The sequence below is a fragment of the Vulpes lagopus genome, chromosome 3 (genome assembly GCF_018345385.1).
Source record: "Vulpes lagopus strain Blue_001 chromosome 3, ASM1834538v1, whole genome shotgun sequence".
Classification (NCBI taxonomy): domain Eukaryota; kingdom Metazoa; phylum Chordata; class Mammalia; order Carnivora; family Canidae; genus Vulpes; species Vulpes lagopus.
The window spans coordinates 119334163-120332045 of NC_054826.1; the positions used below are offsets into that span (position 1 = coordinate 119334163).

General features: G+C 46.7%; 10 protein-coding genes and 3 long non-coding RNA genes across 31 annotated transcripts; 7 read left to right on the forward strand and 6 right to left on the reverse strand.

The window, feature by feature from the left end:
* Window positions 1-20031: 20031 nt before the first annotated feature.
* On the reverse strand, window positions 20032-555247 carry SNX29 (sorting nexin 29). 3 transcript variants are annotated; one of them, XM_041748281.1, is made up of 21 exons: window positions 555153-555247; window positions 536162-536226; window positions 533994-534046; window positions 505192-505316; window positions 487935-488115; window positions 485056-485126; window positions 483665-483913; window positions 481338-481713; window positions 474848-474966; window positions 468615-468690; window positions 466561-466643; window positions 429090-429153; window positions 426795-426923; window positions 343102-343169; window positions 278054-278160; window positions 208645-208761; window positions 178428-178483; window positions 174264-174345; window positions 118491-118631; window positions 76284-76423; window positions 20032-23555 (listed from the first exon to the last, which is right to left on the reverse strand). In XM_041748281.1, the coding sequence occupies exons 1-21, from the start codon at window positions 555157-555159 to the stop codon at window positions 23426-23428; spliced, it is 2439 nt and encodes an 812-aa protein (XP_041604215.1). In that variant the 5' UTR covers window positions 555160-555247; the 3' UTR covers window positions 20032-23425. The 3 variants fall into 3 exon arrangements, with proteins under 3 accessions (XP_041604215.1, XP_041604214.1, XP_041604216.1); XM_041748280.1 differs by having other exon boundaries at window positions 343087-343169; XM_041748282.1 differs by lacking the exon at window positions 20032-23555 and adding an exon at window positions 74075-76178 and having other exon boundaries at window positions 343087-343169.
* Window positions 472884-480715, forward strand: LOC121486885. 2 transcript variants are annotated; one of them, XR_005986754.1, is made up of 3 exons: window positions 472884-473051; window positions 474773-474971; window positions 479330-480715. It is a non-coding gene; the product is annotated as an uncharacterized LOC121486885 (long non-coding RNA). The 2 variants fall into 2 exon arrangements; XR_005986755.1 differs by having other exon boundaries at window positions 472887-473051; window positions 474773-474944.
* LOC121486883 (collagen alpha-1(I) chain-like) lies at window positions 554392-557782 on the forward strand. Of its 8 annotated transcripts, none has more exons than XM_041748289.1 (3): window positions 554392-555511; window positions 556391-556456; window positions 557721-557775. In XM_041748289.1, the coding sequence occupies exons 1-2, from the start codon at window positions 554590-554592 to the stop codon at window positions 556396-556398; spliced, it is 930 nt and encodes a 309-aa protein (XP_041604223.1). In that variant the 5' UTR covers window positions 554392-554589; the 3' UTR covers window positions 556399-556456; window positions 557721-557775. The 8 variants fall into 8 exon arrangements, with proteins under 8 accessions (XP_041604223.1, XP_041604221.1, XP_041604224.1 ...); XM_041748287.1 differs by having other exon boundaries at window positions 554392-555660; window positions 556387-556456; window positions 557721-557773; XM_041748290.1 differs by having other exon boundaries at window positions 556387-556456; window positions 557721-557753.
* A 2360-nt stretch (window positions 557783-560142) lies between these two features.
* TNFRSF17 (TNF receptor superfamily member 17) lies at window positions 560143-563851 on the reverse strand. Its single transcript, XM_041747313.1, has 3 exons — window positions 563573-563851; window positions 563083-563214; window positions 560143-560635 (listed from the first exon to the last, which is right to left on the reverse strand). The coding sequence occupies exons 1-3, from the start codon at window positions 563688-563690 to the stop codon at window positions 560358-560360; spliced, it is 528 nt and encodes a 175-aa protein (XP_041603247.1). The 5' UTR covers window positions 563691-563851; the 3' UTR covers window positions 560143-560357.
* Window positions 563852-653203: 89352 nt separating this feature from the next.
* Window positions 653204-692380, forward strand: GSPT1 (G1 to S phase transition 1). Of its 2 annotated transcripts, none has more exons than XM_041747371.1 (15): window positions 653204-653678; window positions 667523-667567; window positions 667679-667720; window positions 668430-668657; window positions 669679-669712; window positions 672166-672243; window positions 674823-675003; window positions 675614-675768; window positions 675973-676113; window positions 677535-677628; window positions 678476-678556; window positions 683995-684168; window positions 685293-685382; window positions 685555-685723; window positions 687670-692380. In XM_041747371.1, the coding sequence occupies exons 1-15, from the start codon at window positions 653345-653347 to the stop codon at window positions 687720-687722; spliced, it is 1899 nt and encodes a 632-aa protein (XP_041603305.1). In that variant the 5' UTR covers window positions 653204-653344; the 3' UTR covers window positions 687723-692380. The 2 variants fall into 2 exon arrangements, with proteins under 2 accessions (XP_041603305.1, XP_041603306.1); XM_041747372.1 differs by having other exon boundaries at window positions 668433-668657.
* Window positions 673623-703572, reverse strand: LOC121486474. 3 transcript variants are annotated; one of them, XR_005986641.1, is made up of 4 exons: window positions 703393-703572; window positions 702941-703020; window positions 700612-700787; window positions 673623-673926 (listed from the first exon to the last, which is right to left on the reverse strand). It is a non-coding gene; the product is annotated as an uncharacterized LOC121486474 (long non-coding RNA). The 3 variants fall into 3 exon arrangements; XR_005986640.1 differs by lacking the exon at window positions 673623-673926 and adding an exon at window positions 695536-697310; XR_005986642.1 differs by lacking the exon at window positions 673623-673926 and adding an exon at window positions 699911-699947.
* A 65-nt stretch (window positions 703573-703637) lies between these two features.
* Window positions 703638-715224, forward strand: RSL1D1 (ribosomal L1 domain containing 1). The gene is made up of 9 exons (XM_041747373.1): window positions 703638-703828; window positions 704649-704788; window positions 707179-707317; window positions 707706-707854; window positions 707944-708045; window positions 710322-710415; window positions 710500-710625; window positions 713079-713375; window positions 714640-715224. The coding sequence occupies exons 1-9, from the start codon at window positions 703730-703732 to the stop codon at window positions 714964-714966; spliced, it is 1473 nt and encodes a 490-aa protein (XP_041603307.1). The 5' UTR covers window positions 703638-703729; the 3' UTR covers window positions 714967-715224.
* A 38265-nt stretch (window positions 715225-753489) lies between these two features.
* Window positions 753490-790802, forward strand: ZC3H7A (zinc finger CCCH-type containing 7A). Of its 4 annotated transcripts, none has more exons than XM_041748928.1 (23): window positions 753490-753617; window positions 764564-764665; window positions 766381-766420; window positions 768265-768462; window positions 770099-770257; window positions 770511-770591; window positions 770700-770738; window positions 771429-771462; window positions 771948-772231; window positions 774443-774647; window positions 775785-775849; window positions 776404-776590; window positions 778011-778172; window positions 778891-779087; window positions 779359-779459; window positions 779897-780078; window positions 780709-780785; window positions 781657-781790; window positions 782220-782325; window positions 784823-784931; window positions 786679-786812; window positions 788523-788686; window positions 789886-790802. In XM_041748928.1, exons 2-23 carry the CDS (start codon window positions 764598-764600, stop codon window positions 790073-790075), a joined length of 2916 nt encoding a protein of 971 aa, XP_041604862.1. In that variant the 5' UTR covers window positions 753490-753617; window positions 764564-764597; the 3' UTR covers window positions 790076-790802. The 4 variants fall into 4 exon arrangements, with proteins under 4 accessions (XP_041604862.1, XP_041604863.1, XP_041604864.1 ...); XM_041748929.1 differs by lacking the exon at window positions 753490-753617 and adding an exon at window positions 754840-755014; XM_041748930.1 differs by lacking the exon at window positions 753490-753617 and adding an exon at window positions 755525-755545.
* A 2740-nt stretch (window positions 790803-793542) lies between these two features.
* TXNDC11 (thioredoxin domain containing 11) lies at window positions 793543-859400 on the forward strand. Of its 3 annotated transcripts, none has more exons than XM_041747491.1 (12): window positions 793946-794102; window positions 801879-802095; window positions 806501-806598; window positions 810383-810512; window positions 823546-823639; window positions 839375-839487; window positions 841818-842018; window positions 847246-848038; window positions 850753-850895; window positions 851222-851331; window positions 854496-854576; window positions 858646-859400. In XM_041747491.1, the coding sequence occupies exons 4-12, from the start codon at window positions 810411-810413 to the stop codon at window positions 859286-859288; spliced, it is 2280 nt and encodes a 759-aa protein (XP_041603425.1). In that variant the 5' UTR covers window positions 793946-794102; window positions 801879-802095; window positions 806501-806598; window positions 810383-810410; the 3' UTR covers window positions 859289-859400. The 3 variants fall into 3 exon arrangements, with proteins under 3 accessions (XP_041603424.1, XP_041603425.1, XP_041603423.1); XM_041747489.1 differs by lacking the exon at window positions 793946-794102 and adding an exon at window positions 795056-795463; XM_041747490.1 differs by lacking the exon at window positions 810383-810512 and having other exon boundaries at window positions 793543-794102.
* On the reverse strand, window positions 794274-795197 carry LOC121487085 (proline-rich protein 2-like). The gene has a single exon (XM_041748531.1). The coding sequence runs from the start codon at window positions 795195-795197 to the stop codon at window positions 794274-794276; it is 924 nt and encodes a 307-aa protein (XP_041604465.1).
* Window positions 859330-869252, reverse strand: SNN (stannin). The gene is made up of 2 exons (XM_041747492.1): window positions 869152-869252; window positions 859330-862315 (listed from the first exon to the last, which is right to left on the reverse strand). The coding sequence occupies exon 2, from the start codon at window positions 862225-862227 to the stop codon at window positions 861964-861966; it is 264 nt and encodes an 87-aa protein (XP_041603426.1). The 5' UTR covers window positions 862228-862315; window positions 869152-869252; the 3' UTR covers window positions 859330-861963.
* A 51173-nt stretch (window positions 869253-920425) lies between these two features.
* LOC121486169 lies at window positions 920426-923436 on the reverse strand. Its single transcript, XR_005986560.1, has 3 exons — window positions 923109-923436; window positions 920712-920846; window positions 920426-920612 (listed from the first exon to the last, which is right to left on the reverse strand). It is a non-coding gene; the product is annotated as an uncharacterized LOC121486169 (long non-coding RNA).
* Window positions 923437-948867: 25431 nt separating this feature from the next.
* Window positions 948868-978759, forward strand: LITAF (lipopolysaccharide induced TNF factor). Its single transcript, XM_041749589.1, is given in 6 exon segments — window positions 948868-948970; window positions 969171-969395; window positions 972354-972510; window positions 976290-976354; window positions 976357-976443; window positions 976446-978759. Coding segments are annotated over 5 exon segments (699 nt in total). The 5' UTR covers window positions 948868-948970; window positions 969171-969175; the 3' UTR covers window positions 976616-978759.
* The last annotated feature ends 19124 nt before the right edge of the window (window positions 978760-997883 follow it).

Consider the following 997883-nt stretch of genomic DNA (forward strand, 5'->3'; position numbering starts at 1 on the left):
ATTTATTTTTTATTGGTGTTCAATTCGCCAACATACAGAATAACACCCAGTGCTCATCCCAAGTGCCCACCTCAGTGCCCGCCACCCAGTCACCCCCACCCCCCGTGAATGAGCATTTCTATTTCTCCAAATCCTTGTCGACATGTGCTGTTGTCTCCTGTACTTTAGCCATCCTCGTAAGTATGGAGTGGTATTTTGTTATGGCTTCAATTTGCATTTCGCTAATGATGAATGATGAGAATTTTCTCATGTGCTTATTGACCATTTGTCTACTCTGTCTACTTTAGAGAAGTGGAGAAGGATTTTAAGATGTACATGGTGATCCCCTAAGATCAGGAACAAGACAGGGATGTCCACTCTCACCACTGCTGTTCAACATAGTTCTGGAAGTCCTCGCCTCAGCAATCAGACAACAAAAAGACATTAAAGGCATTCAAATTGGCAAAGAAGAAGTCAAACTTTCCCTCTTCGCCGATGACATGATACTCTACTTAGAAAACCCAAAAGCCTCCACCCCAAGATTGCTAGAACTCATACAGCAATTTGGTAGTGTGGCAGGATACAAAATCAATGCCCAGAAATCAATGGCATTTCTATACACTAACAATGAGACTGAAGAAAGAGAAATTAAGGAGTCAATCCCATTTACAATTGCACCCAAAAGCATAAGATACCTAGGAATAAACCTAACCAAAGAGGTAAAAGATCTATATCCTAAAAACTATAGAACACTTCTGAAAGAAATTGAGGAAGACACAAAGAGATGGAAAAATATTCCATGCTCACGGATTGGCAGAATTAATATTGTAGAAATGTCAATGTTACCCAGGGCAATTTACACGTTTAATGCAATCCCTATCAAAATACCATGGACTTTCTTCAGAGAGTTAGAACAAATTATTTTAAGATTTGTGTGGAATCAGAAAAGACCCCGAATAGCCAGGGGAATTTTAAAAAAGAAAACCATAGCTGGGGGCATCACAATGCCAGATTTCAGGTTGTACTACAAAGCTGTGGTCATCAAGACAGTGTGGTACTGGCACAAAAACAGACACATAGATCAATGGAACAGAATAGAGAACCCAGAAGTGGACCCTGAAATGTATGGTCATCTAATATTCGACAAAGGAGGAAAGACTATCCATTGGAAGAAAGACAGTCTCTTCAATAAATGGTGCTGGGAAAATTGGACATCCACATGCAGAAGAATGAAACTGGACCACTCTCTTTCACCATACACAAAGATAAACTCAAAATGGATGAGAGATCTAAATGTGAGGCAAGAGTCCATCAAAATCATAGAAGAGAACACAGGCAACACCCTCTTTGAACTCGGCCACAGTAACTTCTTGCAAGATACATCCACGAAGGCAAAAGAAACAAAAGCAAAAATGAACTATTGGGACTTCATCAAGATAAGAAGCTTTTGCACAGCAAAGGATACAGTCAACAAAACTAAAAGACAACCTTTACCGAATGGGAGAAGATATTTGCAAATGACCTATCAGATAAAGGGCTAGTTTCCAAGATCTATAAAGAACTTATTAAACTCAACACCAAAGAAACAAACAATCCAATCATGAAATGGGCAAAAGACATGAAGAGAAATCTCACAGAGGAAGACATGGACATGGCCAACATGCACATGAGAAAATGCTCTGCATCACTTGCCATCAGGGAAATACAAATCAAAACCACAATGAGATCCCACCTCACACCAGTGAGAATGGGGAAAATTAACAAGGCAGGAAACAACAAATGTTGGAGAGGATGCGGAGAAAAGGGAAGCCTCTTACACTGTTGGTGGGAATGTGAACTGGTGCAGCCACTCTGGAAAACTGTGTGGAGGTTCCTCAAAGAGTTAAAAATAGACCTGCCCTATGACCCAGCAATTGCACTGTTGGGGATTTACCCCAAAGATTCAGATGCAATGAAACGTCGGGACACCTGCACCCCGATGTTTCTAGCAGCAATGGCCGCAATAGCCAAACTGTGGAAGGAGCCTCGGTGTCCATCGAAAGATGAATGGATAAGGAAGATGTGGTTTATGTATACAATGGAATATTACTCAGCCATTAGAAACGACAAATACCCACCATTTGCTTCGACGTGGATGGAACTGGAGGGTATTATGCTGAGTGAAGTAAGTCAATCGGAGAAGGACAGTGTATGTTCTCATTCATTTGGGGAATATAAATAATAGTGAAAGGGAATAGAAGGGAAGGGAGAAGAAATGTGTGGGAAATATCAGAAAGGGAGACAGAACATAAAGACTCCTAACTCTGGGAAGTGAAATAGGGGTGGTGGAAGGGGAGGAGGGCGGGTGTTGGAGGGGAATGGATGACGGGCACTGAGGTGGACACTTGACGGGATGAGCACTGGGTGTTTTTCTGTATGTTGGTAAATTGAACACCAATAACAATTAAAAAAAAAAAGATGTACATGGTGAATGCATTTTGTACTTGGAAATTCACACTGGATGGGATGGCCTGGCGAGCAGGATGCTGAGCACTCATCTCTTTGCCTGACATACAGTAGCTCCTCAACTAAACATTACTTTCTTCTCATTCATCCCTATTTCCCCCAATTGTTCAAAAGGATCTTTACTTTCAGAACCAAAATATGCCTTCCTGAAGCTTCCACACATCAAGTCTTAGCTATTCATTAACCAACCCAACAAATACTCTGGGGCAACTAGAGTCAGACCACCCTTTTCCTGGGGACAGGCTTTTGGGTGTCTGAAGCTCATTGCCATGTTTTGCCTTCATCTTCTCTTCCCTGGGTTAAACGTCTGTTAGACCTTCTAGCATTGCTTTGAAGACACAAGCCCATTATCTGGTGGGCCTTTCTAGGATTTTCTTTTATGTGTTACCTTGTTACATAATTCCAGCAGCAAACAAGAGACTGAATAACAGCCTGAATGAGACCAGACCCCTGCTCTGCAAAGTTGTCAAGCCCCTTCCTTTGTATCTTGTTGCTCGGCCATCCCTAGGGTTGCTCTTGCCCGTGTGGCCCAAGATGGCACCCCCTCATGGCCACACTTTGGCCAGCAGGAAGGGGGAAAGGGGAGGGCAAGCATCTTTCCCTTTAAAGAAACTGAACTTGACTGATGCTTACATCCTATTGGCTAGAACTTTAGAAAGCTCCAGAAGGGGGTGGAAGAAAAGGCCAAGGAGGTTCAGATGAAAAGATGGACACAGTCCCAGATGCCCTCTGCCACGTTCTCTTCATTCCAAAGTCCCTGTCAAGATTGAGTGTGGCTGGTGACAACTGTGAGGTCAACAACCCTCTCAGGACAACACGCTCCTCAAGCCCCACATCGTCCCCTCTGATTGCTCTGACGGGAGCCCGTGGAGGAGAATTTCCTCTACGCAGCAGCTGCCAACATGGAGTCCACGTCCCCAGATGGCAATTAAGACCATTTGTTGGGAAGAACAACGATCAGAAATAAAAGTCCCGCTTCCAAAAATCTCATTTTCGTGAAAACCCTTCTGGTGGGCTGTGTATTAGAAATAGCATAGTACGTTAGGACACGTTGCATCATTTCCAAATTTAAGAAACTTGCAAGCTCATGCTTGGAGACACGCAGACAAGTCATGTAACGAAGAACACTCGAGAGGCCTACACTAGAGAGGCGGACGTCCTAGCTGTGCCCCTGAGCCCGAGGCCCCTCAGAGCCAGCCTCGGCTTTCACAGAGCCCCCCTACAGCTCTCCGGGCCCCAGGATCACGGGGCGGAGGTGTTTATCTTTCATCTGAATGCCAACGTGGTTGCTACAGGTGTTCAGGATGAAGAGCCTCAGGAAGAGAAGCACGGGTGTGGTCAGGGCACGCCATCCTGCATGCGGTTGCCCTCTGGGCCATCGTAGGTTTTCTGTCCAGTGTCACGATCTGCTTCCAGAACATGTGTGGCCTTTGCCTCTGCTTTTCCCTTTCCTCCCGACCCCGCCCCAAGTTTGTTGATGGACAAGAAGAACCAGCTGCCTGGAACAAAAGGTACAACCTGATTTTAGCAGGGAAGCACTAGGCCTTGAGAGCTACCTTCGCAACTCAAGTAGACCGTAGGCAGAGGAGGAGCCTTTCTTCCAGAGACTTCTGTGTGGTCCCTGGGGTCTTCACAGTTGCCTGCCTACCTTCCCATGTAACGTCCCCCATCAGTGTAGGAGAGCAGATGGAACTGCTGCGCACGTGGTAAAGTTTGGGGCTTCTCCCTCCTTTCCTCTGCTCTCTGGCCACCCGGCAAATGTTGATGGTGGCTTGGAATGCAGGGAACCAACCAGCTGGGACCTCTGTCTTGTGGAAGTGGACATTCTCCCAGGTGGCGAGAGACTAGAACAAGTGAAAGAGAACAGTGACAACCCCCTAGTGAAGTGTCATTCAAGACATCAAATGTGGTGGCTTGGGAAGGCCTCCTTGGGGAGGCGGAGTGGCGTTCCAGCAGACTTCAGGGCGATTGGGGGCCGGGCCCTAGTGACACGTAGGGTGGCCTCCCTCAGCACTGTGGACCTTCTGTGGACGCTGGACAGTTCTGCTATGGGGGAGGGGGAGACCCTGTGTATCGCAGGATGTACAGTAGCATCTGTGGTCCCTGTTCACAAGATGATCGTGGCAGCCCCCCAGGTGTGGGGCTCCAAGCCAGTTCCAGACATTTCCAAATGTCCCCTTAGGGCTCAAGCCACACCAGCGTTGGGAACTGCTCTAGGACAGAAGATGCTCCTGTAGAGGGGAGCGGGAGGGACTAGGTAAGGTCAGCGCTTGGAGAGCCAGGCCATTGTGAGCCACTACGGATGGCGCGAGGGAGTGCGCTTGTGCCAACTACTTATTTCCATGAAGCAGGTCCATCCAGGAGCAGACCTGCTGGACCCCACGTTGCGTAGGTTCAAGGTCAGTGGATAGGTGCGTCTTCAAAGGGTGTGTTTGCCGATGTGCTCTCTACCAGCATCTAGTTCTACTGCCTTCGGGCCAATACTTGGTATTTCTTGTCTCTTTCAATTTTGGATTTTTGTGGATACAGAGTACTGGCTCATTTTGGTTTTGTCTTTTCCTGATGACTAATATTTTTTCGTGTTTATTAGCCACTTGGGTATCCCCTTTCATTAAGGATCTATTCAGGTATTTTGCTCACTTTTCTATGAGTTGCCTGTATTTTTCTTTTCTTTGCAAGGTTTCTTTATATTCTTGGGGATATGTGAATGGAAAATCCCTTTTCTCACTCTAGGAGTCTGAAGGTGGTTATCTGTACTTTGTTTCTCTGGCTGCGTAGAAAATTATCACAAACACGGTCACTTAGAACAACGCGCATGTATCTGCCCAGTTTGGTGGACTGGAAGTCTAGCACAGTCTGGCCAAGTTGTCTGCTCAAGGCACCTCAAAGCTAAGTCAAGGGGTCCCCTCGGTTCTCGTCTGGAAGATGCGGGGGGGGGTGGGGCATCTCTTTCCAAGCTTATCCTTGTCATCGGCAGAATGCAGTGCCTCGTGGGCGGCAGGACTGACTCGGAAGCTGCTCTGTGTTCCTTCCCACGTGGCACGTCACATCCTGCTCAGGCTGGGTTTTGGTCTTCCTTCGTCCTTTATCGGTAGAGCCAGATTTGAAAGGTTTACCTGATGAGGCCAGGCCCACCAGATATGCTCCTTTTTAATTAACTCAAAGTCAACTAATCAGTAACCTTAATTATACCTGAAAATCCCTTTCTGGCTTCATGTAAGGTAATATGGGAATGATGGCCCTTCATTTCTTGTCCCTGCCACCGTAGGAGGTCCCTGGGGTCTTCGAGTCCTCCCCAACCATGTTACTTAGATTGGCCAGAATGGGACTTCCAGAGGTGACCTCTGCACAAAGACGTGAGGCCAGAGTGACCTGAGCCAAAGACAGAGCAACTGCAAAGGCTCTAAGGCAAGAGTTTCCCCCACTCCTCTTCCCTGAGAGTGACAGTCGCTGGAGGAACCAGAGGGAGAGTCTCGGGAGATGAGCCTGGGGACTGTTGGGCTGGATGCTTCCTGCCTGATGGGTTAAGGATTTTGGATTTTACTCAGAGAAACGGGTAACAGAAGAGATTTAAAAGTGACATTTTCTGATAGACTTTTTTTTTTTTTTTTTTTTAGGCGGCTGGGTTGAGAACGGTCATTATGGGGCAAGGGTGGAAGCAGGGCCAGCCCTGAGGCTAAGGCACGAATCCAGGGGGCTTGGCTCAAGCAGGTAAGGAGATGGTGAGAAGTGATGGGTATACAGCTTGACAGGATCGCTGGTAAATGGGATGTGGAGGCAGGAAAGGAAGGAATGGAAGAGCACTCCAGAGCCTCTGACCTCCGCTCTCCTAGTCCCTCGGGGACATGGGATAGATCGGGATGGTGTGGGCTCAAGGGGAAGGTCAGGAGCTTTGTTTGGGTCTGTCGCCAGCATGTGGCTGCCACCAAACACCCGGAGCCTGAGGAAGCCATAAGCAGCGGGGAGGAGTGGTGTGGGACCAAGCCCCGGGGGGCTCTGCATTAAGTCTGGGGCGGGGGGAGGAACCAGCAGGAGAGTCCAGACCAGAGTGTGCAGAGCAGGAGGGAGGAAGCCGGGAGGGTACAGGGTCCCATAACCCAAGTGAAGGAAGGGGCGCGAGGAGACAGGGTGAGATGCCTTCCCAGGTACGCCGACACTCAGGTCACATGGGGACCAAGACTTGGACATTGGGTTTCACCCTGTGACCTTCACAAAGCGCATTTTGGGGCCGGCGGCGGGCAGGCACCAGATCAGGGGTTCCAGAGCCAGTGGGAGGAGGGAAACGTGGAGATGCTGGCGAAGAGAACGTGACATAGTCAGGATCAGACAGGCAGTGCTGTGCTGACAAGCAGCCCCCGGGTGTCCCTGTGTCCCCACAGTGTTTGTCGTTCATGGTACGTGTTTGGTAGAGGTCACCCGGAGGCTCTGGTCGCTGGAGTCACGCTGGGGCCCTGGGCTGGTAGGCGGGCTCTGCAACCTGCGTGGTCACCCCTTTGGGGGGAAAGGGCGGTGAACGGGACTCAACTCAGAGCTCATGGGTGACGCAGGATACTTGGCTGTGCCTGATGTCAGAGTGGCCAAGGACCCAGGGACGTGGTGGGATGGGACTGATGGGGAACCCAAAAGCATAAACTGGCTGAACTGTCTTGCAGATCACTTCATTTGTGCAAATATGGCTGAGGACATTATACCCGGTGGGCCGGGCCGGGACCCCTCACCGAGCTCTCAGGGTGCTGTGCGCATGCACAGCGGGATAACAGAACAACAGGGCAGGGTGGGTGTAAGGCTGTGGTAGGTGGTCTGGGCTGGGGCCTGAGAACAGAGGAGGCGGCAGGAGTAGGGAGGCCATGTGGGTCACGGGGGGCGGGGTGGTCACGGGAATCAGGGGCCACGCTGGGTTGCATTCATCCCCTTGGTGATTGAGTGACCAGCTTCATAGGCGCCTGTGTGTGACCCAGGGACAAGGATGCAGCATATGTAGAGTCCCAGCCTGTTCTTAGACACCTGTACGTGTGGTTCAGTGTATAAGCTGCCCAGGAAATCCCCTGGGCTGTTGTGGGGAGAAGGGCTCGGGGTGCATGGCATGGAGACCAGCGCCAGGCTGGTGTGGGGCATTCCGGATGAGGGCTGACAGGAGTCCGAGGACAATGCTGGCAGGAGTAGATGGGTTTGGACGGGCACACTCCTCTCTCCGGAGGGCTGCTGGTAACCCACTGCCACAAACCCGATGGCTCCAAACAACGAGTTGCTGCTCCAACTGTCCTGGAGGCTGGATGTCCCAAATGGAACCATCTACAAGCCCCATGCTCCCTCTGAGGGCTCCGGGGAAGACTCCCTCCCAGGCTCTCTAGCTTCCACTGGTTGCTGGCGATCCTCGGTGCTCCTTGGCACGTGGCTGCATCCTCCCGACCTCCGCCTCTGTTCCCCATGCCTTCTTGGCGTGTCCTCTTCTAAGGCCACCACCCACTGGATTTAGACCACCCTAATCCAGTGTGGACCCATCTTAATAATCATACCTGCAAAAACCCTATTTCCAAATGAGCCTGTTTTCTCAGCTTTGGATGGACCCGAACCTTAGGAGATTGCTAATCAACCCAGTATGGCTAGATTTTAGGAGCTAGAGCAGAAGGGACTTCTTGCTGATGTGTTGAATATGGTGGAAGAGAAGTCAAGCAGGACTCGGTGTAGCTTGGACAACTGGGGGAAGATGCCCTTGACCATATGAGGCAAGTGAAGGAGGAGTGAGTCTGGGGTGGGGGGCGTCCTCCAAGGTTCTGTTTGGGGCACGCTGACTTTGAGATGCCTCTCAGACATTCCCATGGGAGACTCCAAACAAGCCAATGGGGCAGTCAGAGCAGTGTAGACAGCATCCCAAGCACTGGATGAGCTCCCCTGGGCAAGGGGCGGCCACCCGTCTGTGGGTTCCTAACACCGGGAGCTGCGGGGGAAGTACGAGCAGCATTTGTGAACCTTCAGAGCCAGAAGCAGACATGCGAGCTAGAGTAACAACATAAAGTGAATGTGAAGCCTTTGCATTTGCGCTGAGGAGATAAATCAGAATTATGTTCTACGCGTTCATGTAATTTGACAAATCAATCCACTTAAATTCATCTAATTCATTTCAAGTGGGACCAAGAAACACTTCTGTTTTCCCGAGAACGAAAAAGCTGTTCTGTTAGCATCAGAAAATTTCCAGCCTCGGTTTATGAAGGTTTTGTGTTCCTCCTCCAGGATCAATAACCACCCGAGAACTTTCCCGGTGACCCCCTCTGCCGGGGACACAGAATGCTCCCGGGACGGAGCACAGGGAGCCCGCCGGAGGGCTCTGGGCGCGAAGGTGAAAGAGGACTCATGGTCCCCGGGATGCTGTTCGGGGGCCCAGATGCACCTCGGCCGTGGATCGGGGGTGGTGACCACCCAGACAAGGGACTGAAAGATGACAAGGGAACCTGTGAAAATCACAGGACTCCCCCCACCCCTTTCACAGAGTGCCAGCTGGGAGCTGCACGGAGCAGTAGCAAGATCTAGGAGCCTTCACTTGCCTGTTTGCAACTTGGGATGGGGGCGGGGTGGGGTGGGGGCATCTTGTTGGCCAGGTTTTTGGAGAAATCTCCTGGAAGGAGGTGGGTAATTGTGCCTCCTCCTGGGAGAGGTGGAGTCGGGAGGGGAGAGGAGTGTCACTCACCTAACGAACAGCACCTCAGTGCTATGGTCTAGCAGTGCAGATGCAAACTGGTATATAACCCCAGCGTGGTCCCCTTCCTCAGAGAAGTGGCAGCTGCCACCATAAGCAAACTTCGAGATCTCAAAGTATCCACAACAGGCTTTTGGGGCTTGTGAGCGCGATGGAGAGGGACCGGGAGGTGGGGGACGGCTTCTTCGGGAAAGCAGTGTTAAAGGTGGACTCAAAGCGCTGAGTCGGCCACAGCAGGCAGGAAGAGAAATTCAGGCAGTGGGGCGGCAGGTGCAAAGGGACTGGGGTAGCTGAGGGCTTGAGGTGTCTGGGTAAGGAGGAGGAGGAAGTCCGTCTGGAAAACTCGTCTTGGGCCAGCGTATGAACACAGCAGACCGAGGTGGGGGCACGTGCCAGGGAGATTCAGGCCGCTGGTCTACCTGGGAACCCTGGATGCAAGTGCAGGGGGTCCCTAGGATGCAAACACAGCTCTGGAGCCTCCAAGCCCAGGCTTCAGTTCTGGCCTCAGCCCTTGCGGGCGGGGTGACCGTGGGTAAGCCCCCTACTCTGTGTGATCGCAGGAAACCTGCCCGCGGGGGTGTGGAGGGATTTGGGGGTCGCGAACGTGAAGTCCACAGCCTGGGCCAAGGACTGGCAGGGAGTGACTGCTCTATCCTCCTGTCACCTGGGGCACGGCCGGGTTTTCCCCGCCCCACCTCTCTGAAAGGGAAGGGCAAGGGCAGAGGGTGCTGCTCACCCAGGCCCTGAAGCCCCGGCTTCAGTGGATTCGGATCCTGGCTCCCCGGCCACAGGCTTGCGTGCCGTCCAATCCCGGTGACAGACGTTTCCCCTCCCAGTCCCCAACAGCCTCCGGGCTCCCCGGGCTCTGATGTGGGGCTTCTCCACCCTGGTCCCGAGCAGCCCCTGACCCGGATCCAGCAGCCCTCCCACAGTCCGCCGGAGGAGTAGCTACCAGCTGCCTTGTCGACCAAGCTCGCTGGTCTCCAGCGGCCTCCCCTGCAGGCTCACCTGTGGCCTCCTCGGCCTTGCTGCCTCTGTTCAGGGCTCTCCACTCCCTGCAGGTGGGTGGAGGGTTGAGGAGCCCCTGTGACCACATATGGAAAATTCTTTAATCCAGAACCTTGGGATAATACAAGGACATGTTGGGGACTCCTGAGCCTGCACCCCTGTGGTGTCCTCTTCCTGGACGTGATTCGGCTTTTGTTGAGCAGTATGATCCCCACCTTGCATTATGTGGGACGATGAGGAGGAAGCAGGGCAGGGGGCTGGGATGGAGATGGAGCCCCTGCCCACTGGTAAGGGGTGGGGGGTCACAGTGGGGCTACGGTGCTCCTAGGATCAGGAGTCCCAGATCCCTCCCTTGCCATCTGTGCGAAGAGTGGGGTTGGCATGTAGCACTGAATCTAATATGACTGGAGCGAGCTAGACAGAGGCCGACGTCTTCGGAAACCCTGGTGACCTCATAGCTGGGAGGAAAAACTGTCACAGACGTGGCTCTTGAATTCTCTGCCTCTGATTGTGCACATGCTGTTCTCTCGGCCTGATGCTGTTCCCTTCATTTTTACTGGGCCAACTCCTGCTTCCCCCTTGGGTCTTGCCACCACAGAGCCTTTCCGTGGCCTGGCTCAGGTCCTCTCTGTGTCACTAGGATGCAGGGCAAGTGTGCGCCCACCATGCACTAATCCTCATCCTACTGTGTGGCTCCATTCCTGGGGGCCTCCCTGCCGAAGCGCTTGGGCTTGGGGTGTTTCTCACACCCACTCCCTCTTCCCTAGAGATGAGCTCAGATGAATGGGGCTTGGAGGAGCTCAGGTTCAAGACCAAATAGACCCTCCGTCCCCTAACCCCCAACCCGGGCCCCAGCTGTCTTGCAACTGACAGGCCCCTGAGCCAGAAGGGCCTGTGAACAGGGAGGAGAAACACGCAAGGACTTAGAGACCCTACTCTGGGGAAGGCCTTGGAACAGGTGTCTACGGAGAAGGAATCATGTGTGCCCCCTTGCCCCTCTCCCTGCTGGTTGGGAAAGTCTGAAGTCCCTGATGCAAATATTCTTAGACTCTGCAGCAATGCCACTTGTGTGGCTTTAATCTCCCTATGCCTTGGTTTGCTCATCTGTGAGCTGGGGATCGTGATGGCACCTGCCTTTCAGGGGTGTGGTCTACGCAAGAGCTCAGGACATGGCCAGGTTGTCACAGGTGCGGGGTGAGTGCTGGCACTGAAAGCGGCTGCTGCTTCCGTGACCTCTGCTGCCCGGGTTGTCCAGCACGTGCCCAGGTCTGGAGAAGGGGCCTGGTGGGAGCTGGCCGGGGGCGACAGCCCTATTCCCTGAGACATGGAGGGGCCGTGGTGATCTGAGCTTGTCCTCGTTTACCCCACTACTGGGAGGACACCAGGGCCACCCTCTGAGGGGCTGGTCTCCTCTGGGCAGTCGTGGTGGCATTGCCTCAGCCTTGAGGGGCGGCTACCAGAAGGATGGGTGACCTGCAGCAGGAGGGCAGTGATGTGGTCCCCACAGGCCCGGGTGCCTCATTTACCTATCACAGCCTGGAGCAGATCCGAGCCCAGCTGTCCCTTTCACAGATGAGGAAACCAAGGCTGGGGGTGCCCTGATCGAGGGTCCATGGCAAATCTGCAAATTCAAGACTCTGACTTTAAAGCTCTTCTCTACTTTCAGTGTATCTATTTTTCACTGTGGTGAAGCACATAATGAAACAGTATTTTTGAGTACACTCGGGTATTAAGTAAATCTATCACCTGCAAGCATCACCACCACCCATTCTCAGAACTGTCCTCATCCTGCAAAGCCCTGCGCCCACTGAATGTCCTCTCCTGTGCTCTCTGCCCACCCCCGCCCTTGGCAACCCCTGTGCTTTGTGATTCTACATCTCTCTTGTAGGTGCAATTGTATTTGTCCTTCTGTGTTTGGCTTACTGCCCTTGACGTAACTGTAGTGTGATTAGACCTTCCTTTTTAAAGCTCTGTAATACTCCCTTGTGTGGACAGACCACGTTGTGCTTATCTGTTCATCCGTCGGTGGACACCTAGTTTGCTTCTGTATTTTAACTATTGTAAATGATGCTGTTTTGAACATGGGTGTACGAATATCTTTTCCAGACCCTGTTTTTAATTCTTTGGGGTATATGCCCAGGGGGAGAATTGCTGGGTTATTTGGTAATGCTGTGTTTAATTTTCTGAGGCACCACCATACTGTTTTCCATAGTGGCTGCACTAATTTCCATTCTCATCAACCACGTATGAGGGTTCTGATTGCTCCACATACTCACCACCACTTAAATTCTTTTTGTTTTCAGTTTTAACTTTTTAAAAAGTAGGCTCCAGACCCAGCATGGAGCCCAACACAGAGCTTGAACCCATAACCGCAAGTTCAAGACCTGAGCTGAGACCAAGAGTCAAATGCGCACCTGAATTAGACACCCAGGCAACCGTGTTTTTAATAGTGAGCATCCTAAAGGAAACGAGGTGGTGTCTCATTGTAGGTTTGATTTCCTTAATGATTAGCGATGTTAAGGATCTTTTCACGTGTGTTTTGGCTGCTTGTGTATCTTCTTGGGAGAACTGTCTATTTGAGTCCTTTGCCCCTTTTTCAATCAGATGACTTGGTTTCTGGCTGATTTTTAGGAGTTTTGTGCATTTTCTGGATACTAATCTGTTATTAGATACAAGATCTACAAATATGCTATTTTGTGTGTCAGTTTTATTCTGGAAATACCATCTTTTGGTGCTTAACTTATTTTCATGAATCCAATAGGTCTATTTTTGCTTTCGTTATTTGTGACTTTGGAGTCATAGCCAAGAAACCATTGTCAAGTCCAATGTCTTGAAAATTTCACCTTTTTTTTCTTCTAAAAGTTCTATGGTTTTAGGTCTTATAGTCAAGTCTTTGGTAAACTTTGAGTTTATTTTTTGTACATGGTGTGGGGGTAAGGGTTGAACGTCACTCTTTTGCAGGTGGATATCCAGTTTCCCCAGCACCATTTGTTGAAAAGACTATCCTTTCCCCATGGAAAGGGCTTGCCACCCTTGTCAAAAATTAGTTGGCCATATACACGTGAGCGTTTTTCTAGGTTCTTCCTTCTATTCTTTTTGTGTGCCTGTCTTTATGCCAGAGCATAAAGGCTTGATGAGTGTAGCTTTATAGTAAGTGTTGAAATCAGGGGGTGCAAGTCTCCCAGCTTTGTTCTTTTCGAACGTGGCTGTAGCTACTCAGGTTCTCTTGAGAATCCATATGAACTTTAGGATGGGTTTTTTTTCTATTTCTGCAAAAAGAGATCACTGGGATTTGAATAGGGATTGCGTTGAATTGGTGGATTGCTCTGGGTAGTGCTAAATAATAAACTTCAAGTACATCTGAAGATCTAACTGGATGTACTAAATGACCGATGAGTCAGGAGGCACCCCATGCAGCAAGTAGAGAGGTGCTCCAGGGAGTTGTACAAAAGGGAAGGTTTGAGGAGGAGGAGGGGCAAGAAAGTCACTGGCAAAAGAAAACGATTATTCCAGATAAGGCCACTTTTTAGGGCGAAGAGCAAGATGTCTTAGGCAGATTACTTCCTTTTTCTTTGGGGGATGGAGAGGGCTCCAGTGGCAGACTCACTGGTATGGACTGAAAAATCCCTAGCTGACCGGCCAAGGCGACATTTCTAGGGGGTGTTGAATCTGCAATTAGAGGATATATTAAGCACCAGTTTAGGAATTCTGTCTATGTCACACCATTTGGGGCCTGGGCTTTCTTTTTTCTTAATTGTACTATTGCTGTAACTACACTGTCTTCTAACCTATGAACATGGTATTTCCATTTATCTTCAAGTCTTTCACTACTTTGGTTAGGTTAACTCTAAGTATTTTATTCTTTTTTGATGCTTTTGTACAGGGGATTGCTTTCATAATTTCTCTTTCAGGTTGTTCATGGTTGGTGTGTAGAAATGCAACTGCCTTATGGGTTGACTTTGTATCCTGCCCTTTGCCAAAGTTGTTCATCAGTTCTAATAGGGGTGTGTGTGCACGCGCACGCGCCTGTGCGTGTGAAATCCTTAGGGTTTTCTACATATGATATTCTATTATCTGTGAACAGGTTTAATTTTACTTTCTTTCCAGTTTGGATGCTCTTAAAATATCGTCCCATGCTTTCACTGTCTTTTTTTGGGTCCAAAGTGAGTCATTGTAGACAGCATATAGTTGGATCATGTGTTCTTATCCATTCTGCCAATCTCTGTCCTGATTGGAGAGTTTAATCCATTTACACTTAAGAAATGATTGATAAGGAGGGAATTTTGTCATTTTGCCTTTTCTTGCCTAGTTGCTCTGGCAAGCACTTCTGGTACCATGTCAAATAGAAGCGTAAAGGTGGGCACCCTTGTCTGGTTTCTGATCTTAGAGGAAAAGCTTTCAGTCTTTCATCATTCAGTAAATATGAGGTTTTCTGTGGACTTTTCACATATAGCCTTTATTATGTGGAGGCAGTTTCCTTTATTCTTTACGGAGTGTTTTTATCATAAGAGGGAGGTTGAATTTTGTCAAATGCTATTTCCGCACCTATTGAGATGATCCAGTGGTTTTTCCCTTTGTTCTGCTGATGTGGCACATTATACTGATCAATTTTCATGTCGAACCATTCTTGCATTCCAGAAATAATTCCCTCTTGGTTGTGGTGTATAGTTCTCTTTTACTATGCATCCGCATGTTTGCTAGAATTTTGTTGAGGAATTTTACATCAACACTTATCCAGGGATATTCATCTGTAGTTCTCTTGTTTTCAGGGAAGTGCTGTTCTCATAGGATGAGTTAGAAAGTGCCCCCCCCCTTCAATTTTTGGGAAAAGGTCGTGGTTTGGCATTAGTTCCTTAAATGTCTGGGAGAATTCACCAGTGAAGCCATTGAGTCTAAGCCTTTCATCGCCAGAAGACTTTTGATCAATGATTCAGTTATAGGTTGCTCCAAATTTTCTATTTTTGGATTCAGTTTTGGTAGGCTTTGTGCACATTTTCTTTTTCTTCTGTTTATTTAAATTCCACATAGCATACAGTGTAATATTAGTTTCAGGCGCAGAATTTAGTGATTCAAGGTTTTGTGTTTCTAGGTATTTTTCATGTAGGTTATTCAACTATGGCAGGCAGTTCATGGTGTGTTCATAATCCTTTTTATTACTGAGGAATAGTAATAACATCCCCATTTTTCATTTCTGATTTTAATAATTTGAGTCTTTTTCTTTATCTAAATAGAAGTTGGTCAATTTTCTTGATCTTTTCAAAGAACCAACTTTTGTTTTCATTAGTTTTCTCTTTTCTGTTCTCTATTTCTGCTCTAACCTGTATTTTCCTCCTCCTCACCCTGGGTTCAATTTGTCTTTCTAGTTCCTCAAGGTGTAAAGTTAGGTGGTTGATTTTAGATCTTATTTTTTTTAACATAAGCATTTATAGTTATACACATCTCCCTTGGCACTGGTTTCACTGGATCTTGTAAGTTTCAGTATTTTATATTTTCATTTTCATTCATCTTGAAGTATTTTCTCATGTCCTCTGTGACTTCTTTGATCCACTGTTTGGTTATGAGTGTGTTCATTTCCAGAAAAAGGTGAATTTTCCAGTTTTCCTTCCACTAATGATTTCCAACTTCATCCTATTGTGGTTGGAGAAGGTGTTTTATATGCTATCAGTATTTTTAAATACGAGACTAGTTTTGTGTCCTAACATATGGTATCCTGGAGAATGTCCCTTGTGCGCTTGAGAATTGTGCGTGTGGTGTCCCTGGGTAGAGTTTCTATGCATGTGTTACATCTGCTTGGTTTATTGTGTTTACGTCCTCTTTCCTTCTGGTGGTGGCTCTATACATTATCAAGAAGAGGTATGGAAGTTTCCAGCTATAATTGTAGAACTGACTTTCTCCCTTAAATTCTTAGTTTTTACTCCCTAGAACTTGATGGTCCATCATGAAGTGTGCATTTATTTAGATATTAATATAAAGATACTGAGTCTTGTATTGCTGTACTATTGCTATACTGAGTCTCGTATTATATAATTGTCTCATGCAACCTTTATTTAAAGTCTATTTTGATATCAGCATAGCTACTCCTTTTTGGTTACTCTTGGCATAGAATATCGTCCCATGCTTTCACTGTCTTTTTTTGGGTCCAAAGTGAGTCATTGTAGACAGCATATAGTTGGATCATGTGTTCTTATCCATTCTGCCAATCTCTGTCCTGGAGAGTTTAATCCATTTACACTTAAGAAATGACTGATAAGGAGGGAATTTTGTCATTTTGCCTTTTGTTTTCAATATGGCTTACAGCCTTCTATTTCTCATTTCTTTCCTGTCTTCTGTTAATTTCTTTTCCTTTAGTGAAATGTTTAAATTCCTTTGTCATTTCTTTTTGTGTATATAGTGATCTGCTGTTCCTGTGGAGGTTACACTGAACATCTTCAACTTCTAGCACTCCAACTGGTTTTTATTTATCCAGATTACCTTCAGTAACCTACAAAACGCTATAGCTCTGTCCCCACCCCTTTCAGTTGCTGATGTTACAAAATTCTATCTTTATGCATTGTGTGCCCCCAAGACAAACTAAGAATTCTTCCGAATGCATTTGTCTCAAATTACATGGAAAACAAAGTGTGGAGTCCCAAAGCAAAGTTGCAGTAATATTGGCTTGTTGGTTGGGCTTGACCAAGGCTGTGTTTCTGCTGGCCAAGTAGAAAGATGGGCAAGAGAACCGATGCCTGGAAGGGAGGGCTGATCGTCATGCCTGTGGAACCAATGCTGGGAAGGAGGGGCCTTGGCAAGAAAGTGAGGACAGGCTTTACAGAATGACAGGTTGCAGGTCTTAGAGTATTTGAAGTTGTTGTCTTGGGGACATTGGAGTAACATACTGGGAGGACAGACAAGTCAGAGAACCTAAAGTCAAGACTCTAGAGGTGGCAGGGTTATGGCTGCTGTGTGGATCTGGAGGAGGTGCAAGTGGCCAAGAGGAAAAGCCTTCAGGGAGGGAGAAGCTGGAGAGTGAGATATGGGGCATCAGCTGGGGTGCTAATGACCAGGGAATGAGAAGAAGTTGCAGGGAGTCAGGTAGAGGCTGTGACCAGTAGCTGGCCTGAGCTCCACGGGGACTAATGCTTTTGAGGAGGCAAAGTAGTCTGGAATAGGGAAACTGAGAATGAGCCTCTAGTTGGGAGGCCTCAGGGGAATACTGTTGGGGGTGGGTGGTGAGCTGTGCTTGGAGGCAGCCGAGACCTCCCTGATGAGAGGTTGCACATGTCAGGGTTGGTTCAGGACACACATGGATGTGAGGCAGGGGTGACTGGGACACGCTGGAGTGTGGCCAAGGCTGACTGGAGCTGGGACCAACACACAGCCTGAGCTTAGTTTTCTTATCTGTTCAAATACATGGGAAGGCACATGCTTCACGGGCTAGGGATGGGGGTGGGGGGCACAGGGTTGAGAAAGCTGGAGGCCACAGTGCGTGTGCTGAGTGCCGTACACACACATCCTTAATGGCCAGCATTTATGTCTCCCCCTCCAACCCTCAGCCCACCCTGCGTGGCCTTCCCACAGCACTGGGCTCTGGAGCTGTGGCGCCACCCTCCTTGGAGCCCTGGTCAGATCCCCCCCCAGGTTTGATGGTAGGAGTTGCACAGAATGACCCCATGCCTGGGCACTTCTTAGAGAACCTTTCTCTTCTCTGTTCCCATAACTAGGTTAGGAAGGCCAAGTCCCTGGCTCTGGGCTTGGGTTTTCAAGCCAATGTAACTTGGGGGCTTGGAGGGGCGGTGGGAGGAAGGGAAGGATAGTGTTCCATTTCTTTCTCATCCTCCAGTTAAATCTTAAATGTCACTTCTGCCAAAAGAAGCCCTTGGCCTCACCCCACAGTTCTCAACCGGGGCCGTCTGCACTTGGGAGATAGGTGGCCAGGTCTGGAGACATTTCTGGTTGTCACAGCTGCACAGTGCTACAGGCCTAGCCGGTCGAGACCAGGGGTGCTGTAAACGTCCTATATGTGGTCACCCTGCTCAGCCTTACTCCCCAGGGTCAGTGCCACAGTGCGACACCCTGGCCTACATGGGTCAAAGCCAGTCCCGGCTCTGTTCTTGGCTCCCCAAGCCCAGCTGATTTCTTGGTGGCACCTAATGCAGTCAGTAACTGCAGGGATGGCTGACTTAAATCACCCACCTGGCTCACCTGGAACTCAAGTACAAGATGGCAGGGGTGCTTCTGTCCTGTTTCCTGCTCTATGCCCATGCCTGGTATACGATAGGTGCCAAATAACAATCTGGATGACTAGGAAACCGTAACGAGGGCTTTTTCTGTATGGCATTTTGATGGTCTCTAAGTTCTGCAGGGCTAACAGCTCACAGTGGGATTTCTGCTCCATTTAAGCTCAAATAAAAACAGGTTGATCTAAGTGAATGTTGTTTCCTAGGTTCTCCTATGAAATGGTGGATGAGCTTTCTGAAAATCTTTAAAATGGCTATATTGAAGGTTTAGCGAATCCCCCCATTGCTGAAAGAGAACTCAAACAGACCTTCAATGGACAGTCTAATTTATAAAATGTGACTGTTTTTATTTTCATTGTAAAGAGGTGTATCTGAACCAGATTGTAACAAAATTACCACAGCTTATTCCAAAAGAAAAATTTAATACAAGAGATTTTAGAAAATTAAACACATTTGTTTAAAAATCCTATTGTGTAAACCTTAACATAAGAGGGTAGTTAACATAATACTACACGTTTCGGAGCAAATATGTGGACTGTTAGGCCCCACGTGCATCCAGACAGTGGACTCGACTCCCAATGTGTGGCCATATTCCTCCCAGCAGAGGGCTCACAGGGACCCGGTCAGCGGTGGGAGACCCTTCTGGGTAGACGGCCTCCCCGCTGGGCCCCCTGCTCCTGCATTCACAAGTCTCCCTCCAGGAAGTCCGTACCTGCTAAGGTGAGCAAAGTGATCTCTACCAAACGATGCCAGCGATGGTGAAGCTGAGGCTGCAGAGGTAAAGACGTTCTTTCTAGGCTGAATCCTAGATAAGAAAATATCCTAACGAGCTCCACTCCCCCCTCCCTCGGAAATGCATGTTGTCCAGGTTCCTCTCAGTGATCCTGGGTGCAAATGTGCAGTCTGTGGTCTTGTATCCTTCCGTGGCCTCCGTCCCAATTTTTTGCAAGCGCCTCTCCCCTCCATGGTTGTCTATTGACGGTGGGAAGAACCTCTAAAGGTGAACGGGTGGCCTCTCTGCCTGCAGTTTGGGAAGGCAGGAAGCTAGACCTGATCAGGCTCTGAGGGGGGCAGGTCAGCTAGTGGTTTTCCAGTCGTGATGGAGAAGCATTCATGTGCCCATAAGAACAGAACCCCTGGACCCCCCAAACACTAGTGAATTCAGCATTTTCTACCAATGAGGTGCTCATCCGTGCCATAGGCTCAGCCATCCTTTAGAGAAATCAGATTTTTGTTTTCCCCTAAAGAAACTCATTAGGTACGTAAAGAAGACCATGTGACATGTTGTGAAGATTTTGCTGCAAGAGTAGAGGCTCCTTGCCCAAGAGTGTCACAAGCAGGCCCGTTCACCACAGTGCTTCCTGGCTGGGGGGCAGGTGAGAGACGCGGCATTGAACTGAACAGGTGCATCTGGGCAGCGGCAGGAGGAACCCAGAGCTGGTGGGGTCTGAGCGCACCTCTACCCTCATCCCTGCTGATCCAATAGCTGAAATTTTATTTTAGAAACCTAATCAAAACCACGTGTTACAGAAACATGAAGACGAACTTTTTGGCACAGAAACGTTAGATAAAATATACAGTGCTACAATTGTGCAAAATTAGCACAGAAGCCAAACCCAACAGCAAATATTTAATGTTAGCTTTAATGAAACAATGCAAAATATTTTGAAAAATGATCGTTGTACAAGACCCTGCTCACGAGCAGATGCCTGCCTGCCAGAAGCACCCTCTGTCTACTGTGTCCCCAGCTGGGGGCAGAGCCCAATGTGTGGTGCGGTCCTGAGTCAAGCACTGGGGAAAGGTCAAGACGATTATTGCCTTTGGGGTTGAAACTGAGGTGGAGGTGCACCGCTTCCGGGGCTGCCTGCTGGCCGGTCTGCTGTTTCTGGGCAGGCGGGGCCTTGCCGGGTCTTCCACTGGCAGCTGCAGGCTGTAAGAGGGTCCCTCGGGAGTGGAGTGCCCCAAGGGGGATGGGTTCTGGTGCCGATAGGAGGGAGCCGGGCTGAGGCATGAGGAGCCTGATGGGGAGGGAGCCTGCTGGGACCCCGGAGGACCAGGCCTGGCCCGGTACCCCGGCTGAAAGTGGGCTGCTGGGGGGCAGTTGGGGCCCAGAGCCCTGTGCCCGGGGCCTCAGGTGAGTGAACGGTCCCCTGTGGAGCTAAGAAAAAAAGGAAACTAGTGTGTTCCAGCCAGAGACCCGGTTCTGGGGGCTGGGAAGTAAGCAGGGCAGCTTCTGATCCGCGGGGCTGGCTGGGAACTCTCTGTTCCTGGTCCTGACCCTGAGGCCTCCCCTGCCGGTGGCCGCTGGGCAGGAGCTGCAGCTGTGCTAGGCTGCGAATGTCAACAGCTGTGATTGCCTCTGGTTTTCAAAGGCACGACCCACACCCTGCTACTGCCGACAACGGAGCGGTCAGCCGGAGCTCAGGGGCGTCGCTGTGGAGCAGAGCGTGTGCCCGCAGACCTCATCCATGTCCCTCCCTCTCTTGCTAGGGATGACTCAGAAGATGGTTTTGTCTTGACAACCAGGTGATCCCTTTGTAGCCAGAAAGCCCTGGAGGTGGTGGTTCCTGGTGTTACAGGCGACTGCCAGGTGCCTGCCAGGGGATGTGACGCGCTATCCCGGGTGGGCCCCGCAGCCTTCCTCAGGTGCTAACTTTGGAGGCACCAATGGGTCCTCTTCCTGGATCCAGGAGCAACGTCTGTGGGTTCTCTCGTAGCACTGTCTTTCCCTCTGACGGGTCATGGGGCTGAGTGGGTGGTGTGCAGGGCAGAGGCCAGCCAGCCTTCTGAACTGGGTCAGATGGAAGGGCAGCAGACGACATAGCATGGGGGGGCCGGGGGGGCATTTTGTGCATCAGATCGTAGTCTGCACCCGGCTGGACCTGGGTCTGGTTCTTCCCTTGCTCTGTGTCAATCCCACCACACTAGGGAGCGGTGGTATCTGAGCAGCTGGATGGATGTACCACCGCAGAACATTCTATGACTCCAGAGTTAAGGCTTTAAGGAGTTAGTGTCATGTGTGTGTCACATGCATATCTGAGCTGAAATTGGAGAGGTGGCCCATGTGCTGAACGTGGTTCTAAGATTCCCACCACATCACGAGAAGGGAGTGAACAGAGCAAGCAGCCCGGATGGTTCACGTGTGGTCCCAGGAACATGCTCTTCCGTCTGATTTCAGGAGAACAGGGCAAGTTTTCCATGGACAATTAAGCTTTAAAAAATAGGCAGTTTCTCCTTTTGTAAATACAGGCTGAGTGTGTCATTATTTCTCAAGGCTTAGCATCTGTCCCTTACTCTGGGCACTTTTTTTTTTTTTTTTTTTAAACTTCTGCAGAATGTCGAAGGTTCCTGGTGGGGATTTTGGAGAAGGTGAAGCTAGATTCACACTCAGGGTGTTGTGGGTCCAGTGCTCAAACAGGCTGGTTGAGCAGAACCCTCGGCCCTGGGGGACGTGAGCCGCAGAGGCTCCCCTCTGTCTCCAAGGGGAACACAGGAGACAGGCAGTGCAGGGGCAATCCCCCAGCCGGCATCACGGGGAGCAGTAAAACGGGGAGCAGTAAACCACCCTTGGGAAGCAGGACTGGGGCAGCTCAAGCCTTCAGGGTTGGCTCTGTCCAGGACAACTGTGCTCGTGCAGCCTGGGAGGGGACCAACCGGCCCCGTGGGACCTGGAGCTCAGAAGCGCAGGTGCAGTGGGGACCTTGGCGAGTGAGGAAGCGACCCTGTATTGCCTTTCAGGAACACGGTGTCTCAGGTCCCCTCGACCCACTGGCTGACGACAGTCCCCTCCTGCCTCGGCCCACGGAGGACAGCGGGTTCATCCTGCTCATGCGGCCTCTGGTCCCAACATCACCTCAGCTTCCTGTGACTGCCCTGAATCCTTTCTGCTTCCTTCTGGCTGCCGGGGATGCACAGCAGAAACCTTTCAGGTGAGGCTTTCCAGAGGTTTCCTCGGTCCCGGGTCGGAGCTGAAACTGTTCTGGGGAGCGTCCATGCATGCCTCACCCTCTCCACCTGCCTCAGGCTGCTGTTGCACCCACGGGGCTGCTCGGTCCTTCCCCGGAACCCGAGCTCCCGGTTGCACTCTGCGGCTGAGCACACGCTCCGGGACGCTGCCGTCTATGGAGCCAGCTGCTGGGCAGCGCCGGGGCAGGGGCTGGGCAGGGCTGCGTGGGTTGGGGTGGGGGCACAGGGTGCGAGGACGCATCTGTCAGCAAGGACCGTGATCTATTCCAAGTTCATGGGGGGCTGCGCCGAGGGCCCCAAGCCTCTCCCACGACCTTGAGACCTCGTGGCTTGTGAGGTCAGGCCCCCGAGTTCTGGACAACCTGGGGCTCTCCAACCTGGGGTCACCAGGCTGCCGCTGCCGGCTGGCCCCTCCAGAGCCCACCTGGGGAGGTCGGGGGCAGTGCTCTAAGCACCCCAGTTCAGTGTCACTCATGGCTCCTTCACGAGAAAGTCATGGGGCTGTCTCCCTCGAGGAGGCCACGTGAGCTGCTGCCGGCCACGATTTCTACAACCAGGGCGTCTTCGGGCCACTGGTAGAGAGTAAAACGGGGAGGCACAGGACCTCCCCGCTCTAACCGCACGTGTCCATAGGTTATAGCAGGCAGTTACATGAAAAGAAAAATAAGGGTAACAGTCATCCTGATTCCCACGGGGGAAGGAGTCAAGAGGCGGCTGCTGACCAACCTCAGTTGTGCATCTCCACCCAGGGGCTCCGAGCTCCACGGGGCGCCCACCCTCCTGCTGGCCCCTGAGCTGGAGGGAGGGACTGGGCCGACCCCGGGAGGGTGCCCGTGTGTCCGAGTCTGGCGAGGAGCCTCCTTGCCCTCTGAGACTGACCAGTTTAATCAGCGTCAAGGACTGCTGGGGAAGGTGTGCTCTCCGGGGGATCGCCAGGTGGACGTGGTGGTCACTCCAGGGCGGAGGGGCCAGCTGCAGTGGCCAGGTCAGACGCGGAGGGGCTGGGCAGAGGCAGCTGGCGCAGCACAGAGGGCCCAAGTCTGGGGTTCGGCTGAGGTCAGAGGTCGCCGCTCTGGGGCTCCACGTTGCGGGTCTCTCTGGGGTGACCTCGGGACAGCTTGGGGAAGCGGGAAGCCACTTTGGGGCGGCTGTTCTTGGTCAGTGGTTCTCCAGGAGGGGTAATGTCACTGTAAGACAGAGCAGGGGAGAATCTGATTAAGTCAGGGTGTCCCGCGGGCTGTGGGAATGGCAGCAGTGGTCTCGGGGGGCATCTGTGACCCAGGTCTTACTGGCGAGGACAAGGGGGGAACCCAGTTAGGCAACTTGTCTGTCTTCCGACGCGCCCAAGCACAGCTGCGTGTCCCAGCTAGCTTTGGGGCTGTTCGTCCTGGACTCGATTTTCAGGCCGTAAGGGAACGTGCTGGTCATGGCTTCCTTCCCTTCCTTCCCCCGGTGCCACTGAAATGTGCCCTTGCTGGAAGATCAAAGAAAGTGCCTTGGAGAACATGGCATTTGAAGTCAAAAGAGGTGTAGCAAAAATGGGGGGACTTCTTGTGGAATTCGTCCTACGAGAATAACCAGGACGTAGGCCAACATCTAATTATAAGGACGTTCCTCGTATAAAATAGCCAAGAATAGCAAAACCACTCCCTGGTCCGACCGAGGGGCTTCCCCATCTCGGGTTTAAACGGTCTACACGACGGGACCGTGGGAGCGCTCCAGCCGTGGTGGAGGTGGCGCTGACCCACGGGGAGGCCGTACGGGGGAACCCGAGATAAAACGGCGTGTGACCCTGCAGGATGGAGCGGCGGGTCCCTTCGTGCTAGGACTTTCTGGAGCACCATGTGGGCTGAGCCCCGTTGGAGCCACTGGAGCCAGAGCAGTGATCAAGACGGGTTCTCCCAGGCCTGGGGGAGACTCTAGGCCTCCGGGGACGTCATTTAGTCACAGGCTACAAGGGCAGCCGGCGCATCCCTGGGCAGAAGCCTGAGGCCGCCACCTCCAGGAGGGCAGGAGCGAGGCCATGGCCCGGCTACCCTGTGAAGTGACCCCTGCCTGCGTGTGGTGAGGGGCTGCCGGGGTCTGTGCTGTGGCCGTGCATACAGAGGTGGTGAGCTCTTAACTCTGTGGTTCTCATAACAAATGACCCCAGACCTCATGGCTTTAATGCAAAATGTACTGTCTTATGGTTGCAGAGGCCATAAGTCCAAAATGGGTCCAAGGAGCCTGTTGGCGGGGCTCCTAGTTCCTTCTGGAGGCTCCCGTGGAGAATGTTTCCCTGCCTTCCTCATCATGGTCCCTGTGTCCCTCTTACAAGGCCGTCTGTGGTCACACTGGGCCCACCTGCGCCATCTGCCTTTTCGAGTCTCTAACCACAGCTGCAGAGCTGCTGCCCCACGTCAGGGACACGGGCATGGACATTCTTGGGGCCCCTGTGTGTGGTAAGACTCGGACTTTAGTGGAACCAACAAGACTTGGTATTGGAACAACGGTGGGCTCTACGGCTGGCAGGAGAGGTGAGAAATAAGTACCTTCTCCAGTAGACACCTTGTGGTACAAAACGCTTTTGGAAACCCAAGCGGAGACCGATCTCCTCATCAGGTCTTGAGTGTGCCTGTCCTGCTGCTTTGCTGGATGTGGGGCCCCCAGACCCTGGAGGGAGGACAGCCCACCTACCGATGAGCACTGGGGCTCTAGAGGGAATAGTGGCAGATCCAGAATCCTCCAAGCCCCCTCCGGAGGAGCCTGGCTCCAGGGGTCCTCGGGGGTGCTGTGAAATGCCCCCCATCCTTCCTGTGGTTCCGCAGAGGTACTGCTTACAAGGATCCTATCTCCATGCTGCTTCTGAGGCATGGCCGTGGGGCACGGCGAGATGCCCCTTGTTTGGGGTTCGGGATGGCAGCTCAATGACAAAATGCCGAATTCCTCTAGGGACTGCTTTCTGCCTCCTCAGTCGGAAGGGGGGGGGGGGGGCTTTGCTTCGTGCGCCTGGAGCCTGGCCAGCTGCTCCCACATGGGCCTCCCTCGGGATGACAGCTGGCCATAGGCCAGCCTGTTGTCCTCTTCTCTGGAAACTAGCCAAGTTACCAGAAGCCTCCAGACCCTGAAGGCCTCTGACAGGATGGGGATGGGCCCAAGATACTGGAAGGCCTCTTAGCTCATGCTGTGCAGGAGAGCTTGAGTATAAATGTCACTTGAAACCCACTGCCCCCCTTCCCTGTTGAGGACCCAGAGGTACCTGCAAGGTGGGTGTGAGTCCTACCAGAGCCTGGTGGCCCCAAGGGAACTGGCTGCTGGGAGGCAGAGTCCAAGTCAGTCGGGACCTTGTGTTTCTATCAAAGGGCCCCTACTGCAGAGGAGGCAGCGGAGCTGTGGTAGTAGGGCAGGGGCTCTGAATCAGGGCACAGTCCTGCCACCCTGAGCCTTGTCACACGGAGGTGACAAGCATGTGGCCCTCACGATGCCGCAGTGAGGAATGGGGAGTTACCCCCACATGAAGTCACCCACCAGCTGCATTCCAGGCAAGTGCCTTGTTCTCCTTGAGCCTTGGCTTCCAGGCCAGAGGAAAAGCGGGGCTGTTTTGAGAGTTCTGGGGACAGGTGGCCACTTGGACCATGTGAGCTATGTTGGCAGAGAGGGGCCCTGTCTCAGTGGGGATGGGCGGTAGAGGCCTTGACAGGTAAACCCAGGGTGTTCTGAGCAGGGCACCAGACTGGGCCAACACAGTGGTTAGAGGGCTTCCGAGAGGAGGAAGAGGAGAGTGTCACATGGTTTCCCGTGTGAAGGGCTCTGTGCTGGGAAGTGTCGGCTTAGAGCCTGGCAGGCCCTGACGGCAGCTTCACCTCCTGGAAGGCAGGACTTGCCGCATGGATGAAGAAGTCATGGACATGAGGCTTGGGGACTCGGAGCGTCACTGCTGGGGCTGAGGGCCTGATGGTAAAAGCAGCTGGTGCATGGGGTGGGACAGCTCTGTCCTCAAGGCCCCAGCCCCCAGCGACCGTGAAGCTGGCTGCAGTGCCAGGTGACAGGAGCAGAACCTGTTGCAGTAATTCCCTGGGTCCCATCACTGGACACAGGAGAGTGGGGGTGCCAGGAAGCCAAAGGAGGAAGTTAGCTGGTGGCCTATGGCGTGTGTGACATCTGTAGAAGGTTCGGGGGGAGCAGGAAGCCGTAATAATGACTGGGTAGACGCTGAGGCAGCTGGATAAAGAGCTGCCAGTCCCAGGCATGTATAAGGCCACACCCCAAGGAAGTACTGTTTACCCAGCACTGGCCATCTGCATATTATCTTTGGAGAAAGGTCTGCTCCAGTCCTTAGACCACTCTTCAATTGGGAAAACACAAATCCAAACCCCTGTGAGTCTCCCCTCAAACTGGCCGGGATGGTGATTCTCAAAAGACACCTTTTAGGGAGGAAGTTTGAGCTTGGAAGCCTTGTACACTGTTGGTGGGAGTGCAAAATGCTACAGCTGCAGTGGGACACAGTACGGAGCTTCCTCAACCAACCACAGAGAACTGTACGATGCAGCCATCCCACCCCTCTGGGTGTTTACCCAAAAGAACTGAAATGAGGATCCTGAAAAGGTACCTGCAGCCACACGTTCACTGCAGCATGATTTACAACAGCCAGGCCACGGCAACAAGCCAAGAGTCTGTGGACGGGTGAATGGAGTGTGTACATGCAATGGAATCTTACTCAGCCTTCAAGGAAATTCTGGCCTATGTGACCCCGTGAATGAACCTGGAGATTATGCTAAGACAGCGAGTCTGCAGAAGCTAAAATTCCATGAGATTCCACCTACAGGCCACGTCTAACATCGTCAAACCCCTAGAATCCAGAGTGGAACTCTGGTTATTAAAGCGAGGAGTTACGAGTCAGCAGGCACGAAGCTGCAGTTACACATGAATCTCTTTGAGAGCCCTGCCTTACGACAGTCTCCCTGTCTCCAAGAAGGTCCCATATGCCTAAGACGTAACCGCGTAGATCTCACGTTCTCACCGCCGTGTAATTTTTGTCTGTGTCTAATACTGACAAATGAACAGTAGCGGAAGGTGTGAGACACTGGGTACGTGTCACCCGGGAGCAGAGAAGGGGTAGCGTGTTGGAGCAGGAGCGCTGCCCCCTCCCTGGGTCCTTCCCCTGAGAGCACTGGGGTCAAGGTCACTGGTGCCCCAAGGCTGTGCACAGGCCATTCCAGGGTAGAGGATTTTGCAAATGACAGAACTGTAGTGACTTCACCACCTCCCATCCTCCACTCCCTCTGTCCAACCTGGAGGGAAAGGGCTGGGAAGCAGGGGAGGGAACCTTCTCTCATGTGACCATCCTTGCGTTTCTGGAAAGATCAGCCTCTTGGATGGCAGACCATAAGCTGACTGGTCTCGACACAGCGGAGGGCAGTCTTGTGTCTCAGGCGCCCTGAGGACACGGATGTGGCAGGGCCCTGTAGACCGAGGGCCCAGCCTCTGGGAGATCATCACTGACTGTCTCTCTCTCTCTCTCTCTCTCTCTCTCTCTCTCGGAAGGGCCGCACCCTTGCGGGCTTCTGGGGAAATGAAGGTAAGACTTGGTTTCTACCTTGAGGTTGCTCAGACCAGGGGAGTGGGAGTGTGGTAACCGACTGAACCAATGCCATATACCATGCTGGGTGGGGGTGGGGGTGAGCTGGGGAAGGTCCTGGGGGAGGAGTGAGGCCCAGGGACATACGAGGAAGAGAAGAATAGCGAGAGAGTCTCCAAGAAGGGGATGAACTCCATGCCCCAAGCTGCCCAGAGAGGCAGGGTGGCACAGGAGAGAGGGGGGCCTGGAAGGCTACAAGGTGGCAGAGATCTTGCTGTCCTGGAGCTGCACTAACCTGCTGTCTGCGGATCTCCAGCCAGTGGTGAGTGGCTTTTCAAAAAGACAAGCATCTTCTGGATCTGGGCAGTGCTTTCCCCATCACGGACCACGGGTGGCTAACGTCATCAGGTTGCTGACCTCAACTAAGGACGTAATGCATCAACAGCCCCGCTACCCTCTCTTGGCACTGGCCTCGACATGAACAATCATGCAGATAAAGGTGCTGAGGCAGGGGGAGGTCTTCCCTCTTTCTCATGTGGAGAATGTGCTCGGGGCCTGGCTGCAGACCGCACACAGACTTGGCACGGGTCTAGATGACCGTGCAGCGTCTCCGGTCCCCAGGCTCAGTGGTGAAGGGGGAGGATCCTTGGAGTCACAGCATCTTTATCAGAGGCGGTTATAGTCACAGAGGCCCGGGGTCACCCTGCCCAGAGCTGTGATTAGAATATGCAGCAATGTTTCCCAGATTCCATCTTCCTCCCCATTTATACCTTCCCCATTTCCCTCCTTACTGCATAGCTCCCCTATAAAACAAGATTTTTCTTTACCTCTATTTTTAGGTTACTTTAACCTATAAGACAATACCTGTAAAATAGATTCAAGGCATATTAAATTTTTCCCCTATGTTGACAGAGGTTTTTGTTTGCACCCCCAAATCCTAGGTGAATGTTCTTTTCTTCAAAATGCATGTTCTTGGCATGTCAGATAATCTCCTAGGCCTTACACTACAAGAAAGAAGCCAGTCTCAAAGGCTATACCCAGATGCCTTTCATAGGACATTCTGGAAAAGGACAACTCTAGGGACAGGTCCTGGGGTGGTGGGGGAGGGGAGATTGCTCTTCTGTATCTTGGTGGTGGTTGCTCTAGGACTCCATGCTTTTTTGTCAGAGCTCCTAGAACGATGCAATAAAAAGGGCAAGTTTCACCACATGTAGTTTATGCCTCAATAAACTTGCTGAGAAAGACCGTCTTTCTAGATCTACTTCAGCATGAAGGGGCATCTCTACTCTGTTCTGAGCCTCCAAGGAGACTATGACCTTGTCCCCTTCTCTGGGTAGAAATGGCAGGAGCCCTGGGAACAGAAATCTTCAATTCTATCATTTACCAGCCGGGCTACCTGGACAGGTCACTGAGGCGCCCGGGACTCCCAGTCCTCCCCTGTAAGATGGATCACAGTAAAAAGACAACCAAATTTAAAAGGTCAAGAAAGTGAACGGACGTTTCTCAGAGAACAACATACAAATGACCAGCAACCATCTGGAAAGATGCTCAGCATCATTAGCGAGGGGGAAATGCACCTCGAAGCCATAATGATCACCCCCCACAGATGGCTACTCTAGAGTATAACAAATGTTGGGAGGACATGGAGAAACCAGAACCCGACCACCCTGCTGGGGGGGGAATGCTGAATGGTTGAGGCTGCTTTGAAAGACAGTCGGGCAGTTCCTCAAATGACGAAACATAGGGACCATAGGACCCGACAGTTCCAGACACACACCTAAGGAAAATGAAAACGCCTCCAGCACAGAAACTTGGATGTCAAAAGAAAGCTGTGTTAGTTGTAACGGCCAAAAAGCATCGGCACCCCAGATGTCTACGAGTTGAATGGGTAATGTGGTCTGTCTATACAACTGAGGCGGGGCAGTCACTGTGGAAGTGCTGAAGCCCGGGTTCCAGTCACGGAGGCGGAACCCGCCCCCCTGAGACACCGCTGTGCCTACTGGTCACGCGGGGCGAGAGGCAGCTGGAAAGCTGCAAACCCCAGGAAAGGACTGTGACCTTCCCTCTCCTTAAAAGCAGAAAATTTAAAACCCCCGTGAGAAAGACACCCTTCCTGTACCAGAAGCAAAGTAACTGTCTCACCAGGGAGGGGAACCTGAGGCCATGTGCCTTCTATACAGGCAGATCTCTGAAAATAATCCTTTCCCACGGGCCACCCCCTACAACACAGTTTACTCTTCCACGCTGGCTTTGGTTCTCCCTGACCTGAAAGCAGGAAGGTTTGGCCAGTTTTGGGGTCTTTGTAACTCCCACATCACAGAACACCGAGGAATCTGTCCTTGGCCCTGTCTGGCACAGGCTACTTAACGGTCAGGCCAGTGGAAACCCCAGGGAGAGGGGACGCCACGTGCTACAGAGGGGGTAAACCTTGCAAACACCGAGCTGGCGAAAAGATTCCAGGCTCCAAAGTCCCCATGTTCTGTAACTTTGTTCATGCGAAGGTCTGAAACCAGGTAATCTGGAGAAATAGCAAGTGTGGGGTCGCCAGGGGCAGGGGGGACGCGGGGTTCCTGTCTGCTGTGGTGAACATACACTAACTTGAGGACGCGTGCACACGCTTTACAGGGTGAGCCCTAGCTTAGGGCTACTTAAAAGGCACGAGCTCAAAGAACCGAGAAAGGATGTCGCAGTGTCTTCTCTGGCAGGTCCGTGTGGCGGAGCATGGCACCATCCTGGGTGCTCGGTAAGCATCCTTGTCCTGCTGCCCACCTTGGCTTTGGTCACTTCCAGTGTGGTTTACACGTCCTCTGAGAACACAGTTCCCAAGTCGTAAGAGCGTCTTGTCCTGGTCCTAGTGGTGCCATCGCAGAGTCCACATGGGGCTGGCCTTGGAGTTTTAATGAGGCGGCAGGAAGCAAGGGCTGGAGGGAAGCAGAGGCCTCCCTCCCACCGTGCGTGAGATGTGGACTTCCTGGGCTCCAGGGACTCACAGCTTGGGGGCATCAGCCCTGTGACCGACACCTCGTACCCGGCTCTCTGCTCAGCTGGAGCCTGGGCTCCCAGCCAGCAGGCAGGGGGGCAGCAGCACCCTGAGCACGGCTGCTCACCCAGGACACAGCCCGGCGTCCCCCGCGTACCTTATCCTCGGGTCTTCAGTCCCTGTCAGTTTGGCAGCCCCTTCAGAAACCCCTCCTCCCTCCTGCTGGCTCTCGTCGGGGCCAGAGGAATCCAGGTCTGTGTAAGCATCACCTGCCAGAAGCCCCAGGGGTGGCTGTTCTTTTTAATAAGCCTCTGGGGTGCACCTTTGCGGCATCCCAGTCCCCAGCAGGTGGGTGACATCGATTTGATGGTGTCAGTCACTCATCAGTGAAAAATGGCCACGGGGAGAGATGTACTTTTCATTTTGCTTATAAACTGGGTGTAGAGAGCCGGTCAATATTCCATTTGCTGGGAGCTGCCTTCCGTAGCTTGGAGGGTGGCTTCGCATGGGTGGTGTCTGAGGCCAGGGTGGCCCCTGGCACAAGGATAGGACCCAGCTGTTGTCTACCGAGGCTGGGGCCACTGTCCTCCGGGACCCGGCTCCTGGGGAAGGTCTGTGCATGCGGGGGGTGGGGGGGTGGTGTTCCACCTCCATGGTGTGCAAACCACGGGAAAGGGCTGTGCTCCCAGCATGTGGTGTCCTCCAGGGTGTGGGTGGGGGGAGGCCTCCTACCCCGACAGCGAGGGCCTCGCGGGCTGCCAGCGGCTGTCAGTCCAGGCACACCGGGCTACACCACCTGTGAACTGGCTTTGGGGCACGCTGGCAGGCTCAGGACCCCACGAAGGGGGACCCAAAGGACCCAGCCCCAATGTGCAGCCCCCTCCGCTACCGTCGTGATGGTTTCTCTTGGGGAGTGCCCGCTCTGAGGATTTGTGGGAGGTGACCTCCTGGCTCTTCCTCGGCTTCCTGCCCCCACCCCCCCCAGTTAGATCTGGGGCCTAGGACTTCTGCCCTCACACGTGACCAATGGATGGTTCTTGCAGTTCTTGAGAACCCCACAGTTCCTGACTCTTAAGACTCAAACAGGCCACTGCTTCTTAAGTCTTGGGGCTGAAAGTCCCACCGTTTGCTATATGCTCACCACCTCGGCTTCAAACGCAGACCCGAGGCCTGAGACGAGGAGCTGTGGGCACTGGGGGCCGCGAGGGAGGAGCAGGGCCTGGTCCTGAGCATGCAGTATGACCACAACCCCCGACCAGACAACACAGTGGGGCCCTGCAGTCAGGAGGGGCCGTGGGATGCAGGAGCCAGACCGCTGGCACCCGGGGCTGAGCGGGACAGATGGAACCCCCCCCCCCGTCCCGACCTCTGGGACTTACAGAGAGGCAGTGGGTGCGCCCCTGAGCAGGGCTTCAATCAAGGGAACTCCGTGACAAGAGCCGGGGGCAGGGTCGGGGGGAGCCGGAGGGGGGGTGAGTATGGAAGACCCTAAGGATGGGGCAGGGAACAGGGTGCCTTCCCCAGACGCCCAGCCGTTCAAGCCGCAGAGGGTGCATGTGGCCCGGCTGGATGCAGATCCCACCTCAGGACTCAGGAGAGCCACTGGTATTTTCTCAGGGTCCTTCGAGAGGGCCTCCAGCTGTGCTCAGGTGAAATTCCTGTTTGTTGTGGAGTCCTAGTACTGCGGCATTGGCTCTCGCGATCCACACTCCAGCCAGGTGTTTGTTTTGTACGCCTGAGTCGAAGGGTGGCACACAGGGAGAGTGGCAGGAATGTGGAGAATCCTCTCATCGTTTAAAATAAGGGGGGGGGGGCGACCCAGGGTGGTGGCAAACAAAAGTCCACGGAGGAAGGGGGCCCATGTGGCCGTCAGCCTGCCCCACGCACATGACCACGGCTTGTCCGGCTGGCTCTTCCCCATTTACTGTGTTTCATAGTGAACCTCACAAAGAGAATGGTTCCTTCCTAGATAAAGATGCTTCGAGATCGGACATCCTCTCGGATCCAGGCATTCTGTGCTTGGGATGCCAAGTCATGGGAGATGTGGCCGGGAAAGCTGCGGTGCCGCTGTCGATGAGCAGAGGTTATAGGTGAGAGTCACAGGTTGCCTGCCAGAGGGCAGGAGGCCTGAGCACTGTTCTTCATCGGTTTCCCCCTCCCACCCACCTGGGAGATGGGGGCTCTGCTGCACGCACGAAGTCTAGAGCATCGAGGGTGGCACGCAGAGGTGCATGGACTGGTGCGATGTCATGTGTTTCCTAAGTGACAGCAGGAAAGCCTGGACCTGCCTGACTAGAACCAGTTCTTCTCATCCTCTGGGCTAAGGAGCAGATGACAGGGAGATATGTGCAGAGAAAAAGCCCTCAAGGGTTCTGGGAAGACAGTATGGTGTGGGCTCTGAGGTTGGAAGGGGGGCTGGACCGTGGACTGCCATGGGAGCCCCCTGAGGATCATGAGGAGCCCCATTAGCATAACCCGCTTCAGCTGTATAGCCTCTAAGTCTTACTAGAGGGCCGGGAGTGACAAGGACAGAGATGAGCCCCAGAGCCAGGGTGCCCTGTGGGGCTATAGGGCTCCCAGGAGGAGGATCCTGACGTCAGAACCCAGATGGGGGCAGTAGGAACAGAGCCGGAGAGGGGGTGTCAGTATGAGGGTGCTGGAGAGTGAGCCCCCATGGGCACAGTGACTGATCAGAGGGGGAGTGAACACAGGTCTCATTTCTGTTTGGAGGCTGGACTGGGGGTGGGTGCAGCTGAGCTGAAGGGGAAGGCACACAAGGTGACGGCGGAGAGGGCCCCCAAAGCGAAGGCATGTGTGTGGGTCCCGGGGATAAATCCTGCTATTGGAAAAAGTAATGCATTTGGCCTCATTTGCCTAGAAGGATGGCGGGAGCCCATAAAAACACCATCCCGCCTACTGTGGCACCCGGAGGTGTTGGATTTAAGTATCTGATGGCCGGGAGCTGTGCTGGAGGGGCTTCTGATGGTTACAGATGTCCTGATGCCGAGGAGGCCGCACTGGGCACCTGGCCGGGAGCCTCTTCAATTAGAACTCGTTACCCAAGTGGGCGTCTCACAAGTTCCTGAGCAGACTGAGGCTGACCTTGCAGGAGCTCTGCACCCCTGCCACGCTGAGACCTCCCCCTGAAAAGCTGTTTTGGAAAGGGGCTGGGTGGTCCTCCTCACTGCCTTAGTCCTAACTTTCCTCCTTCCTGGTGGAGGAGGTGGTAACCACTGCCTGTGTCCCTATCTTGCACTTGACCCGCAAAGAAATTCTCAGTGCTCCCTCTGGTCCTCTCAGCTTTGCTAAATGGTACAACGATCTACCTCCTGGCTGCATCCCTGCCTTACGACCTTGGTCTGTCTGCCCTTCATACTTCATGCCTAATTCACCAAAGTACCCCTTGGTGTACTCTGGATCTGCGTGCCACATGTGTACTTCTCTCCATGCCCGCTGATGGCCATCGGAGGGCCAAGCACTACGGCCTCTGGCCCAGACTCTCTACAGATTTCCAAATGGTCTCCCTGTGTTCACAGATTCCTCTGCACCCCGTCCAGAGTTATCCTGCCATCTCCCTCCTCTGTAGCTTCTGGCTGCCCTTGGGTCCAGCCCTCCCCAATTGTCCTTGAGCAGCAGGTCTTACTCAAAAGTCACCTCCAATCATGTGCTACCAAGTCACGGCTTCCTAGTTTCCTTATGCACCTGCCACACGGTCATCTTCACCATTGTATGGCCAGGGCCTAGAATCACATCTGATACACTTGGAACAGCAAGTCTCTGCGTACTGAACCTTGTCCTCCTGTCTGGACGGAACCCAGGACATGCGCCTTGGAATCGGAAAGCCATGAACGCCTTTGAGCATCGCCCAGATTTGTTCCAATAGGAAAGAGCTCAGAGATTATAACAGTGCGGGAGAACAAAAAGCAACGAGATGAGATGTCCCTCCTCTTGCAGAAGGCAGGTCATGGAAGGCCCAGAGTGTATAGGGGCTCCTATGAACCACCGAGAGTGGGCAGACACAAGGGGAAGGATACAGTGAGCACTTCGGGGCAGGGGTGGGGGATAAGCAGGTTTGTGGGTAACTCTGCTACTATCTGTTGAAGCCTGGGGAGGTGAGTTGGCTGGAGCCATCCAGCTGAAACAAGCCAGCTCATGACGCTCCTTGGCTCCTAACACTGTGATCTCCCTGCCTTCTCCAAGCAAATCCCTCCCTTACTTGGCAACAGCCCTCCTGGATGCGGTCCTGCGCCTCTCCTCCTATCCTCCCTGTCCACCAGCCCTCAGGCCCCCAGTGGGCACGGGGCACAGTCCTGCCCTGGCGCCTCTGCAGTCCCTGGTCCCCATCTCGTCTGGCGCCCTTGTCCCCGTCTGTCCTCTTGTTCAGGCCTCCGCCCCCTCCCCTGCACCAGCCTCCAGCGTGTGCTCCCACAGTCAGTATGGTTCACAGACACAAACTGGGCACAAAGAGGGTGGGTGACACAGGATAGGCCCTGCGCAAAGGTGCATGGAATGAGTAGGCTGGGGGGAGGGGGTCCACGGCGCAGCCACACACCGTTCTCACTTAGCAGAGACGCAAGCTGGCAGAAGGTGCTGTTGGCAAGCACTGGGCCGCTGGTCCTACGTGGCTGCTGGACATGCAAATAGGTGACACCTCTTAGGAAAAGGGAGGGAGCTGTGTGTGAAGGTGCACACACCCCCCATACAAATCCTGACTCGGGAGCTCCACATCCAGGTGTCCCTTCGACACAATACACACTGCACAATATACACAAACACGGGAGTGTTTTCACAAAGGTGGGTGTGAGGATGTTCAACCCAGCATGGCTTCTGATCTGGAAGCCGGGAAACAAGCTACCTGCCTGTAGGTCAGGATATTATTAATCACACAATGACATACTTGTAATAAGCGCTGCCACCTGCCGTCACAGAGGGTGACACACCAACATGCAGTGACACATCTGGCAAATGCAATTACATGAAGACAACAGGGTTGAGAAGACCGTGCAGGATCCTAACTTTATTAAAGACAAAACTGCAAATGAGAAAAGGTGCACATGCACCCAAATGGAGAGACAAGGAGGAAACGCAGGGCAGTGTGTTTGTTCTGTATATTCATGCGGATTAAATTTTTATAACTAGACCTTACACGTTACTCATTTCATAAAGAAAATGTTGCAGGAAGGAGTCCCCTATGCTGCTGCTAGAGGTCCTTGTGCAGTTTCCCTGCATCCCTCTCCACTGTGCTGTGAGGTACACACCAGCGTGTCCTGCAGGATGCATCCTAGGGTGGGTCTGAGCACGCCTGGTGCAGGCTCTGGGTCCAGCTGTCACACCTGCTCAGAGCCATTGCCCTGGGGAAAGGGCCACGTTTGTGCACAGACTATGGATTTAGAAAGTGCCAGAAAGATTGTGGAGCTGAAAGCCCGGTGTCCTAGGCTCCCCAACCTTCAGCCACCACCTCCTCCACCAAGCCTGAGCTACTCATCAGTGGTTCTAAGTACTAATGGTGTTAGGTTATTTTAAAATATAAAGCTGACCCTACCATGGCGCCCTGATCAGAGCCCCTCAGAGGCTGCTGCCGCACAATGAATAAATTTTGTGCTCCCTATGACCTGTGGACAAGGCCATGCTCCTTCCACTAAGGAGACGCTCTCCATGTGGCCAAAATCTGTCCCTCATGAGTTCACCTCTCTGGAGAGACTGTCTCTTATACCTAGTGAGCTCTCTTACTTGCAAATGTGCTTCGTGGTGTGTATCTCCCATTGCAGTAATTCCAGCTGTTTGAGGTTTGGTTGGTTGTTTCCTGGCCTCCCCCACGAGACTGCATGCTCCCTGAGCCTGGTGCACAGGAACACCTGGTAAGTGTCTGAAAAACAAGCAGCTGCCTAACTGGTCATTCTGAGCAAGATCCCTGGGCCACTGTCGGGTGTGATCAGACGGGCAGAGGTGTATCATTTCTCCACTTGAACTGTACCAGCCGACCTTTATGTTGTGCTTGCTGTGTGCCCGGCCCTGCCCTCGCTGCCCTGCATGTATTCAACAAAGCACACCCAGAAGCCAGTGAGGGGGAGCCCATTCGTACTCCCTTTTCAGGGAGCTGAGGCACAGACGTTCAGTGGCCCAGGGTTAAGAGCACGTAGACGGCAGGTTCCCAGCTGCCCAAATCCCAGGGCCCCCTCCCTCCCTCCTGACGCACTGTACTCTCCCCAACTTGGGAGTTCTTTCCCTTTCCATAAAATCTGGCAAGAACATTCCGGCCCTAGCTTGTGAGGCTGAAGCTAAAGAGAGAAGTTCGTGGATCACACACAGCAGGGGCCTGCCTGTCATGTATGGGGCTCCTGCGCCAGGAGGGCAGAGCTGAGTACCTGCAGGGATGAGCGGCCTGAGTTCAAAGCTGAAAGCATTCCACTCTTCAGTCCGTGACCCCGGCCTTCACTGGAGCAACAGACCAGAGGCGGGAGCTTAGGGCGCCAGGAGCTGCTGGCCCTGGCCACTTAGTCTGCTGTGGGGGCAGCCGTCCGTGCACTGACTCCTCAGCGTCCTCCGCACGCCTGGGTAGGAGGGTCCCAGCGGCTTGGGAAGGGCGAATGGTTTCTCCTGTAGGGCCCAAGCGGAGATGAGGACCCGCTGTTGTGACTCCGAAGTGTGCACTATCCCACAGCAGACCCAGAACTCGGGGTCTCTGGCTCTGTGTGAGAAGTGGCGAGGAAGCTTCTGGAGCCAGCTTCCCCCCCGCCAGGCGGTCGCTGACTCAGCCTCTGTAAAGCAAGGGCTGGCAGGTGGCAGGCCCTCCTGTCACACCAGAGCGGAGACGGAGGCTCAGAGACAGCAACTGGACCCACGTGGCACTGTAGGTGGGGGAGGAGGTGATCAGACCCAGGTCTGAGTCCCCGACATTGGTTTTAAAATTTTACGTCCAGTGTAGTTAACATACGGTGTGTTCTCAGTTTCGGGTCTTCCCGAACAAGGCTTCCATCCATCACCTGGTGCTCGTCACACGTGCCCTACTTCATCCCCACCACCTGTTCCTCCCACCCCCCCGCCCTCCCTCTGGAAACCATCAGTGTGTTCTCTGTAGTTAAGCTGTTTTTTGGTTTGCCTTCACCCCCCACACACATACACATCTGTTTTGTTTAAATTCCACATGAGTGAAATGACCTGGTATTTTTCTCTAATTTAGCTTGCTTGCTTAGCATTATACTCTCCAGATCCATAGACATTGCAAGTGGCTAGATTTTGCTTGCTCCTATGGCTCAGTAATACTCTATTGTGTGTGTACACACCACCCCCCCTTTTTCCATCCGTCTACGGCTGCTTCCATACTTACTAATGCTGCTATAGACATGGGGGGTGGGGAGGCTGTATCCTTTCACACTCGTTTTTGTATTTTGGGAGTAAATACCTGGTAGTGTGACTACTGGATCATAGGGTAATTCTATTTTTAATTTTTCAAGGACCCTCTACTGTTTTCCAGGGTGGCTGAACCAGATTGCATTCCCACCAACAGTGCACGAGGGTTCCTTCCTTTTCTCCACATCCTTGCCAACATCTTTCTTGTGTCGATGGTTTTAGCCATTCTGATAGGTGTGAGGGTGTGGTTTTGATTTGCATTTCCCTGATGAGTCACGTTGAACATCTTTTTCACGTGTCTCTTGGCCAATTGGATGTTGTCTTTGAACAAATGTCTGTTCATGTCTTCTGCCCTTTCTAAAGTTGGATTATGTGTGTTTTTGGTGTTGAGTTTACTAAGGTCTTCTGGATTTTGGATACTAACCCTTTATCAGATATGTCATTTGCAAGTATCTTCTACCCAATAGGCTGTCCTCTAGTTTTGTTGATTTTTTTCCTTTGCTGTGCAGCAGCTTTTTAGTTTGATGTAGTTCCAACAGTTTGTTTCCCTTGCCTCAGGAGACTTATCTAGAAAGAAGTGGCTATGACTGATGTCAAATCCTAGAACACTGCCTGTGTTCTAGGATTTTTATGGTTTCAGGTCTCACATGTAGGTCTTCAGTCTGTTTTGAATTTATTTTTGTGTGTGGTATGAGAAAGTGGTCCAGTTTCATTTTTCTGCATGTAGCTGTCCAGTTTTCTCAACACCATTTGGAGGGACTTTTTCCTGTTGCATCTTTTCTCCTTTGTCAAAGATTGACTATGTAGTTGTAGGTCTGTCTGTGGGCTTTCTGTTGATTGACCTGTGTGTCTACTTTTTGTGCCAGTATCCTGTTTTGATTACCACAGCTTTGTAATATAACTTGAAAGCTGGAATTGTGATACTTCCAGTTTTTTCTTTTTCAAAACTGTTTTGGCTACGCAGGGTCTGCTGTGGCTCCATTAAAATTTTAGGATTGTTTGTTCTACTTCTGTGAAAAATGCTATTGGTATTTTGACAGAGATTGCATTAAATCTGTAGATTGCTTTGGGTTTTTAACAATACTTGTTCTAATCCATGAGTGCGGAATGTCTTTTCAGTTCTTCATGTCATCTTCAATTTCTTTCATCAGTGCTTCATAGTTTTCAGAGTACAGGTCTTGTACTCCTCAGTTAAGTGTATTCCTAGGTAATTTATTCTTTTTTGGTGCCATCGGAAATGGGATTGTTTTCTTAATTTCTCTTTCTGCTGCTTTATTATTAGCATGTAGGAATGCAAGAGATTTCTGTATATTGTGTATCCTACAACCTTACTGAATTAACATATCAGTTCTAGCAGGTTTTTTGGTGGTCTTTCGGGTTTTCTATATATAGTATCATGTCATCTGCACATAGCGTTTGATTTCTTCCTTACCAATGTGGATGCCTTTTATTTCTGTGTTTGATTGCCGTGGCTAGGACTCACAGTACTATGTTGAATAAAAGTGTTGAGTGGACATCCTTGTCTTATTTCTGACCTTAGGGGGAAAGCTCTCAGTTCTGTCCCACTGTGCATTTTTCATATATGGTCTTCAGACCTACTTTGTTGAGGGTTTTTATCATGAATAGATGTTATACTTTGTCAAATGCTTTTTCTCAATCTACTGAGATTATCATATGGTTCTTAGCCTTTCTCTTATTGACGTGATGTATTGTGTTGATTAGTTTGTAAATACTGAACCACCTTTGCATTCTAGGAATAAATTCCACTTGATCGTGGTTAATGATTTATTGTATTGTTGGATTTGGTTTGCTAATATTTTGTTGAGGAATTTTGCATCTATGTTTATCAGAGATATTGGCCTGTAGTTCTTTTCTATGTGTGGTATCTTTAGGTATTAATTTTTCTTTAGAAGTGTGGTAGAAAATCTGGTCCTGGATTTTTTTTGTTGTTGGGAGTTTTTTGGGGGGTTTTAAAAAATGTTTTATTTATTTATGAGAGACAGAGAGAAGCAGAGACATAGGCATAGGGAGAAGCAGGCTCCCTGTGTAGACCCTGATGTGGAACTCGATCCCAGGACACCGGGATCACCACCTAACCCAAAGGCAGACACTCAACTACTGAGCCACCCAGGTGCCCCTTGTTGGCAGTTTTTGATTGCTGATCTAATTTCACTGCTGATTATTGGTCTGATCCAATTTTCTATTTCTTCCTCCAGTTTTCGTCGGTTATGTTTCTAGAAATTCATTTCATCTGGATTGTCCAATTTGTTGGCATATAATTTTTGTTTGAGTGAGTATGAGCAGGTGTGGGGCGGGTAGAGAGAGAGAATCTTAAGCAGACTCCATGCCCAGCACGGAGCCCCATTTGGGACTTGATCTCATGATCTGAGATCATGACCTAAACTGAAATCAAGAACTGGACACTTAACTAAGCCACCCAGGTGTGCCTGGCATATAATTTTTATTACACTGATTGTATTTTTGGTGTTGTTATTTCTCCTTTTGCATTTGTGATTTTGAGTTCTCTTTTTTATTTAATGAAACTGAAAAGATCAACAAAATTGATAAACCTCTAGCCAAAGAACCGTCTCCTGGTTTCAATGATGTACTCTAATCTTTATTATTTCCTTCCTTCTGCTGGTTTTGTGTTTTCTATTTTCTTGAGGTGTAATGTTAGGTTGAGATTTTTCTTGCTTCTTGAGGTAGGTATGTATTGCTATTGACTTCCCTCTTAAAATTGCTTTTGCTGCATCCCAAAGATTTTGGAATGTTCATATAATTTTTTATTTCTTCCTTGATTTTCTGGTTGACCCAGTCATTGTTTAGTAGTATGTTATTTAACCTTCATGTATTCGTGGTCAGAAAGATGCAGGGTATGACTTCAATCTTTTTTAGTTTGATACTTGTTTTGTGGCCTACTACGTGATCTATTCTGGAGAATGTTCCATGTGCACTTGAAAAAAAATGTGCATTGTTTTAGGATGGAATGTATCTGTTAAATTGATATGGTTCAGTGTGTTCATTCAAAGCCAGTGTTTCTTTATTGTTACTCTGTACTCTGTTTGGATGATCTGTCTGTGGATGTAACTAGAGGGTTCAAGATCCTAATGTTACTGTATCACTATCAATCATATTCCTTTATGTTTGTTATTAACTGTTTTATGTGTTTGGGTGTCCCATGTTGGACGCATAAATATTTCTTGTTTTATCTTCCGTTGTCTCTTAGGTATAGTCTTTGTTTTAAAGTCTATTCTGTCCAATGTAAGTATTGCCACCCCAGCTTTCTTTTGACATCTATGTGCATGATAAATATTTCTCTACATCCCCTCAATCTGCAGGTGTCTTAAGGTCTGATATGAGTCTCTTGTGTGCAGCATATAGAAACATCTTTTTTTAATCCATTCTGTTGGCTATATCTTCTGATTAGGATGCTTAATCCATTGACAAAGTACTTATGGTAAGTATTTATTGCCATTTCATTACTTTTCTGTGGTTGTTTTACAGTTTTTCTCTGATCCTTCTCTTGTATGGTTTGCTGGCTTTCTTTAGTGATGTACTTGGATTCCTTTCTCTTTGTTGTTTGCCTGTTACCATGAGGTTTATCTACATATCTTCTGCATATATTAAGTTAATGGTTGCTTAAGTTTGAACCCACTCTTCATTCCTCTCCCTACCACGTTTTAGGTATATGGCATCATATTCTACATCCTTTTATTTTGTGAGTCCCTGAACAGATTTTTACAGATATATTTATTTTTACTATTTTTGAGTTTCTTTTCATGCTTATGGTCTTCTCCACTGAGGGAGTCCCCCTTTAACATTCTTTGTAGGATTGGGTTAGTAGTTATGAACTCCTTCAGCTTTTGTTTGAGATACCCTTTCACTCTCCTATTTTGAATGGCAGTCTTGCTGGATAGAGTATTCTTGACTGCACATTTTTTTTTCCTTTTAGCATTTTGAATATATTGTGCCACCTTTTTCTGGCCTGCGAAGTTTCTGCTAAAAAATCTGATAGCCTATGGGGTTTCCCCCTTGAATATAACTGTCTTTTCTCTTGTTGCTTTTTAAAATTCTCTAAAGACAGCTGATTATCACTACTTTTCCCCATTTTAATTACTGTATGTCTTGGTGTGGACCTCCTTGGGTTGGTTTTGTTGAGATCTCTGTGCCTCCTGTATCTGGGTAGTTTTCAGCATTTTTTTTTTTTCAAATTTTCTGCCCCCTTTTCTCGCTTTTCTTCTTCTGGGATCCCTACATGTTATTGTAATACAATGAATGTTATTACATCTGATGAAGTCACAGAGTCCTGTAACTATTTTCCCTCACTCTGTCCTCCGGTTGCTAATTCGTTCCTCTGCTTCCTCTAGCCTGCTATTCTTTCCACCTAGTGTGTTTTTAATTTCATTTTATTATGTTATCTGTGATCAGTTCTTTTTTATCTCCTTGTTAAGGGTCTCACTGATGTCCTTCACTGTTTTTTGCAAGTCTAGTGAGTACCTTTATGATCATTAAATTCTCTACAGACATATTACTTGTATCCACTTTGCCTAGGTCTCTTGCTGTGATTTTGTCTTGTGCTTTCACTTAGGACATATTCTTCTGTCTCATTTTGTCTGAAAGTCAGCTACATCTCCTGCTCATGACAGTAATGGCCTTATGAAGAGGTCCTGTAGTGCCCTGCAGGGCAGTGTCCTCGGTTTCCCAGAACCTGGCACTGCAGGGGGTGTCTCCTATGTGTGTTGCACACACCCTGCTGCTTTATCCTGGCTGCTTTTTCCTTCAGTCACCCACAGAGGCTCTCTTTGCCTGTTGTGGGCAGTGTTTGGTTCTGGGTGGAGTGTGCAATTTTAACTAAGTGTGCCTCTGGTTTCCATAGGGCCTGCCACCACTGCTGCCAGGATGAGGCCCCGCTAAAGGTATGGAGGAAGATGTGTTGGCAAGGTTTTCACTGGTCTTCTGGGGGAGGGGACCTGCAGCACAGGGAGTGAGGCCAATGTGACTGCTGGGGGTGGGGGTTGGCGCAAGCGAGGAAGGCAGTGAATGTTGGCATCGTACTGGTTCCAGCAGGTGGCCCTGAGTTAGGGAGATGGCACCTGCCAACTGCTTTGTTCCTAGAGGAGTCTCCTGGGACGCGCTTTGAGGTGAGTAAATAACTCTCCCTCCAGTATGCTCCAGGCATTTTTCAAACTGCTGCTTTTACACTGTATCTCCATGGATTGTGTGTCCTGCTGTCTCTTCTGGATGGGGGTTCAGCTTTCTATTTCCTGGAGCTGAGTTTGAGAGTTTTCAAATACTGGGCTGTTAAGTCCCTCTGGTTTTAAGAATTCATGAAATTTGGCCCCTCTCACTTTTAAGGCCAAATGTTTTGGGAATTTGTCTTGCTCCTGCAGCCTTCCCAGAGTAAACGTCTATGTTTTGCCCTTCTCTGCAGCCGCCACTCCCTCCTGACTACAGATGGCTATGACGGTCCCTTTCATTCCCCACCACATCTCTGCCCTTCCTAACTTCTTTCATGTAACCTCTTCTCTGCCAGTCTTCAGGTCGTTTTCTGGATTATTTATGCTGATGCGAGTGTTCCCTAGTTCTATCCAGGAGCTGAGCTTAGGGTCCCCTTTCTCTGCCATCTTCCCAGACTCTCCTCCAACAACTTTTTAAAGCTGGAGTTCTCAACCCTGGGTATACTTTAGAATCACCACTGGGACTTAGACTCATGCCAGGTGCTCCAATGTGCAGACCAGGGCTGAGGGCCAAAACCTTAAAGCAACCGTATCACTTGGGAGCAGTTCTGCAAATTTGAAGACCAGTTAAAAGGAGAATGGTTCCATTTATCTTTGAGCTCAAAGGCAGGTATTTTGGTGGAGTGGTGAACTGGGTGAACATTGGATTGCATCAGGCCTTCTGCAGAAAGAATTTTATTATGTTTTTAGAGGAGGAGAGAGGGGTGGGAGCGGCAGAGGGAGGAGAGGAGTGCAGACTCCATGCTCAATGCAGAGACTGACCTGGGGCTAGATCTCATGACCATGACATCACGACCTGAGCCAAAACCAAGTCAGACACTAAACAGACCAAGCCACCCAGGCGCCCCTAGAGAAGTAATTTTAAACCCTCCTTGGGGGATCCCTGGGTGGCGCAACGGTTTGGCGCCTGCCTTTGGCCCAGGGCGCGATCCTGGAGACCCGGGATCGAATCCCACATCACGCTCCCGGTGCATGGAGCCTGCTTCTTCCTCAGCCTGTGTCTCTGCCTCTCTCTCTCTCTCTCTCTCTCTGTGACTATCATAAATAAATTAAAAAAAAATTAAAAAAAAAAAAAGAATGTTTAAACCCTCCTTGGAAGAGGGCATATCTGAGCAGTCTGTGAAGGTCGGCAGCTGTGAGATCTGCATGGATGACAGTGAAGATTTTTCTCGTATTTTCCTGGCAGATGTGTGCCCTGGTTTGACCATTCCAGACTAGATCAGGCCTCATCCAAGAAAAAGACGACCATCAGAAGATTTAAAGGCACTGCTCCCCTCGCTAGGATAGCACCTTGCTTAGAAGCATGGCTCACTCCACTCAGATGAAGACAGGCTAACTAATTCTCCACAGGGCCTCAAGCCTCTCTACCTCTAGGGTTCCACTGAAAATTTATTTCCATTTCAAGATCATTGGCAATTCTGAGTTCTTACAGCTTTCCCCTAATTAATTCTTATGAAGATACCATTGAAATAAGAAAGGTCCCAGGTATAAAAAGACAGTAGTTCCATCTTCCTGAAAAAGCTAAATAAGGCAAAAGCTATTCCCTTCTCTGTCTTCCTTTTCTCTACTCTTCAGCCTTAATATACTTTTTGAACTAAATTATTTCCTTCAATAAGAAACAAAGTGGTGCAAAATAAAAAAGCATGCAGAGAAAAATGTATGAAGGGAGTCTCCCTACCCCCACTCTCCAGGCAACCATGGTGATTTTTTGATGTTTCTTTCTAGAGCTATCCATTGCACACAGAGCATATCCATAAACACAGGTGTGCTTATGTCCACATCTATACTATTCGCTATTTCTAAAAGTGGAAATTTAGGCACTGTGCTGCATCTTGCTTTTTCCTCTTAAAGATGTGTCATGGAGAGTCTTCTATCCCACTACAGGCAGGTCGGCTCCAGTATTCTATATACTAGTCTAGGGACCAAACTTCTGAAGGGGTCAAGAGTATACAGGCCCTTGCAACATGAAGACAACATAGACAGAATGTGAATGTGTGTGGCTGTGTCCCAACACAATTTATAAAATGCAGTGGGTGGGACCTGGCCTGTGGACCACAGTTTGCTAATAATCTCTGTTCTAGCCTAATCTCTCTGGCACTTTATCAGTTGTATCTGTCAGTGGCTGTGTGATACCAAGACAGCATGGCCTGCTGGCCCCAAGCACAGGGACCAGGAATGGGCTGTCCCCTTTACAAGTGTTTGCACATAAAAATCATCCATCTGTTTATTACCCAACACATCTCAAGCTAAATGCTGGAACGGATTTTGCCTGGTGACTCTCCTGGCTCCCTGAGCAGCATCCAGGACACCAAAATGCCAGGCCCTGGGACCACTTCAAACTGATTTAAGCAGCATTGTTTTCGTTTTAGGGATGTGTGTGGAGGTCAAGAGCTCTGCAGCTGCAGGAGGCAGGGGACAGTGGAGGCACAGGCCTTACGGCTGGGGTCCTGCAGCAAAGAGTAAAGCCCTGTTCCAACCCTTCACCAGCTGTGTGGGGCTCAGAAGACACAAATGTAGAGTAGCTTGAGGGCGCTGGGCCCGTAGGCACACAAATGGTAAATATGATGACAAAAATCATTAAAAAACAAGGTCCAAATTCTACTCCAGGATTTTCCATCTGATATATCCTCAAGAAACCATCATTTAACATAAAGCCAAATGCTATGATTAATACCCAGCTACAAGCATGGCTGTAAGTTCCAAGACTGTTCTGTGACCTGTCCATGCTTGCTCCTCTGGGCCCACCTCTCCTTGCCCTATCTACTCTCAGCTCCAGGTTGGGATGCCTGCCTAGGTGCCCTTACATGACCTACTTCCTTCTTCAGAGAACTCTGCCCTGGCCCCTGCCTACAGTTAGATTCACCTGCTCAAACATAATCCACCAGAATCCTAGTGCCTGCTGAGCCTAAGCACATGCCTGCTGAGCCTAAGCACATGCCTGCAGAACAGCGCTGCTAGACCGAGTGCTGGCACCACCAGGATACACCTCGAGGGCCATGGCTGGAGAACTTGAAGAACAGAGAAAGAGCTGGACACACCCAAGCCCAATCCAGGCAGAGATGATACAGGTCCATCCCCTACCCAGAGTCCCCATGGGTTGAGCTGAGAGCAAGTCTTATCACAGTGCAGTGGAGTCCAGGAATGCCCCCACCACCCCAGCGGGTCCCTGTGGTGCTTGGACCAGATTGCCCTGGGCCAAGCCCACTGTCCTGGCAAAGTCATGGGGTGTGTGGGGGGGTGCGGGGAAGCTTCAATTCAAGCCACTTTACAGCAGGTACCAGACAGAGGTATTCCCAGAGGGCTCATCCTGAAGGCACACAGGTCAGAGGGGAGAAAAGCTGCAACCAACTGCCTCTATACTCCCATAGGGCCCAGACGGGAGTCTGATGATAGCCTCATCAATGGAAGTGCCTCACCTGCCACACAGATGCAGCACGATGAGGAGCCAGGCAGGTGCTGGCCAGCCCCAGGCCATGGGGCAAGACCGCAAGGGACAGAAGTGTCATGGGGACAAGACCACTCCTGGAGACAGACCTGGGCCATGGACGGGCCACCCCGCTCTCCCACCCTGGCCTGGAGGCACTTCCTCAGAGCACTCACTGAAGAGAAGCCAACTTACAATGGAGTCCCTACCGTGTGGCTGGCAACACGCCTGGTCCTTAGATCTTGCTTAACTGAGAAAGTGGATAGACAGCAACTGGCCTGCTCTGAGCAGGCTCTGACCCTTTGAGGTAGGACAGTAATAAGCCCATTTTACAGATGAGGATAGTGAGGGTGAGAGAGGGCTCCCAACGAGAAGGAGCAGAGCTGAAATTCACGCCAGGTCCACCCGTGTGCAGCATCTGCACTCCCCACCCGGTCTCCCCTGTTCAGACAGTTCCGGATGCGCCAAGTCTATGGAGCCAGGCAGTCACAGCTCAAGGAAGAAGGGCCATGGCCCTGGGTTCAAATCCTGGACTGGACACCTGCTGAGGGACCCTGAGGGAGTCCCTCCTGCAACCTGAGTGTCAGGTTCCTCATTTCCTAGATGGGGATTAAAGAGCCTAACTCCATCCATGAGAGCCAGCACTGAGTGGCCCCAGCAGGTGCACACCAGCCAGCTTCCCTGTAGAGCAGCAGCCCCAGGCCCAGCTTCCGCCCTTTCCATGCTGGCACCCTGGGAACAGTGGACTTTCTAGATCAGGCATAAAAGAAGACTTCTCTGCGCTAGGACAGCTCTGCCACCCTCCTCCTCCAGAGGCAGATCCCGCTGCTGCCACGATGCTACTCTGAGCCCTGATGCAGCACGCCAGCCCTCGCCTCCCCTAGGTGTACCCTGTGAGGAGGGGCGGCAGGGAACGGGAAGGCCTCCACAGCCGGGGGTCTGGCTGGGCATCTCAGGTGAGTCACTTCATCTCTGGATCCACAACCTGCTCACCTGTCCAACAGCAACGACAGTGCTGCCTTCCAGGGGCGAGGACCAGAGCTGAAAGGCCTGCAATGTGTTTCCCATGGTTTCAGATTGAGCCCCACCCCTGCTCAACAGCAGGGGCTGCCCTGAGCCTGGGCCTGAAGAGTGGGCCACGATTCCTCCCAGCTGGCCGGGAAGGGGCAGCCAGACAGCATAGGGGGTGTGCAGCTGGCCCCGGATGGATGAGCACTTGGGTGCTCCATCAACATGGCCAAGGGGAAGCCGCCTCCCCCAGGGAGCCCGCCAAACCGGTCAATCACCCCATGTGTGGCCATTTCCTCCCACCTACCACAAGGCCTACACCTGCTCCAGGTGGGGGTGTGGGGAGGTTCCTGGAGCTCCTGAGTGCAGCACACCCATTCTGGAGGTGAGGAACTGAGGCTCAGGGTGGGGACATGGGGCTCAGTCTCCTTCCTGCTAAGGGCCAGCCCTCTCTTCACCTAGCGAGCCGTCTGCCTGCTGCTGCCTGGACTCCACCAAGCCCAGAGCTCCCCCTCCCCGCCCAGACATCAGACAGCCTTTGGAAGCACAATGGCCTTGGCAGATGTGCCAGTGGCCCAGTGTGGGGAGGGACGTTTAATGTCTTAGAGGTTGGAGACACGCCGTGTGGCCCCGGAGAGCCAGTGCTGGTGACAATATCTAACGTCACCGATACCTCTGCCGGGTACCATTCTGAAAAGAACGAGGGGCAGACCCCGGGCCAAGGCAGAGAAAGCTGCTGGCAGGGGTGACAAAACGAGGAAGCAGCTGCTTGGAAGGAGCCCTGCCGGGCCTGGGGCTTTGCCAGCCGTGCACAGCCCTCATGCCACACTTCAAACACTTGAGGAAGGGCCTGCTGGAGGCTGACAGCTATGCGAGAGGATCAGAGAGGGTGCTGCTGGGGGTCCTGGCGAGCAACAGCTGTGGGCATGGTCGCAGAGGTCCTGGGAAGGATGGTTGCCAGAGTCCCTGAGAAGTCTGTGGGCATCCTGGTCCAGAAGAGGCTCTCAGAGGGGGAGGAAGTGCCCTGGGACTCCCCACAGCTGGCAGGGGCTGCCCGACTCACAGATGCAGCCCTCCCGTGCATGGCTGTCTCCTGGATGAAGTCCAGAGGATGGTCCCCCGATGTCCTGCCTGGCACACGTTCTCCTGGGCCTTCCACGCTGGGCTTCATGGTGCTGGAATCCCTGCTCTCTTCCTCCATTCTCTCCACTGCTCCCTCTTAGGGACCAACTTCTCCAAGGTGGTTGGGCCGGGCCCTGTCTCCTCCTCTGCCCTCACGCCCCAGGCACCTGACCTGGGCTCACACCCACCAACATGCAGTGACTCCTCCGAGCCTGCTCCAGCCTGAAGGCCGGACTCTAAGGCTCAGTGCCCTTCTCGCTTTCTACCTGGATGTCAGACCAGCAGCTCGATGCAACATGTCCAAGGCCACCTCTTCCTTCCACCACTGCCCCTGGCCATCCCCACTTTAAAAACGGCAACTGTCTCCTTCCTGGGCCTCACACCATCCTGACTGCTCTCATGTCCATGCCAAATGTGTGGCAAATCCTGTCTGTCTCTACTTCCAGAGTACATCCAGACTCAGAGTGCTGTTCACCATCTCCTCCTGCCCGGGGGACATCATCCTCCACCTGGCCTCTCTGCTTCCTTCCCGGTCCCATATCCTCATTCACAACAGAGCTCTTTCCCTCTGGTGGCTCCCATGTCACTCCAAGTGGCAGCCCGAATGGCTGGCCATTGGCTACACTGCCCTCTGTGATGGGGCCATTCTCCTTGCTGCCTCTGCTCCTGCTATCCTGGCTTTCTGCTCTTTCTCAAGTAGGCTGAGCAAGCTCTGCCTCAGGACCTTTGCATGTGCTGCTTCTGCTACCTGACACATCTCTCCGTCTCCACACACTGTATCTGACTCCCCTGGTGGCCTTTCCTAGCTGTAAACAGCACACCTCCATAGGGTGTCATTTGCTATTCTAGTTTTCTTTATGGCAACCACCATCTGCCACACACACATTTACTTGTTCATTTGATGTCTATTCACTCCCCTAGAAGGTCCAGAGGGCTGGGACTGGACTCACTGCTGAATAAAATACGATCAGTAGCTGAAATGGTGTGTAGCACATAGTAGGCGCACAGTTAAGTACCTGCTGAGGGGTGGGGGGATGGACTGAGGGAGTTCCTCCATCCCTGCCCACGTCCTCCTAGGACTTCGGTGGGCGCTCCTGGCCCGTCCCTGGCACAGCCTGAGCCTGATCAGACCTTTGTGTGTTTAGACTAATTTTAATCTCTGTATTTTTATGTATTTTGAAAGCATTCCTAATCGTTTATGTGTAAAATGTCCTTTAAAAAATGTACATGCATAGAAGGTAGGTGCTCAGATGTCTCTAATTTTCTCATCATGTTTTCTTAGTTCTCCAGTCAAAACAACAGCTTTAATTGCAGGGGTTCTATATGGATTAAGAAATAAAGATTCTCCCTTCTTTGTTCTAATTGTTTATAATGATCCATCTATATTCATACTCTTCTCAGGTTATGCTGCCCGAGGATGGAAAGGGGAAATTCGTTTCTGCTCCATGGAGCGAAGCGCCTACTATGTGCCTGCTGGCTTTCTGTTCCCCGGGTCCCTTCCTCTGCCCTGTTGTGGGCTCAGGCTGATTAGCTCCTATCTGTGGCTGAAAAAAATCAGAGGTACAGAGAGGAGAACATACTGTCCAAGGTCACGGAGCTAAGAGATGGCCAGGGAACCAGATCCCAGGGCATCCTGCTTGCCATTGTGCATGCTGGGACGGAATATCGGGAGGTCAAAACTAAACTATAATCTCCACCAAAGCTTAGGTCCTGCCCCAGATGTCAAACTTCTCCAAACACCCGGGTTGCTCAGGCTGCCCTGAGACTCACGCCTTCCTTGTACCCTAGGGTGACCACACGCCTCCAGGCACCCCGAGTCTGGAGAGCCAGACCCGAGGACCCCTGGATCCTGCCGAGGCTGGAAGAGCAGAAAGTGGCGACTCAGGAAGCAGGATGGGGCAGCCAGGTATCATGGGAGATGACTCACCCTGGCGTCTGCAGGACCTTGCTGCCTCAGTGGATGGTGGTGTCCCCTGCCAGCTGCCACCGGCACAGGGTGGTGGCCCCGTCTGATGGGAAAATCAGCCAAACACGCTCTATGTGCTGAATACAAAAGAGAGCCTGCCCTTCCCTGGGGAGGGGGCTAGTGGCTTGCACTCTGTGATACTCACTGTGCCAGGGGGTGGGGGCACCCCCGAAACACCCAGGCCCAGTGGTATAACAGCATTAGGCAGGGAGACCCCTGCCACAGGCCTCCAGGCTGACCTGGAAGCTCCTGGAGGCCAGAGACCGCAGGTTTTATCTTCCCAACGCCTAGCACGGTGCCTGGGGCCTGAAAGGGGAGAGGAGATGCAACCAGTGCTTTTTAGATGAAGAATAGAGAATCCAGAAATGGGCCCTCAACTCTATGGTCAACTAATATTTGACAAGCAGGAAAGACTACCCACTGGAAAAAAGACAGTCTCTTCAATAAATGGTGCTGGGAAAATCGGACATCCACATGCAGAAGAATGAAACTGGACCATTCTCTTACACAGTACACAAAGATAAGCTCAAATGGATGAAAGATCTAAATGTGAGACAAGATTCCATCAGAATCCTAGAGGAGAACACAGGCAACACCCTTTCTGAACTTGGCCACAGCAACTTCTTGCAAGATACATCCATGAAGGCAAGAGAAACAAAAGCAAAAATGAACTATTGGGACTTAAGATAAAAAGCTTCTGCACAGCAAAAGAAACAGTCAACAAAACTAAAAGACAACCTACAGAATGGGAGAAGATATTTACATATCAGATAAAGTGCTAGTATCCAAGATCCATAAAGAACTTATTAAACTCAGCAGCAATGAAACAATCTAATCATGAAATGGGCAAAAAACATGAACAGAAATCTCATGGAGGAAGGCATAGACATGGCCAACACGCACATGAGAAAATGCTCTGTATCACTGGCCATCAGGGAAATACAAATCAAAACCGCAATGAGATACCACCTCACACCAGTGAGAATGGGGAAAATTAACAAGACAGGAAACAACAAATGTTGGCGAGGATGTGGAGAAAAGGGAACCCTCTTGCACTGTTGGTGGGAATGTGAACTGGTGCAGCCACTCTGGAAAACTGTTGGGAGTTCATCAAAGAGTTAAAAATAGATCTGCCCTATGACCCAGCAATTGCACTTCTGGGGATTTACCCCCAAAGATACAGATGCAGTGAAACACCGGGACACCTGCACCCCGATGTTTATAGCAGCAATGTCCACAATAGCCAAACTGTGGAAGGAGCCTCGGTGTCCATCAAAAGATGAATGGATAAAGGAGATGTAGTCTGTGTACACAATGGAATATTCCTCAGCCATTAGAAACGACAAATACCCACCATTTGCTTCAACGTGGATGGAACTGGAGGGTATTATGCTGAGCAAAGTAAGTCAATAGGAGAAGGACAAACATTATATGGTTCACTCTTATAGGGAATATAAAAAATAGTGAAGGGACTATAGGGGAAAGGAGAGAAAATGAGTGGGAAAAATCAGAGAGGGTGACACAACATGAGAGACTCCTAAGTCTGGGAAACAAACAAGGGGTGGTGGGCAGGGGGATGGGGTGACTGGGTGATGGGCACTGAGGGGGGCACTTAATGGGATGAGCACTGGGTGATATGCTATATGTTGGCAAATCAAACTCCAATTTAAAAATTTACAAAAAACATAAATGAAAGAATGAATCCCAAAGCAGGGGGAGTAACAAGTCTCATTTTCACCCTGGTCCCCCTGGCATGGCTGTACTAACATACGATAAGAAAGACTTCAAATCAAAAGAAGTTACAAGAGATAAAAAAAAAAGTCATATATTAAGAAAAGGTTCAATATAGCAAAAAGATAGAACAATTATAAACATTTATCCACCCCTAACCACCCATCAAAATACAGGACGCAAACATGGACAGAATCAGAAGGACAACAGCTGTAGGATCATAGCTGAAGACCTCGATACCTCCTCCTAGCAACGCACAGAACCAGCAGACAGAAGGGAATAGGGGACGTAACACACCAGACACACACGCCACTCTACCCGACGACAGCGTGCACGTGACTGTCAAGTGCCCGAGGGACACTTTCCAGGAGCAGCCGTGTGTCAGGACACCAAATGGGTCTCAACAGATTTCAAAAGTATCCTTTCTGACTGCAACAGGATGAAGTTAGAAACCGTGAGCAGAAGGAAGACTGGAAAATTCACCCCTTTGTGGAAATTAACACACTCTTCAACCACCAGTGGGTCAAATAAGAAACCACAGGGGAAATTAGAAAATACTTTGAGCCAAAAGAAGATGAACACACACCCTACCATAGCAAATGGGATCCAGTGAAACCAGTGCTAAGGGGGAAATTTCCAGCTGTAACTGCTTACCTTAACCTTACACACACACACACACACACACACACACACACACACACACACACCTGAAACTGACAACCTAACTTCACAACCTAAGGAACTAGAAAAAGAACAAACTTCACCTAAAGTGAGGAGGAAGGCAATGATAAAGATGAGAGCAGAGATAAACAAAATAGAGAACAGAAAAGCGAAAGAGAAAATGAATGGAACCAAAACACTGGCTCTTTGAAAAGATCAGCAAAGTTGACAAACTCTTAGCTAGATGGACTAAGGAACGCAAGACCCAAATCACTCAGAAGTGAAAATGGAGACGTTATTCCTGATTCTACAGAAATAAAAAGGGTCAGGAGAGTGCTGTGAACCACCCATGCCACAAGTCGGATAACGCCACAGGACCTACTGAGGCCGAATCCGAGAAAGAGAAAATCTGAAGAGACCCGTAACGAGTAAGGGGAATGAACGGTGACCATTCAACGGTGACCAACTTTCCTCCTGACGAAGGAAAGGCCTGGGCCCGATGGCCCCGCCCATAAATGCGGCCAGACTTTTAAAGAACAATCCTTCTCAAACTTTTCCCAAAAACCAAAGTGGAGGGAATACTCCCTAACTCCTGTGGGGCCAGCACTGCCCGGGTACCAAGCCAGAGACGCTACAAGGAAACCACAAGCCCATCTCCCTGATGGCCACTGATGCCTCACCACAGTACTGGCCAACCAGATCCTGGGGCACATGAAGAGGATCCTGACCCAAGGCCACGTGGGATTTATTCCTGGACTGCAAGGACGGTTTCGCATACAGAGATCACTCAATGTGACGTACCACACATTACCAGAATGAAGGAGGAAACAAGTGATCGTCTCACTAGATGCTGAAAAAGGACTTGACAAAATTCTACATTTACAGTAAAAACACCCTTGGCACCCCTGATTTCTGGAGCACAACCCCGTGCCTGGCCATGAGGGAAGCACCTTACAGCATCTGTCCCACATAATCCTCCAGACAACCCCAACAGGGAGGAATGAGAGTTATGCCCATTATAGAGGAGGAGGCAGCTGAGACCCCAAGTAAGGTTGCCATGTTTGCACCCTTGCCAAGCAACAGACCCAAGGCTTGGACGCCATGCTCATGCTGCAGATAACAATAACCAGAGAAGCAGCCACAGAGATGGCACACGTGTGGATCATGTTTACAATGGGCAGGCACTGGTCTTGGGGCAACCCTCACGACCACCCCACAAGGCATGTGCTACTGTTAGATTCCTTGTGTATAAGATGCAGTAGGGATGAGAAGAAGTGAAATAACTGGTTCAAGGTCTGACGGCCAGTGAGGGGCAGGGTCCGCAAGCCCTCGTGTTAGAGGTTAACTGGACACTTAGGTAGTCAGGGCCAGTGTCCTCAGCAAGACAGCAAAAAAGCCGGGACAGCTAAGACAAAAACACACTAGCATCCTGTTTTACAGCTGAGACAGGACCACAGTAGCATCCTGTCTAGCAGCCTCTGCAGAAGTGACTTTTGCAGAACACCTGAAACAACGCAGTCATGGAACATGGGTCACCACCACAAGCTGAGCCAGTTCGTCTCTAGCTGTCAGCCCTAAAGACCAGCCTGTGCACAAGAACCCGATAGGGAGAGCGGCGCAGGGACAAAGCCCTGACTGGCACACCGCGGCGGCCAACCCACAGGGGCCCACCTTCAGGATGCTCAAGGTAGTTCCACGGAAGAGCTTATAAAAACCCCTAGACTTAAATGCCAAAAGGGCACCCCTTTTGGGTCCCCTCACTCTCCAGAAGCTTTATCCTGTCACTCCATAAACTTTGCTTTGCTGCCCACCACTCTCCGTCTGGTCTACCTCTCCATTCTTCACAGCGGCGTGACCGAGAACTGTGGGCGCTCAGGCGACAAGAATCCTGGGACGCTTAGTCACTGTCCTATACTATCAGCCGAGGTGGGATCCAACCTCCCTCTAACTTACAGCCCGAATCATGGCATGGTCCTTCCCTACACTGACCACACCGGAGGGCATGTTGTAAACTGCTTCGCGCAGAGGTGGTCGGTAAGGTGCTTCTGTAAAGGGCCAGACGGTAAAGAGTTGAGGGCCTAAGAATCCTCCAGGCTCTGCAGCTACTCCCCTCTGCCACTGCAAAGGCAAAGCAGGTACAGACTGCAGGTAATGGATGGGCATGGCTGGGTTCCAATCAAACTTCACTTAAATAAGGAGCGAGCCGGCTCTCCCCTGCCCCCTGCCCCGCCATAATCTGTGGATCCCTTGTTTAGACCATAATGGGGTCACTTTCGAACCATCCAGGTCTCCTTTATTTGGAGACTACAAGCTGGGTAAGGGCCAGTCTGGCTCAGAGAACAGAAGAAAAGAAGAGCCCGATCTTTGCTTTCTGTACGTATGGATTCTAGAGGAGAGGGGCACTTCAGTCTGTTTCAAACCAGCTTCTCCAAAAATCCCCTGCTGGCCAAGGCCCTCATCAGCTGCTCTCTCAAAACCCAGTCTACAGGAGGGCGAGGTCTCGCTCAAGGCTGGGGATCAGTCCACCAGCCCCAGCAGGAAGAAGCCAGGTGGGGCGGGAGGGTGACTGCACACCTGCCGCCACCTGCATGCAGTGGGAGTCCACGTTGCCCCGCCTCAGGGGGCTGCAGGTCCTCCGTGTTTAAAGGGACCTGCATGGCAAGCCAGTTACTCAGCAGAACTCTGTGAAGCTACCTGAGAGCAGGGCCTACCTCCTCGTCATCCCTCCCTTTTCTATTTTTTATTTCTCCGAAGGCTACCAGAGGGTCTGCACTTGGTGACTTTTGAGGGAGGTGGAGTGTGTGTGTGTCTGGGCCCTGGAGTCTCACAGAGCTGGCTACTAAAACCCAGTTCTGATGCTTCCTAAGCTGTGTGAGCCTGGCACATGGCTCTACTTCTCTGAGCCTGCCTCACCTGTAATAACATCCCCAGAGGATGGATGGCAGTGGTGATATTGAACAGCTGTTGACTGATGGGCCAGGGACTATCCATACAAGTTGTCACCAGGATTATTCCCTGAGGAATGACCTGTTGTGACGTTCCTCAGTATCTGGATTTCTGAGCCTGATCAATACCCCTTGCTACAGCTAATCCTTGGGACGTGCGTAGCCCTGAAATTCTTCACAAGGAGTGAAAATGGGTTAATTACCGCCTTTCCCCCAGAAGCTGTGGGCATCTCACCGAGGACGCCCTGCTCAATTCCCTGGCATGAGGCCCCGGCGTGGTGAAGAGCCTGAGCTCTGGACTCCTGGCTCTGCCACTCATCAGCTGTGCAACCCAGAGCAAGTCATTACACTTCCCTGGGCTTAATTTTCCTGGCACCATTGAAAGGGTATTAAGTGAAGATCATTATAGCCGGAGCTCTCTTAAGAGCTGTAGTGACAAATAAGTGGACTCTCTCGTGAGGCACTGACCCCAGGGTCTGACACGGAATGAGGAATGGGAACAGATTAACAAAAGCCCGCTGAACCAAGGAATCCCTTAACGGAATATCCTGGGATGATGTTTCTGTGCCATATAACTCTGCACATTAAAACTCCATCAAGTGCCCCAGATGGGAATCAGCCTCTGCAGAGTGAGGTAGAGAGATGGAAGTTTACAGCCTCCACAGCTGACAGATCCTTCAAGCTTTACCAGACAATCCCCTTGACTGCTTCCCACCCTGACATTTAGCTCTCTGTTCTGGCAGTCTGGACACTGGCCACCTCGTGTTGATGGGTCCCCCTTTTCCTGACCCTGCCTGAGTGTCAGGGGCTGCTGGTTCCCTGCTGGCGTGCCCTGCGTGTGTGAAGGAATGGGGAGGTGATGGTTCCTGGCCTCTGATCCACACACATCCTTCCCCCGACTCTTATAAACGACAGAACCTTAGAACGTAGGACTGTGAACTTCTTTCCCAGGATCCCCCTTGGCTGTAGAGCGCAAACCTGCTTAAAGAACTTTGCCTCTGCTGAGGTGAGCAAGTCACTGCTGTGGTGTTGGAACGTAAGGAGTCAGTTGAGCCCAGAGGTCGGGCCCCTGCTGTGAACTCTGGTGTGACAGGGCTCAGCCCCTTCCCTCCTGTCCCGGCCCCCACCACTGGATCTGTTCCTCTGCAATGAGAGCACACCAGTTCTACCTCGGGCTCAGGACGAAGGGATGGGAGAGCCCTAATGGGTGGCAAGAGGACCTTCGTCCTGGACTTCTGCATACAGAGTCCCTCCGGCCCCCAGCCTGGGAGAAAACTCTACAGTAGGAGGCACACCTGGGAACCTACTCTACAAGCCCTGAGTTCATGAATTCATTCTGGTGAATATGAAAAGATTGCTTTGCCAGGCAGAGGCTGGAGCACAACTAGAGATAGAGACGCCTGCTAGAGAGCGTTCAGGTATGCTTCCCGCTCCATTTGGAGTGACGAGCTGGGGATGTGCCCAGACGCAGGATCCCATGGCTCAGGGGGGCGTGCAAGGCTGGCACCAAGCTGTCACAAGCTTCTTACACAAACACTTGACACAGTAGTTGGCTGTGGTTCCACCCACAGCTGGGTGACAGACCCACAGGATGGATGCGTCTGTCCACTCACCTTCCTCCTTCAGGGGACTGTCCCCTAACCATCAGGTTTGGTCCCCAAGTGGAGGTGGCTGACTGTCCCCACTCCTTCAGCCCAGATCTGGCACATTCGGCTAATGGGATTCTATCCTCCAGGCCAGTCACTGGCTCAGAGACGAGATGACGATGCAAAGGTTGGCCCATCAGGATCGGCCCTAGAATTTGTGCTGGGCAGGATGTGCTAAGTGGCTGGAGCCAGTGAGAGGATGCGTATTCTCAGGACCTGTACCTGCAGGGTCCATACGGGTCTGCAGCTTTCAGGGGCCATCGCTCCACCAGACAGAGAAAACCTGCTTGAGAATGAAGCCAACGCACAGGGCTGCTGCCAGCATTTGAACCCCTGGATCCAGCCACGGGAGCTATAGTCGCCCTGGGCTTTATAGTTCCATGAACAAATGCTTCTTTTCAGCGTACATGGATTCAAGGTGGGTTTCTGAAATTTTGCTAACCAGAGTCCCTTGTGACATATACCATGCTTCTGACACCTTCAGAGACTCAGTTAGCTCTTTGAGTGCCGATCGGGTGTTCGGACAGCTTACTAGATGCCTTTACCGCATCTTACCATTCGGCTGCTAACTTATTTTTTAAAGGAGCAGGGGATAGTACAGTGCTTACAAACACGGGCTTTAGTCAGAGCAACCTGGACCAGCGCGAGGGCTGCCCTCCCAACACTGTGCCTTCAGACAGCTCAAGCGTATGCCTCAGGCCTGCGTCCCAGTGCCAGCCGTGAAACCCACCGGCTGTGCCATTCTGGGCAAATCCTTCACTTGGTCTAGGTTCAAAGTCTTCCTCTAGGAAGTGGGAACAAGGACAGATCCCACCTCTCTTAGAGGTGCTGACTCAACGAGCTCTGTGTGCAAAATGCTAGCAAAGAGGCTAGTGAAAGACACACAGAAGGAGCACCAGGTAACACGGCTGAACCTAAAATGGTGGCTTAGGTTAGGAAGCGTCTGGGAGGAGATAGTACTGCAGGATTTGAGCTAACTGGTGATTAGGTCTATCTGTGCTTTGTTAATTAAAGAAAAAAGGTAAAGAAAACCAAAGTGGAAGTGCACACAGGAGCCCTTTCAGATTTATCAGACAAGCCGAGTCTCCTTAAATGGATCAAAAGGCATCCTGTTGGGGGAGCTCCCTACTGTGGGGAATCTGTGGAAAACAGCTTTGGTTCATTACAGTAAATATTCACCGGGCACCCATCATTTCCCAGTGCTGTGCTTCACGTAGGGACAAAGGAAAAGAGACAGAGCTCCTGCCCCCTGGACATTCACGTTAGAGGGGGCAAGAAATACCCATCACAAGTCAAGTCAGCACAAGGCCCTGGGTTCCATCATGGAGGGAAGCACGTGTGGTGACCAGATTCAAGACAGGGACCCACACTCCCACCTGATGGCAGTGGTAATGGGTGTCAGGACAGTCAAAGGAGACTCTGTGAATCCAGAGATGTGGTCAGACTTGGTCTGCACTCAGGAGAGTGGTTAAAAACAGCCTGACCGAGTAGTTGTGGCCTGGGGCCCTCCCGAGTCATACCAATCTAGGTCTGAGATGCAGGCACCAACACTCACTCACTATGTATGAATCCCTGGCCAAGTTCATTAGCCTCTCTGAGCCTCAGTTTCTTAATCTGTTAAAATGTGCCTAAAAATGGTAATTACCCTCATAGGGAGTATTATAAAAATTAATGAGGTAATTCTGGCAAACAGAAAGGGGCTCAATAAATGCTGACCCTTATAGTGACTAGCAACATCCCTGTTATTGAGTGTTCACTCCCTGACATAGTACGAGTTCACACAGCATATCCCTCCTTTGCATGCACAACTCTTCCATAATACTTTGGGGTAGAAAACACTAAAGAAGGGATTACAGATCTGAGTAAGAAAGCATAAGTGCCACCAAATGCAGCTACGCAACATGTGGAGAATCATGAGGCAACTATGGGTGGGGGGGGGGTCTGTCTGGAAAGGAAATAATTGGGGGGTTGGGGAAGAAAATCAGAACTTGATGCACCATCAAAGCTGCAGTGAGTTCACCACCGTCCCCTCCAGGACCCTCCAAGCCTGGAGTCAAGGCAGCCTGACACTCAGAAATGGGTGTCATGGCATGGACAGGGCTCCAGTCCATTCAAAGAGCAGGACAGTGGCACTGAATCCTGGGCGCAGTGGTGGGGAAGGGGAGCCCAGGTCTCTCTTTTTCTTCTCGGGTCTCTCGTGCCTCAGTCTGCAGCCATCCTCAAGCACCCAGCACTCTGAGAGGGTGTGGTGGGAGGAACAATCGCTCCCCAAAGATGCCCATGTCCTAATCCCAGTTATTCGTAAGAGGAACTTTGTAGCTGTAATTAATTTAAAGATTCGAGATGAGGAGATGGTCCCAGATTTTCTGGATGGGTCCACGGTAGTCACAAGGTCCCCGTGAGAGGGAGGCAGGAGGGTGGAGTCACAGGGCAGATAGAAGTGGGCGTCACCGTGACACAAGAGGCCCCAATGTGACAGCTCTAGAAGCTGGAAGGGGTGATGAAAGAGATTCTGGCCTGGAGCCCTGGGGAGGAGCCAGCCCTGCCGACACCTTGACTTCAGTCTCATGAGACTGACCTTGGACTCCTGACCTCCAGGACCATAAGAGAAATAACTCCAGAGTTTGTGTTGATTGGTTTCAGTGGACACAGGAAATGGGCACAGGGGGAAATCTTCCTCTCGCATCAGAAGAGCTGTGGTCCCGAGACAGCAGGCCAGACCCTCAGTGCTTCTTTCCTCTCTGTGTCCCCTCCCCTTGGCTCTGAACACGGGAGCCTGTTACCTTTGACACCTTTATTCCTTACACAAAAGTTTACTCAAAATGAACCACAGATCTAACCGTAAGATCGTAAAATTTTTAGAAGGAAACCTGAGAGAAATATCTTTGTGACCCTGGTTTAGACAAAGAGTTCTTAGGGCACCAAGAGCATAATGGAAAAAAACCAAGAAACTGGATTTCATCAAAATCAAAACGTTTTGTTACCCACCAGATACTGTTAAGAAATATGAAAAGACAAGCTACAGGCTGGGAGGAATTACGTGCAAATTACCTATGTGACAAAGGGTTTACACACAGAATATATAAAAAACCGTCAAAACTCAACAGAAAAAAAAAATCACAACTAATTTTTAAAAAATGGGCACAAAACTTGAAGAGACCTTCCCCAGAGAAAAGATATGGAAGCCAAATTAGCACATGAAAAGGTGCTCACTATCAGCAGGCAGTAGGGAAATGGCATCTAGGGCCACAGGAGACCTACCACACGTCCTTCAGGACCAGGATGGCCAAGCTAGAACACTGGGATGGGAGGGGTGCCCCCGCGTGCGCAGCACCTGAAGCCCTCAGCCGCCCGGGGACCGGCTGCCACTTTCTTACACTTACATAGGAGCTCGCCATCCCACTCTTGGGTATTTGCCCTAAAGAAATGGAAACTGTAGTCCACGTAAAAAGCACACTAATGTTTGTATTAGCTGGAAACTGTCAACACCTGGAAGCAACACGAGTCTAGTGAATGCATACAGGGTGGCATTTCCACGTAACGGAATACTCCTCAGCACAAAAGGACCAGGCCCCTGGCACGCCTAACCTGCGTGCATCTCAAAGGGATGGCGATGAGTGAAAGCAGCCAGTCTCCAGAGGTTACTGTGTGAGTCCATGGAGGTGATGTTCTTGAAAAGACAAAGCCATAGTGACAGAGGAAAGATGGGTGGTTGGCAGGGCTTAGGGCCAGGGAGAGTGCGACCACAGAGGCACAGCATGAGGGAGAGTTTTGGGGTGACGCAACTGTCTGTATCCTGAATGGGATGCTGCTGGTCGCTCAAACCTATACATGCATTAAGATGCACAGACCTCCACTCCAGACCAAAAAAAAAAAAAAAAAAGCTACTTTTACTGTATGCCGATTTAAAAAAAGAGATATTTTGCAAAGGCAAGGCAAACAGGACTCCGGGCAGTACATCAAAGGTGCTAATGCGGCCCTCCCTGGAGCACAGTGTGGAGTAAGTCCCACTCTTGGTTCGTGGGCGGCCAGGGAGGTAATCACTGGCCTCCTTCCGCCTTCTTGAAATCTCATTCACCCTATAAATCTCACAATTGTGCACCCTCTACCCACTCCTCCAACCCTCGCTCACACACTTCCACCTCCTACTTAGAACAAGTTACTCATCTGTGCTAGTTGCAGAAATGGTCCCTATCGCCCACTGCTCTGCGCCTTGTCCCTTGCGCTGCGACTTTGCGGGGCCCTCCCTCTCTGGCCTGGGCCTCTGCCTGGGGATTGCTGCAGCTGATGGCATGTCAGCAAACACGATGTAGTCGAGGTCAGAAAGTGCCACCGGGGCTGGGCTTTCCCTGCTCTCGCTCTGCCGCACATACCCTGGCAACCTCCCCGGCTCCTGCGGGCCCACTATTCCCAGGCAAGGCCATCCTGGAGCAGCAGCCAGCAAGCCGATCCCCAAGCATGGAAGCTGGCCTCCCAGCCCATCGCCCAGTACGCCGCGGCCACTGAGTGCCACAGGTAAACCCCCACAGTCCTGATGTGGCAGGTAGGTGCCGATACCTAACCCAACGGTCACCATTCCCAGTTATCACGGGTCTTGCCTAATGGGTGCAGGTGGAAGTGCCGTGTGGGTGCCCTGGCCCACTGAGAACGAAGCGATGGCATATGGATCACACTATGTGGGACAACTTGGCCGGCAGAGTGCCAACTTCCTGTGTGCTGCAGTCTCACCTCCTCAGTATCAGAGAACTTTTATCACCATTATTTCTTTACTAACCCCAAAATAGGATGGAGGTTATCGTGCCCAAAATAACCTAATCTGCTTCCCGGGCTCCACACTGAATTTTCAGATGCTCCGATGTTTAAAAATAAAAGACAGGAAGTAGGACAAGCAACTGTAATACTATCTAAGCTGCCAACTCAAATCATTTTGGGACTAAGTGAGAGTCTGAACAAAGGATTAAGTGAAATGCAACCAGAGCTAAAATAAGACCCCTTGGAGAAGCTCCTACTGGGTGACACTGCCTTTAATCTTCTTGCCAAACCAAAGAGGTCTGTGCTACTGGCCCTGTTTTATAGACAGGGAAACTGAGGCACAGAGCAGTCAAGGTCACACGCCTGCTAGGTAGTACAGCTGACATGTGAACTGATCCAAGGTCTTGCTCTTTCAGTTAGGTACCAAACTGCCGTTGTTCATCCTATGAGAAACTCAAAATAGAGCGTGGGTTTATCTATTAAAAGGAAATCTGACCATCTGTCAGATAGAATAGTCTACTGATAGTCTACTGGGGTGCAGAGAAGGTCTGCTGTTCTGGGGAATCTGGCACTTGGCAGCCTGGTCTCAGCAATTCTGGGCTTGGCCACTGGGATGCCCTCTTCGAGGTGCTAAGATCACAGAGCCTCAGCTCCCCAGATCAACTTTACTGATAATTTGGAAATAAGAGAGTAACTGTGGTGGGGAGACTCAGGAAGATTCATGTCTCCCCAAATTCCTCAGTGAGTGGGCTTGCTGGGCATTGCTCTGAAAGCCCCGGAGCTCCAAGGTCTGTGCTGGTTCTAGGGAACGCAGGCATGAGCTGTCTAGACTCTGCCAACAGCTGAATCAGTGATGATATTTCCTGCAGCCACAGCCAAGTGCCTACCATGCACTCAGCATTCAGTGCTTCGGCACCGTTTTGTTAAATCTCTGAATCAGCCTTCCGAGGGAGGGGCTATTATCAGTCCCGTTTTACAGATGGGGAAATCAAGGCACAGAGTCCTTAAAACGTCTAATGTAAGATCACCAAACTGGGAGATGGCCTGGCCTTGGAACCCAGGCCTGTGGGACTGCAGCCCTTTCTCTTAATGACGATGCCACTCTGTTCATACCTTTCATGTGAAAGTCCTAAAATGAGCTGCATCCCAAACTCTGACAGAATGGCTTGTTTCCTGTTGCATTAATAATTTCTCAACCTGCCTTCCCATAACGAGCTAGTGAGAAAAACATCCAGAAGTCCGTCACACCAAGTTCTCATGTGTAAAAAAGAGAAATCAAAATGAGGAATTCACTTGATGGGATGAGCACTGGGTATTATACTATATGTTGGCAAATCGAACTCCAATAAAAAAATATACAAAAAAAAAAAAAAAAGCAAAAAAGCAAAAAAACAAAATGAGGAATTCTTTTTTCCTCAGTCCACGACCTGCTTTACCTTCTGAGTGATGCTTGACTTGCTAAGCCAGCTGATGGTGTGCTCAAAGGACAGTGTTCCCAGGGCTGACGCAGGTCCTCCTTCCCAGTTAAACATCCTGGGTGTATTAGATTTGTGCAGGAAAAAAAGGGGCCGCTGCCCATGAGCAGACCAGGGAGGAAGGAGATGGCTAGGAAGTGTGTGGTGGGCAGGTAGCTAAGACCGCTTTCGTCACCTGGGTTGAAGCCCCCGTTCGTGCTTTAACCTTCTGGGCCCCATCTCTAGGTCTTTCTGCAATATTTACTTGGGGAGTTAACCCCAAAGAGGGGGAAACGGATAGGACCTTGGGCAGCACCAACCAGTGGCCCCATCACCGACACTTGCAATGAGACCACAGCGGGGGCAGGTTTAAAGCCAGGGACCGGAGGGGGACCCCCTCCGGAGGGGAGGCAAGGTGACTGAGCCCAGGCTTCCCTTCCTAGGGACACTAGCACCCATAACTGGCAACTTGGAAATCCCTAGTCATGAAGATGTTTATGAACACTCTTGGCGTGTGCTCCATTCTGACATAATGGTGACCAAGAAGAGAGGCTGCAGAGCCCATGACTCTGCTCACGTCCCAGTTGCGAGACTACAGCCAGGTCCCATCACTGGTGGAAGCTCCGATTCCTTGTCTGACGGCAGGGACAGGAATGCTACCCTCAAAGGGGAGATGTCAGAAGAGCTCCTGGCCTCACGTCTGCTTTCTTCCTGGCTGTGGAGCCACAGAGATTTACAGCTAGTCTCATAAGAGTCGATGACAGACCAGCTTCTTGAACAGGATCAGGTTTAGCAACACCCCTGACCTGCACCCGGCTAGATTTTAGTAGCATGCCCCCCACCTTGTGACACCCAAAGCTGTCTTCATTCACTGTCAGCAGTCCCTGGGGTTCGGAGGCAACAGAGCCCCCATCTGAGAACCTTAGGGGCACAAGGAAACCCAGCAGGGCTCAGCAGGGCAGGGTACTGAGTAGGAAAATCTGGCGATACCAATAGAAACATGAGAGAAGGGACGACTGTGGCTGCTCTGCATGAAACCCCTTGAGGCAAATTTTACTTGTGAACAAGAGCTGTTTCTTGGACTTAATAAGGGAAAGTACCAGACTTCCTTTTCAACCCTAATAACCTGTGACCAATTCCCCAGAATAGACACAACTGCCCTCCAAACGTCCCACAGTTCTTGGTGATCATCTAGAAAGCAAGCCCCAGCATGACTGTGCTCCTTTTCTGTAGGTAAACAAGTGCTGCCTCCAGGCACGCAAAGAACTGCCATAGAGAAGGTGGGGAGGACTCCGGCAGGCGGCTGGCCCGCAAGAGCCAACAGACGGCTGGTTGCAGAGCCCTCTCTGGGGATCCAGGGCCTGCCACACAGGCTGAGGGCAGGTGGACGGGCTGCACTGGGATCCCCAGCAGGCATCTCCCACCTCTGGACTGACCCGATGACCCATCGCCAGTCAGGGCCCGTGCTCAGGCGAGCTCCATCAGGACTCCCGGGGCTGTTCGGTCTTGAGGGCTGGTTGGTGGTCAGAGCTGCCCTGGCCAGTATCTGGTGGTCAGTGTCCCCTGGGATCAAAGGGGTTACTACCCCCTGCCCCCCTGCATTTCTTCATGTGCTGAACAGGTGCATCTAATGCAGGTCCTGTCTGCCCTGGAAGCCTTCTGATACATATAGTGGCCTGCACGTACACCCCACCCCGCCCCCCACACAAGTGAGTTGACAGCTAATTTTAAAATCAGAGTTTATAAGGAGATAAGGGTTTCTACCATCTGGAGAATTCGAAGATCTGGCCACCTGCAGATCCGCATACTAATAACCCACTGGGGAGAGTAGCTGCCCACCCTCTCAGCCAGGATCCACACCCCTCCCTGAGGTCACACCTTACTCACACAGGGTTGAAAAGGAAGTCTGGTATTTTCCCTTATTAAGTCTGAGAAACAGCTCTTGTTCACAAGTAAAATTTGCCTCAAGGGGTTTCATGCAGAGCAGCCACAGTCGTCCCTTCTCTCATGTTTCTATTGGTATCGCCACTCACACTTACACACGTTACTCACTTAAATGACCTGCCTGGGCCTACGGGCATCTGGGTTTGCCACCATCCCCCAGTTGACAGGGGTAAACTTGGGGACGTTCCTTCTGCTCTGTGATGGGGGGGGGGGAAGGTGCCATCAACAAGCAAGATGCTGAGCGATCACAGGAGGGGACCCCCCCCCCCGCCCTGGCATTTACTTCCCAAGGTGGCACACTGCCCCTTCCCCCAATAATAACGGGGTCAGGTGTGGAGGTGAAGAACAGTGACAAAGGCTGCAGTGGGAGAAGTTCTCCTCCATACAAGCCTGGTTGTGGTCCCTGTGAACTTGGGGTGACACGTTAGCACTTCACCCCCACTGCGCTGGGGCTTTGTTTGGACACATCAGAAAGGGGCCAAAGGCTCCGTGAGCCCAAATGGCCAGTGTCTAGGTTATTCTAGAAGCAAAGGGCATGGTTCCAGAAGAGGGGCTGCAGCACTGAATTTCCAGGCGGAGGCTGTGAACTATGTCAAGTGCTCTGCAAATGTAAAGCGCTTCTCCCTCGGGCAGGACAGCTGCCAAGGGTCCTCCTCAGCCTCAGGCAGCCACCGGTTCCAGCTCCCAGCTCCCAGAGAGAGGCCACCTGTCGGAGGTGCCACACGTCTAAGCAGGGCTGCGGAACTGAGTCCCGTCCCCACCCAGAGGCGTGACAGGAGGGCTGGGGCTGGTGAGGGCGCCGGTTCCCTGTCGCTGCCCTGGATGACTTGTTCACAGCGCTCTCCCCGACGAGGGTGATGGAGATGCCACCACGGTTGTACCGCGCCACCTGCTCCGTGGGTCCTTCGCCAACTTGGCAGCCGACAAAGAGGATGGCTTGCTATTCTTACTGCTCTGGGCCGGGGTGCTAATTTTGCAGCTCCTGGGTGCAGAGGGAGGCTTCTTTGGGAAACACCCCATCCTCAGGACCCTGACCCCACCTTTGTCCGAGTTTCCTGCCTCCCCCTCTTGTTGCTTCGCTGGCTCCGCAGGGCCTGCCCCTGTCCCCCACGTTCATTCATCCTTCGCGGTCCCCTCCTCTGCTCTCCCGTTTTGCTGTGCACCCTTCCCCACATCCGTGGGCACCAGTGCCAAGTGTGTGTCAGCAGACTGCATCCCAAGGAGCGTTCCCTGATTCCTGCAAGAGAGGACTTGCTGGGGTTGGAGAGCCAGAGAAGCAGGATTCCCGGGGCATTCTTGGCAATTTCCCAAATCACAACTTGTTCTTCCCATACTCTTAACGTGCTTTGTACTATTTATTACTGTGGAAATCTAAAAAGATTTGTTTCCCTAAATAAGAAACGGTGAGTTTGGGGATATTTATGGAGAACTGCAGCCTCGAGTGAGCACCCCAACACTGGCCAACACTGGCACGCACTCCCGGGGCTGCTCCTGTGATAATGCAGCGGGTCCCTACCAAGGTCAGCAGCACCACACAGAGTTGTGGGTCGAAATCACTTACTGTGCTTCCAAAACTTACTTCTGGGAATACCATTCACATCAAGTACTACGCACACAAGCTTATTAGTATTTATTTTATTTGCAGAAATGACTCATTGTTTGCAGCAGACGGAGCCACGAACACACACTTAAAGTGTGGCGGCAGCTAAAAGCAAGCCTGACTAATTAGACCATGACCACTTCTCTCCTACCAGTTCCTGCCTTGGTTCCTAGAAATGTCGACCTTAACCACCTCCTCGTGTCAGCTCTCCCTGCTTTTCCTTTTGCCTCCTCAGCCTGCATGGATTCCTTCAAACCACGAATGCTGATTGCCGCACTTTAATTTCCAGAAGAGAACTGCAATACTTTCTCCCGATTTCCTGACGGATTTTTCTTGAGATTGGAATATATATGTTTCCTGAGAAATGCCAGGAAGGAATTTCTAGCTGATGTGAAGCTCAGAAAGTGCAATCCTTGGAGACGCTCATCCCTTTCTCTTCCTGGCTCCCAACTCCCCTTCAGGACCAAACGGAGTCCAGTTTCTAAACCTAATGCTTTGTTTTCACCTTGTCTGCTCCCAAACCAGCTTCTCTTCTGTCCCCTTGGCCATCAGTTGCCCAGACATTCATCCTGAAACACTTGGCATCATCCAGTTCAGGCCGGCTGCACTGTTTCTCTGGGTTACCGTGAAAGCACCCTGCCATTCCTCACCGATCCACTCTTCCCCTGCTTCCACTGCCCCCCGCTACCCGCAGGCTGCCAGCATGATCCTCCTAAAGCTGACCTGAGCCCAAAGGCCTGCACAGGCATCCCTTTTGGAGACCAGGACAGAAGCTCCCTCAAGACGTTCTACCCCAGGTCCCAGCCTTGCTTTCTAGGACATCCTGACCACAGGGGCCAACCCCCTGTTCTTTGGCTACAGTAAAAAGAACATCTTTTCTGCCTATCAAAACTCTGCATATCGAATTGCCATAAGAGGGTGGGATTTAGTGACATCTATCAATATTTTTAAATGCACCTGCCCTCTGAGCCAGAAGGGCTTCTAAAAATCAATCCTACGGACCTAGGTGTCAAAATGTATACCTACTGCAACATTCCTGGCAACACTGTTTGATGGAGAAAAATCTGGAAGCCTCTTAAATGTTCCAAGAGAGCAAGGGTAGATAGAATAGGTTATGAAACAGACATTGCAGTGGATACTGTGTGGCTTTCACCAGGAACTAGCCAGCTTTAGTCAATGAAAAAGGCAAACTACAGAACACGGTCGAGTCTGGCTTTGACTTACATAAGTATTAATGATTTCTATAGGATTACATAAGCAGCTTGACAGTGATCATGGGGGTCGGGGGGTGGTGAGGGCACAATACTCAGTAGAGTGACATTTCCTTCTTAATCTCCTATCTTTCTGTAGGGTTTCATTTTTTTTTTTTTAATACCTTAAGTTTATCACTTCCTCCAAAACGTCTGCTCCCCAGACTCTTCTTCCCCCGTGCTTCCTTTCTGCTGGTAAAAATAGTTACACCCGTACATGCTTACTATGGGCGAGGCGCTATTCTAAGGGCCTAACATATAGGCCCTCACAGAACCCTCAGGCCCCCCCATGAGGTAGATGCCACTAACACCTCCACTGTACAGGTGAAGACACTGAGGCCCGGGAGAGCTTGTGACTTGCTCAAGCCCATGCAGACCATCAGTTGCAGAGCTGGGATACAAACTCAGCAGTGACACATAATGAGGCACTCTGCAAGCTCTGAATGAATGAATGAATGAATGAATGAATGAATGAATGAATGAGTGGATGAATGACATGTGGCCTTATAATATCATGTCCCACACACATGCTGGCCCCCAAGACCAGGTCCAAGTCTCAGTCATCTGGGTAATACTCCTGACAACCTCTCTACCAGCCCAGGGGCCTGCACAGAGTCGGTGCTCAATAAATGTGTACTGACTTGGGGCATCTCCATCTCCGCCTGGCCTGGCAGGATGCTGGGCATATTATAAAGTACCCTCATGCCGCACAGTCAGCCCTCAAACACATCGGGGGTCAGTCACTCCTCTCCTGCCCTTCTCATCACCTTGGCCAAGATGCCAACTCCTACCTGGAGCCTCTGAAAGCCTCCCCACCCGCCCCTCTCCAATTTCACTCTCTATCCCACATCCAGAGTGAAGTTTTAAAAATGCAAACTAGGTCATTATCACCCTCCTGCTCCAAACCATTCAATGGCTTCCCAACTCTTTTAGAATAAAGCCCAAAGTCCCTGTTATGCCCCTCCCTCCCTGCCCCCTTCCACCCCCAGGCCTCATAGGATCTGGCTCTAGGTGAGCTCTCCAGCCTCACTCCCTTGTACTCTCTGTTCTGGCCACTCTGGCCTTAATCTGACACACCAGCTCTCCTCCTGCCCCAGGACCTTTGCACTTACTCTTCCCTCTAACTGCACACCCTTCCCCCAGAAGTTTGCAAGATCATCCCTCAGAGAAGCCGGTGAGGTCCTGATCATCTGATGGAAAACACCGCCGTGTGACTCCAGCCTCTGACACTGCATTAACTTTCTTCAAAGATCATATTTGGCAGCATGTATATTTATCTTTTTTTTTTAACCTACTCCATAAAGGCAGAGGTTTCTTTCTTTTTATTTTCTTAATCTGTCTTCTGTTTTGCTCTCTACTATAACCCCAGTGCTTACTGAGTGAGTACTTAGTAGGTACTCTGTTTCAGTGACTGGATGAAAATGTTTGCTGACTGCAAGCATTCATTGAGGGGGACGTTCTATGCATCCACTCAAGCAGAGTGTCTGTCCTAGAAGTATCCCAGCATCTCCCACTTCTTCTGGAACCTGTTAATGCTGTACCATCCTCTCCCTGCTCCCTCTTCTCCTTCTCCTGTGAAAGTGACCTCTCCCCGCTCCCCACTAGACAGAAAGAGATGGCAGGTGGAACACGATTACTGAGTGGTGGGATGTCTGCAGGACAGAGAGGCCATCTCAGTAGTAGAGAAGAGTAGCTGGTGCCCCTGTCACTTTCAAACAGAGGGACCCATTCCCATCTGTTTGGGCCGGAGCTCTGGAGGATCTGGAGGGCCAGCACCTCCTCCACATCTCTTAACAGCAGCCCCGGAAGTCACTTGGCTGGGCTGGAGGTGATTAGGTGGCATTTAATGATCATCTCCCCAGGCAAGCGACACATCAGCAGGTTCCCCAGGGCAGGCCCAGAGTCACTGTCCGGAGCGCGCGAGTCCCCAGCAGGAGAAGGAGGGATGGAGACGCTGGCTTTAGGAATAATTCAGAACAACTCTGGGCAAATCACTTAAATTTTCTGGGCCTCTAGTTTTTCACTCGTAGGGACAGATGGATGTTTGGCTGAATGAAGAGACAAAAAGAGAACTGTCCATGGGGTTTTCATAAGGATTCTCTCCTCTTTCTCACGAGTCTCATGATTAACAGCAGCCATCACAGAGAAGACACTGTGCTGGGCTCTCTCACCTATCCTCATTTAATACCCTAACTGATCAGTGGCCCTGGTACTGCTACTCTTCCCCTTTTACACTTTATAACACGAGACACAGAGGCCAAATCCTTGCCTGGAGGAAGGGTCACCTTCCTCCTCAGTGGTAGAGCTGGGGAGTATCGCGGATTCCAAATTCCCCATCCTTTCTATTTGGCTACCAGGGATCTCAAACTCACCTGCCTTTGAGGGCCTGGTAGCTGATGTATATCAGTGAAGCAAGCCGAAGGGAGATGCAAGACAAGGGTGGTCAGAAAGGCACCAAGCTGGGGCATGCTCATCTCATCATTGGTCACTCACATTTATATTTTACTTTTTAAAGCGCTGTCCACACCTAGCCAGTCTGCTGAGTCTGGCCACACGTTAGAGATTTCTCGAATAGGGTCTGTACTCCTTTCTGGCACCCGGACCATGCTGAGGACTCTTGAGCTTGGAAGGTTGGGGTTAGTCCGCGAACGCAGTGTGAGTTAAAAGTCCCCAGGAAGGAGCTAAGTGATTTCTGTTAGCGGCAACTTGCAAAGTGAAAGCTCTCAACTTAGGACGCGGGTTCTCCCTGGTGCACAGGCTGGGGGCAAATCATCCCTGAGCTAAACCTCTGCCCACAGGGAGAACACGGCACCTCTAATTTCAGCAAAAAATACATCCAGCAGCTTTAAGAGTAAATGCAGCAGCAGATGGGGGTGGAGGGGCAGTGCAAACATCGACCACATCTTTTTGTTTGTTTGTTTTGTATCTTGTCTTTCCATTTTATTTATTTTAAAAAATTTTTTTATTGGAATTCAATTTGCCAACATATAGCATAACACCCAGTGCTCATCCCGCCAAGTGCCCCATCTTCTGCTGCAAATTCAGTGGGGAATTTGTGCTGTGACCTACATTACCCCAGCCCCTGCCCCCATAACTTCCTCTCCCCTTCAAGAACAGCAGAACACGATGTATTTCCCAAGGATGAATTACGGCGTAGAAAACATTTTAATAATGTGCTAAATGACAGCACAACAAATCATTGAAGCCTTCACCGACTTGTGGTCCAGTTCCGCGGAATGAATTCTTAGATGCCAAGCCTCTCTCATTAACACGCTTTCAAAAGAGCACCTGACACCCCTCACCCCCCAGGGTCTGCTAACATCTGCCCCGCGCCACGTCTTGGCACCCACCTTTCCCTGAAATGCTGGGAGGATGCGAACATTGGGCTCCCAAGGAGGAGGCTGTTGGGGAGCACTCTTCATCGGCTCCCAATTTTGGGGACATACTAAGTCCCCACCTGACGTGCAGAGTTCAAAATGGAGAAGAAATGGCCTGCGTCCTACTGTCCTGCTGTCAAACTCGGATGGCTGCGGGCATTACCAACGAAGGCAGTGGGAGGCGGGGAGATTGGGAGAATGAATTCAATCAGCTGATTCTTCGACTCTCAGGTTGTGCAGGTGTGCAGAATGCCTGGAAGTCATGGTGCCCCTTGCAAAACAGAGTGAAATACTGACACATTGAGAGAGAGAGAGAAAAAAAAAAAAACAAGACAGAAATGTGCATGCAAAAGCAGGTCCTATTGGATATGGATTCCAGGCTGCAGAAGCCCCAAGGTTTTAAGGAAGATGGATGAAAGAAAATGAGCAAATTCTACCCACTTGCTTTGATTTCCCCTGCCCACCTTCCCTCTCCTGCCCCAGGCTGGCAGGCACCACCTTTAGGAAGTTCAACAGTGGGCCAGCTCATAGAAGAGTCTGGTGTCCCATCCCGCCTATATGGAGAAGCCATCTGAGCGGTGGGTGAGACGCAGCAAACTCAAGCTTCTAGTGGGGGCCACACAGGTAATGCAGGGGAGTGTGTGAGAAAACAGCCAGACGCCAACTGCAAATGGCTGGGAAAGCTCGCTCAGAGTCCAGAAGACCACAGGAGTCGGGGGTCCCAGTGAGGGCAGGGCAGTGCTGTCCGACGGCAGCCAAGTGTGGCTGAGTGGGAGGGGATGGGTGCTCATCGGCCCCCACTGCTGCCACAGAACACCAGTGACTGGGTGGCTTAGGCAACAGACATTTATTTCCCACTCTGGCTCTGGAGGCTAAAAGTCCAAGATCACAGTGCTGGCAGATTTGGTTCCAGGTGAAGGCTCCCTTCTTGGCTTGTAGATGGCTGAGTTTCACTGTGTACTCACATGGCAGAGAGAGAGAGACAGAGAGAAAGAGAGACAGAGAGACAGAGAAGGAGAACTCTGGTGCCTCTTCCCCTCTTCTTATAAGGGCACTAATCCCATTACATCACCCTTGTAACTTCCTCTAAACCTAATGACTTCCCCAAAGCCCTATTTCCAAATACCATCAGATCAGGGTCAGGGCTTCCACACATAAATTTTGGGAGGACACAGTGTTCAGTCTGTAACAGGACATGACCCATTCTGATACTTGACTTTTTTTTTTTTTGGACACTAATATTTTGATGTTGCCATCATTTCAATTAAGATAAATAAATAACAAGACCCCATCGGACTGGTCAAATAAAACAGGGCAGAGAGGCAGGCTCAATCCACAGGCTGCAGGTTTGTCCTGAAACACGGGATATGGCACCAAACAGCCTCACCACATGCTGGCTGGGTAAACCTGGGGTCAGCAGGTAACCTCTCTGGGCCTCACCCTCCTCGGCAGCTTTGAGGAGAACCTTATGAAATTGCCATTTTACTGGCAACTTTCTAAGGTTCCACCTAATAGGTTCTCAGGAAGGAGAAACACTCAGCCAGTGCCTGTACCAAGTACTCAACAAATGGAAGGGACCAGGCAGTGCCATCCTTAGTGAATACATCCACTCCTGGCCAGTAGCTAAAAGGGGTTTTTAGAATCCTGAATCAGCATTTGAAAGAACTGAGGGGGGGGGGAAAGGAAGAGGAAAAAAAAAAAAGAAAGAACTGAGGAAATCTGTCAAGGTTTATAGGAATAATTATGCTTTGTGAAGTTTATTTCCTTAGCCAAGAAAGATTTTTTTTTTTTTTAAACTAGAAATTTTTCAGGATGAGCTTCTGAGCTGAAGGCCAGGCACGCTGTTTCCTGTGGGCACACGCAACTAGGAAATACCACGTGGAGATTCACCAGCAGCGACACACTGGGCCCCAGAATGAACCATCTGCAAACTCTGACCTGGAGTCCCACCTCACTCAAAGACAGAAGAGGACAGGGCAGCAGCATAATTTGGACTGCGAGGAAAGCCAAAGGGGAGAGTGGTTTAATCCCAACCGGGGTCTAGACTAGTGCTTACTCAGAAGTTTGGTGTCAATAGTCTGTCATCTGCCACAGACTCTTACTGAAATTCTTTGTTTTTTTTTTTAAGCCTGTGGCATCAAACCCTACGTTCTCCATGCTAATCAGGCACAAAAGGTTTCTCCCTCAGCTCTGATGAATGGCAACCAGCCTGGCCGAGCTCACCGCACACACTGAGATGCTCAGTGGATGCACCATTTCCACCAACCATCCCGCAGGCCGATGTTTACTCAGCCAGAGACCCCTGGGCTGCCCGGACCCAGCGGGAACGACACCAGCCTGCCTGTGAGCAGTCCTTCCTCCTTCTCAGACTCAGGCAGGCAGCCTTGCTTAGCCTCATGGTCTTAGGACCGACTCTCTAACTTGGTTTTGATCAGAAAATTTAGCTCAAACTCACAGGACCCAGTGACAGGTTAATTTCCAACACGCGTGACAGCCAGAGGTCTGCCTTTCAGGGAACGGGAAGTCCCCCGCCCCGTGAACTCTTACAGCACTTGTGAAACAGCGGAGCCGAGGCCCTGGCATCACAAGGGAATGAAAGAAAAGTGCAGTTTTCCATCTGGAGCATTTGGGAAAAAAGGTGCCTTTTACCCGAGGCCAAAAACAGACTTTGTCTTCTCACAAAAGCCCTGAAACAATCAGAAAAACAGATGCAAGCTGGCAGCAGTTAGAGGGGCAGTCCAGCCAGTGGCTGGCTGGTTGGAAGTTCAACCCAGAAATGTGTGACCCAAAGGCACCCTCCCCACCAGACACAAGCGGAGTAAGCTCTGTGTCTGAAGCTAGAGCACCGCTGTTAATGAGGACAGTCCCCCAAACCCTCAGGGTACCGTCTTTGAGAACTAGACTGAAAAGAAACTCCTATTTTGCCCCAACACATCACGCAGACCCAGACCAATGCTTCTCAATTAACGAGTCCCAATCCCATTTTTGGGGATCCACATGTTTGCCATATGAGAGTGTACTTCTTGTGTTTTCACACGATGCTAATGTTCTAGAAGTGATATAATTATGTTCTATAGCATCTGAAAGCTCTACAAAAAACCAACTGCTGCTCCATCACCTCAGTCCCGATTTCAGGCTATAAATGGGTCAGGCTAATAACAGACTATATAGAACAGAGCAGACTCATCAGTGATTGAGTAGTGACACCAAGTGACGACCACCTGCCCCAAGGTGCTGCACAAATGTTCCCCGGCAATGTGACCGGAGAAGGGGCGGCAGGGAGTCAGCATGGAGACACACAGGCGCCACCCGCACGGGGCAAACAGAAAGAACGTGCCACATGCCAATGTGAGCAAAGCTCCAGTTTCAGAAAAACAGCCACATCCATTGTGTTGACAGTTTTGAATTGTAATGATTTTGTAAGTGCTTGACATGTCAACAAACGCCTTTCATTTTCTTTTCACTTTTATGACATTCAAGAGTAAGAAATTGATACCTAATTTTAAGTTAGCTCACACTTAAAGTATTTTCATATTTATGTTACTTCAGTCAGGAGCAGCGGGAGTCGGAGGATTTTTCCTTGCGTCCATTACCCGCTGAAGCAACAGTGATGGACCCATTTGGTTCTGGAACATTCTGCGAGCTGCAGGGAATATTAAGCTCTCCTGTGATCAGAAGGTATGAAGTAGAAAACCACATGGGCCTGCGCTTATTTGCAAATCTCAGCTCAACAACGCTCATCTGCAGACTTGCGGTCTCGAAGCCCTTTCAGAAGTCAGCAGCGTCGCGGCTCCAGCTCCGGAACACCTGGGCCCCAGCATGTCGGGGACACATACACACATGTCGCGGGCCAACCTCGGAGGAGGGGACGGAGGAAGTGCGGGGCAGACGGCCCTTGTGAGCAGTACTTACACAAAGAAGGGCATCAGCTGCACGAGGGTCTCCTTCTTGGGGCTGGCGGCAAACTCGGGAGCCACCTGGATGACCTTGTTCATGACGCTGCGCAGGTAGTTCTGGAGCTGCTTCCTCCGCTCCTCCACAAACTTGGCATCCTGGGGAAACAGACACACGGGGGGTGCTCAGGTGTGCGCTCCTTGCCTGACCCAAAACCACCCACAGAAGATACAGTAATCAATCATCGCCAGGCAGACAGCTAAAGGGTACTGAGTGATCACCACGTGCAAATGGTGCCTGAGGCTTTCCGTTGCAGTCACTCTGAGTAGCAGGGAGGATGCTCATGATGTTCTTACTAAGAGGGGCACAGTGGGTCCCTAAAACCACCCACAGTGCTTTCCCATGAATGAACGAAGTCTCAGCCACTGTGGCAATTCTGCATGGAGCATCTACAATGTGCCAAGTGCAGCGACGGGGTCTGGGGATTGAACAGCGAACACATATGCTCGCTGCTGGGTCGCTGGTGGAGGTTGCAGGCGGCATGGGACACACCAATAAACCCAGTGGCCACACAGCTCAGCGTCTAATTATGAATCACACTAAATGCTACCTTCCAGAGATGGTGCTTAATCTGCTAACATAGGAATTTTCCAAGATATGAGTCAGTCCTCACTATTTAAGAAAGGTTTCAGTGATAAACAAATAACACCTTCTCTTAAATAACTAGGATATGTTGGCAGCAGGTGGCCGCGGCAGGGGCAGCACGGTTCCCACGGAGGGCACAGCACCTCGGGTCCATGCGGTCTCCACCCTCTCCAGGCTCCGGTGCTTCTGTCCCTCCGCACTCACACTTACCCTACCCCCCCGCCCGCTCACTGCTCCACCCCTGTGTCTGCTTGGCCCTCAACAGCAGTGCAGGCCTCCCAAGGGTGCCTGGTGGGCACAGAACATGGACCTGTGTGATGGCCTGCTGTCTCCGTGTCGACACCCTTAATCATGTTGAAATAAGGGGTCCCCACAGATCCTGCAGCCCATTGTGCTCATACACATCTGCATGGGGGGCCCTGGCCAGCATGGGCGGGGATGGGGGGCATGGGAAACTCTGAGAACCACGTTGGGTGAGGGAAGAGTAGAGAGAGGGCAGGCGGAGGAATGGAGTCATCCATCCTCACAAGAACACGAGAGGAGATGATGGACTCTGACTAATAGCACATGACAGATGAGCAAGTGGCGGCATGGAGGGGGTCTGGGGAGCCTGAGCAGGCACAAGGTCCCATAGGGGGAGCGGGGCACTCCTCCCTGCCCCGGGCCAGCACAGAGCCGACCCCAGGAGGGGCTCAGCGACAGTCCGCTGAACACCGCTGCACCCAGAGCCCACCCTGCGCTCAGGACAAGAGTCCCCACAAAGCCCAGCAGCCAAGGACCGGAATACGGCAGGGAGGTTCTTTCAATGTCGCCCAATTTAGCAAATAAAAATACAGGATGCTGGGTGATATGTGAATTTCAGATAAACAATGCGTAATTTCTCAGTATTCATAACTCAATATTCAATAATTCATGAGTCAATAATGTCTCCGTATTCGACTACGCACCACACAATGAAACCTTCCCATGCGGTATTTGGGATACACTTGAACTAGGAAATTATTCATCATTTATCTGAAATTCAAATTTCACCTTTTATTGCATCTGGCAGCCCTCCCGGAGCACCAGGTGGGAGGAAGGGTCACTGAGCTGCGGGGGCTGGCAAGCCGCCACCCCCAGGCCCTCTCCAGGTCACAGCAAGGTCTTCTTGTCCAGAGCCACCCCTGCAGGAGCCACCCCATCGCAACCCTCCCTCCAGAGGGAGGGAGCACTGCACGCTGATGGGCCGCTCCAGCTCCAGGCGGGGCCTTGGGTCTCCCACAGCCTGGGATGGGGGCGCTGGGTGGGGAGAGCATCAGGTCCTCAGCACGAGCGGGAGCCGCTTGCACCGCATCCCTGGTCCGAACACCAGCTGCTGCCTTGTGGCCCCGAGCAGTGAGACGTTCGTCCTTCGAAGGTGGTTAAAGTGCCAGGTCAGTGCCAAATGGAGCTCGTGAGGCCTGAGTTTGGATCGGCACACAACCCTGCGAGGCCCGCCTGGGGCTGCAGATGGACCACGAAGGAGCCCATGGGCCCCAGAGGGGCACACGCAGGTCTCCCCGTCTGTGCAGCAGGGATACTGGGCACACTCTGCAGCAACAAGCAGGGGCGGGAGATGGCTCCTCAGGCCACCTGCAGGAGGGCACCAGGATCCCAGGGAGTGGTGGGAGCATGCCACCCAGGTGTCAAAAACACTTTCCACTGGTCTCAGAGCCTGCTCTCACCCCAGTCCTGGGGACAGCTGTGACGGGGCAGAGGGGTCATCACCCTAGAAGAATCCCCTGTCCTTCAAAGGACTCATCCCTCCAGAGACTGGTGCCTGGAAGCCCGGCCTGCCCCTGAGAAAACCCAGCGCGGCGGCAATCTGAAGCTGACATGGGGGCAGGTTTTGGCGGAGCTTGTTCAGAATAAGCCGAGGTATTTGTGGAATCTTTACTCATGCTCTGCGCTCTGCGCTCTCCTCGCCTGGCCTGCTTACCACCCATCGGAAGCTCAGGAACGGGAAGGACCAGGCCTCCAGGCTCAGCATCAGGAGGCGGGCGAGCAGGGTCCCAGGACTTCAGCCCGGGCAGAGTCAGAGCTGCCCTCCATCCAGGAGTCACTCTCCAACTTACTGGAGAGAGAGCTACGATCCTCCACACCACAGGCTGCCCCAAACCAGAAATTCCACTTGGGGGTCAGCTCCAGCAGCCGCTGACCATGGGAAGAGACCCCTGCCCGGGACATCGCTCCCCTCGGGTCTCAGGTTTGGAGGCACCAACACCCCGAGTCCCCGCACAGATTGCAGTGGGGCAGGCAAGATCTCGGAACTACCTGTGGAAGACTGCATGGCTCCCTATGCCTGTCATTTCATCCTTTGTTACAGAAACTTCAAAGTACGGCAAACAGCAGAGCAAAGCCTATCACAAACCCCCATAACCCTTTATCTAATAAGCCTTAACCCTTTTCTGTATTTGCTTCATCACTGCTACCTTTTTGCTGAGGTGTTTTAGAGGAAATTATAGTCATCACAACGTTTCACCGCGGGGTGCTTCGGCATGCTTCCTAAAACATGAAGAACATTCTCCTGTTTAACCGCAATACCATTAGTACCTCTAACGACGTGAATCAGGAATTGCTGGTGTTCTACACAGTCCGTGTTTAAACATTTCAGTTTTCAAATGTGCCTGCTGCTTCTGGAATTTTTTGAAAAAGGGGCTGTTGCACGTTCCGGGAGGAAGCTGATGGCTTCAGTGGACTGAACACAATGCTGTCCGAAACGGACTCCCCTGTCGGGGATCAGCTGGGTTCCCATCTACTGGTGAGGATGGTCCTACCTTTTCTGCCATGAGGTGCTAGTGGCTTGTATGGCCTAACACTAAAACCAGGATATTTGTGTATAAAATGCAGATTCCTGGCCTCCCTTGAAAACTGTGCAGCCCCGCCCTCATTAGCTACAAGCACAGTGCCACCACCCTCCCAGGCTGTCCCCTTGGTTCTATCCCTGCCTGGCCTCCTTGGGCCCCTTAAAACCATCCGAGATCACACCGTGGGATGATCGCACCTGACGACATTCCCTCAGGCAGGCGGAGCGACCTGCGTTGCCATTTACCAGCTCTACCGTCAGGTGGCTAGACCACGGGGAGCCTCAGGCTTCTCATCCGTAAAACGGGGATGAGGAAGGAGCCTACCTCATTCATGATAACCCAGGCTAAGCCCTTGGTGACCAACGCCGTCTGCCAGGCTGCGATAGAGGATGATTCGTGGACGCTCCACCAGGATGTTTCCCTCAAGGTGTTTCTATGTGGACGGCGCGGGGGCGGGGGTTGGGGGGAGTGTCGAGGCCGGGGAGGGGGGCAAGTGCTACGGGGCTGTGATCCACAGGTGCTCAGGGAGGCTTGGAGGAAGTTCACGTGAGGAACGGAGAGAGGGTTTCAATCAGAGGAAGTCGCTCCTGAAAGTACTGCTTCAGCATCTCGGGGAGGAAACACAGGGGCCCGTGGGCAGGGAACAGACGTGCCGAGGTGAGGGAAGAGCAAACGCAAAGGACAGAGGCAGAGGGCAGGCCCCAAGAGCTGGGCTCAGCCACCTGAGCGAGACAAGACGAGTGGCAGCCGGAGTCCGTCCTGCCCAGCCTCCCAGACCACGGGAGGAAGCCGGCGGCGGGGGCTGCAGGAGATGCGTGGTCCCACTGCCCGGGGAAGCGGGCTACAGGCAGCCTCGGACACAGAGACCTCTCAAAATTCTGTCTGAGCTCAGAATTCTTCAGTGGCTCCCCAGGAACTCTATCCACCCCCCGACATGCATGTCTAAACTCTTAGCATGACTAACAGGGACCTGCACACTGTGGCCACAGCGCACCCTGCCAATGTCCGCCTCCCTGCCCTCTGCTCAGCACCCACCCAACACTGTCAACGTGTCTGCCCTCTCTGCCCATGTCACATGCATACTCTCCTGGGGCCTTCTGGCCTTTCCTGAACCATTCCCTTGGCCTGGAGGTCTCTGCTCTTGTGCCTCCACCTCCGAGAAGCCCTCCAGGATGTACCAGCTAACATCGCCCTGTTCTCTCTTCTTCATGGTCCTCACTGCTGCCTGGAATGGTCTTGCTGGCTCATCAGGTGCCTCTTGCTTCCCCACCTCCCCTAATCAATTCCAAGTCCCAGAGAGGCTGGGACATTATCTGTCTTGTTCTCCCCTGTACCACCAGAGCCTAGAGATGATGAGAAGCCCCATAAACACTTACTGCAAAAACACATAATTGTGGGGCATGAATTCAGGGGAGGAAAGGCAGGCCACCAGGCAGAAGGGTTGGAAGGCTGTGGCAAAGTCCAATGGGAGAGGACAAAGACCTGTGAGGGGAGTGGGATGGAGGAAAGAAGGTTGGCCTCCAAATGGCCTCAGGCAGCAAGCAGAAGGCAGGTAGTAAGTGCACGAAGACGGGGTCCTTCAGAGACCCTACTTGTCACACAGGGTGCCTGGGAGGGGACGGATGTCCTGTCGGAGCCTGCCCACAGGGTCGGGTCCAGCGCCGACAGGGCCAGGAGGTATTTCTGAGTTCACTGGTGGGGCCCCCGAGGCCGCAGCCTAATCGTGGCACAAGAAGTGGTGGCAGTGGATGAGAGCCCAGCTCCCAGAACCTGCCAGACCCATCTGGGGGCCGCTCCCAAGCCCTCACAGCCATGGCCCTGCCGTCATTCCCATGGCATTCCCATCACAATGCTGTCACTTAAGAGTCCAGAGCCATCAGTAGGGCTGGGGGTCAGTCCTTGCTTCAGAAAAAGAAACCAGGGCTGTATGGATGCAAGTATTTTCTTCCCTCCAGAAGAGGGTAATTTTGTTTTGAGCCTCAAGAAAATAAAGATGCCATCAAATTCAGAACAGCAATTCTGAGGGGGCACCTGGGTGGGTCAGCTGGCTGAGCAGCCAACTCTTGATTTTGGCTCAGGTCATGATACGGAGCCAGGCTCCATGCTCAGTGAGGAGTCTGCTTGTCCCTCTGCCTCTATTCTTCTCCTTGCTCATATTTGCTCCTTAAAATAAGAATCTTAAAACAAAAACAAAAAGAGTAATTCTGAAAACGACGGAATGCTGTAAACCAGACCATGAGTGGCGCTTCCTAGAACAGACGCTCGGCCCCATGGCAACCTGCCACGTCTGACACTGTCTCCCCGGGGCCACCCTTCCGGCAGTGGCCGAGGGGACTATAACTCACAGTTCCTAAGAACATCATGGTGCTGTATAAAGTGCATTAGGGGCCTGGCTTCATCAGGAGCAGTGAGCAGCTCAGGCCCCATTGAGAGACGGCTTCTCCAGAGTCAGCTGATCTGACACATGGTCCACTGGCTTGAGAATTCTGGACCATTGATTGGATGCCCAGGGAGCCCAGCACAAGGATTCTGCGGCCACGGGATCCCCTTCTATGTCCAATTCTGAGGAGCCCGTCCCACCTGTCCCATTTCTTCTCCCTGGGAACACAGGAGACAAGCTTCCCAGCATCCCTGTGGTGAGGCGGGAGCCACAGGCCAGGCTGGCGGACGCCAGAGGAGGCAACCAGGTCCAGGTCCAACCTTGCCAGAAAAAGGCAAAGAGCCTGCAACCCTCTCCTCTGGGAGTGTGGAGGCCACGTGGGACAGGGTAGAGCCACTTGCAAGGAAGCCACCCCATCTGCACTGGGCGTGACCTGAGCAGGAAGTTAACCGCTCTGCGTTGTGTCTTCAAAGGATGTACGTGGGGTAACTGGGTGGCCCCTGCCCTCAAGGAGCTCCGAGGCCGTAGGAGGAGACAGAAAGTGGAGACGTGAATATGTCGGGGGAAGCACTATGGGAGGGAGCAGCGTGGGCTGGACAGGACAAAGGGAGCTGGGCTGGCCGGGGTGGTAGCGGAAGGAAGGTCCCTCGGGAGGGGTGCCCTTGGGAGGGGTGCCCTCGGAGGCAAGACTGGAGGAGGGAGGTGGGCAGGCCTAGAGGCGGGGAGACCTGGGGCAGGCCGCTGCAGTCACCCAGCCAAGAGGTGCTGGTGGCGTGGCCCGGGCTGCCAAACTCGAGGGGAAGCAAGGGCACTCGAGTTCTCAGCCAGATGTTGGGGGTTGGACTCATTCGCTTGCTCATTCACTGATCCAGTCACTTACTGGTTCATTCAACAGATGAGCCTCAGGGCCCCCTGGGAGCCACGCGGCCTGGGTCCTGACTTCCTGGAGCTTCCGGTTGGGCTGGAGAAACTGTGAACAGCACGGTCAGGCCACGGAGCCCGGTGACAAAGGTGCGTGCGCGGCCCGCCAGGCGCCGGGGCTCCCCTGAAGCTGGCGGCCCCCACCGCCCCTCGCAGCAGCTGCACAGGGGCTGGTCCCTTAGCTGCGTGGCCCGGGCCAAGCGCTACTCCTCGCACTGCCTCACTGGGTTCTCGGGAGCCCCAGTGATTGGTGTTTGGGATGAGGCGCCAGGGCTCCCGCGCTCCCCGCACCGCACCTGCCTCCTGGGCCTGTGCCTGCATCCCCTGCTTGGAGCGTTGGAGGGGAAGGCGCTCGTCCGGGAACAGCCAGGATGTGGGGATCTGACACGGGACGGAGCTGGCGGGGGGCAGCAGCGGGCCTGCGGGGTCCCCGGCCAGAAGGCAGGCTCTCCCTCAGGGCTAAGGGTATTTTCTTTTCTTTTTTTTTTTTTTTACATATATATATTTTTCATTGGAGTTCAATTTGCCAACATATAGCATAACACCCAGTGCTCATCCCTCCAAGTGCCCCCCTCTGTGGGTATTTTCAAGCCGGAGAGCAACAGTCCGCGATTCCTCCCGTGACACGGAGAAGTCCCGACTCTTGAGTTCTGGAGGGCTCACTGTCCCTCTGTTTAGTCTTGGGGTACCGAACACCTGCCCACCCCCCTCCAGGGTGGGTCAGCTGGGAGGTGCTGGCGCGGGCCCGGCCGCCCTCCTGGCCGCGCTGCAGACCGTGGGCTCCGGAGCTCACAGCTCGGGTGAGAAGCCTGAACAGAGTCTCCAGGGAGACGTTATGTAACAGAATTGCAAGGCCAGGAGAGAAAATCCCTGCGACTGCACTGCCAACGCTCTCCATGGAGGCATCTGGGAGCAGTGAATTGTCGGGCAGGCAAGAGGGACCCTTGTGCGCTTCCCAAACGCCGCTGAGCCCCTCGTACAAGCTTCTGATGGGGTAATTCTGGCAAAGATGCACAAAGCATCTTCATTTGATTAACTCGGGGAAATAATAAAGGTGCGCACTTAGAAAGGAAACTAGTCCTAATCTTCAGGCTGAGAATGGGCTCCAAGTGGCCGTGAGCAGGGGGGTCCCAGGGCTCACACCAGAGCTGCACCACTGGATGAGTGACCTGGCTGGTCTAAACAAGTCTCATTTAACAAGCCTTTCTCCGGAGTGCTCACCAGCTGGAATGCACCAGATGTGAAGGGAAGAGGGAAGGAGAAGGCTGTATCTGGAGAGTTTGGGGAGGGGAGGGAGAGGAAGGCCGGGATGTGTCTCAAAGGCCCCCTCGGTGAGAATTTCACACCCTGTCTCTACAGACACCCCTGAGTTCAGGAGCCAGAGTCACTGTCCTTCTGAAAGGACAAGAGAAGTCCTGCTAATTACTTCACTCCAGCAGCTCAACCCTTCACCAAGCAAGTAGTCGGTAATCACCTGGGAAGGACAGAGCCAGCCAAGAAACAGGTGTAACCCCATGGAGGTCATGGTCTTCCTCTCTGACATTCACGGAGCCCACGAGATAGTATAGGTTACATGTGTCATTCATGCAGCCAAGTAGCCAGTAGGCACCAGGGTACAGCTTCCCTTCGCCATCCTCACTCCCCGGACGCCAGGCTGCACCAGGACCCGTGGTGAGCAGGTGCCAGAGCAGGGCACCATGACGGCTGCCCTAGAGGTGGCCATCTAGAAGCTCTCCATTCTTCTAACAATGTTTATGGGATGCTGAGGACCCAGGTGACAAGTCACAGGCCAGTCACTCTCAGCCCAGGGGTAGACAATGGGCAGACGCATCATTAACAAAACTCTGCAGAACATGAGAAGAGCTTCTCGTGGAAGTGGTGTTCCCTTCCAGCCAGGCTGGTGTGGGAGAGTTTGGGAAGCAGGAGGCACTACGGGCCTTGGTCCAGGGAGAAGGCACGGCAAGTAGGACTGCCAGGAAATTTGGGGGGCATTGGGATGGAGTGCACGGGCGGGTGGCAAGCAGGGCTGAGGGAGCCGGACGGAGGGGTGGATAGACTGAAGCAGGGGCTGAGCCAGGCTGTGGGGAGAGTCCCAGGTTAAGGCCAGAAGTCCCTAGGAGCTGCTGAGGGGAGGGCAGGTGCACACACAGGAGTCAGGAACCTGGTCAGAGAAGATGTGGGAGGGGACAGTGTGATGCTCACCACCTCACATGGACCACTCCGACAGCTTCAGGTCAATTTATCACTTACTCCTTGTGGCCTCTGGTAGGGCTAGAATTACCACCCTACCTCACAGCTGGAGAAACAGGCCCAGAAGGATGAAGCCACTTGCTCGGCTCAGAAAGAGCAAGTGGCAGAGCGAGGATCTGAACCTGGATGGTGGGCTGTGGAGCTCTCATCTCCCTGGTCAGGCCATGCTGCCCCCAAGAGTGTTAACTTCTTAGTCCCATGGGGTGAGAAGGGGCCAGATCCGAAATAGACCCATTGTAAAAACGCTCTCGGCCTTCCAGGACAAACGTCACAGTGACTGGACAGGGATCTTCAGGACTCCTGTGCAAGGGGTCACCTTCAAGCTCACCTCCCATCCACTTCCCAGGCAGAAACCCCCTGGGGCTTCGGGATCAATTTCAAGTTTCTTCTCATGGCAGCAAAGGCCGTTGTCACCCAGCTGCCTTGGGCCTGTGGGCTTCACCCTCTCACCTGGGCAGGGCTCCAGGCCCACATCCCCAGGGAGATGCTCTCAGCTCCATCCTCAGCCTTTGGTGTTGAACATAAGGGCTCCAAGAAGCCTCCCAGGACATTGGCTCCCTTTCCAGCCAGGAGCCCAGACCCAAGCACCCAGTGGCCTCACTTCATGACACACATGGAACTCTCTCCTCTGGGCTACAAGTCTCTCCAGGCAGGGACCAGTTTGGCTCACTCTCGTCTCCATCTGCAGGTTCCTGGCAGATGCTCCCAAGTGAGTGCTCACAGCCAGCATTTACCAAGCTGCTTCCAAGGGGCCCGAGCAATTCGTGCCCCACCCAATGCCCTCCATCTAGACCATCTCCACGTCCTCAGTGTGGCACCAAGGCCACCTTGCCCTGATTCCTCCCATCCTCTTCCATCCCATGTCTTCCACTGTCCTCCTCATTATTTGAGAGCCATGTGCACCTCCTGGGACGTGCCAAGCCTGCTTCTGTCTCTGAGCCTTTGCACTTGCTGCTTCGGTCTGGAATGCCCTCCTTCCAGATACCTGCTTGACTCACATCACTCACTATGTCCCCATCTCTGCCAGAAGTCCCTTCTGCTCAAAGAACAAACACTCTGGTCCCCTCTGCCTATCTGCCCCTATCCCTTTATTTTTCTATGGTGATGACCATCCATGTCCCTGGTGCCTGGTGACAGTATCTGGCATCTAGCAGGTGCTTGCTAAGTGTTTACTGGCTAAATAGAGTCCGCTGAACATTTTATCTGCCTATGCTGTTCCCTCCATGGTCCTTTCTGCTCCTCTCCTATTTCACAGTTAGGGAAACTGAGGCACGGAGACACTAAGGACTTTGCCTGAGCTCACAGAGCTAGTAAGTGAGCAGTCTGGAAGTGGAATCCAGGCCTATCTCACGGCTCAATCTAGAGGCCACACCCCAATCACTCAGCTGGGGTTTCTGAGTTCTTGTTAAAATGCAAATCTACTCCTGGAAGAGTAACCTGTTATCAACTCCCAGGCAGCGGCCATTAATGAAAGCTCCAACCCTAGGTTACCTGGAAGAACAGGTTCCTGGGCCCCGGTGGGGATGTCGCCAGATGCAACTGTATCCACGCGTAGAGGTTTCCCTGGCTCTACTATCCTAGGTTTCTGGATTCCCTTTTGGGTAAGCTCTGGTCTACCTCTTCTCCAGCCTGCATTTCTGAATGGATTTGTCCTGCAGATCCAGTTGGTTCTCAGAGAAGACCCCTCCGATCTACCTCCCATCCCCATCCTATCCCTGTCCTCCCATGGCACGTAGTTGGAATGAGCTCTAGGGGAAGGTGCTTGGCAAACCCTCCAAGACAACGGGCATGAGAAACAAGTGTCTAGACCTCTCCGATTATGAGGGGACACCAGACAGATCAATTTCCCCACCTCAAGCCTAGGGCCACCCAACACCACCTGTGCTCTGCTACAGGGGAGGGGTCCCAGGCTGGGAGGCTGGGAAAGCCAGGTCCCTCCTGAGTCTCCGTTCTCTCCTTGCAAAGGGAATGGGCAGGTCCAAGGACCCCTCAGCTACCTTCCTGTGTGGACGTGTTAGAACCCTTGTTCTAGTTAGGCTGTAGCTCCTCCTGTCATTCCAAGAATCAAGACTAATTAAAGAAGAAAGAGACTTCCCCAGGTAATCTCATCCCACATAGTCTCACCAGTTGACAGGGCTTCTCCACAGCATGGCAGACAATGTACACCCAGCCACAAAAGGAAGCGACTCAGCTCGTGTGTTAAGGGAAAATGCACCCCAAAATCAGTAAGGCAAAGACCCGAAGAATCCTCTATTATTGCAGATCTTTCAATAATTCGGACTGCTATAGCGGCGGCCACCCTTAGAGATGAGAAAGCACAAACTCGAGTCCATCAGTCCATTACCTTCTTTGACCCTTAAATCTACCAGTGCCTTCTCATTATTTGGGTTATTGTGGTATTGGGGCCCAGGAGCCCCTTCTGTACTTAGTATCCATCCCACGTTATTATCGCCAGCTTACAGAGCAATCGGTCACTGCTGCTGTTGCCTGGGGAAGGGAGGACATGGAAGGCTGAGGGAGAATAAAGAGCCTGGGTCATCAGACTGTGGCTGATGCTGCAAAGCTTGTGGGGAGCACCGGGCCCAGGACGAGGTGGGGTTATCGCCATCATCATCACCTCTTACAAAGACAATGAAACTGAGGCCAGAGACGTCATTCATCATGTCCCAAGACAACAACTGGAAAGTAGTGGTACTGAGATTTGGACCCAGGTGTCCAACGCCAGAGTCCTGCTCCTAACCACTTGGCAGTATTTTCAACCAGGTTTACATAAAGGAGAAAGAAGAGCATCAGGTGTCAGAGGCAGGAAGCTGGGAGCTGGCAGAGCTTATCAGGCCTCGCAGCAGCAGTGCTCGAACAAGACCTACAGGATTCCCTCCTTTCCAAAGCCATGCAAAACGTGGAAGGCTGGAATCTAACACCTGGACCTTCAGACCCAAACCATACCACTGTCTCTGCACTAAATTGCTAACCTACCCTAAAGTGCCTCCTCTCTATTCAGTGTATGCAGAACTTGCGTGTGGAGAAGGCAAAGGAAACCATGATCCCTAACGGGTGACAGGAGCTCCCAAGAAACTACAAACATGCACACCGCAGATGCACACAGACCAGCCTCAAGGATAATCATCCCAGCTAACACCTCAGGGCTTACTACATGCTGCGCTGGGTTAAGTCCTTTGTATCTATTATCTGGTTCACCCTCAAAATGAGCTTCTGAGGTAGGCTCTATTATGCACCCATCTCACAAATAAGGAATCAGAGGTGCAGGGGGAGGAGGCGCCGTGCCCACGCTCCTGGATCCGGTTGATTACATGGCCAGGCTTCAAACCAGGTCCTCTGACCCCATCAATAGTGTATCCTGCCACCACCACCCCCCACCACGGATAGGCCAGGGGGCTACGATATCCCCACTGCCTCCCCCGTGACATCTGAATTAGGAGTTTCTGCATGATGGGCAGGCGGATTCAGGGCTCTGTCAACAGCCCAAGACTGGGTGGAAGAAAAGGGCAGACTCCAAAAGGACCTCTCAGACTTGATCCTGTCCATGCTTCATTTATGGAAAAGGCCATAGGCTTGGTGCCCACATCAAATGCGAGCTGGCTCTTCCCCTTGTTCCCACCCACCTCGCCTACTCACACTGCTAAGGGGGTGCTGTGGTGAACCCCACTGCTGGTGAGATCTTACTGTAATTGGGAGGGGCAGATGAGACCCGCCAGGGCTGGGCAGCTTGAGGGGAGTACAGGAGGTGCAGCTTGGAGGCTGTCAATCAGCACTCACATGCTACGGGGCCTGGCACCAAGTGTCAGAACAGAGAGCAAACCCTGACCCCACCTACAGTGAGGCGTACCTGCACCAGACCCTGACTGCAAATTCAGGAAAGAAAGCAATTCTCTCTTTCAGAAAAAGAACAGAAAACCCACACGGGCCCAAGCTACATCGATGCCCTCCCCCCAGAGGCTTCTCATAGCAACAGTAACAACGATAACTATGACACCTTTACTGTGGGCTTACTGTATGCCAAGCCTCGGCTGAAGCATCTACTTGCGTTATCTTACTAGGCCCCTGCAAGGGCTTTATGAACTGGACCCTCAAACCCCCACTGGGCAGATCTGAAAACTGAGGCTCCAAGAGACGAAGTGCCTTCTCTCTGTGACCCGCTGGTGAGGGACGGAGCTGGGATTCACAGCCAGCTGTGCCTGAGTTCAGCTCATAGCCAGGATGCTGTCCCTGCCTGTCAAGATCAATGTATCCACAACCACAGGAGACCTACAGCTTTGCTAAAAACAGAAATCCAAAACAAACTCATCCTACGGTTCGTACAGAGTGAACCAAACACCATCATTCTCAACACTCTCCCCCTGGCACAGTATCTGAGGTTGATAAATTCTCACCTTTCTATCAACGGAACCCCTGTCTGTGGGAGGGTGAACTATGTACAGTGGCGTCACTGTTACTGTACGGTGGCCTGTCTCCTGCCCCCCACGATGCCAGGCGTGGGCTGGGCCCTTGGTAGGACACAGCAAATGAGCTCATGGTGGGCAAGCAGCAGGCTCTTCCGCAGCTAAAGCCTATAAGGGAGACTGCAGGCCCAACCGCTGGGGGCAGGGGGCAAGGCCAGTTCATGCATCGAATGGAAGAACTCAGAGGGGAAAGAAGGGCACTGCCCACACACAAAAATGCCTCTTCCAGGAATCACGAGCTTCGGCACCATCGGGGCCACAGGAACAGTAGCCACTGGAGGCTAGTGTGCACGGAGCCAGCCCGCCTAGATTTTCAAGTGAAATCTCACATTTTAAAATGCTGAAGGGTAATCATGAAGATACTTAAAGAGCAAGAGGATTACACAAAACATGAAGTGCAGGCCATGCAAAGCCACCAGCATGAGACACATGATCTCATTGGCTGTTCCTCGGCTCAGGGCACTCTCCTCAGATGCACAGCAGCCAACTTGCGGACCTGGGATTCTGTAGGCAAGGGCATGACGTATCCACGAGAGTCACTGAGAGCCACTCGGCTCCAACCACTGCTCAGCGGAAGGGTCGTGAGGGAGTCCTGAGCTAGCTCTGGACCACAGCTTCCTCAGCTGCACGCTACAGGTATCAAGAGTGGCAGGGTCAGGGGATCATCGTGTGACCCAATGACATAATGACTGGAAAGCAAAAACTGGGGTTGCTTTCAGGACACAGCGGACGGGCGGACGCTCAACACACAATGGATTTCCTTTTTAGGATGGAGCTCAATTCAGCTTCCTTCTGCCTGTGAAACGGCTGTATGTTTGAGCAACGTGGCAGTATTTGGTCAAATTATAGAGAGTGGACTACATGAGCAAGCATTTCCATCCTGAGCACCTATCCCAGAGAAATGCTCACATAGGACCACAAGGGTCACAGACAGGCAGAGTCAGCACTGCAAGGTCCTGGAGTCAGGAGCCACTTGGTGGCCCCTCTGGGAGATGGGATGAGTGAGATGTGGCAGATGCACACCTGAAATTACAATCACTGGTTACAGAAGATTAGGAAGAGATGGCCCCATGAATGGAGCTGCAACAGGACGTCAAGGACGCAAAGTAAAGGAACAGAGATTAGAGCCCAGCATCATGTAAGTATATATACAAGACACACACAGCAACGCCATACAGTCTAGAAAAAAACAAACATATTTGCAACTCCAGCCAAACCCTCTGGAGCAGCTGTCCACAGCAGGTGAACAGGGAACAGGAGGCGGACAGGATGAGAGATGAGAAACAGGGCTGGAGGCTTCAGGGCAACCAACGGGATTAGGTTACTGGAGCTGAAGAACAGCACTAACTTGCTTTTTTTTTTGTACCTGAGGTCCAGGGAGAGAAGAGAGACAGGAGCGTGGCAATATTTTCTCATGCACCTGTCTACCACCAGGACCTCCCTCCATCAGACCCGAAGACCCAAGCAGGACCTTGGGTGCATATGTGTTCTGCCCTGAAGAACGGAGCTGTCACATTCCAACTGGAAATTCAGAGTGCTTGCCTATATTTTGTCCCAGGCTTCCCACGGGAAGGGCAGACTGGAACATAAAATACATAAAATACAGGAGAGCACCCCCATGAGGCCCCTCTCTCTTTCCGTCCCCGCTCGTCCATGCACCCTTTGGCTGTGCTGGCCCCGGACTGGCACGGTGACAGTCCGGCTGACAGATGGCACACACACAGCCATTCCCTGGTGACCGGCAAGCGAGTTCCTTCACAACGTCCTGGATCATGTCACAGTCTGTTGCAAGTGTGATGGTCACAAGGGGCTTGGTTTAGAGATTCTCAGAGGTTTTAACAGCAGTGGTGGTTGCATTGTGCAGGACCATCTCTGTCTTCATTGTAGCCTCCATGAGGAGTATCAATCCTTAACTGCTGGTGCCATGGGCTGAAATGGCTGGATGGGCCAAGAAAGGCATAATGAAGGCAAAATCTCTCAATGATCTCAAATCAGCTGGCGGCTAATTCAAATGCTTGAATATCAGGAAGCAGACCAAAGAAAATATATCTGCAAGCCCTCCAGAAACAACAGAAAAAATCGATAGGTCATCAAAAACAGATCTCTGCAAGGCTGGACCCCCACTTCCCCCCATCAGAGCCCATCAAGCTAGGCTGGTGCGAGGGGCCACATCCAGGCTTCTGCAGACTCAGTGCCTTCCTGCAGAAACACTCCAGACACCATGGGAGGGGATGGGGCCCAGGTGGACCACCAGAGCAGGACTGGGGCTCTAACCAGGCACCCCTTTCAGGGACTCCTGCCCTTGACTGTAACTGTTAAAAAGACTCAACAGTAAGCTCACCCCTGAGGTCAGGTGTTCAGAACATGGCACATCACTTAACCCTCACAAACCCACTTCTCAGCCAGGGGATGGATCTCCCTTTTACAGATAAGCCTGTAAAATAGAAAATGGTCCATCCAATTTCCAGGCCCAGCTACTCTGCTGTCCCACATTGTCCCCCTGTTTACAAAGGACACATTTAAAAAAACTCCATTCCGGGATCCCTGGGTGGCGCAGCGGTTTGGCGCCTGCCTTTGGCCCGGGGCGCGATCCTGGAGACCCGGGATCGAATCCCATGTCGGGCTCACGGTGCATGGAGCCTGCTTCTCCCTCTGCCTATGTCTCTGCTTCTCTCTCTCTCACTGTGTGCCTATCATAAATAAATAAAATTAAAAAAAAAAAAACTCCATTCCATTCCATTCAGAAAGCTTCTGCGATGTGCCTGGTGCCATACTGGGCATTGGAGGGATGAGACAAGTAGAGGACAGGAGACCTACCTTACAGGACATCTGAGTTTAATGCAAGCCTGAATTGTGTTTATCTACAATACTTCCAATACCAAGTGTGTAGGGTTTTTTTTTTTCTTCCATACCGACAACCAATCCTCCAATTTTCCAGACACTACTTAGTTGTCTAACAATTCGGCTTAATTCTGACACTAATTGCCTGACGTCAGCATCAGACCATATAAGTTAAGGGCTCTGTCCCATGTGTCTGCACCCACATCTGAAGCCAATCAGAAGTAAAGACTGCTGACCAACTGGCTATACGTAAGGGGGAGTCCCATGATCCGTTCCTTGTGTTCCATAATTTGCTAAAATGGCTCAAAGAATTCAGAAAACCAGTTTACTTAATATTCCTGGTTTATTATGAAGCATACAACTCAAAAAAAAGCCAAATGGAAGACACACATAAGGCAAGGTATGAGGGGGAGGGGTGCAGAGCATCCCTGCACTTCCCCCTACTCCCCCCCTCCACTCTCCCAGGACCTCATCATGTTCATCCACCTAGAAGCCCTCTGAACCTTACAGTTTAGGATTTTTAGGGAGATTCTATTACACAGGCACAGCTGATTAAATCATGGGCTGTTGGTGACCAAATTTAACCTCCAGCCCTTCTCCCTCCTCACAGGTCAGGGGTTAGGGCTGAATGTTCCAACCCTCTAATCATGTCTTGGACCTTCTGGAGGACGGCTCCCTCCTGAAGCCATCTCGGGGCCCCAGCCACCACTCAGCTCATTAGCCTCAGAGATTTCAAGGGTCTTAGAAGCTCTTGGGTCAGGACCCAAATCTAAGTCCAATAGTCTATCAAAAGATGCCCCCCTCACCCCATCAGGAAACCCCAAGGGCTTTAGGGGCTCTGTGCCAGGATCCAGGGATAAAGGCTAAGCCTATATTTGTTATTATATCACAGTATCAAGAAACCAAATAGATAAAGCAAGAAGGATAAAGGGATTATTTTCGAGTTTTACCTGGAAGCTTTATTTACCCTGGACGAGGACCCTGGAGTTTTTCTGTAAGACGTAAAAATAAAATCAGAGCCCAATAAGGATCCAATCTAGCTAGAGTCAAGACATGTGCCAACCAGGGGTCTTGGCTTCTTTATCTGTAAGAGAGTGGCAGCCATCATTATGCATTTATCCAACCAATATGATGTGCCAAGCGTGTGCTAGGAGCTTGGATACAATGGTTCATGAGACTACAGCACAGAAGATGGTGCTCAAAAAACATCTATAAGTTCCACTCCCAGTTCCCAGTAAACTGCAGAGAGGCTGGAGTCAGAGAGCTAGCTCTGGCCAATGGCCAGCATTTGGAAGTGGTACGTATATACGGAAGTGGTATATACCAGCTGGTTGGGGCACAGTTCGGGGCCAGTATCTCTCTCTCCTCTCTCTGTCTCAAAGCGTGCTGCAGAGACCTGGGAGCATTACTGTCCCTTCTCCCTACTGCTCTCAAAGCTCCTCCAAAAGGGGGTCCCCCTCCCACCTCCCAGCCTCAAATGACCTGCTGGCAGCAAGATAGCTACTGCCAACCCTACTGCACACATGGGGCCCCTGAAGCACAGACCTGCCTGGCAGGCAAGTTTGAATGCAGGTTCCTTGACCTCGTTTCTCAGAACCAGAGACTTCTGACCTTATGTTGTTCAGGAGTTTTCAAAGAAGGTTCCTGCAAGGGTGCCTGGCTAGGTTTGTCGGTTGATCATGGGATTCTCCATCTCAGGGTTGGGAGTTCAAGCCTCATGTTGGGTTTAAGATTACTTAAAGAATCATTTCAAAGGAGGCTCCTGCAGAATTTCCTGGAAGTGTCTTGGGTGGGTGCTCTATCTGGGAGATAAAAGGAAGGGCTAATTCAACAAAGTAGCCCCCCTTTCTCTGTTCGAGTACTGCAGATGGTGACTGATGACAGCAATGGCGGCCATTTATGGAGATCTTACTTGGTGCTAGGCTTGGTGTTAAACAGTTATTCCATTTGTTTAATCCTCGTATCTTGGGTGTTGCGTGCTACTACTAAACCCATTTTACAGATGGGGAAATAGAAATGTTGAGGTGAGGGCAGCCCCTGTGGCTCAGTGGTTTAGTGCCGCCTTCAGCCCAGGGTGTGATCCTGGAGTCTGGGATCGAGTCCCATGTCAGGCTCCCTGCATGGAGCCTGCTTCTTCCTCTGCCTGTGTCTCTACATCTCTCTCTCTTTTTGTCTCTTATGAATAAATAAATAAAATCTTTAAAAAAAAAAAAAAAAGAAAGAAGGAAACGTCAAGGTGAAAAACTTGCCCAAGGTCAAACATCCTTTGGATGATGGAGCCAGAAGTCAAACTTTGGCCCCTCTGACTTCAGAATCCACCTATCCAACTATGCTCTCCAGTCCCATAGGGGTACTACTGTCAAAATTAAGTAAGTTAAAATAAATAAAACTATGATGCCCACCCCTGGTCTTACAGAGGAGGAACCCAGCATGGTTACTCCTTCCCATCCCCAACCTGGAATTTCTTCCACAAGATCACACTGAACCCACCTCAGTTGCTGAGTCAGCTTAAGTCCAAGGAGCCATTCTACGAAAAGAGCTTTTACTTCCAGTCAGCAAGTGAGTAGGTGATGCAAATAAACTTAAAAGAATTCAAGCTATTTGATGAAAATAGGCAAACCTCAAACCTGGGGCCAGAGTCTACTCACTGCACCACAGGAGGCTACCTCCTGGGCTTGCGGCAGAGACACCAGCAGGCTGACACCCAAACACATGCTCTCCTCCTCCCAGAGGGCAGGCATGTTTCTGGAAAGCAGTGGTCCAGCTAAAGGCTCGGTTCCCCAGACCCTCCTGCATATAGGTAAGGCTGCAGGACTAGTTCTTGTGAAATTTAAGAGGTGATGCCCCATTTCCAGGCTGAGGCATTTAAGAAGTGGATATGTCTTTTCCACACTCTCTCATTCCCTCTCGTCCCTTGGTGAGCAGTATGTTCCAATCCCTAGGGGACAAATCTGACCCAACATCTGTTTTTGTGGATAAAGTTTTATTGAAACTCGGCCACACCCATTTGTTTCTGGGTCATCTGGCTGCTTTCATACTGCAACAAACAGAATGGAGTAGTTGCCACTGAGACCATATGGTCTCAAGCCAAAAATATTTACTACCAGGTACTTTACGTAAAAATTTGCTGAACCCTGCCCTAAAGGATGGTGAAAGCTCAGGACATAAAGAGCTTGAGCCATGCATAAGCCACTTACTAATCACAAACATCAACAGGGAACAAACTGAAAGTCTGAGGTTTCAATTTGTTGCAGCAGCTAGCTCCACCCCAACTAACACGTGTGGGGGAACAGAGGGGGTAACAGACTCCATTCTGCACTGGTCAGTGGATATCCAGATTGGGATGATGGGGCTACGTATCAGTTACTCTGCATAGTAAAGATTCTTCTCTGACTGCAAAGAGCAGCTAACCTTTATTGAGGGCTTGCTGTGTACAGACACTGTGCTCAACACTTTGATATGCTGGCAAAGAGACTAAGCTGGAGACTCAGACCGTATGGGTTCGAATCCCAGGTCTGCCACTTACTAGAGCTATGGCCTTGAAAAATACAGTCTCTACAAGAGGGAGCACAACAGTAGCTGTGGCGCCTGCATAGAGTAATCACTCAGTCCATGTTACTAGTCCTATCATTGTCATCACTTTGCCAGGTAATTTCTTTCTCAAAATAACCTGTGTGCTTCGGATAGTCGTCATCTCCATGAGCTGATAAGCACACAAGGCCAAGTCTTTGCTGTTCCAAAGCTTTGTCAGACAAAAGAATGCAAAGCTGAAGATGAGAAGGAACGACATGTGTTGGGCTAAGGATAAGCCCCAGGAAAGGCATCTGAGGAATGAGGCTACAGTGAATATGATGGGTTGGTTGGGAGGGGGCATGGTCAGTCCAGGCAGGGAGATCCCACCTCCCCAGCTAAGTCTTCACTACCTCCTTTTACTGACCAGACTTGCTGTTCCCAAACCTGCCTTGCCTTAAATCCCTCGTATACAGCCTTTGGTAAACGTAAGATTCCAAAATCTCACTTCTGTATCCTGAGATGCTATAGACTGCAAGGATTTCCTTTTATCTTTTCTTTAATGAGACACCAAGTGGACAATAGCCTTTTAAACCCTGGCTCCAGGGCCTCTATATCCCTTTAGATGCCTTTACTGAAGCCTTGATTTTAAGATACAATGACAATTTCTTCTTTCTTATTTTTGCCTGTCCAGTAGCCATCTCCTCTATACCACTGTTAAGAGCACTATAATAATCCCTTCAAATATCTCCTGCTCCCCGTTTTAAGTCCATACAGTTATGTAGAGGATAAGCCCTGTAGGTGTAGAAGCAGAAACATAAGTCCAGCTACTGGCATGTTTCATCCCCCCGGTCACAGAGATTGGCTCAAGAATGGGCATACAAACAAAGAAAGCACAAAACTCATACTCTAACAACTACTAAATGTTGTTGAAAAATTAAAGATGATCTATATAAATGGAAAAATATCCCATGTTCCCAAGTGGGAAGGTATTATAAAAATAACAATATTCCTCAAATTGATCTATAGACGCAATGTAATACCTTATCAAAATCTCAGTTGCTGGTACGGTTTTGTTTGTTTTTAAACAGAATTTCCAAGCTTACCCCAAAACATATGGAAATTTAAGGGATCCAGGGATCCCTTAAGGGATCAAGGTTAGCCAAACTAACCTTGAAAAAAGAACCAATATGGAAGACTCACTTCCCATTTCCAAAACCTACCACAAAAGCTACAGTAACTAAGACAGAATGGCACTGGCATACGAATAGATCTTTAGATCAGTGGGAAAGAACTTCCAAGTCCAGAAATAGGCTCTCACGTTGATCGTCAATTGATTTTCCACCAGGATGCCAGGACAATTCTAACAGGGCAAGAGCAGTCTTTTCGACAATGTTGGGACAACTGGATATTCACATGTAAAAAGTGAAGTTGGACCTCTTCCTTCATAGCATACAGAAAAACTATCTCCAAATGAGTCCCAGAACTAAATCTAAGCACTGAAACTGTGTAACTGTTAGAAGAAAACAGGAATAAATTTTAGTAACCCTGTATTAGGTAAAGCTTTCTCACATTCAACATCAGAAAGCATAAGGACCAAAAGGAAAAAAAAAACATACACTGGACTTTATCAATATTTAAAATATAGGTTCTACAAAGGACATCGTCATGTAAGTGAAAAGGAAACTCAAGGAATGAGAAAAAATATTTGTTAATCATATATTTGATAAGGGACTTGTGTTGTATCCAGAATATATGAAAAAGATAACAATTCAACAATAATAAGACAACCCAGTCTTAAAATAGGGAAAGGAGCTGAACAGACATTTCTCCAAAGACATATAGGTGGCCAATCAACACATGAAAAGATGTTCAATCAGCATCATTCGTCATTAGGGAAACAAAAATGAAAACCACCATGTGACATAACTTCACACCCACTATGATGGTGCGTGTGTGCGCTTGCTCTCTCTCTCTCTCTCTCTCTCACACACACACTCACACACACACACACATACACACACACACACACACACAGACAGTAACAAGCATTGATAAGAATGTGGTGAAATTTGAATCCTCATACCTGGCTGCTGGAAATATAAAATGGCTCAGCTACTGTGGAAAACCGACGGTACTTCAAAATGCTAAACATAGAGTGACCACATGACCTAGCACTCAACTCCTACATGGAATGAAATCAAATGCAAGAATGAAATCAGAGAAAAAGAGATAGGTGCAACCACATGGAAGACTGCACACAAATGTCCATGGCGAATGACGTGAAAGGGTGGCAAAAACCCAAAGGCTAATCAACAGACCAGTGGGTAAACAACACGTGGTCTACCTATATAATGGAATAGTATTTGGCAATAAGAAGGAACACAGTTCGGATATACGCTATAACAATGGATGAACCTTGGAAATAGCCTGCTTTTGTGAGATCACAAAAAACTACATCGTGTACAAAGCCATTTACATGAGATTTTTCAGAAAAGGCCAATCTGGAGGTACAAAAAGTAAATTACGGCTGTTTAAAGCAGCAACAAAAGGGCACATGACCCAGACAGAACAGTGAAATCCACACCCAGACTTTGGCTGGAACTACTGGGAAAGGCAGTGCTTTCTTCTGGAGCTGCCGTCAGGGTGATCGAAGCCTGGAACTGCCAGAGGCTTCATCTTGTTAGAGAAAGCCTGTCTGAGAAAGCAGCCAGCAGGACGAAAGCAAAGGAGAAAGAGATCAAGTCCTGATGGGATTGTGAGCCCTGGAGCCAGCTCTGCCTGAAGCTGTAATCCATTCCTGCTCTTTTCAATCACATAAATCAAATTCCTCTCATAATTTTGCCCGTGTGAGAGGATTTTATTCAGGTCTTCATTGAAATTTTGATTCTTCCTTGGCATCCTTCACTCACTGTTCAGGTCACAGACCCTCCCTCGCCACTTCCCTGGGCTTCCCACCCAGGAGACCCCTACCCCAAAACCCACCTTTCCCAATGCACAAACTTTTCTGAAAATCCTCTCCCCCTCCTGCTGGCAGCGGCCTCCCATCAACCTCCCAGCATCTCCTTTTAGCCAGAGACACTTTCCCCACCTGGAACACACCTGGAGCAGGGCTCTATAACTCAGCTGCTTAAAAATAAACATGCGCTGTGTTATTTCCAACAAGTTTTCCCACCCTATTAATTATTTATCTAGCACCTGCCTCACAAAAACAGAACTTGTCAGAATAGGAACAGGGAGAAAAGTCTGGAAAGAGCAAGGCAGCCAGAAAGAGTGGTGGCACACGGTGGCTCCCAGCCGGGGCAGGGAGCCATGTGATGTGGGGAGGGAGGGGCCTCTGGGGAGGGGCTCCGGCAGGGTTCTCTGCGTGGCCTTGCTAAAGCCTACCATCCCCTAATCAAAGCTGTGTTTTTTTTTTTATTAAAGATTCATTCATTCATCCATTCATTCATTCATTTATTTATGATAGACTCAGAGAGAGAGAGGCAGAGACACAGGCAAGAGGGAGAAGCAGGCTCCATGCCGGGAGCCCAATGCAGGACTCGATCCCGGAACTCCAGGATTGGGCCCCGGGCCAAAGGCAGGAGCCAAACCGCTGAGCCACCCAAGGATCCCCAGAGCTGTGTTTTTTAAATGCATGAAACCAGCTACACAGGATCAGAAAGAAAAGCACTTACATTTAAACAGTTATCAAAACGATGATAAAGCAATACAAGCGTTTCTTTGCTGAGGCTTTAGATAACAAATCTAGTGACAGGTCTTATAACTACTGTAATTTCAAGGTAGTGATGAGCTTGGAGGATATTTATAGCCATTGGTGGCAACTGTCATGTGATATGAAAACAGGGAGACTGATTCCTACTGTAGACAAAGTTACAGATACTAGGACTACTGTGAATAGCTTGTGGCCTAAGTTCATGTGTGAAGTTCATGTTTTAATTGGATATTAGTGATATGAAAAGTGCATTTCTTGTTCATCAATCATCTGGACGATCAGACCCTAGAGTAAGACCCTGTGGGCTGAATCAGGCTAAGCCCTCAAGCAGGCCCCTCTGGGTTGTAAAATGGGACCGAGAATGGCATAAGGCCCACTGTGGGAAGGGGAGGACAGTGGAGGGGGAGGATGATGGCATCGACAGGGCAGTGTGGCGAGGAGACCCAGGGAACGGCCTCGTCACCACCACCAGCGGCTTGAGCACTCACTATAGATCAGGCTGTGTTGTCAGCCTGTTCTCTGAATTTCTTCACTAGATCCTTACAGCAACCTCAAGCAGGAGATGCCAGGATATTCAGGTAGGAGGGCACCGAGGTGCAAACATGACAGGCTGCTATACACCAGTGTCAGGATTCACCAGGACCCCAGGACCCATGCCCTCCTCCACTGACTCTTACTCCCTGCCCCCCCCCCCAGAGTCCCAAGGGAGGTAAATGCCCAGAGGAGGCAAAGAAAAACTGAGTCAGACTGGATTTTGAGCTAGAGGCCTCCATTCTGAACCTTGTACATCTGCGTGGAACACATGTTCTGCCAGGGTCAGAGGCAGTCCTGAGCCCAGAGACAAAGCAGACTGAGTTTGCAACAAGAATTAGCATCTTTCCATTTGAACAAGATGAAAGGCTCTCTTAGCCAGGGAGAGGTGGGGGGGGGGGGAGAGAGAGAGAGAGAGAGAGAGAGAGAGAGCGCACGCGCGCAGAAGTGAGCAAGCATGTGTCTGGCCCAATATCCATTGTAGAGCTGCCCGAAGGCTGCTTTTGCCTGGAACACGCCTCTAGGTTGTTTGCTAGCCAGTTACCGCACAGCTTTCATATTTCAGTTTAAATGTCCCTACTTAGGGACGCCTGGGTGGCTTAGCGGTTGGGCACCTGCCTTTGGCTCAGGGCGTGATCCCGCGGTCCTGGGATTGAGTCCCGCGCCAGGCTCCCCACAGCGGGCCTGCTTCTCTCTCTGCCTGTGTCTCTGCCTCTGTCTCTCTCATGAATAAATAAATAAAATCTTTAAAAATAAATAAATAAATGTCCCTACTTGGATTCCTTTCACTACAGCAGGTCCTCTGTGTTACAGCTTCTTGTACTGTCATAGAAACCTGGCCCCATTTGAAGGTGATATATGGTTTATTTGTCTAATGTCTGCCTCTGCTAAACCAAAAGTTCCACGAGGGCAGGACCTGTTTTTCCTCACCATCTTAAACATAACTGTGTGAACTGAATAAATATAAATAAAATCACTTAGGAAGAAAAGAAAGCAACAAGGGACTGAGCCAGCTGGCTGTTGGCGGGGCTTCTTCCTGTTTCAGCCCGGGAGGCAGAGACTGGACACAGGCACATCCTCATGTAACAATTTAACACACGGTGACTCTGTCCATCAACAGGTATTGCTCGAAGTCTGACTACCTGACAACCTGAGCATCAATCTTCACCCCTGGAGAGGATCAGGGTGAACAAGACAAGGAGATGAGGAAGTGTGTTGTTTCAAGGGTCCAGTCGGATACGAACACAAAAATAACACAGAGCAGTGCTTCTTGAAATTTCAGGCATCTACAACTCACCTGCATGGTTAAACATGCAGATTCTGATTCAGAAGAACTAGGGTGAGGCCTGAGATTCTGCATTTTCAAAAAGCTCTCAGGTGAGGGTCATGTTGCCCATCCAAACCACACTTTAAAGGGCAAGGCCTTTGGAAAGAATAGGTATGAGACAGAAATTTAAGAGCTTTCTATGAGGTGCTATTTGATATTGTTAATCTCAAACCAGATTTGGGCTGGAAAGCCTGGCACCAACTCATAAAACCATCCACCCCTGTGTTCTTTGCTTTTCTGCCTAACAGCACAAAATTGAGAGCAAATGCGCCTATGGAGATCATGGAAATCATGAAGAAGTGGTCTCATCAGATTTCCAGTCCTGGCTCTCGGAATACCTCACCATGTAATCCTAGGCAAGTCATTTCCTCCTCTTGGGCCTCTGGTCAGTGCCACCAATCACTGGTCTGCAGACCAGCTGTGTCAGCATTATCCAAGAATTTTTCAAAAATACAGATTCTGGGGATTCACCCACAGAGATCTTAGCTTGCCAGGTGGTCTGGAGTGTGGTCTGAGCATCTCAATTTGTTTAAACCCAACTATTCCCAACTGCATCCAGGGTGGGAAGACATCAGACAAACGGCCGCCATGGTGGAACTGTCCGTGGTGCTGGCAGGTGACTTGTAATGTGACCTAAATACACACTTAGGGGATCCCTGGGAGGCAATAATTCACCACATTGTTTGAGAATCTGGAAAAGATGCAGACACTTTTGTTCTGCTTAAGTGCCGGCATTATTGGCATACCCATCAGTCACCTGCAGCATACCAGTGAAGCCTAACACACTGGCAAAGGGAAAACAGTTATGTCCAATTATTTCCAAAATCAATGCAGCTGAGGCATCTGCAAGAGTCCCTGAAGCGGATGGTGAAAGGCCTGATTTACAGCTCTCCAGACCTGCTTGAACACTAATGGTATTACTGAGGGGAAGGCCCCAGATAGCAACACCACTTCTTATTTGTTGCTCTAGTTTGAAGAATGCCTATGCCAAACTCTGGTTTGTGCTTTCTGTGGGGATTTCCCACTGTAGGAGGGAGGAAGGAGCAGAGGGCAAGGGTGGGGGAGGAGATAAAAGGTGGAAATGAAGACGAAGCAGAATGCCAGGTCTGCCTGGCCGGCTCATTTTTCTAGCTTCCCAAAAAGATTTATACACCTGTCCAAAACAAACTACAGATCCATTACCCAGCACACAGAGCCACTTTGAACATCAAGTGGCAGGAGGTCAAGCGCAAATGATGGTTCGTTACTAGCTGAAAACACACCACCTCTCTATCTTTACCCTTGTCTTTCAAAAGGAGCTGAATAATTTTACTTTGCTTGGCAGCAATGAGAAAAAAAAAAACTTTTAATTTGGACGTCAAAGAAAGTCCATACTGTTCACTTCATAACTTGAAACCTCCTGTGGCTTGGGTAACCCTTCAAGGACAGGTCTAGAGTCAAATCTCTTACCTAGTTCATACACGTAGACATTGTTAGAAATTGGGTGTATGCACCAGTGAGAATGGGGAAAATTGACAAGACAGGAAACAACAAATGTTGGAGAGGATGGGGAGAAAAGGGAACCCTCTTGTACTGTTGGTGGGAATGTGAAATGGTGCAGCCACTCTGGAAAACTGTGTGGAGGTTCCTCAAAGAGTTAAAAATAGACCTGCCCTATGACCCAGCAATTGCACTGTTGGGGATTTACCCCAAAGATACAGATGCAATAAAACGCCGGGACACCTGCATCCCGATGTTTCTAGCAGTAATGTCCACAATAGCCAAGCTGTGGAAGGAGCCTCGGTGTCCATCGAAAGATGAATGGATAAAGAAGATGTGGTTTATGTATACAATGGAATATTCCTCAGCCATTAGAAATGACAAATACCCACCATTTGCTTCGACGTGGATGGAACTGGGGGGTATTATGCTGAGTGAAATAAGTCAATCGGAGAAGGACAAACATTATATGTTTTCATTCATTTGGGGAATATAGATAATAGTGAAAGGGAATAGAGGGGAAGGGAGAAGAAATGGGTAGGAAATATCAGAAAGGGCGACAGAACATGGAAGACTCCTAACTCTGGGAAACGAACTAGGTGGAAGGGGAGGAGGGCGAGGGGTGGGGGTGACTGGGTGGCGGGCACTGAGGGAGGCACTTGACGGGGTGAGCACTGGGTGTTATTCTGTATGTTGGCAAATTGAACACCAATAAAAAATAAATTTATTATTTAAAAAATGGAAAAAAAAGAAATTGGGTGTATGCCTGCAGGACCATATCTGCTCAGCTCCCTGCTGTTTTCTCAGTGGCTGGAACATGGTAGGTGTTCAAGGAAGACTTGAGGAATGAGCGGATGAGAGAATGAATGATGCCCCTCTTGGTATGCATGTAGCCCTCTGGGCCAGTCTCTCCTGATACTTATCCTCCATACTGCTTCCCAAGTAACTTTCAAAAAAGAATATGCAAAACTATTTCTGAAAACCAAGTAATTTGCTTTTGGGATGAAAATCCAAACTGCTCAGCTAAACATGTGAGCTAACTGTCCCTCCCTGGCTCTTCTGCATGATCTCCTCCCATGCCACACACCCCATGTCACGTGCACCCAGGGCATGCAGGACCTGCCATCTGCTCAGGAGGCATCATGGGCCTGAGGTGGTAGAGCTGTTCCATCAATTCTGGCCCCCAAAGTACTATTTCCTTTGCCTGCATTTCCCCATCTCCCTCAAGACCTAGATCCTGCTCCGCCTTCAATTTAGGTATTACTTCCATCCTGAAGTTTCTCTGGAGTCTCTCCTTCCTTTCTCCCGCTCGCCCCACCCCAGGCTGGCTGCCCTTGTTTCTCCTACTCAGCACCCATGCCCTGTTCTCCTGCTGGCAGCATTAGCATTTTCCCCTGGGCAATCAGCCTTTCTCACTCTCAGACCATGTGGCTGAGATAGGACCAATTCCATCCCCTGATCAAGGGCTCAGCACATGACCCGGCCAATCACAGTCACTATTAGTGGTCCTAAGATAGGCACAGGCCTCAAGCTGGGCCAGTGAGTGTCAGCACGGAGAACAGAACTACGGGGAAGAGATGAACCCTTTCCGCCAGAGCTGCTAAGGTGATAGGGAAAGTCTGCAAGTATGTGGCCATCTTTGCCATGCCTGCCTGAGTACGTAGCCAGCTCAGGAAAAAAGCTAAGAGGAGAAACAAACAGGCAGATAAGAAGCAAGAGAGTAAGTGATCAGTGGAGAAAAAGAGACTGGCTGAGATGACATATGATGTCACTGAACTCCTGGATCCAGCCATATTCCAGCTTAGGTCTCCAGATCTCAACTTCTCAGTAACACAAGCCAACTAATTCTCTTTTTAGAGTAAAAATAATTTGATTCTGGTTTTTGTCATTTGTAGTGGAAAGCATCCTAGATGATACACTCTTCCCTGTGCTCCTACAGAACCCTGATTTAACTCCTTGCAAGCACCTAATAGGGGGTGATCTGCCAATTGCCCTTCTAGATTGTGCAGTTCCTGAGGGCAAGAAACACATCTCGCTTGCCTCAGTAGCCCCAAGACTTCTTGTACCGTAAATACCCAAAAGGATTTGTGAAATAAAAAAATAAATAAAGGTATGTCTATCTGGAAAAGAATGTTTACCTGGGAATTAATGAAGCTTTCCATTTTTATCTCAGTATACTTTAAGGGCCTCTTTCTCCTAAGAACTCTCACTCTTCAGGTTCTTGGCCATTGCTCTATTCCTCTGAATACTGGTTTTTCAGTTCTCCAAAGCTGGAAATCCTAAAGGTAACAAGGAAGGGGCAGGTCCAAGGTGTTGAGAACGCACAGGACCCTGGGTCCAACTACGGCTGTACCCTGCTCACCTGGACCTCAACTGAGGCCAAAGTCATTGCTGGACCCTGATGCTGCCCAGGTGGGGGGGGGGGTGGAGCACTGGGACATAAAGAATCCAACACACGCCTGAACCTGTTAACTTGTCATGCTTCTGTACCTCTGTTGGTGCTTGCTGCGTAACTGGAATGAACTTCCCTTTCTTCTCTACTTAATTCTTCAAAGCTCAAATGAAAAATCAGCCCCTCCAGGGAGTCCACCCTCAACTCTAGGGGTGACAAATTCGAAAGGCATCAGGGACTAGGAAATGAGAAAAGCAGGGCAGGCTGGTGACCTAGAGCGCACATGTCCCATGTAAGGGCCAGCCTCCATTCGGCTCCTGCCAGCTGTTGCCACAAGGAAATCTGAGAGAAAGATAAAGACCAGCCTCCCCTTGCTGGGGAGTTGTGTGGATTCCAAGCTGTAGACATGGGTTTTATTATTATTATTGTTGTCACTGTGATTGTCATCATCACCAAACACCTAAGGTGGAATGTGGTCCCTGGACTGGACTGCCTGCTGACCACCTCTGGGCTGGGGCTTTGCCCATGGCAGGATTACAGGACCATCACACCACAGAGTACAGTCACCTATGTACCTGTCTGTCTCTCATGCAAGACCCTGTCTCTGGTCAGAACCCACGTCTCCAGGTCCACTATGGACTGTCTAACAGTCCTCAATAGTGCTGCCCTAACCTGAACTTGTTGGCACCAGCTACAGACAATGTCCTGGCAAGGCAAGGGTCTTCCTGCTCATCCCCTATCAATCCATTCTCTGCATGACAGCAATGTCTGGAACACAAATCAAAGCTTGGCATTGCTTGCTTAAAATCCTTCAATGGCTCCCCCTCCTCCTGCCAGGTTTCAACAACTAGAGCTGATGCCGCAAAATGAAAAGCCCAAAATGGGGGGGAGGGGGGTTGTCATTTATGCTGAGCAGTTGGGAAAGGGTTCTTTCAGGAGGTATGATTTAAGGTGAGGTTGGACAGATGAGAAAGACCCCACCACAAGACAGATGGAGGATGCAGTATTCTAGGAGGAACTGTGTGAGCAAAGCCCCAAGGCAATAAAGAGCTTGAGGGTTCAAGATCTAAGAGGGTGGGACAGGCACAGTGGCAGGGGGTGAGACAGGGATAATAATTCCCTGGCCACCAGGATGCTGGGGATGAAACGAGCGCACAGGCAAAGTCCTTGGCAACTCGCCTGGCATGTAGTTAGCACTCATTAAACAGCAACTCTTCTTAGTAAGATGGCAGCACTGATGTGAAGAAGGGCTTGTTTACTTCCTGCTGCTAGGAAGAAGGCTGCCCAGCTCGCGAGGGAGAGCTAAAAGCCAGTATCAAGGGCTCCTTTATAATACAAAACAGTTCCATTTTCATGAGCTTATGAGGATCAGGCACTTAACTGAAAAAAAAAAAACAAACTTCCAAACTCATTACAAAAAAGAACTTCGCTTTCCCTCCGAAGGCAGAAGAGCTGAGAAATTAAACAGTGACAAAGTTCCAAGGGGGCAGCTAAGCTTAATGTGGTGGGTAAGTGGCAGGGAAGAGCAGCTCTCCAAGGCAGGGCTCAACACTCTCGGGGCCCCCGCTCAGAGAGAGGAGCCCCGGGATGGGTGTACTCTGGGGCCTTCTGTTCTCTCCTGCAAACAATCACTGATTGGGCCTTTGCTGACACACACCACCATGCCATCCTCTTGCTGTGTATAGCACGATGAGTGGTTTTGCTCCTCTGGAAAATTGGTCCAGCAAGGAAAGCTGGCATTTAGTGTATGCACTGAAGCCTTGTGGGGGCTGTGAAGGGAATTGGAAGCACATGGAAGGAGACAGGGCAGGAAGAGGGGTTTTTTGGAGCGGGAGGCAAAAGTTACGCCCTTTTAAAAGGAATGCACGAAGGTGAGCATCAGGAGAAGATAAGGAGATCCTCAAACCAGTAAGATAAAAACTGGTGGAATAAAGCCCACATAATACAAACAGGCAAGAAAGGGAAGGGGAAATCTGAATGGCCAAAAACCACGAGCAGATCATCGACCTCGCCTGTAATCAGGCAAACAGGAATTAAAACCGTGATGAGTTGACACTTGGTACGCATCATGTTAGCAAAACATAAAGAAGTTGTAAGTCTAATGATGCCGCGTGTTGCTGAAGATGTACGATAACAGGAATCCCGCATCCACGGGGCTGGGAGGGAACAAGTAGTGCCCTCTGCTTAGAGTGTGATTGGCAAAAGGCAGGAGAGGTGAAGGCAAGCAGACCCCAGGAGTTGGGAGCCACCTTTACCTGTTCTCAGCCTGGAGAAACGGAGCCCAAACAGGCAAGGCCAGCAGCCAGGTACAAGGTATTCACTGCAACACCGTCTGCACAGGGAAGAACTGTGAGCGGTCTGACTGCCCACCAGGGGAGAATAAATAAATACAACCTGAATTTATACAGTAAGAAAAGTATAGCAGTTAATGAATTAGAATGCGATGCACCCAAATGTATCAATCTCAGAAAGGTAATATTGGTGGTAAATACAAGGCATGTATTTTTTAGACAGGAAGGATCCCCAACTCCACAGAATGGTTCCCTCTTGGGGGAAGGGAAGAAGATTCAGCTCAATCTGTCATGTTTCATTTCTAAACACTATATTAGATGAGGATGATGTGCGTTCACTGTACTTTTCTATGTATTCTGGGACACACTTGAAATGTTTTAAGATATACTTTTAAGAACTTAAAGGTATATATGAACAGCTGTTAATTCTAGGTGGTAGGGATATGGGTGCCTGTTACCTTACTCTTTCTACTTTTCCCCTACCCTTTAAGAAATCATCACCTGTGACCTCTTTGGGAAACTCTTTAGCACTCTCTGAAGTGGAACATATGCACACCCTGTGATCTGGCAATGCCATTCCCATAAAGGGACCCACAGGAACCAGCAATTACAGCCACAAGAAGACATATACAAACATGTTAATTACGCAGTGTATGTAATGGAGCCAACCTGGAAGCCACCCAACATCCATCAATGGAAAAGATAAACTGTGATATAGCCCTACGATGGAATACTACATGGTGATGAAAAAGGCCAGAATGATTTGCTACTTGGGACAACATGGTTGACTCTCACAGATGTAATGTTGAGGGAAACAAGCCACACACAGGAGGCCATACTCTATGATCCCATTTTCATAAAGTCCTATAATGGGCAAAACTAATGCATGGATTAGATAGGAGGAAGGTGGCCACCTGCCCACAAAAGGAGGACTGGAGGCCGGCCAAGAACATATTTCCTACTGTCTGCTGTTGGCATAGGTGCACTCTTTTAGTGCAATCCATCATGTTATACATGTATGATTAGAGGCATTTAGAATCCAATTTAAAAAAATTTAAAAAGGGGGAGAACACAAACGCACACACCATACCTTATCAAGGAGGATGAAGAGGGGAGGAAGGAGAAGGGAAGAAAAAAGAGCCAAGCATGCTTATGTCTGAGTTATCACAAATTATAGAAGAATGGAAACCAAATTGATGAGCCTCCTCTGAAGACCTATTTCTTTTTTTTTAAAGCTACCAATTGAGGGTTCAGGATATGTTGGGTGGATTATCATGAGATCTCACGATGCAAGCACCCTCAACCCACATGACTGCTGCAACAGCTGAGCATCATGGGGACCAGGTGACACACGGAGGTCACGCAGCCAGTGTGTACCAGAGACAGGGTCTGAAGTGAGGCCAGTGCGATGCTGAAGTCCAAACTCTTAACGTTCTAAAAATCCAAATGGCCTGTGAGGACGTCAAGGGGAAAGGGACAGCTTCCTTCATACACAAAGGATTCTGGAACCCTAAGGTGGCAACTTAGGGAACTAAAAATGTTTTTCTCTAGTGTGCTTAAGATGAACCAAGACTGCAATATGCAGTTCTCACATATTAATGGCAGTACTGAAGGGGGAGGTAGCAATTATTCTCAATCATTCAAGAAGAGAGTAAGAGCTGACAAGTACTCCTCTGGGTTGTGATTTTAATCAGTTGTCCAAAAATGTGAGGGGGAAAAAACAGATATAACATGAGTTAAGTATAATCAGAAGGCCCTCAGAGCTAGAAGGAGGGATGAAATAATGACATACAAATAATTTAACAGCCCCAGAAATATTTTGGATGACATTTCATGCCCAGCAGTCAAGTGTAGTGTAATTTGTGCCAGTTTCCAAACCAATGGATTCACCACTGCTGCATCAGAGGCCTTGAGACGGGCGAAGGACAGGAGCCGGCCCAGTCTGGCTGGTAAACCAGGAAGGCCAGATCCCGACGGGTCAAATAACTCCTCTTTGTCACCAGGCATAGCAAATGGGAAGTCTCTGCAGAGCCTCATGCAAATATTCACCGTGCTGTGTCAATCTTCCTCTGAACAATTACCAAAGCCTTGCAGGCTAAAGGGAGGAAGGGAACGGACAAGAAAGGGAACCCAGGAACTACACAACTCTGCTGTCACACACCAGCTTTTAGGTGGCTTGAGTTCTTGGGTTCATCAAACATGTTTCACTCAGCACCCACCATCCGCCAGGCACGTGTGAGATGCTGAGGAGACAGAGACTCTATAAGCCAGGTGCTGCTCTAATTCCACAGGGTGGGTGGGTTGAGAGAGAGAAGGCTGCATTAGGCTAACTCTGAGTTTGGGGAGGGTGGGGGTACCTGCAAGGTCCGTGGCCTGAGATCACCAAGATGATTAGCTTGGATTCAACCTCTCCACGTGCTACTTGCAGAGAACACGCAGGATGCGAACAGCGAACTGATAACACTTCTCATTGCTGGCTCTGGATTATTTGTTCATAAAATGACCTTGACTTTTTTTTTATTGGATTTTAATTTGATATTACAAAGAAGTACTCCCAAGGAACCCCTCCCTTATTAAATACATGCACTCATTTGCATATGTATGCATATACACGGTCCAAGTCTGAGGCTCCTCAAAGTCTCTCTCCTGAGACCATTTCTCTGGCAAGATGGCTTTAGCAACTGCTCTCCTGGAAAATATCTTAAGAGGCTTTTACTGTATTAAAGAGAAACACAAATGTGTGATGTATAATGAGCCCAATTTCACTCTTCTTCTCGCTTAATACATTAAGTATCAGGACTATTTACACAGTGGTTGGCAGAGTGTCAAACGAGAAACAAGCATGAGTTTACGGCTTCATTCAGTTGGAGCTTCTTTTTTTCTCCCAAATTTGCATTGTCTTCTGGATTCTCTTCCACATGATGGAATTTTTGGTAGAATCCCCAGAGACTTTGCATCTCCCCTGAGAGAGCTATCGTCGCAGGTTCCTTTGTGCATTACCACCTCCCGGATTTGGGTGTGGCTTTCTGGGGCTGGGTGACCAGGGTGCAGGGGGCACAGTGGCATCAGCAGCCGTGTGACTCCGTCCCTGATGGGAGCTACAGGGCCTTGGGCAGGATGTTTACAGCCTCTGCGCCCGGCTTCCCCATCTCGAAGATATTTTATATGGGACCCAACAAGAATACCACGGTGCAAGAATGAATACAAAGCCCCCACTGTGCACACGCCCAGCACATGGTGGTTGGTATTTCTGTGCACAGAAATGCAGACGTGGAGGGTTCTGGAAGGGCCACCTGTGTCAGGCTCATCTGCTGCATCCTCTGTGAGGAGGACATGCTCCTGCTGGCTTGCTCTGTCTCACTGCCAGCCTAGGCACCCCCTTAACAAACACGTCTGCAGCACTGATCCAATGCGGATGCTGTTGTGAGTACTTTACAGATGCTACCACTGTAAGTCCTTCTATAACAACACTAGAGGGAAGTGGTATCTGGAGGAGAAACTGAGGCAGAGAACTATAAAATAACTTGCCCGAGGCCATACAGTTAGTAAAGCAGGAGGAACCTTTTTCTTTCTAGGTTTGATTCTCAGAGTTGGCAAAGTCCTGTTGAATAAATAAATGGGCAGGAGTGACTACCCCTCCATCCATGTAGGTTTACAAGGAAAGTTCCTATAAGCCTCCTGGTTGACCATGAGGGCATCATTCCCTAGCTGTGTAAGTGGTGCCTCAGTCAGTGTGGGGTGGGTGAGGATGGTGGGTCAGCAGCGGAGAGGCAGAGTTCTACACCACCGAGGTCGAGGAAGGGCCTTACGGCAGTCAAAGTCCACCACAGGGCAAGGGTTAAGTCATCTACATTCATCCGCCCTTCTTGGTACTCCACAGCAGATCCCCGTGTGCTGGGGGAAGGCGAGGGCTTTGGCACCATCTGCCTGGGCCCACATATCACCTTGACACTGCCTAGCGAGATGGCCTTGGTCAAGTCACTTGGCCTCCCTGTGCCTCCCTCCCCCATTTACAAAGTCACAGTAATAGTTCCTTTACTACAGGCTAGGAAAGAGAGGTGTGAGGCAGGCAGAAACAGCCCCCCCTCTCGCTTTCCACCCCCCAATCCCTGTGAATACGCTGTCTCACAGGGCAAAGGGGACTCTGCAGAGCTGATTCAGTTAAGGGTCCTCAGATGGGAAGGTCACCCTGGGTTACCTGAGTACGCCCCATCCAATCCCATTCCTTCAGACAAGATTGGATGGGTTCAGGGTGGTATGGCTGTAGACTAATCCCACCCCTTCAAAGCGGAGAATCTTTCCCCACTGGTCAGAGATGTGACCAGGCAAGGATGGTCACAGAGTTACAACACTGAAGAGGAAGGAAGAGCCAAGGGATGTGGGAAGCCTCCAGAAGCTGGGAAAGGCAAGGAAAGGAATTCTCCCCGAGAGCCTCGAGAAAGAAACGCAGCCCTTGCTGACACCTTGACTTCAACCCTGTGATGATGATGTCGACTTCTGGCCTCCTCAACTGTAACTTAATAAATGTGTATTGCTTAAAGCCACTAGGTTAGTGGTTATTTCCTATGGCAGCCACACGAAGCTAACACAGGGCACACCGAAGGAAAGGCCAGCCCCTGAATTGACCTGCCGGCCTGATGAGCACTTCGCCCCCTCCAGAGCACACTAGGAACCCTCGGTTCCCCAAGATCACAGGACTCTTCCATGAGAACTGACACAATGGGCTTTGCTGCACGAGGCCGTGAACTTCGTGAGGGTAGAGACCTTCCGTTAAGCCCCCTGACACCTAACATGACACCCTGGCATTACAGAAGTGTTTCTAAATGGAAAAAATTAAGCGGCTCCTACACTCTTCCAAATCGCGGCTTGTTCCCAACGTTGCAAGTACCTTCTGTTGGGGGCCCGGCGCCCCCACGGCTGCATCTAAATCTGTGCCTCTCCAGCCGCAAAGGTGCTTTCCATGGCTCAGTGAGCACCGGTGGGCTCCTCTAGCACTGGTGTATGTGTTTTTAATGAGGATTTTAATGCATAATTTCCCCAACAAGTTGAATTATCTGCGGCTCCAGGGAAAGTGATTTGCCTTGCCTTAATGCCAAATGAACTTTCAGAGACTGACTCCATTATCCTAAGAAGAAATGACAGCCTCTCAAATCTCTCACTGAGCAATAATGCAGACTTGGGAGTAGCGTCATCAAAAACAAGTTTTTCTCCTAACCCCTCATGCTGGCGAAGTCCATTTGCACGGGGAGCTTGCCAGGTGACTCCCCCCAGATTGCTAGAGGGCCACCTTTCCCATCTGCAAAGATTTGCCAGCCTTTGGCCCATTCTGCAAAAAACACATTCGTTCCAAGTGGAGTGAGAGCAACCTCCCAAGTCACCCTCAAAATTATTCCACCCACTTTGGGAATTCAGATTTTTTGAATTTGTGCCGAGACCCAGTGATGTGAAGAAGAAAGTAACAGGGAAATTTTCCCATTTAATGCTTGTTCACTTATTCCTTAATTCAGGCCATGAGTCTCTCTGGGGTGCCAGGTGCTATTCTAGGAGCAGGAGAGAGAGCAGGGAACAGGCCAAGACCCTGCTATCATGAGCTTCCATTCCAGGGCAGAGACAACACTACTCAAGGTCACAACCCAATCACTTGGATTAATGGTACATGGCGGGAGAGAATTCATGCAGACCAAAGGATCAGGGGTTGGAAGGTGACCAAAGGGGCAGCACTGACGAGGTCAGGAAAGGATGCCCTAAGGAGTGGAATTTGAGCTGAGGTCTGATGAACCACAGGAGCCGTCCACGCAGAGATGAGGGGGAAGCCAATCCAGACAGAGGGAACAGCAGGAGCAAAGTCCACAGGGTAAGAACAGCATGGGAGCCTTAGGTCGTCAGTGTACTAGGTGTAAGGGAGGAGAGGGTGGGGCAGGAGATAAGGTAGGAGAGGAAGCGGGGGACAGATCAGGGGACATCTCGAAGGCCATAAAGAGTCTCGAATTTAACTGCCATGGGCACCACTGGTGGTGGTGGGGGGTTTCATCAACAATGACACCATGTAATCTATGTTGTACAAACCTCATTGTGGCTGTAGCATAGGGAATGGAGGAGTGGGCAGGCAAGAGTGGAAAAGGCGCAGATGCCCACACCAGGAAGGACCAGGCGTGGGCTGGGAAAACTGAAACAGGATGAAGGGAAGCACCTGAACTGGAACTCATGGAGGGAAACCACAGGACTCAGTGTGCCAGTCTTGAACTGGTAGAGCTGTGCTCTCCTGTTATCCACACCCTGCTCAGAAATGTGGCTCAAGACAAGTGCCACCCCTGGGGGGGTCATGGGAGCAGACTGCAAAAATTCTAGTTCTCCAGGGCACATGGTAGCAGTGGACTCCTTTGCTCCCCTGGCATTAAGCACAGCTCAGTAAGTGGCTTTGGCCAATGAAAGAGGAGTGGAATTAACATGTTTCACATCTGGGCAGAAGATTTAAGAGCCAGTGTGTCTGATTTGCCCCTATCCTTGGTCTCCTGAGGAGAGCCAAAAATACACCTTGGTTGGCTAAGACTGTCAAGATCATGGATTTGTTACTCCAGCTTAACCAAGACTATCTTGATAGATACAAGCGCCATGGCTGTGCTATTTAAAATTTAATAAGTAACTTTAATATATAACTATTGTGGCTTGCTTGACTCAGCTACCAAGGAATACACTTCATCAAGTGGTAGACTGATAATCAGGAAACTACCTTAATATGATTTAGGCCTGATGTGGCACCTGAAGGCATGTGGGGCTCTAGTGAGCGCTCTGGGTATGAACAGCTGCACATACGCATGGCATACTAAGACCAAAGAAATTCCTTGCTAAAGACAAATGCTGCATCCACGAACTATTCAACGTGCTATTTATCAATTAAAGTTCAAACTTGGGGGTGCCTGAGTATATCAGTCAGTTAAGCATCTCACTCTTGGTTGTGGCTCAGGTCATGATTTCATGGGTTGTGAAAATTAACCCTGTGTTGGGCTCAGTGGGGAGACTGCCTGAGATTCTCTCCCTCAGCCCCTCTCACATACTTGCTTGCTCACTCTCTTCTCTCTCAAATATATAAATTTTTTTAAGTCAGAACTATCATCATTAAGATGATATTTTAATTCTACAACTGGCAGATAACCAACAACGGTGGCAGTGTTAGGCAAATACCTAGAAATTCAGGCTGGAAAGATACTCCTATGACAAATTTAAAAAAAATAAACTGTGGCTAGTATTTTCTTGAATAGTGTCCAGGTCTGTGGATTCTGGATTGAATCATTTAATGGATCCAAGGCTTACAGTAGTAAGGGACATGTAACTCAATCCACAAAGAAGTCATGTCTTCGTACTTTAATGGTGTTAAGTGGTAAGTGAGACATTCTCGAAGTGATCCAATCAAGGAAAAGATGCTGACACAGTTGATTTTTCTGGACCAATTTAGAATGAAAATGCACTAGAAAACTTGCCCTTGGGGTATGAAGGCAGGTATCTTGAGCCTGTAGGTCCATTTGGGACCAGTGCAGACTTTGTCTCTTGACAGACATCATCAGTAGCCTTTGCTGGATGCTGCAATCCTGCATGCTGATTTAATCTGCCCTTGAAAATCAGATAAACCCTCCAATCTGTTCTGGGCAGCAGCCAAAGTATACTTAAGGGAAGGGGGTTTGTCTTAGCCAAACACACAGGGAGAGGGGGAATCAAAGTATAGTCATGGCCAACCAGCCAATTCGAAGGCCAAGGGCCACACATGCTAGACAAGAGATGGAGGCCCTATGACTGCTCAGGAGCTGTCAGGTTCCTGAGCAACAGAGGAAACTATCAGGCCTGCCCCTGACCATGGGGAGAAGGACCCACAATCTAGTGAAGAACCAGCCATCCAGGGCATCTGTACAACTCCATCACTGGGCCAGGCCCACCAAGATGTTACCTTTAATTCCCAAGCCCCTTTATTCCCAACAGGATTGCACTGGGTATGGGGGCAGAGGGGTTGGGGACAGTGCCCTATTGACACATATTTCACAGGGCAAAAGCCCACTGCTCCTCAGAGTCAGTGCCAAGATTGACAAGGATAGGAGAATGTGACGCAGGTCGTGATCTCAGAGGGGGGAAGTCAGGGCAGTCCCTGCTCCTGGGAGGTGGTGTCAGTAGGTTTGTCTTGTCTTAAATAAGTTTGGAATAACTCCAAGGCTTGCCCTGAGATCCAAGGTGGGGAGGGTGTCGGTTTGGTCTGCAGAGAAAGAATGTGGCAACATGAGGCCCCCAACGATGCCTAATCCCAGAACCTGAGAATATTTTACCTTACATGGCAAAAGTGACTTTGCAGATGTGTTAAGAATCCTGAGACAGGAGATTATTGTGGATTAACGGGGTGAGCCCACTGTCATCGTGAGGGTCCTTATAAGAGGGAGAGAAGTCACAGAAGGAGATGGGACCATGTGACAGAAGGTGAGGTCACAGTCATGTGATTGCTGGCTCTGGAGACACAGGAGGCCACATGCTAAGGAAAGGATTCTCCTCTGGAGCCTCCATAAAGAACTAACCTTGCTGACACCTTGATTTCAGCCCAGCCAGGCGGATGGATTCTGGATTTCCAACCTCCAGAACTCTAAGATAATCAATTTGTGTGTTTAGACCATTAAATGGGTGCCAGTGTGGCAGGGCAGCTGCAGGAGGCAAACACACAACACATTTCACCACATGAATACCCCTGACTCAGCTTTGTGCTCACTTTCTGTAGTGACATACAGACAAGCCGAGCTCCCCAGAGAAGGTGTCATGGAAAGGCTGCTTCCGTATAATGCTTGCTGCAAATGAGAGTATCTTATAATGGTAATACGTTAGTTAGGCAGAATTTTGCTTTGTGACATTTTAAGACATTCTGGATGGGTCCCAAGATTTGTATGAGCTTGCAAGTCATTAGATTAAATCAGTATATAATTTTTCCCCTCTTTTCATAAGAATTATTGTCCTTCTTGCTATGAACAAGTGTAGAATTTCTCAGTCTTCCATTTTTATGGGTTCAACTCCACTTATCTTCAGAAAAAAATGGAATGACACATTTATTTGAGGCCTCAGATAAACCTGCTTTGTAACTGTTTAAATTAAGATCTAACAGACCCTGACGTGATCAGGTTTCTAATCTGGTTGAAGCACAGAAATCCATGAACATGTAAACAGAACAGTCAGTAATAGTTTTCCCTGCAGAACTCCCAAGGGTTGGGAATGGTTATGGAAACCCTTGCTCCAGTTTTCTGCAAGGAAGATCCAAGAAGACCCTAATTAGGGGCCCTTTCAAGGGAGAGACTAGGACTCACCATATATGGAATCTGCCACACAACCCTGTCAATGCGATAGCACCGTGGTCATCACGCTTCCTCGTGCATCAGCACCACACAAACTGAAACCCAGGTTTCTGGGCCCCAGCTCCAGAGCAGATACTTCCGTAGGTCTGAGGTGGGGCCTGGGAATTGGGATTTCTAACGAGTTCCAGGTGATGCTGCTACTGCTGTCAGGGGCCACACTCTGAGAACCACGGGAGTAGAGGGATTCCCCCTTCTAACAAGGCCCAGCTTCTGACCTGTCCTCAGTAGGGTCATGATCTTACCTCCTCCAGCTGAACTGTCCCTGCCAAGCTAGTTGATATATTGTAATCATGCACCTGTCACCGTTTCCTACCAGAGTGGAAGCCAGGGATTCTCCAGCTTTGCTGCATGCTGGAGCCACCTGGAGACGTCTGAAATTCCTCAGGACCCCTGACTCACTCCAGACCTTAAACCCTAAGGGGAGTGGGGACTACAGGTCTCAGAAGCTTTTAAAGCTCCCCATGTGATTCTAAGTGTAGCCAAGACAGAGAACTGCTGCTCTAAGCTAATGTGAGGGATGACAAAATGAGGCCAATGGGCTGAGGCAGACGATGCGAAGCCCCACACCAGGCCCAGGCCTGTCCTCCTGGCCCTGGGCTCCAATCCCCCGCCCCATGATACATAATGGTGTTCAGTAAACACCTGCTGGATGAACACCAGCAACCTCGTGGAGGGTTAGCACCTCCTTTCTCCAACGTGCCTGGATGAATACCTGGAAACAAATTATGTCATTATCAGTTCTTAGCCTTCAAAAGGGAAGTAACCCTATACCAAAAGAAGCTCCTCCGAGAAAGCTTTATTGGGAATATGCCCCACATTCACGAGTCCAAATAAGCATCACGACAACTATGGATAAAAACCAGAAATCATTTTTTTGGGTCCAGAACAGGGGTCAGCAAACTATGACGCATCAGCCAAATTGAGCTGCCATCTATACTTATGAATAAAGTTTTATTGGCACACGGCCATGCCCATCTGTGCTCACACCGTCTGTGGCTGCTTTCACATGACAATGACACAGTTGAGTATTTTCAGCTAAGGTCATATGCTCCACAAAGTCAAAAATAGTTCCTCTCTGGCCCTTTAATGGAACACGTTTGCCGACCTCTGCCCTAGAGAATGAAGAGGACATACACAAAACAGAACATGTTTGTCTTTAAGGGATGGAATTATGAGTGTTTTCTTGGTTCCTCTTTTTCCTTACATTAGCCAACTTCTGAGTCCTACATCTACAGAAGCATGTGTGTGCATGGTCCAGCTGCCTGGTCCCTGCGGTGACAGTACCTTGTTTCCAATGGCCTTTTTGGGTGGGAAGCTGTAGCCCCTCACTTGAGGGTATTTGTTCTGCAACTTGTGGTGCAAACTCCTAAACTCTGTGTACCGCCGATAGACATTCCATTCATCGTCTTTTATCCGGATGTAGACCTGACAAGGAAGGGGAAAGAGAAAGAAAATGTAAATCTCTCTTCAAGCTCTCATTATAGGGGCGCCTGGGTGGCTCAGCTGGTTAGGAGTCTTGATTTCAGCTCAGGTCGTGATCTCGGGGTCATGGGATCCAGCCCCATGTCGGGCTCTGCACTCAGCATGGAGTCTGCTGGGGATTTACTCTCCTTCTGCCTCTGCCCCTTTCTAAAATCAATCAATCTTAAAAAACAAACAAACATACATCTCTGATTACAAAGGGGTGGGACTGTGGTTATGCTCCACTCACAAGAGCCAGCCTTGTAAGAGCAGCGGCCACATCTATCTCCCAAGCCACCGGATGCCCGGGGCTCAGCAGAGAAGGGCTTCTATGGTACTGAGTCAACAAAGAGGCACATGAAAGAATAAATCAGGCAGGTTATGGGAACACCATACTACATATCATTTCCCAGTATCAGCAGAGATAAACAGGCCAACTGATAGCAGAGACGGTCATCAGACTTCCGTCACATGCATACTGTAGCAGTGACAGATTGCTGGCTATGCATTTCCTCATCTGTAAGATGGAGCTGATTAATGGCACCTCCTACCAAGGAACATTTGGGCACGTGAGCAGCGCAGCTATGCCTGGGATCACACGGACCACAGAGGCGGTGGAAATCAATCTGGGGAAGGAGGGAGGGGCTGGAGTGAACATCAACCTAACTGGATGGAAGGTCATGTCCAGATGGGATAAGTACCAGCATAAAACTTCTTTACTTTGAATCAAGATGGGACTTCTAGAGACCATTCTGGGGGAACACAAGGTAAGGACCATTTCTTAAGGTTTTTAAAGGCCCCCAACACCCTCCAAGGACCCACAGCAATTACATCTCAAGGGAAAACAGAAGTGGGAGAGAGATCGATGCGTTTTAAAAAATTATACAAGAACAGCCCAGAGAGTAAAGTTCTCAATGATAAATAGCTACTATAATCTGCAATCAGTAAATGCCAACACATATCTTAAAAACCTCTGACATAATAAAAATAGGCATCTATGAAATGAGTGATAATTCTGCCTCTATGTGAAAACCACCCAGTATTCCCAAATGCAGACGTCATATACCTGAACTTTGGTAAGACAGCCATCAAAGTCTCTTGTAATATTCTTGTGAACAAGATCAAGGACAGATGATTTAAACAACAGAGCTGCAATTAACGGCCAGAAGTTTCCAAGGGAGTAAGATAGAGAAACAGAGACCTGTCTAGTTTGAAGCCTCCAAGCTTGAAGAGATGGTAAATATACCGGATGACACATATCAAGTGACCTCAACTGGCATGAGGAATGAATCTAATCCAATGTGATGAAATTCAAAAAGATCAGTGTCAGGTTTTATAATAAAATCCAAAAAACCAACACCAAAAGTTAAGAGATAGGGAAATACGGCACAGGGGTGGCCTGTGGGACAAAGACTTATAGACTTTAGTAAATATGAGCTAAGGAAATAACGTAGGAGAGCCACCAAAAAAAACCAAACCAAAACAAAACAAAAAAACCCTATGTCGTCTTCAGACCTCATGAAAATGTGTATGTTAACTTCTGGGATAAATGAGTTGAAAACTTGCTCTTGCTCTATTCTACATTGACCATCCCAACACAGTTGGGTTTTGGTTGCCATCTACTAAAAGATGACCTGCAATATGTTCAGAAAGGCCCAGATCACTTGCTACTCAAAGGGCTTTCCATGGACCAGCACCAGGTTGAAAGATGTTAGAAAGGCATTGTCTCAGGCTCCACCCTCAATGATCTGCTCAGAACAAGAACCCAAGTGGTTCACACGCTGTAAATCTGAGAACCACAGGCCCCACGAGAGGATCTGCAGCCAAATTATAACAAAGAAGGCAGGCAATGAAGGGGTGACCATGTGAACCTCGGGTAGAGAGGGAAGAGACCTTGGAGGAAAGACCAAGATGATGTGTTCTGAATAACCTCAGGAAGCAGACTTCCAGCAGATACACAGCAGAGGAAGACAAAAGGGGAAAAAAAGCTGCCGAGAGGGAAAGGTTTATCTCAAAAGGCTGCTTGGCACTGGGTGTCCAAGCAGTGGTATGATGACTGATAGGACTATTATCCTGATGATATAAGTATTTGATTTGTAAGAGTGATGCATACATTAGACCCCAGAAGATCTGGAAGGGCCTGGCTAGTTGTAGAGAAAAGGGACTTCAGGCTTTCTTAATCTCTATAAATTGAGACATGATGAATCAACAAATAAACCCAGTGGGGCTCAGGGGCACTTTAACGCAGTGCATTTGGGGCATTCTTTGGGTCCTCCTGGGTCACAGTAAGTGCTCATTGCCCACCCAGTCTCCATTTCCTCCCAGTATTTCTGGGGACAGCAATATGTTCAGGAAAAAACAACAACAACAAAAAAAACAACTACATTTTCCTGTCTGCCTTGCAGGAAAGAGTAGCTAATGGGATGTAAGCAAAAACTTCACTGGGGCTTCTAAGGAAGCCCTTAGGAGAGATCTGACTCCACCAACAGTACCTTTTTACCCTTCTCCCTCCTCCCTCCTTCCTTCCTTTCTCAAAGACATGATAACTGGAGCTCCAGCAGTCATTTTGTGATCATGAGATAACCTTGATTATGAAGAAGATAGACAGGACTACGGGTCTCTGATGTCATTATGAAGCCACCACACCAATTACTACTTTCTATTGTAAAAAATTTTTTTTTTCACAAAAGAGAAATATTTGTCTTGAATTTATTCAAGCTTACTGTTTTAGAGGTCTTTGTCCTGGTGGCTGAATGCAGTTTCAACCTGCCACACCCCGAATGGACTGTCTGCCTGTAGTGTATTGTTGCACAAATCCAAGTATCCCCTGGAGAACGGCAAGTTCAACTGCTTGTCTGATCATCATGCATGAGGTTAATTACCTAGCTCAGGAGAGGTACACTACACCCCATGAGCCAAATCCAACCACATCTATTTGTTTACCTATTGTTTATAGCTGCTTTGAAATATAATGGCAGAACTGAGCAGTTCCAACAAAGACCATATGGCCTGCAAAGCTGAAAATATTTATTTTCTGGCCCTTTACAAAAAACACTTTGCCAACCCCTGATCTAGATACTCAATACTCATTACTGTTACTTTCCCACAGACATATTCAAGATCTGGTGTGGAAAGGAGCAGTGCTTTCCAAATATTACCAGCCTCTGGCTAGGATGCATTAACCATCTGGGACCCAGGAATCTGTAGTGTTTCAAAGCTTCCCTACCTAGTGATTCTTTTTTTTTTTTTTTTTTTTAATGATTCTGATAGGTAGATGTTGTGGTCTGAATATTTATGTTCCCCTAGATTTCGTATGTTGAAATCCTAACCCCTGACATGATGGTGTGAGGAGGTGGGCCTTTTGGAGGTCATTAGGTCATGGGGGTAGAGCCCTCATGAATGGGATTAGCGCCCTTAGAAAAGAGACCCCCCCAGAGCTCCTTGGCCCCTTCTGACATGTGAGGACACAGTGAGAAGATGATGTTTATGGGCACCTGGGTGGCTCAGCCAGTTAGGTGTCTACCTTTGGCTAAGGTCATAATCCCTGGGTCCTGGGATGAAGTCCTACATCAGGCTCCCTGCTCAGTGGTGAGCTTGCTTCTCGTTCTCCCTTCTTGTGCTCTCTTATTTCTTTCTCTCAAATAAATAAATAAAACCTTTAAACAAACAAACAAACAAAAAAGATCTGTCTGTGGATCGGAGAGTGGGTTCTCACCACTGCTGATGCTTTGATCCTGATCCCCAGGCTCCAGACTGTGAGGTATAAACCCCTCAGTCTACAGTGGCTTGTTACAGCAGAACGAACAGACTAAGAGTGGGCCATTTGGGAACCCCTGAGGTAAAGCCCAGACTGAGAGTGTCAGACAAACGATGCCTCCTCTCTGACTATAGGTTTCCTCACCTATAATATGGAACTGATTGATAGCACCTCCTCCTAAGGTGGTGCCGGGGCACTTGGACACACAAGCAGTGCAGCTATGCCCGGGATGACACAGGCCACCACAGAGAGGAAGTGGAAATCAATCTGGGGAAGGAGGGAGGAGTCAGAGTTGGCATCATGCCAACTGGATGGAAGGTCACATCCATATGGGATAAGCACAACTGGAGCACAAAAATTCTTTAGTTTCATCAAGATGGGACTCGAGAGACCATTTTGGAGGTACACAATCTAAGGGTTGTTTTGTCAGCTTTTTACAGGCCCCAACACCTTCCAGAAACACACAGCAACTACATAGCAAGGGAGAACAGGAAGAGATCAGTGCATTTTTAAAAATCGCATGAGTCAAGAAGAGCCTAAAAGAGTAAAATCTCCAATGACTGACAGCTAGTATGATCTGCAAGCAGTAAGTGTCAATGCACATCTTAAAAGCCTCTAACATAATGACAAAACAGGCATCTCTAACGTGAGAGAGAAACTGTGACTGTGTTCTTCCTAACATAGTCAAGAGCCAATGGCTTCATTCCACGAAAGTGCAGAGTCCCTGTTTCTCTGACGACTCCTCCTTGGTCTTCCATGTGGGCATCTCCTCTTCCCCCCATGCCAGAGATGGAGGTTCTCACTCGCTGTCCTCTTCTTCCCTACATGAGCATCCAACTTTGGTCTGCACACTTCATTTTTAGGTCAAATCTGTATCTCTAGTTTGGACCTCTCCTATGAACTCCAGACCCAGACTTGATAAGGCTCGTCATGTCTGCATCTGAACCCATGATCTGCACTACAAATCTGCTCCTCCCTCTTCATGGGACCTTGCTCCCTTGGTGAATGGGCCAGAGTTGTTTGAGCCAGAAACCTGGGCCTCACCCTTAACCAGTCCTGTTCTTTCATCCACAGGGCCAAGTACTGAACAACAGGCCTGCCAACCCATCCCCAGAGTTAACCCTGCCTCTGCTTGGGCCACGGCAACAGGACTCTAGTTGCTCCTCTAGCCACCCATTTCCCGCCATGCAATTCATTTCCATCTTCCTATTCAAATTCCTTCAGTGGCTGTCCATGCAGGATGCTCATACACCAAAGATAGTTTTAGAGTAGGTACGGTGGGCAGCCTGCATGGGCTTGGACAGCTCTTACGCTGTTGCACTATCTTACTGTAGGCTCCACCACATGCTCTGGCAAAGCAGGATGGTGCCAATTTGCCTGCATTTCTTTTAAAGATCTCATTTATTTCAGAAGAGAGAGAGCCAGAGAGAGAGTGAGTGTGCACCATGAGCAGAGGGGAGGGGCAGAGGAAGAGGGAGAAGCAGACTCCTCCCTGAGCAGGGAGCCCAATGTGGGGCTTGATCCCAGGATCCTGAGATCATGACCTGAGCCAAAGGCAGATGTTTAATTGGACTGAGCCACCCAGGCACTCCTTGCCTCCATTCTTTAAAATATTCTATGAAATATTTGATTAGACCAAACATCCTATGTTAAAGCCTCTCCTGACCTTCCAACCTTCTCCTTGTTGTATCTCCTGCTCGGGAGGAACAGTAGGCATTCAACAACTCAGGAGGAAGGGTCTCAGAAACCATTAGTTCAACCCTTCTTTGTACAAGTCATAGGATTTATCTGACAAATACCCCATGCCATCCAGTGGCTTGTGGGGAACCACATGCACTGAAGAAAAGAGTAGACCCCTGACAACAGGCAAAACCCCAGGCATGAGGACTGGGCTGGGCACAGGATCTGACATCATCGTCATCGTCCTCCTCCTCATCATCATTTGATCACTGAGGATGTGCAGTGCCTGAGGGTAGTTAAGAGCAGACTGCAACCAAGCTCCCTGAACCACATCCTGGCTCTGCCACATACTTGCTGTGTATCTTTGAGAAAGTCACCAAATGCCTCTGTGCCCTGCTTTCTCCTTTGAGAAATGAGGACAGTAACATTATGGCCCTCAGTGGGTCTCAGGAGAATTGAGTTCACACATGTAACAGGCCTGATACACAGAAGACGCCAAGTGCATATTCATAAATAAACGAAAATATAAACCTATTGGCGAGGTTTCCAGTAGGAAAGTGACAAAGGTTTGGATGTTGGAAGTCTCTGTTCTTGCAATCAGCTGTAACATTCACCCTCTCCAGTGGTCTGCCTGGTGGAGACTGGGCTGTGCTGAGATGTCAGCACATCCACACCCAGCCCGGAAACTGCAGTGGCATCCCGGAAGTCCCATACCTCCTCCACCCACCAGCTAACTGCTTCTTTCCAGGTCTCAGTTTATTCAACTGAGAAGTGGGTATCAAATAGTAATAAAAAGATGCCAAAAAGCATGCATAAAAAAATGCCTGGCATCCCTAGTCAACTGCTGCTCCTGTCATTATTATCATCACCAAAAGCATGACATTCTGCAAGCTTTAAGCAGCACTGGCATCAAAGTCTCGTCTGTCTTGGCTTTATAATCTTTAAGGTTCTTGCTTGGTAAAGAATAGTTATGCGAATTACCACTCAGTCTTAGACCTAGAGCTTAGAACAAATTATGGTATAGGTCGCTGAAAATTTTAAACAGAAATACAGAATTTAGTGCCTCTCCCCTAAAGAGCTCCACAAATACGTATTTCCTGGGAGCACAACAGAGACTGGATGACATGGCCCCTCCTGGCCATTGTGTGTGCTCCCTGCTTCTTCTGGGCCTCATTTCCTTGTGCGTAAAATGCAGGGGTAGGACAAGATGGCCTCTTCACAGTCCTCAAGTTTCTTTCCTCTGAGTTGTCAGGTGATTTATAAACTCTTCCCAGCTACGTCCCACTCCCATCTCACTCTGGAGACCAAGGGCTTCATGGAACCAGGCAGGAGGCCTGACCTGAACTCAACTTTGGATGGTCTCATGTTCAAAGGGAAAACCAACAGCAGAACCATCCTTGTGGCCTCTTTCTTCAAAGCTCAGTTGTCTGAGAGTCACCTCATTAGGCTGAGAGTGTGCCTCCCATGAACACCGGGATGTGAGAACAGACACTGGGGAGCTACCTGTGGAGAGGATTCTAGATGCTTCCATCAATATTGGTGACTGTCCTCACCCCTGCCTCTGCCAGCATCATTAGACAAAGGTGGAAAGTGGCCAGTGGGTACTTCTGGCACCACCTTTACTATCTGGAGGCCATTGGATCATGAAGGGGGAGGAGACAGCCATGGAGCCTATAGGTCATGCACCCATTCTCCATTTCTGCTGTTGTCTGGACATTGGTCAAATCCTACTGTCCTTGGTTGGCAGTCAAAGTTATGAGGCTCTAGGAGAAATTCAGCAAAAGTGGAGTTGCCCACTGCCAGACCCAAGGGAGTAAAATTTTTTTTCAGAACTCCAATAAAATATAATTAACTCCAAGGCTACCACTCACCATCTCTGAAGCACCTACTATGCAGTGGGTCCTGTGCCAGGCACTCCATAGGACTCACCCTCCATCCTCATCTGGATCCTCAAGGCAGATGGTGAACATGCCCCTTGTACAGATGCGGACATGGGCTCAGTGAAGGTGTGTCACTTGCCTGGGAGAATGCCACTAAGGCCTGGCACTTTCTACCACAGCACGAGGCCCCCCAGGATCCCAGGAACTCTGAGCCAGCAGTGCTGGCAGCTGGGAATAGTAGCTGTAAGGAAGGCCCCTGCGTAATACTTCTGCTGGCCCAAATGCCCCTTTCCTGGAAAGATCATATGTCCTCAGACAGTCCCTTTGGTACCACATGCTCTAATCACGAGTCTTCTCACATCCCCTCCTTTGGGAATCTAGTGCCATCTGAATTGCCAGAACTACCTCAACGGTCCATCATCAATAGCAATGCTTTTAGCATCCACAATTGGAAAAGTTTCTCTGTAAATTAAGTTGTCCTTGAATTACACTTAACCAAATTGTGCATTTATTTCACTGAAGAATTAAAAGCGCTTATGTCCAAAATTGTTAGGATTTTCATTTTTATTTTAAGGGCTCCCCCCTCCCAAATTAAGTTTGATACTTTTCAATTCCTTCTGCTCGAGCCATAAAGATAATAATTCCTTGGAGAAATAACAAGAATTGACCTCTTCCAGCAAAAGCAAGTTCCCTTTTAAAACAAGCAATAAAAAGCCACTTCAAGCGCAATCTCCTCGACTCAGCAAAAGAAAAATAAAATAGGAAGGTAATATCTGCAGTTGGGAATCAGGACAAACCCTCTCTTCTCTGTTTTGAGAGGAAGTTTGAATCTGGAGATTTCTTTTCCACTGGAAAGAATTACCCTCGCAGTGCCTGTAACGACATGGAGTAAGGCGGGGGTAGGGGGACCTTAGGCCCTCAGTGAAGTAAATCTACAACAAACTCTTGTGTAGACATGGCCTCCAAAAACACTTCCATCTGAAAGATTAGCAACATCTGCTGGAGTATGTGCATGCCTACCCGCCCCCTCGTGCCCCTTGCCTCCTCTGCTGAGCACTCTCCTTACCAGTCCCCCTACCCCGTTTCTTAAACAGTTTTTGAACTTTATCTAACTGGACTCATATAGAGTGTGCTCCTTTGTGTCTGGTTTCTCTCGCTCTACACAGCGTGTGTGGTAGCACCCATGTGTTGTTCAGGGTCACGCAGTACATTCCCCTGTAGGAACACACACCCCATTTGTTAACCTGTTCTGCTGGGGTGGGCATTTGGGTTGTTTGCAGTTGGGGCTGCTATGGCAGAGGGGGCTACAGACCTTCATGTGCTTGGCTTCTGCACTCATGTCTTTTGGGATCAGAGATCTCTATGTGAAAGGTAAAATTATAAAGCTACGAGGAGAGAACATAAAAGAGGATCTTCATGACCTTACGGGTAAAGGCAAGGATTCTTACACAGAGCCCAAAAAAGGCACAAAGAACCTTCTGGGTGCTGGAAATGCCTTGTATCTCTGGGCAGTAGCTACACAGGTATATACAAAAGTAAAGATTCATTGAACTATAAACTCTAAATTTATGTGCCTGATATTTATATTAAGCCTGGAATTAAAAGCAGAAGCTCTCCCACCCAAAGCCATGCCTTCACTCTTCCCAGGAAACTGAACTTTCACCCGCACTTCTGTCCCAGGATGTCTCAGTGAGAATGTAGTCAGTGAGCATCCGTGAGGACCTGACACGCAATCAGACGTGAGTGCTGAGGGAAGGGGGTCCAGAGACTAGACTCCGGCCTTAGGCAGATAAGGGTTTGGGTTCTAGCTCCACCTCTTAAAAGCCTAGTGATCCTGAGTAAGTTAATTCACCTCTTCAAGTCTCGATTATACAGAAAGAGTCGTAAACACATACACACAACGTATGTACCCACTGATGTGTGAATAAATACACACACATACACATATGTAAAGGAGAACTGGGGGGAGAGGAGAATGAAGATTTAAAAGCTGCTTTTAAGTGGCCTGAATTCCGAATCTACTTCACAGCTCTGCCAGCAAAGGCACACGCTAACCTTAGGGATACCCGGGGCCTCCCCTGCAGAGGCAGAATGGCACAGTGAAAGGGCCCGGGCTCTGCAGGGAGAGGGGCCTGCGCTCAAATCCACCTCCTTCCCTTGCTAGCTGTGCCCCTGGGCGGGATCCTCCACCTGGGGACTCGGCTTCTCAATCTGTAAAATGGGGACAAGAGTGATTTTGCTGGGTGGCTGCGAGATGCTGTGCCTGGCCTGGGCCTGGCAGGCAGTGAGCAGTGGCAGCTGTTCATACTGTGACAACCATCACCTTCGTCGTTGTCTGCCTTTGTGTACATGAACCTCCCTATTACAGAATTAGGGGTAATTATAGGATGTGCAATCACAAAATTACAGCAGGTAATTACCATGCCTAATTAATTGTCAAATGCTAGGCAGGCGAGGAAACGCAAACATAATGCAGAGTCTGTGGGTTGGGCAGTTAAGCCGCTCCTTTGCTTCCAAAAAACTGTCAACAGAAACAGCAGAGTTTGGTGCGTGACCTCCTTGGGTGGGTTTTCAAGCACTGCAACACAACCTGGAAGTGTTCTTGGGGCTGCTCATGCAAGAGGGGCTCGGTACACAGTCTTTCTGTGGGCTACAGACAGGCCTGGCATTTACCCAGCCCCTGTTACACCAGCACCAAGGGTCCTGGACAAGAGTCCTATTTTAGGAGGAGGACCTCACAGGAGATACTTGATGGTTACCATGAAAATCAGACCCTCCAGAGAAACTGCTGATGGGAATGCAGCAAGAGCTCAGAGATGAATGCTCATTTACACACAGCTGGTTTACAAACAAAACGCCAGGCTGCCCTTTCTTCAGCATAAGCTAAATACATGCCTCTCCATTTCAAACTTCAGGCCACTTTTTAATGATCCAAACTCCTCCCCAGGGCAGCAAAAACTTCTTTATGTGTGATATTCAAGACTGAAGGCTGGCATTAAGGGAGAGAAGTTCCTTGGACTTACAGGGGATGATGTAATATTTAGTGGCACCTGCCCGGTGCCAGATACTTCACCTACAATTTTTACCAAAGCCCTGCAACTTTAAATGACCTAAAACAGAGACTCGGAATAACCAAGAAACATGCCCAATATGACCCAAGGAGGGGAAGAGAAGAACAGGTCCTGGCGTTGATGCTACACCCAAGAGCCACATCATCTGTCACCGAGAGGAAGAACATGCCATGAACTTTGAGCCACGATCTCCTTCCTGCACATGGTTAAATGCAAAGACAGAGGATATTAGGATAACAAAGCTTATTCTAAAAATGGCTTTAGGTTCCTAATTCATTTGGCTTCCTTAATATCCAAGGAATGGAATGATTTGTGTTTTGGTTGGTGGCCTGTGTTAATGTGTCCTAACAAAATTCCGCTTTTAATGAAAATGGCTTCATGTGTTATTAACTGTAAGTGTCCTCATTGCTAGAACCAAATGCCTGAATTACCATACGACCATGCTGATGGAATGATATTACGGCAGCCCAATGCCAAGAACAAGATAAATAACATAGCTGGAGAAAAATGACTTTTTAGCTCATAGGGTTATGTAAACACGGCAGGCTAGTAAAGCGGGAAATGCAGTACTTACTAAGGATTGGCAGCACAATCCCTACCCCCCCCCGCCGCCCCGCCCCCCCAACACACACATACCTTTCAAAGAAGGAAAGAGAAAGGGCACTTTTGACATGCAACAGACCCAGGCCAGACTCTGCAGTACCCGGAGCAGAAACACCACAGTCGTGGACACTGGCTGACCAGCAGACGGCTTCTCTCAGGGACAGAAGATCGTGCCACACAGACCGCAGTCACTATGCTCCAGCCCAAGCTCTGTTGTCTTGGACACTGCAGAGCAGTCTGGACACTTCCACGGGCGGCACTGGCCAGGGGTACCCAAAGATCAGCCTTCTCCCCAGACTGCAGATGAGCGCTTTCTGCACTAATGAGAATTGGACCCAGGGTTCTGGGCATCTTACTCTGCCTTTGAGAACCTGCCTCACCCTCAAGACCAAGGGACGCTAGTGGAAAAGGTGGGGGCTCTGGTCCCCTTGACTCTGAGTTCCTGACCCCGCCAACTCACAACTTTGTCTCAAAATAAAGCCTGGCACTAGATAAACTAGTGGGCAGGACCACTTCCAGTGAAGGGCAGAGGCAGACGGGCTTTCCCAGAGGACTCAGGGGCCTGGTCTCCACTTCATGGCACATCCACTAAGTTAACAGACCTTCCAATCTCCTCAGAGCCCACCAAGGACCCTCTGCTCAGCAAGACGGCCCCTGCAGCTCCCTGCAGCTCCCACTACTGCTAAACGCAGCCTCTGCCAGAGAGTTAAGGAGGAGATTGGTGTGACGCTGTGAGCTCAAGGTTGCAGGCCTCGGGCTCCCACAGTGGGGCGGTAAGCCAACCCTCTAAAGGAAGCTGGACACCAGAAGCAAGGCAGGAAGACAGGCTTCCAACACCCCCAAAGATGGGCCTGGAATTGAGACCTACGTCCAGGAGTGGTAACAGAGTTCTCCTCATGTCGGATTTCTCGGCCATGATCCCTACACTGCTGGCATGGTTTTATTAAAATTTCTAGCCTGGTCTTGGTTCTGCTGAAGGAACATAAGGAATAGCCCCACTGTCATATTTGGGTTTGAATAGCAGGGCAGAGAAAGCACTGAACTACCCCCCACCCCACCCCACGCCAGAGCAGCCGTGACCATTGGTGGGCAGCTGGGAGTGGGAGCGTGGCTGCCTAAGGATGGTCATCCTCAGCATGGACAGCGACACCACAGGCCACAGAGAAAATCACAGGGGCAAGTCCCCAAGTGCACATGAGACAGTCCCTGGGGAACTCAGAAATAGCTGGAGCCATTTTGATGGGAGCTAATTTCCGGCAATCAAGCTGCTGGGGGCCCCAGCGATCATATTCAGGGAATTTAAAAAGGAACTATGACTTCATCTGCTGGTCACATGTTCCAGTCTAGATATTTGAGTCATGCACATTATACCCCCTTAGCCATGTGCCCTGTGAGACACCTTCTCTTGCTGAAGGCTGGTTGCTCTGGAGCAATGAAATTATCAAATAGCATTTTAGATCCATTCAGAAAATAGAAAAGTCTTCTGCTTCTTTCTTCCCAGATACTAATACTAATCAAGTCTTCCTGTGGTAGGAGAAAGGGAGAAACAGAAGCTGGGTATCTGTTTATTCTGAAATAAGTTAATCTAGGGCCTACTTATGATATGTTGAAAAATAAGATTTCAATCACATGTATGAATGTGTGCAATTATATCCCTGAAAATAAGACCAGAAGGATTCAAATCAAAACATTTGCCGTGGTTATTTCTTAACGTTGATGGATTTTTATGATCTTTACGGTTTCTTTAGCATTTTCTCAGTTTTCCAAATTTCTTTCCTCTACTGAACACTGACTTTGGTAGTAGAAAAATTAAGTCACATTTTTCAAGTAAGCGGGACTCCTGGTGGATGCCGAAGACAATGCAGAGCTGACCCTCCTTTTCTCCAAATACAGAGACATCCTGAAATGCATGGCCACATCCAGAATTGAAAGGACTATCTCTGTCATTTAGGAAGAAAAGAGGAAACCTCCCTGAGGGCACAGGCTGGGGAAGGGGCCCACAGTTGGGCTACAGAGCCAGGCCGGGAGAGTTCACGGAAGACTGGGGAGTGGGCACCCGCTCTGGGGCAGGAGACCAAGCAGCGCAGCCTGCATGAAGCCAGAGCCTACGGGAGGCTTGCCAGTGCTCATCTCCATCCACGCCTGAATTCAATACAGGGCAACTGAAGGTAAAACCCCCTTGTAAGAGCTGAGGCTCCAAACTTTGTTTTGGCCCTAACAGCTGTGAGATATTGCTGGGATAGATAGGAAGTTGTTTCTCACTCTGTGTGCCTTTAGAGAAAGCTGCTGGTGTGGGAAAGAAGTTTTAAAAACATTGAGTCCCTTTTGCCTTGAGGAGGGGAAAGGCTGTGGTGAGAACGTGTTCTCCGTCTGCGTGCCTCTACTTAAGTGGGCACCCAACCTGCCTCTCTCAGTAATAAAAGCAGCAAAACCCCCTCAGACAGTGTCCTTCCATCCTGAGTAGTGCATTCGTTGCACGTCCAGCTCCGTGCACTCCCATCTCCTCAGAGTCACTCACCCTTTGTTTACTGAGCACCTACTACATGCCAGGACCTGTGCCGGCTGCAAACACAGAGACAGAGGCAGACCAACAGTTGGAGCAATGAATATGAGCACAGTCTGGGGACAAGGACTGCCTTGGATTCAAACACTGCCTCCATCTTCTCTACTTAGCTGTGTGACTGTAAGTAATTTAGTAAACCTCTCTGTGCCCTACTTTCTTAATGCAAAGTGAGGACAATTCTAGCACCCTCCTTTTAGGATTGTGTCCAAGATCAACCACTCTGCTTGGCATATAAATATTTAATGGAAGTTAGCGCTTATTAGCAAAAGCTAGGTGCCCGCTCTCAAGGAGATCACACATTTGTGAGGCAGACAGAGAAACGGACAAAAACTATAGGCCAGGGATGCCTGGGTGGCTCAGCGGCTGAGCACCTACATTCGGCTCAGGTCATGATCTCGGAATCCAGGATCGAGTCCCACATTGGGCTCTCTGTGAGGAGCCTGCTTCTCCCTCTGCCTATGTCTCGTCCCCCCACCCCCCGTGTCTCTCATGAATAAATAAATAAATCTTTAAAAAAAACTATAGGCCAGTAGAGTAAGTGTTGTAACAGAGGGAAGCACATGAGGCCAGGAAACAAGAAGTGGTATATAATTGTGGCAGGCATCAAGGAAATGGTATATAAGTGTGGCAGGCATCAAGGAAGGCTTCCTGGAGGAGGTGGTAATGTCTAAACAAAGCCTTGAAGGAGGAGGAAGAGCTGGCCCAAGACAGAGGGAGGTGGGAGGAGCTGTCCATGACAAAGCTCCAGGAGGAGTTTCCTACTTGACCACACCAAGACCTTTCCCCATTACGCATTCTTGAGAAGAGATTAGTAAGAATGAAAGTGTCATGGAAGAATTTGGCATGTGAACAAGCACATACTCAACTCTGAAGGAAGCAAAGAAATGACAACTCCTCAAAGATGATTCCAGGGCTTCTGAATGAAGAGCTTCAGCTACACTGGGACTATCCTACCTCATCTGGCCTCCATGATGTGGGCTGAGTGACCAAGTATCACACGGGCAAGCAGCTCTTATATAAACGAATGGGATACGGAGGCCATAAATCAGCAAGGAAATGATTCAGCAAGGAAAGCATGTCCCTTTCTAATGTGATTAAGGATCACCCTCCTTCTCCTACTGCTGCTAATTGTCCTTTAAGGAACTGATAGCTTCCTTCAGTACATACTCATCCCAGGCCCTGCCTCATCGTGCTCTGCTCTGGGCGCTTCAACCCCCACCTACACCAGGAGTCGGGTACCCCTCTCTCCTGCAGACAAAAATCCGTGAGCTGGTCTGATGTCTCTGGCCCTTGTCTTCCTAGTCATGGACCCCTTCATCATCAGGAAGAGAAACTGATTCATGACGCCTTCGAGGAAATGTGGACCTACTAGAAGGACACGAGGTGTCTCAGAGGGCCAAACGCTAGACATGCTCCTGGGCCCTCTGCAGGGCTGGACCAGGAGCCGCAAAGCCATGTGGACGAGGGCAGGTGGCTGTACAGCCCATGCTCTGCTACTGTGTGTGCACACTAAATGCTGCTTGGTCGCCCCACCACTTGCTTTCTCTTCTTCCGAGCTTAGGTCCAAATAGGACACCTCTCAAACCCAGCCCCACAACATTCAGACCAGCCCGGTCAAGCTTGTTCAATCCCAAATGTTCCAGGAGAACACGCCCACAGCAAACATGGCTGTTCCTCTCTGCCTAGCATTAACAACTCAGTTCCCCTCCAGAGACCCACTCTCCATCCAAGATCCGTCTCTGTGCTTCCTATGAATCTCAAGACAGCTCTGATCCTACAGGCGGGCGTGACATCAAGGTCTGGCTGGTCAAGACCCTGCATGCACCACAGTATAGGCACTTGGCCCACGCCAGGCCAATCTGGAGTTTGTGTGACTGGGGAAGAGCTGAGAAGTTTTTTTTTTTTTTTTTTTGTTTTTTTTTTTTTTTTTTAAGTTATTCTCGGCCTTAAAGGACATAAGCTCAGAACTGCTGATGACCACAAGAAGGGGAACCTACCAGAGAATAAAGCCATTATGAGGGAAGTGGAATTGGGGGAAAAGGGGAGGAGAGGCACACAGCCCCGGGATGAAGCCGTACCTAAACTCTTCAGCTACAGAAGCCCATAAACTGTTGTGTTTAAGCCACTTTAAGATGAAGTTTTTGCCACCTATACTCCAAAGAACTCAGACCAAAAGAGAATGTGATTAGGCCACTATGCAGATAGCTTTCCCCTAGTTTGGTGTCCCCCATGGACCAATGAGTTGATGAGTATCTGTCTCTGTACATCTGCTCAATGCAAGTGCAAGTGCAAGGAAGGGGCAATTCTCAGAGGAACAGAAAGGATACCTCCTCCTTTTCTCCCAAAGTATTCCCCTTTCTCAGTTTAATGAACTCCTTAACTCATTTGCACAACAATGCAAAACCTTCCCTGTATCCTTTCCAGTGATCCTGGGACAACCTTGCAGCCAACACCAGGAGTACAAATACTTCCCTCCTCACTCAAGAATCAAGATGGGTAGGGGCTTTCTAACCACCACCAACATAAGTGGATAATGAGTACTAAACTCTCTAATTAGAATGGATCCTCTCAGGCAGTTGCTGAAGCAAAAGTGCAACTTGGTACCCTGAGGACCCGTCCCCCACTGAAATGTGTTTGGGAGGCTTAGGTACATAATGCCAAAAGGATGGCTGGTGAAGAAATGCCATAAAATGCCAACTTAGCTCCATTCAGGGCTGTGGAAGGAGCAGGACAGACGCACCCTGGGCCCCCACTGAGAGCCCAAGATAAAGCTGCCAAACTCCACCCTAAGTGTCCCTGGGCAACACAGATGCATGCTCCGTTTTACACAGCTGCAAGCCTCCGCTTATGGTCTTTAATCTTCTTCTTTGAAAAGCATCCAATTTAAGAATTTTTGCAGTAATCGTTTCGGAGTAATGAAAAACAAACAAAACAATAGAATATTTCTGACGTGATGCAAGAACTCTGTGCACCTCTCTTTAAAGTCGCTTAAGAAGACATAGTAGTCATTAGGAGGAACCCTCTTTTATCTCTCCACACAACCAAATTTTGCCCACATGCCGACCACAAACATTGCAGCACAGTTCATTTGCTCCATGTACTCATTTCTGCCTCACAATGACACCCAGTAGACAGCACTTAAAAAAGAAAAAAGCTCCTGCTGTCCAAGATGGGACTGGGATGTACATTTCTTCACATCTCAGGAGAGAACAACACTGGGTAAGCACTGCCTGGCCACTCCGAGTGGGGAGGGCCCTCTCAGGGAACAAAAGTTAAGCCCCCAGGGGCTCCATCCAGTTCTAGCTGGGTGGCATGGGCCAAGCTGCTTAACCCTTCTGAGCCTTAGTTTCAGCACCTGTACAAGGGGGATACACTAGCACCTCCTCACTGGTTGTTGTCACTGTGCATGACACATCTATCATATTATTAACATCCCAAGGAGGGGCCAAATTCTTGTTGAATGTGAGATGGACACAGGCAGGACCTGACTCTCCATGGCTGCACTGCTACCTAGGGAGGCATGAAGAGGGGAAGAGCATTTTCTAGAGGCCCTTGTCAGGTTCAATGAAGAAGGTGCCCTGCCTCGAGAGGTCTGCATGTAGGGGAGCTCCTGAGCAGCTCTCCTATCCTGCCACGAGTTCCAGCAGCTAGCATTCCGAATCCTCCCACATTTCCCTGGGACAGATCAACCCCCAAAACACTCATTATGGCCTATGGATTCTCTTCTGAAAAAGACAATTACACACATATCTCTACTAGGTGTGCACGTGCACACATTCGCCCCCACCAGGCACACACACATGTACAAATCGTCTCAGAGGGCAGCCCGGGTGGCTCAGCGGTTTAGAGCCGCCTTCGGCCCAGGGCATGATCTTGGAGACCCGAGATCGAGTCCCACGTCTGGCTCCCTGCATGGAGCCTGCTTCTCCCTCTGTGTCTCTGCATCTCTCTCTCTCTCTCTCAGTTTCTCTCATGAATAAATGAATAAAATCTTAAAAAAAAATCAGAACCTGAGCTCTTGGCCACAGTGCTCTACTGACTTTCCTTCAGCCTCCATCATGTGAACTGTGAAAGAGGAATGGAAGGATGGTCTCTCTGGTCACCATGGGACCCTGGGAGGGAAGCATGAGCAATGACAACAGGAATATTCTGAGAACTTCGAGAAGCCCTGGAGAGGCAGCTGGAGAGAGCACACGGGAGAATCACCAATTCTGATGATGACGAGCGAGCACTTCCTGAGCACTGACCGTGCCACAGGCCTGGGGCCAAGCACCTTCCTGTATACCACACTCACTCCTCCTGAGAACTCCAGGAGGCGGCACTACTGTTAGCCCTCTTCCCCAGACAAACTGAGGCTCGGCAAGCAGATGTGGGATCAGAAGCCCGGATGGCTAACAACTATACTTGCTTTATTTTTTTTTTTTTTTATATACTTGCTTTAGAAATCTTCCAATGTTCCTCCCCGCTCCCACGGCTGGTTTGCAAGTATCCCTAAATCTGAAAAAGGGATTTGGTAGCGGGGCCACCACCCTCCTAAGCTGTCCCTGGAGGCCCCTGAACACTCTCCCCCATGCAGGCTTTTCTACGGCAGACCCTTGCCTGCAATGCCTTTCCCTCTCCAGTCGGCCCAGCAAACCCCACACATCTCCCAAGACTCTGTTCACCCAACTCAACCCTCCACTGGACTCTGCAGGAGGACTCCATGCCCCTAACTGATTGTCTACTGTATTACTTTTTCTTCCTAGCACGTGGCCTAATTAGCAGTCATTTCACATATGTATTTATTGACCGCTCTCCGTCTCCTCTCAATGACAATGGAAGCTCCCAAGACTCCTCGCTATGCTCCAGTACCCAGACCAGTGCCTGGAGAACAGACATCCAGTAAACTCTGTACAGTGTTTACAAATGAACAAATGAACACCACCTGAACGTTTACCGGCACTTGGACCTTTTAAGTCTTTTATCTCTAGCAGGCGATACGCTTTTTAAGGGCAGCAATCCATGACTGAGATGCTCCCAGGAACCCTCAGGGCCCCTGAGGTGCTCAAAGGGTGTAAGAGTGAATGGACAGAGGACTGGATGGTTGGATGGATGGATGGATAGATGGACGGACGGATGAACAGAAGGAAAAGGAGACAATGAGACAAGGAGAAAGAGGGTGGGCAGCCAGACACATTGTTCACCCTGTGTATCCAGTCGCCTACCTACACATCATCATGCCCATCCTCGTTGGCCTGACAGCGAGGAACTGACTGAGATCTTCTACGGGCAGGACCAAAGTCTATGCAAAGTGATGCCCCATCCAGCCCTCCTGATGAATAAAGACTTTGTGAAGAAGATACATGGCATTAACAGCAGCGGAAACTGTGAAGTCAAAAGGACAGCATGAAGAGAGAGAGAAATAGGTGTCTGGATTCAAAATTCAGGGAGGAAAGAGAAGCAACACTGGCTAAAGGGGAGGAAAGAGGACTTCCGGTGACCATGGCCCCGAGAGCCGGAGCAGCAGCAGCAGCAGGCAGCCACCGCCACCTAGAGGTCACTTACAGACAGAGCGGATGCGACAGCGGCTGACCAGGAAACGATGAGGGTCTCAATTAAAAGGCCTTTGACAGGGCCAGACCCAGGATCAAGAAGGCCCAGCCCACAATATCCAGAGCTGTGGGTGTTTTAGAGAATGCCAGAAATAAACCAAGGTCTGACTGAGCAGTCAAGTAAGACTCAGGGCTCTGGTACGGAAAACGGGGGGTGGGGGCGATCCTCATAGATGGCTGACAGGTTCAGGCCTCCTGGGAGGGAGAAGCAACCCTCGTTGCACACATCAAGTCAGCTCTCTCCCTCCCTGCCCCTTCTCTACGCCACAGCTAGAAAGGTGGTTCCAAAGCCACACTTAAGTCCTCCCACGGCACTCAAGAGTGAGTCTAAATTCCTGCACGTGTCTTCAAGGGCACAGCATGATCTTCCCTTGCTCAGCTCTCTTCTTAGATTCTTCTGTTTTCCCTCTTAAACCCAGCAGTGAGCCATGCTGCCCAGCAACACCTTGTACACATGGGAACTCATAAGTAGCTGTCAAATTAATTAAACTCCAATGTCCCAAAATATCACATGTCTAGCAGCTCTAGGGTTCTGGGCATGCAATTCTCTCAACCTCTTTTGAAGAAATCTTGGTAGCTGTTAGGAACTGCATTTGGTTTCAAAACAGCAGGGGCATATCATTTGGGGCTTATTTTCTCATGCCCAGAAGGAGGTAGTCCAGGATTGGTATGGCCAATCCACGAAGTCCCTGACCAAGTACGTCTTCCATCCTGCTGCCCTGCCCCCTGCGAGGACATCTCATGGGCCAATATGGCTTCTGCAGCTCCAGCTATCACGCCTGAGTTCTAATCAGCAGGAAGGAGGAAGAGGATAGGGGCAAGGCATGTACCACCCAGATGAGCTTCCTCCCTTTGAGCAAGTCTCCTGGGAAGCCAAACCCAACATGTCTGTCTGTATCTGGTTGGCCAGATTTCAATCACATGGCCAACTATAGCTGCAAGAGAAGCAGAGAAATGTAGTCTTTTCCACTTGGGCACATCGCCCAGGGCTCTCTTACTAAGAGATAAGTGAGAAACGAATATTTTGGATAAACAAATAGCAGTCTCTGCCATATTCTTAGACATTCCAATTACCACATCTTGATGGAAGGCCAGAAGACAAGAAGAATCCTAAGACACAGATATCTGGGTGGCTCAGCGGTTGAGCATCTTCCATTGGCTCAGGGTGTGATCCTGGGGTCCTGGGATCGAGTTCCACATCGGGCTCCTTGCAGGGAGCCTGCTTCTCCCTCTGCCTGCCTCTGTCTATCCCTTATGAATAAATAAAATATATATATAAAGAATCCTAAGATACCAGCCCTGCTCTGTAAATGCCCACAGTCTGACCAAAGACTAAGAAAAATACAGCTGAAAAGATAAATGGCAATTATCAGGTGGGAATAAAATGGACCCCAAGTTCTGTTGCCATCTGTGAAGGGCAAGTTTGATGCACAGAGGAAGGCAGTTAACAATTATTGAGCACCTACTGTATACTAGAGGGGCTATGCGAGGCACTTTCATCTATCTTTACCTCTCTAGGGTTCGTAACAACCACGCAAATTAGGTAATACCATCAACATTTTGGAGGGGTCCTATGATGTACCCAGAGCCGCACAGCCAGTAAGGACCTAGAATGAGAATGGCAGACCCACCAGGTCTAGACCTGTTACCCACTCTAATCCATGAGCGTGGCTGACCGAGGAAGGGAGTGACTACGTGGAGGAGGATTCTGAGAAGGGGACTGATTGAGTCACTGAAGAAGGTGGTGATTTATTAGCTATGTCTGCCATGGACACAGTCATGGAGTACTGTGTGTGTGGCGTGGGGTGCTGTGGGCTTAAGGCTCCAGCTAGAGGGGCTACTGGTGCTGGGTTTGTCCGTGGAAACACTGCAGTTGAACTCTAGTGTCTCCATCTGCAGAGGGTGGGAGGGGAGGCACATGCTGCCATTAGGTGAGATGACCCCGGGTCTTGCTAAGAACTTTGTGCATCTAGGGCCCCTGCACCTCAAGAAAGCAGGTGCTCAGTGACTTGCCAAAATGAAGACCACTTCCAAGCCCTAAATTACATCTCTTACTAACAAATAGCCTCAAAATTAACGAAAGAAGTGACAGCTACAGTCTGAACAAGAGATTATTTTAAAACCCAACTTTAAAAGTACAGAGCCACGATCTTAGACTAGAACTGAGGTGACACTTTCTATCCTGGAGTGACATGCCAACACCCTTGTCACCTGGCCTCTCTTTTCACTCCTACAGGTCCATGGGACAGACACTAGGAGGGATCCAAGAGTTACACAGCCAGGCCACCTATCCCTACACCCCAGTGCCTAGGGCTGGTGCCCCTCCTCTGACATCAGCTAGGCCAAATGGAGGAGAAAAGAGAAAAGGACTCATGCCAAGTTCAAGACTCGGCTCAAGTGCCTTTCCTCCAAGAAGTAGTCCCCGAGCCCCTTCTCTGCCCCAGTTGGTTTAGATGAGTCTCCTCTGAGCTCTGGTACTTTTATCACCACCATCCAATGGACCTCCATCTTTGATCTCTGGCTGTCTAAATTTAGCAGGCACTTAGCACCCACCACTGGTTAGTTACCCACTATTGAAATACTTGGAGCCACGTACTATACTAAATATTCTGTTTTTTACATCAGAGCTTCTCAACCCCAGCCTTGTTGACATTTGAGGCCAGATGACTCTTTGCTGTGGGAAGAGCACTGTGCACTGTGCACTGCAGGATATGCACCATCTCAGGCCACCACCCACTGGGGGCCAGCAGTAGCCCCCAAGCTGTGACACCTAAAGGTGCCTCCAGGCATTGCCAGATGTTGCCTTAAGATTTCATTTCCTCTTAAGGGAAGATCATTCCTGGCTGGGAATCACTGAAGGACGTCTCAGACAAGTCCAGCAACTTGCCCAGAGTCACACAACTGGTGCCTGTGCTAAGCTCCTGACAACTGTTCTTAGAGCTCATTTGTGCCTCCCAATAATTTGATGCAGTAGGTATGGGTATCCTTAAAAGACAGACGACAAAAGTGAGGTTCAGAGAGGCTCAAGAGCTTGCCCACATAGCCGGGAACTGCTCTTTCCCAGAATTGGATCCGCAAGACCTGGATGGCTGAAGCTGATAGGACAGGGTGGGGGTGGGAGGGTTGGTGCTCAGCAACATCATTTTGGTTGGAAACCATCTGTTCCTTGATGCGAGGCCATCGCTGCAGGGTGGCCTTTGCTAGGTCTCCTAGTACCAAAAGGCTGCTGCAGGGGATAGCTTTTGTGGGTACAAAGACACAGAGGGTCGTGGGCTGTCCTGCCCACTGGACCACCGCCACATAGTTAAATGATGGGTTACAGGAGGCAGCTACCACTCAGTGATTAGTTTACTAATACTTCTAACCCAAGGGTGCCTTTCTGCCCCCCACCAAGAATACTGCCATCAGAGGAAATGAAATCTAAGCCCAACAGAGCTGGCAGGGAAGCTAATTTTCTGTTACAGTGCATCCCCTTCTTCTCACAGAGCCCTGAAATTGTGTTTATGAACCTAATGTGTACTTTAGAGCAATGTGGTGAGGAGTAATGAGAACATAAATCTCAAGAGTTTGGGGGCCACTGGGTAGAGGATTGTTGAATAAATAAAAATAGCACGAAGTATCTCAGGAGATCTTTGATGCAAGGAGAAAGCGGCCACTGTTGTCACAGCGCATGGACTCTTGCCCTCGCCTGCGTAAGATAAGCATTCAGTTTAAATTCACCATCAAGAGCCTTCCTTCCCAGGGTAGGTGTGCGTGTGACTGCTCAGGGCAGCTCACCCCGTATTCTCCCTGGACAAAAAGTGCCCCAAGTGTGGCCCATTTTACCTCTTGGTGTGTTTTGGATTTACTACCTCATCTCCACTCCTCCATCTGTCATCATCCCCTGCTAGGACCCCCAAATGGCACACAATCAACCCCACTTCTCTGCTGCCACAGTGGCCAGCTCTGATCACCCATCATGTGGGTCACTCCCCTCCTAAAATACTTCCCAGGGGGACACCTGGGTGGCTCAGAGATGAGTGTTTGCCTTCGGCTCAGGGCGTGATCCTGGGGGCCTGGCATCGAGTCCTGCATTGGGCTCCTCATGGGGAGCCTGCTTCTCCCACTGCTGTGTCTGTGTCTCTCATGAATAAACTCTTTTAAAATATTTCCCAGGGCCCTCATTGAATGCTGGGTAATGCCCAAACTGCCCACCCGCCTGTACTGGACGTGGGCTGCGTTAGGCCACCTGGTTCATATGGCTCCCCCTGCCTGGTGTCGGCCTGCCTGCTCTTTGCGAAGCTGCCATCCTCCCTTCTCATGCTGCACGCTCTGGATGGCATCTGTGACCCTGGCATAAGCCCATCAGCTCCGACCATCAGTCCCCCAGCCACAGCAACTGGTTCAAGCATGGGCATGGGACCACCTAGGATCTGCTGAAGCTTTTGCTGAGAATGATGGGGGAGAGCTTCGTTTTCTATTCTCACTGACATGAAGTAGAGTGTATTTAGAGTTGCCACAGTTGACTTTTCCTGTGAGAAGAAAGCCTATTTGAGAACCGCGCCACAGAGAACACAGGAGACACTGAGAGCAAACAGACCTTGTCTGAGCCCTAGATCAACCTGTGCCTGAAGCCAGCCCTACACCAAGGCTATTCACTTATAGGGATTAATAAATTCCCTTTTTGCTTAAGCCAATTTGGATTGAGCTTTCTGTCATTTTCAAGTGAAACTGCAGATATAAACCTTGTTACCCACTCTGCACTGCATAATCTAGCTGAACCAACTGATCCCAAGCTCCCCATGTGGGTGGGCCATGTTCCCTTTCTTCTTTTTTTTTTTCTTTTTTTTTCATGTTCACTTTCCTCACCCTGTGCTCTCTACCTGTCCCCACCCTGCCTTCATTGCCTGATAAGGTCCTACTCATCTTGTAAGGTTTGCCCACAAGCATCTTCTCCTTGGAGTAACCTGCCCTGCTCTCTCCTCCTGCTCTCAAGGGTATCCTATTCTCATTTCCCATGGTGCTCTAAGCTACACTATATCACTGTCCCTCTCCACTCCCCACCTGCTGCTGGGCCTGTGTCCTGTCTTCCCGGCTGGACTGGAGCTGTCTTTTCTCATCTCTCTCTCTATCCCTTGTTTTGAGCATCACACTCAGCAGTAAGTAGGTCACTCGGACAATGTCTTTTGAACTGGAACAGGGTTTTGCTCCACTGGAAAACTCCAGGCAGCCAGTGGGCATTTCAATACCTTGGGTTACTGATCACAGGGAGTCAAACTCTAGGTAGAGTCCAGTGAAAACCAAGCAAATCACTACTGTCTGAAAGGGAAAGGAAGATAGTTAATTAGCAGTGAGGTGATGGACAGGGTTGGATACAAGGGGCTAAATTCAAAGCACCTCATCAGAATGGCCTACCGTGTTGAAGACAGACAGACACACATGACTCCGAACCAGATACTTGATGAGAGTCTCAGCTATGTCTCTGGGCACGGGGCAGCCACTGCTATAATTAGCACCATGTACCAATGTCTGAATGAATGGGATGAGGTCCTATGATGGGAGTCAGGCTTTTTGAGGCAGCAACATGGGCCAGAGGATTATCTGGAAAAATCATCTGCTTTCTCTTCATTGACTTACTTAAGTATGTTGCAGATGTCAAGCTGCAACACAAACAGGAGATGTCACAGTAAAAGATGATCATAAGTCAAGTGGGATCACTGACTGCTGGTTTAAGAAAAAAGTGCCCAATCGCCCTGAACAATTCTAATTTTAATAATCTGTGCTTGAAGAAAGATATTCTGCAGCAATTAAAGAATCACATAAAAACATGGTCAAATGCTCAGCTGGTGTCTGCCACAGTCACTGTCACCTTGACCATGACGGGATCTCACCAACAGGAACTGGGGTGGCTCGTTGGATTTGGGGTGGGAGGGTGGTTTGCAGGAAATGCTCCAGCTTTGAAGTACGACAGACTGGATTCAAGCCTTGGTTTTGTCTGTGTGGCTTTTGCTCAGCTCACTTAACCTCTCTAAATCTCTCTTCTCTGAAACACAGATAATGATGTTCTTACTGCCGGGGCCCTACGGGGCTATTGCAAAGCAAATGGAACATATATGCACGATGACCAGCACATTCTCAGGAATAACATCTTGTCGTCCTTGTGTCTCCCAAGCTTCAATCTTTGGGCTTCCCTGGGCTACCTGAGAGCAGCCTCAGCAATTATCACAGAATTTAAGGGGTTTTCAATCTTAGGTAACCATGTGAGGCACAGTCTCTGGAAGCCCTCCCCTACCTAGTCTCTTCCTGACAACCGTGACACCGATGGAGACTCTGAAGTCTGTCGAGTGGGGTAGGGAAGGCAGGGCTCTGTGAGTGGCAGGGCTATTTTAGCTTTTGTTCAGTAAAATGAAGCATTGTAATTAGTCACATCACAAAAACAATCTCCGGAGTGAACTCTGAAAAACAATGTATGAGTTGACAGCCTTGTCTATTAACCTGCATTTCAACTGAGAATGGAGAATTTCCAAAACACATCCAATTAGGCCTCCTGACCAACTGGTTTCCACGAATCTGCTATAACAATACCGGAAAATAGATTTTGCTTTAAAAGTGAGGAGAGTGGGCTGCTGGTTTAAACCATCTCTTCCCCATTTATGAAATCTCTGTCTTGTCCAAGTGGCTTCTCTAGACTTTTGTTTTTATATGTTAAAAATGAAGTTTGATAGGAGGTAAAAACTGATCCATAAGGTATCAATTGAGAGCCTTCAGGGTATCCAGGACCAGGCTGGGCACCAGGAATGTTTTAATTTTTATATTTTTAGAATTCTCTAGCAACAAATAGCCACTAATGTATACTTCTGTCTATTTATAGAAAAAGGCCCCATAGAAAGGTACCTGAGGTTCATGCTGATGCCCCTAATGGGCCTTCTTCACCTACCTACTTTAAGAATCACAGTTGTTATTTGAAGGAACAGTTCTAGTCTGTGGTACTTAAAATGTTTATATCCTGCCCTATTAAAATAAACAATGTAAGACAAGTAGAAAGCAAGATATGAGAAAAAGCCATTTCATGCTGAAATCTTAGGACATACCAGCGCTGATTGGAAGTGCTTTCCATAGGTTAATCGTCAAGGCACATGCAGGTGAAATCACTTGTCAAGGTTATACAGCTAGTGGACCCAGGCAGTCAGGCCCCAAAGCCTGAACTCTTGGCCTGGCATACATACCCAAATCAGTGCCATTTAGTACTGATTCTGGGTAATGCTATGAGACAAGTCCAAACAAGGCCCATGGGGATGAAGAAGGGGGCAAGGTGACATCTAGCCAGGCAAGAAGATTCCAGTTGAGTCTTAGAGGGCAGGGGGAAGACAGAGAATGAGGAGGAGGAAGAAAATGCAGGCAAAGTGAACATCTGAATTCTAAAGAGACCAAAGAGGTGAGAGTAACTGTATGAAGAACAGTTTGGCTAAAATGCAGAGGAATGAAGCACTGACCCTTCAGATATAATTTGGGGAGAACAAGTCCCGTGTTCTGGTTCACAAGTACATGAGATCACTGTGAATACCTGGCCTATCAAATGTCAATGAAGTTGTCATTGATTGGTGGGTGATGGTAACATGAGATACTTCTCCCCAGGAATCTGGAGAGTTGGAGGAGGTGGCTGTCCTCAGAAGCTCAAGGGCACAAGCCTCACATAATGGATCTGAGCATGGGACACCTCCAAGGAAGGGAGGTGCCAAACAGCTTGTAAGATCAGCCTGGAGTCTGAACACAGGCCTATACTAAGGTTGGGCCACATTTTGTAAGTATGACACAAAAAGAGAATTTTCATGTAATTCAACCTAATACTTTCCTAAGAAGTACTATGTGGAGCATCAGGAAGCAGGTAATGGCACTGCCCACCTCACCAGGGTCCCAGACAGACAGAATTTCTGCCAATAGATTCCCTACTTCCTTCCCTACTAGGAAATGGACACATCCAGCCATCCTAGCTTAGCCTCACCACTGCATAAGTCATCTAATGGTACCTGGGGCCTGGAATATGTAGCAGCCTTCTAACTAGCATCCAACTTCCTGGGTCACCGCTAGGTTTCCCATATGAGTCAAGGATGGGGATCTTTTGCTCATTATTGTATACTCAACACCAACATGGCGCTCAGCCAATTTACTGAATGAGTGAAAGAATGAATTAACAAAAGAGTAAGGCTGCAAGCATGTGTGCGCACACACACATCCACCCACCCTCCCTCGTGTGCACACACACCCTACAGTAGTTCAGTTCCTATTCCAGTAACAAACAACAGGAACCAGTTTTCTTATTTGTTTGGCTTTCCTTTTCCTCCCAGTGTGTCCACGTTCTTATGGTCACAGCATCCTGATCTTGTATTAAGGGTCACTTCCCTTAACCGTTCTTTCAGCCAAACTACTACTACACCTCCAGAAAGGGAAAATCAGAGCTCTTCAAGAAGTCATAGGAGCTCCACCACCACGAAACCCTTCAAGGAACCTCCTCCACAGAGCCAGCTCCTTCAGATGAAAGCATTTAACTGCTAGCTCCTCTTTGGAGAAATGTTCTTGACAAGCTCTTTCAACTCTCTTTTCTGTTCATCGAGCACACAATGGGTGCCTTTTGGAGTGCTAGATCAATCCTGAATTACTCATTCAATTAAAGAAGGTTAATGCATTAAATATGCCACCAGATGATGAAGAACAATTACCAACTGTGTTATGCTTTTAAGATCTGAAGGGGAGAAGCTGAAAGGAGCTCCCTGTCTTAAAACAAATGGAACAAGAAGCTACTGTTTCAACTGCATATCCGGGCACAGTAGAGGCAGGATATGTACTGCACAGAGCGTGTACTCGAGCCCCACCACGTGGGTTGGAACGCAGCCTCCTCCCCTCACACACGCATTTACTAGCTGGCTACCCTGGAGAAGCTGCTCTGCCTCCCCCGTGTGCGATTTCCTCGTCGTGGAACAGAAGTAGTAACAGTACCTCCTTCCTAGGACTGCCCTGAGTTAGTATCCATGAGGCTCTCAGGATAGGGCCAGGCATACAGCAGGTACCATGTTGAGTGTCAGCCACTTTGATCAATGACACCTACTCGTTGTGTGAGTTGGGAAAGGAGCTGATGGACAGCAGATGGAGAATTCCTGGGCCAAGCCTACACGGAGGCCACATTTCCACAGATGAGGATACTGAGCTTCGGTTCAGCCAGGATGAACTTCATCTTAGTCACCTGTTTACTTAGCGTGTTTCATTCACTCATCCTTCAGCCAGGCCTCTGTCCATCTCAGAGTCACAGAGCACCTGCTGTGTGTCTGTGATGAGAGACAGGGTCTGGAAAGAAAGAGCCGCTGCTCTCAAGGAGCTCCCCTGTGATCGGGGCACAGACACAGAATTGGACCATCAGCACGCAGTGTGGACAGTGCAGAATGGAGAAAGCTCTGGTGTATGAGTGCCCTGAGGGAGGTAACCTAGAGCAGGGAAAGGCAGGTATTTTCTGTAAGGGGCCAAATAGTAAATATTTTAAGGCTTTTTTTTACAAATATGGACTCCATCACAAAGACTTGATTCTGCCATTGTAGCAGAAAAGTATCTGCAATGTATGAAATAAGTAGGAATTTCACCATCACATGCCTCCTTCTCCTGCATCCTGCCCCTCTGGATGAACTTCAGAGAGTCCCCATTGGTGGCACAGGTCTCAGGAAGGGACTACGTGAAGGTTTCTAGAAAACATGCTTTGAATGGTTAACTAAGATAAACACCACAGACTAGCGCCATTCCCTCAAATCTCAGATTCTCAAAGCATTTTCAGGTAGTTCAAGGAGGCCCACAGGGCATCAGCATGAGCTTCAGGTACCTTTCTACCTGGCTTTTTATAAATGGACAGAAGTAGGCATTACTGGGTACTTGCTGTTAGTGGAATTCTAAAAATCCAGAACAAAAGCTTTCCTGGTGCCTAGCCTCATCCTAGATACCCTGAAGACTCAATCAATACTTTATGGATTAATTCTTACCGACATGAACAAAAGAAAAAAAACAGATAAATTGGACATTGTCAAAATTAAGAAATTTTGGACTTCAAAGGACACCATCAGCAAGGTGAAAAGACAACCACAGAATGGAGAAAACGTTTGCAAAATGTGTATCTGATAAGGGCCTTTCATCCAGAATACAGAAGAGATCTCTTACAACTCAAAAATAAAATTAGAAAAATAACCCAACTTAAAAATGAGCAAAGGACTGAAACAGACATTCCTCTAAAGAAGTTACACAAATTGCCAATATGCACATGAAAAGATGCTCAACACCGTCAGCCATTAGGGAAATGAAAATCGAAAGTGCAGTGAGAGGCTTCTTTATACCACTAGGCTACAACCAATGAGAGTGACCCGGGGCCCAGCGACTCCAGCCCTGGGTAGAGACCCAAGAGAAATGAAACCCAGCACCTACAGAAAACTTGTACACAAACACAGTTCCATTATTCATAGCAGCCAAAAAGGAGAACCAGAACTCCATCAGCGGATGAATGGATAAATAAAACATGTTACTATCTACACAGTGTTTTCAGCTATAAAAAGAAATGAAGCACTGACAGGCTACGATGTGGATGAACCCTGGAAGTTTTGTGCTGAAAGAGGCACGTGCCACAAAAGGCACGTGATGTAGGATTTACATGATTCTATGTATGTGAAATGTCACAAAAAAAGGGAAACCTAAAAGGAAAAGTATAGGGGCGCCTGGGTAGCCTCAGTCGGTTAAGCATCCAACTCTTCATTTGGGCTCAGGTCGTGATCTCAGGGTTGTGATGTCAAGCCCCGCGTTGGGCTCTGCACTCAGACTGAAGCCTGCTTGGGATTCTCTCCCTTTGTCCTCCCCCTGCTTTCTCATGCACTTCTCTCTCTAAAAAGAAATAAAATCTGAAAAAAAAAAAAAGGAAGGTAGGGAGGCAACCAGGCTGACTTGTGGCTTCCAAGGGTTTCCAAACCTTCCAAGGGTTTGGGGAAGGGGTTGTCAGTGATGGGGAGTGACTGCTAACATGCCTGGGGTTTCTTTTGAGGCTGATGAAAATGTTCTGAGATCAGATATTGGGACAGTTTTGCACAGTCTTGTGAATCTACTACAAAGTGATTGTACACTTCAAAAAGGTGACTGATACCTTCCTTTTACATATTCTTAGAGGTCACCCTGGGCCGATTCTCAAGTTCACAGACAAGAAAAGCAAAGTAAGGCCCAGAGAAGTGAAAGGGCCAGGCCAAGATCACCCAGGCAGAAAGCAGCCTGGGCCAATAGCCACACCACAGCAGCCAGGGGCCAGGGACCCACTAGAGTCCCTCCAGCCCCACAGGAGCTCAGAGAAGCCCCCTCAGCCTCGCCGAATCCTCAGCCAGGTCAGCGTCTGAGCAGTCGGGGGTGTGAACGCCTGTCTGAGCAACACAGGCGCTTTCCCGAAATGTCATCTGGCAGGGAGGCAAGCAGCCAGGTGCTCGCTCCCCACTTCACCAGGCAGCAGCGCACCTCATACACGGAGATGTCACGCATCGTGCTGATGCCAAGCTGTCACGTCTCCTTGTACTAAAAATGGTGCCGTGTTCCTGTCTTCATTCCTTTCCCTCTCTCTGAATAGAAACGTTCGTCTGTGAGCTCCTTAACTCACTGCCTCTGGTACCGAGCCTGATGCTTGGGCCTAGGCAGGAGATGGGCCCTCAACTGTGCCAAGGCTGCTCACAGAGAGCTTGAGCTGAGAATGGTGGTGCTCTCAGCCACCTCCCAGCAAATAGCCTTGACACCTCTGGAAAGCCTATACAGAGAGAGGGCTGCATCTCAATATAAAACTCTTGGGGTGATGTGTGAACCCTGGTTGAGCACCATGGACCCCTTTTTCATCTGATCTTAGTAGCTGCCCAATGAATGAGGCTGATGTGAAACCCCAAGACCATCCCAGGGGCCTTGATTGCCATGTCCTCACCACAAGGTAGCTGGCTCCATGCAGGGAGCCCCAGGAGCAGTTGACAGCAGCCACCAAGGGTCCTCTGCCCTTTCATCCAGAGCCTCCGTGGAACAAAGCAAGAGAGAAACTCATGGCAGAGGACCCATGGCGAGGTGGTAAGTAGAAAACACTAAATTTCTCAGCTTCCCTGGCTCCTTGATGCAGCCACTACAAAGAACTGTGTTTATTAAAGGGGGTGGGGGAACTGTACCTCAACCAGTGTCTTCTCAACAGTGCCCTGAGTCAGCTGTGTCACAGATGTTGACAGGTACTCACAAAAATGGAAGGGATGCAAGTCATGCTCAGTGTCTCTGGCCTCTAGAGTCTCCTCAAGGGTCATCTAGGAAAGGGCAGTTCCCAAATTTACTAGATTGAGTAAACTCCCTATCACCTTGCCAGTCCATCAGTTTAGTAAATGGGATCTTTCTCTAAACTAGAGAGAAAACAGTTCAGAATTTTAAGAATCAAATAATAAGGCAGGCTACCTCATGCAAAGTCCCTTTATTCTGGGCACCAGCTAACACAAGGTGAGTCTCATCAGGGGTTACCTGAGCTGATCTCAAGGCGGAGAGGCTGGCATGGTGACCAAGGAGTTGCCTAGGGCAAGGCAAGCTGGTGCTCGAATTGCACCCAGTTACACACAGCCTGTCTCCCTTGAAAGGATCTCCCCTATCCCCTTTTTACAGCCAATAGGACTGATAGCAAACATGCCCAGGAATATCTTCTCTGGGGGACCACCAGGGCCTGACCTAATTCTCCAACAAAGATGTCACAAAGTAGCAGCAGGGACAAACGTCCATAGCACAATAGAAAAGTCAAGCCTGGAGAACATCGTGTTCTAGCCCTTCCTTACAGCTTAATATAAATGTTCTCGTTGGTTTGGGTGGGGTCAGGTCAGCAGGTCCCCTAGTGCCAGATAGAGCACAGTCACAGAAAGCCCCCAGCATGTTGTGGAGCTGTTCAAGGGTATGCAGTTGGGGGGGGAGGAGCAGCTTTGTGGGGGTCATCCAAAGACCTGGGGTAGGGGACACATCAGGGCACACTGCTCTATCTCAGAGACAGGACACGAAAGAATAAGCAAATAAGAGCAGTAACTCCCACCCCCCCCCCGCCCTGGTCCAACCCCCTCCTACCACCAAACACCCTGCTCTGCAGTTCAGGGTACAGGGCAGTCCCCAGGGCCTAGGTCTCTGGTCTTGGGGCCCACGGATTCTTAGTTTGGACAAAGAAATAAAGGCAGTCCCTGAGAGCTGCTACACATTGTAGCAGCCATGTTACACGTTATCTTAAGGAACACTTTATACTATCTTGCAAAGTTGTCCTTATCACAAAAGTGGAAGGAACCAAAGCCATGTCTCATTTTACAGAGAAGGAAACTGAGGCCCAGGACAGTCAAGTAAGCTGCCCAAGGCCACTCAGGGCTGGAAAGCAGATGTTTGCTTCTAGGGCTTGCAGTCTTGCTGCCCCAGCATCTGAAAGCACACTAAGGGAATGGTGCCTAGAAGACCTGCCCAGCACCCCTGACCTGGGGAATGAATATAAGGACACCCAACAAGAAAACCTCAAAATAGAGGGTTGCGGACACACACCCAGGCAGGCGAGCCAAGCAGAGGAGACAAGCCTCAGCAACGAAGCAGCTATGCTTGGAATTAAAGTCTCAGAGAGGGTAGTAGGGGTTGCTAAACATTGGTTTCTGTTGCAGGATCCGAGAATGTTTCCATGCAAACGCCAGCAAGTTGGATGAGGCCTGTGAGCTCTACACTTGTTACTTTCCTGCTAGAAGACCCCACTAAGGGATGTACTCCAACTAGTGGTCACGACAGCAGAGGGAGGAGGCTCGTTTTGTAGACTGCCATTTACCCTCAAGACATCCCATCCACACCCTTTATTTTTCCTCTTTCTTTAAACTGACAAGAGCTGCCCAGAAGCATGGCTAACGGTGCCATCCTCCATGGCGGGAGCAGATCTCTGCAACAGTCCAAAAGAAACGGGGCGAACGTACTTTTCCAAAGAGTACAGTGGGCTCTGTCCACTTGGCGCCCCTTGCTCCAAGAAGCCCCTTGGCACCATTCCATGTCATCCTGTGGCCCTGCCAGAGTCTGCTCCACTCACACCTTGGCCTCCAGGACAGGGCTCCAGGCCCAGCCTACCACCCCGTGCCCTGTGTCCAAGGCCGGCCGAGTTCATCAGAGAGGGCCCCTCTAAGTCCTTCCCTAAAGTGATACACAGTCACAACGTAGGACAAAGTTCTCTGCCCGCTGGCCTTGCTAACCTAGATGAAGGAATATAAACAACCACACAGGAGAAGCTGTTCGTAACAATATTTCTGCTGAATTTCTAAGTGGGGAGGACCAAGTCACTCAGTTGCCAATAAGCTTAAGGACGTACTCTCTGCCAACCAATGAAGGAGGCCTTCTGGGCAGACCCCATGGGCAGCAGCCTCTACCTGTATACACCCCAGTCCCCTCCCTAAAGCACCCCTTTTATCTGCTTCCTAGCACTAACTACTGAATAGAACTACAGTGCTTGCTTATTGCTAATTGAGCCTCTTCCTAGAATGTGTGCCCTGAGGCCACAAGTATCTTACCTGGTTGGGCTTGTTAGTACATCCCCAAGGCATAGGAGACAGTCTGGCTGGGAAGGTGTTCAATAAATACTGTTGATGGATCCCTTGGTTAATTCAAGGCATGAATGAACAAACAAATGAACAAATGAACGGAAAAACTTCCAGAAAGGAATTTATGATGAGTCTCGGCTATGCCTCTGGCCTCTAGAATCTCCTCAAGGGTCGTCTAGGAATGGGCAGTTGCCAAATTTACTTGATTAGAGGACAGTGGCCACAGAATTCTCAACACTCTGAAGCAGAAAATGTTTATACTGTTATTTTGTGACTTGGTTCAACTGAGGTTTCGAGAAAGTAAGAGGGCGCTTTACATAACACAGATGAGATTTGTTTTCTGAAACTTTGCAAACCATCAGATTTCTTTTTAAGGAGGGCAGGAGTATTTCACTTTCCAAAAATGTTGCATCGAAGCTGAGTTTTTTTCATTATAGCACAGAGCTGGAGAGCATCACTCATATACTGTGGATCAATAACAGTAATGTAAGAACCAGAGAAAGGCTCCTAAAAATAAAATCTTAAGAATACTCTCCTCTTCCTCCCAGGCCCTCTTGGACCTCAGGGTCTGCCCATATCTGACACTTGTATGGGGGTCCTGGCCATCTGCCTGTGGACCCCTTCTCCAAGCCATCCCCCTGCCTGTCCTCATCTGGGAGCTGGGAGCCTCTCTCACACATGTAGCTTGTCCCAGCGCAGCAGAAGGGTTGGTTTGGAAGCTTCTATGACCTCCCACCACCCTTTGCAAAGAGTGAGCGTTGTCCTTACTCTCCCACAGCAGTTTCCGTAGATCTCACTCCCAGCACTGAAAGGAACGAGGATGAGGGAAGAGTCATAATGGCCGTCGTGCACCGAGCATGAGCCAAGCACTGTACACGATGTACACATCATCTCCTTTTGTCAGTTCCGTGTAATCTTCATAAGCCCTCTGTGAGCTGTGTACCACTATTCCCACTTTACAAATAAACCAACTGAGCTGGGGCGCCTGGTGGCTTGACTGGTGAAGCGTCCAACTCTTGATCAGGTCATGATCTCAGGGTTGTGAGACTGACTCCCACAATGGGCTCTGTGCTCAGCACGGAGTCTGCTGGAGATGCTCTCTCCCCCTGTTCCCCCATCTCTCTCTCAAATTAAAAAATAAAATCTTTAAAAAAACAAACTGAGCCTTGGGAACGTTCCGTAAGTCGTCCAAGGTTACAGCTCCCTCAGGGCAGAACTGAGATGTAAACTTAGGAATGACCTGACTCCAAAGCCAATGTGTCTGATTTCAAGGTTATGGCCAATCAGGTCTCCCGTTCCTTGTGGCCGATAGCACATCAAGTTACCTAAGGGTCCCTCAGGTGCCGGGGACCTCACAGTTATTCTCAACTTCATGATGACCCTGCAAGTTGCTTGGTGATACTGCCTACACTAAGCAGTTGACAGAGTTGCCTGTGGTCCCAGAGCAAGAAAACAGTAGGGTCAGATTGCAATCTGTACCCACCTTAACTACTCCCAAAGTGCTGTAGCCCTCCTCCGACTACAGACCTATTTAGAAAAAATAATCTAAAACGTCTAACAGGACTGAAGGTAACTGCTTCTCTGCAATTGTTTAGGACAGTGAGAAACTGGAAAAATCCTGAATGTTGAACAAGAGGGATTGTTAAATTAACGAAACAAGGAGACCAGGAGACTGAAGTGGCCATAAGGCCTTGGTAGCCTGTGTAAGGAAACCCAAACCTAGGCCAGAGTCAAACCCTGAAAATGCTTCGAGGTTAAGAACAACTGATCTCAAACAGCCAACGAGGCTTTCCCAAATAATGCAACCACCTAAGTTACAGCCAATCAAGTCATTTCCCTGCTTTGCCTCTGCATCTTCTCCCATAGAAACTCTGCCCCAATTCCTGTCTGTGGAATGCTCCTAACCCCTCTTGGTGCTGCTCAACTGGCACCCACGTTTGCTCCAATAAACTCTTGAAACTTTTTACAGGACGCAGTTTCTCCTTTGATGGAGAGATCCAAGGAAATGTATTACATCACTGTGTTGGAATCTTACACAGCTGTCAGAGAGGATTTTGACATCCAGTGTGGAGTAACATGGACAAAACTTACATCAAATTAAAAAGCAGGACACAGAACTTCACACATGGGACATTTCCATTTAGAGAGAAAATACAGAGTGCGAAGAGTTGAAAGAAGTATTAATTGTAATCTTATCTACATATTAGCACTGAGTCATTTGTTTTTCTTCCTTTTATTTTCCAATTTTTCTATAATCAGCATGTACTACTTTAAGCATTTTTTTTAAAGTTCTTTTTTTTCTTTTTAAAACACTGGCTATTATCAAGTAAGGGCTGAGTCTTAGCTTATTTTAATTCTTGGAATAGATGCCATTCTGAGTTCTGATTAAGGGTAATTCAATCCTTTCAAATGTCCAAATTGTCTCTGTTGATTTTTTTTTTTTGGAGGCGAATAATCGCATTTTATACTAAACTTATTTGCAGCTCGAATACAGCTCAAAACGTTGTTTTGATTACTTGTTTAGGGAAAGAGTAACACCAGAAAATGCACAAGAATCACATTTGCATGATGGGTGGTGAGGCAGGGAATTACAGTTGGGGGAAGAGAGAAATGAAAACCACTCCTGAATATTCAGCAGCCTGAACCTCCAGCCTATTCCCGCAGTCACATCCACACCCAGCCAATCTCCTTTGTGGGGGCAGTGGGGGCAGCAGGAGACACTGTACTTGAAACCCCTGCCAAGCAAGAGTTCAAGGGTTTCACCAACTTTCTTCAACAACTGCTCTGGGAGCTGGCCCTCACAGCAGCTCTCCTTCCTCCCACTGAGACAGCTGGCATCTTCCTGGGTCTCCCCAAAGTCGGTGTTACTTTCAGCGGGACCCGCAGGACGGCGTCACTAGAAACTAGCACAGAGAATACTGACACAAGATGGACCCCAAGCTTTCTTCCCTGTGACCTCGTCCCAGGGTCTGGCTTTTCCTGATCATAGACACAGGTCTTCAGCAGTTTTAAGTAAAATTGAGCCCCAAGGATGGTCCATGCTTTATGTCGTTTTTGTTTTTGTTTTTTGATTAACCACCAACTTTCAGCTGAATAGAGAGATACAAAGTCAAGAGCAATTCCTGCAGCTAAATCGTATTTTTCCTTCTATTAATTATTTTGTTTTCCCATGATTTGTCACAAAGAAATGCCCAGGTTTGGGGTAAAGTTAGAAAACAGATAAGGAAAAAGGGGGAAAAAATATGCAAAGCCCCACCAGGGTGCCTGGGTTGCTCAGTGGTTAAGTGCCTTCTTTTGGCTCAGCGTGTGATCCTGGAGTCCCAGGATCAAATCCCACATCGGGCTCCCTGCATGCAGACTGCCTCTCTCTCTCTCTGTGTCTCTCATGAATAAATAAATAAAATCTTGAGGGGAAAAAAAAAACCCACCACCCAGAGAAAATTATTTTTGGTTCATATTGGGAACTGCAAAACTGGTAATCCATATAGGATAAAAACTTTCATTACTATCATTACTTGCCAACATTTAAAAATGAGAGTTTTTTCTAACATTTAACTCTAGGTTTCTATTTAAAATAAAAAGCCTGGAAGATGGGGGAGAAACAAAGCCCTAATTCCTGTGTAGTGACAATGAGTTGGCACGGAGAAGCAGCTGACATGATTCAATTCCTGCTTGGGCTCTGCAAACGCCTAGGTTTGCTACAGTTGGTCTAGATCTTTCCACTTTACGTTCCTAAGCACACGTTTTCCAAGTTTTTATGCTTTTAGTGGCACTATACATTCTATTTACTTATTTTTGCCCGTTTTATCATATGAGAAATAACCTTCCAAGCTGAGATATAAAATCTACAGTATTATTTGTAATGGTTGTATCACAATGATCTGCCTTTCCAGATCTTTCCATAATGAGGGAGCATGACTTCTTGAGCTATATCATATTACTCCTCCACCAGACAGTCCAGTTGTCCTCTCTTCAGGTCCCACTGTTCTATGTTTAATGTGGAGGATTATTCTCCCCGTCCTGTCCTGTGTCTTGTGGAAGTGATGCCTGCCACTTCTGAGCACAAGCTTTCAGAAGTAAGTATGGTCTGCTATTCTCGCTTCTCCTCTGCCATGAGAATAGGATGCCCCAGCTCAGGGCTGCTTCTTTGGTTTGGATCCACAACATGGAGCATAACCATGGCTGACCTACAGACACGCAACACAAATGAGAAATGCAGATCCTCCTCGACTTATGAGAGTTATGCCCCAATAAACCCATTTCTAAGTTGAAAATATTTCAAGTGGAAAATGTATATAATGTACCTCACCTACTGGACATCATTTTAGGTTAGCCTACATTAAACATAGAACAGTTATATTAGGGGCACCTGGGTGGCTCAGTGGTTAAGCGTCTGCCTTCAGCTCAGGGTGTGATCCTGGGGTCCTGGGATCGAGTCCTGCATCGAGCTCCCCACAGGGAGCCTGCTTCTCCCTCTGCCTGTGTCTCTCCCTCTCTCTGTCTCTTGTGAATAAATAAATAAAATCTTAAAAAAAAAAAAAAGAACGGATATATTATCCCACGGTTGGGCAAAATCATCTAACACAAAGCCTGTTTTACAATCAAGTGCTGTGTAATTTATTGAATACCACACTGAAAGTGACAAACAGGACAGTTATATGGCTACAGAATGATTTTTAGTGTATTGATAGCTTAGCCTCATGATTGTACAGCTGACTGGAAGCTGTAGCTAGGCTCTGCTCCCTGCATCCTGAGAGAGGATCACACTACCTATCACCAGCCCAAGAAAAGATCCAAGTACAAAATGCAAAGTATGGTTTCTACCGAATGCCTATCATTTTCACGTCATCACAAAGTTGAAAAATCCTAAGTCAAACTATCATAAATCAGGCACCCTCCATAAACATGAGATTTGGGGATCGTTTGTTACAACAGCATAAGTTAGCCTCAGCAGACTGATACGCTTAAGTATTAAAATATTCTTTAAAATAACTTCAGATAAACCATTTACGAAGGTCTCTGGCCAGTTGCCCAAGCCTTGCCCTGAGAGTCTTGGCAGGATGTGGCCGGGAGCAGTGGCTGTGTGTGCCTGCTGGCTGCATACAGGAGGCTCCAACTGGCCCCAAAGAGAACATGCCCAGTTTCATGGCTAAGACAGAAACGGCTATTTGTGTCAATGGAAATTGGTTATTGTGTCCAAGGGTCCAAGAAAGCAGTACCAAAAACAAGTGCCTTTAAACAGGTGCTTAAGATGTGAAAAGAACTTAGAAAGGAGGACTGACCAAGGAAAGGGTAGGTGCCTGCCCCCCCCCCCCCCCCGTGGTTCTCATTCCAGGACACATGCTTTTAGAGGAGAGGAACCCTCTCTTGGATTCAAAGTAGGCCAGGCATCTGTCTCTCCCTCCACTGTATACCAGCTTACATTTTCCATCCCCAACCTCCCTTTTTCTAAACAGTTTTGGTCAGTGAAGTAGAATTAACTTCATCTAACTGAAACTGTGCATCAGGGTGCACTAAGCCTCCTGGTTCTCCTCCTCCTTCATGGGCCCTGTGGTCTCAGAGCCAAAATGATTTGCTGCTCCCTTGCCTAAACAATAAATATATACAGTGATAATCTAGAGGCTGGAGTCCTGAAGGAGACTCCGTAACCTTACGACATCTATTGAGCTAATGATGCTGCTTACCCTCTCTAAAATCTGACACGTCCAGGTTTTGGTCCTGGTCTCTGGGAATGTGCTTGGTGATCCAGCTTTCTCCTCTCTCCTAGGACCTCCCGCCCCTTGCCACACTTTCACCCTGAGCCCCACTAACCTAAGCGGCCCACATCAGCCACACCTTACCACTAGGACCCCAAAGGCCCTGCTCTATTTTGTGTTTAATGGTTAAAGACGTTGTATTTAAAATTAGCCAGCTGGACTCAGTTTAGATGATCCTAATTTTGTTGGCAACATCCAAAGCATCACAGTCAGGAACAAGTGGAACATAGGCCTTCTTCTCTCCATCAGGCCTGATCAGAGCGCTGACCTCAGCCAGGTCAGTGTCACAGAGCTTCCTCACAGCCTGTTTGATCTGATGCTTGCTGGTCTCCACATCCACAGCACACGTAAGCATGCTGTTGTCTTCTATCCTCTGCAGAGCTGACTGCAGCACAGGATGGATAGCACAGCGGTCAAGCTTGTTCTCCTGTTACCCACTGCACCTCCAACACCATGTATTAATCTTGCCTGAGTTTGTATTCATATAAATGCAATCACCTGATATACATTTCTTTTATTCTTTGGCATCTAGCATCTTTCATTCAATAGTGTTGGAGGGACTGTACTACTGCACACAGTTAGAGATCTTCATCCTTCCTCTCCAGTGTTTTACTGTGTGAATATGCCACAGCTTATTTATCCATTCTTCTGTGGCTGGACAGGCCATGCTTGTTACTTTGCACTTACTCACGGGGTTAATATTTGTTTTCCGCTCACTAGACTATAATTCCCATGATGACAAGAAGCCAGTCTACACCTTCTCATTACTGTAATTCAGTCCTTAACACAGTCCTGATCCATACTAGGAGAGGAAGGAAGGTAGGAAAGAAGGGATAGAGGGAGGGAGAGAAGTTGATGGAGCGGAATACAAATTCCAAGTGTGCCCAGAGATAGGATGCCAATCCCAAACACAAGGTCGGCTTCAACCATCAAATAATTTCCCAGTTCCTGCTTGCTGTAAAAGTCTTCTCTCCCTACATATTTCACATTAAATTAAGCCCCTTGGCTCTCACATGATCCCTGCCTCTTACTGCCAATGAAGATCTTTAGTTGTTATTAGTAATAATTTACAGATACCAGAAGAGTCTGGCTCTTAAAATAGGGTGCTTATCAAGATTCTACTTGCCTGAGGTTGGGCCCTAAGAGAGAACATTATCATCTTCATATTATCAGCATGTTCAAGAGATAAAACCATTCACTATTCAATTATCTCTTCAGTTTTCTTTGTAAAATAGACACTGGTAGGAAAATAAAAACACAAAACTCCTTTATCAGGTGGAGAACAGAAAGCACTAAGCGGGCCTCCTGGCCAGGGACTCAAGCCTCGGGCAGTGACCACACCCTGAATGGACTCCACACTCCAGGCTTCAAGGGCTCTGGCTTTTACCTCTGATAGAGGTTGACAGGAGGAAGTCACTGCTCTGCCAAATGGGAACAGAAATTGGCTTACAGGATCCAAAAAGTGCATGTCCTTTCCTTTTAAAATCAAAGTCAGAGGGCTCTAGCTCAGATACAGGCAAGACTGTGGCAGCCTGTCTGGTCCTTCTCCCTGACCAACTGGTCTAGCAAAACATCTAATAACTTCACTTTGTAGAGCTCACACTCTATCGTGAAAATTATGAACAGCTGGACACAAGCCTGTGTCCACCTCACTAGCTTCATCTTTCAACTCCTTGCCTTGACTCTTCATGTGAATACTTGTTTCCCCAATGCATATGCACGTACGTTTGCCTCTTCACTTGTGTTATAAATACTTCTCGACAGGCATTGGTCTAGGCACCAGGATAGAGCAGAAAATAAAGATAGCGCTCATGCAGAAAGCGGGAGAGACAACAAGCAAGTGCATAAATGAAGATGAGCACCGTCCTTAGCAAGATGGGGAAAGAGACACGGATCTCTCAAGCATCCACTGGATGCCAAGTAAGGTGCTTGTCACTTTTCCTATATAATCTCACTTACTTCTCATGTCAATCCTACACATGAGGGGCTCACTAGCTACATTTTATAGATGAAGAACAGAGCTGTAAATGCACACAGCTGCTGAATAACAGAGGGGGGCAAATCACATTCTGATCCTCAGGGCTCCAGAGGCCAAGGTGTTTGAAAAACAAACTGATGGAAGCCAAGCCAGCCACAACTTTGTTGTCGTGGGAAGGGCCAAAAGTCTGAAGTATTAGGTGCCAGTCCTAAAAGCCCAGGGGATGAAGATCAGGAGTAGCTTACTTGATGCTTTTAGCAAGTCCAGGCAAAAATCTGGTCAGGGAGGTGTGGAGACTAACCAGGGCTTTCAGTCCCCCAGACACAGCTAGCCCCTGAATGAAGAATACTTGAAAACCAGCTATAATGTGTAGAAAAACTTCTCTCAGTAGTGAAAAGATTCCAGAATCTTTCTTAACATGCTTTTCCTTAACACGAATGGGGTATTCAAGCAAAACATGGCCCTCTTCTTATTTCTACAGCTATAATTAGAACTTTCCCATCAGAGTGTTGTGAGAGTTTAAGGAGACAAAACATGGAGAGACTTGGCACAATGTCTAGTGCATGGGAAACACAGCTGCTGCCATCACCAACCATCCTCCTCTTCCTCCTCACCAACCACCATCTTCCTCCTCACCAATCATCCAACTTCCTCCACCTCACCCGTCACCTTCCTCCTTACCAACCATCCATCCTCCTCCTCACCAACCACTATCTTCCTCCTCACCAACCATCAGCCTCCAACTCACCATCATCCCCCACAACCATCTTCTTCCTAACCAACATCCTTTGCAGCCACCATTCTTCTCCTCGCCAACCAATATCCTCACAACCATTTTCCTCCTCATAATCACCACCCTTCTCCTCCCCAATACCATCCTCACCAAGTACTATCATCCTCCTTACCAACCTTCCTCATCAACCATCATCATCATCCACCTCACAACCACCCTTCTCACCATCCTCATCCTCATCAACCACCATCATCACATCATCAACCACCAACTATCCTAACACCATCACCACTATCCTCATTGTCATCATCTTTATTTCACATTCTCCCTCTTTGTTTGGGAAACCCAGTTAACAAGAATAAAGCAGCGCTGTTCTCTGAAAGAACACAGAGCGGGAAGGTCATTTAGACCTGGGTTTGCAGGGCACCCCTGATACCCCTCAGCTGTGCTACCATGGGCAGTTTACTTCACTTCTCTGATCTCGATGTAGCCGTCTCTCAACAAAGGTGAAAATGCTTCCTCTCAGATCAGAACTGTGTCTGGGAAAGGCTTAATAAGTACCAGTGCTCACTAGTCACAGTGGCCTTACATCGGTTTCCCATATTTGGTGTCTCATAAATAGACTCAAGTAAAAGCAGGCAGGGGAGGGGCAGGCTCGGTGACATGACTCACTGACTTCCACAGTCTAGCATGTGGCTTCTTCTCTATCACATGCTGCCAAGTGCAGCTTGTTTTCCCTTCTGCGACTCTGGCAACTGAGGCGTCAGAACCTCGTGAACCTGTAAATCTTCTAGGGGCCTCCGCCTCCAGCCCGGCCTCCTGTCATCTGGGCCATGGTCGCCCAGTGGCAATGTAACCTGTAACCCAAGGGAAGCTTCCTCCTCACCATCACCCCCACGATGTGCTCACCATCCTAACACGGCCCTTTGGGACCTCCTGAGACCCCAAACAGCGCCCTACCGCTTTCCTCGTACTCCTCTCTCCACTGGCCCTGAAAAGCCGCCTCCACATGGCCGCCAACTTGCGCTGCTTCTCGCAACTGCAGACAGCCAGGGCAGTCTGGCAGAAATTCGCTCTGCTGGCAAGTCTGGCGGAGCTGGAATTCACAGTCTCTCGGGATGAGTCTGCCGGCGGCACAAGGAGATAACCTTTAAAGGTTGGATTCAAAATGCTTTTCAGTATCTACAAGGGGTAGGGAAAAAAAAACCCAAGCTTAAAGCAACAGCCCCACCCTTCCTACTTCATTATGAGCCCCAGGCTTCTGAAGGCCCAACTCCGGGCAAAAACCAACAGCCCCAGCGGGGTCAGGTGCATCCCCTTGGGTGAACACTTAAGGGGATGTGAAAGCCTTCCCACACCAACCCAATTCAAGTCCTAGAGATGTAAAGAGGGCTCACCAGCACCAGGAAAGGCATTTACTTGCCAATGCACAGAGTTGGGCTCCCGCCTGCCCCAAGTTATTTTTTTAAACACAGAAGTAAAAGAGTTATAATTCCCATGCCCTAGGTCCTGGGAAAACATTCATCACATAAACATAAGTCATGAGAGCTGACCCTTGAGCAGCTGCCTAATTGTCATAGTGTTTCCACGTCCTACTTCCCCTTCAACCTCAGCGTGTGTGTGGAGGGCAGGGGCAAGGGCAGCACTGACACGTCATTTCCCAGTGAGGAGCCTGCAGCACCGCAACACCCAGTGTAGAAGCTCCAGGCTGCAGTTTGGGTCTTCTAGTCTCAGCAAAGTAGGGACCAGAAGACCCTGTGTCCAAATGCTCGATCGGGTGGAATGAAGAAGAGGGTGATATGGATTCTGCATTCCACTGCAGAGGGACAGAGTTCTAAGGCTATGGGCCACTGTGTGCCTAGGAGTGCCTCTTTGTGGGTGTGGAGACTCACATGTGAATTATTTCATGCATGTATTTCAAATCACAGGCACATTCAGGTGCCTGAGGTGCACACCTGTTTGGCTGAGCAAACGGTAATAAGAGTGGTCCTTCCCATTCACCGAGTTTGCCAGGCACCACCTTAAGTATTTAGGAGACATGCCTTCATGTAGAGCTCTCAACCTTATAAAGGAAGTAACATCGCTAAAGGTGAGAATATTGGGACTTCAAAGGAATGATAAAGACTCCACCATAAAAGGCCATCCAACTAGGAACCCAGAGGCAGATGGGGGATTTAAACCTGGACCGACTCGAGAGTCCACACGGGAACTGCTAGCTATTCCGAGTACCTGAAATCCTGATGAACTCATACCTCAGACACATAACCTGTTCTGCTCTCCTGGGCTTTTCAACTATCATTTCCTCTCACCTAGTCTCCTCCAACAGTGACTCAGTAGGCAGGGAGGTAGGTGGATGAGTGGGTGGACGGATGGAAGGATGGATGGATGGGTCAGTGGATGGATAGGCAAACTAACAGGCACGTAGGCATCACTAGAAAGCCTTGGAAGATCCAGCTGGCTCTAGACCTTGAGCCTCTCTGCCTTCTCTCTTTCTCTCTCACTCCACCCTAGCCATAGCAGCTATACCAGCCTTCTAGCTCCTCTAATGCACCATGCTCTTTCCTATCTCAAGGAAATTCCCTCAACCTGGACTGTTCCTCTTGTTTACTTTAGTAACTCTAAATTGTCCTTCAGTCAACATTGTTTGGTCCAAAAAGATAGGTGAAGTTATAGTCAACCACTTTTCCCCCCTGAAATTTCAAGATAATGCTGGATGTTAATTTTTGTAGCTCTGGCTTATCATACACTGTTCTAAAATTAATTATTTGAATTTACTGAGAAGATATCTCTATCATTAATGAAAATAAACTACTGAAATAAAAAAAAATTGTCCTTCAGGAATGAGCAGATGTTCTCGAAGAATGCCATTCTTAGCCCTAGTTTAACTGGGGCCCCTTCTTATAATCTCTGGAACCCTGTGTAGTATTCATTCATAGCACATCCACAGTTTGTAACTACATATTTATCTGTGTGTTATACATACATTAACATGGTTAATGTCTCTTTTCTGGTAGAATTGTAAACTCCAATGGAGGGGCACAAGGTCCACAGTGTTCACTGATCTATCTCCAGGGCATAGTACAGTGCCTAATTCACAAGAATTCAATTAAACCTTATTTTCTGACCTTCATAAAGCCCCCTCTTGCCAATCCTGAACTCTAACTCCCAGTACCTAAAATGTTGGGGCAGGTGCTGGGACTGGGCCCTGAGTGTGTACAGGTGATTATGCAAAAATCTAGAGATTATAACTGAAGGTACAGGTTGTCCTTGAACACTGAACACCAGAGAAACTGAACTACTACTACTACTACTACTACTACTACTACTACACCATAAAACAGCATATTACCTGGGGCAGGTACAACTTCCTGAACCAGGGCTGGGCCTGAGGACAGTTGTTTCAATCAGTGAGAAAACTGAAGCAGGATCAAAATGAATGACAAGAGAAATCATCCAGGAGGACCAGGGAGTTTAGGGAAGAGTCTGATAACATCGTTCTCCACAGTGAGAACTGTGGGAAGAGGAGCCTATCAGAATATACTATGGGTAGAGATCTAGAGTCAGGATGGTCCAATGGTCTGTCCGTCCATCCATCCACCCACCTATCTATCCATCCATCCATCGTGGAATGAGCCTGCTTCTCTATTCTAAGCACTGGAAATACAGCAGCAAGCCAAAATGGCATGCAGCTGTGGCTTTGTGGAGCTGACCTTCCACCGGGTGAACAGCAGGTTTAGGGTGAGCAGGGCCTCACAGAGCTGCAGGTCACAGCCTGCACGGAGTGGGACACTATGGGCCTGGGTCTAAACCTCAGGAGCTCAGTCCAGACTACAGATACAAACAACATAGCCATGGCCATGATGACCACATGAAAACCCTGGCAAGAACCAAAGCCTCTGGCTTCTGCTGAGCCACCATGGAGGAATGTGGCTACGGCACACCCATGCTCTGCAGCACCCTGCTCCAGGAAGGAGTCTTAGTCTATCATCCTAACTCTGCTGGCTGTGAGGGGCCCAGATGGAACTTCCTTCAAGAAATACACGGCTGGGGGCAGTTAGTATGTTGGCTGCTTCTTGCACTTGGGTTGGTCTCAAGATGGATGAGTAACAGTGTATCCACTTTTCATACTGTGACAGTAAAATCAGAAAAAAATTCCCTTTTGCCCACGTGGACCAGTAAAGTTCAGTTTCTGTCAGTAAAGTTCTTATAACCTTGGCAAGAGGCCCAGAGATCTGGTCCCTCCTTTGTAGAACAAGGTCAAATGTGGCAGGGGGCGGGGGTATGTCAAGATCAGTATTGGTAAGACCACTGTGCCTAGTAAAAAAAAAAAAAAAAATCACTCTGCCTTTGAATAGTTCTCCACATTCAATCTTCCTTATATCAAGTAGTCAATGACCAAGACTGTGTGTCTATCATTCACAATATCCCCAGCACCCAACCAACTGCAGGATGGCTAGATAGGGAGATGAATAGACAGTTGGAGAGATCAACAGATGAGCCAAAACCTATTTCTCTCCAACTTCCACTACTCATTGGTCTCTATTCTATCTTCTGGAGGCAACTGGGAATTCAGGTAAAAACTACAGACTTGGAGTAGAGAGACCAGTAGTGAACCTAGTTCTGATGCTTTTATGCTGAGACCTTAGATGAGTTATTTACTCACCATTCTAAACAGGTCTTTACCCACCTCTAAAATGGAAAGAACATCTGGGGATCCCTGGGTGGCTCAGCGGTTTAGCGCCTGCCTTTGGCCCAGGGCATGATCCTGGAGCCTCAGGATCAAGTCCCATGTTGGGCTCCATACATGGAGCCTGCTTCTCCCTATGCCTGTATCTATGCCTCTCTATCATGAATAAATAAAAAATCTTTTTTTAAAAAAATGGAAAGAACATCTATAAGACCTCAGGGCTATTGTAACAACAAAGAGAATAAGGTATAGTACTTCAGCAAGCCAAGCAAGAAAACTCCTCGCTTCCCAAGATTTGAAGACCAGAAAATAGAAGAACACGCAGTAATTCTCATAAATCAAGCTAAAAGCCAGGCCACAGACTGAAACATACAGTACAAAGGATTACTAACCAAAGCACTCTTACACGTGGGTAATAAAGTGATGAACGGTGTCATAAAACAATAGGGAAAGACACCAACAAACAATTCACACACACACAATACAAAGGGTAAATTAAAGCACATACATATGATCACCCTCCCAGGCAATAAGGAAAATGCAAATTTAAACCTCAGTGAAATGTAATTTTTCCCCCTCTATCAGAATGGTGAAATTTTAAAGATTGATAATACCCAATGATTGCAAGGACATGAGGACAAAATATTCTTTCACCTTGTTGGTATGACTGAAAATTGGTTCAGCCTCTGGACAAGCAATTTGGCGAGGCCTATTAAAATAAAATATGTATACAGTCTTCCCTTCAGCAAATACACTTCTAGCTATTTATCCTCAAGACATACCTACATTATGTACAAAGAGGTCTGTATGAGAACAATCTGGCAGTTTTGTTTGCAAGGCCCAGGAAATGAAAACAATCTAAATGTCCATCATCAGAAGTAATGGTTTTCTCATTCTAGGAAATAACGCACAGAAGTTTAAAAAGAGGAAGGAAGAGAGAGGTCTGTATACTCAGGAGGAAGGTATAGATCATGGGATCCCATTTACATTCAACAAAATCAAACCTTAACAGCTTTCAACGGATCCATGTAGAGCAGTAGTTGTCAACCAAGAGCAATTATGGCCCCAGGGGATGTTTGGCAATGTCTGGAGATATCCTGGGTTGTCATAACGGGAAAGACCGTATGGGTAGTGAGGAGGTAGTGTCCAGGGATGCTGCTCTACATTCTTCAATACACAGGTGAGCCCCCCGCCCCCACAAAAAATTATCCCATCCACAATGTCAATTGTGCTTTGGTGGAGAAACTCTGTGTACAGATGTCTTCCACTAAACTGCTCCTAAGGCAAGTGTGGGCTGTGCACAGCCTGAAGGCTTCAGAGGACATGTGTTGGCACCAGTTCCGCTTCTGCTGGTAAGAGCACCCTCATTTTCCTTGGATGAAACACCCCTAATTCTACCAACAGAAGGTACAGGAATAGGCATATAACCTGAAAGCATGCCATCCACTGGGACGTAGCAATCAGCCGATAGGGATACGGCCCACACCATGAGAGTGAGCATCAGTTCCAGGACTGTTGCCAGCCTTGGGAGAAACAGAGATCTCTCCTGCTGGGGTCAGCTGAGCTGAGGAGCTATCAGCCCGTAGGTGCCTACAGACATCCTGCCACTGCAGCCTGGCCGTAACATGTAAGCAAAGTGCCTAAGTAACAGAAAACGTATAGATGGCTCATGTATCAAGCTCTCTGCCCCCGCCCTCTGCTGTGCCAGATAAAAGCTTCTAGCACTAACCCCAAGGAGATGTAGTGCTTTGAGAGGTGTCTCCCTGCCTCCTTACTTGTGACAAGTAATATAAGTTCTTTGCTTTCAACACCTCCTTGCAAAAAGAGGAGGTGGGTTGTGTTCCATTTAAGGCACCCCAGGTAGTGAACCCCTCAAGTTCTGGTACAGTTTGGGCTGGTTTCCCTCTCATACAACCAGAAGAGGGCAGGTGTATCATGGGAATTAGTATCCTAGTCAGAAGAAGGGTGGTCAGCTTGTCTCCCAACGGTCCCAAATTGAGGAGCCTTGGCCTGGATGTGACCAGGATCACATGAGAGGATCAGGCTGGGTCCGGCTGAGACAATGGCTGCATCCTGAGGACAGTGGCACCATCCAGGTCTCTGGGACTGCTCAGATTCAACTTCCACCACCGCCCTTGACCAAGACACGGTTCCCCACGTAACCATGCCCATGAGGGAATAAGCCTAGGGACCAGCAAACAGAAGGCTCTGAAAGGAGGGGCGGGGCCCACCCAGAGTCTAGCCCCAACTTAATTCCTGCAGCAACAGAAACCGAGAACATAGGTATGTTTAGGTCATCCAGACTGCACACTAGCCATGCTCGTGGCTCCTGACAGAGAGGTAGTGTCAAACTGTAATGCTACCCCAGGAAACCTCCCCAAGGAGGGCAGAGGTGGTGGCGATGCTGGGGAGTCATGAACAGGCACCGTGGAGACACAGGTGAATAATATACTGGTCCAACTCAGTAAGTTATTTAAATTCAAAATAAGACCAAACCCAGCACCCAACTGGGCAGTTCCCACTTGGCCAAATTCTCATGTACTGGGGCCTGGGCATTAGATACTTCAGGCCTTTGTGGAGTCCCCCTCAAACATTTCCTGTATTAGATTGTTATCTTCTGAGCTCTACCCACCTGTACCTCCCCCACCCCCAGGTAGAAGAGTTCACCCTCTGCAAAGCCTCAAGGAGTCTTGCACAGAACCTGCCTTCCATTTCCAGGTCCTGAGTAGTGGTCCTACCTCCTCGGTAGACCCAGAAACATTGAGGACAAAGGTACCTTGCTGCGTGTGACCCCTGAGGCAGCTGACATGGAGCCCGACCAAGGAGAGGATAAATAAAGGCTTTTTTGAACATATGAGCATGTCTAGAGACATTCAGTTAAACAGGGGTTCTTTTTACGCTTGCTTCCAGGTGTAATAGCCAGCTTATCTCAAGTGCTCACACATCACTAAAGGTAGTACGCTCAAGCACTGCGCCAACACTTTATCTCATCTGTTGTTCTGCAAGGTGAGTGGCCTTCCATCCCTCCTGCCCGCACCTCTTTCTCCAGCCCTTCCCATGAGAGGATGCTACGTTCACTCGACAGCATCTGTGTCCCCACCAGACTGTAGGCAGGAGGTAACCTCAGTGTACAGTTCTGCCCACAAGCCTGGCATATAGTAGGCCCTCAATAACCACCTTTGGGGTGAATAAAGGAATTACACTGTGAAAGAAAGAATTAGTTCCTCCTGCGTGGGAAGACAGATGCAGTAACAGAATAATAGTGACATGTTTGTCCAAAGGGAGGAAAATAGCCTGTTTTTTTTGTTTTGTTTTCACTCGTGTCGGGCTCTCACAAGCCCTGAGCACCCCAGAAACAGCTGTAGGTTAATGTCCTGTGAGCCTCAGGAGGTGCTCAGGTGCTGGACTTGGCGGGATGCTAAGTTCTCAAAGATAGAGATGGCAAGAACCAAGGCCAGCATCCCAGGGTTTCGCCCGTCGGGCAGCATAGATGCCACCGGTGGCTCGGAGGACACCAGGCACCACAGGGCCACGGGGCCCAGGGGCCGTTCCTGCCTGCCCCGGCACAACAGCTGTGGCAGGAGGGACGGGGGGGGGGGGGGCGGGGAGAGGTCCGTCCGCCTTCGAACCTGTCCCCGTTTCCCCAGTCCCAGCACTGTAGCTGCCAGGGCGGGGGCTCTCCGAACCCACGACTCTGTGGCTGTGGGTCCGGCTTCTGCTTCAGCCTCCTCTCCCCACCGACTCTCTCGCGCTCTGCAGAGCTCCATGCCGAGCGGCCAAAGGACGGAGCTGCACGTACCGAGAAGCGGAGGCCCCGCAGGCTAAGCCCCCCAGGACCGGGGGTGAGAGCCAAGGTTGGGAAGCCCGCAGCCATCCTCCTCACCCCTGCTGCCCCACGTAGCCCACCCAGATCCCGTGATCTATTACTGACGGGGCAAGCAGTGGGCTCCCTGCACCGCGTGTGAAAATAGGCTCCGCTGGAGAAAACCTTCAGAGTGGCTGCGCAGGTGACACGGTTTCCCCCTGGGGGGGACCGTCTTTAAGCCAAGAGGACACGCTGTGGTCTCTAGGAAAGGGGACTTACTCGAGAAGGGAAGAGCTTTGCTGAAACAAAGCAACGTTTTTTTGTTTTGTTTTGTTTTGTTTTGTTTTTTTAATACAAAGGAGACCTAATTAATTGGGCTGGGCAGATGGACTACTGTACAGGAGCCAGTATTTCCGGTGGCGAAGTTCAAAGGCTGAAATTAATCCCCCACAGAAGACTGATTTCAGCTGTACTTACACTAACAGAACTTTTCAAAGGCAAGGACTTGAGGGCTCAGAAAATAACTGTATTGACATATTATTTCATACCAGTGTAGGGGCTGGAATAGCTGCTTAAGAAAAAAATAGGTTTTGGGGGGTTTGTTTGTTTATTTGAAGGTCTAACGTCCCTTTATAAATACTACATCAGGATATTAAAGACGGTGGACCTCAATCATGCTTGGAAGTGGGGGCGTATGGGGAATAAGATCAAACCACTGCAAAGGTATAAACCAGAAACTAAATGATCAACAACAAACGTAACTATCATGCACAAGTGACAGACCACAGAGTTCTCAAGCACAACGGTGTGTTAATACACAGAAAAGGGGAGAAACATTCAGCAAGACCAGTTAGTAAAATAGTGCTTCCCATTTTATCTGTTGCTGTTCAGTCGTCTTGTCCTTGGTCAGTGTCTGCTGGCAGCCAAGCACGCGCAGAGGCCCGAAGCATCAGAAATATTCATGGATGAAAACCTTAAGTTGGGAAAGGTCTGGACACCAATTTTACTTGTGTTCTAAGAACTGTCCAAATGTTGCCATGTCCCGCAAGCGCCAGAGCACCTGGTCCCCATCTCAGATGTGAGGGCTGAGTGTGGAAAACACAGCATTCGAAGGCACAAACTATTTTGTTTTTTGTTTTTTAAGACCCGCACTCAATCCTGTGTGGGGATGGCATCTCTTGCCAGGATCCCTTGAGTGACACAGAATCCTGGACCTCTTCCCACAGTACAGATAGCGAGAGCCCAAGCACTGCATGCAGCAGGTGAGCTATCCGAGTTCCTCTGGCATCTAGGAGCACAGTTTTCCAAACCTCAGGGCAGGCTCTCCAGACCCTGACACCACTGCTCAAGGGAGACGTTCTCAAGGAGCACCCCTGAAACCCATCTCCAGTCAGAGTAGCCACCACGAGCCAGCACCTGCTCTGACAATTACCCAAAGCAAGACCACCTCAGCCTGACTTTTGGATTTGGAGGGCTTGGTGGGTCACGAGTCTGTGCCATGCCCTTTGGCCCATCAACCTTGGGTTGCAGGTGGCCGCCTGTGCAGGCTGGGCCCTTCCCTTCAGAATGAAGGCACCTGTCCCATTCTTGGATTTGGGAAGAGCTCCACATTCACTCTCAGAACTGCTGCAAACTGGTACCCTGGAAGAAAATACGACCTGGGCTTAAAAAACAAAAAAAAATTCACTGAATGTTTCTGTCTCTGTTCTCTCTGTGGTAAAATGGGGCTAAGCAGAGTGTGTTCCCAGAGTGGCCATGTGGACCAAATGGGCTACAGAAGGCACACAGACCAGTGAGAGGCTACTGCCGCTGTGGCTTCTTGTAGGATCACCGTTCCTTGCGGTATCATGCACTGTCCATTCCCTCAGCTCAGCATTTCCCAGATTATTACTTCTCACATTGTGCTGTCCCAAATTACTGTTGCTTGCGCGATCATTTATTTCATGTTGTTTTTTTTTTTTTAAAGCAGGCTCACTTTCTTAACTTTATTTTAAAAGGAAAATGCATCACCATGGTGGGTGGAAAACAGGATCCTGTGCCATAACTAGAAGGCAAATGTATAAATAAACACAATGAAACCAAAACAACGTGTGTGATCAAGCTCAAGTCTGCTCCTGCCAAAGATGCTTGTCCTGAGCCTTCCTGTCTCTGCTGAACAGAAAGATTTGAGGGTGAAGGTGACACAGGGGTAACACACAGGGACTAGCTCCCCGCCGGTAATCCCAAGCCAGGGGAGAGCTGAAGAATGAGTGGCTTTCTCCCTGCAGGATTTGTTGGTTCATGACCAGCCGTGGTCTTTCTAAAACCTGACTCGGCACACATAAAATTAGCCTGCTTTCCCATACTCCTGACATGCTGCTCTAGCTCACCACCACCAAGAGAACTTTGGGCAGTGACATCTCCCACGATGGTCACTAGCTGCCTGTGGCTGTTAAGCACTTGAAACGTGGCTAGTGGGCTGAGGAACTGAATTTTAAATTTTCTTCTATTTTAGTTAATGTACATACAAATGGCTACACGTGGCTAGTAGGTGTTTTATTGGAAAGCCCATACATCTATGGAGGGAACTACATGTGTAGGACCTCTCCTCTTGGCTCTTCAAATGAACTATTTCCAATTTGGAGATTATTCCCTTGACTTCCTTTGAGGGAGATCGGATGAAGTCTGACAGCAATGCGTCTCCGGGATGTAATGGGGATTTTCTACTATATCCCTCAATACTGTTTAATCTAAAGCCCAATGTGGAAACTTCTCTTAGAGCTCCCTTTGAGGAACTGATGTACTTCCTTCTCATTAGCCATGATACTATCCAGAAGAGCCACATATCCATTTTCTGGAAGCCCAGAAGAAATTCACAAACCGATGAGAACAGTCATACAGGAGCTCACGACAGGTAGGTGTGATTTCCACGGTTCCCTTAATGTCAGTTCTCCTCGTTTATGTTTTCCCAGATCCCAATATTTCACTTTTCACTTCTCCTTTATCATTCCTTTATAGGAGTTTCCTAGAAATTATTTCATACCTTTTGGGGGAAACATATAGAATGTATTTTTTCAATTAAGAAAAATAATGTCCAATGGTACCAGCATTTTAAACGAGTCACTTTCTATCCGATGTCATTCATGATAAGAACACTGTAAAACAAAAGCTTTCTCTAACGTTTCCAAACACATGCTTAGATTTCGTTCTTGAGGGACCAACCAGAAGCACTATTAGCTAAAAGGAGAAAGAGCTGCATTCCAGAGGTGCAACACCAGGAAAGATTTTGGAGAGCCCACAGCATGAGTCGAAGCTGCTCTAGTTGATGTGGTGACTCTAGGCCCCCTCCTCTGGGCGCTGACTGGACCGCACCAAGGAAAGCTCCAAAGACATGAAGGACAGGGACCGAGGGGCACAGATGCCACCATGACCACTGTGGAAACAATCTCCTAGGCAACAGCACATGGGCTGTGTCTGTCTCATTCCATAACTGACTTCTAGATGCTACAATATCACATATCGCATCCTGGCTGGGGGAGGGGGTGGCAGGGGAGAGAGTCAGAAACAAAAGGTCAAGGAAACCTCTCAAGTGATAGCACATTTCAATTTCACTCTAAAATAAAGCTGTCTGCTTCACTTTTTTCATCCGCCAGGCAACACCTCCCAGCCTTCTGATGACCACAAAGCAGAACTCGAAGGACAGTCAAGTAAGAGGGATTTTGTTGGCTTGGCCTAAGAAGAGAAAGAGAACAAAGGGGAGATACAGAAAGCCATCATGTCTGATTCTCTTAAGCCCAAGCAGGGAGCATCATGGATACTCAGACTCTCCAATGCTTACTAAATGAGACCAGGCTCCTATTCACCACCCCAGTCTCTGGGAAAATATCTTAAGAGCTGAGATGTCTTCAATGGCCCATTTCCTACCCAAAAGGCAGAGGGGGGTGGTGGCGGCCAGCAAAACAAGGCTTTTCACAGAGCCGACAGGGAGTAGGAACAAAACCTAATGAAAGTTGTCATGATGTAAGATGACCGACCCACGGAGCAGCTAAGAATCAAACTTGAAAACAAAGCGGTCCAGGACAGGGGAATACCAATGGCTGGAGATCAGGATCCAAGGTAAGCAAAGCCAAGAAAAAGATGACAAGATGATAAGAAGGCCAGGCTCAAAGAAGCATCAGAAAATCAAAGAAAATATGGAAAAATGGGGTCCCCGGTGTGGGAGACAAACCACCTCCAAAGAAGACAAAGGCCCCACGGCCTTCAGCACCCCACCCCCAGCCAGGGAATGACCCTTCCCAAGGAGGAAGAAGAAACATCCACAGTTTTGGTTTTGTCAAGTAACTGCTATCCCTTCTCTTGAGAAGAGTAGCCTGGTTTCCGTTTGGAGAACTCCTCTCCCCTCTCCCGGACACACCCCAGCACCAGCAGTGGTCGTATCCAAACCTGGCCAATCAGAAATGCATCACCCAGAGGGCCAGGAATGGGCTCCTGATCGAAGACAGGCTGGGGAGACATGCTGAAAGAACCCAGACAGGCTGAGAGCCTCCCATCAACCCACAGAGAGCACCAGCCTGAAAAGGACACCTGAGCAGATCTGGGCCATGCCTGAGGCCACACCAACACCTGGACTTGGTGGCTGCAGCACAAGCCAACAAATCCCATTTTGGCTCTAGCTGTCCAAGCTGAGACCTGCAGTAGCCACACCAAGAGGCATGACTGGCACGAAGCAGCTCCACCCTGGTCTCTCCTGCCTGAATGAGGGAGGAGCACCTCCTCAGGAGGTGGGGCAGCTGGAACCCCAGTGCTGGGAGGCTGTGGCCCCCAAGTACACTGCTCCATCACCAAGAGGCAGCAGGACCAGAAGGCAACAAACAGTTGTCGGTCCCGCCTGAGCAGGGACATCCAATTTAAAACCAGGGACTCACCTGATAGACGTGAAAGGCGTTTGCTGCTTTGCCCCGGAGAAACACTGACGGGATCCACACGTTGATCAGTGCCCGGTTTGATCTGAGCAAGAGGATTGATCAACATTAGTCATTTCAATTTACCAAGAGAAAGAGAGGAAACCATCCTCTCTAAGAGGCATTACACACAAGCACTTTATGACAACATCCAGCAGGCACAGGAGTAAGCCAGAGGACCAGTGCAAGCCTGTCACCCAGCCTCTGGGATTATCCTTACGGGACTTGGTCTAATAGATGTGTATTTGTTATTTACATACACAGTCTGTACTTTGCTGTGAGAAAGGGCTGCCCTTCAGTTCTTACAAGGAGTCACCATGACTCGTTATTTATCTCGACCTGTTTCCTCATCTGAAAAACAGGATAATAATTTGAAGCCCCCCCCCCCATGCCATGGAGGATCACATGTGCTGACGACCATGGGGTACCTGGAGCACCCAGAGTCACCACGCTGCCTCCTTGCCGTGCCCACTCTAGACCCCGGCCCCCGCTGTAAGATCAGACTCCACAGAAAGGCTCAGGAGGCTTTCTGAGGCTCAGGACATCCATGGCTACGCAGGCAACATCTGCTTAGGGTGGGGAAGGGGAAACCAGGAAGTCAGACACAAACACCTCTCTTGCAACTTTCCAGAAGCACTGTGTTTGGCTCCAATAAACCAAGACTTAAATTCAAGTGCAAATCATTTACTGAGTGCTTAGAGCATGGGACTCCATGCTTTCACCTACAGTGTCCCAGTTAATCCTCACAGGGTATTTAAGGAGTCTTCAAGGGTCACCTTGGTTCTGTGAGTTTTGTCTTAGGGGACTTTCACCTAACTGTGAGTCGCTGGGTACACGCACCCACCACCACACCCTCCACCAGGCTGAATCCAAGACACGCTGGACAGATACGCTGACTGTCGCTGTCACCTAAAGATCAATCCTGGTGGTTATCAAAACAGCACTGCACAACTCTGGAAGGACTGGGAGGTTCCAGCCCTGGCCTCTACTTAGAGTTGTTCCAGAGCTAAACGCTTTCTCCTGAACTCTCCTTTTCTCTTAAGAGCAGCTCATAACCATGTGCCAGCTTCCTGTGCTTAGAACACAGCTTGAGACAATGGTGGAAGATTCCATGACTCAGTGGCCTCCTCATCTCCGGGTGGAGAGCAGTTTAGTTTCACAAAGAAATGGCTCTCTTCTGAAGCAGCATTTCTTCTAAGCTCTGAGATGAGGTGCTGACCTCTTTCATGGGGCAAAATAATTCATCACTTCCTCAGAGCTCCAAGTAAAAATTGCAATTCTGAGCCATCAAGTTGGTTTGTACAGCTAATGGCGTTTCTCCTATAAAGGTCCCCCAAATAGTACTAGCACCTAAAGTGCTCCCCTTTCATTTCTATCAAGGGAGTGGGTGCAATGCAGAAATGTACCTGACACTCTGCTTTTCATTAACCTTCCTGATTGGTAAGGACCAGGCACCTGTGACTGGCTTAGGCACTTCTCCCTTTCAGAGCATTTTCCATACAATGTTAAAATTGTTGGCATGACCAGGGCACCTGGGTAGCACAGTTGATTAAGCATCTGACTCTCAGTTTCAGCTCAAGTCCTGATCTCAGGATCATGGGATCGAGCCTTACATCTGGCTCTGGGCTCAGTGCAGAGTCTGCTTGAGGTTTTCTCTCCTTCTCCCTCTGCTTCAACTGCTGTGCTCTCTCTAAAATAAATAAGTAAATCTTAAAAAAAAAAAAAAAAACCCTATTATGTGTCAGTCACTACTTTAGGTCCTGGAGACAGAGCAAGGAGGCAAGCAGAGATTCCTGGCCTCAGTGAGTGAGAGAGAGACAAATCCCTTAACGGTTATTCCACTGTGGTCCAAGAAGATACTGTGTGTAATTTCCATCTTTTTAAGTTTACTGAGACTTGTGGCCTGATGTATGGTCTGTCCTGGAGAATGTGCCCCTACACTTCAAAGAAAGTGTACTCTGCTGAGAGATCTCTGCACGCCTGTTGGATCGAACTGGTTTACAGTGTTGTTCGCGTCTCTGCTTCCCTGCTGGTCTTCTCCCTAGGTGTTCTACCCAATATGGAAAGAGCGGTATTAAAGTTTCCAACTACTACTGCAGACCTACTTATTTCTCCTTCATTTCTGCCAATTCTCACATCCTAAGTTTTGGGGCTCGGTTGTTAGGGACATACACATTCACAATTGTGAATAGGAACTATTTAGTTACCATTGTTGTTTGTGCCACCAAGGAATACTGGATCTAAGGACAGTGAAAGCTGCTCGTGGGGGTCAGGGAGGGGGGGTGAGGTGCTGCTTCAGTCTGAGGCATCACAGGGGCTGGAGGAAACAGTGTTTGGAGTTGGCCAAGTTGGGGAGGGTAGGCTGCGGCTGGGAAAGATGCTTCAGGCAGGGGTACTAATGTCTGTGAAGGACACAGAGCCCAGATGAAGACTGCCTAGGTCTGAATCCTGCCTTCACTGGGTCATATGGAGGATGACACCCATGTCACAGCGTTGTCAAAGGGACACTGTGAGGGAGAACTGTGCCTGGCACAGAGGAAATGGTCTGGAAGGAATGATCCCGAGCAGGGAAGACCAGGTGACTTAGAGGAGTCGAGGTGGCTAGGGTGGCTGTGTGCAGGGAAGAGACAGGGGAGGGCTGAGGACAAATTCAGAGGTCAGCAAACCTTCTGTGCAAACTACATGAGGGCTTTGGGGTTCCATCTGCAGAGAGGAAAATGGTACTTCCCTCTGACTTTAGTGGAGATGCACAAACCCATGGGAGGGGCTGCACGTCTGCGGGAGAGAGATGATAGAGCTGGACCAGGCAGCCGCTCCTTGAGGACAGGGGCTGTGCCTTACTCATGCCCTCCGTCAAGGACCTGGCATGCCACCACCCCCCCACACACACAAAAGGTGCCTGGTAAGTCTGTGCTGTGACAGTCAGCCTTCTGCCTCACGAATGTGTCTGAGACACCCCCCCACCTCTACGCTCTCACCTCTCTGCCAGGTTGTCCTGACTGTTGCCCCCAACTAGGCTGCCATCCCAGAATCCTCCTCAGCCTGTACTCCGCCCCCCGCAACTGGCCCATGGGAGGCAAGCTCACCCCTGAATTCCATCCTTCATGACTTCACCTCACACTGACCCCCCTCAGCCTACCAGCCTGACAGCCACTCAAGCACCGAGCAGCCTCCTGAACCCTCTGCCTTTTTCATAACCTCCCTGTCATTGCCACGCCTGCCCTGTGAGGTTGGCATCACAACCTCACAGTGTAAGTAAGGAACTCGGGCCAGCAAGGTCTAGAGGCTTGCCCGAGGTCATAGCAGGGGGAGTCTTGTAGACAGGACTCAGGATGGGTCAGCCTGGCCCTGCTAAGTGCTCTTTCTGATGTCCCACCCTATCTCTCCAGAGGCGAGCTTTGCCCAGCTGACACCTTCCCTCAGGGAGGCTGGGCCTTCTTGCTCCGAAGAGCTGAATGAGAGCAGGGAGGCTCTGCTGGGTCCTAACTTGGCACTCGCTCTGCTGCCTTCACCAACCCAAGGGGGTTACCCATCCAAACCCCAAAGCAACATGATCTCAAGAAGTCTGAAGACCATCTCAGGTCTTCAGGGGTTTACCATCAGAGGCACCAGAGAGAACCACAGCCAGTAACCAATGAGACCCAGCCTCAGAAACTCTAACTCAGGAGTTACAAGCTCAAATTCCTCTAGGAGACACACAGATAATGAAAGCAGAGAAGCAGGCCAGAGCCAGGCACCGGGGGCAAGTGGGGACCATGGTCAGCAGAAGAGCACACACCCCGTGTGAGGGAGGCGGCTGCTACTCAAGCTCTGTGGCCTGGTAGGGAATTTGAGTCTTTATTTTTTCTTTTTAAAGCAAAATTTACTTTCTTTATGTGATAGCTTCCAAGTCTTAAATGTCAACCAAAAAAAATTAATTGTTTTCCAGTACCCAACAAGTGAAATAAAATATGTATGAAGGCCAGACTCGGGATGCAGGGGAACAACTTCTCACCTCTAGGATAACTAAATCAGCCCATGCAGATTTCCACCTAATTTTCGTTTTCCCCTGTGCTCCTCTGGGACACAAACCACACAACAGAGTCCTATTTCTAAAGGGCCCCTCATGAGCAGATGCTGTGGACTTACATCTCAAAATCCGACAAACTCTGGTCTTCGGATGTTTGACTCAAATCTCCAGGCACCTACCATCAGGAGAGGGGGAAGGAAGAAAGAAAATGCATCTTGGTTACTGTAGTTTGCATAACCACGCAAGAATTTTGCCGCTCAATGATCCCTGAACATTTCCTGTTCAGAATGAGGTGAAAAAGCAGTTACTGGGAAACAATAAGAGATTTTGTGGAAGGATGGTTAGAGACAGTGTTATGGTAATAAAAACATGCCACCATGAGGGATCTCCATTATCTTCACGGAGAAAGGACTGTTAATCCTATTGAGATAATAGCAGGCCTGTAAAATCATGTAATTTTGGATCTATAAAGGCCTAATTAGGATCTGAGATGCGACATATCAAATGAGCAGTGGAAAAAATATTCACTGTTACTGGGATGAAGATCACACACACAGACACACCTAGTACATAAACCCAAAAGGCCAACGTCTGCCCCCAAACAGCTCTATCCTTCCCCCCTCGTGATGCATGAGCAATTTAAGGCAGAACACAGCTGCTGCTTCTGACTCACAAGGGCCCCATGGGAACACGACTGGGTAAAAGAAACTGTGCTGCCTGGCACGATGGCACGTACTACGTAAAGTGGATCCCAAAATGGTCAGCAGTAGTAGATGCTCCGTAAGTGGTGACGTTATGGTCACACTCAGAGAATGTCAAGTGGCCAGAATTTCAGAATGTCGATGGAAACCGGGAGGAACAAGGGCAACAGGGGAGGGTGTGGGCCAGTCAGGGGAAGAGCATTTACTTCATGCTCTGCACCTGTCAGAGCTCTGGTGTTACCTGCAGTGGTCATCAATCTTCCTAACCCTTGCTGTCCGCCCCAGGCCCCCTCGGCCTTCATGGATGAGGGAACAGGCTCAGGGAGGCTGCGACCTTGCCCAAGGCCACACTTGCAGGAACTGGATCTAAATTGTAGGCTGCCCAACTTCAAAGGCGCTTGTGCCACAAACCCTTGGCAAACACACGGAAAACCAGCTATGAGGTGGAAGAAAGCAAGACTTGAAGTCTTTCCAGGGAGCCGGAGATGCCAGAAGGTAACTCCATGGTTCTGGAGACAGTGCTCCGGGGCCACATGGCTCAGGGTCAACTCTGGCTCCATCTGCTCCTGACCCTGCAGCTATGAGCAAATCATGTGCCTCTGCTGTGCCATACTGTCCTCACAGGTAAAACAGGTGTGGCAGTCTTGTAACTCCCAAGGTGGTTCTGAAGACCCACAGAGTATGCCCAACGGTGCCTGGCAGGTAGGAAGGTCACAATACCTGTGAACTGTGCTAATAATATGGCAACTGTTGAGGAAAGCAGTATGTTAGCCTTAATACCAATACAGAATCTGTCCTGCCACCCCAAGGGGTAAGCTCTCACCCCACATATGGCAGCCCAGAGGGAGAACCACCCAACTTGAGCACTTGACAGATGTGTGGAGCTAAGCAATTATAATGGGCTCCAGGATCAGGTTTTGCTAAGAAGCTGCTATTCAGAGATTCCTTCAAACCCAACAAGGAGAAACCTGCCTACCCCCAAGTTGAGAAATCCTCAGTTTCAAAAAACCAGGGTGGGAGGGACGGGGGTGTCATTGTGGCCCTGCTATTGTGTGAGCATCATTTTTCCTATAGATGGCTGGGAGGAGAGAGGATAGAATCTATTAGGGAAGCCTAAGGCTGGTCCACAATCCCTGAGAATATCCACATCCTTTGATCCAGATAGCTCACTCTCAGGACTTATCCAGACGAAATCATCAAAGTTCCTCTTTCAATTGCTTAGACAAGTTGAAAAACATTTTTCAAACAATCTAAAGGTCCAACTATAGAGAAAATGATTCAGGAGATTATGGCATGTCTGTATGAGATGACCAGATTTTTTTTTATTTTTTTTTTATTATTATTTATGATAGTCACACATAGAGAGAGAGAGGCAGAGACACAGGCAGAGGGAGAAGCAGGCTCCACGCACCGGGAGCCCGACATGGGACTCGATCCCGGGTCTCCAGGATCGCACCCTGGGCCAAAGGCAGGCGCTAAACCGCTGTGCCACCCAGGGATCCCACCAGATTTTTTTTTAATGAGTTACATATGCACAGTCATGAGGGTACAAACACAACGATAATTGTGGAGAAATATATGAGGAAATTAACAGGGACTCTCATTGATTATACAGTAGAAGTGGGAATGGAGAGAAGGGCTGAATTTTCATTTGCTCTATTTCTATTAAGATGAAAAAAGTATTTATCTTTTGAATAAACTGTTTTAGAAAAAAAAAATTTAAATGCATTTTTGAAGAACAAAATAGCTTTCCATGTGCTATAATGAAAAGATCTCCAGGACAGATCAAGTGAGAACATAAGCAGGGTGCAGGTGGTAGGTCTAATACGCTACCTGGGGTGCAAAAGTAGAGAATTAGGACTATCAAGTTGGTTTTGCTTTTGCTTCAAGAAGCATCAGCAGTGAACTTTAAGACATCTAGAAAAGAGGGCCTGAACAATTGGCAGAGAATATGGAAAAGGGTTGTTGTTTTTTTTTTTATTAAACACTTTTTTTTTTTACATTGTTTGAGCTCTGAAATAATGGACTACCAATTAAACATTTAAATAAAAACGTATTATCCCACCAAAAGAGTGCTTCTGATAAAATTTTAATGGCACAGCAAACAACTCCGGGTTTAATAAAAAGGCTACTGGGAGCTGCAAATGCTCAGTCTGGCTCCTCAGCGTGACTTAGGACGTCCACATATCAGTGAGGTCAGAACGAAGCAGATCGGAGATGCCCCTGGCACAGCTCGGGAGTGACAGAGGGCAGGTGGATTTGCAGTATGCATGTGAACTTCCTTGTACTGCCTCCAATGAAGGTGCATTACTTATGCAACCAGAAACAGACACATAATACATATTAAGTGTCTCTCTTATTACTGTGTAAAGTAAGAAAGATGCTCTTTCCAATCCACCCCACCATAAAAATGCACTTGGCTAATATACAGAAAGCCAGAAATGAGAGATTTTGTCTTCAAATGCTCTCATGTGTATGGGACGGAAAAGGACAAGGGGAGACTCAGAAGGCACACCACTGTGCAGACACCTCTCCCCTTGACTCTTCCACACAGAGCCCTGTGGCCACAGCCAGGAGTCTAGCACCTTCTCTGGTGGGCCTGTGGGGCAGTTCTCAGCTTCTCTTCTCTGAGCCTGATCTGGGGAAGGTTCTTCTGGCATGATGGGAGAAGCAGGCAAGGAAACTGGGGGAGGGGCTCCCAGGCTGTGAAGACACCTGCTGCACATTACATGCATCAGGATGCCGCCTTTAAATCAACCTCATTTCAGAACGGAAGTGAACAGATCTTGGACCCAGGGAACCAGGTGAAGGAACAGGAAAGGTTCTGACTGGGTCAACCCCACAGAGCTAAAGGGAAAGGTGGCCAGAAGGACTGATGTAAAAGAGAAGGTAAGGGTTTTAAGGACAGACATGACTTTACAATTTTATTTTTTTTAATTTTTTTTTTTTTTTTATGATAGTCACAGAGGGAGAGAGAGAGAGAGAGAAAGAGAGAGGCAGAGACACAGTCAGAGGGAGAAGCAGGCTCCATGCACCGGGAGGCCGACATGGGATTCGATCCCGGGTCTCCAGGATCGCGCCCTGGGCCAAAGGCAGGCGCCAAACCACTGTGCCACCCAGGGATCCCTACTTTACAATTTTAAAAACAAAAAAGCTTCTTCTAAAACAATTCTCAGAAGAAGGCATTTTCTTCACAGATCAGTTAACCCTTGGGGGTCTGACTTGTAGGGAACATTTTGGACAACGGATTTAGGTAGCTGGGAGGTGTTAAGCCCTTTTGAATTGGGAGCTTTTCTTCTAATTATGTGGCATTATTGGTATCAGCAAGCCAGGAGACATTTTTGTGTCTATGAGTTCCGGAGAGACTGACTGGAAAAGAATCTGTCAACTTTCTGACCTCTGTGGAATGTATCTTGCAAATCAGGCCCAGCTCGACAGTACCTACATACTGATAACTGATGCCCAAACCTACCCAATCCTTTAACATTTTGTCTTTTCATGCTGTCTATCCAGACTGGTACCAGATATCATCTAGGGCTTACAGTCATCCAGAAAGATGATTTTACTCCAGTCTGGAAAAGGTTGGGGATGGGGGGCAGACAGTATTTTCTAAGAAAAATCAACTTTCTAATGTCACTGGCCACAAACATCCCTTGTAATACCTCCTGAAGCTGCAGGGAATCCTGGAGGACAGATCTCTGGAACATAGCCTGTGTTTGGTTCACCCTCAACAGCGGGCATAAAAAAGTCATCAGCAGCATGGAGCCCTCACGGACTTCTCCCTGGCCCTGCAGAGAAGGGAAGTCCCCATCCCGCCTGTCCTCTGGGAACTCGCACAGCAACACGCAGGTGTGGGAAAGGCCGGACCCATTACCGTAGAAACACAGCACCCAGGATTCCCGGTTCCTCCTGGACAAACACCCCAGGGGCTGCACGCACATGGGTAGGGACAGAGCGTGCACAAAGAATCTGCTTCTGGGGCACGTCAGCAAAGATGCTTCCCCTGTCTCTCCTGACTCAGGATTTCCTGGATTGCTGGCAGGCTGGAATGCCCACATGGAATTCAGACACTGGTTCACCCTGGTGCTCTGCCTGGGAATTCCTCAAACCTAGGACTGGGGCTCAGATAACAGAGATTCTGCCAAAAAGAGAAACAAATGTGCTGAGTAGATGCTTATTTAAATAGAAAGGGAAGGACAGAAAAAGAGAGGAAAGAGCTAATCAGGCAACCGCCAGAGCCACAGGAAAAACTCTACCTCCTTCTACTTCCAGGATCAGGATCCTGGCAGGAGCAAGCAAAGATGGACAAAGAGCCCTCCCCTTCCTTGGAGCTGCCCTTACTAGCAGTCCTGAGGTGCTGCAAACATAGACACACCACCACCAGGTATCGTCAAAGGCTTTCTGCTCTTCAAAGTGCTTTCACATCACAACTCATCCCATATACCCTCCTCCTCATAGCCCTGTGGGCACACACACAGATGTCACCCCCATTTCACAGGCAAGGACAAGAGGACTTGGTTTAAAATAAACAAAAGAAACAGAGATGCCACGAGGCCAGCACCAACTGCCAGAAGAATGAATGCACCATCTTGGATGTCCAGCTCAGCTGAGTCTCAGATGACTGGAGCCCCAAGCAACAGCATAAGATGGAGCAAAATCACTCAGTCAAACCACAGAATCGTGAAACAAAGAAAAAGGTTGTGTTTTTAAGTCATTAGGTTTTGGGGTGGTTTGATACACAGCAAGAGGTAGCCCAAAAAGTAACTTTCTCAGGGTCGTTCAGCTAGTAAGTGACAGAGGTAGGAGTCAAATGCAGGTCATTTGGCTCCAGAAACTACATTTTTTACCAAGCTATGCAGCCTCCTACTAAGTCACCAATCTTTGCATTTTGCTTCTGCACACTGACAAGCCCAGAAGATAAAGTAACCTAGGTCCACAATGAAGAAGCTCCACTGGTATAAAGAGCTCTGATGGAGAGACGAACACTCAACCCCTTAAGAGTAGGTGTGCACAGGTATACGTATGGGTCTAAAACCCTAAGCCTTTCTTCAAGCCTGTTTTCTCTGATGCCACAGGGTGCTTTCTGGGCAGGCACCTGGCCTGGAGGAACAAGGCACAGGCCCAACCCAGTCCATGGTGACTGCCTTTCTCCCCAGGAAATCCCAGGACCTTTCTCATCTTTGGATACACACATCAGCCTACAGACTCCAAGCAGAACACATCAAGTCCCAATGGACTGGCGGAAAATTGGCCACTCTGATCATTAGAGAAGGCTCCCGCTGATTGTTAGAGAAGTCACCCGGTTTCAACAAACCTGGTTTCTTCCTCACCTACCCTGTGACACCTGTCTCTGAGTGCTCTATTAGAAAGAATCAACAAAGACAAGGGGACCCCCACGCAACAATGTGTTCAATACCTACTATGTGCCCACCTATTAGCACATTTGATCCCCCAAATAATGTGTGACACAAGAATTATCTCAAGTCATGTTCATTTCCTCTTTTCCTCCAACTTGTTAATACAGCTGGCCCTTTTCTCACCTTTCAAAACTCAGCTAAAATATGCATTCCTAGAGACCTCTGCCCTGACTGCCAAAACTCAGTGGCACTCCATTGCTCTCTCTAGGGTTCACGGGCAGCTGGCCATTACTCCATTCTGATCAGTCTGCGCACCAGTCCCTCCCTGTGAGCTGGACGACACATGCAACTGTGACACATGACAGCCCCGCCCTGCGTCGACACTGAATTAGTATTTGTGACTGATGAAATAAATGATAATATAAGCTGTATTTCCACACTGAAATGTCAATCTATTTTGAAACTGCTTTGTAGCAAATTCGCAATCTTCACACATGATAAGGATGACTTGGTCTGGAGATAAGAAAAACCAAAGGAAGAGAATTGTATTCTCTCTCTTCTAATTACACGGCTTTCAGATTTACCACTCAGAAGAAAAGGCAGAAGGCAGATATGACGGAGCAGCAAATCTTTGTCCCAATCACGAAATGACACCCATGATTTATGTTTTCCAGAGTCACTTTCTCCTTCATCGATCTTTTCAAATAGCCTTCCCTTAAGCAATTAGCTCTCACTTTGCAGTGCCAAAAACGACAACTATTTCCCGGCCCCCCTACAGCCTTGCTTTCTCATCTCATTTCTTTAATAGGGAACAAAATGTGCAATGGCACAGGTGTCTTCCAGTGTGGTTAGACAAGCCAGAGGACAGGCAGGCCCAGGCCTGCCCTTTGAGTATGAAGTCAGCCTTAGCCTCTGGGCCTACCAGGGGCAGCCAGCCCAGGTCTGAACCACTTTCAGGCTTCTGGGCTTTATTTTTTTTAAGTTTTTATTTATTTATTCATGAGACACAGAGAGAGAGAGAGAGAGGCAGAGACGTAGGCAGAGGGAGAAGCAGGCTCCTTGTGGGGAGCCCAATGTGAAACTCTAGAAACTCTCTATCCCTGGGCCCTGGGATCATGCCCTGAGCCAAAGGCAGACAGACTCTCAACCACTGAGCCACCCAGGCATCCCTGGGTTTATCTTTTCATCTGTTCTTTTGTTTTACAAACAAATAGAGGCATTCCTGTGGTTTAAAAATCAGCTGAGGACAAAGACTCCATTGGGAATAAAGAACTGGCAACAAAGAGCTTTCAAGAGTTCCTTACACTACCCTCCAGGAAGTTCCAGAAGCTTGAAGAAATGAGACTACTACACTTCTGTGAATTAGATTTTGATGTGTCTGCTTCCCAGAAAAGACTAGGAGGGTCTCAATGACAATATTCCCGAGGCCTCAGTGATATAAGGCGTGTGCTAATTGCTCAATGAATGTCCCCACTGGATGGAAAGATGAATACACAGAGAAAGGAAGAAAAGGAATTTCAGGGAAGAGGCATGAGGAAAGTATCCAGTCAACTCAGAGTGAATATCAAGTTTCTTTCTAAGGAATGAAGATGCACAGACAACATAGGTATACCCAGCTCTACAAGGACATACACTGCAATGCCATTTCTGACAGTTAGAGCTGGGTAACTAGTAATGAAATGGCTCCATAAAATAATGGTACAGACAGAGCCCACCTGCACCAGTGAGGACTAGAATAGCATGGGCCTCCTCTGCTAACAATAAAAATGGCCTCCAGGATATAATGTCAAGTGACAAACACAAGACACAAAACAACAGGTCAAGTACTATTTGATCAAGAAGCTGGAAGACAGATATGCGTGTGTGCTTGCATCTCCATTAACTGTTTCTAGAAAGACACAGGAAACTGCCAACTGTGGATGCCTTCACAGGGAGGGCAATGAAAAGGAAGGGTGGGAGGAAGATACAGTTTTTTTTTTTTTAAAGAAATGTTTCTCTTTTTTAAGATTTTATTTATTTACTCATGAGCGACACAGCGAGAGAGAAAGGGAGGGGGCAGAGACACAGGAAGAGGGAGAAGCAGGCCCCATGCAGGGAGCCCCACGTGGGACTGGATCCTGGGTCCCCTGGATCATGCCCTGGACTGCAGGCGGCGCTAAACCGCTGCGCCACCCAGGGTACCCACAGAGTTATTTTTTACTATACAACTTTATACCTTATCAAGTTTTACGACACGAGAGAGTGGTCAGTTACCCTTTCAAAAAATAAATGTAATGACTTGTAATTTTAAATTAAAGGGAAAAAGTAAAAAAATTAAAGATTAAAAAAATAAAGGGAAAAAGTATTATGTCTATGATGGGGAAAAGCAGGAAAGTGCTCTAAAAGGAAGGGAGTGGGGACCGACAGGGAAGGGGCATCAAGGAACATTCTGGGGTGACAGCAAAGTTCTGGGTCTTGTGCTACACAGGTGCATGCACTTATCAGAACTCCCCGAGCATACAGTGAAGATGTCATCATATCTGCAATTTGCTTTGAAATGCATTTTAAAAAAAGATGAATTGATGGAGTATAAAGGAAGGGAGAGAGAGGGATGGATGGAGGGATGGAAGATAAAGCAAGCACAATAAACTGTTAATAGCAGGATCTATGTGGTGGCTATACAGTGTTCACAGTGAAATTCTTTAACACAGTTGTTTTAAATTTTTCAGATAGAATGTTGGAAAAAATAAGTTTTGATCAACCATGAAGAATAACCAAATTACCTTTCTATTCTCTGCACAGAAAATGACATAATATCACTGTCTTATAAAGAAGCCTTCAGAGTATACAGCTTAAAAATGTAGGAGAGAAAGTGTTATAGAATTGTGTCAGATGGTTAATATAACTACTTTGTTTTTCTGGATTCTGAGATATTAGTGGTATTTATCAGCTTTTTGAAAATGAAAACATGGGGCTCCTGGGTGGCGTCAGCTCAGGTCATGGTCTTGGGGTCCTGGGATAGAACACGCATTGGGCTCCCTGCTCAGCGGAGAGCCTGCTTCTCTTCTCCCTCTTCCTCTGTTCATGCTCTCTCTCTCTTGCTCACTCTCTAAAATAAAATCTTTAAAAATAAAAATAAAATAAAAGTGAAAACATGTTATTTCTTCATCAATAAATAATATTTTGAGAAGGACCAGACTCAGACTTTGGTCAGCTGGGACTGAGTTCTGACTTTGCTGTGTGGTCTAAAATAAGCCACCACCCTTTTCTGTGACTCCTTCCCTCCAGTACAATGGGGCAACAGAAGCTGCCTTGTGGGACAGGCCAGTGCCTGGCTGAGAACAGGTGCCTGCTAGGTGGCAGCCAGGCCCACCTTCCTGGGTAGAGTTCAAGGGTACTGCACAGACTGAAGACTGGGGCTAGGCAGCCCTCACCCACCAGTGAGGCGCCAACTGCTCCACTCCACAGATGCAAACACCTGCCAGCCATTCAGACACTGCGTCCACAAATTCATACTAAACTCCTCTTAAGGTCCAGGCACCCTGGTGCCAGGGAGGTGGCAGCAAACTGAGATACAAAGCCCTGGGGCTCACGTAGCATATAATCCAGCAGGAGAGACCATCTTCATCCAAGCTATGAACACCATTACGGTGGGCAAGTCTGCAGAGAAGAAAAGGGACAGCAGAGGCGTCTGGGAGGGGGACTGGGCAGAGTGGTGTGGAGGGAGGGCGGCTGGAGAGGAGGCTGAGGGATGAAAGTAAAACAGCAAGACTCTGGTCCTTGATCAGACAGTGAGAGGCTCCCAAGGGAGTAAGCAAGGGAGAGCCTGGGCTCGCTGGCATTTTGCTAATCTCTCTGGCTGTAGAGTAGTTCCCAGGAGGCAGGCAAAAGGGGAGCCAGGAGGTGCATGGTTCTGATGCACACACCCCACCTCAACTGTGCGCACGAGAGGATTTGCCAAGCTCTCTGCCCATCGCCCTCCCACTGATGGATTTAAGGCTTACCTGTAAGAAAGTGCACATTAACAACCGTCTCCAGTTTCTCTAGGCTTAACTTAACTAAGGCATGAAGCAATTCTCAAATATCCTCAGCCCATCTCCAGTGAAAAGACCTAGGCCCATCATAACAAGCTGGAAGTGCCAACTAGTCCAAGCTCACTCCTGCGACACATGAGCACCATGAGGCCCAAGAAGGGAGGACATGGCCTCACAGGGGCTGCACCTCCTACCGCCTCACACCATAGAGGGCATTCCTACCTGCTCCTGGCAAGCGCCCTGGATTTTAGTAGCTGCCCCCAGAGCTCCGTGGCCACAGCTCCTCCTCCCCCCACACTCTTCAGCAGAAACAGGATACACTTGGATCTGATCCCCATTTTGAGTTTCCAAGGAAGGGCTCTGCTTAAAGGGTTACACGAGCCAGATTTATTTGAAAAGAAATAGTTTAGAATAAAACACTGAACAAACTGCTTCATTCATTCTCATTTCACCCTTAATTCCCACTCAACAGCCAGAGAAAAAGAGGCACAAAGCAACCAGTAGACACCAAAGGAAAGTACAGGGTTTGTGCAAAGCCTAGCACCCAAAGCCAGCCACTCTCGCTAGGACGACTGTGTAAGTGGAGCGCACGTGTAGGATTTCCCAAAGTACCTGCCAGTACATCTGAAACAGCCACTTAGAACCTAGCCAGGGGCCACCAAGCAGCATTTAATAACCATAGAAGATATAACAAATGTTTAAGCGACGGGTCTAAGCAGTTCATTATTGCCGACAGGAGTAGGCGTGGGTGCATTTGGGCTGACCTGCTGGAGATGTCAAACTGCAAAGAAAACCAGAAGGTACTTACCAGGTCTGTCTCCTTGCCAACAGCACACTCTCTGTGAGCGTGCAAGGGTAGGTGTGTCACTGAGAAACCCTCCACGCTGGCACTTCCAGCCCTGAACCCAGCACCTCCCCATACTCCAGGATAAGAGGCGGGCAAACCATGGCCCATGGACCAAATCCAGGCTGCTTTTGTAAATAAGTTTTCACTGGAACACAGGGACGCGTGTACAACATTCATCACCTGTGGCTGTTTTCCCATTACATCAACAAAGCTGAGTAAATGTGACAGCGACAGTATGGACCCCTTCTTAAAACACGTACTAAAACACGTTCTGTAATCTGGGCATTTACAGAAGAATTTTGCTACCTCCTGCTCCAATTGATGGCAGAGCAGCTACAGGAAAATGGTTGGTGATTTCAGAGCAACACTTAATTTTTCTTGGTGGGTGGGGAGGAAGAAATGTTTGAGTTCCACAGCTTCATGGTAGGAATCTGAGAGGCTGAAGAATAAAAGGAGGCCCGGATTGTGATGGAGAAGGAATGATAAGGAACAGCATTGGAAGATCCAGGCCTTTATTTACATTTATCCATGAAACACAAAGCAACTGTTTAGTAGGAGCACGTGTCCCGTACTCTGCAAGAGGCTCAGGGAGGCTAAGTGATGTGCCCACCGACACAGCAAGGTTCAAAGCCAGGCCCAGCTGAATCACCGGCTGCCTCTCCACCAAGAAAAGTGGGTCCCAAAACAAGAATCCAGGCTCCTCTCTGAAGCTTCCTCTCTGAGCCCACAAAACTGAGCGCCTCTGGAAGGCTGCTTCCTGTAATGAGCGATGAAGACACGCAGGTCAGAGAGCACGGGTATGCCCGGGCCGGCTGCTGCTAACATCACGCAAGGGCTGTATTTTTACCATTACAAGTGCAATGATTATGTCTGCAGATGAGCGGGCACTGCTCATTTTTGAACCAAAGCGAAATGGCTCTGGGATGTTTCCTCCCAGGATTCTTCCCAGGGGTTTAATTTCTACTGCTCACCAATAAGACAGCCAAGTCCTGGATGCTGCTTAAGGCACCCGGGGTAGGTGGGGAGGGGTTTGCTTCTCAAGAAGCTCCACATTAATTAGTTTTGGCTGTGGAGGTCCTCGAGAAAAGACACAGGGTCTGATATCTTAAGATCAGGAGGACCTGGGTCTCGCCACTTACTCACGGTGACTTCTTAGGCCTTGGTTTTCCTCATCTTTAAGATGGGGCCAGCGCCCAAGACTTCATCATGTTTGCAGGCTGCCAAGCATACTGCCCACTCTGCCTTAGTAGGTGCTCGGGCACTGCCGTTCCTCACCCTCCTGCCCCACGCTGCCCTCCTCACCCCCTCCCTGCACAATAGGAAGGCAAATCCGGCAGCTCCAAACTTTACAGTTCCCCCTCAGCTCATGTTTGATCAGACCCATTTCCCACTTGCGGGAATCCAGCCTGTCCCCTCCTCTCCCGGGCATCCTGATGCCTGCGGCCCCTGTGGGGGGTCAGGATGCTACAGCAAGCGCCAGCTTTCTCCCAGGTTCCTGCAAGTTCTAGAGCCCCTCAGCCCTGCCGTGAGGAGCAGAGAACCGACACAGCCTGGCTTGCCCCCTGGTGCCAGGGCACCGAGGACTGTGTTCTGTCTCTGTGTGTCAGAATGAAGACCTGCTGCTCCCTTTTCTTTGACCTGTCCTCACTTCTGGAACAAAGGCTTTTTATTTTCTTTCTCACCCTTCATCTCTGTTCTTATTTACACTGAGCTGCCATCTGCATTTGCCACATGTTTGGGAATGATTTATCCTAGGCTACAAATGCACCCGTGCATTTTCCATTCCTTGTAGTTTCAAGGTTTCCATCTGTTTTAAAGCAGACCCCACTTCCTGAATGGTGTTTTTTTTTTTTTTTAAAGACTTAGAGATTTAAAGATTGAAGAGAGAGAGAAAGAAAGAAAGCGAGCAGGGAGAGAGGTAGAGGGAGAAATAAAATCCCAAGCAGATTCCATGCTGAGCACAGAGCCTGACACAAGGCTCCACCTCACCACCCTGAGATCACGACCTGAGCCGAAACCAAGAGTCGAAGGTTTAACTGACTGTTCCCCCAGGTGCCCCCTGAACAGCATCTTACCAAGAACCCCAACATTAGTGGCAGTGCCACAGCTACTTGACCAGACAGCAATCTGGTGGCTATGGGCTAAGGGGCTCAGTGCTATGGAATGAAGAGTGGGACAGGGAGCCAGTTGCCCACCAGACAAATCAGGGAAGCATCCTCCCCTAGCTCCTCCAGATAGAGCAAGGCCCTGTCGGTGCCAGCACCTTGCTTTCAGTGTGTCGTTTCAAGCCACCAGATTTGTGCTCATCTGTTACACGTACTGACCTCTTGCTCCATGCCCAGGCCCTGTTAGCCACTCCATGTACAGATGGGGAAGCAGATTCCCAGAGTTGACCTGACTTAAGGGCACAGGGTTGTATGTGGCAGAGCTGGGAGTGGAACCAGGTGGTGTGGGGTCCAGAGTCCACAGCAGGATAGGACACCATCTCAAAAGAGCATGGCTTTGGGGTTAGACAGGTCCAAGCTTGCACTGAGACCCTGCTATCCTGGCCAAAGCCCCGGGCTCTCCAGCCTTGCATTTCTCCGTGATGAAACAGGCAGATACTACTTCCCAGGCCGGCCTCACTACAGATTAAGTGAAAGAAACTGAGTACTGCTGTGTTGTATCCCAGGGCCCAACAGAGAGGAAGCATTCCAGAAGTTATTTCCTAAAGGAATAAGCAGGGGACGGCCATGGTGTCGTGTCATCTGCACGTAGGGACGGTCGTTTCAAATTCTGAGGGTAGGGGCTGGCCAGAAGACACATTCCTCTGTGAAGAACACGATGACTATAGGGGAAAATCATTTCCTAAACTCACTCACCCAACCTGTCCCACTGTGCTAACAGCTCTTGGAAATGCCATATGGGTGGGGGGATGGGAATGGGGGTGGTTAATGAAGCCCACAGAATGGTTTAAGCATTTGATAGGAGTTAGGATAGCCTTAGGAGTTCCAGGCTGCAGGACTCCAGGACTAGGGCACTGAGAGCAGCTAGTGAGAAAGAATGCCTAAAACTGAGCTCTCTGTCCTCAAACACCAAAATGGCACATTCCAGAACCTGCCTCCTGGACAACTTGTGTGATGTTTAACACTGGAGACTAGCAAGAACTCCAAAACAGCACCTTCCAGAAATACCCATAAGAGTAACTGCCCCCCTCCCCCCCCAGCACACACACCAGTGCCTCCCATGACCAGCTACACAATGGCCTCATCACCACTGGGCAGCACCCACTTGCTGGCATTGATGACTGAGGAAGCCAATCAGCAAAACCCTCAATTAGAGCCCCAAACTGTCACCACAGAGATTGGACACAAGAAACAGTCCTGCCAGGGAGAAATCTGCCTGATTTCCAATCTGTCTTCTATCAATAAGCAGTAAATAATGAAGTTTTGCTAATGAACAAGACACCAGGCACAGGGCCATTTAAAATCCATTTCATGATCACAGCTCCCAACGTGCGATGTTTCCCCAACACCCTTTGAAATGGACTTGGAGATGTGTTTGGAACAAAGTCAAAGCAGCAAGAGTGCACAGTCCTGGACCCTGCTCTCCTCTCTGTTTCTCACAGGCTGAGCAGCAGCAGGCAAGTCATCTCCCTGCTCTGAGCTTTGTTTCTTCCCCAAGGAAAGAAAGGGACAAGATAAAGGGGTAGACTGGAGCTGTTTGCTGCCTGGAATCGGCTCACCTTCTGGAAAATCCGCTACCGAGAGATCTGTGTGGACTACACCGTGCGCCTCGACCCTGGATGAGCACAGAGTCACCTGTGGTTATCCTGTCCTTGTGGTCCTAGGGACAGGTTCAACATCAGCCCATGAACAAAGCCAGTTTGATCCGAGAGAATGTGGGGGATCTGGGGGGCCGTGTTGGATGGAATTGCATTCTTTCTCTTGATGACGACTGGGAGGTTAAGCAGCCTGGCACCACTACTCACCAAGCTCTACACTTTTCAGTTACTCAACAAAACAAATTCCTTGCTTTGCTGACCTTGGTTTGGCTCCAGTTCTGTGCTTCTGCCACTGAAAGCATCCTGATACGGAATCAATGGGTCCTTCCAGCTCTAGCATTTACTTGTTTCTATGGGACTTCCTAGGAAGGTCAAAGTCCTAAAAATAACAACCCAAAGGAAATCCTTCCATCCCTGCTGTCAAGGAGTGACCGGGAGTATTTGGGGACACATACCATGTCAGGCCTACCTCTGATTCCCAGTTCAAAGCACAGTACCCGGAACTCAGGAACCCCAGACCCTCCCAACACATGCACTAAAGGAACAGATCACTAAGACAGAGACTTGCCAACCGTGAGCCCCTGGATAAGCTGGACTTCTCTGATCGGCATCATTACCGTGGCCCAAACCACTTCCAGCATCACTGCTCATGAGTGGTTACTAGGTGCCAGGCTTTAGAGCTCCACACAGATCGTTTGACGGAATCCTCACGACCACCCTGAGAAGTAAGGTGCCACCTCTGGGGGTCAGCAAGGCTATCCACAAATAGCCCTCTTTCCAGGTGCCTGGCAAGGACGTACTTCCCCTCCCAGCTGCACTGAGATGCATCTGTGGGACTCGATTTGCCAATGAAATAAGAGAGAAGTGATGTGTGTCCTATCTGGGGAGCAGCTTTGGGAAAGAGTGTGTGTGGCCAGGCTCTCCTGTCCCTCTCCCACGGCCCAGGTCTGGGTGTGAAGATGGTGAGGAGATGGTGCAGAAGCCCAGCCACTCTGTGCTGTGATGACCCTGCAAACCAGCTGGCTCGGGGTTTTCCATGCCAGCCTTGCCCACATGTCCCTGGCTGGAAACCCCAGGCACCAGGAGAACGGAGGTGCTGGTCACCTCTGCGTCTCAGAAGCTAAGAGTCCACCCCAAAGCAGGGCACAATCACAGATACCTAACGCCCCCAACCTCAAGACACGTGAAGTTACAGACTTGTGAGAATACTTCCTACAGGGTAGAATAAAGCAAGCAATGATGATGGAGGGAAGAGATGATGACAGCAATAGGACTTAAGGACCGGGCCGGGGAGCCCCCTCCCCCACCGCACAGTCCTACCACAGGAGCTCTGTATTAGACATTTCTATATAATCAATTGCTTTTTTTCTATACAATCAACTAAAGAGAAGCAGTAATTTTAGCTCAGACGCCTTCTGACCAAAGAGTGAAATAAAACTAGTTACAAGATCCTCTTTGTCCATAAAATAACCCATGATTGCTCAGAAGCAGCACAGCTTCTCCTGGCGTTAGGACCTGAGAACTCTCACCCACAGGTGCCCCTAAAGGGGACAGAGGTGTGAAGGAGTACGTGTGTTCAGTCAGTTGCCTGTGCTAAGCAGCCTTCTCACACACATCCTCGTGGTCCCCATCTCCTGGTATTCCTACCCTGGCACAGCCCCCTTTCCTGGAATGTGGGTGGCACCAGTGATTTGCTTGTAGGGCCTAAGTGCTGAGGTGCCACTCCCGAGACTCGATGGGAGCCAAAATACTGGGGCCTCACACACTGATACTGCAGTCAATTCAAGGGGTACTCCCCACCATCAGCCCATCTCCAGGCACCAGCATGACTGGGCTCCATTCGAATACCACTTATACTGGGGCTTACTAATGTTATCTCTTAAATCAACTTACCCTTTTTACTTATAAAATTTACTTAAAAATGGGGGTACCTGGATGGCTCAGTCAGTTAAGCATCCACTTCAGCTCAGGTCATGATCTCAGGGTCCTGGGATCGAGCCCCAGGTTGGGCTTCCTGCTCAGCAGAGAGCCCGCTTCTCCCTCTCCTTCCCCACTTGTGCAATCTCAATTGCTATCTCTGTCTCTCAAATAAATAAGATTTTTTAAAAAGTACTTAAAAATGGAATCACTCTAGCAAATAGCAAACCAACTTTACTTGCTATACATACAAAGCAAAACAGATTCGATGAATGCAAAACTTGAACTCGAAGTGTTAGTGGTTCTGAACCCTGCCTATGTTAGAATCACCCGGGGCAACTGGGGATGTCCTGGCCCCACTCCAGAGACTCCCCTTCAGCTGACCTGGGGGTTCAGCCCCAGCATCTAGACTTCTAGATACCATGGTTGACCAGCACCCTGACGCCTACCCCCACTTTGTCAGGGAATCATAGAAGCGATAAAGACAGTGAAGCTACACCAGCACTGCTGAACTGTCCCCCCCCGCAAAAGAAAACACCTTACCCTCCCTTGTGGGGTCCATGTTGCTTAACACCTGACACTTGAACAACCTGAAATTACCCTGCCAAAGAGCAGGACCAGAGGCCTCAGGCCATGGGAAGCATGGACCTGAGGAGCAGGCAGGGGCACCTCCCTGGGCAGTCCTCCACAGTGTGCTCTCTCACAACACAGAGATTCTAGGTCATGGGTTGGGGGGGTTTGGTGGTTTCATGTGGCTGTCCCCTCTACAATGCAGACTAAGGATGCAGGGGACAGTCCAGGGCCTGTTGTTGCCGGTGCTCAAGTCAGTACCTGACACACAGAGGACATGAATACACATCCGGTGAATAAATCAACAAGGTGTCATCCACACTGGATTGAGGGGTGATGGGTGGACAATATCATCATCCAGGGAAGAGGTGATGTTCTCCATGGGGGCACAGAACAGAACGAGCACAACTTCTCTAGCCAGCCCTTATTCTTCCAACAACCATTCCTCCAATTAAGCTCTGGCTTGTTCTAACAGCCACCAAGGAAAGCAGGCATTCTCTCTGTGACTGATGGGTAATTTCATACTCAAATTGGAAACTGTTTAAATCGAGACATCAGGAAAAACAGAGGCGGGAGACATATGATAGCTCCTTACACATGACAGCAAATAAAAAAGGAAAACAGCCAATGTTGATCATCTTGTGACACATACACTTGTGGTCCCTCACTGGTGTGTGGAATGGGTACAGAATGTTTAGCAACGGTCACGTTCACCCAGTATTTTCTGGGCACCCACAATCAGGACGCTCCGGTGAGAAGTACAAACTAATAGTCGTTCATTCAGCAAATATTTCATAGTCTCTACCTGGCCCTGGGGACACAGTCATGGATAAAAGGATGAAGGGGAGAGACGGTAAATAAACAACGCTATGCCAACTAGCCGTCAGGGCTGTGCAGAAAAATAAAGCACGGGGTGCTATTTTACTAAGGGTTAGGATAAGGTAATATGTGACCCACTACTTTGAATCATTTAGAAGCAGTATTTCATTTAATTCAAACCTTATACAACTCTCTCTGGTGGGCAGCGCCAGTCCTATTTAAAGATGAGCATATGAAGACTGAAAGAGTAGGATACTTACCAGCCCCATCACTTACTGGCTACAAGGACTTGGGGACAGTCCCTACTGTGCCTCTGCCTTAGTTCCCTAGTCCCTGAAGTGGAAACCAGGGTACTTACTCCATGCACTTGCTGCTGCACATAAAACACTTGGGAAAGAATCTGGTATACAGTGAGTGCTCAAATAAATGTAATCTGTTGCTATAGGTTGAAGTATAAATGCCACTCCCATTTTTTTTTTTTTTAAGGATTTCATTATCTGATGCCAAAGCAAAACAATACTTGCCAAACCAGTGGATAATGTCTGTAAAGGAACCATGCTGACACCACCATTCCCTCAGTCTTGCAGGCCCGTCCTCCTGACTGATCTCTACTCATCCTCAAAACCCAACTCCAGCATTTCCTCTCTGAAGCCCTCCCTGCCAATCCCATCATTCACTCAACCCACCACTGTGCTACTATTACACCCATCCCACACAATTCCATCTCTTGTTTGTTAATGCGTTTACTCAACAAATGTGTCTTGAGAACTAACCATCACACATAATCCTCCTCCATCACAATTATGTGTGAACATATCTCTGCGTCCCCTCCACTGCAGAATGAATGTGTGTCCAATAGAAAGACTTAACTGGGTAGAGCTCAACAGAACAAATTCATAAACAAAGGATGGCATAAGAAAAGCAGACAAAATGGGTAGCCCAGTGAGGAAAGGAGGATTATAGGAATGCAGAGGAAGTCACAAATAAAAATAACTCAGTACTGACAGGGCCAAAAGGGGCTGGGAAACAAGCTGGACTTCAAGGGCTAGGAAAGATGCGGAAGAGCAGGAGGGAAGGAGATGCCAACTCATGCTTATGAATGGAGAAAGCCAAGACTCAACCAGCTGTTAAAAATCGTAAAGTAGGGATGCCTGGGTGGCTCAGTGGTTAAGCATCTGCCTTTGGCTCAGGTTGTGATCCCAGGGTCCTGGGATCAAGTCCCGTGTTGAGTTCCCCATGGGAAGCCAACCTCTCCCTCCACCTGTGTATCTGCTCTGAGTGTCTCTCATGAATACATAAATAAATCTCTCTAAAAAAAAAAAATGTGAAGTGTATGTGAACACAAGAGTGTATGGGAAGGATAGATACCAAACCTCTTCGTAGGAGCAATCTCTAGGGGAGGGACGTGTATTTTTTACTCTGTTCAATACACAGTTTATATATAATTTATTCCAAAAATGTATTTTTGTTTACACAACTTAGAAAAAAACTTGAAACTGTCTCCTGAAAGACAAAAGGCAGAGAAGCAAGGCACTTCCCACAGTATGAAGAGCAACAGCAAATGGAAGGGGCAGCAGAACCTTGTGACCCCAGAGCCAGCAGTAAGAGGTTAGCAAGACGGTGTGAGTCAGGTGCTGCTCCAGCATCTGCCCGATTCTCTTTCCAACAAGGCTAGAAGAAACACCGGCACTGTATCAAGGCGCTGGGGGCAACAGATGGCTGTGAGCCTTGCAGTAGTGGGAGGGAGTGATTCCCTACAGAGGTGACACACTCATCCTGCCAAAGGCCGTGATGCTCCAGGAAACCAAAAGGAGAGCCTCTTTCCCAGGAGAAAGGGGACCTAGGTTTTTCCAATTTTATCAGAAACCTTGGTCAAGTCAGATCCCAACTGCCCAGCTGACACCACCAGGCTTACCTCAAAGCACAATCACCCATCTTGGTATGGACAAACTCCCCAGTTTTTGAGTATCTGGTAGATAACAATCTGAATCTTAGTCAATAAAATAATTTTCCTCAAAAATAGGAGCAGCCACTCTGCAGTTACCATGGGCAAAAGGGCCAAGAACCTGATGGGCAATTCCAAGATGGCACCCATCCTTCAGGAAGAGGTCATTTCCAAAAGAACAGATCAAGGGAACCAATAGTTTGGTTTTATCAAATTAATCAGGGATCCCTTTACCAAGATGCATCTGTTCCAATCTAACCACAACATATCTAGGCATAATGTACTCTGGATCCCATAAACCAACCGGCCAGGGATTCAACATCCATGAAACACAGAACAAAAACAGCATTTTTCCTTTTTACTGGAAAAAACATAAATGCACTTAAAGAGGATGGGGAAAGCTTCCAGAGCAAACTGCTAGGTTATTTTGAGGTCTACATGCCATTCTGCTAAAACTGCTCACTGCCCAACACAGCAGCCCTCAGTTTATGACAGGCCAGAAGAGGAGAAGTAGAGATAGGCCTTAAAAAAAAAAAAAAAGATTATAAATACTAGGAAGAAACCTAACAAACATGAAGAAAGTCATATACAATTAGTAGGAAAGATAGAACTAATCAGAAGGGAGCTCTATTATCACAGAGAAAAATTTATTAAATTAAGGAATAAGTACATATGATGTATCTAGTTATAGAGTTTGTATAAGTACTACTATGTGGTCATGTATACTTAGAAATACTGTGTTAATTTAGCAGAAGCAGAATAAGTTGGCATTTAACGGATGTGTCTTGGTCAGAAAGGCTTAGAAGACATGGTGGTGACAGAATGGAACAGGTTGGGACTATCCACATTTTGAAGATGACAAAAATGAGTCCAGACAGCACTGCAGTCTGACCATGTGGCACACAGGTCCTAGCCCAGAGCAACCTTTACAGTATCCTAATCACAGGAACCCCTCTACCAAGCTAATGACATCCCTATGTAGGGAAAACTACATGCCAATAAAACACACAATGGTCAGGAGCAAAGCAACCCAGGGTCTTGAGGTTGCTACCCTTGGGGGAGGCAGGGATGTAGTATGGGAGCAGCTTCCACAGAAGGCAGAGTGAGATCATAGCTACCTTATTACATAAATAACAGTGGGCCTTGCTGGCACCAATAATGTGTGTGTGTTGAGCATGGGATTTTGGTTCATGCGAATGTGAGCATCTGGGTCAGATGAAAACAAACAACAGGCTCATTTCAGGAAGGACTTGATGGCACATAAAAGGGGGTACAGGGGCTCTGAGCACAAGAGCATCTTGGCTGCCACTGCTTGCCAATTTGGCTGGTGGGGCTGGTGGCACTGTGGGCAGCCGACTCAAAGGAGCCGTTCACAAAGCTGTGCTGGGGAAGAGAGAATCGGTAAGATGGGTGGTCAAAAGCCACCTCGTGATCTTGGCTTCTATTTTTTCAGAATCAGTGGCAGGACAGGTGTCAGAGTTACCCCCACGTAGACCTTTATCTCCAACCAAATTACAAAGCAGCCAAACCAGAGAGATGCAAGCCACATAAAATAGATTCTAGTCTTTGACCTCTGCAAGGGCAGAGCCCGCACCTTCCACATCCGCCACATTCCCACAATGTGCCCACGTGCTGCATGAGACAGTCACACGAAACATGAGAGACCGACAGGCAGTCGCAGCCAGTGCAGCAAATCCCTCGCTCAATGCACAGCTGAAATCATTACGGAGCACCAGGTGTATAAATCTGGACTATTCCGTACCTTGCCAGTGTTTCCTATTTGCATCAATATGAGACCCGCTTTGGGGCAAAGCTTGCACATGCTGCATTTGCCAGCAGACACAAAACTCTCATCCTCATGAAAATGTATTTTCAAAGTTCTGCACCCATAATAAGCCCTGGGTAGCCAGGCGCTGCCCACTCGAACCGTAAACTGTAGCCCCCCGGGGCTCTCCCATGAAACCCACCTACCCATGGTAAGAAGCCAGGCATAAACCAGGGACAAGAGTTTAACCCAGGCACAGTGGGGAGGCAGACTGGCAATTTGGAGAACGCTCTGCTTTACCAGCAAAGTGCATGTGATCACTCAGGGTATTTGCCTCTGGACAGAATAAGATGCTGGACTCCAAGAGGGGCTTTTATTCTGGGACACAGAGAGGTCTAAAGCGGGTTCTGCAAGCATCTTTCTGGATGATTTTGTGTCAAAAACTAACATTTCTAAGCTAAGCCTCTATGTGAGACATATTTTTAGTAGCCTCTCTTAAATGGCACTTTTAAAAATAATCTCCTTCAAGACGGTAGACGATTAAAACACTGATGGTCCAAGTACTGAATTTAAAAGCCTCTTATAATTTGGAACACGATGTTTAGAGCTGCTGTGGGGCCGCAGACAATTTGGTACTTGATCATTAGATATTCTGCAAGTGTCACCCAGCTGAAAAATATATTTCTTATTAAGCTTCTCTACTTAAATAGCATCAGCCCCCAAATGAGATCACTCCCTCTGAAGGCTTTAACGATACCAAGACAGTCCCAGGAAGCATTTCATTTCAAAGTGAGCCATATTAAAAAACTTGGGATGAGGTTCTTTTTCCTCCTTCCACCTCACCCCTGAATTTTAAATTACTTGTCTTCCTCTCCCACCACTAGCTCAGTCATTTCAACAGTAGAAGAAGGTATCCCGTGGAAACACCAAGCAGCTTAGAGCAAGGATTAACAGCAAATCTGTTATCTGGTAGAAACCAGGAAAGCACCTTAATGGATAATCAAGTATCCTGGTTAACAGAGTGTTACCATGGATACCGCATCAGAGGCTCCATGAGGGACACTGTGGGCCCGGCCCAAGAAGAGGGACATGGACATGGAGCCCTGTCTCAGGGAAGTGATCAGTCTGCAAGGGAAACAAAGTTCAACACAAAAGTGTTAAGACAGTGAGACAAAGGCCGCAGCACCAAGTGCTGTGGAAAGCCAGACTAGGGCGCAGGGCTCAGGAGGGGAGCGGCCAAGAGGGGAGAGTCCACAAAGGCATTCAGGGAACTGGATCCTAAGCCACTTCACAGGGGCCCGGCGCAAAACACACCAGTCGGACGAGGAAGAGGAAATAGAAGGGATGTGAGTTTGTCGAACAGTGAGCATCTTCACGCCACATAGCAACGCAAATGCTCACAGAAGGAGAGAAGGTGGGAAGGAGCAGGGAGGCGAGAGACAGAGCCGGCTGCAGAGAAAGGCTCAGGCACGGGCAAGAGACAGGCAGGCAGCCGGAGACCAAGGCACACGCAGGAAGTGGCAGAGAAAGAGAGCCACAGATGAAGACGGGTAGAGGCCGAGGGACAAAGGAAGGAGCAGAGAAGGAGCTAGAGGAGCAGGAAGGGAGGTAGACACAGGGGAGAGGACAAGCGAGAAGCACAAGAGACAGGAGGAGAAACAGAGACTGAAGAACAAACCAAACAGAGCAGGAGAGAAGCGAACACATGAGAGGAGGAGGACCACCTGCTCTCTGGCAGCCACTGGGTAGGAGGCCCGAGTGCCCGGGGCACAGTGCTGCCCAGATGACCAAGGCCCCAGCGAGCTGGGGCCAAGCAGAAGGCCAGTCAGAGCCAGCCCGCTGCACCCCGCAGCCACACGGCCTCACCCCCTGCCCCCTCCAGCTCCCGCGGATGGTGTGCCAGGGCAGGCCCGGGAGACAAATGAGGCTTCCGTGAGCTCCCTGCCAGCCAGTGCGTGGGTAACTTGGCCCTAAGTTTCCCAAATGCATTCCTCCAAAAACATCTTAGAAAAGATGCTCCTTGGGGAATTAATTTTAGGAAATAATGCATATATTGCATGGCTCTCTCTACCTCTTTTGGAGAGCTACGAGGCAAAAGTGAGAAGTGCTACAGCAAAAGAGAGCTTGTCGAACACACTCTGGTCTAATGATTTTCCAGATTATTCCATCACCATGCTTCCCCTTTTCTAGAGGCACCACCTTTACACACCCTTTGAATCACGGTTCTGCTTTTTGGGAAACTGCCTTCTCCAGATTCGGAGTTTCCAAAAGAGCCCTTTTGCTATCAGGAAGAACTGATTAGTATGCTTAAAAAAAGAAACCACTCTGATGTACAAAGTGAGATGGGGAGACAAGAAAGGGAGAGATTCATTTTGCAGGTAGGGAGTGGGAAGGTGTGAGAGCTTCACCACAGAGGAATGGGAGTCTTTGAAACCACCCAGTGTGTTGGCCTAGAGCACAATAGACACTACATTTGGCTTGAAATGAAAAAAAGAAAAAAAGTTAAAAAAAAAATGAAAGCATAAGCGGCATGGTATTTAAAAAATGAGAAAGGACTCGGTCCACATTTGTTGCTACCATGTAGCTGCATGCCCCAGGCTGAGTCACAAAATCTCTCTGCACCTCCGTTAGCTCAGCCGAAACCTGGATCTAATCCATCCATCACATAGGGCCGTGCTCAGGGGGAGAGGATAGGAACGGACACCAACATCAAGCACCAACTGACCATGGCTAATGGGGCGGGAAGGTTGGGGGGCAAGTAAGAGTGCAGTGATGCTGCGGGCAAGCAAGCCACAGGGGCTAATGCTGAGTCAGGGCAGGGCAGTGATTTTACAGGCCTCGAGTCAGACCCTCCTCAGGAGAGGGGATCTAATTAAAGGGTGCTTGGGACAGAAACAGAGACGCACCACAGGGGCAGAAAAAAAGAGGAATCCAGATTCAATTATGTAAAGTGAGACCAAGTTTGCTTCCTGAGAGCTGAACAAACTCGCAGGTAATGAGTCGCTTAGCCTTCAGCTCTCCCCACTGGGGACTTTAATTGACCTCCATGCCTTACAGTCTTACAAGGTTCTATTTCTCTGTCTCCATTTATTATTCAAAACAGGAGCTGTTCTACCAGAGAATTCTCAGGGCTGTAATCAAATCCCCGCTAAAGGAAAAAAAAGAAAGAAAGAAAAAACTCCGGCATTCATTCACATCTTATACCAGAGGGGGACAAAGAATAATGAGCAGAGTCCTAAAAATACTTACATTCAAAAAAAAGAAAATGAAAAAACTTCAACCCCTAATCCCAAACTCATTCTTAAAATAAGTGACTTGGCTTAAAAGTCTGTCACGGAGAGCAAACAATGTCCCTGCTCCTATCTTTAAAAAAAAAAAAAAAAAATTATTTGGTCCATGCAGTCCTCCCAGGCTCTGTGCAAATGAAGCTGTCGCACAGCGAACATTTACAGAGTACCTACTATGTGCGCTGTGGTGCCAGGCACTGGGAATTCAGAGATGAAAATGCTCAGGCCCCTGCCACATTCCCACCACTGAGTGGTTTTACTGGCAAGTCTCTCGCTAAGCGGCCCAGAGATGCCACGTTACTCCCCACTTGGAAGAGCAAATTGGGATGGTTTCCAGATAAAGCAAAAACCGGTGCCCTTGAGGCCCTAGAACACTGCAGTGGTGTGGGAGGCAGTCTAATCCAGGGGCAGCAGGGAGCCAGGCCCAGTGGAAATGAAGAGAGAAGAGGCAGAGATTCCATAAACAGATGCTTCTCACAAAGGAAGAGAAGCCTCCAGAACTGAAACTGAGCTTCAGATTTCCTCCTTCCTTTGGCCCTTGCTGTCTGACTCTGGAGCAGGCCTGAGGCAATGATGACAAGGCCAAAGTGTCCTCTGTGGGGTCACTGCCCAAATGGCCAGCCGTTCCCAAAGCCTGCAGGCCCCTTAACACCCACTTTCCTCTCCCACATCTCTGGCCATCACAACCTGCACACACACACCCCAGGAAAGCACCCCCTGACAGTCAGGGTCTCCTCTGTGAGAACGGATGTCACTGCCCCATGGGGCATTCAGATTTGAAACAAAAAGGAGCATGTCCTGGCACAGAGAAGGGGGGCGTGCATGTCAAAGGGGCCCGAGGACAGTCTGGACTCCACCATCTCCTACCTGTGATTTTCACTCATTCGCCCATTTTTTCACTCAGTGAGCCACCCCACATTAACTTGACACCTACCACAGGAATCACTACGCCTCAAAGACAGCAGCAACAATACTCAATAAATATTATCTTATTAAAATCAGAATTGACTTAGACCAGCTGGCTCATTGTTTTCATCATCCATAAAGAGAATAATACCCTGAAGGCACTCTCGGAAAATGTACCTGCAGTGACAGGAGTGACCTATCTTTCCTTCAGCATTGAGGACACACAGGCATTCCTCTGGGATCCAAAATGAACCCATTCTAAAGAACGGGACCACTCCTTGGTCCTCATCTGCTATCAAGTCCTGTTCTAGTAAGGTGGGCCTTGGAGTATGCCAGGATGCAGGGACATGGGAGCCACTTGTCTGCTCCCCACACCAGTTCTGCTCACACTCTGAAATACAAGTCAGCACAGGGAGTTCCCCATTCCTGCAACCCCACTGTCCTTTCTCAGCTATGGGGCCACAGATAGCAGTAAAATGAGAAGTTATGCTGCTCAAGTCTTTAATGTGGGACACAACCAGGAAGTACACACAGAGGGACCCATGGAACTTTGCTTGGAAGGGCAATGGGTAACACAAGGGAACCCATCCACATCTGTTCTCCCTAACTCCCCAAAGTTGGAGCATGAGAAAGAAAACAGACTTTGTGGATTAAGTCAGAGTTTGAATCTAGGTCCATGATATAGATCTGGGGACCTCGCTGAGCCTCAGTCAACCTATTAAACAAAGATGAAATCACCTCCCACAAAGGGTTCTTTAATACACAATAGGTACCTACTAAATGTGTTTCTCGCTTAGGAAAACATGTATCTCCCTAATGAAAGAAATCCACAAAGACCTTGTACACATGTTGGACATGCAAGGAGTGAGGAAAACCAACCCAATCAAAGACTGCTCTACGGGGCTTTAAGCACAGGAGATAACATTCACATGCTGGCATCATATAAACAAACAGGGTCTGGTGTCCAGTGGCACCTCCAGCAGCACCTTTCCAGATCAATGCTCAAGTGCCCTCAGATGGAAGTACTACACCACCACCTGTAAGGGCAAGGTGTCAAAAAAAAAAAAAAAAAAAAGGCTGAAATTCATTCAGACTTTACAGCTAGGGACCAATTCAAAGGAAAGGCAGGGGACAGAGGAACATGGTAAGGATCACCATGGGGCTGCAATCAACAAAATCATAAATAGGAGACGGTTAAAAACTCCAGGCTTTTCAATAATAACAACAAAAGGCAGGGGTGGAGTAGGGGAGGGGAGAGAAATACTGAACTAAAAACATCTATCCTCCAACTGCAATGTTTGTACCACACTGGGATTCGGTTAAAGCAAATAAATTTAAAAAATATATCTAAGGTTAACTGGAGAACACTGAACACTGACTGGACATTTGAGGAATTATCATTAATTTTTTTAGGTATGATGATGGTATTGTAAATATCTTTTAGTGATAAATACTGAATTATTTGTGACTGAAGTAATATCATGACTTGGATATGCATCCAAATAATCTGAGTTGGGAAGGGGCTGAATTGAGTAAGAATGAGTTTAATCAACCCTGAGTTGATTACTGCCAGAGCTGAGTGATGGAATCTCATTAAATGATTCTCCCCTTTCCAGAGACTTAAAATTTTCCACTTTTATTAAAAGCTCATGAGTAAACCATAGGCCAGGAGGGAATATTCACAACATGTGTAACTGAAAAGACACAAGAAGAACTGCTAGAAATTAGCAAGAAAACACACACAACCCAACAGGAAATGGGCACAGGCTCCAAGTCACAGAAATGGAAACAATATATGAGCTAGCCAATGGCAAGATGGTCCACTTCACTCACGATCAGAAAAACACCAGTTGGGGATCCCTGGGTGGCTCAGCGGTTTAGCGCCTGCCTTTGGACCAGGGCCTGATCCTAGAGTCTCAGGATCGAGTCCCACATCAGGCTCCCTGCATGGAGCCTGCTTCTCCCTCTGCCTGTGTCTTTGCCTCTCTCTTTCTGTGTGTCTCTCATGAATAAATAAATTTTAAAAAGAAAAACACCAGTTAAAACCCACCTCAGGCCCGGGAGTGTTGGTAGAGATGTCAAAGTGTCAGCAGGAACTCCTGCACACTCGCAGAGGGATTGTAAACAGGTATTTAAAAAAAGAAGTAAAACTCATTGGTGTTTAAAGTACCACCCAACTCAGCAAATTTGCCCTGAGGCACAGGTCTCAGGGAAACACTGTTATGTTTAGTGGATGTAGGAAGTGCTAATAAAGGTCCACCAGGATCGAAGAGAGACAGGCAGACTATGTGTGTCTCCTGACCAAACACATGGCCCCAGTGACAGCAATGTTTGCAGAAAAATTACACCTACATCCCAGCCCCCAGACCCAAGTGCCAATTCAAGAAAATATAAGCAACAGAGAGCACAAAGAAGATCATGGCAGAGGTGCCATCAGCCAGTTTCAAGTGGTGACAGGACTCAGGGTCTTCCACAAATACAGGTTAAGGAAGAGAAAGGAAAGAGTGGTGAAGGAAGATTCTATGAAGACAGAAACATCAGCAAGCAGTTCAATTTAAGGACAAAGAGAGTGGGATGGTGGTAGGCGGGAGCTGGAGGAGGGAGCAATGGGGCACCAAGGTTTAATGGGACAGAGCTTCAGCTAGGGAAGAGGACAAGTCTCAGGAGATGGGTGGCAGTGAGGGTTACACAACAATGTCCACATACCTACACCACACCACCAATGCTGAACACTAGCTAAGATGGTACATTTCAGCTTATATTTCAGTAAAGTCAAAACAACTACATTAAAAGAAAAATAAATCAACACACAGACGTAACCAATGACAACACAGAGATCTCATGTGGATCCTAGTGTCTATACAGAAATCAAGGGTTATGGAGGGATGACAATATTATATTTATGGTTTCCTTTTTTTTTTTTTAAGATCTATACAAAGAGGTCTAGAGATGAAGTAACACCTAGTATCTGATTCAAAATAATAGAGAAGGGAGATGGGTGCGGCTAACTTTAAACAAGACCGAGTACCATTGAGGACAGTTCTACTTGATGAGGATACAAGAAATTCTTGAATCTGTGAGCATCTAACATTGGACACGATAAAGCTTTGAAATGAAGACGCTATTACAAACATGTACTAAAGGACGAAATGCTCTCAGCATTGCAGTTTATGATAGCAAAATAATGCAAACAACCTAACTATGCATTAAAGTGAAACTGGATTAAAATTATCATGGTACTTCGTGCAAGAGAGAACTCAAGAGTCAAGGAAGTGAATGAACCCGACCAGGGCCCCTCAACCAAGGTGGTTTGGCCCCCACCCCTCAGGGAATGTCTGGCAATGTCTGGAGGCATTCTTGGATATTGTGATGGGGTGGGGTGCTACTGGCCCCTAGTGGGTAGAAATCAGGGGTGCTGCTAAACATCCTATGATGCACAGGACGGTCCCCAGAACAAGTAATTATAATCATCCCCCTTATCTGTGGGGGATATATTCCAAGATGCTCACACTGGATGTCTGAGCTGTGGACAGTACTAAACCCTACATATACTCTGCTTTTCCCTGTATGTGACACCTATGACAAAGTTTAATTTACAAATTCTGCATCTAAGAGATTAGCAACAACAGCATGTAACAGAACAATTTTAACAATACCCTATAATAGAAGATGTGAGTGCAGCCTCTCTCTCAAAATATCTTATTGGCCTCTATTCTCCCTTCTTTCTCATGATGACATGAAGATGAAACAATGCCTACGTGATGAGATGAAGGAGGTGAGTGATGGAGGTGTTGTATGTAGCATCCAGCTACCAATGACCTTCTGACAACTCATCAGAAAGAGGGTCATCTGCTTCCAGATCCTGGCAGGTGGAACCACAGATATGTGGGGACCACCCTAAGTGGCCCAAAGTATCAAGAGGGTCACAGTTTTAAAATTCCTATACTAGATCTGTGTGAGATACGCCCCAAACCACAATATTGAATTAAAGACAAACAAAAAACAAGAGGCAAAGAGATACACACAAGTAACATCACGTAGGTAAAAGTTACACAAAACCCACGACTGTTTGTTGCTCATGTAAATTTACGTGGCAAAGTGTAAAAATAGGAAAGACAGGGCTATACACCAATTGCAGAATATTGATTATGGGGTGCAGGGGCAGGAAATGTTGCAAAGGGGAGACTTCAAATAGACTCGGTATCATATGTTTATTCCACCCCTTCCCACCCGAAGCAAACCCAAGTGTAGGGAAGGTCAATGCACATGAAAGCTGGACGGTGGGTACACGAGCACTCGCTCTCTCAGTCCCTGTACTCTTCTATACCCTCGCCATTGCCAAAGATGAACAAACTGAACAAGGTGGCTGTGGGCAGCAGAGGCTGCGTAGACAGACAAGGCAAGCAGAAGAACGAGGCTGAGACCTTCCCAGGTGGGAGCACTCACCGGTCCCCGCAGGTCAATGAGTTCCTGCCTCATCTGGGACACGAGGGCGTCCTTGGCCACCAGAGCCCTGTGCAAGCGTTCGTTGAATTCAATCAGCTCACCGTGCATCTCCGCCACCTGGAACACACAAGCACCCAAGGGTGAGGCTCAGAGGGCAGACCCATGCCCCACCCTCAGTCCCTGGTCCCACCTTCTCTGGGGCTGCCACTTGCTGGCAAGGCAACCGGGATGGGAGTGGGAGACAGAACACCACCTACCTATGAACTGTGCAAATGCACCTGTAAGTCAAACGCACCTGTGACCTAGTTGATGTCAATGCTACAGAAGCAATAGTTCACAGTTTACGGGCACGAAAGTGCTCTATCGGGGCCTTAGGTTTTTATCCTTCATGGACACTTTCTTCCTCTTCTAGAGCTGTGCCTGCCAAGAATGACCCCGCTTAGGGCACAGTTGAAATAACTGACCACTTCCGTTCATCAGGGTCTTGGTTCTGAAAACCAAGAAAACAGAACCAAAGTCTTGTGGCAATGGTGACAGTGACAGTGACTGACACCACAGCAGAAGCACCACTACCTCTCAGTCACTATTTGACTTATGCTAGGGAAATCCTTTCCGTGAGCTCCTTGCATCTTCGTGATGCTGGCTCTGTGAGGCGGGTATTATTCCTGCCTCTCAGAAGGGCAACGATGTCACAGGGGAGCAGCAGCTCAAGGTCATACCGCTAACAAAGGACTGACTCCGGGGCCCTGGCTCTTGACCACTGGGCCACATGCCACCATTCCACCATGTACACTGTGCCCACATGCAGCCCATTCAGGCCCGCCATGAGCCCCTGAACTTGTGCATGTTTATTCAATATCCTTGGCTCATTCCCAAAAAATAAAAAGAGGTTCCCCTAAAGTAGTCTATGACTGATGTACAGAATGAACCATGTGTCTTTCCAGCTATTAACTTACAAAAAGCACAATGATATCCTGTGGTCAAAACAGAGAGTAATTTTTCTGATTACTGAGTGATCATATTGGGGCTTAAAATCAAATTCAACTACAATTATTTGAGCGGTTCAGGGAAATGTGAGATGTCATGCTCTTTAGGAACCTTCAGAGAAGAATCTTACAACCATCTTAAAGAGAATCCCTCGAGAATTCAGAGGTCAACAGACCCTCCCCCATCCCCATCTCCCTGATTTTCCCAAGATCACCCATCCTGTACACCACAGATTTCAGCCAGGCACTAAGCATGTTCAAGACAAAAAATATCTGACCGTTGATACTATACGTAATATAGTATATGTAAATACTATACGTAAAATGTAAAACATACTGTCAGAATCAAGAAGGGATATAGGGAGACGTTTTGTGGGAAAAGAAAAGATCATTTACCTAAGTCTCAATGTCTCAGGAGAACTAAAAAGAGGGGCCATCCTCTTTTCTTTCTTTCATTCTTTTTTTTTTTTTTTTTGGATATGTTGTTATATAAAAGGTAAAAGGCATAAAAGGCATAAAAGGAAATAAACAAGATATTAACATTAGTCAAGGGACATATTTTCTTCCCATTATTTCTATTTTCCCTTACTTTTTAGTTTGCTGATAATGAACATTCTTCCATTAATCAGTGGGTATAACCACTTGGGCTATGTAAAAGAATTAAAATTCTTCACCTGAAACTAAAGGCAGTCAACATAAAATGCACCGGGCTCCCAATCAAATCTTGATGCTTCCTTCAACTTGCTCCGTGAATCTCCAACCCTGTTCGTGGCAACTCCCTGTCCCTTAAGTGCCCACCTTCTTTCAAACCAGGGTGAGATGTGAAGTGAGAATGACACAAAAGACATTGCAAGTACCATGCAATTAACACCGGGAGATAAGTCAGGGAGCCTTTAACCAGCTTCTTTTTGTACAGACCTAAAATGAATATTTCCCAGTTGTGTTATTCCTTTTGTATAGAAAAAGCTTAAGACGATCTTCTCTTGGTCTTTCACAAACAAATAACCAATCGCTAATAATGCCTGTGCAGATCCTCCATACTAGAAATCACATAAATCCTCCATGAGCTTCCTCAGGGCAGAGGATCCATTCACCACACAGTAAGCAGGAAACACACAGCTTGCCAATATTACTGCTAAATACCTGCTAACATGCCCCCACAAAACAGAGCTTTAAATAAATGCCACCGGCATTTCCAGAGCAAAACGGGGTTTTACTTTGTCTTTGTTTTGCTTTGTTTTACAGGGGGAGCCAGAGTGTTAAAAACAATTTTCCATAAATGCATAAAACATCGAAACATCCCAGCTTGCAACAGTATTTATCACGAGCTGTCAAAACCCCGGTTCTCTCTTGCAGCCAGAAGAGTGACTTGACCACGTCAGACAAAGCTTTCATTTCACGAGGGAAGGGGGGTGAGGGTGTAGGGGTGGAGGAGATCCAGTAGAACTGAGGAGACAAACCGATAAAATAATTTTGACCAATCATTAAAACTGCAATGTTCATTGTTACTAAGCTAAGCTCTGAAACTCTGAATTTCTAGATTAGATATCCCCACATGCAGCCACTGAGACCAACAGCTTTGATCTTACATAAACCATGCTGAGCTTACTGTTCCTTGAATAACTCTTTCCAAGTCTAGTGCAACTAGAAATGGATTCAAGACTCCGAGAGCCTCAGAAAAGCAGCGGAGATCATAGAAACAAAAGCCGGCAGCACAGCCACCGCCTGCTGGAGTTTCTATGAGGCTCTGAGGGCACTTCTGGTCTTGCCTGCCCAGTCTTTGTTTTCAGCAGCCACGGACTTGCAGGGGATGGGACAGACACTAGCTGCCCTTCAGTCCCTTCTTGGCTAAGCAGACTGGAATGCTCTTCCCAAAGCAACATCGGATTTTCTCACCTGATGATGTTTAAAACCTTCCTTGCTTCCCACTGCCCAAAGGATGAATAAAACCCAAACGTGCTCAGGATCAGCCTTTCTCTAACCCCATCACCTGTTCACCCCCTAGCATCTAAAATTACGCAGACTTGTAGGTCTTCTATGTCCCATAGATGTGCTGAGCTCCAGGAGGTCACCCGGAGACAGGGAGGAGAAAGGCATATCCAGCAGAGGAAACTGCAGGTGCAAAGGCCCAGAGGTTATCGGAGCTGGGGCCGGGAGTTGGGGACCAGCTGAGACAGGCAGTTAAGGGCTCAGATTCTGGTGCCAGACAGACCTGCACCTGATCACTTAGAGTGTGCTCTGGTGCCAGGCTCAACTGTGAGGAGCCTAAAGCCGCTCACCTACAAAACGGGGATTCAATGCCCTCTCTACTGCCTGGGGCCACTGTGCCACCGACAGGAGCAGCCCCACCTAACAAGCTCTGCGCTGCTCGGGGAGGAGAGCTCGATGTACAGGATGGCTGATCACATAACAGGGGAATGGAGGACAGGGCTGTCTGCAGAAGCCAGGTGCAAAGGGGCCACACGTGCTTTACCAAGGAACTCAGCTGTGGAGAGAGGCTCGCCACCCCCCAGTGAGGAAATGTCACCAACACAACTGCTGACCATGTGCCAGGCCTTATTATGGGGGAGGGGGCAGGAAGGTCCTGGGGTTCACACCCCAGAGATCAGATAAACTTAGAGCTCGCCAAGAGAGGACGGCTGGGAAAGAGGACGGGGCATGAGGGAAGGGCTCCCCCAGAGAGAACATGCAGGACTCGCTCACTTCTCCCACCAGCCTTGGCACATGCCGGGCAGCCTCCCCCCCCCGCCTGCTCACTATACCCAGGGCCATTTTGAGAGGTACCTCATGGATTAACAAGGTGCATAGGCTCATCAGTTACCCTTTGGGTTTTGCCCTTCAGGTTGGAGAGAAGAGGGTAGAAAGATTCAAGAAGTCTAAGTCACAGGCTGTTTGGCGACATCTATCAAACCTTTAAAACCACACCCTGGTGACTTGGCAAATCTGTTGCAGAGTTATCCAGCCCCTATACTTGCACCTGTGCCCAGAGCACCAGTTTAGCTCCAAATGGCTGGAACCTAAATGCCCAAGCACATGGGCTCACCTCCTCTTCCCCACCTCTGGCCCCTTGGCAGACATCACTAGTCGCCTGCTGCACTCCTTCCCCACAGGAGCACCCAGGCAGCCCCTACCGATCAGACACTTGGCCTGCAGATGACACCTACTTGGTATCTCTGGCATAAGGGATGGGGGAAAGCGTCATCAGGAAGGTGACATTTGAGTTGGGCTTTGGAAGCCGATAGCTTTGGAACTTCGGGAGACTGAGCAATCCACTCCAGCTGGAGCATCAGAGAAGACGATTTCCAAAAATAAGGTGGCTGTGAAAAAGCTTTTAAGTCTGTGAAAATCCCAGGAATTATCATAATTACCTGCCAAATCACGAAAGAATTATAAATTTTAAAAAAATGCCTCTGGCATTTCCTTTGATATCGGAATGTTTTATCTAATCACATTCAAGCCAATCCTGCTTCTCCCTCCCCTCAGCTACCTAATTAGACACTTCCCTGATTAACCGGGCCAAGACAGGCCCCCAGTTTTAACAGCAATGGAGGCTCTTCTGGTCACATACCCCAAACTATGTGAGAACATTCACTTAGAGGTCTCTGCACCGTAAGTCTTATAAGATGCACATGCTGTTCTTTGGTCCCCCCAACACAGGCTGCGGTGAGGGATCCAGGCCCTCTCTCTGTGATGAGGACACTGCACCTGCATCTAGGTAGAGAGGAGCACCTTGCCAGTGCTCATCTGTCTTAACCTGCTTTTGAGCCTTTTCCAGGCAATTCTATCGATCCGCTCACGTGACCCTCGCTCATGTCCCTCCTGCAGGCTGGGCCTGTCTTCCTCAAGGCTCAGAGATGCCAGGCTGTGAGACTAAGGTGTGGGAATCAGGAGGTGACAGGGTGGGATGGCTACCGTCCTCTGTGCTCTCCGCACTCCACCTTGGGCTACAGGACACAGCCAAGCCCTCCGGGGGTTAAGGAGAGGAGTGTGCCCCAAAGGGTGAAGGGAAGTAGTGCAGTGTAGCCCAGCGGCTCCCAGAGCAAGTCAATCATCAGCCAATTCAAGGGCTTTTGAAAAATAGAGATTTGTGGCCCTCACCCTCAGGAACTGATGGGGGGTGGGGAGTGAGGGGGAACCCAAGGAACTACTTTTTAAAGATTCCACTGGCCATCCAGATTTGGGAGCCACCAGTAAAGACAAAAGGGAAGCATTTTACACCCTAAGCTATGAATTGCAGCTGGGCTAGTCCCTCATTGTAGAAAAACTAGTGTTTCAACCTGTATTTGCAAAACAGCGATGTCACAGAAGCTTTTCCATGTGTCAGCTGTTTACTTCCAACTTCTAAGGTGAGCAAAGCCCCAAGCCCGAGAAAAACTAGTTCGAGCCACATGCAGTATAGTGCATGCAGTAGTGTGCTCGGTCTGTAGCCCTGCTGCCCAGAGGGGCCCAGGAACTGGGGCTGAGACATGGACTGTGGGCTCCGGCTACCAGTCTGGAACAAGGGAAAAACAGGAGTTGACAGTACAAGTCTACAAATATTTAACACAAATTTCATATTGCTATGAAATCCAGGAGTTCCATGGTTTTTCTAGGTTTTTTTGTATTGTACACAGGTGTCAGTCCGCAATGAATTGGCAATTTTCTTAAAAAAAAAAATAAAAAATATAATCCCTTTTAGATAAGAGTCGTTATATATATTAAAAAAAAAAAAACAGAACCAATGCCATCAATACCTGTCCTTCTTTCAGATGGATATACCTTATGTTCTTGTCCAGTGTCCATCTGGGCTTGAAAACTAAGAAAATTACCAACGTTAACGAAAATAATGAGTATCCACAGCCAGCCCAGAAACAGATCTGGAAAAGTTATAGCTGCCATCAACCTCTCTGACCCTTTCCTATAGATGCCTGAGTGGGTTCATTTCCCAGGGGAGGAAGGTGAGGCTCAGGGGCTGAGGAAGTCTCAGGCCACAGAGTCCACGAGTGACAGCTGAGATCTGAACCCAATTATCATGGCTCTGAAGCCTGTATTCTTTCCATCACTCAACCCTTCAGGTGATGGTAAATCACCCAGCAAGGGAAATGCTGTGATTGTTTGGGGTGAGAGGAAGCCCAGGCTGACAGAGGCCAAGAGCCCTGTGTAAGGCCGACAGCTAATGCCCTGCCAGGGCCACGACTCTAGACCGGATCTCCAGCTTCTAAACCCAGGCTGCTCCTTCGCTGGGGGCAGGAGACTCCCAAGGATGAGAAATAGTGGGGGTGGGGGGGTTGCACAGTGATTGTGGGGAGGAAGAGTCAGGATCACAGTGCACTTACCCTGCACTAGGGCTGCTCCAGCATCTCTCCAGGAAGTACCTCATGGGGTGCTAGGGCTCCTTAGGAGGAGAATGCTCTTACTTTTCCTCATCTTAGAGCTGAGGGAACAGTCACAGAAAGGGTGAGCGTCTTGCCCACTGCCACATAGGGAGCCAGCAGCACCAGAACCGAGATTCAGTTCTGAGCCTATGTTTCAGATGCTCTACCATGCCCTCTCCACCCACCATCACCAGGATGCTGAGCCACTGTCTCAACAGCATGGGGCCTGCCAGGGGTGACGAGGCTGGGCTTGTGGACTCAGAGCACTGCCCCCAGGGTAGCAATACTGGCACACTCACCCTCCCACCCCGGACAATGCACTGTCACATGCACACAGGTGTACATATTACCGTACACACGTGTCAGGGAAGGTACTGACACACGGGGGCACACAGCCTAGGAAAGGGCACCATCGCACATACATGGGTGCGCATGCACGCGAGCACACATGCACACACTCTGAAGGAAAGGCACCATCAGACACACATGGTGGGTGCACGCACACACGCACACACACACACACACACCCCCAAGAAAAGGCACCATCCACCCTACAGAGCACAGCTGTCATTGGCAGGCGGCAGAAGACAGCCATGTGGGCTCTGGCTGCTTCCACTGCCCTCTGGGCCTCCAGAGGCCCAGCCTCAGGCCGGTCCACAGACACCCACCTCCAGGAGGCGCTGGCAGTCCAGGAGGGAGCACCCAGGGTAAGCAAGAACCTCTGCTAGGGCAGGCCCTAACTGTGGAATGCAGAGTCCCCAGGAGAACCGCAGAGGACATTCTGGGAGCATGCAGGCCGCTCCAGAATGAGCCTTCTGCAAGGTGGTTTTTGCTTCATGTGAAGACATTTTGGAAACCAGGTTCCAAAATGAAGACAGTCCAAGGGACTATTAGGTATTACTCGAAGATGTTCAAAATCAGGATGGGGCACAAAAAACAAGGGAGCATGGAGGTCAAATCCAGGCCGTGTCCACCCACTGCTGTGTGACCGTAATTACACATCTCTGATTCATACTACCTTCTTTGTCAAAAGAGGACACTATCCCTTATTGTTCAGGTATGTCATGAGGAGCCAAGAGAGAGAGTCCGGTAGCTACCCAGTGCTCATCCTGGTGAACGCTCCTTCAGTAATCATGATGAGCACTTTCTAGAGGCGGGCAGCAGCAGTCCAGGCACTTTACACGTTAGCACATACAACAAGCCTGGAAGTACAGCTCTCTCCCATTTTACAGAAGATGAAACCAAGGTTCAGGAAAGGCAAGCAATTGTCCAAAGTCACAGTCTGCAGGGGGGGGGGGGGGCAGTAACCCCAAAGCTCACAGCCCTACATCTCCTGTCTTCCAAGTCTCTCTGGTTTCCTCCTTCCTCCCGGGCTACCTTTCGCTGAGATCCTGCTGAGCTGGTGGGGGGCTTGGGTGGGGTGAGTGTCTGCTGTTGCTGAGCCCCGGAGCTGTTCAGGCTCCCTCCAATGAGGCAGCAGCTCTGCAATCTCGGGACTGGTCCTCGACATCACATCATAAAGCTGTCAAGTGACACACTCAACCGAAGCCTGAGACGGACCCATCCTCAAGTGCCACCGAGATAGGGCTGTGTGGGCTCTGCACGGTCGCCAAGATAAGTAGAAGCTTGTAAGGAAACCCTAGCGATAAGAAGTTCAATCTGAAAAAGCCTCCCTTAATCGCCTCTGTAGCGAGCCCCTCTGTGTTCAGAACCGCCAGGCTCGAGAGAAGTAACACTTGATAACATTTGGCTGGGATTACGACTTAATGGGGGAAAAGAAACACCCAGAACTAACAACAGCTCAATTAATAATGGGATGCCTCTGAGAAACAGATGTTTCAGTAACTGTGACAGCCCCGGTGCAGTGCTGCCGAGGCCCGGGCCCCAGTGTTGGTCCTCATGTCTCCTGATGCATGACCTTTCGGAGAATACACAAGGCGAGCCGTAAAGAAAGGTCACACGGAGCAGCAGCTGCGAACAGCACAGGTAACACCTTTTCTTTGCTGCCTTTGCTAATGGCCCTTAAAGAGCAAAGGAAGCATATATAGAAACCGTGATAATAAAGTAGCAGCCAACACCTTCCCAGCAGTTGAGACAAATGAGCAATGACGGGGGGGGACGACGACGACAAAACTGTGAGTTCCAGCCCTCTGCTGAAAGATGCATTAACACAAGAACAACACAGAGACACTATGCAGCTGTGAAGCTCTCCAACTGGTCCCCTCCTCTGTCACCCTCCTGTTGGAGCATCAGCAGAGAGGCTGCCTGGCGTGGTGGCCAAGGTGTGCGCCTGGAGTCACCAGACCACCCTCCCACCCCCATCCCCGTCCTAGCAGAGGCTTCGGCCAAATTGCTTTTACCTCTCTGGGCCTCATTTCTCCTCCGTAAAATGACGTTGGTAACCGTGTAAAGGTCACAGGGCTTTTTAGAGATTTAAATGAGTTAACACATAAGAAGTGTTTAGCTTAGAGCTTGGCACGCACTAAGCATTATTTGCTATTAACCAGGCACCAACAAAAGCAGCCGGTGCCACAGGCCCTGTACAATGGAGAGCTATAACCTCTCTCCGATCCACTCCCTCTCCTCCCACCAGTCACCTGAGCCTTGGGTCAGAAGCACCCCCATCTCCCACCTGGACAAACACGACAGCCCCACTACCTGTTCTTGCTCTTCACCGCAATCCCAAACTGATGCTCAAACAGTCCCCCCAAAACCCAAACCAGATCGCACCCCTCTCGGCCTAACACCTGTCAAATAGTGACATGATATCTGCAACTAACCTCTAGATGATACAGAGGAGGGGGCCAAGGAGAGCTAGCACGCGGTAGGCCTGGTCTTGGAGGAGGAGCAGCGTGGGGCCTGTAATGGGCATGGGGAGATACGGGATACCATTTTGTCTACACTGAAATTTGTCCAGAACCCAAAACTTAAGAACAGCATTCAGTGGCATCCCATTATTTTCCTTGGCATGGCATTCAAGTAGTGGAAGGAGGAGTGAGGGTGATGGACGGGTGAGGTAGGAAGAGGAGGGGAGGAAACATTTCAAGAGAGAGACTGACGCTCACCAAATGAGACCAACGGCTCTTCCTCCAACCCTCTCCCACACACACCTCCTAAAAACTCTATCTACCCTTCAAAGCTTAACTCAAATCTCACTTTACGTCTTTCCCCAACTACTCTGATCCATTCGTGCATCGTCTCCATGAAGGATACATCAGCAGCTGCTGTTTTCTGAACACTTAATACAGATCAAGCATCTGCAGGGCCATTGATTGAGGATCTGTTGGACAAATAAAAAAAAAGGTGCGCATTCTAGGTAGCCACAGCCTAAGCTCAGTGAGTGGGGCATGGGCTGGATACAGCTCCTGCAGGACTCTGAGCACATGCTCTTGTGCAGTGTACAACCTACACAACTGTACACAGTGGCCGTCAACATTCTACCAGCTGCTATTGTTGCTCCCATTTCATAGGGGAGGAGAATGAGGTCCAAAGAGTTTCAAACACTTGCCCACGATCATCAAGAAGTTATCGCAATAGCTAACATCTAAATCCACATTCTTTTTGCTACACAAAACTCCTGCAGGAGGAGGTATGGCAATGCCGTGACCAGCCTCTACGCACCCAGCAGACACTGCTGTCTCCCACACAGTTCACAGTCCTGAATGGAGCACAGGATCTCATCCTCTCCACACACCGCAGCTGGGATCCCTACCACAGCCAGCAACAAAACCAGACACTTCCGGGGCTTATTTCTGCTGGATCAATTATGGGAGGGTCAGTGGTGGAGAAGAGGACAAAGACTCCTTTCTGTTAACACAGGAGATGATGCAGTTTACCTGGCATCATACAATGGCTGTAATTATAACCTATTACAAGTACAAAATACTGTGTTTGGCTGAGCTTGTGAAAATGGGTCAGGAATTACTTTAAAAAGCTCTGCTGGCCTCTCCTTTCAAAAGCATTGCTTACAGGCTGGCTCACGGAGGACGACTATTGATTCCCAAGGATCCTGGAGTTAGGAGGCATCTCCACAGGGGGCCTCATCCACCTCCCAGCCCGGGAAGCCTTCTCCTGCCTGCAGAGCAGGGACTAAAGGCAGTGGAGGAGAAAAGGAGGAGGGGGAGGAGGAGGGAGCCCTCATCACTAAGAGTAAACATTTACTGAGCACATACTCTGTGCCAGACCCGGGTCTCAGCAGGACCCACACGTGAGCTCAGGCGCAGCTAACCTGTGAGGTCCGGCCACAACATATTCCCTTCTTTGGAGGCACCTCTGCAAGAGCTGAGAATGTTCAGACTCATCCATTCAACAAGTTTCTGTGGAGCACCCACCATCCATCAAGCCCTGTACTTCAGCACTGTAGATACAGCAGCCAAGAAAAGAGATAAAACCCCTGCCCTGGTGGTTTCTGCATGCTAGCTACCATCTCCATGGAACAGGTGAGCACACAGAAGCTTACAGAGGTTAAGTCCTAATCAAGACTTAACATCCGAACTCAGAGCCCATGCTCCTAACTACCATGGGGTATGATCTCTTGCAGTTCTGGAGTCATTATTTTATAAAGTTCTTCCTGTGGCCAAAGGTGCCTCCCTGCACATGTCCAGAACTACTACCTCATTTGCTTATTTGGCCCCTCGCTGGTGTGCCAGGCACTGTCCTGGGTGCTGGGCATCCATGGTGACCCTCAGGGAGCTTCCTGTCTCCATGGGATTCAGACTCTGATGGTCCCCACACAGTGTGGCCAGTGGTGCAGGAGGAACATAGAGAGGCCCCGACTCAGCCTGGGCCAGGGGAGGGTTCCAGAAGTTATACCAAGTTGAAGTTTGCAGGGCAGGAGGAGGTTAGACAGCATCAGGCAGGGGAACAAGTTAAAACCGAGGCCCCCACCTCCAAGCCTGCATTCTGAGCTCTGTCTCCTCGGCTGTCAAGTAGGGATCTGTCACACAGAACAGGCAGGGCTGCTGGGAGAACCAAGCAGGACAGGAACAGACTTCAGAGCACCCAGGGTGGCACCCAGGAGGGGCTCACCAGGGGACAGCTTCTTCTTACCCCCCAGAACTGGTTGCCAGACCAAGGAAGTTATATAATATCACGTATCCAACACTCACTCCCCATTCCAGAGGTTTCTTCAAAAAATATTTCACCCTGGAGTGTTGTTTTTACATTTATTGTGCAGGGTGCTAGAAAGCACAGAATTTCATATAAAGATGTAAATTCTGAAATTATATGGCTCTTTGTCATATTCCAATGTCTTCCAGAAATGAGGGGAGGCCAGCATGCATTCTTAATCATGTTCCACCAGACGGAATACAGAGACCTCCTGAATATTTCAAACACAGCTCAATCTATTACGCCCAAGTTTCAAAGAGAAGAAAGTAAATGAAAAACATTAAATTTTATGAGCATCAAAAAAATGTTTTCCTCCCTGGAGAGTCACCCTTCTTGTACCACACAGCACTCGCCTCAAGCTGAGAGGGCCCCTTCTGGGATGGGGTACACCATCGTTGCCAAGTGGTGAGCTGGGGACACAGACACCCACCTGTACAGAGGGAAGGTCATGCTCAAGTCGAAGCGGGCAGTGTGGGGCAGTGATTTGGAAGATGAACTTGGGAGAGCTGGACAGCCAGGATGAGGAATCCCACCGGCCAGTGACTTGCTTGGTGACCTTGGACAAGCTGTTCAGCCTCTCTGGGCCTCAGCTTCTCCATCTATAAAGCAGTGGCCACAGAAGCACTTATATCACAGGGTCACTACTGGGATTAACTGAGTCCATACCCAGGTATGAACTCAATCAATGGTGCTGCAACTATGACTCTGATTCTCACAGCTCCTGGTGACACAAGAAAACGTGTACCCTTGTAACATTTCTTGAAGCCCGAGGGTCGTCAGGATGAAAAGACAGGATAGAATGGTTTAGAAAACAAAAATTGAGAGGTAGACAGACTGGGTCTGATCCTGGGGCCACGCTTGGTGGGTTGCATCCCATGACCAGGAGTAATTATCATTTCTCCCCAGATCTGACCATTTCCAAGTCCCGACGTTGAGACCATACCCTCTTCCCTGCAGGGACACTGTGCCATTTAACTAAGATCCTATATGTACATCAGCACTGAGAATAGAGCCTGGCCTGCAGTAAGCACTCCACAAACATCACTCACGTCTCTTCCTTCCACGGAGGGCCATGGAAATAACTTTTTCCCTGGGCCACTGGAGACCCAAGACATGTAATGAGGATAAATATAACAGTATCACAGTGGTTCCCCACAACCGACCCCTACAGAGGGGCTCATCAAATGGGACTTTCCACTGTCTTCTAGCACTTGAGCAATCAATTGCCCAGTGAGACCATGCCCACACCCCCCCAAATCTGGTAGAAGTAAAAGGGAGTTCACTTGTTCAGCAGCATGTATCAAGCTGGGGGCAGAGGGAGGATAAGGCTAAATTTCTCTCCCTACTGGCAGAAAGCACCGGTCTAGAGGTGGACTGAAGTCACAAGCCCAGGGCCGCTCTAGCCCTAAAGTGGGAAGAACACAGGCACAAAGGAGTCTGTGTGGCCGAGAGACCAGCGCTTGCCTTTCTACTCCCTCATGTCTCCCAGGCCCCCACTCAGCAGGGCACAGGCACCTGCCTACTCTGGCCCGTGGGCTCCAGGTAAAAGTTAGACATGTCACTTCCAAGTCTCAGCAAAGGGCTGCTGCTCGGGGACTCTGCAGCTGTCCCCACCCCTGCCAAGTGAGAAGGCCGTGTCCTCCAGACAGTGTGGCTGCGAAACAGGGGAGCCTCTGTCGGCCCCAATTCCTGAGTGACTGCATGGAGCAGGCCACCTCCACCCTTGGCCCTGGACAGCTCAGGCTGGACACACAGTGTGCACAGGAAATCAACTTTTATTCTTGTAAACCACTGCAACTAGGGAGTGCTTGTTACTGCAGTACAGCCAAGCCTATCCTGAATAACAGAATCCTTCAATGAAACAACTTTCTATCTCCTGGACTCCCCGACGATGGGCCTGGAAATCTGCAGAATGGCACTGAGCCCAAAGAAGGTTGTGAGAGCTGCTCTGAGCTCAAGCAGCTTTGGGGGGCTGACCATACACCCTTGGTCCCAGTCAGCATGTGCCCTGACCTCACCAATCAGTACATACCACCACCTTGGCCACAGGGATTGGTTCAGGGATGGCAGGAGGCTCAATTCGAAGAATGTTGATGGAGAAAAAAGCCCTCTCTCATCACCAAAATTGCTCAGCTCATAGGATATAAGCTGGACCTGCTAAAAACCAACAGAGAGCTCATAGGATATAAGCTGGACCTGCTAAAAACCAACAGAGAGCGAGCAAGCGAGCCTGCCTAAGAATGAAGACCATAAAGAAAACAGAAACAAGCAAAAGAAGAGCACACCCCCGTTATATCATTTGACCCCTGCATACTGGCTGGCCCAAGGTCAGTGTAATGAACCCTGGGTGGGTACCAAAGGTTCCAGGAACCACAAGACTTCATTTTGTCCTGAAACGCAGGCTGCACTGGGTCTTCTGTCCTTTAGCTTAGAGTCCTGAATACCAGAGCCACCAGGTAATGTCTAGTCTCTGCTTGAACACCCTTAATTACAAGCAATTCACTACCATTCATCTTTATATAGTGATGACAGCAGGTTCCTCCTTTTGTGACTAGAGTCTGAGGACTGACCCATGACCATCGGGTTTGAAACAAATGCCCTCCCCTCCCCAACATCCTTTTATATTTAAGGGGACTCACTAAGCTGCAGCACAGCATCACAAACTCTCTCCTGGGAAATGCTCTACGGTCTTGGGCCACATATATGGGCCCCCCATCTGTAAGGTGAGGGATCTGGGGGTACAGAGAATTAGATGCAGTCCCATCTCCCAGACCCTTGCCACTGGGTAAATCAAGAGGTTTAGGACGATGTCCCTTGTTCAGACAGACAGCCATGAGGGTAGTGTGGGCTGGGGGTTCAGGCAGATCTCATACTGTGAGACCCCACACAAATTACATGGCCTCTCTGAGCCCTGGTTTTTCCATCTGTCAAATGGGAAGTCAAGGATACTGATGTTCCAGAGCTGTTAAGAGAATGCGGAACCCAATGCACAGCACCAGATACATAACAACTGTGTAAAAACAGAGTGAGTATCGTCATTATCCGGAACATGTCACAGTGGGAAGGCTGGCAAGACGGGATGGCTCCTCTGCTGCCCTGGTTCTGGGAATGACAAAACAGCTCAGTACTTACGAGCAAGCTGCTAAAGAGGGCTCACCTCCTCCTCTGTAACCCAGGACCCCAAGTGCCCCTCTGCCCTGGTTAAGGACGCTGACTGCACACCGACACTCTCCTTTTCAAAGAGAACAGACACTTCACCATCAGCACGTCAAAAAGGCAACTCAAAAAGGCAACGTCTGGCCCGAACAACTCATCACCCTCTGACCCTCGCAATGACTCAGCCCCTGAAAACACTTCTCAGACATTTAGGTGGAACTCTGCCTCTGCCAAGAAGGAAAACCCATCTCGCAACACACAGGAGGTTCTCCAGGGGGCAGGTGCCTCACAGGCCGCCCACAAAGTGCCACAGAGAGCACGGGACTTTGGCTCGAGGACACAACACATCCCAGCTGACGCAGCCAGCCGAGGGCAGCCCGGAGAGCATGACTCAGCACGCACTCAGCCCCTGAAATGTCCCCTGTGTACCGGCTTCGGGGCAAGCTCTGCGTGCTCACTCGGTGCTCTCCTTCCCAGGATGGGAGGGCAGCGGGCCAGACCCAGGGTGGCGGGGGAAGGTGCCGAACACCGCAGCTAGTGAGGAGCTCAACCCCTCCATTCAACATCTGGCCAATGGGTGAGAGAATGCTTGCGAGCTTTCTTCTCAGACTGACATCTTTAAATCCTCTTTAGGGGCCCTTGGCCAGTCCTGGGGTATTCAACACCACGTGTGTGTGTGTGGAGCACCAATAGATTTATACCTCCTTCTGGGAACCCCGGACACACTTACTCAGCTGCTCACTCATTTACTTCAAAGTAAATGGCCTGAAAAGCAAACTTGATTTTCCTCCCCTTGCAGCTGTCCCCATTACACCAGATGACAACTCACTGCCTTCCATTTGCTCGGGCCAGAAATTCTGGAATCCTCCCAGACTCTTCCTTCTCTTGTAGCCCGCATGCAACCCACAGCAAAATCCAATGGCTCTCCTTCCACAGCAAGTCTAGAACCCAGCCACCCTCTCACTGCTTCCCATCAGCACACTGGTCCAAGCCACCATGTTGTCTCACCTGGACTCCTACAAGAGTCCCTAGGCAGTCTTGCCACCCCCTGCCCTGCCCTCCCACTTTCAACCGAGTGGCCAGTGCACCTGCCATCACTGCTCAAAATCTGCCAGTGGCTCCCCTATCACTCACAGTCAAAGTCATGGACCTAACAAGGGCCTACGAGGCCCGATCTGACCAGGCCTTTATGTCTCTGCCATTGTCTCTTACCATGGCCCTTGACCCCATATCCAGCCTTACCAGCCTCATTTCTTTAAACAAAAGGGCCTATGCACTTGCTATGTCCTTTGCATAGGACTTTCTTCCCCTGGATAACTAACCACCAGGCCCATTCCCTCTTCCACCAGTGGGCCTCTATTCCTGGTTGCGTAAGTATGAACTTGCAGGTCTACACTATACAAACTCTTTCTCCCTACTCCCGTTGCTCCCCATCCTTGTGCTGATTTCAGTATAACCTTTCCTGACTACAGACTACTTTTCTTCATATTCATTTCATCCCCACAAGAAGCAAGCAACAGGATGGCAGCGATCTTTGTCTGTGTCCACTGCCATACCCCCATTGACCCTAACAGTGGCTCAACAAAGTACAGAGAGTGTGGGGAAAGAAAAATATATATCATCTCTAAGCATTTTTTAAATGCTATGTTAAATGCTTAAATGTTGGAAAAGCAAGCATTAGAACCCCAGGACATATTTCCACAGTGAGTGACCTACACCCGCAACCTCTGGCTGCGATGTAAATTAGTGCAGTCTACCCATAACGTGATGAGATTAGGAGAATGGGCCTTCAGGAGGTTATCAGATCACACGGGTGAAGACCCCATGAATGGGATTACAGCCTACCTTGGTCTCTTCACTGTTGCACTGGGGTCTCATGCTCTAACAAATTATGAAAAATAAACGTATTTCTCAACTGTTCGGGAGGCTAGAAGTCCCAGATCAGGGTGACAGCATGGTTGGGCTCTGGTGATGGCCCTCCTCCAGGAGGCAGACCATCTGCTTCTCACTGCATGCTTGCATGGTGGAAGGAGCCAGGGGCTGCTTCCAGCTCCTGTGACTGGGGCACTAATCCCACACCTGAGGACTCTTCCTTATGACCCAACCATCCCCATAAGCCCCACTTCCTAACACTATCACTTTGAGTACTGGGTTTTCAACACAAAGATTTGGTGGGGACACAAACATCCAGACCACAGCAGGGCCCTTAGAAGAGGAGACCAGAATGCTTCTCTCTCTCCACCATGTGAGGTACAGGAAGAAGACAGCTGTCTGCAAATCAGGAGGTGGGCCCTCACCCAGACATGGATCTGCTGGAGTCTGGATCTGGGGCTTTCCAGCCCCTGGTGTCTGCTGCCCACCTTTCAGCAGCCTGCAGAGACCAAGACAGACCTCTTACTCAGAGGTAGAGGACAACAATCTTACCATGGGGGATGGGTACCATGAGCCTCAGGCCATGGTCATGCTTCTCCTCTCTGGCTGACCCCACCAATGGTGCTGGGACTCCTGGGTCCTGTCCTGGGGGCAAAATGTCAGCTCTGCTCACTGCATCCCCAGCGGGAATGCAGAGGGTGGCCCTGTTCCACTGTCCTGGATCGCAGCCCTAAGCCTACGACCTTACCTCTTGTGCACTGGGGTCTCATGCTCAACCAGAGGTGGTGCAGTTTGGATAGACTGTAGTCTTGTTCAACTGTTGGATCTCTGGGACAAATCATGTGCCTGACACAGTTCATGCTCATAGATCACCAATAAAGTGACTGCTGAGACACTGAAACAACCCAGAGGATAGAATCATCCAGAAGAGGTGAGGGAAAAGCCTGCCCTCATTCCTTTCTGCTTACAGGGTGTGCTTCCACATAAACTTTAAGCCCCCATCTATGCCTGCTTCATAGATTCCAGCGTTTTCTTTGGGGATGTTTAACACGGACACCATCACCATGTTAAGTGATGCTTTCTCGCCCAAGACTTTTGAAAAGGGAAAAGTGTGTGGCCAGAAGAAAGGAGGCAGGCTTGGAGGCAGGGGGCCTCAGTGGACCCACCTCTATGATCATAACTGTGAGTTGGGGCAGGCAGCCCGAGCTTCTGGGCCTCGGGTCCCACACTAAGAAAGGGCTCTCATACCTGCTCACTGGCGGTGTAAAGAGCCAAACTGCGTACAGAAAGCTCCAGGGACAGTGCTTAGGATACAGCAAGCATACATCTGATAGGAGTGAAGAAGGAAGAAGGAAACACCACAGAGACCACTAGCCCCTGACTGCTGGCTTCCCCAAGGGCACACATGCTAAGAAAGGCTAGTTCAGAAGCCAAAGGAAAGCTCTGGGGCCTTTTCAACAGAGGCAACCATTCTGAATGTGACATCATCTCAGAAGCATCCCCCACAGCTGAGAAATCTCCATCACAATCGAGATCACTGACTGGGGCCTACAGACATGAACTACACCCAGCTCCATCTCCCTCTGTACCACGGTCAGTGCACCGCTTTTCTGAGGTCACGGTTCACTCCTTTCACAGACAGGACCTCCCTGCAGCACCCCGGGGTGCCAGACACTTTCAGAGCACTTTCCTCCAGAAGCCTCTCCTCCGTACCCCCTATCCCCACCCACAGGCCTGATCAGTCTGCCTTCAACCCTCAGCAGGTCCTGTGTCTCCTACAGAACTGCTTCAAGCCCAGGCCATTCTCTCCAGCTCAGGGATGCTGTGACGCTGACCCCAGTCTAAACCCCAGGATCCCCAGCCCCCTGCACCACACACAGGAGGCCTGCTGAATTCAGGAAGTATCATGGCTCAAGTACGAGAACTGGGATCAGGACCTGCAGCCAGTGTAAGAGGACCAATCCGGGCTCAACATAGGAGCAGAACTCCTGATGCTGACATTTGACCCTCAACAGGACAGGATGAGCCTCTATAAGGTGGTGAACTCCTCATGAGCACAGATCTCAACAGGCAAACGCTGGTCCCAGCCTTCCAGCTTAATTTCACTTTTTTTTTTTTTTTTAACTCCCTACGTCCTGATACAGTGGTCTCCTGGTTCCTCTGATGAGCCCTGCCCCATTTCAGAGTCTCCATCGACCTTCCCTTTCTCTTCCTTCTCACCACTCAGAACTCAGCTCAAACATTACCTCCTCCAGGGGGTGATCCCCGGCCACCCTGACCACAGAGGCTCTTCCTAGCACCCGCTTTTGTTCGCCTCGTGCCTGTCTGTGGGCCGGACCCCATGACTACTTCCGAACAAAGTGGCAGAAGTACAGAAACGCCATTGCTAAAATGAGATGACGGGAGACTGAACCCTCACTCCTGCTCTCGCCCTCTCTGTTTCTCCCTGGTTCCCTCAGAGGGGCCACTGCCATGTGTGAGCTGTCCTTAGGAGAGGCCCCGGCCAGTGGGGGCCTGAGGCCCAGAGGGGATGTGGCCTGTGATACGGTGTTGACAGACCAGCACATCCACTTGTTGGATGGCAATTTTTGCCACAAATCCTCAAAATGTTGTTTCAAACTCCTATATCAGGGAGTCTTTTTTTTTTTTTAATGCAGAAACCACAACCAATACACCTAGACTAACTCTTCACTGACAGCTTGTTTTTAGTCTGTTCCCTCTGCTAGAACTTAAGCTCCACAAACGCAATGCCAAGTGCATCTCGCGTGCTCGTGGGCACATCGGCACACATGCCCGTGTCTGGCAATGACACTGTGTGAAATAAAAAACACAGCATCAACGAATTTCCATAAATCTCCATCCAGAGCAGGATGTCTCTGGATCCCACTCCCTCCAGCGTTAGGGTTCTGTGACATCAGCTACACTGGAAATGGTCCCTTGGGACAGTCACCCTGGGAGGGGCTCCACACACTGAAGAGGACACTCAGAGGTTATGAGCCAGAGGGACCAGTTGACACTGGTAGAAATATGCCTACCTTCCAGGAGCTGTCTCACCTCAACCTGTCACCATCAGGTTGGCCTCGCTTCCCCTCATTTTACGGATGAGAAGACAAGAACCACGCTGCTGAAGTAACTGGCCAAAGCCACTCAGCTGCTCAGATTCAAAGCCAGGTCCATTGGATTCCCAAAGCGGGGTGCTTCCCTCCACACTACCGTGAATGTCAAACTACTGCTTTGGCAAAATGAGTCTGAAGATTCAGAGCAACTCTGCAGATGTGCCCTCGCTTTCAGCGGTTTATTCTGGAGAAGGAAGTGGCATGTGATCTCAGTACTGACAGACTAATATCATGCATATGTTGCTTTGTAAATTTAGTCACAAATCAATAATAAAACATGTCTTTAAAAATAACTTGTTGCTCCACCAGGGGCATTAACACACAAACTTTCTCTGCCTTTAGTACAGAAAAAAGAAATCATCACAAGAAGAGACTGGGGCTGGGCTGGGCGTGAGGATGTGGCTGCAGAAGCCCTCACCTGGATCCCCACATCCTGGGGGCTGAGGCAGGCTGAGCAGGTGATGGAGGAGGTATGGGACACACTGTTCCTCACTTTCTATTGGGGGCCTGTCTGAAGAGAAGGAATTTTAAGAGACCAGGAACATGCTGGGATGTGCTGAGCCAGGCTAGCTATCTACTTTCTCAGTTGCATAGAAGGTAGGAGCTTCTCTTCACTAAAAGGATGAAGAATCTCAACTAAAAAGAACAGACTGCAGTCAAAGAAAATACTTACTGGCCAAGGACCAAGCCTTCGGGTGGTGGGATGATATTCAACTGAAATAGGCACATCTGAGCTAATATGGTGGCAGGAGCCAACATCCCGGGGTCTCACCCATTCTTTGACAACACCTTACACCTCCACATACACCATCTCCAACCTTCCAAAGGAATCTCCTTGCTATGGACTCTGCTACTTATTACCTAGCACAGACTCCTCCCTCCTTACAAGAGAACCTGGAGCCGCCTTTGCAAAACCCAGAAATTAAAATAAAAGGTGACCATGTTTAACTTTACATGGAAATGACCATGTAACAAGGTCAAGAATCTAGGCTAGCCTCATGAGTAACGTGACCAGTGTGGTCACACAGACCTGTGCTCAGAAGGGGCAGGCCATCTTGAAATCCTTAATAATTTTACCTTCGAACTGGTGCTTTGCAAAGTTGAAGTTGGATGGGCAATAGTGAGTGTGCATGAGCAGAGGACACACAGGTTCTTGGCTGCCTGCTTCCCTGCCTGCCTGCACCTAGGGAGCACTGCCACGCTCCACTCCTGACAAGGGCCCGGGTATGGCGCATGCCTACATAGGTCAGGTCATAGCACAGGGCCTGTGGGGGTATGCAAGTATCCCCATGCCCAAGGGATCACGGTGTTAAAGAGCGAATAAAAAGTTTTTAAAACACCCTGACAGGATAAGAGAGAGACTGTGGAAGAGAGGAAGACACTGTCATCCAATTTTTTCAACAAAGCCCAGCACTTTCATTTTGCACTGGGCCCTGCAAATTATGTAGCCAGACATGCGACAGGCAAATGACAGGTCTAAGGGAAATATTTCTATAACACACATGACGACAAGCTCTTAGAAATGATCAAATGAAAGGGTCCCCTCTCCCATTTCTCACCACAGGCATTTGGCAGGATTGATGCCACCCCCATTCCAAGTGATTGGTTCAGGGACAGCCACATCGGAGTGTACAAGAAGGGAAGAGATGCCTGCAGAGGCTTCTGGAAAGAGAGGTTGGCTCTGCCTCCTTGTGGGTGGTATGAACAGAGGCTGGGAGCTCTGGAGCTGCTGAGGGGGTGCCTAACAGAGATGGAGGTGCATACAGCTTCGATGGACAGGAAGGAGGGATGTGGTCCTTCATGACCACTTCTGAGCTGCTGGGCCATGCCTCATCTGCAGCTGCCTTTTCCAGGACTGTGACAAAAGCGGAGAGTCAAACTGGTGCCTTGGGAAAGGTGACCTTCAGTGGGTACCTTAAAAGATCTCCATTTAGCAGCTTTGGGAACACCGTGGCACTGTGACATGAACAGGGCTTTTAGGGACAAATCTAGATCTGTATCCCAGCTGGATCACCTACTAGCTGACCCTGAAAAGGTTACATAACTTAGGATCAATGTCACATACTCAGTGTCCTCGTCTGTAAAACAGTCCACTGCTACCTGCTGCTTAGGATGGTTATGAAGGCAAAACGGGGGGTGGGGGGGTAGGGGGCCTGGGTGGCTCAGTTGGTTAAGTGTCTATCTCTTGATTTTGATTCAGGTCATGATCTCAGGGTGGTGAGATCAAGCCCCACATCATTCTCCATGCTGGCTACAGAGCCTACTTAGAATTCTCTCTCTCCTCTTCCCCATTTGCATCTCCCCCTAAATGTTCACATGGTCTTTTTTTTTTTTTTTTTTTTTAAAAAGGAGGAGGAGGAGGTAAAATTGAGGAAAAAAAAATTCTCAAGAGCCTGGCCAATGCTGGAATTCAATTAATGTTCAGCCCCTTTGCCTCCTATGGCTTCTTCTAGTGCCAGACTCAGGGGACAGCTATGGGGAACCAGACTTGTTCGTCCCTTGGTCTTTCATTTTTAAAATGGAGAATCAAGATCTGTCTCTTGCCACCTCTCCAAAATAACCAAAGAAGTACAAAGGTCACCAGTTTTCATGCAAACTCTAGACAAAGAGAAACCACCGTATCCCTATCACTTTCCCATAAGAGAACTCTTAAGGTGTTAAAGTCACCACAACACAATGAGCAGCCAGTGAGATGAGCCAACCTACCAGACCCATCCAAACAGTGCCACGACAGATATAGGGCAGTGTGAACAGAGCCTCATGTCACCCACCAGAAGCTGGTTTGGGTTTTTTTGTGGCTTTTTTTTTTTTTTTTTTTTGTAAATCTCTGCCAAGAACGACTCTGCAGTCAAATTTATTTATGGCTCCCATGCCGTCGTAGGATGCTAAGCAGAGGCTCTGTTCTGAATATCTCATCTCTACCTGTGTTATGGTGAGCTCCAAATCAAAATCTTCTCCCTAAAAGCTGCAAGACTGCAACATTAAGTAATCTCAACCTGCTACCTATTCTAGGAACACTCAATGCCTCTGGGTCTCACTGAACTTGATCTGAAATGTACATATTATGTTTTTCTACTTTCCTAAATGCCAACTGGTTCCTCTTTGAATATAATGGTTCAACAAAGAACCTTGACCACTATTACCCAGGCAGACCCAGAGCTAAGGTGTTCACAGATATACCCTGACCCTTGGGAGGCAGGAGAGGGTGGAGGTGGCAGGTCTGACTATGGGGCTAAAATCCTGATCCTGTCAGTTGCAAGCTATATGAGCTTGAGCACCACCCATCCTTGCTAGGCCCTGACATCCTCACTAGTAAAACCTAGATAATAATGGTACCCATTGTATGGGGTTGTAAATAGTAACAGATACAATCTGGTTAAGGCACTTAGCATGCTGCCTGGCACACAGGGCAAATGCAAGCAGCATTAGCTACTACTGAACATCACTACATGGAGCCTTTTTCGACTGATGAAGTAAATTCTATTCCACACAGCAACAGTTTCAAGTAAAATTACAGATTCTTCTCCACCTCTGGAAGCACCTTCCTGCCACACCCCAGCCCTGCCTAGAGTCCAAGGCTCTCAGAGATCTAGGACCTCTGGCCCATCCATGTAAGACAACAGACAAACATGACTGCACACGGAGACACCCACAGACGCACTTTTCACAAGACATCACCACAGGAAGTGCTGCTGAGGGTCCCATTGGCCTCTCCCCTCCCCATTGCAATTTAAGTCATTTCCGCCACAGAAAAAGTCAGGTAGCAACAGTCCATCTCCTCCTATATGCATCTTGACAGATTATGTTTTCTGGCACATAGTTGGCTGAATGAATGTTGAATGAACAACACACCTCAAAGTCTGTATATGAAATCAAATCTGAGAAACTGTTGCTTTAAAAGGACTTGGAAAGCAGATCATTTAAAGCAGAGGGGCCAACACAAATGCCCATAGGGCCCAGGAAGGTAGAGAGTGAAAGAGACAAGCTAGGCAGGGACACATCTGGAAAAGGGGCACTGCCACCCAGCCCCCGACAAGCACAGACCTACTGTTGATGGATCTTTCTTTCTTTTTTTCCCCAAGACAAACCGGAAATAAAAATTTTATGGGAGATAGGTCTTGGTGGTTGAACATGGTCAATAAAATCAATTTTAAAAATTTATCAGTCAAATGAAACCAATCTGTGGGCCAAATGCAGACGACATTGCCAGATTTGAATCTCTAATCAAAGAGAGTCCCACAAATGAGTTCCTCTTGAAGGGGAAGAACACTTTGTCATCACAGTTATGGCTCCTTTAGCCATCTGCTTTACCAATCAAGGTGCAATAGATAATCCACGCACAGGGGGCTACATGGTGCCCAGCACACAGTGACGATCCACTCCAGTCTAGTCCTGTCTGTCCCTGAAATGGGACTCTCAACGGAAGACAACAGAGCCTCCTGGAAGAAAGCCCCAGACCTCGGTCTGCAACATCTCTCAAGACATCAAAAGGTCCATCAATAGGCACTTACAATTGAAGATGCCCTAAGGGAAGAGGGTTCATCCGAGTTGTACTTCATTTTAAAACATCCCAACCATGTTCCATATCAGAAAGGGAGACAGAACATGGATGGGATGTTTTAAAATGAAGTACAACTCGGATGAACCCTCTTCCCTTAAAGACTTCTAACTCTGGGAAACGAACTAGGGGTGGAAGGGGAGGTGGGTGGGGGGTGGGGGTGACTGGGTGGGTGATGGGCACTGAGGTGGGTACTTGACAGGATGAGCACTGGGTGTTATTCTATACGTTGGCAAATTGAACACCAATAAAACTATTCTTTTAAATAAAAAAAAAAAATCCCATCCAAAGTACCTCCAGACTGAGGGTTGTAAATCAACATTTATCATCTCATCACACTGGTTTCCAGCCATAACTCAAAAATCTGCAAAGAATGGTTTCAGAATAGACACTGCCTTTGAAGTGTGATTTTTTGTCCTTATTTCCTTTTATCTAAAAGGGACAATCTTTTGTTCTCCAAAAAAATGAACCTCCCAAATGTTTACAAATGGACCCACTGGCTCCAGGAGGAAACAAGCATTCCCATGAGGGCACATGAAGTGCAGTGAAATGACAAAGCAAATGATGGGACACAGGACAGCTGGACACAGCCAGGAGAGCGGCTGCTGGCAAGACGCTCAGCCAGGTCTCTGAGGACCAGACTGGACTTGGCTAACCATGCTCTTTCCCCAGACTGTCAAGCAACGATATGAAAGCTCCCCAAATGTAGGCTCCATGGGGGATGTAGACAGTGGTCCAAGTAGGACCTTACCACTTGCTTGGGAGGAAATCCTTATCAGATGACATGGTGAGAGAAACATACAGACATGGCATCAGACCGACCTGGGTCTGGATCTGGACCATGAGCCACAAGCCCAGCACCTGCAGCATGACCAGACCCACAGCAGGGGCGTGATGAAAAGCTGCACATTAATGAGTGAACAAAGCTTGAATTCAACACTTCATCCTTTCCCATCACTGGCCTCATAACATCATCTCCCTGAGCTTCAGGTTTCTTATCTCTCCAAAGGGGAAAACACTGCCACTGTACTGAGAGTCGTTGTAAAGTTTGGTGACTATGAACCATGGCACCCAGTCCTTCACGGGGGTTACAGATTCCCATGCCTCCTTCCTTCCATTCCCTCCCAGCAGCCACTGGCAGCACAAGTGGCATAAGCACCCACTAACAACAGGAGCAAGGCTGCCAGGAGGGTCTCAGGGCTGGCCCGGAGAGAAGCTCCACTGGTGGAGCTGAAGCTTGAAGGACCAGAGCAGACATGGTGAGGAGAGAAGGAGGATAACTGAGGCCAATGGAAAAATCATGGAGAAACAGACAGGACTGGGAGGGCTGAGGACGAAGTCTGCAGAAAAAAAGCGTGGCAAGAAAGAAGTGACACAGGTCTGGCTGGGCAAGTGCAGATGAACCCCAAAGGTGAACCTCATGACGGGTTCTCATGAGCCAGAAGCATCTGCTGAAGGATCCTGGGGGAGCCCACAGACATCCCACCAAGCACCAGGTCTTTCTCGAGCTTTTTGACCATGGCCTTAAACATGATCAGGATGGGAGAGGATTTGAAGGCATCATTCCAACAGGCAAAAGGGAGACATGAAGATTTACATGCATATTTAAAGTATCACACCAATAAAGCTGCTTTAATCAGACATTACTAACAGGCATGACTACTAATGAGCTCCCTCGGCTACAGGCAAAAGTTAAATGTTACTCAGAATCCATGGAAAATGATGGCACTTCATGCAAGGAAAAAACAGAAGCAACCATTTGGCAATGAGGTTGGGACACACACACATGCGCACACAGGTACACAAGCACATACATGCACACACACATCCCTTGTTCTGAGCCAGACTAAAAGTTCATCTTCCTGGACTATCATCTTTTTTCCCCTGAGGTGAACAGCAATAATATTGATGGCAACAACAACAACAGAAATAACGCTTATGCTATAAATTATGTCATTCTCAGAACATCCTGCAATAGGTGTTGTGTTGTTCCCATTTCACAGATGGGACTGGGGTCCAGAAGGCTGGGTGACACAGCTGCAAGACAGTAAAAGACAGCCCCAACGTTTACCTGCATGTCTTCAAAACAGAATCTACCTTCTTCTAACTATAGCACGCACTGACAATAAGAAAGGCCACATACCACCCCTTAGAACAGAATCAGCAAACTACACCTCCCAGGCCAAATCTGGCCCATGGCCTGTTTCTCTACACTAACGTTTACTGGAACATGGCCACGGCCACCTGTCTACACAGTTTGTGGCTGCTTCTACATCACGATGACAGCGACCAGAGGGCCTCAAATACTTCCTATCTGGCTCCTCACAGGAAGAAGTTTATCAAGCTCTGGCTTAGAATAACGGGGAGGTGGTGGCTGTAGGCTTCACTACTGCACCCAGGCCAGCTCAGCGAGAGACAGCAGTTCGGCCACCAGGCAAACCCCGAGCCCAGGTTGGGTTCCACCACTCCGCTGCTTGACCTGAGGTAAATGACTCACCATCTCACCGTCCTGTGCTGTTTCTTCACATGGGCAACAGGGTAAGCCCAGCCAAGGGTGTCCCAGCCTCAGCACCACTGACATTTGGGACTTGGCACTTCCTTGCTGCGGGGTGTCTAACATATTGCGGGATGTCAGGAGCATCTCTGGCTTCCACTCATGTAGCCAAGAGCATCCCCTCCTAGTTGTGACAACCAAAAGTGTGTCCCAACAATGCCCAATGTCCCCTGGGAGTACAATAACCACTCCCACCCCACCCTACCCCACCCCACCCCATGGAGATTCCCCAGACTGCCCTGTCGCAGGTATGGAGATTAGCTACATCATGCACACACAGCGCTCAGCATAGGCCCTGACCCCGGAGCCCCTCTGCTGCAGTAGCGGGCAACAAGGAAGGTTTAGCAAGGTGGCATCTGAGGACAAGAACCCAGTGCCACTGGATGCATTCACTGGCGGTGTTTTTGTCCCTATAATTAAGAGACAGAGTAGATATACATTCCCCAAGTTTTGTTAGTGCTTCTCAGTGAAATCTCCTTGGGTCAAAAGGGTGACAAGGGCCAGCCTGGGACCCAGACCACACATTCAGATCTGTCTGTGGGAAAAGGCACCGCCTCCACACTAGCCCACAAACCCACCTCAGGACAACACCTGACTCACAATCCATCCTCCACCTGCAGTCCCTCTGTCCACACAGACATACACACAATTGCAAACACTGCAATCCCTTTGGGAGGATAGTCCTTCGTCAAAGCATAAGAAGGACAAAGGAATTTGTCTGAAAAGCCCCAGCTAAGTCATCTATTGTTGGCTGAACAGAGAAGGGCCACTTCACATGTGTACAAAACATCCCTATTCCGCCCTCTCAAGGGACATAAAGCAGGACTCGGCACCAATGAACCATGAACTTGAGAAGGCCAACACGTGGCCGGGAAATGTGCTCCACATTTGGCAAGTGTAGACACTAAAATAATACACATTCTCATTTACTGCACAGGCCCATACATGGTACAAATCACTCTCGGGTCATTTATGTTACCAATACACACAATCATAAGAGCCATTGGGAGAGGGAGGTCCAATTGAGAATCCAAATTATCTTCATGTGACAGATCTGTTCAGTGCCTTAGACTCACTTGTCAGGCACTCTGCAAGGGGGACAGCAAAATCCAGAAGCCAGAGTTCCCTGCTCCTAAGAGGTTGGAGAGGACACCCACTGCTGTGGCAGCCCGGCATCTTCTTTCCATCCATGGTAACAGAACAGGTAAACAATTATTTGTACACCTCTGAGGAGTAGGACGCCAGGGGCTGACACCCGTGTCAGGCCCTCACCAGTCAACTCAGCCCCCACCCCCACTGCGGCCGCCACCACCAAGTGGCCACCGAGACTCCCCCCCCAGGCCTTCAGCTGGAGTTGCTGAGCTTCCAGGATGGAGGCCCACGGAGAATGAAGCCAGCAGGAGAAGCAAGGAGGTGGAGTCCTCATCCATCACCTCAGCGCCTATATCCAGCCATCCACCCTTCCACAAGTCTGTTACATCGGCCAATCAATGTGGCTTAAATGATGCCCAAATCATGTTATGATGGGTCTCTGGCAATCTTAACAGAAGGAAGCCTAACAAGTGAGAGGAGTCTGTAAAGAGTATGATACAAGCACAGTCAGCTGAGCTGTGATAGGAAGGGATTCTGATTCAGAGGATGCCCAAGGAAAAGGATCAACAATCCTTCTCAAGAGGGGCTTGAACGCGGCAAGACAAAGGAGGGTGACTGATGCATCAGAGAGCTGGGTCCTCTGGGGACAGAGAACCACAAATCCTGGGCACAAGAGCATCAGTCACGCTCCACAAAGCCATGCTGTCTGCCATCTCCCCTTGGCCAAGAGTGAAGAGCTTTGGGGCCAAGCCTGTGCTTCTGTTTCCTGAGAGCTGTTGCTAGCACAGAAGATACAGTCACTGGGGATGTGAGGCAGTCGAGAGCCTGCCATTTCCCTTCTAGAAGGGCTTTCTTTACGTTTGCTAAGATACTTGGAATCATCACTGAGTCCATTTTAGGATTAGCTGCTTTAATAAACACTTTATCTGAAAGACCAAGGTTATGCCAACAGGCTGGAAATGTCTTTGGTTGAGAGAAATAATAATAGGAGTGAAACAGCAAAAGCAGTACTTAAAACAGAATAGCTAACGTTCATGGAGGAGTTCTCTATGGGAGGCATGGAGGTACACGCTTCCTATGGAGATTTTCGCTCCATCTCCCAAGTAGTGTAAAGGTCGGGGTGGGGGGAAAGGGGGGAGTTGGAGGCTCCGCCAAGTGGTGGCCTGCCCCAGAACACGCAGCAAGCCACAGTCCAGCTGACCTACTACGTGACAGGGTCTGAATATGGACTCTGGGTGGTGCTGCACTCCACAGGGAGGTCCTGGAGAAACCAGGAGGATGAGGCCGTGATCCAGGCTGGGGACCAGAAGGGCATGGTCTTGCTCGCATTCTGTGAGGGTTGCTCAGACCTAATCCCAAACGGTCACCTCACTGGAGCGAGCCTAGCAGGTGGCCCAGCGGAGGAGCCTTCCTCCTCATCCTCCCCGCAGGCATGAATGGACCTGCATTCTCAGATTCCTGGGCGCTTTCTCTCCTATGCTCCGTTTTCGTGCACTCAGAGATTCCACCTGTTGCGGGCTGGATTGTGTGCTCTCAGTTCAAATCATATGTTGAAATCCTAGCCCCATAACTGCAGAATGTGTGTGTGTTTGCAGACACTATATTTTAAAGAGGTGGATTAAGGTGAAAAAAAAAAATCACTGGGATAGGCCCTAACCTGCTATGACTGGTGTCCTCATGCGAGATCAGAACACACACAACATGCACAAAAGGACGACCATGAGGAGAAGGTGGCTGTCTACGAGCCAAGGGAAGAGGCCCTGGAGGAAAGCAGCTTGGCTGGCACCCTGATCTTGGACTTCCTAGCCTCCAGACTGGTGGAAAATAAATGTCTGTCGTTTAAACCACCCGGTCTGTGGTACTTTGTCATGACAGCCTGGGCAAACAAATCCATCATCCTACCTCCTTAGCTGGAGGAGCATCTATCCAGCTGTGAAGACCCCAGATCTACAAAGTTGTTCTGTCATCAACACCAAGGGAAATTGCAACCGACATAGGAGCCTTGAACTCCTGCCCCCAAGAGCTGCTGTGCCAACCTGCCTGGGACAGGCCTACAGGATCAGCCCTCCCACTCTCTAACGCAGCAGCCCAGTGCTCCGTCAGCAAAGCAGGGGGCTGCAAGGCTCTCCTCCCCACTCCCAGTGGCCATCGCCACCCCCAGTCCAGCATCTCCCCAACATCCCTGACAACGGCTCACAGCGACAAACACACTAGGCTCCACCTACATGGGGCTGCCCCACGGACCCCTGCCACCTGGCACAATCACCCACACATGCACACCCCTGCCCCCCGACTGCATCATTCAGACCTCTAGGCCTCCTTCTCTGCCCCCTCCCCACGACACTAGGTACTACTATTATCCCCATTTCCCCCAAGAAACCTACAGCACTGCTCCAGGGGCGCAGACTGGGAAGCGATCTAGGTTCTAACCCAGGCCGCCAGAGTCCAGACTCTCTGGCTGGGGTCGGCGAACCAAATCTGGCCCCGCTGCCTATTGTTGCATATCAAGTTTTACTGGAACACAGCCCTGCCCGTTTGTTTCTGTGTTTAGTTAGGAGACTGTGACAGAGATCCTTTGTCCATGAAGCTGAACTTATTTATTATCTGCCCCTTTTCAGAAAGTCTGCTGACCTCGTTCTAGACAACTGACCCCACAGCACGCCCACCTGATTCAATGTTTCCGGGACTCTCCCAAATCTGACTGCCCCTCACACCCAGACAGATGGGAACGGGGGGGACAAAAATTCTATTTAAATCTAATCCTACGGATGAAACAAAGAGCAAACCAATTTCTCTGAGGATTCTTTTGTTCTCAGAAATTGCCAAGATGTCAACCTCACACAAGATAATAAATAAGAAGAACCAGCAAAGTGCCTCCCAAATATTTAATTAAAGCATTTTATCTGCTTCACCACCTGGGAACAATGGGCCACAGGTTGGAAGATCAAGTCTAAACCTTAATGTTGAATTCTTGGTTTTATAAAGTGCTTGTCACAACCTTAATATTACTTAAATGTAGTTTTTTTCCTGTTATTATTAATTAGGTTTTCCCTAACAGTCAGTATCACAATTACCCTTCAGAGAAGACCTGCCAGGATGCATGTAACTAATTTTTGCAAAGAAAACCTTTTCTGAATCACCCCGAGCTGGCTTTCCAATCCCTCCTGGCAGCCACAGCCTCCTTGCCAGATTGAAATCTGCTACGAAACTGCAAATACATGCCCTGCGGCCTTCCAATAGTGCGGCTCCTTCTTGCGAACCCCTTTCAGAGGGGGCAGACAGGAATGGCTACAGTCAAAATGTAGACATCTCGGATTTTCACTCCCTTCTTCCCATCAGAGGGGCCCGCAGAGACGTAGAAATGGGACAAGCCGCCTGTGCAAGCCAAGATCCAGCAAGGGAGATGCAGTCACGACTTTGGAGTTGTTGCATGTTTTTAGTACCTCTTGCAAGGTTACTGCAACAGTGCTGTAACCTGCCTACCGTTATGGGGGATTATTTTTTTTAAAGATTTATTTTTTTTATTTATTCATGATAGAGAGAGAGAGAGAGAGAGAGAGAGAGGCAGAGACATAGGCAGAGGGAGAAGCAGGCTCCATGCAGGGAGCCTGACGTGGGACTCGATCCCGGGACTCGAGGATCGCGCCCTGGGCCAAAGGCAGGCGCTAAACCGCCGAGCCACCCAGGGATCCCCTGGGGGATTATATAAAGGGCCAGGGGTAGGTGAGGAAAAGAGCATTCTGGGTGAAGTCGCTAAGAGCTTGTGTCCTGGATGAGGCTCTGCTGCTGTTTCTGCTGCTCGAATTCCCTTCATTATCTTTCATTACCTGACAGTTACTGGAGCTTTAGTAAAGGCTGTCTAGTTGGCTGCGGGGAGTGGGAGTGGGGGTGGGGGGTCAGTCATTTCCCAGATAAGTCCCTAAATCAAGAGGACCATCTGCCAGCTGAGCTGTGCTCATGGCAGAGGTTACCAACAAAGAGGCTCTGAGATGGGCAAGGAGCCAGATGTGAACTTCAAGGTCAACATGTGGGGAGCAAGAAGGAGGATAGAGCCCAGACCAGTAGATGGACCCAGGCCAGAGACTGCCAATAGCTTTTGCTTGGCCAGTTATTATATAATTAAAGAAAGAGAACATAAGCCAGGTGCCAACAGTGAAATGCCAAAGGTATCCCCACAGAACAAAAGTCAGATGTTGCTGAGGGAGGGCCACCCTCTTGAGACATTCTTAACTCCCTTCTCTCCTCTATCCCTCTCCTGAATGCTGCCAACCTGGACCCCCTGCACCACTGGGGTCTGCTTTCCCAGCACCCCTCGACTGGCTGGTGAGGGGCTGCTTTGTTTCCCAAGGTTCCAAGGATGTCACTCTCAGGTCAACCAAGGATACCCCCAAGAGCCCATGGAATGCTGGTTTAATCATGAGAAAGTTCTACTCACATGGGAAAAAAAAAAAAAAGACACTGGTGATAGGTTGACTTGGGTCACTGAAGACCAGTGTGATCTCAAGCCCCACAGGGAAACTGAGGAAGTTTGCTGTATTCTTCGCAGGGTCAGTTTGCTCACAAAGCACTCAAAATTGATCTCTATTTTAATATTTTTTTAAAGATTTATTTATTTATTTATTCATGATAGAGAGAGAGAGAGAGGCAGAGATACAGAAGGAGGGAGAAGCAGGCTCCATGCCAGGAGCCCGAAGTGGGACTCGATCCCAGAACTCCAGGATCACGCCCTAGACCAAAGGCAGGCACTAAACCGCTGAGCCACCCAGGGATCCCATTTTAATATTTTTAACTTAAAAGTCATTCTTTAAAAAAACACGGGACAGGGGCACTTGGGTGGCTCAGTGATTGAGCATCTGCCTTTGGCTCAGGGAGTGATCCTGGGATCAAGTCCCGCATCAGGCTCTCCCAGGGGAGCCTGCTTCTCCCTCTGCCTATGTCTCTGCCTCTCTGTCTCTCTCATGAATAAACAAAATCTTAAAAAAAAAAAAAAGAGAGAAAAGAAAAAAGCAGGGGACAACTCAAATAATTCAAACCAATAATAATAAGCTTACATTTATCAGCTACATACCACATGAAAGAGATTTCAAAATAAGATTCCATTCAATCCAATCACTCTGTGAAAGATACTCCTATTACAGACGTAGAAACTGAGGCACAGCAGTGAAGTGATACTGTACTCAAACTCATCCCCATCCCTCCTCTTCAGAGTCCCAGCTCTTCACCACCCCACAGGTGTTTACCAACCCCCAGCATGGATCTCAGCACAGGGACCGCTGGCTGTGGTCCTGGACACCACAGAGGCCCAGGCTAACAGCCCTTCTCTTCTTTATACATCCCCAGTCTCTGAGAACTCAGGACCACCTCTGGCCTGGTGCTCTGCTCCTTTTTTCACCCTGGGGCAGCCGGCGGCTTCAGGCTGGAAACTATCCATTGTTGTGTATTCACCACCGTGCGTCTGCTGGTATTTTCTTCCAGTGGCAAACAAAACTGCTTTTTCTTTACAAATAAATTAGCTTTAGGGAAGGAAGGAAGGAAGGAAGGGAGGAAGGGAGGGAGGGAGGGAAAAGAAAGAAAAGAAAAGAAAAGAAAAGAAAAGAAAAGAAAAGAAAAGAGAAAGAAAAGAAAAGAAAAGAGAAAGAAAAGAAAAGAAAAGAAAAAAGAAAAGAAAAGAAAGAAAGCAAGAAAGCCAACTTAGGGTAAATATTCCATCAGCACTGGTGGGCAGACACCATGAAAGTTCTGACATGGGAAGGTCTCAAGGGGAAGGCTCAGCTCTAATAACTGCATCACGACGGGGTCCCACAGAACAGCATGGTTCTCCGGGGCACTGAAAAGTGGGAGAGCTCTAATTTAGAGTTGTTTAGTCATCATGTTTCTCTGCTTTTTTGCTTTGAAGGTTATACATAATCAACAAGATATACACTGCAAACAAATACATATACTATGGATTCTTGTTCTCAAGTGGGATCTGTGATCAAGGAAACCTGTCCACCCCAGGACAAGACTCCCTGTATTTTCCCATGGGCCAGAACCCCAGCAGACCTATAGTGATCACCTGATGGCCTCTACAGTATCCATGCCTTGCCCTTCCTTGGGACGTTCTCTGATTTCCAGCAGGGACCCTGTAGAATTCCGGGCTAGTAACCTCACCCAGGTCTGGGGTGGAATGTAGGATTAGATGGGTTATTGATGAGGGTTTTGTAATAGAACCAAGAGAAGCGATGAGGGGATGGTAGAGAGGGTGCTCCATGAGCTCAGGGGGCAGGACCCCAAGATGGGAAAGTAGGGGGAGCCCCACATACCAAGGGCCTGTGGTAATGTCCCTATGGCCCAGTGGCCTGGAGAAAGTAGCAGTGCCCAGCAGAGGCTCCTGCCTGCAAATGGCCTGTGCATGGAGTGCTGGAGCAACCATCTCCATGCTGCAGATGGGAAGACTGTGTGCCCATGTCCTCTCTAGAGTGGCCCTGGGTTCCTGCAAAATGCTAAGGTGGAAAGACAAACTTCCAGGCGGTAGGGAGGACCCCACAAAAATGACTGATTAGATTTCCTCTAACATGGCAGGTAGGAAGTAAGCTGAACAAGAGGAGTATAAGTCAAATTTCTTTAATTAAAAAAAAAACAAACAAACAAATCAGGTGTCATTTCTAACCCCAGGGACATGGGGCTTCAGCCCCTAGCCACCACTCCATGGTCAGTTTTCAATCCAACAGCCAAAATGAGCCTTTTAAAACCTGCCTCTGCTGAAAAACTCTAATGAGTTCCCACATGACCTCAAAGACCTCACTTTCTGCCATCTTCCCAGCTTACTGGGCACCAGGCCCGCCCTTACTGTTCTATCCCATGAGGGCTGTAGGAAAGAGCCAGGAGGGAAAGGCACGCAGAGCAACAGGGAGAGGGAAGGAGTGAAAGGCAGAGAAGGAGGTACACCCATTCTGAGCCCACGGGGGAACAGGACAGACCTTGAGGTGGGAACTGGGGCTGCAGCAGTGAGGCACCTCGGGGTACAGAGAGTAACGAGTAACCTCAGGTAGGCAGGGATGGCCCAAGGTGACCAAGAATACCACTTGGATTCAGGTAAAAGGGGTCACCTTTCACATGTGACACTAGCCTAGGTGCAGGTCAGCCCCATCGCTACGGGAGCTCCCCCAAGTCCTTCCACCTGTGAGGCTACTGCCAGGCCCTCCAACTTACCAAGCTTGTTCCTGCCTCTGGCCTTTGACCTTTGCTGCTTCTCTGCCTAAGACACTCTACTACTAGGCCTTTGCACTTCAAGCATCACCTCCTCAGAGACCAGGGACCATCCTCCTACCACCCTCATCTCCTAGCAGTCACCTATCACATCACCCACTTTCTTCAGAGTTGCTGGCTCCATCTGAAATTGGCTTGGCTTTATTTTTGTGCTTTTGTTGGGCTGTCGGTCTCCCCCATGAGAACATCCACTCCATTCCAGCAGAGTACTTGTGGTTAATTCATTACCCCCTTAGGCCCCCAGCACCTTGCTCAGAACATGTGCTCAAAATCTTCTTAATTCTTTAGTGTTGACAGTCCTCTAGACCAAGGTCAACCAACTACAGATGGTAAGCCAAATCCAGCCCACCGTCTGTTTTCATAAAGTTTTCCCAGAAGTACTACAGATTGGGTGACTTAAAACCACAAATATACTGCTCCTGGCTCCCGGGGCTAGAAGCCCAAGATGGAAATGTTAGCAGGGTTGGTTTCTCTTTGGATTACAGATGGCTACCATCTTGCTGGATCCTCGTGTAGCCTTTCCTCTGCGAGCACATAGCCCTGATGGCTCTCTCTGTATCCAAATTTCCCCTACACTCACCAGTCTTACCGACTTAGGGCCCCACTCTCATGACCTCATGTAATCTAAATTCCTGTCTTCAAGGCCCGAACTCCACATACAGTCACACTGGGGGTTAGGGATCCAATATAAGAAAGGGGGGGGGCAGATACACAACTGAGTCCATAAAGACTGCAGCCACACACATTTGTTTACATATGGTCTCTGGCTGCCGTCATGCTATAGCAACAGACCTGAGTGTCACACAGAGCATCAAATATGCAAAGCATGAAAAATTTACTACCCAGTCTTTCACAGAAGCTTGTGGATTTCTGGTCTAGAACAATGCCCTGTTACATTTAACGTGTAACAACGATCCTCATTTTTCCCCAGGATTCCTGATCAGAGGACACAATCTAAAGCCCTGTCCGCAGCACCTGGGTACTGTCACTTTGCTTCACCATCACCGGTAGTTTTGTCCCTCCCAAGTCAGCCACCAAGGCTCCCGAGATTCAGGAATATGAAGCCAGAGATTATAAATTCAAGCCCACAAAGTCAAAATGGAGGTACACCCAGGGAATTAAACTGAATCACCTACCAGATGTCAGCCCCAGAGCAATTTGGCAGGACGCAGGTTTGCTGACACTACTTCCATAATTTAGGAACCACTCAAGGGCTGTTCTCGTGACAAGGGACTTTGGTGTTCGAGGCCTTCTGGTACAAGACAGAGTGATGTCGTATGTGTCACTTTTTATCTACCAAGATCTATTAAGGGCCAGAGATATGACTGGCTTCCAGTCCTCTTGTGGCTTTTTTTTTTTTCTTTCTACTGAACCACAATTTCAATTAGAGTCAAAGAGCCTTGGTTTCAAAAGCTCACAGGGAAGTTGCTGAATACCTGATTTCAGGTTGTTTAAAAAACAAAAACAAAAACAAAAAAAAACAAAACAATAAAACACTTTAAAAGTGCTTCCCAGGCACCAGGCACTGCTCTAAATCTCTTCATGTCCATTAACTCATCCAGTGCTAGCTGAGACAGGCGCTATTATGATCCTCATTTTACAGGTGAGCAAAGGGAGACTCAGACAAACTAAGTAGCTCAGCAAAGGTCACATAGCTACGATTTCAGGGAGCAAAGATACCAACCCAGGCTGTCTGAATCTAGCATCTGTTCCCCACCATTACTCCTTTCTTCCCTGTCAGGGGCAACTGATAGGGACAGGTCACATGAGTGGTCCATTCATCTAAGACCTATTTCTAGAATTACTGCAGCGAGGAGATGTAAAAGAACAGGGTTGACTTAGACACTAAAGAGGTGGCTTGAGTCCAGGCTCTGCCATTAATGGCCTGTGAGCCTCAGCTGCCATAAAGTAAGATCATAAACACTCTAGTTATTCGAGTGGCTCCAATTTACTGAGCACCTATTATATATGGACTCATTCTCTCAACCAATAGTAATGGGGTGCTCAGTGAGGTGGGGCTTGCAGCCAAGCGGTAAAACAGACCAAAAAACCAAATGCTCAAGCAAACAATCAGAGATTAAGACCTGAGATAATGCCCCAGGGGAAAGGACATGCCACAAGAGGTATGCCAGGCACTGTCCCAGTGTACACCCTGGGTCACGGGAGGCCATCAGGAGACGCCCCCTGAGCCTTCGACTCCTGTCCCCCTCGTAACAGAACTTGTGGATGACACCATGACATGTGTCCAGCAACCTTTGGGAGGACACCCACTGAGGAGCGGGAAGGAAGGTGCTTCACCCAGAAGGATTTTGAAAAAACGACTCCTCCAAGTCCCCAACAGCATTTCTGAGGAACAGCTTGATGGTGTAGCCGTGGGCCTCAGCTCCAAAGTGGTGATTATTAATGGGCAGCCCGGACAACTTTCTAAAGGAAGCCTTCTTTACTTTCTTTTTACTGCAGCACGTAACTAGGTTACAGTCCTCCCAGGGATGCCTCATCCTATTATCTACCTCCTTCTTCCCTCCTTGCACAGTGATTATTTAATAACGGGCTTTCCTCTGGGGAAATGTGCTGCTGGCTCGCCATGACATCTCCCCGAATGGGGGCCTTTTAGGAAGGCGCTCCTGCAGTGGGCCACCACTCCTCCACATGCTAGGACAGCCTTGCTTGTTCTAACCTCACCCTTTTTTCCCCCTACAACAACTTCTCTGAGGTCTATGGACATACAATAAACTCAGAATCCAAGCGTGTAGTAGGGGAATTCTGACATGGGTTTACATCCATGAAATCATCATCACAGTCCAGGTAGTGAACGTACCCATCATCCCCAAAAGTCCCCTTTGGTAATCCATCCCTTCTACTCCTTGCCATCTCCTAACCTCAAGCAACCATACTCATTTGCCTTCTCTATATACATAGATTAATTGGCCTTTTCTTGAGTTTTCCATAAATGAAATCATAAAGTAAACTCGTTTTGGTCTGATTTTTTTCCCTCCTCAGTGTAACTGAGATTCATCCATACTATTGTGTATCCACTAGTTCGTTCCCCTTTACTGTATAGGCATACCACGTTGCATATCTACCTATGAGTGATGGCTACTTGGGGGTTTGTAGCTTTGGGCTATCACAAATGAAGGTGCTCTGAGCATTTGTGCACCATCTCTGTAGGGACATGTATTTCCTTTTCTCATGGATGAAAACCTCAGAGTGGTAGGACAATCTTGTCCTTGAAGGTGGAACATTATCCTTTTGGTGCATCTTTCTTTTCAGGCTCAAATACTGGGATCAGCATTTAGCTGAGTCTCTCCAAATGCAGCACAACTATGATCTTGGACAGACGAGGGAACCTGGATCCGAAAGAGCATGAAGGTAGATGTTTTCATTCTGTTGTTACTATTAACATCTTGAGCACTTAATGTGTATCTCAGGCTGTGATAAGCACTTTCCAGTTATTCCGTGAATTGATCCTCTCAAAGTCCTATGAAGAGGTGTTATTCTCATCACCACACTAAGGACAAGGGGCCAGACCGAAGGGACCTGCCCTGGTGACAGATGCCGCAGGTGCGTGGGAGAGGCAGGATCCTAACCCACCACCTGGCTTGTGGCGCCACATTCCCCATCAGTTTGCTCAACTGCCTCTCACGGCTTCATTTTATTTTAATATTATGCATTTTGTGTACATACCCCGCAAGCATTCCACCTTCAATCTACTCCTATGTTTACCTCCTTGAGGAAGAAGGGGCTGGCTGGTTTCAGGATGCCCACAGCAGCAAGGGGAAGGCAAGGAGAACTGGCCTGGGCTTTGGCTACTGGGTGGCTCCCAAGCTGCTCTAGCTTCCCCAACCTCCATCCCTCTCCCCTCCCTGACAACCTGCCCTGAGGACTTCACACTCCAGCATCAGATGGGAAGACAATGGCCCCACAGGGTCTGCTTCACTGGCTCCCACAGCGTGTGAGGCCAAGTTCCTCTATCAAATTCCTTAATATATAACGTGGACCAATCTCTTGGTGGTTCTGCTTCTCCAATTAAACCCTGACTCTTGCACATTTAGCTCAAGCAGGATGAAGACAAAGCGTCCACCAGCACTGAGCTGTGACTTAAGCCATGTAGTTGAAGGGGATGCACATCAATTTCAGGCAGATGGCAGAGATGGTCAGAGGTACTGGGTGACACCTATGGGGCGCCTTCAACTCCCCTGCCCTTTCTAAGGGCAATCTTCCAGTCTTCTCCAAACCACACAACACCTCCAACCTCATAAAGACTGGCAAGAGAGAGTGGAGTCACAAATTCATTCACCCAGGGGACCTGGGTGTTGCTGAAGCCAGTGGAACCCACCCGTGGGAGTCTCTGTGAGCGTTCATTCAGTACACGTCTACCAGGTACCTACTATGTGCCAGGAACTGCAGGGGGCTTGGGTATCATGCAGGGAACAAAGCGGGCACCACGCGCACCAAGCAGACAGGCAAGCTGATGAGGACAGATAGGGCACAAGTCAATGTAAATGTCAGGCATGGAGAAGAAGGAAGAGTGTGTGGCAGGGGTAGGGGGACAAGAGGACAATGGGAGGAGGCAGGTTATTTTACAGAGGAGGACCCAGAAGGATGTCCTGAGAGGCAGGTTTCTGAGCAGAGATCACACAATGCCTGTCAACACCATGAACACTCACGAGCTGTAGGCTATTGTTATTTCACCAGCTAGAAATGTGTGTAGGGGTGTGTGGATGGCTGGACTTTAGTTAGTAGCTGTGCATCTCCCCCATCTGAGCATCTTGGGGTCCAGAGGAGTCTCTCTGCTCAGGGGCTAATATACCCTTTGTTCAAACTGAAGGGCCTGCAAACTGAATCTGACTCCAGTGGCCCCTCAACTCTTGGGGGAAACACTCATCTTCAAACCCCATCTCAGGATACATAGAATTCCAGCAGAGCCTCCAAAAACAAGATCACTTGGCAGATAATCTTAGAACAGTTTCTGTCCATGTTAAGGCCCCAGAGATGGACAACCTTTCCATCACAATAAGGCTTCCTTTTAAATAGTCTGCCATAAGCATTTATGTTCACATTATCCCCAACCAACCATGACCTGCATTTCCCAGATTGTCCTCTCCTCTCTACCTACATGCAACAGGTTTCATAGGTTCCTAATGTATCCTGACATCATCGACAGCTTACATAATCAGGCTTAGGATTGCTATACCTTGTAGGCATTTTTATTGCTTTTGCTCATTAGGGTAAATAAATCCTTAGGCATTGTCAAGATTCTCCAGCTGAGAAATTGATGGAATGGTCTATAATTTGTACCCATCCAGAACATCATTTATGTGTAAATAGCAATAGGGAGTGTTATACATGCATTGCCACAATCTGCCTTTGACCTATTTGCTCAGTTTATCCCTGACACCCAGAGCAATGGCTGGCACACCATAAACATTAAGTATTTGTACAGTAAGTCAGCAAATACAAAGTAGACTCGATAATGGTACCCAACCCAGGGGAGTTTAAGAATATCCTCTATACAGGGCCCAGGAATAGTGCCAGGCCATAGCAATTACCTAGCACCTGGATAATACATAACCTGAAGCCTGTAGTAAACCTGGAACCTTCCCAGGCCTTGTGGGGAACAATCAGTATGAGACAGAGCAGAGGCTGCAGGTCCAAAAGCCACTGTGAAAGGAAACAGGGTAGAATGCCAGCTGGTGGGACAGATGAGCCCCGGGCATTTGCCTGTCAGAGGCCAGCATAGCCAGTGACGTGTCACCTCTGCTGCTGAGTGTAAAAAGCCCTGAGAGCAGAGGCAGCTGGTAGGCCAAGAGTCCAGACAGTCAAGGTCACTGTGGAAGTGAAGGATGACACGGGGAGCTCATAGCAGCACTTTGCCAACAGGTGGAGGACATATTTCACCATTTTAAAGAGTAGCACGGCCACATCAGTGCGAAACTGGAGCCCTGCCCAAAGGCAGCCAGACACGGACTAGCGTGCAGACAGACCTCCAGGATTCCCAAACCTCCTCCAGGGTCAAGACCACTCAGGAGAGCCCAAGCAGCCTCCACAGATCCCACCACTGACGGCTTCTTGTCTCCTCTTGGCCTAGATGTGCATCTGACAAAGGTACATATCTATTAAGCTGCCCCACTCTGTGCCAGACACATGTGATAAAACAGAGTGGATAAAAACAGACCCAAATCAGCGCTTCACGAGGCAGGGGCTTCATGCATCCATGACCACATCCAACATTCATGCAACGTGTGTGTGGTGGTAACTCCATGTGCCTGGCACTGCTCTTCACACTGCTCGTGACATCACCCCACATAGTGACAGGAAATGCAGTCTTGTTGCCTCCAAGAGCAAACAGTTCCCTAAGTCCCAAGTCCCAACAACAGAACTGTCCCAGTCCCAGTCCCTAAGTCCCAGTCCCAACTCCCTGGCTGTTTCCAATTAAAATCGCCTACCAACATTTTGAAATTAAGATTTCAGGAGAACCCAGATGTGTTTGAGTCCTCTCAAAGAAGTGTTTTTTGTGACCCTGGGCCCACCTTCCCTGAGGAAGTGGGGAAAGCCAGAGCTCTCAGCAAGTGTCAGGCCCACCACCCTGCACACTCTTTAAGGCAGTGGGCACACAGCAGGCAACAAGACTGCTGCCTCCAAGAGCAAACAGTTCCCTAAGTCCCAAGTCCCAACAACAGAACACAACTGTCCACCCCACATCCTGCCTGCCCGGCACGTGACACATATGCACTTGGCATCACTACTCCACTTGATGGAGAAGAAGATTCAGACTCCTGGTAGTTAAGAATACCCAGAATTTGAATCTCTAGCTTTTGGTTACCGCTTAGAGAGCTCCCTTCTGCAATCTATTTTTAGAAGAGCCTATCCATCAACCACTTAAGGATGATGAAACCAGTGTAGAGAAGAGAGGGGGCCTGATTCCGGTCACCTGTACACCCACCCCTGAATGAGGCCAGGGCTGAGAAGCCAGCCTGGGTTCCTCCAAACGTCACACTATCTCTAGGACACCACTCTGCTTCCCCCACAATCCATGATGCTGTCTCAAAGTTTTGTAGAGCAGTGATTCCACCTACCTGCAACCAAGACAAAGATTCATGCCTTGACCAGGGCCTTCCACTCCTGGTGAGTTCAACAGGACAGCTCACCTGACAAGTCTGTCCTTTGCTGTCAGACTCGAAGAATTTTCCAAGAATTTCCAAAATGCTAGGGAAGCAAAATCGAACATTCTGCCGTCGTCCCCAAAGGCCAGGCCACTGCAGCAGGAGCTCTACCATTAGCAGTGCGCTAACTCATAGCAATCATCATTAAACACAGAGGTTGCCTTCAATTTCAGCTGGAGGGAACATGGTCGTAAAGGCAGCGAAATATGTGTTCAAAGACATTCACACTCAGCCTCTGCCAGGACAAAGATTTCAAACGCTCCGTAATAATCTAATTCTCCAGCCAAAGATTTTGCTATTCCAATGAATCACAAGATGTATTTAAAGGCCTACTGTAAATCTGGACAGGTCATAGAGCCTGTTGGTACTCCACCTTGCCACATCAAAAGACAAGCAAGTTGACAAAATTCTAGGTAGAAATGCTGTCTCTTCCTCTTCAAAGCCCAGAGAGCCATAATTAGAAAACTCTAATTGTACTATGTCAGAGGTTTTGGAGCCCAGATGGGCCCCAAAGTCCAAAGCAATCTGCTTCTGCTTTTTGGGGTGGGGCTAGGGTGATGAGGAGCCAGGTGCAAAATTTAAGGGGTGCCAAAAAATTCACTCATCACGATAAATAATGTTTTCATGCAAAATTCTGAAAAGCCAAAATTAATGCCAAAAAAATCTCTAACGAAGAAAATAGCAAAATTATAAATACAGACAGGATCAGTATTACTGTTTTCCCCTCTGGCCTCAGGCTCTGATGCCGCTGGGCTCTGCACGGCTACTCTTTCCCAAAAGAAGGAAGTGATTTGCTATAGTCACAGTGTCACTGGTACCTAAAATGCCCAGGTCTTGAGGCCCTCCACACTATGCTGTCGGGAGCCCTGTGACCCAGGGTGGGGTTACTGCACCAGCCTCTCGGTCCCTACTTGAGTCCTGACGTCACAATGCTGCCGGCTTCTAGTCAGCAAGTGCTTCTCCCAGACTCACAGAAGGGGCAAGTGTGCAGCCAGCAAGGAAAATTCAGCTAGCGACTGGATTTTGTGGGACTCCCTGGCTGTTTCCAATTAAAATCGCCTACCAACATTTTGAAATTAAGATTTCAGGAGAACCCAGATGTGTTTGAGTCCTCTCAAAGAAGTGTTTTTTGTGACCCTGGGCCCACCTTCCCTGAGGAAGTGGGGAAAGCCAGAGCTCTCAGCAAGTGTCAGGCCCACCACCCTGCACACTCTTTAAGGCAGTGGGCACACAGCAGTGAACAAAAGGAACCATGCATCATATCCTAGCTCATGTTCCAGTGGGAAAACACAGGGAACAGAGTAGGGGGGACCTAGAGTAGACCAGAAGATAGCGGATACGGAAGAAAGCAAAGCAGGGGTAAGAGATAGGAATAGTTGTCTGTGGGGGAGAGGAAAGCAGATTTAAATAGGGTGGTCAGAAAAAGAAGGAAATCCTGCCATGTGTGACAACATGGATATACCTTGCGAGTTTTATGCTAAGTGAAATGACTCAGCGGAAGACAGATACCACATGGTCTCACTTATATGTGGAATCTCCAAGAGCTGAACTTGTAGAAACAAGAAGTAAAGGTTGCCAGGGGCTCGGGGAAATGGGGACAAGCTGATCAAAGCATTGAAACTTCTAGCTGTAAGACGAGTTTCTCAAGATTGATGGATAAAATGGTGACTATAATTAATGATACTGTATTACAAACGTGAGAGTTGCTACCAGAGTAGATCTTAAAAGTTCACACACACACACTACACACAGCAATTATGTGAGGGGATGGAGGTGTTAACTAAACTTATTGTACTGATGATTTCACAATACACACGTGTATCGAATGATCACCTTGTATGTCCTCTTAAGCACATCTAAGGTATATGTCAGTAGGACCCCAATGAAGCCGGAACAGCAGGGTGTTGCAAGAGGAGCTCTGTAAGTAGTGGATGCCTGAGTGAAAGTCCAAAGGAGAGGAGGAAATGAGGCCCTTTCCACCCCCTGGCTCACTCCCATCTCCTGAGGAATGGCCTTAGCTTCTTCACCTCCAAAGTGGAGAATACAAAAATACCTACCATCGCAGGGTTGCCATGCGGGCTGAATGAGACAGTAGGTGTAGAGCACACAGCACAGTGCCCGGCACAGCAGTGCTCAATCAGCGCTGAAAAGCACCCTCTCTTGTCCCTCACCATCCCCTCCCATCAGTAACCCCTCCACCACTTTCTTCTCACCTCAGGATAAGTATGAAAAAAGAAATAAGCCCCTTGAACAACTAGGTTGCTTTAGGCTTTCTGAGAGCCTTCCACACCCCAATCCACCCACACTCTGCCTCCCAGTGGACATGCTACTTCCAGTGGACTGCTACTGGGATAGGGACTCCTTTCACTACTTCCTCCATGCTCAGGTAAGAGACCAATCTATGTCACCAAGGCAGTCACCACTTCTGGCAAATATATCTATTTACATTCTTATATATTATATTGAACCAAAAGGCAAAGATTTTCCCAGCACTCAGGCAGGCATTACCTAGTAGGTGTTTGGAGAACTGAACCCCTTCCACTGTGACCCACGTGCCTCCCCTTTTCTAATAATCATCATGAAATCACGTAGGAACTATTCCCAGGTGGGTGCTCGAAAGACCTATATATACACTGCACACAGGATTCTCAACTCTAGTTCCTACAGATTTCAAATCATCTGAAAGCTCAAAGAACCAGATTTTTTTTATAGTGTCACACTATGATAACTGATGTTTGTAATTATGGCCTTGAGGCAAGGCAAGTTTCTTAACTGCCTTCTAAATTATCGAAGATCAAATTATGTTCAGTTGCATTTTAGCGTTAAGTGTATTTTAATTATATTCTCATTCTTGGAAAATTAGTAACCCACACGGCTGAAATACATCATCAAGGCAGCTTTGTGAATAAAACATTCTGGATAAAGCTCAGATTTCCAGAATGTTCTCACAAACCCATATTTTGCCATCATTCTAAGGTAGACTTTATAATTTTTTTTAAGATTTTATTTATTTATTCATGAGAGACACAGAGACAGAGAGGCAGAGACACAGGCAGAGGGAGAAGCAGGCCCCATGCAGGGAGCCCAACGTGGGACTTGATCCCGGGTCTCCAGGATCACACCCCAGGCTGAAGGCAGGGCTAAACCACTGAGCCACCCAGGGCTGCCTGACTTTATCATTTATATTCTCTTTTTTTCCCAAAAAGAATATGGCCACTTATGAACAGGTATATTATGGAATAGTATTTTTATATTAAGTGAGAAGATAAAGGAAGCAGGAAAACAGGCAAAGCCAATAAGGTTAGAATCAAAAACGTGCCTCAATGCTTTCATTTCAACTACGGATGAACCCACATTTGCCTGTGAGCTTCCTAGAAGCCAAGGCAAAGAAGGAAACAGTGACAATATTCGTAGGGCCCAAAAGAACCACTTAGTCAAGAAAATCATTCCTGGTACCTTCTACCTAAGAGCAATTTATCTCACAAATTATATATAATGTGAGCAACCCATGACATCCTTACCTACATGTCACAGAAGAAAAAAAAAAAAAAAAAAAAGGATGTTCAGCAGGCTATTTTCTCCCAAGCAAGCCCAGAGATAAAATTCAAGTGCCACAGAAAATGGGTGGGGTGTGCTGGGCCAGAGGAATACTAAGGACTATGTGCTGGAAGTCTGTGTAGCATCTGAAAAAGGAAGCTCTAACTCAGCTCCAGCCGACTGCTGCTGTATAAGAATAAAGGCCCAGAGCTTCCAGAGAACCCAATTTTTTAATTACTGAAACTTTCAGGCACACATGAAACTATTGCCTAGGTCCAGGAAATAGAATCTTTAAAAAAGCAAACACTTAAAAAATAGAAGAAAAAAAAAAAAAAGCAAACATCTATGTACCTATTCCCTGCTTTTATCATTTAGGATACAAAACCTTCTGGTACTTTCGAAACCTAATCTTTTGTTATCACTGCCCTGGTTTTTAAATGTGTCCTCCCTTTGGCTTTCTGTATAGTTTACCACAAGTGTGAATTCCTAACCGATCTCCTGGTTCCATTCCACACTTTTCTGATCTTTAGTGTAACATGTCCTGCTGCAACTTGCCTCCTTCAAGCCACATAATATTCATGAGACCCACCTTGATGATGTACACAACTGAGGATCATCCATTTTCATTGCTACCTTGATTTTTAAAAGGGAGGCTACATCACCTTTTTAAATCTGTTCTCTTATTGATGGATATTTAAGTTGTTTTGAATGTCTTACCATTATAAAAGCACGACAATGGACAGGTCTCTGTGTGTCTTTCCTGGTGCACTGGGCCAAGTGCTTCTTTAGGGTGGAGCTGAAATCTAGATTTTAATGATGGCCAAACTAATCTCAATCAAAAAAGAATGTTATGTAGACTGACTCTCTACAGGCTGGACACTGTCTTCAGTTGCTCACTTGTAGCATTCAACTCAGGCCAACAGTTCCATGGTGAACTGTGAGATAATTCTCTAAGCAGTAAAGAAATTCAGACCACATTTGCTCCTGCCCATGATCTAGCTTAACTCAAGGACAAAAGGGTCTCACATGGATAGACCCTATAACCTTCGGGCAGGTGTTCGTGAATACCACTCCTTAAAAATGCGCTTTTGAAGACTTTTAGACAGCAGAAAGTTTGACCTCATACTCCTTCCCACAAACCCAGAGGGAAGACATATGTGCTACTGACCAAGGACAGATCCCTATACCCTTTCAAAGCCAAATGAGAGTTGGAGGGAAATCTGACAGTGTGTTAGGAGGTCACATTATGCACTCAGAAATGGCACTATTAAACCACCAACTACTGACAATGCCTCCAGAGAGGGGATTTGATTTCTATGATAAAAGTTATATAACTGCAGAGAGTAGGACTCCAAGTTCGAAAATTTCAATACATTCCAGTCAAAAGTAAGTATATTATGTGACAGAGAATACCTCTATTTATAGGTCTATATAAACAGATACAGACAACTGGATCTATACATGGAAATAAAATGTTGTCGTAACAAGCTCCCAAGTGTCTACAGGGACTATCTCTGGGATGAACTGCAAGTGAATTTTGTCTTTCAAAGTTTTACTCATAGGATGCCTGAGTGGCTCAGCAGCTAAGCATCTGCTCAGGGCATGAACCCAGAGTCCTGGGATTGAGTCCCACATCGGGAACCTGCTTCTCCCTCTGCCTATGTCTCTATCTCTCTCTGTGTGTCTCTTATGAATAAATAAATAAAATCTTTAAAAAAAATAAAGTTTTACTCATCTGTTTTTGCAATGATGATGTTAATTCTCTTCCTAGTGGCATGAGAATGTGATTAATCAAATTACCCTTCATTTTCAATGGCTCTTCTCAAGATGGATCCTTTCCAACTAGAAATGCTTTTCAGAAAATATGGTGAGACACCTTTCAAAATGTATTCACACCCTGAATATGCGTCTCCAAGATAGTCCACTGTGCTTGGCAAAAGGTATTACACCGAACAAAGTTCCCAGGATGACAGCAAACCAAACAACACAACACCAACAGAAAATTATAGTGTCTGTGCACAAGATACACAAAAGAGTAGGTCTCTGAACTGCAGAAGTAGATTTTTATTTTTTTGTTGTTCTAATAAAGTTTTATTAGAGCAAAGCTGAGCATCAATGTATTACTTTATAAAGTGGCAATAATCACACCTTTCCTTCAAGCATTTATGAGCATTAAATATGCCTACCCTGGCCCATGACAGCAGCCCATTCTAACGCATGATGCTCCGCATCACCACTGCCACCGCTGCCATCAAGAAAGAGGAGAACTATCTAGATTAGGGACTGGCACACTGCCACGTGACTTGATAAATAAAATCTCACTGATACAGCCACACCCACTCGCTTTTATTTATTTATTTATTTATTTTCACCCACTCGCTTTTATACTGTGTAGGGCTGCTCTGGTGCCACAATGCAGGGCTGAGAAGCTTCAAGAGAGATTATGTGGCCCACAATGCCTAAAATACTTATTATCCAGCCCTTTATAGAAAAAGCATATAGACTCAGGATCCAGAAGTTGTCAAGTGCTACACACACACAGTTATAATTCTAATGTGGAAAAAAAAAAAAAAACTGTGGGATACTTACATTTCTTTCCATACCTACATAAAGGCTACTGGTACAAAGTTTCAGGCGCAAAATGGCATTTTAATGGTTGACAAACAACTTTTATCATTTTTCATCCAAATTGACCACCACCTTGCTTTAAAATATATGCCATCAAAGCAATTCAAACCTCAAACGCCAGGAACACAGTTCTTATGTTATTTACAGAGAAGCCAGTATCTTGCTCTCCTCATGAGCTGCAGCAAAGGGATGGAAGAATTTTCCATTAATTCTAAAAGCATTTCCAACTGAAGGCAGAAAAGATCTTCCAAGAAAACAAAAAGGTAATGTTTTAGCATTTAAATCTAGTTTCCTCACAAAGAGAAAATAATTTCTACATATTATATAGTAGAAACTGGGCCATTCCCACCAAACACATTCCATTTAGAGGAGAACTGAATTTTAAAGGTGCCTTTTCAGAAGCATTAATCTCAGGCACCGGGAAATCAAAGAGCTGGTGCATAGAAGCTGTTCTTTGTAGAAAACATGTTTTAAGTTTCCAGAAGACTAATCTCCACTCACTTCACTGTTAAAAGTGCATTTTTTTAAAAAACACCTGAGAAAGGGAGGGGGAGGGGAAATCAACAGAACCCAATTTCAATCTCCTTTGCTCAAGTATTGTTTGCCCAAAGTGGGCCACGGAGTTGCATGCATGGCCCAGGGAAGTAAGTGAACTGGGGCCATGTGAAGGCTCTGAAGGGCGAAAAGACTTTCAAGAAGGACTTGTGGCTGTGCAAAAGCGGCTGTCAGTCCGCCCCAGCAAAGTAGAGTTCACAGCCCTGTAAGCAGGGCTGTGGCTCACAGGGAGAAAGACAGGAGACAAAGCACACTCTGCTCCTCGCTGCACACTCGGCAGAGGTAACAGGTGCCTTCGTCATCGGGAGCTGCAGAGAAAGCGGGGTGCCGGCAGGAACCATCAGCCACCAGAGAAGCTGTGAGACAGAGTTGGGTGAAAAGCAGAATTCAGAGCAGCAGGCAACTTGGCAAGTGAAGGCACTTAGGTTGGTAGGAAGAGAAGGAACGGTCGGCCGCTGGGGCAGCCGGTCCTGGAACAAGCCTGGTGATGGGTCTGAAAAATGCAGGCTCTGGGAAAGCTTACCAGTGGACAGTGTAGGAAGAGAAGCAGGAGGCTCTGCTGCCTGTGGCAGGCGAGTGTTTCCCTGCAGGGAACCGATGACCCCACCGCTCTTCATCCTGGTCAAGTCAATCCCCAGACAGGCAGAGGCAAAGAACCGAGGAGGTGGGAACAGAGGGACATCTTCTCCCTGGGGCTCCAGCTGCTCTGGGCCTGGATTCGAGGGCCCAGAGAGGCTCAGAGCAGGTCCAGTGATGGAACAAGTGGCCCTCAGCCAAGTGACAGCAAGCCAGGAGGGAGGTAGGAGCCAGCCTGGAGGCCAGCCATGAAAGGGTCGCACTCCCAGAAGAGGATGGGGCAGGATCCAGGACCAGAGACGGTGGGTGGCTGCAGCAGGAGCCCAAAGCCATCCGGATTCCCGCACAGACTGCAGAGAGGTGAAGCCTGTGGATGCCTCTGGCCCCAGGTGGAAGGATGCATCCTCAGAAACCAGCAATGGCTCACTGTCCCTGAGTAAGGACATCGGGCGAGTCTCAGCTACTCGGTAGAGACAGGCCCAAGAGAAGACTAGACTCACAGCTACTCCCTGACTGGTGGGGCTCAAGACAGTTCAACTCAGAAAGGTCAGGGAGCTGAGTCCTTCGTGGCACCCATGGAGAAGAGGAATAGCAGGAAGCAATGCCGACCATTCCTTGTTCAATGTAGAAACACGACATATCAGACAGGATTATTCCCAGGCCATAGATGAGGACCGCCAAGGCTCACAGAGGCCAGGTGAGAGGGCCAGGGCATACAGCTAAGACCATGCTGGAGCCCTCACACTCTGGCCGACCTGGGGACAGACCCCCTCCACCATCACCTGCAGTTTAGATTCAAGAATGATTCGTTCCAGCAGGGATTGGTTACGAGCTTCAGGTCTGGTATTTAACTCCCAACTCTGCCACCAAGTATCCATGTGACCTTAAACATAGGTCATTTCACTATGCCTCAGTTTCCGGCTCTGTAAAACAGGGGTAAGAGTAATACTGTCACAAAGAGTGACTCTAAGGGTCAAATGAGATAAGGTACTCAGAAAAACACCTGCACGGTATAAACACTGGACACACGTAGGCTAGCCAGCCCGACAAAGATCATAACAATTATGAAGACAGACACCCGCCCAAAAGAACAAAAAGGCTCAAAATTAATGGATAAAAAGGATTCTTTGTGCTTTTAATTTTTTTAATCCATTCAACTAATGCCCCCAAAGTGAATTAAATAAAAATGTTCAACTCATTGTTTCTCAGAGGTATTGGATCAAAGCAAGTTATTAGCTGAGCTACATAACTCATTTGATTAATTTGCATTGTAATGAGCGAGGATCGGCCAGCAAACCTCAGAACCGCTCCCAGACCAATTTGGGGTGTATTTCAAGTTTTAGAAAAGCATTCCAATAGAAGACTGTCATAAGAAGGGGAGGGGCAAGATGGCGGAGGAGTAGGGTCCCCAAGTCACCTGTCCCCACCAAATTACCTTATCTAGGTACCTTCAAATCATTCTGAAAATCTACGAATTCGGCCTGAGATTTAAAGAGAGAACAGCTGGAACGCTACAGTGAGAAGAGTTCGCGCTTCTATCAAGGCAGGAAGACAGGAAAAAAGAAATAAAGAAACAAAAGGCCTCCAAGGGGGAGGGGCCCCGCGAGGAGCCGGGCTGAGGCCGGGGCGAGTGTCCCCAGGACAGGAGAGCCCCGTCCCGGACAAGCAGGAGCTGCACCAACCTTCCCGGGCGGAAAGGCGCCCACAGGGAGTTAGAGCAGGACCCAGGAGAGCGGGGATGCCCTCGGGCTCCCTGGGACACTAACAGGCACCTGCGCCCCGGGAGAGTGCGCCGAGCTCCCTAAGGGCTGCAGCGCGCACGGCGGGACCGGGACAGCTCGGAGGGGCTCGGGCGGCGGCTCCACGGAGGGGGCTGCAGGGCGGGAGCGCGAATCCAACAGCGCAGGCCCCGGAGCACAGGGCGCCGGGACACAGCCCAGGATCCGGCCTCCCCCCAGGACAGGCAGAGGCCGGGAGGGCCCAGGACAGCAAGGACGCTCCTGCCTGGAGCTGAGCAGATCAGCGGCCCCGCCCCGGAGCCCCCAGGCCCTGCAGACGGAGAGCCCCGGAGCTACTGCGGGAGCTGACTCCAGGTTTCCAGAGCTGCCACCCCGCCACTGTGGCTTCCTCCCGGGGCCTCACGGGGTGAACAACCCCCACTGAGCCCTGCACCAGGCAGGGGCAGAGCAGCTCCCCCAGGTGCTAACACCTGAAAATCAGCACAGCAGGCCCCTCCCCCAGAAGACCAGCGACACGGACCAGTTCCAGGGGAAGTCAAGGGACTTAAAGTATACAGAATCGGAAGATACTCCTCCGTGTTTTTTTTTTGTTTTTTTTTTTGTTGTTGTTGTTGTTGTTGTTTTTGCTTTTTGATTTGTTTGCTTCCCCCACCCTTTTTTTCCTTTCTTTCTCTTTTTTTCTTCTTTTTTCTTTTTCTCTTTTCTTTCCTTCTTTCTCTCCTCTCTTTTTCTCCTTTTCCCAATACAACTTGTTTTTGGCCACTCTGCATTGAGCAAAATGACTAGAAGGAAAACCTCACCTCAAAAGAAAGAATCAGAAACAGTCCTCTCTCCCACAGAGTTACAAAATCTGGATTACAATTCAATGTCAGAAAGCCAATTCAGAAGCACTATTATACAGCAACTGGTGGCTCTAGAAAAAAGCATAAAGGACTCAAGAGACTTCATGACTGCAGAATTTAGAGCTAATCAGGCAGAAATTAAAAATCAATTGAATGAGATGCAATCCAAACTAGAAGTCCTAATGACAAGGGTTAACGAGGTGGAAGAACAAGTGAGTGACAGAAGACAAGTTGATGGCAAAGAGGGAAACTGAGGAAAAAAGAGACAAACAATTAAAAAACCATGAAGACAGATGAAGGGAAATAAACGACAGCCTGAGGAAGAAAAACCTACGTTTAACTGGGGTTCCCGAGGGCACCAAAAGGGACAGAGGGCCAGAATATGTATTTGAACAAATCCTAGCTGAAAACTTTCCTAATCTGGGAAGGGAAACAGACATTCAGATCCAGGAAATAGAGAGATCCCCCCCTAAAATCAATAAAAACCATTCAACACCTCAACATATAATAGTTAAGCTTGCAAATTCCAAAGATAAAGAGAAGATCCTTAAAGCAGCAAGAGGCAAGAAATTCCTGACTTTTAGGAGAAGTATTAGGGTAACAGCAGACCTTTCCACAGAGACCTAACAGGCCAGATAGGGCTGGCAGGTTATATTCAGGGTCCTAAATGAGAACAACATGCAACCAAGAATACGTTATCCAGCAAGGCTCTCATTCAAAATGGAAGGAGAGATAAAGAGCTTCCAAGACAGGCAGGAACTGAAAGAATATGTAACCTCCAAACCAGCTCTGCAAGAAATTTTAAGGGGGACTCTTAAAATTCCCCTTTAAGAAGAAGTTCAGTGGAACAATCCACAAAAACAAGGACTGAATAGATATCATAGTGACACTAAACTCATACCTTTCAATAGTAACTCTGAACATGAACGGGCTTAATGACCCCATCAAAAGGCACAGGGTTTCAGACTGGATAAAAACGCAGGACCCATCTATTTGCAGTCTACAAGAGACTCATTTTAGCAGAAGGACACCTACAGCCTGAAAAGAAAAGGTTGGAGAACCATTTACCATTCGAATGGTCCTCAAAAGAAAGCAGGGGTAGCCATCCTCATATCAGATAAATTAAAATTTACCCCGAACACTATAGTGAGAGATGAAGAGGGACACTATATCATACTCAAAGGATCTATCCAACAAGAGGACTTAACAATCCTCAATATATATGCCCCGAATGTGGGAGCTGCCAAATATTTAAACCAATTAATAACCAACAGAAGAAATACTTAGATAATAATACACTTATACTTGGTGACTTCAATCTAGCTCTTTCTACCCTCGATAGGTCTTCTAAGCACAACATCTCCAAAGAAACGAGAGCTTTAAATGATACACTGGACCAGATGGATTTCACAGATATCTACAGAACTTTACATCCAAACTCAACTGAATACACATTCTTCTCAAGTGCACATGGAACTTTCTCCAGAATAGACCACATACTGGGTCACAAATCGGGTCTGAACTGATACCAAAAGATTGGGATCGTCCCCTGCATATTCTCAGACCATAATGCCCTGAAATTAGAACTAAATCACAACAAGAAGTTGGGAAGGACCTCAAACATGTGGAGGTTAAGGACCATCCTGCTAAAAGATGAAAGGGTCAACCAGGAAACTAAGGAAGAATTAAAAAGATTCATGGAAACTAATGAGAATGAAGATACAACCATTCAAAATCTGTGGATGCAGCAAAAGCAGTCCTGAGGGGGGAAATACATCACAATACAAGCATCCATTCAAAAACTGGAAAGAACTCAAATACAAAAGCTCACCTTACACATAAAGGAGCTAGAGAAAAAACAGCAAATAGATCCTACACCCAGCAGAAGAAGAGAGTTAATAAAGACTCGAGCAGAACTCAACGAAATCGAGACCAGAAGAACTGTGGAACAGATCAACAGAACCAGGAGTTGGTTCTTTGAAAGAATTAATAAGATAGATAAACCATTAGCCAACCTTATTAAAAAGAAGAGAGAGAGAGAAGACTCAAATTAATAAAATCATGAATGAGAAAGGAGAGATCACTACCAACACCAAGGAAATACAAACGATTTTAAAAACATATTATGAACGGCTATACGCCAATAAATTAGGCAATCTAGAAGAAATGGATGCATTCCTGGAAAGCCACAAACTACCAAAACTGGAACAAGAAGAAATAGAAAACCTGAACAGGCCAATAACCAGGGAGGAAATTGAAGCAGTCATCAAAAACCTCCCAAGACACAAGAGTCCAGGGTCAGATGGCTTCCTAGGGGAATTCTATCAAACGTTTAAAGAGGAAACCATACCTATTCTACTAAAGCTGTGTGGAAAGATAGAAAGAGATGGAGTACTTCCAAATTCGTTCTATGAGGCCAGCATCACCTTAATTCCAAAACCAGACAAAGACCCCACCAAAAAAAGGAGAGTTACAGACCAATATCCCTGATGAACATGGATGCAAAAATTCTCAACAAGATACTAGCCAATAGGATCCAACAGTACATTAAGAAAATTATTCACCACGAATAAAGTAGGATTTATCCCTGGGACACAAGGCTGGTTCAACACTTGTAAAACAATCAATGTGATTCATCATATCAGCAAGAGAAAAACCAAGAACCATATGATCCTCTCATTAGATGCAGAGAAGGCATTTGACAAAATACAGCATCCATTCCTGATCAAAACTCTTCAGAGTGTAGGGATAGAGGGAACATTCCTCAACATCTTAAAAGCCATCTACGAAAAGCCCACAGCAAATATCATTCTCAATGGGGAAGCACTGGGAGCCTTTCCACTAAGATCAGGAACAAGACAGGGATGTCCACTCTCACCACTGCTATTCAACATAGTACTGGAAGTCCTCGCCTCAGCAATCAGACAACAAAAAGACATTAAAGGCATTCAAATTGGCAAAGAAGAAGTCAAACTCTCCCTCTTCGCCAATGACATGATACTCTACGTAGAAAACCCAAAAGACTCCACCCCAAGATTGCTAGAACTCATACAGCAATTTGGTAACGTGGCAGGATACAAAATCAATGCCCAGGAATCAATGGCATTTCTATACACTAACAATGAGACTGAAGAAAGAGAAATTAAGGAGTCAATCCCATTTACAATTGCACCCAAAAGCATAAGATACCTAGGAATAAACCTAACCAAAGAGGTAAAGGATCTATACCCTAAAAACTATAGAACACTTCTGAAAGAAGTTGAGGAAGACACAAAAAGATGGAAAAGTATTCCATGATCATGGATTGGCAGAATTAATATTGTGAAAATGTCAATGTTACCCAGGGCAATTTACACGTTTAATGCAATCCCTATCAAAATACCATGGACTTTCTTCAGAGAGTTGGAACAAATTATTTTAAGATTTGTGTGGAATCAGAAAAGACCCTGAATAGCCAGGGGAATTTTAAAAAAGAAAACCATAGCTGGGGGCATCACAATGCCAGATTTCAGGTTGTACTACAAAGCTGTGGTCATCAAGACAGTGTGGTACTGGCACAAAAACAGACACATAGATCAATGGAACAGAATAGAGAACCCAGAAGTGGACCCTCAACTTTATGGTCAACTAATATTCGATAAAGGAGGAAAGACTATCCATTGGAAGAAAGACAGTCTCTTCAATAAATGGTGCTGGGAAAATTGGACATCCACATGCAGAATAATGAAACTGGACCACTCTCTTGCACCACACACAAAGATAAACTCAAAATGGATGAAAGATCTAAATGTGAGACAAGATTCCATCAAAATCCTAGAGGAGAACATAGGCAACACCCTTTTTGAACTCAGCCACAGTAACTTCTTGCAAGATACATCCACGAAGGCAAAAGAAACAAAAGCAAAAATGAACTATTGGGACTTCATCAAGATCAGAAGCTTTTGCACAGCAAAGGATACAGTCAACAAAACTAAAAGACAACCTACAGAATGGGAGAAGATATTTGCAAATGACCTATCAGATAAAGGGCTAGTTTCCAAGATCTATAAAGAACTTCTTAAACTCAACACCAAAGAAACAAACAATCCAATCATGAAATGGGCAAAAGACATGAACAGAAATCTCACAGAGGAAGACATAGACATGGCCAACACGCACATGAGAAAATGCTCTGCATCACTTGCCATCAGGGAAATACAAATCAAAACCACAATGAGATACCACCTCACACCAGTGAGAATGGGGAAAATTAACAAGGCAGGAAACCACAAATGTTGGAGAGGATGTGGAGAAAAGGGAACCCTCTTGCACTGTTGGTGGGAATGTGAACTGGTGCAGCCACTCTGGAAAACTGTGTGGAGGTTCCTCAAAGAGTTAAAAATAGACCTGCCCTACGACCCAGCAATTGCACTGCTGGGGATTTACCCCAAAGATTCAGATGCAATGAAACGCCGGGACACCTGTACCCCGATGTTTCTAGCAGCAATGTCCACAATAGCCAAACTGTGGCAGGAGCCTCGGTGTCCATCGAAAGACAAATGGATAAAGAAGATGTGGTCTATGTATACAATGGAATATTACTCAGCAATTAGAAATGACAAACACCCACCATTTGCTTCGACATGAATGGAACTGGAGGGTATTATGCTGAGTGAAGTAAGTCAGTCGGAGAAGGACAAACAGTGTATATTGTCATTCATTTGGGGAATATAAATAATAGTGAAAGGGAATATAAGGGAAGGGAGAAGAAATGTGTGGGAAATATCAGAAAGGGAGACAGAACATAAAGACTCCTAACTCTGGGAAACAAACTAGGGGTGGTGGAAGGGGAGGAGGGCGGGGGGTGGGGGTGACTGGGTGATGGGCACTGAGGGGGTCACTTGATGGGATGAGCACTGGGTGTTATTCCGTATGTTGATAAGTTGAACACCAATAAAAAATAAATTTATTTTTTAAAAAAAGAAGACTGTCGGGATCCCTGGGTGGCGCAGCGGTTTGGCGCCTGCCTTTGGCCCAGGGCGCGATCCTGGAGACCCGGGATCGAATCCCACATCAGGCTTCTGGTGCATGGAGCCTGCTTCTCCCTCTGCCTGTGTCTCTGCCTCTCTCTCTCTCTCTCTGTGACTATCATAAATAAAAAAAAAAAAAAGAAGACTGTTATAAAATGTGTCAGGAAACAAATGGCGAGCTAAACCTCCAACAAGGGGACACCTTCACACACAAAGGCACCTGTGTCTCAACAGCAAGGCAGGGGGTTTCAGTCCCTCCTGGTCGTGGACTGGAGTGTCACTTCCCAAGAGATGTGACTCAGGACACTCTGCTCAACCTTTCTGAGCCTCAGTTTCCTGAGCTGTTGTTGTACCAATTACAGAGAGGATGCATGTAATGTCCCAGTCCAGTTTTTGACACATAATAGGTGTTCATTAAGTGGCATCAATTGTATTATTTTGTATTTAACCATCCGTTCATTTACTCCTCCGTTTCTAGGTGAGGGAGTCCCTCTGGGGAAAACTTCTACTTCTTCCACATGGAAAAGTTGCTCAGATGGACATTAGCAGCACTTTTTACATACAAGCCAAGAGGGTTGAACCTCCACCTTTTACAAACCTATCATCAGAGCCACCGTGCTGTGTCAGCCTCTTGGTGCAAGAGAACAGGCAGGTGATAGGAGGTTTTAGTTCCTTTAAATAAAACAAACAAGAACATCAAGCCATTAGAAGCTGAGTCCCACTTCTAAAATGACAGGGCACCCTCAGGCAATGCTTTTCACAAAATATTTCCCAATTACACCTGAGCCAGACCGCTCCAAACTGTTCAAGCTAGAAGCTTTCAGGGGTGGTCCCTTAGGACCAAATTAGAGGGCGTTTTTAAGACATGGAAGTCTCTCAACACCTGACTTGAGCCATAAAACTGTTATGTATGTTCCTGAACAGGTCAGAAAAGGCTAGCTAGGCCTCACAAGGGGCTTTCTATCAAAGGGCCAAGAGCAGCAAGAGGCTGGGAGGCGTGGCAGCCCATGGACGCCTGTGTCGGGGGAAGCAGATCGAAGACGACCAAGGAAAGAGAACGTTTTCCAATTTTACCACTTCCGGAAAAATAGACATTAATCGTAGCAACTAAGCAGAAAAAGACTCAGAGAGACATGACCAATGGATAGTACTAATAAATTCTGATGATGTTCTGCCTCTGCCCCCATCACCTGTTACTCAGTGTCATCCTGACAACCTGGTCAGATCTCTGTACCTGCTGTTCAGATTGCCCTGGACTGCCTTTCCTCTGTCTCAGTATCTCTGGCAAATTCCTGTTCTGCCTTCAAAGCCAAGCTTAGAAATGAAGAGTTCTGGAGTCTCTTCTCTAGGATAAGCCAAACCACATCCCCTCCACTATCAGATCTCACAGCCAACCCCCCCACACACCTCATTTCTGTACTGCTTCCTTGCTGCTAGAAAGTTCTGGTTCACTGACCCCTTGCTGCTAGAAAGTACTATTTTACTCCTCAGTAAGCTGTGAACCCCCTAGGGCAAGGACCAAGGTTTAGTCATCAATGTACTGACTCTTCTGGCACTCAGTCATTCATTCTTTCATTTATTCATTCAAACATTCACTGAGCACTGACGTGGGTGCTGGCACCGCCTCTCTGGCACCCATTTCCTGTCTAGCAATGGTCTCAGTTTTCATTCCTCCCCACCCCCACCCCACCTTCCTTCTGCTTGTGTGAATGGGGCCCCTCCCCTCAGCCTAGTGCATGAGCAAGAGCTACGGTTGGCTGAAAAGGGAGATTGCGATCTAAGACGTCTCTATCAGAGTCAGCTCAAGGCTCTTGCTGGGAATGGAAACAGACTCTTGCTTTGTCCTCTGAACTCAAACCTAGAAGAACATTCATCCAGGCATTATCACAGCCACATGTGACCATCACGAGTGGTCAGGGGGCAGCGCTAAAGAGGAGGTCAACCCAAAAATGGTAGAGGCAGGGGCCAGAGAGAGTGCAACAGGGGCCTGATAACACAGCGCATGTCACACGATTCAGTCAACCGAAAGCCAGACTATCCCCTGGATTAAGGAATTCTCTTCCTGGGGACAGTCAGGGTGAGCTGCTGCATGATGCAGTAACAACCAAACCCAGACAGCTCAGGGTCTGAACACATCTCAGCCTGCTCCTGCTCTCACTGGGTCTGTAGTGGGCTAGTGTTGTCTTATAGCAAGGCCACATGGAATATACTGCTTCCAAGGTCACTACGGCAGGAGAAACGAGAAGAAAATTCACAACACCTCTTCTGTGCTTCAATCTTGGATGACACGCACACCTTCTGCTGACAGCCTGAGAGCCAGCAGCAGTCACAGGGTCCTGACCAGACCACAAGGGAGATGGGAAAACACCCCCATCCTCTTGGTCCCGGCAGAGAGCAGTGAGAAAGACCCTATAAGCACACAGCATTGTCCCCACCACCCACAACCGACAGACTCCTGCATGACCTAAGCACCAGCCAGGTGCAGGGATCAGGGCACACAACAGAAGAGGGGAAAGGAAGGAAATGAAGACACAGGCAGGCCAGGAAGTACACAGCATAGTACTGATGGGACGAAGAGGGCAGACACTGGCTCCAACAAGACTCCTCGGGAACTGAATCTGGCCTTCAGTGGGGCAGTGAGGTGACTCGGGAGAGCTTGTAGGAGGCAATCTGAAGGATCAAAGGCAGCAGCCAGGGAAAACGGGGAGGGAACATAGATCCAGGTCAAAACCAGCCCGTGGGCAGGCCTGGAGAGAATACACGCATCTCGGAATGAAAACCAGCTCGGAGGGAAGGTAGACCTATGTCTCAAGAGAAAGGCAAGAGAGCTAGAACATGTAGCGTCTTATGGTAATATATAAAAAAACTTGTCACATTTCGGTGTACCTGAGTGCAAAAGGGAGCCATTTGAGTTTTATGCAGGACAAAGGCCTGGAGCGGTTTTTCACCATGTGGTCCTCGGAGCAATCGAGTCAAGGCCTCCCTCCTCCTGGTCTTGGCCTTCGGCCCCCACTACCATAGCACCTGCTAGTGGCATTGCCTACATGTTACTGGTGGGGTGGGACACCCCTGTGCCTTCACCTGGCATAGTCACAACACTGAGCCCAGCCCCAAGAAGACCTCATGCTATAAAGACCAGACAATTCCTTCTGATGACCCAGAAGTAGCTTCAAGAAGCCAATTTTAAAAAAAAGATAAAACAAATTAGGAAAATTACAGTATCATGGTTAAGAAAATAATAATTATGGGAAGCTATATGTTTGTAAATTATAGAAAACATTATAAATTAAGTATCTAACAAAAAAAAAGGAAGAAGAAAAAGCAACAGCAGCACCAGCAGCAGCCACTTTCCACTCAAGGAGGAAAGCAAGTATCAAACAGGCCCAGAACAGTGTGGGTCTGTAAAGCTAAAAACCAGATACCCTAATTACAGCTGTTTTTATCTACTGCCCAGAAAGGACTAAGGGATCTTTTTTTGTGGCGTTTAAGGAAGTTCATGTGTTCATTGTCAAGTCTTCCAGGCTCCCAGATCAGAGAGACATAACCGGAAATGAGACTTTAACAGAACTGGGAGCCTAATGGCACACATGGCGTGGAGACACTGAGCCAGCAGCAGGGTCTGTAGCACCATCAACAGAGGGTGGCAACTCCACCATGGAATGGGAAAGGAGAGGCCCAAAGGTCTTCAAGAGAGATTGGAAGATGGGCCAAGACACTCGCTAAGAGGCCTGGAGCGCACACATGCCACACAGGGGTAAGGGCGTCACCTATACTGGGCATGCCCCACCTGGAGCAATGTGTAACCGAAAGACCAGGGAGATAGAGGGAAGAAAGAAGACCTGCTAGGTGGGAAGGGATGCAGACAAGAGTGGAATTTCTCCTTTGTTGCACCGGGTAGATAACCTACGCATCTAGGAGCAGACTCGAGACATCTGATGAGCACAAGACATACCCGAACAGGCCTGCCATGTGAGCAAGCACTCCAGTTTGTTTATGTTGCTAAGGCTTGTATCAGGTACTGTGTGTGTCAGAATTAATTTCTATTATCCCTTCTTATCCCTTCCATAACTCCCCCGGGATCTGACAAGCTAATGGCTGGTGTGCTTGTCACTGCCTTCATCACCTCAGCTCCTGCTTGGAGCTAAGTGAGAGCCAAGCAGCCAGGAAGGCCTGGTCCCGGTTTCTAGCCAGGCAGCAGGAGGCATCACGGCGAGCGTGCTGGTACAGGAGTCAGACGCCAGGGCCGCATGCCAACTCTACACACAAAAGCCATATGACCTCAGAGAGGGGTCTTCGCTCCAAGCCCCCAGTTTCCTCACCTGTGAGGATGTACCAAACATGAGATGACCCAATGTACTGCCATTGGTACACAGCTTAGAAACAAGAGTAAGCCCTTCATTTATGCTAACTGCAGTCACCATCGTGATCACTGTTTGCTGGTTGCGTTTCTGTACATAAATGTCACCAAAAGCCCAGATCACAGAGTGCTTTTACCAGCTTCATGCTTGAGCTTACTTCCCATTAATAGTAACCTGCCATCATAATGAGAATAAATGTTGCTAAGATGCCATTTATTTCACCCATGAGCAAAAATTCAGGGAGTTGCTATACTCATACAGTAAATGATAAACATCCTATAATTTGAAAAATCAGGGTACATTATAATTCTCAAAAAACAGTGGTGAGAGAAATTTTCCAGTTTCTTCAACTAATAAATTACAAGTAAAGAAGGAAAAGGGCTGGGGAAGATACAGGTGGGAAACCTGTAAATTGAGAGAGACTATGAACCAATCACAGTGTGAGGATGGACCCCACTTGGGCCTTACTCAAACATCTGTCTGGACTGAAAATCTGAACACTGAGCAGACATTTGATGGCATTAAGGAGTTATTTCTGACTTTCAGGTGTAATAGTGATATTATAGGGTGCTTTCCTTTAAAAAAAATAAATAAGGAACCCTTCTATTAGAAATATGTCCCAAAATACTTTGAGATGAAATCCAGTTCATCCTTTGGACTTGCTTCCAATACCATGAGAAGCTGGGAAAGTAGAAAGAGGTATGGATGAAGCAAGATTGGCCAGTGAGTTCACGATGGTTGGGGGATGGGTTCATGAAAGCTCATACCTTCTGTCCACTCTTACATAGGTTTGAAGTATCCAGAGTAAAAATATCCTTTGGGGGGTATAAAAGAAACACTGATGGAGCCGCCTGTGGGAGACAGCCTGTCTCTTCTGAGACCATCATCAGGGAATGAGTTCACTCATAAACAAAGACACACTGGAGGCCTGGAAACCCATGGCACCAGTGAAAACTTGTGATCCGTGGTCACTCCTCCACATCTCCAAATTCCTCAACCCTCAAGGGCCAGCAACAGCTGTGCTGGTGACATGTGTATGGTTAAGGCGAACTGGAATCCGTGTAGGAGTCAAGCAAAGGGAAGGAAAGAGGAAGAGATAACCTGGGTAGGGCCACCTGGCATGACCCAGAGGCTAAGGTTTCTTTCTCAGGTTCCCTATCCCCTGGGGAGGGCGATCTGTAAGCAAGGGGCCTTTAGTGAGAACTGCACCTAACCCACTTGCTTACCAATTTTCGCTCCTACCTAACAAGCACTTCAACGGTTTTGCTTCATGAGACAAACTTTTTTTTTCCCTTCTCCCAAGAAGTGAGAGCCTGATCTCCATCACTCAGCATCTTGTGACTACAATAATAAAAGCAAAGTCACACCACGCTTTTCATTTTGAGCATCAGTTTAATGTGGATCTCAGCTCAGAGTTCTTTATCCTGAGTCCTTACATGGGATCTAATCCTTTATTTAAAAGCTCATCCTTCTTTTGTATAAAAATGACTCTCAGATACATCAAGAGCGCTGGATGCCACTGGTGCCAATTTATGAAGCAAGCGCTGGTGGTATTACTGCTCCCAAGGTCCCGGCTGCCTCAGGAACTTTTGTGTTTTATTGAAATGATGATCACATTCACAGTTATCTACAGCATGTGATTATGAATGTGTTTTTTACTGGCTTCAGCTTACTTTTCCATTAATAGTAACCTGCCATTATAATGAGAATAAATGTTGCTAATATACCATTTATTTCACCCATGAGCAAAAATTCACGGACTAACTACACTCATACAGTAAATGATAAGTATCCTATAATTTGAAAAATCAATCAACAGCTAGCTGAGTCCTGACACAGGGGAGGAAATAAAGATCTGTTTGCAGAGGATGGACTGGTAGTATTGAAGCATGAGACCCATAGACAACTGACAGGGATGTGGGGCTTTAAGTTAAAACTTAGGTACAAAAAAGACAGGTATAAAGGAGCCCTGGTAAGCAGAGGGTGGAAGGGGAAATGACATTGTTTACTGATCATATTCATACACACAGTTGTCCCTGCTGAACCCTGAACAACGTGGAGGTTAGGGGTGCTACCTCTACACAAAAATCTGCATGTAATTTTTGACTCCCCCAAGACTCAACTAATAGCCTACTATTGACCAGAAGCCTCATCAAGAACACATTCAACTAACACCAATTGTGTATGTTGTACATACCATATACTTCAAGTAATGTAAAGAAAATGTTAAGAGAAAAATACCTTTAGTATTATACTGCATTTGTCAGAAAAATTCCCAAGTAAGTGGACCCACACAGCTCAAACCCATGTTGTTCAAGCTCCAGCTGTATATATAAAAGCTTCCTATGAGCTAGGCTACTTTAGAGGTAATAGAAACAGATTCTAACCTAATGAAAAACTAATTACTGTAAAGAGGAAAGTGGGAGAAACTGGCTCACAGAAGGACTGGAACCAGAACAGCTCTGGCAAGTTCAACGGGAGCCACAAGAGTAAGCAGGACACTGCTACTGAATCAACAGCCTCCCATATACTGTTGTTGTTGCTTTGGCTCAGGCACACTCCTGCCCCTGGGTCAAATAAAGGCAGAGGACTTGGATTTACTCCCCACAAGAGAGTAAGTTGTGGTGAGGGATCATTAAAAAACAATAATAATCTGAAGGGAGAAAAGAAAGCATAAAGATAAAAAAAAAAAAAAAGAAAGCATAAAGATACCTCCTGTCTACTACAGGCACTGAACTGGATTCTTTATATTCAATCCTCAAAGTGACCGAGCCAGCATGTACCTTGGCTGCATTCTACTAATGGGGGAACGAACACTTAGGATAGGAGCACCCCCAGGAACACATGGCAGGGAGTGACAAATCTGTACACAGTCCGTCTTGACGGGGGCAGGTGTGCTCTGCAAGCCACAAGGCTGTAGAAGGTAGGGCTGAAAAGATGCAGGATCCAAGTCCAAATGCCATTGCCATCTTACATTTTTTTCTTGACAACTGCTGGAGAAGAATGGGAAAATCTCTACAGAAGAGTCTAAACCAAAGCTATTGTACTTAAAAGAGATAAAGAAGAATCTTAGAACACATCCTTCTTGGACATGTCCATTATCTTTTACCTCCAAAGCCCTTGGTGACAACACATACATTTCCCCTGGTGTCCACATCTTCAAGACAGATGGGAAGTTTACAGAAGAAATTCCAAGCTTCATTATTAACAGTCCCAATGAAAAAGGGAGGAACAGATTCCAGAAGCTCCCATAAAGTGCCTGAGCTCTGCAGAACTGTTGGTAAGGACATGGCTCTAGGACCCCATGAGGCGTAACTCTACATCTGCATTTCAACTCTGCTCCCTGATGATCCTAATAGAGGCGTCTGCCTCACCTCCTGGGCTGAGAGCTCCTCAAACACAAGGACTGCATCTTACCCATCTTGGTGACCTCGGACCAGCCTGGGGGTAATGAACAGCTAGTATTACCTACCGAGGAAACAGCAATGACGTTGCCATTAAAACAGAAGAAAAAGTCAATCTAGGTAAGCAAATGCCATTTCAGAACCTGCTTCAACCCTTATCTTCCATGAATCACCTGATGGAACCATCAGTGCTACTGCTCCTAGGGGTGGCAAAGCCATGAAAGGAGGAGGAAGGAAGGTAAAGCCTGGCCACTTAGAAAGTCCTCAATGAATACATGATAAAGCAGTTCAAACTGTCCATCTGTCCCTCCATGTCCTCTCTAGACTCCCCAGGTTACAACTCCTCCTGAAATTGAGTGTGAGAAGAGTCTGCCCCCCACCCCCCAAAGAACTCATGTTAACTCTCCTTAGATATCTATCCTGAGCTACAGTGGTGCCTCGAACTACGCCCTCTCAATCCGTGACTTGCAAAGTCACATCTACCACTTTTCATAAACCTTACACTGAACAGCTGAATCCACTCAACAGATTTGTCATTCTGTTCAATATTTATGCAGCTCCTACTGTATGCTGGAACTGTGCTAGGCAATTAATATACAATTAAAAAGGTATCATCTACAGTTCCCTCGAGGAGCTCCCAGCCTGGTGTTCCATTCCATTTGCTTCAGAAGCAGGTTATTTATTCCTGCACAGACAAGCTCACTCCCTCCTGCTGTATGCCAGAGTGTGGGGTGTCCCCTCCTAGCACTGCTGCAAACTGCTGGTGCTGCACTATCCCTCTTATCTGCTGCCTGTCTTCCTCCTTCCACTTCCACTCCTTCTCTCCAACATAGCCAGTGACCGTCCCTTCCCTTCTGGCAGGTCTCCCTTTTGTTTCTTTCTGTGAGCGTGGCCTTCCAGAACAGACAGACAGAAGACAGGTTTGTGCTCTGGTGCTAGACAGCCTGGGTGATTTGAATCCAGCCCTGCTTTCTACCAAGCAGAGAAATCTTGGGCATGTTACTCAATTTCTCAAAGCTCCATCTGTGAACGGCATCCTCCTTGAGAAAGTCTGCTGAGGATCACAGGAGTTTATAGACATAAAAGCCTTAGCACAGTGCACGGAAATAAGTGTGCAGCCAACAGCTAGCTGCCAGTATCACAGTGGTTGTTGGGTAATTCATGCTTTCATATTCGTATTTCTCCCCTGCCAGATGAACCTACACCTGCATTTTGCTCTTCTCTTGTTTTCAGAAGTTAACCATCATAGGATGTCAAGGACAATCTCTCCATCTCCAATCCTTGGTCCCTGATGCTCTCCCAGCCATTAAAAGATGTCTTACAATGCTGAATTTGGGTACTGAGCTGTCGGGGGTACAGGTGTCAGGCCACCAAACACTGATGTGTAGTGTGCAGTGTATGTGTGTGCAGGTGGACAAGGTGGTGTTAATGCTCTCAGAGACATCTAAAGAAAGAATATTCAAGAATCTTTTTCCATTGGGATGAATCACAAAAGAGTCATTCAACCACTGGGGTTCTTTGTACAGTCCTATAACATAAAATGTCTCTTCTTCTGCCCTTCTGCAATGGAAGAAGTGCATCAACTCTTCCTCCCCATGTTCATTACTGGACATGTGTTTAGAACCCCTTGGTAAAAACTAACCATTGGTAATATGACAAATGAGCATCACAAAGAATGTTGTAAAGAGCTTGATTACTGCTAACCTAAGTTTAGCCAAAGTCTTGGTATAATGAGATACTAATAATATTCACAGAGGAAAAATCACTGGCCACTCACTCTGCCATCAGAAAATAATGAAAAAAATCAGCCTGGGGGAGTAAATGCAACGGAGAACATCTCTGCTTCAAGCTCCATCTCTCTCAGCTCCTTGACTATAGCCACTAATCCTACTACTAGGTAAGGAGGTCACAGAGGACTAGACTAGAAGTTAAGGCTGACCAGAGAAGCCCTTACACTCCAATCACCATTCCCTATGATGTAGCAGCTAACAAGCACAACACCACACACAGATCAGACAGTAACTTTGCATCACACTGTCACCTTCTCTGCACATCACTCAAGTCTGTGCGGTGAGATGGTGAGACTCCATCACCATCAAAGCAGGTGGCAGCATGGCCATGACACGGCCTCCAAGGCACCATCATCTGGCCCGCCAACTTCAGCAGCCACAATGCCACCACTGTCCCTGTCTGCTCCATTCCAGACCTGAGGGTCTCCTTTCTGGTCCTCAAACCTAAACTCTTTCCCCATGCAGGACCTTTGTCCTTGCCATTCCCTATATAGAAAGCAGGAACTCAAAAAATACCAGATCAACCTCCCAACCTCCCACCCAACCAATGAACAGTGCTTTGCTCAGTGGGTCAAATGGCCAGTCACTGTCTTCGCAAGTCCTTCAGAGCCAGAGTCACTGATGAGTAGGTCAGCTTTCTGGCCGGAGGAACCCACATGTGGATCACTGCCTTCCTGCCCCCAACGCAGAGCTCAGCACACTCAAAGGAGCCCTGGGACATGAGCACCAGTCTCTAAAATATGTGGCAGGTCTGACAAAGTCCTTACAACTGAACACCTGCCCGGATTTTCCGGAAGGAACACAAGCTACCAACCTACTTTCACTCTGATAAGAACCCTGCCACCTTTCCTAGCTCATCAGCTCTTCATTAATTCAATAAACTGGAGATACCCCTGTCCTAGGATAACTTAAAAATATTTGCAATTCAAGGATTATTTAGCATTTACCATTTGCCAAGAAATGGTACCTGAGTATATTCAGAGGGAAAAGACAGTCTCTGCCTTCCAGGGACTTGAGGTCCTAGAGGAGACAAACACACAGGCTAACACAATCCTGAGGGTACAAGGCCCATTCCCTTACCCATCCAGGCTTTCTGAGAATGGAATGATGCGCCAGAACCTGGCACCATCACCAGCCAACTCTGGTCAATGACCCCACTGAATGAGGCTGCAAGGATGGGCACTGGGGTGAGGACAGGCCTTAAGGGGACAGTTGTCCCCCTCAATCCCCAGGCCCTTCCATACTGGTTTTTAATTCTTCCCCTATTAGCCCATTATGCTAAGACCCCAGCTCATCCCCCCTTTGAGCTCCCTTGAGTTAGAATTCAAATTGTTTCTCAACTCCCTTCTTTGGAGGTCATTAGGAACCAGGTCAAACAGACCTATAATAAGACTGTCAGCCTGAACCAAGAAGGAGCACTGGGGGCTCCTCCTCAAAGGGCCTGCCTCTAAAACCTACCCCTAAGTCAGGCATGTATCCACGGCAATGGCAGGCCTTTTTCTAATTCCAAAAATAAAATTTACTGTAGAATGGTCACAAAGCACCACAAGTATAGTTATACACTTATATGCGTGTATGTAGACAAACATACATGACTTGTAATGGATATCACCAGTATGTGACCACAACATATACACACACCTATACATATATTTTTCACCTATTAGTTGCCTAACTGAAAACTTAGCCTTCCGGCCTACCACTAAATATGGTGATAAAAAACACTTTATCCTATCAAAGAAGTACCCTTCTCCTTTATCAAGAATATTTTTATCATAGAGTTGTCAAATTACTATGTTGTCTACTAAAAGCTAACATAACACTGTGTATCAACTCTATTTCAATAAAAAAAAAAGTATTTTTGCTAGACATGGATGATGAATGCTATGAAAAGACTCTGATATCAGGCAAAATCTGTATCTGGTGTTTAGCCTTTAATCTATTAATAAGCTGACTTGATGAATTTCCTAACATTAAGTTATCCTTGAAATTCTAAATAAATCCTACTTTCACATAGACTGGTCCTTTCATATACAACTGGATTTGACTGGGTAATACCTTTCCAGAATTTTTATGCAGTTATGCAGAAGTAAGACTAGTCTATAGTTTCTTTTTTAGGCTATCTTTGTCAGTTTTTGTTATATTAGAGTGATGCGCACTGGAACCAAGATTCAGAAATACAGACGTACATAGAGACAATGCTTTAAGGAAGTACAAAGAGCAAAGGGTTGTTTGTACATACCTCGAAAGGTTGCCTAGAAACCTCTATGAAACCATCTAGGTTTGCTACCTCCAAGGGCACTCCTTTATTTTTAGAACTTTCTGTCAGGTTTTTGGTGCCCTCTAGGTAAGTAGGCTGCATCATCAATTAATTTTGATAATCAACAATAAATAATTATCCTGGGAAAGAGTCCACATTTGCACATTTATCAGCACAAAGTTGTTTATGATAATCTGTCCTGCTTTTAATCTCCTCCAAATCCAAGAGTACATTTGTTTTCATATTTTTAACATGACATATTTGTGTTTTCTCCATTTCCTTGCCATAGGCACCAAAAGTGTCTCACTAGTATTTCTGAAGAACCAGCTCTTCTTAGTTTTCTTCATCAAGTATGATGCTTTTACTATTTTGTGTTTTGTTGATACTGCAAGGGGAGCAGTGTCTGATTATGCTAACATCAGCACAACAGGCCAGACCTGTTTCTGCAAAGTCCCCAAAGCAGCCGACACTGGGAGTGAATTCACAGAGGCCACCAGCCTTACCTCGATGAGTTTTCTTTCATAGGAGCTCGCCAGCTCCTCGGCCACTTCGCCCGGCTTCTGCTCAGTGACTGTAACTTCTCCATCAACGTTCCAAAGATTTGGTACAACTTTAAGGAAAGAAAGAAAGCCCATAAATATTTTTAGCAGTAATCAGAGTTATTCTCCCATTTAAAAAAAAAATCTTTTCTTCTTTGCCAAATATCTTCTCCATAAAGAAAGCTGTTTTTAAGGTGGGGCGGGGGTGAGAATCACAATTACTAATTACTTCAACACTGTAACATTTTCACATGAGTACAATGATGTGAACAATAAGCTACGTTTAAAAATGTAAGAATGGTCACAGAGACAGAGGCGTGCGACCCTGGGGAATAATCTTATCACTACTCCCCATTCCAATGAAACACAGGCAACATACTGGCAAGACTAAAGAACCTCCATCTTTAGAGTGGTTAAATTTCTCTTTCTCCAACAAAGAAGTTCCCCCAGTGCAGCACTCACCTGCCTATAGCTCGACATCAATGGCAGGGGGGGGGGGGGGGTCAGAGTCCACATAGAGCCACTAAGAATTGCCATTTATAAACGTACTTAGAGCAGAAGCCAGGCAGCTTCAGGAAAAACTCTAAAATCAATGCCTAATGACAATTCAAGGACATCCTAACAAGAGACTGGCCCCCAGATCAATGCAAGAATTATTAGCACAGCAGACACCAGTGGGTGGTGTTGTTCCTCCTTTCAGGGACACATCCATAAATGCTTACTTCGTGGAGAAAGAGCAGCAAGTTAGGACTGGAACAAGCAGGCTAATTCCAAGAACACCAGGGGAGCATGGGCAGGAAGGAAGTCCCACAAGAATATGGATCCACCCCAAGTCCAAAAACAAACATCCACTAAGCAGATCCCATTCCCTGTGTGTTCCAGGAGAGGTAAGTCCTAGATGCCCTACAGAGTGGGAAGAGATGGTCATGAAAGCCAGCCCTCTGGCAACTGGGATTTGGAAGCTTGGGGAGAATGGCCAAGTGGGCAAAGGCTGAGCAAAAATGGGGGTCCTGCACCTGCTCTGCTTGCAGCTCTGCTATCAGCCCCCTACCTAAGCCTCCATCAGCCACACTGACCTAGGGCCCCAGAGGCAACATGGCCCTGAGTGATGACACCCAACATGCTGGAATGAACCCAAAGATGCTCCCGTCCCAGCAGTGACCATGGCTCCAGCCACTGTTGTGGACAGTGACCCAAGTAACCCTATTCAACCTAAAATAGGTTTTAAGAGAAAATTTCAAGGGCTTCCAGTTATAAGTGATAGGCTGAACACATTCATTTACATTCACATCCTCTCAGAGTCCCATTAAAACATCCATTTCTGAAATTCTAGTGCAGATCACTGGTAAGGTGCATTGCAGGCCTGGGAACGCTTCCTTCTCAGCTGCAAGGTGGCAACACTGACATTCAACCCAATGACCATGGGACAACTTGTGAATGGCTAATAGACTGCTAATATGAGACACTCTTAGAAGTGGGGGGGGGTAAACGGGCTGGAAGTGAAAAGAAGAGACACAAAATCTGTTTAGGAAGCAATTTGCAGAAAACTAGGGTTTTATTCTCTGGAATAATCAGAGAATTATTATTTCCAGAGAATCTGGAAAATCACAGCTCTGGGTCAAGCTGAAGGTCAGGGTACCCTATGGAAAACACAGAAAACATAATACTGCTGGGCTTCTTCCATTCTTCTCCACCCATTCCCAGAGCATCCTGCAGCCAACATATACCTACCTCTAGGCAAGGAATAGAAAGTCTTGTCTTGGGAATCTAACAGGCTGAAGACCCTGATGTGAGAGGCTCTCTAGTGAAATGGCACAGCCTGCTTGCATGCCAGGAGATGAGCCCAGCTTTTTAGCACCCCACTCCTACCTCAGAGGGGCTGACTAGAACACACCTCACACCTGACACAAGCACCTATGATGGAAGATGAGGACCAGAATCAACAGAGAAAAACAACTTATAAGCAAGAGACCCAAATTAGGGAAAAAGAACACCCAAGAAGCAAATGCTCAGTAATATTCCCAGAGAGAGAAGAAGATGGTAGGTTTGAAAACAGGAGCAAGGAGGTATTTAAAAAGAAGAAAAGGCAGCACAGAGAGATTTATTTAAAAAAAAAAAAAAAAGCTCTTTTGCAAAAACGAAACTGTGATAGAAGAAATGAACAGCAGATACAAAGAAGAGAAGGTAAGAAAATCTCCAGAAAACAAGGCCAAAGGATAACAAGAGGGAAAACAAAAAGTGAAATGGAGACTTGCCATTTAAGAATCCAAGAAAGGGGGAAGGAAGTGGGGAGGGGAACAGAGACAAGGAAGTCGAAGACTTAATGCAAGAAAATGCCCCAGTACCTAGAGGCAGGCATGTGGAGACAGAAGAGCTCACGGAGCACACAGCACAATGGAGAAGCCATGCTCGGGCACCTCTCAGGGGAGTTTCAGAACATGAGCAACCAGGAGAGGACACTAACTCACAGAGTGGAGGCAGAACTTGTCCAAAGGACAGAAAATTAGAAACAGCATAGCATTTCTGAATAGCAACACTGTAAGCCAGAAAGCAATGAAGTGATACTGTCAGCATCCTGAGGGGAATTATTTCCAACCGAGAATTATGGACCAAGCCAAGCCCCGTGACAAGAATTATGGACCAAGCCAAGCCCCATGACAAGAAGGTGAAAACATCCTCAGACACACAACCATTCAAAAATTTTAACCAAAGCAGGAGAGGAAATCTAAGAACAAACAGGCTTCCTAGGAAAGAGGATACAACACAAAAGTGGGAAGATTATTAACAATTACAAGTGGCCACAACTCACATGGCCATCACAGATGACTGATGGATAAACATGCTATGGTCTATCCCTACAATGGAACACCATTCAGCCATAAAAAGTAAGGAAAAATGACATCTGCCACAACACAGATGAGCCCCTGAAAGGAGCCTGCAAAGGGAAAGACGCCAGAACTGACACCAAAGGGCCACATACAGCAGGATCCCATTTATAGGAAATGTCAAGTATTGGTTTCGGGGACCGGAAGGAGGGATGGGGGTCACTGCTAATGGGTTTATGACACCTTTTTGGAGGTGATAAAATAGTCTAGATCTGGAGAGAGGTGATGAAGGTACTAGAAAGAATTGCATTATACACTTCATAAGTATGGCACGTGAATTTTCTCTAAATAAAGGAGCAGCAAGCAGGAGCAGTGAGCTGGACAGAACAGGCCCACTTGAGCAGCCAGGCTTCCTCTGGCCACAGTGGGTCCCAGAACTGCAGGATAGATGGTCCCAGGATGGAACTAATAGATGCCCTGTTTTTAACATATAGAGATTTCCAGAAGTAAGAGAGTACTAGCATTTGGGTTAGTAATGAGTTCACGCAACACCCGCCAAATTTTTTTTTGCAAGTATTAACTCAAAAGAAATTCAAAACTTGCATGAAAATAATGATCAAGTACCTCACAGCTCAGCTGCAGAGCATTTTTAGAGTCCTAATAATGTATTCACAGCCCAGGGACCAAACCAAAAAGATGGTGTGTCTGTGCTGGAGGATGGGGGAAGGGAGACAATGGGGAGGGGTGGGGATGGACGAGCTACCCTTCACCCTCTGAGGTGAGGTATCAATGGAGAAATCAACAAGTAGCAGTGGACATGCACTGCTCAGAATCATCAAGGTAACACCCAGAACAATCAGTTCAAGGTTTGAAGCAGTTGCTTGTGGGGAGGAGGAAATGGGGGAGGGTGTAGAGGCCAGAAGTGCTAGGTCTTCTATGGCCAGGCTACATGCAAATGCTGGATTTAAACAACAAAACACCGAATTTGATTTTAAACAAGGAAACAGAATCCGAGAGAAGTCTGCACTTAGAAAAGTTAGACCAGATAGTAGCAGCACCCGCCACGGCAGGGCAGCCACCCCCAGCAGGAAGCTCCCCGTGCCCCATTAGTGAAGTCCAGTGCTAGTACACATCTGAGGTGTGACGGGTATGTGAACAGCACGGCCTGCTGGTGCCCTCCTAACGACCCAATCTTTGCCTAAGCGAGGTTGCTTTTCCTCCACAAGGAGATTCTGCTGATCAGAAAGACACGGCCATCCAACCTGCTTGATGTCTGCACATCTCTTTAGAAATCCAGCCACTGGCCTTCCCCTCCTCAGATACTAGGTCCTCTGTTGGAACATCTAAGAGGAAGCCACAATCTTCTGCACTGAAGGAGGCAGATGCATGAATGAGCTTTTTAACCTTCAAGACGAGGGAACAGACCTTGGGCACTCATGAATTTATAAAAGGTCTCTTAGAAACTAACCAGCCAACCTTCCCCTGCAACGACCTGACCTCCTGTTGCCCTGGTTCCATTCCTACAGCTTTAACAAGCATATCAGAAACTTCTATCCCATGTATAAAATAATAAATGATGAATCCCAGCTATACCATGCTTTTCTCACTGGCAGGAAGCCTCTAAGATGGCTCCTGGTGATCCCTCCCTCCCTGGTGATTCCCACTGTTCAATCGTCTCCTCCCCTGAGGATGGGCTGGACTTACTGACTCCCCTCGAATGAGCACAAAGTGGCAGAACTGATGGCATGTCACTCCTGAGGTTGACTTTTAAAAGACTGTGGCTTCTGCCTTGGGTGCCCACATCCACTCACTGAGGAAAGCCAGTTGCCATCTTGTGAGCTGCCTTATGGAGAAACCCATGATGTATCCACCCACAGCCAGGGGTCTGCCAGCAGCCAGGTGAGTGGACATGGATCCTCCTCCCGTCAAGCTCTAAGACGACAACCGCAGCTGTGTCACAGAGCCTGAGCACATAGCTGAGCCACACCTGGATTCCTCCTCTACACAAACTAAAGTCATCAATGTTTGTTGTTTTATTCTGAATTTTGGGGTCATTTGTTACACAGCAATAGATTAACAATGCAGTACCTCTAATCATTCAACAGGTACTTCCTCAGAGAGCACTGTGGGTAAAACTGAGTTAGGCCCTGGAGACATAAGGACGATGGTATGGTTCCACATGGGTGACATATATAAAAGGACAACATAGCAGTGGAGTTGGCCCATCTATCTCTATGGCTTATTAGGAAAGTGAAGGGAGCCATTTAATTGGTCACTTTCCATCTCTCCACTTGAAAAGTGAACACATGGTGAGGCATGAAAGTCCAGTCATTCCATTAGTTTAAATTTTACAAGCACCACATCTCATTTGTTTATTTTCAAGCCAGAAAGATTTCATCTGCCTTAGGAGCAGGGTAACATTTGGGTGTTCAAGGAAGGCAGCATAATCAAAGCTGGAGTAACATCAAGTCATTTGAGAGCCAAAAACAGCACATTGCACCCTCAACTCCTTACTTTCTGTACATCCCCCAATAATCCAATCAACGTGGCAAGGATCAACTGTGATTGACCTCCACAAGTCAAATCTACACCACAAACACAAACATTTGTGATGGATCCAACTAAAGATTGGTGATGGGTTTTTTTAAAGATGCACATCTCCTCAGAGTGATCTTTGAGTCTGAAATGGAAAGAAAGCCCAAGAGGAACACATGGTTCTCTATTTCTATCAACTACAGCTCCTTCTGAATTCAACAACACAAGGCTCGATAACTGATTAAACTGATAGTCTTCAGTCTATAGTTTCATTGTTAACGCTCCCAGCCCATAATCTGAGTTACAGGACAGTGTTCGGACCCTAACAGCCTGCCCTCATCAAGGACTATGAGCCAAGTGTCACTGCTGGGACCTAACAAGACAGAAATGCCCACCTACAGGGTTGGATATTTCCTTCTTGGATAAGGAACTTAAATTGTACTGAAAAAGCCAAAGCACAGAGATAGGCCCAAAGGCAAAAGGAAGAACCGTTTTTAACGTGCTAAGAAAAATTTGAGAGCTGTATCCACATACAGTGGATACTCATAAAAATGCAACAGTAATAGTGCTTCATGTGATGTGGTGCTTCAGAATTTACAATGCATCTTCAGATGCACCCTCTCACTGCAGCCTCCTTTGCAACTCCATCTGACCACCTCAAGCCTGGGCCAAAGGGGAAGAGGTCTAGGTCTTTTGTGTAGCACCTGATAACCTACCAGCCCAGTCAACCTGTTTAACATCCACAGTATTCAGAGGAAATTCTACACTTTGTTTACTTGCGTGTACTCTGAGTGGTCAGCAATTTTCTCTTATATTTCCATAATGGCCTGATTATAGAAGTTGGACTCCAAATAGAAAACTTTGGCCCCAAAGAGTGAGCCTTCTCCTTTAAAATGCAAACAATCAGTCACCTCAACTACGTTTGGTAGGAGCCCAGAAACACTTTCAATCAGAACTATTTTTCTTGTTTCAGAGAAGCTGTGGGTTTGTTAGTACTGTTAGCAGGTCATTTAAACTTAGCAAACATGACACAGTTTTTCACCTCCTCACAGCCTGCCATTACTGTTTGGAGGTGTCTGTGTTAAGTCATCTAAAAGCAGCAGACACTATGCTGGTCTCGTTAGCAGGCACCAGAGAATGCATGGGGTTTTCTGCCTAAATTAGTTTAAGCAAAACTTCAAAGACCATGGAGAGCAACATGGCAAACAGTATGATAAGGTTACTGTTTTGCTTTCAATTTCAACAAGCTTAGCACGATCCCAGATGCAAACAGTGTCAGACGCTAGTGGCAAAAGAGGATAAAGAACCACTTTAAATTCAGAGATGGCTCCCTTGAACATCCTGATGGACACAAGGAAGTGTGCCAGTCCCGGAATAGCAAGCCTGGTTTGGTGTGACGGGAAATCTGGGACATCCGAAGGTTCTAAAGAAGAAAGGTCCCTCCTGGGTGAGTGACAATGATCCCTACAAGGCAGCAGAAGAAACAGTCTTCATAATAATAGCATCTATCGCTTTCCATGTGCTGGCTGTGGCAAGCGGAAAGCATACTGAAGACAGTGTGGTCTCTGCAACCAGACCAACGGCCAAGTCTGGCTCCACCACTCCCCAGTGAGAGACCTTGAGCACGTCTTTTATTTATTCATGCAACAACTAGCTACTGAAGATTCGTTCTGTGTCAGGCACTAGGCACCGGGCATAGAGGGATGTGCTAAGGAGGGAGACTGTGAATGCCAATGCAAAGCTTAAACTTGAGTGGAGGGACTCAGAAAATAAAGAAGTAACTCTTTAATATATCAGGTTGTCAGAAGTGCTAATTGAGGTGGTGAAAGCATGAGCACTGATGGTGGTGAATGTTAATTAAGTCAATGCAAGGAAAGGTTCACTTAGGAGATGCCAGCTGAGCAGAGACTGGACTACAGTGGAGAACATGAGCCATGCAAGCCCTGGGGGACAGCATTCTTGGCAAGAGCAAGTACAAAGGCCCTGGGGGTGCTCCAGGAACAGCCAGGGTACCAGCATGGCTGAAGGATAATGGACGGGAGAGAGAACAGGAAGTGAGGTCATAGAGAAGGTGGCGGGGTGGGGGGGAGGGGTGTATAGGCTACGATATTTTATTCTGAGCAAAACAGGAAGACCCTAAAAGGTTCAGAACAAAGGGGGGATGGCCAGACCTTTTTTTAAAGATCATTGTACCAGCCATGTGAAGAGGTTAGAGGGGAAGCTCAGGATACAGGTGTAGTGGCTGGGACCAAGAGGCACAGTTCAGATCTCCCTTCAAGGAAGAACTTACCATTCTTTGCAAGCAGTGCAGTTAGTGGACACTCTCCAGCTACAGCACTCCCCAGATGTATAAGTAAGATACCGATAGATCCGACGTGGGGTCAGGGTGAAGATAAAAGTCACACTAATGCCAACATTTTTGGTCTCAGAAAAATCAAAGAATGGAGCTATCATTTTATTGAGCTAGGGAAGGGTGGGTGTGACAGGGAAGAGTGAGTGACCACCAGGAGTCCAGTTTTCAGACAAGTCAGATTGGACACAGCCCACCTGAGAAAAGCAGCGTGAACACAGTAGTGTGTGAATCTGGAGTTCCAGGGAGAGGAGAGGTTGGGGATGTCAAGTTAGAAGTCAATGGCATAGAGATGATAAAACTGGATGGATGAGATTACCTATCCTTTGGAAGCTGAGGCTCCTCCTGCTGTAAAATAGTAATAGGCCAACCCCAAGGAGCCACAGGATGGGCCACCCTGATGCAGGCAAACACGCAGCACAGGTTGGCTGGGAGGAAAGACACTCTTAGTGTTGGCACTCATCAGTAAACCATGATGCTTAAGAGCCAGGCACACTACTGAACGCTTTCCTGTTCTCACAGTCAACATGCAAGGTAGAGAGTAACAGCTGCCAAAAATCAGTTTCCAGGGGAATCTCAGGACTCACTCAAGGTCAGATATCTTTCAAGTGACAGAGACAGAAAAACCCCAACCTGTGTTCCTACCCCATCAGCAGCTGAGTAACAGAGAATCTCTCTCTCTCATTCAGACCTTGGTCCAAAAGGTGTTCATGAGGCCCCAAAACTAAGGAGAACTCGAGAAAGGGGGTGGCAGGGGGCCCAACGGTTCTCTCTCTGCTCCGGGGCTGTGACACAGGTGGAGGACACTGCCACTGCCACCAGCCCCTGCATGGCTGCAGCTTTGCCACAGCCGGTGCCGCTTAGGCAGCGAGTCCCTGGAATCTCTCAGGAGAGCTTCTGTGGAGGGCTTACTCCATTCAGCACTCGACATCTTATGATTTTCCAGCTATGGGCAACAGATGAACTGTGGCTGCTATTCAGCTACTTTTGATCTTCGGGAAGAAAGTCCCCCAACACCAAGAAATCCTCATCCAAGCTAGAATCTCTTGTGAGAAGCCAGACCACAGTACTCGGGGAAGAAGGTGTATCAGACAGGAGACGTCGCGGTGAAAGGGGACGGTTGCTCCCTACTGATGCAGGAGCAGGTCTACCACGTGGACGTGGGCACAGGCTCCAGCATAGAGCACCTACAGGCAGCAATAAAGAGCCCATTAGGCTCTCCTGAGCCCTGACACATCCCACCTCCAAGATGAGGGGTTATCTTCTCACTTAAGGCTCACAATACCATCGCACAAAATTTCCATTTCAGAGATGAGAAAATAGAGGTTTGGGTGTGTTGTGGTTTTTTTGTTTTTGCTCTTTTTCTTTTTGAACACTGTAAATGATGGAGCCAGTTATACAAACTGCAGTCTGCCTGGTTTCAAAGTCCCACACTTGTTCCTCACTCACCACACTGTCTCCCAGCCATCCAGAGCCTACCCACAAGGGTGGTACCAATTTCCTACAATGTCAGATTTCCAAGGCCATCTTCCAAAACTCCAAAGGAGACCGACTTTCCTATATGCAAACACACACACCCTGACATTTTTAGTTGCTTCATGGTGTAAGAATACTATAGATTCCCAGCTCTCCAGAAAGTTGAAATCAAATTCTTCAAAAACGTGATATAAACCCATTCACCTCACAGATCATTCTCTAGGTTTTTTTTTTTTTTAAGGCAGGGGGCTTATATGATAGTCAAGCCAAGAGAATGTTATCCAAAGAATGCCCTAGTAGGGGATATCCGTGCCAATGAGACCTATCCCAAGACTACAGACTCATCTGTATCCCTCAAGATCAGGACCAGGAACCAAGGGATTGACAGGGATATTGTTTCTAGTAACAGACGAGGAATTATGTGTGATCAGAAGTGTCGACAGACACACACAAGGCATTCCGAGGTTCACATCTTGGCTCTGCCACCAAGTAGAATGAGACCTCATCACCTCATTTCCTCCTCTGTAAAATGGGGAGGGTACTTCTTATGAGGATTCCATAAGGCAAGATTCTCAAGCATTTTATATCCTCACTCCAAGTGTTAAAGACAGGATAACTTTTTAAGAAGAATGTAAAGCAAGAGCCTGCCTTCTTTTTCAAAACAGAAAGCCTCTTCATCAGAAGCTCCATCTCGCATAGGTCGTTCTAGAGAAAGATGCTCACCTGTTCGGATGCCACATCCCTCTTCTGAGAGATCACCTAAATATAAAACATACGTACTGGGACAGCTGGGAATGATGGTGGCATAAACCAGAACTGTCTTCACACCCTCCGCTGAGTACATTTTCACCTGCTCGTGTGATGTAGCCTAGCAGAGCCTCTGATAGACACCTGAGAGTTGTGTTTTTTCCCCCTTAAGTGAAAAACAGTTTGACAGTGAAAACCACTTCTTTTGCTGGAATGAAACAGGCAGCTAGGCATGCCAGACACAGGGATCTTTTGCCCTGAACAGAATAGATCTTTGCCCTAAACAGAACTTTTGGGCCAGACTGTACTCTGTAGAAGTTCATGAAGGGTTACCTTGTCAACAATGGGAAAAGGGGACATGGATGGCTGCAAATGTTTTTTAAACTGCATTTCAAAATGCAAATGTATTGACGTTCAAGAATTAAATTAGTAACAGAAACGTGTGTGGTTCTATTTTGGTAGAAGGGAGGATGGAAGCAACGGTGAGGAAGGACCCACCTAAGTGTGCACCTGGTCGTCCAAACAAGGACAAAGGGCACACGAAGCTGTCAACCTTGGAAACCTGGGGTGCAGGAGCAGGAGAGAGCAATCGGTATTTTCATTCGAAGCCTTTAAATCATTTTATATCAAACCACCACGTGTGACTTCTGCAATTTGTTCTTAAAACAGCACAGCTATGTATATGAGAGGCAGAACTGGGTTATCTATAAAGCCCAAGTTTTGAGAACTAAAACCTTCCTTGGGTAATCACTGTACGATCTGCTCTTCAGAGGAGACCCCTTGAATTTCAAACACCCATGTGGACAATTTCTCTGAACTGCCTCCCTCCTAGGACTTGCTGCCACACCATAAGCCAGTCCATGTCATCCAGTTAAAAAAGGAAACACATCAATACAGTAAGAGAGATGTAACAGCGCCAAAGGCACAGGAGCTGGAGTCAGATGCACCTGGCTTCCAACCCCAGCTTGGCCACTTTCTGCAAAGTGCTTCCTGACCCAAACCCAGCCTTCTGGTTGGCAAAGAGGGGATCATCACACCCATCTTGCAGGACCCCCGCTAGAGGACCCAAAAGCAGGTGAAGCAACAAGCAGGGTCCTGTTGCAGAAGGCAAGCTCTCCATGTAGCAAGGGTGTGTGAGCTTATCTGTCTGCCTGGACTGTAAGCTCCCTAAAGGTTCCATCTTGTTTCTCTCAACTCACATGGTGTTCACAATTAGATGGGGCACAAGTAAGATTCTCAGTACTTCCTTCCTGGCTGACCAACACTTCTTTGAATCTGAATGTACCAACCTATCAAGACTTTTGATCAACAGACACTAGCCATTCTTAACTGGAGATGCCATCTAACTGACAGGCTAATTATTTATCATGGCTCTGAGGTCTTGTTCTGTGTTTTCTCTACATTTCTTCAATAAGTTTATTTTCTCAAATTATCAAAGCAACACATGTTCGCTACAGGAAAAAAAATCCATTTTTGTATTTTCACGCCCCTCTTGTACATACATGAGACCTCAGCCAATTAAGGAACAGGAACATGGTATAAATTCCAACCCAGCCAACAGGTCAAAGGATAAGCCACTGTACTTCTAAACAGTTTATATTCTCTCCAAGGAGTGCACATACCCACTCCCACTTGACCCATACAACTACTCAAGGGTTGGCAACTATCCAAGAAGAGAAGCCACAATAGTAACTTGGTGGCAGTTAATCATCTGTGGATTCTTACTGAGTACCCAGCATGATTGTAAGCACTAACATACTTCTTCCTCCTCCCCAATCTGCAAGTGAGGGGGGCACAGTCCTAACCCCAGTGTTATACCACTCCACAGGAACTCCCATCAGTCTGGCCTGGCAGAGAAGGACGGGATTCTTGATTCCAGAGGGAAGGCCTCAGCGAGCTTCAGACAAATTGATGATGCTCCTCCCCTGGATGGTTTTCTCCCCTTGTGCCAGCACCCCAAACCAGAAAAAACATTCAGAATCCAGAAACCTTTCAATTCTAGATGTGACCACTTACCTTCTATTTCCCATTTCATCCTAAGTTCAAAAGTAATACATGAGCACAAGCATGTTGTTTAAAAAAGTTTAATCCCAAGAGACTTCACATGTTTTATTGTAGCAATATTCACCATCACCAACACGTGGAAGCAACCCAAGTGTCTATCAGTAGATGAATGGATAAGCAAAACACAGTCTACACATCCAACAGAATATTCTTTAGTCTTTAAAAAGGAAGTGAGTCATAACATCCCACAGCATGGATGAACCCAGGGGACATTAGGCTCATTGAAGTCAACCAGTCACAAAAAGATCAATACTGTGTGAGTCTACTTATAGGAGGTACCTAGAGTAGTCAGACTCCTTGAGACAGCAAGTAGAAAGGTGGTCTCCAGGGACTAGGGGAGGAAGAGCGGGGAGTTATGCTCAAAGCGTACAGAGTTTCACTCTGCAGGACAGAAACAGTCTGTGGAGATGTCTGGTGGGAAGAGGTGGCACCACAGTGAAATGTACTTATTAATACCCCTCAGCTATGCATTTCAAAATGCTTAAGATAAATTTTGTTCTATATACTTTACCACAGTTAAAAATAATTTTTAAAGGAATTAAGTACTGGTACACACCACAACAGGGATAAACCTTGAAAATATTCAACACAACAGCAAACAAACAATCCAATCATGAAATGGGCAAAAGACATGAAGAGAAATCTCACAGAGGAAGACATAGACATGGCCAATACGCACATGAGAAAATGCTCTGCATCACTTGCCATCAGGGAAATACAAATCAAAACCACAATGAGATACCACCTCACACCAGTGAGAATGGGGAAAATTAACAAGGCAGGAAACAACAAATGTTGGAGAGGATGTGGAGAAAGGGGAACCTTCTTGCACTGTTGGTGGGAATGTGAACTGGTGCAGCCACTCTGGAAAACTGTGTGGAGGTTCCTCAAAGAGTTAAAAATAGACCTGCCCTACGACCCAGCAATTGCACTGTTGGGGATTTACCCCAAGGATACAGATGCAATGAAACGCCGGGACACCTGCACCCCGATGTTTCTAGCAGCAATGTCCACAATAGCCAAACTGTGGCAGGAGCCTCAGTGTCCATCGAAAGATGAATGGATAAAGAAGATGTGGTCTATGTATAAAATGGAATATTACTCAGCCATTAGAATGACAAACACCCACCATTTGCTTCAACGTGGATGGAACTGGAGGGTATTATGCTGAGTGAAGGAAGTCAATCGGAGAAGGACAAACAGTGTATGTTCTCATTCATTTGGGGAATATAAATAATAGTGAAAGGGAATATAAGGGAAGGGAGAAGAGATGTGTGGGAAATATCAGAAAGGGAGACAGAACATAAAGACTCCTAACTCTGGGAAACAAACTAGGGGTGGTAGAAAGGGAGGAGGGCGGGGGGTGGGGGTGAGTGGGTGATGGGCACTGAGGGGGGCACTTGACGGGATGAGCACTGGGTGTTATTCTGTATGTTGATAAGTTGAACACCAATAAAAAATAAATTTATTATAAAAAAATATTACACTAAGAGAAGAAAACCAGATGCCCGAGGACACATACAGTATGGTTCCGTTTACAGGTTATCTCCCACTTGCCACAAGTTTGCATTACACCACTTCACTTCTACAGAAGACCTCCATTACTACCTGGTTTTGCTAACCAAAAGAAATCAAAAGGTCTTCCCTTTTCAAAAAAGGGGAGGGAAGGGCAGCCCCGGTGGCGCAGTGGTTTAGCACCGCCTACAGCCCGGGGTGTGATCCTGGAGACACCACCTCCCACATGGAGCCTGCTTCTCCCTCTGCCTCTCTCTCTCTCTCTCTCTGAATGAATGAATGAATGAATGAATGAATGAATGAATGAATCATCAATCAATCTTTAAAAAGTGGGGAAGGGAATGCTCTTCACCTGACACCATGTCAGCTCATGGAAGGTTTCAAAGGAACATCCTGCTTTCAGACAGCAGGGGACGTATGAAATATCCAGAAGTGGCAAATCCACAGAACCAGAAAGTAGTTTCATAGATGCCAAAGGCTGGGGGGTGGGGGCATATGGGTGGGAAACGACTGGCTGCTAATAGGTTCAGGATTTGTTTTCAGAGTAATGAGAATGTTGTGGAGTTACAGTGTAGTGATGGTCACACATCTTGGTGAATACACTGAAAAACACTGAATTCTGCACTTAAAAATAGGTGAATGGCATGTGATGTGAATTTTATCTGAATAAAAAAACTCAGATGCTTAAGTATACAGCATAGCAAGTGTCCTGCACCCCTCCCCAAAGCCTCACCCTCCCACCCCATGCCCACTCCCCTCACTGTTGTTACTGGATTGTATGCACAGCTACATAAGTACTTACGTACTCTTACAGGTTTGGGTTTTTACAACCTAAATGGCATACACAGCATAGTCACCTGTCACTCTACAACCAGCCTGGGTGACTGACTATACCTCGCCAGCACAGGCAGACTGGCTTCCTTCCTCATCACAGCACCACCACAGGTCACAACCACCATCTCTCCCACCAGTCTCTGGAACTAATCCCAACTCAAGCAAGGCCACAATCCACAGCCTGGTGCCTGTCTTTGTGCATGTGTATAATTCTTTCTTTGAATGACTGGAAACAGAGCGGCTGGGTTAAAGAGTATGCACAGTTTAAACTGTTAATGCTAACAAAGGCTTCCTGCCCCACCCCCACCCACCACCCCCAGATTCCCAGTGTTCTGTGATCTTGAACTGCCATCTAACCACTATGGGCCTCAATGTTCTCATGGATGAAACCAAGCAGAAGACTGAGTCAATTTTAGCACTAACATTGATCTTGTAAGCTCACAAGACCCAGAGGATGAAGGATGGAAAAGGAGAGGCACTGGAGCAAATGGCAAACCTGAGCTCACAGTACACTCACAGCCACTACAGCCGGACACCTGACCGAGAAAGGCCAAGGCAGGCAAGCAGAAGGACAAAGATGCTGGAGAGCTGAAAAGTATGTACTCTGTGAAACAGGACCTCAAGCTGCCAGGCTGGCAAACTGCAGGGTAGGGCGGGGCCCTATACCCCCAAGATGAGGGGCTTACAGCTAGGCTCTGAGGAGTGACTCATCCAGACCACAGGTGATGCCAGCAGGTACCTTGAGCAGTAATCAACAAGGATGCTCACCATACCTGAAGCTGGGAGAACAAAACTGGTCAATAAAAGCCAGTAATAGCAAAAGATTTAAGGAAGAGAATTTTGGAAAGGGGAGGTTTATTTTTTTGTTTGTTTTTTTTTTAAGGCTCACACAATTAATGTTGAAAACTCAGTATCTGTCTCTGCTCCAGGCACCTACAGCAGAGTAAAGTCAAAGCTGAAACAGGGACACCCGGAACACTGGCATGAAATGAAAATCCTCATCCCCGAGTCTCAAGGTCATGGCTGAGGTTTCAAACTGGGGCGTGAGAAGTGCAGAGACTGATTGGTTTAGAAAAGAAATCACATTGAAAGCTCACATCCCTTATGAATTCTAAAGAATGCCATAAGGTCAAGTCACCATGGAAAGAAAAAAGAGGTCACAGAGAAACATAGGAAAAGCCTCGATGTGGCAGCTGCCTCCCAAGGGGAAGAAGAACATGGAAAGTGGATGTTTGTGGGCAAGAGCAAAGGCCCAAGCAGGACATGGGCAAATGCAGCAGGGGCAGGAGAGGGAGGAGGGAGGGGAAACTCATGGACATTGCAGTGACCCCACAGGGAGGGCTACCAGATCGGCGAGACTCTAAGGGTGGACCATGGCCCACCCTCAACAGCATCACTTGCACAGGAATGTGATGGGAGTAGAAAGTGTTAAAATGGAGGTTCTATGGCCCCATTCCCAGAATTAATTCAATTAGGGTCTGAGGGGAAGGTCAGAAAGCTGCATTTTAGTAAATACTTAGGTGATTTCAACACACACACTAAGTGTGAGAACCACTGCATCAAGCAAAGAGAAGACATCCTAAGGTAAGTAGGAAAGGGGAGAAGGAGCACATTCAAGTGCTCAACCCCCAGGAGCCACACATGACCCCCAGGGTTAGCCCTGATCCTCCCGTTCTCCAGGGCTCCACAGAGCTCAGCAGGCAGGGGGCCTTCGGTCATGGCTCTTAGCAAGGCTGCTGGGTGAGGGAAGCTAGAGACCCACCTGGCACAGCCCACACACAGCATAACTGGGGCTTGTGCAAGCTGAAGGCAGGCAGAAAGAGGGCGGGCGTCATGTCCACCAGTAACCCCCCTGCAACCCAGCCCATGCTAGGAGGGAGTCCACACTGCCTCCCCTCAGACGGGGCAGAAGGACCTGGTAGCCTGGCCATGATCTATCTGGGCTCTGGACAATTCCCTGGATATAGAAGTGGTGTAGACTTCCTATGCACGTGAGAAACAGATTCTGACATATTTGGAACAACGTGATAATATATGACAAACCAGGAGGCTATTTCAAAAGGCCCACAGAGATGTTCTGCAATCCTGACAACTTCCCAGAAAATCTTAATTATATCTAAGAACTCAAAGCACGGAAGATTTGGAGGAAGCAGAGGACAGAAGGGAGAGGAGAAGGAAGCTGGGGAAGAGTTTGGAACATTCCAGGCCAGAAAGCTGAATCCATCTCTCTCTGTACCAATGGGATGTTTCTGGTCTGTTTATGGTCGTCTCTTTGTACTTGATTGACTACTACAATCAGATCATAACATAAGAATGAAGTCCTCCTCTTACCAAGAGTCAAGGAAATTCCCTAAGGGAGGCTAGAAGTCCTCTAGGGTGTTTGTGTATTAAATAAAAAAATAACCACTCTCTCCACACATGGCACCCCTGAGATGCTGGATGCGTGAACTAACTCCCAAACCATTACAAGTGCCATGCAACATCAGCAGATAAAAAGTATTTCTTCCTCTTAACTAGTAAGGTGGAAAGGCAGATAAACTGCATAATAAGGAATGCAGGGTGCCTGGGCTCAGTCAGTGTCTGCCTTTGGCTCAGGTCGTGATCCTGGGGTCCTGGGATAGAGCCTTGCACATCAGCCTCCCTGCTCAGTAGGGAGTCCACTTCTCCCTCTCCCTAAGCCCCTCCCCTGACTCAGGCTCTCGAAAATAACATCTTTAGAAATATATGTGTATGTATATTTATATATATATTTAAATATATATTACATAACACTATATTATATATAAATATAAAATAACTTAAATACACACTTATACTTAAATATTTATATATATAAATATAAAATACGCACACACCTATACACACAGAGGTCTTGGACCCTAGTTCCTGACACATGGCTCCCAAGTTCTTTGGAATTTCCGGATGGAAATATCTTTTGTTTTCATGAGGTGACTCTTGGTGGGCTGTGGGATGGGGACTGGCCACCAAAGAGACCAAGCTGTGATTAGAAACTTGAAACCTTCAGTCCCACTCCCTAATCTTGACGGAGGGGAGAGGGGTTAGAGACTAAGTTTATGATCCATCATGCCTAGGTGGACTAACCATCCATAAAAATCCCTGACCTATAGGGTTTGGAGAGATCCAGGGTTGGTGAGCATACTCACATACCAGCAGGGGCAAGCACCCCAACTCCACAAGGCAGAAGCTCCTGTGCTCGGGACCCCAGCAGACCTCACTTTGTGTACCTCTTCATCTGACTCTTCACTGTAGCCTTTGTAATATTTTTTATAATGAAACTAGTAAATGTGAAGAAGTATTTCCCTGAGTCCTATAAGCCATTCTAGCAAATTGCTGAACCTGAGGAAGGGGTGGTGGGAACTCCAATCTATAGGCGGTTTGCTCAGAAGCACAGGTGGAAACCCAGGGCTTGAGACTGACGTCGGAAAAGGAGGCCATCTTCTGGGACTGTGCCCTGAGACTGTGTTGTCTGCACTAACTCCAGTTTATCAGAACTGAATTGCACTGTAGGACACCCAGTTGGTATCCCTAAATTTGATGATTGGCTGGTACAGAAAAAAGCCCCACACATTTGGCATTAGTGTTGTGAGTAGAGTAGAAGAAAGCATTTTTTCTTTTAGAGATACACTCATCCCACAAAAGCATTTTAGAATTCTAATGCTGCACCCTCATGTTTTCACTCAGTACATACATGCTGAGTGGTGGCCATGGGTCAGATGCTCTGGATACCATGGGGAGCAGAACATGCTAGGCTACTGCTGTCCAAGAACTTACATCTGGTTTGTGGCAAATGAGCAAATAAAGGAGATAATTCCTGATGGTAACAAATGCCATGCAAATATAATAAGCAGGAGGCAGTGCAGGAGTGGGGATAGCTCTTTAGACAAGGGGAGATTAGGCTCTTTGAGAAGAGCAGTTAGGGAACGACGGGAGAACATTCTGGCAAAGGAGTGGTGAATGCTATGGCACGGGATGGAGAGGCTTCTCCAAGGACAGAAGGCAGGCCAATGTGGCTGACGCATGATAAACAAGGAGCACAGTGACTGAGTAGCAGAGAAAGCAGGTGTCGGCTGAATCCCACAGGGCCCTCTGGGGCTATGGGAAGAATTTTCAGGCAAAGCCAATGAAGGGTTCCGAGCAGGGAAGTCATACAATGGCGTTTGTTTGATTATTTTTAAGTCACTCTACCATGTGAATTATGGATGGCAAAAGAATACAATGGAAGAGACCAGTTAGAAGCTACTGCAACATTGCAGGCAGCAGATGGTGGCGGCCTGAGCCAGCCTCACGGCCGTGAGACCAAAAACAACTGGCTATCTTTGGTGTATTTTGGAGCAGACAAGACCTCTGGATGGAAATGGGAGGTAAAGTATGCAGAGAAACTAAGGCTGACTCCTGAGATCGCTGGTCTGAGCAACCATTGATAGCACTTATTGAGACAAGCATGGCAGGCAGACCCTGAAGTGGGGACACTACCTTGGATTACCTAGGAGGGCTCCCTTTAATCACAGAGATGCTTATAAAAAGAGAACTTTCTCTGGCTGAAAGACAGAGGAGATGCAGTAGAAGGAGAAGTCAGGTTCCAAGTATGACATGCAGCCAACCCGCTGCTGGTTCAGAGATGTAAGGACCATATGTAGGGCCTGGAAGAGGGCTGCAGAGTGAGGGGGGTACCCCAATTGTCAGCCAGCAAAGCAACAGGGACCTCAGTTCTACAATCACTTGGAAATTATTTCTGCAACATCAAAGGAACAAGGAAATGGGTTCACCCCTAGAGTTTCTGGAAAAGAACACAATCCTGCCAAAATCTCAAATTCAGTCCAGAAAGACCACATCAAATTACTGATCTCCAGAACTGTAATATAACACACGTGCATGGTTTTAAACCACTAAGGTCCTAACCATTTGTTACCACAGCAAGAGGAAACTAATACACGTAGGAAGACAGAGGAGGAATCGAAGGCCAGGTGGAAAGAGCAAGTACTCTGGCTCGGTCCTTAGAAATCCAGCGGAGCAGGCCAGAAGGCAGGTGGTCACACACATACTGAACTAATGGAGAGGCCAAGAGTCACACCTGCCTCCTCCATCCTCAACTCCAGCAGGTGGAAAGCCCACGTACTCGGGAACTGGGTCCTGCTCCCCACTCTAAGTCAGACAGCAGCACAGCATGTGGAGCTTAACAGGGTAAATGTTGGTTGTCCTATTAAAAAAAAAAAAAAATCGCAAGGTGCCTGAGTGACTCCATCCATTGAGCATCTGACTCTTGATCTCAGCTCAGGCCTTGATCTTAGGGTCATGAGTTTAAGGTCATGAGTCTAAGCCCTGCCCAGCGTGGAGCTTACTAAAAATATTCTCATTCTGCATCCCCACCCTCATTGTCACAACCCCTTGCTCTCAACTGTGGCCAACCTCCTCCAGAGAACTGCCTACACTAGCTGTTCCCAGTTCTCCACGCTCTCCCAGCACACTCTCCTGACCTGGCCTACTGACCTGCTCTTATCAATGTCACCACTGGCTGCTGCTAGATTATTCCAAATGCCATTAGATTATTCCAATCCACTAGATTATTCCCAATTTGTTTGACCATCAGCAGCACATGACACTGTTGTTCAGTCTCCAACTTCAAACATGTTCCTCACTGGGCTTCCAGGACACCCCATTCTCTCAGTATCCCCCTTCCTCCGCAGGCACTCCCTCAAAATCACCTGTGCTGGTTCCTCCTCCTCCTGTCGACAAGCTCCTAATGTGGGAGGCCCCAAGGTCCTGGCCCATCTACACTTACTGTTCTAGGGATCTCATCCAGTCCTGGGGCTTTAAGTATGTTTATTTGTCCACACCTTTCAAGTCTGTACTTCCAGCCCACAAAAGACATGTCTCCTGCCTGTCTCCTCTAACATGTCCTGCTATCTCTAACTCAGCACCTCTGCACCAGAACTCCTGCTGGACCCCCACATTCCTCCTCTGCCCAAAGCTGGCCGCATCCTGGTTAGCGGCAATGGCATCCTTCTGGTTGCTCAGGCCTTCCCTGTTCCCACTCATACATCACAGCCAAAGTCGCACCGTAAATGCCCAGCCAGTTCTCACCACTGTGACCACCCACCCTACTTTCAGCCATCACTTCCCATCTAGATTCTTGTGATAATCCCTTTGGCTCTCTCCCCCCTGCTTCTACCCTTGCTCCCCTATACTCTCATCTCTAGGCAGCAGCCAAAGTGATCCTCAAAAACCTAGGTCAAATGATACTCCTTTCTCAAAATCCTCCAAGTGACTCCCCATTCCACACAGGGGGAAAAAAAATTAAAAACCTAACCTTCTCACTGCAACTCATAAGGCCCTGCAGGATCTAACCCACCAGAAGCTTCTATGACATCATCTCCTCCTAGTCACCCTTCTCTGCCCCTGGCATGTGCCAGGCACACCCTCACCCTATGTCTTACCAGGTTACCCCCTCTACCTCAAGCTTTCTCCTACCAGATGACCACTCCTCCCCCCTTCAAGCTGGTGCTCCAAAACTACCTTCTCAATGATGCTCATCCTCACCTGTTTAACATCAGACTCTCCCACACCCCTGGCCTCCGTTAGCCTGCTCTATTTTTACTTTGCTTCCATAGCAATTATCACATTCTGACATACCTATTTTATCCTATCTGTGGATGACTGTGTGTCTCCCCCAGACTAAAATGTAACTCTGCAAGAGCAGGGTCTGGATCTGTTTGGTTCAATGTTAGCCCAAATTCCAAGAAGCCTATGATAGCCAGCTAATGAATGTTTATTTTTAAAAGGAATAAATGAACGAAAGAATAAATGAGTACTTCTAGGTGAATGCCTGGTCACCAAAGGCTCATGGCCCAAATGACTGTCCCGCCAACTCTGTATCTCAGCTCATGACTTGCCCAGCACGTGGCAAGGTTAACAGGCACCAGCTGAATGAACACATGACCATTTCCTCGGGATCACTGGACCCAGAGACCCCAATACCACCAGCTTCTCCATCTGGGCCTCAAGAATTCCTCAAACCCAACACACAAACCCTCCTCCACCCTCATCCCCAGCTGGCAGTCCAGATCCTGAGAAAGATGGCTGGGAATGAAGGAGTAAGATTTGTTATGCTGGTGCTCAAGTGCATCTGATGAGCAATTAGACAGCTGGAAGAGGCAGCTGCTCCCCTGCTGCAGGCACCATGCCACTTGGAGAAGCAGCTGGTGGTCCAAAGGCTCCGTGTGGCTGGGCGCCCAGAGCCCCTCAAGTGGCTGCTGCCTCTCAGAGGTGGGAGCCAGGGAAGCAAAGAGCCTTTCCCAAAGATGTGGAAGGACTGAGGCATGGCTGCCAGCACCCAAGGGCAGGTGTGAGGCAGGTATGGGAAGCCGCCCTCCGGGAACAGGCATGACAAACAAACAGCACCGGTGGAACGAGAGTCGAGCCCATGTTCACAGTAGATAAGGACAAATCATAATGTGATTACATCACCTGACTGAATTCTCTCATCACTCCTAGAAAGTACACATATACCCTTGGAGTTGGGAAGACCGAATTCCTGAGAAGTCAAGAAGCCAGTGGGTAGGGAAGTGGGCCAGGTATGGCTCAGACTTCCAGAGGACACCAGAGGATGCTGCCAAGTAGGAACCCCACTCCAGACATTCTTGACAGTTCCCAGTTTTCCAGCTTACAGCCCAGTAGTTCAAATGCTTTGGGACCTGGCGCGGGTGGGAGTGTAGAAGTTTCCTTCACATCATTACCATGAGGTTTGAGGATGGGGCTTGTGGACAGTTTTCTGTGTCATTAAACTCTGTTTCTGGAAATCCTTATTGATCATTTGTAAGGGCAAGTGGGACCTGGGAGAGTGCTACAATCTTCTTTCCAAATATTTGCTCAATGGCTTCTGCATCATCAAGTTTAGGCATGAAAAAAGCTAAAAAGCAATCTCCTGAGGATCTGTAATCTCAACGGCCATAATAACAACTATATTAAGTTCTTACTGCTGTTCCAAGTCCTTGCCATACGTTATTCCATTTAAACCTGAGCAAAGCTCCTTGAGGCAGGAACTATTACTGCTGCCACTTTATAGACGAGCAAGGTCCTGGAGGTCAGGTGAGGGACGTGGGAGCTCTGAGGAGCAGCAGGCGAACCCTCCACTATGCCATCTTCCCAGCACCCCGTGGTCTCTCTGCATACCTGCAGTTCCCCAGGTCAGCTGTCCATGCCCCAAGCCAAGCATGACCCTGATTTCTTGTGGAAGAGAACCTCCCACCCCCTCACTGGATGCAGACTGGACCTCCCAGATGTCAGCTCTTCCAGGAAGCCTGCCTTGAACCACCCAAAACAGCCCATCACTCTACCCTCTCCACCTCTCATGCGCTACACCTGGGTCAACTGCAACCCAATGGTTCCACCATCTGTACACAGATCTGCTTTTATCCCTAGTGAGGATTTACAGAATGGAAACAAATAACCTGTTGTCAAAATATAGCCCCAGGACATGTGGCAGGCCCTGTGCTGCTCCTTTAAGAGCCTGTACGCGGTAGAGCAAGGAAGCAGGTGGTGCATTTAAGGCACAAGCCAGCAGGCACAGGGAGCTGCAGAATGAGCTCTCCCCAACCACCTGATCTGATCCTTCAGGCTAGCTCTTGGTTGGCTGACATCTACTTCCACCCATTCTAGAAACCCTCTTTGCTGCCAGGCTTGAGGCCCAACTGACTACAGCAGCTTTTCTCCTGGGGCTCTCACCAACACGTCGTCTTCTGATACCTCACCTCTATGGACTGAGAAGAAGTAACGAACCACAGGTGTATGTCGGGGATGGGGGGGGATGTTGACCCCTCCTGCCCCGATTCCTTCAGTTCCTGTCTACCCCACTTCCTCCTCCTGTCTCTGGGCCTTTGCATATGCCCTTCCACCAACCTGAACCTTCTGCCCACAATGTCCATCTTATCTTTCAAGGACTGTTTGATGTGATTTCCCACAGGAAGCCTACCCTGCCCATCCCACCACCACCCAGGTGAGTGTCTCCCACTCTGGCCTCCCCCAGCTCTGGAGCTCTCCAATCTGGCTCACCTCACTCTTGTAGAAGGCTTCTTGACCTCTTCATCTGCCCTCCCCACCCTCCTACAAGCTCCATGAGGGATCTCCTGCATCCCAGAGCCCAAGCACTGAGCTGCTACCCAGCAGGCACTTAACAAACACTTGATACATACAATGAAGAGTGAGCCAAGAAATGAACAGGGAAATGGAGCATGGAATAGTCCAGCACACAGATGCTGGGCACTCACTGGCTAATCTAGTGTTTACTATGGGCCAGGAGGCATTCTCAGAACTTTTACGCAGATTATTCACCAAACTCAGTAACAGCCCTGTGAAGTAGCCTTGCCCTGTTTTATAGAGGAGAAAAACAGGCACGGAAAAATCAGGTGACTTACCTAAAGTCCTGCCATTGGAGAGAAGATAAATACAGACACAAACCCAGCAGGCTGGTTCTAAATCTGTCTGCTCAGCTACACACGATGCTGCCACTGGCAGACTTTGTACGGAGACCCCACACGAACCACACCTCCCGATATCCCTGTGCTCATGCAGTCACTTTCCACGCTGACTCGGACAGGCTCCAGCCAATGGGGCATTAGCAGGCGTGAGACAAGTAGAGGCCTGACAGCCTTGCACACGGGGCTGTCCCCTGGGACGGCTCCCCGAGAACTTGGAGATGACCAGGTGTGCCTCGCCCAAGCGAGGCATGTGGAGCCTTCACGTGAAGGAGGACCAAGGGACGCAGCCACCAGCCAGAACACAGCGCGGATGCAGCAGCCCTAGCTGGACTGGCCCAGACGCCCCCACCCACCCACTCTCCATCCCCCAGGCCCCTGAGGAACTTCAGCTGTGGCCTCGCAACAGGCAGCACAGAGGAGCCATCCTGGCCGTGCCCCACCTCAATCTCTGCCTCGCAGCCATGTGAGCAAATAAAATGGTGGTTGTTTTAAGCCACTAACTTTTGGGGCGGTTCGTTAAGCAAAAATAGCTAAGACACTGCCTTCCTTTCACCGACAGGATCATGCAGTGATCACGCAGCACCCAGTGGGGTACTTCTCAAGTGCTTACTCATTCGGCAGTATTCACAGGGCATACTGTGCGCCAGGCACTGTCTGGGCCTGGGATCCGGCACAGAAGAAAAGAGAGAAAGCCTCAGTTCCCAGAGAGTCTATATTCCAGTGGGGGAAACACTGGAATATATTTGTTTGTTTATTAACAAATAAATTAATTTTTACATCAAGCAGTGCCAAGAGCTACAGAGAAAAATGCAGCTGTGTCAGGGGTGCCCAGGACAGATAGAAGGGCCTCCTGGTAAAGTGATATTTAAGTGAAAACCTTAAGAAGGGGAGACGGGTGCACACAGATCTCAGGGTAGGACATTCCAGGCCAAAGGGCATGAACAAGAGTCTTAAGAGTGGAATATGGCAGATGGGAAGGAGGGGAGGTGTCCGGGGCAGGATGGAGGAAGGCAAGAGAGGAAGAGGAGGGCAGGGCCAGATCATGTCCCAAGTATGAAGGGAAGCCCAAGAGGCTAGAGGGGACAGGACCCAACCTCTATTCTCAAAGGCTCCTCCTCGAGTCAACAAAGGTGCAACAGTAGGGAAGGGGCGGCCCATGTAGAAACAGAAGCCGAGGCCTCTGACTGCTCTGACCAGGGAGGCAGGCAGGCTCAGAGCTGCCGGTCTCACCCCCATCTACCTTCCTGAGAGATGAAAATTAGATTGTCACTCTTACACAACCACAAGGTTGGAACAGGAAACGCACGTGGCTGCCGTCACAGGTGGTTTTCTTTTTTAAGACACACTCTAATGGCACCTCCTGAGCCTGCCACCTAAGGAACCCCATCTAAAGAAAAGCAAACCTAGTCCGGAGACCGTTTGGAAGGGGGACTTTTTCAGCCTTAATTGAGTCTTCAAATAAGCTAAACAATATTGTAATGCTCTGCTGGGTAAAGCCACTACAGAACACAGGCCCTGCTGTGCGTCTGGTAAATGGGACGTGGGACCGGCAGCTCTCCGGGAGGAAATGCTGCACCTGCGTCAATCACGGACCACTGGTTCCTTTCTCATCACAAATCACTGCGCATTTCAGTCTCTCATTTATTCGCTTCATCTGGAAGAGGAGCTGCTCAAAGTTGGAAGATATTTATTTTTACCCACAGAATCATTTTCAGGAAAAAGCATAAGGAAATGGACTGCACAGGCCACAGGAAAACGAAGCAAAGGCAGAAAGACTAAAGAAAGAATATAATCTGATAGGAGAGAGCTATCTAACACTGCAGTATGAAAAAAATATTAAAAAATAAAATAAAAAACTGCAGCATGGACTCCTGGTCCTGTCCATTTCATCTCCCAAATCCTTTGATGTTCCTTTAATTCCCATTATCCCCACCCCCAGTGCCAACTCCAGTAGCTGATGTGGCTGAGGCTGGCTGTGGGGGCCAACAGCTCACCCCACACAGCCCTTTGCCCTGGTCAATTCTCTCTCCACAGTGGGAGGGTGTGACAAATTTAAAATGCAGATCTGAACTCTATTTGGGACTCTTCAAAGACATTCCATTTTTCTTAAAGATTAAACCCTTTCCTGAGATGTAGGTGGCCCTGGGGACACTGGGGCAGCCCACCCCCATTCCCCTCTCTGGGGTCCAGCATCAGCCTCTCCTTAGTTCTTCTGACACCTGTTCTTCCTCCTGCCTCAGGCTTTCTCCACCTATGAGGCAACTAGATAAACCTGATGTGGGCAGGGGACAGCCTTCCTCTCCTTCAGTCCTGAGCTCCCACATCTCTTCCTCACAGGAGTCAGGTCTGTGGTTTACTATTTAGGGGACACCTGGGTGGCTCAGTGGTTGAGCATCTGCCTTTGGCTCAAGTCGTGATCCTGGGGTTCTAGGATCGAGTCCCACATCAGGCTCCCCATGAAGGAGAGACAGGCTCCCTCTGCCTATGTCTCTGCTTCTCTCTCGGTCTCTCATGAATGAATGAATGAATGAATGAATGAATGAATGAATAAATAAATAAATAAATAAATAAATAAATAACATCTTTGAAGAAAAAAAAGTTTACGATTTAGGAGCAATTTTTATTGGGGGAAAAAAATCAATGTTCTATATCATTATAAGAAGAAACAAACAATCCAATCATGAAATGGGCAAAAGACATGAAGAGAAATCTCACAGAGGAAGACATGGACATGGCCAACATGCACATGAGAAAATGCTCTGCATCACTTGCCATCAGGGAAATACAAATCAAAACCACAATGAGATATCACCTCACACCAGTGAGAATGGGGAAAATTAACAAGGCAGGAAACAACAAATGTTGGAGAGGATGCGGAGAAAAGGGAAGCCTCTTACACTGTTGGTGGGAATGTGAACTGGTGCAGCCACTCTGGAAAACTGTGTGGAGGCTCCTCAAAGAGTTAAAAATAGACCTGCCCTACGACCCAGCAATTGCACTGTTGGGGATTTACCCCAAAGATTCAGATGCAATGAAACGTCGGGACACCTGCACCCCGATGTTTCTATCAGCAATGGCCACAATAGCCAAACTGTGGAAGGAGCCTCGGTGTCCATCGAAAGATGAATGGATAAAGAAGATGTGGTTTATGTATACAATGGAATATTACTCAGCCATTAGAAACGACAAATACCCACCATTTGCTTCAACGTGGATGGAACTGGAGGGTATTATGCTGAGTGAAATAAGTCAATCGGAGAAGGACAAACAGTGTATGTTCTCATTCATTTGGGGAATATAAATAATAGTGAAAGGGAATATAAAGGAAGGGAAAAGAAATGTTGGGAAATATCAGGAAGGGAGACAGAACATAAAGACTCCTAACTCGGGGAAACGAACTAGGGGTGGTGGAAGGGGAGGAGGGCGGGTGTTGGAGGGGAATGGGTGACGGGCACTGAGGTGGATACTTGACGGGATGAGCACTGGGTGTTTTTCTGTATGTTGGTAAATTGAACACCAATAACAATTAATTAAAAAAAAAAAAAACCTGCTCTCTTTCAGGCTTATTTTTAAATCAGTGCTATTACCACTTAGGTGGGTCCTCACCTGAGGCCTCACCAAACAAACATAATTAGATCCACTAATAAATTGCCACAACAAATCTGGAAGGAGAAATGTGACTGCTCTTTCAAGAACACAAAACTGTCATTTCAAATTAAGTAACAGTAACAAATGGTGAGACATGGGGCTCTGGGAGCTAGGCACATCTGTGTTTGAACATTAACCAGCCACCCTCCGTGTTAACCCATCCGCTTCACTCCCGCCAGCCACAGCCACTTCTCAGAGACAGGAAATGGTTTCTCAAAAATGGTAAACCATCTTCCATTTACATCAGACTAGGCCTATCAGTACTGAGAAGATGATTTTGCTTTTAGAAAGCTTAAGAAATTGTTTAGCATGTGTGATTTATATGATTATATGAAGGAAAAAACAGAATCTTCTTCCATTCTCATAATTCTAGACCGACTTTATCCCCCTGATGGGGCAGGAGTAACCGCCAGGATCTCGTTCAAGCTTCCCCAACCCCTCGTACCCTATAAAACCCTCAGCCCGATATGCTCTCCTTTACCCATTAATAAACTCGTCACAAGGCATCAGAAGATATTACCAACTGCAAAAGGAGATGCCAGGCAGGTGAGAAATAAACAGCCAGGTGGCAGAGCAGGAGAAGCAGGGTGCTCAGAGGTCAGCTGGGGCCAGACAGAAAACCTGCCCCCAGTATTCACTTCACAGAGCTGCGTGACCACGTGGGTGAGGGGACCAGGCTTTCGTTCTAGGATACACAGCACATGTCCTAGAGTGGCATCAAATGGACATTTAGTCCATCCAGGTTCAGCTAGGTGCCTGGACCAGGACTGGACATGAGACACCAGGCCTGCACTGAAAGAGGAGAAAACAAGCTCCGTACTGGATGCCACCCCCCACGATCCCGCTCACCGAGTCCATGCACCAGGACACACGCCCAGCAGACATGCAGACTGCAGCTCCCCAGGAGTGTCGGCAACCACGTGCTTCTCCCAGTCCGAGGCTTCTACCAAACTCAGAGGATGTAGGGCTTAACAAAGAGTTTGAGAGAGTGTGGGTGTTTATAAACAACCTCGCTCTTAAATGCCCACCAGCCTCTTCGTGCAAGGTTTTATTTCACAAGCAACAATCTGTTCCACTTCTGGAAGCAGGAGCATCCACGATGTGATACCTTCCCCAAAGGATTTTCCAAAATAATTCTAACTATTGGGGATTCTCACCATCCATCCTGGTTGGAACCCAGCCTCTCCAAGAGCCACAAAGGAATCTGTGACATTAGGTAACAGACACAGATGTGCTGGACTTCTACAGAGATACAAAGTCCTAACATTAGCCTACTTCACCCACATGACTCACACATGCATCTGTAACCAGTGGCTCTTCTGTTTGAGCAGAGCAACAAGTAGTACTTATGGATACTTGAAAGCCCAACCAGATTCCATGAGGACAGAACCAACCCTGCAATCAAGGCCTTTGGTGTCTTCCAAATGGACAGACCCCAAAACCCAACACAACTATTTAACTCAATTAAATGCCCAGCAGGTGTCCAAGCCAGGATGAAGGCCCAAATAGGGTTATCAGCATTCTTGAACAGACAAGAGGTATCTCTTGAGCCTACCAACTCAGTTACAGAGCCACTTACTGAGAAGGTTGGTAGGTCCTCTCATAGGAACACAAAGGCCATGGAATGATGTATTAGAGAAACATGAATGACAAGAAAAGAACCATAAAAATTGACTTTGCTTTTTGACAATGTGACACATTTCCCTTAAACTTCTTGCCTTAGCTTATGCTGACTGCCTTCTTCAAAGCACCTGTTTTTCGTCCTCTTGCATACACCCATAAGGTCCTCATGGGATTTCATGCTGACCAACCACCAGCACCTTGCTTTGCAGCAACACCACCGTTCATGTCTGCTCTGCTTCACCCCTACATGAAATAGGCTGTTGGAGAATGACAAAATTGCCAAGAGTGTCTTCACTTTCTGGTGGGCTGTGATTTGAATTCTCTGATGATAATAGAAGGCAGCCAAAGCAGACCTAAGTGAACTCCTGGGATCAATGCTCTTCTCCATGAAAGTCAGCAGCCTAATACTCTCCTCCAGCCAGGGACAGGACAAGAGATGGCAGCTTTCCAGAGAGAAGATGAGAGGGCTGCAAACATCACTGCTCACAGGATTTGGGGTCAGGACTGAAAAGTGACCTCCTCTCTTAAAGTCAGGGCGCTGCTAGCTTCCTCCAACTGGCCCTTTCCAGCCATTAGCTCTCTCAAGGTGCGCTGGTTGGTTTGTGCTCCACCACTCACAAGAAATTACTGTAGACACGCACTACCTATTGGAAGCCTGGACTCCACTTCCCTCAACTTCTGGGAAAGAGCATCCAACTTTTGTTTGGGAAGCCAATCCACCCCAAATTTCATCCACCACTGACTCCACCCAAGGGCTGACCCCAGGACTGGTATGTGATTAGGGCTGGGCCAACCAGAGCCTTGCAATCTTCCTCACCAGCTACTGGTTCTAAGCTGGGCATGCTGGAGTCAGTGCAACCCCAGGAAGTGTGTGCACAGTTCCACTACACAGAAGCAGAGGCTCTCCCCCATCTTCCATACTGGACTCAAACTAGAAAGGATCCAGGTCCCGGAGCTGCTGTAATCATCCTACAGTCATGTGGGAAGCCTGATCTGTCTGATGATGGAACCAACATGAGCAGGGAAAGGCTGAGACAGAGAGAGACTGGGAAGTAAGGACAAACAAAGCAAGAAACAGACACAAGAGCACAGACAGATTAGGCCCTAATAATATCAAGTCCTTGACCAAGCATTGCCTAAAGCCACTAAAAGTCTTTACATAAATCAATAAACTCCCTCTTAATATAAAAAAGGGATTTGTTATTTTCAGGATTCCTTGACTCAATACCGAGTCAATCATTCTTCCCTCTTCCCCCTACCTTTTGTTTACAACAGTGACTTCTACAGAAAGACCAGGCCAAGCCCAGATGAGAATTTTAGTCAATTTTCATTAATCCTCTTAAAAGCCACCTAATACATAAATGTTACTAAACAATGCAGAAGTAACTGCTTAACTAGTGAGTGGGGGGAGATACTGGGGGCAAAGTCAGAACCTCTCTCTGCATGTTATGCTAAAATAAACTCCAAAATGTATTAAAAAGACTTAAAAATTTAAAGTAAGTCAAAGAAGTAAACACTAGTTCTCAGGAGCTATAAGAACTTTCCAAATCAATGGACAAAACCACAAAGAAATTTCAACCAATTTTATTAGGTAAAAAAAATTTTAAATGCTACAAGTCAAAAAACATTACACAGAAAAATGGAAGGAAAGCAAGTATTTGCCTCAAAAATGGCCAAGAAAAAAAAAAAATGGCCAAGAATAAGCAGCAAATACAGATCAAAAATGGAAAGCCTAAAAATCTAATAGGAAAAAAATAAAATCAAGATTGACAACAAATAGACTCTTCATAGCAACGAGCAAACTACAAATGGTTATTAACACCTGGGGAAAATCCCACCACTACAGACACTTAACACGTCATCAAATTAGCAGAGAGCAAAGATGATCAACAGGCACACCCACAAAGCCAGTGTGGATGCGTTCCTGCTGGAAAGTGTGTTGGCTGCCTTTGTCAAGGGCCTCCAATGGCCTAGTGATTCCCTTTGCAGGAATCACTGACCTAGAGAAATCATAGAATCACATACATACATGCATGTAAAGATGGTCATCACAGCAGTGGTAACAATGAAACACAACTCCCATGCCCGGCCATAGCAAGGAGGGGGATGTGATGTGGCCACAAAGACAGAGGACAAAGAGTGTTTAATGACATGCAACAATGCTCATGATGTAATCCCAAGTGAAATGGGAGAATGCAAAATGATATTCATAGAATGATCCAAATTTGTTTTACATAGACACACAAAGATAAAAGGCTGCAAATAAGTACTTTGAAAATTTTAACAGTGGCTCCATCTGAATGAGGACATTGTCATTTTTTCCTTTCTCCATCCTAGTGCCTGCTTTTATAATTCATCTCTAATAAATATACAGCTCTTTATAATCAGAAAATGTACATGCACACTTCAGTGGAAATATACACACACACCAAGTACCTTGGTTCGGTATGTCGACATTTGGGGGACATTTCCTAGGTACATAGCACTGAGCTAGGTGTGCTTTGGGAAACAAATGCGAGTATTCCTGTCCTCAAGGCGTTTTAGTCCAGTGAGCTACCTACAACCCAGGAAATGGTGCTAAACAATTAAAAAGTCTACTAGCCAACCAAACGCTAAATGCAGAGGCAGATGTAGGCTCCATCTGGTTACCCACATGCCCCACATTTAATGTGCTTGGTGTACTTCTTGGCATATAGCATGGCTCAATGAACATGAACTACTGCCAACATGACCTTTAGAGCCAGGGCAGGGTAGCCTGCCTGGCATCCACTGCCTACCTCCTCTCTCATAGCAGAAGCCCAGTCTTATTCTGAAAGGCCATGTTCCAGGCTAAAAGACCACATCACACCTCCCTTACCTAAGACCAGCCAGTAATCTGTAAACCCTAGTTGTTAGATGGGGCCTCCAGGAAAGCTTCTTAACCAAAGGACAGACAGTAGGCCATCAGCCCTGTTCGTGCAGACATGCATTCAAATGAAGACTTTTAAAATAAATACCCGCAGACTGAAACAGACTGCCTTTCTTTCTTCAATCTAGTCTTTTGGTTAAACCAACAGCACATAGTAATTGCTGGAACACAGCTGATGGACATTTATTTAATGAGATTTGTATTGGATTGATGTGAAGAAGCTAAAGATATAAAATCAAAACCTACAGCACTGGGAAATATATATGTAAAGCAGTTCTGGGTTATCTATGCAACCAGAGGTAGCATATATTAAAAAGAGGAATCAAGTTTTAAGTCATACATATCCTCTCTCAACTTACCCCCCAGAGCAGAAACAAGTCCTACAGTAATAGAAAACTGTACTTTTCCAATAACCCCTAAATTGTTATTTATTTTCAAATCCTTCCCTGTTTCTCTTCAGTTCCCTAAGGCCTCTATGCACTGCCAAAAAGAACTGTGATTATAAATCAGAATTTATACTCCGAACATATACGTATACACCCAGATCAAATTTACAACTTAGGTCTTCATCCACCTTTTATTGTGTTTACATTTTTCTGTTCCAAACACTGATTAATTTTCCTTTCAATAAGAGAAGCATGGAGTGCAAATCTGCTTTACCCAGAGGTTTTTCCATTTCTTTCCCCTGTGTTATTTTGAGGTTTGCCACTCAATCAGAAAGTAAGAAAACCCTGAAGACTATCCCAACATTGAGCAGGTGAAAATACACCAACAGAGGAGAGGAACTTGGGAGAATGAAAAGGCAGAAATAGTGATTTCCATAATAAAGGTCCCAATGCTGGCAATGGTGCACAGGGAAATATTTGACTGTACTGCTCCCATCTGACATGCCTAAGATGTCCCAATGTGCAAGTGCTTCACTGCGGCTTCCTAATCAAACTCCAAATGAAGTACTGTAGGCCTAGGGGACAGGATTGTACATGGCATGCTGCAAACCTGAGCACTGTGCCAGCTGGTTCCTCAGCAGCTCCTGCCAACCCAGGGCATAGGCATGACAAGGGGTTTAACAGTTTGTGGCTACGTTCCCCCTCAAACTTATTAAACACTAGAGACAAAGAAAGGGAGAGAGGTCTGCTTCTGATCACCTGCCAAGACCATAGGATGGGGTCAACTGGAAGAAAAAGCAAAGAAGAGAGGAGAGAAAGAGAGAGACTGGAGGAAAATAAAGACACCAAACCAGAGGGACCTAAAGAGAGTGGAAGACAAGCTAAGGGAAGAGAGAGGGGAGAAATGAGAGACAGAGACATCCATCCACACACTCATACAGAGAGAGAGGAGAGAAGAAAAACACAACCTGAGGAAGAGAGAAGGGAGAGACACAGGTCGGGGGGGGGGGGGATCCAGAACCAAAGTAAGCAGATCATCAAGTCACACATTCAGCAGGCTTTTTCTGGGCACCCGCTACACTGTTCAGGAGAGACACAGCTGTGCCCAAAAGAGTTTCAGTCCCAAGCACAAGTATGTCAATGTAGCACAGTGGGGAGTTCAGAGAGGAATTCAGAATAACCCCAAGACCTTTGGGCCAGAGCCAAACAATATTTAATCCTAAATAATACATCATTTTGAGGGATGAAATGGAGAGAAAACACAAATCATCAAAATAAACTCAATTAGGTAGGACACCCAAAATGCATGTGCTCCAACAACAAAAATAACAACTTTAGCAAAATTAACAACAGCTGTGCTTCAGTGACACCAGCAAGAAAGTGAAAGGCCACCCAGAGAGTGGGAAAAAGTATTTGCATATCACATAATAAGGGCCTCGTGTCCAGAATATACAAATGACACACACGTAATAAAAAAGGACAATCAATTCAACACAGGGAAAGGGTCGGAAGGGAGAGCTCTCTGAAGAGGATACACAAATGGCCAGGGGACCCATGAAAAATCATCAATGTCACCAGTCAGCAGGAAAATGCGAATCAAAATTATGAAAGTTATTATTTCACTTCCACAAGGACCCCTATAATAAGGGGGACAGGCGATCGATTCTGGCCAAGATGGGGAGTAACTGGAATCCTTGTTCGTTGCTGGTGGGAGGTGCCCTTTGGAAAACATCCTGGCAGTTCCTCAAAAAGTTAGTTACCATTTGACCCAGCAATGCCACTCCTAAGAACACACCCAAGCAAAATGGCATGTCCACAAAACAACTGGCACCTGAACATTCAAAGCAGCATTATTCACAACAGCCAAAGACAGCACCAGTAATCTATCCACAGAAGACTGGATAAGCAGAATGTGGTCCATGCATACAATGGAAAATTATTCAGCCCTAAAAGGAATGAAGTACTGATACATGCTACAATTTTGATTAATCTCGGAAACATGATGCTAAATGAAAGAAGCCAGACACCCATCACACCGTTCACTTCATAGGGCATAGCCAGAACAGGCAAATCTAGAGAGGCAGACAATACAGAGAGGCAGACAATACATCGGGGATTGCTGGGGGCCGGGGAAAGGGGAAGGAGTGGCCACTTCAAGTGATCTGGTGAGGAAGATGGAACTGGAGCACAGAATTACATCAATAGCATAACTGCAATCCAGCTAAGAGTAATCACCAACCAGCCCACATGCTGGAGAAATAATCTGTCCCCATGCCTTCTGACTGCCCAGCCCTGCACCCTTTAGGCCTATACCCTTGGCTGGGACCTAAAGGCCAATCAAAAAGGTGAAGTACTTGACAGTTTTTTATTTTGGGGGGGGGGGGGGGGATTCAAGCAAAGAAAATATCAGTGCTGAGGCCCTAGGAGGAAAAGAGAGATACCCTCCTGGAACAGACAAGCCCAGGTGGCCAGAGCACAGAGAGAAGGTGCAGAAGTGCATGGATGGGGAGAAGCGGGTGCGGTGACCACAGGCTGTCCTATGCTGAAGAGAGGCAACATCATCCTGACATGATGGTCTACTTCTATCTGCATGTGAAAAAGACCAGAACCCATGAAGTTATTTGAACGATCTGAATAGGTCATAGATGTGAAAGCACCTGATAAGCTCTAGGCACATCAGTACGAGATGGAGAACCAAGGAAGGAAACTTAAGAGCAGAGTCCCTCCAGGTGCACAGGGCTGGATCTTCATAAGGATAGTTCTCAGGGAACCATTACCATGCCCACTCTGCAGATGAGGAATATAAAGCTCAGAACTGTGACTTGCCTAAGGCACGCAGCTCAAAAAAGGGTTATTGGCTGGGGTACCTGGGTGGCTCCATCAGTTGGGCATCCAACTATTTTTTTTTCTAATATTCTATTTATTCCTTTGAGAGAGAGAGAGAAAACACACACACACACACACACACACACACACACACACACACACACACACGTGGCAGGGAGGAGCACAGGAAGAGGGAGAAGCAGACACCCTGCTGAGCTGGAGCCCAATGTGGGGCTCGATCCCAAGACCAGGAGATTACAACCTGAGCTGAAGGCAGATACTTAACCAACTGAGCCACCTAGGCGACCTGAGTGTCCAACTGTTGATTTCAGTTCAGGTGGTTATCTTGAGGTCGTGAGATGGAGCCCTACATTGGGCTCTGCGCTGGGTATGGAGCCTGCTTGGGATTCTGTGTCTCACCCCCCGCCCCCGCTCTATCCCACCACCTTCTCCAGTTCACACGTTCATTCTCTTGCTCTCTTAAACCAAAAAAAGAAAGAAGAAAGAAAAGAGAAAAGAGAAGAGAAGAGAAAAAAAGAGAGGAGGTGGTATGGCCAGGACCCACTGGGCAGTCAGCCTGATCCCAGAGCCTCTTCCCCAGCACTTCCAGGGCTCACACGGCAAGTGCTCACCAAAGGGTGTCAGGCACCTGCACTCCTCCTGCACAGGCTGCTCAAAGCCCTGCTTTGTTCCTAGGGTAATGCGTTCCACACAGTAATGGAGTATCAGAATCCTCATAGCTTAGGGAGAAGGACATCCTTGTTAACAGCCAGGTTTCCTGAAGTTTCAGCTACCTACTGTGAGGCTCACTGGGAGACTAAGAACCAGAGCTGTTCTTTCTTTTACCAAAGGAAAAGTAAGCCCAGAATTGTTTTTAAACCACATCTACTACCAAAGCAATATACCATGGGAAAGATGGCAGGGGGGATTTCAACATGGCTTTACAGATGTTTCCCCCCCTTAATGACCATAAGGTTTCATAAGTACCTTCAAACAAAGGCTTGAAGGTTTCATTCTCAAAATATGGACTGTCAGATTGCCGACACTAGGCCAACTGCTGAACACCCAAACTGGGGACACTTGTGAAGGGGAGGAGAATTTAGAACTATGCCCAGACATTTGAACTGGAAACCCGCTACAACAAAGCCAGCTACTATTGTGCTGTAGGCTTAAATTAACAAAAGAGGCACAGCTCGTTAAAAAAACAGAGCCAGCGTCTTTATTGATGCCAAGCCCTCAGATAACCCTAGGAAAATTCTTATACATGCCAAAGAAATGAGCTGATAATTCGCCGAAAGGAAATTCAATTTATAAATATAGAAAAAAAGTATTCCATCTCCATAGCAACTCAGGAAATACAAATCAGATACAATCAGCTAGATTTTGTGCCTAGTGGTGTTTAAATGGTAACCATTCATTCATGCTGGAGAGTGGCCAATCAGCCCTGTTTGGTGCAGACACCTTCAAATGGACACAACCCTGAGCAGTAACATGGTAATCTATCACAGAAGTCAGAAAAAAACAGCATTTCATCCCACAACGGTACTGATGGCACTACATTCTCTGAAGTAACTAGAAACATGGAAAATTGTATATACGAAAGACATTACTCGCAGCAGTTTTCAGTAAAACAACATTAAAAAAAAAAAAAAAAAGGTCTAACACAACAAGAAATTGACTAAATAAACTCTGGTCTATGTCCTAAATGCAGTATGGCACAGTTGTTGCAAATTGGAGTTATCAGTCTTTTTTAGATTTTAAAAAGTCTTGAGGTGGATGATGACAGGGAAAAGCCAGGTACAAAAATGCATATACAGCATGAGTTCAACTTTTTTTTTTTTTTTTTTTAATGTCAGCAGGGGGAAATAATCTTTTGAAGGGAGCCCTGTTTTATTTTCTCTAGTCAACTGGCATTTGGAGCCCAAGAGTCAACTTTGTACCCTAATTAATGAACTTGGCTAAATAGTGTCCTCCTTGGCCAGTCTGACCTTTAAATGACTTGTTACAAGGCACCGTAAACCCTTATTCTAAAAAACAGAAACAAGACCTCACTGTTACTTCCAGCCCAAATCATCTCTAGGGGAAGGAATAATATTAATTTTCACTTTGGGTTTGATGATGTAGCTTTCTCCAGTCTCACTCAAAGATAACCATTTGGGGCAGTCAAGGGTTATCGCCTGCTCATTAGTCAAAAACAAATGCTGACATTTGTCCGCATGCAGCTTTTTTGAATCTATCTCAAAGGAGACTGGCATTTCCATTGTGTTGAATGGGCTCTCCCAGCATTTGGGCAAGGATGATGGGCCCATGTGCAAAGCAGTCCAGTTCCCAAAACAGGACTGTCACTCAAGAATGAGGGTTAGATGTATTATGCGATCCCGCTCCCTACCGTGTTGATGAAGCAATCTTTCCTCTCCGCTGCTGATGGCCCAGCAGATGGGTTACTAATGAGGAGAATGAGATTGTTTATTTGAAAAATAAAAACTATTTTTGCAACTGATAAATCACTGCTTGACTCTTTGCCCAAACAGAAAGCCAAAAACAACGTTTTCTCAAGTTTCAGAACCTGTTCCTGATCCAAAGAACAGCAGCCTCAAAGCTATCTCTCAAGGTACTTCACAAACCTGAAAAAAATGAAAGCTAACTTTCAAAGTTCTTTGGTTTTAATATGTAATTTGGACATCCTAGGACAGAGGTCTGCAAACTATGGCCCTCACACCAAATCTGGGCTCACACTATTTTTGCAAATAAAGTTTTATTGATCTACAACTATGACCACACATTTGTAGAATGTCTAGGGCTGCTTCAGTGCTACAACAGCAGGGGTGAGAAGTTTCCACAGAGGTTCATGCAGCCAACAAAGTTGAAAATATGTACTAACTGGCCCTTTACAGAAAAAGTTTGCTGAACCTTATCCTACAAAGAAGGCAGGCAATTCATGTGACTGACCTTTTGAGTCCAAAGAGATTTCGTATGACACACAACTGAGCTACCTGTCAAGATCTCAGCATGACATAGGCACGGCTACGAAGTCAGAGGCAGCACAGTTCTTCCCTTCTGATTTGCCTCAGGGCACCACCCCATGGAGACTGTCTGTTCATCCAAGAAAAGCAAACCCCCTACTTCAAATGCCACGTAGTTTGCTCTGATGGAACATCAACATCTCTGCACAACATAGAAAGTATCTTACTTGATTAGGAAAAAGGTCATGTAAAAAAAAAAAAAGGAAAAAGGTCATGTAAGAGTCAAAAAGACACCGTTCTTCAAAGGAAATAAGGTAAAAAGGGTACAGGGGTGCCTGGGTGGCACAGTCCATTGAGCGTCCCACTCTCGGTTTTGGCTCAGGTCATAATCTCAGGGTAGTGGGATCAAGCCCTGTATCAGGCTCTGTGCTCAGCGTGGTGTCTACTTGAATTTCTCTCTCCCTTGCCCTCTGCCTCTGCCTCTCCTGCTCATGTGCTCACTCTCGAGCTCTCACTCTCTTCCTCTCAAATAAATAAATATTTTTTAAAGGGTATGAAGAATAAGATACTTTTATTTAGGGCTGTTATGGTCTGCTGGGAGTACGTAACTTTAAAAAGAATCCTTGTATTTAAATAAAATCATCCTGGATCTGATTAGATCAGATCCACTTGACTTCAGGAAGGTCACATCTGTTTCTCAGCTTTATCTTCTGCATAATGTAGACAGAGGGCTAGACATACTCTTGGGTTCAAACCAAGACTAAAATTTTAGGACTATCCTCCTACTTCTGTAATTCATTCAAGTCTAAGCCCAAATTATATTTACTGAATATTGACTATGTGCCAGACACTGCTTCAGGTGTGGGGTCAATAATGCCAACAGGATTCCTGCCACCATGAAGCTTAGACTCAAGGAGAGAGACTAAAAACAAGCCAATCCACAGATAAATAAAACTACTCATGAATTTTAACAAGTGCTCTGGAGAACATGACTGGGATGCCGAGACTTAACAGTGGCAGCTGTTTGACTAGCAAAGCCAAAGAAAGCATCTCTGGGAAGGTGACAGGCCCAAGACCAGCCTTGACAGACAAGGAGCAGCCAGGCATTGAGGAGGGAGAGAGGAGCATTCTTGACACTGTAGACACAAGAAGCACTGAACACTCAGAGGACTTGCTGACAGCTCCCCGGTGTGGACCACTGAGGGTGGTTCACTTCCACAAGCAGCTCAGGCCTTGAAATGAGCTTTCTAGGGCTCTGACTGGCTATGTGGCCTCAAGCAGATCAAAGAACTTTGCTCCTTAGCTTTCTCACATGGACAATGTGGACAGTCAGGGGGAGACAGTGACTTCCCAATATCCTAGCCCGGCCGTGCAAAGAGTGGGGCATGCTACAAAAACAGATACGAGGGCAGAGAGGCAGTGAACAGCAGGCAAGGGGGGAGAAGAGACACAGGACAGGGCCAGAGGGCCTAGTCAGGCAGGGTTTTATTTTAACTGCACCAGGAAGCCACTAAAGAGTTTTAAGCAAGACAGTTTTGTATTTTTAAAAGAGCCACTCTGGAAAACTGTGTGGAAGTTCCTCAAAGAGTTAAAAATAGATCTGCCCTACGACCCAGTAATTGCACTGCTGGGGATTTACCCCAAAGATACAGATGCAATGAAACGCCGGGATACCTGCACCCCGATGTTTCTAGCAGCAATGTCCACAATAGCCAAACTGTGGAAGGAGCCTCAGTGTCCATCGAAAGATAATGGATAAAGGAGATGTGGTTTATGTATACAATGGAATATTACTCAGCCATTAGAAATGATGAATACCCACCATTTGCTTCAATGTGGATGGAACTGGAGGGTATTATGCTGAGTGAAGTGAGTCAGTCGGAGAAGGACAAACATTATATGGCCTCATTCATTTGGGGAATATAGATAATAATGAAAGGGAATAGAGGGGAAGGGAGAAGAAATGGGTAGGAAATATCAGAAAGGGAGACAGAACATGGAAGACTCCTAACTCTGGGAAACGAACTAGGGGTGGGGGAAGGGGAGGAGGCCGGGGGGTGGGGGTGACTGGGTGGCGGGCACTGAGGGGGGCACTTGATGGGATGAGCACTGGGTGTTATTCTGTATGCTGGCAAATTGAACACCAATAAAATATAAATTTATTATTTAAAAAAAAACGACTCTGTGATGTGAAAAGGAGGGAAAGAGGGCAAGAGCAGAAGCAGGGGGAACAGCATGTTGCTGTTGTCCTTGAGCAAGAGATCACCGTGGACTGGGTGGAGGTGGGATAAAGCGGCACAGCTTGATCTCCATGCCTGCTCTGAGCAGCTGAAGTGGCTGCCGGGACCACCGTGTTGAGAAAGATCATGGAGTGTAGACAGGTTTCACCAGGAAGAAGCATCCAGTTTGATTAGTGATGCCTGCCCCAGGCATAGGGTAAGCAGTAACACCAACACTTGTCAGGGTCTGTCCTCCATTTACAGAAACAGGAGCAGTGCTTCTCCCATTCGGACATGTGGGCAGCTCACCTAGAGATCTCTAGGTGCAAGTGCAGATTCTGAAAGAATGAGGCTGGGGGAGGGACTGTGCATCTGCATTTCTAACATGCTCCCAGGGGATGCCAGTACTGCTGGTCCAGAGGCCTCACTCTGAATAGTAAGGATCTGGAGAATTTACCGTCTTTTGTTCCCAGAGATTTATAGAGATTTATAGAGCACTGGTTCCCAAGGCTTGACACACAAAGATACTCGAGAAATGTTGGTTGAATTGAGTTGGATTTTGTGTATGTGGGGGGGGGGGGGGGGTGACTGTGTGTGTGTGTGTGTTTCAGCCCTCAGCTTCTACAAAAAGAATTCCCAAATTAACAGGGATACCTCAGCAAAAAGAAAAAAAAAAAAAGATCCCCCTAGAATATGGCAAACATTGCATGTATATAGCATCCATCTTCTGTGAAGCCAATGCATGTTAAAGATCATTTGGTTGGGGTGGGGGGAGAAGGGCCCAAAAAAAGCAGCAATGAAAATGCAAGGCTAGAAAACTGCCTCACAGGAATGATTCTAACCACAGGGTTATTCTTGGAACTCTAAGCACTGTGAATGACTGGAAATGCAGTGAGGCAAGAAAGAGGAACAGCACCGCGCCCCCTGCTGGACCGCCAGCTACACCGCATGGTGAGAGCAATGCTGGCTCCTACAGAAGCCCCTAAAGGGTAGCTTGCATCCTGTTTCTGGATCCCACCACACTCCTGGTCCATAATCCTAACTGTTATGAACCTCAGCAGAGTTCAAATTTCCCTCCCCAAAACAGATCTAAATCAGCTCAGAACCAGGGGCTGTAGCCAGACCCAGATGCCTGCAGATGGAATCAGCTGGCCAGTTGACTTGGTGTTAAATAAATACTACCAAAACCTAGAGTCCAAGGCATTCAGCTTCCCTGGAAACCAAAGCCCCTTTTTAAAATAAACAGAGCCCCCTACAGCTCCATGTGGTCCCAGGCAGCCCCAAGAGCTGTCTCTCATGCATCATACAGTCAACAGACTCAGATTTTCTCTCCGTTTTAAACTCACAGAATTACAAAAGCCTTAATTTTTAAAGAGTTTACCTTAATAGTGCACATTCATTTTCGGAAGATCATTAAAAAATCATGAGAACATTCTCCTGTTGCGGAGAAGTGATTCATGCTTTCTACCCGTACACACCTCACTTCTGGGCCTCTGCTGGGTACAGCAGCCCAAACTCCCAGACAATACCAATCCCATTTATTCTGCACCTGAGTGGCTGCATATTAACATTAAACCCAAAATCCACAGAGCACTTTTCAGGTCTCCAGAACGCCGAACAAGACTACTTGTTAGATAACGTGACAGTGAAAAGAATTAATCACTACCAGAATTATAGTAAGGGGTGACACAACCAAGAAGTCATTTATATGCGAGGGATTTCATACCATGGATGAAGTTGCCTCTTGCCAGGATGCTGGAGGAGGAGGGCTGGACGCTGGCTAGCTTCCAAGAGTAAAACACAGGGCTCGATTGCTTCATCTGTCTAACTAGTGTTAGTTAAAAGGCAGGTGGGCCTCTTCATTAGCGCCTGTGTATTCCTTTTTTTTTTTTAATTTTACTTATTTATGATAGTCACAGAGAGAGAGAGAGAGAGAGAGAGAGAGGCAGAGACACAGGCAGAGGGAGAAGCAGGCTCCATGCAGGGAGCCCGACGTGGGATTCGATCCCGGGTCTCCAGGACCATGCCCCGGGCCAAAGGCAGGCGCCAAACCGCTGTGCCACCCAGGGATCCCAGCGCCTGTGTATTCCTGTAGGCTTAACTAAAATGAGGACGTCAAAGTAGATGTGGGGCTAGATGCTAGGGAGTCATCGCCTTTAATAGATAAAAGAAAGCTTGCTGAGCTCAGACCTAAGAACAAGACTTGTTTAGGTTTTGCTGAGATCTGGGCAGAACCTGTATCAGCTCCTCAAATCCTCAAATAACTTGAGGGAAGGAACGTAAGCTTTCCATGCTGCCTCTGCTTGGCATCCAGGGCCAGGCCCTAGATAGACCCAGACGCCTACTGCAATTTTACAATCCTCCACAACCAAGTATGAAAGATCCCTTTTAAAGATAGGCATATTAAGATTTAGGCCATCTTTATCTCTGACCACCACCAAAGGCTTTGTGAATTAGATTAACAGGTGTCTGTAAAGATTTTTCAATGAAGGAAGTGGACGATCAAGGTCTACAAATTAGATAGAAATGTACATACGATTCTGTCCTTACTTGATTAGAGAAGAACATCCAGGAAACCCGACAGCATTCACCCTTCGGGATTCTAAACTGGCCTTGTGTACAGCCCCCGATCTGAATCCCTAGTTAACGTTAACAGATCCTGCCCCTAGAATACAGTCCCTTGCCCTGGACTCTCATAAAGTGCCATGGAAGCATCTAGGGAGACAGAGCTGGGATGCCATCCAGCTGGTCTGGTTGTCTGCTGGTTGGCCATATTAAAAACATATACAAATCTGTCTCTTGGCTAAAGATCATCTGGGAAGTTCCAATAATCCTCCAACTTTTGCACACACAGTTTCTTCAAAATTCCTCATCCATCCTTTTTCCACATGGACAATTCCTATTCAAACTTCAACCCTCAAAATAGGATTTTCTCCATGAACCCTTCTGGTTACACTTGGCCTTTCTTCAGGGCCAGCTGAGGGGGTGTGGCCTCCCGTACTGTGACCTTCCCACTCATCTGCTGCCCTTCTTATCTGTCAGCTCTAAGGACAACGAACATGGCTCATGTCCTCATCCCAGCACCTGCACCAGGCCTGGTCTGTGGCAGGCCCTCCCTACACATGTCAGAGAGCTCGATGATGTAAGGAAAGGGGCCCAGAAAGGATGGCAGCAAGGGAGGAGATAGGGAAAGGCACTACTCGCCACCTACTCCACCCACTCCAGTCTTCAAGTCTGACGCATGTGCCCTGATCACCTGCAACCCAATCGGACTGGTATTTCATGTGCTGAGGAAAAAATCTCCCCACAGCTCTCCAGTAACAACAGATTGGACAGGGATGAGAAGCCACCCAAAGCAAAGCCACTCCCCTGGGTGAGGGTGAGGAGCTCTGGCTCTGCAGTCGTCCCAGGCTTCCCTGTCAGCCACAGGACCAGAAAAAAGCTGCCCAGGCCCTTTGAAAGGCCGTTTCTTCAGAAGCAAAGACATGCTGGAAAGTGCTGTGTGAGGACTTGTGCCAGACACTGGACCATGAAGGGCTTAGCCCACAGCCCAGTGAAGAGCAGGCCCTCAATAAATGGAAGCACCATGACACCTGGGGAGGAAGAGGTCACTGCCTCACCCCAAAGCACAACCACTGTGCACAGATATCAGTGCTGTTTTCATTTCCATCAAGGGCATGCAATTCTCACTGTTAGTTTTTTTGGGTTTTTTTTAAGCACAGAAAGAAAAATAAAAATAAGAAAATAAAAAGCAGAGCAAGGACCCGGGTGAAGAAGGGAATGGGGAGTTGTTTAATGGGTATCCTGAGATGGGATACAGGATGAAGTCAAAGAGGTAACAGAGAAAAGAGAAATCCTGAAGACACATCTCTGTGAATAAACCTAAGTCTGACTATAAATCTCTCGGGTGGGCACATCAGGTGTTTCTCCCAGTGCCTCCAGCCCTAATCAAGGGAGGTTCACCAGCCTTGCTTCACCTTCCCGATTTGCTGTGTGATCTTGAGCAAGTGACTTAAGCTCTCTGTTTATTTTCCTTATTTACAGAATGAGGATGGTCATAGCATCTACCATCTAAGATATGAGGATTAAGTAAGCAGACTGTTCTTTAAACAGTGCCTAAGAGACTGAGCATTACTTAATTGTGTGTGTTTTAAGATTTTATTTATTTATTCACAAGGAACAGAGAGAGAGAGAGGCAGAGACATAGGCAGAGGGAGAAGCAGGCTCCTCACAAGCAGCCCGATGCAGGACTCAATCCCAGGACCTCAGGATCACGACCTGAGCCAAATGCAGACATTCAACCTCTGAGCCACCCAGGCGTCCCTAAATGTGTTTAAATCCACTCTCTCTCCCTGATGTTTTGCTGAATGGTCCAATTCAAAGATGAGGAATTAAGAGTTCACCCCAACAGCTTTCCTTGTGAGTTGGACAGGGATCATACAGTGTGATGGTGCCCTGCAAACCATCCCCTCTCCCAGCGGCTCTTCCATAAAGCCCTCAACAAGGGTTGGGCCCACCCACGTAAGAGGTAGAAAGGTAGCATTACCAACAGAGTCCTCAGAGAGACAGGCTGGGCCAGGTCATGCGGGGCGCTGGGCACTGTGGTTTTAACACACACAACGGGCCACTCAGTGCTCTCCCCTTCTGGCCTTTCCCTACAAAGTTGCCATGGTCAGTTCCAAGAAGCAGGTGGGCCCCTATAAAAGCCACGCACATCCCACCGGGCCATGCTCACGACCTGAAGTAGAGGAGGTCCTGACTTCCCAGGCTCAGTCAGCCAGAGGGCCATCCTGGGATCAAGACTTGCTGCCCTGCCCGCCCATCTCTCCCCTCCCTGTTCCGCTCTCAGCCTCAGCGACAAGCTTCTCCTCAGAGCCGTCAGACTACTACAGCATGCCTTCCAGAAAATGCTGAGTGGAAGAAAGCGGGGGAAAAGATTCTGCTTCATGCGATTCATATATGGGCAGGAGCTACAAACAATTCAGGACGCTAAAATTAATTCGCTCCCTCGCCGATGAGGAAAGGGTAAGCATGGAGGCAGACTGTAATAAAAACGTACTTTATGTGTACAGCACATATTTATTCCTTTTTAGAAAATTTGCAAAGCTGCCACCCCCCCCCAACCAGCTCCCATAAAATCTGACCATCCTACTCAGCTTCTATTCTTAGCCCTTGCTCATTTGCGTAATTTTAACACTGCAGAATATAGCTAGCCTAAGAATATTTTTTTTATAATTACACTCATCACAGGACCTGTCAGTATCTAATGAAGGATAATTTCAGCTATTATAAGAAGCTTAAAAGATCATTTTCATGAATAATTCGTAATATGAATCATTAAATTCAAACAATGTCAGAAATTTCAAAAAAAAAAAAAGAAAAGAAAAATATTTTAGGTGTCTAAAAGTAACCATCCCTCTAAAGGCAGAATCATTTCTGTCATGCACAGAAACAACACAACACATGGGGCAGATCTTTGTCTGAGGGAAGGAAACAGGCAAATGTCACTTCCTACTTCTAAGTTTTCACCAGCCACCACCCCCCAAGCCTGAGGATAAAATCAACACCTTCTCAGCAAGCCACATGGGTGTTCCTTATTCTAACCCCTGTTTATCTCTTACCTCTTCCTCCCTCCAGGAAAGAACACCTGTCTGAAACTGAAACAACCCTACACTGGAAGCAGAACCAAGGGGCAGAGAGATACATGCCCCTAGTAAACTGTTTGCATACCTGGGTCCAGCCATACCTGCACCCCAGGCCTACTTCTTTGTGATAATACACTTTCTTGCTGGCTTCAGTTGGTTTCTATTGTTTGCCAAAGGCTATAGCCTAATAAAATCAGGCTAGAGGCCTCCACAGACCCTGAGGGAAAAACAGAATCATGGGGCTCAAGGCCAGTCCTGGTCAAACTCAGAGTACTGGGCAGGCAGCACAGAGGGAGCTGAGGTGGGGGATGGGGTGGGGGTAGAACCAGCAGGTGGTAAATCTATGTGTGTGAATGCTGGGGTCAGAGGGTGCTTGGGATCTATGTAGGAAGGACTGGGCGAAATCCAAGAAAGGAGGTGGCCTGATTCACAGGTAATGGCAGCAAAGCCCTGAAGTCCACTCTCTTCAGGGAACCATCAACATCAAAGGACAATTCCCATTTCCAAAGGAAACTTGTCTGTGCCTGCCTTGAAACTAAAGATGTTATGCACTAAAGTATGTAGGGTTTTTCAGTAAGAGAAATGATGTTTATGCCTTAAATAAGGGAAGGAGGGAGGAATGGCCTTAATACAGAAAATACTGAACATATTAACTCAATTTCTAGATTCTGGAGTATTACCCCCTTCTGTAACATGTTTCTCAAACTACAGATTGCATCCCCTCAGTGGGGTGGTGAAGGTAACTCAGTGAGTCACAACTATTTATTAAGATGGAATAGAACAGGATATAAAACATAAGAATGGTTTGCACATAGTAAAGGTAGTACTGCTCTAGGAAGGTAATGTCTCAATTCCTTAATACACGAATGTGTGAGCCTTTAAGCATCTCTCTTATCGTGAGCTGTAGTCAAAAAGGACTGAGAAACCACTTTTGTTATTGGTTTTAACCAAAAGGCAACTGACAAGCATAGAACTCATGCTTATACTGAGTGACTGTACTTCTATAAATCTTTCCCATCAACATGAAGCCCCTGGATTATAAAGACACCTACGTGGAGTTCATTTCAACACTGTTTATGGTGGCAAAAATCTAGAAATAAGCTAAATGCTACCTATAGGAAAATGATCTTCAAAATTCTACCACAGCTGGGGCATCTGGGTGGCGGAGTCTATTGAGCATCTGACTCTTGGTGTCAGCTCAGGTCATGATCTCAGGGTCCTGGCATCAAGCCCTGCATTCAGCTCCATGCTCAGGGTGGAGCCTGCTTCAGACTCTCTCTCTCTCTCTCCCTCCCTCTCCTCCTCCTCCCAGCTCGTGTGCTCTCTCAAATCTTTAAAAAAATAAAAAATAAAAATTACAACTGCATGATGGACGCTAATAAAAAAGATTAAGAAGACTAATCTAGATCTGCATCTATTGATCTGGAGCAAGATTTGTAACTGTTGAGTGATATACTGTTATCTGAGAAAGGCTAAATAGATCAAGGGTCAGCAAACTTTTTCTTTAGAAGGCCAGATAGTTATAGTTCTGTTGCACTACCAACGTTCTGTTCTACTGAGAAAGCATACACAGACAACACTCAAATATTGGGTGTGGCTGTGTTTCAATAAAACTTTATTTACACAAACATATATAGCAGGCTCACAGACCATGGCTTGCCAACCACTGATGGAGACTGTAATCCCACTCCTGCCAGGTGGGGGGATACACGTTTGTCAAGATCTATGGTAAGGTGATACATATCAACATTAATTCCGGTTGTCTAAAACGGGTAGCATTAGGTGAGATTAACTTTTTCATACATCTGTGTATTGTTGAGTCTGTTACAAAAAGTATATATAACTCAATGTTAAGATTTCAACAAAATATTCAATTATTAAAAAGCAAGGTATGAAAATACAAGCTATGTAGTGACTGACTTCACTAAAAATCAATTCTCTAATACATTTAACCCTTTTTTATTATTGCAAATAACAGAAAGTACCTTCTATAATTCCTATTTAATTGGATGCCGAGTGTCATACAAAGAACTCTCCAGCTAGAAGTTGCCAAAAAAAAAAAAAAAAAAGGTGGGAAGAGTAATACCAAGTCATGGGAAGCCAAGTAGATTAATTTTATCCTCTCTCAATGAGACACGAAATGATATTGAAGGAGTTTAAAACTTAAGTTTGTGAAACTGCTCATTGTACCAGGTAGTTACTATCCTCATCTTACAGATGGAGTAGCTGAGCACATGCCCTCCCAAAATGACACCAGCTGAGCATGAGGTCAGGATTCATACATGGGTCTCAATTCTAGTTTAGTACAATTTTCATGGCACTGACAACAGCTGATCAACAGGCCATTTGTCCATGGTAAATGCAATCTTGCATGCTAAAGGACACCCTAGATTCACAGCAGAAGCAAGCATGGGATGCAAAGAAATTGACACCTTACTGCTTAAACAGAAAGAGAAGGTCTATTGTTTCTTGTTTCACTCAAATGGGGACAGTTTCAAAAGCATTCAGCAGAAATCATCTTTCACATTTTACACCACTGAAACTGCCCCCATTACTGCTGCTGCTAGCAAAGCCAGCACCACCAACTCCCTTGTGCAAACACAGAGTAGCTGCTGGTTCAGAAGTGTGGCAGAAATGACTCCCGTCCCCTAATAGCCCTTCTTTCTTTTTAGAAAGAAAAACACTTTTTTTTTTTGAGCCTGGCACCTGACCATCAGGACAGAAAACCAAGACTATTATTTGCAAGCATCCCCAGCAGCTCAGTGTGGCCCCATGAATGTGTCATGGGCAAACTACAGAAGAAAAGGTTCGTGAACTTGATGACTTAGGAAAAGAAACTCCCCAAAATGAAACCCAATGACAGAAAAATAAAGGGCAAAGCTAGGGCTTTCTGGGCCAAATCCATGACCTCACCCTCACTTTCCAGGCCAGCCTGCTGTCATGAATGCTGCCCCACTCTACTCTGGAAAAGAGGTGAGAAAGGAGGAACGAGAGCAAGTAGCACCCAGCCTGCATCCCACCAAACCGTGCTCCCTGGCACTCGGCACACAAGTGATTGGTCGGTGACAAGACATTGGATGTAATTCACAGTCGTATTGTACTCCTGCCTGACTTTACTATTAAATTCTTTATCGTGTGTGTGTGTTTATGCCACCAGCTCTTCTCTCAGCCCATAAAGTCCATGTGTAATGTAAATGGGGTAAGAGATCACTAAGCTCTTCAGGCAGGGGTGCTTCTCCTGTAAAAGGTCATTTCTACCTGTAAGGATATGTTCCAGATTATCAGTGACACCTGAGCTTTGTGCTTTTCTTTTCCCCCCCTTTCTGCTTATCTTTATCTTCTTACATTCTCTACAATGAATATGGTTTTTTTTGTTTTGTTTTGTTTTACAAGAAAACAGGAATTGCTGTTCGACCTTAAAGTTGCTGAAAAACCACTTTTAGGCAAGCTACCAGTTCAGCAGACTGCTTCTGGCCCATCAGTGTATGTTTGCTTACTGTCTACTCCTCAGAAGGAAGCCAAGCCCACAGAAGCAAGGCCCCAAACTGTGCAGGCACTGTTCCTGGTTGCCCAGCAGTGGGACACCTGCACTCTGCTAACGGCAAGATAATAAGACAAACCAGAGGCAAACCAAGGACTAGTAATTAAAGACAGCTGAGTTTGGCCTAATTGGCTCCACCAGGGGGGAAGGAGGGTGTACTTTTGGAGGGATTGGGTCCCAGGGGAAGGGAGATTATGAGTCAGAAATGAAAAAGTAATGAGGAGTGTGGCAAGGTAAGAAATTTCAGGTACAGCACATACCCAGAATTCCTACCAATCACTCTGGTTGAGGGCACCCAGGTAGCCCAGCTCATGGCTCCGTGTCCAAGTCCTGTCCTGTTCCGCCCTCTGGCATGGCTGGCTGGGAGATCCTTAGGTGCTCCCTCTCTGGGAACCCACCCAGTGTACCCTCCCAGTCACCCCAGTCTGTGGGCTCCAGAGCGGTGCACACTGCAGGTCATTCACTTCTGTGTCAGGACACCCATGATCCGGTCCCACCATCTACCTGCTGTGCACCCAGGACAAAGCACCTGACCATGCCGATGACAGGAGCAACCAAATCAAATACTCACACAGAGAATGGCAGGGGCTTTCACCAAGTTCGGCCCCAGTGTATGCCCTGACCTTTTAAAGTTTTGGTCTCCTCCACCTGTGCTGCGGGGAGGTAACAGTACTGGCCTCACAGGAGGGTTGCCTATCAAGCCGTTAGAGCAGGGCCAGTCAGACGATGCCGGATCCTCACTATTATTGTAAGGTGCTTAACTACATTCATGCCTTCACTCATTCATCAACCCGCTGCCTGCCACCTACCAGGGGTCAGGCATTGGCTCCAGAAGGTGGCTGCCCAACAGTGTCAAAACCAAGTCCACCCCTACTCTCGGGGAGTATGCATCCTGGCATCAATGTTTATTAGTTAGGTCACTAAAGAAAGAAAGAAGAAAAACTGTAAAGTACAAAATAGGCAACAATACTACAGAGCTGGGGGGGATTGACGGTGGGGCAGGGATGTCTCTGCATGGGGGTGTGGTGGGCAGCAGGGAGGTTCTAGACACTGAATAGAAGGCATTCCTCAGAGGCCTGGGGGAAGGAGTGTATTTCTACTGAAACGCAGAGTGAAACTGAGGCCGTTAACAGTGAAATAACCCCAGATCGAGAGACCAGCTTTATCTTTTTACAGGATGTCTATTTTTCTATTCGGTCCAAGAAAAAAACATTTAGACAAGTCACGCTCATCTGAGGTACAAGGCATCATTACCCACTCAACCAAAGCACAATGACCAGATGCCTGATGAAAGCTATAATCAGAAACTTAGAGCAGCTTTCAGAACCAAAGTGGCATTTAACAAAACCAGCCACCTGTCAGCTTCCTGGAAGGAGAGGACTTGGACACCAAACAAGACACTGACTGACAAACCACACAACAATCACAACACCAAGGCAGCCCTAAAATGGGGCAGTGGCAATGATAAATATATGTCTGCCCTGGGTCTCCGCCTCTGAGTGCTCCTGCTTTCTTTCTGGGCCTTCATTTTTCACGGAAAAATAAAAAATGAACAAAAGTCATGAATCGATACATGGTATTTCCAGGCAATTGCTCTTGCAATGATTTAGGAGGGGAAAGCATCCTGCAGAGAATGCAATCAGGTTGAACAAATAAAACGTTATCTTTTATGGCAGGCCCCAGAGAGACCCGGGCACTTCTAGAACCAGGGACCAGACCCTCTTGCTGTGATGACCCCTGTACCTTTGATGAAGCTATTCTCAATAGTGAAGGCACAAAGGGCTGGTCTGAGGAGTGGGAGGAGCTTTGGCAGCCCCCCCCCCATAGTTTCCACCCTCCCCAAAGCCACTTGAGGACAGACAGCTGTCTACCCAATATCAATTACCCCTCCTTTTTATGCCAATTAAACAATCACATTTCCCAATCTTCCTTTCAATTAGGGAGCCGAAGAGCTGTAAGTCGAAGTCATGTTGGGGGGCCTGAAAAGCTCCTTAAAGATAGATTATCCTAACTAGGGGTGGTGGAAGGGGAGGAGGGTGGGTGTTGGAGGGGAATGGGTGACGGGCACTGAGGTGGACACTTGACGGGATGAGCACTGGGTGTTTTTCTGTATGTTGGTAAATTGAACACCAATAAAAATTAATTAAAAAAAATAAAATTTTAAATGATTAGCAAAAAAATAAAAATAAAATAAAATTCCATTTTAATGTGTTAAAAAAAATAAAATAAAATAGGACACTCAAGGAAGATCTCAAAAAAAAAAAAAAGATAGATTATCCTTAAAGCTTTAAATCCTCATAGAATTCAGCTGTGAAGTGCCTGCTCTGTCCTTCCCCACTTCCTGCTTCTACCTGCCTGAAATATAGATGTAATGGCTGGAACACCACCACCATCTGGGTACCATGAGGCAATCAAGAAGATAAAAAGCCATGTACTGAAGATGGTTGAGCAAAAGCAAAAAAGCAGCCCGAATTCCTGATGATCTTTTATAAGCATCACACTAGCCCGAAACAAGGCAATTTCCAGATTCATGTTAGATAAGAGAAAAATCGTGTGGAAGTCATTGTTGAGGTTTTTTTTTTTTTTTATGCACCCAAACCTAGTTTACCTGATAGACTAGCCCAAATGAACATACCAATTCAGCGAAAACAGAGTGCATGTTATGTAGATACAGCATCAAAACAACATCTCCAAACCCCTACCCAATAAAACCACCAAACCCCTCCTAAGTAAAACTTTTGGAGATGCTACATTTCCCATGTCACTCCAGCTGCATGGCTATCTGTTTTTTTCCTCCCCAACATCCTCTCTTTATCAGGACCCACCCTTATTTTCAAGGGTGTTGCCCCTTCCTGTTCTCAATCCAGTGTATTTGGTGGAGCTGCTCACACCTTACTCCCTTCTAGGTATGGGCACATGAGGAGCCTGGCTTGGGCCATCCAAGTTCTAACCCTCCCCCCTTAAAGCCTCTGGAATAGCTTAAGAGGGGCATTCCACCCATGCTGAGCCACCAGCGTACATCTGGAAACACATGGATGTCATCAGTGAGGACATTCTAGATGACACTTAAAGCTTAATTCTTTTTACTGATCCAAAATAAGTCTGGAAAACTATATGTTAAATCTGAATGGTGAATACATTGGGTATTAGGTACCTTACTCCCCAGACTTTTCAAGTAAGTTCTCATTTTTAAAAAAAATGTGTGTGTGTGTGTGTGTGTGTGTGTGTGTGTGTGTGTGTGTCAGAGTTTGGGCCAGGAATGGCTCCCTGGGTGCTGCTGTACTGAGCACTGTATAGGGGGCCAGGTACTGAGCTACCAGTTCAGATATTTAAAGGTCGGTAAACTAGCCAATCACACAAATGTTTTACCAGGAATGCAAAGCTTTCAAGGAGATTCACTCTATGATTACCACAATTACCCACTTTCAGAAATTAGTGTACAGGTGTTCTGCTAATGTGCCTTGACCTTCTATAGCCTAGACGCCCTCCAAAATGCATCTCCAATCCAAAATAACATCAAGAGTTGCCTGGTACTTTACATATGTCATCTCCCTGAAACTTCAAATGCTTTATCAAATCAAATTATCATCTCTGCTCTTCAAATGAGCACACCAAAGCTCTGAGTTAAGAACTCATTCCAAGAATATGGAACTTAAAAAAAAAAAAAAAAAGAATATGGAACTAGTCAAAGAGCACAGAGATTCAACCCAGATCCTACCAGCTGCAGAACCTGAGCCAGCCTTCACCTCCATGTACTATGGTGCCTCCCTCCCTGCACCTGCACCTCCTCCTCTCCTTTCACTGTGGAAGAAGGAGCCTTTGTGAAATGCCAGTAGCCTGCCTGGTCTCCACCACTCCCAAGAAGTGGTTTCTCCCCCGAGTCTAACTGCCAGTTCTCCACGTGGCTGACGGCACACCATCATCCAGTCATCCAGGGAGAAGAGGAGAAGGGAGTGGATCTTTCCCTGGATACAGTTAAGGGGTGGATGTTACCAGCTGAGCCATCGTGCCCTGGGCAGTCCCACACAGGCAGGCAGCTCCTGAGCAGAAGCTACACACCATCATTGGGGCCCAGGGCGATGCAACAGATCTTACCAGCTAGGACACTGCTGGGAGAATAGAGGTAGAGGAGCACCGGGGAAAAGCATGCACTCAGCCTAGACTGGGCCAGAACCTTGGCTTGGCTCTTTCTAGGCAGAGGACTGTCCGGATTCATTTCACATGTCCACGTGCCCAGGCCATGGCACCCAAGTACTTGGCCAACCACTCATCTAAATACTACTATGAAGGGTTTGTTTTTTGTTTTTTTAAGAGGAGATTTTAACCAACTTTGAGTGAAGCAAATTCCTCTCCATAATGTAGGTGCACCTCATTCAATCAATGGAAGGGGAGTAGACCTTAAGCTGAAGACCTTAAGAAAAAATGCTGAGCTCCCCAGAAGGAATCCTGCTTCCAGATAGCCTGAGACTCGTCAGCTCCTCCCTGGATCTCCAGCCTGCCAGCCTACTCTGCAGATTTTTGTGTTTCCAGCCTCTACAATAGCATGAGCCAATTCCTTAAAATCAATCAATCCAATCTAGACAGATAAAGATGGACATATAGGCAAGTACGTGTACACAGGTGTATATATATATATACACATGTACACATCTCTACACGTTCGTATACAACATATACACACACACACACACACACACACACATACACATGTGCTTACATAAGTGGGTGTGTATGATCAGTTTCTCTGGAGACTCCTAATATGGTGACCTGGAGCACATCCATCTCTCAGAGCCTTGGTGTCTCCACATCTATGGAATGGCAATGACAACAGCACCAACCTCACAGAGACGCTGTAGTTAAGAACCTGGCAAAGGGTCTAGCACCTTTCAGGTACCCAATGGACAGGACCTTTTCTCCCCACTGTCAACCAAAGATTTCTCTAGGCAATTCCTAGAGAATCACTTATAATGATCTATTTGTCTGCCTTCTTACTGTCCATCTCCCCTAAAATAAACTATCAGTTCAAGGGTAGTGCTTGTACCTATCATTCACTCAAGTACTCCCAGAACTATGCCTGGCACATGGGCAGTGTTCAATTAATGACTTCTGAGTGAATCCAAGGGCACCCTTTCTTACTGTCCACAAGTCAAGATGTGCAGGGGACCCCAGAAACATCTTTCAACAAAGGGTAGTACAACATGGTCTCTTCATCCCAATTAATGACTAATAAAGGAATCAGTACTTCTTACAGACACATCTTTTCCACATTCTTGGACACTTTAAGATTTGAGAGAGAGCATGCACACACAAGTGAGAAAGTATAAGCAGGGGGAGGGAGAAGGAGGCTCCCCGCTGAGCAGAACCCTGGGATCATGACCTGAGTTGAAGGCAGGGGCTTCACCGACTGAGCCACCCAGGCGCCCCTGGACACTTTTTCTACTGCAGACCCTTACAAATTACCAAGCATTCCTTCTAAGATTCTAAAGAGCGCAAGCCCCAAAATAAGCATATTGGGTATGAGGTCTCTTCCTAAGAAGCCATGTAACTGGTTTCAAAGACAGACACCACATGCATCAAAGTGAGTACCTAGCATGACTGGTACAGTCCCTATTCTCCCATTCCTTTGTACAGAACTCCTACTGGGAAGGAGCCACCCAGCCAGAAAGGACACTTCCCAGACCCCCATCTAGGTGGGACCACCCATGGGCTATGGGCAGAGCAGTGTGGGTCAGTCCTAGAAGTAGTGAGAACAATTCTTCTCTTCCTCTTTATTAAGTACCATCGCTTCCCCAAACTTTCTTCTTTCTCAGATAAGCTGTTCTCATCTATACCAACTTGCCTAGTACTCTAAAATCACTGCTAAGATTACTTGGATGCAATCTGGCAAGTTTTATTACCTATCTATCATCCACTTGGTCAACACACAGAAAAACAAAATTAAGTCTCTAAGTCTCAGATGATCCTCCGTGTAGTCAGAGAGACTACATACCTGAAAGATAGGATTACACACTCACCAGAGTGAGCAATCATATGCCAGACCTTGGCTGCTGCTAAGTGAAACAGGAGTTTAGCAAACTCAAAGATCAGTGGGATTACATTTCTTTATGATGACAGGAGAAGAGCTGGCTCTTACAATAAATGTAACGTCTGGCCTGAACAAGGAGAAGGGAAATGACACCTCCAGAAGAGGAAACTGGATGAGCAAAGAGAAGGGATCAGGAACTGGTCAGGATGGGGACACATGGCAAAACTGCACTGAAGCCTCGTGAGCAGTGCCCAGAGAGAGAACATACTAGACACAATGGAGAAGAGCCAAGCTTGCAGAGGAAGGAAAAAGCTAGAGAAAGATGTGCTTGAAACCCACCATGGATCCCTGAAGGGGGGCAAGGGTGGGTACAAGTACGGATTTAACTTGACAGTGGTGAACACCTTCCACTGCACCCACACACACTGTCTTCTTAATTGGTGGAACTTATGTGGAGACAGGTTCTGAGACCAAACCTGGATCGAAGATGAAAGACATAACCTCGATTGATCTCAGACATCTCCTGCTGGCCAGGAATCAGACTGTTGGCACATTTGTAGCATACCGCTGGCCTTGAACTTCATTAATTTGAAAGAAGTATCCTCCAAGGCAGTGGTTCCCAGTGGCCAAGCATGGGAGGTTTTCCAACTCCCCGGGTGATCCAATGCAGAGCCAGGACTAAGAACCCCAGCTCTGCTCTAAGTGGGGGAAGAGGGTAGAGCTATACATAAGGAAGCTGGTGGGAAAGAGAAGTGTGCTCTTCTGGTTTGCTGAGTTGTTTTTGTTTTGTTTTGAGAGCACGAGCATGGGGAAGGAGATGTGCAGAGAGAGCAATGGACTCCCCCATGAGCAGGGAGCCCAATACGGGGCTCAATCCTGGGACTTTGAGATCATGACCTGAGCCAAAGGCAGACACTCAAGCGACTGAGCCACCCAGGTGCCCCTGCTGAGAAGATTCAACCTAGAGTTTCAGACAGCCTCTTGCCAGCATGAGAACGCCTGATTGAGAAGAGAGCAGGCACCCAGTGGGGCACAGTGGCTGGGGTACAACAGTTCACAGGAGTCCGGTGTATCCCTCCCAACACAGCCCTCAGGGACACAGGGCTGGCAGCCAGGAATCAGCCAGTGGGAGCATTTACACTATGAAAATCAATGAGCACCCGAAATCATGCCCTTCTCCCTCAGAGGCCTGGCGGTTAAACCAATACCAGTATACACTGCCAACTCTGCGGAGAGAAAAGAAAGGGGGGGGGGACACCACAGACTTAAGAAACACGGGGGTTAGGGAGGGACTCCTGTTATTGTTTGAATCCCTGGATCAAGACATCCTTGAAGACAGGCACTGTTAAACTTTTTTTTTTTTTTTAGGCCAGATAAAATTGGATTTTATGACTCTTGTAATCAAGAGCTCTGAATGATGAAACCATAGGAGAGTCGAAGTCATATGCAAACTGTGGTTACAAAATACAAAACTATGCATGATGAGAAGACTCTGATTCAAGGCACGAGCCTAAGAAGGGTTATATGGGGTCCAGCACATTGCTGGTGTGGCCCTGGAATGAAGACCCATCAACTCGCCCACGGCTGCACTGTCTGGAGCTACCTTAGGTCTTCCATCACCTACTTGCCAGAAGGCCGGGTTCCCAACAGCTCTGAAATTTTTATTCTTCACATTCTGAACATTTGTGGGTCAAGCTCTGCTCACGGCACTTTGACCACAGCCGAGAAAAAAAACAGGCAAGGTCCCATAGTACAGACAGCAAACAGAGAAGGGGATGAACCACCAAGATGGTCCGAGGTACCAGTAAGCCCTGTGATGAAGATTAAGTAACACAATAAAAGGCAAGTGAGAAGACACAACGTGGCAGAGGAGCTGACTGCTGAAACAGAGACCTGCCTGCCACCGTGGGATCAGCCGTGGAGACACAGGGAAAGAACATTCCAGCAGAGGGACACCTGCAGAGGCACTGAGGCAGGAACAAGGCTGGTGCATCTGAGGAAGAGCCTGATGGCCAGGGTGGCTGCAGGAGAGCGCAAGGGGGGAGCAGGGCAGGAGGAGGCAGGGCTGGAACATGAAAAGAGCCAGACCACAGCCAACACTGGAGGCCATCATCAGAAGATCTGGAGCAGAGTGATGGAATCTGACGTATGTTTCCATGAGGCTTCACGTTTATCCAACTGCAACCAGACAGGAGGACATGCACAGAGTCAGGAACTAGCTTTACTAGAAACCCAAGAAGCCTGCCTCAGACCAAGACATCTGTGCACACCCGGGGCAGGAATGCGAGGCCACCCAAGTGGAGATGGCCCAAACCCGCGACAGTTTAGACTGCAAGATACAAAGTTATGCCCCACATGCGTGCAGGCTCCAGGAATCCCCTCACCCGTGGCCATCCACCTCCACAGAATCAAAGGGTCTCAACTGCCCTGCCCTATCTCCTGCGAGCCCAGGGAAACAGAAGCCCGGTGAGAACATGAAGCACGAGCACTGAACAGGGAATCTGTGAGCAGGCCACCTGCAGGCAGAGACACAACATATCAGGGAGGTTGAGGACTTCCTTTTTTTTTTTTTTTTTTTTTTTAACTTCTGTTTCTTAGAGTAAACTTTTTAAATTGCTCCCATGCCTCCCTCATCTGTCAAGTTCCTCCCACTGTACCTCCTGCCTCGCCGCCAATTACTCTGATTGCCACCAGCAATAGGCCATTTCTTCTCTGTCCCTGAACTCACGACAGATTAATTAAACTGAGCTACCGACAAGAACATGCAGCCTTAAATCCATCACTAGGGAATAAGATATGGTGGCCAAGGCAAAAGGACAGAGGAAAGTACCTAATGAGGGGAAGGCGGGAGCAAGAGCCTCATGATGCGCCAGACACTATCATCTAGAAAGACAGACTCCAAGAAATAAGAGCCCCTCACAAGCACATGATGGACTCCATTTCCAGTAAAGAGCTGATAGTTTGCCACGAGCCTATGAACTACAGAAACTGAACTCAAACTTGAGGACAGGCAGGGGAGATTGGTGGAATTATTGCTCTTATTAACACAAAGCTCAGGGCTAGACTGTCCTGTCAAGCACGGCTGGATTCAGGGGCTCAAAGGATACAATCACAGCTCAGCTGTGATCCCAGCTCCTCTCAGCCACCTGGCTCAGCCCCTCCATCTGTGTGAAAGCCTCACGTGGACACGAGAGCTACAGCGGCCCCAGCCTTCCCAGTCCAACAGGAAAGAACCATGCTTCTGGCAGGCAGGACCATCTCTCTTCCACAGTCTGGAAAGCCAGCTCCAATTCACAAGTAAATGCTCCTCGGACAAACCCAAAAGAAAGCTAACACCAAGCAAGGTTCTGCTGAGCAGCAGGCATGGTGAGAACATCCTCCTGTGGGACACTGAGAAACTAGCCTCATCAGCTGCACACACAACCACTGACCACACCCAAAGGGTAAAACCAAGGGTCCATGGGACAAGCAAGGTCCCGAATGTACGGTGTGGAGGCTTCACCTCCAGTGTCTGGAGCAGGCAGGGACAGCAATCACAAGAGCTGACACAGCAACCCCAGAGTGGGGCAAGTGTGTACCTGGGGCAAGGGCTTCCCTTGCTTGGCTAGACAAGCATGCCATGCATAGGCACAGGCCAGGGACAGTGGGCTTTCCTGCCCCATGTGTGCTGCCAGTCAAAGGCCACAGATCCCCTCTCAGGTCCCATTTTGTCCACCAGGGGACCGCTGACCAAAAACCCAACTTTCAAAACCTCAACTTCCCACTACAAGCTGAGTAAGACATTGATGACGATGGTCCCTATGCCCATGGGGGGTCAAGTTAATACCTCAGTACACCTCACAACCAGTGTTCATTTCCTATGGCTGCTCTAACAATCACAAACTTGGCGGCTTATAGCAACTGAAGTTTACTACCTTAGAGCTTGGGAGGCCTGAAGTCTCAAATGTCTCACAGGCTATACTCAGGCCATCAGTAGGGCTGTGCTCCTTCTAGGGGAGAAGCCAGTTCCCAATCTTTTCCAGTTTCTGGAGGATGCCCACACTCCTTGACTTGGGGCCCTGTATTCCAGCTACTGCTGCTTCTGTTGTCACATCTTCACCCCCCCTGACCCTCCTCCTCCCTTCTCTAAGGACCCTCTTGATTACACTGGGGGCATCCGGATAAAGCAGGATCATCTCCCCTTATCACAATCCTTAACTCCCATCTGGATAGTCCCTTTTGCCACGTAAGGCAGTATATTCACAGGTCCTAGGCATCAGGACATGGACATTCTTGAGGGCCATCCTCCTGTCTACCACAGTAACTTCTACATCCCAGACTTGGACACGAGCATGTTCTCCCAACTACCTCATTTAATTACTATTTATCCTCACAAAAGTCCATGAAGTACATACTATTTTCATTCTAATTTTAGGACCATACAAAAGGGCTGAGAGAGGTAGAGGTAGTGACTATAGGATCAGTGGCCAGAATGTACTGACTGGCTCATGTCAGCAAGATACTAAGTGCTTTACACATACTAACCCACCTCCATCTTACCCAAAACCCCGTGAGGAAGTCATTACTGCAATTCCCATTTTAAAGAGGAAGAAACAGAGTCACAGAATGGTCATATGGCCCCATCAGTTGTGCATGGGAGTCCTCAGTGTCCTTACACAGAAGTTATCCATCCACCCAAGGCCATGGTGAGATGCTAGGACCATGTGGCATGCTGGGTTTCCCCAATGTTGAGACCGTGAGCATCTTGTTCATGGGCCATGCCCAGGGCCCCATGTGCAGGATGAAGTGACACCTTGGACAAAGACACAGGGGCCCTGATAGAATAAGCCATCCTTCTTTCTCCATGTGGTCGATGCAAGGGAGGAGGAGCCTTAAATCCATACCACAGCCATGCTCCTGGACCAGTCCTGCCCGGATCTCCCTCAGGACACCTCTCCCCAGTGGCATTCCTCACAGCTCTCAGCAGAGGGCCTCCATCCTGGAGCTGTGCTTCCGCATGGAGACTTCTTCCAGCCAAATGCTCTCACCCTCGCTCCCCATACCTCAAGGGCTGGTTGGGGAGATTCTCAATTGTGTGGAGCTGATTAAAAAGTCACCTACCAACCCCCACGGGCATTCTTCCCTCTTGGTCCCTGTTGGGTGAGAAATAATTCTGCAGACTCGACACTCAACTCACCAGGAGAGTCCCTGGGTCTACACCTGGGTGGCAGTGTGTGAGGGATGGTGACCACAGCTACTCAAGCTGGAGTTTCCTAGAGAGTCCTGTGTCTAGGTCTTACAGGGAACTAGAGAGGAAAGAGGAAGAGCCAGGATTAGAGGAAAGAGGAAGAGCCAGGATTAATTATTATCTCTAATGGAAACAAAATTATCTGTCGACCACCGGTTGTGAGGCAAGTACAAAATATCTCTCTTACAGAAGAGCTGCACATGCACATTCTCTCTCTCACCATCAACTATCATCTGACAGAATCAGCACAGGACCCTGTTAAACCAAAAGCCCCACCCCCCAACCAAAAAGGACCATGTAAAGAGCCAGTAGGTGACAGCATCTCTACAAGTAAGGGCTTGTCTGGGTCCCATCAAGACACTAAAGAAGCACCCAACTAGTTACCCCCTTTCTGACTCCACAAGCCACCATCAGAGGAGACTCAAAAGGAACGATGTGCCTGAGCATCAGATTTGGGCTTCTGGTTTACTCACTACGAATGGATGAACTCCTCTTCTGACTACACATCATCCTCTGCATGCTTGGCTAATGTGAGTCCATCCTTCTTGAGAATGAGCCATCTTGTCGACAAAACCCAGCAGGTATCTGAGGGGGTTCGCCGCTCCTCAGGTCCCTCAGTGAGCTGCCAGAAGGCCTTCTCCAGGCAAGAAGCCAACTTGACATACTAGGTTTCATACTTCAGTGAATTCATAGATGAAAACCGGAGCCTGGAGAGCCATCTCCTGCTCTCTCTCTATAAGTGAAACTCCCCTGCACTGGAGAAATGTCTGAATTCCTTAACAGAACTGATTAAGCATCCAATAGGAGTCACACTGCAAGCTTAACTGTCAGGCCAGTTCACTGTGGACACAGCTCTAAAGCTGGAAGGAGAGCAGACAATCCACGTCAGGATGAAAGAGATCCAAAAATTCAAGTGAAGGCATAAGCTTTTGGGAAATCAGGTCTCAGGAAGGAAAACTAGCACTCAAGTGGTGAATAACCCAACCTCACACTCCTGGACCATATTAAGGAGAAAAAATTGCTTCAGTTAATATTGAGGTCACCCAAAATCCTAAATCCATTTTTACTGATGAAATCTTCATTTATTTTAGAGGGAACCGTTCTTTTAAAAAAGGGAGACAATAGGAATCTGAAATCTACAAAATTAAAGGTTGTCAACAATCTATTCTAAGGGCCCGTTTTAAATGTTTTTTGTTGTTGTTGTTTTAAATCTTGGAGGCATTTTTCCACAACAATGAAGCTGGGGGTCCCAACACAGCCCTAAGCAATCTATTCAACCCTGAGTATTTGGGGCTTAGAATGATTTCTCAACTCTTTTCCCCTACTGATGAGGGGAATAACAACTTCATAAATAAGTTGTTGCCAAAAGATAAAGAGAATCTTTCGGTCCTCAAACTAAAAGGCTTATAACTGTGGAAAATGCATTCCAAACTCCCACCTAGAATATGGGAAGCTGGTATATCTCTACATCCACCCATAACCCCAAGGGAATCAGAGATCAGGAAGGACTCTCTCCCCCTCCCACCTCTCCCTGCCCCTACTCTTTCAACTCCTCAGACACCCCAAGCCATCCTAGCCTGGCTGAGACACCCCGAGCTACTATAGCCTGACAAGGGCACACACTGTATTTGAACATGAGTCAGCAACTAGCTGGGGTTGAGGACGAAGCCTCGATTCACTTGACCAATAGAGGGCGTCACTTGAAAATTAGGTCAAAGCTCTTTGAAAGCACACCTTTTAATAAGGCTGCTTCCTGGTGCCTGGCACATTACAGGTGCTCACTAGGATTTCTGAGTGAGAGGCATGAACTAAATGGCTTAAGGCACCACAACAGAGCACTGACCTGTGCACGCCCACCCTAGAGGACTTTCATAAAAACCTTTCACTGACCAATGACCTGCAGAGAAGGCAGATGGTCTTACATTTCACAATAATGAACAGCAGTAAGGACTGCTGTCACACAGAGTACAAGACAAGCCACACGGTCTCTACTGATCCACTCAAGGGCCATCTCAACATCCTGAAGGCACATACTCAACTTTGGCTCAGGGCATCCAGGCTGTGCCTAAGGACCGGCAATGGTAAAGGAAACCATTCTGTACACTGTGGGTTCTGTGTACTCGAGTGCCGGAGGAAGGACTCCAATGATGCTCACATTCCACCATGTGTTTTATAAAGTCAAGGTTTTAAATCACAAGCCCAGAAATGCTTCTTTCTTCCTAGGTTTAATCTTCTTACCGCACCGATTCCTAGTTCTGAGCAGGCAGGGCACAGATTTCTCAAAAGGCAGTCGGGTATAGTCCATGAGTCATGTGCATTAGAATCACATTATCTAGACATGCCAATGTGGGGCCCATCCTAGATGAAACCACTCATGACAAAAACAGCATTCTTCTCCCCCTGGAAAGAGGCATATTTAATAAGTTCCCCCAGGTAATGCCCTCTGCACACTATAGTTCAAGAACTTTGGAAGGCAAAGAACTCAGGATTTGGAAGAAAATGACCTGACTTTATTTACACCCTCGATACACATACAAAACCCTTAAATTCCCATAAGCCTCTAATAATGAACTTTCTAAAATACAAGAAAGAAAAACCAAAAAAATTAAAAATTACAATAGAACAGAGGAAAAATATCTACTCTTCACAGGGTGACAAAGTCCAAAGGAAACAGAGGTGAAGCTGCCTGGAAAGGGGAAGGGTAGATAAATACCACTCACTCAAAATGCATCATGGATGGAACGAGCAACTACAAAAGCGAGGTGCTGGGGAAACGAAGATGGGGAGTGAAAGTCAAAAGACCAACATCCACAGAACACATGGTCAAATAAATTCAGAGCCATAATAGCAACATCTGTTTGAAAAGTGAAGAGCCCACAGGAAGACATTATTAATTCTGCAATGATAACCCCTAGACTGGTAACAGTTATAGACTAATGATGAACAAAGCAAAGCATGTGATAAAAATCATAATAGTAATCATCAACATGTTGAAGCCAAACAGAGACCATAATCAACACAAAAGCTTCAAACAAAATTCAAGACTTTCTGTTATTCCTATGCAAACCATATCCAGATTCCAAGTCAGTCTCCTTCTAGCACACAGAAAAATAACAACCACTTACTGAACACCAATTACAGACCACAGGTGCCATACTGGAAACTTCGTGTTCATTGTTTCAGAAATCCCCAAAACTATCTCCATGAGTTGGAGGGATGTTTCCACTTATAGGTGGCAAAATAACTCCAAGACATCAAGTTATACCGGGTGAGTCTGGATTCAAATGCAAGTCAGGCTGACTCCCAGGACCTGTAAGCCTGGAGGGTCCACCCCTTTGTTAAAATGTCTACACTAAAAAATAAATAAATAAATAAAATGTCTACACTCCAAGAGTTCATTTGTGTTTAAGGAAACCTTTTAATGGTAAACTGGCTGAAGGCTGCAAGACATTTCAGCCCAAGTTAAATATCCTTTCTTCCAGCTGACCGGAGAAATATTTGAGTTGATTCAGGACAGTTAAAGTGTAGCCAAAATGCAGAGAGAAGCAGCATACGGTATCACCTCCTTTGGTGCAATCTTGGTCAAGAGATTTTTTTTTTTTTACCTGCATTTCTGACTAATATTAACAGCTAAAATTTATTCAGTACTTACCCTAGAATAGGCATTATGCTGAGATATCTAGAGGAATTACCTCATAAGGTAGGGACCCCATTTTACAGATGAGGAAACTAAGGTACATAGAGATGAAGAAGCTTAGCCAGAACTGGGGTTGAAACCAGGTCAGCCTAATTCCACAGCTCTGGTTCTTCACCACTGACCTGATGGAACTTTATCATGTTGCAAGGTTCTCTACCTAGCAAGTACCTCAAGATCCCAGACATAAAACTGCCTAAGTACACAAATTAATACAACTGTTGCTAGTGATCCAGCAATTAAGTCTTACAATATTAGTTATGCATTTAGCAAGAATACACAATGGGATGTTCCATCTAATTTGTTTTCCAAATTCCTGATCGGCACTGTTTCTCTAATTCATCTGCGTAAGCACTCATCACACTTTGAGGGTCTCCTACACTTCAGGTACAAAGGCTGTTGAGATTCAAAAGCTTGGACCCCTTCCCAACCGGGCTCAGTCTCCCCCTCACCTTCAGCTGTCTGACCTTCTCTTTTCAGCATCTGGACAGCTCCAACGTATTTCTTCAGTTGGACTTTGAGCACCTCGTTTTCTCTGCAGGTACAAGAACGTTAAAAAAAATACATTTTTAAAAACTGGAGATTTAGATATAAATGGGGGGGCAATCTGTATAAAAAAATAACATAGGGCTCATGATATAAATATTAATACATTTTCTGTATAAGAGATTGTTGTTGGAGGAGACATTAGCAAGGGCACATTCGCAAAAAGCCTGCAAAAACTGTAAATTAAGTGCTAACTGGTTCCAGTCCCCACAAAGTCAGGATACAGACATAAGTTGTGCTTGGATTATCTGAGTCTGTCAAGCTGTTAGGTGCCTGTTCGGAATCAGGCACTCGGTGATATTCTGTTAACAGAAGCACGTCCTAAATACCATGTATTCGACCTGGGGAAAATCACTTTTTATTAACTGCTACAATGCACTGAACATTTATTATTTGCCAGTCATCACGTGAAATCTTTGTCATCTCATTAATCTTTCCAATATCTCATCACACCTATTTTACAGGTGAGTAAATGGAGTCATAAAGAGAAGCAGCAGCTTAGTCCACACCCATCTCCATACAAGACTCTGTATTATGCAACACAGAACTCAGGCTCCATCGAGACCCTACTCTACCAAATTCACTCCCCAGGTACATGGCTAAGGAAAAGAACATGAGGATCAGAAGGAGAAAACTACCATTTACTGAGTATCACACAGCTCACACTTTACCTACATGACTTCATTCATTCTTAATTCATTAGGAAAATGTTTAAATGCCTATCGTGTATTAGGCACAATGACCCAATAGTATTCTCCTCAATTTACAGAGGAGGAATTGAGGCACAGATAAGGTCTGTGACTAAGGTCACATGGCCAAGGTCAAGGTCATAAGCAAGGCTCACTGCCAAGACATAAGCCCAGGTCGCTCTGTCCCAAGGCCCAGAAGAGCTTTTCTCGGTCTCCTTTGGGATTTGGACTTGGTATCTTATCAGTGCCCCCAGAGAGAGTTGCTTTTTCCACACTTTCTGATTGTACTCCTCCCACCCAAAGGTCTTGAGCCTGAGTGCCTTTAAGCATCAGAGAACATTTCCTCAATATGAAAACAGCTTTAAGACTAGGTTTCTTTTTATAAATATAAAAATGTAAATGCACACCGTAAAATACTCAATCAGAGCACATTTCAGCAGGAATGTAAAAGTCAGTTGAAAGCTGAACACCTTGAAATCAACCCAGTGACATTTTCATAGCTATGCTATCACACTTCTCTCTAGGTATGCATGCACGTGCACACGCACGCAGTTAATCTATTTCTCTTGGATGAAACATTTTTCACACTCTTTTCTTTTTTTTGCTTAAAGTCTTTTTTTCCTTTGTTCACCACTCAAGTCACCCCCCTTCCTCATGGTATCCAGAACTGAAAATCCAGCATATACATTTCAGGCCTTCCTCAACACTCAACACCTATACACTCAACTATGGCTTACTTTGTAAAACCAGGTATTTTAAGTTTTTCTGCAAATAGGTTGTCTCCTTTAACAATTCACCACATAGGCCATTTCTAACTCCATCCATTTATGGATGCAAATGCCATTCCTTGGCATGGGCGTGTGCCACACACTTATTCAGGGTAAAAGCTTCAGACTTCCTATCATCAGTACTATTTTCCAAGTATCTGATTACACCTCAGCCCTGTGTTTGCTATTTTGCTTTTCTGCACTTTTGACAGAAAAAAAACATCACCAACTGCAGATTCTACCATATACTTAGGTGTCACCTGAGAACACTACGTTCATCTCAGAAGCTCTAGACAGTAAGCCACAGAGGAGTCCGTTATATCCCCCTCCCTCCTCCTAGACAGCCTCTAACGGATGTTCATAAAGATGTCTGCAACTTTCTCCATCTGTGATGTGAATAGCAAACGTCTGAGGCTAAGCAACTACAAGTCCTGGAAAGGTTTTGGGGAGAGAAATGTTCCCCGATACACGTGGATTGTCCAGCCTGTTTTCTTGGATTGCCTCGGCAGAGTCTTGTCACTCATTCCAACCTCCTCCTCATCACCACATGTGAATTCAAGTCACGTAGGACCTGAAGACCAGGGAAAGCAATTGATCTGCATTTCTATACGGCATCATTTAACAAGGGTTTGAGGCAGAGCACCTTCCATGTGGCGGAATCTGCAGGCTCATTTAGGCGGACAGACAGGTGAACCGTGTCAATGTCTGCTGCACGGGCTCTCATTTGCTCACCGCACACAGGCCAATCCTTAGCTTCCCTGTTCCTATGCTGCGCTGCAGCCAGCACAGAAAGGTTTCAAGTGGCTGCTTTTCTGGGTTGGATCTTTTAATAGTGTCTTACAATCCTATTTAAAAATTAGATGCAACAGATTAAAACTGAAGTTTTTAATATAAACTGATATGCATCAAATTGATGGGAAACTGCAGAGTACATCAAACCACTGGGTGAGCACCTCTGGTAGCCAGAAATTCATCCCAGACTATTTTGTACCAATGAACTTTTTGCCTTTTGTGGGAAGTTAAAACTTTCAGGTCACTGGAACTGTTTACGGATGAAATTCAAACACCTGTATGAGGCCCTTTTTGGTTTTTTTGGTTTTGTTTTTTTTTTTCAAGTAATTAGATTCACATGAAGTTGCAAAGATAGTATCAAGAGATCCTATGCCCTTGGCCCAGTCTCCCCAATGGTTACAGCCTACCTAACTATGGAGCAAGAGCAAAACCAGAGTTTCCTATGGGCATAATGTGTGTGTGCACGTGTACGCATGCATGCATGCACACAGTTCCATATAGCCCACTGTTTTCACTGATGCTTCTAAGCATCCTCCCCCACAGTGTGTCTCTTGAGATGGAATACAAACTTAAATGGCCACTGGAGTCACACAGACTAGGCCAAGGAGCAGAGCAAACCAGGACAAAGAGGAAGTAGGTGGCAGGTGATTATGAAAACCAGAGAGCTCCTGCTCCACCAAAAAAATTTTCTTAAAACGTAACACATTACTAGAGTACCTGGCTGGCTCAATCAGAAGAGTATGTGACTCTTGATCTCAGGGTCATGAGTTCAAGCTCCACACTGGGTACAGAGATTGCCAACAAAAATAAATTTAAAAAAAAAAGTGCACATTACCAAGCCAAGAAAATAATTCCCAGGCTCTGAACAACTAATTTGCAACCAGCCAACAGAACTTTAATTTGTAGCTAGAAAAGCCATAGAGAGTCCATCATTCTTATTACACAGGTCTATTATGATTAGCAAATTAAAAATGCCTTTTTGTTTGGCACCTCATGAGACAATAGAATGGATTAGTTAACTAAATGAATCCTAACTATGAAAAGGCTCTGAGTGAGTGAAAGACGTGGGGAGGATGGTGTAGGCTCACTCATTCCTCCAAAGGCCTACAAACCACCACAGGTCCCACCACCACAAGCTGGCTAGCCTCAATAGGTAAAGGCCAAGGTGAGCAAGGAAGACCAAAGCCTGAGAGGGGCTCTGGGCACATCAGTTCATAGGCACGGTGTCTCCTGCCAGGGGGCCTCACTTCTTTGCTACACCCCACCCCACATGTGCATGCACAAGAGGGAGCATGAGTGCCACACAGCCCTGACGGCTAGACATGCAGGCAGTATTCCAACAGACTCCTTTGAGCGATGAGCTCATAGGGCTATTACTTTTAGCCTTTTTCTCTTTTGGTTGCTCAGCTGTATTCCCTAATCTTCTATAGTGAAGTTATGTTTGCAGACAAAATCACTAAAGAAAATCCTCAAGAGGGGATCCCTGGGTGGCGCAGCGGTTTGGCGCCTGCCTTTGGCCCAGGGCGCGATCCTGGAGACCCGGGATCGAATCCCACGTCAGGCTCCCGGTGCATGGAGCCTGCTTCTCCCTCTGCCTATGTCTCTGCCTCTCTCTCTCTCACTGTGTGCCTATCATAAATAAATAAAATTAAATTTAAAAAAATTTTTTAAAAAAGAATATCCTCAAGAGGAAAGATGGTAGTACTGTGGAGCAGGCCACCCCTTCACCTATATGGGGGGAAGCACCTCCACCCTGTCTACACTGACAACAGATGCATGGTGAGCCTGTGAGGCAGAGAGCTCAGATCAAGGAGGCATAGGTATTTGCCACCGTGTCCGTTAATACCTTAGAGCAACTCCCTCTTCTCCACTTCATAGGATTTTCCCCTTCTTTGGTTCTAGGATGTGTATACTGCTCAGCTGAAGATTGCCCTACCATATCTAGTTGTTTTTATAACCAACAGAGTTGATTTAATATCAAACCCTGACATGCCATCTAAAAAAACATCTGTTGTTTTTGCTGGGATGTTGTTGTTACTAAGAACCACCTGCGCTCAGACCTTCCGGTGACACGAGACACTAGGAAGTCCTAAGGGTCCAACCACTTCTTCCCTGTCCACCCAAGTGTAGTCACTGCTGCTCCAGGTGCAGCTGAGGGCTTCTCATCCCATTTCGGACCAGTCAGTGATCCACCTGTCAATGCTAGGCCCTCTCCAAGGATCTGGTCTTTCAGCTCTAACTCACCCATCTGCCTCAAATAAGGAGGTGTAGTTGGGGGAGGTTGGGGGAGGAGGGGTATCATCAGCCATCACAATGTCCACAATGAGCAAACCACAGAACAAGGAGGAGTAGGGGTAAAGCTTCTGTCAGGCAGACCCAGCCCTGTCATGGCCCAAGCAACTGCAGTGGGAAACCAACCTCACAAAGATAAACTTGCAGAGAAATCCCCCATTCCCTGACTGCCCTCGAGTACTTACCCAGTTCTCTCCACTCCCAATGGCAGTGGGACCTAACTCCCTCACAGTTCCACCAAAGAGGAGAAACAGCATGAACTAAAACAGAATCTTCCAAATGCGGTACATTGCCAAGATCATTTTAGAGGTATACCAATCTTTTATACATATAAAAAAAAAAAAAACTGAGATATTCCTCTAGTAGATTTTTTAAAAACTGATTTTCCAAATATTGCTGTGATATAAAGAATCTTTTCAAAAGAAGTTCAAAGGTTTTCAAAGGTGGACTGAAAGAACACTAAAGAGAGAATAATGCAGGTAGCACACAGGCATGGCCCAAACCACAAAGCTGGTGCACCATGACCACAATCTGGGGCAGAGAACCTTTGCTTTAAAATAAAATAAAGGTATACAGAGAAGGTATTTTAAAGTGCTTCCTGAACTGCATTAGAGGGGGTGACAAAAGAGCATGGAAAGAGGAGGAAGGGGATCACAGGTAAGCACAATCAGGGAGAGATGCACTGAACAACTTCATTCTCTTCCCCCACCCCTATTGCCCCAGAGCTTCTCAGAGCCTTCAAAGTGAAGTATTCGTGCACACTGGCTACCCTACAGTTTGCCAAATGCTGTTTTAGATTGGACATAGTCCCCTAAAACTGGGAGACCAATTTTAGTGGCAAAGAACTGAGTTTCTGCTAGAAAAATGTGGCCCACATGAACTGTGGCAGAGGTAGGCACTTGAAAGCTTTAGGTTTTCCTTGAAATTCCTCCATGGTAGCTAAGAAGGGAAAAGCAGCTCAAGGCCAAGACATCCTATAGGTAAAAGCTGCATCTCACTCAAAGGATCTGTATAACATCTATGATGAATCACAGTTCGCTTCTGCGTTGGGCACTCTATGTCAGAGACGATGCACACAGGCTCTTGTGTAGTCTGTACCACACCCCTGCAAGAAGGGTTGGGACTATCCCCAAATTTTATTACCTTCACTTTACAGATGAAGAAACAGTCTGCAAGAGGTTAAACAGGCCATAAAATAAAAACAAATTTTAAAAAATCAGTTCAATGCATGGCCACAACTCACATGTCAACATCTCCAACTCCTGGTTCTTTCACTGTCACCCACATGATCTCATTAGAGCACCAGTACCTCAGGAGGTTGGTTTCACTGTGCCTGTTTTGCAGAATGGAAAGCAGTGGCACAAGGAGTCAAACCTGAGATTCAAACCCATGTCCCTTAGGCTCTAAAGTTCTGTGTTGTTCAACATATATTTAGAGAAGCACATGTAAAAAATCAAAAATTCAAAGCCCTAAAAGATTCCACTGAACAAGGAGGGCTGATGATGAGCATGGGTCTGCAGATTCCCTTGGCTGGTTAGGCTCCTGGGAAAATGTGAATACAACTCTCCCGACTGGCTAGCTTTGTTCAGGGGGAAATGACTTTCCAGAAGTTGCACAGTATGAGCCTCTGCCACCCATTATCACCCATCTCATGAGTGGAAGTGGCTGGTCAGAGGTGAGCTTAGCAAACAGGAATCAAGAGCCTCAGTAACAGTACACCCTCTGACCCATCAACTCCACTTCCAGAAAGCCACAGTCCATAAATGAGAAGTCTCAGAACACATACATGAGGGTGTTGTGAATATATCCAAAAGAAACTGGTTACAAACTAAATGTCAGATGACAGGGGAGTGGATAGATTATGGTGTATCTCCCTACAACAAGATACTATGGAGCTGTCACAGCTGTGAGGAATCTATGTTTAACATGAAGGAACATCTGTAACATACCATCACATTAACATAGCAGAGGACAAAAGTAGCAGACCTCCTACAGCCCCTTATGTATGGTTTGCTATGTATTTATGGTAGGAATATATAAACCATGATGCTAACAGCATTCATTTCTACATGATGGAATTAGGAGATATTTGTAAGTTATCCATCAATATACTTCGGTAGTGAACTAGGAAAAAAAAAAAAAAAACTTTAAGAGTTAGGTTAGATCAGGGATCCCTGGGTGGCGCAGCGGTTTAGCGCCTGCCTTTGGCCCAGGGCGCGATCCTGAAGACCTGGGATCGAATCCCACGTCGGGCTCCTGGTGCATGGAGCCTGCTTCTCCTACTTCTACCTGTGTCTCTGCCTCTCTCTCTCTCTCTCTCTCTCTCTCACTGTGTGCCTATCATAAATTTAAAAAAAAAAAAAAAAGTTAAAAAAAAAGTTTAAAAAAAAGATCTAACCGGAGATGGGGGAAAAGGGGTGGGGGAAGAACACCTCCATCTAGCATCACACATAGTGATAAAAGAATGAATGGTTTCTCAGAAGTTGGAGAACTCAAAGAAGTCACTCTCACCACTCCTACTGAGCACAGCACTGGAGGGTCTAACCAGTAAACTAAGGTGAATAAAGAAGGCATCCAGATTGGAAAGGAGGAACTAAAATGGCCCCTACTGGAGTAGGTGACATGATCCTCTACACGGAAAATCGTCAGTACCTACAAAAATCTCCAAGAATGAGTTTTTCAAGGTCAGATGTAAAAATTGTATCTCTACACATTAGAAATGAATAGTTAGAATGCAAAATTTTAAGAGTCATCATAGCTCCAGAATGTGAAATGCATAGGTGTAAATCCAATAAAAAAATGTGCAGGATAGGTATGCTGGAAACTATAAAACCCTGACAAGAGAAATCAAAACATAACTACAAAGACAAGAATTATCAGGCTCATAGATTGACAGACTCAAAACACCTAGGGTGTCAATTAAACTGATCCACAGATTTCATACAAGCCCAATCAAAATCCCAGACTTTTTATAGATATGCACTAGCTGACTCTAAAATGTATATGGAAAGCCAAAGAAACTGTAATAATCAAAATCATTAAGAAATAGAAGCACAGTTTTGGAGAACTCATACTACCCAATTTTAAGACTTTTTATAAAGGTACAGCAGTTAAGGAATGGGGCATAGCAAAATGCCACAGAACCAGGAGTCAGAAATAAACTCACAAATCTGGCCAAGTAATTTTTTAAGATTTTTTAATAATCTCTACACCCAACATGGGGCTCAAATTTATAACCCCGAGACCAAGACTCTTATGCTCCATCAACTGAGCCAGCCAGGCACCGCTGGCCAGGTAATTTCTGACTACAGTACAAAGGCAACTCAGGACAAAGTACAGTCTTTTCAATACTTGGTTTTGGAACAGCTGCATACCCATAAGCAGATAAGTCAACTTCAACTAATACCTCACATCTTATACAAATATTAACCAAACTATACCACAGATAAATCCAGAACATACAACTCTAAAATGTTTGAGAAAATCTGCATGCCTAAGCTGGGTTAGGCACACAGTTCTTAGATTTAACACCAAAAGCATGATTTGTGATAGGAAAAAAAAAAAAAAAACATCAAAGCAGATTTACTCTGCCTGGAACATTGTTAAGAGCATGAAAAGACAAGCTGCAGATTGGGAGAAAATACTTATAAATCATATAAACAACAGAAGACTCTTATCTAAAATACATAGAGAATATCCAAACTCAAGATAACACCACCACTTGATAAGAGGGGAGAGGGAAAGCTAGCTGAACAGACATTTCACCCAAGATGATATATAGACAGTAAACAAGCACAAGGAAAATGCTAAACATCATTCATCATTAAGGAAATACAAATCAAACCCACTGAGATAGCACTAGAGACTTCTTAAAATGATGTTATTAAGTGCTGGGGATAATGTGAAGCAGCTGAATCTCTCTGGTATTGCTGGTGGGATGCAGAAACACTCAGGGACTCTGGGAAAAAGCACAGCAGCCTTTCATCAGGTTTAACATATTTGTCAAATGACCCAGCAACTCATTTTCATTTTCCTATAAAAATGAAAATGTATTGTTCATACAAAATGTCTACATGAATATTTATCAGTACTATTCATGATCCTCCAAAACTGAGAACAAGTGTCCTTCAGTGGGTAAAGGGTTGAACAACCCATGGCACATCCAGACGAAGGAATGCTATTTACCAATACAAAGGTGATGCCCTATGGATATGTAACAAGTTGGATGAAGCTCAGAAACACTTGCTAAATGGAAGAAACCATCTTCAAAAAGCTACATACCCCAGGATTTCATGTATATGACATCCTAGAAAAGTCCCAACTATGATGAATAGATTATCAGTAGGGAAACATTAGATGTTGGGGGAAAAGTCTGACTGCAAAGGGGAAGCAGGTGACCATTTCCAGAGATGATGAAACTATTTTACATCCTAATTGTAGGGTTACATTCGTGTATGCAGGTCTTAAAACTCATAAGTATACATCCTTAAAAAAGTGAGTTTTACTGTATGTACACCAAAACCAAAGGACAATTTAAAAAGTATAAGTTAAAGAGGAGAAGAAGATAAGGCCACATTTCTCACTGCACCCACCTAGAAGGCATCTCCCACTAACGGGAGTCCACAATATGGGCACCTAAGAAAGATACCATAAAACCAAAGACTGCCAACTGCAGGCAGGAGGCCAGAAAAAAACCCTCAGAGCAACAAAGTCACCTCTTACCACTGAATCTCTGTACTTTTCTTCATCTTTTTCTCAATTTTTTAAATAAAATACATGTGAGATTTACTGCCTTCATCATTTCTAAGTATACAGGTCAGCAGCATTAAGTACATTTACATTGTCGGGATGCCTGGGTGGCTCAGTGGTTGACTGTCTGCCTTTGGCTCAGCGCATGATCCCAGGCTTCCCTGCAGGGAGCCTGCCTCTCCCTCTACCTAGATCTCTGCCTCTCTCTGTGTGTCTCTCATGAATAAATAAAAATTTTTTTTAAAAAAAGTACATTCACATTGTTGTGTAGCCATTTCCAGAACTTTCTTCATCTTGAATGGTGGAAACTGTACCCATTAAACAACTCCCCTTTCCCACACCTACTGCACACCCTGTCAGCCCCTGGCAACTACATTCCACTTTGTCTCTGTAATTAATACCCTCTTAACTTTTAAGAAAAAGGATGAGGCAATGTATCAAGAGTGGTACGTCATTGAACAGATTTTTGGGGAATAAAGTGGCCTGTTGCCAATTCAAAACTTGGGTTTGTAATGTGGCTCCAAAGACTCAGTGACCCATGAATAAGAGTCATTTAGGACCTCTCAGTAAGAGAAGCCCAGCCAAGCCTGGCTTGCTCAGGCTTCCATCACACCGAGGTCCACATTCTCACCCAAGTGCAGTACCATCAGAATTGCTGGGTGGGGTAGAAAGCTAGGTCTCCTTCTGAGATCCTGACTTTAGAATCCAAGAAAAAGTTCAATTCTAGATTCGACTATTTTATTGTCACCTTTCAGTTCTTTGAAAATTGACTGCTCACATTCAGAGCACCATATGCCTTAAATTCCATACAGCACAAAGCAGGGCATGAATATAACAAGACAATTGGATTTAACCTCTACTGAACACTACACTGGGTTAACCACAACACTGGCCAATCCCTTCCTCCTTCCAGGTGGGGGCTAGAGTATTTGCCACAAAAAGCTGTCATTTTGTTCTCATTCATTCATCAGGAATTCACGGACTGCCAGGTATGAGGTAAGGGAAGGGAATCCATCAGGAAAAAAAAAAGACTATTCCCTTGACCTCTTGGAGCTTCCTTCATTTCTCAACTTTATTTTTCCATTTGATTAGGTAAAGGGTGCAACACTGGTTCTATTAACAAGGTTATCATAAAGCATCTATTCACCAAGGGCTGGGTGCAGAAGGCAGGAGGTTGCACAAAATAGACAAGGACTCTATACCCTCCTAGAGTCCACATTCCAGTGAGACAAAGAAGATTAGCCCCAGCAACTATGCTGCAAAGCAGAAAAGTTAGTAGGCAGTATAGGAAACTGGAAATATCTAGATTCAGACCAACCTGGGTTCAACTCTTAGCTCCAGTTCTTACCAGCTCTTTGACAACACCTGAAGATGGATGGGGGTAGCAGTGGTAGGTGACAGTGGCGGCAGCAGTTAGTGGTGGTAGCAACAGTGGTGGTAGTAATAGTAGTAGGTGGTAGTGGCAGGGGTGGTAGCAAGCATTACCACCTAAACTCCTATAGTGCTCACTGGGTATCAAGTTATTTCTGACAACTCCTGGGATAGGCAATCTCTAAAGGGCAGTGTGGAGAGGCCCACCTGGTGAGGGATGAGGTCTGCCAGCAACCAAGTGAGAGAGCTTGGAAGGCCATCTGAGCCTTGAAATGAAAGCAGCACCACCCAACACGTGACCACAACCTCCTGACAGCCTGAGCCAGAGGCACCCAGCTAAGTCGTGTCCAGACTCCTGACCCATAGAAACTATGAGACAAGAATGTGTTGTTTTCATCTACTATATTTTGGGATCATTTATTAACAATTGAGAACTAATGCAGCTTTACATACATTAATTCATTTAATCCTAATAATTCTCTGAGATACTTTTATCCTCAATTTTAGGTCTAGAAACAGACTTAAGAATAACAGAGAGGGCAAATAACATGTCCAAAGTGACAAATTCCTCTGACCCATCACTCATCTGTAATGGGAGAGTCTCACAGTAATTTCTAATCAAATGTGTGCAGCATGAACATCCCTGTCTGCACTTCACTCACCTCAATAATGGAAGAATCCCGAGGACTTAACCAGAACATTGTAGAAAGTACATAATTTACTCAACACGTTCCCACAGACCTGCTTGTGTACTGAGTATCATTTTGGCAACAGAAATGGAGTAGTAACAGGACTAGGTCTCTCCCCTCTTGAAAGCAACTTTCAAGGTGCACAAACCAGTCACCAAACAGACTTCAGATACAATGAGGTCTATAAAAGCTCAAGCAAGCCACACCCATTGGAATGGCAGAAATCCAGAACCCTGACAACACCAAATGCTTGCGAGGACACAGAGCAACAGGAATGCTCATGCGTTGCTGATGGGAACACAAAATGGGACAGCCACTCCCAAACAGTCTGGCAGTTTCTCACAACACTAAACGTACTCCTACCATATGATCCTGCCATCACACGCCTTGGTATTTACACAAAGGAGTTGAAACTTATGTCTACACAAAACCTTGCATATAATATTTATAGCAGTTTTGTTCCTTACTGTCACAACATGGAAGGAATCAAGACAACTTTCCATAAATGAATGAATTAACAAACCGGTAAATCCAGACAAGGAGTATTATTCAGTGATGAAAAGAAATGAGCTACAAAAGCCATGTAAAGATAGAGGCAACTGAAATGCATATTGCTAAGTGAAGGAAGTCAATCTGAAAAGGCTACAGACTATGATTCCAATGGTAAGATAATTAGGAAAAGTCACAATGATGAAGACAAAGCAATCTGAGGCTAGGAGGAAGGAGGTCAACAGGCAGAGCACAGGGGTTTTTTAGGGCAGTGAGATCACTCTGTAGGATGCTACAGTGGTGGACATATGTCCCTCTACCTTTGTCCAAACCCATGGAATGTACATAAGACAGAACACTAATGTAAACTATGTACCTGATTTAATAACATATCAACATTGGTTCATCAACTATAACCAATGTCACAGGAACGCCAGATGTTAACTGGGGAAGTTGGGGAGGAAGGCTGTGAAGGGATATGTGGAAACTCAGTATTTCTGATCACATTTCTATAAATCTGAAACTGTTCCCAAAGGTCTATCGATTAACGAAGCAAGGAAGGAAGGGAAAAGGATATAGGATAAGTGGGTATTTCACATGGGGTAGTCTAAGAAAGCCTTTCTGAAAGGTAACAAAGAGGCAACACCAATAGGAAGCAAGGAAGGGCATGGTATGAACATGCAGGACAGGTCAAGTAGAGGTCTTGGTAACATGCAGGTTCTGATTCAGTGTCTCGATGGAACCTGAGATTTGGCTTATCTATCAAGCCCGCAGGGGATGCCCACATTCCCAGACTTTACAGCACACTAGTAGGAGGTTCCAGGCAGAGGAACCAGCCAGGGGAGGCAGGGAGCCCCCAGGCCAGACTTGGGGCAGACAAGGAGGCTAGAGCAGCTAAGGAATCATAAGGGACCCCAAATTATGGACTTCATTCAGCCAATCCAAGGTGTTACACAGGGGAGTGACAAGCTATGTGGAAAAAAAAAAAAGGGACAAAAACAAATACACAGACCAGAAGGAAGCTAGGCTGACAACTCACCCAGGTGAGAAAGGATAATGGCTGGGACAAGGAAGACTGGGTGGTGACAGAGGAGACCGACGTAATCAGGTATTCTTCAAGAGTCCAAAAAGCCTTGCCAACTCCCGCCCCCAGCCCCACTTACACCAGGCAGGCCACCCTGTCATCTTTAAAAACATCAGTAAAGGAAGCCAATGGTGGAGGAGGTGGTAAGTACCTCTCAAACAGCTTCCAATGACTGCGATAATTAATGTTTGTAAGTGAAAGCAATTATGCCCGCCCCAGTGTCAGAATCAATAACCAGCAACCCCAGACAGCACTACTCAAAGGATAATTACTCACAACAAAACCAATGAACTTGGTAAGTGCATTTGGTAATTCAGAGGCATCAAAACATCACTGTACAACACACCTACAGGAACTGCACTTTCCCCAGCCCGAGGCTGCAGCGAGGCCACCTCAGAGTGATGGTCTAGTGGGTGTCAAGTAGGCACTAACCACAGCCACACCTCAATACCAGAAAAATGTAGCTCAGTGATCAGGCTATCCAAAATGGTGATCACAGTCCCAAGCAGCCACCAACAAAAGGCAGGAAGGGAAGCATCAATTGCTGGACTCTGTAGTGTTCATAGCCAGTTCTAGCATTCAAGGTCAAGTTCACTGAAAAAACAAAGTGGAAAAAATCACTTTTCCTGAACTGTGTGTGCTCCCCTATAAGTCTCCTCTGCAACTCCAGCCGCATCACCTTACGGGGGTATTATAATCTCTTAGGCCTGTTGCTAGTGAAGGGGTCAGGAAAATTTCTGCTCCCCACCTCCCCCCCACACCACCCCCCCACACACACACAATGTACCACTTTCACATGTAGACTGTCTTGAGTTGAAGGTAATCAAGACCTTGTAACCGCAAGAGATGTGTTTGCACCTCCCTTCACTACCTGGAAGGATCTAACTTGGAGGGTCTTTGCAGAGTAAGGGGTTACTGGCCCTTTTATCTCATGACCCACATCTGTAAGGCAGAGCAAACATCTAATTACCAAACATCCACTCTTCTCATTACCCTGTGAATTACATTCCTTTCCTCTTAAGCCCTAGATCCCTACATCCCCGTTCTCCTTAGTTCAGCATGATATATATACCTGACTTTGCCATTTTTGACCTTTCCAGTCTGTGTGGACACCCTGTATATGCACTATTAAATTTGATTTTCTCCTGTTAATCTGTCTCATGCCAATTTAATTAGTCTTTAATTAAATTATCCCTTAATTCTGGGAAGGAATTCTTGCTCCCCGGCACTAGGATAAGCACATGTATTTCTGTACTGTTTTCACAGACACCCTCTTCAATCTTCACTATGACTTTGACATCAGAAGCTAATACTTGTCCAGCACTGACTAGGGCAGCAGACAAGGGGACCAGGGTCAGCTAGGGATTTCAGTTCTACAGGGAGACTCAGTAATTCTACTTGTAGGTAACAAGCTGGCAAGCAGCAGAACCAGGACCCAGAACTGGGCAGTGTGGCTCCATGCTACCTTTCTAAGGCCTCTATGCTCCTCTATGCTACCTTTCTAAGGCCATCAACAAGCCAAAGAGGTCCATGGGATTAGACCCAGCCAGCCAGCCAGCATCTTAGCAATGAGGGGGTTAGAGAGGAAAGGAGGTCTTTCAGAGAATTCTTCCCTGAGGCCACCATGGGGAGCCTACTCTAGGATTCCATGCGGGCTTTCGACCCCCCTGCAACACATAGTGCTCTTTAGGATGGATCTGTCCCCCTCCTCTCTTCTTGCAGCTGCCCAGGGCTCCCTGAGTAGCTCAGATGAGCAGCCACACAGAACTCACTCCGACTCTGGGATTTGGCAATCCGCTCATCACTGTCACTCCCACCTGCCAGGCTCCTCCTAACACCCGTGCCTTCCCAAGGCTGGTCTCACTCTGTCTACAACTCTCCCAACTGTCCCAGTTCCCTGGTGAACACTCCAGGTTTTCTAAGAGTCTCTTCCAAGGCATGTTCTTTCTGAAGCCCCTCCTCCACCACCAGGACTTTGTGACCAACCCCGTCTTCTGTCCCTACCATACCCGAGAAGCTTCCCTCTCAACAAGTAAAACATGTTAATACCCTTGGCCTGTGCTCATCACCACCATTTCACCTGTGAGACCCTGAGGAAAGTGGTCAGATCCGCTTTCTCTTATTTTAGTCCTTGTAAAACATTGAGTATTACTACCGTCCAAACTTGACCAAATGCATTAAAGGGAAGTTCAGCAGGTTGGAGACTAGCCAAGATCACCCATGAGTGTAGAGGATTGATATCTAGTCAACTCCAAAGTCCACACCCTGCAACAGGCCAGGTTCTTCCAAGGTGGTCAGAGGATGGAGGATCCCCTCTAAGAGATTCAGCTGGAGGAGCTTAGTCAGAAAGTAGATACCTCCTAGCCCTTCTCTTCCTGAGCCAATCCCGCCAAAGCCACTGGGAGCCAGTTACATTCAGGGGAAATGATATAGTAACCAAACATAGCCTGATATCCTAAGATGGTAGAGTAGGAGGACCCTGAGCTCACCCCGTCCCACGTTTTCAACTAGGTATCATCCACATCCAAGTCAATAAGCTGGAGAATGATCAGGAGACTGGCAGGATGAACTCCATAAGTCAATACAGACAACAAGCTGCATCTGAAAGGTCAGAACGTGGAGGGAGGGTGCCTGCAGAAGGAGGGAACTACATGTGCAGAGTGAGCAGAGAAATGGGCCCCCACAGGGGGAAGACTAATCCCCTGCAACTTTTGGCTTTAAAACCCAGAGAGGCTGAATTCCTTGAGTTTATAAAACCAGTGGGGCTTGGAACCTGGAGCTTTGGAGGTCAGCTGATTCAGCACTGGGTGAGCCTGGAGGGGAGGGATAGCCAGGACACTGCCCTTAAAGAGACAGAAGCCTGGGCAGAGAAGCAACAGAAAAACAGCAGTTTATCCAACACCAGGGCAAAGAGGAGACATTGGTTCATACTGATTTCTGAACCTGTCAGGGGACTACTCTGAAAATGAGGGAGCTAGCAGGTGCCATTTTCTCCCCTTACCTGCCAACAAAGGCACAGAGATACCTGCAGGAGATGGGGCTGCACATATACCTGCTGTCTAACCCCTAGCCATGCACCACACCCACAGGTTCTCCAAAGACTCATCCACCTCAAGCCTGTTGGACTTACCTGGGCTCAGGGCAAGTTTTGTTAAAGCCACCCAGGTGTTCCACCAAGCCAGCCAGGTGCACAGCTGCCACCATGCACACCTGCTGCATTACACCCAGTTGTGTGCCTCTAGCCACACACCCCAGGCAGAGGAACAAATTAATAACCTAGAAGACCAAGTCATGGAAAGTAATCAAGTCAAACAAAAGAGATAAAAAGAATTATGCAAAACAAGAATAGACTTAGAGAACTCAGTGATTCCATCAAATGTAATAACATTTGTATTAGCAGAGCCCCACGAGAAGAAAAGAGTGAAAGGGTGGACAGAAGATTTATTTGAAGAAACAATAGTTGAAAACTTCTCTCATCTGGGGAAGGAAATGGATATGCAGATTGGGGTGGCACAGATAATCCCCAACAGAGTTGACCAAAACCACAACAAGTCTATTATAAGCCTACTGAATAATCCTATTGAATTATATTTCAAAATAGTGATAAAAAATCTTAAAACCAGTAAGACAAGTTACTAACAAGGGGAAAACCCATAAAGCTAGCAGGAGATCCCTCAACAGAAACTTGGCAGGTCAGAAGACAGCAGCATGTTATATGCAAGGTGCTGAATGGGAAAAATCTGCAGCCAAGAATACTCTGCCTAGCAAGGCTATCATTTAGAATAGGAGAGACGAAGAGCTTCCCAGATGAAAACTAAAGGAGTTCGTGACAACTAAACCAGCCCTGCAAGAAATATTATAAGGGACCCTTTGGAAAGAAGAGATGAAAAGTGACAGTAGAGGTAGGAAACACAAAAGCAGTAAAAATGAATATTTCAGTTAAAAAAACCCCACAATTAGTCAAGGAACTCAAAGATAGAAAATAAAACATACCTAAAATGTGGGGTAGAGAGGAGAAAAGAATGGATTCAAATACAAACAACCATCAACTTAATACAGACTGCTTAAAGCAGAACACTATATATGGCATATACCATATATATACCTATATCTATACCTAATGGTAACCATACATCAAAAACCACTAATAAATATGCAAAGAATGAAGAGAAAGAAATCCAAATATATCACTAAAGAAAATCAGCAAACCATGAAAGAGAGACAAGAAAGGATCAAAGAAAATCTTCAGGAACAAACACAAAACAAGTAATAAAACAGCAATATATACGTAGCTATCAATATTACCTTTGAATGTAAATGGACTAAATGCTCCAATCAAAAGAAGGAGAGGGACAGAATGTGCCACCTAAAAGAGACCCATTTTAGACCTTAACACGCCTGCAGATTGAAAGGGAGAGGACAGAAAAATATCTATCATGCAAATGAATGTCAAAAGAAAGCCAGAGTAGCAATGCTCCTATCAGAGGAAATAGACTTTAAAACAAAGATAAGAATGAGACAAAGAAGGACACTGTATAAAAGGGACAATCCAACAAGAAGATAACAGCTATAAATATTTATGCACCCAACACAGGAGCGCCTAAATACTTAAAATAGTTAAACATAATGGAACTAATTGATAATAACACAATAATAGTAGGGGACTTTAACACTGTACTCCGTAATGGATAGATCATCTAACCAGAACATCAACAAGGACACAGTGGCTTTGAATGATATGCTGGAACAGATGGATATAGCATACATCTAAACATTCCATCCTAAAATAGCAAAATACATATTTTTTTTCCAAGTATACATGGAATATTCTCCAGAAGAGATCACATATTAGCCCACAAAATAAACCTCAACAAATTCAAGAAGGCTGTAATCACTATGCCTATTTCCTGACCACAATGCTATGAAACTAGAAGACAACCACAAGAAAAAAATAAGATCAGAAATACATGGAGTTTTAAAAACATGCTAATTAAACAATGAATGGATCAACCAGGAAATTAGAGAATAAAAAAGAACAGATAAACAAAAGTGAAAATTAAAATAAAAATCCAAAATCTATGGGATGCAGCAAAAGTGATTATGAGAAATATAGAGCAATACAAGCCTACCTCAGGGATGCCTGGGTGGCTCAGCAGTTGAGCATCTGCCCTCGGCCCAAGGCATCGTGATCCCAGAGTTCCAGGATCGAGTCCCACATTGGGTTCCCTGCGAGGAGCCTGCTTCTCCCTCTGCCTATGTCTCTGCCTTCTCTCTGTGTCTCTCATGAATAAATAAATGAAATCTTAAAAAAATCTTAAAAAAAAAAAAGCCTACCTCAAGCAAGAAAAATCTAACAACTTAACCTTATACCTTAGAGGAACTTGAACAAAACATAAAACCAGCAGAAGGAAGGAGTAATAATAAAGACTAGAGCAGAAATAAACAATAAAAAAAAAACACCAATAGAACAGATCAATGAAACCAAGAGCTGGCTCATGGGGTGGGGGTGGGGGGACAATAGAATTGATAAACATTTAGCCAGACTAATCAAGAGGAAAACAAGACTCAAAATCACCATTGAGAGAGAAGAAACCCCACAGGAATACAATCATAAGAGAATATTATAAATAACCATACGCCAACAAATCGAATAAGCTGGAAGAAATGGATAAATTCCTAGAAACTATCCAAACTGAAACTGGAAGAAATAGAAATTTTGAACAGGCCAATAACCAGCAAAGTAACGAGTCAGTAATATAAACTCCCAAAAAACAAAAGTTCAGGACCAGGTGGCTTCACAGGTGAATTCTACCAATCTTTTAAAGAATACCTATTCTTTTTACATTATTCCAGAATATAAAAAAGGTAAACTTCCAAATTCATTCTATGAATACAACCAGATAAAGACACCACTAAAATAACACCACAGACCAATATCCCTGGTGAACATAGATGCAAAAGTTCAATAAAATACCGGCAAACCAAAGTCAACAATACATTAAAAAAAATCATTCACCACCATCAAGTGGGATTTATGCAAGGGTGGTTCAATATTTGCAAATCAACAGGATATATGCCATCAACAGGAAAAAGGCTAAGAACCATAGGATCTTTTCAATAGATGAAAAAAAAAAGCATTTGACAAAATATAATACCCATTCATGTTAAAAATCCTCAATAAAGGGCCGCCTGGGTGACTCAGTGGTTGAGCATCTGCCTTTGGCTCAGGTCAGGATCCCAGAGTCCTGGGATCGAGTTCTACAATTAGGCTCCCCACAGGGAGCCTGCTTCTTCCTCTGCCTAGGTCTCTGCCTCTGTGTGTCTCTCATGAATAAATTTAAAAAAAAAAAAAACCCTCAATAAAATAGGTTTAGAGGGAACATACCTCAACATAATAACCATCTGTTAAAAAAAAAAAAAAAAAAAAAAAAAAAACCTGAAGCTAACATCATCCTTAATAGGGAAAAACAGAGCTTTTCCTCTAAGGTGAGGAATAAGAAAGGAATATCTGCTGTTAGCACTTTTATTCAACATGGTACTATAAGTCCTAGCCACAGCAATCAGACAACAAAAAGAAATGAAAGGAATCCAAATCAGTAAGGAAGAAGTAAAACTTTCACTACTTGCAGATGACATGATATTAAATACAGAAAATGCTGAAGACTCCACTAAAAACTGCTAGAACCAATAAACAAATTCAGTAAAGTCACAGGATACAGAATCAATGGACAGAAATCTATTGTATGTTTTATATACCAATAATGAAGCAGCAGAAAGAGAAATTAAGAAAATAATCCCATTTACAACTACATCCAAAATTAATTATCTAGCAATAACCTGACCAAAGAGGTCAAAGATCTTACTCTGAAAAACTGTAAAACATTGATGAAAGAAATTGAAGAAACGGGAAGACATTCCATGTTCATGGATTACAAGAATATTATTAAATTGTCCATGCTACCCAAATCAATCTACACATTTAATGGAATTCCTATAGAAATACCAACAGTATTTTTCACAGAACTTGAACAAATAATCCTAAATTCATATGAACCACACAAGACCCCAAATAGCCAAAGCAACCTTGAAAAAGAAAAGCAATAGCTGGAGGCATCACAATTCTGGACTTCATCTTACAAACTGTAATCATCAAGACAGTATAGTACTGGCACAAAAATAGATACACATCAATGGAACAGAAGTGAGAACCTAGAAGTCCACAATTGTATGATCAATTAATCTTCAACAAAGCAGGAAAGAATACCCAATGGGAAAAAGACAGCCTCTGCAACAAATAGTGCTGGGAACACTGGACAGCAACATGCAGAAGAGTAAAACTGGACCACTTTCTTCCACCACACACAAAAACGAACCGAAAATGGATGAAACACCTCAATGTGAGACCTGAAACAATAAAAATCCTAGAAGGGAACACAGGCAGTAACTTCTTTGACATTGGCCTTAGGAACTTCTTACTAGATAGGTCTCTGAAGAGAAACCAAGGCAAAACTACACTACTGGGACTACGTCAAAATAAAAGCTTCTACACAGCAAAGGAAATAATCAACAAAACTAAAAGGAAGCCTATGAAATGGGAAATCTCTGCAAATGACTTATGTGATAAAGGGTTAGTACCCAAAATACAGAAAGAACTTATTCAACTCAACACCCAAAAACATAATCCAATTTAAAAATGAGCAGATCCCAAAGAAGTACCCAGATGACCAACAGACACATGAAAAGATAATCATCATCACTTATCAAGGAAATGCAAATCAAAACCACAATGGGAAAGCCCCTCACACCTGCTGAATGGCTAAATCAATAACACAAGAAACAAGGGGTGTTAGCAAGGATACAGAGAAAAAGGAATCCTCATGCACTGTTGGTGGGAATGCAAACTGGTGCAGCCACTGTGGAAAACACTATGGAGGTTTCTCAAAAAGTTAAAAATAGAACAATCTTAAGATCCAGCAATCACCCTATGAGATATTTACCCCAAGAATATAAAAGCACTAATTCAAAGGGATACGTCCACCCCTATAGCAGCATTATTTACAATAGACAAGATATGGAAGCAGCCCAAGTGTCCAACAATTGATGGATAATGATGATGTGGTATAGAATATTATTCAACCATAATAAAGAATGAAATATTGCATTTGCAATGAAGGCAATGGAGCCAGAGAGTATAATACTAAGCAAAAGAAGTCAGAGAAAGACAAATACCATGTTATTTCACTCATATGTGGAATTTAAGAAACAAAGGGTAACAAATGAGACTCAAAAGCAACTTTTTTATTATTTTGGAGAGAGTGCACAAGCATGAGCTGGGGGGAGGGGCAGAGGGAGAGGCAAAGTCAGAATCACCAAGGAGCAGAGAGCCAGACATAGGGCTTAATCCCAGGACCCTGGATCATGATCTGAACAGAAGGCAGATGCTTAACCAACCGGCCCCCCACAAACAGTCTTAATTATAGGAAAATGATAGGTACCAGAGGGAAAGAGGGGGTGGGGAATGGCTAAAACAGGTGATGGGCATTAAGGGGTGCACTTATGAGCACAGGGTGATGTATGGAACTGCTGAATCTCTATATTGGACACCTGAAAGTAATTATTACACTGACAGTCTGATCCAGGGCTCTTGCTTCAAAGAAGGGAGCAACAAATATATAAAGTGAGAAGATTGAAGGTCAACAGTGTGGCGTTGAATTGGAATTCAGAGTGTCCATCTAAACTTACAGAGTCATTTCAAAAGGACACAGAAGCCCACTCATCAGGGTTGCCACAGAACAAATCCAAGACAGTCTGACCATCAAAATAGTGATAGTAATGGATGAGCTACTGAAGAGAAATCCATGAACCCATAAGTGAATGAGGAGAAAATTTAATGCATAATGAGATATTCACATAGACTCCAACTACCTCTCCAAAAAATACTGAACCACAAAGGAGGGAAAATGTTCCCAGCAGAGAAGAGTGGCAGACACTATCATGATCAAGGGATCAGAATTACTGTGATCAGTAATGGGACAAATTGAAGCCGGGCACCACCTGCTAGGATGTTCAGAGATGAGCACGCATCACTTCAGTGATTCAAGTAACCAAGATGCATAAACTGAAAGCTAATATTCCAAACAACAAACCAACCAACTGAGCAGCATTCTGCAAAATAAGCTGGCTGGTAATCTTCAAAAATGTCAAAGTTATGGAAATCCAGGGGGAAAAACTGTTCCAGATCGAAGGAATTACATCCAACAAGTCATCCTGGACTCAAATTATTTTGCAAGAAAGGTCATTAGTGAGACAACAGGTGAAGGCTGAACATGAAGAAAGGACTAGATGGTAAAAATGTAATGTTAATTAATTGTCTGATAGGGATGATTGTACACATTATGAAGAAGAATGCTCTGTTCATAGCAAATACTAATATATTCAGGAATTCAAAAATTAAGTCAAAACAGATTCCCAGGCCCTGCTGCAGAACTCAACATTCACAATCTGGAGTAGGCCTGGAATCTGCATTTTAACCAGCCTTCAGATCACTTCCGGGCCACACCTGAGCCCAAGAACTACTCACTGCCCTGCGCTGTCCCAGTACACCCCGATCAGAGCAAGAGTCCACAGAGATACAACGATGCTCCCCCTACTGCAGGTCAGGAAGCAATGGTCCCTCTGTGCATAAGAAATCTGACTACTTCTGTCTTTTCTAGCCATTTTCTCTAAAAAGACAGGGCAAGGGCTGCTAGGGGGCCCAAATTCCAAGAAGTCTGCATTTCTCCTTAACTGTTCTGACTTGAGCTGTGTGGTGTCTCATCTGCCAGCTGGAGGGGGGAGGGGAGTCGTAAAAAGCTTGTTTGATTTTTAGTACTCACTCCCTGTTGCCACCATTTCACTATTTCTTTTATAAACCCCATCTCATTAGCCACCTGGTAAATTCCACTCAGAATGGCACGCTGGCCCCACATTTCGTACCCAGAGCCAGGGAAACAGCCCAGACAACTCGAGCAACTCATGAAGGTAATTAATTGCAGATGACACACACCCGAAATATCCTGAGCACAACAGGAAAATCACTGGGTTCCGAACTTAATAGCCGGAATCATACTTGACTGTCATTTACACTCATTCAAAACTCTTTCGAGTTACTTCTTTAGGGCACTGACTAATGACATAAACGATAGAAGTGAGCAGTAAGCTGCCTTAGAAGTGTTTTGAGGTCCAACAGGCCTAATATGAATGCTGACTCTACCTGTCTGTGACCTTAGGCAAGTCACTTGACCTCTCTGGGCCCTGGTTTTATCACCTATAAAATGAGAGAATAGAAGTGCCTACTTCAGAAACTACAGAAATAATTAAAGTGTGTGTGTGAAAATACAAGTATCTATCAAGTGTCTGGAAAATAATAAATACTAAGTATATGTTTGCTATTTTCTATTCTCATTATTCATAAATTATTAACAGGAGCTCCATCATCATCTGGTAACCCAAAAAAGGTTTTCTCCACAAAAGTAAAAAGCTAGGGAAGACAACCCAGCAATTGCACTGCTGGGGATTTACCCCAAAGATACAGATGCAGTGAAACGCCGGGACACCTGCACCCCGATGTTTCTAGCAGCAATGTCCACAATAGCCAAACTGTGGAAGGAGCCTCGGTGTCCATCAAAAGATGAATGGATAAAGAAGATATGGTTTATGTATACAATGGAATATTACTCAGCCATTAGAAACGACAAATACCCACCATTTGCTTCAACGTGGAGGGACCTGGAGGGTATTATGCTGAGTGAAACAAGTCAATCAGAGAAGGACAAACATTATATGGTCTCATTCATTTGGGGAATATAAAAAATAGTGAAATGGAATATAGGGGAAAGGAGAGAAAATGAGTGGGAAATATCAGAGAGGGTGACACAACATGAGAGACTCCTAACTCTGGGAAATGAACAAGGGTTGGTGGAAGAGGAGGTGGGAGGGGTTGGGGTGACTAGGTGACGGGCACTGAGGGGGGCACTTGATGGGATGAGCACTGGGTGTTATGCTATATGTTGGTAAACGGAACTCCAATAAAAAGAAATTAAAAAAAAAAAAAAAGCTAGGGAACCTGCAATAATGCTCAAGTCATCCTCTGGGTATGTCGAGGTCAGGCATCCATATAGAGTCCTCTTCCCTCAAGCTAACTGGATGAGTCACTGATTCAACTTCACCTCCTCCAAAAATACTTGCCTGATCTCCCCAGGCTGGTGTAGGCCCCTTCAGGGATGGAACCTTTCTCACAGTAACAGGAGCTGAAGGAGGCGCACATGGAGTTGGGCTTCCCCGGGAGCCAGTTTGGGATACCCTAAGGTCCTCCATATGAGAATCTACCTTTAGGAAGAGTAAATGCACACAGCATCACCACAGGAGAATAACAATATAGCCAAATAAACCAACCGCCCAAAAGAGGAAGAACAAGCAAATGGAGCAGCTACAAAATGGCCAACTGTTCCCTAAAGAAGGCCCCAAGAAGAATGCATGACTGTACAGGAACAGAATACAGAGAGCTCAACTGCAAGCCTATTCTGGAGGTCTTCGAGTCACAGACCCACAGGAACAAGACCTGTGAGAGAGAGTGAAGCAGGCAGGCAGGGGTGACACACATCACGCTTTGTGTGAGGGCAGGGCTCACAGGAGAGCACACGAGCCCATCTGCAGGGGTCATCCATGACTCTACAACAGGCACCTGGGACTGGAGCCCCAGTGTCACCGGATCTTCAAGCCCTCTAACCAGCAGCTGGCAGTCTGGATTTCTCTGCGAAGTTTTAAGGTCTTAAAACACTGAATCATAATTTAAAAAAAAAAAAAAAAAGTTCCCCTGCCAAAGAAGACCCACCTGTGAGCCAAGTTCTGACTGGGGCCCTAGTGCTCCCTTTGCTCTTCACACTCACCTCTCAGTATCAAGCTCTGCCCTCCATCAGACCACAAGTCTAAGCACCACTTAGTGTCCCCATCTTAGACCAAGAGGAAATGGATTTAAAACCCTTCAGTTCCTGTCAAAAATGCATAACCTGATTCTAATCGTGAGCAAACAGCTGACAAATCCAGAGTGAGGGATGGTCTACAAAGCAACTGGCCAGAAAATAGATACACAAATCAAGGTCACGAAAAACAAAGACAGTATGGAAGGGCTCCAGATTAAGAGAGATTTAACAAATGCAAGAGTTCAATACAATGCCAGATTCTGGACTGGGCAAAGAAAATGGCCATAAAAGGCTTAGTTGGTCTCACTAGTAAAATAAAAATACGGGTTTCACATACTATCACATCAGTATTACATTTCCTAAATTTTATCATCACACAATGGGTATCAAAGACAATGCCCTTGTTCTTAGAAAACATAAGTACTTAAAGGTTAAAGGTCATGATGTTTACAACTCAAATGATCAGAAAAAAAGTTTTTGGTTTTTTTTTTTTTAATTTTTATTTATTTATGATAGTCACAGAGAGAGAGAGAGAGAGAGAGAGAGAGGCAGAGACACAGGCAGAGGGAGAAGCAGGCTCCATCCAGGGAGCCCGACGTGGGACTTGATCCCGGGTCTCCAGGATCACGCCCTGGGCCAAAGGCAGGCACCAAACCACTGCGCCACCCAGGGATCCCAGAAAAAAGTTTTTATAGGTAAAGAGAAAACTACCTTAAACATGGTAAAATGCTAATGACTAGATAATATAGCTGAAAGGTACATGGGAGTCCTTTCACTATTGTAATTCTTCAGCCATTTTTAAATTTTTCAAAGTAAGAAGACAAAAAAAAAAAAAAACAGGCTTACAACCAACAAAAACATGGGTTTATAGTAAAAACCCACAAAGTTGGGTTCAAAGGGTTGAACAGCTCCTAAATGACACTGAAAAGCCAAGAAGTTTTGCCTCGTAAATATAAATACAGCACACTAAATAAGATTTAAGAACATGGCCCAGCCAGTGCTGTCACTCTGATAAACATCACCATTCAGAGAGGTGCAGAGTTCCGGAAACCTGTCCACCTCCTTTGTGCCGATGCCAACAGGACCATTGAGCCAGAACCTAGCCAACACTTCCAAATGCATTTGGGCATCAGGGGACATGCTCACCATTACTGTGCAGCCTGCCAATGAGGAAGGGGCCAGGGTAAGGGGAGGCCTAGAATGATACCCTTTCCTCCAGAGAAGTGGTATGGCGTCTGGGATTTTGATGGGCTGTGGAGAAGCTGTTGTCACTGCGGGAGCCTTGGGAGGTACACATGTCTTGCATCTGAATACAAAGGTGGAAAACTCAAGTTTGGCTCTTGAGTAAGTCACAATAGTCTCATCAAATCCTAGTCTCTTGAGACAACAGGAGGGAAATGTAGACTATGAATAAAGCAAAATTTTAAAGGTAACAACAAAATACAACAATGGAGGCTAAGAAGCAGAGAGAGAGAGAGAAAGATAATAGTCTAGCTGGTAGACCTGCTCTGTTGACCCTCAGGGGATTAGGGGTAGGGATGGATGGGGTCTCTGTGTATGTGCAAACATGTTCAATGCAGTTTTATTAGATACAAGTCATTTAAAAAAACAAATCAAAGTATCTTCCTGTAAGATCCAGGTTTTTTTTTTTATAAATTTATTTTTTATTGGTGTTCAATTTGCCAACATATAGAATAACACCCAGTGCTCATCCCCCCATCATGTGCCCCCCCTCAGTGCCCAGCACCCAGTCACCCCCACCCCCCGCCCACCTCCCCTTCCACCACCCCTAGTTCGTTTCCTAGAGTTAGGAGTCTCTCATGTTCTGTCTCCCTCTCTGATATTTCCCACTCATTTTTTCTCCTTTCCCCTATATTCCCTTTCACTATTTTTTATATTCCCCAAATGAATGAGACCATATAATGTTTGTCCTTCTCCAATTGACTTATTTCACTTAGCATAATACCCTCCAGTTCCATCCACGTCGAAGCAAATGGTGGGTATTTGTCATTTCTAATGGCTGAGTAATATTCCATTGTATACATAAACCACATCTTCTTTATCCATTCATCTTTTGATGGACACTGAGGCTCCTTCCACAGTTTGGCTATTGTGGACATTGCTGCTAGAAACCTCGGGGTGCAGGTGTCCCAGCATTTCACTGCATCTTTGGGGTAAATCCCCAGCAGTGCAATTGCTGGGTTGTAGGGCAGATCTATTTTTAACTCTTTGAGGAACCTCCACACAGTTTTCCCGAGTGGCTGCACCAGTTCACATTCCTACCAACAGGGCAAGAGGGTTCCCCTTTCTCCACATCCTCTCTAACATTTGTTGTTTCCTGCCTTGTTAATTTTCCCCATTCTCACTGGTGTGAGGTGGTATCTCATTGTGGTTTTTATTTGTATTTCCCTGATGGCAAATGATGCGGAGCATTTTCTCATGTGCTTGTTGGCCATGTCTATGAAGATCCAGGTTTTTAACTTCTCTTGAAAAAGCCAGTGTGTGATCATGTAGAAGGCCTGCAAGCCCTCATGGCCATTCGTGGGTGGCAATACGTAGCTGGCAACTCCTTCAGGCAGGACAAATGCTTCCAGTATCCCAAAGGCTCCCCTACTCCCTATTCTCTCCTGTGGCCTGCCATACTCACTCCATTATCCACCTGGCCCACGCAGGAAGTCCAATTTGAGACAACCTCCCTCCCAGCCCCACTGTACATAAACACTGGCACTCTGATCAATTTCAGAGACAGCTGCAGGATGGAAATTTCCAGGTCAACGCAAAGATGGGATATAAAACTTAAGAGACCACAGAGTTTTAAGTCCAGGCAGCTCATAGGACAGCCCTCCCTACAGGATGGCTTATGGTTCAGGGACTACAGCAGAACTTTCACTGGCCTGCTCAAAAAGGCTCATTCACTTTGAAGCAAAATCAGTCCTGCAGGAGGTACCAATGAAAAGACATCTCTGAGGAAATCATTATTTTCCCCCAAACAGCTAATGACTGCAAGTTGACAGAGCAAAAAAGAAACGATAGATAGATGATAGATAGATAGATAGATAGATAGATAGATAGATAGATAGATAGATGATAGATAGATAGCCCAGCTCGTTCAAGTTGCCTGTCACTACTGCTTGTCTTCATTTAATGAAGATATGTTTCTACTCTATTCAATTCCACCCCACACCTTGAGGATGAATGACTGAGAAACTATAGAAGACACTACTACTATTCATAAGAAGTGTCTGTTCTCTGGCCTCCGGGTTCCAGGGGAATTCCAGAGGGCCAGACCACTGAATGAAATCTCACACATCCCCAGCCAGCTGATGAGACACCGTGATCTCAAAGTCCAGGAGGGAACTGGATGCCTTTTGTTATAAGGGGGGTTGAGCTCAGGAATACAGTGACCAGCAGGAAGCTCTAGAATGTCCAACACTTCACTGCTTTTATTTGTAACATGGGGCTGCTGCTAGGCAGGCATGCTGCAGAAGCAGGAACTTGGCCTTGCAGCACATGCCGCATGCACCACGGAATTCAGCCTCAAAGACGTCCTGACAACATGACAACCCAAAGTAATAAATGCATAAACTTCATTTAGGTCCTGAATCTAGGGGGGGTAATTACTTTTAAAAAATTAGGAACAATACTAGAATTTTAACTATGGGCTGTGATGCTGTTTTGGAGTGCTATTGGAGAGTCCAGAGCTGATGGCCAAGAAAAATTCTTGAGAGGTCTTTGGTGGGGGGAAAAAAAAAAGATTTTATTAATAAAGCACAAGGACAGGACCCATGGGCAGAAAGAGCTGCCTGGGGGTCATGAGGTGTGGCCAATTATATCCTTTCAATTTGGGAGGGTTAGGGAAAGCCTAACTCTCTAAGGAATTTTGGAAGTAACATTTCCAGGACCTTGAGGGGGCTAGCTGTTATTCACAAAAGGTCATTTATTACTGTCTAATAAAACCTTAGTCATGAGACCCTTCAGATGTATATCAGTGGGTCATATGCTTGGAGGATGACAACCAACATTTATCTTGGGGATTAGAGATAAAGCAAGTTTCTAAAAGAATTTTTGTATACTAAAGCAGACTCACAGATCCTGGGGGTTGAGCTAAGATTGCCTCTTGGCCTTAGCAAAGTATTAACATTGAGGCAGCAGAGTTCCTAAATAAATAAATAAACAAACAAATAAAAAATCACTCCTCCTGTTTCAAGGACTTGTTGATAGGTTCTAGGAAATAAGAAAATTTAATTTTTTTCTTTTGTCTTTTTCCCACATCAGGCTGGATGTTAAATACGGTGGAATTACCTTCTCAGGCATCATAATATTATGATAATATAAAAGATTGTCTTTATTCTTGGGGAGTAAACCTAGAAAGAGGGGTAAAAAAAATCATGTCTGAAACCATTTCTTCCAATATCTCAGAAAAACTATATATGCACAACATATGTGTGTGTTCATTCATTTATTACAAAGAATGGATAGGGCAATTCCACCTGAGAATCAGAGCAGCAGACCCCACCCCTAGAAGAATAGCACAAACCCCACACCCATATTAAGTCCACTGATCATAGAGTGATGCAAAGCTTCAGCTATAGGCAAAGCAGGATCTAATATCTTTTGGGATTTGGGGGGAGGTTGTTTTTATTGAAAACAGAAAGAGCAATTTTATTTTATACTTTTTTTCTTTTCCTTTTTATTTCTACTTTTTTATCAAGCTTCTTCTAACAAGCAGAACAAACCACAACTGGGATTCTAGCTTCCTTTATGTATTTTTTCATTTTTTATTTTTTTAATTTTGCCTTTCCCACTCCCCTCCAAAATGACAAGACAGAGGAATACACCCCTAAAGAAAGAAAAGGAAGAAATGACAACCAGAGATTTAATCTGGTTTAATCTCTGCAGATTTAAGATGCCTGAACTAGAATTTAGAATAACAATTATAAGGATACTAGCTGGGCTTGAAGAAAGCATAGAACACACTAGAGAAACCCTTACTGCAGAGATAAGAGAACTAAAATCTAGTCACATCAAAATTAAAAATGCTATGACTGAGATGCAGATCCAAATGGATGTCATAGAAACAAGATTACAAAACAGAGGAATGAACCAATGATAAAGAAGATAAAACCATGAAAAATAATGAAGGTGAAAAGAGGAGGGAAACAAAGGTAATGGATCACAAAGGCAGACTTAGGGGACTTAGCAACTTATTAAAACAGAGTAACATTCATATCATAGCAGTCCCAAAAGATGAAGAGAGAAAGAAGGGCAAAAGGTTTATTTAAGCAGATTGCAGCTAAAACTTGTCTCATCTGGGTAAGCATACAGGCAGCAAAATCCAAGAAGCACAGAGAACTTCCATTAATTCAACAAAAGCCAACCATCACCAAGGCTTATCACAGTCAAATTCACAAAATACATAGACAAGGAAAAAATCCTGAAAGCACCCAAGTGGAAAAAAATCCTTAACCTACAAGGGAAGACAGATCAGGTTTGCAGCCAACCTGTCCACAGAAACTTGGCAGGCTGGTAAAGAGTGGAAGAAGATATCCAACATGCTCAATAGGAAAAATATGCAGCCAAGAATTTTTTATCCGGCTGTCATTCAGAATAGAAGGAGAGTTTCCCAGACAAACAAAAACACAACTAAAGGAGTTTGTGATCACTAAACCAGCCCCGCAATAAATATTAAGGGGGACTCTAAATGAGGGGGGGAAAAGACCCAAAGCAACAAAGACTAGAGAGGACCAGAGAACATCGCCAGAAACACCAACTCTATAGGCAACACAGTAACACTTAATTCATATCTTTCAATAACACTCTGAATGTAAATGTACTAAACACTCCAATCTAAGACACAGGATATCAGAATGAATTTTGTTTGAAAAAAATAAATAACACAAACACACACACACACACACACACAAAAGCAACCAAGATTGGGACACCTGGGTGACTCAGTGGTTGAACATCTGCCTTCGGCTCAAGGCATGCTTCTCCCTCTGTCTAGCTCTCTGCCTCTCTGTGCATCTCTCATGAATAAATAAAAATCTTAAAAATATATAAAATTTAAAAAAAAAGTTCTGTGTGCAGACTACAAGACACCGATTTGAGACCTAAAGACACCTGCAGATTGAAAGTGAGGGGTTGTAGATCATGCTAATGGATGTCAAAAGAAAGGTGGAGTAGACCTATTTATAACAGACAGACTAGATCTTAAACCAAGGACTGTATGTAACAAGAGATGAAGAAGGGCATTAGCTCATGATTAAGGGGTCTCCCCATCAAGAAGATCTAAAAAACTGTAAATATTTATGCCTCCAACTTGAAAACACAAATATATAAATTAATTTAAAAAAGAAGCTCATAGATAATAATAGTAGGGGATTTTAACATCCCACTTACAGCAATGGACAGATAATCAAAGCAGAAAATCAACAAAGAAACTAGCTGTGAATGACACACTGGGCCAGATGTATTTAACAGATACATTCAGAACATTTCATCCTAAAGCAAAACACATGTTCTTTTTGAGTGAACACTGTCCATACTGGGTCACAAATCAGCCCTTAACAAGTACAAAAAGATTCAGATCACACCATGCATATTTTCAGACCACAGCACTGTGAAACTTGAAGTCAACCACAAGAAAAAGCTTGGAAAGACCTCAAATATATAGAGGCTAAAGAACATCCTACTAAAGAATGAACAGTGTAGCACCTAGGTGGCTCAGTCAGTTGAGCATCTGCCTCTTGATATCAGTTCAGGTCATGATCTCTGGGTTATGTGACTGAGCCCCATGTCCAGCCCTAAACTCAGTATGGAGCCTGCTTAAGATAATCTCTCTCCTTCTCCCTCTGTCCCTCCTTTACCACTTGGCACACAAGCTCTCCCTCTCTCACTCTAAAAAACAAAACAGAAAAAGAATGAATAGATTAACCAGGTTATCAGTTTAAAAGAAAATACATGAATGAAAATGAAAACACCAGTCCAAAACTTTTGGGATGCAGCAAAGGCAGCCCTAAGAGGGAAGTATATTATAAACCCTACCTCAAGAAGCAAGAAAGGTCTTAAAAACAAAACCTAACTCTACATCTAAAGGAGCTAGAAAAGGAACAATAAGCACAAAGCCAACAGATGAAAGAAAATAAAGATTATAGCAGAAATAAATTATATAGAAACAAAAAAAATAAACACAGTAGAACAGATCAATAAAACTAAGAGCTAGTTCTTTGGAAGATTTAATAAAATTGATAAAACCCCTAGCGAGACTTATCAAAAAGAAAAATGACCCAAATAGATAAAAATCACAAATGAAAGATAGATCACAACCAACACGATAGAAATGCAAACAATTTTAAGAGAATACTATGAAAAATTACATGCCAACAAGTTGGGCAATCAGGAAGAAATGGACAAATTCCTAGAAACTAAGAAACAGCCAAACCTGAAAAAAGAAGAAATAGAAAATGTGAACAGACCCATAACCAACAAAGAAATTAAATAGGTAATCAAAAAAACCTCCCAACAGAGGCACCTAGGTGGCTCAGTCTATGAAGCATCCAACTCCTGGTTTCAGCTCGGGTCATGGTCTCAAAGGTCAGGATATCAAGCTCCACACTGGACTTTGTGCTCAGCATGGAGTCTGCTTCAGATTCTCTCTCCCTCTCCACTCCCTCAGCCCTGCTTGCTCATGCTCCCTCTCTCAAAATCTTGAAATAGAGAGATAGATAGAGATAGAGATAGAGATAGAGATAGAGATAGAGATAGAGATAGATCTATAGATCTCCCAACATACAAAAGTCTTGGGCCAGATAGCAGTCCAGGGTAATTCTACCAGACATTTCAAGAAGAGTTAATACCTACACTCTTCCCAAGGTGTTCCAAAAAACAGAAATGGAAGGAAAACCTCCAAACTCATCTTATGAAACCAGCACTACCTTGATTCCAAAACCAAAGACCCCACCAAAAAGGAGAATTACAGACCAATATCCCTGATGAAGATGTATGCCAAAATTCTCAATAAAATACTAGCAAATTGAATTCAATAGTATATTTAAAAAATTATTCACCATGACCAAGTGGGATTTTTTCCTGGGTTGCAGGGGTGGTTCATTATCTGAAAATCAATCACTGGGATACACCACATTAACAAAAGAAAAGGTAAGAACTGTATGATCTTGTCAAAAGATGCAGAAAACTCATTTGACAAAATACAGCATCCTTTCTTGATAAGGACACTCAACAAAGTAGTGATAGATATCTCAAAAATCATATAGGTCATATATGAAAGACCTGTAGCTAATATCATCCTCCAGGGGGAAAAATGGAAAGTTTTCTTCTATAGTCAGGAACAAGACAAGGAAGTCCACTCTCACCATTACTATTTAACATAGTACTGAAAGTCTTAGCCTCAGCAATTAGACAACAACAACAAAAAAAAAAGTAAAAGGCATCTGACTCAGCAAGAAAGAAGTCAAACTTTCAACTATTTGCAAATGAAATATTCTATGTAAAAAACCTGAAAGACTCCACCAAAAAACTGGTAGAACTCATACATGAATTCAGCAAAGTTGCAAGATATAAAATCAAGGAGCTGAAATCTGTTTCATTTCTATACCCCAAGAACAAAGCAGAAGACGAAGGAGGCAAGGAACCAATCTAATTTGCAACTGCACCAAAACCAGTAAGATCCCTAGGAAAAACCTAACTAAAGAGGTAAAAAATCTGTACTCTGAAAACCACAGAATACTTCTGAAAGAAATTGAATATGACATAAATGGAAAAACAACCCATGCTCATGGATTGAAAGAATACTGTTAAAATGCTTATGCTACCTAAATCAAACTATGCAATCCCTATCAGAATACCATCAGCATTTTTCACAGAGCTAGAACAAACAATTCTAAAATTGTAGGGAACCACAGAAGATCCTGAACAGCCAAAACAATCCTGAAAGAGAAAAAACCAGAGGCATCATGATTCCAGATTTCAGGCTATATTACAAAACTGTAGTCATAAGACAGTATGGTACTGGCACAAAAACAGACACATAGACCAATGAAACAGAAAAGACAGCCAGAACTGGACCCACAACTATATGGTCAACTAATCTTCAACAAAGCAGGAAAGAATATCCAATGGAAAAGACAGTCTCTTCAACAAATGGAGTTGGGAAAACTCGACAGCCACATGAGGAATGCAACCATGCCACTTTCTTACACTATACACAAAAATAAATGCAAAATGAATTCAAGACCTCAATGTGAGACAGGAAACTATCAAAATCCTAGAGGAGAACAGAACACAGGCAGAAACTTCTAACCTTGGCCATAGAAACTTCTTACTAGACACGTCACCTGAGGCAAGGAAAACAAAAGCAAAAATATGCTATTGGGACTTTATCAAGATAAAAAGCTTCTACACAGTGAAGGAAATAACCAGGAAAACCAAAAGGCAGCTTACAAAATATTTTTTGTAGAAGATATTTGCAAACAATAAATCTGATAAAAGGTTAGATTCCAAAATACATTAAGAACTTATCAAACTCAACCCCCCAAAAATAAACAATACAGTTAAGAAATGGGAAGAAGACATGAAGATATTTTTTCCGAAAAAGACATCCAGATGGCTAACAGACACAGGAAAAGATGCTCAACACCACTCAACATCAGGGAACTACAAATCAAAACCCCAGTGAAATACCACCTCATACCAATCAGAATGGCTAAAACGAACAAGTCAAGAAGCAGATGTTGGTGAGGATATTGAGAAACCTTCTTGCACTGTTAGTGGGAATGCAAACTGGTGCAGCCACTCTGGACAACTTTTTAAACAAAAAGTTAAAAATAGAACTACCCTATGATCCAGCAATTGCACTACTAGGTATTTACCCAAAAGGATACAAAAATACAGATTCAAAGAGATATGTGCACCCTGATATTTAGAGCAGCATTATTTACAATAATAGCCAAACTATGGAGAGAGCCCAAGTGTCCATCAATTGATAGAGATGTGGTGTATATATACAATGGAATATTACTTGGCCATCAAAACAATAATGAATGGAGCCAGAGCATACTATGCTAAGTGAATTAAGTCTGAGAAAGATAAATGTCATATGATCTCACCCGTATGTGGAATTTAAGAAAGGAAACAGATGAACATATGGGAATGGGGAAAAGAAAAAAAAGGGAAACAAGTCATAAGAGACTCTTAACTACAGAGAAATGAGGGTTAAGGGAGGGATATGGGTGGGGGACAGGCTACCTGGGAGCCAGGCAATAAAGAATGCACTTGTTACAATGAGCACTAGGTATTGTATATAAGTGATGAATCACTGAAATCTATTCCAGAAACCAATACTGCACTGTATTTTAACTAACCAGAATTTAAATTAAAAAAAAAAAAAAAGAGTGGAAACAAAGACAAACGTGCCAAGTGTTGACCACTAAGTCAATCTAGGAGCAGGGTATGCGTACTCAAATTCATTGTACTATTTTTTTTAAGATTTTATTTATTTATTCATGAGAGACACAGAGAGAGAGAGAGACACACACACACACAGGCAGAGGGAAAAGCAGGCTCCATGCAGGGAGCCCGACATAGGACTCTATCCCAGGACTCCAGGATCATATCCTAGGCCGAAGGCAGTGGCGCTAAACCGCTGAGCCACCCAGGCTGCCCTCATTGTACTATTCTTGCACATTTTGGGGTTTTGGGAAAATTTTTGAAATTTTGAAAAATATTTTGGGTTTTTTGAAAAATTTTGTAATTTTGAGAAATATTTTGAAAAATTTTGAAATTTTGAGAAATATTTTGAAAAATTTCAAACCAAAAACTTAGGTAATGTTTTGTTTTAAATAAGGAGTGCTTGATGGAAAAAGAAACCCATAAACAGGACTCAAAATGACATTTCTATACCCCACTGAAGGTGAACAGATGAAGCCGCCCAGGCTGAAAGTGACTGGCCAGGAGCTCCTGGCACCTTGGTCCCTCTGGCAACATCATGGGCTGAAGGATCCACAGTCTCAGCCACTTGGAGCCCCGTGCAGCATGGGGAATGGGAAGCTCTGCTAGGAATGAATGAAGGTGTGCAGGAGACAACAGAATCATTAGTTTTGTGAAGGAAATGAACTCTGGTCCACTGTGATCAATCAGCCTGTTACAATTCATTCACCTTCAACCTTACATTCATTGGTAACTTCCCTATTTTGTGCTTTGTCTGGTAGAATCATTATTAAGGAGGAGGAGATGTATTTGTAGTATTTTTAAAAGGTCTACTCAGGAAGGGATTCTAGGAAAACAGTGACAGAAGCAAAAATTTTTTGTCTCTATAAATATATAAATAACGACTAAATACCAAAACCACCAGCCTGTGGATAAAGTAAAGCTGGAGGACTAATAAGCATGAAAGGACAAACCATCAGCCACAGTGGCATCGGCTTCTGTGCAGAGAGAAGCAATGAGGACATCTGGTAAGATATCCTGCAGAAGGGATCCCTGGGTGATGCAGCGGTTTGGCGCCTGCCTTTGGCCCAGGGCGCAATCCTGGAGACCCGGGATCGAATCCCATGTCGGGCTCCTGGTGCATGGAGCCTGCTTCTCCCTCTGCCTGTGTCTCTGCCTCTCCCTCTCTCTCTATCATAAACAAATAAAAAAAAAAAAGATATCCTGCAGAAAGAACCCTCTCAACCACCAATGGTTACTCCCCTGGAAAGGAAACATGCTGAGCCATCAAGTACAGAAACACTTCAGGAGTTTCCCTCCTCCCCACAGCAGGTGACTACAAGGAACCTACAGGGTGGCTGAAGGTGCTTACACAGGCTGGCCTCCACTCAGCCTGGAAACTGGCCCACTAGGACTCCCTTCCAGGGCAGGGCACCAGATGAAGACACCAACCACTAGAATACAATCATCATGGAGGAGACAGACACCAGAGGTGAGAGAAGATGACCAAAGTAAAGGCTGGGAAGCAGGACAAGGCAGAAAGCTTCAGGGAAAAGGCTGCCACACACCTGACCCTGCCATCGAAACAGAAGAGGGAGCTCTTGCCAAGCTGGAAAAAGCAGCCTCCCCTCCCCTGACTGCCCTCCAGAAGTTTTCTTTCCTAACTACACATGAAAAGCAACAGAGAAGGATCCAGGTAAAATCCCAAAGTTTTAAGGAATGAGTAACAACTGGAACATATCTATAGGTAATGAAGGCATGCCAGAAATACCCATGTACTGCAACTTTCTATTTCAAACTATGCTCAAAGACCCATGGAAATGATGGAACACAGGAAAAAACAACATGAAGCAGAATTTGACTCAGTCATGAGGTGACAAAACTCAGGCTATTAAAGTGAACATTGCAGAAAAAGACCAACCTAGAAGGTATAAAAAAACAAAACCACAAACCTAAAAGGAAAGAAATACAAATACAGTCCCATTAAGGGTGAGGGCTTTGAACATATGAATTTTGGGAGGACATAACTCCCAAAAAAGATTTGCGAGAAAGTGACAAATACTCAAGACAAGTTAAGATCAAACATAGAGAAAACAGAAGCCCCTGGGGGGGGGGGGACAACCTTGTTCAAAGAAATTTGGTATTATATATTGTTAAGAGCACACCACGTATCTAGGAATACGAATTCTGAGTGACTAACCCCAAGATGCAATCTAGCAGAATTACTGACTGCAGGACAAACAGAAGACAACCCCCACCACCACCACTGCCGCCCCAGGGCAAGTGCCTTCTAAGGGAAAGAAAATCAGGTTATCACCCATCTGCCAAAAAGCAATGCTTCCCAAACAGATAGTAACCAATTTAAGATAATCAAGAAAACGAGATCTAAGACTTTTCCGATCCACCAAGTATGAAGAACACCAACTATTAACAACATGCAAGAAGTTCAAGCATGTTGTTCCTGAAAACACCACCGCACCCCACCTGACCCGGAGCAAAACAGAACAAGCTTACAAAAACCCAAATGACTAGCCACCCAGCCCAAGACCTGGAGGGGAAACTTGCAGAATTTACATCAACTGACAGAACTAAGATTAAGCAAGTATTAAAGTGAAATAATAGGTTATTGGCTACAGACTCAGGTAACATAGATGCAGAAGGATTTTTTTCCCCCAAGAAGGGGAAAGCATATCTAAAAAACTTTATGTGTTCTCAATTCTTACACCGAAGCATTGGTACTGGTGTTATTCTGAGCTTTCACAAATTACACGTGGGAATGTATACCTAGATATATACATAAACATTTTTAAGATAAAACACCTCATGATTCATATTGCTAGTTCCAATTCAATACAAATTTTATTTGTGAAGAACTTATTTAACTTATAGATTCGTATATCCTTTTCTCTTCATACCAAGTACAGCAAGGATCCACAGGATGATGGAATCAGGAGAGACCATATTAGTTCATGCACTTCATACCACACCAGTCTCAGAGTAACACCACCACCAGAGTAAGGACTAAAGCAGCCCCTGTGTCCATTTAGCCAAATACAGTCCTTCTAGGTCACACATAGCTCATACAATTGTACAAAGAAAACAAACACCGTTCAAGCTCCTCTGAACTTTTTGAATTCTGAGGTCTTGGATATTATTTCATGAGCCATAAAGACAAGTGTCCATGGACACAAAGTAGAGGATAAAAAAGAGAAGTGCCCGTGGTCTGTAATGGAAAGCTCGGTTTTGACCCATGTCTGATGAATCTGATTACCTACCATTCCCCTCTCCAAAATCAAACAACAAAACAGCCTATTAAACGAGTTTCCTGATTGTTGAGGGTTCCATATAGCTTCCAGGACAAGGGCTTTTTCTGCAGGAGTTTGGCCCTTTGCAGTCCTGGGTTGACTTGAAAGAGGATAAGAGCCAGGATGGTTTGTGGAATCTCAGACCTAGTGGATGTCCCGATTGAGCTCTATGTTCCATAGCACCAAGGGCAATGACTATCTCTAGCTTAGCTCTCGAATGAGCAAACTCAAGCCCTCCACCACCTCCCACTGTAATAACAGCTTACTGCAGCCCCCTTCCAAAACAACCACCCACAGATCATGGCAAAACAGATCATGGAAGAGAACGTTATAAGATACCAGAGCAGTCAACGCACCACCAAAGCCATGCCCCGTAATCAGATGTTCATCCTGGGAGGTCTCTTCAGGTCTCATCCTCTGGAGCTCCCAGCAGCATGGAACCTGGTATTTCCTGATCTCGGTCCCTTCCCCCACATCCAGTGAATACTGATGAGATGAAAACTACAATGACATACAGGCCACATTAGCAACTTCTGGAATGGAAGACAGATGAAGCCCAAAGCCAAGTAGATGGGAGTTATCGTTGGCAGCTCTGTTCACAGTAGCTAGCCAGCAGCTACATGAGAGAGGGAAGGCCAACCACTACCAAATCCTGGAGTTCACAAGACTGTGAACTCCATGAAGGCACACAATTTCATCTGCCTAGAATACTGCTGGATCTCCAGGGCTGAAACTAGGTGAAAATAGCACCTTACCTTGCAAATAGCAAGCACCCAGCAAATACTGACTGAATGAGTGAATACTACCAATGAAGCACCTGATCATTCATTCTGTTCAGAAATTGAGAAAATAATTCAACACTGCCTGTAATACACTAGCCACCACTAAACTGCATTCTTGGGGTAGATGAATTCTATGATATGTGCATTATCTATCAGTAAAACTTAAAAATAACTGAGCCTCTGCTTTATACCAGGCACTCAGGATGTGTGAGAATGTAACCAACAAGGTCTGCCTCTAAGAAGATCGATAAGACTTTTATTAAGACTCTCCACAGGGGCACCTGGGTAGCTCAGTAGGTTAAGTGTCTGCCTTCAGCTCAGGTCATGATCCTAGGGTCATGGGATTGAGCCCTGCATTGGGTTCCCTGCTCAATGGGGAGTCTTCTTTCTCCCTCTGCTCCTCTTCCCACTTATGTTCTCACTTTCTCTTTCAAATAAATAAAATCTTAAAAAAAAAAAAAAAAGACCCTCCACAGACTAGTTTCCCCCCACCCCCACCCCACCTGACACCATGGAAGAAAAACCACAAAGACAGCGATGAGGGATATAGTCCCAAGTGGATTAAAATGGTGTCACAGTATCCTAGCGAGAATGCCAGCCCAAGTCCATGCTGTCCCCATTATACAGCTGAGCCGACTGCGGCATTAAGTAGGAAAGCAGCCAGCCAGTGGCCCCACCCAACACAGGCAACACAGACGTGAAAAATCCATGCAGCCTGACCCTAGGACCAGTTCATTTTCCCTGTATACCACACCACTTTAGACATAAATCCTAGGGAAAGGTATGCCTCCATCACTGACAACCAGTAAAAACCCCCAGGAACACTGAATCACCAGCATGCAAGTTACCACCAGGTAGCAAGGCTCAGATGGAGTCAAACCCTTTCACCAGTCACACTACAGCACACAAGCACAGAATACACCATTTCTGGGACATACACTATCCCTAGTTTACAGAAAAAGAGACACAGGAAGGTTCAGCAGTCTGGCCAAAGTACTCACAGCTAATAAGCATGGACCCCGGATTTGAACTGCCCCTGTCAGAAGCTGGGACCAGACACACCAGTGGAGCGTGTCTTAGTCTGCTAGAGTTGCCACTGCCCAGTACCGCAGACTGGGTGGCTTACACAACACACATATATTTCCCAGCATTACAGAGGCTGGAAGTCCAAGACCAAGGTGTAGGAGGTTAGGTTTACTCCCGAGGCCTCTCTCCTCGACTACGGATGGCTGCCAGATGGGATACTTGTCCTAGTGTCCTCTTCTGGATAGGAAGGATACGGTCCTTCCTCTGTGTGCCTGCTTTTCTGCTAGCTCTTCCTCTTCTCCAAAGAGCCTAAGACCTCCCCTATCACTTTGGATCAGGGCCCCACCCTGACAACCTCATTTATTCTTTATTACTTCTTGAAGACCCTGTCTCCAAATACAGTCCCATTAAGGGTGAGGGCTTTGAACATATGAATTTTGGGAGGACATAACTCAGCCTGTAACAAATAGTGACCCACTTCTGATGGAGCCAATGCCATGGCAAGTTTGTAAGCGAGTATAAACAGTGAGTAACATGCAGCCGAGTAAGATTAGTAACAATTCAGATAATCCCCAAACAGCCCTAAAAATAGAATAATCCCCAAGTAATTATTCCCAAATCCAGTCTCCCTTTGGAAGTTACCTAAGCAGTAAACGAAATATAATTAATGTTTTTTGTTAGGCTTCTCAGGAGAGGACACTAAGCTAGGTCCCTCCTAGCTCAGGGACAAAAGAATTAAGATTTCCAACAGATTAATGATATTTGTAATTTATAGAACCACTTTCCTCCTCCAAAAATCCAAAGAGCAAAACTGCCAAGCACACAATCTCCTTCAGCTTGCTGTTTATTACTAAGAGGGAGAACTTAGCCACTTTCCAACAAGCCACCCAGCACAGATTCCATTTTCATCTTGTTGTGTCACCTCCTAAACTTTGTATAATTCGTTATTAATAAAGCACCAACAGTGTTATCATGTGGAAAATACACGTATTCCTTTGGTTTTTAAAGGAGCTTTGAGGCTTCTTTTGTGCTGGTTCCCAGACTGCCTCGATGGTGGTGAACACCACACGAGGTGGTGTGTAGTCACCACTCCATCCTGCACCCACCTGGCCCAGGTCACCTGGCATGAACCTGCCCTGGAGTTGGCAGGAGTCCAACGACAAACCCCTCCGCCACCTGTCTGCCCACAACAGACACTGGCAGCAGCAACTGGATTCTTTCAGCCTTTGCTCTGAGCAGAGGTCAAGGCTGAACAACTTCAATAACTTTTTCTTGCTCTTTGAGCAGAGCGGTCACAGGATTGCTCTCCCGAGGGGTCTCACTCTGCCACCCCTCCCACCTGGCTCTTCCAGCAGCTCAGGAGCACAAAGCCGATGACTTAGTTCCATCCCAGGAAAGGCCACTGGTGGCTGCTATACAGCAGCGATGAGACACTAGGGAGGTGCTGACCTGTCGTCTGAGGCCCTTGTAGTCTCAGGGACAAACTAGCAGGAGCCTGCCATTCCAGACAAAGCCTTCCAATCAATCACATTCACTTTTGCTGAATCATCAACAAACAGCAGCAGGGCGGCAAAACCGAGGCAAACACTAAAGGAATTAAAATACATTAAGCCCTAAAGAGAGAAAACATCTTTGCCATCACCTCACAAAGTGGGAGATGAAGTCCTTCCCCTCCCAAAGCAGGTGTTTGGCTCCTGGTTGGCAGACAAGCTTCTCCTGATGTGCACGTAGAGGAAGCTGCATATCACAGTGGGACAGGGCTAGATTTTGAAGCCTGAAGCCCCAGATGCAAGTAGCTAACTCAGCAGTTGGCAACTTACCATGATGGGGTAGGGGCAGGGTGGGCAAAATGATGGCCTCAGGCCAAAAGCAGGCACAACCATTGTAAATACAGTTTTGTTGGTAACAACACACAGACACAACTAATTGTTGACATGTCATATGTGGCAGTTTTTACACTACAGTGGCAGAGTTCAGTAGTTCCAACAGAGACTGTGTAGCTAACATCCAAAAGTATTTACTATCTGGTCCTTTACAAATGCAGTTTGCCGCCTCAAAAGCCACGGGAGGGGATCCTTGGGTGCCTCAGCGCTTTAGCGCCTGCCTTGGGCCTGGGGCGTGATCCTGGGGTCCCGGGATCAAGTCCCGTGTCGGGCTCCCTGCATAGAGCCTGCTTCTCCCTCTGCCTAGGTCTTTGCCTCTCTCACTGCCTCTCATGAATAAATAAATAAAAATAAAAAATAAATAAAAAATAAAAGGCCACAGGATATCTCACATAAATTACTTTCTTTGAATCTCAGGGTCCATTATCCCTGAAGTGAGAATTACAGGGCCAGGGCCAATTGTCCTTCCTATTTAAAGATTACATTCATTCGTTATAACATTATACTCTTAACAATGTAGCATTTTACCCTTAATATCTGCTGTAGAGTTCTAAGCACTTTGCCCAGATTATTTAACCCATATAACACCACTATGAGGAAAATCATATTATGATTCCATTTCACAGATGAGGACAGAAGACTCAGAAGAATGTTGGCCAAGGTAACACCGTAGTCAATGGCAGAGTGGAGGTTCAGCCCCAACTGCTAATCCATGTGCCACCCCCTTCTCTTTCAGGCCCTGAGGACATGGGTGGAGGTGGAGGTGATGCCCACCAGAGCCGAGCAAGAACAGATCTCAGCCCCACCCAGGCACCCTCCGACCTATTTCCATGCTCTTTGCCCAGCCTGACCCCTTGCCTTCCTTCCATGCCCTTTTCTCCCTTCAAATGCCAAGAACAATATACCACTTTTTACTTCAAAACACATATATAACCTACTTCTCAGGAGGTAAGCAAAGCCAAACCATGTGAGAGCCACCTCAGGTACCAACCTGCATTTCATTCTTGCCAACACTTCACATTGTTAAGTACATAAAAAGTAAAATTTTAAAACACACAGACACATAAGTTCTCAGAGTGTAATACTTCCAGAATAAAAATTCAAAGTTTTTGGTGTTAAGTTAGGTGGGGAGGAAAAAACAAACAAACAAAAAAAACAACACGTGTGCACCAAAACATCAGCAAGCATCAGCAGTGGGAAAGTCTGCAACTTCCCAGTTCACCAAGTCAAGGTTCTCATCCGGTTCTCACAAAAGCACAAAAGGTCAGGTAGGTAGACTTGGCATTCACTGGAAACGAGGCACAGAGAGAGCAAGAGACTTGCCTGCAGGTACACAGCCTATAAGGAGCAGAGCTGAGAATTAAAATGAACCTCAACCAGATTTAATAATTGGCCACCCATGATGCCACAAGCAGCAGACATAGGAGACAGCAGAGGCTGAGGTCAACATTGAGCATCTGTAACAAATATTAGACAAATGTGAATCTGACCTAAATGCTGTATTAAGCCTCAAAGTAGGACTCGCTACCCTCTAACCAAGAGAAGTTTCTCTACACTTCAAAGACCTGAAATCCAGGATCCTGGATTTGCCAAGCTTTCCAGGTGGAAGAAACTCTTCTGCTTTTGGGGGTCATCCCATTCCCTTCCTTCTGGGGACACTCAATTCCATAGCTCTACCTTCCCTACCTACCAGGAATGGGCATCTGGCCCTAGCTAGTCAGACCCTCTGAAACTGAGGACCAAGCCAGGGGAGGCCCTAGTGACCAATGCAGACCAAGCCAGGGTTCTTTTGTGTGTGGTGGGGGGGTGGGGGGAAGACGGTGTTCCTCACTCTACAGAGATCCTTCAAGAAGAATAAAAGCCTAAAGCTGCTCAAGGTCATGTTAACCACCTCTCAGAATCCCCACCTGAATAAGATGTCAACCCATAAAGCTCAGAGGTAAGATTCACAGGTCAGGAACTTCATTACTATTCTGGATCCAGATCAGAAGCAGACACCATCCTATTGGGCTTCCCTTTTACATTAACCAATAAATAAGTTCCTCATTTTTTTGGCTTTATGTAAACTTATTAGAGTTCAGTGGTTTTTTTTTTTTTGAACTGCAACCCCCAAAATCCTCACAAACAGGGCTTCCTCTCCATTTGCCATTCCTAGAGAGTGCACCCATAGTTTACCACCTATAAGCTCATCTTTGGCAAAGACAATGACATGGACTTTGGAACATGGCCACAGCCAGAACTGGGGGACTCCTGCCTTTTCTCCCTCAGCAGACAGTTTTAAACAGCACAGGCTCAAAATAAGAGACTCTACCAAAACACTTAAAAAATAAAAACAAAAACCCATATTCTAGCAAAGAGCTATCAAAAGTATACATTTACTGCTGACTCAAAATGATCACAAAGTGGAAGTAACTGAGTGCTTTTTAATCCTCCACTTTTTGTTTTGTTAAATAAATTTCAGCCTTTCAGTGAGGCTTTAGCAAAACAATAGCAGACTCCAGTCCAGGATCAATTTGGTGCTCTTAGTTATAACGTGATGATGGTGTGGGCAGCTTTGTGAAACCCCCAATTTCCTACTACAAGGTCTATCAGGAGTTAGAGAAGAAATCACAGACCACCAGCATACACCCTGGCCCTAGTGAAAGGTCTTCCCAGCTCTCCTCCAAACCACCAGAGACATCTCAGATACAAAAATCACATTTCCCCAAGACTCTGAAAGCACCTGCAAGTCATGATTTTTTCTCCTGAGCCCCAGAGCTGTAAGTAAACCCTACCACCACCATCTCCCTGGAAATCAAGGTTTCCCAGGAAAGTCCTGGGCTGGCATCACACACACACACACCCCATAGGGACGTGTGCATGCACTCACACATGTTCAGGCACATACACCTCCTACAGAGCCCTGTCATCCTCTACCACCCCTTTGTTGTAATCGATCCATCTCACGGAGCCTCTTCCCCACCCACCCCCGCCCCCCGCCAAGCTCCTCTCCCAGTACCCTTCTGTACTCCACCAGTGCCTGTTAAGGGCAACTCATCAGACCCCCTGGATCACCAGCACCCTCTCCTCACTGGACTCCCTCCCTCCACTCTGCTGCCACGTCAGCCCTCACTCCCCACCTCGCAGAGTAGGCCCACCTCACTCACACGGGGCCAGAAGCGCTTGCTCCAAGCCACTGTCGTCCCTCTGGGCTCAGGCACTCCTCATGTGATCCACGTACCTGAGAGGCCTCCCCCCTCCTTGTTCTACCCAGCAGGCAGGGGTGTACATACACATATACACACACCCCTGCACAGAAGTGTATACCACTCATTCATGATCCCTCAAGACTGTCAACTATCAAAGGTCACATCCTCCTAAGACACCCCCAGCCCCTGGGCCTGCTCTGAGCTCCCCCAACACCGCATACGCCCTGTCATTCCAGGTGCCACCATCACGACAGGACACAGGCAGGCATCCCGAGTGCCACATGCTCCCAGCCCTTTTCCTTCCCACGGCAGCACAGCAAAAGCCTCACCTCCACATCACAGCAGAGACTGGCTCCCAGGGCACCAGAGAGCAGGGGGAGTCAGGCTTTGCCCGAGTGCCCCCAGCCCCTCACACCCCATGCCCGCTTTCCCAGTGGCCACCTTGAGTGCTGGGTGCCAGAGCTCACCGAGCCCCTCCTGCTCTTCACCCATGGGCTCTCCTCCCTCTCTGGTCGCCTCCCTCCCCCACATGCTGCTGTGCTTCCCCCAGCACAGAGACTTGGCACAAGCTGTCTCCCACCTCCCACCCCATCCACAGAGCTACTCCTCAATGGGGGCCAACTTCAATCCTAGGGACAGCAGACCATGTCCGAAGAGATTCTTGATTGTTATGATTGAGGAGAGAGTGCTACTGGCATCTGGTGGATAGAGCCCAGAGATGCTAAATATCCTACAGGGCAGGAGACAGCCCCCAACAAAGAATGACCGTCCCTAATGTAAGCAGGGCTGAGGGTGAGAAACTCCACTCTGGACTCTGCTCCACTGGGGGGAGAGTCTTTCTACCTCCCTGGAGCACAGGGGTACTTGTATACTGAAAGTGAATCCCTCAATGCTTGCTGGGCCTTCCCACTCAGGGCATGTCCTACCCAAGGGGAAAGGACTGCACCACAATCTGTCAGGAAGGAGTCAGGAGGGATCCCTGGGTGGTGCAGCGGTTTGGCGCCTGCCTTTGGCCCAGGGTGCGATCCTGGAGACCCGGGATCAAATCCCACATCAGGCTCCCGGTGCATGGAGCCTGCTTCTCCCTCTGCCTATGTCTCTGCCTCTCTCTCTCTCTCTCTCTCTCTCTCTCTCTCTCTCTGACTATCATAAATAAATAAAAAAAATTTAAAAAAAAAAAAAAAAAAAGGAAGGAGTCAGGAAAAGCCTGACCCCAGCCCAGGGCCACCACGCCTGTGCCCCCCTGACAAGCCCCACAGGGTATCCCAGACTCCTTCCTGGGAAGAAATCCCCCAAGGGTTCCACACGTGGCAGGTGCCTTCTAGTGTATCTGATGTCTAAGTAGGGCCTCGCAAGGGCTGTGTACACAGCAGTCGGCCTTGTGCTGAGCCCACCCTAGGTGCCTGTCAAGCCCTCTCTGCGACGGGGGCTCCATCACAACCACAGACAAGATTAGTGTTCTCGAACTAGAAATCTCTTAAAGCTTCTAATAGATCACCTTGCATGCCCCTCACTCATTTTTTTGAGCCTGAATGAGCTGAAGGGGGTTTTCACCGACCCTTCCAGTCCCTTTTTTTTAAGATTTTATTTATTTATTTATTCATGAGAGACAGACAGAGAGAGAGAGAGAGAGAGAGAGAGAGAGAGAGAAAGAGAGGCAGAGACACAGGCAGAGGGAGAAGCGGGCTCCATGCAGGGAGCCTGACGTGGGACTCAATCCCAGGACTCCGGAATCACGCCCTGAGCTGAAGGCAGACACTCAACTGCTGAGCCACCCAGGCATCCCACCCCTCCAGTCCCTTTTTTTAAACTAACAGGTTAAGATATAATTCACCAACCACACAATCCGCCTATTGCACACATACAATAAATGATTTTTAGTGCAACCAATACCACAGTCCATCTTCGGACATTTCATCACCCCCCTACCCCCTAAACCCACCCCCCAGCAGCAGGCTGAAGCGCTGCGGTCACCTCTGAGGGCCTGCTCCAGTTAGGGCATGGTCCCACCAGATGCACACCCTGCCTCATGAATGCCTGCCCCCACTGGTGCTGGTCAGGAGTGGAATGGCACCTCCCGCCCAGCCCCCAGCTGCCATGCTCAGCCTCTTCCAGCACGGATTTGGGGCAAGAGGAAACCAGCATTCAGGTAACTGGAATTCATTCACATCCGTTTTCTATGAATTGCTGTTATCTTCCTAAAAGATCTCCTCAGAGGGTAACCTACCAGAATGCACTGATAAGAATTTATGTAACACTCTAATAATAACTCAAGATGGATCATTAAAAATATTCTAGCAACAAAGGTGAACTTGGCAATGTGTTCCAATTGCCTCACTATGATAAGGGATTAAAAGAAGCCCCAAGAAGTCGCTCCTAACGAGGAGGCCAGGAACATATAATGGATCAGGCTCTAAATGGCACACCAGGGTCTTAAGGCCCCAGTTCACCTGTGTGGCTGCCCGCTAAGTGTCCAGGCTTCATCCCAGAATTACTGGGACATACCCCTTGGCTTACCCCATTCTGAGAAGAAGATTCCAGCCAGGATAAGGCACATAAGGGAATGGACTCTTCATGTGGAAGAACACAGAAGGAACTACATGGGGTTAAGAAAGTAGGTTCAGTTGCCTGCATTACCTTGCTGTGTGACCTTGGACAAGGGTTACTTCTCCTGCTGAGCTTCGGTTTCTTATCTCAAAGATGAGTTATCCGCCCCCCCCCCCCCATCTCCTGTTGTTCACCTCCAGGCCTTTGCACATCCTGCTGCCTCCTCCTGAGGACTCCTCTGCCCTCTGACTTCAGGTGCTCAAGCATCCCTGCCCCAAGAACACCTCTGATCCACACCCTCCATCGTCTCTGTACAAGTACTAAGCGTTTCTTTACTGCCTTTCCACGGCCTGCCCTTTTCCTTCAGAGCACGACTCTGCTTGCAAATATTCACTAGGGTGAGTGCCTGTTATCATAACCCACCGCCCACCAGGACAAGAGACTTGTGTGCCAGCCTCTCATGGTCTCCCAGTGCTCTTGGCACAGCACCTGGCACTCTGTAGCAACTCAGGGATTTTATTTTTTTTTTTTTTTTTTTGGATTTTATTTTTCAAATTAAGAGGCAATACTGCATGGTGGCTCAGAGCCTGGACTCTAGAACAGGGGTCAGCACATTTTTTCCGTCAAGGATAAGACCGTAAATACCTCAGCTTCGCGAACCAGGCAGTCTGTGTTGTCACCACTGAACCGTGCTGCGGTGACACCAATGCTGCCTTGGACAATCCACCAACGGAGGGGTGGACCCCAGGCAGGTCACTTCATCTCTCTGTGCCTCAGTCTCCTGTCAAATGGCACAGACACTGGTACTAAACTCTCTGAGCTCTGGGGGGATTCAAGGAGTGTCTGAAATACAGTAAGCACTCAGCAAATGTGAGCTACCATAATCATAAAAGCCATCATTAATGGTGGTATTGATGACACAATCAATGATAGCACCTCCCACCCTAGGCAGCTACTAAAGGGTGGCTGCCATGATGCTGGCCCTATTAACGATGAGGGTCATGAAGCCAACCCTGGCAAGGAATGAGGCAACCAGGTGAGCTCAGGGAAGAAAAGGGATTCCAAGACTTCTACTTGGAGACACAGAGGCTCCATGACAGCCTGGCCAGACAAGTGACTCACCACAGTCACCTCGGTGCAACTGATCCACCGGCTTTCTTGGCAGAGCTCAGACAAGCTCCTCGGGGGCCTCCAGCTCTGGGCCAGGCAATCAGCTGGTACAGTCCTAGGCCACTGCAATCTGATTTCTCAAGAGGCAGGGACACAAGGAAAACGGACACGGTGTTTCATTTCCAAATGAGAACAATGATGTCATGAACTGAGAGCTGGCCAGGAAGTCCCGTTTTCCTGGTCCAGGCTACAAAGCTAAGACTTTACCACAGGGTCCCCACAAAGTCAAAAAGTCCTTGGGATGCAAAGGAGACCAGCACAGTGCTAAGGAGCCATGTGGGAAGTGGTACCCAAATGTCCCTGCTTTACCACCATTGCACAGACTCCTGGTGGACCCCACATACGGGGGAGACCCAAAATCCAAAGCAAGGATGGAAACATTTTCATTGTTCAAAGCAGGGCCTTTGGGGCACCTGAGTCGTATAGTTGGTTAAGCGTCCAACACTGGATTTCAGCTCAGGTCATGATTTCAGTGTTGTCGGATCCAGCACCACATTGGGCTCCACACTCAGCTGGAGAGTCTGCTTGACATTCTCTCACACGATGCTCCCAACCCCCCACACTCACACACAAGCACTCACTCTCTCTAAACAAAATCTTTAAAACAAAAAGTAGGGCTTCAGTTCTGTTTTGCAAAATAAATATATATGTAGCCCAAACAGACCAATAATTACAGTTAATAAACTCACAACACAAAGCTGGACCAGGGATTCCCTGGATTTGTTCAATAAAGCTGTATCCTGTCCTCCTGATTTTGAATGCATGACATATTTTCATATGTACATATACACCACATTCTGTATGTTTGAAGCCATTGGTGGCAATTCTTAAAGAAAGAGAGGGTTTCCAAGGGAGGAAGGGCGCACAGAATCTTGTGAGTTTCTGTGAGTTGTGGCTATGCAACAATTTGCCACCTTTCTAGGCCCCCAACAGAGAGCAGTCACCCAGGAAGTAGGTGGGAAAGAATGTGATGAAGAAATCACCCAAAATGTCATAGCTCCAAATATACTGAGTGCCACACTGCTCTGCTCCCCAACCCCCGGCACTTGAGTCTTACCCGCACACCATGAGATCTAGCTGTCGGTGCCCCGTGCCTTGGCACACACCAGCCCCCTGGGGTAGAGTGTCCTTCCTCCACCATCTTTCCCTGGCTGGCTCCTCTGGTTTCAAGGCAGAGATTGGAGGCCTTCTCTAGCCCTTGCCCTCTGGGCAGACATCGTCCTCTGTGCTAGCACAGCATCTTCCCCTTACTGCCCTCTGAGCACTCCCAGCAGGCTTCTCTGTTGGTCTCTCCCACTAAGCTGGATGCCTTCAAAAGCAAGGGCCCTGCCTATTCACTTTGCATCCCAAGTACTCTGCTCAGGGCCTGGCACACAGTAGGTGCCCAATGAACGTTTATTAATGTTAGTACTTCACTGAACCCCCAAAAAACACATTTTTAACCTTGAGCCATGCCTATCCTACCACCACTAAACAATAGCTGCTATAAACTCAACATTGACCCTGTGCTAAACACTGTGATAAGCACTTTATGGGATCCTCCTCCACTTCTTCCACCAACCCTTCAGGGCAGCCCCAATTCACAGGGGGAAAGGGGCCCCAGGAAGGTGAGGCAATGGAACCCAAGGTCACAGGGCCAGGGTGTGGCACAGCTCGCTGACTCTGGATCCCAGCTCTTAACCCTTACTGTGCCAGGCTTGCACACCCATGGGTCACCCATGGGCAAATAACTTTTTACCATGTCCTATGGCAACTAATGTCTCCCTAATATTTTTAAGTTAATCCACATTTTAACAGAACCCTGTCCTAAGCAATAGAATCTGAAATATCACACATTTGATGGGTTATACTTCCTAATTTTAGCGGGGGGGGGGGGGCATTTATTTGTACAGCAAGAAAATCTACCCTAGTGTGCCAACTGGAGAACATGGCCAGGTGCCACAGCGCCCCCTCTGGCCAGCCTGAGCTCCATCTAACTTGCAGTCTCTCAGGTGTAGAATTGGATTCTGAGGACATTCACTGAATGTTGGGGCACTATGCTGGGCACTTAGGGGCTGTGGCGGAGGGATACACATATGAACAGGATACCTCCTGCGGGGAAGCTCTTGTTTTTTGCTCACAGCAAGAGCATTACTTCCCCAGCTCTTCCCCCTACCCCTGTGCTCACGTGGAAGCTGAGCCTAGCCTCACCTCCACAGGTAGATAATTCAGAGCTAGCTCATCAGGACTTCACTTCACTCTTCCCAGTCACAGGGGCTGACTCAAGAATGAGCACACATTCAGCCTCAGTAGGAGCCAACCAGCGTCCAACCAAAGACTTCTGTTTGACCACTAAGACCTAAGCAGCACTATCCTGCCCATCGGACATGAAACTAAGAACGTGGGAGGTCTGGAGCTGCTACAACCATCCCATGCCTGTCAGTGAAAGCAGTGTTTAGGAAGAAGGCCCACAAAGAGAGGGGAACAGAGGTGGACCCTGAATCCAGCCATGCCTGAAAACAAAAATCTAACTGGGTCATAGGAGCCCATGAATCCCCTTTCTGCTTTGGTAAATTTGCATTAGAGTTCCTGACATTCCCCATCAAGAGCCCTAAATGATGCACGACCCCTCAAAAGTGCTCAGGGAATCAAAGTTCCTTCTTATTTGAACGATAAAAATAGGTCTATAAAGTAGGCTTACAAAAAACATTTAGCTGAGTAAGCCTTCAGAAACTGAAGGATCGACAATTTTTGCTACACACATCACTTCTCCCCTCTGCTTAGGTGTAGGGAGCTGACCCAAGACAGAAGAGGATGGGCAAATGATCTTTTCATGCCACTCAATTGCTGAATGGCTTGACAAGCCATGTATTTGCCACCAAACAGCTAGCAAGCACTGGGCAGTAAGGGAAAAGATGTTTGCAGATGGGGTGCCACTCAAGCTCCTCTATCCTTCAGGATGATTACCTAGAGAACCATGTTTGCAAGGCAGACTCCCAGACCATGACCCTCAAGCCAAAAATGGAGGCCTGCTCAGTTATATTCACTTCCCTGCCACACTGTGTACTTTGACTTAGTAAAAAGTTCCCAAAAGTTCTGGTAAATGTTCCTCATTTTTTCCCCTCAAAAGCCTGAACATGACAAATTCTTGATTTATTCCTACGGTGGCAATGCAAATTCACCAAGAGCCGTGGGAGAAGTCAGTCAAGAAAGCATGAATAAACACACTCCATACGAATCTCACTGCCCAAATAAGAAAATCCCAGGATTAAAAACAAGCCAAATGCTCAGACTGCTCATACAGCTTTCCAATGCCAGCCCATTTTCAAGTGAGAAGTTTAAAAAAGTATTATCAACCAGAAAGGAACACAGTCGTAAACAGTACTAAATCTTCTCAAAGTTGTCACACTGGGCCAGAAGGGAAAATATAGTGGCTAAACTCTTCAAAGCCTCCAACCTACATAGCTAAGGATTCCCAAGCACATCTTATAAATCTGTTACACAACAATTCACTACTGCATGGGTTTCCTGAAACTGGCCTAAAATCACAAGTCTCAATTGACTATAAATTCTATTTCCCAAACTGCTCACGGCGGCCTCTGTGATGGGATTCCTGGTGGCATCTCCAGCCTCATTCCGTAGCTCACACCCCTCTGCTCCAGTCACACACACCTTCTCTACATTCCCTGTACATGTTCTGTGCATTATCACCTCAGGACCTTTGCATATGCTCTTTGTCTAACTGGAACAGTCTGCCCCCAGATCTGGGCAAACTGGCTCCTCCTCATCATTCCAAACTCAGCTCCTGTGTGCCCTGCCCTCCAATCACCAAGAGGCTTTCCTTAACCAGGAAAGTGGTAGCTTCTCCCCTAGACATTCCCAGCAGCTTTATCTCAACCATCTCTTATTGGTCTTCTTGATACTTACACTACCCAAGATCTTATATTTTATGTCTTTCTTGTTGCTCACCTCCCCATCCCAACCACTATCCAAACTCTGAATACATCCTGGCTTCATCCACACCTGCTCCCCCTCCTCGATCAGGGAGCAGCACCAACATCCATTGAGCCGGGAACAGAGTCTGCATTAGCCTTCCATCCGTTCTCTCCCACACCATGTCAAAAGGCAGAGACCAGTCACCAGACCAGGCAAGCATCAGCTTCAGCTTTAAGAAATCCACATCCTCCTGAAACCCTGCCCCAGACAATACCCACTCTCAGGGAAGAAATTTCTCCATAATCCCCTTGTTACCAGCCCCTGCCACCCAGCATCCTTGCCGCTTTCAATGGATGACTGCTCTAATCACAGTAATTCTTCAGTCCAGCCTCATCCAGGGGCCCTCCAAGGCTATAGGACAATGACCAAATGACAGCACAATGGACCTGGGCTCTGCCCGGTCGCTAAGCACACCACACCTTGTCTACCTGTCAACCCTTCCATCATCCTTCCAGGTACACTTGGAGGGCTCCTCCACACAGAGGCCAGTCCCTGACCTCTCCAGCAGAGTGAGGAGATTCACCAGCAGGCCCCAGGGGACATTTCCATCTATCAGCACCAACAAGTACATTGCACAGCACACACGTCTGTCTCCCAGGGTCCCCAAGGTCAAGGACCATCTTCCTTCACCATCGGTCCCACTGTCCAGAACAATGACATACCCAGAGCAGGCCACTCGGTGAACATTTGCTACTCAGGTTCCAGTGTTCATGGAGACTTCAGTCTACTTGATGGTTTTCAAACTATGCGCCATGGGCCAAACCCATCATGCTGCTTATTATGCTGTTGCTCTGTTATAGCTGTATTAAGATGTCCTTTACCTACTGCAAGTTTCTAGTCTGTTTTTAGTAAGTTTTCCAAGAACATAGACATGCTTGTTCATTTCATCTTTGTGGCTGCTTTCCTGCTAGGACAGCAGAGTCTAGCGGTTGCAGCAGAGACCATCTAGGCTGCTAAACCAAAAATACTTTCTGGTCCTTTATAGGAAAAGTTTGCTTATCCCTCATCTACCTGGGAAAGCCGGGGATACTCAGGACAAGACCAACCAGCCAACCAAGTAAAAGAGGATTTAAGGGCTCCAAGTGCCAAAAAATATATAACCATAGCTCTTGAATAGAATGGGTAAGAGGTAGACAGAGGAAGCTCCCCCTGAGGTGCTAACATGTGCACTGAGCCTAGGGATCTGCCACGATCCAGGAAAAAGCATATTCCAGGAGAGGAACCATCAAGCACAAAGCCATGAAGCAAGATCAAGCCCGGCATTTAAGTCACAGCCCAGAAGAAAACAGCACCGTCAGAAGGGGGAGAAATGGGATTTAATGAAAGAACTCTTTACCAGCAAGGGATGGTGACTGATGAGGACCTGGCACTACTGGGAAGCCCCCATGCCACACTCTTATGGGACCAACAATCAAAGAGAGGCAATAGTAACTGGAACTGAGACTGACATGGTCAGGCAACTAAGGACCTGTGGTCTCCAGGACAGGAATACAGCCACCACCAAGCTGAGGCCTGGTAAGGGGGGAGCCAGAGAAATAAATGCCCCCACTTTGCCTTCCTCATGCCCCCACCTCCCATCCACCAAGCACCCCAACCCCCCACTGGAAGGGGAGGGGCATTAAATCTAGAGGGGAAGATGATATCTATATGGCAACCTCTATACATCTAAAGGTAAAAATGTAGCTCCACAGGCCATCAGTGGAGAGAATTTGATCCACGTGGGATGATTAGAGGTACCAGGTAGATGTACTCTTAGAAAGAAAGGTTATGGGAATGGAAGATGAAGTTCTTACTGCTGCTCTATCAAAAAAGCAATCAGGATGTACCTCGATCAGCTGTAACATGTCAACATTCCTGAGAAGAACCAGGAAAGGAAAATTTGGGTATCTCAAAATCACACACACATTAACTGCTCCCTCTGCATGGTCAGAAATAAAAGCATTCAGGAGCACCTGGGTGGCACAGGGTGTTAATTGTCTGTCTTCTGCTCAGGTCCTGATCTCAGGGGGTCTGGAGATTGAGCCCCACATCATGTTCCCTGCTCAGCCAGGAGCTGCTCCCCCCTCTGCCTCTGCTCCCCACTCATGCTTGCTCCACTAATAATTTTTTTTTAAAAAAAGCATCCAAGTTTCTTTTTTTTTTTTTATTTATGATAGTCACACAGAGAGAGAGAGAAAGGCAGAGACATAGGCAGAGGGAGAAGCAGGCTCCATGCACCAGGAGCCCGACGTGGGATTCAATCCCGGGTCTCCAGGATCGAGCCCTGGGCCAAAGGCAGGCGCTAAACCGCTGTGCCACCCAGGGATCCCAGCATCCAAGTTTCTACTACCTGTGACCCCAAAGAGAAAGCCTACCATCTTCCTTTCCCCAGTGATGTTGTAGAAAGAACTAAGGAATAGCACAGCACTTTTATCACTAAGTTATTATTTTAAGTGCTCAATAAATAGTAGCTGTTAGTAAAATTTGACTGTTTTGCTTAAAACCCCCATGTAATTTTCCCAGTTTTTCATTAAGATACAATTCACAATTCGTTCTTTGAAAGCATTTAGTGCCAAAGTTCATAAATACGCCCAAGTATAATGAGCCATCAGCACTCATTCCAGAACATTTTCATCCCCTCAAGAAGAAACCCCATATCCATGAACAATCATTCCCAACTGCTCCCCCCACCCACTGCCCCCACCCACCAGCCATCTACTGTCTGTCTCCACAAATTTGCCTGTTCTGGATACAACCTGTACATGGAATCATAATAGCTCAGAGCTCAGAGTTCCTGTTACATACTTTGTTTGCAACATTTTTCTGACTAGGACTTCAAAGTTGGTGGGGTGGGCTGGTCAGCAGAACACCCAAGCTGTGTAACTGCTGTGTAACTCAGGAGGCAGAAGCAGAGGCTGAAATGGGTTGTGAATCCAAACCAGGTGAAGGTCAAGCATTCTCCTACCAAACAAGTTTCTTCATGTTAAGACTTGACACTCGGGGGGAGGGGCAAGATGGCGGCAGAGCAGGGTCCCCAAGTCACCTGTTCTCAACAAATTACCTAGAAAACCTTCCAATCATCCTGAAAATCTATGAATTCGGCCTGAGATTTAAAGAGAGACCAGCTGGAACGCTACAGTGAGAAGAGTTCAGCTTCTATCAAGGTAGGAAGAGGGAAAAAGAAATAAAGAAACAAAAGGCCTCCAAGGGGCAGGGGCCCCGCGAGGAGCGGGGCTGAGGCCGGGGCGAGTGTCCCCAGGACAGGAGAGCCCCGTCCCGGAGGAGCAGGAGCTGCACCAACCTTCCCTGCGGAAAGGGGCTCGGGGAGTTAGAGCAGGACCCAGGAGGGCGGGGATGCCCTCGGGCTCCCGGGGACACTAACAGGCACCTGCGCCCCAGGAGAGTGCGCCGAGCTCCCTAAGGGCTGCAGCGCTCGGCGGGACCCGGAGCAGCTCGGAGGGGCTCGGGCGGCGGCTCCGCGGAGGGGGCTGGGGGGGGGGGAGCGCGAATCCAACAGCGCAGGCCCCGGAGCACAGGGCGCCGGGACACAGCCCAGGATCCGGCCTCCCCCGGGACAGGCAGAGGCCGGGAGGGCCCAGGACAGCGAGGACGCTCCTGCCCCAGCTGAGCAGATCAGCGGCCCCGCCCCGGAGCCCCCAGGCCCTGCAGACGGAGAGCCCCGGAGCTACTGCGGGAGCTGACTCCAGGGTCCCAGAGCTGCCCCCGCCACTGTGGCTTCCTCCCGGGGCCTCACAGGGTGAACGACCCCCACTGAGCCCTGCACCAGGCAGGGGCAGAGCAGCTCCCCCAAGTGCTAACACCTGAGAATCAGCACAGCAGGCCCCTCCCCCAGAAGACCAGCTAGAGGGACCAGGTCGAGGGGAAGTCAAGGGACTTAAAGTGTACAGAATCGGAAGATACTCCACCGTGGTTTTTTTGGTTTGTTTTTGTTTTTGTTTTTTTGTTTTTGTTTTCTTTTGTGCTTTTTTTTCTTTCTTTCTTCTTGATTTCTGATTGCCTCCCCCACCCCACCCCCTTTTTTTTCTTTTTTCTTTCTGTCTTTTTCTTTCTCTTTTCCCCCTTTTTTTTCTTCTTTCTCTTTTCTCTTTTTCTCTTTTCTTTCCTTCTCTCTCTTTTTCTCCTTTCCCCAATACAACTTGTTTTTGGCCACTCTGCACTGAGCAAAATGACTAGAAGGAAAACCTCACCTCACCAAAAAAAAGAATCAGAAACAGCCCTCTCTCCCACAGAGTTACAAAATCTAGATTACAATTCAATGTCAGAAAGCCAATTCAGAAGCACTATTATACAGCTACTGGTGGCTCTAGAAAAAACCATAAAGGACTCAAGAGATTTCATGACTGCAGAATTTAGATCCAATCAGGCAGAAATTAAAAATCAATTAAATGAGATGCAATCCAAGCTAGAAGTCCTAACAACGAGGCTTAACGAGGTGGAAGAACGAGTGAGTGACATAGAAGACAAGTTGATGGCAAAGAGGGAAACTGAGGAAAAAAGAGACAGGCAATTAAAAGACCATGAGGATAGATTAAGGGAAATAAATGACAGCCTGAGGAAGAAAAACCTACATTTAATTGGGGTTCCCGAGGGCGCCGAAAGGGACAGAGGGCCAGAATACGTATTTGAACAAATCCTAGCTGAAAACTTTCCGAAACTGGGAAGGGAAACAGGCATTCAGATCCAGGAAATAGAGAGATCCCCCCTAAAATCAACAAAAACCGTTCAACACCTCGACATTTAATAGTGAAGCTTGCAAATTCCAAAGATAAGGAGAAGATCCTTAAAGCAGCAAGAGAAAAAAAAGTCCCTGACTTTTATGGGGAGGAATATTAGGGTAACAGCAGACCTCTCCACAGAGACCTGGCAGGCCAGAAAGAGCTGGCAGGATATATTCAGGGTCCTAAATGAAAAGAACATGCAACCAAGAATACTTTATCCAGCAAGGCTTTCATTCAAAATGGAAGGAGAGATAAAGAGCTTCCAAGACAGGCAGGAACTGAAAGAATATGTAACCTCCAAACCAGCTCTGCAAGAAATTTTAAGGGGGACTCTTAAAATTCCCCTTTAAGAAGAAGTTCAGTGGAACAATCCACAAAAACAAGGACTGAATAGATATGATGACACTAAACTCATATCTCTCAATAGTAACTCTGAACGTGAACGGGCTTAATGACCCCATCAAAAGGCACAGGGTTTCAGACTGGATAAAAAAGAAGGACCCATCTATTTGCTGTCTACAAGAGACTCATTTTAGACAGAAGGACACCTACAACCTGAAAATTAAAGGTTGGAGAACCATTTACCATTCAAATGGTCCTCAAAAGAAAGCAGGGGTTGCCATCCTTATATCAGATAAATTAAAATTTACCCCAAAGACTATAGTGAGAGATGAAGAGGGACACTATCTCATACTCAAAGGATCTATCCAACAAGAGGACTTAACAATCCTCAATATATATGCCCCGAATGTGGGAGCTGCCAAATATTTAAACCAATTAATAACCAAACTGAAGAAATACTTTGATAATAATACACTTATACTTGGTGACTTCAATCTAGCTCTCTCTATACTAGATAGGTCCACTAAGCACAACATATCCAAAGAAACGAGAGCTTTAAATGATACACTGGACCAGATGGATTTCACAGATATCTACAGAACTTTACATCCAAACTCAACTGAATACACATTCTTCTCAAGTGCACATGGAACTTTCTCCAGAATAGACCACATACTGGGTCACAAATCGGGTCTGAACTGATACCAAAAGATTGGGATCGTCCCCTGCATATTCTCAGACCATAATGCCCTGAAATTAGAACTAAATCACAACAAGAAGTTGGGAAGGACCTCAAACATGTGGAGGTTAAGGACCATCCTGCTAAAAGATGAAAGGGTCAACCAGGAAACTAAGGAAGAATTAAAAAGATTCATGGAAACTAATGAGAATGAAGATACAACCATTCAAAATCTGTGGATGCAGCAAAAGCAGTCCTGAGGGGGGAAATACATCACAATACAAGCATCCATTCAAAAACTGGAAAGAACTCAAATACAAAAGCTCACCTTACACATAAAGGAGCTAGAGGAAAAACAGCAAATAGATCCTACACCCAGCAGAAGAAGAGAGTTAATAAAGACTCGAGCAGAACTCAACGAAATCGAGACCAGAAGAACTGTGGAACAGATCAACAGAACCAGGAGTTGGTTCTTTGAAAGAATTAATAAGATAGATAAACCATTAGCCAACCTTATTAAAAAGAAGAGAGAGAGAGAAGACTCAAATTAATAAAATCATGAATGAGAAAGGAGAGATCACTACCAACACCAAGGAAATACAAACGATTTTAAAAACATATTATGAACGGCTATACGCCAATAAATTAGGCAATCTAGAAGAAATGGATGCATTCCTGGAAAGCCACAAACTACCAAAACTGGAACAAGAAGAAATAGAAAACCTGAACAGGCCAATAACCAGGGAGGAAATTGAAGCAGTCGTCAAAAACCTCCCAAGACACAAGAGTCCAGGGCCAGATGGCTTCCCAGGGGAATTCTATCAAACGTTTAAAGAGGAAACCATACCTATTCTACTAAAGCTGTGTGGAAAGATAGAAAGAGATGGAGTACTTCCAAATTAGTTCTATGAGGTCAGCATCACCTTAATTCCAAAACCAGACAAAGACCCCACCAAAAAAGGAGAGTTACAGACCAATATCCCTGATGAACATGGATGCAAAAATTCTCAACAAGATACTAGCCAATAGGATCCAACAGTACATTAAGAAAATTATTCACCACGAATAAAGTAGGATTTATCCCTGGGACACAAGGCTGGTTCAACACTCGTAAAACAATCAATGTGATTCATCATATCAGCAAGAGAAAAACCAAGAACCATATGATCCTCTCATTAGATGCAGAGAAGGCATTTGACAAAATACAGCATCCATTCCTGATCAAAACTCTTCAGAGTGTAGGGATAGAGGGAACATTCCTCAACATCTTAAAAGCCATCTACGAAAAGCCCACAGCAAATATCATTCTCAATGGGGAAGCACTGGGAGCCTTTCCACTAAGATCAGGAACAAGACAGGGATGTCCACTCTCACCACTGCTGTTCAACATAGTTCTGGAAGTCCTCGCCTCAGCAATCAGACAACAAAAAAACATTAAAGGCATTCAAATTGGCAAAGAAGAAGTCAAACTCTCCCTCTTCACCGATGACATGATACTCTACATAGAAAACCCAAAAGCCTCCACCCCAAGATTGCTAGAACTCATACAGCAACTTGGTAGCGTGGCAGGATACAAAATCAATGCCCAGGAATCAATGGCATTTCTATACACTAACAATGAGACTGAAGAAAGAGAAATTAAGGAGTCAATTCCATTCACAATTGCACCCAAAAGCATAAGATACCTAGGAATAAACCTAACCAAAGAGGTTAAAGATCTATACCCTAAAAACTATAGAACACTTCTGAAAGAAATTGAGGAAGACACAAAGAGATGGAAAAATATTCCATGCTCATGGATTGGCAGAATTAATATTGTAAAAATGTCAATGTTACCCAGGGCAATTTACACGTTTAATGCAATCCCTATCAAAATACCATGGACTTTCTTCAGAGAGTTAGAACAAATTATTTTAAGATTTGTGTGGAATCAGAAAAGACCCCGAATAGCTAGGGGAATTTTAAAAAAGAAAACCATAGCTGGGGGCATCACAATGCCAGATTTCAGGTTGTACTACAAAGCTGTGGTCATCAAGACAATGTGGTACTGGCACAAAAACAGACACATAGATCAATGGAACAGAATAGAGAACCCAGAAGTGGACCCTGAAATGTATGGTCATCTAATATTCGATAAAGGAGGAAAGACTATCCATTGGAAGAAAGACAGTCTCTTCAATAAATGGTGCTGGGAAAATTGGACATCCACATGCAGAAGAATGAAACTGGACCACTCTCTTTCACCATACACAAAGATAAACTCAAAATGGATGAGAGATCTAAATGTGAGACAAGAGTCCATCAAAATCATAGAAGAGAACATAGGCAACACCCTTTTTGAACTTGGCCACAGTAACTTCTTGCAAGATACATCCACGAAGGCAAAAGAAACAAAAGCAAAAATGAACTATTGGGACTTCATCAAGATAAGAAGCTTTTGCACAGCAAAGGATACAGTCAACAAAACTAAAAGACAACCTACAGAATGGGAGAAGATATTTGCAAATGACCTATCAGATAAAGGGCTAGTTTCCAAGATCTATAAAGAACTTCTTAAACTCAACACCAAAGAAACAAACAATCCAATCATGAAATGGGCAAAAGACATGAAGAGAAATCTCACAGAGGAAGACATGGACATGGCCAACATGCACATGAGAAAATGCTCTGCATCACTTGCCATCAGGGAAATACAAATCAAAACCATAATGAGATACCACCTCACACCAGTGAGAATGGGGAAAATTAACAAGGCAGGAAACAACAAATGTTGGAGAGGATGCGGAGAAAAGGGAACCCTCTTACACTGTTGGTGGGAATGTGAACTGGTGCAGCCACTCTGGAAAACTGTGTGGAGGTTCCTCAAAGAGTTAAAAATAGACCTGCCCTACGACCCAGCAATTGCACTGTTGGGGATTTACCCCAAAGATTCAGATGCAATGAAACGTCGGGACACCTGCACCCCGATGTTTCTATCAGCAATGGCCACAATAGCCAAACTGTGGAAGGAGCCTCGGTGTCCATCGAAAGATGAATGGATAAAGAAGATGTGGTCTATGTATACAATGGAATATTACTCAGCAATTAGAAACGACAAATACCCACCATTTGCTTCAACGTGGATGGAACTGGAGGGTATTATGCTGAGTGAAATAAGTCAATCGGAGAAGGACAAACAGTGCATGTTCTCATTCATTTGGGGAATATAAATAATAGTGAAAGGGAATATAAAGGAAGGGAAAAGAAATGTTGGGAAATATCAGGAAGGGAGACAGAACATAAAGACTCCTAACTCGGGGAAACAAACTAGGGGTGGTGGAAGGGGAGGAGGGCGGGTGTTGGAGGGGAATGGGTGACGGGCACTGAGGTGGACACTTGACGGGATGAGCACTGGGTGTTTTTCTGTATGTTGGTAAATTGAACACCAATAAAAATTAATTTAAAAAAAATAAAAAATAAAAGCCAAAAAAAAAAAAAAGACTTGACACTCACTCCTGGGATAGCCACCTACAGCATGAACACGGTGAAGAAGGGACATGAGGCGATCTTTAGGGGGTGGCAGGATGGTCAACTCAACCAATGCCTCAGCATCACGAGCAGGCCTGCCCATCAGGACAAGTTCGGTGCTCCTCCCGGTTCTCACCAGGCTCGTAATCCCCACATGGCCTTAGAACCATTTGTTAGGATGTTTGGCTACTCTACCTTTTCTGGAAAGGGCCTTCCTTAGGGTTCAAATAGGCAGGAAAGGTCAAGAACAGATCTTTCCTGAAAAACCAACTCTGATTAGAAGTGGAAGCCTAGACATGGGATTGAGAAGATTCTGTGTCTATGTCAAAGAGTGCAGGGACTGAAGACTCACGTCTGCCACGAGTGAGGGATGCCAGAGCAGCAACAAGCTACTTGTTCCTTCATCCCTCCTAAGACGTGCGTCCAGGGCAATGAGGCCAGTACCTTTGAGGTGTGAGCACCCTGGTCAGTAGGGTCTCTTATCCTCCTACTGGTGAAGTTACTTACCTTCTTGAATTAACATTCCACTGTGGTTCTAAGGAGATGCAGTTTCCAGTTGGGGAAAATTCATCATCTTTATAAGGATACAAGTTTAGTCAGAAACATCTGAAGCCAAAGCCTAACACATAAAGTGGCTGGGGTTCTCGAAATCCTCTTATATCTGCTCCATGCTGGGCCCTCGGATCACTAGGAATTAATTAGCTCTCACCTCTGTTCAGAAAAATGGTCAAACCCACAGTGAGCTGAGCCACTGTCTCTGGACAGGTGGGGAATGCCATCAGCTCCCTGTAATACTCTACAGGCTCTGCCAGGACCTGGGAATTAGGCACAATTGAGGATTAACTTGGCATGGAGTCATCAATGCACTTATAGAGATGACAACCACACTTGGAAGCCAAAGCAGCCCTGTTGGACCAATGTCCTTGGCAGAGGTCATCTGATCACTTTGTTTGTTCTAACTGCTAAGATAACGAACAAGAGGTGCTCTCTACTGACACCCCCAAGAGTCTCCCTGCCAGGAGGGCCACTCTGAACAAGCAGCACATGTGGCCAAGCCCATCCTCTACCCATTCAACTGAAGTCTACAAACGAAGATTTTTGTTTTGAGTTGGGGGTCAATGTCAAAGACAACTTCCTGGGTATTCACTGGCGGAGTTCACAGTTTCATGGCCAAAAGCCATGCATGGAGCATGAGGCTAAGGGCTCAGGTTCATTTCATCCTCACACCCCCATGTTACAGATGAAAGAACAGGCTCAAAGGTACCCCAGGTCCTTTGAGCACAAATTAAAGGACCAGGACTCCACCAGGTCAGTCAGACTTGAGCACACATGACGTCATGCCTATTGGGCACAGGTCCCCTCCTTGCATCACTGTCACCAGCACAGCAGGGAAGGCCACAGGGCTTGTGACCCCTTACTCTCTCTCTCCATGCTGGTGTGGCCTCTCCAGCAGGGCAACCCAAGTTCTGGGTCTTCTCCCCCCAGGGATCTTAGCACCCAACCAGTCCAGTCGACCCTTTTCTTTTCCACCAAAGCATAGCACCAATCTCAAGGCAAAGGCCACTGGAGGGGTCTGGTGTCCCACACCAGATCTTCCACTGTACCTGTTAGGGACGTTCCTGGGCTCACCTCATTCTTGGGCTCTCAGAAAGATGAACATTCAGGAGCTCTTAGCTGTTCCTCCCAAAGGCTTAGCTAAATTGTGTGTTCTGCTGAATTCACCAACTTAACACAATATTTTTCCATCAACATGATGTACATAATATTTCCAAGCAGTCACAGGCACATAATTACACTGTCACTAGCCTTCCCACCAAATCTACTTCCTCCTGGGATATTTTTCTCTTCTGATTGGCACAGGTGTAATAGGCACCAGAGTGGCCTTGCAGTGGGAAGGGGTTGTCAGGTGGCACCAGCAGGATGGGGACATCCAGCAGAGTGTGTCACAGGTGCAAGGACAGGGGTGGGGGGGCAGTGCAGGGAGGAAGAGACCAAGTTTTACTCAAGATACACTTACTCCTCAAATACTCCAGATTCCTAACATCTATTGTGTTAGGTGCAGGGTTCAGGCCTGAACAGCCAGACAACACAAACACCATGTCCCCCCTCTCTCATGGAAGTCCAAGTCCAGTAGGAGACAGACTATCATCAGAGAGGCCCCCAAATATGTAATTATAAACCAGAGTCAAGGCTATGAAGAAAACCCTTCTAGAATCTACAAAAGGATACTCTGACCCATCTCAAGGATCTCCGAGGACGGGAGGGCATAGCTCCCTCCATCAAAGCCCTCAGGCCTAGAGGATCAGATTCCACTTCTAAAAGTAAACCTTTTCTCTCCTTCTGAAGGACTACAGTAAGCCTGCTGCCAAATGCCCCTCCTACCCTAAAATATATATCATTCCAGCGTTCTCTAAATTTTAAAGAAGAGCAAAAGAGAGAGCCAAGCTCCCAATAACTTAGATGTCAAAATCTGCAAAAAAATAAAAAAGGACTCCATGTCTAATTGTTCTTAATGCTTTAATAGAACATTCCCCGATAAAACAGCTCCCAGCAGTTTAACCTTCAAAGCGAGAGGAAACTGTCTCCATAACTCAGACTGGAAGAAGGTAAAAGAACAGAACTGGAACACATCAGACAAATTGCCTCCTGTTTTTCTTCAATTTAAAGCTCCACAATTTGTCTTCCTGTCACAATGTCTTGCTACATAAAACTTTCTGAGAAAGCTGCATTCTCAAGTTCCCCGTGAAGATTCGGGGAAAAACGGTACAGGGAGATAGGCAACAGAGGCTCTTGGCCTGCATCGTACATACCAGGAGACTGGCTGAGAGACTTAGACGGGCAACAAGATGAAGGTTCAGGACCAGAGGCTATTATGGAACTGAGACAATGTGGGAGGCGGCCCGTTTTAAACCACCGTTAGTGTGGACCACGAGCAGCCAGGGCCGGGACAAAAACACAGCACCCAAGAGACCCACTGCGACCATGACACAGGGGGTAACGCCATCCTGATGGCCGTGAAGAGGGAAATCAAGGGGACTCGACAACAGAGTCAGGAGGCAGACAGAGGTTCAAACCCCAGCCCCACCCACTGCATAAATGTGGAACCTTGGGCAACCTGCCTCCCCCAGCACATCCCCCTTTAAACTGGGAGCTGCAGGACCCAACTCACTGGACGCTGTGAGGAATAACTGAGCTGGTAGGAGACCAAACAATCCATGATGCAGAGCGAACACTTCTAAAATGGGTAAAAGTTATTCAGCCACGTTCCACCCCTAATTAATAGGCAGCACGTGTTCAGGGACCTATGGGGTGCACACCACGCTCATTCACCTCCCGGGCAGACACAGTCCTCAGTAATGCTGCTGCAAACAGACCTCGGCCTGTGTGCAAGCGACTAAAGAGCCCAAAGAAGGCCTTGCTGCCTGCTGCTTTGGAGACACCGGTTCACCCTATTTGATGCATGAGTAACTTGAGGCTCAGGGAAGGGATGCACTCAGGGTTGCGCAGCACAGACAAGACAGGATTTCCAGATAGCTCTACTCAGAACCCTAGGGCCCAACCCATCAGGCTACAGTCTCCTCTCCAGATACTATGAGGCAAAACCTTGAGATGACCGCCTGCAGGGGTCCTGACCTGCCATCTATAAACCAGTTTCCTGCACTGTATGTGAGGGCTGAGGACTCAAATATGCATTTGGGACCTCCTCTTAACAGGAAAGAGTTACAGAAACCAGAGTCTACATGGGTTATCTACAAAGTATTATTATGTAAACAGTAACCATCACAAGGCATAGCTGCTTCTGAGAGCCTTAACCAACTGTGCCAGTATTATGATTACAAAAGGAGGGGGGTGTCCTGGGTGGCTCAGTGGTTCAGCATCTGCCTTTGGCTAAAGTCATGATCTTGGGGTCCTGGGATGACTCCTGCATCGGGCTCCTGCCAGGGGCCTGCTTTTCCCTCTGCCTGTGTCTCTGCCTCTCTGGAAAATAGATAAAGCCTTTAAAAGAGGGGGAAAGGCTTCTCCCTACAAGAGGGGTGTGCTCCATGCACCCCGGCCACACAGTGCAGACAGGCTGTACTGTATAACCATCCACTCACATAACAAGAACTAAAAGGGATTAATAGAATAGGTCTGGAGGAGAGGGTGGAGGGGAGCATGCTGTTACAAGGCTGCCCTCTCTTCAGAGATCAGGAGGGGGAGCAGCCGTGCCAAGTCCCAAGGGTATGATGCCCCAGGCAGAAGAAACAAAGATCCCCACAGGGAAGCAAGGAAGCACAGGTCAGATCGTGCAGGGCCTGCAGGCCATGGTCAAGAGTGAAGATCCCCTCCCAATGCAGAGCATCTTAATCATGAGGAGGACATGAGCAGATTTCTACTTCTAAAAGTAAAATCCAAACAGATTCAACCGAAGCCACTGTAAGAACCTGAAACAAAGATCTGTGATGATAGATGATACCAAGAGATCACTGCTAATTGTATTTTTTTTTTTTTTTTTTTTTTTTTTTTGCAATTAGCAAGAGGGTTTATTGGACGTTTGCGCAAACGGGCTCTCCGCCTCCGAAGAGGAAGAGAGCCCTGATTAGCAATTACAGGTATCTTTTAAAGGCAAAAGGGAAAAAAAAACCACTTAAAGACAAAAGAACCTCGGGAGTCGCATAGCATTCAGGTTATTGATTTCACAGAGGGTCAACATGAACCTATTCAGGGACATTCCAATCAGGGTGTGGGGGGAAATGGTTTTCTTATTGTAAACAGAATGCTTTTAGTTGCTAAAATTTCAGGAAGACGCCTGGATGGGCTGCCTCTGGGTTAGGGCTGGCCCTACTTACAAGGGGGGAGGTTTCTTCATTCCCTCCTCTTGTTTGGGCTGATTTTAACCTTAAAATCTTAGGGAACATTTATTTCTTCAGTTTGGAGGGCCCGACATTGCTGAGTTAATACCAGAGCTTGGGTAATAAACAATCTTTCTCGGATGAACTGGAGCAGCCGGTTAAGGATGCAGGGGCCGAAAGTTAGCAGCAGGAGCAGGATAACTAGACGGCCCATAATGGTAGAGATTAGGGTGGTTAACCAGGGAGACTGATTAAACCAGCTTTCAAACCAGCCCTGCTGGGCCTCCCGGTCCCTTTGTCTTTTATTTAACCTTTCCCTGAGTTTGGCCATGGAGTCTCTGATGACTCCAGAATGGTCTGCATAGAAACAGCATTCCTCTCCCAGGGCCGCACACAGGCCTCCCTCTTTCAGGAATAGTAAATCCAAGCCTCTCCTGTTTTGAAGTCCTACTTCTGAAAGTGAGGTGAGGGACTGTTCTAACTTAGAAACGGACTGCTCTAGTGTCCGTAGATCCTCATCTACAGCTGCCTGGAGTTCTATATAACGTCGTGAGCCCTGGATCAGAGCAGCTGCGCCAGTACCCACCCCAGTAGCGACCCCTAGTCCCAACATAACGGCTAGGGTTAGGGAGACAGGTTCGCGCCAAAAACGGGTGGGATGTTCATTATACTGATTTTGCTAATTGTATTAAAGGGGATAACAGCATTGCATACTGTTAGGTTTTTCACGAGTCCTTACCTGTAAGAGATTCATATAAAACCAATTTCACAGGTGATCTAATACCTAGCATTTGAAGCATTCCAGTGAAACACCAAGCAGTTAGTGTGAAGGGACAGGCAAAACAAGAGTGACAAAATGTTAGGAACTGCTAAGGCTGGGTGGTGGGTTAGATTATTTCTATATATTTGGAAAATACCATAATAAGACAATTAAATAAGAAACATGGGCAAACAGATATTAAGTTTCACTCTATAGCCAGGTGGCAGAGAAGGACAGAGCCATCTTGGTCTCGTTAGGTCCTTGGAAAGCCAAGGTCACAACCTAATGAGCAACCAACCTGGGCAGAAAACCCAGGTCACACCCCGCTGATGCCCACCATCCCCGTGCGTCTGTCTGCTAGAAGACCACATCTCTTGCCCAGTTGAGCAATTTTCAAGTCAGATAAAGGAGTCCAAAGATTAGCCTCAATCTGTACAGATGAACCCAAATCACATGCTGTGACCACCCCAGTGACCCAGGGACAACCTCCTCCCTAGTGGACTGGGGCCCTACTCATGTTCTGACCACAGCAATTACAAAGGGATACAGGTTCATACACCCAACATGGAGATGGCAGTAGCAAGCTCGTTAGCTGAGGTTTCAGGCTATCATCGCCACAGGGCTTCATGGTTTCCATGCTGCTTCACTTGCCAAAAGCCCTGCCACTAGGAAGCATGCTCAGGCCTGAAGAAAACCTCGCAGTGAAAACACTGGTGCCAGCAAGGACACTTGGGGTATGGTCTTCTGCTCTAGGAGCTATTCAAGTACCTCCACTTACAGCCTGTTTATCATCCCCTCACCCCCAGGGAACCAAGGCTGCTGGGCAGACAGAGCCTAATCCAAGTGTGGAGCAACCAGCATCACACCCCTCAGTGTTGATCCCACCATGGTCTCACGGCACCATCTTCTCTCTGGAATCACCACCCTACTTAGATGCAGCAGCCACCACCTCTTACCTGAATGGCTCTGGCTTACACTCAGTCCTCCAGTCTACAGGGCCTGGGAGAGGGAATGGTCCACAGAACAGACCTGATTAAGTACTCTCCTGCCTAAGGGGCTTTGCTAGCTCTCCACCATTTATAGAACCAGGGCCAAACTCATTGGAGCCTTTGGAATCATCCCCAGGCCTTTCTTCCAGACCCTTCCTCAGTCATGCCCCAAATACACCCTGGACTCCAGGGCTCTGGACTGCAGCCATGTCGAGCTACCTGTATCTTCCTCAACATACCATCCAAATGGTCCTCTCTCGCCCTTGCACGGACTCTTTTCTCTGCCTACCATACCCTTCTGTGAGCTTCTGGAACTCAGAAACCACGTTTTTGTCATCCTTGGATCCCTGGGCATCTGGAAACCATAACTGATTAAGATGATGATCAAGACATGGGAAGATATTAAAACACCCTCCAGCCATCAACTTGCTATTCCACACCCTGCCATGTTTCTTTACCTGCATTACGTCCTTCAATCCTCACCATCACCAATGAAAAAGCTCTTTATTACCCCCTTTTATAGATTATTTTTAATTAGGGTTCACAGAAGTAAAGTTAAAGTGTGATGCCTAACATCACACAGCTAGTGTAGCAAGCAAATGCTTAGGACAGGGATTTGAACCAAGATCTTCCTGACTCAAAAGCCATTCTGGGGCACCTGAGTGGCTCAGTCAGATGAACGTCTAACTCCTGGTGTCAGCTCAGCTCATGATCTCAGGGTCCTGAGATCAAACCCCACATTAGGCTCCCAGCTCAGCAGGGAATCTGCTTCCCCTCTCTCTCCCTCTGCCCCTCCCCACCACCTGCATGCACAGCACTCTCTCAATCTCTAAAATAAATCTTTAAGAAAAAAAAAAAGGGGGGGCACCTGAGTGCTCAATCCATTAAGCATCTGCCTTTTTGTCAAATAAATAAAAATCCTAAAAAAAAAAAAAAAGCCACTCTGCTCATCACCGTGGGGGCAAGTGAATCTACCAATGACCACAAAATAGAACCTCATCTTTCTCATAACAAAAGTGACTTTTCCCTCTGAGAGTGGACTATGCTCAAGGCATTGAACACAGACCACTTTGTGCCTTTCAAAATACCAAAAATACCAATTCTTCCCTTCTGCTGTCCTGTTTGGGATGATGAGATACCCAACTAAAAAAAAAAAAAAAAATCTCAGCATTCCTAACAGAGTAAATTCAGGCCACATAAGTGAAAAACTGTTTTGAGAGAGGGGGGTAATCTCCTTAAAAGAGGTCAGCACAGCGGCACCTGGGTGGCTTGGTCAGTTAAGTATCTGACTCTCGATTTCAGCTCAGGTAATGATCTCAGGGTCATGGTACAGAGCCCCACATCAAACTCCGCACACAGCAAAGAGTCTACTTGGGACTCTGTCTCTCCCTCTGCCCCTTCCCACCCCATGCTCTCTATATAAAATCTTTTAAAACTTAAAAAAAGTCAGCACAGTTTTTTCCTCCTCCTCTGCTTCATCCTTCCTGCTGCTTAGAATGCAGATGTGATAGCTGGGTAGCTTTCTTAGACCACAAAAGGTCGTTAGAAAGATAAGCTCAATGCAGCAGAACAACAACGTAGAAGTGACTGACCAATACACATTTGTTCCTTCAAGACCCCTCCAGGCTTTAATACATGCCAGGCATTGCACAGGTCCCTGAAACAGACCTGAGAGCAATGCAGCCCTGTAAGGTTTGTGATCTAAGAAAAAAAAGTCAGCAACAGCTAACATAGTAACATGCTAGAAGCAGCCAAATGTCATGGGGGGGTGGGCAGTGAGGGAGAAGAAAAAGAGCAAATAAGAGAGACAGAGATCACAGGGAAGAGAGATGGCACTAGGAAACTGTACAGACAGGGGAGTCAACGAAGAGAAAAACAAGACCTAAAGACGCCATTAACTTGACTCCTGGTGAACACCCCCTGGGCAACAGCCCCAGAGAGTGGGGAAGAGATGCGGAGGCCTGGTGTGGATTCAGATCCACGGAACAGAAACAAGGCACAACTGGACTCAAAAGCAAACCTCTTTCCCCCCAGGTGAACATCTTCAAATGGCCTCTTTGGGTGGCGTGGTTCACAAGGGGTTTTACTGCAGCTCAGTAGGTGGCGTTCCAGGATCCCCACCCCACACAGCTCCACTCTCAGGAAGGCTGCATTTGAAGAAAGGGTTCTTGGGCTTAAAAGGTTTTCATGACACTGGTTAGGCCATAGGAACCATGTGATGCCAAGTAAGCATCTCAGGCATCTGTGCAGTGTGTTTGGCACCCAGTATAAACTCTGAACTTTCATTTGTTCAGCGAGCAAATAAACTTCGCAAACTTCCCAAATCCCCCAGTTTGACAGTTGTCTCTCCTGAAACTGCATTTCTGCTGCTGCCAAGAATATCTCCCCTCCACTGAGCTTCCTGTTGCTCCCCCTCCCCGGCTCCAGAATAACAAGAAGTTGCTTGGTGGTGATGTCACTGCCACTGTCACCGCCTGCAGGGCATTCACATGCTGGCTATATTTAAGACCCAGGCTTCGTGTTCGGTGACATGGAAATTGCCACCTTGCGAACCATACCGGAAAGGCAAGGTTCGAAAATTTTTCTACAAATCACCAGCTTACAAAATCTGCCTCTCCCAGGGCCAAGGGGAAAAGCCAAGGTGTTAAACTGAGCAACGGGTTCCAGCTTCTGGGATCAGCTAGGTCCAAATGGTTCATCTCAACCACTTCTCTCAAGTAGCACAAATGCTCACTCCAGATAGCGTGCTCTTTCTTCCAAATGTTCTTTCCCCAGCTCTCCAGTCTTTAGTTTGCCCTCAAAACTGTTATTTACTCCTCCAGACTGCTCTACCCACTTCTCATTAGGAAGGAAGAAAAAAAAAAAAAAACCAGCAAATGGAGCATTAATGAATGGTACACACACCAAAGCCCTCCCCCTACCAGGGATAATTATCATAACCTTTTAATCAGAGTTGTATTTATTGGTTTGGGTAATTTTTTTTATCTCCTGCTCCTGCGCTCTGATGGGGAAAGTGATGAGCTGCAACAATATTTCAGATACAACCTTCTCCCTATTCCCTCAGCAGCTGCAGATTTTTCGCATCTTGATGAACCACCCAAATCCATGTTTGGTGCACATTTTGCAGGGAACATCTGGCAGTGACTACTAATGGCTCTAACGCTTAAACATTCAACGTGGGCACGTGCTTCAAAACGCAGATGTTCGTGCAAATATACCTTGCTGCTTACTCCCCCTAAAAATTTTAGTCCATCAACAAAACCTGAGTCTTTGATTGGATTCTGGAAACATTAGAGAAAACAAACAAGCACACGGCTTTCTCCCTTGTAAGTGACTGCTGTAACAGATGCCATGATGCTCCTGATCTTCTCTTCCTGTTCATGGTATTCATACAAAAAAAATATCTAGGAAACTCACATGGATCACATAATTCTAGAAGGGGCAGGAAGGAACTTATATGGCTCTCCACTTCTCATGGTGTCTGAGAAGGTACTTCCATAATTTGAGGTTCAAATGTTATCACATTTGGCTTTTCCATTTTTCTGTCTGAGGGAGAGAGGATCCCTAGGTCTCTACTCCCTAAAGAAAAAATCATCCAGGAAATCATCCATGTTAAGGACACCTTCACTTTCCACACTCGCAAAAGCAGAAGTCAAGGGGTGATGAAGGGTGAAGAAACCTGCTCCAATGCTGTTGGGTGGGTCCTTCTGCCTCACCGTGGAGCCAGAGCAACCCCTAAGTTGGGCCGTTAAAAGATTCGTATCCTTTGCCCTGTGATCCTGCTCTTGCCAGGATGTACAGAGGAAAGAAGTTCACAGAGGGGAAAATGAGTGACAGACACAAGGATAACATCTCAGCCTGCATCCACCATGTCAGAAAACTAGCCCAAAACCAAACCCATGTGGAAACCACGAAGTCACCCGTGAGGTCCTTCTCCGCCTTCAGAACGAACAGAGGGAGGCCCTCCACATACCACCATGGGGCTATCGGGTGACACCTCTTTCTTGGAAAGAATTTTGGCAATATGGATCAAGAGCTTTTACAGATCTAGAATTTTTTTAAGTCCTTAATCTAAAGAGCTTTACCAAAAAATGTTCATGGAAATCCTGCCCCCAAAGGGGGGTGGGGAGTGGAGAGAAAAGGTTAAGGAAAGGATGTAAGAAACAAGGACACAGCCCAACACAAAATCCCACATGACCTTTGAAAAGGATATCCACAGAAGGGAATAACGAGAGGAAATGTTCATGGTGGGATGCTAATTGCTTTTCAAAGCAGATAAACTTACAGATTCAGAGTGATCTGAATTATGTAAAATGAATGTATACATAAAATGAACTGGAATAAAATACCTCATAAATAATAAATATAACACATCAATGGTAATTGTGTCCAGGGGATTTTCTTCTTTAAACTGCTCTTATTCTCAGACTTAAGGATTGCAATTTGTACATTTTATATTCCCAGGGGGAGGCTCTCTAAACATAATTTGAAAACTACATAGAAACACAAGAAAACATCATTAAAAAATTGCATGTACACACTGATGGTGGTAGATGTAAAAACTGTACTTAAATGGACTAAGGGGAAATAATCATACTAGGGTTGGGAGATTTGGGATGCTCTGTTCCATTGCAGGTTACTTTTACAACATAAAGGTCTTTAAAAAAAAAAAAAAAGGCACAGAAAGACGAGCTTTCTCCAAAACTCTCCAGCTGACTGCCCTGGAATTCCACATGCACACATCTGAACATGAGAGCATCCAATTCAATGTCAGGTGAGCAAATCAACCTGCAAGATGGGCACATGCTAATATCTCATATGCAAACCATTCAAGACCCATCAAAAATAAGTCTGCATGGTTTTCCTTGTTAGCTTAAAAGTATCATCAAAAGGGGTGCCTGTGTGGTGCAATCAGACAGGTGCCAGACTCTTGATTTTGGCTCAGATGGGGATCTCAGGGTCATGAGATCAAGCCCTATGTTGGGTTCCATGCTCAATGTGGAGTCTGCTTAAGACATGTTCTCTTCCTCTGCCCCTCCCCCACCCCATCTCTCTAAAATAAAATCAGTCTTTGAAAAAAATATATTGGGGTGCCTGGATGTGTACCATCAGTTAATAAGCACCTGACTCCTGATTTCAGTTCAGATCTGATCTCAGGGTCATGGGATGGAGCCCCATATCAGACTCCATGCTCAGCACTGAGTCTGCTTGAGTTTCTCCCTCTCCTTCTTCCCCCTGTGCTATCTCAAGTAAATAAATAAATCTTTAAAAAAAGGTAAATAAAGCAAAAGCAAAAATGACAACTGTTAATGGTGCTAGTTCTCATAGTGGATCATAGTATTCGTTTTTTTCAAACTAGCAAACAAAACTAATTCCCAACTTGACTAAGAAAAAAAAAAAATAAGTGCCTTCAACTTTCTATAAGCTCAGGGGGGTCTCAGAGAACTTCACCTTTTCAGATCCTTGCTACTCAGTGTGGGTCAGGAAGCCGACGCATCAGCATCACCAGAGCTAGCAAGAAACACCTGCTACTGGCCCTGCCCAGCCCTGCTGAAACAGAGTTTGAGGTCTCCATGACCACCAGGTGCACTTGGAGGAGACATTCAAGTTTGAGGAGTGCTGCTCTAAACCACCGAATCTCAGCCTTGGCTGCACACTCAAATTACTGGAGCAGTTGGGTTTTCACTTCCAGGGATTCTGATTTAATTGGTCTAGAGGGGCAGCCTGCACAGTTGGTGTGCAGTTGGGTTTTTTTGGTGTGGGGGGGGGGGGGGGAGTTGGACACAGTTTCAAAAGCTCCCCTGGTAAATGTAATATATATATCCAAGTCTAAGTGAGGCATTTAGCTCTTCAACCCAAAGAATTCTTTATTAGAAAGTTAGTTACATCTGAGCAACAGCAGGCTAGATTAACTCCAGAAAATGACTCTTTGCAAGCTTGGATGGAAGAATAATTTACTTCCACGAAACCAGTAACAAGCACGGCTGGCTTTTACTAAGTACTTACTCAGGGCACTCACTGTGCTTAGCACTTTTCATGCATTATCTCTTCGACAGCATCTATAAGGGAGAGATGATTATCCCAGTTTTCTAGATGAAAGGCATTAGGGGTACAATTACCACCAGAATCTCTCATCTCAAAGTGGCAGAAGCACTTGGATGGCCCTCAGAGTGACCTTCTCCTTCACCTCACCCTAGTCCTGACCTTGAGAAGCAGAGCTCAAATCCAAGGCTTACCCCATATATCATTACATAATACTTTCTTCCAAGAAGGGCCAACTAGAGCATAAGGAATGGCCAGCCAAAAGGTTAAAATCTTTGTTTATATATAGCCCACCCCTCTCGATTTTCATACCTATGGGTCAGTCAGCTCTGTCTTGACTCTGTCTCTGATTGACTAAGCTTAACACAGAGTAGATGTTTGATGAGTGATTCAACAAATGAGCCCATGAGTACTAACCATCCTTCACTGACTGTGGGTAGCATTCAACTTCAGGAACTGGGCTCCCTCTAAGCCATCCTGTCTCCTGCCCTGACACATACGTTTTCTACTCCTCCTTGTCCCACACCACGCACTCCCCTCTCCGTGGCTGCTCTAGTATAAGTCATAAAGGACCTGTCAGCTGCTGACAAGGACACACTGAAGAATGATGAAGAACACAACTCATTCGGCTAATGAGACTCAGTCCAAGAGCCAGTGACCTTGGGGAAAGCAAGTGTCATGTTCAAGGGGAAGTGAGGGGCCAGGAGTACCAGAGTAGGCTGGGACACACAGTGGGAGCTCTCAACAGAGAAATCTTTGTGGTCAGGGTTTAGTCCTTAGCCAAACCCTCTCAGAGACCAAAGCAACTGAAAATGGGCCAGAAGGCTCCTGAATACCCAATTCTGATGGCCTAGTTCTCAAATCTTGTTGAAAATGAGAATAGTGGGGAAGAGCAAAGGCAAGGACTCTCACTGGGAAACATCACTGCCTCCTAGAGGTGTGAACATAGGCATTTCAAAAGCTCCCCAGGGGACTCATGTTTGGCAAAGTCTAAGCAATGCAAAAGTATGGAGACGCTTTTGGCCATCACCGGGATGACAGGGTGCTGCTAGCATTTATCCAGTAGGGCCAAGGCAGGCCTGGATCCCCCATCATATTTTCAATCATCCTAGGACCCTTCGTGTAGGTGCCAAGTTTGTTTCTAGTCTGACTACAATCTAGTTCATTTAAAATACACACAACATACTGGTTTTTACCCTAGAATTCACCCACGCTCTGCTTTCATTTTCTGTTCTTATAATCAAGGCCTTTAAGATCTTCTTACTGCCTTTAATCCAAACTCATGCATTATAAGTAGGTGCAAGCACTTAACCACATCATGTTTTCCAGCAAAGCCATACCTGACCAATATATATTGAAATCTACTTTTTATTATAAATTACTTTCCTTTTTTTTTCTCCTTCATAGCAGTTAGGGTGTTACACTCATTATTTTATTTTTTTTTCATTATTTTAATAATTAGTTCTATAGGTAAGTTATAGCAGCTACGCATTTCATTTCAGTAAAGGGGACCTTATCCAAATTCCACCCCCAAATATTTTTATTATCCTAAAAAAGGAATACAGACTCCTCTAGAGCCTGAGAACTACACATCCACATGATTCAGTGCTTATCAATGAGGTCCAATTATCATTGGACATTAAGACCCAAACAAGGCAAGACAGAAACGAGGACATACAGCCCATGTTTGACCTTCTCACCTCTGACCACTGGACTCAGGATGAAAACCATCATCAATGCCTTTAGATGGAAACTTAAGAGATTTACTGTCCTTTTACACTAGAAGCATACTCCTCTTTTTTCTCTAATTTAAAAATAAAAGGCAGACGCTGAGATTTAAAGCTTTCGTGGAAAGTCAGTAAAGGTCTCCAGGTGTCCAGATGGAATGATGGGAGTGGGGCACCTAGCACCTTACCCAACCTTCCCTTACTGATTGTGCAGTACAGTTCTGTCTCACATGCAGGACAGAAAGAACACTGGGAGGAACTGAAGGTCAAGTGAAGGCCAGGGACCAAAGGCTCTAAGATGCTCGCTGCAAGAGAAAGCTAGGACAATGGAGAGACCTACATGCTCTTGTCTGGCCTCAGCATCAGGCACCCACAGCTAATGTACCAGCTAAGAAGAAATCAGGGGACAGCCACTGAACATTTATGATGAGCCTGGAGATCTCCTGAAGGCTTTAGGAGCATTAGCTCCTATAATCTTCCCCACAAACCTAAGAGAAGTATAACAGACATGATTTATCTGCCTGCCTTGGAGACCTGGCAAGATAGCCAATCATGGCCTTCTGCTCACTCCCGGCCACAATATGCCCAGTGAAGAGTCTAAGAGACTATATATGGACATCATCAGGAGAAAGTCTCTTCTCTTTGGATCTTACACAAGGCTCGGTGCCATCAGAGGTCACTTTGCTGCTAGGTGCAAAGGCCCTACCCAAGAAGGACACAAAGAGCCAAGAGCAGAGGAGAGGGAGCACTGACCTCACTGGAGAGCCCAGGTCCAGAAACACCTGAATAGAGTGACCAGTCCCACCAACACCAAATTGCCCTGTTGACCACAGCTAATTTGGATTGGGTTTCTACAGCCAAAAGCTTATTAACATTAGTTCAGATTATTATGCACCAGTGCACAGCCAGGGAAAGGAAGATGTAAGAAATTGCTAGGTGACCCAGCCAGGACCAGAGTCACTGTGCTGCTTCCTTAGCCAAGGGTTAGACACAGCCCTTGCAAGCCAGCACTCAGGACACACCACACAACATCCTTTCTGTCCTCTCACAGGAAGTATGGGGAGGACCCCATGCTACCCACTGTCTTTTAAATTTTCAACAGAGGAGAAACCAGAGGCTCAGAAGGATGAAAGAAATGGCACCATCATACAACCAACATATTCATGTTTGCACACTAAAGTGCCTCAACAGGAGATAAAATTGTGACCAAGAGTATTAGTAAGGCCAGTCCCAACAGGCGACAGGAAGCAAAGCCCTTTAGCTGGGCTCTGTGGAACCACCCACTGTGTGCTCTTCAGGACAGGCTCTTCACTCTCTTCATGAATCACCGCCAGCCACACGTCTATTTGTGAACCTAGCAGGTTGATGGTTGAGGGAGCAATGTTACCTAGGCACAAAGGAAACAACTTGCTCCAACCCCCTATTATCCAAACAAAGAAGTCTGGTTAGTTAGGACTCAGGATTGTAACAGAGAACACCAGTCACAAACTGATTCAAATAACTGAAGGAAGTAATTAGTTCATACAACTGGTAAGTCTAGATAAATAACAGCTTCAGGAAAGACTAGATCCAAGAGCTTAAGGTGTATCATTAGAACCTGCCTGTTTCTCTCTCCCTCCATCTCTCCATGGTGTTACCATTTGGGGTCAGGATCTTCCCACATAGCAGCAAAGACTGATGCCAACAATGCCTATCTTACATCCTATCCTCTCAAGAATGCCATAACTGGCTCTTAACAAATCAACTTGACCACATGACCTTCTGTGATCCAATCACAGTGACCAAGAAATAGAACAAGCTGACTATCCAGACCTGGATTACCTGCCCTACTCTGGAGACCAGTTAGGCAGTGGTAGGGTCAGTCCCACCAAATCACACAGAACAGGAAGAACCACTCACCAAGAAAGACTGGGACAGTGTCTGCCCCAGGGAGAAAGAATCCTGGTGGTGATGGTGGGCAGGCTCCAAACTGACCCCCAATGATCCCTGCCTCCTGGTAAGCACATCCATGTGTAGATCCCTCCTACACTAAATCAGGGTTGATCTGTGGGACAACAGGAAACAGGGAAAGTAATAGGTTTTCATTCCCAAGATTAGGTTGTAAAAGAATGACACCATGTCTTGCATGTTGAGTGTGTTCTCTTGCTCTTAAGTTACTCACACTCCAGGAAACCTGCTACTGTGCTGTGAGCCACCCTACTGGTAGAGGCCCACATGGCAGGGAATGGAGACCTCTTACAAGAGCCTTAGGAGTAAGCTTGTAAGTAGACCCTCCACAGGGGCACATGGTGACTCAAGTCAGTTAAGCATCGGGCTCTTGATTTCAGCTGGAGTTGTGGGAATGTACCCCACATCACGCTACACACTCAGCAGGGAGTCTGCTTGGGATTCTCTCATTCTTCCTCTGCTCCTCTTGTGCACACACGTGTGCTCTCTCAAATACATTAAAAAAAAAAAAAAAAAAAAAGGATCTTCCAGGCCTAATCAAGCCTTCAAATGACTACACCCTCATGGTCAACTCTGAGAACCACCCAGCTGAGCCATTCCCTGATTTCTAAGCCCCAGAATTGTGGAGGATCATGAACATGTATTTTCAACTACCAGACTTTGAAATAAATTTGTTACAAAGCAAAAGCTAAGTAATAAAATCAACAAAAAACAGAAAACATCCCAGCAATAATCCAATTACCCTGCTCATTTGCTTCTCTCAAAGGTAGTTCGCATGTAAAGGCCTTCTTTCTGTGAACACCTGACTCCTAGCTTCAGTTTTCTTAATTCAGTAGGAAATAATCCTTTAGGAAATAATCCTTTAGGGAGGGAGACTCAGAATTGCCTAGAATTGCTATGGACACTAATGCCTCCACCCTGGGACTGAGCAGCCAGTTAGGGCCATGAAAGCACTAAGCTGGTTACACAATTTTGCTCTTGGCTGAGCCAGGACAGCACCAAAGGAAAGCCATCAATTTTGAGCAAAAAGGAAGGTGATAAAAAGCTGATTTTTTCCTACGGTGTTTCAGTTTTACAACATTCAGAGCCAGTATAGCACACACATACAAACACACAGCATATTCCCATACTCACTGCAAAAATAATTTCACTTTTTAGGGTCTGAAATAGCCTAGCATTTAATTCTTTCTGCACCATTGCCAAATTAAAATTCAGGTTTTGATTAGATAAGGTTTCTTAGTAATATAATTATTGTACTCAAGAAAAAAAAGATAATGATAATTAACATTTATTGAGCACTTATGAAGCACATTGACTGAGCCACCACACAGACTCTCACTTTATCCTGCAACAACTGTGAGGTCCAGATTTTCTTAACCTCCTCTTACAGTTAAGGAAACAAGGAAGTCACTTGCTCAAGCTCATACAATAATGCAGCAGCAAAGCCATGATTCAACTCCCACAGGCCAACGCTGGAATCCGTGCCACCAACTACTAGACTAAACCACCTCCACTGTGACACCTGCCACCTGAACACAAGAGGACATGAGAACAGAACAGCCCCAGTGCAGGCACGTAGTCAACCGCATCCCAGGCTCACAAGCAACAACTGACCACACACCTCTACCATCCGGCAACACTGATAGCTCTCCTTCTGGGGCAAGGAGCAGTAAGAGAGTTCCAACAACTAACAGAGGAACTCTCTGGAACAGGTCAGCAGTTGGGCTGTATCAAAACACACATCCAGGGGATCCCTGGGTGGCTCAGTAGTTTAGTGCCTGCCCTCAGCCCAGGACGTGATCCTGGAGCCTCAGGATCGAGTCCTGAATCAGGCTCCCTGCATGGAGCCTGCTTCTCCCTCCCTCCCTCTCTCTCTCTCTCTCTCTCTCTCTCTCTATCTCTCTCTCTCTGTCTCTCATGAAAAAATAAAATCTTTTTTTTTTAAATAAATAAAATCTTAAAAAAAAAAAAAACTCACACATCCAGCTGTTCCATTTGCATCCTTGTTGTCTCCCGCTTAACTGTGTGCAATTTCATAGGTGTTCTTTCTGCAAACTTTCAGGCACCTTCAACTCTTAGCTACCCACTGTTCAAATGGGGTTAAACCGCCCGGGTTGCCCAGCGGTTTAGCACTGCCTTTGGCCCAGGGTGTGATCCTGGAGACCCGGGATCGAGTATGGAGCCTGCTTCTCCCTCTGCCTGTGACTCTGCCCCTCTCTCTCTTTCTCTCTCTCTCTCTCTCTCTCTCTCTCTCTCTCTCTCTGTGTGTGTGTGTGTGTGTGTGTGTGTGTGTCTCATGAATAAATAAATAAAATCTTTAAAATAAAGACTGCTTAGGAAATTAGGTTCATCTATTCCATTCATGATCTACAATTCCCCCAGAATTATCCTATATTAAACACACTAACTATAAAATATACTCAACTCTCATGTCCAGAGCCTCATGCCCTTTTGAATTTTGTCCTTTCTGGTGCAGATCATCATCCTATTTCCTTAACAAGGAAATGAACACTTGCTGATGTTCAATCACCCAGAGATGCATAATCTGCCAGGAACAGAGTGGGGACTCAAAGCTAAGCAGACCCCTAATACAACCCCCAGATGACCATGAATAGCAGAACCAGAGTGTTTATAGACTTCAGCCTTTATCATAAACACAATTATATGACAGAACCCTGGCATGGCCAAGGCAAAATGGTGGTCCAGTGGAGAAAATGCCAAGTACTGTGCCTGTCATTGTCCTTCAACTGCCTGATGCATTGAGATGCATCATGAGGTCTTGAGAGGTCATTTTCAAGTATGAAGAAAGCAGAGTTCTAATTAAAAATAGATCATTGTGCCAACTTTCAAAGAACATATACGTAACAATTCCATTAGCGCCACACACATCACGGGGCAGAACCAGGGCAGTAATGCTGCTATGAATGACAGGACTCTGGACTCCCTGCACATCCACAGGACATCATCTCCTGGCCTTTCCCCAAGATTTATTCTTTCCAGAGGGTGAGCAGAGGCACAAGCAGGAGGAGGGGCAGAAGGAGTGAGCATCTCAAGCAGGCTGTCTGCTGAGCACAGAGACCAACACAGGCTGAGATCAAGAGTTGGCTGCGTAACTGACTGAGCTACCCAGGAGCCCCATCCTGGTCTCATTTTAAAGTAGCTTTAGGGGAGGCTGGGTGGCTCAGTGGTTCAGCATCTGCCTTTGGCTCAGGGCATGATCCAGTCCCACATCAGGCCCCCTACAGGTAGCCTGCTTCTCCCTCTGCCTAGGTCTCTGCCTCTGTCTCTCACGAATGAATAAATAAATAAAACCTTTAAAAATAAGTAAATATGGGATGCCTGGGTGGCTCAGGGATTGAGCGTCTGCTTTCAGCTCAGGGAGTGATCCTGGAGTTCCAGGATGGAGTCCCACATCGGGCTCCCTACCTGAAGCCTGCTTCTTGCTCTGCCTGTGTCTCTGCCTCTCTCTGGGTGTCTCTCATGAATTAATAAGTATAATCTTAAAAAAATAAATAAATAAATAATAAAGCAGCTTTAAAGAACCACTGATAAACTGTTTATCCTACCTAACAGGAAAGAACTCAAATGTCCAACAAATGGGAATTATTTTAATGTGGTACATTAGCTCAATGCAATGCCATATCTGGGCATATAAAAGCCACTAACATAAAATGTAAGTGCTTCAGAGAAGCAGACTAAGAAATGACAGTTATAGATTTTAAGTGCAGTACATAAAAATGTTTGCATGTGAACAAATTCAGGAAAATCCACATTTTTATGGGACTTGAGATTGTGAGCTTTCCTTAATAAGATATAAACTAAATCACAGGAAAGGAAATAAAATGGCTTTTCACTAAGAACACACTCAACTGTACTCTTCATTAGGAAGTTGCAGATGCAAACCATTATGCCAATGCCACTTTTCACCTTACCAGGTTACATTACCAGGGACCCAGAAATGGGGCCTGACCTTTGTAGGCACAGCTGAGTAGAAGCAGGCCTTCCCACCTGCTCCTGCTGGGACAGTGAGCTCAGCCTCAGAGGTTGGGGATGGGGGGCAGAGGAGGCGTTGACCTCTATGTACCTTAGAAAACTACTGCACTTTGACCCAGCAATTCTACCTCAAGGAATTTTTCTAACAAATATAGAACAGAGTGACAAACACAAAGGTTATGCACTGTGGCATCATTACAAACAGTATTAGGAAATGATCACAAGCCACTTCCAATGCCTGGCTGTCAGCATCCTGGTCAGATCAACTCTAGTATAGATGAGAGATCAGAAACTATTGGAAAGGCAGTGGCCCCAGTACTGCAGTACAGAAGCATCTGTATGATGTCCAATGAGTGGGGGTGGAATAAAGGACCATGTTTCACAGAGGTCAAAGGAAGGGAGGAGAGGTAAGTGAAAAGACAAAACAAAGGACATGCGTGGAACATCTCTGGACTGACCACTGCCCGCTCGAGGGGGACTGCATCATTTAATGCTGTGTACTTTTTATAGTTTGAACCATATGCGTGTATATCATTCAGTAATTGTAAGTTAAAATTTCAAATGTATAGTTTTCCTTTGGTCTTTTTTGTTGATTAATTTAAAGTGCCAGGGAAGGGACACCTGGGTGGCTCAGCAATTGAGCATCAGCCTTCAGCTCAGGTCATGATCCCAGAGTTCCAGAATTGAGTCCCACATGGGGCTCCCTGCATGGAGCCTGCTTCTCCCTCTGCCTGTGTCTCTGCCTCTGTGTGTCTCTCAGGAATAAATAAATCTTAAAAAAAAAAAAAAAAAAAAGTGCCAGGGAAGGGTGTGCTTGAGGTTTGCACAAAGCTCCGCTGCCACACCCACTTGTCAGGCCCTCTGCCCCCCCTACCTTGCCAGCGCCTGGATCTTCAGGACGTGCCTCTCTTCCTGCTCAGCCACCTTCTTTTTCAAGGTGTCCACCTCCTGCCGCAGGGCCGCAGAGTGCTCCATCTCACCGTCAAGCAGGTTCCGCAAAGACCTGGGCAGAGGGGCCATCTGTTCAGACATGGCCAGTGGAGATGGCCGCACCAAAACACACCCCTTCATTTTCCACAAAGGGTCTGTATGAACCTGTGTTCCAGTCTATCTCATGTGAAGTGATTTACAGAGATACCTAAGTCTGCTCATGTGCCTCTGAGGAAGAACCAGGATGTGGCCCAGGCTCTGTGGCGCACGCCCCGCCCCCCCTCCCTGCCCCCCCCCCACACACACACACACATACACACCATAGCTGTGGCCAGCAAAATTAAAGGCAAAGAGTGGAGAGACCCCCAGGCAAGCTCCTTTCAAGGCATGCCACCCAGAGAGGCCACACATGAAATGAAGATCATTTTGTCACAGCTGAATCAGAGAAGAGATTTAACCAGGGAAGAGATGCCAGGACAGGCCCCAAGTGTCCCGTGAGCTGAAAGAGTAGAATACGGACAGAGGCCTCCTCTCACTTCCTCTTCTACCCACAAAGCACACTGGCATCCTATCCACCATCTCCAGGTGACACGGGCAGACCTAGTGTTTTATAGCATTACCTGGGTTCACAATGCAGGGATCCTGCTCTGTACTATGCTTGAGAGTTAATACTCCAAATAACATTCACTTCTCCGTCATCCTTGGTCTTGTAAAGCAGACAAGACAGAAGCTGTTCCAGAAAGGGCCATGATTAGCCACCGAGAAGTAAGCCAAACAAGGTTCTGACTGTACTTCACTGGACCTCGAATGGACCTTTCCAGAGAGCACTTACTGACTTTGGGGCCCCTACATCCCAAACCTAGTGTACAGGTGACATCAGGATATAAGCAGAAGTGGGACTGGGAGTTTTGCGCGCGCGCGCGCGCACACACACACACACACACACACACACACCCCATTCCATCACTCAACTCAACTCTGAAATCCGCAGTTCCTTTAGGGCTTTGAAAATATTCCCTTCTTGAGGCCTGCAACCCCGACACAAACATGGTGTGACTGTTTTTCCCCCCACTGGAAGGAGAAATTGACTATAACTATTGTTCTTCACAAGGTAAGACAAAACCTACAGTTTCTTCCAAGAGAACAGCTCCAGCTAGAGCAAAGAAAAAGAATCCTGTAGTATCTACAAGCCCTTCATTTAAAGTTTCTTAGTTGGACAATTGTGCTGTCTCGAGATTCCTTTTTTTAAAAAATTATCTTTTGTTTTAGAAATCATGCTTGTTTTTCTTTTATGTGTTTTCGTAGAGGAGGAGGAAGAAGCTTGTTGAGCAGGGCCCACAGTAAGGTTTACGAAGGACAATCATGATTGCCTGTCACGGTGGACACTTAATTCCTGCTTGCTGCTCGGAGTAGGAGAACAAGGAAGCAACAGGAATGCACACATGCAGACCCAAGGGCGCATGTCCCCTGACCCCCAGGGAGACAAACAATGGCTTGGGAAGCCTAACCTACAACTGCAGGCAAATCCCTCCACCAACTGCCCTGAGGCCAAGACAAGGTCACAGTTGAGAAGCTCATAGTCAAGGCCACCAGAGGGGAGCAGCAGAGCTCACACGGGCAAGCAGCTACCATTGTTTTCAACAGGGAACCCAAAACAATTAAAGTCTTTACCTTCTCACTATCTGCAATTGGGCTTGTTTGTTCTGAACAAGCCAAAAAGAAGTCAAATACCATCTTGCCCTAGGTATCCCTGCTTTGAGAAAACTAAGTATCTGAGTGCTCAGGACATGGGAAGACAGGCCTTCAAATAAAAGGTTACTCAAAAGCCTGCTTTGTGTTGGGGGGTGAGGGGCAGAGGAAGACAGCTAATAGGTATGGGGTGCTTTTGAGGTGAACACATTCTAGAAGTGGACCTTGGAGACGGCTGCACATGTGTGCAAACACTGAACTGTACCCTTTAAATAGGCCGATTACATAATATGTGAATTGTATCTCAGAGTCTCCTTTAAAAAAAAAAAAGTTCAGGAAGATTGCTTTACCAAATCCTTAGTTTGTTCTAAGGTAGAGCCATGATTGGAAGGCTTTCATCCCCTCCCAGTGCTAAAGAGGTACATCCTCACAAAAGGAGATCGTTGGTCACAATCTTGTCAAAGCAAGATTTCCTTCATCTGTGATATTCTTCGTCCCGGAGGTTTAATGTCAAAGAGACTATTCCTCAAGCCTGAAAAAATCAGGATACCTGTTCTCCTCTTCCAGCTCATCTTTCCTGTTCATCATGGCCACGATGGCTTGTCGAAGTTCACCTAAGGGAAGAAAGCACAGTCGAGATTACTCAGCAGACCCCGCCCATTTCACCATTCCTTCATCAAGCTGGATTATGTGCTATTTAGGGCAAGCTGTCTAGACAAGTTCCATTTTCCCTTTCAAAATTAATTCCTGTTCAGTCTGAAAGACCCAATGAGCACAGCTGATCACTTATTAGCCACACAAAACGGGAGGGGAGGGCACAGTGAGGTGTGTGGAGGGCTCTCTTCAGGGAGCATACTCTGCACTGCTACGGAAAAAGACAGTCTTGCAGCTTCTACACACTTTTCTGAACCCCTACTACTGGACCATATCTGCTTTGAACAACGATCTATTCCCAGGTACAGCTGTTTATCAACAGAAGAGAGAGCTGATCAAGTGCCATTTGGCTCCACATGGACATAGAAACACTTAGTAAACCTTAGAAACACTTAGTAAAACCTAAGAGCTCTGGTTTTCCTACATGGACTTCTCTCATTAGTACAGGTGACACTAGAAAGGGGTGGGGCCTCCCCAATACACAGTCTTGACCTACAGGTGCTACTCCTGTGGGGATCTTCAACTTAGGAAAGAATTCACTGATAGGAAACCATGCTTTTAAATAAGCATGCAACTTTCCTACCTCCAAACTTAACTGTTGTCAGAATCCATTCACGTATTAAAGACGCTGTTTACCGTTATCACTCAGATCTCAAGACGTAGAACTTCTGGATTTCTCCGAAAGACCTAGTTTTATTTTTTCCCTCCCTAACAAATCCTGTGAAATTCTGTTTCCCTCTTGGGATTGGCTGCTGGAAAGCTCACAGCCAAAATTACACATCCAGTGAGTGCACAGAGCCATGTGGCAACCACGATAGGCCGTTTTATGGGTGTGCTAATGAGCTCAAACAGATTAAATACTGACAGCACTAAAATTTGAATCCAAATCTCCCCAATCCTAAACTCTGCGCTGGACCCCAGGAGACAGTAACTGCTACCAGTCACATGTGCAGATGGAAGAACTTGGATTTTACAGAGGCCTCACAGGGACATTAGTCCATAACTGGATCAAAACCGAGTTCTCAGACTCCAGGGGGACACTGCCATGAAGACACCAGCACTGGCAGAAGGTGGGAGGGCCAGGGAGGAGACCCAGGTCACACGTGTGCAAGGTCCAGAAACAAGGCGTGTCCAGAAATAAGGCCACAGCCAGGACCAGAGGGGCACAGCTCCTGCCACACGTTGTAAGATCCAAGTCACACATGATCCTTCCAACCTTTCAACATTTGAAAAATTAGAAAAATAAATAAGCAGAAAAAGCAGTTACCTTAAAAGGGTAAGAGTAAGGATGGTGGCAAGATTAAGAAGGAGGGAAGTAAGGTTAGGAAGAGTTTGAAGCCTAATGAGACCAAAGGGGCTGAACTGCCCCACCGCCCCCGGGAGACAAGAACCAGCTCACGAAGCAGATAAAGCTGCAGAGTGCGTGCTCCTTAAACACCCACTGAGCACCTACAAGGTACCTTCCCAAGAAGGGAGCCCAGCTCCCAACTCACTTAAGGAAGGTCTTTAAAGGAGGACAATACCCATTCCCATATGCCTATCATGAAACAGGGTCTATAGGACTTTGCCTTCCAAACTTGACCAGGTAACTGGGTCTGGCTCTCAGGTTCATACCAGTCTCTCATTCTCCCTCAGGTATGAGAAGCAAAATCAGCACCCACCTTCCCAACTCCCTGGGGTGCCAGAAGGTTCCGAGGACAGAGGGGATGGGATGGCGCTATGGTAAAGCACTGCCTCTTACACACTGCAGCAGGGAGCATTATCACCTTAGAAGAACATCAACGTATGCAGTTTAAACTGAAAAATGGGGTGGGGCAGTGGGGAGCCACACACAAACCACCCAGTAATCTGTTCTATGACACCATGGCCATGAAAGGGGAAAAATAAAGACCAAGGACAGGCTAAGATCTATTTGGCTTTTCTCTTCAAGAAACCCAGCACCAGAGGCCAGCGACCTGAAATCGCTCCTGTACTCCAAGGACTGCTTGAATCCAGAGTTTTCCTACCAAGCCACCTCCCCACCGGGGTTCTCTATCAGTCCAAACTTCACATAAGGATGGAAGAAGAGGATATGCATTTGCAGTGAGAGTTGCTCCATGAGGCTGGAAGAGGTGAAATTTTTTTTTCTTCAACAGACTTATTTTTTAAAGCCATTTTTGGTCCATGGCTGATCTGAACGCATGGAGCTTTTCCGTGCACCCTCCCTGTACCCCCGCCTTTTCCAGGCACAGCCTCCCCACCATAGGGGACATTGGTTATGAATGATGAGCCTGCACAGACACACTGTAACCACCCCCAGGTTAACATCACGGCTTGCCCTTGGTAGAGTACTCTCGGAGTTTGGACAATGGTACTGATGTGTGTCTGCCATTATAGTAGCACATAAAATAGTCTTGCTGTCCCTAAAACCCCCTGTGCTCCACTTGTCTATCCTCCCTCCCCCAACCCCAGAGAAATCCTCTCTGGAGAAACTACACTATCTGTAAGCCTTCTGTTCTGTGGCCACACGTGACATACATGTCTGATTTATACTAATGAGCCATGTGCACTGGATCTAAGCAGCAGGAGCACCCTGCAGAGCACATGTGCACAGCAGGGCACCTCCGCCGCCACAGCACAGCATGGGGTGCCCTGGACTGCTCAGTCCCCCTGTGCCTCTGCCAAGCCTCTGCTGGAGGGAGCACTTCACCACCCACACACAGGAGCCTTATGCTGAGATGTCTGCGTCATGCCCCCTCCTGGTTGTCACCAGGCATCGCCAGCCCCTTTACTGGGGGCTGCAGCCTCTGACCAGAGGCCTTCCTGAGAGACTCTCCGGGATGATTTTAACTGCACCATTTTAACCCTATCCACAAGTTGCTGGGATTCATGGTCAGAATTGGTTTTTTCTAATGTTATGTCCAACTTGCAGTCTTATAAAACCCAGCCCCCTTCTTCAGGCCCAGATGAAAAGGCATGTCATCTAGGAAACCCTCCAGGATTTGCCCACCCCTCAATAAGTTGCAGAATGTGTACAATTAACCACCTATCTCTCGCAATTGGCTTACAAATCCTTAAAGATGCACAACACATCACACACCTTGGGTCCCCAGAGGTCCAACCCATTAGATGCTTAGTCAAGGTTCATGGACAATGAGTGGTCTAGACACACTATTCATACCCAACTACAATACCATGGAAACTAACAAGAGTAACAGCTGCCACGTGATAACCACTTTCTACGTGTAAAGTATCCGCATCTGGCAAGTCTGGTCTCAATTTTCACAACCACCTAATGGGGCACTCAGTAAAGAGAAGAAACCCACACTGGGACAAGGCTAGGGGGTCTGAAAGTCACCTTCCACACCCGAATGCCAAGAATTGGTCCTGCCAAAGGCATTTTCCACAACAGGTAGAGAGAATTTGCTTTAGTGGGGATCTGGGAAGGGCAAGGTGGTCCGGTATGGGTTCAAGAACCTTCCACGCCAATGACAGGAGCACAACCCATGAAGCACTGCCATCAACAGGCTCCTGGGCTGGGCAGATCCTACTTCAAACCCCAGCTCAGCCACTTAACGCCTGGTGGCACTATAGCAATGGTTACCTATCACCATACTTAGTACGTTTTCCTTCAACAGCAGGGGACAGAAAGACAGGGATAAGGTACAAGTGACTGCCGAAGTAGGAGTTGGTTCAACTGAGCACATTTTCAGGAGTTATGAGATTTTACAGAGTTCCTATGCACCTCAACCTTGGGAAATAAGATTTTTTTTTAAAAGTGGTCTAAGCCCTAGAGCAGCAGACTAGATAATAGAATTTTCTGATGTGTCAAACAAGATCACCATGGGAAACGTGGGAAATCAGACCTACAGAATGAGGTGTCACTTAGAGGAGACAGAGTGTCTGGGTTCTGGGGGCATGGCACAAAGGGATCCCAGATACTGCCTCTCAGACTTTGCAGCTAAAACCTGCATATTCCACAGGTGAAAGACAGCCTGGAGGAAGCAACAGTCCCCAGCAAGTCCCAGAAAGTTCCAGAAAACATTAATGCTCTTCTAGCAAAGAAGAGCCATGTAACTGGAATGAGAGAGCCTGGCCACAGGCTCACCTTGAAGGGGGCCCAACCACACCACACAGGAGTCACCCGTGAGAAACAGTGGGATGACCAAGGCCGAGCTCATCATCCTCGGATACCAGCATCAGAAGTAAAAACAAGGCTGTCAGACAATCCCTCCCACCCTCCCCATGACACCATCACAGCACATTCATTCATGGTCCCCACAAAGGAGGAAATGCCCCAAGTTAGCGGCTATCTGCTAACAAATGCTGGGGACAGACTTTACTTTCATACACCTCCACCCTGCTGACTTTTCTGAAGCAGCAAAGCCAGTGAGTAACACTGGGGTTGGTTTTCATAGACCATGTAAATATGGTATTTGCCAGAGCACTAGTGACACACACCGGCAGAGGCACTCCCTACCTTATAATTTTCTCTCTTCTCCCCCAGCAACGCACATCCCATTACTGGTTTAGTCTCTAGCATTGCGGTTTTCTTCATTACCTGCCACAACACACATTTCAAGTGCCCACGGACCAGCCTCTCTGCTCTGCAGCCTCCACACAGTCTGACTGAGCCACGGTCTCCCTCACCCAAGGCTGAGGGCAAAGGACCAACCACCTCAAAAATTGATTCCTTGCCTGGCTTCAGAGAACTGACTAGCAAATCCGGCCAAGTACACAGGAGAAGGTTCGCTTTAACCCCAAGAAAATGATCTGAGATAAAGAGCAACATTTCAAATCACTGTGGAAAGATGGATTCGTCCATAAATGTTACCAGGGCAAGGAACCATTTTAGGAGCAAGAAACAAGACTTACATGTCTGCTTCTGTTATGTATCCACATTTCAAATGGAATCATTTAAATGTGAAGTGTGGCCATAAAACACTTAGAAATATGTGAACAAACATTTATGCCATCTTGCAACAACAGAGGCCTTAACGCGAAAGCAAACAAGTCCATGAAAAAAATTACATTTTGTTTTTTTAAAAACTCTTCCCATCAAAAAGAGGCAGGGGGGGAGGGGAATCCCTGGGTGGCTCAGTGGTTTAGCACCTGCCTTCAGCCCTGGGCGTGATCCTGGAAATCCGGGATCGAGTCCCACGTCAGGCTCCCTGCATGGGGCCTGCTTCTCCCTCTGCCTCTGTGTGTGTGTCTCATTGATAAATAAATAAAATCTTAAAAAAAAAAAAAAAAAAACTCTGCCCATCAAGGGCCCGTCTAACAAAAAAACTGATCCATTATGGAAACTTGACACTGTTCGAAGGCAGCCAACAGGCAAAGCAGGGGAAAAACAAACAAACAGGTTTTCTCATGAAATCCCAGATCCCTCAAATCCTCATTCTGGGACCCCAGGCAACCCCCCTTGGCTGAACACTGCTGCTCACACTGCCAGCCTCACAGGATAGAGCAGGGGACGGCAGAAGTTTTACTAGAATTTAGCCACACTCACTCACCCATTCTCAAATAGTCTTTGGCTGCCTTTGTGCAACAAAAGCAAAGCTGAGTTGTTGGGACAGGAAGGGAGGGTCCTGTGTGCCTGAAATATGTATCATCTGGCCCTTTATAGGAAAAGTTTATTGGTCTTAGGAGAACTGTCCAGAAACTCTGGCCTCTACTCCTCCATGGCCAACCATCTGATTCAGGCCTGGAGGTAGTGGGGCCTGCCAGACATTCATGCCCGGCAGTGGAGCTCACAGGCTGGACCCCACTAAGCCTGTCGACCAAGCTGAAATAGATGTGAGCCGGCTGGGTAACTGCTGCCTCAGACCCTATGGATCCCTCCCCCCAAACCCTTCAGAGGTCTCCTCAGCTATGCTGCTGGTCCCTCCGGCTGTCCATTCAGCCTCCTGCCCTGGATAGTCTTTGTTGGGCTTCATGGTCTTTGTTGGTTCCCCAGAGGCAGCTGTGCCTACCTAGGGTTCAACCATCGCCTGCATCCCATACATGTCCGAAGCCCCAGCAAGCATGGACCATAGTCCCCAAGGTGGTTCACACCTTGCCCATCTCCTGCACTCCTCCCTGCTCGGTCTCACAGAACGGACCCATTCCCCTTCTCTCATGCTTCTGGGTCTTGGCGCAGGCTGTCCTAAAGGACTTGGAACCTCCTTTGGGTTTCAGGCAGGGATCACCTCTTCTGTGAGGCCCTCGCCCACAGGCAGTAGCAGTCAAGGAGCCAGGATAGGTACCTGGCAGTCAAGGAGCCAGTCTTATTCACAACCCCTCCTCAAGACTCTGACCCCACAGGCCTCCAGCTACAGGCAGGGAGATGTAGGACAGCTGGTTACTTCAAACAGAGCCAATCAGAGGGGGTCCTCCAGAAGTTTGGGATGGGCCAGTCTCTGACTAGAGATAAAGGAATGGTGGAAGAAGATACATCTGGCCAAGAACAAACGGTTCGAAGTTGTTCTACCAAGATTCATGTGCTGAAAGCTGAGCTGAGGACAGCTGGCCAAGCCAGGGACCAAGGAGCTGACAAATACAGGAGCTCAAGTATGCCAAAGAGGAGCCAGTAAAAACCCTGCAGGCAAACCCAGCACAGAGAAAATACAGAGTTTCCCAAAGGGGCTGGCGTCTGGAGTGTCAAACATGAGCCATAAAGCCCTGCTGCCTGACACTGGGGCAAAGACAGAGAGAAACCCAAATTGTGAGAAGAATCCCTATGGATCTGGTAAACTCACCATTGGCTGACTTGGTCTGTAAGTGCACAAATGTAGCAGCCAACATAGCTCTCTGAGGGTGACTTGCAGAGACCAAAGCCACAGGAGTTTCACAGGCACAAGGAATTGCCACCCCAGCTCCTGCCTGACTCCTCCCAGCACCCAGGCCCCTGGGAGCTCCTACTATCATGCTCTTGTGTCCCAAACCTCAACCATTCCAAGTCCTCACAGCCAACGGAGTCAACAAGACCCCTTTCCCTAAGGCCCTGTCACACCTTGTCTATACTAGCATGAAAGCATCTATACAAGCCTTCCACCCCCAGAGAATGGGGGGAGAGGTGGCCAGAACTGGGGGCCTCCCACCTGCTCCAGCCCCTGTCCACAGTACACCCAAGACCTAAAGAATGCATGAAGGGTGGGATGAATTAATGAGCGATTGGGGCCCACTGCTGAAGTCTGCTCATCTCCAGGAACAGAGAAGCATGGGATGGGCCAGACAGAAACATCAACTGTGCTTAATAGTTAGTACATTCAAGGCCTATCCGGAAAACACTAACCACCCCATGCACAGCTGTAATTTCCTGCCCCAGGGACAGAGACTAAGGCTCAAACCCAGCTTTTTCCAATGGGTCTTGGGAATGCAAGGGAAGGCAAATTCTTCTATCATCACCAGGCCATAAAACTGGACCATTCCCCTCCTCCTCGGCACATGAATCCACCCACACGGATCTCAAATTTCCAACAGATCATCAGAGCAGGGACCAGCACAGATGCAGACACACACTACAGATAACACCCTTCGTCAAGGGATGACGGTGTCGGAGGCGGCTATGTGAAGTACTGGGGCAGTGACAGCGGCAGAAGGAGTGCCTGCCCATATATTCAGCCACTGAAGGCCCTCTAGGCAGGGGAAATGATCTGGAGATTAATTTTTAAAAAGGAGTTCAAAGATCACTTTAAGAGGGAGAAAAACGTAAGGACTAAGATAACTAGATGTAGTCTATCGGGACGTATGGGTGCACGCGCATGCACACTCTCACATATACATAGATCTGTATAATAATTCTTTGCCTTTATATAGCATCTCTTCCCAAAGACCTCAAAGAGCCTTTACAAATGCTCCCCTGGGGCCCATACTCCGTTATATTTAAAGAGAGAGCTCACGAGGGCACAGGCACAGAAATAAATAATATGCTTCTACGGCTATATACTTAACCTACACCGTCATTTTTCAAACTTAACTTACTGCTTTTTATATCTTTTCCTGCCTACCCACTCCCGCTCATCTCCAGGAGAAAGGATAAACTATATCGAGCTCCACTTTAACTTCAAAAATCCATCAGGCCCTTGCTGCCTTTTGTTCTGTTTCTGGCCTCCTCCTGACTACTCAGGGTTTCTACTTTGTGATTTGTTAAGACTGTGGGGCGGAGGTACCCCCCATACGTGTTGCCAATGCTCCAAGGGCCAGCGGCGACCCTGCTGCATTTCCTGTGTGCCCAGCCAGGAAAGAGCACGCTCTGGCCACAATCTCCTTGGATTCCCACTACCTCCAGAGAAGCAAGGCCTAGTACACCAATTCTATGAATGGGGAAGCAAAGACCCAAAAAAAGGTACCTGCTGCAGGCTATGGAGCTGGGAGTTGGTAGGACAAGGCCCTACCCTGGTCAGCCTCCCTGGGAAGCTTGCCCCTGACCTGCACTGGCAGGGTCAGCTGGAGCCAGACCCCGGGATGGGGCACACTCAAGACTCAAATCCCCAGCATATAGCCTCCCCTCTCCCAACCTCTGCCTACTATGGGGGAAAAAAAAAAAATCAGGAATCTAATTAAAATCTCCACCTCACCTCACCCTTAAAACTGTTTCTACATAATCCAGAAGAAAAGGTTTGAGGAGCCCATGGGGACAAAATGAGGTGACAAAATGAGCCCATGGGGATAAAATGAGGAAAAAAGAAAAATCACAAGGTAAAGAAAAATACAAGAATGATCAAGTTCTAAATCTTTACCACCTTCTGCACATGTGAAATTTTGGGGTTCGCGCTCATTTGTATACATACTCATGTACTTACAGCAGTGTATTTACAGCAACTTTAATGCAAACTTTAAGGCAAGTGTCCCAAAAGCAAAAGCAGATAAGTCCCACAAGTTATGGCAGTGAACACAGTGAAGTCCTCAAAGGGATGTGGGGCCAGCTGGAAGAAGGGAGAAGGTGGCCCCACCACAGCAGCAGCCCCTGTCTCCAGTCCACTGTCCCAGGCTACCACCAGTTCTGATTGGTCAAGAGAAGCCAGCAACCACGTTTTTTATGCAAATCTGATGTTAAATACAGTTGACAAGGCTCTCATCAGGCAGGCTCAGCACATCATGGCTATGGGCCACCACTCTGAGATCTGCTCTGAAGCTGGAGTTCTTGATCACCATGCTATCAGCTTGCAAACGGCAGGGTACGTAGGTATAGCCATTTTAAAAAAAAAACAAAAACAAAAAAAAAAGGTCTCACAGAGAATGTCACAAGTATGGAATTGGAAGGGACTGGAAGCAGAGACTGGAAACCCCAGGAAACTCCCCAGGAACCTCAAAGTAATGGATTTGGGAATCGACAAGAATCCCAGTGCCCCACTCCACTGAGAAATACCTAGAAAAGGGGTGCCTGGGGGGGCTCAGTCAGTGAAGTGTCTGCCTTCAGCTCAGGTCATGATCCCAGGGTCCTGGGATTAAACCACACATTGGGCTCCCTGCTCAGTGGGGAGCCTGCTTCTCCCTCTGCCCCTCCCTCCACTCCTGCTCTCAAAAATCTTTTAAAAAATGAAAGACCTAGAAAAGACAACAGCAGAATACATACTAACTGTCAGGTTAGGAGTGGCTCAGGGGCTGGGGGCGGGGTCTCAAGTTCATACCCTTACACTTTTTTCAGATCAAGTCAAGAACAATCTGTACATTTATTCTCCAAAGTTAAAAAGAAAAAGCCATCAGCACATCATTCAGTTTTAAAGAAGTATCTGCCTTAAGAACTAAAAGCGGTTGTAAAGGTTGCTTCAAGGAGAAGAAATAGAATGGAGGAACTTATGAGAATGTAGATAGAGGGAGTATAGTCATGGCTTTTGTTAATAAAGTATGGAGATGAATGTCCCATAATGTGAAACCAACCTTAAAGTGACCAACTGAGCCGTGCCCAGCACACTCAGCATCACACAGCCAGCACCTTGTTCTAGTTGTGAAACTAGACCCCTCCAAAGTAAAACCCCTCGCCCAAGAAGCAATTTCTCCCACACTACCTGCCACCCCAGTGTCCCCAGCACCTGCTCATCTGCATTCTGGCTCTGTGCAATTTCCTCTCCCAGAATGTCCACACTTCCAGTCCTACAACAGGTAACCTTCTGTTCCTGGTCTAGTCCACTTAGGTTTCCGAGGTCCACCCACATCGGAACACGTACTAGGGCTCATTCCTTTTTATGGCCTCACACCCTTCCATGGTAGGGATAAGCACATTTGGTCCATCTTTCATCCTTTGATGGACATGTGAGCCACTTCTACCCTTGGTGACTGTCACTAGTGCCGCATGAACATTTGTGTACACATACTTGTTAAAGTCTCCATGATCAACTCTTCACAGTAGGCACCTGGGAGCAGAACTGCGGGGCCACAGGGTAATTCTGCACTTTCTGGAGAACTGCAGAGCCTTTTCCCCCCTGCAGGGAGGCAGTAGAGTTGTTTACACTCACTGCATCTCACAGGAGATTCAGATGTGTGTAGTAGATAGCCAGGCCCTCAGCACCCAGCACAGTCAACTCTTATTCTTACTTTCATCATTATTCACTGCAAGTATACTTTAAAGCAAGAAATCACTACAGATACAGTTAAAAATAGATTCTGGAGGAGTTGGGCAGTGGAGACGGAAGGAGCAGAAGACAGCTACTCACCTAAGAGGTAATCATTGCAGGAGGCGGCAGGTGGTTTACTTCACCGGCCTACAGACCTCGCCCTCTCTCCTTCCATTTGTAGGAAGCACTAGTTATGGGCTGGAGCATTTTATTAAAAAGGCCCAGTGAGAGTAAAAACCAGTCCAGTGTCTGGTTTTAAGGCGACAAGTGGAATTCAGGTGTTAATTAGATGGTGTCAGATAAACGCAAAGCTGTACAAAGCAGGGCCTACCTGCTTTTCGCTGCAAAACAGCTAGATCAGCAGGTCCCATAAGGAGGTGGACATTCTACCAAGGTACTCCTGCTGGCACCACTGAGAACTTGGGCCATCTTACTGCTGTGCCTGTGAGATTCCACATACCCACCTGCCCTGTGTTGTGCAGTACAGCCCAGCAAAAACTACATCAGAAGCTCTTGGGACAGATACATCTTACCCGCTGGGCCCCATACCTGCCTGAGGTTTTATTGGCCTGACTCCTAAGCCACACGGGTCCATAAGCCCTGGGTAAATGGAGAAACCAGGCTCCTCCTCTGCGGTGGTGGTAAGCACAATCCTTACTATAGAAAGGTTTTTGACCATAAGGAACACAAAGATGGTAGCACCATGCCCTCCCCACTACTCCAGAGATACCACTGCCAGAATTCTCAGCTCCCACAATGTCACAAACATGTGACACCATGAGGAGGTCCTCCCTGGAGATGGTCTCTTGGGACTGACCAAGATCCTGTCAGCATCCATGACATTCACATACCACCGTAAATCAAGGGGCAAGAGGACACCCCACCCTGTTCTGTCCAGCACAGCTTTTTTAGGAGTCCAATAAAGGCTGAGAGAGACTAAGTCACTTACTCAGAATCACACAACTGGGAAACCGGGAAGCCTGCTGTGCAGGGAGCCTGTGTTCCCCATCACTACACTGCAGAACCGGATGGAGAAGACACAGTCCTTTGTCCTGAAGGATCGCCACGGTTTCTCTGGGGAACTTGTGGAGCTTTCCCCCTTCAGGGAAAGGGGACAAAGCAGGTACCCTAACACTCAAAGAAGTCTGATTAACCACTTCAGCCTGCTCTCAGGTGTTTACGTTGGGGCTAGAACATTAAAGGGGACACAGCACCCCCAGAGGTGGCTCGGGGTCAGTGTGACTGGGAGCAAGCCAAAAGGGAACAGCTGATGCCGAGGAGACTGCCAGAAGTCTAGCAGTCTCCTGCACGCAGCAACTTTGCATCTACTGCTAACTTTGGAGCAACGGTCAGGGCTTGGCTGCATTAAAGGAGCCAAAGAGTTCCTTACTTCATGGGGCTGATGGGGTCATGCCCCATTTTACAGATGGAAAAACCACAAAGGGCTCTGCCAGTAACAGTAGCTAGCAGGATGCAGGCGTCCTCATACCAGACATCAGGTGAAACATTGCAAAAGTGGTCTCATTAAGCCCTCTCAACAGTCTCATGAAACAGGTTCTATAATCAAACCCATTTCATCAATAAGGAAACAGACCAGAACCCAGACCACCTACATTGAGACCCACAACTACCATGTGATACCTACAGTCTCCCCAACCCCACAGTGGCATATCAGAAAGAGGCCAGGGCTCCATACCAGCTGTATTCTGCATTCCCCCCCACTCACACTCCCCCAAAAAGATTAACATTCTCGATTTTCATCAGACTCAAAGCCTCAGCAGGTTCTAGGCAGAGTCAGCTGGGCCAGAGGTCAAGGACATGCTTTCCCTAGCTCCTCATTACTCCTCTACTAACAGAGGAGGAGGGAGGCCGGACTGCCTGACCCAAGGCTGCCAGTGCCATCTAAATGCAATGATGTTCCCATGTGCTAGAGGCAGGAGAAGGAATACTCCCTTGACTAGAGCTCGTTCCTATCACCTGCAACCAACAGAGTCCTACCCCAGAAGCCACATCCTGGAACCTACAGTGAGCTGGCACTGGAGTCAGTAGCCAGCAGGCTGGGAGACTCACAGGACGAGAAGAGGATGGAAGCAAAGATGGGAGATGAGACAGGTAACAAGTAAGGATTCCAGGTCCTTGGCTGGTTCAGCTGCTAAGCGGCCAGGTCCTTGAGGTATTTCATGGCCACTCGGTGTCTCAGGTGTCCCATCTATCAAATGAGCTGTTTAGACAAGCTGGTCCTCTAGACTCCTAGCTCTGCAATGCCAAGCTTCTTTGGAAACAGCAGAGGGACCTTTCCAGTTTCTGACTCCTGCAAGCTAATCTAGAGCATCAGACATCCCCGTCATCTGCTCCTTCCCTGCCGGCTAGCTGCATTTGGCTGGATGGCCCCAGGCAACCAGCATAAATGTGACCCGGACCTGTCTAAAGCACCAGGCCTGCTACGGCCCCGAGGGTGGCCACACCGACATCTGCTGCAATTGGCCTCACGCACAGTGGAGTGGTGGGGTTAAGTGACGCAAGGAAGATTAATTGCACAAGAAATACCCATAAATAATTAAGACATCAGCTGCACAGCTTCCTTCCGCCCTCAGGCTGTGATATCCTACGTGTGGCCAATTCTCAGACAGATTCACACACATAATCTGCAATTAATTAGAAGCACACAGCTACGGAGGACATAGGCCAATCTCACACCAGACAGAGTCAAGCGGCTATCTGCTGTCCTGCTCTACACTTTGCCACGTGGAGGTCAGGTCTGTGTCACCAGTCCCAGCTCCACTACTTCCCTCCCATGCAGCCATGGGTATGTCACATGCCCAGACTATTTCCCTACCTCCAAAGTGAAGCGATTTGATGGGAGAGAGGACAGGGAAGTGCTCTGTAAACAAAAAAAAAAAAAAGGGAGGCTAATGGCTAAATAGCCACCCACAAGCTGCCACCTCAGTCATGGATGGCAGGGAGGACAGGTACAATGATGCTCCCAAGTCTTACAGTTAAGGCAGGGGAGGCCCAAACAGGTAGAGTGACAAGAGTCACTCAGAACACAAGAGGCCAACAAGCAATGGCAAGCGTTGGATTCTCCGGACACCCAGCACACCACGTTGTCCCCGAGTACGGTTTTCCCACCGCTGCTGCTGTGTGCAGTGAAGCAGTCCTCCCAGCACCCTGGGGACTCAGAGAGGGGGCCATCTCAAACATGAGGCAGAAAATCTAGGTGGGAGGAAGAAGAAAGGAGGTAGGTGGTACAGGCCTAGGAAGGAGGTGGGAGGTACAGATCAAGCTGCCCCTGGGGCCGGTGACAGAGACTCCTGAGCTAAGAGCAGAAGGACTTGCAGGACTAGCCAGACTGAAGGAAGAGAGCAACTGGATACTGAACAGTGGCCTCGAACATTCATGAAGGGAGGGCTCTTTCACCCCTAGTTCACCTTTACACCCTCTCCTGCAGGAAGCCTTCGGGACTCTAGAAGATGAAGCCAATACTTCACCTTGGGGCAGCCTGAGGACCACCACCCCCCTCCACTGGCTCAAGGGGGAGAACTGTAGGAGCAGGAACAAGCCTATCCTCCCTGAATGTCCAGACTAGCACAGCACCTGACAGCTTTTCTTAAGTCTGGAGGGGACTATGTGGCTCAGTCCTGGTCAGCGAGATAGAAAACCAAGCCTACTAAGTGGACTAGGGCGGAGGACCTTTTATTTTCCTAGTAAAAAATAGCAGGAGCTACCCTTTCTCCCTTGTTTCCTGCTTGAAAATGGGTATGGTATCTAGAACAGCAGCAACAAGCTTGCAAACACGAGGCGGCAAACAGTAGGATGGAACACACAACTGAAGAAGTTTAGGGAAGCTTCCGTGTCTCAGTGGTTATAAATAATCCTGCAGTCAACACAGGGGTGCATGTGTCTTTTCCAATTAAGGTCTTTATTTTCTGTGTAAACACTTAGTAGCATAGAGGATCAAGTGGTATTCAAGTTTTTTGAAGAACCCCCCCCCCCAAAAAAAAAACTGTTTTCCACAGTGCTGTACCAATTTGCAGGTGGAATTTAAGAAACAAGAAAGAAAGACAAAAACAGACTCTCACGGAAAGCTGGTGGTTGCCACAGAGGTGGGGAGTAAACAGAGGATTAGGATAACAATTATCTCAAGATGGTTGAATGTTATACACCTGAAACTAACAGAATATTCTAGTGCAGTTCGAAAGTAAGGAAGTTGGGGAAGAAAGAACCCAAATCCTTAGAGGCACGGAGCACCTGAACCATGCCAGCAACTACCCACCTCCCAACCGGTTCTAGGAAGGAAAGAGGTTTACTTAAAGCACAGTAAAAGGAGCTCTCAAGTGCTTGCAGCTGAGAACACTCCTCCCTGCATGCCCCCCTCCCGCCCCGGCACCCAGCACCCTAGATGGACACAGGCCCTCTCGGCTGCTGAAGCCATCTCTGGAAGCAGCCCCACACAGAGCCCAAATCCCGCTCAGAACCAAGTTAGTGATCCTCCCTCTGGGCCTTCCAGGTGCCCTGTTAAGAAGGGGATCGCATGACCCAGGCCGCAAGCTGGCCTTGGGGATTAAGTGAGACAAAATACTCGGTAGGATGGGACGGAGGACATTGTCATTGAGACAGTGTGAGACAGTGCAATATAGCCCAGAAAACTTGATGGTCCAATGAGTTTAGGTCAGTTACTGGCTGTTTTACCTCAGGCGATCGATTTAACCTCTCAACCCATTTCCTCACCTGTAAAACAGCAAGACCCATATTCCCCTCTTGCAGCCATTATGGGAATTAAAGGAGGTTATTGGAGAACACCAGGTGGTAGTAAGAGCTGAAAGAGGCCAGTCCTAACACCTATTCATGCTCCCCCCCACCCCCCCAAGGGCAAAATCACCCCACATTAAATCTTCTAAAGGAGAAGAGACCACCACCTTCCTTAGATGCAGCCAAATAGGGGCAGCTAAGTGTCTTTTGGCTCCCTTCCCAGACAGGAGCAGAAAGAAGGAAAAAAAGCAACTGGAAGAAACAAACAGTCCCCCCAAACTCGGCAGAGGATTTTGTACCTAAGATAAAAGGCAACCCCAGAGAACGCTCTCCCTTCTTTCATGCTGAATCCCCATTCCCAAGACCTAAGAACCCAAAGAGGAAGGCCTTCCCACTCTCAGATGCTCCCACTCTCAGATGGTGCAGCCGGCCCTGGGATCCCGGCCCCAGAGGCCTAGCAGAAAGAGAGCATGAGGACCACGGCCCCCATCACCTATTTCCTCCAAAGGCTGAAGGACTCTTCCTGGCCGCAGTTCCCTTCCATCTGAACCCGCAGTCTGGGCATTCTTCGCATCAGGAGCTACAAATGCTAACCCCATCCCTTACTCACAGTGATTCCTGCAGGGGAATGCCACACCACCAAGAAAACCCACAGGAGAGACCAGGGTGCACCATAACAGCCAACTGAGCACTCAGGCTGCAGACCAGAAGAGCCACAATCTCCCTGCTTAAGAATGCATGAGGACGGGACCAGATGTTGTGGGTGACCCACAGGCATGAGGCGGCACGCTCACTAACCCCAGCTGCACCACACCCAGGGGCAGGGGATGCTGCCCCAACGCACATACCCAGGCCCTGCAGCTGGCCCAAGGTCATATGGTGAGCACAACACAGAACTGCACCCGGAGCCCCAATCCAGGCTTCTTCCAAGCACCCCTCGAAATTTGGATAAAACCCCCGTTAAAAGAAAGGTGTTGGGAGGTAGGGGGGCATCCATGGAAAAGGAAGGCACCAGGCAAGCACATACTCTGCGTGACTAAGGAGCTGCCTGAAGGTCAGTGTGGCTGCTAAGTGACAGGCACAGGACAGGGGACAAAAGGGCCGGGTTTTACAGGCCTCAGTAGGAATCTGGCTTTTGCCCCAAGTACATAAAAGGCCCCTGCAGGACTCAAAGGGGAAGCGAGCCAAGGCATGAGGGTCTGGATGCACATGTCCTACCTGCCCAGAGAAACCAACATCTTGTAAAGAGGATGAAGGTGCGGTGGTTTGTCTTTCTAGGAGTCCTCGTGCTCAGCCCATTTTACTAAAACCCTGGGCCTCTAGAGAAAACGCCACCTCATGTTAATCGTCTGCTTCCTAGGCCACCAGCCTGTCTTAAAGGGGCTGGAACCACAGGCTCTAGAGAGGTGGCTGACGGGTCTGCCTGGCAGCACAGTAGTGGCCTCCAGACACCTTGGCTTCCTCAGAAGCAACAGCGGTCAGCTCGGGCTGCATGTTTTTTAAAGTCTGGGCCATAGGCGTGCTGGGAGCCTAGCTCCTAAGCCTTCTGGAAACCAGGGGTGTGTCAAGCAGCCCAACCTCTCACATGAAATGCCCTCCTGTCCCAGTCGCTGGGCCTGGCAGGCAGGTGCTAACACTGAACGCTACCTCTATATTAATCCTGGCCCACAGTCTGGGGCACCTGTGCAAAGCCCACTCATCTAGAGAAATCTGTGCCAAGTTTCACCTGAGCAGCTGAAAAATTAGTCCTTAATGAAACTAATGCTCGACACTAAGATGGGCAACAAGAGACATGAGATGGGGTGCTGGCTGCTGGACCCCATAAGGGCGGAGACTGGCTGAGCACAAGTGACCAGTAGCACTGCCACCTCTATCCTGCCACAGGACCTTCTGGGGGGGGACAGGCCTCCAAGCAGGGAGGTGGGAAGAGGGTCACCCGACACCTACTGTGTTGCAGACACTTGAGCCTGAGGCTCTGACAACCTCCCACCCAGCTCAGCACTTGAGGCAGATTCTGGCTTTTAGGGCGGCAATCCATCATCCTCAAAGCGCCTGAAACTTCACTGACGGTGAAGAAACCAAACTGCTGGGATTGCTCCCGTTTCAGAAATGAAGAAACAAGGCTGAAGAGGTTAAAGCCTGGGCCCTGTAAGAATGTTTGTGTCACTCCCAGGAACCTCCTAGCGTCTGTAGTGCTGGGCTTCTCCGCTAGAAAACGGGACAGCTTCCTAACTGCTGTGTCCTCGCTGTGCTCTGGCTGACGGCAGCTCCTGGGTATGGGCATGCGCACCTGCACATAGACGGTTAAGGCCAGTGTAGCAGTGAGGCCACCAAGAGACTGTGGGGACACCTTGGCACGGTGGATGGAGCAGAGGCTTCGGATTGAGCCTGGGTTCATGTCCTCATGCCAGTAATCACCAGCTGGGTCACTGAATAGCAAACCGAACCTCCCTGGGCATAGGAATAATACCACCCACCTCACAGGGTTGCTGGGGAATTTAGGTAAAGCTAAACTCCCATGCTCCTGCCAGCATAGTGACATAGTAGGTCCCCAACAAGCTTGGACACCTCTTATTCCTCTCCTGAAAGAAGGGACAACATGATACTTCCAAGACCCCCAAAGGGTTGAGGGGTTGGAGCCAGAACTAACAGCCAAGTGCTTCTAGCACACCTGCTGCCTTAATCTCCCATGGTCAAGTCCAGCCCAGTCATCTTTACTGATGGAAGCCACGAACCAAGCGTCCCTGTGGTTTGGCATGGCATCTCCCTTGAAAAGGGCATCAGCACTGGCATCCCAGCCCCAAGAGCCAAGTGGTATTCTCCTCAAGCCTCAGCCTGACCCCTTCCTCATTTTCATCAGTGATTCAAAGAGTGTCAGATACGGTCAGTAAAAGTCAACTTTCCCTGCCACCAAGATCCTAGGATGGTCCAGGAAGATCCTGGTCTTCCAATGCCAAGCCCATCTGCCACCTGGGCCAGAGTGCCACAATTATCCTCTTTGGAACAACAAATAGCCAATGATTAATCAATAGGAAAAATCTCTATGGTTCAACATTTGACTTTTTCCTGTCATTTTCTAACAATTTCTAATACATTTCTACATCTCCTCCAGGGGCCATCAATCAATCCTTGGCCTTAAAAAATATCCATGGCAGAAGTCCTCCCATACTTTCTCGGTACCAAGTGCTATCACTGCACCCAAGCTCTTTCATATTTCTGCGCCTCTGTTCCTTCATTACTAAGATGGATGAAAGAACAGCTTCCTATGGAGTCACAGTGAGGACACACGAGGGTGACAGTCAAGGCCCAGCAGAGGCCTGGCACACGGTAAGCGGTGAGCACATCAGCACCTGATGGTGGCCTTGATTCTGCTGTGCTCACTCGACCAACAACTACTAATCACTCATGAGGTGCCAGACACAGTACAAGGTGTTGGGGACACACAGATGAATGAGAGCAGAGACATGATCCCTGATCCTGGCCCCTCGCCCTCAAAGAGTGTGCAGACTTGGCCCAGAGGCTGACAGGCAAGCAGTGAAGTGGGGAGCAGCATGATGGAGAGAACAGAGAGGAGACGTTACCAATCCTGTAGGGTGGGAGGGCCATTAAGTGCTTCCTTAGAGGGAAATGCTTGCACAAAGGCTGGAAGGATGAGTAGCTGGCCCCCCAAATTTGGATAAGGCCCCCTGTTGAGAGAGAAAACTGCTTCTGTTAAGGAACCGGACTTGCACCTGCCAGGGGGCCAAGCAGGAAGCACACGTGAGCAGAGTTGGCAGGTGGGACTAGGAGGGACTGCTATTAGGCAGCCAGTAGCCACCACTGGCTACAGCTGAACGCTATGCAAAAATACCTAGTGGTCACAAGATGTTCTGATTTTTCCACTGAGGTTAAGTGGTTTGGTTTGTTGTTGGTTTTTTTTTTTTTTTTTAACATGAAAATCACCCAATGCTTAAATGTTGGCAACTAATTAAAAAGCTATTTTCAACACTGTGCAGCCCCAAATGAAACCCCTCTGTGGATGGCCAGTTTGAAACCCATAGGCATAAGCAGGGACAGGAAGTTAAGGAACCTCACAGTAAACAAGCAAACCACCAGCTGTTTATATTTCAAGATCAAGGAATGGCAGGGCATGAAGCTCAATCTTGGGCAGGGACCCATGGCTCGTGCAGTCCTGGACTGGATCCTAGGGGGTGGGCAACTGGTAAACACCATTTGCATGGTAGCTACACAAATCCACATAGGTGATAGCTTTTCTCAGTGCTACACACACACACACACAAATGCATATAAAAACGGGTGAAATCATGTAAGGTCTGTAGAGCATCACTTCTCTGGTTTTGACAACATACTCCGGTTCTGTAAGATGGTACCACTAGGGGAAAGAGAGAGGAAGGGTACATGGAAATCTATTTTTTTCACCATTTCTTGTGTAGTTTAAATTCTTTCAAAACAAAAAGTTTAATGCTAAAAAAAATTAAAGCTCCACGGTCAGATTGACCATGTGATCTTCCACCAGGAGTGGGCACCAACTGTCCCAAATCCCATTTTCTTCTTCTGTAACTGGCCACATGACTACTCAGAATGACCACATCCCTCACCTTCTCTTTCAGTTAGATATGGCCACAGGATGCATGTGAGCCAAAGTGAGGGGAGTAGGAAGCCACTCTGGGAGTGTGAGGCCATGTCTCCTTTCTGGCAGAAAGGTCAATGTCACGGGCATGTGGAACAAGGGCAACATCTGAGAGATGATGGCGTAGCCACACAAGGGAAGAACCAGGTCCCAAGCTATTATGGGGGAAGAGAAAATTCCACCTTGTTTAAACCAGCGTCATCACAGGTCTTTGTTAGCCAGAGTGACTTCCTGCCTAATACGCTACCATATGCATATCTTGATGAAGCAACCAGTGCATTAGCAAGGTGGCTCCTCAGTGCCATCCCATAGCCCCCACAAGCTGGGGATGAGCAAAGGAAATTTACAGAAACCAAACTTCTCAGGTCCCTGGTGAAAGCATTGCGTATTAAGCTGTGACAATCTTGCTTCACTGTCTCTCCCTCCTCCGCAATGTGATTTAGATGGAGACGTTCTCCCTGCCCCTCTAGAGGAGCCATCTTAGTGAAGATGGATGGTGGAGGGCCGCCTCTGGAAAGCAATCACTCCTTATCTCCTCCCACGTAGACCAAGCAGCACACCCACTGAGGAGCTCTCTATTAAATATGGTTGGGGTCCCTTGGTTCCAGCTTCTCAACTCAATCACCTGAACTTAATATCCACCCAGAACTCTGCAAAACTCTCCTCTCCAGAGTGATCTCTCCACTTTAAGGACAGTGACTCATCTGTGTGACAGGACCATATTGATGAATCTGAAGGCTTCTGGGAGGAGACAGAAGGGACAGGAATCCCCAGACAGATAACCCTTGTCATCAGTTTTTGAGTTTTCCATGGCTCACGTGTTACCTGGAAAAAAAAGAAATCTGCTGCTCTAAGTTATCAGTGTGACTCAGAAGAGAAAAAATTCTACTGTAGACTAAAGGGTCAAACTTCATTAAAGATAAGTTGGTGGATATTTTCCCCCAAAATAGTCTTTTTAAATCAAATTCTTAGAGCAGTCTGGCTTCGTATGTGAGTTAACTGTGGCCCTAACTGTGGAAAATCCTGCGCATTGTGTTGTTCCTAACACTCTTGGGGAGTGAGGCTGACTTCCCCGAACCCTCAACCTCTCCCCCTGCAGTGATCAGCCAGGAAACTGGCAAAAAAGAAGCACTGTTCAGACGCGAGTGGGTCTGAGTTCAGAGCCAACGCATCCCACCTGCAGGAGCTGGGCCTCACCACATCCCCGGCAGATACCCAAATGCAGCTGAAGGCGAGTCTCTGGCACTCTTCCCGGTTTCTTTTCCTCACATACTTTGCTGTTTGGACCGATCTCTAGAAGGCAGAGAACGCTCTGAATACAGTATCCAGCAATACAGACAAGGGTCAGCAACTATTTTTAACAAAGACTGGCACAGAAAAATGCAGATTTCCAGGACTCGTGGTGATCAGTGAGGCAAACTTATTTTGACTACAGCACATGACAGTGACGGCCTCCACCCAAAGCTAATCCTGGAGCCATTCTGAGAGAAGCCATGCCACCAGGTAAACGTGGTGGTGAGAACTTTTTAGAAAGAACTTGCCCCAGAGAATTCTAGCCAGGGCGATGTCTGCGTCTGGTTTCCCTTGAAAAGATTCTCCTGGCGTCCAAGTGCCCACACGCCCCAAACCACACCTAGATTTTCCAAACAGGGCACCTAATGGTCAGATGGTCCGAGACCACATCGTAGGCACAGTTCAAGGAAACACATTCTGCTTTTTTGCAGCCTCATCCTGAACAATTGTCTTAGATGTGGGTTTCTGATTCCGGGAAAGGAAAGGAAAGAGGTTGCTGGTTTTTTCAAGTATAGTTCATCTTTTTTATCAGTGAATTTCAGAAGGGCCCCAATCACACAGGCCTCTAGGGATAAACGAATAAATTAATGATCACAAGAACACCATGGAGAGATGATAAATGGAATCAAGGACACGTTAAGAAGACACTTTCCTTTCTCATTATTATGAAGGAGCAGCTGTGACTAACCAAAGTTGCCAATACAGAATGATTAAAATTAATTAGGGGGTCAATAAACTGTGGTGGTTGGAGGAACACAACAGGAAGGAAATGAAGGCTCGGAAGGCAACATGAACCAGAAAGCTACCTTAGGGCAACTGGATTTAGAGGAGGAAAAAAAAAAAAAGAGCCTTGAGGATGAAGACCAGAAAAGGCTGCTGCTTCCTCAGCCCAGTAGGGTGCTCCCCTTTCTCCAGGAAGCTAATTGATCTTTCCTAAAAATGCTGAATCAAGAAATGAGGTCAAAGAAGAGGCCTGAGCTGCAGAAGGCACAGCTCAAAGATTAAGAGGCACATGCTCAGTCCTGAGAGGGACAGGATTCCAGGTGGGAAGAGGTGGGCCAGAGTTTTCAATCTAGAGCAAAAACGGCATTGATCATATGAATTTCAAAAGAGCCCATAGGTCATCCTCTTAAACAGAGAGCCCAGAGCCTCCTCCAGTGGCTGGCTCTGCAGCCAGGACGCTGATCAGCTGTTCTCCTTTGCCCCCCAGTCTGCCCACTGCCAACTCTCCACCCAGTGGCCAGCATGGCCCTCCACTGTTCCAGAGTCCCCAGTGGTTCCCATCCCACACAGAGTGGCAGCTAAAGCCACCCCCACCCTCCCTGCCCACTCTCCTGCTGCCCCAGCCACACTCAGCACCCTCCCACCCCAAGGCCTGTGCACGGCTGTCCCCTCTGCTGGGAACTCTTCCTCCACAAAGCTCACAGCTCCCTTCCCCTCATGGCATCAGGCCTCTCCTCAAGAGGCCCCTCATCAGAAGGGCCTTCGCAGACAGCAGGCCACAGCAGCCCCTCCAGAGTAGCTGACTCTCCATCTGTGCTCGTGTTCTGCTTCATTTTCCTTCAGAAGACGGAGCATCCCCTGATACATCTATTTGTGTGTGTGGTCTCTGAAATTCTCCAACAAAATGTAAGCTCTGGGTTTCCTGCTATCCCCCTAGAGCAGTGGTTTTTTACCTGAGGGGGGGTTGCCCACCCCCACAGAACATCTGGCACCGTCTGGAGACATTTCTGACTGTCAGAACTGGAGAGGAGGTGCTTCTGGCATCGAGTGGGAGAGGCCAGGGATGTGGATAAATGCCCAACGGTGCCCAGGATGGCCCCCACGCAGAGAATGGGCCAACCCAAATGCTAATAGTGCAGAGGTTGAAGGAACCTGCCCCAGAGCCCAGGGCAGTGCCTGGCATATAGTAGGGCCCCTGTATTTGTTCAATGAATGCCCAGCCAGAGGGACCCCTGTCAAGCACTCACTACCTGTGTGAGGGTCATCGAGCAGTTTCATCACCAGGACCCAGCTCTTGCTCACCAATAAGACAGGATGATAACACACAGGGCTGGCAGAGCTGCTGGGAAGACGGGGGCGGGGGGGGACACATGGAACACGCTTAGAGCAGAGCCTGGCGCCTAGAATACACTGAGTGCGCGCTTCCTCTTGCTGCATCCCTGTGGCCCAGCCTTCATGTCCCTAAAGCACTCCGGGGTAACGGCTTTGCGTCCAGGAGTGTCCGCTCGGAACCCCTAGCAGAACCAGCCACGTACAAGGGTCTTCGGTCACAGGGAGGCACGGACACATCTGGGCATTCTGCTTTCTCCCTCGGGAAAGCCCAACTGGTAGGCATTCCCCAAATCAGAAGGGCATGGAACGTTGGCGCCATTCTCCCAAACCCCCGTGAAGTGGGGGAACAAGAGGGCAGTCAGTGGCTGGCGGAACCCAGCTCCCTTCCCCAAGCCAGCAGGGCTCCACCTGTGCTGGACGCGGCTGAGGGAACCCAGAGGCAAGGGGAGACCCACGCAAGACAGGCTACATCTGTTCCTGTGCCCTGGGGCCTCCACATTTCCCCTAAGCTCTAGATTCTTGGCTAACTGAATTGGAAAACTCAGCAGGAGAGTGTGTCCATACCGGGAGGGAGAGAGCTCAAAACCCACCTGGGCCACGGCACTTCCCCCCACCCCAAGACCGTGCCCCCCACAAACACCCAGCCTGTGTGCAGCAGCACAGGGGAGGTACTGACTCAGGGGTCACCACTGCTGAGCTACAGCCTGCCACCTGATGCACCTGGGGCTGCACCTGACCTCCCTGCTCGATTTGTGGCCCACTTCTGTAGCTGCTTCCCGTTTCCCTGCTTCAGGGAGAACAGATGTGTGTTCGGAGATGGATCAGGGAAAATGAAGGCCGGCTACCAGTGAAAGGAGTCATGGATTCCACACTCAGCCAGTCAGCTGACTCAGGCACCATTCCTTACGTGCTCTATTTTATCAGAGGTTGCTGGCAAATCTGTCAGGGAGAGATCATTGATCCCATTTTGCAGGAGAGAAAACAGAGCCTCAGGAGAGTCACCTACCCACAACCATATACGTAAAAATAGCCTGAATTCTAAGTCTCTTCTCAAGTGAGGTGCTCTGGGTGGGAGAGACGCCACCAAGTCTCTCACCGTCCATCTCTACGGGGAAGAAGTGCCCCCAACTTCCCACTCCGATCTCTCTGCCCCTCATGACTGCTCCCCGGAGGAACGGGTGACATCCCACTCGGGAGCCCAGGAGGAGGAACTGTGCATGCCCAGCCCAACCCCTGTGGGTTCCCTCTCTTGGGGCCCACGGGCTGCTCACCCACCCATGGGGTACACTCAGGACCTGCCCCTGGGGGGACTTCGCCTGACTAATGAACTCAGGGCTGACATTTTTTCATCTTTGCCAGCTCACAGCTTTAAAGCGATTTTCCAGGCAGCATTATTGATTACAAGACTGCTACTGTTTTAGAGGCACCACCTAAACTAAGCCCTAAAGATGAATAAGCGCTCTGCAGGCCACAAGGAGGGCGGAGGGGGGCACGGCTGGGGGCGGGGGGGTGGCCCAAGCAGAAGGACCAGAAGGGACAATAAGCTGACGGTGCAGGGGCCCGAGGCAGCCTAGAGCTGCTGAAAAGCAACCTGACAGCCTGTCAGAGGACGAGCGCAGATCTCGTGCCAGCCCTGTCAGTCTGGCAGCTGTTGTCCTTCCGGAGGCTGAACTCCACAAAGGTTCGGGTCCGGAGGCTGGGAGGCAGCTAAAGTGGCTGGGACGAGGGGGATAGGCAAACTCTTTACTGAGCTCCATGAGTATCTTCTGGGCTTTTTCCATGCCGACGTATTCACACAGAGAACACAAATGTTAATAGTTACCTTGAGAGTTAATACTTAAGATCCAGGAGAGGAGGGGGAAAGAGGTGCAGGTAAAGGAAGAAACGCCAGAACCGAAACACAAGCCCACCTCTGCTCTTCACTGATCAGGCCCTCTCACAGGTGGGTGCTGCTCACCCCCTTTTAGGACGGGAGCCTCTGGGGCCTGGGGCATCCTCTGGACCTCACTGCTCCAGTGACCCACCACCTCCACGGGATGTCCGGCCCAGCCAGCTACCTCCACCCCGAATTCAAACCTGGTAATTGCCGCCTTGACACAACTCTACAAGCTGAACTGCCCCAGCTCTTCTGATGGCACATTTCGAACAGAGCTGATATTTCAAGCAAGTCTGATGGGTGCTTCCCCCTGAGCAAGAAGTCTGCTCTGGATCAGCTCTGAATTACAACAAACTGTTACATAAGCTGCTGCAAGGCCTAGCCAAGAGCCCACTAAAGAGCTCAAGACCAAAAATTATTCCTGGCTGGGGGATCAATGAGCACCCACCCCAGAATGTCTGTCAACAAATATGGAGACTGCGTTGTTAAGGGGGCCGGCAAGAACTCAACTGACCTGAGACTAGATGGATGAAATCCCCAAAGGGAGGGGGGGGGGTCATATTTGGCTCAGAAGCACCAGGAATCCAGACAGGATCCTGAAACCCGGAGAGTTCACGGTAGTTCGTCCATAGTAGCCCATGGTTATGAAGGTCAAGGGAAAGCTTCCCAGGGGAGTGACCCCAGACTAAAGCAGGAGGTCGCCCTGAGAGACTCCTGGAAATGCCCTGGGGACAGGCCAGCTAAAGCACAGCCTTCCTGGGCTATGCACACACAGTGAGTCCCATAGGCTGGACCATCACTTCCTCTGGAAGAGCCCCTCCAGGCCCGCAGCATGTCTGGCAGCGTTCAGCAGGGCTCAGAGGTGGGGCTCCTGGACTCCTCATTCAGGAACCTTTGCACACAGCTGCCCCCTCCGTGGAGTGGCCCCCCTCCTCATCAAGGCTGCCCCAACCACCCCCCCACACCGGCCCCTCAGTCCCTTCCCCTCCTCTGTCCGCCTGGACAGCAGCCCCCAACCCTCAGCAGCAGCAAGGAAACAGCCATCTCTGTCAGGCAGCTGGAGGCCTCTCTGGTTCCAAGTGGGGGGAAGCTGAACAGCCTGATCTCAAACTCCAGTTACAATTTCCTGCTCCGGGGCACCTGGGTGGCTCAGTGGTTGAGCGTCTGCCTTTGGCTTAGTGCATGATCCCAGGGTCCTGGGATCGAGTCCCTCATCGGGCTCCCCACAAAGAGCCTGCTTCTCCCTCTGCCTGTGTCTCTGCCTCTGTGTGTCTCTCATGAATAAACAAATAAAATTAAAAAAAAAAAAAAAGATCTCCTGCTCTGCGGGGGACTCCTTCCAGGTCGGGGTAAGGAAAGAACATGATGGTGGTCACTCAGTGCCCATAGGCAACAAAGAATACATCCGCCCTGCATGACACAACTGCCTTCCTTTGCCCCATGCAACCATTCTTCACTTATTTCTGGGTCTTCTCATCATGGTTACTTCCAAGAGATTCTGAACTTCCTGTGGGCAGGGACCATGTAACAAGAATTCACACATGCCAGATGTATTGGCATAAGCACTTTATGTTAAGTTCTTCAGTCCTCACAACAACACAGGGCACTGCTACTCTTATAACCTGCATTTTCAGGATGGGGAAACTGAGGCACAAAGTTCCTGAGTAGAACTGGATCTCTTCACCTTTGACTCCCCGGCACCTAGAATAGCACCCAGCATGTGAGAGATGCTCAGTAAATGTCTGTGGACTGAATAAACAAATCAGTAAAGAATTGAAGCATGTCTGAATTCCATCTGGAACATTCTAACTACCAAGACAATGACTGAAAGTCTAGTAGATAACACTCAGTGGGACATTTCCCCTTTATTTTTTTTAAAGATTGTATTTATTTATTTGAGGGAGAGGGAGAGAGAGCACAAGTGCAAGAGCAGGGGGAGGGAAAAGCAAACTCCCCACTGAGCAAGGAGGCCAATGCAGGGCTCTATCCCTGGACGCTGGGATCATGACCTGAGCAGAAAGCAGATGCCTAAACAACTAAGCCACCCAGGCGCCCCGAGAAGTTTCGCCTTTAAAGAAACTTGCCAACTAGAGGACCTGTGTTGGCCATTATCAACTAGAGTCACTCCCTGGATTCAAGGGGGCAGGGGGCTCAGAGTAGAGGCAGTGCAGCAGCCTGCTGGCCCACCCTGCCCGCCAAGCAACCAGCCGGCCGCGGGACCTCGCCTCCTCCTCTGAACCATTACTAGAGCATCTTCAAGCTGCAGAACGTTTGGAACCGTGTTGCCAGGCAATGAGCCAGACCTCCTCACTAGTACTGAGACTCCCTTCCAATAATAGCTAGGACAAAAAAGGACCCGGTCAACAGGCCTATTGACAACCAAGGATGTTTCTCTTGCCCTCTGCCCTTGCTCAATATCAAAAGTGAGGAGAAATCAAAAGGAAACAGTCATGGTGATTATCCGGGCTTACCTCTATTATCTATCACTCCTCACCCAACCCCCAATCCCCCAAGAAAGGAAAAAGGTGGCAATGACTAGGACTGCAATGATGAACAAACCTCCACGGATAATTAATTCCATCTTGTGGAAAGCGATGACAAAGCAGAAATATTTTCTAATTAGCTTTTATTCCACCTTTACCTCCTCAGAAAGCCATCAGCAACAATACAACCGCAGTTACACTCGTGGCAAATACGACGTTCTGTGCATGCTCAATGTTCCTCAACTAGAAAAGACCGTCGCTGCCACTGCCATCACCACCCCACCTCACAGTTAAAATAGGGCACAAGCGCTGGACATCAAAATTGAGCCCGCAACACCCCCCAGCTGCAGGAGGAAAGCTTGGGCGAGCAAGCCAGAGAAAGGGCCGGAGCGCCACCTGGTGGCCGCAGGGCTGCCCTCCGCAGCCCGCAGGAAGAAAGGCTGAGCCGCCTGCCTGCAACTTCCCGCTCCCAAATGACCATATAGTCAAAGATTTCAGTTCAGGAGTAGAAACTCTTTTTTTTTTTTTTTTTTTTTACTGAGGGAGTGAAGGAATGTACAGCCGACGTGAATACCAATAAGTATCAACTGAAGGAATTCTCAATGAGTTGAGCCCCAAGGAGCTACACATGCTGAATGCAAAAGTCTCTACAGCTATCAGATCCAGCTGTGATTTATGCTGGTACATGCCACAGGTGTTTATGCTTATGCATCTACAGCCCCCCTAAATCATCTTCACTGCAATGATGGGACGAAGCAGCTCCCAAAGACAGGCCCAAGAACAAAGGCTCTACGGGATGTATCATTTCGTTTGGGTTCATTTGAGGTTCCTGTTTCTCTGGAGTCTCATTCACTGAGCATGCAAGTGGTTAAAAAACAAGAAAAAGGTCTAAAACAAAACACGGTTCCTGGAGAATAGTCCCAGTGCCTCCCCCTCCTACTGTGGACTTTCTCATCCTCTGCACTACTGACATCTGCTGGATCATCCTCTGCTGTGGGGCGGTCCTGTGCACCGTAGGGTGATAGCAGTGTCCCAGGCCACTACCCCACAAATGCCACAGCATCCCCACCCCACTGTGCCACCCAAAATGTCTCCAGGTGTCACCCACTGACCTCTGGGGGCTGGAAGCACCCCTAATTGAGAACCACTGTCCTATTGCTTCCATTACAACCACATGGAGTACACAAGGCACCTGGGTGGCTCAGTCGGTTAAGTGTCTGCCTTCAGCTCAGGTCATGATCCTGAGGTCCTGGGATCAAGCCCCAAATCAGGCTCTTTGCTCAGTGGAGAGCCTGCTTCTCCCACTCCTTCTGCCCCCATCCCATCCCTCTACTCATGCTCACTTGTGCATTCTCTCTCTCAAATGAATAAAATCTTAAAAAAAAAAAAAAAAGTATACATGTTAATCTCCTCTTAACTAGGAGGAAAAATTAAGGAGTAAAAGCCAGGTGAAGGGAACCGCAGTGACCTGTGCAGCAGGGATGGTGTCAGTAAAACAGGAATTGGGTCTATTTGCAGCTCAACAAATATCATCCTGAAGAATGATTAGCCGGCAGTGTACCCTTCGAGGATCTTAATAATAGCACGTATAGTATGCCAGGCACTCTCCAGAGTATGTTTTTCCAATTTTTCTTACCAAGGTATGATTTGCATGAAGTATCTTCAGTATTTCTCACATATTAATTCATTACAAAAAGTAATAGGCTATATGCAACTCCTCACAATCCTATTAGGTGAATACTACTATTCATCCCATTTTACAGGTGAGAATATTGAAGCACAGACAGGCTAAATAACTTGCCTGGGCTCCCACCGCTCATCTGTGGAGGAACACGGTTAGGAACATAGCAAGTCTACCTGGTAGTGACTTCAGAGCAAAATGTACTGGTTCATCCTTCAGAGCAAGGATGAACACCACCTGACCTACTAGGGGGGGCTACACACACTATGTGCAATTATCACAAACTGAGCAGCTATGTGGTCCTTTTTTCCAAGGTCTGGAAACCTCTGAGGGAGAATGGTGAAAGCAAAGGAATTCCCCCCAGGGAAAATCCACAAATGAGCACAAACACACCAAAAGAATTTTGCACACAATCACGAGGGCTTCCACAGTCTCTGAAACCGTCCCTGCACTTCCAGCTAAGCACCAGACACAAGACACTCTAGGCTCCATGCTAGACACTGCATATACCTCGTGAAGAATCCTGGAAGCAGATAATATTTCACTTCCTCTCGGGGGGAAGGCAAAAGCATTTGCCCAGAGTCACAGAGCTCTGGAACAGTGGTACTTTGGCCGGCCTGACCCACAGTGTTCTTTCCACTCCAAAAGGCTGCCTTCTCAACTCAATTCATCTGCAACCACTTGGGCCAGAATGCTATAGAAATATAAAGGATGCATAAAGGCTTTATACATCTAATCCTCCAGCAGCCCTGGTGAGGAAACTCGGCAGGGACAATGTAAAGGAGGGCTGCTTGCCACTCAGAATTAAAACCTGAAGGTGACATTTGTCTTTCCCAAAGGTTAATTCGCCTTTCCCAACTCTGTAAGACAGCGGCTCCTGCGAGCAGTCCACAGGCGTCTGGGCACTCACACAAACACCACCCTGCCTCTCTCCAAACGGCCGTGCCTCCTACATCGGCCAACACCTGGCCTGGAAAACAAGTTATGGGCCAAATGTCAACGCCAGCAGGTTTGCACTTACCAGCTTCCCTAGCAACCAAAGGTCATTCAAGGTCAGCCCAACAGTCAAGACATGTGCAAAGGAGACAGCACAGGGAGAATGAAGAGGCCTGTGATGGCAGAGCAACAAGCCAGAGCCAGCAAGACACCAGAAACACCCAGACTTCGACGACTTGGCTCCTTCATGGTCATAAAGGAGAATGCAGGGATCATAAGTCCTCTCCCAGAACAGATGGTTAGAAGTGCAAGGAATCCTGGAGTGCAGGCCCCTCCACTTTAAAGCTGGGGAAACTGAGGTACAGAGTGGCTGAGGGACCCACTGCTATCAGAGCCGGTTTAAGCACCAACTTTTTCTGATCCCCAAGCTAGTGCTCCTTCTGCGAGCACCAGTGGCCTCCTGTCCCATGCGGGACGGGTGGAAAATCACTCACTCCCCCCAACCCCGTGTAACCCACACTCCTGGGCTTGTGCTGCAAACCAAGCTGGAGACCCACCAGTGACCCGGGAACTGACCCTCGGGTCATTCCTGCAGAGCACTTGGAAGTTTTCAGGCTTGTTAGAACTCGCATCAACATCAGTTCATTCCTTCACCCCCTAAACAAAGGTTTCTTGAGTCACAATGCCACGGCAGGAGGCCTTAAGGTACTGGGGTGCAGGCAGTGAAGGAGCAGGCAAAGCACTTGTGTTCAGGGAGCTCACAGACCGGTGGGGACACAGCAACAGTATGCCCAGGTCAGGAGGGCTTCGAAAACCTGGGATCGGCAGCCATGGAGGGAGAGTGGGCAGTGCAGGCGAGCTCTCTGGACGAGTGGTCAGGGGAGGGAAGAACTCACTGGCAGATCTGCTATAAGAAGTGACTGGCCAAGAGCACCTGGAAAGACCAGGATGGAAATGTCAGGGGCCAGGCTCCGCAGTCCTAGGAGTTTGGGCTCTAACTAGGGTTTGGAGCTTGAACCCCTGGGGCTACTGAATGGGCTCCAAACTGACCCCCCAGGGGATTTCAAGAAGTCGTTTCAGAAAGAACTGACATCCCTAAGACAATGCCACCACCTGACACCTAAATACCAGGAGAGGACACAACAGTGACTTCATTATCCCCCCGAGCCTTGTTGGGCAAGGACCGAACTCTGAGGAACTCAGAACAGCAGCGCTCAGCGCTCAGCACATGTGGAAGCTTACAGGCACTCGCCAGGGCTCCCATCCCTCATGAGGCCCACTTCAGCACTCAGGCCTCCCGAGAGTGCGTTCATCTCTCAGAACGGCCCTGAGAAGCCAGCGTCAGTCTCTTCACTTCACATATGAGGAAAGAGAGTTTGGGGGTGGGGGTGAAGAGAAGGAAGAGAAGAAAGAGAAAGGGAAATCTCCCCAGGAAGCACTTGGGCTGGGCTGGACCCCAGGATGGTGGCTCCAGGTCGCCAGCATCCCCCTAGCCCCCCCGCGCTCTTGCAGCACTTAGCGTGCTCCAGCGTTAAGGGTGTCAGTGCCCAGTACTCAGGACATTGACTGGGGGCCACTGGAAGCTTGAAACAGTGAGGACACCCTCGTCAACGCAGGAGGTCCCACTCAGGGAAGGCCTTCAAGGACCCTGAGCAAGCAAGGGCAATCAGGGACCCCCGGCTCCTGACGATGCTTCAGGTAGCAGATGCACTGCACAACTGCCATTTGCAAGAGCAAGTGAGAAGGGTCTCATGATTCCGGCTTGAGACCTCCCTACTGGCTTCTCACTGCCCTAGGGATAAAATCCGACTGAGAGGGATGCCTGGGTGGCTCAGAGGTTAAGTGTCTGCCTTTGGCCCAGGGCCTGATCCTGGAGTCCTGAGATCGAGTCCCACATTGGGCTCCCTGCATGGAGCCTGCTTCTCTCTCTGCCTATGTCTCTGCCTCTGTGTGTCTCTCATGAATAAATAAATAAAATCTTTAAAATAAAATAAAATGAAATAAAATGAAATAAAATAAAATAAAATAAAATAAAATAAAATAAAATAAAATAAAAATAAAATCCGACTGAGAGCACCCTCAGCTCAGCTCGCCCCTCTGCCCAGCCCCACTGCCACCGTCACCACCCACCACCAAAACTACACAGTCCCCCTCACTCCGAAGGCCTCAGCTCCGCAGCTACCTGAGCCCGACTGCGCTCAATAGCACCACCTAAAACAGCCCCCCTGTGCTCACCCTCCTAGCACTTGAGACACACGGGAAGTTCATGAGTCTGTTCATGTCATGGCCGTCTGTCCTCCCCTCTGTCCTGGCAAGTCCTCAGGGCCGCCTTTGCCTTCTGGCTCCCTGATATACAGGCTAATAAGCAGGAGCACAGGGAGGTGAGAGTCCTGCCGGCCTGTCCCCTTGGCCTCCTCCCCAAGCCACGCGGCCAGTGCCAGGAGCGGCAAATAGCACTCTGGGCCCCCATCCCCATTTCAGCTCCACATCAGGCAGAAGGGCCAATGGGAGGACCAGAGACCCCAAAATAAAGAAAGGATCTACACAAACAACACGTGCAGTGGGGCAGGGGTCACAAATGTCAGACAAAGGACTGGAGGGGGACTGCCCCTCCAGGGAACGCATGGCCACCCAGCCTCTAAGGGCCAGTTCTCCAGCTCTGAAAATGGCAGATGCATTAAAATGTCAGCAATTACGGTCGGTCGGTGGAGGGGGAAAGAAACTAGCAGCTGTCCCCCCGCTGGCAACATGTTCACTCCAAACACAAAATGGCTACTGATAACAAGCCCATGAACACGGGACTCACCTTTGGCCCACCCGCCCCATAGTCCAAGAATTTACCACAAAGAAACACACAGCAGACAAAAATAATTTACTCCAAGCCTGGCACTTCTCGGTTTCTTTTTTTTTACAATGAGTGAAGAGACTCAGTGCAAAAGCAAAAATCACAAACAAACCTGGCTGGTGTGCCCTCCTCCCCTGGCTCAAATAATCTAAATTGGAATATTACACAGTCATTCAGCAGCATGACCTGGAAGATGTAGAGAGGAAAATGCTAGAAAATAATGCTAAGAAAGCAGAATGCAAATAAGCAGATTGGTCATAGCTGCTATTTACTGACACTCAGCTCTGACCCACATACTCTTCTAGGCAAATGATGGGTGTTTGTGGCATCCCTGTGTTTGGATATGGAAACAGGCCTTGAGAGGTTCAAGACCACCCAGGGCAGGGGGACCTGGGGAACAAGGCAGCCTGGCCTCAGGGCGAGCCCTCCTGGGTGGGACAACACATCACCCACCAAAACAACAAGTGGACTGCTGTCGTCCTGCCCTGCACACCCCAAACACAAACACTCACCTGCCGGAAAGGGAGGTGCCTGGAGGCAGAAGTAGGAGTGTTCTGATGTGCTCCAACCGTCTTTACCACTTCGCTAAATAATTAATTCTTGCTAACAGGCTCTGTGGGTTCTTAAGTACCAAAGGGCCTTGTAGGAAAAGCAGGAATGTGGGCCTGGCCACACGGTCCTCTCTTGGGCACCTCATAACAAGAACATACACCCAAAAGGTCCAGGATAAAACCCTTTGCCACTTCAGAGGCATCCAGAAGGGGAAGGCTGCTTGGCAGGGACTTGTCAGTCATCCCCAATCACTGAGGATGAAATGCACCACTGTGCCGAGGCAGCCACCGATATCCATGATTACATGAAGCCAGGGAAGCCACTTGGCAGGATGTGAGAGAATGTTGCCTGCATCACAGAGAAGAGTTGGGGCCCCTCTGCCAGGCTCCTCAGGGTCTTTGAGAGTCAAGCATCTCCTGAGTAGAATCCCCTGTGCTTCACGTGCTGGGATGGAATTCTTAATCTGGACAGCTCTCAGGACACTATTCTTGGGACTCCCTGGGACTGAATGAGTCCTCCCCACCCCAGCCAAAATTCCTATGTGAAGCCCTAACCTCCAGTGGGACCATATTTGGAGGTAGGACCTTTAAGAAGGTAATTAAGGTCAAATGAGGTCCTACGGGTGGGGCCCTAAGTCAGTAGGGCTGGGGTCCTTATAAGCAGAGGAAGAGACACCAGGAATGCAGAGGCAGCCAGAAAAGGCCATCTGCAAGCCAAGGGCAGCGGCCTCACCAGGGACCAACACTGCAGTCACCTGGACCCCCAGCCTCCTAAACTGCAAAAAAGAGATCTGCTGTTTGGGCCACTCAGCCTGTGGCACTTTGTCAAGGCCACCCCAGCTGATGCCCCAGGCACCCAGACAGGCTCGCTCTTCTTATTTTTCTCGGATGTCACAGTGGCACAGGCAGGATGAGGGGGACACATATCAAAACCACCTTCTACTCAAAATTTCTAAAGAATCCTGAGCTCTCATCCAGAACATATACAAGTGTGTGTGTCCAGAAGGCTCACTGAAATTTGCAGCCACTTCAGCAAACAGGGAGCCACCACCCTCTGCCCCAAAAGCACAGCATCATGCCCCAACACACAAAGGACATCGATATAAAGTATCAAGAGTCAGGATCCCTGAGTGGCTCAGCTGCTGAGCGTCTGCCTTCAGCTCAGGGTGTGATCATGGAGTCCCGGGATGGGGTCCCACATCGGGCTCCTTCCACGGAGAGCCTGCTTCTCCCTCTGCCTATGGCTCTGCCTCTCTCTCTTTCTCTCTCTGTGCCTCTCATGGATAAATTTTAAAAATCTTTTAAAAAAATTAAAAAATAAAGTATCAAGAGTCAAGCTGTGGGTGTGATGACACATCTGCTCAGAGATTCAAGTTATACCGTGCATAGGTCCCTACTTGCCAAAGATACCAAATAAGAAAACTAGGTTGACATTTTTGGAAGATCGTATAAGACAAGAAAAAGAACCAAAATCTCAGCCATCGGCATGATAACAGATGACCGTGGTGTCAACGCACAAGTAGGGCCGGCTGCTTCCTCTGGCAGAAAGTGGCCCAGGGAGACCCACAGAGGTGCCGACAAAGCAGACTGTGGTCACCTGTCAGGAAGGGACCTCACCCCAGGAAGCAGGGAACTGCCTGGAAGCATAATGCCGGGTACCCGCTGGGGCGCACGAAGATGCCTGTGCTCTGACAAGCGGCAAGGCCTGGTGTTCCTGCCCACAATCTCGAGGTTGCTGTTCTTTCCAAGACAAATGTAAGGCAGGCACCAGTGTTCTCTGAGACATACCTCAGAGCCAGAATAAAGCCTCAGCCCTCTATACAAGATGTAACCCACACGGACAGAGAGCTTTGCAGATGCAGAAAGATAAGGAGTAAAGGAGCAGAGACTCAGACAAGAGGCCGTCTGTCCCTTCTCACCCCCTCTGGTTTCTTCCAGGACAAAGACATCCCCACCACCCTCCTGCTGCTGCTCACTCACTGGCCTCTCCTCACAAAAATGGGAAGGGGTCCCAGACAGAAGCTGGGCCAGGCAGTGACATCCAGGCCGACTTAACATCGGTTCCTTTCCAGTGTCTTTATTTTCAGTTACCTGCTATTTCAGGCAACTAACAGCGGTTCTCCACTCACTGTACTCATGCAAAGCTCCCTTCTTAAGTAAAGGCATTTAGGTTTTCTTAAGTGCACCAGTTTAAAAAGAAAAAAATTACAGGTTAAGTACTGGTACGGCAGTAAATAAATAACTGAGCTTTGAGAGCCAGCGACTTCAGGGTTCTCCTGGCCTGTGAGCCCCATGTACAGACCTACAGGTATCCACTTGGCTGACTCCACCTAAGGAGCACCATAATGAACTGCACACTTTCATTACACAGAGTAAGACTGGTCCTTCCCACGGTGCCTCCCTTACAGAGTCTGCCCATTTCCTCCTTCATCCCCGACTCAGGAGAATGCCAGCTGTCTCCCAAAATCTGTTTTTCCTCCCCTATCAATGAACACCCTAATAGGGCAGTAGGGTCACTGCCTCCCTTAGCAGCCAGCAGAGGCTGTGGGACTGTGGCAGGGCCAATGGGATACTGAGTGTGCCTTCTAGGACAGAGCCTTAGAGCTGTGGCAGGGGGTCACCTGTTTAGTACCACGGACCCACTCTACAGCCTGGTGAAGCCCCTGGGCCTCTTCTCAGAAACATAGTTTAAGATACATAAGACACACAAGACTACAAAGGAAACTGAATATATTGAAAGTGAATTATCAAAATGTAAAAAAAAAAAAAAAGTGACCTAATGCATAAAATTCTTTAATATTACATTAAAAGCTGTTTTCCAGCAGAAACAACATTCTGAGATTTTTCTCATGTTGGGGTTCTCGAGGGTGTCTATGGACTTCCATCAGTGACAAAGTTACCCATTTTGCTGACACTGCTGTGGTTTCTAGGGTTTGCTGCTACTTTCATAATTGAGGGAAATGTAAATTTCAGGCAGAGAAACCAGTCGCAGAGAAAAAAGTTGTAATTTCTTACCCTCTGCAAGTTCAGACTCTGAATCCTACCTGTGGAAATGGAAAACATCTCTCCTTTACTCCCTCCCCCTTCTGCTGTCTGGGAGGAGAATGGGATGGCTTGAGCTAAAACAGCTGTTTTGGGCCATGAGGCAAAATGGAAGGAGACCCAGTCTCTGAAGAACATGGAGCCACATACCAGCCTCAGCCTGTCTGCTCTGGAAAAAGAGATGAACTTCTACCTCTGAAGGTACAGTTAGTTTATTCTTTATTATATAAAGCCACATGAACCTAATCTTGTTATATCTCTAATACTTTTTCTCAGTAGAAAGATCAGAAACTATCTGAACCTAATCTTCAACAATCTTCATTCTTCGAGAGAGACACTCTTCTTGCTTCCAAAAATGATTCCTCCAAGGCTAAAGGAAATCCAACTAGCACAGTTCCTCTGTAGCTGACGACCTTACAGGAGGCAAATCCCTAAACCTTGAACAACAGAAGTTTCCCTCTAACTCAGTGCTGTTCCATCTCTGCAGCGTGTCCTTTACAGCATGCACACGTCCAAGCACCACGTTATTCACCACAGCTCAGGAAGCTTAGAACCGCACACACACTTCAATTCCATGACCAGGTACACACATGCCTGGTTTTACCCCACATTTCATGAAGTCCACAGTGCAACAGCAAGCACAAAGCCACTCCACTGATATGCAGCCCCAAAAGTCACCAGTATTGGTGGAGGACATGCAGAAAGTACTTACTAATTGTCATCGACTCTGGCACGGAGGCAGAAGGTAACAGGCTGCTCAGAGGGCTTCCCTGGCTGGGAGGACTGGCTTCCACACTGGGAGAAGGCAGACAGAAGGAAGTTAGACTCGGCCACTGGAAATACACAACCTCATCATTCAAAAAACTAGCAGGTGCTGAGTGTACTCAGGTGTACCCACCAGAAGCCGGGGAGGCAGCCCTTCGAAATCACAGGCAACCCTCATCATATGCAGATTGCAGATTCCCTATTCACAAATTTGCCTTCTCACTGAGGTTATTTGTGTCCTCGAAATCAATACCTAGTATTTTTCTAACACAATCAGCAAACATAGCACCCAGGGTGGCTCAGTGGTTGAGCGTCTGCCTTTGGCTCAGGTCGTGATCCCGGAGTCCTGGGATCAAGTCCCTGCATTGGGCTCCCCGAAGGGAGCCTCCTTCTCCTTCTGCCTGTGTCTCTGCCTCTCTCTGTGTGTTTCTCATGAACAAATAAAACCCTTAAAAAATAAAATATATAAATAAATAAAATAATAAAAAATAAATGAAATAAAAAATAAAATAAAATAAAGCATAAAGGGCTCTGCATCCTGGATGGAGCTGGTGACACCAATCCTCCCTGACAGTGTACTCCCTGTACAGGGACCTACAGGTGGTGTCACCATCGGACAGCAAGGTCCTATAGACTCAGGAAGAGAGCATAACATCAAGCATACTTTGAGGTAAAAAGTGACTCCCATCCTGGAGCTAAGGCTGAAAATGCAGATGGGATCTATCCCCACTCACTGAAGTTTGCACCAAATTAAAAACATGAAGACAGAAGAAAACAACTGGAAAAGCACCGAAGATCCTGGCAGTACCCAAGAGACTTCAGTGTCCATCCTAGCTCTGTCACCCAACATGCAATGACTTTGAGCAACTCAGTTTCCCTTTGAGATACTTTCACTTGAAAATCAGAAAACAATACGGGGCTTACTGCCATGTGCCAGACTAAGCACATCTCAAATAGAGGAGAACTAAGTGGCTCCAACAGTATCCAATATTAAAATCGTGCATTAAATGTCCACAATAGCCAAACTGTGGAAGGAGCCTCGGTGTCCATCGAAAGATGAATGAAGAAGATGTGGTTTATGTATACAATGGAATATTACTCAGCCATTAGAAATGACAAATACCCACCATTTGCTTCAACGTGGATGGAACTGGAGGGTATTATGCTGAGTGAAGTAAGTCAATCGGAGAAGGACAAACATTATATGTTCTCATTCATTTGGGGAATATAAATAATAGTGAAAGGGAATATAAGGGAAGGGAGAAGTATGTGGGAAATATCAGAAAGGGAGACAGAACATAAAGACTCCTAACTCTGGGAAACGAACTAGGGGTGGTGGAAGGGGAGGAGGGTGGGGAGTTGGGGGTGAATGGGTGACGGGCACTGAGGGGGACACTTGACGGGATGAGCACTGGTGTTATTCTGTATGTTGACAAATTGAACACCAATAAAAAATAAATTTATTATAAAAAAAATAAAATAAAATAAAATCATGCGTTAGGGCAGCCCGGGGGGCTCAGCGGTTTAGCACCACCTTGAGCCCAGGGCATGATCCCGTGGTCCCAGGATCAAGTCCCACGTTGGGTTCCCTGCATGGAGCCTGCTTCTCCCTCTGCCTGTGTCTCTGCCTCTCTCTGCCTCTCTGCCTCTTTCTCTCTCTCTCTCTCTCATGAATAAATAAAATATTTTTTAAAAATTGTGCGTTACTGTGACTGAATGCTAAAATCAGGCATAACACTAGAGGCAGCACCCAGGTATGACCCCCACCCCATAAAAGTAAAGGTGGTATGCAAATGAAGTTTGATAAACACTGTCTTTCATGCTCTGACACCCTTGGCAACTTCACATTATATGATGCAAGCTACACCTGAACATTAGTGTGAACTAAGGCCTTGACCTTGAATCCCGAAAGGTGTGCTCCTACCTTTAAAAGAGAATAAAAAGCACAGTTGTGAACAGGACAACTCAATCTCAAAAGCAATTTGGCTTCCGAATACTAACCTGTACCGGGGGCTGGGCTCCGGGAGAATGTGGTCCTCTGGTCCTGTCCCGTTCTCCAGGCTTCCGAGGGGGGCATCTGTGCACAGAGAGCAATTGCAGAGAGAAAGTCAGCTGTCTGTTTTCATTTCATTTTCTCCATGAGGCAAGGACACAGTGCAGACACTGGCTCTGCTAAATCAGTCCACTTACAAATGTTTCCTCACCTGCTCACCGGATTTTAATCTGCTACTTGTTTCATTCTTTGGGCCATAATCTCAGATTTGGGACCAATCACTGATGGGAGGCCCCATCCTCCCACTTAACCTTTTTGACCTTGAGCCACCTGGAATTATGCATGAAGTCCACATTCAGAGCCAGCCTCAGGATCAGGGAATACTAATCAGCTGTTAGATAAAAACGCTCTCGCTGCAGGGGCTTCTGACAGACACAAGGGGGCAGCACAGCCTAATCACTGACAGCGCCTGCCTGCATCAAAACCAAGTGCCCTGCTGCTTTCTAGAAAGCCACCTCCCTGCTCAGAGAAGGGGGGTGTGGGAAAGGCATTCGGAAGAAGTGAAGCCACAGATAATCTCCAGAGGCACTGAAGATTTTCATAAATGTATTAGCTGCTGTTCGAGTCGCTTTCCAGAAAAAAGTGCCAATGCATGACCCTCAGGCTGGCCAGGGACACAAAGACTGGGACCAGCCATGGTGGCACGTGCCCTTTGGAGAAACTCCTGGCTTCGCTCACTGCAGAGCCAGGCCCAGATGGAGGATGGGGCACACAGGTGGAAGGGAACACCCCTCACTGCCCTCAGCCCCACAGCCGCCTCCCTGTCATTCCATTTCTGCCTGACTCTCTTCCTGCTTGAGGCTCCCCAGCTCTTATGGCGTTGTACTCAGGGGATCCTAATGAGAAAATTATTTTTCACTGTTTCTTCCACCCTGCTGTCCCCATTAAGCTATTCCACTCACTCCTGGAATTTTTTTAAGAAGTTTGAAGGGGAAACAGCAAATGTCTACCCCTCAGCTTCCCTCCCTACCATTGTGGTTCATTTAAGGTTGCAGGCTTGGCCTCCAATTTTACATCGGCGAGTCACCTAGCATCTTTGCGACATGGTGTCCTCAACTATGAAAGGGATAACACCGGTGACTACCATATGGGCATTTTAATAACACCAACCGTATGTATGATCAAACTCCTATTTTAATACACGTCTTCTTTGGTGAGAATAGTCACTGAGTGGCTGCTAGTGCAGCTCACTCTAGAACCCAGCCCGCCTACCACAGCTCCCACCATCACCTTCATCATTGCCCCCACCCCAGGCATTGTCTTTTTCTCTGATGTTTTTGTGAAGGTGTCTCTGGATTGCAGCTCAGAGGTCTCTGTCCCCCTCGGCAAACCCAACAAGGTGCCAGCTACAGCTCCCCCTTCATGAAGAGGACAGCTCCAGAGTACGCACCTTTGGCTGGGACCTCAAGCCTGAATCCTCGTCCCACAGGGCTCACTGTCTGCCTGAAAGCTCTACTGGAATACCCTGCAGGGCCCACCACCTGACCATGACCATGCACACCAGCCTCTTCTGCCGCCCTCTCCGCTGGACCATGGCCTTTCAGAGTGTAGCACCCCTGCCCCCATCATGGCACTTAAGGGTACCCCAGACCTGCTGGTTCCACTTCATTCCTGGCCACTCCTCATCCACTGCCACCATAGTGCTAAGGCTCCATGCCTTCTACAAGTCTCCTGCAGGGGGTCCCCACAGTTCTGTTTCACCCCTGCTAATCCAACTCATGGCTGTTGGATTCCTCTCCCTGAAGCGAAAACAGGGACTCTGACATGCACCGCGGAAATCCACAGCAGGAGCAATGGCCAGCACGGCCTACCAGCATTCCAGATACCATGCCTCCTCAGCCCAGGTGATCTGTGATCTCCCCCAGTAACCTACCACCTGGAGCAGTGATGCTGCAGGGGGTCTGACACTCCAAGGTACAGAGCTACCTCTCAGTCTGAGCCACTCATCCACAAGGCACCCTGTGAGGTTCACTACTATTAGTTTAATTTTATAGATGTGGAGAGGGCCAGGGAGGATTTCAGGGACCTGTCACAGACCGCCAGCACATGAGAGTCTGAACCTCACTCTGCCCAGGGGCAGAGCTGAGCCCTTACCCACTTCATGATCTCTCTGCACAGCTGATCTGAGCTACATACCCCTCCCTCTACAGGTCCTTGGACTCCCTGCCCCATTCCTTTGTCTACACTGTGTCCCCACCTGGATATCATTTTTCCAACTGCCAGATGTCCACTCCCTTTGGCATGCCCCATCCCCACGTGCCTGGTCCACCCACTCACTCTTCACCCACTCTGCAAAGGATTCCTGAGCCCCCCACTGTGGGCCTGACTCTAGCCAGGGCCAGAGTCATACTGGAACCAGACAGACAAGGGCCTGTCCTCACAGACCTCAAAGACCAGCAGGGGGAGAGGAATTACCAAGTGATTATACAAACACACGGTTACAAGCTGAGGTCAGGGTGCTGGGGACGTAAGAGGTGTATGGCAGTGTGAACATGAGGCCTGGCCCGCCTAGAGAGGGGGCAGAGGAGCCCTTTATAAGCCAGCACCATGTGGGCTGCCCCCCGCTCCCCCCCAAGGATGCACACAGGGTGCAGGAGGCAGGAGGAGAAAACCTGGAAGTGGAAGCAGGCTGGTGTGCCCAGGGGCATGGAGCTAAGGAGAAATGGGAGAAGATTAGGCTGTGCAGCGAGCTGGGGCCTGGGGCGTACAGGGCGGCCACAGTGAGGATTCTGGATTTTATCCTCAGTGCGCACTGAAAGGGTTTGGAGGAGAATGATGCAACCTGACTTATATTCTAAGAAATCACTCCGGCTGCTAAAAGAAGAATGGGCAGGGTGGGGGTAGGGGTAGCAGAGAGAGCTGTTGGTGTCCCTTGTCCCCTCCTTACATGCAAAACTGCAGGGGGGAGGTGCCACCTCTGGATCTCCCAGGAGCCTAGCATGGTGCTGGCACAGAGCAGGACCACCCAGTGGTTGCATAAAGAAAACCATGAGCCCTGAGTGGCACACGACCCCCATGAGTGGGGGTGGAGACCACACACAATACAGGCTGGGGGGGTGGGGCACCAAGTATCCTGACTCTCCAAAAGTAACATTACCCCCTGGGAGTCCAGCTCCCAGACCAATCGTCTCAGATCGGAGCAGCGCTGCAAAAGAGCCTCTTCAACCTCAACCAGCAACCCCAAAGACCCACTGGTAGGACAAGACGTTGAATATTCTACCCAATGGGGAAATGAAAGTTCGAGGACCCAAGGTCTGAAATGAACAAACAAGCCCTCAGAAACTGACTGAATTTACTACAACGCAACACTAATCCCAGGACCCTTGGTGAGGAGGCAAGCAGTAATGTTCCACGTGTGCAGTGGGTAGAAAAATGGGGTTTTGTTCACCTCCATTGAGTATTCGTAGTTGAAACAAACTTCGGGGGTTCTCTCTCCCTTGCAGCTTCAAAGAGATATTGGTAAACGTGCTTTGCTTGGTTGCAGGTAATAGATGTGCCCAGAGGAATGACTGTATCTAATCCTCCCTCCGGGTCTTGTGGGACCCTGGCTGGTATCTTCCTTCTCTGAGCCTCTGATCCCAGAAATGCAGCTCCAAAGCACGGTCCCCTAATCCACAAGGCCTCCTTGTCCAAGAATCAGAGGATAATACTTCTGTGTTCAGAGCCCCCTTCTCTGCCATCCTCTCCCTCCCCAGATTTAGCTACCGAAAACATTCATCCTTCTTCACCATGTGCCTCCCCACCTCTTCCTCTAAATGCCCCCAAGGGCACTAGAGGCACTAGAGGCAGCAACACTTTCAAAGATGATGAGAAGGTCTCTTAAGGGTAGAGTCCTCTGTGTGCAAAGCTGTCATTAAAGACACAAAACAGCTCCCAGTCACGATGAGAAGGAATAAGTTAACTTTCCTTTGTAGGAAGATGTCAATTTGAAGGGACACTGGTCAGAAATGAGCAAAAGAAAAGGAGCTGGGAGACACATGCTGACATCGTGCACCCAGACCCACCCAAGGAAAGGCCTCTCTGGCAGGCAGGCCAGACCCAGCACCTCTGGACCAAGTGCCACCCAAGGGAATGGGCATCAGGCCAGGAGGGACTTGAAGCAGCCTGGCATTCCCATCAGGTAGCAGATTCCCCCAGTTCTGATTCTAGTATCTTCTGCAGCCCGAGCATAATTTGTCTTCCTATGCAACTCCTACCCACAGTGACTTTGCCCCTGAGGCTGTCACAAGCTTCCAGGACGCCTGGCAGCTTCGTTACTAGAGTAAATTAAAAAGTTGGCAGCCCAGCTCATCCACAGCATCTCTGATGAGGATAATCACGATAAGCTGGAGCTCAGGGTCCACTAAAGGGACCAGATGAAGCCTCTGGGTCAGGAAGGCTGGCAGGTAAGCAGTGGGACCCTGGGAAAGCTGCCAGGGGGATGCCTTCCCACCAGGATGCTGGAGGCCAGCCAGAAGCCTCTCCCTGGAGACACTGCAGGAAAGCCCAGAGGGAGGAAGATCGGGGAGTTCTCTAAGACTAAACCCCAACACAAACGGCAGGCAGCAGTGCCCCAGCCCTCAGCCCTCAGCCCTCAGTCCCCAGGCCCAGATGGGTGAGAGGAACCCAGCTGAAAAAAGAAGGAGCCACTGAAACAAAACAGAGCACCAAGGGCACCTGACAGCCCAGCAGCCATTACAACCCAACACAAAGGCCCCCTTGGTGGAGAGGGAGACAAGGTGAGTGGGACACTGGCTCATCAGGTGGACGCCATATGGTCCCAGATAGGTGTCAGGACCACCTGCTCTCTGCAAGCTGAGAGCTTCTGGCTGAGGACAAAAGGGGAGGGAGTGAGAGAGGGCAAAGACTCTCAAAGGAAAGAGGAGAAGGGCAGACCCCACAGGGAAGTGTGGGGCGCAGAATGGGGGAGACACAGGAGAACCCTCCATTCCAACCACCAGCTCCCGGCCCACACACATCCCACACCAGGCGCCCCGCCCCGCCACTGCTGTGGTGCCACAGCAGGCTTTCACGAGGCCTTAGCTGGGGCCTGGCACTTTGCCCCACATTCATACGGGGAGCCTTCACTACAAATCTGAGAGAAAGGTAAGGTAACAGTGACCAGCCTTTCCTCACGGGCTGTGGTGGAGAGGGATATACTCATCAGATGGGCTACCTTACGGTCCTGGGCTCACTCCAGGACGAGGGCTGGCTGCTATTACCACCGTCGGCTGCACCTTCCAGAGAGGAGACCCACTGGCGGACTGAGTCACCCACCACACACACTCAGCAGCCCCAGTTCCCTGCTGCTCAGAGGGGAACCCACCCTGCCTGTACGGCTCCTGGGGCTGGGCCATCTGATCCCCACCCCAGACGGCTGCCAGCTGGCATCCCACCCGCCCCTGCGTGCCAGCTACTTTGGGTGGGTTTCTGTGCCCGCCAGCGACAAGGAACAACAGTCTATCATCTGGTTCAGACTGTAGGCAGCTTCCTGAGCAGTTGGTGGGCCTCCGTTATGGTTTCTTAAAGCTGGCCTTGGAAGGGTGAGAAGGTGCCTGTGGGGAGGTCAGGGGTGCACTAGGGCCTCACTCACCCGGTGGTGCTGTGGGGCAGTGACGGCCACCTGGCACTGCACTGAGCTGCTCCCTGCACAAGGGGCCCCTCCTCCCCCTCCCACCATTCCCCCAGGACCTGCTTTAGCTCAAGAAAACAGTAACAAACCACAGGAGAGCACACTCAACCAAATGGAAGGAGCCAGGATCACTTATCTTCTCCCTGTACTGGCAGGTCTGAAGCAAGCTGTTCTCTGACCCCCACGTGCTTTGCTGCAAAGGGTGCTGGAGACTTTAGAGCTAAGTGTTCTCTAACTTTCTCCCTCAAAGGCAAAATTAAGGGTCACCATTTGTGGTCAGTTTGTACATGACCAAGTTCCCAAAAAATCACTAGTAAGGAAAAAAAACAGGCTTCGGGGCTCCTTCTTGACTTGTCAGCTGCTCTGGCCCAACACAGCCGCTCTGGTTAGGAACAACTCAACCACTCCGGTTCAGCAAGAAGAGAAGCCAAACCCTTATTCCCTTCCAGTCTCCCGCTCTGAGCCCCATGCCTCTTTGCTCCCTCCTGCCTACAGAGAACCCAGCCCCTCCTGCTGGTTCTCCAGCCAAAGCACAGGAGTGGAAGGAAGGAGGAGTCAGGAAACACCCACCTGCAGGGCTGTAGGAGCCCACTCCGCTGACCGGAAAGAGGACTTCGGCATCACCGTGCAGCACCTGCAGAGGAGCCCAGCTGTGCATCTGGGAGAGGTGGGTGTTCCCATCCAGTGGCCTAAGGTGAGAGAATACAGCTGCGTGACAGACCGAAGAGCCTCTGAGGGCTCAGACCACCACAAGCATCGGTGGGCCTCCCTCAAGTTCCCTCTTGGGAACCAACCAGACCGTGACGGGGCTAAAGATAGGAGGCCCATGCAGTCCAGATCCAGACCTCATGCATCCATTCTTCCAACCAGTGTTTACTGAGCACCTACTGTATTCCAGGCTCTGTGCTCACACAGATTTTGTGCTGGCCAAAGAGCCAGCCAACAGTGTTCATCTTGCCCTTGAGGAGCCTACAGTCTGGTAGGGCACCAGGACATGAATCCCACAATCCCACAAGAAGATGTAAGACAGCAGCTCAGATTTGCAGAGCTGGTCAGGAAGGCCATGGAAAGTTTCCCTGAAGAAGGGAGGTTAGAGGTGAGAGCCGAAGGCAAGAGCCACAGTTAAGGGAGCAAAGAGGACAGAGGGGAGAATGCAGGAGAGGGAATGGCATGTGCAAAGTTCTGAAGCAAGAGGAAGCATGGAGTCCCAAGCTCTGAAATGATGTCAGCCACGTGACCTGGGGCTAGCGTCCCTTCGCTTCACTGGTTCTCAAACCCTCATTAGAAAAAGTGCAGAATCAGACCAAATTGCATCTGGGTCCCTCCCAAGAAAAGGGGTCAGCTTAAAGATTAACCGGGCTCATATGACCAGTTATGTCATCACCTTATCCACGAAGTACAAAAGCAACTTGGACCATCTTTGTCACACCAGCTGGTTCAGTTGAATTTGTTTGGGGAAGGATTTGCCCACAGGAGCATTTGCCTCTGGGCAATTAGGAAACAGTAATAAATGCCAGGCTGTATTTGCAGGGGACTTTAAAGTTTATAAAATCACTCTGTAACTCAGTTGTAAAGGAGCCTAAAACTTCTTTAGAGGAAGGATGGGAGGAGGGAAGGAAGGGGAGAAAAAGCGGACACAAGATCCAGGAGATGCCATGACTCATTCAAGTTCAGCATCCTGCACAGAACAGAGGCTTCAGGGGTCTGAGCCCCCATCTTTCAAACCCCAGTACAATGGGCCTTGTGGCTGCTGCCGACATGATATAGGTAGTTTTTTTTCTTTTGATTTAGAGCAGAGATCAACACAATTTTTTTGTAAAGGACCAGACTGGAAATATAGGGTTTGTGCCCATAAGTATCCTTCTCTTTTAAAAAGTAACCACCATTCTCAGTTTGGGGGAGGATCTGGCCTATAGGCTACTTTGTCCCTGCTTTCAGAGGCCTGCCACTTAGAGATTTTCCTTTCAGCCCTCTCTAGCTTTTAGTCGGACATTTGGCTCTGAGCAAGAAATGGGAAACAATCCTAACATAACTGTGCAGAATCCATTATTTTATCCTGCAGGTCACACCCACAATGAGCCCCTCAGGAGCCAAAGCCATACTGGGATGGGGCTGTGGAGTGAACTGGGCTGTGCCTCTAGAATCAGCAGAGAACTGCCCTCCCGGGGCTCTGATCCAGCAGCTGGTGACAAGGGGGCTCCCAGACACCCAGGGGCGCTCCAGGGCGCCCCTCAGGAGAAAGCAGCAAAACCACCAGCCCTTTCTGGGCCACTGCACTGGCTCCAAGCGGGTGGGATTTTCCGCTGTTTATTCTAAGGGGAAATTTTGCCACTTCACTTCCCAGCAACATACCCAGAGTGCAGGTGAGGACAGGCTCCATCAGGTGAGGTTTTAGAACCCAAGCAAAAGTGCCCAAGGGCCACCACCCCCAATGTGATTTACACTGAAGTGAGTGCTAAGGCGGAGACCAATTCAGAGCATGTGCCATCACTGGCTTACTAACTCAATAACAGGTGCTGCTTTTCATTAGAAAAACCAAACGCTTATTTTAAAACCTAGAAAGTGCCAAAAAGAGGGGGGGGCGGGGAATACACCAAAAGCCACACTCCCAAAAACAAAACTGACTTAGACACTCTTCCCTTGGCGCTTCTTTCTACACATACTTTTCTTTAGGACGTCGTAATGAAACTAATGCAGGACTCATAGTTTGCTTTTTTCATTCAATATTCATTCCAAAGTTGGTCTCCACACTATTGGCACCCTCTTAAATGTCATTTAAGAAGTTCAAGATCCTACCAGGTCATGGACAGAACAGCTGAATCACTATAGCCAACACCTGGAATTAATAAAATACTATATTAACTGTATTGGAATTAAAATGAAAAATTAAAAAAAAAAAAAGATGTTTGAGCCCTGAGACGCTAGGATGTTAAAGTGTAAGCTACAGAATAGTCGGCTGTTAACGGAGGTCAGCTCATGTTCTGCTTCTCTAAGTGCGGACTTTGGTATATATCTCTCCTCGGGGTAGAGTCCCAGCGAAGGAATGCTTAATCGAGTGGGATAAACATTTCTAAGGCTCCTGACATCGCGTCAGACTGTCTTCCCAGTAGGCTGTCAACACAGGGGGTGGCCATCTGTGAGGACGCCCAAGTGCACCAGTCATCCATCCCTCGGTTGGTGCCTTCTGTGTGCCTTGAACACACCAAGCGCCTGAGGACATGCTGAGCAAGCCTTCCCCCAGGGCGCTAACCCAGAGCTCTCCCTTTATCCAGTTATAAATCATGGCAAAATAGGGTGTCTACCGGCATTCTGTAATTGCTTAATTGGTAGTGAGGTATAACATTTGTCCCTATGTTTGAAATTCTTTTTGAATTATGTTTTCACCCCACTTCCCTACTGGTATCAGAGGTCACATATGAAACGGCAGAAAAATCCCTTCCTGTAATAAACATACGATCCTCTTTTAAGAAAAAAACAAAAAGCAAACCGAATACATACAAATTTTGAGGTGGGAGGGACAAGATTTTTCCTCTGTCATCAAAGCAGTGGTTTAATTGCTAAGCAAACAGAAATGTAAACCCAACTTTTGGCCAACAGGGCATTTTGGAGACAATCACAGCCCTTCTCCGGGATGGGCCACCTTTCCCTCACAAACTTGGCTGTGCTATTCAACTGCTCAGGCCCCTCTAGGCTCCTAGACCTTTCATGTGAATGTTAGTTTAAGATCAAAATGCAAGTATTACTCAGTAGGCCATGTCATCATTCCTCTGCTCTTCCCCAAGATGCTCTGCAGAACGTTCAATCAAGATCCCCCCCTTACGCCAGGGAGAGGCTGTCCATAATCTGCAGGAGGCCCAGTGGCCTCAAAGGGCCTGGACCCCTGGAAAGGTCACCCTGCACTGTTTTGTGTTTTACACATCACAATGCTGGAGGCACCTACCTTGGCTCACAAGCTGGCCTCCCCCTCAGGCTTCCCTCAATGGCACAGTCTGGTAGGAAGAGAGATGACTGTGTCTGAGGCCAAAAACACAGAGTGAATCAACTCAGGGACGCACTCACCACGGACACACAGAAGGAGACGGCACTTCCTGAAAGGCCCAGGTGAAGAACAAAAGGGGGAGGCTGCGGTAGCCTACTGTCAACTCAGCTAGGCCATGGTACCAGGGTATCTGATCAAACATTATCCCAGTTGTCTCTGTGAAGGTATTTTTAGGTGAAACTCACACTTCAGTCACTAGACTCTGAGTAGATCAGATCACCCTCCCCACTTTGGCTGGGCCTCATGCAATCAGTGTAAGGTCTTAACAGGAAAAGGCTAAGGTCCCCCAGAGAAGAAGAAATTCTACCAACAGCCTGCCTCTGGACTCAAACTGCAACTCTTCCCAGGGCCTCCAGCGTGCTGACCCACCCTACAGATTTGGGACCTGTCAAGCTTCCACAGTCACATGAGCCAATTCCTTAAAATAGATCTAGACAGACAGATATGGATGGACAGGCAGTAGTTCCCCTCATTATCCATGGGATATGTTCCAAGATTCCCAGGGGAGTCCTAAAACTGCACATGGTACTGAACCCTATATATACACTATGTATTTCCTATCCATACACACCTGGAATAACGTTTAATTTATAAATAAGGCACATTAAGAGAGTAATGGCACTAATAATAAAATAGAACAATTATAATAATAATTTGCGATAAAAGTTATGTAAACGTGGTCTTTCTCGCTCTCTCTCAAAATATCGTAGTGTATTACAGTCACCCTTCTTGTGATGACAGGAACTGATAAACTGCCTGCGTGGTGATGAGATAGGGAAACTGAAGGACTCCATAAAAATCTGCTTTCTGCTCCTTTTCTTGCTTCTTTTCTTGATTAGACCCATACTTCCACTTTACACCTACCTTCTGATGCATAAAGCATCTGTCCTCCTTGTAAGGGACAAGGAGTTAATGACTTCATTAGAACAGGTAACGTCTGAGGAGGGACCAGGTAAGAATGACTGGAGGAAGTCACCATCTACATATTCTCATTGATGTGTTCTCCACTACAGGCACTAGACATCTCAACACCAAGATCTCCTGGCTCCAAGGAATAACACCTGGATCCTCATGTTTGTTCTAACCAGTTCCTGGAAGCCTGAGAGGTTCCAGGAACCCCCAGAGCCAGAACAAGGATGAGACTCCCTCCTTTCCTTCCTGGGTCTCCCAGACACTCTGTACCTGCCCTCTCTCTATGCCTTCCATAAACTTTGCTTTCACCTCTTGCTGGCTCACATTGGATTTCTAACCTGCATGCAGTCAGGGACTCCCTTGGCTGGTCCTGTGGGACCCCCCTCTAGGTCCTTAGACCTGGCCAGCCAGCGTCAATGAGATGAAGTGGGATGAAGGTGCTGTGTAGTGTAGGCGTAAGCCAGTTCACTACCAACCTTGTAATGATCCATGAGGAGGAGGAGTATTTGCTTCAGGACCATGACTGGCTACAGGAAACTGAAACCACAGAAAGGTAACTGTGGCAAGTGGACTCACAGGTAAGGGGGGATCCCCTCCCCTTGGTTCTGCTTCTCTGGAGATCGACTCACACAGCAGGTCGCAACATGCAGTTCCCAGGTAGAAAGCACTCACCCCATGACCAAGAGCAACAAATGTTTCAGGGAGGTGACCCTGACCAACCCGTCAGGAGTAGAAAAAAGGCTTGTACATGAAAATATTCATTTCAGAATGGCTGATAACAAAAAAGCAAAAACAAGAACAACAGCAAAAGCCAACGACCTAAATACTGAATATCCAGGGGCAACAACAGCAAATCGTGATGTGTTGATCTGTCAACCAACTGATAGTCCTAATTATGTAGAAATGTGGGAAATATCTGACAGCAGAAGCTTGTGAGCACAGCACAACTGACCCTTCATCCCTGCTCTACCCACTGCTCTGACAAATCTCCACTCTCTAAGGAATCCCATCCTTCCATCCGTGAAGATGGTGACACCCATTAGCCTCCCAGGGGAGCTCCTGGTGTTGTAGCAGGGATGCTCAGGGCCCGCTCGGGCCCGGCCCACCGCAGAAGAACAACAAAGTGATGCTGCTAATACAGGTATCCATGTGAATGAAGATGAGAGCAGAGATCAGAAATAGGTATCATCTCATGAGAAAGAAAAAGACTCCTATTAGAATAGACGGGACTTGAGAAGCCTAGGGCCAGAGAGGCCATGCCCCACATCTCACACCTCAGGGTCTTGGCATCTCCATGTTCCTCACTCACCAGATGGGTTTGAAGCCGGGGGTGGTGGATGGCACCAGGCACTGCCATGCCCAAGCAAAAAGGCAAGCTAGTTCACTTGGCATTTGGAGTAAGACCAAGCACAGGAATTCTCACAGAGCAGCCAGAGAGGCAGCAGCTGACCAAAGGCCTCCGCGCAATATCCCATTAACTCAGCAATCACTCCAAAAAGCAGGTGCTGTTTTTCTCCCAAGTTTCAGATGAGGTTCTGGGAGGTAAACTCATCCAACCTAAGCCATGCAGCTAGTAAGTGAGAACCCAGGCTGTCTCGATTCCAAGATCCACACTCTTAACTAGGCTCTTCTGCTTGATGCCTTCTCGTGCATCAAGGCTCTTCCATAAACACTCATCTACTGCAACACCACCATTAAGGCAGCAAGCTCAGGCAAAGTCCTGCTGTTCACAACCCTGTAGATAAACACAGAAACTGCCAGCGGGTGACTCTTGTCTAGAACAACGCTGCCTCTCTCCTGAGCTTCCTGTGCTAGGAGCAAGTTAGAGATACAAGGAATATCCAAGCAACAAAAACAAAAAACACATACATAAGGCAGGAATTTCAGAGCACCCATCTTGACACCAACTTTATAGTAAATACCTTCAAATATACTCCCTTCTGTTCATTCTCAGAAGGACAGTAAGCCCATGCTCCTTCTTCTTCAATCAAGATGAGAAAAGTGAATGATGCTCTTTACACACACAGTGTGCTTGGATTCCACCCAATACTGCAGAAAGAGAAAGCCATTAATGCACCACCCTTCATTAAAAGCTCAAGTGGCACTTACTTCTCAGGTGACCCTGAATGGCCCAGGCACTTCCTTCCTGACATGTTCCCATACACATCATCCTCGTTGTCATCCACATCTTCATCATCAATGCTTTTCACATCAAGCTTCTGGTACCCAAACTCCCCATTCAGAGATAGAGAATCGATTTTCCATGAGCTGCTGCTCTGACTTCCGTTGGAATTTGGCCCAAAGGGGCTTTCAAAGGCAGACATGATATTGATGGAGGAGCGGTCTGAGTTCTCCTCTGAGCTCTCCCCTGCCCCGGGTATCTTTTTAAAAATATCACCAGAGTTCTGCTCTTCTTCCTCATCATCAAATGAGATAATGTTGGTCACCTTCTTTTTCTTCTTCCGCTCCTTTTTACATTTGGCATCTGGCAAAAGAAGATATGGTATGAGGAAGCAGCAGGCAAGATAAAGCCATGATTGAGCCATTTTGCCTCTAGATTGTAGAAAATCCTCTACTATTCTCCTGAAAAATAAGATAAATTCAGATTTTCTTTTTTAAATCCTTGAGAAAAAAAAAGTCTGTCTACAGGAGACTGAGCAAAATAGATGTGGGGCTCTACTTGTGATTTAAACAAACACTCCATAGAGCATACATAACAATCGTCCCTTGTAAGTACTTCAAGTCAGAGAGATGAAAGGACTTTCATTGTTTCACTTTGGAAAATACTCCTAGCTGATTAATGAGACCAAGAATATCAATTTTGGGTGGTGGTCAACTGTTCAGCAGCCACCATTCATCCATCTCTGTAATGAGACTTCGCTGCTGCATGCATTGAGGGTGGCAACTACTTCTCCACCCCCTTGGGTGTGGGCTGGCTCAGTGTTGATTTTACCAATAGCATGCAGCAGAGATAACGGTGAGTTCTAGAGCCCAGGCACCAGGATGTGCTGCACCCTCCTGGAACGCTGCCCTGAAACTCCCAGGGAAGGAAGCCAGTCTAGTTTATTAGAGCATGAGAGGCCACCTGTAGAAAAACAGATGCCCCAGCTAACAGTGAGCACTACTTCTAGGCACATAAGTGGGACCATCTTAGATCTTCCAGCTCAGCCACCAGTTCAGTGCAGCCCTACGAGGGAGCCCAGGTGAAATCAGTGGAACCATCTTGCCAACCCACAGATTCATTAAAAAATAATAAATCGTGGCTCTTTCAAGCCACTGCATTTTGGAGCTGTTTGTTACACAGCAAAGACTAAGTGAAACAGAAATTAAGGCTGCCTTTGTAACCAGTACTTACAGAAGTCAGTCTCTTCACCCATCTGAATCATCAAACTTGGCTGTGAGACACTTTGAACTGACTCTAGAAATTCCATCCCATCTAAACCAAGGTGTGACATGGTGATGCTTCACCAGTATATCAAACACTGAGACAACGTCAAAGCAGTGAAAATGACACTCTTTGGGGTATACAAATTCCAGTGTCTTTGTCAAACAAAGCCCTCAGCAGTCCTCTTTCCTATGTCATTCACCTAGGGTCTCTACTGGATAAGGAGCAGACAAGACAGATAAATCCAGCATATATACCAAAACCCCAAAAGATTCTGAGTTTTCACCACCATTAATAATTCCAAAAAGATGACCATGATTACTGCCTTGTTTAAAGGAATTTGAGAATATTAAGACTACATCCTTAAACCCAAAATTCCCTGTTTTGCTGTAGCAACACTCTGAATGTCCCAGAAGGCTCAAGGCATATTACAAAGTTCTCACAAAATGGATCTTAATTCAATCAATTTTCTTTCCCCCCCCACCCCACAGCCTAGAGTCAAAGCTGACTAACTCTCCCTTTCTCCTTGGCATCCACTTAAACATCACCCTCCCCAATAGTGCACATTCTCCGTAGCACCCTATACCTTGCTTCCATCCCATTTATCAGAAGGATCATTACTTACTTGTAGAATTCGTCATTAAGTATCTATCCTTACCCAACCCAAGAGCCTGCAGGTAAAATGCTAGAGATCTTCCTGGTTCACTGCCAAGCACACAGAATGCAGTGAATGAACCCATGAATGAAGGGAATGAAGGAATAAATGAGTGAAGATCAAGCTCATGAGACCAACACACCCTCACAGTCTTTTTGCTGTCATTGAGCCGAATGCTCTCCCACCCTATGGTCTTCACATCTCAACAAGGGTCTCAGTCCCTTTCAGAGGAAACTGGGGGAAGAAAAATATACATGAGTATGAACTGAAAATGCAAGTGCGTGAGACTTCATTCCCCTTGGCACTCTCAGACCACAAGTTGTGTCCCCCTCGGCCATGGTCAGCCATCCTCTGACCCGACCCTGCTGTTCAAGGTCCCACCCCCTTCTCACTCACCAGCGCTGACGTGCTTGGACACGACAGGCAGGGGGTCGGTGTCCTGCTCAGGTTTGATGAGGATGGAGACAGCAGAGGATGCTGTGATCTCCCTGAAAAGGCTGCTCACTCCTTGTGTGGATTCCTTCAGCAAGGAGGTCACATTCTGTGTTGACTCCTTTAAGAGGTCCGAGACAGTGGGAGCAAACTTACTCTGCCCATTCAAATCCTTGTTGTCGATGTTAATTGCGAAGAGGATAGAGTTCAGACCTGCCCAAAAAAGGGAAAAGTCTGGAGTGTCTACCACAGGAAAGTCACACCTCCAACACAATAAATGAGTGGCAAACAATATAGTACACAAGAGGGGACACCCTGATTTTAAGCACAAATTTAAAAACCTCCCACAAAATGGGGTCAGTAGAGATCAGCTATCACAGGGGGTAAGTCTTTCCAAATGGTCTCCCTATTGGTCAAAAATAAATAAGAGATCAACCCCAGGCTGATAAGACGTAAGTTCTGAGGTCAGACAGCCTGGGTTGGATCCCACCACTGCCACTTTCTAGAGACCTTGGTCAAGCCACATACAACCTGAGCTTCAGTTTCCTTAGCTGGAAAATGGGGATGAGAATATCTCTTTCACAGGGTATTAAAGACAATCACCCACTAAAAACAGTTCAGCAAACAATCAAAAATGTGCACCAATAGCATTACTAGTATCACTTCAGGCAAAAGCTTGCACTGGCCTACACAGGAAATCACAGTCAAAGCCTGACTTTTCCTCATCAATGGGACAAGACGAATGTAACTCTCTCTCAGTACTGGGGACTTAGCATAAACCTTCAAGAAAGAAAAAAAATAGAGGTAAGGAAAGATTTGAAAGAAGCAAGTTACCCATTTCTGCTGGGCTCACCCTTTGAATGAGAGTCAAAAGATAAACAATCTAACAATTTGTCAACTAACATCAATCCAGGCTTTCCATATTGACAAATCATGTACATGACTCTTCACCACAATTGATTTTCTCACCATCCTATGAAAGCAATTCCCATGCTAACAGGATCCCCACCTCACAGAGGAGGGAAGTAAAGTTAACAGAGCTCACAGGACCTGTCCCAGGTCAGGAGCCAGGAAAGGGTAGAGCCAGGTGTCAAAGCCAGGTCTTCTGCCTCCAATTCCCCAGGTCGTTCAAGGCCACAGCCAAAACCCCCAACCCTATGCTTTCCCTGCCAGGATATCCAACTCAAGATAAATGGACTCAATGACCAATGCCACTAAATAAAGGACAGTGACAAGTAACTCATTAAGTAGGGGAGGAGTAAGGAAAATCACAGCCTCCTTTGGAGTTATAAATTCCCAGCCGACTGCTCACCAAGCTTCAAGGACCCATCACTCCTGGCCTGAGCCAGGCTTACCTGCTGCCATGGTAGGAAGCATGCTAGATCTTTCTTCATCCATCACAAAAGACCAGTCTTCATAAAAAGTGCTGCAAGTTGAAAGAGAAAGGGAAAAAGTTCTGAACAGTGGTTCTCTGCACCCATCAGCCCAACAACTCCCTTACATGGTTCCCTAAAAATCTGTGCCTGGTCATCCAAGGTCTCTGCCAGGCTGAAGTTTCTGGTTATAAACAAATGATTGAACATATGATGAATTCCTCATTCATCCCCTGAGCTTGAGTGTACTGAAATAGCCATGAGATGGAAACTTGGTTATTTATGAAGCAGCAAAGAAGAAGGGCACAAACGGAGGGGTGGCATCCAGTCAAGCAATGTCTCTAAGACATAGGCAGGAAATCCAAGCTGGCCCCCTAGGTGCCATGACCGGGCTACCACAAGAGACAAATTCAGAACTAGAGTTCCATGGCTCCATCAACCAGAGCGTTTGTATGTAATAATTGCTTGGGCTGCAGACCCGAAAGTCCAAGTTAGCCCTGGAAAGGGCTGGGAAGACCAACAGGCCCCACAAATCTCAACCGGCAGAAGGAGAGGGGTCAGCAAGGCATCCAGGGCTTGTCCAAGCTCATCTGGCAATAATAGTACAGTCAGGGCTCTGAAGCAGGTGCCCCAGTCCAGCTCCCTAGCTCTTTACCTGACCCCTGCTAAGCAGTTACAAGCAAATGCCCTCAACCCCTGACTTCCCTACGAGGTCAGAGAACTTTCAATTAGTGGAGACAAAGCTCACAAGGCTAAAGCAGGGTCAGCGGCGAGGGACCTACAGTGCAGCATGAGATGGGACGTATTCACCGCCGAAGGGACTGAGTACAACAGACAGAACAAAGGAACGCCCCACTTCTGATACACTTACCCAGCAGTGTCGGTGCAAGCGCAAACTACATGTTCAACCTGGCACTGCCACTCTACCTCCAATTCCCAACACTGGGATTCTTTAATAATCTGGGCCAGTTTCCGTGCATGTAAAAGAATTTGGTTTTCCCACATCTAGTTAGATAAGTGGCTAGAGATTCAGCTACGTTCAACTGTGATTCTAACAGCTGGATTCACTCTAATTGCTCATCATTACAGTCGACCTTGATAATGAGTTGTACAACTCTGAACTACTTGCAAATGATCTGCTGGAAAAAGCTTCGTGGAAATTCGTTTTAAGAAAGAGGAGTATGTTCTCCTCAACTAAAACTGCTTAATGCTCAGGGTAGGGTGGCACCCAGACATTCACAGCTTCTGGGCTCATACCTAAGCATCACACAGGTGCAGTCAGCACAGTGGCCCCACAGCCCGAGCATACAGCCAGACAAGGCACTACAGGCAATGTCAGTGGGAGAACTTCAGGAGTATTTGTCAGAATCTTTGTGCACAATCCAGAACACCAAATGAATTGCTGGTAGACAGGTGACCACGAGCAGCGCACACACACAAACAGATGAGGAGACAAGCCAGGGAACACAGGGCAGCATATAAAACCATGGGAATGCATCACGGCATGAATGAAATACCAGCTTATTGAATTAAATGAAATTAATTCACTCAAATTAAATCCTCACTGTTGAGGATCCAGACACTGCTAATGTGGAAGCTATTCAAGGAACCAGCGCAGGACTGATCACTGTCCCTCTGCACCAGCAGGTGACAAAGCACATGTCTAGTCCACCATTCTCAGACAGTAAATAACAGCCGCTGACATAGAGTCATTGTTAACATCATGAGTACAGGAAAATGTCAGCACTGTCACATGTTTCTGAGAGGAACATGGCTGACAGTACTACGGTTGATGCATATTCAGTACTCCCCCCATTGCTATGAGACAGCACATGCCTCACCTTGCTGAGCCAGGCTATGGCCATGTGATTTGCTGGCCAATGAAGTGTGAGTGGAAGTGAAGTATCTCTCTGGGCAGAAGCTTCAAAAGCCAGTGTTCAGTTCAACCACAGCCCCTTTTCCTACCTTGACAATCACAAAAGCATTTGTCAAGATGGAACCTATGTCAGCCTGGGACCCTGGGATGGGAAACCCCGACTCATCCATGACAGACATGCAGCAGGGGGAAGAAGTAAACCTGGCTGTCTCAAGCCACTGAGGGTTTTATGATGTTTGTTAGAGCAGCATAAACTGACCTATACTGATAGAGTGAACTGTAGGTTTACGATCAAGGGGGGGGGGGCGGGGAGAAAACATCATAAAATAGTTTTTTGGGTTTTTTCCTTTTTTTTTTTTAAGATTTTATTTATTTATTCAGACAGAGAGAGAGAGAGAAGCAGGCTCCAAGCAAGGGATCCCGGGTCTCCAGGATCACACCCCCAGCCCAAGGCAGCGCTAAACCACTGGGCCGGGCCATGGGGACTGCCCTGTTTTTTTGTTTTTTAAATAACAATTGACTTTTCTGCCCAGCACAAAACTTCCTTATTTCTTTCAGTCAGTTTGGGATTAGCCTCAAAAACAAACAAACAAACCAGAAGGAATTGCAAAGAACCCAGCACAAAGGAAAAGCAAACACAAAACAGCACTAAATCTCCAATTTAGTCTGAAAGCAGCCCAAATTAAAATTCCACCAAGTGAAGAGCAGGCTGTGCCCTGGGACAACTCTCTCCACATCCCACACCTAAATAACAATAAGCCTTTATGGAGTACTTGCTGGATGCAGGTGTCATGCGAGTCCTTTATGAGCATTCATTCTCTTGCTTATTCTCTGATCATCTGTGCACAGCCAATAAACTGGGACCATAAAAGGGGAACCTGGGTGCCCCCAACGGGGAGACCAGGATACAAACCCAGGCAGTCAGTTTCTGCAATTCTGACCTGTCAGTTACGGTTATGCCTCCCCCGAAGCCCATCCCACGTACCTGAGCCTGCTTCGGTCGGCCAGGAGCATGTGCAGGTAGCGCTCCAGAGAGTGTTCATTGAGGGCACAGCGCAGCCAGGCCCGGCCACGGCCCACATCCGAGGCAATGTGGTGCAGGGAGTAGAAGCGAGGCAGCTCGTGCTTGCTGAGGACCTCCTTCACATAGAACCAGAACACCGGCTCTGCAGAGACAGGGATGAGCATGGTAGCACTTGGCCTGGGACACACATCGTTCTACAGTGACGTTCCCTAGGCATTTTTCAGGACTTTGAGTTCTTTCCTTAGTACAGAAAAGGAAGATACCATAGAGTATAATTATGCACCTGGGTTTGTTTCTTTACTTGTCTAGATCATGAACGTTTTCCTGTCACATTTAAAGATCTTTGAAAACATGATTTTTGATGACTTCCCAGCCAAACATATTTAAGTATTTCTCTACTTCTGGGAACATGATATATTGCCCATTTTCCCTACATACTGCTTTGAATATCGTTGTCCATAACTGTCCTCATTTCAAGTTCCTTAGAGAAGATTTCCATATGTCTGAGAATAGGAACAGATTTAAGGCTTTAATGGAAAGCTAGGAAAGTTTGTTTTTATCCACAAAGTAGTTACTGGATCTCCTCACATCCCACCTTTTTCATCCACATGCACACAGATTTATTCATAATTTTCACTCTAGTATATACCTCATGTTGTGATCAACTTTCGTCACATAAGCTCATCAAGCCTTTTCCATGCTGTCAATAATAACCAGTAACACCAGCAAGGGCTGCTCCTGTGTGCAGAGCACCAGCAAAGTACCAGCCACTGCACTGAGGCCTTGACAGCCGTCCACACTCCTCATAAGCACCAAGGCCATCTCTATGTCAAAGGTCCAAGGCCTGGCCAAAGGGTCAGTAAGCGGTGTGGCAGAAGGAAGCCTCAGAGCTACATGACTGCAAAGCATAATTCTGACAGCCTTGTGTGGGGACGGAGGGCTCTACCCTCTTCAAGATAATCGTATTCACACCTGCTCAGTATCCCACGGGAGAAAATGCTGAGTCTTTGCTGGCAGATGGGAATTCTCATCCAGGAGCTAAATAGGCTTATAGACCCCTCTGAGAATGAAACAAGATCTTTCAACATTCCTTCTAAAAGAATGTAAATACACATATCTCCATTAACCGGACACTGGCTTAAGTTCACTCAAATGATTCAGTTCAGCTCAGGTAGCATGGACTACATTCATAATGGGAGCCACGGACCGGCCACAGCTGTTGGATGAACAGGCCACAACAAGGGTTCATCCCTAACAAAGCTTCCAGTCTAGCAGGCTGGGCGACTGGGAAGAGATCCATCAACAGAATGACCCTGGCAGCTCACTCAGCCATGCCACGCTTCGGATTCCTCTCCCATAAAGTAAGCCCCAAAGTATAGAATCATCCAGAGATACTAGGGTGACTGGAGAAAAGGGAAGTAGAGGCTGAGCACGCTGGTCAGACCATGATGACCAACCACCATCTGCTTAGTGACTACCTTCTCAAACGAGAGCGACTGCATCATTTCCTCTTCTCCTTTTCCTGATAATGGCAAATAAATGCACATGTATGCATATCTGTGGATGAAGCCAACCTCTGAATCAGTTTGAATAAATATCTCAGGAATGACTGGGGAAACCAACAGTGCGGCTCATTTAGAACTACGTTCTGTTTCAACCCCTAAATGCCACGCACAAATCCCCTTCCCGAACCCATGAGATCAGTCCAGACCACACAAATGTGTAACGGCCTTTTTTCCACTCAAGGCTTCTCTCAGAAACCAGGACGGGGGAACGGTGAGAGCAATACCCTGGGCCAGCAGGCCAAGAACTTGTTTTGAAACATGCCAAACAACCATCTGGATCTCTATCATGATTCAAATCAGGTGACTCTCACCTGCATCTGGTCTTTCTGGAGAACTGCCGTGACCTCCCTCTGACCTTGAATGCACACGAAACACTTAACGTGTGTTTTCACCTTTCAATTTTGCAAATTGCTTAGTGCTACAGAATCCATCTAAAGCCTACCAAAGCGATGCCAACGATGATAAGAATTATCCCAGCAGGGCTCCACTTCCACTGCCAGCATTAATGTGGTCTATTTCAAGTGCAGCTCACCTGCCACTTAACGCCTGCAGTGTCCGTAATTTAATTTGGGGCTATATACTGATCTCTTATTGCTCTGAAACTAGGGGGTAACTCCAAAAGTGGGTGAGGGTTTCTGGTTCTCCGAACAACTGAACACCATTTGCCCACAAGAACAAAAGCCTCGGAGAGGCAGTTGAGGCAAGCCACCTCCAGGGACACTTGTCAACAGAGGGGGACTCTAACATTACAGGTCCACTGGTAAATTTTCTTGCAGGCCTAGACTGTAAGAGATGCTGAGATATTCTGGAGGACAAAAACCCGGACACAAATTCTAATTCAGGCACTGTATGACCTTGGGCAACTCTTTTTGTCCTTCGTTTTCCTCATCTGTAAAATGGGGATCGCAGTACCTACCTTTAATTTATGATGAGGGGAGAAAAAATGAGAAAATAAAGCATATGTGTAAAGTGCTTCATGCCAAGGCAGCACAGAAAGCAAAAAGCACCCCTCCCCTTTACCCCCAGTAGCTGCATCCCCCTTTCCTAGGAGAACAGCACCCCACCTGGTTCCCTGTGAAGTTGCCTTCAGCACTATGCACCTCTCCTCCCACAGTGCTGGACAAATAACCCAGACTGGACAATCACTCGGCCAAGCAGAATGTGTGCCACAACTGGCCTCATTCAACCCACCCTTCTCCTGCCCTGGTTTGTTATTTTGAGCACCGTGATTTTTTTTGTATTAATTTTGACTTTTTAAAAATATTGCATGAAAATGTTATGCCTCTCAATTGCTGAGTTTTTTGGTGCTGGGACCTGGACCACAATGTTCTCCTCACAACTTCTACCTGAACCACCAGAGGAGAGACCTTGTCTCCTTAGAGAACTGAAGACAGGAAACAATGGTCTAAAGGCTAAACCTGGCCTACTACTTGTCTTTGTAAGTGAAGTTTTATTGGAACAGTCATGCCCATTTGTAGACATAGTGTCTGTGGCTGCTTTCCAGCTACACAGTCATAGCTGGGAAGTTGCTACAGACATCTAAGGCCCACAGAGTCCAAAATACCTACTATCTCATCCCTTAAGGAAGAAGTTTGCCATCCACTGTTTTAGAAGTAGGTGCTCTAATAATCATGTAAATCTGGAACCACCTTCCCTTCCTTTCATGTAGAGTATGCCCACCTGGGAAAGACACCTACCCAGACAGAAGCAGGGCTGAGAGGCAGAGACAGATGTGGGGGATGCTGAGCCCCTAAACCCAGTTCTCCTTCCAGTCTTCTTAGTTCCTTGAGGTAGTAATGCCCTTTTTTGCTGAAGTTGTCTAAGTGGCTTGCTGTCACCTACAACCAAAAGCCTGATGCAATGAGAGAGGGTATTCTTCAGTCATCTGATAATCATTTACAGAGGAGGGGCAACCCTCCAGGCACTAAGCAGGGCCTACGTGCATACAAGTGACAAATGCATCCCTCAAAAATAAAAAATAAAAAAAATTTTTAAATACCATGGCTCAATGAGAAACAGAAAACCAACTACAAGGAACTAGGCTCTTAATAAACAAAGGCTTAATTTTCTCACAGATTTAGTCTGGAGGTAGACAGCTGATTCAAAGGCTCTGTCATGGGCAGAATTTCCGACCTCTTGACCTTCACCTCACTGTCACAGAGAACTGCCACCACCCTGGGTATCCCATCGACAATCGGAGCAGAAAGAAAGAGGACAAGATAAAGCCAGCTCTATCACCCCTTTTTTAAGAAAGGATAAGTAATCTCAGAAAACCAAGAGGAACAGAGATCTATAATGTCAAGACTGGCTGAATCACTCATGATCCATCACCCAGGGGATATCCCATGGCCCCGAGCAAAATCAAGGTTCTGTTAAGCCAAAGAAGAAATGGGAAAAACTAACAGAATCATCCATACATGCCATCAAGGATTCCAGGAACAGAAGGCAACCAAGTGCTCCCTTCTAAACCAGCCTCAGGCTTAGGTAACCCCAAGGGCCCCTCAAACCCCAGTCACATCCAAATCTGGAGGAGCCTGACTACAAGACACAAAAAGATCAGCAAAGCAGAGTTCCTGACTAGAGGCCACAGCTTTGTCACTCAGCCATCTCCCAACCAGCCACAGGACTGCCTCCCGAAACTAGAACTCAGGAAGTGTGGTTTAAACATCACATAGTAAAGACTTCTTAAAAGTCTGTAAACGTGATACTTTTTTTTTTTTTTTGCTTTCTAAAAATTGTGGTAAAATATACATAATAAAATTTAGCACTTTAACCATTTTTAAGTGCATAATCCAGGGGAATTAAGTACATTCATGGTGTTGTGCGACCATCACACTATCCATTTCCAGAACTCTTCCATCATCCCAAACAGAAACTCCATACCCAGGAAATGATAACTCCCTCATTCTCCCCTCCTCCCAGCCCCTAGGGCTCTCTAGTCTCCTTTCTGTCTCTGTGATTCTGACAATTCTAGATAGTTTGTATCAGTAGAATCATACACTATGGGACCTTTCATGTCTGGCTACTTTCACCTATCAGAATGTTTTCAAGGCACATCCACGTTCTAGTATTTCTCAGTATTTAATTTCTTTCTATGACTGAATAATACCCTACTATGCATATATACCACCTTTTTATTCATCCATTCATCTGCCAAAAGACATTTGGGTTTTTCTATCATTTGGTTCTTAGAATAATGCTTCTAGGTACATTCATGTATAAGTGTGTTTGAGTCCCTGCTTGCAATTCTTTTAAGTCTGTATTTAGGAGTAGAATTGCTGGATCATACAGTAATTCTAGGTTTACCTTTTTGAGGAACCACCAAACTATTGTCAATGGTGGTTACACCATTTTACATTGATGTATCTTTTGTTTGTTTTTGAGATGAGATTGTCTTTATTTCTCTGCCACTGAAATTAAGTCCACTATTAATTCCCTTTCAGTTAGAAAAAAACTAAATTTCCCAATTAAAGGTTAACATAGCCACTTCCAGGTTTATTTTTTAATTGTGGTAAAATTCACTGAATATAAAATTTACCATTTTTAAAGTTTATAATTCAGAACTAGATACATTTTTTTAAAGAACAAATAAATGCACAATAATCTGAGATATTGAATTACTTTTGAAGACTCCAGTCTATTTAAATCTAAAAACTAAACATCGGGCAGCCCAGGTGACTGATCAGTGGTTTAGCACCGCCTTCAGCCCAGGGTGTGATCCTGGAGTCCAGGATCGAATCCCACATCGGGCTCCCTGCATGGAGCCTGTTTCTCCCTCTGTCTATGTCCCTCCCTCTCTTCTTTTCTCTCTCTCTCTCTCTCTCTGTTTCTCTGTCTCTCATGAATAAATAAAATCTTTTTAAAAAATAAAAACTAAACATCCCTACTGACTCCGCAGAACAAGGGCCAATTAGCTTGGTGGAGGTAGGTGGAGATCAGAAGAACAAGGCAAGACAAGGAGGATGAACTGCCACTCACTGCCCATCCATGGCTTGGCTCCTCTCCCGTCTCTGGGCTTCCATCCTGTTCCACTCTCCACCTTACTCACCCTGCTACAGCCTCACCCATCCCCTTGATGCTCCTCTGACACGCCAGGCATGCTCCATCTGACACCTGCCCAGCCATGAACAGAAACCACACCAGGTAGTCCACTGAAGGAATTTAACACAGGGCATCTGTTACAAAGACTCTGGCAGGGCTACAAAGCCAAATAGGAGATAATGAGGCCACCTAAAGACTACTGATGCCAGAAAGCCAATCCATCCCTGAAGCCAGAGGAACAGAAGGAAGAGGTAGTATAAAGAGTATAAGAACTACATGAAAGGGGATTTAATAGCAGAGTTAATTTCAGTTGCAGAGAAATAAAGGCAATTCCATCTCTACTCAAAAAAAAAAAAAACTACCAATGTAAAATGGTACAGTCACCTGTTGACAACAGTTTGGTGGTTCCTCAAAAAGGTCAACACAGAGTTACTGTACAATCCAGCAATTCCAGGCATACATACAGACCCATCAGGCAACAGCTGGACTGTGGCAGAGGCACCAGGAGGGCAGGGAAACAAGAACACCATGGCCTGACCCAGGGGGCCACATGGGACATCCATGGACCACAGAGGAAGCACAGCACTACTAGACATGCCTCCTGAAGCTGGGAATAAATGCTCTAGCCTCCCTCTTCCTCTCACCTTCTAAACCCATCACCACCTCCCTCTGGCCAAACAGGAAGACAGTGAGCAAGGGGGCCTGGGAAACAGACTCTGCAGGGAAAGGCAAAGAATAAATGTGAGAGCAGAGGCAAGTGACTATAAGCTTTCAACTTGTTGAACTGCAAAGGATTCCTTCCCCAGGTAACAGCAGAGCTACTCGCCTTATTCCCTGATGTCTCTACTCAAAAGTCCCATAAAGAAGGCTGCTGACCACTCCATGCAAAGGAGTGAACGCCCACACCCTCGCAAGCTACTAGTTGCTCATCAAAATCTCTCTTCATGAACCCCTAGACACTTCCCAGCCTGCCTGCGGCGGCCAGGTGACTCACAGTCTCCACCAACCCAGGTGCTTTTTGCAGGCCTGACTCATTCATTCCTGTCCTCTGCCTGGCCCCCGAAGTTGGCAGTCCTGAGCTCTAACAACTCAGCATAGCACACCTGGCATTCACCCACGGTATACAAGAGTCTATAGCACCTCCTTTATTACAAAGTGGGAACCTTCTCTAGTGCCAAACGAAGGACTTCTAAAGCTTGTGTCTTGTCTCTTTTTAGGGATGTTCCCCATCCTTTGCTGAAGGTCATTTTCATGCCAACAGGAATAAAGCAAAGGATCCACGGATCCAACAAGCCAGATAATTATGGACTAAAAACTGACAACTCTGAGGCCAAATTTACCAGAGTTTTAATTTACTAGACCTTAGGATCAAACATCTTTAAAATAGCCAGAGGTCACCCTTGGCCAAGAGGCATCAGTCTGCCTATATGAGATCCTAAACTGCTGGGACAGTTTCAGGCCTCTGGGTAAGTAGCCCCTGGCCCAAGCCCTGGGCCACCCCAGCTGTCACAGACCCTCCCCAGGACTCTACGGACAACCCCATAATCTAGGAACTCGCGGATAATTACCTAGCCGGGGATAGCGCCCTGGCTCTGGCTCTCTCCCTAAGCCAGTGGTTCCCAACCAGCTGTTAAACATTCTCATCAGCACCCCTGGACAGAGCACAGTATTTTCTTTCTACCTTCCATTGACATCCTTCCCAAGTCTCTTGCACCAGAGCTAGCTGATTTGCAAGTTCATGAATACAGCAGAGAGACAAAGAGAGGGAACTGAAAGCTGTGCAGGGATGGAAGGGCGGTGGAGTGGACTTCCCCTCACAAACAAAAGGATGGGCCCAGGCTTCTCCTGGCCCATGAAGCTTCTCCAAAAATACTTTTCTACAGAAATGAAATTGTTACCCAAGGTGACCCGATGAAGCAAAATATAAATTCTGCTCTGAGTTAAAATGCAATCAACCATTTTCAAAAATCCCCACTGAGGATTAAGGAAGTCCGGTTCTCTAATTTTACAGTTGGGTGTGTATTAATACCACCTGCTTTCAGCTGATTATAAAAGAAGATGTGCACACAGTAGAGGGTGGGGTCTGGCTTCCAGGGACAAGCAAGCAGCAGGACCAGTCCTCAAGTCTGGGTCCTGGAGTCATTATTTTGAACATCCGTTTTGGTGGCCAGGGACCTTGCAATACATTGGAGCTATGAGGAAGAGTGATAACAGATCTGGTCCTTGGCCATCAAGAGAAACAGTCACAAAAACAGATAGTGCCATAAATAGGTTTGATAAGAGGAGGACTCAAGACTAATGAGGGCTGGGGAGGGGGAGGCAGAAAGGAGACATGCAGAGGAGGGGCACAGGCCAGCTGAACTGGGTAAGGAGCTCATGAATGACTTCTTGGGAGGAAATCTGAGATTTCAAGAAAGAAGAGATCAAAATCACATTCACCTCCATTTGAATGGCTAGTATCAAGAAATAAATACATGAAAACAACAAATGTTGGCAAGGATGTGGAGAACTTGGAACCCTCGCACACTGCTGGTGGGGATGTACAACGGCATAGTCACTACAGAAAACAGTATAGCAGGTCTTCAGAAAGTGAAACACAGAATTACTATTTGATCCAGCAATTCCACTTCTGGGTACTTATTCAAAAGAACTGAAAGCAAGGATTTGAATAGTTATTTGTACAACCTGTATTCATGATAGCATTATTTAGCAGCCAATAAATGGATGTCCATTCACAGATGAGGAAATAAAGTGGTATGTGGGTGTGCATACACACAATAGAATATTATTCAGCCTTAAAAAGGAAGGAGGGGATCGCTGGGTGGCTCAGCGGTTTGGCACCTGCCTTCGGCCCGGGGCATGGTCCCAGAGCCCCAGGATCGAGTCCCGTGCCAGGCTCCCTCCTAGCCTGCTTCTCCCTCTGCCTGTGTCTCTGTCTCTCTCTCTCACTCTGTATCTCTCATGAATAAATAAATACTTTTTTAAAAAAGGAAAGAAATTTTGCCATACTACATGAACCTTGAAGACATTATGCTAAACAACATCAGCCTTAGGGACATGGAGTATAAGTGAGCCTCGCTCACATGAAGCACTTAAAATAAATCATAGAGTACAAAAGCCAAGGGCTTGGGGCAGAGAGAATGAGGAGTCAGTGTTTAATGGGGATGGACTTTCAACATGGGAAGATGAAACGGTTTGAGAGATGGAAGGTGGGGATGGTCATACAATGTGTACACTTAGAAGGATTTAAATGGTCATTTTCATATCATGTACACTTTGCCACAATTTAAAAGAGAAAACAGAAGTTTGAGTTGGTAATATGTGAACAAGAATTGGGGAGGGAGGAGGGAGTGGAAGAGTAAAAGCAATGAACACGTCCAGATTTGATAGCTTCAAATGTAGAAACCAAGCATGCTGTTCAAAACGTAGGATTTAAACACCTAAACTGGTCCCTGACAATAAATAGACAATGGTACTGAACACCTTCTCCCCTAGAGTGTCTAATATTAACACTTTAATTGCTCAATTATGAAGAGGTCCCAGGGGTTCCCCGGGCAAGGGCTCTGGCAGTAGGGCAACACGGAGGACTCAGGTCACGGTTTCTTTACCACCTGGTTGGAAGTGTTGCAATGCCCTACCTGCAAGCTGCATGTTAGTCCTGGGTGTGGGGTAGAGTTTAGAGAAAGAGCAGAAACAGACAAAGCTGGTAGAGGACAGATCTTGGGACCCAGGTCAAGGAGTGTGTCCCCTGCCCAATCTCTGAAGAGAAAAATGACAGAGCTTTAAGTAGAGGGCGGGGAACAGGTTGGTCACTGAAGAATCCCCAACCCCCAGCCTGGCACAATGTGCAGAGTGGATCAGGGAGGATGGAGATGGAAGGCAGAAAGACAAAATATGGCAGAGGGAAAGGACAAAGAGGCTGTAAGGAAAACCAAGGGCTGTCCAGGAAAGCCGAGGAAAGGGTAGAGCCATAGGTTAAGCCATAGGTTAACACAGGAACCAATGGAGCTGAAGACGAGGATTCAGTTGTGAAACCTGCAATAAGCCTATGGTGCATCCAAATAGACACATGGAAGAGAAAGGGCCCCAGGAAATGATGTGGACTGCAGGTAGAACTTCGAGTCATCTGCACATGGAGAGCAATTTTCACCAAGGAATTCAGACAGGATGTGTATGCACAGAAATGAGAGGCAACAAAAGAATCTGCAGATGAATGATATTTACTATTTGAGAGTGTAGAAATGATATATAAGAAGGATGAACAAAGAAGCAGCAAGTATCCCAGGAGGTCGTGGCACTGCAGAAGAGAGGGGGGATCGGTGGGTCAACATCGGAGGGTCCTTGGTGCCAAGGGCTGCTGAACACGCGAGGAATATTAGACTTAAATTTTACAGGACAGACAGCTAGCTCAATGATAGCAGGTGTGTCTCTGGTATGTTCTGAACCAGGCCTACGACCTTGTAATGGACTGCCAACACATAACCTCATGATGATCCATCAGTCATTAACAAGAACATCAAATTACAAGGTTTTGCCATGAAATGGCAGTACTCTGGTCTGAATGTGTCCCTCCAAAATTCCTATGTCAAAATCCTAAAGATGATGGTGCTAGGATGTGGGGCCTTTTAGAGAACCCTGACGTCATGAAGATAGTCTTCATGGAATGGGATTAGTGCTCTTATAGAAGAGGCTCCAGAGGGATCCCTTGTCCCCTTCCACCATGTGAGGACACAGTGAGAAGGCAGGGGCTGTGGACCAGGAAGAGGGTCCTCACTCAACCGTGCTGACACCTTGATCTTAGACTTCCCAGGCTCCAGAAATATGAGAGGTAAACTGCTGTTGTTGATAAGCTCCTAACTCTGTGGTATTTTGTTATGGCAGCCCAAACAGACTACAACAGGCACTAACTGCAATGTTTCGTTCTCCTTTCTCCAGTAGAAGGAAAAATACTTCCCTTTTCCATACTGCATTCTGCATTGGTGACTCTAGGCATCCAACATCTGCAAAACCCTCCAATTCCAAGTCACGCCTATGTAAGTCTCAGTCACTTTTAATTCATTTTCATCAAATCTAAAAATCAATCTTTGTTCTTTTCCTTCTAATTTAATCACTTCCTTTGTAGACCTCTGCTGGTATAAGGTATCTTGGCAATCATGAAATACAGTACTGTGCAAACTAAAATAATAAAATATGAATATATTTTGATTGAAATACTGATATATTTCCAGATGCTATGCTAGGAGATAGGAAGTCAGAGGAAGTAAAACAGATATGATGCCCTGGGGTCCCAAAGTTTACCATCTAGTCATCTAGGTAAAGAGACAACAGACAAGTGAATATAGTGTGATAAAGTAAAGTGGAATCCCCTGTCCTTGTTCCCTAAGACAGGGATTACCAAACTCCTCTAGAGGGCTGAATATTAGGTACTTCATACCTTATGGGACAGATGATCAGTTACAACTGCCTAAAAGCTGCCATGCAGAGTAAGTAAATGAACATGTGTGGCTGTGTTCCAATAAAACTTTATTTATAAAAATCCATGGCAGAAAAAAAAAATCCATGGCAGGACACAGTTTATCCACCTCTGCTCTAAGTGATTATAACTTACAATACTTGCTGCTTCATTTACTCATGAATTCAAACTGGGGAAGAACATGATCTTTCAGAGTCCCCTCCTGGAAACAACATGCCATTATGAATAAAACAGTAGGAGCTTCAGAATCACAATCACTAAGACCTAAGGCCAAACCCTGGCTCTGCCATACTTATGACATCTGGAGTATTAAGAAAATTCTTAGAGCCTCATTTTCTTCATCTATCATTCACTATGCATAGTCATTTCAGAAATAAAATGGAACAATAACAAATCCCCTGGCTCACAGGAGCTGCTCAGTATGTCAAGAAATGTTTGCTTGACATTGTCTATTTTTGCTGCTCAGCAAACAAGAAAGTCAGGCCTATGGTCAGCTAATTCATCCAAACAGAGAAATACCCAGGTTTAATTTCCAAGATTAACTTAAGTCTAAAGACATAGGTGTAGAGGTGGTTAATTCAGAAGACCCTACCAAGGTACATCTTTCTGTACATCTTTCTGAGCTGCCATACTGGCTTTTGTCCTCAGATTTGTCCCCCTTCAAAATCTCAAGACCATTGTTACAGCTTCAAATGTCACAGTCTCATGCAATAACCCAACACCATAAAATAAGTCTCCATTCAAAAAGCAAAAATAGGGAAGCCTGGATGGCTCAGGGCGTGATCCTGGAGTCCTGGGATCGAGTCCCACATCGGGCTTCCTGCATGGAGCCTGCTTCTCCCTCTGCCTGTGTCTCTGCCTCTCTCTTCGCTCTCTCTGAATGAATGAATGAATGAATGAATGAATGAATGAATGAATAAAATAAAATAAATAAATAAAAATAAAAAAATAAAAGCAAAAATATTTCCCAGATGGCCCTCAGCAGACTCCTTCCTTCCCCTTGGTCAGAATTATGTCCCATGTCTATTCCAAAAGCAACTACTGGCAAGCTGATAATTATTAAGGTTGGCCTGATCTGATCTAGATTCACTCCCCCTGGAGCTAGCTTCAGGCCTGAAGCTCTTGAAGACCCAACATGTGAACAAAATCAGAATTCTATTAGCAAGAAAGAAGGGGGAGAGCAGTTTCTGCTATAATTATTCACACTAACCTGCGTAACTGAAGAGAGAGTTACACAAACTGCAGGACCAGACTCTAAAATGCAGATTCCCGTTGTATCACCACCAAATCAATGATTTGTGTAGATAAATCCAGCCACTTGTCAAAGCAAGAGAAAACAGCTCCCCCAGACACAGCAGACTTTCACTTCTGGGATTTGAATCCCAAAGGAGACACACTGGGTAACCCCACTCCCCAAGCCTTTCTGGGTCCTGCATAACCCACCTGCCAAAACCATTCAAGGGGATCTCAGCTAGAGATGGACACTGCTTCCCACACCTGCCAACAGTGCTTGACAAGACAAAACTGAGTTGATGGCATAACGCTTAGTAATCATGTCCACCCTACCAACATTTCATAACTCAGGAACGTTTGGGTAAAACTAAGTCAAAAAACACATACACAAACAAAACCTGAATGCTAAGTCAAAAACAAAGACAAAACAAAAGTGCCAAACAAGCAAACTAGGGAATGGGGAATGGATGCAGGCACTAGCTAAAAACCTCACAGAACCGGAGGAAATTCACCTGCAAACTCCTTTTCCCAGGCTACAGTTTATCACAGAAGGAATGCCTGGCACCTGACTTCTAGACAGGCCACTGACATGGCCATTCACGAAGATGGCAAGCCAGCCAAGAGGAAAAGGCCTCGCAGTGTGGCCGCAAGGGGCCACGTCCAGCTTTGGAAGAGGAGTCCAGATCAGACCACTTCTCCCAGAAACACAACTGAGAAAGCGAGGTGGATATTTAAACAGTTATTAAAACAAAAGAGAGGACCCCAGAGCACTACAAAAGCAAGGAACAAAGAACCCAGATCCCCCAGAGAAGGGAAGTCCACAGACCAGAGGCCTACACTCAGGCCTTTACTTGGCCCTTGAGGCTTCTGCCAGCAACAGAGTTTCTCTGATGAGAAGCTATGAGGGGCTTTCAGAATTCCCACAAGGTCTGAGAGGGAAAGAATCCGAGCTCAGAACCAGTGGAGGAGGACAGAAACTGGTAAACAGCTCAGGGTAACAGAAGAGCATCCCTCGAACATTCATGCCTGCCTGAAACCACACAATGTGACTTTATTTAAGAAAAGGCTCTCTGCAGATGTAATTAGTTAAGTTGAGGTAATAGTGGAGGAGGGTGGGCCAAAATCCAATAGGGCTGCTGTTCTTCTAATGAGAGGACACGGAAACAGAGGCCCAGAGGGAACAGGCCGTGGGAAGAGAGTGGCCCAGGCTGGAGCAAAGCAGCCATAGCAAGGGGTGCCAAGGACGGCGGGCGCCAGGGACGGCTGACAACCACCGGAGGCTGGGAATGCGATCTCCCTCAGAGCATCCAGATGGAATAGGCTCTGCCAACACCTAGGTTTTGGACTCTGGGCCTCTAGAAATGTGAGAGAATAAATTTCTCGCTGCTGTTTTAAGCCACTTGGGATGTGCACATTTGTTATGGCAGGTCTAGGAAACAAATACATGCTGGAAACCCCAAATAAGTACGTCCTAGCAATAGGCAAAAGCAGAAATATATCTTCACCAAATGCTGAAGCCCAGGCATGAAATGCTCAACCCCTGACGGAAGTAAACTGATCTTCGTCTACCCTACTTGCTTGAGCAGCAAGAGTAAGTCCCCCTGAAGAAAGATAACATCCCAAGCTTCACACAACTCTTCATACACAACACTCAGTTGAAACTACCAGGCACATGACAAAGACAAGGATGGATTCAAAAATCAAAACTAAAAAATAATAATAATAATAAGGGACTTCGGGCTATAGCCAAATGAGAAGTTAACAAATCCTCTCCCCAAAAAGCGACTACAAAACTGGACAAAAGTGACAACCATATTGGCACTCTGGAAACTGACTTCAAAGGCTTATCATCTGAGAGGTGTTTATTCTTGAAAACTGCTAAATTTCAGATAAGGACATTGGCAATAACAACAGTGGGACAGTATATAACAACAACACTCATCTCAGTATATAACAACAACACTCATCTCAGGGGCAAGAAGAAGAGGGTGAGAGTGTGGGGAACCAGAGCACTCGGGCCCTCTACAGATGGCAGGGGTGGTGGGCTCCAACCTCAGTCAGCAGAATGTGGGCCCAGAGCCACAGATCCTCCAGCTGAACAAAAGCTAGAAATCCGTATTTCAACATGAAATCTCACAATCTGTAAATGTGGACAACTTTTTAAAAGCATTTTTTTAAGCACACCATAAAGGGCACCTGTTCCCAAACTCAGCCTTGTAGGTACCCTAACCCCAGATGACCAAATGCAGTCCTGCCGCAGCAGACTCTCAGTATTATCTACTGTATGGTGATTTTCAACAATATCATTTTGTTTGGTCATTACTTTGGATTCAGTTCTTCTCTCTTCAAAAGGTAATGTTTCCCATCTGTAAACAGAGCTACTACAACAGCCTTGTGGATTAATTCACCATTACTTATTGTCTCCTCTCACTTCCAATTCAGTTAATTGAGCTAGAGTGGTCTACAGAGGAGCAGTAATGGGCATCCAGCCACTGCCAGAGGAGGGGGAAGCTGAGAAGAGCCAGGAATTTGACATCAGTCTCCCTTGGTTGGAATCCTCAGCATTGCTGTTTACTACTATGGGAACTTGAACAACTTCTGAACTTATTTGAGCCTCAGTGGCATCATCCAAAAAATAAGCACATCACCTTGGAAATATGGAAAGTTGTGGCCATGTTATCAAGCACCAGCTCCGACAGCTCTGCACTGAGGCCTGGTTTGGCAGGCACTGTCTCATTGAGCCCCCACACCAGAACTGTGAAGCCAGTCCTGTGAGTGACCTTATTTTACACAAGAGGAAACAGAAGTTCAGAGAGGGGATGTCCCAAAGAGTTCGTGTGTGACGAGCCACAAAGCCAGGATTTCAACCCCGTCACCCAACTCTAGGGTCTAGCAATAACTGCCAAGCTACAGAAAGGGCCCAGGCCAGCAGCCAGCAGGGACTAGGGAGCACAGAGATGCTCATTTCCATCCAAGCCTACTCTTCGGATTTCATTTTCTCCATTTTGGCTGCCAGTAGATGAGAAGATGGCCCTTGCAGGTAAAAACCACCAAGGCTCAGTGCAGTGTTTCTCCGGGGTCATCTCATGGTCCAACTCCAAAGCCAAGGTTGCCTCTGCCATGCCAGCAGCTGCCCTTGTCACATGGAAGCTGACCCAGAGCCTAGTGGTCTACTCCACCCTCATTTCTCTACGGTAGCTGCTGCACACACAGAAACGATGGAAATGGGAAGAAGACAAGGGCCCATGATGTTGAGGACAACTCTGGGAAAAGTTATGTCCTTGAGCAGTTCATCACGCAGCCCGCAGCACTGAGCCACCCCCATGCAGAGGCCACGAGAGGCCACTGAGACAAGAGAGGCTAACAGCCCAGGTGACCAAGGCAGGAGGCAATGGATTCCACAGGGAGTGACTGAAAGGTGGCTCCACTCTGACTCAGCCCCTGGGTCCCTGACTTTTAGAGAAGGGACCCAAGAGCACAGAAGAAAAATCAATAGTGGGCAGCCCGGGTGGCTCAGCAGTTTAGTGCCGCCTTCAGCCCAGGGCCTGATCCTGGAGACCCAGGATCAAGTCCCACGTCAGGCTCCTAGCATGGAGTCTGCTTCTCCCTCTGCCTGTGGCTCTGCCTGTCTCTCTCTCTGTCTCTCATGAATAAATAAATAAAATCTTTAAAAAAAAATAAAGAAATATTGATAGTGACAGGAATCCCTCTGGCAGCTGTCCCCTACCCCAAAGGGGACTATATTCTTCTGAGAACGAGCGCCTGGTGAAATGAACGACAGCAATCAAAAATCTGTTGAAGGACTGAGAGCAAAAGGAAGAGAAATGCACCAACACAAGGGAGCAGGAAAGGCACAGGGCTCATTTGGCAGACACCTCTGCCAGACATGGCAAGAGATGACGGTCTGCTGTGAACAAGGGTCAGCAGCAGTGACACAGATGTCGTTACACTAATGAGATTCAGTAATTTGAGGCAGCAGCCACAAGTTGAGGGTCTGAAACAATCTGCTCTTTAAAATGTTGGGTAAGAGGGCACCTGGAAGCTCAGTAGGTTAAGCGCCAACTCTTGGTTTCTGCTTGGGTCATGATCTCAGGGTCCTGGGATTGAGCCCTGTGCCCAGCTCTGCACTGGGTGTGGAGCCTGCTTGAAATTCTTTCTCTTTCTCCTCTGCCCCTCCTCCCACCCTCACCCCCCTGCTCATGATCTCTCTCTCAAAAAAAAAAAAAAAAAAAGTTGGGGAAGAAGGACATAGGATGTTTCTCATTTGACATGATATACTTTTAGGTCCAGATCCAAAGCAAATCATTTTAAAGTTTCCTCATCTGTACAATGGAGAAAATAAAGGTCCCTACTATTCATTAGACTGTCATAAGAACTGAGTGAGTATATATAATGGACTAACGAAGTTCCAGGCTTGTACAAAATGCTCCCTACGTGTTGGTAGTGATTATTATCATTATCCCTGTCATTCAGACACACAGGAGCATGGCATTAAAGAAGTGCTTTGACAATACTAAAATGGATGGTAACAGAGCTGTAAGCTCAGAGACCTATTGTTTCTGTTGCTGGTGTCGAAAGCAGATTTAATTACAAAATGTCATGCTATTCCCATGCACAAAATTAAAACATATCTTCGATTTCCCAACAACTGCCACACCACACTGGTGACAAAAGCACCTGAGCTGCAGGACCCTGAGCCCCCAGAGATTGCAACATGTGGTTCTGAGGATTCGACAAAGGACAACACCATTACTGACTAGAGGTAAGACATCCTCACACGTGGATTTCTACACCAACATGCTGCCCCCATTCCAGCCCCACACAATGCCTGCCTTAACCGCCAATAAAAAGTAAAAACTTTTTAGAAAAGACTACATCCTCTGTGCTCCATTAGAGTGAGCAGTACCTGTTTCGGTCTTGCTGGCAAAGCCTGCTGCCTGTTTGATCGCAGCCGCCGTTAGTGCTAATCCCCGGCTCCTCTTGAGGCCATGCTGCAGGACGGCCTCAAACTGGGCACACAGACAGGTTACCCTGCAAGAGAACCAGTTATTCATCAGTCCACCTGTGTAAGAAGAGAGACACCCAAAATAGCCCCAGTACTTCCAAAAAGGGGGTGAGTCATCAGTTATAAACCTCAAGGAAGGTACACACTTGACACCTGGATTTATGGGCAGGTAACTGATATGGAATTGACTTGGGTCCCTCAGCACACCTCTCCCCATTTATGTTCTTTCACATACCTCCAGGAAGTCCCACACAGTCTAGCCATATTCATCAGGCTCTTGAAAGCAGAGTAACAATTCACAAGAAAGGTGAGAAAATGGAATTGGTGCCAGCCAGCAGAGGAGAAAAAATTAAAGCCAATTTAAAAACAAATCAGTCTGGTGTGGGAGGAGTGGACAGCTAATTGTATCCAATTCACAAGTTCCAACTCTAATTCATATCACATATAGTTTAAGGAACTAGATTATCTTTGAAGGGATTGAATGTGCCAGCCTCCCAAATTGGAAACATTGTATAATTTCATGGCCTGTTACATAACTAAAAAAATAATATGAAGTCTGATACTTATCCTTTATTTTGTTGTAAGAGATTACATTATGAAATCAGATCCAGAGTTGATGGGATGAGTTTTCAATTAAGTTACTATTGTGGATTCCATTAAATTCATTTCTCAATAACCAAAGAAAGAGGACCTTCAAGAACATGTTGGCAAAGAGATGAGGTCACAGCTACTACCTTCTATTCTTTACCATCCTCATGGCACCCAGGCCCACTGAGTCTGTGGACTTTAAGGCCCTTCCATTCACTCATGCAACCTATGTCAAGAAATCCTTGGGATGCCTGGGTGGCTCAGTCGGTTAAGTGTCCAACTCTTGATTTTGGCTCAGGTCATGGTCTCAGAGTCCTAAGATCAAGCCCAGCATCAGGCTCCACAGTGAGTGTGGAATCTGCTTAAGATTCTCTCTCTTCCTCTCCCTCTGGCCCTCCTACCCCACTCGTGCTCGTGTTCTCCCATGCCCCCTCACCTCAAAAAAACAATAATAAATCCCTAACTCCCCCTATGTGCCAGGCACTACTATTCTAGGCTCTGAGGATACAAAGAGATAGCAAGGTCTCTGCCTCACCACATTTGCACAGTTCTAGCAAAGGGAGATACACAAAACTAACCAGACCATTTCAGTTAATGAAAACTCTGGGGATCCCTGGGTGGCGCAGCAGTTTGGCGCCAGCCTTTGGCCCAGGGCGCGATCCTGGAGACCCCAGATCGAATCCCACATCAGGTTCCCGGTGCATGGAGCCTGCCTTCTCCCTCTGCCTGTGTCTCTGCCTCTCTCTCTCTCTGTGACTATCATAAATAAATAAAAAATTTAAAAAAAAAGAAAAAAGTAAACTCTGAAGAAAATCAAACCAAACAAGGTGGTAGATGAAGACACAGCAGGAACAGGCTTAGATTCTAGGGCCTGAATGGAGGTAAGCTTGGAGTTATGACCTGGATGTGACAAACACAGCAGACTGGGCAGAGGGACCCAGTGCAAAGGTCCTGAGACCATCATCATCCTGCTCAATCTTGCCTAACTTCAGGCATTTCCTGTTCCACTCACCTCCACACCTGTAGTAATAATACTCTAATAGTTTATTGCTCTGTGGGTGGTAAACTATTTTCATACCTATTATTTCATTAGCTCCTCCCATCAACATTATTATATAGGTGAGGCAGGTATTATCTCCGTCTTATACCTAAAGAAACAGGCTAAAGACATTTAAGAGACAGTACATGAGTACATAATAAATAGCATTATAAGACTACATAAATAACAACATCCATACTCCAGCCCTACCGAACCCCAAACTGATCCAAAGTAGATTCCATATAAACCCCATGCTTATTCTGAGACAAATGTCTCAAGGCAAGCATGCTTATTCTGAGACAAATGTCTCAAGGCAAGCATGCTTATTCTGAGACAAATGTCCTCTCTTTTCCATACCCCACCTTGATTCAAGCCATCCATCTACACCATAAAACCCTAACATGGTGTCAGCAAATACATAGCAATTGTACATTTACTCTCTGTCTGTGCTCATGACAGACATCAGTAATCCATCCCAGGATTCTGGGCAACCACTGCTAAAGATTAAAGGTGGCCCTCCACTGGAAGGAACCCCAACTGGCATCCCAAATGTAACATCTGTCCTCAATGACACTATTTAGAAACCTACCTTGACTACCCTACATCTAACTGAATGTCTAGTACATAGTGTGTGCTCCATAAATGCTTTTTCAACAGGTAAGTAAATAAGTAATTAATCTTGAGCCATAAGTCCCAGAATACTCCCCCACATTGAAACAACCCTCTTTGCTAGACAGATGTCACTCTTAAACATGAGATGTGTATATGCTAGTCCTCTACAAATTCACGCAGGTACACATTTAAGGGCTTCCTGAAAGCTGGGACACCTAACAAAACCATCTAAATTCCACAGGAATCAAAACAAGCATGGCAAAAATGGAGCCCAATGAAAGTCCTACCTCAGGGGAAAAAACCAAAAACGCTGGGCTATGTTTAGAGTACTCCATACTAAACCACAGCTTGGGGGCTCGTGGGTGGCTCAATAGGTTAGGCATCTGCCTTCAGCTCAGGTTGTGGTCCCAGGATCCAAGCCCCACATCTGGCTCCCTGCTAAGCAGGGCATCTGCTTCTCCCTCTCCCTCTGTCTGCCACTCCCCCTGCTTGCACACTCGCTTACTTGCATGTGCTCTCTCTCTCTAATAAATAAAATCTTTTAAAAAATAAAAATACTTAAAAAAATAAACCACATCCTGCACCTTTAAACAAATCATCTGCAAATATAATAATTAAATCAACAATCCCTGTTAGTTTACTTGGCTCTAACATACAAGTCAGTAACTACCTCGCCAACTCTAGATAATATCTGGCCCCTAAAGGGAATGGAATGCAGGTGAACAGCACAAACTCAGTCACCAAGGTTTGGGTTACATCATCAGTATTACCTTCCAGATGAAGACAAGTCACAATCAACTTGATACAGCAGAAAACCCAGAGGGAGTACTAAAGGGAGTATTAACCCTAAAATTAATTCACTATGATGACTACGTTGCCAAAGGCCATGCTATTTATCATCCTCCCTATGTCCCCTTTGCATTTCCGCACTGGGCCTGAGTTTATACCTACTGATCACTCAAGACTTAGCTCAAGGGTCCCCTCCACCAGGAAGCCTTCCTGAGTGCTTCCTCATTCTGAACTTCTTTCTACTGCAGCCTTTGACCAACGTATCTGTTGATGATCTGCTTTAGAGATGCCTTCTTTTGCTGACCTGAGCTCCCCTACAACAAGGATCATGCCTCATTTATCTTCATTGCCCCAGCACCTAGCACAAAGCCTGGCAACTGTAGGAACGGTGACTAAAATGGCCCCTTCCCTGGGGGCACTCAGAATATGGACTCAATGTACATTTAGGTGAGAGCTGTACCTCAGGAGATTTTGTGTAACCTATGATCCAGACCCAGCTCAGTTAGGACTAGTGAATCAAGCAGAACACACTTGTCCAACTAGTGGTACCTACAACCCTTTAGCTTGTGGTGGGCACACTGCAGGCACTGATTTATAACCTGGTCACCCTAAGGTTTCTGTTTTTTCTCATCTTTACTCAATTATGATAATTTCTGCAAAATGAAAAGAGTACCTGCCCTAGTGGGGCTCTTTATTTTCTCAGTTTGATCTCTCTAATTTCCCAAAATGCTCTCTGTTGAATGCTTTCCGGCATCACTGTGGCAGGTCAGCTGCCTCCGTGGCATCTCACCACATTTAACTTCTACTGTAAGTCAATGAACTGGGCATGTTTGTAATTAAGTAGGAGAACTTAATAGCAAATGAGGTGTTTTGTTTTGTTTTTTTTAAGCACCAGTCAAGAAAATCACTTCAGGCTTTTATGCATACAACTACTGACCAGATGAATGGATAAATAAAATGTGGTGTCTTGATACAATGAAATACTATTCAGCAATACTAAGGAATAAAACACTGAGATATGCTACAACAAAGATGAGCCTTGAAAATATTATGCTAAAGAAGTCAGACCCAAAAAACCACAAAGTGTAGGATTCCATGAAATTTTGAGAAAAGGTAAATATATAGAAACCAAAATTAGTAGTCAATTAGTGGTTGCCTAAGACTGGAATCAGGGATTAACTATAAACTGACACAACAGAAATTTGGCATAATGAAAATGTTCTAAACTTGGTTGAGTTAATGGTTGTACAACTCTATACATTTACTTCTAAAAAATCACTGCAAGGGACGCCTGGGTGGCGGCAGCTGGTTAAGCAAATGACTCTTGGTTTCCATTCAGGTAGTGATCTCAGGGTCATGAGATCAAACTCCACACTGAGAGTCTGCTTAAGATTCCCTCCCTCTTGATCTGCCCCTCCCCAAACCCCACGTGAACCCTTGCTCGCTCGCTCTAAAATAATTAATTAACTTTAAAAATTACTGCACTGTACGCTTACAAGAGGTCAGTTTTTATGGTATGCAAATTAGATATCAATAATGCTGTTAAAAATCAAAAAAATTTGGGGTGTCTCAGTGCCAGAGTTGGTTAAGCATCCAACTCTTGGTTTCCAATCAGGTGGTGATCTCAGGGTCCTGAGATCAAGCTGCATGTTGGGCTCCACAATCAGCAAAGAATCTGCTTAGGATTCTTTCTCCCTCTCTCTCTCTCCCCTTCCCCATCGTGCTCCATCATGCACATGCGCTCTCTCTCTCTCCCTCTCTCAAATAAATAAATAAATCTTTTTAAAAAATGGCCCTCAAGATGTTTAGTAAAGCCTGATAAAGGAATGAAAGAATGGAAAATTAATGGCCTTGCTCCTGCTGAATTTAAAACTACCTACCAATACCAGCACAGCTGGACACCACATGAGCTTGACTAGTTTACTGCTGAAATTCTGCAAGTGGTTTTCCTGAGCTTTGACCTATATTTCAAGACTCCTTATCCTGCCACATGAATCTATAATAAGATTCTTAAGAATCCTGTACTTTTTAATGGCAAATGCTAGAAAAAATGACAGGATCAGCAATAAAAGCCACATTTTTACAAATGACATCAAATTAACTTTATGAAAGAGGGCATATTTCAAAGTGCTCTTTCACTGTGTTATAGGAACCTCTGGAAGAAAACCCAAGTACAATCATGAAAACGGACTGGATTATCCTCCTGTGGATGTCACCTGGAATGGAGTCAACTGTATCCATAAAAATCAGTCAATCAACAGCATTAGCCATATCTCAGACTTAGGACAGTAGAATCACCACTAGCCTTGCTACCATATGGCATTCATGTGCAATGGGCCATACTCTACATTTATGTATAAAGAATAGTTTTCCAAAGGTTCACATCCTTTAGCCTGTGAATTTTCCTGGCAGATACCAATCCTTGGCTGAAATCTACAAGTCACATAAAGATTTAAGAATGAAGATACTCAAAACAACATCATCTATACCTGGGGAAAATTAAAAACCACCTAAAGATCTCACATTTGGACAACTGGTTCAACATAATTGAATGCTATTTACCCCTTAAAACTCATACCAAGAGTTGATAATGAAAACCCACAGGTTTGTAATATAAAATGAAAAATCAGCACGATGTGAAATTATATATTGTCTGCTCTCAACTATGCTAAAAAAGAATCCTAGAAGGAATTATGTGAAAACATTAATAGCCACTTGGTAAAAGAATTACTGGTGATGTCTTTCCTGCCTTTATGCTTTTCTGAACTTAGCTTCTTTCCAAAACAAGCATTAAAGAAGTATTGACATCTCAAGAGCCAGAAATATTGCTACATTGAGCTATAACAAATGAAGAAATACAACTTGAAAGTTATGGTGAGGAAAAGGAGTATAACTATTTTAAATGCTTATAGAGAACTTTAAATGGCATTTTTAAAAAGCTTAGATTACAAAATAAATAAACTTTTCAAAACAAATAAAGAGCTTAGATTATAATGTTTAAGCCAAAAAAGCAGATCTACAAAGATATAAAAGTGTTTCTAACCCACAAATAAAAAATGCTGGAATAAATGAAACTATAACATTAAAATTTGATTTTTTTTTTAGGTAAGCAAAATGGGACAAGGGAATTCCATTTACAATAGTAACAAAAGTAAAATAAATCATATTTTTAAACAAGAAGGATAAAAATCCTATATGAAGAAAAGAATAATATTTTCTTAAAAGGTATAAAAATCAATATAAATAGAAATACCATTTTCTTGAATAAGATTTATTAAAATTAGGGATCCCTGGGTGGCGCAGCGGTTTGGCGCCTGCCTTTGGCCCAGGGCGCGATCCTGGAGACCCGGGATCGAATCCCACGTCGGGCTCCCGGTGCATGGAGCCTGCTTCTCCCTCTGCCTGTGTCTCTGCCTCTCTCTATCTCTCTGTGACTATCATAAATAAATAAAAATTTAAAAAAAAAGATTTATTAAAATTAAAATGTCATTAATGTCTAAATTAATTACGTATATATCAATTGATGTATAAATTGAATACAATTTCAGTAATAATCCCAGGAAGGACTTGGCACAGTATGGTTCTGAGTGTAGGAATAAACAAATTGATGGAGTGTAAAGAAACCCCTCATAGAAAATCCAAAAAGGGGTGCCTGGTGGCTCAATTGGTTAAACATCTGCCTTTGGCTCAGGTCATGATCTTGGGGCCTTGGGATCAAGCCCCCCATCGGGCTCCCTGCTCAGTGGGGAGTTTGCTTCTCCCTCTGCCTCTGCCCCTCCTCCTGCTCGTGCTCTGTCCCTTGCTTTCTTTCTCTAATAAATAAATAAAATTATTTTTAAAAAACCATCCAAATAAATATGGAAACATGTGAGATATAATAATGGCAGTGCTTCAATTCAGATGCACAAGAATGGACTATTTAAACCAGGGGCACTGACAAAAGCACCCAGCTGCAGGGCTAGAAGGAAAGAATAAACTTCTGCCTCCAATTCCAGATAGAACAAAATTCCAGATGGATCAAAATAAATAAAACTATAAATGGGAAAAAATAAAAATGTAAGAACAATAGAGAAAAATACAGAAGAACCTCAGGACAGGATACTCTAAAAGCAAAATTTTAAAGGTTCATTCAGAAGAATGCCTGGGTGGCTCAGCAGTTGAGTGTCTGCCTTCGGCTCAGGGCGTGAACCTGGGATCTGGGATCAAGTCCAGCAACAGGCTCCTTGTGGGGAGCCTGCTTCTTCCTCTGCCTATCTCTACCTCTCTCTGTGTGTCTCTCATGAATAAATGAAGAAAATCTTTTAAAAATAAATATAAATAAACAAAGGTTCATTTGGGGTGCCAGGGTGGCTCAGTTGGTTAAGTGTCTGACTCTTGGTCTCAGCTCAGGTCTTGATCTCAGGGTCAAGGATTCAAGCCTCACATTGGGTTCCATAGTAAGCATGGAGACTACTTTTTAAAAAAAGGCTCATATAATTAATTTCATAAAATTTTTAAATTTCTATATGGCAAAAGATACCATAAACATGGTAAAACAATAATGAGATACTGGAGAAAATACTTACAAAATACATATGGTTGAAAAAGGATCAGAAGCCATATTACATGGAGAGCTTCTATAAATGGATAAGAGAAAGACAAGCAACTCAAATAATAATAAACTTTTCAACAAGGTCAATAAACACATCATGAAAGGAGGAAATGTTGACCAGTAAATGGATGAAAATACATTCAGTCTCACCAGTGGCCAGGAAAGTGTCATAATACTAAGATACCAATTCAGGACTATCAACTTTAAAACCAATCACAGACCGACTATATTTAGTTTCTTATAAAACTAAATATGCAAATATCATCCACCCAACAATTACACTCTTGGTGACTATCTCAGAAAAAGGAAAAGCATTATGTTCCCATGAAAAACCTGCACGTGAATGTTTACAGCAACATTATTTGCAATAGCCAAAAACTGAAACAACCCAGATGTCCCTCAGCGAGTTAATTAAAAAACAGAGTTTGGTCCCTACATACCATGGAATACAAGACAGCAACAAAAAGGCACACACACTACTGATACATGCAAAGACATGGGTCAATCTCCTGGGAATCACACTGAGTGGGGGGGAAAAAAACCCAATTCCAAAAGGTTATACACTGTATGATTCCACTAATACAATGTTCGTGAAGTAACAAAATTATACAACCAGAGGACAGATTGGTGGTTGCCAGGAGTTAGGGATGGAGAGGGAGGGAACAGGAGGGAGGTACGTGTGGTATAAAAGGTCAAGGAGAGGGATCCTATGACAATGAAACTACTCCATTATCTTGACTGTGGTGATGAGCAGGTGTCCCTATGCAGTGATAAAACTGCACAGAACTAAACACACACACACAAGCACATACACACAAATAAGTATAAGCAAAACTAGGAAAATCTGAAATGCTGTCCTAAAGTTTTATAAGTTGTTACTACTAAGAAAAACTGGGGAAAGGGAAAGCTGGATCTTTCTATATTACTTCTTAACAAATGCATGTGAATCTAAAACAAAACAAAAAAACAAAAACAAATGCATGTGAATCTACAATTATCTCAAAATTAAAAATTTAAATAAACAAATACAAAAAAATGGAGTCAAAGATATATAAATAAATATATACACAAATATTTTTATTGTAGCACTGTTTACAATAGCAAAAGCAGAAACAAAATTAGAAACAACTTGCACATCCATTAACAGGAAAATAGTAAATAAGTTATACCACCTCCAGACTGTAAAATATTACACAGAAACTAAAAAATAATGAGATGCCATATCTAATCAACCCGAAGAAGCACCACCTTTTTTTCACACATCTTTGAAATCCAGTTGTGCCTCATAATTGATAAAATTAGACAAATTGGCATTACTCATAAAGATGCCATTGACAGTAAGCTGTACCATTATGTTACCTACTGACCTGGAAAAATTTCCATAATACACAGCCAGGTCTAAAAACAAAACAAAAAATAGGGAAAGAGGCAAGATGGTAGAAGAGTAGGGGACGTTGTTGTTTCAACTGGTCCCTTGAATTTAGCTAGATATCTATCAAATCATTCTGAACACCTGTGAATACAACCTGAGATGTAAGAAAAGAATTGCCAGAATTCTACAAATAGAAAAGCAACCACTTTTTTGCAAGGTAGGAGGTTCAGAGAAGTGAATCTCAGGGGATATATGGGAGGATAAATGGTGGGCCAAGGGAGCCTCTGTAAGCCCGCTACCCAAACATGATATAGTCCTGCAGTGCAAAATGGGAACTTTTAGAAGTCTGCTCCAGTGAGGGACACCCCTGCCAGAAGAGATCACATACCAGGTTGTAACTCACATATCAACCTGTACCAAAAGAAAGGGATTATTCCCTGCATATTTTCAGACCACAATGATTTGAAACTGGAACTCAATCACAAGAGGAAATTTGGAAGGAACTCAAACACTTGGAGGCTAAAGAGCATCCTACTAAAGAATGAATGGATCAACCAGGAAATTAAAGAAGAATTGAAAAAATTCATGGAAACAAATGAAAATGAAAACACAACTGTTCAAAACCTTTGAGATGCAGCAAAGGTGATCCTAACAGGGAAGTACATAGGAATATAAGCCTTTCTCAAGAAACCAGAAAAGTCTCAAATACACAAGCTAATCTTACACCTAAGGAAGCTAGAGAAAGAACAGCAAATAGAGAGTAATCCAAGCAGGAGACAAGAAATAAAGATTAGAGCAGAAATCAATGAAACTGAAACCAAAAGAATAGAGGAAGAGATCAACGAAACTAGAAGCTGGTCCTTTGAAAGAATTAGTAAAATCAATAAACCCCCAGCCAGACTTCTCAAAAAGAAAAGAGAAAGGACCCAAATTAATAAAAGCATGAATGAAAAAGGAGAGATTACGACCAACACCAAGGAAATACAAACAATTTTAAGAACATACTATAAGCAACTACATGAGAACAAATTAAGCAATCTGGAAGAAATGGATGCATTCCTAGAAACTTATAAACTACCAAAATTAAAACAGGAAGAAATAGAAAACCTGAACCAGCAAGGAAACTGAAGCAGTAATAAAAAATCTCCCAATAACAAGACCAAGGCCCGATGGCTTCCCAGGGGAATGCTACCAAGCACTTAAAGAAGAACAAGTAACAGAACACCTCGGTGGCTCAGTCAGTTGAGCCACTGCCTTCAGCTCAGGTCATGATCCCGGGGTCCTAGTATCAAGCCCCACATCCAGGCCCCTGCTCAGCTGGGAGCCTGCCTCCTCTTCCCCCTCTGCTACTGCCCCCTACTCATGCACTTGCTCCAATAAATAAAATCTTCTTTAAAATAAATAAGAACTAATACCTATTCTTCTGAAGTTGTTTAAAAAATAGAAAAGGAAGGAAACCTTCCAAATTCTTTCTATGAAGCCAGGATCACCTTGATCCCAAACCAGACAAAGATCCCACCAAAATGGAGAATTACAGGGGCAGCCCAGGTGGCTCAGCCATTTAGCGCTGCCTTCAGCCCAGGGGCCTGGTCCTGGTCCTGGAGACCCAGGATCGAGTCCTACGTCAGGCTCCCTGCATGAAGCCTGCTTCTCCCTCTGCCTGTGTCTCTGCATCTGTGTGTGTGTGTGTGTGTGTGTGTGTGTGTGTCTTTCATGATTAACTAAATAAGATCTTTAAAATTAAAAAAAGGAGAATTACAGAACAATATCCCTGATGAACAAGGATGCCAAAATCCTCACCAAGATACTAATCAGTAGGATTCAACAGTACATTAAAAAGATTATTCACCACGCCCAAGTGGGATTTATTCCTGGGATGCAAGGTTGGCTCAACATCCACCATCAATCCATTTGATTTGAACATCAAATCCATCAACATGATACATTACATTAACAAAGGAAAGGACAAGAACCATACGATCCTCTCAACTGATATAGAAAAAGCATTTAACAAAATACAGCATCCTTTCATGATTAAAACTCTCCATAGTGTAGAGACAGAGGGAACATCAAAATCAAAATCTAAAAGCTATATATAAAAAACCCACAGGGGGATCCCTGGGTGGCTCAGCGGTTTAGCGCCTGCCTTTGGCCCAGAGCGCGATCCTGGAGTCCCGGGATTGAGTCCCACATCAGGCTCCCTGCATGGAGCCTGCTTCTCCCTCTGCCTGTGTCTCTGCCTCTCTCTCTCTCTGTGTCTATCATAAATAAATAAATAAATAAATAAATAAATAAATAAATAAATAAATAAATAATAAATAAATAAATCTTTAAAAATATAAATACATAAATAAATCTTTAAAAATATAAATAAATAAATAAATAACCCACAGCAAGTATCATTCTCAATGAGGAGAAACTGAAAGCTTTTCCCTTAGGTCAGGAACACATCAGGGATGTCCACTCTCACCACTACTGTTCGACATAGTACTGAAGTCCTAGCCTCAGCAATCAGAAAGAAAGAAAAGGCATTCAAGTTGGCAAAGAAGTGAAACTCTCACTCTTCACAAATGACTTGATATTTTAAGTGGAAAAGCCAAAAGAATCCACCTCAAAATTGCTAGAACTCATACAGGACAATTCAGCAACATGGCAGGTTATAAAACCAATGCACAGAAATCAGTTGCATTTCTATACACTAACAATGAGAGAGAAGAAAGAGAAATTAAGGAATTGATCTCATTTACAACTGCACCAAAAACCATAAGATATCTAGGAACAAACCTAACCAAAAAGTTAGAGGATCTCTGCTCTAAAAACTACAGAATACTTAGGAAAGAAATTGAGCCAGACACAAAGAAATGAAAAAACACTCCATGATCATGGCTTGGAAGAATAAATATTGTGAAAATGTCCATGCTACCCAAAGCATCTACATATTCAATCCAATCCCTATTAAAATACCATCAACATTTTTCACAGAGCTGGAATAATTCTAAAATTTGCATGGAATCAGAAAAAGAACCCAAATAGCCAAAGGAATTTTGAAAAAGACAACCAAAGCTGGGGGCATCACAATTCCAGACTTCAAGCTATATAACAAAGCTGTGATCATCAAGACAGTATTGTACTGGCACAAAAACAGACACATAGATCAAGGGAACAGATTAGAGAACCCAGAAATGGACCCTCAACTCTATAGTAAACTAATCTTTAACAAAGCAGGGAAGAAGATCCAATAGAAAAAAGACAGTCTCTTCAACACATGCTGTTAGGAAAATTGGACAGCCACATGCAGAAGAATGAAACTGGACAATTCTCTTAGACCATACACAAAGATAAACTCAAAATGGTGAAAGACCTAAACACGAGACAGGAATCCATAAAAATCCTAGAGAAGAACACAAGCAGCAACCTCTTCGACCTTGACTGCAGCAACTTCTTGCTAGACACATCTCTAAAGGCAAAGGAAACAAAAGCAAAAATAAACTTACTGGGACTTCATCAACATAAAAAGCTTCTGCACAGCAAAGGAAACAGTCAACAAAATGAAAAGGCAACCTACAGGATGAGAGAAGATAATATTTGCAAATGACATATCAGATAAAGGGCTAGTATCCAAGATCTTTAACGAAATTATCAAACTCAACACCCAAAAACAAATAATCCAGTCAAGAAATGGGCAGAAGACATGAACAGACATTCTTCCAAAGAAGACCAACAGAACACATGATAAAATGCTTAACATCACTTGGCATCAGAGAAATACAAATCAAATTCATAATGAGATACCACCTCATACCAGTCAGAATGGCTAAAATTAACAAGTCAGGAAACAAGTGTTGGTGAGGGCATGGAGAAAGGGGAACCCTCTTACACTGCTAGTGGGAATGCACACTGGTACAGCCACTCTGGAAAATGGTATGGAGGTTCCTCAAGAAGTTAAAGATAGAACTACCCTATGATCCAGCAATTCCACTACTAGGGTATTTACCCCAAAGATATAAATGTAGTGATATGAAGGGACATGTGTACCCTAATGTTTATAGCAACAATGCCCACAATAACCAAAGTATGGGAAGAGCCAAGATGTCCATTGACAAATGAATGGATAAAGAAGATATATATATATATATAGATACACACACACACACACACACACACACACACACACACACTGTTATTACTCAACTATCAGAAAGGATGGGTACTTACACTATTTACCTAGACGTGGATGGAAGATATTATGCTGAGCTAAATAAGTCAATCAGAGAAAGACAAATTATCATGTGGTCTCAATCCTATGTGGAAAATAAGAAATAGCAAAAAGGATCATAGGGAAAGGGAGGGAAACCTGAATGGGAAGAAATCAGAAAGAGAGATAACACCATAAGAGACTTTTATCTATGGGAAATAAACTGAGGATTGCTGGAGGGCATGTAGGTGAGGAGAGGGGGAACTGGATGATGGGCACTAGGAGGGTTGATGTGATGAGCTCACTGGGTGTTATATGCAACTGATGACTTACTAAACTCTGTATCTGAAACTAAATTTGAATTTGAATTGAATTTGAATTTGAATGAATGAATGAATGAATGAATGAATGAATACATACATACATACATACATACATACATACCAAAACAATGGGGTGCCTGGATGGCTCAGTCAGTTGACCATCTATTGATTTTGGCTCAGTCATGATCTCAGGGTCATGAAATTGAGCTCCATATCAGGCTCTGTGCAGGGTGTGGAGCCTGCTTAAGATTCTCTCTCTCTCTTTCTCGCTCTTGCTCTGTCTCTCCCTCTCTGCCCTGCCCCCCCCCTTGCAAGTCCCCTCTCTCTCTCTTGCTTGCACAGTTTCTCTAAAAAAAAAAAAAAAAAAAAAAAAAGTTGTAGAGTAATATAAATTGTATGGTTCTTATTTGTGAGGGCGTAGGAGAAAGTGGAGTGGGTTTCAATGATGTTCTCTCAATTATTTGCACCTTCTACCATCATTTGAGCAGATTTCAGTATCTCTGAAAATTCATGCAAACTCTTCTTAAGCAAGAATCATGAGGGGTGAGGCCCCTCATCCCAGTGTGGCAGTACAACCATGTGAGGGCCCTCCTCCCATGCTGACTCCTTGCTGTGCCAGGCATCCCAGGACCTGAGAGTCAAGCCAGCCTCCTACTCTCAATTAGTCCTCATGCTGTGAACCAGAGCATGCTCACTCTGTGCTAAATAAATGAAATGAATGTAAACTGTAGCCCAGAAATAAAGGGCCAAAAAGATCTGTGAAAAAAATAGCAATCATCTAGAAGAAACTAAAATTGGCTTTAGTTTTATCCCACAGGCCATAAAAAAAATAAATTATAGGTGGATTAAAAGTTTAACTGCAAACAATAAAAATCTTACAAGAAAATTTTAAAACACTGCATGCACAATCTACGGTTGGGAAGATGTTTTTAAAACACTGAAAACCTTAAAACTGGTAGGTAGGCATATGGGTCCATAAATAGATATTTAATTGTGTAAAAAAATTTTAATGTGGTAGTATAATAGATAGCGTTATCTGTGTTTCCAACAATAATGGACAGATTTGAAAAAAATGTTGCAAAGCAGAAAATAGATGAAAGGCTAACTAATTACAATAATGTATAAAGAGCTCTCACAAACTGATAAGGGGACAAATAATCCAATAATAAAATGGGCAAATAATATGAAGGAGCTTCACATAAAACAGTGCAGCCAAATAGCCAAAACATATTTAAGAAAAAAAAAAAACAAGAAAGATACTGATATTCACTAGCAATCAAGGAAATGCAAATTAAAATGATAGTGAGCCACCACCTTTTCTTTATGTTGTGTTTTTTAAAGATTTATTTATTTATTTGAGAGAATATGTGTGCAAGAAAGGGGTTGGGGCAGAGGGAGAGACAAAATCTCAAGCAGACTCCACACTAAGCACAGAGCCTGACGCGAGGCTAAATCTCACAATTCTGAGATCAGGATCTGAGCTGAAAGCAAGAGGTAAATGCTTAATTGACTGCCACCCAGGCCCCAAGGGACCACCTTTCACCCATCAGACCTACAAAACTTCAAAACAACATTCACAACTACTGTTACCTGGAAAGAGAAGGGTAGCCTCATGCACAGCCAGTAGAAATTTTTAGAAAGATACCTGATCATAATTATTAAAAATAAACACATATTGGGGAACCTGGGTGGCTCAGTGGGTTAAGCATCCGACTTTGGCTCAGGCTATGATCTCAGAGTCCTGGGATGAAGCCCCATGTCAGGCTCTGCATTTAGCAAGGAGTCTGCTTGTCCCTCTCTCTTTCCCCTCTGCCTCTCCCTGGGCTCATGCTCTGTCTCTCTGTCTCTCAAATAAAATCTTTTTTAAAAATAAAATAAAAAATAAACACATTTTGAGGCCCCTGGGTGGGTCAGTCAGGTAAGCATCTGACTCTTGATCTCCACTTAGGGATGTCTTAATTTCAGAGTTGTGAGTTCAAGCCTTACACTGGGCTTCACACTGGATGTGGAGCTTACTTAAAAAAATAAAATAAAATAAAATCACGTATTCTCTTTGACCCAGCAACCCAACTACTGAAAAATCTATGCCAAGGAAATAAAATCCTCAGTACAAAAGTAAAGATGTTCAAGGGTATCTGTTGTTTCACTGTCCACAGTAGTGAACACTAGACATGAAGTCATTATTACCTCATAGGCAACTATTTGCACATATGCATCATGCGATATAATGCAACATCTTAAAAACAATGATTAGATTTACAAAATTAAAAATAATTAAAACTATTAAAACCTTAACTTAGAAAGGTTTTGACAGGATACTGCCAAGAGAGAAAACAGATACAGAACATTACATATAATTCAATTTTTGAAAAACAAGGGCAATAAAACCTGTGTGTGTGTGTACGTGTACACATGTGTGTTTTACTTATAAAAATTATATGAACTTGGAGAAAACCACAGAACAAATAATTTTTTGTCATAAACAAGGTACAAGGAAGAAGAGGATGTAATAGAGAAAAAAAAAGAGGCCAAAAAAAAAAAAAAGTTGACAAAGAACCAGAAAAAATGCAAGCCTGGTAACAGTGAAAACTCACAAGGCAGTAGTTTTCAAGACGCTTTAAGTGTGAAGGTTTGAGGGTGGCAGACAGGCATGCAAGAAGAAATCAAATAAGTGTCCTACCAGAGGAGCCAGAAACTAAAAAGAATAACCAATTCTTCAATGAGTAAAATCGCACAGTTTCTGACCATTTTCAAAAGTTACTAATATCAACAGAGTAACTGCCTTCTTGTGGGAAGACTGACCTCCAGCTCTTCGTCTAGCCGCAAATACTGCCTAGGATTCTCCTGGCAGATGAGGAGCTTCAAAGTCAGGAACAGGAGCTGGCAGCCGGGAAGGAAGCAGCTGAAGGAGCTGGTTCCCAGGGGAAAAGAGAATGGAGGAAACAAGAGTCCCTAGACGCTGAAGGAGTGAATAAATGGGAAACAAGGAAACACAGAAGTGACACTAAGCCAGAGGACCCAGGGCTCTTCAAGCATAGTTGGTGCCCACAGCCTGGAAGAAAGGAAACTCCACACCAAAGCTTGCCTTAAAACAAAATGAAACAAAATTAAAGACAAAACACAACTGCTCTGATTTCTGGCCACACCTTACACCAAAGAACTGGTGTCTCATTTCCCAAGTCCCGGCAGCCCCTTGGGCTTCTCAAGGCTCAGTCACAAGGCTTTTCCAATCCTCTGGCTCTCCTTTCAAGAGCCACGTCTCCACTCAGCCCTCTGGCCCAGTGCACAGACTCACCCCTCGCTGCCTCCCAGACCCCATCTCATCCCACCCCCCTGCACTTCTTCCAGAAATGCAACTCTATGTTGTTGTCTTTCTTTGTTTTTTTCCCACCCATACCACACTTTGCCATGGCATACAGGACAAGATGTGATTTTAGGAGGAACACAGATGAACATTTCTATGTTAATTATTTCAATGCATCAAGAAAGACTATAACCAGCATCAGTCTTGGATTTCACTGATGGTATTACTTATGATAAGACCAGAGTAGATACGGCCTTCAAATTCCACAAGCGAATATCTGACTCAGACAGTATATACAGAAATGGCAAAAATTATGAAAATGGCACTCAAGTAGCCATAATCTAAGAAATGATACCCTAGTGGATCAAGTTCAAACACCTCCCCAAGACAGTAAGAGAGGAACCTCCTGACTTTGCAGACCATCTCCCAACACATACAACACATCCACGATCTCATCATTTTCTCACGCCTCCCTACACCACCCCACTTGCTACTCCTACTGCCTGGAATTCCCATCCTACCCATCTGGACCACTAAAGATCCCGCACTCACCTCTTATATCTGTACTAGGCAATTATAACTACAGGCCACCATGACTATCCACAAATTACATGCTCATCTCCTGAACTCAGTTCTAAGTTCCCTGAGGACAGCAAACAACTCATCTGGTTTATATCCCCAATGCTAACATAGCAATCTACAAACAGAGATCTGTTGAATAGAGGAATTAATGAGCAATAGTCTAGCCTTTAGTTTCCAATTCCGCCAAAATACTGATATGTCTATAGTCAAAGAATGACAACATATTGAGTGTTAGTAAGTTCCTACTGATTATGCCAAGCAAACAGTTCTACAGCTAAGGAAGTAGGGACTGTGATCATCTTCTGACTTTCCAGAGATACCACAGAGGCCTAGAAAAGCTAAGTTAAGTTAAGTCTGAAATTAACAGCTGGTAACTGGTGATCTGTGGCTGGGGTGGGCACCTGACATCAAAATTCACAGGTCAGGACACCTGGGTGGCTCAGTGGTTGAGCATCTGCCTTTGGCTCAGGGCATGATCCCGAAATCCCAGGATCGAGTCCCACATTGGGCTCCCTGCATGGAGCCTGCTTCTCTTCCCTCTGCCTATGTCTCTGCCTCTCTCTCTCTCTCTCTCTCTCTCTCTCTCATCTCTTGTGAATAAATAAATAAAATCTTTAAAAAAAAAGCTCATAAGTCATGTTCATGGTCTCTCTCCACCATCAGGGCGGTGATGACAAGGATGATGGCAATGATAGTTTTTACACATTGCTTCCTATGGGCCAATGTGATAGCTATTTTCCCAATAGCTATAAATATAAATATGTATTAGAATTCAGAATGGAAATGTGCTCAAATTAGCTAAATGCCCTAGGGCTCTGTATTAGCTAAAAATAATTTTTTTTCCAAAAAGAAATCAAGTCATTTGATTGATAGTTCCACATTGCATTTTCTTTTATTTTACTCTATCTACTACAGATCCTGAAAGTGGAAATGAAGTAAGCGTTCAGGATAGGGAGGATAGAGAATCCAATTACCGAACCCCAAGATCCTCTGCAAGATGAGAAGCATTGTCCTCAGGGAACTTAGAACTGAGTCCAGGAGATGAGCATGTAATTTGTGGATAGTCATGGTGGCCTGTAGTTATAATTGCCTAGTACAGATATAAGAGGTGAGTGCGGGATCTTTAGTGGTCCAGATGGGTAGGATGGGAATTCCAGGCAGTAGGAGTAGCAAGTGGGGTGGTGTAGGGAGGCGTGAGAAAATGATGAGATCGTGGATGTGTTGTATGTGTTGGGAGATGGTCTGCAAAGTCAGGAGGTTCCTCTCTTACTGTCTTGGGGAGGTGTTTGAACTTGATCCACTAGGGTATCATTTCTTAGATTATGGCTACTTGAGTGCCATATCATATCTAGTCAACGTCTCAAACTAATGGGCTGGTAAGAAACCAGTGAAAAACTGAAGACAAAAATCACATGATGAACATCCAAAGACATGTAAAAGAGGAAAAGGAATGCCTGAAAAAGCCATTTGGTTTCATAAGTGTCCAGAGGAAATACATATGACAGTTTTCAACTATGCTAAGAATAACACTAGGGAACAGCAAAGTGCAGCTGGTTTAATTATGAAGCTCTCTGAAAAGTTCAGAAATGTTTCTAATTCCTCATAGGTAAAGAAAAGTCATCAAAGCAAATCACTTTTCCCTGGTAAGCTTGGAAAGGAGAAGAAAGCTCCTCTCTGGCTTCTTCTGACATAGTCACTAAACGGTCACAAAAATGTACAATTCCTAAACGTTCTGAGACACAACCTGAAGCCAATTCATTGTCCCCCGCTCCCCGCCATAATGGCAAAGAGACCCACTGTGCAGAGAATATTTACCAAGTGTCAAGACACTTTACATAAAATTATAGTGACAATAACAATAGCTAACAATTTCTGGAAACTTACTAGCTGCTAAGGCCCTATTCAAAAGGCTACACATAAACTAACTCACAGCTCTACCAAGTGATTACAACTGTACCCACTTACAGATGAAGATATCAGGGCACAAGAAAGTCAAAACCTGCCCACAGACCAACATGATTCGGGACTGACAACACCATGATTCAAACTCTGAGCTCCAAGTCCCATGCACATCCTGCCACCCCGAAGTTTGGGCTGCTGTTTATAATTCCAAGGGAAAGCTTCCAGATTGTGCTCTGTAATTTCATGTGGAAGAAGATGCTTTTGTGGAAGAATAACGTATCTACCCCTTGAGGTAACCTCCAGTGCCTGCTGAGTTCTTGAGCCACTATTTCTAGTAGGCAAATTATTCAAAAATATGTTATGGTCTCTCTGTAGGCCAGCATGACTGACAGTACGCAGAATAATTTTAATGAAGCACAAGAAAGGGTCATTGTTCTTAGGGGAACACAGAGCAGAGGATTCCAACAGAGAGGGGTGAGGAGAAACACATGCATTTCAGAGCCCAGTGGCTGCCCCCACTTCCTCCTGGGGAGGTTTCTAAGGACAGAATCTGTTGAAACAAGCCCTGCCTCTAATTTCCCAGTGTGTGACACTTCACGCAAGGACTGTTGCATCTTGCTGTGTAATCTCAAAATATCAAACAAATCTCCACATTCTCACATTTTGCATTTCTGGTGTTAGTCGAACAGTGCTATGTATCATGTAGACCCAAACGCCACACACCAGCTTCACACTGGACCAGCCAGAGCTCCTTCCCAGATTTCATCTGCCATAAAGAACTGGGCAACTTTTGTTACATCTAAGGATGGGTACCCTTCCTGACCTGTCCTGAGTTTGGCTCACATTTTCCATGTAAAGAAGTCTGTTTTGCAAAAGCTTCTTATCTTGATGAAGTCCCAATAGTTCATTTTTGTTTTTGTTTCTCTTGCCTTCATGGATGTATCTTGCAAGAAGTTGCTGTGGCCAAGTTAAAAAAGGGTGTTGCCTATGTTCTCCTCTAGGATTTTGATGGAATCTTGTCTCACATTTAGATCTTTCATCCATTTTGAGTTCATCTTTGTGTATGGTGTAAGAGAATGGTCCAGTTTCATTCTTCTGCATGTCGATGTCCAATTTTCCCAGCACCATTTATTGAAGAGACTGTCTTTTTTTCCACTGGGTAGTCTTTCCTCCTTTATCGAATATTAGTTGACCATAAAGTTGAGGGTCCACTTCTGGATTCTCTATTCTGTTCCATTGATCTATGTGTCTGTTTTTGTGCCAGTACCACACTGTCTTGATGACCACAGCTTTGTAGTACAACCTGAAATCTGGCATTGTGATGCCCCCAGCTATGGTTTTCTTTTTTAATATTCCCCTGGCTATTCGGGGTCTTTTCTGATTCCACACAAATTTTAAGATGATTTGTTCCAACTCTCTGAAGAAAGTCCATGGTATTTTGATAGGGATTGCCTTAAATGTGTAAATTGCCCTGGGTAGCATGGACATTTTCAAATATTAATTCTTCCAATCCATAAGAATAAGATGGAATATTTTTATATATATATATTTATTTATTTATATATATTTATATATATATATTATATATATTTATATATATAAATATATATTTATAATTTATATATATTTATATATATTATTTATTTATATATATTATATATAATATTACATATATATTTTATATATATATTTTATATATATATTTTTTTTTATTGATTTTATATCAATAAGATGGAATATTTTTCCATCTTTTTGTGTCTTCCTCAATTTCTTTCAGAAGTGTTCTGTAGTTTTTAGGGCATAGATCCTTTACCTCTTTGGTTAGGTTTATTCCTAGGTATCTTATGCTTTTGGGTGCAATTGTAAATGGGACTGACTCCTTAATTTCTCTTTCTTCAGCCTCATTGTTAGTGTATAGAAATGCCACTGACTTCTGGGCTTTGATTTTGTATCCTGCCACACTGCCAAATTGCTGTATGAGTTCTAGCAATCTTGGGGTGGAATCTTTTGGGTTTTCTATGCACAGTATCATGTCATCTGCGAAGAAGAAGAGTTTGACTTCTTCTTTGCCAATGTTAATGCCTTTTCTTTTTGTTGCCTGATTGCTGAGGCTAGGACTTCTAGTACTATGTTGAATAACAGTGGTGAGAGTGGACATCCGTCTTGTTCCTGATCTTAGGGGAAAGGCTCCCAGTGTTTCCCCATTGAGAATGATATTTGCACAGCAAAAGAAACAGTCAACAAAACTAAAAGGCAGCCTACAAAATGGGAGAAGACATTTGCAAATGACATATCAGAGAAAGGGCTAGTATCCAAGATCTATAAAGAACTTATTAAACTCAACAGCAAAGAAACAAACAATCCAATCATGAAATGGGCAAAAGACACGAACAGAAATCTCACAGAGGAAGACATAGACATGGCCAACAAGCACATGAGGAAATGCTCCGCATCACTTGCCATCAGAGAAATACAAATCAAAACCACAATGAGATACCACCTCACACCAGTGAGAATGGGGAAAATTAACAAGACAGGAAACAACAAATGTTAGAAAGGATGTGGAGAAAGCGGAACCCTCTTGCACTGTTGGTGGGAATGTGAACTGGTGCAGCCACTCTGGAAAACTGTGTGGAGGTTCCTCAAAGAGTTAAAAATAGATCTGCCCTACGACCCAGCAATTGCACTGCTGGGGATTTACCCCAAAGATACAGATGCAATGAAACGCCGGGACACCTGTACCCCAATGTTTATAGCAGCAATGTCCACAATAGCCAAACTGTGGAAGGAGCCTCGGTGTCCATCGAAAGATGAATGGATAAAGAAGATGTGGTTTATGTATACAATGGAATATTACCCAGCCATTAGAAACGACAAACACCCACCATTTGCTTTGACGTGGATGGAACTGGAGGGTATTATGCTGAGTGAAATAAGTCAATCAGAGAAGGACAAACATTATATGGTCTCATTCATTTGGGGAATATAAAAAATAGTGAAAGGGAATAACGGGGAAAGGAGAAAAAATGAGTGGGAAATATCAGAGAGGGAGACAGAACATGAGAGACTCCTAACTCTGGGAAATGAACAAGGGGTGGTGGAAGGGGAGGTGGGCGGGGGTTGGGGATGACTGGGTGACGAGCACTGAGGGGGGCACTTGATGCGATGAGCACTGGGTATTATGCTATATGTTGGCAAATTGAACTCCAATAAAAATAAATAAAATAAAATAATAAAATAAAGTGAAGTCTTTTTTATTTATTTAAGATTTTATTTATTTATTCCTGAGAGACAGAGAGAAAGGTAGAGACACAGGCAGAGGGAGGAGCAGGCTCCATGCAGGGAGCCCAATGCGGAACTCGATCCCGGGACTCAAGGATCACACCCCGGGCCGAAGGCAGGCGCTAAGCCACTGAGCCACCCGGGCTGCCCAAAGAAGTCTGTTTTATTTTTTTATTTTTTTATTTTTTTTTTATGATAGTCACAGAGAGAGCGAGAGAGAGAGGCAGAGACATAGGCAGACGGAGAAGCAGGCTCCATGCACCGGGAGCCTGACGTGGGATTTGATCCCGGGTCTCCAGGATCGCGCCCTGGGCCAAAGGCAGGCGCTAAACCACTGCGCCACCCAGGGATCCCAAGAAGTCTGTTTTAAAAGGGAAAACTATCGCTATTGCAAATGGAAAGCCAGCATCATGGGCCCTACAGAGTAAATGAAAATGTAATTAAAATAAAGTATTAAATCCTGGCTCGGCCCCTCAGCCAGAGGGAGACTGAGACTGAAGCCTCTGTTTCAAGAGGAGGAGGTGGTTGGAGACAGACCACTTTGAACCATAGGATGTTATTGTTTTTGTAGGTCAAAAGGATCAAATATCAGCAATTTCATTTAATTCAACCTCACATTAAGGCCAAACCAAGTCTCACCACCAGTATCATTGAGATTGAAAAAGGAAGGGTGAACCACTGAGCCACTGGGCAACTGAAAGGAATCTAATGCAATGACATTTAATATTAAAAATAATGTTAAGCACTTGCAGTGATAGAAATTTCTCATTTGGGGAAATTGTGTTAGAAAAACAAGAGGAGTTATAATGTCAGATAATGAGGACCACTCCAGGAATATGAAGTCTGACTCCAGTCCTGCTCCACTACCCATAAACCACGTGACCCATCCAACCAAAATCTGTGCCCCTAGCACCAATGTGTACTAGATACTAAATTAATGCTGCATAAATGGCCAACCTCCAAGTTTCTACACCAGTAAAAGTGAAAAATCATTCCCCTTTCTGCTGGTCTACACCTCAGGGTCATTGCAAGGATCAAATGAGGCTGTTGACATAGACCCGAACATTTTTAAACCACATAGTACTGTCCTAAGAAAGATGGTCACTACAGTACAGGAGCAACAAGTGGCAAATGTTGGGCACTGTGGCCAGCCTGTGTTCATAATAGCCACCTTCATCACAGCACTCAGATTTCATCTGAAGGTTTATTTCTTCCTCATTGGATCTTGTCTTGGGATAGACTTCTTGCACTACACAAGCCAGTGTGGTCCCAGGAAGCTCCTTCTGCTGGTGGCCAGGAAATGGCCATGTGACCTGAGATTGGCCAATCAGGTGTTTCTCCCTGGAATGTCAATCTTGAACAGAATGAGTCACTCCCGCTGCAGAACCTTAACTAGACCTCCATTCTTGCTAGACCATTTCTGAGCCCCCATTTCCAGCTTAGGAGATTTCTTTTTTTTTTTTTTTTTTTTTTTCAGCTTAGGAGATTTCTAAAGTTGTCTTGACCCCTTCCTGTTTCCAAACCTGGCCTGCCATCAACTCTATAAGATCACAACATCCTAAACTGGAGTAGATTTCTATTGCTTGTTACCAAACAGCCTTGGCAGAAACACCTGTGGACTACCCTTTCAAAGGCTCCTACTGATGTTCATCCAACCATCTAGAATCTAGTTGTGACCATAGGCCAACACTTCCAGTCATGACTAGAAGTTTGCCTAAGGCAGTAAATTTAAAATGGCATTCAGGGCAGTCTGGGTGGCTCAGCGGTTTAGCGCCACCTTCAGTCCAGGGTGTGATCCTGGAGACCAGAGATCAAGTACCACATTGGGCTCCCTGCATGGAGCCTGCTTCTCTCTCTGCCTGTGTCTCTGCCTCTCTCTCTGTCTGTGTCTCTCATGAATAAATAAAATCTTTTAAAAAAAATAATAAAATGGAATTCAAAGATAACACTTGGCCTTTTAAGAAAAAAACCCTTCCAAATATTCATCGTATCTTAGTAGACACTGGTTCTTAACTTCCTGCAGGAGAATGATGGGGCTGAAGAGACACATCTAAAGAGCTCCATTTTCCAAATGGGACCGAGAACTATACCCGGAGTTACATGGAAAGAAATCTTCCATCTTCAGTTCCTCCGAGAGCAAAAGAGAACATTGACAAGGCTCACTAATTCACTTTTGCCCTTCTATTTGCAGACTACTACCTCCATCAGTAGGCAGCATGGGCAGGAGTCACAGCTGAGTGATGACTGTCCCCGCCAGATATCAGTCCCTGTGGAGTGAAATTAACACCTACATGTCTGGCACTTTCACACACAGTATCTGATTTAATTCTCCCAACTGGCAAGGTAGATCTCATTCTGATCACCTATTCAGATGTGTGGGTTTTCCCCACACCACCAAGCAATTTTCTCTGACACCAACTGGGTGTCCTGGGTGTCTTACAACTCAACTCAATTCTGACACTACCTACCTGGAGACAGCATTAGACCCCACAGGTTAAGACCTCAGTTCTACACGACTACACACATCCCACACCGCTTCAGATGCTGTTGGCAAGCTCAGGTTATCACCTGTACTTCTGATTGACTGGCTACATATCTCAAAGATTCCTACAACCTCCTCTGTGGGTTAATTTGCCAGAGTGGCTCACAGAACTCAAGGAAGTATTTTACATACTAGATTACAGGTTTCTTATAAAAGGATGTAACTCAGGAACAGCCAGATGGAAGAAATGCATAGGGCTAGGTAAGGTAAAAGAACATGGAGCTTCCATGCCCTTCCCAGGAACACCTCTCTCCCCGTACCTCCACAGGTACACCAACCTGGAAGCTTTCAGAACCCCATCGTTTTAGGTTTTTACGGAGGCTTCATTACATAGGCAGAATTGATTAAATCATTGGCCTTTAGCAATTGAACTCCATCTCCATCCCTCTCCTTGGAGTGGGGGGTGCTGGGAAGGAAAGTTCCAACCCTCTAATCACAGGGCTGGTTCTCCTGGTAACCGGCCCCCAACCTTTGGGACTTTCTAAAAGTCACTGCATTAGCATAACAGAATACACCTTTATGGCTTTTATGACTTTGGGAATTTCAGGGGCTTTAGAGCTCAGTGCCAAGAATGACAAGGAACAAATATAAATATTTGCTGATCCATGGTATAGAGCAAGGAAAACAGTCCCAGAGGACTTGGGGGTAGGGGAAGAATTGGTGTCAGGGGTCTTAAGATTTCCCTGAAAATTATTAAAAGACTTTAAAAACTAGAAAAGAAAAACAGAAAAGGCCAGACCACGGTAGGTGGAGCAAAGAGAGAGAGAGGCTGTTAAGGATGTGAGTCTTTTTCCACAGAGCAAAGGGAAGAAAGGGAAGGCTCTCCGTGGGAGAGAGACAGGAAGGCATCCACATTCTGCAGAAGTCTCTGTGTGCAGAGGAAGCAGGACCAGAAGGAAAACAGTCTATGGCAGCTGTCCTGAGAGAGATGTGGTGACTGGGACAAGGTGATAGCAGAAGAGCTGGAGAGAAGAGAATACATTTGAGATCACTTCTGGTGCGGGGCCATTTGTCAGGGGTGGAGGAGACCCACTATGTGTTCAGACCCCACAACAAAACATTCACAGACATTCCCTCTTGAGGTTAAGCTTTCTCAAGGAATAAGGACAATGATGTGGCCTTTGCTATATATATGAAGGTGGTGCCACATTTACCCAAACATATTTCAAAGATAAGACCAAGACTCTGTTACTGAGAAGGAACCCTCAAAGTTAGGGAAAAGCTATGTTTCTTAAACCTAGCTTCAAAACCAACAAAATCACTAAATGTAATATAACATGGGAAGAATAGACATTGAAGCCCTAGAAACTAGGGTCCCACTTGCAAGTCTAACTTTCTCACATGTCTAACCTACGCTGAGTTATCCAACTTCTGAGTCTGTTTTCTCATCTGTAAAGAAGGAATAACACCACCACTTCTCTCGGAGCTATCCTGAAGTGTCAACATGAATAATGAGGGACAGAAGCCTTAAGAAGCAGTAACTATGATTATTAATATGAAGCAGCACACTCCTTTTAGCCATAAACTACATTTCTCATTGAAGGAATTACCTTTTTAACTTCTACTATAAGACAGAATATTATACCTAATAAAAATCTTAGTAGTAAATTCTATTATATAAGAACACATTAATCTAACATTTAGAGATGGATTCCCTCTCTCAGGAAAAGAACCAGACAATTATGAAAAAAAAAAAAGTGAGGAAGAAGTCCTGAATCCACATACTCATACACATGCACACACACACACACACACACACACACACACACACACCTGCACATGCTCATGTGCACCCACGCAGGAAGTCAGAAGGGGATGGAGAACTGCATTATTGATTAGTAAGCCTCTCAGATGATTCTGATGCAGGTGGACCTTGCATCCCCAAATCAGGACCCCTGTGCTGACCAGGGCCAGGTCCCATAGTAGAGCCTCATGAAAAACTAATGCAGTACATCAGTCTAATGATCTGATGCCACAAGCAAATGTTCAGGAGCAAATGTGTGACAGGAAGGAAATGTTTGTGCAAAACCCTAAGAAATACAAACTAGGGATCCCTGGGTGGCGCAGCGGTTTGGCGCCTGCCTTTGGCCCAGGGCGCAATCCTGGAGACCCGGGATCGAATCCCACGTCGGGCTCCCGGTGCATGGAGCCTGCTTCTCCCTCTGCCTGTGTCTCTGCCTCTCTCTCTCTCTCTCTCTCTCTCTCTGTATGACTACATAAATAAATAATAAAAAAAAATTAAAAAAAAAAAAAAAGAAATACAAACTAGAGGAGTGACCCCTCTGCCCTCAAGGCTCACAAGCCTCATGGTGACACAGATATTTAAACACCTGACTATAGCACAGTGCAATGCACATGCTCACCCAGACACCTTCTCCATGCTTTCAGACACAGGGGTACATCAGTGAATAAGACAGCAAACACCCCTGCCTGCACAGCACTGACATTATGACACATGGAGACAGAAATCAACAAAATAAAAAAGCTTAACATATAGTCTGTTAGTTGGTGCTAAGTGTGGGAGAAAAACCAGGTAAAAAAGAGATAGAATAAGGGAAGAGTAATGTTTTAAATCTGCACCAGTTTCAAACAGTCCCTGGAGCTCTATTAAAACGTAGCACTACATGCTTTGCTGGTAGCTGGTAAAGAATCGCAGACATGGGTCTGAAAGGACAGACAGACAAGGGACTGGCTCCACTGGGAGGGGTGGGGTGAGAGGGTGGGGGTCGCAGCCAGTCTCCAGGATGAGATGAATGCTGAGCAAGTGAGTTCCCTTCCCTTCCCTTCCTTTGCTGGAACATTCCTCCTGCCACCATGAATCAGCCCTGAATGACTTCACAAAGTAAATGCCTGTGTGTCTCTTACCTTTGCCAAAACATTTTCGTCTCCTCCCAGTCAATGTGAGAAGCTTATGCAATTACATCAGCCCTTACTGGGTCATGGAGGTCAATGGCAATTTTTAGACTTTTTTTTAATTATAAAAGAAACACACAATCACAGTATAAAATATGAAAAATATCAGAAAGTGTAAGGATTCCCAATATTCTCAACCCCAGGATTACATCTGTTCACATTCTGGTACATTTTCCACCAGAATGGTGGTTTAACATAGCTAGCATCATTCTGCATCCACATACTTTTGTATCTTGCTCTTTTTATTTTAACTAAAAATGTAATTTATAAATTACTACATGTGCATTTCTCTACTTAAAACAAATGCTATATGGACATCAATTTTAATGGCTATATAACATTCCATTCTACTAAGGCACTGAACTTTTTTAAGCATCTCCCACCTGCTGAGCATTTCAATTTCTGAGTTCCCATCATTATCAATTACCCTGAAAATAACTTTATGCAGAAAGGTATTTCAGGTAATTCCTTCAGAATGGACTACTAGAAGGAGGGAGTATTACAGGAAGCTGCAAATACTCTAAACATGTAGTCACTGCATAGGTGGTCTACAATCACCCAAACTGAATCACCGCACCACTTGGCTGCAGAAACGGAATGCAGAAGCTAGTCATCTCTGGCCACCTTTTCCACCTTGACAGTAAATGGTTTTAGAAGCAATGTCTTTACCTGCTGTCAGAATCTGAGGCGATCTCCTTTCTCCCTCCAAAGCGGATCTGGCACTGCATGGAAAAAGAAGCCACTGAGATCAACAGGATGGGACACTCAAACATCACAAACAGCCCACACAGGATTTCAGGATCATGAGACACACAGGGCCAGGAACTCCAGGTGCCGAGTCAGGGTGTCCCCATGCCATGGTGTCAAGCCAAGACATGAGATAGTAGACACCCCCCCCAAAAAAAAAGAGAGAGATAGTAGACACCCTTCCCTTCCAGCCACCGCTTACAGGAAGCCCTTATCTCCCCCTTGTACAGTGGAGCTAGTGGGAAAACAACACCAAGAGGGAAAAAAAAGCACACAGCCTTGTGTACATCGTCTAGGAAGCTGCTTCTGTATGTCAGCAGCTGACTGTCTGAACAAGAGCTCCACAAGGCACAATTAAAACTTCCACAAATCTGATGATGGGTGCCTCTGGAAAGGGCCCCAAAGTTGTTATGACTGGCAATAAAATTATGGCAGCATGACTCAAGCTTCAACCATGTCATCTGGTTGTGCCAAATGACATTTCATCCAGGGTGGATACAAATAAAAGCAAACCATCATTTTTTCTTTAATTGTGGAAAAAAAAATAGAATATGTGAAGTTTACCATTTTCACCATTTTTAGTTATATATCATTCAATTCAGAATACCGTGCTGCCATCAGCAGTAGCCACTACTCTCTTTTAAAGGTGTGGAATCTCCACTGTGGGTAGCAGGCTTGCAAGATTCCAGAGCGTATTCTCCAGTGAATGAATGAATGAATGAATGAATGAATGAATGAATGATTATAAATGATATATTTGTCAAAACTCAAAGAACTGCAAACTTAAAATTAGTGTATTTTATTGCATGCCTCCATTATACCTCAATAAAATTGACCTTAAAAAGGTCTATGTGCAATGCTTTCATCCCCCCAAGTCATAACAACAACAACAATAGCAATAGCAGCTCTGGGCATAGGCTCCAATTTATTTCTGTTCAACAGCTATGCTGAAAGTGGCTCCACATCTACTTTATGTTCCCATTATATTTCCCCACTTCCAGGACAAAGAAACAAATAACGTGGGCTCTGTATTTACTGCTGAGCCCTTTACCTATTTTAACAAATGCAACCCTCTCAACAGCTCTCTAGAGGCAGTGACCCGATGACAGAGAAGAGGGAGGCTCAGAGAGACTAGGTGGAGTTGCCTCAACACACACAGCCTTGAAGATGAAGCTGGTATTGGACTCCAGCTTCGCCTGAGTCTGTGTCTTCTCCACCACATACCCTACCAGGATGCCTAGAGGCTTGGGAGATACCAAGTTCTCTGGGTTCACTTTAACACTTGACACATATCCCTATGAAAGTATTTATCTCCCCATATTGGGACTGCATGCATATGATTGACAGTTACACCTTCCAAAATGTGAGCTACCTAGAATTCCCAGCATTGGGTCATAGCCACTCATGACCTATAGCTACTCATGACCTATAGCTCCTTAAGTGAATTACTGGACCTTTCTGAGCTTCTGTTTCTTTGTCGATAAAATGGAAACCATCACAGGAACCATCTCATTGGGGGGTCAGAAGGATAAAATGAGAAGCTTCACAGGGAGCTGGGCTCGTGGCTGACACATGCATACTACACGATGCACATCTGGTAGGCACGGGCAAGCACACCCAAGCCGGGCTCACGCCAAAGCCTGCATTCACACCTGCTAAAAACTGGATATCAAGAACAGCATGAAGCAACCGGAGCAGAGCCCACCTGCAGGACCCACGCAACCCTGGGCATGGCTTCATTCGTCCCGTCTCTGTTCTCGTGCCCACAGGGTGCCAACTCCAGCCACCACCTCAGCACCCAGAAGACTTGCCCTAAAACACAACTGCTTGGAAGTGAGACTTTGAAACCAACAGCAATGCCTTTCTCAAAGGGACATCATGAAGGATGGGGTCTTCCAAAGGCATTAGAAAGTCACTACTTCCAACTGCCCTCCCTTGCTCTGTCACTCTCTGGGGAACACCGTGAGCCTCACTGCTCCCAGATGGAAAGAGGGAGTAAGTCATGCACATGAAAGGGCAGAGATGACTTGGACATGGATGGCCTGACACTGTTTCCTGACCTCAAAGTCAAATGAGAGCTTTCTTCTTACCTGTTTCACTGCATCCAGCAGACGCTCCAGCAGAAACTGTCTTTTCAGGTCATTGTTCTGTGGTCCTAAAATGCAATGAGGCTTCATTAGTTCTCTGTGGCAAGAGCCCTCTACCAAGACTCTGCCACATAGTATGTGGCTGTCCTCAACTGGCATCAGCCTCCTCTGTAATGAAATCAACAAGAACAGACACCAGTAATCTACATCATTACAGTGAAGTTTGGCCAGTTGCCTGTTGCTACATCACAGGAAAGCAGCTAAATTCATGTTCCCCACACCTGAAGAATGTGTCTGGAATGGTCTAATTCAGGTTTCTCAATCTTGGCGCTATTGACATTTGGGCCAGATAATTCTCTGTGGTGGGGCTGCCCTGTGAACTGCAGGATGTCTAGTCGCATCCCTGGGCTCTATGCACCAGATACCCTTAGCACATACACACACCCAAGATGTGGCAACAAAAAATGTCTCCAGATACTACCAAATGTCCTATGGGGGACAAAACACCCCCCGGTTGAGAACCAACAGTCTAACTTACAATACAGGTTCCCCTAGTATGGCAGGCAATACCCATTGGCTGACCTCACCATCAGCTCCAACATCTTTTCCCCATGCCACCTCCTGTACTACAAGCTGAAAAGTTTAATTACTCCTTTTCTCAGCCTCTTTCTTAAGTGACCTTAAGAAGTTCTAGCTAACGAGATATAAGCAGGACACTGGGAGGGCTCTGGGGAAACCATGCCTTCCTGATAGAAGAATACATGTTAATGGTTTCATTCTTTCTTCCATCCTTCACGCCTTCATCATAAACACACTGGGGTTAGCCAGAGTAGCACCATGCAACCACAAAGAAACAAGCCAGGAGGGAAGGCCAAGAGACTCACAGAGACACCAGCCCTGATGTCATTTCACTGCTGAACCAATACTAGAAATCTCCCACCTCTCATACAGCAAATAACCCCATTTGCTTCAACCACTATACACCAGGCTGTTACTTGCAACCAAAAGCATTCCTAGCTGATACACATGGTATATGCTTAACTTCCATTTAAAAATGTCTGAGGGAGGGGATCCTTGGGTGGCTCAGCAGTTTAGCGCCTGCCTCTGGCCCAGGGCATGTTCCTGGAGTCCCAGGATCATGTCCCGCATCAGGCTCCCAGCATGGAGCGTGCTTCTCCCTCTGCCTGTGTCTCTGCCTCTCTCTCTCTGTGTCTCTCATGAGTAAATAAATAAATAATCTTTTTTAAAAATGTCTGAGGGGGGATGCCTGGGTGGCTCAGTGGTTGAGCATCTGCCTTTGGCTCAGGGTGTGATCCTGGGGCCCTAGGATCGAATCCCACATTAGGCTCCCTGCATGGAGCCTGCTTGTGTCTCTGCCTGTGTCTCTGCCTCTTTCTCTGTGTCTCTCATGAATTAATAAATAAATAAAATCTTTAAAATAAATAAATAAATAAAATGAAAATGTCTGAGGCAGGGACACTTCAAAGCACCAAGAAGACTGCTAGAGAGCTACATCTGATGCCCCAGAGGAGACCTGGGGATTCCAATCAACAGAGACACAGCTATGTATTATGATGCTCCAGAGAACATAGTTATTTCAAGGGAGAATCAAATTAAAAAAAAAAAAAGAATCAAATTCAGAGGTACAAGAACAGATGCCCCACACCACAGGCCTTAAAGTGCCACCAAGCTGCTTTTCTCTTGGGCAATTTACCATGGGCTTTGCCAGGGAGTCCCAGCAGGGCATCACATCAGAGATGATCAGTGATTCATCCAAATTATGTCAGGGCCACTCAGTTGATAACAACTGTGACCACGTGTTGAGTACTTCCTGCACACCAGACACAAAATAGTACTCTGCATGTGTTACATCCTGTAATTCCTACAACCACCCTATAAGTATTAGGATTTTCACACTGCAGATGGGGAAAATGAAGTCCACGGAGCACAGCAAACATGTGCACTGACCCACTCGGTACTTATTTAACTTCAACTGTGTCCTAGGCAATGTGCTAAGTGCTCAGGACACAGGAGTGAAGTCATATAGAAGAAACATTCTCTCATGGAGAAAAGATCCTCTTAGGGAAGAAAGAAATTGCATTTAAGTAAACCTAAACTGAGATGATGTCAGAGTCATACTGAGAAGAAAAACCAAATGGGGTGATGAGACAGGGAGGAAGCAAGAGGGTCCTGTTCACCAGAGCAGTGATGGAAGGCCTCTCTGCAGGTGACATGTGGGCTGGGCCCTTTATAAAGAGGAGGAACCCCGGAAAGACATGGGATTCCAGCATTCCAGGCAGGGTATATAGCCAGGGTGGATGCCCAGAGGCAGGAACAAGCTTGGCTTCTAGTCTTCCAGGACCAGAAGGAAGAAGTCTGCTACAACTTGAGCAAAGAGCAAAAAAGAGGAAGGAAAGATCAGACAGGCAGGCAGAGGCCAGTCACAAAGGGCCTTGTGAACCAAAACAACAGGTTTTATTCTAATTTGAATACTAATTGGTAGAATCGTGATCCTTACTCAAGACCATGTCCCTCAAGTCTGTGTTGGGGTCACCACACAAGGCTCCTGCTTCACCCCGGGCCCACAGAAAAAAAACACAGAATAGACACTCCACGGACACACGGTGATAAGTGTCTTCCTAAATGGTGTCATGGTTATTTTTCTCTGGAGGGGTTTTGAGTAAGGATGTACTACACATCATTCCCACCACACAAGTATGCCAAAGTGTCATTCAGGATGGTTGAAAACACCGCCCCCCCTGCACCCAAAGCCCCCAAACATCTCTCTTGATACTTATGTCTAGCTGTCAATCCTACTTTTTTGTTTAGCAGAAGGTATGGCTTCTGCTCTTCTCTAACACCGGGATGGACAAGTCAGGCTTTCTCTCTTCCTTCTTCCAAGTCCTGCATCCAACAACACTACCTGCCCTTGGGCAATGCTAGCTGGAAACCTGACAAAGTTTTCCACTCTGAAATGCCTTTGTTATCCTTTTTATCATGAAAGTAATTTATGTGATCAAATGACCATACGACCCAGCAATTCCACATCTGGGTAGACACCTAAAAGAATTTAAAGCAGGATCTTGAAGAGACATTGTACACCCATGTTCGCAGCACCAGCATCAGTGGTAGCTAAGATATGAAAGCAACCCAAGTGTAATGGACAGACAGCTAAGCAAAACGGGGTCTAGCCACACAATGCACTATTATTCAGCCTTAAAAAGGAAGGAAATTCTGAACTATGCTACACGGAATGAAACTTAAGGACATTAGACTAACTCAAATCAGTCCCCCAAAAGATAAATACTGCATGATTCTACTTATAAGAAGTAATCAAAACTACAGAAAGGGAAAGTATGGTGGTGGTTTCCAGGAACTGGGGAGAGAGGAAGATGGGGAATTAGTGTTAATGGGGACAGAATTTCAGTTTTACAAAATGGAAAGAGTCAAGGGGATGGATGGTGCTGACGGCTGCACAAAAGTGTGAATATATTTAATATCACTGTACTGTACACCTAAAAGTGGTTAAGATGGTGAATTTTCTTTTTAAAAAATTTTTTTTAATTTTTATTTATTTATGATAGTCACAGAGAGAAAGAGAGAGAGGCAAAGACACAGGCAGAGGGAGAAGCAGGCTCCATGCACCCGGAGCGCGACGTGGGATTCGATCCTGGGTCTCCAGGATCGCGCCCTGGGCCAAAGGCAGGCGCCAAACCGCTGCACCACCCAGGGTTCCCAAGATGGTGAATTTTCTTACCTGTATTTTACCATGATAAAAAAATTCATGTAAAAAAATAATTATAAATCAGGAAAACCTGCACAAAGAAAATAAAAATCTCCATCATCTCATTACTGATCATTTTTAGTGCAGTGATTCTCAAGCTTCCATGTTCACACAAAATCTCCCGGGGTCTTGTTACAGACAGGTTCTGATTCAGCAGGTCTGGGTGGGGCCTGAGATTCAGTGTTTCTCACTAGCTCCCGGATGCTGCTGATGCTGCTGGTTCAGGGAGAATGTTGCACCCTACCGTTCCTGATATGCATGATGATCCTGGATCTTTCCTATATTATCTTGACCCACCGCTCAGAGAAGGTACTGGCAGCCTCCTCCGCTTTACCTCGCAAAGCCTCTCTTTGTGGTGGGAAGAAAAACCCATTCATGACAGAGAAACAATCTGAGGTTGTGCAGGCCTCACGCAGGCCTCAACCCTCCACTCACCCTCCCTGGCTGCAAATGCTCTGCAGGCGAGAAGGACACTTGAGTGAGACCATCCTGGCCCTAACTGGGGATTCAGAGAAGCAGGGTGGGGGGAAGCAGGGGTGGAAGGAGTACAGGCAGCATTGGGAGCACGTATGCACTACAGGAGGTGCCCAGGGGGCCATGGTCATAAAGAGCAATGGAAGGAGCACCAGTTGGAAGTCACAAGACATCATGAGTTCTCATCCCAGCAGAGCTGCTTGCTGGCCATGTGACAGGGACAGTCACTTCCCTTCTCTAGGCACCAGTTTCTGCATGAGATGGTGCTGTTCCTAGCTCCGCAGTCTGGAACATGGGGCCCCCATGAAGACAGGCAAACAGAGCAATCTACGCTACCAGTGTCTTTCCTGCCTTCTTCCTGCCTTCTTCCAGTGACCAAGAGAAGAATAAGCACCCCTGCCCTGGTCAAGAAGATTCTCTGTCCCCTCTGTCTCAAATGCTGTAACCACCGGAAGGAAGCAGGGAGGCAATGCCCACCTACTGGTCTTCAACTGTGGGGAAAGCCATTAAGTGACTGACAATCCTTAGTGTCATGGGAAAGGTAGCTCCATTCACCAGAGCACTGAGGCTCAGCCTGGAGCATGCAAGGCTACTCCCACGGAAAGTACTCAAGGAAGGATTCCATTTCAAGTCCACTAGCTCCAGCATTGGCCGTGTGCTAAATCTTGCTGGCTCTCCAGCTTTGCAACAAATCTGCAATCACAGCCCCACTGATTTTTCTGTGATTTTCTGTGAAGGAAGCCCCAATCTTCCTGCTCTCTTCCTTTTCCAAGGGCAGCCCTGAGTCCACACTACTAACCAGATGAGCCTGAACAGGCTTCTTTTGCATTCCTTGTTAGGGCACCATCCAAATGAAAATAGAAAATAGAAAGCTAAAAAAAAAAGAAAATATAAAGCTACCCCAGGGAGTACCCCCAGGGGGCTACAAACCCATCAAAGAAATGCAGTGATCTCCTGCGGCTCTAACTCAGAAGACACAAGTGCGTGTGAAAAATCAATCATGAGCATCCCTGTTGTCTTTAATGTTTAGAATCCTTAGGATCCTACATTACTTTTCAGCATAAACCTCCAGCCTTCCATCACCTCCTAGGGAGACAGACAAGACTTAAAAATGGGATAGCCCAGATTCAAATCCTCACCCTGGGCTATGTGACCATGGGCAAGTAAGTTACTCACCCCCTTTGCACCTCCTAGGTTTATTAAATGTCGATTGTGCACCTAGAATAGTGCCTAGCTTATATGAGGCACGTCTTGTTGTTGTTGTTGTTGTTGTTGTTGTTGTTGTTGTTGGCAACCCTATATCCCAGAGGGTAAGACCTCTGGCTCTAAGACATGCTTTCAATTGGCTTTCTCTCTAAACCAAAAGGAAACTACCCAGTCCAGGACTCTGTGCTTGCTGCACTGGGCGGAATAAAAGTAAAAAAGGGTCCATGGCATCTGGGGCGGGTGGGGGGTGGGGGGAACAAGCAAGAGGCATTAGGAACTCCATGTTTATTCCTTCTCTAATCCTTGCAACAACCCTGGAGGTCAAGGTAAATATGGTTGCCACCCACAGAGGACGTTAGGTCATCTGATTAAGGTCACATACACACTTCAACAGTGGTATTTCCCTACCTCTCTATGCAGTGGCAGGAGTAAAGTCATGCCAGGTATTTCTCTGGTTGATGGCTAATCCTTGCAATGTACGAAGCAGGTTCAAGGAAGGAAAGAAAAAGGCAATATTCTTTGGGTGCCACTGCATGCCAGGAATTCTGCTCAAGGTCATACAGCTAAGCAAGCAGTACATCAAAGGTTAAGACCATGGTCCGCCTGACTCTTAGGCCAGTGCTCCCTCTACCATGCTCCACACTGCCATTCTGCTGGGGCCAGGGAGGCTCACTGAAAAAGCAGGAACTTGAGCTGCGCTTTAAAAAAAATGGGAAGGACCAGAAGAGGTAAATCCACACAGATACAACACAATGACTTAATGGGAACAGGGTCTCCCTTTGGGGGGATGAAATCTTTTGGAACTAGACAGAGATGGTGGTCACAGAACATCATGAATGTACTAAATGCCATTGAAATGTTCACCTTAAGATGGTTGTTATAAAAAAAAAAAAAAAAAGACGGTTGATATAATAACTGTTAGCCCTACAATTGAGCAATGATCCGTGGTTTTTAACGGCATTAAAAACATAAATGCTTTTATGTTATGTTAATTTCAGTTCAATAAAAAATGTTTTTATGGGAAGGGCTGACATAGACAGATATTGGCCCAGAGCACATTCCAAGCCAAAAAGAGACAGGATTTGCCCTGGGGAGGGAGCAGAGTGGAGACAAGAGGACTCCAGATAGCACCCAGCCCCCAGGCTCACTTCTCTTCCATATTTCTGTTTACACTGAGGGGGGTCCCTAACTTCTGCATCATGGGGCTACTAACAGGGAATAACAGGCACATTCAAATAACGGGAGTTCAGGAAGATGTAGTTATGAGAAGCCCTACGCGGGGTGGGTATAGATAAGTGATCTCAACTGGGGTGATTTTGCCCCCACCAATGGGACATTTGGCAACGTCTGCAGGTATTTCTGGCATGGAGTGGGTGGAGGCCAGGGATGCTGCTACACCTTCTCCAGTGCACAAGACAGTCCCTGCAACAGAGGATTATCTGGTCCAAAACGTCAAGTAGTGCTGCAATTAGGAAATTCTGCCCTAAAGTACATGTGATTGTCTCATTTCAGAGCTGATGAACTAAGGCTTTTAGAAGCTAAATAACTCGAACCTCCACTCGTGCTCTGAATCCCGTCTCCTCTCTTCTGCTCAAGGACACACTCCAGCAACTGTCCCTCCGTTAGTTTGTTCTTCTCATGTAAGCAACCCTTATAGCACACGAGGATGTCGTAATACCTCCCCCAAGTTTACTAAAAGCCATGCCTGTACCCACATGCCCTTTCAGCTGCAACCCCATTTCTCTGCTGCCCTGGCCAGCTCTGCCTTAACTGGGGCCGCCAGGCTATCCAGGAGAGCCACCCCTGCTATGACTACCTTTCTGGGCTCTGGCCCGGCGCCCTTCTGCCCGCATCACCTTCACCCTGCATTTATTATCTACACAGCAGCCATAACATCTGGAAGCACAGGTGGCAGCAAATGACTTACTGATATTATGTAACAAATACATGATACACTCAATGATATTCTGTTATTTGTTCCCTCAAAACATCCTGCAGAACTGCAGTTAACACTGTGTTTCTATCAAGTCCTAAGCATGCAGTGGGTTGTATCACATGATCTATATTTCTGGTTTTCCCTGACTAAACCTGTACCTTTAACATGCCCTAGGCCAGGGGTTAGCAAATGTTTTCTGTAAAGAGCCAGATAATAAATATTTTAGGCCTTGCGGGTCATATGGCCCCAACTAATCAATTCTGCTCTTATATCTCAAAAGCAGCCACAGACAACACATTAATGAAAGAGCATAGCTGTTTACAAAAACAGGCCTTGGGCTGGATTTACCCTATGGGACCCACCACTGCCCTAGCAGAATTAATCAGACAGAGGTTTTGAAAATTAAAACAATAGTATCTCTGTTTGCAGACTTTATGGCCACCCAGTAAGCAGTAAGATGGTTACCTGTTAGGGGTCCACAGGAGACTGTAGCCAAGACCCACACCTCAATCATGTTCCTACCTTCCCTCATCCTATACCAAGAGCCCACACCTTGCAAGAGCCTTGCATGGGACAGGTACACCATAACTTGTGCTCACTGCTAGAATTCATGCTCAGTCACATCTGCAGGCATACAAGATGCTTAGAGCTCTCAGCCCAACTGTGAGTTTAGTGCTGTTGTTTTGTTGTTTAATTTCTACCATCCCCAAAACCCCACCACCAGTCCAAAACAGAAACGAAGGGAGTAGGCACGAAAGGTGGCCTTGTATAGGCCAGAGGCATGTACACAACCAAGATCAGATCTCCTCCTGCCCCTACACATGCACACACACCCTCACTCCCACTCCAACAGGGTCAGGAAGAGAATGGAAATGAGTGCTGTGGGCAGAAGTAGGGACTGAGGAAGCTGAGGGGGATGTCTCTGTAGAAACAGCAGCTGCTACTAGGCTCAAGCAGATCACACCTCACAGCAACCCCAGCTAGCGGTTGCCCCATCTTCTGGTTTTTCAAGAGAAGACAGAAACTTAGATTTTCATATTAACTGGCACCTAATTATACTTTTTGGAGCACTGCTCATCCAACTCTGCGTGAATCAAACACAATACACTAGAGGCCATATCGGATACCAATTTTCTGAGACACACATAAAACCTTTATATCTAACTGTAAGATGGGTGTTGGCAGCAACATCATAACAGACAAAGGAACTGAGGTTTGGAGACACAAATCACTTGCCCCAGGAACAGTGCCCCAACACTTTACCACAATGCCCAGGCCTGCCAACGCCCGAAAGGCTAGTAGGCTAACCTCTGGCAGCTCAACTTCCATGCAGGGATCCCTTTGCAAAGGGCCCAGGAAGACAAACCAACTTCATAGTGGCTGGCCCAAGCGTCACTTTCCATGAGAAACCTTCCTGTCACAGGCAAAATAAACTGTTCTCTATGGAGTGCTCCTGTGACCCTCCAACCATACCACACCCCTAGTATAATCCGTACAGAAAGGATTATGGGGAATCATAAACCTGCTCCTCATTCCTATCCAAGATTGAGTGGAACCAGCAATAATACACCCCTGCTTACAGAAGGAACTCAACAATTGCTGAATCAAGGCTCTGGAGTTAGATTCTGTGGCTCCCCAAAGTGTCCGCTTTAAATGGAGAGGACCAGAATGAGCCAGGACACAGAAGCAGCCTCAGCCTTGTGGGTGTGTGTAATGGGCTGAGGGAAGCAGCAGCTTTGTCTGCTCAGCATTTGTACATAAACAAATAATACAGACTTTATTCTTCCCCAAAGTCAAGGCACTAGTTCTCTGTACTGTGGGGTCAAGTGGCACAGCTGGGCCAGGACAAAAAGACAGACTGTCCACCACCACACAATGGAAAGAAGCAGGCTCTGCTTTAAAGGAGATAGATAGCCTCATTGGCCTTGTGAGGTCTAAGATCAAAGACCAAGTCAACAGCATATTTATCAATGGGCAAAGCATTTACTCTGGAGCAGGGCTCAGCAAACATTTGCTGTACATAACAAATGGTAAATATTTTAGGCTTTGCAAACCATAAGATCTCTGTCACGGCCACTCAATTCTGCCATTGTAGAGTGTACGCAGCCATAAACAACAGTCAATGAATGGATGTGCCTGTATTCCAATAAAACTTTATTCACAAAACAGGTGGCCAGCACAGTTCGCCAATCTCTGCTTAGAGGAACACTAAAATGGCACTGTGCAAGCATTTTGAAGGAAAAGTGTATCTTCCCTCATGGCTGGAGAAATGCAAATTATAAACCCACTAAATTAGCTGCCACATGTTACCATTATATAACTACTCAATTCACCAAGAAACATTTAATGCTGGTAAACCTGTAGGGAAATACGCACACACTGCTGCTAACAACATGCCAGTGCAGTGGATTCTGAAAGGCAACATGGCAACACATACAAAAAGTTACCAAAATATCAAAATACCTTCCTGACACCTTGGCCACTAAACTGAAGGGGAGGGAGGGGAGGATGAAAAAAGGAATAAGGGACTATTTCACCAGGCCCTCCAACCTCCAGGTTCTCTATAAGGCACTATATGTTCATCACTTGCTTTTATTTCCATTTTCTGATGAGGGAATCCAGAGCCAAAGAAGCTCAATAACATGCTCAGGCTCTTCCATGGGGAGTTAAATCCAGGATTGTCTGAGTCTAAACTTTTTTCCACTACACCCCAATGACTGCCGAAACACAATATCACGGGCACACAGATTTTTCCGGTAGTGTTCTGGAACAGGGGGCAGCACACAAACCAAATCCAGCTGCTGCCTCTTCTTCTAAATAAAGTTTTATTGGAACACAGCCACATCTTTTCTTTTATTGATTGCATGTGCTACTTTATGCTACAACAATGGGGATGAGTGGTTGGGACAGAGACCAGATGGCCCACAAAGGAGAAATTATTTACTATCTGGGTCTTTACAGAAAACGTATGCCAATTCCAACCTAGAACATTGTAAATGGAATTTACTTTCTTTTCCTACAACGGTATATCCATTTGGTGGAATGTTATGCAGGCTTTTTAAATAATTGTGACAGGAAGGCAAATGGATAAATGCTGTAACTAAGTGAAAACACTAATTGAGATGTAGACTCAAGGCAATTATGTAAAATACATATGCACTGAGCAAAGACAGAAGTGGAATACCTAAAAATCTAAATATTTGATGTTCTAGGGAGGTATATTGATAGGGATATTCCATGTTTTCACAATAATCTTTAATGTCGTTTTGGGATTTGGGGTTTGTGTGCTTTTTTTTTTTTTTTTTTTTTAAGATGGAGGAAGAAAGGTCAGATCCCAAAACATGCAGATGCAAGCAAGGAAAAATAAGATTTGGTGGGCAAGGTTCCCTCCAAGTAGGAAGCCTGGGAGCATGGGCCCAGCAGAGTGGGGCAGTGAGAACAGAGAAGGCACCACCGCCAGGTCTCTAAAGAGCTCCAGGATGGGCACGCAGAAGTTAGGGCCTGGGAAAGAGTCCTCACTCCCCTGAGGGCCTCAAACTGCTATACCCCACACCCAACACTGATGTTCCACAGACTTTCCCACCTCAGTGAGGGGCAATTCTTACCCTTTTCAGCTGCTCAGTTGAAAGACCCAAGAGTCACCCTTCCTTCCCTCAGGTCTCTGCTCACACCTCACCTTCCCTGTGAGGCCTTCCCTGACTGTTCCATTCAAAATTATAACAGCCCTCCCCATTCAGTTCATCCTCTATCCAGACAACAAGTCGGACGCCACCCTTGGGCTCTGGACTGGGCATGGCGATCCAGACCTGGCTGACCAGAGCCACAGTGACGGGTTCCAGGATGACCACACAGCCGGCCAGACTGCTGTGAGTCAGCCTCAGGACTTTTGCTGGAGCAACTGGGAAAGAGGCCCACTCTTGGCTCAGGTGTTGCTACATTGTAGGATGAGACCCAAAGCTGCTGGTAGCCATCTTGCCTCCATGAAGCACAGGCTGCTGGAGGACGGAGCCAACAGAGAGGAAAGCAGAGTTTCAAACTGACCAAAAAGGTAGTCCTTATGACTCACTAAGCACCTGGATGCAACTGAGCCTGAAGACAGCACTATCCCTAGACATTCGATTACAAGATGCTTTAAACTCCAATTTTTCGAAATCAGCTTCTACTCTGCCACATGCAACTGAAGAGTCCTGGCTAACTCATTCATTACTCCAACCAAACATTTTTTGGTACATTCATTCAATGTGCTTTGACAGACGCCAACAGTACAGCCCTCTGCTAAGTGATAGAAGAAACACCAAACCATCATTCAGTAAATGTCTGCTGAATGTTGAATCCTGAATTTATAGCCAGGCTCTTTTGCCACTAGAGTCCTCTCTCCTACCAGCAGCACTGTAAACTACTACAATCACTTCGAAAGCCAGAACAATCAAGAACTATCAACACTTTCATGTTACAGCTATTTTAGAAAAATCATCCTAAAGACATATCAATCTAAAGGAAGGAAACCTACCTTAAACAAAAACGTTCACTAAAAAGGAAAGGGGTAAAATAAGCTCATTTTCCAAAAATAGAATCAAATAATTTAAAAATTATACTACATGTAAAACAATGGATTAATGATGGATTATGAAGTCTGTAAAAGTGATCAATATGAAGACCACATAGCAATGTGGCATTACCCTAAAATGCTACTAAGGATGAAAGCAAAATGCAAGTTTATATGGTAATGGCAAAATTACTTCAGCTCATACCACTGTTTCTCAACCTTTTCCTCATTACCTTCCCCTTAGGATCCTTTTCAGACTTTTTTTTTTTTTAATCATCCTCTCCGTGAAATTTTAACATCACAAGTATATTGCCTGTTTACATACTGCATGTGTATCTGTGCTTTACACACAAGATTAAAATTTCTTTCTCCCTCGAGAACCAATTTTCACTCCCATTGAGAATTCATGGCCTACATATAGACAAGATGGTGGCAGGATGGAAGGTGCTTTATCTGGAATTATGTTCACATTGCCAGAATTCAGAGAAGTCCATAAAATGTCAGATTTGGGTTTCACATTTTAAGAGCTCTAAAAACCATACATACTCCTTACTGGTTATAACAAGAAAGTAGGAGAAGTGATGTCAATGAGATTCAGTCCACTGCCACTTAACTAGCATTGGACATGGTCAAATATTTGCTGACAGTAGAACACTTTCTTCTTACAATCTGCCACAACAGATCAACACAGTGCCTTCATTAGGAGGAAAAAAAAAAGTTGATATCATCACTTTTTCTGCTTTGAATGAAAACCACAAACATCCTTTTTTCCATTTACTCGCTTCAGCTGATTCTTTATACCAAACACAAGCTACTGCTGGAAAGGACCCAGTCAATGCCAAAGAGAAAACCATGACCCTCAACATTCCAGAAAAATAAGATAAAGCTGCTAAAATACACACAAACATCAGGCAAGAAACAGCAGTAAATTACCCACTAAGCCCCAAACTCTGGTCTATAAGGCCGCTAGAGCTTGACTGTTCCTAAAAATTAATTGACCTCTCTGGGTCAAGCTTTCCCCACTCCTGAAACAGGGTTTTTAACTTAAAGGTTCCTGACAGACTAGTTACTGATGGAAATGAGCATCAAGGACCTTCAAATATAAAGTCTTAGGAAAGACAGTGCCTGAGAATGCTAATGACTTTCCAACCCTTCAAGTTCTACCTTCTAAGTAAGAGCAAAAGCATTAGCTGAAATTCATAATTCCTTAGCTTGTAGAGGCTGGTAGTCAAGTATTCCTACCTACTGGATTCTTTAAAAAGAAACAAATCATGACTGCTATCATCCTAAGACAACTGCTCACCTTCAGCAAGTATCCTTCCTCCAATTTGTTTGCTTCTACACACATATGTGAATCTGCAAACATTGTTTCACATGCATGTTTTAATATGCATCAAGGTATGTATTTTAGCATAATTCTGTGCACTGCTTTTTAGAGGTTAATGTTGAGATACAGCCACTGTGATGTGCAGAAATCCATTTTATTCCTTTTAACGTTTGAGGTTTTCCATCATGTGACCATACCACATATGCACATCATCTCCCCTGTTAATGGTCATCTGAGTTGTTTCTGGCCTCAGGATACTCATTTATCTTGTGTATGCATTACCTAGGCATTCCACTTCCTGGTTATTTGCACTTAATGCGCTTGGCCTTGAAACCATCTGACCTCTGACCTACTCAAACATTTTCAACTACAAAATACAGCAGACTCTAATTGACACTTTATAGGAAATACAAGAGACTGAGAAACATGTCAAACCACACCAGAAGGTTGCAGTCAGCAAAATCCCACAAATTGTCTATCCTGTAACAGGATGAACTATTTCCTTCAACAAAAACTGTGAGTGGTAAAAAGAGAGAGATAAAAGGGGAACTCATTCCTTTAAAAAAAAAAATGTTTTGTCTTCAAAGAATACAATTGAGAAAGTAAAAAAAAAAAAAATGGAAAATTTTTGTCAACGATATATCTAAGGGATTTGTATCCAGAAATTTTTTTTATCCAGAAATTATATAGAATTCTTACAGCTCAACAACAAAAACCCAATTTAAAAATGGACAAAGGATCTGAACATTTCTCCAAAGATATACACAAATAGCCAATAAGCACATGGAAAGATGCTGAACATCACAGACCATTAAGGAAATGCAAATCAAAACCACATAAAGATACCACTTCACAACCACTACAATGGCCATAATCAAAAAGACAGTTGGCAAGGATGTGAAGAAACCAGAACCTTCATACAGAGATGGTGGGAATGGAAATTGGTGCAGCCACTTTGGAAAACAGTCTGACAGCTCCTCAAATGAAGCCAGCAATTCTACTCTTAGATATCAACCCCAGAGAAATGAAAACACATGCCCACACAGAAACTTGTAGGTGAATGTTCACAGCAGCAATATGCAGAGGAGCCAGAAAGCGGAAACAAGTCAAATGTCCATCAACTGCCAAATGGTTAAATAAAATGTAGAATATCTATACAATGAAATATTATTCAAATACAAAATGTAATAAGTATAGTAACATGCTACAATATGATGAAGCTTAGAAGCAAGATACTTAGTGAAAAGAGCCAGATGCAAAAAAGCTACATATTATATGATTCAATCTATATGAAATATCCCAAATAAATAAATCCAAGATAGGGTAGATTGATGGTTGCCTGGGGCTAAGGGGAGGGAGAATGAGAAACCACTGCTAACAGGTACAGGGTTTCTTTTTGGACTAAAGAAAATGTTCTAAAACTGATTATGATGATGTGTGCACAGCTTTGTGAATATACAAAGCACTAAAAGAATAACAATTAAAGTTAAAAAAAGAACTAAAAGACAAAAAAAATTTTGCACCATTTAAACCTTATTTAGATCCTGAGTCTAAAAAATACATTATAAAATTATAAGGTAATTATGGGAACTTGAATGTTGAATATCTGATGATATAAATTACTGCTAATTTCGTATAGCTATGATAATGAAATTGAGCTATGTTTTTTAAAAAAAAAGAGTCCCTATATTTTTAGAGATACATATTAAAATATTTATGGATGAAAGGATACAGTGTCTGGGATTTGCTTCAAAATAAACTGGGGACATGGGACACCTGGGTGGCTCAGCGGTTGAGCTGCCGCCTTCAGCTCCAGGCGTGATCCCGGAGTCCTGGGATGGAGTCCTATATTGGGCTCCTTGCATGGAGCCTTCTTCTCCTCTCTCTTCCTCTCTCTCTGCCTCTTTCTGTGTCTCTCATGAATAAGTAAATAAAATCTTTAAATAAATAAATAAATAAACAAACAAACAAACTGGGGACAGAGGTAAGAAAGAAATAAGTATATAGGGGATGGTCATGAGATGATGAATGCTCACTACACTATTCTCTCCACTGAGATGTTTGAGATTTTCTATATAAAAGGACAGAGGAAAGAGAGGAAATACTTCCAAGCAACACTATTTTATTGTATGCTGATCATCAATCCCAAAGGTGGGAAGACTATTTCAATTGTATTCTCAAGAAATGTGAAGGCGGCAATAGGAGGAAAGGGTTCAAAAGGTACAAATTTCCAAGTTATAAGATAAATAAGGACTCGAGATGTCATGTACAACATGATGACTAATACTGCTGTGCAACATATAGGAAGACATTTTTTTTTTTTTTTTTTTTTTTTTTTTTTTTTTTTTTTTTAAATTTTTATTTATTTATGATAGGCACACAGTGAGAGAGAGAGAAGCAGAGACATAGGCAGAGGGAGAAGCAGGCTCCATGCACCGGGAGCCCGACGTGGGACTCGATCCCGGGTCTCCAGGATCGCGCCCCGGGCCAAAGGCAGGCGCCAAACCGCTGCGCCACCCAGGGATCCCCATATAGGAAGACATTAAGAGAGTATAGCCTAAGAGGTCTCATAAGGAAAAAAAAATTATTCTTTTCTTCTTTCTTTTCATCATATCCATAGAGGATGGATGTTAGCTGAGCCTATTATGGCAATCATTTCACAATATATGTCAATCATGCTGTTTGCCTTAAACTTATACAGTGATGTATTTCAATTAGTTCTATGGGGGGAAAGAAGAAATTGAAAATACCTTGCAATTTCCTTCTGTCCTCAGCAACCACTTTTTCTGCCACAGTTACAATCTTTCCAAAAGAAGGCTTTCATCCTGAGCTTTTTCCTTAAAAAAAGCCATCTGTTGGTTTCCTTTTGTAATGATTTTTTAAATTAAATTTTAAAGCCTCCTTATCTTTGATATTAAGTGGCTTCTTGAAGGACACATTGATCAATTTCCCTTGGCTTGTCAATTTCACTTGCTCTTGTGATCAAAGGAAGAGAATGGTCCAGAACCCTAAGCTTGAGACAGAGTCTCTTTAGTCATATTAAAAGCAAGAGGTTTTCTGTAAGAGATTCTTAACTATAGGAAACAAACTGAGGGTTCTGGAGGGGATGTGGGCGGAGGGATGCAGTAACTGGGTGATGGACATTAAGGAAGGCATGCGATGGAATGAGCACTGGGTGTTATATGCAATCTCTAAACTCTACATCTGAAACTAATAATACGCTATATATTAATTAATTGAACTTAAATAAAATTTTTAAAATGCTAAAAAAAAATCAAAGCAAGAGATTTTCAAGGCGTACTTAGCCCCAGCCCCTTGTCTCAGAGCTGGGTCAGATAACAACCCCACCTGAACCTCAGAGGGTCCTTATGAAAACCACAACTGGTCCAAGTTCCTGCATACATACCATGTGAGAAGCACAGTACCAAGCTGTATAAAGTTACTTAGCCACTGCAACAAGCCTTGATGACAGGTAATATGACTTATACCCGTTCGGCTGGCACTTCCAGAATGGTCAAGTAACTTACTCTAGGCTGGCACTTCCAGAATGGTCAAGTAACTTACTCTACATCACACAGCTTTACGTGGCAGAGTCAGGATTTGAACTCAGCCTGCCGGGCTCCAGGGCCTGCGCTTAAACCAGGCTTTACTATCTCCTGGGTGGAAACCAGCTCACCACCTCTTTGTTGCAGTTATCACTAATGTTCAAGGACCTAGAAATCCAATTAGGCCAAAAAATCATTTGCTCTGACAACAGAAGCTGGACAGACTATCTTCCAGGAAGCCCCCTTCCCAGCTCCCTCATTAGGACCAACAATTTCACAAATCTTGCTCTTGAACACCAGCAAAACAGAAGGTGCACGGCTTGTTTAAAAATCATCATCATCATCATCATCATCCTCCGGGGGATCCCTGGGTGGCCCAGCGGTTTAGCACCTGCTTTAGGCCCAGGGCGTGACCCTAGAGACCCGGGATGGAGTCCCGCATCGGGCTCCCTGCAGGAGCCTGCTTCTCCCTCTGCCTGTGTCTCTGCCTCTCTCTCTCTCTCTGTTTCTAATGAATAAATAAAATCTTAAAAAATAAAATCCATGGAGATAACTCAAAAGTTAAAACTTCAGAGAGACACAGCCCCTTCGCCCTGCCCCCTCCCCGCCCCCTCCAGACAGCCGGGGTGGAGGGCTAGGGCCAAGGGAGCTGGAGCTGGATGCGGGGACTCCTGAGGCCAGTCCACGTTACGGGGCCGGCGGGCGGCCTGAGGGAGGCGGGTCCTCCCGAGCAAACCCAGATCCCGGGCGGGGCGGGCGGGGCGGGCTGCGCGGCTTCCCGGAGCCGCTCTCCACGCTCAAACACCCAGGAATGACTTAGCACCAAAACACCAATAGATGGCTTCGGAGGACGGCTGGGAATCCACGGCCAAGTCTAGGGACTAAACTTCAGAAACACGGAGCACAAGCGGTCCACACCCACCTGCCTCCCGCTCCCGGCCTCCGCACCGTAACCACGCCCCTCCCCTGCCGGCCGGGTGGGGAGGGGGCGGCTGGGGGGCGGGGAGGGGGGCGGCTGGGGGGGGCGGGAGGGGGGGCTGCTGGGGGGGCTGGGGGGGCTGGGGGGCGGGGAGGGGGGCTGCTGGGGGCTGCTGCGGGGTCTGGGGGCTGCTGGGGGTGGAGAGGGGGGCTGCTGGGGGCGGGGAGGGGGCTGCTGGGGGCTGCTGCGGGGTCTGGGGGCTGCTGGGGGTGGAGAGGGGGGCTGCTGGGGGCGGGGAGGGGGCTGCTGGGGGCTGCTGCGGGGTCTGGGGGCTGCTGGGGGGCGGGGAGGGGGGCTGCTGAGGGGTCTGGGGGCTGCTGGGGGGCGGGGAGGGGGGGCTGCTGGGGGCTGCTGCGGGGTCTGGGGGCTGCTGGGGGTGGAGAGGGGGGCTGCTGGGGGCGGGGAGGGGGCTGCTGGGGGCTGCTGCGGGGTCTGGGGGCTGCTGGGGGGCGGGGAGGGGGGCTGCTGGGGGCTGCTGCGGGGTCTGGGGGCTGCTGGGGGGCGGGGAGGGGGGACGCTGCTGGGAAAGGGCCACCGGGGAAGGGGCCACCCGGATGGGTTCAGTAGGGGACAAGGACGGCAGGGGTGCAGGGCAGGGCGGAGAGACCTCAAAGAACTGCAAAGGAGCGGGAGTATGGAGAGAAAAAGAAAAAAAGAAAAAAAAAAAAAAAAAAGACGAAAATGTAAGGAGCCCGGACCAGAGAGGGGCAGCCGGGGGCTGACCAGCAAAGCGGCGGGGGACAGGGCGCGAGGGGACGGGAGGGGCGGGGAAGACAAAGGGGCTGGAGAAGTCGGTCCTCCGGGGGCGGGGGCCCGGGGCCCCGGGGGGCGCAAACGAAGTGTCCGGGGCCGGCACCCTGCCCGGGGGGGCACCGGGGCGAAGGCAGGGGGCCCGGGGAACGGGCATGGCTGGCGGGCAGGGGGCCCGGGGCTGGGGCTGGGGCGGGGCTGGGCTGGGGGTCGGGGCAGCCGGGGGGCTGCAGGCCGGGGGCTGCGCACGGGCGCCCAGGCGCTGGCCGCGAGCGGCGGACCGCAGGCGGGGACCGGAGCCCGGGCTCGGGACGCCGGGGGAGCGCAGGTGCCCGGGGCGGGGGTCTGCGAGCCGGCGGGACGCGGGGCTCGGCGCCGGAGCGCGCAGCTGCAGCGGCGGGAGCCGGGGCGGCCCGGCCGGGTGACAGCGGCCAAGCCGCCACTCACCGCTCATGGTGCCGCTCCCGGTGCCTGCGCCGCCGCCGCTGCCGCCGCCGCCGCCGCCGCCGCCGGGCTCCAGACAGGCCGGGAGACAGCGCGCCGCCCCGTCCGCCGGCCCCGCCCCGCCCCGGAAGTGGAGCGCCGCCGCCGCCGCGGGCCCGCCCCCGACCCGGAAGGTAAACACGGCCGGCCGGGGGCGGGGGCGGGGGCGGTCGGGGGAGCCGGCAGGTGGGAGACCCGCCGCGCTGCGACCGTCGCGGGGCGCGCCTGGACCGAGCCGCCGGGGAGGCCGCGCACCCGCCACGAGGAGACCGAGCCCGCACTGTCCCGGGGAGCGGGAGGGGCTAGGAGGGAAGTGAAATCGGGTAACGGGCCAAGCCGTGGGAACCGGGCATCTCCGGGGGCGGGGCGGGGGGGGCGCCTCAGGAGCCGACCTTTGAGCGGAGACCTGACCGATGGCTGGGAGGCGGCCGTGGAAGATGCACAGGACAGGTGTCCCAGGAAGGAGCAGCAGGTGCAAAGGTCCCGCCTCGAGGGGTTGACTGGAGCCAGGGGGTGGGTGAGACAGGTCGGAGAGCTGGATGGAGGGACTTGTGGGTCTCGGATTTTTCCGCTTTAAGTAGGTAAGGGAATGGGGAGCCGTTGGAAGAATGTAAGCAGAGGAGTGACGCGATCTGAATTCGTTTTGAAGATTTTATTTATTTATTTATTCATGAGAGACACAGAGAGAGAGACAGACACAGGCAGAGGGAGAAGCAGGCTCCCTGTGGGGAGCCCGATATGGGACTTGATCCCAGGACCCCGGGGTCACAACCTGAACCAAAGGCAGACACTCAACCACTGAGCCACCCAAAAGAAAACAAAAAGAATGAATTGTAGTGGGGCAGGGTGGAGAAGGGGCACCTGGTTAGAAAGCCATTGCAGTCGGTTGCCCAACAAGAAGTAGTATGCCTGGGGTACGGTGGCGTTGGAGATGAAGGTGGATGGATGCTGCTGGGCCAACACGTGTTCATAACATGAAGCTCAGGTTACTGCCCCGTTTTGAACATGGAGGAGAGGGGACCCAGATAGGTTAAAAGGGCATTTTTCCAACTGGTTTTGCCCAAAACCTGGAGTAAACAAATACATTTTACATTCCAACCCAGTGTACACATGCATACATTTAAGGAGATGTTTAACAAAACAATTACATGGGTAATGTATTTTCTTCTATTTTTCTTTCTTTTTTATGCTAATGGAGACAGTTGAATGATCCACTAATAAATCCTGATCCACATAGAATACACTGAATTGAGGACTAGGCCCTGCAGGTAAGTGGAGGCAGAATTCCAGCCAAGTTCTGTGTGACCTACAACTCCACGGTCTTCCTACTACACTGTCTCAACACAAAACCTCTGGCCGCTGGCAGTTTATCTTTTGGATTCAGGAGAAGTCAAGAGCTCTTTGGAGAAGGCTGTCATGCAGCATTATTTATGACAGTGAAAGAGTGGAAAGTACCAAACCCCAACTGTGGAAGAATAACTAAGCAAATCATAACCCACTTCATGAGGAATCTCTTGCAGTAGCTGAAAATGCAAATTATAAGATGGAAGTATGGGGAAAAGCTCACGATAATGCATTAAGTTAAAAAAAAAAAAAAGTCCCATGCAAAGTGTTCTGTATGCCATGATTAACAATTGTGTCGAAATGGCACATGTGGCAGGTACTGAGAGAATGGAGAGATGAAAATTTTTGTGTTTGATTGGTGGGGTTGTCTTTGCCATTTTCAAAATTATACTTTACAGTTGTTAATTTGTAATCCTCAAGAATCTACGTGCCTAAATCCACCCTCCAACTTCCCCACCCCCAAAAGCTTAGTTCAGGTCCTCTAGCCTCAGTAACCCCCAGGAAAGCATCAAATACCTGCTTCATGGAGTTGTGGGGAGGATAACGTGATTTACCTTCTCAGAGCGCCCCCTACCTTACCTTCATGGCACTTGAGGCTGGATAAGTTAGTGACCTCGTAGCTTGTGCTGTAATGTTTTCTACCTCCAACCACTCCCTTTAAACGTTGTAACTCCTAATGGCTGAGTAACATTCCATTGTATATATAGGCCACATCCTCTTTATCCATTCATCTGTCAGAGGACATAGTGGCACCTTCCACAGCTTGACTGTTGTGGACATTGCTGCTGTAAACATTGGGGTGCAGGTGTCCCGGCGTTTCACTACATCTGTATCTTTGGGGTAAATTACTCAGCTATCAGAAAAGATGAATAACCACCGTTTCCTTCGACGTGGATGGATCTGGAGGGTATTATGCTGAGTGAAATAAGTCAGTTGGAGAAGGACAATCATCTATGGTTTCACTCATACATGGAATATAAGAAATAGTGAAAGGGATTATAAGGGAAAGGAGGGGAACTGAGTGGGGAAAATTAGAGAGAGACAAACCATGAGAGACTCCTAACTCTGGGAAACAGAGGAAGGGGGTGAGTGGGGGATGGGATAACTGGGCGACGAGCACTAAGGAGGGCACTTGATGGGATGAGCACTGGGTGTTTTTTTTTTTTAATTTTTCTTTATTTATGATAGTCACACAGAGAGAGAGAGAGAGAGAGGCAGAGACACAGGCAGAGGGAGAAGCAGGCTCCATGCACCGGGAGCCCGACGTGGGATTCGATCCCGGGTCTCCAGGATTGTGCCCTGGCCAAAGGCAGGCGCCAAACCGCTGCGCCACCCAGGGATCCCAGCACTGGGTGTTTATACCATATGTTGGCAAATTGAATTTAAATTTAAAAAAAAATCATTCCAGCAATGTAACTCAAAGTATATTATGAACCAAATACTTTCATGGAAAAAAAGTAAATATATATACACACATGTATGTGTGCAAATGAATGTGTCTATGTGTTTTTATTTAATCCTTAAAACAACTTTATAAGTAGATTCTATTATTATTCCCATTGTATAGATAGGGAAACTGAGGCACAAGTGGTTGAGTAACTCTCACAGTCACCCAAAGTCTATAACTTCTAGTAACAGAACCAACATTCAAGCCCAGGCAATCTGGCTCTAAGAGCCAGTGCCTGGGATCCCTGGGTGGCACAGCGGTTTAGCTGCTGCCTTTGGCCCAGGGCGCGATCCTGGAGACCTGGGATCGAATCCCACGTCGGGCTCCCGGTGCAAGGAGCCTGCTTCTCCCTCTACCTATGTCTCTGCCTCTCTCTCTCTCTCTCTCTCTCTCTCTCTCTCTCTCTGTGACTATCATAAATAAATAAAAAAAATTTTAAAAAAAGAGCCAGTGCCTAACCATTGTACTATATTGTCTCCTGTAGCCCTCAAGGGCCTGGAATGGGACCATTATGGGCCCCCAATGGGCAAAAAGGGCTCACCAAGTTTCCCCATATCCTAAACCCAACACAGAACCCACATAGCCCCAGGATGCCTGGATGGCTCAGCAGTTGAGCACCTTCCTTCACCCCAGGCTGTGATCCTAGAGTCCCGGGATCGAGTCCCATATCAGGATCCCTGCATGGAGCCTGCTTCTCTCTCTGCCTGTGTCTCTGCCTCTCTCTCTCTGTCTCTCATGAATAAATAAAATATTTTTAAAAAAGAAGAAGCCACACAGCCCCAAGACTTTGAAGTCTATGCTATGGTGCCAGCGGACATCTTAACAACAATCAAAGTCAACATATTATCAGAGGCCATCATCACCTGTTGCATAACCTTTCCATAACACCTCAGGATCTATGCACAACCCCGGAAAGGGAATCTCTCCTTCCCAATTATGACTAAGATTATAGCCCAAAGAGATGAGGAACTCAAATGGACTTCAAATGATGTGAAAAGAGAAAAAAAAAATCATGATGTTTGGGTTTAAATCTTGGCTGTGCCATTTACTGGTTATGTTACCTTGCTCTGACTCAGTTTCTGCCATTGTCTGAAATGGAGGTAATAATTGTCCACCTATCTTGTGGTTTATTGTATGCATTAAATTAGTACAGATGAAGCATGAACAATCCTGGCACATTAGTAAGGCTAAGTTTTTTGTTGGGTTTTTTTTTTTTTTTAAGATTTATTTATTAGAGGGATCCCTGGGTGGCGCAGCGGTTTGGCGCCTGCCTTTGGCCCAGGGCGCGATCCTGGAGACCCGGGATCGAGTCCCACATCGGGCTCCCGGTGCATGGAGCCTGCTTCTCCCTCTGCCTGTGTCTCTGCCAGTCTCTCTCTCTCTCTGTGACTATCATAAGTAAATAAAAATTAAAAAAAATAAGATTTATTTATTAGAGAAAGAATGTGAGAGGTGGGGGGAGAGGGGACAGAGGGAGAGAGAGGTAGAGAATCTCAGGTAGACTCCCTCCTGAACACAGAGCCTGAGTCACAGGGCTTGATCCCATGACCCATGAGATCATGACCTGAGCTGAAATCAAGAGTCCAACACTTAACCAACTGAGCCACCCAGGGCGCCCTAGGAAGGCTAGGTTTTAGCTATCATTATTACTACCTGCATTGGGGTCTTAAAATGGTACCTGCTATACCTTTATCACAGTTTGCAGTTACACATTTATTTATGGGATTGTAATAATGCCTGATGTCTCCATTAAGCTGAAAGCTCACAAGTGATTGAGCCTTGTACTCATGCACTGCCCACTAAATTAGTGTGGCTGACTCTAGGCTTCTTCTGTCTCCAGGAATACATAAATAACCTTGCTTTTCTTTAATAATAAAAATCAGGGATGCCTGGGTGGCTCAGCGGTTGAGCATCTGCCTTTGGCCCAGGGCATGATCCTGGGGTCCTGGGATGGAGTCCCGCATTGGGCTTCCTAAAGGGAGCCTGCTTCTCCCTCTGCCTATGTCTCTGTCTTTCTCGCTATGTCTCTCATGGATAAACAAATAAAATCTTTAAAAATAATAATAATCAAATCTGGCCTGCATATATGCATATATGTGTGTATAGGAGAGAAAGGGGCTAGCCACAGAAATGTGGGACTATGGGATCTACACACTGCAGTGCTTTGTTTCAGTAAGTCAAGAATTTAATCATGAAACCAAGAAAATTTCCACAGGTAAGCTCCCAACAATAAAGTAGGGAAGTACATCTAACATAAAGATTTTCTAGAATTAGGACAAAAAGCTCTATCCGCAACTGATAAGTACAATCATCCTAAAGAGATTACTCCTTCTGACGTTAAGATTCTCAAAGCAGCTCTGACCAGTTGAAATGGTTAATCATCTGGTAAAAATGGATTTCTCCATCTCTGTGACACTGGCCAGCAGGCTATTACAGTAGTCACTTGTTTTCGTGGTGACAAGAATGGTTGCACCTTCCTCCATAGCTGGGAGTGGAAAGAAATGGTCAGAATCCACCTTTGATTTGCTCTTGACACAGTCTTCACAGGTACATTCTTCCACTGTGTACTCCAGGCCCCTCGAGAGAACTTCCTCGCCGGCCCTGCTATCATGGCCCTTCTCCTGGTCAGCATCCGCCTCGTTCTGGAGAGTTGATCCTGATTGTATAGAAACAGAACGATTAACCTCAACTTCCCAGGTGGTGCCGTCCTGGCAGTCTTAGCAGGACACCTTAGGGCCCAAAGCAATGGAGACAGATCTCCTACAAAACAAATGTCCTGCACTGGGAGTCAGGAACTGACCATAGGCCACATTGGACTTTGTTTAGGCCCATACAGTGTTTTTAAATGTTTGCTTATATGCTTTATGTTGGCCTCCGTTTGTTTATTTATTTTTTATTTACTTATTTATTTTAAAGATTTTATTTATTTATTTATGAGAGACACAGAGAGAGAGAGAAGCAGAGACAGAGGCAGAGGGAGAAGCAGGCTCCATGCAGGGAGCCTGACGTGGGACTCGATCCCGGGACTCCAGGATCACGCCCTGGACCGAAGGCAGGCACTAAACCGCTGAGCCACCCAGGGATCCCTTATTATTTATTTATTAAGATTTTATTTATTTATTCATGAGAGACACAAGGAGAGAGGCAGAGACACAGGCAGAGGAAGAAGCAGGCTCCCTCCCTACAGGGAGCCCAATGTGGGACTGGATCCCAGGACCCAGAGATCACAACCTGAGCCAAAGGCAGATCCTCAAACACTGAGCCACCCAGGTACCCCCTGTTGGTCCACGTTTAAAAATCAAGAGATTTAGGAATCCCTGGGTGGCTCAGTGGTTTAGCGCCTGCCTTTGGCCTGGGGCACGATTCTGGAGTCCGGCATCGAGTCCCGCATCGGTTCCCGCATCGGTTCCCCGCATGGAGCCTGCTTCTCCCTCTGCCTCTCTCTCTCTCTCTCTCTCTCTCTCTCTATGTCTATCACAAATAAATAAACAAATATTTTTAAAAAATAAAAATCAAGAGATTAAAAAAAAAAAGCCTTCAAGGGATTTGATGTGCAAATCTAGGTAATAAGTCTCTTTCAAAAAAAACAACAAATAGCTAACCTTCCTCCATGGAAGCAATTGCCTGAAGTCAATAGCCGCTGTCTCCTTGAGGAAGGGCCCTGGCTATTCAACTGTTGAAACCTCCACCTGGCCCGCTACATTCACTGGTTACCCACTTGGCCCTTGAAGGCATTAAGTTATGGGCTCTATTTTACACTTGTGGAAATGACAGATTACCATATGTTACACACAAAATGAGCCTTTGGGGGACACTTTAGAATTCAAAGTAAGGATATTTCTCTTACAGATCATTTGTTATCATATCAAAAATTTTTTATATTGGGCAGCCCCCACGGCTCAGCGGTTTAGCGCTGCCTTCAGCCCAGGGTGTGATCCTGGGGACCTGGGATCAATCGAGCATGGGGCTCCCTGCATGGGGCCTGCTTCTCCCTCTGCCTGTGTGTGTGTGTGTGTGTGTGTGTGTGTGTGTGTGTGTCTATGTCTCTAATAAATAAATAAAATCTTTTTTTAAAAAATTTTATAATGAATTTTTTTGTGATCATGTATGGAAGGAGTCTCTATTATGTCCCCATTTATATGCCAGTGAAGGTAAGTTTTACTACTTCCCCAACCTGCCACAGAATAACTCCATCTTCCAAAATGTCACACTTAAAGTCATTACCCACCTGTCTCTCAGACCCCAGGCAAAAAAAGAGGAAAGAAAGAAAGAAAGAAAGAAGAAAGAAAAAGAAAGAAAGAAAGAAAGAAAGAAAGAAAGAAAGAAAGAAAGAAAGAAAACTGAGAAAAGAAAAATGAGTAAATTATGTGGAACAGCCATCTACCTCCCTTTTCTGCAAATTAGAAGACAAATGATGGGGTGCTTTACAGATTATACATGGAAAATAAATGCATCAGAAATAGGCCAAAGGCTGCAAAGCATTTGGGAAATCAGATCATGGGCAAAGGTGCTGCAGAAATATTTTTATCTTAAAAAGCCCTTAAGTAGAACATTCACTTCTCTCAGACTGGTTCTCTGCTGCTTAATAAAGATAATGATCTTTAAAATGACTGCTCAAATAATCCAGGAACAACTGGTTCTATTCATTTCTAGCATTTTGGGGGCAGTAAAATATTCACCAAGCAAAAAAATGTTTACATTTGTATTAAAAATAAGGCCATGGATCTTGCCAAATACATTTTTCCTGATAGTAGCAGACTGGGCTTGCAGTTTCTTGAGAGTAAGTAAACGTTTAATCAATGTGCTAACTTTGGTCAAAGAGATGGATGTTTGCCAAGGAAGTCCAGTACCTCAGAAGAGTAATTACTGAGGGAAAACTATAGGGGAAGGCTAACTCTGTGGGGCACCTACAAAGAAGAGACAAACACCAAAAAGAAGACAGCTCGCTCCTGCCCCAAAGTTCATTTAATACAACCGTCCTCTAACACGCTCGAAAGGGCTCTAACCAAAGAAATACCTCAACAGGAAAAAAGAAGAGAAGGAACTCAAATCACAATAGCCACCTCTTGGAAATAGATTCCAAAGTCTGACCATTCAACCAACCTGTGTTTTTACATTCGTCCTTTGATGGTTCAGAATTCATCTTCCTTAGCAAGAACATAAACACGAAAATGGTCAAAGAAACTATCAAGCTCAGGCCCAAACAGGTCCAGAGAATTGCATTTGTTCCTTTCACTGAATTAAAAGAATATCAGAGAGATAATGAACTGACAACATAATATCCACATCAAGTAAAGATTATTTGCCATCCAATTCCCCTAATTCATCAGCACTGACTCGTAAATCCTAAATAACACTTAATTAGAAGAGTTGATAAAAATCCATGTGCTAACAGCACTGCATCAAATTGAGCTCAATTCTGAGTAATTACTTTGGTCCCATTGGCATTCAAATACTTGCCTTGTTTCCTTTCTCTTTTTGATACAGAAGACCTCACCATCTTCCCCACAATGTTTTTACTCTTTGAATAAGTAGTCAAAGTAGAGAAAATAGGTTACACCAACGAATGAGTTGTTCAAGCAGGATTACTTACTTGCATTACAATAATGCTGACATGGTACCGGAGGGGTATTAGAGCATCGAAGGTGACATGGTTTGCAAGCATTAAGCAATCTGTCAAAATATTCATTTTGGAAGCACTGCTGAGCCATCTGGAACTTGATCACAAAGAGAAACAAGAAAGCCCCAGAAAGAACAGCATGGAAGGACAAGTAAAATCTCGTCAGGAATTCCCCAGCAAATGTAGTGACAGCAGTTAGAATGTCGATGCGAAAAAAAAAGAAAAAGAACTTCACAACTATGATTTAGTTCTTCTGGGCGCTCTTTGTACCTCGACTAAGGATTTGAATACCAGCTCCAATTCCGGTTTCTAAGTTTGAGGCCCGGGGAGGGTAAGAGATCGAAGCATAAATATCAAGAGCAAAAAACATACCTGAAACAGAAACTGTCTATTTATAGAGGAAATTTCTATAAATAAGCCAAGTGACAGTTGCAAGGTGTAGACTAGCCCGAAGCATCAGGCAGGAAGGTTCGATAACCGCTTTGGGACCATCTGTTCACGAGCTGTGCGGGGTGATAGGCCCCCAGGGAGACACATAAGGTCTGAACCCCCTTAAGAACTTAAAATCTAACAGGGGCAATAGAAATCCACTCAACCACTGAAGGAATGAGAAAGAGAGAAAGGGGCATCAAGCATGCCTGCCAGGTTTCACACCTATGAAGAACTATGGAATTCCAACAGAAATAAGGACTTCTGGGGTTAAAGCTCAGTTGGTAAGAGGGTTTCAGGGACGATAGGTTTGGGGCATTCATAGTCAAGTCATCCATGCTCCACTGTTGAAAATTTAGAAACAAGGGCGGGCACCTGGGTGGCTCAGTAGATGAGCGTCTGCATTTGGCTCAGTGCATGATCCCGGGGTCCTAGGTTCGAGTCCTACATCAGGCTTCCCACAGGGAGCCTGCTTCTCCCTCTGCCTGTGTCTCTGCCTCTGTGTGTGTCTCTCATGAATAAATAAATAAAATCTTTTTTAAAATTTAGAAAACACAAATGAGCAGATAGGTAAACTATATTTGGATGTATCACAGAAGTGTGAAAAAAGGCCTGCTGCCGTGTTCTGTTTGGTCAACCCCAATATAGATATTTCTGGAAGGATTTCTAAGGATAGATGATAGGTAGATGTATAGAGCACATTTTCCTTTTTATATAAATGGAATCACTTGCATTTGCTTTTCACCATACTGAATGGGATCCCCATAGAGAGATATCCAGAGAGGTCAGCCAGAAATTCAGGACTCAGTTAAAATGTGAGAGAATGACAAACTCCGCATTCAGTACAGTGATTATCTCTGAGGTGCAGGGAGGGTACAAAAGAGCCTCCAGTTGTGTTGGTCATATTTTACGAAGCCAAATGGTGGATACATTGGTATTTGTTGTGTTATTCTTTTGTTGTATTCTTTGTTATTATTGACACTCTTTAAAAAGATTTTATTTAAAAAATAAAGGGAGAGGCAGAGACACAGGCAGAGGGAGAAGCAGGCTTCCTGAGGGGAGCATGGTGCGGACTTGAACCCAGGACCCCGGGATCACACGACCTGAGTCAAAGGTAGATGCTCAACCAGTAAGCCACCCAGGCACCCAACACCTTTTTTTAGTAGGCCCTGCACCCAACCTGGAGCCCAACAGAGAGCTTAAACTCACAACCCTGAGATAGAGACCTGAACCAATATCAAGAATCGGATGTTAAATCGACTGAGCCACCCAGGTGTCCTTACACCTTTTCATATTTTTTAAATGGTATATAATAAACATTAAAATAGTGATGATAATAACATAAAATGTGGGAATTAAATACAACACTTTTTTGGTTTGTTTTTAAATGAAGGGTTTGAGCCTAAGAGAGAGTGTGGATTCAGATATTGATCAAAACCTCCCATTCCTCTGGGGTCCAGGCACTGAGGTCAGTGGGTACAGCCCAAGGGCTGCCCCAGCAGCTTCCACTCCCACAAGCTCTTGCCAGACATTGAGGCTGCCAAAGGTCATAGGAAAAGTGTGCTTAGAGAAATGGAAAGACAAAGATAACCAAGCGAGGAGAGTTTCAGGATGGGATGGGGAGTGAGGTCAAATTCTACAGAAAAGTCAGAGGCGATGCCCTAAGGAAGGAGGTCACCAGTGCCCTTTAGGTATGTTTGTGGGCAGAAGCCATACTGTAAGTACTTATGGAGTCAAGAGAAAGAGAAGCAGGCAATGTGGGCCATGCTTGGGAAGACGGGTAGAAACTAGAAGAACAAAGCTTTGACAACTCTTAGGAAAGGAAGCACTATTGCTTCTGACAGATGAGCTTGCTCAGGTGCCTGATGTCAGGTGCCCAAGGATGTTTGCTGCTACATCATTTGTATTCACAAAAGCCTGTCCATCAATGGGCCTCCCGGTGGAATACTACACTGCCATCAAAAAGAATGTGCCAGATGTGTTCTGATGTGAACCATACATAACTGAGTGGAAAATGCAAGTTACTGAGCAAGTATGTAATCTGTTCTGCTGTGTTGACAAATAAAATAGTAGGTAAGGACACCTGGGTGGCTCAGTGGGTTAAGCATCCAACTCTTGGTCTCAACTCAGGTCTTGATCTCATCTTCTACTCTTGGGTCCTCCCCTTCCAGGTCACAAGAGAGCTGCAGCACCTCCGGACTTCACACACCTCTTCCTTCCAAACCATCTCCCAAATAATCTCTTCTCTGTCTTTGGTTTTGGTTTTTGGTTTTGGGGGTTTTTTAATTTTATTTATTTATTGATGAGAGACACACACACAGAGAGAGAGGCAGAGACACAGGCAGAGAGAGAGAAGCAGGCTCCATGCAGGGAGCCCGACACGGGACTCGATTCTGGGACTTGATCATGCCCCAGGCCGAAGGCAGGACCAAACCGCTGAGCCACCCAGGCGTCCCTCTGTCTGTGGTTTTAAATGTGTTAACTTCCAAACCTATGTGTGTAACTCCAACCTTGTCCCTGAAATCCACACCCAACTACCAATTGTCTACTTGATGTCTCTACTTCCAAGTCAAGAGGCCCCTCAAACCTCATCGAACTACATTTGGATTCTCCAAAAAGGAGAGAGTGTATGCTGTCTCCACCAAACCTACGTTGTCATGGAATCCTCTTTTCTTCAGGGACCACCGATGAACATTTAGGAATGTATGTTTCATAGACACAATTTGAGAAGGATGAAGCCAGATTAGTTCCATTATTCCCCCCAGGACTGTGATTTGGGGACTTAGCAGAGAACATTTAAAATAAGAATATTTTAAAGTTTCATGACAGAGTTTGTTGATGTAATAACATCACCAAAACATTGCTAGGTCTGACTTCACTCTACACAGGAAAACAAACCAAACCAAACCAAAACAAAAACAAAAACCCCAAACAGGAGGAAAAATCATGCCTGAGTCAGCCCTAAGCTTCTGTACCCACTTAAAGCTCTGAAGAAGCTGAGACATTGCCTGAGATTTCCAAAGCCATTAGCCTGCTCTGCAAGGAAGATTCCATCTCCCCACATTATTAAACTACGATCAAGTCTTCACAGCAGAACACTATGACCATTGGCTCTTAACTTCAAATCAAAAGTACACAGTTTCTTCCAAGGGCTTTAATAGATTTTTCACTTGGGAGGAGAAATCTAGGTCTGTATTAGTCAGAGTTCACGGGGAGCCTGCTTCTCTCTCTCTCCCTCTGCCTCTCCCTCCTGCATGTGCTCTCTCTCTCTCTCTCTCTCTCTGTCAAGTTAATAAATAAAATATTTTTTTAAAAAATGAGGGCAGCCCGGGTGGCTCAGTGGTTTAGCGCCGCGTTCAGCTTAGGGCGTGATCCTGGAGTCCTGGAATCGAGTCCCACGTTGAGCTCCCTGCATGGGGCCTGCTTCTCCCTCTGCCTGTGTCTCTCCTTCTCTCTCTCTCTCTCTCTCTCTCTCTCTCTCTCATAAATAAATAAATAAATAAATAAATAAATAAATAAATAAATAAATAAATAAAATATTTTTTAAAAATGAAAGAAAGAAAGAAATTGACTCACACAATGATGAAGCTGAGAAGCCCTAAAGTCTACCATTGTCAAGCTGGAGATGCAGGAGAATCAATAGTGTTGGTGTAAATCCCAGTCAAAGAACTGGCAGGCTTGAGACCCAAAAAGAGCCAAGAGAGGTAGATATTTTAAAGAATTGGCTCACACAGTTATAGGGGCTAGCAAGTCTGAAATCTATAGGACAGGCCAGCAGACTGAAAATCCAGGAAAAGCTTGGTGTTGTTACAGCCTTGAGTCCAAAATCCAGAGGGCAAGCCAAGCAGTCTGGAAACCTAAGCAGGGTTCCTATGTCACAGTTTTGAAGGCAAATTCTTTCTTTCAGAAACCTTGGTCTTAAGACCTTCGACTGATTAGATGAGGCCCACCCACATTATGGAGGATGATCTGCTCCATTAGAGTGTGCTAATTTAAATGTCAGTCACATATAAAAAAACACATTCACAGCAACACCTAGACTGTGTCACTCTAGTGATCATTAGAGCTGTTGCCGATAATACAGTTCTTTCCTTCTGAGTACAAGGCCGGACAGTACTCTCCATATCCCTCTAGAAGTTACACATGTAACTTGCTTTTGATCAAGGAAGTGTGAGCAGAAGAAACGTGCCACTTGAAGGCAGAGGCTGTGCTTAATTCATCACATTCCCTTCCCTCTGCACCACCAAATGGCAAAACCTCAGTGAGCCCAAATTTATTTGTAGAAGCCCTAGCTCCCAATGTGATGGTATTTGGAGGTGGGGTCTTTGGGAGGTGGTTAAGTTTAGATGAGGTCACGAGGAGGAGGCCCTCATGGTGGAATTAATGCCCCTAAAAGAAGAGACAGCAGAGAACTCATTCTCTCAAGCAATCTCATGCCATGGGAGCACACAGCTGCAAGACAGAGGGAGAACTATCATCAGACATCAAGTCTGTCGGCCCCTTGATCTCGGACTCCCCAGCCTCCAGAACCATTTCTGTTGCTTAAGCCACCTAGCCTATGATATTTTGGTACAGGAGCCAGAGCTAAGCCAGACCCACAGCATGAATGAGACCTGGGTGCTATTTGTTACTGCAACATGGCTTCATCTCTCCTGACTGATACACAGTCGAAAGCCATGATATTAACCACTGTGCAATTCGCTGCCACTATAAATTTCTTCGTGAGACCTACTATTCCCCACAACCCCTTCCTAGTATAGTGCAGCCCAAACTGAATGAAACCCCAAAGAGCACAAAACTATCAAGAACACAAAGGAACAGCAAACCCTAAGCCAGAATCATTGGCTCCTTACAGCACCCACAAGCTCCAGATGGTTTCAGGTCTTCTTCAAGTTGAAACAGAGCCTGGGGGAAGCTGGCCTACGTGGAAGGGAGTGGGCGGAGGTACAAGTGCTCAGAGCCAAGATCTAACAAAGCAGAGCCCGGAAGCCCCACCGAGCGAGCCCTGCCCCAGAAAGATTCCCATGCAAAGATGCTCCTCCCTCCTTCTCTTCTTCTCACTTAGATCTCTGCACATCACTCAGAAGCCTTGTTTGCTTGTGGACATGAAGAGGCTAATTTGATTTGGGGCCAAGGCTGAAGGCCCGCTGCTCCTTCTTAGTGAAGATTCCCTTTGAAGACGAGAGCCTCTGAACTCCTGCTCCCCCCACACACTAGCAGAAGTGCCACCTCCTGTCAGCTCTTTAGAACTCTTCAAAGTGGCTTTACTCTGATTTCCAGAGCCTCCTGACTGCTTGCAATTCTAAGGTACACGGGGTCAGGGAATGGTGGTTTCTTGTTTTTCAAATCCCTAACTTCTCCCTGTGAGGCTTTTTTGTCCCTACTTCACATCCCAACAACCACGAGACCCAGAGCAGGCTGACAGTGGCGTCGCATCATTAAGTGATTGGAGAAGCAGAGGAAGTCCTCTCATCCGATGGACCATGTGCCCACCGCATGTGAGGCTCTGTGCCAGGCACCAGGTGCAAGGGTGAGATCCATTTAGATGGGGTTCCTGACCTAACAGAGGTTGTAGTCTGGTGGGGAAAACAGAGCAAAAATTAATAATGGAGCAGCACCTGGGGGGCTCAGTCAGTTAAGCATCCGACTCTTGATTTCAGCTCAGGAAGTGGCCTCAGGGTCATGGGATCAAGCCACATTGGGATCTGCCCTGGGTGTGGAGCTTGCCTGGGATTCTCTCTCTCCTGCTGCCCTTATTCGGCTCACTTTCTCTCTCTCTCTCTCAAAAAAAAAAAAAAAAAAAAGTATATATATACACCCTTGCCATGCTCAGGCCTGAGCATGAAGTCATTGCATGAGGCCTCCCGTACCTCTTCCTGCAGACCAGGCCAATTACCCCCACTAGTGTGGTGATACTCCTTCTCTCCTGACATTCTGGGCACAGGTGTCCAAAGTGTCCTAGCACAGCTTGTGCTTGCACAGGACCTTTGCTATGTTCCCAGGTAACAGTGCATCTCCTGTGGGGACAGGGACCTATAATGTTGCAGAGGCAAGAGGCAGAAAATCCTCCAGTGGCTCATGGTGAGTAACGCAGGTAGAAGTACTCTGGCTTCCCTCCCTTTGGTTTCTGGACCAACTTAAGCTTCCCGTCAGAGACATAGCACTCTCGAAGGGTCTCGGATTTAATGCCTTCTGAGGGATGAAAGCCCATCTTTCAGAGCCCTGCATATAAGCTGGCATTTCAGCTATGCCTGTAGGTGAGCCTTCCAACTGTGTAATGACCAACTGCTTCTGGATGGTACAGAATTTAATATGACCGGTAGTCATGAGCCCCCTCCTGGGCCCCCTTCACTGTGAAACAGGTCCCCTGGCTGAATGCCATGTTGTGTGGGAATCCATGGCCGTGGACTGGGCATTCCACGGGCCTCCAGGTAGCAGTACTGACTGAGCACCTGCCAGTAAGAAAGGCAAACCATAGCCAGGCTCACCCAGGACAGATATGGATCCCTGTGAAAATAAACCACTGGCGGCAGCTGGGGCCATTCAACCGTACTCCCCATGGTGGGGGAGATCTGAGAAGCACATGGCTTGCACGGCCCCTTAGAGTTGAAGGAACAAGGTTTTGTAGGACTTACGTTCAGAGGAACTGTGCTAAGGGGGTGTTCTGGGCTGAACTGCATCCCCTAAAAAGACACATGGAAATCCTAACCTCTGAGAACTGTCAATGTGACCTTACTTGCAAATAAAGTCTTTGCAGATAGAATCAAGTTGAGATAAGGTCATATCAGGGATGCCTGAGTGGCTCAGCAGTGGAGTGTCTGCCTTTGGCTCAGGGTGTGATCCCGGGGTCCCAGGATCAAGTCCCACATCAGGCTCCCTGCATGGAGCCTGCTTCTCCCTCTGCCTGTGTCTCTGCCTCTCTCTCTCTCTCTCTCTCTCTCTCTCTCTCTCTCTCTGTGTGTGTGTGTGTGTGTGTCATGAGTAAATAAATAAAATCTTTTTTTAAAAAGATAAGGTCATATCAGATTAGGGTGAGCACTAAATCCAATAACCTGTGTCCTTATAAGGTGAGAGAGCTACAGACACAAAGGAATGAGGCCAGATTGGACAACTGTGTCTACAAACCAAGGAATGCCGAGCATCGCTGACAGAGGCAAGGGAGCAGCTGCCCCTAGAGCCTCCAGAGGGAGCCTGGCCCTGCCAGCACCTCGATTTTGGACTTCTGGCCCCCAGAACTATGAGAAAACCAACTTCTGCTGTACTGAGCAATCAAGTTTGTGGCACTTTATTACAGCAACCCTAAGAAACAAATATAAAAGGTAATATTTAGTTTGAGACCCACCAGTCAAGAGAAGGCAGCTCTGTGAGCTATCTGGGGAGTCACAGCGTTCCTGGGAAAGGAGGGAGAAGCAGGCTCCATGCACTGGGAGCCCGACGTGGGATTCGATCCCGGTCTCCAGGATCGCGCCCTGGGCCAAAGGCTGGCGCTAAACTGCTGCGCCACCCAGGGATCCCAATAAACAAAATCTTAAGTGAAGTAGTTTGTTTTTTTTTAAGTCCACTGTGACAAGGAACATAGATTTGGTGCAAAACTGCAGGACTTCATCTTCTTCCCTAGAGATGCTGTATTAGCCTAAGTTCCCTGGAAAACAGAACTTGAGGCAAGGATAAACAGTGCTACTGCTGAACTAGGGATGTGCAAACGAGGCCAGTGAGGGTGAGAAGAAAGGGGAGCAAAGCAAAAGAGGTGTGAAGCAATGTGAGTCATCAGTGTCATGGGCTGAAGGGAGTCCCTCCGGATCCATCCATATGTTCAAGCCCTAACCCCTCCACCCTGGTACCTCAGATTGCAACTGTATTTGGAGACGGGGTCTTTAAAGAGGTGATTCTGTTCAAATGAGGCCATTGGGGTAGGGCCCTCATCCCATCTGAATGGTGTCCATATAAAAAGAGCCTCAAAGGGCAGCGAGTGCACACACAGAGGAAAGGCCCCATAAGGACACATAGGAAGATCATTGTCTGCCAGCCAAGGAGAGAGGCCTCCAGAGAAACCAAACCTGTGATGCTTTGGGCTTGGGCTTGCCATCTCCAAAACTGTGAGAAGGTTAGTTTCTGTTGTTTGAGCCCCTGATCTATAATATGTATTACAGCACCCCGCACAGACCAATACACGCGTCACCTCAACAGCTGCTGATTCAGAGTGAGCCGTGGAGAGACAGAGCAGATGCAGGACTTCTCCAGGTAGGCTACATAATTAGTTGAGTTGTGTCCCCTCAAATCCATGTCCCCCTGGAACTCCAGAAGTGACCTCATTTGGAAATAGGATCTTTGCAGGTGTGATTAGTTCAGGACCTCCCAAATCCAATGACCAGTGTCTAAGAGAAAGGAGGAGATGATTTGGACACATGCACAGAGAAGAGGCCACAGAAAGACGACGGAGGTGCATAGGAGGGACACAGTCACAAGCCAAGGAATGCCTGGGGCTGCCAGAAACTGGAAGAGGCAAGGCAGGATTTTCCCCAACAGCCTTCAGAGGGAGTGCAGCCCTGTCAACACCTCGATTTAAGACGTCAGGCCTCCAAGAGTGTGAGAGAATGAACTTCTCACTGTTTTAGGTAAGTTGTCACAGCAGCCAAGGGAAACTAATACAGTCTACAAGGAGAATAGTCCATGAGGTCACAAGGGAGAAAAGAGACAGAAAATGTCAAACTTCCTCCCATCTCCCATTTCTCAGAAGGCAAAGTGTTCTCCACTGGGCACTAACCAGCCTGAGCTGGTTTGTGTCCTGTAGCTGCTTTGGCAGCTGCATGGGATGGTGGTATTTCATCCAGGTCTGAAAATTACAGGAAGAGCCAGAAACTCCATACCTCTAGCTCATTGACCTGGCTGCAGGGCAGATCCAGGACTCCTAGGGCAAGTGACTAGTCAGATTCAAGTTGGGGAAGCTACTGAGGGTTCAAGAGAAGGATGTGGAGGTCCCCTGACCAGGACATAAGATGAGTCTGGGGGATCCCTGGGTGGCTCAGCGGTTTAGTGCCTGCCTTTGGCCCAGGGCACGATCCTGGAGTCCCGGGATCGAGTCCCACATCAGACTCCCGGCATGGAGCCTGCTTCTCCCTCCTCCTGTGTCTCTGCCTCTCTATCTCTCTCTCTCTCTCTCTCTCTCTCTCTCTCTCTCTCTCTATGGCTATCATAAATAAATAAATAAATCTTTAAAAAAAAAAAAAAAAAAGAAAAGATGAGTCTGTTATAGATATGTGTCTCTTGGGAGGCCTGTTGCAAGAATTAAATAAAAGTATGACAGCAATGGATGAACACAATGTGGTCTATCCATGCACTGAAATATCAGTCAGCCTGAAGAAAGGAAGGAAAGTTTGACACATGCTGCAACATGGATGAAACTGGAGAATGTCGTGCCAAGTGAAAGAAGTCAGCCACAAAGAGATAAATTTATGGGGCACCCAGATGGCTCAGTGGTTGAGCATCTGCCTTCTGCTCAGGTCATGATCCCAGGGTCCTGGGATCGAGTCCCACATTGGGCTCACTGAACAGAGCCTGCTTCTTTCTCTGGCTCTCTCTCTGTGTCTCATGAATAAATTAATAAAATCTTTTTAAAAATAAAAATTTTAAAAAGATATAAATTTACTGTATGAATCCTCTTAGGTAAGGTACTTACAGTCATCAAATTCACATAGTCAGAAAGTAAAGGACGGTTGCCAAGGGCTGGGGGAAGGGGCAATGGGGAGTTAGTGTTCAATGTCACTGTACACTTAAAAACCGTCAGGATGGTACATATTACATTAGGTCCGTTTTACCACAATTTTTAAAAATTAAAAAGCTTTTTAACAACTGCAAAGCATTTGACACAATCTGGCATATGGTAATCACTGGGAAAAAATAGTAGTTTTCATTGTTCTCATTCTTATGAAAGTAACTCACACAGTATCTGACATATGATAGGCAGGCAATATATATTTGTTGAATTGAATTAAAGAATATTAGGTATTAAAAAGTAGAATCTGGTATTCTTCTTGTATTGAGAACACAGCATCCCTTTGTTTAGAAGGGAAATTTCTTTCTGAAAGAAAAGAAATTGATCATTATTCATCTTTGTATCACCCTCCTCTCCATCACCTAGCAAATGCTTTGAACATGGTGAGCATCTGATAGATGCTTATTAAGTAAGTATATATCCTGTTGTAGGGTATTAGTCTGAAACACTACTGTAGAGTGGACATTATAGCTGGTCATATCCTGCCCTCTTCCTACTCCAGCAACCACGCACACTTCTTTTTACAGTAACTGTGTGGAATCCATTCCTGCCTGATTCCATTTAAATCATCCAATCCTTTAGACATCAAGTTTCTGTTGAGTGCTAGCTATTTGCTAAATACTGTGCAAAGCTCTAGAGATAGAGCAGTGAACAAAATGGTTATAGTCCTTGCCCTCATGGAGCTCAGTATTTCAGAAAAGGAAAGCACTGAACAAGTCATTAACTGCAAATAGTTCTTCATAGGTGATGGGGTAATCTATGTAGGTGTTGTAGAAGGTTCTTTTCAATCTACTGTCCATTCAGCAGTGGAAAGATGTGTCAATATTCTCTTTATATTGGAAACAGTAATGTTTGTTTGTTTGTGTGTTTTATTGGAGTTCAATTTGCCAACATATAGCATAACACCCAGTGCTCATCCCATCAAGTGCCCCCCACCGAGTGCCTGTCACCCAGTCACCAGTAATGTTTTTACACCAGAATTGTTAGGTACCTTTAACCATCTCAGACCTGTGACTATTCTCATTTAGTCCACATTACATTGAACAAGACCTCATTAAAATGTGATTTAGAGACATAAAGTTCATTAAGAAGATGATTATACATCAGAATGCCAAGAGGAATGATTTAATTTCTTCTCTAGATCATCCCACTTAGGATTTTTTTTTAATTCAGTAAAACCAGTATTTGACACAACATTTTTTTAAAAACAAGGAATGGAAATGTCTCTGAATAATAACCAAAGCTCTGATTTAAGTTCCTCAAAATGTTTTCTAAAATTACATGAGGGGTTCCAGTGTCTAAATGAGATGAAGTAAGCATACTCCTCTTTGTCTCTCCTAATGATTATTGTTATAAAAATAGGTAGAATGGAGCTACTTGAGGACTCTGAAAAGTATATAATGACATTAAATGGAGATGAAGGAGAGAATATTAGGTATTAGCAAATCAGAGATGAGTCCTCCAATTCTCTAACTGCTTAGCCCAAATGTGACTGCATCCACAGAAATGCATAGCAGTATGGGGTAACTCAAACCTTATATATGGGCTGTAATATTAAAAAGGGGATCCCCAGAGTACTAAAAGGATACCCAGGATATTGTAGAAAGAGAAAAGCCTAGGAAACTGACCCCATAAAGTCATTTATGACCTCCTGAGCTTCTCTACACAGGGAAGACTTGGAGAACCTTGAAACAGACTACTGCCTAGTCCAGATCACACACTGGCCATTTGATGGCACACACAGAAGACATATCTGACTGGCGCTGCAAAGCTTTTAAAGAGTGAACGGATGCTGGAACCAATCTGCAGAAAATGGATAAGGATATTTAATCTAAGCCTAACTAGCTTGATTGCCTGCTAAAGTAATGTCATCTTGCAGTCCATTTACATTTTATTGAGATACTAAGAAAATGTTTAACGTAAGCTGGAAAGGGAAAACAGAGGAGTTAAAAACAAAGTCACAAATAGAAAACAAATAATAAGGGGCGCCCAGGTAGCTCAATAAGGGGCACCCAGGTAGCTCAGTCGATTAAACGTCCAACTGGATCTCCACATAGGTCTTGACCTCAGGGTGGTCAGTTCTTGAGAAAAAAGAAAGAAAGCAAATAATAAATGGTAGACCTACATCTAAACATATTAATAATTATATTAAATGTAAATGGTCTAAACAAATCAGTTAAAGACAGATTGTGGAAATGGGGGATATAGTGGTGGAGCATGGCCCAATTATGCACTATCTACAAGAAAGTTACTTCAAATATAATAATATAAGTACCTTAGGAAAGATTGGCAAGACAAATAAATAACAGGCATAATATACATTGGACAGGAAGAAATGAAGCTCTCTCTATTCACACATATCATGATTGCCTACAGAAAAAAATCCCAAGAAAATTACAAAAAAAAAAAACCTTCTAGAACTAATAAGTCAGTTTAGCATGAGACACAAGGTCAACATACAAAAATCCATTATACCTCTATGTACTGAAACTATGTAATTAGAAACTGAAATTCAAAAAATGATACATTAACAATAGCTTCCCACCATGAAAATGAAATCATTACATATAAAACTAACAGAGTATATACAGATATGAATGCTGAAAAGCACAAAACACTAATGAGAGAAACCAAAGAAGACCTAAATAAATGAAGAGATAAACTATGTAGTGATTGATTCACATAGCAAATATGTCAATCCTCTCCAAATTAATCTATCCATTTAATGCAATTCCAATCAAAATCTCAGTAGAATTTCTGGTAGGTACAAACAAGCTGATTCTAAAATGTATATGGAAAGGCAAAGGAAATAGAATAGCTAAAATAATCTTGAAAAAGAAAAAGTTGATATCAAGCCATCCCATTTTTTTTCTTTTTTCTTTTTTTTGCCATCCCATTTTAAGACCTACAATAACACTATGATAATTAAGACAGTGGAAAGATAGACATATGTGTTAAGAAAACAGAATAGACAATCCAGAAATAAATCCATACAAATGTAACCCATTGTTGTTGTTTTTTTAATTTTTAAAAAGATTTTATTTATCCATTTGAGAGAGAGATAGTGAGAGAGAGAGAGCACAAGGGGAGTGGCAGGGCAAGGGAAAATCAGGCTGCCCTCAGAGCAGGGAGCCCAAAGTGGGGGCTGGACCCCAAGATCCCAGGGTCATGACCTGAACTGAAAGCAGACACTCAACTGACTGAGCCCGAAATGGATCATAGATTTAGATGTAAAACGTGGGGCACCCAGGTGGCTCAGTAGTTGAGCATCTGCCTTTGGCTCAGGGCTTAATCCCTGGGGTCCTAGGATCAAGTTCCGCATTGGCTCCCCGCAGGGAGCCTGCTTCTCCCTCTGCCTGTGTCTCATCCTCTCTCTCTCTGTATCTCTCATAAATAAATACAATCTTTATTTTAAACGTGTAAAACATAAATCTACAGAAGTTGTGCAGGAAAAAATGGGAGAAAATCTTTGTGATCTAAGGCTATGTAAGGAGTTCTTAGGCTGGATACTAAAAGAATAATCCATAAAAATAAATATTGATAAACTGGACCTCATTCCAATTAAAACTTTTGCTGTGCAAGAGACACATTAAGAGAATAAATACACATTGGAATTTTGCTATCATATATCTGACAAAGAACTTGTATTTAAAATATGTAAGTGATTTTCAAAACTCATTAGTAACAAATGGAATGGATAATAAAACATGCAACCCAATTTAAAAATGGACAGACTTAGAGCTCCCAGGTGGCCCAGTCAGTTCAGGGGCCAACTCTTGATCAAGCCCTGCTCCCTGGATGTGGAGCCTGCTTAAGATTCTCTCTCTCCCTTTCCTTCAGCCCCTCTCCCCGCTCTCTAAAATGGGCAAAGACTTGAAAAGACACTTCATCTAAGTGAAAAGGCAAATAAGCACATGGAGAATTACTTGAGATCATCAGCCATCAGGGGAATGCAAATGAAAACCACAGTGAGCTATCATTACAAACATATTAGAATGGATATATATATATATATATATATACACACATATACATATATATCAGCAATACCAAGTACTGGTGAGCGAGTTAAATATATATATATATATATATATATCCATATATAATGGATATATATATATATATCGAGTTAAATATATATATATATCCATATAATGGATATATATATATATAATATATATATCCATATATATCAGCAATACCAAGTACTGGTGAGCGAGTTAAATAAACAAAATTCTTATATATTGCTAGTGGGAATGCAAAATTGTACAGCCACTCTGGAAAACAGTTTGATAGTTTCTTTTTTTTTTTTTTTTTTTTTTTTGGTAGTTTCTTATAAAATTAAACACAGAGGTGCCTGGCTGGCTCAGTCAGTGGAGTACATGACTCTTGATCTTATGGGCGTGAGTTCAAGCCCCACATTGGTTGTAGAGATTACTAAAAATAAATAAATAAAATTCTAAAAATAAGCTTTCCTCAGATATGAATAACTTTAAAACAACCACATTTGTGATTTGATGAATTGACTTGAAGAATGAGACTATTTTCCTCAATTCCTTTTTTTAAAATTATCTTCTTCAATTCTTGTTGTAAAATCATTCAAAGATCTGAAGCAAGAGCATTTTTCACACTTGTTTCACTTTGTTTTCTTCGTGATGGAGCTTTACGTGAACAAAACAATTCATTTAGACAATTGATTTAGAGAGGGTGCCAAGCCCTGAGCAGTGACTGTGTACTGTGATATGATACGCACTGCTGTTTTATTACAACCTTCTTCCACGAAGCCTCCTCTTGGAGGCACAGAAAGCCACAGAATCGATGCCTCTGATGAAGTGTGACATCCTGGAATGATTCAAGGTGTCATGAGATACAGAATGCAAAGGTGTCATGGGACACACAATGCAAAGTTGCATGTCATGCTTCTTTTGCTTCACCTTCCAATGCATTTCTTTTCCTGGCCATTGTCCTCAGTGAGACACAAGAGCAATTCCAACCATAGAAACATTCCTGCATGGAGTCATCGCATCCTGGAACCAGACTATGTGATTTGAGATCCTGGCAAATTGCCTGTGACTGGTCATGTGGCTTAGGTCAAATTTCTTTAACTGGTCAGAGCTTAGACTATTTCCTCTGTAAAAGAGAGATGATAAGGATAATACCTATCACCTGAGTTACAGTGAAGATCAAATAAGATAATACTGAAGACCCCACTGCTGGGGACTGGGAGGTGGGCGTGGTGCACCGGGAGGGCAAGTTTCACCCACTGTAGAATTGGCTTGGAACACTACTGTAGCTCAATACCTGGCATTCAGTAAGGACTCAATAATGGTTTTGTATAATAATTAGATTTTTAAAATGTGAGCATGTATAGCTTAGAATCTTTAAAAATGCAAATTAGAAATCACACATTATATTTTTCCATATGTACATGTGTTTTTGCAAATGCAGAGAAAATATCTAGAACGAGAAAACATCAAAATAATAACATGCCCGTTGACCTTGGAATGAGAGGAGGTAGGTCCCTGGTGGAAAGGGGGAGAGGGAGGAGTCGAGGAACACTAACACTTCATCTGTATTATTTCCATTGTATACTACATGAAGGTATGATTGTATAAAGAACATTTTAGAAGATTTGACTTTTAATAGAATGAAACAGGGGAGAGAGCGCTCTTCTCCTACTGGGTATGGGCCAGGTAGTTATTCAATTCTCATGGTCTGGTATGTTCCCCAGAGTTTGTAGAATCTCTGAAGATTCCTCCTGTCAAACAGTTTATATCTCCTTTAAACTCTCACACACACATACTTTGGCCAAAAGGCTCCCTGTTTCTCCTACCTTTAGGAGAATTTCTAATATTAACAAATAATAAATAACAACACACTTATTTTGCTGGGAGTTCCCTGGGGCTAACTATACTATCAAGGCAGGTTAGTATTTCTTTTTTTTTTTTTTAAGATTTTATTTATTTATCCATGAGAGACACAGAGAGAGAGACAGAGGCAGAGACACAGGCAGGCCCCATGCAGGGAGCCCAACATGGGACTCATTCAATCCTGGGTCTCCAGGATCACGCCCTGGGCTGCAGGCAGTGCTAAACCGCTGAGCCACCCCGGCTGCCCAGTATTCCTATTTTCAATCATTCATTCCCTATGTTTAAAGCTGAGCACCTGAGTGGCTCAGTCAGTTAAGTGTCTGACTCTTGATTTCAGCTTGGGTCATGATCTCAGAGTCCTGGGATCGAGCCCCACATCAGGCTCTATCTACATTCAGCACAGAGTCTGCTTGTCTCTCTCCCCTTGCTCCTCCACTCCACACAATCTCTCTCTCTCAAGTAAATAAATAAAAACCCAGGGGTACTTGGGTGTTACAGTTGGTTGAGCATCAGACTTCTGGTTTAGGCTTAGGTCATGATCTCAGGGTCATGAGATCGAGCGCCCTGTCAGGATCCCTGACACTGACCAAAGCGGCTGACCACATCAGCTTGGTTGAATTCTACAGAAAGCCTGACTTCTTGATAAGAAAGATTCTCACCAATTTAGCCTTTCAAATCAATGAGAAGTTCCAGCCTTATTAAATGGCTAGTGCTTTGGGGCGAGCTCTGAGCCAATAGGAAGGTAGTTACAATATTTAAATTCATTTCACTTTAAGGGTCTTTTTTTTTTTTTAAGCAGCTAATGGATATTCTCTTTACCCTGCACTTACTTGATTCCCCAAATCTGATGTGCTATAATAAAATTATGAATATATGAATAATTTGCACACATTGAATTTTGGAATTGCTCTGAAATGTGTTTCCATGCATTTTAAACATTTTTTTTGAAATTTCCTGATTAAGAGGTTTTTCAGAAATGAAGAACATCAATTCTGAGCCATGATTAAAATGAATCCCTTTATTTCTATATTTAAGATGATGTCTATGGTGCAAATTATAGGATTTTAATATAAACGTGAGCCTATTTTAAGTTTTTCACTTTTTGTATTTGTATTGTGTGTGTAATGATATGCAGACTCACGCTTTCAAACTTCTCCAAACTTCAACAGGCCAAAATGCTAGGCAAACTGCTTCTTCATCATTTTTAACAGTTAGTTGTTGGACCAACCAGCTTTGAACATGTGATTTTTCTCATCTCAACAAAGGACTCATTTTACATAGCCTTGGGCCTCTAGCCTCAATCCAAAACACATGCTGACATTAATCCTGAAAGCTAGCATTTGGAGGGGTTCTCTGTGCTGGGCACTGTGCTCCAAGCTTTGCATTGATTTTCAGCTAATCTTCATATCCACCTGCTCAGATAGGCACAATTATTACCCCCATTCCACAGATGGGAAGACTAAGACTGAGGCTGAGAGTTTATGGAACAGGCCCAAGGTCCAAGAGCTGGCATAGAGTAATAGTGAAAGAACAAAAGGTTTAAGTAGAAAGGTTAGATCAGGGGCAGCTGGGTGGCTTAGTTAGCTGGGCATCTGGCTTTGGCTCAGGTCAGGATCCCAGGGTTCTGGGATCGAGCTCCGTGTCGAGCTCCCCGCTCAGCAAGGAGCCTGCTTCTGCTCTTCCCCCTGCTTGTGCTTTCTATCTCTCAGATAAATTTTTTAAATGTTTTTTTAATTGTTTTTTAAAAGGAAAAGTGAGATCAGATTTGTGTTAAAAAGAAGGTAAAAAGGGACGGCTGGGTGGCTCAGGGGTTGAGCATCTGCTTTTGGCTCAGGGCATGATCCTGCGGTCCCAAGATCGAGTTTCCCACATTGGGGCTCCCTGCAGGGAGCCTGCTTCTCCCTCTGCCTGTGTCTCTGCCTCTCTCTGTGTCTCTCATGAATAAATAAATAAAATATTTTTTAAAAAAAGAAAAAGAAGGTAAAAAGTTAAGTAGCAAGGAGAACTGATAGAAGATTCTTGCAATAACGGAGTGGGAGAGGATGAGCCAGAGCCGGAACAATAGACATGGTACAGAGCAGTAAACACAAGATGAGCTGAAGTTGGTAAGATGTTGCGGCTGATTGTGTGGGGGGGATCATCTCATCTGAAACTGCATGGTGGGTGTTTGTGTTGGACACACAGCTGGACACTAGAGACACCAGAGAGAATAAAGAAATACAAGTCTTCTCAAGTGGCAGAAAAATCATAAACAAATAAGCCAACAAAAGAATTACCGACAATTCATACCTAGGGAACAGCTTGCCACCACAACTTGGTGGCTTAAAACAACAGAAAGTGGGGTTTTCACAGTTCCAGAGGTAGAAGTCTGCAGTCGAGGTGTCGGTAGGGCCACGCTCCTTCTACAGGCTCCAGGGGAGAATCCTTAATCCCTTCCAGCTTCTGGTGGCTGCCAGCAAAGCTTGACATTCTTTGGTTCGTACACACATCGCTCCAGTCTCTGCCTCTGACTTCATATGGTGTTCTCCATGTGTCTGCATGCAAATTTCCCTCTTCTAAGGACGCCAGTCAATGGATCAGGGCCCACCTTAATCCAGGATGACTCATCTCAACTTGATTATATCTACAAAGACCCTATTTCCAAATAAGGCTGCCTCACAGGTCCTAGCAATTACGACTTGTTCTATCTTTCTGGAGAACATTATTTAACCTAGTGATAAATTACAGGGGAAAAAAATGAAAGGAATGCTATCATTTAAAAGGCGGTGTGTGTGTGTGTGTGTGTGTGTGTATGTGTGTGTGTGTGTGTGTGTGATCTGCTCAGATGATAGGGAAGGCTCTCCGAGGGACTGTCACTTCAGCAGAGTCCTGAAGGATGAGAAGGACGGGGTTCATAGTACTCCAGGGAGAGGAAGCCATAAGTGCAAATGGCCTGGGGCTGGATAGACGGTGCTAATGATGGGAGATGAAAGAAAGCAAGAGTACCTGCAACAAAGTGTAGCTGAGGGGCACCCGGGTGGCTCAGTCAGTTAAGCATCTGCCTTCAACTCAGGCCATGATCTCAGGGTCCTGGGATCTAGCCCCAAGTCAGGCTCCCTGTTTAGAAGCAGGTGAGTCTGCTTCTCCCTCCACCCCCCTGCTGCTCTTCCTGCTTGTGCTTTCTCACGCATTCTCTCTCTCTCTCTGTCAAATACATAAAATCTTTTAGCTGCAGTGGAGAAAGAGGAGAACCCACAGACTATTAAGAGGGGACTTTCATCCCCCCCCCCATCCAAGTAAAAGAGGCTGGTGTGGTATAAACAGACATGCAGAAGAGCTGAAAAATGTGAAATGTGTTTGGAGGGCTCATGCAAGGTTTGAAATGTTCAAAAAAGAGAATAAGTGAGCAAGGACAGTGATGAATGCTCGGCTGTGGGAAGAGTGGGAGAGTAAAGATGAGCCTGTTTTTCATTTGAGAGCCTGGATGAAGGGTGATGTCACAAACTCACTGAAGGGACTGGGGTGGGGAGGATTCATGCAAAATGATGACTGGGCCCCAACTATGTCAAAGCTCTCATTTGGAAATCTCCGCAACATGCACCTTCTTGAATGGGGCTGAGCAGTGTAGGGGAGGAAAAATAATTTTCCCTCTGCTCTTCTAGGTTCTTGGCTGGGACTTCCTGTCATCAAAGACAGATGAACAGGAGACAAACTAATTTAATTACGTACATACATATGGAAGCCCCACAAGGATACGAGACTCCAAGAAGTGACTAGAGCAGGAAGCTTTTATACCTTTTAGACAAAGAAACCATACATTTGTGAAAGATTGACAAGGCAGAGAGCTAGAGGTAGTAAATGGTGAAGAATTAGCAAGGCTTGTTTATACAGTCTTCTTGGCTCTGAGTTCCCTGGATCTGGTGATAAGGATGCCTTCTACTTTCACATGGGAGATCCTTCTTCTGTTTTCAGGGGGACAGAGGAGGGTCAGCATGACCTTTTGGCATTGGCTGTTACTCAAGTAACTTTTATTCAAAATAATCAATATGCCAAAGTGGCATATTTTGGGGTGACATTCTGAACCCCTACAGTGGGAACAATGAAATCCTGTCCCTGGTTGTTATGTCACATTTAAGACTTGGCAGAAGAAATTCCTTTCTACCACATTGGCATCCCATAGCTCCCTGGTGGCCGGAAGTCCTGGTGATGCAGCCAGAGTAGATGCCAGCCCCAGGACCCCCACTTGGGCTAAGTACTCAACTTTGCGTGATTGCACAAGGCTCCCTATTAATTGTGAGGTGAAAAAATTCCAGAGGCCCCAACACTGCCCGTCACTGGGCTAGAAAGTCCCCCAGTGGAGATCCAGCTCTCTCATCACTAGATAAGACCCCAAAGAAGCCAGAAGTCATAGCTCACAGACTTCCCACCAGAAAGCTCCACTACCTGAACCCCACCTATACCTGGAGGAGTATCATTGACCAACATTCATGTTACCTTCTACATAACATTATTTCTCTTGAATTCCCCGGGTTGGGCCTCAGAGGTGGGTTTTATCAGGTGGCCTCTCTACTATGGCCTCTTATTCTGATTTATTGGTTCTGGAAAAAAAAAAAAATGAATCAAGAGGAAAGAACAAGAGCTTTGAGATAAGAATTCCAGCTTCAGGACCTGGATTCAAAATCCCAGTTCATAGGTTGATCATCATGTAACTTTCAAGGAGTTGCTTACTCTCTCTGAGAGCTTCCTATCCCTCTTGAGTAAAAAGAGAATAATTAAATGCCCACATGTAGGGTACAGAGGCTTCAGTGGGCCAGTGTGGATGAGGGCTCACCCCACGGTGTCTTGCCCAGGGTTCAGAATTCAGGTTCGTATCCTTTGTGCAGAGAGAGTTGGACTGTGGCTCATGTTTCCAGACAGACAGCCACAACAATCTCCAGGCTGAGAAACACCCTTGGATATGCCTGTGGGCTCCCTGCTTCCCAAATCCTGAGGACTAGCAGCCCCCTTGGCAATAATTGGTGCTGCATGGAAAGGACACAGGCTGGTGAAGCCCTCCTGGGGACCTGGCTGGCCAGGTGTCTGCCCTGCCCCCCTCAGTGCCTGGTACCCTTGGGGTGAAGCCAACCACGAATGGAGACTAGGAACATGGCAGGAGCAAGAGTTTTCATAAACCAGCCTGGAGAGTCCTGGGAAGCAGTTCCCTGGGCAACACCAACGGGAGATGCAGTCCCTCAGCCCTTTACCCTCTTGAAGACTGTATTGGACATCATTTCCCATCCAGGTGCCTCCTGGGAGCCACTCCCCAGAGGAGCTGTTTTTGGGATGCCACGTGCATGAGTGGAAAGAGCCCACAAAGCCAGGCGCAGCCCCTGGCTCTTCTGCTTGTAGGGCCGGGTGACTATTCCCTTCCCGAGCCTCAGTGGCTCGGCAGGGACATAGCCCCCTGCCAGCCAGACGTCAGTGCCCACCCAGATGAGATGGCATGGGGACGTGCCCATCAACAGGGTCGGGGTGTTGTTCAAAGAAGCAACATAGAAATGAGAGGAGGCAGAGGAAAGACTCCGTGATTCATGCTCCGCCAGCAATTTCCTGCCCGTCTGGGATGGGATGAATCAAAAGTAAGTGAAAACTTATGGTGGAAGCAAAGCCTTTGGGTGTGTGGGGATCCTGCAGGGCACCCAGGTGGCCTGGGGCTGGCTGAGTCATCACGTGGGCGATTGTTTTTTCCCCTCATCTGCAAAAGCAGAGTGGGGCTCCAGGGAAGGGGAGCAGGGGGTGGGATTACACGGTCACACCTTGAACAGCCCCCCTGTGGAAGGCTTCCAAACAGCAGCGCTGGGTTAACTCTATTGCCACTATCTGGAGGAACTCGGAGGAGAGCTGGGGAGCCTCTCATCCAACAATAGATTCTCCCTAAATCCTTCACTCTTTGTAGATGATTTGCTTCACTACCACTGGAAGGAAGCGGAAGTGGGTGGGAGTATAGATTAGACCAGCCAGTCTAGGTGAATGGGTGATTGGTAGGTGGGTTGTTTTTTCTTTTAAACCAATGAACAGGGATCCCTGGGTGGCGCAGCGGTTTGGCACCTGCCTTTGGCCCAGGGTGCGGTCCTGGAGACCCAGGATCAAATCTCACGTCGGGCTCCCGGGTGCATGGAGCCTGCTTCTGTCTCTGCCCCTCTCTCTGTGTGTGTGTGACTATCATAAAAAAAAAAGTAAATAAACCAATGAACATTTGTTGTTTTTACATAATAATACAGGGGCATCTGGGTGGCTCAATCAGTTAAGCATCTGCTTGGACTCTGGTCATGATCCCAGTGTCCTGGGGTGGAGCCCCCTCTTCTGGCTCCCTGCTCAGCGGGGAGCCTGCTTCTCCTTCTCCCTCTGTTGCTGCCCCTGCTTGTGCTCTCTCTCTCTCTCTCTCTCTCTCTGTGTCAAATAAATAAAATCTTTTTTAAAAATAATAAAATTTAAGAATTAAAAAAGTAATAATACAAAAAAATTTTAATGTGATATCCAAAACCCAATACATATCAAAAAGCTTTTTTAAGTTAATATTCTTCAACTAAGCAATTGCACTTTTAGAAATTTAGCCTAGGGATGCCTGAATGACGCTCAGCGGTTGAGCGTCTGCCTTTCGGCTCAGGACATGATTCTGGGATCCGGGATCGAGTCCCACATCAGGCTCCTTGCAGGAAGTCTGCTTCTCTCTCTGCCTATGTCTCTGCCTCTCTCTGTGTGTGTCTCTCATGAATAAATAAACAAAATATTTATATAAAAAAAAGGAATTTACTCTAGATTTAGAGACCCAACGCAGATTGGTGGAGAGAGATGTGTAGTTTATGATAGCAAACAGTTGTGGGGGGCGCCCTGCTGGCTCAGTCTGCCATGTGACTCTTGATTATGGGGTTGGAGTCCCACATTGGGTGGAGTGTTTACTCAAAGAAAGAAAGAAAATCTTTATAATAGGAAAAAGTTGGAAACAACCAAATAGAAAGGCCCATTTAATAGAACACTAGCCAGCTGTTAAAAAGAAAATGACGTGAAAACAAATAATAAACTAAGAAAAAATATCTTTATTTCAAATTACAAAGGGATAATTTTCCTAACATGTGTAATGTTCCTTCCCATCAACAATTCACAGGGAAAAAAATGGCAAAGAATATGAAAAACACTGTGTGTGTGTGTGTTTGCACAGATAAGCGAAGATCACGATTTGCTAACACATCCTATCATGAATGAAAATCAGTACCATCACTGTAAAGAGAATTTAGCCATAGGAGTACATACTGCTGTATCTGCATCTACAGCAGTATCTATTGCTAAATTGACCCAGCAATACTTGTAGCAATTTATTCCATATGCATAAAACAAAGGATGAACAAGTTTATTCAGCAGCATTTATAAGAGCAAAAGACTGGAAACAACCTAAATGTCCATCAGTTGGAAGCTGGTTAAGGACATCGGATGGAATAAACTTAGCAGAAGCATGGGCAAGGGGCCAGGGGGGACCAGGAGAACATGAGCCATCCTAACCCAACCCTGAGAATCTCCAGGGAACAGACTTGAGGTTCAAGCCAGTCTTTTCTAGATTCCAAGGGGCAAAAAGACCCCAAATAGCATTTGAGGACATGTAAACACTGAGTAGATTTTGTAAAAGTTTATTTATGTATTTATGTATGTATGTATGTATGTATTTATTTATTTATTTATTTATTTGAGAGAGAGAGAGAGCATGAGCAGCGGGGAGGAGGCAGAGGGGGAGGGAGAAGGAGAAAAAGACTCCCCCCTGAGCAGAAAGCCCAGCATGGGGCTGGATCCCAGGACCCTGGGATCATGACCTGAGCTGCAGGCAGACACTTAATTGACGGCGCCACCCAGGCATCCAACAGAAGTCGATTTTTACGTTCTAAAATAGAAAGATAGCCAAAATATACTATTAAGTAGGGGGAAAAAGTCACATAGTAGCATTAAGAAGTAATCTCTTTTCCATCTAAAATTTAAATATCATGTATATGTGTTAGTATATGGATAGGAGGGGCACCTGGCTGGCTCAGTCGGTTAAGCGTCTACCTTCGGCTCAGGTCAGGGTCCCAGCGTCCTGAGATCAAGCCCCTTGTTAGGCTCCCTCCTCAGCGGGGAATCTGTTTCTCCTTCTCCCCCTCCCTCTGCTTCTCCCTCCACTCGTGCTCTCTCTCTCTCTCTCTCCAATAAGTAAATAAAATCTTAAAAAAAAAAAAGCATATGCATAGGAAAAAACTGACAGAGAAGTGTATATGCCAAGCCAGTAAAGCAATTATTAAGTGCCTACTGTGTGCTAGGTGCTGGGAACATGCAGATAACGAAGAAATTAGAATGTCAGTTCCATGAAGAAAAAGAACTTGGCTGCTTTGCCCCAGTGCCTGGCACATAATATATACTCAGTGAACGGGTGGAATGGAAGGAACAAAGGAAAGGAGGCACAGAGACAAAGAGAGAGGGAGGGATAGAGTTGCCCCGCGATGTTCATAGTTACAGCCTAGGACAGACACAGGTGTGTGAGCAGATGAGTTGTTCTGGGAAGGGGCAGTGGAGAGAACTCTGGGAGCAAAGGCCTGAGCTACTGGGCTTCCATAAACGGCCCCTCACCATCCCCCCATGAACGGAAGAGAAGCCAGCTGCAAAGTCATGACCATGGGGCCCATTTTCATGCTCAAAGCTTATCCAGCCACAGTGAAACTTCTTTCAGGACAACACTTGGCCCCACAAAGGAAAACCGGATTACCCAGGGTGATTTGGGGGCAGGAGTACTGGTGATGAACACCTCCTCACTGGGTCCTCCAGAGCCAGAAACTCTTGAAAAAGAACGCATTTTGTCAATTTCCAAGGATGATTGGCCTCAGACAACTCAAAGGTGACACCTAATGTCGCCAAGGGGAACTACACATCAGTCGTAAATGGTGGTTGGGGAGGAGAGGAGAGGGGCCGGTGCAGCAATGCTGGACTCTTGTCTTTCACAGTTTTCCTATTAGCTCCTTTGCCAAACAAGGAAAGCCTGCCATGACTTTGTAAAAAAAATTCCTTGACTCAGAAGCCAGCCTAGGGCGAGATGAGCACATTCTTCTCGGGGTTCCTGCAGCTTTTCTCTGTCTGAATAAGCTGGTGACGATTTCATTACATTACGGGGTTCTTCTCTGATTCCTTTCTGATGGCATTTGCTTAATTACAGTTGCATTTGAACACCAGAAGCCCCAAGAGGATACACCGGCAGCCAGCCGATTGCAGGCTAAAAACTTTCCCAGGACTAACACTTGGAGGGCCCTGGGGTCAGCCAAATCTGGGTCGGAATCTCTGTCCTGCCTCTTACCGAGGGTGTAGCCCTGCACACATTCCCTTCATCTCCTTGAGCTCCCATTTTCTCACTTATTAAACGGAGGCGATGATACCTATTTTGCAAAATTGCCATGTAAATTAAATAAGATAACCTATGTGTATGTAATAAAATAGAAAAAAACTTAGTTAAGTGTTGATGTCGTTTCTATGACGGATAACATTCAAGTCCTTACTGAACCTTTGACCCGTACTGCCTCTTTTGATCCATGCAACAACCCTGTGAATGAGCTAATTCTTCTATCTCCGTTGTGTCCATAGGAAACAGAAAGAATGGTCAATGTCATGTACTAGTAGGTGGCCAAGCTGGGATTCAAATCCAGGCTATCATCTTCAGAGTGTCCACTATGGCTCATGTTTCTATAGTGTGTAATTGTTATGGAGACTGTTTAGGATCCATGCACTCAATGACAAAACGAGCAAAAGGTCTGAATAGATGCTTCCCCAAGGAAGATACACAAATGGCCAATAAACACATGATAAGATGCTCAGCATCATTAACTCTCAGGGAACTACAAATCAAAACCATAATGAGGTAGCACTTCAGATCCACCTGGCACAGCCATCCAACAATCAAATAACCCCCACCACAACCACAAAATGGACAATGATGGGTGCTGGGGAGGATGTAGAGAAATTAGAGTGCTCATACATTGCTGGTGAGAATGTTAAATGGTGCAGCTGCTTTGGAAGACAACTGGCTGTTCCTCACAGTTAGACATAGAGTAACCATATGACCTAGCATTCCTACTCATAGGTGTAGACCCAAGAGAACTGAAAACATTTGCTCATACAAGAACTTGTCCACAAATGCTCATAGCTGCTTTACCCTCTATATCCACATTACTGTCTGCCCACAGCCAAAAAATGGAAATAACCCAAATGTCCATCAACCAATGAATGGATGAACAGAATGTGGTGTATCCATACCATGGAATACTATTCAGCCATGTAAAGGAATGAAGTGCTCATGGGCTGCTACATGAGGGGGTGCCATGAAAACATAATGCTGAGTGAAAAAGCCAGTAACAGAGGACATGCAGTATATGATTCCATTTATGTGAAATGTCCAGAACAGGTGAACCCATGGAAACAGAACGTGAATTAGCTATTGCCTGGGGCTGGGGAGTAGGTATGGAAGGGAATGGGGCTGCCAATGAGTATGGGGTTCATTGAGGGGAAGAAGAAAATGTTCTAAATTTGATCAAGGTAATGGTTGCCCAACTCCGAATATACCCCCAAAATTGAGTTATTTATTTTTAACTTTTATTTTAATTAATTAATTGGTTGATTTTATTTTTAAATTTATTTTATTTTATTATTTTTTTAAAGATTTATTTATTTAGTTTAGAGAGCAAGAGTGAGAGGACAGAGGGAGAGTGGGAGAGAGAGAATCTCAAGCCGACTTCATGCTGAGCACAGAGCCCAACACGGGCCCGAATCCACAACTGGAAGCTCATGATCTGAGCCGAAACCAAGAGTCAGACACCTAACCAACTGTACCACGCAGATGCCCCTTAATTACTAACTTTAAGTCGGTGAATTATATGCTGTGTGAATTATATCTCAATGAAGCTATTTTTATATTTTTTAAGATTTTATTTATTTATCTGAGAGAGATTGCACAGAGGGAGAGGGGGAAGCAGACTCCCTGATGAGCAGAGAGCCTGACCCGGGGTTCAATCCCAAGATCTGAGATCATGACCTGAGCCGACAACAGCCGTTTAACCAACAGAGCTATCCAGGTGCCCCCTCCCTCCCCCCTGCTTTCTTTAAGTTTTTCTTCCTAAATAATCTCTCCACCCAGTATAGAGCTCAAACTCACAATCCTGAGATCAAGAGTCTCATTCTCCACTGACTGATTCAGTCAGGTGCCCCTCAATAAAGCTATTTTTTTTTAACATTTTATCTATTTATTCATGAGAGACAGAAGACACAGAGGGAGAAGCAGGCTCCCTGCTGTGAACCTGATGCAGGACTCAATCCCAGGACCCTGAGATCACAATGTGAGCCAGAGACGGATGCTCAACCACTGAGTCACCCAGGTGTCCCAATAAAGCTATTTTTAAAGAAACAAATCAACGTATAAGTAAATTTTAAGACTTTTGTTTTTGTCACATAGCTCACACACATCAAATCATCCTTCCTAAGGCACACATCACAATTTTTAGTCTGAGAAAGTAGAGTTGCAGAGACCAGGTCCCGGGACAGTATCCAGGACAGGATACCAGTTGAAAAAATATACCCACCGATGAATGATCCAGCTCATTCTAGATACAAGCCAAACCAGAGTCAGTTACCTGGAGACCGGACACATGGTGGTAGGTCTCCCTTCCAGGTAACTCAGTTAAATTGCTCACAGCCTGTCTTTATTGCTGTTGGCAGTGATGTTTTACTATCTTGATGAAAGATCTGCAAGGTGGGGATCCCTGGGTGGCTCAGCGGTTGAGCATCTGCCTCTGGCTCAGAGTGTAATCCTAGAATCCCAGGATCGAATCCCACATCAGGCTCTCTGCAGGGACCCTGCTTCTCCTCCTGCCTGTGTGTCTTGAATGAATAAAATCTTAAAAAAATATATATCTGCAAGGTTCATGCTTTCCTGGGACAGCTCACACAGTGTATAATGTGGTAACTGATTTCCTGTTCTTTGGACCATCCTGCTGTGCTTCTCTCTCTCCCTCTTTTTATTTTTTATTTTTTATCCTGCCATGCTTCTAACTGATACAATTTCTCCAGAGCTCTGGGAAGTTAGAGGAGGGAGACATGCCCTCGCCCTTACCACAGCCCGGGTTACCATCAATTTACCTTCCGGACCCTAAACCAGCTTAACACTGAGAACCTTCTCCGGAGACTCCAAATGAACAAAGCATCCGTGTGTTAGTCTGTGTGGGCTACTCTAACAAGATACCACAGACCCAGCAGCTTGTACACAACAGGAATCTGTCACTCCACAGTTCTGGAAGCTGGAAGCCTGAGATCAGGATGCAGAGGTGTCCAGGTGAGGGTCCCTTCCTGGATTGCAGATTTCTCATTGCATCCTCAGTGGCAGAGGAAGGGAGGCTCTGAAGCCTCTTTTGCAAAGCACTAATCCCATTCACAGGGACTCAGCCTCATGACTTAAGGACCTCCCAGTTACCCCCAACCTCCTATTATCATCCCCTTTGGGGATTAGGATTTCCACGAAGGAATTTTGGGAAGGGGGTGGACATAAGTATTCAGATCATAGCAATCAATAAAAGGATAAAGCAAAGGCCTCTGCTCACTTCGTATGAGAAGGCAGGGATGCTGCGTCACACACCTCTAAGGGACAGCTCCTCCTCTAAGGAACTATGGCTTTTGGAGGAGATGGACCCTGGATTGGGGAGGGGGGCACAAGCGCAGCTCACAGCTCAGAGAAGGGGAGATATGGAGAGAAAGAAGGGGATCCAGGCATTTGTCTTTATCTTGTCAACATATCATACAGCTGCCACCACAGCACTGGCCACTCTGCCTGGGGCTCTGAGGACTGCCTTTGTAAATCAAAAATATTCTCTCTCCCCAGCAGGATTTGAAGCAATTGGAAAGCAGGAAAGATCATTTCTCTATCTTGGAATCTTCTACATAAATGGTTATAAACTGAAATCTGGGCACAGGGAGTGGTAGATTATATAACAACCCTCCAAAGGTGTCCACATCCTCACCCTCAGAACCCGCAGGTATGTCACCTTACACAGCAAAAGGGACTTCACAGGTGATTTTGCAGATTGGGCAAAGAATCTTGAGACTGGGAGGTGGTCATGAGTTATCCAGATGGGCCCAACACAATCACAAGGGTCCTTATCAGCAGGAGGCAGGAGGGTGAGAATGAAAGGTGACAACCATAGCAGAGGTTGGAATGAGGCGTGGCCAAGGAATGCCCGCAGCCTTTAGAAGCTAAAAGAGCCCCACAAAAATGGATTTTCCCCTGGACCCTCTGGAAATGATGCAGCCCTACTGATGCATTTTGGACTTCTGACATCCAGAGTATTAAGAGAATAAATGTGGTTGTTTAAAGCTATTAAATTTGTGGTGTTTTGTTACAGCAGCAACAGAAAATATACATGATCCCAACGTCCCCTTCTTTCCTCTCCTCTTCCTTGTCCTCATTGTGGTGAAAGGTAACTAACTCAGTTCACTCCTGTAATCCTTAGGAAAATGAATAAATGGAAGGTGCTATTATACCCTCCCTTTACTTATGAGGAAGCTGAGGCTCAGAGAGGTTACATCATTTTTTTTTTTTTGTAATGCAAAACCAATTTATTTCCATGTACAACAATGAAGATTGGGATACTATTAAAAGTAAAGCAGTCTTCTGTCAAATAGAGATCCAGATTTTTAAGTAGCTGCTTTTGGGAACTACTAGGATGGAAGACTTGCTGTGTTGCCTTCAGATGTTAAGCCTGTCTGTCTGATGCTTCACCAAACTGTTCCGAGATGCCTTCCTTCGAAGTCATCATGGAAGGGTTTTTTTATTGCAAACAGCAGAAACTGGCTCTGGATAACGCAAGCCAGAAAGGGAGAGTGACCCCAAGCAGGATAAATCATCAAGGAAGTACCGTCTGGGCAATATGGTGGGGGCTGACCATGAGGCCCCCACACACACACACTTTAATCTACCAGTAGGTCTGTCTTATGAACTTCAAGTTCATATCTGTTGAGAGCCTACTATGTGCCAGGTCCCAGGCTATACACTGGGGATATAATGTTGAACCAAAAACCAGGCACAATCTTTGCTCACAGGATGCCGTGATGCTCACAGAACACACATGAATCAGATCATCACCCCGAAGGATGACACAACTGCCCCGAGCACCGTGAACAAGACGGAGAGGGCAGGGGAGAGGGAGCCCCGAGGTGGAGGTGTGAGGCCCTAGCACGAGTGGCCATGTATTGCGAGTTGGAAAGGAAGCATCACGCACCCTCTCCCTGGGGTCTTCAGTGACTATGGAACTTTTTTAACATTTTGATAACATTTTTCTATTATTTCTTTTATTGTGCCAAAGCATCTAAAGTGTGCCATTTTTAGCCTTTCAAAAAAGATTTTATTTATTTGAGAGCGAGAGAAAGAGAGAACATGAGGGGAGGAGCAGAGGGAGAGAGACAAGCAGGCTCTGAGCAGAGCATGGAGCCTGACGTGGAGCTGGATCTCAGGACCCAGAGACCATGACCTGAGTCAAAACCAAGAGTTACTCAACCGACAGAGCCACCCGGGGGGGCCCCTTTGTAAATCCTTTTTAATTGAACAGTTCAGTGACATTAGTTACATTCAGAGTAATATGCAAGGATCATCACTACTTCCAAAATTTTTCATCACCCCCAACAGAAGCCCTGTACTGGGAGGAGGGGCAGGATGGCGGGAGAGTAGGGTCCCCAAATCACTTGTCCCCACCAAATTACCTAGATAACCTTCAAATTATCCTGAAAATCTACTAATTCGGCCTGAGTGAGATTTAAAGAGAGAACAGCTGGAATGCTACAGTGAGAAGAGTTCGCGCTTCTATCAAGGTAGGAAGGGGGGGGGCGGTAAAGAAACAAAAGGCCTTCAAGGGGGAGGGGCCTTGCGAGGAGCCGGGCTGAGGGGGCTGAGGCCGGGGCGAGTGTCCCCAGGACAGGAGAGCCCCGTCCTGGAGGAGCAGGAGCTGCACCAACCTTCCCCGCGGAAAGGGGCTCCCAGGGAGTTAGAGCAGGACCCAGGAGGGCGGGGATGCCCTCGGGCTCCCTGGGACACTAACAGGCACCTGCGCCCGGGAGATGCGCCGAGCTCCCTAAGGGCTGCAGCGCTCGGCGGGACCCGGAGCAGCTCGGAGGGGCTCGGGCGGCGGCTCCGCGGAGGGGGCTGCGGGGCTCCGGGAACAGCTCAGAGGCGGCGGCTCGGGAGGAGGAAGAAGCTCCGCGGAGGGGGCGGCGCGGCTCCGGGAACAGCTCGGAGGGGCTCGGGTGGCGGCTCCGCGGAGGGGGCTGCGGGGCGGGAGCGCGAATCCAACAGCGCAGGCCCCGGAGCACAGGGCGCCGGGACACAGCCCAGGATCCGGCCTCCCCCCGGGACAGGCAGAGGCCCGGAGGGCCCAGGACAGCAAGGACGCTCCTGCCCAAGCTGAGCAGATCAGCGGCCCCACCCCGGAGCCTCCAGGCCCTGCAGAAGGAGAGCCCCGGAGCTACTGCGGGAGCTGACTCCAGGGTCCCAGAGCTGCCCCCGCCACTGTGGCTTCCTCCCGGGGCCTCACGGGGTGAACAACCCCCACTGAGCCCTGCACCAGGCAGGGGCAGAGCAGCTCCCCCAAGTGCTAACACCTGAAAATCAGCACAACAGGCCCCTCCCCCAGAAGACCAGCTAGACGGACCAGTTCCAAGGGAAGTCAAGGGACTTAAAGTATACAGAATCAGAAGATACTCCCCCATGGTGTTTTTTGTTGTTGTTTTGTGGTTTGTTTGTTTTTTTGTTTGTTTGTTTGTTTGTTTTTTTGCTTTTTGATTTGTTTCCTTCCCCCACCCTTTTTTCCCTTTCTTTCTTTTTTTCTTCTCTTTCTTTTTTCTTTTTTTCTTCCTTTTTTCTTTTTTCTTTTTCTCTTTTCTTTCCTTATTTCTCTCCTGTTTCTCCTTTTCCCAATACAACTTGCTTTTGGCCACTCTGCACTGAGCAAAATGACTGGAAGGAAAACCTCACCTCAAAAGAAAGAATCAGAAACAGTCCTCTCTCCCACAGAGTTACAAAATCTGGATTACAATTCAATGTCAGAAAGCCAATTCAGAAGCACTATTATACAGCAACTGGTGGCTCTAGAAAAAAGCATAAAGGACTCAAGAGACTTCATGACTGCAGAATTTAGAGCTAATCAGGCAGAAATTAAAAATCAATTGAATGAGATGCAATCCAAACTAGAAGTCCTAATGACGAGGGTTAAAGAGGTGGAAGAACAAGTGAGTGACATAGAAGACAAGTTGATGGCAAAGAGGGAAACTGAGGAAAAAAGAGACAAACAATTAAAAGACCATGAAGATAGATTAAGGGAAATAAACGACAGCCTGAGGAAGAAAAACCTACGTTTAATTGGGGTTCCCAAGGGCGCCGAAAGGGACAGAGGGCCAGAATATGTATTTGAACAAATCCTAGCTGAAAACTTTCCTAATCTGGGAAGGGAAACAGGCATTCATATCCAGGAAATAGAGAGATCCCCCCCCTAAAGTCAATAAAAACCGTTCATCACTTCGACATTTAATAGTTAAGCTTGCAAATTCCAAAGATAAAGAGAAGATCCTTAAAGCAGCGAGAGACAAGAAATCCCTGACCTTTATGGGGAGGAGTATTAGGGTAACAGCAGACCTCTCCACAGAGACCTGGCAGGCCAGAAAGGGCTGGCAGGTTATATTCAGGGTCCTAAATGAGAAGAACATGCAACCAAGAATACTTTATCCAGCAAGGCTTTCATTCAAAATGGAAGGAGAGATAAAGAGCTTCCAAGACAGGCAGGAACTGAAAGAATATGTGACCTCCAAACCAGCTCTACAAGAAATTTTAAGGGGGACTCTTAAAATTCCCCTTTAAGAAGAAGTCCAGTGGAACAATCCACAAAAACAAGGACTGAATAGATATCATGGTGACACTAAACTCATATCTCTCAATAGTAACTGAACATGAACGGGCTTAATGACCCCATCAAAAGGCGCAGGGTTTCAGACTGGATAAAAATGCAGGACCCATCTATTTGCTGTCTACAAGAGACTCATTTTAGACAGAAGGACACCTACAGCCTGAAAAGAAAAGGTTGGAGAACCATTTACCATTCGAATGGTCCTCAAAAGAAAGCAGGGGTAGCCATCCTTCTATCAGATAAACTAAAATTTACCCTGAAGACTGTAGTGAGAGATGAAGAGGGACACTATATCATACTCAAAGGATCTATCCAACAAGAGGACTTAACAATCCTCAATATATATGCCCCGAATGTGGGAGCTGCCAAATATATCAATTAATAACCAAAGTGAAGAAATACTTAGATAATAATACACTTATACTTGGTGACTTCAATCTAGCTCTTTCTACCCTCGATAGGTCTTCTAAGCACAACATCTCCAAAGAAACGAGAGCTTTAAATGATACACTGGACCAGATGGATTTCACAGATATCTACAGAACTTTACATCCAAACTCAACTGAATACACATTCTTCTCAAGTGCACATGGAACTTTCTCCAGAATAGACCACATACTGGGTCACAAATCGGGTCTGAACCGATACCAAAAGATTGGGATCGTCCCCTGCATATTCTCAGACCATAATGCCCTGAAATTAGAACTAAATCACAACAAGAAGTTTGGAAGGACCTCAAACACATGGAGGTTAAGGACCATCCTGCTAAAAGATGAAAGGGTCAACCAGGAAGAATTAAAAAGAATTTAAAAGATTCATGGAAACTAATGAGAATGAAGATACAACCATTCAAAATCTTTGGGATGAAGCAAAAGCAGTCCTGAGGGGGAAATACATCGCAATACAAGCATCCATTCAAAAACTGGAAAGAACTCAAATACAAAAGCTCACCTTACACATAAAGGAGCTAGAGAAAAAACAGCAAATAGATCCTACACCCAGCAGAAGAAGAGAGTTAATAAAGATCCGAGCAGAACTCAACGAAATCGAGACCAAAAGAACTGTGGAACATATCAACAGAACCAGGAGTTGGTTCTTTGAAAGAATTAATAAGATAGATAAAACATTAGCCAGCCTTATTAAAAAGAAGAGAGAGAAGACTCAAATTAATAAAATCATGAATGAGAAAGGAGAGATCACTACCAACACCAAGGAAATACAAACGATTTTAAAAACATATCATGAACGGCTATATGCCAATAAATTAGGCAATCTAGAAGATGGACACATTCCTGGAAAGCCACAAACTACCAAAACTGGAACAGGAAGAAATAGAAAACCTGAACAGGCCAATAACCAGGGAGGAAATTGAAGCAGTCATCAAAAACCTCCCAAGACACAAAAGTCCAGGGTCAGATGGCTTCCCAGGGGAATTCTATCAAACGTTTAAAGAGGAAACCATACCTATTCTACTAAAGCTGTGTGGAAAGATAGAAAGAGATGGAGTACTTCCAAATTCGTTCTATGAGGCCAGCATCACCTTAATTCCAAAACCAGACAAAGACCCCACCAAAGAGGAGAATTACAGACCAATATCCCTGATGAACATGGATGCAAAAATTCTCAACAAGATACTAGCCAATAGGATCCAATAGTACATTAAGAAAATTATTCATCATGACCAAGTAGGATTTATCCCTGGGACACAAGGCTGGTTCAACACTCGTAAAACAATCAATGTGATTCATCATATCAGCAAGAGAAAAACCAAGAACCATATGATCCTCTCATTAGATGCAGAGAAAGCATTTGACAAAATACAGCATCCATTCCTGATCAAAACTCTTCAGAGTGTAGGGATAGAGGGAACATTCCTCAACATCTTAAAAGCCATCTACGAAAAGCCCACAGCAAATATCATTCTCAATGGGGAAGCACTGGGAGCCTTTCCCCTAAGATCAGGAACAAGACAGGGATGTCCACTCTCACCACTGCTGTTCAACATAGTACTGGAAGTCCTCGCCTCAGCAATCAGACAACAAAAAGACATTAAAGGCATTAAAATTGGCAAAGAAGAAGTCAAACTCTCCCTCTTCGCAGATGACATGATACTCTACATAGAAAACCCAAAAGCCTCCACCCCAAGATTGCTAGAACTCATACAGCAGTTTGGTAGCATGGCAGGATACAAAATCAATGCCCAGAAATCAGTGGCATTTCTATACACTAACAATGAGATGGAAGAAAGAGAAATTAAGGAGTCAATCCTATTTACAATTGCACCCAAAAGCATAAGATACCTAGGAATAAACCTAACCAAAGAGGTAAAGGATCTATACCCTAAAAACTAGAGAACACTTCAGAAAGAAATTGAGGAAAACACAAAGAGATGGAAAAACATTCCATGCTCATGGATTGGCAGAATTAATACTGTGAAAATGTCAATGTTACCCAGGGCAATTTACACGTTTAATGCAATCCCTATCAAAATACCATGGACTTTCTTCAGAGAGTTGGAACAAATTATTTTAAGATTTGTGTGGAATCAGAAAAGACCCTGAATAGCTAGGGGAATTTTAAAAAAGAAAACCATAGCTGGGGGCATCACAATGCCAGATTTCAGGTTGTACTACAAAGCTGTGGTCATCAAGACAGTGTGGTACTGGCACAAAAACAGACACATAGATCAATGGAACAGAATAGAGAACCCGGAAGTGGACCCTCAAATTTATGGTCAACTAATATTCGATAAAGGAGGAAAGACTATCCATTGGAAGAAAGACAGTCTCTTCAATAAATGGTGCTGGGAAAATTGGACATCCACATGCAGAATAATGAAACTGGACCACTCTCTTCCACCATACACAAAGATAAACTCAAAATGGATGGAAGATCTAAATGTGAGACAAGATTCCATCAGAATCCTAGAGGAGAACACAGGCAACACCCTTTTTGAACTTGGCCACAGTAACTTCTTGCAAGATACATCCACGAAGGCAAAAGAAACAAAAGCAAAAATGAACTATTGGGACTTCATCAAGATCAGAAGCTTTTGCACAGCAAAGGATACAGTCAACAAAACTAAAAGACAACCTACAGAATGGGAGAAGATATTTGCAAATGACATATCAGATAAAGGGCTAGTTTCCAAGATCTATAAAGAACTTCTTAAACTCAACACCAAAGAAACAAACAATCCAATCATGAAATGGGCAAAAGACATGAAGAGAAATCTCACAGAGGAAGACATAGACATGGCCAACACGCACATGAGAAAATGCTCCGCATCACTTGCCACCAGGGAAATACAAATCAAAACCACAATGAGATACCACCTCACACCAGTGAGAATGGGGAAAATTAACAAGGCAGGAAACCATAAATGTTGGAGAGGATGCGGAGAAAAGGGAACCCTCTTACACTGTTGGTGGGAATGTGAACTGGTGCAGCCACTCTGGAAAACTGTGTGGAGGTTCCTCAAAGAGTTAAAAATAGACCTGCCCTACGACCCAGCAATTGCACTGCTGGGGATTTACCCCAAAGATTCAGATGCAATGAAACGCCGGGACACCTGCACCCCGATGTTTCTAGCAGCAATGGCCACAATAGCCAAACTGTGGAAGGAGCCTCGGTGTCCATCGAAAGATGAATGGATAAAGGAGATGTGGTTTATGTATACAATGGAATATTACTCAGCCATTAGAAATGACAAATACCCACCATTTGCTTCGACATGGATGGAACTGGAGGGTATTATGCTGAGAGAAGTAAGTCAATTGGAGAAGGAAACGTTATATGGTTTCACTCATACAGGGAATATAAAAAATAGTGAAAGGGATTATAGGGGAAAGGAGAAGAAATGTGTGGGAAATATCAGGCAGGGAGACAGAACATAAAGACTCCTAACTCTGGGAAACGAACTAGGGGTGGTGGAAGGGGAGGAGGGCGGGGGGTGGGGGTGACTGGGTGATGGGCACTGGGGGGGGGTCACTTGACAGGATGAGCACTGGGTGTTATTCTGTATGTTGGTAAATTGAACACCAATAAAAAATAAATTTATTTTTAAAAAAAAAGAAGCCCTGTACTCCTACAACGTGAACTCCCCACGCCCCACTCCTCCAGGCCCTCCTCTTTTTATTTTTATTTTATTTTATTTTATTTTATTTTTATTTTTTTATTGGAGCTCAATTTGCCAACATATAGCATAACACCCAGTGCTCATCCCGTCAAGTGCCCCCCTCAGTGCCCGTCACCCAGTCACCCCCACCCCCTGCCCACCTCCCTTCCCACCACCTCTTGTTTGTTTCCCAAAGTTAGGAGTCTCTCATGTTCTGTCTCCCTTTCTGATATTTCCCACTCATTTTCTCTCCTTTCCCCTTTATTCTCTCCAGTCCCCCCTAACCTCAATTTTACCTCCTGTCTCTGAATTTGCCTCTCCCAGGCACTTCGCATGAGTCATACATAATGTGCCCTTTTGTGATCGATTGCTCTCACTTAGCAAAATGTTTCAAGGTCCATCCACATTGTGGCACGTATCAGAGCTTTATTTCTTTTTACGGCTGAATATATTCCATTGCATGGAGACGCCCCCGTACCCCCCGCATCCGCTTGGACACACTGCTAGGGTCCAAGCAAGCTTCCTCTTTGTATGCATCCCTATGCTTGGTTCCCCTGTAGCTTCTCCAGCTGTAAAATGGGGAAAGTTCTTAAAGGCAAGGATCACAGAGAAGCAGATCCTAGAGCCAGAGCCAGCCCCCGCTATCTCGGGGCCACAGTGTAGGTGGAGCAGAAAAGGCTCAGACACACACCAGCTCCAGGAGCATGTACCCCACTCTGCCACTGAAATGCCACCCAGGAAAAATGTGCAGTGACCTCCGTTTTCCAGCCCAGGGCCAAAGCAGGGTGTCAATCCTTAGGAAGCCGGCAATTGAAATGAATAAAGCAGGGAAGCATTAGAAAAACAACTCAGGGGGATCCCTGGGTGGCTCAGTGGTTGGGCGCCTGCCTTCAGCTCAGGGCATGGTCCTGGAGTCCTGGGATAGAGTCCCACATTGGGCTCCCTGCATGGAGCCTGCTTCTCCCTCTGCCTGTGTCTCTGCCTCTCGCCGTCTCTCATGAATAAATAAATAAAATCTTTAAAAAAAAGAAAAAGTAAAACAACTCAGGGACACCTGGGTGGCTCAGCGGTTGAGCATCTGCCTTTGGCTCAGGGTGTGATCCTGGGGTCCTGGGATTGAGTCCCACGTCAGGCTTCCTGCATGGGGCCTGCTTCTCCCTCTGCCTGTGTCTCTGCCTCTCTCTGTGTGTCTCTCAGGAATAAATAAATACAATAAGAAAGAAAGAAAGAAAGAAAGGAAAGAAAGAAAGAAAGAAAGAAAGAAAGAAAGAAAGAAAGAAAGAAAGAAAGAAAGAAAGAAAAGAAGAAAGAAAAGAAAGAAAGAAAAGAAAGAAAAAAGAAGAAAGAAAGAAAGAAAGAAAGAAAGAAAGAAAGAAAGAAAGAAAGAAAGAAGAAAGAAAGAAAGAAAGAAAGAAAGAAAGAAAGAAAGAAAGAAAGAAAGAAAGAAAGACAACACAGGCCTGAGGATAAGTGGGAGCCAGAGGGGAGTGTGGAGAACTGGAGCAAACACGTCCTATCAGCTCCCACCATGGCCATATGGCAATGTGGGTTCAATGCTGCCATATATTCTGCTTGTTAAAAGATGCCAGAAATCTGGATTTTTATGCAAATTTGCCCAACTTTAAGCACTGGCAATTAATCTGAGAATACTAAACACAGTGAGGGCAAACGAAACACGTCTGGTACCTGCTTGTGAACTGAGGGCGGCCAGGCCCATTGGCAAGAATCCATTACTATGAAAGGAGACAAGGCTCATGCCACTCCCTCATCAGGACCAAAAGTTCATGGCAGGGGGTGAAATTCAACACGTGGAGTCCTGCCCCACCTCTGCCTAATATGAGGTGTGTCCTTGAGCACACGCCCTCCCCATGTGGACCTCAGGACGCTCACCTATGAAATGAGAGGTGAAAAGAAAGAAAGAAAGAAAGAAAGAAAGAAAGAAAGAAAGAAAGAAAGAAAGAAAGAAAGAAAGAAAGAAAGAAAGAAAAGAAAGAAAGAAAAGAAAGAAAGAAAGAAAGAAAAGAAGAAAGAAAGAAAGAAAGAAAGAAAGAAAGAAAGAAAGAAAGAAGAAAGAAAGAAAGAAAAAGAAAGAAAGAAGAAAGAAAGGAAAGAAAGAAGACAGAAAGACAACACAGGCCTGAGGATAAGTGGGAGCCAGAGGGGAGTGTGGAGAACTGGAGCAAACACGTCCTATCAGCTCCCACCATGGCCATATGGCAATGTGGGTTCAATGCTGCCATATATTCTGCTTGTTAAAAGATGCCAGAAATCTGGATTTTTATGCAAATTTGCCCAACTTTAAGCACTGGCAATTAATCTGAGAATACTAAACACAGTGAGGGCAAACGAAACACGTCTGGTACCTGCTTGTGAACTGAGGGCGGCCAGGCCCATTGGCAAGAATCCATTACTATGAAAGGAGACAAGGCTCATGCCACTCCCTCATCAGGACCAAAAGTTCATGGCAGGGGGTGAAATTCAACACGTGGAGTCCTGCCCCACCTCTGCCTAATATGAGGTGTGTCCTTGAGCACACGCCCTCCCCATGTGGACCTCAGGACGCTCACCTATGAAATGAGAGGTGAACCATATTCTACCTCCTTTAGGACTTTGCCCCAAGGAGAACCTAGGGAACAGTCTGTTTATTTTTTTAATTTTGCTAAGATACACATGACATAATTTACTACTAGTGGCATTTACTATATTCATAACATTGCACAATCTAGTTCCTATCTGGTTCCAGAACATTTTCATCACCCCGCATGATCTCTCACTCGTGTCCCTGAGTTGCCAGGCTCATATCTGATCCTGAAATACGTGACCTTAAGAGAAACATCGAAAGGGGCACCTGGGTGGCTCAGTGGTTGAGCGTCTGCCTTTGGCTCAGGGCATGATCCCAGGGTTCTGGGATCGAGTCCTGCATCGGGCTCCCTACTTAGGGCCTGCTTCTCTCTCTGCCATGTCTCTGCCTCTCTCTGTGTCTCTCATGAATAAATAAATAAAATCTTAAAAAAAAAACAAAACTTAGGAGTAGATATAAGAGGGCCTCAGAAAGGGAGACTGGGCCCACAACGAGTACTGGGGGACCCTGGGGGGGGGGGACCCTGACCTGCACCCCATGAGCAGCTCTGGGTTTGAGGCCTTGCAGCATCCAAGTCCTTCCCTCACTAGGAAAGGGAAGTGAGAGCAGCCAGGCCCGTGATCTTCCTTCCTCTCCCCCAGGCTGTTTGTGCAGCCAGTTTCGGGGTGAGCTGAGAAAATAGGGTCACCAAAGCCAGCTTGCCTGTGACACTGACCGTGCCCAGTTGAAAAGCTGGCTGGCTCTTTTCTGACATGTTATTGGCACTCATATATATATATATGAGCATATATATATAAGAGCATATATGCTCTTGATTTTAGGAAGCAGTGCTGAGTGAGGATGGCAGTGGGGTTTTTGTTTTGTTTTGTTTTTTTAAAGATTTTGTTTATTTATTCATGAGAGACACAGAGAGAGAGAGAGAGGCAGAGACGCAGGCAGAGGGAGAAGCAGGCTCCATGCAGGGAGCCCAACTTGGGACTCGATCCCAGGACCCCGGGATCACGCCCCGGGCTGAAGGCGGTGCTAAACTGCTGAGCCACCCAGGCTGCCCAGCAGTGTTTTGTTTTTTAAGATTTTATTTATTTATTTGAAAGCGAGCACAAGCTGGGGGAGAGGCAAGGGAGAGGGAGAAGCAGGCTCCCCGCTAGGCAGGGAGCCTGATGCAGGGCTCCATCCCAGGACCTGAGATCATGACCTGAGCTGAAGGCAGACACTTCACTGACTGAGCCACCCAGGTGCCCAGGCAGTGTTTTGTTTTAATTTGACAAAACAAAAAGTCAACTTCACACTTCACCAAAAATTTTGGAAAATTTACAGATGTGTGACATTCTAAATTCTGTTGAGACACTGGCCTACTTGTGACTAAGGACAGCCCCCCTCCCCATCCTGATCAGGGAAGGTTGGGACACAAGAAAGAGGACGCACACCATGCATCTTCTTTTCATTGTCCTGATTAGGGAACATGTCAAGTTTCAAACAGTAAGGAGAATAGTATAATAAACCCTGTATACCATCACTTGTCTTCAAAAATTATCACCAAAGGGGGCAGCCCGGGTGGCTCAGTGGTTTAGCACCACCTTCAGCCCAGGCCCTGATCCTGGAGACCCAGGATCGAGTCCCACATCGGGCTCCCTGCAGGGAGCCTGCTCCTCCCTCTGCCCCTGTCCATGCCTCTCTCTCTCTGTGTCTCTCATGAATAAATAAATAAAATCTTTAAAAAAAAAATTATCACCAAAGACCAAGATTGCTTTATCTTTACCCTCACTTCTTTCCCTTTGGATTATTTTTTTTTTTCCTTTGGATTATTTTGAAGCAAACCTAGACATCATATCATTTCAACTGTAAATATTTCAGTATGTGTGTCTAAAAAGTAAGAACTCTTCCTGAGAAAACATAACTACAATATGTTATTATACCAACAACTTATTTTTTTAATATTTATTTATTTATTTGAGAGAGAGAGTGCATGAGCAGAAGGGGCAAAGGAAAGGGAGAGAGAGAGAGAGAATTTCAGGCAGACTCCCTGCTGAGTGTGGAGCCTGACTTGGGGCTCGATCTCAGGATCCTGAGATCATGACTCAAACTGAAACCAAGAGTCAGACACCCAACCAACTATGCCACCTAGACACCTCTAGGTCTAGCAACTTCTTATCATCACCAAATATCCTATTAGAGTTCAAATTTCTCTCTCTAATTTGTCCAATTCAGGATCCAAATAAAATCTGCACATTGCAATCTGTTGATATGTTTCAGTGTCTTGTCATCTATAGGTTCCCTTACATCTCTGTGTTTACCCATTTCTAATTTTTTGTTGTTGAAGAACTAGGTCATTTGTCAGGGAGCATAGCTGGCTCAGTCAGTAGAGCATGCAACTCTTGATCTAGGGTTCATAAGTTCGAGCCCCACATTGGGTGCAGAGATTACTAAAATGAATAAATAAAAGATTTTTTTTTCAAAAGTGGTGTTGAGGGCAGCCCCGGTGGCACAGTGGTTTAGCGCTGCCTGCAGCCCGAGGTGTGATCCTGGAGACCCAGGATCGTGTCCTGCGTCCAGCCCCCTGTGTGGAGCCTGCTTCTTTCTCTGCCTGTGTCTCTGTCTCTGTCTCTCTCTCTCTATGAATACATAAAAAAATTTTTTTTAAAAAGTGGCGTTGAGTGTGCTTTCATGGAGAGGCACACAATGACTGGTTGTCTTTCTATGGTGGTACCAGCCAATGACATCAGAATTCACCAATTAGCTAGGAGTGCTTCTATATTTCTATTCGGTGGATCATTGGGTGACCAGCCCCTGCCATTTTGCCTGGGACTTCTCCAATGTTAGCACTTTCATTCCTACATCCCAGGAAACCACTCCAGCCCAGGCATCTGAAAAACACTTGTTCATCCTTTTTTTTTTCTTTAACATACCATAAACCATCTCAAGCACACAATTCAGTGATTTTTTTTAATTTACTCAGTTGTGAAACCATCATCACAATATAGTTTTTTTTGGGGGAGGGGGGTGTTTTTATCTAAGATTTTATTTATTTATTCATGAGAGACACAGAGAGAGAGGCAGAGACACAGGCAGAGGGAGAAGCAGGCTCCATGCAGGGAGCCCAATGTGGGACTCAATCCCAGGACCCTGGGATCACGACCTGAGCCGAAGGCAGATGCTCAACCACTGAGCCACCCAGGAAGCCCAACACTACAGTTTTAGATTATTTTCATCATCTTGGTAGGATCCCTCATGCCCATTTACTGTCATCTCCATTCCCACTCCAAGCCCCAAGCAACTACTAACCTACTTTCCACCTCAAAGGATTTGCCTTTTCAGAACATTTAGTATGGATGGAATCATATAATACATGGTCTTCTTTTCTTAGCATGTTTTTAAGCTTTACCATGTTGTAGTATGTGTCAGTACTTTATTCCTTTTTATTGTTCAACATTGCTTATCTGTTCATCAGTCTTAGATATTTTTGCTGTTTCTACCTTTGGCTACTATGAATAATACGGCTATGAACATTCCTGTACAAGTCTTTATATGGACACATGTCTTCATTTCTCTCAGTTATAAATAACTAGGAAGTTGATGGATCATATGGTAAATTTCTGTTTACACTTCTAATAAACTGCCAAACTATTTTTTCAAAGTGGCTGCACTACCAGAAATGTGTGAGGGTTCCTGTTTATCCACATCCTTACCATTTGTTATTCGTCTTTTTTTGAAAAGAAGAAAGATATTTACTTTACTTGAGAGAGAACACAAGCGGGGGTCAGGGAGAGGCAGAGGGAGAGGCAGACACCTCACTGAGCAGGGACCCCGATGTGGGGCTCGGTCCTAAGACCCTGGGATCATGACCTGAGCTGAAGTCAGATGCTTAACTGAACTGACTGAGCCACCCAGGCACCCCTTATTATTCTGTCTTTTTGATTATGGGCATCTGGGTGGATATGAAGTGGTTTCTCATTGTGATTTTAATTTGCATTCATGTAATGATGAATGTTGTTTAGCATCTTTTCATGAACATTTCCCCACTCTTAAGAGCAAGGCATGAAGAAATAGCAGTCTCACTTCTTCAGATAAGTGGTCTGGGACCTTTTCACCATCCCAGGATGAGCGACCCAGATGAGGGGGGAACTTAGAAAGCTGCAAAGGAACAGCATCAGAGCACCAACAAAACAGAACCCAAAGTCTTGGAATCACCAAACTTCTTCAGTCACAGGAGCCAATAAATCCTTTGTATGATTGAAGCCAGATTGAATTGGATTTTCTGTTACTTGCACTTTGTTGAGTATAATGGAGAGAGGCAGTTTCCTTCCCAATTCTGGTGCAGAAGCTGAGCATTTGGAATGAGCTTGCATTTGCTAAGATGAAGACTAAGAACTCAGGTCAAGGGGTGACTGGGTGGCTCAGTCAGTTAAGGGTCTGACTCAGGTCATGGTTTTGGGGTCCTGGTTTTAGGGACTCCACCATGGGCTCCTCACTCAGCTGGAAGTCTGCTTGTGCCTCTACCCCTTCCCTTGTTTGTGTGCTCTCTTTCTCTCTCTCTCCAAAAAAAATAAATAAAATCTTAAAAAAAAAAAAAAAAAAAGCTCAGTTCTAGTACAGCAAAGGAGTTGACACAGAGAGGCAACTGTTCCAACCTAGACATCCAGGATAAAGAATGGAGGAAGGTAGACAGAAGAGAATCAGCTGGGGATCCCTGGATGGCTCAGCAGTTTAGCGCCTGCCTTTAGCCCAGGGCGCGATCCTGGAGTCCTGGGATTGAGTCCCATATCAGGCCCCCCGCGTGGAGCCTGCTTCTCTCTCCTCCTGTGTCTCTGTCTCTCTCTCTGTCTCTCTCTATCATAAATAAATAAATCTTAAAAAAAAAAAAAGAAGAGAATCAGCTAAAAGTGGCCATCAAACTGAATGGCAGCACAGAGTATTATTTTAGTTCAAACTAAGGAATTTGTAATGGCTCCTTTGTGAGAAAGTACAAGAAATTAGTATCAGACTGCATCCTGTTGTATAGGATATGCAATCCATTATATGCCTTTCTCTTCAAGTTATTAACATTACAGAGTCTTCGGGGGTTCAATCATTCACTCTTCACTTCTCTTTTTCTCATCTCGATAAAGCCCCAAGAGCACAGATACTGGATAGATATTGGATAGATGATATTCAATAGTTGGATAGATAGAATATGATGGGAAAAATTATGTGGCTTTAACAGGAGCATAAGAGTTTCTTCTGGGGTGGGAATCGTCTTTGTCAGTCAAGATCACTCAATAAGTGCTTGAGTTGGAAAGTAAGCCTCCTCTTCTCCTGCGGGCTTTTAGGGTCCTACAGTAACTAGGCTTCAGAAAAGGGGAAGGCACCCAGATAAGGAGAAGGAGAAGCAGCTGAGCTCCCGGAGAGAATTCCTAATAGGAGAAGACAAGGAGCAGATATAGGAGGAGGAGAGGAGATGAGAAACCAGTGGGACAGCGGAAAGCTATGCACTATTTCCTAAAATCTCCATTTGACCTGCTGTTGTAGAAACTGAAGAAGCTGAATTCACACTGGGCTTCGCGTGCTGTGAGAAACAGCGTACAAACAAAGCAGAACCCAAGTGGCAAGGAAGGCCAGGAAAACACAAACCAACCAGGAAGAGGCAGAGGTCAAGGGTGGGACTTTGGATTTCTGTGGGTTCTGGGGCATAAGATGGAAGGTGTTTTTTGTTTTTTTTTTTAAGATTTTATTTATTTATTCATGTGACACACACACACACACACACACACACACACACAGAGGCAGAGACACAGGCAGAGGCAGAAGCAGGCTCCATGCTGGGAGCCCAATGTGGGACTAGATCCCAGGTCTCCAGGATCATGCCCTGGGCTGAAGGCAGGCGCTAAACCACTGAGCCACCTGGGCTGCCCCATGGAAGGTGATTCTAAGCCAGTTTGATCTTTTGCCTTTAGTGGCAGGAAAGCCCCCAGCTGGTATCTGAGTTACACACATGTATCTGAACTAGATGCATTCTTATTCAACCATTAAAATCAATGGCTAGGGAAATAGATGAATTCACACAGATAGACATGAAGAAAAAGAGTGCTAAAATAAACTAATGAGTATTAAAAAACTGAAGTTACCAAGATCTCCATTGCCCCAAAATTCCATGTCCATACATTTTTAAGTTTTTATTTAAATTCCAGTTAGTTGGGACACCTGGGTGGCTCAGTGGGTTAAGCATCTGCCTTCAGCTCAGGTCATGAGCCTCAAGTCTCCCTCTCCCTCTGCCTGCCACTCCCCCTGCCTGTGTCCTTATGTTCACTTTCATGCTCTCTCTCTCGCTTGCTCTCTGTCAAATTAAAAAAAAAAATTCAAAAAAAATTTCAAGTTAGTTAATATATAGTGTAATACTAGTTTCGGGTGTTCAATATAGTGATTCAACACTTTCATACAACACCCAGTGCTCACTACAAGTGCTATTTCACCCATCCTGCGACCCCTTCCCCTCTGGTACCATCAATGTGTTTTGTGTAGTTAGGAGTCTGTTTCTTGGTTTTATGAGTGGGTTCTACCAAACTTTCAAGAAATAATTTGAAACAGACAGAAAGAGAAAACTTCCCAGATAACATGAGACTGGTGTGATCTTGATTCTAAATCCAAAGATCAGGGATGTCTGGGTGGCTCAGCAGTTGAGCGTCTGCCTTTGGTTCAGGGCATAATCCCAGTCCAGAGATTGAGTCCTGCATCAGGCTCCCTGCAGGGAACCTGCTTCTCCCTCTGCCTGTGTCTCTGTCTCTCATGAATAAATAAATAAAATCTTTAAAAAGAAAAATAAAACCAAAGATCAACACAGGAAAATTAAAGGCCCATTTCACTTATGAATGTAGATGCCAAAATCCTACCTAATGTGTTGAACTATCCTTGCATTCCAGGGATAAATCCTGCTTGGCCATGGTATGTGATCCTCTTAATGTGCCAGTAAATGTGGCTTGCTAGTATTTTATTGAGGATTTTTGTGCCTATGATCATCAGGAATAGTGACCTACAATTTTATTTTCTTGCAGTGTCTTTGGTTTTGGTATCAGGTGATGGTGGTTTCCTAAAATGAGATTAGAGGGTTTGGAGGTGTTCCCTCTTCTACTTTTGGAAGAGTTTAAGAAGGATTTGTATTAATTCTTGGAATGTTTGGTAGAATTCAGCCATGAAACCATCTGGTTCTGAGCTTTTCTTTATTGAAAGGTTTTATTTTTTTTAAGATTTTATTTTTTTATTCATGAGAGACAGAGAGAGAGAGGCAGAGACACAGGCAGAGGGAGAAGCAGGCTCCATGCAGGGAGCCAGACCTCTCTTCCTGTCTCTCTGCCTCTCTGTGTCTCTCATGAATAAATAAATAAAATCTTAAAAAAAAAAAAAAAAAAAGAAGAAGAAGAAGGGCACATGATGTAATGAGCACTGGGTGTTATATAAGACTGATGAGTCAATGAACTCTACCTCTGAAATCAATAATACATTATATGAAATTAATTTAATTTAAATTTTTAAAAAAGGAATAAAACCTATCACTGTAATTCATCCCATTGTTAGGCTAAAGGGAGTAAATCATGATTATCACACTTCATTTTTTTTTTAAGATTTTATTTATTTATTCATGAGAGACACAGAGAGAGAGGCAGAGACACAGGCAGAGGGAGAAGCAGGCTCTATGCAGGGAGCCCGACGTGGGACTTGATTCTGGGACTCCAGGATCACGCCCTGGGCCAAAGGCAGGTGCTAAACCACTGAGCCACCCAGGGATCCCCTGATTATCATACTTCACATAGAGAAAGCATCTGATATCATTCAATCAAAAATGCTATACAGATAAGTCAAATAATGAAGTAGTGCCCCTTCTAGAACTATAAGAGGAGGCATTTTCATTCAATGCTTACCAAGTGACTACCATGTACCAACCACGGTGCTAGATGAGCTTCTTATGTGGCATCTTTAGCCCTTATTACCCCCATATGCAGAGGGTCCTGTTATGATCCCCATTTTATGGATGTGTACCATATGATATGCTTCTCTGCTGTGAGTCACTTGGCCCTGGAGCCAGTATCCCTCCTCTAAGAGAAGCAAGAGCCCCAGCTCTGCCAGGAGCCACAGGCAGTTTGCTGATCTTTGTTGGAGGCCCCCTGAAGGCCATCACTCCTATTCACTGTGCCAAGATACACGGATCAGCAGAAACCAAGCCTGGAAGTCAGCAAAGAGGAAGAGTAACAGATGCTGGCCATCACCAGCGTCCTCCTCCCATGAGACTCTGGTTCCAGGCGGAACCCCAAGTTTACTATTTATAGCTCTCCTTTCCCCCACTGGAGGGGGAGCTATGTCTGTGTATTTAGCTGCCGGATGATTCGTCCAGAGACTGAAAAGCCAACTGAGCCCCGTGAACTGTCAGGAAGAACTGAAACTGGTGACCTCAACTGTTCTAGAAATCAGTGAAGCCCATGAATCTATATGCTGGGAGAGACCCCAGCAAACTGGGTCCTGCTCTTGGAAATGCTTATTCCTGGGAGGTTCTATTCTTTTCAGAGACACTGTACATTCCTCCCAACTCTTCACAGCAAGACTCTACTACTTCCTGGCTTCCAGGCTATGCCAATGATTGCAGAGGCCTGGGTTCAAATCTCAGCTCTGAAAGTTCCTAGTTATGTGACCTCCAGAAAGTTACTAAACCCCTTTCTATTTTTTTTTTAATTTTTTTATTTATTTATGATAGTTACACAGAGAGAGAGAGAGAGAGAGAGAGAGAGGCAGAGACATAGGCAGAGGGAGAAGCAGGCTCCATGCACCGGGAGCCCGACGTGGGATTCGATCCCGGGTCTCCAGGATCGCGCCCTGGGCCAAAGGCAGGCGCTAAACCACTGCGCCACCCAGGGATCCCACTAAACCCCTTTCTAAGCTTCATTTCCTCATCTACAAAATGGAATCCATAAAAGTAGCTACCTCATAGGGTTGTTATGAGGAAGAATTAAGATGGAACATGTAACTGGCCTAGTAACGTGTCTCGCCTACCAGGCACCATCACATGTTAATTGCATGTCAGCAGCTACGGTGGCAGCAGTGGCGATTGTTAATACTATTATTAATATCATGGGGGCAGCCCAGATGGCTCAGAGGTTTAGTACCACCTTCAGCTCAGGACATGATCCTGGAGACCTGGGATCGAGTCCCACATCGGGCTCCCTGCATGAAGCCTGCTTCTCCCTCTGCCTGTGTGAGTCTCTGCCTCTCTCTCTCTCTCTGTGTGTGTCTCTCATGAATAAATAAATAAAATCTTTTAAAAATATATTATTGTTGGGATCCCTGGGTGGCACAGCGGTTTAGCGTCTGCCTTTGGCCCAGGGCATGATCTTGGAGACCCGGGATCGAATCCCATGTCGGGCTCCTGGTGCATGGAGCCTGCTTCTCCCTCTGCCTATGTCTCTGCCTCTCTCTCTCACTGTGTGCCTATCATAAATAAATAAAAAATAAAAAAGTTGTTAAAATATATATATATTATTGTTATTATCATCACTACTACTACCATTACTATGACTGTTGTCCCATCTAAGGATAAAGCAGAAGGGCAGCAGATGGCAGTAGCTTTCACAGGATCACTTACTCTTTTGATGTCCTTGGTAAAGGACTTGAATGGTTGTCACAGTCTCCCAGGTGACGCCTGACCCCCACTCAGGTGTCTATAACACCATGCACTTCCATCCAGTGGGTCATTCCATCTTTGATAAATATGAATATGAACCACATCAACACTAGTTCATCATTGTCCTCTTGCTCATAGTTGGGGTCAGCCAAGTGGGAGACGCCAGCAGGACAGTAGCACCAGAGGAAAGAGGCTGGGGTATTAATACCCCCAGCTCCCTCTTATCCAGACACATGTTGATGCCACTCCTCCAACCAAAGGCCACAGCCTTTGCCAGGAAGTCTTCTCCTAAAACTAGAGTTACTCTAAGTTCTGGTAACTGGTCTATATGCTTGCAGATTCAAGCAGGAAGATAAGTGCTGTGATCAGGGAAGTAGACAGTGCAGATGGAGCAAGGAGAAAGGCATCAAACCCAGACTGGGTAGGGGGATAAGACAGTCAGCAAAATGTTTCCCTATAGGCTCCCAAATCTGCAAGCTTCAGTTTGTGATCAAGACTGTCAATTTTCCTTATGTTCGGGCTAGACGCATCTGGGGCTGGTAAACTGGTCTGGCTTCCAGCACTTTGCAACAGGCCAACGTGAGCCCCTGAGGGCAGGAGGTGGTCACATTTGTTCAGTGTTGTGTCCCCAGAATCCAGCACACAGCTATGACCTAACATAGAGGCACAAGGTTGCCAAGCCATACGACTCCAGGGGCCCATGTGTCCAGTGCATTCTCTGTACATCACACCTCACCCCCAAGAAGTGCACAACAGAAGGCACTGTATCTGTCTACACACAGCTGCTAATTAAAGGAATGAATGAATTGGCTCTACTCCCCAAATTAAGCCAGCCACAGACTCATTTCATTTGGAAGATTTCTCTGTGGATTGTGACAGGTGTAAAGGGGGGAAATTTTCAATTATGGGAAAGTGGTTGCATTAGTCAGGGTTCCCCAGAGAAACAAAAAACAACAGGAGACACACAAACAGGAAACTGTAACACACAAACTAAGGAATTGGCTCACGTGCTTATGGGAGCTGAGAAGTCCCAATGTCTGCAGTTGGCGAACTGGAGACCCAAGAGAGATGATGGCATAAATTCCTCCATGAGTCCAAGTCAAAAAGCAGGAAAAGACAGATGACCTAACTCAAAAAACGTCTCCCTTATGTCTTTCGTTCTACTCGGTTCTCCAATGCATTGGAAGAGCCTACCCACCCTGGGGAGGACAATCCAATGGTCTCAGGTTCATATGTTTATCTCCTCTAGAAACATTCTCACAGACACATTCAGAGTAATGTTTAACCAACTATCTGGGTGCCCTGTGCCCTCTCAAGTTGACAAATGCAGTTGACCCTGTCAGTGATAAAGCTTTCAAAGGTGTTAGAGCCCAGAGTACCTAATGCCTGAAAAGCACTTAAGTCCAAATTCCTGTCACTTTTGTGATTGGGTCTCTGTATTCCTCTTCTCACACCCCGGAGTCCCACTTAGCAACAGAACACACACACACACACACACACACACACACACCCCACCTGGCTGGCTCAGTTGAGCATCTGCCTTTGGCTCAGGTCATGATCCTCGAGTCTTGGGATCAAGCCCCACATCAGGCTCCCGGCTCAGCAGGGAGTCTGCTTCTGCCCCTCTTCCTGCTTCTTCTCTGTCTCAATCACTCTCTCTTTCAAATAAATAAATAAAATCTTTAAAAAAAAAAAAAAAAAGAACACACACACACACACACACACACACACACCTATACTTGCAGGATGCCTGGAGTCATCCAGACAGGAGAGCAGGAGAGACTGGCACCCATCCTGTGATCTCCCACCCTCCCCACCCAGGAATGGTAGGTTTTCACCTGCCTGGTAGGTAGACCTGCTGGGACCACTGCCAGTTCTCGAGGAAACAAGGTGAGCACCTGGGAACTGCTGAGAATCCCCCCAGCAGCCTCTGCCCAGAGTGCCAGGCCCCCTTGGTGGTACCTCTGTGCCCTCTTGGGGGCCTGGGATGCTGAGGAGTCCCCCATGGTTGGGCTGGGTGAGATTGTGTGCAGAGGACAGGGCCGAGGATCATAAGAACTGGCTTTTATTTAACCACTTATGATGAGCCAGACACTGGGTCTTCCTTAATCCTCACAAGGGTTGCCCTGCCCCCTGCCACGCTCATTCATTCTTGAGAGCAGAACCTGAAGCCCAAGGAAGTTGAGGGACTTGCCCTCCCCTCCCAGGAGGAAACAGAGGTACAGAGAAGCTGGATTGCTTAACCCTAGAGCACAGGGTTGGTGAGCGGGGATGCTGGAAAAGATGCCAGACTTGCAAAGAGAAAAAGAGAGCAAAGGAGACCCCTGGGGGGGGTGGGGGGGCACCTCGGGCCATATTTTTTACTTGTCCTTTATTTTTTATTCCTATTCAGCATCCAAAACCTTCTTTGAGATGCCTTCCCTAACTCCCCTCCCTCCTCCCACTCCATCCTGCAAACAGCCTCCAGTGAATTTTATTTCAACGTGAATTTATCATTAACATTTAGAACTTGGGAGATTTGGGGTCCCTGGGTGGCTTCAGTTGGTGAGGCGTCTGCTTTCGGCTCAGGTCATGATCTTGGGGTCCTGGGATGGAGCCTCGTGTCTGGGCTCCCTACTCAGGGGGAAGCCGTCTTCTCTCTCTCCCTTTGTTCCTCCTCCCAGCTTGTGCATGCTCTCTCTCTCTCTCTCTCTCTCTCGCTCTCGCTCTCGCTCTCGCTCTGCACTGTCTCTCGAATAAAAAAATAATAAAATCTTTTTTAAAAATTAAATAATGGCACCTGAGTGGCTCAGCAGTTGAGCCTCTGCCTTTGGCTCAGGTTGTGATCCTGGGGTCCCTGGATGAGTCCCACATAGGGCTCCCCACAGGAAGCCTGCTTCTCCCTCTGCCTGTGTCTCTGCCTCTCTGTGTGTATCTCTCATGAATACATAAATGAAATATAAATTAATTAATAATTAATTTTTAAAAATAAAAATTGGGAGATTTCGCATTTCAAAATTCTAAATATCTAGCCTCCGTTTAAAAAAATTGGGCACCGGGGCCAGTGCTGCCCCATGGGATAAAGATGAGGACGTAAGGGGAAGAGTCTACACTATCAGGGAGGCCTAAGCCCCTCCACCAGGGTCCCTCGCCCCACAGCCTATTTGAATTCTGTTCCTTCTCAAAGTCAGCTCCAGCCACAGTGTCTCTCGGCTGTTTCTCAGACACACCCAGCTCCCTCCTACTGAAGACACCAGCCCTGTCTTACACTCAATATGCTCTTCTTCAGAATCAGCTCAGGACTGGAGCCCTCCTTTCCTGGTCTCAACCAATTGTCCCCCACAGAGCAGCTGACCCCAAAGAGCAGCACACACAACCCCTCACTAGGGATTGAATTGTGCCCCCCTGGAATAAAAGAAGTTGAAGCTCTAACCCCCCACCTCAGTACCTGTAATATGACTTCATTTGGAATTAGAGTCTTTGCAGATGTAATAGGGCTAATCCAATCTTCTGTGGCAAGGAGTGGAATAAACTAGTGCAAATATGACCACCTAGAGCCACCACTTCAGAAACATAGTGGGGTACATCTGAAGAAGGGGGAAGTTACCCAAAACAGAGAGGAAAAAGGGAAGACATGAAATGGTAATGGTGCAACCCGCAAAGCCCGGATGACTAAGTCCCTGGGCAGCAGTTAACAGGTGTTTACTGAATACCCACTCCATGAACGCACCAGAGTGTAAACTCAGTGCCAACTACTCAGATGTTCTTCTACTTTAATCCACAGAAAGACTATGAGGGGTAAGGGGCACCCCTTGCAAGAATTGAGAGCCCTAGGTGTGCCTGGGTGGCTCAGTGGTTGAGCATCTGCCTTTGGTTCAGGCCGTGATCCTGGGCTCCCTGCGAGGAGCCTGCTTCTCCCCCTGCCTGTGTCTCTGCCTCTTGCTCTCTCTCCTTTATGAATAAATAAATAAAATATTTTTTAAAAAGTAAAAAAGTAAAAAGAAAAAGAATTGAGAGCCCTGATTTTGCTGAAAACAAATTCAGTGGTCCCTCACCTAGGAAAGCTAGAACCCAAAATAGCACTAACAGACTGAAATGAAAGTTATCACTATGAATATAGTTCTTGTTAAAAAGCTTCATTCTCAGATGTTCCACTGCAAATTTCCACATGAAATCCTGAAGGTGGCAAAAACCTACAGTGGCGATAATGATATTGCATGTTTACTGAGGGGCTAGTCTTATATTTTTGGTACATGCTAAGCATTTTTACATTCATTTTCCCATTTAGAGGGGGCTGTTATTGTTTTTATGCCTCTTTAGAGAAGAGCCTGATGCACAGAGAGATTCAATTATTTTCTGAAGTCACACAGCTGGTACATGATGGAGCCAAATGTCACTGAGTCTCAGGCTTTAGATTACTATTTTGTTTTGGGGGCTTAGGGTGTTATTTATTTATTTATTCATTTATTCATTTATTCATGAGAGACATAGAGAAGCAGAGACACAGGCGTCCCTAGATCTCTGTTTTTCATGCTATTTTCCTAGAACTGGACCATCCATTCACAACAGGTGATGCGATAGAATAATATAAATGTCATGTAGATATAAGAAAAGTGAGAGCTGAAGCGCCTGGGTGGCTCAGTTGGTTAAGTGTGCGATTCTTGATTTCGGCTCAGGTCATGACCTCAGGGTCGTGAGATCGAACCCCACAACAGGCTCTGTGATGGGTGTGGAGCCTGCTTAAAATTCTCTCTCTTGGGGCACCTGGGTGGCTCAGCAGTTGAATATCTGCCTTCAGCTCAGGTTGTGATCCCGGGGTCTTGGGATCGAGTCCCACATCGGGCTTCCCACAGGGAGCCTGCTTCTCCCTTTGCCTGTGTCTCTGCGTCTCTCTCTCTCTCTATATATATATATCATAAGTAAATAAATAAATAAATAAATATCTTTAAAAAATAAATAAAATTTTAAAAAAGATATTCTTTTTCCCTTTCCCTCTGCCTTGCCCCCCAAAATGAAAAAAGAAAAGTGAAAGCCAGTGCACTGTAACAATTCCATTTTCATTTGAACATCATTTTCTAGATGAGAGTTTTGTGTCCCCGCTATATCTAACACTTCAAGCCTGAAAAACTATGGGCAAGTGAGGACAAAAATCAAATGCATTTTGAGGAACAATCATTAAATAACAAGGGTGCAAATATTTATCCAGGAAGTATCAGAAAATATCAAGCACATTATCATACTCTGACTTTATATTAAATTAGAAAGTCAATTATGGACACACTACATTTGTACACAAAGAAAAATTTCAAATGAATATTATTTGTCTGGTTTGCTAACTGGAAATCAGCCAGTCTCTCCACCAAGCAATTATAAACAGACTCTAATCGTCTGGCTGGAAATGAAAAGCAAACCTGTTCTAAGTCTAAGGCTTGCCGCTCTTACTAGTTTAGTAATAGCATGAGGATTAGTACCCACCAGCCAGGCTAATCTGACAAAGGCAATTTAAACCCCCAAAGAAACAGGACCTAATTGTAATTTATAACAGATAAGGGCTTAAAATGTGTTTCTGAATAACAAACAAATGCAATATGTATCTCTCTCTTACAATGTGGGTGACAGTATAGACACTCCTCTTGCTCCAAGGGACTTTGGGCAATGTGGATTAAAAGGCTCTAAAATATAAATATAAGTATAAATATATATTCTTTGATCCAGAAGTTCATTTCTAGAAATTTATTTTTATGAAATTAAGGAAGCCTTCAAAGACTTGGTTACAAGAATGCTATCATCTTGGTATCTAAAATAATGAGGGGGCATCTGGGTGGTGCAGTTGGTTAAGCATCTCACTCTTGGTTTTGGCTCAGGTCGTGATCTTGGGGTCTTGGGATCCAGCCTTGCATCCGGCTCTGCACTCAACATGGAGTCTACTGGATATTCTCTCTCTCTCTCTCTCTCTCTCTCTCTCTCCTTCTGCTCCTTCCTCTGCAGGCTCTATCTCTCAAAATAAATGAATAAAATATTTAAAAATAAATAAATAAATGGGGCACCCTGAGTGGCTCAGCGGTTTAGCACCACCTTCAATCCAGGGTATGATCCTGGAGACCCAGGATCAAGTCCCACGTCAGGCTCCCTCATGGAGCCTGCTCCTCCCTCTGCCTATGTCTCTGCCTCTCTCTCTCTTTCTCTCTCTCTCTCTCTGTGTCCCATGAATAAATAAATAAAATCTTTTAAAAAAATTTTTAAAAAGTAGAACATCTATACAATGGAGACTATATAGCGAAAGCTAGATACCCTGACACATAAAGAAGGTAGGGAGGGTAGGCACTTAGAATCAGGACTTGAATAGACCTTTTACCTGAGAAGATATACAAATGAGCAACAAGCATATGAAAAGATGCTCAACATCAGTAATCATTCTAGAACTACAAATCAAAACCACAATGAGATACCACTTCACAACCACTAGGATGGCAATTATAAAAACAAAAACACAAGAAAGCAACGCATGTTAGTGAGGACTTGGAGATACTGAAACCCTTGTCCACTGTTGTTGGGAACATAAAATGCAGTGCAGTCACTGTGGAAAACAGGGTGGAGGTTCTTCAAAAAAATTAAACTTAGAATTACTACATTGTTCAGCAATTCTACTTCTGGTTATACACAGAAGAAGATTGAAAGGGACTCGGGGATCCCTGGGTGGCTCAGTGGTTGAGTGCCTGCCTTCGGCCCAGGGCATGATCCTGGAGTCGTGGGATTGAGTCCCACATCAGGCTCCCTGCAAGGAGCCTGCTTCTCCCTCAGCTTATGACCCTGCCTCTCATTCTCTCTCATGAATAAATAAATGAAATCAAAAAAGAAGAAAGAAAGAAAGAAAGAAAGAAAGAAAGAAAGAAAGAAAGAAAGAAAGAAAGAAAGGAGGGACTCTAACAGATATTTGTACACTAATAATCATAGCAATAGCTCCATATTCATTCACAATAGCCAAAATATGGAAACCATCCAAATGTCCATTGATGGCTGATTGGATAAGCAGAACGTGGTCTATCCATACAATGGAATGTGATTTAGCCTTAAAAAGGAAAGACAGGGATCCCTGGGTGGCGCAGGGGTTTAGCGCCTGCCTTTGGCCCGGGGTGCGATCCTGGAGACCCGGGATCTAGTCCCACGTCGGGCTCCCTGCATGGAGCCTGCTTCTCCCTCTGCCTATGTCTCTGCCTCTCTCTCTCTCTGTGACTATCATAAATAAATAAAAATTAAAAAAAAAAAAAGGAAAGACACTCTGACATGCTACAACATGGATGAACTCAAGGACATTATGCGCAGTGAAATAAGCCAGACACAAAAGACAAGCACTGTATAATTCCACTGATATGCAGTACTTACAATAGTCAAAATCATAGAAACAGAAAGTAGAATAGTGGTTGCCAGGGGCTGGAGGGAAATATTGTTTGATGGGGATAGGGTTTCAGTCTGGGATAATAAAAAAGTTCTGGAGATGGATGGTGGTGATGGTTGCACAATAATGTGAATATAGCTAATGCCACTGAACTTACACTTAAAAATGGTTAAAATGGTAAATTTTATGTGTGTGTGTGTGTATATATACATATTTTTAAGATTTTATTTTTAAGAATCTCTACACCCAACAAAGGTTTTGAACTTACAATCCCTAGATCAAGAGTTGCATGCTCCATCCCCTGAACTCACCAGGAGCCCCTTATGTATATTTTACCAGTTTATTATTTTTAACTCAAGACTTTTGCGTCTATTTTTTCTATAATGAATACATATTTGTGCAACTGTCAACATCTTAAAAGTACAGATATAACATGAAATTAGCCAGATATAAAATAAAGTCTCAAAACGTAGTAAACGTAGTAATATACAAATAAAAACGTAGTAAACGTAGTAAATACTAATACTAATAAAGACTTAAGGAGGGATGCCTGGGTGGCTGGGCATCATGGTTGATGCCTGTCTTCGTCTCAGGGTGTGATCCTGGAGTTCCAGAATCGAGTCCCAAGTCAGGCTCCCTGCATGGAGCCTGCTTCTCCTCTCTGCCTCTCTCTCTCTCTGTGTGTGTCTCTCATGAATAAATAAATAAAATACTTTAAAAAACATACGGAATACCACGCTTGTGCAGAGTGATTAGGGAATACCATCTCCCTGAGAATAAAGAAACCTAATTATTTATTCATCCAATATTTGTGAAGTGTCAACTGTGTGCTCGGCACAATTTAAAGCTTGGGAACACTGCATAAATATGATAGAAACAGTGCCTGCTCTTAGGGATTATGGAAGTGCTATCCCAAGAAATAAAGCAGTGATCACTTCAGACAGTGAAAATGCTGTGAAAAATTAGAAAGTAATTAGGGAGACAGTATCTTACAAGTCCTCTTCAGATAGTGTGTTCGGCAAAGGTCTCTCTGAGGAAGTGATATTTGAGTTGAGGCCAAAGCTACCAACGCAAGAGGATTCTGGATGTTGAAAAGAACAAGTGTGAAACCAAGCCCATTCTCAACCCTGGCTCCACTCCAGTATCCTCTGTCTTAAAATCATATCATTGGGATCCCTGGGTGGCGCAGCGGTTTGGCGCCTGCCTTTGGCCCAGGGCGCGATCCTGGAGACCAGGGATCGAATCCCACGTCGGGCTCCTGGTGCATGGAGCCTGCTTCTCCCTCTGCCTGTGTCTCTGCCTCTCTCTCTTTCTCTCTGTATGACTATCATAAATAAAAAAAAAAAAAAAAAAAAACTTTAAAATCATATCATTGCCAGCTTCCACCTAGAACAAGAGAATCAGAATCTCTGGGAGTGGGCCTGGAGACCAAAAGACACTGTTTGTTTTCAAAAGCCTTTTCTACAGACTATCAATGAACTAACAGATACCAAAAATTTAAATACAATACCATTATAATAGCTTTAGGAGGGGTGCCTGGGTGGCTCAGTGGTTGAGATTTGCCTTTGGCTCAGGGTGTGATCCCAAGGTCCTGGGATCAAGTACCTCATTGGGCTGGGGGGTGGGGAGCCTGCTTCTCCCTCTGCCTGTGTCACTGCCTCTTTCTCTGTGTCTCTCATGCATAAATAAATAAATAAAATCCTATAATATATTATAAAATATAATATTATATTATATTATGTATATTATATATTTTATATATTATAAAATATATATTAATATATAAAATATATTATAAAATATTATATATATAATAGCTTAGGAAAAAATGAAATATTTAGTGGAAATCTAACAACACATGTACAAGACTTCCATACTGAAAACTCATAAACACTGTTAGGAGAAATCAAGGAAAATCTAAATATTTTAGTATACGTTATGCCGAAGCGAGCACATGGAAAATCTAAATAAACCATGAGACAGACCATGTTCATGAATTGGAAGACTCAACATAATAAATGTCTCGGTTCTACCAACTTTATAAGCAAATGATGCCATTCCTGTCAAAATTTAAGTAAGATTTTTTTATAGTTCTAGATAATTCTGAAGTCCATATGGGACTAAAAATAGCTTAAACACATTTCTAAAGAAAGACTAAAGAGGAAGGAATAAGTCTACCCACCATCTGGACTTATTATATTGCTACGGTAATCAGGACTGCGTGGCATCAGAAAAGGGATAGAAACGTAAAACCTGTGGAACAGAACAGGGGACACAGAAATAGGCCCACACAAGTGTGGCTGACTGACTTTTTTATAAAGCTGCAAAAGCAATTCAGTGGAGGAAGCCTTGATGCTAGAGCAATTGGATGTTCAAAGACAAAGATGGAGATAAAGAAGAAGAAATTGTTTAACATGGAAGATAAGACAAGGGAGGGCCACCTGGGTGGCTCAGTGGCTGAGCCACTGCCTTTGGCTCAGGTTGTGATCTGCAGGTCCTGGGATTAAGTCCCCCATCAGGCTCCCCACAGGGACCCTGCTTCTCCCTCTGCCTATGTCTCTGCCTCCCTGTGTGTGTTTCATGAATAAATGGATTAAATCTTAAAAAAAAAAAAAAGACAAGAGATCCTTGTGATGATGGCATGTTCTTCACTGTATTAATGTCAGTGTCCTGGTTGTGCTATTGTACCACAGTCTAGACTGTATTCTTCAAAAAAGTCAATGATATGAACCAGAATTTTTTCTGGGGGGGGGGGGGGTATATAGGACATTGTAGAACAATTAGTGAAATTGAATGACAAAAAGAGAGAGAGAGAGAGAGAGAGAGAGAGAAAGAAACTGAATGACATCTGCATATTAGATTAACATATATTATCTGTATATTATATTAACGTTAATTTCCTGATCTTGCTATGTCCTTACTCTCAGGAAACACACATGTTGAAGTACTTACTGGTAAGGTGGTGTTCTCTAAAACAGTCCAGAAAAAAATTTGTAGCAATAAACAGAGAATGATAAGCAGATGTAGTAAAATGTTAACATTTAAGAAATCTGGGTAAAGAGTTTCCAGGAATTTTTTGCAGTACTCTTACGACTTTTCTAAAGTCTAAAAGGTAAAAAAGGAAAAAAGAATATGGGTTTGGAATCAATGGTGAATCCTGCCTCTGCAGAGCTGAGATATCCTGAGTGAGAATTCTCACTCTGCAGAGTGAGAATCCTGCCTCACTTCAGAGCTGAGATACTGTACAAGTTGTTTACTATTTCTGTGGCCAGTTGCCTCATCTACAAGAAGAATAATATGTCATATCTCATACAAACCGTGAGTAGATTATTCTAAAATGATTAGAATAGTCATAGGCAGATAGTAAGTGTTCAATAAATGTTAGTCAATATTATCTTAGTCTGTTTGACATGGATGCGTGGATGGGTAGATGCATGCCTAAAACCAAATATCTGACACTGGGGCACCTGGGTGGTTCAGTGATTGAGCATCTGCCTTTGACTCAGATGGTAATCCCGGGGTCCTGGGATCGAGTCCCACAAGCAGGGAGCCTGCTTCTCCCTCTGCCTGTGTCTCTGCCTCTCTCTCTCTCTGTGTGTGTGTCTCTCATGAATAAATTAATAAAATCTTTTTAAAAAAATATCTGACACTGTGTCCTGAGCTAGAAATCAAGGCAATTTCTCTGTGTCAAAGTGACTTAGGTGATAACATTGGGATGTTGTTACTGGTATAATTTCAAACAACAAAGTTTCTGGTTGTCAATAATTCTACAGAACAGATTTTCTCAAGGAGTAAAAAGGCAGTACTTACTCAAAGAAGGAAGATTGTTACAAAACTTAATATGGCTTTCTCTATTTCTGTTTTTCTAGCCTGTAGAATGGTCAGATTTTCACTTCCTTAGTCCAAGCTAAATTTTTGTATTTCCTTTTTAATAAAATATTTATTTATTTATTTATTTATTTATTTATTTATTTATTTATTTATTTAAGAGAGAGAGCAGGAGTGGGGAGGGGGAGAAGGAGAGAGAGAATCTCAAGCAGACTCCCTGCTAAGCTGAGAGCCCCACGTGGGGATCAGTATCACAACCCTAGGATCATGACCTGAGCAAAAACTGAGTCAGATGTTCAACTGACTGAGCCACCCAGTCCCAAGAGGTTTTTTACATTTTTTTATAAGCCACGGAAAGGCAACTGGGTGGCTCAGCAGTTGAGCATCTGCCTTTGGTTCAGGTCATGATCCCGGGATCCTGGGATCTAGTCCTGCATCAGGCTCCCTGCAGGGAGCCTGCTTCTCCCTCTGCCTATGTCTCTGCCTTTCTCTGTGTGTCTCTCAGAATAAATAAATAAAATCTTAAAAAAAGAAAAAGAATTGGGGCAGCCCCGGTGGCGCAGCGGTTTAGCACCGCCTGCAGCCCAGGGTGTGATCCTGGAGATGCCAGATTGAGTCCCATAACCGGTTCCCTGCATGGAACCTGCTTCTCCCTCCGCCTGTGTCTCTGCCTATCTCTCTCTCGCTCTCTCTGTGTCTCTCATGAATAAATAAAATCTTAAAAAAAAGAAAGAAAGAAAAAGAATTATACCTGACATATAGATCCTCAAAGGGATGGCTCTCAGTAGACAGTCAAAGCCAACTTTGATTATATACCATTTTTCTCCTCACTCATGGGCTTGGCTGGAATCTCTAACTGCATTATAGATCTAGGTGAGTGTTTTTCAGATTGACAGCTGAAACCTTAGGATAGAGTTTCTCAAAGTGGGGGCGGGGGGGGGGGGTAGACCACTGGCAACAGAATGATTTAGAGTGCTTATTTGAAAAGCAGAGTCCTGGACCTCACACCTGAGGTCTGCTGAGCCATAATCTCCGAGATGGGAGCCCCAGGCCTCTGCATAATCCACTAATTCCTGGAGCAATTCTCTGGTAGACTAACATTTGAGAACACCGTTTAGAAAACAGGAGCGGGCTGGAGGGGCTGGCTCCTGACTGGCTCAGTTGGTGCAATGTGCAACTCCTGATCTTGGGGTCATGAGTTCCAGCCCCATGTTGGGTGTAAAGATTACTTAAAAATAAAATCTTTAAAAAAAGAAAGAAAATAAATAAAAAAAAGAAAGAAAGAGAGCAGCCCAGATGGCCCAGCGGTTTAGTGCTGCCGGCAGCCCAGAGTGTGATCCTGGAGACCCTGGATGGAGTCCCGCATCGGGCTCCCTGCATGGAGCCTGCTTCTCCCTCTGCCTGTGTCTCTGCCTCTCTCTCTCTCTCTGTCATGAATAAATTAATAAAATCTTTTAAAATATTTTTTAAATTTAAAAAAATAAAAAATAAATCAATAAAATATTTTTAAATTTTTTTTCAATTTAAAAAAATTAAATTGAAAAAAAATGGGAGCCAGGAAGTTGAAGAATTTATATGCTTCCACACACTAATTATGAAACACAGTAGGGCACCTGGGTGGCTCGGTCAGTTAAAGCATCTGCCTTCAGCTCAGGTCATGATCTCTGGGTCCTGGGATCAAGTCCCACATCAGGCTCCCTGCTCAGTGTAAGGTCTGCTTTTCCCTTCCCCTGCTTTTATGTGCTCGCTCTCTCTCTCTCTCTCTCTCTCTAATAAATAAATAAAATCTTTAAAAACCAAAAACCCACACACAGTAGGTTATGAGGACCAATTTAAACAACCTATTTCCTGTCCCTGGTTCACCACTTTTTGTGTCCTTACGGGCTTCTAATAAGGGAGTGTGCATTTGTGTGCAAGCTGTGCAATCAGCCTGGGATCCCCTGCACCCCTCAGAGACCCTGCAGGACTCTATTTTTTACAGCTCAGCTTAGAAACCATCACCTCTTCCAGGAAGCCTCCCCAGTTGCCCATCTAGCTATTCCCTCCTCTGTGCTACTGCACCTTTTATTTGTCTGTTGATTAAAATATCAGGAATGGGGGATCCCTGGGTGGCTCAGCGGTTTAGCACTTGCCTTCGGTCCAGGGTGTGATCTTGGAGTCCTGGGATCGAGTCCCACATCAGGTTTCTGCATGGAGCCTGCTTCTCCCTCTGCCTGTGTCTCTGCCTCGCTCTCGCTCTCTCTGTGTCTCTCATGAATAAATAAATAAAATCTTTAAAACATATATCAGGAATAATAGTTTTGACTTATGGAGTTCTTTTGGTATCCCAGACTCTGTGCCAAGTGCTACCTGCATTAATTCATTTAAGCCTCATAAGTAACCCATGAAACAAGTACTACTGATTTCCCCATTTTACAGGTGAAGAAACTGAGATGCACAGAAATAAAGTAATTTGCACGACCGCAAACTAGTAGAGCAAGAACCAAACTCAGGCGGGGCTATTGAAGCCAAAGCCCATTGGTCTTAACTACTGTATTGTATGGTCATCTACTTGTCACTACTTGCATCTCTCCACCAAGACCATAAAGCCCTTGAGGGCATGAACTCTCCCATTCATGGATGGCTGCCCAGTGCCAGCACAGAGACTGGCAGATAGTGACAAGTGACACCTGCTGAATAATTAAGTATTAATGGGTGTGGAGGGAAACCCCTGGATCTCCTGATCCCATCTTTTCTTTCTTCTTATTTTTTTTTAATTTTTTAATTTATTTATGATAGTCACAGAGAGAGAGAGAGAGAGAGGCAGAGACACAGGCAGAGGGAGAAGCAGGCTCCATGCACCGGGAGCCCAACGTGGGATTCGATCCCGGGTCTCCAGGATCGCGCCCTGGGCCAAAGGCAGGCGCCAAACCGCTGCGCCACCCAGGGATCCCTTTTCTTTCTTTTTAAAATGTATTGATTTGAAAGAGAGAGAGAAGGTGAGAACATGAGCAGCGGGTGGGTCAGAAGGAGAGGGAGAAGTAGATTCCCCACTGAGCAGGGAGCCCGACAGGGGGCTTGATCCCAGGACCCCGGGATCATGACGTGAGCTGAAGGCGGATGCTCAACCCACTGAGCCACCCAGGTGCCCACCCCCACTTTTTTTCTTGTCCCGTCTTTTAACTGAGGGCACATTCATTCTAAAATGTCTAAAGATGGGGCACCTGGGTGGCTTAGTTAAGTGTCCAACTGTTGATTTCAGCTCAGGTCATGATCTCTGGATGATGAGATCAAGCCCCGCAGGGGGCTCCACACTGGGCATGGAGCCTGTTTAAGATTCTCTCTCTCTTTCTCAAGATAAAAATAAAAAGTTTAAAATGTGTTAGGATGGGGATCCCTGGGTGGCGCAGCGGTTTGGCGCCTGCCTTTGGCCCAGGGCGTGATCCTGGAGACCCGGGATCAAGTCCCACATAGGGCTCCCGGTGCATGGAGCCTGCTTCTCTCTCTGCCTGTGTCTCTTTCTCTCTCTCTCTCTCTCTCTCTCTCTCTGTCTCTCTCTCTGTGTGACTATCATAAATAAATAAAAATTTTAAAAGAAAAAAAAATTTTTAAAAATGTGTTAGGATGAAGAGCATGGAAGATGGGAGAGAGAGAAGAAGGAAGGCAGAAAGCCCTTCTAGCAACCTCTCCCTCAACCACCCAAGCTACCCGCCATTTCTTTCTTTCTTTTTTTTTTTTTTAAGACTTTTATTTATTAGGGCAGCCTGGGTGGCTCAGCATTTAGTGCCGCCTTCAGCCCAGGGTGTGATCCTGGAGACCCGGGATGAGTCCCGCGTTAGGGCTCCCTGCATGGGGCCTGCTTCTCCCTCTGCCTGTGTTGGTGCCTGTCTCTCTCTCTCTCTCTCGTCTCTCAATAAAATATTTTTAAATTTTTTTTCAATTTAAAAAAATTAAATTGAAAAAAAATGGGAGCCAGGAAGTTGAAGAATTTATATGCTTCCACACACTAATTATGAAACACAGTAGGGCACCTGGGTGGCTCGGTCAGTTAAAGCATCTGCCTTCAGCTCAGGTCATGATCTCTGGGTCCTGGGATCAAGTCCCACATCAGGCTCCCTGCTCAGTGTAAGGTCTGCTTTTCCCTTCCCCTGCTTTTATGTGCTCGCTCTCTCTCTCTCTCTCTCTCTCTAATAAATAAATAAAATCTTTAAAAACCAAAAACCCACACACAGTAGGTTATGAGGACCAATTTAAACAACCTATTTCCTGTCCCTGGTTCACCACTTTTTGTGTCCTTACGGGCTTCTAATAAGGGAGTGTGCATTTGTGTGCAAGCTGTGCAATCAGCCTGGGATCCCCTGCACCCCTCAGAGACCCTGCAGGACTCTATTTTTTACAGCTCAGCTTAGAAACCATCACCTCTTCCAGGAAGCCTCCCCAGTTGCCCATCTAGCTATTCCCTCCTCTGTGCTACTGCACCTTTTATTTGTCTGTTGATTAAAATATCAGGAATGGGGGATCCCTGGGTGGCTCAGCGGTTTAGCACTTGCCTTCGGTCCAGGGTGTGATCTTGGAGTCCTGGGATCGAGTCCCACATCAGGTTTCTGCATGGAGCCTGCTTCTCCCTCTGCCTGTGTCTCTGCCTCGCTCTCGCTCTCTCTGTGTCTCTCATGAATAAATAAATAAAATCTTTAAAACATATATCAGGAATAATAGTTTTGACTTATGGAGTTCTTTTGGTATCCCAGACTCTGTGCCAAGTGCTACCTGCATTAATTCATTTAAGCCTCATAAGTAACCCATGAAACAAGTACTACTGATTTCCCCATTTTACAGGTGAAGAAACTGAGATGCACAGAAATAAAGTAATTTGCACGACCGCAAACTAGTAGAGCAAGAACCAAACTCAGGCGGGGCTATTGAAGCCAAAGCCCATTGGTCTTAACTACTGTATTGTATGGTCATCTACTTGTCACTACTTGCATCTCTCCACCAAGACCATAAAGCCCTTGAGGGCATGAACTCTCCCATTCATGGATGGCTGCCCAGTGCCAGCACAGAGACTGGCAGATAGTGACAAGTGACACCTGCTGAATAATTAAGTATTAATGGGTGTGGAGGGAAACCCCTGGATCTCCTGATCCCATCTTTTCTTTCTTCTTATTTTTTTTTTAATTTTTTAATTTATTTATGATAGTCACAGAGAGAGAGAGAGAGAGAGGCAGAGACACAGGCAGAGGGAGAAGCAGGCTCCATGCACCGGGAGCCCAACGTGGGATTCGATCCCGGGTCTCCAGGATCGCGCCCTGGGCCAAAGGCAGGCGCCAAACCGCTGCGCCACCCAGGGATCCCTTTTCTTTCTTTTTAAAATGTATTGATTTGAAAGAGAGAGAGAAGGTGAGAACATGAGCAGCGGGTGGGTCAGAAGGAGAGGGAGAAGTAGATTCCCCACTGAGCAGGGAGCCCGACAGGGGGCTTGATCCCAGGACCCCGGGATCATGACGTGAGCTGAAGGCGGACTGCTCAACCCACTGAGCCACCCAGGTGCCCACCCCCACTTTTTTTCTTGTCCCGTCTTTTAACTGAGGGCACATTCATTCTAAAATGTCTAAAGATGGGGCACCTGGGTGGCTTAGTTAAGTGTCCAACTGTTGATTTCAGCTCAGGTCATGATCTCTGGATGATGAGATCAAGCCCCGCAGGGGGCTCCACACTGGGCATGGAGCCTGTTTAAGATTCTCTCTCTCTTTCTCAAGATAAAAATAAAAAGTTTAAAATGTGTTAGGATGGGGATCCCTGGGTGGCGCAGCGGTTTGGCGCCTGCCTTTGGCCCAGGGCGTGATCCTGGAGACCCGGGATCAAGTCCCACATAGGGCTCCCGGTGCATGGAGCCTGCTTCTCTCTCTGCCTGTGTCTCTTTCTCTCTCTCTCTCTCTCTCTCTCTCTCTCTCTGTCTCTCTCTCTGTGTGACTATCATAAATAAATAAAAATTTTAAAAGAAAAAAAAATTTTTAAAAATGTGTTAGGATGAAGAGCATGGAAGATGGGAGAGAGAGAAGAAGGAAGGCAGAAAGCCCTTCTAGCAACCTCTCCCTCAACCACCCAAGCTACCCGCCATTTCTTTCTTTCTTTTTTTTTTTTTTAAGACTTTTATTTATTAGGCAGCCTGGGTGGCTCAGCATTTAGTGCCGCCTTCAGCCCAGGGTGTGATCCTGGAGACCCGGGATGAGTCCCGCGTTAGGCTCCCTGCATGGGGCCTGCTTCTCCCTCTGCCTGTGTTGGTGCCTGTCTCTCTCTCTCTCTCCCTCTCTCTCTCTCTCTGTGTCTCTCATGAATAAATAAATAAAATCTTTTTTAAAAAGATTTTTAAAAAGGCAGAGACACAGGCAGAGGGAGAAGCAGGCTCCCTGCGGGGAGCCCGATGCAGGACTCAAACCCAGGGCCCTGGGATCATGCCCTGAGCCAAAGGCACATGCTCAACCGCTGAGCCCCCAGGTGTCCTGCACCTGCCAGTTCTGAGACCCTCAAGGTCTTGCCTGCCCTAAGCTCCAGGTGGTGCAGCAGAGGCGTCCTACCCGATATCACTCCTGACAACCAGGCCCCATCACCTGTCTTCATAAGGAGCTCCATAGCTTCTCCAGCGGGACCGCCCTCCCTCCCCTCTGCTTTTGTTCCTTTGGGTATCTCTTCACTTCCTCTTTGCACAGCCAATAATGGCTCTGTTTCCTGAAAGGCTGCAGAGGAAGACTCAGAGTGGAGGATAGAGACCTTGGGGCACCTGGGTGGCTTGGTCAGTTGAGCGTCTGACTCTTGGTTTCAGCTCATGAGCTCAGGGTTACGAGATCAATCCTGGTGACAGGCTCTGCCCTGAGCCATGGACCCTGCTTGGGACTCTCTCTCCCTCTGTCCCCAGCCCCTGTTCATGCGAGCTCTCTCTCCCTTTCTCAAAACAAACAAAAAACCCACAAGAAGACAGAGACCTTACGTCAATCTAAATTAGTCCTCCACCTACCGTGCGCCAGTCCTCAATTACCACTCTGCCCTTATTATGAATTTTTATTTCCTCCCATGATCCTTACAGCCATTCTCAAAGCCACGCATTGTGACTTTTGATGCATCCTAGAAAGCCACTACAGCATAATACTCATCCTCTGGCGCGACTGACCCCTTGGCCTCTCCTCTGGGACTGGAGCAGGTGTCAGCCCAAGGCCTTCCATTTCCAGCCCCTTAAGTCCCCTCTGCGAACTTTCCATAACATCAGCTTTGCCTCCTTATACTGTTCAAAGGCCACGCACACCAGGGCATAAGGCCACAAAGGTGTGCTGCCCTTTCCGGTTTCCCAGAGCCTGGGGGGCCCAGGAATTGGTTTTAGGACAAGGGGGAGATCATGTGGGGTGGAGAAGCGTGGCATTAAATAGCAGTGAGTCGGACATCCAGACAAAAATTCTCTTTTCAGATACCCCTTGATTAGTTCTAGAAGACGGCCTCAGGTGAATTCTCCTCCTCTAACACCCCTCCAAGTCTTGCTAACCTGTACTGTAAACAAAGAAAAAATGAGTCTCAAGCAGGTAATGGTGTGTGGCCAAAACACAGCAACAATATTTTGTTTCCTTTAATATATACTGTCAAAAGGATCTGGTCTCTGTAAGAAGGGGCACTTGTTTTCCATTGATTGGAATTACCAAGTTTCCTTTTAAAATAAATTTGACCAGAGACGCCTGGGTGGCTCAGTCCATTAAGTATCTGCCTTCAGCTCAGGTCACGATCTCAGGATCCTGGGATTGAGCCCCGCATCAGGCTCCTTGCTCAGCGGGGACTCTGCTTCTCCCTCTGCCCCTACTCCTGCTCTCTCTCTTTCTCAAAGAAATAGATAAAATAAATCTTTATTAAAAAATAATAAAAGAAGTTTGATTTAAAAAGGGTGTCGTCTTAAAATATATATATAAAGCAAATAATAGTACAGATGGCAAACAGGTGAAGGCTGAAGTTTGAAAAACAGATCAGGCTCAAGGCCTCCCAGTCTGGGATGGGGCTGGCCTGGGTTTGGCTTTCAGCTCTGCCCCTTGGTGGCTAACTGATCCTCGCCAATGATTCCACCTGTTTGAGGGGTTAACCCTCCCCCCCAGAGTCCTGGTGTGGTTTAAAGAGAAACGGGAGCAAGACACCAGCACACCGTCTGACTCCTAAATGCAACCCACTCCATGGATGCTAGTGATATGACAAGTGTCCGGCCTGCCTCTGGGCCACGGCCTGTGTGTCTTGGTGAACGATCAGAAGCCCACCCATGCAGGGGTCCATTCCAGTCCATGTACGCAGAACCACAGGGACAAGGATATTTCTGGATTAGTCCCTCGCTGCCCACACCTGCTCCTTCCCATCTACACGTCATCGCTCAGGCTCCCTTCTACTCACACCGCCCAGTGTGGCCACCTGTCAGTGGACCTGCCTGGCTCCTAACCCTCCCTCCTGACCGCAGACAGCCCAATCGTTTCTTTTGTTTCACTCACTCATATGACACGTAGTTATTAAGCTCTTGCTATAGGCAAGGGATGGGGGAAGGACAGCAAGGAAAGTGGGAGGGGAGGGTGCTGCTCTCAGAGCACTTACACTTCCAAAGCCCAGAGGTTAATAATAATAATATCAATAATAATAACTTCCAAAGCCCAGAGAATAAGAATAATAAAAACAAGAAGACCCATACATGAATCAGTTTCAAAGTCTATGCCCATTTTTCACCAGAAAAGGACACTTGCTTACAACATGACAGCAGAACAAAAAGGCAGAACACGGCCTTGCTCCAATCCAGCAGGGAACATGCACATCAGGTGACTGAAATTTTTTTTGCCACTCTGTGCGTGTTCGTGGATGAACGTGAAAACGCTGTGAGTGTTGACTGGGGGATGACAAATAAATTCCAGTGAATAGGTGCATTCCCAGATACTGAATCTCCATGCAAATGATAATGGGACTGACTGTAAATCAGTGGATGTGGTAGTGAATTGGGTGGGGGACAGTTTTTTTTTTTTTAAAGACTTTATTTATTCATGAGAGACACACAGAGAGAAGCAGAGACACAGAGAGAGGGAGAAGCAGGCTCTATGCAGGGAGCCCGCCCTGGGCTGCAGGTGGCGCTAAACCGTTGAGCCACTGGGGCTGCGGGGGGTGGGGGTGGGGCAGTTTTCAATTGGAAATCTCTCTGAGGAGGGGGTGGGGAAAATAATAAAAGAAGTTTGATTTAAAAAGGGTGTCGTCTTAAAATATATATATAAAGCAAATAATAGTACAGATGGCAAACAGGTGAGGCTGAAGTTTGAAAAACAGATCAGGCTCAAGGCCTCCCAGTCTGGGATGGGGCTGGCCTGGGTTTGGCTTTCAGCTCTGCCCCTTGGTGGCTAACTGATCCTCGCCAATGATTCCACCTGTTTGAGGGGTTAACCCTCCCCCCCAGAGTCCTGGTGTGGTTTAAAGAGAAACGGGAGCAAGACACCAGCACACCGTCTGACTCCTAAATGCAACCCACTCCATGGATGCTAGTGATATGACAAGTGTCCGGCCTGCCTCTGGGCCACGGCCTGTGTGTCTTGGTGAACGATCAGAAGCCCACCCATGCAGGGGTCCATTCCAGTCCATGTACGCAGAACCACAGGGACAAGGATATTTCTGGATTAGTCCCTCGCTGCCCACACCTGCTCCTTCCCATCTACACGTCATCGCTCAGGCTCCCTTCTACTCACACCGCCCAGTGTGGCCACCTGTCAGTGGACCTGCCTGGCTCCTAACCCTCCCTCCTGACCGCAGACAGCCCAATCGTTTCTTTTGTTTCACTCACTCATATGACACGTAGTTATTAAGCTCTTGCTATAGGCAAGGGATGGGGGAAGGACAGCAAGGAAAGTGGGAGGGGAGGGTGCTGCTCTCAGAGCACTTACACTTCCAAAGCCCAGAGGTTAATAATAATAATATCAATAATAATAACTTCCAAAGCCCAGAGAATAAGAATAATAAAAACAAGAAGACCCATACATGAATCAGTTTCAAAGTCTATGCCCATTTTTCACCAGAAAAGGACACTTGCTTACAACATGACAGCAGAAACAAAAAGGCAGAACACGGCCTTGCTCCAATCCAGCAGGGAACATGCACATCAGGTGACTGAAATTTTTTTTTGCCACTCTGTGCGTGTTCGTGGATGAACGTGAAAACGCTGTGAGTGTTGACTGGGGGATGACAAATAAATTCCAGTGAATAGGTGCATTCCCAGATACTGAATCTCCATGCAAATGATAATGGGACTGACTGTAAATCAGTGGGATGTGGTAGTGAATTGGGTGGGGGACAGTTTTTTTTTTTTTTAAAAGACTTTATTTATTCATGAGAGACACACAGAGAGAAGCAGAGACACAGAGAGAGGGAGAAGCAGGCTCTATGCAGGGAGCCCGCCCTGGGCTGCAGGTGGCGCTAAACCGTTGAGCCACTGGGGCTGCGGGGGGTGGGGGTGGGGCAGTTTTCAATTGGAAATCTCTCTGAGGAGGGGGTGGGGAACATCTCACCTGAGACCTGAGGGATGAGAAGTAGACTGCCCTGTGAGGTTTAGGCCTCACAGCCTGCCGGGCAGAGGGAGCCCCAAGAATATGGGACTTGAGGGAGGAGCCAGCCTGGAGAATTTGTGAATCAGAAAGGAGGTCTGAGGGATCCCTGGGTGGCGCAGCGGTTTGGCGCCTGCCTTTGGCCCAGGGCGCAATCCTCGAGACCCGGGATCGAATCCCACGTCGGGCTCCCGGTGCATGGAGCCTGCTTCTCCCTCTGCCTGTGTCTCTGCTTTCTCTCTCTCTCTCTCTCTCTCTCTCTCTCTCTGTGTGACTATCATAAATAAATAATAAAAAAATTAAAAAAAAAAAAAAAAGAAAGGAGGTCTGAGCTGCTCAAATGTCGGAGAGCAGGAGGTGAAGCTGAGAAGTAGCATGGAGGGTAGGTTGGCCCTGGGGACCCACGGAGATCCTGACCCATCACCAAATAAAACCTGGATCCGCCTTCAGGCCTCACCCATGGTCCCACCCTCAGCCCCTACCTCTGATCGCCCCACCTGGTTCCCATAGCAGCTCCTCTGGGGGCCTGCTCTCTCACTTGGGCCCCAGCGCTTAAATCCCACACATTTACATGTTAACGAGTAGAAAGTTCTCTCTCATGCGTGACCCAAATCAGTCTTGCAACAATCCAAGTCCATTTTCTGTTGTCTTGATTTCAGTAATAATATAGGGGAGTCACCATCACCATCGTGGTGATGTCACCATTGTGCTTACCACTCTGAGGACAAGCCATATGATATGCTTTAAGGAAAAGGACTCAGAGAGGTTAAGTCACTTGTCAAAAGTCACACAAGCTTGATGCTGCGAGAAGATTCAGACTCAGGACTATTTGACTCTAAGCTGGGCTCTTTGTATTATTGTTCTATTGCTCCCCTGGCTCTTCTTAAACCTATAGACTCTCAGCACTTCTCTTTATGGACGGTCACAGTATCCTGTGGTTTATCTTATTCACCATACCCTGCCTACAGGGTGAATCAAAAGTCAGTCTCAATGGCTTCTTACCCTTTGCAAGGTTTGTAATCAAACTTTGCAAGCAGGAGTGAATTCAGAGTATGACCAAGGTACACTGATACTGTTTCAATCTTGAATACGGGAGATTTGAATTCAACATCTGTTAAATGAAGAGCCATGCAGGCAGGATCACATTTGGCCAGTTTGGCTGAGAGGGCAAATGTCCTGGCATGTGTCATGCTGTGCCTGTGTCGTTGAGTGTCTATCATACAGTGTTTGTCCTGGCACTTGTTGTTTTTGGTTATTCCACATCCATTCCCTCTTTCGAGTAACACACCGATTTCAGGCTGAGGAAATAAATACCTTTGTGGGGAACCTTTCTCTTGCTGGGAAGCAGTCCCACATGAGTGCCTTCCACAGTTCCAGCTCAGTGGGGGGGAAGAATGCAGCAAGAGCTTGGCCAATGGGCAGCTCTGTCCCTGGATTGTGAGTTGAGTAGATGAGAGGGACACTGGCGTGCTGACCCGATTTGCTCGTGGCTAGTGGTTGTACTTGGCTTTTCCTAGGTCTCGGCCCTCTGGCATTTCCATTCCCAAACTAGGTCTCCAGGCTCCTCTCAACTCTACAGCCACCACAGAGCCTTCCAATCAATGTCCTTATGCATTAGGTAGCTAGAGTAGATATTATAGCTCTCAGACTATAAGAACCCCAAAGCCTGGACCTGTCCTGGAAGAAAGGATTTGGTCCTATCTCAAGAGACTGACAAACAAAAGCACATTTATAGAATTTTAGGCATGCAGGTGTTGTTGTTTTTGTAAAAACAATTCTAGGACACTTGCTGGCATCATGCAACTCTTGATCTCAGGGTCATGAGTTCGAGCCTCATGTTGGGCATGGACATTACTTAAAATATTTTTTTGGATATTATTAAATATATATAAAAATAAAAAATAATTCCTAGGGACGCCTTGGTGGTGCAGTTGGTTAAGTGTCCAACAATTGGTTTCGGCTCAGGTCATGATCTCAGGGTCCTGAGATTAAGCCTCGGTGTACAGGCTCTGAGCTTAGCTTGGAGTTGGATTGAGATTCTCTCTCCCTCTTCTTCTGCTCCTCCCCTTGTGCTCACTGTTTCTGTCTCTAAAATAAGTAAATAAATCTTAAAAAAATAAAAAAAGAAATCCTAAACAAATACACAAACAAAACACAACTCCTTGTTTTAATTTGCTTTTTTAGGGAAACTCTCTATTACGTCATGCAACTGGGACATGATATTAAATCTCCACCTTCACGGAGTAGATGATGAAGAAATTAAATCTGTAAATGAGTTGTATGTTAGTAATAAATACTGTGGAGAAGGCCTTTTTGCTAAGTCATCATTTAAGGACCTGTAGGTACTCAGGGTGCAAGCAGAGAAAACAGCAAGTGCAAAGGCCTTGCAGTGAGTGTAGTCTTGGCATGGCTAAGGTCGAACAAGGTTAGTGTGGCTGAGCAAAGTGATCAGAGAGGTAGCACAGAGCCAAGTGATGCAGAGGCTTGCAGGCCATGATGAAGACTTTGACCTTCATTTCTGGAAAATCATCTCATATAGCATTTTGAGTACAAGAAGAATTGAGGATGACAACAGCTTCTGTGCAGAGAACAGATGGAGCAAGCCAAAGACACATGAGTAGCTCTGCTAGACAGCCATTGCTACTATTAAAGCTCAGCAGGATTTGATTTTGCCTCTTCCTCTCATTTTATCCCATGCCCCACCCTTCTCCTGCCCTGCTCCCTTCCTGACATTCTTTCTGTGCCTAGAAAGAGCTACTTTTTTTTTTTTTTTTTTTTTTAAGATTTTATTTAGGGGCAGCCTGGGTGGCTCAGCGGTTCAGTGCCGCCTTCAGCCCAGGGCATGATCCTGGAGACCCAGGATTGAGTTCTGCATCAGGCTCCCTCCCTCTCATATTTATTCATAAGAGACACAGAAAGAGCAAGCAGAGGGAAAAGTAGGCTCCCCACAGGGACTTGACTCCAGGACCACAGGATCAGGACCTGAGCCTCACCACTGAGCAACCCAGGTGTCCTTAGAATGAGCTACCTTATTCCAGGTCTTTGGGAGCCTGAGTCTGCATTCCGAGCATGCCTGCAGGTAAATCTGATAGGTTAAATTCTGAGAACCACCGCCCTCAGGTATGTTGAGAACGCAATCCTTGAGCACCAGAGAGGGGAATTCTGTTGAGTCCCAAGAGTGAGGAATTACATATCTAGGAGGATCAAAGTGGTTCTGGGAAATTCACAGAACTAATCCAGCATTTCTTCCAATACCGCTTCACCCGCTATCACCTTGGAACTGGCCTCCGCTTGATAGTGTAGGGGAGAAAAGAAATCTTTTTCCTCCACCCACCTTGTGTTCTCTGACTGTGACCTGTTCCCTGTAAATTGAACGAACAAATGACAGATTGACAAGAGGAAAACAAACAGAAGTTTATCAGCATATACATTTAGTGTGAGTTTGGAAGCACTCACACAAGTATGGGGTGGTTAGAACATGGGCTTATAAAGCATCTTAACAAAAGAGCAACGCAGTTTTGGAGAAGTGACAAATTCAAGGAAAAGAAATTTGAGCTTCTAGAGGCAGCAAATTATTTTTTTTTAAGATTTTATTTATTTATTCATGAGAGATACAGGGAGAGAGAGAGACACACACAAGCAGAGGGAGAAGCAGGCTCCATGCAGGGAGCCCAATGTGGGACTCGATCCCAGGACCCCAGGATCATGCTCTGGACCAAAGGCAAGCACTCAACCGCTGAGCCACCCAGGCATCCCGAGGCAGCAAATTATGGGAGGGTAAATATATGGGGAAACTGATGGTGGTGAGGGTTAGCCTTTAGCAGGGTTTGTTATGCGCATGTCTCATGATGATAAGGATCTAGGGTTGTCTCCAGTGATTAACTTCTGTCCTTCCTGGTGTCAGGGGAGGGGAGACACTTCTACAAATTTTTGTCCTACTTGTAGGCAAATAGGGAAAGGGCAGAGAATTTTTCTTAAATCTGTTTCTTCTCAATTGTTCCCAGCTCAAGCTAATCCTTAGGCCAAAGTGGCATATTTGGGGATGGCATAAACTGCTACCCTTCAATAACCATTTTAAGTAATTAAAATCTTATTCTGCTATAAGAATTATGGCCATACATTTCCTCAGAGTAATTGAGTAAGCATATTCTGTATTACCATTGAGCATCGTTTCCTCTGGGGAACTCCTATCCATCTTTCAGAACCCAGCTAAGGGGTCATCTCCTAAGAGAAGACTTCCTGAATATTCTTCTAAAGAAATTAAGTATAAGGGCACCTGGGTGGTTCAGTCGGTTAAGCATCCAACTCTTGACTTCAGCTCAGGTCAAGAGCTCAGGGTTGTCTGCTTGAGATTCTCGTTTTCTCTCCCTCTGCCCCCCCAAATAAGTAAGTAAATAAATAAATAAATAAATCTTAAAAAAAGTTAAGTCTTCCCTGCCTTTAAACTTTGCATAGAGCATTTTCACCAAAACAAAGAAACCAAGTAACTATGCGAGGTGTTAACCTGATTATGGTAACATTTCACAATATATATGGGTATCAAATCATCACATCGTATACTGTGTATATATATATATTTAATGTATATATATTTTTTATTATATATATATATATATATTTTTTTTTTTAATGAAGTATAGGGGCACCTGGGTGGTTCAGTTAAGTGTTGGACTCTTGGTTTCAGCTCAGATCATAATCTCAGATAGTGAGATCGAGCCCCACATGGGGTTTCCTGCTAAGCACGGAGTTCCTTCGCTGAGATTCTTTCCCCTTCTTTCCCCCTCCCACCCCTCCCCACTCTCTCTCAAATAAATAATTAGATGTTTTTAAGAAATAAAATAAATAAAAAATAAATAAAAAGAAAATGACGTATAGTTGGTACACAATGTTACAATGGTTTCAGGTGTACAACACAGTGATTTGACAAGTCTATATGTTATGCTGTGCTCATCACAAGTGGAGGCACCATGTGTCACCATACAGTACTATTGCCATACCCTCGACGACGCTCCCTATGCGGTACCTTCCATCCCTGTGACTTGTATATTTCATAACTAGAAGCCTGTACCCGCCACTCCCTTCATCCATACTGCCTATCTCCCTAGGCCCCAAACATATTACAGTTTCATCAGTTATACTTCAATAAAGCTGAAAAATAAAACAACCAGAAGCAGCTATAAAAATGTCTTGTGTAGGGACACCTAGGGGGCTCAGTGGTTGAGCATTTGCCTTGGGCTCAGGGCGTGATCCCAGGGCCCTGGGATCGAGTCCCCCATCGGGCTCCCCTCAGGGGGCCGGCTTCTCCCTCTGCCTGTGTCTCTGCCCCTCTCTCTGTGTCTCTCATGAATAAATAAATAAAACCTTAAAAAAAAAAAGTCTTGCATAGATTTCTATTGTTATACAAATTGGACTTTTAGAAATTATAAAGTCTCTCAAACACAAGCTACAGAGAAATAGCTTAGCAGACCTCTGCCTACCTATCACTTAGAGTTCACAAATGATGGGATCCCTGGGTGGCGCAGTGGCTTAGCCCCTGCCTTTGGCCCAGGGCGCGATCCTGGAGACCCAGGATCGGGCTCCCAGTGCATGGAGCCTGCTTCTCCCTCTGCCTGTGTCTCTGCCTCTCTCTCTCTCTCTCTCACTGTGTGCCTATCATAAATAAATAAAATAAAAAGTTAAAAAAAAAAGTTCTCAAATGAAAACAGCCTGTAACATTTGCATCAGGCCTCTTGTAAAAAATAACTAGCCAACTTACCAAATAAAATGTTACGTATACAACTAAAAACCTGCCCTCATTCCATTTCTTTCCCCCTCTCTTTTGGATTAAAGAATAAAGAAAAGAACAGGCAGGCTGGAATGAAGCTCAGAAAGGCAACCAGCACCTTTTGGTGCAAGCTTCCCTGACATCTTTTGGTACTTCTCTGGAGGATATCCAGAGGAGGAAATCCCACTAGTGAAGGTGCAGGAGGGACACCTGGGTGGCTCAGTGGTTGAGCATCTTTCTGCCTTTGGCTCAGAGCGTGACCCGGGGTCTGGGAATCAAGTCCCACAACGGGCTCCCTGCGAGGAGCCTGCTTCTCTCTCGGCCTAGGTCTCTGTCTCTGTTTCTCTCATTAATAAATAAATCTTGAGAGAGAGAGAGAGAGAGAGAGAGAGAGAGAAGGTACAGGAGAACAGGAGGCTGTCGATGAATCAGTGAGGCAAGAATAAGCAGTGAAATGAATTGAGGACAGGGACAATCTTTGTTGTCACTCATGTCCTGAAAACCGTATATTCAGCTTATGGGCATCATATGCTGGTAAATGTATTCTGTGTTTCTGAATGTGCTCCAGTACTCATCAGAACCCCAGCAAAGCTCTTATCGATAATGGAGGTCAGTCACATTTGGGGAGGTCAGAAGTCCGGGTGGGAAGGTGGGACCCCAACATCATAGGTTGTGTTGTATTGGTTGTGCTAACATCAACTTCCAGGAAGTGACTTCAGGATCAGTAAAAAGTTCGTTGGTCCTCAGTAGACTCACAGTGAATGAAAATAAAATGAATGAATGAACAAATGAATGAATGAACGAATGGATGAACCAGTATATACTCTACTACCAAAGAGAGGTACACAATCCGTCCATCTTTCCTTAGTCCATGTACCCTTACTCACTCAACAAATCTTGATGTCCTTTCCCTCTTCTTCCCTTTGTATATCTTGGTTTCTGACCTTTCTCTCATTTTATGCTTTTTAGCATTATTTTTCCTAGATGTGTTATTAAATACTTCTAATCTTTAAAAAATAATAAATAAATAAATACTTCTAATCTTCTCTGGAAGTTAATAGGCGTTTGAATCAGTGACATTTTTAGAATGTTCAGCCATTCTGATGGAATCAGTGACATTTTAAAACCAGAGGTTCATTTTCAATCCAAATGATCAGAAAACAGCTTATTTGTTAGAGCAAAGCATTAAAATGCATTCTTTACAGAAACTGACTTGTGCAATTTTCTGATTGAGTCCCTAATCAAGACATACCAGTGATATGAGGATTATGTGTGAGGATGTAGAGAAGGAGCCAAAGCTTTGCAGTCCAACAGATCTGGGTTCAGGTAATTCAATGCCTCTGAACTCTGTTTCTTCCCTTGGCAATGGACAGAAGGGATGCAGACCTGGAGGTTATTATTAAATATAATAGCGAGGGACACGTGGGTGGCTTAGTCTGTCGAGCGTCTGCCTTTGGCTTGGGTCATGATCTCGAGGTCCTGGGATCAAGCCCCATGCTGGGCTCCCTGTTCAGCTGAGAGTCCTCATTCTCCCTCAACCTTGCCGCTTCCCCTCACCGCTCATGCCCATGTGACTCTCTCTCTCAAATAAATAAGATTTTTTTATAAAATGTCATGAATAATTTAAAAAATAAGGATAATGGCCATATGATCCAGCAATTCCCACTTCTGGGTATACACCCAAAATATTTGAAAGCAAAGACCCAGATAAATAAATACATTGTACACCAATGTTCCTAGCAGCATTGTTCCCAGTAGCCAGAAGGTGGAAAGCACCAAGTGTCCATCCACAGATGCATGCATACACAAAATGTGGTTATTCACACACTGGAATGTGATTCAGCCTTACAAAAGAAGGAGATTTTGACACAGGCTACAACATGGATGAATCTTGAAAACATGTTAAGTGAAATAAGCCAGGCACAAAAGGAATGTATGATTCCACTTACATGAGATACCTAGAGTGGGCAAATTAATAGAGACAGAAAATAAAATAGGGCTTACCAGAGGGACTGGGGAAAGAGAGAATGAGGAGCTACTCACAAAGTTTCTGTTGGCAACAGGGGAAAAAGTTCTGGACATGGATGGTGGTGATGGTTGCAGAACAACAGGGATGTATTTAGCGCCACTAACTTGTACAATGAAAATATTAAATAACAATCGCTATTATTATGTATTCACAAAACATATACATTATTTAATAGGTTAAGTTGTGCAGCTTAAAGCAACTGAATTTAGTTGTTTTCCTGATCCCACTTATAAATCACCTCCTCCCCGACAACAGGGTCTGGGAAAACAGGCCACGGGGGGTGGGGGGGTGAGGGGGGTCCTGGAATGGAGTTAGCCAGGCCAGGCTCCCTGATGTAAAACATAATAAGCAATATGTTAATACCTCGGGAATAATGAGCCCTGATTTCTGCAGAATGAATCAACTTTTCATCTGAGTTAACTGATCATTATCAGACTTTCTCTGTGCTCTCCATTATGGGTCTTTTACACTCACAAAAGGGATGTAATGAGATAATCATTAGCAATGAGACAGCTATTTCAAATGTAAATCAATAGGCCAGTGGAACCTGGGGACAGCTGCCACTTAGATACCCTTTCCGAGCCAAGCTCTGCTAACACGGGGAGCAGAGCTGGGCCAGGCTGGCTGAGGAAGCAGGCTGCTCTCAGGGGTGTCCTAGAAGCTTCCTTCTGCCTCAGGGGGACAAACCATTACAGTGAAAGCCAGCAGGGGTCAGCAATCATCAAACCTCCTGGATTTTAGTCGCCAGGTGGAGGAGAAGGGCACCGGGATTACATTGGCTAAGATCTCTGAATACAATCCTTTCCTCTGGGTGGATGGTCTTGGAAAATGAAGCCTACAAAGTGACATAGAAGACTGACTCACGGAATTGTCTCCGAGTCCTGGAGAAACCAGAACAACTGGTTTTCCCAGCAGTTTCATTGAACAGGGGTTAACCCACAGGAGCTGGTTGAGGAAGCCAATTTCCACACCAGAACTGGTTGATTGACTCAAGGTCATTGCGCACGTGCTGGCATCACCAAATTTAGCATCACTGTCATCTGCTATCAATTCAGTTTCATTATCTTTCTTACCTCGCCCGCTGTGGTCTTCTTTGTACTTAGACCCTCTGTTTCTGCTTCTTTGCTGCTTGATGCCAGTCTCTTGGGTCATTTCAGTCCAAACTGCATTTCCATTCAGACTTCAAAAACAAACAAACACCGTGATATTTGGGGGCAGTTGCGCAACAGTGACTGTGCTACAAAACCATTGAGCGGTACACTCCAAATGGGTGAACTGTATGGTATGTGAATGGAATCTCAACAAGCTGTTAAAAACAAAACCCACCCACTTGAAAGGACAGAGTCTAGCCCAAGTGCAGAACCAGTCAATTTACCTTAGTGTTTGTTGCCAATTCTACCAAAATACTTGCTGGGTGAAGAAACTAAGCAGCAAGTCATATTTTCTGTCCATTATGGTCACCTGGGCTACCATGCTGCCCTGCTTCTAAGTCTAGGAATAGGGCACCTGGGTAGCTCAGTGGTTGAGCGTCTACCTTTAAGTTCAGGTCGTGGTCCCGGGGTCCTGGGATCAAGTCCTGCACTGGGCTCCCCGTGGAGAGCCTGCTTCTCCCTCTCCGTGTCTCTGTTTTTCATGAATAAATGAATAAAATATTTAAAATAAATAAATAAATTCTATGAATAATTTAGAGCTAGCTATACATACCAGGTACAGAACCCCCCTTGAGGACTCTGTAGTTTCAATTCTGAGTAGTATTGAACGCTGTAATCGGTTCCCCCAACATACATTTTTTTTTCTGCTAGATGATGTGTCTTTATTCATTTGACAGACCGAACACAAGCGGAGGAGTGACAGGCAGAGGGAGAGGGAGAAACAGGTTCCCCACTGAGCAAGGACCTGATACAGGGCTCGATCCCAGAACCCTGGATCCTGATTTGAGCCAAAGGCAGATGCTCAACCTGCTGAGCCACCCAGGCGTCCCGGTGATTTGTCTTTAGACCAGTGATTCTTAAGCTTGGCCTCACATAGAGGCCTCGTACTTAAAATTTGTCAATGCCCAGGTCCTACTCCAGACCAATTAAATCGGAGTCTGGAAATGGGTTAAGTTTAAAGTCCCCCCCCCGCCCCGGTGGTTTTAATGTGTAACCAGCAGTCTAAACCATTGGTTTAAAGGATCCCCTTTCTACAGTGAGATACAATTTCATACTCATTAGGATGACTTATTTATGTATTTATGTATTTATTTTATTATTATTTTTTTAAGAGAGGCAGGGGGAGGGGAAGAGAGAGAATCTTAACCCCATAGGGCTTGATCTCATGACCCTGAGATCATGACCGGAGCTGAAATCAAGAGTTGGATCCTTAACTGAGCCACCCAGACACCCCTAGGATGGCTATTATTAAAACAAAACAGAAAGTAATACGTTCTGGTGCGAATGTGGAGAAATCGGAACACTTGTGCATTGCTGGTAAGAATGTAAAATGATTTAGTCTGGGGGTACCTCGGTTGGCTCAGGTCATGGTCTGGGGTCCTGGGATTGGGCACCATGTGGTGCTCTGCACTCAGTAGGGAGCCTGTTTTTTTCTCCCTCTCCCTCTGCTCCTTCCCCCACTGATGCTCTCTCTCTCTCATATAAGTAAATAAATTCTTTAAAAAAATGATAATGTCTGCTTTAAAAAAAATGGTTTAGCCTTGTGGAAAACAGTATGGAGGTTCTTCAGAAAATGAAACATGGAATTGCCATATGATTCAGCAATTCTACTTCTGGTGCATACCTAAAAATAATGAAAGCAGAAAAAAAAAAAAAAGAAATGAAAGCAGAGATGTGAGCAGGTATTTGTGCACTCATATTTATAACAGCATTATTTGCAATAGCCAAAAGGTAGAAGTAACCCAAGTGTCCTCTGACAGATGAATGGATAAACAAAATACACAAACACACACAGAGTTGAATGGAAAATTATTCAACTCTAAAAAGCTCATCCATGCTGCCACATGGATGAACCTTGAGGATATTATGCTAATTGATACAATATTTGTATAGAATCACTGTTGGAGGGCGCCTGGGTGGCTCAGTGGTTGAGCGTCTGCCTTTGGCTCAAGGTGTGACCCTGGGTCCTGGGATCGAGTCCCACGTCGGGCTCCCTGCAGGGAGCCTGCTTCTCCCTCTGCCTGTGTTTCTGCCTCTCTCTGTGTCTCTCCTGAATAAATTTTTAAAAATCTTTAAAAAAAAAGAAAAATGAAAAAGTTCTGGAAATGGATGGTAGTGATGGTTGCACAACAGTGTGAAATGTACTTAATGCCACTGTATTGTATATTTACAATTGGTTAATGTGGTGAATCTTATTTATTCATTTTTGTGTGTGTGTGAATCTTATTTTGTGTATATTTTACCGCAATAAAAAGAGATGTCCTTTCCAAGGATAGGTATCTGATCCAATTCATGCCAGTGACACAGGGGGAGATACTTCCTGGAGGGCTTCTGGGAAAAACTTCCTCATTCTTAGAAGAGAGCAGCAGGATGAGATGTTCTTTATTGTTTCTCTGGACTTGGCATCTGAGGATCTGTAGCTCTCTTGGGACCAGCCTGAGGATGAAGCCAACATCCAGGGCAGCAGATAGATGGAAAGGTACAGGCCCTCGATGATGTCATTAAGCTCCAGACCCAATGGACTAAGAACTCAGTCTTAGGGTTTATTGTTAGAAATAAGACAACAGGCCTAGAATAGGGTCACTTAGCTAAGTGCACGTCAACACACGGGGAGTTTTTTTTAAAAGATGTTTCTTTTTTTTTTTTTTTTTTAAGATTTTACTTATTTATTCATGAGAGACAGAGAGAGCGAGAGCGAGAGCGAGAGCGAGAGAGAGAGAGAGGCAGAGACAGAGGTAGAGGGAATAGCAGGCTCCATGCAGGAAGCCTGATGTGGGACTCGATCCCGGAACTCCGGGATTGTGGCCTGGACTGAAGGCTGAGCCACCTGGGCTGCCCATCTTTCTTCCTTTATTTAAAGGATTTTATTTATTTATTCATAAGAGACAAAGAGAGAGAGGCAGAGAGACAGGGAGAGGAAGAAGCAGGCTCCCTGCACGGAGCCTGATGCAGGACTCGATCCCGGGGATTCCAGGGCTCGGGATCACACCCCGAGCCGAAGGCAGATGCTCAACCACTGAGCCATCCAGGTGTTCCAACACACTAAGACTTAGCTTAATTTCGGTTCTGGCCTCTCCCAGAATTGGCATCTTAAATCAATCAGAAATCACCTGGTCAGCACTAATGAGGTCATCTGCCTAAGAGACCCCTGCTGTCCGCCAAAGGAAAGTGACCTTGCCACAACCTATCTTCCTTTTTGCTAGCATAATTTCCTTGTCTGGCTCCCTGCTGCCTGTAGAAGTCTTTCATTTTGTTCAGCTTTTCAGAGCTCCTTTCTGCCTGCTAGAGGAAATGCTGTTTAATTCATGAATCATTGAATAAAGCCAATTAGATCTTTAAAATTCAACCAGTTGAATTTTTAACGTTATCATGTAAAATAATACATTTCTTGTGGCTAAATCTAGTTTGAATTGAAATTTCTGTAACTTGTTTTCTGAAAGGATCTTGACACTTATACAAGTACTGTTGGTACAAAAAAATTTTGGAAATAACCTAAAAGCCTATGAGTGGGAAAATGGACAAATAAAAAAGAAGTATAAACATAGATGGAGTTACTCTATAGCAGTTAAAAGACAAACACAGGAAGTGAAACGCAGGCTTTATAAATGTAAATCATGCAACAGTACAGTGGTCTTTCATTGTGTTGTATGTTGTATGTGTAAACATGTTTTTTAAAAAATTAGGTGGATCATATTTTTAAAAATATTTTATTATTTATTCTTGAGAGGCAGAGATATAGGCAGAGGGAGAAGCAGGCTCCCCCCAGGGAGCCTGATGTGGGACTCAGGACCCCAGGATCACAACCTGAGCCAAAGGCAGATGCTCAACCACTGAGCCACCCAGGCACACCAGCCCTGATAAGTTTTGAGGCTAATTATGGGGGGAGGGGCAGGACACACTATCAGAAATGGAACCACTGGGGATCCCTGGGTGGCTCAGTTGTTTAGCGCCTGCCTTTGGCCCAAGACATGATCCTGGAGTCCCGGGATCGAATCCCACATTGGGCTCCCTGCATGGAGCCTGCTTCTCCCTCTGCCTGTGTCTCTGTCTGCCGCCCCCCCCCCCCCGTCTGTGTCTCTCATGAATAAATAAAATCTTAAAAAAAAAAAAAAGGAACCACTGCCTAAATTGCCAATGTTCTATTTTATGAATATCCCAGAATTTTAAGGGAGTTTATTTATTTATTTATTTATTTATTTGACACACAGAAAGAGAGGCAGAGACATAGGCAGAGGGAGAAGGAGGCTTCTTGTAAGGAGCCTGATGTGGGACAGGATCCCAGGACCCTAGGATCATGCCCTGAGCCAAAAGCAGATGCTGAACCACTGAGCCACCCAGGGGTTCCTCTTAATAATTTTTTAAAATTTTATTTTAGAGAGAGAGAGGACAGGTAGGAGGGTCAGAAGGAGAGAGAATTTCAAGCAGACAGCATGCTGAGCATGGATTGGGATCTCACCTGAGATCCTGAAATGAACCAAAACCAAGAGCAGGATGCTCAACCAACTGCACCACCCAGGGACCCCTGAATTGTTCCCTTTAAAATGGTACGTTTTATATCATGTGGGTTTCATCTCAATAAAATAATTTTTTTAAAAGATTTTAATTTATTCATGAGAGACACAGAGGGAGAGAGAGAGGCAGAGACACAGGCAGAGGGAGTCCCCTGATTTGGGACTCGATCCCGGGACTCGATCCTGGGACTCGATCCTGGGACTCTAGGATCAGGCCCTGGGCTGAAGGTGGCGCTAAACCGCTGAGCCACCTGGGCTGCCCTCAATAAAAGAATTTTTAAAACAGTTTTAAGTAGGGGATGGATACCTGGATGGCTTGGCGCTTTGGCGCCTGCCTTTGGCCCAGGGCGTTATCCTGGAGTCCGGGTATTGAGTCCTGCATCAGGCTCCTGGCAGGGAGCCTGTTTCTCCCTCCTCCTGTGCCTCACCTCTCTCAATCTCTCTCTCTCTCTCTCTCTCTAGGTCTATCATAAATAAATAAATCTTAAAAAAAAAAAAAAAGTTTTAAGTAATCCCTATACCCAATGTGGGGCTTGAACTCATGACCCTGAGATCAAGAGTCATATGTTCTTCCAACTGAGTCAGGCGACCGATAAAAGAATTTTTTTAAAACAATTTGCTTCTTGTAGGAAAATCCAAACATAAAAGTAAAAAATTGCAATTTCTTCTTTTAGCTACTTTCCATTCACATCCAATCCCATCCCACACACTTTCCATTAACTGTTTAATATGTAACTGTCCACACTTTAAAGTTTTATAGCATACAAAATGATACATATGTCTCATTCTCTCAAATGTTTACTGAGCACTTCATCCATGCCAGGCAACAGTTGTAGGCGATGAGAACACAATAGCAAGTCAGAGTCAGGGAATTAATTTTCCAGTAGGAGGAGATGGGCAGTAGGCACGGAGACCAGTAAGAACTTCAGATTGTGATAAGGCATCTGAAAAAAATAAAAAATAAAACTGGGTAACAGGGTAGAGAGTGATGTGGGTTGGTGGAGGGTCAGGATGGCTAGGAGAGGACACATAGGAGCTGAATGACAATGAGCTGGAGAGGTGAAGATCTAGGGAAAGAGCATTCAGAGAGTAGAAAAAAACTAGATGCTTTTAAAGAAATAGGATCGTACTAGATATACTGATCCACTCTATATTCTACACATATAAGACATATTGCTCTTCCTTACTTCACCACATATTATTTTTTTTAAGATTTTATTTATTTATTCATGAGAGACACACACAGAGAGGCAGGGACATAGGCAGAGGGAGAAGCAGGCTCCCTGCAGGGAGCCCAGTGCGGGACTTGATCTCAGGACCCAGGATCACGACCTGAGCCAAAGGTAGATGCTCAACCACTGAGCCACCCAGCTGCCCCACTTCACCATATGTTATAGATGGATTTTCCCTTCAGCACCAAGTCTGTGTGACTTTTTGAAAGCTGCATATTATTGCATACTGTTGCTATCCATCACATATTGAGTCATAATATCCCTGTTGATGGACGTTTAGGTTGTTTCTGGTTTCTGTTGCAAAAATGCTGAAAGGACAGCTTTTTACACTCGTGTTTGTATTCCTATGGAAAACATTTCCAGGAGTGGCCCTGCTACCTGAGTCCATCTGTAGGTACACGTTTTCATCCCCTAAAACCTCTGGGATGGCCCTGAGTTTTCACATCAGCTTCATGTTTAGAAGCATAAGACACACTTATTTATTGAGGCAGGGAGCCAAATGCAGGCTTGCAGTAAAGTGGTTGTCCAGCTAACCCTGTGTGTTCATGGAGCACAGAGCAAGACATCCTTGGGAAAACTCGCTCTTTATGTTGACAGTCCTGTGTCCCAATAGCCCTAAATGAGTATAAAAGGGCAGTATGGTCCAAAACTCCTGATTGATGCACTAATTCATTCATGAAACATTTGTTAAGCATGTTTTCTATGCCAGGCATCACTCTGGGCATTGGGGACATAAAGAAGATGAAAAGATGCTGACCTCAAGTCATTCAATCTTAGCACAACAGCAATTATCAAGAAGAGCCTCTCACTTTCCTGCTGGAGCAGTGCCCCAACCCTGGCAGGTCACAGCTTTTGAAAACCAATGGAGTGGATTCTTTTCTGAATTTCCATAATTATCCTATTCAGGGACGTGGAAGTTAATGACATCAACTGCTTTTCTAAGCTGTGGGGCTCAGCAGTTTTTGTCTTTGTCTCTTGAAAAAGCTTGTGGGCACAAAGACACTGCTAATTTAATTAGATCTGAAGAACTAACCTAAGAGGGATCCGTCATCCGGTGCCCTATGGGTGATGCATGTTGAAGTATGGCATCCAGTGACAAAGCAGCTGAAGGACGGTACGGGTCACTCTTTGAGTCAGTTGCTTTTTTTGACATTTGTGTGTGTGTTAACTTTTTTTTTTTTTTCTTCTTAGGAATAGGGTAGGGAGTGCCAGTCTTGAGTGAGGAGGCACTTTATTTTGGACACACTGTATTTTCTTCCGTGTTGTGAATATAATATAAAAATATCTCAATAGCAATGCAGGTCTCCCTTATATAACGGAAGATCTGATTTTTATTTATTTATTTATTTTACATCAATTGTTACTAAGGTTTGGGTAAATCCGAGGGCAATCACTTAATACCAAATTTAAAGTGGGACGGTCTTAAGAAAGATTTAAAATGGGTCTTCAGGGCAGCCCTGGTGGCGCAGTGGTTTGGTGCCGCCTGCAGCCTGGGGTGTGATCCTGGAGACCCCGGATCGAGTCGCACGTCTGGCTCCCTGTATGGAGCCTGCTTCTCCCTCTGCCTGTGTCTCTGCCTCTCTCTGTCAATAAATAAATAAAATCTAAAAAAAAAAATAAATAAAATGGGTCTTCAGAGAACTATATTAATAGGCTGCAACCTGAACTTTGTATGAATCAGGGGGATACATCATCTGTCGTGGAAAAAAAAAAAGGAAAAATCAATACCCAGAAGATTTAAAAAAAAAAAATAGGGATCCCTGGGTGGCGCAGCGGTTTGGCGCCTGCCTTTGGCCCAGGGCGCGATCCTGGAGATCCGGGATCGAATCCCACATCGGGCTCCTGGTGCATGGAGCCTGCTTCTCCCTCTGCCTGTGTCTCTGCCTCTCTCTCTCTCTCTGTGACTATCATAAATAAATAAAAATTAAAAAAAATATATATATATATATATACCCAGAAGATTTCAGGGAGCCTTGACCACAGAGTTGAAGAAAAAGTTAAAGCCAGGTTTGTTTTAAGGAGGGTCTCTCGTTTCTTCACATTTACAGCACTTGATACCCTCAAGTGTGGAGTTCAAGGAAAAAAAAAATTCATAAAAATTGCTAAATATTAAACACAATTTTAAACTTTAGCATAAGGATTTGTTTTGAAAGGTACCAGACAGCTGTTTTTGAGCTGTCTCATTAATGGGCTGAGTCCTCTTTTATCGTTAAGATACAGATGTTTAGGGATCCCCCGGGTGGGTCAACAGTCAGTGCCTGCCTTGGGCCCAGAGCGTGATCCCGGGGTCCTGGGATCGAATCCCGCGTCGGGCTCCCTGCGTGGAGCCTGCTTCTCCCTCTGTGTCTCTCATAATAAATAAATAAAACCTTAAAAAAAAGAAAAAAGAAAGAGAAAGAGATACAGCTATTTAAAATTCAAATTCACATCTAGATCTAGATTCTGGACCCGAACGTAAGGTTGCTAAGAAACATGCGTTCTCTGAGCGTCTACGCCTTCCCTCTGTAATTTTTAGCAAGTTAGTTGCACTCTGTCTAGACTCCTTGGAGAAAAAGATCAGCAGTAGGTTCCCCGCCCCCGACCCCCCCAACCCCCCTCCACCCCCCCCCCCCCCCAGCCTGGGGCTGCACAGGCCACAACTACAGGAAAAAAACCTCACAGGTATTCGAACAAGGTTGCTTTCCCACTGCATCTAATCGGGTCTGGGTATTCATCTTTGGCTTTGCTCCCGCCTCCCTCTCCCCTCCCTCATCCCCCCCCCCGCCCCCCATGTGTACCTAACCTCGGTCCGCTCGAGCCACTCGGAAGAAAAACCCACTTGGCCTAATGGTGCGTCGTACGGAAGCTGGGCGCACCGGAATGACCGTATCAGTTGGATACGTCTGGATACACCGTGGAAGAGGCCCCGGTCCTCGGTTTAGCTTGCGAGGCCCCCGGGCCGGGGGAGGGGAGGAGGGATGGAAAAGTTCGGGGCGGGGGGAGGCTTTCAGTGACTAGTCGAACAGACGGTGAGTCATCCAAAGTTTCCAGCTTAATAACCACCCCCCCCCGCCCCGGGGCAGAGCCTGGGCCCCGAGCGCTTTACGAGCCACGCCGCGGCCCAAGTCACCGCCGTCTCGCACCCAGGGAAGGCAGAAGAGGCGAGACGCGCGGCGCCGGCTTTGAAAAGTAGGGCGAAATCCGGCTGCGGGGCGGGGCGGGGCGGGGCGGGGAGGCCCGGGGAGGCCCGGGGAGGCCCGGGGAGGCGGGGGCAGAGGACGCACCGGCTGGCGCCGCGGGAGCGCAGGACCGCGGCGAGGACCACCCCGGCGGCCGCAGAGTCGCGCGAGGACGCGCCGCGGCCCCGCCCCCACGGGGTGACAGGTGGGGCCGCCGAGCGACGCCGAGACCTCCGCCTCCTCCCGCTGCCTGCCGGGAGCCCGAGCCGCTTCCGGTTGCTCCGGGCTTCCGAACTCCGACTCCCGTCGGCCCCCGGGAAGACCGCAGCGGGGGTGGGGGTGGGGGTGTCGCGCGGGCGCTGCCGGGACTCGTAGTTCGGCCCGCCGCCGCGCTTCGTAGCCGGCAACGCGGACGGGCAGGGCCGGGAACTACCGAGGCGAAGGTACGAGTGGCGGGGAGGGGTCAATCCGCGCCGGCGTGGGGTTGGCGCTGAGGCGGTGCGAGGTGGTTGGGGTTGGGGTTGGGGTTGGGGTGGGAGGAGATCCGCTCGCACACACGAGGAGGGCTGAGCCGCCGCCGCCGCCGTTCGTCGTCGCCGGTGCGGAGTTGGGAGCGGAGCCCTCGCCGCGACGACGCCGGGGATTGTGTCGCGAGCCCCCCGTCTGCCTCGCTGCTTGGCCGGGTCAGCGCGGCCTGCTCCCGCCCGGCCCGTCGCCCCCGCCTCCATTTCCCGCCCTCTCTTCGCCACACACACGGCCCCCCCGATCATGGATCCGGGCAGCGGCGGCGGCGGCGGCGGCGGCGGCGGCGGCGGGAGCAGCAGCAGCAGCAGCGACTCGGCGCCCGACTGCTGGGACCAGGCGGACATGGAGGCGCCCGGGCCGGGACCGTGCGGCGGCGGCCCCTCGGCGGCGGCGGCGGCCGAGGCCCAGCGGGAGCCCCTCAGTGCGGCCTTCAGCCGGCAGCTCAACGTCAACGCCAAGCCCTTCGTGCCCAACGTCCACGCCGCCGAGTTCGTGCCGTCCTTCCTGCGGGGCCCGGCCCAGCCGCCGCCCGCCGCCCCGAGCCACGGAGCCGGCAGCGGCGCGGGAGGCGCTCCGGGTAAAGGGCCGGGAGCCCCCGGGGGTGCGGGTGGGCGCGCCCCGCGGGGCCGGGCCGCACGTGGGGCGCTGACAGCCCCGGCCGGCCGCCCCCCCGGAGCGGAGCCCGCACAGGGCGCGGGCGGGGCCGCGGCGGGTCAGCGCCACGAGGCCGGGGAGCGGGGCCGGCCGGCGCCGGCGCCGCGGGGGGGCGGGGGGCGCGCTCGCGTGTGTCCCCGCCACCCCAGGCCGCGGCGCGGAGCGTCCCGGAGGAATCCCGAGATGCATTGCAGCGGGGCGCCCCGGCCGCGGCCGAGCGGTGCCCAGGCCGCCCGCCGACGCCCGCCTTGCCTGAAGGGGGCTCGCGCTTCGCCCCCGCCCCCCCCGCCCGCCCCCCCCGCCCCCCCCCGCCCCCTGGCGACACCTTCGCGTGGCCCCAGCCGTCCGCCCGGCCCAGGTTGGCCTCGGCGCGGCCCGCGCCCGCGGCGTGTCCGCCCGTCCGCCCGCCCCACGCGCCCGCAGCGTCTGTTTAGGACTTTTGCAGCCGCCGCGGGCGGGCCGTTCCCCGGCCGAGCTTTTGCGAGGTTCCCAGCCGAACCCCCGCTTCTTTACGAGGATCCTCGGTTCTCAGCACGCTCCCGAGGACTCGTTTACAGGGACGTCGGGCGAGCGGACTTTATAACTTGGCAGATAAAGGCGCTTATTTTAGGAGCTGTCAGCGTGGGTTTAAAGAGGAAAAGGTCGAAAAGGGACTTTGCTCCCGGTGTTTAAGGCAGAGCATTGGGGGCCTGGGTCGTGCACGTTCCCACGCAGCTCGTGAGTGGGACCGGATTGCTGATCTTGCCCCGAGGCTCCGAGTTGCGCTGTCAGTCTCGGTGGGCATCCCAAGAGTGCTCTAGGAGGCTCGTTTCTTAAGTTGTTGTTATAGTTCTCTCCCCAGAGGCAAAGGAGGTTTGGAGAAGTTCTTTGGCGAGGTGTGTATGTGAGGACGGAGCTTGGGTTTGGTTGCTTTGTTGATTGGCTTTGTTTTTTTTTTTTTTTTAAGATTTTATTTATTCATGATAGACCTAGAAAGAGAGAGAGAGAGGGGCAGAGACACAGGCGGAAGCAAAAGCAGGCTCCCTGCCTGGAGCCCAACGCGGGACTCGATCCCGGGTCTTCAGGATCACGCCCTGGGCCAAAGGCAGGCGCCAATCCGCTGAGCCACCCAGGGATCCCCTGTTGATTGGTATTTTATTTGCATAGGCAGTTGATGTTTTCCTTTCCAATAAGGAAATTCAGCTCTTTTTTTTTTTTTTTTTTTCCCCTAGATCAAGCCATTTCGGCTGCCCAAACTAGTTCCTTGCCAGCTCCTTAAAGTGTTGGTTTCCCTGTACTTTATCATGTAGATTCCTTTTATCCAGCCATTTTCTCTGTGGCCCTCCCTGCTTCCTTTGGAGCGGCCCGCACCACTTGGGCCGCCCGTAGAACTCCGTTTCCAGCCTAAGTAGCCATCAGAGCCGTCAGCCATCCAAGGGCAGTCATCCTGAGAGAAATGGTCAGGAACGATGGTTATTGTTGAGTGGCTAGGCAGTACATCTTACACCAGGGGGGCTGCTTTTCTCTTCCTGGTATTTGCCAATTTCAGCTTTATTCTTAACACTTTTCCCTGTGACATTGCTAGGAGTTGGCGATGTAAAAGTGTGTGGGGAAGTGGTTGTTAGTAAGGAAATTCCCTACATTGGGATCGGTTTTTTTTTTTTTGTTATCAGAAACCTATTTTGGTGTAACTTTATTAGATGCTTCTACAATATGTCTCTGAATCTTAAAAAATAATCCTCTGTAGGATGTTTATTTGTTTATTTTAAGAATTTTGGCTTTTTTTTTTTCAAAGATTTTTATTTATTCATGAGAGAGAGAGAGAGAGAGGCAGAGACACAGGCAGAGGGAGAAGCAGGCTCCATGCAGGAGCCCAATGTGGGACTCGATCCTGGATCCACGGATCACTTCCTGAGCCAAAGGCAGACGCTCAACTGCTGAGCTACCCAGGCGCCCCTGTAGGATGTTTATTTGGAAAAGAATGGGTTTTCTAATCTCATGTCCGGAGTTTTATGTTAGATCGCATGTTCCAGCCCATTCAGGTCCATAAAATACCACCCTTAGAACAGGGAACTGTGCTTGGAAGAAGCAGGGGAAAAGTTGGAAATAGTACTTAGATTGAAATTCACGGTGGGGCGGGGGACCATAAAATTTGCAACTTTTTTTTATAGTGAGGAAATAGTCAGTAGGGCAAGCATGTTTTCTTTTGTTGTTAAGCCATAGCTGAAATTTGTGGTGGGTGTGTTTTGAAACTAAATACCAGGAGAGCTCTTGAAGGATTCTAGAGATAGAGCATGAGAATGAATGACTTGTAAAATGTGTCTATCTAGAATGAATATCTGTCATTTCTGGAGGAAACGGTCTCCTTCTTTCCTCCCTCCTTCCCTCCCTCCCTTCCTCTCTTTTTTTGGAAATCCAGTGGGCCTTGAGCAGGAGGAGGAAGATGTTTTTGCCCAAAGTGTCATTCACCTTACTGGAGGGCTGCTTGTTATGCCTGTTTCTTAGCCGTCCCAAGTCAGAACTTGGGATTCAGTGTTGACCTTGAATCTTTTTGAAAATTTAATACAGGTTTCCAAAGGAATGATTAAGTAGAACACATTTAAGTGTAATTAAGTATAATTCGTTTAAATATGATTCTCCGCAGATCCAAGTAAATTGGCTAAGTGATGCTCCTTAAAGTAGAGGTCCTGAAATGAATGAAAATGTGTAAGATGAGTTACTTGTACTAGAACTAACATTTTCTGTGATAGACTGTACTTGAAGTTCCACCTTGCACCCAGTTCAGTCTTTGTTGTTGTTAAATGAGAAACAGATTTAATGGTGGTGATCTGGGTTGCTTGGTGTCTTGGTTTATTTGGGCTGCTGTAACAAAATACTCCAGACTAGGTGGCTTTTAAACAACGGAAATTTATTGCTTACAGCTCTGGAGGCTGGAAGCCTGAGACATCAGGGAATCCAGCCTGTTCTGGTGAGAGTCCTCTTCTGGGTTGTCAGCTGCTGACTTCCTGTGGCTCAAAGGAGCTCTATGAGACCTTTTTTTCTTTTTCTTTTCTTTTTTTTTTTTTTTTTAAATGAAGGCAATAATCCTATTCCCGAAGAGTCCACCTTCATGACCTAGGACCTCCGAAAGGCCCCACTTAATTTTATCACATTAGGCATTAGGATTTCAATATAGGAATATGAGAGACACACGTTTTTCAGAGCATACATAGCATTTGGACTTTTAGAACAGCCAGAGCTTCTAAAATAGTAGTGTAGTGTTCTTTCTACCACCCCACCCTCAACACCTCTCAAAACTCTGCCACTAAAAGCAGTACAGAGGGATGCCTGGGTGGCTCAGCAGTTGAGTGTCTGCCTTTGACTCAGGGCGTGATCCTGGAGTCCTGGGATCAAGTCTGGTATCAGGCTCCCTGCATGGAGCCTGCTTCTCCCCCTGCCTGTATCTCTGCCTCTCACTCTCTCTCTGTGTCTCTCATGAATAAATAAAATCCTTAAAAAAGAAATAAAATAAAAGCAGTACAGAATAAAACTAGCAGTCCTCAGTAGGCCCTCAGAGGAGGAATTGTCTTCAAAATGTTGCACATTGTATTGTGAAACTTGAATTTTAGAGAGAAATGTTCTCTTTTCTTTTTTCTTTTTTTTTTAAGATTTTATTTATTTATTCATGAAAGACAGAGAGAGAGGCAGAGACACAGGCAGAGGGAGAAGCAGGCTCCATGCAGGGAGCCCGATGTGGGACTCCATCCGGGTCTCCAGGATCACGCCCTGGGCCAAAGGCAGGCACTAAACCACTGAGCCACCCAGGGATCCCAAAAAATGTTCTATTTTGTAATGTTTGAGTTCCGCTGAATGCCTTTTTGTAGGGGAGAGGTGTTTTTTGTTTTTTGTTTTTTTTTTCCAAAATGAATAAGCTATAATGCACCATTAAAAATTTACCGTTTAGAAATATACAGTAGTGGGACGCCTGGGTGGCTCAGCGGTTGGGTGTCTGCTTTCCAGCTTTGGGCGTGATCCTAGGGTCCCAGGATCAAGTCCCACATTGGGCTCCCTGCATGGAGCTTGCTTCTCCCTCCGCCTTCCTCTCTCTCTCTGTCATGAATAAATAAACACAATCTTTTAAAAAAGAAATATACAGTAGTTTTTAGTACATTCACAAAGTTTGAGACCATCACCATTTGGTGAATGCTTGTTAGTCACTAGTCTCAAAGGTGACCTCAGCAGAGCCATAAGATCCAGAATCAAAGTAATAATTGTTTTGTCCAGAAGGGCTCTTAGACTTTATTTACATTACACAATACCTGTGGAAATTGATAGATAAATTTAGATAGATAAGATTCTTTTTTTTTTTTTTTTTTAAGATTTTATTTATTCATGAGACACAGGCAGAGACATAGGCAGAAGGAGAAGCAGGCTCCCTGTGGGGAGCCTGATATGGGACTTGATCCCAGGACCCCAGGATTATGACCTGAGCTGAAGGCAGATGCTCAATCACTGAGCCACCCAGATGCCCCAGTAGATAAGATTCTTGAGATTTGTTTCTCTTTCTCTAAGACCAGAAGGCCTGCAACAACAATTCTACTGTCAAGGATTTTTCAGGCTTCCATGGAACAGACAGTGGAGTGCAGTAAGAGAGAAGCAGGGAAAAGGATTGTTCCTGGAATTTCTTTTCCTACCTTGATTTACTGATTATTAGACTCTTAGATTTGGGTTCTTTCTTTCTTTCTTCTTTTCTTTCTTTCTTTCTTTCTTTCTTTCTTTCTTTTCTTTCTTTTCTTTCTTTCCTTTCTTTCCTTCGATTTTTATTCATGAGAGACACACAGAGGAATAGAGATATAGGCAGAGGGAAAGGCAGCCTCTTCACAGGGAGCCCCATGTGGGACTTAATCCCAGGACCCCAGGATCGCTCCCTGAGCCAAAGTTGGACGCTCAACCCCTGAGCCACCTAGGCGTCCCATTAGATTTGGGTTCTTATTTCATAATTTTACAAGCTTGAATGGCCGGAGTATGGAGAATTATGTAACAAGCGAATGCATTGACTGGTGCTGTGCCACATCAAGCAGCTTTTTAAACTGTTAGAATTTTTGATTGGTAATAAACTCACTTTGGGGCAGGTTTTATTTAGCGTAGTTAGTACATAGCTTTGTGCCTTCTTTTGGCCTTTGCTTATTTTTCACCTTTTCTGGAATGAAAAGACAGCAATTAAAATTTATCATGCCAGTTAGAGAAATGTACAGGACAGATTTTAAGCCTTGTCTTCTTGCATTTGTTCACTGGGGAGGAGATACCTTTTTTGAAAACAAAAAGTTTTTTTTTTTTTTAAGAGAGAGTGCACACACAAGGAGGGGCAGAGGGAGAGAGAATCCCAAGCAGACTCCTTGCACATTGAGCTTGGAACCCATGGAGGGGCTCGATCTCAGGATCCTGAGATGACCACTGGAGCCTAAACCAAGAGTTGGACACTTAACTGGCTGAGCCACCCAGGTGTCCCAAAGAGGAAATGTCTTAAAGTGTTAAAGTAGTATTGTCTTTCTGTTGAAAAGAAAGGAATGAAAGAGGTTTGATAACCTTTTGGAGTGAATTAGCAGAAGTAGAATGGATTGTTTTGAGATGTGAATCTCTGGCTTTGCTTATATATATAGCAATTAACCAACAAACGTTTGAAGGCCTTTAGAACACAGGAGGATGCTGTGCTAGGTACTTGAAGGGATGCTACCAAGATGATTAAGTTGTGACCCTCAAGGAGCCTGGAAAGGAATGGATCAAATACCTATTTTACTCTAATGAGAGCCCCAACATGGTAAGAGGGCCATACAGAGCTTTCAAAACTGAGAGGAGGAATCGTTCACACTTTTCCTTAGGTAAGTGGTTTCAGTCCTGTCACCCTAATCATAAAACTAGAGATCTATTTTCTGCTAAGTGTTCTTTGTGAATACCTTGGGGTCTTTTTAAATTGAGATCTAATTTACATATACAACTTACCCTTGTGTTTCTCTGTTTTATTAAGTTTCCTAGGAACTTGCTGGAGTAGAGCATTGGTTATCTTTTTACATTAATTGAAGTATAGTTGACACACAATGTTACATTAGTTTCAGGTGTACAATATAGTGGTTCCTCCCACAACAAGTATAGCTCCTGTCTGTCACCAGGCAGCTGCTATTACAGTCCCACTGACTATTCCTTATGCTAGAGCTTGCATTCCTATTAGCATCGCTTGCTCTTCTTTTTAGACTATTTGTTGTCTCTTTCATATGAACAGCCCTGAGCTACCGCAGTTCTGGTAGTCTATCTGTTGGGCATGTTAATTTAGGATTGCATCCTTCTATTTGCAGTTCTTAAAAATCTTTGGGAAGCAAGAATTGGCCGCTAGTTGAAGATTCTTGATTGTTCTGAGACCCTTAGACTCCTTTTTTAACTGTCATCGTTGACTCATATCAAAGCTGCTTAAAAGTTTTGTCCTTGCTTTCAGTAGATCTTAACAAAGCATGGCTGGGCTGTAGATGTATTTGTTTTTTTTCATAAATGGCTTTGTTCTGAGGAAAACCAACTGTTACCGTACTCCAAGTTGAACCAGATCCCCAGCATAATTCTACTTTCCAGGTGAGAGAAACTGTAAGGATTTTCTGAGCATCTTTTATTAGCCTGGCCTGAGAGTGGTGACACCAAATTCCAGACCACATTCCGACTAGGTAATGATAGTCACTTGAAACAAACAAAAAGTGCATACCTGTCAGTGTCATTGAGGCAATTTCCTGGTTGACCATTGCTGCAGAACTCCAGTGGGTTAACCACACTACTAAGTGGCCTGTGTCCATCTCCTTTGGGTAGTTGCTTTTGGTTGCATATAGATGTTTTTCTCTTACTTTGTACCTTATTAGGGCTGTCTGAAATGGTTTCAGGTTTATGTATTTCAAGTATACCTCCTTGTTTTTGATGCAGGTGGGATATAAATCATAGATGGATATTTTAGGGTTGTTTGAAGAATACAGTGGGACTTTACAGAAAGCCTAATCAAGTTGGTATGTGGCATTGTGTTAGTGATTAAATAGATAAGATTTTGGAATGTGGGGGCTAAAAATGACTCCAGCAGTAATATAATTGCCTCATTTTTGGATAAAGAAACTGAAGCCTAGAGATGCTAAGTGAAGGCATAAGGTCACTCACTGCTTTAATGACATGGTTGATTCTAGAATCCACATTTGCCAACTGCTAGTTCAGTGCTCTCTGCACACATCACTATTTAATAATGGGGAAAAGGGTATGCTTAGAGCTGATACTACAACCAGCGTGGGTCTTCTCACTCTGGACTTTGCCTTACATTTCATTCTTAAGTTTTTTTAATTATTAATGGGGCTTTGACCTGCTTGTTGTAATCATAAATTTACTTGGCAGTTACCACTTAATGTGGAATCTTCACAACACTCTCCTCATGTATAGGTGCTGTTAACACATTTTACAGATAAGAAAATTAAGGCTCAGAGAAGCTAAGTAAATTAGCAAGGTGATATCCATGACTACATGGAGAAGCTAGATTAGAATCTAGGTCTGACTTCAAAGCTTATTCTAGTAATGGTTATTTGCTAGCCCTTTCCTTGTGATTTGATATTAAAAGATCTTTTTGGCCGAGATACTTTCTTCAGAAAAGGAGCCCATGACTGTGTGGGCTATGGCACTCTCTGTGTTCTCAGTGTGAGCGGAGTAACATTCTTATAAGGAGGCAGTGCTCTAAAGTAATACCTTGAAATTGCTGCTTTATACATTTTAGGAAACGATGATGTAAAATAATTTAAACAGCTCTGGCCATGACTGTCTGTGACATCATGCCTTTTATTTTTAGAGTGTTAGGTAATTAAGGCAAAACCATGGACCTTTGTATATGTTCTGTGAGCTCTTCTTTCTGATGTCTGCCTTTACTGTTTCCCGTTTTGTCTCTGGGAGAAAAATAGCTCAGCATGCAGTTTTGGTGAGACTTCCTAGTCACCTGAGTGCTAGAGAAGTTTTAGTTCCTTACTCAGACTGTACTTGAACATTTTTTTTTAAGGTTTTTATTTATTCATTCATGAGAGACACAGAGAAAGACAGGCAGAGACACAGGCAGAGGGACAAGCAGGCTCCATGCCTGGAGCCCGATGTGGGACTTGATCCTGGGACTCCAGGATCTCGCCCTGGGCCAAAGGCAGGCGCCAAACCGCTGAGCCACCCAGGGATCCCCCCAGAACATCTTTTGAATATTGTTTCTCTAACCTCTTGTTAAAAAGTTGGCACACAGGAGGTTGGTTTTACTCTATTGAGCCCTAATGGGAATGTGGTAAACATAAGATGACACCAGTACTGCTGAGAAAACTGAGCCAATAAGATCACAAGGAGCTAGCTCTGAAAACCAAGAGAAAGCTGAAGGGATTCAGTAAAATCAGGTGTGTGTTCTGTATGGTCCATGCACTGTGCCAGCCTGTGGGGACTACAAGGGTAGGAAAAAAGTCTCCATATTTCAGAAAACCACTGTTGTTCTGGAAGTCTGTAATGGCCTTGGGAACCAGAAGGAAGATGAGTTTGCACCTGTAATTGAAGGCAGGGTCCTATCCTAGAGGAGTTCTGAGGAGGGATCATTAGCCTTCAGGTGGGGGGCCGGGTCGGGACTGTGATGAGAGTGGAAGATCAGGTGTGGCTGGTTTGTACCGCAGTGGAGGAGAATGTGTGAGCAGCTGGAGCTGTGCACTTGGGGCTCTTTAATTAATTGAAATTAAAATTTAAAATTCAGTTCCTCAGTTGAGGTAAGACCTTTCAAGGGCTTAATAGCCACATGTGACTTGAGACTATCCTGTCATAACAGAGAGAACACATCCATCACTGTAGAAACTTGTATTGGGACAGGATTTTGTCACACTATTCTCACTTCTTTTTTTTTGGGTGCAAAATGATGGTTTTGTTAAAGCATAGCATAGGGATCCCTGGGTGGCTCAGCGGTTTAGCGCTGCCTTCGGCCCAGGGTGTGATCCTGGAGACCCGGGATTGAGTCCCATGTCGGGCTCCCTGCATGGAGCCTGCTTCTCTCTCTACCTGTGTCTCTGCCTCTCTCTCTGTGTGTCTCATGAATGAATAAATAAAATATTAAAAAAAAAAAAAAAACATAGGACAGAAGGAGCAGTTGCCTATTTCTCAGTTGTATACAGTGTAACACATTGTAACTTCTGTGACAGCGCTGAAGTTCTTTTTATTTTTTTCTTTAATGAGCATACAATGTACAGGCCTAAGGAATTCTAGTTAGGGTAGCCCTTTTATAGATTGCTGTTTAGTGTGTAGAGTGTTAAAGATCAGTTTCATTTCTAAAGCAGTACAAATTTAAATTGGTTATTTATGAAATATACAGATTAAGCACTTTTCTTTTTTTTTTTTTAATTTTTTTTTTTTTTTTTAATTTATGATAGTCACACAGAGAGAGAGAGAGGCAGAGACATAGGCAGAGGGAGAAGCAGGCTCCATGCACCGGGAGCCCGACGTGGGATTCGATCCCAGGTCTCCAGGATCGCGCCCTGGGCCAAAGGCAGGCGCTAAACTGCTGCGCCACCCAGGGATCCCAGATTAAGCACTTTTCAAGAATTGGCCAGACTTTCGTGTTGAAAACATGTGGCTTGAATTGAAACATAACTTTCATTATTAACTACCTGTATGGCATTGATTAACTTAACTTGAGCTTTATCAATGAGCTGGCTGAGGAATCTCCATGTTGAAGGCTTGATTTCATGATGAGATCTTTCATTTCATGTGGGGCTTGAAATCCCCAGTCCTGAGAACAAAGAGTCTCATGCTCTATTGACTGAGCCAGCCAGTTGGCGCCCTTCATGATCAGATCTTTTAAAAATATTTATATTCTTTTAAAAAATTAGAGTGAAATCACGGGGCCCCTGGGTGGCTCTGTTGGTTAAGCATCTGACTCTTGATTTCTGCTAAGCTCACGATCTCAGGGTCATGAGATCTAGCCCCGCAGTGGGCTCCATGCTCAGCTGGGAGTCTGCTGCTCTCTCTCTTTCCCTCAAGAGCTGCACACGCGCGCATGTGTGCTCTCTCTTGCTCTCAAATAAATAAATCTTTAAAAACAAAAATTACAGGGACGCCTGGGTGTCTCAGCGGTTGAGCGCCTGCCTTCAGCCCAGGGCATGAACCTGGGGTCCTAGGATTGAGTCCCACAATCAGGCTCCCTGCATGGAGCTTGTTTCTCCCTCTGCCTATGTCTGCCTCTCTCTTTTTCTCTCTGTCTCTGTGTCTCTCATGAATAAATAAAATCTTTAAAAAAAAATTACAGTGCAATCCACATAACAAAATTAACCATTTTAAGGTGAATAATTTAGCCAGTGTTGTGCAACCACACCTCTGTCTAGTTCCAAAACATTTTCATCACCCCAAGAGGAGACCCATTCCCATTAAGCAGTTACTTCCTATTCCCCCCTCCTCCTCCCAGCTTCTGGCAACCACCAGCCTGCTTGTGGGCTCTATGATGGATTTTCCTATTCTGAACATTTTATATGAGTGACCCTTTGTGTCTGGCTTATTTCAGCAGGTTCAAATTTTCTCTAACAGTTTTAAGATTCAGATTATCATCTGTGTTAAAGCACAGGCAATAATATTGGTAACATCCTTCTTGTTTTAAAATTTGTGGTGGTATACCCAGTATCACGTCCAGTTCATTAATCTTCCTTGATCACGAACCAGAGTATTAGTTTCCCTTTTAATTTGGGGTATTGCAGGTTACTCATTGATGCACTCTGATAGCTTTCCCACTTAAGTAGAATTGTTCCTTTTTTTGAATGCTTGATAAGGGTTTATCTCTGAACATGGAAATACCATTGGAAAATAGGAAACCATAATGTCACTCCTCACTCCTCGAGAGATTTACTAACTTTTCCTTCGCTAGCGGATATGAACTGTGCAGGACTTGAAATCATGGTCATCTGTTTGCTGACTATGAACAAATGACTTTAGGCCTTAGAATTCTCAGCCCGGGCTCCTTAGTAGCTAGTAAAGTCAGAATGAATGTACATTATGAATAAGATCTGAGTAGAATGAACTGGAAAGGGTTGCCTGGGTGTATGTGTGTGTATGAGAAGACGGGTGCAGTTATATTGAGAAGTTTAAATTTAAAAGAACAGCTTGCTATATCTGATTTTTCTGGTTCATTATTGCAAAAATATGAGTTCACAAATGTCGCTGGCATTGCCATTAAGTTTATAATGTGATCTGTCTGAATGGGTGGAAAGCTTTTTTCCACCTTGGGGAAAGTACGGTCAACTTCTTATTTGGGGGCCTTTTAATATGCCTAGGTATATATTAAGCACTTAGTTGTTTTTAGTACTTGACTCTGTCCCTGTGAGCTTTACAAACATAAGGCAAACATAAATAGAATGTTTTGAAAAATAAAGCCACAAACAGATTGTCATTATTTTGCAGCCACGGAGGTGGTCTGGTGATTGATGTCATTATCCTGGAAGTGCCTCACAGTCTTCTGCATGTATTGTGTATTTGTAAGCCTAAGAGTTGGTTCTAGAACTAGGTAGTCAGGTGTGGTATCATTTGGTTTTGTAAAGCTCAGCTGCAGTTTGGGGTGTCTTACTACGTGATCTTTTCCCCCGCCTTAAAACACTGCATCACCTCTGACTCAGTTTACTTTTACTGAGTAGTTTTTCAGCAACGGCCGTTTGAAGAAGGGCGAGATGGCACTTGTCTAACTTGGAAAAAGCCCGGTTGGGTTGGGTTTGTCTGCGTGTTAGATGGGAGTGATTGCAGTTATGTATTTCAGGGTGTTTGGTGGTGGTGGTGGGGGGGATTGAATGAGTCAGCACATCAGGGCTCATTAAAAATCAATTGGAGTTAATTTCCCCCACCGCCAGTGCTGTGTGGATTTTTGAGTACCTCCGTCTGATCGACACACATCTGATAGTCATGCTGGTTTGATAGAGTTGAGCGTACCTCAGTGCGTTTTAGGGGGAGAGACTCACATGTTGATTATCTGCTTGGTGCCAGGAATTATTTAATAGACTTGAAACAAATGTATTCTCTCATTTAATTTTCTCAGCAGTCCTGTCAGGTGGATGGCATGTCATTTCCAGAATTCCAGTGAAGTAGCTGCATCTCACAACTTGAGGGGACAAGCCAGCATTTAAAGCAGGAGTCAGCTCAGTGCCAGCCCCTTACCACTACTACCCTGTGCTGCTCTCCTCCATCCCGAGGAGGCACAAAAACTTGGTTCACTTAGCATGCCTGGTTTTCTCTGAAAATGTGATAATTTTCCTTACTCTACCCATAAAGTTTTCTTTGAAATAGGAAAACAAAAAGTTAATCTCTATTACACCTGAAGTATAATTCCTGTTCCCTCCCAAACCTTGTTCAAATGATTTTTTGGGGGGAGGGGTGGGGGTGGGAGGACGCCCCGGTGGCTCAGAGGTTGAGCGCTTGCCTGCCTGCCTGCGGCCCAGGGTGTGGTCCTGGAGTCCTGGCATTGAGTCCCACATCGGGCTCCCTGCAGGGAGCCTGCTTCTCTCTCTCTGTCTCTCATGAATAAATACATAAAATTTTAAAAAATCAAATGATTTTTTTTCTTATTTTCTGTTAATATCCTGCTAATCATGTAGGCTGGGATCATCTTAGACCTTTCACTCTTCTTCTTCTTGCCAGATGATGCCTCTATTAGCTTTGCCCTCAACCCCTCCTCTCTACTTGTACTGCTCATTTGTTCGGAGGGCAGGCTTTCCTATATGGTGATGTTGGTCTATCTGCCACCATAGAGGGATCTTCCCAAGTAACACTCAGCATGTCACTTTTCGGAAAAACTTGGTTGCCCTTTACCTTTCTGGAACAGGAAATTACTTTCTTCCTACACTTCACATTGTTGGAGACTGGACCCAAAACTTTGTCTTGATTTACGGGTGTATCTGTGCAGTGATTTTTAAATATGAGCTTTGCAGTTTATGAATTCACTATTCTTTACTATTTGGTGTGTAGGATTCAGGTGACTTGGAATTCTTTGATACATTCTGCATCTTAGAGATTTTTTGAAGCAAGGGCACTTTCATATTGGGAGTGTTATTTAGGCTTATCAGATATAAAAAATAAACTCACGTATATTTGGGTGTCAGGATATATTTCTCATACCTCTCTTCCAGTGATGTCATAGGTAGATTTGCAGTGTGACAGCTGTAGAAACTGGATTGTTGCTTGATCTTAGAATTCTAATATAGGACAAAACTGGCATCATTGTAATCACCTTTTCTGACATGTTGTAAGGGATCATTTGCATTTCAAGGACTTCATGTAAATGTCCTTTTTATTTTATTGGTATCAAACAGAATTTATTCAAGGATCTTGGTAATAAAATGTGATTATGGAATCTTAAAAATAGCTAATCATAGCCTTCTTGGGCTGGAGCTGCCAAGAGAGAATCTAGAGAAGTAACGTGTATTTGTTGAACAAAATCTCACTAATTTGATCTGCACTGTGCTGCAGATTACTTTTACAATATCTTTGAAGGAGAAGTTTTATGAAGCAAATTAAGAGAATTAGCATACCTTTATGAGTATATTTCAATTACAGAAAATGTAAAACTGGCTGTAATCAGTACGTGTTTAAAAAGATTTTTTAAACAGAGACTTCTAATTTGAACACCTGAGTTAGTTGCTCTTGGTCTAAATTATTGAGGTTTTTGTTGTGTTATTGAAATTCTGTCTTTACCGTAACTTAAAAGATATATAAAGATGGATGTAAAGGACTTCATTTTTAATATAACTTATTTCTATTTAACAGCACCTGTGGAACCTTCTCAAGAGGAACAGTCATTGTTATGTGAAGGTAATTTTCTGTGATACGACCCTCTGTCTAATTGAGAAAACATTAAGTTGTCTATGGTATGTGAAACCTGGATATTGTTTTGTAAATACAATATCTCAATTTCTTGTCTAGGTTCAAATTCAGCTGTTAGCATGGAACTTTCAGAACCTGTTGGTAAGAAAATTTCTCACCATATTAATACAGTATTTTGAAACCCTATCAGGATATAAGGTGCAAATGTAAGTGTCATGGTTATTGTAATGCCTATGTTTAAAACTGAGTCTTTGCTGTTGGAATTTAGAAAGCAGTAGTTGGGCATCAGCGCTGCCATGATACGCTGAATGATTGCAGATGTTAAAGCTGAGTGGAAGACTGCTAAAGTCGGGTTAAGGACTTGAGCTTGTTCTGTTTTGTTTGTGAAAAATTTCCTTCCTTTTTGCAACTTTCTTATTCTTAACGGTGTCAGATTCCCAATGTGGTTGATAAAGTTGACACCAGATTATTTGCAGAAGAAAAAGCAAAGATCTTGTAAACCCTGCGTTCTGATTTTAAACTTTCCCATTTTCCTGACACTGGAATAACTGGGCTGTTTAGGAGTGGTACATCTCCTGTTTACATTTTGTTTGTCCTTATGGAAATGAAGCTTTGTTAAAATAGCAATCTCTCATCAATCTCTGAGTCATCTCTGATGTCAGCAGTGGGGCCAGCTTGAAAGCTGTAATCCATTTCTGTTGTGAAAGAGACTTCCTTGCTTATGTTTCACCAGCCGTTAAGAACTAAAACTAAATATGCAGAGTTCTATTTGTTGTTGGAAGGCATCTGTGTTTTACAGTAGATTGTTGTAAGTCTTTTTCAGAATTCTACATTAAATGTCTTATTTCAGTAGAAAATGGGGAGACAGAAATGTCCCCAGAAGAATCATGGGAGCACAAAGAAGAAATAAGTGAAGCAGAGTTAGGAGGTTGTTCCATGGGAGATGGAAGAGCCGCTGAGGAGAGTGCCCAAGAAATGATGGAGGAGGAAGAGGAAATACCAAAACCCAAATCTGTGGTCGCGCCCCCCGGGGCTCCGAAAAAAGAACATGTAAATGTGGTATTCATTGGGCATGTAGGTAAGTTGCACTCCTGGCTATGAAATACCACCAGTCACTGGGTACATCAAACAGCTCCACAGAGATTTTGAGTGAAACTGATGTGAATTAATCTGAAATGTTTGGATTTTTAACTCGATAATTTTTTTTTTTAACCTGGCAAAACATTGCCAACACTTTGTGGGACAAATAAATAATTTTGTAATGGCATGGGAGCTGAAAAAAAATAAGATTTAGTATATTTATATGTGATGCGCCATTGGTCTAAAGATCCACCCTCCCAGCGCAATGGTGGCTAAGCATATGATGATATATGGTTTTTTTTTTTTAATGATGACATATGTTAATATCCCAATCTGGTTTTCTTGTGTGTGAACTCCAGTTAATTTGTTAATTTTTTGGGCTTCATCTAACTAATTTTGAGTGATATAGGAAATTAATTTGGAGTGACTTCTGGATGCTTGTCAGATTGCTGGGTTAGCACAAAACGAAACCCATTTAATTTACTCAGATATTCACTGGCCATCTGACTTAGCCCCAAAATCGAAAGAAGAAAATACAGAATTATCTGTCCTTTTTTCCTTCCCTTTATCTCTGCTTTCTCCTGAATATAACGTTATATACCATATTCCTTTTTTAGTAGCAAGGACTCCTTTGAAATGTGTAAAGGAACACCTATATTTGCTAAAATTAGTGAAAGGCAGCTACCTAAATGTAGTTCACAGCTCTTTGGCTACCTTTGCTCTCCCCTGAGGTTCCTCTTGGGTAATTTATATTCTGTTGCTGCTGTGCTCTCCGCTGAAGGTCAGAGAGCAATCTGTTCAAAAATTCTTCCTTATAGGTAAAGTAGTTCTAAGTTCTTGTTTTCCACTAGTAAGTCATTGTTGAGCTGCAAGGGGTCTTGGCAGCTTCATTTGCAACTGAATTTATGTAATTACATATGCTAGTCAGTAATGCTGTTAGTGCACTTAGCGGGTTTTGTTTTGTTCTGTTCCATTTACATCTGTGGTTTATTTATCTTTGATGATGATGTTACTTTTAGATGCTGGCAAGTCAACCATTGGAGGACAAATAATGTAAGTCTGTATTTTTTGTTAAATAATAGAGTTAACTTGATTGGATGAATTTTGGGCATTGTACACATATAATAATTCAAAAGCAATAAAATAGCTCACCTGAAGAAATTATAGATAGACATTACCTGTAAGGAAAGCTGATGTTAAGAAGGAATTTTTGCAATGTGATCATTGTTAGTAGTTTCTGATTAGATTTAGGCATTCCTTAGAATTCTTTTGTCATCACTGTCAGACTGTCCTGGAACATTAACTAAATGTATTTCTAAAAGCTGTCTGTTAGATGTTTGTTTTTTTTTTTAATAAAAATTAATATACAACCTAGATTATAAGAAATCTTAGTTTGCAGACCTTAAAATAAGCTGTTAAGGGCAGCCCCGGTGGCGCAGCGGTTTAGCGCCGCCTTCAGCCCAGGGCCGGATTCTGGAGACCCAGGATCCAGTCCCACATCGGGCTCTCTGCATGGAGCCTGCTTCTCCCTCTGCCTATGTCTCTGCTTCTCTCTCTCTCTCTCTCTCTCTCTCTCTCTCTCTGTCTCTATGAATAAATAAATAAATAAAAATCTTTAAAAAAAAAAAAAGCTGTTAAATAGGAATCGTTAACTAAGGCTCTGTGGATGGAAGTGTTGGGCCCATTTGAGTTTTTGTGTTTTAGGAGAACGTATATTTTTTGCTTATGGGCTGTATTTTCATGGACATTTCACTAGGATTCTGTGTTCAGCTGGCTAGGAACATGCACTGTAGATGATTGCAGAGAACACACAGAAATGAATGAAAGCTCCAACAGGAAGCTTTGATTTGGATGAGTCAAGGGAAGCAGTTCAGCATTCCTAAGGAATTGTTTTAAAATTTTAATTGTTGATAATTTTTTCAAATATTAAATATTGAAGTGTATTAATAAGACTTAATTGCCTGGACAAGACTGTTGGACAACACTTCTTTTATATAGTATTTGTATTTGCCCTTTAAAAAATTTTAATTCTGGGGGCACCTGTGTGGCTCAGTCAGTTGAGTGTCTGACTCTTGGTTCTGGCTCAGGTCATGATCTCAGGTCCTGGGATAGGGCCTTGCATGGGGCTCTGTGCTCATTAAGAAGACTATGTCTCTCTCCCCTTGTCCCTCTGCCCCTCCCCCCACTTGTACTCACGCTCTCTCTCTAAAATAAATTAATTTGGGCAGCCTGGGTAGCTCAGCAGTTTAGTGCTGCCTTCGGCCCAGGGCATGATCCTGGAGACCCAGGATCGAGTCCCACGTTGGGCTCCCTGCATGGAGCCTGCTTCTCCCTCTGCCCGTGTCTCTACCTCTTTGTCTCCTGTTTCTCATGAGTAACTAAATAAACATTTTTAAAAAAATAAAATTAATTAAAAATATTTTTATTCTGAAATAATTTTAGAATTACAGGAAGGTGTTAACATATTAAATAACTGTAGTACACTCCTCAAAACTGGATGGTTAATATTGGTACAGTACTACTAACTAAGCTGTGGCTCTTGAATTTCACCAATTTCTCCCCGAATGTGGTTTTTTTGGTTCTAGAATTCCACCTGGCATTTAGTAGTTCCATCCTCTGGTTCCCTCTTCTCAGTTTTTCCAGCTTGTGACATTGCCGCAGTCTCGTCTTCCACAACTGTCATGAATTTGAAGAGTGCCATTTAGTAGGTCCCTTATTGTGGGTTCAACTGAGGTGTTTCACAGATTGACGTTGTACATTTGGTCAAGAATGTCACACAGGAGATATGTTGTACTCTCCTCAGACCATCCTATCAGGAGTACCTCATGTCAGTTCTCCATGTGAGAACTTTTTTTTTTTTTTTAAGGATTTTATTTATTCATGAGAGACACACAGAGGCAGAGACATCGGCAGAGGGAGAAGCAGGCTCCCTACAGGGAGCCTGGTGTGGGACTCGATCCCAGGACCCCAGGATCACGCCCTGAGCCAAAGGCAGACACTCGACCCTGAGCCACCCTGGTGCCCCTCCATATGAGAACTTTACTGCTGGTGGTCTTAGCCAGGATTATTTGGTTGATGTGTTGTCTGCCAGGATTCTCCACAGTAAAGTTATTACTTTTCCCCTTTATCTGGAGGGGAGAGAATTTGAGACTATGTAAATATCTTTTCCTCTTAGACTTTCTATATCAGCATCCATCAGTGATTCCTGTATTTATTTTTTAAAGATTTTATTTATTCATGAGAGACACAGAAAGGTGGGGGTGGGTGGCGGCAGACGGAGAAGCAGGCTCTATGCAGGGGCCTGACCTGGGACTCCATCCCAGGTCTCCAGGATCAGGCCCTGGGCTGAAGGCAGCGCTAAACCACTGAGCCACCCAGGCTGTCCAGTTCCTGTATTTTAAAATAGCTGTTTTCTGGAGTTGAATTTCCACTATAAAGAGCTTTAGAGTTTAAATAACTTCACTGAATAATTTGTAATTGTTTACTTCTTTTCCCTTTGTTTCCAGGTATTTGACCGGAATGGTTGACAAAAGGACACTCGAGAAATACGAAAGAGAAGCTAAAGAGAAAAACAGAGAAACTTGGTATAGTAAACTTTTATGGCACTATAAATTACTTTTAAGGAAACACTGCCTACTTAATACTGTTGTAGTCTACTAAGGTGTAGGTGCATGAGGTCTAAAGTGGTGTCATAACGAAGGAGAAGTTTCCTTTCCCCTTATTCTACAAAGTGGATCAGCTCCTGATGACTTCAAAACTTGTACGGGAGCATTTGAGAACATTCATATGTCTAGTAATACACTTGTTGGATAAATTCTAAACCATCCATTTAATAGGGTCATTACATAACCACTAAAAAATTGCATTTATGGAATTTATAATACCCAGAAGTGGAGCTTAAGTTACAGTGGAATTTGGAGAGAAAGGAGGTGACATGATAGTACTTAGAATATGATCATTAATGATGTAAATAAACACTGGAAAGAAAAAAGAATGGACAGAATTATTGATAGGGGTTGCCTTTGGTGAGAAAAAGGCTCAGTTTTTTGTTGCTAATCTCACTTTTTTTTTTAAGTTAAGATTTATTTGGGACATTCATGGCTTTTGTTTTTTAAATTGTATTCCTCTGTATTAAGGGAAAAGATAATCATTATACTAAAAAAATGGATTACATACAATGAAATACAGATGATGAGGTAATCTAAAATAACACTTATTCTGAATGGTTTGAAGTTACATGAATCATCTTCACATGGCAAAGAAATACTGAAATGATTTTTACCAAGTAACCATTGCTCCCAAATGGTAGTTACTGGCTTTCACTTTGTTTTTTTTCTTTGGCTTTCACTTTTGAAAACATCCTTAGATAGCCATTATTTGTATTATACTTTGTGCCAGATGATCATAAAAGCTCACAGTCATATTGACCTTGGTACAAAGTAGTCTTCCTGTGTATGTTGTCAGCTTGTTGTCATAAATACTGTTTGCCTGTAGAATATATATAGGTTTGAGGCACCTGGGTGGCTCAGTCATTTGAGCATCTGACTCTCGATCTCAGTTTAGGTCTTGATCTCTTAGGGTCATGAGTTCAAGTTTTGCATTGGGCTCCATGCTGGGCATGGAGCCTCCTTTAAAAAATAAAAATAAAAAATATATATACAGAATTTCTCTGCTATGTAAGAGTAGAGCATTTCTTTGAAACCTTGTGTAAACCAAAGTGGCACAAAGCAAAGAAGTGATTGTCATTAATTTTTATGGAAAAAATTTTTGAGCATTACCAGACCCAGAGAATATTAGGCTTTTCTGATATCTAAGGACTCATCTTACTAAGGGATGTACAGAATAAATGGACATAAAGCACAGATGCTCCCAGACATGGTTCAGAGCAATGGCAGTTTTTTTTTTTTTTTAATTAATTTATTTATTTATGATAGTCACAGAGAGAGAGAGAGAGGCAGAGACACAGGCAGAGGGAGAAGCAGGCTCCATGCACCGGGAGCCCGACGTGGGATTCGATCCCGGGTCTCCAGGATCGCGCCCTGGGCCAAAGGCAGGCGCCAAACCGCTGCGCCACCCAGGGATCCCGGCAGTTTGATGCAGAGGCGCTTTTTGTAGTTCCTGGGGAGGGCTGGAAGGGCTTGAGGACTCCACTCTTCACTGCTCAGGGTGCACGCTGCTTCTATGATAGCTCGCTGCAGAGCAAACACTGGACGCTATCTGACTCTTAGTTTTGTCTCAGGTCATGATCTCAGTCCTGGGATTGAGCCCTGCATTAAAAAAAAAAAAATCATCTTCAGATGTCTTTCTGTTAGCAAAAGCAATTACAATGTAGGCTTTTTTTTTTTTTTTTTTTTTTTTTCTAACTTAGGTCTTCTGTAAAAGCCAAGTGGTATAATGTGAACTTTAAAAAATCAGGATACCTGTAAATGACTAGATATTTCTAAGAGCTCCAAGTGTTTGAATCATAATAATTCAAATTTTATTCACTCGATTTTAATTTCTACTCAGTCCTATTTGTGATTTTTTTATTTTATTTTATTTATTTATGATAGTCATACAGAGAGAAAGAGAGAGAGGCAGAGACACAGGCAGAGGGAGAAGCAGGCTCCATGCACCGGGAGCCTGATGTGGGATTTGATCCCGGGTCTCCAGGATCGCGCCCTGGGCCAAAGGCAGGTGCCAAACCGCTGCGCCACCCAGGGATCCCCCCCTTTTTTTTTTTTTAAAGATTTAATTTATTTATTCATGAGAAACAGAGAGAGGCAGAGACGTAGGCTGTGGGAAGCCAGCTCCATCCTGGGACTCCAGGATCATGCCCTGGGCTGAAGGCAGGCATTAAACTGCTGAGCCACCCAGGTGTCCCTTGTGATTTTTTTTTTTTAAAGATTAAAAAATTTTTTAAGTAATCTCTACACCCAACTTTGGGCTCAAACTCACAACCCCGAGATCAAGAGTTGCAAACTCCACCGACTAAACCAACCAAGTGTCCCTGTTCTGTTCCTGATTTAAATGTATGCTGCACATAAAGCTGGATGTCGTCATTATACCTTGGTATAATGTGGTATAAGAATATATACCATTATACCTTGGTATAAAGTGGTAGAAGAATATCATAAAAACCTACATTCTTAGCAATCTTAATCTTATTTTAAAATTATTTCAGGTATTTGTCTTGGGCCTTAGACACAAATCAGGAAGAACGAGACAAGGGTAAAACAGTAGAAGTGGGCCGTGCCTATTTTGAAACAGAAAAGAAGCATTTCACAATTCTGGATGCCCCTGGCCATAAGAGTTTTGTCCCAAATATGATTGGTGGTGCTTCTCAAGCAGATTTGGCTGTACTGGTAAGAAAGACCTTTCCAATTCACTTGTGTGGTTGTGAGCAGCCCCATTTCAGTGTTAAGTATTTGAGTTTATCCTCAGAGTTAAAATTGAGGTTGCAATGAGTTATATACAGTCACAAATTTTACTTTTGTCTCACTCATCTGCTCAAGAAATCTTTATAATGGGATTCACTTAATGTTTTCTCTACCTTGTCATTATCTATCTATGACTGTCAGATCTCCGTGTCCACTAAATGCCAAGCTGGGTTTGCTTTGTACATACCACATGTGCTGTGGATACACAGCTGAGGGAGAAATTATCTGTTTTCTTAAGGCCTCAGTCATTTTGCAGAGTTTTTGTTTGTCACTGTACCAACACTGTCACATACATGTTTGAATTGCAAAATATAAAGGCATACTAGATTTTTTTTTTAAATTGGGGGATCAGAAGAAACATTTACCAAAATCTTAAGCCATTTAGACATTGTGACATTCAAAAGCCTGCAGGGTATAATTAACGTACTTTTATTTTCTTGCAAAAACCTGATAAAACTGAAAGGAAAGCTGTTTCACTGCTCAAGGGCTATATACCTGAGTGTTTAAAAATAAACTCTCGGATTTCTTGGAATAGGTCATCTCTGCTAGAAAAGGAGAGTTCGAAACTGGATTCGAAAAAGGCGGACAGACAAGAGAACATGCGATGTTGGCAAAGACGGCAGGTGTCAAACACTTAATTGTGCTCATCAATAAGATGGATGATCCAACGGTAAATTGGAGCAATGAGAGGTAAGTTTTGCCAGTCTTACTAGATTTTACAGACATGTAAGTGGAATAAAGGATGGTTTTGCTACTGTATCCTTTTTCCCCCTCGGGTTTTCTTTTTTTTTTTTTTTTTCCCCTGGGGTTTTTCTTAAACCTTAATTTGTTTAATAATAAAACAAGAATTCCCTTGCTTTCTATTACAATTGAGTTATTTATAAATATTCATAGATATGAAGAATGTAAAGAGAAACTAGTGCCATTTTTGAAAAAGGTTGGCTTCAATCCCAAAAAGGACATTCACTTTATGCCCTGCTCAGGACTCACTGGAGCGAATCTAAAAGAGCAATCAGATTTCTGTCCTTGGTACACGTAAGTAACCTTTGCTTCTTTTTAGAGAAACTTTACGTCGTTATAAGTAATATCAGAAAACGATAACTGTAAGTAACTGTAGTTTTTAAAAATACCATGACTTTTGCCCATTTTTTAATTGGATTGTCTTTTTGTTACTGTCTTTTCACTTTCTTGATGGTATCCTTTGAGGCATAACAGGTTTTAATGTTGATGAAGTCCAGTTTATTTTTTCTTTAGTTGATTTTGCTTTTGGGGTCATACATAGGAAAACATTGCCTAATTCAGTCATGAAGACTTGGCCATATTATTTTCTTTCAAGGTTGTTATAGCTTCAGCTCTTAGGTTTAAGTGAATGTTTCACTTTGAGTTATTTTTTTTTTTTTGTTAGGTAATAAAGTCTTGATTACTGTATTGTAAGTTTTCAAATTGGGAAGTGTAAGTCTTTAAATTTTGTTATTCTTTTTTTCCAAGATTATTTTGGCTATTCTGGGTCCCTTGAATTTCTATATGAAGACTAGGATCAACTTGTCAATATGTGTTGATAGGCCGCTGGGATTATTAATAGGGATTATACTCAATCTGTAGATGAATTTGGGGGAGCATTGCTATCTTGGCAGTAAAGCTTCCCAATTCCTATACTGCAGTTTTAAAGGGGAAATTATTTTATAGAACCCTGATTTGAGAGCTGGAAAAGTCCTTAGGAATTAAGTAATAAAATGTAGTCATTTTATGGGCTCCTGAGTGGCTCAGTTGGTTAAGCCTCTGGCTCTTGATTTCAGCTTGGGTCATGATCTCAGACCATGTTGGGCTCTGCTTGGAGTGCTCAGTTTGGAGTTGGTTTGAGATACTCTATCTCTCTGCCCCTCCCCCTACTCTCTAAACAAATACTATCTAAAAAAAAAAGATTCTCTTCCCTCTGCCCCTCCCCCAGTGCTCATGCTCTCTCCCTAAAGAAAAAAAAAAGAATGTAGTTCTTTTATTACAAAATGTAAGCCATTTACTAGAAAATGTTTCTAATTTTAATAAAGTAAGTTGTTGAGGAAGCTTTTTCATTATATTTATAGGCTATTTTGTTATTTTTGGTTTTCTGAGGAAAGAAGGGCATGAACCGAATAATAAATCAGTTGTATGGCGGGGCACCTGGGTGGCTCAGTGATTGTTTGCCTTTGACTCAGGTCATGATGCTGGGGTCCTGGGATAAGTCTCACATTGGGCTCCTCGCAGGGAGCCTGTTTCTCCCTCTGCCTGTGTCTCTGCCTCTCTCTGTGCCTCTCATGAATACATAAATATAATCTTTTAAAAAATCAGTTGAATGAGAAGAGTATGTGGGTAGAATGAAAGTATTATAACTGTTTTTCATATAAAGTTACGGTCATGTAACTTCTTAAAATTTTGACATTTATGTTGATTCTCTTTAATGGATATTGTTATGTTCTCAGTGGATTACCGTTTATTCCATATCTGGATAATTTGCCAAACTTCAATAGATCAGTTGATGGACCAATCAGGCTGCCAATTGTGGATAAGTACAAGGTACCCAGAATGTTCAAGAGATTGGGATTTATGGGAGGTGAAATCATTGTTTTGTGTATTAAGTTACAAAACAATCCGAATAACAACATAGCATAGATGTCTCTTAATGTTATTTAGTGATGTAGATGGATCCTAATTTAGTTTAAGCTGTTTTCTCAGTGAGCCAATGATCATTTTTTAGAAAGTCCTGCAAGTAAAACTGCTGGAGTCAAAGAATTTGCACATTAAAGTTGCTGAATATTGACCAGCAGCCTTCCCAAGTACTGCCCGCAGCATATGAGTGCTGGTTTTATCATAGCCTCACCAATATTAGATGTTAGTCTTTAAAAAATAAGCTTCATTATGTTTAATTTGATTTTCAAAGTGAGTTATCTTTTTTAAAGGTTTGTCAGTATGTAATATTTGACCTCCTCAAATAATTCTTTCATCAGCTCCATGCTAAATTTCTTAAACAAGTGTTTTTCCAATTTTACACATGAGGAAGCAGGCTTAGATTTTTGAACGAACCAGAATTTAAACAAATAATTGAGATCTTCAGATGTAAAAATTTGTGCTGTTTCTGGTACCATGCTTTTTTTTTTTTTTTTTTGTCTTAAAAGATCTTAGACCTACATACTTACTAGTATGATTGCACATATACTAATGACACAGATAATGTATTTTTTACTTAGCTTATATTTAAGATTAATCCTAACCATTCTATCACTTGAACTAAAGATTTTCTGAGTAAGCCCCATAAGATTTCACTTTGGGTTGTTGAACTATTGTAGAATAGTAACAAAAAAAAAAAAAAAAAAGAATAGTAACAAAAGTCTGTAACTTAGTTTTTTATTTCAAATTTAAACAGGATATGGGCACTGTGGTCCTGGGAAAGCTGGAATCAGGATCTATTTGTAAAGGCCAGCAGCTTGTGATGATGCCAAACAAGGTAAGAGTTAGTAATGTTCTTTCTCATTTAGACTGTCTTTTGAAAGTATTCGCAAAGAGAACTTTTCAAAAAGTTAAGGGTTTCCATGAAAAGAAACTTTAGGGGGCATCTGGGTGGCTTAGTGGTTGAGCATCTGCCTTTGGCTCAGGTCATGATCCTGGGGTCCTGGCATCTAGTCTTCTTTTGCTTATGTCTCTGCCCCTCTCTCTCTGTGTCTTATGAGATTTTATTTATTCATGAGAGACAGAGAGAGAGAGGCAGAGGGAGAAGCAGGCTCCCCATAAGGAGCCCGATGCAGGACTTGATCCCCGACCCCGGGATCATGCCTTGAGCTGAAGGGAGATAGATGCTCAACCGCTGAGCCACCTAGGATCCCAATAAAATCTTAAAAAAAAAAAAAGAAAGAAAGAAAAAAAAAAAACCTTTAAGATTCAGGATTATGTTTTATTAATGTCAAGTACAAAGTTTAGTACAGAAGATATGGTGTGGGGCAGCCCCCGTGGCGCAGCGGTTTAGCGCCGCCTGCAGCCCAAGGTGTGATCCTGGAGGCCCGGGATCAAGTCGTCGGGCTCCTTGCATGGAGCCTGCCTGTGTCTGCCTATCTCTGTGTGTGTGTGTGTGTTTCTCATGAATAAATTAATAAATAAAATTTTTTTAAAAACCACCTTTTTATTTTTTTAAAATTTTTTATTTTTAGAACACCTTTAAAAAAAAAAAAGAAGATAGGGTATTAAAGTTATCCAATGACAGATGGGGAAGGGCCAGTATTAGTACCATGTTAGAACTAAAAGATGTATCCTTAAGAGAACTTTACCTCCATACTTTTACTGAAAGCAAGTAGAGATCCTGAGTGGTTCAGTGACTTGTTTCTGTTAACACACTGAATTAGCAAGTGAGGGCAGCCCAGGTGGCTCAGTGGTTTAGCACCTGCCTTTGGCCTGGGGAGTGATCCTGCAGTCCCAGGATCAAGTCCCACGTCAGGCTCCCAGCATGGAGCCTGCTTCTCCCTCTGCCTATGTGTGTCTTTGACTCTCTTCTCTCTCTCTCTCTTTCTCTCTCTCTCTCTAAGAATAAATAAATAAAATCTTAAAAAAAAAAAAAAAGAATTAGCAAGTGAGTCCAGGATGAAAACTCAGGCTTAATCAAGATATAATTCATTTTCTTTTTTTTCCCTTAAAATTAAAATTTTTATTTTTATTTTTTTAAATATTTTTATTTATTTTCTCATTAGAGACACAGAGAGGCAGAGACACAGGCAGACTCCATGCAGAGAGCCTGACATGGGACTCGATCCTGAGTCTCCAGAATCAGGCCCTGGGCTGAAGGTGGCGCTAAACCGCTGGAGCTACCCGGGCTGCCCAAAATTTTTATTTTTGTTAAAGATTTATATATTTGAGAGAAAGAAAGCATGAGCGGGGGAGGAGCAGAGAGAGCTGGACAAGCAGCTCCCCACTGAGCAGGGAGCCTGATATGGGGCTTGATTCCAGGACCCTGAGATCATGACCTGACCTAAAGTCAGATGCCCCTGCTTTCTTCTTTTTTTTTTCTTGTATTATTATATTGGCTACTATAAAATGTGCCCAATTTATAGTCCTAATCTGTTTTGAGAGAAGAGAATTTGCCTTTATCATAAATGGGTCCCTAATCTTCCTACCTTTTTGTAATTTATTATTGGAGAGGGTTTTATTAAAACCTGTAAAGTCTCCATTGAACTTTCCTTTGTGTTATTTTTGGCTGCTCAGTTGCTGATAATTATAAACATATTACTTGAGAAACCGTTACCTATTTTCCAAAAGGGCCTTCTCACAGCTTCTGAGATTTTCCTTTTTTTAAGATTTTACTTATTTATTCATGAGAAACACAGAGAGAAAGAGAAGCAGAGACACAGACAGAGGGAAGAATGGGCTCCATGCAGGGAGCCCGACGTGGGACTCCATCCCAGGTCTCCAGGATCTGGCCCTGGGCCAAAGGCGGCGCCAACCGCTGAGCCACCCGGGCTTCTGTCTTCTGAGATATTTATGTAGGAAAGCAGACCTCTGCCATCAGAACCTCCAAATAGTGGGGGGGCATCTGGTGACTCAGTCATTTGAGTGTCAGGGTCATGGGATGTAGCCCTGCATGGGGCTCTGCCCTCAGCATGGAGTCTGCATCTTTCCCTCTCTCTGCCCTTCCCCCACTTGTGCATATTCTTTCTCTCCATAAAAAGTAAACCTAAAACCAAAACCAAACAAAAAACCTCCATATAGAGATTGTTAGATTTCAGTGAGAATGTCTTTACCAGTCCTCAATCCAGGCACAGTAAATAAGAAAAGGTATCCATCATCAGTGTAAGGTTTAGGTATAATTGGCATCTTACAAATTATACTTTGAGGTTTCTTGATGCCTTATTCACTGGAGATTAGAGTAGCTTATCATAGGATCTTTTTACTAAGGTATTTATAGCTGCAACTGTAAGGTCATTGGCAATTGAATGAAAATGCTTATCATGAATCCTAGTTCATAGGGCAGTCACAGAAGTAGTTTGGTCATAGTGATGGAAGGAAGGCAGATTGGGGGTTGCCAAGAGGCTAGGGGATGAAGAATAAGGAGTGACCTGAATGAAGGCACAGTTTCCTTTGGGATGATGAGGATGTTTTGAAACGAGATACTGGTATTGGTTGTATAATATTGTGAATGCCAACCAGATGCCATGGAGTTGTAATATGTAAAATATTTGTAAAAGGTAAATTTTATATGAGTGTTCTACCACAATAGAAAGAAAAGTACAATTCACCAAGAGCAAGTGGACTGAGTGCCAGGCTAGACTAGTTACAGCTTTTCTGCGGGAGCTGGGACTTAATACTGATGACCAGGCAGGTCAGTGTAGCCTTGCCTGCAGCTGGTAGGCAAGCCTTGATGACTCAGTTCTTGTTAGTCCTGCTGAGTCTCAGTGGAATGGAATTAAATATTTTAAGAGACTCAGATGCCAAACTATCTTATGATAAAAAATTAATGGGTAGGTAACCTACGAAATAGGAGAAAGTAATTGTATATCATAAATCTGATAAGGGGTTAAATCCAGAATATATCAAGAACTATAACTCAACAACAAAATTAACAACCTGACTAAAAAATAAGCAAGGGACTGAAACATTTCTCCCAAGATGTGCAAACAGCCAACAAGCATATGAAAAGATCTCATCTCTAATCATTAGGGGAATGCAAATGAAAGCCACAACGAGATAACATCTCGTACCCATCAAAAAACCAAAATAACAGATGTTGGTGAGGATGTGGAGAAATTGGAACTGTGGGTGAGAATGTAAAACTGCACACCGCTGTGGAAAACATAATGATGTTTCCTCAGAAAAATTTAAAAATGGAATAATTATATGATCCAGCAGTATCACTTCAGGATATGTGCCCAAAAGAATGGAAAGCAGACCTCAAAGAACCCATGTTCATAATAGCATTATTCCCACAAGCTAAATGGGGAAGCAACCTATCGTGTCAATTGATGGATAAGTAGATAAACAGAACGTGATATATCCATACAGTGGAATATTATTCAGCCTATAAAGGAAATTCTGACCCATGGTACAACATGAACGTCAAGGGCATTGTGCTAAATGAATTAATAAGCCAGTCACAAAAAGATAAATTATGTATGATTCCACATTTTTTTTTTTTATTTTTTAAGATTTATCTTGAAGGGGAAGAGGGAGACAGAACCTTAAGTGGACTCTGAGTGCAGAGTCCCAACGCCAGGCTTGATCTCATGACCCTGAGATCACGACCTGAGCCAAAACCAAGAGTCGGTCACTTAACCAACTGAGCCACCCAGGCACCCCTATGATTCCACTTTTGTGAGGTATTTAGAACAGGCAAAATCCTCATTACCTTTCATAAACCAAGAGAATTTGTTGTTCTGTCTTAATTTTTGAAACTAGGGATTAATTAAAAGATTAGAGTAACTATTGTACTTAGCCAGAGAAGACCGCATTTGGAGAGAGGGATTGTTATACTGGATTGTGTGGGCAAAAAGTAGTTTACAGTACTTGCTTAGTTTGTCTATGGGGGAACTCCTGGTTTCTGCCCTTTTGTCCTGTTACTGGAAAGAATTTAGCTAACAAATATGGCTCTGTTTCACTTCTTGGAATGAACTTCAGTAGATATCAATAAGGTATAAGCTGCCTTTTGGGAAAGGACACCATTATTGGTGAAGAGGGGAGAGACTACCAGAGGTTAACAAGTGACAGACTGTAGAATTCTGGAGGGTAACGATTCTGGATTCTCCACTGTTTATCTACCAGCGTGAAACAGTTTATTTTGTCATGAGGGCTGTTAATTTGTGGTATGTGTTTTAACAATATGAATTTCCAAGGGAAGAAATGGAGTAAAATAAGGGAGCACTTGTGGGTATTGCTTTTAACATGTTCTACCATCTCTATGCTTTTTTTTTAATAATTGGTAAAATAATGTAAATTTTACCATTAGTGACATTTATTAAGCTTCACAGCCCTCACCACTATGAGGTTCTAGAACATTTTCATCACTCCAAAGGAAACCTTGTACCCATTAAATAGTCTGTGTTCTTTATTTCTTTCTTTCTTTATTTATTTATTTATTTAAATTTTTATTTATTTATGATAGTCGCACAGAGAGAGAGAGAGAGGCAGAGACATAGGCAGAGGGAAAAGCAGGCTCCATGCACCGGGAGCCCAATGTGGGATTCGATCCCGGGTCTCCAGGATCGCGTCCTGGGCCAAAGGCAGGCACCAAACCGCTGCGCCACCCAGGGATCCCCTTTTTTTTTTTTTCTTTTTAATTTTTGTCTGTGTTCTTTTAAAGCTTAATTGTTCATGTATCTTTTGAGAAGCACATTCTTCAGATATTTGGAATTGATGGGTAATAGAAGCTGTGCTATTAAATCCTAGAATCTAATCATAATAATGACATTCGTAAAATTAAAATCTAGATGTTAGATTTAATGTTTTAATTTTGAAAAGATGAGGCAAATGCTAGTGCATACTGTGTTCAATTTGGAAATTATTAGGATATGATATTAAGCCAAATTAATATTTTATTTTTTTATTTTTTATTTTTTAAAATAAATTTATTTTTTATTGGTGTTCAATTTGTCAACATACAGAGTAACACCCAGTGCTCATCCCGTCAAGTGCCCACCTCAGTGCCCGCCACCCCGTCACCCCCCCCCCCCCCAAATTAGTATTTTAATTGGCAGTTTATATCTCTAGGATATGATTTTCATTAAATTCATGTCATACAAATGTAATGAAGTTTCATATTCAAGTAAGTGTTTTGGCTAATCCATGACCTCAGAAAAATGTGACCTGCAAGTCTTTAAATGAACATTCAGATCACTTCATGTTCTGCTGAGCAGTGAATGTCAGAAATCCTCCAGGCTTGCGTTTATTGTTTTGTTTTGTTTTTTTAAGCACAATGTGGAAGTTCTCGGAATCCTTTCCGATGATGTAGAAACTGATTCTGTAGCCCCAGGTGAAAACCTCAAAATCAGACTGAAAGGAATTGAAGAGGAGGAGATTCTTCCGGGATTCATACTTTGTGATCCTAATAATCTTTGTCATTCTGGACGCACATTTGATGCCCAGGTAAACTAGTTATTGTAATTGAGTGATCTCTACTGTCTAAATGAAATTAGAATTTAAATCCCTTTTGTCCTGATGATTGGTGACATACCACTGTGTAAGGGGGAATTGAAATCCTACCATATTACGACAACCATGATGTAGATCTCACACATGAGGTCTTTAAGAGGTGGTATTTTTTATAAGTTCCTTTTTATTTTATTTGCTTATCTACTTCATTGTTTTTGAAGTAGGCTCCACATCCAATGTGGGGCTTGAACTCCCAACCCCGAGATTGAGACACATGCTCTACTGACTGAGCCAGTCAGGCACACCACGTTCCTTTTGAATTTTGCTCAAGGTGTTTTTCCCCTGAAATAGAACACAGTTGCCTTGGAAATCAGGGTGTGTCTGCTCATTTAGGGTAAGTACCTTTCCAGACAGGAAAACACAATTTCTCTGTTATTAGCAACCTGACTTCCATAGAAGAATTACAGAGTTGATGATTGATGTAGCTCAGAATTTTTGAGTTCTGTAACCAGCTATGATGACAAGTTAGATATTGATGCTTGTATACAAGGTTGTCTACTTTTTTTTTTAAGATTTTATTTATTTTTTCATGAGAGACACAGAGAGAGAGAGAGGCAGAGACACAGGCAGAGGGAGAAGCAGGCTCCATGCAGGGAGCCCCATGCAGGACTGGATCCTGGGACCCCAGGGTCACACCCCGGGCCGAAGGCAGGTGCTAAACTACTGAGCCACCCAGGGATCCCCAAGGTTGTTTACTTTTACTGGATCTTAGATATTGAAAACTGGATAAAATTATGAGAAGTTCACATCTGGAACAAAACAAAAGTAGCTGTATTGGTAGTGATTACCTTAAATTCTTAGGAAGAAAGAGGCTTCTCAGAGAAGAATGAGTCTGCCTGCTAGGTTTCTAAAGTTTGGGTCTGGCCAAGAAGATAAGTAGGGTAAGGATATCAGAGTTCATGCTTGGATATCAGGCGACCTGACCCAGCACTTCTAATTCAAAAATAACTTAGGTTGAGACTGTGAGTTCCATATTCTTGTGGTACTATATGGCACTAGAGAACATTCAGTTCTTTTTTTACCCCACGGATAAAGATGTGAATTTTTTTGTTTGACAGATAGTGATTATAGAGCACAAATCCATCATCTGCCCAGGTTATAATGCGGTGCTGCATATTCACACCTGTATTGAGGAAGTCGAAATAACAGTGAGTCTTAATTAATTGATAATTAAGTTAATTGGGGTTTTTTGTTTATGTATGTGTTTGAAGACTATCTTGATAATTTCTGATCGGCAACAGTAATGTACTCTTATTTGTACTCCTTGTCCTAAAGATTCTCTTATTTGGCATTCTGATCTCCTCCCTTTTTCTTGGCTAGGCCTTAATCTGCTTGGTAGACAAAAAATCAGGAGAAAAAAGTAAGACTCGACCCCGTTTTGTGAAACAAGATCAAGTATGCATCGCCCGCTTAAGGACAGCAGGAACCATCTGCCTTGAGACCTTTAAAGACTTCCCTCAGATGGGGCGCTTTACCTTAAGAGACGAGGGTAAGCATTTACACTGCTGCCTAGTAGCATCTCTAGGATGCGAATTTGTTCCATCCAAGTACGGTGCACGTCACAAGTTCATAGAAAACTTGGATGCGTGTTCTGTAATATGTTCCTGTAATAAATGTTTCATAAGTTGAGTGGTTTGAACAGACGGAACCGACCATGCATTGTAACAGTATGCTGTAGATTAAGAATCTTAATTTTGATAATTTGCAAGTAGTGGGCTTTGAGAGTTATTTTATTTACTAAATGAGACATTTCTATGGTGAAATCCTTTGTACTATGTATGCTTAAAGCCCATCTTGAAGGGCTTAAGCCTGTAAGGCAAGTTTTCACCATGCAAGCCTCCGAAGTAGAAACCTTGGCATTTTTGTGGTCAGGAGACACTTTAAAGTCAAATATAATAAACATTCACTACACTGATGTCGGGGGCATGAAACACATAAATTAATGGTCTGTCAGCACCTGATTTTTTTTTTTTTTTTCAGAAGCACCTGATTTTTATACAGGTTTATTTAATGTTAACGTTTTTTTTGTGTGAGTGTCCATTTCTCCCTAGTTCTGAGTGAATCTGAACAGCTCTGCTTTTCCTATGTTGTGGCCATGAAACTTTTGGTAGCAGGAAAACAAAGTGGCTCTTATTAAATGTTTCTCTGTGGATCATTAATATTTCTAACTTAGATAATATTTTAAGAGTGTGGAAAGTGTTACATTAAAACATTGTGGTTCAGTTGAAATATAGAATCCGCACCTCACGTGTTCATTCCATTTCTGTTCTACAGAAAACTTACTCTGGGTCTCCTGCACGTCAGGAGCTGTGACAAGCACTATACCTCCTCCACCTTATTTCAGAGGAATCTGTACAGAGACAGTATTTACTTTATTTTGAAGTCCTTATCTTAAAAATCTTCTTGGTAATGGCAAACCTGGTTACTTGGGTTTGTCCTGTTAACTTAACAAAATGAGAATCTTAGTTACCAATTAGAACCTGACAAAATCCGGGATCCCTGGGTGGCGTAGCGGTTTGGCGCCTGTCTTTGGCCCAGGGCGCGATCCTGGAGACCCGGGATCGAATCCCACGTCGGGCTTCCGGTGCATGGAGCCTGCTTCTCCCTCTGCCTGCCTGTGTCTCTGCCTCTCTCTCTCTCAATCTCTGTGACTATCATAAATAAATAAAAAATTAAAAAAAAAAAAAAAAAGAACCTGACAAAATCCGGTGGACAGAAAGTAGCAAGAATGTTTAATCCCAGAGTTGTTTTTTTCCTAAAAGGTAGCTTGGCCTTTTAGGTTTTTCACATGACCTTGTGGTATTTCTACCCTTTATAATAAATAGAACTGAGAACCCCTCCTTCACATCTTTATTGAATTCATTTATATACCTTGAAATGGACTTGTTTTAAGTGTACAGTTTAATGAATTTAATCTATTTACAGTGTTGTACAACCATCACCACATTTTATTTTTAGGACACATAGAACATCTAAAAAAACTCCTATACCTGTTTACAGTCACTTGGTGTTCCTATCCCTAGCCAACCATAGATCTTTCTCTGTTTGCCTTTTTTGGGCATGCCATATAAATAGAATCATACAATTTGTGGTCTTTAGTGTCTAGTTTTTTAAACGTGGCATGTAATTAGTTCTTTTTTATTGCCAAATACTATTCCATGGTTCGGACATTCCACATTTTACTTGTCCAGGCTTAGGTTTGTGATATAGGAAAGGATAAGCTTCTTTTCAGCTCCCCCTACCCTCTAGAGACCCACTTATTAAAAGACACCTACTCAGAAATCATGCCTTTGGTGGAAGAGCCAGTTAATTAGTATTTACATTGTGGACAATAATTTTATGATTTAAAAAATAATAAGCTTGAATACCTTATGTAGCCTTGCTGTTAACTACTGAAAAGGGTTTTTGTTTCTGTTTTTTAAATTTCATTTCTAGGTAAAACCATTGCAATTGGGAAAGTTCTGAAACTGGTTCCAGAGAAAGACTAAGCATTTTCTTGATGACCCTGCACAATACTGTGAGGAAAATTGACTGCAAAAGCCTACTTCACACCGCCTTCTCTTATTTTCTGCCCATTGACAAACTTCTCCCCATATTTTGCAAAGACAAAATCCACAGCAAAAGTCCACATTATGTCAGCTTTCTCATATTGAGAGCTCTGCTATGCCACTGTTGAATTTTCCCCCAGATTTTTTTCCTTCCCCTCCCAAACTCTGCTTCCTTGGACAGATTTGGCAATAGCTTTGTAAGTGATGTGGACATAATTGCCTACAATAATGAAAACTTACAGGAATTTTTTTATTTTTCATTTTCCCCTTAGGCATACTTAGTCTTTTCCCCCCCAGGCAGATCATTCTGAGTGTGCGAGTGTGTGCACATGTTATAGAGACAACTACCATGTTAATAAAATATTCAATTTGAAATCCTTTTCGGTATTTGAATTGCTTTTGAATAACGTTTTTTATCTGGATGTAACATTGTTGCATTAGCTTTTTAACTTACCAAGTAATTGAGTACATTTTATGACTTGGACTTTTCTAAACTCTTCCCTCCCCACTACTTTAAATGAGGCATTTCCAAACGCTGTACAAGTTTGTATAAAGGAAAGCGTTAGTTTGGCCCCTTCCTTTGGTGGTTAGTGCATATGTCCAATCAAACACCTGTATGGCGCTGGGACGCTGCTGTAGTAGTAGGTCTGCCAGCTGTTTCCTGCCAATTTATATTCAACACGGTTTCTTCAACACAGTAGGCTGTTTTAAAAAAGAACAGCGTACTGTCGTTTTTATTAGTAAAGTGTAACAAAAGTACCCCTACAGAAAATTCCATTACCGTGTTAAATTAGTGGGATTTGCAATAAAGCAAGCATGTTGAGACCTGGCAGAAATGCCTCCTTTAGCATTTATAAGAGCTGCATGCATCTAGTATGAAAACTGTATCCATTGCAAGTGCCAGTTCTGCAAATTACTCCTTTACTATTTGTATCAGTAATTTTAAAGGCTGGATGATCCTTGCTGGTTTAAAGCTAAATCTCATCCGGCCACTAAAGGAACACCTATTTAGAACCATCCAAATCTGCACAGACTAAAGTTAACAGTGATGCGTAGAATCAAGCACAGTATCGAAGTTTTTCTCAGTTACTTCAAATTGACTGTTTTCTTAAAGCTGAAATTTGCTAAACTGTTATTTGGATGAACCACAATGGAGCATGGCAGTGGTTTTTAGACTGAAGGCTGACTTTCTACTATAATTGACAGGACTTTGAAGTTTTTAATGAGAATGAGTGGGAAATGGAAGAGCCACTTTTTGGGTTTATTGGAAGCCCCCCTTGATTTTGAGGGATGTCATGTATCAAAGACAGCCTCTTTTAGACTGTGCTTTATCTCTAAATAAGAAACTTTGTAATTGTATATTTAATGACAAGTCCCTTCCCTCAGAAAAGAAAAGCCTAGTCAGACTGTGTTTCCAGTCACAAAGCATAAAACAATCTAATCCTGTTCTCTTAACTATAGAATTACCATTCATTTCATGAATGGTGCTATATCTTATGGACAGAGCAAAGTTATTGTCCTACAGCTTCCTATAACTATACTCATGGCTATTAAATTGCATGAAATTTAGCTAAATTTATTATGTCAGCAAATCTCTGGGCTTTTATTTTTCTGGGAAATAGGGGAGCTTTAATCAGTACATAATGACTTTTTGTACTTCCAAGTTAATAGGAACAAAATAGCAATTGCTTGGATTTTAATGAATCTTTAAAAGCTCAAGAGTTGTTGAAATTATTTCCAAAAATAGATTTCCATTTTTAAATCGAGCATATTTTTAAAAACCAGTTCTGTTTGCTATTAAAACATTTACAATTTTAGAATATTATGTGCATGTTGCCAAGACTTCAGCAAAACGACATGGATACCAACTGTAAAGGGTCTAGCTCTAAAATAGAAAAGATTATAAAATATAAATTTCATTGGATTCTTTTACACATTTGTGCAAATGATTACTTCTTAATCATGAAAAAGAAAGGCGCACTGTTAAATATGGGCTTGGAAGTTCTTTAGGAAGTATTCTCAGAATTGATGCATTTTAACTCCTAGTTCACCCTGGCTGGTGATCTGGATGAGGAAATTCAGTGTCTGGCGTGAACTGGCAGCATGTGATGCTGGGCCTCTGCAGAGAGCAGTGCAAGGTCCTGTGCTGATGGACTGTAGGTGTGGCTGACAGTGCAAACGTAGGCTGACTGGCTGCAGATGAGGGTATGGACCCAAACGTTTCTTCCTCCAGCTTTAGAGTAGATCTTAGAATCTAGACTTAGAATCACACCTTTTTTTGCATCTTTTTACTTTAATGTTCTGTATACAACTGTCATGCTAGATTATTTATAGTTTTTTAAATTAATGAATTGAGAATAAAGGTATCATTAATGAACATCTGAAGTAATTGCCACTTTAAACCTTTACTGCTGTGGGAGAGGGGAAAATACAGCATCTATTTCTTGTTTTTAATTTGCAAAAAGGACTTATATCCAGTGAAAACCAATGTAAAATCAAACCAGAAGAGTTGGACTGAATATGTATTGCCATGAAATTAAGTGACAAATAGTAAAGTGTTCTTGAATACTTAAGCCCATGTATATTTCTTTGTTTTGAACTGAAAGTCTTGAAATATGTGATAACTGAATGTAAAAACTCTGTAAATTGTTAAAGTACAGGTGGTTCACTGTAACAAGAGGGAGCTCGTACTTGCCTGCTAGTTCCCTAAGCGACAAGAACTGCGTTCTCAGTGTGGGATGGACTTTCAAGGGGGTGCAGTTGGACAGTCCCTGGCACCCTCTCAGCTCAAGTGCTGCAGAGATGTGGGGTCATGCTTTCAATCAGATGCAGTTTTGCAACCCAAGAAAAAGGCGAACCTATGGTCAAAAACTGCTTCCATGACGAACTCTTGAAAAAAAGTCAGCTAAACTCCCTGGCATCTTCAGGAAGACTTAGTCACAGCTGTCACTACCCCAAGGTCTGTGATGACTGTCCCATGGGGCAGCACTTCAGCTTCTCTCCTCATTGGCACGGACTTCCTCACAGACCGCCACCACGTGAAAGGTGGCTTCGTGGCTCTGGGGACAGATGTAAGGTAGTCGAAGGGCAAATAGTTTTTACGACAACTCTAAACATCAGGCAACTCTGAACCCTTGAAAACTTTTGAAAATTGCGGTCACTGCACTCCAGCGGCCTGGAGAACGACACGACGTTCTGTACAGTGTTGGCCTACCTTATCAGAGTAAACGTGCCATTAATCTTCTCACAGACACATGCGAGGTAGACAGCAATCAGCAGGATTCAGGGGACGATTTTCTGTCTCCAGATAACGTGGCTTCTATTTCCTCCCGCTAACTTTTCAGTGATTCTAGCAAAATGCCATCTGATATATTCATGCTTTGTTTCTTTAGAGATCTTGCCATGGCAGCAGCTTGTGAAATAAATGTAATTATACATGCACAACTCAAAAGACTTATTACTAGGTTTAAATTTAGCAGTCAGTTGGTTATATTAGATTTCCTAGTAAGTGGAATAGGGACTGTTTGTTTTTATTTTCCCGTGATAGTTCAGTGGATTCCATTTGAACCAATTTACTGCCAGAATTCAGGTCGGATAGATTGGTTCAGCTTGTGATGGTCTTGGTTCTAGGATAGTTTTGATTTTCAGGATCCTGGAACATACTGAGTCTTCCCTTCAATAAATACACTTTTCACATACCTCTAATCCTATGCTTCCTTGAAACAGTAATCTGCTAGCTGAGTTGTTTACTAGGGAATGTTCTAAGGGCCCGGAGGTGTGGGAGTGGAGATTAGAACCTTGACGTTCTCCAACATAAGGGAAAAGCAGGTAGGCACCATGTCTGATTAGGCAGAAAATTGGGATTTCTCGAGCAGCCCCTAGAATGGGAACCGTCTTTTTTTCTGCCTCACCACACATGCCACTGTGCCCTTTAAAACTTAACACGGAAACCTCAGATTTGTGGACGGCAAAGGTGGAATGATGTTTTGTGCTTCCTGAGGCTTCCCTCTGCCAGGCACATTCGCTTAGCGCTCCAGATGTCAGCCCAAGTCCCTGCTACCTCCTTTCCTGCCGCCCGGGAAGAGTGTGCTGGAGTGGAGCTCCCGCGCTCCTCTGGTGACTGTCCTCGTGCTTCAGGTGACCGAGGTCAGCCCCGAGGGCCTGCCTACTTTAGGGACTCCCCGGGGAGCGCTCTCGGAAGTCAACTCACCTTAGTTACCTAGTTTGTTCTGCTCTAAAGGAAATGTGGATCTCTCTCAGGCCAGGACTTAGTGACTAGTTTTTACTAGAACAGCGTAGGTCAATACCTAGGCTCTTTTTTTTTTTTTTTTTAAACAAAAAAACCCAGAGAATTCAAGGGAATGGAGTAGCTCTGCTGAGGTTCTGAACCTAATTCCAAAGCATGGCAGACTAGGTAGGAACTGTGGGGATCCAAGGTCAAGAAACCTTTTTCTTATGATTTGTAGCTACCTACTGTGCCTGACTTGGTGCCTGTCTGAGGATGAAGCCCTTAGCCGCTCTTGCAATTATTCACATGACTGAAGTTAAAAGAACTTGCTTTTGTAATAACAATAAAAATTGTCATCTTCCCTTTTGAAGGACTTGTCTGTCTGTTTACAATCGCCTGTACTGTATCATGCCCGAGGGCCCCAGCGGTCCTCTGTTCAGTTCCTGATTTCTGGGTCAGGTACCAGCACCATCTCCCAGTGGATCTGGAGGGATCTAATGAGCCGGATCACGTGAGGGACTGACAAATGCGTGGTCTCCCTGCACATGGTATGCAAAGCTTTGTACAGTCTATGTGAGCTTGCCTTTTTTTTTTTTTAAGATTTATTTGATAGAGCAGATGCAGGGGAGAGGGAGGCAGAAGAGTAAACTCCTCACTGAACTTGTTGCCCCATGCGGGGCTCCATCTCAAGACCCTGAGATCACAACTTGAGCCAAAACCAACGGTCAGAGGCTTAACTGACAACTGCCAGGGGCCCTGTAGGTGACTGAGTCTTAACAACCACCACACAGGGCAGCCCTGGTGACTCTAGCGGTTTAGTGCCGCCTTCAACCCGGGGTCTGATCCTGGAGTCCCGGGATCGAGTCCCAAGTCAGGGGACTCCCTCTGCCTGTGTCTCTGCCCCCCCCCCCCCCCCCGCCCTCTCTCTGTGTCTCTCATGAATAAGTAGATAAAAAATTTAAAAATCTTTAAAAAATGTTTCAAAAAAAAAAAAAAACAAACAGGTGAGACATGCTTAATAGCTGTATCACAGGGGTGCCCTAATAGAAGTAAAATCTTAAAAAAAAAATAGCTGTATCACAGTATGTGGCTTTATGTGAACAGACTTGGGGAGACATCGGTGATTCTGTCTCAAGTACTACTCTCTCTATTCAGGGTTTTCCTTTTAAAGATTTATTTGTTTATTCATGAGAGACACAGGCAGAGACACAGGCAGAGGGAGAAGCAGGTTGCCTGCGGGAGCCTGATGAGGGGACTCGATCCTAGGATCCCGCCCTGAGCCACCCAGGTGCCCCTATATTCAGGATTTTTAATAGTCATCAAGAAGCCAAATACTTAAGCCAGGACAAGAAATGAATAGTAGGGGCAGCCCGGGTGGCTCAGCATTTTGGCACCTGCCTTCGGCCCAGGGCATGATCCTGAAGACTGGGATCAAGTCCCATGTAAGGCTCCCTGCATGGAGCCTGCTTCTCCCTCTGCCTGTGTCTCTGCCTCTCTCTGTTTCTCATGAATAAATAAACAAAATCTTCAAAACAAACAAAGAAACCAGAAATGGTAAACAGGCAGTATACATGTAGGTGGGCTGACAGCAGTATAATCCTGCATCCTTTTATTGCATGAGTTCATATGAGTTCTTGCATAAACCATCCTAGGTGAAAGGAATCACTTCAAGGTTTTGATCGTGTCTGTGGTACAGGTGTTTGACATTCACTGGAGTCTTGGCTCACAACTTGTCAGCTAGTTAATGGAAGGGAGGGAGTCCATTTTTTTAAGATTCTATTTATTCATAAGAAACACAGAGGCAGAGACACAGGCAAAGGGAGAAGCAGGCTCCATGCAGGGAGCCCAATGCGGGACTCGATCCTGGGCCTCCAGGATCACGCCCCGAGCTTAAGGCTGCCCTAAACCGCTGAGCCACCAGGGCTGCCCAGAGGGAGTCCGTTTTACAAGAGTTCACAAGTGGTTCTGATTAACCACAGTAGTTAACCACACTCTTCTACTCTTCAGTGACTAGGTCTCCAGCCCTGCCCATCAACCCTGTGCTCTAAGCGTGCCGGGACATGAGCCACATGTAGGCACTGTACTACAGTGGGTAGACTGACCAGGGGATCTCACGCATCACGGCCCTTGGAAGCAGTTTCAGAGACTCGCATTCTTCCAATCAATGCATCATAAAGCAGAAAACCAGCATCGGTACCTCGGACATGGTAGCTCTGTAGTGAAGAACTACAGATCCTATCTAGTAGAATAAATGATGACCAAGTTACAGTATTTTCATTTAAAAAGACTTTCAGGAAAAAAAACACTAGTCTTATTGACCATGGGAAAAAACAGGTCCCAGAAAATATATATTTAGCCTCTTTAGTGATGAGGTTATCTATTTTAAGTCTCTGGCCATTTAAGGCCATTTAGATATATGAAGAATTTTCAGTAATGTACTGCAGTGGCAAACATTTTTGTTTCCTTATATTCACCTTCCAAATTCAGTCTTAAAAGTGGAATTTTTGTTACTGTGATTATGTATCTGCTTTTAAATTCTGAAGGCTGTGTGCCCAAATTCCTTGCATGAAATATTTTCCTGTTTTCTGCTAGAAATATATTAGTTAAAACAAGGAGACAAAAATCTTGTAGCTAAGTGTGCTTTTTGTTATTCAATTACTATTTTTTCTTAGAAGACCATTTTTTAAGTGGGCTCCATGCCCAGCGTGGGGTTGAACTCATGATCCTGAGATTGAGTTGCATGCTCTACCGACTGAGCCAGCCAGGCGCCCCATCAATTAAGATTTTTTAATATGATCCTTCTGTTAAAAATTAGACAGGGGCACCTGGGTGGCTCAGTCGGTTATGTGTCTGGCTTCAGCTCAGGTCCCCGAGTCAGGCCCCCTGTTCAGTGGGGCTTCTGCTTTTTCACTCTCCCTCTCCCCCCTCATGTTCTGTCTCAAATACATAAAATAATTTTTAAATGAGCAAAACCTCTTTCCTCTCCATGTGTACTGGGTCACATTTAATGTTAGCTGCACATTTTCTTAACCTATCCCACTTTGAGTTCTTTAACATTCTGTTTCAGGGAAATGATCGTGCCCAAATATAAAAGCAAGCAGTAAAAATAGTTTAAAAATTTAAGGATTTATAGGAATTTTAATTTTAAGGCTTTTTTACCAAAAAAAAGTTCTACTCTGTGGTTTAAGAGTCTATTGGTCATCTAAGTCTACTGGTAAAACAGCTAGAGAGGAAATCACAGGAAAATTACCTATTTAACTTGTTTTGCATTCTTTATCGTGTGATTATATTTGGACTGAGATTTACTATGGTGATTTCACCCCTTTTAATGGGATGAGGACACAGTACTCAAGCACTTTGTGACTGCTTATAGACTTCACAAGTTACTTAGAACAAAAACAATCTCCATCACCAGTTATGTTATTTCCCTGGCAAATACACTACATTTTTAGGATCAAGAGATTTTGAAAGAATTAGATTCTTAAAAATAATTACTATTTGTAAAGAAGTTCCAGCAGACAGAACTTGTGTACGCAAGGAGGGTTTTTTTTATTAAGGCAAAGTTTACATACAGTGAAATGCACACAACTTGAGCTTCCGATAAATCTGTCGAATGTGTACAATTATGCAGACACCCACCATGTCAACACAGAGTATTCCCACCACCCCAAAAACTTCCATTCTCTTTCCAACCCATTCCTTCCTCCTGCCAAGGTGATCACCGTTTTGCCACACATTCATTTTGCCTGGGTTCAAGCTCCACATAAATGGAATCACTATATGCATCCAGCTGTCTTCTTTCTAGCAACATGTTTTCGAGATTAATCCTGCTGGGTCTATCAGTTTATTCTCTTGCCGAGTACACCATTCTATTTTATGAATATCCCAGGATTTTTTTATCCCTCCTTAAAGGGAGATTTAATTTTGTTTCCCAGTTAGGATTCCGTCATGTTGGCTGCAAATACAGCCTTCTTTGAGTTATCATTACAAATGCAAATAAACCAGACAGAAAAGTTTCATCTTTTCTGTTTAAATGCTTTTACTACTAAACAGACCATTCACTCCTCCTAAAAGGTGATGAAACTACACAAGCTCCCCTCTGATCTCCCAGGCAATCATGAATGCCTTCTCCACTGTGCGCCCTCTGACGTGTCATGCCTGTTCCCAAGTGGCACTGTCCCCAGCCGGCTTCTGTGTTGCCAGGGTGAATTAACTGGATGTGCACCTCTACTGATCAACTCTTTCAAACCTCAGGACCAACTCCTATTTTTTTTCTTGTTCAGTTGACTTATTATGTTCATGTAGAACTTTTAAAAGTTCTTTTACTGACCCTTCATCAATGATGACCTAGCACGATATTTTATAGTGGCTACTGAAAACCTTACTAATTTAAGTAAAAGAGGCACGGAGTTGTCTCGACATCCAGATGTTATATACGGGTGTTGCTTAAGAGAGCACAGCCCTCCAAGCACTTGTCAGCTGCCTGTCTTCCACAGTAAGAGATAATAGCTGGTATCCGTAATCTATTTTGTTTAAGTCTAGAAATCACTTTTTAGATTGGCCTTAATAGGACATTCCTCAAGGAGTGTAATTCCCCTAAGCTGAGGTGGACTGGATTCGTTTTCTTCCTTTTTTTTTTTTTTAATTAATTTTTATTGGTGTTCAATTTACCAACATACAGAAAAACACCCAGTGCTCATCCCAAGTGTCCGCCTCAGTGCCCGTCACCTCGTTTTATTCCTAAGTCATGTCCAAGGAGGGGCTGATGCACGCCCAAGACTGCGAGACATGGTGTCCCTCTGGGGCCCACCTGGCCATACAGCTGCCAGGATCCCCTTAACTACCCCTGGTGACTTCCCGCTCTCCTGCTTTCTCTTCCTGGCGCCCTCCAGAGGTTCCCTAAAACAGTTCTCCCTGCCTGAACACAGGTGCACCACCTCCTTCCATCTTTCAGCGGCTGAGATGCACGTTTCCTCTCCAGTCCATTTAATTATCATATTTTCGGGATCCCTGGGTGGCGCAGCGGTTTGGCACCTGCCTTTGGACCAGGGCGCGATCCTGGAGACCCGGGATCGAATCCCACGTCGGGCTCCCGGTGCATGGAGCCTGCTTCTCCCTCTGCCTATGTCTCTGCCTCTCTCTCTCTCTCTGTGACTATCATAAATAAATAAAAAATTTAAAAAAATTATCATATTTTCAACTACAGGCTAGTCTCGTGCTGTTATGTATGTGCTGGGTGCTATGTAGATAGAAGCCATCTCATTTAATCCTCTGAACGATTCCGGAGAACCAGCATGCACCTACAAAAAGGACAAGAGGGAGGGAGGGGGAAAGAGAGGAAGCATGGCACTGTCTTAGGAACACATGTGCAGTACAAGGACAGCTCCCAGACAAGGGAAGGAAGACAGTGGACCAGGAAGAGCCAAGCCTGGAGCAAGCGTCTGTGCCCCGTGTGGCAGGCCAGCGCTGTGTGTACCTCCGGTTCTGGTGGAATGAGCAGGTCTTACCACACGGCACAGCAAGGTACTGACTCTAGAGAAGAACCATCACTACTGTTGTCCTCGCAGTTTATAAGCCACCCATGTCCATGGGTCTATCACATCCGGCCTCCCCCACTGCACAGTGCCCTGTGCACTCGTGTGAGTGGGCCCTGGGGACCCAAAGCCACATGAGGCCACGGATGTTCAATCTGTGGGGAAACCAAAATGCTACTGGAGAGCTGAGGCAGTGCCATTACACGTTATTATCCTTGGTGGTAAAAGAACTGGGACTCTAACATATTCCCTGGGACACAAAAATCTTGTCATCTATTTCATTTGTCCTCCTAGTAAAAGGTGGCAATATGCCCAGGTTCCATCTCTCCTCTACCTCTGACATCCCTCATCATCCTTCAGTGAAGGGGCCTCTGTAAGCTCACCATGACCCACCTGCCCACCAGCATGGCCTTTTGTCAGGATGTCTTGTCACCTTCAGTACTGACATGCTGTCACCACATCCTTGCCTCCCGACTGCCCCAGAGGGAACAGAACACCCTCTTGGTTTCCTTATACATCCTTGACTATTTCTCAGGCTCTTACAGTGGCTTTCTCTCCTGTTCCTGGACTGTGGGGCTCTGCACAGCCCTTATTTTCCTGTCCTATTCTGTGTACTCTCATCCATCCACAGCTGTAACCGTCCCCTCTGTGACGTCCCAACTTCCTTCTTTCCTTCAAGAAACTTCTCTTCCATGTTCCAGATCCTGGATGTGCCTCCAGGAATTTCAACTTCAAAATACTGAAAAATAATCTATTTTTCTTTCCAAATCTGCTCCTCCTGTCTTCCCAAATTGTATTAACACCACCACCCATGTGCCCAGGTGTTCAGAATTAGGGAGTAATCTGTATTTACCTCCTTGTATATTTAATTTTTGGTCAAATCTTTTTCTTTCCTTTTTTCTTTAAGTATGCTCCATGCCCAGCAGCATGCAGCCCAATGTGGGGCTTGAACTCACGCCCTGAGATGATGACCTGAGCTGAAATCAACAATTGGACGCTCAAATGACTGAGCTACCCAGGAGCCCTTCTGATCAAGACTTACACATCTTCCTACTGCTATCACCTCTATTAGACCTCAGTACCTAGAAAACCACAGTAGTTTTCCGTACTCATCAACCCAAGCCCTGTCCCAGGCGATTCCAATGCATTATTCGTTCTTTAAAGAAACATCAAGTATGTCATATATGGGATAGGAGCTAGGATACAGTGGTGAGCATAGCATTTCTCATTTTCCTACCATTAACTGGCCCTCTCCTGCCCTCTTAGAGCGTCTCCTCAAACAGAAAATAGCCAATTACAGGAGAACAACTGTGGAGGTGGCAGCATTCTGGAAGAAGTTAGGGCACGTGGGAAGGTGTGAAGACAGAGTGGAAGGTGCCTGGGTGGCTCAGCTGTTAAGTGTCTGCCTTTGGCTCAGATCATGATCCCAGGGCTCTGGGACTGAGCCCCACATGGGTTCCCTGCTCAGTGGGGAGTATGCTTCTCCTTCTGTCTCACTGTGCTCTAGCTCTCAAATAAAAAAAAAAAAATATATATATATATATAGGGATCCCTGGGTGGCGCAGCGGTTTGGCGCCTGCCTTTGGCCCAGGGCGCGATCCTGGAGACCCGGGATCGAATCCCACGTCGGGCTCCCGGTGCATGGAGCCTGCTTCTCCCTCTGCCTGTGTCTCTGCCTCTCTCTCTCTCTCTCTCTCTCTGTGACTATCATAAATAAATAAAAATTTAAAAAATATATATATATATATATAATCTTAAAAAAAAAAAAAGAGTAGAAGGTGCAGAGCTGAAAGCAGGATCTAAAACAAAGAGTGAGGGGAAGTGTTCGAAGTCGGGGACATGGAAGGTAGCCTGCCTAATGTGGATGACCATTTAATTTATTTTTCAAACTAGGACACTTTTTTTCAGGACAAATACTAAACCAGATAGGACCCCAGATAACAGATGAAAACTCAGATATAAGGCACTTGGAAGAATCTATACCTTATCCTCATGACAAGGATAACAAAATGAAGGAGGTTAAGCATGATTGGCTTTGATAGGATGAGATCTGCAGATTATATAGATCATTGAAGGGGACGGAGAACAGACTACAAGATGTACAACTGGAGGCAGGAAGACAAGTTAGGATAGTCTGGGAAAATAAGATGCAGGCCTGCACTACAGGTGCAGGCCCTTCTATTGGATAGAAGGGGCAGAAAGAATCAGATAAATGCAAGAGACTTTTAAAAGGAATAAACAAGGGACCCCTGGGTGGCTCAGTCTCCGGTTAAGCATCTGCCTTGGCCTCAGGTCATGATCTCAGCGTCCTGGGACTGAGCCCCTTGTTGAGCTCCCTGCTCAGCGGGGAGTCTACTCCTCCTCTTGCCCCTCCCCTTGCTCATGCTTGTGTGTTCTCTCTCTCTGAAATTAAAATAAAATAAAATAAAATAAAATAAAATAAAATAAAATAAAATAAAATAAATAAAATAAAATAAAATAAAATAAAATAAAATAAAATAAAATAAAATAAATAAAATAAAATAAGAACAAAGGAATAAACAAGCCTTTGGTATTGACCGTGTATGGAAAATGAGGAAGAGTTAAGGATGATTCCCATATTCTGGTGGGAGGAATTAGGTGGCTGGTGGTGCCATGAATCGAGACAGAAAATACAGGACAAACAGGCCTATGGGAAAGATAACGAGTTGCTGAGGGGCCTACTAGATGTGAGCTCCTCCTAGGACTTCTGTGTCAACATAGTTGATGTGTCTGAAGACAGAAGGTTTACAAATTCCCATTACTTATCTATGATGGATAACAAATTACCCCAAATTTAATGGTTTAAAATAACAAACACTGGGCAGCCCAGGTGGCGCAGCGGTTTAGCGTGGCCTTCAATCCAGGGCCTGATCCTGGGGACCTGGGATCGAGTCCCACATCGGGCTCCCTGCATAGAGCCTGCTTCTCCCTCTGCCTGTGTCTCTGCCTCTCTTCTCTCTCTGTCGCTGTGTCTCTCATGAATAAATAAATGAAATCTTTAAAAAAAAAAAGCATTAAAAAAAATAACAAACACTTATTATCTCACAGTTTCTGTGGGTCAGGAGACAGCACAGCTAGATGGTCCTGGCTGAGAGCCTGTCAAGAGTTTGTGGTCATCTCAAGGTCCGACTCCTTGAGGATCCACTTCCATGCTCACTCCCATGGTTGCAGCAGGCTGAGTAGCCTCAGGACGTGGTAGATGTCTACACCAGAGCAAGTAATCTGAACAGAAGGAAATAAGAGGGGGTGGCGGGGGATAGACACAGTGGGTGAAAAATACTCAAAGTGCAAACTATAGTCTGCTGTGTTATATCTGATAGAAGCATGTGACACTCAAGGGGAAGGGAATGAAGCATCATCACTTGATTATCAGAGAATCTGTGGGTATGTGTCCTATTTTTCATATTGCCACAATACCACAGCCAGATTATGAACTTTCCCAGAGCCTAGTGATGAATTCGGCTACCTCCTCTTCTCCCCTGCCAGTTAAAAAGCCACAGACATACCTATAGATTTCTCTGAGGTACATACCACCCCTCAGCCTGGTCATGAATTAATTATTCCCTAACCTACCATTCTAGCCTCACCTCCCATCCTCCCTTCTGCATGTACCTGCTCCAGCCACTTACTACTTGCAAACATGCAAACACCACCATGCTTGTCAACCTCAAGTCATGCCTTTCCTTCTGGTCTAAAAGCCTTGTTCTCAGCTGGTGCCGTCTTAGTGCAGCAGGCAACGCATCAGTCTCATAAAAGCCTCGTTCTCAGACTTGAATTCAAGTGACACACATGACAGCCCTGATGCTCTTCTCAGAACACCAGAAAACATTGATATGCGAGGCCTACACTGTGCTAAAATGAAATTTTTTTAAAGATTTTATTTATTTATTCATAGAGACACACACAAAGAGGCAGAGACACAGGCAGAGAGAGAAGCAGGCTCCATACAGGAAGCCTGACGCAGGACTCCATTCCAGGTCTCCAGGATCACGCCCTGGGCTGAAGGCAGCACTAAAGCAGAGCCACCCGGGCTGCCCAAAATGAATTCTCTCTTGCACAATATTCTAGAATAGACGAGAGAAAGAGAGCAGGTGCTGAAGATTCGAGAACATTTCTTCCCGGGCAGCCCGGGTGGCTCACGGGTTTAGCACCGCCTGCAGCCCAGGGCCATCAGGGAAATACAAATCAAAACCACAATGAGATACCACCTCACACCAGTGAGAATGGGGAAAATTAATAAGGCAGGAAACAACAAATGTTGGAGAGGATGTGGAGAAAGGGGAACCCTCTTGCACTGTTGGTGGGAATGTGAACTGGTGCAGCCACTCTGGAAAACTGTGTGGAGGTTCCTCAAAGAGTTAAAGATAGACCTGCCCTATGACCCAGCAATTGCACTGCTGGGGATTTACCCCAAAGATTCAGATGCAATGACACGCCGGGACACCTGCACCCCGATGTTTCTAGCAGCAATGTCCACAATAGCCAAACTGTGGAAGGAGCCTCGGTGTCCATCGAAAGATGAATAAGAAGATGTGGTTTATGTATACAATGGAATATTCCTCAGCCATTAGAAATGACAAATACCCACCATTTGCTTTGACATGGATGGAACTGAAAGGTATGATGCTGAGTGAAATAAGTCAATCGGAGAAGGACAAACATTATATGTTCTCATTCATTTGGGGAATATAATAGTGAAAGGGAATATAAGGGAAAGGAGAAGAAATGGGTAGGAAATATCAGAAAGGGAGACAGAACATAAAGACTCCTAACTCTGGGAAACGAACTAGGGGTGGTGGAAGGGGAGGAGGGCGGGGGTGGGGGGGGTGGGGTTGAGTGGGTGGCAGGCACTGAGGGGGGCACCTGACGGGATGAGCACTGGGTGTTACTCTGTATGTTGGCAAATTGAACGCCAGTAAAAGATAAATTTATTATATAAAAAAAAAAAGACCCTGGATCGAGTCCGACCTCCAGCTCCCTGCATGGAGCCTGCTTCTCCCCTTGCCTGTGTCTCTGCCTTTCTCTCTCTCTCTCTCTCTCTCTCTCTCTGTGTGTCTCTATGAATAAACAAAATCTTAAAAAAAAAAAAGAACATTTCTTCCACACTTTGATTACAAAGTCGCTGCCGGAGTCGAGCAATGTCCTCCAGCTCTGGATAGAGGGAAGGCGCGTTTTTTTCGGGGAAAACAACAGACACGGAAGGCCTCCTGCTCTCGTCCTTTCATCTCTCAAAGAGGTCCACAACTGGCTGCAAAAAAAGGCCAGGACGAGCATGTCCAACAAAAAGCTCCTAAACAAACTCCTGTTTCCTGCCTGATGGTGAAGGCCGCTGGGCAGGTTTTAACGATGAGGCAGGAAGAGGACGAGGTACCTACCGACTTGAGTCAACCTCCAAGATACGTGCACTGGGGAGGAAGAGCCAACGAACAGAGCGACGGGCATAGCAGAGTACTAGCTGTGTTTAAAAAAATAAAAAAAAAAAAAAGATTACGTTTAAACCGAGGCACCGAGGGCAGCCCGGGTGGCTCAGCGGTTAGCGCCGCCTGCAGCCCAGCGCGTCACCCTGGAGTCCCGGGATCGAGTCCGGCATCGGGCTCCCTGCATGGAGCCTGCTTCCCCCTCTGCCTCTGTCTCTGCCTCTCTCTCTTCTGCGTCTCTCATGAATAAATAAATAAAATCTTACATTAAAAGTAAAAATAAAAATAAATAAGCCGAGTTATCCTTAAAGAGACAGAACGAGTATTTCCTGAACGTGCGGGGGCCGACCCCGGAAGGCTCCGGGACCACGGAGGCAGCGCGGGGGCGGGGCGGGGCGCGGGCCCTGTACCTTCTCCGGCCGCAGGCTTCCCCGCCTCCGGGCGCTCCCCCGCGTCCCCCGGGGCAGAGGGCGAGCCCGGAGTGGCCAGGCTGCTCCCGCGCCTCACGGGAGACTCTCGGACACCGGGCGCCGCACCGGATTCGGCGAAACCCCGCGGGTGGGACTTCCTGTGCTTCCGACCCTGAGCTTCCGGATGTGACGGAACAGCCCGGCCCCGCCCCGCCCCTTCCGGCGGCGGGCCAGGGCTCGCGCGTGCGCACGGGGAGCCAGCCCCGGGTCTTCACGCGTGCGCACGGGGAGCCAGCCCCGGGTCCCGGCGCGCACGCTTGCACGAGGTGAGAGCGACATGGAGGGTTCAGCTCCGCCGTCGCCGTCGTCCTCAACCGCAGCCTCGGCCTCCGCTCCAGAGACCCCGGCCTGCTTGGAGCAGCTGGACAAAGGGCAGGTGAGCAAGGGGGCGGCGGGGAGTGGGGCTCGGAAGCGGGGGTGGCCGTGGGCTTAGGAGGCGCGGGGTACCGGGTGCAGGCTCCGTGCCCCCGCGGGCGCCCCCGGAGTTGCGGGGAGGGTCGCTGGGTGGCGCTGAGCTCAGCCTGCACCGCGCTTTCCTACCCGTCGACCTGGGCAGGTCGCTTAATTTTGCAAGCCTCAGTGACCCCGGGTTTGAAAGGGGTCTCCGCTGGCTTCGGCTCCTCCCCCGGATCAGAGGAGGCGAGGCCCGTGACGCGCTGTAGCCGGGGGCCTGGCACATAGTAAGTGCTCACTAAATGCCGGTCGTGGTGTGTTCGGCTTTTCCCGGCATCTCTGCCTTCAGCCTTCAGGGCCCTGGCCCGATGCCTTCACGTGGGAGAGGCCCTTTTCTGTGGGCGGGTGCTGAGCGCAATCTTGGGGTGGTTTCTATTTTTTTTTTCTATTTTTTTTTTAAATGATATAGAGAGAGGGAGAGAGAGAGAGAGAGAGAGGCAGAGACACAGGAGGAGGGAGACGCAGGCTCCATGCACCGGGAGCCCGACGTGGGATTCGATCCCGGGTCTCCAGGACCGCGCGCCCTGGGCCAAAGGCAGGCGCCAAACCGCTGCGCCACCCAGGGATCCCTTGGGGTGGTTTCTGATGGAGTCTGATCCCAAGTTGTAGGATCCTGATGGAGATGGTTGTGGGGTGGCCTATTCACCTAGATCTTCAAGAGGAAAAAGGGCGGGAGGACGGTGCAAATGCTAAATTAAATTAGATTGAGATTTAATTTATTTGTGTGTCTCTCCACTTTGCAGATTCGAAAAGCGGTGGAAGCACTGTTGGCACACTCCAGGTCCAGGAAGAACGCGAATGGCTTGCTTTTGAATGAGAATGAGAATTTCTTTTTAATGGTGATATTATGGAAGATTCCAAGTAAAGAACTGAGGGTCAGACTGTAAGTTCTGATTTTCTGCCTTTGACCTTGTTATCTGCTTGGTCATTCTGTGTAAGCGGTTAACAATCGCCCTTTTGTTTCTGGTGGAAACTTTGGAAACTCAAGATAAAAATGTGAGTTGAAATATGTAATTGTGCCTTAAAAAAACAAAACAAAACAAATTCAGGCATGCTTAACTTTCCTAAACATTTCACCAGTTTTCTGGAGCTGGGTAGACAGTTCTACTGGATGCAGAACCTGGTTTTTAGAAGAAATGAGACAGCTTTTGTATTTGTATAGATTCTGTTATCTTTCCATATCATGCTGGTTCCAAGCTAAACTCCTGAGGTCCCAGACTCCTTCATGCAGATGATTAAAAACTTGGCAGTGAGTGCTTTCTGGAAAACAAACCCATGGTGATCACACGTTCTTACTGCTATGGGTAGGACTCTTAGGTCAGAGATGCCTTCTCTGCAGAATTGCCAGCAAATAAAACTTGTATTATATTGTTTTAAGGTTTATTAATTTGAGAGAGAGAGAGAGAGCATATGCACATGAGCATGAGCGGGATGGGCAGAAGGAGAGGGAGAGAGAAATTTAAGCAGCCTCTGCCCTGAGCAGCAGAGCTTGGATGTGGGGGCTCAGTCCCACAACTGGGAGATCATGATCTGGGCCGAAACCAAGAGTCAATGCTTAACCGACTGTGCCACCCAGGTGCCCCAAAATACAAGTTATTTTTTTAGTATAAATAGGTCATCTGTAATATTTGGGACATAAATACTAAAAGAAAACTCACAGAAAGATTAAAGTTTAACTAGTGCTGTATTTTATCTGGCACCCCTGCCTCTGAAGTCTTTCATTTCTTTCTTTATTTCTTTCTTTTTTTTTTTTTTTAAGTCTTTCATTTCTTGAAGTCTCCAAAAAAGCCAGTTGTGCTGAAGAAAGTATATCAGAGAGATGGTTTCTTTTTCTTTTTTTTTTCCCCCATGAGTGGGGACGCAGGGCTGGTAAGGATGGTTAGAAATTGGGATCCTCGGATTCTCTATTAACTGCTGACCACAAACCTGCCCCAGCAAGTTACCTTAGTCGGTTTTGTATCCCTCATGCATTCTTTATTCCACACCTCTGCTCAGGCAGTTTCTCCTTTCTGGAAAGCCCTGTCACTTTCTCTAAGATATCTTCCCAGCTACTCTATTCATGATGATTGCTACCACCTCCTGGCTCCATATCACTCCCCGTCTTGTTCAGCAAGTCATGCGCCTTCGCCTCTTAGACTAAGAAAATGTTTCCTCAGGACATGTAGGCCTAGGAAGTGGGTTACACCTTTTTCTCGTTTTAAAAGACTCAACTGGGGGCTCTCGAGTGACTCAGGTAAGCATCTGCCTTCGGCTTATCATGATCCCAGGCTCCTGGAATCAACCCCACATAGGGCTCCCTGCTCAGCAGAGAGCCTGCTTCTCCCTCTACCTCTGCCTGCCGCTCCCTCTGCTTTTGTGCACCTTTTTTCTCTCAAGTAAATATAAAATCTTTAAAAAAAAATTTTAAAGACTCAACTGTAATAACATATGTTTGTTGGTCCCTGTTGGTTTGCTCCATGTTTTCTGTATTATTTTGCGTAGAGTTTTCTGCAAGGTGAAGTTCTTTTTTTTTTTTTTTTTATAATAGTTATTTTTTTTTTTTTTTAATTTTTATTTATTTATGATAGTCACAGAGAGAGAGAGAGAGGCAGAGACACAGGCGGAGGGAGAAGCAGGCTCCATGTACCGGGAGCCTGATGTGGGATTCGATCCCGGGTCTCCAGGATCGCGCCCTGGGCCAAAGGCAGGCGCCAAACCGCTGCGCCACCCAGGGATCCCGCAAGGTGAAGTTCTGAACCAGAACTATCCTGTTGTTACAGATAGTTCTAGCACACTATAGTACACGTCGACGTATAACAACTTATAAAATAATAACCTCACGTGCGCTACTTTGCATAGTTTTTGATTATATTTTAACTCTGGTTGTATCCCACATATTAATTGATATTTTGTTTTATTTTGTTTATCTGGAGGGGAGGAGCAGAGGGAGAGAGCGAGAGAGAATCTTAAGCAGACTCCACACCCAGGATGGAGCCCAATGTGGGGCTGATCTCAGAACCATGAGATCACAACCTGGACCAAAATCAAGAGTCAGATGCTTAACTGACTGAGCCACCCTAATTGATATTTTATTGATGATTTACTTGAATCTTAAATCTCTTTTCTGTACCATTGAAAATTAGATGTATTTTTACATATTCCTGGTAGAGTATTTGCTTAAATAAAATGAAATTTGTTGAAATAACTGAATTTATTGTGTATTCCATGGACTAGAAATATACATTTTGTCTCTTCTAATACTTTCTTCTTCTGTTCCATCTCTGTATTTTGCAGGGCCTTGCCTCATGGTATTCGATCAGATTTAACAGATATTTGTTTACTTACCAAGGATGAACCCAATTTAACTCCTGAAAACACAGAACGGTTTTACAAGAAGCTTTTGAACAAGCATGGAATTAAAACCATTTCTCAGGTCAGGTGTGGTTAATGTTTTCAGGACAATTAAAAGATGTTATTCAGTCTTTCAGTAACTTTTAAGTCTTGAAGGCTTTACAGAAGCTTGCTCTGTTAGATCATAGTCTGCACTTCCAGAAAATCCCAGGTTTGCCTCTGACTTGGTGCTTCCCTGTTGTGGTTTGTAGTTGTTGGTGTCCTTTCTTTATCTGGCATCCCAGCTCATTTGTCTCTATGTCCCCAGCGGTTAGTACAGTGCTTGGCATGTGTTGGCAATCTCCACGTGTTTACTAAACTGTGGCTCTAGGACATTCTAAGATCTGGGCACAAATTATTAGCCTGAGTGTTTCTCCTTTCTGTTCAAGTTCTTAACATTTCATGTTTTTACTCTTTCTTGTGTTTTCTAGATTATCCCCCTCCGAACTCTAAAAAAGGAGTATAAAGCCTATGAAGCCAAGCTCCGCCTCTTGGGCAGTTTTGATTTCTTCCTTACTGATGCGAGAATCAGGCGGCTCTTACCGTCACACCTCGGGAGACATTTCTACCACAGAAAGAAGTAAGTTTCTTGGTGGTAACTGAATCTGAGCAGAGTGAATGTCATAGATGTGTATACATTCTGTTCCAAATACCTGTGTGTTGTTACAGAGTTCCTGTACCTGTGAACCTTCTGGCCAAGAATTTATCCAGGGAGATTAATGAATGTATAGGTGGCACTGTCTTAAACATCTCTAAAAGTGGTTCTTGCAGGTAGGCAAAAAGTATCCATGTGTGCCTCGTTCAATCTTAGATTCATTTGATGATAATTGCATAAACTTTTTTGTATTTTTATTTATTTATTTATTTATTTATTTATTTATTTATGATTTTATTTATTTATTCATGAGAGACACAGGCAGAGGGAGAAACAGGCTCCCTCGATCCCGGGACTTCAGGGTAGTGGTGGTTACCCTAGCAGACAGAGAATGTGGCTAAACCTTTTTTATTAGGGCTGAGGGGCCAGTTAAGTTTGAGTGCTTGGCAGTTTAGCAGGAGGAGGGGCCTTCTAATCATATTCAGAATCATTTTGAAATCATGATTTCAAATGATTTTCCCACAGGGAGACTGCTTCTCCCTCTGCCTATGTCTCTGCCTCTCTCTCTGTGTCTCTCATGAGTAAATAAATAACATCTTTAAAAAAGAAAAAAAAATAAAAATAATCTGACTGGGAAATCTGTGGTCTGGGGATGGGCAGCTGCCAGTAGGGCAGAGCTGTAGGGGCCTCTGAGTATCCAGTGGTGGCACACACCGTAAAACAGGACTGCCAAGATGCCTTGACTCTGCTCACCAGGGTGGGCAGATCAGAGTATGGTGGGCCAGATGGGGTTTTCTGGGGTTGTCTTGTCTGCAGGTGGTGGTCTCTTAACTGGCTATAATGAAGCAGCTAAGAAGAATTGGTTTCAGACCTGGGCCCTGGCTCTGGTTATAGGCAGACACCAAAGTAGTGGCTCATGGGAAGTGATTAACTAGCAGGTCATAGGCCTGAGGTCTTGGGATGGATGAGCAGCTGGTGGGGGGAGGCAGCAGTGGTCTCCTCTTTTCCTTAGGGAGTGTTGTGGACAGTGAACAAACAGCACAAACACCCAGACCATTCTTTGCTCTCCTTTCATACCCCCTCCTCCTGCAGCCCCTCATTCATTCTCTTTCTCTCTCCTCATTCCCTTCCCCCTCTCCCCTCTCTCCCTCCCTCCTTGTCATCTTTCCATCTGGGAAGTCAAGGGTGTGCTTGCAGGTGGCAGTGAGCACACAGTGGGCAGAGTCTGGTCTGTGGCTGGAGGGAGGTGAGAGCACCAGCCCTGCCTCCTCCTCATGCTGTGACGCCCAGCAGACCATGAGCCTGCCTTCCACCTGGGAAGGTGGGGACTGGCAGGAACAGGGTACACAGTGGCTGAGCGATAGAGGATCTTCCCACTTGGCGTCTACCTGCACCCTGTTTCAGGTGAAGTGATGGTCTTGCCCTTGGCCAGAGGACGCTATTATAGGAGGGATGAGAACTGTTTATCTTAGGGGATGACAGCTGGGCCATGGTAGGGGACCATAATAATGCAAGCATCCCTTCTAGGGGGTCTTTCCTTCCAGAACAGCCCCTCCTCAGAAAAGTTCAAGGGCTGACTCTGACTTGTGTTTTCTAGAATGAAGGTAGAACTTCCTCCAGCCCTGCCTACAAACCCATAGGCCTCACTTCGTTAAGCACAGCTCTTCCATCACCACTTAACAGTATGACATGATTTCAGGAGCAAGGCATTTCTAGAATATGAAAGATAATAATCTCCCTTTAAAATACATTGAAACTAAGCAAAATAAGTCAATCAGAGAAAGACAATTATATGCTCGCATTTAATGTGGAAGGTCATAGGAGAAGGGAGGAAAAATAAAACAAGATGAAATCTGAGAGAGATAAACCGTAAGAGACTTTTTTATTTAAGATTTTATTTATTTTATTTTTTTAAAGATTGTTTTTATTTATTCATGAGAGACACACAGAGAGAGAGGCAGAGACACAGGTAGAGGGATGTGGGACTCAATCCCAGGACCCCAGGATCACAACCTGAGCCAAAGGCAGATGCTCAACCGCTGAGCCACCCAGGCATCCCCCATAAGAGACTGTTAATCATAGTAAACAAACGGTCACTGGAGGGGAGGTAGGTGGGGGATGGGGTAACTTTGTGACGGGCATTAAGGAGGGCACTAATGTAATGGAGCACTGGGTGTTATATACAACTGATGGATCACTGAATTCTACCTCTGAAACTAATACTACACTATGTAAATTAGTTGAATTTCAGTATTAAAAAATACCAGATTCTGTAAAACAATTCTGTAAAACAACTGCAAAAACAAAAATAGTGAAACCCTGAAGATTTTAATGTTTCTGCCTTAAATTTTTTTTAAGGGTCATGTTTTCACGTTTCTCACATGAATGTGCTTTACTTTGAAAAACAAATCATTTTTTAAAATCACTTGTCTAATAGTGTATTAAATTTCAGTACCATCCGTGTTGGCCACACTGGAATGGAGGTTGAACACATCGTTGATAACATCATCGCTGTTGCGAAGAGGCTTTCACAAAAGTTGCCAGAGGTGCGGTCTTACAGATACGCCCATTGATTGTTCATTTAAAAGAAGCAGGACATGGACTGATGATACGGTTTTTGTCTATCGCAGAAGTGGGAGAGCGTGAAACTCTTGTATGTGAAGACAGAGAGGTCAGCTTCCCTGCCCATCTTTTCCTCATTTGTCAGCTGTCAGGATGAAGCCAAGGGAATATGCACTCCTAGTCAGAGGAAAAAGGTGAGTAGAATTTTTAAATACCAGGTAGACTTAATCACAGATATAAACATGGCCCATGAAGAGGAGCAGATTCCATTCCTGCCTGACCTTCAGTGGTTTTCCAGTGGTTGGGCTCTTGTGTGCATTGTTCCCACTTTTCATGTGAGACCCTTTAGTAGTGGTGTGAATAAAGTATATTGAGGTATACGGATCTTGTGTTTATTGATAAGTCAGTGATAAGGGCTGAGTAGGCTCAGCAGGAGCCTGTGTAGTGGCAAGAGGAGCTAAAAGAAAACCTAAATCTAGTTTATTAAGAACTTTTTTATGGGGGATCCCTGGGTGGCTCAGCGGTTTAGCACCTGCCTTTGGCCCAGGGCGTGATCCTCGGAGGCCCAGGATCGAGTCCCACGTCGGGCTCCCGGCATGGAGCCTGCTTCTCCCTCTGCCTCTGCCTCTGTTCCTCTCTCCCTCTCTCTCTCTCTCTCTGTCTGTCTATGATAAATAAAATCATAAAAAAAAAAAACTTTTATGGACAGAATTTAAGGTTGTGTTAGGCTAGCAGGTAACCTTTCAGTTTGGGTTTGCAGGTCTCTAGCACTATTTGTACTGTTGCTCCTCTGCCCCCCAAAAAAGCCAGAACAAGAGAAAATTCAGATTTTTTTTCTATGTGTTAGACCAGTCACCTCTCTTAGTTTGCTAGCACTTTTCTTTAGCCGTGTGTGTGTGTGTGTGTGTGTGTTTAATTTTATTTATTTATTTATTCACAAGAGACAGAGAGAGAGGCAGAGACATAGGCAGAAAGAGAAGCAGGCTCCCCACAAGAAGCCTGGACCTCTGGATCGTGCCCTGAGCAGAAGGCAGGCGGCTCGTCTGCTGAGCCACCCAGACGTCTGTTCTTTAGCCATGATGTTAATCGTGTTCAGTGGGTTTTTAATTTGGGTTGGTTAGTTATTTCTTCTAAAGGTCACTTTTTTTTTTTTTTTTTAAGATTTTATTTATTTATTCATGAGAGACAGAGAAAGAGGCAGAGACACAGGCAGAGGGAGAAGCAGGCTCCATGCAGGGAGCCGGATGCAGGACTTGATCCCAGGTCTCCAGGATCATACCCTGGGCTAAAGGCAGCGCTAAACCACTGAGCCACCCAGGCTGCCCGTTTTGTTCTTCTTCAAATTGGCTTTACTTCTTTTACTTTCTTTTTACCTACCTGTAAATAGCCTTCCAGTTCACCTTCATTCCTGGAATATGTTAAACATTATTTATTTATTATCTGATCCGTCGAGAAGTACCAGTGTTGGTGTCACAGCTGGTCTGTGCATCTGCTGGTTCCTTGTGGGCTCAGTTGTCTTTGTGTTTGCATTTGGGAAATTTTTGTAGAAATAATTGGAAGTGGAGGATGAAGATCTTAATCTAGAGGATTTCCATTTCCATCTCTTGGGTACCTTGGTGCCCAGGGCTCCCTGAAAGCACATTTAAGCCTTGAGATTCCCTGAACGATTCAGAACAAACCATGCTAAGAGTCTGCACAGCTCCACCTCCTGTACATCTTTACCCTGAGAGTAACTCACTAGCCTCCCAGCTTATCATGGGGAGTTCCTCTTAGAATCCCTGCCTGGTGTGGACACTGGGTTTTGATTTCTCTCCATCCGCTTGGACCCCCTGTTAAAAATTAGAGATCAGCAAATACTCTTGGCAAAATTTGCTTCTGGGCTCACTTACCATTGGGTTTTTGTTTTAAAAATGTCTTGCAGGTAGTTGGTTCCCTGATGACTTCAAGAAAAAAAAATTTTTTTTGATATATTTTAACCCTAATTTTTAATTTATTTTCATTGGGAAGATGACCCAAAAAAACCCAGATTGCTGTTCTCAGAAGCAAGGAATCTGAGTTTTTTGCCAGTTGTCAGCAGATTCATTTGAGGACTTTGTGAAAGTGTTGGAATTGCTGGTTAAAATGGAATTGGACACGATTATGGATGTTACCTAACGTGACTGTGTAGTTAAGGATAATGGACCTCTAGCTGTGTAAAGTTGCTGTTTTAACTTCTCAGCCACAACCCTGAAGTAGGGGGAAAAAAATCAGTTGTGAGTTTTTTTGAAACAATTATATTGAGATAAATCACATCAGAATACTCTACATTTAGGATAATTCTTTAGTTCCCCATAAACAAGATCAGCTTTTACAGAAGCTCTGATTGCATACTTCAGATACCCGGGTTCTGAGTCCCAACGTGTAATTCACAGAGCACGCATCTTGCGCTATGAGCCAAAACCAAAGTGGACTTGATGTGCAAATGCTGATAACAGGGTTTGTTTGCTCAGAGTTGGTACAGATTGAGGCACTTTCCAGGAGCTTACAGTTCATAAGAACTGGAAGTGCTACATCTGTGCCATTTATTTGCCAACAAGCGTATCCCTTACTAAAATTATGCTGGGGTCTTGTGTGGGTTTGTTTGTTTGTTTGTTTGTTTGTTTTGTAGGAAGCAAAGAAAAAACAGAAACAAAAAGAGTATCGTGAAAAACAAAAAGAGAAGAGAAAAAACAAAAGGCTTGAGAAACAGGCTAAAAAGGCTGCATCGGCCCCAAAGGAAGAGGATGCGGACCCCAAAATTAGTGATGCTGCTGCGAAGGACCCTGCCCCGCAGAAGGAGAAGATGCAAGCTCGTGAGAAGAAAGAGGCCGGTAAAGGAAAAACCCAGCAGAAGGTGCAAGACGAGTCCGAAGACGAGATCCCACTCCTCGTACCAATAGGGACTCCAGCAAAAGAAAACATAGAGGTATTTTTTATTGATGTTCATTATAATTCTAGGAAACACTGACCATGGCTTTAAAACGCAGGTTAGGGGAGAAATTTGGGCAGTGGTTCCATTTCTAATGGTGCGTCCTGCCCTGCCCCATAATTAGGAAACAGGATCCGGGGAATGACATACAGAAGTTTTATTATCGTTCACTGTAGAGGCACAGATGAGGACACATCATGTACCCTTGGCAATAGTTTTTATATGTAATTCAAAATAATGTTCAGTAAGGAAGTCTTCATAGTGTCCTTGGAGATGCTAATGAAGTTATTGGGGAAAGGGCATAATGTTTGGCTTTTGTTTATTTATTTTAAAGATTGGTTTATTTGAGAGACAGAGAGAGAGAGAGAGAGAGAGAGCATGAGTGGGGGGCAGGAGCAGATTCCCCACTGAGCAGGGAGCCCAATGTGGGGCTCCATCCCAAATTACAGATTTAAGGTCTGTTTGACATAGACCCCAGGACCATGACATGAGCCAAAGGCAGATGCTCAACTGCAGTGAGCCACCCAGGCGCCTCAACATTTGGCTTTTAAATGTATGCACACTTGTGGGGGGAAGGTAGTGAATAATAGGTAGTTAATACTGTGTGCTATAGTTTTTAGAGAATTTTGTTTCTTTTACATTTCTTATGTTTTCCAAATTTCCCATAATAATCCTGTTGTTTTACATTTACTAAAACGAAGTTTTGCTTTGCTGGTTGTTGTCGTCTCTCTAACTTCCTCCCATATTGAACGTGCCCATCGCTGGAGTCCTGTCCAGCAGCAGTCACCTGAGGTCCCGGCAAGTGCAGGCCTCCTGTTGTGCAACACACTTGCCTAAGAGACTCCCAGTCTGCCTTTGGGAAGCAGGGTTTCCCGACAGGCCACCCAGGTGGTTTTGACACACACAGGCTGGGAACCTCCTGTCCTAACCCACAGGCAAGGCGATTATTACTGAAGGTGGGGAAGAGTCAGGTTTGGGGCACAGGCTCTCTGTGATGCCCCCACTGGGCACTTCAGGGGTCCCTACCAAGGGCAAAGGTGGTTCTGTTTTGACTGGACCTGATGGAGATCACCAGGGTCCTTGCTACAGTTTTTAATGGAAAACAGGTGCCCTTCAAAATGCCTGTGAGGCAGAAGTGAAAGCCACCTCCATCTCATTGTATTGAGGTATACCTTTTAGGGGTGACATGATAAAGATACTAGCTCTTGGAGTTACAATATCAGGATTTGTTTTCCCTTGGACTTACTCTGCTTTTTCTTAGGTGCAAAACCACGCTGCAGGAAAGAAGTCTCAAAAAAAGAGTCCTGGTCCCAACAGACCCCGTGGAAAAAAGAGAAAGGCCTGTCCAGGTTTGGAGACCCCGAAGGCTGCAGAGGCCAAGACTCCAGGTAACGGCCCGGAGAAGAAGCCAAAAATCAAAGAAGAGGCAGAGAAAGAAAGAAACTCTTCACTGGGGAAAAAAGACCCAAAACAGAAGACCAAAAAGCCAGGAGCCAGGTTCTTTACTACTGCTAATAAATCTGCAAAAAAAGCTCCCCACACCCCTAAACAGTGGCCCAAAAAGCGCAAAGTACCCCAGTCAACCTAAAAATCAAGAGACTCAAGCAGAAGGAAACCTCCGAACTCCCCAAAGAGCTTTTTGAAAATGCCGGAGTCCCAAGCCCCCACTCCTTGCAGCCTTCTCTGGGCGTGAGGTCAAGACTTAAATATTTTTTAGAACCTTCGCAGGTAATTCTGACGTATGTTCGTGCACAAGAGAACCAGTAGTTGTGAAATAAATCCATTTTTTAAGTTGCCCTTCTGTGTATTTGCTAATATGGCAGGGAAAATACAGTGCTTGTCTGTGCTTCTCTGTGGCTGTCCATTTACTTACTAGAGCCTGCCGTTTACTGCCGAGCGATGCGGGCCTTCCCGACACTGTTGCTTTGACTTGAATCCCTAACATGTGGTCCTTACCCCGTCTGCTTTCCACCTTCTGTTCACTGAGGCTCCGTTACCCTGGTTTGTGCAAACCCTCCCAGTGCTTTTCCTCAGGCCTAGAGTGGGCTCACTGTGGAACTTACGAGAAACCCTTGCTGGGTTTTGGAAAGGACCCTTGAGATCAAAATAATTGGTTTTGGTGGTCGTCGGCCAAGTCTGTGGGTCACTGAGTTAGCGTGCATTCAGTGAGGTTAGTCAACAGGGAGCCGTGGGTAGAGGCACCGGGTTGAATCCAGACCCCTCAGCCTGCGTGGATTTACTCCCATGTACACTGGGAACACTTTGGATGACCATCAAGTATATTCTGGAGCAGGAAAGGACTCTTGAGGTACTCAGCCTCTCCCTGGATTTGAATTGAGGTCCATGTCCCTGGCAGTAAGTGTTGGAGGCACTGTCCTACAGCAGAGGCCCAATGAAGCCTGCTTTCCAAGATAATGTGCTCCAGAAACAAGTCCAGCTTCTGGTGGTCCTCCAGCAAGTCAGAGGAGTGAGAGCTTTTGGTTTTTAGTACTCACAAATTAGATTGTGACATCAACTCCTTACATCACAAAAGCTTCTAAAATACAAAAATGGGATGCCTGGGTGGCTCAGCGGTTGAGCATCTTCCTTCAGCTTAGGACGTGATCCCAGGATCCGGGATTGAGTCCCGCCTCAGGCTCCCTGCGGGGAGCTTGCCTCTCTATGTGTGTGTCTCATGAATAAATAATAAATATTTTTTAAAAAATTGTCATTGGGCTGTTCTTGTAGCTTTCGGGTATACACTTAATGTAGAGCGTTAGCATAATCCAATTGTTCTTGCACAGAAACAAGATGACCTGGGAACGTGGCCAGACTTGCTTCACGTGTTCAGAGATGGAGATTAAAGGACTGTTTGGCAGAGACAAACTCACGTACGTAATCATGCTAGTCTGTCTCTTCGGGACAGAATTTGGGAGTGGGAGAGAGACAGCTGTATGGTTTTTAATCCCAACCTTTAACCAAATAAGGACTTTGCAACACCAAGTGATTCTTTGGCCTGTGACTTTGTCCTGATTGAACATGAGCACCCGTTTACCTTGTCCCTTTGTTTCATTTGAAAATTCTCTCATAAATGGCAGATTTAAACTTAAGCAAGATGCTCATTTTTTTGATGAGGGAAAGCCACGGTGGGGGAATTGGTGAAAATTCTGAATTGCAATGAAAAGGCACAGGTCATGTTGCTGGGTTTCTAAGGCTTAGGCACCATCCCAGCTGACTGATGGGCAGCGAGCCGTCAGTGGTCTGTCTACACAGGGGCCAGGAAGAGTATGGGAAGTCTGTGCAACGGTGAATCATATTCTCAGGGTTACGAGAGTGAGTGTGTGGCTGATTTTTTGTTAAATATTTATTGCTTGCATGTGACCCCGGGATGAGGGGAGAGGGAAAGAGAATCTTAAGCAGACCCTTCACCCAACATGGGGCTGGATCTCAACCCTGAGGTCATGACCTGAGCAGAAAACGAGTCACGTGTTTTAACCCGCTACACCTCACCCAGATGCCCTGTCAGCTGTGTAAGGATTTAAATAGCAAAGAAATCTTTCCATTTTATTAAATATTTGAAGGCTCTACGCTACCTATGTTTCTTTATCCTTAAACTGCTACTGTTTGGGGGGCACCAGAATGGCTTAGTCGGTTGAATGTCCGACTTGATCTTAGCTCAGGTCTTGGTCTCAGGGTTGTGAGTTCAAGCTCCACACTGGTGTGGAGTCTACTTTTTAAAAAATTGCTACTAAAAAAAAAAAAATGCTACTATTTTCCCTGTGTTAATGTGCCCAGCACCAAGATTCCAAGTAGGACTATATGAGCCATAAGAGGCCCTCATCAATCCTTGGGTCTTAAAAGAAATAATGAGTGTGGTGATGGACCACAGATAAAATTTGGATTATAGTGATTATTTCAGGATGATGAGCTTGGAGAGAAAAATGGAAACTATGTAGATTTTTTTTTTTTTTTTTAAGATTTTATTTAGAGGCATCTGGGTGGCTCAGTTGATTGAGCATCTGCCTTCAGATGATCAATGATCCTGGGGTCCTGTAGTTGAGCCCCACATCAGACTTCCTGTTTAGTGGGGACCCTGTTTCTCCTTCTCCTCCCCTCTTGTGCTCTCTGTCGTTATCTCTGTGTGTTTGTCTCTCAAAATATTTTAAATTTTTTAAAAATTTATTCATGAGAGACACAAAGAGCAGAGACACAGGTAGAGGGAGAAGCAGGCTCCCTGCAAGGAGCCCCATGCAGGACTCAATCTCAGGACCCCGGGATCACACCCTGAGCTGAAAGCAAATGCTCAACCACTGAGCCACCAGGAGTCCCTAAATGGTTGGTTTGTTTGCTTTGAGATCTTATTTATTTATTAGCGAGAGCACAAGTGGTGGGGAGGGGCAGAAGGGACAAGCAGACTCCCAGCTGAGCAAAATGCCCAATGCGAGGCTCGGCCCCAGGATTCCAAGATCATGACCTGAGCCAAAGTCAGACGCTTAGCTGACGGAGCCACTCAGGCAACCCCAAGATGATCCAATTTTTTAAATAAGCAAAGGATCGGAATGGACATTTGCCCAAGGAAGATCTACAAATGGCCAACAAGCACAGGAAAAATTGATGTAGGGCAGCCCCCGTGGCCCAGCGGTTTAGCGCCGCCTTCAGCCCAGGGTGTGTGATCCAGTCTCACATCGGGCTCCCTGCACAGAGCCTGCCTCTCCCTCTGCCTGTCTCTCTCTCTCTCTCTGTCATGAATAAATAAAATCTTTTAAAAAAATTGATGTACATCATTAGTCACCAGGGAAATGCAAATCAAACCTACCGGATACTGCTTCACGCTAATAGGATGTCTCTAATCCGAAAGACACAAGATGCATATGGAAAAATTGGGAGGGTGGGCAAAATAGGTGAAGGGGATTAAGATGTACAAACTTCCAGCTGAAAAATAAATCCAGGATGAAAAGTACAAGTGTAGGGAATAGAATCCAAAACGCTAATCATACTGTGTGGTGGCAGATGGTAACTACAGTTAGCCCAGTGAACACAGCTTCATGTATATTGTCAGCACTCTGGTACACACCTGAAGCTGACCTAATATTGTCAACTACAATTTTTTATTTTATTTATTTTTTTTAAAATTATTTATTTATGATAGTCACACAGAGAGAGAGAGAGAGAGGCAGAGACATAGGCAGAGGCAGAAGCAGGCTCCATGCACCGGGAGCCCGACGTGGGATTCGATCCCAGGTCTCCAGGATCGCACCCTGGGCCAAAGGCAGGTGCTAAACCGCTGCGCCACCCAGGGATCCCAATTTTTTATTTTAAAAAAAATATTTATTTATTCATGAGAGACACACAGAGAGAGGCCAAGACAGGCAGAGGGAGAAGCAGGCTCTATGCAGGGAGCCCGACACGGGACTTGATCCGGGTCTCCAGGATCACGCCCTGGGCTGAAGGCAGTGCTAAACTGCTCTACAATTTTTTATTTTTTAATTTTATTTGTTAAATTATTTATTTATTTGAGAGAGATTATAGAGGGAGAGGGAGAAACAGTCCCCACTAAGCAGGGAGCCCGACTTGGGCTTTATTCCAGGACCCTCAGATCATGACGTGAGGGGAAGGCAGACTCTTAACTGACTGAGCCACCCAAGTGCCCCTCAGCTACAGAAAAAAAAAAAAAGACTTGGAGGAAATTATTTCTTAAATATATATATATATATATATATATATATATATATATATATATATATTTTTTTTTTTTTTTTTTTACTAAAAAACTGCCTTTTGGACCAGGTGAGAGAAACTTCCCATTTCTTCTATAGAATTGGTAGCTTGCTTTTACTTAGTGTGCTTGGAAGTCCCTTTAAAAATACTTCTTGCAAGGGCAGCCTGGATGGCTTAGTGGTTTAACACCGCCTTCAGTCCAAGGTGTGATCCTGGAGACCCGGGATCGAGTCCCATGTCGGGCTCCCTGCATGGAGCCTGCTTCTCCCTCTGCCAGCGTCTCTGCCTCTGTGTGTGTGTGTGTGTGTGTGTGTGTGTGTGTGTGTCTCATGAATAAATGAATAAAATCTTCAAAAAAATACTTCTGCAGGGGCACCTGGGTGACTCAGGGGTTGAGCCCTTTGGCTCAGGGTGTGACCCCAGGGTCCTGGAATCGAGTCCCCCATCAGGGGGACTGAATAAATAAATAAAATCTTAAAAAAAAAAAAAGATCCTCTCTCTCCTTCTCCTTCTGCTCCTCCTCCACTCATATACAAGCACTTTATTTTTTAAAATATTTTATTCATTTATTTATTGATGAGAGAGAAAGAGGCAGAGACACAGGCAGAAGGAGAAGCAGGCTCCATGCAGGGAGCCCGATGTGGGACTCAATCCCGGGACCCCAGGATCACACCCTGGACTGGAGGCAGGCGTTAAACCGCTAAGCCACCTAGGGATCCCCTCTAATTATTTTTTAAAAAGCAAAAACAAAAAAATCCAAAAGCTGGTTCATGAAAAAAGAGGACAAATCTGAAAATCTCTGGAAAGCTCAACAAAACAAATATTTTCCTTTTAATAACCAAGAGAGCAGAGGTAGTCAAGCTGAGGGGGAAAAAATTGACAGGAATTATGTTCAGGTTCTTAAGATACTTGAAGTCTAGATACAATGAATGTTTTGTGGACACATTAGTTATCGAAATTGAATGAAGAGACAAAACCCTAAAAATTGCAAGAGAAAATGCAGGGAGATCTAACCTCATCACCATATTCATTCTATGTACAAATCCTGGGTTGTTGATATTGGAATTCAAAGCTTCCCAATTCATTTTAAAGATGGCATTTTTAGTACTCAAACCTAATCATTTTCTTCCCTTTCCTCCTCTCAGAGCCCCTATAACCTGGTCTGGCTAAAGAGAAGTGTAAAACACCAAGCATTACTTTAGTAATGCTTCTCTTGGAGCAGACTCTCCAAGAGAGTGTGTTTGAGGAATGCAAGGATGGTTAAGCATTAGGGAATTATTAACCCAATTTAATGTCCATATATGAAAGGAAAAAAAATAGAAACAAATGCTTAAAATGCAGTTACATAACCGACCAGCAATTTGTGCTTAAAATTGTTTTGTTTTTTTTTTAAGAGGTAGCCCAAAGCCACACCAGGCTTCAATTCTTTTTTATTTTATTTTTTTATGATAGAGAGAGAGAGAGAGAGAGGCAGAGACACAGGCAGAGAGACAAGCAGGCTCCATGCACCGGGAGCCCGACATGGGATTCGATCCCGGGTCTCCAGGATCGCGCCCTGGGCCAAAGGCAGGCGCTAAACCGATGCACCACCCAGGGATCCCTGTGCTTAAAATTGTTAAAGAAAGAACCTGCAGGGACACCTGGGTGGCTCAGGAGTTGAGCATCTGGCTTTGGCTCGGGTCATGATCCCAGGGTCCTGGGATTGAGTCCCACATCAGGCTCCCCACGGGGATCCGGCTTCTCCCCCTGCCTGTGTCTCTGCCTCTCTCTCTGTGTCCCATGAGTAAATAAATAAAATCTAAAAGGGGATCCCTGGGTGGCTCAGCGGTTTGGCACCGCTTTCGGCCCAGGGCATGATCCCAGAGTCCTGGGTTCAAGTCCCACCTTGGGCTCCCTGCTTTTCCCTCTGTCTGTGTCTCTGCCTCTCTCTCTCTCTCATGAATAAATAAATAAAATCTTTAGAAAAATAAGAAAATAAAATCTTTATAAAAAAAAGAACTTGAGTCTAATTTGGTGGCTATTTGATTCTGCAATTCACAAGTGATGCTTCCTACTAACTAGTTTACTCAGAAACTAGTGTCCCTAGGCAAGGACAACACCAATAGTGGGAAGCATTTGGGAGTCCTCTTCCCCACTCAGATTTCTTGTTGAACTTGGCACTGGGCTCCCTCCTATCAGAAAACACACTCCTTGGGCGGCCCCGGTGGCACAGCGGTTTGGCGCTGCCTGCAGCCCGGGGTGTGATCCTGGAGACCCAGGATGGAGTCCCACATTGGGCTCCCTGCATGGAGCCTGCTTCTCCCTCTGCCTGTGTCTCTGCCTCTCTCTTCGCTCTCTCTGAATGAATAAATAAATAAATCTTTTTAAAAAAGAAAAGAAAACACACTCCTCTCAGGCAACTGCCAAAGCTTCCTTCTAGTCCTTCCTATTAAATTAACCTTTCAGGGATCTCTGGGTGGCTCAATGGTTTAGTGCCACCTTCAGCCCGGGGTGTGATCCTGGAGACCGGGGATCGAGTCCCGCGTCAGGCTCCCTGCATGGAGCCTGCTTCTCCCTCTGCCTCTGTCTTTGCCTCTCTCTGTCTGTGTGTCTCTCATGAATAAATAAATAAAATATTTAAAAAATTAACCTTTCATCTTATTTTTTAAAATATGTCATTCATTCATTCATTCATTCATTCAACATGTGCATGAATAGGGGATGGGCCAGGGGAGAGGGAGAGAGAATCTCAAGCAGACTCCACACTGAGCATGGAGCCCAATGCAGGACTCGATCTCATGACCCTGAGATCATGACCTGAGCTGAAACCAAGAGTCAGATGCTCAACCAGATGCCCTTTTAACCTTTCATGTCAAATTTAATCAGTTGTATTTAAGATGTAAAAATCTAAATGTATCCCTCAAGTAGTAACAGAGCTTCAGGAAGATGTCAGGTCAAGCCTACTCAAGTACCCCTGGCACAGGACTTGATTTTCAGAAGCAGTCTCGGGATGTCATGAGATAGCTTTGTGAAACGTATGGAAAGATTATTAAGAACTTCCCATGACCAACACTGTGGAAAGTCTACTCACCTGGTCCCGCTGCCAGAGGCCCCGTGAAGCAGCAGGTGACTTGTGCTTTCGACAAGGGACGTGGGAATTCTCAAGCTCAGGGACGATGGGAAACATGGGGATGAAGTGGGCGGGAGCCAAGAAGGAGGCCTCCCTCCTCTTGACCAAACCATCATCAGCTGAAGCCAAATGAAACCACCTCCATTGAGAGACAGGGGGCCACAAATCAGGATTTCCCGGTTTCCCACCCAGATGGATAACTACTACAAAACAGCGTCCCACCAGCCTCTCCTGGAAAGAGTTTTCTTTCTCAGGCCCTGGGCTTTGGATAAATTGGGGGAAAGCTAAGCCGATGGGTAAGATGCCAATTAGCCAAGAGACACACCAAGAGCTGCGTTTGGCGTTTCGATGGGACAGGAGTTGGCTGTTGTTAAGGAGACACATTTAATCAGGTAAAGCAAACTACAATTTAACAAAATATAAGTTGTGCTGTGTTCAGAAGTCATTAAATTTTTTGTTGTTGTTGCTACCAGGTGAGGTCAGGTATGTTTTTCATAGAAACAGAAACAATCCTGTTCACATAAAAATATGGGAATAGAAAGAGCCTTGTGAGAGCTGTGTCAGAGTTCTGTGAACTTTCAAGGTTACGTGCAAAAATCACATAATGATTTTTTTTATCCAGTTATTCTTACTGAGCTGGCGATCTATCAAGTCCTCAGTTTTTTTGTTAAGAATAAGAGACCTCTACAAAAAAAAAAAAGAATAAGAGACATCTACTTGCAAAACTACTTGTTAGGGTGACTTACTTTCTTAGAAAGTCACTTCTTAGTATTTGGACCTCTTGGTTTGAGGAAAAATAGAGATTCCCAGAGGAACAATGTAAAAAAAACTTATGGATTAAAATAAATACAGTAGGTATCAAAATATAAGTTCCCATAATTGTGAAGTGCTGCTTTAACACTTTTTTGAATATTTTATTTGAGGGAGAAAGCACAAGCAGGGGAAGGGACAAAGGGAGAGAGAGAATCTCAAGCTGACTCCCCCTTCCCCCCACCACCAACCCAGAGCTGCAGAGCCTGATGCAGGGCTTGATCCCACTACCCTGAGATCATGACTCAAGCTGAAACCAAGAGTCAGGCACCCCATTGCTTCCTAAAAATGTCTTCAAATGTCACAAGGCATAGCCAGCACCAGGATTTGCTGGTGGGTTATATGCCAGAGAAATGAAAAGATGAAAATAAGAGGAGTTACTCCCTATTTACCCCATTGATGAGAAACCATGTCCGTCTTTGCGTGGGTCCTGCGTGGTCCTGAGGCAGCAGGCAGCCCGTGTGTCTGCTAAATTAGCCCACTGAGGCAGGGTTTCCTCACGGCTCTGTCCTTAACTCTGCCCCTCACAAGTGGCCCCTTGGAAGTCTGGTGACCTTAAGAAGCTCTTCAGGTCCCTCAGGCCAGGACAAGAGCATCAGTAGGAAACACCTGCAAGCTTTCTTCCCTCTTGCGCATCAACCTCGCTTCCAGGTCATCCCAGTGACAGAGGAAGGGAGAAGGGGACCCTGCGCTGGGGTTCAGTGTCCCCTTTCTGCCTCGTCTAAGCCAGCCTGTCGCTTTTAGCATGGATTCTGTTCCATCTGTGTCTCAGTGAAACAACAGAGCTCGTGCTTTATGTTCCATTTCATGTGTATCTGAGTTAGTTAAAAAATCTTAAATATGCCACCGAATAATATTGCTTTTCCCTTAAATGCAATTATGTTCTGGTTCTTTAAGTGTCTGCTAGCGAACCTCAGACTACCCGGTGTACCCAATTTAGTCGTGGTCTTTCTGGGAATGATGCAGAAGTTTGTGATACATGGCCTCATGAAAAAAATAATTAAAAGAAATTAAAAATATATACTTAGGCATCTGGGTGGTGCAGTCAGTAGGGCGTCTGACTCTTGGTTTCAGCCCAAGGTTGTGACCTCAGGGTCGTGAGATGGAGCCCCGTGTTGGGCTCTGGGCTCAGCGAGGAGTCTGCTTGAGATTCTCGCTCTCTCACTCTCAAAATACACACACATCCTCCTGGATTTTCTGCCAATCTTTTTTTTTTTTTTAAGATTTTATTTATTTATTCATGAGAGACACAGAGAGAGGCAGAGACACAGGCAGAGGGAGAAGCCGGCTTTCTGCAGGGAGCCCAATGTGGGACTTGATCCTGAGACCCCGGGATCATGCCCTGAGCGGAAGGCAGGCACCAAACCCCTGAGCCACCCAGGGATCCCATCTTCTTAAGTTTGCTCTCAGGGCAGCCCTGATGGCCCAGCGGTTTGGCACCACCTTCAGCCCGGAGTGTGGTCCTGGAGACCGGGATCGAGCCCCACATCGGGCTCCCTGCAGGGAGCCTGCTTCTCCCTCTGCCTGTGTCTCTGCCTCTCTCTGTCTCTCATGAATAAATAAATAAAATCTTTAAAAAAAAAAAAAAAGTTTGCTCTCCAGATTTGTCCAGAAAGTAAGTTCTCTGCTAGCAAGAGGACGCTTGATAACACATACGAACATACTTAAAACTTTATCAGAAGCGCTGTCACGCCTAATGGGGAGAGAGGCTTCTGGTCAACCCTTAAAAAAAAAATCTTGAACACCAACAAAAAATAAATGTATATAAAAAATAAAAATAAACAAATGAATAAATAAAAAATAAAATGTTGGCATGGGGCGGGGGGGAATTTAACTTTTACCTTTTCCTGTCCATCATCCTGCAGATAAGCTCACCATGATCCCGGCGACTGAAGCTCATAGGCCGGGGGCCTGGTTTTCAAGAATAACCCAGGAAGCATGGTCACGGAGATTCTGCAAATGCTTCTGTTTGTTCTACGCTGGATTGATCATTTTGCTGCTTGAAATTGCTGTGGTGGCTTCCTCTGATCAGTTACCTTTCTTCCTCTCAGTGACAATGATGGCTTCTGGCCTTCTTTTTGTCCTCGTTACTGGAGGGATGGCCCTGTATGAATTACGCCAAAACTCCGAGGAATACACCACTCTGGGACAGGAGGAAGGAGAGGGCTGTCACCCCGCCCAGGGTCAGTCAGAGGGTTCCGAAGTAGAAGCAGCCATGGCTAGCACCCGGCTCTAACATTAGATACCTGGATGCCCCGGGGCCTTTTAGCCTCTGAACCTTCCAGGAGTATTGCTTACCTAGAAATAAACTCTGGCTTCAGAAAGCTTTGTTGCCTGAATGTGAGATGTTTCTGTCCCAGCTCACCTATATGAACCCTCCTAAGAAGTCCTCTCACTCTGGGCAGCCCCGGTGGCTCAGCGGTTTAGCGCTGCCTTCAGCCCAGGGCCTGATCCTAGAGACCCGGGATCGAGTCCCATGTCGGGCTCCCTGCATGGAGCCTGCTCCTCCCTCTGCCTGTATCTCTGCCTCTGTGTGTGTGTCTCTTATGAATAAATAAATAAAATCTTAAAAAAAAAAAAAGTCCTCTCTGGCAGCCCCGGTGGCGCAGCGGTTTGGTGCTGCCTACAGCCTGGGGTGTGATCCTGGGGACCTGGGATTGAGTCCCACATCAGGCTTCCTACATGAAGCCTGCTTCTCCCTCTCCCTCTGCCTGTGTCTCTGCCTCTCTCTCTGTCTATGAATAAATAAATAAAATCTTTAAAAAAAAAAAAAAGAAGTCCTCTCTCTCAGATTCTTGTCTGGTGAGGGAAATGCTTTCCTCCTGCTTGTTTCTGTGGCTCCCAGACTTCTGTCTTCCTCCCACCATTGAAGATCCAGCTGTTGCCCCTTATTCTGGTTCTTTCAACTCCTACAGATTTTATTTTTAAAAAAAAAAGATTTTATTTATTTATTCATGAGAGGCACAGAGAGAGAGAGGCAGAGACACAGGCAGAGGGAGATGCAGGCTCCCTGCAGGGAGCCCAACGTGGGACTCTGGGACCTGATCCCGGGATCATGCCCTGAGCCTAAGGCGCATTCTCAACTGCTGAGCCCCCCGGGCTGCCTCTCCTGTAGATTTTAATGTCCATGGGGGGAACCCTCCCAAGAGGGCAGGTGGCCGGCCTTCTTCACCTGCACTGTCTTGTTCTTTTCCCCATCAGATGCCCACCTCTGTGCTCCTGTTTTGCACCTTATCATAAACACTACCTGTGAGACTCCCCAAAACATCATTTTTGGCCCCTCATCCCCTCGCCATGCATTCTTCCTTACTACACACACCTCGTCTATCACTCCTGATGACTTGGTGTCATGCCCTGCACTTGACAGCTCTCTGTTGTGAAGAGTCATCGAACACTTTCATGTCTGGCTCCTCACTCTCCAACAGGGCCTTCACTTGCTTCTTGTCCCATTGGGCTCCTTGGAGTCCAAGAAAACCAGAGCCACACAGTGGGTAAGGTGGTAAAAACAGGGGCACCTGGGTGGCTCAGTGGTTGAGCACCTGCCTTGGGCTCAGGGCATGATCCTGGGGTCCTGGGATCGAGTCCCGCATCGGGCTTCCCGCAGGGAGCCTGCTTCTCCCTCTGCCTGTGTCTCTGCCTCTCTCTCTGTGTCTCTCATGAATAAATAAAATCTTTTTTTTTTTTAAGGTGGTAAAGACAGATTTCACTCAGGAACTATGGCTAGAGTGGAAAAGAGACCACCGTGTAGAGCCAGGCTCAACTTCAAATACAGCAAGGACAAGTGGGGTTGGATAGCCCGGGAGCAGGATGGGTGGGTGGGACATCATGCAGAGGAAACCACACAGGTGAAGGAGGATTCCCGCTGGAGGTGAGCCGGGTGGTCAGACATGGCCTGAAGGATGGTGGGGGTGGGGGCTCCTCACTAGACTAACCCAGCAAGACTCTTGCTAAAATTGGACAAATACAGAGACAGATTTCTGAAGTGCAACCGCTGAGTCCTACCTGGGAAGAGGATTCAGAGGAAGCTGTCTAAACTTTGGTCAAGGAGAGACTGTCGGGATGCCTGAGTGGCTCAGTGGTTGAGCATCTGCCTTTGGCTCAGGGTGTGATCCCAGCATCCTGGGATCAAGACCCACATCAGGCTCCCTGCGTGGAGCCTGCTTCTCCCTCTGTCTGTGTCTCTGCCTCTCTCTATCTCTCTGTGTCTCTCATGAATAAATAAATAAAATCTTTTTTTTTAGAGGATAGACTGTCATTGGAAATACCCCCAATTTTTCACCCCTTCTAACTCTACAGGCCTGGGGACAAAGGAACTTGACTTAAACTATCCACTGTGTCTCTGAATCTACAGCCCCAAACAACTGGGAGCAAATCATGCCAAAAGGTTGGCTGGTTTGTTTTGAACTCATGACCACTCTGTCAAAGGACACTTCTTGTTTCTCTCCTTCCTTTTCGATGTGTCCCCCATACCTTCAGCCCCAACTGGAGATTGAAGATTATTACTTAATATAACTGACTGAAGAAAATTTCTTCCTGCTCCCTCCTCTGACATGTGGGGTTGCACAATGAAAATGATCCCAGTAGCTGGGTGGCTCAGCGGTTTAGTGCCACCTTCAGCCCAGGGCATGATCCCAGAGTCCCGGGATCAAGTCCCACCTCGGGCTCCCTGCATGGAGCCTGCTTCTCCCTCTGGGTCTCTGCCTCTCTCTCTCTTTCTCTCTGTGTCTCTCATGAATAAATAAAATCTTTAAAAAAAAAAAAAAAGAAAAGAAAGAAAGAAAATGATCCCTAATATGTCACCTCCTCTCCCTGGGAGTCCCAGCCCACAAACCCCTACCCAGCAGCCCCCCAGTGCCTCACCCTGAAATATGAACAGAGAGCCCAGAAACTAGAACTTTCGGGAATGTTTCTGCCATGATCAGCAAACTCAGAAGGCTTTAGAGGACTCGGGGACCACGCAGGGAGCAGCAAGAGAATGAAATGTTCTTTCAAGTTGTATTTAACATTTTCAGACATATGGGAAACCTAGTGTAGAAATGAAATAAGTATAGGGTGTTATGAAGGATCAGTGACAAACAACAGCAAGAGCTCTTGGAGCTTAAAAAAATGAAGGCAGATGGCTTTTCTGGCTGTTGGTTGAGTGTCTGACTCTTGATTTTGGCTCAGGTCATGATCTCAAGGTCATGAGATCAAGCCCCTAGTCTGGCTCTGTGCTGGGAGTGGAGTCTGCTTGAGATTCTCTCCCTCTGTCCCTTCCCTTGCTCGGGTGCACACACACTCCCTCTCAGTAAATAAATAAAATATTTTTTTAAAATGGCAGATATTAAAACTCCAAAAATTTCTGGATGATAGAAACTTGAGAAGAACCATCTATAACGGGGAAAACTCAATATCCAACAGTATGTAATTAAAAAAAAAAAGATACAGTAGAATAAGAATAAAACATTTTACTGTCCCTAAAACTGATATCGTAAAGAAGTAATCATAACAGGAAATCACATTAATGGTAATTGTTTCCAAGTAATGAGGTAAGTAGATCTTTGTTTCTTTTTTTTTTTTTTTAAGATTTTATTTATTTATTCATGATAGTCACACAGAGAGAGAGAGAGGCAGAGACACAGGCAGAGGGAGAAGCAGGCTCCATGCACCGGCAGCCCGACGTGGGATTCGATCCCAGGTCTTCAGGATCGTGCCCCGTGCCAAAGGCAGGCGCCAAACCGCTGCACCACGCAGGGATCCCGTAGATCTTTGTTTCTAGAAGTTTCCGAATCTTCTGGAAGTTTCTAAAATTTTGCCAAGGCTTATGCATTATATTATGATGAAAAAAACCTAACTAGTTATGTATATATAATATCAATATCTTGGTGCCTCAGTGAAAGTTTATAGGAAATTAAAATACATTCCTAAAAGGAAAAAAAATACATTCTCATACAGGCCATGTCTTAGTATCATTGTAAAAACAACTATAAGCTTTTTGTCTTGGTGTTTCCATCATTGAAATGAGGATACCTCCCCATGAGATTTCATTTTTTTTTCCCCCATGACATTTCAAAAATGTCTCCACTTCTGAAATATCTATAAGAAAAAAGTATCCAGGGATGCCTGGGTGGCTCAGCGGTTGAGCATCTGCCTTCGGCCCAGGGCATAATCCTGGAGTTCTAGGATCAAGTCCCACATCAGGCTCCCTGTGTGGAGTCTGCTTCTCTCTCTGCCTACATCTCTGCCCCACCCCCCAATCTCTCTGTGTGTGTCTCTCATGAATAAATAAATAAAATCTTAAAAAAAAAAAATAGTATCCAAAGCCCAAAAACTCCCAAACATAAGGGTCACTGACTTTCTGACTGGTTTATTTCCCTCAAATATAAAGGGCTTGGGATCCCTGGGTGGCGCAGCGGTTTAGCGCCTGCCTTTGGCCCAGGGCGCAATCCTGGAGACCCGGGATCGAATCCCACGTCGGGCTCCCAGTGCATGGAGCCTGCTTCTCCCTCTGCCTGTGTCTCTGCCTCTCTCTCTCTCTCTCTGTGACTATCATAAATAAATAAAAGTTAAAAAAAAAGTAGAAAAAAAAAATAAAGGGCTTTTCTTTTTTTTCCCCTCATCCATATTACCAGTCTATATTTTTCAAGTTTTTGTCAATTAATTTTTTAAAAATTTTTATTTTTTTTATTTTATTTATTCATGAGAGACACACAGAGAGAGAGAGAGAGGCAGAGACACAGGCAGAGGGAGAAGCAGGCTCCATGCAGGGAGCCTGATGTGGGACTTGATCCCGGGACTCCAGGATCACGCCCTGGGCCAAAAGCAGGGGCTAAACTGCTGAGCCACCCAAGCGTCCCGTCAATTAATTTTTTTAAGTAGGTTCCATACCCAATATGAGGCTTGAACTCACAACCCTAAGATCAAGAGTCACATGTTCTATGACTGAGCCAGCCAGATGTCCCTGGAATTTCTTTTTCAATGAAAAAAAAGTAAACTGTCATTTATCTTATCTCTTTAATTACTTAAATTACTTTAATGGCCCCAAACTAACCTAATATTTATAAAAGAGGGAACAGTAAGGGGGCACCTGGCTGGCTCAGTCAGTGGAGTGTATGACTCTTAATTGTGGGGTTGTGAGTTCAAGTCCCACATTGGGTATAGAGATTACTTAAAAATAAAATATTTGGGGATGCCTGGGTGGCTTAGCGGTTGAGTCCTGGGATCGAGTTCCGCATCGGGCTCCCTGCATGGAGTCTGCTTCTCCCTCTGCCTGTGTCTCTGCCTCTCTCTCTCCCTGTGTCTCTCATGAATAAATAAATAAAATATTTAAAAAAATAAAATAAAATCTTTGGGGCACCTTCGTGGCTCATTAAACATCTCCCTTTGGCCTGGGTCATGATCCAGCCCTGTGTCCAGCTCTCTGCTCAGTGGGGCGTCTGTTTCTCCCTCACCCACCGCTTGCGTGCTCTCTCTCTCCCTCAAATAAAAAAAATATTTACATATTTGAGAGACAGGAGTGCATGAGTGAGGGGAGGGTTAGAGGGTGAGGGAGAGAATCTCAAGCAGACTTCCTGCTGCACACAGATGGCACCCTCCGAGCCCACCCAATGCTGATGCTCAGTCTCAACGAACCCAAGATCATGACCCAATCCAAAACCAAGAGTTGGATGCTTAACCAACTGAGCCACTCAGGGGGGACCCCCAAAATAAAATCTTTATTTTTTTGAAGATTTTATTTATTTATTCATGAGAGACACAGAGAGAGAGAGGCAGAGACACAGGCAGAGGGAGAAGCAGGCTCCATGCAGAACCCCAGTGTGGGGGGATCCCTGGGTGGCGCAGCGGTTTGGCGCCTGCCTTTGGCCCAGGGCGCGATCCTGGAGACCCGGGATCGAATCCCACGTCGGGCTCCCGGTGCATGGGGCCTGCTTCTCCCTCTGCCTGTGTCTCTGCCTCTCTCTCTCTCTCTCTCTCTCTCTCTCTCTCTCTCTGTGACTATCATGAATAAAGAAATAAAATTTAAAAACAAAGACTACATATAGGATATACAAATTGTAATGATAAATTAAATACTCATCACCCAACTCAAATATCACAAGTAACTTGCATCTACATATAGGATTATTTAAAAAAAAAAAAAAAAAAAAAGAACCCCAGTGTGGGACTTGATCCTGGAACCCCCAGATCCTGTCCTGAGCTGAAGGCAGATGCTAACCACTGAGCAACCCAGGCATCCCAATAAAATCTTTAAAATTAAAAAAAATAATAATAAAAGAGGGAACAGATAAACAATGATATGCACATGCTATGCAAAAACTACTCAACGTAAAGAACAGGCTGCTGATACTCAAAACAACAGGGGTGAATTTCAAAATAATCATCCACAATGAAAGAAGCAAAACAGAGAAGATTACACACTTAATGCTGTGTAACCAGCATTTCCCCGTTTCCCACCCAGATCAATAACTACCACAAAACAGTGTCCCACCAGCCTCTCCTGGAGTTTTCTCATGTAAAATGCAAAGCAACCTACAGATCCGTGGTAACAGGATATAGGAGAGAGGCAGGTATGGATGATCCAGGGGTACAAGGAAACTTCTAGGAGAACGGATGGTTTTCTCATCTTATTAGTGCTGATGCTTTCACAAATATATACCCATATATACCAAAAGTCATCAATTGCACACTTTGAATTTGTGCAGCTTTTCCCCTCATTTTTATCTCCACGCAGCTGGGAATAAAGAAGCATAGAGGGAATGATCCTAAGCAGCATTTCCCACCCTTGCTGATATGTTAGGAAGCCCCAGCTGGTGTGGAAAGTCTACTCACCTGGTCCCGCTGCCAGAAGCCCCGTGAAGCAGCAGGTGACTTGTGCTTTTGACAAGGGATGTGGGAATTCTCAAGCTCAGAGACAATGGGAAACATGGGGATGAAGTGGGCGGGAGCCAAGAAGGAGGCCTCCCTCCTCTTGACCAAACCATCATCAGCTGAAGCCAAATGAAACCACCTCCATTGAGAGACAGGGGACCACAAATCAGGATTTCCCGGTTTCCCACCCAGATGGATAACTACTACAAAACAGCGTCCCACCAGCCTCTCCTGGAAAGAGTTTTCTTTCTCAGGCCCTGGGCTTTGGATAAATTGGGGGAAAGCTAAGCCGATGGGTAAGATGCCAATTAGCCAAGAGACACACCAAGAGCTGCGTTTGGCATCTCACTGGGAATGTGTTGGGCTTTTCTGGTTGATCAAGAGCTGTTTTGTTGTTGTTGTTTTTTAATGAACTAGATTTTATTTATTTATTTATTTATTTATTTATTTATTTATTTATTTATGATAGAGAGAGAGAGAGGCAGGAGACACAGGCAGAGGGAGAAGCAGGCTCCATGCAGGGAGCCCGATGCGGGACTTGATCCCAGGACTCCAGGATCGCACCCTGGGCCAAAGGCAGGCGCTAAACCGCTGAGCCACCCAGGGATCCCTAAAAGCTGTTTTTTTTTTTAATACCAGGTGAAGAAATCTACAATTTTTTGCCTGTTACTGTAGTGGTGTGCTGGGAAATCGTGACAGATGCTCTCCTTCCTGTTACCTACTAGGAGCCCAGATGTCTTCAGATTCTCAGACCATTGTAATTCCTTAGACATGAGTTTCCTGGTAGGCCTTTTGTGTGCTTTTCTTTTTTCACCTTCTTAATTTGTGGATGTTCTTTGTTTAGGAGGGACAGTAACTTTTTATCTTCTCTCCGTGTTAAATATGTTCTCTTCATTGGTCACTGGCCATAACTTTGTCTATGATGTCTTATGCCATTCAAAAGTGTGTTTTTTTAATCCTTTAAGGCATTTTTATTTTATTTTTCTATATAGAATTTACATGCTTTCCCTACTTTGGAAGGCTGAAAATATGCATTCAACCTAAGGAACTATGAATAAATAAAACCAATGAGAATAAAGAAGGAATTTAATGAGAAAAGCCTAATCAAATACAGTACCGTGCCTGATGGGTAAAACTAAAAGCTTGCTCTTGGGAAAGGCAGCACGTAGACCAACCTTGTCAAACCAATACAAAATGATCATTTTGTGAATAATATGAGAAACAGGTAAAAAAAATTATGAAAAAGTTAAGGTACAACCTCATGTCAAAATACTTATTAGTATTTTGATGATTTGGGTTAAAGGGGTGGTTTTCTTGAAAAGTTACCAAAATTGAATCAAGAAGTAACAGAAACTTGCGGCAGACAAATGACTCTAGAAGCTACGAGAAATGTATTCACACCTCCACCTAAGGGTGGAGTGACTGGCCATCGCTGTGACCTCTGGAACGTTTCCAAGGTAATGTTGGGGCTCCTGGGTGGCTCAGATGGTTAAGTGTCTGCTTTTGGCTCCAGTCATCATCTTTGGGTTCTGGGATAGAGCCCCACTGGTTGGGAATCCCTGCTCAGCAGGGAGTCTGCTGCTCCCTCTCCCTCTGCTTCTCCCCTCACACTAGTACATGTGCATGCTCTCTCTCTCTCTCTCTAAATAAAAATAACCAAACCAAAGGTAATGTTACCCTAGCACCAGCATCCATAAAATTCCCCATATCAAAACTGGGGCATAGTCCAACTTAAAAATATACATGTTTAAGTTCCTAACATGACAAGAAAATAAAATCTTACCTTTTCCAAAATCTTTTTTTTAAATATTTTATTTATTAGAGAGCACAAGTGTGTGTGTCGGGGGGTGGGCGAGAGGAAGAGAGAGAAGCAGGCAGGGAGCCCAATGCAGGGCTCTAACCCAGGACCCTGGGATCATGATCTGAGCAGGAGGCGGACCCTCAACGGACTGAGCTAACCAAGTGCCCCTAAAAATCTTTAATCAAAAATTTCAAATGTGTGAAATGTTAAACCCTTCACCTACCCCCTCAGACAACACAAATTAATTTTGTATAACTCTAGTATAGCTTCATGTAGTTTATTATGCTATTACTATTGTTTGTGGAATCATTAGGGAGTAAGGGGCAAACTTCATACATTTCATGATTAAATCCTTGAACCTGTAACTCCTGCAGAACCTGCAACTCCTGTAGAAACCAGCTACTCTTGCTTAAGAAAATTACTTGTACAGTTTAATTTAATGAAGGTCTCATTCAGGATTTATTTCAGGACATAAGGACTTCTTCCTATTTTTAAAAAAGATTAAATTACATTAATTAATTAATTAATGAGAGACAGAAAGAGAGAGAGGTAGAGACACAGGCAGAGGGAGAACCAGGCTCCATGCAGGAGCCCGATGTGGAACTCCAGGATCACGCCCTGGGCCAAAGGCGGGCGCTAAACTGCTGAGCCAACCAGGGATCCCCCCAACTTCTTCCTATTAAAATGGGAAATCAGAAAGTCATATTTACCAACAAATGCTGAGCATGCATTTGACAATATTTCCTACCAATTTATGATGATGATTTCTCCAAGAATTAAAAATGCTGATTCGAAGAACAAGAATGAGCCAATAGCAAAAAACATTAAAAAAGAAAAAATAACCCACAGTGATATAACCAAAGCATTTCCACTGAAGACAATACAAAACCGTGAAAAACAAACAAACAAACCAAACCAAAAAACAAAAAAAAACAAAACAAACAAAAAAAAGGTTTGCTGTTTTATTCTCCCTGTGTTTGAGCTCTTTGATTTTTTTTTTTTAATCTGCATCAGAATAGTTTTGGAGATAACTATACTTCCTTGTATGTCAAGTTGACTTGCAAAGGTCTCTGTCATATTAAAACAGTCACAATGCGTGCATTCTCTGGCATGTTGTAAATGTTGACCCTTCAAAATAACCGCTATATTACCTTTCAATGTATCCTCGACTCTAAATCCTTGCCACCATGATCCATTTGAAAATACGCGTACATGCTCCTTCCACAGCCTGAAACGGATTCAGTTAGGTTTCCTCTTTCACTTGTCCTTCCATTCCATTCTGTCTCTTCTGAAATGAATCTTAATATAATGTGTTATGCTTTAGTCTTCCTTTTAAAAAAAATTATTTATTCATGAGAGACACAAAGAGAGAGGCAGAGACACAGGCAGAGGGAGAAGCAGGTTTGATCCCAGGACCCAGGGATCATGACCTGAGCCCAAGGCAGACCCTCAACCACTGAGCCACCCAGGTGCCCCTTTAGTCTTCTTTGATGACCCCATCCTTGTTCTATACAACAAAAATATGTGTGTGTGTGTGTAGATATAAAAAAAACCTTGGATTTATTGATCATTGATCTGACCATAAAGTTGTAACTGTAAAATTTCTTCTGAATTGGCTTACAAGTACAACTAATATACATGTGATCAAAGCTAGGGTCTGAATGCGGTGGTCTGAATGTTTGTGGCCCCCCAAATTCATCTGTGGAAAGCCTTCTCCCTCCAGGTGATGGTATTTAGGAGATAGTGACTTTGAGGAGTGATTTTTGTCCCGAGGACTGAGTTCTCATGAATGGGATTAGGTGCTTATAAAAGAGACCCCACAGAGCTCCCTTGCCCCTTTGCAAGAAGTCAGCCCAAAGCAGGCTGACCCTGACCCCACGGGCTCCCTGATCTCAGACTGGTGGCTGCCAGACCTGTAAGCAGTGACTTTCTGCTGTTTCTAACCTGAGCGGAGATATTTTGTACAGTGTGGCCCAAAGATACAGAGACCAGCACCTTACAAATTTGTTATTAAATGTTCAAAGGAAACTTTGTTAAGATCTGTATCTCGGGGGATCCCTGGGTGGCGCAGCGGTTTGGCGCCTGCCTTTGGCCCAGGGCGCGATCCTGGAGACCCGGGATCGAATCCCACATCGGGCTCCCGGTGCATGGAGCCTGCTTCTCCCTCCGCCTGTGTCTCTGCCTCTCTCTCTCTCTGTGGCTATCATAAAAAAAAAAAAAAAAAAAAAAAAAAGATCTGTATCTCGGGGCAACCCTGGTGGTGCAGCGGTTTAGCACCGCCTGCAGCCCAGGGTGTGATCCTGGAGACCCGGGATGGAGTCCCACGTCGGGCTCCCTGCATGGAGCCTGCTTCTCCCTCTGCCTGTGTCTCTGCCTCTCTCTCTCTCTCTCTCTCTCTCTCTCTGTGTCTCTCTTGAATAAATAAATAAAATCTTAAAAAAAAAAAGATCTGTATCTCTAGGGGTACCCTGTGGCTCAGTTGGTTGAGTATCTGCCTTCAGCTCAGGTCATGATCCCAGGGTCCTGGGTTCGAGCCTCACGTCAGGCTCCCTGCTCAATGGAGAGTTTGCTTCTTCCTCTCCCTCTGCTCCTCCTCCTGCTTATGCTCTCTCTCTCTAAAGTAAACAAATTAAATCTTAAAAAAAAAAATCAGTCTACCATGCAACCCACTATGGATGATAATGTATGGACCATACTTTTTTAAAATCCCAATTTATTCATAAGTAACATAAAATATTGCCATTGAAATTGCCTTAATTATCTTTTTTAAGATTTCATTTTTAAGCAATGTCCATACCCAATGTGTGGGGCCCAAACTTACATCCCTGAGATCAAGAGTCACATGCTCCACCAACCGAGCCAGCCGGCTGCCCCAAATTGCCTTTACATCAGACTCTTGGCTCCTCTTCCTCCCATGTGCCTCTGCTACCCTGTCAACACAACAAAGAGCATGCTTCCTTTAGGACATAGTGAAGACATGCCAATTCTTTGCTTAAGACCCTCAAGGCCTAAAAAGAATAAAAATAAAAATAATAAATAATAAAAAAATAAAATTAAAAATAAAATTAAAAATTAAAAACTTAAAAAAATTTAAAAAATTAAAAATTAAAAAAAAAAAAAAGACCCTCAAGGCCACCCATATTACCCACTCAGGCTCCCAGCATAAAAACCCGGTGTATGTGTGCGTCTGAAGTGCTATAAGACCTGCTGCTTCCCTGCACTTGGCTTTCCCTAACCAGCCCTTGTTGTATTCTCGCCCTGTGCAATCTGCTCACCCTTGTGCAATCTGTTTCCTCTTTCTGGGCCTGTGCGGCTGGTTCCCACCTTTTCATTAGCTGATCCTTCTGGCTAAAATGCTTTCCCCTAAGACATTTGCAAGGTTTGCACATACCCTCCTTAAGATTTTGCTCAAATGGGGGATCCCTGGGTGGCGCAGCGGTTTGGCGCCTGCCTTTGGCCCAGGGCGCGATCCTGGAGACCCGGGACCGAATCCCACGTCGGGCTCCCGGTGCATGGAGCCTGCTTCTCCCTCTGCCTGTGTCTCTGCCTCTCTCTCTATCTCTCTGTGACTATCATAAATAAATAAAAGTTAAAAAAAAATTAAAAAAAAAAAGATTTTGCTCAAATGTCACCTTTTTTGATGAGGGTTATGGTTGCCAGCAGTTCCTATCCCCCTTATTTTCCTCCAAAATGTTCACCACTCTTTAATGCAGTGTCTAGTTTACTTATTAATTTCCTATATCATATGTATCATCCCAACTGGATTGGGAAGGTCCAGGAAGGCAGGGATTTTTGACAATTTTGTTCACTGCTATGTCCCCAGAAATAAAACACACCTGGAACACAGGTTCTCAGTAAGTATTGGTTGAATTAAAAAAAAAAAAAAAAGAATACAATTAACTTGATACGTTGTCTTGTGACAGTAACTTGGGAAAGTTTACAGGAAATGAAAATACATTTCCCAGGAGAGACTTCCTGTGTCCATTAGGAACAAAGAGCTGGAAGTGTTCTGTGGGAGCCTGGCCATTATTTTACCCATCTCTCATACAGGCGATGAAAAACTATCCGCCTTGGCATCTCCATTGAAATGGAGACAAATCTCTAAGATGGTTTTGACATGTCTTGCATTTCTGAGAAGATCTGTTAAGAAAATCTAAAATCCAACCTTTCAAACACAAGGAAGGTGTATTTTCTGACAATCTTGTTCTGCACATATAGGGTAGTTTTTCCTTTTTAAAATTTTACTACTATATATATGATATATATATCATATATGTATTTTAAAGATTTATTTTAGAAAGAGAACACGTGCACATGCACACATACACAGGAATGTGAGTGTGCAGAGGGAGAGAATCCTTCAAGCAGACTCTCTGCTAAATCTGTTTCAGGGCTTGATCCCAAGACCCACAAGATCACAACATTAGCCAAAATCAAGAGTTGGATGCTTAACCAACTGAGCAGCCCAGGCTCCCCACTGCCCTATATTTTTTCAATATAATTTCAACGAAATTTCTTTTCCAAAGGAGAAAAGAAATCTCTCATTTATCATATCTCTTTAATTATCTATAATTATTTGTAATGGCCCTAAACCAACCATAACCTAAGTATCTATCATTGAGTGAATGGGTAAATAATTACGATATACTTAATAGTGAAATACTATACTCAACATAAAAAGGAACCAATGATTTCATTACATGTTAAAAATAGGACTACCATATGGTCCAAGCAATCCCACTTTTGGGTATATATCTAAAGGAAATGAAATCTGGATTTCAAAGAGATACCACACTATCATCTTCATTGCAGTACTGTTCACAGTAGCCAAGATCTGGAGGTGACCTAAATATCCATCAACAGATAATGGATAAAGAACAATTTTGTAGGGACGTGTGGCTGCCTCAGTGGCTGGGTGTCTGGCTTCAGCTCAGGGTGTGATTCCAGGGTCCAAGGATCGAGTCCCACGTCGGGCTCTCCGTGGGAGCCTGCTGTGTCTCTGCCTCTCTCTGTGTCTCTCATGAATAAATAAATAAAATCTTTAAAAAAAAAAAAAAGAACAAGGATCCCTGGGTGGCGCAGCGGTTTGGCGCCTGCCTTTGGCCCAGGGCGCGATCCTGGAGACCCAGAATGGAATCCCACGTCGGGGTCCCGGTGCATGGAGCCTGCTTCTCCCTCTGCCTGTGTCTCTGCCTCTCTCTCTCTCTCTCTCTCTCTCTCTCTGTGACTATCATAAATACAAATAAAAAATAAAGAATTTATTTATTTATTCATCCATCCTATTTATTGATTCTAGGACCCCGAGGTTACAACTTGAGCCAAAGGCGGATGCTTGGGCAGCCTGGGTGGCTCAGTGGTTTAGCGCCCCGTTAGGCCCAGGGCGTGATCCTGGAGTCCCGGGATCGAATCCCTACATCGGCTCCCTGCATGGAGCCTGCTTCTCCCTCTGCCTGGGCCTCTGCCTCTCTGTCTCTCCCTGTATCTCATGAATATATAAATAAGTATCTTAAGAAAAAAAAAAAAAGGCAGATGCTTAACTGACTGAGCCACCCAGGTGCCCTATGCTGGGTTTTTCACCTCGCACGTGATAGTTTTCATCCCTGGCAGGTTGATTTGGGTCTCTTCTTAAAACACATAGTCCATGTCTCTGGGGAGCTTCCTTCAGTTTTCCTCCGTGTCCTTGAACACGTGGAATGCAGTTGTAATAACTACCTGCTGTATCATTTCTAGGTTACTTAGAACTGGATCACTTTCCCCTCCTTCCCTACATGCCTTGTAAGGATTTTTTTGGTTCTGTTTTGTTTTCTGAGGTTTTTTCTGGCCTTGTAAGGTTTGGATTGGCTGCCACACATTGCCATTTTCACTTGGTTGGGTGTTAGATATTTTGGGATTCTTGTAACTATTCTTGAGCTCTGCATGGAATGCAATTAAGTTACTTGAAATAGTTCGCTCTCAGGTCTTCCTTGCTTTTTAGGTTTCTTAAGTAGAACCAAAGCCCTGTTTAGGATAAGGCTGATTTTTCCCATCATGGAAGTAAAGACCCTCCCGAATCTTCTGCCCAGGACCCCACACACCCCTGAATCATGAGGTCTCCTCTGATTTGTGGACCTGGAATGATGGTGCACTTGGGGCCTGAGTGTTGTCAGCTTGCCCCCCTCGAGTGTTTCTTCATTGGCCTCTGGTAGTTTCCTCAAACACAGTGCCCCCCTGAATACTTGCAGGACCCCCTCTCTTCTCCGGTCCCCTGCCCCGAGAAGTCTATTCATTCTGGCCTCCCCATGCTCTCGGCTGGGTCTCTTCAACTCAGGAGGCCTTCGGGGCTGTGTCTCTGTCCCCTCTCTGTGCTGCGGCCTGGAAACCCTCCCCAGGCAGTAAGCTGGGGACATCTGTAGGGCTCTGTCTTAGTCCATCTGGGCTGTTAGAACAAAATACCACAGGCCAGGGGCCTTATAAACTACGGAAACTCATTTCTCACCTCTCTGGAGGCTGGAACCTGAGATGCTGGCAGGGGTGCTGGCAAGGCCGGGTTCTGGTGAGGGCCTGCGGGGCCTGCCCATGTCAAGTTGCCTCCTCAATGGCAGAAGGAAGGGGAGGCTGCTCCACGGGGTCTCTTTCCTGAGGGCACTAATCCAACTCACGATGGATCCACCATCATGACGTCCTCGCCTTCCTTACCTCTTACTGCTATCACATTAGGGCTCCAACATACCCATCTGAGGGGACATTAATATTCCATTCGTAGCAGGCTTATATTTATTTTTTTTAAAGATTTTATTTATTTATTCCTGAGACACACAGAGATAGGCAGAAGGAGAAGCAGGCTCCCCATGGGGACCGCAATGTGGGACTCGATCCCAGGACCCCGGGATCACGACCTGAGCCAAAGGCAGATGCTCAACCACTGAGCCACCTAGGCATCCCTACATTCTATCTGTTCTTTTAGACACCCCATGTAGGGGGGTTATTTGACCCCTGTTGCTCCATTCTGACCAAAGCAGAAGTCTTCATTTTAGGTAATTTTCACTAATTTATTTATTTTTTATTTATTTTTATTTTTTTAAATTTTCACTAATTTAAATTTAAATCATCACATGTGACTAGGGGCTTCTGTACTGGATAGCATGGGTCCAGACCCATTGGCACACTGGATATCTTCATTTACAGATCTCTCTCTCCATACTACGCTGCAAGCTCCTTGAAGAAGAATACTATTCATTGATGTATCTCAGCACCAAGATATTCAAATAATTGTTGAATGAAAGACCGAGGGAAAAAAAAAAAAAGAAAGACCAAGGAATATATTTTTAATCATTGGCTTTCAATTAATCTTAGAATCAGCTAGTCCAATGCTCCCATTTTACAGATGAGGAAAATAAAGCCCAGTGAGATTATACAATCTGCCCAAAGTCATTCAGCCATGTGGAATCAAGGACAGGAACCCAAACTTTCTGGCTTTCAGTCTAGTACTTATTTTATTATATCATACTTTTTACATTTGACTCAATAGAATTGTGGGTTGTAGAATATGAAATTCATTTTACTTTGTTACAACTCTTAAGAATTTCCTGTTCCGGGGCACCTGGGTGGCTCAGATGGTTAGGCGTCTGCCTTTAGCTCAGGTCATGATCTCAGGGTCCTGGGATCAAGGCTGGTGTTGGGTTCCCTCCTCAGCAGGGAGTCTGGTTATCCTTCTCTCTCTGTCCCTGTCCTGCTTGTGCTCTCTCTCTCACACTCTCAAATAAATAAATCTTAAAAAAAATAAGGGCAGGGGAAAAGGGCACCTGGGTGGCTCAGTTGGTTAGGTGTCTGCCTTTGACTCAGGTCATGATCCCAGAGTCCTGGGATAGAGCTCTGCATCGGGCTTGCTGCTCAGCAGAGAGCTTGCTTCTCCTCTCCCTCTGCTATTCCCCCTGCCTGTGCTTTCTCAAATAAATAAGCAAATCAATAAATATAATTAATTAATTAATTTAAAAAATTTCCAGTTGGTATTGAATTTAATATTACTTAACCACCAAAATAAAAGAATTTTATAGGTCTGCTGTGGCTCTCTTGACATGTCAAAATGCTCTTGCCACCAATGAGCCCACGTATAACTGGTGAAATCTGAACAATGTCAACTTCTTGCTGTTGAGGGTACGATACTTAAACATTGGGAGAAGCTGGGAGGATAGATGGGACTTCTGTATACAGTTATTAGAAACCTCTTGTGAATCTATAATTATTTCAAGATGAAAAGTTAAGCATTTAAGTAGGATTAAAACACAGACTATTGAAATGAAAAAAAATGTCAGTTTTTCTAATTTTACATTTGAAAGGGTCCCAGAAATGCTATTGTAATTATAAGAACAGGCCACAAGGTGTCACCAGTGGCCCGCTACAGCCCTCTGCAAAATTATTTCCCCCCCCCTCCCTAAATGAGAATTATCATTCATGAAGAAAGGACTTAAGAATATCAAACTATTATATATGTAATATATATATTAAATATATATATAAATATGTATATTTAACTTATTTGGTAATCTCTATCCAAGGTGGGGCTCGAATGCATGACCCCAAGATGGAGTTGTGTGCTTGCGGTGCCTGGATGGCTCAGTGCCTGGATGGGACTCTTGGTTTCAGCTCAGGCCATGATCTCAGGGTAGCAAAATCTGGAGCCAGGGAGGGGTCTTCTTGAGATTCTTTCCCCTGACCTCCCCCACTGCTCCCTGCTGCCCCCTCTTCAAATAAATAAATAAAATCTTAAGAAAAAAGAATTCCGGGATCCCTGGGTGGCGCAGCGGTTTGGCGCCTGCCTTTGGCCCAGGGCACGATCCTGGAGATCCGGGATCGAATCCCACGTCGGGCTCCCGGTGCATGGAGCCTGCTTCTCCCTCTGCCTGTGTCTCTGCCTCTCTCTCTCTCTGTGATTATCATAAATAAATAAAATTAAAAAAAAAAGTTAAAAGAAAAGAAAAAAGAGTTCCATGCTCTACTGACTGAGCCAAATCTGCTATATTCAAACATTTTTTTTTTCCTGCTTGGGAGCATTGTGAAATCCCAGTTCCCCACTCTTTTAGGTAAAAACACAGAACCCCCCCCCAAAAAAAGAAATGGGGTTTTATTTATTTTTTAATTTTATTTATTTATTCATGAGAATACACAGAGAGGAGAGAGAAGCAGAGACACAGGCAGAGGGAGTCGCAGGCTCCATGCAGGGAGCCCGACGTGGGATTCGATCCCAGGTCTCCAGGATCGCGCCCTGGGCCAAAGGCAGGCGCCAAACCGCTGCGCAACCCAGGGATCCCAGAAATGGGGTTTTAAAGAGGCCAATGGGACATTGTCTAGAGGACTCTCCCTTCTTAAAGCATGATTCACAGACTGGCAGCACTGGCACGGATGGCCTGAGAATTTCTAAGAAGCTCCAAACCTCAGGCCCTACCCCAGATTTCCTGAATCAGATCCCCAACAAGTTCAAAGGGCTGACCTGTGGGTACAAGAATCAGAAGAGACCCCAGAACATGGAGAGAGCCATGGGAAATATCAGCTGCTCCCGGTACAATAAAACTTTCCTGATTTGGAGCTCTTGAAATCAGGATTATCATTTTAACCTGGATTGGGTTCAGTATCACAAGCTGATAGTTTATGGCACCTGCCTAATTATACCCACAAAATAATGTCTGCACAGACATGTGTAGACATAGAAAACATAGAAATTGTATTAAATATGTATTATACATCAAACTTTGGTTCTAATCCTGCAACAACGATAAGAAAAGTTTAGTGATAACTCATTTTAGAAACTCAGACCAAAGCTTTAATAATGTTCTTTTTCTTTTTTTTTTTTTTTTAAGATTTTATTTATTTATTCATGAGAGACACAGAGAGAGGCAGAGACATAGGCAGAGGGAAAAGCAGGCCCCATGCCAGGAACCCGAGGTGGGACTCGACCCCAGGACCCCAGGATCATGACCTGAGCCAAAGGCAGGTGCTCAACCGCTGAGCCACCCAGGGATCCCCATTTATTAATGGCCCTCATGAGGCAAATAACCGCCAGAGCTGCTACTTTTATTTTTAAATCCTGCTAAAAAGCACATGGTTCAAAATTGGCCACCAGCACACTGGGTGTTGTTTGTAAACACGCTGAACTTTGTCCAGCTTTGGCTTTCTTGAAGGACAGCTTGCTCCCTGGCTCATCACCTCCTATTGTTTACTTTTCCTTTCTTGTTTCTCCATTTTGTTCCCTGGCCTTTCCTGATCTTATCACTCTCTGCTTTATTCCCCCCGGGGGCCCATCTCTTCTCTCACACTGACACCTCCATCAGTTCTCACACTGTTATCTGACTATTGTTTGGTTTGGTTTTCGCAACTACGTATAAAATGCGCACTGCATTCTTTTGACTTGCATATCTTCCAAGAGCCTCAGGCTACATAAGAATCTTTTCAGATGGCCTTTTGCTTATTTATTTAATTTCTTAACACTGGAAGCATAGTTGACATCAGGATGGTCTTTTTTTAAGGTTCTATTTATTTATTTATTTTAGAGAGGGGGGGGGGGTTGGGAGCCCGGGTTGGGGAAGGGGCAGAGGGAGAAGCAGGCTCCCCACTGAGCAGGGAGCCCTACATGGGGCTCCATCCCAGGGCCCTGAGATCATGACCTGAGCCGAAGGCTTAACCGACTGAGCCACCCAGGCACCTTGGGATAGCCTTTTATTTATTTTTATTTATTTTTTTTAAAAGATTTTATTTATTTATTCATGAGAGACACAGACGGAGAAGCAGGCTCCCTGCAGGGAGCCCAAGGTGGGGCTCGATCCCACCACTCTGGGGTCACGCCCTGGGCCGCAGGCAGGTGCTCAACCGCTGAGCCACCCAGGCATCCCACCTTAGGATGGCCTTTTAAATTCTAAAGATTTAGAATCTCTTGCAGAAGAGTGGTCATCAAGGTGTATGCGTTCACAACCAACTTCTTTTCATCCATCAGCAGCCATCTCCTTGGCTCTGCTTTGAATTAATTTCTGACTGGCAAATGGTTTTGTTTTGTTTTGTTTTTTTGCAAAAGGTCTTTTTAAGAAAGTATTTATTTTCTATTTTTTATTGGGAGGGAGAAGGGCAGAAGGAGAAGGAGAGAGGGGCTCTTACTCAGGCTCCATGCCCAGCGTGGAGCCCAATGTGGGGCTCAGTCTCCTCACCCTGAGATCACAACCTGAGCTGAAATCAAGAATCAAAAGCTTAAATCGCCTGAGTCACCCAGGCGCCCCTAGAGAATATTCATATAGTAGTGGAAAACGTTCTCCGTAAATAGATAATAGATCAATATGTACTAATGTAGTCAACAAAATACTTGTGGAACATCTGTGTTCCTGTCACTATGAGGTGCAATGTTGAAGAAGAAAAAAAGGGAAAACCCTTGCCTTCATCCGCTTACAGCCTAGTGAGGGAGACAAACAGGAATCAAATAATATATGAACAAATGGAACCTGGCCCTTGTGTGCAGTGCCAAGAGGGAGGTGCACTGAACGTCTCTGCGGGCAGACTTGACCCTACTCAGTAAAGTTAGGGAAGGCTTCCCTGGGAAAGTGTCACATGGGGGAACCCACGAGTTCAGTATGTTGGAAATGCTCCTGAGGAAGCCAAGAAGAGATGCTATGAAGGCAGGTGAATGTAGGGGTCTCATCTGGGCCAGAGAGACACACATGCGAGAGGCATAGGAGTGTAGATGGTGGAAGAAGACAGATCTGTAAGATTGTCTGCAAGGACAGAGAATTGGAACAGGAGAGGACATACAATAATGAATTTCTTTCTTTCTTTCTTCTTCTTCTTTTTTTTTTTAAATAAATGTTTTATTTACTTGCCACAGAGAGAGAGAGAGCACAAGTAGACAAAGCAGCAGACAGAGGCAGAGGCAGAAGCAGACTCCCCTCTGAGCAGGGAGCCCAATGCAGGACTTGATCCCAGGACCCCAGGATCACGACCTGAGCAGAAGGCAGGGGCCTAACCGACTGAGCCACCCAGGCTCCCCAAAAGTGATTTTTTTTTTAACAGCAAATAGAGTCACTCTCTTGGACATACAAGTGTTCGATACATAACCATCAGGTACCAGCACTTTTCTCTGGAGGAGCCACCCTTTCATTTCTTGCAGAGGTTGATGCTCCTCCTGGGCTCCGGGGGCAAGGACCTAATTTAGGCCCCAGGCATATAACATGATTGTATACAACCCATTGCAGAGCGTGTCCCTGGCCTCCATGATTGATTCTGGACAGTTGTACAACCCAGATCTGGCCAATGAGAGTCAGGCTGGGATACTTGTGTGAATTTTTCCAAGAGCCAACATTCATGGGCTTGCTGAACAGGCGCCGCGGTAAGCTTGGACCTGCTGGCAGCTCTCTGGCCTCCACAGGGCAATGGCCTGTTTAAGAATGGAAAGCAGAGTCGACAGATGGATAAAGCCTGGGTTCTGATGACATTGGGGCCAACTTCATGAGGATTAGGTTACACAGCTCATACATTTCCTTTCTGCTTTCACCTAGTTTAAGTAGGGTTCTTTACTCACAGGTCACTTGTAACCAAAAAAATTCTTCTTTCTAAAAAAGTTTGATTGATTGATTGATTCATGAGAGACACAGAGAGAGGCAGAGACACAGGCAGAGGGAGAAGCAGGCTCCTTGCAGGGAGCCCAATGGGGGACTGGATCCCAGGACCCCAGGATCATGCCCTGAGCAAAAGTCAGATGCTCAGCTGCTGAGCCATCCAGGTGTCCCGCAACTAAAAATTTCTTGATGTTAAACCCGTTGAGTGTTTCAGAAGGAACTGGTTCCCAAAAGGGTATCTGAACCACTAGGATGTTGTTTACCCCTGGCTCCAGGGACTTCATTGCTAGATTTTGATGCCCTTCTATTAAAAAAAAAAAAAAAAAGTGCCAAACTACTGTACTGTGGATAAACTAGTGGACTGAAAACCAATTCCCCTGATCAAAGGTGACGTAAAGCAAGTTAGATCTTGCCAATATTGCAGACCAGGTGGGGAGAAATTAACATTTGAAGTGAATGCCCTTCAAAGCCATGCTGAACCCAAGAATGTCTAAAATCTAGGTAGACAGGTTTATTCTAGAAAAGAAGCAGTAGCAGCAGACTTAAGTCCATTTTGTGACATATTTGTGTGAAATATATAAAATTTTTGGTCGAATTTTTTTCCTTCCAAAAGGCAAGGTATACATACATATGCATGGACATTTGGTTTCCAGCACTTACTAACAACCTGCGGCAGCACATGTTCCCAAACCTCTCTTTTATTTTATTATTATTATTTTTTAAAGATTTTATTTATTTACTCATGAGGGACAGAGAGAGAGAGAGAAGCAGAAGCACAGGCAGAGGGAGAAGCAGGCTCCATGCAAGGAGCTAGACGTGGGACTCGACCCCCGGGTCTCCAGGATCAGGCCCTGGGCTAAAAGTGGGCACTAAACCGCTAAGCCATCCGGGCTGCCCCCCAAAACCTCTCTTTTAATGTGCTTTCAATATCATGTCGATGCATGTTGAATGTTAGGGAACAGAGCTGGCTTAAGTGTTTTTTTGTTTTTTGTTTTTTTAATTAGTATTTAAAATTTACAGCACACCCAGACTACTGTGATTTAGATTTAGAATGTGTTCACATGTATCCCTTTTGGCAAATGTCTTTTAAATACGTTGATTTAAATTTTTCTATAAATCAGTCTAGGACACCAGACGGAAGTTTGTGCCAAGTACATTTTATAACAACCTCACTGAAGGGGAAAAAATGGCTTTGGACATATTTTTGGAAACATTCGTGTGTTTACTCAAGGGAGGACTTCTGCACTCTTTATATTTATGGTTTCTGTGAATTTCTTAATAAGCCTTGGCACCCTGCCGAAGGATATAAATGACTGAGTAAAATGTATGATCCTTGAGTATGATTAAAAAAAAAAAAAAAAAAGCACTCTCTTGTAGATTAGTTGGAGTAAAGGAGCCTGACAGCAGCTTCCTTTAGTTGAGACGGGAAGTATCTTTTCAAATGCAATGTTGGTGGTGAGTTACTTTCTGATGTCACCTTAATTCTCCTCATTTATAGGCATCCCATCCCACAATCTCACATCTTAAAAGACAAAGATCTTGGCCCCAACATTCCAACAGATCAAATCCCTTTAATCTGTGTTCTTGCTTCATCACAGGGGTCCTGGGGCTCCTTCCTGTTCTCTAGTCTGTTTCCCAAACCCACATCTTGGAGGATCTTCAAACAGCTTTTTAAATTCTGAGGACCTTGAGTGTAGAACCGTGACTGGTAGATTTGGCAATCCAGCAAACTGCCCTGAACATAGTTGGCACTTGTATTTTGTTGAAAGGATGTGGGAAGCTCCCTGGATTCTATCCATGGTCCCCAAAAGGACCAGATTCCAAGTGGCCTGGGTTCTAGAGGCTGGAGGCAGTAGACAGTATGGGCAGGATTAACTCCATAATCGGAGAGTTGGGGGAGGAAAAAGCAGCTGAGAATAGATATTGAAGGAAGACAGAACACATGGACAAAGGGATCCTGTATTCCCAGCTCTGGAGAAAAAAAAAGAAAAAGCAAAGAAAAAAAGCAAGGGACCCTTTCTGGATCCAGGAAGGGAGCACTCCTGATTTCTTGTGCTCCTCCATTCTTAGAAGCTACCAGGAATTGGGTTCTCTTTTTCTGGTAATGTGTTTTCTCTCTAAATACAAGCAGGGAACTGTGATACACTGTGACATTAGCCTCAGTATCAAATCCAGAAGGGGGGCGCCTAGATGGCTGAGCAATTGCCTTTGGCTCCAGGAGTGATCTCAGGGTCCTGGGATCAAATCCCACGTCGGGCTCCTCCCGCAGGGAGCCTGCTTCTCCCTCTGCCTGTGTCTTTGCCTCTCTTTCTGTATCTCTCGTGAATAAATAAATAAAATATTTTTTAAAAATCCAGAAGGAAAAGAAGTCCAGAAGCAAAGATGTTTTCCTACCAGTGTGCAGAGTATCCTTCAGGAGAGCTCCTAAAAATTACTGGAAAAAATGTCAACAAGTAAAATGCAAAGTCTGTCTTATTATCCCCCATATTATTTATGTATCTGCTTTTTTCCCTTGAATATTTGGTTGAAATTTCCTTGAATATTTGCCTTGTTTAGTGGCTAGTATTTAGTGGCTAGCTTGCAGTTAGTTACACATTAAACTTTTTTTTTCTTAGTTACACATTAACTTGATGTCCAGGCAACCAGCGTAGGGAGATAAAGGAATCCAGTCGATACTTTTTGTATCTTTCTTACACTTCAGCATTTCATCTAAGCTTCATTTGGAAGAAGCATAGCCCAGGTGATTCACGGGGATTGTTCAATTCACTTGATTATTCATGAAGGAAAGTAATATTAACTGTGTTATGGTGCACATTTAGGTTCCAGTACAGAGCTCCCTATGATTCACTGACACATGTTGATGCATGTGGCTTGTGCAATGATCACATTGTCGCTTGGCAAACATTTAGCATGTCTTTCACGTCTGAGTGCTATAAAATTTCCTTTTCTGAAATTTGGTATGTAGTATTAGCAAACAGATTATTTTCATTATTCTTTATTTGATGTTGTCCCTCCAGTCAGTCCATCTCTGCATTTAGTGATAATGTTCCAAGATTGAGGCTCCATTTTTTAAAAAGATTTTATTATTTATTTATTTATTTATTTATTCATGAGAGACATAGGCACAGAGAGAAGCAGGCTCCATGGAAGGAGGCCAACGTGGGACTTGATCCCCAGACCCCGGGATCATGCCCTGAGCCACCAAAGGCAGACACTCAACCACCTAGCCGCCCAGTAGTCCCTGAGGCTCCAATTTTAAGCCAGTGACCCTCAAGCATGCTTCTGCTTCAGTGTACCTAAGAGATAGGCCACCTCTCTATTGCGTCCCATGGGAACAGTTTCTGCAAAGGTGCTAACTCCCAGGTGGGCCAGGGAATATGCCTCAATGTCTGGGGTGGAGTGGCATGCAAGTGCCCCTTCCCACTCCAAAGATTATGCTGGAAAGCTTACCCCATTCAGTAGTCGCTCCTCTAAGGAGAGGTAACTGCTACAGCTACTGAACACACTCAGGGTGCCAGGTGCCTTCTATACATTTGTGTTACTCAATCCTTACCATGCCGGGGGCACTGTCAAGCCTCTGAAATATTAAGATACTGGCCTAGGGCTCACCCAGATGGGTAGGGAGCAAGTTGGGAATTAGCCCAAGTTTTCCAGACTCCAAAGTCCTTCTCCTTTCACCTCCTAACAGCAACTTAGATAGAGCTCAGGGGTTCACAGCCATAGTCCATCTGGCTGCTCTAAAAGAGTATTATAGAGAGAGGAGCTTCAACAACATTTATTTCTCAAAGCTCTGGAGGTTGGAAGTCCAAGATCCAAGTGCCAGCAGCTCTGGTGTCAGGTGAGACGGGCTTCTTGGCTTGCAGACGGCCGCCGTCTTGTCTTGTGTCTTCACATGGTGGAACGAGAAATCATATCTCTGGGACCTCTTTTGGGGAAGGCACTAATCCCATTCAGAAGGGCTCTACTCTCAAAACCTAATCACCTCCCAAAGGCCACACCTCCTAATACCATCACATTGGGGATTAGGATTTCAACAGAGAAATTCAGGGGGACACGAATACTCATTCTGTAACATTCACCTTATATTTATTTGGAGGAGCTTGGGTGAGAGAGTGTGGTATTTATCACTATATAGAACTTTTTTTTTTCCTTTGGAGGGAACTTAGAATGTGAATATATAAAACAACCAAACAAAAAAATACTCTTGTTATGTGTGCAGGCCAGCTTTAGCTGAGAATCTTGAAGAACTTATAAATTAAATAGGGCAAACACCATCATCATTCTGTAGGTGCGGGAGCTGCTGTCCAGAGACACTGAGGCCCACAGAGCAATCACTTGAGTGTCTCCTTATGAGCATTGGGAGATAAGAATCCTTCACTAGGATATCTAATTTAGTGCCCCACTGAAAGGAAAACCAAGGTGACCAGAAACAGTCCTAAATACTGACTCCTCATACAGCAGAGAAATAACAGGTGGGACAACATGCAGAGTACAGTATCCAAGGTAAGAAGGAAGATTGAAATCACTATAGAACACACCTTAGGAAAAACACTCCTACATAAAAAAGAATGGCTTCTCTTCAGAGTACAAATTGTCGGTCACAGGACGAAGTCTGATAGGGAGAGCATTTTGAATGATCTGGGTGGGCCCAATGTAATCACAAGAAAAAGGAGAGCCGGGGAAGCTGTAACAGAAGCAGAGTCAGAGCCATGCCCTGAGTTAGAGGAAGGTGCCCTGAGCCAAGGAATTAGGATGGCCTCTAGAACCTGGGGATAGGGGCAGCCCCGGTGGCCCAGCGGTTTAGAGCCGCCTGCAGCCCAGGGTGTGATCCTGGGGTCCTGGGATCGGGTCCCATGTCGGGCTCCCTGCATGGAGCCTGCTTCTCCCTCTGCCTGTGTCTCTGCCTCTCTCTCTCTGATGAATAAATAAAATCTTAAAAAAAAAAAATTTAGAAGCTGGGGATAGCAAGAGGAGAGATTCTCTCTTGGCACCTCCAGAAGGAACCGGCTCTGCCAACACCTTGACTTTAGCTCAGTGAAACCCATTTCAGACTCTAGACCTCCAGAACTGTCAGATAATATGTGTTGTTTTAAGTCACTGTGTTTGTGATGATCTGTGACAGCAGCAACAGGAAACTAATACAATCTTGATTTTTTCCTTGTATTGGCCGAAGAGCCTGCACCTTCCTGTGGCTTTATGATGACCTCCAGGGCCTGGCCCTTGCTCATCTCATCTCCCTGGTACCCCAACCAGTACTCTGTGGTTTTGGCCATTCTGGCCTCTTGGGATCTTCTGACTTAAAATTTTCCCTCTTCTCTCCATGCATCCCTGCAGCCAGTTACTCTCGTACCTCCTACGGATCTCAGCTCTGGGGTTCCTGTGGACATCCATTCGAGAAGCGTTTACGAAGTGCTAGTCACTATTCTAGGGGCTGGGAATGCACCACAGAACATGAAGGCTCTCTGCTGTCCTAGTGGGGTGGAAATAGGCTGTAAGTAAGTACCCAGATGATTAAACAGGATCATTCCAGATAGTGAGGACTGCTGTAAGGACCAAGCTGCATGCTGTGCTCATGGGCACTGTTAGATGGGCTGCGGGCAGGCCTCCCCAAGAGAAGCCATTTGAGCTGAGCCCTGAATGACAAGCAGCCTCTGGCCCTAAGAACCTCTTCCTTAGAGGAGCCTTCCCTGAAGCCATGGCCCCTGTCAGCTCTCTCTGGATGTTCCTGCCACGGTGCTTACCTGGTGTTAATAGACCAAATTGTGTCCCCTCCAAATCCATATCCTAATGTGCATGTGACTGTATCTAGCTATAAGGCTTTTATTGAGGTTATTCAGGTTAAAAGATGTCATAAGAGTGAACCCTAGGCCAATAAGACGAGAAAAAGACACTAGGGATGTGTGTGCAAGGAAAGGCTATACGAGGACACTGTGAGGAGGTGGACACCTGAATGCCAAGGAGAGAGTTTTCACCAGAAACCAACTGTCGCCTTTATCTTGGACTTCCAGCCTCTAGAGCTATGAGAAAATTCTTGTTTTTAGGCCACCAGGTCTGTGGCATTTTGTTATGATAGCCTCCGTTGACTAATACAGCTGATTTGTTTTTATTTATTTTATTTTATTTTATTTTATTTTATTTTATTTTATTTTATTTTATTTTATTTATTTTATTTATTTATTCATGAGAGACACACAAGAGAGGCAAAGACCCAGGCAGAGGGAGAAGCAGGCTCCCTGCGGGGAGCCCCATGGGGGACTGGATCCCAGGACCCCGGGGTCATGCCTTGAGCCACCGAGCCACCCAGGCTCCCAGCACAGCTGATGTGTAAGTCCACATCCCCATAGCCACTGTGAGAGCCACTCGGCTAGCCTCCTTGTTCCTGATCCTGTCCCTCCTATGACCCTAGTCTCTGCACAGTAGCCCAAGAGAACTGTCTAGAATGCAAATCAAGATTATGGCAATCCGAATTCAGATTCCAGGAGGGACTCTCAGGCCACATAGAACAAACTCCTCATTCCCATCATGGCCCTGCTCTTCTTCGCACCTTTCTCCCCTTACACACACGAAGGTAGAGGCCTTTGCTGCTCCCTAAACACCGAGCTCCAGCCTCAGGGCCTTTGCACTTGTCCTTCCCTCCTCCGGGGGGGGGGGGGGGGGGCGTCTTATCTGTGCATGCCCGTGGCCTGACAGCTGTCACCTTCGGAGGCCCCCCTGCCCCCCTGCGCGTCCTGCCCCCTGGCTTCAGGGTCTGTGTCCCTGCTCTCGGCCCCGCGCCTCCGGGGGCACCTGGCGGCCCAGGGCACAGAGCTGACGTGGCGCTGGGCTGGCGCTTGCAGGACGGGGAGCAAGGACGGGGAGCGGGACGGGGGGCGGGACGGGGGGCGGGACGGGGAGCCGGGCCCTGCACCCCGGGGCTGCCGGAGCGCCGCGCGCCCCCGTCTGGGAGATCGGGGTGGGGGTGGGGGTGGGGGCGCGCGCCGGTGGCTCCGGGCTCCCGGTCCTCGGGGAGGCGCCCGAGACGCGAAGGGGGTCAGCTCCGGGTCGGGCCGTCCCGCTGCCGCCCCCGGCGCGCACACGCGGCGCCCCCAGCACGCGGGGTCCCGCCGCCGCGCCCCCGCCGCCCGCCCGGCCCCTGCCCCGGCCCGGGCCCGGCCCGACGTGGCGCCGCCGCCCCGGCAACCACGCTCGCGGGCGCAGCCAATGGCCGCGTCTCCCGGGCGCCGGGCGCGGCCTCCCGCCGCCAGAGGGCGCCGCACGGGCGCCGCCGACCCGCCGCCGCCGCCGGTCGCCGAGGGAAGCTGCGAGCGAGCGCCCGGGCCCCGCCGCCCGCCGCCCGCCGCCCGCCGCCCGCGCCCCGCGCCCCGCGCCCCGCGCCCCGCGCCCCGCCGGCGCGGCCGTCCCCGCAGGTAGGTGGGCGCCCCCGCCCCGCGCCCCGCGCTCCTCCCCCGCCCGCGCGCGCCCGCCCGCCGCCGCCGCCGCCTCGTGCTCGCGCGCGCCCGGTAACGGACGGCGGGCGGGGCGGGGCAGGGCGGCGGCGGCGGGGCCCCCGGGGGAGATCGGGAGATCGGGCCCCCCCGCTGCCTCCCCCTCCCCCGGTCCCGCTCCCTCCCGTCCGTCCCTCCCCTCCCCTCCCCCCGCTCTCGGGCGCGGGGCCACCCCTTGCCAGCCACCCAGCCCCCGCGTGCCCGCTGGCACCTCCTGCCCCCGCCCCCCGCCCCCCGCCCCATCGCGTGCCCGTCTATCTGGTGACCCCGGGGCCCCTCCGCTCCCCCCTCCCCCCGCTCTCGGGCGCGGGGCGACCCCCCGCCACCCAGCCCCCCGCGTGCCCGCTGGCACCTCCTGCCCCCGCCCCCCGCCCCCCGCCCCATCGCGTGCCCGTCTATCTGGTGACCCCGGGGCCCCTCCGCTCCCCCCTCCCCCCGCTCTCGGGCGCGGGGCGACCCCCCGCCACCCAGCCCCCCGCGTGCCCGCTGGCACCTCCTGCCCCCCGCCCCCCGCCCCATCGCGTGCCCGTCCATCTGGTGGCCCCGGGGCCCCTCCGCTCCCCCCTCCCCCCGCTCTCGGGCGCGGGGCGACCCCTTGCCAGCCACCCAGCCCCCCGCGTGCCCGCTGGCACCTCCTGCCCCCGCCCCCCGCCCCATCGCGTGCGTGTCCATCTGGTGACCCCGGGCCCCCTCCGCTCCCCCCCTCCCCCCCAGCTCTCGGGCGCGGGGCGACCCCCCGCCACCCAGCCCCCCGCGTGCCCGCTGGCACCTCCTGCCCCCGCCCCATCGCGTGCGTGTCCATCGCGTGCGTGTCCATCGGGTGACCCCGGGCGCCCAAATCAGTGTCTTGGGTTTGCGGGCGGGAGGGATGCGCGCCCAGCGCGGGGCTCCCGTGTTTCGGGGTGACCATCCCCCCGCCTTTCCTTTGCGCGGGGCGCGGCGGACGGCCTCCCGTCTCCCGGGGATGCGGAGACCGCCGGGTCTGGGGTTTCTCCCCCCGCCCTTGAGGAACGCAGAGCTGTCAGTTCCCGTTAGCGCGGGGGCTCGGCTGGGGACGGCCCTGGCAGGGGTGTGGTCCACCGCGGGAAGCGCCCGCTGGGCCCGGGACTGCGCCTGCGCCCGCGGGGGGGGGGGGCTCAGCGGCGCGGGGCTGCCCTCGCGGCCCCCCAGCGCCCGCACCTCGGGGAGGGGCCCGTGCTGGGGACCGAGCGAGCGGACCTCCGCGGGCCCCGGGCCGCGCCGCCGGTGTGGGCTGGGGACCCAGCTGGGCGTGCGCCGGCTGAAAGGCTGGAAAAGACAGACCTGATTTCAAACCCTGGGTAGGGAAAGGGGGCGAAAACCCAACAGTGAAAGACCTCATAATTTTTTTTTTTTTTTTTTTTTTTGCCTTTAGTGCATGTGAAGATGATAGTATTTTGAAACTAATTTAGGTCGACTAAAATCGTTAAGATGACTCACACCGGTTATCTTTTTACTCTTGTTGAACGTGGCAACTCGGAAATTTGAAATTACATATGTGGCTCGCCTTCTATTTCTATTGGACAGTGCCCCGGCTGAGCATCGGAAGGGGGGGCAGGGCGGCTGGGAGCCTGGGCCATCTGCTTACCTTTTCCTGCTTCCCCGGCGGCAAGTGGCCTCCCGTCCCCCAGGCTCTCAGGGAGCCTCTGCCTCTCTGGGTCACTCTGAGCCGAGCTGAACTGCTGAGCTGATTGCAAATGAGATCTTGTCCTCGTTTTTTTTTTTTTTTTTTTTCCTTTTGGCAGAGTAATTCGAGCTAATGGACAAAATTGTCTTTGTTGAAAAATTTTCTCTCTCTGCTATGTATCGGAATCTGGAAGTAGTTGTGTTAGGTGAGAATCACAATCGGATCGCGGGTTATCGAGGATGAATATTTGCCAGTATCTGTGTGTGGGCTCTGTAGAGAGCGTGTAGATTTTCAGGGACTCTTGCCGCGCAAAGGACCTGGAAAGGCCTTCCTCTGAGTTACTGTGACTTTTGCTTGGGGGGTGCTGGTTGTCTGTCTCATAACAAAGTATCCATTAGAGGAGTCATTGTTTCGAGAAAGTGGAAGACTAGCTGTGATGTTTCACGGCCTGGGTTTGCAGTCTCTGAGGGTCGCGATGTAGCCACTTTTTGTTTTTTTGTTTTTGTTTTTGTTTTGTAGCCACTTTTGTAAGTGTTACAGAGTGAGCTAACTGTTGAAAGACCGGGTTGACAGTAAAGTTGCTTTCACTACTTTTTGTTTGTTTGTTTACACCATTGCACATACAGGCGGGAGTCTGATAATAGAATTTAATCTAGGCTGGTAACTATGATTTTTCACTTGAAATTTAGAGGTACCTTTTTAGGCAAAGTACAAACACTGCACCGTATACCCTGCCCACTTTCTCACTTCCTGTGTGTGTCTTGTAAGACTGTTTAGTATTCATCCCTCGTGTTTAAACATATTACGAGCGGAGCATATTTCCAGATGCAGATTTTCCCCGGACTGGTATCCTAACTCCCTTGCATCTGCTGCATTCCGGTGTGAAACCCCTTGAGCCTGTCATTGTGTGTGTGCGTGTGCAGGGGTGTGTTTATTCTGTTCCCCTCGGGTGGCTTGAAAATGCCCACCTGCCTGTCGGGGCTGTATTTGCCTTTTGGAGCACAGTCCAGGGCCCACTTAGACTGCTCGGCCTCCTCCTGGCATCGCTGCCACTTACAGTGTGGCATAGCGTGGTGTAATGAGAATTCGGGCCTGGAGCCAGACTGTCTGGCTCTGAAATCTAGCCCTGCCACTTCATAGCTCCGATCCTGGACTGCTTGCGTCACTTCTCTGTGCAAAAGTGTCCTCATGGTACATATCTCTCGAGACTATTATGAGGATTAAATGATTCAATACACACACCGCGCTTAGACCTGCGCTTGGCATCCAGGATGGGCGCTGAGGGTTAGCTGTTTCTGCCTAACACTGTGGCCATCACGGATCACTTACGGTGGTGTCTTCTCTTAAGGGCAGCTAGTTTCTAAAGTTATCTTGTGAGGCCCAAATGTCATGGATATGAATACAGTGTCTAGCTAACAACATTGTGCATCGTCCCAGACTTTAGTATAATTGGTTTCACTCTACAGGCACTGAGTAATTAAGGAATTTTATTTTTTATTTTTAATTTTTTAAAAGATTTTATTTATTCATGAGAGACACACACACACACACAGAGGCAGAGACACAGGCAGAGGGAGAAGCAGAAGCAGGCTCCATGCAGGGAGCCTGATGTGGGACTCGATCCTGGGACTCCAGGATCACTACCTGAGCCAAAGGCAGGCGCTTAAATACTGAGCCACCCAGGGATCCCCAAGGAATTTTTTTTTTTTTTTTTATGATAGTCACACAGAGAGAAGAGAGAGAGGCAGAGACACAGGCTGAGGGAGAAGCAGGCCTCATGCAGGGAGCCCCACATAGGACTGGATCCCCAGTCTCCAGGATCACACCCTGGGACTGAAGGCAGCGCTAAACTGCTGAGCCACCCGGGCTGTCTTAATTAAGGAATTATAATGAAGATCCGGACTATCTTTTCTCCCTACATAAAACTTCAGAATGATTAACAGATTTAAAATCAGCTGATGAGAGAAAGTTGATGATGCGGATCTCCAGCTTGCAAAACATGAGATAATTTAACGAAGCTTCTGTTTAGTTGAATTTCTTGCTTTCCAGTGTACTGTTCAAAGCTCTCCTGCTCCGCTCCCCTTTCCTTTAGGGGGAGGTGTGTCTGCCATGGTCTCCCCTGTTGGTAGTGAAGGAAACCCGTCCTTGTGCTCCTGCAGGGTTGGCTTCTGGTCTTTCTCTCTGTCCCGGTCCTTAATGGATCCCCACCCTGTTGATTTACACCCCCCCCAAAGGGTTGGAGGCAGAGTCCACCACAGACAGCTCTGCCTGCCTCATCATTTCCTCCCTGGGGCCCTCCTTTGTCCCACCTGTCCTTCAGTGAACATTTGTGCAAGGTGTTAAACTCTCAGGCCTCTTGAACTTGGTAGGAATCATTCTCTTTACGCTTGGCCATTTCATTCGTTCTTCCATTCAAATGTGTGTTGTCCTGGATCCCGATATTGGCTTACAGTCAGGACTAAGAAAGACGAGGTACCCCTGGAAGTGAGTGGCGCAGTGAGCTCGGGATGTGGCAGCAATTTAGGGGGTAAGGGAAGGCCTCTAAAGGGGATATGTAAGCCAGGACTCCAGGAAGAAAAGGAACCAGCTCTGTGTAGTTCTGGGAAGTGTGTTTTGGGCGAAGGGATGAGCAAGCACAATGCCCCAGAGACACGGAGCCCTTGACTCATTCCACAGGCCCACAGAAGGCCAGCGTGGTGGGAGCTGAATGAGTGGGTGTGTGAGAGTAGTGTGAGAAGAGGTCAGAAGGACCCTCCCGGACCTGATAGATCACGAGAAGGACTCCGGAATTTATTCTCAGTCCTAGGAAAGCCACTGAAGGAATTAAAGCCGGGCTGTCATAACTGATTCTTGTTTTTAAAAGAGCTTTCCTGGGCAGCCCTGGTGGCTCAGTGGTTGAGCGCCTGCCTTCGGCCCAGGGTGTGATCCTGGAGTCCCAGGATCGAGTCCCACACCGGGCTCCCTGCATGGGGCCTGCTTCTCCCTCCGCCTGTGCCTCTGTCTCTCTCTCTCTTTGCCTCTCTCGTGAATAAATAAATAAAATCTTAAAAAAAAATAAAAGAGCATTCCTTTTAGTTTAGGGTGGGAAGTGCATGGGGGAGGGGACAGTGGAGAGGACCCAGGCCTAGAGCAGAGGCCGGGGAAGGAGGATATTGCGACATCTAGGCGGGATGGTATGATGTGATCCAGGCCAGGGGTGGCGGAGCAAGTCGTGGGAAGTGGTCAGATTTGGGGCGCCCTGTACGTATTCTACAGTGTCACTTATGAGCTCGGTCAGTGGGTTGATGGAAGTGGGATGTGAGAGAAGAGGATGGTGCCAGGTTTCTGGTTTGAGCAAGTGGCGAGAAAATGGTTTCATCACTGAAAGGGTAGGTCTTTCGGGTGCAAGGTTGGGGTCGGCAGGACGGCCTAGTGTTAGGACCGTTCAAGTCAGAAATGCTGAGTAAAAACCACAGAATTTCGCATATGGTATGTGGCCTTCCATGGAGGATCAGCGTAGAATAGATGGCCTTCCTATAAAGGAGGCTTGGGCATCTGGGTAGCTCTTTGGGAGGGGAATATATATATCTCTACATCAGTTCTCACAGTCAGCTGCTGGGTCACATTAAAAAAATTTGGGGAGGAGGAGCGCCTGGGTGGCTCAGTCGGTTAGGGGTCGGCCTTTGGCTCAAGTCATGTTCCCCGGATCCTGGGATCATGTCCCCCTTCAGGCTCCTTGCTCAGCGGGGAGTCTGCTTCTCCCTCTGCCCCACCCCTTCCCCATGCTCTCTCTCTCTCTCTCACTCAAAATCTTTAAAAAGTTTTTTCTTAAATGAAACAATAAGAATATGAAGAGAAAACATGGAGAGTTATTTTATAACTTCAAAGTGGTGAAGGTATATGTAAGTGTGTCAAGATCCTGGTACCATGGAAGAGAATATTGATAAATTCAGCTACTTAGGGATAAAAACTGCTGTCAAAAAGTATAAAAACCAGACCTAAGGAGAAGGATTGTCATCAAGTGGGGAAAAACAATAACAGCACCAGAAAAGACTACTTTCCTCTCTATATAAAGAACTTTCCTGAATGAGGAGGGTGCAGCCTGGAAGGACAATGGGCAAAAGACCCGAGCAGACAGTTTATGGTGCAGGAAGTACAAATGACTCTTAAATTTCACGAGCTGAGCAGCTACATGCTTCTATCACTAATGATAGAAGGGCTGAGACAAAATCTGGTCACATCGTCACACTGTTGCCACATGTTTCTCACCTCCCTGGTTGGCAGGAGTGAAACCTTGGATAACTGGTTGGTGAAGTGGCAAAATCGGGGCCCTTGTGCGTTGGTGGGCAGGGTCGTGTTATACCTTGGTGGTAGCTGGTAAAGTGAACAAACACATGCACCCTTTCCCCGACAGAACTCTTTTTAAAAGATATTTTATTTATTCATGAGAGACACAGAGAGGCGAAGACATAGGCAGCGGGAGAAGCAGGCTCCCTATGGGGAGCCCAATGTGGGACTCGATCCCAGGACCCCGGGATCACACCCTGAGCCGAAGGCAGATAGATGCTCAATCACTGAGCCACCCAGGTGCCGATGGAACTTCTTTGAAGAAAGACCTAAATGAAATGTCTAGAGTACTTGATGAAGTTTAGAGATTGGAAACAACCCAAATGTGCATCAGAAATTAGGGTATGACTGTATCACACAGAACATGACAGTTAAAGCAGCTTCTCATGTGCTCTGAGAGGGAGTGACCTTTGAGGTCAGGCACTAGGAGACGAAAGCAAGGTGCAGAGCATGCTGGGAACCCCAGTTTGTTTGTTTGTTTTTAAAGATTTTTATTTTTTCATGAGAGACACAGAGAGAGGCAGAGACACAGGCAGAGGGAGAAGCAGGCTCCGAGCGGGGATCCTTATGTGGGACTCGATCCTGGGACTCCGGGATCATGACCTGAGCCAAAGGCAGACGCTCACCCCCTGAGCCACCCAGGTGTCCCAGGGAACCCCAGTTTGTATACAGAATAACAGACACGGGATATGTTTAACTTTTTATTTTGAGAGAAATTATAAACTCACAGGAAGTTGCTAAAGTGGTATTTGGAGGCCCATGAGCCCTTCATCCACTCCCCCCCGTGGTGCTATCTTACAGAACTGTAGTGAGGCATCAAAGCCAGGAAACTGAGATTCGTTGAATGCTGCTAACCAAACTACAGGCTCTTACTCTTACCGGTTTTACATACACTTGTGTGTGTGTATGTGTGTGTGTGTCTGTCTGTCGGTCTCTGCAGTTTTATCCCATGCAGAGATTTCATGTAACCACTGCACTGTCAAGGTACTCTGTTGTTTCACAGAATTTCTTTGTCAGGACATAGAAGAGACCAGTGACAATGAGTGATTGCCCTCAGGAAGGGCAGATGGGTGGCCAAGTGGCTGGAGAGGAGACTCTCCTGTTGACCACCTAATATGAAAATCTTACTCCTTAAACAGTTTGCAATTCTTATGAGACATCTAGTAGAGCTCTCAGACGGGCAGAGGGCCTTGAGCACTGGGCGGTGCAGAAGGTCCTGGAGGGGGGAGAGTGGCTGGGGGAGAAAGAAGGAGCTCTCCTGTTGAAGGCCAGCTGGGGTTCGTGAAGCCCCTCTCTTGAGGAGGGAGTGTGTACCTGTCATGTGCTGCCGATTTTGAATGAGAAAAGTGGCTTTTGGATTAACTTTATCAAATCCTTCCTCACCTGAAAATTGAAGCCAGATTTTAGCTGGATCCAAAAATAAGGTGATGTGTAAAAAAAGTGTTCTTCTTTTCTCTTTCAAAATGGGAAAGAGGTTGTATTTCTCAGGTGAAACTTATCTACGATGAAGACAATCAGAACGGATTGCCAAGGGCAGGAGTGGGGTAGGGACCAGCTGGGGAAGGGGTCTGTGGGAACTTCTAGCATGCCAGTAATGGTATTATGTCAAGATTGGGGTCTGGGTCTGGGTCACAGGAACATATTCTTTGTCAAAACCTGCCTTAAAACTATGCATTTTATAAGGGAAAAAAGTTTCTGCATTTTACCTTAAAAAAAAAAAAAAAACCCCAAACTGTAAACAAATCCTGAAATCTAGGATGATAATATGTATGCTGAGGCGCTTACTGATGAATTACGATTGATTTGTGCCGCTTTGCAGTTTATCAAAATAATAAGGTAGATTGATGGATGGACAGAGGGATGGGTGGGTGGATAAAGATGGGCAGATGGGGTAAACAATGAATAGTCATTGTAGAACATAGTATGTGGTGTTCATTGAGAAAGATTTTTAACTTTACGGTTTGTACAGTTTTTCATAATGCCGTTTTGGGGGAAGAAGACTATAAGAACATGAAATTCCCTATCCTACTATTTTTGCGTATCTATCCCTTGATACTATGTTCCTAAATCTTTAAAGGAGGCAAGTGTTTTGTGCTATTAAAAGAGCTTGCGACTTATTTCCTCTTAATCACCTGCTTGAGTTGTCAGCTCTTTGCCACATGCCCTTTGTCCTTAAGAGGTCGAGGTTCAAGGTTTTCTGGCACTTTCTGGGGAAATAGCCCTAAGGCTATTAACTCAGTGGATTATCAGGATCCCGGAGTCCCTTTTTAGCCAACAGAGACCTCAAACTAATTCCCCACCTTCCCTGTACAGAGGTTGGGAGGAAGGTGTCTTGTTCACTGAAGACGGGGAAGAATTCTTGATTTGGGTCACCTTTTCTTTTGTCACTGACTTTCAGGCCCGACTGCTATGACACCCCTGAGTGCTAATCCGAGTGCCTTTGAGCAGTAAACTCTGGTTCTAAATTGGCCCCACTTTATTTATTTTTTAATTATTATTTTTTATAGATTTTATTTATTTATTTATGAGAGACAGAGAGGCAGAGACATAGGCAGAGAGAGAAGCAGGCTCCCTGCAAAGAGCCCTATGCGGGACTTGATCCCGGGACCCCAGGATCACGCTCTGAGCCGAAGGCAGATGCTCAACCTCTGAGCCACCCAGGCGTCCCCAGGAAGCAAGTTTTAAAGGTACTCAGTGACAAGGCCTTTCCCTCAGTTTTCTGCCACTGCTGTGGTTCCATCTGGAGCTGTTTTATGGATGTATAAGCAAATGTGAATATATAGTGTCTCCTCACCCTTTTATTTTTTATTGTATTTATTTATTCATGAGAGACACAGGAGAGAGGCAGAGACACAGGCAGAGGGAGAAGCAGGCTCCACTCAGGGAGCCCGACGCGGATCTCCAGGATCACGCCCTGGGCCGAAGGCAGACATCAAACCGCTGAGCCACCCCGGGATCCCCTCCTCACCCTTTTATTAAGAATCAGAACAGGGTCATTTTGTGGACACTCACACCTTACCTGTGTTTTTCCAGGGCAGTTTTCTTGGCACAATCCATTTCCTTCTTGACAGGCATTGAGTACATTTTTGATCCTTTTTTCTTACAAATACTCCTTAAATAACTTTGTACATGCAAGTAGGGATTAAATTTTTTTTTGCTAAGGGAATGGTCAGACATGTCAAGTGGAAGTGTAGGAGGAACCCCATACACCTCCCATTGCTGCTTGGGACAGGTGTCCATATTTTCCGTGGTCTTGTTTTATTTATTTCCACCTGTTCATCCTCCTTTAAGCTAGATTACCTGCAAAACAAACTCGAGAAATAATGCCATTTTACTTCTGTGTCCTGGGGTTTGTAAACATTTATTTTGGAAAATTTAGAATGTTGACTAAGTAGAAAGAATCCCTGTGTTTGTCACCAATTGGCCACATTCTACTGTTTTGTCCCCACCCCCTCCTTTTTTTTGGTTGCTGGAATATTTTTTTATTATTTTTTTTATCATTCATTCATTCAGCTCCACACCCAATGCAGAGCCCAGCTCAGGGCTTGAACTCACAACCCTGAGATCAGGACCTGAGCTGAGATGGAGTTAGACACTTAACCACCTGGGCCACCCAGGTGCCCTGCTGAAATATTTTAAAGCAAATCCCAGATAGATCATTTCACATACAAATACTTCAGTAAAGTGGCAACTTAGGCAGAAGATCAAAATGTTTAGAACTGACAGTATTTTAAAAAATTATCAGTTACACACCCTTGGGGCATTCCAACACTTGTCCCCACCCCTACCTACAGTTTTTTTTTTTCCTACATACAGTTTGTAACAGATTTAAAAGTAAAACTACAAATGTCAAGCAATAGTGAAACTAAAACATCTCAGCTATTTACTTGAAGCTTGGGTACGAGTTCCCCATCCATCACATGAGTTCAAATGTACAGTTTGTGTGAGAAGATGTCCTCTTAGGCTTCGACCCCAGTACTCATCTCAGGGTGACCATGCCCCCTCCTCACCCCTGCTAGGGGACATTAACAAGGCCTGGAGGGACTTTTGGTTGTCACTACTGGCATCTAGTGGATGGAGGCCAGGGGTGCTGTTAACATCCTATCGTGCACAGGGTGGCCCCCAATGATAAAGGGCTGTCTGGCTCAAGCTTCTGGGTGGAGAAGCCCTAGTTTAGGACACTGGGCGATGGTGCTTTATCACAGATCTCTTCCCTGGGGTTCTCCTTTAACTTTGTTGGGAATTGCTTCCTGAACAGTGATTAGGTGGGGGGCAGACATCAACAGCATTGACTTGTGTTGACATTTGCCTGCGTCAAGTTGAAAGTAAACCCTTACTTTCTAGAAAATTCCAACCGAATGACTTTATTCAGATTTTTTATTCTATCAGTTGTATGAACAAGGACTATTTCAGAAGTTGGCGTGACAAAATATGTATAAGGTTTCCACTCTGCTCACCAGGAAGTCAGGCCCCTATGAGGCAGACGGATGTGAAAACTTTTCACTTCTGGAGAGCTTCCAGAAGCAAAACAAGGCCAGGACTGTTTTAGTGGCAGCTTATGCGTGCGTGCGTATAGAAAGGAAAGAAAGAAAACCTGGAGCTGAAGGGCCGGGGAGAGAAGAGGCCCTTGGAAGAAAATGACTTTTTTCTCGGAGATTCTTTAGGAGGAACATACAAAATCAGTGTGGCTGCTCGGCCTTAAAGGAGGGTGAAAAGCTGATGCTTCCATGTGGTGGGCCACAGGGACCTTCTGGATCAGCCAGAGTGCTTGTCATCGAGGACCCCGGGGTCAAGTCAGCAGAGAGGGACGAGGCCACAAGTAGTTGTGCAGCAGGACTGCAAATTATGCATGGTACCATCACGGGGCCTTCTGTAACTGTGCCTTGTTTCTTTCCAGATTGATCATTTAGAAAGTGGATGTGTGGGGTAACATGTCCAGTGTGTCCGAGGAGAGAAGAAAAAGGCAGCAGAACATTAAGGAAGGACTGCAGTTTATACAGTAAGGTTGCACCTGCGTTCCTGTCCCGTGATGCAGTTGACCCTTGGGCAACGCGGGCTCAGGGGTGCAGGACCGCCCCCCCCCCACCCCGCGTGCGGTTGAAAGTCCACGTATGATTTTCGACTCCCAAAATGTAACTACAGTAGCCTACTGTTGACCGGAAGCCTGATCAATAGCATCAACAGTTGTTGAACACATTTTATACATTATATGTGTTATTTACCATATTAAAATAAAGTAAGCTGGAGGAAAAAACCATTTGGAAAGTCACAAGGAAAAAAAATATGTTTCTAGCCTTTTATCATACTTACAGAAAAAAGATAGAGTTCTAAGTGGACCCACGCAGTTCAAGCCTGGGTTGCTCAAGGGGTCAGCTCTGTTTTTCTGTATTAGACTAAGAAACCTTAAGTCCTGTTTATAAGTCTTCTTATTCAGGTTTCAAATTAGATATTTTTATTGAGCAATAGTTTTTGCTTTTGTACATTTGATTACTTATGTGTCCTGAAATGTACCTTACCGTCACTGATTTTTTTAAATTTTTTTTTACTGTTGCTGATTTTTATTTATTTTTATTTATTTATTTTTAAAGATTTATTTATTTATTTATTCAGAGAGATTGAGAGAGGCACAGACACAGGCAGAGGGAGAAGCAGGCTCCTTGCAGGAAGCCCGACATGGGACCCGATCCCTGGTTTCCAGGATTACACCCCAGGCTGCAGGCGGCGCTAAACCGCTGCCCCACTGGGGCTGCCCCCGTTGCAGATTTTTAGAGTGAAAATCCTTTAGCGTCTCTGAACATGTTAGACTAAGAGCAATTGGAACCTGATCCCATCAGAGCACTCCTGATGGCTGAGAAGTGACTTGAGAATGAACTTGCACACAGGGCTTTTGTAATCAAACTTAAGAAGCTTGGGCTTTAACTAGCCTTCTTGAGCCTGGCAGCCCAGGGCTTGGGCGGATTTGTCCCTGTAGAAGGGCCTCTCTGTCTTTCCTGGGAAGGAGACCACCTTCTCTGTACTACAGTGACCTGAATCAAAAAGTATTTGTCATTCCATGCTATTTGGAAACCTTTTTGGTATCTGAAGAATTAAGCCTTCTTTTAGTAGAAATAGTTTTGAAAAGAAAAGTATAATATTTACTCAAGAGAATAGAAGGGAAGAGTTACAGATTCTTTATTTCCCCCGTGACTACAGTTATGTGTGAATAATGGTAGTAAAGAAAGGTAGGTCTTTAAAATGTGCTTTGAGGGGATCCCTGGGTGGCTCAGTGATTTAGCACCTGCCTTTGGCTTGGAGCGTGATCCTGGAGTCCTGCCTGCATGGAGCCTGCTTTTCCCTCTGCCTCTCTCTCTGTCTTTCTCTGTGTCTCTCATGAATAAGTAAATAAAATATTTTAAAAAAATAAAAAATAAAATGTGGGGATCCCTGGGTGGCGCAGCGGTTTAGCGCCTGCCTTTGGCCCAGGGCGCGATCCTGGAGACCCGGGATCGAATCCCACGTGGGGCTCCCGGTGCATGGAGCCTGCTTCTCCCTCCGCCTGTGTCTCTGTCTCTCTCTCTCTCTCTGTGACTATCATAAATAAATAAAAATTAAAAAAAAAAAAATGTGCTTTGAACCTGTGGCAAACTAATAGAACCTCAGTTTTATGATGACCCCTGGATGAACAAATCCTGATAAGAGTGTGATGATTAAAATTAATTGTTTTCTTCTTCTTAGGTCACCACTGTCATATCCAGGAACACAGGAACAATATGCGGTAATGATGGGGAATATCTGCTTAACGGCCCTGCAAGTAGCTTGGGAACTATAATGTGTAGTGGGGGTTGGTGGACTGCTGCTTTGTGGGCCCAATGTGGCCTGTTGCCTGTTTCTGTAAATAAAGTTTTATTGGAACACAGCCATACCTATTTGTTGACGTATTTATCTGTGGCTGCTTGCATGACATATGGTAGCTGAGACAGAGACCATATGGCCCACAAAGCCTGAAATATTTACTCTCTGGGCACTTACAGAAAGAGTTTGCCAATCTCAAACATGTATAGGTTGTCATTTGTTGGCACGCGTGGGCAGTTGTCCTGTATCGTCCTTCCTCCATGAGTGTAGGTTGTGCTAATTTTCTTCTGGGACCCTTGAAAATTACCCTTAGTCCACCTCTCATTTCACTGAAAACAAATGGGACAGAATGTGTTGTGAAGGAGAGCGCACAGCAGCTTCCATTTTTATTAAAGAGAAGGGAGGTTCTAACAATAGTAAATGGTGCCAGGATCCTAGGAGGGAACAGCTAGAGATGAAACTAGTTCAAAACACAGCGAAAGCCCGGTTCTCTGGGTCTTAGATTAAAGGCCCTCATCTGTACACACTGTTAGTTCACCCGTGGCTCTTTGTCTCTCTGAGTTTTGATCCTTCTAGATGTCACTTCTTTCTGCCTGCTTCTCTCTCTCCCTCTTCTCTGTTTCCTTCCTGTTTTCTTGCTTCTCCCCTCCCTCTCTCCAAACAGTTGTAGAATCAGAGAGTATTATGGCTAGAAAGATCCTGGAACATTCCATTAATTTTACAATATGTTTTATAGTCTTGACATTTACATTTGGAACTGGGTTCCCGAGAGGTTAACTGGCATGCATGTCACAAGTCACCTCCCTTGTTAAACGTTGATCGTTCCAGTTTTCTTTACTACTTTTGTCAGCTTACACGAATTTCATAAAATGAGACTGAAAGCTTGAATATCTATCTGTTCTTGTACTATTTATCTGATCCTGACTCTTAAAACATTAAAGCAGCAATGGAAATCATGAAGGAAACTTCAGAACTTTTATATGTATCAAAAGAATGAATGTGCTCTACTTCTTCGGTGACAAAGAAGTTTAATAACCCCACTCCCAAATCAGTAATTGACCTCAGCAAACAGTTACAAAGAGGAAATACAATGGTCCACGAAGATGTGGGACATTATTTGCGCCTGATGAGTCACTAAATTCCACCTCTGAAACTAAAAAAAAAAAAAAAAGACCTAGAAACAACTAAATTCTACCTCTGAAACTGGGGAAAAAAAAAAAAAAAAGACCTAGCAACAATAAATTTGGGAAATCATTGGTAATCAGACATGCAAATAAAAAAGAGTACAGTTTTTCACCTAGAAATTAGTAGGGGTTTTATGTGTATACAAACACACAGGTGCACACATATTGCACACATACTACCTACCCAGTGTTCATGGGGGTGCCATGAAGGAAACTGCTAGGTGTGTTTATTGTTATTGCCCCTTTGGAAGGCAGTTTAGAAATACTGGTCAGAAGCCTTAAGATGCTCATTCTTTCTGACCCAGAGTTTCCACTTGGAGGAATTTCTCATGGGCACAGAGTTGGGGATGTGAACAAATATTTTGCTGCATTTTTCTTCATAATGAGAAATTGAATTTTCTCTTAAAAAAGCAAGGAAGACGAAGTCCTAGCTGAGATGGTGGTGGCATGGTCTGGGTTCCCATTTTCTTAGAACTGTGCTTATCATAAAAGGCTCTGAAGTTTTCAGTACAAAAATGAAAATTTCCTAGTACCCTGACTTGTTCCGTGAAGGGCTTCAAGTGGTAACTTTCTTTTTTTAAAGGTCTATTTACGTGCTCTTGTGAGAAATCTTTTTAATGAAGGCAATGATGTTTATCGGGAATGTGATTGGAACAACTCAATAAGCCAGTACACAGAAGCTTTGAATATAGCTGGTTATGCCAAGTCTGAAGAAATTGTCATCCCTAAAGAAATAATTGAAAAACTGCATATAAATCGTATTGCTTGCTATTCTAATATGGTGAGTTGTGATTTTTCTAAAATAATGTTTCTAGAGAAAAAAAACTTTTTCAGGGGGATCCCTGGGTGGCGCAGCAGTTTGGCGCCTGCCTTTGGCCCAGGGCGCGATCCTGGAGACCCGGGATCAAATCCCACGTCGGGCTCCCGGTGCATGGAGCCTGCTTCTCTCTCTGCCTGTGTCTCTGCCTCTCTCTCTCTCTCTGTGACTATCATAAATAAATAAAAAATTAAAAAAAAAAAACAACTTTTTCAGTAACATAGTACAATAAAAGTCAATTTTCTAATTTCCATTCTTAAGAAAGACATATTGACTCCTTTTAGAATGGCCCGAGGCTTTGAAAGATCAGCTTGGGCTGAATGTTTAGGGATTTTAGAAATCATTTGTTTCTTGGACTAGTCCTTGGAGTTGCCATGTCAGTCTGGCTTCTGGGCTGTCTGCTCATAAAAGAAATCAGCACAGGAAGATGCAGGTGTTCACAGATTTTGTTTTCTGTAATGGATTCTTCTTTGGTTAGCTGTTTGGAAGTTATATTTCCAGTTGATTTTTTTTTTTTTTTAAGATTCGATTGTTGGGGCACCTGGGTGGCTCAGCGGTTGAGCGTGTCTGCCTTCTGCTCAGGTCATGATCCCGGGGTCCTGGAACCGAGTCCTGCATCGGGCTCTCTGCATGGAGCCTACTTCTCCCTCTGCCTGTGTCTCTGCCTCTCTCTGTGTGTCTCTCATGAATAAATTAATAAAATCTTTAAAAACATTTTTGATTATTTTTTTGAGAGAGAGAGAAAGAGAGAGCACATGGATGTGCTTGCATTGTTATGGGCAGGGAGAAGGGGAGAGAGAGAATCTCCCTCAGAATACCTGCTGAGCTTGGAGCCCAATGTGTGGGTCGATCTCACGACCTCGAGATCATGACTTGAGCTGAAATCAAGAGCCAGCAGCCTAACCAGCTGAGCCACCCAGGTGCCCTTCCAGCTGACATTTTAAGGAGCTCCCACAAAGGGTGACTAGTGAAGAGAGTAGGACGACAGGGTGAGGCCTGGGGCACCACCTGTGTCTGGAAAGTTTTATTTCTTGAGGACCTGGGGACGTTTATGGCCAGATGTCAATGTTTATCTGATCTGGGTGATGGGTACACGGGGATTCATGCTATTCTTTGTGCTTTTGCATATTTGAAATTTTCTAATGAAGATAATTTTTCAAAATTTTTTAATTTAAAATTTATTATTATTTTATTATTTAAATAAATAAATTTTTAAAAAATTTTATTTATTAATGAGAGATAGAGAGAGAGAGGCAGAGACACAGGCAGGGGGAGAAGCAGGCTCCACGCAGGGAGCCTGACGTGGGACTCGATTCCGGGTCTCCAGGATCATGCCCTGGGCTGCAGGCGGCACTAAACCACTGAGCCACCTGGGCTGCCCTGAAGATAATTTTTATTTACTTTTATTTTGTTTTTTTCTGAAGATAATTTTTAGAAAGAAAAATGAAACTTTGAACTTAAGAGTTTAAAAGGTATGGGGGTGGTGGTGGGGGTGGTGGTGGTGGTGGTAATAGTCCGGGCCTTCATTGGTCTGCCTTTGTAGGAAGACCTCCGCACAAGAAATGAATTGTTGCTAACTCTGTTTGGTCTTACATCCCAGGGTTTCCATGATCAAGTTTTAGAAGAGTGCGATGCAGTCCTCAGTTTAAATGCCAGTAACTGCAAAGCTCTGTATCGGAAATCTAAGGCTCTCAATGACTTAGGAAGATACAGAGAGGCTTATGACTCTGTAGCAAAGTGCTCCTTGGCAGTGCCTCAGGTATGGAACTCCTATTTCAGTTCCTTGGTTCACATCATAACCATATCCTTGCTCCCAAGTGGGGAGATGGCTTTGAAAGAGTTCCCGTTCTCCAGCCAGCTGCCCACGTGCTTCAGCTGGGAACAAGGCTCATAAAGCAAGTGTCTCAACAGAATAGGAGTTCCGGCTGTTTTGCCTGTTTGTCTTCACAGTTAGTAAATATAACCCTCCATTAATCATATTTTCTTTCTTTCTTTCTTTTTCTTTTTTCCAGGATGAACATGTAATAAAACTAACTCAAGAACTAGCTCAGAAATTGGGATTTAAGATAAGAAAAGCATATGTTAGGGCCGAGGTAAGCTGAGGTTCTCTCCATGAGGTATTTTCATTCTGTTTTGTAACTTTAGAGCCAGTTCTATTTTTAACTTAATTTTTTAAAATTAGTGTCTTTATTTTCTTGCAGCTCTCATTAAAATCAGTTCCTGGGGATGGGGCTACCAAGGTAAAGTTATTACTTCTGTAAGACTCATAGCTTTTTGTAAAACAAAACAACCCCCCCCCCCAAAAGAAAAAAAAAAACAAAACAAAACCAAGCAGAAGCATTTGCAGTTCTGCTTTTAATATTTTTGGTTTGTGTCTATTTTTGAGAGCTTTTTGTTCCTCAGACACATAATTGGCCAGAGCTTCCTGTCCTATAAAAAGAAACAAACAACCAAGTAATATCTTTTAACCAGCATTTCCTGAAGCCCGATGGAGCATTTTACAGGATGTTCATAGATGTTAGGTTTTATTAGAAAAAATGGCTCAGGGACACATGCGAATTTCGGATGTCTTTGGGTTAAAACACAATTAACGAATTGTTTTTTAAAAAGGTAAGTCTTGGAGCTGTTAGGATGCCATTGTGAGTGGGGAGTGAGTGGTGGCTAGACTAGTCCTTCTGGAACTGGTATATGCTCCTGAACATCCTTTGAGAAATACTGTGCACAAGAAACAGGCGGTGGTGCCAATAGACCAGCCCTGCTTAACCACGTGTCACCAACATTTATATATTCCATCTGTTTCTTGGATCTTAACTGGAAGGAAGTCAAATTGCTGGGAGAATTTACAATGCTGTCTTCGAGTAAGATTTACAGATTGCTTGTAGTGGAGAATCCTGAAAATACTATGACCCGTTATTTGGTTTAATTTCTAGGCTTTGAACTGTTCTGTGGAAGATATCGAGCCAGGTATGTTTCCACATGTCATCTTAATCTAGAAAGTGCCAGCTTTAGATGTATGTATTGTAGTGTTGTCAAATACGGTTGCTGTGTGGTTATTAGTATTAAGGCAAGAATAATTTTGAAAACTACCTGGTGCTTCTGGATGTGCCGGCCAGTGGTTGATAATACTGGATGTCAGTAAGCGGTCATTGAACACCTCCTGTGGCCCTCCCAGCATCTCATAGCTCTGCCCAGAAGGGGCCCAGGCATTTTGAGAAAGACGGATACGTTTTCACAAGTGACTATGTCTATTCCTGGGTAAAACAAATGACTTTTAGAATTATTTTTACCCTTTTATTTGAATCGCTTTTATACTGTTGTCTCCCTATTGATTTTTACGATTGCTTTCATATTTTCACCTAGCTCTTCATTTTCTCTGTTATTGGCTCTTGACACTAGTCTTAATGTGAGTACACTGAAAACGAGTGAGTACGTTTCAATCCATGTTACAGATTTATTAACTCCGAGGCAGGAAGCAGTTCCCGCTGTCTCTGTACCTGCATCCAGTTTCTCTCACCAAGTTGGAAGTGAGCTGGCCTCAGTTCCTATGATGCCCTTAACTTCTATTTTGCCACTGCAAGTGGAAGAGAGCCCTCTGCCATCAACAGTGTTGGCAAACGGAGGAAAGACTCCCTTTGCTATGCCAGAAGCTTTTGTGGATGATGGAGACATGGTCCTTGGGGATGAAATAGATGACCTTCTTGATTCGGCCCCTGAAGCCAATGAAACCATTATGGTAAATTTCAGCATTACTCCTCTCTTCTGAAGCCAGGCTTAATTTTTATTTATGTTTTTATTATTATTATTTTTTAGAGAGTTTAAGTGGGGGTATGGGGAGGAAGGACAGAAGGAGAGGGAGAGAGAATGTTAAGCAGGCTCCAGGCTCAGTGCCTATGTGGGGTTTGATCTCGTGACCCTGAGATCAGGACCTGAGCGGAAACCAGGAGTTGGATGCTTAACTAACTGAGCCACCCAGGCACCCAAGCTTAATTTTTAAAAAATTGCCATGTAACCGTATTTTCAGCATTACCTGTCGGCTGAACTTTGTGTCTCTTAATTTGAAAATCACTTTGTCCTTTTCTGGTGGTAGCAGGCTCATGTGGTTATTTTTTAAGTAAAATAGGAGTGCTAATCAAGTAATGAACTGGTTTTCCTCAACACCTTTGGGAATTACATAGTATGGAAAGGGTACATTTAAAACTCTGAAAAAGGGGAGTGCCTGGGTGGCTCAGTTGGTTAAGTGTCTGCCTTGGGCTCAGGGCCTGATCTCTGGGTCCTGGGATTGAGCCCACATCAGGCTCCCTGCTCAGCAGGGAGTCTGCTTCTCCCCCTGCCTCTTCACCTCCTACCCCCACTGTGGGCTCACAATGTGTGCGCGCACACATTGCACATGCACACAGTGCACATTGCACATGTGCACATGCACATACACACACACACACACTCTCTCTCAAATAAATAAGATCCTTAAAAAATAAATAAAATTCTGAAAAAGATTAGGCATTTGATATTTAAAGTAAAATGGGTCTTTTGGATTAAGGGCTTAAAGGATAACACCTCAAGGTAAGTGTAAAACCAAGGTCAGGCTAGATCTGGACGGCTCTTGTTTTTGTATGGCCTGCAGAATAGGAATGGGGGGTCTTATATTTTCAAGTGGCTGGAAGAAAAAAATAAAAGAACAGTATCTCGTGACACATGAAAATGAGATGAAATTCATATTTCAGGGTCATCAGTAATGTTTTATTGGAACACAGCCACTGCTGTTCACTTACGTGTTGTCTGTGGCTGCATTTACACTGCAGCAACACAGTCTAACAGTTGAAACAGAGGTTGTGGTTGGCAAAGCCTAAAATGTTTAAGAACTAGCCCTTTGCAGAAAAAGCTTACTGACCCCTGCCATAAGTTATATTGAAATAGCAGCAGGAGCAGCAGCAGCAGCAGGAGCAGCAGCAACAGCAGCAGCAATAGCAGGAAGAGGAGGAGGAGGAGGAGGAGGAGGAGGAGGAGGAGGAGGAGGAGGAGGAGGAAGAAGAAGAGGAAAGGAAAGGAATTCAGGGCCAGTTTCCAGTGTGGCTGAAATAGATGATGTCCATGTGGAATCGACTGAGAGGAAGTACAGTGTAAAGGCAGGCACCCTGGGGTTTGGTTTTCACCACGTATCTGGGCTTTAGCAGCTTTCCTCACCTCCAATTTCCTGGTTTGTACCGTGGCCACACAGTAGGATGTGTCCTGCAAAGTATAAAAATTAAATAGATGGTATGTAACTTTTATCAGTACTTAACAAGACACATGGAGGCTCAGTCAATTGTCACACTGATGAGGATGGAGAGAGGCTGCATTCCATTTGTCCTTGTGAGATTATAAATTCACATCCCAGAAGGACGGTCCAGGGTTTCTGGCTTCTGCTATCCCCTTGTCTTGAGTACCCTCCTTCTCCCCTAGCCCCCACTCTATTCCTCTGGATCTTATGAGTCTCATGGAAGGATGAGTGGAAGGTATCAGAAGGAAATGAAAACATGAATATAACATTTGGCTTGATACAGTACCGGACATCATCCCTGCATCCTTTTTGAAAAAGTGGGCTTGCAAAGAAATGAGCTCTTTAGCCTTGATTCTTCTAAGTCTTGCTTTTTTTTTTTTTTTTTTAAGATTTTTATTTGAGAGAGAGAACATGAGTGGAGGGAGGGGCAGAGGGAGAGGGAGAAGCAGGCCCCCTGCTGAGTAGAGAACCTGATGTGAGACTCGATCCCAGGATCCTGGGATCATGACCTGAGCCAAAGACAGATGCTCAACCGACTAAGCCGCCCAGAAGCCCCTTGGTTTTGATTTCACCTTCGTTATATAATTACCCAGTGTAAGAATTCGTGTCTATATGCTGATGTTTGAAGCAGTTCGGCCTACTGGTAACTGTCTCCTGGATTTTAATAGAACCTTTTTTCTTTTCTAGCCATCAGCGTTAGTCAGAGGAGCCCTCCCGGCAGCCAGCGTCCCCCCTAGCATACCCTTCTCCGCATCTCTGTTAGGCACCCTGCCCATTGGTGCGAGGTATGCTCCTCCACCCTCCTTCTCAGAGCTGTATCCACCTTTGACTACATCCTTAGAAGATTTCTGCTCTTCTTTAAATTCATTTTCAATGAGTGATTCCAAGCGAGGTAAGAATCGAGCCATTTATGTAAATAATCACAGTTAATTTTTTAAAAAAGACAGTCTGTGTTTGGTCGTTATTTAACTGACTCTGGCTAGTTGGTACTTGGATTATTTGCAGGGTAGCTGAAAATATAAAAACTCCGTCTCCAGTTTTAATTTGCCTGGGCTAAACGGTGCCATTCTGGAGATTGGGAAGCATAGGGTTACGTAGCAATGTATGTGGCACTTGTTTTTTTTTTTGTTGTTGTTGTTGTTTTTTAACAAGAGAGTTTGTTAAGCTGGGTGTCTATTGTTCTGGGGGAGAGGAGGCAAAATGACTTGGAATGTTTTTTCCGGGAAAGGTGTACCCCATCTGAGAGAGTCTTAAAGACAGGCTATCTTTTCAAATTCTGAACAAGGTAGACACTTAGTCAAGACCAATTTCTGGTCAGAATTGTTCAGAATTAGACCTATAGAACTAGGTCTGGTTTAGGCTCCATCCCTGGAGGTCAGGGCCCTGTGCCTGGTTCCCTGAGTTTTATAAGGGATTGCTGAGTTTTTGCTCTGACTCCTGTCTCTGTAGCTCCAGGCTTAACATCTACCTTCAACAAGAACGATAACCATCATCATACTGTTCCAAGGCATTGTTACATGGTTAAAGGCAGAAAAATAAAAATGAGATTGATGTAAAGAGACGGATACCCAAAAAACCTGAGATTTGTGGGGAATGGGAGGGCAGAGAGTGAATAACTGAGTGGTAGACTGACAAATAAGAAGGTGCATCGCGCCTTCCTCATTTTCTTAACGTTGTTATGAGTTCCCGCTTCAGGGTTTGCGAAGGAGAGGCTCAGTTCCCATGTGGAGTATGAATTATTGTCTTAGTCTTTTTTAACTTTAGGTCCTGTCCCAGAGGCCCTGCTTTATTAGCTTATGTCTCCAAAACCAGCTCTCTATTTAAGTCGGCTGAAGGGTTATGTACGCCCTTGGTTTCCAGAGTTAAGGAGAAAGTCCACTGCCCTCTCTGGGGGTCAGTAGTGTGCAGGAAAGCTCCTTGGACCCGGGGCGGGGAGTAACGTGGGGAAGCCGTAGTCAGCCCCTGAGCCCTGATGTTCTTATTACGTGATAGAATGAGAAGGTCTGTTGAAGTGTTTTTATTATTTTAGATCTGTCCACCTCAACTTCTAGAGAGGGAACAGCGCTTAGCGGCAGTAATTCTTCCCTTTTACTTGTAAGTGTCACTTCCTCTTTTGTAAATTCGTCGTCGCTTAAACTTGAACTTGAATGTAGGCCTTTTTGCTTTAAGTAACTGACTTATTTGAATGGACGTGCCGGTGTCCCTTAAACGTTGTGTGTGCTGGGGGAAACCGTGGTGAAATAAGACTCTCCTGGGACATCCAGTAGGAGATGCTCCGTGTTGGAGACTGGGGCTGTCCCAGACCAAGGAAGGGGCTCTAGTGCAGCGGAAACAAAACAGGGAAGAGGAGATCAGGGCAGATAAAAAGCCCGCACTGTCAAGGCAGGACAATTACCTGTTACTTTTAACAACTCGCGGAGGATCAAAGAGAGTGGGGGGGGGGGGGCTTAGACACCCCAAGAGAGGAAAACAGAAAGAGACTGGTTTTAAACAGAGATGCACAGCAAGGACAGACTAGTAGCCATTTCAGCATATGAAGAATGTCCTATTTTTCACAGATTTGTTTCCTTCTTTAGTGATAGTGCAATATTTGTTGGCTGTTTTTTTTCCCCTGTTTTTTGTTTTTTTTTTTCTTATTCTTCTTGCAGATGAATGGACCAGGCAACTTATTTGCTTCTGAGAGTTTCCTGGGAATTTCAAGCCACCCCAGAAATGACTTTGGAAACTTTTTTGGAAGTGCAGTTACTAAACCACCTTCATCAGTGACCCCAAGACATCCCCTCGAAGGAACCCATGAACTGAGACAAGCTTGTCAGATCTGTTTTGTAAAATCAGGTCAGGACCAACCAATAATAGTATTAATAAGCTCCAGCCCCTAATCTGAGAGTTCTTAGGAATTTGTAAACATGCATAGATAACACCAGCTACTGTGGTTCTTCATCCTCGTTTGACTTCTTTCTTATCAAGCAGCGATTATTGATTTGGGCCCCTTGGGAGTCTAATAGGATAAGTCCACTCTTATTTGATATGATTTCATTTATAGAATTACATGGAATAGAATATCTACCTGGCTTTGTTTTATTTTTTTAAATTTTTATTTATTTATGAGAGACAGAGAGAGAGAGAGGCAGAGACACAGGCAGAGGGAGAAGCAGGCTCCACGCAGGGAGCCCGATGTGGGACTTGATCCCAGGTCTCCAGAATCAGGCCCTGGGCCGAAGGTGGTGCTAAACCGCTGAGCCACCTGGGCTGCCCTCTACCTGACTTTGAAATCTAATTGACGTTTTTATGAAATTCTTTGCACCACACTACACGTTTAAAAAATGTGATCATTCTTTTTTTTTTTTTTTTTTAAAGATTTTATTTATCTATTCATGAGAGACACAGAGAGAGAGAGGCAGAGACACAGGTAGAGGGAGAAGCAGGCCCCATGCAGGGAGCCCGACCTGGGACTCGATCCTGGGTCTCCAGGATTACACCCTGGGCCGAAGGTGGCGCTAAACCACTGAGCCACCCGGGCTGCCCCATTCTTTCTTTTTTAAAACAAATTTATTCATCTGAAAAAAAAAATTATTCATCTGAGAGAGAGAGAGAGAATGAGTAGGGAGGTAGAGGGAGAAGCAGACTCCCCACTGAGCAGGGAGCCCAGTGTGGGGGTCCATCCAAGGACCCTGAGATCATGACCTGAGCTGAAAAGGCAGACGCTTAACTGACTGAGCCACGAGGGTGCCCCGAGAATGTGATCATTTTCAAATAAAGCAACTACTAGAAAAAAAGTGTTCTAAGATCAGTGTTTGATGTAATGTTTATAAAATTAAAGTATTTTCTGGTTGGTTTGTTTCATACCTTTACCCTCAGTCAGGTGATAGAAACAGTTTATCCTAAACCAGACCTAAATTCATTTTCTTTCTTAGTTTCTTTCTTAGTTTCTTTCTTAGTTTCTTAGTTCTTTCTTAGTATATTTAATGGTATTTTTTACCCTCAGAAGCCATCAGAATTCTTATCCTCACAGTTAAATAAGGGTATGTTTTGGGGTCACTAGTGTCGAATAAGACTTTGTGTTCTCTGACAAGTAGCATATAAGAGGCACAAATTATTTCAGTAGCTTATTTACATTTGGGAATTATAAAAATAGGATTTTTTGTGGGAATTTAATAATCAGTATCTATCTGCTCCTATCTGCTTGTAAATGTGCCTGTAAAATAAAACATTGCTTCTTGTGCCTACAAGCAATCCTTTTTTACATCTTTTCCAGGCCCTAAGTTAATGGATTTTACTTACCATGCTAATATTGATCATAAATGTAAGAAGGATATTTTAATTGGTAGAATAAAGAATGTTGACAATAAATCATGGAAAAAAATACGTCCAAGACCAACAAAAACAAATTATGAGGGACCTTATTATATATGTAAAGGTATGTACTGTAATTACTTAATTGGTATACAGGACACAAATAATAAATGATTTGCTACATTTATTCTAATGGTGCCCGTATTGCTGTTACTAAAAGTGTGTGGGTAGAGTTAATAGTTCCTTGAGTTGAGACATTTGTATTTTTTCTGTTACTTTTACCTTTGTTTTTAACTTCTTTTTTTAAAAAAATATTTATTTTAGAGAGAGCAAGAGCGAGCAAGCATGAATGAGGGGAGAGTCAGAGAGAGAAAGAGAGAAGGAGAGAATTTTGAGTAGATAGACTCTGTGCTGAGTGTATAACCCAACATGGGGCTTGATCCCATGACCCTGAGATCATGACCTGAGCTGAAGGCAGGTGCTTAATTGACTGAGCCAGCCAGGCGTCTCTTAAATTGCTCTTGAGAGAACCTCGTGGGTTCATTTTTGTCACTTCATCTGAATGTGCTTTGAATGACCTTCAATGATTTTTTAAACTTAGGTGGAGTACATGAGAGAATCAAAGCCTTTTCCCCACCAGAAATAGAAATAATTCAGGCCGTGGTGCTGATGTTTTAGAGTTAGTACCATCCCTGTGCAATAAGATGCGTATCCTTGCTTTGACGCTCTCCGTGAGTTGTTACAGACATTCAAACGGTGCCCTAAACATATTAAATATTCACTGGCTTTGAAAAAAAACAACGGCCACTTTTAAACCATTTTTTAATTGTCTGTCTTTCTAGATGTTGCTGCTGAGGAGGAATGTAGATACTCCGGCCACTGCACGTTCGCTTATTGCCAAGAAGAGATAGACATATGGACGCTGGAGCGGAAAGGGGCTTTCAGCAGAGAGGCTTTCTTTGGTGGCAATGGAAAGATCAACCTCACCGTATTCAAACTTCTCCAAGAGCACCTTGGAGAGTTTATATTCCTTTGTGAGGTACTATCTCCGAACCTTCTTTTCTACTGTCAAATTGGTGAGAGTTTCTAACTTGCAAGCACAAAGTAGAAAATACTAAGCACCAGTCCGGCCATATGGGGAGTGTTCACTCACTCAGTGGTAGCCAGTACTAGTATCCAAGAGAATACAAAAAGCTCATTTTAAATATTAATCGGTAGAAGTATGGCATGTATATGTATGTGTATAAGTATGGTACAAAAGTTCTATTTTTTATTATGTTGTTGTAATTTTTCTTCTCTGTCTGTTCCAGAAATGTTTTGATCATAAGCCTAGAATGATAAGTAAAAGAAATAAAGATAATTCTACTTCTTGTTCTCACCCGGTTACAAAGCATGAGTTTGAAGACAATAAGTATGTTGGTAGTTTCTAATTTTTATAGTGACACAATAGATTCTGTTTTTAGCTCCAAATAAAACCAGAGTAGTATCTCCCCAGGCATTTTACCTCTGTGTTCTGTTGTTGCTGAAAGTTGATGACTATTTAAAAATGTCTATTAGTGTATTTTGGTGGGAATTTTTAAGTGAATTCTTAAATCGATGTTTAATATAGAAAAGCATTACTGATTTGTATCTTCTTATGACATGGATTTAAGTATTTTACGGCTTAATATGTAATTATCTCCCCCACCCATGCAATCCAATAATTGCATAAAGTAATTTATTTTTTTCTGATAGATTTAAGATATATTTTCAGCCTAGAACTTGACATGATGTATGTATATATTTTTATTTGTTTTATTTGAAAAAGCTAACGTGGAACAATAATATGCCACTCCATTTTTGTCTTAGGTGCCTTGTCCACATTTTGCGAGAGACAACAGTAAAATACTCCAAAATACGTTCTTTTCATGGTCAGTGTCAGCTGGATTTATGTCGACATGAGGTTCGATATGGCTGTTTAAGGGAAGATGAGTGCTTTTATGCGCACAGTCTTGTAGAACTTAAAGTCTGGATATTGCAAAATGAAACAGGTAGGCTTGTGCATGATAAAGAAATGTCTCCTCGCAAGCCAAGAAACAGACTCCTCAGTATAGAGAACACACTGATGGTCACCAGCGGGGAGGTGGGTGGGGGGTGGATGAAATAGGTGATGGGAATGAAGAGCTTGCTTGTCATGATGAGCACCAGGTGCCGGGTGGAAGTGTTGAATCACTCACTATATTGTACCCCTGAAACTGATAGGACAGTGTATGTTAACTACACTGGAATTAAAATAAAAAACTTCGGTGGGAAACAGTCAGGGTTTGGCAAAGCAGTATCAGAGGCTTTTCTCCATCATTGTGCTATGGCAACATAGCTATTGATTTTGTCCTTAGCTTTAAACTGTCACTTTTCATTTTTAGAGTGGCTTGAGTACCGCCTCATGCAGTGACTTGCTGGTATCAATTCAAGCATGTAATATGCTTTTGTGAGGAAGAGAGATTCTTCTGATGGCCCCAAGAGCTATATTTGTACATACTCTGTTGTGAAAAAGAGTGACGTGCATTCAATCCTTGGTGGCAGATTATGCTGCATGGGGGGATGACGAGGGAATCCAGTCTGTGGTCAGGTTGGGGACCTGCACAGAGGGAGAACTAAAGGAAGGCTTGTACATTTGCCAGGTATCTCACATGATGCTATTGCTCAAGAATCCAAGCGATATTGGCAAAATTTGGAAGCGAACGTACCTGGAGCTCAGGTATTTTCTCTTGTATGCTTTCTGCATTCAGTATCCTTTCTGGGACAGTGTAGTAGATGCCAGTTGTTGGCAGATACGGTTTATACTTTTTTTACTTTTAAATATTATTTACTCATTTGAGAGAGAGCACAAACTGGGGGAGGGGAGTACAGAAGGGGAGGAAGAAGCAAGACTCCCCCCTGAGCAGGGAACCAGAAGCGTTGGGGCTGGATCCCAGGACCTGGAGCCATGACCTGAGCCGAAGGCAGACACTCAATAGAATGAGCCACCAGGTGCCCCAGCTGCAGTTTATACTTACAGTCCCATGTCCCATTTACTTTTTTTGCTGTTTGTAAGACTTATTCTTAATGTGAAAAAAATCCCAAATTTTAGTTGATCATCATAAAAAAAAAAAGTAGGCATCCCATAATACCTGCCAAGTAGGGTACAATTCTCTTATTCAATTTAATTGACAGAACAGTTTGGTTCTTGGGCTGTGAGGGTCCTGGGGATAAGGGAGTTAGACTGTGGCTCTGCTTCCCACCTGGTGGAACTGCTTTATTCATCACCTCCTCGCCTCCACCCCATAAAATTCTGGTTATCATCCTCCAAAGCTGGCTTTCATAAATTGAGGTTTGGTGTCTGTCATCTGCTCCTATCATATTCCCTTGCATTGGGTGGAGAATTGAGGATTTAGTTATCTAATAGTATATATAATAGTATATATAATATATAATAATATATATAATAGTATATATAATCAACTCATCAAAACAGATGGTATCAGAAAGTGTATGCTATCATGAAAAAAGAAATACATGGCAATTCAGTATTTTGTTCTTAGAAAACTGGTGTTCTATTAAAAGTAAAACCTATGTTTTAATTGTTTAAGGTACTTGGCAATCAAATAATGCCTGGATCTCTTAATATGAAGATAAAATTTGTGTGTGCTCAATGTCTGAGAAATGGTCAAGTCATTGAACCAGACAAAAACAGAAAATATTGTAGTGCAAAAGCAAGGCACTCGTAAGTAGCGTGTGAGTGTTACGTGTGTGTGTGTGTGTGTGTGTAAACAATGCCTGTTTCATAATTCTCTCTACATGGGTATAAAATCATACATATAAGAATGGAAGATTGAAGAGAGCCCAGCAAAGTAGAAAACATAGGAGTAACTGCAAAGTGAAAGAGAAGAGAGTTTTACTATTTCATTGATATGAATTCAATGAAATGCGATAGTGCCTTTCCTGAATTTGATCAGTTCTTAGCTCAGGATTCGTAGGGAATGTCTGTTAACAATTATCAACAGGAAATGAAATGACAGGATCCTAAGGCATTTCTTTTAGGAGGGTTGAGAAAAAAATCTCTGGTCCTTCAGGTACGAACGTTGTACCTGTCCCTTTATATTATGCCTTGTGCCAGTGTGTCTTTGTTTTTTCTGAACTCCATGTTTCTTAGGTGGACCAGAGATCGGCGTGCGATGAGAGTGATGTCCATCGAACGTAAGAAGTGGATGAACATCCGTCCTCTCCCCACAAAGAAACAAATGCCTTTACAGTTTGATGTACATACGTAATTTTTAAGCCACTTTTTTTTATTAGGCATTTCAAATCATTAGAAAGTAGTAGTGATTCAGATTGAAACTTGGAGCCCTTTCAATGCTCATCGTAATAACACAATTTTTAAATGGTCCTCTTTTGTTTTCCTTCCCCTTTTGTATGTGTGGTTCTGTGACAGTTTTCAGGTTGACTGGGATTGTGTAAGTTACTTGGAAAAAGGAAATAGACAGTGGACTCAAGAGATAGTCATGGGCATGACCTACCTTTCCTTATTTTTCCGATGAATTACTTTGGGAGTGAGTGGGAGAGAATTTCACTTAAATTTGATTCCTGGGCTTTGCTCTCAAATCCAAGGTCTTCTGTTAGTATAATTGCTATTGATAAGTTCTTTTGACTCAAGCAATGGATACCAGCTAAAAAGATACCCTACTTTGTAGGATTTTTCTAAAAGTAACCCAAAGGAAGCATGTTCAGTGTTAGAGGCACATGTTCTTCAAAACCCTCAGAATGAAAGTACCAGACCAACTTAAAGTTAGGGTAGTGTTTCATTCACCGGGTGGCACGTTTCAGCTCAGTACCCTCTGATGCCTTACATCGTCTTGACAGTGACTGTCTGAGTGAACCCCTTGAGCTGGCTGGCCCTGGACTTTACTCTTCACGAGAGAGAGTCTGGAGGGATTTCACTGTGTGAGATAACAGAGACACTTGGAGCAATGACAGGCAGTAAAGTTTCTGCCCCAATGGCAGACAAAAGGAGAAGCAGTGCATTTGCCCAGAGAAGCAGTGCAGATGGATTGCAGAGTCCCCTCGCACATGCAGAGACCCCTCTCTGAATGGCCCAAGAGAGTTGGGGAAGAGGCAGGATAATTTCCCATCACCCAGAATACCTTGCATTTTGTAAACTTACATACGGTACAAGGGTCGGTCTCAGAAGGAGGCGGGATGTTTGTGTTTTGTCCACAGTGGTTTTAGACTTGGGGACCTGAGTGATTTAATCAGTGGGCCTTGTAGGAGGGGAAGAAGGTTTACTGGAACCAGGACATCTTAGGCTTTCCAAGAGGAGATTACGGGTGCACTCGTCATTCTTTGGTAAAACAGAGGTGACTAAGAACGATTCTAGTTCAGCTGCCAGGACTACTGATTATTCTTCAAAGTCGGACGTGCTCTACTGCCGTGCAATGTGCCAGTAGCTCATTTTCTTTTTTTTTCTACCATACTAGGTATTGCTAAGGGATCCTTTTTCTAAAAGAGGAAATAATACTCTGTGTGTGTATGTGTGGACAGTATGGTGAGGTGCAAAGAGAATGGGCTTCAGAATCTGCCAGAAGGGGCCCTGGTCAAGTTACCCAGCCTCAGTTTACTCATCTGTAAATGGGAATAATTACGCCCTAGGGAAGATTACATGGGATGGTGTTATGTAAAAACCCAGCACAGTGGCAGCCTTTTCCTTTATCTCCTCTTCTCCCCTGCTCCTTATCATTGAACTTTGAGAGACTATGGTAAATGTTTCTCTAGTAACACCTGCCTAAGTACTTGCCGGGGTTTCACTTTATGCAGAGGATTGGAAGTGGGGGGGTATTGACGTTGTTCCAAGGGAGGAAACCTGCAGAATTAAGGGCTGACTGCTTTCAGGTTTTTAGCAAAAACTGAGGCTAAGCATCTGATACTATGTAAGCGGGTATATAGGGCCAGCCTCTGTTGAAACAGTGAGCAGATGACTAATTGTACTAGAATGCTCTATGAAGACAAGTATACTGATATTTAAGAACAAGCTGTCTTGGTGGTGGAGGTTTTCTTAGTTCTTGAGAGTTGTGTTTCTTAGAGAGACGTCTGCATTCTGCTGATCGCCGTCACTTTATTTTCCTACCAGTTTCGTTGTACTTACTTAGTAAAAGCACCATGCAAATAGCCAGCAGAGGTATTATTTGAATGCTGTGTAACTGGATGGCCCGGCTTGTGTAATCATTGTCTCCAGATAGTGCATATGGAATGAATGGTGGCTGAGGTGAGCTGCCAGTATAGGTTATAAGTAAACGCAATGTCAGATTTCTCCTGACACTCCTTAGGACCTTTGGAATAGTCTGCAGTTTCTTTACTGCAGGAGCTGACAAGGAGGCTTTGTGGGCAGGGAGAGTGGGAGCTGTCAGAGGAGGGGCCAGAGATTTGCATCGTGGAGATCAAACGCTCTGCTGTGTTAAAAGCAGATACTCTGAATAAGGGAGTTTGTAGACCTTTTCTTGTAAGAAAATATTCCATGTCTTAGTTCCATGCTTTCTTTCTTGTGGAGATTTTTTTTGAAAAATATTGAGATAGAAAGCTTAATGTCATCTCATGCGTGTTGGGCTTAAGAGTCAATTTGAATTCAAAATACTCTTATGTAATCATTGTGTTACTCAGCATTAGCGCAGATAATGATGCTTATTTTGCTTAAATGTAAAAATTAGGCAGTTTTACAAACTGTACTTTTGTCTTAAAGCATATTCATTTTTTTTTTTTATACAGCTGTGCAATCATATTGCTTCTGGGAAAAAATGTCAATATGTTGGGAACTGTTCCTTTGCTCATAGTCCTGAGGAACGGGAAGTGTGGACTTACATGAAGGAGAATGGGAGTAAGTTGCTGTCTTAACTGTGGCTTGACATCTGTGAAGTCTAGCTTGCCAGGGAGTTTCCCTCCTCTCTGTAAATATGCCAGCTCACCACGAACCCAGAAAGCAGTTTGCATTCTAAACAATTGTGCCATTTTGTCAGTGGAGCAGAGCCTGACATCTGATCTGTATTTGCTTGGGTCAGAGCTAGATACAAATATGTAGGTCTGCGTGTGACACAGACGTGTTCCCAAAAGATGGTCTGGGAAGTGAACTCCTTGATTGCCTGAATCAGACCATCTGCTCCTATTGTGAATAGTCATCCCTGAAAAATGAGATTAGAATCGAAGGTTTCCATAAGGAGGCCCTACCGGTAGAACAGGCCCAGATGCAGAGGCCCGAGGAGAGAATGTTTGTTTATCTTGGTCAAACTGCAAGATTATCATGAGAGGCTTTGAGAGGAGCCTCAGACAACCTTTCACTTTTGGCCGGAAAGGTTTTAATACAAGGACAAGGATCATTGTACTTAATCTCTAGTAAATGAATGGAAATTTACCAACTGCTTAAGATCTGCAATCTCTGAATTACAAGAACCAATCAGATTCAAGCATATCACCTGCTGTGTTTATTAACCAGTGTTCACATTCGGTGACATGTATGGACAGGACTCCTTGCTATCTTGCTTGGAGGAGGGATGTCCTATTGGACCTTTTGAAGATGTCCTTGCATACCAGGACTGTTGCAATGATTCCTGCTCCCACTGGTCTGAATGGAGAAGGATTTCTAGGTTTATCTCTCATCTTAGTCTGATGGCAAATCGTTAGAAACACTTGGGCAGGCAACAAAGCCGATTTTTGACCTTAACCTCATTACCAGATTTTTTTTTAGCCCAGTGGTTCTCAACTGGGGGTGAATTTTGCCACACATACCAGTCTCCATTGGGGACATTTGGCAATGCCTGGAGATGTTTTTGTTGTCATGACTTGGGCAGACTGCCTTACCGGCATCTGGTGTGTAGAATCCAGGAATGCTGTTAAACATCCTACCATGCACAGGACAGCCCCCCACAGCAAAGAATTATCTGGCCCAGAATGTCAGCAGTGGTGAGGTTGAGAAACCTGGCTTAGCCCTTGATGGTGATGCCAAACGCACTCGTTCTTACTGTAGAAAGCAGCTTGTAGCCACTGCCCAGCACCTGGTTGTTGTAAATTGCGCCCCAACATGTGGGTCTTTGGGGAGAGTGGTTTGAGTGATGGGTTCCCGTCAGGGTCAGAACCCAGGCCCTGGTGGTAGTAAGTTTCCCATCTTTCTCTCAGTAGATAGGAGCAAATCCACTGCAGGCCCTCCAGCCGTGTAAGGAGCCCGTGTGGTTGTGGTGGTGATAGTGTCTTACTGGGAGCAATATGAAGCAGTATGAGCCCCCCCCCCCCCCCCACTTTTTAAAGCAATACCCTTTTAATGGTTCCTGACTTTTCAACACTCCCAGTGTCTTGCAAATGCAGGGAGTTAATTCATCTTGAAAGCCAACGTTTGCAGTCTAACAGTTCAGAATTAGGCTCACAGCCGTGAGAGTTTACCTCCCTCTTGGACGGGTGGGGGGTGGGGGGGTTGGGTGTCCGGGGGGTGTCCCCCTCTACTCACCGAATGCAGTCTGTCTCTGTCTTGCTCTCCAAAATGTATGCCAGCTGATACGAAAGGTGCGCATGATCTTGTGTGCATTTCAGTGGCATTTGTAAATCTCTGCTGCTGAAAGTGATTTGTTTCTCTTTAGTACAAGATATGGAGCAGTTTTATGAACTCTGGCTAAAGAGTCAAAAAAACGAAAAAAGTGATGATGTAGCAAGTCAGTCAAACAAGGAAAATGGAAAACAAATTCACATGCCGACAGATTACGCCGAAGTGACCGTGAGTGCCCCCCGAGTGCCCGTGGTCACTCCGCCTCCCCTTCCTTGGCTTCCCTTCTAATGGGGCCTTTCCTTTCTTTGCCTTTTCCTCGAGCAGGGCTCCCAGGCTGCCTGCCTCCTCCCATCTCTCCACTCCCCTCTAGTGATCTGGGGCCCTTAGCTTAAGTCCCCTCCCTCATTCTAGCAAATCCTTCCCTTGATCCTTTTGCTGACTTTGGAGTCTCAGTGCTGGTGCCTCTCCTTACTAGCCTGTGGCCCTGGCCAGGTCACTGAGTCACTGAGCGTCCCTGAGAGTGGTGGTGACTGGTGAGTGGAAATAGCATGGGTCCCAGACACTTAGGCCAATGCTGGGCCCCAGAAGATGTTCCCGACATGGGGGTGCTGTCCCCCTCACTCCCCATTCCTTCCATACCCGCCAGTGTCCGGCCTCCGCTTCGGGGTTCTGTGGAGACAAAGTCATCTGTGGTGTTTTACTGTTTTGGTTTTCTTTGAAAATTTTTCATGAGCATAAAGAAGATAACATAATATCTTGAGTCGACCATGCTTGCAGTTCACTGTGTTTGCTTCTGTAGAATAAAATGTTACAGGTAGAGTTGGGACTCTCTTTGCCCCCCATCCCTGAGGGACCAGAGCCAGCATGTATTTTCCAGGCTATGTTTACATATCTTTGACATATATATTTCTAAGCTAGAGTTTTGCCTGGCTTTTTTTTAAAGATGACACAGGCACTTGTGTTATTCTGCTTCTTGTTTTATTTTGTTGTTTTGTTTTTGGCACCTCCCCATAATTGATTCAGCTGGATCCAGGTCACGTCTGTGGCCCGGCCTTGCCCCCACATGTGTGTTTGGGATCTGTGCCCTGTGAACACCACCTCCTCTGCCAAGGCACAGCGCTGATTCCCCTGCACCCTTGAGGTGTGTCCGCATTCCCAGGGCAGGGTCACCTGGCCTTGCTGGGTTGTGAGACTTACCTGGGTTGTTTAATCAGGTAGCTCTTCCATCTGTCCCCCAGCCAGAGTGAGTCACAGTCTCATGGGAAGTCTTTCCAGGAACCCTTTCTTATCCACTTGCCAAATGATTCTTACCCAGGGCATTTGGGGAACATTTGCCCAGCTCAGAGGCTTGCAGCTTGCATCTGTGGTAGCACTTACACTGACCAGAACACAGTTCCTTCTGTGCCCCGGGGCAGGGTCTTCTCAGCATCTGGACCTCCCTGGTCCCTGGCACGAGTCCTGGCCCATAGTGGGGAGCACATTTCACGTGCCCTGAATGGAATGGCTGCTTGTCCCTCTGCAGCTGGAGAGCTCTGGGCTTTCATGTCCTCTCTGCCGGTCCTGATGGTGTTCATCCTTCCCAGAGTCCTCGGGTGACCTGGCCCCTTGTCCTCCCTGCAGACATCCTTGTCTACACACCAGCCCCCGTCACCCTGCTGGCAGAGACTTCCTGGAACCCAGCCGAATCCATCACCACTGCTCTCTGCTGCCTGTATTCTGGCCCATCTCCCAGCACCAGGATCCTTTTCTTGGTCCTGTTTCTGACTTTGAGCTTTATGTTCTTGCCTGGCTCCCCCCACCAGATGGACTCCCCCAGAATAGAGTCTGGGTCTTAGGTCAAGTGGTTTCTAGCTCTGGTGCCCTCCCAGAACAGTGTTTGACCCATCGAGGGACCGGACAACACCCTCTGATGGGACGTGTGTCTTTTGTGCACTTCAGGCGGACTTTCACTGCTGGATGTGTGGGAAGAACTGTAACAGTGAGAAGCAGTGGCAAGGCCACATCTCTTCAGAGAAGCACAAAGAGAAGGTTTTTCACACCGAGGATGATCAGTACTGCTGGCAGCACCGCTTTCCAACAGGGTATTTTAGTATTTGTGATAGGTACGTAGGTTTCGTAAACTCCTGCATGAAAACTCATGTCATGTGATTCTTACGGTCATTCATATGGTGGGCAGAGGTTATCTGGGGGGTGAAGCCTTCTGAGAGTGGACGCTTGGTTTTGGTCTCAAAGTTTTAGGGCAGCCTGGGTGGCTCAGCAGTTTAGCGCCACTTTCAGCCCAGGGCTTGGGATCAAGTCCCACATCAGGCTTCCTGCATGGAGCCTGCTTCTCCCTCTGCCTGTGTCTCTGCCTCTCTCTCTCTCTCTGTGTCTCTCATGAATAAATAAAAAATATAAAATCTTAAAAAAAAAGTTTTAGCTGCTCCTTGAATGTTTCTTCACTCTCCTGTGGTTACTTGAAAAGATTAGCGCTAGTCTACCTGAATGGGTTTGAGATGTCCTGAGATAACCAAAGAGAGATACAGGTTTGTTCCAATTTGCCCATATTGTCTCTGAGTTGTCAAGGGTGAGTGGCTAACCACAACCTGCCCTGCAGTGGATGTTCCGTCAGTTCTGAAACTGCCTTTGAATACTTACTGTTCAGGTGCATATATGGAACTGACTCAGGTCAAAGGAAAATGTTAGTATCACTCCTTTGCTTAAGTTGAGTTTGAAAATTTTTTAGCAAAAAATTTTGCCAGATAGTTTTGAATTGCTTCTCATTTTGTCACATCACAGTTTTATATTTAATTTCTCAGTTTAGAGCCACATGACACCCAAAACTATTGAAGACTTAATGCCACTTCTGATTTCTTTCCACTGCATCAGGAAGGACTATGGTCTCTTTTCCCCCCCATCAATCAGTATTTCTTGTTAAATATATTTAAAAGTGGGCAGCCTTGGTGGCGCAGTGGTTTAGTGCCGCCTGCAGCCTGGGGTGTGATCCTGGAGACCCGGGATCGAGTCCCACATCGGGCTTCCTGCATGGGGCCTGCTTCTCCCTCTGCCTGTGTCTCTGCCTCTCTCTCGCTCTCTCTGAATGAATAAATAAATAAATCTTAAAAAAAAAAAAATATATATATATATATATTTAAAAGTGCTAATTTTTCCTTTGTAGATGTCAAGGCTATATAAACTCATTTTTCTAGGCTTAAGATGTTGGATTAAAAGTTTTATGCAAATCATCAAGCTAGTGAAGTGAGCACTTTTTGGGTTTATATAGATAACTCATGGGCACTCACCACACTGACTTGCCCCACAGGTATACAAATGGCACCTGCACAGAAGGAAACGGCTGTAAATTTGCACATGGGAATGCCGAACTCCATGAGTGGGAAGAAAGAAGGGATGCCCTAAAGATGAAGCTCAACAAAGCAAGAAAAGATCACTTAATCGCCCCAAATGATAATGACTTTGGAAAATATAGTTTTTTGTTTAAAGATTTAAACTAATATGCTGGCTTTTATGTATGTAACCTAATCAAAGCATTGACCAGAAAAATTGAAAGTGTTGTAAGGCACGTAGCAGAGGAGCTGCAGATTTTCTGCTTGTATTGGCGTCTATCGTACCTCCTGAGCAGCAACCCACAGTAGGTAGGAAAACGGGCTGTTTAACAGGTCTGGCCATGCTCTCATGGCACCATTGGCATCATATGGCGAAGTGACCGCTACCCAGTTGCCATCTGTTGAACAGACTTTTGGATGAAGTGTGTTGGGGAAGAGGATGAGGTTATGTCTAAGACGACTCCTTGAGTTGGTCCTTCAGATAAGAACCATCATGGTGAGAGAATAGACACTTGCGCTAGGGGTCAGAATACACGATGGATGAAATTCTTCACATGTTTTAAATGGAACGAATTTGTTTAATATAATAAAGTTTGCTACTTATCTGTACGTAGGTTGCTAAAAAGGATTTTCTTAACTCAGATTTTAAGCCAAATAACCATTTAACACTAGTACATGTTAAATGGGGTATTTTTCTGTATTTGTATGTTTCACTATAATAAGGGAACTAAGGATAATGTGCATTGAGAATATTTTGAAAAATAATCAGTTGACTCAAATTTTATTTCTTGGTCTTTTGCTGTTTAAATGATGATTTTGAAAGATTACACTTGTACTGTTGGTATTGTGTAGTGTATGGACCAATATTGCCTGTAATAAAGATTTTATATATAGATGTCTTTCATTTTTTGGTGTGGTCCTTTCCCTGCAAAGAATTATTGAAACTGGGCCCTAAAATCGCAAGGTTTGATTTTTTTTAAAAACACTTTAATTCGAGCAATTAATGATAGTATGCAAATTAGACATGAGAGCGACTTTTCACTTTGTCCTGCTCTCCCCCAGATTTGGGATGATAAGCAGTTTCTCTTGTTCGGTGCCATAATAACTCTTTTGGGGCTCTTCTGTGTTTCATTCAGATGCATGACTAGCAAGGAGACAGCCAACTAGGATGGGGGTTATGGGTTTCCACAGATGACCGGCACAATACTCAAAATAGGGCCATTTTGGTTGTTCAAAGACCACTGAAGACATGGTCAGGATGGTTGGCAGACTCAAAGACAGAGCTAAGCTGTCCTCTGGGCCCCTGATCTGCTTCAGAGGCTGGGATGCAGTGAGCTAGAATCCTTTGAGTGGTAGAGAACTCAAAACACTCTTTAGATGGCCTGAAGAGATTACAATATAGACTTCTTTCTTGTGAGTATTTGTTGCAAGGGAAGAATAGCAATTTCTGGAAAGCCAGCTGCGGTGCTGATACAAAGTTTCCAAGAAGCACAGCCACCATTGTCCAGACTACCCAGGCTCCAGGCAAGGCTTCCTCTAACACCTGCCAACCTGCACCTTGTCAGGCATATCCTGTTTGCTAAGTAAATGCTTAGAAGCTTTAAAAGTTAATGAGTAGATTTCCCTCTGGTTCTAAGAAAGGATTTGCATATAAAATATATACTCTGTCCCCTTCTCAAACTTGACCAACTCAATTATGGTATAAAGAGTGGCTCTGAAAGCTCAGATATGGTGTGATATGGACAAATTAGGGCTGACTTACCCTTGAAGAGCACTGCAGCCTGATCCTGACTGCCTGCTGCATTCAGAAATGCATTTATCCATTTCAGAAGTACATTCTGGTGTGAGAGCAGCAGTCAGAATGTCTAGAGAGAAGAGGAAATGAACTGCCTTTTTAAATCCAGGGTGGTTTCCTGGCCTACGAGACCTCACCTTACATTGCCACAAGGTACTGTGGGGCCTTACGAGAGAACCCACAGGCAGCAAAAGTTCTTTGAACCTTATGCAGGTCTGCAAATGACAGGTGTCTTACAGAAGTATAGGGTGGATTCTGTCCTAGTGACCTACAGTGGATGAGGACTGGTGATGACTTTTGGCCATACTTGTTTCCGTAATACACCACTGAACTCAGATCTACACAGACGAATCAAGAGGACTAGAAATGGTAAATAAAGTTAATATTAAAAAAAAAAAACAGAAATTGGGCAACAAGCACATGAGGGAAATGCTCTGCATCACTTGCCATCAGGGAAATACAAATCCAAACCACAACGAGATACCACCTCACACCAGTGAGAATGGGGAAAATGAACAAGACAGGAAACAACAAATGTTGGAGAGGATGTGGAGAAAAGGGAACCCTCTTGCACTGTTGGTGGGAATGTGAACTGGTGCAGCCACTCTGGAAAACTGTGTGGAGGTCCTCAAAGAGTTAAAAATAGACCTGTCCTATGACCCAGCAATTGCACTGTTGGGGATTTACCCTAAAGATACAGATGCAATGAAACGCCGGGACACCTGCACCCCGATGTTTCTAGCAGCAATGTCCACAGTAGCCAAACTGTGGAAGGAGCCTCGGTGTCCATCGAAAGATGAATGGATGAAGAAGCTGTGGTCTATGTATACAATGGAATATTACTCAGCCATTAGAAACGACAAATACCCACCATTTGCTTCGATGTGGATGGAACTGGAGGGTATTATGCCGAGTGACGTAAGTCAATCAGGAGAAGGACAAACATTATATGGTCTCATTCATTTGGGGAATATAAAAAATAGTGAAAGGGAATAAAGGGGAAAGGAGAGAAAATGAGTGAAAATATCAGTGAGGGTGACACAATATGAGAGACTCCTAACTCTGGGAAACGAACAAGGGGTGGTGGAAAGGGAGGTGGGTGGGGGGGTGGGACTGACTGGGTGACAGGCACTGAGGGGGGCACTTGATGGGATGAGCACTGCGGGATATGCTATATGTTGGCAAATTGAACTCGAATTAAAAAAAACCCAAATACATTTTTTCTCAGCATTTATCTATAAAAACAAGGTAATATAAAACAGTACTAAAACACTGTAATACGAAGTTTGTAACATAATAGATGAAAATGTAAAATAACGCAGGAATGGGAAGAGGAAATGGAGCTCTGCTGGAGAAGTTTCTGTATCTTACTGGAATTAAGGTAGTATAAATCCGAGGCAGAAAACCTGAAAAAAAAAGGGCAGCCTGGATGGCTCAGTGGTTTTAGAGCCACCTTCTGCCCAGGGCATGATCCTGGAGACCCAAGATCGAGTCCCACCACGTTGGGTTCCCAGCATGGAGCCTGCTTCTCCCTCTGCCTGTGTCTCTGCCTCTCTTTCTGTGTCTCTCGTGAATAAATATATAAAATCTAAAAAAAAAAATTCTGAAAAAAAAAAAATAGTGACCCCCAGAAAGACTGCTAAGCACATAACCAAAGAAAGGTTTAAAATCATTGAAGTGATTAATGGGATCCTGGCAAATATCCACTTAATGCAAACCAAGGAAGTAAAGAAGGAAGAAGGACCTGAGAGCTACAGAACAATCAGCGAAGTGGCAGGTGTCAGCACGGCCGAGTCCTGGGCCTCGGTGGGGGACACAGCAAGGCCCCGCTCCTTGCAAGGCCATGGGCCGCACGTGACATCCCAGGAAGCGGGGCACCCGGCTCCCACAGCGGCCCTGGGTCTCAGCTTCCGGTGCTTGCCCGTGCTTTTTGCTTTTCCGCTGCAGCCACACGGCCCTGGCCCTGAGTTGAATTCGCCTCCAGCAGCGGCGCCAGCGCACTCACGGCCTTCCCCAGCCCGCGCCACGCTCCCACGCTCCCACGCTCCCACGCTCCAGCTCGGGCGCTTCCCTCTCGTGGAAGCAATTCCTTTCTGTCACTGTCCGATCTGACTTCGTCCCTTACTGACTTGTCCTTTACGCTCCCAGAGCTTCAGCAAGGACCTGGCGGTCGGCCCGGGTCACAGGCCAGGGGGCGCCCTGCCTCCGAGGCTGCACCCACTAGCTCACCCACTAGCTGCGCGGCCTCGGTCCAGGGACTGTGGCAAGCCTCGGTGTCTCCCGCGGCCTGAGGGTGCGTCGGGAAGACCGGGGCTGTGCGGGAGCCAGAGGAGGCTGCGGCGCACACCCACGCTACAGTCACAGGCTTAGGGAGACCTCTCCGTGCGCCTGGCACTCTCCGTAAGTCACTTCATTTACTCTCGAAACAACCCTGACGCAGGTACTGCTATTACGCCCCCCCATTTTACAGACGTGCACACCGAGGCGGTGACCTCTCCCGCCCGCCCCGCTGCTGGGACCTGGACCCCTCTGGTCCCTGCATGGATTTTCCCCTAGGCTCAGCGGGGATGGCTAGCGGCACCTGTGCCCCCCGTGGCCTGTACGGACTCGCGGGCACGACTGCGCTCCCGAGCAGAGCGCTGAGGCCTCACAGGCCAAGCACCGATTCCCGGCGGCGCTAAGCTGCCCGCAACCGCGTCGGCAGGAGTCCGGTCCCGGACCGGCCGGGGTCTTCGACCCGCGCCTGCGCAGACTCCGAGGACGGGGGGCGGGGCCTGTGGGGCGTAGGCGGGGGGGGCGCGCAGACTCCATGCGCGAGGGGCGGGACTCGCTTGAGGGCGGGGCTGTCAGGCGGTGTCGGCGTCTGCGCAGACTTCGAGGACGAGAGGCGGGGCCGTCTGCGCGGGGGCGGGGCCTCCGGGCGGGACGTCCGCGCAGACTCGGTGGGCGAGAGGCGGTGCCGCCTGAGGGGGGCGGGGCTTCCGGGCGCGGCCGGCGTCTGCGCAGACTCAGTGGACGAGAGGCGGGGCCGTCGGCCGTGGGGCGGGGCCTCCGAGCGGGGCCGGCGTCCGCGGGGGCGGGGCTTCCGGGCGGGGCTGGCGTTCGCGCAGACTCGGCGGACGGGAGACGAGGCCGCCTGCGCGGGGCGGGGCTTCCGGGGGGGCCGGCGTTCGCGCAGACTCGGCGGACGGGAGACGGGGCCGCCTGCGCGGGCGGGGCTTCCGGGGGGGCCGGCGTCCGCGCAGACTCCGTGGGCGGGAGGCGGGGCCGCCTGCGCGGGGCGGGGCTTCCGGGGGGGCCGGCGTCCGCGCAGACTCCGTGGCGGGAGGCGGGGCCGCCTGCGCGGGGGCGGGCGCCGCGGCGGCGGCGGGGCTGACGTGGAGGGTCCGGGTTAGCGGGCGCGGCGGGCTGCGGGATTGGGGAGCGACGGGCCGTGCCGGGCCCTCGGGCCCGAAGCGGCGGCGGCGGCGGTATAAAGCCGGCGACGGGGAGCATGTAATGTCGGAATGCGGAGGCCGCGGCGGCGGCGGCAGCAGCAGCAGCAGCAGCAGCGACGACGCCGAGGACGAGGGTGGCGGCGGCGGCGGCGGCCCCGCGGGCTCCGGCTCCTTCAGCCCGGCGCCGGCCGCAGCGTCCTCGGCGGGCCGGCTCCGCCGCGGGCTGCGCGGCGCCTCCCTCATGGCGCGCCGGCGGCCCGAGCTGCTCTGCGGGGCGGTGGCGCTCGGCTGCGCGCTGCTCGTCGCCCTCAAGTTCACCTGCAGGTAGGCGGCCCGCAGCCCCGGGGCCCCGGCCGACGGCGCAGGGCCAGCTCGGGGCGCGCAGGGTGCGGGCTTGGAGCGGCTTCACCTGGAGCGGCGGGCCCGACCCGGCCCGGCCCCGGCCCCGGCCCCGGCCCCGGCCCCGGCCCCGGCCGGTGCTGCTCGGGGAGCACCCACCCAGCTTAAGTGGGCCAGGTTCTGGGCTGCTCCTCACCTGCTGGGGCCTCTCGGGGGGGCGGCGCACCTGTCACTTCAGCCCAGGCCGTGGGCCCCTCCTTTAACACCCGTCTGATGACTTACACTGTGAGAGGCCGGGACCCCTTGGAGAATGCGTGTGCATTCTTCGGTCTAACGATTATCTGTCCACACGCGCTGTGCGGGAGCACTCGTCCAGGTGAGCGCTGAGGATGAAAACCGCACTCCCCCTTCCCCTGGGCCCTAAAAGAGCTTCCTGCAATTTCCCGGGGCTTCTGTAAGTGCTGTGCGGGGAATCAGGAGGCATGAGGGTGGGCCAGAGGGGGAAGTGTCCGAGGTGGAAGGAGCAACAAGTGTCCTTACGCTAGACGAGGCTGGTGCTTCTGGAACCGAGAAGGCCTGGGCAGGCTGGACCACAGTGAACAGGACGAAATGAAGGTTACTGTGCCTGCTTTTTTGGGGGGTGGGGTGGGGTAGGGGTGGGGGAGGTACAAAAATTATTTTTTTTAAAAGATTTTATTAATTTGAGAGAGAGAGAGGCAGAGACACAGGCAGAGGGAGAAGCATGCAGGGAGCCCAACGTGGGACTCCGTCCCGGGTCTCCAGGATCACGCCCTGGGCTGAAGGCGGCGCTAAACCGCTGAGCCACCCAGGCTGCCCCAAAATTTACTTTAAATTTCAGGAGTACTTTTGATCTCCCAAGTCCTCTATCTCCTGGGTCTCCAGTGTGTAAGTGTCTCCATTGCAGCCGACTGGCACATTAGCCAGGAGGAAGATTTCAACTTGGAACGTTTTTATCGACTGTGTTAAGCATAGTAGGTGGTCCTGTTGTCAGAGAGGTGTCAGAGGTTTGGGAATTTTAGTAGAAAGGGAAGAAATGATGGAGCTTTTGCCAAGTGCTGGGTGGGATCCTACCAGCAGGGGAGAGAGGCTGTTCTAGCTATTCCAGAGTGTTGCAGAGTACCTGCTAAATGCCGGTAGGATACAGCCCTACCTATGACGACCAGAAATGTCTCCATACAGTGCCAAGTGCCCCCCAGGGGACAAAACTGTTTGCTTGAGAACTGTAGCTTACATCAGTGCATTTATTCATTATCTGAGAGCCTGGTATGGACCATTTAAAAGTCCACTTGGGGCACCTGGGTGGCTTGGTTGGCCTCCTTCAGCTCAGGTCATGATCCTGGGGTCCTGGGATCAGGCCCCACATGCATAGGGCTCCCTGCATAGCAGGAAATCTGCATTTCCCTCTCCACCACCCCCACTTGTGCGCGCGCTCTCTCTCTCTGTCAAATAAATAAATAAAGTCTTAAAAAAAAAAACAAAACTCCGTCCCCAGTAAAGTCTGGATATACTCTATCTTTCCAGTTTATAGATGGAGTTGAGCTTTGGTCATGTTGCAAACCTTGCCCCAATTACACCCACCTATTAAGTGGCTGAGCTGGAATTTGGATCCTTTACCGTCAGGTACTAGGCTCTTAACCTTGCTGTATCACGTGCTGCACAAAGGAAAATATATGAAGTCTTTTACAACGTGGGATTGCAAAGTGCCTTTGGGTTCAAATTAGGAAGGGAGGTTTCCCCACCTCCGGGGGTGGCGAGTTTACAGACTTATGCTTGTTCATCTATAGAAATGGTGCTTTAGTGTTTGTTCTGAAAGAACATGACTCTAAAAAGCTAAGAAAGTCCTTTGAGATTTGAGGAAGAAGGGAGAGTGTAAATCCAGTTATTGGAGCACATAGAGCAAGATCCCTGCCTGCTTCAGAATAGGTGTGAGTCAGTGAAGGGCTGCTTGCCTGTCCAACTTCTTTCTATGCCATTGGCAAATCTGGACCATCTTTCAATAGACTGAGATTGATTTTTTAGAGTCTTGTTTGATTGAATGGTGTCATGATACTGTTATATACTCAAACATTTCTGGTCCCTGTTCTATTTTAAGATTTTTTTGCATTAACGAGGACAGAAGCTTATAAGAAAGTTGGATTTAATTTTTTTTTTTAAATTAATAGTTCCAGGCCTAAATAAGTGAAGCCCTCTTCAGTGTTGGTTGCTTAGCTGAGTTCAAACTAGGTAATATATATATTAAAAAAAAAAAGTTGATTTGGGTTGGAAACATAATGGTCTATTCTTGGGCACCATTTTCATCTTTATTTTACCTGCCTTTCTCTGCATTGAGTCTCCTTGACTTCATCCTACTCACTTTCCTTTCACCCTGATTTTGGAGGGAAATAGTTGTGTGTCTGTCTGTGTCTATATATGTGTGTGTGCATATATTCATTTTGCTTTATTGCATTTTGTGGTTTCAAAGTTGCTTCAGATCCTCTTCAGAAGGAGTTATGTAGGGTGTGCATTTCCCTAAAAAAATCGGGAGTTGCAGCTGCTCCTTTCTGCTTGAAGCCAGCTCTTGAGTTTTTTTTTTTTTTTTTTTTTTTTTGTACCTGACATTGAGCCTTCAAAGCTGCAGAAAACCTTTGATCTAGGTATAGTTTCTCAAAAAACATGTAGCAAGTGTAAGAGTTAAATGGAAACTTGTGAATGTTTCTGGTGGAGCAGAGGCAGATGTTTCTCTTCCCTGGTTAATGTTTGCTTTTCCATGGGCCACGTATTTTATCTGGCTGGTGACTTTAGGAACTGCTCTGAACATGCTGAACAGAAACACTAAGTGGATTATTATCCTTTGTTTGGCTGTCACAGACCTACATTTTCACTCAGATTGTGTTATTTAACACTTAACATGCAGTTTGACTAGTGTAAGAAGAATCTCAAAGGGGATTTTGGAGCTTTTGATAATGTGTCATGCAGGGCATTCCTCATCTCTTTGCACGGCTTCCTGTCATTCAGGTCTTGGCTTAAAAGGTCCCATCACATCACCCTGTTAAATTCTCTATATAGCAGTGATCCTTTTGTGGGTTTTTGTTTGTTGAATACATGTTTGGTGGTTTGCCTTTTGTATTCCTTGAGAACACTATCCTGCTTGCTGCTGTAGCCTTGATGCCTGTGGTACAGTTTCTGAAGCATAGTAACATTTGCTCAGTGAACATTTTTTGAATTATTTTGCAACTGACTAAGTTTTTCAGGTTATGGAGAAAGGGTTAAAGCGCTAGTTTGAGTGAATAAGTAGGAGATTCGCTCTTTTAATACTGCTACTTTATGATGTTAATGTTTTGGTTAAAATAGGGAAGTAATATATTTAAACCTGCCTTAATGCAAGAAGCTAACACCTTCTAGATGCAGAGGAGGGTGTGGGATTCTTTCCCTTATCTTAGAGGAGGTTGGGTCTCAGGTGTTTACATTTTCCTTTTTGGTTCTAAATACCCATTTGTCTGCTTGGTCATCTCAGAGCTGACAGCACTTTCCTTCTTGTTCTTCTTTCCTGCTACTTTGCTGTTTTCTGAGAAGCCAGATTATTAAGTTTGTTTGAACACGTACGTGTACTTAGAACATATGATGTGGTCCTTACGATCATCCCTAGTAAAGCAAATGGGCCCCTGACACTTTGATTCTGAGTCTTTTTAATGTATATCTGTGTGGGTTTCTATTTGTTTTTGCATATGTTCAGATGAGGTAGGAAGGTAGATTTGTTCATTTCACAAATTACCGAACTTCAGAGGACCAGGAACCATATCTAACCAGTGAAGAAGATAGATAGGGTCCTTGCCCTCAGGGAGTTAATGTTGTGGTAAGTAGATAATTGGCAAGATAAGTAAGTTACGGATTGTGGTGAGGGTTAGAAAGGCAACCTACAGGGAGCTGAGAGAAAAAATGAAGCCTCTCTCCTACTTCAGGTAGAGTTGTCAGAGGAGGAGACACACCAGCCGAGATGTTTTTCTCATCAGCTTCATGGTGGTATATTTTACAGGCGGTAAAATCACACATTTTCCATGTATAGGTTGATGACTTTAATTTTTTTTTTTTTTATTTATGATAGTCACAGAGAGAGAGAGAGAGAGAGAGAGAGAGGCAGAGACACAGGCAGAGGGAGAAGCAGGCTCCATGCACCAGGAGCCCAATGTGGGATTCGATCCCGAGTCTCCAGGATCGCGCCCTGGGCCAAAGGCAGGCGCTAAACCGCTGCGCCACCCAGGGATCCCAGGTTGATGACTTTATTTTTTTTATTTTTTTTTATTTTTTTCAGGTTGATGACTTTAGATAAATTTAACCACCTTCATCCTTTCAGTTAAGATAGAGAATATTGTCTTCTCCCCAGAAAGTTTCCTCGGTGGCCCCAGCAGACAGTGTCGCTGCCCCACTCCTCACTCTAGACAACCACTCACTATTTTGTTACAGATTGGTTTTGTTTGTTTTGGAATTTTATATAAATGCGTTCACGTTATACCTATTCTTTAGTTTCTGACTTCTTCGGTATGAGTATTTTGAGACTCATGCAGTTATAGTATGTGTCCATTCATGTATTGTTGAGTAACATTTAATTGTAAGAATATACCCCCTGCTCATTTTTTCACTTAATAAGCTACTCCAGCTTCCTTATGCATACTGGTTTATATTTTCCCATCCTTGTGCTTCCATCCTGTCTCTTTATGTTTAAAATGTCTCCTTGGGGTGTGTGGGTGGCTCAGGTGGTTAAGTGTTTGCTTTTTCTCAGGTCATGATCTCCTGGTCCTGGGATCAAACCCTGCATCAGGCTCCCCGCTCAGTGGGGAGTCTGCTTCTCCCTCTGCCTCTCTCCTCTACTCCTATGCTTTCTCTCTCTCAAATGAATAAATCTTTTTAAAAATGTCTCTTTTAGACGGCATATGATAGGTCTTGCTTTGTTATCCAGTCTAGCATTCTCTTCCTCTTAATTTGGTGGCTTAGTCCTTTTATATTTAATGTAATGATTGATATTGTTGGGTGTAATTATGTCCCCTGGCTATTTTCCATTTGTACCTTCAGAGTTTTGTTCTTTGGCCCTTTTCTGCTTTTTGGGTTAATTGAATATTTTCCAGGGTCTCTTTTTATTCTATTGTTTCTCGGCCAAACCACCAAAATGGTTTTATGCCATGTTAGTGCAGATGTGTGAACAGCTCAGGGTGTTCATTAAGCTCCTTTCACCTGGTGGGATGCAGCCTCAGCCAAGATATTTTTTCTTGATGGGAAAAATAGTGGCAGCTCTATGACTTCAGACGACTTGTTCACTCTTTTTTTGTCTTCTCTTGATCTCTCCCTTTTGGGAATTTCAGGTATTCAAGAAGCCTGTTTTCCAGTTAAAATGGGCTGTTATTTTGTTCATCTCTACTAACCTTTGGATCATGATATTGTTAACTCAAAAATAAAAGTTATTTTACCAGAAGAATGGGTTCATTCAGGAATAGTAACATTGCAATCCAGGATGTGTAAACTATGGCAAACTGTAGGCAAGCCCCATAGACAAAGGAGAACAACATTGTAGAACATTATTTTATAGAGAAGGAGGAAAATGGGAGGGATTGTTGTGAAGAAAGTCCATTGAAGAGAAGCAAGAGTTTAGGGGAATGACAGTTTTTCATTGGCTGATTGCTGGAGTAGTCCTTCATTTTGTAGGAGTTACATCTTTTCCTGTTGGGGGTGGTAATTCTTTTCCTGTTGGGAGTCTGTAATTAATCATTTTTCCTATAATTGACAGAGAGTGGTGCTGGTGCCCCCTTCTGGCCTCCAACTCCATTTTGGTGGCTTCCCCATACATACCTGGAGAAATAAATCTACCTTATTTATTACTTTTGCCTGAATGCCTTGGATAAGAATTGGCCAACTCCAGCTAATAAACTTAATGATTTCTCAGAGTTGAGTCAATAGTAAGAATTTCCTGTAGAAATCTTACTAGTGGTGGTTGTGAGAGCTCTCTTCCCCTTAGGTCTGAGCAAGCTCCCTGGTTGTTCTGAAGCCCTGGAAATCAGTGGCTCCTTGGAGAGCCAGGCAGCAGAGAGATGAGGGTGGAGTGTTTTCGGTGTGGGAGGCAAGAATATGGATTATTAAAAGACATCCTTCTCCTCTGCTCTCTGCTGCCTTCCCACCCCACACCTGGGGAGATAGTATTAGAGAGTCTTTTTCAATGTATTATTCATGTCTTGCATTTTCTCAGCTAAATATTGCCTTAGCACAGCATATTTTTTACTCCAGAGCAATGTTTTGGGAACTCCCATTTTCTTATTCAAGAGATTTCTCTTTCAAGCTTCATTCTCCCTCCACATAAAGCTGTTGTTAAAAGAAGATAAACTTAGTAGTCTTCTTTGTGTTTACTCTTTTTTAGTCGAGCAAAAGATGTGATAATACCAGCAAAGCCACCTGTCAGCTTTTTCTCCTCGAGGTCTCCGGTTCTTGACCTCTTCCAGGGCCAGCTGGACTACGCAGAGCACGTTCGCCGGGACTCAGAGGTAGTGCTGCTGTTCTTCTACGCTCCATGGTGTGGACAGTCCATCGCCGCCAGGTCAGAGATTGAGCAAGCAGCGAGTCAGCTTTCAGACCAGGTAATGCTGACATTCGGCCTGCACATCGATGACTGTCAGCCCTATGTGCAGGGCTGTTTGTTTCCAGAGAGACACCTTACCCCAGCTGGCTGACTGAACCAGGGTGAAGGCCAGGAGTCTTAGTTTATAAATTTTAAAGCCTTCTATAAAGAAACAGGGTTTCTGATGGTGAAGGTCATCATTGGTTAGAGGCAGGAGAGGAAACAGATTCTGTGTTTCCTCGTGAAGCAGGTCAGTGCTCATTTCAGGGTGCTATGCTGTTTTCAGTGCTGAAAAGCCTAGTTGAATATCCATTTGATATTTGTTGATGAGTTATTTTTTTTCTTTTTTTTTAATAGTCACATTATTTAAGAGAGAGAACATGTGCAGGAGCATCAGGTTGAGGTGGGTAGGGAAGGTTAGATAGAGAATGTTAAGCAGGCTCCATGCCTGGCGCAGTGCCCAGTACAGGGCTGGATGTTACCACTGTGAGATTGTGGCCTGATTTGAAATCAAGAGTCAGACTAAGCCAACCAGGCACTCTGCTCATTAGTTATTTTCTGTAAGATAGATTTACATGTCATGACTGCAGTGTAACAGGTTGACCTTTTAAAAATATTTGGACCAGATCTATATGCAACAAATACTTAATGAGGACTACCTTTGTGCTAGACCAGAGGGATGAATATATGGGCAAATGAGTCATCTGGATGGCTGTGGTTTTCAACCCAGTAGATCTCAGTTGCCTTTTATAAACAAATATTTTATGGTGTGCCTTTTACTGTCCTGAAAAGGAATTCATAGATGATAAAAATCCTCTACACATGTAATTGCAAGCATCAATCCAGTACACTAATTATATCATAAAGGTGGATGAGACAAAAGTAGTGTCTAATCAGGTCATGTGTGTTTCAGTATGTAAATGCTCAGGCACAGTAAGTCCTGGTCCCTTTATGTAGAACTACTGGGGGTGGACAGTTAGAAATGCGGACTGGTAAAGGTATGTTGTGTTAGAGACTCAGGTACCATGAGAACACTGCTCTCGGTAAGAGCCAGGCCCCGTGCTATTTGAATTTTCTTTTTTTTTAAATTTTATTTTATTAATGATAGGCACACAGTGAGAGAGAGAGAGAGAGAGAGAGGCAGAGACATAGGCAGAGGGAGAAGCAGGCTCCATGCACCGGGAGCCCGATGTGGGATTTGATCCCGGGTCTCCAGGATCACACCCTGGGTCAAAGGCAGGCGCTAAACCGCTGTGCCACCCAGGGATCCCCTGAATTTTCTTAAATGGTGAACAGCTCTTGGTAAAGGCTGGAGCAAAACAAAATATTTTCTGCCTTGGATTTACATAGGAATTTCCTTCTCAAGAAATTTGGTGAATACAAAAACCATGCTTTGGATTCACATATAAAATAGAATTAGGTCCTGGACTTGAATAATAACAGACAGGTTTTCCCCTAGTTTCCTTTTCGACAGGACATTTCATACTGCTCTGGGGTGCTGCTGATAACTCTTCCCTGTGCAAAACAGTTTCGAGCATTGTGGGCTATCTCCCGCAGCCCTGGCCCACCACATGCCCTGTAGCTTCCCAGTTACCACAACAAGCAAAAAGAGTGTCCCGCAGATTTCTAAGAGGCTGCTGCTGAGAATCACTGATGTGAGGTAACTTATGCAGACAGCCTAGTTCCAGAAGTTTCTTTGGAACTCTGGGTTGTTTTTTTCTTAGAAACAATGTTATAAATGCTGATGAAGCTTTCTGCCCAACGTAGTAAAGCCTTTTGAACCATTATATATCCCTGAGTGTGGTGCAAAGTACTGTTTAAATCTAGCTCTTCATTAGAACTCTTTGCTGCCTATGATATTGGTTCTAAGGGGGTTGTGATTTTGTGTTCTGACTTTGGACCCATAGAATCGATCAATTCCCTGTGCTGTCTTTACTCCCCACCCCCTTTAAAAATGGCTGAGAATAGGGGCACCAGGTTGGCTCAGTTGGTAAAGCATGTGACTCTTGATTTCACGGTCGTGGGTTCATGCTCCACATTGGGCAGTAGAGCTAACTTAAAAAAATAAAAAGGCCAATAATAACCAAACTGGCAGACACAGGGAGGAAGCAGGATTTCTTTTTCTTTCTTTCTTTTTTTTTTTTTTTTTTAAAGATTTTATTTATTTATTCATGAGAGACAGAGAGAAAGAGAGAGCTAAAGACACAGGCAGAGGAAGAAGCAGGCTCCATGCAGGGAGCCCGATGTGGGACTTAATCCCGGGACTCCAGGATCATGCCCTGGGCCAAAGACAGGTGGCTAAACCACTGAGCCACCCAGGGATCCCCCGGAAGCAGGATTTCTAATGGAGCACTGGGAGGCAAGCGATATGTTAGCATAAAAGAAGTCACCACTTCATTCCCTGGGCATTCCCCAAATTGTCTGACTTAAGAGAACGTGTGGGGATCAAGGGGAGGGAGTCGGCTGTGTTTTAGAGCAGGGGCCAGTTAACAACTGAAGCAGCTATGTCCTTCCAAGTGATTATAAGAGTGGCCTTCTGGTATGCCAGGCCCTGTGCTGTGTCTCATGACAGCTCTGTACGCTTGTGCCAACATCCCTGTTCTTGGAAGCAGGATCTCAGACTGGAGTGGTTGGCTAAAGAGCACATAAGTGGTGTAGGTTATAATGCCATCCACACCTAATGGGTGCTGCTTTTTTCAAATTTTTTTTCCAGCTCCTTCCAAATTGAGAGCTTATTATTCTGTGTTCTTACTAGGGAGAAGGAGGTTGCTTATTTTTAGAAACAGGCAAAAATCTTTTGAGCCACATTGCTTTAGTAAAATTAGCAAACATGGTAGATTGTGCCCTATTTTTGAGTAAAAAATGAGATGTCACCTGAAGTAAAGATACTGTTGTTTTTCTTTCTTATAAGTGGACTCTAAAAAGAGCTCTAAAGAGTTCCCACTGGGATCCCTGGGTGGCGCAGCGGTTTGGCGCCTGCCTTTGGCCCAGGGCGCGATCCTGGAGACTTGGGATCAAATCCCACATCGGGCTCCCGGTGCATGGAGCCTGCTTCTCCCTCTGCCTGTGTCTCTGCCTCTCTCTCTCTCTCTCTCTCTCTCTCTCTCTCTGACTATCATAAATAAATAATAATAAAAAAAATAAATAAAAAATAAAGAGCTCCCACTAAGTTTTGAGCAATATTGCTGTTTATGAAGTATAAGGAAGGCCTCAGAAAGTGACTTTTCATTTGTAGTCTTCATATTTTTGTAATATTATTATGAAAATTTCTTCACATAGCAAAAGGTGATGGGATTTTATATATGCTTGCCACTTAAATTTTGTTACTAATATTTTATTTTGCTTTCTTTATCATGTATTTATTCCTCTTACTATTCTTGTAGTCAGTGGTTTTTTTTTACCTAGAGGAAGTTTCTCCCCAGGGGACCTTTGGCAGCGTTTGGAACTCTTTCTGGTGATCACTGCTTGAGAGGGGAAGCTGCTGGCATGTAGTGTGTAGAGGCCAGGAATACTGCTAAACACTACATCCAGTGTGTAGGACTGTTCCTCACAACACAAACAAACATATAGTAAGCCTCAATAACAGTGAAAGGCCAAAATAGCAGTAGTACCAAAGTTGGGAAACTCTGCTCTAATCTGTTAACCCGTCATCCTGTTTTTGGTACATTTCAAAGTAGATTGGAGATATAGGGACACTTCTCCTTATGTTCACATCTACCTATAAATCTATATTTAATTTGTATTTTTTCTGCTTAATACTACATTTTAGAGTGTAGCTTTAACCGTCTTACTCGGGATCCCTGGGTGGCGCAGCGGTTTGGCGCCTGCCTTTGGCCCAGGGCGCGATCCTGGAGACCCGGGATCGAATCCCACGTCAGGCTCCCGGTGCATGGAGCCTGCTTCTCCCTCTGTCTGTGTCTCTGCCTCTCTCTCTCACTGTGTGCCTATCATAAAAAAAAAAAAATTAAAAAAAAAATAACCGTCTTACGAGTTTTTAATATAGTTGTTAAAAATGGTCCTTTGATATTTACGATGTTTTATTTGCAGATAATATTTTCTTTTCCCTTCTCCCGTTGTCAGTTTGACTATCAAAAGACCTATCCTTCCATTGAATTTTATTGTAGTCATGCTTAGTAAAAGCTCAGTGGTGCTCGTTCGCTTTAGAAATCAAAGTAAATCATTTCCCTCTTGAACTAGACTGTAAAATAATAATAAATTACTAGAATCCTAGCTAGACACCACAGATGAGAGTCATTTTTTAATTGCAGTGGTAGATGATGACCCTCTTTGAATACTGGAAATAACTTTTTTCTCACTTTCTGTTTCAGAGAGGAATAGTTTCATTTCTATAATTTTATCTTTAAAATCTTGGTAATTTTTCAGTTGTTATTCATTGTCATTTGAAACCTTTTTTGGTTCTGCAGGTGTTGTTTGTGGCAATTAACTGTTGGTGGAACCAGGGGAAATGCAGAAAACAGAAGCACTTCTTTTATTTCCCTGTGATATATCTGTATCATCGGAGGTAAGAACTTTGAACTAGTTTTCTAATTCCAGTTAAGTACTAAAGTGAATTATTTTTCTTTTTAAAAGTATTAGATATTCATTGTAAGAAATTGAGAAAATACAGTTAAGCAAAAGTAAATAAATGAATCTGGATGTTTTATCAGCCATACATAATCATTATGTGGGTTTTGTTGTTGTTTTAAAGAATTCTATTTATTTACTTATGAGAGACAGAGAGAAGCAGAGACACAGGCAGAGGGAGAAGCAGGCTCCCTGTGGGGAGCGGGAGCTCGATGCGGGACTTGATCCTAGGACCCTGGAATCATGACCTGAGCCCAAGGCAGATGCTCAACCACTGAGCCACCTGGGTGTCCCTCATTATATGTTTTTTGTTTCTTTTCTTAAAGTTTTATTTATTCACAAGAGAGACAGAGAGAGAGAGAGAGAGAGAGAAGCAGGCTCCATACAGGGAGCCCCATGTGGGACTCGATCCTGCAACTCCAGGATTACACCCTGGGCTGAAGGCTCAACTGCTGAGCCACCCAGGCGTTCCTCATTATGTGTTTTGATTTACATCCTCTGACTATACGTAGCCAGTCTCTCTTTATTTTTTTAATTAAAAAAGGGATCATGTGGTAGTAGTATTTCCTAAAGTGCTGCTTCTTGCTTGTGTGAACATGTTTTCATACCATCACATTGTCTATTGCATTGTTTTGATCATGCCAGCTGTTCATTGTGTAGGTGTACATTTCAGGAATTCTAGAGTATTTTATTGTATAAAAATACACAAAGATCCTTATTCTGTTACCTGGCAACATACATAGGAGGAAATCTTAGCACCTTTTCATCTGAGAAGAAAATTACTTCTAGTCCACAGTCCTGTTCCCATATCCTGAAATCCAAAGAACTTTGAAAACCTTGAGAGGTTTTCATAAATTTTGTTCCCAAATCCATTGTCCCCAAATGTCTAGCCTGAAGTAACAAGAGGCTGCCTTTAGTCTTTATCCCATGTAAAGAGCCAGTTTATTTATTTATTTATTTATTTTTTTGGAGCCAGTTTATTATGCTGCAGAAATATTGGTGTTTGATTTTGGAATACTGCCCAAACCTTGCCGTGAGTGTTAAGTAATATCTAAAATCGGACTTGAAGAATTTTGAAGACTTTAGATTCTTACTTTGTCTAATGTAGTTGGGTTGAAGTTTATTAATGAAGGTAAAGTGGGAAAAGGATGTTTCATTAGTAAGAGCTTAACTTTTTATGCTTTCTTTTTCCCCCTCCCTCTAAAACTCCTAAGCTTTAGTCAGTGGGGATTTATAAGAAACATCAAACCGTCATTTGTGGATTATTTGTCACGTTCCATCACACCTCATGTTTCTAACATAAAATATTTTGTGGCATGTAGTATTGTTTCTCAGGACCTATTAAATAATATTTGAGCAAAAATGTATGTTCTTTCCCTATGTCCACCTTCAGAATTTCTTGCAGATACAAGAATACTTCCCAGTGTAAAATGTTACATTTGAAGATGCTAAAGCTCTCCGCACTGTAATAGGATAAATAAGCTTGCCCTGTGAAGGTCCCTGCATTTTTTCTTTTCTTTTCTTTTTTTCTTTTCTTTTCTTTTCTTTTCTTTTCTTTTCTTTTCTTTTCTTTTCTTTTCTTTCCTTTTCTTTCCTTTTCTTTTCTTTCTTTTTTTTTTTTTTGAAATAGACAATATTTGGAGTTAGGAAATAGGGCACAGGTACCTAGTGAGGCATATAGGCCTTGTAACTACAATTATACGTCACCAGGCCAGCTACCTACCCAGAGGCGGGCTTAACTTTGACGTGATATTAAAATCAGGAAAGTTCCCTTGAATTGAGTGCAGAATATCTTTTTGGGTTATATGGCTGTGCAGTATATTGTCTTATACTGCTTGTTTTCTTAGATTTATAGGAAGATTGGAAGGGCAGGCAAGGAACTTTAGCAACCTCTAGTCTAACCTTCTCATTTTACCAATAAAGAATTTGAGGTTAGTTCTCTCCCTGAAGTGCTTGCCCCTCATATTTACCTGTTAAGGGCTAAGATAGCCTTTTCATATCCTATTTAAGAATCTTCAGGTCCTCTCTGTTGTACATAACACAGTGAATGAATGTGTTTCTTCAACTAAGCTCTCTTGGGACCATTCAGTAGTGTCGAGGTTCTCTTGGTTAATAGTGCTTGCAAAGGTGGTTCCCTCAGCTTCATCGCCAGGCAGACAGACCATTGCTGTTGTGTGTTTTTGTTGTTGCTGTGTTTGTAATGGCTTATCTACTAGTGGCTCCTTAGAGAAATTAATAGACTTCTGTTTTGCTTTTAAGTAGATTCCTTTTTTTTTTTGCATGTATTGATACCACTCACTAAGAAAGTTTATAAAAAATTCTGAAGCAGGGAATAGTTTCTTATAACTTTCTGTACAAGACTCAGAGGCCCTGGATCAGCGTGTCCTGTCTCATGACTGTGGTGTGTTGGTAAAATGTGTTCTACACCCTGCATTCTGAGATCTTTTCAGCTTTTACAAGTCACTGGAATCCTTATAATGACACTCCAGGAGCCTGTTTGCCTGAGCAGATGACATTTCCAGATTCGTTGGCTCCTTTTTGTTGAACAAAATATGTTATCAAATGATTTTTTGATTTCTTCCTTTGAATTAAAAGTTGTTTAATGGCTGATGGAGTTGGTGGTGGTGGTAATTTTTAAACTTAGAGAAGTCTTGAATTGATAGAATTGTTGACTCTTTGAGTTGTGCATGTAGAATGCTATTTTTACTTTTTTCATTACTAACATTCTTTTGTCTGACATCATGTTTTCAGTACACCCTGAAGAATTGTGTTTATCTCATCCCATTATATGTGTGTGTGTTCATTTATATAACCACATAGTGTTGGGATCACAGCATTTATGTAACTCTTTACTGTGCTCTTTTTATTGTTGCTATTAACAGCAAGCTTAATGTCAATTTCTATTTAGACAAAAGAATGATTTTGGAGTTACTGAATTTCACCTTACTCCCCTATCCTGCCACATACCATTCAGTTATATTTAAGCAATGTTTGCATTGTGCAAGATTGTAGAAAGCCATGTGAGGATTCTGATTAGCTTAGGAGGATAACTGAATGTTGGTATTATTTCTTACCAATACTAAATCAATTTCCTCTGCATCCCTAAGTGCAACTGGCAGGGAAAATAAGATCATTTTTACAGGTTCCTAACTTTGTCCCTTTACATAATCTTTTTTTTGTTGTTGTTGTTGTTGCAGTAAAGCTTTGAATAGGTTTCAGATTATTAGTGATACTTTGTGTGAGTGCCTATGGGAATACATAATAAGTACATTTTAGTAGGCCAAGCGCCAGTTGGTCAGCTTGTTTTTTATTTCAGAGTGATGTGTAAAAGGAAAGTGTGTCCTTCCCCCCAACGTTAAATTATGTATAGTTAAGATCCTGAAATCCTCTAGCATTTGGTCAGTTTCCAGGATCACCTTTCTGTTTGGTTTTGCTTTTTAAAGAAATATTATGAGAATTTTTTTTCCCCAGAGGCTAGCATGAATGTTCTTTGGTGGAAATTCAGTTTGCAGTTGAATTAAGCTCATAGAAAAGTAGTGGATGCTTGTACACGAAATGCTTATTCTAAATTGGCCCTCTATTCACCTCCCAGGACACAGAAGGCTACTTACCTATGAAGCAGTCAGGATCATTTTGTGGTGTTGATGATTTCAGTTATACGTTACAGGTTTAATGCATGGTGTATTATTTTTATTTTTTTATTTTTATTTTTTTGGTACTAGTTTTGGACCAATCGAATACAAAGGCCCCATGAGTGCTGTTTACATTGAGAAGTTTGTCCGCCGGGTGATGAAACCACTTCTCTACATCCCATCTCAATCAGAATTACTAGATTTTCTCTCAAACTACGAGGTACCTGTCTTTCATATCTCCTCCCATCCCCAAGGTTTCACCGGGTTGTGTTGGATTGTTTATATTAGAAGGGTTTTTATACCTCCTGATTTGCAGCAATGAAAAGACCACATTATAGATAAGCCCCAATTAAATGCTTTTTGAGATACACAATCGTAGGGATGGTTTGGCCAAGTGAGTTTTAAGAGAATAGGATACTTGTAAAACCTTGTGAATTTTTTGTTTGGGAATTTCCAGCAGACTTTTAGTTTCTCTTACAATGAACTCAGCATGTAAAAATTAACTTACGATTTCTGTGCATCTGCAAATCTCTAAACATTTTATTTGATACTTTGTGGCATGTTACTATGGAATACCTGGTTTTACTTGTCAGCTGTAGTTTGGCTTTTAAAGAAACTGGGAATACGTGCCTTTCTATTTTATAAAGTGCATAACGCTTTCAAGGTCTTAACAAAGTTTCCTAACATGGCTTCTCTGCTGCTTTCACATCGCCAGCTTCATCCCCTGATAAATTATATTTATAGGATCTTCAGTTTGTGTTCAGGACCGCTTATAATTGAAAAGCCAGTATAAAGCTCAAAGTAATCTTAAATAAATTATAAGAATAGTTCCACAAAAAAGTTGATTGGAGCAAGTGTAAATCCTACTTGGGTACAGTAAGTAAAAATGCTACTTAGATACAGGACAGTAGGTATCTGAAGAGAAACCCTGTGAATCCAGACTTAGTAATTATGACTGGGTTGGATTTTACCTTTTGCGTTGGAGAGATTTTATGCACATTGGACATGAATTTCTTTCACTGGGATATCATTTACAGCTTTTCAGTCATGTTAGAAGCACTGTTTATGTATTAACTATGTGTAGATTCTCTAAGTAGAAGTGTTAATATCTATAGTTATTCTGCTTCTGAGTTCTCGGATGTGCATTAGAGTGAATGTGTTCTTACTCTTAGGTGGAGACAGTATAGACTTCTGTGCCCTTCATGGACGTGTCTCTTGTTCTGCTGGGACAAGTTGGTGGGTGGGAACCACCCTGGGTGCCTGGGCTTGGTCCTTTTGGCAGCACTAACTACTTCTGTGACTTGGGGTGGGTCACTCACCTGCCAGGCATCAGAGGTCTGAAACTGGGTATTTAACTCTTAGGTGCAGTAATTGTGTGATAAGTGGGTTTTCATGTAGATTTGTAATAGATGATAGAGTCATGGAGGCAGTACAGCGTAACGGTAAAGAATCAGGACTTAGGCACTGAGCTCTGACCACTTTGTGGCCTACGGGCTACTTAAGCTCTTTAAGTCTCCATGCCTTCATCTATAAACAGAGATTAAATAATTGAGACATGAAATGCCTACTTGGATCCCAGTAAATGAAAACTTACCCATAGAAATAACATCATGGGAATATCCTGGATATTTAGCACTATGGAGGGAACTCGACATGCATAAAGCTTGCTGGAACTCCCTACTTACATAAGAAATGTTTTGTTTGTTTTATAATTAAGATGATAAAAAATGACCTGCAGGGACAAAGAGGTCTTCCTTCAGGTATGCTCTGTAGAGACTTTTGTGGAACACTGTGCCTAATTTTGCTTGAAACTTTGTTTTTTCTTTACATTTTCACTCAGTTTCTTCTAAAAGTAAAGGGAGAAATGGCAGAGAAGCCATTGATACATGATACATCAATAAATACATGTATGATACATCAATAAATAGTATATGATATTTGTTTACCCTTTCAAAGGAAAGTATAGAAAAAATTGAGATCATTTAGCTTTGTAACAAGAGCACCAAGAGGCAACTTAATTATTATTTTCAGCCCTGTTGGAGATTTGTATCCCAAGAGCTTTGAGCTTTGTCTTAGCAGGGGTTATGTGATCAGGTGTAGACCCTAGGTAGGATTCTAGAGGCCCGAGTTTTAGCCCTGACATTAGCAAATCTCTGACTTCTGAGTTTGACATAGATTTCTCATCTCTGAAGTAAGGGAATTGACTCACAAAATCCCTCCTGACTGTTTTGGCTCGGTGAAATTTAAAGATTAGAAAGAGGCAGGCAGAAAAAGGTTCATCAGTTATTGGTTGGGAAAGATTTTTTGAGACAATGCCTTTGAACATCCGTATCAGAGCTCTTTTCTGATTTTGTGTTGTTCATTGCCTCTGTAGCATCTCTATGATTGGTTGGACCTGTAGGAGAGAGGCAAGTTCCCCTGTATGACGGGGCAGCAAGGCAGGTTCCTTACCTTAGCCTCCGTTCTCTGACTCTGCTTGTCAGCAGTGCTTTCAGAGATGATGCTCCAAGTTACACACTCAGTTCACATCAGACTCTCTGATGTGCTGGAGACATTACTCAAGGTTGTGGTTTGGTGGCCCACTGGGTTAGAATGATGTACAACAGTGATCAGACTGCCTTTAAAATAGGACCAAGAAGGTGTTGCGAAGATGGGACCTTATATGGCCTCTGTTGGCCTTTAGAATGCTTCCTCCTGAAGTGGTAGATAGCTTTTATCATGTTAGTATCATCTTTCACTAGGCTTCTTTTCACTAAGATGAAATTGGTTGGCAAGAGACATATTTGATTAATGGTGAAAGAACTCAGGAATCAAGCCCAGCATGGCACTTGTGAAACCATTTATCTTGTGAGACATACTAACTCTGCCTAGACGTGGTCTCAGTTTCATGCACACCCTTTGTGAGATAACATAACGGCAAAATTCTAGATCCAGAAATGAAAAAATGAAACCACCGCCTTGGCTTCCAGAGTTGAATAAAGATGAGAAGTAAAGGAATTTTTGGAGGCTCCACTCTACAGCACAGTATGCTTCTGGACATTTCTTCTGAATTAAGGTTTCCCAATCTCAGCATTATTGACATTTGGAGTCAGGTAGTTCTGTTGGGGGTGGGAGCTCTCCCATGCTTTGCAGAGTAGTATTCTTGGCTTCCACCTGCTGGATACTGATAGTGCTCCCTTCCCCCCTTAGCTGTGATGACCAAAAATAGCCAGGCATTACCTAATGTCCCCTAGGGGGACATAATTGCCTCAGTTGAGAACCTCTGTTGTAAATTACTGTTTTCCCAACTAAGGCCATAGGATGATGCTTTGCAGGTACTAGTCCAAGCATCTTTTTTTCATGTAGCATGCAGAATGCCAAAGTCTAATTGTTGCAAGCTTATCTGCTTACCACAGAGGCAGAGACAATATGAAAATTCAGCTGTGCCTTGACTGGAAAATTCTGGAGCATTATCTGTGGGGTAGAGACAGGAATGCGTAGTATTGTCATGAGTAGAGCTGTCCCTGATGTTCAGCCTTATACTCAAACTGTTACTGCCCCTTCCCCCAAAATGTGCTTCCTAAATATGTTAAGGATCTTGCTCATTTAAAGAACTTTTACTATGAAAAATACTTTTTTTTTTTTTTTAAGATTTTATTTATTCATGAGAGACACAGACAGAGGCAGAGCCACAGATAGAGGGAGGAGAAGCAGGCTCCATACAGGAGCCTGATGCGGGACTCAATCCCTGAACCTGGGATTACATCCTGATCCGAAGGCAGACGCTCGACCACTGAGCCACCCAGGCGTCTCTGAAAAATACTACTTTTAATCAAGAGCCTTATCTTCTAATTTATATTTTTTATAAGGAGGCATTTCAGTATCAAGTGTGTTTAACTATACCAGAATTAGGCTAAGATAATTATTTAATGTTTTTGTGGCACTTCTGAGGTCTGTTAGAATAGCAGTGCTTTTTGCTTATGTCTCTAGGTGTGTTTGTGACATCTTGTAGGAATGCATTTGATAATTGTCCTCTCATTAAAAAAAATTATATTGATTAATTAGAAGTTCATTTGTTTCTAATCCAGATATTTGTGAGCAGTTTGGACCATCATAAAATTGTGCCATTAGTGTTTATTACTTGGAAAGTGATGGTATTCTGAAATTAACAACTTTCAACATCCACTATTATTTCATTATGTATATCCTGACCATATATGTATATGCTTATGTTGCTGTTACAAAGGGAAATGCTCTAATTGTATCTTGGTTTGAATTTTTCTAAGCCCTACATATGAATCCTTCCAAAAGCCTCTTTCAGATGATTTGATATTGAATTACCTAAAACAGTAGAAGTTTTTTTTTTTTTTTAAAGATTTTATTTATTTATTCATGAGAGACACAGAGAGAGAAAGAGAGAGAGGCAGAGACACGGGCAGAGGGAGAAGCAGGCTCCATGCAGGGAGCCCGATGTGGGACTCGATCCTGGGACTCCAGGATCACACCCAGGCTGCAGGCATTGCTAAACTTCTGCACCAGCGGGGCTGCCCAACAGTAGAAGTTTTTAACCAGTGGAGAGCATTGCCTTTGACTTTGATGTCTCAAACCTGCCCAAATCAGTTTGCTTGTCATTAACCCTAGTTCTCTGTGTGTAGAATATGACACTGAGCCCAGGTGCAATTTTTAGGAAAATAAATTTGCCTTTGATTTATTGAACATCACAGAAAGATATTGAAGGGTGAATATTATGAACATTTGTTTCTGTAAATTCCAAAATACTTTACTCATTATTAGCCAACAAAGAATGTGCAAACTATGCCCTGGTAAAGTGTCCTCTGGTTTTCACGTGCTTTTGCTTCCCATCTTCCTAATAGCCATGTGAGATAGAAATGATAGGTCCTTCTGAACAGATTCAGAAGGTGGTAAAATTGGGGGACCAGGGCTTCTGGCTCCCACATTCTTCCTTGATCCAAAGCAATGTTTTAAGGTCTTGGAGTTGAAATGTCCCTGTGGATCTAGGAGTTAAAACTTTGGATATTTAACTATTTTATGTCATTTTTCAGCCTTTCTCCTTCAGGATAGACAAATTTTGAAGGTTTGGCTTCTTAATTTGACTATGATTTTTTTCCCCCTTCATTTTTAGGAATGGGTTTTTTTTTTTTTTTTAATTTTTTATTTATTTATGATAGTCACAGAGAGAGAGAGAGAGGCAGAGACACAGGCGGAGGGAGAAGCAGGCTCCATGCACCGGGAGCCTGATGTGGGATTCGATCCCGGGTCTCCAGGATCGCGCCCTGGGCCAAAGGCAGGCGCCAAACCGCTGCGCCACCCAGGGATCCCTAGGAATGGTTTTTAAGAAATAGTGATTAGGGATGGGGCCATGGGTGTTGACCTGCTGTTAAAGCAGCAGGGTTTCATCATTTCCTGTGTTTTTTTTTTTCCTTATAGAAGAATTATAATTGATAAATGAGAATAGAAAATCACCATTGGAACAGCAGAATAATAATTGATGCAGGCAGGATTCACCTGTGGATACTAAAAGTATTGATACAAATTTAAACAGACACAAGGTATTTTCAGATTCTCAAAGTATCTTCCTCCAAATATTTATTAATCACACAGACTTTATTAAGTCTACAGTGGAAACACTGGCATACACCTCTTTAACCAGATGATCAAAATTAGCATCATAAGTCACGAGTATCAATATCCTTTACCTCCTGACTCCATGCATTGAAAAGAGTACATCACCTTTGTAGCATCCTTCCCAAGAATGCATAATACTGATGTAATCATGAGAACACATCTGACAAACACAAATAAAAGGATATTCTACATACATATCCACCAGTACCTTCTAAATATGTGAAAGTCATGAAAGATAAAATGATCAGGTAGAGGAGACCAAGGAGACATGACAACTAAGCATACTGTGGGATCCTGGATTTGATCCTGAAACAAAATCAGTTGAAGAACTAGAGAAATCTGAGTAAAATATGTAGTCTAATTACTAGTATTATGCCAAGGTTCATTTCTTAGCTTTGATAAGCATATGATGATTCTGTATGTTGTTACCCAATCAATAAAAAAAAAAGCTTAGGGGATGTCTGGGTGGCTCAGCGGTTGAGCATCTGCCTTTGGCTCAGGGCGTGATCCCGGAATCCTGAGATCGAGTCCCACATCAGGTTCTTGAATGGAGCCTGCTTCTCCCTCTGCCTGTGTCTCTGCCCACCCCCCCTCTCTCATGAATGAATAAATAAAATCTTAAAAAAAAATAGCTTAGGGATCCCTGGGTGGCGCAGCGGTTTGGCGCCTGCCTTTGGCCCAGGGCGCAATCCTGGAGACCCGGGATCGAATCCCACATCGGGCTCCCGGTGCATGGAGCCTGCTTCTCCCTCTGCCTGTGTCTCTGCCTCTCTCTCTCTGTGGCTATCATAAATAAATAAAAATTAAAAATTTATCTTTAAAAAAATAGCTTAGAAAAGTGAGCCAATGAGAAAATACAAAATAAGATAGTAGAAACAAATCCAAATATCAGCAGAGATAACTGATTGAACTGACTTCCTTTCAAAAAAAGAGAAGGATATTCAGCTTGGGGAATAAATCTAGCCTTATGCTGTTTCCAAAGAGACACACACGTACCATATAAGCCTTTAAAAGGTTGAAAGTAAAAGAATACAAGAGATATTAAGCAAATATCCCCAAATAAAGCTAAAATATCTATACTAATTTTATGCCAAAGAAAGAATTAGTAGAGATTAAAAAGGGAGTGTTACAACTTAATAAAAGATTCAACGTAAGAAGACCAGTTATTCAAAACTTGTGGTAACTTATAAAATAGCTTAAAAATTATATACATGCACACATTCACATGCACATAAAACATACCAGAACCACAGAGAGAAATAGATCCCTCACCACTATTATGGGAGATCACCATTTCCTGTTATTGATTGGGTGTTCTGTGTATGATAATCACAATATTGAGGCAGGGTAGGGTCTCAATTTTTCTTCTCAGATATGCACTAAAATCATACCCGTGATTTAGGGCACCTGGTTGGCTCAGTCAGTAAAACATGCAACTTTTTTTTTTTTTTAAGATTTTATTTATTTATTCATTCAAGAGAGACACACACACGCACACACAGAGAGAGAGAGAGAGAGAGAGAGAAGCAGAGACACAGGCAGAGGGAGAAGCAGGCTCTACGGAGGGAACCCAATGTAGGACTCGATTCCAGGTCTCCAGGATCACACCCTGGGCTGAAGGCGGCGCTAAACCGCTGAGCCATCCGGGCTGCCCAAAACATGCAACTCTTGATCTCAGGAGTAAGATCATGTAAACCCCATGTTGGGTGTAGAGATTCTGTCAGAATGTATAAATAGATACAATCATACCTGCCTTATAAATAACGAATGCAACTAAAAGCTGTAAACCTGCCAGTGGATACTGCAGATGGAGAAGATGACCATGAAGTCCTCTCGTTGCAAATCATGTTAAGAAATTCTATGTCCTTCATTCCCTCCAGCTGTAGAATCCCTCTTCCTTGAGGGTTCTCCCTGCCTACTTAAGATACAGACAGGAAAGTCTAGTTTATTAGTTGTCAACATAGACAAACATATGCCAGGGTCATTTTTATTTTGGAATGTCAAGTGGACAGGGACTAGGATTCAGTAATGGTAATGTCACTGGCAAAGTCACTGTTTCTATGTATGGCTCTTCTAATTTTAGTAGTTTTTAGACATTATTTGATTTGGGTATCAGTAGCTTCTACATCAATCTTTTTTATTTTTTAAAGCACTTGACAGAATCATCTGATTTGTGCTTTGTAATCTACCCACGAAACGCCAACAGTGTTCTTTAGAATGCTTACTTTGTATTTGCAGCTAAAATAGTTTCTAATTCTTTTCATGAATTTTCTATAATTTATCCACTTAAGATCAGTGATTTAGCATACATCCATTCATTTATTCTTAGCAGTTTTGGCAAACCACATTTTAAATTTCAGTGGGATTGGGAAGAATCTTGGGAATCTTTGGAGGGGAAAGCAGGGTGTTATGAAAATTAAAACCTGAGTCTTTTGGAGAAAAACCTAGCAGAATGCCTGTACCTGCTGTTATCCTTCTGCTTGTTAGTAAAAATCTACTCTGACGTTGAGCGCATAAGTAGATCCTGCCTCTGTCAATTCATAGTTTAGTAGCACTGTGAATTAAAGTTTAAAATTTTCTAAGTTAGCATTAGTACAGAAAGATTTCAATTGCCATGGAGTAGAAACACAGAGGTTCTTATGGCCACTAGAGGGTGTGGACACCATCTGCTGAAATTTATGCCGCACTGCAAATGGTATTCACTTAGCAAAGAAATGTTTTAAGCTGCCGTGGATTTGCTGGCCTCCTATAAATAGCCTATTTCCAACTTCCTCATTATAGCATGTGCTGAATACACTGCACCCCATGGAATGGAATTAAAAGCATGCAAACTGGGTCAAATTGTAATCTGGTACTCATATTTTATTCTTGCTAAATTGTAAACTTAATGGAGGAGTCTTGTCTCCTTTATCTTTTTAAGTCTATTCTTTCTCTCGTTAACAAATGTTTATTTTGTGCCCGCTCCTTGCCAGGTACTGTCTAAGGTGGATATGTAGTGATGAACAAGAGAGACCCTCTGTTTCATGGAGGTAAACACAGAGATAAACAATAAACAGGGACACAAACAAGGTACAGGGACTTGAATAGTGTCCTCCCCAAATTCATATTTACCCAGAACCTCAGAATTTGCCTTATTTGGAAATGGGGTCTTTATAGGTGTCGTTCGTTAAGGATCTTGACATGATAATCATCCTGGACTTAGGCTGGGTCCTAAACCCAGCAGGCTCCCCACTGAGCAGAGAAGCCCCACTTGGGACTGGATCTTCAGGATCTTGGGATCATGACCTGAGCTTCTGAAAGTGGCCACTTGACTGAGCCACCCTGGCACCCTGGTGTCTTTGTAAGAGAAGGAGAGGACACAGAGACACAGGCGAGAAGGCCATATGAAGACAGAGGCAGACACATACAGCCACAAGGCAGGGAATGTCTGGGGCCATCCAAAGCTAGGAAAGAGGCAAGAAGGATTTCTCGGAGCCCCCAGAGAGCACAGTCCTGCTGCCACCCTGATCTTGGACTTCTAGCCTCTAGAACTGTCCCCACGTTTGTGTAATTGGTTTTGGCAGCTCTAGGAAATGCACGTACAAGGTCATTTCAGATAAGTGCCCAAAGGAAAATGAAGGGTGATGTGGCAGACATGAGGGCAGGGGGGTAGAAGACAGGGAGGACCTCTCGGAGGCAAGGACGTGGGAGCAGAAATTTCCCACGAAGCCTGGGTGTGACCCAGCCCTGAGGAAATTTGAAGGAAGGGCTCCGGGAGGTGGGAACAGTAAGTCAGAGGTCGTAAGGCAGCATCAGGACTGATGGAGCCAGAGCAGAGGGGAGAGTGATCACAGAGGAGAGGAGAGGGGGTCACAGAGGTGTCTTCCTCCTATATGTGTCCTGATGCAACTTCTGACTAGTCGCACGCCTGAAGGAGGAGCCCCACGGGCAGTTGAGCTCCTGACCCCTCTCCTGATGGCCAGTTAAGCATCCGGGCCTGAATCAGTGGTCCTTGGGGTTGGAACCTAGGATTGGAAGATTTTCACATGTTGGTAAGCATCCAAGTGAGGAGGGACTGCCTGTGTCCCGGCAGGGCTTGCACCCCGTCTTCGGCCTTACATGCTCGGCTGGCTCATCTGAAAGAGCCTCACGAGTGTGCGAGGGCTGGACAGAGTTTCTGCCTTGTGTTGGCCCCTGCCTTTATTTGCAACTGACCAAACTAGGGGCCCGGGCCTCGTAAGGTCCTTTTGTGTGAATATGCAAGTGTTTTGTTCCCCAAACCCCCTTTTTCCAGATTTAAGAACTGATTGTGGAGGAAACTCTGAAATATGTAACCATTTCTCATACACAGCTCTTGGGGAGATGCTGAAACTCCAGGGGCGTGGTTGTGATATTTGTTACTTAAGGCATCATGGGAGCCAGTTTAATTACTTTTAAGTGATAATTTGCAGTAGAAATAAACTGATAACTATCACCTTTATTTCCTTTTTTTGGAAATATTTTAAGCTTCAGTCTCAAACATGCCAATTTTCTTTTTTTTTTTTAATAAATTAATTTTTTATTGGTGTTCAATTTACCAACATACAGAATAACACCCAGTGCTCATCCTGTCAAGTGCCCCCCTCAGTGCCCGTCACCCATTAATTCCCACCCTCCACCCTCCTCCCCTTCCACCACCCCTAGTTCGTTTCCCAGAGTTAGGAGTCTTTATGTTCTGTCTCCCTTTCTGATATTGTCCACACATTTCTTCTCCCTTCCTTTATATTCCCTTTCACTATTATTTATATTCCCCAAATGAATGAGAACATACACTGTTTGTTCTTCTCCGATTGACTTACTTCACTCAGCATAATACCCTCCAGTTCCATCCATATTGAAGCAAATGGTGGGTATTTGTCGTTTCTAATGAAACATGCCAATTTTCAAAATTTAATACAGACTGTTAACGGTAGCATGAATATTTGAAAAATAACACTTGAAGTAGACTTTGCCTGTTCCTTGTGTTCTGGATGGCTGGCCTTTTTTTTACTGTTTCTGTAGGCTTGTATCATCCCCATAGTTGTTGAGTCTTCTTATAATCTTCATTTCTTTGGCAATGAAAAGTTAAAATCATTTTGCTTATGGGATTGTTTGCTTTGTATTGTTTATGGAATTGCTTTTGCTTTGGTCAGACTGCTTGAAAATTTCAGTGCCAGTTCTTTTGGAGATAAGGCTCCTTCATCCAAACTACATAACCCTGGGATGCCTGGGTGGCTCAGCCGTTTGGCGCCTGCCTTCAGCCCAAGGCATAATCCTGGAAACCTGGGATTGAGTCCCATGTCAGGCTCCCTGCATGGAGCCTGCTTCTCTCTCTCTGCCTCTCTCTCTGCCTCTCTCTCTGTATCTCTCATTAATAAATAAATAAAATCTTTAAAAAAAACAACACAAAAAACAAAAACAAACTACATAACCCCTTGGAAAACTGCAGCCATGATACCATCAGCAAGAATAAACCCTTACTCTGTAGAGGTGTCCACAGAGGACCTTTGCAAACGGTCCAACCATTACTTATTTTATTTTATTTTATTTTATTTTATTTTATTTTATTTTATTTTATTTTATTTTATTTTATTATTTTTATTTCTTTTATTTTTTATTTTATTTTATATTTTAATTTAATTTAATTTTAATTATTTTTAAAGATTTTATTTATTTATTCCTGAGAGACACACAGAGAGAGGCAGAGATACAGGCAGAGGGAGAAGCAGGCTCCATTCCATGTAGGGAGCCTGACGTGAGACTCCATCCCCGGTCTCCAGGACCACACCCTGGGCTGAAGGCGGCACTAAACTGCTGAGCCACCGGGGCTGCCCCGTTACTCATTTTTAAAGGTTGAATTTGGGTTTTCCTTGAAGACTCAGAATTCAGATTTTCCTTCCATTACTGCGTGTACACGCATGTATGTGTATACTTGAACACAAGTATTTGTACCACATGTGATACATGCATGCTTGTGGGCTGTATGCTACTCCTGTGAACATGAATGAGAAGAGGGCTGAAATTTACCTCATTTAATTTTTAGCCGCACAAAGTTTTTTAGCCACAAAACATTTATTAATAGGTAGGATGAACTTATTCCATCTGATTTTGGTTTGGAAGATTGATCAGAATTTAAAGAAATTTAAAGGGGTCTGTTTTCTTTCTGTTAGTTTCCGTTTTTGTTATCTTTTGTGCCCAGTGTTAACTAAGTGACTAGAATTTCTAAAGATTTTGTCTTCCTTTGTTTTCGGTAGAAAGGCGTATCATACTATCACAGCCTTGTTAAGAACTCAAACACTGTAATTCTGTTTGAAGTCAGTTCTGGGTTGGCTTGTTAAAAAACATCTTGAAGGAGTTTAGCAAAAGAAAATCCTGTTTTCAATAATGCTGCTTTCTGATTTCTTCAGTTTGAGAAATTGTTTGCTGGTTTTTTTTTTTAAGGTGTTAGGATTAAACATTCCGACTCTCGGTTTCTAAAAGCCAGTTGATTTATTTAAAATTGAATCTTAAGCAAGTGATTTAGATTTCAGAGAGTGTGTTCCACTACAGATCAGAAATTTCCTCTTTCTTACAACGTACTGATTTAAAATTTTACTAACATTAAATTTCTACTGTATCTTTGGGATCTGATTTTGTTCCAGTGATCAAATCAGCTCCAGTTACTTATTAAGAGCATGCTTTAGGGCCAGAAAGGAGACTTTACATTTGCCTAGTGCTTTATCAAGCTCATTTTTCTCAAGAACCTTGTGAGGAGTTGTCCCCAACTTGCCAGAGGAGTCTGAGGCTTCCCATTGAAGGGTCCACCTGAGATCTCACAGTTTGTCTTTTAGGACAGATACGATTATCACAGGGCATCACCAGACAGAATTTTTGCCACAGGGCCTTCAGAGTAGGAAACAATTATTCCCCTGGTAGGGGCAGTTAATTGGTTTGGCATAATAGAGAGGTGTTCTGTGTTAAAGGTTAGAGAAATGGAATGAGCAGGTGGAAATAAACTTGTGGGAGTAGAGGAGCAAGAAGGTAAGAGATGGGCCCTCCGCAGACTGGCCTGAGCAGAGAGGAGGGTTATCCTTGTACAGGGCCGGGTTCTTGTGGGGTTGGCAGGTGAAGAAAGAGCCCTTGGAGGAATGACATTGCACACAAGCAGAGCCAATTGCATTTAACCTGATTTCCCTAAGCATGAAGGCATGTTTGGAGGAAATGAGAGGAAGTGATTGAGGAAGAAATCTGAGAAAGATTACAAAGAAATCATTGATATAGCTTACTTGGGAGATGCTAAACAAAAGGCGTGAGTACTTGATGAACTTGATGTTGAGGTTTCTAGCCAGAGACCTAGGAGAACTGTCAGCAGAGTGTGGAGAGACCTACTTAGGGAGAGGGAAGGGAAGTTCATCGCTGAATGCCCCAGTAAACGCTGCTGCGTCTCCATCCCTTATTACTCTGTTGATTTTCTAGATGGAGGGAAAGCTCGGTCGCATCCTGCAACTGTGTTCATGTGGTTAGGCTTTTTAAAAAACAAAACACAATGAATTGTGGTTGCCAAATGATGATGGCATGTCCTGTTTAAAATATTTCCATTACGCAGTGGCTGCTGGTCCCTCAATCACCTCATTCTGCTCTTGTTCCCGCAGCCTGGAGTCCTTGGCTACTTTGAGTTCAGTGGCTCACCCCAGCCTCCTGGTTATCTGACCTTCTTCACTTCAGCGCTGCACTCACTAAAGAAAGGTAAAAATGATTCTTATCCAGACATTAGTACTTTCAGCAAATGTGCGTATATTAATATCTTTTTCGTGTGTTACCCTTATGATTATGTATTTTAATTTTCCCAATTCCTTTCTTCTGTATTTGTATTAAATACACTGTTGTGTATTCCGTTGGCAAACAAAATACTATGCTATTTCAAATACAGTCTCTTAGATATTTAGCTTTTTAAGATGTGGCTTGATCATATTGTGTCTGCAATTATGTATTTTGCACTTAAAAAACATACCATAATCTATTTTTTGAGTTTGTAGTTAACAAGTTTGGTCAGATTTTTAGTATTTATATTACCAGTTGGATATACCATAATTTAGGAATATATTTCCTTTGGGAAGTATTTTTACATGTATAAAAGTCATATCATATTACAGCATAAGCACAAATATATTTTTAATTAACTTATTTACACTTAGCTGAAACATGTATTATTAGTAGTCCCTCCTTTTTAAATGAAACATTGTATCCTGCCCATCTTTTCATGTTGCTCCATGTTCCTCCTCTGTATCAGTCATGACCTCCTGTCAGTTTTCTGTTGGATACACTTTGATCTGCTTGCTTGTCTCTGTCCTCTGATACAGTTTCATCTGCTCACGAGTCTGTCTCCTCTGATACCCCCTGGTCCAGGCCCCTTCCCCTGCCCCTGGGCTAGACCAATGGACCCTTAGCTGATACCCACTCTTGCCCCTTTGTCACATTAGGATCTGTTCTCCCCAGCCTCTAGGGCCCGGTTCTTTACTTGTCAAACCCCGATTCATCCTTCAGGGTCCAGTTAAATACTACTCTCACAGTTTCCGCTGATCTCAGTTGGATATCCTATCAGTTCTCTTTTCTAACACTTAACATAGTTTGTATTTATGTATGAAGTTATGAGATTTGTTTATTGTCTGCTTCCCAGACTGTGAGATTTCTTAGTTTAGGTAGGGTCCATGGATCTTCAGTTCAATGCTCTTTCTACAGTATCTGGCACATAACAATCACTATTTGCCAAGTGAGCAATCAGACTGATGGCTGTGTTATTTATCCTCTAGTAGATCAGCCAAAAATACATAACTGTCCTTCTGTTACTGGATATTAGATTGGTTCCATATTTTGGGAGGAGGAGGATCAAACAATCCTATGACCGGCCATTTTAAGATGTACACTGTCTTAAGGTTGTTATGCATAGAGAATCTACTGCATTCATGTTTTTCACCTTGGGGACATTGTGAGAGGAAATCAAGCTGTCACATAAGTATGTGCCCACTTGAAAGACTTAGCTGCACAGATTCAAGTGAATAAAAAGACTTAGCAAGTGAAAGTTTGAATTCTGAAAGCAGCATACTGCCAACATAAAAAACTTAAGAAGCCAATACTCAGAAATGTTCTTAGAGGGCAGCCTGGGTGGCTCAGCAGTTTAGTGCCGCCTTCAGCCCAGGGCGTGATCCTGGAGACCCGGGATCGAGTCTCACGTCGGCTCCCTGCATGGAGCCTGCTTTTCCCTCCTCCTGTGTCTCTGCCTCTCTCTCTCTCTCTGTTGCTCATGAAAAATAAATAAAATATTTTAAAAAAATGTTCTTAGAAAATGAAAGCCCCTCAGAGATCTCAAGTGAAGACTGTACAGGAGAGTCCAGTCTGCAGTTACTCACCGACATGATGGTAGTGTTCAAGTTTGTTTGTTTTTTTTTTTTAAAGATTTTATTTATTTATTCATGAGAGACACACAGAGAGGGAGAAGCAGGCTCCATGCAGGGAGCCCAATGTGGTACTTGATCTCAGGACTCCCAAGATTGTGCCCTGGGCCAAAGGCAGGTGCTAAACCACTGAGCCACCCAGGGATCCCCATCGTTCAAGTTCTTGAGTTGAAGAGGACATTTCAAGAATGTGGAAGGATGTTTTTATTACCCAGTTAGCTTATATTGTGTGCTAAAGATTCATCTTAAGTTACTTTTTCATTCAGAGGTTTCCAAAATATTACTTCCTTTTGGAGGAACCTTTCCAAGCGCAAGAGAGTAACCTTTTCCCCCATTTTTTCTTTTTCTTTCTTTTTTTTTTTTTTTTTGTTAAGCAAAGGAAGGTGATGGTATAAATTACTTGAACAAAATGAACCTCTTTGGTCAATCCCTGTTATTGACAAATGATCACATGCAGTTTTTTAGAATAATCTAGTCTATGATTACCTTTACTACATTTCTTTCCTAGCATGTGACTTTAGTGGGGTCTGGTAAAATCCTATTGCATATCAACTTTGCAAGAGCTGAGATTCATTCTAATTCATCATTTTTCACCTTGTTTTTGTGAGTAAGCTCTCACTTAAGTTTAATGAACCATTTTTAGAAGGAAAAGACAAGTTTGGAAGGATGACTTTCCATAATAACTGCACTAAAATCTTGCCTTGATATCTAAGATTTTTTTCCCTCACTTTTCTTTCTCATACCCAAAAGGGAGATGATATTTTATTTACTAATGGTAGATGTTCGGTAAGAAACATATACACTTTTTTTTAATGTTATAGTTTGAAATGTAAATTATAGGTCAGTGTTGTATTTAGATTCTGTACAACAAATTGAGGCCTAAGACACATTTGCCACACTTAACACTTGGTTATAGAGCTTAACCAAAGAAGTGTTTAGAATGTGTTAGAAAGCAGATGTCCTGGTTCAACACTCTACCAAGTGTTTACAAAATGCACGTATCTTTCCATTGTCTTAATGTTTTTTTTAAGTGTCTTAAAAAGAGGACATTCTGACATTTGTCTTGAAGCTGTCTGGCCATAAGTGCACAAGTATTTTGAGAATGTACCATATGTGAAGCCTCATGTCTAGGTGTGAGGAGTGTGCTAAGAGAGAGAAGAGTGCATGTTTGCCTCAAGAATTCTTGAGTTTAGTTGTAAGATCTGGTTCCATGGTCCTTTGTTCCTCTCTTCTGACTGTTTGTATAACATTTGATACTTTGCATGTTATCATAAGGCAATAGGGAAATTTGGCTTTCTACCTGAGCACTTAATACTGACTTTCTCTTTGTTTTAACTGCTTCCTTTCATCTTAGTTACCTGGGTCCTTAACGAGTTGATCTCAGCCTTGGTGCTGATGTGTCATTTGATGTAGGCCCGCCTGTTAGGTGATGTGGGCGGTGCCCCTTTGTTATATTTCTGTCCATTATTTTCTTAGCTGTGTTACTGTGACCATTTTTTATATAGCAGTTCTGTATTTTCATGTAGTTTAATCTGTGGTTCTTTTTCTTGATTTCTTTGATTTTTTTCCCCTAAAAATCTGATCACTAACTAGTTCATTTTCTTCTTTTTGAATTTAAAATTTGTTTAGCACTTCATGCTACCTGGATTTCCTCTGGCTTCACATACAGAGTATAGTAGTTGTTTTCTCCCCTTCTTACTGGCTAATCAGCACCATTTACAATATAATACTTCCATTTTCCTTCATTTTTTTTAAAGATTTTATTTATTTATTCACGAGGGACCCAGAGAGAGAGGTAGAAACATAAGCAGAGCAAGAAGCAGGCTCCCTGCTGGGAGCCCAATGTTGGACTTGATCCTGTAACTCCAGGATCATTCCCTGAGCCAAAGGTAGATGACGCTCAGCCACTAAGCCACCCAGGTGTCCGCATTTTCCTTCATCTTAATGATGTCTGGTTTTATTGCAAAATATTTTACTTGTAAGTGGGTCTTTTTTCTGTGTTTTTTTTTTTTGGTCTAGATGCCTACTCTTTTTGTATAAGTAAATATAATTTTATTTCTTGCTTTGTAAGTCTGGACTTTGCTTCCTCTAATTCTTGTGTCCTATGGAATCTTCTTTTGTATCCATCTGTGCATTTGGCTGGATTTTGGTTGTAATTGTACTAAATTTACAAATTGACTTAGAGGTGTTGGACATCTTCACATTTAGCCTCTCTTTCTAGGATTGCAGCATGATTATTCATTTATTCAAACCTTTAAATTTTTTATGATAGGTCTTACACATTTCTCATTCATGTGTAATCATTTCAAAGTGCTGAATGATTAATTGTGGGCTAGCAGTCTGTGTTTCAGGATTCGGAAGGAAACCAGTGTCTTGGATTTCTGTGCTCTCCCCAGACCACAGAGCATCTTTGAACCTATTTACTTTTGATCTTGGCAGGCAGGCTTTCTTTTTTGGCCTATAGAAAATTTGGTGGAGCGTTCAATGTTTTTAAGTTGCTTACTTGATTTTTTTCCCCCCTTATGATTATATCATTGCTGTAAAAATGTGTTCTGGTAAAATGTTGTTATATTATGCTATGATTCAGCAACTTTTTGAAAAGAGAAAATTTGCAACCAGTTTCAATCTTTTTTTTCATTTGGAAGGATGCAGTGCTGCCTAGGGAGGGAAGTGGTGGTCTGGGAGATGGCACTGTATAATCCGTACCCTTTGTTTGCCAAGGACAGGATCTATAAATTTGAGCAAAATATAACTTGTTTTTGTTTGAGTTTGTGTATCTGTAAAACTGGAGAGGGTGGAGAGAAGAATAGATGCTTTATAAGGATATGTCATGTGTACAGTACTTTGAATAAAGTAATAGTCATCATGTCTGCAGTAGCTTAATTAGAAAGCCACCTGGTGGAAAGCACTTCAAATAAGTATCGTGTCTGTTTTCTTAAAAGTGTCTACACCAGGTATTGTGTAACTTGACTGACCAGTGGACACAGGCCTTCCTTTGCTTGTACCTTCTTCTTGTGTGGCGTGGTGTTCTCACTGTGGAAATGACCACGTCTCTCTCCCACTAAGATATGAGCTGCTTTGTTTGAATAGTATTTAGCCAAGGTTCTGTCCTCTTGCTCCTCCAGCTTCAGCACCCTGCTTGACCAGTGTTGTAGCTAAAAGGTTGAATGAATGACTGTAATAAAGGGCACTTGACTTAGAAATTGCTCAAGTGAGTGTGATTGGAGCAATGAGATGTTAAATCACTTTGGATCTCTTCCCACCACCGTCCCCTCTCCTCATCCCTGGCCTTTTGGTTCCTTAAATCAGTGTGTGGGCATCGCTCGCAGGACTGCGTGGGCCCCTGCCTGTTGCATTCTTCTTCGTCTTTCCATTGGCGTTTCACTGTCCCCTGACACTGGAGCCCTGACGAACTGAACTGAACTTCATATGGTACTTAAATGTTACCTTGAAAATATACTAAACCATTAACTAAGGATGTCTTGTCTACTTTCTTCTGCTATCTCTAGGAATTCCTAAACTTAGTTGACTGGGGAATCTTGTGGCATTAGTTTTCTAAGGAACACCCTTTGGGAAATAGGTTGTAATGAGTTTTTTAAAGAGGGGTTTATTAGAGGACAAACTGCTGATTCCAGTGTAGGGTCCCTCTACTCCACCAGGTGGCGTCAGATTGACCTGTGCTTTGCTGGTAGACTGGAGTCAGGATGTGTAAAGAGCACTCTCCTCCATATCCTTATTCACGAATAAAGCAATTTTTTGGAGCACTTTTCTGTTAGATTGCGAAATTTTATACAAGAAGTCAGAAGGGGAGGATTTTCTTATTCTGTAAGTAACATTCTTAAAGGTACTGAAAAAAACAACGGACTGATTTCTTTTTTTTTTTTTTTAACGAACTGATTTCTTAGGCAGGATTGACTCTGGGATTGCTTTTTTTCTTGAATTCCTGGATCTAACTTTTGGGAGTTTGAGGCAGGCAGGAATTGGGTTTAACAATTCTCTGTAAATGAAACAGGTTCTAGGGTTACTTGGTTTTCTTGGATAATCTCATTCATTGTCACTATACTCATAGAGGGAAATCTTTTCCTAATTGTCTCCTTGTTCTGAGGACCACTGGGTACTGATTAATACACATTAGAATAAGTATGTTAGAAATTATATACTTTTTGTTCCTGTACCTGAAACTGACTTTTTGGTGATATTGCTGTCATTTTAGCAAGCACGTCCTCATGTTTCACAGGAGATGCTTTTATTCCCATTATGACTTATCTCTTAAGCCTTGTATATGCTGGTAGGGAAGAATTAAGCCTAAAGCAGACCTCTTTCACACTTTAAGTTAGGTTTGGAAGCATGACTTATTAATTCAACAAACGTTTGAGGATCTACTGTGTGCTCCAACTATAAAGATGAATAAGACTAGTTCCCCACTGTGTAATGCCACCAGATAGTGTGGCAGACAGGTAGGCTTTTTGATGTTTTTGAAGCTAAAATAAGACTCCAGACAAAGAACCAAAAACATTAAAATCTTGGGGAAAAAACTCACCTTCTAAAATAAAGTCAAGCTTTGAGGTGAAACAACTCAGTGCAGACAAACCCAGTTCTGGTCTCTACTTGGTCACTTTTTATGTAAAATCGAATATGGTAAGCTGATACTAGGCTGAGCCCTTCCGTGAGTCAAGCCTTTTACCTGGATGATCCAGAAGTCCCTGCCACTCTCTGAAATAGGAACTGTGAATATGTCATCGTGACTGTCTCTGTTGAGAAAACAGGCTCTGAGGAGGCTGTTAACTGACTCAAGGTCACTGTGACTGGTAGAATGGTGGCTGCCCAAAGATGCCCACTAGAACCTATGAATATGGCACATCACATGGCGAGGGAGGACTGAGGTTGCACGTGGCATTGGGTTGCTAATCAGCTGACCTAAAGAATGGGAGATTATCCTTGATTATGAGTGGGCCCAATATCATCAGGAGGATCCTTAAAATTGGAATTAAGGCAAAGAATAGTGTCAAAATGATGCAATTTGAAAGGCCCTGTCCAGCCGTTGCTGTCATTGGAGGTGAGAGGGGCCCCAGGCCACAGAGCGCAGGGAGCCTCTGGAGTCTGGCAATAGCAAAGAGATGGATTCTTCCCTAGAGCCTCTAGAAGAAACATGCCCTATTGACACCTTGATTTTAGTCCATTGAGGCCCATTTTGGACTTCTGAGCTCCAGAACTGTGAGATAAATTGATGTCCTTTTAACCTACTACATTTGTGGTGATTTGTTACAGCAGAGGCAGCAAACGAGTACTGTGGCATAGCAGTAAAGGAGGACCTGAGAGGAACCCAGGACCACGTTACTCCCATTTACTGTCGTGCTGTACTGGGATGAGGCAGGGGGCACAGTATGGTGATTCCCACCTCTTGGTCTTCACCCCAACACTGCTTCAACTATAGCGCCTTTCCCTAGTTAATATCCACCTTCCTAAGTTTTCAAGTCCTAGCTGAAGTCCTGGTGGTGTTTATAAATATTGCCTAGCTAGCATAATGTCTGGCACATTACGGACATCAAATGGAGTCCCACCTAGCATGGTTTTCTGATTTTCCCCTGAACTTTATATTAGCATCTTCCTAACAGGAAACTCCTATAGGCCCAGTCCGAGTCTCTTAATAAGTCATTTTAGAAGCTAGTGTCCTGGGTGACCATGGCCCACCCAGTCATCCCTTCCAACAGGTCTTGAGGTTGTCTGTAAGATAAGAGAGCTGTGCCCTGGTTGCCTCTAAAAGACACTTCAGTCTGAAAATACATTGGCCCTTGGCCTGTTTCTGTAGGCCTGGGAGGTAAGAACTCTTTATATTTGTAAAGGTTTGTTTGCAAGAAAAAATAAAAAAAGAATGTGTGACCCTTGTGCTAGACCCTTAGAGCAGCCTAAGTGTGGTGAAGGAGGGATTTCTTTTGTGAAGTCTTTCCTTCCCTGAACATGTAAAAAACAACAGGGAATTTAATTGAAATATGTACAAGAGAAGTACTTGAATTGATCATTTTAATATTGTGCTTTGGTAAAATAATAGATGGTGTGAGGGTGCTCACTGGCGTGTTAGTATATGTGACAGTGCATATTTAGCTCTGCAGTTTGTGTTCCTCTAAAACAACATATTGGGAACTATGTTTCTCTCTTCCCTAAGTCACAAGAAATTAAAAGTTACAGTGAAGAAGTTCCATGTTTACTTAGCATTTAACAGCATGGTGGCAAGCACCACAATGGCATGTTGTATCTGTGGTGTCCAAATGCCAGCTCATTTTCTGGATAATTGCTTTGTGCTTTATATTAAGAATTTTGAAAATATGCAAACCTGAGAGTCACATGTCTAGTGACAAAATGCAAGTAATTGCTATAGTGCATATGTTGGAAACAAACATTTCGGTAGTCTTACATTTCTATGAAGGTTTTCTTTCATTTGGATGAATGTATTTATTACTGGAAATGTGAGAAGTCATCCATTGAATATTTATGGATCACTGTGTAAATGCTAAGTGACACAGGAGGGGGGTGGTTTTTCCTCTATAGAATCCTATTGTTTCCCTTTCTCTGCCTGGTCTAAAACCTTGGAAAGAGGAGTGGGAAAGCAGAAGTTAATAAAAATGGCAAAGTAAAATGAGGGTTATTTCTAGGGTGGAAGGTACAATGATGCAGGTTTGCTCTGTGGAGTGTCACTATTTCCCAGAATAAAGAAGTGAAAGAAATTTTCTCAGGGAGTCAGTGACTTCTTAGCCATTGCCGATTAAAAGCCACATGACTTAATCCAGTGATATTTAGTTTGGAAGTATCCTGCTTTATTTATTAGCAGTTCTCATGAGTGTTTTTCTGAACCTGAAACTCCATTTTTTTCCATGATCCCTGAGAAATTAGCTCACACAGAGGTCTCTTTTTTCTACCAGTCCTGATAGAAAAATTGCCGCACAGCTCAGCTCCAGCCTTTCTGTTCATTCTTTCACTGCATCCTTGAGTGCCTTACTTTGCAGTGCACCAAGTGCATGCAGCTCTAGGCTTCTGAGAGAGAATTCATTTCAGAAGCTCAGCAGTTTACACCTACAGTCACAAGGTCTAGAGACTCAGCTTTTCCTTTCTGAAGGAGAGAGGGGGACACACTTTTAAAAATAAAAATAACTATTCTCTGCTGTTGGAGGGGTTTTCATGGAAAAAAAATGAAATATTCCCTTAAGTATCCTTCCCAGATCATTGTCCATTATTAAGAGTTACTGGCTATTGGATTCATTATCTCAGCTTCTTCCTAAGTTTATGTGAATCTTGCTTTTTCATGATTATCACCTTGGCATAGTCCAATAGAAATGTAGCATGAACCACATAGGTATTTTTAAATTCTCTGGTGGCAGCATTAAAAGATAAGAAATTGATGAAAATAACTTACATATATAAAATAATTCATTTAACCCAGTATATCCAAATTATTACCATTTTGACACACAATCAGTATAAAAAGTATTGAGATATTTTGGATCAAGTCTTTTATACTTTTGCACTTAACAGCACATCTCCATTCAGATGATGAAATCAACCAACCAACCTCCCTCCCTCCCTCCCTCCCTCCCTCCCTCCCTCCCTCCCTCCCTTCCTTCCTTCCTTCCTTCCTTCCTTCCTTCCTTCCTTCCTTCCTTCCTTCCTTCCTTCCTGTTTTATTTATTGAGAGAGAAAGCAAGCACGAGTCAGGGGCAGAGGGAGAGAAGTAGACTCCCTGCTGAGCAGGGAGCCTGATGGTGGAGCTTGATCCTAGAACCCTGGGATTATGACCTGAGCTGAAGGCAAGCACTTAGCCAACTGACCTACCCAGGCACCCCTAAATGTTGAAATTTTGTAGGAAATCCTTTTTTTTTTTTTAAATTATTTATTCATGAGAGACACAGAGAGGCAGAGACATAGGCAGAGGGAGAAGCAGGCTCCCTGGAAGGAGCCTGATGTGGACTTAATCCCAGGACTCCTGGATTACAACCTGAGTAGAAGGCAGATGCTCAACTGCTGAGCCACCCAGGCATCCCTTGTTGTAAATACTTAATCTATATTTAGATTACATAAAAATTATGTGGAAAAGGATTTACATATTCAAGTTGTTTTAAACATACCTTAAAAGTTTTCCAGTGACTGAGTTGAGTATCACTTTAAAATTAAATCAATTGAAATAAAGATGAAAATCGAGTCCTTGGGATCCCTGGGTGGCGCAGCGGTTTAGCGCCTGCCTTTGGCCCAGGGTGCGATCCTGGAGACCCGGGATCGAGTCCCACGTCGGGCTCCCGGTGCATGGAGCCTGCTTCTCCCTCTGCCTATGTCTCTGCCTCTCTCTCTCTCTCTCTGTGTGACTATCATAAATAAATAAAAATTAAAAAAAAAAAACTTAAAAAAAAAAAAAAGAAAATCGAGTCCTTTACTCACATTTAAAGTGCTCATTAGCCACATGTTGCTAGGACCTTGTAGCTCTGGACATAGGCTTCATTATTCAAGTGTCCCAGGGTAAAACAGTTTTTTCTTGAGCTACTGAGTCTCTTGCAAGCATATCCCTGAGTTAAATGTTTCAGATTTCTGTTCTTGGTTATCTGTTATTTGGTGAGTGTGAGTTGTATATCTTTGCTTTAGGCAAATTTATTTTTTTTTGAAAGCAAAAGCATGAGAGAGCTCATGCACATGTCTGTGAGTGGTAGGGGTGGGGGTCAGAGGGAGAGGGAGAGGGATTCTTAAGCAGACTCTGTGCTGAGTGTGGATCCTGAAGTGGGGGCTGAAATCAAGAGTCAGACGCTCAACCAGCTTGGCCACCAAGGCCACCCCTATTATTAATTTTAAAACAATTGAAAATCTATTCTCTTTCCCAACAAAAGAAATGATCGGGGATCCCTGGGTGGCGCAGCGGTTTGGCGCCTGCCTTTGGCCCAGGGCGCGATCCTGGGGACCCGGGATCGAGTCCCACGTCGGGCTCCCGGTGCATGGAGCCTGCTTCTCCCTCTGCCTGTGTCTCTGCCTCTCTCTCTCTCTCTGTGTGACTATCATAAATAAATAATAAAAAGATATATATTAAAAAAAAGAAATAAAATGTCAATTGGCTTCACTTCTTAAAAAAAAAAAAAAAAAAAAAAGAAATGATCGTTACTCTTTTCTGGAATGTTTGAGAATTTTAACGCTTTGCCTCCTCGAGGTGGTAGTTATTGTTGCCTCAGTTTGTTTGTATTTTATACCAATACTAAACTGAAGTTTTAATATTAAAAAATGAATTTAAGGAAGTGGCTTTAAGCAAAATAAAATACTCTGATGTTAAAATGTTATGCAAAAGCCTCAAAACAAAAATCTTGATGCAAACCAGAGAGATGGCAAGTGAGCCAGATGCATCTGAGTAGAAACCAGATGGGATTTTGGATTCTTCCATCCTGGATGTGCCCTTGGAGGTTGCCATGAGGTAAATGGTGACAGTGGTGTATGGAAGGCAAAAGAAGGTCAACAGAAGCTATCTACCTAGGGGGAATGTGGGAAGTAGGGGTGGAGCTTTCTGTTAGAGGCAGAGAAGAACCCGAACCTCAAAAGACAGCAAGGGGTAAACTTTCATAAGTACTGAAAGTAGGCAAGATTAATGGATCAAAACAAGGTCATTTATTATTCAGCACACAGTGATGTGATGCTGTGGGCCTAGATGGTGGCTGTGTATGTGGTGGGCTGCCTTGTAGCTGAGGGACCCAAAGCCAGGGGCTTAGCACCTTTTGTAGCAAGTGTCTGATAAAGCCAGTCTTCATACTGTGGTCAAATGACCTCCGTAGTTGCCTATATGATCAGCTACAGAGACTGATTAGTAACTGCTGCTCCTACCTCAGTGTACTTTCTTGGTCTTGTTACATCTTTGGCAGTGGTCTTTGTGACACCTTTCACTAGATGGTTGTTAATGGACTTGAAACTGGCCACTTAACCTGGCTAAGAAGAGTTTATTGAGATTTTTTATTTTTTATTATTTTTAAATTAATTAATTAATTCATTATTTTTTAAAAGATTGTATTTATTTATTCATGAGAGACAGAGAGAGAGAGAGGCAGAGACACAGGTAGAGAGAGAAGCAGGCTCCATACAGGGAACCTGATGTGGGACTCCATCCTGGGTCTTCAGGATCATGCCCTGGGCTAAAGGCAGACACTCAACCGCTGAGCCACCCAGGTATCCCTATTGAGATTTTTTAAAAAAGTAATTGAACAGGATCATGCATATCATTGTTGGACCTTATTTTCATGGGGAAGGGGAAAGCATTATTCCAAGTTTATTTTTAATTCTTCAATTAAGATTGAGTCCTTAATTAAAATACTGAAGCTTCATTACTTTTAGGAGAAAATTATTTGTTTTGGAAATGACAGAGACCCCTACTGTAGAAAGCCTTGGAGCTCTGCTTAACAGAGAATATTCTGGATGTGGAGGTGTGAAGTGTTATTTTTTTGTGTCTTTCTTACACTGTAAACTTCCTCTGCTAATTCAGGTACTCCTTGTGCACATGATAGTGCAAATTTAAGTGCCTTCTTCTAGCAAAATTTCCGCTATATGCAGGAACTTAAAATAGATGTGTGAATTTCATAGATATGTCTATATGTGAAGAGTTTTGACATTGTGATATGTTCAGGCATGGCATGTTCGAATCAGCTGTGTGCAGGCAGGCTGTCCATTCTTAAAGCCATTAAACAGCAATTTGAACCGGCCATTTCAACTTCTGGGTCAGGCTGTCACTTTTTCTTCCTTTGCTCCAATAAGTCATGTCGGTGACATTGGCCGACTATCAAATGCATTTCCTCACTGGCTGCTTTCCCTTTCTTTTTTTTTTTAAAGCCATGGCTGTCCCCAAGATTAAGCCTTCTCCTGGAGATCTGTCTCCTAACCCTCTCTAACATCCTGTGTTCTCTTTTGACGGCTTTGGGATCTGAACTTGCGTATTATGCCATTTTTTGAAATTCAAATTCTGAGCTAATTTTATACTTGTAGAAAAGTTGCAGAAATAGGATGGGGAGTTCCTCCGTTTTCTTCCTTCGCCTCGCTTCCCCTGTGTTAGCATGTTATATAACAAACCATTTGTTATGATACTTTGGTCAAAGCTAAGAAATTACCATTGATATAGTATCATTAACTGAACCACAGACCTTATTTGAATTATGCCAATGTCTTCTTCACTAATGTTTCTTTTCTGTTCTGTTATCCATTCTGGGATCCCATATCACTTTTAGTTCTTTTTTTCTCCTTAGTCTCCTCCACCTCCTTTGTCTTCCCATGTCTTGCATGATCTTGACACCTTAGAGAACACTGGTCATTGTTCATTTTGTTGCTCAAAGAGCTCCAGCTTTCACCATTAGGAGTGTCTTGGGTTGGCTCCTGTGTCCTTTGAGTGCACTCCATCCTTCATTATGACACAAGATGTGTCCGTTTTCTTTTGTATTTCCTTGCCCTAGCTCTGGAATCACCCTCTTCTCCAGGGAGCCCGGGTTTCTGTTATGGGAGAAAGGCATTTAGAAACCAGGATCAGGGTGCTGGCTGTGCTGTTTGTTATCAGGTATCCTGACTTGTAAGCCCTTTCAGCAGATAGAGCGAGGACATGTATGTGTTCACACCCACACATATTCATACATCTATAGGTCTGTTTGTTATCTGTGTCTGTGTGTGTGTGTGTGTGTGTGAAAAGCCATAAGTTTATACTAATTCCCTCTGATTCCAGTCTAATATCAGCATAGCTTTCCTCTATTACAAGTAACTTTTCCCACCCACCCTGAGAATCCTGGCTCTCATTGTCTTCAGTTTTATAATATTTAGTCAAGATACTGTTCTCATTACTCCATTCTTTCTCCCCACTCCTCTACCCCTCCACTGTGGTGTTATAGTTTATCTGTTAGTGCTTGTTTTCCTCTTCAGTCTGCCCCACATCTTGGTTGGTGTAATGAATTTTTTTTTTTTTTTTGTAAATATGTGAAGTGTGTGAAACCTCGCTGAGGCTCTGAGAGTTCGATACAAAGGTCTTCCCGGAGGAGGAGGGTCAGGCTGTCTCGCCCCTGCTCTCCCGACCCCATTTTCTTTCCTTTCCCATCCTCGTCTCTCCGCCCCCCTCACATAACTAGTCTCTGTCGTTTCTGGCTTATCCTTCCTGTGTTTCTTTGGTTTTGTGCCATTTTAATCATATTTGTATGAAAGGTGGTTTAACACAACATTAGGGATTGCCATTCCCCTTGGCCGCTCCTCTGAGAGGAGGGGGACACCACTGCTGCAGAGTGGGACTCCTGTGATGAAGCTGGAAGCTTGGTGTGTTTACTACCTACATATTTTTATATTTTGGCTACTTGGATATAACTTGGTAACATTTGAAGTTTAACTAGTATCTTATTTAACATCTGCTGATAACACAGAAGGGGGGGGGTAGGAAAGAGTGTACCTTTTCCTATACCATCTTATCCACTCACCTTAACACAAGATATTTTAGTCCATTTTCAGCCATACAAATACATCTACTCCTTAGGAGTAAGAAAAGATAGCTTACACTTAAGGATAAAGTCCTCTTTGATCTCTGCCCCCCCCCAAAAAAATTATTTTTATTATCCTTTCAGAGTCTTTACACTGTTTAAAAACATATGTGCCTGTAGGAAAAAAATGGATGCTGTTTTATAAGGTGGGAGGTTTTTATTTTTATTTTTTAAAGATTTTATTTATTTATTAATGATAGACATAGAGAGAGAGAGAGGCAGAGACACAGGCAGAGGGAGAAGCAGGCTCCATGCTGGGAGCCCAACGCAGGACTTGATCCCGGGACTCTAGTACCGCGCCCTGGGCTAAAGGCAGGCGCTAAATCACTGAGCCACCCAGGGATCCCTCCTCCCCGTTTTTTTAAACATAAAAATGTATACTTTATCTTTTTTTTCAGCTTGCTTTTTCACTCACACGTGTCAAAAAAATGTTCATGTTGTTTAGATAGCCTTGCTCCATTGTTTTTAACATCTGCAGAGTATTTCTTGGTGACTGTCTTTATGTGTGACTCTCAGTGCACATATGCAGATAAGCAGCAAGGTTTGAGGCTGCAGCCTGACGCCTGTGTCTCCTTGTGATCAGCATAGCCACTTGCTCTCTCAGGTGGCTACCACTTGATGTTTCCCACCAGCATTGTATAAGCGTCATTTCTCTACTGGTCACCAATACTTGGTATTTCCTGTGTCTCAAATTTGGGGCAGTTGGACGGTAAAGAGGGGTATTTTGTTTTAATATGCTGTCCTCTGAAGTAGGGAGGTTCAGTGTATTTTCATGTAATTTTAGCCTTTACATTTTTTATGTGGTTTGCCCATTTTTTAACTTTCTTTTTCTTATTAATTTATGTGAGTTCTTTGTACATCTTAGACTCATTCATTTAACCGATATTTATTGATCTCTGAGATGCCTAGGCACTGCTATAGGTACTGGGGTAATAGCAATAAACAAGATTTCTAATATCACAGAAGGTAAGGGGAAGGTGGACCAGAGAAAATCAAACTAAATCAACAAGATTATGTAGATATTAATAAGTGCTATAAAGCAATAGAGTAATAATAGAGAGCATGCTCGAGTGGAGAGGAAGTCCCAGTTTGCCCTTGCATATTTCATCCTCAGAGTATTTGCATTGAGGCGGGGTGGTCAGGGAAGGCTTCTTGGAGAAGGTTGGGTTGGAGCTGACATCTGAATGATGAGGAGCCAGGCACGGAAATGTCCAGACAGAGGGAACAACATATGCCTGGGCTTTATGGTGGGGTTAAGGAGTGAAGGAGCCCGGGGTCACAGGAGATGAGGTCACATCATTGCAGCAGACACAGTGCAGGTGATGATCAGGGAGGTTATTCAGGAGGAGACATGAGGTGTTTCAGGAGGAGATTTCTCCAGCAACTCCTTTCCTGTCTAGGCTAGGTGACCAAAAAGAGCTTTGCTCTGGGGATTTGTGCATCAAGACTTGATCAATGGGTTTTATGGTTGTTTCAAGGCATAGGCTTTTTCTTTAATAAAGGAAAATTTTCTGTTTCAGATTACCTAGGAACAGTACGATTTGGGGTTATCACAAATAAACATCTTGCGAAACTGGTATCCTTAGTACACTCTGGAAGTGTGTATTTACATAGACATTTCAACACATCACTTGTAAGTATTTTGAAATCACATTTATATTAGCGCAGTGGTTCTTAACCTTGTTTAGGTCATGGACTTCTTTGAGAATTGAATAAAATCTCTGGGCACTCTCTCTAGGAAAGTGTACATGATTTTATATGCAAATTGAGAGTTTCTACAATCCCATGCTAGAGCCCGTGTCCCTGTTTATGAACCCATGCATTAGGGCTCTCAAATGTAACATCTAGAAATTCTTTGTTTATATTCTTTGATTTTGATATAGCCTCGTTAGTTTTCCTCATTAGATGAAATTGCAGGATTATTCTGTTGGAGCTTTGTTACTCTGGGCCAATGTTCTCAGAGATTAAGCTTCCATCGGACGATGTTCTTTGTTCATTTGTCCCATTTATCAGGAGTGATCATGTGACATGTTCTTCTCAGCCGATGAAATGGATTTTGAAGTTCTTGTTACGTCAGTGAGAAGTTGATGGCTTCTCATCCTAGAGATCCTTGGTTTTCCATTGTCTTCTTTGTTCCCTAATTTCATTTGCTTTTGTTTTGTTTTTTTTTTTAATTTATTTATGATAGTCACAGAGAGAGAGAGAGAGAGAGGCAGAGACACAGGCGGAGGGAGAAGCAGGCTCCATGCACCGGGAGCCTGATGTGGGATTCGATCCCGGGTCTCCAGGATCGCGCCCTGGGCCAAAGGCAGGCGCCAAACCGCTGCGCCACCCAGGGATCCCTTCATTTGCTTTTGGTGGACCAACCCCACCTCAGCTGTTTCTGAGCTTTTGACCTATATCTTGCTTAGTCCTCTGCCTCTGCTCTATTTATTGCTGCTTCTTCAGTCCCATCACCGAGAGTTTATTTTTCTCAAGTATCTTCTGTCTCTAACTTCATTGACAGTGTAACATACAGGTTGAGTGAAGACCAGTATCTCTGTACCCTGTGTACCCAACTCGTTGAACCTGTTCCCCTTGATACAGTGTGCAAGTCTTGTGCCTGCCAAGGAACCATTAGGCCCTCTCTGGGGGTGCCCTTAGTTGGTTCCCAGTTGGTTTGCCAGTGCCCTTGGCTTCTGCAAACCCCTAGGAGCCCAGATGCTGTGCTTTATTTCTTGTAGTTTGTACTCCAAAAGTCAAATATATTTTTGTGTTTTCCTAATAGAAATGCATATATGATGTTAGAGTATGGTTTGCAAACTCCTGCTGTCCCACGTGGAGAATCGCTGCCGTCCTGGTTTCTCTGCTGCCCACCTGCCCTCCTTGTGCCTCTGAGCTTCTTCTCCCTCTGTTTTCACTGTCATTTCCTTCATCCTCTTTTTGTTGCATGCTGGACGACCAACACATATTTGTTGGGTTTGGAAGGGAGGGCACTGAGGAAGAATCATAAAGCAAAGAGAAGGTAGGCCTGTGGGAATGGCCCTGGCATGTGCATGGGACTTATTGCATCTGCTTGGTGGTTTTTAAAGGTCGACTGGTTGGTTTAGCAGCAGAATTCTTTTTGTCAAATGAAATACTACTGGGAAACCAGTATTTCAACAAAACCAGTAGACATCTTTGTCATGAGGCAATTTAATTCTCTGTTTTGGGGAGTATAAAATATCTCATTTTTGGGACCTCCAAAGCACTTCTTTTGGGAGTTTGATTTGAAACCCAGTGATCCATATTGTTAGAATTTCAAACAATTTTGTGTTGACTTTGGTTGTAACAGAAAAACAAAGTACAAAATCTAAAAGTTCCTTTCCTTCATTCTGTACACTTGAGTGTGATCTGTGGCCTTATGTAAGTTCTAGGTCATTCGTGGATTCATTCAAGTATTTGTTCAGTTCCTGGTGTGTGCCAGGTGTTCTTTGGGTCACTGGGGGTACAGGTGACCAAAATGGATACAAAGCTCTGCCCTAGTGGAGGGTCTTCTCCCACCATTATCAGCCAAGTTTTGAGGAACCAATGTAAAAATCTAAATGATCCTTGACTTTATAACTTCCATTCCCATAGGTATTCACTGATCCTTTTATAATCTTTTATAAGAACTCAGTAAAATGTAATAGCCCCCTTCAGGTAGGGTGGAAGAGGTCACTGTTGCCAGCAGCAGATAGGGAGAGTTCTTCCTTGATAGAGGAGTCTGCTAAAGGGAACAAGAGGAATCTGTGATATGAAAGTCACTGACTTTCTGCAGCCACTTTTGCTCTTTCCACCCACTTGTGAGGAAACACACTGTCTAGAGGAGCAGGGGCAGGTCACGTCCCTGAGTCATCTAGTCCGCTCCTGGGCAGTGGTGGGGTGGTCAGGGCCTCTTGAGGCCGGGGCTGATGTGCTTTGAGCCTGCCCTGCTTTCTACCCTCCATGTGTTGTCCTTCACAGGTCTTTCCCAGGGAGGCTGTCAACTACACAGCAGAGAACATCCATAAGTGGGCCTTAGAAAATCGAGAGGCGCTCCTCCGATGGCTGCGGCCACACGGCGGCAAGAGCCTCCTGCTGAACAATGAACTGAAGAAGGGGCCAGCGCTTCTTGTATTTTTACCTTTTAATCCTTTAGCGGAAAGCCACCCCTTAATAGATGAGGTAAGAGTCAGAATGTTAAAAGGTATCTCATGAGGAGCAGGAAAACCTCATGAACTTGGACATCTCACTCCACGTTGAGAGTGAGTTCCACCAGGAGCCGAGAGCCTGCCAGGAGTGGCAGCTGCGTTTCCTAGGTGTTTACTCCCTCGTCCCATAAATAGGCGGGAGGGTGTGTGCCGGACATGGGGTCCGCTGCAGCATCTCTGGGCCACGTTGCCTGATAGCTGTGCTTGGGTCTGGGGGAGTTGGTGGGAGCAGCTGCACGTCCCTCGGGTAGGGCCAGAAGTCCCCCTTCCCACCATGACCAATGGGGGCATAGTGGGGTGGGAGGGACGGCCAGCAGCACAGGCTGGGCTCGGTGTGGCCCTGGCAATGCCGTTGTCAGGGGCTGGGCCTGAACACCAGCCCAGTGGTCGGCAGCAGCATGGTGGAGCTGGGCTCCCTTGTTTCCCTAAGCCTTTCCTGTTGCACAGAGAAGCAGAGCGGTTTCCAGAGACACACGCTGCTAGGAGCCTGCCCCTCCCTCTTTTCCTGTTTCATCTGGTGCACTCAGTTTCTCTGAGTGTGAGTTTATTTCATACATGGATCATTGGGAGACACTTAGAGTAATAACAATTACCAGAGAGCGCCTGGGATTGCTAAATTGGATTTACTGGGGGGTTTATTTTTTCCTTCCCTCCAGGATCCCTTAATTGGCCAAAACCAATTTCAGACAGCCAGTGTGCCACTGGCCAGGCTAACCAGACACTGCCTGTCCGGTAGCCCCACCGCACGAGCCTGACGGGCTGCCTGGAGGCGACAGGGAGATGGGGTTCTTGCCCAGCAGACCCCTGACTTTGCTACTCTGGAGCCTCACTGTGAAACTTGTTAGCCCTGCTGCCGCCCTGGCTTAGAGGAGGAAAGGAGAGCAACCGACTAGCTTTGTTTCTTCTCCCGTTAGGGAAGATGTGGAGTAATAAGACTAATTTTCTTTAGAAAATCTTCACTACACAGATATTTTATGAATGGAGAACTCTCCCAAATTACTAGGCCTTTACTGCATTTACTGTTAAGAGCCGTAAGCTCTTTGTAGGAAAGGTGGGGTGTTCACCGAGGTGTTAGCTATGGTTTGGATTTTTACTTTAACTTTTAAATTTTCTTTGTGGAGAATTTGGTCTTGTCTGATTTGGGCATGTCAGGGTCCTGGGTAGGGTTGTGTTTTGTGACTGGAGCCCAGTTCCTCTGTTTAGGGCCTTGTGGTTGGAATTTGGCCCCTGGTGGAAGGATGCTAGCTTCCTCCATTTCCCCTGGCTTGATATCTCCCTTCTCTCTCCTTACTCCTCCCTATGGCCCAGCCCCCCCCTCCTTTTTTTTAAATCACTTTTTTCCAGTGGCTCCTTTCCTCAGAGCAGAGTGTTCCTACAAGGTGAGTGGATTCCCCTAACCTATGGTTGAGGTTGTTAAAAACCAGATGGCATCTTAGCAGCATTATGGATTACTTAGTCAAATTAAGTGTTCTGTGCAGTACATTTCCCTCTTCATTTTAGGTCAGTTTAGCAAATGTTTCTTGAGCATTGTGTCATGGAGCTGTAGAGGAGAAAGATGGAGAAGATGCAGACTTGCTTTCATGGTCTCAGAGGCTTGTCCAGTGGGGCAGCAGGAGCTTGCTTATAATACAAGGCACAGGAAGGTCAGCCCCAGGCCCGGGTCAGGAGGAATTAGAGGAGAGAGGGCTCTGTCCCAGGATGCTGAGGGCCAGGCAGGGGTGAGGTTAGGAGAGGCTGTGCACAGGGAAGATATGGGGGACAGACTTTCGGGGTGGCCAAGATGTTGATGCATTGAGAGAAATGTAAGGGAAGGCACAGCCTGAGCTGAGGCACGGTGATGGGGAAGTGGCTGCAGGTTCAGGATTAGAAGTACTGTAGGTTGTGGGGCCCCCATAGGGGCTGCCTGGTGAAGAACCAGATTGAAAGCCTGAAGAGGGGAGGCCGTTGGGTACATCTTTGAGGACTTCTGGATTAGTTGTTGCCGTCACAATCTCACTGACAAAGGAGAGATGTCAGCAGAGCTGTGTATTCCTTAGTAAAGTTTTCCAGGTCGCAGTGTTCCAGGAGTGTGGGAAGTAGTAAAATCCAGAGCTTGGTGGGGGAGGAAAGTGGGGGTGTGTGAGCAGAGGTAAGGAAGCCATCAGGGTGAGGGTGGCTGGGGTGGGGGAATGAACACCACAGTCGGACACTCCCAGAGTGAGTTCTAAACTCATCAGCTCCCCAACCCCAGAAGAGGTTAAGCCATAATAAGCCTTTTTCCCCGTGACTACCTCTAGGCCCAACTTGGGCAGATGGTAGAGGAAGTTTCTATTGTTGAGGTCAGTGTCCCGTGAGGGTAGTAGTGTTGGGGCTTGACAAGCCAGGGGTTTTGAGGCAGCTGTGGTGGGGAGTAAACAAGAAGATGGCCGTGTGCTGGCTCCACTGTGAGGCCCGGTCCGGCACCGGCAGCTGCTTATACACATGCACTCCCCCTCGACCCTCGCCACAGAATACAGCCTGCACTGCACACAGCGTCAGGCCACTGATCCCTGCATCTCTACAGAGGGTCCTAGAGAGGTCACAGGACATCTCAGTGGGCTTCCCCAGAGAGATGCTCACTGCAGCCAGCAGAGGGTCTGTGTGACTCTTTCCCCCTTTACCAGCACTGCTCAGAGGTATTCGCGATGTTTAAGCCTCATGAGCAGAGTCATGGTTGTTTTTGTAAAAGACTATAGTAAAAACTTGAATTTTTGTGGGGTTTTTTTGGGAGACTGCAGGGGGCGTAGGTGAAAATTGTAATCCAGTGTGTCTTTGGGTATCAAGCAGTGCCCAGATGTGGTCAGAGGGCAGCTGGGTTCCTATGGATCATATGGGCTTGACCTTATTAGTGTGATGTGCTGTCAGAGCCTTATCCAGAAAGGGCTGAGATGTTTTTGTGTGGGGGGAAAAATGAAACACTGGTTTATCATCTAAAATGATCTTTTCAAGAACTGTTTGTTTTTCTGTACAAATGCATGTGTCTTGAATCAACACTCTATAAATACTATATATATAAAATTGGGGGATGTTTTTAAAATTGGGAAAGCACTCATTAACTGGCTTTACACACACATTTTATTTATTTTTATTTTTTTTTAAGATTGTATTTTATTTATTCATGATAGACATAGGGAGTGAGAGAGAGGCAGAGACACAGGCGGAGGGAGAAGCAGGCCCCATGCACGGAACCCAACATGAGACTTGATCCTGGGTCCCCAGGATCACACACTGGGCTGCAGGCAGCACTAAACCGCTGCACCACCAGGGCTGCCCTTTTTTTATTTTTTAAAGATTTTATTTATTTATCCATGAGAGACAAAGAGAGGCAGAGACACAGGCAGAGGGAGAAGCAGGCTCCATGCAGGGAGCCCAACATGGGACTTGATCCTGGGACTCCAGGATTGCACTCTGGGCCGAAGGCAGGCACTAAACCGCTGAGCCCCCCGGGCTGCCCTACACACACATTTTAATGAAACAAAATCCTGAGTGACTTAACACCTTTTAATTAAATGGCAGGATTTGATCCAAGTTAGTACATGATTCTGTTATATTTTTTTTATTTTATTTTTTTATATTTTTATTTATTCATGAAAGATACACAGAGAGAGAGGCAGAGACACAGGCAGAGGAAGAAGCAAGCTCCATGCAGGGAGCCCAATGTGGGATTGATCCCGGGACTCCAGGATCATGCCCTGAGCCAAAGGGAGGTGCTAAACCGCTGAGCCACCCAGGCGTCCCCATGATTCTGTTTTAGAGAGTAAATGGAGTAGATGCCTTTGGATTATAATGACTTGCTAGTTTTCCTTATGAACCTGAGGTGGGTAGTAAAAGGTATTCAGTTTGGAAATAGTTGTAGAATGAAATGTAAATCTAATCAGGCTAATACTGATCTCTGAGAGTAAAACGGTTAATCTCCCCAGGAAGTGGAAATGTGTATGTTACCCTAAGATGCCATTCATGCACCAGAGCTTCTTGGGCATTTGTTCTGTGCCTGGCTCTGTGCTAGGCTCTGGGGAAGACAGGAGAAATCAAACAGGGTCCCTACCCATGAGGGTCCATAAGCTTGTGAGGACGTCTCAGCAGATATTTGTGAGACTGTGGGAAGGGCTTTGGGACTCTGAAGGTGCAGAACTGAACTCTTCCCAGCTGAGGTAGGGTGAGGTGGTGTTAGCCTTACTGAAGTAGCCACCCTGCTGATGCTGGGCCTCGGGTACAGTATTGAGGTTTGTCAGATGGAGGAGGTCCCGGCCAGGCCTGGTCTAAAGAGGGAGGAGCGACACTGAAAAAGCAGACACAGGCCAGACTTCGCTGGATTTTATCCTCCAGGTAGTAGGGAGCCATCGAATATCATTTGGCTGCAGAGTGCTGTGCTTAGGGTGGTAGTTTTAGAATTAACAGTGGCAATGTGGAGGCTGAGTGAGGCAGGGGAGAGCACATGGTTGTGGTCTGTGACAACTGAAGGCTTGGATTGAGGCTGTGGCCTTGGGGACACAGAAAGGCTGGCTTTATGTTGCTCAAGTCAGAGGCGGCTGGGCTTGAGGCTTGCGCTGACATGAAGGGGAAGTTGGAACTCAAAGGATCACAATTCCCACTTGATGATGCTATTTTCCCAGAGAGGGCAGTATGGGGGAAGGAGAGCGTTATGGGGGAAAGTGCGATGGACAAATGTGGTTTGGAACAGGTTGAACTTGCGGTCTCCTGTGAGGTGTGAATTTATTTGGAAACACGCATGCTGTGAAGTATTGTGATCCGTTCGTGAGATGTTTGGGAAATATTTAGACTTAATTAAGGTAAAAAAAGACATTGCACGTATGTAAGAGTTTCAAAGCTCGAAGGGGAAATGCCGTCCCCTGGGAGTTGAGATTAAAAATCTGTCCCTGGCCCCTCGGCCAGGAAACATGTCGTGGGTGAGCTGGGCTCTTGTGCAGTGACAAAGACGTCCACCTCTAAGGCCTTCTCCCTCTCTGCACAGTTGGCTCCCTGTTGATAGAGGGACATGTTCTGAGAGAATCTGAGCCCCTTTGTTAATAGCTTTCAGTGCACAGGTTTCCTCTTCCTCTTTGGCACCAGGAGAGGACGCGGCTCTTCGTGAAGCACAGCAGGATGCTTCCCCCGCCTGCGGGCCTCGGGGCTCTTTCCCTCCACTGTCACTGCGCCTCTCACCAGCTCTGCCTGTCTTTCAGATCACCGAAGTGGCCTTGGAGTATAACAACTGTCACGGGGACGAGGTGGTGGAGCAGCTCCTGCAGCACCTGCGGCGGGCAGACGCCCCGCTATTAAGGCCTCTAGCACCTGAACCCCCTGAGCAGCTGCCGGAGCCGCCGCTGATAACGGCATCCCCCTGCTGTAACACCGTGGTGCTGCCCCAGTGGCACTCCGTCTCCAGGACCCACAACGTCTGCGAGCTGTGTGTCAACCAGAGCACGGGGGGTGTCAGGCCGAGCTCGGTGGGCATGCCTCAGTGCAGCTTTTTTGAGATGGCGGCAGCTCTGGATTCTTTCTACCTCAAGGAGCAGACATTTTATCATGTGGCATCGGACAGCATAGAATGCAGCAATTTTCTGAGTTCCTATAGTCCCTTCAGCTACTACACTGCATGTTGCAGGACCATAAACAGGGCCGTGACGGGCTTCATTGATTCTGGACAAAGTGTCTTTGAAACCCCGACCATCACGTTTTCTTCCCTTGAGAAGAAATGTGAGGTTGATCCCCCAGGCTCCGTTCCTCACATTGAGGAGAACAGGTATCTCTTTCCTGAGGTGGACGTGAGTAGCACAAACTTCACAGGCCTGAGCTGCAGAACCAACAAGACCCTGAACATCTACCTTTTGGATTCAAATTTATTTTGGTTATATGCAGAGAGGCTGGGGGCTCCGAGTGCCACTCGGGTGAAGGAATTCGCCACGATTGTTGATGTGAAAGAAGAGTCTCACTATATCTTGGATCCAAAACAAGCTCTTATGAAGTTCACCCTAGGTACTGTGGGCAGTTTCCTTCCCCAAACATAAAAAGTTTTGCTTAACTTAATACCGGTCACTTTCATCCAGGATCTCAGTACATTTGGTCACGGGGGGACATCAGCTCTTTAGCTCATTTAAAATATATAGGCTGCAGTTGGTCATAATTTTAAAAGAAGCTCATTTTGTTTATTCATTGGAACAAACTTCCTAACTCCAAATTTTGGATAAGTTTGTCATGTAGCCCCTTGTGGGGGGTGGGGAGGTAGGTGGTCAAAGTTCCAGATTGATAGTGCTTGTCCCATTTCTAAATTGGAGTGGGCTGCATGGGGTGGGAACCTGGCCCCAGGGAAAGCAGTGTGGTGGAGAGTCATTCTGATGGGAGCATCCCAGGGGACTGATGAACATGAGCCCCCACAGCAGTGCCACTCTAAAGGAGCTTAGGAAGCAGTGAAACAGTAGAACCACCTGTCCTCCCTTTTGTCTCACAGGTTTGGATGTATGAATATCAAGGCCACAAAACCTAATTTGTTCTGTTGCTGTTTATACCTCCTTGAGAAACGCTGCTCTGACCTTTCGTGCCTTGATTGTAACAAACAAGCATCCAGTGCAATAAGTGTCCCCTTGCAAACCAGCAAAAACCACTTTGGGGGTGGGGGGCCCATTATGGGAAAGCATCTGCGAGCTTGCCCCTGGGGCTTGGCAGCCGCAGTAAACTAACCCATGCTGTCCTGTTCCCAGGACTTTGCTGACATACTTGATGTCCACACAAGGAAGTGAGAATTCAAAAGCCGTGTTAGTTCAGCCTCATTGGTAACACGGGGAAAGTCAGTGTTTGCCAAATGCAGACAGGAGGAATTTGGTAGGGAGGGAAACCTGTTATTTCCAAGTTTTAGAGGGTATGAAAGCAAGAGTAAACTCAGAGCCCCCTAAATAATAGTCTTTTTATCGGTCTTTAAAGCCCAGGTGAAGCTTGTTTCTGATAATCGACACTTTTGGAAAGGCTTATGTAAATGTTGGTTTTTTTCCCCTGTCAAATTATATATTGAGATTTTATTTATTTATTCATGATAGACACACAGAGAGAGAGAGAGAGAGGCAGAGACACAGGCAGGGAGAAGCAGGCTCCATGTGGGGAGCCCAACGCGGGACTCGATCCCAGGGACTCCAGGATCAGCCCTGGGCCAAAGACAGGCGCCAAACTGCCAAGCCATCCAGGGATCCCCCCAAATTATATATTATAACCATGAAGCTCCTAAGTGTTGAAAGGAACCCTGTGAACCAATCACTTTATGAATTGCATTCTCCATTGATACTACAAATTGCACCTCATCTGTGTTTTCTAAAGTTACATTTTGGTGTACTGAATTTTCTTAAAGTGAAACAAGCCTGTGTTTTTGGAGTGTTCATTGGACTTCTGTGAATTCTGCTCAGTAATACTCAAGCATTCAGTGAGCTCATAATGGTATTCAATTTGAATTTAAGGGTCATCTGAAAGAAGCCTTCTTCAGAGTATCTACTGTGAAACACACACATCTAGCTCAGTTGTGTTCCTGTAGTTGACGACCAAATTTGTAAGGGTCCTTCTGAAAAAATACTTTGTGTCATTGATTTGCAGAGTTGACTTTTATGTTGGCTTCTCTTGGCCAGTTTAGGGATTTAGGCTTCATTTAGATGAGGAGAAAATTTTTGGTTTTATGTCTCAGAAACATAGCCAAGTAAGTTACTCAGATGTAGACAGTGACCTCTGTTTAGTATGCACATGACACCCTTCACTTCCTCTCCCCTCTTCAGAACACGTCTCTGTTCATCAAGACCTCAAAATAGAGAGGGTTAGAAGAAGGAGAAAGAAGGGAGAGCGCAGACCAGCCCTGCTTCAGACAACCAAGCAATCTGAGGACAGTGGAGTTTATGAGGAGAGGTATCAGGTCAAGTTAGGCTTTAGTATTGCTTCTGGGTTATATATATAGGTTTTCCCACTAAATATAATTGAGTTTATTTTTCCTAAACTTTCAAGAAGGAAACTTGAAAAACTTGAATAAACAAAAACCATAGCTCCTTGTTCTTGAATTTATGAGCATGAGACACCTGTCCACTTGCAACAACTTGTGTAGTAGCTGCCCTTGTAGTGATGTTTAAAGGTCTTAGAATTGGGGGGATCCCTGGGTGACTCAGTGGTTTAGCGCCTGCCTTTGGCCCAGGGCGTGATCCTGGAGTCCCGGGATCGAGTCCCATGTCGGGCTCCCGGCATGGAGCCTGCTTCTCCCTCCTCCTGTGTCTCTGCCTCTCTCTCTCTCTCTCTCTCATGAATAAATAAATAAATAAATCTTAAAAAAAAATAAAAAAATAAAGGTCTTAGAATTGTAGGTTGAAATTTCTTAAAGATTGTGGCGTGTTGATCTGTACAGTCTCGGGTGTCTATTTGTGGACCAGTCCTGTTAGAAAAAAGAGAATTCCTAGTCTGTAAATACTAGAGCATCTGATCCCGCACAGTGTTTTGTTACCTAAATCACCGTCTGGGGAGTTGTCTCAAAGCTACACCTGGTGCCATGCTGGGCAGTTGTAGTCAGGGTTTTACCTGGGCAGTTGCAGTCAGGGTTTTACCTGTAGAGGAAGTGTTAAAAATGTAAGCCTGGGAAACCAGCCCAGGTTTTTAAATGTAGAGTTTAAAGTAGGCCAGCTATTCTCCCTGTACTTAGCAAAGAGCTGATCTCATTTTCTCTTTATTTTTAGAGTCTTTTATTCAAAACTTCAGCGTTCTCTACAGTCCCTTGAAAAGACATCTTATAGGAAGTGACTCTGCCCAGTTCCCTTCTCAGCATCTAATCACTGAAGTGACAACTGATACCTTTTGGGAAGTGGTCCTTCAAAAACAGGTATGGAATAATGAGAGAGACAAAAGTTAAGCCATCTCTCCCTTTTAAAATAATTCCCAGAGCTGCAGTTCCTGGGGTGAGCGTTCAGGTTTGATGAGCAGATTAATCTTGTGGCAGTCTTCTTGCACAATGCACATGAGTTGCACGGTGGTTTTCTAACTGCCAAAAGTCCTTAGAGAAGGCCCGTAATTGGAAAGCTCTAAAAATGAAATTTTTCATAATTGGTGCATAAGCAGCATTTCTTGAATGCCTGCTGGGTTCTAAGCACAATGAGGACATGAACCCATTTCCGAGGCGCCAGTAACAGCCATCTTCCCTTCCCCCAGGACGTTTTGCTGCTTTATTATGCACAGTGGTGCGGCTTCTGTCCATCCCTCAATCATGTCTTTATCCAGCTAGCTCGCCTACTGCCGTCGGACACATTCACTGTGGCAAGGTAAGGGAGCCTGCGGCACTTTGGGCTTGTGCCTGTCTCTCCTCCTTATGGCTTAGCCACTTGGTTTGCAGGGGTCTGCCCATTTTCCATTAACCCTGGGCAGGGTGCAATTTCATTGTCAGCTGAAAGCCATGAGCAAAACCTCACTGAAACCAAAGTTTTCCTGATGAGTTCTAAGTGTTCCTTCTATAGTGTCGAGTATGTTTAGCCCTGATTGAATTCATGGGAGGGTGAGTGTGGTGGGAGCAGTGCTGACCTGGTTGCTAAGACAACTCCTGGAGTGGCCAACTCCCCGGAATAGCATGGGAAGGGTGCCCATGGACTTGCATGGCGCTAGAGCCTCGGCCCAGAGAAAGGGGGCTGCTCCCTGATGTGCTGCCAACCAGCCCTGGAGCAGATCTCTCCACCAGGTCCGGGTTTCCCTTCTCGCTCCTAAAATTAGGAGGAAGGATTGGTTGATATCTGTGTGTTTTAGTTTCATGATTCCGTGGGTACTGGATGTGGCCTCTGTAGTAATCAAAACAGTTTTTAAATCGTTGTTTTATAGAAACAAGCCTTTAAAGTGTTTTTGGAAAAGGTACTAAGCTGTTCAGGGGGCGGGGGGGCTGTTTAGACTTCAGCCTTCCAGACAGAATTAAATATAAAAGATTAAATCATAGGAAAAAATAGCAGAACATAGAATATTGGGTTTGCTAGTTCCTTTGAGAGATGGAAACTTTCCAAAGTGAAGCAGTTACAAAAAATAATTAAAGATGAACGGATTCCACTAGATGAACGGATTCCACTCCATGCAGTGAGAAAAATAAGGAAAGTAGGCTTTTAGAAAGGACACTAGCTATGTTTTACAGCCCCTGTATTTCACCCACTGGATCTGCTATAAGTAATGATTAGAGCCAAATTTGAGGGGTTACTTTGCAATGAGGTTTTTCTATATACATGTTATCTGACCTTGTCAGAACATGCAGTGAAGCAGGTATAATTGTTGCTCTCTTTTTACTGAGGAGGAAACTGAGCCACAGAGGGAAGGTATTGCCCAGAGTCACATAGCCTGTCAGTGAAGGACAGGACTCCCAACTCCAGACCCTGAGAAAGAATAGGGGTTTAAGGAACTGCCGAGAGGGGAATGTGGTCTGTCCACACAGGGAAGTGTTCTTTAGCCTTAAAAAGGAGGGACATTCTGACACCTGACAACATGTATAACCTTTGAGGACTCAGTGCTAAATGAGGTACAAAGGGATGCGTACTGTGTGATGTGAGGCACCCAGGCGAGTCAGATTCACAGAATCAGAAAGTAGATGGTGGGTGCGGGGGGAGTGGAGAGTGGGGAGCTGTTGAATGGAGAGAGAGTCTGTGTTTTGTAGGATGAAGAAACCGATGTGGAGTCGGGTGGGGTGATGGCCGCACAGCATCATGGGTGCACTTCATGCTGCTGAGCAGTGCGCTCAGAAATGGTCAGGCTGGGACATTTTGTGTGTATATTACCACAGTGAAAAACCACCTGGGGCGCAGGGGGAGACACAGCTGGGAGGGACTCCTGGGTGAAGAAGAGAGGTGAGGAGTAGGATTCTCCTGGAGGAGGAGAGTGTAAATACATAAGTAGGGAGAGTACAGTCTAGTCAGTGTAAATTAAAACAATAACAGTATCATTTACACTTATAGGTGCTATTAAGTGACGGGAGTCTTGTGTTGATAGAGTCAAATGAAATTGGCACAGTCAGAAGTAGCTCATAGGATTAAGTGAATTCGGTGGAACCTTTTTGGAAAGCATGTTAGCAACATTTGTAAGAAAGCACAAAAATAGTTATGCATTTTTGCCCCAGTTAATTTCACTTTGGGGAATTAAGGAACTGGGACTTGGAGAGAAGCGTGAGCTGTCACTGTAGCGTGATTTATGTCCACCAGGAGAGCAGTGCCTAAGTAAATTGTGACTGGGAGTTTGAAGGGATTTTTACCCATTTATTAGAACAATGCTTTTCATATAATTAGTTGAAAAGAATCACATGTGAGATGTACGGATGCCGCTCTCCACAATATGTAGGCGTCTACACCAAGCTGGAATAAGAATCCCAGAAAGAAAGTCCTGATTAGCCCAGTGGAATTCTGAATGGAGGTTTATGATCATGTTTTTCTTCTGATTGTACATTTTTTCTGAAGTAAAACTCAGGAGAAAAAAAGTATTTGATGATAGACTAAAGCATTCAATAACCACTTATTTAGAAAACAGAACTCTGATGTTTTAAGTAGGCTGTCCCAGGCAGAGGCAGGAGTCCTGTTTTGTTAAATTGTGTAAAACCATTATAATTTGGTCATCCTTCTGGACAAATGCATCGCACTGATTCACTCCCACCCCTCATTATGCTTTCTGAAAGCTTGTTTCAAGTTAGTGATTCAAAAAATTGCCATCTTTTGTGTGCATTGTTTTTGATGATTGACATCGGAACCTCCTGGCCAAGTGGTCCTCCACTTGATCTGCTCCCCTCTTCTAGGATGTGTTTTGTTTTTGCACCATTTGAGCAAAACTTGTGGGCTGGGGTGGGGGACTGTTGCACGCTTAGCTGAGTGCCGGCTGCAGGAGGGGCCACTACTTCAATAGTAAAAAAGCACAGGTTGGGTAATTTAGCACAGATGTCATTTTCTGTATTAGAAAATTAATCTAAGATCTGCTAAGAAAGTCCATGTTTTGTAGCCTCCATCCAGATATACAAAACATAAATATAAAATAGAGTATAAGCTTTCTTTTCTTTTTTTTTTTTTTTTTAAGCTTTATTTTCTAATTTTCTTATGTCTTCAGAGGCTTGATGTATTTTGGACAATGATTTCCTTTTTCCAGAGCGAATTTGGGGAATTTCGGGATGGATACCCGACTCCATCAGGCGGGTAGACGGCCCCCGGCAATGTCAGTGAGCTTTTTGGGAAAGTTCATACTTACTCACAGGATATGTCACTTACACTCCATAAATTGAGTGGAAAGTGGCATGTTCTGGAAGAATCGGTTCTTCTTGCCTGAGTTGCAGCCAGCTTGCGTTGGTAGTGCTCTCCCTAAGAGGAGCTGATCAGTGGGGCCACAGAAAATGCTCCAGGCTCTTCGTTATCAGGGTAGGTTCTTTCACGTTGGGAGTGTCCTGGACTGATCTTTAACTTTTTCTCATCTTTCCCTTTGCCAGGATTGATGTATCTCAGAATGACCTTCCATGGGAATTTATGGTCGACCGTCTTCCTACTGTCTTATTTTTTCCCTGCAACAGGTAATGCTGAGTTTTTTCAATATTTGGGCAGATGGGATCCTTTTGCCGAAAATGAAATGAGTTTAAGGTACTTTACAGAAGTGAAATGCAGATCATTAGCTATTACTAAATTATTTTGAATAAAATACATTGCTCAAAATGTGCCATTAGGGACTAAGGGTAAAAGAGCTTTGGTGTCACAAGGTCACATGAGATTTTGGTGAAAACTTTGCCCCTCCCAGAGTGTGGGGCACTCACGAACATGAATGTGGCCATCAGAGCTGGTGTGCCTTCTTGGCCTTGTGAGCATACAGTGGCTGGAAAGCAAAGAGCTGCATTCACGTGGGCCAGGTGACGGTAGCTCATCCGTTGGGCCTCCTGGATATCAGGCCCTGCCTGCCCCAGGCTCGCACGTTTGTCATTTTCCATGGAGTCCTGCTGGTGACTGCCTTGTGCCTCTTGTACAAGTTGGAAATGGAGACTCTCCTCCCCACTGCACCCCATCCTGGGATTCTAGGCGCCTTCTCCCCACTTACGCAAACATCTGTGAACATCCGCCCTGGGGCGGTCACCTTGATGTCTCCACATTTGTCTAAGCGGACTCTAAGTTCCGTGATGACAGCACCTACCCTGAAAGCCCAGCAGACGGGGATGGGACATCAGCAAAGGGACAGCCTAACTTGGCAATTAGTAAGTGTTGGATGCGGATGTTTTGGTAAAAGGGAAATTAACTCTTGGCCTTTGAAAGCTTGATAAACCAAATGTTCTGTCCCCTTTTTAAAAAGATTCCCTTTGTTTGTAGAAGGACGGGTCCTCAGGGACCAGTCACGCAGCTCTGACAGTATCTTTCCAGGGAGAAGCATTTGCAGGATTATTTTAGTGAGGTTCCTAAATCATACATAGGATGTCTCCGGTTCTCATTTCCTGCACTCACTTCTATTGTTCACTGCAGCCACTGCCATACTTTCTTTTTCTCCAAGAGAGTGCTTCCTTCATGGGGACTGAATCATTTCCTTGTTTTTTCCTCTTTATCTCAAGGAATTTTTGCTGGAATACTTCCTGGGGTAGTAGGGTCCTGTCACATCACATACTAAAAACAGAGTGTGACTCATCCTGTTCTGCTAACTGTCCTGATGAACCTTTTTCCTTCTAAGCATTTAAAGTGCCACACAGCCAAGGAATCCTGGATAGTAACACTAGCAATTTCATCTCTGTGGGATGGAGGTTGGACATGAAGTTGAATGAAGCATGGTTTTGGAATTTCAGACATGGTTTAGGAAAGTGATAAAGTCCTAACACCCAGCACAAGACACACAGAATCGTGTGCTTGGGAGACTGAGTTGGGCTGTGTGGGGAGGACTGATTTTTAATTAGAGAGTTGCTTGATGTCATCTTGGGCATGTGCACCGGTGCTCCCTGCAGCCCCTTCAACAATACTAGATACAAGAAGAGTGTCCAGCTCCTTGTTTATACAGAGCTTGGGAAACCATAGCATTGCCACTCAGGAATAGAATTTTTCTTATTTCCTAAAAATAAAGAGTGGTCAGAAATGAAGTGAGCTCCTTGTCAGCTGGTCCAAGTTGAACGTTTGGTATACTCAGAAGGTGTAAATGGGCCAAGAGCAGGTGCAAGAGAGAAAATGAAAAGGATTTTTTCATGATGCTTATGTTTATATTATTTTTGGTGAAGAGAATATAAATATATATTTTAATGAGATATAAGTTCACAAATGTGCTAGGTTAAAGTGTGTGCAGTAAGTAGCAAGATGTTGACAGTTATTTTGGAGGAGGATTACAGGTGATGTGAGGGATTCCTCTTGTCTGTCTTGCAATTGGTCTCCAGTGAGCACATATTTTATAGTCATTGAAGAGAGAAACTACATGAAAGAGCTTGTCCTCCCACATCGTGTGACCCTCCTCTCCCTGGCAGAGGCGGCATTCCTGCACAGGGGCGTCTGAGAACCACTCTTCCTTGCATGACATTTCCAAATTCAGGTGCTCTGGCGCGGGCCTAGGTGAGAACCCAGCTGGCTTACTGTAGTGTGTGCCCTGGGGAGGGCCTCACTTCTGTAGAGGAGCAGCCTGCCCTTAGTATCCTCAGTATCCTACCTCCTCTTTGGGAGTAGAGACCTTATACCCTGTCATGTTTTTGGGTTTATTTTATTTTATTTTATTTTTTTAAAGATTTTATTTATTCATGAGAGAGGCAGAGAGGGGGAGGGGGCAGAAACACAGGCAGAGGGAGAAGCGGGCTCCATGCAGGGAGCCTGATGTGGGACTGGATCCCGGGATGCCAGGATCACACCCTGGGCTGAAGGCAGACGCTCAACTGCTGAGCCACCCAGGGATCCCATGTCATGTTTTTATTTAGCTGTTTAGGTGCTAGAGGTGTGTGAACACACTTCTAATGAATTTAGAGTGGAGTCAAACTTTGGGACCTTTTACTACAACGCTTTCAAAATAATTCCTTTTTGGAAGTTTGTTCACAGCTTGTGTCCTTGTTACTTCCAAAAAGTTGGAAAGCCATTTAGCACACCCGTTTGGTAGATTCACAGAGATTGCTCCAGGGATCTGTCTCTAAAATAGCATCCTTACAGGTGTCATTCTCTGTAATGTAAACGTCTCCCCCACATACTTTGGTACCTAGGCAGCTCTCTCCTGGGGTCTTTCACAGTTACTCTATCCTGCAAGACCAGGTTGGCATTGCATATCTTAGTGGCAGAGCCAGCCTCCTCTTGTACTTTGTTGCCCACGCTTCATGGGGGCCAGGAGGTTTTTTAGTCATCTGTTGAATGACTGGGAGGCCCCACTTGAAGCACACTTCTCTATGTTAAGAAAACCATGCTTTAAAGGGTGGGGTGTATGGTTATAAACTTACTGCAAATACCTGACTATTCCATTTATTTGAAAGTCTGTAAATGTATAAAATGGGGCATATGTGATTTTTTTCCTGTGATTTTTATTTCATTGGGAAAGAGCTACCCGCCTACAAAAGAACACCTTTTGTGTCTTCTTAGATATTTGACCACTGGTTTTGTGTGTGGAAAGTGTGTGTAAGCTTTTAATGAGTGGTTTCTGAGAATACCACAGAATAATATGATTGTTTTTAAGCTAACACTCAGCAGTCAGGTAGCTCGTGCCATCCATACAGCAGTCCCCTGAGAGCAGTGATGCTCTTATTACTCCTTTTATGGATGAGGCAGTACAGGGGCTCAGGGGGGGTCACTCGTCTGGGCGCTTGTGACAGCGAGTGAAGCCTTGTGAGTCTGCCCGGCAGGTGGCTCTGGGGCCCTTAGATGTGATACAAATTTTGGTCATCAGACAGTTAATTGACAACTTCTAAAAAGGAATTTTGTACATCAGGGCTTGCAACAAAGCTTTGGGGGAACCCCCTTCATATGTCACTTTCCTTCCTTATTCTGTGTTCTCAGAGCAGGGCAGCCTTAACTTCTCGGAGTCCTGTGGTTGGTGTTCTTGTCAGGGGTCAGGGCTTGAGTGGTACCTTCCCCATTGTGGTAATAAAAATGTCTCCAGATGTTGCCAGATACCCTGGGTGGGGGGGTATAGTTACCCTCTGTTAAGAACTTGTGCCTTGGATAATGTGTAATAAAAGCCAGCTGAAGAAATCCGGCTGTGTTCCGTCTTTCTTATTGCACCAAGCACTGTGGATGGCCACGGAGTGACACAGGTGATGTCCTGCCTCAGCACGTCCTTCCTTACACACCACTGGGCCTCTCAGAGCTCGCAGAGGCCCCTCTGTCCACGTGCTGCCAGTGCCCTCCAGCCCTGCCATAAGGCCTGGGAGCTGCTTGTCTTTCTTGGAAGGTTGTTCTCAGAAACTGAGCTCTTTGTCCTTAGAAGCAGACACACATTTGAGATAAGTCACCTTAATTACAAAATGAGCATATGGGACATCCTCAGCTTTGTAGAAGAGTTTTTGCCCAGAAACCTTTTCCTGGCTGACTCGTATTAAGCAAAATCCTCAATGTCTTTTGCTGGGAAGCAAGCAGCCCAGCCTTTGGTAGCAGTGTGGTTTGGACTAAGAATGTTGATGGGATTCTCACCTCTGACTCCTTTCCCTTTCTCTCCAGAAAGGACCGTAGTGTGAAATACCCTGAAGACCTTCCTGTCACCCTTCCCAACCTGCTGAGGTTCATTTTGCATCACTCAGACCCTGCTTCTACCCCCCAGAACTTAGCTAACCCTACTACCAAAGAGTGTCTTCAGAGCGAGGCAGTCTTCCAGCAGGGGCACATCTCCCATTTGGAGAGAGAGATCCAGAAACTGAGGGCGGAGATCAGCACCCTTCAGCGAGCACAAGTGCAGGTGGAGGCCCAGCTGTCCAGTGCGCGCAGGGACGAGCACCGGCTGCTCCGGCAGAAGCAGACCCTGGAGAAGCAGCACAGCCTGCTTCAGCTACACAGCGAGCAGCTGCAGACCCTGTACGAGCAGAAAACTCATGAGCTCGAGGAGGTGGCCCGGAAGCTCCAGGAGCTGGCCGACGCCTCGGAAAACCTCCTCACTGAGAACACGTGGCTCAAGATCTTGGTGGCGACCATGGAACGGAAGCTGGAGGGCAAGGATGGAGCCGAAAACCTCACTCCCCCCAAAGAGGCAGGCTCTGGCCACCCCAACCCTTCGGGTGTCCCCCGGCTACCTGGCAGCAGCCCCCAACCTTCCAACAGCAGCTCCACGCTGGCGTCTGAAAGGAGCAATGAGAACAGGACAGACTAACTTTTACAATGACATGAAGAAATCAGAGATGGAAACTGTACTTTGGGAATATATTTATGCAAATTTTATTGAAATTTATTGTAAATAAAGATTTTCTCAGTGGTCTAGAAAATCAACTTGAATGTCATTCAGCTTTTATTGAACAGGGATGACATCCCTTCCACTTATTGCACAAACTTGGTAGCTTGAGACAAACAGTAGCACAGTCCATTTGAACATTTGTCTGAAAAGTTAGTCCGTGTTTTAGTGGCTCAGTGTCAAGAGTTCCCTCCCCATCCCCCTCCTGTTGCTTCTGTGATGCCATGCAGGATGAAAGGCTGATTTCCTGACTGACCCGTCAGAGGACCAGAACACAACAGTTGGGCTATTCAGAAAGAATTCAACGACAGGTCAGAACTAAGCCATGTGAGTGTGCAGCCCTGGCGTCTATGCTAAAAAAAGTAGCTATTGATAAATAGGAACAGTGAGAGCTATTATGTGGTTGTTCTCGGCCTTCCCAGGCACACCCAGTTGCCTCGCAGACACCCCCAGCAGTGCCCCCTGCGCCCACGACCCTGACCCGGCACTGGGCACTGCCACTGTAAAGATGTTGCTCCTGGCCACTGGGGTATAGGTGGGACGAGGAACCTCCAGGAGCGAAACCCAGGAGAAAGTGAGGGTTCATCATTTCAAAACCAGAACTTCACTGGCCCCGTGAAAACCTTAGGGCAAGTCTGACAGGCAAGCGGTCGTGTTCAGGGTGAGCCCTGCAGGGTCCCCCGGTTCCCCGGGTGAAGACAGCCTGAGTGTATGCTGCTGGCTGCGGAAAAGTAGAGGTAGAAAGCCTGGAAGTTCTGAGATGCAAGCGGAATGGGTCAGACACCCCTTACACCTTGCACACTGGTCTCCAGAGCCCGTCATCAGAAACCCAGCCTTCTCTCCGATCTTCCACAGGGCACCCTTGAAAGCGCTGGCCCCCTCCAGCCTGCGGGGCCTTGGAGGATCTCCAGGAGAGATCATTTAGGGGCCAAGGGCAGCTCTCCGGTACTAAATAAAGCCCTTGCAGAGGCTCCTCAGTACCCCCTGGGGCATCTCCTGTGGGCTACCCAACTACTACCCAGCTACAGAGCTGTGCTTCTCCCAACCCCCAAGCTAATACTTCGTGTTTGACCCCCAATTTAAGGGTGCGCTGCTAAAATGAAGTGTTCCCTAAGCTCGCTCCTCCAGGTTCCAGGAAGCAGATCATTAGTTCAACATGCTTGTTAGAGACTTGAGTGGGGCCCGAGGAGCCGCCGGCACCCTGACCAGCGCTCCGTGGTTCAGCCTGGGGCTGGTCCCCAGTTTATTACCACAGATGCCAACACAAGTCACGTTTGAATCACGGTAGTGGGGAACGTGCTCATGGTGGTGGGATCAATAATCTCAGCGAGCTCACTGAAGTGGTACCACAGGGGACACCTTGGAGATGCAGATTGTGGGGATGCTGGCCCGACAGCCACCAGCTCCTCTCGGTCTTCGTGAAAACCTCGTCCTGAACCTGAAACTCCCTCTCCCCGTTGCACCCTCCCCCGGAGGGGGGGCCCACTCAGGGTGCTCATGCACTTGGGGGCTCTTAGAGCAGGGTCACAGGGGAAAGTGAAGTCCCCTCCCCAGCAGGTGGGTGGTGCTCAGAGAAGAAAGAAAACGTGTGTGTGTGTGTGAAAAGGAGGAGGGGGGGGACCCTCAAAGTCCCCTCCCCCACCCCTCCAGTGCAGAAAGTATTAAATACAACAAACAAAACCCACAATTTCCTCTTTCCTGGGCCAGCTGGGTTTCAGATAAAAGGTAGCCGCCACAGACTGTGGTGTTTGTAGCAAAAGCCTATGCCAAGTAATGCTGGGTGAGGACAGCAGCAGGGGAGTGCTCAGCATGCTCATGAAACTGCTCTGCCACCAGGCCGCCTGGCAGCCCTCGGGACGCGCGTCAGCGCCCCCTGACGCGTCCTTCACCGGCTCTCAGGCAGCGGTGGTGGCTTCCTTGCAATAACTCCACTCTCGACAGGAACTGGCATTTAGCGACCCAAAGAGAGGGGGGCATGGTTCTTCCATCCACCGCTAACCAAGCAGAAATCACCAAAGCACCCCAGCTGGTGAGCCATGAGCCTTAAGACAGGTCACGTCCTCTGCCTACACACACAGGTATATTAGAGGTCCCTGCCAAGGGCAGCGTGGGCCTTCCATGTCTAAGACACGCCCCCTAGCCTTGAGTCAGCTTATTACTACAGCCAGTCCCATGTGCTCTACACAGTATTTTTAAAAAATCAGCAAAAAAGGCTTAAGCACATGCTTCCGGGGCCTATTTACAGTTCACAGGTTTGTGAGTTCACGCGTTACAGTAGTAGCTCCATCAAAAACAGGCTCAGCTAAACATTCAAGTAACAAAAGCACTACAGGGTCGTGAGCCCCAGCAAGGTCAGGCCTGCCCACTGCCTGCAATGGGCAGTCCCACCAGGAGGCCAGGGGGAGGCCCAGGGCCACCGTGTCCTGGCTAAGGACAACCAAGATCTCGGGAGTCCGTGCAGGCGGTGATGAAGCCCAGCGAGGCCATGCTGGCAAGTGTCAAGCCTTCCTCAGCAAGCGCATCTGTGGTTTTGCCCCTCCCCTGCCTCTCGGGGGGGCTGCACACAGGCCTCGGGGTCGGGGCCCCAGCATCCCAGCTCAGCCGTGGACTTCTGGACCATTCGGGGTCAGCTTGGCCTTCCGCTCCACGCATGGTCCCTTGGCGGAGTACTGCACCAGCAGGAAGGGCTCCTTGGTCTCGCCATCCCCCACGATGCTCTCCTCGTCTTCCGACTGGCTGATGCGCTGCAGCCGCAGGTAGCACCAGCAGCCCAGGATCAAGGCCCCCAGGGCCGCAATGGCGATGAGGATGACGATGACCGTGACCACACCCGTGGTGGGGCTGTGGTCCATTATAGACATGGTCAGCGCCTGGAGGGGGCTTCCGCAGGAGGAAGCTCGTGGGGCAGTCTGCTCAGCGAGGCTGGAACTCAGGCTGGACACGAGAGCCCTGAAAGACAAAGCAGCGTGAGGCGCCCCTGGGGACCCCACGGGGCCCTGACAGCTCACCACCTCGGGGTGGCCGGGGGCAGGCGATGGCCTCTCCCGAAGGGTCTGTTTTTAATCAGGTCTTAAGCCTGACCATCCCGCCCTCATCCTGGTGGAAAGCACGCTGGTGGGCTCTCGCTGTTCGTAGCTTGTGACATCACGAGCGTTGTCTTCGCTCACACTACCCCCTTCCACATCCTACCCTGGACACCATCAATGCTCCTGCTGCCCCTCTCCCCACTCAACCAAGAAGCAGGGAAGGGGGCCCATGCCCTGCACCCCACTGGAAGCTGGAAGAGGGTCTGTTTAAGGTGAATGTTCTGAAGGCCCCGTGTTGGTAGGTGTTCGGTAACCACTCAGGGACCGAGGAGCCAGTACTTTGTGACGGCCAGACACAAAGGGACAGGAAGCGGGGAAATGACTTAGTCCCTTTCTCAACCACGCGACAGATGCAACTCAGCTGGGTCCTCCAGAACACCTGGGAGAGGGTGCAGCAGAAGAAAGCCTTTGTCCACAAGGGAACGGTGACCAGCCTGGAAAGAGCACTCAGCAGCCCGGTCCTGGAACGTGGAGGCGCTCAGGACAGCCTCAGGGAGGGCAAGCATGAGGGGACAGACCTACCCTCCTGCAGTGAGCTCAGCCCCCAGGTCCAGGACCCAGACTGCAGACAGCTCCCCACACCAGCGCCTCTCACTACAAATGCATGAGGGCCGTGCCAGGAACATGGGACTGGGTGCCAAGATGCTACGTCGGGCAGGGCAGGCAATGCCCAGGGAGGTAAGGCCGACGCTGAGCCAGCAGGAAGAGCCAGGCCCCAGGGAGGAGCATTCTGGCTGGGGAATGGCAGGAGAGGGCCTGCTGGCAAGTGCAGGGGCGGAGGGCGGTGGGTGGCCGGAGCATCAGCTGGTGGATGGGGGCCAGGAGGGCACACTGGACCACCACCTCCTGGCCGCTGCCAACCTCACACAAGCCCCTGCAGCTCGCTGAGCCTCAGAGCCCTCCTCTGTTGCTGCTGAGGGGTGAAGGCGAGCCAGCCAGCGGTGGGAAGCGCAGCAGGGAGAAGAAACCTCGACTCTCTAGGTGACCACTCGCTGAGGCTGGAGGTGCCCAAGCTAGCAGGCTCCCCAGGTCCCAAGACCCTGCCCCTTGCAACATCTCCTCCTCGCCAAAAATGAAGCAAATAACAGTAACGAGCCCCTGCGTGTTGGAGAAGCCGGTGCCACGCTCGGCGCTCAGTAAGGGCTGGCCGCTGAATTCAGCTCCCGGGAAAGGTGGACGTTAACACAGGGAGGCAGCGTTGGAAGGGAAGGTTTTCCCTCCCGACAGGATGGAACCTGCCGTCCTTGAGCAATAACGGCCTTAATTAGAAGTGATTCTTACCCACACCGAGGAGACTCGAGGAGACTCCCGGCCCATCCAAGTCCAGGCGTGCCTGAAGGTCAAAGGCAGCTACGTCCACGCCCCTGGAGTCTGTCCAGGGACCAGCGCCGCTCCCCCCAGGATGGCCCTGCCACCCATGCCCACATCCGCAGAGGTGCCCTGGGCAGGAGGGGGGCGATCCCCCTTCTTTCCAACTGCAGGGTCAGGCTGCCGCTGCCACTCTCGGCAGGCTCCCTGGCCCCCCTGTGTGGGTCCACTGCAGCCGATGCCCCCGTCACCCAGAGGAGAAGCCCAAGTCCTCCTGGGGACCTACAGGGCCTGACCGAGGTGTCCCCAGGCCCAGCTTCTCCCCAGCCACACTGACCCCGCCGCCTCTGACCTCCAGGCCTTTCGCCAGGCAGGTCTCTGCCCCGCCTCTCTGCTCCGCTCACCCTGCTCAAGGGTTCCCAGCCAGGGTGACTAAGCCTCCCAGAGGACATCTGGTAATGTGTGGAGACATTTTTGTTGTCACGGCTGACAGTGAGAGATTCTACTGGTATGGAGTGGACAGAGACCGAGGATGTGCTAAACATCCCGTGGTGCAGGGGACAGCCCCCACTAACAGGGATCCGGCCCCAAATATCAACAGTGTGGAGGGTGGTCAGTCCAGCTCAGGGAGGGACGCCTTCCAGGCCCCGCAGCCCAGGAAGGTCTCATCCTGCAACTGCACCTGCACCCTCCAGGGCCCTTGCCTCAGTGCAACCCTGGCTTCCACAGCACGGCCATCTGGTTGGCACCTGCCTCCCCCATCAGGCTCCAGGAAGGGCCCTGCACACTTGCATGCTGCCAAGTGCACAGCCTATCCTGGCCTCTTCCCTGGCACCTCCAGGGCTGCCATCAGCTCCCCCCACCCCTCTTGGCCTGTCCCCTCGGGCCTCCAGACAGGACAGGTCTCCTCCCTACCCCTCGATGGCCCATAAGCCGTGTGGGGTGAACCTGTCCCCAACCCCCTGCTCTCCGCGTGAGGGAGAACACTCACCTGCCTTGTCCCTCCCCCTGGACCTCTTGGGTCCAGTGCCTGCTGGGGTGCCTGCCCTCCTACCAGGCCCCTGGATAGGAAGGAAACGCAGTATCAATTCAGAACGGGAAGTATGTGTGTGTTTGGGGGCAGGAAGTAGGAAATCAAACAATGCAAGCAAGCCCTGGGCGGGGGGGGGGGGGGGGGGGGGGGGGGGGGTGTTCCCAGGGGACAAACCTGCCAGGGAGCCTCACCAGTCCGGGAGGGAGCCGCGTGGTCCTGATGGGAAAACTGAGGCAGGGGCCGCTCTAGCTCAAAGGGACCCTTTGAGAGCACGTGTGACCTCAAAACCCTGTCTGCTGTCCCGGGGCCAGGCCAGGAGGACTCCCCCACAAGTGCACAGAGCCAGGTGACCAAGCCATGGGCATGCCTGGCTGTGCTCGCTGACCCCCCCCCCCCGCCCCCCCCCCGTGCATTTGTTTGTCCCTGCATTCACGCAGCAGGTATTTCCTGAGAAATGACCGTTTAAAAACTCTGCTCACATCATCCACTGCTCAGAACCCTTCCTGGCATCAGCAGAGAATCAAAACTCCCAGCCTCCCCAGGCTTCTTCGCACCCTCCCCGCCTTCCCACCTCAAGGCCTCTGAACTTTCTGTTCCTTCTACCTGGAATGTTCTTCTCTGTCTCATGACTGGCTGGCTCCTTCCTGTTATTTGGGACTTTCTCTGTGGGTGCCTCTGGGAGGGTACCTTCCCAGACCACCCTGGCTCCAGATGCGCCACCACCCCACATATGCCACTGCCTTGCATTGCACGGCTTCATTTTATTCCCTAGTGCTCTCTGCTACCTGAAATTCTCTCAGGTCGAGAACATGCTTCCTTGGCTGCTGTTGCCTTGGTGGACTCTGAATCTGTAAGAGGAGGGCACTGTCCCTCTGGCCCACCATGGATCCCCAGCCCTTTATCAGCGCACAGCAGGTGCTCAATAAATGTGTTCCAAGCCCAGAGACCCTGCCCTCATGGGGATCATGGTCTGCAGCCCCCACCCCTGAGCCAGCTCTCCAACCCAAAGCCACTCCCGGGACCCTCCACGTGGGTCCCCCCACCTGCCCCAACAGACCCCAAGAAGCTGGCATCCTGAGTGTGTGAGGGCAGGCGGATTCCCAGCAGGCCTGAGCCCTGAAGGGGCAACTGTCTCCACGTGCTGGGGGGCAGGGAGGGGAGGAAGCCACAGAGAATCAGAGCCCAGAGGGAATGTGAAGCGTGATGGCAACTGGCTGGTTTTCCCTGAGCCCCGGTGTCCTGGGCTGGACCCTACCTGCTTGCTTTGCCTCCCCTGGCTTCCCTCCTGCCCTTCTGAGCCAAGGTATCTCCTGCAGGTCAGCTGACCCTTCACCCTGATCCAGGAAGGGCCACACCTGGGCTGGGTTGATGCCCAGGATGGCACCTGGGAAACCTGCACCCCCCACCCCCAGAACCTAAGTAGTTTAACACTCATTCCATACAATTGTTTCATCCTCCCAACAACCCTGCGGCTCACACTGCTCACAGCTCTGGGTTCCATATTAGCAACTGAGGCATGGAGTTTGAGTGGACTGCCCGAGTGAGGAGACAACACGCAGGACCTGACCCTACCTGGGGCCCAGAGATCAAAAGAAGGGGTCTTCCAAGTGCAGAGGGCAGGCCCACCTGGTGGCCAGAGCCCAGCCAGGCGCCTGCAGGCTCTGGGTGCTCTGGGGGTGGGTGACAGGGCATCCTCCCCCAGCCCAACCTCTGCAGCATCACCTTGCCAGCTCTCTCAGTCAGGACAAGGGCTGGCATTGGGATCCCCCAAAACATATAGGACCAATCCTCCACCCTCCCGCTCCGTGGCCCTGGCCCTCAGATCTCACCCACAGCTCCTGGAAAAAACAAGCTCTAAAGCCTAGCCTCGCCAGTCTGTGGGCACCCTCGGAGCTCCCCACTCCCTGCCCCCTTGCCCCCTGGTGGGTTCAAAAGGACAGTTGCAGGTAGACGCCTTCCACTGTCCTGCTGTCCCTCAGAGTTCATGGTTTAGGTCTTCCCCAATGTAACGCTGGGTTCCAGTTACCTGCCTCTTTGTGAGGCCCCCAAAGTGAGCCCTAGTTAGCCCCAGGCCACGGGTGACTTTACACACTCGGGCCCAGGTGGACCACAGCTAATGGCAGAGCAGATTCAAATCCCCGCCATCCTCCCACCCCTACTGGGAGCTGTTCTGACCTAGCCAAGCAAACTGCTCCTAAATGGCAGAGTCGCAGTGTGCAAAACGGGAATGAGGTCCTGACCTCAGCAGCCAGACTGTGGGGAGGATGAGCAGTGATAAGAAATGTGGAAACAGAAAGGCCAAGGGGCCACCGTGTTTGCACCGTCACCAGGCACTACGCCTTTCTTGGTGCCTGAGGGAGGACAGTGAGCCCTTAGTATCACCTCCGCCATCCACCAAGGACCCACCTCCCAGGAGGGTAGGCAGCCTGGTCCGGGCTGACACCACAAATAGCCTCTCCCTCAAGGACACCTGCCACCTTCTTCTCGCTTAACTGGGCATATCATGGGTGTCACCACGCCCAGCAGGACACCAGCTTGCCACCCCCACCCTTCTGCTTATCGAGGGCCAACCCCTCCACCTGGGGTGGGATGGGGCAGGGGGCTTGCAGGAGTGCTGCTAGGGGTTAAGCCATGCCCTTGGGCAACAAAGCCACCTGCAAGGAGTGCCAACAAGCCGGACTCAGCCTCCAGGGGACTGCAGTTCACAAACCAGAAACGTCTGCTGCCTAGTTTCTGATTAGGAACGTAGGATGGTATATAGAGGACAGGGCACTGGTGGCCACAGTCGGGACGCAGGTGAAACATCTCTGCGCCAGGCCCAAGCAGGCACTGGGACCCAGGGACGCATGTCACAAGGCTCCTGCCCTCCAAAAACCAGGACCAAGAACAGCAGGGCAGGGATGCCAATGGGAAACTAAGCGTTCCACGTAGCCGGTGCCATCTCAGCCTCCCATCACCCACCCAATCACACCCCATCCTCTAGAAGAGGAAGCTTGCACCAGAACCCCCTAGGTTCCCTGGGGGCAGAAGAGGAAGCTGGTGCACTTAGCCCAGGGACTGCCCCAAGCTCAGGCTGGGTCTCCTGGGGCCCCAGCCTGAGGCTCATGCCCCCACCCTGTGAATCAGCCACTGGTCACTCTCACAGGGTCAGCCCCACTTGGCCAAACAACTTTGGTAATAACAGCAGATGCCTGACGAAAGTTGTGGAGGATTCCAGACACCTGGCAGCTCAGCACTTCCCACGGACCCTCTCCTTTCCGCCTCAAAGCAACCCTAGTGTTATTACTACGCCCACACTGCAGATAAGGGATCTGCGGCTCAGAGAAGTCGAGCCAACTGCCCAAGGTCGCACAGCTCAAAAGTAGCCGCAGCAGGAATCAAACCCAAAGCAGCCCGGATCCCGCATCCCAGATGTCGACCCTGGCACAGAAGTGTCACGTTCCTGACCCCGCAGCGCCCCACTCCCCTGCCTGAGGCTCAGGGGCCAGGTGAACCCCAGTGCGGCCCCGCAGGGACAAGGGCTCGATGCTGGGGACACAGGGATGACAGGCGCCCGGCAGCTACCGCGTGCCGAGCGCGGGCGACGTGCAGGCGCGGTGCCAGGCGAGCTCCAGCGCCTCTCATCTCACCCTCTGCCAGGCGACGCCGTCTCCCCCACTCTGACGCTGGAGGGAGGGAGGCAGGGGCCCGGCCCCCGGGGCGACAGCTGGAAAAGCAACTCCAGTCGGCCCGACTGGGGCGGGGAGGGCCGGGGAACCGCGACACCCAGTCGTGCCCACGCCGCGCAGTCACCGCCGACGGAACTCGGCGGCCCGTCCTCAGTCTCCGCACCTGCGAAATGGGCGCAGGCCCCGCACTCCCACCCGCAGCCCGCGGAGCCCTCGGCGGCGGGGCGGGGCGGGGGGCGGGGGGCGGGGGGCGGGCGGCGCGGGGGGGACCGCCCCGGAGGATGCCAGGACGCCCGCCTCCTCCGTTAATTTTAAACATCCCGAGGCGCCCCGAGGAACCCGGCGGCCGGCCGGGGGCGCGGAACTGCGGGCTGCGGCGTGGGGAGGCCCGGGGAGGGGGGGGCCCGGGGATGGGGAGGCCCGGGGAGGGGGGACGCCCGCCCCCCGCCGCCCGCCGCCGCCCCCCGCCGCCGCCCCCCGCCGCCTCCTTTGTCCCGATCTCGCCGCAGCGCAGCGGACAAAGAACCGCCGCCCGCGGGCGCGGCCCCCGCGCGACCTGCCCCAGCCGTGCCCCCGCCCGGGCCGCCCCTCCCCCGCCGCGGGGAGCACCCCCTCCGCGCCGCCCCCCAGCCCGGCCGCGCCGCCCGGCGCGCCCCCGCCCGCCCCTCCCGCCAGCCCGGCCCCGCTCACCATGGCGCCGCCCGCAGCCCGGCGATCGCCCCGCAGCAGCCCCGGGCCCGGCTCCGCCCGCCCGCCCGGTCCGGCCGCCGCGCACCGTCGGGACGCAGCAGCCCCGCTCTGCGGCGGGCGGGGCACCCCAGGCTCCGCCCCTCGGGGGCGTGGCCCGCGCGGGGGAGCCAATGGGAGCCCGCGCTGGGACGGCGGGGCGGGGCCGGCCGAGGCGGGTCACGTGCGCGCGGGGCCCCGGCGGCTCCGGCGGGGCGGGGGCTGCGCGCAGCTGGCGGCCCCGGGGGCGGGGGGCGGGTGGGTGCGGGGCGCCCCTGCAGCCCTCCCTCCCACGCCCCGAGGCACAGGGGAAACTGAGGCAGGCATAGAGCGCCGTGCACCCTGGGGCCAGGAGGGAGGCGAGACCTTGGCGTTGAACCTCCTGGTTTGGGGAAGGAGCAGGTCATTCACTCACTCACTCATTCATTCATGCATCATCCGTGCGTCGGTTCCCTCCACCCTGCGGAGCACCCCCCCCCCCCCACACACACACACACGGGTGCCGGGTTCGCGGGGGGCTGTGCAAACAGCCCGGAGCAAGACCCGCACGGACCCTGCCCGCGGAGCTCTCCTTCGGGGGCCAGCTGAGGCTGCAGGCACTTCGCACGCCTTGGCCCATCGCAGTCAGGGTGCTCAGCCTTGGCCCATCGCAGTCAGGGTGCCCACTCCTTGATTAGGCTCCCACCAACGGCCGCGCCCTGTGTTAATGGCTCAACACATTGTACAGACTGGACCCCGCGGAGGAGGGACTCACCCATTTTACGGATGGGGAACCCGAGGTCCCGAAGTGCTGAAGCACCGCAGTCCCCTCGTGATGGAGGCCGAATTCGGGGCCAGGCCTGTCCGCCTGCCTGCACATACGGAGGTGCCTGCTAGTGCGCTCATCTGCACTGGTCCACCCAAGAAGGCAGTGCAGCCAGAGGACAGTCCCTTGGTGGCCAGCTGGGGGCAACAGGAGGGGTGACAGAGGGTCCTTCAAGTCCTCAGGGCGCTCACGGCTTGGAAGGCAGGAGGGGCGCAGGTAGGGAGTCCCTAGTCCTGGGAGCTGGAGCGTGTGTCTGCTTGTAAATGTTTTTCTCGGCCCAAGCAAAGGCTCTGGGAGAAGATGGAGGGCCCAGCTCACAGGCCCGGGGCCAGGCCCTGCTCACAGTCCCCACTCCAGCGTGGCTGGTGGCTGGCCTCTCCCTGCAGGCACCCCCTGCCCTGAGGCCTTGGCCAGTGCCATTTCCTCCTGCTGCAACATTCTTGCCTTCATCTTTCAGGTATCCACCCAAGAGCAGGCCCCTTCATTATTCTCCCTCCCCGTGCATTGTGAAATGGTACGTTTTTGAGGGTGTGTGATTCACTTTTGTTCGGTCTCTCCCACCAGGCCTGGGTCTGTGCTGTTCACTGCCATGTCTGCTGAACAGAACACACAGTAGGTCCTGCATACAGGGCTGATGAGTGAGTGAGTGAACTCCAGGCCTGGCACAGCTACACCCTAGCTAAGGGAGTCGGGTGCAAACGGTGAACCAGAGGTGAAGCGGAAATGGGGGACAGAGAAGCAGAGAGAAGCCCAGCTCCAGGTTAGCTACCCTCGAGGCCAGATCAAGCATCTCAGAACAGCTCCCGTTCCTGGCTCTGCCCCGCGCGCTGCCTTCAAAGGCTCCTGCCGGGTCACACACCTAGGAGCCCAGAGCAGGAGGAAGCAGGTTCTTCCCACAGAGCCAGTTCCAGAAGACTCTGAAGTCCCAGCCTTGAGTTCGCAGAGAGCTCATTAGCAGGCTCAGAACCCAAGAGCCAGGACTGGCAGATGACGGGAGAGGTAGGGACACTCTGGGGGGAAAGACTGGGTTGGGAATTAGTGAGGGGAATGGCACAGGACATAGAAGTTGAAAGACCAGCCTTTCCTGCTGGGCAGCTTTGAAAAAGCAGCCTACCCCTCTCTATCCTTCAATATCTGAAAATCATCTGAAAATGGGTGTGGAAGTAAGGTCTCCATCACAGCGTGGGTGTGAGCCCATCAAGGGTTTTAGGGCAGAGAAAGCAATCCTATGCATTCACTATTAACATTAGTAACAGGGTCAGACAGGTGTGGGGTGAACTTGGGCTTCCCTGTGGGAAATCAGACCTCTCTGGGCCACAGGCTTCTTGTCCCATCAAACCTACCTGTGGGATGCTGAGAGGTGGGGAGCTGGGAGCCGCTGACCTGGGACCAGCCTTCATCTTGCCCCCGAGTGAGCTGTTTCAGTAACAACAGAGTGATAAGTCATAATAATAGCAGGAAACAGCAAGCACCACATATGCATAAGCACAATTTAATCCTATTTTACAGATGGGGAAACTGAGGCACAGAACTCGTCTGGAGGTCTTGTTGAAATGCAGGTTATGGCTCTGTAACTCTGGGCCTGAGGTTCTGCATTCCTCACAAGCTCCCAGGTGATGCTGAAGGTTTGTGAACCACACTCGGAGCAATGAGGGGCCACTCTCTAGACACTCACTAGGGTTCACACAAAGCCGTGAGCACTGAGCCTCATGTCACCCCACTGGGTAGGCTGCAGAGTCCAGCACTTAACCTCCGCTCTCACAGCCTGCCTGGCCCCAGCTCAATCCCCTGCAGAGCAGAAGCAGGAAGTATAGCTCCCCTCCCCAAGCACGTTTCCTCTCTCAGGGCCCCTACCATCTCCCTGGGAGGTGACATCTGGCCCTTAGAACCTCCCAGCCCCCAGCATCCCAGGGGTCCTCCCTGTTGATGGCAGGAGCTTCTCAGTTGCTCATTAGCCAGGAAGATAATTACAGGCGGGGGATGAGTTCACCCTGGCTCCCTGGGGCTTGCTGGGGCCCAGCTGGGCCTGCCCCATGCTAGCCCTCCCTGTGCCTGCTTCCCTGGGGTGCTGGAACATGGGAGGGGCTTGGGGGTGGGTAGAGCAGTCTCAGTCTGCCTCCGGAGACTCCTCTGGCTGAGCCTCCCTGCCTAGCTGGGGCTCTCAAGGCCTAAGGCATCCCCCCTACCCCCCCCTAAGGGTTCCAGGCCTAAAAACAAAATGAAAACTGCTTGGCCAGAGGGGAGTTTCCTGAAGGGTGAGAGGTGACCCACTGATGAGTTCTGCAGGGTGAGGTTAGGGTGGGTCACAGAGAAGGTGGGCACCTAGCTCTGAATCACACAGCAATTCTCCTTCAAGGGGAAAAAGTTTCACTTACGGTTATGCAGCTTTCACATCCCCTGAGCCCTGGTGCAGCCCTGATAGACAGTCAGGAGGGGGATGCCGGGGTGGATCAGCGGTTGAACCTCTGCCTTTGGCTCAGGGCATGATCCTGGGGTCCTGGGATCCAGTCCCGCATCAGGATCCCTGCATGGGGCCTGCTTCTCCCTCTGCCTGTGTCTCTGCTTCTCTCTGTGGCTCTCATGAATAAATTAAAAAAAAATATATATATATATAAAAGACAGCCAGGAGGGAGCAGGCCTTGGGCTCACAGTCTTGCTCCGCCTCCACTCTTGAGCCAGAATTTCACAGCCTGTTGTTTTCTGCCTATTTATGTTTACAGTCTCCTATTTGTGGCACAGGTATCACTTTTCCATTTATGGTAGTGACATACCCATTCTTTTTAAAATTAATCTATTGGGGGGGGGGATGTGAGTCACCTTAAAGCAGAATGTAATAGAAGTAGCTGTAGAGGTGGCATGGGGACGTGGAAGCAGTGGGGATGGTGGCAGACGGTTGGATGAGGTGAGGAACCTGTTGGAGCTGAGCCACCCACAGCTCAGGCTCCCCGCCATACCCGGCCTGCAGGGTGCAGCTGAACCCCAGCTGGGAGACCGAGATGTCCCCGGGGCTCCAGTGTCCGCAAGAAAATTCTATCTGGGTGGTCATGGGTTGTGTAGGAGCTGGGTCGGCTCTGGTCTTCATTCCTGGGGTCTGTGGTGTCAGTGTGATGAGCAGACCAAGGGAGGGGGGATCAGCATGCCTCACCACACCCCTACTTCCCTGGGGCTGCCCTATGTTTCCATCCTTGTACTCCCCCTCCCCCCACCACGCTTGACCGCCCATTAATCCACCCGGTCACTAAGTCATTCATCCAACCAGTCTTTATTGGGCACCTGCTATGTGCTGAGCCCTGTGCTGGGCACTGGGGAGATAGCCGTGAGCCAGACATGTAGAACTCAGGTTATGAACTTGAGGTACACAGAATTATGGGCACATCAGAATCCAGATCATGGTGTATTCTCTTTGGTCCTTGCATGACCCGCTCTTATTAAAAATTTCTGCAATTAAAAATAACCCCAATAGGGGGATGCCTGGGTGGCTCAGCGGTTGAGCATCTGCCTTTGACTCAGGGCCTGATCCTGGCATCCTGGGATCGAGTCCCACATCGGGCTCTCTGTGGGGAGCCTGCTTCTCCCTCTGCCTGTGTCTCTGCCTCTCTCTGAATGTCTCTCATGAATAAATAAATACAATCTTTAACAAATAAAATAAAATGACCCCAATCATGTAATGCACACCCACCAGCCCGTCGATCAAGAGCTAGGACCCTAACAAAGGCCAACATCTGATCCAGAGGTACCCCCATCCCATCCCTGCCCTGAATCCTGTCCTCTTCACTCCCTGCTTTCATGTTTGTCCAGCTTATTCATATCTACATCCTAAAAGTACACAGGCACACCTTGGAAATACTGTCGGTTTTGTTCCAGACCAACGCAGTAAAGCAAATATCACAATAAAGCAAGTTGGATGAATTTTTTTAAATTTCCCAGTGCATGTCAGAGTTATGTCCATGCTGTAATGAAGTCTATTAAGTGTGCAATAACATTATGTCTTAAAAAAAAACAATGCACATGCCTTAATTGAAAAAATTTCTTTATTGCTAAGAAACACTAGCCATCATCTGAGCTTTAAGCGAGTCATAATCCTTTGGCTGATGTAGAGTCTTGCCTCAGTGTTGAAGGGTGCGGACTGGTCCGGCTGGTGGGTGCCGAAGGTGGGGGTGGCCGTGGCAGTTTCCTAAAATAAAACCATGAAGTCTGCTGCACCTATGGATTCCTCTTTTCCTAAACAATTTCTCTGTAGCATGTGATGCTCCCTCATTGCATTTCACCCGGAGTAGAACATCCTTCCAAGGGCAGCCCGGGTGGCTCAGTGGTTTAGCGCCTGCCTTCGGCCCAGGTTGTGATCCTGGAGTCCCCGTGATCGAATCCCACATCGGGCTTCCTGCATGGAGCCTGCTTCTCCCTCTGCCTGTGTCTCTGCCTCTCTCTCTGTGTTTCTCATAAATAAATTTTAAAAATCTTTAAAAAAAAACCCCATCCTCCAAACCCTATCGCTGCTACTTTATCCACTAAGTTTATGTCATATTTGCAATCCTCTGTTGTCATTTCAACAGTCTGCCCAGCTTCTTCTCCAGGAGTAGATTCCATCTCCAGAAACCTCTTTCTTTGCTCATCTGTGAGAGTCCTCATCCCTCCCCGTTGTATCATGAGATTTGCAGGAATTCAAATATAACAATAATGAAAAATTATTTGTTTGAAATATTGCGAGAATCACCAAAATGTGGCACGGGGACTCGAGGTGACCAAATGCTGTTGGGAAAATGTCACCCGTAGACTTGCCAGACACAAGATTGCTGCAGAAAACACAGTACCCAGGAAGCACAATGAAGCAAAGTGCAATGAAACAAGTTATCCCTGTGTTTTTAGTTTAGTCTCTTCCTACTAATCTTATTAAAAGAGTACGTTAGTCTCCCAGAGCTGCTGGGACAAATGACCACAAACTGGGTGGCTTAACACAAGAGAAGTATCTTCTTTCCTTGTCCTGGAGGCCAGAGGCCCGCTGTCAAGGTGTCAGCAGGGCCACATTCCCTCCGAAGGCTCCAGGGAAGGATCTGTTCCCTGCCTCTCCTGGCTGCTGGTGGCTGGCAGCCGTCCTTGGCTACCCTTGGCTCCTGGATGCCTCACTCCAGTCTCCGCCACTGCTGTCACATGAGTTCTCCTCTGTGTGTCATCACCTCCCCGCCCCAACCCAACGTTACTGAGGAATAATTAACAAATATAATTGTATATATTTAAAATGTACCACGTGATGATTTGATACACATTATGGAATGATTACCCATATCAAGATCATTAATCCATCCCCTCCCACGCTTACCTGTGTGTGTGTGTGTGTGTGTGTGTGTGTGTGTACACCACATTTTCTTTATCTATTCATCCGTTGAAGGACATTTAGGTTGTTGCCATGTCTTGGCTATTGTAAATAATGCTGCAATGACCTAGGGGCACAGATACTGCTTCAAGATAGTGTCTTAATTTCCTTCAGATCTATACTCAGAAGTGGGATTGCGGGATCCTATGGTGGTTCTATTTTTTTATTTTTTGAGGAACCCCTGTAACTGTTTTCCGTACTGGCTGCGCCTACATTCCCACCAACGGTGCACCAAAGTGTTTTCTCTACGTCTTTACCGACGCTTTGACAGCCATCCTAACAGACGTGAGGCGGTATCACACTGTGGTTTTGATTTGCATTTCCCCGATGATGAGGGATGTCGGGCACCTTTTCGTCTACCTGTTGGCCCTTCATATATCTTCTTTGGAAAAATGTCTGTTCAGGTCCTTTGCCCATTTTTAAATTGTATTGTTTGATTTCTTGCTATTGGATTGCATGAGTCCTTTTTCTTTTTTTAAGGTTTTATTTATTTGAGAGAATGAGCAGAGGGAGGGATGAGGGAGGAGCAGCAGACTCCCCGCTGCGTGGGGACACCAGTCCTTTATGTATTTGGGATCCCATTCTGTGGATTGCCTTTCCACTGTACTGATTATTTCCTTTGGACCCTATAAGCTCTTTAGTTTGATACCATCTCCCTTGTTTATGTTAGCTTTTGTTGCGTGTGCTTTTGGTATCTTAGACAAGAAATCATTGCCAAGGCTAATGTCTTGGCATTTCCCCCTACGTTTTCTTCTAGAAGTAGTTATGGTTTTAGATCTTACATTTAAGTCTTTGATCCATTTTGAGTTGATTTTTGTGAGTGGTATAAGACAGCGGTCTGGTTTCATTCTTTTGCATGCAGATATCCAGTTTTCCAAATACCATTTATTTATTTAAGAGTTATTTATTTATTTTAGACAGAGAAAGAGAGAGGAGCACAAGTAAGCCAGCCGAGGGGCAGAGGGAGAGAAACAGGCTCCCTGCTGAGCGCAGAGCCCAAGGATGCAAGGCTCAATCCCAGGACACGGAGATCATGCTCTGAGCTGAAATCAAGAGTCGGATACTCAACCAACTGAACCACCTGCTCGTCCCCCAATACCATTTATTGAAGAGACTTTTTTTCACCACTGGGTGTTTTTGTCACCCTTGTCGAAAGACTTAATTGGCCATAGGTGGGTTAGTCCCAATGTAACCCACTATGACCTCATCTAAACTTAATTCATCACATCTGCAAAGACTCTATTTCCAAATAAGGTCAGATTTATAGGTTACGAAAATTAGGACTTTAGTGTATATGTGGGGGAGGGACACAATTCAATCCATAACAAGGGCGTCCAGACAACCAAGAAAGGGTATCAAGGGGTATGAATCTTCTGGGGCTTAATTTCTTCACTTAATAGTATATAGCTAAGACAGACCTGTAGTAGTTCACTTGTTTTAACTGTTCTATCATATTCCACTAGGTCAGCGTACCACTGTTCTCCACTGATCCGTCTGCTCTCCTGTGGGTGGCCTTTTGGGTGGTGACCAGGTGTCTGCTACTTTGAAGTATGGTTTGGACATTATTGTGAATGGTCTTGGTACATGCATGCAGGAGTTCCTCTGGGGTGTTTACCTAGAAATGGAACCACCAAGACTCAGAATACGTGAACTTTCAACTTTAGGAGAGAATAGCAAACTGCCTTTTAAAGAGGTTGTACTATTTATGCTCCCACCAGCAATGTGTATGATCCGTGTCCTCTCTGACACTTGGTATTATTAGATTTGAACATGTTTGCCTATTGAGTAGAAAGCTGTTTCCAGTTGAGGTCTTGATTTGCATTTCCTTGATAACAAATGGTGCTGAACATCTTTCTCAACCTTCTGGTCTAAAATAGATTCACCTATACTTTCTACTAAGGTTCTGAAGCTTTGTTTAGACATTTGAGTTAAAAATCTATCATCTTTCCCAACATCCAGTTCTAAAGGATAGTTACCTATAATTTCTTCAAAAGATTTTTAAGTGGTTTTGGGCGTTTAAGTCTTCAATCTAGAGTTCATTTTTTGTATATATATGGTGTGAGGTAGGGATTGATCATATAACTTTAGGAGCTTTTGTAGGGTGACAGGTGTATTTGGGAGACAGTGGGACAGAACATTTGACTTAGACTCTTGAGTATACTAGAAATCATTCACTGGGTTTTGAGTTCAAATTCTGCTTCTCTGATGGATTGCTTCATGTCTGTGAGCCTCAGTTTCCTCATCTATAAAATAGGAATTCCAGTGGATATGGCCCTTGGCTGGTGTGGAGATTACATGATTTAAAGTATGCAGACTGCTCCTGACATTGCTTGGAACATAACATAGGAACACCGACTAGCATTTATTGAGCACTTACTGTGTGCCAGGTAGCTTGCCAAGCACTTTTTTTGTGTTATTAACTCATCGAACCCCTGGCAACTCCGTGAAATAGATGTTTTTATTTTTAAGATTTTATTTATTTATTTACTTATGAGAGACACACAGAGAAAGGCAGAGACATAAGCAGAGGGAGAAGTAGGCTCCCTATGGGGAGCCCAATACGGGACTTGATCCCAGGACCCGGGGATCACGACTTGAGCCAAAAACAGACAGTCAACCACTGAGCCACCTAGGTGCCCCAAAATAGATGTTTTTTCCCCCACCATTTACAGATGAGGAAACTGAGTCTCAATAGGAGTGAGTAAATCCTCTAAGGGCACACATCGAGCATGTAGCAGAGGATGTGAACCTTGGCATCACCATCACACATCAAAGCCATCTCCTTTACCTTCCTCCAGCTTCCAGAATCCAGTCTCTAGGGAATGGAATGGCTGCCTTTCCCAGAGGAAGTATCTAGAGGCTGAAATGGAAGAGGGGTAAGCAGTACAGTTGACCACCTTGGCTCCCCGATTCCCTGGTGGCCCCTGTCTTTCACTCTAAAGCTGGCAAGAGGCTGGTGGCAAAGTTCATCCATCCTTCCCTCTACAGGCAGTTGGAGGCCACACAGGTGAATCACTGGCCATAATTTTTCCCCGGTGTCATCCATTATTCACAGCTACCATCCTGAGCCTGGGGTTGCTTTGGGGTCAGGCAGGAATTACTCCCAAGGCCCAACTCTCAGGGGCTTTTATCCACAGCTGAGCCTCTTCTCTTCATCTGAGAGCTAGGGGCTGCCCACCAAGAGGGGATGCAGACTCCAGCATGTGCTACAGGGATGTGGCCTGCCAGTAGACAAAGGGCTTTGAGCTGCATTTGAGCCCATCTTCGTCACTTCCAAGCTACCTTTCCTGAGCGCTAATTTCTTTATTTACACGTTGGGAATAACTAGCTCATCCTTGCTGAAAGATGTAGAAATAATCAGCACAAGAGGCAGGCATGAGTAGCCCTCACCTGGGCTTGTTCACTGGAGTTACTATTATTACATTCACTCCTCCAGGGGTTGTGTCCCAGCCCTGCTGAGGGTAGAAAGATGTGTCTCCTGCCGGAGACAGACCCTCAGACCCTCAGTGTACTGCCTGCAGAAAAGGCTTCTAATCAGCCAACACATTCCCACAGAGGAGCTGGTGCAGGGTGGTGAGTCATGGAGTAGCTGTTTACTGAATACCTACTATGTGCCCTGCAAGCTTCCATGGTGCCCAACAGTCATGTCCCTGGATCCATGGCACTTACTGTCTAGTGCCCCAGGAAACGCGGAATCCTGCTAGGAGGAAACCTCCTGAGGGGGTCAGTCTGCAGCCAGGCTGGGGCACAGGCTGGGAGCAGAGGTCTCCTAGGTCTGCCCCTGGGTGGGGTGGGAGCTCATGCACACCCATCCCTGAAACTGTGCAAAGCTCACATCCCCCAGACCTGCCTGTTGGGGTAAGAGTGAAGCCCCTGGGATCATGCAGACTTGAGTTTGTCTTATAGCACATATTAGTTTATTGCTACCTAACAAACTACCCCAACCTCAGCAGACATGTTTCTCTTCATAGGTTCCTTGGGTCCAGAGTTCAGGAGTGGCTCTGCTGGTTGGTTCTGGCTCAGAATCTCTTATGAGGTTGCAGATGAGATGCCAGACAAGGGCTGTGGTCACGGGAAAGCCTGACAGGCTGGAGGACCCACTTCTACGTGGCTCACTCACTTGGCTGTATGCAGGCGGCCTCTGTTCTTCATGGCATGGGCCTCTCCACAGGGCTGCTTGGGTGCCCTCACAACATGGCAGCTGGCTTCCCCCAGCTGGAGGGAATCCAGATAGGGAGCAAGAAGGATGCCATGGATGAGCACATAACATAAGTCACCCTCCCTCATTCCCACCATATTGGGTTCACTGGAAGTGGGTCACCAACTCCAGCCCATGCCCAAGGTGAGGCTCCACTTTTTGATGGAAGGGATGTCAAGGAATTTGTGGGGATATTTGAAAATCTCCATGCTGGTAACCTGAGGCAAGTCCCTTCTGTATGAGCCTCAGTCTCCTCATCTGTGAGATGGGGGTAATGAGTCATAGCCCCTGCCTCCAGGGTGATTGGGAAGTTGAGACAAGAAGATACAAGTGCAAAGCCTGTCATGTTAGTGACACCCCCGGTAAACCCTGGTTGTTGATACCACTGTGGGTATTTAAAGGGATTTATCCAGGGCCAGCCTCTGTTCTCCTAGCCCAGTGGGTCTCAACCCTGGCTGCACAGGAGGGATCACAGCAGAGCTTTAAAACATACCTCCAGGGACTCCTGGGTGGCTCAGTCATTTAAGCATCTGCCTTCAGCTCAGGTCATGATCTCAGGGTCTTGGGATCGAGTTCTGTGTTGAGCTCCCTGCTCAGCGAGGAGTCTGCTTCTCCCTCTCCCTCTGCCCCTGCTCCCCTATTCACACAATCTCTCTTACACTCTCTCTCAAATAAATAAAATCTTTAAAAAAAAAAAAAAAAAACCTCCAGAACCTCCTACCCCATTTTCTGATTTAGTAGGTCTTGAATGGAGCCTCTAAGCATATTGGTTTTTTTCTTTAAAGCTTGCCAAATAATGCTTATTCACAGCCAGGGTTGAAATCAGGGTCCTTGCTTGGGAATTCTTAAGTGTCCCATCAACAGATAAAATATAATGAGGAAATTAAAAATGAAGGAGAGGAGGTCCCTATAGTTCAGTAGTTCTCAAAGTGTGGTCCTCAGTATCATCTGGGAACTTGTTAGAAATGTTAGGCCCCTTCTGGGCCTAACTGAATCAGGCACTCTAGGGTTCGGGGGGAGCCCATCAGGCTGTGTTTCTGCAGCTCCTCCAGGTGCATCTGATGCACACATGCATGAGACCCATGGCTTGCTGGCTCATTGTCTTTCCTTTGCTCACTGCGATGAAACAAGTTGCCATGTTGTGAGCTGCCATGTTGGAGGGGCCCCCACGGCAAAGAACTGAATGCCGCCAACATCTACTATGTGAGCTCAGAAGCAAACTCTTCCCCAGCCGAGTCTACAGATGAGACCACAGCCCTAGCAGAAACCCCAGGGGGCAGCCCACGAGACCCAGGGGTTAGCCACACTCAGATTCCTGCCCCACAACAACTGTAGGATAATATTTGTTGTTTTAAACTGCTAAGTGTTGTGGTCATTTGTTTTGCAGCAGACAGATAATAGGTAGATATTGACAGGAAGGGAAGAGCCGGGAGGATAGAAAGAACTGCTGGAGTGATTTAGAATCTATGTTAAAGAGAGATTTGAGGTAGCACCTGGGTGGCTCAGTGGTTGAGCACCTGCCTTCAGCTCAGGTCGTGAACCTAGGGTCCTGGGATCAAATCCTGCCTCAGGCTCCCCGCATGGAGCCTGCTTCTCCTTCTGCCTATGTCTTTGCCTCTCTCTGTGTCTCTCAGGAATAAATAAATTAAGTCTTTAAGAAAAGAGAGAGAGAGAAATTTGAGAAACATTGAAACCCAATTCAATGCTGGGATCCTGATTTGAACATATTAACTTGTACAGTATATTAACTGGTGTGGGGCTTTTTTTGTTGTTGATATTCTGGGAATGTGAACACCACGGGGATCCTGGATGATATTAAGATGTGATTATTCACTTTTATTTGGTATAATAGTACCATGATGATATTGTGGTTCTATTTTGGAAAATAGACTGTATCTTTTAGAGAAATGTGGGGCTCTATCTCATGACCCCAAGATCATGACCTGAGCCGAAATCAACAGTTGGACACGTAGCCAACTGAGCCAGCCAGGCGCCCCTAGAGGCATCTTTTATGTGTATGAGTGTTGATGTTATTTGTCTTAATATATTAAATCATCACAAGGGGCATATTTTATTATATTTTATTTTAGATTTTTAAAAAGATTTTATTTGTTTACTCATGAGAGACACACACACAGAGAGGCAGAGACATAGGCAGAGGGAGAAGCAGGCTCCCCTGTGAGGAGCCTGATGCGGGACTCAATCCCAGGACCCCGGAATCACAACCTGAGCCAAAGGCAGATGCTCAACCACTGAGCCACCCAGGTGTCCCTAGATCTTTGTTTTTGTTTTTGTTTTAAGGAGATACTTGCTCATGGTAAAATCAAAGGGACAAGCCAGGCTCCCTCCCTTCTATCCTCCAGTCACTCCCCACAGACAACTATTTAATTCCTTTATCCAACAGATATTTGTTGAGCACCTGCTATGTGCCAGACACCATGCTAGGCCGTGATGTCCACTAGAAATATGATAGATCTGGGCCTCGAACGAGAGCCGCACATGAAATTTTAATTTTTCCAGAAGCTACATGTGAAAAGAGAAAGAAACAGGTGAAATTAATTTTAATCATGTATTTTCTGCAGCTTAATATATCCAAACCCAGGATGTGGAACCAGTATAAAAATTATTAATGACATACCTTACATTGTTTTTTCATATTGAACTAGTCTGCTCAGGTCTCTGTAACAAAATCCTGCAGGCTGGGGGCTCAGACAACAGACATGGACATTCTCATGGCTCCGGAGATGGGAAGTCTGAGCCTGGGGTGCCCAGGGGGACAGGGCTCCCTGTCCTTGACTTGCAGGTTGTCTGCTTCTGGCTGCGTCCTCACACTGTTTTCCATGTGTGTGTGTGTGTGTGTGTGTGTGTGTGTGTGTGTGTCTGGTTTCTCTCCTGGTTCCCTAATCTCTTCTTACCAGGACACCAGTCAGATCAGGGCCCATCTTAACTGCCTCATTTTACCTTGATCACCTCTTTAAAGGTGTTTCCAAACATAGTCGCTTTCTGAGAAACTGAGGGTTAGGGCTTGAAGCTGTGAATTCAGGAGAGAGACAGTGGAGTTGTAACACACACTCAGTCTTCAAAACCCAGTGTGTATTTCACTCACGTCCCATCTCTGTTCTGAGCAGCCCCGTTTCAAGTGCTGGGTCACCACGAGGGCCTGCTGGTCCCCATCCCCGACTTCCCCCAGGGCCAGCGCATTTCTGGTGTAGGAGGCACAGCAGCAAACACGGCAGACAAAACCCCCTGCCCGCCTGGCATTCTGTTGGAGGAGACAGACAATAAAGAAGATAATTAACGTATAGGATGCACCTGTGTTCTAGGGCAAAGGAGAGGGAAGTGTGGGAGGTGGGGGTCCATGGGTACATTATCCATCCCCTGTGCATCCTTCCAAAGATATTGTCCTTCCATCAACACAGGAGATGGATGGGTCGATGGACCACTGAGATATAGTTCTATTTTTTCAGTCTTTTTGGTTTTTTAAGATGTATTTATTTATTTGAGAAACAGAGAGAGAGAGTACGAGTGGGACAAGGAGCAGAGGAAGGAGGGCGAGAATCTCAAGCAGGCTCCACGCTGAGTGCAGAGCCCAATCCAGGGCTCGATCCCACAACCCCATGACCACAACCTGAGCCAAAGCCACGAGTCAGACACCCGACTGACTGGGCCACCCTTGTGTCCTTTGGTCTTTTTTTTTTTTTTTGAGACATAACTGACATATAACATATTTTTTAGAGGTTTTATTAAGTAATCTCCATACTCAACATGAGGCTCGAGCCCTCTGGGATCAAGAGTTGCATGCTCCAGTGACTAAGCCAGCCAGGTGCCCCGACAGAGAACATATTAATCTCAGGTATGCAACATAATAATTCGATAATTGCACGTATTGCAAGATGATCACCGTAGTAAGACTCCTTTGCACTGTCGCCACATGCAGTTACAGATTGGCTTTTCTTGTGATGAGAACTTTAAGATCTATTCTCTTAGCAGCTTTCAAATACAATACAGTGTTATTAACTGTAGTCCCCATGCTGTACGTGACACCCCCAGGACTTCATTTACCTTATAACCAGAAATTTGTACCTGTTGACCACCTTCACGCATTTATTCTCCCAGCTTCTGGCAGCCACCAGTCTGTTCTTTGTTTCTGTGATTCAGCTTTTTTAGACTGCACGTGTAAGCGAGGTCACAAAGCATTTGTCTTTCTCTGCCTGACTTATTTCACTTACATAATGCCCTCAAAGTTCCATCCACATTGTCACAAACAGCAGAATTTTCTTCTTCTTCTCCCTCCTCCTCCTCCTCCTCTTCTTCTTCTTCTTCTTTTTCTTCTTCTTCTTCTTCTTCTTCTTCTTCTTCTTCTTCTTCTTCTTCTTCTTTTCTTCCTCCTCCTCCTCCTCTCTTCCTCTTCTTCCTCCTCCTCCTCCTCCTCCTCCTCCTCCTCCTCCTCCTCCTCCTCCTCCTCCTCCTCCTCCTCCTCCTCCTCCTCCTCCTCTTCTTCTTCTTCTTCTTCTTCTTCTTCTTCTTCTTCTTCTTCTTCTTCTTCTTCTTCTTCTTCTTCTTCTTTTAAAGATTTTGTTTATGGAGCACCTGGCTGGGTCAGTTGTTGAGCATCTGCCTTCGGCTCAGGGCGTGATCCCAGGATCCTAGGATCGAGTCCTGCATTGGGCTCCCTGCATGGAGCCTGCTTCTCCCTCTGCCTGTGTCTCTGCCTCTCTCTGTGTCTCTCATGAATAAATACAATAAAATCTTAGAAAAAAGGGATTTTATTTTATTTATTTGACAGAAAGAGAGAAAGCACAAGTAGGTGGAGAGGCAGGCAGAAGGAGAGGAAGAAGCAGACTCCTGGAGGAGAAGGGACCGACACTTAACTGACTGCGCCACCCAGGTGCTCTTGTGCTCTTTTTCTTTTTCTTTCTTTCTTTCTTTCTTTCTTTCTTTCTTTCTTTCTTTCTTCTTTCTTTCTTTCTTTCTTTCTCTTTCTTCCTTCCTTCCTTCCTTCCTTCCTTCCTTCCTTCCTTCCTTCCTTCCTTTCTTTCAAGTTTATTACGTTTATTTTTATTTTTTTTAAGATTTTTAAAATTTATTCATAGAGACACAGAGAGAGAGAGAGGCAGAGACACAGGCAGAGGGAGAAGTGGGCTCCATGCAGGGAACCCGACGTGGGACTCGATCCCAAGTCTCCAGGATCACTCCCCGGGCCACAGGCGGCGCTAAACTGCTGCGCCACTGGGCTGCTTGCTTGCTTTCTTTCTTTCTTTCTTTCTTTCTTTCTTTCTTTTTTTCTTTTCTTTTCTTTCTTTTCTTTTTCTTTCCTTTCTTTCTTTCTTTTCTTTCTATTTCTTCCTTTTTTCTCCTTATGTCTTCTTCTTCTTCTTTTCTTCTTCTTCCTCTTTATGACTGAATATTATTCCACTGTATACATATACATCACATTTTCTTTATCCATTAATCCATCAATAGACACTGAGTTTGTTTCCACATCTTGACTGTTGGAAATAATGCTGCCATGAATCCATATCTTTTCAAGATAATGATTTCATTTCCTTTGGATCTATACTCAGAAGTGGAATTGCTGGATCATATGGTAGTTCTATTTTAATTTTTTTGAGAAACCTCCGTACTGTTTTCCACAGTGGCTGCACCAATTTACATTCCACCAACAGTGCAAGAGGATTCCTTTTTTCTCCACATCCTCGCCAACACCTGTGTCCTGTCTTTTTGGTAATAGCCATTCTGCAGGTGTAAGGTGATACTCCATCGTGGTTTTGGCTTGCATTTCCCTGGTGATATGGGATATTAAGCACCTTTTAATGCACCTTGTACTTGTATGCATGCTTGGCAAGGACTTTCACGTACTTGGCCATCTGTATGTCTTCTTTGCAAAAATGTCTATTCAGATCCTCTGCCCATTTTTAAATCAGATTTTTTTTTGCTATTCAGTTGTATGAATGAGATAGCCCCATTTTTAAAAGTACAGATGGTAATATTCCATACGTGCTGTTCTTTGCTTTGCTTTTCTCACTTGAAAATATATCTCAAAACTCGCTTCCCCTCATCACACATAGATATGCCTTATTCTTTTTTGATTTCTTGATTTTAAAAAATAATTTAAAACATATAAAAGCGTGGTGCTGCTGAGCTGGAATAACGGACCCCAGCATTTGTTGAGCACTGACTGCTCCAAGTGATGGTCACCTCACCCAATGGCCCCCACAACCCCACAGGGTGGGTGCTGTTCCCCCAAAACAATTCAAGTTCATGAGCAGCTTTTATAAACAGGTGGAAAATAAAAACCACTAACTTTTAGGGAAATGTCAAGTCCTGGATCACAGTACTGACAGATGGTGGGGTCTGAGAGAGCTCCCTGTCTAGGGGAACAGAATAATAAAATACTAATGTATAGCATTATCATATTTCATTAATATGGAATAATATTACAATATAGCAATATATTAACAAGAATAGAATGTTGTCAGGGAGAGCTCAGTTACCCTGCAGGAACTGAAAACTGAGACCAGGGCCAGCAGGGTTCTGGGGCCGTGCATGGGGATGAGGCTGTGGACACGGTACTGGAGCACAAGGATGCAGATGTGCCCCTTCAGATCTCACTCCAGCAAGAAAGAAGCTTCCAGAAGGAAAAGCGGTGCCAGGACTTCTTTGCCCTCGGCAGCTGCTCCTTCCCGTTCAGGGGGAATAGGCTCCATCAGGACATCCTCAGGGCCTCTGCAAAGGCTGGGATTCCGGGCAGTGTACCTGTCCTGTCAGGGGATCCCTGGAATTCTGGAATGGGCTGATAGGATGACCAGAGTGCCTGCCTCTGAGGCAGCTAGATGCCCTCGTATGCCTGGGGTGCTCAGGGCAGAGCTGAGGAGCAGCTTACTTAGATGGGGAGCCGAGGCTGTTGGGAGCAGCATGAGCCCTGGTCGGCCCCGTGTCACTCAGGGAAGGCCTTGCTCAGAACCAGACTGCCCTCCGTGGGACGGGCCCTTCAGGGAACATGGTTCTGGGCTCCAGGCCACGTGGGCTGTGGGTTCAGGCCTGACCGTGCCTCATCCCAGCTCTGAGAGCCCCCCACCTCTTGGCGCCCCAGCTTCTCCATCTGTTTGTAGCTTGGGCTTGGTCCAGGGGCAGCCTGAGCCCTTGGTAAGAACTCTGGCCAACCAGGGTGTGCAAGAAAATGAAACTCATTGCTGAGCTGAGCTGGTGGCCCACAGAGGCCCACCCGTGCCCTGGCCACCCCCAGGCCCTGTCCTGATGAGCGGGTCTCCAGCAGGCCCTGAACTGCCAGGCTGGGAGGCCAGAGGGAAGCAGCAGCTGAGGCAGGAGGGGGGCTGCAGGCCTCTGAGTTTCCCCCTGAGTTTCTGCTCCCAGTCTCCTGGGGTCTCTGCCTTCCAGCTACCCCGTTCCCTCCATTCCCTTCCTCCCTGCCTGCATTGCAGCCTTGCACAGCCACAGCCGCTCCTGTCATCTCCCATCTCCAGCTCTTTGCACGGGCCATTTCCACAGCCTGCGGGTCCCTCCAACCCTCCCTGGGCCTTTCAGACCCCCTACCCACAGCCTAAGACTCTGCCCAGGAAGCCCTCCCTGAGCTCTGCTCTCCGGGCCCCAGAGGGCTGGGATCAGGGCTGGGCCAACTTGGTAGCCCAGCAACAGTGGATTCTCAGTAAGTGCTCAATGCAAGCACATGCATGAATGCATGAACACGTCTCCCTGGCCCCCAAACTTTAAGATACCAGGTGTGGTCCTGGGAGAAGCAGGGATGAGAGGGTTCGTACCCCCAGGGCGCTCGAGGTCTAAGGAGAGGCAGATGTGAAATGAATAGTTATATAATTACTCCCATACAGTCCCTGAAGGCAAATACGGTGCCATGAGGATGTGTAACAGGGGGGTGTGGCCCCGCCAGGGGTCTGAGAAGGTCTCCTTGGAGAAGTGATGTTTAAGCCTAATCTAAAGCTGAGAAGGAACAACTAACCAGGCAGAGGGAACCACAGGTGCAAAGGCCCAGTGGTCAAAGAGAGTGCAGAGGGGAACGTGTGAGAGACACCACAGCACAGAGATCAGGGTGGGAGGGTGGGGGCAGAGGGGAGAGGGTGGCTGAACTTTATTCTCAGAAATGCGAGGATGTTAAAGCATTTGCCATCCCTGGGAAGATGGGACCCCAGTCAAGTTTTTAAAAGCTGACTATGTCAGCCTTCCTCGTGGAAAACAGATCAGAGGGGCTGGGACAACAGGGAGGTGGTTCCTACAGCCCCTGAGTCATTTGGACTGAGGTGGAGATGAAAGAGACAAAGAGTTTGGAGAATTTTTGGCAAAGAGCTAGTGTCACCTCCTTTCCCACCCCGGGGGCTAGGTGTGGACTGGCTCTTCGAAGAGAGGAATAGGAGGACCCAGGGTGAGGCCTGGTCCTGCCTAAGCAGAGGCCGGGTCAGCCAGGAACAAGGTGTGACAAGCCTAAAGTCCCTGGCTGCCCACCCGTCATCAACCAGACAAGAGACCTGGGACCAGAGCCATAGGCCTGGGGCCACAACGGGTGCTGACCCTGTCCCCACAGAAGACACATTCCAGGAGCCAACACCCTTCACCCTCCCAGAAACAGGTACCCTTGGGAGGAGACTTTTGAGCCCCGCCCCGCCTGGGAGCTGCTGGGTGGCCCTCTCTGGGCAGGGAACCTGGCCTGCCTTCTGGGCTGAGAGCCCACCACTGTCCCCTGGCTTCCTTGGGGACCTGGGGCTCCTTCTCAGGAAGGCCCTGCCCTGCTCAGCCCAGCCCGGCCTGGGAACGTCCCTTTCAGGAATCACAAGCCACGTCCTGGGGACTGGTCACCAACAGGAAGAGCTGACATTCCAGAGGAGGAGCAGGGAACATGAACATTAATAAACCAGTTGCGATAGATTTCAGAGAGGCATAAATGCTTGAAGGGGTGATGTGACGGGGAACATGGGGTGGGGAGTGGGCTGGAGGCCACGCCAGGGAAGGGTCGGGGTGTGACCCTTGAGGTCGTAGAGCTGCAGAGAAGAGCATTCCAGGCAGGGGATCAGCCAGGGCAAAGTCTGGGGGTGGGAATGTGGGGCCAGGGGGTGAGGAGGGTGGAGGCTGTGGTGACCGTGACCTTGGGGGTGTGGGGGGTTTCCACCCCCTTTAAGCCACCGGAATCTCCCTTCCCCTTCAGCCTGGAAACCCCCTCACCCTGTTTCAGCCCTACTCAGGTTCTTTCCAGAGTCTGCCCCTTCCCCCCTATTCCGGGCCCTCCCTGGAGCGGGATTTCACCGGGACCTGAGCAGGAGAGGGGAACAGATGCTCACGATGAAGGTCACATGCATGGACCTCCCACCTTGGGCCAGGCCTGAGCCCCTCAGACTCTCATGACCGGCGCATCTAACAGATCAGGAGACCCCGGGGAAACGGTAGGATTTGCTCAGGGCCACGTGGCTCAGAAGGCAGGAGTCAGGATTTGAACCCGGCTCAGAGTCCTCTCTGACCCACTCTATGCCAAATCTCGTCAGAACCTTGGGGACAGTTTTGCAACGCAGGAGTTTCAGATTCTTGTGCGTCTTTCCTGTCCCTCCTTTCACTTCCTCCGTTATGGTAAATGTCATCACCAGCTACCCAGTGGCGGAGCCGGACACCCCAGAGCCGGTCTGAATATTCCTTTACTGCCCCTTCTCCGGGGGCTGGTCCCTGAACGCCCCTCGATGGGTCCGGTAGCAGCGTTAACACCCACAATGTAGGTAGTGGTTCTCTCTCCCTCCCTCTTGAGAGAAAGGGAGGAAATTAAACTGTGGCAGGTTATCATTGATCTAGAGAAAGCCGCATTGAGGTCTGTGGGCACTTCTCTCTGAAGATAGACCTCACATGATTGCGGTACCTGCAATGTGTCTACGAGCCTGGTGTCCCCAAGGAACCCCGCAGGTCCGGCCAGAGGGCAAGCCGTTCTGTGGGGACAGAAGCTGCTGGAGGTGGAGGTCCTCCAACCCTACCCCTTCTGCCAGAAGAGAAGTCATAAGAGGGCTCAGAGCCACTACCCTACCTTCCTTGGAGCAGTGCCCCGATTTGGGTAATACTCTAAAAAAATAAAAAAAATTTTTTTTAAAGATTTTATCTATTCATTCATGAGACACAGAATGAGAGAGGCAGAGACACAGGCAGAAGGAGAAGCAGGCTCCATGCAGGGTGCCCGATGTGGACTCGATCCCAGGACTCCAGGATCATGCTCTGAGCCAAAGGCAGACGCTCAACCGCTGAGCCACCCAGGCGTCCCAAGTAATACCCTAAAATTGATTGTGGTGATGGATACATAACTCCACGGATAGGCTAAAATCCATGGAGCTGTACTCTTTAATAAATGGGTGAGTTGCATGGCATATGAAGTACATCTCAATCTGTTTAAAAAAATAAAAAACAACAAAAACCTGGGGCGCCTGGGTGGCCCAGTTGAGCATCTGCCTTTGGCTCAGGGCGTGATCCCGGGGTCCTGGGATCGAGTCCCGCATCGGGCTCCCGGCATGGAGCCTGATTCTCCCTCTGCCTGTGTCTCTGCCTCTCTCTTTGTATCTGTCATAGAAGAAAAAAAAAACAACCCTCAGGTATCTTGGGTCCTGGGGCCACCAAAGGCTGGGGCCAGGTCCAGATCTGTTCGGAGAGATGGGAAGTAAACAATGTACCATGTGAAAGCTCAGATACTCAGATATTTCCTAATATTTCCTAATAGCAGTAATCGCAGCTGACATTTCTTCTTGACTGGTGATGTGCTGGGCTCTGTTCTGAGCATTAACTCCTGTGGCTCACAACAACCCGGGTCAGGCTGACGTTATATCCTCTGTTTGGCGGATGGGGAGGCTGAGGCACACACTGGAGATGTGACTTGCCAAGGTCAAAGTGTCAGAGGTGGGGTTTGAACTGCACAGTGTTGCCCAAACCCTATTCCCACCCCTCCCCTGATCCACACAAAAGTAAAGAGGATAATAGTATAATAACTAACAGGTGTCACCACCACCTGGTGGGCCAGCGGGCAGGTCCTGCCACGTTCCCCTTGGTGCTGGTAAACCGCCAGGCTGGCTCAGTTCCAAACACAGCACATTTACTGCAGCTTGTGAAGCATGTCTTTTGGGAAGGATACAACTTCCTCTATGTTTCTTTCCCTTTTTTTTTTTCCTTTCAGGTGCAGCTTCCTCGCAATGACCTTGATTCCGCAGCACCGCTCCCATCCCCTTGCCTGCCTTCCCCCCTTCCTGCTGGATTATCCTCTTGGAAATCATATGATTAGGTCATTTCATCCATAAATTCTTCAGAACGTTTCTCTCTAAGTGATAAGAACTCACCCTTAAATATCCACATTTTCATTTAATGACCATTCTCACACCTACGCGGAGTTAATGATTCTATAATACCCTCTAAAATCCCATCTTCCCGCCATTGTCTCCTAAATGTATTTTTATGGGTGGTTGGTTCACATCAGGAGACCAAGTCCATACATTGCATTTGGCTGGTAGATCTCTTAAAGCCCTTTTAAGCTGTCATGATTCTCTCTTCTTTATTTCCTGGCGTTTTGATCATTGCAGACAGTGTGGAGCACTTGCTTGTAATCATTGATTTGCTGCCTCTTTAATGGCCTCCAGCAGAAGTGGGGGGGGGGGAGGCGTCGAGGATTGGGGTGGGGTGCGTGTTGGCTCAGCCTCCAGGCCTTGTGGAGAGGCTGGGATTTCCACCTTGCTGGTTGTCTGAAAAGAAAGAAAATTAGGTCTGGGTAGAAAACAGAGGCATGTTGATATTGGCAGCGGCTAAATCTATTCATTGGTGCATTTTGTTACGGTGCTGTCAGTCCCACCTTCAAAGCATAGCTGGAACCTGCCAGCTTCTCAGAGAGAGCTGGGGGTGGTCTGGGCCAGGCAGACTTGGTCGGGTGCTGTATGGATGCAGAGGAGGGTGGGAGTCCTCCAGGGGGCTTTGCACAGCGGGCTCCTTTCTTTGTTGGGAAAAGCAGCCTTCTTGCCTCTAGCTCATCTGTGCAGACCCCTCGCCCCAGCTCACAGCTGCAACTGGGGAGGTGACACACACAGAAAATGAAGGTGACTCACTCCTCGGCATGGGCCACCAGCACCCACGCTCAGCCTTCCAAAGACGATTAGCCAACAACAGGAAAGAGGGGTGAGCGAGGGGGAACGACACCAGGCTCAGCTGCTTCCCAGCAGGCCTGACCTCAGTGCAGTACCTCTCCGAGCCTCAGTTTCCCTAACTGGGCAGTGAGAATGCACCTCGGTTGGGCATAATGAGGAATTACATGGTGACCCCTGCTCTTCAGTGGCGGTTTTGGAGAGAGAGCCTCAGGGGCCCCTATCAGGTTCAGGAGGATGTGAGGAGTGGCCAGGAGGGAGGCTGGGCATGCAGGGAGGCTGGCAGCTTGGCCTGCAGGTGACCAAGATACGGGGCCAAGCACATCCCAGCTGCTCCTTGATCCAAGCCTGAGCCCCCTGGTTATGACACAGCTGAACTCATGGGGGTGGGGGGGTGGGGAAACCACTGGGGGTGCTGTCCCAGGTTCTGAACTGCCCCGCCCCACTGGCCTCCGCCAAGCTTCTGGCTGTTTTCTTTATTTTCCCCTTCTTGTTCTCCTCCTTCTCCTCCCTCCTCTCCTTCCTCTCCTTTGTCCTTTCTCTCCTTCCTTTCCTACTCCTCCTCCTTCTCCTCCTCCTCCTCTTTCCTCTCCTCCTCCTCCTTCTCTTCCTTCTTCTCCTCCTCCTTCTCTTCCTTCTTCTCCTCCTCCTCCTTCTCCTTCTCCTTCCTCTCGTCCTCCTCCTCCTTCTTCTTCAAGATTTTATTTATTTATTTGAGAGAGAGAAAGAGTGAAAGAGTGAGAGCACGACTCGGGTGAGGGGCAGACGGAGCAGGACTCCACTGAGCAGGGAGCCTGATGCAGGGCTTGATGCCAGGACCCTGAGATCCCGACCTGATCCAAAACCAAGGGGCACCACCCAGGTGCCCCTTTATTTTCCTTTTCTACTTTGATGCTGACATCTAACATTAATGAAGAGGCAGCTGAGAAGATGGCTAAGGGCATGGACTCCAGGGTCAGATGGCCTGGGTTTAAATCCTCACTCACCCACTGCCTGACCTTGGGCAACTCACTTAATCTCCCCAGGATTTAGTTTCCTCATCTGTAAGATGAGCATAGTCATACAACCCTTTCGTAAGGCTTGTTGTAAGGACTAAATGAAATGAAGTAATTTTCCTAAGGGTAAGCTAATACTTATAAACACATGCTTAGAACCATGCCCAGCACAACTAAATGGGAGCCCCTTAGCACCATGTCCTGCATCCTTTTAACATCACCTCCATAGCTTTTGATGGTTTCTCTGATTTCTGTGTGACAACACGTCCCAGGATCATCTTACATGCTTTCTACCTGGAATCAGCTGTTCTCACGAGAGTCCTGTTCCTTTTGGTGATCAATGGGAATTAGGGACCATAATCTAGTCATTCAGAGTGCTCACTGCCACTGGGTTATCATTGAATCTAGGCTTCAAGCTGCAGAAACTGAGAACTCAGTCACATTTAAGATTACAAGGTTTCATTTAACTTCTTTGATTTTGTTTTTGTATCTCTTTTTTTTCTTATACAGGAAATCTTGGTTCCTAACACACTAACATGATTTCTTATCTTCTTTATCTTTTTTAATTAATTAATTAATTCATTCATTCATGAGAAACACGGAGAGGAGAGAGAGAGAGAAGCAGAGACACAGGCAGAGGGAGAAGCAGGCTCTGTGCAGGGAGCCCGACGTGGGACTCGATCCCGGGTTTCCAGGATCACACCTTGGGCTGAAGGCAGCACTAAACCCCTGAGCCACCCGGGCTGCCCTAAAGCAGCTAATATATATTCTAAAGCTAATAGTTTCAAAGCAATGATACCAATATAATTAGTACCTATAAAATGATGGAGAGCAGTTGAAACTTGCCTTGCGGTTCTGATTCTTTGTGGTTCTGTGGTCCTTAGGATAAAGCCCATTAGGGATGTACAATCAAAGTGCTGTTTTAAAGACACTTCCAATAATCCTTAGTGTGGTTGCCAAGTTGACTTTCAGCCAGATTTATTCATTCCTGTTTTTTTTTTTTAAGATATTTTTTTTTTTGGTCTTTGCTTTATACTTTTGTAAAGTGTTTACATTTATAAAATAAGAGCTATGGAGCAAGATACACTCAGAGAAGTCTAACTTTCACTCCTGTTCCCTTTACTTGTTGCCTCCTTCCTTCATTTGTTAGTTTATTTATTGTTTATTTTTGAAAAAAGAAAATGTGTATATATCCCACACATATTCAGAAGATAGCAAACCCTGCATACACGTTTCTGCTCTGTGGATTTTGTTTTTATCTTTTCACATGAGTTGCATATCCTGGAGATCACTCCAGTGCAATATCAGGAGAGCTTCTCTGCTCCTTCTCACAGCTGCATAATGCTCTCCTATGTGGCAGTCCACAGTTTGTTCAACCAGTTCCCTCTTGGTGCATGTTTGGATTGTTTCCAGTTCTACTAGTTACTATTACTAATTACTAGTAGTGCTGCAACAAAAACCTGTGCATACATGATTTCATATTTTGGTCAGTGCTTTTTTTTTTAAGAGAAAGAGTGTGTGGGGATCCCTGGGTGGCGCAGCGGTTTGGCGCCTGTCTTTGGCCCAGGGCGCGATCCTGGAGACCCGGGATCGAATCCCACGTCAGGCTCCCGGTGCATGGAGCCTGCTTCTCCCTCTGCCTGTGTCTCTGCCTCTCTCTCTCTCTCTCTCTGTGACTATCATAAATAAAAATAAATAAAACTTAAAAAAAAATCTTTAAAAAAGAGAAAGAGTGTGTGTGCATATGTGTGGACACAGTGGGTGGGGGGAGATGGAGAGAAAGAATCCCAAGTAGGCTCCACACTCAGCATGGAGCCCAACATAGAGCTTGATGTAGGGCTCAATCCCATGACCCCGAGATCATGACCTGAGCTGAAATCAAGAGTTGGACACTTAACTGACTGAGCCACTCAGGTTCCCTGATCTCATGGATTTTTTTTTAACTTTTCCTTAAGACTCTTTTTATGGAATAGTTTTAGGTTCACAGCAAAATCAAGAGGACCTCATGGGGTTTTTAATTATAACTGTGGTACATAGGAGTTCATGGTGCTATGGAGGCATGTAACAGGGACTCTCCCCTAGAAAGAGCAGTATGAAGACTTCCTGGAAGAAGTGGTGGTCATGCTGAGATCTGAAGGAAAAGTGGGAGATGGCTGGAAGGTGAGAGGAGAAAAAAATTGTTCTAGGTGGTAGCATGTATTAAGGTCCTGTGGCAGGTGTGAGCATGATACAGTCGGGTAATTGACGGAAGGCCCATGAGGCTGGAACCCAGAAAGTGAGGGGGAATGAGGGGGGCATGCCTTTGGGGGTGAGGTTGGTGGAGATTTGAAAGAAGTAGATAAACATGGGTAATAATTAGGAGGTAAAATGCACAGAACTTGGTGATTCTATTAGTTGGAATATAGGTTCAGCTGCCACTTCAGAGACACAAAGCATTGGTTTAAATACTGGTTTAGAAAGAGGAAAAGAGCTCTCTTCTCTTCTCTTCTCCCTCTCACATGCAATCCTGGTATAAGTGTTCTGGTTCTGGGTTGGCTGCTCCAAGGCCTCAAGGACCCAGGCTCCTTCTACCTTATTGCTCTGCTATTCTTATGCCATTGCCTTTGTTCTTATGTCCAAAGAGATCGTTCCATGTCCTGCTCTATGACTTGTGGGAAGGGAAGGCAGTGAGGGAGGAGGACCTACCCTTTCCTGTAAGGGCAGAACCAAGAACTTGCACACATCACTTTTGCTCACATCCTATTTGCCAGATTTTTTTTTTTTTGAGAGAGAGAGAGAGCACGTGTGAACATGTGCAAGCATGGGAAGAGGGAGGGGCAGAGGGAGAGAGAGAGAATCCTAAGCTACACACCTACCGCAGAGCCCAATGTGGGGCTTGATCCCACAACCCAAGATCATGCCTCGAGCTGAAATCAAGAGTCAGACACTCAACCAAATGAGCCACCCAGGTGCCATCCCCCCCATATGCCAGAATTTAATCACTTGGACACACCTTGCTACAAAGGAGGCTGGGAAATGTGGTCTTAATTCTGAGTAGCCTTGCCCAGCTAGTCCCTGGTGGTTCTATCACTTTGGGAGAAGGGCAGGTGGAGGTTGGGGCACAGCCAGCAAGCAGCCTCTGCCACTGTGAACGTTTGGATATTGGGGGTGGGGTGGGGAGGGGAGCAGAGGGAGGTGATAAGGAGGCCTCTGCGCTCTCTGGCTTGTGCACATGTGTGGGTGGAGGTGCCATTTGCTGAGACAGGAAGCACCAGGGGGCGGCTCTTTCTAACTTTGTACCACATAGTTTAACACATGAGCTAGCCTTGTGCACGGTGTGGGGAGCATGATCATGGTTGGGGGAATGGAGGCTGAGTGTGGAGGAGCATCCCTACAGCAGCAATGCTTCAGGGGCAGGTGACTGGGAAGTCATGGTGACCCCAGACTGTTCTTGGAGAACGGGGCAGGGGTGGGCCTGGTACACCTGACACTCCCACCTCCAGGCTCCCATGAAAGGGCCGCCTAGGGGCACCAGGGTGACTCAGTCGGTTAAGCATACAACTTTTTTTTTTTAAAGATTTTATTTATTTATTATTCATGAGAGAGAGAGACACACACACACAGAGGTAGAGACACAGGCAGAGGGAGAAGCAGGCTCCATACAGGGAGCCCGACATGGGACTCGATCCCGGGACTCCAGGATCAGGCCCTGGGCTGAAGGCAGCGCTAAACCGCTGAGCCCCCTGGGCTGCCCAAGCATCCAACTTTTAATTTTGGCTCAAGTTATGATGTCAGGGTCTTGAGATCGAGCCCTGTGTTGGGCTCTCCGCTGGGCCTGGAGCCTATTTAGAATTCGCTCTCCCTTTAAAAAAAAAAAAAAAAAAAAGGAAGGAAGGAAGAAAAGACTGCCTATATCTCCAGGCAGGAAGCAGATGGGGACAGGGGGACCAGTGCCCACTCCTGCTGAGCACTTGCGGTCATGTAGGATGCCCTGGCCCAGGCTATGGGACTGAGTCTGAGGGGAAGTCTGGCTGGAGGAGAGACACAGAGTGCCCCTCACTCCCACTCAGGATGGTCCCAGGTGCCCAGTTCCCAGATGTTGGCAGGAAAATCACTGTGTGCAAACAGGGTCCCTCACAAGCCTGATTCAGGTGAGACTCTTACTTGTAGAAATGGAGGAAACCACATGCACCGGTGTCAGGCTGCTGGGCTTCAAAGCCTGGCCTCACCACTTCCTCTCTAGCTGACGTTCTCACCCTCTCTGACACCCCCACCCCAACCCTCTCCATCTCCCAGTCTTCTCGCCTGCCAGGCTGGGGTAAGGAGACCACCTGCCTCACAGGAGCATTGGAGGTCCCTAGCTCAGACATTTAAAGAGCTAGATCCAGAGCTGGGCAGGTGGAAAGCACTGACTAACGTCCCATGGACCTCAGTGGGTCTGAGCATCCCTGCCCGAGGGGGCTGTTGTGTGCGGTCAGCTGGTGGGGGACACGCGGGCAGGGGACTGGCAGGCCCAGAGAAGGCAGGCGCAGGAGCCCAGTTGAAGGTCACCTTTTGACAAAGGCAAACCCATGAGTCTCGTGCAAATGTAAAAATCCTCAAACAAGCACCAGAGATTTTATTTAACTCATCAATTAATGAGAGAACTAATAAGATGTAGCAGCCAAGTGAAAGGAGCAATATAGGGGCCTCTGGGTCGCTCAGCAGCTGAGCACCTGCCTTCGGCTCAGGTCGTGACCCCGGGGTCCCAGGATTGAGTCCCACATCAGGATCCCTGTGAGGAGCCTGCTTCTCCCTCTGCCTGTGTCTCTGCCCCTCTCTCGAGTAAATAAGTAAAATCTGCAAAAAAAAAAAAAAAAAAAAAAAAAAAAAAAGAGAGAGAGAGAGAAAAGAAAATCAGGCTTGTGAGGGACCTTGTTTGCACACAGTGATTTTCCTGCCAACATCTGGGAACTGGACACCTGGGATCATCCTTAGTGGAAGTGAGGGGAGCTCTGTGTCTCCTCTTTGTTTCTTCTTTACAAAGTGTGTGTCCATGCCCGGGAATGCTGTCCTGGATGTACACACAGGGGCAAAGCTGGTCGATATCCCCAGGGCAATACACGGAGTATATCTGTGTCGTTTGTATTTCTGGGACTGAGGCTAATTTGCATTACAATCAGTTTGCTCCAACTTAGCAGAGTTGTAAGACAGCTTGAAGATGAGACAGGCCAAGATAACCAAGAACAAAGCAAGACACCCAGGAAGTTCTTTTTGCCTGTTTCAAAACATCTTACCATTTGTCCGACGGTGTGCACACACACAGATGCACGTACACACGCATGTATGCACGCATGCACACGTAGTTGTGCGAACGCATGCTTGGGTCACATAGACAGGTCTCACGCTCTGTGTGTGTGTGTGTGTGTGTGTGTGTGTGTGTGTGTGTATCTGGGTATCTCTCAGCCTCTCAGATGCTCTCTCTTTCAGAGAGTGACCTTGACATTGACTCCCACCTCCACAACTTGGCTCAGGCAGCCTCCCCTGCTAAGCACGCTCCCTCCCTCGAGGCTTCTCTGCCCGCTGACATCATCTTGCACATCTCAGAGCTCCTAGTGAATGCCTCTCTGAGCTGGAGTCCCTCCAAGCCTTGCCTTATTTCCTCCCTCCCTCTGTCTCTCTCTCCCTCCCTCCCTCCCCCACCAGGCTGGGAGCCTCTGGCAGGTAGAAGCAACTATAATGTGATCCCACTCAACTGGGAAACCTATCACTATCATCCCAAGTTTAGAAATCAAGGCTTGGATTGGGTGAAAGGAGCCAGGATGCATGTCAGGGAAAAGCCCTCCCCACATCCCACAAAGCACTCAGCAATCCTTCCTGTGCCCATCAACACTGGCTCACTTATCCAGACTCAATCATTCGTTCATTCATTGGTTCACTCATTCATCCGTCCATCTACCAAACCCAAACTGGCTTTCTTCCTCCATGCCAGGCCCTGGCAAGGTCCGGGAGACACCTGTGTCCTCAGACACGGTCCCTGACCTCACAGAGCTCACAGTCCCCAAAGCGAGGACTCAAAAGCAGCACGGGATATCCCAGCCTCAGCATGCCCAGTGCATGCAGGGACTAAAAGAAGGACCCTGGGGTTGTGGGGGGTAGTCAGGAATGGCTTCCTGGGGGAGGTAGAGCCTGGCAAAGACTTGAAGGACAAGTTGAAGGAGGGATCCACTCTTTTTCTGGGAAGCATACAGAGTAGGAAGGAGAGGTCTTTTCAGCAGTGGAGACATTTGAGCTGAATCCCAAAAGGCAAGTAGTGGACAGAGGTAAAAGTGAGGTCTTCCAGGCAGCAGGGGCAGCATGTGCAAAGGCCCAGATGTAAGAATCGCATAGGGTGAGAGGGTAGGTGTACGACATAATGATTTGATACGCCCATATCATGGGTGATTACAATGACTTGATCATTATAAAATGATCATTATAGCAAGTCTAGTTAATTTCCATTACCACACACATAGTTATAATTTGTTTTCTTGAGAACTCTTTTTTTTGGGGGGGGGACATAGAGAAAGAGTGGTGAACGCATGGGGGTGGGTTGGGGTAGGGGCAGAGGGAGAGAGAGAGAGAGAGAATCCTTTTTTTTTTTTTTTTTTTTTTAAATTTATCTATTTATGATAGTCACAGAGAGAGAGAGAGAGAGAGAGAGAGAGAGAGGGGCAGAGATACAGGCAGAGGGAGAAGCAGGCTCCATGCACTGGGAGCCTGACGTGGGATTCGATCCCGGGTCTCCAGGATCGCGCCCTGGGCCAAAGGCAGGCGCCAAACCGCTGCGCCACCCAGGGATCCCCGAGAGAGAGAATCCTAAGCAGGGTCCACACTCAGCACAGAGCCTGAACTGGGGCTCGATCCCACCACCTGAGCTGAAATCAAGAATCGGGCACTTACCTAACTGAGCCACCCAGGTGCCCCGAGATGAGAACTCTTAAGATCTACTCTCTTAGCAACTTTAAAATATAGGATACAGTATTGTTAACTAGAGTCACTGTGCTGTGCATCAGATTCCTGGGATTGACTTAAAACTGGAAGTCTGTACCTGTTGACCACCTTCACCCATTTTGCTCCCTACCCGCACCCCAGCTTCTGGCAACCACCGACCTGTTCTCTGCATCTACGAGTTCAGCTTTTTTAGATTCCACATATAAGTGAGATCATACAACATTTGTCTTTCTCTGACTTATCTCACTGAGCATAACACCCTCAAGCACCCTCCATGTCATCACAAATGGCAGGGTTTTCTTCTTCTTCCTCTTTTTTTTTTTTAGAGTGGAATAGTATTTTATATATATTTTATATATATATATTTATATATAAATATATATTAAATATATATGGTATTTAATACTATATACTATATATAGTATTTAAAAATATATATATATATATATAAAATTTTCTTTATCCATTCATCTGCTCTTGGACACAGGTTGTTTCCATGTCTTGGCTATTGGAATAAAATACTGCGGTGAACATGGGGGTACAGATATCTTTTCAAGGTAGGGATTTTTTTTCTTTGGGATAAGTATCTAGAAGTGGGATTGCTGGATTATATGGTAATTCGATTTTTAATTTTTGAAGAAACCTCCATAGTATTTTCCACAACAGTGGCTCCAGTTTGCATTTCCACCAACTGTGTACTAGGGTCCCTATTTCTGCATATCCTCACCCACACTTGCTGTGTCTCGCTCTCTCCCCCACCGTCTTTTTATAGTAGCCATTCTACCAGATGTAAGGTAAAAAAAATTTTTTAAGGTAAAATATTTTGAATGCCGGGCAGGGAGTGACTTTACGCTGAGGGTGCTAGGGAGCCATGGAGTGTTGTAAAGCAGGAGGGAGTGACTCATGAGATCTGTGTTCTAGAAAAGAACCCTGGCTGCAGTTTGGGGGGTAGACTGGAGATGAGACATGGGCCATTTGAAGGATAAGGCGCTAATTCGAGATAGAGGGGCTAGCAGGGCAGGGACCCAGGGGGGCGGATGGAAATGACAGTATCAAGGATGCAGAATGGAGAAGGCTCAAGGGTAATTATTTCCTGGGCAGATGTTAGCACAGAGAGGCAGAGGTGTTCTGGTCACTGGTCATTTAGCAGGTCATCCTCCTGCCCTCAGCATGGGCTACAAATACAGGTCCCAGGAAAGGACTGTGCCACTGCCCGGGAGCTGGGAATGTGGACGAGACAAGGATACCAGAGCCACGCATAGGGCCCCTTCCTACGTGCTCAGTGGTTTGTGGTGCACATGACCCGCATCTGATCCTCCCTCATCACACTCCCATGAGGAGGGTGTAAATATTAATAGGCATGGCCTGCGGTGTTGGAATTTAGGCTGGTGGCTACATTTGGGGCGGAGAAAGAAAGGGAGCAGTGATGGAGGCTGAGAAGGGTGGGGTCTGGGAGGCCGACAGTGTTCCAGTTCTTGCCCCGGATAGTTCACGCGTGTGTTTTCCTTGTCCGGCTCGCCCCTCTGTGCCTCCAGATGTTGTGCATTCGCTTTTTTTCCGTAAGGGTTTTACGCCTCAACCAAACATAAAGACATAAGAAATACGTTATACGCGTTGAACAAAAAGACAAAGCATTGGGTTAAGTTTTGAGGGGGTCAGGGGCACCCTTAAGGTTCCGTTAGGAGGTGAAAGAGCCCAGCTGGGCACCCAGGAGGGCCCAAATCTGGAAACTTGGTTCTGGTCTTGGGTGGGGGGGGGCTTTCACTCGAGCTGCCCTTCCCCGAGTGACCTGCAGGGGGAAGCAGAGAGCAAGGGACGCACCCAAGGGGTGGTGGCCAGAGGCGCCCGCGGGAAGGGGGCGCTGCGGTCACAGGCTGCGGGCGCGGGGTGCCGACCCGCTGAGCCCCTGCAGGACTGGGCTCCCCCAGGATGTCAGCTCTTAGCCCATTTTACCAGGGGACCCTGAGGGCCTGGGAGCAGGAAGGAGTCTCCCAAGGGGCAAGTTAGCCTCGCAGGATTCCCCACCCCACCTCTGGGTCCCCTACTCTAGCCCCAGCTGGGAAACTTGAGCTGCATTTCCCAGCTCTGAGGGGGCCAGGGGGCACTTGAAGGTCAAGACTAGGATCCAGGATGCCCAGCTGACCCCTTAGGAGCGAGCCCTTCTGATTTCACTGATGCCCAGCCCAGCTCTGCTAGGAGGCAGGGGGAGGACGGAGATGAGCATCACAGCATGGTCCAGGGGGGGAGCCAAGCCTCCCTGAATGAAGCATCCAGGCTTCTCCCTGTGGGTGGGCACCCAGCACCTCCTGCATAAAGGGGGTGGGTGGGGGGAGCGATGCCAGATGGCACCCTTCAGGCCAGGTGTCCTGCAGCTCATCTCTTGACTTTTTAAATTTCCTGACTTACAGGGCAGGAGCAACAGGGGGAGGCTTCTGAAGCTGGACACCCGTGGGGCTCCATTCTCCCCCACCCCCATAGTGCCCCATGGGCAGAAGGCAGAGGATCCAGGGTCGCATAACCGCCCCCCTTCCTGTGTGCCTGGCTTTCTTCTTGTTTGCTAGCAGTTAACTTTAGCAAACACAACCTAGGGGAGGCAGGTGGGAAGTGCAAACCCTACAGCTGCCTCCCACACCGTGTGACCCTGGGGCTCTGTGGTTGCCTCTCTGAGCCTCGCTTGTAAACTGGGGAGGCCGAGCCCCATTTTGCCAGAAAGCAGCCTCTTGTGTGAAATGAAAATGCCCCACACGGGTCTGGCACACAGAAGGGGCTCGCTCTCCCCAGCAGACCCCGTTCGGCCAGCTGGAGCCTGTAGTGGTGAGAGCCAGAATTTAGGGCTTTGCCTATATATATATATATATATATATTTTTTTTTTTTTTTTTAATTGGGAGAGGGGTAAATCCCCTATGCAGATTTCCAGATAATTCACCTCCATCAGCTCAGTGAGAAGAACACCACCAACAGTGATAGGTCACCACCTTGAGGGTGTATACCCTTCGTGACATACGCTGTGACGATATGGCTCTTCTGCTCTGTGTGGTTTTCCTCTCCAAATGCACAACCCTGTTCTGATCATGAGAAAAACAGCAGACAGATCCTGATTGAGGGCCATTCTATAAGTACATGACGAATGCTTCTCAAAACTGTCAGGATGATCAAAACAGGGAAAGTCTGCAGAACCATCCCAGCCCAGAGGGGGCCAAGGACACATGAGGATTCAATGTAACGTGGTGTCCTGGGTGGGATCCTGGAAGAGCAAGAGGACATTAGCAACAACTGAGGAAATCCTGATAAAGCATGGACTGTATGTAGTTCATAAGAGCACGTGAGCATTGGTTGGTTACCTGTGGCCAGTCCCCATGGTAGGTTTTATAATCGGAGAAGGGGACGTGAGTCTGTACAACATACTGAACCATACTCAGAGCCTCCGAGTTTCAAGTCTCTTAAAATTCAAAGGTTATTAAGAATATTTTCCAGGGTGGCCATGAGACTGCTAACTTCTTATTTTCACTAAGTAACACATTAAAAACCTCACCCAGACATTACCTGAGACCCCCAACTGTTTCAGAAAGGGAAGGATGTTCACTACAGCGGGAAGGCCTCTTGTCTCCAAAGAAAGAATGAGAGTGGACAGGGAGTGAGCCCAGGTTAGCAAAGAATTGAGACTCCTCATTTTTCTCATCTTGCCAAGGACCCTTGAGAAGTTGAGGGCTGTCATCCGCCCTGGAGCACAAGGGCAGAGTGAGAGATGGTTAATAATGACCATGATTGAGAACAGCAGCCACCCAACAAAAGCAGGGGTGAGGTTCTGTAGTGCAGGGTGATACGGGAGCCGCGATGGGTGGCAGGGACAGCCGGGTGACTGATTGTTCCAGTTTGCTTGGGACTGAGGGGATTTCCTGGGCTCAAGACCTTTGTTTTATGACTGAGACAGTTATGAAAAATAAAATAAAATTGAAAAAAACTGGGATGGTCTTGGGAGAGCTGGGTTGGATAGTCCCACCTAACCAAGCAGGTGGTCGGGGTGGGGGTAGGCGAGAGCCTGCCCATCAGGCTTGTCCTATCCTTCAGTAGCTGTCCCCAACCTCCTAGAAGGGGAAAGGCAGGGCCTGGGTGTCCAGATCTTGTGATTACTATTATTTGTTTATTTATCTTTTTTTTTTAAGAAGAAGGTAGAAAGTTGTTTTTTTTTTCAAACACAAAAACTTCCAAGTTTCAAATGTGGGCAGCTGATTCAAACAACTGTGGAATACTTTCCAGGCCAAACCAAATGGTGCATTCCATGTTGGCTCCCAGGCTGCCAGTTTGAGACCTCTGAGTTACTCTGGGAGTAACTCTGATTTGCGTCCTTGAGCTGGTCCTGTGGCACTTCTGAGCCTCAGTTTCCCTGACTGTGAGATGGGAACCATTTTGCCTCCCATAGGGCGGTACGATCTGTCTGCAAGGCAAGTGCTCAGGCTGACACATAGGAAGCTCTCAATCAACAGGAGTTAACAAGAAAACACGCCAAGTGGCAAAACAGGACTGTCCATCACCAGATGAATGGATAAATACAGTGTGGCCCATCCATAAAGTGGACTATTATGCAGCCTTTCAGAGTATCGAAGCTCTTACACCGGCTATAACACGGGTGAATCTTGAAATCATGATGCTAAGTGGGAGAAGCTGGTCCTTAAAGATCATGCATCGTACAATTCCATTTATAGGAGATGTTCAGAACAGGCAAATCCATAAAGGCAGAAATAAGCCAGGGGTTGCTGGTGGGGTAGGAGGAGTTGGCAATTGCCCAGAGTGAGGGCAATTGCTAATGGGTATGGATTTCAGGGAAGGGCAATGAAAATGTTGGAGAATTGATGGTGGGGATGGTTGCACAATTCTGTAAAAAGCCACTGAATTGCACGCTGTAGATGGGCGAGTTGTCTGGTATGTGAGTTATATTCCAATGAAGCTGTTGAAGAAAAGCCAACAGGCCATGAGCACAGTTCCCCTCCCAGCCCTGCTCCAGCTCCCTGGGCCTTGGTTCCCCACTCAGAGAACTCAGGTGTTGGACCGGGTACGTCCTGAGTGTGCATCCAGCCTTGACAGATTATTTTATCATAACAGATGGTCACATAGTCACCAGGGCCGCCTGCCCACCGAGACCCGGGATAATGTGGGCCATGGGTGGCCCGTGAGCTTGAAAGCGTGTCATTCCATCCTTGTCTTACAGGTCGCAGAGACTAGGAGCCAAAGGGATCCCAATGGAGACAGGCAGATGTTTGCTGTTGACAGTAGACATGTCAACAGATGTGGCTCAAGGATTTGCCAGCCTTTGTTGCCTGTTTACTAAAATTCCCTCAGTGAGGTTCACCTTCAGCTCACAAAGGGGGTGGGCAGGGTGGGTTGGCAGGGGTGAGGACAGTGCTGCTTGGCTTGGACTCAGGGATGCCTGGCGCTGATGTCCACTTACCTGCTGTGTGGCCTAGGGCAAGTCACTTGACCTCCCCTGAGCTTCAGATTTTGCAAATCTGAAAGGGATGGTAATGGGTAGAGAGCCCTCCGCGTGGTGGCAGCACCACATAGGGACCCCAACGGTGGCAGTGCTTCTGACTCCTGAACCCCTCTAGAGCTCAGTTTTTCTGTCTGTAATCTGACAGGGTTTATCTAGAATAGTGGTTCTAGACCGATTTTACACCCCCCAACCCCAGGAGACATTTTGGTTGTCACAACTGGTGAGGGGTAGGAGGGGAAGTGCGGCTGACATCGAGTGGGTGGAGACCAGAGATGCTGCTAAACATCCCACGGTGCACAGCCCCCAGCAAAGGAGGATGGGCCCCAGATGTCAATAGGGCCACTGCTGGGAAACCCTACACTGAGATCACCTCTAGATTTCCCTGCAGCTCTAGATGATATTTGGGCTTGCTCTGCATTGCCTCGTGCTGGGAAAGGCATTCTGGGCACGCAGTGTGCAGCCCCCCACCTGGGCCCAGAACCCCTCCTTATCTGGCCTCAAAGAGCCCGCTCAGCCCAGGGCCAGCTTCTTGCCTGTTGTGGGACGGCTTTCCCTGCTTCACCTGGCCCACCCCACTGCCGCATCAGTCCCCTGTGGGGAGGGGACAGGATCCTTCCTTCAGTGATGCAAGAAAGGTACGCATCGGCTGCCAGGGAGGCTCCATGGGCCACGGGTGCCCGAACCCCACTTGCAGAAGCTGGAGCGTTGTCCTGTCCAGCGCTCAGGTGAGTTGTGCTTTCCTTGGCAACTCTGAGACCACCAGGCAGTGGGCACAAGCCCTGGTGACAGCCCTGATCTGGTGACAGCCCTGATCACCAGCTCGGTGTTCTTGGGGGGCCCCCCCAGGCAGTTTCCAGACAGTTACTGCCTAATGATTCTTCACTTCCCCAAAGCATGGAGCTCTCCCTCACTTTCCTTCCCTGCCTCCCAGGGTGACCACAGGGGCATTAGTAGTGACAGCAATGCTCACTGATGAGGAACACCTGTACGGCCCTTGCCATGTGCCCCACATGGCGCTAAGTGTCACATAGGTACGCGCCCACTCGCCTGATTTCACGAGCGCTTAGAGGGGGTGACCGTGACTCCACTTTACAGATGAGAAAACCAAGAGACAGTTTCTTGTCCAGATCCTACCGTTGCTAGGTCCACCCCCCAGATGGGGGTGGCTTTTTAGCTCGCCCCCCACGTGCCCAGGTGAGCTTGTGCACACAGGCCAGTGCCCCAGAGGGTCCCATTTTCTGACCATCTCAGAGGATCAGAACCTGGTGGAGTGAAGGCTGGCGGCGTGACAGGCCTGGAATTCTGGGGTCTTGTGCTCTCTTGGCCTAGACCTTTCCCAAGAGGCCTGGGAAGAGGAGAGGACACTCCTCCAGCCCCAGCACATCCGAGCCGCCAGGCAGGGCCCTAGTGTGTTACCTGCCCCTGTGCCTCAACCCCTTCTGGGACCAGCACGCGAATTGTGTGACTCCATTGATACGAAATGTCCACACTAGGTAAACGCGTAGAGATGGGACGTCGGGGTAGTGGCTGCCCAGGCCGGGGTGAGCGGGGATAAAGGATAGAGAGGTGACAGCTAAAGGGTTCCTCTTGGGGGTGAAGATAATCTAAAATTGATGGTGGTGATGGTTGTGCAATTCTGTGAACAGGCTAAGCACCATTGAGTTGTAAGGCACCAGAATTGTACCGGGATAGAGCTGTTTAAAAAAAAAAAAAGGTTCTGAGACTCTTGGGCTGAGCCAGGCCCACTTTCAGGGTATTTTTTTAAATGTTACAACTTGGCCTCCAGGGGGCTGTGTTTGGCTGGTGAAAAATCAGGGCAGTTTTATTCCTGTTCTGTGCTGTGTAGGTAGGTAAGTTCCCGTATCTGCCTTGCTCACCTCTGGCACCAGCAGCATTACACTTGTGCCCTGCCTGCTTGTCTAGTTGTCGGGGTGCCCTGGCTGGGTCCCCACCGGTCTCCAAGACTATCCATCTGTCCAGCTCTTGGCATCAGTCCCAGCCTTATTTCACTCTTTAAAAGGGGCTCCCCGGGTGGGGGTGAGGTCAGGTGGGGCCAGTGCAGGAGACTGTGCATAAGGATAGAGGGACCAGGTGTCCCCCTGCTGGGACAGCCAGAGTCCCTGAAAACAGCCTGGGGCAGGAGGGACAGGAAGAGGAGGTAGAGGAGGAGGAGGGGTGGTGACCTGAGCCCAGAGGCCTGGGCTCCCACCCTGGAGGAAATACAGGGAGAGTGGGAGAAACACCCCGCTTCTTGCACGGGGCCTGGGGAAGGGGGCAGGCTTGATTGGACTGACGGAGCGCAGATTGGGGAACGCAGGGAATGTCCTGAGAGCCCTGCTGGACCAAATGGCCTCTCAGGGGCAGTGAGAGGGGCACCAGCATGAGATGGGGCATGGGGCGGGGCACCGGGGTGGCAGTGGTGCTCAGCACCTCCTCTGTCCTATCCCCTGAATGGGAAGGTCACCAACTTCTCAGCCTTGACTCCCCGTACCCCCCTGGGGTGTCACTGGCCAACAGCCTTCAGGTCCCATTCCTGCCCCATTGTGTGCAGATCAGGTCACTGGGTCACTCCCTTTGGGGCTGATCTGATAGAGGGGCCCCAAGAGTAGGAGGGAGGCAGGGAGGGGTGGCTGAGTCCCATGTCCTTGGCCTGGAGGTCAGGGCATGTCACCTACCTGCCTCTGCCCGACTGGGCAGAAGCCAAGAGTCTCAAGACCAGCGAGACAAGGAAGGAGGCAGCTGGGTGCAGAGGGGACGTGCGGGCTCCGGACACGCGGGGCGCGCACCCCCCTGTGGCAGCCCCCAGCTGTGGGCTCTGTGCCCGTGGTCACCGGTACCCAGCCTCAGATCCCACAGCCTCAGATCCCTCAGATCCCACAGAGGGGAGGTGCGGCCCCCAGGAAAGGCAGCCCAAATCTTGCAAGTTTGTTGTAAAAACACTCTAAAGGTGGTGATGTGGGCAGCCCGGGTGGCTCAGCGGTTTAGCGCTGCCTTCAGCCCAGGGTGTGATCCTGGAGACCCAGGATGGAGTCCCACGTCGGGCTCCCTGCATGGAGCCTGCTTCTCCCTCCGCCTGTGTCTCTGCCTCTCTCTGTGTGTCTCTCATGGATAAATAAATAAAATCTTAAAAAAATAAAATAAAATAAAGGCAGCGATGTGTTCTAAGCCCGGAGCACGAGGCCAGGCAGCTCAGGTCAGTCTGCAGCTCCAGGCCCCCCAGGATTTTGGGCAGCTGGGCGACCCAGGGCAACGCACTCAACCTCTTGGAGCCGTGTCTACATCTGTGCGGTGGCTGTAACCATCCTGCCCATTTCGCGGGCTGCGGGCCATGGATTAAGTGGCGCCCAGGGCAGCGTAGGCGCCTCCTGCACCCAGCTGTTCTTGGAATCGTGACTCAGTCCTGCCCCCTCAGCCCCACGGGATGTGGGTCCAGACCGCCCACCACAAACCAGTCCTGTCCTGTCTGCAGGTGGCTTGCCTGCTTCCTGCCTCCCCAGCAGGGCATGAGGTATAGCTGAGCTGAAGTGGGAGTGGGGGAACCCGATTGCCTGGTTTAGGAATGCACCCGCCCCTGACTCAGCAGCTAGGATGCAGCTTCCTGTCCTGCTGGGGCTGGAGGCAAATCAAAGAGGAAGCCTTCTATTTTCTCTCTTTTTTTTTTCTTCAAGATTTTTATTTATTCATGAGAAACACAGAGAGAGGCAGAGACACAGGCAGAGGGAGAAGCAGGCCTCCTGTGGGGAGCCCGATGTGGGACTAGATCCTAGGACCCTGGGATCACGACCTGAGCTAAAGGCAGACACTCACCCCCTGAACCACCCAGGCATCCCTAAAAAATTAATTTTTAACAACATATTTGATTTAGTCCAATATATCCAAAATAATAATGTGTCAACACGTAATCAATTTTTAAAAAATATTCCTGAGGTATTTGCTGTCCTCTTTTTGTTTGTGTCTCTATAGCAAGTCTTCAAAATCGGGTGTGTGTTTTACAGCGCATCTCGGTTCTGACCAGCGTTGTTTCAGCTGCTCAGTGGCCACATGTGGCCAGAGGCCACCACGTTGACAGCTCTAGATGCCGAAATTTCCTTGTAAGGAGAGTTAGTTTTTTTTTTTTTTCCTTAATTTTACTCTTAGGACCTGCAGTGTGTATCTTCTTTTGTTCTGTTCCTTCTTGGTATGATCTGATTTTGATGAGGACTCGATAAAGCTGATCTTTAAGGTGAATCTTCTGTCTCTGCCCATACTTCAAGTGTTTTCTATTTTATCCTTTCCTCTTTTTAAAAAAATACTGTCCTCCAATATTTTATGGTGAAAATGTACAAACATGTAGAAAAGTTGAAAGAATTGTCCAGTGAACAGCCATGTACCTATCACCCATATTATATTTTGTTATATTTGTTTTATCACTTGCCCATCCATCCATCCTTGGGTCTCTCCATCCTTCCCTCTCTCCATCCAACTATCCATCATCCATCCATCCACCCTCCATTCTTCCATTTCTCTCTCCCTCCCTTCATCCTTCCATCTCTCCATTCAACCAACCATTCATCCATCCATCATCTACCCATCCTTCCATCTCTCCATCTGTCCATCCATCACCCATCTACCCACCCTCCATCCTTCCATCTCTCCATCAATCCATCCATCACCCATCACCTCCATCCACCCACCCTTCATCCCTTCATCTCTCCATCCCTCCATCACCCACCACCCACCCTCCATCCCTCCATCTCTCCATCCATCTATCCACCCATCCCACCATCTTTCCATCTATCTTGCCTTCTTATCTTTTTGATGTGTTTCAAAGTAAATTGCTAACATCGGTACCCTCTCCTTGAACACTTGGGCATGTTTTTTTTTTCTTTTTGTTTTTGTTTTTGGCATGCATTTCAGTAACTAGAGTTGAGTATTCAGGATCTTTTGCAATACCCTCCTCCAAAATAAAATACACAGCTTACAAAAGAAGCTAGCTAAATATATCTACAGTGACAGTCATGGGATATAAAAATCCTTGTGATTCCTGTTGGTGACAGAGTCATAGGCCCGTGGGTGTTGCTACAGTAGGATTTGAAGTTATATACTAAATTTCAGTTGTAGGCTGGTGAAGTAAGATGCTATTTTTTTTCTATCCAAATCCACAGATCCTCTGAATTTGAGGACCTCTAGTCATGAAGCCCAAATAAATCCTGCCATTACCATGTAAAGCTACCAAGAAGAAATACTGAGCATTACTGTGTGCATTATCTTATTTAATCCATGAGGATAAAAGAAAGATGTCTCTCTACTCATGACACGTCTGACATCAAATATGTGGGGATTACCCCACCCAATTCTCCACACACCAACTGCGTATCCCCTGATTTAATTCAATTCTGACCTTGACCACCTGGAGTGAACCCCACAGCATAAGGGCTCAGTCCCACAAGACTATCCTACCCTACTTCAGACACCAGTCACAAATATCAGATCCCCAGAGTGTCCCCACTTCTGTCTAAAGTGGCTGCAACTGAGGATCCTCATACCCCACCCCAACCAGCTTTGATATTTTGCTGACACAGCTCACAAAACTCAGAGACACCTCCATTTACCAGTTTATCATAAAGGATATGATAAAGGAAACATATGGACTGTGGACCACCAGATGAGGAAGGACATAGGGTGAATGAAGTCTGGGAGGGTCCCGAGCACAGGAGCTTCTGTCCCCGTGGAGCTGGGGTTTCGCCACCCTCCCCGCACATGATTGTGTTCAATTTGGAACCTGGCTGAAGCTTTATCATTTAGGGATTCTTTTAAAGATTTTATTTATTTATTCATGAGAGAGGCAGGGACATAGGCAGAAGGAGAAGACTCTATCCCAGGACCCCAGGGATAGATATGACCTGAGTCAAAGGCTCAACCATTGAGCCACCCAGGTGCTCTAGGGAATTTTCTGGAAGCTTCATCAGGAAGGCATGATGGATCATTAACTCAATCTCCAGCCCCTCTCCCCTCCCTGCAGATGGAGGATGGGGCTGAAAATTCCTTCTAATCATGGCTTAGTCTTTCAGAAGAGCAACCCCCATCCAGGAGCCCACCAAGAATTACCTCCTTAGAACAAAAGACACTCCTAATCACCCGGGAAATTCCAAGATGTTTAGGAGCCCTGCAGACTATGGTCTAGACTGCCAGGGAAGCCAGCCAGCTGGGGCACAGATCCCACCTCCGCAACCTCAGGGCGAGTCACTCAGCCTCTCTGTGCCCGCTTTCCTCTTCTAAAAATCAAGATAATAGAACCCAGCCCAGAGGGTTGTTGAGAGGACTGAGTTAATACACGTGAGCACCTGGAAGCCTGGCGCACAGGAAGTGCCTTGTAAGTGTTCGCCACGATTATGGTCTAGAAAGTGCGTTCGTGCCAGGAACCTGTCAGGCGGGGTTCCATCCCCGGGGCTGCAGGCCTGGCCCGAGAACATGGGTATCCCGCCACCTGCAGGGGAGCACCCCTTCCCCCCCATTCCTGCTTCTTGGTGGCACTTGTGTCCACAATGCGGACCTGATACCCCAGCATGGGTCAGGTGCCCATGTCCTAGCTGCCAGGAGCCTGGTGAATGCAGGGCGGCCGTCTCCAGGTGTCCCAGGGGGAAGCAGGGCTTCGGCCTCACTGAGCCCCCTAAGGGTGAGAATTTCTCCAAGTGTGGGAAGGGCACAGCCCAGGCTCCCACGGATGGTGCTCCTCTCGTCCTCCTCATATGCAGGTGAGCAGAAGGAGGCTCTGGGAGGAAAAGGAGGATGGCCAGCTGGCGATGGAGGCCCTTTCCTACCTCCTGCCTCCCCTATGAACACCCAGAGCCTTTGTGCGGCCCAGAATCCGCTCTGGCCCCAGGGTGGAGATGCCGGAGGCGGCCCACAATGCAGGCCTTGAAGGAATAAAAAGCCTGGAGTCCCAGATCAGAAATGCCCTTTGTTGTCCAGCAGACAAAAGATTTCAGTCCACGGGGTCATGAGTGGGACTCTGAGGGCCAGAGGGGTCCCGCGGGGGATGCTGATCCCCCATCCGAGGATGGAGGTGGGAGTTGCTGCTGCAAGTTGGGATTGTGGTCTGTGCTCCGGCCCAGCCTCATTCCCCACTTTGGGGCCTTCTGTCCGCAGGGAGAGGGGCCCCAGGCTGTGCTCCAGGGAAGGGCAGCGCAGGGGGGGGGAGTGGGGTGTCTGTGGTCTAACAGAAACCAGCGCGTGTGGGACGGGGTGTTGTAACCCGAGGGATGACACAGGCTCTAGGACGGGGTAGGCTCCCCGGGGCCCCCTTGACGGCCCCCAGATATGTCCTGTGCACAGCTGGCCCTGGGAGGGTGGGCGGGAAAAGGGAGGCACTGAAAGGGGAGCGACCCAGACGGGGGGGGCTGGCTGGAGGGGCTGCGTGCACACATGTGGGCACATGTGTGGGCACGTGTGCGCTCCTGTCTGTGCACCTGACTGTGCATGATGCTCCCACGTGGCATCTGTGCATGCACACTTATATGCTGAATCTCTCTGCGTGTGTACGTGTGTGTGAGCATCTCTGTGTGTATGCACATGTCCGTGTGTGTCTGTCGGCATGTAAGTTTTTATCTGGGATTGCATGTATCCCCCTCTGTGCGTCCCTGTGTCTTGGTAGGTAGCCTCGCGCCATAGCACTTACCCGGACTTCCTGTGCGCCAGGCTTCCCGGGGCCTACATGCATCAACTCAGTTAACCCTCTCCACAACTCTTTGGGGTGGGTACTCTTATCTCGATTTTCAGAGGAGTGGAGCAAGGCACAGAGAGGCCGAGTGACTCCCCTGAGGTTCCAGAGGTGGGGTCTGAACCCAGGCAGGCTTCCCTAAGTCAGCCCTCAGGGCTCCACCTAGACAAGCGGCCCCCCGGGGCTGTGTTCACCTGTGTTCCATCCCAGCGAGATGTGCACATGGGGGCAGGGGTGTCTGCACACCTGTGTGTGTGGTCAGGCATGTGGGTGGGCGGGTTTGTGGTTCATGTGTGTGTGTGCATGTGTGTGCACATGTGCTCGCACCCCGAGTGGGGGCTCCAAGAGGAGCCTGCGGGCACCCGCACCGCCCACCCTTTCTCTCTAAGAGCAAATCTTAGGGAAAGGCAGCCCCAGGAATTCCCCTGACCCAGGGTCTTCCCACCCCCCACCCCCACCCCCCATCTTGGGCCCTCCCACCCCCACCAGGCCCCTAGCTGGCCTTTGTTTCCTCTGCTGTGGGAATCCTGCGGAATTCTAGGCATCTGCTTTTTGAGGGTGAGGGGCGGTGGAGGGCACAGACTGGTCACTTGCAGGGGCGGACTCTGCCCTCCGAGGGACCAGGGCTGGCGATGTTTGCAGAACTCAAAGCAGGGTCTGGGTGACACCTCCCTTGGGCCTGGAGCCTTGCTGGCAGGAGGCTCCATCTGGCTCTGTGGGGCCTCCTCCAGGACAGGCTGGCCACGGGACCCCACGTGCTGGGTCACAGGGCCAGAGGAACTTAGGGTCAGAAGGGGAGGTGGCGCAAGATGCTCTGGGTCTCAGAGTCAGACACAGCATTTGTCCCTGAGCTGGGACCTTCTGGAGCCTCAAGGCCTCCCTGGGCTGCTTCCTCTTCTGTAGAGGGTTTTCCAGCAGGACAGGAAGGCTGGTCGCCCTCTGTCCCTGCTGGTTCTTGTGCTTCCACCATCCCCCCCACCCTACTGTCCTCCCCGGCTTTCTCAGCACCCGAGGAGGGGGCAGCTGGTGACTCAGCCCTTGTCTTCTTGCTGCACCTGCAGTGGGTGGATAGTGATGAAGTTTTGGAATATAGGTGAGGTCCGGAGCCGATGACCAAGAAGGAATTCTTGAGACATCTTTGGTATAAAATGGTGGTTTTATGAAAGCAGGAGGACAGGATCTGTGGGCAGGAAGAGTGGCCGCCCTGGGCCTGTGAGGGGAGGCTGCTTATATACCTGGGAGTTGGGAGGGGTTTGAGGATAGTGTACACTCTAAGGAATTTTGGAAGCAAGGTTTCCTGGACCTTGAGGGGGCTAGCTGTTGTTGGGAAAAGGTCACTTGTTACCGTCCAACAGGACCTGAGTCATGAGACCCTTCAGGTGTGTATCGGTGGGCCGTGTGCTTGGGGGACGATCGCCAACACGAATCTTGTGGGTTTAGAGATAAAGGGAAATTTCTAGAGGAATTTTTTTTTAATGTTAAAACAGACTTACAGGCTCCTGAGGGTCAGGCTAAGATTGCCTTTTGCCCTTACCGAAGTATGAACATCGAGGCAGTTGAGTCCGTAGACAAATGTCCCTCTGCCTACTTCAAGGACTTGTCAGAGTGCTGCCCCAGGCTCGTGCCTTGTCCTCCGCTAGCCCTGTGTTCCCCCTCAACAGTAACCCCTAAAAAAAAGATATGAACCCCAGGACCTGTGAATGTGACATTATTTGCAAACAGGGTCTCTGCAGAGGTCACCAAGTTTAGGATATCAAAATGAGATCATTCTGGATTTTGGGTGGGCCCTGAACCCAGTGACGGAGGTCTGTAAGAGGAAGGAGGGAGGGAGGATTTGGGAAGGAGAGGCAGAGACACCCCTGAAGACTTCTGGCCTCCAGACAGGGCAAGGGGAAGTCTCTGTTGTTTTTGAGAACCTGCTGCGCCGCCCCCACTGCCTGCCCTGCGCTGTGCTTAGCCCAGGGCAGCCTATTTATTCTCTTCTGTTCTGGTCCTGGTCCCTATTCCTCGTTCCTATTCCACAGGCAGGTGACTTTCACCCCATTAAGCCTTATCATCCACAAATGTAAAACAGGGACATGATTAAAAAAAACTTATTTAGACATTGCTGGGCCAAGCCAGGTTGGTGGGGAGCAGCAGGGAGCACTGTCACTGTCGCCACGGTGACTGCTGTCCCTGGGAGGTACCTGTCGTCCACCCCGCAAAGGCAAGGGGATGTTTTAATTTGCTGGGGAGGGTGTACACAGTAAGGAAATGTATCTTGGAATGTGTGGCTGTCACACACCGTGGTCACCGTTGGCTTGGAAGACAGTGTCACCGGCTTCTGGTGGTGACGGGCACAAGTGCCACATAGTTCATGGTGGCATCTGATTGGCCACTGGTGGAGGGGCCGCCCACCCCACTCACTGGCTTTCCTGAGCATCTGCATCGTGTCTGGCACTGTGGACGCAAGACCACCAAGCCGGAGGACTCTCCTCAGGGTGCTCAGTCTTGTTGGGGAGGCCGGTGGACAAGAAGAGTGACGGCATAAGGTGGGGAGGTGGGGGGAGAACAGGAAGGAGGGCCAGGGTCAGGAAAGGCTTCCTGGAATCAGGGGAGGCCTGAGGCCAGAGCAGAGGACAAGTAGGCCGGGAGTAGGTAGGGGAAGGCGTCCCAGGCAGCGAGACCAGCAGGTCCAAAGGCCCAGGGGCAGGAGTATGTGGAACAATAGGGACTCATCGGTATTCTGAGCAGCCAGGGCAGAGGAGGCGGGTCATGGTGAGCAATGAGGTCCAAGAGGTCTCCCCCAAGAGCTTGACCTATGAGGGGCTGGGCTTGTCCCCAGGGCCTTGAGCATCATCAAAATGATTCTGGTTCAAGGCTGAGGCCAGGCTTCCTACGTCTCTTACTGAGTTCCTTCTGTTAGTACCCTCCCACCCCGGCCCCCCGCTTTATGGGCCAGACCTGACTCACATGCCAATGCTTTTCCATCCAGATGGATCAAGAATGGGAAGGGAAGTGAGGACTCCCAACACAGAGAGGTGTAGACACCCCAAAGACTGGGGCTCTGGTAACACCGGACACATAAGGAAGGTCAGTCAGTGTCTTTGGGTGCTGGGAAGGGCCCAGGAAGACGCTCTACACACACACAGACACAGACACACACACACACACACACACACACACACACACACACCCGTGACTGATTCTAAAACTTGCACCTCAGCCCACCAGACCTGAGATACTCAGAGACTGTGCAAAGGTGAGACCTTGGGGGCACCTACCACACACTGGGCTCTGGGTGGAGGAGCATCTAACACACAGTCTTGTTTCATCCACACTGCAGCCTGCCATCTACACACCACCGCAGCCCCAGTCGGGACTCGAACCCAGTAGTTAGCCTCAACCACTGCACCGTGCTGACACTGGTGGATCCCTCCCCACCCAGCTGCAGCCGACTGAGGAGTCCTTTCCCTGCAAGCAGGTATGTGGTCCCAAAGAGGAAGGAGGGAGCTGGAGCTGCCCAGATCCTGTTTACCAGACTGCAGCGTGCCAGCTGCTGTGAGCAGAGGCGGCCAACAGCTGCCTCTCCCACCCCTTCCCCGTGCCCCCATCTGCAGCCCAAAGGGAATGACATTCCCCTCTTCCTGAGAACCTCCCCCTCAAAAAGCCACGTGCACCCAAATCCCCATCTCAGGCTCCGTTTCTAGGGGACCAAACCTAAAGATGAGATCATGTCTGATTTCCCCAGTCTAGAATCTTCCCATATGGTCCCCGTCCTTCCAGAAAGATCTCTCACTTCCTTGGCTTGGCCTTCGAAGCCATTTCTCATCTGCCGCCCTGCTGACCTCCTCCCCCCACCCCTACCCCCTTGCTTCCAAGGCCCTGTGCTTGCCCACCACTCGGTGAGGACAGGCAAGACCAGCTTCTTTGGACACTTGCTGCTCCCTCCCCAAAGCATCGCAAGCATTTGTTGGGTGCTGATGTGGCGGGACATCCCATAAAATGTTTTCTTGGAGCTTTAGAAAACCCAGTCCGTTCCCAGAATTCCGAGCTGGAGGAGAAAGGAGCGATGGCACAGACATTCTTTTCATAGGAACATGGGAAATCTGGGGTCGCTCCGAGTGTAGCAGGTTCTCTGGGGCCACACCAACCGTCGGGCTGGTTGGGGCCCGGATGAGTAATTGTTGTGAGGCGGAATAACCTGCTTGAGAAATGAACTAGTTCTTAATTTGGCTGTTGATTCATCACCAAAGAATGAGCGGTATTTCCCCCCTCCCTCCAATCTGCTTCAAAGAGCAACTCTGTTTTTGTGTTTGAAGGTCTGTGTTTGCCTTCGGCCGGGGGAGAATCAACAGGCCTTGGTACATTAGTCCAAAGCCCTGTACCTTAGTCAGGACTCATCCAGCTGCAAAGAACCAAATCCCACTGAGATTAGTTTATGCCAAACAGAACCTATTGTTTGGTGTCGCTGAAGAGTTGGGGACAGAACAGCTTCAGGCACGGCTGAATCCAGGGGCTCAGGCAGGGTCGTCCGGTGCTGTCTCCATCTCTAGGCCCTGCTTCCCTGTGTGTTGCCTTCATTCTCAGGTGGGCTCTCTCCACCTGCTGGCAAAGATGGTGCCCCTCAGCCCCAGGCTTCTATCCCACCAGCCTGATAGAGATTTCCTCTTCAAAAATTCTAGCAACACTCTCGGGGTTGAGTCTCACTGGCTCTGCGTGGGTCCCATGCCCATTACTGAAGCCGTCACTATGGCCAGCCTTGGTCATGTGTATAACTCGGCCCCCGGCGCCTGGGGTGAGGCTGGGAAGAAGGGAGTTTTGGCAAAGATGTTGGTGAGAGATGCTGTCTACACCCGGAGGAGGCGTCTACATCATAGGGGGTGGAGGCTGGCTGTCCGACAGAGGCCTGTGGCCGTGGTGGGTGGGTGGGGGCTTCTGAGTGGCAAAACCCTGCCCCCCTGGCAAAGAGGCTCGGATTCCAATTTTGTCAGACTTAGAACAGTTAAGTAATGAGATCATTCTCGCAAGTCTTATGAAACAAATTCATACTATTAGCTGGGAGCAAGTCCTAAATTCTAGAACTTGTCTCAGTCATCTCCATCTCTAGAACTTTTAGGGACGTGGCTAAGCACATAGGATCTGGAGTCGATCCCTTGGTAGGAACCCTGGCTCTGCCACAGACCAGCCGTGTGACCTTGGGACAGTCACCCAACCTCCCTGAGCCTCCATTCCCTCATCTGAATGATGGAAGCCGGAAATTTCCTGCCCCACGGGACCCCTGCGAGGATTGCGCGAAGCTCTGAGCGCTTGGATGACGTGCCCGTGTTCTCTGGGCGAGGGTTGGCACCAGCTTGGCTCACCCCACCTTCTAGGCTCATTCTGTCCCCAGCGCCGTCATCGCACAGGGCCGTGCCGACCTTCATAGAGTCTCATCCACTGCTTTGCTTCCTCCCTCTAAGCCCCGAGCATGTTCCTCTTCTGGCAAATTCCTAGAACCCTCACTGCGGAACTGCATGGGGTGAGGGTTCTGGGAAACTGATTTCCAGCATAATTGAGTGGATGCAGCACCCTTGTCCCCTGCACACCCCCACTCCCAGGTCCTCCGGTCAGAGCCAGGCAGCTGGGGACCTCGGCTCCTCCTCCCAGAGGCCGCTCATCTCCTTCCTCGCTGGTCTCCAGCAGAATTCCAACAGGGTGAGGGTGGAAACTTGGCTTCCTAAGGCCTGACCTCAAAATTTGCAGGGTCACTTCTGCTGTGTTCTGCGGGTCACAGCAGGTCACCCGGGCCAGCCGGGATTTGAGGGATGAGGAAACAGATTGCGTCTCTTGATGGTAAAAGTCACAAAATACTGTGACCATGTTTGTCAATCGTAAGACACCTACCGTCATTATTGGAAGTTTGTTATGATAAATATATTTATGGACAATGACAGTGAATTTAAAGGGAGCCCCCCCCCCCAACTGAGATGTGCAGTGCACAATCTGTGCAGCTGTCAGGATGGCCCTGCTGATGCCGTGGGATTCTGTGTTCTCGCTGAACCTCGCTGTGGTAGGCATCTGGAGCTTTTGAATGCCCAGTGCGCAGCACTCCTTTTGGGGATAGTCACTCCCCATCCATCCCCACCTCTGTTTTAGTGGGGCCGACCCTCCCAAGGTCCAGGTGGGGGCATGCAATCAGGAACTCTATCATTCTAACCATAGGGATTGGGCAAAGGATGGGTTTATGATCCATGCTTGGACCAATGAGATTCATAGGTCTTTTGCCAAAAGGGTTAGGAAAAAGGTTCTCTGTTTCCACCTTTTTTTGGGTTGCTTGGCTGATTGGAGGCCTGGAACTGCTGGAGATCATCTTTGCAATGAGAATGAGAATGAAGCAGTCAGAGTGGAGAGCTGAGCCACGAGATAGAGAGGGAGAGAGGGGGAGAGAGAGAGAGAGAGAGATTCCTGATGACAGCATTTAGACTCCTCCATCCAGCCATGCCTGAAGTCCTTACTGTGGACTTTCCATTTACGGAACCCAATAAATTCCCTTTGGTGTCAGTTACTATCCCTTGCAACCAAAAGCCATCTTAATGATACGATGCTCTATGGCTATTTGGGTCACAACGAGGATTAAATGAGCTGACGACATATATAGAATGCACGGCTCATGGGGGCCCGTGAAAGGCAAGCTCCCAGGTATCTCTCTTCTCCTCCCCTCCAGTGGATATAGCTCCGACCTAAAACCTACTAAAAGCATTAAACCCATTGAGAACAGGCATGGATGGGTTTGGCTGGTTGTGGAACAATAAACGGCAGAAGCAAAACTTCACACTGCCGCCTGCACCCTCGACACCCCGTGTTCTTAATTTAAATTCTGAAAAGGCGACAGAGAAGCCACGGCTGTAAATAACCGCATGAAATGATGCAAAAACAATCTCAAGAGACACCCTTTGTGTTTTCCCTGCGAGAGGACAGCCGTGGGGCAGTGCAGAGACATGGAAATCTGTAAAGACGGTCTCCTCCATCTGCTCAGGATTAAAAAGAAGTTCGCAAGTGTGAGATCTACAAGTGGCTCCTCTCGTGACTGCCTCCTCCCCTCCTCCTCCCCCTGCTCCTCCCTCTCCTCCTCCCCCTCCTCCCTCACCTCCTCCTCCCCCTCCTCCTCCTCCTCCCTCCCTCCTCCTCCCCCTCCTCCTCCTGGGGTGCTCCAGCTGCCCTGAGTTTGTTTTTCCTGGGCCTAAGCTTAGATGTGGGGCAGGGCGGGGTGGAGGGGGTCCTGGGATCTGTCCCCACCCGGCAAGTCCAGGGAGGCTGCAGGCGGCTCCAGGGTCTGCGTGTTGGGAAAAGCATTCCAGCTGATTGTTTACTCTGTGTCTGCAGCCACGGTGGCCACGCCAGGGCCCCTCCAGATGCTTCCAGCTGGAGCCCCATGAACAGGCCCTGCGGCCTGGCCCACCAAGCGCACTCAGGCTGCGGCCTGGTTGCCAGAAGCACCTCCCCCAGCCAAGCCCCCCACTGCATGGCTTTCCGCGCCCCTCCCCGCCTGCCTGCCACCAACGGCTTTGAACCAGCAGGTCAAGGACCAGAGCCAGCCCACAGATGCGTTTTGTTTTGTTCTCTTTTATTTTGTGTTGTTTCTTTGGAGCTGGCCATCAAAGCTCCGGAGGTTTCGCAGGGAACTGTGGATACCGGTTTGTCTTGACAAGGTGGGAAGGTCTTGCAGTCCTGGGCCTGCCGTCCTTGTCCTCCCTGCTCCACCCCAGCAGGGGCTGCAGCTTAGCAGCGTTTGGGCCCTCACTCGAGTTTCTGTGGCCCCTGAAGCAGGCTCTGACACCGGGACCTGGGTGCAAGTAGTTTATTAGGGAGAGGATCCCAAGAGGTGATGATAGGGGTGGGGAGGAGAGGGCAGCGACTGTGTCTCTGGGATACTGCTGGGTACCTCTGGGACAAGGTGCAGAGCAGGCCTCAGCTTCCTGCTACCGGAGGGGCCGGGGAACTGGGCTGTTGCCCTGCAGCTCCCGTCTGTCACTGGTTGGGGCTGGATCCGGGGTATTAACCCCCTGGCACTGTCCATCTGCCAAAGAGAAAAACCTCAGGTGGAAAGTCACAGATGGAGAGTCACCCTACACAGATGGAGAGTCACCCTACATGCTGTCGACATGTCCCAGAAAGGGCTGCCACGGCCACACCCTCGAGATGGGCCCTGGCTCTCCAATTTGCCGCAGTCCCCACCACTCCCCATTGCCTGTCTGCCTGGCAGGAAGCCATGCAGGATTCCTTCCTCCTGTTGTCACACTCGTGCGGCCGATTTCCTTCCAGAAGGGAAACCTCCCTCTCTGATCACATCACCTTCAAAAGCTAGAAACAGAAAGAGTAGCTCGGAGCGGCCTGTGGTTGTCACTATGCGGGGCGTCTTCTGTTTATGTCGCTGGCCGAGCTGGCATCTCTCACACGCAGTGGGAAGCGCCTGTGGCCCTCATGGGATGTTCAAGGGCCCCCGGGGCGCTGGCTTTCACCTGAGGAGACCCCATGGAGCTGTGCCAAGCTCTCAGCCTGCATCGTCTCTCATCCACCCTCACCACAGCCCACCAGAAGCTCCCTAATGCTCCACCCACCAGGATCAAGGGCACTACCTGGGTCCCTTGCTGGGAAGAAAGCCAACTTGTGGTTAGCCCATCCCACACCACAAAGGCCCAGGGGAACCCCTCAAACGTGCTCGGATTCTCCAACACCCACTGGGTGGTCAACAGTTTGATTCCGACAGTCACGGGAGTGGTACAGAGCCCCCGGGTTAAGGCTCAGACCCCCAGCGGCCCCTGCTTCAGTTGTCAGCCTACCCACACTGCTGCCAGCTGGCTACAAACTCGGGGGGTTCCCACGACCCCCCACCCTACCTCTGGTCCCGTGATTTGCTAGAAGGACTCCCAGAACTCAGGAAAGGACTATTCTCACTCTTCTAGTTTATTATAAAGGGTGTAGAGGAACCGCCAGATGAAGAGGGATGCGGGGTCTGGAAGGGCCCTGAGCACAGGGTGAAGACACCTGGAGGCAGCACATGGCGGGGCGGAGGCCGGCTCTCTGAGGCCAGGTTCCAGATTCCAGAATGTTCTTAATGTTCAGCTACCATCGTGTTCCTAGTTCTGCTAGCCTGAACCGCCCAGTGGTCACCTGGCAGCTGAGCCTGCCCATGTGCCACACCTTGGATCTCATTGTCCTCTTCCTTCAGTGTCCTTCCATCTCCTCTGCATCGACCCCTGGCTTCCCCCCACCCACCCAAGCTGCTTCCTCCTGGAAGCCTTCCCTGACTGCCGGCTGCCTCAGAGAGGGGGCTCTCGCAGCAGCCCGGTCTGAATCAGCAAGGGCCCTACCCTCCAGGAGTTGGCAGTCTGTGAATCACGGGTGCCTCTGCAGTGGGACAGGTCTAAACAGGCAGACAAACCAGGCTGTGAGGGCAGTACCCAGATCATTAGGAGAAAGGGGCCCCAGGGACCTGGCGTCTGGCTGCACTGCGGAGTGGGGGTGCCTCGGGTGATGCAGGAGCTCTGGTCTTTCTGCCCCTGTGAGCGTCCTTTCCTCTCTCCAGGGGATCCAAAGATGGAAACAGAACCCAGAGGCAAGACCCTGATTGGCTGGCCCCCTTTGTGGGAAGGGGGCATCTCCGAGTTATGCCCCACAGGGGACATTTTTTGCAGGGACCACGTGTCCCTGTGCCTCTCCAGGGAGCAGGGATCTGGGGTGATGGGGAGGGGACGCACAATCGTCCAGAGCTACAGGGAGCTCCAGGGGTGCCTGATCACCTTTGGTCTAGCTAGGTGCACCCGTTCCCATGGAGGGATGACTCACCCCTAACGTGTCATTTCAGCCCCTCCTGGCCTCCCCACCCTTCCCAGAGGCTCCAACAGACAGAAGAGTGGGGAGCAGGGGTGAGCAAGTCGGTGGCCAGTTGTGAGCTGGGGCAGGGGAGTGGGGACACCCTTGGGAACATCCCAAGCCAGGGTTCTTCGGGGGCTTGGGATCCAGGCCTTTCCTGCTCTGGCATTGGGCGTCTCTTCTGCGCGTGTCAGTGTCCACACAGCCACCTACAAGAGGTCAGCCAGCCGTTCCCATGGAAACCACCTGGGAGGAGACTAAGCACCCCCCCACCCCGCCCCGCCTTCCTTCCTCCTTCTCTACCAGCTTTCCAGAAAACTGACCTGGCCTGGGCCTGAGCATCTCGCCACCCGCCCCCTCACCCTGGCCCCATTACAGATCGATGAGACAACGTCGGAGCCCAAGGTCACTGCGCTCCCAGAAGCCACCGTGTCACAGACCCGGGAAACCACCTGATCTGACATACTGGAGAGTCTCGATGGTAAATCTGGACCCAGCCAGCCTTGTTTGTGCAAGATTCACTCCTCCGGTTTCGGTGGCGTGGGCGGCGAGATCCTCAGGCTCTGCGGCTGTTCCTCCATCCTCCCCAGGGGCATGTGGCCAGGCTGGGCACCTGCATTCAGCAAAACCTTTTAGCCAGGCCCCGGGGGTGATCTCAGAGCCCCCCCGGTGGAGGAGGGAGGCCACGGCAGGACGTGTGTGTGTGTGTGTGTGTGTGTGTGTGTGTGTGTGTTTGGGAGAAGGAGAGAGGCAGCCCTCACTCCTCTACCCTGCCTACGGCTCGGCTGGGCAGCCACTTGGGGGACATGCTCTAATTAGCAGCTGCCTTAATGGCCATTTCCAGGCAGGGGTGGGTGGTGAAGAGTTTTTAGAGGCATGTCCTCCGGAGGTGGGGTTGCTAGATTTAGCAAATAAAAACAGAACGTCCAGCTAAATTGGAATGTCAGATAAATAACAGATAATTTTTAAAAAATATTTTATTTATTTATTCATGAGCGAGAGAGAAAGAGAGAGAGGCAGAGAGAGAAGCAGGCTCCATGTGGGGAGCCCGATGTGGGACTCGATCCGGGGTCTCCAGGATCACGCCCTGGGCGGAAGGCAGGCACTAAACTGCTGAGCCACCCAGGGATCCCGACAACAGATAGTTTTTAATGTAAATATATCCCATGAAATATTTGGGACATACTTATGCTAAAAAAGTTATTCATTGTTTATTCAACATTCAAATGTAACCGACTATTGTCTTTTTTTTTTTTTTTTTTTCTGGTCACCATATCTAGGAGGTAGGACAGCCCACTGATTTTGAGACTCCTACCCCTTTGGCTTTTCCTTCTTCCCCCTCCCCCTTAGATTTCATTATTTGCGTGTGTTTGGTGGGAGGAGGAGCGTGAAAGTATTTTTCAATCTGAACTGATATTTGTGATGAGGTCTTGCTCTGTCCCTGACACGCAGGCTGGCCACCAATTCACATCCTCCTAACTCCACCCAAGAGTGGGACCCTGGCCATCATGGCCAGCTGTTTCTCCTTCTGTGACATCATGGGCCACCTTGAGTGTTGTACGCATTGTACGCAGTTCAACTCCATATTCGAAAATACGACACTTTGCAGTCGTGCAGTGCACATCCTGTACGACCCTATATAGCAACCCTGTTCCCATGTCTGGATTTTGACCACCAGGAGCTTTCTTTCTCTCATTTGCTCCTCTAACTGGGCCGCCCAAGGACACCATCTCGTTGCCCCCGACTCCCTCCATCCAAGGAAAACTCGGGCAACCTGGGAAGGCACTGTAGCAGTGTTTAAAAACAGTTGAGTGCCCAGGCCGTGCACAGAAGGGCTTTTGATTCTCTGGGCCGACCTGACATCTGCTGGAGGGGCACTCCCTTCCCGCTGCCCAGCGTGCGTAAAGAGCTGGATTAAAGATTTCCTGCCCGCCTGCCCGCCCACCACATCCTTTCCCGCTCCTCGGCCTGGCCAACCCCCCAACCTAGGCATAATTTTAGAAACTTAATAAGATGCTGTGCCGCACATTCTTGGCCTGGAGCCTGTGGGGGCAGGTCCTAAAAGAACACAGACATTTCTTTCTTAGGCCGTGCCAATAGAGATCCTCTGTTTTCCCTGGGGACAGGTTTCTGAGGGGCCATTGTACACAGACGGGCTTCTCGCACACTCGCTTCATTGTGGGGTCCCCCCACCACCCCATCCCACCCGGGCTGGATTATTTTGCAGGGTCAGTGCCAGCTTCTCTTTGCCTTCCCCAAAAGCTGCGGGGATGGGGGATGGGGGCACGGATTCGAGGGCCCCCAGTGGCAGTGGCTGTGAGGATCCCTTTGCACGTCGGATCCCTTTGCACATCGCTGAGGTCATTTGGTATCTTGAGACGATAAATGATGGACGAGAGCCTCTGGGTCCAGGGGAAAGAAGGCTGGTGTGCTTTTAAGGGATCCAGAGCTTGGACAACAGTGAAGGTTTTTGTTCCCTTCCCAAGCCAGGAAAGCCTGCGTGGTCTTTTCAGATTTCAAGGAATCGCCCCATTCCTGGAACGGGTGTTCTCGAGGCTTCTGGAGTTCAAGGGAGAAGCGGGTAGGAAGAGGCACATCCAGAGTCCGATGTCTGGTGACTAATGTCTATGAAGCACTTGTAGGGTGGGCTCCGGCCTCAAGCTTCTCCTTCATCTTCTCTTCCTTCGACCGTAGCAGACGGGGGGCCATTGATGTACCCATTTTACAGATAAGGAAGCTGAGGCTCTGGATGCGAGATGCCCGTGGTCCCACAGCGAGGCAGGGTTGCAGCCAACACGGAAGACCGAACCCTCAGCCATGAGACTGCCCCACACACCTGAGTCTATTTTTTTTTTTTTTTTGGTTTAAAAAACAGCTTTTTTGAGCCACTGCTCACGTATCATATGATTCTGCCTTTCAAGTGCACAGTTCCAGCAGTGGCTTCAGTATCTGGAGTTCTGCAGCCATCGGAGTTTAGCATGCTCTTGCGCTCTGGAAAAGAGACCCTTGGGGCGCCCGGCTGGCTCAGCAGTTGAGCGTCTGCCTTTGGCCCAGGTCATGATCCTGGGGTCCCGGGATTGAGTCCCACGTTGGGCTCCCTGCATGGAGCCTGCTTCTCCCTCTGCCTATGACTCTGCCTCTCTCTCTCTCTCTCTCTCATGAATAAATAAAATATTAAAAAAAAAAAAAAAGATGGGATCCCTGGGTGGCTCAGTGGTTTAGCACCTGCCTTTGGCCCAGGGCATGATCCTGGAGTCCAGGGATCAAGTCCCACATCGCGCTCCCTGCATGGAGCCTGCTTCTCCCTCTCTCAGTGTCTCTGCCTCTCTTTCTCCCTCTGTGTCTCTCATGAATAAATAAATAAAATCTTAAAAAAAAAAGAAAAAAAAGAAAAAAGAAAAGAGACCCTTCCCGCTTAGCTGTCACCGCCGATGGCCCTGCTCCCCCAGCCCCTGGCCAGCGCTCATCTGCTCTCTGTCCCCGGGGATCTGCCTCTCCGGGACACTTCACATACACAGGATCGAACAAAACGTGGCCTGCCATGTCCGGCTCCTTCTGCTGAGCATCACGTTTCCGGATGTGATGGCCATGTGGCCGTGACATCTGTCACCTCACGATCACCGAGGTTGATTTGGCGGCTCCGGCTGGCTGGGGTGGGGTGGCTCCCTCCTCCCTCACTCCTCAGTGCGTGTGCCTCCCGAAGCTGCATGCTCTGTTGGAAGGGGGTGACCTTCCCAGATGGAGGGGGACCGGTCTTGGGATGAGGGTTTACGGGGAGCGACGCTCCCCCCGCCAGAACTTCCAAAGCTCTCAGTGATGAGCACCGTGTTTTCAAGGCTCGTCCACGTCACAGCGTGTATAGACCCTACTCCGTTCACTCCTGGATGCTCTTCCACGATGTGGATGGACCTCCTGTTTATGCATTTGTCTATTGATGGACACTGGGGTGGCTTCCATGTGGATGATGGTGAGGAGTGGTGCTGTGAGCATCTGTGGCCAGGCTTTCCGTTCTCTCGGGAGTCCCCCGTCATTAGAAAGCTGTCCTAGGGACGCCTGGGTGGCTCAGTGGTTTAGCGCCTGCCTTTGGCCCAGGGCGTGATCCTGGAGTCCTGGGATCGAGTCCTACGTCAGGCTCCCTGCACGGGGCCTGCTTCTCCCTCTGCCTGTGTCTTCGCCTCTCTCTCTGTCTCTCTCTCATGAATAAATAAATAAAATCTTTAAAAGAAAAAGAAAGAAAAGAAAGAAAGAAAGAAAGAAAGAAAGAAAGAAAGAAAGAAAGAAAGAAAGAAAGAAAGAAAAGAAAACCGTCCTAGTGCCTCTCTGTGGGCTTTTCCGTGCTGGGATTTCCCAGCCTGGGGTCCCCCTGCCCAGTCACATCTGACCTATGCCGCAGGCTCCAGCTGACATCCCCTGCTGGATGGTCACTGTGGTCACTCTGTTCTCAGCTTCCCCGAGAAGCAGGGAGATGGCTCTGTGTTTGCATCCTTTGCCCTGTCACCGGCTTGCTTTGTGAGGTTGGGCCACCCGCTCAGCCTCTCTGGACCCGGGTGCCTTGATCTGTGAAGTGGGGACCGAATTCTGACCCCATGGGGCTGCCGTGAGGACTGATGTGGGCAAGCACTCTGAGTGCAGGAAGCCTGGAGACAGGCGATGTGGCCTTGGGGTGAGCACGTCCTCATCTCTGCAGCCGGGGATTCTCGCTCCGCCAAGTTCCAGCCCGGATCCAGGCCCTGGTTGGTGTCCTAAGCCACCCCCACCCGCCTCGAAGGAACTCAGGCTAGAGCACATGTTCTTAACCACGTGCAAGCTCACCACCCAAGGACATTTGGCCATGGACCTCATCAGTCATCACTATGGAGTGAGGGTGCTACTGGCATATGCTGGGTGGAGGCCAGGGCTGCCCACCATCCAGTGGGCGGGACGGCCCCCAACAGTGAATGATCCAGCTCCGAATACCAACAGTGCCAAGGTTTGAGGCACCCTGATCTAATGATAGCATTGTTCCTCATTTTTCGTATGTCTATGTATTTAATCTACTAATATTTTTTATTGAAGTATAATTGATGCGTCACGTTACCTTAGCCTCAGGGTATAGTGTATGGATTCGATGTTTGTACATGTTGTGAAATGGTCACCACACTAAATCTGATTACTGTCACCATACAGTCTACAAAACCCTTATTTTCTTCTGATGACAACTTTCACGATCTACTCTCTTAGCAAATTTCAAGTACGCACCACCACATTATTGACTATAGTCACGGTGCTGTAGATCACATTCTTGTGACTTGTGTATTTTATACCTAGAAGTTGTACCTCTTGATCCCCTTCATCCCTGTTGCCCTCCTCACCCCCTGTCCTAGCCCCCCAGCCAGCAGCCACTAAATCTGTTCTCCGTATCTATGAGTTTTGCTTGGTTTTATTTGTTTGTCCTATGTTTTTAGATTGCATGCGTAAGTGAAATCATAGGGTATTTGTCTCTCTCTGTCCAGCTTCTCTCACTTAGCATGATGCCCTCAAGGCCTAGCCTTGTTGTCACAAACGGCAAGATTTCATTCTTTGTCATGGCTGGATAGTAGTTCGTTGTATATCTGTCCAACATCTTTTTTTTTTTTAATTTTTATTTATTTATGATAGTCACAGAGAGAGAGAGAGAGAGAGGCAGAGACACAGGCAGAGGGAGAAGCAGGCTCCATGCACCGGGAGCCCGATGTGGGATTCGATCCCGGGTCTCCAGGATCGCGCCCTGGGCCAAAGGCAGGCGCTAAACCGCTGCGCCACCCAGGGATCCCTGTCCAACATCTTTATCCATCCATCCATTGATGGGCACTTTGGTTGTTTCCGTGTCTTGTCTCTTGTGAATAACGTGGCGGTGAACACGCAGGCGCAGATGACTTTTCAAGTTAGTGTTTTTGTTTTCTTGGGGTAAAAACCCAGAAGTGGAATTGCCGCATCAGGTGGTAGCTCTCGTTCTAACGTTTTGAGGAGCTTCCGTACTGCCTTCCAGCGCGGCTACACCAGTGTGCATTCCACCAACGGTGCACGAGGGTTTCCTTTTCCCCACATTCTTGCCACCACCTGTTATCTCTTGTCTTTTTGATACTAGCCGTTCCCACGGGTGTGAGGTAACATCTCATTGTGGTTTTGATTTGTGTTCCCCTGAGGAGGAATGATGGTGAACATCTTTTCATGTGTCTGTTGGCCATCTGTCTGTCTTCTTTGGAAAAAAAAATGTCTATTCTGATCCTCTGCCCATTTTAAAATTGGATTGTTTGGATTTTTTTTTTTGAGTTGTATGAATTCTTTCTTTTTGGATGTTAACCCTTTATTGGGTATATGGCCAGCACATATCTTCTCCCGTTCGGTAGGCTGCCTTTTCATTTTGTTGACCATTTTTTTTATTTTTTATTTTTCCTGTGCAGAAGCCTTTTATTTTGATGTGGTCCTACTTGTTTATTTTTGCTTTTGTTTCTCTTGCCTTTGGAGTCAGCTCCAGAACAACCATCACCCAGAGCGATGTCAAGGAGCCTATCACCTATGTTTTCTTCTAGGAGTTTTTTTGGTTTTGTTTTTTTTTAAATTATTTATTTATTTATTCATGAGAGACACAGAGAGAGGGTCAGAGACACAAGCAGGGAGAAGCAGGCTCCACGCAGGGAGCCCGGTGTGGGACTCGATCCCGGGTCTTCAGGATCACACCCTGAGCCAAAGACAGAAGCTCAACCACTGACCCACCCAGGTGTCCCTCTTCTGGGAGTTTTTTGGATTCAGGTCTTACAGTTAAGCCTTTAATACATTTTGAGTTAATTTTTGTGTGTGGTGTAAGAAAGTGGTCCAGTTTCATTCTTTGGCATATTGCTGCCCAGTTTTCTCAACACCATTTATTGAAGAGACTGCCCTTTACCCACCGTATATTCTTGCCTCCTTTGTCATAAATTAGTTGACCGTCTATGCATGGGTTTATTTCTGGATTCTCTGTTCTGGTCCATTGATCCATGTGTCGTCTTTACACATATGCCAGTGCCACACTCTTGATTACTATAACATTGTAGCGGTTTCAAATCAGGGAGTGTGATGCCTCCAGTTTTGTTCTCAAGATTGCTTGATTCTTTGGGATCTTTTGTGGTTCCGTACACATTTTAGGATCATTTTTTTCTATTTCTGTGAAAAATGCCATTGGAATTTTGGTAGGGATTGTACTGAAGCTGTAGATTGCTTTGGGTAGCATGAACATTTTAACAACATAAATTCTTCCAATCTATAAGCATGGAATATCTTTCTGTTTATTTGTATCTTCAATTTCTTTCATCAATGTCTTGCAATTTTCAGCATATAGATCTTTCATCTCCTTGATTATATTTATTCCTAGGTATTTTATTCTTTTTTGATGCAGTTATAATTGAGATTGTTTTCTTAATTTCTCTTTCTGATAGGTCGTAACCTTAGTATATAAAAATGCAACCAACTGATTTTTGCGTGTTGACTTTGTACCCTACAACTTTTCTGAATTTGTTAGTTCTAACAGTTTTCCTGTGGAGTCTTTAGGATTTTCTATATATGAAATCATGTCTATAAATAGTTTTACTTCTTCCTTTCCTAGCTAGATGTCTTTTATTTCTTTTGCCTGCCTAATTGCTATGGCTAGCATTTCCAATATATGTTGAATAAACATGGTTAGAGTGGACATCCTTATTTCATTCCTGATCTTAATGGAAAAGTTTTCAGCTTTTCACCATTGAGTATGATGTTAGCTGTGGGCTTGTCATATGTGGCCTTTATTATGTTGAGATATGTTCTGTTCATACTCACTTTGTTGAAGATATTTTGCTCATAAATGGATAATGAATTTTGTCAAATGCTTTTTTGCAACTGTTGAGATGCTCATATGATTTTTATCTTTCATTTTGTAATGTATATCATGTTGATTGATTTGCAGATGTTGAACCATCCTTTCATCCCTGGAGTAAATCCCTGTATGTATTTGTGACCTTGCCCCTTGCCAAGAGGGATTAGAAGTAACTAACAAAGATAGCAACAAAACAATGAGATTTTTAATTTTATTTTATTATTTTTTAAAGATTTTATTTATTTATTCATGAGAGATACATAGAGAGAGAAAGGCAGAGACATATGCAGAGGGAGAAGCAGGCTCCCGTGCAGGGAGCCCGATGTGGGATCTGATCCCGGGACTGCAGGACCACGACCTGAGCCCAAGGCAGACGCTCAACCGCTGAGCCACCCTAGCATCCCAACAATGAGATTTTTTAAAATGAGGAAACTGTCATTTAAAATAAGAGGAGGAAAGGAAAATAAAACAGCACCCATCTTAAAGTACACTCCTATTTCCAGAGCTGGGATATATATTTGGTCTGAGGTTCCTAGTGGCCAGAGCAAAAAGGGAAATAATCTGTTTCAAGATGCTCACCATTCCAAAATTGAAAACAAATTAAGAGCTCAAGGGAAGTCTGGTTTTCCTGGGTCTGAAGAACTCAAGGCTTTTCTCATATCCACCCTTGATACAGGGGCCACAGTAATGTGCTAGAGCTGACAACACCGTCCTTGATGACAGCCCTTATACAATAGTGAATGTCACACATTCTCCAAAGCAGGACTGTAATGTAAGGCTGAGGCCAGCTCAGCAAATACAGCCCTTTTTCAAGCACCTGGCCTGAGTATGGTGGTTTATTTTCCCAACCTGTTGGCAGAAAGCAGGGCTTGTGCTTTATGAAGTTTAGGATGATGACAGGAACAGGGGCTCTGGATCCAGATCGCCTGGAGTCAGGACCCAGATTTTCTCTCAAGCAGCTGTGTGACCCTGGACCATTCTCTAAACATGTCTGAATTCAGTTTCCTTATGGATCATATGAGGCAGAAATATGGCTTACCTCACAGGGCTATTGGAAGAATTAAATGAAATAATATGTACCCAAGGCTGACTCCAGTGCTGGCAAAAGTAAATGCTTAATCCGTGTCAGCTGTTGTTTCTGTGCTATGGAGGGTGCTTGGTAAATATTTCTGGAAACCTGCATTTGTTACCAGTAATGAAAGAGGCAGCCTTTGGGGTGGGGGTGTATGCATTTGGGATCCAGCCGTGCTCTGGATAGCAGTGAAAGCATGTAGGTTTTTGGCTCGGGGGAGATCCCCGCAGCCAGACACTGTCAGTTCTGACCCTGCTGTACTCGTTCTGAAAATCTTCTTCGATTCCTCATCAGAGAAGGGCAGCCTTCAAATGCTTTATCCCAGGGATCACTGGGTGGCGCAGTGGTTTAGCACCTGCCTTTGGCCCAGGGCGCGATCCTGGAGACCCGGGATCGAGTCCCACGTCAGGCTCCCGGTGCATGGAGCCTGCTTCTCCCTCTGCCTATGTCTCTGCCTCTCTCTCTCTCTCCCTGTGTGACTATCATAAATAAATAAAAATTTAAAAAAAACAAAAACAAAAACAAAAAACCAAATGCTTTATCCCAGACCCTTGGGGCTCATCCCTGACTTGCCACCAACCTTTCTGCCCTATACCCACCTCATCCTCTGACCTCGTCATTCCAGACTCCAGACAATTGTCAAGTTCCCAGGCCTTTGACCACACAGTGTCCTTTGCCTGGGATGCTCCCCCCCCCTCCCCGCCTTGCTCAGACAGTAGCACTTACCCGAAGCATCAGCCCCTTTTAAAAGCCTTTGCTGAATTTCCTACCCCCCAGAGAACAGTGGTTCCTGCCTCACATCCTCCGCAGCTATATCTCTAGGAATGCTGCCAGGATGGACATCCACTCATTGATTCAATCGGTCCAACAACTGGGGCGCCTACTGTGTGCCAGCCCTTGTTCTAGGCCCTGGGGTTACAACAGGGAGTGAAATGGACAAAAATCCCTACCCTTGGGCTCTGCATCTGCAGCCCTCAAACCCAGCAAAAGCTAAGTCAACTGGCCCAACAGAGACTCTCCAACTTCTTTTTTTTTTTTTTTAAAGATTTTATTTATTTATTCATGAGAGACACATAGAGAGAGGCAGAGACAGAGGCAGAGGAAGAAGCAGGCTCCCTGCAGGGACCCCAAGGCAGGACTCGATCCCAGGACTCCATGATCATGATGGGCTGAAGGCAGGCGCTCAACCACTGAGCCACCCAGGCATCCCAAGTTCTCCAACTTCATCCTCCGACTCCCCACCTCCATGTGCTGGGTCCCAGGGACGGTGCAATGGAATCCCCCACATATATCCCATGGGCCCCCACCTCCTTGTCCTTGCTGTTCCTCCTGCCTCAAAGGGCCCCCAAGGTCAAGCTGTCGTCATCCCCACTTTTCCAGGGCAGAAGCAGCAGCTCAGAGAGGCTGCAGAGCTTGCCTCGGGTCCCACAGCTAGTATGCCCCAGAGCCAGAGTAGAATTCAGATCCTTCCCCACTGGCCGCAGAGCTGGTGCAGGCAGCAGCTGGGCTCTGCGTACTGTTGGTGCCTGTGACTCTGAAGTCGTCTTGGGCTGGGCCTAGGGTCGCAGCTGGAGAAAAGAGACAACCTCAAATGATCCCATGAGGCCCTAGGCCTGGGTTCAGCCAGCAGTCCATCAGGGCAGGAGGTCCTCTTCACAGAAAGGAAGGCATCCCATGATCCAGCCGGCCTGGGTTCAAATTCCAGTTCCCCCACCCACTGAGTCCTGTGAATTGGCTAAATGACTTCACCTTTCTGAGCCCCAGTTTTCTCTTCTATAAAATGGGGTTTACAACAGTCTCTACCTGTTGGGTTCTTGAAGAGATTAAAGGAGATGAAGTATGTATACAACAAACACGAAAAACAACATAATCCGGTAATTGCTAGCCGTTGCGATTCTTGTTCATAATTACCATTACTAATAGTATTTTGTTAATTGGAATTGTTCAAAATAAATAAGAGGATTCAGCCACCAGCTTCAGGAGTTCACATTCATCAGTCTTGGCCTCACCTCCTCCAGGAAGCCCTCGCTGACCACACCACCCTGATGCGCCTAGAACCTCTACGTCCTTCCTTTGTGCCCCTTTCCCACTGGCCATTATAAATGCTTTTTATGGTCTCCTTTAAGTCCTATCTCCCCACCGGACTCAAACTTGGTCTTGGCCATTACTTGGTCTCCAGGGTTCGCCATAGCAGCTGGCATCTTGTGATGATCACTCGATAGCTGCTGCATGACCAAACGGACAAGGGGTAGCCTCGGATGCTTTTGTCTCTCCTTCTGGGGCTCAAAGAAGGATGTTCCTGGAGTCTTCCCGGGGGAGAGAAAGTGGACCAGGCAATGCTCTGCAGGGTGCCACGAGGATGCCCTGGGTGTCTGTCTATAAGAGGGATTAACTCCTGGCCCTGGAACCTGTGCCCATCTGTCCTCATGCCTCCGGGGAGCCTTTGGAAGTGGGTAAGGCCCACCCAGCACAGCCTTACCTGCAGACTCAGGGCTGTTGCCAGGTAGCGTGGAGCACCTAGCACACTGAGCTGGTGCCCCACGCCCTCTTTACCTGTTCACTCAGGCATCACCACCTCACTGTGTGGCCTTGGGCAGGTCATTTCAACTTCATGTGCCTCAGTTGTATCCTCTGTAAAATGGGACGACCAAAGGCATTCCCTCTCAGCACAGCTGTCAGGTTGCCCAGCTTGAGAACTACTCTGAAAATGTGAGCCATGTCTTGAAAATTCTTTAACCTTATTTGTTCATCTGGCAAGAATTTATGGAGCACCTACTATGTGCCAGACAAGCTGAGTGCCAGGTCCTGGAGACAGACTGAACAGGGTCCCATTTCAAATAAACCAGATTCTTTCAAAAATGTTTATGAGACAGCCGGGGAAATGTAAACCCAGACTGGATGACATTGGATGGAATTCAGAAATGTGTTCATTTTATTTTTTTTTCCCCAGCACGTTGTAGTTCTGCGGATATATTTTTATAAAGAGTCTTCGTCTTTTAGAGACTCGAATGAATATGTTTCAAGATGAAATGAGCTGATGTCAGGGGTCTGCTTCGAAATAATGCAGTCCGTGAAATGAAATAATTCCCTGAAACAAGTTTATTAAAAAAAAAAAATTCAGTGGCAGAGAGGGCATGGGGAAGGTGGATGAGATCAGTAGAGAGCAAGTTGATGCTGTAATAGTGCTTGGTGAGTTTAGCAAATATTCGATCCTTTAACTAACTGGATAATTACACACCATGCATGAGCAAGGCCCTAAGGAGAAAATGGGGAGCCAGGAATGGGGGCCTGAGTCAAGGCCCTGTGGGAGTTTGGTGTTGATTCTCACTGGGCGGGGAGGGTGGTTCCAGGTCCACACACTGGAGTGGGGGCGAGGGGCGCAGAGAAAGCGCCTGCCAACCTCTTCTCCCTCCTCCCAGCCTTTCTTGCAAGCAGGAAGCAGCAGCTTTTCAGCTTTTTAGGGAGAAGAACCCCAGACCTCCTGGAGGTCCATGGGGAGGGCAGGGAGGGGGTGTCCCTGGAGGCAACGCCAGCACCCAGCTGTGCCCCCAGCTGTCCCATGTGAACAACTGTTGGCTCTTGTCATCTCTGTGGGGTGTATACCCAGTGCTATGGACCAAATGTCTGGGTCTCCCCAAATTCACATGTTGAAACCTAGTCACCCACATGATGGTGTTAGGAAGTGGTGTTTTGGGGAGGGGATTAGGTCATGAGGGCAGAGGGTTTATGAGTGGGATCAGTGCCCATTCATGAGAAGAGACTCCACGGAGCTCCCTGTGAGGACAGAGAGAAGATGGTTGTCTGGGACCCAGGAAGCAGGGCTCACTGACACTGAACCTGCCAGCACCTTGACCTTGGTCCTCCCCGCCTCTGGAACCATGAGAGATAAATCTGGGTTGTTTCCGAGCTAGCCCATCTACGGTGTTGTATCCCAGCAACCTAAACAGACAGAGACGCCCAGCATCACATGCTCTAGGCCACATTCCTCATGGTGACAACCTGCGGATGGGGTCCACGGCGCACAAGGCAGCCCACTGAGAAAAGATGCCCATCCTCCCTGCCCTGGCTTCAGGGAGCTGAGAGCTGGGGTGCCAGGCTTCCACAGCGGGAGGCGAGGAGGGGATGCTCTCCTTGCCCTCCGGAGCCCTTGGAGGCCCAGCTCAGAGAGGAGGATGCTCTTTCCCGCATTGCCGTGGCTCCCTGACATGGGCCCCTGGGTCACAGATGGCTCATGTGAGGGGACAAAGGTGGGGATGACCTAACCACCCCAGCATCAGTTCCTTGAAAAGGTAGGAGTCCCAGATCTTTTTGAAAGCAGTTTGGCAGAGTGTTTCAGGGGCCCAGAAAGCGTCTGTGCTTTGCTTTCCAGTGATCACACTTCTGGGAATTTGCCCGAAAGAACTAATCCTAAAAAAAGAAAAGAAAGGCCACATACCCGGTAGTATCTACTGCAGCGACATTTATAATAGGAAATTGCTGGGCGCACCCGACGTGTTATAACCCTTGGTGGATTCGTAAATAGGCTTTTTAAAAAAGGAGTCAGAGGGCTCTTTTATCCACGTGGAAAATACTGATGATTTAATGCTAAGCAGAAAACCCAATGGCCTTTGGGGGATGGATGGGGTGATCCCAGCCCTGTTCCCCAGCGGGCAGCTGCATCCCTAGGGCTCCCCCTGGGACACCCGTTCCATTTTCGGAGTCTGGCACCTTAAGGCATGTTTCCTTTTTGGAGGATCCTGTGGCTTTCTGGAAGGGAAAAGAGAAGGATGAATGGAAAAACCCAGGGAGGCCCTTGAAGCCTCCGGGGAGGCAGCACCCGTCCGGTGCTGGGGTAACAGGGACAGGGATTCAGCCTTTTTCAACGTCAAATACTTGTTGACAGCTCAAACGGCCGGCCTCTTTCCCGGAGACTGAGGCACGCACATTTGTTTCTTTCTCAAAGGTTTTAAAAGCTCTTTATTTTATTGCAAAAGCAATACATGGTCATTGTTTAAAAAGAAAAAAAAGTACAGAGCTGTATAACATAAAGCTCCCGCCCACCACCCCTTTCTCTCCAGAGGGAGCCAACTTCAGCTGTCTGGGTCCTTTCTTTAATTTTTTTCTGTATCAAGTGTTTTCAGACTTTTTTTTTTTTTTTTTTTAGCTCCAAGCCACAGTGAAAAAAATAGATTTTGCATTGTAACTTAGTACACGCAGACACTGGCGTATAACTACCTGGAAATTTTATGTAATGCTGCTTATTATAAGAAATGCTGTCTGGGGTTGTCTCTTCCATCCTATCCTGTCCTGTCTGTCCCGTCCCATCCCATCCCATCCCATCCCATCCCATCCCATCCCATCCCATCCCATCCCATCCCATCCCATTCTGATTAAGAGCAAAGGCGGCTGGTCATAACCCAGTCATATGGTTTTACGCCCCACTGCTGGCTGTGACTTCCAGGGAAACAGAGGCTGTAGATGTTAATGTTCAAGGTCAACTGTCCACCCCCCACCCCTTCCTCTCCCCTGCTCTACAACTTGCCTTTCCCATCTGAGGATTTCACAGCCCGATCTCCATAACTGGGCCTATGGGGCTGGGACAATTTTTTTCCTCCTGAACGGTGGCAGAGGAACCTCTGCAGTGACTGGTCACGATGGGCTGTCACCAGCAAGGCTCTGTGGGATGTCCCCTGTGCGCACAGCTGCGAGGACATCCGTGGAGTGAGTTCTCAGAGCAGAACCCCCAGGTCAATGAGCGAGCCCCTCTCAGCCACCTCGATGGATGGCAGATGGAAAGGCAGAGAGGGGCTCCTCGGGGTGTACTGGGGAGGGTTGGGGGGCAGGACTGTTTGCTCCCTGCAGGGCACCCTGCCTTCAATGACTACACAGGACTTCACTCCTGTTTCATTCCCAGCCTGCTCACGATGCTGGGAAGTACCTGCTTTGGTGTGAGAAATGAGACAGGCCCGCACTCACTTCTCCTTTCTCCTCCTTCACTTCCTCTTTTGTCCCCGGAAGGCTTTGGAGGAGGGGACCCTCCTCAGCCCCAATTCCATAGCTCTTCCACGCGCCATCGACCTTTCTGGCCAGGGGCCTTGGGGCTCTTGTGTGGTGTGACTTGGCCTGTCACTTCCCAGGCAGGAAAAGCTGGTTGCATGTGCACAAGCACATGATTTGGAATGGGGGCTCCTGGCTGCAGTGGATTAGAATGAGAATTTGAGCAGTTAACAGGTGAATTTATTCGTAGTCCTACCTTCGGTTCAAATCCCGGTCACTTGACCAGGATTGCTTTCTCACTGATACTGTTTTTTTTTTTTTTTTTTAAGATTTTATTTTTTTATTCATGAGAGACACAGAGATTGAGAGAGAGGCAGAGACACAGACAGAGGGAGAAGCAGGCTCCATGCAGGGACCCCAATGTGGGACTTGATCCTGGGACTCCAGGATCACACCCTGGGCCAAAGGCAGGTGCTAAACCACTGAGCCACCCAGGGATCCCCACTGATAATGTTTTTAAAGAGGGAACAGCCAGTGCAAAGGCCCTGAGGCAGGATTGTGCTAGCTCGGCCAGTGTGACTGGAGCCGAGTAAGTGAGGTCAAGGTGTTTGGAGATGAGGGCAGAGAAGAATGGGGCTTAGATCATCTAGAGTTCTTGAGGCCTTGGGGAGGGAGGGCCCTGACACTGCTCTAGATTGTGAGGAAACTGAGTCAGGAGCTCAGGTTGGGGAGTGGTTGATGTTTTGTGTCCCGAATTCATTCGTTTGAACAGGACCATTCCCTTATCACAGAGCCACCCACGGCTGCTGCCTGCAGATCAAAACTGTGATCCCAGAAGCAAAGGGAGGCACGTTATAGAACATTTCTGAAAGAAATTGAGGAAGACAAAGAGATGGAAAAATATTCCATGCTCATGGATTGGAAGAATTAATATTGTGAAAATGTCTATGCTACTCAGGGCAATTTACACATTCAAGGCAATCCCTATCAAAATACCATGGACTTTCTTCAGAGAGTTGGAACAAATCATCTTAAGATTTGTGTGGAATCAGAAAAGACCCTGAATAGCCAGGAGAATATTGAAAAAGGAAACCATATCTGGGGGCATCACAACGCCAGATTTCAGGTTGTACTACAAAGCTGTGGTCAGCAAGACAGTGTGGTACTGGCACAAAAACAGACACATAGATCAATGGAACAGAATAGAGAACCCAGAAGCGGACCCTCAACTTTATGGTCAACTAATATTTGACAAAGCAGGAAAGACTATCCACTGGAAAAAAAGACAATCTCTTCAATAAATGGTGCTGGGAAAATTGGACATCCACATGCAGAAGAATGAAACTAGACCACTCTCTTTCACCATACACAAAGATAAACTCAAAATGGATGAAAGATCTAAATGTGAGACAAGATTCCATCAAAATCCTAGAGGAGAACACAGGCAACACCCTTTTTGAACTTGGCCACAGCAACTTCTTGCAAGATACAGCTATGAAGGCAAGAGAAACAAAAGCAAAAATGAACTATTGGGACTTCATCAAGATAAAAAGCTTCTGTACAGCAAAAGAAACAGTCAACAAAACTAAGAGACAGCCTACAGGGATCCCTGGGTGGCGCAGCGGTTTGGCGCCTGCCTTTGGCCCGGGGCGCAATCCTGGAGACCCGGGATCGAATCCCACGTCGGGCTCCCGGTGCATGGAGCCTGCTTCTCCCTCTGCCTATGTCTCTGCTTCTCTCTCTCTCACTGTGTGCCTATCATAAATAAATAAAATTAAAAAAAAATTAAAAAAAAAAAAGACAGCCTACAGAATGGGAGAAGGTATTTGCAAATGACGTATCAGATAAAGGGCTAGTATCCAAGATCTATAAAGAATTTATTAAACTCAGCAGCAAAGAGACAAACAATCCAATCATGAAATGGGCAAAAGACATGAACAGAAATTTCTCCAAAGAAGACATAGACATGGCCAACAAGCACCTGAGAAAATGCTCTGCATCACTTTCCATCAGGGAAATAGAAGTCAAAACCACAATAAGATACCACCTCACACCAGTGAGAATGGGGAAAATTAACAAGGCAGGAAACCACAAATGTTGGCGAGGATGTGGAGAAAAGGGAACCCTCTTACACTGTTGGTGGGAATGTGAACTGGTGCAGCCACTCTGGAAAACTGTGTGGAGGTTTTTCAGAGTCAAAACTAGAGCTACCCTATGACCCAGCAATTGCACTGCTGGGAATTTACCCCAAAGATACAGATGCAATGAAACGCTGGGACACCTGCACCCCGATGTTTCTAGCAGCAATGTCCACAATAGCCAAACTGTGGAAGGAGCCTCGGTGTCCATCGAAAGATGAATGGATAAAGAAGATGTGGTTTATGTATACAATGGAATATTACTCAGCAATTAGAAATGACAAATACCCATCATTTGCTTCATCGTGGATGGAACTGGAGGGTATTATGCTGAGTGAAGTAAGTCAATCGGAGAAGGACAAACATTATATGGGTTCACTCATACGGGGAATATAAAAAATAGTGGAAGGGACTATAGGGTAAAGGAGAGAAAATGAGTGGGAAAAATCAGAGAGGGTGACACAACACGAGAGACTCCTAACTCTGGGAAATGAACAAGGTATAGTGGAAGGGGAGGTGGGTGGGGGGATGGGGTGACTGGGTGACGGGTGCTGAGGAGGGCACTTGACGGGAGGAGCACTGGGTGTTATACTATATGTTGGCAAATCGAACTCCTTTTTTTTTTAACAGAACTTTTTTTTTTTTTTTTGGCAAATCGAACTCCAATAAAAAAATATACAAAAAAACCCCCCAAAACACCCCATACTATGGCACGACAGAGCTGACTTCCATGGAAATGACAGACTTCAACGAATAACAATATCACTCCCTGGTTTCTTCTTCATGACAAATGTTCCACAGGGATGCAAGTTTTAATAATTGTGGAAATTCTCTGCCAGGGAATAGGGATATAGGGAAACTGTTTATATTACTTGTTCGATTATTCTGACTTATTCTAAATAATAAAATCTATTCATTAAAAAGTAAGAAACAAAACAAAACAAAAAACCAGCAACAAAACTGTGATCCCAGAAGCAAAGGGAGGCACATTCGTAGGCCTTGCGGGTTTTTGTTTCTGATGCACGGGGAGCTTAAGGACCGAAGCCTCGCTACGTGCCAGGCAAGGCACCTCACTGCTCCCTTCGTGATGTCTCTCACTGTCACGACCATGCTGGGAGCCGGTGGCACAGCTGAGAAACTGGGGGAGTCTGGAGGGAGGGGCCAGCTGAGGTCTTGCTGCTGGGAAGGAGCCAACAGGGAACTTTGGCCCAGGCCTCATGCCAGAATTGAAGTCATCACTGCCCGTTTCCTCAAAGTGGAGGAGCCTGACCCCCCCACCCCCCACGCCCCTGTCCCCGAGCCCTGGTCAGAGCCTCTGGAGGTGGGGTGATCCCAGACTTCCTGGGACCCACAAACACAGCCCCCAGCTTGTGCTTCTCCTTCCGGCTGGAGGAGAAACCAGCCTTGAACCACGTTCTGCAGTTCAGGTCAGGCGCCCCAGAGCTGATGTGCCAACACGGGTGTTCAGGTTCAAATTCCAGAAAATGCGGAAACAGGCCAGCGATGGTGCGCCTGGGAGAAAGCTCCAGATGAGGAGGTCCCTTGGAGAGCCAGAGGGAAAGCCCTGGACAGACACATCCATTCCACAGCCCTGGACTGGAGGTGGGGGGTGGGGGTGGGGGGGACATAAACCCCAGAATCATATTTATTTAACACACAGTCACGTGGTGCACCAGGTGCTGCTTTCCCCAAACCTTATGACGAAATATCGTTGCCACTTCGCAGATGTGGCTATTGAGGCCCAGAGAGGTTAAGCAAGGTGCCAAAGGTCACACGGCTGGTAAGAGCAGCTGCTGCATCTGCAGCCAGTCTGTTTAGCCACCATGCTGTGGAGAGCTTCCTGGAGCTTAGAGCCTTCCAGATGGTCTAGACCTTTCGGGCCATAGAAGCTTAGAGCCCCAACCCACAAAACAGAGACAAGCAGTTCTGTGTGAGTTGAAGCAGCCCCCTGCCCTCCCCAGTGTGACAGGGAACAACGGTGGCCAACTTCCCCAGGCCCAGCCGAGGTCTCCAGACAGGTTCCTCCCCTCGCCAGGGGCACCCAGGGAGGCCCTCTGCCGCTTGGACCTCTGTCTCCACCACCTGCCAGCTCTGGTGCCACCTGAACCCCTCTGGGCCTCAGTGTGCCCCGCTCTAGGATACGAGGACTTTTGTAAGGAGCAAATGAGAGAATGAAGGTCAGAGCGCTCTGTCCAGGGCTCGGCAGCCAGTGGTGACTTTGGGGAGGGAGCATTCTGCACGCTTTCCCGATTGCACTGGCTGGCACGTGTCCCATTGACTAGAAACACGGACACGCAGTGCGACATCTGGGTGTCATTATGAAGGGGGGGTCTGGGCTCTCATCCCGAGGACACCTTTCCCTGTGCTTGGGGGGTCCCCACAACAGGTAACCTGATCCTCACTCTGAGCAGGCCAGGAAAGACTCTACCTGCAGCTCCAGAGCCTGGTGAAGACAGAAGGGTGGCCAGGTCTGCACCCCTGGGGGGTCAGGAGAGGGTGACCCGCATAATGACAGGGAAGCTCACCTGGGCCTCCATCTGGGCACTGGCTGCAGGTGCCACTGCTCCAGGACAGACCTCAGGGCCTCCTGCTCTGGCCCCAGCAGACTGGGCAGGTAACATTGCCGGATAGAATGGAGAACGCCAGGGACCCCTGGGGGGCTCAGCGGTTTAGCGCCCACCTTCAGCCCAGGGCGTGATCCTGGAGCCCCGGGATCGAGTCCCACGTTGGGTTCCCTGCATGGAGCCTGCTCCTCCCTCTGCCTGTGTCTCTGCCTCTCTCTCTCTCTCTCTCTCTCTCTCACACTCTTTGTGTATCTATCATGAATAAATAAATAAAATCTAAAAAAAAGAAAAAAAAAAGGAGAACACCCAGGTGAATGTGAATTTTAGACAAACAAGGAGTGTTTGGGTTTTTTTTCCCCCTTAGTCTAAGTATGTCCAGTGCAACATTGGGAATACATTATAATTCTGCAATATTTGGGAAATATTTGGGTCCCAAATATTTGGGACCTATGTACACTAAATAATCGCTAGCTGCTTGTCTAAAATTCACACCTAACTGGGCACCCTGTGTTTTGATTTGCTACATCTGGCAGCTCTCCCAAGGCCTCTCTCCAGCACCTCCTCACCCCCCACCCCCCAGCTCACCCCTTTTTGGCTCCATCTTGCAGCAGCAAAAACAAAGGGCTTGTCCAGGGCTAGGAAATGGGCACAGGGCCCCCCTCAGATTCCCTGTCTGCCTGACTCAGCAGTAAGAATCTCTGCTCAGGGTTTCTTGGAGGATAAGTCGTGTGACATAGGCAGGAACCGTGTTTTGCAAACGGAAGAGGTATTATGGAAACATCAGTTACCAGAATTTGTCATCAGAAGCAGCAGAGACCAGTCTGTGGAGGGTGTTTCTGGGGACTGAGTTCCTTCTCTGAAGACTCGTTTTTGTTTTTTGTTTTTAAAAAATATTTTATTTATTTATTCATGAGAGACACACAGAGAGAGGCAGAGACACAGGCAGAGGGAGAAGCAGGCTCCAGGCAGGGAGCCTGATGTGGGACTCGATCCCAGGACCCTGGGATCATGTCCTGAGCCAAGGGCAGATGCTCAATCACTGAGCCAACCAGGTGCCCTTACTCTTTTTTTTTTTTTTAATTGGGATAAAATTCACATAATATAAAATTTAACATTTCACCATTTTGCAGCCTACAATTCCATGGCATTTAGTACATTCAAAATATTGTGCAACCATCCCATGAGCAACTTCCAGAACATTTGTAGCAGAACCAGAAAGAAACCTCATACCCATTAGGAGTCACTCACAGCTCCTTGTGGCCCCAGAGTCACCACTGGTCAGCCTTCTGTCTCCGTAGATTTGTCTATCCTCGAAATTTCATACAAATGGAATCATATGACAATGGGACGCCTTTTGTGTTCAGCTTCTTTCAATGAGCTTAATGTTTTCAAGCACAATATTTTCAATCTACATGGTAGCACATGCCGGTACTTCTTTCTATTTTATGCCCAAATGATATTCCATCATATGGATACACAACATTTTGTTTACCCATTTATCAGTTGATGGACATTTGGGTCATTTCCACTTTAGACTGGTGTGAGTATTGCCACTATGAACGTTCCTCTGTACATTTTTGTTTGAATACCTGTTTTCAATCACTTTGTGTATATATTTAGCTCTGGAGCAGCAGCTGTGCCGTTTTGCATGGCCACCAGCAACATGTGAGTTTCAGTTTCTTCACGTCTGTCTCAATACCAGTTATTTTCCATTGAAAAAAAATTTTTTTTTTCTATGACCACCATAGTGGTATCTCATTGTGGTTTTGATTTGCATTGGCCTGATGATTAATGATGGGGACCATTTTTTTTCCTGTGATTCTTGGCTGTTTGCAGAAACATCTCCTCATGTCCTCTGCCTATTTTTAACTGAATTTTATTTCTTATGGGAAAATATATAAATAACATTAAAACTTACCATTTTAACCTTTAACAAATTTTTTTAAAGATTTTATTTATTTATTTGAGACAGTAAGAGCACAAGCAGAGAGGAGGGTCAGAGGCAGAGGGAGAAGCAGACTCCCCACTGAGCAGAGAGCCTAATGTGGGGCTTGCTCCCAGGACCCAAGCCGAAAGCAGACACCTAACTGACTAAGCCACCCAGGCACTCCCCACTTTAACCATTTTTAAGTGTACAGTTCAGTGACATTAAGTACATTCACAATGTTGTACAACTATCACCACCGTCCAGCTCCAGAACATTTTATTTAAAAAACCTATAGTTTAGGGATGCCTGGGTGGCTCAGTGTTGGAGTCTTTGGCTCAGGTCATGATCCTGTGGTCCTGGGATCAAGTCCTGCATCAGGCTTCCCGCAGGGAGCCTGCTTCTCCCTCTGCCTATGTCTCTGCCTTTCTGTGTTTCTCATGAATAAATATAGAAAATCTCAAAAAAAAAAAAAAACCAACCCACTATTTTTTAAAAGTAGTTTTAAGAGATGCCTGGGTGGCTCAGTCAGTTGAGTGTGTGACTCTTGGTTTTGGCTCTGGTTGTGATCTCATGGTTGTGAGATCGAGCCCTGCCCACATGGGCTCTGTGCTCAGTGTGGAGTCTGTTTGAGATTCTCTCTCCTTCTCCCTCTGCCCTGCTCTGCCCCTCCTGCTTGTGTTCTTTCTCTCAAGGAAATAAATACCTTTTTAAAAATATTTATTTATTTATTTATTCATGAGAGATACAGAGAGAGAGAGAGAGAGAGAGAGAGAAAAGAGACATAGGCAGAGGGAGAAACAGGCTCCACGCAGGGAACCCGATGTGGGACTCGATCCTGGGACTCCAGGATCACGCCTTGGGCCATAGGCAGGCACTAAACCTCTGAGCCACCCAGAGATCCCTAAATAAATACATCTTAAGAAAAAAAAAAAAGGGCAGTTTTAAGTTCACAGCAGAATTGAGAGGAAGGTACAGAGATTTCCCATACCCCTTGTGTCCCCCCAACCCCGGCATGCACAGCCTCTTCTGTTATCAACATTCCCCACCAGAGTGGGACATTTGTTTCTCTGTTTCTGCCAATAAGGCAGTCGGGATTTTGGTAGAGATCATATTAATCTGTACATCAGTTTGGGGAGCCACATCTGTGATGGTTAGTTTTACGCATCAACTTGGCTAGGCTATAGTAGCCGGTAATTCAAGTAAACACTAATCTAGGTGTTACTTTGAAGATTTTTTTTTTAGATGGGGTTAACTTCTACAAGTTGACTTTAAGCAAAGGAGATTATTTGGGTAATTTGGGCCTCATCCAATCAGTTAAAAGGCTTTAAGAGCAAAACTGAAATTTCCCAGAGGAAGAATTATACCTATGGGCCAGAGCTTCTGCTTCTGCTCCTGCCTGAGAGCTTCATCTCTCTTTCTCTCTTTCTCTCTCTCTCCCTCCCCCATCCTATCCTGTCTACTTCCTACCTATCCATCCTATCTACTCTATCATCTACCTACCTATCTTTCCATCTATCCATCCAACCTATCATCTATCTATCTATCCTCTCCTTCAAGTACAGTTTCTCTAATAGAACTCTGATACACTAGGTGAATATCTTTCCATTCATTTAGGTCTTTAATTTCTTCAGCAATATTTTGTAGTTTTCAATGTACAAGTCAAAGTTCCTTAAATTGTTTTCTGAATTTTATTTTTGTGTCATTCCTTGCTAGTGTTTAGAAATGCAACTGATTTTTGTATGTTGATCTAATCTGGCCGCCTTGCTGAACTTGTTTATTAGCACTGATAAGTGTTGTTGTTGTTGTGGATTCCTTAAGATTTTCTCTACATAAAATCATATTGTCTGTGAGCAGAGACTGTTTTACTTCTTCCTTTCCAATCTGGAGGCTTTTGATTTTTTTTCACGTGGAATTGTCCTGGCTAGAACTTCTGGTACAATGTTGGATAGAAGTGGCAAAAACAGACATTCTTACTTGTTCTTGACCTCAGGGGGCGGGTACGGGGCGGAGGGGCGGGGGGGAACGTCTCCAGTCTCTCACCATGGAGGATGTTAGCAGTAGACGCTCTTTATCAGCTTGTGGAAAGTTTCCTTCTATTCTTACTTTGTTGAGTGTTTTTCTCATGAAAAGGTGTTGGATTTTGCCAAATGCTTTTTTAGCATCTAGTGAGATGATCGTGTGCCTGGTTCGTTTTCCTCCCCTTCTCTGAAGCACTGGGCTGGAAATTCAATCTCTGTGGTTTCTCAGGGATTAAAAAAAGAGTCACAGCTTTACAGCTCTCCCCATAAATAATCAAAAACTCACAGGCGCAGTTAAGTGTTTAGGATATATGAAAAAAGCAAAGCCAGCTCCAGTTGTGCTTAGCAGTTGCGAGGAGAAAAAGGAAGTAACATTGAGAAAAAGACAGCAGTAAATTCAGTTGTGCAATTACTTTTCCCCTGCAGAAAGGAAGAAGGAAAGAAAGGGGAAGGGGAAGGCAGGAAGGAGGGAAGGAAGGAAGGATAGGAAGGGAGGGGGAGCATTCACACAGGGCCATTTCTTAAAACATTTTGCTCTGAGTTTCTCTAAGGCTTTTGTTTTGCTAGTGGCAGCCTGTGATACTCTGGCTTCATATCAGGACAACAGGTCTTCTTGCCCACATTGAAAATGGAGAATGGCAGAGGTTGGGCATAACTCAGCTTCCTCTATAGTTTTAAAATAAAAGATTGGCCTCACTAATAACACCTGCCTGGCAATTTATCATGGTTGGGAGGACTTTGAAATCCCCTCCTCCAATTGACTAATACATCCACAGCTGATAATGGCTGGGTCCACCTGGTGAAAGGTGGTGAGCGCTTTGGACAAGGACGGAGGGGACAGTTTGCTGTGGGACTTTGGGCAAGTCACTGTCCCTGTCTGGGTCTCACTGTAAAGGCAGCTGGATTCTATCACTGGAGGATGGTCCAGTAGGATCCAGGTCTATGAATCCCTCTCAAGTGGCTCATAGGCTCTTCACCCAAGTGGCATTTCTCTAGATGGCCATATTAGGGTTCCTTGCATCTCCAGGACTTTGTACTCTGAAAGCCACACAGGCTCCTGAATGCCTGGTGAGGATTTCTCAGAGTCCCCTGCTGGATCAGGGCTGCTGTTAATACTCTAGCAGGCAGACGGGGCTCTGATCAGATAGGCAGGCAGCACCCATTTAGGGGCAGAAGATCAGATACAGACTTCCAGAGCTTTTAGCCAGGGAGAAAGTACCTAGGGGTGGTGGACCACCCTGGGGGCCTAGGAAGTAGTAGCACAGCAGATTGGTTTTATTTAAGACCTAATCTGTGCTAAACCCTTCTCGGTGCATTCTTAGACTTTATGAGACAGGTACTGTTATGCCCATTTTATACACAGGAAACCGAGGCCCAGAGGAGTGCGTGACTTGCCCAAAGGCACACGGAGTATTTCGGGCTGTGTGGATGCATCTGAATGTGCAGGACTGAGTACTGGGGAGAGAAAGGCCGCCCCACGGAGGGCAGGGAACCTTGGACCTGGGACTGGAGGCTGATGGGCCCCCCGCTGCCTGAGGGTGGGGGGAGGAAGGAATGCCAGAGATGGGGGGCCTAGGGGAGCGGGGAGAGCTGGAGGCGGGAATCAGGACGCGGAGGGGAGGGGATCGACTTGCAGGAGCGGAATCCCCAAGGGGCGACCCAGGACGGGACGATGGGGGGCTCCGAGGTCAGCGGGGGCGTCCCGGGAGTGAGCCGGGTCGGGGTGTACTCTGCGGGGTGTCCCGAGGGGCGGAGGGGAGGGGCAGAACCCGGAGGGTGGGCAACCTCGGGCAGGGACCCCGCCAGGCTGCGCTGGGTGGGCGAGGAGCGGGGAGAGGCGGGAGCCGGAGCTGCCCCGCAGCCCGCCCCGGCTCGGCTCGGCTCGGCCCGGCTCGGCCCGCCCCCTGCTCGCCCGGCCCCGCCCCCTGCTCAGCAGGCCCCGCCCCCAACCAGGGATCGCTCCGCCCCCTGCCCGACAGGCCCCGCCCCCCTGCTCGGCCCGCCCCGCCCCCGGCCATTGCTAGCCCCGCCCCTGCTCGGCCCGCCCCGCCCCCGGCCACGGCTAGCCCCGCCCCTGCTCGGCCTGCCCCGCCCCCGCCCCGCCCCCCGGCCGGCCCCGCAGCTCGGCTGCACCGCGCGCTCAGACCTCCCGGCTCGACTGGCGGCGCGGGCGGCGGTGAGTGCAGCGCGGGCGCGGGCGCGGGCGGGGGCCGGGCTCGGCGGCCGGGCTCAGTGGCTGGGCTCAGCGGCGTGAGCCCTGGCCCCGGGCTCGGGAGCAGCCGCCGCCGGGAGACCCGGGGCATCGCGCGGGCGGCGGCGGGGACCCCGCGGGCCCCGGGGGTCGAGGCGGGCTGGAGGGCGCAGGGGTCTGGCCGAGCTGTTCCGCGCGGGGCCCGCCGGCGCCGGCTTTCCCGACCGCGAGACGGGCTGGGTCCCCGCCCTGCGGCCCCGAGTGGGCCGGTCGCCCGCGCTGGGATCGCCCCGGAGGGTTCCCGGACGCCGGCCTCAGACATTCGGCTTCTAAGGGCCGCCCCCGCCATCCTGGGCCGGTGCCTTTGCGGGCGCGCGGGCGCCTCGGGAGCCCCCAGCGGGGAGCCGGACCGAGCGCGGAGGCAGCCGTGGCGCCGGCCAGCCCGCCTCCCCGCGGGTTCAGGGGGCCCGGGGTGGGCGCAGGGGTGGCCCGGGCCCGCCCACTGCCGGTGCCGGCTGGGTGCTGGCGGCACGGGCTGGGGGCTGGGGAACCCGCGGCAGAGGTGGGCATCACCCCTCCCCCGCCAGGCCTGGCAGGTGAGCCGCTCCCCTCTGCTCTGCAGGTCAGACGTGGGCGGTGGGCTTGGTGTTGTGTCCGCACCTCCTGGTCAAGGTCAGGAGATGGGGAAATGGGCATATTCTGGAAAGGGCGGCACATTCCAGGCATCAGGCCAGTTGGACCTTCACTGGTTTTCTGGTCACTTTTGTGCTTCTGATTCATGGGGCGGATGTCATTACTTTTTGGACTGACATTTGGTGTTCAGGGAAACCTAGTTTCTGGAAGCCACCGGCCTCCCCTTCCTAACCCATCAGGTTAGACTCTCCCACCCGGCTTCCCAAGAGGGGTAAATCCCTCCGGTTGGCCTGGTAGCCTGGTAGCCTGGTGCTGGTTCAGGGGCTGCCTGGAAGGCGGGTTAGCCCTGCAGTTCCCCTGGGGCCCTTGTAAGGAAAGACATGGCTTGTGTTGGTATATGCTTGACTACCTCGCTTACCTTCCTACCCCCACCCCCAGCCTTTTCAGGGTACTTCTTTTAAAATAGGACGAACCTGGCTGCCATTGTAAAGGGAGGCATGAGCTGGTATCTGGGACTCCACCACCGTGTTTGGTTTTATCATAGTTGGATCAGAATCCAGAGAGCAGGTGACTGGTTCTACCTGGCATGGAAACACCCTATGCCGCACTTGGCTTAACTCTAAGCCGGCCTTTGTCTGGGATCTGAATGTGCACCAGCCTCTCTAAGAAATACCTAGTATGGATGAGGCCCATCTTCCCTCTTTCCTGTTACTTCAAGGCATTAAGAATAGGTGCTTTCATTCACATTTGGAAAAGTATCCCTGTCGTGTTTTTGTGGATTAAGTGACTTGGGTGATTGATCTGAGACAAAGGATCAATTTCTTAGATCTCTAAAATACTAGATAATTTGGTGCGTGGACCTCCCTCTGCTCCTTCGGTCCCTTTTATGGGCTGGCTGTGGGGGAACAAAGTGCTACCCTTGCCCTTTAAAAGACACAGGAGAAATGGCTCCTGGCCCTGAGGGGTCTACACTGTGGGTCGAAAAGGGAGACACATGCAAGTGAGAAAGTCAGTGCTTTCTAATGCCTGGAAGGATCTTGAGGGGAGTGGGAAGGAGGGAGGTGTGAGCAAGGAGCCAGGATAGTCACAGTGGGTTTAGTAGCAAAGCTGAGGCCTGTGCTTCTGTGGCAGAAGGGGCAGGTGGATATGGGGAGCATCATTCCAGAGGCACAGAAGGGTCTTGGCAAAGCTTCAGAGGAGGCACAGACAAGACGAGGGTTGGACCATAAAAGGGGAACCACTGGAGGGAGGAGCCAGAAGGCATTTCCAACCCAACCTAAGTTAATTTTCAGAGAGATCAGCAGTACATACTCTTGCTGTTAACCACCCCTACTGAATGGAGGCGTGTATGATACCACTCTAAGAAGGGGCTAGTGCCCATCTGGAACTTAAAATTGTCTCACCAAAGATGAATTTTTTTTTTAAAGATGAAATTAAAAAAAAAAGATTTTATTTATTCATGAGAGGCACAGAGAGAGAGAGGCAGAGAGAGAGGCAGAGAGAGAAGCAGGGTCCTCAACGCAGGGATCCTGATGTGGGACTTGATCCCAGGACCCCCAGGATCATGCCCTGGGCCGAAGGCAGGCGCTCAACCACTGAGCCACCCAGGCATCCCACACCAAAGATGAATTAACCCAGAGCTACAGTGATGGTGAAAGAAAGAAGGCTCATAAGAGGAAGTCCTAGAGCCTTGGCACCACGTACAACCTGTCCTGTATTTCTTTTTGCTTTTACTGCAATGACAATAGCCCAGTGGGAGAGGTGGTCCATCTCATCATGTAGACAGACCTCCTTAACTCTGCCTGTCGCTAGTACAGACATGTTGATGATGTCTTCGGTGCCCACTTGGCCTGCCCTGGTCTGTTCTGAATTTGTTTTCTTAACCTTAAAATTGTTATTTGTGCTCAGAGTGGTGCTTTCCTAGGTCCCTGCAATTTCTTCTTACTGTTTCAACCCCTGTTGGTATTTTGGGCCGCTTTGGCAACACTTCCTTGGCTAATATAGTTGTCCCTCCGGTGCACATGACTTCAGTAGAACTGTGTGTAGTTTCACAGGCTTTAGTTAAGACACCAACAGAGGAGAGCCTGGCTGGCTCAGTCGATAACAGCGTGCAACTCGGGACCTCAGGGTTGTGAGTTCGAGTCCCGTGTTGGGAGGGACAGATTACTTAAAAATAAATCTTAAAAAAAAAAAAAAAGAAGAAAGGAATCATTGAGAGTTTGAGGCAGGAAGTTCATTCGCTGAGATCCTAAAAACTTGAAGCACTCGCTCCTTTATCACTTTCTTCCTTATGGGTGTTAAGTTGAGCGAGAGAAGGATAGAAAAGGTCTATTACTTAGGTCATGGACTTTAGAATTGACAGCGTTCCTGAGGTAAATTTAAGAGCTTGGCATTGACTTGCCTTAACCTTGAGTCCAGGGGGGTTATTTGTAGGCGATGCATTGATATTTTTGAAAGTTATATATAAAAAAAATAACACTATCACAGAAAGCGTGGAAGATAAAGAAGAAGTTTGGGCGTAATCTCAGCCTGTGAACCAAAGAGTTAGCATCAGTTTTCCTTGTTCGGCGGCTTGGCCTTTTATCGTGGTGCCTGTTTATTTCTGAAGCTGTAATCAGGGCACATACAATTTTGCATCCCGACGCAGTCCTGCTGATGTTCCCATTGTGTCGCTTCATCAAAACTCATCATTCCTGTGGAAACTTGCGGATGTGGTTTCACCAGGAATCCAGAGGGAAGTCGCCCTCTGATCCCGGGGAGCAGCCCACCTCCCCAGTAGAAGGATTTTTCCATCCCGCAAATCACTGTAATTGGTACTTGCACCATATTCGAACCTGGCTTTCGGATGGTGGTAACTTTATCTTTGATTTGTGGGGCATGTCAGCCCGTGTAAACAGACACAATTCAGAGAACATGGCATTTGAAAATAATTTCTCTGAGATTTCCGATGAGCTCCTGTGCTTTTACTGAGGTAGCTTGGACTTGCATTTGATGGAGGTCAAATAGCCTAAGCCCTGTAGTACAGTTTTCTCACTTCCTTTCCTGAAGAAGGCTGGAGATCCCATTTTCCTTGTTTGTCTAAATTCTTCCTCATACTAATCTAGAGTTTAGAAAGCACCACTCATTCGCCTGGGACATTTTTCAGAACCGTGGGCAGGTTAAATTCCATTACAACAAAAACAGCGTCACAGTATTTTTGTATTTTCAAGATTGCTAGCTAGTGGCCCTTAGTTTAAGAATTTTGAGCAATATTCGATTTAATACGTGTACAAGCCAGATAGTTCTTTAGAGTTTTTATAATCAGGTTTCGCTTCTGTTCACATTATTGGGTATAAATGGAACTGTCTTCTTAGGCATCCTGACAATTTGCAGGAGCGCCCTTTGCCCCTGCCCCCCTACATTTTTTTTTTCCTGAAGGAATCCCTCTTCCCTGGGGTGATTTCAGTGATGCAAATATTCCGAATATTGGGAACTGGTCTCTGGGTTCCTTTTCTGGGGCTGGAGGGTGGGGGCAGGGAGTAGAAGTGGAGAATCTTCCTTTTCTCTCCTTGAAAGAACTGATTTTAAGAAGGAGGATTAAGTTGGTGGTGAAAAAGCTGCTTTATCTTCTCTGAAGGCCTTGCCCTTTTCTGTGTTGATCTGATGTATTTTTAGAACAGTTTATCACCCACATGTGTTTAAAACCACTTTGGGAGAGTTTTGAAATCAATGTTTTAAGGGAGATTTGTGGCCAGGCATCCTTGTGCATCCAGTTGGGAGGGATTTTGGAGATTCCTTAAACCTCAAGGCCTATACAGTCACTTACGTTTGGGGATATCTCTCTCCTTCCTTCCTTCCTTCCTTCCTTCCTTCCTTCCTTCCTTCCTTCCTTCCTTCTCTCCACTTAGAAATAATTAGAAACCCTGGTTCACTTCATCTTTTGCATTTAACCAAAATACACTTAAAAAAATAGCTTCTTAAAAAAAAAAAAAAAACCTTTAAAATTTTTTTGTTTTTTAAAATTGAACTTGAATGCCTTTGGGTGAGGCCTGCCTGCTCTGGTTCACCTTCTAGTTTAGTTTTAAGTTTGTGGGAAAGTTGCAGTTAGCCCAGGGAGTTCCCAGGACCCCTGGCCTGGTGTCCCTGTTGTTAAAAATGTCTCACGTCATCCCCACAGTACCGTCAAACCAAGGAACTGACACCGATGCCTCACCATTAACAAAACTCTAGACTCTGTTTTGGAGTTCACCAGTTTTCCCCCGACATTCTTTTTCTGTACCAAGGTCCCATCCCGGGTACCACATGGCATTTTAACCCCCTTTTCCAGCGTCCTCTGCTCTCACAAATGTCTCCATCTTGTTTTCATGACTTCTTGAGGAAGACTAGTCAGAGATTTTGTAGACTGTCCCTCAGATTGGGTTTGTCTTGGAGTTCTTCTCCTGGTTGCATTGGCGTTATGGATTTGGGTGAAGAATTGGCATGGGGAAATGCCTTTCTCCTGACATCTGGGGGGTATCTGACATCCACAAGACATTGCTAATAATGTGAACCTTCCTCACTAGGTTGAGGTGGTGGTTGCCAGGTTTGCCCATTGCCAAGTTCCTATCTTTGTCTTTTTGTAGATTGTCCCTTAAAAGCAAGATACTAAATCCAGCCCACACTCAGGAGAGAGGAATGGAGAGAGGGAGGGGTATTGACACACACCATTTGGAATTCTTCTGTAAGGACGGTTTGTCTTCTATATTTAATAAATACACACTTGTAAAGAGCTTGCATGATAGATATCGCCATTGTATATGGGGTGTAGATGCTGTGTATGTGCATAAAATCTCTGTTCTATGAGGATGTCGTGTGGGCATCACTCTCCCAAAGCCCTCTGGGGACCCGGGAGAAGTGTAGAACCCAGTCCTTTCCCTGGAGGGGTGTAATATGGTCCAGTTAGGGAGACAGGAAACAATTAGGACGCATGAGGACGGCATATGTTGTGGAGGGCTGGATTGTGTAGGTGAGGCCAGGCATACGGGGGCAGTCTTTAAGGGAATTCAGTAGGTAATGTTTACCACCCTGTTCTCACCTAAAGGCTTGCTAAAGGCGAGGTGGATGTTTCCCATAATTTTCAAAGATATGACAGTTATAATTCCAGCAGTCAACTGGAATATAGCCAGAATGGAGGAAATAAGCAAATATGAGACTCCCGAGTAACACAGATATTTATCATCAAGACAGACGCCCAAGTATGTTTACCTTACTCATAGGAGACACCCAAGGAAAACTCGTAACTCTTACTTTACATAGAGTTCTTACACTGTGGGTGCGGGTTTCCCATGCTCAGAGGCTTTGACACAGCAAAGGCAGGGGCGGGTGGGAGCTGCCAGCAGCCACAGGCTGGACCTTCTGCAGTCTGGGACAGCACAGAACCACCAGATGCGACCCAGGTATTGTCATCTTCTTATTCTTTGTAGACTTTAAGGAAGCAGAGAGAAATATGAGATCGATATTAGAAAAAAGTTCAGGTGCTTTTTGGGGAGGGATGCTGAAGAAAGCCATCAGTCAGAACGAAGCAGTGTCAGAAGTCACGAGGCTGGAGTTTTCGTTGTGTTCAGCCGTGAGTGGGGAGAGGGACCCCCTTGGCTTTGGGCTCTTGGGCCTTTGATGTGTGTTTATACTGATGACAGTTGCTGCCTGGCTTCTGCTGTGGTTTGTTTCTCCTTGTATTCTAGGTTTTGAGGCTTATTTTTAGAATCTGGGATCCCTGGGTGGCACAGCGGTTTGGCGCCTGCCTTTGGCCCAGGGCGCGATCCTGGAGACGCGGGATCGAATCCCACGTCGGGCTCCCGGTGCATGGAGCCTGCTTCTCCCTCTGCCTATGTCTCTGCCTCTCTCTCTCTCTCTCTCTCACTCTGTGACTATCATAAATAAATAAAAATTAAAAAAAAAAGTTTAGAATCTAACCCTCTTTCTTGGCAGGAGTTGGATACTTCTAGGGGGTTTTCATGTTGTTCTTGGGATGCTGGTTAATTAAGCAGAACCCTTGTTTGGGGACCCCCTGTGAACGGTCCAGCCTGAGCCAGATTCTTGGCCATGGGAAGGCTCCCGTGATCCGACACCACCCTTCTGGCCAACTGCTATGTTCCCCATAGGACACAGGTGTGCCTGCTTCTGTGCGTCCAGCTACGCTGTTCCCCATGCCCCGACCTGCTTTTGCCTGTGTTCCCTAGACCCTCCACTTGGCTCAGAATCTGGACTCAGTTTCCCCTTTGGATCTGTTCCCATATCTCCCCCACGTTAGTTAACTTTGCCTCCCCAGAGGGATTCCTTAAGGCTGGCAAGGGAGGGTCTGTGTCTCCCTAGTCTCATATGAACCATCAGCCTTCAGAATCCCCTGCATAAAAAAATGGGTCCTAGCACAAAATTCAAAGAGAAAGAACTTTATGTTGGTAAATAGGACATTGTTGTCACAAATTTGGGGATGATATAGTGAGAATAGTAGTTTACATATCTCCTCACCAAATAGAAGTAATCAGAAGCTTTAATCACTCTGCAAACACTCAGCGAGGAGCTAAAGGCCAGGTGCTGGGCAGTGACTGAGATGGTTCACGGGACAAAGGGCTGTGATGACATCATTTCACCCACAGGTGGGAGTACATGGGAGGCAGATATGGGTTAATTTTTATTTTATTTAATTATAAATATGTTATGATTAATAAATACTGAGTCCTGTAAACTTAATAAGCTATAATGAATAAAACTATTATATTGAATTTTTTCTTAATTTAATTTTTTGATTATGTAATATTGCTGTGGCTCAGTGTACAAACAGAAGACCAGGGATCCCTGGGTGGCTCAGCGGTTTAGTGCCTGCCTTTGGCCCAGGGCGTGATCCTGGAGTCCTGGGATTGAGTCCCACATCGGGGTCCCTGCATGGAGCCTGCTTCTCCCTCTGCCTGTGTCTCTGCCTCTCTGTCTCTCATAAATAAATAAAATATTAAAAAACAAAAACAAAAACAAAGAAACAAACAGAAGACCAGTGAAGTGTAGGTGAAGAACGTCCTTCCTCCTGCATCTCCCGGTCCAGCCCTGTCCCCGCTCACAGGAAGCCACCGTTAATCAGTTTCTTATATATCCTTTTGAGACATTTTTAATATATCCTATAAGGAGATATGTATATCCTTCTTCCTTACACCCAAATGATGGCCTGCTGTGAACACTCTGGGGCTTTGTTCATGCAGTGATATGTCGAGAGAGATGCATTTCCACACATAAAACTCTTGCTTGTTCTGTTTTGGTGGTTGTGTATTCCCTTGACATAGACGGGCCATCACCGATCTGCCCGGTCCCCTGCCGATGGATAGTTAGGTGGTTTCTGGCCACGCTGCAGTGAATAACCCTGTGTGCTCGTCATTTGTCACTTCACCCATGCATTGGGTATCTTGGCTGCAGATGCCTAGAGGAAGAACTGCTGGCTCGAAGGTCTCCTGTGTGTTACCTTTTGGTAGATCCTTCCATTGTAGATTTACAAGAAAGTTGTCAAGTTAGTACAGAAGTCACATACTTACCCCATCCGGTCCCCCCCCCCCCCAAAAAAAATCTCACATCAGGGTTGTCACAACTAAGAAACTGGCGTTGGTATACCTGCCTCTTAACCAACTTCAGACTATTCGAACTCAGAGGAAAACCTTTTTTCCTACAGCATTCTGTTCCAGGATCTAATCCAGGATCCTGGGATCCTCGTTGTATTGTATTGTATTTCGTTGTTCTGTCTCATTCCCCTCTGGTCTGTGACCGTTTCTGAGACTTTCCTTATTTTCCGTGACCTTGGTAGTTTTGGGGAGTACTCTCCTGGTTTTGGGCTTGTCTGTTGTTTTCTCATGATGAGCCTGAGGTCAAGGGGTTGGGGGAGGAGACCACAGAGCTGACACATACTTTTGCCCCTGATCGTATCAGCAAGTGTGTGGTGTCCATGTGATTTCTCACTGATAGCAATCTTGACGGCCTGTCTCCGCACCGTTTTAACTGCATCTCCTCGAGTGAGATGAGCATCTTTTTGCATGTGATGCAACTCCGCTGGAGTTGGATGGGCCAGGGTCAACCTGATTGGTGTGCAGTTGAGGAGTGGGTGCACACTCATGTGTCCCTGGGGACCTTTTGGGGGAGAACTGATGGGGAAGGAGACAGAGGTGCAAGCCTGGGCCAAGTGAGGAAGGCCCTCCAGCCTGGGGAGAAGAGGACAAGAAATAGGAAGTGGGTTTAGTGTTGTCGTGGCTGAGGGAGGAATGAGGCTGGGGGGTAGTGGTGGAGGGTGATCCCGAGGATGGGGAAGAAAAGCAGGAAGCCAGAGGGGCTGAGCACCCGGGCTGAGGGGAGAGGAGCCAAAAATGTTTTTACATCTTGGAAGACCTGAGCCATCAAAGAGCTCTTAGGAGAGGAGCCAGCTGAGAGCAGGGTTGGCAGGTGGAGGAGGCTGTTGGAGCAGAGTCCCCGGGGAGATGGCAGGCATGCCAGGGTGGCCACACTCACACGGTTAAGTGGAGTTTGAGTCAGAGAAGCGCTTGCTTGTGAATTGAGGGCAGGTGGACAGATGCCTGGGGCTTAGGATGGGAGGTTGAGGAAGTCAGGTCTGCAGGGGGGCAGCAGTGTGGGAGGGAGGGGAGCCCCCTCGAGAATCCACAGGTGGGGAATCTGGGCGACCCAGTGGTGAGGTGGGTGTGTTCATTCCCTACGGCTGCTGGGACAGATTACCACACGCTCAGTGGCCACAGTAACACACATCCATTAGCTCACGGTTCTGGAGGTCAGCAATCCAAAACGGGTGTCACGGGGTTAAAATCAAGGTGTAGCTGGCGTTTCTTCTGGAGGCTCCCGGGGATCATCTATCTCCTTGCCTTTCCCTGGCTTCCAGAAGCATCTGCGTTTTTTGGCTCGTGGCCCCTTGCTACACTTTCAAAGCCAGCAGGGGAGCACCTCCTCTCCTCTCAGGTCCTCCTGCCTCCCTCCTAAGAGGAGCCTCGTGGTTACGTTGGGCCCACCAGGTACTCCCCAGGTACTCGGGGACGGCCTCCTCCTCCTCTCTTAACAAGCACAGCTGCAAAGTCCCTCTTTAAGGGATTCACACATTCTGAGGGATTAGGATGTGGACGCCTTTAGGGGGCACTATTCTGGGTGGGGGGGTTAGGCAAACATGGAAAGCCATGGAGGTAGTGGCCCCAGAACAGGAGCGCGTGGTGCAGTGGGGTCTGCGCATGGATCTTGGCAGTGGGAACCTCTGAGCCACCGTGGCCAAGCGGTCCCCTCCTCGGTCCCTGTCTGCTTCCCCGAGTCACGAGCACTAATGCTTCTGTAGTCCCCCTCGTGCCTGGGGTTCTGAGCACACCCACTTGCTCCTCTCTGAGGTATGAGGACTGTTAGCCCATTTTCCAGACGGGCAAACCAAGGCACGGAGAAACTGAGCGACCGCCCCACTTCACGCCTGCCGCCCATAAGTGGCGGAGTTGTGGTGTTGGAACTACGGGAGCTTATTAGTTCCAGAGTTTCTTGCTCTCCAACGTTTGTCCGGCCTTTAAATTGCATCATTTTAAAAAATGCATTCCAGGGGCGCCTGGGTGGCTCAGTGGTTGAGCATCAGCCTCTGGCTCAGGGTGTGATCCCAGGGTCCTGGGATCGAGTCCCGCATCGGGCTCCCCGAAGGGCACCTGCTTCTCCCTCTGCCTGTGTCTCTGCTTCTCTCTGTGTGTCTCATGAATGAAAAACATCTTAAAAAAAAAAAAGGAAATGAATTCCATCATATCGATTTTCTTTTGAGCTGTTTGGTCTCCTTTCCGTGTCTTGCCTAGTGACCCACCCACTCCTGCAAATGACTGGGGAGTGCATGCATGTGTTTCTGGAAACCCCACGCGTGGCTGTATCCAGGGCACCAGGCTTCCCTGTCCCATCCCTGAGCTCGGTGCTGGCCATGGCCTCTGAGGCCCGGACTCTGCAGGGAAGCTCGTGATGCGCCATTGCCCAACGACACCTCTCAGCATCGGGCCTCACGTCCTTCTTTGCTTTTGGGGCTGCCTGGTGGTCATCTCATCAGAAAGGGATGGGAGGGGAGCCCGGGTGGCCCAGTGGGTTGAGCATCTACCTTCGGCTCAGGTCATGATCCCGGGGTCCTGGGATCGAGCTCCCTGCTCAGCGGGGAGCCTGCTTCTCCCTCTCTCCGCCCCTCCCCTCCCTTGTGCTCTTTCTCCCTCTCTCCCAAATAAATAAATAAAATCTCAAAAAGGGATAGGAGTAGGGAGGGAAAATGACCTGAGACTCTGTGAGTCCCTCATCTGCCAAGAGTATCCGGGTTATAAACATGCCCTGGGGATGGAGATGCCAGCACAGGTGTGACCTCTGTCCCCTGCTTTCCTGTCCACACGCAGCAGCAGGGGTTGCTGACATTTATGGCATCTTGGGGCACAGGATAGTTAGGGCCTCTGAGTTTTCTTGACACTGTGGACAAAAGACAGATTGTCATTTCTGGAGAAGGGATGACACACCATCCATTTAGACCCTGTGGCTCTAGAGCCACACCAAGGAGCAGGTAACGAACGTGCAGGGACAGGTGTTTGTGAGTTTGGGGTGATGGCAGTGAGGAGCCTGCCCATGAATCTGGATTTGGAATGGATGATACTGTCGCAGGATGAACCCCTCCCCACCCTCCTCGGTAACCCCGAGCAGAACCAGGAGCAGATATCGGCACAAACCAGGGCACCTGCTGCAGAGCGCGGATGCCAGCGGTGACATAAACTTGTATCGAGGAGTAGAAAGGAGCCCATCTTGAGGTTCAGAGATTGTGGGGTTTTCTTTCTTTCTTTCTTTCTTTCTTTCTTTCTTTCTTTCTTTCTTTCTTCTCATTCTATCTTGTTCATGTTTGCACACCTCCACACTTCCCTTTCCACCCACATCTTGATTCGATCTTCCGCCTTGACATCCCGGGGTGCCCTGTTGAGAAACACCACTCTCCTCAGGAATCCTGGGGGAAATGAAGGATTTCAGACCCAATTAAGTGACTCCAGTTCTGGAGTGTATTTGGTGACACTTTGGCCAAATACTCGTGTTACCTTGAGCTGAACCAGGAGACCATCTGTTACTGAGGCTTGTCCTTTATAAACATCTTCCTGCAAAACGGTTCTCGGCTTCTAAGCAGAGGTGTTAGGATAAGAGCCTCCCATTTACATTTGCTTCCGAGTCTTGATGCCATCCAAGATGGGTCTTGTTTTCTCCCCACATCTGTTGAAGTGTCAGGGTGAGCAGCTTGTCTTGGGTTGTCTAGAACTTTCCCAGGGTGAGCACCAAAATCCCATATCCAGGGAAACTCCTCCATCCCCGTGGGTCACTCAATAAAAGCACCTGTGATGTTTTGAGCCTAGTTCTAGGTGCTAGGGATGCAGATTCTAAGAAATTTCAATCTTTGTCCTCATAGGACTGACAGACTGATCGGGAAGCCAGACAAGCCAAACAAAGTGCTCTGTGACAAAGTGCTAGTCACGGCTAACACATACTCAGTGCTTCTGTGCCGCTCGTTCCTCTGGGTGCTTTTTATTTATTCATGAGAGACACACAGAGACAGGCAGAGACACAGGCAGAGGGAGAAGCAGGCTCCCTGCGGGGTGCCCGATGTGGGACTCTATCCCAGGACCCCAGGATCATGACCTGAGCCAAAGGCAGGTGCTCACTCACTGAGCCACCCAGGTGTCCCGTTCTGGGTGCTTTTACAAGTGGACTCATTTAATCCTCCCATGAGCCTTAAGACACTACCAGTGTTCCCATTTTATGGATGGGATAACTGAGGCATCAAAGTCATGCCGTGAGGCATGCCATCTGACCAGACGCAGTCTGGCACCCTTGATCTCTACATGGTGGAGAGAGGTTCAAGCAGGAATTAATTCTCCCCTGGGGAGGCCAAAGATCACCTCTCCGGGGAGGTGATGCGCAAGCTGGAGGATGACAGTGGAGAGGAATTTTCAACGCCCCGGGAAGGAAGGAAAGCCAGGGCAGTGGCAAGAGCGTGCCCGGGGACGTGGAAGCCAGGCTGCAGACGCATCAAAGATGTGCAGCATCGTGGGTGGTGAAGTGGGAGGCGGGGTGGGGGGTGGGGGTTCATTGTACCCTGGGAACCCCCTCCATCCCGGGCAACTCAGGATCTTCGGTCATTCTAGTCTTGGGGGCACGGGGCACGTCCGAAAGACCCCAGTGGTTTTGGGTTTAGGTAAATGGAGCCACAGGCTGGGCTGAGCTGATAAGCCTGGTGGTGAATTTGGAGGCTCGGCCTTGGCTTGTGAGGACTACGGCTCGAGGTTTCTAGCAATGTCTTTATTTCCCCCTTTTTGACTGAGGTTAAGCTCGCATTGCATAAAATTCACCATCTCAGAGTGTACAGTTCAGTGGCCTGCAGCACGCACGCTCTCATTGTTGTGCAAACATCACCTCTCTCAAGTTCCAGGACCTTTCTTTTAAAGATTTTGTTTATTTTTAGAGAGAGAGCCCACAATGAGGGAGGGGCAGAGGGAGAGGGAGAAGCAGGCTCTCCACTGAGCAAGGAACCCAGTGCGGGATTCGATCCCAGGATCATGACCTGAGCCGAAGGCAGCTACTTAACCGACTGAGCTCCCAGGCGCCCCCAGAACATTTCATCACCCCAGTTAACCTATGCCCGTTAACAGTCCCCCCCCCATTTCCTCCCCACACCCTCCCTCCAGCCCCTGACCAGCACCGACTGACCTTCTGGGTGTCCAGTTCTGGGCATTTCATGGAAATGGACTCATACCCTGTGTGATCTTTGCATCTGGCTTCTGTCCTTTGGCATCACGTTTTCGCCTGGCGATCTGTCGGGGCTGAGTCTGCAGCGGAAAGGCTGGTGTGCTGGCCGTCGCCAGACTTCCCAGAGGTCAGAGACTTCCCAGGGGGCAGTCCCTTCCCCGGGAATTTAGGATTCCAGGCAGAGCACTGCAGGGCTCACCTCCGCAAACATGGGTCACACATCTGTGCGGGCACAGAACCAGGAGGATGGTCCCCAAAGCAGTGGCGGACACCTACAATAGCAGCCCCCGGTGGGGTGGGGTGTTTCAGGGAATTCCGAGACCGTTCAGGCCGAACTTTTTAGGAAGAGATCTGCAGCTGAAAGCGAGGCCTCTCTGGGTTTATTTCAGTATCATGAGGTCTCAGGAGCGATTCATTCATCTCAGCTCAGGATGTGAGGATCGCAGGGCCTGACAGCGTGGCTTCTCTCCAGGATTTTGAGGGCACTTTTCTTCTCTTTCAGCAAAGCCACATTAAAAGGCTGGGGCTTGGGGTGCCTGGGGGGCCCAGCGGTTGAGCGTCTGCCTTCAGCTCAGGTCATGATTCCAGGGCCCTGGGATCAAGTCCCACATCAGGCTCCTCACAGGGAGCCTGCTTCTCCTTCCGCCTGTGTCTTTGCCTCTCTCTCTCTGTCTCTTATGAATAAATAAATAAAATTAAAAAAAAAAAAGAAAAAAAAGGCTGGGACTGAGCTGCTCTGAGACTCTGCTGGCAAGGGGCTTTTGCCTTTCCCACCTGGATGTTACAGCAGGTGGCAGCGACGCCTGGCACCACAAGGTCCTTTAACTATGCAGCTTCGGACTTGCATTGTATCTCAGGGAGGTTCCCCTTCTGTCTGTCTTTCCTCCAGAATGAGAAGGAAGAGCTTTGTGGATATCTGCTTTTGGTTGATATTAAGGTCCTGGGTTCCCTGGTCTTATTAAAGAAGCAGTTTAGTTTTGTTTTTAAAGATTTATTTTTTGTTGAGTCGGGGAGGGTGCGTGGCAGAGGGAAAGTGAATCTCAAGCAGACTCCTCGCTTAACTCTGGGCTTGATCCCAGGACCCTGAGATCATGACCTGTCATCAGTTGAGAAAATCAGTTGGAATCCACAATAGGTATTTTTTCACCCTGGCTTGAGCATCTGCAGTAAATGCATCTTTTTACACATGTAAGGGAAGTAGAGAGAGAGAGAGGAAGGCCTTCCAATGTGTGGATCAAACATTTTCACGTTGCATTTGGGGGTAAGGTGTGCAAAACAAGGCTGCTGACTGTGTCTGTGTCTGCCGACCTGGGAGGTGTTCAAACCCTAGCCCTCCCTACTCCATCTGCGTGACTTTGGACAAGCAGCTTGACCTCCCAGCTTTCTCGTGTGTGAGATGGGAGGATGGTAATAGTGATTCGCTCAGTGGTGTGAAGACTGTGTGGGGTGACGCATGTGAGGGTGTGAAGTACAGAGCCAGGCGCCAGTTCATCTTAACACAGTTGTGAATCTGGGGGCAGAGGTGGGGAGTAGTTGATGGGTAGGGGATTTTGCTCACCCCAGGACCTCTGGACTCCCAAGAGTCTCAAGGAAGGTTCAAACAGCCTGGTTAGGGGCTCCTGGGTGGCTCAGCGGCTTGATGCCTGCCTTTGGCCCAGAGCATGATCCTGGAGTCCCAGGATCAAGTTCCACATCAAGCTCCCCACAGGGAGCCTGCTTCTCCCTCTGCCTGTGTCTCTGCCTCTCTCTCTGTGTCTCTCATGAATAAATAAATAAAATCTTTAAAAAAAGAAAAAAACAGCCTGGTTATCTGGTACCCGTAGTACCCCTCGGTTTCCTGCATGAGGATCCAGCAGGTTGCATGCGGATTCAAGACTCAGAGGACGCTGGCTGCAGAGGGAGTGGACACCGGCCAGTCCGATCCTGCGTGGGCCCGTTAGGCAGAGGGCCGTCTTCCCCGGGCTGGGCCCCTTCACCCTGCCCACCTCCCTTGGTTGCGGCCCATTAGGTTAAATTGTGAGTGAGCTGGGCATAGTCGGAAAAGAACATACGAGTATAAGGGACCTCAGGACTTGGTCAGTAAAAGGTTAAAATTTGTTTGGACAACTGCATTTATGACGTCAAGGAGAGACACGTTCTGGGCATACTAAGGGATGGTGATTTGAAAAACTCCCTGGCACCCAAATACTTCATCCCCTCTACCTCCCTCTCCCATTCTCAATGGGGACCCAGGGGAGCGAAAGTCAGTTTTGGGTTAGGAGAGAGGTAAAAAAAAATTTAAAAAAAGAAAGAAAAGAAAGAAGAAGTCTTAGAGATGACAGTGGTGTGTGGCCCTCCCAAACTCAGCCCTCTCCAACGAAATCTCATTTCTTAGTATTTCATTTTCTCTTGTTAGGCAGAAATTAAATTATAGTTAAATTAATTAATTAAATTTAACTATAATTTAATTTTTCTCCTCGGGGGCAAAGGGGGGTGGTGGTGGTGGTGGAGGCAGCTATAATGAAAACAAGACGGAGAAATCCTGTTCTTTATACCTGGGTTGGATGAACGAGCAACTGCCAGACTTGGTCCTGAAAGCCCAGGAATAAATATCCCGTCTCTCCCTCGCTGCCCATTTAAGAGCGAGGCTCCCTGGTGGAGGAAATGGTGGAGACTTGGAGCAAAGGGAATTTTCAGCTAGGGACCCTGGGATTCCAAGGGGCGCATTTACAGGTGAGATGATGGGGACCAGGATCGTGAGATTTCCAGGTCCGCATCCCGTCTCGCTGTTAGGAATGCATCTCTGTGCATCACCTGTGCCTCCTTTCTCTTTCCTGTGACCTGTGGTCACCCTGGGCTGCGTGACCTGGGGGCCCAGCTCCCTAAGTCTTGAGAATTTCAGGAAGGTAGCAGCAGAGCCATGGGCTGAGCCCTGTCTTGGGGTCACCTGGTGCTGCAAAGGCTACAATACAAGCCCAGGGAGGCAGCCCTGGTCACATTTTCTGGTTCAAACAATGGGTTTGGAATCCCTGCCTGCGGATTTGGAAGCATTTGGAAGTGGCTAATGGCAGAGCCATTCAGAGATGGGCATCGCGCAGCTAGCTCCCTAACCCTGAGCGTTTCCTTGATCTCTGGGGGGACTGGGGGGTGGGGGTGGGGAGAACTTGGGTGGAAGATCGCCTTCCATGTGTCCTTTCCAGCAGGGAGTAGAGAAAAGCCACTCAGGGGCCTAATAACCCAAGTGGGGAGGGAGGAGGGAGAGCCCCTCGTTTGCTCCTTTATCCACCCCCCCCAGGCTCCCAGTAACCATGACAACCTGGCACCGCAGACACTGCCCCAACCTCCCAGGGCCACTGTCGCCAAAGGCATTCTCAAGGCTGTGCTTTTATGTGGCGGAGCTGTGGCCCCGCTCTTGGCTCTTGTGTGGAACCCAGAGATGCTTTGCTGTTTGTCCCACAGGGTATTAGATGGAACTGTGCTCGCGCCGCAGCACTTAGGTGGCCTGATCTGGAGGGTTCTGTGCTGACCAGAGAGTGTGTGCGTGTGTGTGCACGTGTGTAGTTTATTTCTGTGTCTTGCACCACGGTGTGCGTGTCTGTGCGTGTGGGTGTTGCGGTGAGAGACTTGCCGGGAGAGCGCTGGGGGGTGAGGACCCGGAGGTGGAGGCAGGTCGATCGGATCCTTTACCACTGACGGCGTGGGCCTCCTGCCCCCTGGGGAAACCAAATTAAAAAGAAATGGGGGAGCTTTGGGAGAAAAAGAAAGAGAAATAGGCCCAAGCGATGTGGCATTTCCTGGCCTGGGGCCTGGGGCAGGGAGGCTTTGGAATTTCTATAGAAAGCCTTCAGACCAGCTGGTTATGGGTTTTGTTTTGCTTTTATTCCCCCAGCCCTGTTGCTCTTGTATCCTTTTCAGAGTTCTAAGCGTGTTGACGTGGCTGTTGGATACAACAGCAATGCTCCCAAGAGGCAGCGTCCTGAAGCTCGGAAACTAGGCCGTGGCCTGGAGACCAGTGATGCCTGCACGATAACCAGCCTGGGTTTCCAGAAGCGAGGGCCCTTCCTTCCTTGAGAGGAGAGGAGGCCCCCACCCCCAAACCCTCCCCATTGGCTCTTGACAACACAGCTTCTGGCTGCCTTTGGTCACTTTGGGAGGAGGGAGCAAAGGTTTTGAAGTGGAGGCATGAGTTGAGTCATGGTTTCCCAAGCGGTTTAACTCAAACTTTTTTCTGCACAATTCAGGGTGCCCCAGGACCTCATTCTCCCCCTCCCGGAGCGCTCCCCTTGCACGCCGCCCTTGCAAACCGCGGCGCAGCGAGCTATTTTAGGCCTTCTGTCCGACCGGTGTTCTCGGCTCTTGCGGTTTTCTGTTGTGAGTCAGTTTTTTGTAATAAATTGTGTAGGCAGCCGGGGGTCTGTCTGCCTTTCCTGAGACAGGAAGGGACAGCGAGTCCTTGACGTTTGGTGAGGTCGCAAATTCCTCCAGAGCACCCAGGCGGCCTGCTGGGCCCCAGCCAGAGTCTGCGCACGCAGGCCGGGCCCAGAAGCAGCTGCGGGGAGGTGGGTGGTGGTGGTGATGAGTGGGGGGGGCCAGGAGGGGGGGAGGAGGGAGAGGAGGGGGAGGAGGAGGAGGAGGAGGAAATGGTTCCTGGAGCTCAAGGGGAAGGAACATCATCCAGCTTGGGGGGTGAACCTGGTAACGAAGTGTCCCGGGCTGCTGTTTGTGCTCTTGTCTCCTTTCCTCCTTCTGCTTTTCTGTTCCCATGTGTCAGAGGAAACTGATAACATACCATAACCGCTTCTCACAATCATTTTTTTTTAAGATTTTATTTATTTATTCATGAGAGACTCATCAGAGAGAGCGAGCGAGCCACAGGCCGAGGGAGAAGCAGGCTCCCCATGGGGATCCCAATGCGGGATTCATCATCCTGGGACCTGGGATGAGGCCCGGAGCCAAAGGCAGACGCTCAACCGCTGAGCCACCCAGGTGCCCCTTCACAATCATTCTTTTTTTTTAAACCCCGGACCCGTTTGCACAAAGATGCCCTGCAATCTCGTTAGCTGCCCTTCTGCCTTCCTGATTAACGGTCCCTTCTCGACTTGAACATAGCGGCCACCCGCCATCCCCTCCACCCACGCATGGCGGCCTTCCAAGGTTTGCTTCTCGCTTCTCTTACAGACTTGCTCCATCTACACTTTCTCGGGTCAGACCTTTCCTCTTCTCTATCACCTTCCATGGCTCCCCTTGTTCCACAGTGCTGCTGACCTGTAGAAGCAGAAAGTGTGAGCCACAGAGGCAGTTTAACAATTTTTTAGTAGCCACATTTTATTTTATTTATTTATTTATTTTAAAGATTTTATTTATTTATTCATGAGAGACACAGAGAGAGCGAGAGGCAGAGACACAGGCCGAGGGAGAAGCAGGCTCCATGCAGGGAGCCCGATGTGGGACTCCATCCCAGGTCTCCAGGATCACACCCTGAGCCAAAGGCAGGGTCTCAACCGCTGAGCCACCCAGGCGTCCCAGTAGCCACATTTTAAAAAGTGCATAGACACACATTTTACTTAACCCCACCTATCTGGAATATCATCGTTTCCACGTACAGTCAGTATAAAAAATTATGAATGAAGTACTTCATGTGAATGTCTTACAGTTTTTCAAAATCCAGGGTGTGTTTTGTGTTGACATCAGATCCCAAATTGGATGCTAATATTTTGTCAGAGATGCCTGATATAGATTCAGAGCTCATTAAATTTGCTCTTGGAAAAGTAGATTCACATAGCCAAGGTGCCCCTTGGAGATGTGGGAAAACTTAGGTAAGTTTCTGTAAATTTATGTAAGTTTTCCAACAGTTTGCATGCAGTATTAGACGTGTGCGCGTGCAGTCATATTGACAGCCCAAAAGGAGAAGGTTTCCATCCTTCCAGAAGGTTCTATCTGGCAGGCTTATTCGATAAAGCCCAAACACCTCCATAGGGCTTTCAAATTTTCTACAACCCGGCCCCAACCTGTCTAGCTTTATTTATTGACTTTGTTTTACATGTGTCCACTTTCCCATGCTTCTCCTTCCCCTTTGAGGTGGAACCTCTCTTTCCACCTGGAGATCTCATTCTCCTTTGTTGGTCTCTGCTTAAAGGCAGAGCTTCCTCCAAGGAGTCTCCCCTTCTCCCCTTGGCAGAGTTAATTACTGCCTCCGCTTCCCATGGGGGCAGCATGTGGGGGAAGAGGCCTAAGCCCCGGACCGTGGCACACTGCCCTGGGAGCTCATTTCCCTATTTCTCCTGAGGCAGGTTTGAATGGATCTTCTAAGGCAGCGTGAGCCCTGCCCATTTAGAAAAACAGAGCCATACAAAGGGCAGCACTGTGTCCTTCTCCAGCTGCCCTGGGGCTGCTGAGCACGGGGCTGCAGACAGGAACACACCCTGGGTACAGGCCACGTAATTCTAGGCGGGCATCAGCTCTGCCCCCCACCCTGGGGTGGGGTAGGGGGAGGCAGTGGCGAGGGGGCCCTTTCTTTGGCCTCATAGAAGGAAATACGTGCCTAGCTGCTCTGATACTCCTTTTGCAAAATGGAAGCTGGTGTGTGTGTGTGTGTGTGTGTGTGTGTGTGTGTGTGTGTGTGTTTACTTTTTCAAAAAATAACATATAAGCAGAAAAGTGCACACATCTTCATTGTATCACTTAGATTTTCACGTAGTGTGCATACCACCCAAGCCTACCCCAAGATGAAGAATAAGAACAGGGCCAACCCCTAGAACACCCTCCACCCCCCCACCTCCCACCCCACCCCTTCCAGCCACCACTCCCCACCCCTCCAGGATTTAACTGCTTTCCTGACTGGTGGCTCATGACTCATTTTGCCTGCTTCTGAACTGGGTGTAGATGGCATCCCACCGGGTGCCTCTCTGCCCTCTGACTTCCTCTGCCCCCCCCCGCCCCCCACTATATTCGCAGATACAGTGACATAGTTTGTGGTTGACTTGGAACACCTTTGTCTTTTCCGGCACCTAAGATGCTTTTAGTAAAAAAAAAAAAAAAAAACCCAAAGTGGTTAAAGAGGAGAGGACTACACTTGATGTGAAAGACGGGGCCGTCGTTGGTTGGTAGTTTCAAAGCGCCAGGAGAGAAGCGTCTGCTCTGATTGGGGCGATGTGTGCCCTTGGGACCTTCTAGGTTTTGATGATTTTTGGTTGTAACTGTTTACCTTTTAGCTTTATTTAGGGAATCCCTCGTTACGGTGATAATGCTTGGGTCTAGGAGGGACACTAACTCCCTTTCTGGTTTTTGGACAAGGCTGCACACAAGCCATTTCTTCCTATTTTCCATTTGGTAGAAATTGGGAAGATTGGTATGGAAAAGAGAGAGAGAGAGAGAGAGGTGTCACTTGCATTTCTGATCTGGTGTATTCTGCTTTTGCTTTAGGTAAAATGTCTGTTCCAGGATCCTACCAGGCGGCCGCTGGGCCTTCCTCGGTGCCAACTGCGCCCCCATCCTATGAAGAGACGGTGGCTGTCAATAGTTACTTCCCTATGCCTCCTGCCCCTGCGCCGGGGCCGACCACGGGGCTGGTGACGGGCCCGGATGGCAAGGGCATGAATCCGCCAGCCTACTACACCCAGCCAGTGCCCGTCCCCAATGCCAATGCAAGTACGTGCCATCTCCCGCGCCCCCTTACCTGTCTCCTTCGCCCTCCACCCTGGCCTTGGGGCCCCTGCGAGAATCAGGGGAGCCACAGAGGTGACTCTGCCTAAAGTCCAAGTGAAGTGCCAGTCAGTCTGGCCTGACCCCTCACCCTGGAATGTCACTTCTAGTCTTCTGGGTTCCACCTCTGGGGTGGGGGTGGGGGGCTCATGTCTCCTCCCCAATAAAGCACAGTTTATGAGCTTTCCCACATCAGCCACAAACCGATCCTTTGGTGCTAACTGCCCACCAGTCATCCCAGAGGAATTGGGGAATGGGAGTTTGCGTTCAAAGGCCCCTACCCTTCCTGCTGGCACTCCCTGGGACAGACCCTGCCCCCGAGGCCAGGGCTGGAGTGGGAGAAGGAGCAGAAACAACTGGGAGTTAGGATTGGTTGAGCAGGTGCTGTCCCAGCCTGCTTCCCTGTCTTCTAGCTACTTCTTCATGGCCTTATCCCTGGGGACTTCCCGCTGCCCATGTGCGCCCAGGTGCACGCAGGTGCATAGGTGATTCAGTATCACAAGCAGCCGAGGAGGGAATAGCCAGCTCAGAGAGTAGGCCAGTGGGTCAGACTGCCTGGATTCACCTAACTGCCTGGTGACTCAGTTTCCCCTCCTGTAAAATAGGGCTCATCAGGTGACTCCTTCAGTGGGTTGTTCCGATGAAATGAAGTTCTCTGAGGAGTCATTTGATAAAAGTGAGCTCTTGTCCCCGGGCTCGAGTAACTTTGACGCTATCACACAAAAGAGAACAGAGTGACTTCAGACTCATCATGCTCTGATCAAAAATTCATTCTGCACCAAAAAAAAAAAAAAAAAGACTTTTATACAGTTTACATGTAGGTGTTATAGTATGCTCAAATACTCCTTTTTCTGGAAGGAAAGACTACCTAGGTCTTTCTAGGACAATTAAGTTCTGAGAGCTAGGACAATAATTAATTTCCCCTAATACACAGATTATAGAAACGGCATTTCAGCACCGCAGAGAGGAACAAAAGGGAGTCACTCTGACAGAAATATGAGCTTAAGCAACTTTGCCAAAACGCAAAAACATTCTGAATGCTTAAGGACTTCATGATTTATATCACTCTGGGCTCTCCTCTGGCAACCGGGAATGCCTGTACATGTTTTTCACATAGTTTGCTCTTTTTAGCACTATTTTATATCTTTGTTTCATGTATCAGCTCGATTCCCGGACTCGTTGCAAAGCCTGGGCCAGTGTTCCCCGGCTTGGTACCAACTCCAGCCCTGTCACTGGGGAGTTGGACCTATTAAGGAGTCAGGAGCCGTGTGTGAAAGGAGGGGAGTGTTTCATCGAGGGTTTGATCTGGGTTCGCTGTGACCCAGAGTGTCAGGTTCTTTACTATCCTTCTCTCATGGGACCCTGGCAGCAACCGTGTTACTCCCAGTTGTAAAAAATAAAAGAGTTAAATTGAAATACAATTCCCATTAACTCCATAGGGTTCACTCTTTGAAGGTGTCTGATGCAATGGTGTCAGTGCAGGCATCGGCGCCAATTCCAGAATATTTCCATCACCCCAGAAAGAAACTCCATCCCCATTAGCCACCCCTCCCCATCCCCCCTGCCCCTGGCAACCACTAATCTATGGATGAAGAAAATTGAGGCTAAAACCCCATCATATCACTGTTTCTGGAATTACCATCTGCAGACCACCTTTATCGAACCACACAGGGAGCTTAAAGAGCCTTCTGGGGACCCTGCCCCAGACCTGCTGACTCAGCCTGTCTCAGCGGTAGGGGCTGGGGGTGGGTATAGGGCCCAGGAACCGCATTGGCAACATTGGCAGTAAGTTCCCCACCCGATTCTGTGGTCAGTGAGTTTGAAAGCCTGGTTGTGCTGAGCCAGACCCCCGCTCCAGGAACTTCTCCCCATCTCATGTGGCAAGGGGGTCAGGGGCATGCAAGCCCCCTAAATGATAATGCTGGAAATCTGCCAATGTTTTGGTAAAGCACACATAAGGTAAATTTGTCACTTAAATTTAGCGTCTCTTGGTGTACAGTTGAATGGCATTAAACACATTCAAGTGGTCTTAAAACTGTCACAACCATCTCTTTCTAGAACTTTTAAAGATATTTTAAAAATTTATTTATTTAAAGATTTTGTTTATTCATGAGAGACACAGAGAGAGAGAGAGGCAGAGACACAGGCCGAGGGAGAAGCAGGCTCCATGCGGGGAGCCCGATGTGGGACTCGATCCCAGGACCCCAGGATTATGTCCTGGGCCGAAGGCAGGCACTAAACCGCTGAGCCATCCAGGGATCCCCCTATTTTTACAATTTATTCATCAGAGAGAGAGGGAGAGAGAAAGGGAGCTCAAGCAGGGGGAGGGGCAGAGGCAGAGGGAGAAGCAGGCTCCCCGCTGTGCAGGGGGCCTGATGCGGGACTCAATCCCAGGATGCTGAGATCATGACCATGACCAAACCAAGGCAGGTGCTTCAAGGACTGAACCACCCAGCCCCCCCCAACCAGAATGTTTAAATCTTGTAAAATTGAACCTCCAGACCCAGTAAACAGCAGCTCCCCGTTGCCCCCCCACCCCTTCCTGGCACCCACCATCTCCTCTGTGAATTGGATGACTTGAGGTGCCTCCCATACGTGAAATCGTGCAGGCCTTGTCCTGTGCCTGGCTCGTGGCACTCAGCACAACATCCTGACGGCTCATCCGTGTTAGAGCGCGGGTCAGGGTGTCCTTTTAAGGCTGAGCGAGCCTCTGCCGCGTGGGTAGATCCCATTGTGCTTAGCCATTTGCTCACCTGTCCGCGGGCACCTGGGTGGCGTCCACCCTTTGGCTCCTGCAAGTGGTGGGCGCGCCAGCCCCTGTGGGGACCCAGCCCCCACCCCCCATCCCGGGTCGTCTAGTGGATGCTCTCCTCATTCACCGATCGCCTCTACCTGTCCCGCCAGTCGCCGTGCAGACCGTCTACGTGCAGCAGCCCATCTCCTTTTTTGACCGTCCGATCCAGATGTGCTGTCCTTCCTGCAACAAGATGATTGTGACCCAGCTGTCCTATAATGCCGGTGCCCTCACCTGGCTCTCTTGCGGGAGCCTGTGCCTGCTGGGGTAAGTCCCGGGGCCCTCACGGACCCCAGGCTCCTCCTCCTTCCTCTCAATCTGTATCACATCTGTCTGTGTTGCCCCCCCACCCCTGTCCCCAGCACCACAGGATGGCAAGCTGCACCCCCTGACCTCTGCCCTTGATGCCCGGGGCACCCACCCCTCCCTGCTGGGAACCACTGCTCTTGAGCCGATCAGCACCTAGAAGCTGCTGTCCCCCCTCCGCCTGCTCAGACCACTCCCTGCGTGCAGGGCCTAGCACAGCAGCCCCCTGCATCTGTCGAGTGATACCCTGAGCAGTGTCTTTTTTTTTTTTTTGGAAGGATTTCACAACCGAGTTAATGATAATGATGTTTGCCTGACTCTGAGAGAAGCTTTGAACAACGTGCACGTTATAATACTTGATAGCGATCTCTTTGAAGTTTTTTTCTTTTTTAAGACTTTATTTATTTGATAGAGAGCACAAGCAGGGAGAGCTGCAGGCAGAGGGAGAGGGAGAAGCAGACTCCCCGCTGAGTGAGGAGCCCGGCATGGGGCTTGATCCTAGGACCCCAGGATCATGACCTGAGTCAAAGGCAGACACTTAACTAACTGAGCCACCCAGGCGCCCCTCTCTTTGAAACTTATCTTTTTATGACTCCAAGTATTTTTTGCATTGTCTACACAGGGAAAGTGTATGTTTATGTCTGCACCAAGGGTAGTATATTGCAAGAAATTATGGTTTTTGTTCTGGAGAAATTTGAGGGAACGCAGTTTAATTATCCCCCCTCCCCCCCCACCCCCCCAAAAAAAAAAACAGATAAAGGCAGCCTCTTTATTCCTGGCCTGGGAGTCACTCAGAAAAACCACATGGGCTCTATTTTTCTCCCTTGAAGGAAACAGTATCTGTGTATCTTTTTTTTTTAGGAGCCTTGGCCTCTTGTACAACTGGCATGTTCCTCATTGGTGGCTTAGCTCTAGAAGGAATGGTGTTTCTCTTCCTCATTTCGAAGAGAGAGGCTCAAAGCCCCCAAGAGCTTAGCTGCCTTGAAGACACATGTTCAGTGGGGTGGAAAGGAGACCAAACAGGTTTATTGGCACCTGTTTCCCTGTCCTGCCCATGGGACTGCAGTGATGGCTGACCTCTTCAGCCCCTGGGCAGGAAATGTGAAATAAAAGTTCATCGTCCTGGGACATTTTTGTATTAAAACTCATTTTTATCTTTGAAAACTGGGGAAGGACAGGATGAGAGCTATTGAGGGTCAGAACTATTGAACGATCCAGCTCTCAAATCGAAGCAGCTTTTCTGTCCCTCCCTTCTTTTCTTCCTTAAATATGGTATTGTGGGTTCTAATCCTACCTCTCACTGGTGTGTGACTGGGCAAGTGACCTCAGCTCTCTGTGCTCCAGTTCCCTCCCCTGAAAGCTGGAGGTATCATGGAGCTATGTTTGTAATGCAGGAGAGCCAAGTAAGGATTAGTGCTAAGGCACTGTTGCTGCCCTTTCTTGAACTTGGGTAAACTTAGGCAGTAGGAGGAAATTCTTCTCATAAGATTGTTTCCTGGTCAGGCTGCATCCTGTTTCTGCTTTTTGTAAATCAATGTCTTCCTGTACATAGATGATTTTTAAAAAATTGAATTATAATAAAAAAATTGAATTATAATTGACATACAATATTCTATCAATTTCAGATATACAAGATAGTGATTTGATGTTTTTGTACATTATGAAGTCACCGTGATAGGTCTAATTACCATCTGTCACCATATAAATATTACTATATTATTGATTATACTCCCTAGACTGTATATTATAAAATGTTGATTTTTTTTTAAGATTTTATTCATTTACCTGACAGTGAGAGAGAAGGAGCACAAGTAGGAGGAGTGGCAGGCAGAGAGGGAGAGGGAAAAGCAGGCTCCCTACTGAGCAGGGAGCCAGATGCAAGCCTGAGAGCCCCATATGTGCTCAGATGTGGGCTTGATCCCAGGATCCTGGGGTCATGACCTGAGCCAAAGGCAGATGCTTAAACGATGGAGCTACCCAGGCACCCCTAAAATGTTGATTTTTAATAAATTTGGGCAAACATTGGTCATAAGGCTGTGGGGGTGCCCCCAGTCACAAGCCTCAGGTCACCCACACTTCTGATGACCACCTATAAACTGAGGGTCCTGTTATTCCTTCCTCACCTTTGATAATTTGCTAGAATGGCTCACAGAACTCAGAAAGACACTTTCCTTGCATTTATCAGTTTATTATGAAGGATACAAATAAAACAAGAGCTAGATGAAGAGATACATAGGACAAGGTCCAGAGGGGTCCCCAGTGCAGGCGCTTCTGTCACCGTGGAGTTGGGGTGCACCACTCTCCTGGCACAAGGATGTGTTATTGTTTACCAATCCTGAAGTTGTCCGAATACAGTTGCTCAAGAGGGTTTATAACCCGATCCCAGCCCCAGTTCCCTCCCTGCGGTCTGTGGTTGGGGCTGAAAGTTCTAGCCTTTGAACCACCATGAACCAAGGGTCTTTCTGGTGACCAGCCCTGTCTTTTTTTTTTTTTTGTATATTTTTTTATTGGAGTTTGATTTGCCAACATATAGTATAACACCCAGTGCTCATCCCATCAGGTGCCCCCCTCAGTGCCCGTCACCCAGTCACCCCCACCCCCTGCCCACCACCCCTTCCACTACCCCTTGTTCATTTCCCAGACTTAGGAGTCTCTCATGTTGTGTCACCCTCTCTGATTTTTCCCACTCATTTTCTCTCCTCTGCCCTGGTGGCCTTATTAGCATAAAATCAGGTGTAATTGAAAGGGGCTTGGTTTGAATAACAGAAGGCTCACCTGTCAGCTCAGGAAATTCCAAGAGTTTTTTGGAACTAATTGCCTGGGAACTGGGGACAAAGATCAGATCTATTGTCTTCTACCACAGGCCACCTGCAGGTCCTGCCTGGGTGTGCTGATAGTGGGTTACTAGATGAAGAGATGTCATTTGGGGAATTTTGTTCGGGCGTTGCTCTCAGAAACAGCCTCTACACAGGGAAGAGTGATCAGTCTAGACACCAGGGTTAGTAAACTCCAGCCCATTTTAGTTCTGTGGGAGCACCATCTGTTTATAGATTATCTATGGCAAAAAAAAAAAAAAAAAGATTATCTATGGCAGTGTGCAGGCCTCGGCAAAACAAGGCCTGTGTTGCCTAAAATGTGGACTAGCTGGCCCTTTACGCAAGAAGGTCACTGACCCCAATCTAAGAGTGACAGATGCTCAGATGACCCAAGATTTGAAAACACACCGAGGGCAGTGTATCCGAGAGCAGTCCTGGCATTGGCTGGTGGCTTCGTTTCCTCGGGCTGCCATTCCCAAAAACCACAATCCCGGCAGCTTAAAACAACCAAGATTTATCTTCTCAGGATTTTGGAAGCCAAACGTCCCAAGCAAGGTGCTGCGCTGCCTCTGAAGGCTCTTGAGTGCAGAATCCTTTCCGTACTGCTCCAGCTTCCAGTGGCCTGGGTGGTCCCTGGCTCCTGGCTGCCAGATTTCAATCCGCCTCTTTGCCCCCTCCTGTCTTTCTGTGTGTCCCCTCCTCTTGGAAGGACATCAGTCATGGGGTTGAGGGAGCCCACCTGGACCTCCCAGGATGGATCCCGTCTTGAGCTCATTCATGACACCTGCAAAGACCTTGAGTCCAAGTAAGGTCAGAGCCAGAGGTTCAGAGGGGTCAGGACACCTCACCTATCTTTGGTGGCCACCATCTGAAACTGTTACAGAGGGTAACGCGCTCCGTGTGTGGCTGTTTTTTATTCTTCAGGTGCATCGCGGGCTGCTGCTTCATCCCCTTCTGTGTGGACGCCCTGCAGGACGTGGACCACTACTGTCCCAACTGCAAAGCTCTCCTGGGCACCTACAAGCGTTTGTAGGATTCGGCCAGACCTGGAGGGAGCCACGTGCTGCCCGGAGTGCTCTGCAACCCTCACCCGGCCCCGTTCCACCTTGGTGGCCTCATCTCTCCAGGGGCTCCACCCTCGTGTCTTCTTTTGGGAGAAAAAATATATCGCAAAAAGTAACACACCTCCAAAAACCCCAGAGATTGCTGCTTGGAGTCGTGTGCAGGACATGCAAAGACATTCACCTTGAATGCTGGTTCCCGCCTGCCGTGACCCCAAGGCACCCCACCTTAACTGTGACTGTCGCCCCTGTCTGAATATCTTCGGGTGGTTTGCCATGGGCCAGCTTCGTTTACTGGCCTCCGTGAGCCTTCCTGGGGGTGGTCTCAAACCGAGAAGCTGCGGCTTGCCTTATTTTTGAGACTGTCCTGGCCCGCAGACGGCCGGCCCCACCTTCAGTGCCTGCCACCATGTGCATCTGTTCCCACTTCCAATGACAAAACTCTTGCCTTAGAAACAAAGGGCTTGCCTCTCAGAGCCTTTTCGTTAGCACACAAATTCACTTTGATTTCTTCATTCCTTCTTTCAGCATAAGGAGGAACAATTCACACCCACCACATTTACACCCTTGAGATCATAAATATGTGCTAGAAACATGTAGGGCCGGGTCTTGACCATGGATCTTTTCCTCGGTTCTCCGCACTAGACCCTCAGCCACTTTGCACGAAGGGCTTTTTTTCTAGTAGGGGAGTCATTTATATTCACCATTTTTATGACCCCCTTTGGGTCTTAAACACCTTTGAACATAATTTTGGAAGGAGGGATTTATAGAACCATTTTTCTTAACTGTAGGATTGTTACTACTTTCCTACTTCCCAAGGAAGGCACTCTTTTTTTTTTTTTTTTTTGGTTCTTAACAGAAAAAGCAATGGATGATTTTTATCCATGGCCTCTATGTGGGTTTAGTGCGGTTCTACAAAAACCTCTATAATGGAACTCAAGTGGGACCCCTTTGGGGTTCCCAGTGGTGTGTTTAGAGAAACAGAGGAAAGCACAGTGTGAGCATCCAGGTACCATGGTGCTGGAGAGCTTGGGGACTTACCTGTTTCAAAGGAGTTTGAATTCTGACTTTATTTTTCAGAGATACAATTCGTTGTATGACATCAGAAGACATGATTTCTAGGACTCAGTCAGCAAACCAGAGTTCTCATTTAGCTGCTGCATCAGCTTTGAAATCAAGATAAAACTGGGCTCGAGTTTCGAGTGTCCCCATTTTGATGATAATAGACACAGAGAATGCACATGAATGATAATACATAGAAAGGAAGCCTAGACCTGGAACACACACACACACACACACACAAATGTGTATATTGGCCGAAAATTATAGGTGTAACCAGTGATCCAGCTTATTCTTTTGATATTTTGAAAGTCCCAGTAATTATTTTTGCAATGAATACGGATACGACATAGTCCTTTGGTGTTACCTGCTTTTAAAAAATAAAGTCTTAAAAAACTAAATTAAAAAATAAAATCTTTGGTTCACTCGGTGAACTATTTATAAATTCTTATGATGTGAAGGAAATCTTGTGTTGTGTTTTCCAGCCACAAAGAACCTTTACTTGTTCCATAAGGGTAGAAAACCTCTCGTGATTAAAAAGGTCAGACTCGCTGAATATCCTTCGATGTCAAGATGACCGATGTTGAGTTGGGTGGATTGCTAGCGAGTCCGACTGGGACGTTAGGCTGTTGGAACCCACCAGGCATCATCTATGGCAGCAGGCCACAGCTCTCAAGTTTTGAGAAAATGCACAGAAGAAAGCGGTCCTCATTCATTCTGCAAACAAAACATGCTTTGTTAATTGATCCGGGGCAGTTGTGAGATGCTAGAAGGGGGCATTGTAACTGGCCGGGAATGTGAATGCCATCAATCCTTTACCTACCTGGCGATAAAGCTTCATTTTTCAGAAGGCACAGGAGAAGACCATCATCTTGGTGTGGCTAACGTTGTAATTTAGACCCCAACTTGCAGAGTCCCCCCAAAATTGCCGCTCACCCGATCTTGTTTGTGTCTTTTTCCTTTTCATTTGACAAAATGAAGGCCATGCATATTTAGCAGTTTTGCTCAGATGGGGGTATACAAATGGTCTCAAGCTGTTATTAATTACATATGCAGAGTCTGCAAAACAACAGCCCTATTTCAAGGACCATAAAACATACTCTGCAGAACTAAAAATAAAGTCAGATGCCCAGAGTAGGAAGCCTCCATCCTTCATTCCCTTGTATTTTTTTAAAATTTTTTTATCATTCCCTTGTATTGTTGAGAATGCAGGCTTACTCCTATGTGGTTGCAAATCAAAAGGATCTTTGGGAAATAAAACAAAAAGGATCTTTTGTTTAGCCTCTGTTCATCTGGGCTTTCAGAGTTAAGTTTGTTAACATGGAACCACTTTCAGGTGATGCAAGACCTTTATACCTACTTGGACCTCAACAAAGAGGGTTACCAATTTAAGCCTCAAATGGCTGTGTGTCCTGTTTTTCCTACTGTGAGTCCGTCTAGGAGAGGTGGGCTTCTCCAGAAGTGGTGGCTTGTGTCTCGTTAACAAAAAGTATTCAGACAGTTAGAGCTTCTATTAGAGCCAACTGGAAGCACATGACTGGTTCCTGGCTGACCACGGCGCTACCCATGAAAATGTTTTCTCTGGGACAACTGGCTTCCCAGTTGCTACTGAGAGCGCTTCTGTTGGGCGCCGAGCTATTCATCAGTGCAGCTTCATACACTCACACAGCTTGGCTTTGCTTTTCTCCCCCAGCGACAGTGTCTCATGTGCAGGATGTTAAATCCTCCTCTGACTTTCTGGGCTCAAAGATCTCCGTTGGGAGTAAATGTAGATGTTAGAATTTTTACTTCCAAAATTCTGATTTGCATTTTTGATCCTATTAAAGTTATCTCCTGCATGTATGACTCAAATGTTTACAATGAGCCGTCTGTTTTTCATAGGCGCATGAGAGAATTCTAAGTAGATCCAGCCAGGCGATGAAAGAGAGAAACCAGGAGTTTTTTCAGTTGGTGTTTTTTGTTTTTTTGTTTTCTTTTTCTCCCCAGTCTAAGAATTTTAAAGAAACAAGATTCTGAGGCTCAGACTAACACACACACACACACACACACACACACACACACACAGTTAGCCAAGTGTACCGGCTTGCGCGTTTAACCGTTTTGTGCCCAGTCTCCACAATATTAGGAAAATGTTCATGCTTTTAAGTGCCTTTATTTCCCTTTGAAATAAGCTATTTGAGATCAGTTTGAGGTTCACAGCAAATCTGAGCAGAAAGTACAGAGATTTCCCATACACCCCCTGTCCCCTACCCATCCCACCTGCCCCCTCCGCAGAGGGGATTTGTTACCAAGAATAAATCTGTGTGGACACATCAACACATAAAGTCCAGGGTTCCCAACAGGGTGCACTCCTGGCGGTGCACCTTCTATGGGTTTGGACAAAAATGTGATGCCACATGTCTGCCCTTGAAGGATCCTACAGACTGGTTTCACAGCCCTGGACATCCAGTGGTCCATCCATCCTGTGGATTCATTCCTCTCTCCTCCTTAACCCCTGGCAACCGTGAATCCTTTCACTGTCTCCATAGCTTGGCCTTTTCCAGAGTGTTTCAGAGCTGGAATCATCCAGGACGGAGCCTTTTCAGATTGGCTCCTTGCCCTTAGCATTATGCATTGAAGCTTCCTCCCCATCTTTTCGTGGCTTGAGAGCTCGTTTGTGTCAAGTGTATTCCATTGTGCGGATGTACCACACATTCTAAAGCTCTCGGTGGGCAGCGTCCCTAAGTGGCCACATGCTGTTTCCCAAATAGGCAGCATCAGCTTAGTGTGGTGGCGTGGGGAGTGACTGAGTCCTAATAGCACAGTGTCGGTGAACCTGTTTGTAGGGTTGTGTGTGTGCGTGGGGGGGGTCACCGTTCAAAGTGAGCGCAAAGGGCAACATCTGGGAGCCTCTGGTCTGCCACGTGTGGTCTTGGCCTTGTTTCTCATGGATCGACACCTGCTGTACCCGGGGCCTCATACAGCTGGGGTGCCAAACACAGCCCTGCCTGGTTAAGTGTGAGCGGTGGGCTCAGCACGGCCCTGCCCATATTTCTGGTGGCTTGTTTTTTTTTTTTTTAAAGATCTTATTTATTTATTCATGAGAAACATAGAAAGAGAGGCAAAGACACAGGCAGGTGGAGAAGCAGGCCCTACACAAGGGGCCTGACGTGGGACTCCATCCTGGGACTCCAGGATCATGCCCTGAGCAAAACCAGGCATCCCTCCTCTTTTTTTTTTTTTTTTTTTTTAAGATTTTATTCATTTATTCATGAGAGACCGAGAGAGAGAGAGAGAGAGAGAGAGAGAGAGAGAGGCAGAGACCTAGGCAGAGGGAGAAGCAGGCCCCATGCAGGGAGCCCGACGTGGGACTCGATCCCGGGACTCCAGGATCACACCCCAGGCCGAAGGCAGGCACCAAACTGCTGGACCACCCAGAGATCCCCTGTTTTTTTTTTTTTTAAGCTGAAATTCTCCTCCATTAAAATGTCGAATGCCGTGCCACTTAGAACATCCACGGTGCTGTGCAGCCATCGCCCCTCCCAACTTGCGAACATTTTCGTGGGCCCCACATACAGCTCCACACCGTGTGAAGTGCTCACGCCCCTTCGCCCCTCTCCCGGCACGTGGCAGCCTCTAATTTGCCTCCTGTGCTTCTGGATTGGCCTCTTTGGGATATTTCACATAAATGCAGTCATATGATCTCTGGCCTTTCCTGTCTGGCTTCTGTCAGTCGGCCTCCTGTTTTGGGGGGCCATCCAGGTTGTAGCATGTGTCGGCCCTTCACCCTCCTACTGGCTGAGAAGCACTCCGTAGTATGGGGCTATTATTCCGCATTTTGCTCGGGCCGCTATGAACCACAGAAGCTGGCGTTCATGTTTGCGGGTTTCTGCGTGGACGGCGGTTTTTGATTCTCCCGCGGATCTGCCTAGGAGTGGGATTGCTGAGCCATGTGAATTCCCTGTAACTTTTTTGAGGAACCTCTCAGTTGCTTAAAAGAACTGTCTCCTACAGGGACACCTGGGTGGCTCAGCGGTTGAGCATCTGCCTTCGGCCTGGGGCATGATCCCGGGATCCAGGATCGAGTCCCGCATCAGGCTCCTTGCGTGGAACCTGCTTCTCCCTCTGCCTGTGTCTCTGTCTCTCTCTCATTGTCTCTCATGAATAAATAAATAAAATCTTTAAAAAAAAAAAGAAAAAAAAGAACTGTCTCCTACTGCAAAACTGCATCTAGCCAAAGATCCCCGTTTCGAACCAATCTGGCGTGGAGAACTTTGTCATCTTCTGCTGCAAGAGCCATTTGGAGCAGCCCGGTGGCCACAGAACCTGGATTCGGAGCAACCCGCACCCCGGGCTGGCCCGCCCCGACTCCTGGGCCGATGAGAACCCCATTCAGGCATTCTGGGGCTCTCGATAAGCCTGGAAAAATGAGGAGGGGTGGGTGCTGCCCCTCAGTGGACCCTCTTTTGAGAAGATGTTACAGGTTCCAAAATAGAGTTCTCAGGTGCTGTTGGTCACTTGTTTACCTGTCTGCCCTGCTTGGGGTACAGCAGTGAAGCCGAGCATTGTCCCCTCCCTTGTGCAGCTGACCACAGAAGGGGACAGAGAGACAGCAAATGAACCTAACGTTGCAAACTGTTTGAAGCCAGGAGGGAGAAGGCTGGGGAAACAGTGCAGGGCAGTGATGTGGCCCACGGTGGGGGGGGGGGGGGCCCTCATCCTCTAGAGGTCAAGTCCTTCCGATGTTTCCTCCCTGCGAGGAGGCTGCCTTTGGGCTTCTATGCCTGAGGGGCCCGAAAGTTTGTTTGCTGTTCTGTGCGGCTTCCAGTATGGGGTGGCTTCTGGTGGGGCGTGGCTCTGCCCACCTGCCTGTGGTCCTCAGAAAGTGGGACACGTGCCCACAGGGCTGCAACATTCTCCTAGGTGTCTGCCCCTGAGGGTGGGGACCTCCCCCTGAAGCTGGACCACCCGAGCAGACTTTGCCATCCTCAGACATTGTGGGAAACATTTGATGACCACTTTCAACTTCCATCGGGGAAGGGGGGGATTTCTATTGCTTTGTTCCCGGCACACCCCAGGCTGACAGAGGAGGGAAGGGCATGTATGGTAAGAACTCACACACACAGCATCTTAGGATAGTTCTCTCTCTCTCTCTCTCTCTCTCTCTCTTTTTTAAAGATTTATTTATTTATTCATGAGAGACATAGACTGAGAGAAAGAGAGGCAGAGACACAGGCAGAGGGAGAAGTAGGCCCCATGCAGGGACCCTGACGTGGGACTCGATCCCAGGACCCAGGATCATGCCCTGGGCTGAAGGCAGATGCTCCACCACTGAGCCACCCAGGCCTCCCTAAGATAGTTCTCGAAACTATATTTTACCTTTCTTGTTCATGTTTGAAATTAAAGTGGTAGAAAAAAAAATCCTCATCATGAGGTTGTGGGCTGGGGTCTCGCCCTTCTGTACCTTCTCAACCCCGAAGCTGCTAGCACAGCATGGAGCTCCTGTGTGTGTGTGTGTGTGTGTGTGTGTGCATGTGCTGGCATCTCCACCGTGTAATTACACGATTCTTTCCCCATATCACTGAGAGCCTTTCTTTGTGGTTGCACTGGTTAACTTTCCCTGCTTTTTTGCTTTTTAAAGTTAATTATTTGAAAAATATTTTATTTATTCGAGGGACAGAGTGAGCACAGGGGGAGGAGCAGAGGGAAAGGGAGAAGCAGACTTCCTGCTGAGCAGGGAGCTCAAGGATGTGGGGCTCAATCCAATGACCCTGAGATCACAACCTGAGCTGAAATCAAGATGCTTAACCTACTGAGCCCCCCAGGCGCCCCTCCTTTGTTGCTTTTCTTTTAAAAAATATTTATTTATTTATTCACGAGAGGCACAGAGAGAGAGGCAGAGACACAGCAGAGGGAGAAGCAGGCTCCATGCAGGGAGCCCAATGTGGGATGTGGGACTCGATCCTGGGTCTCCAGGATCACACCCTGGGCTGAAGGTGGCGCTAAACCCCTGAGCCACCTGGGCTACCATTTTGTTGCTTTTCTAACTCGGGAACCTTCCTTCTTCGTTGTCATCATGCTACCTTTGTTTCTTAAAGACTTAGATTAGGTCAGGTGTTTATCAGTGACCAGACTGCATGTGTGTGCATGCATGTGCATGTGCGTGCATGTGTGAGTGTGTGTATGTGAGTGCATGGGAGTGTGCATGCCTCAATGAGGGTGCATGGGGTCTGGGTATGTGTGTGTTGGTGCACGGTTGGGTATTTCTGTGGTGTTTGCAGGGTGGCATCTGGGTGTCCCACCAGCTGTTGTGTCTGGCTCTGCGCGTGTCTCCTGGTGTAGGCAGGGAAAGAGGAACTGCGGAGCTGCCCCCCCCACCCCCGAACCCATCCCCTGCTGTGGCTTCCTGGATGCGCCATTAGTCCTCTAGCTTGGGAGCCCTGCAAGGACTTTCAGGCCAACCACCCCCAGCCGGGGGATCTTGAGGACTAAAGGGCCAGAATGATTGTTATTCCCTACATTTAAGCCTTTTGGAATATGGCATGGGCATGGACGTTCCTGGCCTCCCTGGCCTGGGGCCTCGTCCATTGCTAGCCTCTTAGGCTTCAGGTTGGGGATTCCAGTGGGTAGAGACTCTTACTGAGACCCCCACAGTGGGACCAGCCCCGGCGATTGTGCTCCACCATCCCCCACACGGGGGGCTGCCCCTCAGAATCCCCCCACCCCCACCCCACCGAGCCACAGCCCACACCAATTGAATCAGAATCTCCAGGGGTACAACCAACCAGACCTCCAGTCACCTCCCCACTGGGGCCCACGATACTTGTAGTGGCTCAGGGAATGCTTTGATTTTATTTTTCTTTAATCAGAAGGGAAGAGCCTGCAAATAATAATGAATACATAATAATGAATCCGACCTGGATTATATTCCTCTTTCTACCAAGGCAGTCTTAAAATGCACTTTTTAAAAAGTAGATTTATTTATTTAGAGAGAGAGAGCAAGAGCAGGAGGGGCAGAGGGAGACGGGGAGAAAACTCTCAGAGGATCTGAGCCAAAACCGAGTCAGATGCTTAATGGACCACACCACCCAGGCACCCCAAATATGCTGTTGGATATAATTTTATGAAGGGAGGAGCCCAGTGATGTCTGCACATGGCTCCCGTGTGCCCTCAGGTTACAGACCCTGGTCTAGGGTTTGGTTTTAGTTTCAAAGCTCTATCATTGGTGTGATAGACTGTCGTGCCTCTTTCACTCAGTAAGTGCTTACTGGATGTGTAACATGTTTCAGGGACACAGGAGCAAACAGATGCAGGCTGCTTTGCTCCTGGGGTTTTAAATAAGGATGCCATCATTTTAGGATCGCTCTGCATGTTATAAGGTTATCTTATCGGCTAATACTTCTTTGCATATTGTCTTCACCGATCCTGCCAAGCATGCTTCCAGAGGGAAAGGAAAAACTTCATCATCATTTTACAGATACAGTAAGGGAGACACAGACTAAGTGATTTATCCGGGGCCACCAAACAATCCATAACGAGCAACTCCTTCTGGTCCTAAAATTCATCTCCCGCTGGCTAAAATACAGATCCCTGGGCCTCTTGCCTGGAGATTCAGATTCAGAAGGCCTGGGAGGGGCTCAGGAATATGCTTTTTTTTTTTTTTTTAAGATTTTATTTATTCATTCACAAGAGACAACAGAGAGAGAGAGAGAGAGAGAGGCAGAGACGCAGGCAGAGGGAGAAGCAGGCTCCATGCAGGGAGCCCGATGTGGGACTTGATCCTGGGTCCCCAGGATCACACCCTGGGCTGAAGGTGGCACTAAACCGGTGAGCCACCTGGGCTGCCCAGGAGTATGCATTTAAAAAAAAAAAAAGACACGGGGTTGGGGTGGGGGTGGAGTTTCTAAGCTCCCTGGGTGGCTCAGTCAGTTAAGCATCCAACTCTTGATTTCAGCTCATGTCGTGATCTCTCAGGGTTGTGAGATAGGCTCTGCGCTCAGCGGGGAGTGTGTTTCTCCTAGCCCCCCTGCTTGTTCTCCTTCTCTTAAATAAATAAATAAATAAATTTTTTAAAGTGGTCATCTAAGTGAGGTCATAACCATTAAAAAGTATAGTAGGAGTATAACATATAATCAATAATATTGGAAAGCGAAGGGTAAAAAGCAGAGGACCTCTGTACTAGCGTCTCTGGAACCAGGACAATGCAGAGAAGGGGGGCAGTACAGGCTTGTTGACCTTTAGAAGGAAAAAGAAATGAAAGCAGCAGTTCCATCAGTTCCATTATAGGCTGAGTTGCCTACGATCTGCAGTGTGGTTGGGGCAAGTCATTTAAACTTCCCTGGGCCAAGTTCCTCTCCTCTCTAAAAAGAAGGCTGATCCTTCCAGCTCTAACAGTCTGTCCTGGGGAATGGGCAGCAGGTCCAGGGGAAGGCTATGGAACATTCCAGAACATTCCAGAACAGGCCGGAACATCCTCTCGGCCTATCAGGGGCAAGGTAGGAAACTTCCCAAGACCCATGCTCAGCACCAAGCAGTAAGTCTCCATTAGGACCAGGCAGTGTTGAGTTTTGATGAGCAGGATCAGAATAGCCAAGAAGGTGAGACTCAACCACAAGAACTGACCTCGTGGGTCCCCTTTCCACCATCGGCTGCTGAGTGTGAGTCTCTGCATCGTGAGGACGGAGCCAGCGGCCACCTCTGCAGGTCACTGGGAAGCCCTCACATCCCTTTACAGGTGTTGGGGGGCCGCTTCCCCCACAGTCTGCAAAGGCCATCATTGGAACGTCTCTTTTGCATTCATGGACCTCACGGGAGGTGTTTCTTCCTCGGGTAATGATTAACGGATCCCATTCCCTGGAAGCAGGAATGAAGAAATGCTTGGACGTGGGTTGTACAGTCCTCGCAGGAGCTCATTTATTACCTTGCAGGGCCCGGCAGCTGGTGTGACTAGAATACCAGACAGGTGTGCTTGGGTCCGGAGGAGGCGGGGCTGCAAGCAGGTGTGGGTGATGTAACTGAGACCCAGGCGAGGTGGCTGGTGGGGCTCTGAGTGGGGGGAAAGTGGGGAGGAAGGTGCTGGGAGGGGCAGGCTTCTGAAGAATTGTGCAGGCTCCACTGTGGAATCTCTTCTGGGCACCTGGGTGGCATTGGCGGTGGCTTTCAAGGTAAGAGCTTTTTTCAGGGGAGTGGGAAGGGGCAATAGCTTTATTTTATGGAGATAGAATCCACCCATTTAAAGTGTATGACCAATGGGGTTTTGAGGGGTATATTCATAGAATTTTGCAACTGTCACGACAATCAATTTTACAACATCACCCCAGAAGGAGACCCCGTATGTTACAGTCGCCAACCCTCAATCTTTCCCCATCCCCACCCTCAGTCCTAAGTAATTACTAGTCTGTTTCATCTCTATGGGTTTGCTCATTTTCCACACTTCATACAGTGTGTGATTTGTGATTTTTTTCATGCCTGGCTCTTTTTTAAAAGCCTTATAAATTTATGATTTATTATTTTTAAAGATTATTTATTTATTTATTTATTCATGAGAGACACAGAGAGAGAGGCAGAGACACAGGCAGAGGGAGAAGCAGGCTCCCTGCAGGGAGCCTCATACGGGACTCGATCCTGGGACTCTGGGATCACGCCTTAAGCCGAAGGCAGACGCTCTACCGCTGAGCCACCCAGGTGTCCCTCGCCTGGCTTTTTTCACTTAGTGAAGTGTCTTCAAGGTTCATCTGGGTTGGGGATCCCTGGGTGGCTCAGCGGTTTAGCTCCTGCTTTCAGCTCAGGGGTGATCCTGGAGACCTGGGATCGAGTCCCACGTCGGGCTCCCTGCAGGGAGCCTGCTTCTCCCTCTGCCTGTGTCTCTGCCTCTCTCTCTCTCTCTCTCTGTGTGTGTGTGTCTCTCATGAATAAATTAATAAAATCTTAAAAAAAAAAGGTTTATCCGAGTTGCAGCAGCGTCTGGTAGCCTCCGCTGTGCGCATAGACATTTTGTTTCTGTTGATGGCTACCTTCTGCTAAGAAATTCATGGTCGTAAGATTGCTACTCGCCCGGTTGGCCGTTCAGAAACAGAATTAGCTGTGTGCTATTGGTTAATAAAATGATTGCTTGTTAGTTTTTTTTTCCTCTGCGTTCTTTGAAGATTTTTTTTTTTTAATTATGGCAAACCAACGTAGGGACTTTTGAGGATGAAGGGGGTTGCTGCTTATGATTGTGCGAGACAGCAGGTGTGAGTGGGGGCCGTCCTTTGGGAACCTGAGGTGTGGATGCCTCGCTCTTGGGCCCGGTGTGACAAGGATCCCATGGACCCTGGGTAGGAGTGCTAGGAGTCCAGCTCCTGCCGAAGACCCTGTGTGTGATTCTTTTTTTTTTTTTTTCGGCCTGACCATCCCCTTCCAGCTCAGGGTCTGTAAAACAGCCTGATCCTTCTGTTATGGGAATCCCCCAACAGTGAGAAGACCCCCCTCCCCGACGACTGGGCTGATCCTTCCGAACCTCAGTGGGCCCCCTGTTTCCCGGGGAACAGTGGATAAGGAAGGGAGTCACACTCATCCCATCACAGTGAGCGAGTGAAGCCTTAAGGTATCATTTTGGGCTTGCTGTTCTAGCTGGTTGCTCCACATCTGGCAGCAGCTGGGATGGGTCCTTGGTGGCATTTGACTGTGACATGGTGTTTGCATAGGGAGGCCATCATCCTGGTTGTCATCATCACTGATGTGTGAAGTGAACAATAGGCAGATAACCACCCGCTGAATGAGGAGGCACCAGCCACCCATGTGGGGTCCTGGGGTCCATGGGTGGGTAGTTCCCTCTGTATCAGAGCTCCCACCTTGGGGAAGTAAAACCCATGGGGTCGTTTTGATTGAAGATGTAGTTTCAATACACCCACACAAGGGAAGTGGAGTCACAAGATTCATTATGTAAAAAATGGGGGGGAGGGGCCCACAGTGAGTGGGGGGCTGGGCATGCCTCTGCTCCAGTTCGCCAGGGGGCAGGTGCTGGAGAGCAGGGTAGCCTGCACCTGTTACTTACAGGTGGTGGGGGTGGAGGACACTGACTTTCCAAGTGCTCAACTCTATGTGGTGATGGTACAAGGTGCCCCCCTAGGGGAAAGCGTGGTGAGAACTTGGGGCAGGAATCCGAAGCCAGGGTTCTCATCTTAAATGTGCAGATTCTGGGCATTTGCTGGGTTGTCATATGGTCACATGTCTGCACAGCAACTCCAAAGAGCTGATTCCTCATCACAATTGACCCCTCAAGTCCCTGGTGCTTACCTGCCTTCTCTCTGTCCTACAAAACATCCAAATGCCGCTTGTGTTTCTCTTCCCCCATTCTTCACTAGCTGCCAATATTGCATGCAGACTTCTTGGCCTTTCACCCATAAACAGTTAAAGCTTTAAAAATGTTGCCAATGATGCTTTTATAGTTTTTTTTAAAGTTTATTATGATTTAAAAAATAATTTCTACACCCAACATGAGGCCATCGAACCGATGGTCCCAATATCAAGAGCAGCAGCATGTTCCTCTGACTGGGCCAGCCAGGCGCCCCCATAAACAGTTAATTTTTGAATAAGCATTATATGCCCCAGAGCAAAATTCAACTGGTGCAGTGAGAACAGACTCTTCCTCACACTTCTGGCTCTCCGGCCTGGTCTCCCCCTCCCCGAGACAAAACCATAGTTACCAGTTCCTGGCAGCTCCTGGCCCACCGAATTCTACACATTAGCAAGCAAACACATTTATTTTCTCTTGTTTCAATCTTTCAACACATGATGGTAGGTTCCCTGGAACCTTGATGTCACCATACAAGGCCAGAGGGGTTTTGTGCAGATGATGAAGTTTACAGACCAGGATACAGAGACTATCCTGGATTATCTGGGTGCTCCCAGTGTGTCGAGCAGAATAGAGTTCCATAAACATGTTCCCATTCTGACCCTCAGACCCTGTGAATGACAAAAGGGACTTTGCAGATGTGACTAAGGTAAGGACCTTAAAATGGGGAGATTATTCTGGATAATCTTTCAGATGGGGACAGGGCCATAAGCCAATGAGTGTGGGAAGCCTCCAGAACCTGGAAAAAGCAAGAAAAGGGGGTCTCCCCACTCAGAGCTTCCAGAAGAAATTGGCCCTGCCAACACCTTGATTTTAGCCCAGTGTGATCCACATCAGACTTCTTCTTTTTTTAAAGATTTTATTTTTGAGTAATGTCTCCATTCAACATGGGGCTCTAACGTACAACCCTAAGACTAAGAGCCACAAGCTCTGCTGACTGAGCCAGCCAGGCAACCCCTGCATCAGACTTCTGATCTCCAGAACTGTAAGAGAGGGATGCCTGGGTGGCTCAGTGGTTGAGCGTCTGCCTTCAGCTCAGGTCATGATCCCAGGGTCCTGGGATCAAGTCCTGCATCGGGCTCTCCGCAAGGAGCCTGCTTCTTCCTCTGCCTCTCTCTCTGCCTCTCTCTCTGTCTCTCATGAATAAATAGAACCTTAAAAAAAAAAACTGTAAGAGGGAAAAAAAATCCATGTTGTTTCAAGTCCTTAGGTTCGTGGTACCTTCTTACAGCAGCAATAGGAAACTCCTATCCCAATCTATCTTGTGACCCTTTGAAAGCAGAGAATTTTTTCTGGCTGGAGGCAGAAAGATAAAATAGAAGGAAATATTGGAAGCATGGTGGAAGTGCCTCAAGGGAAGCCCGAGAATGCATGTGGGCAGCCTCTGGAAGCAAAGCCAAGCTCTCAGCTGGAAACAGGTTGATGCCCCGAAAGCCACACATTGCTGAATTCAGCCAACAGCCTGAACGAGCCTGGAAGCAGACCCACCCCCAGAGCCTCCAGAAAGGAACACGGCCCTTGTTGGGTTCCATAAATGACACATATTTCCACCTGGTGGAGTAGTACACAGCTGTGAAAAAGAACAAATGTGATTCGTGATATACTATTAATGAGGAAAGCAAGAGGCAGAGCGTTGCACATGTTATGCCACTGTTCTATGTTAAAGAAAATATGGAAGGAAGAGAGATGTATTTGCTTGTAGATGTGTAGAATTCTCTGGAGGGATACACAGGAGCTAGTACCAGTTTGATCTCAGCCTGTGGGGCTGCAAGCAGAGGACCCAGCTGAGCCACGCTGTACCCGGACTTCTGGCTTTCGAACCTTGAGATAATGAGTATGTGGTGTTTAAAGCCACTTAACTCATGGTACTATGTTATGATTGCAATGGAAAACTAAGGCATGTTTCTAAAAGTGGTATCTTCTAGAATTGGGTCAGAAGGGATGTGCACATCAAATTTTAGCAGCTGCTAAACCGACCCATTTCTGCCCCACTGTTGTAAATGCCAATGCTTGCTTCCTCACACTGTAGCCGGAGGACCATTTCGTCACCGTGTCCTGTGAGTCTGGTACATGAACAGGATATCACACGACAGATTAAAAAAGTTTTATTGAAGTGCAGTTGACAGAAAGCAAACCACACATATTTTAAAAATCCCATGTGATAAATTTTGACATATGTCTATACCCTGTGAAATCATCACGGGTTTCCAAATAGAGAAATCAAGATAGGAAACACATTTGTTACCCACAAAAGTTGCCTCATTCCCAATTGTAAGTTCCCTGTTCCTCTACCCCATGCAACTGTCTGCTTTCAAGAATTGTCAATTTTTAGAATTTCATATAAATGGAGGCATATGCAGCATGTATGTCCCCCACTTTCTCCACAACCCTGGCTTCTTTTGGAATAATTATTGTGAGGTTTGTGCATACCAGTAGTTTATCTTCATGGCTGAGTGGTATTCCCTTGTATGGGTGCACTACAGTGTGTCCATCCATTTACCTTTTTTTTTTTTTTTTGAGATTTCTTTCTTTTCTTTTCTTTTAGATTTCTTTATTTTAGAGATTGAGTGTGTGGGCTTGTGAGGAGGGAGATGGGTGGGGAGGGAGGGAGAGAGAATCTCAAGCAGACACCTCTGTTCAGTGCACAGCCTGATGTGGGGCTTGATCTCATGACCCTGAGATGATGCTCTAAGCCTAAACCAAGGGTTGGATGCTCAACTTCCTGAGCCACCCAGGTGCCCCATCCAGTCACTTATTGATGTACATTTGGGTTGTTCCTAGTTTTGAACTTTACAAACAGAACTGTATGAATATTTGTGTCTGAGTCTTTGTGTGGACTTATGCTTTGTTTTTTCCTAGGTAAATATCTCCGAGGGGAGTGGCTAGGTCATATAATAGGTATATGTATGACTTTGGAAGCACACCTGGTAGCTTTATGTTGTGTGTCTTTGATGTCTGATGTACAATCTTATTTTTTTTTAAGATTTTAATTTTTTTTAAAGATTTTTGATTTCTAAGTAACTTCTATACCCAACATGGGACTCAAACTCACAACCCCAAAATCAAGAGTTGCATGTTCTATTGACTGAGCCAGCCAGGCACCCCTGAGTCTCTTTTATTTGGATGGAAATATATTGATGGGTTGCTTTCTGTGAACAGTGTGCTCATATGCTTGGTTCATTTATTGAATAATCTTTCTCTCCAACTGTATGTGATGCTGTTTTTATCACATGGTAACTCCTGTGTGTACTTGATTCCTTTCTGGTCTCTCTGTTCTCCAGTTGAACACAATATGGAGATGCTCAACCAATAATTTCCAACTCCTTTATTATGCCTAGGAATAAATAAATCCAGAGAGGTCACATGACTTTTCTAAGCTCACACTGCTAATTGCACTAGTAAAGAGATGAACTAACATTCCCCATTCATATGCCAGCTTTTCCACTCAGCAGGGAGCAGGCTTTATTTCAAAGATAAAAGATGGGGCAAAAAGTTGAAATCGTACAATGCCAGCTCTGAGATTGCAATGAAATGAAATTGGAAACTAATAATAGAAAGATAGCAGGAAAATTCCAAGTACTTGGTGATTAAACGATACACTTCTAAATAACTTGTGAGTCAAAGGAGAGCTCTCAGGAGAACCCAAAAAGTATTTTGAACTAAGTAAAAATGAAGACTTATCAAAATTTGTGGGACTCCAAAACAAAGCAGCCCAGATGAGTTTACTGTAAATTCTACCAAACATTCAAGGAGGAAATAATGCCAGTTCTCTATAATCTTTTTTGAAAGATAGAAGCAGAGAGAATACTTCCTGATTCTGTGAGGCCAGCATTAATCCACTACTGAAATCAGACAAACACATTATAAAAACAAAACAAAAAAGCCAAGCAACAAACCATAGACCAATATCTTTCATGACCCTAAATGCAATAGTCCTCAACAAAATATTAGCAAATTGAATCCAACAATGTATAAAAGGAATTATACACCATAACCAAGTGGGATTTATCCCAAATGCGAGGCCAGTTCAGCATTTAAAAATCAATTAATGTTAAAAAAAAAAAAGGAAAAGATCAATTAATGTAATCCAGCACATCAAACAGACTAAAGAAAAAAAAAATCACATGATTGTATCAGTAGATGCAGATAAAGCATTTGGAAAAATCCAGTACCCATTCATGACAAAAACTCTCAGTAAACCAGAAATAGAAGCAGAATTCCTCAACATGTTAAAGAATATCTACAAAAAAATCTACAGTTGGGGCTCCCTGGGTGGCTCAGCGGTTTAGCGCCTGCCTTTGGCCCAGGGCACGATCCTAGAGTCCCGGGATTGAGTCCCATGTTGGGCTCCCGGCATGGAGCCTGCTTCTCCCTCCTCCTGTGTCTCTGCCTCTCTCTCTCTCTCTTTTTCTCTCTGTCTATCATAAATAAATAAATAAATCTTTTTAAAAAATCTACATTTAACATCATACTTAATGGTAAGAAATTAGAAGTTTCCCCACTGAGATTGAAAGTAAGGCAAGGATGTTCCCTCTCACCACTCCTTTTCAACATCGTCCTGGAAATTCTAGCTAATGCAATAGGACAAGGAAATATACAGATTGGGAAGGAAAAAAAAATACATCTGTCTTTCTTCCCAGATAACATGACCATCTATGTATAAAATCTGAAAGAAGTGACTAAAAAACTCTTGGAACTATTAAGCTATTATAGTAAAGTTGCAAGACACAAGATTAATATACAAAAGTCAATTGCCTTCCTATCTATTAGCAACAAACAAATGGAATTTGAAATTTTAACACCACCCTTTCTAGTAGCATTCTCAAAGGGTAATATCTAGGTACAACCCTAACAAAACATGTATAGGATCTAGAGGAGGAAAACTATAAAACTCTGTTGAAAGAAATAAAAGAACTGAATATATATGCAAAAGATACTAACAGACACCTCACCAAAGACCTATGGATGGCAAATAAGCACGTGAAAAGATACTCTATATCATATGTCATCTGGGAAATGCAAATTAAATGATGAATTTTGTGTTATGCCTATTTATACCTATTTGAATGGCTAAGATCTGAAACACTGACAACATCAAATGCTGATGAGGATTTGGAGCCTTGCATTTTGGGAATGCAAAATGGTGCAGCCACTTTGGAAGACGGTTGGTGGTTTCTTAGAAAACTAAATGTACTCTTACCATGTGACCCAGCAATCATGCTCTTTGGTATTTACCCAAAGAAGTTAAGAACTTATGTTCATGCAACAGTGTCTGGCTAGCTCAGTTGGTAGAGCATGTGACTCTTGATCTTGGGGTCATGAGCTCAACCCCCATGTTGAGCACAGAGCCTACTTAAAAAATAAACAAACTGATGTCCACACAGAGCTCTGCACGCAGATATTTATATAGCAGCATTATCCATAATTCCCCAAACTTGGAAGCAACCAGGGGGTCCATCAGTAGGTGGATGGATAAACAAACATGGTACATCCAGGTAACGTTGGATATTATTCTGTTCTAAAGAGAAAGGACCTATCAAGCCATGAAAAGGTGGGAGGAACCTTAGATGCATATTCCTAAGTGAAAGAAGCCAACGTGAGAAGGCTACAGACTATGTGATTCCAACTGTACTACATTCTGGAAAAGACAAAAGTATGGAGACTGTGAGGACATCAGTGATTTTCAGGGACTGGGAGAGGGAAGGACGAATAGGTGACTCACAGGGGATTTTTATGGCAGTGACAATACTCCATATGGTGGAAAGATAGATACAGATCATTACACATGTGTCCAAACCCATAGAATGTACAACACCGAGAGTGAGCCCTGAGATAAAGTATGAACTTTGTATGATAACAATGTGTCGATGTAGGTTCTTCAACTGCATCAGATGCCCCATGGGGCTGGAGTCATTTGATGACAGGGGAGGCTATGCATGTGTGGGGACAGGAGGTATGTGGGAAATCTCTATGCCTTCCTCTCAATTTTGCTATAAATCTAAAACTGCTAAAAAAAATGAAGTCTTAAAAAAATAAAATAAAAAATGAAGTCTTAAGAAATATGGTGGGAGTGGCTCATCAAGAACCAAATCTTTTGTGAAATCCTCTACCCAGGTAAGAAGAGCTCACTGCACCCCTTACTGGTTCCCTACAGTGGGGTAGCTCTTGCCCAACCTATGCACAATTATGCCATCTTTTGATGGATCAAAATGAAGGTTTGTTAGTTTTCGTAACTCTGACTTGGGTGTGATGGGCCTTAATTTATCTTCTGCCTTAGTTCAGAACCAGGAGCTCAATCTCCAGTTATTTGGCAAGCGCAGCCCTGACTTTTTTTTTTTTTTTCTCCCCAGGAGGAAACTGGACTTAGTTTTGGTGAGAGGATGAGGAAAGGGGAGGAGGGTTGTCTAGGAGGGTCTTTCTGTGGATCAAGTCCTTGAGTCCTGGTGCTCCAGCCAATGGGTTCACTAGCTTTTTGTCCAGTAACGAGAGAAACCTGGGGAAGTGGGACCAGAGATGCAGAGAGCTCTACCCTGGCCAGCTCCCATTGTAGGATGGGGTAATAGAATACCCTGCTAGTCATCAGAATGGTCTGGAAGGAGGTCCCCCTCTCCCCCTTGGGGGTTCTGGTTTTCCAGGCCTAGAATATGATGCCACTGGGTTGACTGGGAACCACCACATGAAACATGGCAAAGTTTTCTCTCAAATTCCTCACCATGAACAGGGGAGGATTCAGAGACTAGTCTCTTGGAGGAGAAGATGGAAAAAGTGATAACTGAGGAGCTAGGCTGCAGAGTTGAGAGAGGAGAGAGACTGGAGCCAGGTGGAGTCCAGCTGTGTGACTTTGAGCAAATGACTTAGGCTCTCTGTGTCCCACTTCCTTGTCTGTACAATGGGATGATACTGGTTCTACCTCATGGGTGGTTTTGGTGGTGGGGTGAGGGGGAATGTTGGACTGAATGAGTTAATACTCAGTGAATGCTTTGCCCAGTGCCCGATACAATTTTGTAAAAAATTGAGATATATTTGATATACAACACTGTGTAAGTTGAAGGTGTACAATGCATTGACTTGATGCATTTATATCACAACACGGTTGCCACTGTAGCATTAGCTAACGCCACTATGGTGTCACTCAACTATCATTTCTTCTGGTATCAGGGACAACTCGGATTTAATCTCTTAGCAAGTTTAATGTTTATCATCCAGTTTTCTGGTCTGTAATCACTGTACTGTGTATAAGGTCTCCCGGACTTATCTCCTGGCTGCAAGTATACAATTTTCTTTTTTTCAATTCATGATTTTGAGAGCGAGAGAGTGAACAAGCATAGAGGGAGAGGGAGAAGCAGACTCCCCGCTGAGCAGGGAGCCTGATGTGGGACTCGATCCCAGGACCCTGAGATCATGACCTGAGCCAAAGGCAGATGCTTAATGGACTGAGCTACCCTGGGGCCCCTAAATTTTCTAAAATCATCATCATCATCATTATTATTATTATATTATTATTTTTTTTAGGTTTCAAGGAAATCTGTCTTGTAAACTCCCACTGATTCCCTGGCATTAAAACCATTCCTTTCTCAGAACCAAGGCTCTGCTTGGTATGCTTCACGTCTTCTGTGTGTGCATCTCCTTTCCCTCCTGGGATTTTATCTCCTACAGGCCCACCCTGTCGGATATACTTTTCTTCTCTTCTTTATTGCTTTTGGTGCCACCCAGAACATGCCGTGGGCCTCCAGGCAGCTGTAAGAGGATTTCTTACATCTTCAGCCCTATGGATGGGGGGTGGGTGGCGGCAGTGAGAATGTCTGAGCTGGTGGGCAGGAAGGTGAATTACTGGATTCAACATATGAAAAGAAAGGGGGCCAAGTGCCAAAGTACAATTGATTGTTTCTAGAAAGCAACCTCAGGTGTCAACCTGTCGGCCGGGTCTCTGTTGAAGTCTGAGAAAGCCACACTGAATGAATGTACACCCATCACTGCCCATCAGGGGATGAATGAATGAACAGTCTGTGGTTTCTCCATCCCATGGAACAGTACGCAGCCACAAGGAGGAGGGAAGCACTGGCCTCTTGCTAGAAGGTGTGTGAACCTGGAAAACCTGGTGCTCAGCGCAGGAGACCCCTCACCAACAGCCATGTAGTGAATGATTCAATATGAAATGTCCATAGAGGGCAAGTCCGTGGGGGACAGAAAGGAGATCAGTAGTGACCTGGGACTGGGGTGACAGGGAAGGAGGAGTGACTATCTACTGGTGATGGGGTTTCCTTTTATGGTGAGGAAAATATTCTAAAATGGGTTGTGGTGATGTTTGCACAATGCTTGTGTACTTTCAATGAGAGAATTGTATGATCTGTAGCCTATCCTAGAAAGCGGCTTATAAAAAGCCTACTCATTGTGGGAAGTAGGTGCTGATGAGGAGGTGCTGGGCCTGGAGTGCTGAAGGAGGGTGGTGGCCCAGGACGTTGGCTGCCTGGAGCCTAAGAACCAAAGCTGAGGTGCCTTTCAGCTGGGCAAGAGGAGGTGGGGTGTGGGAAAGGACATTAAACATGAATGAGCAGACCTCTCACTATTTTTTTTTTTTTTTAAGATTTTGTTCATTTATTTGACAGAGCACAAGCAGGAGGAGTGGCAGGCAGAGGGAGAAGCAGAGAGCCCGACACGGCACGGGACTCCATCCCTGGACCCTGGGATCAGGACCTGAGCGGAAGGCAGACCCTTAATGGTCTGAGCCACCCAGGTGTACCCCTTCCTGCCTCTTCTTAACTGCTGTCCTAATGTGTCATGGAGAGAGGCCTTGAGCCTGAGCTCTGAAAGACCCTGCAGCTGTCCCCTGTTAGGTGACAGCCATTGCTGAGGCCTGGCTTCGCTTACCCAGAGCAGTGGGACAGACAAGCCAGACCTCACAGTGATAATGGTTTGTTTCATGACATTGTGAAAGCTCTCAATGTTGCCATTTGAAAGTGGCTAAAATGGTCAATTTGATTAGACCCCAATTAAAAAAAAAAATCAAAACCATGTTTGCCTTCTGTCCCGAGAGCTCCATTTACAAGGCTTGAAGAGGCAAACCTTTCTTTCCCCTATACTGAA

Coding starts and splice junctions, on each gene's coding strand:
- LOC121486883 (XM_041748283.1), top strand. CDS start 554,590: ATGGAGAGAAAAAGAAAAAAAGAAAAAAAAAAAAAAAAAAGACGAAAA.
- SNX29 (XM_041748280.1), bottom strand. Junction 429,154..466,560: donor GCCAGAGTCGATGACAATTA/GTAAGTACTTTC, acceptor TTCTTCCCTTAG/GTGAACTTCGACAAGCCATC. Junction 118,632..174,263: donor ACGCCTTTCACGTCTATCAG/GTGAGTCCCTGG, acceptor CTTCCTTGTCAG/GTCTACATCCGGATAAAAGA.
- TNFRSF17 (XM_041747313.1), bottom strand. CDS start 563,690: ATGGCTCAGCAGTGCTTCCAAAATGAATATTTTGACAGATTGCTTAAT. Junction 563,215..563,572: donor TCAGCATTATTGTAATGCAA/GTAAGTAATCCT, acceptor CTTTTAATTCAG/TGAAAGGAACAAATGCAATT. Junction 560,636..563,082: donor GGACGAATGTAAAAACACAG/GTTGGTTGAATG, acceptor CTATACAATCAG/GATCAACTCTCCAGAACGAG.
- GSPT1 (XM_041747371.1), top strand. CDS start 653,345: ATGGATCCGGGCAGCGGCGGCGGCGGCGGCGGCGGCGGCGGCGGCGGG. Junction 675,004..675,613: donor AAGCAGATTTGGCTGTACTG/GTAAGAAAGACC, acceptor TTCTTGGAATAG/GTCATCTCTGCTAGAAAAGG. Junction 677,629..678,475: donor CAATTGTGGATAAGTACAAG/GTACCCAGAATG, acceptor AAATTTAAACAG/GATATGGGCACTGTGGTCCT.
- RSL1D1 (XM_041747373.1), top strand. CDS start 703,730: ATGGAGGGTTCAGCTCCGCCGTCGCCGTCGTCCTCAACCGCAGCCTCG. Junction 704,789..707,178: donor AAAGAACTGAGGGTCAGACT/GTAAGTTCTGAT, acceptor TGTATTTTGCAG/GGCCTTGCCTCATGGTATTC. Junction 710,626..713,078: donor CTCCTAGTCAGAGGAAAAAG/GTGAGTAGAATT, acceptor TTTGTTTTGTAG/GAAGCAAAGAAAAAACAGAA.
- ZC3H7A (XM_041748928.1), top strand. CDS start 764,598: ATGTCCAGTGTGTCCGAGGAGAGAAGAAAAAGGCAGCAGAACATTAAG. Junction 770,592..770,699: donor AAGCATATGTTAGGGCCGAG/GTAAGCTGAGGT, acceptor ATTTTCTTGCAG/CTCTCATTAAAATCAGTTCC. Junction 770,739..771,428: donor CTGGGGATGGGGCTACCAAG/GTAAAGTTATTA, acceptor TTTAATTTCTAG/GCTTTGAACTGTTCTGTGGA.
- LOC121487085 (XM_041748531.1), bottom strand. CDS start 795,197: ATGCTCCCCGTCGCCGGCTTTATACCGCCGCCGCCGCCGCTTCGGGCC.
- TXNDC11 (XM_041747489.1), top strand. CDS start 795,201: ATGTCGGAATGCGGAGGCCGCGGCGGCGGCGGCAGCAGCAGCAGCAGC. Junction 802,096..806,500: donor CGAGTCAGCTTTCAGACCAG/GTAATGCTGACA, acceptor TTGGTTCTGCAG/GTGTTGTTTGTGGCAATTAA. Junction 839,488..841,817: donor GACATTTCAACACATCACTT/GTAAGTATTTTG, acceptor TGTCCTTCACAG/GTCTTTCCCAGGGAGGCTGT.
- SNN (XM_041747492.1), bottom strand. CDS start 862,227: ATGTCTATAATGGACCACAGCCCCACCACGGGTGTGGTCACGGTCATC.